Below are 1,126,448 nucleotides of genomic sequence, written 5' to 3' on the forward strand. Positions count from 1 at the left end.
GACCAGACTTAGATCAGTATAAATGTTGAGTGGGGTAAAATTATTCCTGTGGGCAATTCCAAATGAGCTCTAATAATTTGACTGAAATTGGTTCCAGAAGTGGTATTTAGGGAATGCCATAGACCCCAAAAGCTAGAGCCTGGCTCAGGACAGTGTTAGCGACTAAGGAGATAGCCTTGCAAGTGGACTGTGGGGTTGTGGGACAAGCTCAGGCATTCCTGAGAGAACACCAAAATCAAGCCCAACAGAGAATTCCCCATCAGTCAAGGACCATGCAAATGTAGTCAGCCAGTGCCAGCATCCAACAGAAGATCAAGCAAGTAGGGAAACTTGTACAGGGAGGGTTTAAAGACAAAATGAATAGTGCATTGTTCACATTTTTGGGGCTGCATATCACAGAAAATCCAACCCCAAGTGACTTAATCTGAAAGAATTTAGTAGGTCAGAAAATGGAAAAGGTCAAGGAGAAAGACTGTTCTCAAGCATGGCTTCATGTGGGCATTGAAACATTGTTATAAGGACCCAGTTTTTTATCTCTCTCTCTCTCCCAACAGAATGCACCAAGTTCTGGATCTGACCCTTTTTGGTCCAATTAAGCCACAGGGTCATACTTGAAGCAATCCTAGTGCCTAGGTTATGCCATACACTGTTTGGCTTAGGTTGATCAGGCAGGGGCCAACCCCATCCAAACCACAAGAATCTAGACAGGAGAAAAGTACCTTCCCAAAGGAAATTCAGACCCACAGGCATCCATGAGAGGAAGCTGTAGATAGAAATATGGAACAGGATCCCAAGCCTTCTGACTTGAAAGTCAATGTTCCAAAAACAAAGAGTAAAGGTTGTTGCAGGAAGGCAAGGGTCTAGATGAAGAATATTAGTAAAATAAGCCAAATCATGGCTAGAGAGGAAGAAAACAGGCTTCCTGGAGAGCTCCTTCTGGATCAGAGGGCTCTAAGGCTATAGGACTTCAGATCTCCTGGACTTGGTGTCCAGAAGAGGGATCTCTTAGTCCAGGTTGGGTACTGTTAGACAATACATCTGAAACTATAAAACCAGTCAAATGGAACTGATGTTTCCAGGGACTAAGACTCAGAGTAAAGATAAGCTGCCATGAAAGGAAACAGGTTTGATTTTTTTTTTAAATCTAGATATATTTTAAGGCATATATATCAAACTGAGTTCTGATTCTTTTGTTCATTGTGTATACTCTAAATGCAGCCTGCAGATGCAAAGCAGGTCACCTTTAATGCTCAGATTACCATAGCTCCAAGCTCCTACCTGCTGGATTACATTAATAAAACAGGATCATAGTCTTCACTACAACTCCCTCACACTCTGTCACCTAAACCTAAAGCAGTTCTGCTTATCCCCTGAGTCCACAATATCTCTCAACAAAACAACTCAATCAGCTGTTGGCTTTAGCCCTCTAGCCAGTGATGCTTAAAACTGGCATCTGGAAAAACCAGGGAAGAATGAATATCATGGCTCCTCTCCTTTTTGTTTCTTTCTTCTCTATCCTGCACCTGGACTCCAATAAATGCTGTCCTTCTCCCATAGCTTCTCACTAGATAAAAATAAATATAAGCAGGTGATGGTTTATTCATTCAAATAATATTTATTGAGTACATAATATAGTTTGTACTCAAGTTTACAGTTTAGTGGGGATGACAGAGAATGAAAAAATAGAGACGTGTATGCATAATTAATGATAAATGCTATTAAAAACTGGAAAATAATTAATGTAATCTATCACATCAGCTACCTAAAGAAGAAAAATCATATGATCAGATCAACAGATGCAGAAAAAGCATTTGACAAAATTGATCACCGATTCATAATAAATATTTTAGCAAAATAGGAATAGGAAAAGAGGGGAACCTTCTCAACTTGATATAGAACACCTACAAAAATACCCTCCAGCTAACATCACACTTAATGGTAAGAAACTAAATGCTTTTTTTTTTTTTTCTAAGACCAGGAATAAGGCAAAGATGTCCCCTCTCACCACTCACTTTCAACTTCATACTGGAGTCCTATCTAATGCAATAAGACAAAAGAAAAAAATGTATACAGAGTGGGAAGGAACATATAAAAATGTGTTTGTAGATGGCGTGATTGTGTAGACTATCTCAGAGAATCATCAACAACAAAAACTAATAAGTGAAACTAATAACTGATTATGTCAATGTTTCAGGATACAGGTTAACATACAAAAATCAATTGCTTTTTTGAAACATAATATCATTTACATTAGCACAAAAATTAAATAGTTTGATATAAATCTAACAGGATGTATACAAAATCTATATGAAGAAAGTGAAAAACTATGGTAAAAGAAACAAAAGAAGATCTAAACAAATGGAGAGATATTCCATGCACATGGGTAGGAAGATTCAATATCGCCAAGATGTCAGTTTCTCACAACCTGATACATAGATTAGTGCAATGCCGACGAAAATCCCTGCAAGTTATTTTGTGCACATAGACAAATTGGTTCTAAAGTTTATCTGGAGAAGCAAATGACCTAGAATAGCTAACACAATATTGAGGGAGAAAAACAAAGTTGGAAAACTGATACTACCTGACTTTAAGACATACTATAAAGCTATAAAAACAGTGGGTGTTATACTATATGTTGGCAAATTGAATTTAAATAAAGAAAAAAAGACAGTGTTGATTGAAGAACAGACAAATAGATCAATGGAACCGAATAGAGACCAGAAATAGACCCATACAAATATAGTCATTTGATCTTTGATAAAGGGGCAAGGGCAATAAAATGGAGAAAGGATAGGATCTTCAACAAATGATGCTGGAGCCACTGGACATCCACACGTGAATCTAGACACATACCTTCTTTCTCATAGCTGAATAATATCCCATTATATGTATAATATAAATATATATTATAATATATAAAATATATATTGTATATAGTATATAATATAAAACATATATTATATATTTCTATATATGCATTATATAGAATATCTATTTCTGTATATATATAGAGAGAGAAAAAAACCAATGAGGCAAAAACTCATTCTTTAAAAAAATCAACAAAATTGGTTAACTTCTAGCAAGACCTAAAAAAACAAAATCAAAAATGATGCATGAATTGCCAATAGTAGAATTAAAATAGAGGCTATCATTGCAGATCATGCAGACATTAAAAAGATAATAGAAGAATATTACAATTTGGTACTCATAAATTTGACAACATAGAAGAAATTAATCAATTCCCCCAAAAGCTGCAAACTATCAAAACTCAGCCAAAATGAACAATCTGAGTAAGTCCTAAAACCAGCAAAGAAATTGAATTCATAATTACAAATCTCTTGAAAAAGAAATATCCAGGCCCAAATGATTTCACCAGAGAGTTCTAGCAAACATTTAAAGAAGAATTAACGCCAATTTTCCACAGTCTCTTCAGAAAATAAGAGGTTGGTAAGCAGGATAATGATGCCAGAACCTGTTAATGTTACTTTACAGAGCAAAAGGACGTTATTAAGAATGCTGGAATGGGAGATTATCTTGGATTATCCAGGTAGGCTCCATTTAACAAAAGGGGACCTTCAAGTGAAAGAGGGTGGCAGTGGGGTCAGATTCGGAGAGAGATTTGAGGATGCTAAGCTGTTGGCTTTGAAGATGAAGAAAAAGGCCATGAGCCAACATCTTAAGTTTAGCCCAATGAATCTTCCTTCAGACTTCTGGCCTCCAAAACTGTAAGATAATAAATTTCTCACATTACTTGTGTTAATGTGTTACAGCAGCAATAGGAGATGAATATGAATAGAAAACTAACACAGAGAGGAAACATTTCTCAGTTCATTTTATGAGGCCAGTATTGACACCAAAACCAAACAAACAGCACAAATAAAGAAAACAGGCCAATATCTCATGAATTTAGACACTAAAATATGAAAATATTAGAAAACTGAATCCCACAATGTACAAAAATAATTACCTGCCAATATATGTATTGTATATTACCAATATATGCCATGACAAATGAGACTTAATCCTAGGTATGCCAGGTTGGATCAATATTCAAAATTCAGTGTAATCCACCATGCAAGCTAAAAAAAAGAGGAGTCATATGATCATATGAGTTGATGCAGAAAAGGCTTTTGACAAGATTCAGCACTCATTTATGACAAAAAGCTCAGAAAAATAGGAATAGAGGGAAATGTTTCAACTTGATAAAAGCATCTTCAGAAAACCTGTAGTTAATAATACACTTATTGGTGAAAGTTTAAATCTTTTCTCCCTAAATTTGGGAGCAAGACATGGATTTCCATTCTCAATACTCTAACCAAACAGAGCTGGAAGTTCTGGCTACTGCAATATGGCAAGATAAAGGAGATAAAAGGAATACAGGCATGGAAATAAAGACATAAAATAATCTCTATTTGCAGATGACACAATCAAATACAAAGAAACCCCCCCTAAAATTTTCATACCAAAAAACCCTCCTAAAACTAACTAGTGAGTTCAACAGGTTGCCAATATCTTTTTAAAAAGGGGAAAAAACACAATACCTCTGCTCCAAAGAAAAACAAACTAACTAGATATAAAATTAATAAGGCATGTACAGAATCTGAATACTCAAAATAACAAAAAGCTGATGAAAGAAATAAAAATCCTAAATAAATGAAGAGATATACTATATTTGTGGTTTGGGGTTCAACATAATAAAGATGTGAATTGTCCCCAAATTGATCTATAGGTCTAATGCAATTCTTATAAAAATTCCTGCAAATACTTTCATAAACACGAATACGAATATTCTAAAATTTATAAGGGAAGGTACCAGTCTTAGAACTGCTAAACAATCTTGACCAAAAAAAAGTGTAAGAAATTACAATATTAAGGCTTACTATAATAGCCACAGTAATCAAAACAATGTGAGATTGATGAATAGATAGATAAACCAATGGAAATTAAAGGATCCAGAAATAAAGCCACACAAATATGCTCAACTGATTTTTGACAAAAGTGCAAGAGCAGTTGAATGGAGGAAAATAGCCTTTTCAATATTTAAACAAAACTTAACTCAAGGGGAATGTAGGTGGCTCAGTCCGTTAAGCGTCTGCCTTCAGCTCAGGTCATGAGATCCAGCCCCGAGTTGCACTCTCTACTCCATGGAGGGTCTGCTTCTCCTTTTCCTCTGCCTGCCACTCTGCCTACTTGCACTCTCTCTCTTTCTGTCAAGCAAATAAACAAATAAATAAACTTATCTTTTAAAAAAGACTTTAACTCAAGATGGATCATAATTTAAATGGAAAATGTAAAGTCACAAAATTTTAGCAAAAAACCCATATGAAAATGTAAATCAAACCATCAGCTGGATGCCTGTAAACTTCTGCACTGATACATGTCAATTACCTTTCAATAAACCTAGGGACAATACCTTTCATCTTTATCAATTTTATATCTAGGAATTTGTTCAAAGGAAATAAAGGAAAAATGCCTGCATTCATATTTAACTATTTATATTAGTGAATTATTTTTAAAATATTTTATTATTTATTTACTCATGAGAGACACAGAGAGAGAGGCTGAGACACAGACAGCAGGAGACCCAGAACTGTGGGATCACGACCTGCCCCACGTCTGACCGTGGGGCAGACGCTCAACCACTGAGCCACCCAGGTATCCCAATAGTGAATTATTTTAAAGCATTCTAAATACCCAGTAGATAAATTGCCAAATAAAATTTACTGCATCCATGCATGGAAAAAAATGTGAGGATATTTTCAGGATCTAGAGCTAGGTAAAGAGTTTTTTTTTTTTTTTAAGATTTTTATTTATTTATTCATGAGAGACACAGAGAGAGAGAGAGGCAGAGACACAGGCAGAGGGAGAAGCAGGCTCCCTGCTGGAAGCCCGATGTGGAACTCGATCCCGGGACTCCAGGATCAGGGCCGAAGGCAGGGGCTAAACCGCTGAGCCACCCAGGGATCCCTAGGTAAAGAGTTTTTAGACTTGACATCAAAAGTATGATTCCTAAAAGGAAAAAACTTGATGAATTGAATCTCATCAAAGTTTAAAACTTTTGCTCTGTGAGATGCCATGTGAAAAAGATAAAAATATAAGAGTGGAAGAAAATACTTGCAAAACACATATCCAGCAAAGGACCCGTATCTGGAATATGTAAAGATCTCTCAAAATTCAACATTTAAAAAAATTAGAAAATAAGCAAAAGACATAAACAGATATTTCACCAGAGAGGAAATGCAAATGGAAAATAAACATGAGAAAAGATGTTGAATATCACCAGTCATCAGGCAAATCCAAATTAAAACCACATAAAATATCACTATGCATCTATCAGAATAGCTAAAATTAAAAATAGTGGCGGGGTGCCTGGCTGGCTCAGTCAGTAGAGCATGTGACTCTTGATCTCAGGGTTCTAAGTTTGAGCCCCATGTTGGGTGTAGAGATTACTTAAGAATAAAATCTTGGGAAAAAAAATTGTGGCAACACCAAATGCTGGCAAGGAAGCAGAGAAAAGATCACTCATGCATTGCTAGGGGAATGTAAAATGGTACAGTCATTCTGGAAAATACTCTGGTATAAACACGCAATTACCATAAAACCCAGCAATCACAATCTTGAGCATTTATCCCAGAGAAATGAAATTTTATGTTCACACAAAAACATACACATGAGTGTTCATAGCACCTTTACTTGAAAAGCCGGAAACTGGAATCCCCCCAGAATTTCTTCAACACATGAATGGTTAAACGACTAGGCTACATACATACCATGCACTACTACTCGGCAATAAACTAGTAAAACTAGTAAGCATATGTCGATGAATCTCCAGGGAATTATACTGAATGAAAAAGCCAATCATAAAATGTTGCATACTATATGATTCCATTCATATAACATTTTTGAAATGACCAAAGTTTGGGACGTCTGGGTGGCTCAGTGGTTGAGCATCTGCCTTTGGCTCAGGGTGTGACTCCAGGGTCCTGGTTGGAGTCTCATGTCAGGCTCCCTGCATGGAGCCTGCTTCTCCCTCTGCCTGAGTCTCTGCCTCTTTCTCTGTGTCTCTCATGAATAAATAAATAAAATCTTAAAAAAAGAAAAAAGAAATGACCAAAGTTTAGAAATGGAAGACAAATGTGTGGTGGCCAGGGGTTAGGAAAGGGAAGTGAGGAGATGGGGGAGGGCAGTAAGTATGGTTATAAAGGGGTGACATAAGAGACTTTGTGGTGTTGGAAATGTTCAGTATTTTGACTGTAGTGCTGGGTACAGAGATTTATACGGTTGATGAAGATATATGGAGCTTAATACAACTACACACACACACACACACACGCAAGTAAAACTAAGGAAATCTGGATAAAATTGATGGATTGTATCAGTGTCCATATCCTGGTTGTGATATTATACTATTTTTTTGCAAAATATTACTACTGGAGAAAATGGGCAAAGGGGCAAGGGATCTCCCTGCATTACTTCTTACAACAGCATGTGAATCTATAATTATCTCAATAAAAGTTTATATGTGAAAATCAATTAGCGAACAGTAGACCTAAATTCAAATTTATCAATAACTATGTTAAATATAATGGATTAAACATTTCAATTAAAAGGCAGATATTTTCAAAATGGATTACAAGAATCATGGCCTAGCCATTTGCTGTCTATAAAATATATACTTTAATTACAAGGATATGAGGTGAGCCTGGGTGGCACAGTCGGTTAAATATCTGACTCATGGTTTCGACTCAGGCCCTGATCTTAGGGTCGTGAGATCAAGCCCTGAATCAGGCTCTGCTCTCAGTACAGAGCCTGCCTGAAATTCTCTCTCCCTCTTCCTCTGCCCCTCCCACTTTTGTGCTTTCTCTCTCTAAAATAAATAAATAAATCTCAAAAAGATAAATACAAGGATATAAATAGTTTAAGAGTTTTTTTTATGTGAAATTTAAGAAACAAAACAGAGGACTATAGAAGAAAGGAGGGAAAAATAAAATAAGACTAAAACAGAGAGGAAGACAAAACATAAGAGACTCTTAACTATAGGAAACAAACTGAGGGTTGCTGGAGGGGAGGCAGGTGGGAGGGTATGGAGTAACTGGGTGATGGGCATTAAGGAGGGCACGTGATGTGATGATGTAATGAGTACTGGGTATTATATGCAACTGATGAATAACTGGCCTCCAGCGCTGAAACTAACAATATGTTAATTAATTGAATTTAAATAAAATAAGATAAAAAAGAAAGTTTTTTTTTAAATAAAGGAAAACAATTTCCTATGCACAAACATATATTTAAAAGATTAAATGACATTAATGGAATATTACTCAGCCATTAGAAATGATGAATACCCACCATTTGCTTCAACGTGGATGGAACTGGAGGGTATTATGCTGAGTGAAGTAAGTCAATTGGAGAAGGACAAACATTATATGGTTTCACTCATATGGGGAATATAGAAAATAGTGAAAGGGATTATAGAGGAAAGGAGAGAAAATGAGTGAGAAAATCTCAACACTTTTTCAGTTGCATCTATCTATCATCTATCTATCTTTTTTTAAAAGATTTTATTTATTTATTCATGAGAGATACACACACACACAGAGAGGTAGACACACAGGCAGAGGGAGAAGCAGGCTCCACGCAGGGAGCCCGACATGGGACTCGATCCCAGATCTCCAGGATTGTGTCCTGGGCCAAAGGCAGATGCCCAACCACTGAGCCACCCAGGCATCTATCTATCTATTATCTATCTATCTATCTATCTATCTATCTATCTATCTATCTATCCATCTATTATCTATTTATTTATTATCTATCTATCTATCTATCTATCTATCTATCTATCTATCTTCGTCTTCATGTAGCTTGGCCTTGGATGTTGGTGTAGCTACAGAAGTATGTGGCGGAGTAGGGTAACTAAACCTCCAGCTGGCTGCCCAAAGAACCAAAAAGGAGCACCCGAATTGCAGAGAAGAAGGAGCTCAAGAAAGAAATCCCATAAAGTTGTTTTGAACTCTTGGACTCCCCCTCCAGGTACACATGTGTGAATCCAATCTTAATCAGCATATCAAAGACTTTGAGGATTAGACTAACACATAGACTGATGTCCAGGTGCAGGACCAGCCTCGAGGCGGGGCACGTGGGGGAAAGACTAACACAGCTCTTGTGAATGCTTTGAAAGCTGAACTGACATTGGAACAACAGTCCACAGAGAGCCTGAACTTGAAGTCTGATGTTAACCAGGTTGGTTGGACTGCTAAAACAATAATATCAACATCTGTGTAGGATTTAAATGAGACTGTAACTCTCCTAGCCTCAGAGTCAAACTTTTCAGAACAATCTCCAAAAATTACTTGCTACAAAGACACAGGAAAATCTCAGCTCTCATGGTAAAAGACAACCAACAGATGCCAACATTAAGATGGCACAAATGTTGGAATTATCCAACAGACTAAAATTAGCTCTTATAAAAACTCTTCAACAAGAAATGTAAACACTCTCAAAACAAATGGAAAAATAAAAAAAATTTTTTTGAAGAAATTATGACCTGAAAAACACAAATAACTAAAATGAAAAACTCAGTGGCTGGGCTCCACAGCAGAATGGAGATGGCAGAGGAAAGAAGGAATTTGAGAACAATCAGTAGAAAGTATCTAATCCAAACAATAGGAAGGAAGAAGTTCTTGTTTTTAAGTGAGGAATAGAGCCTCAGGGACCTGTGGGACAAAATCAAAATGTCTAACATCTGATACATGTTGCAACATACTCATTAGAATAGAAAAAATTCAAAAGATTGACAACAAAATCTTACGTGGTTGGGGAACCACCAGAACTCTTCTACGTTGCTAATGGGATATAAAATAGTACCTCTACTTTGGAAAAAGTTCTGGCAGTTTCTTATAAAGTTAAAAAAAAAAAAGTTACCTGGAACTACTCTGTGACCCCCTAATTCTAGTTCTGGGTATTTCTCCAAGAGAAATAAAAGCAAATGTCCAATCAAAGAGTTGTCATTGGCAACTTTATTCCAACTTTATTTTTGGTTGTTTTATAACCAAAAACCAGAACAACCCAAATATACATCACTATGAGAATGGGCTTTAAAAATTGTGGTATATTCATACAACGGAATACTAAGCAATAATATAGAAGCATGCCACTGATATGCACAACATGGATAAATATCACAGACACTATAGTGAGCAAAAGAAGTCAAACACAAACATTTTCATGTTATATTAGCCCATGTATATGAAGTTCTAAAGCAGACAAAACCAATGATGAAAAAAAAAAACAAAACAGAAGAGGTGTTGGTCTCTGGGTTGGGGGTGAGGATTAACTGGGAGAAGATAGGAGGAAACTTTCTTGAGAGGGATGAGGGTCACACGGATGTGTCCATTTGTCAAAGCTACACAGCTTGTATTTGTTTATTTCAATAGAGGTAACAGTTTATTTTGCAAATAAGAACTATTTTTTTTAGAAATTGCTAAATAAGACACTAAATAAGACGAGGCTGGGCATCATGGGGTTGAAGCGTGTCAAAGGTGGAGCATCCGTAAAGCCTGATTGTAGCAAAATGCTTGGTCTGTTTGAGAAAGTCCAAGGTTAGTGGGGGCTGGAATAGAGCTGATAGGAAAAGAATGGAACGAGAACACCATTGAGGTAGACACGGTGCACATTGCCCCAGCCTGGTTTGGCCGGAGTGTTCATAGTCTCTAAAGCATAATGGAAAGCTATTGAGGTTTTAGGTTTTAGCAGGGAAACACCATGGCCCGCTTCGTGTTTCTTAAAAGGCTAACTGCCCTCATTGTTGGGTGAGAAATACATCAAAGAAGCCGAGAGCCAAACCGGGGAAAGCAGAAGAGGCAGGTGCAGTTGTTTGGGTAAGAAATTTAGACGTTGCTGGACTAAAAGGCGGCCACAGCAGAGAAGGGAAAATCTTCTGTTTCTAGCTGTGTTTAGGAGATGGAAAGAACTGGACTTGAAAACGGGTTGGATGGGGCGGGGGGAAGGAACTGGAAGGGGAGGGAAGCAAGGCTGTCATCCAGGTTTCCCACCTGAGAGGTTGAGTAGAAGGTGGCAGCACTTGCAGAGGTATTTAAGACGAGCGGAGATTCAGAGGAGGGGTACATGAAACCCGAGGCTGTCTGCTATGCACATGAGGGGGTTTGCTGTGGGGTACGAACCCCACATGTGCTGACATGGGTGAGAGCGTGAAGAGAGAGCAGAGGTCCCAAGGTGAGTCCTGGGGAGCACGGAGGAGAGCATACAGAAGTCCAACATGCAGCAATTGGGCAGAGGAGAGGAAATCCGCAAAGCAGCCAGAGGAGGAGGGGGGGAAACCAGAAGAGAGTGATGTCATGGGGAGTGTGTTGAGGAGGGAATCATCAAGGGTGTTAAATGAAGCTGAGAGGTCAAGAGCAAAATGAGGCATTAAAGTGCAGGATTTAGTAACAATGAGGTTGCTGGTAGCCTTGCCAAAATCATTACACTTGGAGTGGTGGTAGCTGAATCCAGACTGCACGGAGTAGAGGAATAACTACCTGGGAGTCGAGCAAATGTAAAGTATATGCAGTCATCTCTTTCTAGAACCTTTGGTATGAAGAAGCCAAGAATGGGCACAAGAGGTTTGCAAGAGGGAAAACATGAAGTAGGCTTCTTACGGAGTAGGAATTGAGGTACTAGGAGAACCACAGGACTGCTGGCCGCTGCTGAGGGTCCCCCTAAAGGCAGGCTGATTTTCCTGTGGGACCAGGAGGATATTTCTTAGTCTCAGTGAAGAAAGGGGTAAATTAAAAAATGAAACAAAGAGAAGCGGGTCAGTTACGGACAATGCAGATAATGGAGACCACGAGTGGTTGAGTTCACCTGTAGTTGGAGTTTTTCAGAAGAGTATGGTACAGGAAGAGCTGAGCAAGGAGCTAAGGCTTTTTACAAGGGGGTGGTTACAGCAATGGACAGTAAAGACTCGGTGATAAAAGGAGGGAAGTGGTGACCAAGGGGAACGGGTGGACAGAGGGCAAGTATACATGCGTTGGAGGAGGGGAGGACCAATCATTGATTGGGTTTCAGAATGATCAGCACTCCCGAAAATAATTACAGGGATTAGGGTGCAGTCAGAGAGCTGGGTGCTGGAATCATAGTTTTGGAGGTAGCAGCACTCTTTGGGCTGGATATTTTCGAGTCCAGGGGGAAGGTTTGGGCATCAGTTTTAGAGTAGAAGCAAGTGTTGTTGGAGGATGAGGGGGCACAAACCCCTGTAAGATGAGTGTATTAGTCTGCAGGGATGCCAACAAACAACACTACAGGCTGGGAGGCTGGAATTTAGTTTCTTGCGAGAATTTATTTCCTTAGCATTCTAGAGGCTAGACGTCCAAGATCAAGGTGTTGTCAGGTTTGGTTTCATCTAAAGCCTCTCTCCTTGGCTTGCAGATGGCTGTTTCCTCACTGTGTCTTCATATGATCGTCCCCCAGGCTCTGGGTTTCTGTGTGCCCTAGTCCCCTCTTCTGCAAGGACACCAGATGTATTAAACCAGGGCCTGCCCACAGAACCTTATTTTACCTTATTTACCTCGTTAAAGGCCGTATCTTGACAGAGATTCTCTCCCTTAACCAAACTCTACTCTTTTGAACTCTTTTCTCAAAAAGATCCTTACTTTGGGGCTTCCATGCTCATCTCCACATTATCCAATTTTAGCAATAATCCTGCTAAGTCACTCTAACCAGAATGCCCAGTGTCTGACCACCCTTGATATCTAATCGGATTCCTCATCCTTGCTCACTCCCAAGTGATGTTTCATTACACTGGCCTGCCTCCAACTGAGAATCTCATTAGGTCCTTTGGCCAGATTCCCCCCTTTCCCCTGTGGTTTCACCTTAGTAGCTTCCTATCCACAGATTTCCATCCCTCTCTCCCTGCTCCTCAGCTATAATATCTCCATATTTCCTTGTTGTATTAGGAGTCGAACTTTATCTCTCTCTCCCCTACCGCAAAACCCCAGTGTGGCGGTCCCTACACCTAGTGATAGTCCCCCTTAAAAAGTCTGTCTTAGTGTTCTTCAACAAGTGTCAAGAGTATATTTTTTTCCTTTAAAATCTCCAAATAAGGGCACCTGGGTGGTTCAATCAGTTAAGCGCCTGACTGTTGGTTTTGGCTCAGGTTGTGATCTCAGAGTTGTAAGAATCAAGTTGCGCATCAGGCTCCATGCTCGGTAAGGAGTCTGCGTAAGATTATTTCCCCCTCACTCCGGGAAATGAACAAGGGGTAATGGAAGGAGAGGTGGGCAGGAGGACGGGGTGACTGGGTGACGGGCACTGAGGGGGGCACTTGATGGGATGAGCACTGGAGGTTATGCTATATGTTGGCAAATTGAACTCCAATAAAAAGTAAATTAATTAAAAAATGAAACTTCCCTCCTTTGATAAATAATAAAAGAATTGGAGCAAAAAAATATATATATACAAAAATATAAATAGATAAAAAATAAAATAAAAAAAAATAAAACAAACTATTGTAAACAAGTGCTAGAGTAGTGCCTGGCACTGTTAGGTATCCAATAAATACTTGTTAACTGAATTAAAAAAATAATAATAAAAATTAATAATAAAATAAAATAAAGATTATTTCGCCCTCCTTCTTCCTCCCTGCTCATGCACGCTCTCTCTCATAAATACATACATACATACATACATACATACATACATAAATAAATAAATAAATAAATAAATAAAATCTTTTTAAAAAACCCTCCAAATACAGTCCCATTCTGAGGTACTGGGGACTTAGGTCTTCAACATAGAAACTTGGAGGAGGATCACAATTTAGTCCCTAAAAATGGGGTGGTAGGTGAGTCCTTATGTGGACCTTAGGGTATGCAGCAACCAGGACATAGAGCAACGTAAAGAACCAGTAGCTGAGTCTTCGGTGAACGGGGGCAGCGACCAGGCCAGCATGCATGTGTATGTCTGAGGGGAGCAGGGTATACCCTCGTGCATGCGTCTCCAAGGAGGGGTAGTTTTGAAGAGACAGACAGAAAGGGGTCTGGGAGCAGCCAAGGAGTGAAGGAGAGCAATCAGGCCTTCCTCCCTGTTTGGAAATACAAACCTGGAAATGCTCCTTCCACCTGAGAGGGCTGCATGAGCAGTGACATCCTCCGGTGACAGCCACGTTTTTACAAAGACAAGAGGTGGACAGGATGTTGGGAGGAGGGGGCTGAGGATACAGAGGAGTTAACCAATCAGAGCAGGAGTCTACATTAGCGGCATCTGGGCCCCAGCCTACAGTGTCCATGTGTGTGGGCACATGTGTGTGAATGTGTGTGTGTGTGTGTGTTCCATCTATTTCAAGACCACCAATCGGCCTTTCCCATCTTTAAAGCAATAATTCTTACTGTCGACTGCTTATGCGGGACGTTTTTTCCTCTGTAAATTGGTGGCTGAAAGGACCACACTTACTCAGTGGTAACATCGGGCCACCTGTGAAATGGCAGCCGGCTCTCCAATTGAACTTTCAAATCCATCTGTCAATTTGTTCCTGGTGAGTAGTGCCCCCAAGAGCTCACACAGTCAGCTTTCTCTCCATCATTCCAAGGACAGCTTGAAGTTAAAGAATCACATCCTGGAATTTGGTGTCTCCATTGGCCTCTCCCATCAAAAGGATCCAATTAAAGTGCCAAGGGCTGAAATGCTTCTTTATTTCATTGATGTTAGGCCAGGTGATTCCTCCCTTCAGATTTGTACATTAATGTTCAAAATAAGAAGTCAGCTGCATGCAGTGGCTTAAACTAATCCTACAAGATACATTTAGCCAAATAAGCATGTGCAAATGCAGAAATTTGAGTTTTGAGCTGGAACATCTGAAGGACAGGATGTGCCTGCACGTTTAGTACATTTTACTCCGTGGAATGAGCCAGGCACTTTACTAAGATGATGCATTGCTGAAAACTGTCTAGAAACAGAAAAATGAACCTGAGCCAGGGCAAGCTTGGCTTAAATAGACAGGAATCCAAAATGAAGACCTTAAGGAAATGGGCTGAATTTGAATTATCTTAATCACTAGGAGGAAAAAAAAATTGAATATATGAGAATATCTGAGCATCTCTCTTTAAGTAATAATAAAATCATCATGTAAATAATTCTATTTTCATTCATTCAACCAGAATTTTTAGAAACCATTTTGTATTTTGCCCTATACTAGGTGCTGGGGATAGTGAAAGGCACAACGTCTCTGCCTGAGGATCTCCCAGTCTGGAGGGGAGACAGATGGTATGAATTGCCATTTGTCAATGGTCTAGACTAGATCATCATTTTGAACCTGCAGACAGGATCCTGGGGCAGAGACCATCCTGATTTGCAAAGTTTTCCTGCACTAGGCATTTTCTAGAAAATAAAAGATTTCACACGTAGATATGCCACTTTAAAGGTGAGTCGATAAAGCTGTGATTAACAAAAAGAAAATTCCTTTAAAAGCCTTTCTGAATTCATGAAGCTTCTTGCCATTATGCATTTTTTCATCAATGAATATTAAAAATGCAGCTACATCTGGAAGACCAGGGAGTAGTTTGAAGTTCAAAGAGGGGCTTCAAATGAGGACGAGCTGAGAGCAGGTGTCTCATCGCCGGCATGGGACCTCTGTTTCCGGCATAATCCCAGCGCAGTGGGAGAACAGGGCTAGATGCTTCCTCTGATTCAAGGCTGATCCCCCGCCCGACCTGGGTTCCAGATTCCATGCCCCTCTCCTCCTTGGGGATCTCACTCTGATGATTTACCTCGTCAGTTTGGTACCTTCACTCTCTTCTTACCAGAGCTTTCTCTTCTCCGTGTTCATGCTCAACTCTCTTTATTTTTATGAGAATATTTTCTATCATGTCAGGTCCACAGACATTTATTGGAATTGTGTATAACCTCATCCGGAATATTAGGGAAAGACTACCTGAAAAGGTCGAAGTGGACCTCAGAATAATGAGGAGGCATCAGCCAGCAAGTAGGGGAGTTGGGGGAGGATGGGCATTCCAAACCTTTCATTTCATCTCCTAGTGTCTCTCAAAGCCATTTGCTTTTCTCCGTCTCCAAAACCAGCTGGTGCAAACTGCCATCGCCTCCTGCCTGGATACTATGATGTCCTCACAACTGGTCTAACTGCAGTCACTCCTGTCTCCTCCTCTCTGGTCTCCATACTGCAGCCAGAGGGGTCTTTTCAAAATGCGACTCTCCCCATCTTCTTGCCACCAGTGCCTGGTCCAGCCTCTGTCTGACCCTCCTGCCTCAGTGGACACCTCTCATTTCCTCCCTCCCTAACCTGCGTTGGCCTCACAGTACTTTGTGTTTGCTCTGCTTGCTCCCATCCCAAGAACTTTGCACATGATTTTTCAGCCTCAACTCAATGGCAAGGAATTTGATTCCATTTTAAAGGTGATAGGAAGTCTTGAAAGGATATTTGAGCCGAGCAATGACTGCATGTAATCTGGCTTATGTTCCTGAAAGAGCAGCCTGGCTACTATGTGAAGAGTGAGATTGAGAGAGCAGAGGATGAAGCAAAAAGACCAAAGAAGAGGTTATTTCTGAGGAGAAATCATGGTGGCCTGGACCCAAGTGCAGGCAGTGCAAATGGAGAAAAGTAAAGAGAATTGAGAGATATTGGGAACTGGAACCAATAGAATTTGGTGATAGATTCAGGAACAGAGAATGTGGAAAATAGAGTTATCAAAGATGATTCCTAGGAGTCTGGCTCGAGCAATTGAGTGGGTGGTGGTTTCATTTACTGAGAGCCTGTGGAAGAGGCAGAAATGGAGGCTCAATGTTCTACTTCTACCGAGCACCTGTTCTTTCCAGCTCTTTTTGAGTTGTAAGTTGTTAGGGCAGTTGGGAGCTGGAGAGCTTGATTAGCAAACTGGAAGACATCATGAAGTTCACTCCTTAGAGATGAGCTTGAGATGCTACCTTGCTGAGCCATGACACCAGCATTCATTTTTCTCTGCATACCAGCCCCCTCCTGTCTTTCCTTCCTTCCCTGTCCAGCCTAGATCCCATTTCTCGTCACTTCACCCTCTCTCTTACCAAATACCCTTCCCCAATGTTCCCCCGATTCAACTTCTGGCAAAACATCAACTTGGATGAATCCAATTATTGCCCATCTCTGGTTGCTAAGCACTGCTGGAAATCCACACAGATTGGTGGTGTTGCTGTAAATCACTGGTGCCACTTTGAATTTATGGTCTCCAACTCCAAATGGACCCTCAGTGCTGCCTGGCAATCCTTCTCTATTTCCCTTGTCTGCTTTCTCTCATTCTCCACAGTGGCTATTTCAGATTTTAACCATTTCTTAAACCTTACATCCTCTTCTCTCTGAGCAGATGAAGTCACTCCTACCTCACAGAGAATATACAAGCTGCCAGGATGAAGAACTGCCTCAGCCTTCTCCCATCAACCTATATTCTTACTTGAGTCTAAAACTATCCTTTCTTATCCCTCTCCAGTTACATGTCTCTTCCTGTATCTAAAAGTAATACTTCAGTTGGCTCTCATTCCCTTTTACTTTTTAGGAATCTTCTTTATTTATCCCCACTCTTCCCTATATTGTTCAACCATTCCTTTACCAGCTCCTTCCCAATAGTATTGAAACTTGTGCAAGGCTCCCCTATCTTAAAAAAAAATTTTTTTTAAGAATCTATTCTTCTCTCTATTCCTTACTACCAGATTTCTCTTCTTTCTCCTCATTAAAACTATCTGAAAATATCATCAACACTGGTTATGCCTCCAATTCTTACTGTTCAGTCTCTTCACAAAATCATGGACGTCTTGCTTTCACCATGAACCTGCTGTCACCATTTTGCCAACCCCGGCCTCCATTTGGAATCCCAATGGTCACCTTCGGATCACTATGTTCCTTGGAGTCTCAGCAGCCTTGATGCTGTTCACCACATCTCCTGTCTGGAACTCTCTTCCCCCTTGGTCTCTGTGAAACACACTCTCCTGGTTTTCCTGTGACCTCGTAGGCTACTGTTAAGTTTTTCTCTTCTTGACTGAATGATGGAGTCATGTGCTGGGCTTTCTTCTCATTTGCTTGTGTGCCTTAATCATGGATGCATTCTGTGATAGATTATTTGCAAAAAAAAAAAAAAAGTACCCATTTTCTATCCCTCCTTATATCTATACTCTTTGTAATGCAACTTTGCAACTCCTCCTATGAAGAGACAGAATCTGTTTCTCTACTTCTTGAACCTAGACAGCCCTTGACTTATTTGGCCAAAAGAATATGGCAAACCAATATTGCACCGGCTCCAAGCCTGGGTCTCACTGCCATGGGAACAGGGCTGGGCTACTTTCCTGGACAATAAGAGTCCTATGACCCAGTCGCCTCAGCCAAAAACCAACCAAGCAGCTGGTGAGTGAAGCCACCTGACAGCAGTCAGCCTCAGCCAATCTGCCAGCTGACCATAGACACATGAGCAAGCCCATCTGAGATCATCTGAGCCTGGCCCAGATCACAGAACTTATAAACTCATGAATAGTTACACATGGTTGTTTTAAGTTACTAAGGTTTGGGGTGATTTGGGGGTGATTTTGCCGTGCGGCAAAAGCTAATTGATACAGTTTCGGTCCCTTTTACACCTCAGTGGTCATCTTTATGTTGATAATTTCCTAGATACATCCCTAACATAGATCTACCTTCCTAAGTCCAAATTCATGTTTATACTTACCTACTAGACAATAACATGTATCCAGCTTTATATATATAATATTATAATAATATATTTTATGTATATAACATATTATATATGTATAATTTTATATAGGTCCAGATACAATACAATGGTACACACACTTCTCTTCATCTTCTCAACCCCTCTATGTGGTGGATTTTGTTCATTGCTCTACCTTACAGAAGAAAAAAACGGAAGCAAAGGGAAATTAATAATACGTGCATGACCCTACAGCATAAATTGGTAGATCTAGGATTTGCACGCAGGTCTATCAGACTCCAAAGCTGATGACTGCCACCACTGTATTGCTTTCCCCCACCCCTTGCATTCCAAAAGTGTACCATATTCTCGTATCTCTCACTATATTCATGTTGACTTTTCTTCCGTAGGTGTTTTACCCTTCTGCTCTTATCGGCTAACTTCTCAGGCTTCCCCTTAGAATGAACTAGGTGACCCCTTTCTCTGCCGCCATAGCATCCCCTGCATACTTCTATCTGGTCTCACTGCAGGGTATCGTACTGAAGCTGTGTGTCTCTCTCCCTAGATTGTGAACCTCTTGAGGACAGGGGTTCTGGCCCCAGGAAGGGATCCAGTGGCCTCAGATTCATTTCATTCAGCCAGGCACCATGATCCAATATATTCCAGAAGAATAGTTGCTCAGATATCACCTTGGCACAGCCCAAAGTCAGATAAGTAGAGCTGGAATACCTAAAACTGCTCCAAATGCCAGCTATTCATATAGAAATGGAAATTTCAGTCCATTTGGCAATTTCTAAGACTGTGCATCTTAGAATGAACTTTTCACAGAGAATTTGCAAAGCCACTCACCCCAGACTCTAACATATGGCTTGAAGGCAAACCGCACAAGATTATAAAGTTTCTGCTCTTCTTTCTTTTGTCGATAGACACTTTCCCGTGAAAACACACTCTAGAAGGTGCTGGAAATGAGTGATTTAAGGAATAGAATGAGTCATGCTGGCCATATCTCAGGCAATGCACAGGATTCAAATGGCTCCAGAAGGGCACTTTGCTTTTGACAATAAGAGCAAACCCTCTCTAGGGTGACCAGGGTTTCCCTAGACACCCCTGTCTCAGAAGATGCTGTCATCAAGTTGGGAAGAGAAGATGCCATATAGTACGGAGCCATCAATTCCACTTCAGGCATCTTTGATGTGATGAGACAGTGATGAAAAAAGCTGCCTTCAAGAGAGGAGAATTTTTAGAGAACAGAATCCTGGGTTCTAGCAAATGTCTCAAGCAATTAAAAAAACCATTTCAAAGTATGCAGGGAGCAAAAGCTGATATGGTGATGTAACAAGTCTAGAATACAGTTTGCAAAGTTTCTCAGAGAAGCATCTACCTTTTAAACCATGTGGCTTTTTTTGAGCTTTCTCTTAAAAGTCCTAGATTCTAAAATTAAGCACAACCTCATGAGGAGCTATGGAGCCAGTATAATCATGTGGGGCTTTGGGTTAGTTTGTCCTTGAGTTAGTGGTGTTTGCATTGTAATCATGGCTTGGTATTATTTTGGCATGTAGATATGCTGTACATAAGTGGAGAATGACTAGTGATAGCTGCATGGTGATGTGAGGGTATTTAATACTTAAAATGGCTAGAGTGATCAAGTTTATATTATGTATACTTTACTACAATTTTTTTAAAAAATTAATTAAGTTTTTTAAAAAAATTCCCATGCATGCTCAATCATTCTCTTACTTCCTTCCAACTGGCTGAAATAGAGACAATTTCAGGACATTCTTGGAAGCCATTGAAAATATTGGAAGTGACAGTCTCTAAAAGCATGGTTACAAGAACCAGAAATAAGTTTCTATCATATCTGAACCACTAAACATATCAGAGTCTGTATTAATTATCTATTGCTGTGTAAAAAGAAATTGCCCCAAATTATAGTGATTCAAAACAACACCATTTATTACTGCACAGTTTCTGTGGGTCAGGAATCTTGATGCAGCTTAGCTGTGTCCTCTACCTCAAAGTCCCTCATGGGCTGAAACCAAGATGTCAGCCAGGACTAAAGTCATCTCAGCCTCAACTGGGGAAGAAAGCACCTGCTTCTAAGCTCACCCATGTGATTGTTGGCAGGATTTATTTCCTCATGGGCTGTTGGCCAGAGGCAGCTCTCAGTTTCTGACTATGTGGACCTCTCCATGGGGCAGCTCACAACATGGCAGCTTGCTTCATCCCAGCAAGCAAGCAAGCAAGCAAGCAAGGAGAGCCAGAGAGAGTGAGCAAGACTGAAATCACCACCTTTTATACCAAACCTAAGAAGTGACATCCCATCTTTTAGCTGCATTCTACTCATTAGAAGCAGGTCACTAGGTCTGACACACACTCAAAGAAAAGTATGAAAGCCATGAGACAGGGATCGTTGTGTGATAGTTCAGGGGCTTCCTACTACAGGGTCTGTTTGTTACGGCAGCGAGCCCAGCCTAACTGTTACAAGAAGCCTAATGGAGCAATTTGCAGCTTTGGTATTAGTGAGAGTTTTGGAGGTTGTTTGAACACTGTAGCCCATGCATCCTGCCTATTCCTGGGAGCAAAAGAAGGGCCCAACTTCAGGTTATTCATGACTGAAGAGATAAGTAATGACATTTCAAAGAGGAATGAGTTTTCCTGGGATGATTAACAGCAGCATCAAAGCACAGCTAACCAGATCCAAGACCAAATGGAGAATTAGTTTCTTCTCACTGCCAGATGCTCCCTCTTCCCTATGTCCAGTGACTAAAAACCATGACAGCAGGGTTTTCCCCACAGTGGTGGCTTTGCTACCAACCTGCCTGAAGGGTGAGGCCAGTTCCTGATACTTTGGGAGGTGGAGGAGAGCACATTGGTTTGGCTTTCGTAAACCCTGGATTGAGGAGGGGCTGGCCAGACAGCTGTCAGATGCAAGGATCCTCCCTATGTGCATAGTTCAACTTAATTGCTCATCTGGCTAAGCCCCATTCCTCTCCAGATGTTGTATCACGGTGCTGCTGGAATTGCTGCTTTCAGCCTCCTCTCATCACCCTCATTAAGCCAAAATAATAAGGCAACATGTTAGACACGATGATCAAGTTTTAATTAGACTTTGATAAACCCAATGTGAATTTGGTCTCGTCAGGTGCAACATTTTTGACAAGTAGGGAGGCCGGTGAATCATGAGATGGTTTTGGTATAAATAGCAGCCATGGTTTCGATCTCATCTATGTGGAGGGAAGCCAGGGATTGGTTATACGCATAACCATAATAACCCTTTACATTAGAAGAACACTTTACAGTTTGCAAAGTTCTTTCAGCCCATTGCTATGTGATTGCGTGGGCTAAGGCTCATTTGGCAGCAAGGCACCCAGGTCCAGATGGGGAGAAGAAGGAAGAAGCTAACATTCAGTCAGTTCCTAAGACGTGCCAGGAACTGTGTGAGGAGTGTCAGATATGGAAGAGAAGTCAAATGTCTCACCCCGAGTCTCAGGACTTAAGAAGCATCAGAATAAGAACGCCCACCCAGGCCTGCTCATTTCCTTTGTAGAACCCTCCTCACCATTTCCTGCACACAGTCTTCCAAAGCCAACCTAAAGGGCAACTATCACAGAGGCAGAGCCACAGAATTAGAGCTGAAAGTGCTCTTAGAGATAGGTCTAGCCTCTTCACTGTACAGATGGGGAAACTGAGATACAGAGAGGCAAAGGCATGCCCCGTGGTCACACAGTGATTTGGTGGCAGGACCAGACAAGAACTTAAGTCTGACACTGTCACTCTCTCTAATTCATTTGATCCAACCAATATTTGTTGAGCATCTACTATGTGTCAAGCACTGTTTTAGGGACATATCAGTGAATTAAAAGAGACAATCCATTCTGGGAGAAGAGGGACTAAAAGTAAACATCAGATAAGTACATTATAAATATGCTGAGAAAGTGCTATGGTCAAAATAAAAAGGGGGAGCAGGAGAAAGGGGACTGAGAACAAAAGAGATAGATGAGCTTAAATTTAAAACAGGATGGTGGGATCCGTGGGTGGCTCATCGGTTTAACGCCTGCCTTCAGCCCAGGGCGTGATCCTGGAGTCCTGGGATTGAATCCCACGTCGGGCTCCCTGCATGGAGCCTGCTTCTCCCTCTGCCTGTGTCTCTGCCTCTCTCTGTGTCTCTCATGAATAACTAAATTAAAATATTTAAAAATAAATAAATAAATAAAACAGGATGGTTAGGGTGGGTCTTATTGTGACCAAGAAGGCTTCCTAAAGGAAAAATTTTCCTTTCATTCATTCATTCAGTCAGTCAGTCACTTATTCATTCTCTGAAAATTTACCAAATGCTTACTTGTGTCCAGTCTTTTGACAGAGATGGGCAGTGATGTCAGTAGAACCCGGCCAATTCCTCTCTCTCGAAGGTTTCTGCTGAATTCCCAGTAACACCACTCTGGCCTGAGGCACTTGTTGCTACCAAATGGCATTCCCTACGCTTATGACCAGGGAAATGGCTTCAGTGCTACTAACCACTTGTACATGGCACAGCATCTCTGGACACAACATGCAAAGTTTGATAGCCAAGCCGTGCTTGGGCCTGGAAGGGACTAGGCTTTCCCAGATGCAGGGGGCTGGGAGTTAGTCTGCAGGAGCCTTCCTCTCCTCCATTATGTACCCCACATTGCACCCATACAGGTCTCTCTGGAAAATGCCCCGCCTAACCTTTACCTGCCTTTCTCCCTCAAAATGTCCCTAGACTGGATTGAAGCCCTGTTTGAAACCCCAGGGTGGCAGCTAATTACCCCTGTAGGCTAAATGAACTTGTGGATTCCTGTGTCTATTCCAGTCTGCTAATTGGAGTCTACTGACCCCAGATCATTCATTTTCTTTCTCCTTCTAATTTGTTGAAGTAGCATTCCAGAGATAAGTGGTCTCTGTCAGAAGTCTTCATATTACGCTTTGTGGGAGCAATAATCTTTCTCATTTGGACAGAATTTTACAATTGACAAGGCACTTTCATATCCATAATGTTATTCAAGCCCCACAAAAGTGCTAGGTCATTATCCCTTTTCTTTTCCCCAGATTAGTAAGCCTATACTCTTAGGAACAAAAGAGTTTTCCAATATCATGCAGCCATCGAAACACAACTGGGTGTCCGGTGCTGTTTTGGAAACCCCAAACTGGCTAGCCCTGTGAACATTTGGTGACAGGCCAGATGGACAAAGTAGAGTGAATGAAAAAGTAATAGAGAGAACAGCATGCAATCCAGAGGCAATAGAGTGTAGTACTTCCCAGCTTCAGTATTTATGAAAACCCACCAGGGATCCTGTCAAAATGCAGATTCTGGGAACTTAGGTCTGGGAAAGGCCTAAAATTCTGCATTTCTTTAAAACTCTCAGGTTATGCCAGTACAGCTGGTCCTTAGGCCACACTTTGAGTAGCAGGAGGATGATGTAAATCCACACACTAAGTCATCCTAATGGAAGGAGCTCAAATCCCAGTTCTGCCCTTTAGCTGCCTATGACTTCAGGCAAGTCTCTTCACCAAGTTGAAACTCAGGGTGATTGTTATTTTTTCCCCCAAAGGCAGCAACAGAGAAGTGCCATGATGTGCACTCAAATGAGTCCTGAAGATGACCTTGACCGACCAATGGCCTGAGACTGTCAGGTAGGGTTATGCAAGATGTGCTCTGCACCCAGAGGAGGGTGGCTGGCTGTTAGCTGAAATCCAGCCCCCATTCCACCCACCATGCAGCACCTCCTGCACAGGTTATGTCTACACAGAGGAAGGAGTGTCATTTCTCTCATTTACACAAGGGCACCACACGGACCAGTGAGGCGTTATATAGCTTGCCACCATCCTTGACACCCGCTCACGGTCTAATTTATCTGCTTTTACGAGGCTTAATCGAGTTGCCAGGCTTCTTGTTTACACGGTATCCTTCTCATTCTGATCCTGTGACTTCTTTGAATCCTCTTCCAAGCCTCTACCAAGTCCCACATCCATCCATAGCTTTGGGGTGGGGTCCATGTTCATTCATTTTCCATTCATTTGTTCAACAGCAAATATTTGTGTGGTGCCAGGCATGGATTTAGGCACTGAGAAGATAGTAGTAAACAAAAACAGACAAAGCCTCCGCCCTTCTGGAGGTACCATTCCTAAAGGGAAGACACAATCAAATAATGTTAAAGACAATGGTAGGCGATCATATGTGTCATGAGGAAAATAAGGCAGGAAATGACAGTTGGACAGTACGAGGTGAGGGAGTGAGCTTTGTGGGGTGGCGGAGAAGTGCGGTTGGGTGAGTGGGACAGTCTCTGCAACAGATCCTAGGGCAGCAGCGTGCCTGGCATGGTCAATAGAGCTGCAAGAAGCCCAGTGCGCTGGGAGCACCATGTGTCGATGGGAGCATTGAGGTCATGTGGAGAACTTTGGGCTCTATTCTAAATACAATGAACAAGGGGTAGTGGGCGGGGAAGTGGGTGGGGGGTTGAGGTGACTGGGTGATGGGCACTTGGCGGGATGAGCACTGGGTGTTATGCTGTATGTTGGCAAATTGAACTCCAATTTAAAAATTAAAAAAAATAATAAATAAAAAAATTTAAAATAAATACATACATACATACATAAAATGGGATAACATCTAAGAGCTTTGTGCCATGAGCATTGCTGTTACTATAGTTATGCCGCCGACATGCACCGCTCTCCCATTTAAATGGTTTAAGGAGGCTGGACTGTGGGATAGTTCATTTAACACACTCAACATACGTATCTTAAGTCCCTAACACGTGCTAGTCAGTTTTCCAGGCCTCAGTCTAGGTCTTGGGAATATTAACAGTGAGTCAGATAAACAAACACCCCACAGTGGTGGGGCTTATATTTTTTTTAATTGAACTATAATTAACATGCAATGTTATCCTAGTTTGTGATATTAATTTCAGGCATGCAACATACAGATCCAACGATTCTGTACATTACTCAGTGTACACCCTGATAAATGTGGTCATTGTCTGTCACCGTACGTTATTACTATGCTAGACTATCCTCTGTGCTGTACTTTTCATCTCCATGACTTACTCATTTTCAATTGGAAGTTAGTACCTCCTAATCCCCTTTACCTATTTCCCCCATCCTCCTACCCACTTCTCCCTGGCAACACCAGTGTGTTCTCTGTATTTAAGAGTCTATTTTTTTGGTTAGTTTATTTCTTTGTTCATTTGCTTTGTTTTTTTAGATTCCACATGTAAGTGAAATCATATGGTATTTATTTTTCTCTATATGACTTATTTTACTTAGCACAACACACTCTAGGTCTATCCACACTGTTGTAAATGGGAACCTCTCCTTCGATTTTATGGCTGAGTGATATTCCATTGTATATATGTCCCACATCTGCTTTATCCATCCACCTGTTGATGGACACTGAGGTTGCTTCTGTATCTTAGCTATTGTAAATAATGCTGCTATAAACATAAGTGTGCATTTATCTTTCAAATTAGTGCTTTTGTTTCTTTGGGTACCCAGTAGTGAGATTCCTGGATTATATCAAAGGGACATGAATCTCCTTACTTCTCTCTTCCTGCTGAGATCCACATGGGGATGAGGGTGAAATGACACTGTTTAACAGAGCCTACCTCTCTTGAGATTTGCAAATTGGGTTGTGGGGTGGGACAAGCAAGAAAGTGCTGACACACTACTAACTAAACACAAATGTTTTGTGTTGGCGACTCTTGTGGAAATCAAGAACAAGAGATTGATATCATGTTTGGGTCAACGTAGAAAAAAAAAGATTTCTGAGGGACCTAGAATTGACCTTGGGTGTGGACATAAACCTTGGGGATGCATATAAATTCTGGGAAGAAAAGGAACTGGGACAGGAAACTTGATGTTGCTTGTATTTGCATGTATGCACGCAAGCATTCCGCCAAATTGTGCTTATCCTTCAAGATCTAGCTTAAGTTGCTGTGGCCGAGTTCAAAAAGGGTGTTGCCTGTGTTCTCCTCTAGGATTTTGATGGAATCTTGTTTCACATTTAGATCTTTCATCCATTTTGAGTTTATCTTTGTGTCTGGTGTAAGAGAATGGTCTAGTTTCATTCTTCGGCACGTGGCTGTCCAATTTTCCCAGCACCATTTATTGAAGAGTCTGTCTCTCTTCCAGTGAAGAGTCTTTCCTCCTTTATCGAATATTAGTTGACCATAAAGTTCAGGGTCCACTTCTGGCTTCTCTATTCTGTTCCATTGATCTATGTGTCTGTTGTTGTGCCAGGACCACACTGTCTTGATGACCACAGCTTTGTAGTACAACCTGAAATCTGGCATTGTGATACCCCCAGCTATGGTTTTCTTTTTTAATATTCCCCTGGCTATTCGGGGTATTTTCTGATTCCACACAAATCTTAAGATGATTTGTTCCAACTTCTTGAAAGATCCATCCATGAAGGCAAGAGAAACAAAAGCAAAAATGAATTATTGGGACTTCATCAAGATAAGAAGCTTCTGCACAGCAAAAGAAACAATCAACAAAACCACAAGACAGCCTACAGAATGGGAAAAGACATTTGCAAATGACGTATCAGATCAAGGGCTAGTATCCAAGATCTATAAAGAACTTATTAAACTCAACAGCAAAGAAACAAACAATCTAATCATGAAATGGGCAAAAGACATGAACAGAAATCTCACAGAGGAAGACATAGACATGGCCAACACGCACATGAGAAAATGCTCTGCATCCCTTGCCATCAGGGAAATACAAATCAAAACCACAATGAGATCCCACCTCACACCAGTGAGAATGGGGAAAATTAACAAGGCAGGAAACCACAAATGTTGGAGAGGATGCGGAGAAAGGGGAACCCTCTTACACTGTTGGTGGGAATGTGAACTGGTGCAGCCACTCTGGAAAACTGTGTGGAGGTTCCTCAAAGAGTTAAAAATAGACCTGCCCTACGACCCAGCAATTGCACTGCTGGGGATTTACCCCAAAGATACAGATGCAATGAAACGCCGGGACACCTGCACCCCGATGTTTCTAGCAGCAATGTCCACAATAGCCACACAGTGGAAGGAGCCTCGGTGTCCATCGAAGGATGATGGATAGAGAAGCTGTGGTCTATGTGTACTATGGGATATGGCTCAGCCGTTAGAAACGAATACCCACTATTTGCTTCGACGTGGAGGAACCTGGAGGGTATGATGCTGAATGAAGTAAGTCAATCGGAGAAGGACAAACATTATATGGTCTCATTCATTTGGGGAATATAATAATTAGTGAAAGGGAATAAAGGGAAAAGAGAGAAAATGAGTGAAAATATCACTGAGGGAGACAAAACATGAGAGACTCCTAACTCTGGGAAATAAACAAGGGGTAGTGGAAGGGGAGGTGGGCGGGGGGTTGGGGGTGACTGGGTGATGGGCACCGAGGGGGGCACTTGATGGGATGAGTACTGAGTGTTATGCTGTATGTTGGCAAATTGAACTCCAATAAATAAAAACTTAAAAAAAAAAGATCTAGTTTAAAAATTGTCTCCTTTACAGGACCACCCTCACTTCTGCCTTCCAACAGGTGTCTCACCTGGTATGAGTGCTTCCAGTGCCTATCACAGAACCTGGCGCATAGCACTCAATAGATGGGTGGGTGGATATATGGATGGATGGAGGAACGGAAGGACAGATATATGATGCCCACTGGGTATAGATTTCTCTCAGACTAGTTTGTTGGTTCCAATGTATATGCCCGTGGGATAAGGGAACCTTCAGGAAAGATCTGAGACTGATTAATCTTTTTCTTCTACAGCACCTAGACCGTGGCCTTATACATAAGAGTTCAATAAGTGTGTATTGGATAAGGAGATAAGCTTTGACCAAAAATATGAGCCCAAGGGTTCGGTTTTTCCCATGAAACTTTAATGCCAAAAAGGATTTCTGCATATGAAATTCACCCTTCTCTGCTCACCTCTACATAATTCAAGCAGCATGTGGCTCCTTGGGGACTTCTTGGACATTAAGTTCTCTCTCAACAGTCTAAGGATTGAACAGCTGCACTTAAGCAATTACCATTGATTTGTCATCACGAGGGGGTATGGGAGCCGTGGGAGGAAGGGCACGGAGATGAGAGCCAGGGACAGAGGGACTCAGTGGCCAAGAAACACGGGGACTGCATTTGTGCAGGCGGGGAATTTGGAAAAGCCAGTGTCCCTGGAGGTGCCAAAATGCTGGACAAGGCCATTAACACACCCAGAGGCACGGGGGCCTTTAGGCTGTTTCTTGGTGTCCTTGTTTCTCTCCCCTGATCAGCATCTAGCTCATGCTCCTCAACATCTGCTTGACAAGCACATTTCAACAAGGCAAGACAGAAAAGGGAAGAGGTCGCAGGAGCCGTCTTTGTTTTGCCGTGAAAACCCAGGAGATGATGAGGGAAAGCATCAAGGCACGCTGAAGATGAGAGTCCCCAGGGAGCTGTCAGAGAAGCGGGAAGTGGCTCAGGCAGGCTTTGCGGGCTCCTCCACCCTCAGCTCCCAGAAACATCTGCACCGAGAGAGGACTTGGTGAGTATGGATGTCGGGGTGAGGACAGGTCTAGGTGGGAGGTGACCAGGACGGCCGAGGAGCAGCTGGCTAGCACCTTCCCAGGGGAAAGATAGTAAATGGCTCCTGTAGGGAACCCAGAGCTCAGGAAGGGGAAGCCCTGAGAAAAAGAGGGGTGATATCCCTCCCCTGACTCCTCTAGTGGAGAAGGAAATTCCTCAGCGGAGGTGGGGGACAGAAGAAATCCCTCAGCCCCTCCTACTTCATTGCGAATTACTAGTGCTAACCCCTCTCGAGGACAGAAACGCCTTCTGAAAAGAAGAAATGGGGAGAAAACCAGCGTTCCACATGCACAGCCCTTGCCTTGCCAAACCCTTAGCACAGTTCTCTGGGTCCTATGACTCCCACCTGTAGTGTGTTGTCTTGTAGTCCCTGAAAAGATGTGTCGTCGTGATGTTATTTGGAAACAGCGTCCTTGCAAATGGAATTAAGTTAAGGTCTTGTGATGAGAACATCCTGGATTGTCAGGGGGGCCCTAAATCTAATGTCACGTGTCCCCATAAGAGACAAGACAGAAGGACACCAACACAGTGGAGGATATAAAGGGGGGCATATGAAGATGAAGGCAGAGGCTGGAGCGATGCAGCCACAAGCCAAGGAACGGGGACCACCAGGAGCTAGCAGAGGCGAGGGAGGATCCTCTCCCAGAGACTTTAGGGGGATTGCAGCCCTGCTCATGCCTCGATTTCATGTTTCTGGCCTCCAGAACTATAAAGGAATAAGTAGGTTTGTGGTCATTTACTCTTTTCTAAAAACTTTATTCATGAGACACACACGCACAGAGGCAGAGACCCAGGCAGAGGGAGAAGCAGGCTCCACGCGGGGAGCCCAATGTGGGACTCGATCCCGGGACCCCAGGGTCACGCCCTGAGCTGAAGGCAGATGCGCTGAGGCCCCCAGGCATCCCGGTTTGTGCTCATTAATATAACAGCCACATTATATCACTGTATCATTTCATAGATGGGAAAAACGAGGCTCGGAGAGGGTAGGCAACCTCTCTAAAGACACCCAGCTCCAACGGGATGGTTCTGGGTTATGGACTGTGGAGTAGAGCAACAACTCCTGCAGAAATGATCCAGAAAGGCCGCCTGAATACACTTCCATAGTCAAAACATTGGGACCCCATGCTGTTCTGAAGATGCTCTCTGCTGGTGTGCATGGGCGAAGCTCTTAGGGACCTGCTGACCCATCGCTTCCTCGGTGGGACCTGCCCTCGTGCTCAGAAGGTCAGGAGCTCGCGCCGGCTCTTCCTTCTCATAGCACCTTCCCTGGGCTTCCGCTCCTCACACCGACAATCGCAAGCCTGAGCAAACTCCTATTTGGGCTTGCTTGTGTCCAATGCCTTCCTCCCCAGCCATTCCACAAGCTCCGAGAGAAGCAGGACTGTGTCCAGGTTTGTCCCCGCGCTGTTCCTGGCTCTGGGCTCCTACTTGCCCATTAATATCCGCTAAATGGGTGACTTTACTTAGGCTAAGGTCTTCCAAACTTACTTAACTATTAAACCCAACCCCCTAGAGCACCCCCTAGAAATTTGGGGAAAGGTGAGGGTTTCTGTCAGCAAGTTGGGCTGATAACACCGTTTTCCCTTGATGTAGGCTTGAGTGCAGCCCTCTCCATCCGAAAGGTCTCTTGACCCAGAGAATCTGCTCTCTCCTTGGGAAAGATACACACTCATGAGGCAACGAAATCCAATGATCAGACATAAGGGATATGTGGGGTGAGGAGGAATAGAAAGGCAATTTAAAGTCTACAGGGAAAAACAAACATGCTACTAGCCAGGAACGTTCTGAAATTTAAAGGAAAGAATAAATAAAAATGACAAGCCTGGCCAGATATTAAGACGTAATAGAAATCTATAACACTTAAAACTGTCTGGTACTAAGACAAGCCGGCCGAGTAAAGGAAAATAGAATCCAGACAGAAATCCAAGAACACACAGGAATTTAGTATATAATGAATATGGTGCTTCAAATCAGGCAAAAAGGATTCTTCACCGGGGAGTGTGAAGACAACCAACTTGCCATCTGGAGAAAAGTAGAGCTGGATCTTGTCTTCACTTCTCATGTCAAAGCAAATTCCAGATGGAGCAAAAATCCCAACATAAAAAATAAACCCATAAAAATACTAGAAAGGAACATGGAAAACTTTTTTTTTTATTTTTATGGCTATAGAGTAGAGACAGCCTTTCTAAGCAAGACACACAACCTCTTAACTGAAAAAGTAAAGAATTGATTCATTTGGGCAGAAAAATTAAAATCTTAGAACTTCGGAAAGGACCGTTAAGTAAACTCAGAAGTCAACTATAACAAACTGCGGGGGGAAATATCTGACAAACAGAGACCTAGGTTATTTAATATATCAAAAGTTCTTATAGATCAATAAGAAAATGACAGATAACCTGACGGGGGGAGAAATGGACAAAATACAAACCAAAACAGAAAACACAGACAGCTCAACGAAAAAGACCCGCAGATGGCTGACGGTATAAAGATATTTAAATCACCTCTTATAATTAAAGAAATGCACATTTAAAATGAGAAATTATTTTTTTATCTATGAGGCGATCACGCTGCAGAATTTTGGTAAGACACAGCGGCAGCAGGCGTGGGTGCCATAAGGCCTGTGGTGGGACGTACATTGGGGCAGGCTCTTTGCTGCGGAGTTCAGCGACACCCATCAAAATGAAGAGAGTGAGCCAGATGCTCAACACATACAGATTCCTGCTGCCGCAGTGCTTGGCGGAACCCGGGCCCGCCGCTCCGATGTCCCAAGACCACCTGTCCTCTGCCACCTGCTAGGATCTAACCACCACCCCCACCCCGTCCGCCCCGAACTACCACCAGCTCTGGAGACCTCCCTGTAGCCCAGACCACCCTGCACGTCTGTGCCTCCTACATCTACTGTCCTTGCCTCACCCCCCGCCCCCACCGGAGGTGGAAGGGACCGAAAGACCCGCAACATGGCTGAACTTCCTTCCGAGCACCGAGAAAGGAGCCTACAGCCAATGGGAAAGCGATGGAACACGGCAAAATGTGCATTTGCATTTGAACAAGAGTGTGAATCTACTGTTAGCAGAAATTGCACAACTCGGCTGTTGACCAGATGATCCCCACTTTGTGAATTCTCTGAGACTCTCACCCGCTGGATAAACGTGATCCATCAATGAAGGAGGTGGCCATTGAACCAACTTGTCCACCATGGAACCCAACTTCCATAAGAGGTGGCCCAAGAGTCTGGCAGGGTGCAGGATCTTTTTGATAAGTACATTCTGAGAGACACTGGAAGGGAGCTAAGGCCCCAGCTTCCTTATACCCTTGGGGTGGCTTCCCAGTGCAGTGCGTATGCATGGCTGGGTCACCTTCAGCTTTCTGGAAGCTGTATCAAAACATCTACCATGTTTTCTTTGGACATTTTCACTCTTCCTCCCATCAAGGAATCTTGTACCCCTTTGTCAGGACAAAAGTGCACAATAAGAAGGCCCGTCCTGTCCTATTGCAGGCCAACCCCACTCCAGCTCTAAGGGAAGGGAGAGTTAGTCCCTGAAAAGGGAGCACCTCCAGGTATGGCTGTTCTCTCAACCCAACAACCTAGAGCATAAATTGGGCTCTTGTTCACGTGCATCATCCAAATTGTGCTTCAACAACTGGGTTCCCAGCAAGGATGGGGTGCCCCCGCTGGACCTCTGCCTCACGACCTGGAGGCAGAAACCCTTTCCTGGGATACACGTCTCCATTTGCAGCTGCCCTTGATGTGTGGAGTGTAGTCTGCAGGGAATACCCAGCACCAGCCCTTGGAGTCCTGAGTCATACCTCCTGCGTGAACGCTGCCTTTTGGAGTATTTACTCCAAAACTGACATCCGGAGTATCAGGCCCCACTTCTGGAGCGCTGAGCTCTGCCCTCCGGGAACAAGCTACTACCTGCTGGAGTCATCATCCCGACAAACGCCGCCTGCAGGCCCCGGTGCTGTTCCCTGGGGTCCCGAGTGCTCTGCCGTGACTGCTGATGGCTGGCTGTCCGGAGCACGGAGCCCTGCTGGTCTGGAGCGCGAACACTTCAGTCCTGAGCCCTTCTGCAGGGACCTGAGAGGGCCCCCGGGTACTGAACACTACAAGCGTGGGCCACGGGCTTGAGTGTGCTGAGGGCTTTGCATGCTGCCCCTGGAGACAGGACCATCGTGCCTGGCAGACTGGAAAGGACCTCCAACGCCGGCGCCACCACCCCATGGAGAACCACCAATGTTTCACATCAGGTTTTCTTTCTTCCTGCCATCCAACCCACTCGTCGGCATCTTCTCAGGCTAGCTCTACCCCCCAACAGAGTCACGTATTCATTGAACACCTACTGTGTGCTGGGCACGTGGCACATGGCACGTGGAAGTCTCATAGGATTGGCGGTAATAGCAGAAGACGGGACCCACTTCCTTGACCAGGTCTTGCTCAGATGCGTGCAGGGTGGGCTGGCAGTTTTCTGAGCTGCTCAGAGCGAGTTTAGCAGCCAGGATATAGATCTTGGCTGGCCAAGCTCCCAGAAAGCCGAGGACTAGAAAGATGGATTGACTTCATTTCAGGAGAGGCCAGAAGATCTCCGATTGGCTGTGAATGTTGATGGATTGGACCCCAAGATGTGCCAAGTTAGTCTCAGTGAGGATCATGGGAACCCGAGCACGTCCTATGGGTCAGAGGCTGGACCATAGGGGGTCCGGGCTATGCTGTCTGTACCCAAGACACTCTCTGTCTCTTGCCTTGGCCTCTGCACCGCCCACTCCTCCCCCAGTAACAATTCAGACTAAAGTTATAATTAAACCCTCTAAGTCAGGACGCCTGGGTGGCTCAGCGGTTGAGCATCTGCCTTTGACCCAGGGCGTGACCCCGGGGTCCTGGGATCGAGTCCCATGTTGGGCTCCCTGCATGGAGCCTGCTTCCCCCTCTGCCTGTGTCTGCCCCTCTCTCTGTGTCTCTAATGAATAAATAAATAAAATCTTAAAAATAAATAAATAAACCCTCCAAGTCATGATCGCAGATTTTGCCAGGTGCTCCCTAGTAGGCAGCATCAGCAGCTGGCTTGCCTCTGGGCACATGGTCAATGGTTAATACGTGGCAAATTTAGTAGTCATTCTCTGCCGGGGTCACTTTCTCTCCCACTCCTTCCCCGTCCTGATCTGTACCCCCTGTGCCGACCCAGGCTTTCTGTAGAAAGATGCCTCCAAGGCAGTCTCATGCCTGCTTGAGACTGGACACGGACTGTAATATTGACCAGACCTGGGGAATTGGGTTCTGGCTCCGATGTGTGACCCCTGAAGTGTCATCTCCCCTCTCTGGGCATCGGTTTTCTGGTTTGTGAGTTAAGGTCAGCAGTTCTCTTTCATCTGCCTCTCTATCGTGGCAAGAGAATTAGGGCCCACTGTGGGGACAGAGACTTGTCGTGGGTTGATCCACCTGAAGCTGACACCTCCTAGAGGGTGAGGATTACCCCTCTCCTTGTCGTGGGAGGGGCCTGGCTAGGGGCAGCAGATGTCATCAGCATCGGTGATGTTGGGAAGGTGACACGTGCACCCCTGATGCGAGTGGTCCCTCAAAGGTCTTAGGAGGTGGGTGAATCCTGGGCAGCCCCCCTGCCAGCCTGTGGGCGGGACTGAGCTCAGAACAGGGGAAGCACTGGAATGGGTTCTCTGATGAAGAGGGAGCTCCCATGGCTGAAATTATCATGCAGAGACGTGTGCTCATCTCCAGGGGCCTCGGACAGGGAGTGTTCCTTCCCCAGTGGATTCAGAACGAAGCATAGCTTAGTCCGTTCACTTACTAACCATTTACCCCCCGCCCCAGTGGATATTTAACGGGCATCTACTTTGTGTCAGGCACAATTGATATGGAGATGGACAAGGTTCAGTCCTACCTCTGACCGCAAATGTATCTTGTGGTATCGAGGTATGACAAAGGACTCTCGGTCACGGTGTTGTAACCTTTTGGCGAGTCATGCACCCCCTCGAAGCAAGCTTTGGACGTGCACACCTACACAATATTTTATTCCAAATTTGAAGTCCACAGAGGAATGGAAGATGGTATCCCAGAGTTCACGCTTCCAACCTATTAGCGCCCATGCCCGCACAGCTGAGCAGGGACTGGCTGGTGGCTGGCTGTGCTGGGAAGATGGCAGACACGACCGGGTGCAAGAGTGAGGATCTAGAAGGGATGCAGGGCGACTGTGCTCTGAGCTAGTGTCAAGGGATATCGGCCGCGGTGACAGATCCAAGCTCTAAGAGGGCATGGATGGACCTGTTCCATTAGTTTTGGGTCTGAGAGAAATTAATGTTTCTGGGAGGATGAGCAGGAAAGGGTGTTTCTGAAGTGTAGGATGGAAACTAGAGGAGGGACGCCTGGGGGGCTCAGCGGTTGAGCATCTGCCTTTGGCTCAGAGCGTGACCCCAGGGTCCCGGGATCGAGTCCCCCATCGGGCTCCCCGCAGGGAGCCTGCTTCTCCCTCTGCCTGTGTCTCTGCCTCTCTCTGTGTGACTCTCATGAAAAAAATAAATAAAATCTTTTAAAAGAGAGAGAAAAAAAAAGAAAGAAAGAAATTAGAGGAGAGAGAGAGAGAGAATTTCAGGAAATTCCTCCTGGAATTTCAAGAGGAAAACCAAACTAGGAGGGGAGGTGGGAGTTGAAGTCCCAGACAAAAAGCAGGGACCCTTCAATCTCTGAAGCGTTAGATGGAGAGGCCTGGTCAGGCAAGAGCGGGCAGCTAGCCAATCTCCCACAGGGATTTCTCTGCTTTCTCTCTGCAGAGAGCAGTCAAAACTATTTCTATTTCACTGCTGTTTCCAGGACAAAATCTCTTTCCATTGGGCTAAGTGGGTGGATAGGGCTGGCCACGGACCAGGCATACGCAGAGGGGTAGAACTTGAATGGGCAAGGGCTGCCAAGAACCCACAGAAATGCCACTAGCCTCCAAGCCCAGGGTCAATCCAGGTCATGCTGGGCGAGGGCGGGGGGCGCCGGGCTTCCAAGCAGCTTTCTCAGAGGCAGCCCTGGAGAACAGGGGGCCCAGGACCTCCCCGCACAGGCCTTTGAGGCAGCAGAAAACTAGATGAAAGTTGGGATTAGAGGACCTGTCTCCGCAATGAAGCTGACTGTTGAACATCTTCCATCAAGAAGGGATGCAGGGGATCCCTGGGTGGTGCAGTGGTTTGGCACCTGTCTTTGGCCCAGGGCGCGATCCTGGAGACCCGGGATCGAATCCCACGTCGGGCTCCCGGTGCATGGAGCCTGCTTCTCCCTCTGCTTCTCCCTCTGCCTATGTCTCTGCCTCTCTCTCTCTCTCTGTGACTATCATAAATAAATAAAAATTAAAAAAAAAAAAGAAGGGATGCAAAGAGCTTCTGTCAGGGTGATGTCCTTCCCAGCACTGGTGTTTCATCCCGAGAGCCAGGGTAGCTGCCCCCGTCAGCAGGAAAGCTCATAGCAGCCCGTCTCCATCCACCTCACCATCGGCTTAAAAAAATAGAGCCCACCATCTCCCTCCTACTCTATGCCAGCCACTTCCGGCCAGTTGGCTCATGCATCTCCTACAATTCACAATGACCATAGTTGTCTTTATTAGCCAGGTCGGTGGCAGGGAAGTGGGGGGAGCTGAGGTGTGGAGAGTTTCAGTAATTGTCCAAGGTCACAAGTTAGTAAGAGTAGAGCCGGGACGCAGACCCGGTCAGCCTGGAGGGACAACCCTGCCCCTTGTCACTTCCAGAACCTGGCTCCTCCGGCGATGCCCCAAGGCCGCCTCGGTTCATGGCTTCTCCTCCTTTGGCATTTGACGACCACGACAACCACACTCCTCGGTGGGGATCTGGACTCAGCTTCCAGCTGGTCCCCTCTCTGGCTTTGTCCCTCAGATGGCAGCATGAGCTCTGGGCTGCCGGCCCACCTCCACCGCCACCCCCAGCCCTGGCCTCCTCCTCGCGGCACTGACACCTCCACGCCGTGGATCCTTAATGCCAGTGCTCCCCCTTGGTAATATCCTTCTCCCAGACTTGATGACAGTGTTATGGAGCTGCCTAATCCTCACTTGAGTATCAGCCCACCCACGGCTCCGCCAGCTGAGATCCTGGAGGCCGGCCGGCTGGACCTGATGCCATCCACTTTGTCTCCCCCTCACAGTAATCCCTCCCTAAATATCCTCTGATGATGTCACAGGCTTTAAGCTTGAGCCTCATCCACATTTAGTGGATCTTTTTCCAAAACTGGTCCTGCCAGCTGAAGTTTTCTATCCTCAAATGGTCTAGTCCAGGACGTCCAAAAAACCTGCCTCTAAGTGAAGTGAGGTCTGCTGTTGCATCCCAGCCCAGGGTAGAACTGGAAGTTGGGCCTATTGGCCACCAGTAGCCGTAGGAGGAGATGGACCCGCTGCTCCATCGGGCACACTTCCGAACACGCCCAGGCATGCGGACCTTAGACAAATGCCACTGGGAGTCGTGCCTTAGCGGCTTCTTGTCTTCCCTCCCACCGAGATGCTAGGCTCTTAAGGCTAGTTTCATACAACGATGCGTTTGAAATCAATGCCCGGATGAGGAGGAGAGGGGAGCTCTCCTTTACGGGACACTTACTTTGAAAAAGGCACTAAGGAGCTGCTATGAACTAAACACCGTCCCCTTCAAAAGCTCTATGCCGAAGCCCTAAGGCCAGCGTGATGGAACTTGGAGAGGAGGCCTTTGGGAGGCTGAGTTAGGTGAGGTCATGAGGGTGGGGCCTCCACGATGGCATTAGCGCCCCTGTTAGGAGAGACACCAGAGGGCTCCTCCGCCTCCCCCCCTCCCATCTCACCACTCCTTTTTCTCTCTCCTCCCGTCTCTCTTTCTCCCACCTGCGCACCAAGGGGAGGTCGCATGAGCACAAAGCACAAGGGCAGCTGCCCAGCACCCAAGAGAAGAGGCCTCAAAAGGAAACGTGCCTTGCTGCTTCCTCAACCTTGCATTTCCCAGCCTCCAGAACTCTGAGAAATAAATGCCTGCCGTGGAGGCCTCCAGGTCTATGGCATCTCATTACGGCAGCCCAAGCCGGGAGGACAGGGGCGCCGCATCTGCTCGTTTAACCATCGTGTGAGCTATCAGGGCAGGCAGCTCTGGTTTCTACCTCACGCCAGCCCCCCTTCTCCCTTAGTTCATAAAACCCCAATTTGGCTTCTGTATTAGGCAATTCTAATGCATCTGGGGAGGTAGGGCCCTTCCCCCAGCTCCAGCTTCTCAAATTTCGCCGGAGTCTAAGGCTGAACCATGAACATGGCCTTCACTGAAGTCTAGTTACAGAGCCTGGGCTTGCAGACCAATTCCCTGGGTTCACATCTCCACCTCTGACAATTAGCAATTGAGTAGCTTTGGGCATTTTTTAACAAAGCCTTTTGTACCTTCGAAGTGGCTCCTCTTGATCGGGAGTTTTGAGTATTACGCTAGCCCACGTGGGTATTTAGGAGGTGCCCGTTATGAACTGGATACTCCGTAAATGTCACTATTATTATTGCTGTTGTTCCCACGAGCTGTAATGGGGAAGTCTCCTGGCTGCTTCCGTGCAAGATTATGCTCCTTGATAAAAAGGGAGGTGACAAGAAAGACCGTCCCCTTCTTTCTGCTTTGAATTTGGTCGCGATATGATCTGATGCCCGGAGCTGCCATCTTGGGATAAGAAGGACAAAAAAAAGCGATCATGCTAATATGGCAAGATCGAAACTTGGAGCAGCCTGTTTTCAAACTTCTCTTTCTTTGAGCTAATGCTTGGCCACACTCGGCGGTTTTTAAATTTTTTGGGTATATAGTTGACGCACAACGTCACGTGAACGTCAGGGGCGCCACACGGTGATGCAACAGGTTGATGTTATGTTGTGTCATGCTCTTCACAATTGTGCTGCTATTATCCCTCCAGTGAGGATGCCGGCTGGGGGAGGGCTGGGGAGTGGCTCAGGAATATGCTCAGGACCAGCTAGATGGAGGATCTGAGATTCTAACCCGAAGCCCAGGCTCTTCCCTTGGAACCCATGGGCCTAGAGGCCTGGAGGAGGCAGTGCACGCCTTGGAGGGGAGGGGAGGGGAGGGGAGGGGGGGAGGAGTGTGCTCTCTGCCTGACTCGGCTTCCTCTGGAAGAGGTGTATTGGAGCAGGTGCCTGCCTGCCTCCAGTGCCTGGGCTGTCAATAAAACCCCCAGCCTGGCTGTGGCAAGCTGCAGATTCATGCAAATTCAGGGCCTATATTTAGCAGTAATTTAGCTGTCATCAGTCAGAGGGAGAAGAAAAAGCCCTCCCCGATGTAATGGTTATTCATATCAACTACCTACTCCTCCGGTGCCTTATAAATCCAACGGAATCTGACTCAAAGCGGTGGTGGTACTCAGGGGGGCTGGCTGGCTTGGGTTACTCCATGCCCCCAGTCCCCGGCAGCCCCTGGGACGGAGGTGATAGGGCAGTGACCCAAGCACAGAGGGAAGGGAGCTGTATTTCTCAGGGAGGGCGATGCAAAGGGAGAGAGATGGAGACATGAGCCCACCGTAGAAATCTAATAAAAAAAAAACCCGAAACAAGAAGGATGCCAATGAGTCAGAGGATGTCGGAGCTGAGAGGGCCACGGGAAAGAAAACAGTCCAACCCCGAGGAAGCCAAGGCCAGGGAGGAGGAGAGTCATCCTAATAAAAGCTATCACAATTACCATAATTGAAAGCTTGTTCTCTGCGCTGGGCGAGGTACCGACCACCTCGCAGGCACACGGTCCCTCGGTCCTCCTAGTAACCTTGCGGGATCGGAATCAGTGTCCCTGCTGTGCGGAACGGGGACCAGAGATGTGGAGAGATCCAGCCGCTTGCCTCATGTCCAAAAATGGCAGAGCCAGGATTGGAACCCGGGTCTGCCCGAGGCCGCAGGCGTTGCTCACAATACGAATAACACCGTGAGATTTGTCAACAGTTTCGGGGTCAATGTCAGAGCCGGGCTGCTCTTGGCTTGACCACCTCCTGGTCTTTTTTTTTTTTTTTTTCCTCCTGCATCCTCCACATGGAAATGAGTGCAGGATGGAAGAAGGAGAGGGTGAACATGACGGGTGGAGGGAAAGCGGGTTTGTGCTTGAGGTGGTTGGAAGCCCGGGGAAGGAATGCGCTGTTTTCGCCCTCTCGTGATGCGTCCGATGGATTTATGGGGGTGTCTGGGGCTGACAGGAGAGGCTGCTTTGGGAAGGGCTGAGGCGCACACGTTGGGGAAGGCACGGGGGCCTCAAGCATCACAGCCAGCCAGGGGTGGGGGACTGGATGCGACGCTCATGCGTGTCTGGGGGCCAATGTTCTTCTGCGCCCTTGCCCCAAACAGGAGCTTCAGGAAAAAGAAGAGCCCTTGGTGGGGGGTGGGGGATGGGGGGCGGGGGGGCGGTGATCCATAGCGGTGGGGCCCGGAGGGAGCTGGGCACGGGCTTCAGGAGGACTCAGGACGCCGGGACCCCGCAGGGCCCCCTCTGGGCCTAAGCACACGGGCTCTGGGGCCCGGGCAACCGACTTCAGACCCTTAGCAGCCAGCTGACCTCAAGCAAGTCGCTTGACTTCTCCGAGCCTCAGTTTCCTTATAGCAGGAATGATGATGTGCCCGCCGCCCGCGGTGGATGCGAGGATGAGAGGCTGAGTGATGCGAGGCGCCCAGCACGGCGCTGGCACGGCCGGGCCCGGCGAGCCCTACCTGCTGCTCGCTACTCAGTCCGAGAGGTTTTCGTCTGCTCCGCAGAAGGGCTATGGGGCCGAGCATTTTCCCTCCGTAAATTCAAGGTGATTGAATTATCCCAGCTCTGCCACGAATGTGCACACCCGGCAGGTGATATGCAAAAGTACTGTTTCCATGCCCACGCCCTCTACCACTCCTCGCCGCCCCCCCTGCCCAGCGCGCCGCCGCCACCTCCCGGCACTACCTTTACGGAGTAACAACAGTGAAGCAGGTGCACCGCTCTGTCCTGGAACTGCCCGGGTATCTGGAGGCCAGGTCATCTGGGGGTACCTCGGCCTGGGCCACTTGGCCGCTGCGAAGCCCCTGAGCGTCCCTGGCTGAGCTGCCCTGGCCTCTGGGACCACAGGCCCAAGGCCCCCCACCCTGGGAGGGTCACACGGCCGGTGTGGCTCTGAGGCCAACACTTTCCCAGCAGCAGCTTCACTCACTGCAGGAAGGAATCTCGTGGCCTTGGGGTCTCGGCTCTATCCTCCCACCACCGGGACGCCTCCCCGATGCATCAGGGAGGCATTGGGACCCCCCATGGCCGGGCCCGCCAGGGAGCCGCGGGCCCAGGGAATAAGCTGGCCCGGCGGCGGCACCTGAGAACGCGGGGGAATCCAGATTTCGGGGCCACCCCACGTCTGCGCAGCAGAGTCGGAAACTCTAGAGGTGGATCCCTGCAATCTGGGCCTTAATGAGCCCTCTCGGGAGCTCCGCAGCTCGCAGGTGGAGGTCACCGGCCTAGTCCATAGTTCTCAGACTTTGCTGAACATCAAAACCACATGGGGAGCTTTAAAACTCCCAGCGGCCAGGCCACACTCCGGCCCAGTTAAATCAGAGTCCCTCGGGGTGGCATTCAGACATCAGAGCTTTTAGGTTCCTCCAGGGGATTCTGATCTATGTCGAGGGCGGCGAACCACGGATCTCAATATTTAATAGGCGATCCACCGACATGACATCCCCTTTTCACTTTTATTTATTTATTTTTTTAAAGATTTTATTTATTTATTCATGAGAGACACAGAGAAAGAGGCAGAGACACAGGCAGAGGGAGAAGCAGGCTCCACGCGGGGAGCCCGATGTGGGACTCGATCCTGGGTCTCCAGGGTCACACTTGTCCAGTAGTCAAAGTCAGAAGCAAAGCCCCCACCAGGCGAAGTACGTCCTACCGCTGGGCCTCTGGCTGGCCTGCAGGTTCAGAGCAGACCACAGGCGGAGTAAAAGATGTGCAACGCTACTATCTGGACCACAGCAGCCCCCTAACCTGGGACGGCCATCACCAGCCGACAGACCTCACATCCCTGCAATCGGCCCAGACCACAGGCCAGTCAGAGCTGTGTGTCTACACTAGCAGAGCGAGGTGGAAATGAAACGGTGCATGTAGAGGGGGTGGCGTGCTATAGGAAATATGAAAAATTCATGGCGTCTGGCTAGCACCTAAGAAGAGAAGTTAGGGGGATCCCTGGGTGGCTCAGCAGTTTGGCACCTGCCTTTGGCCCAGGGTGCGATCCTGGAGTCCCGGGATCGAGTCCCACATCAGGCTCCCTGCTTGGAGCCTGCTTCTCCTGCCTGTGTCTCTGCCTCTCTCTCTCTCTCTCTCTCTCTCTCATAAATAAATAAATAAATAAATAAATAAATAAATAAATAAATAAATAAATCTTTAAAAAAAAAAAAAGAAGATAAGTTAGAAGTCTTTAAGCACTGCGCATGGAAGATATGATGTTACAGGTGAGAGATCGAAGTCAGGTTAGGAAACAAAACCGAGACGGTGATTTCCTCCTTGCTGGGTTCACACACCCACCTTCCGGCCTTGGCGCCTCAACCAGTAGGCTTCAGCTCTGACTCCCGGCTCCTCCTCCCCCTGAATCCCAAGCTCAGGCACTCAATACTACTCTTGAGGACCAATCATTAGGAAACAAACTTCTGCATACGGATGTTCGTCGGAACATGCGGAACTACCTATAGTTCCAAAAAAAATTTTTTTTTCTTTTTGATAAAAAGCACAAGGGATCCCTGGATGGCGCAGCAGTTTGGCGCCTGCCTTTGGCCCAGGGCGCAATCCTGGAGACCCGGGATCGAATCCCGACGCTTCCGGTGCATGGAGCCTGCTTCTCCCTCTGCTTGTGTCTCTGCCTCTCTGTCTCTGTGTGTGTGACTATCGTAGATTAAAAAAAAAAAAAAAAAGGCACAAAAACAGAAAATTAGCAACAATAACGGTAGTATCTATCCTTACTGGGTGCTCTCGTGTTCCTGGGACCCTGTGCTCAGAACCCGACGTGTGTCGTTCCATTTTAATTATATGTTGTGAAAAGTATCAAAAGTTTGTCCCTGAGACACGAAGTAAGATGAAACTTCTGTCCCCGTTATTAGTGGGCCAGGTCACGCTGTCAAGATAGTCGTGAACATGTGATACATGATTCTTCATCAGCTTGAGTCTCCAAGTAACTGCAGTGAGCAGAACCACAGTACCACCTTCCTACCACCAGTTATTTTTTTTAAGATTTTATTTATTTATTCATGAGACACACACAGAGAGAGAGAGAGAGAGAGAGGCTCAGGATCTGAGCTGAAGGTAGATGCTCAACCACTGAGCCCCCCCGGGCGCCCTTCCTACCACCAATTAATCCATGATGCATATGTAATATGAAGAAATAATAAACCTTTGCTTGGGGTTGCTTGTTACAACAAAATAATAGACTATGTTGACTGATTATACACACACACAATATATATATATTTTACATATAATATATTTATAATATAAAATGTCATTTTAATAACATCCCTGATTAGTATTTTTTATTTATTTTTTATTTTTTTCATCCCTGATTAGTATTGATTCCACTTTATAGATGTGAAAGCTGAGACTCCACGATTAAGACCATGTTTTTAATCACGACACTAAGGAAATGGAATACACCCCGAAGGAATATTATGAAATCATCAGGCTCAATAACTTAAAGATAATGTGGAAGCAGAAACAGAATATGTATGATGAAATAAGCAGATTACCAAATGGTGGAAACACTGTGATATATATAAATATAAATACACGTATTTGAGATGAGCCAAACCAGGAAGGAAATATGCAAAAGTGGAAATGGATGCTCTATTCGAACAATGGGATTGTGCATGACTTGTCAAAAGTTTCTCCAGTGTTATTGCATTAATAAATCAACCTTTTCCAAATGTCTACATCTGCACAATGTCAAACACGTGGGTGGAAGGTAGAAAGTGCCATACGTCAGCAGCATGCATCTCTTGCCCATCAGACATCTGGAAAGTCTGAATGAGCCAAATGACTGAATTTTTCATGCTTCACTAGAGATTTTGGGGAGTGGGGAGGACGGATCTCTCTGAATAGCTGGTGAGCTTCATGAAGAGACTGACTGAGGTAGAAATGCTGCGGACAGCAACGCCCCACTGAGAAAAAGTAGGGGAAGAGGCGGAGTCTCCCAAGCAAATCGGACGAAAGAAGTTTCTCAGTGCAGCCACGTCTACCTCAGGTCCCTATGAGCAACATGGTCACTGAGGAGTGGACATTTAGCTGGTGAGAGTGTTGAGCTTGGTGGGTGCTCTCCAGCCAGGCCCTTGCAGACCCCCACCCCTAATATGGGAAGCTCTGATGGCCGTTTCACCCCCTTGAAGGAAATGATACTCAGGTCAATATCCATCAAAAGACAGTGCAGATGCAGCCTCCAAACAGGCATGCCCATCAGGCCCTTAAAATGGAACCTTCCTCAAAAGCTGTCATGCTGGTGATACGTGACCACCTTCACCGAGACCCCAGCTGCTGCTAGCACAGGAGAGCACCTGAGCCAAGGGGAAGACAAGCTACAGGCTTTCCGGGGGCCTCTTGACTTGGTCAAGCCAGAAAGCTCTACTCAAAGGACGATGTCCTCTCACAAGACCAACCCAACTCTCTCTCATGAGGATAGTAACACCAGAAGGATTTGGGGCAGTAGATAGCAGCAATGGATGTGGGCAGAAACACAGGGAGAAGCTGAGACGAAGACAGGCTCTGGCTACCATCACAGCAGAGCATTGCATGCACCCTTCTTCTTCTGGTGAAAATGGATGGTACTAAATGGCCTGGTGTCATTAATTAGTGTTGGCTTCTGGAGGATTTTCTAGTTCCCACACTATCTTCCAATCCAAAAGTTGTGCGGCTGCACAGCTGGTCCTAGGAACCTCATTTGGGAATGTTGCCTACGGTCATTCCTTCTTGGAGGGACAAGAAATTTTACTCAGGGAGCGGGTCTAGGGCAGGGATGCCAAAGCAGCAATGGAGGGAAGTGACCACCAAGTTCTTCAGTATGCTCCCGGGACTGATCTGTGGGGCCGGGAGTCAGCAAACTTCAGAAAGGGCCATTGAGTAAATATTTCAGCTTTGGGGGCCAAATAGACTTTGTTACAATGACTCAACTCTGCTGTTATGACTCGAAATGAGTCACAGACAATCTGTAAATGAATGGGTGCCAATAAAGCTTCACTTATAAAAGCAGGTGGTAGGCTAGATTTGGCCTGTGGGCTGTAGCTCGCTGACCCCTGGGTTGGGCCATCAGGTTCTCTCACCTGACGGTAACGTGTCCCCACACATCTCAAGGACACGGTTCCCAAAGCTCGTTGAACGCCTTTGCTGCGCACAAGCAGCTGACAAGGGTAGTGGAGGGATTAGCTCCAGGGAGCAAAGGCATTAGTCTCCAGCTAATGTCATCCTCTCCCACTCTGTGAACCTGTAACTCTTTTGCAGCTCCTGGATTGCAGGGACAGCCCGATAATGAGGAGATATAGGGATGACAGAGGGCCCTGGCTCTCCTAAAAACTCTGCTTTCTGGGAAAAACAAAACAAAACAAAACAAAACAAAACAAAAAAAACAGCTTCTTAAGGTGTGCAGAGATGGTGACGGTTTTAAGAAAAAAAATACCATCTGTGAATATCCCCAGCCTCTAACACCCTCCTTGCTCACGGTGCTCCTTCCACTCTGGTGTCCTTTCTTTTCCTCAAATCCAGCAAGCTCTCTCTAGCCTCCAGATCGTCATACTTGCTGTCCCCCCACCCCACCTGCATCGCTCTTGCTCCAGTTCTTGGCATAATTGGCCTATGGTCACTGCTCAGATGTCAGCTCACGTGCAGCCAGCTCGTGGAGTCCGCCGCATGTGGAGCCCAACCCCAAGTTACTGCCTCACCGGCCGTCCATTTCCTTCACAGCCCTTATCTGAGTCTGAAAGGATCGGTTTGAAGGTTCGTGCAGTTGTTTACTGTTGCCTTCCCTACCAGAATCTAATCTCCAGGAAGACAGAAATCTTGTCGGTCTGCTCTGCTGTTGCCTCTGGGAGACCAGGCACAGAGTGACCAGTAAGTGACTTTGGTTGAATGAGTAACGTCACCCCACAGGAGATGGGACCGGGTGGGAAGAAGCCAGGGGACCTCCTCTCCTTCTTCTCCGTCTCCCTAACCACTCAGCGTTCTTGGTCTTAATTACTTGGCTCAAGTTTCCACCTCACAGGAGGAAAGAAGGGACTCGTGTGTGTGTGTGTGTGTGTGTGTGTGTGTGTGTGTGTGTGTTAGGAACAGTTAACATGCGATCTACCCTCTTTACAAACTTTTAAGTTTACAGGGCGGTATTGCTAACTACGAACACAAGGCTCTGCAGAACATCTCTAGAATTTATCTTGTATATCTGACACTTTATACCTACTTTTTTAAAGATTTTATTTATTTATTCATGAGAGACACAGAGAAATGGGCAGAGGGAGAAGCAGGCTCCCTGCTTGGACCCCGATGTGGGACTCAATCCCGGAACCCAGGGTCACACGCTGGACCCAAGGTGGACACTCAACCACTGAGCCACCCATGGATCCCACTTTATACCTATTGAATGGTATTCAATTCTCTATTTCTACTTTCCCTCCAGCCCCTGACAATTTTTTTTTTGAGTTTGATTATTTGAGATATTTCAAATAGGTGGAATCATGCAGCATCTGCACGTCTTTCTGCAACTGGCTTATTTCACTTAGCAAAATGCTCTCAAGGCTATCCATGTTGCCACATATGGTAGGATTTAAGAAGGGACTCCTTTAATTGTGTCAGGGATCCCACATCGACCTTGCCTCTTAGCCAAGAGCAAGAGGAATCAGATAAGTGAGGACAAGTGAAGTATAGGATCCCAGAGCAGCAGCGATCCCCCACTGGCCTTTTATATTCTGGACTCCAAGGAAATCCCTCAGCTGCAGGTTTCAGTGCTCTGCGATGGGATCTGTAATAGTACCTTACAGGATCAAGTGAGAGAACACATAAGAAGCCACCTTGGTGCAGAGAAACTTCAGAAACTTGGGGTGGGAGTAGGGTTTTAAGATACTGCCTTGGTAAGCATGTCACTTCAGAGGAGTTTTCACATCAAAAGCCACTCTAGAGGAATACAAGCTTCGTGGAGCAGACACTTTGTTTTGTTGTTGTTGTCTGCCCAGTGGCCATAGCAGTGCCTGGCATGTAGCGCGCACTCAAGATTCAAGGTGAATATATCAGCGGAAAACAAGTGTTCTTACTTGTTAGTCGAGAAGAATGAGAATCCCTTTTTGAACTTGGCCACAGTAACTTCTTGCAAGATACACCCATGAAGGCAAGGGAAACAAAAGCAAAAATGAACTATTGGGACTTCATCAAGATAAGAAGCTTTCGCACAGGGAAGGACACAGTCAACAAAACTAAAAGACAACCTACAGAATGGGAGGAGATATTTGCAAATGACATATCAGATAAAGGGCTAGTATCCAAGATCTATAAAGAACTTATTAAACTCAACAGCAAAGAAACAAACAATCCAATCATGAAATGGGCAAAAGACATGAACAGAAATCTCACAGAGGAAGACATAGACATGGCCAACACGCACATGAGAAAATGCTCTGCATCACTTGCCATCAGGGAAATACAGATCAAAACCACCATGAGATACCACCTCACACCAGTGAGAATGGGGAACATTAACAAGGCAGGAAATCACAAATGTTGGAGAGGATGCGGAGAAAAGGGAACCCTCTTACACTGTTGGTGGGAACATGAAATGGTACAGCCACTCTGGAAAACTGTGTGGAGGCTCCTCAAAGAGTGAAAAATAGACCTGCCCTATGACCCAGCAATTGCACTGCTGGGGATTTACCCCAAAGATACAGATGCAATGAAACGCCGGGACACCTGCACCCTGATGTTTCTAGCAGCAATGTCCACAATAGCCAAACTGTGGAAGGAGCCTCGATGTCCATCGAAAGATGAATGGATAAAGCTGTGGTCGATGTATACAATGGAATATTACTCAGCCATTAGAAATGACAAATACTTGCCATTTGCTTCAATGTGGATGGACCTGGAAGGTATTATGCTGAATGAAGTAAGTCAATCAGAGAAGGACAAACATTATATGGTCTCATTCATTTGGGGAATATAAATAATAGTGAAAGGGAATAGAGGGGAAGGGAGAAGAAATGGGTAGGAAATATCAGAAAGGGGGACAGAACATGGAAGACTCCTAACTCTGGGAAATGAACTGAGGGAGGTGGAAGGGGAGGGGGGGGTGGGGCTGACTGGGTGATGGGCACTGAGCGGGGGGCACTTGATGGGATGAGCACTGGGTGTTATTCTGTATGTTGGCAAATTGAACACCAATAAAAAATAAATTTATTATTAAAAAAAAGAAGAATGAGAATCAGAAAGATGATTCTTTCTGATGGGTTAACATAGCTCAAATCCTCTCTCCTTAGTTTTAGTTAAAAGGGAAGGGAAAGGAAGGGATAGAGAGAGAGGAAAGAAAGAAAGAAAGAAAGAAAAAGAAAAAAGAAAGAAAGAAAGAAGAAAGAAAGAAAGAAAGAAAGAAAGAAAGAAAGAAAGAAAGAAAGAAAGAAAAAGGAATGGAAAGGGAAGGGAAGGGAAGGGAAGGGAAGGGAAGGGAAGGGAAGGGAAGGGAAGGGAAGGGAAGGGAAGGAGTGTAACCAAACATGGTCATGACGTAATGAAATATCTTGAGCCTGTTGAGGAGTTAACTACAGGATTTAGCGCCCTGGAGCCTTGTTCTGCTAGCCTGTTACTTTGTCCCTCCCTCATCTCTCTCCTGTTTGGACTCAATATCTTTCCCAGCAGCAAGCTTTCCATGTTACTTTTCTACCGCGCTTCACTTCCTCTAGACAGACTCTAGGATTAACATGGGCATCCGTGCTGTTCAGATGGGGGAACCCTTCATTTGGTCTGATCAATGTGGAAATGCAAGTAAGTTATTTGTTCACAATCACTCTTTGTCAGCCATGGTGAGAACAGCCCTCTGGACTCCAGCCTCACCACCTCCTGCGCTGGTGCCTGAGGCTGATGGTAGTAGGGTTCCTCCAAAGTCATTCAGTCCTGAGAGCTACCACTTTCCTCCTAGGTCAGTTCCCAAAGTGAAACAGTTTGCAGTAGTCATTTGGGTGTCTGGACATACCCTGAGGCACAAACCAGGGACTACTACTGGCTTAGGACATGGGTCTGAGCTTTCTTAGCAAAGTTCCGCATATGGATGAAATTGGGGAAGGAGGAGGATCCCAGAGGCCATCTGGTCCCAGCCCCATCCTAACCACTCTTCATCTCACAAATGTCACAAGCCTCTGCCTGGGATGCTTCTAGAAGAAAAACTCTCCCCCTTCCCTTTTTTTTTTTTTTTTTTTTTGGAGGGGGAGCTTATTTGTCCCTCAAGATTTAGTATGCTTACTTCTAGGGTATCTTCCATGATTTTACTGAGTCAAGGGTCCTTCTCCCAAACCTTGTACTGGCCCCTAACACAGACCTTAACTCACTGTCTCCTTCACTACACTAAGAGCACCCCCATGGCAGACCTTGTCTTATTCCTCTTTGATCAACAATGTCTGAAACAGGAACTGTTACTGAGTAGGCATCAGTGAATTATTATAGGCATCAGTGAATCCGTTGGGTTTGAATAAACAAAGCAACTTTCTGAAGATTATACGGCCTAGAAGTAGCGAGGCCTGGCATATTTGTCAGCTTTGAAGTATAACAAACAGCTCCCCCATATCAAGGCTTCACAAAATACACATTTACTTTGCTTGTATGTTGTGTGTCAGCAGCTGCATGACAGCTGTGGTTCTACTCAGCTCTACTCTGTGCATCTTCCTATTGGGACACTAGTGGAAGAAGCATCCCCTGTTTGGGATGCACCCATTCTCAGGGCTGAGGGGAAGAGCAAGAAGCTGACAGGAACCACACATTTAAGACTTTTGCTCAGACATAATATATGTCAGGTTCACTCACATTATGTTGGCCAAAGCAAGTTACATGGGAGAGACCAAAGTCAGTGGGGTGGGGAGATACCCTCCTCTTTTGGAGAATATTTAAGTAGAATGAAACAGTCTGCCACACAGTCTGGAACATTATGACTCCAAAGTGGCCCATCTTTCCTTTGTACCCACCTTCTAGGTTAGAATCTCCTTCCCTAGGCTTGAGCCCAGGGATGGGGAAGGATCCAGACACAGAAACGGAGGCTAGTGGTGAGGAACAATCGGAACACCTTTCTGAAAAAGCTGTGTTTATCTTCTATCTTGCTGAAAAATTTGCAATGTTCACACCGTTGCTGCCCAAGTAGAACCATGACTTAAGTTTCACATCTCCTGTAACCAATTTCATGCATTTTTGGCAGTCATATCACATTTTCAAGGAATCATAAATGTTCTTTCTCCTCCAGGAACCATGTCCTGAAAATACAATGCTTATGGAAATAATCACAGGAACACAACACAAGCTCAATTCTTTGCCCTAGTCTACATTTCTTAGTCCCAAAATAACAGGTGATGTGAGAAAGAACTGTACTGAGCTGGTACCTGCAATGCAAGCCAACATCGCAATAATACCCACCAGCTGAGAGGTGACATGTACCCTCAGGAACGTGGGTCTGACTTTCCCTTCTCCTTCAATGCCCTGCCTGTTTGTGGTGCTTGTAGCATCTGGGTATCATTTTGACTCCCCAAGGAGCTGGGAAGGAGAATAAATTCAGAGAAGGCCTAATACCTACTTGCAAACCAGACTCCAACTAGTGACAGGAAATATGAAAAAAATCTGGAGATATCACTCAAAAATCCAGATTTCTGCTTTCTAGAAAAATTGGAAAATGTAGCAAGATTAGTCTGCCTCCCCATGTGGCAATAGTTGGCTCGAGCTAAGCAATGGTGCAGATGAATGATGGCTATCCCCTTTAACAGGGCCTGGAGCTCTGGTCTCCGATGGACACAATCATCTCCCAATGTAAAATGTGTAGCTACCTGAACATTCTAGCCTGCCTCACTCATTTATAGGATTGGTCTAGTCCTTGTGAGAATCTGTAGTTTTTAACTTTTTTTTTCTTAAGTGCCTACTGTGTACAAGGGACTGTTCTAAAAGCTACTTGGTCTTCTTTTTCAGCGGCCTTCCCAAAGATCAATGGAAAAGGCTGGCCCTTTCTTTCCAAACTTCCTATTAAATTCAGTGTTCTGCCAAGGGGATAATGTAATGACTTTGGAGCCAAGTGACTGATACACCTAAGGCCCAGTGAATGGTCTTGTTTAGGACATTGATTCCATTCACCTCTGGAACATTCCCTAATAACTATACCGATGCTAGCTTCTAGTTGAAAGGAAAAGGTTTTTGGTAAAACTGACCTAAACTCAAGTTCCAACTCCAAATCACATCAATTCTCTGAGCCTGAGATTTCCCATTTGTAAAATAGGCATATTAATTTAATCTTGATGGGTTGCTATGAGGATGGAATAAATGAGATCATGTATGTAAAAAGCAGACTTTGCATTATAAAATATTCGGTAAATGTTAGCTCCCTTCAAAAATCCACTTACAAAATATGAATACCTGACACATGTTATAATTATATAGAGAGAAAGTTAGCTAATAGACATGAGTGGGAGTATTCTCACAAAGGAACAATGAAAAACTAGGTAGGTCCTTTTGTCTAAGGAAAGGAATGCACTATTACCTGTAAACACCATGTCCTATGATATGGCTTCCTGTGGACCAGGTAGCTCTATTTGGGGCTGTGAATGTGTTTTCTTACTTATTTGTGTCATTATTTCTGACCCTTGCACTCTGCGTTATGAAGTTGGTTGGGCAGACGTTGTCCTATATTACAGATACAGAAAGTAAGGCTTCGGTGTTCTCGTCAGGACTCTTGGTTGCAAAAGCCAAAAGCTACTTGGGCTAGCTCTGATTCAGTAGCCTAAGGAACATGTAAGGATTGGTGCTCAAATATAGCTGAAACTGTCAGGGACAGAAACTAGCAAGTCAGAAACCATGCTGTTTTTTTCTCTCTGCTGCCTCACATTGTCTCATCATTTTTGTCTGATTATTCAGCTTGCAGTTGGGCAAATATGACCAGCAGCCAACCTCTCCCATGTCCTTTTAACTTATCAGTTTCTCATAGCCCAAGGTTGAGCCTCAATCCTGGAGTCCGAGTTTCTTGTCCAGCTACTGGAAATAGGATGCCTGAAGGGCGTTACATTAGACACTACACCTGTATCCATGAGTTATCCTCCGTTCTGGCCATTTTTCATAATAGAATGGAGCAAAGGGAATAATCAAAGTAATAGTAACTTGAAATTTTCCAGAATTGGTAAAGGAATATATTAATGTGTGAGCACATCCAAATATATATTGACCATATAAATAATAATCATAAGCATAATATCTAATTGGGATGTTAAAAATATTGAACAACAATAAACCTGAGACAGAAGGAGAGTAATTATAGTTCAAGTCCTTGAATTTGGGGGATAGTAAACCTATATTTTGCCTAATCTATTAAATATGCATAGTAAAATGTCTAAAGGAGCACTAAAGGAACAAATATAGGATGTATAACTTCTATACTACTTGAGAGATAATGGATAAGTTTAATGGGGAATCAATCTAAAAGAAGATCTAATTAATCTAAAAGAACAGAGAGGGAACAAAATTAAAGAAAAGACCAAAGGTAATAGGAAGCACAAAATAAAATGATAGAATAAAGTCCAACTCTATAAGTGATCCAAAAAAAAATAAAGTGACTAAATTTCCCAGTTAAAATAAGAAGTTTACCAGAATAAAACCAATTTGCTTCTATACTGTATATAAGACAGAAAGAAAATAGAAGTAAACAAATATATTAAAGCATAAAGATGGGGAAAGGTGCATCACTTAAATACTAAACAAAAGAAAGCTGACATAGGTACATTCATATTATCTAAGTAATTAGATTTTAAATAAGGCAAAAAGCATTACTGGAGATAAGAAGAGTCATTTTGTATTGATAAAAGTTCAGTTCACCAGAAAGATTAAATAATTCTAAAATTGCATGTGCATGATAGTGCTTCAAAAAAAATAAAACAAAAAAAAAAACAAAAAAAAAAAAATAAAACAAGAACAGTCCAGGTTGGCAGTGTTTCTGTTGGTATAAAATTCTCAAAACTCTTGTGGGCCTCCCGTGCAATTAATAGGAGAGCAAGCTATTAGACAAGAAGTCCTCCATGTATCTTTTCTAAATAATAGCGTCTCTATTCTTGGATTATGCTAAGATGGTTGATTGGGTCCATCAGTCACATTCCTAGTCTTTTTAGTAAATGGTTGTCCAGCCACACTGTTAGCCTCATTTCCAGAGCATGCTATCTGGATAGACTGAGATTCTTCCAATCAAATGCTGTATTCTTTTTGCTTAGTAGTTCCTTCTTCAATGTATTCCTCTCTTCTCACACCCAGGAGACATCATACTGAAACTTCAACACTTTGCTTAGAAATCTCCTTAGCTAAATATCCAGATTCATCACATATAAGCTCTGTTCTCAGTCCAACAAAACACAATTCAGCCAAGTTCTTTGCAACATTAAAACAAGGATTGCCTTTCCTTCAGTTTCCAATAACATGTCCCTCATTTCTGTATGAGAACTCACCAAAAGCATCTTTAACATTCATATTTTTAGCAAAATTCTATTCATGATGGTACATGTGTTCTCTAAGACAACAGAATCTTTCCTTTCTGAGCTCTCACAGAATCTTCTTTAACATCTATATTTTTACCATAAGTTTCTTCAAGGCAATGTGAGCTCTAATTCAACCCACAACAATGTTGAAAGCGTAATACATTACACATTACTTAAATCAGACTTAATAAGTTAAAAAAAAGCACATTATAAATCCCAGGGTATTTGCTAAAAAAATATTTTTTTAGACACTGAAGTATAGTTAATAAGCCAAACTTGAAAGGAAATGGAACACTAAAATATGAGAGAGAGAACTTGATATGAGAGAAGGTAGGAAAAAGAAAAAGAAATAAAGAGCAGATGGGACAAATAGAAAAAAATTACAAGATGGTAAATTTAAATCCAACCATATTGATAATTACTTTATGTATAAATAGTCTATGCACTCCAGTTATAAGACAGAGATTGTCAAACTAGATTTAAAAAGCAGAGCTTAGAGTGACATCAGAAAGATGAAAGAAGAAGTTCGAGCCTTTGTCTCCCCAACAAAAACATCAATTTAATAGTCATCCACAGATAAAAATACCTTTATGAAAGGTAATCCCGCTGAGAAATTACAGCACCCCAGCGGACCACAGGAATGTGATAAGATACATTGAGAAGTATAAGGACACTGGGGGTTATTCTGTATGTTAGTAAATTGAACACCAATAAAAAATAAATTAAAAAAAAGAAGAAGTATAAGGACAGTTTTTATTTACTCACATCACCCCTCCCCATAGCCCAACACAAAGAAGCACCAAGATATCTTCTTGACTCAAGTTAACCCACAGGGGAAAGAGAGAGCAAGCCTGCCTATGAACTCTGTCACAGTCCTGTCCACTTGTGGACCCCAATACCAGGTCTTCATCCCCCCCCCACCACCATGGGTTGTGCCACCTAGCCTACCCAGAATCTCTGGCTAGCCTGACTGGTAAAGCCAGTCTGTAAAGACTAGAATAAATGACTACTTCCTCAAAGGCTCAGACACCAACAGAAGACTGTAAGAATCATGAAAATTCAGGGAAGCATAACACCACCAAAGGATCAAAATAAATCTTCAATAACTGACCCTAAAGAAATAGAGATCTAGAAACTGACTGACAAAGAATTAAAAATATTCATCTTAAGGAAGCTCAATGAGCTACAAAAGAACACAGATAACTAAATGAAATCAGGAAAGCAGTACATGAGTGAAATGAGACATTCAATAAGGAGATTTAAAAAACATTAAAAAGAGAGAGAAACTTTGGGAGTAGCAGAATTTAATAGAGGGTACCTGGGTGGTTCAGCTAGTTAAGTGTCTAACTCTTGATTTTGGCTCAGGTTGCGATCCCAGGGTCATGAGATCGAGCACCATATTGGACTCCGTGCTTAGTGGGGAGTCGGCTTGAGATTCTCTCTGTGTCCCTCCCCCACCTCTCCAAAATAAATAAATATTCTCAATAACAGACTCAATCAAGTAGAAAAAAGAATGAGCAAACTCAGACAAGTCATTTGCTTTAAATTATCCAGTCAAAGGAACAAGAAGAAAAGAAAAAAAAAATGAAAAAGAGTGAAGAAAGCCTATGGTACCTATAGTACATCATCCAAGAATCAATATATGCATTATGGGAATCCTGGAAGGAGAAGGGAAAGGGAAGCAGAAAACTAATTTAAAGAAATAATGGCTGAAATTTTCCCAAATATGGGGATGGACATGGATATCCAGACCCACGAAGCCCAAAAAGACTCCAAATAGGTTGACTCTAAAGAGATCTGCACCAAGACACATTTTTAACTGAATTGTCAATAAAGATAAATAAAGAATTTTGATGCAGCAAGAGGAAGGCAACTTATCACACACGAAGAACCCTTCTAAGACAATTAGAATATTTCTTAGCAGAAATCTTAAATCCAGGAAAGAGGTAGAATGATATAGTCAAAGTGCTAAAAGAACGGCAAACCAAAAATACTATACCCAACAAAACTGTCCTTTAAAAAATGTAGGAGAGATAAAGACTTTCCCAGACAAAAACTGAGGGAATTTGTCACCAGTACACCTGCCCTATAAGTGCTAATGGGAATTTTTCAAGTTGAAATGAAATAAAGCTAAACAAAACACAAAAGTATAAATCCCACTAGTAAAGGTAAGTATGTAGGCAAATACAGAGTAATGTACTACTACAATGTTGGTGTATGAATCACTTTTGACTCAAGTGTAAAAATTAAAAGACAGAATTATTAAGAATAACTTTTTTAAAAATTAAGAATAACTATAGCCACAAAAATTTGTGAATGGATACACCATGTAAAAAGAAGTAAATTATGATAATAACATGAAGCATGGAGGAAGTAAAAGCCTAGAGTTTTTGTATGTGATTGTTACCAGCTTAAAATAGATCATTATAACTATAAAGAAGTTTTATGCAAACCCCATGGTAACCACAAAGAAAAAAACCTATATTTTAAAAAACAAAGAACCCAAGTGTATCACTACAAAAAAAAAAATCAAATCACAAACGGAGACAGCAAAAAAGGAATGAAAGAACTATAAAAAGAGACAGAAAACAATGAAGAAAATGACAAAAGTAAGTCCTTATCTATTGATAATGATTTTAATGTAAAGGTATTAAGTTCACCAATCAAGAGACACAGAGTGACTGAATGGATGTTAAAAATCCACTTATATGCCATCTGTAAGAGACTCCCTCTAGATTTAAGGACACATGTAGCTGAAAGTGAAGAGATGAACAAAGATGTTCTACGCAAATGGTAACCAAAAGATAGCAGGGGTAGCTATACTTATATCAGCCAAAATAGGCTTTATGCCAAAAACTGTCACAAGAGTCAAAGAAGGTCACTACATAATGATAAAAGAGTCAATTGAACAGGAAAATATGACGATTCTAAGTATTTATGCATCCAACCTCAGAGGGCCTGCATACATAAAGTGAACATTGACAGATCTGAAGGAAGAAATAGAGAGCAATACAACTGTAATAGGAGACTGTGATATCCCACTCTCAGGGATGGATAGATCACCCAAATGGAAAATCAATAAGGAAACAGCAGACTTAAACAACATTAGAGACCAAATGGACTATCAGACAAACAGAACGGTCAACCTACCCACAACAGAACACACACGTTTCTCACGTGCTCACAGAAAATGCTCCAGGATAGATCACATGCTAGGTTACAAGAAAAAAATGTCTTAACAAATTTAGGAAGATTGAGAGTAACTTAAGTATCTTTCCCAATCATAATAGAATTACCAGAGGAAAATGAGAAAACTCATAAATGCATGGAAACTGAACAACACACAGTAACAGAGTTTTGAAATGCATGAAACAAAAAATGGCAAAACAGAAAAGCAAAATGGACAAACCCACAATTACAGTTGGAGATTTCAACAAATATTTTTCAGTAAATGATAGAATAGACAATCAGTAAGGATACGGAGTAAATGAATAATGCTATCAAAAATTGGAAATAATTGAACACCAATAAAAAATAAATCTATTATTTAAAAAAAATTGGAAATAATTGGTATTTACAGAACAATCTTTGCAACAACTTCGGACCACGAATTCTTTTCCAGTTTACCTGGAACATTCACCAATCTAGACCATAAATAACAAATTTAAAACAAATTCAATAACAAATTTAAAAGAACTGAAATCCTATAGAGTACATTCTCTGAATTCAGGGAAGTTCAATGAGAAATTACTAACAAAAATATATCTGGAAAAACCCATGGATATTTGGAAATTAAGGCAAACTTTTCTAAAGAATCCACATCTAAGAGGAAAATCACAAGATTGATTAAAAAAATACTTTGAAAAGAATATTTTGAACTGAATGAAAGCAAAAGCAAAACATATCAAAGCTTGTGAGATGAAGCTAAAAGAATGTTTTAAGAAAAATGTATGGCTTTACATGCTTGTATTAGAAAAAAATAAAGGTCTCAAACCAGTTATCTGTGTTTCCATCTTCAGAAAATATAAAAGGAAGAACACATTAAGGCCAAAGTAAGTAGAAGGAAAGAAACAATAAAAGCAGAAATTAATGAAACAGAAAACAGTCAAAGAATTCAGAAAATTAATAATATCAAAATATAGTTTTTGAAGAAGATTAATTGTTGATAAAACTATAGTGAGTTCGATTGAGAAATAGAGAGAAGACATAAATTACCACTATCAGGAATAAAGAGAGACTATCATTACATATCCTGTAGGAAATACTATTAACTTTATGCTAACAAATTCAACACTTGAGATGAAACAGGCAAGTTCCTTGAAAGACAAAATATACTACAGCTCATTTAAAAAGAAGTATGAATATGAATATCTTATATCTATTAATGAAATTGATTTCTGAATTTAAAGCCTTCCCACAAAGAAAACACATGGTTCAGATGGTTTTGCTAGTAAAGTCTATAAAATATTTAAGAGGAAAAATAATACTAGTTTTATACAAGATCTTTTAGAAAATGGAATAAAAAGAAACACTTCCCAAATAATTTATGAGTCCAGAATTACTGTGAACCAAACTAGACAAAGATATTACAAGAAAAGCAAACTCTAGGCTAATCTCATTTGTGAGCATAGACGCAAAATCCTTAGCAAAATACCAGCAAATTCAATTCAGCAATATACAAAAAGATAATTCATCTTGACTAATTGGGGTTTATTCCAGGAAGGCAATATTGGTTAACATTAAAAAAAATCAATGTAATTCAGCATATTAACAGAATAAAAGAGAAAAACCTTATTATCACCTCAATAGATAGAGAAAAAAGCATTTGAAAACTTCAAGATCTAATCATGACACAATCTCTCAGCAAACCAGGAATAAAAAGGAACTTTCTCAACCTCATAAAAAGACATCTACAAAAACCCTACAGCTGGCATCATACTTAGTAGTGAAAGATTAAATGCATTACCTCCTATACTGGGAACGAGGCAAAGATGTCTTCTCTCACTGCTTCTATCCAGCTTTGTACTGGTGATCCTAGGCAATATAAAACATCTGAAAAGGGAGATAATAAAAGCCCTAAGTAGAAAAGCTCAGTGATATTTAAAAATAATCCACCAATACTATTTAAGTGAGTTTAGCAAGGCCAATATACAAAATAGATTGTGCTTATATAAATTACCAGCATTCAATTGGAAACTGGAACAAGAAAACCATGCCATTGATAGTAACATCACAAAATATGAAATTCTTAAGTACAAATGTAATAAAACATGTTTAGACATGTATACTAAAACTAAAAACTACAAAATAAAAACAGAAAGTGAAGAAGACTAGCTAATGGAAAGATGCATCATGTCGACGGATCAGGACTCGATGTTGCTATGATAGTTGTCAGTTTTCCCCAAACTGATCTATGAAATTCAATGCAATCTCAATCAAAACTCTAAAAACTGAAGAGATGATCCTCACATTTATATGGACATGCAAAGGAACTAGAATAACAAAGACTATTTTTTTAAAGAAGAACAAATAGAGAATTTACAATATTTAATTTTAAGATTTGTTATAAAGCTAAATATCAAGGAAATGTGGCACTGCCAAAGGGTGTAAAGGTAGACACCTAGATGAATAGAACAATATGGAAATAGATCCACATATATATGGTCACTTGATGGTGCCATCTCAGTTTTCCTTTACTGCTGTAACAAACTACCATCGATTTAGTGGCTTAAAACAACATAAACTTATATTATGGTTCTGTAAATTAGAAGTCCAACAGGGAGCTCACAGAGTTGGAGTCCAGATGTCACTAAGGCCACGCACCTTTTAGAAGTTCTAAGGAAGAATCTGTTTCCTTGCCTTTTAGAAGGTGCCCTCAATCCTTAGATTATGGTCCCCTTCCTCCGTCTTCGAATACAGCAGTGCTAGGCCAAGTACTTTTCACATTGCCTCACTCTAACTTCTATTTTGCTTTCTTTTTCCATTATTAAGGATCTTTCTGATTGTATCGAACCAACCCAGACAACTGGGAATAATCTCCCTATTTTAAAGTCACTCTAACAGCAAACTTCATTCCACTTGTAACCCTAATGACCCTTTGCCATGTTAATTAATATTTACATGGCGGGTTAGAACATGGGCATCTTGGGGGAGAGGGTCATTGTTCTGCCTCCCGCATTCAGATGCCAAGGTAATTTCATGGGGGAGAAGGTCGTCTTTGCCATATCTGGTGTTGGTACAACTGGATATCCACGTGGAAAAAAAGAAATCTCATCATGACCTTAACCTACCCACAAAATCATCTTGAAAAAACATCATATATCTAAACATAAAAAGGAAAACTATACAACTTCTAGAAGAAAATCTTTATGGCCGAAAGGAAAGCAATGATTTCTTAGGATGGAAAGGACACAGACTATAAAAGAAAAATTGGCTGATTGCTTTTGTAATGACATTAAAAATTTTTTACTTTAAAAAGTCAAAAGCAAGCCTTAGACTAAGAGAAAATATTCACATATGTGTATCTGACAAAGGATTTGTATACAGATTCTATGAAGAATTTTTACAAATCAGTAATAGAAAGACAAAAATCTCAATTTCAAACACGGGCAGAAGATTTGAACAGACATGTCTCCAAAGAAGATACATAATAGGAAATATGTGCGTGAAAAGATGTCGGACATCATTAGTATTCAGGAAAATGAAAATCACACTGAGATGCTTCTAGATTTCCACTAGAATAGCTAAAACTAGCAAGACTGATAATGCTAAGTTTTGATAAGAAGATGGTGCAATAGGAACTCTCAGATTCCATGGTGGGAATGTAAAATAGGTCAACCACTTTGGAAGTTTCTTATGTTAAACCTACACTTAATCTACAACCCAGCAATTCCACTTCTAGGCAGTTACCTAAGAGACATGAATACATTTTTCCATACAAAGTTGCGCACTTAATGTTCATAGCAGCTTTATTTATAACAGCAATTAATTAGGAACAATCCACAGATCCACCTTTAGGAAAATTACGGTATATTCACACAGTGGGATATAATACAGCTGTGAGAGTGAGTTAATGACTATTAACCACAATGTTGATTGAAAAAAAAAAAAAAGTCACAGAAGAATGAATACCTACAGAATGGAGTCCATAGGGCCACCCAGGTGGCTCAGCAGTTTGGCACCCACCTTCAGCCCAGGGCGTGATCTTGGAGACCTGGGATCAAGTCCTGCATGGAGCCTGCTTCTCCCTCTGCCTGTGTCTCTGCCTCTCTCTCTCTGTCTCTCATAAATAAATATTTTAAAAAATGGAGTCCATATATAAAATGCATAAACACGTATATCATTTCTGTGCTTATGTACCTGGAAGAATTATTTTTAAAGCCAGGGAAAGATATACATGAAATGCAACGTGGTGGTTATCTCGGGAAAGGTTAGGAAGGGTATGGGTTTGCAGTGAGGCATAAAGAAAAAGTCAAAAGTATTAGCAATGTTCAATCCAGGCACCCCGGGATCGTGACCTGAGCCGAAGGCAGACGCTTAACCAAATGAGCCACCCAGGTGCCCCTCGCTCATCATTTCAAATGGCAGTACTGGGTCCTTTTTTTTTTTTTTTTTTTTTTTTTTAAGAATTTCACCTAACTTTATATTTCATCGTATATTTCCATTTGCCTTATTTTGTCTCTAAACTTTTTTTTTTTACATTTTTATATTTAAGTTCTATTTGCCAACATACAGTAGAACACCCAGTGCTCATCCCATCAAGTGAACGCAAGCCTCTTGACCCCCAGCCTCCCTGAGTCTGCGAACTCTGAGCTGGGGGGAGAGAAGCAGATCTTCTCTCTCTGACTCCAGGTTGAATCTGAATTAGGAGGGAAGGGAAGCAGTGCAGCAGCCTTTGCCCTGCCCTCCATCACCTACGGATATAGTTGGTATTATTTGCCCCTACTCTCCACCACGTATCTCCGCTGGGTACTAAGACACCAGGCAGCAGATTAGATCCTATACACCCATACAGATCCTATGTATACACCCATGAGATCCTATACACCTAGACAGTCCATTAGATCCCCACCACAAAGGGAATTCTTTCCTTCCTAATGAATAGCGATAAACAACGAGGGTGCTGGCTACCGGCAGATGTTCATTCCATCCTGAGGCAGTTGGGATCTTGGGGACAAGCTCCCCAGAGGGTGACGAGCACTCTGTTGGGCTCCCTCCCCTAGCCACAGGCAGTATGGAAAATCACCTCTGACACCAAGGAAAGGCTCATGAGGCTCTCTGGAAAAGACAGTCTCCATGTGCCAGCCACCCTCCGGGTTTACATGAGCGCCCCATCATTTGTCGCTTCCCTGGGACTATATTGAAATGCACATCCTTTACCTTGGGCAGCCTGTTGGCCCTCTCCCGGGAGCACATCTATACTGATGAGATCAAATCTCTTTAGAGACGGCTCCTGTGTCCGTTCATTGGTCTCACATGTATAAAGCAGGAACCAATTGCAAGAGCTGTCTTAGTGCATGGGACACGACGATGATGAAGCAGACAACGTTTCTTTGCACGAGGAGCTCATAAAGGGAGAGCAAAATTTATCGACATATTATAACACATTAAGGCTGTGCTAATTGAGTTTTATGCAGAAGAAAGTGTAGCAAACTCCTGGCCTCATCAGAGGAAGTGGCATTTGATACAAGGTTCAAAAAAGGAATAAGAATTCACCAGAGGAGGTGGTGGGGACAGAGAGCCTCTGAGAAGGTGTGAGGTTCTGGTGTGCTCTGGAGAAACAAAAGGGATTCCCGTGGCTGGAGCTTGTGGATATATATATATATATATATAATATATATATAATAACATATATATTATATATATATCTATATGGAGACATTGTGCACAGAGGCCCTTTAGGGGAGCAGTAGGGAGCTAGAAGTTTGGAATTTTAGTTCTAGGCCAATTATCTTCAACCTATGAGCCCTCAGAGCCTTTTTTTTGGGGGGGGGGTCATAAAGTTATGTGGAAGAAGTCATATTCTTATGCTCACTGACTTGTGACTATTGGATGTATATATGGTACTATTTCAAAATAGAAATAAATTTTACAATAATTTTTAAAACTCAGATACATTTGAAAGTCGTGGTATCTTTTGGCATTATGCATTTTCCCCAGGGACAGTTACTGCTAGTTCAACTGCTGTCATGGCTTGAGGTGCAAGGAGGCATCAAGGAACATCATCATCAGTGGTAAAGTTGGAGAGCGATGGTCCTGATTGAAGTCCTGGCCTCCTCTGAGGCAATGAGGAGAAACTAAACAGTTTTAAGTAGGAGAAGGACTTGCCACTTTTCTGGTTTGGAAAGGTTGCCTAGGCTGCCCAGGGTGGGTGGGGGGGGCGGCGGAGGATAGGATATACTACAGAAGGGAAGTCCCCACTGGAGACAGTGCCACCAGTTTAGGGACTCTTGGAGTGATGAAACGAGATATCCGGGTGGCCTGAGCCAGACAAAGAGTGGTGAGTATGGAAGAGAGAAGTATTTTAGGAGGCGTTAAAGAGTCCGAATCGTGGGGAAGGGATGGGTAGGAAGAGCATAGAGGGATCTGTAGGGCAGTGAAAACACTGTAGGATCGAATGATGGGTACATGTCATCATTCATTGATCCAAGCTCATAGAATGTGCAACAGCAAAAGTGAGCCCTAATGCAGACTATGGGCTTTGGGTGATTAGTACATATCAGCGCAGGTTCATCGGCTCTAACAAATGTACCACTTGGGGAGGGGAACTCGATAGTGGGGACACTACTATACATGATGGGGGGTAGGGGGGATAGGGTAAACCTTTGCATCTTCCTCCCAGTTGTGCTGTGAACCTAAAATTGCTTTTAAAAATTGAATCTTTTGGCACCTGGATGGCTCAGCAGTTGAGCGTCTGCCTTTGGCTCAGGGCGTGACCCTGGGGTCCCTGAGATTGAGTCCCACGTCGGGCTCCCCGCATAGAGCCTGCTTCTCCCTCGGCCTGTGTCTCTGCCTCTCTCTGTGTGTCTCTCATGAATAAATAAATAACATCTTTTTTTTTAATTGAATCTTTAAAAAATAGGTAGAAAGAAAAAGTCAGAATTGTTAGTAGTGGCCAACTCGCTGTCGGAGGTGCAGGAGATGAAGGAGCCCAGGGTGGCTCCAGGGTTCCAGGTCTGATAGTTACTCGAAGGGCTCCATCCTCAAGGCTGTCTGTGCTCTCTCCTGTAATCCTATGCTTAACCCCATTCTTGAGATGTCCTGGGCTTTGTATTTGCAAATCACTAAACTCTGCATTAAAAAAAAAAAAGAAAAGAAAAGAAAAGAAAAAGGCATGACCAAGTGTTTAGGATGTAAAGAGTCAAAAGGAATGAAGTGAGAAGGTAAAAGGTACTGATGGGATCCTTAAGGGGAGGAGAGCGTGAATGACCCTGGTCCCTATGTACAGCGTAGTAGTCATTGCCAGGCCATGGCCAAGTGGACTGAAAACGTTCGGAGCGTGGAGGTGGCAAGGCCTGCCGGTTAGCTGGCCTGGTCGCTCAGGGGAGTGAAGGCCCCGCTGCAGGGGGCACGGGCGCAGCTCTGCAGCTGAGGCCTGCGTCCGTCCACGTGCACAGGGTTCGCAGCTGGTCACGGACAGGGCTCCCCATCATAGCATCCAACACTCACAGGTCGCTCACGGACTGTCAGCAGCTGTCCTCAATTCCTGCCAGGCGTGGGTTCACTTAGTAAACATCCTACTCGGTGAAGTAGGTCGTATTCTTATTTTATTTATTTGTCAGTTCGTTCATTTTTCATTCATTCATTCCCAGGTGAGAAAACTAAGGCCCACAGAGGTTGAATAATATATCCCAGAAAGCAGGTGTAGTAAGCGAGGGAAGCTAGGAATTAGACCCCGGCAACCTGGAACCAAAGCTTGAGGTCTTGGCTGCTGCTCAGCAGCCCGAGTCTCTGTCTGTCCACCTTGGAGACAGTGCGAGGCTCCGCGCTTCACCCCAGGGCCCCCCTGCCCCGGTGCAGGAGGGAGTCCAGGTGTCACGAGAGGTGGTAAAACCAGTCCCGTTCAGGGCGCTGAGGCCTGAACGGGCAGGGGGCCCCCCAAGGCGCACCTGCTCGGTGAGGTGGGTCTGCGTGCGCCCCTGGACTGGCAGCCACAGCTTGTGGTGGACGGAGGCGGGAGAGGGATCGAGAGGCTGCAACCCTCCATCCAGGTGGAGGGGGATCGGACGCCGGGCTGCAGAGGATGTTGAGATCCTATGAGGACCCTTCACAGCAATCAGGCTTTCTGGGTCTTATGAAATGGATTTTATTTCCATGTCTTAAGTTCTCGTCTGGATGTTATCTCTCAGTTGAATTCCTCTGACTACGTCTTGTCTCCCAATTACACTCTCCTTCCTCCGGCAGCCGTGCGTTGGTTCCCGTGCAGTCGGACAAGCCTTCTTCTGCCTCTTGGCCTTGACCCAGAAAAGGAGCGCTTTTCCGAGTCCCCTGACCTGTGTGAAGTCGGGCCTTCGCCCTTAACCATCCGTCACTGGTCTTGCCTTTTCTTTCTTTTTTAAAATTTCTATTTACCACATCCCCCCCCCCTTTTTTTTTACCTTCAGAAACTCAGTGACTGTGCACCTTGACGGATGACCAGGAGCACTAACCTTTGGCCTCGGCTAACAGGCTCCATCCAAACCCCAGTGCCCTTGGCAAGGCTCCGTCCTGCTTATGACTCCATTTTCCCCAGAGGTCGACCTCACAGAAGCAGCCTTAGGAATGAGTGGAGGGGAAAGGGGGTGGGGGTGCATATTTACTGAGCCCCAACTCTGTATCCAGCAAACACCAGGTGTTCTCCAGGCTCATAGTCACATTAATAGGTGTCTGACTCCATGCTGAGTACTTTACAAAAACTGCAGTGATCTTTCAAAACACAAATCTACGCCTGCCATCTTCCTGAAAAAAAAAAAAAAAAAACTATGGAAGGGGTTCCCACGGCTCTCAGGATGGAAGTCAAAGTCCTGCCGTGGGCTGGGAGGCTCTCTGCGGCCTGGCCCCTGACCGCACCCGAGGCCTGCCTGCTAACCCCCTTCTCCGGCAAGCACTACCTGAACTGGGCCACTCAACCTCAGAACCAGCACCCAACTCAGATACTGTCGCATGTGGGGAGAAGGGGGGTGCCGTGGTTCCAGGACTTCTACCTAAACTGTCTGGGTTCAAACCCCAGCCCTGGGCCTGGCTGCTCTGGTTGGATCAGGTGCCCGTCATTAAGCCAAGCGCTGGCCAAGGGGATGGATCGCCCAAGGCTGCCCCGGAGGTCGGGGAGTGAAATCAACTTTATCGTGAGCACCTGGCTTAGGACCTGGGCATGTGATTCACCGGGGCAGGTCTGGAAATGCTGGCCCAAGAAGGGAAAGCACATACAAGAGTAACAAATGTCCACTTTGCAGTCATGCTGTGTTTTCCAGACCGTGGCCGCTGTGCCCGCTCCGTGATCCTGGCTTTATCTGTGTATCGCTGCACTGCTATGTCATTCTCCACCACTCCCTTTGTGTACTTAGAGCCTTATTTTAAAATAAATGTATTTACATGAGCACCGTAAATGAAAAGCAAATGTTACTTCCCTAAATAGGAGGTAATCTTACTTATTTTTTTTTACCGTGAAAACAAAACAATGTTATTAAATCCTAGCTAGAGACGGTGGCCTGCTAAAAATGCTCTGGGATTGTGGCCTTGTTCTGTCTTTGTTAAAAAGAGAGATTATCAAGTGTTAGAGAGGCGTAAAGACGTACTAACACCAAACTGAGCCTTTCTCCCTGATGTAATCAGAAGGCCTAAGAAAGAATTGAAAAGGAAATTACTTTCTCACTATGTGATTTGATGTGATGGGATGCCGTGTCCATGCAGCACTGAGAAGTCATTTTCCATGCCACTGGCGATCGCCGGGTTTACCCCCAGTGCTATCCGCCCGACACTTCAGGGAACACGGTCTTGGAGTATTTGACCTTGGTCACAATTGTTGAAATGAATGTCCAACCTGAGGACTGGTTGGTTATCAGAGAGGGAGGGAAGCAAAACAGGAGGCACTTTGACAACAGGAAATCACGTCCTTGTCTAATTGGCCCTTTTTGATAAGACGCAAAAGGAATCGGTTCAAGTCGTCTTGTTTCTCGCCTTGCTTCCAGCCAGCTGCGCCTCCTCTGTGTCACACACTGACCTCCCAGGCTGTGCCTCCATCGTGTTCCCAATAAATGACTCCTTCTGCCTCAACAGAAACCTGACCTCCATCCCTGACACCTCTATGTACTCGTCCCCTGCACTGGACAATTTCCCTGGCATATTTGGCCATTTCTACTATTAAAATATTTTCTCAAATCTGTCCCTTTCTGCTCCTCTCCCCTGCAACAACTATAGGTCAAACCAGCATTATCTCCCGTCTGGACTACTGCAAGTGCTCCCTATCAGTCTGCCTCCCCTTTTGCCCTTATTCCTTGATCCACTTCCCACCCACCATCCAGGGTGATTTTTTTTTTTTTTTTTTTTAAGAAAGGAGATTGGAGCACTTGCTGTCTTTCATTAAGACTTCAATGACTTAAAAAAAAAAAAAAAGACTTCAACGACTTAGGGGCACCTGGGCAGCTGGCGGCTCAGGGTTGTGAGATCAAGCCCAGCATCAGATTCTGCATTGGGCATGGAACCTGTTTAAGATTCTCTCTCTCCCTCTTCCCACTTTCCCTCTCTAAAAAGAAAAAATAAAAAAGAAAGAAAGAAAGGAAGGAAGGAAGGAAGAAAGGAAGGAAGGAAGGAAGGAAGACTTCAATGGTTTGTTGAGGTTGGAATAAAAGCAGTAGCTACGCCTCCCTGGCTGTGCCATCTGGACCTGCCTCAGTCACACACCTCACCTCGTTTCCACCCACAAAACACAAAGTCCATCCCTGCACTGGAGCCCCATCATTCCCTCTCCTAGGATCGTGGATCAGTAGGCTCCCAGTCCTTTGTGCCCACACTCTGCCCCAGCTCTTCTCAGACTCATTTCTTCTCATCCTTCTGGAAGGCCTTCCTTCACCCCCCATACAAAGTGTACCCCTCATCCCAGGACACCATTCTTGGCCTGTATAGAACTTCTCACTATTTTAACCACACATAGATGCATGAGTGTTTGCTCAATGTCATTCTCCTCCATCTGACTAAAGATAAATCCCCAACTATTTTAGCCTGGAGCCTGGCATTCATTCATGTTTGTTGAAAAGCAAAAATAAATACTTTCCATAAAGCAAATAATATCCTTAATGTCTAAAATTGGCTAAGAGGGAAATGCATTGCGTTAGGAGAGGGAAATCTGTAGGTTAGGAATTAAGTATATTGGATGGATTTGGTAAGAGGTTTGATAGTGGATAAGGTATAATTATGTAGCTAAATATGTTTAGGGATGATTTGTGTTTTATGTTTGGTTGGTGGAAAATTTTAAAAATCTCTTAAGTTGAGGAATTCAAGAAAACATGAAGAGCTCATTAAGGCTTGGACAAAATAGGCAGGACAACTCAGAGGATGCTAAGTGTTCACCCCCTTGAGACACAGGTGTGAAGTGAGCCATGGACATGGCTGGATTCCAAATAAGCAAAAAAAGACCTCACAAAGACTAAACCGTGTGGCCACCACTCAACTTATTCCTCCTGCTAATTACGCCAGAAATGGAAAATCCCCCTATAAATGGGGTGGTACAACATGGAGTCCATCTAGCTCCACCTCAGAGAGGAATTGGGTGCAACTAGGAGGGGGTTGAGGGGATTATGCCAGCATATGACACTGAGGGGTAATTACTTTAAAAATATCCTGAGCTTTTGCACTTGAGACTGTCTTGAGCAAGTTACATCATTGCACATTTCTCTTGAATGCATGTAGCAGCCAGTGATAAGAAATTAAGGATTTGTGCAGCCATGTTTCTACCCCCCACCCCCATCCTACTCACCATTGCTGCTGCTTAGAAGGGAACCCCATGGGGAGTAGGGGAAGGGAAAGTCAATTATCTCCACCAGCTTTTAAAAGTCAGCTATCAGGGCACCTGGGTAGCTCAGTCAGTTAAGTGTCTCCCTTTGGCTCAGGTCGTGATCTTGGGGTCCTGGGATTGAGCCCTACATCGGGCTCCTTGCTCAGTGGGGAGCCTGCTTCTCCCTCTCCCTCTGATAGTGCTCTCTCTCTCTCTCTCTGTGTTGAAAAAATAAATAAAATCTTTTAAAAAAGTCAGATGTCTTCTTCCCATTATGCTGATAAGGCCAATAGGGCGAGTAGACATGAAATGTCGACAGGATGGGCCTTGATGATGGGTCAGTACATTCACAGTATGAGCGCAGTCAGTGCACAGTCCCCAGAATTTAGAAGTAAGATCACTCTTTGTGAATGAATCTATGAAAACTGTCAATGAGGGTGAGTTTGACCATTAGCACGAAGCCCTAAGTAAACCAGAGGCGTGTTGGAGCCAGACTATACCAACTCTCAAACATCGATTGATGAATTTTCTGGAATTTTGTGAACTGGTTGTCAAGCATAGACATTATTAAAAATTTAATTATGTCAACCTACAATGAAATAACTTTTATTACAAAGATAGCAAATACTCAGAACTCCTACTTCTTAATTATTTTGCATTTTACTACTATCTATGCTCTTGGGGTTATTTACTTCTATTATATCTGTATGGTGGAAATACCTCATTAACAGTGTACTCACTGTTGCGTCCCTTCTTAGGGTTTGGTGACCTCATGTTGGTGGCTTGAAATCAGCCAAAATGGAGTGTTTTTACCATGGAAATCAGGAAGTGTCACAAACTACAACTTGATTTATTATTTTGTTGATTGTCTAGGCTTAAGAAAATGACGGAGAAAATATTAATAATGCAGATAAAACATAAAAGCCTGCCATGTCTATAAATGTCACACTGGGAAAGGCATAGAAACTGAGGAAACATTCTTCCAATATTTGGAAACTATTACCTGGTTCAGCAAAACCGTCACTCACATCACTGGTGAACAAACGGAGTTCCAACATATGCTCTTGTTTCACTTCCATCTTGCTTGTTAGTGTGAAAGAGAATATCAGCCAATATCCATGTCACCGTTCACCAATTGCTTCCTTGGGTTGGCTGTAGGTACAAACGCTAAGGAACAATCAATGAAAGCATTCTGCAAGAATCAATTGGCTGTACGGAATTTATAAGAAATAGTGTCGCATATTATATTATTTGCAAATCGCATGCTACACATCCTTTACATCAGTAGAATTTTAGCAAACGTATGCATATGTGTATAGTACGCACCTACCTTTTTGAGAGCTGATTATTGAGTGTTGACCAGCACATCTCTCATTGTCTCCCAAACCAAAGCAGAGGAATGAGCATAAGAGGTCACTGGGTCCAAATCAATGACATCGATAGTATTGCAGAAAGACATGCCAATGGGAGGAAGCTGAGCTTCACAGATCCCGAGAGGATACTGTGAAGGGGGATTCCACTCTCTAGCCAGTCCTGTCTAAGTGAGGGGACACACGCAGGCTGGCAGCAGCAAGCTTTAGAGAACAAAGGCTTCCTCAGACCTGAGTCTATACCGCACTTTCTTAACCTTGGCATGATTTTGGGTCAGAATATTCTTAGTTGTGAAGGGCTATCCCATGCACTGCATGGTGTTTAGCAGCCTCCCCAGCCTGTACCCACTAGATGCCAGCAGCACCTCCCTGGTTGTGGCAACCAAAAATGTCTGCAGACCTTGGCCCTCGGGGTAAAATTGCCCCCTGGTTGAAAATCACTGGCTTTGATCAAATACCACTTCCATGCCAGTCAACTCAACAAGTAGTTATGGTCACCTGCTATGTGTGAGGCACTGTTCTAGGTTCATGGGATGCAGAAGTGAACAAACCAACAAGGAGGCTTCCTCTTGCAGAGTTTCCAGTCTTCATGCCTTTGAAGATCCACTGGGTTGATTTTCTCTACCCCGCAGTGGGCTCTTGGAGAGCAGAAATTGGGTCTCTGGCTCTCCAGCCTATTTCAGTACAAGGCCTAGCGCCCAGGTCCTCAGTAAATGTTGAGCTGGACTGACCTGAACACTGCAGCTGGGTGAACACACTGCCTGCCTCTACCACCCCATGCCTCTATGCACCACTGAGCCCCAGCCGCCGAGACCCAGTGTAGTCAGCACCCCAATGTCCTCATGCCCTCTTTCTCTTCAATATCTTTAAGGTTGCCCACTGGGTGTGTTGGTTTTCTGTTGGTGCGCAACAACCTACTACAAACACAGCAACTTAAAACAACACCATTGATTACCTGACAATTTCCACAGGTCAGAAACCTAGGCACACCACGCCTGGGTTCTCCGCTCAGATTCTCACAAGTCTAAAATCAAGGTGTCAGCTGACTGAATGCTCATCGGGACTTTGGGGCTCTTCTCCCAAGTTCATTCAAGTTGTTAGCACAGTTCAGTTCCTTGCTGGGTGTGCAGGGGCGCTGGGGAACCGTACTCGGCCCTGGAAGGCCAGTCTTCTGTCCTTGTCACATAAGCCACTCCGTCTTCCAAGCCAGCAGTAGAGAACTTGTCATGCATCAGATCCTCCTCATGCTTTGAATCTGACTCTGATCTCTTTCTCCAGGAAGGGCCTCGTGACTTTTAAGGGCTCACGTGAGTAGGTCAGGCTCACTGGGGATCATCCCCCTTCCTTCATCCAGGTGCCCTGTAATATCACCTAATCATGGAAGCAGCATCCCACCATTTTCACAGGTACCTCTCTCCTCCAGAGAGGGGGTTCCACAAGGGCAGGGGCCTTGAGGATTGTCTTAGAATTCAGCGTAGATGTCACTAATGACATTGTTTCCTCTTTTTTTTTTAAATTTTATTTATTTATTTGAGAGAGAGAGAGAGAGAGCATGAGCAGGGGCAGAGGGAGAGGGAGAAGCAGACTCCCCACTAAGCAGGGAGGCCGATGTGGGTTTGGATCCCAGAATCCTGAGATCATGACCTGAGCTGAAGGCAGACACTTAACTGGGCCACCCAGGTGCCCCGACAATAGTTTCATCTTAATGAGTCATCTTTAAAAGCTGCATGCCACCCTTTACCTAACGGTATTCGATTTGCTTTTGGAACAGCCCTGTGAGGTAGGCACTGTTTTGCGCTCAGAGTTCCCCCGGCCTAAAATCTTCCAGATAATCTTCGTGTTCATTCTTTCACTCCTCTCTGGTCTCCACTCAAATATCACCTCCTCGGAGAAGCCTTCCCTGATGACCCCATCTAAAAACAGTTGGTAGTAGGATAGCAACTAATGAATGCAGAAGGAGTGGTGGGAGGAGAAACTCGCCACTTGGCAACCATCATATTAGTAAGTGATTCAGGCAGGATTCATCAGTGGATGCTAAACCTGAGGAGTAGCAGCTTGATGAGAAGCAGGATAATTACACGGGCTCGGAGTATCTCCCCACAAAATACGTATTAATTATAAAGGAAGGAATGGTGACTTTATGATGGAGAAAGCTGGCAAACACCACCTTAACTAAATGAGTAGAGTTAATATCACCAGTAATGACACAAAGCTACCTTGCATGCCTCTTAGTACGATGCGCTGAGGACGCGTTACTTCTGTGGTTTTCCTGTATTACCAGATTTGCCCAAACTGAGGAATCATGCTACAGAATAACTAGGCTGTATTCCTCAAAAATGCCAAGACCAAGAAAAGCTGAGCAACAGCTATTCCTAATTAACTGAGATTAAAGAGATGTGACAACTAAGTGGAACATGTGATTGATCCTGGGTTGGGTCCTGGACTAGAAAAGAGAAGCTTGTTTTGTGTGTGTTTTTTTGTTTTGTTTTTTGTTTTTTGTTTTTTGTTTTTTAGTATGAAGGATATTATTGGCACAAATGTTAAAATTTTAATAAGGCCTGTAGAATAGATAAACAGCATTGTTAATTTTCTGATTTTGATAATTATACTATGGCTATATATATATATATATATATATATATATATATATATACTTAGAAACTATAAAGTAGCTAAGGGTTAAGGGCATCCTATCTACAACTTACTGTACTGAATGGTTCTGAAAATAAATTTAAAAAATAATGATAAAGCAGGGGCGCCTGGGTGGCTCAGTCAGTTAAGCATCCCGCTCTTGATTTCAGCTCCGCTCATGATCTCACGGTTGTGAGAGGCTCCTGCAGCGTTCATGTGCTCATGTTCTCTCTCTCTCTCTCTCTCTCTCTCTCTCTCATAAATAAATAAGAAGCAAAATGTAGTAAAATGTTAACTGCTAGGGCATCTGGGTGAAAGACTTATGGGAGCCCCTTGTACTCTTCTTGCAATTTTCTTGTATATTTGAAATTGCTTCAAAATAAAATTTACCAAAAGAGAGGGAAATAGAAGAATAGCTCACTGCCCCATTCTTCATGCCTTACTCTGCGTTGCTTCTCTGCACGGCTCTTACGACCACTGGCTGGAGCATGTACTTCGGTGCACTTCGACAACACCGTACGAGGCGGGTACTGTTATCATGCTTTGCCTTTGTGACCCCCTCGGCCCGGACTGCCCTCTTCCCCGGGCCTCCACAGGTCACTCCGTCACCTCCTTCTGGCCTCTGCTCAGGTGTCACTGGTGAGAGCAGCGATGCTAACATTTCTTCCTTCACTAGACTGCAAACCCCAGGAGAGCAGGAGCTTTGTTACTGATCCTCATCTCCTTCCACGGTAGTTGGCACATGGTAGGTATTCAATAAATATGCATTGAAAGGAACAGCTCCATTTTAAAGAAGGGACTTAGGACAGATCATAGGTGTTGAATCCAGGCTTTGAATTCAGGCAAGGTGATTCTAGAATTACCGTTAGCTGCTCTGGTTCCAGGAAGCCCCCGAGCCTCCCTTACTCCCTTGCTCTTGAGTGGGGCCTAGACCTTGTAATTCACTTTTAATGAACAAAATATGGCCCAAGTGACAGGATGCCACCTCCATGATTAGGTGCGTTGCAAAAAGTCTGCGACTTCCATCTTGCTGGCACTTTTTCTTGCTTTCTTGCTTGTTTGCTGCCATGTTGTGAGCTGATCTATAGAGCCGCCCATTTGGTGAGAAACCAAAGAAGGGCCTCTCACCAACAGCCAGTCTTGTCAACAGACGCATGAGTATTCACTTTGGATGGGGATTTTCCCCAGTCGGGTCTTCTGATGGCAAGGTAGCTCCAGCAGGTGCTCAGGCTGCATCCTGAGATCCTGAAGCAGGGGACCAAGTGAGCCATACTCAAGTTCCTGACCCACAGAAACGATGAGTCATTAAATACTGTTTTTAAGCCCCTACCTTTTGGAGTCATTTCTTAACCTGCACTAGAAAACTCACACTACTCTCCAGAGCTATGTTCCACTATTCCAGGGGCATTTTGCGTGATATTTACCTATATTTTCCACCCTCCCAGCACCTGCCATATAAGGTCTTTGTGCACATGGACTGTGGCTAGTTTTATCATTTTATCTCCGTGTCATAGCACATTGCCTGTTTCATACCTGGCACTCAATAAATGATTGTCAAAAATTATTGAGAAATCCCGCATTAGAAATAAATTATAGTTAGGTTTATACATCAACCTATGCATTTCATCAGATTGAAGGACCCCCCAGTAATGGTCTTGAATTTTCAAAGCTCAAAAGCACAGCCTCAACTGTGGGCATTCACCAGGTCTCTCTCCCTTCCTCCACAAAAGGCCCCATCTGGGTGGCCAGCTGGTCCCCTAGCTGGTGTCTCTCTCACCTTCTTTAGGACCATAATTCTCAAAACTGGTGTTTGTAATACTAAACCATATAAGAGGACAAAGTGACCTGCCCATCCACCTATTCTGATTAAAACACTTTTAAACTCCTCAAGAAAAACCATTTCTCCTCCTTTCTTTACACCAAACAAAGATTTAGCCATAAAATTTCAGTTTAGAGTAATCACATCCTGAATCAATGGCTTCTGTTCCGAGTTAAGGGAAAAAAAAAAAAAAAAAAGAGCCCTCTAACATGTTCATTTTAATTTTAAAAATGCTATTTTAAATGGTAGGGAGCCTTTTAATTCTCCACTCTGGGTTATAAAAAAATAATAGATAGGCAGAAATGTGTTATTAAAGCTATTTTTCTTGGCGTTCTGGTAATTTAATAAACTGCTGAAGCTAAGCCTTGAGACTTTATGATGCAGCAAGAAGACGACTTGTCTGTTGATTAATAGTTTCTGATCATCCCCCACCAAACCCCCCTGCCTCCTGGGGTGATTCCTGAAGGACAACGGGTGTTTTCTGAGGAGTGGAGATGTGGAGAAACGTTGTGCAAAAATGTCTAGTTCAAAGAAGTTTAATCTCCAGGAGCACCCACATACCCCCCTCTAGGACTAGGGTGCTAGGGAGCTGGCTGAGGTGAGTCCCACAAGGTAAGTCTTCGGGTGGTCACTCCCATCTATGACAATGTCAGAGCATTTCATCGATGTCAAGGTCGCTGGGGAACATCTGAGTCTGCTTGAGTGGCCATGACAAAATACCCCAGACTGGGTGGCTTAAATAACAGATCTTTATTTTTCACAGTTCTCGGGGCTGGGAAGCCCAAGGTCAAGGTCACAGAAAGGTGGGTTTTATTCTGAGGCCTCTTCCTTCGGGTGGTAGGCGGCGGCCATCTCGATGTGGGCTCACACGACCTCTTCTTCGTGTGCACGTGGAGAAAAAAAGCAAGCTCTCTGGTGTCTCTTCAAACACGTGTACTAATCTCATCATGGGGGAGCCTCACCCTCCTGACCTCATCTGACCTTAACTACCTCCCAAAGGCTTCATTTCCAAACAGCACGTTGGGGTTGGGGCTTCAACACATGAATTTGTGGGGGACGCAAACGTTCAGTCCATAACAGGAGGTGTTGAGTTATTAAGACTTCATTACTTGGCTTCGAACCCACTCCTAAAGATCCTGAAGCCCCCCTCTGCAGATCACTTTTCCGTTTTGTCTGCTGGCCCTCAGGTTCTGTGGAGAAGGGTATTCGAGGGAGCCCCAAGGCTGGAAGAGGCAGAAAGGCCCTGTTCATTCTGGTCTGGATCCTGTTCTGGTCCGTGTCACCTAGCAATGCCCATGTCCAATACCTAGGGTGCTGTTGTCCTCACGCTGGTAGAACCAGCCTCACTGTGCCTTCCTGGACCCCAACACTGGTGGGCTGACGCCTCCTCCTGAGAGGTCTGTGTTTCTACACCAAGGACCCCTTCCTCTGAACCCAGACACCATACCAGCCAAACAGTCCCTGTTTGGACCCAAATGCCCAAGCCTCAACTCCTCAGGGCTCCTTCTCTGGGCTCCCAACTTTTAATAATTCCACCCTCTTCTCTTGGGATAGTATCTGCTTCCTGCAGTTGCTACTTCTGTGCTACCCTTCAATCCTTTTCTTCTTCTCTTTTTTAGTTTTTTAATAGAGAGCTGATAATTACTTATATTAAATCCTATTAAAATAACTGAAGTGGCTCTGTCTCCTGTCTGGGCTGGGCCCTGACTGATAGTGGGGACTTGGCCTCATTCATTCGGTAAAAAGATGCAATCCTCTAAAATGTAGAATGACTACTTTTGCGTTGTCTAGGCCTGCTTCTTTCCTTGTAAAGTGGAGCAACTGGTGAATACACTTCATGTATTCAGTCATGAGACCGACCTCACTAAGTCAATTTTCTCCTTCTCCTTTTGGGAACCGCGAGGTTGTATGATTATGACAAGGAAAACCTTCCTTGTTGGAAAGTTTTCTTTAATTATAGTCAACTAGCTCTGTTATGGCAGATAATACGATTGTCCAGGTATGTAACTCAGCCCCTCCCCAATGCCCAATGTACTGGGGAGGGAGTCATTAAAGTGACTAAGTCAATAAAGTCACTAAATGATGAATGAATGAATGAACAGGAAGATGGATGATGGATTGATGGATGGATGGATGGATGAATAGATGGGTGGGTGAATGGGTGGAAAGATGACATAACCTGATCTCAAAAACATTTAATAGCAGGGAAAAAAGCCTTTTTGAAGAAATGGTGTTACTTCATTTTTGAGTGTGTGAATTAGGATTAGATTTGGCTACGTGGGGGGAAAAAAAAACTTAACAGTGGCTTTTCAAAGGTGTTTGCTTTCCTCTCACATAAGCAAAGTCTTCGGACAGACACTCCAGGGCTGGCCTGGCACCCCCACTGTTACAGGCTCCCTCCTTCCGTCTTCTTGCTCTTCCTACCAGTTTCATACTGTAGCTTTGACCTCCAGAAATCACGCAAGCACTTTGCCTGCATCTCATTCCGGTAGAACTCAGTCACATATTCCAGGTGGCCAAGTGCCGACCTGAAAAATGAGCTTCTATTACTAAGGAAGAAGGGGGAGACGTGTGCTTGGTGCCGAATGGAAATCCCATCATACAGAGGAATGAATAACACAAAGCTGAGGGTGCCTTCCCCAAGGAGGGAGCCTTGGAGGACCTCAAGTCCTGGAGGAGGAGTTTCAGGGCTGAGACTTCATCTTGGGACCTATCTCCACATTTCTAGATAACTATGGGAATCCCATTCTCTGAAATCATCCATTTTGGATACCACATACCGACTTTCTCTTGCAGCAACTGAGGAGCTTAGCTTTAGCTGCACCTCTCTCTTCACCTCCATCCTTCCACGGCAGTTATAACACAAGTTTTGGTAAGGTCTATATTTGGGCTTTTTATTGTTTATGACCGTGTAAATATTGTCTGCTGCCAAGTTAACAGTTGTTGCATTTTTCACTTGAATTTACAGCTAAAGTCTTCCCACCCCCACCAACCACTATAAAACAACTCTCAGTACAAGTTTCTATGCAGTCAACTCCGTTGGGATAATCTGTTTTCTTTTCCTCCAGCCGCCTGGGCCCCCATGGATATACCTGCTGTCTTAGGTCTCCAGCTTCCTGCTGCTGCCTGGCCCGGCAGTGGTGGTGGTGGTTTCCCCGGTTCTGAGCTGAGCCCTTCCTCTCTCACTACCTGGGATGCCTCCTTAGCCTCCCTCCTGCTCACGTTCTGTTGAATATCTGCTTCCAGATTCCGGATCCTCTTTCTTGGCCTATCTGCTTGTCTTAGCCGAGCACACCCTCCCTTAATTTGTTGACAAGCATGCAAGGAGGCAACATTTTTTTGAGACTTTGCATGTCTAAAAACACCTCCATTCTATACCCGTACAGATAAAAATTGAGTTTTAAAATTCCAGGTCAAAAATCATTTCCGATCAAAGTGATGACAGCTTTGTCCTGGGATCCTTTAGGTTCACCGGGTTACTGTTGAGAAATCTGATGCCTTCCTGATTCTTGCACATTTGTATGTGAGTGAGGTTCTCTGCAGTTATTGGCATCCTGCCTTGATCCCTAATATTCTGAAATTTTACAGGGAAATGTCTTGGGAGAGATTCTTTTTTTAATTCATTTTTTTTTCAGCACTGGTCTGGGACCATTATATTTGGGAAATTTCCCTGTCTTTTTGTTTGTTTATGTGTGTGTGTGTGTGTGTGTGTGTGTGTGTTTAGTACTACCCTCCCCTTATTGTTGCTATTGTGCCTAGAACTCTTATTAGGTGGATTGCTGGTGTCCTGGACTGATCCTCTCATTTTCCCATGTTTTATCTCCTATAATCCATCCCGTGTCTTTTTTTAGTTCTCTTTTCCATGAGATCTCTCTGATGTTAGCTTCCAACTCTCTTCACTGAAAAACATCAACTATCACTGTTTTAATTTCAAAAGCACTTTCTTGTTCGGATTTTTAAAAATAAGTGTATGGCATATTGTCTTATTTTTTTAAATGTACTATCTTATCTCCCTGAGAGTATTATGGTCTGTCTTTTTTTTTTTTTTTTTTGGTTCCTTTTTTACCTTTGTTTTGATCCATTTCTTTCTTATTGAAGTTTGTCCATTCCTGTTAAGACTCAGGTCTTTGAAAGTTGATTGGCAGCTCTTTGTAATGGGCATAATCATAGGGTGATTTTCACTGGTACCCTCAAATGCCTTTGGGGCAGTTCAGTTTTTCCAGAGGACCCTCCAGACTCCTACCTCTTGGTTAAAACTTAGCGGCGCCACTGGATATATACGTGTATTTCACTTAATCCCCATTTTCAACCTGGACTCTCAGCTCCACGATCCTTATGCATGTTCTCCAAGTGTTCCCCAGCCTTCTGTCTTCTATAGAACTGCCCGTGGCCCCTCACTGTGTGGGTCCAGGATAGAAGCTACCTCTTACCTCATGGCCTCCCTTTGAACCATCTCCTTCCATGGCGTCCAGCACGGGCACCTCCTGAGACCTTTAGGATTTGGCAGGAGGAAATTGTTTGCTCCTTGTTGATCGTTCTCCTTCAGTGGGCTCGTCAACACAATCCTCCCCTGCTCCACTGAGGCGCTTACTCTTCCTCCATCCCGTTTCTGCCTTCTTATATAGTGGATGGGGGTGGGAGGGTTGCTGGCTTCTCCTAGTTTCACTGAGAAAGGAGTTTGCATAGGTTTTCTTGCTCTCCTTGCTATTTGAGGGCCAATTTTAAGAGGGACAGAAACGTCTTCACTCCACCATTGTAGAACCACAAGTCTGCATTAAGTAGAGATTAAACTTATATTAAGCCCACATGATCTTTTAATCCTCTCAACTCTTAACATTACCATTAATAAAGCCTAAGTTGAAAGAGGTTAAGTTCTCGACCCAAGGTCAGTGTTGGAAAGTGGCTTAGAACCCAGGTCTGGCCAAAGAAAAAAAAAAAATCAATGTTTTTTTCTCTTACTCTCTCCTGCCTCCGAAAAGCCTGAGATCAAGAGAAAGTAGTAAGGTATGGTCCAGCCTGGGGTTCATACCTGGAGATACAATGTGAGGAAGCCCCTCAGGAAAGAAAAGTGCTCCTGAATTTGTCAGAATCCTAGGGGACTAATGTTTCTTAGAGTCCATGGAGAATCTAGATTGTTAGTCAAATAAAAAAAAAAAAAAGATATACTAGAAACAGGGTCCGGCCTTAGGGGCAGGGGCTGAAGAACTTGGGGAGCATCCCAGACTTAGACCGTGGAGAAAGGAAGAGGGCCTGAGTCTTAAGAGAACTTAGAAGAGAAATTAATTTCCAGGTTCCCAGGAGAGGCCAGTGAGGCCAATGGCCTCATGATGTGAGGGCAGGAGAAAGGCTCTCGTGGGCACGGAGCCACAGCCTGCCCTGGGACATCAGGGATTTCCAGCCCTCAGCCTGTCACTGCTACCAGGATTGGACTCAGCCAGGGTAGGCGGTGAGCCGTCACATAACTAATCGGATCGGCAATAGAGCAACTTAGAACTGATAGTGTCGGTCTATCTTTTCTGTGCATAGCTCATTTTTTTTTCCCCAAGAGTAGGTCCTTACAGTATCCTGTTTAATTTGAACTTGTTGGAGTCTGCTGAAGGATGGCATGCGGGTGTCACCTCCCGGACCACCCTGGTCAGTGATGGCTGGCGGGACCACCATGGGGAGAGCCACTCTGGCTTTGTCCCAGCTCCGGGCAGCTGCAGGGGTACAGGGGAGTTCAGTACATGCGCGGTCCCCACCGAGGTGACTCCTGTCCCCAGATTTGTGTCCTCCACGCATGTGGTCAGGAGGCTCCCAACGCCCTTAGTCAAGTCGCTGGTAAAAGCTAATCGAGATGGATGAGTGAGCAGTGCCCGCTCGTGTGGCTTGGAGGCCGGCCCGGAGCTGGGCGCCGGCGCACCGTCCCTGCCCGGCGTCTACCACAGGCACGCTTGCTTCCGAAATGGATTTCCAGGTCACATTTCCCCATCTCGCGTGCAAGAGAGGCTTTTCCTGTAAAACAACCGCCTGAGGAGGGTGCTCTGCTCAGTCCGCTCCTAAGATGCATGAACCCGGAGGTTGAGAATCGAGTGGGAGAGAGAGCAGCTCTCACAGGAGAGAGCAGCTCAGCCCTGGCGGTTATGGCCTCCCCCCACCCCTGCCCCGGGGGCTCATATTTAGACAGCAGCGCCGCCACGAGGGCTCCAGCCCGTGGTCTCCTGTCACGTCCTGGGTCAACGCTGTATGTCGTGCGTGGGGAAATGAGCAGTGAAGATGACACAAAGTGTGACAAAAATACACAGGCACATTCCGTTTCAAGCAGCTCACACTTTTATCATAAAATACAAACTTTCTAAAATTAAGCGTCTTACTTCTATTTTACCAACAACAGAAACAAAAATCACTCATGTCAGCTAAATACAGGTGCATATGTGGTCAAGTGGGGGGCGGGGGTACGGGTGCGAGGGAGGCGTGTGTGTGGGGTGCGGGGTGTGTGACACAGGTGGTCAAGAGATGAGCCTGGTCTTGCCGTTTTCTGTCTGTGACCTGGTCGGAACTTTGGTTTTCCAAACCCCCGGCCACGCGATTACAGAACCCGGAGTTCCAGAGCCCTCAGCCCCGATCTGAGGGCTAAGGTAAGAGGAGGGAGGAGAGAAGATCGTCTAAAAGTTTATGCCATTCCCACCAGAGGAAAAATAGGGGCTGTTCACCAGGGGCCCGCCAGCCGTCGAGCCGAACCTGGAAGAGAGAGAAGACGGACCTCATGACGGGACTCCTGGGGTTGGCGGAGATATTGGGAGAAGAAGTGCGTTGTCTTATGGCTGTCGGGGACCGGGAAGGCTGTGACAGGCTTGGAGGCTAAATGCTCAGCATCATTAAAAAAAAAAAAAAAAAAAAAGCTTTGGCTCTGGGAAAATAAAATACTGTAAGGATACAACTGGAGGACAGTTAAGAGCTTCCAAGGCCACTTCCTTAGATCCGAGAGGGCCTAGCGGGCTGCAGGGACTGCCTCCTTGGGCCCAGCGCTGTCCCCATCTCCAGGACCGCACAACAGGGGGCCTGTCTGCACCTGAGCACCTCGCCAGCCCTTCGACCTGCCCGGGAAGACACGTGTGTCCCCCAGGGGGTCCCCAGCATCACGGGACTCAGGGTCGGGTCCCAGGGTGAGCCCCAGAGTCTGCACGGTCCCGGGGCTGCCTGTCCCCTTATGGGTGCTAAGCTGAACCCGTTTCCCTATTTTAGCACCTGAGCCCAAGCACCCTGACCCCTGCCAGGCCCCCCAGGGAAGGCATTTGAGAGGCGCACCTTCCCGCGGGGAAAGATGACACCTGCCCACCCCCACTCTGCCTGGGCTCCAGGGCTGCTCACGCCTCATGGGGGCCCCAACGGCAGCTCCCCCGTGACTCGGCCTGACCTTGCCCCATGGGACCAGCTACTCGCACGGCCCTACAGCAATTTCGTCCTGTCCCGTCCACAGGGGAGCCGGGCTCCGTACACACCGCAGCAGGGCACCCGGCCACACGGAGTCTGACCCCGGGGTTCTCGGGCCTTCCTGCGGCTGGTGCTCAGAGCAGGAGACAATCGCGAATTAATGAAAGAAAAAAGAAAAAAAAGGGGGGGGGGGAGAGAGGGTGAGGGAGGGAAGAAGCGATGGGAACAAACCGGCGCCCTGAGGGGCTGGGGCAAGCTGGGCTTCGGGTTAGTTTGATTCGCTTTTCATTAAGTAAATCCCAAGAGAGCGGGGACGATATCCGCCTGGTGTGCAGCCCAGGACCTGGCACGAGGAGGGGCCTCTGCTGGCGCCCCCCTCCTCACCCCCAGCCCTTCCTCCCTCTGCCCCAAACTCACACTCAAAGGAACTGATGGAGACTCAGGTCGGGCCAGGACGCCCCGGATTCTGTGCTGGTTTATGAAACAAAAACTGGAACCCGCACCTCAGCCTAATAACCATCGGTAATGAATCACTGGGGACACGCCTGACCGCTGATGCCACGTCCCCGCGCAGCCAGGCCACCCGGCGGGGGGGTGGGGGATGCTCTGGGGGGCTCACCTGCCCGGGGCCTGGTCTGCACACGACACTCGCCAGAGTGTCAGAGGGAGCCGGGGGTCCTGGGGGCGAGGGGCATCAGGGAAGGCTTCCTGGAGGAAGAGCACCAGCGCCCTGGCCTGGGGCATGGTTGCCGGCAGCAGCCTCCCCGCTGGCACTGCCTGTGCCACTAGGACCTGTGCTCCTTTCACCCTCGAGCTTGTTATGTGTGGGAGGTAAGGGCATGGTAATGGATGGGGCAGGGAGGGGGGAAGGTGAGTGGGAAGGGAGGGGGTGAGGGGGCGGGGGAGAGGCAAGGGAGGGAAGAGGACAGGAGGAGCGGGGGGGGGGGGGGGGGGGGGGGGGGGAGCAGAGGAGGAGGGGGAGGGGTGGGAGAGGAGGAGCTGGAGGGAGTGGGGGAGGAGGGAATAGGGGGGCAAAGGGGGTATGGAAGCGGGGGTAGGGGGTGTTGGACCATGACAAAGAGCCAAGAGCTCACAGAGAGAGGCCAGGAGGGGTAGGGGGGCCGCCTCATCCCCGGAGCCCTGCTCCTCCCACCGGCCTCTCCCCTGCCCCTGCCCGTCCCCCCGCCACACCATCCCCGACGCCCTCATCCCCCGTCCCCCCAATGGCCTCTAGTGGTTCCCCCAGCCCTGCTCCCCCCACATCCTCCAGGAAATGCCTCCTCCTCTGCCCCCCATGCCCCGCCCCCCTACAGCAGCCCAGCGGGGTAGGCCTGCGCCCCTGCCTGAGCCCCGCTCCTGGTGCAGACTCGGTGCAGGCCACCTCACCCCCACCCGGGGAAGTTTCACCAGCTCCCCAGGGCCTGACCCGACGCCTGGCCGTGCCCCCCAGGCCCTGCTGCCCCTGCTCCCGCGGCCACTCCCCCTCCTCCCCCCCCCTCCAGGGCTCCGGCTGCAGGCCCACCTCCCACCTCGGGGCCACTACCCCGACGCACAGCTCCCCTATGTACCTGTCGCTTCATTCAGACCCAGCTCCGGAGGTGGCCCTCCCTCATTCTCCGTCCTCCCCCGGCCCCTGCCTTCCTTTCCTGCTGCCTTATTGCTCCCCGTGAAGGAGACCAAGAAGGCCTTTTGCCTCGCTCCTTCCTTCCCTCCAGGAAGCGCTGCCCACGACCAGTCATGCTCTTGGGGGAGCATGCGGCCTGCGCCGCGCCCCTTCCCTGGCGTCCCCAGCCCCTTCGGCCACCGCCCACCCTGCCGACTATGCCTCCCCCATGGCACCATCCTCCAGCGCCCAGCATCTCTGCCCGCAGCCAGGGCCCGGGTGGGGGCCCTCCTCCCCTCCTTCCCCGCGGTGGTGCTTTTTTTTTTTTTTTAAATTTTTATTTATTAAATTTTTATTTATTTATGATAGTCACACAGAGAGAGAGGATGGGGGAGAGAGAGAGAGAGAGAGAGGCAGAGACATAGGCAGAGGGAGAAGCAGGCTCCATGCACCGGGAGCCCGACATGAGATTCGATCCCAGGTTTCCAGGATCGCGCCCTGGGCCAAAGGCAGGCGCTAAACCGCTGCGCCACCCAGGGTGCACCAGGCTGCAGGCCCCGGGCCTCCCAGTCAGAGCGTTTAACACCCAAACCCAACCTCCCTTTCTAATCCTATTTTCCACCTTTTTAGGGGTAAATCAAATACTTCAAGCACACACCTCTGCTGCCCCAGCCTCATGCTTGTGTCCGTCCGTGTGAGGGCTGCACCCCCCTCCCCTCCTCCCACGGCTGCTCCCTGGGGCCTCGCAGGCCCACCCCCCCCCCCAAACAGCGGGTCATGCCACCGCCCCGGGCCCCGGGGTGCTCCCCACATCTCAGCCACTCAGTCTCTGAAGGGAGGAACCTCGTCCTAGTCCGCTGTGGGTTCCCTGCAGGCTACATCCCCATCAACCACAGGACCCGACACAGAGCTTGGGGGGCAGGGGGTGCAGATGACATGCACCCTCGTCTGCGGTAGGAGAAGCAGAAAAGATGGGGAGGGAGGAAGGAGGGAGGAAAAAGAGAAAAGGAGAAAGAAAATGGGCTGTGGATTTGGGGCTCAGGTGAGGCCACCGACCCCACCCCAGGAACATTTCCCAGACACTTCAGCAATGAAGCCATCTGAGGGCCCCGATGGGTAAGAAACCCATTCACCTGTGTTTCCCTCAGCTCTTCCCAAGCATCCTGACCACAGAAACCTCTCGCTAACGTATCGTCCTTTTACAAGACGCAGGACTGAGAGGGTGAGGGTCTGGGGGTGCCTGGGGGGCACCACAGCGGGGGTCTGTGCGGGGACGTGGAAGGCTGGGGACCAACGGCCCTAATCCCGGCAGCGGAGTTTCCCAAGATTAGACACGCCTCCCCAGGGTGTGTGGGGACTGGGGTCCCCAGGGGGACCCCAGGTCCCGCCCTCCTCCCGGCCTCAAATATGAGCTGAAGGTTTGCAGGTGCGAGTGGGCGACCGCCGGCCTTTCATTTAGGACAACAGCCGTCGTGGAAAGTGTGTGTCGAGGTTTGCATCACCCGCGAAGCCCTGCCCCCGCTGCTGGGCCTGCTACACCCTCCGCAGGATGTGGGGGCGACTGGCCTGCGAGGGAGCTCAGGGTCCCCCGCGACGCAGGGAGCCCAGCAAACGGGCCTCGGGGCCTCAGCAGATGGGTCCTGCTCCACTGCCGGCCCCGCTGCAGGCCGAGTGCCCACGTCCACGGCCGCGTGGCTAGGATCCCGTGGGCCCGTGGCCCTGAGCAGCCTGGCCTGTGCACCAGCTCCCTCCGGCACCCATGGCTGGGGACAGGCCAGGGCCCCTCCCTCCCCAGGACCCTGCAACGCGAGAACCAGCTCCCCTCCCGGCCCTGTAGCTTCCCGCGAGCGAGGTGCACCCGAGGAGGGGGCTGAGGACTCACCCGTACGCCTGGGGGACCACGTACTGTGGCCCGTCTCCCGCCATCGGGGAAGGGTCGCGGGGATGGCTGCACAGCTTTGGAGGTGTCCTCTGAGGGTGCGGGTAGCCGGGCTGGACGAAGGGGATGTAGCTCAGCAGGGGGGCGTAGGAAGAGCGGAACACCTGCTGTCCCACCTGCTGTGGGCTGTACGGCGTCACCTGCAGGTCACAGACGAGAGGGGCCGCGTCCACCAGAGCCCGCTGCTTCCGAACCTCCGGGGCCTCGCTCAGACCCCCCAGCCTTAACCCCGGAGCGGCGGGCGTGCGGGAGGCCCTGCGAGGACTGTGGCGAAGCCCGAGCCTCCCCCTGCGCCTGGCTGCCAAGGTGCCCAGGTCACCCGGGCCTCAGTTTCCCCGTTGGCAGGAGGGCGAACGCTCCCTCCGCGGCACGGACACCGAGTCGGCCGACAGCAGCCTGATGAACAGCAAATGGACTTTATTTCCGTTCTCTGCGCTGCCCTCCCCACCCCATCCCCTGCCAATAGCTGCCCCTGAGAGCCCTCATTCATTTTTACCTAAAAAAAAAAAAAAAAAAAAAAAAGGTCTGTTGAGATTTCTACAGCCCCGGCTTCGACCCAGCCCCCCGGTACTTGGGCCACCACCCACCAGCGGAGACTTGCGGCCACTTGAGCTGCGGCTGCCGCAAAGGGCGAGGAGCTGAAGGTGCACGCTCACGGTAACCGGTGTGGGTTGAGGTGGCCGCCTGGGGCCAGCGGCAGCGTCGTACAGCGGGATCCAGGCTCCATAGAGCTCAGCCCCCGCCCCCCGCCCCCCGGATCCGACCTCCACCAAGAGCCGGGGCCCCGGCGGTCTCATCGAGCGTCGTCTTCTCGGCCCTGGGACGGGGCTGGGCCAAATAAGCTGCTCCATAAACATGCGTTAAATGAAGGAGCACGAGAAAAAAGGAGGGGAGAGGGCAAAGAAGAGGCCACTCAGGGTCCGCTTGAATCCCTGCAATGATGGGGAGCTCGTTACGTTGCAGGCACTGTATTCTACAAACGTCAGAAGACCCTCTCCTGTACGGGGTGACATCCGTCCTCCCGCACGCTGAAGGGAGCTGCAGTCAAAGCGAGGGAAACTTCTGGACGTCGTCTTTAAAAGCAAGAGTCCGGTGTCCAAGCCGCCCGGGGACCCAGCACAGTGACAGCCCTCTCTCACCCTGCGGATCCTTCTCTAATTTAAAAAAAAAAAAAAAAAAAAAAGATCGCAAAGGCTGGGGCTTCTGGAGGGCTCAGGCCGTGCCAGGCCCGTGCGGCTTCTCTCCTTCCAGCCCCGGAGCTTGGGCGGCGGGAGCACGAGCCAGAGACGGAGGAGGCGGCTCAGGAGCTCGGACCTTGCAGGTAAGCGCTCCACGGGCTCCATGGGCTCCACGGGCGTGACTTGCAGTCGGACCCCTAAGGCCCACGCGGGCCCGGGGCCCGTGCGATTGCTCCCGCTGAGCCCCCTCCTACCCCAGGCTGCAGGTAGGACTCGCGGATGCTGGACGTGGGCCCCCAAACGCCCAAGATGACGCGCGGACCATGACAAAGAGCCAAGAGCTCACAGAGAGAGGCCAGGACGGGCCCCCCCCGGGGACGGGTGCCTTGGCGGACGGGCAGGGAGGCCCCCCCGGGTCTCCTGGGAGGTGGGATGGTCCGAGGACCGCGCAGGGGGATGCCCGGGGGCTCCCGCGGGCATCCTGGGGGACGTGTCCCCAACCGCACACAGCGGGTGAACCCCGTGATGCAGCATGCACGGCTCTGGAATCGTCTCCAGGATGCGCTTCGCCGGCAACGGCAGTGACAGAGCCACATGCCCGGAAAGCTACATTCGTGTAAAGTGTGTGTAGATAGATTCGGCCGGAAGGACCCTGCGGGAACCGGCGACAGGGCCGCCTCTCCAGGGTGGTTTGTCTCTGTTTGGAACCAAGGGCCTCCAGCGCTTTCTCAGACAGACGCGGGCACTTGCATGGGGCCGTCGGGCCCCCCTCTCCCCGAGCCGGGGTCACTCTCTGTGGGCCGGGTAGGGGTGACTGCTGAGGCTCCCAGGGCCAGGCTGGGCCTCAGCTCCGCACTCCCCGAGGACGCAGAGCCCTCACTGCGACACGAGCAGCCCCGGGCCTCCGGGCTCTTCTCTGCTTTCTGGAACATTCCAACACAGCTCAGGTCAGAGGTGCGGTTTGCTCCCTGCCGGGCAGGAGGAGGCCCCCAGACGGTGAGTCTGAGTGTGGGGGTCTGTCCACCCGCGGTGGAGCCACGCTGGCTGGGGCCCTGCAGCCGGACCCGAGGCCGAGGCCGCCCCCCATCCTGCAGTTTCCGTGCTGGAGTCCACTCCTGGACGTGGGGGGGGTGGGGCACTCGGCCGAGCAGCCCACAGACAAGACGCGCGTGCGATCAAGTCTCAGTTGCAGATGAACCAGCCAGTAATTTGATTTTTACTGCGCTTCCGGCCCGGGCGCTGCTTGGGGCCCACATGCACCGGGACTGCCTCCACGGCCTGCCTGTGACTTCGGTGTGACCAGACGGCTTGTATTTGAAAAACACACTGACGGGAAAGGGGGTGACTCTGCAGCTGGCCGCAGCTGGGCCACACCGTGCGGCTTTCCTGGGCCACGGAAGGCGGGTGCGGGTTGCCAGGCGCTAGCACCAAGCCCAGGCCCCAGCAGCAGGGGCTCTGCTCCCCCCCCCCCCCACTCCTGTCTACATGGCAGGAGCAACAGCTGCCATGGGTCCAGCAAGCTCCCCAAGGGGGAGCACATGACACAGCCTCGAACCCAATCCCAGCCCAGCGCAACCAGCCCAGGGAGCTGTGGCTGAAAACCTCTCATTTATTGTTGGAAGTCCCTGAGATGCCGAGGCCGCCGGTGGCCACCGCACAAGCTGGCTCCTACGGTGACTCGGTGACCCTGACAAGGCCTCTGTCTCCCTGGGCCCCGTGCTGTGAGTGCCGAGCCGCCCCCTGGGGGGCTGGGACGTTCGCATGGGTGGAGCCCCGATACGGGTGGGTCGATGGGGGGCCCAGGGCAGGCGACGAGCACAGAGAGTGGCCCGCAGGCCCGTCGCAGGACACAGTGTCCTCCGGGCGCAAGGCCGTGTGGAGCCGGGCAGGGCTGGGGACGCGGCCTACTCACCTGCCGGGAGGAGCAGCCCAGCGGGGGCTGCGGGGGCTGCTGACAGGGCATCCTGGCTGCGCGCGGCGGGTACAGGCCCTGCGGAGAGAGGCGCGCTCAGCACGGCCGGCCCCACGCCGCTCCAGGGCCCGCGGCCAGGCAGGGGGGCGGCCGCACTCTGGGCAAGCACGGCCCGGGCCCCGAGGCCCACGGAGCAGCTCCCCCAGCCGCCAGGCGGAGCCTTCTCGGTGGCCCCCCCACCTCGAGAGTCCCAGCTCTGCCCTCCGGGCGGCCCGTCGCCTCGGGAAGGCCCCCTCGCATCTCTGCGCTTCTCTCCCCACGGCTACAGATTTACCTGCGTCCCCACCGTGAGGCCCGTGAAGGGGCGAGTTCTCTCGGCCGCTGCCTAGACCTAAGGGCCTTGCCCCAAACTCCATCCTGCCCCGCGACGTGGGCATCAATGCACGTCTGTGTGTGTGCACGGGAGTGTGGGTCGCCATCCACGTGCTTGTAAGCACGTCGGCACGGGCGCTCTCAGGTGTTCGCGGCTCCCTGTCCTCGTGTGCGCACCCACCCCAGGCTGTACCCGCAGCTCCGTGTCCAGGTGTGCACACCCACCCCAGGCTGTACCCGCAGCTCCATGTCCAGGTGTGTGCACCCACCCCGGCTGTACCCGCGGCTCCGTGTCCAGGTGTGTGCACCCACCCCGGCTGTACCCGCGGCTCCGTGTCCAGGTGTGCACACCCACCCCAGGCTGTACCCGCAGCTCTGTGTCCAGGTGTGTGCACCCACCCCAGCTGTACCCGCGGCTCCATGTCCAGGTGTGCACACCCACCCTGGGCTGTACCTCCTGACGAGCCCAGGCAGGAAGGTAGACAAGTCCGCGTGTCCCCACGGCCCCAAGCAGCGCCTGGCGTGGAGTCAGGATCCTGCTAATGATCCCACTGCTCCCCCACTCTAGGCGCCAGCCGCCGCGCAGCCAAATGGGAAGTCGCGCTTCTGGTCAGCGCTCCATGCAGGGTGGCCGCGGACCCCCGTGTGTGCACACACACCCGCTCCGGGGGCTGGGGACAGATCACAGCCCTGCCGGCTGGGGCGGCCTCCACCTGCCAACCCACAGTTACCTCTGAGGATGCAGCCCAAAGCTCCCCTCGGGCCTGTGTGTGTTTCCGGAAGATTCTGAATCCAGAGACGCTGCCCCCAAGATGCTGGGCTCAGCTCATACCACTCACCAAAGTGCTGACGGCGGACACTGTGCCCCTGGGGCTTCCTCAGGGCCCACGGGCTCCTTGGAGAAGCCACAGCGTCCCTGCAGGGTGCCCCCCTCCCCCCTCCATCCCAGAACCTCCCCTTGCTCGCTGCACCCAGGCCGCTCACACGGCCCGCGGTCGGGCGGCTCCTACGTCCATCCGGCAGCCAGAGCACCTGCGGCCAGGGCACCCCCCGCAACACCCGCAGCCTGGCCCCTGCACGCCCCTCCCCATGCCTCGGCCAGAGCCTGGACATCGAAGTGGGACACAGGGCTCGGTCCTGGCTGGCCCGGGACACGGCCTGCTCCCACGTGGGGTCCCCGTGCCCGTCTCCCTGCCCATCAGCCGGGGCTGCGCTGCGAGGCCAGCTCCCCAGGCCCCCGGCCTCCGTGGGACACAAACAGCCGCCACCCTTGCTCCCTCCGGGGCCGACTGTCACACGCGCAGCACACTGACGCTCAGGACATTTCCGGTTGCTCAAATTGCAATTCTGTGATTCTGTAAAATCATAGGCATGGGCAGGTAAACATTCTTCTTTTTTTTTTTTTGCCTGAGGTCAGCGCCTCTTTCCAGCCTCCCTCCTTGGCCGGGCACTGCGCTCCTCCAGGCCCAGCGGCCCGGCCGCCTCGGGGGCTCCTTGGCGCTGCAGACTTAGTCTTCCGTGGCTCCACGTCACTCCACAGGGGAGCTCTGAGTAAATTGGATTTGGGCCCTCATCTCTATTCCTGATGCCACGCACGAAAAGGGGCGAGGAGCGACTGCTCCCTGTTTCTCCTCTCTGTCTGCTCAAGGTCTGCAGAGCTCCCTGACCCCGTTTCCTAGGAAGATCAGGGTTGAATGATAATAAAAACCAACGTCTGCATCCTACTTTAGGTTTCTCAAAGGCCTTTCTCACCCACGGACTCCATTAGCCTTACAGCCAAGTCAGGTAGAGGCTGCTGCTGATTGTTATGAGCCCATTTCACAGGTGAGGAAACCAGGGCTCAGGGCATTTAGCAGACTTCGGCTTGCCCACGGCCACACAGCTTGAAAGCAGTGGATTTCTGTAAGGCCAGGTCTGCCAATTCCAAAACCTGCCTTCTTCTTATTGTGTCAGGCCTCCCGATGAGCCATCCTGAAGCTGGATGATGAAATCACTAGACGCTGGGAGGAGGTAAACTGCCCTGGTCTTCATCACAGCCCGGGAGGCGTCAGGGGGCAGCCTTCGTGCCCAGATACGTTAGAGCCTCACTCCCTCTGCAAAGCCGAGTCACAAGCAGTGGACAGAGCCATCGTGAACGGCTTCACACGCTGAGCCCTGAGCGCACCGAGTGGATCGGTTCACACTGCACAAAATCCTACGCTCACTTCTCTTCCAGAGGTGGGGTGCACTCAGCGCCCGGCTCTGATCTGCACCCGACGTGCACCGGGCGCTAAGCGTCCTCTCCGAACCCCCTCACCTGGCCAGTGCCCGGCCTGTGGTCAGGGCGGAACCAAGGTTCTTAAAATTGCTTAAGCGAATGAGTCAACACGTGCATAAGAAGAAGGGAATGTGTCGGCGGCGAGGAGGTGAATAAAGGACCAAAGAGCAAAGGGGCAGACGCAGAAACGCAGGAGCGAGGAGTGCGAGAGGAGAGGGCGGCGGATGGACAAGGGCACTTCTCTGAGGACCCGGCTAAGTGCGGGACAGATTCGGGACGGACGCGCTCCGGCCTCCCCGTCCGTCCGTTGGGCTTCCTTACAGCCCCACGGGGAGGCTTTCCGTCCTGCAGGAGGTGAGGGAGGGCGCTCGTCCTTTTTAGCAAACAAACTAACAAAAAGGCTTGGAACAAAACATGAGAGGGAGAGAGAGGGAGGCTCTGCTCAACTCCCTTAGCTTCTGTTTACGCTCCCGGATGGCTAAGTCTGGTGGATCAGCTCAGAGAGGCTCTGTATGGGGTCGAGAAGATCCACCCTCTGCACACGGGGCTTCTGGGCCGCAGGCTTTGCCGCTTGGTTGTAGAAGAGGAGGTGACCCAGGTCCCCCAGAACAGCGGCAGGGGCAGGAGCACAGAGGAGCGACTGCGGATTGCAGGTGTATTGTCCTCTCCAGGCCTTGCCGGGCCAGCCAGGCAGCAGGCTCCCGAGGACCCGGCTGTACAGGTTGGGGTGTCCGGCCCACACACCTGTGTGCCATTCTGGAGAGGAGCCGGGGCAGAGGCCAGGGGACCCCAGATGCTGAGCCCCCCTCTCCTGGAGAAACAGAACACCACCCGAAGGGCCTGTTGAAGCCATTGAGTTGGACTAAGGCTTAAACCAGAATGGAGGTTGATTTGATTTTTTCCCCTCCTTCCGCCCAGCAGGAGGCAGCTCGTAAGGGAGACCGACTTTAAATAGACAAACTAAAGAAACTCTGTTTTCCTGCATAAGGAAGCTCCGTGAGTAGAATTTCCAGCCCTGCTACTCGTGTTTCACCGTCCCTCTGTGTCTGATCACGGATGCCCCCGGAGTGTAGAGCCCAAGGCTGAGAATGTGCACTGAGACCAGCTAAGGCTCCTCAGATGCTATTACATCTGAAATAAGGTGGCCACGTAGTTTGGCATCCACACCAGGACGCCGGACGGTGAAAGGGGGGTGCTTTTGATAATTATGCTGGGATAAAAACTAAACTGGGACTGTCCTGACTGCTCTAGGACACACGTCATCCAACTCTAAAGGAAGTCCTAGCAGGTGGATCAGAAATGAGGACAAGGCCATCAGCCTACGCTGGGAGCCCAAGGACCAGCTGTCGCCCTGCGCCGGGAGTCCAAGGAGCAGACGCCACCCTGTGCTGGGAGCCCAGGGAGCCCAAGGGCCAGCCATCACCCTGTGCCGGGGGCCCAAGACCAGCCATTGCCCTGTACCAGGAGCCCAAACAAGCCATCACCCTGTGCCAGGAGCCCAGGGAGCCTAAGGGCCAGCTATCACCCTGTGCCAGGAGCCCAAAGAGCAGCCATCTCCCTGTGCTGGGAGCCCAGGGAGCCCAAGGACCACCATCACCCTGTTCCCAGAGCCTAAGCAGCCCAAGAACCAGCCCTTGCTCTGTTCCTGGAGCCCAAGGACCACCCATCACCCTATGCCGGGAGCCCAAGGAGCAGCCATCACCCTGTGCCAGGAGCCCAGGCAGCCCAAGAACCAACCCTTGCTCTGTTCCTAGAGCCCAAGGACCACCCATCACCCTGTTCCCGGAGCCCAAGGACCACCCATCACCCTATGCCCAGAGCCCAAGGACCTGCCATCACCCTGTGCCAGGAACCCAAGGAGCCCAAGAACCACCATCACCCTGTTCCTGGAGCCCAAGGACCACCCATCACCCTATGCCCAGAACCCAAGGACCAGCCATTGCCCTGCGCCAGGAGCCCAAGGAACAGCCATCACCCTATACTGGGAGCCCAAGGAGCAGCCATCACTCTGTTCCTGGAGCCCAAGGACCACCTGTCACCCTATGCCCAGAGCCCAAGGACCAGCATTGCCCTGTGCTGGGACCCCAAGGAGCAGCCATCGCCCTGTGCCGGGAGCCCAGGGAGCCCAAGGACCACCATCACCCTGTTCCCAGAGCCCAAGGACCACCCATCACCGGAGCCCAAGGACCAGCCATTGCCCTGTGCTGGGAGCCCAAGGAGCAGCCATCACTCTGTGCCAGGAGCCCAGGGAGCCCAAGGACCACCTATCACCCTGTTCCTGGAGCCCAAGGACCACCCATCACCGGAGCCCAAGGACCAGCCATCGCCCTGTGCCGGGAGCAGATCTGGAATACACAGCATAGTTGAGCTGGCTTTCAGACAACGGAAAATTCAAGAGTGCGTGTGTGTGTGTGTGCATGCCCACGTGCCCATGTGTAAAGCAGGCCACGGTGAAGAAAACAGGCAGTCTGAGCCTCTTTGTGATTTCGGCGCCCTGCAGGGCACACTCCTGGGTGGCTGGGAGCTGGGAGCTGGGATCCAGGCCCGGGACCCACTCGCTCACCTGATACTGTGGGAAGGCGGAGTGATTTGTGAACACGGGCGGAGGCGGGTAGCTCAGGTTGAGCCAGAGCGGCTGGTTCAGGGTGGCTGAGGTCAGGGCCGTGGCAAAGCGTGGGGTGAAAACGTTCCCTGTATACTTGAGGTTGCTCTTGTCGGCCACGGTCCCCGGCGGGTTAACTGTGAGTCACAGGAGGGGTAGAGTGTTTCAGGGACTGTGGAAGGGAGAGGCCAGCGCCCCCCCACCCCGCCCCCTGCGCCATGACTACCCCGGGATTCATGTTCTCAGGTGTCAGGTCTTTGAGCTCCCAAAGGGTTCTTCAAAGTTTGGGTGGCTTTCCAACTACGGGAAAACATCGTTAGCACACACCTGGCCAATTGGGAAGAGGTGCGAGTCCCTGCGTGGCCTGGCTGGGAGTGCTTTCTCCATCCCTCACTAGGACAGGAGGCGGCTTAGCAAGGGACAACCATAAACCAGGCGGCCAGGGCCACAGCTGACCTACGTGGAAAACCAGATTCTTCTCTGTGCTTTACGAAAATCCAGTTCTTTAGCAATAACTTCTGTGCCTTTGGGATCCACTCCTACCAAATTATTAAAGCACCCCCTGCAGACATTTACGCGGCAACACTGAGGCTCTTGCACCGGCTAGTGTGTCTATACTGGCTGCACATATATATATATTTATATATAATATATAAATTAGTCTGAATGAAGGAGGTTTGGCTGAGTTGTCCTGGGAGATGAATCCTAGATGCTCTCCCCATGTAGTACGCCCCGTGGGCTCATGGAGTCAGAGATGGGACCTCAATTTCCCCTTTTTTTTTTGGGTGGTGGGGGAAGGACGTTTGAACGGAACACTCGTAGGGAGAGAAAGCAGGGCCATTGAATCATCTTAGGGTAGAAGTCATGTGAAGCGTGGATTTCCCTGTTGTTCGAGCAATCTGGGGCGCTGCCGTGGACCTGGCTCAGGGCCGTACTCAAACTGACCGCCGAGGACGCCCACGGGGCCCCGAAAGCCACCTGCATCTCTCTAGCACTTGCATTCCTGATACGGGACGTGGGATAGTCATTTCCCTGATTTCGTGAGTCGGACGATGTCACTGGGGAAACCCCGCGAGCTTCCCGTGGCTGAGGCAGCCGTTTGGAGGCAAAGCCATCACGGGCCCATAAGAGTTTCTGGAATCCCTTCCCCTACAGACTCTCCCCCCGGGCAGGGTCAGCTTACGTTTCAGCTCCAGTCCGTCCACCTCCACTTTGCTGCGAAGCTTTAGCGGCCCACTTGGGTTCTTGGCGACCCCAAGAAACTCATAGAGCAGGTTCTTCTCGGCAGGCCACATGGACTTCTTGGCTGACAGGGCCACGGACACGGAGCCCCCGGGGTCACTGCAGCCCTCCTCACCGCAGGTGTCCTTCTGGGTCTGGGGCCACTGACTGAGAAAGAGGCTCTCTCGACCCTTCGTCGGCTCCTTGGTGCCAGGGTTCCATTCTACATCAGGGGGAAACTGAGTCAACGGCTCCGGGAGGCCACCTGCTAAATGTGGGGAGCACTTTCTTGTAGACAAAGTGATAGGTCCTCCCTGGAACACGCCTGGGGCTCCAACCACTCTGGGGTCTCCCTCCCAGTCCAAGCCAGGCCTAGTGTCCTCGCTAAAGCTCTTTGTAGACCACTGCCCATTGCAGTCTTCCCCTCCCACCCACATGAACCCACTCACCCACCCATCCACCCATCATACCTGGACCCACCACTCATCCATCGTACCTGGACCCACCCACCTGTCCATCGTACCTGGACCCACGACCCATCCATCATACCTGGACCCACCCACCCATCCATCCATCCATCATACCTGGACCCACCCACCTGTCCATCATACCTGGACCCACGACCCATCCATCATATCTGGACCCACCCACCTGTCCATCGTACCTGGACCCATGACCCATCCATCATACCTGGACCCACCCACCCACCCATCCATCCATCATACCTGGACCCACCCACCCACCCATCCATCCATCCATCCATCATACCTGGACCCACCCACCTGTCCATCATACCTGGACCCATGACCCATCCATCATACCTGGACCCACCCACCCATCATACCTGGACCCACCACTCATCCATTGCACTTGGTTGGACCCACCCATCTGTCCATCGTACCTGGACCCATGACCCATCCATCATACCTGGACCCACGACCCATCCATCATACCTGGACCCACCCACCTGTCCATCGTACCTGGACCCATGACCCATCCATCATACCTGGACCCACCCACCCATCCACCCACCCATCGTACCTGGACCCACCCATCCATATCCCCCCATTCATCCATCCATCCTCCCTTCCTTCCATCCAAACTTCTTTCCTCCCAATTACCTTTGTTTTTGTCCCTCTTTCTTCCTTCCTTCCTTCCCTCTTCCTCCTTCCCCTTTGCCCTGCTTTCTTTCCTTGCTACCTTTCCCCCTGTCCATCCACAGGGCCAAGCTTGGGAACGCAGAGCTGCCTCCAGGGCACCCCTCCCCACTCCTCCGTGGGGGGACCTGTGCGCCTATAGAGCATGTGGCCTCACCGAGGTCCGGCCCTGCGCCACGGACAGGACTCCTGCTTCGTCGCTTACAGGGGATCCAGCCCAGTCGCCAGTGCCAGGCCCTGACCTGAGTCCTGAGGACACTGTGATGAGTCAGAGCCAGACTCAGCCCTGCAGGAGCTCACAACAAGAAGGGAGAGAGAGACAGACCCAGAAATAGCTCCAGGACAAGGCAGATGGGGACCGCGAGGTGACAGAGGGACACAGTGGGAGAAGAAGGTGGCTGGGGCAGCTTCTATCTGAGAGGGTCAGAGGGTTTCCAGAAGGAAGTGGGCCTACAGCGAGGCCCTATATCCGGGAGTACGGGGAGACGGCGCGGGGGCGCTGGCGTCGCAGGCACAGCGAGGGCCTGTGCTCACGGTGCGCGTGGTCGGGCCAGGCCCGGGGCTCTCTCCAGACAGACAGAGTGGCCCCGGGTGCGAGGGCACCGCCTGGACCCCCCAGAGTCCCCCTCAGCCGTGATTTTTTACCTCGATTTCCCTTTGAGCAAAGGGACTCATTCTTCAAACTGAATGAACTATGGGTGGGATTGTGTTCATGTGGGTCTGTTTCGAGGAAGGACCCCTCGCCCCCTCTCAGCCTGGAGGCTTTGCAGGTGTCCTCGGGCCTTGGCTGGGAAGCGCCCCGGGTCACTCCGTGGCGGCTGGACCCTGCTGGGCGTGGGTCTGCTCCCACCCGCTGTTGCCCCAGCGAAGCCCAGGGGTCCCACCGCTGGGTCTGGACGGGACTGGGCTGGGCCTCCTCGCACCAGCAGCACAGGACCGACTGCGCCAGCCCCCGCCAGTTCAGACGACAACGACATTTTTAGCAAAACATGTCCCGAGAGTCCCTTGCAAGAGCATCTCTGGTTGCCGAGTTTAGCCCGCGGCCGGGGCGCTGGAACGACGGTGGCCGCTAATTATAGCCCTTCCCCTGGGACCCACACACCTGCAGGCGCTCGCACACCTCCTGCCGCCCGGAACACTCCTGCCACTCACGCACCCCAAAGCTCCCTTTCCTGGCGCCCGTGACGCAGACGGACACACAGACGCGCGCACGCGCTCCCGCCTGTCGCCGCCCCGCCTCACGGGACGGACACCCCCACGCCCACATTGCCTCTTACAAACACTCACACCTGGAAAGCTCCCTCGGCCGCACGTCTATGCAGACACACACACGGGGTGGGTCGGGGGACGATGGGGCCACCTCCAGCCCAGCAGCCCCCCACCCTGCCCCGTCAGAGAGCTATCCGTGCATCCTTCCTGGAGGAGGAGGTGGCAGGAACGACCCTCGTGGGCGCAGCTCCCAAGAGCCTGCTGGGTGCCAGAGGCCATCCCGGGACCTGGAGTCGGGCCAGCGTCCCCGAGCTCTGACGCCTCTGCCTCCCCACCACGTTCTGCTGTCCCCTCAAGGTCATGGGTCGGGCCCTCCCCACCCGGCGCTGCATCATCCATCCACGCTCCTCCATCCGTCTGCCCTGGGGCCGTCCAGTCTGAGCGGCTGGGTCAGGACGGGCGCCCAACACGCGGATCCTAGGAGCGGGGTTCCTGGGGCACCCTGGTGTGGGGTGTGGGCTCTCGGGAGCCCCGGGGAGCCCGTCCTGGGCTGCACACCAGGGCCTGGCACCTTCACTCCCGGAGCCCGGATGGAGGACACGTCCCCTGTCCAACGGGCGGGGCTCAAGGCCCCTGTGTTTGCTCCCCAGGCTGCCCCCCCGGCACCCATCGCGGGGCCAGCGCTCCCGTCGGCACACAGACGCTGTGCACCTGTGCTGCCCCGACCGGCTGTCCACCGGTGCCTCCCCGCGGGCCCCACTCACCCATGAGCGGACGCCCCTCCGTGGCCGCGTCAGCCTCGGGCTGGGAGCAGATCTTGGCAAACACCGGGAGCTGCCTCTTCTGAGCGGGGAGCTCGGGGAGCTTGTCAGGGGGCGCGGACAGGGGGGCCGGCAGGGGCGGAAGCAGCAGGAGCGAGCCGAGCTCCAGGGCGTCCCTGGGCCCCGGGCCGCCGAGCGTGCCGTTCTGCAGGAAGCCTTCCTTGATGGCCCTCGTGTGCTCCTGCACCGCTCCGGTGTCAGGGGCCTGGCTGGTGGCCGACGGCTTCAGCGGGATCTGCGCCAGGAGCCTGCCGACCTCCGAGTTGGGGGCCCCCGGCGCGCGGCCCCCCGCATCCGCCCCCTTGACGCTCTTGACCTTGGCAGCGCGCAGAATGCCCGTCACCGTGGACACGACCGAGTCACAGTCCGGCCGGCCGCTGAGGACAGACATGGCCACCTTCGGCTCCCGGAGCGTGTCGCCGGCTGCGATGGGGGCTCCCGGGCCCTCGGTGCTGCCTGCCCCCCGGGGAGGCGCGGGCAGGCGGGGAGCCGGCGGTCGGGGCCCCGCAGGCGGCGGGCTCTCTGTGACGAGGATGAGGTGCTCCTGGGTCAGGCTCAAGAACTCCTGCTCCACCAACAGGGAGATCTCGTCCTTGCCACGGCGGGGCTCCGGGGCTCTGCAAACAGGTCAGAGAGGGGCGGCTGGAGTGCGGGCTCACTGGGGTGGCTCCCAGAAGGTGACGGGGAAGGCACATCGCCGCCCGGGGACAGAGGCCTAGTGCTTTCTCAGGGAGGAGCCAGCTGGGCAGTGGGTTCCCAAGGCCCGCAAACGCCAAGCCCGTCGCGGGAGCCCCGATCCAGGAAGCAGGACTTCGGGGTCCCCCCCAGGGAGCCTTCCTTTCAGCTCACCGCCCCCCCCACCATGTGGAAGGGCAGCCCCACAGGGGTCAGGAGGGAGCCTGCAGCTCTGAGCACGGAGGCCGAGCCCGGGGAGCCCCAGGCCCACGGCTGAGGCTGGGAGACTCGGGGAGGGCCCCGCACGCCCCTGGGCAGGTGCAGGTGCGCCCAGCACGTGGGGCGGGGTCAGCACGGAGTCAGAGATCCCGGGTGTCTACACCTGTGTCAGCCGGGCTACAGCCTGGAGTTCGCATCGTGGCCCCGCCCCCGCCCAGTGCGGCCCCTGACCAGACCTCAGCCTCTGGCGGAGCCCCAGCATCTCCCCGGCCCACGGCCAGCTTCCACCTGCACCCCAAGCCCCAGGCCCCCGTTGGACCCCTGATGGTCAACACCAGCCTGGTGGAGCTGTTGGACCCACGAAGCCCGGGCTCCTGCTGTCTGGCTCCCGCCAGGTGTGAGAGAGGAAGGCAGCCCGGCACTGCCTCGAGGAGCTGGCCCCATCCTCTCTGCTGTCCGTGTAGACGAGGCGGTCTACAAGGAACCTTCTGGAAGCTACTCCATGCCCCCCCGGGGGGGGGCGCCGAGGCCCATGGAGAAGGGGTTGGGCGAGAATGGAGGTGCCCATGGGGAGGCCCAGGGTGCACTCCCACCTCAGTCCTTCCCCATGCCGCCCCCCGTGTGGAAGCCCACACCCACCCCCTGCGCACGTGAATAAGCATGCACACGCAGGGATGGGTCTGGGGCCATCCCAGACGTGGGGAGAAGGCACAGGCCCCGTCCCAGGGGCTTCCAGTGGCGCCGGGCTCCCCCCAGCTGCAGGGTCCTCAGAGGCCCGGGGTCCTGGGAAAGCAGCTGGGAGGCCAGGGCTCCCGGGAAACACGGGGACAGGCCTGGCACTGGCCTCACGCCTAAGCCGCCCGTGCCCCCTCATTGCGGGCCCCGCATTGCAGCTGCAGGGTCGGGAAGAAGCAGACCCCAGCTAACCGGACCAGGGCCCCGGGGCCCCAGCACCCACTTCGTGTCTGGACCACAGGAAGGCACTGGAAGCGCCATGTGATCCGGTGTGAGGCTGCGGGGAGGCTCCCCGGGGGTGAGCTCCGGGCCCGGCTCCCGGGTCCTTTCGCCCTCTCCTCCCGCCTCCCCTGCTCCCGGCCCTCTCCGTCCCACGTCTAGACGGCAGCTATAAATAGGACCCACTCTCACGCGCTGTCCCTGCCGACAGTCAGAATAAAGGGGAGCCCCCCCTGTTGCTCGTCCTCCTCCTCCTCCTCCTCCTCCTCCTCCTCCTCCTCCAAGGGAGCAGGTGAGGCTCAGGCCACAGGCGCCGGCACGGGAAGCACCAGGTTTGGACTCGTCCCTCTACAAAAACACATGCAAAGCGAACTGTGTACCAATAGGTTTTTTTTTTTTTTTTAGGGAGACCCACTACAATTACATCCACCTCAGGACATCGTGGTCGCGGTATTGTGGTTTATACGCAGATAACAGCAACAGCAAGATGAATCCTTATCTCTTGGACGTACATGCGAGTGTGCCTGAGAGTCGCTGCAGGGGGAAGACGTGGGGCGCGGATGGGGCAATAGGCCGGACGCAGACCACCACTGGGACTGCGTGTTGGCAGGTACGCGGGCTCATCGCCGACAGTTCGCTCTACTTCAGGCTATGGTTTTGCATTTTTGTGTGTGTGTTTGTTTTGTTCTTTTTTTTAAATACAGACGTTACGCGGTAGCTGCGCACGGAAACCGTGTCGCCGCGGAAACTGCAAGGACAGGTCCAGGTGGATTCTAAAAGACCCTCAGGACCCCGGGGTCCCTGTATCCAAAACCACCCATGGGCGGTTCCTAGTCAGCGTGGGAGACCGTCCAACCCCATCCCTGACCCAGGGCGCAGCAGACACTGAGCGGGATTCCCTGTTCTTACTGCTCTGGACGTGCCCCTGCGTCCCAGAGACTGCCGTTCCCAGAGAGGTAGGTGAAGCGGCAAGGACAGAGGGTCCCCGGGGCCCAGCGCGCCCGGCCCTCCCTCCGGCCAGCCTCTGCAGCCCCCTCTTGCCCTCGCATCGCTCACGATGCAAGGGGAAGAGTCCAGGTACCCCCGCACACGCCGGCTCCTCGTCCTCTCCACATCCCCGGGCAGTGGACGCCCTCATCCCCAGGTACAGGCGGGCAACACGAGCCTGGAGGAGGCCCGAGAGCCTGTCGCCTAGAGAGCGGGGGGAGGCGGGTGGGCCCAGCTGCCTTCACCACCTCCTCCGACCCCACCCGGCTTCCTTTCCAGGACTAACCGCTCCCTGGCCCCTGGCTGAGCTCCGTTCTGCAATTTGAATGCAGGCGGGCCGTTGCTGGCCCCATCCCATCACCCCAGGCTCTGGAGGCCCGTCCCGGTGAATCCCGAGCCGTCATCCGCAGCATCAGCTCCGCATCGGCTGCACATCCCATGAGCGCATCTTCTGGATCATCCTCCAATTTACAGACAGAAATGTCGAAAGGAACGAGCCCAGGCCCGAGCTTTGGAGATGTTGCCAGAGCCCCCCCCCCAAACACACACACACACACACACACACACACACACACACGGAGTCGGCCTGGCCGTCATCCTACATCCATGCTCCGGGGGAATGAATCAGTCCAGTCGCTATCAGCCCATGCCCTCTTGTCCAATGACAGCCTCCATCAAGCACCTCGCCGTGGTCAAGACTCCTCTCCCGGGCACGGGTCCCTCATCAAGGGTGTCCCTATCTGCCTGCGGCTGCCCCACCCACCAAACAACCAGATTCCTTCGTCCTTGTCTATTCTAGAGAACCACACGCCTGCAGAGTCAGGGCGTCCTCAGGACTCACATCAATCCATCCATTGCTCTGCTGAAGCCCTCAGGTGGACTCTGACTACGCGCAGGGTACAAATCCAGGCTCCGTTCTGACCATCAGGGCGGTAGGCAAAGTGGCCCCGTCGCCCCTCCTGCTTTGACCCCGTCGGTCATCCAAGCCATGTAGGCCTGAAAAATACTCCTTGGCGTAGTAGGCCAGGGTCATTCCCGCCCCAGGGGCTTTGCGTCTCCTACAGAATGCGAGATGGTCCCCTGACTGCTTCTCCTCATCATTCGGGCCTAAGTTCACGTGTCCGACTCCCAAAGTAGCCTTTTCTACCTGTTTTTGACGTGCACCCCCCCCCGCCCCTGCTAGGCATGCCGAGCCCCACAAGTCTGCTTCCCCTCCTCGGCCGTGAGCCATCGCAGCACCTTTCTCCCCATGACAGCAGCGCCTCCCTGACGGCCGGGGCTCTACTGCTCAGCACAGAGCCCAGGGTCCAGGGCAGGGCCCGGCGTGTGGCTCCAGCCCAGGTGGGCCCGTCGAGTCCATGAGAGCAGAGGCTCACGAAGCCGTCTTCCCTGCGTGGTCCGTCTGTCGCGTCGTGGCATCGAGGGCTCTGTTGCCTGAGGCTGCTCAGCTCCGCTCCTTGCCCAGGCTGCAAACTGGCCCCGCTTCCGCTTCCCGGCTCCCGCCTGAGGCCTGGCACTGCCTGGGTCAGACGACACCTGCGTCGCCCGCCCAGGGAGCTCCCCAGCTCTGCACAGCGGGCTCCATGTGGAGCCCACCCGAACTTCGCAACCCCCCCACCCCGGGGGGCTCCCAGCAAGACGCTTTTGTTCTTCCTACGACTTCACCTGGTTCCATGTCTGCTCCTCTGTGTTTCCTGGAATCTGCCTTTTCTTCTCTCTTCCTAAGAAGTTTTGCCGATCCTGGCGCCTCTCCCATGCTATTTGCTTTCTCCTTTGAGTTGGTTAAAAAAAAGAACAAAAAAAAAAAAAAAAAAAAACCACCGTAAAATCTGCCACAGTGAATCATTCAGGAGGTTTACCCCAGCTCCCAGACGCGGACAAAGGAAGAGGCCGGGATGGGTGCTGTGACTGCAGCGGCTGCCCCCACCTCCAGGAGTGACAGGTGCCCCACGGCCGCTCCGGACGCGAGTGCTGCGCGTGGTTTCTGCATTTGCTGCGGACGAGGTCATATAAAAATAAAGGCTATTGACTGGTTGGCACCCCTTCCCAGAAATAATGACTAAGCAAGCGCACTGCGAGCTCCCAGCAGCGGTTCTGTGTACACGATAACGCAGAGCAAAGATGAAAACTGCTATTCATCAGAGCCAGACAACGGAAAGATGCGGGTGGAGAATTGTCAGCGCCGCAAGAGGACACCCAAAACAAATAGTTTTCTCCCCGCCGTGGCATTCCAGACCGACGGCAAACGTGGTACCCGGGCCGGGTGTCCGTGCAACGTGGCTCAATGTGAAGGTCCCCGGGCCCTGCACAGACCGGGCCTGAGTGGCGGGCGCTCTGCAGACGGACCTCCTGGCCGAGGCTGAGCTCCCGACCGCGCGGCCGGAGCGGCAGAGGGTAGCGGCCAAGAGCTCATTCCTGGCAGGGGGCAGAGGCAGAAGGACACCCCCGCAGGTTAACGGGGACGACTCATCACGCACGTTGGCTGACAGGTCCAAGCTGCAGGTCCCGGGTCACCAAATAATAAGGCTGATTATCAGTTAGCTCTCCACAAGGTAACTCACTGGCCCGGCCCCACACTACGTGCTGTCCACACCAAAGTCTCCTTGTAATCCCCACAACAGCCCCAGTGAGGCCGATCGATCGTACTAACAGCCCCCGTCTTATCACGCCCTCCTGTGCCCGGGCCCTTTGGCAGCTTTCACCCGCCTTGACCCAGGAATAAGCAGAGATACCGAGGGATAAACGTAATCAAGGAGGTGGAAGACCTGTGCTCTGAAAACCATAAGACGCTGTTGAAACAGATTGCAGGTGACACGAACAAACGGAAAGATACGCCGTGCTCGTGGATTGGAGGAATTAATGTCGTTAAAACGTCCGTAGGGCCCAGAGCAGCCGGCGGCCAGTGTGACTTCTGCCGAAATACTATAACACGGAGACAACAAAAAAGTCCGAATGGGAAGGGATGAGCGCTGGGTGTTATTCTGTATGTTGGCAAATTGAACACCAATAAAAAATAAATTTATGAAAAAAAAATCCATATGGAACCATGGAAGACCCCAAATAGCCGGAGCAATCTTGAGAAAAAAAAATTAAAAAAGGAGGAAGCTGGGGGTATCATGCTCCCAAATTTCAGACCATACAGCCCCGAGCCATCGTGACCAAAACGCTACGGACACACGGGCCAGTGGAACAGGATGGAGAGCCCAGAGATAAAGTCACGCTTGCGTGGTCCATCAATCTGCAGAAAGGAGGCGACAGTGGACAACCGAGAAAAGACCGTCTTTTCGATAAATGTTGGTGGGAAAACTGGACGGATACGTGCGGAAGGGTGAAACCGGACCACGTTCTTATGCTGTCTGCAAGAATAGGCTCGAGATGAATTAAAGACCCTCATGGGGACGCCTGCATGGCTCAGCGGTTGAACACCTGCCTTCGGCCCAGGGCGTGACCCTGGGGTCCCGGGATTGAGTCTTGCGTCGGGTTCCCTGCAGGGAGCCTGCTTCTCCCTCTACCTGTGTCTCTGCCTCTATCATGAATAAATAAATAAAATCTTAAAAAAAAATACCAAGTGCTGGGGAGGACCCGGGGACGGGGGGGCCCTGCACACGGCTGCTGGAACACAAAGGGGTGAGGCTGCTTTGGAGAACGGTGCACAGGCTCCTTGAGAAGCAGACCAAATAGCTGGCGCCTGGCAATGCTAGTACCGGGCACCTACTGGAAGAAAGTGAGGACGCTGATTTAGAAAGATGTGCGCATCCCCGTGTTGACTGCAGCATTCTTTACGACCCCAAGATAGGGACGCCGCACAGGTGTGCACCAGCAGATGGATAAAGATGTGGGCCACGCACAGGCTATCGATCGGCCGTGAAAGAGAATGGGATCTTGCCATCTGTGGCCCCACGGGTGGGACTCCAGAGCCTTCCACTAAGGCACGTCGGGGAGACAAACACCAACGCTGTCTGATTTCACACGCACACAAAATACGAAAAACAAAATGAAGGAACAAACCAGACAACGTGGAAACGGGCTCAGACGCCCGGAGGCTGCCAGAGGTGGGGAGGCAAGGGGCAACATCGTGGAGGGGGGATTAAGAGTCACGAACTCTCCGTCATGAAATACACGAGTCACAGGGGTGCAAAGTGCAGCGTGGGGAACGCTGGCCATGCTGTGCGCAGTGACCTGGCGCGGCGACAGGTGGTGATGGGACTCTGGGCTGCCGTTTTGTGGCGTCCGTGGGTGTGGAAGTCCCTAGGTCATACCAGCCGAGGCTCGGGTGGCATGGCGCGTCGACTACATCACAATGGGAATATAATCCACATCCAAAAATACATTAAATACATCAAAGAAAAAGCAACGAGCAGAGACTCATAAAGCGCGTGGACGGTGGGGCTTCCTGGCTGGTGTGTCCTGGTAGGCACGTCTGGTCCGTGGGAAGGAGCGAGCAGAGGCTGCCAGAGGAGAGGGCACGGGAGCCTCAAGGGAGTGGAAAAAGCCTCCGACAAATGACAAGCGTAGGGAAAGCTGTGGGGGAAGGCGCAGAAGGAGCCCCGGGGGCAGGCGGGGAGCAGCTCTCCAGACACACAGATGTGGCCAGGGCTCTGCTGCATGGGCGGGCCTGCTGCTCAAGCACGTGGGGCGTGGGGTGACCTTGCAGGTGGGGGCAGGGGCGCCGGGGTGATGCTCCAGGACTGGACTCTAAAGGCGCAGACATGTCAGCAGGGAAGCCCCAGGCTCTGGGAAGAGGGACCTTCCTCCAGGGAGCAGCCCCTGGGGCCTGAGCCACGACTGGCGCGGGTCTTCGAGGTGCCGCACTTGTCCTCACAACCACTGTGACGCGCGGGTAGCGTCTTTGTTCCCGGCTTAGGACAAGGAAACCAAGGCTCGGGAAGTCCGGGGGTAGAGTCAAGGTCTCCCAAGCGCATCTGGTGTTGCAGCAGGGAGGGACCCGAGGCCCCATGGCGGCAGGCCTCACCCATAGCTATGACCCTACAAGGGCCGGAGACGTGGGCGCGGCGGCTGGGCCTTTGCAGTCAGGCCCATGCCCCGGGCGGGAGCCAGGCAGGACATAGGAGCGTGGGCACGAGGTAGGACCTGGGGGGGGTGCAGGGGGCTGGGGGGCCTCCAGGGGAGGCCCTCATCGCGGGGGCGGAGGCTCGGGCTTGGCCGAGGGTGCTGGACACTCGGGGTCTTCCTGGCGCCATCACCCACTCAGGGCGCCCGGCCGGAAGGGACGGCGTGTCCGTGCACGCTGCCTGTGTCCTCCTCAGCCTCGCTTGTCCTCCTCTCCTCCTGTGGGACTCACCCAGCTGCCCCAGGCATCCCTCCCTGCACACACGGCACAGCACCCCCCTGCGCCCCGTGCACACACACCGCCACAGCCTCATGCACAACCCGCAGGAAGGAAGGGACAAGGGTGGATTCACCGCGCACGCTGGGCCTGGGCTCCGAGCGCATTCAGGTTTGGGGCCCGAGCACCTGGGGACCCGCCTGGCTCTGGCGGCAGAGGGGCCTTCAGAGGCTTGACCTGCTGCCCGCCTCCGTGCCTCCGACCTCGGACTGGAGAGGATTAAGTGAGGCGCCACCGAGGCAGTGGGTAAACTGTGAGGAGCGCTATGCAAATGTTAGCAGCTCGAGGAGAGCGTGTGGGGGGAGCTGTGGGGAGCGGCTGCAGGCCTGGAGCCCTGCCTACCCTCCACTGCCCAGCCCCACCCCCCGCCCGGGCACATCGGGGTGCACGGGGGCAGGGAAGGCCTTGGGACCTCGGTCTTGTCACACGCCTGGTGGAGGAGGCCACCCTGCGACCTCCCCCAGCTACCCCAGGCCGAGGCCCGCGTCCCGCTCCCGCCTGAGCAAAGGCCCGTGCCCTGCGTAGACCCTGCGCTGCACCATGTCCTTGGCACAGCCGGCAGCTTGCTCAGGGACTTTCAGGCTCCTGCCTCGGGCTCCTCGGAAAGCTGTGTCCCTTTTAAACCTGAGCTTCTGTCCTCTTTGACCCCAAAGTCCCGGGGGACTTGCGTGCACGTGCACAGGAGTCTCTTGGGGGGACTGTTCCAAACGCAGACCCTGGGCCTTCCTGGGAGGCCCAGTCCCCTTTTGCCCTTTTGAGCAGGTGACCCTCCTCCACCCCCATCCCTCGCGGCCTTGAGGCAGGTGAGACAGCCAGACAGGTGCGTATTGCCCCAAGGTCGGGGGGGGGGTGCAGAGGGGAGCCACACCTGCCACCGCCACCCGCCCCTCATCCTGCGCCCCCTCGCTGCAGGGTTTCGGGGCGACGCCTTGCGCTGCGACTGCAGGTGCCAGGGCGAGAACTTGGCAGGAAGGGAGCTTCGGCGGCAGCGGCGCAGCGATGGAGTGATTTGTATTGTTCAAATTATCTTTAAAACTTTTCATTTGAATCTGTTTAATAAGAGAAGGCTTACCCTTAGGAAGATATATATATATATATATATATATATATATATATATATATATATATATATTTTTTTTTTTTTTTTTTAATGTGACTTGGGAGCTGAATTGGAAAGAACGTTGCAACAAAGATATTAAAAAGGGGATTAAACCAAACCACCGGTGGCCCATCTCCACAGGCTCCCACAACCTGCAACGCAGCTCCCGAAACCATGAAATTAAATTAGAAAAGGGGTACACGGGACGTGGGACGTTAATCAGGAGTCGCCTCCCCTCTGCCACTCCCGGCTCCCGGCGCTGAGCAGACACAGAAGGGCCACCCGGGGGGGGGGGGTAGGGAGGGTGGCTCCTTGCCGCCCCACAGACCTCCTATCCCTGCTCCGCCCTGCTGGGCGAGCCGCCTCAAGCCTGAGCCTCAGTTTCCTCACCTGTGAAACGGGAGCGACATCGACCCTCTACGGGGAAGAGCTGCTAAGACAGGGAGCTAAACCAAAAATTAAAATATAGAGCCTGCCGGGAGGAGCACTGGGTGTTTTTAACTATATGCTGGCAAACTGAATTTAAATTAAAAAAAAAAAAGTTAAATAAATAAATAAATAAATAAATAAATAAATAAATATGATTAATAAATTAATTAATTAAATAAAACTCAGAGCCTGGCATGTGTCGGATGTACGAGAAAATGCCAGTTCCCCTCTCCGCAGCTTAAGCAGAAGGAAGAAAAACCCCTGCGACATCTTGCCTTATTGCTATTCCGTCCTTGGGTCACTCGACGCTTCGTCTGAGGACGGTGACCCCTCGCTCGGATCCCGGCCACCTCCGGGCCTCACCCTCCTGGCAGTGGCGTTTTTATGGCCCATCCATCACTCCCTTCCTCATTCATTCATACACGCTGCCCAGCGGCCACCGGGTGCCAGGAACTCCGCTGGGCACCGGAGAGGAAACGATGAGTAAGACAGTCCTTGCCCCTCGGGAGCCGTGGTCAAGTGGGGGAGGAGGGACCGAGGCCACGAGGCATCGTCCAGTACACGCCCGATGGTCGGAAATCTCCCGCCAGGATGGCGACGACACAACCTGGGGATGCCGTGTCTTCCCCGTTGGCCCACGGTCAACCCAGCAGTTGAGCCTCAACCGACTCCTCCGTCCCATCGTGATCAGGCCTGGAAGCTGGGGAGCGTCCGTGTCTCCTGACGATCCCTCCAGTGTTCTCCTGTCAGACGGCGTAAGCCCTAGAAACCAACCGCCGTGTTCCCGCAGGGGCCCCGGCGGCCGAGAGCCTCGAAGCGAAATGCCAGCCTTGGTTGAGTTGGTTTCCATTAGCTTAGGTTTTCCGGTGTAGCGTCTCCTTCCCGCTCCCTCCCGGATTGTTCTTAATCACCTACACCTTGTTATTTTATCCTTGATCAAAACAATAATGGTGATGATGATGATGACGACGACGACGACGATGGAGAATAACCTGGCGTCCTCATCTCATGCTAGGTGCTGTGGGAGCTGTGCACACATTCTTTTTGTTGTTGTTGTTGTTTTGTGTGTTTTTGTGTGTGTGTGTGTTTTTGTTTTGTTTTCTGTTTTGGGGGGGGTTTTTTTGTTTTTTTTTCATTTTTTTGTGTTTTTTTGTTTTGTTTTGTTTTCTGTTTGTTTTTTTGTTTTTTTTTTGTTTTGTTTTTGTGCACACATTCTTTCATTAACCTCCACAGCAGTCCTTTCGGGTGCTGGGTCGCTACGATTTTTTTTTTTTTTTTTTTTTTTTTGCATTTTTCAGGTGGGGAAAATGGGGCCCGGAAAAGTCCGAGCAACGTGGTTAGAGCTGGGGAGTGCACTGGGATTCTAACCCACCTGCTTCCTCATTTTATTGTTTTTCTAGCCACCCTGAGACTCTTAGGAAGAAAGAGAAGCTGTACGTGCTTGCTTATATTAAAAGGAAGAACACAGAAGAGGGAGGAAGGAAAAATAAATTGCTGAATGAGTGAGTGAGCAGCAAAATATCCAAAGGAGGAGACGCTTACTCTAGGTTTTTAAGCATCGATGGGCTTTTGAAGGACGGAGGTATGTGTGAAGGAGAGGCAGTGGACCGACGCAAGCAATAGCAGGGAGACGTGCACCTGCTGGGGGTTCATGTGGGCTTACAGAGTGTGGAGAAGGGCAGCTGGGGCGCAGGCAGGGCCAACGCAAGGCTCCTGAGCTCAGGTCCGGGGGTTCAGACGACGAAGGGGAGCTGCGGAGACATTCCTGAGCAGCACGGTGCACAGGCGGCAGGCGAGGGACGCGGGCGGAGGGTGGAGCGCGTCCGGGAAGGAAAGGAAATAAATTAAAAAAAAAAATCTTAAGTGTCCAGGAGCACAGGGTTTCAACCGGGGGCCCACGCGGGGTGTGGGGGAGCCTGACGCCCACAAAACGTGAAGGGATAGACACATGTGCGTGAAGCCGAAGGGCGCACAGCAGCTTTCCTCAGAGTCTGAGCCTCTCCAGAGCCGGCTTCTGCTCCAAGACACCCGTCTGCGTGTCTGCGTGTCCGCATGTCCGCGTGTGAGCCTCGTCCCCATCACCCCCATCGCCAGGTTCCAGGCTTTTTGCAAGAATCCTACTAGTACGCAAAAGTGAGCACATATTCCAAGCAGCTCTCCCGGGAAAGAGGGTTCACCCAGCTGTTCACCTAACTGTGGTGCAAAAGACTGGTTTGTTGGGGGAGCAGCTCAAACCAGGTGGCACGTTGGGTTCCAGGCCCCGGGGGCCCCGGGGGCCTGGAGGACGGGTCAGGGGGGCGAACGGTGAGGATTTACTAAAGCCGGTACCCAATAGGTGACTCAGGAAGTCGTTTTTTTCTTAAATCCTTAAATGCATTCGTGTAGACTCCTCTTCCCTCTCAGGTCCGGCTTGGGGTGACGCCCACCGAAGCCTTTGGACTCCGCAGACCAAGTCCTGTCTGACTTTCGGGAATGGGAGGTCCCCAGGGTGCAGCCCGAGAGCCCAGAAGCACCCGGTGAGCTCCCAGCCACCTCTCCACCCCGTCCACCCCCACTCAGGACAAGCCGTCTCCGGGGAGCTGCCTGGCTTTTCCTGCACCTGCAGGATGCTCTCTCTCTTCTCAAGACCTAGCTCAGGAGATGCCACCGCACAGCCCCTCACAGTGACAATCCCACCACCCTGGGGCCCAAGGGGCCCTCCCTGTGCCCTTCATTGCATGCATATATGGCAGGGGTCTCATCGTTCCACCTTCAAGCTGGTCTCCCGCAGCCTCCTCCAGGAAGCCCTCCCTGCGCCCCAAGCCCAGATCTCGAGTCTCCCTTTGCGTCCCCCCTTGCACCCGCGGTAACATGTTGTGGCCTGCCTTCCTCGACATGGTGGAAGTTGGCGGAGGTCAGAGACCGTCCCCATCGTTCCCACTGTGGCATCCAAGCAGTGGGCGCACGATCAATATGGCGAAGGTCGTTGCCGCTGTGTCTGGGTCGATCCCGGCCACTAAGGTGAAGCTCTTAGAGAGAAGGGCTCCTGCACTGCTCATCTCTGTGTCGTGGGACCCAGCACAGGGCCTGGCAGCCCAGAGGGCAGCCAGGAATGTTTGTTGAATGAATCTGCAAACACAGGAATGGACAAATGCCACTTCCCGGTCAGGGCAAGGGGGTCACTGCAGACCCAAAGCCCTGTTCCGAGGCTGTGGATTGTCAGCAGTGGGGTGAGGGTGGGGGTCTGAGAGGGCCTCGGTCCTAGACTAGGAGTCAGGCGGTGGCTTCCCACAATTCTCTAAGCCCAAATTTAAGTCTAATTAAAACATAGCTCAGTAAGAGTCTGGAGTTTGATGAACACTAGATAGAGTCATCGGTTTCTCCCCAAAAGCCCATTTGTCCCATTTCTTCCCCATCTCAGGGAACGGCCCACGGTCCAACCCGCAGCGCAGGCCGACGGCCTCGGAGGAGCCCTGCTGCCTCCGCGCTGGCTGCTCTCCCAGTGGTCTTCCCGCGTCCTCACGCAGGCCCGCACGCCCTGTCCACACCGCAGCTCGAGAGGCCTTTGAAGACCAGTCAATTCGCTCATGCTACAGCCCCGTCCCCAAGGCCTCTGCTCGGGTCCCGCCCCACGGAGATTCCCATCCGGGCTCCGATGGTCACCCCCCGGGCCGCCTCCACCTTGCCAGCCTGCTTCCCATCGCTCTGTCCCATGTCCCCCCGACCCCCGGTACCTGCCCGGGTCCCGCGCTCCCTCCCCGGGCTCACCTCGATCTCGGGCTCCTCGTAGTCGCCCTTCCCCGGATTTCTCCCGACCGGCCCCAATTTCAGGTCACATGACCACGTCTCCCCAGAGGGCCCTGCCCTGACCCCCTCCCCGCCGCTGCCTCAGGGTGCTGTGCTGGGACCCGCGTTCTTTCCATCAGAGCACTCGTTGCCACCTCAAGTGATTCGGTCTCTTTTCACGTGTTTGGTTCCCTCCAACTAGCACGCCAGTGCTTCTCGCGTTCCAGAACCACCAGCATCTTGTTCACTTGCTTTCTGCTTCTGTCTCCAGCTTGAGAGGAAGCTCCCAGACGGAAAGCCCCACCCAGCCCGGGGCTCCATCCCACTCCTTCTCAGCGCGTTGCCGGGCACACAGTTGACGCTTATTGAGGATTTGCTGAGTTAATAGCTGAATGAATGGATGAATGGACGAGCTCAGAATGTGCGCACACTATGAAGCTGGCTCGTGGAGGAGAGCGAATGCGTCCTATTCATCGGCTTTAGCATGAACACAGAATACGGAGACGATCCAGTTTGCACAGACTGGGGTCACCCCTGGGTTACCGTGCTCGGTCCCGGTCACTGCGCTGTCACGGGGACCACAGTGAGCGTAGAAAGCTGACCGGGTTGGCGCGGGAAGGGAAACTTAGGAAACCAGCAACGATCAGCTACGGAAACCAGAAATCCCAGGAAGGACGCCGGCGCCATCCTTTAATAGCTCAAGAGCGGCTGGAAGAACGAGGGGGTTGACGTAGCTTGCAGCCCTAAGCCCGTGGATCTGAATCCAGATCCATGGGTGTTCGTTTGATAGAGACAGATGCCATGTAGGAAGGAAACGGTCCCTTGACAGCCTGCATTCGCATCTCGGGAGGTGGTGAGCTTGTCATCTAAGAAAATGTACGGGCGGGTAACGCCTTGGCGAGGATGTTGAGGGATTCAAGCAGCAGAAGACGGCCTCCGATACCCCTTTCAACCCTGACACATCTGGGATTTTGTGATATACAGGGATTGAGTCCACAAGACGTTTCTGGCCAACAGGGGTTCTGAAACTTACTTATCTAGCAGAAAACATCACCCAAACCGGGTCTGCACGTTAAGCAGTGGGAAGACGTGCTGAGGGGTATCTCAGGGGCTTGCAGCCATCCCGCAGACACACCGGGCAGCTCACTGGGTTCGAAGCCCGCCATCTGTGTGTGACCATCCAGCCCACGAGGCTGTCGGGTGGCGTGAGGACCCAAACGCCGCTTCCACTTTCCGGGGAACAGCCCGCACTCCCTACAGCACGGTCGCTCAGGTGAACCTGGGTGTGCTTTCTGAAACCCCAGCACCCTGTAACCACCGGGGCCCCGGGCAGAGACCCCAACCCCCCAGCCTATGACCTCCTCTGCAAAACGGGTTTCATTAAAACCCCGGGGAGGGGAGGAATCGGACCGAGAATGGCACAAATGTGACACTTCATGAACCTCGGAGACAGACCTTATTCTATTGTATACATGGGAACATCTGCATAATAAAAAGTAAAAAAAAAAAAAAAAGAGGGAGAGTTTAAAATAGTACCAACCTCACATAATAATTGCATAATAATTCACATAATAATTTAAAGTCATCATCGTCATCGTTATTGTCCCAAGGAGTTTATACGGATCCTAGTTATTACCATTATTGCCAGGGACGTTTAAATATCCCGCTGAATCATCCCAACAGGCCACTGCGGTGGTGGAGATGGTCTCCACGTGGCAGATGAGGAAACTGAAGCTCGCAGAGGTTAAATCCCACAGCACGATCTGAAGCAGCTACGGGGCTCCGCCGTCACGGCTGCCTGGGTTTCAACAAGAGCCCCTCGTGTTCTACTTGGGTGATGGCCACACACTTCTGACATGGGGTGTTCATCTCAGGCGGGGGTTTCTGAGCTTTCTCAGTGGCAAAACCATTGTTTTTTTGTTGTTGTTGTTTTTCCAAATGCTGCTTTTCCTGCAAACTCCAGGGAACAAAACCCCAAAAAGCCAAGCAAGCCCTCTGGCCAAAGTGGGTATGGTGCCCCAGCAACCTAGCCCCTTGATTCTAGGGTGGCCCCTGAAGCCCCTTAGGGTCCAAGAGCCGAGTGTGACAACCCCCGACTGAAGCCAGCAGCGACAACAACAACAAAAAAACCCTAAGCTCTGAGAATTCCGTGTGAGGACAGCCTCCTTTGCATAATGCAGCTTTGGAGGTGGGGGGGTGGGGGGGGCTCCTGTCTCCGAGGCCTGTGATCCTCATTATCAGCTCTGAGGTGGACCAGGCAGGGCAGATGACCCTCAATTTGCAGATGAAAAGACATCAAGGCCAGATGGAGTTGAGCCACTGGGCAAAGGTGCACCAGTTCACTTTGGGGCCAAGCGCAGACTGGAAGCAGACCTGTGTCCATTAGCTCAGTGTGACCTGGCAGAGAGGGTGCCATCTACTGGAAATTGCCACTGACCCTTGGTCCACAAAGTGAACGATCAGCGTCTTGGCCACCGAGTGCTGAGCACAGCCCCGAGGCCCCCTGCCAGGGCTCCATCCCGGAGCAGATGGCAATGGGCAGCAGAGGGGGGGCTCAGCGCCACTGGGGGGCTGGCGGCAGGATTCGGCCAGTAGACGGGCCATTCCCATTCCAGCCGCATGGTGCTGGGCACAGGGCAGGGTGAGCAGTGACAGCCGGGTGCCTTCCACCTTTGTCGGCAGCCCGAGAGGGGACAGCAGGGAGTGCACCTGGGGCACCTGCACACACTTCGCCTTTCTTCCCAGCTCTTTTCTAGAAATCCCCGAAACCAGACATCGTTGGTGATTGCCTGGATGCCCCCCCACCCCACATCCGGCATCTCCGACTTGAACTGGAGCATGTGTTGGAGCAGGCAACACTTAATTATCACTTAGTCTTCAATTAGCACTTAATTATTAACACTTAATCCATCTGTAAAATGGGGACACCAATACCTGCCTCCTAGGGACCCTGGGAGGATTAATTAACGTCTGCAGCCCACTCTGAGGATGCCAGACATGACTGGGGGCTCACAGTGGCACTGACGGCCGTGGCGCTTCGCTCGCTTTTCCTGACGCGCTCTCTCCTTCCTTTCCCTGCGAATTTCCAGCCCCAATCATATCTGCCCAACATTGAGCTCTGTGTTTCCCAGGCACAGGATTCCCCAACTAGGAAAAGGGCTATTTACAGCCATCCTCCCGCACTTTAATTTTCTATTGTGCCCTCTGAATATGTCAATGCCTTCCCAGTAAATATTTTGATGTGCGCTCTTGCAGCGGCTTCTGTGGAGGCTGAATGGGACAGCTGCTCCCTGTATTAGGGAATTCCAGATGTGGTTTAAAACCACCAGACTCATCTGTGACAGTGCCTAGCCTCTGGGAGCGGGAAAGGGAACGTATCGCAGAGCTGCCTGGAGGGAGAGCCACGGGCATCCGACCCTCAGCCTAGGCCGGTGAGGGTTTTCGAGGGCCTCGGATCTACACCTAGGTGGCCTGGGCAAAGGGAAAAACACCAGCCCTTTGTGGGCTGGTCAAGAGGCAGCAGAAATACAGCCCTGGTCTGGCTCTTCACCGGGGAAGCTCAGGATCCTGGTCACCCACCCTATAAAGATTGGACAAAGGACCCCAACAGGTGGAGAGAAGGCATATACAGCCTAAGGGTTTAACCAGACTCAACAACGGGCCAGAACATTCCCCCAGAAGGTCGGACCTCGGCTCCTCCCTCCTCCCTTGGTGCCAGCCACAGACGGGGACACTCACCCTTCTTGGAAGCTGAGCCCGTTGTCTCTCGGAGTCCCAGCCACCGGGGCAGAGAGCTGTTCCTTCACGGTCCTGGGCTGCAAGGCCTCGGGCAGGCCTTGAACTCTTTTCCAGATTTCGTGGCAAGTCTTGTCTAAGCTGTCTTGGGGTGTGTCCTGGTGGATCCAGATGTATCTGGGGAATGGGCCCAGGGCGGAGGGGCGCTTGGCCACCAGGGCTGAGGATGAAGGGAGCCCATTTCCACTGGCCATCCTCCTCCTGTCTTTCCGGAGGCCCCTTCGTCCGCCCAGGGCTTGAAGACAGGGGGACCATCCACCACCACCCCTCATTCACCGGAGAGGGAGATGAGGATGGGCAGACGCAGGTCAGTTCTGCGTGGCTGTTGCTTCAGCAAGGTGGCTGTGCTCAGAGGCCTTCGCGGTGGGTGTGAGGGGAGGATGGAGCACCGCTCTCTTTTGGGGAGGGGGAGCTTATTTTGATTTGCTTTTATTTGCTCTCTTCTGACTTTTGCCCCCCTCCCCCTCTCCCGTAGAAGAAAATATTTGAAAGTCAACAAAAACCAGTAGCTTAGTAACCGTGGAACCCCCCTGAGCTCAGGAACCGGGTGCCTGGGCGGGCAGAATGACATCTGGGAACAGCTGGAGGGGGAGGGCGGGCTCTCCCCGCAGCCCCCGCCGTCCCGTCGCCACGCCCCCGTGACACCTGCAGCCCTCAGCCCAGTCCAGGGCTGGTGGGCAGGTGCTAGGCCAGGGCCCGGCGCAGGTGCTAAGTCAGGGCCCGGTGGGCAGGTGCTGGGTCAGGGCCTGGCGCAGGTGCTAGGCCAGGGCCCGGCGGGCAGTTGCTGGGTCAAGGCCCGGTGCAGGTGCTAGGTCACGGCCTGGCAGGTAGGTGCTGAGTCAGGGCCTGGTGCAGGTGCTGGGTCAAGGCCTGGTGCAGGTGCTAGGTCAGGAACCGGCAGGCAGGTGCTAGGTCATGACCTGGCAGGCAAGTGCTAGGTCAGGGCCCAGGGCAGGTGCTAGGCCAAGGCCCAGGGCAGGTGCTGGGTCAGGGCCTGGGGCAGGTGCTGGGTCAGGGTGCAGGGCAGGTGCTGGGTCAGGGCCTAGGGCAGGTGCTAGGTCAGGGCCTAGGGTAGGTGCTAGGTCAGGGCCCAGGGCAGGTGCTGGGTCAGGGTGCAGGGCAGGTGCTGGGTCAGGGCCCGGGGCAGGTGCTGGGTCAGGGTGCAGGGCAGGTGCTGGGTCAGGGCCTGGGGCAGGTGCTGGGGCAGGGTGCAGGGCAGGTGCTAGGTCAGGGCCTAGGGTAGGTGCTACGTCAGGGCCTGGGGCAGGTGCTGGGTCAGGGCCGGGGGCAGGTGCTAGGCGCGGCAGGGGCGGGGTCAGCCCTCGGGGTCCCGCCCACCGTCCCGGGGCCTCCCAGGGACCCCGCCCCCACGCCCTGGGGCTCCGGACGGCAGACCCCGGGGTGCCCCCCCCCCCCCGTTACCCCAGCAGACACCTGCCCGCAGGCCCGCTGCCTGGGCCGACTTTGCCGGCGCCCACACCCTGGGCCCAGCGCCGGGTTCCTCTGCGGCCCAAGCGCAACGGCTCGGAGCGGAGCGCGGGCGCTGGGTTCGGGGTTCGGCGCCCAAGGCCCCCGGGCAGGTGGGGGCGGGGCCGGGACGACCCGGGGGCACCTGCACCTGCACCTGCCCCGTCGCGCCCGCCGCTCATGCACAAGCTCTGCACCTGCCGGGGGCCCTGCCCGGAACCGCCGATGTGGACCCAAACTGACATTTTTGGGGGGCGCTTACCGTGTGCCAAGCTCTGGGCTTCCCGTGTCCTAGCCAACCCACCAAGCTCGTGAAGTTAGTACCTTTGTTACCGGTGGGGCCTGGAGGAAACGCAGTCTGCGGGTCAGAGGGGGTCGGTCCAGAGCCCACCAGGAAGACAGGAGCTGGGATTCACACCCAGGCCCCCACCCTCCAGGCCCCACCCAACCGTCACGGCCTTAGGGATCCCTCCTGAGCTGGGTTCAGCAGGTCCCCAGGGTGGAGGGGGAGCGGGGGGCAGTGGGGTCAGGGGCTCCTGGCCAGAGAGAAGGGCTAGGTTAGCAGTTTGCGGCCCAGTGAGCTCACCTCTCTCCCTGGATGGGCTTCATTAAACTCAGAACTGATGCGGCACTTTGCCTGCCCAGGGCTCCACGGCCCCGGGGGTCAGGGGTCCACCCAGGAAAGGGAGAGCGAGCCAGATGACTGGGAGAAGAGTGGATGGGAAGAGACCAGCCACGGCCACCTCCTGGCTGGGGGGGCCCAACCCCTCTTTTAACCTCCCCTATGCGCCTTCCTTCCTTCATTCCCCAGGATTGGCTGAGCACCCCAGGTGAGATGCGGGCACCGAGGACGCATGCAGGTGAGCAAACTGGCACGGTCCCTGCTCTCCTGAGGCCTGTATTCTAGTGTAAGGAGAAAGATCGCACACTAGCGAAGTAAATAAGCACTAATTACAGACGAAACGAGGGCTCTGACGGAAACTAACCATCACCACGTGTGCCAGTGCCTCGAATTGGGCATAGAAAAGGGAAAGTATCACGGAGTGGCCTCCAGGGAAAGCCACGGGCATCCGACCCTCAGCCTAGGCCAGTGTGGGTTTTCAAGGGCCTTGGATTGACAACTGGGTGGTCCATGCAGAATGAAAAATGTCCCCTTCGTGGGCCAGTAAAGAGGCAGCAGAAATACAGCCCTGGTCTGGCTCTTCACCCGGGGAACCTTAGGACCCTGGTCACCTGTCCTATAAAGACTGGACAAAGGACCCCAACAGGTAGAGGGAAGGCATAGGGGAGGACAGGGGGAGGGGAAAGGTGGCAGCATCAGATGGATGGCCAGGTAGGCCTCCTTGAGGAGCTCAGGTGTAACATTGGAGATGAGACAGAAGGAGAATCCTTTTTTTTTTTTTTTATAAAATGGTGTTGAAAATTCTTATGAAAACCACATTTCTGGCACATAGTAGGCACTCAACAAATACATGTTGGATGAATTAATGCTATATCATTTGTAAAGTACCTGGCATACAGTCGGCGCCCAATACACAGCTTTGCTCTTTAAAGAAGGCCTGAGTTCCTGGGAATGTTGACTCTCAATTTTGAAATCCGAGCTTCATTCGCCTTTGATTTTCATTATAAAATTGAAGATGTGCTCCTTTGGGGAAAATTCTGAGGACCTAGACTGAATAAAATTATAGTTAAGAATGTAGAAAACCTTTTAAGATAGTGTATTTAAAGGAAAAGTGATCATTTCTGATGAAATATTAATAGTTCTGAAAATGTCACTCAGTGTTTGTGCTGCTTGGCATTTGGTTGGCTAACACCCATGCTTAGAGCAGAAGGCCAACAGCCCGGCCCTGCCCCGGCCACAGGATTCTGGAAAGTTAGCCAGCTCACTCGCTCCTGTTCCTTCTCCCCCCACAGCAGGAGGCTAGGCAACAGGGGCTAAATTGGAAGGGATTGAAAAAAAAATAAAATAAAATAAAATTCAGCAGGGATAGGGAATGTTTCTTGGAGCACACAGCTGAGGTTTCCAGAAGATTCTGCAGAAAACATAAGCGAAGTAATTCGAAATAGTATAAAACTATGTCTGATATGGTAGCTGCTAGCCACATATGGCTATTTTCATTTTAATCCTATTTTAATGTAAATTAAGTTAAAATCTGAGTTCCTTAGTTACATCGGCCACATTTCAAATGCCGCATGTGGCTCGCGGCTGCCATTTTGGACTGCGTGGGGGGCATCTGCGTGGTCATGAGACACATGGGCTCTAGAGCCAGACTACCCGGACTCGACTTCTGAGTTCATGGGTTCTGGCGACAGATTACCCTGTGCCTTGGCCTGTTGGTTCTCTAGGGATGCCGCAGGAAGGGAGGCTAAACCCGAGAAATGCATTTCTTCCCGGTTCCGGAAGCTTGGAATTCCAAGACCAGGGTGTCGGCAGGGCGTCTCGTGGGCTCCTGGCTGGCTGGCTTCTCCCTGTACCTTCATATGGTCTTCGCTCGGTGCACCTGTCCTCCTCTTATCAGGACCCCAGTCATCCCAGATTAGGAGCCAATCCAGAGTCTCATTTTACCTTAATCACTCTTTAAAGGTTCCATCTCCACCTAGAGCCATATTTTGAGTTTTTTTGGGGGGGTCGTTAGGGCTTCAACATATGAATTTGGAGGGACACTATTTAGCTCCTAACACTTGGTCGTATCTATAAAACAGGATGATAACAAAGAACACCTGCTTTGCAGAATCATGGTGGACGTGCTATTCCTGAGTCACGACTTAACACACGGGACGCGTGGCCCGTAAGAGACGCACAGCAGTGCCGTATATCCGTCCCTTTGTTGATTACGCTGAAATGTGTGCTACCGGGGTTTCTAAATAACAGCTTTTGTGCAACGCGTAGGGAGGGGAGGACTTGAGCTGCACTGGGGAAATTGCTCTGTGAGGAAGGGACAGACTCAAGTCATCAACTAAGCCCTTCCAGGCTTTGTTCATTTTTGAGCGCCTGCCACGGGCCAAGATTGTGCAAGACACAGGGTGAAGAGATGAATAAAACCTCTAACTTAGACGTCGTCATAGGCGCGCGAAGGGAGCGAAGCTTTCCAGAAGTCCCTGGCACACAGCAGATTTGGGGACATCAGAGCCTGTTGGGGTCCTGCTCAATGTATGTCGTGGTGCCCCTGCAGCACGCAGGCGTCTCGGTGCCCAGCACATGGAGTGGTGTCCGTGGAATGGGCGACCGTTGAATGCGGGGACCAGGCCGCCATTGGCACCTTGAACGGTGGGTTCGATTGGTTTGAACAAATTCTTAAACTGCCTGTTACTGCCCTCATGATGCTGGGCAGATTGCTTGCCCCCGGTATACCCCCATTTGCTCATCTGGTGAAACGGGGACAATAAAATGCTGACCTCGTGGAGCTGCTCTGTGACAGGTACAGAGCTCAGGACAGGGGCCAGTGAATGTTAGCTACCATTATCTAGGATTCCGAGAGCCTCGGTTTTCAGTCTGGAAGCAGGAAAACCTCAGGAAGAAGCAACTCTCCTTCCCTACTCCCCAGCCGAAGCCTCCACTCACTCACAGGGCCTTGGTCGCTGTCACCTGCCGGCCAGGGTGGGGAACACGTCCAGGTGGTGGGTGCAGCCTGTGCTCTGTTAAGACCTTCACGGGCCAAAACCAGCTTCCTCTTGGAGGGCCCTATCCCTCATCTAACATAGTTTAAACACACCCACCTCTCACCACAAATATAACTTTTTTGGCTGGAAAAGAAAATTGAAAGGATTTTTGCCATTTTGCTTTTGAAAATGTTTGGCCATGAGTGATTTATTTAATCTACGGTCGGCTCTCGTTTCTTACGGCTCTTGGTGCTTTACCTGGGAAATCTTGCACAGCGAGGAGACTCCAACCTACAAATTGTCATCAAACGTGATGAAATTTTCATGACTACTAAATCCAGCCGTTAATGAAGCTGACGTAACGTCACATTTTGCATTTAATTAAATATTTACTGATTTTATTTTATTTTATTTATTTATTTATTTTTGTATTTACTGATTTTAATGTTGCAGTTTTCTATATCTTGGTATTGTGGAGCTAATGAAAACACGTTTAGGTCTCAAACTTCCTTGCAGGCCCCCCCAAACCCCATAGAGGACCCCCCTTCATCCCCAGGCCAACGGTGCCCTAAGGGGTCCGGCTGCCCAGAGAGGGGGCCGGGGGTGGGGGCAGATGCCGAGGGGGATACCAGGTAAATTTCCCGAGGGACAAACCATCAGAGCTAGAGGTAGAGGAGGGTGCAGCCATGTGTCACAGGTGCAGGCCTTCCTGGATGTTGTCCCCGAAACCGAACCCAGCCACAGAGCGCCCGGCCACCTCCAGGACTTTGGAAAGGACACCAGAATGCTCTAGAAGCAGAGCTGACTCTGGCTTCTCCCTCCCGGCAGCAACATGAGCAATCCTCACCCTCACCCAGGGGATTTCTCCTCTTGTTCTCATCCCCACTCCTTGCCCGCATGTGAGGAGATCGTTAAGAGTTCAGGCTGTGGGGTGGACGTCCTTGAACTCCCGCTCTGCTGCGACTACGGGGCCTTCACACACGCTTAACTTCTCTGGCGTCTCGTCATCTGCAAAGCGATCGAAACAAGAGACCGGTGCCAGGTGCCGAGGGGGAAGAGCTTCGGATAGGAAAATGCCAGGTTCTCGGCACAGATGCCGACTATTGTTTATTACTAGTTATTAAAGTAAAAGCGGTAGCTTATGAGGGGTCCACTTGAAGTTAGGGAAAAGGCAGGCACCTGGGTCGGTGGAGCATCTGCCTTTGGCTCAGGTCATGATCTCAAGTTCCTGGAATCGAGTCTCAAGTTGGGCCCCCTGCTGCTCCCCCCACTTGTGCACATGCTGTCTCTCAAACAAATAAAATTTTTAAAAAAGATAAAGTTAGGGAAAAGGAGAGCCATAGTTGATGGAGGAAAAGAATCTGGCTGGCTTGGCAGTGGTGGCCCCAGGAAGGTAGCAAAAAAGTCAGCATGCATTTGGCCTTTCACCTCCTGCTCTGGCTTCCCCACCAGGCTCATCGTGACAGGTGCCCCAAGAATTTCTGGAGAGGCTGTCTCAACTAGAAGCCTGGTGCTCTGCCCCTCCTCCCATAATTTCCATGCCGGGACGTTGGTCCCCAATATGCATTCATTGAAGATTTATACAAGCGGACGGCTGAGATGATTTGAGGCAGCTTTCAGATTAAAAAAGTAAAAATCATGGCATTGAAGAGTAAAGCAAGAACTGACTTCATCTAAAGAAAACAAAGAGTTGCTACTTTCAGGCACCTGAGCTGGTCAGAACGCATGGAGGTAATAAGGTAATAAAACTGGGTATCCCTATTTGTCAGCTAACACAAAAATGGAAACACATCAAAGGCAGAGTTTTTATTTTCTGACAGCAAAAAAACACACATCTTCATCTGTGGAGACAGAATGTTTCCTGGAAATAACCCCAAGCATGAATTTATCATGAGTCCTTGTAGAAAGGACACTGAGTGACATAGTGGGCAATATATTCAATTCTGTTTCCATAAAGACAGAAATGCCATTAAGTTGGTCAGTTTCTCACATCAGGGTTCTCTGAAGACATAAAGCATAACATTAAATCATAACTCAGAGAAGGCATTTCTTTAAGGAACTCAGATAATGAAGTCTAGGGGAGACCCCTTTGGGACCATTCCACAAACATTAGCGAGCACCCAGTCAAGCATCTGTCTGTCCATCCACCCATCCATCCATCCATCCATCCATCCATGTATCCATCCGTCTATCCATCCATCCATCCATCCACCCATCCATCCATCTGTCCATCCATTCATCTATCCATCCATCATCCATCATCTATCCATCTGTCCATCCATCCATCATCCATCCATCCATTCATCCATCCATCCATCCATCCACCCATCCATTCATCCATCTGTCTATCCATCCATCACCCATCCATCTGTCCCTCCATCCATCCATCCGTCTGTCCATCCATCCATCTATCCATTCATCTGTCTATCCATCCATCACCCATCCATCTGTCCATCCATCCATCCACCCACCCATCCATTCATCTGTCTATCCATCCATCATCCATCCATCTATCCATCTGTCCATCCATCCATCCATCATCCATCCATTCATCCATCCATCCACCCATCCATTCATCCATCTGTGTATCCATCCATCCATCCATCCATCACCCATCCATCTGTCCATCCACCCATCATCCATCTGCCCATCCATTCATCCATCTGTCTATCCATCCATCTATCCATCTGTCCATCCATTCATCCATCCATCCGTCCATCCATCCATCCATTCATCTGTCTATCCATCCATCCATCCATCCATCCATCCATTCATCCATCCACCCATCCATCCACCCATCCATCCATCCATCCATCCATCCATCCATCCATCCATCCACCCATCCGTTCATCCGTCCATCCATCCATCTGTCCATCCGTCCATCCATCCGTCCATCCATCTGTCCATCTATCCTGCAGAGCTCCACTGAATGCCCACTATGTAGCAGACCCTGTAGGTGGCACTGGTGAAGATCGCCTGCAAGAGCTGACACCTGGACTGAGTTCTGAAGGACAAACAGGAGGATGCCAGACACAGCAGGAGGCGAGCACTCCAGGCCAGGGAGCCACAGCCACAAAGGCCCAAAGCACAGGAAAGAGAAAGCACGCCCTTCTCAAGAGCACAAGGGCATCTGAAAGGCTAGAGCATGAGGTGGGGGATGGGGTGGGGTGGGGGGGCTAGAGGGGCAGGTAGAGGCAGATAATGGAGGCCCTTTTAGGAAGACTTTAGCAGGGAGCTTGGGTTTCACTCAGTAGGTCCTGGGGAAATGTCAGGGGAAGGTGGGGAAGCTGTGAAATGAGGGCAGAGCAGGGCGGGGGCACCTGTGACGTGGCTGCAGTAAGAAACTGGAAAGAAAGACTGCAAGACCTGGGAGATATTAAAGAGGCAGGACTTAGAGGACTTGGGGGCTACCTGGGGGTGGGGGCCGAGCGAAGGTGTCCAGGGTGAGCTGCTCAGCTTTACGGCTCAGGAGCCCGCGGTGGTGCAGGCGGGAAGCAGAGGTGGGTGCGCTGACCGGGTAGAGGCAGAGGGGTCCCGGTGTGAGCAAACTGGGGCCTCGCACCCCTTGGGACATTCATGAGGACAGGATGCCACCCACCCCGCAGACACTAGGGGCTGAGACCTTTAGAAGGAGGTTCCCGCGGGAGCCAACTCCCAGTCCCGGAGGAGTAGGCTGGGGGGAGAAGTGGGCCCATTACAGAGCCTGAAGGGTGCAGAGGGAGGCCCCTTCCCCTCGGGCCCTGCTGCCAGCGTCCTGAGCGCACCAGCGCCGTCTCCCTCCCAGCGCGCATCCACACTGCTTGCTCCCCGGGCCTGTCACCCTCGGCTGAGCCCGGGGAGCCCTCCTCCCTGCCACCACATGCTGTTTAATGGCTGTGGATCCCCCTCCCCAGTAAACTACCAAGCCCCTCAAGCCCCCCCTCTACCCACCCCCAGGGCAGGACCTCCTGACAATGTCTCATTCTTCTTTGCTCCTTCTTTATTTGCTTCCTCAGCACCCAGGTGGAGCCTGGCGCGCAGAGAAGCACTGGAGATGGGGACAGTGAACCGGTGAGGAGTAAGGCCACGACCACTCCAGAAGGAAGCCCCACACGAGGCGGGGGGCTGTGGAAGGGCCCTGCCCGCCGCTGGGGCCTGCCCCCATCCTCCATGGGCTCAGGGCCGTTACCCAGCAGCTCCCACATCAGGGGCTGGCCCTGGTGTCTCTGATGGGTGGTGGTGTTCCTCCACACAGCCATTTGGGATCTGGGCTTCCTCCAGCCTGTGGCTGTGCCACCCCCGGGGGAACCAGGCGATGGGTACCAGCCGGCAGCCGGAGGGGGCAAGGATGGGAGGATCCTATGGGATCAGCCTTGGAGCAGCACACACCCCTTGTGCTCACACTCCTTTGGCTGGGGACACCGTCTCATGACTTCTTCACCCAATTACAAGGGGGCCTGGAAATTTGGCCCCTTCTCAGTGACACTTAGCATTATTGACATTTTTGGCCAAGTCGGTGCTGGAGGTAGGGGGCAATCTACCCCCCAGGGCATCATAGGATGTTCAGCAGCATCCCTGGCTCTGCCCCCCAGATGCCCACACACCCTCCAGGCCAGATACCCCAAAGATCTCGCAGACATGCTCAACTGCCCCCCGGGGGGCAATACCGCTCCTGGTTGAGAACAGTTGCTGCATCTGTGGACGGGGAAGCATGCACTTTTGAGACTTGGCTAGCAGGCGGGCGCTGCAGGGGACCCCCAGCAGGGGGAGGGGGGCTAGGAACGGCTCCCCAGGAGAGGTGACATGGGCTGAGGGGTGTCGGAGGAGACAGAGGGCCCCTGCATGTGCGGCCGCTGAGCACAGAGGAGAAATCCCACCTGTTCCGCCACGGACGCGAGCGCTGTCCCTTTCCTTGGGTCACCGACAGATTTTTTCCATAAGAAATGTCAGAACGTGGTGGCCCCAGCTCAGCCCCTGGCCCGCTCCCTTCTCCCTCCTGATCCCTGAGGCCACAGCTGCCCCCACCCTTCGTGCTGGGCTGTTGTCACCTTTCCGGGAGAAGTAGATGGTGTCCCCACAGTGACAGCCTTGCTCTTGGGACGCCCTAACTTCTGTAGGGTCCTGCTCGAGCTAAAATCCCCATCTCCCTGGGGGCCGGGCTGTGCCTCAGAGCTCTCCCAGCCCTCGCTCTGGGGCCCTTCCCGCGGACCCATCCACTCCTGCCCTCAGGGGCCCCTCCTGTCTGCCCCCTCGCCCCCACCCTTGGGCCTCAGAAAGCTCCTTCATTTTCTCCTTGGGTCAGAAGGAAATGTGCAGATGGCCAGGCCCACAGCCCCTACTGCGGTGGAATTCTCCAGAGCATCAGGTCTTGTTTTCTTTCCCAAAGGAGCTCTGATCTTATCTGGACATCAGGCTTATCTTGCGAGTCACTGTAGTGCACTGGGCTTTTTGTGCAACGTGATATTGTGGAGACGCCCTGCCCTGCCCCGACGGCTGCCTGCAGCTCTGGGGAGAGTGGAAGGGGCGAGTGGGGGGCCGGCCCTGGGGGCTGGGCTGAGAGCCACACTCTCCTAGGCTGGGGGTGGTGTAGCATCCCCGGGGCTCCCGCCCGGCCCTCACCCTGCGGGTGTCCCCGAGGCTCCAGCTGTCCCTGTGCCCACAGCACAGGACTGCTGGGGTCGCCTTCCAAGTGCGCTCCCTTTTCCCGCCATTCATTCCCACCCAGTCCCCGCAGGGACGTCCGTGCACACACGCGCCAGGCTGTGCCCCTTTGGCTTCCACCTCCTGGAGATAAAAATCCACGTCTCTGGTATTCAGAGCCAGCCACCCTCCCAGAGTAGCTCCCACTGACGCAGTCGTGCTGGGCTCGGCGCTACCACCCTGCTAAGTACATGTTCAGACCATCATGCCTGTGTTTTCTTTTCTTCTCTCCCACCTTCAAAAGTTCTGACTTCCTGTTGTGTGTTGACCTGTTTCTCTTTCCCCAAATGCATATGTGGAAGTCCTAACCCCCAGGACCTCAGAACGGGACCCTATTTGGGCACAGGGCTTTGAAGAGGCGATCAAGTCCAGATGAGATCAGGCCCTAATGCAATGACTGGCGTCCTTCTAAGAAGAGGCGATGTGGCCACAGACGTGCACGGAGGGCGATGTGAAGGGACACGGAGGAGGCCGTGGACCAGCCAAGGCGGGAGGCCTCAGAAGGAGCCACGTGTCCATCAAGGTGTGGACACCTCGGTCTCCGACGTCGGGCCTCCAGGACGAGGAGAAAATGAATTTCTGTTGTTTAAGCCGCACCGTGCAGTACTTCGTCACGGCAGCCCCGGCGAACCCACACACCTTGTGTTTCCCGCGGCCTAAGACTCAAAAGCAAACGCCTCACCACCCCCTGTGCCTCCTGGTGATCTGGTTCCTCTGCTCCCCTCTTCCCTCATCTCCTGGGTGCCCCCTCTTGATGCAGCCCCATACTCTGTCTCCTGTCCGTGTCCCTTTTCAGAGCCCTGCTCATGACCCCTGTACCGAAAACCCCTTTCCCACCTCTCTGCAGGGCTGTGTTGCTTCATCCAGATCCCCGCCCCAAGAGGCCTGCCCAGACCGCCTGTTTAGGTTACATTGCCCCCCTGCCCCCCCCCCCCGCCCCATATTCTTTCTCAGAGCACCGTGAACTTTTCCTTCAGTGCGTCCTTAGTTAGTAACGTTATATGCATTTATCTGTCACCTGCCTTCATCAGGCCGGGGACTGTTCATCTGGGTGTATGTTCCTTATCCAGCGCGGCGTCCAGTGTGTAATCATGCTTACTAAATATTTGTTGAGTAAATCTTCATCTTGCCAAAAATCTCTATCCGGGCCTCGGGGTCCAGCCAAAATCCTACTTTCTTCCTTAAGTGAGCCTTTCGATCCCCCAAGTCCAAACCAAGGTCTTGGTTTGTCTCTGTAGCGTGTCCCTTGTGTCACGGTGATCACCACTGCATGCGTGTGTGTGTGTGTGTGTGTGTGCGTGTGTGTCGCATGTGGGGCGCCCACCACTGCCCCACATCCTCCCACGCTGGCCTGCACGCTGTGGATCTCTACATCGCCCACGGCAGAGGCTGGCACACGGCCCAGAGCCCGGAGGCCTCAGTAGATGCGCGTGGACCCAAATAGATCACAGAGAGGCACCAACGGTGGAGGAGGAAGTAACCGGGCCGTTTTCAGGGATGAAAAGTGCGCCCCTGCCCTCCAAGCCCCCGAAGAGGATGACAAACATTGCTTTTGCCAGGGGAGGTGCGGGGGCAAAGCTCAGCTGTGGGTTGCAGCCACTGGCGAAGTTCTGGGGCGAGGAGGGGTGGGGGCAGTGCAGTGGTCTGGAGCCCCAAACCCTAGAGCAGCCCAGACTCTCTCCTGGCCAGCTGTGGGCTGCTGGGGCAGCCGGGCATCGGCCAGGCATCGCCAGCTCTTCTCTAGGGGGGGACCCAGCAGGCAGGGGAGGGGGGCCCAAGCTTAGGGGCCAGCTCACCGCAGGGCCAGTCCTCGTCCTCCCCGGGCTGCTGGGAAGGCCTGGCCAGCCTGGGCTGGCTGAGCTCTGTCTTTGGGGGGCCCGGACAATGGGGAGCGAGGAGGAGCCCCCTCCCCGCCGCCCTGGGGACATAAAGCAGGCCTTTCACTGGGTTGGTCTGGCTGCCTCGGGGCGTCTTGGCACCGGCAAGGGCGTCGGGAGGGGAGGGGCGGGCCGGGAGTGTGCAGGGGGTGGGGCAGGACTCGCAGGGAGCTGCCCCCGGGCCACCGGGCAGGCTCCCCAGCTGTGGGATGAGCTCATGCAGGGAAACCGGAACGAGTTGGGCTGGGGGATGGGCGGCAGGGGAGCGAGACCGCGGCTCCCGAGCAAGTTTTCGCGGGGAGCGAGGACGGGCATCGCCCCCACCCCGCCCCCACCCCCACCCCGCCCCGCGCCCCCTTGCAGGCCTGAAATCCTCAGGCCCCGCCCGAGCCCTCCAGACCCCCGGGCCCCCGACTCGCGGAGGTGCGCCCAGCTTAGCGCCCCGGGCAGAGCGGCCCCCGCCCCCCTTCCCTCCCCTCCCCTCCCCTCGCCCCCGGGGCTCGCCCCTCCCCCCGGAGTCGGGCAGGCGGTGTAGACCGCGGAGGAGCCCGCGTGCCGGCGGCGGCCCCGGGGACCCCAGCCCGAGGGGGGAGGCAGGGTGGGGGATGGGGTGGGGGATGGGGTGGGCCCGGGGGCAGGAGGCCTGGGAGCAGCTCCGGCGCTGCTGGGGCCGTCGTGGGGGAGGGGGGAGCGGCGGGGCCGCCCGGTGAATTTTGAGGATGGATCGTACAAGTAACTCTTGCATCGTCCTTCCGGCACCCTCCCCTGCCCCACGCACCCCTCCCTCCTGCAGCCCGACTGTGTCTTAGGGTAGGGGTGGGGCGTGCCGAGCCCAATCACCGCCCCCCCCCCCATTCTTCACCATGGGCGTGAGCGCACACACCCTTCTCCCGGGATGGGGATGGGGATGGGGGGGGAGATGGGGACGAGGATGGGGATGGGGTGGGGAAGGGGATGGGGTGGGGATGGGGTGGGGATACAAATGGGGATGGGTTGGAGATGGGGATGGGGTGGGGATGGGGTGGAGATGGGGATGGGGAAGGGAATGGGGAAGGGGTGGGGAAGGAGATGGGGTTGGGGTGGGAAAGGGGATGCAGATGGGGATGGGGTGGAAATGGGGATGGGGTGGGGTGGAGATGCGGATGGGGAAGGGGATGGGAATAGGGATAGGGTGGGGATGGGGTGGGGATGAGGATTGGGTGGGGATGGGGATAGGGATAGGGTGGGGATGGGGATAGGGATAGGGTGGGGATGGGGTGGGGATGAGGATTGGGTGGGGATGGGGATAGGGATAGGGTGGGGATGGGGATAGGGATAGGGTGGGGATGGAGATGGGGATGGGATAGGGATGAGATGGGGATGGAGATGGGGATGGGGTTGGGATGGGGATGGGGTGGGGATGGGGACGCGGGGGGCGGGGGAGGCTGCCGCGAAGGGCGCTCCTGCACCTCCGCCTCGACCCCAGGATTGCAAGTTCAAAGCCGCCACCACCCTGATGAGCTCCCGAGAGTGCCGTGACTCGGGGAGCCGCGTCCTTCCCCGGTTACCTTCTCCCAGACAGTATTGCAATTTGCAAACGTGGGAGAGGCGTGTGCGCGCGTGTGAGTGTGAGTGCGTGTGCGTCCGTGTCCCCGTGTGTCTGTGCGCGCCCGTGTGCACGGGGAGGGGGGGCGCGCGTATTAACGGGCGATCTTGGAAACGGAAGCGAGAGGACTGAACTTAAAAGAAACTGGTCCCTCGTAAAACCAACGGGGATAAACAACCGCTCCGCTGTGCTCTGCGGCTCGTCTGGGGGCGGAGGTGGCGCCGGAGAGGACCCCCCCCCCTCCCGGCAGCGCCTCCTCGGCTGCGCCTCCACCCCCGGCGTTTGGAGCGGCGGGGAAGCGGCTCCGGAGTGATTAATCCGGGGATAATTCACCCCCCCGCCCCCCGGCGCGAACCCCGCGAAGCGGGATTGGAGCGAGTCATTTCCGAGAGCGCGGCGCGCCTCTCCCCGGCCGGCGGACACTTGGTTCATTCCAGCCGCAGCAGCTCGGGGCTCCCGCGGACCCGGGCTCCGCTCCCGAGCACCGACGCTCCCCAGCTCTCCTGACCTCCTTTCTCCTCGGCGGCGAGCGGAGCCTCCCCCGCGCCCCGGCCGCGCCATGCCGCGCTCGCGGGCTCGGGAGCTGGGGCGCTGCGGCGGCCGCCCCGCGGGGATGTGGGCGCCCCCGCCGCCGCCCCCGCCGCCGCCGCTGCTGCTGCTGCTGGGCTGGGGGCTGCTCGGCGCCTCGGCCGCCGCGGGTGAGTCCCCGCCGCGCCCCGCCCGCGCCCCCCGCGCGCCTCCGCCCGCGCCCCCCGCGCCCTCGCCGCCCCCCCTGCCCCAGCCGCAACTTGGCCGGATCCGGGCACCGCGGGGGCCTGCGAGACACGCGGCCCTGCCCGCGGCCGGGGGCGCTGGGACCGTGGCTCCGGCCACCCCCCCCCCGCGTGTGCCAGGCTTTTCCGCGGTAAACTTTCCTGGAGCCCCCCCTCCCCCGCCGCCTCCCATTCGGGGGGCGCCCGGCCTGGGGGCGCAGAGCCGCGGCGCACCCCCACCCCCCGTGTCCGCGGCGGCGGGGTCGGCCCTCCGTGCCCGCGCCCATCTGCTCGCGGAGGGAGCCCGCGCCCCGGCCCCTCCCCGCGCGCCCCCTCCGCAGGGCGCGGGGCCCGAAGGGGGGGTCAAGGGGGGCGCGCGCCCTGCTGGGGGGCCATGGGGGACGCACGGCCTCGGGGATGGGGGGCGCACGGCCTGCGGAGGGTCCGGGGGGCGCACGCCCTGGGGGGGTCAGGAGCGTGCGCCCTGCCGGGAGTCAAGGGGGGCGCGCGCCCTGGGGTGGCCAGGGGGACGCACGCCCTTCTGGGGAGTCAGGGGGGCGCACGCCCTGCTAGGGGGTCTGGGGGGCGCACGGCCTGTGGGGAGTCAGGGGGGCGCACGCCCTGCTAGGGGGGCTGGGGGGCGCACGGCCTGCGAGGAGTCAGGGGAGCGCACGCCCTGGGGTGGCCAGGGGGGCGCACGCCCTGCTGGGGGGTCAGGGGGGCGCACAGCCTGCGGGGGGCCAGGGGATTGTGTGCCCTGGGGGTGCCAGGGAGGCGCACGACCTGGAGGGGGTCAGGGGGACGCGCGCCCTGCGGGGGTCGGTTGGGGGGGCGGGGGGGCGGGGGCCTGGCGCCCTTTCCAGCGCCCTGCTGCAGCCGGTGCGGCGGGACCTGCTCCCCAGACCGAGCCGGGAGGGGGGCGCCCCGGAACTTGGTGGCGAGCGGCTGCAGCCCGCGGGCCAGGACGCGGGGACCCAGGCCGGGTGGGGGCCGCTGGCCGCGCCGGTGCCCTTCCTCGCTCCCGCGGCGCCCCTCTCAAGCTCAGCCCAGCCGCCGCCTGGAAAGTTCCGCCGCCCGGGTGGGGACGGGTCCAACAGGCGACGCCTGGGGCTGCATTTCCCTTCCACCGGGAGGCTGACACTGGGGGGGGGGGGGGGGGGCGGGGGAGAAAATCCCAAACACCTGCTGCCAGGCCTGGACTCCGGGCTGGATCCGTGGAGGGGGTGGTTATGTTTTGTATTTTTTTGTTTTTTAAACCACCCACTGGAGCTCTGGAGGCTTGGCCTCTGCCACTACACACCCCCGGGCGCCCTTCTTGGAAAGCGCACCCCTTCCCCGGAGCCTGGCCGCCCTCTGTGGGTGCCAGCCTGCTGTGAGCGGAGCCCCGCAGACCTGGGCCGGCTCCCTGGCGGGGACGTGGGTGCTGCCGAGCGGGGAGGGCGCCCCAGCCAGCCTCCGTTCCCATCCCGACTTGACAGGACTTTCTTGGTTCTCCTAAGAGTCATAGCCGCCGACACCCAGAGAGGGGCGCCCGCGGCTCGCTGGCCTCGGAGCTGTGGCCTCGCGCACACCCACACCCACTGGGTGGCTGCGCTGCTCGCCACCAGTCGCAGGTCACCCAGACTTGCCGCCCCGGGTGGTGGGGGGATGGCAGGTGGGACGGGACCGTCAGGGCTCCCCCCCCCCTCGTCCAGGTGTGGCCCGTGCTCTGGCTCAGCCCATACAGACCGGACGCGCTGTGACCCAGCTGTTTTTCGGGTAGATCTGTCCCTCTGTCCCCTGGGCACGTCATGCCCCCGGGGAATGAAAAAGACCGGCTCACCGGAGCTTGCACACTGCTGGGCGGAGCTGGAATCCTGCCCTGTAGACGTCCACTGGCCTCCAGCTCTGTGGTCAGTGGAGCAGTTGGCTGCGGTGGTGGGGGGGAGCCGTGAATGGCGTGGGGGAGGGGGTGCGGGATCCCCGGCAGGCCGGCTCGGCTTCCAGGGCTTGGCCTTTTAAGCCTTTCCCGCATTCCGCTTGGCCTTGCAAGTGGCAGAGGTTTGGAAATGGACTTGGTGACAGATGATCGCGGGGTTCAGCACTCTAGACAGAGACACGTTCATTTTGTGTTCTCTTTACACGGTCGACTTTAAAAGACGCTCAGGGCTGCGCTGTCTCCCCTCCTTGGACCAGTGATGACCGAATAAGAGGAAGAAGGGATGGGGAAGGGGGAGCCTCCTCACCGCCCTTTCCCTGGGACCCCAACCCTTCCCTGTGGGCCCCGCCTCCCACCTGCCCCTGGCTCTGGCCTCCACAGACACCTCCCATCAGTCACCTCCTCTACTAACGGTGACTCAGTCTGTCTCCCTCCTTCTGGGTCCCCTTGGCCACAAACAGCCTCCTCTTCACTCTAAAACCAGCCGAACGGCCTTGACCCACTGCCCCGTCTGTTTGCCTTTACAAGCTTCTTCCAAAGGGCCCTCCGCTCACTTGCTCCTGGTGGCTCCCTGCAGGCGGCCTTCTGTCCCCAGGACTGGATCTCTCTAGGAAGGATCCCTAGGGACCGTCCTGATTGTCGAGTTCGTGTCTACCTTCCTCTCCCTCTCTGCGACTTGGAGCCACTTGGGGTTGCCCCTTTCCCAAAGTCTCCCTCGGGCCTCGGGATGCTGTGCTTTGCTGGTTTCTCTCCTACCTCTTGGCTGTTCCTTCCCAGCCTCTGGTAGTAGCACTTCTTCCCCTCCTGCAAGCGTCTCCTGCAGCCTCCTATTCCTCGTGGCTTTCCTCACTTCCTGTCACCACTTAGTGGGTGAGCTCATCCGGGCCCATCCCTTCCACCACCACACTCTGAAGCTTCCAGACAGATGTCTCCTGCCAAGACGCTTCTCCTGATATATCTATTGGCTCCCCTAGACAGCCCGTATATCCAGCGGATTCTTGGATATCTTCACCTAGATGGTTCCCTTCCAAAGCAAACTCATTAGCTCCTTTCCTGAGCTCCAGTATTCCCCGTGTAGGCTGGTGGTTCCCCCAGTTACCCAGCCCAGAAGCCTTCACGTCGCGCCTTCAACGCTTCCCTGTCCGGGGGCCGTCCAGCGCGTGCCCTCCGTGGTTATGACACATCGCCACTCTTCTCGGGGTTCAGAGGCACGGGCGGCACTGGTATGCCTCCCGCGTGCTTACTGGGTAATGCAAAATTAAAAGCAATATCAACCTGTAGATATAAGGAATTTCAGCAAAGTTCTGATGTTTCCTGTGCTAACCACGTCATTGCTTTTTTTTTTTAAGAAATCAAATACCAAATTATGACTTGTTTTTAATTCTCCCTGCTTTGCTTGCTCCCGAAGTGCTTGTTTCTAGAAGTCTCTTGCAGACCGGAGCACTGACCGTACCCGGGGTTCCATTACGGGACTAATTGGATTATATTTAAGGGATTTATTTCTTTGCCTCACGTGCTGAACTGTGAGCTTCCTGAAGACGGGGACAGTGCGACTGTATGTCTCCAGGTATCCCCAGCACCCGGCTCAGGGCCTAGCATAGAATTAGGCCCTGATGGTTGGTTGTTAAATCGGCGAATGGTTTTTAAACGTATATATTTTATTCTTGGGTGGTTTTCCAGGTGCCGATAAGGCCGAATGAAGAGTTTAGCAGTCAGGACAGCCAGAGGCAACAAACACGCCTGGTCCTCGGTTGCTCCCCCCCAGAAGTAAATGTCACAGATGGGTGGGATGTCTCCTCAGCTTTCAGAACCGATGCACAAGCCCCTAGATACAGCTCTTCCCCACGCCCCCAAAGGAAAGGTATTTAAGCGCCTGGTGTATGATTTGAATTTTCATTTGCAATCGAGCTGCAAGCGTATGGTTTTCAAGAAAGAAGCTGACCAACGCTGACGGTGTTGGCCATGTCTCGGGCTGGCAGGTGAGGCTGGAATCATGTGCGAGGGGACGGGAGAACCAGATCGCGGGCTCTTAGATGGCAGGATATGGGTTTGTCCAGAAGAGTGCAGCAGGTGGCTTGGGCAGCACCACCTTGACGCGTGCACGTGACCCGCTTCCGCCTCCTCATCGTTTTCCTGCCATCAGGGTTGAGGGAGTCGGACTGCCCAGCAGAGCCAGATGTTCCTTGTGGAGAACTGGTCCATCTGCAGACGCCTCCGAGGCTCCGGTTCCTCGCTTGGACAAGGGGCAAGTCATTCCTGTGTCGGGGGAAGGACTAGAATCGGAGCCGCACCCGACGGCCCAGCCGCCGTGCCCTTGTAGTGGGAGCTGGGGCTGCAGCAAGACCCCTGAGCGTAGAGGACTCGTACCCCAGGTGCCCCCGAGGCACCCAGGGGAGTGACACGAATGGCCGGTGGGGTCACTGAGTCCCCACCATGTGCCGGCACCTTCCCAAGCCCTTGGTCCTATTAACCATTATCTCCATTTTGTACGGGAAGAACTAGGCTCTGGGAAGCTACATAAGTGGACACACAAGTCGATGGCCAAGGCAGGGCTGAGCCAGTTTGTCCAACTCCAAATCCTTTACTCATAACCGCCCTGTTGTCTGACTTCTAAGGGGACCCGGCTGGTGTCACGCCCTGGGAATCCTCTGCCCAGGCTGCCTGCCCTCCCCGCCCCCGGGCTGCTCCCCCTCCAAGTGATGCTGTGCTGCTGTTGGTCCTCGAGCCCCGGACCCCAGACTTCAGCGCCTCGAGCGACCGTGCTCCTTGCATCCTCGCTCTGCTGGTCCCAAACACCCGTCCCGACCTCCCGACCGAGTGCCCCAGTGGGCTCTCCTGCCAGTCCCCTGAGCTGCTGCAAGAGACTTTTCTCTCTGTTCTTCCCTTTGAAAGTTCACCCCTAAGTACCTGGCCTAACCCCATCAACCCCGTCACTCCCCTTTGGACAGGGGGAAAGGGGGAGGGTCTTCTTGCCCCCCCACCCCTGCAGGTTGCACAACGCCTCCCTGGGGAGTGGCCCCTTGAGAGCCGGGTATGGCCTCCCAACCTCTCCCCGAGCCTGCCGCGGAGATGTTCCACAGCAACGGGGAAACATCTGGGTGAACCTGAACGTGGGGGGTTATTCCAGAGTCCTTGGGTTCACCGGCTTCGACCAGAAGACCCTGGCTCTCCCGTGGCCCCACAGAAAGCCCAGGGTAGTAGGCTCTGCAAAAATGTGCAGTTTTCTCAGCTTGAAAACGGTGATGAGGTTCTTCGAGCTCCTTCCGGGCTCTTGGAAGTTAAGGGAGACAAGGGCGACTCATTGGGTTTCTTTCCGGGCTCTTGAGAGCTCGGTTCCCTGGACTGTCTTTGCATAGGCCCCCTTTAAAGATGACATCCTGGCCTTTTCCCTCCGCTCCCACTCGCCTACACTTTTAACTGTTAGATGTTTGGGGGAGATCCTTTGGCTTTTCCCAGGTGGCTTCAGGTCGCCTGAAGAATGGTCTCACCCTGTGTGCGACCACGGATGAGAGCTTTGACAAAGCAGGGCACGGGAGGGAGGGAACATAAGGGAAGACCATGGCTTGGGATTGGAGAAATGGAATCGTTTGAGATGGACTCAGAATAAGTAGGAAGGAGTGAGCTGGGGTAGGATCAGGAGCCTCTGGGGGTATTGGGATGGGATAGATCAATGGATTGGGGTGGTGGAATGGAAGGGAATAGGGTTGAGTGAAATACAATGGTTGGGGTGGGATTGAGAGGGTGGGAGATAGAGTGTTCCGGGGGATCGACTGGTGAGATGGGGTGGGAATGAGTCAGAATGGATTGAGGTGGAATGGGGTGGGACGGGATGGGTGGAGTTTGGGTTGGGTGAAATGGGAAAGTTGGGGTTTGGTGGAGAGGGGGTGAATGTGTGCTGGTGGGATGGGGTGAGGTGGGGCTGAGTTGGAACGTATTGGGACAGTTTGAGTTGGGTGGATGCATGGGATACTGGGACATGCGAGGTTTACAGGCAATCATGGCAGGAGCCCCGTGCAGCCCAGTGCGAGAGGAGGGCACCGCGTCCTCCCTAAAGTGGGCGGGGTGGCTGTACCCACAACAGACGACCTCCTCAGTGGCGCAGGGCTTCATCTCCGCGGCACCCCTCTTCTGGGGCGTCTCCCCACTGGGAACTGCCTTTTACTCCCCACCTACTTTGTTTCTGTAAAACGTCAGGACGTTTATAAACTGAACCGATGTCTATGAGGATGCCCATCCTACTCTTGAAAGTCTTGACTATAAGGAACTTCTATGATGCCAGAAATAAGGTATGTATGGTCAAATTACTGACAGCACCAAGATAACCCTTAGGAATTCATTTGAGCATCTCCCCTGGGGTCTGGAGCCAAGCACAGGGGCCCCGCATCGCACAATTAGCCAATTTCTAATTTATACTCAATTAAGTGCAATTATAATCCAGGGACCTCAAAACTCGATGTGTCCACCTTCTGGGTTCTCAGGCTGGAAATCACCTAAATTCCATTACGAAGCAGCCACATCTATTGAATGGAAGCGAGTGAATGTGACGGATTCGGGTTGAAAGGGAGGGAGAGGAGACCTTGGAAAGGCTCCCGGGGGCGTCCGTGGGATGCGCAGGTGTGGGAGGGCGGACTCAGCCGCGGGCAGGGGGGCTGCTGGGTGCCCCCGCTCTCGCCTACACCTGCTGACCCTCGCCAGCTCCTCCCCGCGGCTTCTGGGATGGGGGTTGAGCGTGGAGAGAGGCCGAGAGATTGGGTGAGGCTTGTGTGGGCTTCCGGCACGTTCCTTGGCAATGGGAAGGAGGTGAGACTGTGGGATGATTCATTTTCAGTCCCGGAGAAAGAGTCCCAAGCCTGAAAACAGCCCCTCCTGGCAGGGCCCTTGTCATCCGAGCAGCCCCAGGCGGGCTGACCCCGGAGGGACAGGGATGTTCCCCTGTGTGATGCGGGCCTTGACGTCTGGCGTGGGGGGTAGGTGACGAGTCGCCTCTGCAACCTCCGTGAGCGTGAGCATTTCCTCTTCCTTACCTGTCGCATCCTGTTGCCCACCGGGGCTACGTCCTGCTGGACTCGGAAGCTTTTGAGTGAACAAAACAAACGACAAGGGCCCGGAGATTCCAGGGCGGGCCACCAGGCTCAGCTCCGTGCAGCGGGAGGCCCTGTGCGGTGGCCCGGCTGGCTCGGCTCTCCAGGGGCGCAGAGCCCGCTGTCCCTGGAGGCCACCCGCGTCCGGAGGGGGTGCGTGGAGAAGGCTGGGTTTGCTGGGCGGCCCGGCCTCTTTGGTCACCGTCCGATGGCCTGCGTGGCTGCTCAGGGGAAGTCGGCAGGGAGGGCACGAGCGGTCGAGCGGTCGTCCTGAGACCGCCTGTTGGTTGCCCAGGCCTCTCCCTCACTAGCACATTCATCCGGGGGACAAGCTCTGCATTGAGGCCTTTTAACTCTAGCGAGATGAACATTCCTTCTGTTCCAGGGCCCCCGGGACTCACGTCTCCTCTGACATTTTGTTCCAGGGAACACGGAAAGAGGAAAATGTTAGAGACGGAGCTTTCCCGAGTCACGTGGAAAAACACAGGTGTTTTTAATTTGGTGCCGCCGCCTTCTTTTTTTTTTTAAGTTTAAATTCAACCTGCCAATATTTTATTGGCCTTTTTGTTTGCTTTGAGCTCAGGTGCACAGCATTGAATTGATCCCACCCCTCAGACCACGATACCCTGGGCTCCTCGGTCGGTGCAAGGCTCCTCTCTGGTTTCATTTTACATGTTTTTGTCCCCTTCATCTACAGTCCCAAAGCATGACTGCATCCCTCCGTCCGCGCCCACTCTGCCGAAGCTGATAGACGTCCTAAAAATGCCCGGATCCTTATAATACTTATAGGGCTGTTTGTGCGTGTGATTCACTTTTTATTTACATAGATGATGGGGAGCTACACGTTTCGTGCAGTTTCTTCCTGACTCAACGCTGCATTTGAAAGATCTGGCCCCGCTTCTGTTTGTCTGGTTTGTGGTTTCTCGCAACCGTGCTGCCCAGAGTGTCGCATCCATCACATTCCAGGGAATCCTGCCCCCCACCCCCACCCCCGGGGAGAGACTCCTGGCGCGGCTCCAGCTCCTGGCCACACGTGAAACTCTGAAGAACACCCTCATTCATGCTTTTTGGGGCCCCGCCTGAGAGTGAGAGGGGGCTCACCTAAAAGGGGGAATTAGGATCCTTAAGTTAATAGGTTAATTTTCTGTGTTCTGCTGTGGTGTTTTCCCGAAAGGCAGAGTCAGGGCCCAGGTCCCCCAAGAGCGTACGAGGGTTTCCGTCTCCCCATGTCATCACCAGTACCTGGTATTATCCATCTTTCTAATCTTTGCCATTCTGGTGAGATTCAAGTGCCATCTCATTGTTTTCATTTGCATTTCTCTGATTCCTGGTCAGTTGGGGGGGGGGTCCTTTATATGCTTGTTAGGAGTCTGAGCTTCTCTCTTTGCAAATCTTCTATTATCCTTTGCCTGCCTTTAAATAGGGCTGCTTGTGTTGATTTAGGACCACTTCCGGTCAGCCTGCAGAAGCTCTCTCTACAGCCCAGGTATTATTACCTGCTGTCGACTTTAGAGCTTACAAGTAACTTCTCCCAGTCTTTCATCCATCTGTGTTGTTTATGGTGTTTTTCTTTGGACGGAAACACTTCAGGTTATTTGGTCGGATCTATCAGTGGTTTTTTTTGTTTGTTTGTTTTTAAAGATTTATTTATTTATTTATGATAGAGAGAGAGAGAGAGGCAGAGACACAGGCGGAGGGAGAAGCAGGCTCCATGCAGGGAGCCCGACTCAGGACTCGATCCCGGGACTCCAGGATCGCGCCCTGGGCCAAAGGCAGGCGCCAAACCCCTGAGCCACCCAGGGATCCCCGGACCTATCAGTGTTTTGCGGAAAGGCAGACGTTGAGACACGTGTCGACGCTGGTGAGCCGGGGCAATGCCGGTTCCCAGGCCCCCCCGCCAGGTCCACGTGCTCGTAGGACCTGCTCTCTGTATGGAGGGCTCTGAGCATTTCCAGAGCCTTTCTGTCCATACGAGGCTCCTGGATCTTGCAAAAGGTCCATTTTCTGGCTCAAAGCCTTGTGCTTTCTGAAGGTGTCAGCTAAAGTAGGATTTACTGAATGCCTTCCACACTTAGAGGGTGTGAGGGTTTCCTGGGCGCTTCAGCAAGGCGCTAGAGGGTCTGCTGCACCCGAGCTCTTGGATGCTCTGGGCACGTAGGCAAACTTCACGAATGAGCCTACAAAAGAGAGGCTACGACAAACATGCTCATAGCCACATTTATTCAGTTTCCAAAAAGTGGAAGCAACCCAAGGGTCCGTCAGCAGATGAGTGGATAAACCGGTTGTGGTATAGACTCACTCAGTGGAATATTATTCAGCCTCAAAAAGCAAGGAAATTGCAGGACACCTGGGTGGCTCAGTGGTTAAGCACCTGCCTTCAGCCCAGGGTGTGACCCCGGGGTCCCGGGATCGAGTCCCGCTTCGGGCTCCCTGCATGGAGCCTGCTTCTCCCTCTGCCTGTGTCTCTGCCTCTCTCTCTGGGTCTCTCATGAATAAATAAATAAAATATTAAAAAAAAAAGCAAGGAGATTGTACTCACTGCAGCATGAATGGCCCTTAAAGACATTACACGAAGTGAAGTCAGCTCGTCACAGAAGGACCAATACTGCAGGATTCCACTTGGACGAGGTACAGAGTTAGTCTGTAGAGACGGAATGTCGGAGGGGGGTTGTGGGGGCCGAGGGGGCCGGGAGAGTGTTTAGTGGGTACGGAGTTTCGGGTTTGGGAGATGAGGGGTCCTGGAGGAGGTGCAGGGACGCCACCCAGCTGTGCCCCCAAGGGGGTCAACATGGTAACTGCTCTGCTACATGCATTTTGCCAGAGGTAGACAAAACACTTGGGCCGGGAGGGCTCCTGGAGAAGGGAGGGCTCCTGGAGCAGGTCGTGCAGGGTGGAGGGCAAGGAGCAGGTGAAGAGGCTCCGGGGAGGCACGGCCCCGGGCGCCCCGAGAGCTCTTGGCGGAGGGGAGCAAGGCAGGGAGTCTGAAAGAGGTTCCGCGTGTCCCCCCCATGCCCATTTCCCACCTTCCTGGAGGCCGGGAGTCCCTGAACCCTGGGCTGCTAATCCCGCCTCCGTGACAGCAGCACCTCATGTTCACTCACACATCCGCTGGCCGTTTCACTCCCGCGGCCTCCCCCTCTCCCCCGGGGGTGAGCGCAGGCCCCTGGGTGCCCTGGATCTGGGGCAGGCGGCCGGGGAGGCGGGGGCCTGTGCAGAGGCTGCAAGCAGCCAGTTGCGTGGGGCCCTGGTTTGCCTTCCGCTCCAGCGGCACCACTATCTGCGTCCTTTTGGGAACTCTGGGCCCCAGGGGGAGAGCTGGGTGTCCTCTCCCTAAACCTGGTGCTCCTGGAAGTCAGCGGTTTGCTGTTGAGGACGGTGGAGGGAGGTGGGGCTCCTGGCCCAGACCTCATGGCTGGTCTGATTCGGGCCTGATGGGGCAGCAGGTTTAGTCCCTGCAGAGAGTCCCGGGCCCTCCCTCCCTCCCCGGGTCCTCTGTGCTAGAGCCGCAGGTGCAGCCTGCACCCCTACGAGTTCCGATGATGATGATGATGATGATGATGATGATGATGCATGTGAGGTCCCTCTGCAAACTTCTCAGGCAAACAGCTCCCCAGGTCTTAGGCCTTCAACCACCCAGGCCTGCTCACCTTGCTATGCCCCGGCTCTTGAGGGGCCTCCGGGATCCAGCAGAGGAAGCCAGGAACTGAGGCTGTTATAGGAATTCTGGCCCCTTAGCCCCAAGGTCCTTGGTCCCACTGCACTGAGGGATGAAGGGGTGACCCAATGAAGAGTGGTGGGCAGCTGTGAGAGATCCCGAGAGTAAGCGGGGCCCCGATGGGGTTGCCCTCGGGGTTTCTAAGTGCAGGGGTTTTTGTGAGCTCTTTGGCAGAACTATCCTGAGTGTGCCTGGCCCCCCACCCTCCCCCCCACCCGTGCCCGGGCTGCTAAGATGTGCCAGTCAGGGCTTTGGGCCGGCACCTGTCTGCCCACTGGGTCATCATTCATGTGTTGATGGTCTTTTGGGCTGATGTTTGGACACTAAGGCCCTCTGCTGAGCTAGGGCCGCCCCCCAACCCCCGGCCCCCCCGCCAGGACGGTGAGAGGGCTGGGACCTGGATTCCTTGGCCCCACTCTGGGCCCTTCCTCCAGAAGCCTGGCCTCCCCCCTGGGCCCTGACCCCACCCACTGATCCTGCCTTAGCCTGCCTAAGGCGCCAAGAGGGACCCGTGTTTTATGGGTAATTGTTTTGTCTCGGGATGTTTTGCAAAGGTCACTTTTGCAGGAGCTGCAGGAAAGAATGCTAGTGCGGATTTGTCTTAGCTGCCGGGTTCGCCTCCTGGTTGGGGGACTCTGGCCCCCACTGCCTGAGCGCTTGTCCATCGAGTCCCAGGGCTGCTCCCAGCCCCGCCCCCACAAGTAGCCGGGTTCCTGCTGTGGGATTAGAGGAGGCAGGAAGCCCTGCAGCAGGCATTTCCCTCCCCAAACTGCTCAACCCACTGAACAAAGGGCCGGTGGGTGAGGGTTGGCCTGGGCCTGGAGCTCCTGAGCCGAGCAGCCTTCTCCTCCCCCCCCACCCCGGTTTGTCAGGTGAGAAGCCAGAGCGCTCAGGGGAGGCTTATCCTCCACTCCCTCTGTGTACTAATTCCCATTATTCCAGATTTAATACTCACCAAAGGGCAGACGCAAAGCGCCGAGATGCCATTTTGCTCAGGCCTTGGGGGGAGGCCGCTGGCAGTTCAGGGAGCAGGGCTGTGGGCAGGTCATGGGTGGGGGCAGCGCCCGGGGCGGGGGCTGGGGCTCGGGTGCAGTCACGGCGGGCTTCTGGAGGAAGCGCTGAGTGGGGCCACACAGTCCAGGTCCCAGCCCTCTTGGCTTCCTGGCTGGGGCAGGACTCCGTCCTCAGGGAGGCGGCCCCGGCTCAGCCGAGCGACTCTCGGAGCCTCCGCCATCCCCGTGAGGGGCCCGAAACTCAGCAGGGAGACCGAGGCCAAGGGCCAGTAAACAAAGACTCTGGGAGGCCCGGGGTGGCGTTCGTTTGTGGGGTGGGGACCATTAAATCAGCCCTGGGAGGAGACTGGCTCATGATCAGGGGAGCCTGGGAGGCAGCAGGCCCTTGGTGTCCCGGGTGTGGTCCAAGGGCCGGCCAGGAAGCTTCTGAGATGTGCAGCCCTTAGGCCTCGCCGTCCACCTACGGAATCGGGAGCACCTTTTAATGAGATCCAGGTGATTCCTGAGCCTGAGACGCTGAGAAGCTCTAGGGGACACACTTTCTCAGCGCGGACTTTGGAGGAAGTCCAGCACCGCAGCCCTGGCGCTCCTCGGGCCTCGGTGCCTTTGCATTCGGAAGAGGAGGCAAAGCCTGACCCCCGGGGATGCCTGCACGGGCCTTCATCTGCGAAAGGGGCCTGGCTCTGGGCACACAGCCCTTCTGCCCCTGTGCCCCCCGAAGTCCACGCCCCACAGGCCCCGTTTGGGTTGCTTTACTGGCCCTCCAGTGCCCCCAGCCCTGAGGGCAGCGCCTGGAGCACCGCAGACACTCAGTCCACATTTGTCCAGCGACCGAATGCGCATCGCGTGCTTATCAGAAAAAAACTAAACACTCTGGAAACTACTTTCTATTATTTTTTTTAAAAGGTTTTTATTTATGTATTTGACGGAGAATGGGCAGTGGGGAGGGGCAGAGAGAGAGAGTAGACTCTTGCTGAGCGGGCAGCCCGACGCGGGGCTCGATCCCAGGACCCCTGGATGGTGGTTGGAGCCGAGGGCAGACGCTTCACCGACTGAGCCCCCGGGCGCCTCTGGAAGTGGCTTTTGCAGCAGCAAAGACGCAGCGAGGTCTTCTTTTCCGGGTTGCGTTGCTGCGTCGGCCTAGGCAGATCCTCCAGGTGAAGGGCCGCGGGGAGGCTGCGGCCAGGCGCGGTGGCCGTTGTTGACGCGGGGCAGGGGGACGGCCTGTCTGCATCAGCCTGCGTCGCAGGAAGGTTGTGTCGTTGGTAGAATTGAATGGTTTCAGGGACATCTGGGCGGCTCAGTGGGTGAGCACCTGCCTTGGGCCCAGGGCGTGACCCCGGGGTTCCTCTGCCTGTGTCTCTGCCTCTCTCACGAATAAATAAATAAAATCTTAAAAAAAAAAAAAAGAATTAAATAGTTTTGAGAAGTGTTCACCGTTAACGCTTTGTAGTAAAAAATGAACTGCAGGGTGGTAGGATCAGGGTCGGCTAGGGTGGTGGGGACCTGCTGTGTGTCTGACACCCTCAGCGTCCCCGGGCCTCAGCCTGGGGCCCCGGAAATTCACCTGACCCACCTTACTCCGGCCCTTCCTCTCCGTCCCACACCTGCTGCCTGGGCCACTCAGTGCACGCCCAGGGGTGGGGGGTGGGGGGGATCCGTCCCGGGCTCTGTGCCCCTTTGAACCATCTACTCCATCCGGAGTCACTGTCACCGCTGGGGCCGCCTGGCCCATACGCTGTCCTGAGCAGCCGTGTTTCCCCCTTGTCTTCGAAGGAAACCTCATGGCCGACTTCGGGGGGAGCGCCCCCGGCCCCGCGCGCCTGTCCTCGGCCTTCCTGCTCCCCACGGGCCCCTAAACGCGCTTTGCTTTCACCTTAAGCGTCTAAACTACACCCTTCCCTGGCTCTTCACCCCGAGGGCTGTCACCGTCTCCCACGGGGAGGGTGTCTGCTGGCCCGTTTCTCGGCGCCTGTCACCTGGCTCCCACCCGCCCCGCTCGGGCCCAGCGCGTCAGCCCACGGCGCCCCTCGGCCTCCTCCTCCCCAGGTCTCGGTGTCCGTCAGGCGCAGCTGCCCTGACCCTCCGTCTGTGCCTCCCCTGTTCGGCAGCTGACGCCCACCAGGACCCCCTCCCTGCCTGAGGTGGCTCCCATGCCCTCTGCCCACAGCCCTCTCCCGCCCATTCCGCATCTCCTCCTCCTGTGCTGCCGCGCACACTCTACCCAGGGGTGGTGGGCCCTGCCTCGCACACGCGGGAATCCAGACCCAGCAGCACGCACCTGCGCCTACGGGCCCGCCCCTCCCCGCCCCCCAGCAGCCCTGCATGCCCGTCAGCCCCTGCTCCTGGGCGTCCCGCCACTGCAAACGGCCACGCTCCCCGTGGACCGTCCTAAGCTGGACATCCAGGGATCACCTTAGGTTCTCCCCGCACGGTCCGATCTTGTGGATTCCGCCTCCCATGGGGCTCACGGGCCGCCCGCGGGACAAGGCCAGTGTGACCTCACTGAGGGCGACCGACGAGTTGCGGCCCAGGCGTGCTTGGCATGTGTCTGGCCTGGGCCGTTTCCACAGGGGACAGGCGCTGCTCCCGTTAGGTCTCTGCGATCCTGACAGTAGCTCCCAGACCCTCTCGGGGCTGCCTTTGAAGAGCCGTGGGGGTCCGGGAAGCCCCGGCGGGGAGCACCCACCTTGTCTGGGTCCCGTTCTACGTGCTCCCCCCCATGCCTCCCGTTCAAGCTTGCAACGAAGTGCGCGGAAGACAGGAGGGGTCAAAGGGAGAAACGGGGGTGTCAGCCTCGCGACCAGGACGCTGGGGGGACGAGGTGGCTTCGGGAATGTGGCTGCTGATGGGCGAGGTCTGCTGGCCTGTGGAAGGCTCCAGGGGACAGGAGATGCCAGCCAGCCTTGGAAGCTCCTCCAAGCCCCTGTCCAGATGCAGAGACGTTATTGAGACCTTGGTCCTCTGGGCTGCTTATCTCTGTGACACATTTAAATAAGAAAATAAATTGCTCATTTCTCTTTTCCCTTCCCTGTCCCCTGGAAGAGTAAATGGAGAATGAGCTTCATCCAGGTGAATTGTCAGGAAACGGGGCTGCTGTTTAACATGCCTCCGCTCTGGGGTCAGTACCACTTCTCCTTGGTTGACTCCTTGATAGGAAGTGATGTCAGGTGACGGCCGGCACCACACGTTCGCTCTGCAGACGAAGGCTCAGAACTGGGTGGAAGAGGAGCACGTGCGGGTGAGAGAGGAAGACGGTGGCGGTGCCAAGACCCTTCCCTTCTTTCCTCCTCCTCCTGCCTTCCGCCCCTTCCTTCCTTCCTCGCAGACACTCAACCATCTACACGTCCGTTCACCCCGGTTGTACTGAGTCCGTACTTTGTGCTGCGCCCTGTGTGGGGTTCTGGGGTTTAGCTGTGTCTCCCCACTTCCACACCTAAGCTTCCATTCTTCCTAATGCATCATCCTCGGGGTGATCTTTTATTTTACTTTTTTTTTTTAAAGATAGATTTATTTATTTATTTATTTATTTATTTATTTATTTATTTAGAGCAGGGGTGAGGTGGGGGGGAGAGAATCTCAAGCAGACTCTGCTCTGAGCAGGGAGCCTGATGTGGGGCTCGATCTCCCGACCCTGAGATCATGAGCTGAGCTGAAATCAGGAGCCGGATGCTCACCCGACGGAGCCACCCAGGTGTGCCCAGGGTGATCATTTATTTTATTTTATTTTATTTTATTTTATTTTATTTTATTTTATTTTATTTATTTTTTTTTTAAAGATTTTATTTATTCATCAGAGAGAGAGAGAGAGAGAGAGGCAGAGACACAGGAGGAGGGAGAAGCAGGCTCCATGCAGGGAGCCTGACGCGGGACTCGATCCCGGGACTCCAGGATCACGCGCTGGGCTGAAGGCGGCGCTCAACCGCGGAGCCACCCAGGTTCCCCTAGGGTGGTCTTTTAAATGTCAGGTGGTGACTGTCACCGTGGAGTTTGGCCGGGCGCTGGGGTGGGGTGATGGGTGCACACAGGTGGGGCGGGAGCCCAGCCTGGGGGCGTCAGGGAGGACGTCTGCGCGAACCTGGAAGGTGGAGCCCGCAGGCGGGGGGCGATCGGCGTGGGGAAGTCAGAGAAGAGCAAAACAGGGCTCTTTCTCTGGTCGCTGTCGGTGGGACCGGCCCAGGAGGCTACCTCCCTAGGGGGAATGAGCATCGCCTGGGTGGGACGCCTGTCCTGTTCCCATCCTGACGCCGTGGGGCTGTACCCGGGCCCCGTGACGCAGGACTCAGCCGGGTTGTTCCCATTTTACAAATGGAAACTGAGGTTTGAAGGGATGGAACAAATTGCCCGGAGCTCACACACCAGGCAAGTGTTAGAGCTGGGCCACCGCCCATGTGGGGCTTGTGCAGCCCCATCCGTGTGGCGCACGGAGTGAAGATGGGTCCACACCAACCCCCATCACAGGCTGTTCCCGTGATCGTGGCGATGACAATATCACCTTCGTGGGTGAAGCTCCTGCCATGAGCCCTGTGCCAGGTGTTCACAGGTGCCAGGTGTTGTGAGTCTCACAGTAGGTTTGCAGGACGGACGGCGTTGTGGTCCCCACTTTGCAGACAGCAGACCCATCCCCGGGAATGGCTCGAGGTCACACACGCCTGGCAGTCGGGCCAGCTCAGGACTGGGCCAGGGCTGCGTGACCCCAGAGCTCGTGCAGGTGAGCAGAACCCTACTCGTTTCCTCTTCTGTCGTTTTGCAAGCAAATAGGGAGAGGGGGCCGCCCTCATCGGGTTGCTCCTGCATCTCCTCCCACCCGTTGCAGGCTTTGGTTTCCTGGTCTGTGTCGAGGGGCCAGTGGTCCCTGCCGGTCTCGACTGGGCACGACCTGGTGACATGCTCCCCCTGGGCTTGAAGGGCCAGTTTCAGGGGGCGAGGGAGGCACCTGCTGCTGAGCTCAGGGCTCCTGCCTCCCGAGGCCTGGCGGGTGTTCGTGCCTGACCCGGCCCTTGGGATCCGTGCTCTCTTAGACGTGCACGACCGTCAGGATCGTGAGAGGATAAGAGCCTCTTGGAGGCCGAGGGGGTGGCCAGGACGGGCCCTGCCTCTTACCCCAGAGGCCACGCAGCCCAAGGGAGGCGTAGCAGTGGCTCGGGGATGTGCTGACCCATGCTCAAGGAACACCGGGGGCCTGGTCACATGGCCTGGTGAGGGGGGACAGCCGCCCCCTCCCGCAGAGCTCGCCGGCCGGGGGCACCTGTGGACACAGGCACATGCACACACGGTGCAAGGGATGCCGGAAACCTGGCGGTCACCCTGGACCCGCTTCCCCTTTCTCTCCCTCTGCATCAAGCCGGGGGCAGCCCTGTTGGCTGTGCCTTCACCCTACGTGCCGATCCAGCCCCTCCTGCACCGCGGCAGGGCCCTGGGGTGGGGCTCGCGCACCCTCCGTGCTTTCCCTCCCTCCGCTCTTGCCTCCCGGGGGCCTGGAAGGGCCCAGAGCCCTCCCGCAGCTCCGCTGGCTTCGCGCATCCCCATCCCCGTCCCGGGGCTTTCCAAGCCCCCCAGACCTGGAGGGGGCTCCAGGGCGACCTGGGCCACGCCGGCGGCTGTGCTCGCGGAGAGTGTCGGGCTCCTGAGCTGGAGGGCTGCAGCCACAGCCCGGTGCCTGCGTCCACCTGCCCGGAGTCCCTTCCCCGCCGACGACCCGCACCTGCTGGCGTCGGGCTGCTCCGCGGCTCCTTTCCCCTGAGCCGTTTCTCCTGTGTCTCCCGCTGCAGCGGCGGAGGCCGTATCCTCACGGAAGGGGGACACTGTGCACGTTCAGTGCACGTGTGAAGGGGGCAGGGGCTGGGGGCTGACATGGAGCGGCAGCTGTAGTCCCGGGAGTCCTCTCGGAGGAGGTGGCGTGTGGGGGCTGTGGGGGCAGCAGGCAGCTCTCAGGGGAGGGGGAGGGAGCCCGGGCCGAGCCCCCATACCTCAGGGGGGCTGCGCTGTGGGGGGGTGGGTGCATGGGGGGGCATCCTGCATGGTGCAGGGCCCTGGACAGGAGCCGGGTGAGAGGCCACCCCGTGAAGGGGCCGTGAGCCTGGGCCGGGGAGCCACCCGCCCTGAGGGGATGGGGGACCTGCAAGCCACTCTATGGGCTGGCCATGCCGTCCCCCCGGGACACAGGGAGCAGCACGGGGCAGCCTCGGGGCGGGGACACAGGCCCTGCCCCCCCGGCAGCCCGTGCAGACACTGAATCTCTCCCCTGGCCTCGGTGCCCATCCCGACAGCGAGAACAATAGTCCCTGATTCCCGAGCTCTTTGTGGCACTGCGGTGAGATGATGCACAGCAAGCACTCACCTAGGCCTGGCTGGTACTCGGCTCGGTTGCCAAGGCAACAAGAGGCCTGCCGAATCCAAGGGGATCAGGAACGTCGACAGAACCTTGTTCTCTAAGCTCTCGGGGCCACGGGCGTTCTCCAGACGTGCCCTGGGCGCCCGCTGCTGAGGGGCCGAGCGTTTGCTCGGAAACCCTGCCCTCCGGGTCCTCAGAGGGCCACGCTCCCTCCTGCCTCTGGGCCTTTGCATGTGCTGAGTCCTCCGTCGGGAATGTTCCTGCCCCTCCCCGCCCCCTGGCACCACCACACAAACCGAGACTCGTCCGTCGTCTGCCACAAGGTTCGAGGTTCATGGCTTCCCCCCAGGACCCCTGGTCTGGGTCGTTCTCATAGATTTGTGTTCCTTGCTCTCGGGGAGCTTGTCTCAGGTGACAAGTGTACGTCAGTTACACGTGGTTCAGAGTCACTAGTGGGTTATTGGTCTCCGTCGTGGACCGTAAGCCTCAGCAGGGCGGGCGCTGTGTGGTCTTTGGGCCGCAGACGGTCCCCAGCCAGTGGCGGTGCTCAGTCGCTGCAAAGAGTGACTCAGGATATGCAGAAAGTACGTGCGCAGCCGTCGCGACCTTGCCATCCCCTGCACCGTCCCAGACTCCCAGACGGGGCTAATGAGACTGAGGGAGGCCCTGCTCGCGAACCGCGCGGCCTTAGGAAGGATGCCAGTTCTCCTTAAATTTACAACAACAACAGAAACGATAATAAATAACACATACTCAGGGCCCCAGTCGCTCCGCTAAGTACTCTGCAGACATTACTTCATTTAATTGAAACGTCATTATTATTGAGTGAGAAAAGCAAGATGCTGAGGAGTTGTGTATAATATGATCCAATTTAAAAAAGATAAACAATGTCAAACCCCCACTATATATGTAAATGTGTATTTGGGAGCGTGTAGGTTTATGTTTGTATATGGTTTTTACGAGCGAGGATAAAAATATGGAAGGATGTGGATGAGATTGTTGATGTGGGTTATCCAGGGGTGTGCGCTGGCTGGTGGGTGGTGTGAGTAGGTGAGGGTGGCACCCGAGGGAGAGAGAGCCAAGTGAGTGAAGAAAAAAGAGAAGTAAGAAGCCAAGTGGCACTAAAAACCCAATATGCATAATAAGATCATACTTAGGTATTCACGCCAGGTTATATAGGAATTTGCATGTAAAAGGAAATACAAACATTGTTCCAGAGCAAACGTCTACCTGGCGGCGGGGGCGGCAGGGGCGCCGGGTGATGGGCGCTTCCGCGACTGCCTGTAGGGGCGTCAGTTGTTGCAGGCCTTCTGGAAAGCAGCTTGGCAATATACCCTCAACAGCCTTACAAATAGTCGTATATTTGGACTCTGCATTCCACTTCAAAGAGCTTTACCCTGAAGAAATAAGCAGAATTGCCGTCAAGCATTCCTGCGGAAGACGCGTAGTGTGGTTTACAGTAGAGGGAAAATGGAAATAAATAGCCCAAAAGGAGAGAGGGAACAGAGTTACAGCACAGAACGAGCGGCAGTAGTTAGAGCGTCATGGCCACCCTGTAGACGGGGCACTCTTAGGGTCTCGGGAGCCCTCTTAGGGCCTCGGGAGTGCTCTTAGGGCCTTGGGAGGACTCAGGATCTTAGGAGGACTCTTAGGGTCTCGGGAGCACTTTTAAGGTCCCAGGAGCACTCTTAGGGCCTTGGGAGGACTCCGGATCTCGGGAGGACTCTTAGGGTCTCCGGAGGACTCTTCAGGCCTCAGGAGCACTATTAGGGTCTCCAAAGCACTGTTAGGGCCTCAAGAGTCTCGGAAGCACTGTTAGGGTCTTGGGAGTGCTCTTAGGGTCTTGGGAGGACTCTTATGGTCTCAGGAGTGCTCTTAGGGCCTCAAGAGCGCTCTTAGGGTCTCCGGAGGGGTCTTAGGGCCTCAGGAGTGCTCTTAGGGCCTCGGGAGCACTATTAGGGTCTCAGAAGCACTGTTAGGGCCTCAAGAGCACTGTTAGGGTCTCAGAAGCACTGTTAGGGTCTTGGGAGCACTCTTAGGTCTCAGGAGGACTCTTAGGGCCTTGGGAACGCCCTTAGGGCCTCAGGAGCACTGTTAGGGCCTTGAGAGCGCTGTTAGGACCTCAAGAGCACTGTTAGGGTCTCGGGAGCGCTCTTAGGATCTCGGGAGCACTCTTAGGGCCTCGGGAGCACTTTTACGGTCTCCGTCTTATGGAGAGAGGGGGAGAGGGTGGAGAAAGTGAAGCAGGTTGGCCAGTACCGTGGCACATAAGTGGTGAGCAGGATTTGAACCCCTATGGATTGGCCAGGCCGGAAGGATTCCCACCATGTGGGGGGCGCCTGGGCGGCTCCATCCGTCAGGTATCTGACTCTCAATTTCAGCCCAGGTCAAGGTCTCAGAGTCGTGGGATCGGCCCTGCTTCGGGCACTGTACTCAGCAGGGAAGATGCTGGAGATTCTCTTTACGTCTCCCTCCCTCCGTCATCCCCCACAACCTCCCAGTAAATAAGTCAGTCTTTCAAGGATCCCTGCCTTATGGAGAGGATTAGGAACAGGGCGACCATCAGGAAATGGTATTGCTCGTTCTCCAAACCCTTGCGACCCCGGTGTGGGACCTGCTGCATTGTAGCGTGTGGAAGGGTCCCTAGAAAACTCACCAACGTGACTTCACTCTCTTTTTTGTGAAGTAAGACACGGAGAGCCTGTGGCCGGCACCCACCACCCAGTGAGCCCCCACTGTATACCGGACCTTATCCTTCCCGTCATCATTTTTTATCAGTTACAGAAGCAGGTGGGAAAATACGTCTTTCTCTTGCTTATCTTTCTTTTTTTCTTTCTTTCTTTATTATTAGTATTTTTTTCTTGCTTATCTTTCTTGATTTCTTCGTTCCGGGTTGGCTTGGAGATTGCCCTCTTGCTGGCAACTTGTGGGAATGAAAGGAGCGGAGTCTTTGGAGTCAGATCTGGGTTGACTTCTGACCCCGCCTCTTCGCGGCTGTGTGGCTTCAGACAAATGACTTGGCTTCGCTGAGCTTCCGATTCCCCTCCTCCCAGACTCCCTAACTCGGAGAACTGCAGTGGGAATGAAATGAGGTGTCAAATAGAAAATGCCTAACATAGTTCCTGCCCCGTAGTCGGTGTCTAGTAGACGCTCCCAACTAGAAGACACGTTCTGTGGTGGCAGCCTCGCTGAGTGGCACCAGATTGTGAGCGGCTTGAGGCCAGGGTGGACCAGCCAGAGGCCATAACAGATGTAATGTTGGCGCTTCAGCCCAGGCTGGAGTTCAGCGTGGCTGGAGGCGTTGTAAGGAAAGGAGCGTGTGTTGCTCAAGCCCAGGATGGTGCTAGGAGTTACAGGCAAGTTCTGAGTTGGTGTTTTTGCTCTTGGTACCTAGAAGTCACAGCTGATGAGAGACCAGTGGGGGAGCCTGGGCATGAAAGACAAAGGAGGGATGTGAAGTTTGGAGAAAGACTCACGTTGAGAGTGATCAGATAGGTCCTGGGTGCAAAGAGCTTAGTAGGCCTTGGGAACGTAGAGGGGTTTTCAATCGCTTTTTTTTTTTTTTTTCTTGTAAAGTCACTGGATGTTGGCTGCTTCTGTCTCTTCACCTCCAGAGGCATACCCAGGTCCACGCTATGGGGTGGGATGAAGAGGCACAGTTGGTGACTGGAAGCATGGATGGATAAATGAATGGATGAGTAGGGTGGATAGGTAGTAGACGATGGAAGGGTGGATGAGTGGGTGGGTAGTTAGATGGTATTAGGGGATGAGTAGACTGTTGTATAGGGCGGCTGGATGAATGCATGGGTGGTTAGGATGGAAGGATGGGGTTGATAGGCTGTTAAGATGGGAGGATAGGTGGGATAGATAGGATGGGGGAAGGAACTGGATGTGTCCATGGAACGATGAGTGGAGGAATGAATGGACAGATGGACGTATTGGCTTCATAGATTATACAGAGGAAATGGGATGGTTGAATGAGAGGATGGAGGGAATGGACGATGAGTAGGTTCGTTGGATGGGTAGATTTAAGAGTGTTTGAGTAGATAAATGGATAGAAGAAAGGATCCAAGAATTCATAGATGGAAGGATGATTGGATAATGGATGGATCAAGGTTTTCATAAGTTACTGTTCAAGCAAACCCATTTGGGGGCTGGCTGGTCAAAAGTGGAAATAAAAGCTGAATGAGAGTGTAAAATGTATTGGCCTCCTTAGAGGGGATAGGAGCCTGAACTGCTCTTCATCGTTCTCTTATCAATTCCTGTGATGCAGACACCAACGTAGACCACGCACATACCTGTGTGAAAATAAACTGTGTCTTTTCTAAAATGCACAGACATGGTCTTTATTGACTCTGACATGCAAATATGAGATAAGTCCACACTGGCATTTACACACACACGCAATTTGTGATGGAGATGGGCTGTTTGTATTTTCCTGGAAACCAGATGAGACTCAGTGGCCAGCCATCCACAGCACACCCAGTTTGATGGGATGCGCCAGCAGGAAGGAAAATCAGGTTGCTCAGGGGTCCTTGCCTTGTTTAATGGATATGTTTTTGCTTTTTTAAAAAGACTTTATTTATTTATTCATGAGAGACACAGAGAGAGGCAGAGACACAGGCAGAGGGAGAAGCAGGCTCCATGCAGGGAGCCCGATGCGGGACTTGATCCCAGGACCCCGGGGTCACGACCTGAGCGGAAGGCAGATGCTCAACCCCTGAGCCACCCAGGGAATCCTGGATATGGGGTTTTATTTTCCGTTAAACAAGTATTTATTTTGAAAGCCACCAGTTCAATGAAACCGGTTACTTGCTCTTCATCGAAGCAACCTGAAGACAGAGCACAGAGGAAGCCTCCAAGGTGCCCAGCGGGGCCTGCATAGTCTCCAGGATGCAGTTGTCCAGATGATTGAACCTCCCTCTTCCCCTAGCCCTGCTTCTTTCTCTTGCTTTCTCTTTCTCCTTCTTTCAAGTTAATTAGTTACGACCACTTTTCAAGGACTATCATGGTGATATACACTTAGGGCACCAATTCAAACGATGTAGAAGGGCCTACGGTGAATAAAGATCTTCTCCCCACTGCAGATTCACAGTCCTGCTTACTAATAGCTCCTTCTGAATTACTCTAGAAATCTTCAAAACACACAGAAATACGACACAAACTCTCTATCGCTCACGCAAATGGGATCCTTCTAGATACAGCAAATGTACTATTCCGTAACGTGCTTTTTTTTTTTTCTCTTGGCAATATATCTCTTATGTCTTTCCGGGCAGGCCCACCGCAGTCCCTGCTTCTCCGTGGTTCTGCTTTCCCGGGTTTCAGTTACCTGCAGTCAACCCAGGCCTGGAAGCAGATGACCCACCTTCTGGGGGATGGTCGGGAGGCCAGTACTGGACTGACGCTAAGGCATGCTGAATGCCCGTGTCATTCCCCTCACTTCCTCTCATCGTGCCGGCGTCTTATCATCTCACACCGTCACAAGGAGGGCGAGTCGCGTCCAATAGGATATTGTGAGAGAGAAAGACCACGCTCACATAACTTTTACTAGAGCATGCAGTCACGACCTATTTTCTTATTAGTTATTGTTGTTCATCTCTTCCTGTGTCTAATAAATCAGACTTTATCACAGACGTGTACGTATGGGAGAAAAACGCATATATACAGGGTTTGATACTATCTGTGATCTCAGGGACCCACTGGGGGTCTTGAAATGTATCCCCTGTGGATGGACGAGGGGGGTACTATATATTGATTCACCTTATTCTTGTTATTGATCGCATAGTATTTCATAAGTTACCACAAAGGACTCCGTCCGTCCTTTATAACTGAGCCTTTTCCTCATTCTTGGCCAGCCCAGATGGTTCCACGATCACATAACCGGGTGTGTGTCTGCGGGATTTCTACTTGAGTGAATAGGCTCTAGACTGGATTTATTTATTATTTTATTTATTTATTTATTTATTTATTTATTTATGTATTGCCTTAACACGTATATGCATTTATGCTGATGAAGGTTTCATATGGCATTGATATAAATATTCCCAACAGTATTTGAGAATTCTTGGTTTCTCTACGACTTAGAGTACACCAGGATCACTCAAGTGGTTTGTCAGAGTACAGATTTCTGGGCCCAGGAAATTCCGATTCAGGACATCTGAGGTGGAATAGATCTGGTAGAGGATTGAGAATTTGCATTTCCGACAAGTTCCAGGGTGATGCTGATGTGCTGGTCCAGGAACCACCGCTCTGCGCCTTTCCCACAGCTTTTTTAAAAATTTGCCAATCTGGTATATAACCTGCATCTTGTTATTGCAGTTCTTTAATCAAATGAAATTGAACATCTTTTCGTATTTCTTAGGCATCTTTATCTCTTTTCCTGCAAACTGTCTGTTCATGTACTTTGCTCATTTTCTATGGCATTGTTCATATTTTCTCTTATTGATTTGTAAGAACTTTTTGTATATGAAAGACATAGGCTCTTTATCTGTAGCAGTATGACAAATCTTTTCCCCTGTCTGGATTTTGTCTTCAGATTTGATGATTTTTTCTCCCTTCCTTCCTTCCTTCCTTCCTTCCTTCCTTCCTTCCTTCCTTCCTTCCTCCTTCCTTCCTTCCTTCCTTCCTTCCTTCCTTCCTTCCTTCTTTCCCTCCCTCCCTCCTATATATACAGTTTCTTCATTTTTGTTCAGTATGTCAGTATTTTGGCTTTCCTGTTTGTTTTATACTTAGAGGAAGGTCTTTCTAACCATTCTGAGATTGTATGAACATTAACACTGAGCGTGTGTTAACACTTGTTTTTTTACTTCTAATCTAAAATGGGGCAACTTAATGAAAAAAATACAATAAAATGGGTCACGATGTCAGTATGGCAGTGTCGTAATTACTTAATTGAAAATGAAAATGTGGAGTCTTCATATTTCTGAATTAACCTGAAGGGATCTTTTCAGCTGCTTCATCCCTTGGGCCTGTAAGAGAGAAAAGAAACTCCCCCTTGATGGTTTCCTCTTCTTCAGGCTATTACTGTGATGAGTTGAGATTAAAAAAAAAAAAAATAGAGAGTTTGAAGTCTGAGGGCAAAGTATGAAGGCTTTTTTTTTTTTTTTTCAGTCGAATGGATATTTCTAAAGTGAGGGAGGCACAGAAAGAAGCATGGAGGCTGCAAACTCAACACAGCACAGCAAACAAAGCTCTCCCCTCCCCGACCCCAGTCTGGCTGCCAGAGCTGCCCTGGCTTTCCCTTGCACACTCTCTGGGCCCACACATGCTCACATCCACTGGGCCGCAGGGCTTACCACTGCCAAAGATGGTTGGGAACGCGCGATTATGAGACACGGCCTTTTGCACAACCCCTCACAATGCAGGACGGCATTCTTGCGAGCCCCTGTGCTGGCTGTGCAGGAAGCAGAGCTGCACACGGTAGCCGTCGGGGGGCCCGTAGGCAACGCTAGACTGAACCAAGGCAGGGGCGTGCTTCACTCGCCATTCCGTCCTAGGATCTGGTGTAGAACCTGACGCTTCGGGGCTCGACCAGTGCTTGGTGATGAAATGACGGACTTTGGGGGCAGGGAGGAGGGAGCAAGCAAGTCTGCCTGGGGAGGGACCAGGGGAGGGCACAACGGGGCCTCACAGAAGACGGGTAACCAAGAGAAGCGGGTGTCACCTGTCGCTCCCCAGGGCCGGGGATGCATCCTGCAGCATCACAGGGCCAGGCTGGGGCCGTAGGTTGTGTCGGGGGAGTGGAACGCTGAAGTCGGGGCGCAGGACAGGGTGGTGCGGGGTCTGACTGCGCCTCAGCCTCCGTGGAAGTGCGGGGGGGGTGCGGGGGGCTGCCTGCATCCCGGCACAGGCCGCCCTGCCGGTTGCGCTGCCTCCTTACATCAAGCAGGTAAACTGCCTGAAGTTCAGAAGGACCCGTTGTGCCTTGAAGGGAACAGGCAGCCTGGTGGACAGGCCCCGGAGCCCGCGGGGAGGCTGGGCCTGGCAGCTGCGGACGGGGGTTAGCACGCGTCTGCGGCCCTCCTGTGCCCACCCTTTCTGGGCTTCCGGGGGGTGGACAAGCCCCTGGGGGCTGGGGGCTGGGGGCGGAGCTGCGGGGGAAGGTACAGGCCGCCTGGGAGGGTGCAGGGTGGAGACACCCCTGGGCCAGGCCCGTCCGCGTGAATAACCAGCAAGAAATCGTCACCGGTTTGTTTATTTAAAAAGCATCAGACAGGAGCCCCCTCCCCGCCCCACGTCTCCCGCTCCGTCAGTACAGCTGATCCTCATCTGGCGCTGCTGCTCCTGCCCTGGGGTCAGTGGTGGGAACTTGCCCTCAGTTTTCCCATCCGCGGAGTGGGGTCACAGCAGCCCTGGGCTCAGGGTAGCTGGGAAGGCGAGGTGAGAACAGGTCCGTGAAGACACTGCGGGCGCCTGCCGATGGGACACGGGGGAGCTGGGGAGGGGTGCCGAGCCCTGGGCAGGAAGGACCGGTGCCGCACCACGAGTGTGCATTTAGGGAGCGCCCACTGTGTGCTGTGTGCTGGGTAGAGACACAAAGGAGACTCGCCTGCTGGCCCGTCCTCACTGGCAGTGGGACAGCGTCGCCTGGCGCCGCAAACCAGGAACCGAGGGCTGTGCGTGCGCAGAGGCGGCCGGGCGGGGTCTGCGAGGGCGGGTGGCCTTTGAGCCACAGGTAGACGTGTGGCCACGGAGGAGGCATCCTGGGCGAGACGCCCCAGGACGGAGCAGGGCCGGGCGGGGTCTCCCGGGGACAGCAGCTCCCTGGTGGCTGGCCCGCTTCCCAATGACATCGGGCCTCCGTTCGATCGCCCAAAGCGGCGAGAGGCCCTAACACAGTGGGGTCAGTGCAGGTCCCCCCTCCCCGCGCGGTTCGGAGTTTGTCCACTGCGTGAATGAAAGAGGAGAGCGGGTGGCAATTAACGTTTGTCCAGGTCCCTGGGCCTGGTGTCTCACCTCCATAGTCTCATCTAATCTCCCCAGCGCGCCTGCCGGGAGCTATCGTCCTCCCCTCCTGTGGAGGGGGCCGAGGCTCAGAGAGGGCCAGCGGGGTGCCCGGGGTGAGCAGGGCTGTGAATTCGGGTCAGCCTGACCCCCTAGGCTGAGCTGGTCCCCAGAGGTGAGCAGCGGCGCGGTGAGCCGGCCGGAGGGGCTGGGGTCTGCAGGGGCGGGGGCAGCGCACAGGAAGCCATAGCGACGGGGGGGGGGGGGGGTGTGTGTCTCGGAGGCCCCCCTGCTGCGTGTGTCCTCGAGGGTGTTCCAGCCTTCGTGTGTAAGCGCCTGTGCACACAGGCCCACACGTGTCCTCACCTCGGGTTCACCGGGACATGCACACCGCTCTGCGGCACCAGGTGGAAGAGAGAGAGGAGCTTTGCCCAGATGCCTCCAGGAGGCCACTGGGGTCCTGATGGAGGACGGCGGGGGCAGCGAGGGGGGCCAGCAGCTCTCCACCCGGATGGTGGCCCCCGACTCGTCAGGGAGGCGCGTACCCCTGTGCAGGGGAGAGCCGTGTGCATGTGGCAGGGCAGGTGTGCGAGGCGTGCGTGTGTAGTGAACCTGGGCGCTCACGTGTGGAGACGCCAGTGGGCGTGTGCCTCTTGGTTCTGTCTGCAGGGGCTGGCCGGTGAGGCTGTCGCCAAGCCTGGGCCGCGGCCCCTGCCCCCAGCCCTCAGCCCCCAACCCCCAGCCTCGGGACGGGTCGGGCTGTGCCCTTCAGGCCCCTTCCCACCCCCGTCCTCCTAGGGCCGGCAGGGCTTAGGGGCCAGGCCCCTCCCAGCTCTTCTTTCTCTCCTCCAGCGGCTTTCCCATGACCCAGGATGCGAGCCTGCCTGTGCTTGGCAACCCTGGGTGGGGAGAGGGAGCTCAGCCGCAGGTGCAGGTGCAGGTGTGGGTGCAGGTGCAGCTGTGGGTGCTGGTGGGGGTATGGGGGCTGGTGTGGATGTGGCTGTGGCCATGGGTGCAGGTGCAGGTGTGGGTGCAGGTGCAGGTGTGGGTGCAGATGCAGGTGTGGGTGCTGGTGGGGGTGCTGATGGGGGTGTGGGGTCTCTGTGGCCCTTGGGGAGTTGCTGGCCAGGAGGGGCCTCCTAGAGCACCCACCACTTCCCTTCCAGGGGGGCCTCTGCCTCCTTGAGGAGCTAGTGCTCCTGTGGTGAGACCCAAGGGAAGGGCCTTGCCGGGAGAGGGGGGACAGCTTCGGAGGAGATGAGATGCCCCAAAGCTCCCGTGAGCCTGAGGGGTTCCTTGCCTCTGTGTCTTTATACTCAGTCTTTGAGGGCCCTGAGGAGCAGCCATGGAAGCTTCTAGAGCTCCTGGGCTCTTATTGCCCCTGAGACATCAGCACTGAGTGTAGAGCTGAGGGGCCCTCAAACCAACCCCCCAGAGTGGAAGCTGAGGTGCTTCCCCGCACGGAGCGCTGGGGGGCTGCGGCCAAGGGCGGATAGAGGTCATGGCTGTGACGGGCAGGGGACAGCGTCCAGGCGCCAGGAGGCACGAGAGCTGGGTGGGTGGTGGGAGAGCCCGGCCGTTAACCCCCTGCCCCCCGCAGCGGCTTTCCTCTGCCTATCCTCCGGGGCCAGCCCCTGGACGGCCCCTGCGCTGCGGCCACCGAGCTCGCCTGCACCTGCACTTGCACCTGTACCCGCACCTGCACTCGTACCTGCACCTGTACCCACACCTGCACCTGTACCCACACCTGCACCTGCACTCGTACCTGCACCTGCACTCACACCTGCATCTGCACCCGCACCTGCACCCATGGCCACAGCCATACCCACACCAGCCCCCATACCCGCACCAACACCCACACCTGCACCCACACCCCCATCAGCACCCACACCAGCACCCGCACCCACACCTTCACCAGCACCCACACCTGCACCAGCACCCACACTTGCACCTGTGGCCGTGCTCCCTCCCCCCACCCAGGAAGCCCTGCGGTCCCTGCTGCCCATGGCAGGTCCCCAACCCCTGATCCCCTCTGTCTCCCCTCCACACCCTCCCTTCTATTTTCCTCTCCACCAGCTTTACTCTTTCAATTTAAAACATGTTCGTAATAAAAAGGGGGTGTTGTCGGGCCTGGTGGCCGCCTATCCACCCCCAGCAGAGCTGCTCCCTCCAGGCCCTTCTCCTCTCGCCATGGCCTCATGCGGCCCGTGTGTCAGGGGCCACCAGGGTCTTTGTGGGGACGCTGCGGGGAGCAGACATGCCTCCACCCCCCCCCCCCCGTCCTTGTCACCATTGCCTTTTCTGCCCCGATCTCATCTTTTTCCCTGGCCCCCCTCTGCCCTGGGCTTTCTGGCTGTCTCCCTTTCGTGGGGGTGTCTGCTGTGGCCGGCGTGGTCCAGCGGGTCTGGGGGGCCCTGAGCACACCCCCCTTCCCGGGCCGGTCGGGTGCCTGCGAGACAGAGCCGGCCGGCAGCTCCGTGGAGGAGCATGCGGGGCCCACAGCGCCTCCGGTTACTGTAATTACATTCTTCCTGCTGACAATTCCCACCATGGTCTCAATTGGATGTGACATTCTTATTAAATAACTTCACCAGTAACTAGTAATAATAACACAGTCCTTACTTCGTGACCTAAACTGCTCGGTGCTATTTTGGTGAGTGGCGGCGACAGTGCCGCAGGGCTTCCGCGGAGTGGCCTCCGGGTCGCTGCCAGTGCGCACACGGACACACGTGTGGGCACGACTGGGGCCGACGGGCTGGGAGCACACGGGACGGCCGCACCCACTCTCCGGACTGGGAGTCCTGGGTGCCTGTGGGCCCAGCATTCCCGCCAGCGATCTCCCTGCAGCCGGATTGTCGCTGGCGGTGGAGACTTGACTCCCGAAGGGTCTCTCGGTCCTCCGGTCTCTCTCCACCCTGCCCCAGCCTCCGTGCACCTGCAGCTGCCTTCCCTGGACTTTGAGTCCTTTTCTTTCTCTACCAGGTGAAGTTTTAGTCGTCCTTCAAGGTGCAGTGCAGGTGTTGCCTCCTCCAGGAAGCCGTCTCTGATTCTGCCTTGGTGGAACTTGCTCCTTCCTGACGTGTCCTGCTCTTTGTCCGCTCTGGCACCGTGTCCTCGTTCCGTTAGCCAGATACGGGAGGGTCTTTCAGCCAGTAGGCCGTACTTTCCCTGAAACCAAGGACTGGGTGCTGAGCACTCATGATGCTGCACCCAGCGGCGTCATAGTGGGACTCACTGTTGACTGAATGGACGTGGGTGTGGGCTCACGGCAAGGGGCAGGTGCAGCTCGAAGCTTCGACTGGTGGTGCTGGGTTGCCCCACAAAGACGGAACCCTCGCAAGACCCCCAGTCTGTCCATCTTTGTTTTTATTTTCCATCTGGATAAAAAAAAAAAATGTGAGATGTTCACTCTTGCAGAACAAATAGAACTGTGACTTCAGTTTCATGATTTATGTGGCCAATTTTGTCTGCTTTTGACAGTTCTGTCCCATTCCTGACAGTTACAACTCGGTCTATCTCTGGGACCTCCGGATGATAGGTTGGGATGCCAAGCTCGCATCGATCCACTGGGGGAGCGCACCGCCCCCCTGGCCTTCTCCCTGTTCTGTGCTTACGGATTTGGAGCCCTGCGCAAGCCACGGGGAGGACCGCTGGGGAGAGAGCGGGACCGCATGGGTGCGTGTTGGTGTGTGTGCGCCTGGGGAGGGGCAGCCCTGGATCACCTGACCCAGACGACCATCCCTGGGCGTGGCCAGCACCCACTTGGAGGTCCCCGGACCTGCTCTTCACAGCTGCTTAGCCTCCCAGAGGAGGCTCCTCCCCCTGCGCCCTCTCCTTCCTCCCCAGTCCACCCACCAGCCTGCAGCATGTCTCCATACGGACGTGAGCTCTTGAACCGAAGGGTCACAACTGATTTCTCTCTGGGTCCTTGTCACACAACCTGTGACCTCAAGAAGCATCAACACGTGTGCCGAGTGCACGATGGATGGATGGATGGGTGGGTGGATGGGTGGATGGATGGATGGATGGGTTGGATGGATGGATGGATGGATGGATGGGTGGATGGATGAGTGGATGGGTGGATGGATGGGTGGATGGATGGAGGGATGGGTGGATGGATGGGTGGCAGGGCCCAGAGTGGTGGCTCTGCTCACGTGGGAGTTGGCACCCTTGTTCGGGGACCCCACTCTCAGATGTTCTCATTTAATCGGTCTGGGGTGAAGGGCTAGTGCTGGGACTTTATAGGCTTCCCTTGGGCCACGACGCTGAGAGCCAGCCCTTGCATCCTAGGAGTCAGTCCCACTTGGTCCTGGTGCATGAGCCTTTTGATGGTACCAAAGTCAATTGGTTTGTGTTTCATTGACTATTTTTGCATTGGTATTCAACTGGGTCCGTAGTTTTCTTGTAGTATCTTGGATACTGGGATTAGATGGAAAAATCATACTATCAGCCTCAGAAAACGGGATTGGAAATGTGTCCTCTTGTTCATTTTTTTGGAAGAGTTTGAGAAGGATTGGCGTTTTTCTTATTAATCATCCTTATGATTAATGTTTGGTAAGAATTCTCCGGTGAAGCCACTGGGGCCTGGGCTTTTCTTTGTTGGGAGGTTTTAGATTACTGATCGAATCTCCTTACTAGTTACAGATCTATTTAAATTTTTAAAATTTCTTCATGATTCAGTCTTGGTCATTGTAGGATTCTAGAAATTTATTCTTCTAGGTCATCCGATTTTCTGGCATATGATTGTTAAGAGCAGTCTCTTGTGATCCTTTTCATTTCTGTGGCATCAGCTGCAATGTCTCCTCTTTCATTTCTGAATTTTGTTGAGTCTTCATGCTTTCTTCTTAGCCTAGCTGAGTTTTTGTCACTTTTATCGACCTTTTCCATATAATCTTAGTTTTGTGGATTTGTGGGTATTATTTTTCTGTTCTCTATTTTACTTCTGTTCTGATCTGTATTATTTTTTTTCCTCCTGCTAAGATTGGGTGTTGAGTTTGGTGTTCCTGTGTTTGTTTTTCTGTTTTCTTGGGATATAAATTTAGGTTGTTGATTTGATATCTTCTTTCTTTTTTTTTTTCTTTTTAAAGATTTTATTTATTTATTCATGAGAGACACAGAGAGAGGCAGAGACACAGGCAGAGGGAGAAGCAGGCTCCATGCAGGGAGCCCGACGTGGGACTTGATCTAGGACCTTGGGATCGCTCCCTGAGCTGAAGGCAGAGGCTCAGCCGCTGAGTCACCCGGGCATCCCAATATCTTCTTTCATAATGTAGCCATTTGCTGCTATAAATTTTCCTCTTAGTACTGCTTTTGCTACATCCTGTAGTTTTTGCACATTGTGTTTTCATTTGTTTCAAGATGTTTCCCAGCTTCTCTTGTGATTTCTTCTCTGACCCATCAGTTGCTCAATGGTATGTGCTTTAATTTCCACATATCTGTGAATTTTCCATTTTTTTTCCTTTGCTACTGATTTAATTTCATTCCACTGTGGCCAGAAAGATACTTGGTATGATTTCAGTTTTCTTTTTTTTTTTAAAGATTATTTATTTATTTATTTATTTATTTATTCATGAGAGACAGAGAGACAGAGAGAGAGAGAGGCAGAGACACAGGCAGAGGGAGAAGCAGGCTCCACGCAGGGAGCCCGATGCCAGACTTGATCCCGGGACCCCAGGGTCACACCCTGGGCCCAAGGCAGGTGCTAAACCGCTGAGCCCCCAGGGATCCCCTGATTTCAGTTTTCTTAAATTTATTGAGACTTGTTTTGTGATCTAACATGTGATCTGTCCTGAAGAATATTCTCTGCATGCTTGAGAAGAATGTGCATTTATTCTCCTGTTGGTGGGCAGAGTGTCTGTATGGGGCTATTAGGTCCAGTGTTGATATGTAGTGTTCAAGCCCTCTGTCCTTACCGAAAGGTAAAGTATTGAAATCTTCTACTATTATTCTGTTACTGTCTGTGTTTCCCTTCAATTCTGTCAATATTCTCTTCATATATCTGTGTGCTCTGCTCTTAGGTGCATCTGTATTTATAATTGTATCTTCCTGGTGAATTGACCCTTTTATCATTATTATGATGTCTTTTTTAAAAAAAAAAGATTTTATTATTTATTCATCAGAGAGAGAGAGAGATGGAGAGACAGAGAGAGAGAGAGAGAGAGAGAGGCAGAGACACAGGCAGAGGGAGAAGCAGGCTCCATGCAGGGAGCCCAATGCGGGACTCAATCCCAGGTCTCCAAGATCAGGCCCTGGGCTGAAGGTGGCGCTAAACCACTGAGCCACCGGGCTGGCCTCTGATGTCCTTTTTTGTGACAGTTTTTGACTTGAAGTTTATTTTGTCTGATAGAAGTATAGCCACCCCTGGTCTCCTGGTTACCATTTGCATGGACTATCTTTTCCCATAATATTGCTTTTCATGCATGCATGTCCTTATATCTGGAGTGAGACTCCTTGACAACATACGTTTGGATCTTGCTGTTTTCTCTGTCCAGTCTCTCGATGTCTTTTGACTGGAGAGTTTAGTCCATTTATATTTAGAGTAGTTGCTGATAGAGAAGGACTTAACCATTAATCGTTTTGTGCATTGTTTTCTGTACATCTTGTAATTATTTTGTCCCTCTTTCCTTCTCTACTGGCCTTTCTTTGTATTTCTTTCCTTTGAAGTGACATACTTTGCTTCCTTTCTCATCCTTTTGTGAGTTTTCTGTAGATAGTTACCATTGTGATTACATAAAAATCTTATGGTTAGTATAGCCTGTTTTAAACGGTTAACATCAATCACATACAAAAACTCGTCTTCTTTACATTTCTCCACCTAAGTATGTTATTCATGTCACAAATTATATCTATTTACATTTTGAATCACTGACAACATTTTATAGTTACAGCAATTTTTGTGCATTTATCTCTTAAGTTTTATACCAGAATTAAAAGTGATTTTCTATAATTACAGTATTACCAGGATTCTTTATTTTCTATGTATTTACCTTGATCAGAGAGCTTTATATTTTCATATGCTTTTGTGTTGCTGTGTAGTGTCCTCTCACATCGGCCTCAAGGACACCCTTTAACTGTGCTAATAAGGCAGGTCTAGCGGTGATGAAATGTTCCGGCTTTTGTTTATCTGGGATGGTCCTTATTTCCCCTTCTTTTCCGAAGGACCGTTTGGCTAGTTGTAGTATTCTTGGTTGGCAGTATTTTCCTTTCAGCACTTTAAATATATCTTCCCACTTCCTTCTGGCCCACAGGGTCAGCTGAGAAATCCACTGGTAATCTTAGGAGAGCTTTGTTGTATGTGGCAAGTTGCTTTCTCTCTTTTGCTCTCACGAGTTTTTTTTCTTTGCCTTGACTTTTGACAGTTTGATTATAATGTGCCTCGGTTTGAGCTGTTTGGGGTTCATCCTGGTTGTAGTCTCTTGAGCTTTATGAATCTGGTTGTCCATTTCCTTCCACAGATTTGGGAAGGTTTTGGACATTATTTCTTCAGGTAAGCTCTCTGCCCCCTATCTCTCTTCTCCTGTTGGGAATCCTACAATGCGTATGTTGGTCCATTTGTTGATGTCCTCTAAGTCCCTTGGGCTTTCTTTTCTTTCTTTCTTCTTTTCTTCCTTTTTTCTCCTCTGACTCAATGATTTCAAATGACCTTTGAGTTCAGTGATTCTTTTGCTTGATCAAGACTGCTATTAAACCAATGTAGTGAAATTTTCAATTCAGTTATTATATTTCTTTAGCTACAAAGTTTCTGTTTGATTCTTTTTATAATTTCTGTCTCTGCTGATATTTTCATTTTATTCGTGTGTTGTTTTCCTGGTCTCATTTCGTTGTCTGTGTTATTCTGTAGTGCACTGAGCTTCTTTAAGATGATTATTTTGAATTCTTTGTCAGTAATTCTCCATTTCTTTAATTTTGGTTTCTGGAGATTTATTTTGTTCCTTTGATTGGACGCAATTCCCTATTTCTTCATGTGCCTATTTTTTCCCCTCTGTGATTTATGTATTTGGAGAAAAAAAAAAAAAAACCAGCCACCCCTCCCTATTTTTATGGACTGGCCTCATATAGTGGATGACCTTTCCAGTTAACCTGGCTGGAGCTTCTGGACCTGGAGGTCACTCAAACTTTTTCCAGGGCTCTGTCTTCTCTGAGCTTGTGCATGTAGTTTCTTCATTAGCAAGAGGTTCACCATTTTCTTTCTTAGGTTCTTGGAATTTATTGCCCCCTCACATGTCTGTCTGTCTGTGTTACCTAGGTTCTCTGATGCTACAGCAAGTGCTGGGCTCCCTTTTGTTCTCTGTGGCTCCCAGGCATCCAAAGTGTGTTGGTTCCTTGTTTGCATGCTGAGTCAGATGAGACAGAAACCAGTCCTTGGGCAGTCCCCTACTCTTCTCTTTCCTACCCAAGGGAGAAGTTGCTGGTTGGACTGTTCTTCCCTGTCATGCTAAGCTGTGCCGGCTTGTGAGGAAGGCTATCATGGCTGCTGTGAAATGACTTTTCTTACCTGTTTTACTGAGACTGTTCTTGACTTTGAGCTTGCCTGGGGTACTGTGACTTCTTAACTGGTTTCTGGAGTTCTCATAAAGACTCTTTGGATCATATATTGTTATGATCCGAAGTTGATGACTATGGTGGGACAGAGTCTGAGGCTTCTTATTTTGCCATCTTGCTGATGTCACTCTTCAAACCTCTTTTTAATGGCACCTCATCCAGGCACCCTCCCCACTGTCTATCACCAGAGCTGCTGGACTTTAAGGATTGTGAGGGTCACCTGGGCCTTACGCCTGTAAAGGCCTCACAGGATCATGATAAACTCTCTCCTGCCCAGCAGGATATGTGACAGTTGAGCATAAGTTTATTCTGCTTTGTTTGACCAAGTGCAGGCTGCATGATCTCCGTGCTTCAGGTGTACACGTGTTCTTAGCCATTTTAGGGACAAATGTGTTTTGAGAGCCCATTGCACCCTTGGAATTGACAAGAGTCAGAGGTCCTAGGTGCCACCTCCATGACTCCAGTAGATGTGACATCTCTGGTTTCTCTTGTGTCATACATAGTAAGGCCTACATTTCCCTCTTGGGAAGCACAAGGAGATGGAAGCACATCTAGATCCTAGGAATCCACATAGGACGTTTCCCCAGGAGGAAACAGGAGTGGAAGAGATTCTTCAGTTTATGCTAAGAGATCTGACCTAAGAGGTGGCCCAGCCAGGGCAGAGCTTAGCTTGCAGCAATGAGAATGAAGCTGGCTCCCACCACTCCCTCAATGTCTGTCTTGCTCTCCTTTGTATAAATTCCTTGGCCTTTCCTGTTATACACCTGCTTGCCAGCTGCCATTCAACTAAGTAAAAGCATTGTCAGGGAAGCTCAGACTGTCTTGTAGAAGGCCCTAGTGAATACCCATTGAATTGTCTTGAATTCTCTTCTTTCCATGGCCCTGGGTTACTCCTCAAGCCAGCATGTTTCCTGCCAGAAAATCTCTAGCAACTAGGTTTGAGAGCCTCCAGTTAGACTTGCCTTTTTATAGAGTCTCCTATTAGAAGATTCACTCATTCATTCATTCAGCATACACTTTTGATTTTTCTTAAGGCCACCCAGCAGATGGCCCTGGGAATTCCTGTCCCAGTCTTTGGCATGGTGACATCATTTTGGTGTGGCCTCAGGAGAAGGAAGCTAGCTAGGATGAGCAGGATTTCTGGAGGCCCTGAAGGGTTCCCAGGGCTCTCATACACAGGACTTTGCAGAGCAGCCCCCTGGTAAGCACTTTGAGTGGCTGGGTGCCTCTGGATGGGGCTCTCAGCTGGAACAAGGAGGCCACTGGAACAGCAGGTGGGCAATTAGGCAGAGGCTGTGGCTGACCAGATTGGAGGAGCCCAGGGTGAGCAAAGGCTACTAAGGCCAGCACTGGGCATCTGAGGCAACGGCCATGGGGATGTTTTCTAAGCTGAGGCCTGAGGTCACTGGGGCAGGTTCTGAATCAGATGCTTCCACATGCCCAGCCTCATCATGCTGCTGGCTTGCATTGTACGGGGGAAGGGCAACAAGAGAGCTGTGATGATTTCCTTTTATAGAGATGCTAAGAGGAAGTACATTTCTCCATTACTTCCTGACACAATTTTTAGATTATCTATCCACCTACTCAGATACATTTTTCCCTCAGTTCATTCAAGTTGAGCGAGGGAGAGAGAAGGGGAGAGAGAGGGAGGGGAGAGGAATTGAGAGGAAGGTTTTCAAAGAATTAATTAAAATAAAGTCTCTTCTAAGACGAGATGTGCCATCTCTGTGTTACCTTCAGGTAGGGTTTGGGGTGGGGACAGGACTATGGTGGAGTCATGTCCAGCCAAGGGGGAAAGCGCCTTAGCTCTAGTCAGCAATTTTGGAGCTCCGTGCTACATCTGGCATGTGACCTGCCTGCCATCTTTCCTTCTTCCTCCTTCCCTCTTTTCCTCCCACCATCCCTCTCTCCCTCCCTGTCTCTCTTCCCTCCCTCCTTCTGTCTGTGTCTCTCTCCCTCCCTGTCTTCCTGCCTCCCTTTCATCCCAGTGCAGCAGTGGAACATATACTTTCAGAGCTCAGTCTCAGGAGTCACACAAACCTCCGCTGAACCTCAGCTTTGCCATCTATTATTATATGTGTGAACTTGGGCAAGTTATTGAGCTCAAACTTCATTTGTTAAACAGGGTAAAAAATAACACCAACCTCTTTGGAATGTTTTGAGGTTTGAAAGAAATCATGTGAGTAAGATGCTCAGCGCTGTGTGGGGCACGGAGTCAGTGCCAGATGAATGATGGCTGGAATTCCTTCGTCCTTGTGCTAGTTGATTCCTTCCACTGGCCTGTTTGAGGCCCTCAAGGATGTGTTGGTGAAGAAGGCAGGCAGTGTTTTCTGCCCTAAGGAGACCATTCGGGTAGGGAGATGGCCACTCAGGACCCCCCTCCCTGGCTGTAATTCCACCATGGGTTGCTCTGTGGGTCCTCCCATCTCAAACTGCTCTTAGAGCCACAGCATCTGGTTTGGCTTCCTGGGTCTTTAGGGAGCTGTGCATTTATGAGCACACTGAATTACAGTTTATTCATTCATTGAACAAATATTTACCGAGTGCCTACCATGTGCCAGACACTGTTCTAGGCATGTGGGGTGGAACAATGAATAAAACAGAGACCTTGCTTTTGTGAAATGAGTGTTCAAACAGGAGGAAACAGATGGTAAATACACAAATAAACTACATAGGGTCCTACAGAGTGATACATGCTGTGGGGGAAAGGAAACTGAACACATAAGGGAGATTGGTGGTGTTGGGGATGGAGGTGAGAGAGGGTTGTGATTTATTATGGGCTGCCGCCAGGTAGGCCTTGTTGAGAAAGGAACGTGGAGCAACGACTTAAAAGAGGAGAAGGAGTTTGTGAGAAGAGGGGAAAGGAAGTACAAAGGCCCTGAGGTGAGAGCATGGCCCCTTATGGGAGGAGCAGACAGGAGGCAGTGGCTGGGGAGGGAGGAGCGAGAGAGGGAAGCTCTGCAAGAGCAGAGACTGTGTTTGTCCTGTGCCTGGCAGGTGGAGGAGGTACAGTGAGTATTGGTTGAATGAAGGAATCCTTGCTGGCATCCTGAGCTGGGCAAGGCCAGGACGGACCTCATCACTAATTTACTTGAACAGAGTGGCTGACTTTTCCTTTTTGATAGGAACAATTTTCAAATCACCAGCAGAGCTCATAGAAAATTCAAATGTGCAATTGGGGGGCATCAAAACACAAAGCTCTTTTCCTTAGCATGTAAAAGAGCAGCGCATCCGCCGGAGAGTGGGAAAAACAAAACAAAATTGCAGATGACCTTTGAATGGCTAATTTAAAGTCTGTACTGGGCTTTCCCTGGAGCTGCTGTGAAAGTCTGTGTGAGCGAGCTGTTTGGATTTCCAGCAGATGTCCAGTCTGAAGGTGCTGGGGAAACGAGGGGGTGGGCCATCTATGGAGGAGGGAGAGGCTGCACCCAAGTGCTGGTGACCATATGTTACGTCCTCCCTCTGGCCCTTGGGATGTCTGATTCTGTGTCTCACGCTGGATCTCAGGTCTCCCCCTTCCTCATCTCTAGAACGTCAGTCTGCTCCCTGTCCTTCTCCTCCTCTGTGGTTGCTGAGGACTGAGTGTGGGAGCATCTCAAGGATGCACTCCTAAGGGACCACCCCGTCTAACCCTCACCCCAGGGCCCCTGGGGCAACCGTCTCTAGCGCGGCCTCTGGTTCTGTCTGGCCTGAGGCTGGTGGACCTTGTTTTAGGCACTCAGGACCCTGAATGGAGCTCCAGTGCTCTCTGCCCTCACCTCTGCTGCCCTCACCCCATCCCCAGCTCTCTCTCTCCCTCTCCCCTCTCTCCATCCGCTTCTTCATCTTACCAAGTCCCCCTTTCCTTCTCGTCTGATGCCGAAATCCTGGGAGAAATTGGATGCGCATCTGCAGTGGCCCAGGGTCGGGGAAACAACTGCCCCAGGACCATGGACAGGGCTCTCTGGCTCGGGGACAGTGGCCATTCCCTGGGGTCTCCTGACCCAGGGCCGCTCAGGGCCACTCAGGGTGTCTATGGGAAGGTGGCCTTGGGAGGCTCATTTTAAGTCGGGGGGACAGGGGCCTATATGACTAAAGGACTGGACCATGTCCCTTGCTAGGAAGCAGCAAAACAAGCTCTGTGATTCTTTCCACGGCACCATATTAAATCCCCCACCTACCCTTTTACATTAATTTTCATCTATGAGTCACAGAAGGGCAAAGGGCTTGAAGTTGCCTGTGTCCCTCGGGGATGAGGCTAGTTCCTCTACGGGTGCATATAATAAAACAACAGCCAGGAGCTTTTAATGAGTAGAGAAACAGACGAAAAAAAGGCACAGATGACAACTGGACATATTAAACTGTTTACTCAATAAATATTAGCTGCGTGTCTATGAAATGCCAACTCCTGTGTTGGGGATTTAATAGCAAATCGGACGTGGTACTTGCCATCAGGAGGCGCTTTGGTGGGGGAGAGGGACACAGACATACGCTTGGCCTCACAGGCTTTTGACAAGTCACTTGTTTCCCAGGTTACTTTTTTTCCTTCTTTTGTGAAGTCCAGTGTGCACAGAAGTCCTCACGCGGTCTCCCTCCTGATGACTGAGCTCAGGCTTAGAAGGACGGGCATCGAAGCAGAAAGTTCGGAGTCGGAGCTGGGGTGATTGACACTTGAGTGAAGGCCGCCCAAAGGCAAGGTTCTTTGCCCGAGAGTGTGCTCCGGAAAGAAGTGTGACTGATCGGTTCAGGAAAATAAGCATCTAGGCGCACTCTTAATCCCCCCACCCCCCAATCCATCCACCCCTATGTGGAGAAGTGGGTAAGAAGGCAGATATTGGGACCAGCTTGCCTGGAGTTGAATCCTGTTTCTACCATTTATCAACTGTCTCGCCTTGGGCAGGTGACTTAACCTTCCTGGGCCTCAGTTTCCTTGTCTATAAAAATGGGCATCATGATATACCTATCCATTATAGTTGCGGGGATGGAATGGAGTTTATTAGCTGCAAAATACATAAGAAAGTGCTTGGCACAGGAGGAATATGTAATAATCTATTCTTATTAGACTGAGCTCCAGGAGGCCAGGGATGATGCCTGGGATGATGCCTGGGATACTGCGGGTGCTCAATACTATTTTTTTTAAGTAAAAATTCAGTTTATTCATCTGTTTATGACATAGTACACAAGAAGCAAAGTGTTTCACATCATAGATTTCACTTCCAGCTCCTTAGAGTGTTCATTTCTTTGGCTAAAAGGAGAGACTAGACATGAGAGGCAGGCAATGCTTGGCAACCAAAATAAGGATGGGGAGGGGGCTATGCTACCACCATCCTTGGCAGGGACGAGCACCGTGGGGCTAAGTCTCAAGCTATTTTCTAGGACCGTTAGCTGGAAACAAAGGGGCACCCTTGTGGGTGCTCATGCCACGGTGGGCTTCAGGCGTCCCCGCCCCTCCTGTCGTGCTGGATGTCGTGGTACAGGGACTTGTACTTGTCTTGAATTCAGACCTAATTTTCAACATGTCCACTTCACTGCAAGAGACCAGGATTCCTTTTTTTTTTTTTTTTTTTTTTTTGAGACCAGGATTCTAATCAGGACTTTATCACAAGTCCCCTTGCCCTTCATGGAGTCGTACAGTAGGTCGGCAAAATACAGGGGCTTGTTCTGAAGGCACTGGGCCAGGTTCGGGAAAGCATTTTCCAGATCTTCTCCTTTTCCCTCCTTCCTGGTGCTCTCCAGCATGTCATAAGGCTGTCGCCCTTGTACTTTCTGAGTGCTTTCTGGAGGTGACGCACACTCTTCTCTGTCATGGTGCTGAGCCACGGGGACCCATCAGTTCCTTTCCTCTTCACCCCAGCGTCATGGAGATTCCAGGCATCTTGGTCAATCAATTCATAATCGATGAGCGAGCCACCCTCTGCTTTTTAACCCTTTGCAAGGGCAACCTTCAGCCTGCGGAAGTTGCCAGGTGTGTCCGAAATGACGTCCTCCTCCAGACTAGTCTTGGACATTTCCTTGTAGACTGTTCATTTCCTGAAGCTCTCGGTTGGTCCTTGAGCAGATGACCTCAGTAAGGGAGTCCTCCTCAGTCCCCTGGCCCTTCGTGGAGGCTTTCAGTTCAAGAGCCTCATACTGAGCAGGTGTTTTCAATAGGCCCCAAATCACAGTCTCCAGGGGGCTGGACAAGGCTGACTTCAGGGCTGCTGCAGGTTCCCTTTTCATCCTTTTCTGGTAGACAGAGGCAATATCCTGTCTCTGTTCATTGCTACAGTTGGTCGAAAGGTTGACAGTGACGACCTCATCTACACCTTTGGTGTTGATGACCGTTTCAATGTTCGGAGCATCACACTCAGCATCAGAATTGGTGTATGCTTTGACCAGCCCTTATGCACTTGCGTTTTTTTTGTTTTTGTTTTTTTTCTCACTTGGGGTCTTGGAGTGATCGCCCTCCAAGCTGAGCTTGCAGAGAATTTTGTGAACAGTAGACATTTTGAAAGAAGCCGGGCCGGGCGCCAATAGCTGTGAGCGTTCCTGGTTATAGAATAGAGCTGGCTGCCCTGGGTGGGCTCAATACCATTTTTTAAAAGGTTTATTTATTTGTTTTAGAGAGAGAGAGTGCACAAACGGGCAAGGGCAGAGGGGGGGAGAGAGAGAGAGAGAGGGAGAGACTCTCAAGCAGACTCCCCACTGAGCACAGAGCCCGATATGGGGCTCAATCTCATGACCCAAGATCATGGCCTGAGCCAAAATCAAGAGTTGGATGCTAACCTGATGCAGCCACCCAGATGCCCCTCAATGCTTTTTTTAAATGAATGAATCGAGCATTTGCTAAGACCTGAGTTTTTGTGTGTCAGCCCCTGTGCTCAGCCACCACCTCTGAGTCAAAGCCACAGCTCAGGTGTCTTCTCAGCTGAGGAGAACTCAATGCCAGCTCTGTATTTTCTCCGAAAGACCCGGCCAGGAGTGGGACCAACCTGGCAAAGGTGCCTGTCCCCAGATGCTCCTGGCCCCTCCTCTCCGTGCTGATCCAGGGATGGAGCACAACCTTGTGAGTGAGAGACTCTGCCATCAGCAATGCAGAGATCCCTCTGTTGGTCCAGGATTCCCCGTCAACACAATAAACAACCCCTGGCTGGTGTTGGCTCAAAATGATGACAAATGAGCTGCCTGTGTATCGCCAGGCAAGGAAAATCATATTTGGAACACAGTGGTGGCTTCCGTGTTAAGCATGTCCAGGAGAATCAGAGAGCCTGGAGGTAGAATTAGGAAGCTGAGCGGCATGGGATTACTCCCCCAGAACAGTTGGATGTGGTACAGGGGCAGGCTCGCTGCCTAACCCCGTCTGCCGGGCATTGTTTTATACCTTTGCTGGATGCATCCCCAGCTTGAGAGGAGGGAGATCCTGTTCTGTTTGCATGTCCCCAAGGCACGGCAACTGTGCTAAGCTCTTTTCAATAAATCCCAGGCTGTGCCCCCCCAGCACTGGGTGCAGAGTGGAAACAGGACCGCAGCTCAGGAGCTGTGTCTCCCGGCGGCATGTGGGATCCTTGCAGCTTGAGCTTTGCTGTCCTGAAAACCTGGATTTGACTCCTACCTCTTCCACTGCTACCTTCTTGAGCTTGAGTGTGCTCTTAAACCTCCGTGAGCTTCAGTCTCGTCACATGTAAAGTGGTAGGGGCAGGATGCAATAGCCTGACGTCAGAAGCTCATTGCAAATGTTAGGGAGATAATGTCAGTGAAGCGTGTGAATAGATGTTGGTTTCCTTCTTGGACCCTCACGGAAGCACCAGTCCTTCTGGGCTTGTTTGTATGTGGTCTCTGCTGTGCCCCTGGGGACCCAACTAACTGTTCGGTGTCCCCGGACAGTTAGTAAGCTGGGCCGTGTGTGTCTAACTCCACTTCCCACTCTGAGCTCCTTCGGGACACATTATACACACTGCATCCCTCCCGGCTTCCCACCCCCATACGCATACAGGCTGAAACTAGGTAAACTTCCCCAGATTTGCTGAATGAAAGATTGAATTCAGTTGGATCTCCGGGGTTCTTGATAGAATCTAGGGGCTTCCTAACATGGTTGGGAGAAAATTGCGCCTTTACTTTCACTAATTTCTGGCCGATACTTGGCATTTCTACCAATGATGAATATAGGCAACAAAGTAGTGGCAATGTGTGTGAATTTGTCACGGGTAAGATCACAGGTATTTTCATTACCTGAAAATATGGTTGTTGTAGCCATCCAGAAATAGCACTGATGCTTTGAGCTGCAGTATTTCATCAGGCCCACTGCTAGATCTTATTAATAATGCATTAATAGGGGAGTGCCTGTATTACCAGATGACAAATTTTCAAAATGTTTTGAAAACTGTATTTCAGCATAATTGGTTCCCTTCGTAATTCTATATGCTTTGCTTTATTTAAAACATTTATTTCACCGAAAACATCATTCACGAAGGCTTCATCAGGCCTCCAGAGAGGGTCATCGCACAATAAGGATGAAGAACCTCTGGTATGGGAGGTTTGTGACTCCTTCGAAATGAATGAAAAAGATGGGAGGTTAGCATCTTGTGTATCTTGTTCTAGAGAGTATTTGTAGCTTTTGGTAGGAGCTCCAAGCTGGCAAAGAATTAGGTCAGTGGCTCTCTACTCGGGGTGATTTTCCCCTCCTAGTGGACCCTGGACAATGTCTGGAGGTATGTTTGGTTGTTACAACTGGGATGTGCTACTTGGCATTCAGGGGGTAAGGCCAGGGATGCTGCTGAACATGCCACTTGCAGAGGACAGAATTATTCTGCCCCAAATGCCAGTAGTGCCAAGACTGAGAAACCCCGGCCTAGACATCACGCCATTAATGGGAATTTCTCTGAGTGTTAAGACCACTAGGAAGAAAAGAAAAAAAAATCAGCGTACAACTTCATGAGAAACACGTGTGCTAATTCTCTTGTCCAGCCCCTAAGGCACATCTGCGATGCCCACCGGGTGCCGGGCCCTGGGATTACAGACAGAGGCATGGCCCTGGAGGCGCTCTGGGTCTGCCATTCGGTAGGACGCGTGCGCACCTCTGCTGGGCCCCTGTTGTCTGCGCAGTGTCCTGGGTGCTGGGGATGGGTGTGAATGTGATGGGACATGGTCTCTACCCCGTGGAGTCCACACCCCTCGGGGATGCGTATGCACGTGTGACAGTGGAGAAGCAGGGCGTGTGTTGGGTTGCGTGTTGGGGTGGGGGTGCGTCGCCTCAATGCCGTGATCCGTAAGGTCTCCGGGAGGTGGTGAATTTTGACCTGTGACCTAAAAGATGAATAGGAGTTGGCCAGACCAGAGGATGGGGAAAGGATGCTTCAATCGGGGGGGGGGGGGGTGGTGGCAAGTTTGGGGACTTAGAGTGAGCAAAGGAGCGGAATGTAGTCTGGCTGTGACCGGAGCATCATTGAAGGGAAAGAGCTGCAGAAGGTGAAGAGAGGAACAGGGCCCGGCTCATGCAGGGAAGCAGCATCTCGTGCACCATATTGAGGATTAAGGGCTTTATCCAGTGGAGCCATGGGAGGAGTTTAAGCAAGAGTAGAGGCTGCTTTTGTTCGGCTGCAAGGTACAGATCGGGAGGGAAGAGAGAAGACCTGGAATTTGGTGGATGGTGGTTGGAGAGAGGGAGGAAAAGAGGCAAGGACAGATGGAGGGAGGGAGGGAGTGACAGAGGGGCGGAGAGAGAGGGAAGGAGGAAAGGACAGATGGAGAGAGGGAGGGGGAGAAGGAGGGAGGGAGGAGGGGAGGCAGAAACTGCCCAGGAAACCAGGGAAGACTCCTCAAAGGAGGTGCTCTGTGAACTGAGTCGTGAGCAGGGAGTAAGGCGGGGAAGGGGGTGCGGGTAGGAGGCAGGGGAAGGGCATTCCAGGGCAAGCCTGTGAGGGCCTGGGGGTGTTTGTGGAGCAAAGCTGGGTGTGTAGGGGAGGGGGGCGAAGACAGGGGTCCCTGGCGTGGTCTCTGCCCCGCTCCTGAAGGGCCAGAGATACTGTTCGGTTCGGTCCCTCGCCCCCCGCCACCCGTCCAGGCAAGGGCCCCGTGCCAGAAGGCATGCCCACAGCTGGGCCATAGTCCCGCTATAGACCTGAGGTGCACAGGTGGCTCCGGGTGGCAGGCGAGTCGCATCCGGTGGACGTGATGGCCCGCGCCACATCTGCGGCTTCCCTCTGCGTTTCCTCTTGGGGGGCTTTCATTAATTACATGGCTTCGATGAATCGGTAGCTCGGCCCAGAGTGCACTCCCAAAATTCCAGTCTATAGCCTTAATTGCCTTCTGGCCATTTCCATCTGGATTTCCCACTGGCTTCTCCAACTAAATTTGTCCAAAATTGACCTTATCAGTCAATAAATATTTGCAGAATTGAATTGAATTTTCCTGCCAAACTTCTCAAAAGAGTTATCTCCTCAAAATTATCATTATTTGTAGACAACATGACTGTGTACCTAAAACACCCAAGGGAATCAACCGAGAAATCTTTGGAATTAATAAGAGTTCAGAAACCCAGTTGGATGCAAGATGAATATATAAAAATCAATAGGTTCTCTGTATATCTGTAAAAACAGCTAGAAAAATAAAATCATGGGAAAAATGTTATTCACTAGAGCAAGAAAAAGTGCTTAAAATGTCTGGGAACAACCTTAACAAGATGTGACTGGGACCTATATGAAGAAAAGCACGAATCTTTATGGAAAGATTAGCTGGTATTTATTGACCACATGTCCTGTGCCAGGTACCGTCTGAGCATTTAGCAATTAGCAGGTACTGGCACATTAATCTATACAGCCATCCTTGAAGTGGGTGTTAATTTTAAAGATGTCCAAACTAAGGTTTAAAGGGTTTACATGAAGTGCCCAAAAAGTACAGAAATTTGCTCCCAAGGGTTTTGCTTCCCAAACCCACGCTTTTAACCTTTTCCGAAGCCACCTCCCCAATAAACCCTAACTACACAGATAAATGAAATTGGAAGGTATCGTCTGAATATTATAAAATGATTAATTCATTTCGGTCATGCATGCATTCATCCCCATAGTAGGTACTGAGTGTCCACAGTGGGCAAGGACTGAACCCTCGAGGTGGTGGAGATAAAAATATGAATAGGCTCTCAAGGAGGCTACTGATGGGGAAGCCACGCAAACGTCAGGGCATCATTGGGGAAAGCAAGGATATTCCCAGTGGGCGGCTGGCAGGTAGGGGGGACATCCATGCCATTGTCACGAGGGTTCCAAGACGGTAGCTTGGAGGCCGGAAGGAATCTTGAAGCACCTGTAGCCAGCTGGGTGAAGGAACTGGAGAGCGAGCATCCCGAGCACGGAGTTGCGTGGGCAATTGATATTTATGAATTCATTCATTCAACCAGCAGCTCTTCCGGGAGCATCTGCCATGTGCCAGTATAGGTCTGGGAGCTGGAGATAGAGCAGAGAACAAAATAGCACCTCTGTTCTCACGGAGACGGCATTCTAATGGGAAAGGGAGGAAAGTGAGCAGGAGAGTCCATAGCAGTGGGTGCTGAATGCTACGGAGAAAAAAAAAAAAAAGCAGGAACCTGGGGCCCCCAGTGTGAAAGCAGAGGGGCCTGGATTTTATGTAGCGTGGTCTCTGAGAAGCCGATATTTGACTCCAGAGCTGAAGGAAGTGAGGGAGTGGGTCATATGGGTCTTGAGGAAAGATGTTTCTGGAATGAAGGGTCCCAGGGTGGGCGTATGATGGGCTCAAGGAACGGCCGGGGGTCAGCATGGCTGACCGTGAAAATGAGGGGACAAGGGACAGGGCAGGAGGTCAAGAGGCTGTGCAGCATCCATTCAGGTAGAGCTTTCAAGGGCAAGGACTTTAGCTTTTATGTTGTTGGCAGAGATGAGAAGCCAGCCGGTCTTCAGTAGAGAGGTCTTTCTAAAAAATATCACCAAGAAAAAGACAGGTGAATGGTACTGCTTGCAAAACTGGACATTTTAATCTACACACACACAAAAAAAAACCCTAAACAAAGCAGGAAGCACACAGCCAGGTAGACAACAATATTTGCAATAAACATGACAAAAGAGTAAAATCCAGATTCTATGAAGAGTTAGTACAAATTGGTAAGGAAATCGTGGGAACTTAACGGAAGATTTACGTACATAAAACTTAGGAACGTCTCTATGTTAAACATCATAAAATTAAAAGGCCACAATGGCTACAAATGTATACGTAGCACATGTGATGCCTAGAGGACATAAATTTGTAAATCAATAAGAAAAAATAAACACGACTGTGGAAAATTAGCCGAAGATTTCATCGGATCGTTCCCAGAGGGAGGATCTAAAATTATTAGAGAAAGTTGAAAAAAAAAATGTTTAGAATCGAAGTTCTAAAGAGATGTGAAATAAAACAAGATAGCTTTTCTTGGGGATTCCTGGGTGGCTCAGCAGTTTAGCGCCGCCTTCAGCCCAGGGCGTGATCCTGGAGTCCCGGGATCAAGTCCCGTGTCAGGCTCCCTGCGTGGAGCCTGCTTCTCCATCTGCCTGTGTCTCTGCCTCTCTGTGTGTCTCTCATGAATAAATAAATAAAATCTTAAAAAAAAAAAAAGATAGCTTTTTCTTTTTGCACCTGTCAAGGAGGGAAAAAGCCTCCAATAAGAGGACACACAATGCGAATGAAGATGGCTCTAGATAGGCCTTCATGGACACAGCTGTTGAGAATGGAATTGGAGTGCTTTCCAGAAAGTATTTGCAAGATCCAGAGCCCAAGCATCACAAATGTTCATACCCTTTGAGCCAGTAACCTGTACTTCTGGAAGTCTGTCATAGGGAAACTGTCCAAAAACAGATGCATGAGCAACAACCCAAAGTGTTTAATTCTCCAGGATTGTTCTTGAGCCCCAAATGAGTCTTGGCCGTGTCTGGTCACCAGGCTGATGGGAGAGAGGGATGGGTGGGTGGGGGCAGCGCATCCTGTGCACAGAGAAGGAAATGCCAGGTGCCATCCAACGGAGTCCACAGCAGCATTCCCGCCTACAGGGCAGTAGGTTGGTCATCAGGAGCCAAGAACGGAGACTACAAAAACAGTCACTATAGACGACTTGAGGACCTCTACATCCCTTGCGGCGTTACTTACGGTAACTGAGAGTCGGAAGCGGCCTGAGCGTGTGTCCGTGGGTGGACGATGGGTCGAGAAGAGCTGCTGGGGCACATGACCCTGGGCTATGACTCAGCCATGGAAAAGGATGGCATCTGGCCGTTTGCGACAACTTGGATGGCGCCAGCGTGTGCTGTGCTACGTGAAATAAGTCAGGGAAAGACGAACGCCATGTGATTTGACCCATCTGTGCAATTTAAGAAACAAAATAAAACAGAAGATTCTGAAATGCAGAGAGCAAACTGATAGGATGGGGGAGATAGGTGAAGGGGCTCAAGAGTGCACGTCCCGTGATGAGCCCTGAGTAACCCGCAGGATCATCGGATCACGAGAGCCCATGGCTGAAAGTAATAGAGCATGCGTGTTGCCTCCACTGGAATTAAGAAAACAATAAAAGTAAGAATAAAATAATAATAACATAATAATAATAATACATGAAAAATTTAAAGCAATAAAAATAAAAATGAAATAATAAAAATACAAAAAGAAGTGAAGATCAGGAAGACATTCAGCATCTTGGAAGCACATTTAAAAACAATAAAAATAAAAATAAATAATAAAAATACAAAAAGACGTGAAGATCAGGAAGACATTCAGCATCTTGAACGGACATTTAAAAACAATAAAAATAAAAATAAAGAAATAATAAAAATACAAAAAGAAGTGAAGACCAGGAAGACATTCAGCATCTTAGAGATACATTTAAAAACAATAAAAATAAAAATAAAGAAATAATAAAAATACAAAAAGAAGTGACGATCAGGAAGACATTCAGCATCTTGGAGGCACATTTAAGAACAATAAAAATAAAGAAATAATAAAAATACAAAAAGAAGTGAAAAACAGGAAGACATTCAGCATCTTAGAGGCACGAAAGGACATTTAGCCCGTCCGGCAGGGACTCCCGCTCTATTTGCTGCTCTGGGTTATGACTTCCTCAGCTCACTCACACACATATGGTTTCAGGGAGACTTCCCGGTGAGTCAGGCTTCCAGGCTGTCCGCGTCCACAGTGTCCCCCACCCGGGTCAGCCAGCCCGTATGGACCATTCCCGCCCCAGCCTCCAACCCAAAGCTGGGTGCGCTCCTGCAAGCTGAGCATCCCTCTGGGATTCTGGCCACGGGGCAGTGTTTTCCACCGCGCGGAGCAGCATTCAATCTGTCACCAGACCTCACTGAGCGCCCAGGTGTGATGTAAAAACTGAAAAAAGAAAATTCCAGAAACGATTGAAATGTCTGATGGTGGGAGAACAGTTGAGTAAATCTGGTTTAACCCTGGACCGGAACGTCGTGCATCCCTTTAAAATGCTGTTTCCGAACAGATTGACTATCTTGGGGGAGAAGCTCGTGGCATAATGTTTACCGAATCGTTGCAAAAGGAAACCGAGAAGCAACCTGGACTGCGGGCGGCGGGGCAGTGGTTGGGTAAACTGAGATACAGCCGTGCCGGGGACTATTAGACCTGTATATAAAAAAATAAGTTCAGTTTTATGTATCTACCGACCCCGAAGGCGTCTCTGATGTGTCGTTAAGTGAGAAAGCATTCGCAGAGAAATGAGCTAAAGTAGGATTTCGTTTTTAAGCAAAATAGTAAAAATTCTCCCAGAATGTGTCCATTTGTTTGCGAGGGGGGTGGAGGACGTCGGAGAGGGACCCGTCCCCGCCTGGTCACTTCGGGTTGGGTGGAGGGAGGACACCTGGGAGATCAATGTTCGCACGTGGGTTTCTGCAGGTCTACGTGGATTACAAATGCGCCTTGCCTTTTGTAATTTAAGACTAGAATAATTAAAAAAAAAGATTTTATTTATTTATTCACAAGACACAGAGAGAGAGGCAGAGACACAGGCAGAGGGAGAAGCAGGCTCCCTGCGGGGAGCCCAATGCGGGACTCGATCCTGGGACCCTGGGGTCACACCCTGAGCTGGAGGCAGACGCTCAACCACTGAGCCCCCCGGGGCCCCAGGATGAGAATAATTTACTGAAGAAAGACCACACGCAGTTATATATACAGTCTTAGCTCCACAGTGTGAAATATGTATGGAAAAATGTAGAAAAAAAATCACAGTTGCCTCTGGAAGGAAAGTAAGGTTATAAAGTTTCCTCTTTTTTTTTTTTTTTAATGTTTGCCTGTATTTTCCAAATTCAACAAGCCAAGTGGCTGGATTATTATTTAAAGCATAACGGTTTCCGCCTCTCAGCCGCGCAGCTGCCTTCCCTTGCTGCAATACGGCCTCCTGCTACCTGCCTGCCCTCTGTTGGGGTTCATGTGTCCACTCGGCCCCAATTTACTGGATTCTTTTTTTTTTTTTGCAAAGGTTTTATTTATTTATTCATGAGAGACACACAGAGAGAGGCAGAGACACAGGCAGAGGGAGAAGCAGGCTCCATGCAGGGAGGCCGACGCGGGACTTGATCCTGGGACCCCGGGGTCACGCCCTGGGCCAAAGGCAGGCGCCAAACTGCCAAACTGCTGAGCCGCCCAGGGACCTCCGACTTACTGGATTCTAAGTGCTGGGGACGCGCAGAGGCCGGGGAGGCTTCCCTGCTCTCAGGGCCCTGCTTACAGAGGGACCGTGTAGACGGCAACTGAGGGGCCTGGCCCGGGAGCCTCCTGTAGCGGGTCTGAGGTGCCCCTGTCCCTCCCCTGTCACCGTTGTGGTCCCTCTGCGAGGAGCCCCTCTCTCCTCTCCCGGCTCTGAGCCCAGGCAGCAGCCGGGGTGCTGGGCACGCTAGCCAGTGTCGCCTCGTGGGTCATCCAGGCCACAAAGGCCACCAAGGCGCGGGCCTGTGGACCGTGTCCTTCAGCTGCGGTGAGCGCACACTGCTGGGTTCCTCACGTCCGCCCCAGGGTCCGGGCCCCGTGGCCCATCACTGCGTCCAACCTAGAGGGAGGAATGAACGAATGAATGTGTAACGAGTGAATGAATGACACAATGCAATGAATCACGCCTTAAAATCACCAGATTTTTAGAAACATGAGTAGGTCTGGTGCCTGTGCCAGTGAGGGGAAGGTTAGGGAACTGAATCGGGGGCCTCCTTTGAAGTTTTGCTTTATCATTCTTGCGGCTGAATATTTTTCTGGTTTCTGGGCTGCTTGTGTCTTCTTATAAACTAATTTGTTCATGAGCCTGTATGATTTTTCAATTACAGGGCTTGTTGATTTCCTATTGATTTGCAATGGTTCTTTGTATATTAAGGGTATTGCTTTTGTGCCAAACACTTTTGTATCCCTTTCTTTTTTGTTTTTTTGTTTTTGTTTTTGTTTTTTAAGATCTTATTTATTTGAGAGACAGAGCGAGCATGAGTGGGGTGAGGGGAAGAGGGAGACGGAGAAGCAGGCTCCCGCTAAGCAGGAACCCGATGTGGGGCTCAGGCCCTGGGATCATGACCGGAGCTGGAGGCAGACACTCAACCGGCTGAGCTCACACCCAGGCGCCCCTTCTGTTTCTATTTTTGACATAACGCATACATTTTGCATAAAACTACCTACTTGTCATATTTCCCACAGCTTTTCTGCTCAGAAAAACCAGTCAGATATGTATCTGCCTATATTTTTTTCTAATTATTTTTTGGCTTGAATTTGTTTTAACTTCTCTCCATCTGGAGTTTATTTTAGTAAATGGTGTGAGTTGAGGAGGTAGCAGTTCTTTTCCCAGTTAATTCGGTGACCGCGCAAAATATGCTTTTTCTTTTCTCATTGGTTTTTTTTTTTTAATGTTGTCCTGTACGCATTTCCATTTTCATGTGCGTTTTCCATGTATTAAGGCCGTCTCAATACTGTTCCATATTCAGCCCGTTGGCGCTTAGACCACCGCCCCGCTGGTGTCACAAGCATCATTTGGCCGTTCCGGTGACTCCCCTGCAGGAGGAGGACCCGCATTCGCTACCTTTTCCCAAAATATCCATTGTCCATGACCATCTATTTTTCCAGTTAAACTTAGGTATCATTTTACCAACTTAAAACAGGTCATTGGGCTTTTGATCAGAATTGCATTAAGCTTATAAATTAACTTTTCAAAAGGTTAATGTTCTAAATTAACCTTTCAGTAGTTCGTCTTCCTGCTCAGGATGACGCTATGTCTCTTCAATTATTCAGTTTTCTGAAACCCCTCTCTAGGTCTTTCCATCCAGCACCTGCTCATTCCTTACCGAGTTCATTTCTGCGTATTATATGCAGTTTGCAGTTATCATAAAGGAGACTTTTTTCTTTGTATTTTTATCTGTCCCTGGCATATGGAAATGTTATTGATTTTGTAAACTTATTTTGCATTTGGCTACTTTACAGAGGCGTTGTTGTTTTTTTTTTTATATTAGTACTAATAGCTTTATAATTGATTTCTTTGGGTTTGGGGTATATAAAAATATCATTTGCAAACCATGTTTTTTCTTGCTTTTTTTTTTATTTTGCTGTGTGTGTGTGTTGCATGAGTTAGCTCTTCCAATAAGTCATGAAACCTCACAGATGAGGTCCCATTCCTGATCTTAACCAGGTGTTTTGCCATAAGTAGGATGTAGGTGATTGTCCTAAAATGATGCCGTGTCATGGTAAGATCTTTTTCCTAGCTCCAAATGCTTATTTTAATCAAGGTTACATGTCTAAGTTAGGAAATGCCCATTTAGCACTTATTTCAGAAGACTTTAACTTTTTTCTCCTTTAATGGGGTACTTTGTGTTAAGAGAGTTCTCAACAGTAAAGTCATTTCAGAGATTAACTGTCCTTTGTCAGTTAATCCCTAAATAGGCTTAAAAAAAAAAAAAAAAACTAGGTTGAGGCCATTTATCAGCATCAGAATTGCGAGGCAGGACTGGGGGGCGGAGGGGCTGCTCAGGGGGGAATCCCACTGCCAGTAAGGAGTAACTGTGTGGTTTGGGCTCCCCTCCTTAATTTCTTAGTTTTTCATCTGTAAAATGCAGATGATATTAATCGTCTCCATCCTCAAGGGCAGTTTGTGAGGTTTGAACAACTCGGTGTGTATAACGCTCTTTGAAGGGCGTCTAACCAAACCTCACTAACTAGAAGTCTGTATTGAATTATTAAGAATGTACCAGGTGCGGGATCTTGGATTTGAGGTGTGGATTCAGAGATGGGAAAACCCACATACGGTCTGGCCTTTCCCGGAACTGGCAGCCTGGCAAGAAGATAGATGCTTGTGAAATCATCCCGTGGAAGCATGGAAATGTGCTTCTATGATACGTGCTCTCAAGGGGAGCTTATGGTGTCATGAAAACAGGGAATAGGGCCGTTCAGCTGGTCAAGGGGAGACGCTGAGCTGAGATCTGAAAGATCAATGTGCCCAGAAGGTAGGGGAGGGTGTTCTAGGAAAAGAGAAGAGCCTATGCAAAGGGCCTGTGGCCGCAGGACGATGGCGCGGCTGGTACCAAGGATGAGGGAAGGCTAGTGGCCCCTGGGGCCAAGAGGTCACGCAGGGCAGACCACGCGGAGACCCTGCCGGACACCCTGCCGGGCCCACCCGAGATTTTTCCTGATTGATCCGCGTGAGGAGCCATGGAAGGCTCGGTGTAAGCGGGGAAGGGGATGAGACCCCATCAATTTCTGTTCGGAAAAGATGCCCTTGGCTGCGTGTTGCAAGGGCGGGGGTAGGGAGGCCGGGCAGCGAGGGCGACGTCGCGGCGGGGCGGGGAGGTCGGCGGGCGGGCTGGGAGGTGGAGGCAGGGGCCGCAGCAGCCCGAGGCTGCAGCTCCGAGAGACGCCCGCCTGCCCTGCGCCATTCGGGGGTGGGGGAGCCGTGGGGGTGTGGGGGGGCTGTGGGGGCCGTGGGGGACCGTGGGGGACCGTGGGGGACCGAAGGGGGTAAGAGCACGAGGCGGGGGGGAGGAGCACCTGGCAGGGGGCGGAGCCCAGGGTGGGGGAGGAGCACCTGGCGGGGGGAGGAGCACCTGGCTGGGGAGGAGCCCAAGGACATGCGCTCAGCTGTCGCAGGTGCGCGTTGCAGGGCCTGGCTCCCGGCTCCCAGCTCTCTGCTCCCCGCTCCCGCCTCCCCTGCTCCTGTGTCAGCCGCCTGCCCCCGCCCTGGGTGCAGCGGGGCTCCTGGGGGATCGGGGCCTCGGGGTCCCGCGCGGACGCTTCCGGCCCGCGACCCGGCTGACCTGCCCCCTCCTGTCGCCCAGGCCAGAACTGCACGTTCCAGCTGCGGGGCCCCAACGGCACGGTGGAGAGCCCGGGCTTCCCGTCGGGCTACCCCAACTACGCCAACTGCACGTGGACCATCGCGGCGGAGGAGCAGCACCGGGTCCAGCTCGTGTTCCAGGCCTTCGCGCTGGAGGAGGACTTCGACGTCCTGTCGGTGTTTGACGGGCCGCCGCGGCCGGAGAACCTGCGGACCAGGTACCACCTGCCCCCTGCGAGCTCGGCCAACACACAGCTCTGCTCCCAGGGCTCTCCCCCTTTCCCTTGCTTTCTCGAAGTTTCCAAACCCCTTCTCCGGCTTGGGAGCAGCCAGTGGGCTGGACGGATGGGCAGCGTACTTGGGGAGGTGACCTGGAGGGCACAAGGGTCGTGGAGAGACTCAAGTCTCTGAAAGCTGGCTTTGCATGCATTTGTGTGTGTGCGTGTGCATCTGTGGGTATGCACTCTTTGCACACACAGAAATCTGTTTCCTCCCCTTGAACCCAGTGGATAGACCATGTCTTACCTCCTGGACTTGAAAACCATTCGCTGGCATTGGCCTTGCACGGGCATGGCCTTGGCAGTGGGCGTAGAACTGGGAGTGTGGCCAGGGCACTGGGGTGGCTCAGATAGGTGTAGGGCTCTTGACCTCGGCCCAGGTCATGACCTCGGGGTCGTGAGGTCAAGCCTACCTGTCAGGCCCTGTGCTCAGAGTCAGAGTCTCAAGCTGACTTGTGTGTGCACACCTGCACGTGCACATGCTCTCTTTGTCTTTCTCTCTTAAAAGGGAGTTTGGGGCAAGCTTCCCACGGTCACAAACCCCATTCTGGTAATTGGAAGAGAAAACTCTGGAGAGCGCCCCCCCACCTCCGCCCCCCAGCAGTCTCCCGAGGGGGAGAGTTCACATCAGGGAGGGAGACAGGCAGGGAGGCTGCGGCCTGTGCAGGCCCCGGTCCCGGCTCTCCTGGGGCTGTGGACCTGGTGGCCACCCTGCTCCGTGGCCAGCCCTGTCCTGCTCCGGCCGCCGGGCTTCGGGCTCCGCGGGGAAGCAGAGGGCTGGAGGCTTAGCAGCTGAGCTGGGAGCCGGGGCTGCTGCGTGGGACGGTGACCAGCCGGGCCCTGGCAGCTGCTTTGGCTCGAGGCTCTGTGCCCTCCGGGTGCACAGTCCCCAGCGGAGTCCCCGACAGCAGCATAGGGCCGCACGGCCAGCTGGCTCCCTTCTCTCCCGCCCCCGGGCCTCTGGGGCGCTGCAGGGCTGAGGCCGCCCCATGTGCTGCTCCGGCCGAGGCTGGGCTTACCCGTCCTGCCGAGCATCCCGTGGGTGTGGCACACGGCAGGTCCTCGGGGACCTGGGAGCAGGGGCAGGGGCAGGCCCCGGGGGCTCTTCACTTCTCCGCTGTGTAGATGCATCAGGGACACCGGCCTGGGCACGGGGGACGCGGCCACAAGCCAGCAAAGCCACTGTCCTCGCTGCTAAGGGGGAGCCATAGGTGCTATGCGACCCAAGGGCGGGAAAGCGGAGACTGGGGCCCGGGCCAGGCTGCGAGGGAGCAGGCCCACCGGCGGGCACTGAGCGCGGGTGACGCCTTCTGTGGGTGCCTGCGGACACTTGGGCGTTGGGTGGCGTGGCAGGTTTCGGGGCCCACGGGGTGCCTGGCTGGGCGTGGCAGCCACAGGGCCGCAGCTCTCCTTGCCCCCGAGTGGCCGTGGCGCGGGCCCTGCTGACACCCAGGTGCGGGGCTCGTGGACTGCAGAGCAGCCGCTGGAGGCGGGGGGCAGCTCCGGCCAGAGGGGGGCCCAGCAGCCATGTTTGGGGAGGAGGCTCCTGGGCGGGCACCTTGTCTCAGGGACCCCGGCGGGCTCTCCATCCGTCCCGGGCTGATCCCTTCAGGCGGTGCCAGCAGCCGGCCCCGCAAGCTCGCTGCCTGGGGGACCCCGGGAGGGCAGATGACCCCGGGGCAGCCGGCAGGGCAGGGGGCGGGCGGAGCGGAATTGCTCTTCCCGGAACGCGGCTCCCTCGGGGCTGGGGGGCACGCACTCCTGGTCCTTGGGAGTCGGTGTCACGTCCTGCGTGTGCTTGCTCGCCCAGGTTTCGTCCTTACTCGTGAGTCCGCAGCTTGACGCCCGGGTGTCGGGGGACCATCCACTTCCCAGAGCCTGGGATCGTTGCCGTGTCTGCTGCGTGCGAGCACAGCTCGTTCCTCCACTGTGCTCCTCCGTGTTGGTGTTTTCTTCCTTTTTACCCAATTAGCCTTGTCAGGAGGTCGCCCACGCCGCGGGCCTTCGAGCCTTCCCCCTGCAGGGCTCTCAGCGTTTCCCTGTCCCCGTCACCTAACTCATTCCTTTCTGCTTCCATTTTTATTCATTCTTCTCTTCCTCTTACCTTGGGCAAATGTTGATCTTTTGCTGATTTCATGAATTGGTTTCATTATTTCTTGTTTGATCACAAAAACATTAAGAGTCATTTTCCCCTAAGTATGACTTTGTGTCCCATAAATTTTGATGGATACTCGTTGTTTTAGGAAGAGTCTCTCATTGTGGGTTTGTGCCTTCCTTGAATTTATGGCTTTTCCCCCCTCAGGTGTCCCCGTAATGTTTGTTATACTTGAAACATTATTATCCAGTTGTATTACGTTACGATCAGATGATCATTTCTACTTTGGAGAATTTGCTGGCTTTTTTCTTCCCACAGAAGATCATTTTTTTTGGTATGTGTTCTATAAGTATTTGAAAAAAACAATTTTTTGGTGAAAAAATTTGGGTTATTAGCATTATGCCGTTTTTCTAGTTTCTTTTTGTCTGAATGCTGTTTGTCAAGGATAAGCAAGGCATTGTGTTCGCATTTTCACTATTGTTCTTGTCAATTTACCCCTTTATTTCTAAGTTTTTACCCGATATATTTTGGGGCTATGCTCGTCAGTGTGTATATTTAAACATGAGATAGCGAGAGTGAATTTTATGTTTCTTTCAATACAAAAGTTATCTTTAGTCCCCAGGTTTTTTTTTTTTAAGTCCCCCAGGTTTTTCGTTTTTTGTTTTTTTTGTCTTAAATTCTCTTTGATGCTAATATAACCACCTTCGTTTTCCTGGAGGTTTGCATTTATTGGGTCCTCTTTCCCAATTTTTCTGTGTTTATTATTTCTGCCATTGTTTTAGTTATATCTATTAGGACGTCATATCATTGGATTTTTTTTAAGATTCAAAAAAAATTGTTTATTCAAAAGAAAGAGAGCACGTAAGTGTGGGGGGAGGGGCAGAGGGAGAGAAGCAAGCAGGGGGCCCTATACAGGCTCCATCCCAGGACCCCAGGATCATGACCTGAGCCAAAGGCACCTAGGTGGCCCTGGATTTTTATTTCTTTATTTTTATTTTTAAAAATATTTTATTTATTTACTTGAGGCACACACAGAGAGAGAGAGAGAGAGTGAGAGCGTGAGTGGGGTAAGAGGCAGAGGGAGCCCAACTCAGGGCTCAATCCCAGGACCCCAAGGTCATATCCTGAGCAAAAGGCAGATGCTTAACCTGCAGAGCAACCCAGGTGGCCCTGGATTTCTTTTTTCTTTCTTTTTTTTATAGATTTATTTTTTATTGGTGTTCAGTTTATCAACATACAGAATAACACCCAGTACTCATCCCCTCAAGTGCCCCCCTCAGTGCCCGTCACCGTCACCCCCGCCCCCCGCCCACCTCCCGGCCCTGGATTTCTATTTCAAACCCTTCCTAAGAGTTAACAGGAAAGCTTCATTTACCCACATTTTTCGGTGACAATCTATATGTTTGCTCCAGCATGATTCTTAATGCTTTTTAAGTTTCCTTACTCTTATCATTTCCTTTTCTCTACTTGCAAGTACTAGTTTTCTTTACTTTTTCTGTGATTTTGATTCTACTAGGGGTTAAGTTTCTTCTTCGGAAAAACGTTTTAAGGGGTGTTTTTCCGTCAGCATCTTGTCTGGCTAGGCTTTTTCTTTTTTCTTTTTTTTAATTTTTATTTATTTATTTATTTATTTATTTATTTATTTATTTATTTAGCTAGGCTTTTTCTTTTCTTTTTCTTTTTTTAAATGTTTATTTATTTATGATAGTCACACAGAGAGAGAGAGAGAGAGGCAGAGACACAGGCAGAGGGAGAAGCAGGCTCCATGCACCGGGAGCCTGACGTGGGATTCGATCCCGGGTCTCCAGGATCGCGCCCTGGGCCAAAGGCAGGCGCCAAACCGCTGCGCCACCCAGGGATCCCTAGGCTTTTTCTTAATCGAGTCTTACTGGCACTGCGTCTTGTAGAAATTCCTTAGTGTGTCTGTCTCTTTCTCCTAGTTCCCAGAATGGACAGTTATATTAGCTCTTTTTAATATACCTTCAATTATTTCCATGAGAACCTAGGGGCTTAGGTTGAAGGGGAGTTTGACATGTTAGCTTGGCTCTTCATCTTGAACTACAAGTTTCTTTTATCATTTTTGTTCTTTTTGATGCTATTGTGAATATAGTTATCTTTTTATTTTACATTATTTTATTTTTTAAAAGATTTTATTTATTTATTCATGAGGGACACAGAGAGAGGCAGAGACACAGGCAGAGGGAGAAGCAGGCTCCCTGCAGGGAGAGTCTGATGTAGGACTTAATCCTGGGACCCCGGGGTCATGCCCTGAGCTGAAGGCAGACGTTTAACTGCTGACCTCCCCGGGGGTTAATATTAATATTAAATAAAATAATATATATTAATATATATTATAAAATATGTAATATTTTATATTATTTTATTTTTGAGTTACTCACTGCTAATCGAAATGCATTTGGTTTTGTGCATTGAACTTATGTCCCGTGACCTTGTTGAACTTGTTATTAATATTTCTAACGTATTTTTTTCTTGTATCTGTGAATGAATGTTTTAGTTTTTCCTTTCCAATCTCAATGTCTTTTATTTATTTTGCCTAATTGCCCTGGATGGGCTCTCTAGTACAATCCTGAACAGAAGTGATAAACCTGGACATCCTTGCTTTGCTCCTGACCTTAAGACATTGAGGCTTTCGCTGTTAAGCGCGACGTTAACCGCAGGTCAGTGCTGGGTGCCTTTCGAATGAAGGTTTTGGGCAGCGGACTTGGGCACAGTCTGGCTGCAGTGGGGGAACACGGCGTGGAGTAGGGGCCAGCCTCGTGGCTGCAGACCAGGTGGGAGGCAGTGGTAGCCTGTGCGACACCAACGAAGAGAGATGTGTGACTTTATGTGACGGTTACCGGCAAGGCATTGTCTCTGAGCTGAAGGGTGGATTTATAGGGACTGCGAAGCGGCAGGAAGGAGGAGATGGAGGATGACTCCGCAGCGTCTGGCTTGGAAGCAGAAAACAAGCAAAATCAGCGTACGGCGCATCCTGGCCTCTAGTAAAAGGTGTTCTCACAGCACGCCAGGGTCTTTCCCGAACCGGCGTTTTTCTTTATTCGCTTAGTGGACCAGAAGGCTCATGTCCTCTCATGTTCTTTTCCTGTGAAACCGCAGAGTACAATGGGGGCAGCCCTAAATTTATCCCCAGGTAGGTTCTCCATGTATTAATGCTGTGACCTGTGTAAGGTCTTGGGGCCTCATCCATAAAATGGAAGTCACCGTGCCCATCGTTGCCCATCCTCCAGGTGCTTGCATGGGAGCCACCTGCTGCAGATCCCTTCGTGCTCCATCAATGGTATTTGCATCCTTCCCCAGCCTTCTGTGCCCAGAACCTAGGAATTTGGAGTGTTCTAGAAGGCCCTGCTGTCTGTCCTGATACTGAGTCTGTCGACTTTTTAGATCAGAGGACTGCAGGTGGGGAGCACAGACCCTGAAGGAGGAGGAATCGGGCTCGGGGGAGTCACTCACTGCAGTGGCTTTACTGTGGCCACGGCCGCCCGGCACTGGGCAGGACCACCAGGATGTCTGCAGTGACTTTCTCTCGGCCTCTATAGCCAGTGGCTTTCCATGTTTATTGTCTACAACTCTGCAGGCAAAATTCGAGTTTTGCGGTTCTGCTGCCTGTGTATTTGGGATGCATTTCTCTTCTCTTCTTCTCCTCTTGCTCTGACGCTGACCTTTCTTGATTCGTAGATGCATTCCAGCACCTCCTCGCCTCAAGCCCCAGCCCCCTTTAAGGCTTCTCTGGCTGCTTGCTCACGGGGTGTGTATGAGCCACAAGCTTCCGTCCTGGTTAGATTCTAAGCTCCTTGCGGCTGAAAGTCGGGGCTTCTGTGACATTTTGCTGTGGATGACGTGAGCTTGAGTGCTGGCTGGCCCTTCGCTACTGGGCCTCTGCCAATCACTCTGACTCTTAGCCTCAGCATCCCCATCTATGAAGTGGGTATATCAACGTCTGCTTTGTAGGTTGGTTGGGGGAGGATGGAGTTAAATAACATGTGTAAACCGCTTGGGATTCTGACAAGATAGAAACAAAAGGAATACTCGTGTATTTGTAGAAGAAAATCAGAAAACACAATTAAGCAAAAAGACACACAGCCTCCCAGTCAATGTGTAAGTCAGGGTAGAGCCATGGTTCCCAACCCCCCAGGGACATTTGGCAGAGTGTCCGGGGGCATTTTTGGGTGTTACAACTGGAGGGGGCACTTTGACATGTTGGGGTCAAGGCTAAACATCCGGCCATGCCTAGGACCGCCCCTGGGGACACATGCCCATGGTACTGACGGGGCAAAATCCAATGGAGGTGATGGAGGAATGAAGGCCTTGGCATCTGACATACGTAGGTTCGAATCCTATTTCTATATCGATGACCTTGGACAAGGAGCCAACCCATCTGAGCCTCAGTTTCCTCCCCAGCAAAATGGGGAGCTCAGTGATGCTCCGTGCTGACAGCTGCACCTGGCATCGCTAATGAAGAGGTGCCGGTAGACACACTGCGCACAGCTCGTTCTATATGCAGATGCCATTCATCTCCCAGCGACTCCCTTTCTCTACCAGGAGTTCAGAGCCATCTTCTTGAAAGCATCTCACATTTCATCTAGAGCTATTCACAAGCAGCCACATCCCAGGGTGCCAGAAGGCAGCGTCTGGCTGCTTGAAATTAAATTTACAATAGGAGCTGATCAGATTCTTCTCATAATGGATCAGGGTGGGAAGCGAGAGTGGAAGCTGGTCTTGAAAGCCGTGGAGCCCGTCGGAGTTTGGAAATTAGCAAGGAAAGAACAAAGAGGCTCCGGATGGTGCAGCGTCAGCTCTGCTGGTGAGGTACTGACACAGTCCCCACGTCCCTGCTCTGGCGCAATTAGACGGCCTGTCCATGCTGGCAAACGTCCCGTTGCATTGCAGTTGACTGTGGGATGGAGTTTTCTAATGACACGCAAGCAGACGGAAATCTGCGGACACACTGCTGATGAACGGCCTCGCCGAGCGGGCGTCGGAGGGTTCAGGGGCGCTGCCGATGACTGCGCCGGGTCAGCGCGGCTAAGCCCCCCTTAGTTCAGGCATTTGGCCTCAGGTTGTGGGAAACACTACAAGTCTTCCCCCCAATCACCGGCAGTATGCACCCCGTCATCCGCCTGAGATGGGAAGCAGTTCGGGTCGTTTGGAGCTGGTTGCAGATGTCACTCAACTGGCGTTAGACACCTGTTTGCAAGTTGTGAAAATAACTCCACAAATTCGCCAGATTTACCATCTTCTTGGATCAATATGTGTCTCATCAGAAGCCCCCGAAGGACCTGCCTGTTTGGATTCCTTTAGAAGTGTTCCCTGGGGCAGCCCGGGTGGCTCAGCAGTTTAGTTCCGCCTCAGTCCAGGGTGTGATTCTGGAATCCCGGGATCGACTCCCGTGTTGGGCTCCCTGCGTGGAGCCTGCTTCTCCCTCTGCCTGTGTCTCTGCATCTCTCTCTCTCTCTCCTTGTCTGTCTCTGTGAATAAATAAATAAAATGTTAAAAAAAAAAAAAAGTGTTCCCTGCATGTCAGTAGGGCTGTCCTCGGAGACAGCCTGGAGAGTGTGCTGTGCTGTGCTGGGCAGGCCCGTGGGGACCAAGGGGGAGGGGAGGGGTGGTAAGGCCCCCCCCCAACCGGCCAGGCGCACGCATTCATGGCATTGACTGCCTACCAGGAACCCCACGTGTCCGGGGCACAGCAGTCACCCAACAGCCTCTGCTCTCAGGGGACTCACAGGGTCTTCGGGGAGGCAGAGAGATGCACGGCGGCCAGTCCCGGGCGTTCCACGCAGTGGCCGGGGCAGCCGTAGCCTTGGGCGGGCCCTTGTAGGTGCTGATGTAGGGCCCGGGCTGCCCTCCCGCCATCTACCCCCGTGGGGGTTGCTCATTCTTTCCTACCCCACCTCACTCCTGAGTTCCTCCCTCGGGACTCCTCTGAGACCCCCGTCCTCAACCCGGTCAGACCCTCCGGCTTACGCTCCTGGGTTTACCACGCGTCCATCGTTCGAGGCTTTACACGAGGGGGTGTGTGATTGTTTATGTCCCATAGGACTGTAAACGCCTTGACTGCGGAGATTGTTTGTGTCTTACCTTCCATCGTATCTCCAGGGCCTGGCCTGCACAATGAATGAATGAATGGATGGATGAATGAATGAATGTTCCGTGGCGTTTAAGGTTGCCTGACGGGGCATGGAGGGAGGGATGAGGTCCGTGCTTCAAGCCGGGAGACTAGTACGTGTGCAGGCCCAGTAAGGCAGAGAAGGTGAGGGATATAGGACGACCGTGGGCTCATCCTGGATGGGTCGGAGTGGAGAGATCCCCGGGGACCCCACGTGCCGAGCTGGGGAGCCTGGCATGAGTTCTTTTTTTTTAATTTTTTAATTTTTTAATTTTTTAATATTTATTTATTTATTTATTTATTTATTTATTTATTTATTTATTTATTTAATTTTTTTATTTTTCGTGGCATGAGTTCTAATGCCAGAGGAGACATAGCAGAAAGTCCTAAACGGGCATTCTCGGTGTTACCTAATCATTCAACGGCACCACCGGGAAATAGGATCACTTTTCATGGCAGGAGTGAGATGAGCATCTCCGAGGTCTCCTACCTGCTCATGGTCTCTTACCTGTGGGAATGGACCGACCACGGGGCTCCTGGAGCCAGAAACAAGGCTTTTAATTCCCTCCACACCAAATTGCTTCCTTACTCCTTCGGATTCATTTGCATCCGTTTCTTTTCCTTTTAAAAGAATTCATTCCTTTTAAAGCAGTTTCTTTAAGATAGCGGAAGTGATAAGTGCTCAGTACTTTGGGGGAGCCCAGCGATCCTGCGGTGTGTGGGGTCAAACCTCATAAGTGCCTCCTTCTCCAGACCCTCATCCCAGCCTCGCTCCCAGGAGGTGACCGCTGTGAACAGTTTGGTGTGTGTCCAATTTCTTTTTTAAATAAAGATTCATTAAACTGCCCGTGAGGCTTATTGGGACATCCATCAGCCCTTTAAAAAATTGTTCTGATGAATTAAGTGTAAACTAATTAGAAACATGGATTCAATTACCCTCGAAACACACAAGGGCTTAATAATTAATAGGAAGAGGGCTTGAGGCCAAAGGCATTATGGATTTTATCAAGCCCCTAACATCTGAAAAGTAAATATGTTTGATTCACCCTAAATGCTGGCGGATTTGCCATCCAGAGGCAAACCTGTTGGTAGGAGCTTTGTGTTTTGTTTTATTTAATTTGATTTAATTTTATTTTATTTATTATTTTATTTTATTTTATTTCATTTTATTTTATTATTTATTTATTTGAGCTTTGTGTTTAATCAGGAAAGTCATCCGTGGTTAGTAGAGTCCGCTGAAGTGCATGGAAGCCCAGGCCTGCTGGATGGGGCTGGAAGGGACAGCCTGGGACAGGGCGGCCTGTGTCCCTGGGCTCATGATCTTTCACCAGCAAGCTTTGAGGAGCTTTATGGGGTGCATAAGGTCCCCCATAAATTCTCTGGTCATTCCTATGGGTCCAGAGTACCTGGGCAGCTGCACGGGGCCAGGAAATACCACAGGGTTCTGGGTGGAACGTTCTGCTTATGGCCCAGGGCCGTGAGCTATGACACCTTAGATGGAATTGGAGGAGAGCCGGGGGTTGGAATCAATATGTGCCTGTCATGCCAGGTGCTCTGGGAACCGAATCTCATTGAATCTGCACGGCTTTCTCGGGCGGGGGGTGGGGGGAGAGAGTTGCTGCCTCCATTCTTATCGCTAAGGACACCGAGTCTCAACGAGAGGCCCCGTGCCCTGGAGCGTGGGCCACGTTCAGGCTCCCAGGTCTGCTAGACAGCCAAGTGCGCACAAGTCTGCACGAAGCCGAGGACACCGCTGCTGGGAGGAGGGGGAGACAGGGCCTGCCTGGCCTGGGCTCAGGAAACCAGCCGCCGTGGCCCCTGGGGCAGCCATGGGCTCCGTGACCTAACGCCGGGGGCGGGTGTGGGTAGACGCGTCATGGGTGGGTGGGGAGGGGGCTTGGCAGCTGAGGATGCGTGAGGCCAGGCGGGCAGCAGCGTCGGGGCCCTGAGCCATCTCGCCGTGCCCAGGAGGACCCCGTGGCTCAAGGTCAAAGTCAGTCATTGCAGCAGCAGCCAGAGTCGAAGGCCCCATGGAGCCCGAGTGAGCGCAGGCGCCGCGTGGACCCCCCCGCAGGCCCACGACCACTCGCTGCCATCTCACGCACCCCCTTCTTCCCGGGTGGCCGTGTGCACCGGAGCCCCCATCTGCTGCCGACGGGCTGCATCCTGCCCAAGTGGCGCTTGGCCTGCGTCCCCGAGGGCCCGAGGCCCGTCGTCCCTCCGTCGCTGGCGTCTGAGCCCTCGCTGGCTCGGGGGCTTTGCCGTGAAGCAGTTTGCTCTAGAACTGCCAGTGGCAGGTGGGCATTCGAGGAGCGGCATCCCCGAGCTCCCTGGAGTTGGCGTGTGGTCTTGTTTGGGGACACGGAGCTCCTGGATGGTCTGCGCTCTGAGGCCATGGACGCACACTGAGGGATTTGTGTAGAGTGGTTGGTTGCGCTCCTGGCTTCTGGGGGGGCTCTCCCTGGCCCCCCAGGTCCGGCTGTCATCCCACCCCCGCCCTGCGGCCCCGGCCCCGGCCCCGGCCCAGAGCAGGACGGGCCCCGCGGTCAGCCGGCCTCCACGCGTGTCCCTGCGCTGCCGCCACTCACTGGCTGTGGCTCGGAGGGGGCCCACGTCTCTCTGGGTACCAGGGCCTCTGCCCTCGGAGTCGGGATTCCAGCAGCAACCACGTCGTGGGGAAGCTGTGAAATATCCAGCGACCCCGCGAGGCGTGGGGCACACATGAACCCTCGGGAGACCCGTCGCCTTGTCGCATCCGAGGCTCGGCTCTTCCAGCCACATCCGCAGCCACCTCCTGGTGCCCCCCGGCCCCGCGGCCCGTCGCCTTGTTATACGGCAGCCTCCCGCCTGGTCTGCCGTCTGTCTTCCAAACCAGAGCAGGAGGGAGCCTTGATTTTTTTTCATTTTTTTTTTTTTTAAAGAAGAGTCTTTTGGGGATCCCTGGGTGGCTCAATGGTTTAGCGCCTGCCTTTGGCTCAGGGCGCGATCCTGGAGTCCCGGGATCGAGTCCTGCGTCAGGCTCCCGGTGCATGGAGCCTGCTTCTCCCTCTGCCTGTGCCTCTGCCTCTCTCTCTCTCTCTCTCTCTCTGTGTCTCTCATGAATAAATAAATAAATAAATCTTTTAAAAAAAAAAAAAGAACATCTTTTAATTGAACCATGCAGGAAGAAATAGATTTACAGAAAAGTCGCAAAAAACGCACGGAGAGTCCCTCCATGTGGCTCACTCGGGTTCCCTTGTTATCAGCATCTCCCATTCGTGCGGTACATTTGTCACAATTGAGGAACCTATGCCGATTTACTATCACTAACCCAGGATTGTGTTTCATCCAGATTTCCTTGCTTTTTACCTAACGTCCTTCTGTTCCAGGATCTCACCCAGGCTCCCCAGATCCTTAGGCTCCTTTGGGTTGTGGCGTTTTTCTCAGACTTGTTTGGGATGAATGGACACTTTTGAGGAGTCCTGGTCGGATTGTTTTTTTTTTTTGTTTTTTGTTTTTTGGTTTTTTTTTTGTTTGTTTGTTTGTTTGTTTGTTTTTGTAGGATGATCTGCAGTTGGGATTTGTCTGACGTTTTCCTCGTGATTTGACTGGAGTTGTGTTTTTTTTTTATTGCTTGATATTTGATTTATTTATTTGAGAGAGCGAGCCTGTAAGTTGGGGGAAGGGGTAGAGGGAGAGGGACAAGCAGACGGTGCTGAGCATGGAGCCCATGTGGGGCTCGATCCCATGGAGTCTGTGTGGGGCTTGATCCCACAACGCTGAGATCAAGACGGGAGCTCAAGCCAGGAGGCAGCCGGAGGCGTGACCACTGAACCACCCAGGTGCTCCGAGGAGTCATGCACTTTTCGAAGGAAGGTGATGTTTTCATCACATCCCATTGAGGGTCTGTACAACCGACAGGACTCGTCCCCGTTGACGGTGCCCTCGATCGCCTGGCTGGGGTCCTGTATGGAGACCTGCTCCCGCCTCGTCTGGGAAGGAAGTCACCGCGTGCGTCCCACATCCAAGGACATGTTACGCTTCATCCTGCGGCAGAGCATATGCATGAACTGTGCGACCTTCTTCTGCACCTGCTTGTTCTCTTCCATTTATTAATTTATTCACGTCAGTGTGGCTTCATAGGTAGTTATTTTATACTCTGGGTTATGACCCAATACTGGTTCATTTTGTGGCCCAGATTGTTCCAGCCCTGGCCACTGGGTGCTCCTTTCGTTGGCTCCGCGTGTCTCCTTTGATGGTGCCCATTGTCGTCGTTGGTCGTTGTTGAGGACGTCAGTGTTGTTGAGGATGTCGATGTTGAGGACGTCGATGTTGTTGAGGATGTCGATGGTGCTGCTGTTTCGCACACGCTCTCGGGAGAAAAGAGCTCAGGTTCCCTTGATTGGAAAAACATTATCAGCACCCAAGATGTGGCTCTGCGTGCGCTCATCACCTGGGGGCATCGCTGCTTCCGGGCCCTCTTTGCTGACAGCAGGGAGCTGGGTTAGCGTACACACACGTACCTATAAATATTTTCACTTGCATCTGTGTCTCTGCTACATGACTGTGACTCTAAACATGACTTCACGCCGATGTCGCCAACCCAGGTGCAGGACCACCTGGATCATTCTAGCCTCCTTCCCTGGCTTATCTGGAACCTCCCACTCCAACCGCGAGACCCCTGGCTGCCCCCATCTGCCGTGCGTGTATGTAATCGTTCATTTGCAGGATGCATGGATAGTGGTACCAGAACTCGTGACCTGCGCCCCCATGGGAAACGACTTTTTCAACTGGAGTATGGAGATTACACTCAGTTCCTCTTGCCTTAGTCTTACAGACGTCACTTGTTTAAGTTATTGAAGATCAGCGCTATGGAGGAAACACACGTCCGGGCAGCAGTGTGAAGTGTAAGGAATGAGGTTTTATTATTTCTTATTTTTTCAAAAGTTTTATTTATTTATTCATGAGAGACAGAGACAGAGAGAGAGGCAGAAACACAGGCAAAGGGAGAAGCAGGCTCCATGCAGGGAGCCCGACGCGGGACTTGATCCCAGGACCCCAGGGTCACACCCTGGGCCGAAGGCAGATGCTCCACCGCTGAGCCCCCAGGGGCCCATGAATAAGGTTTTAATAGGGTGGCCCAGGGAGCCGTGTCATGAAGGGGACTCTTGTGTAGCAACTGGGAACAAAGTGGGTCGGGTGTCCCCCCACCCATGTTCAGGTGGCCCCAGACGCACCTGCTCCGTTGGGTTATGGGTTTTACATGTGTTTCCTTCTCGGGGCCCAGCAGGTTGTACTAAGGAAATTTAAGGAGGAAATATATTTATCAGTAGCTTCAGCTGACCTGAAGGATGCTCGGGCGCACGTCGTGGCCCCTGTCCTCCGGGGGCTGCCGCTGATGGGGGTGTCGGGGCAGGAAGAGAGAAGCAATGAAGGCAGTGTGGTCGGCAGGTGGGGTCAGAGAAGCAATTTTTTTTTTTGAATTTTATTTATTTGAGAGAGCGTGTACAAGCCAGGGAGAGAGGAAGAAGCAGGCTCCTCACTGTGCAGGGACCCCGATGCGGGGCTTGGCATGACCTGGCCCGAAGGCAGACGCTCGCCTGGGAGCCACCCGGAGCCCCTGAAAAGCGATTCCTGACCTCTTGATGCTGACACTTCGTGATGACCCGGCCAATGGCCAGAGGCACATGCCACCCCGGGTGTTTCCGGGGTCCCGCCCATCGCAGGCCGCGCTCAGCCTTCTGTAAACCCTACAAGGCGAAGGAGAAAGGTGACCCGTTGCAGCTGCAGGTGCGCCCTGGCAGGAGGCCGTCGCTGGCCCTCCCAGGCCCTCGGAAGGGTGGAGCTGAAGCCCGGAAGAGCTCCAAGGCTCCTCCCTCTGAGCGCTCAAGGGTGCTCTTCCCACCCCGTGAGAGGCTCATGCTCCCCAGGCACAGTGTCACTTGCCTCCCCAGGAATCTGCGACTGGCCTTGACTTTGGTCCCGTTTCACAGAGGAGAACGCTGAGCTTCTGCTGAATGAAGGGGGGACCCCCATGGGTGGCCGAGTCCTCACCCGCTCCGAGCGGCGCCCTCCAGCCGCCTGGACTGCAGGTCCACTGGGGGCGGGAGAGCAGGCTCAGCAGTCCCGAAGGACGTGGAGGGCCGTGAGGGAACCTTCCAGAAACAGGGTTTCTGTGCCCGGGGCCGCCCCGTCCTCCTCCCCAGAACGTACCTCCACGTGGCGAGGCGGGGAGCAGCCCGGGAAGCCTGCCTTGCCCCCGCCGGGCCCCTCCTGTGGCTCCCACGGGGTGAGGGCCCCCACGCGGCGGACGCTTCGCAGGACCTGGGGGAGTGGGTTCCTTCTATCTTGGAGCACATAGAAGAGTAAAGATTTTCTTTAATTAGAGAGTGCCGGATAGATTTAATTAAAGCTTCAAACCTGCAATTTTCTTTGTTTGATTGATCAGTTGGTGCTGATTGCCTCGAGTAATTATGAGAGGGGAGGCGACATCTTCAAAGCCTGGTGGCGATACGGTAGCCGCCTGAGTGGGCGCCGGGGCGCAGTCTGCGAGGTGCCCGTCACCCGTGTCCGCGCGCTGGCCAGGTGAAGAGTGTCTCAGTCGAGCTCCCGGCTGATGGGCTCCTGTAGAAAAATCCCCTTTTACCTTTTTCCAAATGCATTCGCGCCCCGGAGACCAGACGCTGTTCTGTTACTTTTGTCTCTTTTATTGATTATTTATCTGCTGCTGGGATCACCGAAAGGCGCCGTTGGGAGCGGCTCCGTGCGAGCGGCCTCCTGAATTGCGAGAGCGTGTGGAGGGTCGGGGCGGGGAAGGCCGGAGTCTCACGAGCTCTGCATTTAGGGAGTCGGAGTTCCGGGGCCGGGCAGCCCTGGGTTAGAGTCCTCGCTCCGTGACCTCCTTTCTGTGTCCTCAGCCGCGGAGCGCGGGCCTGTAGGGAGGACCCCGTGCACACCCGCTTGCCCGTCCCATGCCCTGGCCTGCCGTGGGTTCTCGCTGGGTGTGTGCCTGCCTCTTCCCCGTCCTGGGCCCTGTTGCCTCGTTAGGGTCACCCCCGCGACAGAAGCTGGATGAGCTCATGAGAGCCGAGCCATCGGGCTCACCGAGGCACAGCCCCCCCTGCCGGTATGGCAGCCAGGCCTTGGGATGTGGCCCTTCTCACAACCATGTGCCCAGTGCTGAATAAGGGAATGAACACCCCGTGCATTTAGGTGCTCCCCCAAAGTAGGTGACTCAAGTGCGGCGGGGAAGAGGTGGTTCCACTCACGGAAGCCCAAGGGGTGACCCCGCTGGACACAGCGCGAACGGAGTGGAGGGATCTGCCGCTGCAGAGCCTTGCGGGGAGAAGCTGTCGTGTTGTCCCCAGACCTCGTCGGGCATCCCTGGGGGCTGACCCCGCAGGGGGGTGTCTGGGTGCTGTCGAGACTGTGGCAGTAGAGAAAGCATTTGGAGTCCTAAAGGCAGAGCAGGGCCCTGGAATTGCCTGTGCATTGTGTGCCACGACCCAGGGACGGTACTCAGGCCGGAAACCCTGGCAGCGGAACCGTGGCCTGCTGGTAACGCGGGCATCGGGGCGCTGATAATACAGCCCGGGGGGCTCAGCGGTTGGGCGTCCGCCTTCAGCCCAGGGCGTGACCCCGGGGACCCGGGATCGAGTCCCACATCGGGCTCCCCGCATGGAGCCTGCTTCTCCCTCTGCCTGTGTCTCTGCCTCTCTCATGAATGAATAAATAAAATCTTCAAAAAAAAAAAAAAAACCGTCAAAAACCAGGTATTAGGACGGCTGGATGGTGAATAATTTTTTTAAATTTATTTTAAAATGTTTCTGACACGTAGCTGTTATTTTTACCCTAAGAATGCATTTTTTAAAAAATATTTTATTTATTTATTCATGAGAGAGAGAGAGGCAGAGACACAGGCAGAGGGAGAAGCAGGCTCCATGCCGGGAGCCCGACACAGGACTGGATCCCGGGACTCCAGGGTCATGACCTGGGTCGAAGGCGGCGCTAAACCGCTGAGCCACCCGGGTGCCCCCTAAGAATGCATTTTTCAGTGGAGACAAAGTTGGGTGTAAAAGAAAAGCCCAGAGCTTAAGCATGTTCCCTCCCGGCCGTGTCCGTAGAGGGACAGTGACAGACGCGGGTTCTTCCGAGGGAGAGCGAGTAGGACTCCGAAGGGATATCCCGTTCGTGTTGCCAGATGGACACGGAAGGACTCTGGGGTGTTTGCTTGGAGGAAGGAGGCCCTCGGGGGAAGCGATGGCTGTTATCAGGGGCCCGGGAAAGGGCTGCAGAGCCGCCATTGGGGGCTGCACGCGGGCGGTGAGACCGACGTGACCGGGCGGCTGGCTTTGAGCCGTTGCCGACACCTGCCTGGCCCTGGAATGGGGCTCCCTGCTTCCCGCCTCTGGAGGGGTCCGTGAAGAAGCCGGGGCTTCTCGGGCTGCCCCCCTCCACCCCCGGGGCCATGCATTGCCCCCGCCTCCTCCTGCCCCGACCCGGGAGGTTGAGGCTCTTTAGATAATTCATTCTCCACCTGGGGGGCTTGCCATAGCCTCGGCCTTGACCCCTGGAGTTGGGGAGGTGGCGCCGCTTTCTACGTGCCGGGTGAGGAGCCAGAGTGGACGCTTGCACGCAGTGGGAGAAGCAGCTTCAGAACCAGCATTGCTTTCACTCGTATTCAATTCTTGCAATGATTTTAAATGTCAGAGGAGGAAGCGATCATCTCACGTGGATCACGAGGGGCCCCCGGGTTGCAGAAGACGGATAAACGGGGGTCTAGGGGGTGCTTTGCAGACGTGAACGGGCGGGCAGCTAACCCCGGGGTCCGCTCCGATTCCGAAGGCTGGGGCCGTGTGTCCAGTGAGCGTGTCGGTGATGCCGGCCTGGTTCGCGGCCCAGCCAGCGTGGCCTCCGGGGCCCTGCCCGCAGCTCCCGGAACGACGGCCTTGCGGTTGCCCACGTGCCAGCGCTTGGCCCTTCGTCTGTAGAGTCTGTTAAACGAGGAGGAACTGGGTAGGAATGAAGAGCGAGGCGCAGACGAACGCAGGCAGGACCTGTGCGGCCAGGCGTCCGTGGCTCAGGTTCACGCCTGCACCTGTTCGTGTGTGTGCTCGCGGCTGCCGAGCATTCGCGAGGATGCTCCGTCATCCCAATCCTGCTTCGATGGCTACTGGTGTGCGTGCGCTGTGCTCCCTGCAAGCGTGGACTTGGGGTGCGCGTGCCGTCTCCACCTGCTTCCCTCTCACGGCTTCCCAGGGCTGCAAGTCACTGGAAGGGAGCACAGGTGAGGGCGCAGGATGGTGACGGGGCCCATCCCCTGCAGCGGCGTCCCCGGCTGCCCGCTAAGGGACTGGCGACGATGGGCTTTCGCTGCAGGGTGGGGGAGCCCCGGGGACTTTCTGCCCGAATCTCCGCGGGCTCAGTTGCCGACACCGGTGGTCGCTGGTCCCGAACCTCCCTCCCAGCCTTTGCCCCTTCCCTCTGCCAGCTTAGACGGTGTCTTGTGATGCAAGCGATTGGGGGATGCCGGAGGACAGGTAAGCCCAAGGCGGAGAGCGGGGTAAGGAACGAGTGCGAGGACGATGGGATGAACAAAAAACCTGCTTCGGGATGGCAGTTCCTGCCGATGAAACTTAACCCGCGCCCGCGTTTGTACATACACAAGTACGTGTGCACGTGACAGAGGCGCACGCAGACACCTATGTATCTATAGGTGCACAAAATTATTTTTGTAATTATTTTTGTGCATCATTTATGTGTGTGTGTGGTTTTGTCCCATCCCCCGCCCCCGCCACCATATATCTTGTGTGTGTGCCTGGCGCTCTAAGCTTGATGCACGGCGTGCCACCCGGGGCTCCCAACAACCCCCCGACAAAGGTATCACTGTCCCCGTATTGTGGATAGAAACCCAAGCAGGTGCTGGAGTGACTTGCCAAGGGGACGTAGCCGGCGAGCGGCCGAGCCAGGATTCAGACCCAGGCCGGGCTGCAGAGCTGTGGTGTCGACCACTGTGTGGCCTGGTCCCGAGCCCCCGGCCGGAGCGGGGTGGGGGTCGTGGACCCCCAGGAGCGCCCGATGACACCCACGGACCCTGCCCTCCTGGCCCTGTCCCCGCAGTGTCGGATAACCGCGTGCCTTTCCCCCGATTGGCGACGACATGTAGACCCCGGGCACCCAGCTTTGAGCCCTGGGTCCCTGGGCCAACCCGGACCCGAATCAAGACGTGGAGCTTTGGGGCGATGCCGTCCTCTAGCGGCTGCTCCTCGGGGATCTTCATGGGGCCCGTTCGCCCTGCAGGTTCAGGCGCGTGCAGCGGGGCTCCCGTCCTCGGGAGCGGGAAGCCAGCTGCAGGGGGAGGAGGGCCCGGGGTGCCCTGGGCTGCCCGGCCCCCCACCCTGCTCTCAGGCCCCCGCCCATCTTCCCTGCCCTCCGGGCCCTGGCTTCAGTGCGGCGAGCTCAGGCCTGTGTCCTGAGACGCAGCCCCAGCGGGACACCCGGCTTGGTCACCTTGGAGGATCCGCATGAGCGCGACGGTGCCGGGACATGCAGACCACCTGCAGCGGCTGGGCCTGTGCGCCGGGGACCCTCCAGGTGGACGCCACCAGCACCTGCCCCTTGGTGACCCAAACGGCAGGAGGCTGAAGCCTCTAGGCTGCCTCCAAGTGCCCAGGCGCCTGCGGGGTCGGGTCCGGGGCCGTTCCCCCCTCAGGCCCCAGCGAGGCCCGCACCCCAAGGCCCAAGTAGGCCGCTCTGCTTGCTTTCAGGTGCCGCGCCCGTCTGAGGGGAGGCCCATGACCCCGCATGGTGGGCTTCTGCCCTGCTGGGTGCCTCCCTGCACGGACCCCGTACCCGGACCCCACAGCCGACACTGAGAGGCCGGACGCAGGCCACCTCCCCGAGCTGAGCCAACAGATACTAAGGTTGTGAGGGCTCAGGGGGGCCGTGGGGCTGGAGCTGGGAGTGGTGCGTGGCGGGCGGCAGGTGCTGCTGGCGAGGTGGGCTATGCCACTCCCTGATGGCTCCTTCCACTGCGGGACGGGGACGGGGACGGGCGCTGAGCATTGACACTTGCCAGGATCTGCTGTTAATGCTCCCGAGCCTTACTGCCATGCTCAGAGGTTCCCATTTCACAGGTGAGGGTGCCGAGGCACCGGGAGGCTAAGGGATGCAAGCCTGCGGCATTGGGATTGGGGTTTGGGGGCTGGGTCCCAGCCCCATGCTTGAGAAGGGCACCTGCAGAAATGTAAGCGGCGGCTGTGGGCGCCTGGGAGAAGCCAGGGCCTCGAGGAGCGTCCAGGTCACTTAAGGACAGGCCAGGGTCCAAGCTGCCCATGGAGGGCCCTGCACGGAGCCTGGCACACCGTCGGGACGCCCTCGGGGTGGGGAGCTCGTCCACGCGGTAGGATGTGCAGCGGCCCCCAGCCCCCCAGCAGCACCCCCGTCCTGGAAGCTGAATTATGCCTTCCGACGTGTCCAGGCCCCTGGAGGGGGCCCAGCTGCCCCCCGGGAATCACCGCTGTAGGGGCGGGAGGGGCGAGCTTTGCTTCCATCCCCGGCTCTTGCCGCTGCCTCCAGGGACCCTCTCTGGTGTCCTTAGCTGCCTCTGACTGCTGCAGACAGCTGGCTCCCCTGGCCCCCGGGGAAGGCGGGTGGCTGGGGCCTCTGGGCTCCTGGTGGACATGGGGTGCGGCTGGGGGTGGGCGGGGTCACGGTGCGGCCCAGCAGTGGCTCCCGAGCCTTCCTGGAGCCTCAATCCTGCCGCATTAGCAACGTGCAATGTGTTTCGGGTGCGACGTTCCCACGAAGAATCAATTGAAAGGATAAAAAAGATGGCATCCAGAGAGTTTAAAATTAAATTCTTACAAAATATAAAGCGGAAGAGAATTAAAAAAAAAAAAAAGACACAGGGAGCCCCATGACTTGCATGGATCCCGAAGTGCTGGCCTGGGAACGGCGCCGAGGAGGAGCCCCAGGCTGCCTGGGGCAGGGGACAGGCCGCCCTGCAGACCCGGCTGCTCAGCCGCCGACCCCCATGGCCTCCCCGGCCTCTGCGTCCCGGGCCTTCCCTCCCTTTCCATGCTGGGCTTCCACGATAGAGATAGATGCTCATTCTAGAAAACTCAGGGGGTGCAGACTGTTGTAAAGGAGAATCCTGGAGAATCAGCAGTTCTGTGGGCACCCCAGGGGCTGCTGTTGGCGCCCGGGCGCTCGTGCACCCTGGGCCAGGTTGGCCGCCAGCGCCTGCTGGACGTGCTGTTCTCTGAGGACTGTTTGTCCTCGACCGGCGGGAGCAAGCTCACTGTTCTGGGGTCTCCCTCCCCGCTGTGACTCCGGGACACCTGCACGGGTCGCCCTGGTGCTTGGCACCGCAGGGGCAGGCAGGGACAGGACGCCGGGGGTGCTCGTACCTGGAAAAGGCCGCAGGACCACCGGAGGCCGGGCGGTCGTAGCGAGGCAGCGTTTTTATATGAAAGGATGGCCTGGAAGGACCCACGCTGGGCTTTGGGGAGAATCCGTCAGCCTGGGCTGGAAAGGGACAAGGGAGGACCCTCCTGGTAGGGAACAGCGTGAGCCGTGGCTGGGGGGGTGGGGGGTCCTGCAGGCTCAGGACATGTGCACAGCAAGCGCCCACCCTCTGACCACCTGGAAAGGCAGGTTCGAGGCTCTGCTCACAGAGGAGCTGGATTTTGCAGGAGGCACGAGCTGGGGAGGCCGGGCTGAGGGCCCCCCTCCGCTGCCGGGGGCCCTGGAGCTGCCGCTGCGAGCTGGGCGGCCCCGGTCAGGGCGCCCTGGGAGGTCTCCTGTGCCTGGACCGCCCGGACCCGTCCGTCCCGCGGCCAGCCTCATGCCTGCACTGGCCTCCCCGAGCCTCTTCCTGTCCCCTGGCTTCACCCACCCTTTGCTTCTCCGTGTGTGGCCAGGGCAGCCTCACGGGCGCGTGACCGGTGCCGTCGGCCGGGACCCTGTGCCGGGGAGGGGCCCCCGGTGGACTGAGGCTCTGCAGTCGTCGCCTTCAGATTCCTAATCACTTTTGTCGAGGGGCCTTGCACGTTTGTGTGGGGCGGGTGCTACGCTCAGGAGCGGGTCTCCTCTCCCCCCGCCAGGGCCCCACACACCTGCCAGGTTCCATCCGTCCTTCTTTGGTGGCAGCCACCCTTCTCCTGGGCTCTCAGGTGCGTTCCCTTGGACTCGTCCCCACGGAGCATCGCCCTCTGCACCTCGCATTCACCCTCGCTCTGCTCCTTCCCTGCAGCGCACACCCAGGCTGGGTTGTTATCCTTCTTCAAAATTAAAAAAAAAGAAAAAATCACCTGCTTGTGCACCCGATGCCCGACTCCGTCCCAAGGCCCTGCTCTCTCCACCTCGAGTTCGAAACAACTCCCGGGACATCTCCGCTGCTTTGTCGGCATCTGCATCATCTCCGGGGTCTTCAGTCCCCCTCGTCCACCTGCGGGATGTCCACGTAGCTGACCTAGGAGACCCAGGGGCTTCCTGAGCTCACCTTCCTTGCTCCCCGAGCATCTCTCCGGGGCCTTCCTGGACTGGTCCTCACCGTCAATGCCCAGCACCCTGTGTTTTCTCGTCTCTCTTCTCCACCTCATGGGGGTGGCAAAGCCCCAGGCAGGGGCTTCCCAGCTATGCCTGTGGCTTCTAGAAGCCGGGACAGAGGTTGCCCCGGGATGATGGCGGGAGGTCTGGGTTGTGGATGTTGGAACCAGTGCAGACAGGATGGGACCCGCCAGGTGATGGTCCAGGCGGCTGATGGGGCCTCAGGCCCCAGGGATCTGGGGCAGGGGGATTAGGGAGGTGAGAGACCCAGGAGCGGGTGTGCGGCGGGAACCACGTGCACGCCTTCTTTCTGCTCTCCCAGCCCCGGGGGCGACCTGTGACGTGTCAGGGCCACGTGGTCGCATGCACGGGCCGGGCCAGCAGGGCGTTGCGAGAGCAGTGGGGGCGCACGGATGCCGGTTCCGGTCATCCCCGAATTCAGCCTCCAGTGGGAGAAGTTAAGCAAGTGGTGGAACAAGCAAAGCGGTTACGGCTTTGGACGAGGTTCCTGCTGGAAATACACGGGGGGCGGGGAGGAGCCTGCAGCCGTCTTCCCAGCAGGACCCCGGGCGTCCCAAGGGTGGGCTGGGGGCAGGGGGGGTTGCCCGGCACAGACGTGGCAAAGGGCCCGAGAGGGAGGCGGCGGCCTTTGCCAGCAGACCCTGGAGGAGGCGTCTGCTTTCCCGCGCCAGCTCCCTGGGGAAGGGGGCCAAGCAGAGCACGGGGTGCAGGGTGTGCACTAGGGCAAGGGGTGGCCGTGTGCACCCTCGGGCTGTCCACCCTGGCCCCCAGGACCTGCAGACGGCGGCCCCCGGGAGGCGCCCCAGCTGCAACGGGGCCTGGCGGGCTCCCTGTCCCCCTGCTGCTGCGCGGCCTGCACGCGTTTCCATCCAGTCCCGCAGCCTTGCAGACGCGGCCCGCCAGCGAATGCCTTCCTCCTCCTTCGAGTGCGTCTTGACTTCTTTATCTTCATAAATTTTGCTTGATTGCCGGAGGAATGGAGAGGGCTTGTGTTCAGATCACCACCGTCCTGCCCCCTTACTCTGTGCCGGCATCAGAGGAAATGAGGCTCCGAGAGGGGACGTGTGCCCAGGTCGCGCAGGGAGTGACTGTGGCCGGCCCGGCTGTGGGGGCCTCCGCTCTCCCAGGACAGGGACCACCCTTTTCAAAGGGACACGATGCAGGGGCAGCTGCCCGTACCCCTGGGCGCCCTTGCTCCTGGCCGGTGGCTCTGCTCCACGCCTGTCCCCACCCGCACCCTTGCCTCTGTGCTCTCGGGCCCGCGGAGGGAGGGCCTGGGTTAAAGGGGGGCCGTGGTCGGAAGCTGCTCTGGCCGGTGACCGGCAGCCGGGTGCGCAGCTGGGTTCCTCGCCGGGTCCCCGCTGGCCTGCTGGAGCAGGAGTGCGGTGCTATAAAAAGCCCAGTAGTAATATGCAAATCGCCCTGATTATTTATGGCCAAGTTAGTAAATAAGCCAAAGAGACAAGGTGGGTTGTTGTTTTTACGATCTCTGCAGTCCTCGCAGGAAAATCTACGGTAAGCAGAGTTCGGGGGAGCCGAGCCGGGGCCCACGGTTTAATAAACACAGCCTAATTACCAGGCGCTGGGGACAGACAAGCGAGGGGGTTGAGCGAGGGAGGGAGGGAGGGCTCAGCAACCCCGCGGAGGCGGCGGGCAGGCAGGCAGGCGGGCAGGGGCTGGTGGCTGGGCCCGCTGTCCCCCCACTTCTCTCCTGCCCGACTACAGGCACCTGCCGGGAGGGGCAGGTCGGCCACCCCCGCACAACAGGCTCCGGGTGCTGCCCTGGGTCCTGCAGGGGCCCCTCTCCTGACTGGTGGAGGGGGTATTCGGGTGCAGATCCTCTGGATTAAGTCAGAGAGGACCTTTTGGATATGGGCCTCGGTCACACCAGCCACAGTGCACCCTCCGTGTTTGTTCCCCTACAAGACATTAAAAATCACGGCGCTCAGTGCAAGGCGGTTTCCTGGATTGGGTCTTGGAACGGAGACAACATTTGTGGAAAACCCGGTGAAATCAAAATAAAGGCTGTAGTTTAGTTAATAGTAAAATGCCAGCGTGCGTCTCTTCATTTTGTCCAGCTACCATGGTTACGCAAGATGCTCACATCAGGAGAAATTGAGTGAAAGGTATACAGTAATTCTCTGTGCCGTCTTTGTGACTTTTCTATGAATCACAAATTATTACAAACTAAGGAATTTATATAAAAATCACAGTGGAGGGGATCCCTGGGTGGCTCAGCGGTTTAGTGTCTGCCTTTGGCCCAGGGCACGATCCTGGAGTCCCGGGATTGAGTCCCACATCGGGCTCCCGGCATGGAGCCTGCTTCTCCCTCCTCCTGTGTGTCTGCCTCTCTCTCTCTATGTCTATCATAAATAAATCTTTAAAAAAAAAAAAAACAGACTTTCTAAAAAAAAAAAAAAATCACAGTGGACAGAGGAGGACAGAGAACTGGCTTCTGTCACAAAGCCCTATTCCCAGGTGACCTCTGACGTGGCTGTTGAGCCGGGAAAGAATCGGTGATTGTGATAATGTCCAGCCCACCTTTCCTCTTCCATGTGTGTGTAAATGCCTCTTTGAAACCCGAATATTCCACTAGTTTTCCTGATCCTTCCCCCACTAGTGACTCTTCCCCCACTAGTGACTCTTCTCGAAACGGAATGGTGGTGATGCTCATGCACTTTGCAGAGAGCATGTCACTTGGTCAAAAGATGCACCAGAGGTTGCCTTGGAATGGCACGGCTTCTTCGTGCATTTTAAGAAGCTCGGGTTCTAATGTCATATTCTCACTTGCCTCTTGGGAAATTCCTAGAGCCGTGCAGACCCGTTTTCCCGAAGAGAAAGAGACAGGAAGAGGGCTTCGAGGACAGCAGAGCCCAGCAATGAACGAAAAGGGACTCATGTTGGCTCCCTACGCGTGCCACTAAATTTTAACCTTCTTTTGGAGATTTCTTGCCTCCACATTGCTTGGAGAGACCGAGAATGGACTAATGAGGAGTCAGTCACCCATGGAAGTCACCACAGGAAGACCCAGAGATAGCGGGGACCTTTCAGTCTTTCTTAGACGGGAGACACGGCAAATTGTCCTCGTTCTAATTGTCCCTGCTGATTAATGAGGTCACTTACGGTATAGGTTATTATCCTGCCAAGAGAATGTGTATCAGACTGAAACAAATGCCTGTGAACTTGCTTATTCTATTAAAAACTAAAGTAACGAGAGATGATTAACGGTGTGTGCTCTGGGAGCAGCCGCGGGGAGGGTCGGTCAGGAGAGAAAGGTGGACGTGAGCCTTTCCAAGCAGGGATCTAGAAAGGCTTTTGTTTGAAAGTGGCTTCTACTGACCCTCTTCCTTTCAACACCACTTCTGGGGGAGCCGCCTAGACTCCGTGTCTCCACTTCCTTCCTTCCCGTGAGCAGCTTACCCCACTGTGACCCAATTTCAGCCCTACCCCTCCGCTTGGATCCGCCCTGGAAAAAGTCACCACTGCTCCCTGCCGTGTCCGTTGGCGCCTCACAAGGAGTCACCATCACTGACCTCTTTCTTCTGGAAACACTGTCTTTTCCTTATTCCTGTGACACCGCCAACTCCCCATTCATTCAACGTTCCACGTGTTTATTGAGCACCTACTGTGTGCTAGGCATTGGACACATACAGGTAACCGAGATGACGGTTCTTGTTCTGAGTGGAGCTTACGTTCAAGCAGAGGAGGGGAGACAACGGACAAATACGTGCACATCAACAAGACATTCGGTGTTAGGAGGGCAGGGGGGCTGAGTGGCTGGTAAGCGTGAAGGCCCAGCAACACCCTCCCAGTGCAGGGTGGTCGGGGGGAGCCGCTCTGTGGACGCCACACTCCATCACTTCACGTGGCAGTCCCTCAAATCCTGCCATGGTCTCCAGGGCTTCTGTCTCTTTTGTGTCCTTTCGCCGCTGTAGATGTGGGCCAGACCTGGGGGATCAGGGATTGGGCTGGCTCAGTCCCTGCTTTGCACCAAAGACGACCGAAGATGTCATCCAGGGGGTGAAACCCAGGTCCAAATTCAAGCTGACCGTTGTCTAGTTCTGAGGCTTCAGGCAAAGAGATGGGACCCAGGGACAAGACAGCCGTTCTGAGCTCAGGACCACTGACTACCCCTCAAAGTTGTGCAATATGGTGACCCTAAAAAATCCCAGAAGCCGAACTAGAGTTAGAGATTCAGACAGACACAGGGGAAAAGAGCCTGAGAGATTGCCCGGACCACCTGCAAAGACCCCAGGTGACCAAGCTGGCTCACTGCCCCTGTGGCTCAGGCCTGTCGGGTCCCCGGCCAAGGGCTCAGGGAAGGGCCCTTTACTATTAGCTGCACCTGTCATGGGAGGCCACGCTGGGTCAAGGTTTTCCAGGATCCCCCAAAAGCAAATAAAGTCTGCATCTGCTAGAAGGCTGAGCAGCCTCCAGAAAAATCCTCTCTCTTGGGGAGACTGGTAATTAAGCAGTCATGGCAAACACGGGGAGGAAGAACAGCTGGTTGTATCCATTTGTTCTCCTGTCATTGGTTGGAGAACAGTTTCATAAATTACACGTGGGGTTGGATTTTGTCTTTCCTCTGCTCATGCCATCCCCTTTGCTGGAAATGACCTCCCTGTTCTCCTGCTGCCCTCCGTCCGTGCCCTTTGGATGATTGGCTAACAACGTGCCCTTTTAGATCCGCTCAGGCTGATGACGTTCAGTTCCCTGGGCATGTCGCTGCCACCAAACTTACTGTGTTGCATTATCATTGTGTCTTCATCAGTAATACGATTAATTATCAGCTCCTACTGTGTGCCTGGCGCTGATCTCTAATGCTGGGCATAGGCTGGGATACCAGAGGGATCAAAATCTCTGTCCTCATGGGATTCACAGGCGAATGGGAAAGATGGGTTTAATAAATAATGATTAATCCAATATGCAGTATGTCAGATGGTGACAGGAAATGTAGAACCGAGAGATCGGGAGCCGGGAAATGGGGGGGAGCGGGGAGGGTTGCAATTTTAAATAGAATGGTCATTGAAGACCTTTGGCCAAAAGGTGATACAGGAGGAAAATAACCTGGAGAGGAAATGGGACAGCTGGGAAAAGCTGAAGGAACAGCAGGTGCAAAGGCTCTGAGATGGAAACTTGGCAGCTGTGTTCAGGGAGCAGTAAGGAGGCCATCCTGGCTGGAGCGAGTGAGCAGGGGGGACCATTTGGTGAGAAGAGAGCGGGAATGGGAGACGGTGGTGACGGCAGACGTTTGCCCAAGGCCTTTGGGTTCGTTAGGAAGCCTTGGGCTTTATCCCAAATCCAGAAGAAGCTTAAGCAGAAAAGTGACGTAATCCGACTTAAAATGATCATGCCAGCTGCCATGTCAAGAATGGTCTGGAGGGGGCAAGAGGGAAATGGGGAGACCAGTTGGGGAGTTACTGCAATCGCCGTGGCAAGAGAGAGATGGCAGTGGGGCGAACCAAGATGGTGGCAATGAAGGTGATGAGATGTGGCTAAATTTCTGGATAAATTAAAGGAAGTTTCCACTTTTGGGGGCGGACTTCTTGAGGGCCAGGTCCGTGTCTTACACGTTCCTATCGTCGGAGCCAAGCCTAGTATGTGACATTTACCAGGGCACGCGGTTAATACTTGTTGATTGAGTGACTGATGAGAGATAACGTTTAAACGTCAATAATAGGAATAAGTCAGCCCCCGTTCTCTGTTGCGGAAGCGGAGTAGGTCATGGGGCAAATCCTGGGAAACAGCCACCTACAGCTTCCAAGCTTTTGCCATAAAGAAGGCTCCTCGTAGATGTGTTGGACCAAGAAGCATGGGCATGCTGGCTTCCGGTGCGTGTGTCCATTTTTCTTGCTGTAGGACTTCTCAGGCTCTTGTCACGCACAGCTTCCCAGCATTTCTTAGTTTGAAGCGCCGTGAAGCGCTTCAGTTATTTTTCCATGGGTAAAATGGGTGAGCTCCGTGGGTAAAAGAAATGCCTATCAGCTCTACTTCTTAAGTAGTCAGGCCCACACGGCTACAGAAGCATTTACACCCAAATAGTTTTATAGCTGTCTAGAAAAATAATAAATGTAAATCGAAAGGAACAAATCTAATATTTCATCCCTAAGTGATCACCATCACTTACTCATGGAAGGTGTGTGCTTGTTGGGATCACACAGCTTCTCAAACCTTGGAATCGGATTGGACACCACCAACCTCCTATCCTGTTCCACACGGATTTTCACACAGCACCTGCTTCATATCACACCAACCACCAAACACCCGGCTCCGCGAAGATACGATGTCACCCACCGGGGTGTAGCTTCATGTTGAAACCGCGAACTGCTTTGAGCTAATACTCCGTGTGTCCAACAGATATTGGGTGTCGTAGATTCCCTTGAGAATTTAAAACACTCCGCACTGCTCTTACGCGTTTCCTTCCAGCGTGCCACGGCACACGGTCTGGGAACCACGGCGCTACGTTGTGTGTAGCACTTCCCAAAATCATTTGCACATTTTCTCAGGCGAATCTCCTAACGTAACGCTGGGTACAGCACAAAGAGAAAGTACCCAGGACTCCTTCCTGCGGAGTCAGAAGCTGCAGTTCTGTGGGGAATACGCCCGGGTATTGACAGAGTGAGCGTGTTAGCATTTGCATTCTGAGCATACAGTGCTGCTTCCTTATTTTTAGCTGTGAGCCTGCGAGGACTCCAGGCCTTGCTCCTGAGCCTGCGTGCGTCCTAGACAGCGTGTCTGGAGGTGGGATGCCTAGCACTGCTCCCACCCAGCCTTGCTCAGGGCGGGTTACTGGCCTTCCCAAGATGGATGTACATGTGCAGCCGAAGGCGGAGGTTTGTAAAGCCAGTGGACGTCTTCTGGATGGACTGAGACACTTTAGAGAAGACCTCTTGGAATTTCTCAGCACATATCTGGCTAATGCCACATCCTGCTCAGAAACGGGGATTTATTGCAAGGATCTCCAATGCTGGGACAGCTCAAGAACCATCTCTGCAGTTGTTTGGTTGCTGTGGGTTCCAGGGCCTCTGCGACCAGGAGTGTCTGTGATCTCGTGGCCAATGTAGCAACGGCCTGGACTCCGTGCCCTGCGTGCTCTAGGCATTCCGTTTCCCAGAGTGTGTTCCACAGGACCCCTGCCCACAGGATGCTCTAAGGGAAAACAAGAGCTTGCAACATAGATACTTAAAAGCACAGAAAACCCCCTCTTTTTTTTTTTTTTCAAGTTTCCCAGTCTTAGAAGCTCTTGATGCAATGCAAATGGGAATTACCAGAGAGAACCCGCGTCTGTACGGGTGTATGTGTGTGTCTCCATATTGTGTGATCATGACTAATGTCCATCAATTACCTGCAAATTACTAGACAGTGCCTGTAATGATAGTTCTGTTTTTAGCTTTAATGGTTTATGTATCTAACTAGTGGCTGCTGTCTGGAGTAAGGCTGCTGGCAAATCAAAACACTATTTGCCAAGCCTGTCAGTGTGACAAATGTTGCTTGCATTTACTCTTTTATTCCCAAGGTCAACTGACATGTCATTTTTTATATCACTGTTTGACGTGCTAAGAGCCTTCAATGAGAGCCATCCAATAAAGGCCCAATTTGTTATATTACTGTTTATTCCTGGATAATTCTCTGTTAGTTGGGCTCTTGAAGTTTCAGGGAAGTGACGTGCGTGGATCACCCTCAGAAATAGGGATTTATCGCAAGGATCCCCAGGTCTTAGGACAGCACAGGGACCCTCTCTTCGGCCTTTTGATCACCCTGGCTTTCAGGGATTCTCAGATGAGAAACGTCGACAGCTTTTTGACCATTGTAGTGACAGCACGGAGTTCATGACCTCCCTTCTCTGGGCATCTAGTTTCCTGGAGGATTTCCCGCAGAACCCCAGCCCATACGCTGCTCTAAGAATAAAAGGGTCTCTGGTGCAATGGGTTAGGAGCTCTTGGCATCATCTATCCCTGCCTTGCAAGTTTGCTCTTCACTTATTAAATGCTTCCACAAGCACTTTTTATTTTTATTTTCTCTAAACTCCCTTGCTTAATTTTATTTAACACAGCGTCTTCCAATTCTGTTAAACTGACAAACACCCTGCAGTATCCTTTGAAGAATAGTCCAGTATTTGTACTCTGCAGACGGATCTGGTTGTGTTCATTTGTCACCCTCTGTGCTGGGGGCCGGCGGGGAGGTCCCTGCAACCACTGTCGGCGTCCACGATGTGCTCCAAGGACTCACAGGATGCTGCGTGTCACTGTCCTCACGGCTCTGATCTGTCACAGTGGAGGCTGCGGAGCCAAATGGCTGCGGGAAACCAGGCACGGGATGAAGTCTGGGGCAAACCTGGCACTGGAATGGAGTCCTTTCCCAGTGGGTTCACACAGAACGCACTTAATTGCCCCAACAAGGAACTGTGATGATGCGTGTGAAATGCCGCCACCAGGGAGGCCCATTGGAGACTGAGGGCCTGGACTTTTTATACTGGAGCAGGTGACATAGGCACTGTCTGCCTGGTATGGACCAAAGTTCCCAACTTCCAAAGGGCAGGCAGGGGTTTAGCACGAACTGTAATGTTCCTACAGGTAGTTTAGGTGACCCGGTTCTGGGAACCCTGGGGACGCTCCTGAAATCCAGGTCCAGCAACAGCCGAGGGCTGACCCTATAAGCTGGCCTCCCCACAACGAGAACCAGGCCTTTGCTGCGAACTCTCTGGTGTTGAATATTCATTTGTTTTGTATTTGCCTTAATCAGCTCGGCTGCTGTAACCAAAGTCCCATAGCCTGGGTGGCTTGTGAATGGCAGAGGCTTGTTTCCACGGTTCTGGAGACAGCAAGGTCAGGTGCCAGGACGCGCGGATCGGGTGAGCGCTGTCTTCCAGGCCGCCGACCGCCAGCCTGTCCTGGTGCCCTCCCCTGCAGACGGCAGGGGTCCCCATCAAGTACCCCACGTGACAGGGCGCCACCCTCACCACCCAGTCACCTCCCGAAGGCCCCACATCCTCATCAGCACACACGGTGCGGGGGGTTGAGTTTCAACATAAGAATCTGGGGGAGTCAGTTGATGACACCGTCGTGTTGAGTGTGTGCACTGCCCTGGGGACGAAGAGGAAAGGGTCAGCCAGCCCTTGCCTTCGAGAGGCTTAACCTCAAGAAGGAAAGACAGATACGTCCCAGGTAATTCAACAAGAAAATCAAGCCGTTGCAGTTGGAATGAATATTGCAAAGGAAGAAGCAAGTGCTCAGTCCTCTGAGAACATTGGTCTGGGATCCCTGTGCCCTTCCTCAGAGGAGGTAACGTTCAAACTGAGACCTGAGAAGCTGGTGGGAGATGGGTAGGTCGGGGGATGGCAGCCTGTGTGGCTGAGGGGTGAGGGCGATGCATGCAGCTCTAGGGGCAGCAGGTGCAAAGGCCCTGGGGTGGGAAGAGACACAGTGCATTGAAGAGGAGCACGCAGGCCAGAGTGGGTGGAGGGGACGGAGATGTGAGCTGAGGCGGAGAGAAGGGCAGGCCCAGCGATGCCAGGACCCGGCCTGAGCTGCATCACCCTGGGGGTGGCCTGGCGGTGTCCCGCCCAGGAGCCCTCACGCCCCTGCCTCCGCTTGAGGCGGGCAGTGCCAGTCGCAGCAGCGTCCGCCCCCGTCCTCAGGAGGCCACCTGTGCTCCCTTCTCCCCGGAACCTGCCGGAAACAAGGTGTCCCTGCGGGACGGTCGTCGCCCCACCCGTCGGCCTCACCGCCCTGTAGGGTCATAAAGGCCACGTTTTCAAACACGGTGGTAACAGGCAGCCCTCACGTCGCGGGCTTTCATGCACAAAAGCTGCTGTCGTGCCCGCGCTGCACGTTCCGGAGCAGCGTCCAGGCAGGGCCGGTGGGTCCTGGGCTCCCGTCGCTCTCCCGCGAGGCGCTGGCAGAGGTGGCGCCGTGGGCAGGCCTGCCGTGGGCCAGGCGGGGAGGTGCCCCTGCCCTGCACATCCAGGGAGGAGCAGGGACTCTACAGAGACCCCGGGGGACGCGACGGTCCCTGGACACTGGGATTTGAACACTGAGTAGGAACGCGGAGGCCAGTGGGAGCAGCGTGTGGAGGCCCCGGCGTCACAGGAAGTGAGGCTGGAGGATGTGGGGAGGGGGACGCTTCATCGCGCACCGTGTGGCGCACTCGCGGGGACCTCGCTTCGGGGCTGCTCTGTGGTCGCTCTCCAGCTCTGGGCAGGGCGCCCCGTGACCGTGGCTCGCTCGGCCCAGGAGGACGGCTGGGCCCTGTGGCCACGGGACACAGCCTGTGGCTCCCGGGGGGCCTGGTCATGACCCCACCAATGGTGGGGAGCCATCGGGCGGGTTCAGCGCTGGGACCCCAGGAAGCCTGGGGCGCGGGCGCAGGGGCAGAGCGAAGGTCCTTGAGACATGGGGCCCTTTGTTGGGGCAGAGGCTTGGCCACGCCGCCTGTTGGCAAAAGGTCGTCTCCTTCCGGGAACGTCGTCCTGGAGCCAGGCGGGGGGGGGAGGGCAACAGCGGGGGGGCCTGCCCTGCTCCCCGTCCTCTGTCCTTTCACACAGTCCCGGGGAGTCTGCATCCTCACTCCTCTCACTGCGGCGTCTACAGTCGCAGATGAACGCGGGGAGTCTGGAGGTTGCATTTGCTGCTTCTGACACGCGACCACATGATCCCTCCTGGCTGTGAGGTCATTGGCTCGGCTCCAAGGTAGTCAATTTGGGGGGGATCCAGGCTTCCGTGTCCCCCTGCGTCCGGGTGCTCAAGGAATCCCGCGCCTTACAGCTCACCCACCAAGCACAGGAGCCACTGGCGGCTCTGGATCCCGCTGGAGGCCCGTCCAGGGTGCAGGCCGTAGGACCGCAGCTGTCACAGTGCGGACTCCCCACGCCCGGCTCCGGCCCACGGGGTGGCAAGAAGTGAGGGCCTGGGAGTCGGGGCGGGCGGAGGGGTCGCAGGGAGCTAGGCCGCAGCATCACCCCTCAAGGCCCACCCGCTGGGCCGGGCGCCGGGCCCCAGATCACGGGGTGGGGGCGGCCTCGGGGAAGGGGGGACAAGCGGGAAGCTGCCCGTGGTTGAAGGAAGGTCTCCGCAGCCTGGTGGGCCCCCCAAGGGCCCTGCTGTGGCTCTGGCCCGTGTGTGGGGCCAGGTGACCAGATCCACCCACAGAGGGGTGTGGCCCCGAGGGGACAGCTGGATGCTTCAGCGCCAGGGTCCTTGGCAGACGGGACCCGCAAGTCAAGGGCAAGGGCACCTGGCACACGCGGGGACAGGTGGGCGGGCAGCCCTCGCTGCCAGCACGGACCCGCCGTGCTGCAGGGCCGTGTGTGCCGCGGGGGCTGGGGGGCCGCGGGGGTGCAGGGAGGGGCCCGGCCACTCCCGGAGGAGCTCAGCTCAGGAGCGGGGGCTTAGGCGAGTCGCGGCGTCATTTTGAGGACTTCCCGTGTGGAAGCCGTGACGGATCCGGGGAAGGTGGACGGGGTGGTGCGGACATTCCACGGACCCAACCCCCCCCCACCCCAGACGTCCGGGGTCGCCGTAGTAACACCTCGGGCCCAGGAGCCCGACATCCGCGTGGGGGTGCACGACCTCCTTGGCCGCTGCCTCGCACCTGTGCCTTGATGCCACCTGCCACCAGGACGCAGACCGGGTCATCGTCATCGTCTCCCTCGCGTGTGGTGGCCCCGCTTCTCTCCCTCTCCCTCCCTCCCCTTGGCAACCACAGAGCTTTTCTCATCTCTTTCACGTCATTCCGAGAACCCGGGGTAAATGGAATATCTGGTATGTCAGCTCCTTCCGTCCTTCCTTCCTCCTTTTGATTTCTTTCTTTCTTTCTTTCTTTCTTTCTTTCTTTCTTTCTTTCTTTCTTTCTTTCCATCTTTCTCTTTTTTCTTTCTTTTTTCTTTTCTTCCTTTTCTTTCTTTCTTCTTTCTTTCCTTCTTTCTTTTCCTTCCTTCCTTCCTCCCTTCAATTTCTTTTTTTCCTTCTTTCTCTTTTTTCTTCTTTCTTTTCTTTTTTCTTTCCTTCCTTTTCTTCCTTCCTTCCTTCCTTCCTTCCTTCCTTCCTTCCTTCCTTCCTTCCTCCTTTTGATTTCTTTCTTTTTTCCTTCTTTCTCTTTCTTCTTTCTTTCTTTCTTTCCTTCCTTCTTAGGGAGCACACATATGCCCATGAGTGGTGGGGACAGGGGCACAGGGAGAAGGCGAGGGGGAGTCTTAGGCAGGCTCTGCACATAGCATGGAGGCAGCCTTGGCACTTGATCCCAGGACCCCGAGATCATGACCTGAACCGAAATCAAGAGTCAGACACTCAACCGGCTAAGCCCCCTGGAGTCTCCGGTGTGTCATCTTCTGAGATGAGCTGTTTCGTCACGTAGCATAACAGCCTTGAGATCCATCCAGATCGTATCAGTAGCCCGTTTTATCGCTGAGTGGTGTTCCGAGGTGCGCAGTCGCTGCGGGACAGGGAATGGTGTCAGTTATCGCCCGTGCAGGACACGTTGGTCATTTCCAATTGTTGGTTATTACCAAGAAAAAATGCTACGGAGACACCTGGGGGCCCATAGTTGAGCGTCTGCCTTGACCCCGGGGTCCTGTGATCGAGTCCCACGTCGGGCTCCCTGCATGGAGCCTGCTTCTCCCTCTGCCTGTGTCTCTGCCTCTCTCTGTATCTCTCATGAATAAATTTTTTTAAAAATCTTTAAAGAAAAAAGAAATGCTATGAATGGTTTGTGAGGACACACATTTCCATTTCTTTGGGATAAATGCCCAGGAGTATGGTTGTATGATCAGTGTGTATGTGTGTATGTGTGTTGGCTTTTTTTTTTTTTTTTTTTTTTTTTTAAGAAACTGCCTGTTTCCAGAGGGTCCATACCATCTTCCATCCTCCCAGCAAAGTCTGGGAGATGCAGTTGTGCTGTGTCACTGCCAGTATTTGGTGTTGTCACGATTTTTATTTGATCTATTCTAACGGTGTGTAGCATGAGTAGCTCGCTGTGGTCTCACTTTGCATGTCCCCAACGGCCAGGGATGTCGAGCATTTCTCATACGCTCGTTTGCCATTCTAGTGTCTTTAATAAGATGTCGCTTTGTGTCCTCTGCTGATTTTCTAATTGGCTTATTAGATCCTTGACTCATTGTCCGTCCCTAGGGAAAAGCATTCATTCAGTATTTCACCATTAAGTGTGAGGTTAGCTGCGGGATCTCTGTAGACGTTCTTTATCAAACTCAGGAGATTTCTTTCTATCCTTCTTTCTCTGATAGTTTTTTTTTTTTCTCCATCATGAATGAGCATTGAATTTTTTCAGGTGCTTTTTTATATCAGTTTTTATAGTCATTTACTACTTTGGGCCTGGTAACATGGTGAACTTACAATGATCGATTTTCAAATATTGAACTTGGAATTTTCAAGTATTTTCAAATATTGAAAATATTTTATCCTCGGAATAAACCCCACTTGGTTGTGCTGTGTGATTATTTTACTATAGTGCCAAGTTCTCTTTGCTGATAATTTTTAAGGACTTTTGTGGTTATATTCATGTGGGATGTGGTCTTTCGTCCTATTGATTTGGACTGACTTTGGTTTTGGTACCGGTAATATTGATCTCATACAGTGAGTTTGGAAATGTTCCTTCTTTTCTCTATTTTCTGGAAGAGGTTGTGTAGAATTGGTGTTACTTCTCCTTTACATGCTTGTTAGAACTCCCTAGTGAGACCATCTGGGCCAGTGTGTACCGTTTGGGGGATTTTTTAAATTACTAGTTCAATTTCCTTAATAGTAATAAGACTTTTTCAAATGATCTCCCTCGTATTGGGGAGCTTATAGCAGTTTGCACTTTTCAAGGATCAGGTCCATTTCATTTAATTTTTCAAGTGCATGTGTATAATCTGTAGTATTTCCTTATCATTTTTCTGGTAGCTGCAAGATCTGTTTTCCGTAACCTTTGCCAAATCTGGACATTTGCCAACCTGAGAGGTGAAAAATGAGCCTTAAGGATTTAGTTTGCATGTTTTTATATTAAGTATGTGGATCATTTTCCTGTTTTTATTTGTGTCCTTTTTTCCTTTTTCCTTGTTTACCTTTTGCATAATTTGTAATGTTCTTTATAGATCATGATTGCTCCACCCTCTTCTTGTCTCTTCAGTTTGTATTTTTTCTCCTTTTTTATTTTTTATTTTTGCAGCTTCTGCTTCGCTACATGCTCTTAATTTTCACATAATTAAATTGATCAATATTTTCCTTTAACGCTTCTAGGGTTTCGTGCTGTATCTATCAGTAATTAATTGTGAGAGAAAGAACCCAAATCAAACTAGCTTGAGCAAAAATAAATAAATAAATAAAAGGGAAAAAGGTAGGAAGAACGAATGGATGGATGGATGGAAAGTAGGACGGAAAGAAGGAAGCAAGCAAACAAGAGAAAGAACGTTGGCTCATGTACCGGGCACCGCAGTCTCTGCGTGGCTGGATCGAGGATCTCAGCGCTGGGCCATCAGGGTTCGGTTTCTCTCCCGTCACCCTCAGCTTTGTCTGTACCGGGTGGGACATCATTTTGTAGAGCAGCGAGGCTCTGGGTAATGATAAAAAGGCTGCGGACAGTCCCAAGCTCACATTCTAATGATTTAGGATCCCAAACGAAAAGACTCTTGCAATCTGTATATCATCCCATGGAAGGACTCGGAGTGACCCTGCTTGGGCTATGTGCCCTCCTTCCTCTCCCTGCCTTGAGCCCGTCCATAAAGATGAGGGATGTGCCGTGCTGGGTCACATGCCCCGTTCTGTAGCAGGTGAGCAGGTGCGCTGTCCCGTGCAGTGACAGCTCCCTAGAAGAATGATGGGAGCCAAAGGTGTCCTTTAAACATATCACTCTTAGGAAGACCTTCCCCAGCACGAGATATTTACATTTTTTTTAAAAAGTGTTTTTTTCTCTAATATGTGTGGTTTCACTATTTTACATCTAGATTTTTGATGTTAGAAAGTGAATGAGGCAGAGACAGAAAGCCAGGGGTCGGGGAGAGGAGAGCATGTGGGTGATGCAGGAGTCTTTTGCTCTTCTCCTGGGGGAGAACATGACCTTGAAACTTACTGGGTCACCTGCTTCACACTCTTATCACGTTCCTCTCTGTTCCTCGAGTTTTCATTGAGTTAACATGAATCTTGTAAGGTTTAGGATGGTGGGAAGGGCAAGGGCTTCATCCAGCACAGGGCTTTTCATGGTTGGAATCAACACATATCTGATTCAACTTGGCTGAACCCTGGTGCTCACGACTCCAGGGGACACCTGGGCATCCAGATGTTATTAGGGCAACGTGCTCACAACCCCAGGGGACACCTGGGCATCCAGGTGTTATTAGGGCAACATGCTCACGACCCCAGGGGACACCTGGGCATCCAGGTGTTATTAGGGCAACGTGCTCACGACCCCAGGGGGCACCTGGGCATCCAGGTGTTATTAGGGCAACGTGCTCACGACCCCAGGGGACACCTGGGCATCCAGGTGTTATTAGGGCAACGTGCTCACGACCCCAGAGGGCACCTGGGCATCCAGGTGTTATTAGGGCAACGTGCTCACGACCCCAGGGGGCACCTGGGCATCCAGGTGTTATTAGGGCAACATGCTCACGACTCCAGGGGACACCTGGGCATCCAGGTGTTATTAGGGCAACGTGCTCATGACCCCAGGGGGCACCTGGGCATCCAGGTGTTATTAGGGCAGCGTGCTCATGACCCCAGGGGGCACCTGGGCATCCAGGTGTTATTAGGGCAGCGTGCTCACAACTCCAGGGGACACCTGGGCATCCAGGTATTAGGGCAACGGGAGCAATAGAGCAGGATCCGGAGCACCATCGGTATCCCAAACTACCTGAAAAAGAGGGTAAAGGTAAACCTGGAGTTCCCTCGCAGAGCCCTGACGGGGGTGTGGGAGCCAGATGAGCCCCAGGTAGGAGACAAAGGACCCAGGCAGACCGGGGACTGGCCACCTCACTACCTCCTGTGTACTCAGGTCACCTGTGGGGGGCCCAGCCGCGGACACCTGCTCTCGTGAAACATGTTCCCAAGTGTTGAGTGAAAGCTTCGTTATTTAATCTTTTTAACGTTGAAGAATCTTTTACCAATGATTCTCTTTAGCTGAAAACATATTCTCTCAGGTTCAACAATTTCTTCTGTTTCACCTCGGTTTCTTTTTCTTCACTGAACTCACAGGAAAAAAAATGTTTTTAAGCATTTTAGTTTTAAAAGCGTGTACAGGTTGATCCCATTTGTATGCAATAATTTCATTGATGATGATCCCATCTATTGATCCCTCCATGGCTCTTTGTATGTCAGCTGTCAAGAGCGATTATTTCTAGATTGCGCTTTTTTTTTATTGCTTTCATCTTTTAAAAATAATAAGCACTTATCATTTCTATAAAAGCAGTAGACTCATTCTTTTTAAAGAATAAAGCCCGTGAAAAGAAGTATCCACCGTCCGCTGCTTACAGTTGGGCGTATTTTCCTCAGTATCCAAGGAAGGGTTGTCTGTTGGCAACTGTTAGCCGTGCATTTGTGGCGAGGTCCACTTGGAGGCGCAGAGGGCCTCGGCCAGGAAGGGCAGGGGTGGGGGAGGATTCCCAGAGAGGAGAGAAGTCCGTGAGGCGGGTCACCAGGTCAGAGCATGGCCTGTGGCTTTAGGGGAGTGGCCTCCACGTGCCTGTGACTGCTCCATCTCCCCTTTGTCTTGGGACACCTTGCACCTGCCCCTGCCTATGTGCCTAAGTCAGCCTTGTGCATCCAGCAGGTGCTCAATAAATGCTTCACGGATGCTCATTTCCCAAGGGGATCGTTCTCCCTAAATGGCACCTCTTTGTCTTTCAGGCTCACAGGCTTCCAGCTGCCGGCCACCATCGTCAGCGCCGCCGCCACCCTCTCTCTGCGCCTCATCAGTGACTACGCGGTCAGCGCGCAGGGCTTCCACGCCAGCTACGAAGGTAGGTGCTTCCGGGCCGGGCCGTGGAGGCCTGGCGCGTGAGGTCGCGGCAGCCCCGGGCGCACCCCAGCTGCAGGGACGGGGTGCCCCAGATGCGGAGCTGCCGCCGGTCCTAACGAGGCTGCTCACTAACCAGTAACTCGGTTACCTAAACCGTCGGTGCCTGAAATTTTCAGTTTCCAGGAAACTGGAAATTGAAATCAGAGCCCCGCTGCCGTAATTTTTCCTGAGGCCTGGTGACATCCTCCCTTTCTGTCCCCTAAGTGCATTTTGTTGTGTTTTTATTTTTTTTTAATTCTGTTTTCTCCTGGGCTTTATTGTATAAGGTATCTCTGCTTGGTGCTGGAAATGAGAGAGAGAGAGCGTAAGTGAAAGAAATAAAATCAGTATCTGAAAAACATTTCTCCTCGATATGGTGACTGCAGAGGCTCGGAGTTAGATCCTTCCGAGAAGAACGATCCGTTTTTCCTTAATAGCACAGATTAGGGTTTCTTGGTTTGAATTATGCAAATAATTTCCACTTCTCTCAGCTTGTTTAAATATGGTGTTGGCATTCAAATTAACACTAATATCTTCAGATTATATACTATTATTATTATGAGCTTTATTATATTAGTTCAGAAGGTGGCACTTCTAGATCTCTGTCATTTCCCTAGGAAATTTACATCTCATTAATAGGTAATTATGCTGCTCTTGGCTAAGCCCACACTGCTATTTTGTGTCGAGATCATTAATAGGCATAATTTAAGACCGTTAATGATAATTAATAACAGTAATGACATAACACCCTGGTAGAGCATGCCAGTTATTTGAAAGCTTTCTTACCTCCAAGAACTTAAAGGATAAGTGATGCTCTTTTGAATGGAGCTGTGGCAGTATGGAAACAGGACCTCTGTCCTGGCGAGACAGCAAGTCCTCCTTCCTTGGCAATCCACCCCTGGTAGTCGGGGGGTAGGGGACAGAGTTGGACGCTTTAACCTGAGCGTTTCAGGACTCCTGAGAGGTCTCAGTTATTTTTAACTAAAGGTTCCTGAGAAGGTTCCAGAGAAAATTCTGCATGCCTTCCACTGAGGGCTCCTGACATAACCACAGTCACCTTCACCTGAGGGCTCCTGACATAACCACGGTCCCCTTTAGCTGAGGCCTCCTGACATAACCACGGGTCCCCTTCAGCTGAGGGCTCCTGACATAACCACGGGTCCCCTTCACCTGAGGGCTCCTGACTTAACCACGGTCACCTTCACCTGAGGGCTCCTGACATAACCACAGTCCCCTTCAGCTGAGGGCTCCTGACGTAACCACAGGTCCCCTTCAGCTGAGAGCTCCTGACATAACCACAGTCCCCTTCAGCTGAGGGCTTCTGACTTAACCACGGTCCCCTTCACCTGAGGGCTCCTGACATAGCCACGGGTTGCCTTCAGCAGAGGGCTTCTGACTTAACCACGGTCCCCTTCAGCTGAGGGTTCCTGACGTAACCACAGTCCCCTTCCTTTGAGGGCTCCTGACATAACCACAGTCCCTTTCCGCTGAGGGCTCCAGATCCAACCACAGTCACCTTCTGCTGAGGGCTCCAGATCCAACCATGGTCACCTTCACCTGAGGGCTCCTGACCTAACCAGGCATGTACTGCATCCTTGGAGTCGAGCTCCTGCCACAGAGACCACATGGCTGCAAAATCTAAAATATTTACTCTGGCCCTTTATAGAAAATGTTTGGTGACCATTTGCCTAGAACTATGATATCCACTGTGGTCACCATTAGCCACGTGGAAACGCTTATGTTTAATGTACTCAAAGTTAAATGAAATTTAAAACTCCGTTTTGCAGCCACATTAGCTTCATACCCAGTGCTCGGGGGGCACCTGCGGCCACTGTATTGGACTGTGCAGGCGGAGAGTGCTTCCACCGTGCAGGGCGTTGTCTGGGCCCGAGCGTCCATCCCATTCACGGGGTCTGCGATTCAAACAGGTTGTAACATAGTAGGGCGGGGTGGGGGCTGACGGGTGCCTCCTCCGCCTGCCTGGCTGGAGGACGCGGCCCAGGAGGCTCAGCATTCTGCCGCAGGACCTGTGCGCCAGACTAAGGGCCTGCCCTTGCCTGCCACGTGTGCTGTCCCTGGTGGCCAGAGGACAAAGCCTGGCAGGCAAGGCCGGCACAGCCTGGACGTGCTACCCCGACACCAAGCCTAACAAGCCCAGGCAGCCCCGCTGACCTGGCCGAGGCCTGGACCAGGGGCCATGTGTGCCTCCAGGAAGGTGTGACTTGCGGCGACTTCCAGAACACCCAAAATTGGGGGGCTGGGACGGGGGCCATGGTGGGAGGAGCCAGTGGGGGCGGCCACTCCGGGGACAGACCACCTGCTACATGTGTTCACTGCTGCGGCCGGGGCGTCTCTCACCGGGCTAATGGACGCGATGCCAGATAATCCTGTATTTGGGGATTGACCGGTAAAGCGTCTGAGGCCGCTGACCGCCTGACCTTGGGCCAAATGCTGGGAACTGCCTGGGCCTCACCGGACGGGACGGGGTATCCAGGAGCAGAAGGACCCCGAAGGTTTGGTCTCCTGGGAGGGAGGTCACCACACCGCAGAGTGCACTTAGCCATTTGTGGGGCGCAGACGGCCACCGGACAGGCTCCGCCCCCAGCCCCGGTGCCCCCAGCCAGGCCTGCCCCTTGCCCCCCTCAGGATCCCGCTGCGCCCCCTTAGAAGGCCTCGGGCCTGTCTGGGGAGCTCCCCGTGGCTGTGGCCCCGAGAGTGCGTGGAAGCGAGTCCGTCTCCTCGGCCCCGCAGAGTGGGAAGTGCAGAGAAGGGGCCCAGCGCGTGGGGCCTTCGGGGAAGGGAGAAGCAGGTGCGGAGTGTGCTGGGCAGCTGGCGCTTCAAGGGAAGGACCCTGGAGGCCAGGCGTCTAACCCTGGGCCCACGGGAGATGCTTGGTGTGTAATCCCCGTAGCCCAGGGGCAAGGGATCCACTGTATTAAGCGCTGACTGTATGCCAGGCACTTGACGTGCGATATCTGCCTTAATCCCCGCGGCTGCGCAGACAGACACCAGCCCCATCCTACAGATGCGGGAGCTGCGGGCATCTCGGGAGGTCTGTGTTCAGCTCCAGAGAGGTGGCGGCCGGGGGTCTTTCCGTGGCTCCTCGGGCACGAAGGACTGATTCGCGTGCACTGCGCTCCCTGGGGTGGGCGGGCCGGAGAGCGGAGGCTCCGTTTCATGGGTGGGTGGACGGAGCCAAGTCAAAGGCGGGGGGGCCACGGGAGGCCTCCAGGCCTGGGCGGGGGGCATCCCAGGGAGGCGACAAGACCTGTGTCCAGAGTCTCTCGGCTGGAGTTGCCACAGAAACTGCGGGACGCCCAGTTGATCTGAATTTTCAATTGTTCAGACTAAAAACGCGACTTTTAAAGTCTAAGTCTGTCCCAAATTTTCCGTGGGATAGACTTATGCTGAAAACATGTCCCTGATCTTCTGAAATTCAAGTTTAAACAGAGTGTCCTGTATGTTCATCCGCCAGCTCCATCCGGCCGCCGCGTTGTCCATGCTGAGTCCCCAGGGGTCGCCGCCCCGTCCCCGCCGTCCCGCGACGGCCACATCTGCCCCCGTCCAGCCTCCCGTCTGCCCCCGCGGTGAGCGTGCTGGAGCACAGCTCGGCACGGGCACGCGGGCACCTGCACACGGGTGCATCTGCAGGCGAGCTGTAGGTTCAGATCTGTGCTGTGCTCCACGAGGACGGTGCTTCTCCGTGGGGGTGCAAGTAGCCCGCCTGGTTGGTTGTCGGCAACGTGTGTCAGCGAGGGGGCCGCCGTGGTCTGCGTGCCTCTCAGTTACTTAAGCGGTCTCTTCCGTGAACACTCAGGCGAGGAACATTCTCGTACGTGCAACTGAAACCCTCATCCCATCCCCTTCGTAGAATGAGCTCTTGGAGGTGCAGTCACTGGGCCAGGGAGAGCGTGGGCTGTGCGTGTGCAAGCGTGATTCCCCGGTGTTCCTGGAAGGGCTGAGCTGACACACGCCCCCACCAGCCCACGCCAGGGCCCTGCCCTCCACGCCTTGCTGGTGAGTTTGAAATCAGCTTCATGGATTGAAGTGGATTAAAAAAAAAAAGAGATCTCACGGGTTGTTATAATTTCTGTCTCTTTGATGACCAGGGACGCTGAGCAGCCGTTGTCACTCCCTGGCCTTTTGTGGATCGTGTTATGAATTGCCTGTCCCTGCCTCTGCCCGTTTTCCTCTGGAGGTGTTAGTACTTTTTCTTATCTCTTTTTTTTGCAAGTGTTTTTTGCATCTGAGAGATAAGAAAGGTACGGGCTGCCTTTGGATGTGCGGGAGTTTTGATTTTTACGCCGATGCCGACTTTAAATTAAAAAGTTTACTCTTATGATGGACCTTGGGCGTCCTGTCGGGAAAGGCCTTTCCATGCCGTGAATTGTTAGCCTTATTCTTTTAGGGTTCTGTTTTTACACGTCACTTCTAAGCCCATTGGAGTTCGGTTGTGTTGGCTTTGGTTTCTTGGTGGCTCTCTGTGTCCCGACGACCCTCCGCGGCTCTGTCCTGTGTCCCCTTCCTCGAGGGTGCACAAGGCCCCTGCTTCTCAGTGCGTCCCTAGCGTGACTCTCCCCAACAGGTCAGTCTTGTCCCTGATATTACTTCTCCCAGCCCAGCTGCCGGCGCTCGCCCTCTCCACGCCCAGCTCCCGGACACCGCATGGGGTTGTGCTGTCAGTTCCAGGCTCATCAGACTCATCAGCGGATACACAGGAGTCATTATAAGCGGATCAGAAACGTCAGTTAGATGAGGATCTCTGCAGCTTTTAAGGCCCGATCCAGGTTGCACCTTTGTGCTTTAGGACCATTAACCCTGAGTCGTCAGGCTGACACTGGGGAGCGAGAACCCAGCCCCACGAGCCGGGGCTCGTCCGTCAGGCCTGTTTAACCACCTAGAGCTGAAAGCAGCTATTCCTGCTCAGCGGAACCTGACTGTCATCCTGGGATCTCACTCTCCAAATATAGGAGACTTCTGCCGAAATCAGGCCTGTTGGGCAGCCCGCGGGGCTCAGCGGTTTAGCGCCATCAGCCCGGGGCATGACCCTAGAGACCTGAGATCGAGTCCCACGTCGGGCTCCCTGCGTGGAGCCTGCTCCTCCCTCTGCCTGTGTCTCTGCCTCTCTCTCTCTCCTTCTCCATGTCTCTCGTTAATAAATAAATAAAATCTTAAAAAAATAAAGAAAGAAATCAGGCCCATTCTCCTTCAACTTAGCATCTCCGCGGGATCTAGAAGGATGAAGGGCCCTTCTTCTTGCCAGTTCCCTGGTGACTGTCAAGGGGAGAGGTGGCGTCACACCCTGATGAAGACCTCAGACCCGGGGTTCACACGTCTCCAAAATCAAATCCCGTCCCCGCTGCTGACTTGCTGCGTGACCTCTGGGAGTGACTCCGTGTCCCTGAGCTCTGCCCTCACCATCTGTAAAATCAGGGCAAAGAATACGCTCCACGGGGTTGTGAAGGCTGGGGACGAGAACACACAAGCCACACCGCGTGCTCAGGACCAGGCCCTGGCAAAGTATCCCTGCTCCCTAAACACCCGATTAGGGCAGTCACCCTCGTGCTAACTTCACTTGCCCGGGGTTATTGGGGAGGTGGAAGGAGAGATAATGCCATCGCCGGGGGTCACCATCCCAGGTCCACCCCAGTCCCTGGCTCCTGACTTTGCCCCGAACCCTCAGCCCAGCTGTTCAGGGTGCGTCTAACCCACAAACAGAACGTGGCCTGTCTGGGGAAGGAGCAGAGTGTCGTCCATGACCGTGAGCCCCAGCACGCCTGAGGGGGCGTCCGATGGAGACACTCTCCAGTCTTGCTGGTCATCAAAGTAAATGTCAATTCTCATCACGCCTCTGGTCTGGGCACTCAGCTGAACGACCGCCTGGGGGCCTCGCCTTGGAGGAGCCCGCAGTCAGAGTGACTCTGTCCGACCGAAGTTTCAGAGAATCCTTAGACGCTTGGGTGAAGGACCTGGGGGGCTTTTGCCCTAAGCCCCCTGCTTGTCTCCAGCGGGGAGAACAGACTCCTCACGTGGACCCCAGCCCCACCTCCACCCCCTTCTTCCTCTGGCCCCGCTGGCTTTGGGCCCGTCTCTGTCTCGCCCTCATTCCTCAGACTCCTCACCCACTTCCCCCACCCGGCGCTCGGCTCTTCCCATCTCTGCTCGACCCAGATCCACGGGCCGCCCGCGGTGCAGACGGCCTCCCGGCCCCGCGTCTGTCTCCTCCCACCCCGTGCACGCTCCTGCCTTTCTCGTTCCTCCTTTGCCTCGTCTGCACTCACGTGTGCTGCTGAACAGTGGGACACGCAGGGGGGCACCCAGCTCACCCAGCTCATGAGCTCAGGTGTGGAGGGACCATCAGCCCCCAGCCCGGCCGCCTGGTAGCTGGTGTGGGACTTGCCCTCCCCTGTCCGAGGAGGACAGCCGTAATCCCTTCTCCGGGCCCTTCTTGCTCAGAACAAAGGAGGCAGCACGTGTCGGGAGCTCCCGAAGGGCTCAAAAGGCCGACGTGGGGACTGTCATCGTCACGGCTGACAGCTGTGCCCGGCCCGGGGGCTGACACGCGGTGGACCCGCCTGAACGATGACTTAGCAAGGGGGAGTTGGCCGGTGGTCACCTTGCCCGGTGAGAAGACCCCAACGAGCAGAGAGGTGGGCTCGGGGTACCTGGGACCCTTCCCCGTTGAACGCGAGCTGCCGTCTGTTCCGACAGAGCCGATTAAAGCCTGACGTGCTATTGACTATAAGACACATCACGACTTCAGAGACATTAGAATATGGAAAAACGGGTGCCCTGGAACCGATGAGATACGGCGATTCCCTGATGGCTGTTGGCCACCCCGGGCTCGCCGGCGCTGGGCTGGTCCTTTCAACGTCTTCTCCGACCCGGGACTCAGGGTGGTCTGAGCTCTTCCCGTTCAACATTCAGGTGGCGGCTCTCTCGGCCACGTGACCACCTCTTAATTTATTCTCTTGGCTCCGAGTCTCATTACTTCTCAATTTTCTGCATTGAACTCTATTTAACACCTATTAGCACAGGTCTTCGGTTGATAGACGCCCTTTTCGCGGGAGGCAGCAGGATGCCCGGTCTTGACCTCCCTCCCATGTTGGACCCCGAGGCAGGTGAGCCCATTAAACCCAAACGTGGCTCATCTTGGGCCCTGGGCAGCCCAGGGCCAGCCCCTCCCACCGTGACACCATGGGGGGGGGGTGTGTGAATGTGGTTTCCCCCATCTAGATGGGACGGGCTGCCTCTCAGCCTCGTCCTGGCAGAGATGAGCTGCACGCACACCTGTCTGCCTCCTGGGGCCTGGGTCAGCCGAGGGCATCGGAGCCTCCTCTGCCGACCCCCAGCCCGGGCATTGAGGGGACACGTGCCTGTCACCTGCCTCTTCCTTGGGGGCACTTGTCTCCCAAGCCCTGAGCCAAGCATCGGTGGGGAGACGATACCTCCAAAGGGAAATACCAGATTGAATATTCCGATCGCATCTCTTCCTATTATTTGATAATTTGGGGGTGATGGGCCCGTTTGCAATTATTCTTTCCAACTCTTCCCTTAAAAAATGTGGATAACCAAGGGTTTGAACCCACTGATAGTTCATTTTAACAGCAGGAGAGAAAAACAGCACACTAGGTGGGAGACTGGGACTTGGAGGTTTGGAGGTGCACGGGCTGCGCCTCTCCCCGCTTCCGTCCCCGTGCATGAACTTCACAGCCATGCATCCCCGCACAAGCCACAGTATCTGTGCCTGGGGCAGGAGGCAGCAGTGGCTGAGCACCTCTGACGTGCCCAGCCATGCAGTGGGAGCTTTGTAGGCCCTGGACGTCACCCCCTGGAGGGCAAGGCCTGGGAAGTCCAGGCCCAGAGAGCTTGGGTAGCTAGCTTGAGGCCATGCAGCACCTAAGGCCAGGCACCCCTCTCGGCTCTGTGCTGCCTCCCCGGAGGAGCCCCGATCAGTCCCCCACATCCAGCCCGCCCACCGCTCCTGACCCCACAGAAAGGAGGGGTTCGGGGAGAGTCGGGGGGCCAGAGCCTGCAGGCCCCAGTCTGGAGCCTTCTGAGGACACTGTTGGCTGCTGGAGACCCTATCTCGTGGGCGGTGGCTTTGCTTCCCTGCTTTTCAACCTTTCCTTCCGGCTCTTCATTTCCTGCTCTTTCCTTGAGACCTTTATCCAGCCCTATTCCTTTCTGAGGCTTTTTCCCACAGTGCATCCCAGGAGTCGTTCCTCATGCACACCTAATGCATCCCTTCATCGAGGAGTGATGCCGGTTGGGCCTGGAGGTTGCATGACGGGAGCGGCCTCGTGAGGTGGAGGGGGGCAGACAAACGGGCAAGCCACGGGTCTCCATACGCCCTGTTGCCTTGGCCAGCACTGCCCTGCCCTGGAGGCCCCTCAGCCTCCTCCCTCGTCCCTGCCTCAGGTCTCTACCCAAGTGACCCCTCATCAGAGAGGCCTTTCCTGATCGCACGGTATGACACAGCGCGCCGTTTATCCCCGTTTCTCCCTGTCGCCCCTTCACATAGGCCTTTATTTTCTCCCCTACTGGAGTGTGAGTTTGGGGGGCATTGTCTTTTTTGCACTATTGCTGTTGTTCCCTGCTGAGTTCTCAGCTCCAAGAACCATTCTGGAGGCATGAGGGCGCTCGACAAATATTTGGTGAATGAATGAAATCAGAGATCAGAAGAAAGCAAGCATGTGTGTATTTGAGCACCTGCAAAAGGGACCTTAGAGGGTGGAGTGTGACTGTGAGAACAGGAGTAGCAAGAGCTGAGCTCCATGAGGGTCGGGGGCCCGCTCCCATGGGGCCTCGGAGGCCATGGGAAGGAGTTTGGGGTTTCCATGCAGGGAGAGGCCCTCACCAACGGGTTAGGCAAGGAAGTGAGGCGGTGGGATTTGCACTTTAGGGGTGGTGAGGAGGGCGGGGGACAGATGGGAGGCAAGGGGGGCATTGCAGATGGGGACTGCTGCCGGCGCAGAGGAGGGTGCTGGGGCAAGGGGACAGCTCGCCCGGGGCACAGCCCGCCTCCCCTGTGGTTGGGTGTCTGACCTGCTAGAGAGCAAGAAACAGCTGCACGTGGAGCAGCTTGGCTTTCCCATTGGCTTAAATAGAAGCCTTTATGATCCTGTCTGCAGGCATTTATGGTGTGGCTGTGATTGAACAGGCTCACGTTCAGAGTCCTGATGAACCCACAGATGTGCCCATCCTGGGGTCTCCAGTTGTCCGTGCTGAAGCCCTAGAGGTCAGTCACACTTGGAAGTTTTGCAGAGGATTCAGAGCGGGGAGGGAGCACTAAGAGGTAGGACCACGACGATCATGGGGACGACTCCCACTGCTGCTGCTCCAGCCAGCTGCCGGGCCCTCTGCTAAGTACCTCACATTTTGGCATTTAATCCTCATGATGCTCCTGGGAGGCAGGGCCGGTTGTTGTCCCCAGGTTACTGATGAAGCGCAGAGAAGCTAAGCAGCGTGCTTGAGGTCGCAAAGCTAATGAGAGAGAGAGAGATGCGGGTTCAAACCCAGGCGGTGTGACGTCAGCGGCCAAAAAAAAAAAGCATGAAATAATCTCACACAGCTGGGACTGCTGGATCAAAATAAAATATGTCCCTACAGGAGAGAGCAGCGCCAAGCTTTGTGCTTTAAAGGACGTCGTCGCAGGGCAGCCCTCGTGGCGCGGCGGTTTAGCGCTGCCTGCAGCCCGGGGTGTGATCCTGGAGACCTGGGATCGAGTCCCGCCCGCATCGGGCTCCCTGCATGGAGCCTGCTTCTCCCTCTTCCTGGGTCTCTGCCTCTCTCTCTGTGTCTCTCATGAATAAATAGATAAAATCTTTAAAAAATAAAAAATAAAATAAAATAAAGGATGTCGCAGAAGCAAACAATGTACTGATGTGACCATATTCGAATGTAAAAGTTCTTTTTTTTTTTTTTTAATTTTTATTTATTTATGATAGTCACAGAGAGAGAGAGAGAGAGGCAGAGACACAGGCAGAGGGAGAAGCAGGCTCCATGCACCGGGAGCCTGACGTAGGATTCGATCCTGGGTCTCCAGGATCGCGCCCTGGGCCAAAGGCAGGCGCCAAACCGCTGCGCCACCCAGGGATCCCCCGAATGTAAAAGTTCTGTACAACAAACCATCTCCGATGGAAAAGAAACAGCTGACCGTCAAAGCCCATTATGCCCAGCGTGGTGGGGAAGGCTTGTTGTTGGTATTGTGCGACAGGCCCACCCAGGGTGGTGAGAAATCTGGAGTTCACATCAGAGGAAATAGAGTCAGTAAGTGAATATACAGGAGAGCTCTCCAGTCTTGCTGGTCATCAAAGTAAATGTCAATTAGAACGAGGAAATGAAAAAAACAAAAAGAACAACAACAAAAAACAAAACAAAAACACAAGGAAATGACACGTCAGCCCTAGTGAATTAGCTCAAAGAGCCTCAGGAGGAGAGAGCGTGCCGGGGCAGATGCAGAGACGCGGGCACACTCAGGTGGCTGGTGGCGATGCACATTAGTCCTCTGGGAATCCAGGGTGACACGCGTCAAGGGTCGTAAAACACTCGTGTCGTTGGACCCGGTAACTCCTCCCCTGGGATCTATCCTACAGGTAAGAATTCACCAGCAGGAGAAAGTCCCACGTGTAAAAGTATGGATTTCAGCGATCCTTATAATGACGGAAAATTGGAAACCGTAAAGATGTCCAACAACGGGGGAATCACGAGGAAAATTACGGCAGGTCTACCTACTGGATTTATGCGGCCGTTTAAAATTATAACAGCGGGCAGCCCGGGGGGCTCAGCGGGATCCTGCAGACCCGGGATCAAGTCCCACCTGCGTCGGGCTCCCTGCATGGAGCCTGCTTCTCCCTCTGCCTGTGTCTCTGCCTCTCTCTCTCTCTCTCTCTCTCTGTCTCTCATAAATAAATAAATAAAATTTAAAATAAATAAATAAATAAATAAATAAATAAATAAATAAGGCTCGGGGGGCTCAGCGGTTGAGCACCTGCCCCTGGCTCAGGTCATTATCTTAGAGACACAAGATCAAGTCCCACGTCAGGCTCCCTGCATGGAGCCTGCTTCTCCCTCTGCCTGTGTCTCTGCCTCTATCTCTCTCTGTGTGTCTCTAATAAATAAAATCTTTAAAAAAAAATAAATAAAATTATAACAGCATCATTTAGTAATATCATAAAATGATATTATTTTCAGTGGAAAAAGCAGAATGCAGAGTTATTCCCCCATATTTATTGCAGGCATGTGAAGTAGGTCTTCTATGGACAGGGACTGGATGAAAATCTCAAAAAGAAGCAATTGCTGTGAGAATGCGGGTGATTTTTTTTTTTTTAAACCTCCTCTTAACGGCGGCTCTCGCGTTGATTGTGTGAGATAAAGAGCAAATAGGAAGAAAAATCTGAAATCAAAGAGTGAACTGAAGTCAACAGCAAGAAGGGAGGGAAAAATAAAACAAGATGAATCCCGAGAGGGAGATAAACCGTACGAGACTCTGAATCATAGGAAACAAACGGAGGGTCCCTGGGGGAGGGGGCCGGGGGGCCGGGCATGAAGGAGGGTCCGTGATGGGGTGAGCAGGGGGTGTTGTATCCAACGGATGGATCACTGGCCTCTCCCTGTGAAATGAGTAATGCAATCTATGTTAATTAATTGAATTTAAATTAAAAGATTTAATTTATGAAGTCCTGACCTACGTGAAAACTGCACAAAAGTTTCAGTTGGCAAATGACGCGAGGCTCTATTAATAGAAGTATAGGCTCTGATCTTGGGAGGTGGAAGGAAACCCACACAATAAAGCGATGATCAGTAACCAGGTGGTTTTGAGGGCCCTGGGCCGGGTCTCCAGCAGGTGCTCGGGAAGAAGGACTGAGACGTAAGGACGTCCAGAGAACAGTTAGAGGACCTGGGGGTGGCTTGAGGATGTGTTGCATTGAAGAACAGTAAATGCTTATTCTGGGTCATTCTGGAGAGCAGGACAAGGCCCATGGCGTCGATGTTAGAGGCAGATGAGTCTCAGCCAGGTGTCGAGAAGAAATGTCGCTTAGCTTTCGTCATCGAAGCAGGAAGCGCCGGTGCCTGGAGCTGCGCAAGCAGGGGTTCGGGCAGCCGCTGTGCCCGGGGAGCTGTGAGCTCACCTCTCAGGCTGGCGTCTGCAGCAGCGACCCCCTCGTCGACGTTCCCTCTGTGGTGAGCCGCACGCCCAGGGGAGAAGGCACGTGCCCCGTGGAGCCGTGACGCACCCTTGGTTGTGAAGTTCCTCCTAATCCCCAAGCTCTTTGAAGGTTAAATGTGAACAATAATAATAATAATAAAATCCGTGGAGCACCCTCTAGGTGCGCGCGGGGAGCATGGCTCGGTTGGAGCACCCACGTCCACGGGCTACACGGCTCACGTCTCCTGGTTGCCTTGCGGGGGCAGCGTTCCGGTTTCTCTGTTCGTGTCTCCACGTGTGAACATGCACGCACGGAGGAGATGACCAAGAGGCAAGCACATGCCTGCAGACGTCTTGCACGAGGGCAGGAGGTGTGTCGGCCGCCGCAGCAGCCTGGCCCCCGGCCCCCACCGCACGCACCCACCTCTTGGCCGGCCGAGGGCCCCTTTGGCGTGGGGAGGCGGGCTGGGCTGGACCCGAGCCCCGGTGCCCTCTGCCGTGGTGCTGAAGCTCCCGGCTGCTGATCCCTGGCTCCGGGACGCTCGCTTCTTGAATCGGCGATGCCTATCCACTAATCCGGTTGATGCCGACGCACGGCACTTTCTGATTCCCAGTCCCAGCCCGGGCCCCGCCAACACTGAGATGGCAAGGATGCAGGCACGCCCCCCCCCCCGCCCCGCCCGTGTCCCGGCGCCCTCCCCTCCGGAACCACCGCGGCCCTTCTGACCTGGGACGGAGCTGGACACGCTGTCACCTGGGACGTGAGCCTCCCGCAGGCACAGGTAGGCCTGGCTGAGTGCCCTCGTTGCCCCCCACAGGCCTCCCTCCCCCTTTGGAGGTGGGGGCGGGAAGGGGGCAGGAAGCGGCCAGGACCGTGGGAGGAGCTCGCACTCTGCAGCCAGATTGTTCCTGGTTTATCTGCCGTGCGCTGCACGTTCTCTGAGAGCATATGCTGTGAGGTTTCTGCGCCTCGGTTTCCTCAGCTGTAAAATGCAGTTGATGCCAAAGCACAACGACAGCAGGCCCGTGGGGCTGAGCTTGCCTCTTCCTGCAAACCCTTTCCTGCTCGGGTCCCCTGGGGGCCTCTTCCGTGTCCGTCTCAGAGGGATGTGGGGATGGGGCAAGGTTCCATCCTTGCTCGGGAGGTGACGTCTGGAAGGCTGTGGTTTTGGCGGCCCTGCCGATCACAAGCCAGGGAGGCTGTTGTTTCTGGGGCCGTGCACTCGGCTGTGGTGGAGCACAGCACCGGCCCTGCCTGGAGGCAGCACAGGGGCGGTTGGCTCCTGGTGAGTCTTCTTGGTTTCTCGCTGTTCAGTCAAGCACAGACCCGAGAAAATGTCCTGAACACTCTCAAGGTTATGAAAACCTAGTTTTCCTGTTCATCCATCCATCCATTTGTCCATCCATCCATCCATCCATCCATCCATCCATCCATCTGTCCATCCATCCATCCATCCATCCATCCGTCCATCCCATCCATCCATCCATCCATCCACCCACCCATCCATCGATCCATCTGTCCATCCCATCCACCCACCCATCCATCCATCCATCCATCCGTCCATCCCATCCATCCACCCATCCATCCATCCATCCATCCATCCATCCATCCATCCGTCTCCATCCATGAATATGCCTAGAACACCTACTCTGAACAAGGGTCCGGGAAAACACGGGTGGGTAAGGTCCAGTTCTTGACCTTGGACAGCCATGATCTGGTTGGGGGGATAAACAAGGAACCCCGAAGCTGTGATAGGAACTTAAGGCTGTGGGCACGGTGGTCACTGGCTTAGGCCAAGGAGGAGAGTGCCCTGGAAGGAATCTGGGGGCGCCATTCGGTCGCCTCCCGGAGAACCCGCAGGCTCTGCGTCCGCAGCATCATCCCGGAGCCCCTGGGGCGAGAGTTTGCCTGGCACGTCTGAAGGACAGAGTCGAGCCAGTGACGCCAGAGGAGAGCGCCCTGTGGGCGAGCTGTGGGAGGCAGTAGAGTCGGAGACAGAGGAAGGGGCCAGACCAGTGCAGCCTTGCCTTCTGGGAAGGACTTGGCTTTGACTCCGGGTGTGATGGGGCCCATGGGCCGATCAGAGGCGGCCTGACCCCACCGGCCATTAGCTCTGGGTGTGTAGGCTGCGCACGTGGTGCATTCGGGGGGGCCTGGCAAGGGAGGGAGTCTGCTGCTGGGATGTGGGTGCGAGACCAGGGGGCTGGGACGACGGCAGTGCTATTGGAACCTGACGGAGGGGTGGGGGTGGGACCCTTAACCTTTCAGGGACCTGCCTCTCTTCCTTCATAAAAACAGGGGGTCAGTGCTGGTACCTGCTGCGGTTTCAGCACATGGTCCTTGAGGAGGTGAGAGGGGGAGCGAGGGGAGGAGGGGCGCAGGGGGTCCTTGGAGAGGTGAGAGGGGGAGCAAGGGGAGGAGGGGCGCAGGGTCCTTGGAGAGGTGAGAGGGGGAGCGAGGGAAGGATGAGCACAGGGGGGTCCTTGGGGAGGTGGGGGGGAGCGAGGGGAGGTCGGCTGGTCCAGCGGCAGCCCCAGCTCGGGTCGGCTGCGGGGTCCCTCCCCCTGTGCCCCCTGGAGTCGGAGCCACCGACTGATGCGCGTGGGGAGCGGTGGTGCCTCCCAGAATCCCGCTTTGGGTTGCAGCTCTTCCAGGTGATCATTTGTTGGTGTTGGTGAGATCGCCGGGCTCTTCCAAGGAGTCAAAGGACTTGTCCTCCAACTCCGGCTTGACAGCCAGATTGGAGATGCACATCTATTTTTTATTTTTCATTTTTATTTATTTATTTTTTTAGTTAAGACCATGTCTTGCTTTTCTAGATTATGAAAGTGTCACAGGTTCATGGGGAAGCAGGGAAAGTGCACAAAAGCACAGAGAAGAAGGTGAAAATGAACTGTGGTCCGAGCCTTGAGATGCCACCATGGCTAATGTACTGGTGTTCATCCTTCCGGGCTCAGATTCTAGAGCCTTCTCTTGGGCTCTGCCCGTAGTCTGGGATGCCCCGGGGTTCACGAGCCGGGCCTCTTTCTGCACCTTCCGGAGGCGGCGAGCTGAGTGGGTGTCCGGAGGGCCGGGCGGCTTTGCAGCCTTGTCCCTTCAGTCCTTCTGTGTCATCTGTTGGGGGCGGCCTGGAGCGGTCATGTCCCTGCCCTGGGCCCCGTGTCCCTGCCCAAGAGCAGACAGGGGCACGGCCATGGATTCAGCCCATCCTGCAGCGTGCTCAGGTGGGGACTGCCGCGGGCACAGACAGGCCGTGGAGCAGCACCACCACAGGGGACAGAGAGGCCTCAGAGCGCTTGCTTCCATCACTCTGCAGCCCACGCGGTTCCCTCGTGTCCACCAGGCCCCCGAGGACAGTGCGGGAGGCTGGGCGGGAGTCAGGGAGCGAAGCCCAGGCTGGGCTGGTGGGCTCTGGGCACCCTGTGATAGGGGTGGAAGGCGGGTCCAGAGGCCGCCAGGGTCCCCAGGGGCCATCGTGGGCAGCGTCCCTCCCGGGGCAGGGTGGTGGCCGCTGTCCTTGGAGCCTGGAGGATGCCCCACAGGCTTCTGGCTGGGCATCAGACAGCTCAGAGATGAGCCAGGAGGGATCGGGAGCTGCAGGGAGGGAGTCGGGCGTGGACCGAGAGCGGGGCTGGCTCGGGGCCCACACGGTGTGTGCTCCCTCCGAAGGCCAGGAGCCTGCAGTCGGTGCGGCCACCGAGGCTGGTGGGTTGAAGCCTGGTCTTGGTGCCCTGAGGAGAGCGCACAGGTCGGGGGGTGATGCCCACGTGGGAGTGGACGGGACGGGTGTTGGCACGGACGCTGTGCTCGTGACCCCTGACCCCGGGCCTCAGGGACGGCAACAGGTCCTGAGGGACGATGAGGCTGAGTGCCAGGGGACGGGGCCGTGACGCTGGACGGGGTCGTCTCTGGGAGGCGTGGGTCCCACTGGAACAGGCATCTGAGGAGCGGGAGCCGTCGTGGGGGGCGCCGCACCGAGCTCCGGAGGAGGGCGCAGGCCTAGGGCGGCCGTCGCAGTGGCCAGGGCAGCGGGGCCGCAGCCTGGGTAGGGTCCAGCAGGCCAGCGTGGGCGCCGGGCTCCCCGTGGTCCCGAGGCCGGGCCGGGGGCCACACAGCTCCTTGGCAGGCGGCCTCCTGACGGGCTCCCCGCCGGGTCGGGACCAAGCGGGACCTGGGCCCCGTCACAGCCGCAGGCCGTGCGTCATGCCGAACTGTAACCCGTGACACGCCAGCGTCTGCAAGGGCCCCCAGCCCGCCCCGTCCTGCCAGCCGGCGGCCGTAGCCCCACGTGCTTCCATCTGGGAAGATCTCCGCCTCGGCTCCGACGGGCTTCCCTACTGAAGGGCTGTTTTCCCAAAATGAGGACTCAGCTCCGGGGTCGCCCGTGTCGGTGGGAGAGCTATCGATGTGGGTGGCGGGACCGCAGGCCCCGGGTTGTGGGGCTCCGGGTACCCGGCAGCGACAGTGCAGCAGGGTTCGCAGGGGAGGAGGAACGAGTCCAGGAGGACCTCACATCCCCGGAGTAGGAGAAAGTTGGAAATAGTAGAAGGAACGGGATTAAGAGGAGGTCGCCTGGTCTCAGGCGTCCGTTCCTGAGAGTCCCCGGGGGAAGCCCCGCAGGCCTGGGCTCCCCTGTCCTTCCCCGCAGTGCAGCCCTCCTGAAGCCAACACGCACCCTAAAACCATCAACAAGCACCTTTCGTGCTGCATTTTTGTTTTTTCAAAAAGGAAATCTCTTTTTAAAAAAAAAAAAAATAGGAAATCTCTTACTTGGGTGCTGTGTGGCACGACTGATGGCGCACTTCCATCAAGGAAATGGGATAAGCGCGGGAGGCCGGCGAAGGGACCCCTGACCCCATTATCTACTGATAAAACTGTGGTTCCGGGTGCTCTTGTGAGCCGTCTGGACTCCAGCGGAAACGCGTTGAGCTTACTTCCGCGATTCCTGTAGCGGTTCACCAGGGAAAGCCAATTCAAGGGAGTTTGATGAACAAGAAGGGAAACGTGTTGGCGTAGGTTTCCTGGGACGTCCTAAGGCTGTGTGGCTTCAGGCGCAGCTCGATCCAGCCTTGCTGGGACTCTCTTCATCTTCCCGCTCTGCTTTATCTCTTTAGTGTGGCAGCGACATGGCCTCTGACAGCTTTGCTCTTCGTGATCCTGGAGGTGGCGATCCTACTCTTCCCAACATGTATATGGGATCCGCAGGGAAGAGCCGTTACTGGCCATGCCCACGTCCTGTGCGGCCCCCAAGAGAAATCGCAGTGGGCTGGGGACGAGATGCCATAGTGATGAGCTGGGGGGCAGGCAGGTTGGACGGACAGCATGCACAGGGCCATGTGGGGTGTAAGCGGGATGGTTCTCTAACGGGAAGAGAGAGAAAAGCTACGGTGTTTGCATTGGGTCAGCCCGAAGGGTCTAGAACCAGAGTTCTTCTGCTCGGAGTCCATTCTCTGACCACTCGGACTCTGACCACTTGTGTTCAAGGAAAGGCCAGTCTAGAAAAGCCCATTGGAGTGACAGAGGACAATATAGGGACAGACGATGGCACTGGGCATGGCACCCCCAATGGGGTGGGACGGGGTGGGGTGGGGGTAGGGGCGGCCTCTGGACACCTTCCCTGTAGAGGGGACATGAGCGTCTGCAGAGAAGGAGCCAAACAGCTGCAGGGCCTTGGGGCAGTGCCGCCAAGCGGGGGAGAAGCGGAGGAGAACCTGCATCCTCTGCGAGGATAATGCATGGGGATGCTTCGCCCAGTGCCTGGCACCCAGCGCCCAATCAATAAATAGCAGCTATTATTATTACCCATTAGAGATCATCCCTCAGCGCCTGCAGTCTGGACGTGATGGATGCAGGCTGTGTTTGTGTAATGGGGATTATTTATTAGTCACCTTATAGAAAGCAATGACGGAAGAGGCACAAGACTATGTTACCGCAGAGGGATCTTATCTCCTAGAAATCGAAAGCTTCTATTTTTTCCCCTAGGTAGCAAGACCACTCGTTCTCAGAGATTAAATCTGTTTCCCCTGTTAAGACCCCCCAAACAAAAAACAAAGCAAAGAAACCTAAAGGGGAAGGAGATGTAATTTCCACCGATCCCAGCACGGCATCTAGGAGGATGGTCCTGCAGCCCCCGAGTCCCCAGGGCGCGGGCACACCTGTTGTAGGGAGGAGGCCTTGGAGGGAACGGGGAGCCAGAGGAGGGAGTGGGGGGCTGGTCCCCTTGGAGCTCACTTAGGCCTTGACCCCGGCTCAGGGCAGAGACCCAGATATGATGTTTCCGAGAACCTGTTTCTGTTGGTTGGGGGAGGCTGGGCCACCGTGACCACCCCCCCACCCCCCACCAGCCACACCTGCCTCCAGCTGCCTCCCCCGGCTCAGTGCTGAGCCAGGAACCGTGTCCCAAACCGTGACCCTCGACTCGTTGCCGTCGAGTGGCATGGGCTCATTTAGGACTACTTAAGAAACTGTCTTTCAGTCTGATGGTCGCAGGTCACGGAGGCAGCCAGACCGTGTTCTTGTGGCAGCACCTACGTAATCATTCCGCGCAGCCGCAGAGTCGCCGTGCACGGGGTTAGGTCTTTTGCTAATTATTTGTTTGATAACAGCTCTGCCTAACAACAGCGGAAGGCCGAGAGATGGCAATCAGCCGCTTTTCCCCCCGGAGACTATGAGGATGTTTCACATTTCTGCAGATAATAGAAGAAAACGTACAAACCGCTTCCTGTTAGCACGCGGTGAGGCGTAGGAGCCACTTGGCATCTAACAGTTATTAAGTGCTTACGGGGCCGGGCACCGTGTGCCTGAGTGTTTTCTGACGTAAACTCCTCCAAAGCGTGCTCTGACGGAGACGCTGTCGTGCCTGTTTGACGGGTGAGGACACTGAGGCACTGAGGGATTTTAGGAGTTGGGGAGTGTTGGACTCAGCTGGGCTGACTTCAGAGCTGGTGCCCACCCCTCCCATCAGATGGGGCGTCCTACACAGCCTCCACCCCCACACCAGCAGGTGGAAAGGGATCATGATTGATTGATTGATTGATTGATTTTTTAAGATTTTATTTTTTATTTATTCATGAGAGACACAGAGCGAGAGAGAGAGAGGCAGAGACACAGGCAGAGGGAGAAGCAGGCTCCATGCAGGGAGCCCCACGCGGGACTCGATCCCGGGACTCCAGGATCACACCCTGGGCTGCAGGCGGCGCTAAACCGCTGAGCCACCGGGGCTGCCCGGGATCACGATTTTATTCTCCTTAAATGATTCACGTCTATGATGCATGCGAAAGAGGTGCAATAAGAGCACAGACACAAAGCACGCTGTGATTGCGCAGAGTCGCACCCGTTCGAAAGTAAGCCACTGTCGAAGCCTTGACGCCCTCGCTTCTAGGCACCAGGCCGCCTGGGGAGATGATGAGCTAATGAGGCTGCTGGACACGACGAATTTTAGGGGGAAAAAAATGCGGCCGCTGCATCTCTGTTTTATTTTTACTTTCTGAAAATTCCACTTGAATTTAACAGATGGAAAAAAACAAATGAAAGAGAAATGGAAGGAATCAGTCAAACTTAAGATAAATAGACATTAGCTCCGAAAACATCCCTGGAAAGCTAAGGATGAAGATTAAAGAGCACGTCGAGAGGCTGGACTTTTCCTCCTCCTCCTCCTCCCTGCACCCTCCTTCTTTCTGCAATATTTATTAACCTCTCTCCTTGAAAGATGAGGAAGTCCATGCCTGCGTATTTCTTTTCATTTCCTCAACGGCCTTTTTCCTTTTTTTTTTTTTTTTTTTTAATGTGTCATCTCTTTGCCCAGCAAAGTCTGTAACATTTATATTCTTTCCGTGTCTTCTCTTTCATGGTTGTGTTGTCTCGGCCCTATATTTATAAAAGGATTTAACACTCACCACCAGTCTTCTGGCCACTTGTTTTATATTCCAGAATCCTGTATTTTGATTGATCTCTTGGCTTGCTGAAGTTGAGTCTCAAATACCATTTGCGGGAAGGGCCCCTGGATGTTCTCTGAATTCCTACATGGTCGAGGGTGTCCGCCTCTTGTCCAAATCCTTGAGTGGTGGTTTCCCTGGGTGTGCACTTCTTAAGCTGTCATGCTCATCAGAGCCTGATCAGGTTGATCTAAGGCTAATAAGCAGACTCATTTTGCTGTTGTTCAGCTTGTTTTTCTCCTGCTTGGATGCCCATAGGATTCATACTCCTTCCTTGAAATTTAGGAAGTTCACGTCCTGGAGGTGATCACTGCACATAAGAGTCTTGGAGACATCATGTGCCTTTTGATCTTCAGATTCAGCTTTCTTGATTCCAAGATGTTTTCATTGATTATATCGTTGTATATTTTTCTCTATGGATATGTGGGGCCTCTTTCGTTCAATATCCCGTATCCAGGATCTTCTCCATTGTCATGTTTCTATATTTGATCTTTTCCATTTGTTTACTTAATTTTCTTTTTTTTTTAATTTTTTTTGTTTGTTTACTTAATTTTCACGGACGTGCCCACCACATTCCTATTTTGGGTTTTCCGGCAAACTCACCCGACCCCCTTTCTTCAGGCGCTTGACTATGATCTGTCCTTTCCTCTCTCCTGTCCTGCAAAAGCTCCCTTTCTGTTTTCTGTTTATCTTACTAATTGCCCTTTTAGATACTTGAAACTCTTCTTTGAATTGCCTTTGTTTTTTTTTTTAAGCCTACAATTTCTTTGAGACTAGAGAACTACGTTTTTCTGGACTTGTGTTGTTTCCTTTGACAGTGATCGAGATGGATGCTTTCCGTAGCCTTTTGCTTTATTAATTTCTTCCTTTGCTTTATTTCGCCGATTCAACATGTTCCTTCTCTGCCCAGTTCCCGACTGTCTCTGTTTTTTTTTTTGTTTTGTTTTTTTGTTTTTTTTTTGAAATCAGACTGAATTATTTGCCAACAGATAGTGTGCCAGACTCTGGGGCATGGGAAGTGAGGGGTTAGGAAGGGGCAGGCCTGCGTGGCAGGTCAGGTTTTGTAGCTCACGTAGTCTCTCAGTAAATCCAGCATTTCTGTTCACCCAGAGTCCAAAAGCTGCTCGGTGCAGTGGTTTGGGATGGATGGCTAACTCGCCCGCTGCCTTACGCTGCAGCCTCCCTTGGACGGAGGCAGGGCCCTAGACCACTTGGAGGAGAAGCCGTGTGGCCCGTCCTTCCCCCGCCTCACCTCCTTTCCTGCTTCCAGTGCCGACTGGGTGGCCCATCTCCTGACACCTTGTCATCTCGTCAAAAGTCCGTGGAAGCCTTTCGGGGGCTGAGCGACTTTGTTTTAGAGAGAACTGCATTTTGCTGAAGGTCTGAGGGGGCCTGCAGCATCCCTCCTGGGTTAGGTCCAAATTCCGCAGTATTTTGGTGAATATGCCTAGCGGCTTGTGGTTGGGATCATTTCCTTGTTTGACTTCACTTCTTGTTTTTGTTTTTCGTCAGTGGATTTTAAGAGAGAGAACAGGTGCAAGTGCCCTCACTGGACATCTTTATTTATTTATTTTTAAAGATTTTATTTATTTATTCATGAGAGAGAGAGAGAGAGAGAGAGAGAGGCAGAGACACAGGCAGAGGGAGAAGCAGGCTCCATGCAGGGAGCCCGATGCGGGACTCGATCTCAGGACCGCGGGGTCATGCCCCGGGCTGAAGGCAGGTGCTAAACCGCTGAGCCACCGAGGGATCCCCGTTGGACATTTTTAAAAGGAAGTCTTTCATGGCATCGTTATTGTGTAGGATTCTCCTGTACCAATGAGCAACACCCAACTAACTAAAATTCTCTTTTAAGGACGTTTCTGGGTTTTTTTTCCTTCTTTTTGAATATACACAGTGCTGCAATGACTGTCCTCGGGTGTTGGATATACGTGCGCAGCTGCCCTCACCCACATTTTGGAGACCTGCGGAGAGCCCAGAGGGTGAGGGAGTCACCCACGGTAGGGAATCTAGTTACTAGGAGATTGTGGGCTGGGTCCGTGGTCCAGAGCTGCGCATCGCCGCAGGGGCCCGTGTCTCTGTCCATCGCAGCCAAGACCCTTCCCGCCGCCCAGTGTCTCAAATTTTACTGCCTCTTCCACACTGCGTGCCTGTAGACTGAGCCCCTGTGCTCAGAAGGATTAACCGTAAGAGGATTTCTGTGCTGCTTTTCTCCGGGATTCGCACAAAAGGACTTAGATAAGTCTTGGCTTTATGGGCCCTTAATGGGCCATTAGAGGGAACTAGAGCATCTGAGGCCAGCCATATCCAGAGGCCCCCGGGAGGCCAGGACATGCCTGGGGCGGGCCTTTCAAAGCCCCTTCTTCAGTGTGCCCTTGAGCAGGTACTCCAGGAGGCTGGGCTGTTTATGCGACCCAGATATTTGGAGTTTCTTAAATTGCAGATCTGCCCTTTGGGGGCGTTCACACGTGGATGACACATCACTGAGTATCTGACACATACTCGGGCCTGGCTTCCTAGACACGGGGCGCTGTGCCAGAAAGGGCCCGGGCTTGGTCAGTGCTGTGCCCTTGCCCTCGTGGAATCCTTATTTCTGTTTGGCTTGGACGGGGCCCTGCGTTTTCATCCTGCGCTGGATGCTGATCCTGCGGCCCCTGCCTTCGTGTGCCAGATACAGGTCTGAGCCCTAAACCTGCACTGGCTGAGGCTGTCGTAGGGAGAAGCCCAGAAGGAGGCCCGAGGGCCGCCAGGCTGAGCGTGTCTAGGTCCTGCGGGCTGCAGCCCAGGCAGCCCGGGCGTAAGAGCGCCAGCCGTGCAGGTGAACGGTCACCCGGGCAGCCACAACTGGCCACCGTGCAACGGCCAGCCATTGGGGGTCTCAGGGCTGCACCCCAAAGACAAGGAAGACGCCCCTCCTGCCTCCCCCAAGCTCAGTCTGCTGACGGAGACTCTCGGGAAAGGCCCTCGCTCCATGTCGTCCGATCACCTGCCACATAGCAAAGCGCAGGAGCCCAGCGTCAAGCACTGGCAGACAGAGCTCAGTGCTCCTACGTCACCGCGCCTGGAAGACCGCCAACTCCTCTGTCCAAGTCTCTGTCTTTCTCTCTTTTCTGTCTTCTGTTTTATTAGCTGCACAAGAAAGGATTTTTATTACTTAAATGAGCTCTCAGCACGTCTGCTAATACATCCTAATGGGTTTTAAGACTTAAAAGCAACAGCACGGATCGCCATTTGCTTGCTCAGCAAGAATATGCCTGGTGGGAGGGCGGGATGAGGGAGGGAGGCGGGGGGCGGGGGGGGGGCTACCTCCACTGGCCGGACGCACCACGCAAATAGGCTGGGATGTGCTCCCAACATACTAAATGGATCAGAGCAGCTTCTCGTTCGCATGTGCAAATTAGATTAATCAGAGCAGACACAGAGGAGAGTAATGATGCGGTTGCTAAGGACACACAGGCACCCGCAGGGATGCACAGGAGCGCCGGGCGCCTGGTCGCGGCCTGGCTTCTGTCATCCGGCTGGTCCACATCCATCAGGTGATCCCTGCCTGCGGCGGCCGGTCCCTCCTGTTGGGCCCAGCAGCTTCCGCCGCACGGATGGGCAGGGTGTCTGCATTTCCAGGCCCAGGACACGGTGTGGCCTGAGAGTTCAGAGCGCCGACGAGTGCGCTGCCCACCGAGTGCCCGTGGTCACGTTGGGCCCCGATGGCCCTGAGACCCCCCAAGGCTGGCTCTGCGGGTGAACGGGAGAGGACGCTCAGAGTAGCACCAGGCGCAGTGCACGTTGGCTGTGCCTTCCCTCCGTTTTCCTTCCCTGACCCACAGAGCCAGTTCCAGTTTTCTCCAGGTCGATTCAGGGACCCGACTCGGTGACTCCCGTGATTTGATCTTTGGGGACAGACCTGCGAACCCGTCCCACCCGGAGGCGGTGGCCATTGAGCTCCCGCTGAGCACCTGCATTCGCCTGTGGGCAGCTGCCGTTTTCCTTCCACTTCCCGGGCTCCTCGGCCGCCCTTCTTGGGGCCCTGGCTCTGCCCCCGCTCTGCCCAGGTCTCGGTGGCCCCGGGACACTTGGGACCTGCTGCCGAGACATTGTGTTTGCTGCCTGCCCGGTGCTGTGTGTTGTACGGGCCACGCATGCCTGTGCCAGGTCAGCGGGCAAAGGCGGGAGCTAGGAGAGAGGAACCTGGAGCTTGCCAGGCGGGGCTTCTCCTCTTTGGACGCGCTCTCGTCCCTCTGTGCTGAGGCGACAGGTGGCCTGGGTCGGGGCGGAGGGCAGGTGGCTGGCGAGGTGGCCGGGCATGGGCCCTGCATCTGGCTCTGATCATCAGGGAGCCTGAGCATCCTTCTCTGGGTATCAGCCCTTTGCACTTCCTGTGAGTTTTCTCTGCACACTCTCTGCCTTTCTCCTCGGGTCCTTTGAATTTCCTTTTTCAGTGCTTTGCAGGTGCTTAATATCCGGGCCTCCGTTCTTTGTTTGTTATGTGTGGTGTGCATATTTTCTTCCCGTCGTCTGGCCTTCCTGTCTGGCTGCTCATCCTCCCTTCATTGTGTTTTCCACCTCGCCGGTGACCCCAGGTGACCTCCGGGAGCCCCGCGCGGCCCGGGCTGGGACACCCCTGGGAGGTCAGAGCTGTCTGGCCTGCGTCAGCAGAAAGATCTCGATGGCCGGCCGCTCCCGGCTACTGGTGTTAGCAGCACACCTGGACTCTGGAATCTTTAAAGCGCGGCTTTTCCTATTTGCAGTGAGTCCATTTCTTGCAAAGAAATTGCAGTTGCCCGTGAAGTGAGAGCCGAGGCCCGACGAGCTCTCACGGTCCTGCTGCAGCGGGGAACTGAGTCGGAATGAGACAGGTGGAGAAGAGTCTGGCAGCGGGGGCTGGTGAAACCGCTGAGAACCAAGGTCGGCCTGAGCAGGGCTTCGGGGGGCTCCGGGGGGCGTGCAAGATCTGCGCGGGCCCACGTCTCGATCGCGAGGCCAGCCGCAGGCGCGAGTCCCTCGGCAGGATGGGCAGGTCTTTGGCTCCTGGATTGCCAGGCTGGCGGGAGTGGCAGTCAGAGGGCCTGGGGCTGCGGTCACCACCCACCTGGCAGCCCTGACGGTGAGCGCGCACCGCCCGGCGGCCGTGGTTTCGGATGGATGGTTCCCACGTGGGCAAAGCCAGAGACCCCCACGTGGCCACCGGCTGGGGAGGCTGCTCCGTGAGAAGCAGGCGGTCCAGGCAGGAACCTGGGGGAGTCTCCCCACATCCCTGGTGAGGACCTGGTCCTAGACAGCATTTCTCTTCCCCTTCATCATTGACAAACACGTTTGCCAAGGGCTTAGTGTGTGTGTGTGTGTGTGTTTCTGGATGAGTATTTGTGCAAGACCCACCATGTGCTGTGTGTGGGCCGGGCTCCGGAGATACACGGGAGGGCAGGAGCAGGTGCATTCCCTGCCTTCGTGGTGAGGGGAGGGCATGAACCAAGGAACACATGGACACGTGGGGAGGGCAGCTGTGGGCAGGACCCCTCCACCCCTGGGGCCTCCACCCCCCGGGGCCCAGGAGGCCACGGGTCTCACCAGACAGAAGGGGTTGGATTTCCTGGAACGTGTGGTCTCCGCGCAGCAGCACAATGGACAGGAGTCAGCTAAGGGGTGGGTGAGGGCCCTAGACAAGCCCAGGGTCCTGAGGCTCCAGGGAAGGCCATTGTGGGGAGCTCCCGGGGCGATGTGAGTCGAGCACAGGACTAGACAGCGGGGTGCGAGTCAGGGGAGCCACGGGCAAGGTGGGAGCAGCAGAGGAGGCGGAAGGAGATGGGAAGGGGAGGGCCAGGGGCTGGCTGGTAGGGAAGGGCCAGGAGCAGATGGGCAGAGGAGGCCCTACAGGGGTGGAGGCCCTTGGGGTGGAGGGTCCAGGGTGGAGGCCCGGGGGGGTGGAGGGCCGAGGGTGGTAGGCCTAGGGGTAGAGGGCCCAGGGTGGAGGCCCTGGGGGTGGAGGGCCCAGGGGTGGTGGCCCCAGGGGTGGAGGGCTCCTGGGGTGGAGGCCCCGGGGTGGAGGCCCCCTGAGGTGGAGGCCCCTGAGGTGGTGGCCCCCAAGGTGGAGGCCCCAGGGGTGGAGGGCTCTGGTGCAGAGCGTCACCCTGGACAGGAGGACAGAGGCTCCCTGTGATAGGCGCCACGTGGTCAGTGCCATTATGGGGACTGTGGGGGGAGGTGCACGTAGGAGGGAGGGAGCCGTCCAACCAACCCTCTATAAACCAAGTTCTTTTTTTTTTTTATAAAATTTATTTGAAAGAGAGCACGAGTGGGGGGAGGGGTAAAGGGACAGGGATAAGCAGGTGCCCCTGAGCTGGGGCCCCCCCGTGGGGCTCGATCCCAGGACCCCAGGATCATGGCCTGAGCCCAAGGCAGATGCTCAACCGCTGGGAACCCTGTAAACCACAAGTTCTTAGGTGGTAAGAGTGAGCCAGTAACTAGCACTGAAATCTCCGAAGTGCGACCAGTCCCGCCTCACGGCCCTCATCCCCCGTTTGCCTCCCAGATTTTCAGGGCTCACCGTTTGCTACACAATCCAGATCTTTCCTGTACATTCACACCACTGTGCACACGCCAGATAGAGGTGCATACATATGCATAGACCCAGGCGCGCACACACCGATGGAGTTCTACTTCTTTATATAAATGTGATAATACAAAATGTACTATTCTGAAACTGCTTTTTTTTTTTTTTAATATGCCATATGCCTTTAGAGTTCTGTATCTGTTTGTACTCATTCTGTTTGGTGGCCCCGAGTATTTCTGTGCCCCGAGCTATGGGCGGACAGTGTCATGGACCAGCGATCCCCCAGGATGTGTGTCGAGGGCACTGCACCCATCTGCGCACCTGCAAGCCTGTTGACGGTGGGAAGGCTTGGGGTAGAATCGGGGGCTCAGAGGGGGCCAGGCTGTGATTTTTATATTGTGCATTTGCCCTCCCCCAAAGCCATGCCGATTTTCATTCCCACCAACGGCCTAGAATCATTTATTTATTTATTTATTTATTTATTTATTTATTTATTTATGTATTTATTTATGTCAGTTATTTAAATTTCTGCTGAGGGGACTCTCCGAAAATGCTCTCTCATTTTGATTTGCATTTTCCTGGTGGTTAATGAGGTATGTCTTGGGCAGCCCCGGGGGCTCAGTGGTTTAGCGCCGCCTTCAGCCCAGGGCCTGATCCTGGAGACCTGGGATCGAGTCCCACGTCGGGCTCCCTGCATGGAGCCTGCTTCTCCCTCTGCTTGTGTCTCTGCCTCACTCTCTTGTGTCTCTTATGAATAAATAAATAAAATCCACAAAAAAAATGAGGTGTGTCTGTCCATAGGCTTATCCTCCATTTGTTTGTTGGCTTGTTTTCCAGTGAATGCCCCGCCCATACCCCCCTTGCCCATGTTTCCCTGCTGGGCCACGTTCTTTTTCTTGTTGGTTTGGAGAACTTCATATATTCCGGGTATCAGTGCTTCTGTCTAGGATGCGTGTTGTGACTTTTTTTTTTCCCTCCTGCTTTTCCCAAACTTGTATTTGAACCTTGTCTTGAGGCTCATTTTGTAGATGAGGAAACTGAGTCAGAGAGAGAGAGATTTGAGATGACTTGCCCAGAGTTGTCTTGGCTCCTGGAGCCCCTTCCTCCACTCTGACCGTTCGGGTGCGGAGCAGCGAGGGTGGGTCCCCTCTGGATCCCAGGCAGGCGGACTGGTAAACTCGCCGCTAGAAGGGAGCCAGGGTCTCACGAGGCTGCCGAGCTGGCCCGGAAAGGCAGACCCACAGTGGGGGCTCCCGCTCGCCTCTGCCCCCATGTAATAGCTTCAGAGACTCAGTAGCCCACAGCCCACATTGGCTAAGGCCTGCTGCTGTCAGCACGAGGGCTCCAAGCTGTGTTCCCAGCCCCCGGGGTCGCTGGCTCCCGGGACCAGCCAGATTCCACAAACACAAATAACCAGAACCCCAGTTAAGTTGGAATTTCAGATAAACAACAAATACTTTTTTTAGCAACAAAAAACAGCGATGCAAGATTTACTAATGCTAAAAAAAAATAAAATAAAATCGCTTGCTGTTTATCTGAATATCTGAAATCAGCCTTCACTGGGATTCTGATCCTATTGGTAACCCTAACCCGAGGGGTGGGAAAGGTCAAGCCTACCTGAGGCGGTGAGAAGGGTCCAGCCTACCTGGAGTGAGAAGGGTCAAGCCTACCTGAAGGAGTGGGAAGGGTCAAGCCTACCTGAAAAGATGGGAAGGGTCAAGCCTACCTGAAGGGTTGGGAAAGGTCAAGCCTACCTGAAGGGGTGGGAAGGGTCAAGCTTACCTGAAGGGGGTGGGAGGGGTCAAGCTTACCCAAAAGGGTGGGAAGGGTCAAGCCTACCTGAAGGGGTGGGAAGGGTCAAGCCTATTTGAAGGGGGTGGGAGGGGTCAAGCTTACCCGAAGGGGTGGGAAGGGTCAAGCCTACCTGAGGGGGTAGGAGGGGTCAAGCCTACCTGAAGGGGTGGGAAGGGTCAAGCCTACCTGAAGGGGTGGGAAGGGTCAAGCTTACCCTAAGGGGGTGGGAGGGGTCAAGCCTACCTGAAAGGGTGGGAAGGGTCAAGCCTCCCTGAAAGGGGTGGGAGGGGTCAAGCCCACCTGAAGGAGTAGCTCAGGTTCCCCTGGCCCCAGCATCAACCAGAGGGTGAGGCTTTCAAATGTCTTAGAGGTTTAGATTCAGAAATTGAAGGCACCAAGAGATAAAGGGTCTTGGCAGAGCTGGGATCTGGATCAAGATGTTTCCCGGAGAAGAACCCACGACTTTCCCTGCGTGTCTTCAGTTTGGGGAGGTCCGCTGTCATCATAGGGCTCTCGTGCTGGGGAGCCGCAGGGGCTGAGGAGCGAGACCCCGTAAAGGGCTTCCCAGGTGGCGGGAGTGCAGGGTGAGCGGAAGTGTAGGGAAGGAGAGTACTGTGTGTTTTCTGTAAGACTCATCGCCTTAAATGGAGCGCATCCACATTAATTCAAATTAAATAACTATCTAATTGGCTCGAACTCCATTTCCAGGGACCCACAGCCCATGAGCGCATCCTTGGGCCTCTGATTACCTGATCTTACAGATCTTATATCACTACACATCCCATCCCTGTTTCTTGATGTCACCCGTCCTTAATGTTGGGTTTTTTTTTTAAATCACCTTTATTGAGATAGAATTAACATAGAATAAGCCGGACCAATCCTAAACACGCAGTCGGAGGAGCTCTGAAGAGCGCACGCGTCCCCCTAACGACATGGCAACGGAGACGCGAACATCACGACCCCAGAGAGTTCCTTTGCGTCCCTGCTTCATCGCTGGCCTCCCTCTCCCAGTCCCGGGCACCTGCTCTGTATTTCCAGTCCCTGCGCCCTCATGACTAAGGCCGCTCTGAACGAACCCTCGCGTGGGCAGACGCTCTCCGTCCCAGGGTGGAATTGCCGGACCGTGGCTGCGGTGACCCGCGCAAGCAGTGGCTTGACAGCTTTCTGGAGGGCTCGTGCTGTCGGCAGTGCATGATGGGCCTCCCCTAGCTGCAACACCGTGACGTCGGTCTTTGCAATTCTGAACATTCTGGGCCCCGGGGTGGCTCGGTCAGTGGAGCCTGTGCCGTCGGTCAGCCCATGATGCTGGGGTCCTGGGCTCCAGAGTCTGCTTCTCCCTCGGCCCCTCCGCCCTGCTCGTGCTCACTCACTCACTCTCAAATAAATAAAATCTGAAAAAAAAATTCTTTGAATTTCGACCACTCCGGTGAGGGTGTAGGAGCATCTGTTTGTGATTTCAATTTACATCGCCCTGATGCCCAGTGGCGATCAACATCTTTTCCTGTGTCTGTGGGCTATTCGGCTCTTGTCTGTTCATGTCTTCCGCTCGTTTTTAAATGGAGTCATTGAGTTTTTTGTCTTCCCAGAGCGCGCTACTAAACTCTATGCGCCTATCGCTGCGTACACTGGCACATTCCCACATACGTCTGTTTGCGTGCACACGGACACTCGAGGTTCATTTTCTCCCCCATGAATATGCAAGCATTCCGGCTCTGTTGGTTGAAAGACCCTTCGATTCTATTAAGATGCAACACGGTTGATTCCTTATCAAACCGTTTAGTTTTTCACCTTTTCCCCCAATTAACAAATACTCGCGGAGCCTCTACATGGTACGAGTTGTTTTAAGTGCTGAGCGTGAGCATCGGCTGGTGAAACAGGAGGTCGTGGTCTGGAGGCGGAGACGGACGGGAGCGCAGCGACTGGAGACAAACGCAAGGAGCCCTGGGCCCCAGAGAAGATGAGCTGGAGCGGGAGGAGGAAGGTGCGTTGCCGAGGAGCCCGCCTGGGCGGACGGGATGCGCGCAGGGGGCCGGACTCCCTTCGGAGGGCTTGTGCCAGGGACCCTCTGCAGGGTCCTGCGTCCTGGGGGGCATCTGGCCAGGCCTCTCCCCTACCTGGAGGCTCGCAGAGCTGCATCCCATAGCAGCGATTTTGCTGCAAGTCCGTTGGGAGTGAGCTGAGCTCACTGCAGTCCTTCGTTCACTTCTCGGGCCAGAGGCCACACAGGAGGCCCATGAGGGGTGCTTGACGCCGGGCTTGAAGCTGGGGAGCCAGAGATGAACCGACGGGGGACAGGGTTGAGGATTGGGCCGGAGTCACTGCATCACCAGGAGCCAGTGCAAGGAGAGTGTGGAGCGCGCTTGGCACCCTCGGTGTGTCCTCAGTGGGCGGAGGGCTCCGTGGGACGGCTGAGGCGGCGACTGTCCTCGCCGTTGTGTGGGGGGAGCAGTAAGAGTCTACGTAGAACTGTGATTACGTATATTCTCTCTCTGTAAATACGTAGCCTGTGTCTCTATGTAGGTTCTAGGCCTGGGTTGGAGGCTGATGTCTGGGCTGGAGGCCAACATCCCGGGCTGGAGGCTTAGGTCCGGGCTGGAGGCTGACGTTGCAGGCTGGAGGCCGAGGTCTGGGCTGGAGGCCGAGGTCCGGGCTGGAGGCCAACATCCCGGGCTGGAGGCTGACATCCCGGGCTGGAGGCCGATGTCCCAGCTGGAGACTGAGGTCCGGGCTGGAGGCTGACGTCCCAGGCTGGAGGCTGAGGCCCAGAGTCCTCATGGAGAGCTCACAGTCCAGGCGGAGGTGGATGAGAGGTGCCAGGAGCCTTGTGAGCAAACATGGCCTCTGTCCCCTTTGCTCCCAGCGCTAGACGTATAGGACAGTGGGTATGACGTGGGCTTTGTTTTGCTTTAGAGCGAGAGAGAGCGAGAGAGCGTGTGCATGCGTGTGTGAGCCTGAGGGGCAGGGCAGAGACGGGGGAGGGAGCCCAACTCAGGCCTCATCCCCACAACCCCGAGGTCATGACCTGAGGCGAAACCGCGCCTCCGACACCCCAGCCACGGAGCCGCCAGGCGCCCCACGACCCTGGCTCTAATGCCCGGCTCCCTGGGGTCAAGTCTCCGTGCTCCTGCCTCGCAGCCACTCGGTCCTCTATGCCCCTGTGTCTTCATCTGCAAGAGGGTGACAGTCAGGCCTTGTCTGATGCTGAGAGACGCACCTTGGGGGGAGGCGGGGAGGATCACAGCGCTCTGAGCAGTGTTCGCCTCGAGGCCACTCACTACCCGTGTGACCGCGATGTCCCTCGATTCTCTCCGCACGCTGGTGAGGGCTTGGGGTCACCCAGGGCACAGATAGAGGGGACTCAGGGGTCGTGGAGCCACGAATGAGAAGCAGCAGGCCCTGACTCCACCCCGGTGCGTGTGTCCCTGGCGACCACTGTGGCGAAGGCCCCTGCGTTCATTGCCTCCGTGACCGACTCAGCCCCCGGGCGAGGACCTGTGACATCAGCTCCGTGCTGTCCGCCAGCCTCAGTGTCCTTCCACCCCCGGCCTGGGCCCAGGGGACCCGCGGATGGCGGGCAGGCCTTACACGCACGAGGACACCTGCTCCTCTTACTCCTCTAGATATTGCAGGATCGCCGTCCCTACCCGGCCCGGTTCCTGGGACCTCAGTTCCTGGGCACCCTTCACTCTGGGGGCCCAGCCCACTGCCTGGGGTGGGTGCACCCACCCGCCCCGCACAGCCTTGGCCTCTCGGCTGTGACGTTCTTCTCGTGCACCTGCGGGTCCGAGTCAGGTTCTGTGGGGCCCCCAGCTCGTTGCGGGGCGGAGGGGGAGAGGGGTCCCGAGTCGGTGCAGGTGGGAGCCTGTTGTGCTCAGGACCCCGGGTAGTGCCCTAGGTGCCCGTCTGGAGAAGAGGGCGAGTCAGGAGCTGGTGGAGAGAGCACGGGGCCAGGGCTTGAGGCTGGGAGAGCAGGCCTCGGGGGCTCGGAGGACGCTGGCCAGTGAAGCCCAGAGGGGCCACCAGCTATGACAGGAGGGGAGGCTGGGGTTGGCGGGGAGGCCCTGGCATCCAGCTAGGAGGGGGACCTCAGGGCGGCGCCCGGAGAATTCCCCGTGTCTCCCCGTGCCACATGGACCGGGTGTCTACAGGTGTGCCTGGCCCTCCCTCCACGACGCCCGGGACCACTGCGCCCCACAGCCGCCCCCCCCTTGGCCCTATTCCCTTCCTTCATGTCCTTCTTCCTCCTTAGTTGATCCTCTCCTCCTCACTCCCGATGCGTTTCCTAATTCCCTCCCTCCCTCCCTTCCTTCCGTCTCTGCGAAGAATGCCCTGGGCTGGAAGCAGATTTCCCTCCTGCTTCCCTGTCCCCGGGCCCCCCCATCCGTCTGTTCCCTGCCACCTCTTTGCTAGGGAAGCTCTGACCTGAGCGACACGTGAAGCAGCTGGAAGAATTCCTTAAAGGAACCGGGGTCAACTAAACACCCTCCGTGCGCCCGAAGCCCTGCCTGGCTTGTGCCTTGAACCACCTGACCTGAGCTTGGCATCAGCCCAAGGAGGCAGATGCCCATGTGGCCCTCTCACCCCTGAGGGGCAGGGCGGTCCCGAGCACGTGTGCCCTCCCCTGTGTGCCCACACCTTGTGCCCCTCCCCCTGCCCTCCCCTGTGTGCCCCTCCCCCGTGTGCCCCCCCTGCACTCATCCCTGTGCCCCTCCCCCCTGCCCTCCTCCCTGTGCCCCTCCCCTCCCTCCTCCCTGTGCCCCTCCCCCCTGCCCTCATCCCTGTGCCCCTCCCCTCCCTCCTCCTTGTGCCCCTCCCCCTGCCCTCATCCCTGTGCCCCTCCCCCATGCCCTCCCCCCACCCACCCCCTGGGCTCCTCCCGTGCCCCTCCCCCATTCCCCTCCCCCCATCTCTGTCAGGTGCTCCCGGTGAGTCTCCGCATCCTGTACTTGAGCCTCCGATATACGGGGGATGTTTGCCAAGAGAGAGAAATGTTATTGGACATTTTTGTGTGTGGTTGTAAAGATCACCTCTGGATGAAAACACAAAGGAAAGACTTACAAACCACCGCCAAGGCAGGCAAATGAAAGACGTGTGTTTGCAGCGCCCCTGCGACTGCTCTGGCTGCTTGTGGGGCGGGGACGGGGGACGGGCTGGGACAGGGACAGGACAGGGGTGGGGGGGGTGGGGGGGTGGACCCTGAAGCACAGCGGCCCATTGTTCTGGGCCGTCCTGGCCCCCCGCGCTCCTCTCCGCTCCCCGTTTCCCTGGGAAAGCCAGCGTTTTCCTCATGGCCCGGCCGACGGCTGCCTCCTCCGCCCACCAGAGAGGCTGGTGCTGGGCGCCCTGGCAGGGCACCGGCCCCTGCGCTGGCACCGGGGCTCAGGTGTTTCCTCGTGTGGAGGCCTGGGCGCAGTGCTGTCCCCGAGTGCCGCAAGCAGGCCACGCAGGGCAGCTGCCCCCCGGGGAACAGACGTCAGGCGGCCTGTGGCCTCACATTTCCAGGACCCGGGACCCCCTCAGGGGAACCAGGCTGCTCGCTGACCTTCCAGGGCACCCGGACCCCACTGCCCTGGCCAGGAGCCCCCTGCGGCCACCCCAGGGGGCGGAGCGCCCTCCGCAGCCGGCCGCACTGCTGGCCCCCGGATCTGCTTGCAGCCGGCAGCGAGCGTTCTCCTTCCTGTTGCCCAGACTCCTTGGCATAGAGACCAAGGTCTCTACAGCGAGACCACCCTTGCTGTAGCGACGGGGCCAGGCCGGGGTGCCGGGAAGTGAGCCCAGGCTTGTGCAGGAAGCCGGTGTGGCCCATGGCCCAGCCGGGCAGGGCCTGGGGACAGACGGGGCCTGGGCCAGGAAGGGTGGCTGGAGCTGGGAGCTGGGAGCTGGGGTCGAGGCCGAGATGAACTCAAGCTGAGCAAGGTCGGGTGCGTGGCTGCCCCTCTCTGAACTTGCCTTTCCTTCAGCCTGGAATGGGCACATCCAGTCCTCCGGCTGTGGCTGGGCCTTGCAGGGGCATCCGGACACGGTCGGCAGCCCTCCCGCCCTCCATGGGGTGGGCATTGGCTTCTTATGGTCGCAGTGACAAACCACTAAGACCCTAGTGGCTCAGGACAACAGGAATTCATTCTCATAGGTTCTGGAAGCCAGGAGTCCGACGTCAGCCCCCCGGGGCTCAAGTCAGGCTGGTGGCAGGGCAGGTTCCTTCCAGAGGCCCCAGGGGAGGGTCCAATTCCTTCCCTTTATCGGCTCCTGGAGGCCATCCCCACCACCTGACCGTGAGCTCCTGTCCTCGGGTCGCTTCAGCCTCTTGCCTCCACCGCGGTCTCTCCTGCTTCCCCCCATCGGGACCTTTGGGCCCCACTGTGCCTTCCAGATGATCGCGGCGACCTCCCATCTCGAGACCTTGACTTAATCACATCTGCTGAGTCCCTTTTACCATGTCGGTAACCACGCCCGGGTTCTAGAAATTAGGATGTGGCCATCTGGGGGGGGGGGGGGGGAAGGGGGCGTGCTTCAGCTACCGCAGGGGTGACACGTAAAGCCCTCCGTCCAGGAACCATCCAATAAATGTATTACTTTGAGCTCTGACGGCGAGGCCACACGGCAGCACCGTGCTCAAAGGGGTATCGGGGGGACGTGGCCCGGCCCCCGGGGACAGCGGGGCCACATGTCTCCATTTCTCTCCAGCCCTGTCGGTTCCCAAGGCCCCACCTGCCACCCGGAAGTCCCTGGGGAGTCCCTGTTTGCAGTCACCGTCCGCCCACTCCCCTGGCCGGGCATAGGGGTCACCGGACGGGGAGGGCGGCTGAGGGAACCTTGAAGCATTTCCAGGCAGCCTGTGGCCCGTGGAGAGCAGCTTCCCTGGGGGACCAGTGACACAGACATAGATACCAGTGTGTGTCGCCTGGGCTGGGAAGAGTACGGGGACCATGTATTTGGCCGGATGTGCTGGCTCTTTCCTCCAGGAGCAAAAGCCCTCACCTGTCCTGCCCCGCGGGCCATCGGCCTCTGTGGACAGCGCCCCGAGCAGTGTCCGCCCCGACCCGGAGGCTCCTGGCCCCTCCTGCTGCAGGTGCTCGCCCTCCCACAGGGCCTGAGCACCCAGACAAGGCGGCGGAGCCGTAGCGCCCTCGGCCCTGGGGGAGCCCGCAGCCCCGATGGCTTGTCGCGCAGTCTGTCTCCCCGAGCCCCTGGTGCCCGTGCACACACAGAGGGGACACCCCAGCACGTGGGCGCCACACAGGAGCTGGAGACATGGGGAGCCAGGAAGGGGCCCAGGTGGGTAAGCTGCTTCCAGGGGCCCTCCCAGAGCCGAGGCCGCCCGAGCCGGCTCCGGCGTGCCCGGGGCCCTGGGGACTCGAGCTCACGGCCGCCAGGGTCGGGGGTGCACTTGCGAAGGGGGGTGGCAGCACTTGGGCGCATGTTAAATCTCGGTCGTCCTCTCCAGGAAGGAGCTCCAGCCGGGCCAGAGCCTGGAAGGAGAGAGCCCATGGCCAGTGGCTCAGAACAGCGCCTCCCGATGCCACGGGGACCGCTGTCATGGGGACGGTACTGCCCCTGCTGACGGTCATCGCACGGTCCCCTGAGCGTCTGCGCCATGCCAGCCACTGTGCCCCTCGCACACGGCATCCCGGCTCATCCTCCCGGCAGCCGGATCATTATACCCGGTTTTACTGGTGAGGAAACTGAGGCCGAGGGAAACATGCAGGGACGCGGGTGGCTGGCGCCAGAGGGAGACACTTAGGGGACAAAGAGAACCGTTTTGGAGTTAGGTTTGCCGCCTGCCCGTTCGGGGCCTGCCAGTCACGTCCCGGTGCCAAGTCTCCGGAGGCAGGTGACAGCGAGTGGGCATGCACAGGCCTGCCTCCCCGGGCCTGGGCCGGCCCCACATGCGTTGCCCTGGGGAGGCCGCCTCCGTCCCAGGGGTCAGGCTGGCAGGCGGGCAGGGCTGGGAGTGTGCCCGGAGGTCTCTCCCAGGTGCCAAGCCTGAGCTCGGGCTGCAGGGCCTCCTCTGGGGCAGAGACCAGGAGCAGATCTGAAATGGTGGGATCGGTACCTACGGACCAGGATTCCAGAGGGAGGGCGTGTGGCAGCCTCCCCGAGGAGCAGGGGCGGTGGGGGGAGAGGGACAGGGTGCCTGCGTGCCTGCCGTCTCTCCGACCTGGCCTGGCGGCAGGAGCTCTCGTCACCATCAGAATCCTACGCATTTACTCACCGGTTCGTCCACCTGAAGATCCAGCAGAGCACAGTAGGTACCAGCACCCGCGTTTGGGTCCCACAGACCTGGCTTCGAATTTCTGACTCCGATGAATTCTTAAGTGATCGTGGGAAGATCACCCAATCCCTTAATCTCTCAGAACCTCAATTTTCTCATTTGTTAAATGGAAATAACAATATCTAATTTACAAATCTATTCCTCTGTTTGGTAGGAGTGTAATGTAGATCTCGGACGCAAGCCATGTATGTAATTTTTTTTTTTTTTTTTTTTTTTAGTTGGTGGCCATGTGTCAATTTTAAATTTCTAGGAACCATAGTAAAAGTGGACCGGGGACGCCTGGGTGGCTCAATCAGTTAAGCATCTGCCTTGGGCTCAGGGTCCTGGGATCGAGTCCCACATCGGCTCCCTGCTCAGTGGGGAGGCTGCTTCTCCCTCTCCCTCTGCCCTTCCCCTCCTCACATTCTCTCAAATGAATGAACAAAATCTTAAAAAATAAAAATAATAAAGTACAAAGAAACAGGTAAATTAAATCTAATAATATATTTTATTTAGCCTGACACATCCAAAATATTATCTTTTAAACATGTAATGCTTGCGAAATATACTGAGATATTTCACATTCTTCCTTCCACATTAAGCATCTGAGATTGGGCACACGTTTTATGCTTCCAGCACATCTCCATTCAGACCAGCCACCTCTACATACGAGTGTCCCTCAGGGTTCAGTCCTTGTCTTGATCTTCTCTCAACGAGCTCTTTCTCCTGTGATCTCACTGACTCCCACGGTTTCAATTATCACCTCTGAGTGCATGATGACGGGACTGTCTTAGGGGGCCTTCTCCAGGGAGCTAGGGAACAGACAGGATATATGCAGAACATGTCAAGAGGGGCATGCAACCAAGAAAGCTGGGAGTTAGCAGAGGCCTAGAAAAGTAGCTTCAGCATGGTAACGTCCCAGCAAAGCCAGGCATAGTTATCAGCACAATATCGCTGATCACAATTACAGATTATCATGATTGTAAAATCAGCACAAAGTTAACCTAAAACAGCACACGTTTATTCTCTCATGAGGAATAACATTCATGCTGATTAATGGATCAGGAGTCTGGGCACGGGCCAGCCGGGTCCTCTGCTCAGGACCTCACAGGTTGCAATCAAGTGTTGGCTGGGCTGCATTCTCATCTGGGGGCTTGACTGAGGACGAATCCCCCTCCGTGTTTGTTCTGGTTGCTGGAACTTTGTTTCCTTGCAGCCGTATTACTGAGGGATCCCAGATTTCTGCTGGATGTCAGCCGGATGCCTCCTTTCAGTTCTGGAGGAAGCTCTTGGGTCCTAGAGGCCGCGTCTAGCTCCTTGTCACGTGGGCTTCTGCAACATGACATCTTAGTTCACGGAGCCTGCAGGGGGAGTTTCTCTCTCTCCAGTCTAAGATAAAGTCCTGTATAATGTGACATAATCATGAGAGTGACATCCCGTCACCTTTGCTATATTCTGTTGGCAAGGAGCAAGTCACAGGCCCCACACTTAAGAGGATGGTGTTACACGGCAGTATGAACATCAGGAGGTCAGGAATTTGTGGGGGATCATGTTGGGGTCCATCTGCCACCTGGGACTTGTGAGAAACTATAACGATGAGTAACAAGAGTTCAGGGGAACTTAAGACACTCCTCTGATTTGAGCTCTGAGTCAAAGAAAGGAGATGCAAAGATATCTCACCAAATAGGAACCAGAGAACCAGTGTTACTTCTATCTGGACAGGCTCCCTGAGGTGTGGGACCTCGATGGGGCTAGACCGCAGAATACAGTGGGGCTGGCCACCTTCCTTCCAAAGAGAATACACCAAGGTCCATGAGGCAGGGATGACGTGATTTACCCACTTGGCCACAAATAGAAAAGGTGGACCAATGGAGAGAATGGGGCGCTTCCCTCTCGAAGGCAGGTGAAATCCAAGCAAAATGTGAGAGTCAGGCCTTTTGCTGTTGAAATTATGGCCTGATGGATTCTAGGTTCTCAGTAATCAGTTGTGCTTGTGGAATGCAGAGTGGCTCCGCCTCTCTCGTGTCTGTTTAGACTTTTGGCAGCGACCTAATGGAAAGTTTAGCAAGGACTGTTGGTAGCTGGAGAGCACGTAGCTGCCAAACCAGCGGAGGTGTACCCAGAGTACGTCCCATCAGAAATCAAGAAGACATTCCCATTGACAGTTGCACCGAAACCAATAAAACACCGAGGAATAAACCTCGCCGAAGAAGTGAAAGACCTGTGCTCTGAAAAGTATAGAGCAGTGATGAAAGAAATTGAAGCCAACACAAACAAATGGAAAGGCCTTCCATGCTCATGGACGGGAAGAACAAATATTGTTAAAATGTCCATACTGCACAGAGCAAGCTGCAGACGTAATGCAGTCCCTATCAGAACGCCAGCGGCATTTTCCACAGAACTAGAGCAAACAATCCTAACATTTAGGTGGGACCAGAAAAGACCTGGAGTAGCCAAAGCAATCTTGAGAAACAGCAAAACTGGGGGTGTCCCGGATTTCAAGACCTACTACAGAGCCGAAGTCATCACAACAGCAAGGTACCAGCACAAAAATAAACACGCCGATCAATGGAACAGGATAGAGAGCCCAGAAATAAACCCGCAACCATATAGTCAATTAATCTTCAACAAAGGAGGCAGGAATATGCAAAAGCGGAGAGAGACGGTCTCTTCGACAAACGGGGTCGTTCCCGTTTGTCCCAAATGGACAGCTACATGCTAAGGAATGAAACTGGACCACTTGGCTTACATCACACACAAAAATAAACTCACACACACACAAAAAAAAATTCACAACGGATTAAGGATCTAAATGTGAGACCTGAAACCATAAAAATCCTAGAAGACAGCACAGGCAGTAATTTCTCTGAAATTGGCCATAGCAACATTTTTTTTTTTTAAAGATACGTATCCTGAGGCAAGGAAAACAAAAGCAAAAAGAAACTATCGGGACTACATCAACCTAAAAAGCTCCTGCACAGCAAAGGAAACAACAAAACTAGAAGACAGCCCTACTGAATGGGAGAAGAGATTTGCAAGTGACGTATCTGAAAAAGGGCAAGTATCCAAACTATATAAGGAATTCATACAGCTCAACACCCCCAAGACAAATAATCCAATTTCAAAAATGGGCAGAAGACATGGACAGACATCTCTCCGAAGAAGACGTCCAGATGGCCAACAGACACATGGAAGGATGCTCACCATGGCTCGTCCTCAGGGAAATGCGGGCCAGAACCACAGTGAGGGGTCACCTCACACCTGTCAGAGTGGCTGGAATCAAAAATGCAAGAAACAACAAGCTTTGGGGAGGACGTGCCAAAAAAGGAACCGGGGTGCACGTGTGGGTGGGGATGCAGACTGTGTAGCCCCTCTGGAAAAGTGGTTTCTCAAAAAGCTCAAAATGGAACTACCCTAGGATCTAGTACTTCCCCTGCTGGGTATTTACCCACAGGACACAGAAACACTAATCTGAAAAGATATATGCGCCCCATACGCCTATCGCGGCGTCATCGCGGCGTCATCTACAAGAGGCAGACTGTGGAAGGGGCCCACGTGCTCGTCGGTAGATGAGTGGATGGTGATGTGCCACGTATATGCATTGGAGCACTATTCAGCCATAAAAAAGAATGGAATCCTTCCATTTGCAACAACATGGATGCGTCGGGAGGGTGTGCTGAGCGAAGTAAGTCAATCAGAGGAAGACAAATATGTGGAATTTAAGAAACAAAACAAATGGACACAGAAAAAAACGAGACAAACCAAACACAGACACTTAACTACACAGGAGAAGCTGATGGTGACCAGAGAGGAGGCGGGCAGGGGGACGGGGAAAATAGGAGAAGGGCACGAAGGAGGGCACTTGCGGTGTGTGAGCCCTGGGTGAGATGTGGGATCGTCGAGCCACGTGCACGCGAAACCCACAGCACGGACTGTTAACTCCCCTGGAATTAAAAAGTTTTAATTGCTATCGACAGTTGGCCAAGCATTGGGAAAAAATCACAGATGTGGGCAGTTGCCGTGCTTCGTTATCTAAGAGTGCTTCACCCGGGGGCCCTTTATCTCACCGGAAACTGCCGGAAGGAAGGCTTGATGTCCTTCTGAGTTTCTGTTCTGCTTGGGGCCGCCGCCGTCAAACCAGCCCCCCTTCCGCGATCTCCAGGCTTATCCTGCTCCATCGGACCCTTCTTCACCGACTAGGGTCTGAAAGTGCAGCGGGAGACACCCGTGGCCCTAAGGGAGGCCTTTCTGTTGGGTTAGTGCAAGGCCGTTGGCTCTGATCTCAGCGGGTTGGCCGGGGAGCGTGTGCGCCCAACGTGCAGGCGCGGCCGTCCAGTGGGCACCTGGGCTGGGGAAGGGGTCTGGGACTGTCCTGCGTTTTCCTCCGCATGCCTCTAGGAGATCCTGTTGAATGGCTTGTGTGGACTGTGGCTAGGATTTGACCTGGGGTGTGGGGTGGGGACAGAGAAAGGAGGAGATGGGGTTGGCTTGGAAGGAGAAAGAAGCTGGTAATGGGGTCGTGTGCGGGGAGCGGGTGCGCACGCAGGAGCCCGAGAGCTGCTGTGAGTGCAGGTGTGCTGGGCAGTTGAGCGAGAGCGTGCCTGCGAGTGTGTCTACACTGGGGGAGCGTGTGTGTCGATCCGTGAGATCTGGGGAGCGTGCGTGTAGCCTGAGAACCCGACATCCCCAAATCCTGCAGCATCTGTTTCCCCTATTAGAAGATCAGTAGCGTAGGCCCCTGAAGAAACGGTATTGTGGCGACTCCTCCAGACCTGTCACGATTCCGTAAACGTGGGGCCGAAGCCGTTTATGAAATACTAAGATCAGTTCTCCGCTAAACCGCTTCCCAAGCACGTCGCCCCCGTCATGACCCCGCAGACGCCACCGGGAGTCTGGGCACAGCTGCTCGGGCCCTGGGGTCACGAGGCCTGGAACGGCCGTGCCACCCGCCTGTCCCCCAGCCACGCACACACTCAGCCAGACGTTTCAGCCCATCCGTGTCCATGAACTGCAAGGTCAGCGCTGCGGCCGCGCTCTCCGGGGACGCCTGTGGGCTCCGCTGCACTCCAGGCACCTTCGGGGATGGCCAGGGGTTCCCTGGGCATGTTGTCACTACACCCTTAGCCGCCTTCTGTCGCTGTCACCCAGCCGCGCTCCTTCCCCCCTTGGGGGGGGGGCGATTCTTGCTCCGGCTGAAGCACCCGCTGAAACGCTTTCCTGAATCGTCCTGTTCTTGTTTTCAGACCCTCGCAAACCGTCCCCGCCGTCCCCGACGGCTTCCCCTCCGCAAGGCAAGGCACGCGCAGCCTCTGTTTCCCAGCCCCAAGCCGTTCCCTCCCGAGACTCCCCTCGCTTCCTTGGCGCCTCTGCTCCCACCCCGGACTCTTGGCTCTATTTTAGGGAGATGATTTTTCACGAAAAGATGAAGATGCTCGTCACTTGGGAGGAGTTGGCGCAGAAGGCCCAGAGCAGAAGCCCACGGAACCAGAGCTGCCGTGTGCCTAGCTAGGTTTCCTCCCTAGCCGGGCGTCTCACTCGTGTGCCAGCACCCCCCACCCACGCCCACGCAGCCCATGCCTCAGCCCCAGCCGAATGTGGAGCGAGTGGCCCGGCCAACGCTTCACTTTGCGTGGACGGCGCCTGCGAGGCTGTGCGGCACCACGGCCTCCGTTGGGGATGTGCAGGTGGGACAAGGTCGGCCTAGCGCCACAGGCCTGGGCTGCAGCTCACTGGGGCCAAGACCCGAGGCTCCGAGGGCCAGTGGGCGCCCTGGGACGTCCCGTAGGCTTCTTCTCGAAAGTCCAGATGGTGCATCCTCTCTCCTGGCAGCCATCCCTGACCCCGTCCTTCCCCGGCACAGCAGGACAGCTGCTCCCATGAGGTTCATGCCTTTCCCCACCGCACCTGTTACTCTGTTCTGCACCCGCCTGCTGACTTCTTCCCTCTTCTGTGCCCATTACTGGACTGCGCAGTCCCGAAAGCCAGGGCTGTCCTCCCCGACCCCTTGCCTGACCTTCACCCTGTCGCTCCGAGGTCTGTGGGGATGACGCGCCCTTTACGTAGCCTCCTGCATTCAGGACCAGCTCCTGCCTGGGACACGAGGCCCCTGCAGACACCGGCACCGAGGGCCCTGTGCGTGGCTCCGTGTCCCGCTGCCGTCTTGAAATCCTTCGCCATGTTCCCAGCAAGGGGCCATCCGCTGTTAGCTTGCGTCGGGTCCTGCACATTTTATAGGTGCTCCTGCCCCCGTTTAGTCAGTGGGTGGATGGGAAGCGTTTGGGGACGTGGCCTGCCTGCCTGTTGATGAAGGTCCTCCAGGGCCTGGACCCCATGGGATTTGGACCCAGGCAGTCCTGCCCCAGAGCCTTCTCTCGGTCTCCACACGGCGCTACCTCAACTCCGAGAGCTTTTGGATCCGTTTATTTATTTGTCATTTATTTTTGTCTATTTTTTATTGGAGTTCGATTTGCCGACATGCAGTACAACACCCAGCGCTCATCCCGTGCGGTGCCCCCCTCAGTGCCCGTCCCCCAGTCCCCCCGTCCCCCCGCCCGCCTCCCCTTCCACTACCCCTTTAGGTCCGTTTAGAGAAGTTGTTCCAAACCCCAAATGCAGGTCAGAACCATGTAGGAGGTTTTTAAATCCCGGCGCTCCCCGTGACTCCCCTGCACTGCGGCTGGAACACGCAGGGGTGCGATGACCGTGGAAGGAAAGTTTGATGGTTTCGTAACGACTCAAACAGCCCTGTCACACATCCCCATCCCTCCCACTCCCAGCTGGCACCCCGAGCAAGAGAAAGGCATACGTCCACATAAAGGCTTGTGCCCAAAGGCTTAGCCGGCTTTGTTTGTGAGAAGCGAAAACTGGAAATGATGCAGGTTGCCCGCCAGCAGGTGAACGGATAACCAGCGGTGGTGCATGCGGCCCTCGGAGTAGTACTGAGCCACGAGATGGGCGCCACCGACGGGTCTCAGAGGAGTCGTCCCGCGGGGAAGAGCCACACGAAGAGGACCATGTACCCTCGGAGTCCGATTCTATAGGGTCCTCGAGGCTCCAAACTGCCGCAGAGTGAAGGCGGGCAGATGGGTGGTGGCTGGGGGGGCAGGGCAGAGGGGGAGACGCAGAGCCAGGGAGGCAGCGTGGGTCGTCTGGAAACCTCGGAGGTCGCCGCTACCTGATGGCGGTGATGACGCAGGAGGAGGGCACATGGGTTAAAGTTGGTCCAGGTGAGCACCTTACGGATGCTCGGCTTGTGGGGTGTCCGTGGTACCTCAACAAGGCTCTAAATATAGATGGAATGCACACGAAATAGCCCTGCTCGGACCTGCCCCGGGGCAGTGTGGCCCATGTGGCCTAGACCTGCTGCTCTAGAAGCTTCCTGGAGGTTCCCACGGCTGCCCAGGTGCAGCGGGGAGGCGGGGGCCCCAGGGGCCATGGGTGTCCCGGCGGGCTGCCGACCCCACCCCAGGCGCCGGTCAGGGGAGGCGGCACAGTAGGTGAGGGCTGAGTCGTGCCCGAGGTCGGGCGTCCTGGAGACCGAGCAGGAGTTTCCCGGCGCAGGGAGGGCGGAGGGGGCAAGACGGGCTGATCCGGGCAGGCTGGGCGGCATCGGGGTCAGCAGGCCAGTACCACATTGCCCACGTCGTTGCCGGAGCCGAACTATGGCTTTGTCGTGTCTTGCTCCTGGGGGTCCCCTGGAGGGTGAGGGGCATCCGTGGGGAGGGGACACTGCTCCCGGGGGGGAGCCCACCAGGGCGCGGGGCTCGTGAGGGGCCTTGCAGATGGGACGCGGTCAGGAGCCAGCTGGGAAGGCCGGGGACGCGGGACCCCAGCTCCCGACTCTGGACACCGTGCTACACCTGCTCCGTCAGCAGCCTCCGGGCCCCGGCGCTGCTCGGCTCAGAGACGGGCGGAAACAGGACCAAAAGGAACCCCGTTCCCCATGGGCTTCCCTGGCAGACACCGAACTACGCGATGAATTCCAATGGCGACAGGGATGGTGGCTGCGGGTGCTCAGGAATGCTGTGGAGAGAACAAAAGCAGGGGCTGCGGGGGGAGGGGGCTTGTGATTGCAAACTTTGGGGGTGCGTTGGGCCCTTGAGACATCTGAGGAAGCACCTGAGGGCCGACAAAGCTCTCCCTGCTGATCTCCCGGAGCCAGGTGGTTCCAGGCAGCAGGAGCTGTGCGTGCAAAGGCCCTGAGGTGGGAGGTGGGAGCGGAGGGAGGGCGGGAGAGAGGCGGGCAGAGGGCCTGTGTGGGGCCTGCAAGGCCGTGGCAAGGACTTCGTGCTCAGCCCGAGGGACGGGGGGCCGTTGGCGTGCTGGAGCAGAGGAGGCAGTGAATCTGTTCCTGCAGGGTTGTTGGTCGAATGAATCCGGGTTAGAATCCCCAACGAGCACCGGGTGGACCAAGGGTTCCTGCTTGGAGGCGGCTGGTTCCCACGGAACAGGTGCCTCCCCGTGGGGTCTGTGTGGGCCTCCTGCCACCCTTCCTGGGTGAGAACAAGCCCCCCAGGTGGGCGTGCTCTCCACCACCAGAGCCCGCCCTTGCACCCCGGGGACCTGGTCTGGGCTCTGCTACGCCCCTCAGAGGGGGCCTGTGAGGGTGACATGAGGGGCAGCGGCTGTGGGGGCCCTGCGGCCAGAACTGCCGCCGAGCCGGGCCCCACGAATTTGCCGGATGGTTTCCGCCGCCGCGAAGGGAAGCGGGTGCCAGGCATTCACCAGGCTCTTGCTGCCCGCCGGGGTGGGTGGCGGCTGCTTTGCACCATCTCTCGCTCATCGCCTGAACACTCTTGACTGCACACGCCTGTTGCGGAGACGAGCTCAGAAAGGTGGTGCATGAGGGTCTGTGTCCACGGGGAGGACCGTGGCCCCCGGGCTCCCTGCACCCCCTCCCGCCCCCACGGCCTGTGAGCCTGAGCCTGAGCCTGGTACAAGCCCCTGTCCCCGGTGCCTGGCACAGGCCCCTCTATCGGTCATAAAATAAATTAATGAATAATTAGGAAAAACCGGCTGCCGGGGAGCAGCGAGGTTGCGAGTCAGCGGCCTGGTAGTGTCCGTGCGGGTGAATCTGGCTCCCACGGACTCCATGCGTGGAATCGTTGAGCGGGTTTGCCAGACACAGAGCACGTACGAGATTCTGGAAAACAGAGGTAGACTCGGGGTGAGACGATCCTGGGGGTCCTTCCTCTGGGGATCCCCGGAGGCTGTGAGCTCAGCAGGAAGAAGGGCGCAGGGGACGGCACAGCGCCGGGCCTCCCAGGGACGCCAAGAGGGCCCGGGACCCCGAGGGCTGCTGCCCCTTGGGGACCGGAAGCCCCGGGAGATGAGGCTTCGTTTACCCCGTCCACCTGCGTCCTGGGGGTCGGGAGCCGCAGTGAACAAGACGGTCGCTCCCTGTGTGAAGACACGTCAGGTAAATCATGTCGCTTCAGGTTGGGGCAGGTGGTGCACAGAGACGAGGCACGGAGGGTAGTGAGCGGGGCGGCCTCAGGGAGGGGGAGACACAGGGGCTCGGGCAGGGGAAGGTGCAGGGACTCAGGCAGGGGGAGGTGCAGGGGCTTGGGCAGGGGGAGGTGCAGGGGGCTTGGGCAGGGGGAGGTGCACGGATTGGGGCAGGGGGAGGCACACGGGCTCAGGCAGGGGTAGGCCGCAGGGGCTCAGGCAGGGGAGGTGCATGGGCTCGGGCACGGGGAGGCACAGGGGCTCAGGGAGGGGGAGGCACAGGGGCTGGGGCAGGGGAGGCGCAGGGGCTGGGACAGGGGGAGGTGCATGGGCTGGGGCAGGTGAGGCACAGGGGCTCGGGCAGGGGAGGCGCAGGGGCTGGGGCAGGGGGAGGTGCATGGGCTGGGGCAGGTGAGGCACAGGGGCTGGGACAGGGGGAGGTTCAGGGGCTGGGGCAGGGGAGGTGCATTGGCTTGGGCAGGTGCATGGGCTGGGGCAGGGGAGGCACAGGGGCTCGGGCAGGGGGAGGTGCAGGGCTCAGGCAGGGGGAGGTGCAGGGACTTCGGCAGGTGCACTGGCTGGGGCAAGAGGAGGCACAGGGGCTCAGGGAGGGGGAGGCACAGGGGCTGGGGCAGGGAAGATGCAGGGGCTGGAGCAGGGGCAGGCGCACCGGCTGGGGCAGGGGAGGTGCAGGGGCTGGGGCAGGAGGAGGTGCAGGGGCTGGGGCATGGGAGGTACAGGGGCTTGGGGAGGGGGAGGTGCATAGGGAGGTGCAGGGGCTCAGGCAGGTGCACCGGCTGGGGAAGGGGGAGGTGCAGGGGCTGGAGCAGGGGAGGTACAGGGGCTGGGGCAGGGAGAGGCGCACGGGCTCGGGCAGTGGAGGCACATGGACTTGGGCAGCAGAGGCGCACGGGGAGGTGCCCGCAGAGGGCCGTGCAGGGCGTCTGCATGGGTGGCCGTCCGCCTGGGGAGGTCAGGAGCAGCTCGAGGCCCCCAAAGTCGGGGACACACGGGGCGGAGGGGCAGGTAACCAACAGTGCCGCCCCACCTGCCCGCAGGCTCAGCCGGGACCGGGGTGTCCCGTATTAAACCTGGAAACATCCAAGGCCGGGGACCAGGTTGGTGACATGGAAGTAGGGCCGAGGCTCATATTCGGGTTAAGGAGACGGACCTCTGAGCGCCCCGTGAGCGGCCCATGCAGCCCAGGACCCTGTGGGCACCCGCCTTCACTGCCTTTCGGGCCTTTGCGTCCCATCACGTTGGCGATGAAGCCGGCGGCGCCACACCGTCGCCTCACGCGTGCCCTTCTGCATTTTCCGACCAGGCTCGCGGCAAGCCAAGCAGAGCACCCGTGAGCTTCCGAGCGGGTGCCAATCTTTTCCGTCCAGGACAAGAGGACGCTCTTGGCAGATGTCCTTCTACGTGTCGGAGGCGCCCGGGCCACCCTGGAAGCCGCACACCTGGCCTCACGCACCTGCTGGGGTGGGGGGGGTGCAGTGACGCCGGGGGGCGTGGCCTCTAACACCTGCCTCGTGTCCAGGCCGCGTGACAAAGTGCCACAGACGTAGCGACGTCAGGTGCATTTACTACGGCGCAGTCTCCGCGGTCGGGCTTCGGGCGCCGCAGGGCTCGCACCCGGGGTCCCACGGGGCTGTAGTCTGCTGTCGGCCGCGGGGCCGGGGGCTTGCCTGAGGCTCAGGGCCCTCTCCGCGGCTCGCGTGACCCTTCGGAGAATCCGTTTCCTTGTGGCTGTGGGGCTGGGGCAGCTTCCTTCTGGAAGGTCAGCGGGAGAGAGTGCTGCTCCAGTCGCTGGGCACCAGCCCCCCAGCCTCCCCTGATCAGGCCAGGCCCACCCGGAGTCCTTGCCTTTGGGACTAACTCGGCGCCAGCTGATCGGGGCCATACTTGCACGTGCCAAGGAGCCGTTCAGCGTTGCCAAATACCTTTTTCTAACGGTGCGGTGAGAGTGACACTCCATCCTAGTCGTGGGTCCCCCCCACACACCCCCAGGGGGAGGGAATCGAGGGGGTGGAACCACGGGATGGGACTGCCGGGGCCCAGAGCAACCGTGTAAGAGGCGCTTTACGCACGGCGATGCGCTTCATCGTCGGAACCGCCCTCTGAGACGGATACAGTCGCCGTCCCTGTGTTACGAGTGGACAAACCGAGGCTGCGGAGGCTGAAGATCCCGCGGCCTGGAGGAGCCCAGGCCATGATGGCTCGATGGCAGTCAGGCAGGGAGGAGTCAGGCAGGGAGGAGGGGGCCAGCCCACCAACCCCAGCCAGTTCACACAGCGTTGCCATGGAAACCCTGCAGGAAGCACCACTTAAAGGGCCTCTGATGGTTTTTTTCCAGGGTCACCTTGATGGGCGTGGGGGGCGGGAAGCCTGGGAGGTCCCTCCACCCAGGAACGCACTCACAGGCAGTAGGAGAGGCTTGTCACCGCCCCCGAAGCAGGGAACACGGATCCGGGGAACCATCCGATCCCCGCGGTCATGGTGCTGCCCCTCTTCACCTCCCGAGGGCCCTCCCGCCTGCTGGCCTGGGCCCCGGGCGTCCTCGCGGTGCCAACCTCAGAACCTGTGACGCCAGGACGTGTGCTCTCCGTGGAAGACACGTCCCCCGGGGGGTATACCGAGCCCCGCGGATGATCCCAGCTGCCACCATGGCACACAACGTCCCTCCCGAACACAACACCCCCTTGCCCCACCTCTCAGAGGGAGAGCCACCCGTGCCGACCCACGAAGCAGGAGGCCTGGAGCTGTGCCGAGGATGACACTGCTGATCCAGGCCATAGCCAACTGGGGCGACGTCTTGCCAGGCCCCACGCGAAGCACTTGGTGTGCGTTTTTAATTGCTCACGTGTGAATTCACTCAACAAACGTTTATTGAGCGATGACGCCGTGCCAGGCCCTGGGTCTCGCCGGTGGAGCCGTTGGACAGTGTCCTGCTCGTGCGGAGCTTGCATTCTAGCCGGGGCAGACGACGCGGGGAGACAGAGTAAGCAGAGGGGAAAAGATAGCTAACTGTGGTCGCGTCATGCAAAAACTCGGGATGAAAAGTGTTGCAGACGAGGCCTCGGGACTCCTTGGTGTGTGTGGGGAGCGGGAGCCTTCCTGAGCGGGAAGGACAGGACAGCAGGGGCGTGCGTGGGGCGGGGGCTTGGCCGCGGCCCAGCTCCTCTACCTGGAACGCCCGTCCTTCTCGCCAAGACCAGGCCTGACGCCTCTCCCAGGAGAGCCCTCCGCGGCATCGGTTCCTGTCATCGCCGAGGCTGTGAGCACAGCCGGAGGGGCCGGGCGGGTGGCCGTGGGCCGGGGGCCTGGCCCGTGGGTGTGTCCCGGGCTCCTCCGGGGCTGGTAGGGCCGCTCGGCCCCTCTGCTCTTGCGCTCGGGAAGGCGTCGACCCTGCCTGGCCCGGGGCAGGTGGCGGTGGACCCAGGGACGCCCCTGCCGGCACAGCCAGCATCTCCCGTGCAGCGTCCGGCTATCTGCTCTCTCCCAGTGCTGGCCTCACCCACGCTGCCCGGACGCCCTCCCCGGCAGCCCCTGGGGCTTCTGCGAGATCACGTCCCAGATGTATTGGGATTTGCACCCGGGCTGTCTGTGTCCGGGGCCCCTTGCTCACCCATGTGCTCTGCTGACGGCTCCGCGTTAACCGCTAACCCACTGGCAGTGGGATGCCGGCACCCCTCCCCGAGCCAGGGAGCCCTGTGCTTGCCTGACCCCATGGCCTCGCAGCCCCCTCGTACGTAGCTCGTGATCTGTGCCAGAGCTGCGGGCACCGCCCCCCGTCTGTGCCCAGGTGACAAGAGCTTCGACCCAGCAGCCTGGTAGGCCCCGTAAGTGTGGGGATGGGGACGCTGGCCTCCCAGAGGTACATGCCGGGGGAGGAGACGGCCGTCAGGACGAGTGCATCACCCAGGAGAGGCCGCGTGGAAGATGATTGTCATTTGGACACAGCGTAGGCTGTTTGTCGTACATTCGGGAGGAGGTGTGGTGCCTGCTGCCGTGTGGATGGATGCGAAAGCTACGGACGGTTCTGGGCCTGTGAAGTAAGCATGTTCGGGTACGAGATAATGAGAGGGTATCTGTGTGTCTCTGTTTCTCTGTGTGTGTTTGTTTCTGTATCTCTGTGTGTCTCTGTGTCTCTTTGTGTGTCTCTGTCTCTATGTGTGTCTCTGTGTCTGTGTGTGTCTCTATGTGTGTCTCTGTATCTCTTTGTTTCTGTGTGTCTCTGTCTCTGTGTGTCTCTGTGTGTGTCTCTGTCTCTCTGTATGTCTCTGTGTGTCTCTGTCTCTGTATGTCTCTGTGGTCTCTGTGTGTCTCTGTGTCTCTCTCTGTGTATCTCTGTATCTCTGTGGTCTCTGTCTCTGTGTGTCTGTGTCTCTGTCTCTCTGTGTGTCTCTGTGTGTCTCTGTGTCTCTGTCTCTCTGTGTGTCTCTGTGTGTCTCTGTGGTCTCTGTCTCTGTCTCTCTGTCTCTCTGTGTCTCTGTGGTCTCTGTCTCTCTGTGTCTCTGTATCTCTGTGTGTCTCCGTGTCTCTGTGTCTGTGCGTAAAGGAGCGCCTTCGAACGACGGATCCACGCCCGTGTCAGGCATAGGACTCTGTGGGGTCCCCAAGCCAAGCAGCTCGTCGGGGGCAGAGCCAGTTCCGCCTCCCAACCCTGGAGGCCCAGGTGCATGGTCTGCACCCGCACAGGAGACCCCACAAAGGCTTTGGACTTTAGGGTGACCGTCCGGTGAGACCCCAGAGGTGGTCAGGGGGTCCCAAGGCAGCTGACGGAGACAGGAGGGCTCGCAGATGTCCGGTGGGGACCCGGCCGCAGCGTCTCACCAGTGCCGTGCAGTCGCCATGTCCCCTTCCCCTGCAGAAGGCCCAGGAAGTGGGGGGACACAGCGGCTGGGCGCCCCCTTCTCAATTCCTCTCTGGGCCCCTCTGTTGAATTTTTCTTAGAAAAAGGGCAGCCAGGGGGCCCAGATCCTTCGGAATATTGGGCTTCTCCTGCCAGGATCAAGCCAAGGTGTGTCTTGCCTCAAGGAGGGAGACGGCCGTGAGGTGTCCCAGGGCTTCTGGGCCCCGGGCAGGGAGCGGGTGCAGGAAGTGGGGCCTGGGGCCCGTGCGGGCCAGGGGGCTCCGGTAGGCTCGGGGCTCACACTGCCTGCTAGCCAGCAGGGTCGGGGGGATGTAAGGCCCAGCCCTGGGAGGGGACTGCGGAGGGGGGGGGGGCGGGGACGGGCAAGGGGAGGGGCCAGGCATGCGGCGGGGGGTGGGGGGGTGGGGACAGCCCAGCGGGGGAAGGGTGACTCCCACAGGGCCGCCTCACCCCAGGTACGGGTCTCAGCCTCCTGAGCACCTGCCGAGCCAGGGGGGGCCGCGGCCTCTGCAAGCTCCTTTGCCGAGACTGGTTCAGGGTCGGTGACTCCCTGCGGCGGGGCTGGGCATAAACCTCGGCAGGTGCCGGCCTCCGAGGCCCAGGGCCGTCCCGTGCCAGCCCCACAGGGCCTGGGCCCTGCCACGCAATCCGTGTCCTTGCCCTTGTGTGACACGTGCTGCGTTCGGCAGGGAGTGCGAAGCTCACTTCTCGGATGACAATCGATCCCAGTCCTCAGAGCCGCCGACCAGGGGGCCCTGAGAACCTCGGGCCGTCCCGGCTTCCGGAAAAGCAGAAGCATGGAAATGCCCAAGGGGGCTGATGTTTGCAAAAAAATAAAAAATAAAATCCTGTTAACCGGGAAAGTTCCATGTAGATGTGCAGCGTCACGGCTCCTGCCCTTTCCCGGGGGTGATGATTGGCGTGAACCAGGCAGCGCAGGCTCGTCTCAGCCTAGCATCTCGCGACTCCCAAGATGTGCTTCGTAGAACAATTGAGAAGGTACTAGGTGTTTCCAGGGGGAGGACGGTGGGGGCAGCCAGGGGTGTTCTGCATCCCGTTCCCGGGGGCTCTGGTGAAAGCGGGCCCCGGGAGGCTGCTCTCCTGAAGACTCGGGTACGCTCGGAGCAGTGGCTTCTCCCGGAGGACGGACTTTCTGGAGTACTGGGGAGCTTCCGTCACCTGCCGAGCGCTCTCCTCACGGGACGTCTGTCTCGTCCTGGGGAGCCTGCTTGGCCAGCTTCTCCGGGCTCCGCAGTCGGTCACACTCAGCCCCGAGCTGCACGGCGAGCTGTCCCAGGGGCATCTTGCAGCGTTGCCCCGCGGGCACCAAGGATCCTCCGCCTGGCTCTGTCCCCAGCAGCTCGGCGGTGCCGGGGCCGGGGGGTGGCGGCTCATCGGCTCATCGGAAGCCACCAGCTCTTGACGTGGGACAGCGACGCGATGGTGCAGAGCAGATGCTGGAGGCTCCCGTAGGGACCGACCCGGGGCAGCGGGGCCCACTGCCCCCCGTAAGCCTGCTGCACCTCAGACGTAGGCAGGCCCCGCCCGGGAGGCTCTGCGCGTCCCCCTGCACAGCCACCGCCTCCGCCCTGTTCGCCCTCATGTTCTCCTGTGTCCTCTCGTTTTCCTCTTCCCCTTGTTCCCAGAGACATCCCTGGTCCCGTAAGTAGCTGAGGATGTTGATGTGGAGGTGACTTCCCTCTGGGGCAGGGTCGCCGAGATTGGCCGATCAAAATATAGGGTGGCTGCATAGACTTGAATCTCAACTAATAAATATTCCTTAATATAAGTATATCCCAATCATCGTGTGGGATAGACTTACACTCAACCCCATTCCCCAAACCCTCCGTTTGTGTTTCTCTGAAATTCACATTTAACTGGGCATCTTTTGTTTTCACTGGCAACTCTCTTCTGGGGCCTAGGGTGTTGCCTTTATGGCCAGTAGGGGGAAGAGGCTTTGGGGGTCGTGTGCTTACCAAGCGGCAAGGAGACATCGACGACAGCCCCTGTGTGGCCCCCGCTGGTGGGAGCATCGAGGCCTGCACAGCCCCTTGCTCGCTGGGGTGGGGAGATGGGGCCGACGAGGATCCACCCGGGCCTGGGGGGCTGCCCTGGGTCTGGCAGAGGGAGCCGCCATGCAGGGGCCCAGAGCTGGGAAAATGGCCTTGAGGTTACAACCTAACGAAACACACGGCACCAGCACCGCGGTCAAGTGGTGTGGTCAAGTGAGTCTCGACCCCAGCTCTGACCCCAGCCAGCAGTGTGATGCTGGGCCGGAGTTAGCCCTGCTGAGCCTCCTCCCCAGCCCCCAAAACGGGGACCGCATGGGATCTCTGTCCAGGGAAGATGACATAGAAGAGCCCGGACAGCTGCGCAGGGTGCCTGGCTCGTGTTGAGCATCCAGGCCATGACCGTTGCCATCATCACATCATCACAACGGACCCTTCCGTTCTCTTTCCCGTCGTGGGGTTCACGAATGCCAACCCCAAGAGCAGCTCGAGGGCTGAGACGTACGATTCAAACAGGACGGGGATGCCTGGGTGGCTCAGTGGTTTTGCACCTGCCTTTGGCCCAGGGGGTGATCCTGGAGTCCTGGGATCAAGTCCCACGTCGGGCTCCCTGCATGGAGCCTGCTTCTCCCTCTGCCTGTGTCTCTGCCTCTCTCTCTCTCTGTGTCTATCATAAATAAATAAAAATAAATCTTTAAAAAGAAAAAACAGGACAGTGGAGACTGAACCCGGCAGGCCCTTCCCAGCAGCCAGCACAGCGCCGCCTGCGAGTGGAACAGGAAGGAAATGGGACTTGCGTCTCTGTCCTCAGGGGCTCAGTGCCTTGCTCACCCTGCCCGCTTCCTGCCAGTCTCCTCCGTCCACGACTCCCGCCTGCTTGGCTGCTCTCCTCCTGGCCCGTTCCATCCTCGATGCCCAGGAAAAAAAAAAAAAAAAAGTTGTACACCTGAGCTAAGAGCAGGACTGAATCCACTTAGTTCCGGGCTGCCAAACTGTGGCCCGTGGGCTGGCTGCCTGTTTTCTCAGTAAAGTTTTATTGGAACATGTGTTGTCTGTGGATGCTTTTGCACTACGGTGGAAAAGTTGACTCACTGAGACAGAGACCATAAGGCGAGGCCAAAAATATTTGCTATCTGGTCCTTTACAGCAAACGGTTTGCCAACCCTGCACTAGTTTGTGGCTTTATATGTATATATTTATGCTAATACATAATGCACATTCTTATATTTATATAATATACATTATATATATACACGCACACGTATAAAATTTATTCAACACGTTCCAACAAGGCACCCTCTCCCTGCCAGGCATTAAGTCAAACAACAGATAAATGCAGAATAAGTCATCCCCGCCCCTCGGGGGCGTCCAGAGATGAAAACAGACACCTAAACAAACAATTACAGGCAGGCTTAGCTGCTGCTCGGAAGCCAGCAGGTTGTAAATGAGTGGGTGAGGGAGTTGCAGTGTTGTAGGATGAGTGCAGGGACGTACGTGTGACGGGGACTCCAAAGTAGTTCTCGAAGCGGGACCCCTAAACCCCAATCATGTCGGCTGTAGGGTGTGAGGTCACAAGATGACCGGATGACCAGGAGGGCCCCTATAATCATCGGGCTGGGAGAGTTCCAGGATTCGGGGAGCCAACTGCCAGTGGCACCGTGCTTGCATTTGCATCCTATCACGATGGGCTCTCCTGGGATTTTACAGTTTATACAAGACACGAAGGGTTTCAAGGAAGGCTGCACAGGGAAAGTGACGTGTAAGCACGGCTTTGAAGGGTGAGTAGGAGTTCTCCAGATGGGCAATTTGGAAGAAAGGCAAGATGTGCTTGGGGAGCCTGGGCTTTAGAATCGCAACCCAACCGTGGACAGGACAAGATTGGGGGAGCTCGATAAAGCCGAGGCTGTCGGCCAGGGTCACATCATGGAAGGATGGAGCTGCGTGAGTGTCAGCCTTGACGTATCCTAACAGCAGTGGGAAAGCTCTCGAGGCTTTCTTTCTCTTTCCTTTTATTTTTATTGCACTTTGAAATCGCTATTTGTTCTTGTGTTAATCACGCAAAAGAACAGAGGGCCTGCATTGGTCCGTGTGCCACGTCGGGCACGTGTGTGCGCCCAATGGGGTGAACAAGGCAGAGCCATGGTAAATTTGCCATTCTAGAATGCTCCCTCCAGAGTCAGTGGGGACCGTACTTTGGAGGGAGCAGCAGCAGCAGCAGCAGCAAGGAGATCAGAGTGGGGTGCAGAAGTCCGGGGGGGGACGGATATGAAAGGAGAGGCAAGGATGGGACAAGTGTGATTTATGGAGCACCGTGAGGTCCAGGGGAGAGGCCACACTCGCCGCCCCCAGAAGTCAAAGTGCAGCCTCAAGCAAAGCTCTGGAGATTGAACAGTTCACAGCTCAGAGAGAGAACTCAACGGGGTTAATGGAATGACCAACATGATAGGCCACCGCGAGTGGCTGTCAGTCCCAGCTCTGCTTTGCAGACCGTGGACGAACCTAGGCTCCACTATGAAACCCTGACTCAGTGGGTTGTGGGATGGGCATTAGTATCTTTGTAAACCTGCCCCCACGACCCTGATGCTGAAGGTTGCAAAGACTGCAAAGCTGAGCCAAGAGAGCATGCTCACGGGGAGAGCGTCAGCTTGGCACCGGACAGGACAGGGCTCTGTGAGCTTTGTGGGTGGCGTACCCCGCCCGCGGGCAGGCGCCCTATAAGGACGCTGCAGGATGCACGGGGCCCGTGGACCGTAGGCGGAGTGGTCGGCGCCTGTGCGACCCGGTGCAGATGCAAAGTACTGGGGCCCAGCACCCAGGTACTGCCGCGGAAACCCAGCCATGTACCCCCCAGCGAGCCCTGGGCCCCGAGAAAACGCCCCGGCCTCTCAGCAATCATGCCCGTCTCAACGAGGGATGATGACAGCATCTCTGTCGGGGGGCGGTTGAAAGGGTTAAATAAGATCACCGAGTCCTCCAGGAAGCTTTCATCAAAGCATTCCCATAAGTGAGGTGCGGTGTCCCAGGAACTGGGGCACAGACGTGAACCAAATAGGCTAAACACTCTGTCCGTACGGAGCTTCCATTGCAGCAGAGGGAGACCAAGGATTTCAAGTGTGTCAAGTATATAACGTGTCAGACGGGCCGAGAGGGAGCAGAGCCCGCAAGTGGAGGCGGTTCTCCGAGGATGGAAATGCGGACGGAGCACTTGGCCCTGAGGAGAGCACATAGTAAGTGTGCAGTAAATTGTGTTTACGAGGCCAGAGGGAGTTTGGTAGGAGTAAGGGAGTTACAAAGATTCGCTTTATGAAATAAGGTCACGTGCGACGCAGAAGCGCCCGGCACAGGGTAATCGCTTGGAAGATGCTGGGTTTCATTCCTCCCTCCCCTGACCGTGCCCCCCCACCCCACCCAGGAAACACCGTCTCCTCTCTCCCATATTGAGGGGTGTGGGACGTGCAATCCTTCTCTCTGAATCCGCTTTCCCAGCCATCCTGCCCCCTAGTATCAACTGTACGGCCATGGAGATGAAACAAGTTACTTGGTGGAAGATAAGAAACCAAAACACACGGAGGGTGCTTGTCCAGAGAGCGTAAATGACTCTTCATTGTAATCCGGGAACTAAAGTCTCAAATTAAAAATAAAACAGGGCACAGTGTGGCTTCTGCCACACTCCAGCCACAGAGGAGATTCATTGTCAGACAATCACTGAGAATAATATGTTGATTGGCAAGAGCCAGGCTTTGTGGAAGGGACAAAACTCCCCGCAGCTCATCTACAATGGAATTGTTCAATGTCAGGCACAGCTTTAATAGCATTGTTCTGCGCTGCGCTGGATGTAAACATCCCACTCTTCATTTTGTAAGCAATCAAAGGGAAGTTTTATAGACGGGAGAGCGTGAACAGCTATAATATCTGTGCCAGAAAACACACGGGCAAAATAAAAAAAAAAAATCAAAGAATGCCGCACCTCGAAAGGCCTGCTTTGCGGCTTATCTCCCATCTCCCCTGTCCGTCCAGCAAGTTGCGCATCAGACACATCACAAAGGCCCACGCTTTAAATGTTGCCCTTGACATTATTAAAAAATACAAGGTTAGTAAATCAGACGGGAGGAAAAAGAAAAAAAAGGAAGAAAGAACCAGACTGCTAAATCTGGACAGTCAGGTATTCACCCTTCATCTTGTCACGGCACCTGCAGTAAAGGAGGGGAACTGAGGAGCCCGGTGGTCGAGCACCCACTGTGTGCTGGGTGCTGTCTGGGTCACAGTGCAGTGAGGGTGCTGATCGGTGGAGCCAGGAAGACCGGTTCATGGCCTAGCTCTGCCGTTTCCTAGAATTGCCTAACCTTTCTGTGCCGCAGTGTTTCCATCCGTAAAATGAGCATGAAAATGACACCGAGGATCCAGGTATCCCACTGGATGGTTTTGAGGATTAAGTAAAATAAATTTGTCGTTGGAGGGGAGGGCCAAGGGGCTAAAACATACCAGGAACTGAGCAGTGGATAGTATAGATCTAATATTCCGTAATCTGCACCCCAGCCCTTCTGTAGGTTGAATCGGATCCCCGAAAAGATATACTGAAGTTGTAGCCACCTACAGCTGTGCATTTGACGTTACCTGGAAACCGGATGTTTGCAGATGATGAACCTAAAATGCGCCCATTGGGGTCCTAACCCCAATGCAGAATGATTGGTGTCAAATAAGCCCATTAAATAAAATATAAAATACACCAGGATGATCGGTGTCTTTATAAAAGGCTGAAACTTAGAGACACCGAGAAACACGGCACGTGAAGGCGGAGGGCGGGAGTGACGTGTCTGTGCGCCAAGGAACGCCAAAGGCTGCCCGGGGGCCACCACAAGCTGGGAAGGGACAGGGACGTGGCCCTGCTGACACCTCGGTTTTGGGCTCCTAAACCTGCACGTTGTGAGACTATACGTATGGGTCGTGTTGGTTTTTTTTTTAAGCCGTTCCAGCGTGGGGTGCGTGGTTTCAGCCCCCGAAAGCTACTACGATCCCCAGCATGCGAAGGACACGGATTCTTACCTTCAGATGAGGAACTGAGAGACAGTGAGAGGGCAGAGGGGACGGTTGCAGCTCACGGTCACAGCGGGAGGAGGCAGCCGAGCAGGGCCCACGCGGTGCAAGCCAACGCCTGCCCGGCCCGGGAGCCGCGACGGGAGCCGCGACGGGGGCCGCGACGGGAAGGCCGTGCTGCTGGGGCGCACCCTCGGCCGTGGAGGGCCCGCGGGGCGCTGGTTGTGTTCAGCTCCTCTGAAGAGAGCGCGAGGGGTAGAGGGCGACTTTTTAAAAAGAATCGGCTTTTATTTATAGTGACGTTCCAGTCATTAATTTCGGAGGAAGAAAGCCCAAAGCAGAAGCAGGTTCATTAAAAAATTTGACATTAGTAATTTAATTAAATTGGGTCTTTGCGTCTCTTTGCGGAAAATGAAACGTTAATTCTACACCGGTTCTCAGCCCATTTCCCCGCTTGGCTCCCTCGCTCACCTCTGCTTTCTCCTCCAAATGTTTACCTGACCCATCCCCCCACCTGCCCCCCACCTGCCTCCACCTGCCCCCCACTGCTGCCCACCTTCCTCCACCTGCCCCCCACGTGCCCCCACGTGCCCCCCACCGGCCTCCACCTGCCCCCCACAGGCCCCCACGTGCCCCCCACCGGCCCCCCACGTGCCCCCACGTGCCCCCCACCTGCCTCCACCTGCACCCCACCTGCCCCCACCTGCCTCCACCTGCCCCCCACCTGCCTCCACCTGCCCTCCACCTGCCTCCACCTGCCTCAACCTGCACCCCACCTGCCTCCACCTGCCCCCTACCTACCCCCCAACCTGCCCCCACCTGCCTCCACCTGCCCCCTACCTACCCTCCACCTGCCCTCCGCCTGCCTCCACCTGCCCCCCACCGGCCTCCACCTGCCCCCCACCTGCCCCCACCTGCCTCCACCTGCCTCCACCTGCCCCCCACCTGCCTCCACCTGCCTCCACCTCCACCCCACCTGCCCCCACTGCCCCCACCTGCCTCCACTTGCACCCCACCTGCCCCCTACCTGCCCCCCACCTGCCCCCCACCTGCCTCCACCTGCCTCCACCTGCCCTCCACCTGCCTCCACCTGCCCCCCACCTGCCCCCACCTGCCTCCACCTGCCAACCACCTGCCCCCACCTGCCTCCACCTACACCTACCTGCCTCCACCTGCCTCCACCTGTCCCCCACCGGCCTCCACCTGCCCCCACCTGCCTCCACCTGCCTCCACCTGCCTCCTACCTGCCCCCCACCAGCCCCCTACCTGCCCCCCACCTGCCAACTCGCACAGACACTCACAGCCACCGGCTCTGCTGATCTGGGGAGACTGTGGCACCAGAAGTGGGGATTCCTGGGAAACTGGTACCAGCAGCAGGGGATCATGAGAAACTCTGCTGGAGCCAGCAGTGTGGGATCATGGGAAACTGGTACCAGCAGTGAGGGATCATGGGAAACTGTGGAATCCACCAGTGAAGGATCATGGGAAACTGTGGAATCCACCAGTGAAGGATCATGGGAAACCGTAGAATCCACCAGCGTGGGATCATGGGAAACTGTGGAATCCACCAGCGTGGGATCATGGGAAACTGTGGAATCCACCAGTGAAGGATCATGGGAAACTGTGGAATCCACCAGTGAGGGATCATGGGAAACCTTGGAATCCAGCAGTGCGGGATCATGGGAAACTGTGGAATCCACCAGCGTGGGATCTCAGGAAACTGTGGAATCCACCAGCGAGGGATCATGGGAAACCGTGGAATCCACCAGCGAGGGATCATGGGAAACCGTGGAATCCACCAGCGAGGGATAATGGGAAACCGTGAAATCCACCAGCGTGGGATCATGGGAAACCGTGGAATCCACCAGTGAAGGATCATGGGAAACTGTGGAATCCACCAGCGAGGGATCATGGGAAACCTTGAAATCCACCAGCGTGGGATCATGGGAAACCGTGGAATCCAGCAGCGCGGGATCATGGGAAACTGTGGAATTCGGGCAGCGTGGGATCTCAGGAAACTGTGGAATCCACCAGCGAGGGATCATGGGAAACCTTGAAATTCACCAGCGTGGGATCATGGGAAACCGTGGAATCCACCAGCGAGGGATCATGGGAAACCGTGGAATCCACCAGCGAGGGATCATGGGAAACCTTGAAATTCACCAGCGTGGGATCATGGGAAACCGTGGAATCCACCAGTGAGGGATCATGGGAAACCGTGGAATCCACCAGCGTGGGATCATGGGAAACCGTGGAATCCACCAGCGTGGGATCATGGGAAACCGTGGAATCCGCCAGTGAGGGATCATGGGAAACCGTGGAATTCGGGCAGCGTGGGATCTCAGGAAACCGTGGGATCCAGGAGCACGGGATCATGGGAAACCGTGGAATCCAGCATCGTGGGATCTCGGGAAACCGGAAGCCAGCAGCGCGGGCCGAGGGGAAGCTGGCAGCCAGCCGTCGGGCTTAATCCGATGGGCAGGACCGGGACGCGGAATAGAGACCAGTTGAGGGTTGGTTGAGGCGGCTTCGGGCTTCGGGCTTCGGGCGCGGAGGGAGGGAGGGAGCGGGAAGGCGCGCAGGGCCGGGCTCGCGGGCTTTCTCGGGGGGCTGGGGTACGGGGTCGTGTGTGGGGGCGACAGGTGTTAGGGCAGGTGACAGGCGGCCGCCCCGCCCTCGTCCGGGTCTGGGTGAGGCGCGTTCAGGCCCCCGCGTGGGTCCTGTCTCCCCGTGACGTCCCGGGCGGCCTGCTGGTGGCGGGAGACCCCTGAGGCGGCCGGGGTGGAGGGCGCCCCGCCATTCTGTTGGCGCCCCCGACCCCGTTGGTCCCGCCAGCCCCGCCGGCCGCCGGGATCGTGGGTACCGCGTGGGCGCCCGCAGCGGGGACGGGAAGCTGGCAGGAAGCGGAGGTGGCCAGTAGAGTGTGGGACCCGGGAAACGGAGCGGGGGTCATGGGCTGCGGAGGCGGCCAGGCTGGAATCACGGTGGGAGACGCTGAGGGGGCAGCGGGTGGGTGCTGGCCGGGTGCTTCCGTCTGGGTCCTCAACCCCGTGCAGGCAGCTGGGCGCCGGGAGCTCCGGCTCTCCTCGGCCCAGGGCGAGGCCCTGCCTGTGTCCTTGGCTGCTCTCCTGGCAGAGTAGGCCCATGACCGACCTTGGTGGCCTGAAGGCGGAACCGATGCGCGAGCCGCCCCGCGACAGCTCTTGAGGGCCACGCCGTGATGTCGCAGCAAGGCCAGCGGGCCCAGGCTCCCGGCACATGTGCAGACCGGGCCAGGCCCCTGCCCTGGGGTCCTGCGACGGCCACCGCGCGTCTGCCGCTGCCTGAGCACCCGCCCCGTGCCGGGCGCTGGCCCCACGCGCCACCCGCGACCGGTAACCCCAGTGGGTGCTGCTGTTCTCCTTGCCTATTGCAGGAAGGCGAGGCTCCCCGAGGTCCCATGACTCAGGCCCCAGAGTGAGACCGAGCAGCACCCGGTACAGACCCAGGTGATTCCAACGTCCGCCGTTGTCTCTGCCACGAGCTCACTCCTCCTGGAAGGGACGGAGAGAGAGAGACAGACAGAGAGAGAGACAGAGAGAGAGAAAGCCTCCCGTCCGAGGCTTATGGGGCCCCCAGAGTTGGTGGAGAGGGTCCCTGAAGGCAGCAGCACGGTCGGGAGTCGGGCCCAGCAGGGCTGCGAAGCATCTAGATCCAGGCTGGCCCCGCCTCCTCCCTGCCATCCCCACCCTCTTGTTTCAGACTTCTGGAGCTCCTAGATCACGTCGGTCTCAGGGCCTTTGCGTGATGTTTCCTTCTCCTGGAACGCTCTTTGGCCGAGCTAATTCTCTTGTTGTTGTTAAGATTTTATTTATTTGAGAAAGAGAGAGCACGAGTGGTGAGAGGAACAGAGCAAGGAGAAGCCGAGTCCCTGCTGAGCAGGGATCCCAATGGGGGGCTGGATCCCGGGACCCTGGGGTCATGACCCAGGCTGAAGGCAGGCGCTTAACCAAGAGAGCCCCCCCAGGCGCCCCAGATCTCACTAATTCTTACTAATCTCTGGGTTCAGCATGGATGTCGCCTCTTCCAGGAAGCCGTGTCCAACTGCCGCAGATTGGGTTTGGTCCCTTGCTTGGTCCCTGTCCCGTCAGAGCATGTAATAGCCTTTAATCGTGCACATCTCACTGAGCGTGCACTGGGTGCTCAGGCTCCCAAGTGTTGTACTCCCGCGTGTGCCAGGCTGTGTCCCAAGCACTTAGCATATCTCAGCTCGTTTAATTGTCATGAATATCCAGTGAGGGAGCAAAGTGGTGCTGTGATGTGCGTGTGGCAGAGGCGGAGACTGGGGCACAGGAGGTTAAGAGGCTCACTCGGGGGGGGGGGCCCTGAGGGGTAAGCTACTGGGAGGGCTGTGTGTGCCCCCGGGCTCTGGAGTCTGCACTCCCTGCCGCCCTGCTCTTGGGCCTCTCAGGGACGCCTCAGCGAACCCTTGCCAGGTGACGGCCACCTGCTTGGATGGCGCTCTGGACGTGGCTGTGAGCCCTCGGCCTTGGCCTCTGGGGGCATCTTGGATTGGCAGGAGGTGGCCCTTCAGGACACAGGCAGTTCTGACTTTGGGGAGAAAGGCAGAGGCTGGGGGAGCTGGGTTGGGCTGAACAAGCGACTGAGGCAGGGGCCGCACCCACCCTGGCCCCAGATGGGCGGGTCACAACACTCTGGCACCTTCCGCGACTCCCTGTGGGTGACGGGAGCACACTCGCGGCTGCCCGTGATTGCTTTGGCTCGGGTCAACGCTGTACGTTACCTTCTCCTGCCCCCCCCGCCCCCCCCCCTTAAACGGGTCAGTCGGTCAGGACTCAGGCTCTGGTCTTCCCGCCTCTGCCTGTTCCGGCGCTAACAACCCCTTCAACTGCCCCAGCCCGCTGGGCCACGGCCCCCCGGCTGCCAGGGCACATGCACATGAGAGAAAGGGCCCTGGTTAATGAGCACCTACCCTGTGCCCTGCTCCACGTCCCTTCCCTGGTCGTAAGGGCCGTGGATCGGAAATGGGGCAGCTGAGCCCAAGGGATGGAAGTGGTCTCCCCGGGGGACCCCGAGTGATGGGGCGGGCGTGATCCGGGGAAAGGCGGGGGATCCGATGTCGGGTTACGAACCACAGGCGTGGCTCCCCCCGAACGGGAGGCTGCGAGCATCAGGGGGCCCGGCACCGAGGGAGGGCCCACCGCCCACGGGGGACGACACCCAGGGGTGACGTGCGCAGGCAGGCGCCGCACGGGAATGGGGGGCCAGCGTCGCCCACTCACAGGCCATGACCTCCCTCTCTTGCAGTCCTCCCCAGCCACGCGTGTGGGAACCCGGGGCGGCTGCCCAACGGCGTCCAGCAGGGCTCCACCTTCAACCTCGGAGACAAGGTCCGCTACAGCTGCAACCCCGGCTTCTTCCTGGAGGGCCACGCCGTGCTCACCTGCCTCGCCGGCTCCGAGAGCAGCGCCACGTGGGACTTCCCCCTGCCCTCCTGCAGAGGTAGGTGGCCGGGAGGGCCCGGGGCCGTACCCGGAGAGGGCTGCTGCGGCTTCCCGGGGCCCGGCCTTCGGGGGGCAACGCCGTCCACCCCAGCTAGGTTGGGGGTACTTGCTGCTGGCGACCACTGAGGGCTGGGCCCCCGCTCTTCTAGAGGTTTCTCAGCCCCATGTGACCTTCCAGCGCTCAGCTGTGCACTCTCCATCCCTTTCAGTAAACTCCTTTTCAGCCAGTCTGCCGTCCCGTCTGCAAGAAACACGGTTTCATTTCCATTAGGGAGCGTCCACGTGCAAGGATCTCCTGAAGCTTTCCTTCCTGCCGGCCTCCCCCCGGCAATTCTTTTTTTTCTCCTATAAATTTTCTGTAAATTCAGCCTCTCCCTGCGTCAGAGAGCCCTCCTCCAGCCTCCAGACATGCTCAAAACCTCTTGACCCCAGCAGCGCCCCACCAGAACCCACCACCTCCCTCCGGGGCGGCTAGGGTGACTGGTTTTCCCAGGAGTTTCCCATTTTTAGCTCTGTAATTCCCACACCCTGGCCGTGCCCTGAGCCCCCGGCAGACCGGGATGGTGGGGCACCCTCTTCCCGGCTGATTTCTTATTGCTCGTCCAGCCCAGAATAACGGAGTCTGTTTCTAAATCTCCATGCCTCTCATCTGATGATAAAAATAACACGTGATCATTTTCAAGTGATCTTAGAAAATTCAGAAAAGAGTAAAGAAGAAACGAAATTTTAATGATTTTTGTGTGTTTCCTACATTCCAATCCATGCTGCACTCTGTGTATATCATGCACATGTGTGTAATTGTGATCATTGCCACATGTAGACTTTTTTAAGCCACCTTTTAAAGGCTGTGACATGATGCTCTAGGCTTTCCTGGACTACGAGAAGCACCCAGCATCTCGAAAGTTCCATCCAGCCTTGCCTCTCCCCCACCCCATTTCCCACTTACGTGTCTGTAGACTGGCCTTTGGCCCCAATATTCTGTATCACGTTGCCCAATCAGATGGGAACTGTTGGGGCCCTTCCTTTTCTTGACCTCTCAACAGCCTTTTGCACTATTGACCACTCTTTTCTTCTCGAAACTCTCATCTTTAAATTGTGTGGATCCCAAAACACTCAGACATAGGTCTTGGGGGAATTATTTCAAGGAGTTGAGAAATGACTGGAATGTGTAGGTCTCCTTGGGTTCAAGTTTTACCTTTCCCTTGGAGGCAAGTTTTCTGTAATTACTACCCAAAGACTAGCTCGGGGAGACTTGCTCCCTCTTCCCGTCATGTGTGCACAGCCTCTGTGCCGTCTGTACCGGGGGCGGAGAATATTGGCACGTGGATCTCTTCCCTATTCCCACGCCACAGACGGATGTAATTAATGGGTCATAGCACCCTTTCTTGGGCCTACACATGGCTGTGAGCGCCTTCCCGACAGACAGGCCCCACGCGGCCAGTGTGAGCTGCCACCTGGCCCCATGTTTGTTGATTCCTCCTCAGCCACGTCCGTCCTTCTTGATGGAACCCAAGGGAATGAGAGCCTCCCTTCTTACCTTCGCAAGTGCTCCTCTCCGGCCCCATTTCTACCTTGGGACGTGCCTCTCATCATGTGATTGTTACCAGGAACGGCCCCTCCACACGAGTGTGTGGCCCTGAGTGGCCACCCACAGCCTAACAACTGCTCTGCTCCCTACTGTCCGCTCCTCTTAGAGCATCCCTCCCCACCCCCTGCTCAGAGCATGTCCCAGCTGAACACTCTGACTTTCCCAGGACGGGGGGGTCACGTGAAAGAGATACAAAACCTGGAAGTACACGAAATCAACTACTGGAGTCGTGAAACAAGACCCGCCGTTCTCTTTCCTCTTACGACACTGTAACTATCATGCTCTGTTAATAAGAAACTAAAAAATAACGGGAGCCCAAGAACGAGAGGCAGAGGAGCCTCTGCACCCCATCCCGTGCAATATAACCCTCCTCGACAGCCGTCCCTCCCACAGTAGGAATTCACTTTCCCTCCCGGGACCTTCAGGACCTTCATCAGCTTTAGCCTCCTCTGAACCTGGAACTCCCTGCCTCCCCGGGGTTCTGCTCTGCAGACCTGGGAACTGGGACTTGCGTCAACTTCTTAGGCACCAGAGCCCCGTGGCCTCTTGGCTTTGCCATCTCCTTACAGGCGAAGGGTGATGTTGTCCTGAACAAAGAGGGCCTTCACCTGGAAGGAACTTGTCTGGCTGGGGAAAGGCCTTTTTGTAAATCAGTGTAGTAAAAGATGAGTGATGAGGGCCTCCTCCTGGAAGCCTTCCTTTGCAGGTGGGCGCACGGCCCCCAGTCGAGGGCCTGCACGTCCAGGCGTGGGGGTGGAGTGGGCTAGGGTGATAGTACGCCCCCAGCACTCACAGCACAGCAGTGGTTCATGGGTGTGTGGGTGCCTTTTGGGGACATGACTCTCCCAAGCCTCTTCCCTTCCTCTTGGCCTCTCACACGATGACGATTCTTCCCCTCTGCTCCCCAGCCGTGTCCTCAGTGCCCTAGGGCCCAGCATGGACCTGCTGCTGGGAACATCCTGCGTCTCTTGGGATTTCTCATCCACCGTGTGGCTTCTTTTTTTTTTTTTTTTTTAAGATTTTATTTATTTATTCATGAGACACAGAGAGAGAGAGAGAGAGAGAGAGAGAGAGAATGAGAGAGGCACAGGCAGAGGGAGAAGCAGGCTCCCTGCAAGGAGCCCGATGCAGGACTTAATCCCGGGACCCCAGGATCACACTCTGAGCTGAAGGCAGGCGCTAAACCCCTGAGCCCCCCACGGGTCCCTCCCACCCTGTGTGGCTTCTGTCTTGCTTGGAGGAGACTCTCCAATGTGTGTCTCCTACGCTACAGACCCACATGGGTATCAGGCTCAACCGAACCTCTCCCCGGAGTGTGCTTCCAATGAGGCACGTCCAAAATCTAATTCTTTCCCTTTGCGTGGTTCCTTCACTGAGGCGAAGAGTGTCACCACCCACGGTGACCAAGCCAGATGCCCCAGTGGCATTTACAGTCCCCCCCCCCACGCCTGGCCATCAGCCACCACGTCCTGACACCTCTCTCTCTGCACCAGTACTCGCCTCCAAGCCTCTGCCCTTGTTTGGTGCTCTGGCTAGGGACGGTCTGGACTGCCTCACGTCTTGTGTGACCCGTCCCACCGCAGAGCAGCCCTCGCTGGCCGGCCGGCCGCCACCCGCGCCCCCACCCCCATCCCAAACTACTCTGAACTGCTGCAGTGGACTCCCTGAGCCAGGGATCCGACAGTCATGCCGCCAGCGGCTCTTCATCACCGACGAGGTCAAGGTCAGGCTCCCTAGCAGGGGCAAGGCCCTTCCAGAAAGAGGCCCAGGCTGATCTTCCTAAGTCTTTCCTGAGAGCTTCCAACGTAGCGGCACCAGAGAATGCTTTCCTCTGGAACACACCAGGGAGCCAGCCAATGGGGTCGCATATGACTTGCAGAAGGCTCCGGGTCCGGGAGGCTCCTGGGGGCCTTCGGGGGCTGCGGTGTGGCACCACCACGCGCTGCCCGGCGGGGGACAGAGGGCTTGCCCACTTTCTGAGCCGCCAGCGCCTCCCTCATCCTCCGGGCCTCGGGTCCATCTCTGGTTTCTAATTCCCCACAAGCTGTCATCTGAGAAGTGTCCGCGGTGAATTTCCGGAAGCGGTGTTCCAAACCCCACTTCCTTAGGAGGCCAGGCTTCCCGGGAGCGGCGGGTGCTCATCATGTTCTGCACGATGCCAGGAGCCGCGGTCATGCCAGAGTTAACGGTTCACACTCAGGAAAGATTAAAGCCTTTTGGCCTCTTTTCCTCTGGTGTAGACCTCTCAAGGGCTGGCATCTGTGAGTAGATAAACCTCATCCACTGGGCAGTGGTCCGGAAATACTTGCTGAATGAGTGGCTGGCTGGCCGGGTCTGATTCGCCGCTGCATCGTGTGGGCGTGCAAGCCCGAAGGCACATTCCCAGCCTGGTCAGCCCAGAGCCAGTGACACACACTCAGCCCGAGGCCTCCCAGAGCAGGCCGGGGGCTAGGACACGCTGCGTGCCCGGCTGACAGGTAGACGTAGCACAGACAAGGCAGGAAAGAGGACCCACTGGGACATCGGGGGGCAGAGCGGATGTGCCACTGAGCTCCAAGGAGACCCATCCCGAGGCTGCTGGCTCTTTGGGTCTTGGCCTAGCTGGCAGAGGCACTTCCTGCCGCTTTGTGTCACCCCGGAAACCTCGTCAAAGGTAGAGGTCCCGGGGGCTCTGAGCTCTGTGCAACCTCTTTGAATCGCAGGAAGGAAGACCACGGGGGTTTCGGCAAATGGTCTCTAACTCACGAGGGGCCTCGGCCCCGGAGTACAGAAGGCTGTGGGGGTGAGATGTGCTGGGGGCTGCGAGCCAGGTGGCAGGAAAGCAGCTTGAGCAAACAGCGCTTGGCCTCTGGGGTTCAAGCCAACGGCGCTGGCTGCCCCGCCCCAGGGATGGGACGCGGCTGCAGGACGGCGCTGCGTTCCCGGCTTGCTAGCCCCAGCTGGAGGAGCCTGGGCAACGTGGGACAGGCAACGTCTCATGGAAAGAGCGTGCGTCAGACCGGTCGCGGTCGGCCCCAGCCATGCCGTGCCAGCGTGTAGCCAAGCCGCTCCGCACCGTGAAGTGGGAGCATGAGCTGCGGCCTTGAAGGGCCAGTTACTTACCCGTTCACCGAGGATTCAGCAGCGTTCCACGAGGGCCTACCACGTGTCGGCCAGTTATTAACCCCATCCTCGTGCACTGACGGCCGATTGTCACACGTTTATGTTCTAGACACGGAGAATCGTAGTGACGAAAAGTCAGGCCAGACTCCACCATCTCATGGAGTTTACATTTTAGCAGCTGGGAGGCGGAAAACAGAAAAAAAAAAATCAACTTTCAGATCATGAGGGAAGTGAAGCGACTGGTGATAGGAAGGCTGCTTTAGATGGAGCTGTCAGGAGCAGACATCTGAACGGAGTCCTGAATAATGAGAAGAGCTGCTCATGGGAAGACTCGGAAGAGGGCATTACCAGTAACAGGAGTGGCAGGTGCAAAGGCCCTGAGGCAAGAGAGAGTTTGACATGTTAGAGACACAGAAAACAGGCCCACGTGGCAAAGTAGAAAGGCGGGGGGTGGGTGGGGAGGCGTTTGGGTTGGGTTCTAAGTTCAGGAAGGAGCCAGGGAAGAGCTTCACATGCAGGTATGGTGCAGCTGAACTGAGTTTTTTCAAAAACTCACTCTGAAGACCAGAATGAGCGGGACTGTGGTTGGCAAGCGGCCCAGTCGGGAGGACAAGTCGGGGGGTGCTACTCTAAGCAGGCAGGCGGGCTGGAGATGGTGCATCTGGGTCGGGGGACCATGGGAGAGGGGAGAGGGGGTACGTGGGGACCGCCCTGCTGATGGGGCGCAGGTAGGTGCCATCGGGGGAGCCCAACCTGCCAGGGGCTACTCGCCTTCTGAAGAGGGAGCCTGATTCCAGACCCCCCACCTCCACCTGCATGCGGGTAGCTGGCCTGCACCCGGGAGACTGCACGGACCCCCGCGGCCAGCCCCCCACCCCCGGCAGAGCCAAGGGGGAGCACTGGGAGCAGGTGGACGACGGCCTGGGTCCGGAGTCGGAGCCCCTGGATTCCGAAACCTGCCTCCAGCAGTTAGCAGCCCCGTGACCGTGGGCAAGTTTTAAAACTACGGCCTCAGTTTCCTCATCTGTAAAGATGATACCGTATGGATCTATCTCTTGGGGCAGCGTGAGGACTAAACGAGAGCGTCGGTGGAGCCTCCAGCACGACAGCTGCCTACGGCGGAAGCCCCAGAGCTCCGTCACCACGCACCGTGTCCCACCTGCTGCGGCCCCCAGAGCGCGCCGGGGCGACCGCACCCGTGGAAGGCGCCGCAGTCGGGATGGGCAGAAATGGCAGTACTCTCGGCGTTTGCAACGTCTTCATTTTAAGGAGGGGTCTCCTTGATGGAGCCGAGGACAGAGGAGCAGAACCTGAGCCCCCAGAAGAAGGGACCGGGGCTCCCAGGGTCCCTGAGCCACAGAGCACAAGGGGCCACTCGCGCCCTGGCTCCCTGCCTCACGCTTGCGTGGTCGGACGGCGCGTCCCCCGCGGGGCCATGCGGAGGGTTGTTTCCCCGGAGGCGAGTAGCCTGGGGACTCAGGCCGTGGACGGAAGCCCAGAGCCAAGGGCATCCCGGCTCGCAGGCGCCAGGGAGTGACCAGTCCCACCGCAGAGCCGCCGAGCAAGGCAAGGGAGCGCAGCTGGCTCCTCCATCCCCACCCCAAGTCCCCGGACTGTCCGCAGACTCCCGACGGCAGCGAGGGATCGATGGCAGCGAGGGATCGCTCTCTAAAGTTCTCGTTAATTGAAGAAATTTCCGTGGAACTTAAAGTTGATCCTAAGGAAAGTCCTAAACCTGGAAGGGCAGCTCTGGGTGTAACGCACCTGCTGCTGCGACCCTGCACGGCTTAGTGGCACTGCAGGACGCCTGCTACGGGACGCGGGGGGTGGGGGGGGGTCCGTGAGCGCTCAGGTCCGCGGTATCAGCTGGAGTCACGTTCCGGGGCTCTGAGGCTGCACCAGGAGATCCGTGCCCCGTGCACAATGCGGGGAAACCTCCAAACAACGGGCAGAGCTTGGTCCATCAGAGCAGTACGCCGGGAACGGGGGTGTCGGGGGAGCCTGCAAGGTGCAGGTGGTGGCCACGGGGCCTCAGGCCCCCGAGTCGTGGCCCCCGAGTGTCCGTGCACGTGGCCTGGAGGCCACCAGCTGGGATCAGGGGCCTCAGAGACCTCCGGATGGCCCATAGACCGCTGGGGCACGGGCGTCGCGGGAGGGGCCCCGGGCCTGGCACAGAGACGCTCCACGGGACCCCCGACGGGCCACCCGCCTTGTGCACACAGGACGTGCCTCCACCTCTCCGAGCTTCGCGTCCCTGCCCTTTCACTGTTCGGGAGTGGGGGTGGAGAGGCCGCCGCCAGGCGAGGCATTGGTGCCGCGGGTCTCTCCCTTCCTCGGAGCCAGCAGGCCGCGGCCCCACGCGCTCCGTCGAGGCCCTCCTCCTTCCCAGCGACAGACTCCTGCTCCTGAGCCCCCAGGTCGCCGCGGCAAACGCGTGGGCTTTTAAGACGCTTCTTCAGGTGACGCTTAGGACTCGCATCTGGGACGAGCTTCCGAAAGCCCCCGAGGCGGCTGTGATGGCACAAGACGCCAGCGGTGACGGGCAGCCTGCACCCGGCTTCGGCGCCCTCGCGGGGGTCACGCTCCAGACGGGAGATCACGACAGAACCCGTCCACCAGCGCTCGAAACCCATTCATTATGGGAAAGTGTGCGGCGCCCTATGTGGAAGGATCCTCGAGCAGCGGCTCTTAGACTGGGACCTAAAGGCTGCGGTGCGGCCGGCCCGGCCCAGGGAGGCTGGGAAGAAGTTTCCAGAAAGAGAAAACCGCACTTTCCAGGTTCTGGAGCCCAGGGACGCTCGGCACATCAGAAGGGCGGGGGCGAGGCCAGAGAGGCGGGGGAGGCTGCGGGGAGGCAAGGTCCCGAGAGGCCCCCACAAGCCTCGGGGTGCTCCGGTTCCCGAAGGTTCACCGGGGAGGAGTGGCGTCCTTGGCTGTTTCCAGGTGGCCCGGGCTCCGGGGTGAGGATCAGCAGCCGGAGGCGAGTCTGGAGCGGGCGGGAGGCCGTGCTGGGGAGGCCGCCCCACCCGGGACGCCGCTGCGGGGGAGCAGGAGCAGGTGCAGGCGGCATGGCCCCACCTGGCCCAAGGCGCTGGGTGCGGAGCGCTGCCCGGCTCCCTCCGGGACACAGGGCGAGCAGGTGTGGGTCGGCGGGAGGAGCCCGAGGGTGGCTTGGTTGGGTGTCTGAGCCCTGGGTCCCCTCGGCCTCGCCAGGCGCCGCGCTGACCACCTGGCCCACCCAGGGGCGCCCCTGCCCTGCCCTCACCACTCTCCCTTCAGGTGCCTTGGCTCCCGCCTGCTGGCCACGGCAAGTCACAGCCTCCCGAGCCCTCCCGCGTCCCTGGAGCCTCCTGCCTCATCCTGCTGCTCCCGCCTCGCGGGCCCCTGGCCTCTTTCCCCGGGGGCAGCGCAGCCTGTGCACCCTCCGCGGGGAGGGCGCTCGTCTGCCGGGGACCCCGTGTCCCCGGGTGGCTCAGTGCCTGCCCGGCTGCCCCGTTAGGAGCCCCCCTGTCCTCTCTGCGTCCTCCCGTCCCTTGCTGGCCGCTCCTGATGGACGCCGTGTCCTCTCCCCTCGCCTGCCCGGGGAATCCCTTCTCTTCCTTGTCTTCCTCCCACGGCCGCTCACTCGGGCTGTGACGGTCACAACCTCCCCGCTCTGAGACCCGGCATTTAGACACGGGCTCGGCCTCTTGCGACAGACCTCGGCCTTGTGGAGTGGCACCGACGAGGCTGGCCGGGCACCGCTTCCAAATGTTCTCGGCCCAGTGTTCTTGGTCACATGGCTCCCTCCACATTTCCAGTACCTTCTCCTCCACCCCTCCCTGCCCCCCTGGGATAAGCCAGCTGGAGCTCCTCGTCTTGCACCTGCCGTGGGCCTTTGTGCTTCTGTGCTTCAGATCTTCGTTTCCCCATTTTCTTAAATGCGGTCTTCTTTTATTCTCTATCTAGAGAACTCCTATTCATCCTTCAAAACCTAGCTCCCAGGGCACCTGCTCTGTGAAGCTTTCCCAAACTGACTCACCCGAGCACAGTAACTTGCCGCTTTATCCATGTCCTCCAAGGAGGACGTGCGCTCCTGGGAGATGGAGCGTGAAGGGCACAGGCCCGGAATCAGGTTTGGATTTCCAGCTCCTTTAGTCACTCTGAGCTGAATCGCTGTGTGCCTTGGTTTCCTTACCTGCAAAATGGGAGTCCTCCTTCACAGGGTCGTGAAGACCGGGGTCCCGGGATGGAGCCCCGTGTCCGGCTCCCTGCTCCGTGGGGAACCTGCTTCCCCCTCTGCCCCTCCCCAGTGCCCTCCTCCACTGTCTCTGCATCTCTGTCTCTGTGTCAAATGAATAAATACAATCTGAAAAAAATAAAATTAAATCTTAAAAAAAAAAAAAAACATACACATGAGCAGAGTCGGCCTGCATGGAGGGCATCGTAGGCAGAGGGAACGGTGTGAGCGGGGGCAGCCGGCCTGGCCGCCGCCGAGGGCAGGAGGGAGGATTGCAGACGTCTGGCTAGCAGCCCCATGAGTGACACCCCAGGGACTTGTGTTGAGTTTTCATTTTGTTTCCCCCACATCGGAGGCTTCTTAAGATCTGGTGGGAAGAAATATCCTGCTCCCCACAGTGGCGACCAGGGCGGTAAAGGTGATGCAGGTGACGGCTGAGCTCAGGGCAGAGCAGTACGTGCGGTGTTGGGAAGGTGCCCTGAGCATCCGGCTTCCGTCCCAGCCCGGTGGCTGTGTGACCCCAGGTGGGCGGCTTAACCGGCCTGGTGTCCCTGTTATGGGGCCCGTTGGGACTGGGCCCGGGCCCACCCTGTCTGTGCGTCAGTCCCCGGGCCTGCCTGCCCATCCTGGCCGGAGCTCGCGAGTGCTGGGGCCTGGGAGCCACGCCGGCTCACGTGCCTCTTGTCTGCCCACAGCGGACGACGCGTGTGGCGGGACGCTGCGGGGCCAGAGCGGCATCATCTCCAGCCCCCACTTCCCCTCGGAGTACCACAACAACGCCGACTGCACGTGGACCATCCTGGCCGAGCTGGGCGACACCATCGCCCTGGTCTTCATTGACTTCCAGCTGGAGGACGGTTACGACTTCCTGGAGGTCACCGGCACCGAAGGCTCCTCCCTGTGGTAAGCACGCCCCCCACCCCGGCCCCCTGAGACGTCGGTCCCGGAGACCGTGGCTCGCCCAGCGCAGTCCCCTCAGTCCCCTGGGGTCTGAGGCCGCTTTGCTGCATCCCATACCCGTATGTACCCGTAGCCGGCGGGTCGGCTTCTTGTAACGGAAACGCGCTGCGTGTGTCTGGAGCTGGGGCCCGTTGGGGCGGTGCTGTTGGTACCTGATGTGAGGCGCGTCCTCGCTGGAGAATTCCGGGGTGGGCCCTGCGGGATAACTGAGGTGAGAAACGTCCCGTTTCGGAGGCCGCGGGCTGAGTCTCAGCGTGCGGATGCGAGGTATGGTAGCGTTAGTGGAGGGCACGTCCCAGCCGCCAGCGGGGAGTGGGATCGCCCGGTGGCAGGTCCCCATCCCAGGTCCTGCCATGGGCCACGGGCTGGCATGGTGTCCGGGTCTCCGATGCGAATGGCCGACGCGCCCCCCGTCGTCCTGGCTTGGCTGAACGTGCGGGCTCCTCCGTGCAGACCTGGCGCCGGCGGTTTCCAGAGGAGAAGGACGACAAGCCTTAGCAGCCTTGTGGCTCGCGCTGCCCCAGACTCAGACCCACGGGGCGCGCCCGAGAGGCGCTGGGCTCAGGGAGCGTCCCGCCTCCGTGTGGGCGACGAGCCTGGAGCGCTGGTGTGATGCTTGGAGGGGCCCCTTGTCTCCTCCTCCGGCGGGGTCCTCAGGTGAGGGCGGGGCCCTGTGTCTGCAGTCGGGTCCGCATAGGCTTCAGCGGGCTAGAGGGCAGCCCGTGGGGGTGGGGAGGAAGCGGGGGCAGGCACACGGGGCGGGGGGGCACGGTCATGAGCGCCTCCTTCGCACCCGGGGCCATGCCAGGTGGGAGAAACATCGCCGTGTAACACAAGGTCTTTTGAGGGACAGAAGACCAGACAGACCAACGGCGGGAGCCAAGTGTGAGCATTTTGGGGGGTTAGCACGGGAACTCACAACCCTCGGACACTTAGGGGCCCAGAGAACTCAAATTTCCTGGAACTGTGGAGGGTGATGCGAGCTGGGAGTCGGAAGACCTTGGGGTCATGAGCTTGTCGGGTCAACGTGGCCCGATCGTCCACGACCCTGGACAGGGAGCCGAGAGCAGCACACGTGAGCCACCCGGACCGCGGGGTGTCCTGTCGACTAGCCTGGGGCAGCTGCCAGGCACCCGGGGTGCGGAGGGGCACGAAAGCCGGGTGCCCCTGTCCCGCACGGGAATCCCACTGCCTCGCCAGCCTGAGGCCCTCTTTCTGTGAATTACCAATTTTTGCAATTGTAAGTGGAATACGTGAGCTTCTTACAGAAAACAGAGGGAACGTGAAAGGGACGGAGAGACGCGTAGGAGGTAATAAGCGTTGGCTGTATTCCCCTTTGGCCTCTTGGCTTTGCTTGGATCAAGCTCCCTGGCTGCTTATGTATATATTAATATTGCAAAATTAAGGTCTTAACATCTATCTGTGCTTATACATTTTTAACTCAGCATCATATAAGGACAGTCTTCTCCATGTTAATGCAAATGTTTCCAGAACGTAAGAGGTGCAATAATAGCATCATGTTCTGAGCATTTATCGTCCGTGCGCTGCAGGCTGGTTCTGAGCCCTTCAGGTCGTGGTGTCATTGCTTCCTCCTAGGAACTCCGTGAAGTAGGTAACACCATCCCCCCCCCATTTTACAGATGAGGAAACTGAGGTCCGGAGAGGTTGTGTCACTCGCTTGAGGTCACACAGCTAGCAAGGAGCAGAGTCAGGCCTCAGCCTCCGGATCGTTGGGTGTAGAGGCCGTCGTTGTAGCCGAGACAGCACAGTTGTGAGGTCGCCGTGTGCATGGCGGTCCCTCGTCGGGCCGACACGGGGTTACGCGTCACACCCGTCGTCAGGTCCCTCCTAAGTTTTCGCTTCTGTAGGCAGATGCCACGACAACAGCCCGGTCCCGCCTGCCTCCTTCGACTCCCTGCTTTACCCGCGGGCCGCCTGGGCTCCCGCTGCTCCGGACCCCAGGTGCGAATCCACGTGCTGCCCAAACCCCTGGAGTGAAACAAATCTGAAAGACTCTTCCTTTTCCTATTAAGTCACTCAGTGGGGAGGGAATTAAGCAGAGGAGAATCGTTCGGGGAGTCATACAGAACTCCTTGCTCTAGGATTAAATTATAATTATTTACGGGGTTGGTGTCACCATTTCCGGGCAGGATGCATTTGTTGCTCTGATTTATACTTGCATAGCAGTTGTGGATAAACAAACTTGGGGGCTCAGGGCATGTGTGCAAAGACCCCGCTGTCCCCTGCCCTCTCCTTTACACATCCCTGGACTCCCGTGAAAATGTGACGCCGCTGGTTTAGGAGTATGCTGCTGTGTGGCACCGGCATTGAGACTGTGGGGTGTTTCCTTGAGGTCTGTGCCAAGTCACAGGAAGCCTGTGGATCCCGTTAGAAAAGACAAATGTGACCACCTAGGCCTTCCTCACCTGATGAGAAGATAGACGGCTTCGGGAGGAAAAACCCCGCTACCTCCATTCCCAGATGGCAGATCCCCACTGATACAGGGTGCAGGTGGGCGGGGGTGGGCATGGGATGCTCCTGACTCAGTTTCTCCGCTCTTCTCCTCCCCGAGTGGGATACAAGCAGGAGAGTTTTAATCAGGGGTTCCAGTTACCTGGATTTCGCAGACAAGTAGAATTGCCAATTAGGGAAATAGAGGACTGATCGTCTTTGGTTTTGCCAACTAAGGCCTTTAGAAAAAAAAAAAACCTGCCAACTCAGAACATTATTCCATAAAACAGAGGACAATTCAAAGCCAAGAATGTGCCAGGATATAATCAATCCGCTGCCTTGCACGAGCGCAACGGGCCAGGAGGAGCGCAGGGGAGGAGCCGCAGCGCCCGGGCCACGGAGCCGCGTGAGCACCCAGCCCCTGGCTCCGTGCCCTCCGGCCTCATGGGCCACGCCTGGCCACTGGGACCCCGAGCTCCGCGTTCAGAGCAGGGGACGCTGCTCCTGCGGCGGCACCAGTGCGCGTCAGCTCGACCGTGGTGAGGGATCCCCGGGTGCTCTGGGTGTGTGCTTCCCAAAAGTCCAACTTTACACGTTTGGTTTTCTTAAATTTTTTATTTTGTGATTGTCCATGAGCGCAAGCTGGGGTTGACCTGAGAGTTACAATCCAGATAGAATATTTGGTCCACTGCGTGCACACACACACCCACACAAACACACGAGCACACGCACACGCACACATACACACAGGCACACGTACACACGCACGCACACACACGTACACACATGCACACATACGCACACAAATGCGTGCACACACATGTGCACATGCGTACACACGCACACAGGTACGCATGCACACATATGCACACACGTACACACATACGCACATGCACACGTGCACACATACACACGTACACAAACACCACGTATACGCATACAAATGCATGCACACACGTATACGCATGCACACACACACAAGCACATGCACACTCACACACACGTGCACACACATACACATGCACACACACAAACACGTACGCACGCACACATGCATACACGTGCACACACACAAATGCATGCACACACGTATACGCATGCACACACACACAAGCACATGCACACTCACACACACGTGCACACACATACACATGCACACACACAAACACGTACACACGCACACATGCATACACATGCACACACACAAATGCATGCACACACGCACACGTGTGCACATACACATGCGCACAAGCACATGCACACACACACAGACGTGCACACACAGGCACACGCGCACGCACATACATGTACGTACCCACACACACATTCGCACGCACAATACGCACACAATCGTGTGCGCACACAGAAATGCACACACGTACACACACATACACGCACACACACGCGCGCGTGCACACACTCCACGTCACCACCACCACCTCCACGTCACCAGGTGGACTGCTCCTACACGCACACACTTCTGGCTCGAGTTCCCTGCACCCAGTTCAGGGGCCAGATACTCCCTCGTGATCCTTCCGGGGGGCGGGGGGCTGTGCTCTCCTGTGACAGGTCCGTTGGCTGTGACCTTCACGGAGCCCCATTCCTTTCCCTCACATTCTAGAAGAATCCTCTTACTGCTGCTAACTCTGCTCGCGGGGCCCCTGGGCTCCAGGTGGCTGGGGCCGGGCAGGTGCAGAGCTGGGGTTTGACGACTCAGTACTTGTTTGAGCCCCTGGGTTCTGTGTCCCCGGAGAGCATCAGGACGGTGCTACAACGGACTGCCAGCCCGGGACACAGCTGGCGTCTCCGTGGTGGAGAAAATCAGTGAATTAAACCCCACCGAGAAGACCTGAGAGCCACAATCTTGCCCTCCTCCGTCTGCCTCATGCTTCACGCTGTGTGTTTGCATCTCTCTAGGCCCTTCCCGTGGGCTCCAAGGAAGGAGAGGAGGCCAGGCGTGCCCTGCAAGAATGGGGAGAGGTCTGCACCTCGGCATCTGAGGACGGGGTGAGCCCAGGAGTCAGATTTGGGCTCAAAACCCAGACCCGCCCCTTCCTAGTTAGAGCACATTTACCTCTGAGCCTCGGCTTCCTCCACATCTGGGCAGTGGGGCCCGTCATACCAGCCTACAAAGCACGTTGAAGGCTCTGGACGTGTACAGTGCTGCCTGGCTCACAATAGGGTCGATGCGTCTAGGGTGAGGACCAGAGTCCGGGGAGGATGAGGCCTCTCCAGCAGCTCAGAGCCTCGGTGGCCCCATTCTCCGTGTCCCCACTGAGGCCGCTGTTCCCAACCTGCTGGCCCAGTGGCATCTTACTGGGCAGAAAGGCACAGCCTGGTCATGGCAGCGGATTCAGCTCCCGGGAGAATTGCCTGGAAACCTGAGTAAGGTGCCCTGGCAGGGAGCCCCCTGGCCGACTGGAGGATTCCCTTGCAAAAGTCAGAGGAGAGGGGGGTGATTTCCTCGAATCCATCTTCCCAGGGCTGCCTTTGGGGAGCACACTGCAGGCAGCAGCATCTGTTCTTGGCCGGGCCCAGCACTGGTCTGGCCACTTAGGTGCCTTGTTAGAAACGCAGAAGAGGGGCGCCCGGTGGCTCAGCTGCTTACGCACCCACCTCTTGATCTCAGCCCGGCTCGTGGCCTCAGGGCCCTGGGATGGAGCCCTGCACTGCGGCTCCAAGTAAATCAATCTTTAAAGAAAAGCAGAAGGGGGGGTGGGCTAATGTGACAGTGGCTGCTCTGGGCAGGGCCAGGAGCAGGGGGGCTTGGTGGCTCAGGCCCAGCCCCCGCCCCAGGGGCTGTGGAGCTGGGGAGAAGGGCCAGGGGGTCGGGAGAAGACCTTCAGGAGACCACCGTCCCAGACGCAGGGGGCACCGCTCTGCCCAGTGTGCTCTCGCTGTCTCTGGTCCGTGGCCCTGCAGAGCTGAGTGGGACCTTCGTCTCCTCTGCTCCTCTCCATTCTCGGTGGCAGCTTCCTCCTGCAGCAGGGAGGCCAGGCAAGGCTCAGGATTGCGGGTATCCTTTTGCTGGCAGAAGGGCCGCTGCAGGGGTGTGTTTGCGGTGGGGAGGGAGCCTGGGAGGACCTGAAAAGCCCCTTCCCTCCCGTAGGATTTCTGTGCAGATCCTACAACGTGCCCCTGACCGTCCTCGGGAGCGTCACCCCATGGGCCAGCCTCTGCCAGCGATGCCCGGCCTCCCTTCCTTGCCCCCGTTGGTGTACGTGGACCTCCGTTCTCTACTTGTTTCACTGGGATCATTTGCAGTCGGCCTGGCCCCACACCCCTGCCGAGTCCCAACCGCCCCCCCCCCCCGCCCCCGCCACCGCCGGGCCTCTAGGTGACAGACTTGCCTGCACCAAACCTTTGGAGTCTGAAAGGAAAGGAGGGCAGCTGCCTGCCAGGCTCCGGAAGAGGATGCTGCCCTCAGGTGGGAGGACCAAGGCCTCAAGGGGGCAGAGGCGCTGCATTTGAGACGGGCCTGGCGGATACGGGAGAGAAGTGGGGCAGGGAGGGCATCGCCTAGGTGCTGCCCGGCACCCTGCCCAGTGGGAGCTCCCCCGATCCCTGAGATCGAACCCACCCTGGGCCTCCACCCAGAGAGCAGCACAAGAAAACCTGCTGGACTGCTGGGATTTCCTGCCCCCCGGGCCACCCCGTAGACACCAGCTGTTTCTAGAAAGAGAATTTCCCTGGAAAGCCGTTTCACCCCACTCTCTGGATCCACCTTTGAGGGTTTTCCTTTCCTTTGTTCCTCTTCCTTCTCTGCTCTTGTTTTCATAGGCGGAGATACAGAAGTTCCTGTCTACTTTCAGACAGTTCGGTTTGAAAATTTTGCTAGCAACATTCTCTTTCCTCTTTGAAAGACTTTAATTATTAAGCGCTTTACACATGAAATTTGAGCCAACTAGCGCCATTTGATCTCAGTGACTTTTAACTAGATATTTCATTCAGGAGTCATTAGATTCAGATATAATTAGGACGGGAACAGCATGCCAACGGGGATTTGTTAATAATAACTATTCAGTTATTTACTCATTCACATGTACTTTATCAAACCATTGGCTTAGATCATTTACGTTCTTTGTTACTTTTCCCCTATTTATTTTCAGTAATCGTTTATGGAGCGCCTTCTACCAACGAGGCTCTCCTAGGCTCGGTGCAGGGGGACAAAGACACAGTCCCGTCCCCAAGGAGTTATTTATTCCCTCCACCAATGTTTATGTAACAGCTATGCATCATGCCGGACCCTGGAGCTCACAGTCAGGGCGTAGCGGCACAATATAATTAAATGCTTGACGATATCATATGTTAGGTGCTTTTCTAAAAGGTATAAAGAAGCTCCCACGAAGACTGAAAAGGGAAATGTAATAGTTAGCATTCTCTGGGTTCGAGAAATAAAAACCCACCTCCAGCTGACTCAAGCTAAAAAAGGGAATGTGCTGGCTTCTGTAGCTGAAAAGTAGAGGGGTCGGCTTCAGGCACTGCTGGATCAAGGTATGGAAACACTATCATCAGAATCTGCTTCTCTCCCCCCCACAGCTTTGCTCTCTTACCTGTTGGCTCTCCCTCGGGCATGCTTTCTGCATCAGGTAGCAAAGGAAACGACCATCAGCCCCGTGCATTCTGCAGGGTTAGCAAGCCCAGCAAAAAGGAAGCTTCTCTATCCTGACGGTTCCCGCAAAAGCCCGAAGATGAACCTTGAGTGTTCTCGTGGCCCAGGCCCAGGTCACGTGCCTGTCGATCCTGCTCAAACTCCCGGACCGGGAGCGGAGGAGGGTGGTTCACCGAAGGCAAACCGAGTCACAGAGAAGACAAAGTCTTCCTGCCATTACGGCAGGGGCCTCCTGTCACTCAGTTGAATGAGCCCCAGGGGGGTGACTTTTGAATTCAGCTGAGTTGCGGGAGTCACCACGTTATGGAGCAGGAAAGGGCCTTGGTGTGTTGGGGGCATCGCAGGTGAGTGCAGGGCGAGTGGGTCTGGAAGCACCTTGTGCCGGGCTCAGAGGCTGGAAGAGGATTCCAAAGACTGTAGAAAGCTCTGGAAGTGGTCTAAGCAGAGGAGTAACACAGTCACACTGCATCTCAGTTGGGTCCAAGTGAAAGGCTCAGAAACCAGCCATAAAACTCTGTGTGACCACTCGGGCTAGAGATGACCCATCCTTGAATGACGGCAGCTGTGAAGGGATGGAGAGGAGGGGGTGACCTCAAGAAGCGTCTCAGGTGCAGGATCAGCTGCTTCGGGGGATCCTCCGAAAGGAGGAATGGAGGAATGGAGACAGGAGAGTCTGGGTTGATCCCACGTTGGTAGGATTGTCCACCAAGCAGCGGGATACGGCAGAAGGAGCAGGGCTCGGGTGGCGGGGGGATGGTGATGCTCTCCGGCCTCCCCAGAACAAAATGGGCACAGAGAGGGAGTCACGGCTACAGCAGGGAAGGGGGTGAGGTTGGATGCGGGGACACAGGCACCATTGGGGATTCACATATAGTCTTTGAGGATCTCCAGTGGAACTGGTCAGGAGAAACCAGTAGCTAGGCCTGGAAAGTTTGGTGTTTGGCTAAATACCACCAAGAGGTCATGGGGCGGAGCAGCAGCAGCACCATCATCCTCAGCCTCGTCTCCATCATCGCGGTTGGCCTCGCCAACACCTTCCAGAGTCCACTCATTCAAGCAGACTACTTAGGCTTTTCTACTGCCTGGCATCGGGCTTGGCATGGGAATACGGTCACGGAGGAGATGGGTAAGTCCCTTTGTGGGACTCCTGGTCTACTTGGGAGAGGCCGGAATTAATAAAAATCACAAAATAAGCATAAAATCCACTTGTGTTGATGCCACGAAAGAAATGTGTAGGATGGGGAATCGTAGCAGTGAGGACCCTACTAAGGTAAAGTGGTCGGGGAGGCCTCTCTGAGGGGGTCAGATTTAAGCGGAGGCCTGACTATTGGGAAAGAGCCACCACGGGAAGACCTCGGCATCGGCATTCAGAGCGGAGGGAACGGCACCCGTCGAAGCCTGTCAGTACAACACCCTGTATGTCCTTAAACTTCACACGTGGGAGTGCGATGGGCCTAATGCCTGTGCTCTGGGATTTGGGCTTGTTTGAACGTCAAGAGCAAGTTGGGGTCAAGGTCTCAAGCTGGCAGAGAAGCTCAGGAAGCGGCTGAGACGTGTGAGCAAGGCTGCCGACCCCGGTGGCGCGCAGCTGGGGAGGGGCATGGGCCTATTCCAGTGGGGTCCCGGAGCTCCTGCCTTCCTGTGGGCTCCCAAGGCCCTTGCTTCCCCGCCTTCCCGGCCATGTCACGTGCCGCGAGCCACCCCAGGGAGCTGCCCTCTCTGCAGGAGCCCGTGAAGCTGCACCTGTTGCATGCGTCAGGAGTCAGGCCCTAGATACCCCGCCCTTTAAGGCCTCGTCGCTGGGATCTCTCGGAGGGAGACCGCCCTCCAGGCCCCGCGGCCGAGCGGCAGGAAGGGGCTAGTGCCTAGCGTGCCTGGCAGGACACGTCTGCAGAGGCCCGGGGCCGCCAGTTGGTGGGAACTGGCTCAGAAGGAGGGAAGCCGCAACAGCTGGAAGGGGCAGGAAGGGAGATGAGCTTGCGCGCTTGGCTGTGACAGTTCTGAGTGCTCGTGGCCTCTGCGGTCCCCTGGTTCACCCTGATTTTCCCGTCTCTTGCTCCTACAACCTTTTCTGGCTTCCTTCATCTCAGCTTGTCCTCTTCCGGGGGCTGGGGCTGGCTGGGGCTGGGGCCTGGTGTGTGACACTCCCGGCCTGACCAGGGAAGCAGGATTCATACAGAAAACCAGCATTTGACAATCTGATCACTGGGCCAGTGATCGCTACTGAACTGAGCAGATTGCATCATCTGGGAAGCAGGAGGGCCAGGGGGGCTTGAGAAGTGGGAGGCTTCCTGGAGGAATAGATCCCTGTCGCCTCTGGGATCTCCAGGGTCTCAGACCAGTGGTCGGCCTCGAAGTCCTCTGTCTGCATTAATTCTTCACCCACTTCCCCATAGTTTCTACCCCCAGCCTCCCCCCTGGGAACATTCACGTTAAGATCGTCGTCAGAAAACCACCAAAATCCCTGCAACACCAACCACTTCCAGTGCCAAATGCACAAGGTACTTTTTAGGTCTCCTCTTTTTTTTTTTTTTTTTAAGATTTTATTTATTTATTCATGAGAGACACAGAGAGAGAGGCAGAGACACAGGCATAGGGAGAAGGAGAAGCAGGCTCCATGCAGGGAGCCCGATGCAAGACTCGATCTCGGGACCCCGGGGTCACACCCCGGGCCAAAGGCGGCACCAAACCACTGAGCCCCCCGGGCTGCCCTGGGTCTCCTCTTGACACTCGTTCATTCATGTACCTTGTTGCTTATTCTCTCCTTTTAGAACTTTCTCTTCGCCCTATGCTGCTCTCTCTGATGCTTCTCGGACCTGTCTGACCATTCCTTCTCCGTGTCCTTCGCTGTCCCCAAGCCTCTGCTCGTGCCTTACTGCTCTTCCCGTGCCATGCGCCCTCCCTGGGTTCCCTTATCTCCTCTCACGGTTTCAGGTGCCACCTGTCTGTGTAAACTCTCAAATCTGGCTTCCCAGCCTGGCATCCCGCTGAGCATCAAACTCTAGAGCCGACTAGCTGTTGGACACCTCCACCTTGATGTCACCAGCGTCCCCCATTCCGCCTGTCCCAACGTCACCCATCAGTGGCTACTAAAATGGTCACAGCTAGTTTTTCCTTTCTTAGTTTATGCTGTCACCCTCTACCAGGTCTCCCCAAAACCCGGGAACCATCCCTGTTCTCGAAGTTCTCCCAGCATACCTCCTATAACATCTTTCTCCATCTTTACTCCACCCCCCAGTTCAGCCCCTCATCTCTCCCTCTTTGTGGGCTGTAATAACCTCCTGACTGATCTCTCAGCTTCTTGGCACTCTTCAATTCATCCTCCCCCCTGCTACCAGAATGGTTTAATTAAAATGCAGATCTGACGTGCTAAGCCCCAGGCAAAAGCTTTCAATCATTCTCCATTGTCTGTGGAATAAAATTCCAGCCACTGATAAGGCTCTTTTTGATCCAAGCCTTGCCTGTCACCCTAGCCCCAACTCTTGCCACTTCCTTCCTTGGACTTCATTAACCTTAAAACTCAGTGGTGTGATACTGCAGAGGTTTCTTTTTCAGTCATGCGACATGTCTGCCATGGGTCAGTCCACAGTGGCTCTGATCCACATAGGATGGATATATAATATAATATAATATAATATAATATAATATAATATAATATAATATAATATAAATATCCATAGGATGGATATGTAATATATATAATACATATTATATGTATTATATGTACTATATATTATTATATTATATTATATATATTATGTACATATAATATATCCATCCTATGGATATATATTATATATTATATTATACATTATATTATATATATTATATGTATTGTATTATACATTATATTATATATTATTATATATTATAATTATATTATATTATAATAATATAATGCAGGGGTGTCTCCAGGCTCAAGGAAGTTCTACGGTCCTACAGGCGCACCGTCTGGAAAGTGTGGCCTTCTCCGACGCCGTGGCAGGGAAGAAGAGAACCTAGCATCGGCTTTTCATGGCCTCCGCCCAGATACGATACACGTCACTCAGCTCCTATTTCATTGGCCAGAAATAGCCACGTGGCCCATCCTAGCTGCAAAGGAGCCTGGAAACACGACAAGCACGTGAGAAGGTGGATGAGTCAATACCGCTCTGCCACACCTCATATTTCAGTGGAGGAGATGCCCTGGCTCCTGCCAGAGGCCAGCCCCTCCCCGTATGGTCTAGGCCTCATATTCCCCAAAGACTTCCCTGCTAAATTCATCTCCTTTTTCTTCATTCATCATTTCTTTTCTTCTCTCTTGAACATTGCTAACAGCACAGAGACGTGCTCTAATATCTACTAACTAATATTAAAAAATAAAAAGCAGCACGTACCAAAATCCCATTACTCATTCCCATTCAGCCACTGCCAGTTGCTGGAAATGGCCCCTTTCTCAGTGTCTGCCCCACCTGCCCCCTCAAACTGACACTGATACGATTGTGGTCTCCAGATCCAAATCCAGTGTTGCTTCTCCACCGTCGCCTGACTTGGCCTCTTGGCAACACACAACATTGGTCATCGTCCTTGGTGAACTGTTCCTTCTCCTGGCTGACATGGGGCCACGCAGCCAGCCGCCTCTGGCCACTCCTGCTCCAAAGCCTTTTCTGTCTCCTCCGCTGTCCCACCTCTCTCCAGCCATTACATGTGGATCCTAACAGGAATCTCAAAGTGAACACTTCTAAGCAGATTTTTTTTTTTTTTTTTATGATAGTCACACAGAGAGAGAGAGAGAGAGGCAGAGACATAGGCAGAGGGAGAAGCAGGCTCCATGCACCGGAGCCTGATGTGGGACTCGATCCCGGGTCTCCAGGATAGTGCCCTGGGCCAAAGGCAGGCGCTAAACCGCTGCGCCACCCAGGGATCCCTAAGCAGATGTTTTTTTATTGTGCTAAAAGATATGTAAAATTTATCATTTTAACCATTTCTGGGTTTACCACCTAGTGGCATTAACTACATTCTCTTGGTTGTACAACCAGCACCTCTGTCCATCTCTACAACATTTCTCACCTTCCCAGACTGAACTGCTGTCCCTACCAAGTAACACCCCATCTGCTTCCATCCTCTGATAACCACCTCTCGGTCTCTACGCATCTAACCAGTCAAGGGACTTCGTATAAGCGGAATCGTACAGCGTTTGGTCTTTTGCGATGGTTTATTTACTGAGAATGTTGTCGGGGCTCCTCCGTGTTCTGGCACATACCACAATCCCATTCCCTTTTGTGGCTGAGGAACACTCTATGGTATTGTATACTATGGTCTGGTCAGCCGTTCTTCGTCCGTGGACACTGGCTTCTCAGTCCCTCCCCACCCCTGCCCTGTCCTCTGCCCGGCCTTCTCCACCCCTGCGTGCTCCCAGGTGGAAGCTGCTTGTGCCCAGTCCGTGCCCCAGCACCTCTGGCTGCTAATCCGTTTTCCATGCAGCAACTTGGAGGACTGATGTCATCAAATCCTGTCTCCCTTGTTCAAGGCTTGCTAACAACTTCCCGTCGCGCTTGGAATACAGTCCTTCGGCAGGACTCTGCGTCCCTGGGCCACCGGCCGCCTCCGTGGCTTCCCTCCCACCACTCACGGCCCGCACCGCGTCCTAGCCCACACCTGCCTTCCCCCTGCCTCTCAGTGGGCTACGTGGGTTTCTTCCTAGGGCTTCTGCACTAGCTGTTCCCAGGCCTTGAGATTCCTTCCTTCAAAGTTGTTTTTTTTTTGTTTTTTTGTTTTTAAGACCCAGCTTTTCTGGAATGTAAAAGTTCAGTTGGAATATACCTCTTTAGAAAGCTCCCCCTATGCGTGCAAGCTAAAGTAACCCTCGGTCGCTAGCCCCGCATCTTGTTTGATTTTAGGCATCTGTCAATCCTGGATATTTTCTTGTTTGTTTATGTGTGCCTCTTCTCTTTGACCTTCCCCTTCCCCCCTACTGCCTCCAGAACCTTGAAAAGCCCCAAATGCAGGGCTCGGCACTTAGTAGGTGTCTGAGACTGGCTTGTCCGGGGGAGAGACCTGCTTCTGATTCACCAGTAACAATGTCCTGTGGCTAATTGCAAAGGTTAACACGGAGCCTCTCCACCAAGTATTTTAAGTGATAACCTTCCTGGGGGACATTTGCAAATTAGCCCTGACTCTTGCTGATTATTCATCCTAAACTCAGTCTGATTAATAATTAATCAGCAAACTGCCTGGCCAGAGCAGACTGATCAGTGCTAGAAAGGATCTTAAATTATGCAAGTCACTTGGCCAGTACTGAAAAATAAAAAGCTCAGCAGTCGACAGGACTTGGAGAGGTTTGATTGCAATGTGAGTGAGGTAAGGTTTCTCAGTTTTTTGTTTTTCCTTTCTGCCTTTTCTTTTTCCCCTTTTGACAAAGAAATCAATTAGGCTCAAACTTGCAAACCTCAGAGAGAGACTGAGTAGCACAGAAATAGAAATGTGTTAAATATCACTTTCTTTCTTTTTTGTTCCTTTCCTTCAAAGGGGTTTCGGTCTGGGAGACAGAGGTTAAAATTAGCCAGTTTGTTAAGCAAATGGTTGTCTGGCACCTGATGTCAATTCCTGCGGCCGCATCAGCTTCACCTGAGCAGCTGCACGCTGGGCCCGGAGATGAGGAGGTGAGAGGTGTGATGGGCTGCTCACTGCCTGCCCCAGGCCTGGGGCCCAATCCATTTGCCAGCAACCTGTCTCACCAGGAGTCCCTCGTGTACCCCTTGCCTCCTGCCTACACACCCCAGGTAGACAGGAGAAAAGGCAATCAGAGGGTGATGAACAGGCTCCCCATTGCCAGGAGGGAACTCTGTGACCGCCAGGGACCCTTTTAATCCTCCGTCTGCAGCCTCCGTCCTCAGAGGCAGGTCCTGCTTGTGGCTTCACTCTTCTTCCAGATTCCCCCTCAGGTCGTTGGGAACATGGCTGATGGGGAGACTTAGGGAAAGCCGGAGGGGCTAACAGTGATCTCTGGGCCCAGGTATATAGGATTTAGTAAAGTTATATAGGATTTAGTAAAGTTAGCGCAACTCTGATGTTTGTCAGAACCAGCAGGGATGGCAAGACAACACCCCAGACCAGCGGAGTCAGACTGCCCAGGGCGTGGGACCCAGGCCTAAATTTTCTTTCTTTCTTTCTTTCTTTCTTTCTTTCTTTTCTTTCTTTCTTTCTTTCTTTCTTTCTTTTAAGATTTTATTTATTTATTCATGAGAGACACAGGCAGAGGGAGAAGCAGGCTCCCTCCGGGGAGCCCGACGCAGGACTCGATCCCGGGATCATGACCTGAGCCAAAGGCGGGTGCTCAACCACTGAGCCCCCCAGGCGCCCCGACATCTGAATTTTCAGAGCCACACTGTACCTAAACGGAGCAAATCTTCCCAGAGTAGTAGTACAAAGAGGGTGGGGTTTTTTGCCCCTGGTGAAATGATCCATCTTTTCATGAACGGATCCATTATTAAACCTCTTGGTACGGAAATCCCTGGGTTACATTTGACTTACATGTTTGGTTATGGTTTATGTACCAGTTGGGCACGCACATCTTTTACATAAAACGAGGCATGGTGACTCCTAAATATTGTTTTTTTGTACGTTTTTATTCATTTAACCAATAATTTTGCCTGCTTCCTCTGTGATAAGCCCCGCGGTTAGGATGCTGAGCTGGAAAGTCTCAACCTTCTGGCCTTGACGTCTAGTCTCGTAGGTTCACCTCCTCATCTACCTGGGATGGGCCTTTGCCGCGTCTCCTTTCTGAAACCTTGATCTGTGCTGGCTTCTCAGCCCCACCCCCCCACCCACGACCCCCGCCAGGCTCCCGCTGCACTGGCCTAGGCCGCTGCGTTTCTCTGGCGTCCTTCTTCCAACATAAACTCTTTAAAAAGCATGAACTTACCCATCATCTCTGAATCCTCAGGGCTCAGCAAACTGGAGCAAAGATTTGCTGACAGGTCATTGAATAATGAAGAGATTATTGGTCTTGACACCCGTCCTGTTACTAAAAGGGCTCTGGGCCCAGGCAGCGTGAGACCAAGTGCTCTCGGGTGTTGGTGAGGTGGCGCTGAGGCTCAGAGGTCTCTTGATGGCTTCCATGGGCCGGTTGGTTCCTATGCCAAATGACGTCACACATCTCATCTCGTGTTTTCAGCACCACCTGCAGCTTAGGTATTTGTATACCCACCTTGCAGATGAAGAAACTGAGTCTCAGAGGCCGAGCCTTCCTCCCCTGCCTACTGCCCGCCTTAGCTGGGTTCTTCCCACAGCACTCTCCCTGTGGACCCTAGGCCAGCCCCTCCTGGGATCACGTCTTGCCCTTCGAGCAGCGTGTGCCCACCTGCGCTGCTGATGCCTCCAGGATTACATCTTCTCACATCCCCAGAGAGCCCGAGCTGCAGCCAGTCCCTGGCCTTTGAGCCAAGCGTTTGGTTTCGCCTTGCACCAGGCTAGTGCCTCCTCTGTTTCTATTACACGCCGGTGAACCTTGCAGGCTGCGCCCCGTGTAGGGCCTCGGGTCCCGTGGTTTTTGTGAAGTAGAAGTGAAACCTCCTTGGAGGACGTCTGTGACGGGCCCATCCAGAGGATGTTTGTCTGAAGAGCAAGCGGGCCAACTCCCAGGCGACGTCTGACCCCCTCCAGCCCCCGCGTTGGGCTCCCGGGGGGTTTGATCCTCCACCCAGGATGCGCAGTCCTTCTGCATGACGCTATGACTCCGGGTATCCATGGCCCAAGTGGGGAGGTAGCAAGCCCCTGCCCTGCTGCACCTGCAGCTCTGGTTCCTGAGCCTAGGTATGCAGAGAGGAACCGCACCTGCCCTCCAGCATCCTGGAAAGATCCCAGGACTCCCCAAGCATGGAATGGAGTGAGGGAAAGAGCATGGCTTTAAGCGGCAATGCTGGGTTCCAATACTGGCTGCTGCCAACTGGTTGGCTACCTTACCCTCTCGGGGCCTTGCATAGAGTCACAAGGAACATTTGGCGTGAGAGACTTTGAATGGGCCCAGCTCCCCGGCTCCTAAAGCCTGCTGTGTCCTCTCTCTGACCTTGCCTGGCTAGAGCACCGGGAAGGGCCTCCCCGGCCCCAGCTGCTGCCCCAGCCTCCCCGCTGGCCTCCGACCCCGCTCCCCCCCGGCCCCGCAGCCTCTGTGCAGACAGATGGCTGCACGCCGCCCCGTTCAGGGGGTTACAGGTGCCGTGGGCCTCAGACTCTGCAGCTGGCGGGTCAGGGGGGCCGCCGAGGCCTGGACCCGAGCAGGAGGCTCTCTCCGGGCCAGGCAGCTCTGAGGTCCCAGGGCCACCTTGACAGCACCCGCAAGGTTGCAGAGAAAGACAGGGATGAACAACAGGCTTTGACGCTTCCCTCTGAGCAGGGCGTGCGGTTTCTGAGCCGCCCCAGTTTTATAAGGCAGGTGGTGGGTCCTTCGCATCTCTCCGCACCCCTCTGCCTGCAGAGAACGGGCCTCGTGGGGCCTTATGGGGCCTCCTGGGACCTCGTGGGGCCTCGTGGGACCTCGTGGGACCTCGTGGGGCCTCCTGGGACCTCGTGGGGCCTCGTGGGGGCACAGAGGCCTCCTAATTTCTCATGTATAAACACAGCACCACAGATTCCCCTTCCAACGGGATCCACTCCTCGAAAGGTGATTTTCCCGTTGTTGTTGATGTTGTTTTATGTATTGGATTATTTACTTATTTATTACTGATTTTTAATGCTTTTTGCTTGAAGTAGAATTGACCTATAGGGTCCTGTTAGTCCCGGGTGTGTAGCACAGCAGCGGATATTGTGTGCATTACGAAATGGTCCCCATGATGAGTCTAGTCACCGTGTGTCGCCGTACAAAGCTATTGTGGTATGACTGGCTACACTCCGTGGGCTGTGCACTACATCTCCACGACTTATTTATTTTATAACTGAGAACTTTTACCCCTTAATCCCCTCCCCGCAGCCCCCCCAGCCCCCTCCCCACCTTTGTAAGCAATAGTTTGTGTCCTGGAGGATTTGAGGAAGAAAAGACAAGGACCCTGCAGGTGCCAACTGCATGTCAGGCATTTACACTGAATTTTTTTCCTTTGCGTCTTTAAGTGACTGAGAAACAGAGGCAGTCCACGAAGCTGGGCTCATGGCGACATCGTCCAGCGCGCTGCGGCTGCCCGGAAGGCCCACTGGGAGCCGGGACAGGCCGCCAGCCGCCGTGTCCCTGCGGACAAACGCCCGTGTCGTTCCGCTGCATCCGTCTCGTGGCTGCTCTGCGGCCTGAGCTGTCCCGATAACCCTGTTCGCTTAGCGTCATCCTTAAGGACGCTGCGACAGTCCCTGGGCAGTGACAGCGCGGCCTTCATCCCAGCGAAGAGCAGACGCGGGCAGGCCTGCTCCCTGACTTCGGAGGCGGCCCATGGGGCGCCTGCGGGTACCAGAATCTGTCGAGCTCCATCGAGGGGCGTTTCTCACTAAAGACAAGTGTCCCTTCGGCCTGGCTCTGAGCGGGGATAGCACCCCGGATGATGATGTGGCTTCCACCAGCAATTTCCTTCCCAGCTGCAGTTCCCAGCCCTTGCCCCTCGATGCCCCCCGGGCTCCCCTCGATGCCCCCCGGCTCCCCTCAATGCCCCCCGGCTCCCCTCGATGCCCCCCCGGCTCCCCTTGATGCCCCCCAGCCCCCCTCGATGCCCCCCGGCTCCCCTCGATGGCCCCCGGCCCCCCTCGATGCCCCCTGGATCCCCTCGATGCCCCCTGCCTCCCCTCGATGCCCCCCGCCTCCCCTCGATGCCCCCCCGCCTCCCCTCGATGCCCCCCGGCCCCCCTCGATGTCCCCCGGCCACCCTCGATGCCCCCCGCCTCCCCTCGATGCCCCCCGGCTCCCCTCGATGCCCCCCGGCTCCCCTCGATGCCCCCCGGCCCCCCTCGATGCCCCCCGGATCCCCTCGATGCCCCCCGGCCCCCTCGATGCCCGCCAGCTCCCCTCGATGCCCCCCCAGCTCCCCTCGATGCCCCCCGGCTCCCCTCGATGCCCCCCCGGCTCCCCTCGATGCCCCCCAGCCCCCCTCAATGCCCCCCGGCTCCCCTCGATGGCCCCCGGCCCCCCTCGATGCCCCCTGGATCCCCTCGATGCCCCCCGCCTCCCCTCGATGCCCGCCCGCCTCCCCTCGATGCCCCCCCGCCTCCCCTCGATGCCCCCCGGCTCCCCTCGATGCCCCCCCGCCTCCCCTCGATGCCCCCCGGCCACCCTCGATGCCCCCCGCCTCCCCTCGATGCCCCCCGGCTCCCCTCGATGCCGCCCGGCTCCCCTCGATGCCCCCCGGCCCCCCTCGATGCCCCCCGGCTCCCCTCGATGCCCCCTGGATCCCCTCGATGCCCCCCGGCTCCCCTCGATGCCCCCCGGTCCCCCTCGATGCCCCTCCTGGCCCCCCTCAATGCCCCTCCTGGCTCCCCTCGATGCCCCCCGGCCCCCCTCGATGCCCGCCAGCTCCCCTCGATGCCCCCCCAGCTCCCCTCGATGCCCCCCCGGTTCCCCTCGATGCCCCCCAGCCCCCCTCGATGCCCCCCGGCTCCCCTCGATGCCGCCCGGCTCCCCTCGATGCCCCCCGGCCCCCCTCGATGCCCCCCGGATCCCCTCGATGCCCCCCGGATCCTCTCGATGCCCCCCGGCCCCCTCGATGCCCGCCAGCTCCCCTCGATGCCCCCCCAGCTCCCCTCGATGCCCCCCGGCTCCCCTCGATGCCCCCCCGGCTCCCCTCGATGCCCCCCAGCCCCCCTCAATGCCCCCCGGCTCCCCTCGATGGCCCCCGGCCCCCCTCGATGCCCCCTGGATCCCCTCGATGCCCCCCGCCTCCCCTCGATGCCCGCCCGCCTCCCCTCGATGCCCCCCCGCCTCCCCTCGATGCCCCCCGGCTCCCCTCGATGCCCCCCCGCCTCCCCTCGATGCCCCCCGGCCACCCTCGATGCCCCCCGGCTCCCCTCGATGCCCCCTGGATCCCCTCGATGCCCCCCGGCTCCCCTCGATGCCCCCCGGTCCCCCTCGATGCCCCTCCTGGCCCCCCTCAATGCCCCTCCTGGCTCCCCTCGATGCCCCCCGGCCCCCCTCGATGCCCGCCAGCTCCCCTCGATGCCCCCCCAGCTCCCCTCGATGCCCCCCCGGTTCCCCTCGATGCCCCCCAGCCCCCCTCGATGCCCCCCCCGGCTCCCCTCGATGCCCCCCCAGCTCCCCTCGATGCCCCCCGGCTCCCCTCGATGCCCCCCGGCTCCCCTCAATGCCCCCGGCCCCCTGCTTATGATTACTCTCCCCTGGCCCCCCAGCTCCCCCCGCCCCCCATGCCTCGGCAAGTAATTACCTTCCAGGGAAGTTGACAAGTCTCTGGCGACTCCTAGCCCAGCTGGAAAAGATTCATTATTCTGTATCTGGAAATAAGCAGGCCCATCAGCACGGGGCTGAGATAACACCAGTGTAAAAGTCCTCTATTCAGGAGAATTAATTAGGGTTCCTTATTAAGGATCCCATTAGGCAAGAGGGCATTTTTATCTGTGATAGTCAGCTGCTCTTATTTTTCTAACGCTATAACTCTGGGTTTTAAAAACGGACAAAACCAGGAGCCGTGTTTTCCTCCAAAACCGTTCAGTGTCAGTTATGTCTTCATCGGGATGTGAAAATAGATTTTTCTCATTCAATTTGCGGTGCTTTATCTCTTCAGAGTCTGGTAATGACTCCACCATGTCCCTCTAGCAAGAACCCCAGCCCCAGACGGGTATTTGGGGGACTGGGATGTTGGGTAGAAGGACTGCGTGAGAAATCGCAATGTTTTAGCAACGTGGGCTGGCAGGAGGTACCGAGTGCGGACTCTGTGTGACTCTGGGCAAATCGCTTAACCTCCCTGAGCCTCACTTTCCTCCTCTGTAAATCTAGCTCCCGTGCAGGGGGTGGGAGGGACCAATGGCACTGCTGACCCGCGAGCAACAGGGGTTTGACCTGCAGGAGTCCCTTTACTTTATTATTTTTTATAGATTTTATTTATTCACGAGAGACACAGAGAGAGAGAGAGAGGCAGAGACACAGGCGGAGGGAGAGGGTCGACTGTACGTGTTAACCCCTCTGACTAAGCCTTGGTTTCCTCATCTGCAAAATGGGAGGGAGAGCCCTCCTCCCGGGCCCTGGAAGGGTCCAGGAAGAGCAAGTACAAGCACCGAGCCTGTGGCAGGAGCGTTACACGTATGTGTCAAGCCCCGGTCAACTCCTTTTTGTGTTTTCCTCGGAGAAGCCCGGGCGAGACGCCTGGAGAGAGCCGTTCCTGCTCCCCACCCCGAGAGGACTGAACCCGTTTGTCCTGGCTGGGGCCTGGGTCTTAGCCTCCCCAGGCTGAGACAGCGTCTGGGGGGCCTCGCCGATCCACACGCCGTGTCCTCCGTGGTTCCCAAAGGAGGTGGTACAGGGGCGGGGAACCGGAAGAGTAACAGGATCTGAGGCTTCCAGAAAGTTCCGTACAAGGTGTGGCGTTGTTCTCCTGCCTTACCCCACGCTTCCATCACTCTGCAAACGCGTGGGGCAGCCGAGGCAGAGCCTGGGCTCTGGGCTTTCCCCGCCTCAGCCAGACCCGCTTCCTCCACCTTGGATGCCGTCGGTCGTCGGCGTTCACCACGCTCCGCAGGACAGAGTCCCAGCCGCATCGTTTCCTGCGAGAGCTGCCTCCACACAAAGCCTCCGTCACCCCGTGTTCTTCTGTCTGCCTGTCCTGACACCCCCGCCATTGCTTGAGCCTCAGTTTACCCAGTAGAGAAGCCACCTTATCTTCTGGATCCTCTTCTCACCTCTCCTTCACGCTGCTTTGGCTTCAGTCCCCTTTCGACGCCTCTGGCCCTGCCGCGTCCATCCCCGTCCTCTCTGACCTCCACCGTCCCGGCCTCTCTCGTCTACTTCCTTGCTGTTCCCGACACCACCCGCTCTTTCTGCCTCGGGCGCTTTGCACTTGCAGGTCCTCCTCCACCTGGACCGCTCTTCCCTGCAGGCATTCACACGCTCACTGCTCCACCTCCGCCCGGGCCACCCCCCAGGCCACACCACCTGTTTAAAATGACCAGTGTCCCACTCCTTAGAATGTCCGTTTCTTCATTTTTATTTTTTCTCAGCTGGATTCCCCACAGCTCAGAGCGTCTAGTGCATGAGAAGCCTGGAACTTGGGGGGCCCAGCCCCTCCCCTTGTTCCATCCCTGGAAGGTCTGCTCAGAGCTTTGCACTCAGGACCCTCACTCTCCGGGCCAGGCAGCTGAGGCAGGGAGGCGGCGTGCGGCCCCCCCGAGGTCACGCCAGGGGTTAGCATCATGGGAGTGAGTGTGCCCAGTGGTCTTAAACCAGCGGCAAAGAGCGCTGTTTGCAAAGGGTTGTTTGCGCCCGTCCCCGTGTCTGCCCCGGGCTTCGGGTGCAACCGTCGTCAGCCCCCACGTCACAGAGACAGATTGCCCTCCTGCACGAACGTGCTGCTGGGAGACAGCGGTCTGGGCTGAGAACCAAGAAATCCTCTCCCCCCGGCGCTCCCCTGCTCGCCCCCCAGCCCCCCTGCCAATTCCCCCATCAGATAATTCCTGATAATGAAGTTAGGATGATTCATTGGTTTTCTGATGAGCGTGAATTCATCATCAAAATCTACATATTTCAGTCCCCTGATACGGGCGCTCAGATTCCTAACCTGATTAATATGTAAAGCGCTTTATCCTGTGACTTCACAAGAGGAAACCCAGCTTGGGGTTCAGGGGCCTGCGTGGCACCTCGGCCGAGAGGAAGTCCGCGGCTCCGAGTCAGGCCCAGGGAGGCCAAGCAGCGCAGCCTCAGGCCCGGCCCTTCACGGCCCAGGAAGCAAGGTCACCCCACCTGGTGGGCGCTTCTGAGCCCTTCTGGAAGGCCGGTCCGTGTGCCACCCCCCTGAAGCAGAGACCCTCCAGGTTTGATCCCCGCCGCTCCGGAGGGCCGGCCCAATCCAGCAAGCAGCCCTGAGCCTCCCTTCCCGGCCGCTGCTCCTGGGCCGGGTCCTGGGACCGCTCTGCTCTTGTGCCTGACATCCTGCGTGTCCCCCGCGGCCCCTGCGCCGTCCCCTTCCACCTGCCCACGTGCATCCCTGCCCCATCCACTGCAAGACCCTGCTCAGGCCCAGGCTGAGCCGCCTCCGGCCCACACCTCCTTGGGTTCAGACTGTTGCCTCACACCCCCCAGCCGGGCCACCCCGCCTCCTTCCTCCCCGACCCACCAACCCGGACACACACACACAGACGCCTCAGGATCCCCCAGCAGGTGCTGCGGCCCCTGACCCCGCGAGGGGCGGTGTGTCTGGAGCGCCGCAGAGTCAGAGGCGGGTTCAGAGCTCAGCTCTGGGAGGGGCCCAGCTGCTTCACCGCTCTGAGCCCCTATTTCTCTAGCCTTAAAACAAGCCCGTCAGGAATAACGATTCCTGCGTCAGGCTGCTGCGGATGCTGCCCCAGCCCCGAGCAGCTGGTCTGGCGTGTGGGCGGCACGCAGCAGCGCGGGGCCGTCGTCAACCCTCATCCACCCTCGTCCACCCTCATAGCACCGAGCCAGGTGAGCCAGCGCTGCCACCGTCCTGATACGGATGTGGAAGCTCAGAGACGTTGAGGTTGGCTCGTCGTCATCTCCGAAGAAGTACCTGAACCTTCTGTCGTGAGGAGGACCTGGGACCCCGCAGGAGGTGGGGACCTTCAGTGGCCTGGACACCCCAGCAAGGAGCTGGTCCCCACGGGTGAGCGCCGCTTCTTGGCACGTCGGGCCTCTGATGCTGGAACCCCCACCCCCGCAGGGTGGGAATGAAAGAGCGTAAGCCTTGGGGCCTGGGCGGCTCACTACACAGGACTAGGAGCCGGAGCATCTTCCCTGGAGCCTTGAGGACCCGCTAAGGCTTTGGCACGTCTACAGAAAGCTGGACAGGGGCACGCTGGCTCCGGTGAGCAGTACGGAGGACGGCAGGACCACCGCCCAGGCAGCCCGGTGGCTGCGACGCCCGGTCCCCTCCCGCCGGCTCCAGTCTACAGCCGCCCGGAGACGTCCCGGGCCAGGAGGAGGAGTAGACCCCGCGTCAGGCCCCGCGTCAGGGGGATCCTGCCCTTCCCTGCAGGGTGTAGCCACAAGAGGACCCCTCCAGGGACCGGCGCCCAGCACCCCAAGGGGCCTCGGGAAAGCCTAGGCTTCCTGCTAGGTTGGCAATTAGCCACTGAGATTTGGGAAATCAGGGGCACAAAACTTATTTTATCGTCACAGAACGGTAAGCCCTGTGGATTTAGGTCACACACGCGCGCGCGCGCACACTCAGGAAAACCAATTATTCACTGGCATAGAAGAGCCTGCTGTCAACATTCAGATATTTTTGGAAGGTTTTGCCTTTTTCTGGCTGTGCATTAAGGGAAGTCGTGCTGCTTCCACCCGTTGTAGGCTCTGGGGTGAAGTCACCCAGGGCTCATGCATAGTTCAGCAGCAACGCCCACCTGGGGGCTTTATTTAGACTCACCCCAGCTCCCGCTTCTTCGCTTTCTGGAACCACCTTGAGAAGTTTCGGAACTCGGCCTAGGGAGAAGGAAGAAGGCTCAGGAGTTCAAACACGATCCTGACCCGTTTCCTCCTCCTGCTGCAGAAGACTTTATGCTTCCCCCCACCGGCGCCCCAGCTGGCCAGCCAGGAAGGAGAGGCCGGGACCTGGGGTCAGAAAGACCCGTTTCATGCGTGGGTCAGCTTCGGGCCAGCGCCCGCTCTCGGTGTTCCCATCTGCAAAGTGGGTGCAGTATTGCCAACCAGGAAGCCTGGAGACAAGCGCAGCATCGTGGGTGTTTAATGAGCGCGACTCTCCTTCCGTTCTCGTCATTCCAGTTCTCTGTCTGCTTTAAGTCCCCCCTCCCTCCCTCCACCTCGCAGACTGCGACAGGGGAGCCACGACCCAGACATTCCTGCCGGCGTGGGGAGGGGATGCAAGGGTTGCGTGACGCTCCATGCATGATCCCATAAAGCATCATCCTCTCAGTCCACACCTGCTACAACGTGAGGAAAGTCCCAGCGGTCATTCTTCAGGTGAGGGCATGAGCCTCTCTCCAGGCCCGTTGGCTTGTTCCCACACCCGTTTGGTCCCTCACCTGCCCCAGAGGCCGCGGAGTCCGCACTGGGCTCCAGAACCGCCCGGCCGGCCTCCGTGGAGAAGACAGAAAGCACAATTACTTCACCGAATCGGCTGCCAGCTAAAAGGAGACCATTTAAAAAGAATAGAGAGTATTTGTGTTTTGTTTCCCTTATAGACGGAGCACACGGTCCTTAAAGAAAATGTAGGAAACAGAGGAAAACTAGATAAAGAGGCTCTTGTGCGCGAGCGCGTTGACGTCCTGCCTTCCGTTTCCTCGGAGCGCGGCTTTGTTTCGTCGGTAACTTAAAGAGCCGTGTTCCTGCGGCCTACGGATGCACGGATAGATGCGGCCTTTTCACTGTTTACAAAAGCAATTCATGCTCGTTGTGAAGAATTCAGAACAGACCCAGGAGCCCAGGATTCGCCGTTCGTCTTCTGTTTGTCGGCCCCCCAGCCCCGGCCACAGGCGGACACGGTTACGGGCCGGTACGTGGCTTTCAGATGTGTCCTGGGCGTTCACACACGCGGGACAGGGGCTAACGGCCACCTGCCTCCCTGCAGCTTGTTCTTATTCCCTCAGGTGTGGCTGTTAGATATTTTTCTGTGTCGGTTCCTAGATCTGCCTCCTTCCTTCTTCAGCCATCGCCGTCACGTATTTGTCGCCGACAAACGGTACCACCGTTAACACCTTCATGCATCTATCCTCATGTGCCTGTTACAGCACCTGTAGGGTAGCTTCCTTTTTTTTTTTTTTAAGATTTTATTTATTTATTCATGAGAGATACAGAGAGAGAGGCAGAGACACAGGAGGAGGGAGAAGCAGGCTCCATGCCAGGAGCCCGACGTGGGACTCGATCCTGGGACTCCAGGATCGTGCCCTGGGCCAAAGGCAGGCGCTAAACCACTGAGCCACCCAGGGATCCCCCAGGATTTCCTACTTGACAATGAGCTCCGTAAGCTGTCTGAATGATGTTTTTTTTGTGCTGGGTGTGGGATATAGATCTAACTTTGAGTTCCAAATGAAGAATGAATTGTCCCCAAACCTGTCCTTTCTGGCCTTTGATCATAAACTTGAGTTCACATCTGTTTGTGGTTCTGTGTCTGGGCTTTTTTTCCTTGTATTTCATTTATCCATTATTCTATTTCTGTGCCAGGATCAATTACGATAGCTTTGTAGCCCTCCCCCATTAGGATTTTTAAGACATTTTTTGGCCAATCTTGTGTACTTACTTTTCGAGATAAATTTTAGAGTGAGGTTTCGGACGTTCCTTGTGAAAACCTGTTGTGATTTTGCTTAGAAGCTCACTGAATTTGTAGGTTAATTTGGAGAGAACTGACATTTTTACAATAGTGAACCTTCCTATATAGGACCACGGTGTGCCTCTCATTGTTCAGATCTTTGTTTATGTGCTTTAATAAAATTTTATGGTTTTCATCATTTAGGCCTAGTAAATTTCTTGTTAGGTTTTATTCCTAGGTAATTTTATAGTTTTTATTATTGTGAATAGTGTCATTTTACCATTGCGCTTTTCTAATTGTTGATTGCTGGTGAATGAGAAAACCATTGATATTTGTACATTTCTTTTGTAACTGACCACCCCACTGAACTCTCTCATGGGATCTACCAGTTTTAAGGTTGATTTTTTTAGATTTTCTAAGTCAGACGATCATCTGAACTACATGTAATGCAATTTTCTCTCTTCCTTTCCAGTGTGTATGCTGGTTGGGTTTTTTAATTATTATTATTATTTGGTGGGTGGTGTTTTGGGGGCTTTTCTGGTTTCTTCCATGACTAGCACCCTCAGAACCATATTAAAGAGAAATGAAAGGTTTGGCCGCCTCATGATTCTGCAAAGGAGAGACTTACAGGCAAGCACAGCTTTTACTAAATTCTGTATCACAGATCAATACAAATCACACAATTTCGAAAGATGTCTTTATTCCCACTTTATATAAGACTGAGAAATCATGTAGTGTCCAATTATGCTACTATTTTTTTTAATTTGGAGGGATTTAGAAGGAGCTAATGGGGATCGGAGGGACAAGCCCCCCAAAATGCGACTCCAGGCAGCTCCGTGACCCCATCACTAGATGATGTCACATAATTTCATATCCTGATTACTTTGCCCTTACACCATTGGCATTTTTTGTGTTATTATAAACTCTTGGCCCCAAAACATTCCATTAGGTGGAGATATCACAACTTCCTTAACCATCTCTTCCTCTGTGGACAGTTAGATCATCTCCAGTTGTTTGTGTTATAAATATTGCTGTGAAGAACACTGTTGCGTGTAAAGCCTGGTTTTTCCCTCTCTGAATTTATGATTATTTCTTTAGGAGCGATTCCCAGAATGAATATTTTTTAAGACTCTTGATTCTTATTGCCAAATTGCTTTCTAAAAGCTTTCGATCATTTTGCCCTGCCACGAACAGTATGTGAATGTCTGAAGAAATGGGACTTTCAAAATTAAAGATTATGAAATATGTTGCACAGGAAAGAGAATGGGCTTTGGAGTCAGACTGTGGAGTTTGGATCCCAGTTCCTCCACTGACAAACTGGTCGGATTGAAAAAATATAAATGAATGAATGAATGAACGAACGCAAGCAAGCATGTTCTGGAGCTTCGGTCTCCCTAACCGGAAACCGTGAGACCCACTCTGCAGTCATGCTCAAGGCTGAATGAGAACAAATTGGTGACGGCACTTGGCATGAAGCAACTGTGAACAAACAGGTGTCGTCTTCCCTTTATTTCAAGTCTTTTCAGGGGTTTTTCTCGTCTGACCAGCTTTGGAGACTTCCCCGGGAAAGTGCACCTGCTGCTGCGGTTGGGAGTGACCTCTGGGCCTCAGGGGAGGCCTTTGCCCGCTGCTGGCCACTGGTCCCAGCCGCAAGCTCCAAGCTCCGAGACCTGCTCCGTGGAAGGATTTCCCGCTCTGGCCGGCCACTCGCGAGCGTGCTCCCGGTGCAAGTGCCCAGGTGCTTCCAAGGAAGCCGCAGCTCCCCCCGCCCTCCCGACTCACCGACTCAGCCTCTCCTCCGCGGACGGGGCCATCATCCTCTCCCACCAGGTCTGCCTCTGCAATATCATTGCCGTTTGTCCCTTTCCCTACAGCCCCAGGACCCCTGTGTCACACCTGGAACACAGATGCAGCCTCCCGCCAGCCTCCAGGATTTCACCCTCCCCTCCCTCCTCCTCTGTTCTGGCCCAGGGTGATCCTATGAGGAGCCCACGTCCACCCTGGCCATCACGCTGCTGAAAACCTTCCATGGTTGCTGTCACCCAGTCACCCACGGGGGACAGTTCAGACTCTTGGCTCAGCACCCGGGGGCCCCGGCTGGCTGTCACTCCGCAGTGGTACAGCCCACTCATACCTTGTTGATTCAGGAGACCTTCATGAATGTCCTCAGGGACCAGGCGAGGCCTTGGGGGTATACCTGTGATCTAAAACTATGAGTGTGGGCTGACACTTCCCACACTCCTTTTAGGCCCTTGGTGCTGGGCTAAGCCCTTTATATGCATGATGTCTCTCAGCCCCTCCAGTAACCCTGTGAGGCAGGTACGATTTTCATTTCCCTTTGACAGATGGGGACACTGAGGCTTGCAACGCTAACATAGGCTGCCCAGGGTGGCCCTGCTGGGAAGCAGCAGAACCAAGGCCTCTGGCACCGGTGCCCCTATTCTCAGCCACTCGTCAGTCCCGGGTTCTTTCGGATGTTATTATGCCTGAGAATTCCTGCTAGACTGGATGGGGGTACCCTCTCCATATGCATATCTCGTAAGCAATATGGGCAGAGACTTCTCAGTAGCAGAATCACAAAACCTGCCGCCAACCCGGAGCTCGCACGGGAGCTTGGGCACACTCTCTACCGCCCGTGTGCTCCAGGGCTGGACATAGGACCCCTGCCCTGAACTCTGACTCCCAGCACTCCCAATTCCTGCCTCGTCCTCGTGCCCCACGCCTGGGTTAGTTATGATTTCCCAAGAGGCGTCCCTGCCTTCCTCTCTGGACTTTCCATAACCAGCCCTTCCAGGATGCAGGATGCATAGTGGCCATTCGATAACCGCACTGCATTAAATTGGATTGAATTGAACCAAATTGAATTCAGGAGCAGATATTCCCCAGCAGTAGCTGGGATTTAAGTTCATTGTTGTCCTAATCATCCTGTTGTAGATAACATTGCCTCCTCCATAAGCCAGGCTAAGCGCTGAGGTGTTGGAGGATAGTATGTCTTACGGGGTTTCCGTTTGGGCAGGGTGGCTCTTTCAGCATCTATCCCTGGAGATAGATCTGAGCTGTGTGTGTGCTTTGATACAGTTCTCTGATATGTCTCAGAAGTGGGACAATCTGGGCTTAAGTAGCATCTGTGCCACTTGTACCGCTGCATGACCTTGGACGAGTTACTTAACCTCTCTGAGCCTCTGGCTCCTCCTCTGTCTCTGTCCCATGAGGATATTGCAAAGATTAAAATGAAAACCTGAATATAAAGCTCTTACTATAGAGGTTTACTTGCATAGAAAGATGCATGAGGCACAGTAAGAGCTCAGGGGTGTTGACAATAATTTTGATAATTGTTCTTTTCTTCCTGTCTCTCCCGTCTGTGCTGAGCTGCATGGATTGGGGGCAGCGACAGTAAAGAAAGGGCAGAGGGAGGTAAGCAGAAGCGTGGTCTTCAGGGTGATTGCTCAGCCCTGGGCCCAGGAAGGAGGAGGCCCTCTCTGGCTTCATGCCTAGAAAAGTAGCTCAGGAGTGTGGAGAATGGAAATGGGATGAGCCTAGAGAGGTAGACGGAGGCCAGATTATTTGCATCTAATTCCGGGATCGATAGGAAGCCACCGAAAGGTTTCTGGCGGGGAAGTGACACGATCAGATTTGCATGTTTGAAAGAACACTGCGGCTGCTGCTGGACAGGACAGAGGTGTGGGTGCAGCCACAGGTGCAGACTGCTCGTTGTTGCTGTAGCCCAGGTGAGAAATGATGAGGCGCAGACTGTAACGGGGTGGGGGGGGGACTGAGGGCAGCAGGGGGTTTCGGGGACGGGAACCCAGCAACACAGCCGCGCCTGCTCAGTGAACCTGAGGCACAGAGGAGGAGGAGGAGGAGGAGGGGAGGTCGCTCCTAGCTCTTGGCTTGAGTAGCTGGTGGATAGGCAGGCGGTGGCCAAGAAAACGATGGCATGTCAGGTTTCAAATGCCCATGAGACATCTAAGGTGCATGGACGCAAGGATCCAGAGTTTGGGTGGGTTGTGGGTTGTAAATAGACATCTGGGAGCCATGAACAGGAAATTGGATGCAAGGAGAGAACTTACCCCAAGAGACAACGGGAAGAGAGTGCCACACGCAAGAGGGTGAATACGTTGGTGGATGTGAGGACTCTCTCGAGGCCCCAGCTCCTCCAGAAGGTGGATCTGGGCTCGGTTGCACTGACCTCCAGTGTACTGGGGGGAAACCTGGGCTTTCAGCTGTCCAGCGTGAGTTTGCCGTGGTCATGGTGACCCTCCAGCCTGCTGCCTGGCCTGGAGCGGGCCCTGAGTGTCCGTCTGCTTGGCTGGCCCATGAGCCCTGCCCTGCCCAAGGGCTCTTCCTCTCTATGAGGATTATGGAAATAGTTAAAGCCCCTGTGTACCTGGCAGCACACTTCCCGCTTGCACAGTCCAAATCCCGTAATACGGAGGGAACTGTCTCTAACTCTCTCCCTCTGAGAGTAAGACAAGCTGAAAATAGGATCCTGTTCTCAGCTCACAGGCATGTGTCCTCTTTGGGGCATCAGACGGGCCCTTGATTGCAGACCCCCTGAGAAGCCTTGGAGTGTGGCTGGATGTGTTGATGCCTTCCAACTTCTTGACATCGTGGATGCTGCTCTGAACTAAACAAATATGGAAGTTTCCAGATCCCAGTCTCACTGAATGTGTCTCAGTAGAGTAGAAATCTGCATTTCAGATACTCATCGTAGACCACCGTGATGCAACAGGTCAGCGGGACCTTTGAGAAATAGGACTCAGCAGGAGATGCTTGTCAGGAGACCCAACATCTCACCCGCCACCATTTGCCATACTGCTGACGTTTCTCGTAGTACTCACTACTCCCCAGCAAGGCAAACGCATCATCACATATGGTCTAGGAATGATTTGAGACTCAGAAATGTTTAGCAACTTGCCCAGAGACACACAGCGTGTCACCAGCAGAGTCAAAATTGGAGCCCCAGGTCTGTCTGATTCCAAAGCCTAAGACATTTATACTCGAGCACATCACCTACGGAGAGGAAAATGGCACCTGTGTGGAGGGAGAGCAGAGAGGGGATAGTCTATCTTACGGGGTTTCCATTCAAGATGGCAGCTCATGGTTCAAGGTCACGAGGATCAAGAGCTGTGGATTGAGAGTCTTTTATCTTTCACTGGGTCCTCACTTAATGACGAGAGAACTAAGAAGCCCTGCCTCCTAGTGGCTTGTTCTGTAAGCCCAGGGCAGGCAGGGGGAATCCTTCCGGAGTCCACCTCCATGGGGCCCGTGCCCTTCCTGCTGGTGCCAGCCCAAGGCCTGGGCCAATGAGGCAGCACCAGCCAAGAGAGAGGTAGAGATGATTCACTTCTCTTCAGTCTTGAACAGTCGGGTGGGAAGTCAAGATCTAGGCGGCTTTAGAGCAAGTATGAAATTACATGTATTGTCTGCTAAACAGCTCTTTTGTCCTCTGATGCTCTTTTCTTAGACCATCTATCTTCACCTGAGTGCATTTAAGCCCTCCAGACCCAATCCCCTCCGGCCGCCCCGGTCCCCTCTCCCCGCCAAAGCTCCTGCCATAGCGCCCACGTTCAGTTCTCAGCCTCCAATTCTCCAGCTGTTCAGTCTCAGGCAAGTCATTGAACCTCTTTGCCGAGATTATAAATTGGCACAACCCATTTTTTTTTAAGATTTTATTTATTTACTCATGAGAGACACAGAGAGAGAGAGAGGCAGAGACACAGGCAGAGGGAGAAGCAGGCTCCATGCAGGGAGCCCAAGTGGGTGGGCTCCTGGGTCACTCCCTGAGCCGAAGGCAGGCGCTAAACTGCTGAGCCACCCAGGGATCCAAGTGAGTTAAATTTTTTTACATGCATACGTATACAACAGGCATTTAAAAAAAGAAGAGAAAAAAATGGGTGAATGGGATGCTTATATATTATTCATTATTCTTTCGTGTTTTCTAAAAGTTTTATGACAAACCTGTTGTAATATTACTTTCCGGGTGCAGAAAAATCAATAAAAGTTAAAATGCATTTTGATAGCCCCCACCACCTACCGGATGAAGAGCAAACTTCTCAAGAGATGATTTTCATCATCTGACCCCACCCTAAGGTAGCAGCTTCATTTTCTGCCATTTCCCATCCTCGTTGGCTCCCCACAATGTGCCGGCATGCTTGCCATTTTATAGGTACATCACAGCCATCCGTCCTGGCGCGCCTGTATCCTTCCTGTGTTCTCCATCTGGAACGGCCTTCTCCACTAGGTTTTGCAAGAACCAGCTCAGCTATCTCTAGCCCCTCCTTGACACTTAATTCTTGCTTTTTAATCCTGCGGGCCTTTTATATATAAATAAGAGTTATTTAGTCTCTGTCATCCCCACTTATCCCTTTCTTCAAGATTTTGTGGGAACCCCAAGGAGGAAAGATAATAACTGTTTTTGGAGAGTCGGGAAAGCATTCACAGAGAAGATGACATTTGATCGGGTTCTTAAAGAACGAATAGGAGTTGGCCAGGTAGACAAAAGACGGTGAGCATCCCGCACGGTTCTGGAACAAGCCTTTAGTGACAAACTCTGGTTTCTATCACAACCTTTATCTCACTACATCGTGTGCTCTGTGAGGGAATTGTCTGTCCCCTACCAGGAAATCGGTCCTCGGGGGCAGAAAATGTGCCTTGCTTTCCTTACAGTGTGCAGCACAGTGCCTGACACATGCTGGGCCTCATAAATGTATTTGCGTACGGGGGTGTGAAGGCACGAAGGTGCCAGTCCAGGGACCACCTTTCTTCTTGTCATAGTGCAAGTGGGGAAAAGAACATATTCTTATTGCCTCTTATCACTGGTTGCAAGAACAGGCTCAGAGATGCCGAAAATACTCTTATCAATTGTCTGCCGATTTGAACCAAATTGAAGAAGTTGTTCACCTGGCAGGCATTAAGAGGATCTTCTGTAACATTTGGACCTCATTTGAGTATAAAGATCCCACCGATAGGAGCTTCGCCTCCCCTTTAAACAATGTGCCACAGTTTCAGAATGATGCCTTTTTTTTTTTTTTTTTTTTTAGAATGATGCCTTTGAAATAAATCCTACTTGAGTAATGTTTCTCTTGGACTCCTAAAATCTTTATGGCGATCTTTTTTTCATCTCCTAGACTATGAGAAGGAAGAGAGAGCCAGAGCCGCTGAGCTAGAAGTGGGGAGTGCAGTAGTTTCTCATATGTGGGTCACACATTTAATGTAAATAGTTTTTAAATGCAAATCTGATACCGACTACATGTTAGCGCAAAAATCCCAGCTCTGTCCAAAGTGCTGAATCCGTGAGTACTCTGATTAGAGTAGGTGGTATGGAAATGATACATCCTTTTGGACAGAAGGTTTGGATGTACTAAAACATCTAGTAGCAGCCGTACCAGGGATAACAACACAAACACCAGCAGAAATAAAACACAGATGAACAGCTTAGTCCCCCCACTGCAGAGACAGGGTGGGAGCAAGGGAAGGAGGGAGAGAGAGAGACAAGCAGTAAGCTGATGGAACTGAGCTCGTAACTCCGTTGTGCAAAGGAGCACTGAGTTGGGAGTCACACATTAATTCAACACCATTTTTTTTGTTTGTTTTTTTGAGTGACGACTATCCGCGAGGCAGCGTACTAGGACGTCAAATCAGATAAATCATAATCTTGTCTCCACAAGATCACAATCCATGTTTACTCGACCACTGAGCAGCTGTTGACCTTGGACAACTTACTTAAACCTTTTAAGCCTCAAATTTCTCCTTTAAAAATTTGGTATCAGGGCAGCCCGGGTGGCTCAGCGGTCCAGCACCGCCTTCGGCCCAGGGCATGACTCCGGGGACCCGGGATCGAGTCCCACATCGGGCTCCCTGCGTGGAGCCTGCCTCTCCTTCTGCCTGTGTCTCTGCCTTTCTGTGTGTGTCTCTCATGAATAAATCAATAAAATATTAAAAATAAATAAAAATAAAAATTTGGGATAGGATCTCACAAGATCACTGTACAAATTAAAGTGATGGTTAGAAAGCACTTTGCACAGAATTTAACGTGTTGTAAGCTCTCAGGGAGCATTACGTGTTAAGCGTCACGTGTGGTACATTCTGCTAAGTTCTTTATACCCATTGTCCTTTATGCTGTCATAGACTCTGCACCAGTCACATGGGACAGATTTTAACCTCCCGTTTACGTAGCCTAGAAAAGTGAGCCTCAAAAGAACGGAGTTTGTTAACTTGCCCAAGTTCCTACAGTTGGTCAGTCATGTGTATAGAATTCGGGGCCAACACTTTTTACCCTAAAGCCAATGCTCGTAATTACGGTGATGCTGGCAGGACTTGAAAGCAGACTAACTGTCCCTGTCAACAACCAAAGAAATAAGGCCAATTCCACCTGCAATCTAAGCTGGCTCTTTTGGGGAAGGCACATTATCAGGGAATGGGGTGGGCACACAACCCACGTGCCTGTCGATTTTAGGTTAGGGACACTTGCAGGTTGACAAAGATGAGGAAGATAAACCCCAGCCTGCAGGAAAATAGAGCCAAACGCCAGCCACCCAGAAAGGGCCACAGGAGAGCAAGAACAGGGGCCCGAGACCGGAGCAGACCAGGCAGGCAGATGGGCCCCACTTAGGGTAGAGCGGATACCTGCAGGGGCTCAATCCCACAGAGCACATTGGATTGGGAGGTGGGCAGTAGACTGTTTCCAGAATCCATTTGACAAGAGAGGATGGGGCTCATGATGGAGGCTCACTGGCACCTCGACAATGCAGGTTGAACCCCGAAATGTGGCTGAGTAAAGGCTGGGCAAGAGCCAGCCCCCGAGAAGCCACTGTCCCTCATGCTCCGTTTGGAATCTCCAGCTCAGAGAAATCTAGGATTGTTCCGGTCTTGGCCTGTGGAGCAGGGGTGATGGGGCTTCCGAATCAGTGACAACACATTGTTGCCTCCTTGGTAAGAAGGTTCCTTTTCTTCTCATCCAACGGCTTTTGATGCAATCCTACAGACTCCACATAAATGTATATTCTCTTGGCTTTCTTCTCTGTGGGGAAGGTGAGGCTACAAAGCACAACAAAATCCCCCTTCCACCCCCACCCCCCAGCCCCGAAAGCTGTTCGATAAACTACGGGAGCTTTGGACTCCTTTGATTGAAACCGAAAAGGTCACATCTCAGTAGTGTCCTTGAGTCTTGAGTGTCCCATTTGTGACAACCCCGGGCTGTCCTGGGGCCTCCCCTAAGGTGCCTTTCCAGCCCTGACCTTCGTGGGTGTCTTTTAAACGCACAGAGTCATCAGGCAGGTAAACGGATCAATGTGGGCTGCTCATCCACTGCACTCGCGGGGCCTCTGCGTCAGGACGGTGGGTGGCACCAGGTAGCCCGGCTGCGTCTTAACGGTGACTCCTTTACAGGGTCTTTCCTAGTCCTCATCCTTCAAGCTGGAAGGTTGGGGCAGCCATGACCCACACCCCAGCAGCTGTGGGGGGGCCTGTGGTGGCTTCTGATTAAGGTCATCAGGGGCCTCCGGGGGGGACTATGTGCTGGTCTCCCACCCACCTGTTGTGCTGTCTGGTCCGTCCCCTTATTATTATTATTTTTTAAGATTTTATTTATTTATTCATGAGAGAGAGAGAGAGGCAGAGACACAGGCAGAGGGAGAAGCAGGCTCCATGCAGGGAGCCCGACGGGGGACTCGATCCCGGGTCTCCAGTGTCACGCCTTGAGCTGAACCACCCGGGCGGCCCTGGTCCGTCCCCTTAGCTGGGAGGCATAGTTGCCCCCATCTCCATGTACTTGGAGCCCATGGGGCCCAGATGCATCCTCCACTCAAGCTAGGGGAAGGCATGTTGTGACCCAGAAAGCCAAGCGGGAGCTGCAGGTTATCTCCAACATCTCACCTTCCTCCAGCGACAGCTCGTGCAATGGCCCGGGCTCAGGAATCCACAGGGTTTATTGAACAAATGCACGGGACAGAAGGTGCCGAGGAACGGGCTTCTCAGGCACCACGTGGTCTCTTCCCCTCCCCCTGCTTCTCAATCAGCACGCGTGGCCCCAGACGTTCCCTGCAAATGCCAGGTCAGACGTGCTGTATTTCTTGATTCGAATTATCAAGAGAAAGAATCTGATTTGCTCAGCTGGCTAATCGAGCACCAACTCCCCGTCCAGGCTGCAGACGCTAAGAGGGGGCACCTCCGGTGGTGGCGGAAGGGGGTGCGTGAGGACAGGGCACGGGCTGGGCGCCAGCCCCACCGCGCAGCTTCCACGTCAGCCTGGCCGTTCCAGCTTCTCTTTGGTGGCCCTCCGACAGAAATGAGGAAAACTCGTTCCCTTCATCCACCTCCTTGAGCCTAACAAAATAAGGTGAAGGGCCTGGCGCTCCATGAAGAGAACCTGAGAGCAGTTTCGGGGCATCCCCTGCGCTACGGTACCGACTGGCTGGCTCTCCCAGTCCGCAGAAAGGAAGCTCCGTAAACACCGGGGATTACGGCGATGGTCACGGATCCTCTAAGAAGCCGAATTTCCCAAGTTCCCGGAGTTGTAATGCTTCGGGGTTTAGAGAGCTAGTTAAGAACAGATGAGCCTCCGAAAGGCCGATGGCAACAACATGGGGTCGCAGTCCAGAGCAGAGGACGCTGCGGGGGCTCCAGGACTTTGTGTCCCCGTATGGTCACAGAACACAGCCTGGGAAAGGGGAGGCAAATGGCCCCGAGGACCTCGGTCGCTGGAGTCCGGGGGTCCCCGCCTCCATCTCCCGGAGCCGGTGACACAGCCCATAAACCCACTCAGCAGGTTGGACCCGGGCAGCGCGGAGTCGGCCGTAGACGACGCTGCTGCGGCCCGGGGTGACGTCACGAGGATCCCCCCTCCAGTTTCCAGTAACGTGTCCTCGCTGCCTTCCGAGCTTACCTTGGCAGCTTCCTCAGAGTCCAGACTCTTCTAAGAAGCTCCACAAAATATTCCCAGCCTCTGCGCATGGTCTGGTTCCAAAGCCAGTCTTAGGGTTCAGGTAGTTTTCATGATACTGTGTCTTCTCTGGATACCACAGTCTGCGTTATTGTTTCTTTGGGTTTGTAACAAAGTACCCCAAAACGCAGTAGCCTGAGCCAACAGCGCCCATGAGCCTCGTTTGTGAGTCAGGAATCGGGTGCGGCTCATCTGGGTGTCATCAGGCTGCAGCAAAGGTGTGCCCGGGCGCCGGGGAACACCCCGTCCCCCCCTCCCCCCCGTCCGAGCTTACTCGCGGGCGTGGGCAGCACTCCTTCCTGGAAGGCTGTTGACAGGGTGCCTAGTTCTCCTGGGCGTCGGCCAAAGCCACCCTCACTCGGTGCCACACGAGCGTCCCCGCAGGGCAGCTTGCAACACATCGGTCTGCTTTGAGCGAGCGTGAGAGACAGACGTGGTCTCCTGGAGCCTCCTTGCTGGTGAGGGGGTCCCGTCTTCCCGCGTTGGCCCTGTGCCATTCATTAGGAGTGAAGCCGTTAGGCCCAGCCCACATGTAGCAGAATTAAACAAGGGCGTGAGTACCAGGAGGTGGGGTCACCGGGGGCTGCTCAGGGAGCCGGACGTGGGCGGCCGTGCAGAGGCGGCGACGGCTGGAAGCGGGTGACAGGTAGCCACGGGAACGCTGCGGTTGACGGGTGGGAGGGGGGGGTCTTACGATGTCAGTCAGGCGGCCAGAGCAGGGAAAGGGTTGGAAAGGGAGCGATGGGCACTGAGAGCTGGTGCTTGGAGGCTCACGAGGGGTGGCCCCACGCGGGCGTGGGTGGCACATGCTCACCCGGAGGTCAAAGCCAGCTGGGAACACCACATGCCCCCTCTGGGCCCCTGCCTGGCCTTTCTCCCACTTCAGTTGCCTTTTTGTGTGATGTTCCCCTCTTTTAGGGACCAGGGCAGGCCCCCTCGTTCACAGGGCACTTCCTACACATCGGACTTCCCTTGCAGCCATATCCCGGAACATGTCCTTTATTCCCCAGCACACCTGTCGGGCAGCTCTTATTTGGGGGAGCGTGACTAGAGGCGCACACAAAGCGAGAGCATGTCATCGCCTCGGTGATTGCACCCGGAGGACCGTTCATGAACCTGACCCTCGGGCCTCATGGTTCAGAAACTGGATCCTTTGGTCCTCAAATAATGGATGATTCAGCGGAAGCTAAAATCAACCATAAAGATCCCAACACAGGGGATCCCTGCGTGGCTCAGTGGTTTGGTGCTTGCCTTCAGCTCAGGGCGTGATCCTGGAGTCCTGGGATCGAGTCCCACATCGGGCTCCCTGCATGGAGCCTGCTTCTCCCTCTGCCTGGGTCTCTCATGAATAAATAAATAAATCTTAAATAAAAAAAAAAAAAGATCCCGACACAATTGTCTGTTCCAGATGGTAATCGGTTGTTTTGCAACCGGGATCAACTTCTCTGTTGGAATCCGAGGCAAACCCAATAAATTTGCTCATTGCCGTCAGGTTTGGAACCAGCTGGCAGGTACAGAAGACAGACAAATGAGGGTCGTCCTGTTGGCTCTGTTACCAAGGAGCTAATTGGAGTGTGTGCCGTGCAGCCCAACGGTGGGTGGGGACCGAGAAGAGTAGGGTCAGCTCCTCCTCTCCAACCCCTTAGGCAGCGAAGTCCCGATCATTACTCTTCCAAGGGACTGCCCGGCTTGCAGGAGGGAGGAGGATTCCTCTGTGGGCCCCAGGCTAGTAGCATCAGGGTCACCTGGGAACTTTTAGAAACGCATATTCTAGGTCCAACCCCCAGAAAAAAAAATGGAATCGAATTCTAGGAGTGGGGCCTAGCAACCGGCGTGCTCGGCAGGGATTCCGATGTAGGGTCGAGGTGAGGACCGCTGGCCCAGGGGAAGCTGTTCTATATGCAAATAGGAGACTTGGGAAGAGGTGTCCTTATGGGACATTCTGCTCCCCGTGCCCACCCTTCTCGCCGTCCCCGGGAGATGAATCACGGGGGTAGAAGTTTCACACTTTCCACGTTTGATTTTTAGCTTACGGCTGCTCCCGACGAGAACTTAAGCAGAGGCTCCTGATTATTTCCCCTCCAAAAAAGAAAAGTGTCATGGATTTGGTTACTTGTTGGCCCTATCTCTTGCTCATGCAGACCTCAGAGGCGCTAGCACCCTCTTGTTAGCACTGAATAGTTCCTGAAGGCTCTAGAATGACCAATACCCAGAAGTCAAAGTGGAGGCACGGGTCCCACCCTACAGAAGACTCTGTGGCTCCCCCCCGCATTGCACTTAGATTCCAAAATAAATCCTTCCCAAGGCCGGCCCCACTCCAGCGGCATCTCACATCTTGCCACCCTGGCCTCCCTTCCTCTGCCTCTAATATGCCAAAAGCTCACTTCTGCCTCAGGACCTTTGCACTGGCTGTCCTGCTGCTTGAAGAATGCTTTCTTCAGGACTTGGCGCACCTGGTTCCTTCTTGTGCTTTAAACTTAAACCCAGATGTCATCTTTGGCCACTGATTTCAAGTGCCTTCCACCCCACTTGTCATCATTTATCTCATTACCCTTGTTTATTTTCTTCGGAGAGCTTGACACTACCAAAAAAAAATAGAAAAGATCTGCTGTGTGTGTGTTTTTTTTTTCCTGCTGTGTCTATTTTTTGACTTATTATCTGTCTCCTCCTGCCTGGAATGTAAGGGATCAAGGCCCTTGCTCTATTCCTAGCACCAGAACGGTCTCTGGTATATTGCAGGCGTAAGATTTACATAAATATTTGTTGAATAAATGAATAAATGAATGAGTGAGTCAACACAGGAAAAGCTTTAGGAGGGAAGGATCAGAGTGCAGCGATTCAGTCATCGAGACGGTGATGGACCCAAACGCCCCGCCTTCCTCGTCCCAAGGACAGGGGCACAGAGCCCGGCTGGCACCACACCAGGCCTCCTGCCTGCCTCTCCTGCAGCCCACGGCCTCGGGCCTGCCCCCCTTCTCCGCCTCCTCCCTGCAGCTCACTGTCATTACATCACGGCCATTAGAAGCCCGCAGATTCACACCCCCCTGTCGACTTCTTCATAAAGGGATGTTAATGGGGTTCATCTTCAGCAGGGGCGATGCAGACTGTTGTCAAAACTCTGGCTTGGCCATCCGTGCTCCCGTAATTAATCACACGGGAGGCCAGGAAGGCGCGGCGGGAGGGCCGTGGTGGGAGGCGTGTGGAACAGCACACGGCTGCTGCCCACCGGGAGCCCACGGGGCGGGCTGGAGGCCAGACAACCCAACTGCAACCAGCGTGGAGGAGTACGTCGGGGTCCGTCCGCCCCGGGGCATCTCCTCCACCTTTGGGAGGCTACAAGGGAAAGGAAATCAAACATAAAGTCGAAGCTAGAGGGAGAAATAAGGTCAAAGACAGTCTCTTCTGGAATTATAAGGACGCTGGCATTTATTGGGTGCCGTGTCGGCGGCCTGTTGCCATGAGACAAATTACCAGACATTCACCAGCTGAAAACAACACACATTCACGTGTGTGGCTGGCAGTGTCTGTGGGTCAGGAATCCCGTAAGGAATCCTCGCAAGGCCGCGTCACGGTGTCAGCAGGGACGGGGCTCTCCTCTGCTGGGGGAGGACACCTGTCCGTCCCTGCTTCGTGGTCGCCGCCACAGGTTCCTATGGTTGTAGTACCGGGAGCTTTAGTTTTTTGCTGGCTGTTGGTCTGAGGCCGTGGTCAGCTCCGAGGGACTTAACCACAGTTCCTTGCCTCGTGACTGTCCCCGGTTGGCCTCTTCATCAAGCCAGCAAAGTCTCTAGAGAAAATCAGGCAGCAAGATGCAGTTTTGTAGATCATTACATGACCGTGGAGGCCGCGTCTCCTGTCCTTAGCTCCGTTCTGTTGGTTAAGAGCAAGTCACGGGTCCTGCCCATAAGGAGAAGGGATCATATCTGGGTGTGGACACAGCCGGGAGGGATCGTGAGACAGCCACTTAGGGGATGCCCCGCACACTTCATACTAAGTGCTAAGGATGGGGCCAAAGGCTCCTGCACGTATTATATCATTTATTCGCTGAAACAGCCCGTAAGGGAGAGGTCCCACAGGGGAGGATGCGGAGGAGAGAACTTGGCTAAGATCAGAACCACCCTGCGGCCCCCGGGGTGGCTGAGCGGCCGAGCATCCACCTTTGGCTCAGTTCGTGATCCTGGAGACCCGGGATCAAGTCCCGCGTCGGGCTCCCAGCAGGGAGCCTGCTTCTCCCTCTGCCTGTGTCTCTGCCTCTCTCTCTCTCTCTCTGTGTTTCTCATGAATAAATAAATAAAATCTTAAAAAAAAAAAAAAAGATCAGAACCACCTGTATCACAGCACTGCGCCAAGCTGTGCAAGCTTAGAGGCCGAAGGATTTGCATCTAGACAGTGAGGAGCAAAGGCCCCAGGGAGGCAGGGGAAGGGGGTCACGGGTGCGTCCTGGCTCCCCGTGAGGCTCAAGACCAGGGGGAGGGGATAGGTGTGGATCACACGCCGAGAAAGGAGGAAACCAGGAGTGCCACTGTGTGATGATCTCTGTTTTCTCAATGAGGCAGAACGAGGGCCTCCCCTGAGAGGGGGGAGGCAGGGCCAAGTTGGAACACCAGCTGTGGGGAATGGGGAGTGGGAAACAGGGATCGGGCCAACACCAGGGCAGGTTGCAAGGAGGATGGAGCTGCCTCCTCCCCGAAGATGTCCGAGGTCTCCTTGGTGGGGGGCACCCCCTCCCACCCCCGGCGCCCCCTGGCAGCCTTCATGTCCAGCCTCCCTTGCAGCGCTGCAGTGTACCCCACGTCCATCTCATCAGAAGAAAAGTTCTAGTGGGGCAGGAACCTGCCCGGAGCCTAGGCAGGGCCTCCCAGGAACCAGCACAGGATCTGCCACATGTGCGTCCTCCATAAATGGCCTGACTCCAGACCCTGCATTTCTGAATCCCTCTACCGTATTCCCTTCTATCCCCTAAAGGCCCTCCAGGTCTATAGGGCTTTTCAAAGCGTGCGTTTTTATTTTCGTTTTGAGGGTCAGAGTTCAAAGAGCCGTAGGGTAGCAAAGTCCATCATGGAACAGGAATCGAGATGGAGTTAAGGAGGCCTGTCGTATGCCTGACTTTGTGACAAAAAAAAAAAAAAAAAGCAATTTCGCATTGTGGCCCAACCCTTTTGACGTCAAGGGGTCAAGAGCCATTTCAAAATATTAAGTATCAACCTATATTGGTTGATTCGACGCATTGCCCATGGTGTGTCGTCGCCTGAAACATAGAGCACGGATACAGAACAGTCCCATTTGTGTCAAGTTACCAGTTTTGACTCATCCTAAGTGGCCAAAAACCCTAACTCAGACTACCTTAGACAAAAAAAAAAAAAAAAAAGAAAAGAAAAGAAAAGAAACATTGTGGGCTCATTTTCATTGAAAAGTCCAAGACTATCCTCCTATGCCATTTTGGCCCAAGAACAAGGAACAAGGCAGATGGCTTGCCACCGCCTCGGGGCGGCACCGTCCCCTAGGACTCCTTGCCCGAGTCCTATAGTCCCCGCCAATCAGAACCCATCCGTGTGACGGGGACCTCGCCAGAAGAGCGAAGGTGGGTGCTGGGAGCAAGAGGAGGAGGAATGGGGACCGGGCGGTCACAGAGGCAACAAACGTCCACTCCGTGTGTGTCACGCTTCCAACCACAAATGGTTGGGTGCACGCCCACCAAGGTCGTGCAGGGCTTGCTCGAAGTCCTACGACTTGGGCAGAGGCAGGTGCCCAAGTGTTGGTAAAATCAGCCCCGCCTCTCATTCCCACCAGAGCAGGGGCCACCCGTGGGGTCTCCTCCGGGCCCCACTGATAGTACTTCACGCTCGCTGGGGGAGCAGTTCTGGAATTCCTGAGCAACCGAGTCCCCCAAGGCCCACCGCACCTGCAACCCCGCAACCTCCTCGGGGGCCTCAGCGGGGAGGCTGACCTCAACTCTGGGCCACCTGGCCCTGCTGATGTTCAAGGACGATGAGAACGGTGGCAGGACTGGCACTCACGCACCTGAGCCTGAGGAAGGTCTTGGATGACCACGTGCAACCAGGCGGCACCCACCTGGGCCACCTCCGTGTTACATCTGGAGCCCGCCACCCGCCTGCCAGAGCCAAGCCCCGTAGGCTCTGACCTCGCACGCAGCCTTGGACCCGTTTGCCCCTTTGTCTCACGCCACCCCCCGGCATCAGCTTCCAGACCCCTGGTCCACCACCGCCCCACTCACTTCCTCAAGGTGGCGGCAGCAGCGGCCGCCCGGACGCCACACAGGAGGCCAGCGATGGGCGACACAGTCGAACGGCACTTTATTTCTAATTGGACCCGTCGGCTCTGTCCGGGTCGGCTTTCCCTCTGCGCTCGTTCTTAGGCGACCCTTGGAGGCCCTTCCTGGTGTTACGCTGCTGACGGTAGACCTCCAGCTCCTCCTGGTACCTGGCCCTCAGGACAGCTGCTCTTTGCTCGTACGGCTGCTTCTCGGCACCTGACGTCACGGACCACATCCTCCCCGAGGCCTTCGCCACCTGCACGACTGACCAGGTGGGGTTCTCCCTCTTTAGCTGGGCATAGTGGTCTTGACAGAAGATCAGGAAGGACGAGGGGGGCCGCCTGGGCGCCTGGGGGTCCCGCTTTCTCCGCTTCTTCTTCTTGCCCACGTAATTCATCATTTCTTCCTGGTATCGGGCTTTGTCGAGCTTGGCCAGGGCTTCGTATTTGGCCTTTTCATGCTTCGAGATGGACCTCCATTTTTCTGAGCACTTTCTAGAGAACTCTTTAAAGCCCAGGTAGGTGTTTGGCTGCTGCTCCTTGAACTTGTTCCTGTAATTCAGCAAAAAGTGGATGTAAGAAGACACGTTCACCTTGGGCCGTAGCTGGATTTCTTTTCCCATGTTCATAAGGTCATTTTTTTTTTCTGGATTCAGTAACGTGGACAGCAGAGACTTCTGTCTCCACGCACCAGGAGCAATCTAGAAGGTGCTCTGCTTGCGGTGAATTTTTCTCTCTGCAAGAGCTACAGTCAGGGGTCGGCCTTTTCAGGGCTGGAGGCATTGTTGAGTCAGAGGAGGGGACTGTGACATCATTCCCAGCCTGTGGCACGGGCGCACAGCTGCTCCTGCTGCTTGGCTGCTGAGGGTCCATTTCTGCTTTTCATGAGACGTGGTTCATCCAGAGGCGGCTTGGAGCTGCTTCTCCTGGAGCCTTTCGCCTTGACTTCCCGGAGGCGATGGGCTCTGCTCAGCTGTGGGAGCTTTCTGTCCCTTGGGTGTAGTAAAAACGAGCAGTGGGGTCTACTGTCCTCTGTGCACGACTGTCAAGATGCCGCGTGCTCCCTTCCAAAGCCAGGATGGAAATAACGAACACGAGGAGGTGGATGGTTCCAGAGCTGTCACGACCAAATGGGAAGTCTTTCTGTTTGCCTCAAATGGTGGCAGCTCACACCGTTCAAGGAGTTCAGTAGTAAGTCTAAAAATAATCAGGTATGACGGCCGTCACTCGCTTCCTGTCAGGACAACGTTGTCTAATTTAAAACCCGAGCACCTGGAAAAAATTAAAAATTAAAAATTAAAATAAATTAAAATAAATTTAAAAATTAAAAAAATTAAAAAGTAAAACCCGAGCACCTGGAAAAAATAAAAAACTTAAAATCTAAAAAATTTAAGAAATTTAAAGAATTTAAAAATAAAATAAATAAAATAAATAAAAATAATAAAAATAAAACTTGAGCACCTGGAAAAAATAAAAAATAAAAATAATGGGGATCCTTGGGTGGCTCAGTGGTTTAGCGCCTGCCTTCAGCCCAGGGTGTGATCCTGGAGTCCAGGGATCGAATCCCACATCAGGCTCCCTGCCTGGAGCCTGCTTCTCCCTCTGCCTGTGCCTCTGCCTCTCTCTCTCTGTGAGTCTCTCATGAATAAATAAATAAAATCTTTAAAAAAAAAAAAAATAAATAAATAAATAAATAAATAAATAAAAATAAATTAAAAAAAAAACAAAACCCGAGCACCTGGGAAAAAATAAAAAATAAAAAATAATAAAAATAAATAAAAATAAATTTAAAAAATTTAAAAAATAAAAAAATAAAACCCTGGAAAAAATAAAAAATAAAAATAAATTTAAAAAATTTAAAAAAATAAAAAATAAAACCCGAGCACCTGGAAAAAAATAAAAAATAAATAAAATAAATAAAAATAAATAAAAAATTTTAAAAAATAAAACCCTGGAAAAAATTAAAAATTAAAAATTTAAAAATTTAAAAAATTTGAAAAATTTAAAAATAAAATAAATAAAATAAATAAAAATAATAAAAATAAAACCCAAGCACCTGGGCCATGCACATCTGAACGCTGCATCTCTCCGAAGAAACTGGGATGTGGTGGGTGGAGGGAGGAGAACCTTGAGGGGGTTTTGCTCATTACACTCGAGTCCATGAAAATGAGATCAAATTCTTGGCCCCGCTCTCGTCACGGGGTCCCTGTGTCTTAGGGGTTAGAGTACGGGGCTCTGCTGGCGATACCCAGACTCGTCAGCTTCATACCCTCGTGGCAGCCACTGCAAACATTCTAGCAGCCTTCCAACTGAAGGACAAAGAAAAGACAATTCAAGTGACCTTTGGACACTTTGAGGTCCTTGCTTGTACGGGACCAGGGTTAGCACAACACGGTGGTTGATGATGACAGCCCCAAATTCATAGGACGAGGCAACAGAGCCTCAGTAACAGAAAAATTAGGGTAACAGCCTAATAGGTGAGAGTCTGAACCTGGACTGATTTGCTGGACTCGAGCCCGTGCTTGAGGCTACCACGTCAGGACCGGTGCCTCGGGCCCACTGCGCTGGTGTGCGGCTTTGGCAGCCGAGCCCGACAGGTCAGCTGGCCTGAGACCAGACACATTGATGGGGCTCCGGTCCATGCCTGCGTCCCCACACCTGATGTCAGCTTCCATCCTCTGCAAAAGAGAGGTGGGAACTGCTGAGAGCCCCCAGTCCCGAATTTTAGCCGCAGCTCCGCCCCGCGGTGGCCAGACTAGTGACACCAGCCCCTTCGTTTCTGGAAGCCTCTGATCTCATATCTGTAAGTGCCTTGGACTGGCCGGGAAAGGCCTTCCAGATGACATGCCGTAGCTTTGTGGCTGCATGTAGAGGCTTGGAGGATCTCAGATGCCAGCCGAGGACATCTGGGCTGGTGGTAGGGGTCGGGGGGTCGGGGGTCGGGCCGGGGAATGAATTACTCTGAGAACCTCTCTCGGCATCGTTAGCTTTTTCACGCTGCTGCTTCCGCCCGAGGGCCAGGGGTCGGCTCACCTGTTTATTGGGTTTGAGCTGGGCTGCCGAGGTCAATAGGACACAGCTCCTTTCCAATGTGGAAGGATGGGCTGCGAGGAGGTGCTTGGCTAGCATCTGTGGATATTAATCAGACTCTTCTTGGACTCACGCAACCCCCAGCAGCTCATTTGTACCCCCATTCACGACCTTGTACCCTTGTCACGATGGAAGGATCCAGAAGGATTGGCCCTATGATAATCATCCAGAGTCTAGCAGGTCTAGGAAGACAAGGTGATGAAAGGTAAGAGCCGTGGCTACGCTGTGAGGTTCGGGCCACGGTGTCATGTTGGAGGGAGGACGTGGGAGGACGGTCTAGAGAACCTTAGGGAGGCTCAGTATGCCTGCCTTTGAGAGTCAGCCCTCTGTGTGCTGGTAGCTGAGCATCTCCAACCTTCGTTACCCTGCTCTTTGCCCTGAAGCTGACGCATACGGACCACATCCACGGATCTCATGCTGTGGCTTCCGTTTCAGCTTGGCCAAGCTGGACCCAGCGGTAGATCCGGGGGAGGGGAAGGTGACGTCAGGGCATGTATTCTCCCGGCTTCCTCCTCGAGAGGTCATCCGGAGCTGGGTCTCAGACCCTGGACTGAAGGTCTAGGCTCCTATCAAGGTGTCCTTTCTTTCTTTTTTCTTTTTTTTTTTTTTTAAGATTTATTTATTCACGATAGACACACACAGAGAGAGAGAGAGAGAGAGAGAGAGAGAGAGAGAGGCAGAGACACAGGAGGAAGGAGAAGCAGGCTCCGTGCAGGGAGCCCGACGCAAGACTCGATCCCGGGTCTCCAGGATCACGCCCTGGGCCAAAGGCAGGCCCTAAACTGCTGAGCCATGCAGGGATCCCCAAGATGTCCTTTCTTAACGACTGACTCCTTCGGGTTCAGCAGTTGCTCGCTCTCCTTGTCCCCTCTTGCCAAGGGTGGCTAAAAACTCTGCTTTTACGGGCTTCCGAGGACTCTGCTATCCCTTGTGGCTTTCCTACACCTCGCTCCTCCCTTTGTAAATAACTTCTTTATTAAACACTCCTCAAATTATTCTAATTTGAGCGGCCATCTGTTCCCTGCTGGGACCCCGACCGATGTAGTTTCTAGCTTTCCACCCTGAACAGCCATGCAAGTGGATAAATAAAGCAAGTGTGGGCATCAGTCCAAGATAGAAGGGTACCCAGCTTCTCGAGGCCTGAGTCCCCAGCAATCCCACAGCCTGGAATGATCTGCAGGGGCAGGTGCACCTGCCGGGGCAGTAGCAGAACAGGCCACGTGACCTCCCTACAGGCATCTAACGTCCCTTGTGTTGGAAGATGACCTCTAGGCCAGGGCCGTGGTCTGGAGAGCCCGATAATGAATATTTCCAGCTTTGTGGGCCATATGGTCTCTATTGGGAGCACTCCACTCCACCGTCCTAGGTCAAAAGTAGCCGAAAACCGTATGCACGGCGGTGAGTGTGGCTTGCCCACAATTAAACTTCACGAAAATCAGCAGTTGTCCGCAGGTCATAAACTGCTGACACCGGTCTAGAGATGGGAGTTCAGTGTTTTCTGATTTCTTAATTGCGGTTTACAATAAAGAAATACATATTTTGCATCATGACCCGTTTGTGCACGTGCACACTTCACGGTATTTGTGTGCCAGTCTCTGTTCGAAGTACTTGCATCAATTTATTTAATCTTCGTAAAAACTGTGTGTGTGTCAAGAGGAGGTGCTTTAAAAAAAATTATTTATTTTAGAAAGCAAGCGTAGAGAGAGCGGCAGAGGGAGGGGGGAAGAGAGCAGGCTCTGCCCTGAGCCCACAGCCTGATGTGCGGCTCAGCCTCACACCCCTGAGATCCCAACCTAAGCGGAAACCAAGGGTCCAATGCTTAACCAGCTGCACCGCCAAGCGCCTCAGGGGTGCTATTTTTATGCACATTGTAAAGATAAAGGTCTCTAAACACAGCGTTCAGAGAAAACAGACATTTTACGAAACCACACTTAAATACGTGTGTAATGTACTCTCTTCCCTTTTGTTATTTAAAGTGCGACCTGCAGGCCCATCTCATGACCCGCTATGGGTTACAGTCCATGGACTGATTTGATATCTTTTTTTTTTAAGATTTATTTATTTATTTATGAGAGACACAGAACAAGAGAGACAAAGACACAGGCAGAGGGAGGAGCAGGCTCCATGCAGGGAGCCCGACGCGGGACTCGATCCCGGGTCTCTAGGGTCACGCCCCGGGGCGAAGGCAAACGCTCAACCACTGAGCCACCCTGGCGTCCCCCATGGACTTATTTGAAAAACCCCGTAGGCCAGCTTTTTTTTTGGCGGGGGGGCTCTCCCTGCAGCCCCTGTGGGATCCTGTGGGGTCCTCGTGACTGCACGGTGCTAACATGCAGTCGTCAATTCAGATTCCAGCCTTGCCACCTCGTCTCCGGGTGCGGCTCGTTAGGACCTCATCGCCAAGAAGCCGTGAGGTGATAAGACAGTGGTGGGGAACGCCTGGCTGAGGGATGGGAGGCCCCCGGCACCTCTCTACCCTGTGGGTTGGACATAGGCCCCATTTCTAGTGAATCAAGTGTGGAAAAGGGCCAACTGTTTCTTGGCGGTGGAGACAGCCAGCAGGGACCACCTTAAGCAGTCACGGCATCCTTCTCCCCAATTAAACCCCTGATCTAATTGTGAGAAAATATTCGATAAACCTGGACGAAGTGATAGTCTACAAAATACTTGACCAGGCCTCTGGAGAAGTGCCACGGTCTTGAGAAAGCCAGGGAAGCCCAAGAAGCTGACCCGGGTCAGAGAGCAGGTGGGCCCGACGCCTCAGTGCTCCGGGGGATGCCGGGCTGGAGCCGCATCAAGAGAAAAGGCATCAGCAGGGGACGGGGACCTGAGTGAGGTCCTCCTCTGGGCTAACAGCACCCCGGTTGTGTAAGACGCTACTGTTAGCAGACGCTGGTGGGGGCTCTTCGGGAAACCCCTGGTGCTGACCTTGCAACCCCGTTCTTATTCCAAAATGGGGTCTTTCAGAAATCTTCCCAGCGCACCCGGCCCTTGATCCCTCTCCTCTGGGAATCTCAGGGTGGATTTGACCCTCAGTTGGAGCAGCATGTACTCTTAGTGTGTCTTCCGTGACCGTGTTCCCCGAATTTGGGGGCGCGCCGGGACTACCTGAGAGGCTTTCGAAGATCCCAGTGCTCAGGCCCCAAGAGGAGCCAGAGCACCGGCCTCCAGCGTCTGATAAATGCTTCTGGAAGCACCGGCCTCCGCCCACACCCTCCTGCCCCTCTTCCTGTGGGGTGACCCTCTGGCAGCCTGGGCCCTCTGAGTGGAGGATCTGGGGCAGACAGAGGTCTGCTCCCCGGGGATGTCCACGTCTGATACCCGACAGCCCGGGACGGAGTTCCTTTCCAGGGGAACGGCGCAGATGTGATCACGGAACGGACGGGACATGGGAGGATCACCCTGGGTCACGTGGGTGGACCGGATGCAACCACGCGGGGCCCCGCAAAAGGGGAGCAGGAGTGTCAGAGCCTGAGACGGAGATGTGACAGACGCAGGGCGTCAGAATCAAAGATTTGAAGCAGCAGCACAGCTGGCTTCGAAGCTGGAGAAAGAGACCACAGGCCAAAAAATGGGGCGGCCACTAGACGTCGGGCAAGGCCAGCGCCCAGGGGCTCCCCTTGGCCAGAGAGCTCAGCCCTGCAGACACCTTGGTCTTCTCGGCCCAGTGACCCCCATGCCGGACTCCTGCCCCCGAGAACCGTCCGACAGCCACGTCCTTGCAGCCACCACACTCGGAGTAACCTGCTAAAGCGGCGGCAGGGAAGGAACAGAGTCTTTGCCGTCCAGCTGGCGGCCCGTAAGGTTTCCCGCGCTGTCCTTACCCCCCGCTCGTGTTAATAAAGATGGAACATTTATGCCACCGCTTATTGGATTAGTTGTGGGAGCAAGGCGCGTGAGCGACTCAATTTTACACACTCTTCTTCCCTCACTTGCTGACTCATTAAGTCACTAATTCACTCCTTCGCTTACCAGTTAATTCACCCCTGGGTTCTTGCAGCTCATTCGCTCACTCACGTACGCGCGCACGTCTCCACAAATGGCCATGAGTTGCGGGAGCCGTGCGGCCATCAGGGAACGTGTGACGGCCGGCTAGGTCTCGGGAAAGGAGGTGGTGGTGGAGGGAGGCCACTGGGATCTTCCGGAAGCCAGACTGGTGGGAAAGGAAGGGTCATGAGCGCTAGGCCTAGGCTCTTTGGGACTAACTTGGTGCCAAGAACCGTCAATCACGTGACCGTGATATTTTAGTAAGAATGACGATGATGTCGTCGGGATGTCCTCTCCAGAAAAGCCTAGAGAAAGAGAGGAGCTTTTTCAAGCAACGGGTGGGAGAGCTGGCCCTCACTCTCAAGTTGGTTTGACTCTTGCGTCCGTGTGTTTAGCTTCTCCGGGGATTCTAGGAGCTCCCTTGACTGAGGTCAAGATGAAGAGGAGCCAGCAAGGACCAAGGCCAAGTATGGCAGGAGGAGGGTAGTGGAAGGAGAGGAAGGCGCCTCTGGGGAGATGGATCCTCACTTGGGTTGATGGATCTCTCGCTCCAGATGGATCCGGCCAGTCCGTCCTCGTGCACACAGCGCCCGGAGCCTAGGAGGCGGACTGACCCTGATCGCCCCTAGGACCACAGCAGCGTGTGCACGTGCACAGAACCGCGTCTGCCGCTGGGGATGCAGGCTGCTGGGAGCGAAAGCGAGGTGTCCACACCCAGCCCAGGGGTCTCGGGGGCAAGAGGACAGATAATGGAAACGGATGATCAAGCACAAGAATGGGATCAGCCTAGTGGGGACTGGACGTGCCTGCTTATCTCTGGCAGGACACAGCAAAGGAGGGGAGGAGGAGACCTGGAACAAGACCAACGTGGGGGGAGACAGAGAAGGCCCACGGTCAACGGACGGATGCCCCCCGCGGCACGCGGCAAAGCTACCTCCTTATGCCACAGAGCAGCAAGACCTACTGACCCTTTTGTCCAGCTCCTGTCTCTTCCAGGCGCCGTGGACGCCCCTCATTTTGCTGGCTTAGCACCGAGCACATCCCTTCTGTTGGAGAAGCGTCTCCAAACGGTTCTAGCCAAGCCCACACCCGTGCCCTTGGCCCCAGGAGAGGGCACCCCGCCCACACAGCTGGACGAGTCAGAGGCTTCCAGGGAGCTTTCTCTACTTAAAACTAGGGGGGGGGGCTCGTGGCATTTGGGTTCCTGGGGCCAGTCACCCTTGGGGCCAGCGATGGTTTGATTGGGGCAGCCAGTGATCTCTTCTCTATTCCAGGCCCATCTGACCTGGGTTTCTCCCACTTGAAAGCAAATGCTAGCCCAGACGTGATGGAAGTGAGCAATAGGAGAAGACAGGGCCCCTCTCCCCTGTACCCACTCTCTTCCTGTCGCCTCCCTCGCCCCTCTACTTGCTTTTGCCCCACTGTGCTACTGGCCAGACCTCTGCTTTGTTGGTCAGAAAGTACACGGACAACGCTGACACGCCGTGCGCCCTCCGCGCTAAAGCAAATGCCATGTGCCGTGGGCCCAGCACTGCGCTGAGCGCGTTTATACCCATTATTTCACCTAGACCTTCTGTCAGGCTAGGAGGTGGGGAAACGGAGGCCCAAAGCAGGTCAGTTCCTTGCCCACAGTTCAACAGCGGGTAAGTTGGCAGCTGAGACTTGAACCCAGGCCCGCATGCCTCATCTCCTCTCCCACCTGCTTCCTATTTAGTGCTAGCCCTTTGCCCACGAGTCTCCCATGCTGCATGGAGACATGGCACGATCAAGAACCTGTAGCTGCTGCGTCCGGAAGCCTCGGCAGGGCCTTACGGGCCTCCCCACACGCCGTGAGACACCCACTGGCGAAGGGAGACCCACAGAGGTGCAGCAGCCTCCCAGGGCCACACAGCCAGCGGATGTGGAGGCTGGATCCGAATCCAGCTCCGTGTGACGAGGACCCCTTGCTCGTCAGCTTGCACACCCCCGAGGTGGGGCAGCCCATCCCTCCTCCGGCCTGCAGGAGGCTCAGGGAGGCTCACACCCTCAGCCAGGGCTTCGGAGCTGCCGGGCGCTCGGGCAGGGCTGGCTGGCTGCCTCCGGGAGGGGGCAGGGGATGTCGATGATGCTCGAGCTCAGAATGGCAGTGGAGCAGCGGGCAGAGGCTGGCGTGGGAGGCTCCCCGTAAGCCACCTGCAAACACTTCCTCTGGATGAGATGCATTATCCAAGCGTCGTCCCCGGAGACCTCTGCGAGGCACACACTGCCGCCCGCTCTGGGAGGCGGACGAGTCCCTTCTCTGACTCGTGTTGGCCGGTGACAGGTGGAGATGGACAGACAGCAGGACTAGGGGAGGCCGGGCTGGGGCCACTGAGGGAGAAGGGCGGTGGCCGCCCCGTGGACGGGCTGCCCTGGGCGCCAGGGGTGCTCTGTCCTCCTGGCACCCGGGTGGATACGAGCATCCTCCTCCAGGGAAGTCAGAGCCAGGCCACGCCGGGGCCCCCTTCTCCCTGTGTGCCCTGGAAGGTGGGGCCCAAGGCCCCGGTAAGATCCCGTCCCTTCTCCTCTCACACCTAAGCAAGGGCGGAGAACAGTCCACATTTATGGGGCCCCTGCTGTGTGTCAGGCACAGTCCCGGACGCCTTACAAACAAGCACAGCTGTTCACGGGACCCCCAGTGCACAAGTGGGGAAACTGAGGCTCAGAGCAGTTTTGGCACATCCCCATATTTATCCAACGCGTGAACGTGGAGCCCAAGCTCACACACAGGGCTGAGCTGACTCCAGAGGGCCGGCCCTTAACCTTCGGCCTCCTTAAACCCCTTGCCTCTAGGGCAGCTTGGGGGGCTCAAGGCCTGATCCTGGAGACCCGGGATCGAGTCCCATGTCAGGCTCCCTGCATGGATCCTGCTTCTCCTGCTGCCTGTGTCTCTGCCTCTCTCTCTCTGTCTCAATCTGTGTGTCTCATGAATAAATAAATAGAATCTTTAAAAAATTAAAAAAAAAAAAAAAAAAAAAAAAAAAACCCTTGCGTCTGCGTAGGGGACCAGGACAGGTGATGACTCAGCCAGGTGGCATCTCCATGTAGGCAGAGACCTGGAGCCGGGAAGGTGAGAAGGTCCAGGCAGAGCGTGAGTGTGCCTTGGTCACCAGGCCCACGGACCCAGCTCCCACCTGCCTGATGGGGCAAGCCCTGGCATCTCAGGCCATGGGGCCACCGGGTGTCGGCGAGCTCTCAGGTCTAAGCTGGAGCCACAGACTCGGGCTGGGGGCAGGACATGGCTACGGGCTCAGCCGCAGGTGGGGTGGAGGCTGGAGTCTGTCCCAGGAGGACTGGGGCAGGCCAGGGAGGAGGCACAGCCCCCAGTGTAAGAGGGACTGCATGGGGCAGGGGTTGGGGGGAGACAGGACGGGTGGGGGAGGGGTGGGGGCGGAGATTGGGGAATGGGGTGGGGACCAGTCCTGGTGGGAGGACAGGGAGGGTACAGGGTGGGGGGATGAGATGTGACAGGGTAGGGACTGGGATGGGGTGGGGGGATGGGGTGGGGGGGCAGGGTAGGGACAGGGGGATGGGTGGGGGGACGGAGGGGATAGGGAGATGGGGTGGGGGGACAGGGAGGGGATGGTGTGGGGGAACAGGGTGGGGGACAGGGAGGGGACGGGGGACGGGGTGGGGGGACAGGGTGGGGACAGGGAGATGGAGTGGGGGGACAGGGAGGGGATAGGGAGATGGGGTGGGGGGACAGGGAGGGGACGGTGTGGGGGAACAGGGTGGGGGACAGGGAGGGGATGGGGGGACGGGGTGGGGGGACAGGGTGGGGACAGGGAGATGGAGTGGGGGGACAGGGAGGGGATAGGGAGATGGGGTGGGGGGACAGGGAGGGGACGGTGTGGGGGAACAGGGTGGGAGACAGGGAGGGGACGGGGGACGGGGTGGGGGGACAGGGTGGGGACAGGGGGACGGGGTGGGGAGACAGGGAGGGGACGGGGGGACGGGGTGGGGGGACAGGGTGGGGACAGGGGGACGGGGTGGGGAGACAGGATGGAGGTGGGGGGACAGGGAGTGGATGGGGTGGGGGGATGCATGGGGTGGGGATGGGGTGGGGGAGAGAGAGGAGATGGGCTGGGGGGACAGGGTGGGGGTGGGACGGGGTGGGGACAGGGTGGGGGAATGAGGAGAGGATGGAGAGGGGGGAGGGGGTGGCGGTGAGGTGGAGACAGGGGGATGAGGTGGGGGGACAGGGAAGGGACGGGATGGAGGGACGGGGTGGGGGGACAGGGTGGGGGGATGGGGTGGGGCGGGGATGAGATGACAGTGGCATGGGTGGGAGAAATGCTGTGTGGCTGCCACCCCGCGAGGTGACGACCTCTGCTGCCCGGGCCCTGCCCCCCGCTGCCCCCAGTCCCCCCTGGCCCGGGCTCACATACAGGCCCTGCAGGGAGCGGTGCGTGGGTGGAAAGCGCGTCCCTGATGCTCTTTGTGCGGGTCCCCTGGAGCTAACAGCGGAGCAGGGAGGAGCCCGGGTGACTCCTTGGGCTTCCTGAGCTGCTCCCGGGAGGAGGAGCAGCGGCCACACTGGTTACCAGCCTTCCCGGCCTCTGTCCCCAGGGAACGCGCAGCCCAGGGCGGGGCCGAGGGCTGGGGTGGCCCTGGAGGCTGCTCCCCGTCCCCACTTCTCCCCACACGTACCCTCTGCTTTCAGCGCCTCGACCTATTGGGGTGCTCGCTCACTCTAGGTTCTTCCTCCCGGTGGTACTTAGTGAGGCCTCCGCGCCCGGTCCCTGTGCCCGGTCCCCATGTGAGGTGCATGCAAGGAACTGGAGGGCGGACGGGCCCTGGGGGCGAGGGGAAGTGCAGGAGGCACCAGGTACGCAGGGGGGACAGGGGACTCGGAGCCAGTGGCTATAAAGTGCCACCTGAAGGGGATGCCCGGGGGGCTCGGCGGCTGAGCGCCGCCTCGGCCCAGAGCATGACCCCAGGGTCCCAGGATCGAGTCCTGCGTTGGGCTCCCTGCAGGGAGCCTGCTTCTTCCTCCGCCTGTGTCTCTGCCTCTCTCTGTGTCTCGCGTGAATAAATAAATGAAATTTAAAAAAAATAAAAGACTCCAGCTGAAGGATGAGCGGGAAGCAGGCAGGGCTGGGGGGGTGGCGATGGAGGTGGACGGGGAGCACTTGGCAAGGAACCAACCTTCCAAGCTCTGGGAACACTCGGAGCAGATCTGGCCTGCCTGGCTGTCAAGGCCGCCGATGGGATCGGACACGGGTGCCCCCCAGGCCTGGAAACCCCCTCAGGCCCTCCTGGCCCGGGAGCGTGCGGTCAGCTGACCACCACCGCGCTGGCGGCAGGAGGGGCGTGAGGACAAGGCATGCCCACCGCCGGAGGCGGAGTGGGCGCTCCTTCGCGGAGCAGCGTGATGACCGGGCTCGCCCCGGCCCCGCTGGCCCTCCCAGGGCCCCGCGCTCCCACCCGCTGAGCCGTGTGCACTTCCTGAGAACCGGGTGGTCCCTTGCTAAGTCTCTCGGTGCCAGTCCTACTTGTCATTGTAATTATGTGATTTAAATTAAACATCCCATAAACTGATGAAATACGAGTGTGAAAGAAAATAGAATTGCATCTGCAGGGACTGAATTGAACCCTTGGAAAGACTCCACGAAGGGGAATCTCTGAAGAGGATCGCCTCCCAGATATCAGGTGTGGACGGCCGGGACCGCCGCGCCCCAGCGGGGCCGCTCCGTCGGGGCCCCTCCTGCCCCTGTCGCGCCCCAGCGCCCCACACAGTACCTGGCCCACCGTGGGTGCCCAATGGGTGCTTGTTGACTGACCAAGCTGCAGCACAGCTGGTCTCGGGGCGACGACGCATCACGGGTGCAGCTTATATACGACCGACGGCGCGGAGCACAAAACCACGACCGAAGCAAACACCTCGGCCTGCATTACACGGATTGACCAATAAATGCGCATTTAAGTACTTGCACACCGTGAGCAAAGCTCGCAGCCGCACAGGTTTCCTTTAGAAAATTACTTTTTGCCCACGAACTGCATCATCTGCAAGGCTTGGGGCAGGTGTCAGGAAAAGGGGTTCATAAAGGGCCATACAAATTCTTGGGATGTTATAGTTTCTGTAAGAGCTACTCCCAGGGATCCCCGGGGAGCTCAGTGGTTAGCGCCGCCTTCAGCTCAGGGCGTGATCCTGGAGTCCTGGGATCGAGTCCTGCGTCGGGCTCCCTGCATGGAGCCTGCTTCTCCCTCTGCCTGGGTGTCTGCCTCTCTCTCTGCATCTCTGACGAATAGATACATAAAATCTTTAAAAAAAAAAAAAAAGCTATTCCTCGCTGCCATGGTAGCAAAAAAGCAGACGGTATGTAAAGGAGCGCTCACGGCTGTGATCCCGTAAAACTCGATTCACAAGAACCGACGGGAAGCTATTTGGACGAGTGTGTCAACCTCTGCTCCGAGGAACCGATTGGTCCCGGGCCCGTGCTGCGATGTCGGGGTAGCAAGGCCAGGAAAGCCCTGTCCCTGCCCTTACAGAGCGTGGCTCCGACTTGGGGAGATGGTCACGACTTGCTGCATCCGGGCCCCCGGCGGGGGCGTGAGCGTGGTGCAGGGGGGTCACAGCGAAGGCCAAGGCTTCCTCCCGTGGGGGCAGGGAGAGAGTCGGGGAAAAGGAGGCCCTATGGTTGGGTTTATGGGAGCGGCGAGTGATGTTTTCTCGGAAGTCAGGTGGGGCAATAAGAAAGGACATTCCAGGTGCAGGGAGTGGCACCTGCAGAGGTGTGGAAGATGCTGGAACTTGAAACGGGTGTCACCGGAGAGGAACGGCGTGGAAGAGTCTGGGCTTTGTAGAGGACAGAGGGTGCAGGTGGGGAGCCAAGAGGGCTTGGGGTGGCTGTAGGGTGGCAGGCGCCTGCGTCCCACGTCCTCCCGTGCCAGCTTTGGGGCTGCAGAGATGGTTTCTGCTTGACCCCGGGATGCAGAGGTCCCTCCACCCCGTGTGGGATCCAGGGCAGCTGCTCTGGGGGCATGAATCTGGGGGCGGCCGACGCAGGGTGGGGGTTGTGCAGACACAGGGACGTTGCAGCAGCTGAATGGGGTGCACTGCAGCTACCGTGGACCCCCACCCGCGTAGGGAGCCCGGGGAGCGGCCCTCATGGCGGGCCCCAGGCCCCTTCTGCAGTCGGGGGGCCCGCGAGGCCTCCCCGGGGGACGGCGGTTTTCAGGAATTCTCAAATCTAACCCGGGGTCTCCTGATGCCCATGCCCCTGCGCACGGCCGCGTGCGGGGCCGCGGTTGACCCCCACCTTGGCTGTTTCACGGCGGGGTGACCTGGAGGGAGCGTCTTGGCCTCTCTGTGCAGCCGGGGCTGCCGCGGGGGCCAGCACGAGCCAGGTCCTGTGTTCGAGTGGAGACGGCGCTCGTGTGCACACACGGGAGCCCTTGCATGTGGGCCCGCGCTCCCAGGGGAGGAAGGCAGGCTGCAGCCAGACCCTGCAAACATGCAGGGAGCCCGACGGAGACTCGATCCCGGGACCCTGGGGTCACGCCCTGTGCTGCAGGCGGCGCTAACCGCTGAGCCACCGGGAGGCCCTAAATGTAGTTTTCAAAGCCTCGACCGAGTGTGCACCCACATGACCACCATCCCCTTCAGAATGTGGACGACTCCGGGGCTCCGGGGCTCCCCCATCCCCTCGTCCCCCTTGCCGGGACCAGCATCTGCGCCTCTCGCCCCAGCTCTCGCATGCAGGGCCGTGTCCGCAGAGGTCCCGTGGATGGAGCCTCAGCGGGCTCGCCACCTGTCCGCGTGGCTGTGCGTGGTCACGGGTCCGGGGGGTGCCTCCAGGCCGGGACCCCCATACCCTCCGGTCACCACTCCCTCCCTCCCTCCCTCCCCGTTCCTGGCTCTGTAAAGGGCCTTGGGTTCTGGGTCATTCAGGTAAATTCTCCCCATTTCCGCGTCCCTCCTGCGCACAGGCTCAGAGCCCTGTCATTGCGAGGGGACTGGACGGGGCCCTGGGAAAGCCCGCCGTGCCCCTGGGGCCCCTCGGGGCGGGGGGGGACCTACGTGGCTCAGCCTGTGATATTTAAACGGGAACCGGCGAGATGCGGTGACGGCTTCTGCGACAGCTCCCACCCAGGCTGCGTGGGTTATGTTGTTGGAGTTTGGTGCGAGTCAGCATTTGCATTAAATACTGTGCTTTGCAGGGCGTGGAGCCACTTGGTGGGTTCCCTTGCTGAGCGCGTGGTTGTGGGGGGCACCACGCGCATCCCTTGGCCCCCCGCGCTCTCTCCCCGGCCCTCCCCACGCGGGTCCGCGTCTGGGAAGACCTGGCTGTGGTTGCATCCCTATGCTCCTTCACTCCTGGCTTCCAAGGGGGTCAGATCACCAGAGGCATCAGCACAGACTGAGGGAGGGGAGGGAGGATGAGTTCCAGGTGTCCGCTCCTTGCTCCGGTGCGACTCCCACGAACTGCCTGAGGATCTGGTCCTGTAGGGTGGCTCTTCCCGTCCAGCCCTCTTCATCAGGGTCCGCACCCCCTCGGCACCCCGTAAGCGGGCACCTCACCCTTGCCCTCGGTGCCAGCCCTGGGACCCTGCCCTGCCTCTGGTGGTTAGTGTTAGGGCCCCCCATTTCCCTTGGGATCCTGACGTGCTTGTCGGTTGCTCGTGCGGACGCGGGAAGGTGGGGGCTCCCGAGCACGAGGCTGCGGCCGGGCTGAGGCCCAGGTTGCGCACTGCCTCACTTGGACCCGCGAGTCTTTGAAGGAACGGCTGCTATCGTCCCCGTTTTACAGATCGGGTCACCGGGAGCTGAGGTCAGCTGACCCCTCCGGAGCCCAGGCCGTCCAGCAGGCCCCTGCACCCACTGCGGACGGACCCCGGGAGGACCCGCACCCGCAAACCCACGTCTGGAGGCGGGGCTGCAGCAGCGCCGAGGGGGGAGGCCGGGCACTCTGGTCCTGGAGCTGCTGTGCGGCCCACACGGGGCTGGCCTCCCGCCCGCAGCCCTGCCGTTGTCGCCGCAGCCTGGTGGGCACGGTCCCCGGGTGGCCGGACCCTGTCTCAAGCCAGGCTGGCGCCGAGGGCGAGGGCGAGGTTGGGGCTGGACGCAGCCCCCAGGGCTTCAGAGCCAAGCAGAGCGGGACGGGGGTTTCAGGGCTTCCCGTGCCCTCAGACGACGCGGGGGTGCAGGACAGATGGGCACGGGTGAGCCCGTGCAGGGGGGTACAGACCTGGGGGGGGCTAGTGGGTGCTTGGGAGAGGGGCGCGGGCTGTCCCCGCAGGGCTGAGGAGCTTCGTCCCTGGTCCTGCGGGCGGAGGGGCCCGGGGGTGCAGGACACACGGGCGGGGCGGGGGGCGGTACCCAGCAGGGGGCCTCGGGGGACACGGTGGGAAATTGGTGAGGCCGCGGCCCCGTGCAGAGCCCCGAAGCCGCCAGTGCCCTGGGGAGGGAGCCGCTGACCTGGCAGCTGGTCCGGGGGCTGTGCCAGGGGGCGCCCCCCACCGGGCTGGGCTGCAGAGGGGAACCTAAGGGAGGAGGGCAGCCCCCGGGCAGGGGAGGAGCCCCCGGAGACCCCCCCAGGGCCTGCCGCCCCAAGTACCTGCCCAGGCCCTCGCCACGGACTCCCCTGCCCGGGGTCACGGGCTGGACTTTGGCCGCGGGTCAGGGATTCAGGTGGGCGGGCACCTCTCCTGCGACTCCCGTGTGTCGTGCACCTGAGTGGCCCCTGGCAGCGCGGCTGGCGGGGGGCAGGCTGCACATCTGCCGCCGGCCTGAAGGATGCACGGGCCCCGCAAGCCCCGGTAGCCCGGGGACGAAGCTGCCCAGCCCTGCCGTGGGCGTGGGGACGCCCCTGCACGGCTGCCCCGGCCACCCCTGACCCACCCCCTCTGTGCCCGCAGGTTCACCGGAGCCAGCCTCCCCGCTCCTGTCATCAGCAGCAAGAACTGGCTGCGGCTGCACTTTACGTCGGACGGCAACCACCGGCAGCGGGGCTTCAGTGCCCAGTACCAAGGTAGGCGGGCCGCCGGGCGTCCTCAGCGGGTGCAGGGCTGCGTCCTGGGGAGCTCGTCCCGGCCCCGGCCTGGGTCCGGCTGGCCAGGGTGGACATGCCTCGAGCATCCTGTTCTTATTGGCAGACCTGGGGTCTCTGTGTCTGCCGTAGTGGCCTGTGGCCCCACGGTCACCTCGCCCCACTGTCCCTTCCCGGCCCCTCCGCAGGCCGGGTGCTCGTGAGCCCGAGTGCCTCCAAAGAGACGGGCCGGGCGCTCGGGCAGCACCACCTCGATTGCCCTGCTTCATTCCCCTGCGAAGTAAATGCCGTCAATGGCCCCATTATATGGACGAGGAAACTGAGGCTCAGGGAAATTAAGCCAGCTTCCTGAGGCAGCTGACGCCCCCTGCCTTTTATTATTATTTTTTTAAGATTTTATTTATTTATTCATAAGAGACACACAGAGAGGCAGAGACACAGACAGAGGGAGGAGCAGGCTCCATGCAGGGAGCCGATGCGGGACTCGATCCCGGGACCCCGGGGCGCAGGGAGCTCTTCGCCCTGGAGGAGGCCCAAAGTCCGGGGGGCGGAGGGATGAGAGCAGATGAGATAAGGACGTTCCTTTCGACCTGGAGCTTACTGGGAGGTACACGGCATTTCTGGACACCGAGGGTGGGCTTCGTGACCACCGGCAGTCACACGTGGATATTGGTTCTCGCAGATTCGGTGGGAACTCGCGTTTCGCACCTGTTCCGCGTAGGGCCCCGGGCTTCCCCGCCGGGGCCGGCTGGAAGCGGGGACCAAAGGAGGCCTGCGAGAAGCCTTCCCTTCCTAAGCAGCCTCATTTCCTTAGCATCGGGCAGCAGGACACCTTTGAAATATTTAAAACATAAGCCAAAAAAAAAAAAAAAAAACCCACCAACCTGGTCCCCTAGGTGCCCCCCCCCACCCCCCGAGAGCTCGCCTGCAAATATTTTTCTGGTGCCAACACTGGGCTTTCGTGGAGCAGAGCAGCCGCCTGGATCTTTTTTGTCGTCGTTTCCAACGCAGGAAGGCGGGGATGGACGTGAGCGTTTCATCCGAGTGAAGAGGGGGCCCGTGTGTCTACTTGTTTCCGGTGCCCGAGGGCCTGGCGGGCACAGTCGGGGTCTGACGCAGACCGTGGGCGCCCGGCCGAGCCGCGCGGGAGCCTCCGGAAGTCGGGAGCCCCCTCCCGCCGCACACACGGCCCCGCACCATCCCACGGGGCCCCACTCCGCGCCCTGTGGCAAAATGTGCCTTAAATTCGCGCGTTTCCGCTAAAGAAGCCGAAGCCCGAGAGGTCGCAGGGCGCCCCAGGCCGGCCCCGCGGGCTGGAAGCTGAGTCCCTGCAGGGAACCCCAGCGCCGGCCTTGCCTGCTCCGCCGGCAGCTTCTCAACTTTATTTTGTGAACCTCAGCCCACCCTTTAAGGAAAAGGACATTTTCCAGCACAACCCAGGACCCATTTCTGTCTGTGGGACTAAAGAGAAAATGTCACCGAGGGGTGTTGACCCGAACATCATGCGCCCTGAACGTTTCCCGTTTCTGATGTTAACGGCGACCGCCCCACAGAGTCCACGGCCGGGGACGGCCCACAGCCCGAACGTCGGCTTCCGCGACGGGCTTCCCTACCTCGCGCCTTCCCGTCTCCCTGAATACGGCCCCGAACGGGGTTGGCACTTCCACGCAGACCAGGCTTTCCGGAGGGCGTCCTAGGTCTCGGGCCCTTGGCATGCATCCCTCTGCCCGGTGCTGAGCAGTGGCCCGGCCTCCCTCGTCTCCCTTCACCGCCGTAGAGCCGAGGACCTGGAAGCCCCCGCGCGGCCACACGACCCCCGTACAGAAAACCCACCGACCAGAACCGCCCGCTGCTCCGAAGGAACCATGAGCACAGCCCAAGTCATGGAGTCGGAGACCCGGGGGGCGGCAGAGGCAGCTCTAGGGAGGGGGCGCGCGGCCTGGCTATCGTGGAAGGGGGAGACCTCAGGGATGAGGCGGCCTTGGACCCCCCAGCAGGGAGGCCTCCCCACAGCTGGGAGGGCAGGGGGGTAGAAGGGGTGCCACCCGCAGACCCAGAGAGCAGGAAGGGGCCTGGGTCAGTGTAGAGCACAGGGTGGGGGGGCCTGGGGTCAGCGACCAGGGCAGGACGGGGGGGCCTGGGGGTCAGCAACCAGGGCAGGAGGGGAGCCTGGGGTCAGTGACCAGGGCATGACAGGGGGGCCTAGAGGTCAGTGACCAGGGCATGACAGGGGGGCCTGGGGTCAGCGACCAGGGCAGGAGGGGAGCCTGGGGGTCAGTGACCAGGGCAGGAGGGGAGCCTGGGGGTCAGCGACCAGGGCAGGAGGGGAGCCTGGGAATCAGCGACCAGGGCAGGATGGGAGCCTGGGGGTCAGCGACCAGGGCAGGAGGGGGACCTGGGAGTCAGCGACCAGGGCAGGAGGGGAGCCTGGGGGTCAGCGACCAGGGCAGGAGGGGAGCCTGGGGGTCAGCGACCAGGGCAGGAGGGGGGCCTGGGGTCAGCGACCACGGCAGGAGGGGAGCCTGGGGGTCAGTGACCAGGGCAGAAGGGGGAGCTGGGGGTCAGTGACCAGGGCAGGAGGGGACCTGGAGTCAGTCACCTGACCTGGGTCTTCCGTCCCCCTCATGTCTGCCGTGGCTGCCACCCGCCCACCCTAAGGGAGCTGGAACAGGGAGCAGGGCCTGCGGTGCCCTGCCGTGTCCCCAGGGTGCCCTGCCGTGCCCCCGGCGTCGGGCTCCTGGCACAGGGCAGGCCAGGGAAGTGTGAGGATCGGACCTGGGGAGACAGCAGCATGGGGTCAGCTTCCACCGTGCTCAACTTTGTGGCTTGAGTCCCAAGTGATTTATGAGAATTGGGAGCTAATGGTCCCCAAGCCAAGTGTGTTGATGGACAGTGTCTTCCCAGGAGCCGCATTGCACAGGAGGCAGATGAGTGACCGACGCCGGGCATATCCCGTTCCCGTCTCGCCGGGGGGAATTTCGGGGTTTCCTGCCCAGGCTCGGATTCCACTACGGTCAGGGCACCGAGGCCAGGCGTTGCGGGGCCGCTTGGCCTGAGGCCCGCCGTCGGAAGGGAAGGTGGCAGGCGTGTCCGCGCGAGGCCAGGCCCGACTGCCTACATCACCAAGGTCGCTGGCAGCCCAGGCAGGAGCAGTAGCTCCGCAGCTTTGAGAAGCCCGACGCCGCGTCTCAGCTGCCCACAGGGTAAACTCACCCATTGGAATCCAGGTTGCATGAATCGAGATGCTTTTATGGTAACAAAGCGAAGCTCCTACTTTCCATGCGCACTTGTTTCTCCGTCGCCTGCGCCTGAGCCGTGGTCTCAGACCAAGCAGGAGGGCCCCCGGCAGCCTGGGGTGCACGCCCGACGCTCTCTCCTGTTCCTGTGCACCGCGGAGCGCCTGAGCACTGGCCAGCTCCATTTCGGGGTTCTGGGCCTTCGGGGCCTCCACGCGAATCCCAGGGTTGGGGCTTCCAGGCGCAGGAGCCCGGAGCCCGGTGCCCACGGAACCACGCATCTAAACCGAACCAGAAAGTGAGCCTGCCGTGAAAACAGCTCGGACACACGGGCCCGGCGCCTTGGCTGCTCCCGAGCCGACCCCCTCCTCTTGCCAGGAAGCGGCTCAAGGCACATATTCTTCTAACGGTCGTTCGTCCACTTGGTCCTCAGTTGGGGAACGTCCTGCGGGCTCGCCAGTCACAGGTCAGAGGTGCGGGAGCGCGGGGGACACGGGACGCGACGTCACGGTGCGAGGAGGACCAGCGGACGCCCGAACGGAGCCTCCGATGCCTCAACTTCTCCGGAGTGGGCGCAGCCGCGGGGCGGCCTTGCAGAGAAGAGGGGAGGACCCGAGCCAGGAAGAGCCAAGGGCGCGCGGCCTTGCAGCTGGCAGCCAAAGGCATTGGGGGTCCCTCAGCTGCCTTTGCTTCTGGACGTTTTCCTTGACTTCTCAGCGGTTGTCTGTGAGGACGCCACCGGCCGCTGACGGAGCCACCGCACCCTTCGGGAAGTTAGAGCTCGCGCCCCGATGCGCACCCTCCCGGCGGCTCCCCTTCCCGCAGTCTTCGCGAGCAGCCCCCCAGGAACTGTGTCTTCTAAGCTCCCGCCGCCCTCCAGCGCCCGCATCCCTAGCGGAGGTCGCTGCCGGACTTGCGAGGCTTCGCGGTTTCCGCACCGACTCTCCTTCCTGAGCTGGAGCCGTGGGCAGAAGCCGGGACGTCGGCCCACGTGGGCCGCCCGCAATGCTCAACACGGCTGCACCACCGGGGTCCGCCACAGGCCCCGCGGCCCCCGCCCCGCCGTGGCCACCGGCAGCGCTTCCTTGAGCGTCCTCCACTTTGAATCCTGCCACGTGCTCCTCGGAGAAGGCGGCGTCCTCTCTGGCCAAGGTAACCGTCCGACTTTTCGTCAGTCTCGAGCAAACCTCCCTTCCAGACAACACGCGGCCCACGGCAGCAGCTGCAGCAGCTCTTTCCACAACCCTGGAGCCTGGAGCGTGGGCTGCTGGAACCCGGAGGCCGACTTCCATCCTGTTGATGGGGGGCCCGGGGCACGTCACAGCCCCACCCAAAGGCTCTCATGGGGCATTGGTGGTTTCAGGACCAGACCCTGGAACCTTAAGTACCCTGGATTCCCACTTCTGTATTTTCCTTATTTATTCATGAGAATACACAGAGAGGAGAGAGAGAGGCAGAGACCCAGGCAGAGGGAGAAGCAGGCTCCAGGCAAGGAGCCCGACGCGGGACTCGATCTCGGGTCTCCTGGGAGGTCTGTAAATCTGAGCTAGCTGAGCCGCCAACACACTAGACGCTGACTTGGTCCAGCGAGGAACTGTGGGTACCGACAGTGTCTGTGCAGGGCCGGTGGCCAGGCCCTCCATGACGAGACGGGGGCACAGGCCGGGGTGCGCACCCGCCAGGCTTTCTCGGGGAAAAGTCGGATTCCGGTTTTTAAAAAGAGCACCCTCTGCAACATTTTGGGGGGGACGAGTTAGAGAGAGTGAATCAGTGAACAAAATCCAAGCAACGAAATAAATAAATCAAAAAAAAAAAAAATCCAAGCAATGCAGGGTTTGTTTACGGCAGGAGCGTGGCTCCGAATCCCGAACGGCAGACGTTTGTTGGAAACGGTTCCTGAGACCGAATGAGGTGGGTTTGGGGAAGGAACAGAGGTGGGGAGGTGAAGCTGCACAGCTGGGCGGCGGGAACGGGCAGAGCTGGTGCAGGGCCCACGCTGGGGAGCGAGGGGGCTGCGGGTTCCGTCCACCGTGGGACCCCCGGGGCCGTGGAGACACGCGGGGCACCTCGCCTCCTGCACCAACGGGTCCAGCCTCCTGCCGGCTCAGCCCAACAGCTCACGCCACAGACGGGGGAAGAACGTGTGGTGCCAGATTCCTGCCGCCGAGTGCACACCGAGTGTCCCGCTACCTGCAGGGCAGCGGGGGAACGTCCTGTAGCCCACCCAGGCGGGAAGGGGGTTGAGCCGCCCGCCGCCCTTGGCCCCCGGGGGGACATGACTGCAGCCACCCAGAGCCCCGCCAGCCAGCTCCAGCCAGCTCTCTTCTCTGGGACCCCTGACTTGGTCCACAGCGCAAATGCCTGTGCCGGCGCCAGTTAACATCTTGTCCATATTTGTCGCCGTGTGTGCCCAGGTGTGCACATGCGTTGTCGCAGGTGTGCCCACTGTAGACGCGAGCGTGTGTGCACGTACTCGCATGCATGTGTGCATCCATGCGCGGCCAGAACCGTGCAGCCCGCAGCGGGCTCCTTACCTGCGGTGCATCGACGTCACGAGATCAGAGCTCCGGGGAGATGTCATCGGCACAACACGAGTGGGCGCTCCACGGACGGGTGGGCGGACCAGCAGCATGAACAACGGCGCGCCAGAAACCCTCTAGCCCTTGCCGCTTCCTCCTTTGTTTCCGCCGGGGTCTGTCGGTCGCGCCTTGGAGAGCTAGAGGGAGACGCGCCTGTTCCCTGACGCTCTGCACCTGATCTGACCCGGTGCATTGGGCTAGCTCGTGCCAAGCGCATTTTGTGGCTGATTCCCCGTCGTGTTCCTTTTTCCACCCCCCGATCACTCACCATCCACTTGGTCGAATGCTTTGAAAGACAAAGGAGCTGTTCGTAACTCAGGGTGTGACACCTTCCCCGGGATCGCTCGAGGACTCGGGCCCCAGCCCACGGAGGCGACATCATGGTGTCAGCATCCCTGGTGATGGGGATCTTGCATGGGAGACATTCCTGGCCCGGCATCGGCTCCCACCATTGGGTGCCCCTCCCTGGAGCCCGGGCCCGTGCCGGAGGGGCCTGGACGTGCATCTAGAGACTGCGGTGTTGGTGTGAGGAACCACGGTCCGGGGGCACAGCCCCTGCCTCGCCCAGGCTCGCGAGTGCTGTGCACAGACCGCACGGGTGACACGGCTCGGGGACCGGCTCGGAGCAGTAATAGGGTCACAAGGGTCGTACGTGAACTAAGGAGCCCCCAGAGGCTTCTCAGGGTCCTTCCAGTTCACTTTCTCGACCATTTTAGCAAGTTCCTTCCTGCGGGAGTAGCAGGGAGGGAAGGAGGAGGACGGGTTCGATGCTGCTGGGGAGGGCGATGGCGTCGTCTGCTGCCAATGGGCCGCGGAGGCGAGGGTGTAGGGCTGACCTGGCGGGTCTCAGCGGCTCGCTCCCCGCCGTCCCCTCACGTCCGCCCGCGTCTCATGGCTCCCCTGCAGGAGCAGCAGCAGCCCCTGGGAATGGGGTTCCTGGCGCCCGGGGACCTTGAGGCTGTGAAGCGGGTGCCTGGGAGGACGCGCACCTGCTCCTGCTGGGCCGGGTGCCCAGAGCCGCCGCACAGACGGACCCTGGCAGGGGTCCTAGAGACCCCATCCCGCCCCAGTCCCGGTGCCAGCTCTAGCTGCCTGAGACCAGCCCTGTCCTCCTCGGGACGACTGGCTGAAAGGATCCCTGCTGCTGCGCCGTGCTGGCGGGCCATGAACAATGCATGTTTCCCCGCCAATCCCCCCACTTGTAACAGGCCCACCATAGTGCCCATCGCAGGTTCCCCTGCTGGGTGCACGCGGAGAGCAACGCGCGTTCATACGAAGGGTGGGGATGTGCGTTGGGAAGTGGCGACTCTGAATTTGGTCGTGCATTTGGGTTACAGCTTGCCGAGGGACAGACCCTTGGGGAGCCGTGGATGCAGGCAGAGCCGGGTGCCGCGGGGGTACCGGGACACGAGTCCGCGCCTGCCTCATCGCTGCAGCCGCCGCCTGGGGCATGGGAGGGCTCCTGGAGCAGGTCACAGGGCACCCGGGGTCACTCCTGGGGCAGGTCGCAGGGGAAGATGCTGAGGTCCGGCCAGGAGCCCTCTGCATCCCGGCTGGTGGCCCACGGCGGCGAATCACTTAAACCACCCTGAGCTGCAGGTTGGTGACCGGGTGGCTGCAGTGAGGACCCGCCGGGTCGGGGTTGACGGATGTGTAAGGAAGCAACGGGACGGCCCTTCCTCAGATCACGCCCCCCACGTACCGGGATCTGCTGCGGGCACTGAGGATGCCCCCGGGAACGATTTGGACGCACGTCCCGAGGTGGCCAAAACCACCGAGTCCACGACGCAGGGCGCACCACGGTCAGGGAGACAGGAGAGGCGGGAGCGGGGCAGCGGAGGCCGGAGAAGGCGCCTGCACAGAAGCTTCTAGGGAAGGAGGCCACGAGAGGAACCCCCGGGGGAGAGCACGCGAGGGAACCAGGCTGAGGCGGGGGGCACAGGGCGGCCTGGGGATCCACAGCAGAGCGGTCAGGCTGGAAGACAAGACCGAGAGGTGCCAGGAGGGCGCCCGAGACACGCGGGCTCCTCCTTTAGGTGCCGTGCTGGGGCCGACGTGGGTCTCTGTGGCCCTCATGGTGCCTGCGGGCTGCACGGCGCGGGGGAGCTGGGTGGTCACGGCGCCCCAGGGGGAGCCCCCAAGAGCTGCACCAGGGCGGTGGACATGGACACCACACCGGGGGCAGACGGGGAAGGATCCTGCTGCATCGGGTGTGAACGGCAGCGCCCGCGGGTCCACGATGCCCACGCAGGGAAGACCTTGAGAGGCCTTTAGCCCAGGAAGTGGGCACAGGAGGTGCCTGGGCACAGTCGCCAGCACTGCTGGGTGGTGAGAGCAGTGGAGTCCCGGGGGGGGGCAGCTGGCAGGCGGCATGGGGTCGGGGACCCACGCCTCAAGGAGGACACCATGAAGCCCTTTGAGGCTTGCAGAATGCCTTGGGAAACTGAGGCAGTCAGACACAAAGGCCCGGGAACTGTGGCATCCCGGCCCTGGTGCCCGCTCGGTGCTATTTGGCAAAGTCCCGATGACTCATGGGCCCGACTCAAGTGGGACCAAAGCCCCGTTCAGCCCCCGGCCGCCCCCCCGGTGACCTGCGGGCCCCGGCCTCCCAGCCCGTGGTAGCTTGGCCCTCCTTGGCCCCCCGGGACCCGCCTCCCGACGTCCACCGGCCAAACCCAGAGCCAAGGGGTGACGTGCAATGGGAATCACTACGAGACCGCGTGGCAGGGGGTGTGGACACTGCTGGCCCCGAATGCCCCCCGGGGCCGTCCTCGGCCCTGGAATGTCCCAGGCCAGGATCATTCTAGAAGGACCCATCCCCAGTCACAGGTAATAGCTTACACGCTCTTCCCTCTTGCTTCCTCTTTAGTCAAGAAGCAAATTGAGCTGAAGTCTCGAGGGGTGAAGCTGATGCCCAGCAAACACAGCAGCCAGAAGACATCAGTGTGTAAGTGCCGCGCGGCCGCCGGGCCTATTGCTTGAGGTCACAGCCGCGGGTGCAGGGACGGCGGGAAAGCCAGGTGATGCGGGGTGACCGCCCTCGGTCCTGGTCCTCCGCCCCCCATGGCCGGGAGCAGCCCCCCCCGCTGCTCCCCCGTCCTCCTCTTTCTCCCTCACCCCATTGTAACCCAGTCCAGGGAGTCATTACTGCTCCATCTCTCTCTTTATTTTTCCTTTTGAATCACTTCCACCTGCTAAAGCAGTCCTCTCTTCTGCTCCTCGCCCGGGAGCCGGTGCCGCCCCCCACCCCGGCTGGGGTCTGGAGGCCGCCGGCCCCGATGCCGCCCCCCAGGGCCTCACCGGGGAACCTGGACCTGACCGGGCGAGAGGCTGGGCTCCCGTGTTGCAGCCGGGGGGGGGGGGCTCCGCGGGGGCGCCTGTGAGAATGCGGTTGAGCCGCTGGTGTTGGGACGACTCAGGGGCACATCCGGCGCTGGGCAGGGGGCTGCAGTGTCACCCGGAGGCAGCCGGCTCCAGCCTGTGCTAAGGGCCTTCGGGGCTGGGCACGGGGAGGCTTCAGGAAGGTTCCGGGCCGCCCAGCAGGCTGGAGAGCAGCGGGGGCTTTCCCAGGAACCGCCCTGGTTGTGTTGCAATGCTGGGTGTAGGTGCCTTCCGGGCCCGGCGCCCCCCGGGGGCCGGCTGAGGGGTCTTCTCCGTCTCCCCGGATCCCTGGGGCCGTTCGTTGCCTCTGAGCTTTGTGGCCGCGGGGGCCGAGGGCTCTGCTGGGCGCCAGGAGAGGAGCCGGGAGCCCCCGGGGCCACGCCGGGGCTCTCAGGGAGCAGGCCTGAGCCACAGGACAGCGGGTAAACTGAGGCTGGCATGATTTCATCTTGGAGTTTGCCCGGAAGCCACAGGCAGACTTTGAGGAAATGGGCCAGACTGGGGGGAGCAGGTGTCTATCCCAGGTGGCCACGCCCCTTGAGGCCCCAGTGTGTTTCCAGCAACCCCCTGCCCTCCCCTCTTCCCCGGGCATGTTGGGTCTGGGACGGGCTTTCCTGGCCTAGGACCTAAGAGATGCAGGAAGCGGCTACAAGCTACGCCACGTGGTGCTGGGCGCGCGTCCTGGGCGAGGGGCCGGGCCTGTCCTTGGCGGCTCAGGGGGGCCCGAAACGCCCTCAGAAAGGGGAAGACGCTTTTGCCCAAGTGAAATGATGCGGAAGCGCCCCAGGAACACAGACCCGGGTCTACTCCAGGACCCTCCCCTCCCCGGGGTCCCCCCGCCGGGCGGCGGCAAGCATCTGGCCCTTTGGGTCCTGCGCACGCTCCCTGTGGACAGAGGCCCCGAACCTCAAGAGGACTGGAGCCCACGCGCCTCCCACCTTCACTTGGGTGCCCCGGCCGTGCCTCCTTCCCCGCGGGCCCGCGCCCCCCTCCCTTCACCCCTCGGGGGCCGGCAGCAGAGGGGTGCTGCGACGGAGGCCACGGGAGGTTGCAGGCAGGGAGGCGGCTGCAGGGAGGACAGGGAAGGACTCGCCACTCCGACCATGGGCTTTGCTGGGACTTGCCCTGGCTCCTTCCTGGGGGGCCGGGGGGCCGTGCGCTCAGTCCTCCCCGGAAGATGCGGTCTCAGGGGCTGTGCTTACGGAGCCGTGGCTGGTGACTTCCAGAATGGTGCCTGAGCCGCACGTCCAGCGGGGCTCGGGGGGCCGGGGCGGGCCTGCAGGGTTCCCACGTAGGGGCAGCGGGAGGGCGGTGGGCGCGGGAGCCGGACCCCAGGAGGCCAGTGCTTAGCGGCGTGTCCCCCACGGGGTGAGCGGGAGAGGCTGGCATACCCAGGACGGGCACGGGTGCTCAGGGCCGGCGTCCTCGTCCTTCCTAGCTCGGGGGGTCCCCGAGGTCCCGTCACCCCCGTCCCCCCATTGCTTAGAACAGGGAGGCTCCTGCCTGCGCTCACAACTTACCCCCCGGCCCGGAGGGTCCTGGACCCGCAGGAGCGCTGACGTGAGAGGCTCGGCGAGGACGGCGTGGGCCGGGGCCATGCCCGACGGGCCGGCTGCTTTTCACCCCGTGATCGATCGGGACGCCAGGGAAGGAGGGGCGGCCCCGGGGCCTGGAGCTCAGGCCCATGCGACGAGGAAGCCGCTGGGCGAGCGGCCCGCCCAGACCCGGTCCCCTGGCGGCCACAGCAGGGCTTCCGGGAGCACTGGTCAGGTCCGTGAGCTCGGGACCCGGTGAGTGTGGGGAGGGCCGCAGGCCCCCCAGGGAGGACACGCCTTGCACCCACCTCCCACACTCGGGTCTCGGGGGGCCCTGGCCAGCTCTCGTCCTGCCCCCTGGCTCCAAGGGACGGGCCGCCCCTGAGCATCTCAGCTATGCCCTGCCCGCTCGGGACTCCTCAGGGGCTCCCCGTCATTTTCAGGATCGGCCTCAAACCCCTCAAAGGTCTCCCCTGCGGAGCCCACCCCCCCGCCCACTCTCCTGTGCCACTCAGCATGCTCTCCCCTCTCCTGGCCTCGCGGGGCAGCCCCCAGTCCTGTCTCCACGTCTTCACTTCACCCCTGTGCCCTCTGCCTACTTGGACTGCCTCTCCTTTGCCACCATGTGCTCAGTTCCTACGCTCTCAGGTGATTTCCTGTTAAGCGCCACCTCCTCCAGGCAGCCTTCCAGGCTCCTCTCAGCGACCTAAGACAGGCCTTCCCTCTTAGTCTCCTTGGAGCTGCGCCTCCCATCACTTCCCCATTGTGGTTCTGCAGTTGGTTTCTATTTCATGTCTCCACCCGACTGGGGGGCTCTCTGAGGACGGGGGTCTTACCTGACATCCGACAGTGGCGTCTCCCATGGTATCCAAACTGGGTCTTGTACACACTCGGTGCTCAATTAATGCTTGCTGTGTACCGGTGTATGGGAATGAGCGCGTGGGTGGGTGAGTGAGTGAGGAACGGAGCCGTTGCTCGTATTGTGGGACAGCGAGTGGGCGGAGGGGACATGGGCCACGGCAGGGAACGTTGCTGCACACTCCCCGTCATCCGCGTCTTGGGGCTGCTACTGGGATCGTGGGGCTGGCAAGGCCCCGATGGAAGGCCTCTGGCCGGGCTGCAGCTCCTGGTGGTCCCCAGAGCCAGGGATCTGGAGGTGTGAGGGCGCTGCAGCCTCACGGGCGTGACCGTCCTGTCCCGAGAACAATGAGCCAGCCGTCGCCCGCGGCTCTCTGCCCTCTGGACTGCAGGCAGGAGGGAGCTGTGTGCATCCGCCGCCCCGGCCGGGCTTCGCCTCTGGCCCGGAGGACCATGCACACGGCCGTGTAGACCACTGCGGTGTTGGCGAGTGTGAAAGCATCACGCCACCTGCCAGGACCACCGCCGGGGCCGTCCCCGCTTGGCGCCGCTGGCCCATGGCCGTGGACGGGGAGGCTCGGGTTGCTGCTTACTCCGTTTGAGAGGCGTCCAGTGGGAAGCGGTTTCTTGGCAGAAAGCAGCCGCCTCTGAGCTCACGTCCCTGCTTTGAACGTCAGACTGCAGCTCTCTCTCACATCCTTTACTGTCCTGATCACACATCCACCTTTTATTTACACGTCCTTTGAGTCATTTCTCCATCTGGGGCTGAGGTTGGGGGTGATCATCTCATCTAGAGTTGCCAGCCCCGCCCCCCGGATCCAAAGCGCAGGGTGAGGAGGTCCCCCAGGGGCTGCGGACCTTCCGACGCCTCTGGCCGCCGGTGCGGGGCGAGGGGACAGGGTGGCTGCCGGTCCGGGGCACCTGCCTCCGAGCCCACGTGCTCTTGATGAATTTCGCTTGGACTTTGCTCCTCGAGGAATTTGTCAAAAGCAGCTCCCCTCCTTGCATATTCATGAAGCCTGAGCCGGGAGACCCCGGGACCCCGCACAGCCCCGCGGAGCAGGGCCTCATTCTGTCTCTGTGTCCAGCCCCCACCCTGAGCCACTGCCCCGGATGTGCCTTCCTGTGATTACCCATCTCTGTATGTGCTGTTTTTTGCTTTGTAGTAACTCAGGTTGGTGTGTCCCAAGGACATAATATGTGTCCAGACCCTGGCATACCTGAAAGGGGCAAAAGACTAGGCTCAGATTTCAGGTAAGACCTGTTCGGGAACTTTCTCATTGCAGAGAAGGGTGGATGGCCTGGTTTGGGGGGCGGCGGCGGGGAGACAGGGGCTGGCCTTCCTAGAGGTACAAGGCAGGGGACAGTGTGGATTCGGGAATAGACGCTTTCCGGAGAAGAACTGTGGCCTCCGGCGTTCTTTCCCGGGACTAGTGCCCACAGCCTTATGGGGAAGGCGAGAGCTGCATATGGCCAATGTCACCCAGCAGACCCATCCCTGGGTCACAGGAACTGCCCTCATCGGTAGTGATGTCTCCCATAATCTGGAGAGACTAGGGCCCCAAGGCAGTACATCTCTCAGAGTTCCTAATAACCGAAGCATCCTCCCATAACCCTCCATTTTCATTAAAGTTTATGGGTATCGTCCACCCAGTCTGAGCGGTCCTAATTGGTACTTACCTCAGAGCATGGCTGTTGTGCTCACAAAGTCACCTTTAAACTCCATCCTAAAACCATTACATGCCCTCCCCCCCAAAAAAAGAAGATAAAGAGCAGGTGTTCCTTTCCATGGGGATCTTAAATGATGAAACAGTGGAGTAGCAGTGAAGGGCCAGAGGAGAAATAACGCTTGGGGTGGTACCGCTTTGTGGAACAGAGAAGGACTCGGGTGGGCCCGGGGGCCCAGGGCTGAGCTCACAGATGCACCCTGTCTCTCAGGTTAGGATCCAGCGTCCAGTTCACCTGCAGCGAGGGCTACGACCTGCAAGGATCCAAGCGGATCACCTGTATGAAAGTGAGCGACATGTTTGCGGCCTGGAGCGACCACAGGCCGGTCTGCCGAGGTGAGGATGCCCCGGGAAAGGGAGGCGGGCCAGACCATGGGCTGCACGTGGAGGATGGGGCCCGGCTCCTGGTACATCTGATCCCACCTGAGGGTACACGCTCTCACCCAGCCTGGCTCACCCCGCTGTGCTCCGGGCCTTGGGCTCTGCATTCACTAATTAACTTATGATTGGTCAGCACCTTGTGGGTATGAGGTCGGGAGGTACGGAGGGTGGGGATTGCCCTGCATAGACCTTACAGTCAGGTGGGGCGGGTGGGGGGGCACAAGGAAGCAGGTTGCCAGCTCATTGCACAGACAGCACGACTACAGCGAGAGTGGAAGGGAAGTCGCCTTGCATAATGTTACCCTGGGATCCCTCCACTGTAACACGTGTGTGTCCCAGACCCTCTGTTTCTTTCCGTAAACAATACACAGGCCTGTCACCTCGAGAAGGGTGCGCTCAGCTAGGCAGGAGTCACAGGGGCTGTGATAGCAGAAGGCTTCTTTCTCCGTGGGATTCTTCTAACCCCACACCTGGGCATCTTGTTTTCAAAGGCCCCGCCACCCCGCAATCCCAGCCGTCGCGTGGCTGAGGCTGGGCTGCCAGAGGCCCCATCCCCCACATCCTAAAATAGTAGACCTGAGTGTCTTCCTTCCTTGAGACGGGACAGCAGCTCCCTCCTGGCCTCCTGCTGCCCCAGGACTCCCCCCGCTGCCTCCTCCTCCTCCTCCTCCTCCTCCTCCTCCTCCTCCTCCTCCGGCTCCCCATAGCTGGCTGTTAGGCTCTTCTGCTCTGTGTGCGTCTCTCGTTGACCGTTGGTGTGCATGCCCGGAGCGCAGTTCTTGGAGCAAGAGTGAGTTTGTGAACAGAGCCAGCAGGTGCTGTTTGGAGCGGCCCTGTTGAGGGGACGGCACATCGCCCGCCATCCCGTCACGTTGCGGATCCTTCCCTGTTTAAGAGGGAGATGCTTTGCTTCTCCCCAGGCTTACGTACCGAGATGAAATTCATGTGTAGAAAGGAGTCCAGGAGAAAGAGCTTGGATGATGATTATGCTAAGAAAGGGACAGAGTTGGAACTGAGACCCACTCTGGTTGGTTGTTTTTTTGTTGTTGGTTTGTTTTTAATGTGTTTTTGAGGGACCTTGGAAGAGGGTCATGAAGATACCTTTGAAAGAAACTTTGGGCATATATACTCATTCTCACCGTTGACGTGGCCAAGACCCACCGTTAACAATGCACTTTGTGTTCTCACTCATCTCAGCTACATCGTTACCTAATATTTCTTTAAAAATCAAAAGAATTTCAAAGATTGCACTTACTTAATATTTAAAAAAAAAATCAAACAAAAGAAGAAGCCTTAAGTATAACTCTCAGCTTTGCCACCAGCTGGCCGTGGGAAGTTTGGCAAATCACCTGTTTGCCCTGGGCTTGTTTTCTTACCTGTAAACATAGATAATGGTACCTGCGCTACCTGTCTTGTGTCGATGGGGTCAAATGGAGCTGCGGATATGGACACACGTAGTGAATCGGGAGGAGCTCGCCAAGAACACCCATTTCCTCGCACTAGAATATCAGCTCGGTAGGGCAAGGACTTCTGTTTTGTTCACTGCCGAGAACGAGTCCTGGCCCGTAGTAGGTGTTCGATAGCATACGTCGGGCGGGTGATTGAATGAATGAATGAATAACCGATAGCAAACACCCGATTTCCAGGGAGCCGAGAAACCAGCTGTGTAGAGAGGCGCAGGATTATCATGTTGGAGGGCCGGGAGACCCTGGGCCGACCTGCCCTTTAAGAATTCCTTTTGAGGGTCCGGGATGACAATGCCTTCGGGCAGCAGTGGAGTCCTTCCTGTCTCTCCCAAGACCTTTCCACTGGTGGAAGATTATCCTCTCGGTAAGGGCGGTGACGGACATGCATAGGCCCAGGGAAGGGAGGGCTGGTGGTTCAGAAGGAAGGTCACAGTCAAGTGACCGTGCTCCTCCTTTTCTCCAGATGTGCTGTGTGGCCCCTTCAGGTCCTCTGCAGTGACTCTGGCGCACTGGACTCTAAATTCTCCGCCACCTGTTAACTGAGCTCCGGGCTAGGCTTTACACCTCCTTCCCTCACATCCCCTGCCACCGGAAGGCAGAGGAAATCCATGGAAAGCAAAGCCAGGCACACCTGCATTCAAATGCAGCCGCCGCCGCTGGTTAGCCGGGCCTCCTTGGGCAGGTTCCTCCTTGAATCTCTTTTTTTCCTGCTAAAAGGCAAAGATCATAAGAACGTGACTACTCCCCAGCATGTCCATGAGGACTACAGGAGGTGGTGGTCTTGAAAGCGCTCACTGAGACAGGATCCAGGAGTGCCCGCGAGGCTCGCGTGCTCTCGTGGCACCGTCTGGGCGCAGCCTCCCCGGCCTGGGAGCCCACCCTCACCCCTCGGGGCCTCGCTGTCTTGGCGCGTCCTACGGCCGTCCCTCGGCTGGACAGACACACGGACCCCTGCTGCCTAGCAGCATGCTGGTCCGGGGCAGGTTCCTGCCTCACCTTTAGCCATAGCTGTGCCCTCACTTACGAGCTCGGAAAACAAAGTCTCCTCTTCCCAGTGACGGTGACATTTGAACAAGCCAGCCAGGGTGGAGAGGGGGTTCTCAAGGCAGTTAGAATGCCACTGGCCCCCTCCTGTTTCTCTCCCCCGGGTCCCTGGGACGGAGGAGAAGACAAGCCACAGCCTCCTGGGTCTGGACCCGGATGGCCCGTCCTCAGCTTCCCTGAAGGCCAAGGGCTGAGACAGACACTCGATTCAAGGCTCCTCTCATTGTGATAGTTTTGAAAGTTTTTCTTCTAGAAATCTCTTGTTTTTAATTAGTTAGAATTACTGTCACAATTGTAAATTTTTATAGCGGTGCAAGTGAACTCCACTTCAAGAATAAAAAGGGACAAAACCCTTTGAATTCCAGGATAGCTCCGCTAATAAGCAGGTTATCAAAAGATCGCACTCTAAGAAGGACTCCACTACCAATAACAGTGGTATTATTTTTTTCCCCTCTAATGCATTTAAAATATGATTTGATTTTAAATATTCATTTTCCACACAATTAATTTCTGCTAAAACACGGGGCCTGGCAAATAATAGGTTCTCAACACATGTTGGAGGGTGACATGAATGAAGCGATGATTGGAATGAACGAGCAATACAGGACCGTGCCCTCATTTTTGAAATTTGAAATTAGGTATTCACGGGTTTTTCTTTCTTTTCCGTCCCACCGAAGAAATAAGTTCCAAAAAAAAAAGAAAAAAAAAGAAAAAAAAAAAGAGTGAGTTTCAAGTTTGACTCCTAGACGAGTTTGATCATCCCAAGCAGACTGAGGGCAACGTGAATTCTCTGCAGTCCCAGGTAGAGACGGGTAGGAGAATTCAGAGCTTGTCAGACCTGCTTTACATATGGAACCCACTAGTTAAAAAATGAGCTTTTGCAGAAGCCTACTAATAAAACAGATACACATGGAGCTTCTTTCATCGAGGCAGGGGCATGAGATTTAGTAGGGTCCCCTCTCAACAGCCCCTGGGCCACCTCCAAGGAACGGTGGGAGGCTAGGGTAACCGGTGACGGGCACCGAGGAGGGCACATGATGGAATGAGCACTGGCTGTTACATCTGAAACCTGTGATGCACTGTATGTTAACCAGTCGAATTTAAATAGAATCATTTAGTAATTAAAAAAAAAAAAAAGAGTATAAAAAGCCTTTTGGTGGATAGAGCACCTGACTCAGGACTCAGAGAACTTAAGTTCAAGTTCCAGCCTTACTGCTAACATACCACATGGCGCAGGGCAGATTACGAAAATGCTCTGAATCATCTCCCTCGTTCTCATAAAAAATGGGAGTGAAATGTGGGACATAGGGCACCCGCCAGCGGGATTGGACAGTGTGACGGCTTCCTTCTCGGCGGCCTCCGCTGCATCAGCTTCTCAGCCCCGCACCTTAAACACGAATGTTCAGAGCTCTGCTCTTCCCCCACCCCTACCCCTCCCTACCTTCCTCTACTCTCCTTTGTAGATCCTTCCCCCCTTGGTGGTACACTGACTGCCCCGTTGTTGCCTGAGACTCCTACCCCTATATTTGTACCAATGATGAAGCTCCCATTTGTTATACTACTTACACTTGTGTAGGCATTTCAATAGCATTTTCTATCATTTCTGTATGAGGAAAGCGGCAATACCCACATTTTATGTTTAGCTCGAACCTGGAGTGGTCAACCTTCTTGCCCAAGGGCGCAAAGCTAATGGGTTGAGCAGCGGTTCAAGCCCTAACTCCCAAGGCTCTATCCTACTGGAAAATGGCACCGGGATACCCTTCGGAGTCAACGTACTGGATGGAACCACATAGAACAACACCCTCTTCCTCACTTTTTGGCAACTTTTATTTTTATTTAATTGTAAACCAATAGACAATGTGCAAAGAACTATACACTCTTGACCCAGATTTAAACAACTAATTTTGAAGACTCAATGAACAAGAAGGAAGCTGAGAAGGATCCGTCAGAGAGGTAGGAGAGGAGCTAGGAGGCACACGGAAGCCAACGAGTGTGAATTTCCCAAAGAGAAGGATCCGTAGGGTCAGATCCTGCAGAGAGCTCAAGTGCAGCAAACAGCAGAAAGCAACCACTGGGGTCAAGTGGCTCAACGGAGCAGCAACTGTCTGAAGTTGCCTCTGTAGGAAACCCTCAAGGAAGCTGAACAAAGACAAAGGAGAGGACCGACCTCAGCTGAAACGTCAGTTGCTATGGAAACCGTAAATCTGTGTGGTAGGGCTCACCAGTGGGGGATGTAAGAGTATCGAGGGCAAGAGGATTGGTAAGGGTCTTGAGGTGTGGACTGGGTCATGAAGGAAGGACCCAGGTAGGGATCTGCAGGCGAGGAGAAACGAGGGAGCCAGAGGGCTGGAGGGGCCTATGCTTAGGACAACAGGTACATTGAAACCAAGTCTGCTGGGTTCAGAGGCAGCAGGGCAAACAATGGGATGGTGGGGTTTAAGGTCCCATAGATGGACTCTGACAAGTCCCAGAACAGCAGGCCCCGGCTCCGCTCAGGGACGTGCTTGACGTCGGGCAGGGGCACCAGCTTTCACGAGGAGGACCGGCCTCTGGAAGGGGAGGGAGCCCTCTCTCCATTAGAACCAGAAGAGAAGAAGTAGGTGGGCACACAGGCAGATAGGAGCGCAGACTTGGGGGTCGGGAAGAGGGTGTGCCCACCAGATGTCCTCCGAGTCATCCACAGGGACTGAAGCAAGCTCATCAGCTGAGTGTGAGAAGAGGCAAGGGGAAGGGTGAGGGGCCCGGGGACACGTGTGGGGCCTAAGTCTGAGCAGGGCTGAGAGCTCAGTGGCAGAGTCCCTGGGCAATATCTGGGATCCTCTCAAGTGGGTAATCGTGGATTTGTAGTGGTGTCACGCCTCCTACTCATGCGACTTCTCTCTAGCGAAGCTTGACTGTATGGGGGCAGGCCTGGGCATGGAGGTTGAGGGGTTCATCTGTGATTGCTGTCATCCAGGCTGACGAAGGGGGAAAGGAGCAAGAGACTTGGGTGGATTTGTAAGAAAAACGATCATAATGACGGACCGTGAGGTCTAAGTTGGGTAAGGACGGAAGAGGGGACAGGGAACTTACGGCTCAGGAGACAGCGTTGGTGTCAGTGGGGTGAGAACTTAGTGACGATCGAAGGAGGGTTCTTCTGGGGGCTCAGCAAACACTTGTGGAAGGATGTTGTGGGGGCAGAAGGAAGGTCTCCATGGCAGAGGGCGGCAGGACAGGCACTGGCCGGGGGGTGGGGGAGCCAGGCTTCAGTCGAGGCAGGAGTTGGGGTGGGAGGTTCTGAGAGATGTAGCTGGCCTTAGAATTGGTGGCAGGGATGTGGTTCGAGAGGCCTGGGGAAAGGGCGAGGATGGAGGCACGCAGCGTGCAATAGGGTGGGGACACGATCTGGGGAGAAGAGAGAAGAGCAGAGGCACTTGTACCTGGAGCAGCTCGAGGCTTTTCCATGCCAGGCTTTTCCGTGCCAGGATTGGCCGTGGGTCCCTGTGAAGGGTCCCCAAGGTCCCCTGGGTCGCTGTCTGCAGAGCAGAGGCCCGGGAGGTCCTGGAGAAGTCTCTCCTAGAAGCCACCCAGAAGAACATTTGACAGGAAAGGGCAAATAGAGAAACACAAATATGTGTTTATCCATTTACTCAAACATCTGAGCACCTCCCACATTGCCAGCCTGTGTGGATGGCATCGACGGGCCACGTCACGTGGTGGGATCCCAGCGGAAGGTCTCTCTGTCCACAGACCCCCCAACCCTATGTAGACAGCAGAGGGGAAAAGTAACTGGGGCTCCCTTCTGAGCCTATTTCAGGGTGCCCCACGTTAACTGTCCGCACACTGTAGTATTTTATTGAAGCCCCTCAAAGCCCTTAACGGGGTCAATGACTTTTTGACCTGTTCTCTCCAACAACCTTGAGCACATCTCAACAGAGTGCACATAACCATCCGATTTTCAGAAACAAGTGCAGAATAAATGGAGTCTGAAGGCGAAGGGTTTTTAAGCAGCAAAACCTGACTTCCCAGAAGAGGTATAAATGGTGCTGGTGGAGATTTGTAGGGATTCCCTGTAGGGCTAGGGTCCCGAATCCACAAAGTCCTCTTTGCAAAGGTGGGCAGCGGGGTCACGGGGTGGCTCTGATCGTCTTCTTCTCATTTGCGTACTGATATTCTCAGCCAAGGGGGGAAAGTCCTAAGGAAGGTAGGGAAGCGAGTGAACGTGGCACTGGGGGTCCCACAGTCCCCTTCGCTGAGTATTGACAATGTCCCGAGGCCTGAACGAGTCCTCCCGTCCGGTCTCTCCGCCGGTTTCATCCTCACCATGCTGGGAGAGGTGCCAGCACCAGCCCGGCTTTGCAGGTGAGGTACAGCCCGGCGGGCTTGCCGGCGTGGCCAGGCTCAACCAAGCAGCCAGCGGATTCCAGATCTGAGGGGCGGAGCTGGAAAGGCCCAGGGCCCTGCTCCCCCCACCCCTCCTGCCACGGGGAGCTGCCTGCAGGCCCCGAGGTATCCAGGACGGTCTCTGACTCTAGGAGCTTCCCGGTGCAGACAGCTGCGGGTGAAGGCGGTAGAGGAAAGGGGTTCTCTCGGGCTTTTTCCAAAAACGACTCAACTGCCACCAGAGCTCTTGAGGGACAGGATCCCTCAGGTGCCAGGATGGGGGCGAGCCGCCCAAGGGAACGTCCTCGCGGACGGTGCTGACCCACCAGGAAGGAGCGGTTCTGAGCCAGCAGCTGCTTACAGGGTCCCCTAACGACACCTGCTGTGCTCAGTCTGCTGCTTCCCACTGTCCTCCCGCCCGCCGGTGGCCCTTGCAGAGGACACTCCTGTCCTAGGGGTTTCCTCTCCCCGTTCCTGCCCGGCCTGTAACAGATGCTCAGGAAGTGTCAGGGTGACCGACCGTGGGAGCCCACGTAGGGAGTGAGCAGATCCATTAGGCCCGGGGGCTGTGGGCCCCGCTCCCCGGCCTCCAACGGGGGTGTCCCCGGGAAGGTTTGCGGGGCCGCTACCCACACGCAGGGAGGAGCCCCCGGAGCGTGGCCCCATCAGAGAAAGCAGGTTGGACACCACTTTCACTTTATACACTCGAGCACTTGCGCTTGCTCACGGTTGCCTGACTGTTGGGCACTTTGCCTACGATTAGGATACGTTGCCACGTGGGCAGCGATGCGACCGGCTCCTGGAACTCTCTAGCAAAGTAGCCGGGCGCCAACGCTCAAGAGCGACACGGCCAGAGCCACGGAGCCCGGTCCCGGAGAAGGCAAAGGCCCGCGTGCGCGCGACGTAGTACCCTAACTGTCATCCGTCACTACTTAATCTAATTAGTCTAGAAGCTATTTTAAAGAGCTTAATTCGATTACGCTGTGATTGATAACACTTTATATCTCCTTGAGGAGAGCACTTCTCCTAATTCACCTTGAATCTCTACGCTCCAGGCAGGAGCCTGTTTCGGGCCTGTGCGAGCGCGGCGGGGGAACTGGGAAGTACTGGGGTGGCACCCAGATCCCCGCGGGGGCCGGGCACCCGGCCTGAGACGGGGGGGGGGGGCTCTAAGGAGGGCCGAGGGCAGTGGGGGACCCGCACAGGTCAGCGGGCCCGCAGGTCGGTGTAGGGGCCTAGCTCGGCGACACCTGCCCGCGGAGCAGCAGGTGTAGACGAGGGAGCCCGCACCTCCCCCAGCGTTCCCGGGAGAACCGGGGAGGAGGTGGGAAGCTGGCTGCGTCCGGGGCAGGAGGGGGGACGGGGAGTGGGGCCAGTCTAAACTAAGGTGCTTGCCTTTCGTCTCTCGTCCCTGCAGCCCGCATGTGTGATGCCCACCTCCGAGGCCCCTCGGGCATCATCACCTCCCCCAATTTCCCTATTCAGTACGACAACAATGCACACTGTGTGTGGATCATCACAGCTCTCAACCCCGCCAAGGTAAGGCCCCGGGGGAGGGCGGGAGGGGCCCGGGGGCAGGTGCGGCCGGGTCTGCGGGGGGCTGAAACCCGGAGCCTGGTTGTGGTAGATGCTCTGCAGGCAGTTCTGAGACGGTTTCTTATAAATATCAAGTCGCTAAAAAGCCTATTTGTTTTTAAGCCTAAGTAAGATGGAAAGAACGTCAAGACAACAAACTACTGCACAGTCGTTTCCCCACGTAGAAAAAAAAAAAAGAAAAACCCCACCGTTGCCTTAGTGACGCGTGCCCCTCACCAATCCCATTCCAGTCCCCGTCCCTCGGGTGCCCCGGTTGTGCGCCCCCGTTACGCAGCTCTCCTCCGTCGTTGGCATGTAAACGTGCGCCCTTAGAAATCCACGCTTACTCAGTAAGCCAGCACCTGAACCCCACAGAGACATGACCGTGTCCTCTATAGTCTTAACTTCCCTCAAAATCACGTCGCCACGGTTTACCCACGTTGGCAAGGGTGGCTTGCGCCGCTGGATACACCTCTTCACGTGTTCATCTCTCAGTTCGCTTTTTCCTATGCCAGGCCCTTTGTTCTCCCGTGAACTTTACGAGTATCTTGCCGGGATCCACAAAACCACCTGTTAGAACCTTTCCTTTAATTATACAAAAACCACACATTCGAGAAGAACTGATGCCTTGATGATACGGAGTCTCCCCATCCATGCGGGTGCTGTGTGTGGGTCCTTCGGGCTTCTTTAATGGCTGTCCATAAACTGGTGTGATTTTTTTTCCCATTCTAGATCTTACTCGTTTCTTAATTTATGTACTTCTAGATATCTTGTATTTATGGTTACTGTTATAAAATCGGATCCTTTAAAATTCCATTTTCTCCCTACTTCTGTCTGGTGTTTGGAGAGGCAATTAATTTTTGTTCTTTGATTTTTTTTTTAATATAGCAACTCTTGTGATAATTTATCTCTGAATTATTTGTGGTTTCTATAAAGGACAAAGAATGATGGTTTTTAGTTCTTCCTCTCCAATCCTTAGAATTTCTCGTTATTCTTTTTCTTGCCCTTATGTTCTGGCGAGAACCTCCAGTACAGTGTCAGTCACTGTTTTTTTGTTTTTGTTTTTGTTTTTGTTTTCAGTGTCAGTCATTGTGATGATGGTGGACACACTTGCCATTGTTTGATGTTAGAGAGAATGTTTTTATTTTATTAAGTATGATGTTTCAATTTTTTTGTTTTTGTTTTGTTTTTTTTGTTTTTGTTTCAAGTTTTTTTTTTAAATTTATGGTTTCTTTCCAACTCTAGTTTTGTTTTGTTTTGTTTTTTTAATTTATGGTTCCTTTCCGACTCTAGTTTTGTTTTGTTTTTTAATTTATGGTTCCTTTCCGACTCTTTTTTTTTTTTTTTAATTTACGGTTCCTTTCCGACTCTAGTTTCCTGAGTGCTTTCATCGTAAATAAATGTAGAATATTATCAATCACCTTTCTTTTTTTTTAATTTTTTTTTATCAAGCACCTTTCTATATCTCTTAGTATAATCATGATTTGCCCCTTAATTTTCTCAGTGTGGTGAATCACAACCAGCCTTTCATTCCTGGGATAAACTGAACTTGGTAATTGAGTACTAGAGGCTAAGTAAGCATTTAGTTGTTATAAATGCCTGTATTTGATTCACTGATATTTTGTTTAGGAATTTGCTTCCATCTTGTTAGTGAGATTAGCCTTTTTTTTTTCCATATTACCCTTGCCAAATTTTTTTCATCAGGATATCGTTAGCCTCGTAAAATGACCTGGCAAGTGTATCTTCTCTTTCTATCCTACGGAGTTAATAGTGGAGCTTGGAATAACTTTTGCCTTGGAAGTTTGGTGGAACTTTTAAAACAGCAAAACTATCTGGATTTGGTGTTCCTTTGTTGGAAGATTTCAAACTATAGATTTAATACTCTAAATGACTAAGAGACTATTATCTCTTTTTTTTTTCTTGAGTCCATTTTAGTAAGTTTTCAAATTTCTTGGCCATAAAGTTGTGTGTGTGTGTGTGTGTGTGTGTGTGTATATATATATATATATATAATTACTATATATATTTTATTCCCTGTTTTTTTCTTTTTTAAGAGAGGTGTTTTATTTTTTATTTATTTTTTTTAAGATTTTATTTATTTATTATTTTAATTTTTTTTAAATATTTTTTTTCAATTTTTATTTATTTATGATAGTCACAGAGAGAGAGAGAGAGGCAGAGACATAGGCCGAGGGAGAAGCAGGCTCCATGCACCAGGAGCCTGATGTGGGATTCAATCCCGAGTCTCCAGGATCGCGCCCTGGGCCAAAGGCAGGCGCCAAACCGCTGCGCCACCCAGGGATCCCTATTTATTTATTAATGATAGACATAGAGAGAGAGAGAGGCAGAGACACAGGAGGAGGGAGAAGCAGGCTCCATGCCGGGAGCCCGACACGGGACTCGATCCCAGGACTCCAGGATCACGCTCTGGGCCAAAAGCAGGCGCCAAACCACTGAGTCACCCAGGGATCCCCCCCCGTTTGATTTCTAATTTTGTATCTTTCTAAATCAGTGTTGCCAGAGGTTTCACATTTTATATTCTTTTCAAAGAACCAAAAATTTTAGTTTTGTTAATATTTCTTTTGATATATTTATTTTTTTATTTCACCAATTTCTTTTCCTTTGTTATATTTGGGTATATTCTGGGTTTTACTCCTTTTTTATTGTCCTAACTTTAATGCTTAATTCATTATTATTTTCCAATCTTATTAAAGCATCTAAGGCTACAACTTTCCCTCTGAGGACTATTTTGGCTACATTCCCACAGGTTTTTATAGGCAGTATTTCTGTTATCCTTCAGTTCTGAATATTTCCCAGTTCCATTATTCTTTTTATCTTTCAGCCAAGAGTATTTTAGAAATATTTCTTAATTATTTCCAAATAAAGGATTTTTCTATCTCTCTTTTTGTTACTGATTCTAAAGCTTGTGGTCAGAGAACATCGTCTGTAATTGAATCATTCGACTTTTAGGATCAAGAATGTCATTTATCACATATATTCTTTGTGTATTTGAAAAATCAAGATGTATTTTGCAGTTTATGTGTTCTAATGTCTTCATTACATCAAGCTTGTTAATTGTGCTTATATCATTTATATATGCATTAGTTTTTGTCTTCTTTTTCAGCCAACTGCAAGACAAGGCGTATTAATATCTCCCACTATGATGGTGGTTTGCCTGTTACTCCTTGAAGTTCTGTCGATTTTTATTTTATATATTTTGAGCCTGTTACTAGAGCATGCACGTGGAGAATCCTATATCTTGCAGGTGGATTGAGCTTTTTCAAAAATAGTTATTTAATGACTCTCTTTACCTGTAGTAATGTTTTTGACCTGAAAGCTTTCCCCACCCCCCAGCTATTCCATCAGCTTTTGGTTTGTTGGTTTGGTTTGTTTGTTTTTTTAGGGGGGTTTTTTTGGTTTTGGTTGAATAACTCATGCCTGCTCTCTTGCTTTCAACCTTTCTACTTCCTTTATGTACGTCTTATGTATAGCTGGATTTTTAAAAATTCCCTCTGACAAGTCATCTTTCAACTGGAAAAGTTAGACCATTTAAATTATATTATCATTCCTATGTTTTAGGGTTACCCTAGATGTCTAGTGTTAATATGCATATTTAATAAAGTCTAATGTAAATAGTAATTGTATGTTCCCCCTGAAAGTCAGAGGTCTTAGGACACTATGACTTTAATTACTCCTTCCCAATTCATACTTTATGGTGTGTGTATTTTCAAGTTGCCTTTCTTTTGCTCACAAGTCATTATTGCTCTTGGTTAATAAAACAACATCCATTTAGATTTACTCACACATTTACCATTTTGTTCACTATTTCTTCTTGCATATCAGTCCTTCCCTTTGGAATTACTTTCTTTCTATCCAAAGTACATGCTTTAGAATTTATTTTCCTGTTGATGACAGACTTTCTTAGTTCTTGTTTGTCTTAAAATGTCTGTTCTCCCCTTGTCCTTAAAAACACCGCTATTCACGGAGTCGTCTTTCTTGACAATTATGTTCTCTCTGCACGTGGAAATATTATTCCAGTGTCTCCTAGCCCCCATTCTTGCTGCAAGTTTATTGTCATTTCTTTGTATGATATTCTTCTGGCTGCTTTTATGGTCTTTTCCTTATCTTTATTGTTCTGCAATCTCATGATCAGGGGTCTAGTTGTGGGTATCTTGGTATTTATCCTGCTTGACTTCATTAAGCTCTGGAATCCGTGGGTTGTATCTTTCACCAGTTTGGGAAGATTTTTAGCCATTGTCTTTTCAGCTGTTTTCTCTCCTTTATTCTCTCTCTTTTCTGCTCCTCAAAGTATGACAAGATATGTTCGTCTTTCCCACCCATCTTCTGTGTTTCTTAACTTCTATAATTTTCTCTCATTCTGTTCACCAGGTCTCTGTTGAGCTACATCTAACCTCTGCTGAATTCGATTTCTTTTCATTTCAAATAGTGCCATTCATATTTTATGAGGTCCTATTGGGGTTTTATTTAAGAAGTTCTTGATCATATTTTATAGTATTTTGCCCTCTTTTCATATGTTTAAACTGTTAATTCCTTAAGCATGTTAAATATATTTATTTTATATTCTGTATTTGCAAATCTCAATTTCTGAAGTCTTTGCAAATTTGATTCTGTTGTCTGTTGTTTCTCACTTCTTGCCTCCCGGGAACTGTGTTTCCTTCTTTGTTTTGTCTGTAATTCTTGACTATGTGGTTAGAATCATAAACTTTCTTCTTTGAGACCTGGGTAGAAGAGGCTTTCTTCCAGAGAGTTTACATTCACTCCTGCCCAGTGCCTGGGGGCATTACCAGCCAGAAACCTCACATACTAAATTCCTAGTATGAAGTTTCCGACCCACCCAAGTAATGTGCAGACCCACGTGAGGGCAGACTTATTGTGAAGGAGTCTCGGGGGTTACCCTCACACTAAGGGTGCAGCTTTTTTTAAAAATATATTTTATTTATTTATTCATGAGAGACACAGAGAGAGAGAAGCAGAGACACAGGCAGAGGGAGAAGCAGGCCCCATGCAGGGAGCCCGACGTGAGACTCGATCCAGGGACTCCAGGATCATGCCCTGGGCCGAAGGGGGCACTAAATCACTGAGCCACCCAGGGATCCCCAGGGTGCAGCTTTAGTTAGCCCAACATCATTCGGGGCTGTCATACTAGAGCCCCCACCTTGGTGGGTCCTGACCTTTATCTCCTATTCCCTGTTCCCCACAAGGCCCTGAAAACCAGAGTTCTACTTCACCAGTTTTTTAAAAATCTACTCAAAGCCAATGCCAGCCTCATACTCTGGGTCACATTTTGGGTCCCTACAGTCCCTGGGTTTGGACTCCGAGTATTCTTACTTTGTAAGTCTGCCCAGGCTGCCATAATAAAACAAAACAGACTGTGTGGCCTTAACAAGGAACATGTATTTTCTCACAGTTCTGGAGGGTGGACATTCACAATTGGGGTGTCCACCAATTCAAGTTCTGGTGAGGCCTCTTCCTAACTTAGGGATGTAGGGATGACGTCCTCTTCACATGGCCTTTCCTCTGTGTGCATGCACAAAGAGAAACCCTGTGGTGTCTTCTGCTCCTTTTATAAGGACGCCAATCCCATTGGATTAAGGCCATACCCTTATGACCTCATTTAATCTTAATTACCCCCATAAAGACTTCATTTCCCAATTCCATCACATTGAGGGTTAAGGCTTTAACATGTGAATTTTAGGGAGATATAATTCAGTTCAGAGCACTTACTAATTCATAAAAAGCTTGTCTTTTTCTTTCTAAATTCTACTCAACATTTTTTTCTCAATTTTTTAAAATAAATTTATTTTTTATTGGTGTTCAATTTGCCAACATATAGCATAACACCCAGTGCTCATCCCATCAAGTGCCCCCCTCAGTGCCCGTCACCCAGTCACCCACAACCCCCCCTCCTGCCCTTCCACCACCCCTAGTTAGCTTCCCAGAATTAGGAGTCTCTCATGTTCTGTCTCCCTTTCTTATGTTTCCCACTCAACATTTTAAAATCATTTGGCCAGGGTGCTTAGGACCACAATGCTGGCAACAATGGAAAAAGATTTCCTCTGCAAAGCATTGTACAAAGACTCCCATTTCATCAAACCATTTGATGATGAACCTAGTCAGTGGGGAAGGACGCTGCTGCCATGTGGGGATGGAGGCTGGATCAGAAGAAGGACTTAACTACCTCGAGGTTATCAAGCCATTGATGAGAAGGCTCTTTCTTGGACGTTGTTAAAGATGCTTATCTTAGTTTTGTTTTGAACCTGAAGATGGGGTGTAGGGGAAAGTGTAAACAAGGCCTGAGAAGTTGCTGAGAAACAGTTTTATTCACCCTCCCCACAGCCCCCAGAAGGGCCAGTCTTAGCTGGTGTGTGAGGGTCAGCGGCTCCATACCAGTCAGTCCCTCACATGCCCTGCAGGTCATGCCAGCCTGGGTTCCCGAAGCCAGGCCCTCAGAGTCAGGCTGTGAAAAAGGACATTCCTGTCACCTCCGTGGGCCCTTTATGAGCTTCAGGTAGTGCGGAGGAGCCCCGAGAGCCTGAAGGGAGGCCCTTACTGCCACCGCGGTGGAGGAGAGCCAGGGAGCATTGAGTGCAGGAGGGCGGGTGTAAGCGTGGTACCTAGAAATCCCAAACTGCAGAATCAGAGCTGCCTTCCTGCAGATGTCAGGGCAGACATGTGGTGCGTTCCCAGCCCTGCTCACGGGCCGCAGGAGAGCCCCGGGTATGTCCAAGTCACCCTTGGAGCGTCGCCCTCGGCAAAAAGCATTGTCTCTCCAAGTTCACGGTGCTTGGCCTTGCGCCTCATGAGATGAGCACCCGTTCACTCATTGACCATGATGTGATCTCTGCCCTCGAGGAGCAGGTTCACAGGAGAGAACGTTCACAGGCGGGTGAACGAGACCTAGAGGGCGGGTGGGTGCTGATGGAGGGGTGCTGTCTTGGAAAATGTTGGAAGGAGCCACCAACTGGACGATCAGAGAGGCTCTCACATCTGAGCAGGGTCTGCACCCAGAGTGGGCTTGGGAATCCACACCCCAGGGCGGATGCATGCGCCAAGGCCCGGAGATTTGGAACAGCCTCTCGGAGCTGGAAGGGGTCCAGCATCTGGATCAAGACGGGTTGGAGAACCCACGGGATCCAGATCGTGACGCGCCTACGTACTCAACAACGAGGCTTGGGCTTTGTCCTGACACAGATTTTTAAGGGCGAGAATGTCAGGCTGTCGGTCTTACAAATGCATATCGTGCGCGGAGCACTGCACTAAGCCTCCATATGAGTGATCATATTTCGTTCTCGTCCCGGCGCAGCTCGTCAGGCGGTAAGAGCCCCCCTGATGGCTGCGGAAACGGAATCCAGGACAGGTTAGTGGGTGGGAAACCTGGTCGTGACGCGTCGTCAGTGGCAGCACCAGGAGTTAAGCCCAGTCCTTGCGGCCCCGCTGCCCCATGGAACAAGGTCCCGGGGGCACAGGGACGGCCTGGGAACAGCAGCCCTGGGATCAGCCTTCCTTGCCAAACCGGGGCAGTTTCAGGACATTCAAGTTTTTGAAAGATGCCTGTGCAGCAGTGGAGGCAACCAGGGAGAAGCAAGACCAGTTAGGAGGCAGAGGCAGTTACCCCAGCAAGAAAAGGGGGGGCGTCCACCAAGGCTTTGGAAACATGGAGGAGACGACGGAGTTAAGAGAAATGCAGGGAATGGAATGGGACTCGGAGGCTGCCTGCATGTGAGGGTGGAGGGAGGAGGAGCGTCTGACGAACATCACCCCCAGGTGACCCCCGTAGCGGCACGTGGTGGGCGCACGGCACACAGGGAGTCAGTGAACGCGTGATGATGCGAGGCCTTCGGCCCTGGACCGAAGGGAGGAGTTCAGAGGAGACCAAAGGGGAGGCACGTGCTCTGCGGGATCAAGAGGGAAACACGGTGTGCTCGGGGTGCATGTTTCGCAGTGACCGGACCGGTTGGACACTGGGTACGTGGGAGGTCAGGAGAGACTTGGGCCCCAGGGCAGGACGCCGAGGAAGAGCAGTGTGAGGGAGCAGACTCGCAGCCGGGCGGAGAAATGGCAGGAGGGCTCCCGCCGTGGTGGCGAGGAAGCAGGGGTGCTGCGGAAGGGACCGGAGACATGCCGTGGGCTTTGGCCCCACAGGGGGACCTTCCAGGGCAGTGTGGGGCAGACGCAGCCGTGGGCCAGGAGGGGGCGGGCAGGGGGCGGCGAGGAGCAGGGAGCCCAGACGGCCCTTGAGACCCGCGCTCAGGGGTGTGCGGGGGAGGGGCACCCGGGGGGCGGGCACCGCATTGGGGCCACTTAGGGTGTTTGTTTAGACTTGGAGACGAGGCGGCCAAGTCCACAGGCAGAGAGGCCAAGGGGGAGGCGGAGGCGCTGAGCGAGGGGAGGCTTCCAGGACGCCTGCCTGGCTCCCTGCACCGAGCAGGGGAAGAGGGGAAGAAGGGCTGGAGGCCGAGGAAGGCCCAGCTGCCCTGGCGCATGTGCGGGCAGCACCACGTCCGCCCCCCCCAAGCACCTATGAGCTCCTCCACATTGACCCCTTGTCCCCCTTGTCCCCCTCGTCCCCCTCTTAGAACCTCTGTGGGCAGAGGAAGCAGTGACGGGCCCAGGAACCCGGGCCCCGGGAGGGCGGCAGGGAGGCCCAGAGAGAAGCCAACCCTGGGGTGGCGGGAGGGCACGGCCCAGAGCCGCGGTCCACACCCCACCTCCTGGGACCCAGGGTCCTGGTCCTACCGTGGAGGCAGGTGGCGGCTGTGCTCCCCGACCCCAACACCTCCCCCCCACCCTGTGCCCTCCCCGTGCTCCCCGACCCCAGCACCTCCCCCCGACCCTGTGCCCTCCCCCTGCTCCCCGACCCCAGCACCTCCCCCCCACCCTGTGCCCTCCCCATGCTCCCCGACCCCAGCACCTCCCCACCCTGTCCCCCTCCTATGCCTCCACATACCCACGCACCCACTCTTCTGGCCCATGAGTTCTCTGGGCAGTGGCCACGTTCACCTCCCTGTGTTCCCCCCCAAAGCCCCCACACGGTGAGTGCAGTTTAACTGTTGCAGGACCGAGTGAGTAAGTGAATCCATCAACCAGTGGGTGAAGGGGCCAGTGCTTGCATGTGAGTCCGTCACCCTCAGGCCCCCAAATCTCATGTGGCCGTGGCCAGAGCTCCGGAGCCTCGGAACCTTGTCCATGTCGCCCTGGGCTTCCCCTCGGCCTGCGCAGGGACGCCAGCCCTGCCTCCCATCCTGGGCTGAGGCCCGCTGCCCACTGGCTTCCCATCCCCCCTCCCCCAGACCCCCGTGCCCCCCCTTGGGCGCCCAGCAGGTCCCGGCCAGGGCCCCCCCAGCAGGCCTGCCCCGGAACAGGGAGTGCCCTTCCTGCCCACGCCCGTCAGTGCCCTGAGCAGCGTTCACACAGCAGCGGGCGGGCGTCGGGCTCACACCGAGCCCTGGGAGCCCCGGGAGGGCTGCGGGCCGTGGGGTAGCATGTGGTGCCGGAGCCCGGCAGGGGGGAAGCACAGGCCAGGCCGTGTCGGCCTCTGGTGGCCTCGCCACGATGCTGAGCTTTGTCGTGAGGGTGACAGTTGGCAGGTTAGCATGTGAGGATGCAGCCTTCTGCGCCCGGGGTGGCCATGGGTGGCCGTGGGTGGCCGTGGGCGGTGCAGGAGGGACGTGCTGCTGCGAGGCTCACAGGTGCCTGGTTTCCGGGACAGCAGAGTCCCAAGGCCGGCGTGCGCCCCATCGCACCTCCCTCCGTGCCTCCAGCAGCCTCTGGGTGCCTGTGCCTGGGACCCCGGCGTCGCCACCCCGTGCCCTCCGCAGAGACCAGGCTGTGAACGGCCGGCAGCGAGACCCTGCCCACACGGGCCTGCGTCCCGGGTGACGGCCAGCTTCCCGCTCTGGGACAGGGGCACTGGCCGAGTGCCCCAGCCGCCGCGTCCTGCCTGCTTCACGGGCGGCCACCACCGTCTGGCCTCGGATGCCCCTGCGGCAGCCGCTTGATGGGCACGCCACGCCGTGACCGCGGGACAGCCTGGCCATACACCGGGCCGCCCAGGAGAGGGCCGACGCCGGTCCCGCACCCGCAGTGCAGTGTGTGTCCTGCCCTCTACTAACCGTGATCGCTCCCGCGGGGACGGGGCTGCCCTAAGTGGTGATGCGAGTCCCTCTAGGGCTCCGGGCCGGCCCCCTAAGCAAGGCTCCCAGCGCAGGCGTGATGGTCTAGTCGCCATCCGGAGGTGGCGCGGTGACCAGGGTCCTGCACCCCGAGGCTCTGGCGGGAGAGCGCGTCTGCAGCCTTACCGCGTGCAGAGGCCACGGCGGCCAGAGGCTCGGGCCTTCGGGGCTGGGATGGAGCCTAGAGCTCGGGAAGGTGGGAGGGGGAGGGGGAGGGGGCAGCTGGGCACCTGGGCTCCCCAGGCTGGTATGGGAACTGCTCTGAGCAGGGCCCCGCACGGGGTCGGTGCTGGCGGGAGGAGAGCCTGGGCCGGCAGGACAGGGCTGGGGTTGGGACCCACAGGGCTAGTGGACCAGGGGGAGGGGGAGGAGGGCAGTGTAGACAGGACCAGGGTGTGGGGACAGAGGGTGGTGTGGATGGACCAGGGTGAGGGGGAGGAGGGCGGTGTGGACAGGACCAGGGTGAGGGGGACGGAGGGCAGTGTAAGCAGATGGTCTGGATGATGCGGTTGGGCTGCAGGGAGTATGGGCTGAGCTTGTCCCACAGGGGAAACCGAAAGGGCTAAGGCCCCCCAAGGCCAACAGGTGTTCCCTCTGTGCCTGGAGCTGCCCCCGCTGCTGCCCCGCCCTCCTCACCCCTGGCTGCCCCACCCCCTGTGCTCCTGGCTCCTCCACACCCCTGCCTGCCCTCCCCCGCTCCCCCGGCTCCCCTGTTTCCACCGTCCCTCAGTGCTCCTGCTCCTGGTGCAGAGGCGCTGTCCGGCCGTGGCTCCCAGGTGGCCCATCACCCCCATGGCGGTCAGGGCACAGCCCCAGCCGCGCAGAGGCCTCGCCTACCGTGCGCCCCGGTCCTCCCGCGGCCCCATCCCTGGGCGAGTCGCCTTCCGTGGCTCCGCCGGTCCGCCCGCCGCTCTGTCTGCCAGGATGGTCCTGCTCCCCTTCCTCACGCATGTCCAAGCTCGGGCTCCTGTCCACACCCAGACAGGCTTCGCCTTCCTAGGGAAGCATCCTCGGCTCCGCTGCCCTGTCCTATGCTCGCGGGTGTTCACCCCAGAGGTGCCGCAGAGAGGGGCGTTGGGGGAGCCGGGCTCGGCAGGCCGGGCGGGGGCCCCAGGATGGGGTGCGCGATGCGTGGCGGGGGCTCCTGCGGGGCCGGGGGCAGCAGGGCCGGGGCCGTGCCCCTCGTGCACGTAGGTTTGCACCCAGGATGCTTGCACCATAAGGAAACACGGTCCCCGGGAGCGGTCGGCTCCTCCGGAAGGAAGCCCGGCGCCTCCCCCGGGACCCGAGGCACAAACGCGCACCCGCAGCTGGTGGCTCGTGGCTCGCCCTGGAGGAAAGCTCGCCTTGACAGGGACGGGGACAGGGCTAGAGGGCAGGAGGCCGAGCAGAGGGGTCTGAGAAGCACAAGCACCGGTGACTCGCCCGGACGTGGACTTTAAGAAACAGACGGTCGTGGGGGAGGAAACCAGAGACAAAGTGAGGAATGGAACGAAGTCCAGGGAACCACGTGCTGGTCCGGGGAGGGGGGGACGGCGGCGTGTGCAGGGGGCAGGCCGTGCACCCCAGGCTCCCTTCCCCTGTAGCTTCGCGACCTCAGGTACAAATGGAAAGACTTTTAAACTGGAAACCGACAGAAGGAGGTCCAGGTTGGCCACAGGAGGCGCGCGGCCCCGGCCCCGCCGTACGCGCTCGGCCCCCATGTCCCACTGCACCTGCGCCCCGCACTGGGCCCCACGCACGCCCCCATCGCCCTCCTCCCTCACCCACCCGACTGCTGCCACACCCGTGTCCACCCCTGCAGCCACCGGCCAACGTGCTCCTCAAACACCTGCGAGCGTCTGCCACCTACTGTTGAAAACGCCCGCCCCCCCACCCCCCAGGGGAAACCCTGGCTCTTCGGCCAAGGGAGATTTTAAGGCCCTTTGCACTTAGCTCCAGGCAAACCTCTCAAGTCCTGCACCTTCTGCAGCCGCCCCCCTGCACTGGAGGCCCAGCCACTGTCCCCGAGGGAAACAGCACGGCCGTGCGCGTGGGGCGGAGCTTCGGGGACAGTGGGCACCTGTTCTGGGGCATCCCATCCATGCCCAGACCGCGCCTCCTCACAGCGACCCTGCCTCTCCCAGCCTCCCCCGGGGCCTGACCGGCCCCCGCGGCCTTCGGAAGGCCAAGCACCCTCACGGCTGGTCCCCCTGCTGCCCCCTTGCAGGCTCTGTGAGCCCCAGGCCCCCATGCACCTGCAGCCCTACAGAAGGTCCCCCTGCTGCCCCGCCCCCGCAGGCTCCATGAGCCCCAGACCCTGTGCACCTGCAGCCCTATGGACGGTCCCCCTGCTGCCCCCCACAAGCTCTGTGAGCCTGAGCCCCAGCCCCCTGCATACCTGCAGACCTATGCATGGTCCCCCTGCCCCCCATTCAGGCTCCAGGAGCCCCAGGCCCCCACGCACCTGCAGCCCTACAGACGGTCCCCCTGTTGCCCCCTGCAAGCCTAAGCCCCAGGCCCCCGCGCACCTGTAGCCCTACAGACGGTCCCCCTGCAGGCTCCACGAGCCCCAGGCCCCTTGCACCTGCAGCCTTATGGGGATGGTCCCCCTACCCCCACTTCAGGCTCCGTGAGCCCCAGGCCCCCACGCACCTGCAGCCTTATGGGGATGGTCCCCATATGGACGGTCCCCCTGCTGCCCCCTTGCAGGCTCCACAAGCCCCAGGCCCCGTGCACCTGCAGCCATATGGATGGTCCTCCTGCCCCCCCCTTCAGGCTCCAGGAGCCCCAGGCCCTGTGCACCTACAGCCCTATGGATGGTCCCCCTGTTGTCCCCTGCGAGCCTGAGCCCCAGGGCCCCGTGCACCTGCAGCCCTCACAGGGCCGCCATCCCCCGGCGCAGACGTGCTGGCTCCCTGCCTGTCCAGGACGGGCCCGCACTGACTGGAAACCCGCGTCCTGAGCCGGGCTCGTGCTATGAGCCTAGTAAATCCTGTGGGAGGCCAGGCTGAGACCAGGAAGGAGAACCTCACTGAAACCTCCTTCCTGGAACCTTCATTTAGCCAACGAAGGAACAGAAGCAGATGGAGAGAAGCAGGTGGAGGGGAGGCTGAGAGGCGCTCCAGCGGGGCCTGCCGGGGGCGGGGGGAGGCAGCTGAGGTTCCACGTGAGGCCTGGACATCGGCCACCGTCCCGGGGACGTCTGTGCAGCGCGGAGGGAGGATCTGATCTTGCGGGCGGCCACGTGCGCCTGGCGTTGCCACAGCAGCCCCAGGTTGGCCGGACTCTGGAGAACCTGAGGGGACCCCAGGGACTGTCCAGCCTGGAGAGAAGCGGTTCCTCCTGCAGGAGGCGGCATGGACGCGGGTGGGCGGCAGGTGGGGAGGCTGGCGTCGGGGAGGCCCTTGCCGACCCCCGCAGCCCTGCCCGCTGCCTGACCCCTGCTCCCTCCCCAGGTGATCAAGCTGGCCTTTGAGGACTTTGACTTGGAGAGGGGCTACGACACCCTGACGGTCGGGGACGGCGGCCAGGACGGGGACCAGAAGACGGTGCTCTACGTGTAAGTGAGGCGGGGCTGCCGTCGGGAGGGCAGGCGGCCTGGCCGTGGGGGGGGGGGGACGTGCACGGGGTCCCCTCAGGGCTGCGGCATGGGGCCCATCCAACCACAGGAAGCAGCCGTGGCCAACGGTCCGCGGGCGCCGCAGGGAGAGCGTGCAGGACGGCGACTCGGGCGCCAGGGCTCCAGTTCCGTGGGTGCGCCCTGCTCCTGCCCCAGCTTGTCCCCGAGGCCACGTCCACCCTGCAAGGTCTGACCTCGGTGGGGATGGCGCCGGGTCCCGGTGGCCTCGCCGCACGCTGGAGCCCTGGGAGGACTTTGCAGGGGTGTGCACCCAGGGGCGCGTTTCCCCAGCCAAGGCAGGCTGGCGTCGTGTGGTCCAGTCCAGGCCTGCGCGGGCTAGGGATCCCCTCTGCGGCATCTTGGGTCCCTCGCCTGGGCCGACCACCGGCAGCCTGGCCTAGAGGCAGAGCATGCTCATCTCCGTTGCCCAGGTCGGGGGGACGGGGGGGCAGGCCTCACTGATACCCCACGTCGACCATGTGCCCAGGTGCCCGGTGGGGGACCGTCCACATCAGGGGTCTCATGGTGTTACCCCCACTTAGCGGGTGGGGTCAGGCCCAGGGTGGCCCGGCCGGGTGGTGGCCGTAGCAGCCTTGCAATCCTGCTTCATGCAGGACGGCGGCCCGTGCCCTACGCTCCCCGCCGGCGGCCCCCGGGCCAGCGCCCTCCGCTGTTCATGCCGAAGGCCAATGGCTCTTGGGCCCCCGCTGCCTCGTGCCGGGGCCCTGCCGCCCTGGGCACGTCCCCGCCTCCCCACACCTGTCAGAGCAGAGCCCGTCGGGGCAGTTACGTGATGCACGAGGTGACCCACTGCCACGGCGGCAACACGGAACCTCCCCGGCCCACGGACCGGGCTGCGCACCTGTGAGCGTCCTCCCCGCAGCCTGCGCCGCCACGTTAACCCGGATCCTCTGGGGAAACGGAGCCGGTCGGGTCTACGTGTGACAGCCAGGGGTTTGCTGTGAGGCGTCAGTTCCCTCACCGATGGGGACCCACAGGCCCCGAGACCTGCAGGGAGTCTGCAAACCGGGGACCGGGAAAGTTGATGAGGGCGAAGGCCCGCGGGCTCTGGACCCCGGAGGAGGCTGCCCTGCAGGCCGTCGGCTGACGGGACGAGGCCACTCCGCGCAGGGAAGGGCCGCCCGCTTTGTTGAATCCAGCGGCTGAGACAGTGACGGCCCCTAAGGCTGTGTCCCCGGAACCAGGATGAGGCCACGGTGACGCGTCCTCCGCAGCCCAGGCCAGTGGGCACGGGACGCAAGTGCCCTCCTCCCTCGCTCCCCGGCCCGTGCAGTGCAGCAGCTCCCTCTGCTCAGAAGGCCCGGATCCAAAAAATAAAAAAATAAAAAATAAAAATTTAAATTAAATTAAAAAAAAAAAAAGAGAGAGAGAAGGCCCGGATCCTGGCTCCGGGTCCTCCCGGGACAAGCATCCTGGTGAGCTCTGCCACAGAGGGCACCTGGCAGCCGCGGAGCTGGAAACGCCTCCTCGCCACCATCTCGTTGCTTAACACAGAATGACAGAGCTCGGGGCTCGGGACCGCGGGGCTCACAGCAGGTCCCATGAGCAACAGCCTGTGCCGCCCGGGCTCTCCCCCGCCCTCGGGGCCGTGAGGTCAGCGTCAGCCCCTGACTCCGGGGAAACACACCGAGTGTTTGGCCTCCTTCGTGGCCATGACTGGGTCACACGCATCTGCTCCCGGAGCCAGAGCCGGCCCAGCTGAGCCTCCGGCGTCCTTACTGGCTGCAGGATCCGCCCCAGCCCCTGGCACTCCTACTCCGTGGCGCCCCCAAGCTTGGGAACCCCGGATCAGAGCAGAGAGCGAGAACCCCTATCAGGTCGCACCGTCCACACCGGGGTGACTCGTCCAGTCCCAGCAGCAACGGGAGGCCCAGCCTCCCCGCCCTCGCCTCGGACCCCGGCCGTGCCACCGCCCCTCGCGCTGACCTCGGGGAGGCCGCGGCCCGTTCCGCACCCTTGTCTTCCCGCCTGTGCAGTGGGGGCGACGCAGTCCCTCCCTCCCTGGGCTAACAGGGTCCCTAGAGGTAACGGATGGAAAACCACCCGCTTGGAAGGTGTCGGGTAAACGGGAGCCAAATCCGCCCTCCCCATGCTTGAACTCTATTCTTCGGAGAGGATGTGGCCCTGGGGTGCGGGCGGGATGCTAAGAGTAGCTTCGTGTGTGGGAGCGTGTGTTTCTGCGGGGAAAGGAGGGGCACGGCTCCCTAGGAGGAAGGCAGGGCCCCGGGGATGGGGCTCCGTGTCCCTGCGGCGGTCCACGCGGGCGGCCCCGGTGGCCTGGGTGTAGACAGCCCTCATTACACCCGCCGGCAGCAGGGTCAGGGCACAGATGCCCGGTGAGCAAGCCCGGGTCGGCCTAGGCCCTGCCCGTGGCCGGAGCAGGCGGCAGTGAGGGTCCCAGCCCCTGTGCACGAGCCGCGGGGCCCCGGGGGTGAGGGCCGGGCTTCTGCACCGTGGGGGGGTCACGCCTCTAACGCTCTGTCTCCCGACAGCCTCACGGGCACCTCGGTCCCAGACCTCATCGTCAGCACCAACCATCAAATGTGGCTCCTCTTCCAAACCGATGGCAGCGGCAGCTCCCTGGGATTCAAGGCCTCGTACGAAGGTAACTGCTGGGGGACCTGACACCCTCGCTCCAGAGTCCGGCTCGAGTTGCGCATGTGGGGCCCTCTGGCCCTGGGTTCGAATCCCGACCGTGCCCCACACTGGCTTCCCGGCCCCCCACCCCCTGTAGGCATGTTGCTCATGTTGTCCGAGCCTCAGCCTCCGTCGGCCGGTGGGTCCCCCCGGCTGGTTTGGGGGGTTTCCTGGGATTGAGGCGCAGGCCGCGCAGCACCAGGCATGTACGTGCTTACATCTGCATCCGTACCTGGCTTGTGGCGACCTTTAAAGCCCCCCATCAGCTTTGGGAGCTTCCCCAGCCGCTGCGCGTGGGTGTCGCAGCGCTGAGTGACCAAGCGCAGGGCTGCCGAAGGATGTGCACTGCTGGTGGCCTGAGGGGGATCAAAGGAGGGTGCCCCGGATGTCGGGAGCCAAGCGTCCAGGGAGCAGAGAGCCCTGGGCCCAGCAGATGCCCCCCAGCCTTCCGCAGGCTTCCCGACTGCCTGTTGCTGATGACTGCTGACGCCGGTGTCCGCAGCGACGGGGACCGAAGGCGTCCCCCGGGCATCGGGTGGGCAGGCCGGGTGCTGGGGCAGACGCATCAGCTCTGAGCCCTGGCGACGGCCCACACCCGGCGGTGACGCAGGACACATGGGAGGAGCTACGGGTAAAGCACACGCGTGGCACGCAGCCCGTGGGAGCTCAGACACGGGGGCAGGCGGCCCTCAAGCAGCCTCTGCAAAGGCCCCCCCGGGAAGGCCAGCCTAGAGTCGAGAAGGCGCGGTGGCGGCTCCTGGAAGCCCGGGCGGCGGGGAGGGGGCCCCAGCTCCTGCACCCCATTCAGGGCCCGGTAACCGGCCGCGAGGCGACTGGAGGACCGGCTGCACAAGGGTCTTGCCGGGGGAGGCTGGTCGGCGGGGGGCACGGGGGCGACCGCAGGCCTCTCTGGGGCTCTGTTCACGTGCACCCGGGTCACGGGGCCTCGGTGAGGGTCCAGGGTGCTCGGATGTGACGGTGCGGGTGCAGGGCAAGTGCAGACGCATCAGGTCGGCACACAGCGGCTGGAGACCCGGGTTCAGGGCTGAGCTCTGACGCGCACTACTGGGGGGCAGGGAAGGGCTTGGACTCGGGGCTCCAGGCGTCTCCCCCACATCCGAGGTCCTCTGGATGCTCAGCCCCGAACGTGCCCGGCGGTCTGGGCACCACCCCAAGCCCCTAGTCTGCCCATATTTTATCAGCGGCGCGGATGAGACGTCGATAGCGCAGCCAGGACGGGGCAACGTCACTGCAGTCCGCGCGGTGACCCGCAGGGGAGCTCGCGGCCGAGTCACCCGGGTGGGGGAGGTGGGCTCAGAGTCAGCACCTAGAGGTTACCCAGGGTGTCGGGGTGGGCTTCGTCGGGGGCCGAGTCCAAGCCGGGGGGACGGTGGAGAGACCCTGCAAGTGTTCCCGGAGGGGGGAGCTGCATCAGTGTATGTGAGGGGCTGTCGGGTGGGAAGCGGGCTCGGGCGCGTCTGGCACAATGTCACCGGAGAACAAGAGGACGGACCGCTGAGCGCCTGTCATGTGCCGGAAGCTTCGTTCCCATTTTCTCAAGGGTTTCCCACAGAGTCCCGTGGCTTGGGTGGCCCCAGGGACCGCCCCGTCCCTCCTGTCATCCCCCCTGGTCCCCGCAAGCCCGCTTGGGACCCGGCGTCACAGCTGAGCCACGGGTGGAGAAGCTGCCGGCCACATGCGGGTCCCGGCTGGCCCACGGCTGCTCCTCCTGTCGGGGGGACCTGACCTCGGAGGGATGACGTCCTGCCTCGTCACATCACATCAGGGCCAGGACCCGTGGGACCTCGGATTCCACTCCGTGTCCCTTTGGCTGCAGAGGCCACGAGAGTCGCAGAATTTCAGTTCCTTGGAAAAGCCCGTAGAAGCCAAAGCTGTGCCCCAGGAAGTGGGCGCGAGCCTGGGTTCCGCGTGCCAGGCAGCTGGGGTTTGGTGTTTTCGTACGTCGTGAATCCCCACGGGCCGCGTGACACGGTCCCATGGGCCAGGAGCCGGGGTAGGAATCCGTTCTGTGGGGGTTCTGAAGGCCAGAGCTGCACGACCAGGGTGTGGCCGCCTCGCTGTCCGCGCGCTCGCTGCACGTGGCCGCCTCCCCGCTGTGCCACCAGGCCCGGGCGCTGGCCCCGGGAGACACAGAGCACGAGCTCCTGGAGGCGCCTCTCACAAGGACCCGGATCCTGTGGATGTGACCCCGCCCGACGGCTCAAGGGGCCGTAGAGGCCCCGTCTCTGGCTCTAGCCACAGAGGAGGTGAGCACCTCACCAGGTGAGTTGGGGACTCAGCACCGTCCACGCTGAGCTCCCGGGTCTATCCAGCCGTGCTGCGGCTCCTCGGCAGACGCACAGTGTGTCCACGTCAGGCCCGCAGGCCGAGCCAGCGTAGGTGCAGGAGCGCTCGGTTCACACAGGACGACTTCCTACACAACAGTCACGCCGCCGTCCTGCAGCCTCCCAGCGTCACCCGCCCGGACCCTCCACGGCCCCCGGGCCTCGGTCCAACAGACCGGGTGTCCTCGGGGCCTCCCTGGCCCTGTGTGTGCTCTTAGCCAGTCTCTCCATCCCTAATCCTGGGTGTTCCAACCTCCATGTCCCTGATCTGCCTCCACATCCCTAATCCCAGGCATCCCTAATCCCGGGCGTCCCCACTCCACATCCCTAATCCCAGGCGTCCCCCCTCCACGTCCCTAATCCCGGGCATCCCCCCTCCACGTCCCTAATCCTGGGCGTTCCCCCATCCACATCCCTAATCCCGGGCATCCCCCCTCCGCATCCCTAATCCCAGGCATCCCCCTTCCGCGTCCCTAATCCCAGGCATCCCCCCTCCGCGTCCCTAATCCCGGGCGTCCCCCCTCCACGTCCCTAATCCTGGGCGTCCCCCATCTGTATCCCTAATCCCGGGCGTCCCCCCTCCGTGTCTCTAATCCTGGGCATCTCCCCCTCCCCATCCCTAATCCCGGGCATCCCCCCTCCATGTCTCTAATACTGGGCGTCCCCCCTCCACATCCCTATCCTAGGCGTCCCCCCTCCACGTTCCTAATCCCGGGCGTCCCCTCTCCATGTCTCTAATCCTGGGCGCCCCCCTCTGCGTCCCTAATCCCAGGAGTCCCCCCTCCATGTCCCTAATCCCGGGCGTCCCCCCTCTGCGTCCCTAATCCCAGGAGTCCCCTCCCCCCGCATCCCCTCTCCGCATCCCCCCTCCGCATCCCTAATCCATCCCTAATCCATCCGCATCCCTAATGCATCCCTCCACGTCCCCCCTCTGCGTCCCCTCTCTGCATCCCTAATCCCGGGTGTCCCCCCCTCCACATCCCTAATCCTGGGCATCCCCCCTCCACGTCCCCGACCCCGAGTGTTCTCACCTGTGAAGAGGGGCTAATAAGATGCCCTCAGGGGTCGTCCCAGGGCTCCTGTAGTGAATCCCGACTCCGGCCAGCAGCTGGGATGTGCTCCGTGAACAGCCCCGTCCAGAGTCCGCTCCCCTTGGCCTGCAGCTCCCCTCCCAGCCTACAGCCCGGCCTGAAGCCTCGGGTCCCTCTGCCCAGCGTCTGGGGGATTCTTCCCCGTGAGACGCCCTGGCCCAGCGGGGCGGCGGGGGGGGGGGGGAGGCGGGTACCTGCCATCTCACTTCGCACAGGTGGCCTGAGGCATCCGTGGGCAGAGCCCGCCCCCCTCCAGGGACTCCCGGCCCCATGGTCATCTGCCCCGGCCTCCTCGGGGTTGGCAGCTGGCACCGCTGGGCCACCCCTCCCCTCACTAGAAGCCTGAGCCCCGGGGTGGGAGAACGAGGGGGTCCTTTGTCTAGAAACGCTCCCCGTCCTGCGTGTCACAGTCGCAGGTCAGGGTCGGGGAGGCAGCTCCGGCGCCCTCAAAGCCTGAGCTCCCGGAGCCTGGAAATCCAGCCCCCTCCGAGGGGGCAGCCAGCTGTAGGAAATGCATTCATAGTTGCAATTGCTTTGCTTCCCAGTAGAACAAGAAATATTTAAGGAACAGGCAATTAGCACTTACCAGAAACATTATAAAATTACATACAACTTGCTAACAAGTTTTAGCATCAATCTGGGAGTCTCCTCGCCTCCTGACTCAGAGCCTGGAATCCGGCAGCCGAAGGCTGTGTTGGGGGATTTGGCCGGCACGGGGGACAAAGGAGCCCGGCCCCTGGCCCTGTAGATACTCGGGCGGGTCAGACGCGGTGCAGGGAGGACGCCCAGGGGAGGGCACCCGTGGTCCTCGTTGTCCCAGAGCCTCGTGCGTGGTGCCACGTGCGTGGTCCCCCATTTGGGACGCTGGGGCCCCAAGGACAGGAAGACGGTCTGTGCCTCCACCCAAGTCTCAGCCAGCGTTCAGTAGAGTCGGGAACGTGCAGGAAGCTGGGGAGGTACCAGGGAGGGGGCTAAGCCGGCTCGAGGGCGTCCGGGAAGGCTTCCTGGAGGAGCGGGCGTCGGAGGCTGAGGCCGGCACAGCGGCTGCCAAGCGGCTGGCCAGACGTCCCCGAGAGGACAGCGTGGGGGCAGGAGGGCCAAGGCATGCGGGAGGATAGCCGAGCTCCACTCCGCAGAGGGCGCACTGAGCTTCCAGCAGCCTCGGCCTTGCACGGGCCAGAAGGAAGGCCACGAGCCACGGACTGGCGTCGCTGGCTCCCCCCCCTTTCCGGATCCTTCCTTTGCCTTGTGCGCGTGGCCGCTTCCAGCATCGAGCCTGCTGTGCTCGGGACGCCCGTGCCGCCTCCGGCATCGCCGGGAGCTGAGCGGCCCCCGCGCCCGAGCTGCAGCCAGGAAGCGCCCAGAGCTCCCAGCACGCACACTGCGTCTCCGTGAGCCCCGTGAAGCCCGCTCGGCACCAGGAGCCAGGGTCCATGAGAGGCGGGTGGCGGGAGCCCGCTCTGGGGGCAGCCGGGCTGCACCCTGGTCTGGCCGGCCCCGGGCGGGGGCGACGGCACAGGAGGCCGCGCCATCGGGTCGGCAGGGTCAGCAGGCCGCCCATGCAGCAGCGGCGACCTGCGTGATGACGTGGAGGAGAAACCCAGCGGGACGGTCTGCCCGGACATCCACAGAGCCGACAGCCAGCTCCGGGGTGGGGAGCTGCACACGGCTCGGAGGTGCGCCCTGGCCCCCACGTCCCCGACCAGCTCCTGGAGGAATGAGACAGGCCAGAGAGAACGTCCCCCCGCCCCCTCCCCCCCGACTCCGTCAGCGTCGTGAAGGCCTTGCAGGGAGACATACGACCGCCGAGACACAGATGTGGGCCACGGGGTCCTGGCACCCCCCGCCGGGGTCGTCTGGAGCTCCGAGGACGTGCCCATTGCTTGCCAGGAGCGGGGCCGGTGGGCAGTGGGCCTGGGCCGCCGGACATGCATAGACGCTACCCCTGGTTGTGCAGACAAAGGCTTTCGAGGGCCCGCGGCCTCCGAGCCCACACGGATTTCACCATTGAGCCCCCAGCACGCCCTGACGCGGCGCGAGCACCGTTTCCATCCTGCTGACGACGACACGAGCCCCGGGAGCGTGGCAGGTGTGCCCGAGGCCTCCCGGTTGTGCCACGGGCAGATCTAGAGCCTCGTCGGTGCCGCCGCTGGTTCCTCCCCACGGCCACCGGGGAGCCGGCCTGAGGGGTCGGGGGCCTCAGGGTGGGAGGTGCCCCGTCAGGTGCGCCCCGGCCCGAGCCCCTGCTTCCAGCGCCGCCCCCGCCGTCAGCCTGGCCCCAGAGCCCCACCTGCTGCCGAGCGTGGCGTGGGCACGGGATCTGCACTCGCGTTCGCTGCCCGAGCTGCATGGTCATCGTGAGGCCTCGCCGTGCTGGGTGGATGGAGCCGGGGGGTCGCTGTGTCCCTCATGCCCGGCACGGTGTGGGCCCACGAGGCCCCGGTCCCTGTCCTCCTCCCCCTGCTGTGCCCCCAGCGCCGGGGGGCGGTGACCCCAAGGCCGCGTCGGTCCCTCTAGAGGGCGGCGAGCACCAGCACCAAGAAGGAAAGACGAAGGAGAAACCGAGAAACCGAGGGGCCCCTCGGCCCAGGGCGGGAGTCCTATTTGGAATCGGAAAGTGGAAAACCCAGGAGGGGACGGAGGCTGGTCATGGGCGGAAGCCTGGGCATCTCGGAAGCAGACCCTAGGTCTGCGGGCAGCTGCTTGGCGGTAGGGAGAGGGACGGAGGGACGGACAGAGGGACGGATGGAGGGAGGGACAGAGCCCCCAGCCTCCAGGGGCTGAGAACCCCAAGCCCCCGCCCCGGCCCTGCTGCGGCCCCGCACACGCACTCCGGTGCCTTTGCCCTTTTGCTGGGGCTGCCCCAGCCCTGCCTCCCCTGAGGCTGCCCCCACCCTCACCCTCACCCCCACCCCCACCCCTGGGCCCCAAGAGCCGGGAGCTGGGAGCGCTCTCCAGGGACAGCAGCTGGGCCCGGCCTGCCCGGCACCCTTCCCCCGCCCTCACGCTCGCCCAGGTCCGGCTCTTGCCCTCCTGTCACCGTCCCCAGGTCCTGCCGATCCCCTGCTGGACCTCACTGTCCTCAGCACCCGCACCCCCTGACTGCACCCCAGCACCTCCGAGGTCCGGCCTCCCGCCCGCCGTGCCGCACCCTCCCTTGGCCCCTCCATCCCCCGCCCCGCTCCCTCCCCCGTAGCCGAGCCCCTGCCACACCCTTGGCTCCTGCTTCCTCCCAAGCCACCCCCAGCCCCCAGCCCCCCCACCAGCCCCTTCCTCGAGTCCGCGCGCCCAGCCCCCGAGGGCTTGGGGGACGGGACGGGCCCAGGGCCCTGCGCAGCTGTACCCAACTGTGTCCCCTGCGCCCTCGTGGCCCCGGTGCCGGTGCCCCGGCCAAGGCCTCAGTCCTTCCGGTCCTGCCTGGCCCCCCTACGGCCAGGCCCCGTCTGTCGGCAGACACCAGGGCCGCGGCCCCCCCCACTGAGCCATAGGGCTCACATGCCGCCCCCGTGTCCCCCTGAAGGCCCAGCGAGCCCCTGGTGGCCCTGGCTCTGGGCCTCTGCTGTCACCCGCCGTGCTCCGGTGCTGCGGCCGACCATTCGCTCTGGGCATCCGGGCATCAGGGCATCTGTCCACCTCCTTCCCTCGCTTCAAGCATGGTTGAGCTTCTCCGATCCTAAATCCGCCTCCCTCCGCCTCAGGTCCGCCACGCTCCAGGACGCCGCGGGGCTTTTCCTCCTTTGTGTCCGCACAGCGTCTCCCCTGCCGGTGTCCGGCTCCCCCCATCCCCGTCCCCGTCCCCATCGCCTGTGCGCCCTCTGCACCCCAAGCACCCGCGGGGACCTCCTCCCGCCGACTCTCGTCAGCCCCCCAGCTGCTCCCCGCCGCTTCTGGGGCTGGGGAGCTACTCCCCGAAACCCTCCTCCTCCAAATCCTTGCTGCCCAGGGCCTTAGGCCCGCGTCCTGCTGGCCCGTCCCACGTCCCTGACCCTGTCTGGGGCCGACACCGCCCCGTCCGGGGCCGTTGCATCCTCGGTCCCGCTGCTCATACCGCCTGCGAGCGGAGCCCCCAGTGTGCCCCCGCGCTGGACTCTGCCCTGGGACGTAAGCCCCACGCGGCCGCTGCCCACCCTGCCCTGTCGGCCCCGTGGAGGCGCAGCGAGCACCCAGGCTGCAGGCACACCCGGCCCGGCCCGGGGCCTCCTGCTATCCCTCCCGGCTCCGTCTGCCTGTCCCCCCCCCACCCCCCCGCAGTTGAGATTGTGCCGAACCTCACTTGTCAAAGCACCAACACTTGACGCGCTGACGCCGGGGGCCGAGGTGGGAGCCGCTCGCAGGGCCCCGAGCGTCCTTCCCTGTGGGCCGGGCTCTCGCCAGCTTGCTCCCCGGGAAGCCGGGCCTCGCCTGCGTCAGTCGGTGCCCCGGAGCCCTGGGCTCAGGCCTGCTCCCCGCAGCCTCACCTTCCAAATTTGAGTCACGGGCTCCTTCTGGATGCTCCGCACGCGCACACGCTCACGTGCTCACACTCGCGCTCACGCACTTGCGCACACACACTCGCTCACACTCGCTCACACACTCACTCACACCCACACACTCACTCACACACACTCATGCTCATACACCGGCTTACACTCACACTCGTACTCATGCTCACACACTCACACTCACACTCATGCTCACACATGCTCACACACACACTTGCTCACACGCTCACACTCACTTGTGCTCACACACTCACGCTTGCAAACTGGCTCACACTCCCACTCCCTCACATGCTCACACTCATGCTCACACATGTTCACACACACTCACACATGCTCACACTGGCTTATACTCACACTCACGCTCACTCTCACACACTTGTGCTCCTATACTCGCTCACGCTCGCTCACACACTCACACTTGCACTCACATGCTCACACATCCGTACTCACAGTCACACACTGGCTCATGCTCATGGTCACACACTCATGCTCACACACGCTCACATACTCACGCTCACACTCACTTGCGCTCACACACTGGCTCACAAACTCACACTTGCTCACACTCACACTTGTACTCATATAGTCGCTCACACTCACATTCACACTTGCTCACACTCATACACTCCCTCATACTCGCTCGCACACTCACGCTTACACTTGCACTCACATGCGCACACCCCCAGCCAGGGAATGCCTTTTCCCAGCCCGGCAGAGCGCTGCAGGCCCCAATGTTCAGGGGGCACGGCAGTGACGAGCGTGTCGGCACAGGGCAGCGCTGGGCAGCCCGGGCGCCCCACAGAGCCCGCGGGTGGTGGTAGGACGGCTCATGCGGGATCTCGGCTGCTGGGCTCACGCACCTGCCGCCCGGGGCCCACAGTCGCGTCTGCAGCAGAGGCAGGGCCCCCGGGGCCCACATCCGGGAAGGCACCCAGCAGGCTCCCCGACTGCTCCGGCTGCCTCCCCTCCACGTCACGGGCCCCCAGCCGCCCGTCCCCCCCCGTCCCTTTCTCTCCCTCCCCGCAGACAGCTCCTGCCCTCTTCTCCCTCGCCCCTCCCGTCCCCTGGGGCCCCTGGCCCCCCTTCCCCTGTCACAGCACCAAGCACAGGCTGCTGGCGGTGGAGGTGACTCCAGGGGACACCCGGGGCCCAGCCAGGACAGAGGCCTCTCCCGACACGTCCAGGGCCCCGCTGACTGTCCCCTGAGGCCGGGCTGTCCCGGGGAACCCACTCTGTGTGCAACCCACACGGCTGAACCCAGCGAACTGTAAAAGCCTGTCGTTGAGCCGCTCGGGGCACTTTGCCATCTCAGAGTTCAGGGAAAGCTTTGTGAACGCACCTCCCTGGCGGGAGGCAGCGAATGTGGAGCCTCGCGTGATCTCTGCGGGGGCACGGCAGGCACGAAGCCGCCTCGTTCCCGCTCCCCTTGGCCGCTCAGGATGGAGCCGAGGCCAGGGAGCTCCTCGCTGATCTCTGCTCGCTCCTGGGCCGGGAGTGTCCCAGAGCCCGGGGACCCAGCTCCGCGGGGTGCAGCGCCCACACGCCCCCCCCAGACGCTGCGTGCGCCCAGCAGGCGGCCGGAAGGCCAGTCCACCCAGGATGCGGTTGTGAACTGGCCGCAGCACAAATGCTCGCGGGAGGTCCCCCCGGGCCGCCCTGGGCCCCAGCCGGGGTGGGGGGTGGAGGCGCCGCAGACCCGGGACGCAGACCCCCAGCTCCCCGGAAGGTGGGCAGTCACCTTTGTCTCTGTTTTCTCCCCTTCGTGTCTTGCAGAGATCGAGCAGGGCAGCTGCGGCGACCCCGGCATCCCCGCCTACGGCCGGAGGGAAGGCTCCCGGTTCCGCCACGGCGACACGCTCAAGTTTGAGTGCCAGCCCGCCTTCGAGCTGGTGGGCCAGAAGGCAATCACGTGCCAAAAGAATAACCAGTGGTCGGCTAAGAAGCCAGGCTGCGTGTGTAAGTGAGTGGGGACGGGGCCACTCTGGGGACCCCGAGGGGCAGAGGCCCTCACTGACTGGCCGACCCAGGGCCCGTCCTCGGGCACCTCGCAGGTCGCGGCAACAGCTTCGCGCTGCCTGGTGTCTTCCCTCCCCAGCGGTGCCGGCCGGGCCCTCGTTTCCGGCGGTGACGTAGGCAGAAGCCCGGGAACGCTTGCTCTTGCCGGTGGGGGGCGCCTTCTGGGCCGTCCTGCCTCCTCGCGGGTCCTCGAGGGCAGGGCAGGGGCCACGGGGGCCCGTCCGCCAGGCTCCAACCCAGACGTGTCCCCCGTGGCCGCCCGTGACACCGTGACTCCGATCAGGGCCAGGGCCTGCGGGTTTGCAAGACTCACTGCCAGCCTCTGGGCCCCGGGAGCTCCGGCCGGCCGGGCGAGGAGGGGGTCCCTCGAATTGCTGCTTCTTGGGCTGGACTTGGTGGGGGGACCAAGCTGTCTCTGGACTGCTGATCCTTTGGGGCGCTCACCCGATGGCAGCGACAAGGAGGCCCTGCATCCTCCCTCTGGGGCAGGATGACCATACTGTCCGGCAGAAACGGTCCTTGAAGTCCTGCGCCCGGCAGGCGGCAAAGGCGGGCCCCGCGTGGTCTCTGTCGGGAAGTCCGCGGCTCCGGCTCCCGGGCTGGCACCTCCTCTTCGCCCAACCCTCGCCACCCCACCCCCTCCACCTCTTTCCGTCGGCTTCTCGCAGGGGAGAGCAGAAGCCTGACCCTTTGGTCACTTCTCCTGCCGCAGTGGGTTTGGGGTCTGCGGGTGCCACAGAGTAGCGTGGCCACCCCGTCCCGGGGCTGAGGCGCAGAGGATGCCGGGGGCTCCAGGGGACGTCACAGGACTGAGATTTCAGCAGATGAGCCAGTGCCTGGGGTCGTACCTTTTCAAACAACAACAACAAAAATCACTTTGTCTTGACGGAGCATCTGTGCCGACTTGGGAGTCTGTGTAAAGATGCTTGCGGAGGTTCCAAGAGCAAATCGCTTTTAGACACACGCTTGTTGCAAAAAAAGTAAATAAAACGGCATGAAATCCGCCCGTCTCTCCAGCCGGGTGTGGTTAGGACATAGCGCCAACCTCTAGCCCCGTAGGGGCCTGGGAGCCAAGGGGGCTGGGCCAGGGGTGGGGGGACTGGGCAGGGCCGCCCAGGGCTGGCGGGAGCAGAGGCCCGAGCTGCTGGACGGACACGCGCTGCTCTGCGCTACAGGGTGGAGGCCGAGATGTGGACTGTGGGGGCCCAGCATGGTGGCGGCTTCATCCTCAAGTCCGCCGGGTGAAGCAGGCAGGGAGGACTGGAAGAGGCTCAGGCCCCTGGGCCAAGGGGTAGCAGAGCCGCTGAGTCATGGGACGCGGTAAAGTCTCCTGCCTCACAGGCTGAGGGATGCTGGTCAGCAGAAGACCTACTTGACCCTTTGGCCCTCTGGAAGGGTTTTAGGGACTCTTTCTAGAACCTTCCGTGAGAGCCTAGGGCCATGAAGCGCCGCTCAGCAGGCCCTTCGTTTCCAGGAGCAAGGCTGGCGGCCTCCCACTGCTTGCAAAGGGAGGGGGAGCAAGGACGGAGCCGCCCGACAAGGGGGTAGCAGCACTCTCTGTGGTTTAAAATGAGAGAGGGGAGCCGAGAGGCGTTGGATGAGCCCATGGAGCCCGCACCGGGCGGCGGAGGGGCAGTGTGACCTTGCATCCCCCGGACGGGTCTGGGGAGTAGGGGTCTGACATCCCCAAGGCGCCCCTGTTGCTCCAGTGTTTCAGGTCCCTTGGGTGCAACAGGACACAGCTGGAGCCGCCGGGACACTGGCCTCAGTGAAGAGGCTGGAGAGAGCCAGCTGGCCCCGTGCCCTGGCGCCGCCCAGCAAGGACGCGTCCCCTTCCCACGAAGCCAGGGGAGTGCCAGTGCCAGCTGTCAGCCCCCATGAGTACCCAGCCCCTGCGCCGACACTGCTGCGGGTCCCCGGCATTGCCCCCAAGGGCCGCACGGTCTACTCGGTGGTAAAACAGGACCCTAAGCAGCCCTGGGTTACGGAGACAGCTTGGGATTCAGACTCCGGAGACGTGATTCTGGGTCCTGGCTCGGGCCCGTGACGGCGGCCAGGGAGCCCTCCTCTGTCTGCATTTTGGTTTCGTAATGTGTCTGGCAGGGTGGCGTCCGTCCTGGCTCCCGATTCTGAGCCCCTGTGATCATATTTACAGAACAAGGTCACTGTGGCCTCAACCGTCCTCACTGCCCACGGCGAGTGCTTGGAAGCCACTTCGGAAAGTGGGTCATTGACCGAGCAGGTCACGTAGCATCCAGGAGTTGTCAAGCCGCAGTCCTGACCCTGACCCTGACCCCCGATCAAATGTGTCCTAACGGGTGACCCCCAGGGAAGGGCCGACGTCTATGAGTGTCCACAAAAATATGAAAGCATGTGGTCCACCTCTGTGCTTGGCGAGGCGGGGATAACGGACGGACAGAAGCCCCTCTAGCAAGAGTCTGCGTAAATGCCCTGAATCTCCCCACACGTCACAATGAATATTATTAGTACCACACCGAGCGGACCCACTCTTGTTTCCCTCTTAGAATTTAGAAGGGGAAAAAAAAAAAGGATTTAGAAGGGGTTCGGGGCAGTGTGTTGATGGTCCAAATTTCCATGAACAATTGTCCAAAGAAGTGCAAAGCGGCGCATCATTCTTCTCTTGAAGCATTTCCTTCCAGACGGCTCTTTCCTCGGGAGACGGCGGGAACACACTCTTCATGTTCCCAAACGTTCCCTGTAGCAAAGCGGAGGCTTCAGAACCATCCGCGGGGCTTTTGAGCGGCCCTCGCAGTAGTAAACGCTCGATAGATGGTCTTTTTTGTTTTTTTTTTTAATCTAGGTGTTAAAGGAGATGATGTTTCTCACAGTGAGAAGCATTTTGAAAGGAAGGACGGAGCCAGCTTCTTTCCTCCGAGTGTCCTCCTCTGCGGTTAATCCACACCTGCAGGGACCTGTGCTCAAAGTCAGCTAGAAGTGGGAGTACTTGGCGTCCGCCCAGCAGTGTTTGCTGTGCGTCTACCCCGCGCCGCGCATCGTGCGTTGGATTCAGAGCTGGTCGGCCTCTGCCCGGGAAGCATGCTCAACCTGGCGTCCTGCCGAACACGTGCTGGCCCCGCCGCACATTTTCTTCACTTTCCCGGAGTGAATTTCTGCCCACGTCTCCCCATCCCTTGCAGAAGCATGGAGGGCCTGCCCCGTGCAGCCCGGTAGTTTTCCTCCCGCCCCAAGTCAGCCTGGCAGTGCAGGTGGCGCAGGGATCCTCGAGGCTTTGTTGACAGGCCCGCGGACGGCTTCACACTTCACGAGGTGGCCAGGAAACCAATTATCGGTCCATTAGCGGCCACTTATAAAAGAGGTTTCAAAACAGGCTTCACTAGAGATGCGCGGAGACCCCACAAACTCCACAAACACAGTGTCTCTTTCGCCGTTCTGTGCACCGCCGGGGGGGGGGGGCGGGGGGGACGGGGGGCGGGGATGTGTGAAGCCTGATCACTCAGCTCTAGTGGACGTGGCCTGCTTGCGACACGCCACATGCGAAGGCAGGGCCCACGGCGTGGGTGCAGCGCAAGGCGGGGATCAGCAGCCAAACCTTTGAGAGACCAAGGGAGGGCAAGTGGGTCCTGGGGCCCCGGAGACAATGTCCCAGAGGGCACGGGGCTGGGGCCTTGCCGTGCCGACAGGTAAAGGAGGGTGCTCCACGCAGGAATGCCGTGGGGAGTGGTCCTCTGTTAGTCCCTACACCCCGAGTTCCTCCCCCTGAGCCCCCCACGCGGCCCCACACTTGACACACACGCACATGCACACACATCTGGACAAAGTGCATGGAGCCACATGGTCATCTGGATTCTCAGCCTCGGCATTGTCGACATTTTGGACCAGATAATTCCTTTGGTGGAGGAGGGGCAGTCCTGAGTGCTGTTGGACGTCCCTGTCCTGTACCCACTAGAAGCCCGTGGCACGCACACCCCTCCTGTAGCTGGTTGTGACAACCAAAATGACTCCCTATCGGACACTGGCCGGTATCCCCTGAGAGAAGGAGCACCCGAGATTGTGACCCACCAGTCCAGGGCACTCTACACTTGACTTGCCAGATTCGAAAGATGAAGAACTCTGTGTTTTTGCATTTTAAGTGAGGCTGTGGTTAAAGCCTGTAGGATTGCAATGGTGGGAAAGCTTGGGGTGAAGGAGGATGCCAATACTTCGTAAATGGTTTATTAACCATTAACCCTACAGCTTCATGGAATATTCTCTTTTCTCATTTTACCAGTGGAAACAAAGCCCAAGGAGACACGGGGACTAGCTCAGAGGTTGTAGGACCACTAAGGGTTGGGCTGGGATTTGAAAGGTTCAGTGACGGAGTGGGTTCCTACCCAAGCCCTCTACTATCTCCACTGTGCCGGATTTCCAGAATCCAAGGGCTCATGTGCAGCAGCAAGGACAAGGAGGCCTTAGGGCCAAATTACTAGCGCAGGGTGTTGGCTGAGTTCCTCCCGTGAAGTGTCAGAGAGGGACAAGCATTAAGCAAATTCATGAAGGCTGGACCCAAGACCCTCGTTGGAACCGTAGGAATGCGGTCTGCCCATGTGCAATATGCGGGTGCCCAAGCATTGCCCTAGCTTTACTTTTTCTCATTCCTTCTACCCATCCGTTGATCCATCCATCGTTGATTTATTGAGCACCTACTGTATACAGGCTCAGCTGTATAAGAGCAGATGTTCTGGTCCAATCGTAACCCGGAAGGCCTCCGGGGATGATCTTGCTCATCTGGGGATGGAGGAGGAGGGGTATCTCTTGAGCCTAGCCTTACGTAGTGTGCTAGGACTCCTTTGGGAAGTATCTGGAGCACAGGGGTCATAACTCAGCACAGGCTCTTGGTATATTCTAGTATTTTAAACATTTAAGTAAATGTAGACGTTACAAGTAAAATACTCTTCATTTCACTTCTTTAAACCAAAACTGATTTCGGCCAAGAACCTTGGCTGTTCTTTGATTCTTATCCACACGCGTCCATAGTACGCGTGGTTTTGTAGGGAACATATCAACCCCCATTCTGTGTTACGGGTCACGTTACCTTACCAGGCTGCTGCAGGTCTCTCGCGCTTTCCATCCTTAGTTATCTGCGGAATATTCTATTTACTGGATGGAGCCTTGGCCTAGTCAAGTGTCTTGTTCAGTTATTTTACATAAAGCTGGAATGAACATCCTTACGCACGTAGCTTTTTTTCTTTTTTTTTTCTTTCTTTCTTTTTTTTTTTCCTGCGTCTTCTCTTGAACTCTAATTCCTTAGGGTGGATCTCCAGAAGTGAGGTTGTCAGGCTGGAGTGTGAGCATTCTGACGGCGCTGGGCGTATGCACGGCTCCCCCAAAGTGCTGTGCCGGTTCATGATGCCAGTAACAAAAGCTGTACGATCAAGGATGATATTCATAAAAAAAAAAAAAAAAAGAATGATATTCACGTACCGTGTGGCCTTCCCACCCAGAAACATGGCGTCTCTCTTTCACGTTCCTCTGCTTTCGCTTTTCCAGATACCGCAACGTTGCGGTTTTCCTCATCTAGGCCACATAACATACTGCTTGCAACCTTTATCTGCATCGCCAAACCCCACGTATCTGGGTGACCTTTTATAAAACTGCTGATTTAATAAGTCCAGTAAATCCCCAGCAACACACCCTTGCCGGTTTCCGTAAGGGGCCACATGTTGTGACCCATGCTGTGTCCTCAAAGAGCTTGACCTCAAAGAGCTTGCCCTGATGCAGAGAGGGACATAATTTTGCAAATTAAAGGGGGTTCTCGTGGTTCAAAATTTAGTTTTTTCAACTAGAAAGCATTGGTGATACGGATGCATTTAGGATCCACCCCATGAGGATTCATTCTTTTATTTAGCGCATATTTGCGGAGCGTCTGCACCGGGACAGGTATCCTGGTGGGTGCTAAACGGGAGCAACAGCCCCCCACCCTCACGGAGCGTAGAGGACCGCAGAGCCTGGAAGATAGGAGGACGAGGTTGTGCTCCTGTTGGGACGGGGACGTGCAGGGAGCAGCCGGGCTCTGAGACGAGCAACGGGGTCTGAGCCCATCCACGGGGACGCCTAGTAGACTCGCCAGTGCACACTGGTGCACACACGAGTGCACCGCCCACCCGGGCCTCGGTGTGCAGCGCTTTCTGCAGCTCCTGGCTGCTTTCCTCCAGCCCAGCCGCCGGCCAGTCCTGTCTACAGGGCGCGGGAGCACTTGCTGCTTGCAATCCCGTGTGGCACATGCCTGCCCTGACGTGCGGCTCCCTGAGGGCCGTGCTGGTATTTTCCTTTACAATTTGGAGGTGCTCATTCTCCACTGTGGCAAGAAACACTTGCAGTTTTTTGTGCATCTAGTTTCCCAATCTATTTTCCTATTTTTTATTATTATTATTATTTTCCATTTTGCATCGTACATTCATTTTATGCAGACAAACCCTCAATATTAGTGATCCCTCTTCAAAGCCGACAGAGTTATCATCCACCATGACTCTGAGAGGCAGTTTGTTCTATTTTTGGTTATTTGTCAGTAATTTGATTTTTTAAAAAATATAATTTGCTAATCCATGTGGAGTTTATTTAGATGAATGTATAATGTATGGTCCCAACTATTAAGCAGTTTTCCAACACGATGTATTAAGCAATTCATTTCCCTTTTGATTTGAGGGAAATGAATTGTTTTATCACATACTGAATCCTCACATGCGGTTAAGTCTGTTTCTTGAGACACCACTTTGTTCTGCTGCTCTATTTCCATCTTAGCACCGGCATTGAATAATTTTAATTGTTGTTTTATAATATGTTCTAATATCTGGCAGAGCTAGAAACTACTCCTTCCTCCCTTAATTATTTTCTCTTTCAGAAATGTTCATTGTTATTCTCATCTGTTTGTTGTTCAAGATTAATTTTAGAATCATTTTGTCAGAGTAAAAAAGAAAAGGAAAGAAAGAAAGAAATCCTATTGGGATTTTGTATGTGCGCTCCTATTAAACCGTAAATTAACTTCAGCAAAATAGGCATTTTTATCATACACGGCCTTCCCATCCAGAAACATGGCATGTCCCTCTTTTTTGTTCATCTACTTTCATTTTTCTAAATATAACAGCTTTGTGGTTTTCTTCATAGAGGTCACATACGTCGCTTGCTACCTTTATTTTTAAACAGGCAGGTACTTTTTTCACTCCCCTCCTACCTCGACCGCAGTGCCCCAGGCACAGGGGCAGCCCGTCTGTTTTTGCCTCTTCTCTATAGCTGAGCCCCAACTTTCCCTGTAAATATATACTCCCAGATTTTCCAGGACAAGAACAATTTCAGACATCCTTTCCTTTGGCCCAGAAAATATGACTGCAACAGACTCTTTGGAAATTGCCTTTTTCAAATGTTTGCAGCCAGAATTGGGATCGGCCAAGGTTTGACAGCGTCAGCCTCAGCGTGGGGCATAATATTCGTGGGCACGGTTCGTGGTCGGGGCAGGAGGCTGCAGCGAGGGCTGTGTGAGCATCCTCGGTTGATGTCAGGCTCTGCTCAGTTCTCTAGGCTTCCTTGAGGGCCTTCCCAGACCACAGGTGGCCCCAGGAGAGAAGCAGGGAACCCAGGGATGGCTTTGGGCCACATTTGGATTTTAGGCCAATTCCTAGAAATTGGAAACCAGCATGTGAGGCTCTGGGGCCCCCCCTTCCCTTGTTACCCAGCCCTCCAGAGCCCGACACTGAAGACAGGCGGTCTCCCTGTGCTAGTCCCATGCAGAGGTTGTGGTCAGCTGGGGGAGCAGACACCCGCTCTGTATGAGGGCCTCCAGTAATCCGGAGGAATAATTTCCTTGTTCAACGTCCGGGTGGTGATGGGAGGTGGGGAGGCTCTGGGTCTGCTCCTGCACTGGAGAAGGGACGCCATAGTCATGGCCAGGAAGCTTTCCCGGAGCAGAGGGGCTACCTGGGGAGGGTAAGCCAGGGGTGAGGAGGGCTGGGGCCGGGGGATCTGGTCCCGAACAAAGGGATGGCTCCTGAAGCTGCTTGCCAGCACTTCCCATCAGGAGGCCTTAGGAAGTGGAGTCAGCACTTGTCCTCCCAGGCCAATGTAGGTCATGCATCCCCGGTTACCCTTACTCCTAAACAGGTGGCTGTTCGTGGAAGGGGGTAGCTTCTGGGTTGACGCAAGGCCTCCCCACGGAGAAGAAGGTCCACCCCTGCAGGGTGTCCCTGCCCCAGCCAGATGCTGCAGGATTAGGAAGGGCCTTCCCAGAGCAGGGCGTGGAGAAGAAATCAAGAACAGGAGCAGAAGCCCCGTCCCTAGAGGGGGGCACACATGTGGGACGGGGATGACAGAGAGCGGGGTCCTGTCCCAGTCCCGTGGGCCCAGCGGATGCCAGTTCTGTGGAGCCAAACTCAGACTTCACCCCCACTGGTCGGAGGGCATGGATCACTTTATTTTTAAATACGCAGATATTTTACGGGGAAAGGAGATATTTATGTGCTCAGATGTGGCTAATCATTCAAATGACTCAAAGGCTTTGTGAAAGCAAGGATCTTCATCCCCGGAGATTCTGGTCCAGCAGGTCTGGGATGCATCCCAAGCATCGTGGTTCTAAAACCTTTCTAGGTGTAGATGTTAGGTTAGCTCCGCACCCCACTAATATGGACAGCTACTGCGTGCCAGCTGCTTGCAGGGGAGCCGTGCGTGCGTGCTGAGGGGTTTGGTCTCCCGGCAAGACGGCGGCCTCCCGAGGCGAGGGGCTGCGACCTACATGGCCCTGTGTTGTGAGTCTTGCCAGCCTGAGGCCGCCGAACGTCACCGTGCCAACCATAACGATGGCGGCAGCAGCGTCCCGTCCTCGTGGTCATAAGGCCTCTTTGCATTATTACGGTAATCGATGCGGCCACACAGTGCCCCCGGAATGTAAAGGAAGAAAAGCATCCCAACTGGAGGATTCTCAGAGGACTCCTTGGAGGATCCTAGCCCCGGCGGACTACCAGCCCAGGCCGACTCGGGAACCTGTCCAGAACCAAACCGCAAGCACCGCCGAGCGCAGGGCCCGGTGCAAGTGCTACATTCCCACATCTGGGAGTCCCAGCCCCCTGGGCGGAACGAGGCTGGGAAAACAGAGCTTTAGGAGCGCAACCCTGCCTATGGGGGTGGGGGGTGGCCCGTATCTGCCCCCCTCACTTCAGTTTTCACCTGTAGGGTCGCTCCGTCTACGCGCTCCGAGGTCACGTGTGCACTAAGTGGCTTCTTGTGGCCTCCCTGCATCCCTGCTTTCTCTGCCGCTCCGTGTTTGACCACCATGGAGGACACACGAGGTTTCACCAGGACGGCGTGGGGCCTGTACCCCCCTCGGTGCCCCTCCTCTGTTCTGTCATCTCACTTGGTCCTAATTACGTCGCCAGCAGCCCCGGGCGTTCTGGGTGTCCTTGGGCTCTGTGGCTCCTGGGGAAGGTACCACTCACTTTCCCTGGATCTTTGGCCTTCTAGGAGGTCTTGGGCCACCCTTCTTGGGTTCACAGGTCATTCTTCCAGCACTTGCGTACGAAGGCAGTATCCTGGGGAGCTCGGGGAAGATGGGCGGCTGCCATAGGCTACGTGATTAAGCCCCTTCTTGCTCTGGGAGTTAGGTCAGACTCTCCCATAGTCCTAAAGGGGCTCTCTCGGGCCACCCCGAGTTCCCCTGGGTCCCTGTGGGTGCAAGGACATGCAAACACGCTTCCTTATGATCACGGTGAGCAGCCACCAAGTGTTCGTTTCCTGTCTTCAGTGGGTGGTGGTCTAGGGTATGGCTGGGCTCTGGGTGGCCAGGACCATGGCGCGTTCTGGGCTCCCCGGCTGAAGATGCTGCGCCGAAACAGCCCTACAGGAGATGGCACGGCTCTGTGGCCGGGCTCCGGGGAAGGGGACAGGCCCTTCGGAGCTGTCACAGGTGGAGCTTGCACCCTTTCTTGAATTGTCTGTGCATTAGGGAAGGCTCGGGGTCCAGGGCCATGTCTCAGCCCCAGAACTCTTTCCCCAGATAACGCCTGTGCTGTTTGGTTGACCAGGATGAAAACCTGCTGACGCCGATCTTCTCCATTGGTCGAGATCTGATGCTGTTGCACAGAAAGAGCCCCCATGAGGGTCATTCAGGGATCCTGGGCTCTCGGGCAGCCGAGGGACCTACAACGGTGAGACGCACCCTTGCTTGGCCCTCGAGGAGGACCGGGTCCTCGACCCACTGTTCCACCCTCATGGCTCAGCTCTTCAGAATCCCAGACAAAACCCAAGATCGACAGGCTAGCCCTCAGTGTAGACCTCTCCGGCACCAGGCCCCCGTCGTACCCCCTGCCTCGTGTCTCCTCCCACTACTTGGCCTTCCCCTGGAAAGTGGCACCAAGCGCAGTTAGCATCCAAGCCCTCCTTCGGGCCCATAAAGGGGTTTGGTGAGAATGTTCTGGATTTGGAAATGCCCAATCACTCATCGCGGAGGAGAGGGACTAAGGACCGGAGAGCAAAACCTGGTCTGGGGTCTTGCTTGGTTGCACAATGGGCTGTGCCAGGAGAAGGGTGGGGAGGTGCCCGTCCTGCTGCGTCCGTGGGCTGCTGAGCCTCGGAGACGGGCTGACCGGGAGCGTCAGCAGCAGGCCTGGCAGACGCCCCATCTCAGACTCGACAAAAATGGGTTGTATCCCTCCCTGCGCCCGGCGGGTACCGTGCTCCGCACTCAGTGCTGAGCTCAGCGCTCAGAGGCGTCGTCACGGGGAGTCTTCACAGCAGAGGTGCGATTTAGAAGTTATTAGTCCCATTTCTTAAAAAAAAAAAATTAAAAAAAAAGTTAGTCCCATTCTACACATGTAGACATGTAGACGCAGCCTCTCACCCCCCAGCCCCTGCCCAAAAAAAAAAAAAAAAAAAAAAAGTGCACAAGTGAAAAATACCAGGCAAACCCACATTTATTTTTCAGGATTAACACGTGTTCCAGTGTGGGAGTACGGGCTTGGCTTGGCTGTGTCTGTTTTTCAAAGAATTCATGATCTGTTTTCGAGGCAAAAGCGAAGCCCCGCGAGTGTAGACGCGATCTCTTCCCCGGCACGCATAGTGGGGGCTTTCCTCGTGCTCTGGTCCTCAAGGTTCTAGACCCGTGCAGGGAGCGGCGCTGGCGACAGGAGGCCTGGTCAGCAGCTGACAGGCACGTCGGACCCGCGGTCAGAGCCCGGGTTCGAGGAGGGCACAGCACCGGGCCTGGTCTACACAGCGGCCTCCATGAAGGGCCCTCAGGTGTAGGGAGCAGCCCACACGTGTTTAGATGCACTTGGGGCCGTTCCAGCATCTGTCTTCTGTTTTCAAAAGCGTCCCGTTTGGGCAACGCATTATTGGTACCGTAACCGTGACCCAGCAGACGTTATGCCAAGAAGGACTGGATGCTGAGGGGCTCTCCGGGCCCAGGCCGATGAGGCAGGATGTGACGGGCCCTTCCTACCCGTCCCCACCCCCGTGCCACTCACCCCTCACTCACTGCGCCCAGAGTCCCAGGCCCCTTTCCAGTCCTCAGGCTCTCTAAGCTCTTTCCTGCCCCAGGGCCTTGGCACCTGCCGTCCGCAGTGTTGGAATGTTCATCAGGGGACTGGGTGCTTGCACCTGTTGACCGCCGCATCCCCAGGCCAGCCTCGTCTGGCCACCCTCTCCGACAGGCGGCCCTTCACCTTCTGGGTCCTTCACGTCCCTTCTTGAGCAAGTCCAGAGGTCTCGGTGGGCTGCAACAGCAGACACTGGTTTCTCACTCGGATCCTGTGAGGGCCGCGGGGCCGCTGTGGCTCGGGCGGTGGCCGGGCTCTACGTGGCCCTCGCTCCGAGATCCAGGCTGCAGGGCCATGTGGACGGAGGGCGCGCCGTCCGGGCGGCAAGCAGGGACTCGGGACGTTAGCGCAGGGCCGCAGCGGGAGGCGGGGACGGACGGACAGGCCACACGGCTCAAGAGAAGCGCTGCTTGACCGAGTTTCCCGGTGGACGGGAGGAGGGAACGTTCTAGAAAGATAGCGTGACCTGGGCGAGACGGAGTTAGCCTTGCTGTCTGCCCGTGAGTCGCCCGCGCGCTGGAATGTGAGAGGCGGTGGGGGGGTGGGCTTGCGAGGAGCCTGGGTCCCGGGTCTGTGTGCGGGGAGCCTCCGGGGGCCCGTGCGGCCCGAGAAGCTGCGACTCCCGAGGCCCCTCCGGAGCGGCCGCTGCAGCGGGACAGGGACCTGAGTCGGCGGGCAGGCCGGGGCTGCGACAGGGCCCGGACAAGGGTGACCGCGTGCTTGGCCCCCGGCATCGGGGGGACGGGGAGCAGCGGGAGGGAGCGGCGTTCACCCTCGAGGTGCCCCGGGATCCCGAGACCAGGGCTCCAGGTCCCTCCCCGGGGGGGCGGGGGGTGGGAGGGGAGCCCCCAGCACCACGCAGGGGGCTGAAACGGCGCTGAGCCCAGGGAACATTCCAGACCCCGGAATCCCCAGAAACCGCATTTGAGGGAGCGGACTGGGGAGTCCGGGACGGGCCGTGTTTGCTCTAATCTGCCGCGTGGCAGAGTCCCCGCGCCTCTCCACGCTCCGAAGCGTCCGGTTCCCAGGAGCGCCGGGTCAGCGTCTCCGCAGCAGCACCCGTGCCCTCCCCCGCGGCCCCGACCGAGGCTGGCCACCCTGACCTCCTCTGAGGAGGCGGCCGCCGCATGCCTTGTCCCCTCGCGCGGCCTGCCTCTGTCACGGCGCCGACTTCGGGGAGCAGAGGGCTTGCTTCGGGGTCTCACCAGCGGCCCCCCCCCAGCCGTGCTGGGCACCCCGCTCACTCCTGCGGTGCTCGGGTGGTAGCGACATCACAAAGGCCGCAGGAGGCACAGGCCTGGGGCCCAGAATGGTGGACCCGGGGGGCCGTGGGGGTGCGAGGTGGGAGACTGGCCCCCACGGCCTGTGCACGTCGGGCGGGGGGGGGGCTCACAGGAGCCTGCGGGCGGCAGCCAGAGCTGTTCTCCCGTGGTGCCTTCTGCCCGCGCCCCTCAAGGCCTCGCCTTGCACCTGGCACTGGGCCGCGACCCCAACCCCGGCAGGCGCAAGAGCCTCGGCATGCACTGGCCCCTCGTGCTTCTCTCCATCCAGCGACCAGCCCCGCACCCTGCAGGCCCCGGTGGGGAACGCGGCGCGGTGCACACGGGCCTGCGCTCTCCAGAGCGTGCGGCCCACCAAGTGCCCGCGTCCCTGCTGACCCTGCGCTCAGACATGCTCGTGACCCTGGTCTCCCCGCAGCCTCGGGCTCGGGGCCCAGCGTGGGCTGTTGGAGAAGCCTGCTCCGGGGTCTCCCCCACCCCACCTGCTGGGGCCCTGGCGCCTCCTGCGCCCTCCACCCCCCTGCTCGGCCTCCCGGCCCCCATCTGCTCGGCCCTGCCAGCACCTGTTGAACTTCCCACAGCTTCTCCCCCGAGACGTCAGCCTGTCCCCCACGCCCCATCACAGTGGCGTCTGGTCCCTTCCCACCTGCCCAGTCTGAGCCCATGTCCCCACAGCCGCCACCGACCTTGCCACCGAGACCCCGAGGGCGGCTTTGTGCCCCCCCAGGCCGCCTGCTGTCCCCCGCCTGGGGGCCGCCCTCAGGGTCTCCTCCCACCTGGCCTCTGCCTGCCGCCCAGCATCTGTCCATCCTCCTGCACAGTCCAGGCTGTCTGTCCTTCCCCCGCCGCCTCCCAGTGTTGCTGTGCGTCCCCACGTCCCTGTGGACCAGCTTGACTCCTCAGCCTCCCTCGGCCAGGCCTTGTGCCCGAGGGTGACCTTCCCCGGGACGGACCCCGTATTTGGAGACCATATAGATACTTAACTGTGATGAGCTGCAAACCTCTCCTCTGCGCTTGCTCCTCGGTATTGGGGTTCTGTTTATGGAGACTTCTGAGACCCCCAAGTTTGTCATTTCTGGGGCCTCAACACCACTTCCCGCGCAGTTTCTGCTGGGGTGTCCCCCGAGAGAGCCCTCCTCACCACCGAGACCCTCACAACCCCCCCGTATCCCTCTTTCCGGTGGCTCCACGGCACGCTGGGCGAGTGTGAGTCTCACCCCCCACCGCCCGTCTGGGGGGACCCTCCGCCCTGTCCCCTCCACCCGCCATGGGCCTCAGGTGAAAGGCAGCCCCTCGCCCTCGCCCTTGCCCTCGCCCACGGGCTTAGACGGCCACGCCTGTTTCTGTGCTTTCCCCACGGGAAGCTCGTGCCTGGAGCTCTTCCTGTCGCAGCTTCGGGATATGTCCCGACACCTGAGCGGCAAGGGGTCCTCGGCTAGGGACATAGTAGGTACCTGCCACGGGCTCCGGAGCAGCCCGACCGGCGCCTGCGAGCCCGTGGTCCCCGCGCAGCACGAGCCTTGACCACCTGGACTCCCCTCTGCATCCGCGAAACCACAGTGGTGTCCTCCGCGGGGCTGCGGTCCGGGGCCGGCTGGCCCCCCATCCGCATCAGTCCCCATCCCTTAAGGGGATGTTGGCTCTCGTCACCTGTGTGTCCCCAACACACGCGGTCCTGACCAGTCCAAGGTTTCTGGAAAAAGAAAAAAATTGGTGTGAGTTGCACCTGGAGTCGTGTCCGATGCACACAGTGATTGGAGGATAATTGTCACTTTAAGACGTGAGCTCGTCCTCCAAAGACCTAGTGCGTCTCCTGCTTTTAAATGATCTTCATAAATTAAATAAATAAATAAATAAATAAATAAATAAATAAATAAATAAATAATCTTCTCTGCCTTCCAGGCAGTTTTGTTTTCATGACACGGGCTGTGTTTGTTCATTGTTTTAGGACTGAACCTGATTTGCCAACACGTTGCATATGGGATTTCTTTTTTACGCGATGGGTATGTTGGTGTGTGAGTAGGCGGGTGTGAATATGTGTATAATATATACTGTTTTAGGGGAGTATTCGTATCAAAATTAATTTAAATAGCGAGGCTGTTATGGTGTGTTTAGAGTCTTAAAGCTCTAGCCACGAAACCACCTGCTCCTTAAAGCACATTGCAGTTCCCTCGGGTTTTCCTCTTCACACAAGTTTGGTATTTGAGAATTTGCCAGGAAATTCCGTTTTGTCGAGACTTCAGATTTGTCGGCAGGTCACACACGCTGTCTGTGACTCGCTTACCGCCGTAGCCGTCCTGTCCCATCTCCGCGCATTTGCACCTTCTCTCTCCTTATAGCTTGGGTAGCCCTCGTGGCGACACGTCTTGAGCGAGAAGTTTCTTATTTATGTACCTTTTCCATCATTCATTTCTGTTTTTTTTTTATTTTTTTTTTCATTTCTGTTTTTTATCTTTACCAACTTTACTCTCCCTTCCGTCCTTGATCTAGCTCAGTTCTCTCTGTAGCTTTTGAGTTCGAACATGCACTTCACTTATTTCTCTATGATTTAATGGTGAATGAGGCTATGAATTTTCTGTGAGCTGCAGCTTTGACCTCACATCATCATCATCATCATCATCATCATTATTTTTACTAGTCCGGGTTCACAGATTTCATTTCCTCTTTGAACTCGAGAACTTCTTCAAGAAAGAGTTCTGTGAGTTTTCAGATGATCTGCAGAGTCTTCTGTCTTCTTGGAGGGTCAACTTCTAGTGCGTCTGTGCTCGCAGCCCCACACTTCCTGCTTCACGGGGAGGTTTATGCAGATTTCCTCGTAGCCTAAGATAAAGTCCATTTCCGTAATATTTCACGGACGTTTGTAAGGAGGGTGATGTTCCTTGTTTGGGAGCCACACGGTTTCATATAACACATACACACTCAGAGTATTTTACAAATCCTCTTTATTTTTACTTACTTTTGATTTCAGATTAGTGTAGTTTCCTCCAACTCTTGCACTTTTTTCGCACTTTTTAAAAAAGATTCTATTTATTTATTCAAGATAGAGAGAGAGAGAGGCAGAGACACAGGCAGAGGGAGAAGCAGGCTCCATGCAGGGAGCCCGACACAGAACTCGATCCCAGGACCCCAGGGTCACGCCCTGGGCCGAAGGCAGCACGAAACTGCTGAGCTACCCAGCATCCCAACTCTTGCATTTTTAAAAAATAGTTTATTTGTTCTGTCTGAAGCATCCTGTCATATCTTCATTTTGGAACGCGTGCCTCATCCACTGCTTAAATATCACCTTTGGGTTTGGTTTCGCTTTCTCATATGCACCCCCCCCTCCCGCCCACCCCGTAATTGAATTATCATTTTGAAAGCCGGCAAAGCCAGCAAAGACAGCAACAAAAGAGAAGATAGTAAGAGAGAGTTTTTCAACAAGCCCCTTGTGTTTCCTACTCCAGATCATATCAAATAATGATCTGATGTTACACACGGTAATTATGCGTACACACCTGTTCATGAGTTTTCCGCCTTCATCGTTTTTCAGAAGTCTGAGCGATGGCAAGCCCTCTGATTTAAAAGTTTCTCCAAGGCTGAGATCCATGAGCATAATTCCTTCCAAAAAGCGTAGGCACCTTATCTCCGTGTTTTCACCTAGGTGCTTGATAGCGATGAGATGCAGTCACAGCACTTGATGTGTTCATTCTGGACGCGGAGAGGCAAACCCCGCCACCCGAAGCATTCTGAAGTAGCACGCGGTGGGATTTTCCAGAGCGACAACAGTCAGACCTCTGTAGGACAACGCATACTCCCTTCCCCTGCCCTCGTGGCAACAAGTCTAACTTATTTCTAAGTGCATAAAATCGAGCTTAGTGGGGCCGCGCTCTTGTTCCGTGAGTGTCCGTTCATGAGCTTCGTCTCCTTCCAGGTGCGAGAGGGAGTGTCTCTTGGTGGCTTTCCGGAGGACTCTTGACCCAAAACGAGGTTTGTCCAAGAGTCCAGTGTGACATTACAGCCTCCACGGGTCTGATCTTGAGATTAAGACCCCCTTCGTGGGTGGTTTGCATTTGCCTCCACCAGCCCTTCTGAAACTGTACATTTAGGGTTCCCGGGGGAAGCTTCTAGAACCTGTGGGTGCTCTGGACCCGCTGTGGGAGTCTCCGGAGGCTCAGCGTGGGTGAACTTTGATACTCGTCTAATGTGAAGTCTGAGCTATCTTGGCCCCTTCCCTCGTGTCACTCTGTGTAAGCCGTGTGTCTTGTTCCAAAATGAGAATTATAGCTTACCGGGCTAGGCTAATTTGTACACGTGTATTGTCATAAATAATGTTTTGTCTCTTGTCTTGTTTTTTTTTTTTTGAGCATTTACTCTGCATTTCCCCTCTTTATGCTTCCCCGTTGTTCCCTTTGCATTTCATTTTTTGCTAAATTGACTGCATTTCTTTTTCCCCTTTGGTAATTTTGAAGATAAGCTACTTTATAGTCTATTACTAATTACTCTTAACGTCTTTGAAAACATGGTCTAACCTATATTTCTCTAATTAACCACAGAAACTATATAGCAGAGTTTCTTGAAGATGAGGAAATTAGCATATCTCCTTGCTCCAACTTTGTGCTTTCTATCAGTGTCATGTGCAATGCTTTACCCTGGGGTTTGGGCAGGAGTGATATCTTTTATCTTCTCTTCGAAGGAATATTTGTTACGCTTGCATTCTGTTTTATAACTACGTTTATAGCAATTATTTAGATTCCTTACTATATGGCTCATTTGCCTGTTCCTAATCTTTTTTTTATTATTATTATTAACCATAACTTTCCCATATTTGAGTTCTTCATTTCGATTCATCTCTTGGTTGGGTAGAAAACACCTGTGAGTGGTTATGTTTGTTTTTGTTTTTGTTTTTTTAACGAATGTTATGGGAATAACATATTTCTTGAGGTCTGACTCTGTTGTCTTTGCTGTTTAGCCACTTGGCTGGGCCATTCTCTTTTCTCCTCTAAATTATTTAGGAACAGATCTGTACTGTGTCTAAGAGAAATGCATTGAGGGTCATGGCACAATATTTTGTCTTAGTTTCCAAAGCTGACTCAGGTATCCACCTGTTTTTCAGACTTTGGTCAATTCTCTTGCCGGGACGGAGGTGGGGAGGGAGGTGTGGAACAGGATGTGGACATGAGACACACATATTCATGCCCCCATCTTTTTAGGCAGTATCCACCATTAAATACAGTAAACCCTTGAACAACATGGCAGTAGGGGTGCCAACCTCTCCCCACCCGACCCTGTTCAGTAAAAAAAAAAACCCATATATGATTTTTGACTCCCCTAAAACTGAACCACTAATAGCCTACTGCAGACTGAAAGCTTTGCCAATAACGCAAACAGTTGATCAACACGCATTTTGCATGTTACGCGCATGATATGTTGTATTCTTACACTGAAGTAAGCTGGAGAAAAGAAAGTGTTATCAAGAAAATCATAAGGAAGAGAAAAAGCATTTACAGTACTGGGCTATATTTATAAAAAATAATCCATGCGTAAGTGGACGTGTGCATTTCAAACCTGTGTTGTTCAGGGGTCAACCGTACTCATTGATTCATTCAGCAAGTATTGATTGAGCACCTACAGTGAATGCACCGGGCGTTGTGGGAGACACTGGGGACTGAGAAGAGTCAAACAGACAAGACTTCTCGTCTCCTGGAGCATGTGTGTATGTGCTGGGTAGAGGGAGGGACAGACCGTAAACGGGTGGCAAAATCGTCTTCTAGGGGGATGGTAATGCTACCGTACGTATACAGCTGCTCAAAACGGTGCACCTAGAGCTTTACAAGACGGCAACCCACTACAAAGGGGATAAAGAAACAAGAAAACTGTGATGGCGCCATGGTGGTGGAGGGGGATGGGGACTCGGGATGGCCTTCAAGTCCTCCTCTGCGGCAAATCCGTTGTGCGCACGCTCACGGTGCTTCTGACGGCCTCCCCTCTGAAATCACGGTACTTCTTTTTGCCTCCGATCCACCTCGGTGTGGTCCTACCCGTAGGCAGGTCTTGTGATTTTGCCCCCTGGTCTTCGAGGTCGTTGGCTTTGTTGGGTTAGGATTCCCCACGATCTGCATTACGCTCACAGCTGGAGACAGCAACGGCCCTGCGGGGGCACCCTAGAGCCCCCCATGCCTGCGCTAATGTGAGGGTCAGGAGTCGACAGGTCGATACTCCGCAAATTCTAGGAACAGCCCATGGACTCCAGTTTTTGGCCCGGTGGGTAGTACTGTTCTCATAAGGGGATGTTGAGGGGTGGCTGAGAGCTTGGCCCCTGGAATCAGATGGACTTGAACCTGCTGTTGCCATTGACTGACCAAGCAACCCTGGCAAATTACTTAACCTCTGCGTGCCTCGGTGTCTTTGTCTGTAAAATGGGCTACCTACCAAATAGTGTTACTAACGGATGACCATGACCGTGCTCGGAACAGGGCCTGCGCTTGGTCATCATCATTAGCGTATCACCGCGATCACTATTAACCATATGTTGTGTTGCCTGAAGGCTTTGTCACGTCCGTCTCTCCCCTCGGCCCAGACTCTCTATTCCTCCAAAACGGGAGACTGTGGGAACACGACTGGCTGTGTCTTAGGGGCCAGGTTCACTTCGCAGAGTCGGATGGGATGGCTTTGAGTAGCAGGCGGGGAAGGGGATTCCTGATATAGAAAAGGGGAAGATGGGTCCAGTCAAGGGAAGAAAGGAGCAGCTCAGCATAAGGAGCCACCAATTCCTTTGTTGTGTGCGTGTGCTTTTTTTGCAAGCATGATTTCATGATTATTTTTTTCACCTTAGCTTCATTATAATTAATAAGCCAAATATTGTGCTCACTTAAGTTTCAGTATCATTAATGCCCAACATCAATATAAATGTCATAAGGGGACTTAGGTGTTTGCGCATACTAGTTTTTACCCTCTTTATACTTTTACATTTGAAAGTGTTTAGTACTATATGTTGGCAAATTGAACACCAATAAAAAATAAATTTATAAATTAAAAAAATAAATAAAAGTGTTTCGTAGAAGCCTATATCATTTTTGCAGTCAGAAAAATTAAACACTGTTTTCATCTTGAAAAAGTATTACCCCAAAACCTATTACTCGAAAACAATTTTTATTCAGGGGCTCATGTCCAGCCTTTATCCACATGTAAATAAATGTGTAATAGCTGTAATCGGAAGTATACATATAATTTTATGATCTACTGTTTTACTTAAAGTGATGCTTAACGCTCTTTTTTCTGCAGGGTTGTATTTATCACTTAAATGATTTCGTTCAAACCCCATCACGTTAAAGGCTATAATTTACCTCGTATTATTAGGCTGGCATATAGGTTGTTCACATTTTTTTTTCCCTCTGTAATGAAATTATGTCACTATAAACATCTTTGTCCACGTGGCTCTTTTTCTTTTGAATTAGTTCCTAGAGATTCCTGGGTCAGAATATTTGAATATATATTGAATATATATATTCAAAAACTATTTGAATAGTTTTGTGGCTATTGATAAGAATTCACCTACTCCCTTCCAAAAGGATTATATCAGCTTTACTCTGCAACTGGCAATAAATACCTAGGAGTTTCCACGAAGCCTCCACAATATTGGGCTGTATATTTTTTCTTAATTTTTTTTTTACTAGTGAAATGCACGGTGTTTTTGTAGTCATTCTATTTTTTCTCCCACGAATCCCATGAGCCTACCCTCTGCTCATCTTGCTAATGTTCTTTTTTTTTTATTTATTTTTCTTGCTGATGTTCTTTTTTTTTTTTTTTTTTTTTCTTGCTGATATTCTTAAACAATTCTAAAAGCTCTACTTTAACATTGGTATTTACCCCTTGGCCATATTGGTTGCAGTTTTTTTTTCATTCTATTGTTTTTCCCTTTTAATTTTGGTTCAGTGCTTGCTTGTTTGCTTGCTACTCCATGTATATAGCACTTCCCTTGCCTCAACCTCCCCCGGGGGCCTGTTAGTCACTGGCATGAAAAGGGTTTTAAAGTAAGTGGTTTCAGAGGAGTGTGTCCTTAGGGCAAAGCAGGCGGGAGGCCAGGAAGTGGGTAGGCCGTGGGGATGGGCCAGCCTCACGCCTCCCCCAGGTTCCTCCAAGGCTTTGGTCTCTGGAAGACAGTTGCCCAGCACCCCCGTGCATAGTTCCTAGTTCCGTAGCTTTGAAGCTGCCTGAATCCCGCGGGCACACCTGTCATCCCATTTAGAGACCTGGGCCCGACGTGCCCTGCCCCCCGCTACCCCGGAGACTGTGTCCGCCGAGGACCCAGCAGGCCTCCCGCCCAGCGCCCAGCGCCCAGTGCCCAGCGCCCAGCACCCAGCGCCCAGCACCCAGCACCCAGCCAGTCCGCCCGACCCCGGTGTCGCGTTTCTTCCTTGCTCGTTAGGCCCAGCAGGTGTCCCCGGGCGCTCCCTGACCTCCCCTGCTCCTCTCTTGCAGTTTCCTGCTTCTTCAACTTCACCAGCCCGTCCGGGGTCGTCCTGTCACCCAACTACCCCGAGGACTACGGCAACCACCTCCACTGCGTCTGGCTCATCCTGGCCCGGCCCGAGAGCCGCATTCACCTGGCCTTCAACGACATCGACGTGGAACCCCAGTTTGACTTCCTGGTCATCAAGGATGGAGCGACGGCTGAGGCCCCGGTCCTGGGCACCTTCTCAGGAAACCAACTCCCCTCCTCCATCACAAGCAGCGGCCACGTGGCCCGTCTCGAGTTCCAGACCGACCACTCCACGGGGAAGAGGGGCTTCAACATCACCTTCACCAGTGAGTCCCCGCACGGTCGACAGCGCCCCCAGGGAGGAGCAGGATGAGAGGGGCCCAGAGCCGAGGGCTGGGCGGGGTCCCATGATCAGAAACCAGAAAGCGCTGGCTGCTGGCCGGGGTGCTTTTCCTCGGATTCCCTCTCTTTTGAGCATTTGCTTCCTGTAGGTGTGACGTGTAAGGTCCAGCCTGGGCCCTCGCTTCTCCCTCCTCCCTCCCCCTCCTGGAGGGCAGCTGTGTCACCCGTCCTCATCGCCCACCCCCCTCAACGTGCCCTCCCCTCCCCCGCTCCTTGAACACCTGCTTACGGTTGACATTGGGTGTCCCCAGCGGGGCTCGCGCTCTGCTTGGCCCAGTTCCCACCCAGGAGTTGAATCAGGAGCAAAGGTCTGCAGTGGCGGCGTTTCTGCTTGGATCTGAGGCTTAATAAGCTGTGTTATCGGGGCACTTCCCCGTTGCCCTCTTGGGGCCACAGTCCAAAACCTGTACCCTCCCAGTTTCAACCCTGGGCTGCTTCTCTAGAAGCAGCCTGAAGCTAAGTGCTAATCCTTTTCATTCCTGTGTCTCCTGGGACCGTAGCGAGGAGGAGGGCGCGGGGCCGAGAAGCAGCAAGACTGCCAAGGTAGCAGCAGGTGCTCATGGGTCATGAGGAGCCGTGGACCGCGCGAGCTCAGCCAACGCCGAGCAGGCGGGTGGGGCTGAGGCTGCACCTGCGGGGCAGGTCCGCAGATCTTCTCCGGGGGCCACCGTGAGATGCAAGCGCCCACTTCGCATCCTGCCCCACGCACAAACACGCACGGAGCCTGGCACCTCCCCCACACAACTGGGTCCCCGGGCCCTCGGTGAGCTGGGGTCGTTGGGGACCTCGGGTCCCAGGGCACCGCCCAAGCTGGAGCCGCTTCCCAGCATCCCTTCCATACCTTGAGGAACACAAGCACACTTGCTAGCAACAATCTCAGGGCGTGCCTCTTCCCGGGACACCTGCCCCCGCCGCCCACTGGAAGAGGACGCAGGGCCCAGGCCCACGGCACCGCCTTCCCAGGCTCGCACTGCCGCTCCGGCCTCCAGCTCATCCACATGTGCTTGCTCCACATGAGATCATGAGCCCTGGACAGCTGGGGGCTTGCATGCTTGCCTCCGTGTCCCTGTGGCCAGCCCAAAGTCTGGACCCGCTAAGGATCGGCAAGTGCTCGCGGAACTGAGAGCTCCATGAGTGACCAATGCCCTTTCTCCCCCCCAACCCGGTGGGAGGCAGGAAGAGGAGGGGCGAGAGGCATCCTAGGGACGGTGAGGGCGGGCCACCCCGCAGGCTCAGTGCCGGTGCGCAGGGCAGCGGCGAGCCGGGGACGGCACTAGCTACTGTGTCCCGCCAAGGGCCCACTTTCCAGAAAGCAGCCGGCGCTGAGTCCTTGGTGGAGGCTGGATGGAGAGGCAGCAGGCGGGGACCTGACCCAAGGGAGGCTTCCTCCCCAGGGCTTCTCCGCTCCTGAAAAAATGACACACGTACAACACATACACACGGTGCAAACAGGGCATGTCAAAGAACAAGTGTTAATTAGGCCCCGGAGCCCCCCCACCTCCACCCCCAGGGATGATTCTCGCCAGACTTTGCTGTTTCCAGAGATAGTTGGGTGCATAAATAGACATAATTGCTTTACACTTGGCCCCGTTGCTAAATCAGAATACCCAAGGGGATGAGGCCCTGGAATGAACATGTTTGGAGTGTTTGGAGCTGATGCCAGGGTAGCGGGTGCTGCAGGAGTCCACGGGCAGGTGTCGGGGGACAGACCTGAGGCTCCTCGGTCACACGTGGCCGACGATCATGTGGGCCGAGCTTCAGTCTGCGCCGCGTGGGGGCCCCCCTCCCAGAAGCCCCTCCGTTGCAAGACAGCACGGGCTGCTCCTCATCGTGCTCGCTTGAGGTCGGCGCCCCGGTAACAAGGACCAGCGATCCCCCTGCACGCCCAGCGCTCTGGGCAAAGCGGGTCCTTCCTCCTTCTGGGGCGTTTGAGCGATGATGCGGGCGGCTGCCACCCCCAGCACCCGGCGCGGCCGTACCCCGTGGCCGCCGCTGCAGGCCGCCCTGCACAGGTTCAGGAGCCAGGCTCTGTCTGCCCCTTCCGCACGCCGGGAAACTGCGGCTTGGAAAGGCGCACAGGTATTAAATCCTTGACTTAGAGCCTTTGCCCCTGACGTTGGACGTGGCTCCATAGTCCCTTGTGGCCCCAAGCACCGCCCTGCTTCCGCAGCATCTCTTGAAATGTCAGGCAGCCTCCCGGCCATTGGCCCCGTGAAGGAAGCTGGGGCCCAAGTGTGGGGGCGCCCACCCGGCTCCACAGGGGATCATCACCTCATTGCCACATCAGAGGCCCCCCGCGCTGGCCTCCACTGGGAAGGACGCCCGGGTCTGCGGGGCTCTTGCCTCCAGCAAGACCCAGCAGCCTCTGAGGCCCTTGTGTCCCTGGTTGTGCACGTGTTTCAACCACTAGGGGATTTCGGAGGCTTGCAAACGGGTGTGCCCGCCCAGCCAGGGCGCCCGGTCCCCTGGGGGGCTCCGTCCTCACGACAGCAGGGATGCACGGGGCGTGTGGCTCAGAGGCTGATGCTCCAGAACCTGGCGCCCCTGGGGAGGGCGGGCTGGGGACGTGCTCCGTGGAGGCAGAGCGGGCCTGGGAGGAAGGCAGGGGATTCATACCGCGGAGTCCTTACCATCTGTCAGGCGCCGTCCCAAACATCCTCCACTGTAGGATTCATACCAACTTTCCTTTTATTTCTGTCCCAAAATGACCCTGCCAGGGAAGTACGGTCCCCACTTTATAGGTCGGGAAACAGGCTCAGCGCAATTACATAAGTTGCCCAGAACTGTGTACTGAATAAGAGGCAAAGCCCAGTGAAACCCGCACGTGCCCTCCCTCCCGTGCCCCATGCCCCTGCGTCGTCGCTTGTCTGGACGGGCGAGAGGCAGCCTGACGGCCGCGAGGAGATGAAGGGAATGGCTTCCGACAGGCTGGGGGCCAGGGCACCTGCTTTCTGATGCTTAGTGTCTATTAGTGTCACAGGACTCAGAGTCCAGCTCATCTGCAACATAAATGACCCCGTAACTGTCTGCGGTTAGGGCAGCGCGGAGTGCATGTGATAGTAGGAGGCCGCCTGGCTCCTAAGCCACGTGGAGCCTCAGTTTCCTCATTTGTAGCCTGGGGTCATCGTGCCGACCTCATGGAGTTGTGCAGGCTGTGAATGAGCTGACGTGGGATACACTTGGCCCCGTGCCTGGTCCCAGGATGCCCGTTGGGACCAAGTGGGACTGGGTGCTCAGGACGGCGGAAGAGCCAGTGTGTCAGTGTCCTGCTCTCTGCCCAGGACAGCTCCGGGTCCCGGGGTCTCTGGTTCTGGGGCACCTGCCCCGCCTCCAGCACAGCGGGTCTTTGTGGAATGGCGGGGGGGCCTGGGGCTGGGCTTAGAAGCTCACTTTCTCCGGGGGGTGGGGCCATCTGCGCACCGGCCTTCCTAATCACACCCTGACCCCCTTCCACACAGCCTTCCGACACAACGAGTGCCCTGACCCTGGCGTGCCAGTGAACGGCAAGCGGTTTGGGGATAGCCTCCAGCTGGGAAGCTCCATCTCCTTCCTGTGTGATGAAGGCTTCCTCGGGACCCAGGGCTCGGAGACCATCACCTGCATCCTGAAGGAGGGCAGCGTGGTCTGGAACAGTGCCGTGCTGCGCTGTGAAGGTACGTGCGGGCCGGAGCTTCGTCACAGACTCTGCAGAGGCCCAAGAGAGCCGTCTGTGTGGTCCTTCCCCCGTCCCAGGCCCTGGGCGGCCCTCTCACCCTCACCGGGGTGGCAGGGCTCTGTGGAATGACTTAGCATAGAAATTTGCATTGTAACTGGAGGAATGCTGGTTTGAGGCCATCAGGCATGAGGACGCCTCTTCTCTCAACGGAGAGCCCTCTCCGAAACCCCGCTTCCAGCTCCTGCCCAGGGGAGCTCTGTGAGCCCAAAGCATTGTCAGCGCTGCACAGGCTCAAGGCTTTCAGGCTGCCTGGCACTCTCTCCTCCACGTGCCAAGCACCCGGGCCAGCGTGTGGGAAGGCCAGGAGAACGAGCGGGGGAGCCGCACAGCACACCCCGCCCGGAGCTGACGGGTGGGAGGAGGATGAGGGGGGACCGCTGACCACTCGGTGCGTGTGGCGGAGCATCTGAGTGCAGGTGGGCTCTCAAGCCCCTGGGCAGAGGCTGGAATCCTGGCAGGTCACCTTCTCCCTCTGAGCCCCTGTCTGCTCCAGCTGAAAGCAGAGGGAGTGATAAGAACAAGGTATAAAGGGCAGCTCCTGGTGTAATGTGAGTTCCCAGAGGGTTCGCTGTGCTGCTGCTGGGTTGGAAGCTCCTGAGGTTAGGGCTCCTCCTTGGCCCCACAGCCACAGCTGGCAAATGGTTAGACACTTAGATGCTTGCTCAGTACTGGTTGGTGAGTTACTGGATGGAAGGATGGATGGATGGATGGATGGATGGATGGATGGATGGATGGAAGGAAGGAAGGAAGGTTGGATGGATGGATGGATGGATGGATGGATGGATGGATGGATGGAAGGAAGGTTGGATGGAAGGATGGATGGATGGATGGATGGATGGATGGATGGAAGGAAGGAAGGTTGGATGGATGGATGGATGGATGGATGGATGGAAGGAAGGAAGGAAGGAAGGAAGGAAGGAAGGAAGGAAGGAAGGTCGGATGGATGGGTGAAAGACCTTAAAATATCTGTTCTAGGTTAGTCCCTCCTAATGGCCTCCAGAGCCTGACCTCCCCTGCACCGACTGTCCTTTGCCTCCACCCTGGTGTTTACCCTCTGAGTCACCCCGGGCAAATGACTTGGCCCCTTTGTGCCCCAGCTGCCCCATGTATAAAGTGTAGCCTGGCCACAGGGTCATTGTGGGCATGCACTGTCCTTGGAGCAGTGGAGCCGTGTCTGGCAGGGAGGCAGCATTCAGTAGTGTTGGCCATGAGGATTATTTTAACCCAGATTTTAACCATTTCTTCACCAGACCTGTCAGATAAGTACTGCTCCACTTTGGGGGTTGGGTGATGCTCATCCATCCTTCCGGGCACCGGCCTCAGTCCTGCCCTGAGCAGATGGCTTTTCCCCCCCACGTTCCCACAGTGAGGTCCACACAGTCTCACTGCTATTTTCTCCAGTGGAGTGACCTTTTTTGGAAATGACCAAAGCTTTAGAGTCAGAGAAACAAGGTGAAAGTCATAGCTTCACGCCTTCCCAGCCGTGGAACTAGGAGGTGACATCAGCCCATCCTGGCAACAGCGGGGTAGCGGAGCGTGTGGGTTGGGGCTGCTTGCAGGTGAGGCACAGCCTCTGCCAAGCCCCCGTGCAGAGTCCAGGTCTGGAGGACTGTCCACCTCTCCTTCAGGCGCCCTCATCCTCCCTCATCCTCCCTCATCCTCCCTTCCGACGTCTGTGGTTGGCCTCTCCTTGGCCCACCTCCTCTAGGACACCTGCTGTCTCTCCTCAGCAGACCCTTCCCTTCTCCTAATTCCTTTTGTTCTTCGGGGGCCACTGCTGGGCCGCTCTCTTGGACACTTGGTCCCCAGTCATTTCATCTTTCCTGACCAGCTCCGCGACCTCTAGTCCTGTCTCCCCACCCAGTTCCCCGGGGGGACGGGAGCCCAGGCTCCCAGTGTCCCCAAGGCTGCGGGGGCCCCATCCTCGTGGGCTGACCAGCACCCGCCCCTGCACCAGGGCTTGGAAGCTGCAGACTGCACCCTCTGTGCGGCCTGCCCTCCTGGAGCGGGTGCTCCTTGAGCCCAGAGCTGCTGGTGCGTGGGGGCCCCAAGGCTGTGCGGGCATGCCCGACAGGACTAGACCCACTGTTTCACGGGGCAAGATCCTGATTTGGGGACTAAAAGGGCCCCGTCCGTCACTCGGGTGGGTGGGGGCGGGTGGGGGAGTGCCAAGATTGGAGCGCATCAGACACAGGGAGCACCCCAAGATCCGCACAGGGACGAGCCTGCTGTTTCCTCGGGGGGCTAGCCGCTTGCTGGCTGCTGGCCTGGCTGTCAGGGACCCAGGTAGCAGCATATCGGGGGGCAGAGCGAGAGACCCCAGCTCGGGTGGTCAATCCCGGGCTTAACACCGTGGGGCAGTCGGGGTGGAGAGGCCCCTGAGGACACGGACCACCCCCCCCCCCGGGGCTCCTCTCCCCCGTGTCCCAGCCCCGGGAGAAGCCTGCTTTGTAATCAGCATCTTTTGTCTTTTCCATTTTTTTTCTCATTGTGTTTTTGATTAAGTGTCCCCACCTTGTGGACAATTAAATGCAAAAGCTAATAGTCTTAAAAAAAAAAAATCTTTTAATATATGCTAAGAGCCACTTAGCTTCTAAGAGGCTCTAATGGGACAAGGGAGAAAATGGCATCTTCCCCTAAATTTAGAAAGAAGGACGATCATCCGGTTGCTCTACTGCAAAGTCGGCGAACTTTTTCTTAAAGGGCCATCTGGGGAGGTGTCCTGGGCTTCGGGGCTGGAGGGGCCTCTACTCAGGTAGACGGTACCTAAGTGGACGGGCTGGATTTGGCCCCCAGGCTGCCCCCGGGTGTCTCTAATAAATAAATTTCTTTAAAAAATCTTTAAAAAAAAAAAAAGCAGGTTTTGACTCTTCCCATCCTGATAGAAAATTAAAACAAAAGGAAGTGTATTGTCTGTGGCAAAAAACCAAGAAGACAGGACCCCACATGGAAGCATCAGAAATTGGCAGCATAAAACAGAATGACAGCGGTGAGACAAACACATCAGTTATGACAGTAAAGGTAATTAAACTCCCTATTAAAAGACAAAGAATCTAAAAAAAAAAAATTAAAAAAAATAAAAGACAAAGAATCTCAAAGAGGGTTTAAGAAAAAAAAAAAAAAAGGCTGCTTATAAGAAATACCCAGGGTGGGGGGGGGTAAAAGGAGATCGATCATCTACAGTGAGTACGTAGACTCATTTTTGCAGTAATACTTGGTGGTTGTAAAAAAATCTAAGCAAAACAAACAAAAAATCTAAGCAATACGTAAGTGCGATTAAGTTCAAACTGAAAATCCTCATTTCCCCACCCGACTCCCTCGCACAAAGTGGTTTGAGTTTGGTGTGAACGCGTCCACGTTGTTGCTCTCCGGGTGCAACACCCCATGTGTTACTTTTATAATCAGAAAATTACAATGTCCTCTAGAAACGACCGAAGGCCGGTTCTCCCCTTGCGCACAAGAGGAATCGGAGTCATCGTTGTCGTAGCTCATTTAGGCCTCAGAGGAAGGAGTCGGGGCGATCACTGAGGCCCTGACATGATCTCGCCAGCTCGCCTGGTCCCCCCCAACCCCAGGAGAAGGATGTCGTCCTGCTCCGAGCGCAGGAAAGCGGCAGCCAGCCAGGTGGCTTGTCCTGCCTGCGACCCCCCCAGCCACTGACGGCCAAGCGTCTGCATCGCCCTGGGGTCGAGGCTGAGTGCTCCGTGTAGGTCGGTGTACAGAATCCTCACGACAACCCCAGGAGGTGAGAACCGCTGTTGTCCTCCTGTCCCAGATGAGACAGCTCAAGTGCAGGGCAGTGACGTGATTTATCCACAGCGAAGTGCGTGGGACGGTCAGGATCCCAGGCCGACAACCGCTACTTTAAAAAAAAAAATTATTTATTTATTCATGAGACACAGAGAGAGAGAGAGAGAGAGAGAGAGAGAGAGGCAGGGACACAGACAGAGGGAGCCCGACATGGGACTCGATCCCGGGACCCCGGGGTCACGCCCTGGGCCGGAGGCGGCCCTACACCGCTGCCCAAGAACCAGTACTTCTAAGCACCAGATGAGGCCTGCGTGGTTCTCGTTCTGGGCGTGTGGAACTGCTTCTGGCCACCGGCACCTCCTCCGAGGGGGCGGTCAGCCTGGCGCTGCCCCGTCCACCCGCAGTGGCCGGCAACCTGGGCCCCAAGCCACACCGGCCGCTTCCTAACTGTGCTTCTGGACCCGTGGGCGGACCCCTTGTCCCGGCTCCCGCGCTCTGCGGTCAGGCCCACAGCGGTGCCCGCCTCACGGGGGGTCGTGAAGGCAAACGCACGGGGAAAGAGAAAGCTCGGCGTCTAGCCCCCATGAGGCTCGGGGAGGACTCGCTCTTGGCCCCCTTGTGCCCCAGCTCTGTTTGCGGGTGCTCCCCGCCTGGCGCAGCTTGAGCGGTGGGGAGCAGGAGTCGTGGGCCCCGTCACGGGGGCACCAACCCCTCACCAGCAGCCCGGGGCGCCATCGGAACCGAATCCCACAGCTCTGGAAGCTAGAAGGCCAAGGTCGGGGGGTCTGCAGCAGCCGGGTTCCTCCTGAAGCCGCTCCCTTGGTGGCTTCCAGATGGCTGCGTCCTCACGTGGCCTTTGCATTCTCACCTTACGGGGATGCCGGTCCTACTGGACCAGGGCCACGTCCTGATGATCTTATTAACCTTGCTTACGACTCTTTCAGGGCTCTCGCTGCAAAGACTCCTGGGGTTAAGGCTTCATCCTATGAATGTGGCAGGGGACGAAGTTCGGGCCTAACACCCCGTCTGTCTACCCTTCAAACAGGATTTCGTTCCTTCGACAAAGTATTTATTGAGCACCTGCCGTGCGCGGGCACTGGGTCGGGCACGGGGTCCCTCTGCGGTCTTGGTCCTGAGCTCTTGTCTGTGTGCAAAGCAGGAAACCTCCCCGTCTTGGCTTCCGTTGTGTGTGTGCGTAGGGACTGTGAGTGTGAGCGTGAGTGTGTATGAGTGTGCGTGCATTTCCTTTATGTGCCCCCCACGCCTTGAGCGGAACGTTCCAGACAGCGCACGCCAACCACACAGCTTCACCGGGTCCAAACTCACAGCCTGTTTTGCGGCATCCGTACCCCTCCCCGTCGCCCCCGCCACTGCCCCCTTCTGGGGTGATCGTGGAGCAAATTCCAGGCGAAATGGTTCATCCACAGCATTTGAGTGTGTATCTCTAGCAGATAAGAAGAACTCTTTAGGACATAAGTGCAATACTATTGCCCTCGGTAGCTCAGTGGTTTAGCACCGCCTTCAGCCCAGAACGTGATCCTGGGGTCCCAGGATCGAGTCCCACGTCGGGCTCCCGGCGTGGAGCCTGCTCCCCCTCTGCCTGTGTCTTTGTCTATCTCTCTCTGTCTATCATGAATCAATAAATAAAATCTTTTAAAAATAAATAAATTAATTAAAAATTTAAAAATGAAAATAATTACTTAATACAATCAAATTTCCATAATTGTCCGACACTTTTTTTTTTTTAATTTTTTAAGCCAGAACTCTGCTCGGGTTCCCACATCACAGTTACCGCACACTTGTCAGCTCTTTCAGTCCGTGGATGTCTCCCCCTGCCCCCCAGCCCCGGCGAATATTTGTTGGCGAAGCCGCGTCGTTTATCCTGAATTTCAGTGATCACATCCCTGAAAGGAGGTTGTTTAACACGATCGTCTCTTTCTTGTAGTTCCTTTAATTGGCAGTGGGGTCTAAAGACCTAATCAGATTTAGGTTCCATTTTTTGACCGGGAATATGTTGCGGCCGGGGCTCTGCGCCACCGTCAGAGACACGCAGTGCCCAGCACGCTCTTGTTTGAGGATGTTGAAGCCACCAGCGGGATTGAGAACGTTGTGCCCAAGATCGCGAATCCGAGAAACCACCGAGGAGCCGACACCGATGCAAACACACGAGGTTTTATTCACAAGCTCAAGCTTGGGTCCAAGTATACCCAACACAGCGGAGCAGGGACTTGGACCCCGAGACTAAGAGGCGTAGCAGCTTTATAGGGACCAGTGGCCAATGGGATTCGCAGAAAGTTGCACAGTCATGCTGGTCCACATGCATGTGGCTGATTGAATTACATTTTACCCTAAAGTATCCATTTGAACTGGCCTATCACTGAGCCAAGTTCCGATTAGGGTGTGCCCCGGGCTTGACTAGGGTGGGGCAGCGCCCCTAAGCAATAAGCAGGTCAGCACAAGGCGGGTGCAGCACAAAATGGAGTTAGTCCTGCTCTGCTTGTCCAGGGGTAGGGGATTTTTGTTAAATTTCCTGGGTCCCACAAGAAGTACCCACCTGCCACCGTTTCCTCCTGTTGTATGAGCTCAGATACTTAAGGAAAACTTGCCCCCGTCACCTCCTCGGTTACCCTGATGTATAGTTCAGGAAGGAAAGGCAGAGAAAAACCCCATTATTTTCCTTTATTTATCAGTTTTTATTCAATGAGTCGATCCCCTAACATCGCCTAAAGTTGGACGTTTTTAAATATCATTACATTTTAGTGGATTTAAACAAATCCATCGCAGTTTTCCCTCTAACCCACGTGCCGGTTGTCCCGTTGGCCGGTGGGAGCCTTTAGGGAGCGGCCCAACCTCCTCTAGAACAATCTCTGTCCCCGACCTGGAATCAGCCATTTCTCCAAGGAGATCTCCAAGGATTTCATGTCTCCAAGGAGACCAAAAACGTCCATTTTTGGTGGAAAGTGGTGTTTGGAGTCTGGGCACCGGGGGCGATCGCTGCTTCGCTGCTCCGGGGTCGGCCCTTGTCTCCAAGGCTTTTCAATGAACTGAGCTGAAGATAAGGATGCGGGACGGGTGCGCTTCATTTCAGACATCAGAACGCTCTCTTCTCGGCTCCCTTGAGGTCACGTCCGTACCCGCGTCCGTTCCTGCTGAAGATTCCAGCCCCGCGGACGCCCACACAGCTTCCCGTCCTCCCTGGGACACCCCGGGGGTCTCTGGGCGGCCCCACCCCGACCGCAGCAGCCCCGTGACTACTGAAAACGGTTTAAGCTGCTTTCCTTCCGACTGCTCCTCCTCCCAGACGCTCCTGGGGATGGCGGTGCTCCGAGGCCTCTTCCAGGAGTTCCTTCATGAGTGGTCATGCCCCCCGACCGGTCCCGGACCATATTCGCAGACTTCACACCCTGCTTGCGAGTTTTGGCAAAATGGCTCATCAGATTCAAACCTCCCTTTTCAGTAGTGAAAAAATATTTACGGAGTCCCAGACATGAGCCTCCAGAGGGAGATCCGTGTGCGGCAGTCTGGCTTTGGCCCCGTTTCCTCTCCGCCCCGTTCCCTCCGTCTTTCCGCAGATGATCTGGAGTTGCGGGCTTCGCACCGGTCGCTAAGGGGAGTCCGCGTGTGTGCGTGTGTTCTCCCGCCGCTCTGTTCGATGATTGGAATCGTGCGATTATTTTTTTACCTCTTTTTTAAAAAAAGATTTATTTATTTATTCATAAGAGAGAGAGAGAGGCAGAGACACAGGCAGAGGGAGAAGCAGGCCCCATGCAGGGAGCCCGACGCGGGACTTGATCCCGGACGCCGGGGTCACGCCCTGGGCTGAAGGTGCTGCTAAACCGCTGCACCACCAGGGCTGCCCACTTTCTTACCTCTTTACGTCGCTTTTTATTTACTTACTAGTATATTCCGGGGACCACTCCCTGGCTTCATACAGAACGTACATCATTCGTGCTTGTAGCCGCTTGTCCATCCCGTTGATGACTCCGGTTCCTTCGCGCAGCTCCCTGTGGCTGCCCAGGTGGGTTCCTCCCATTGTTTTGCTCCTGTAGATCATGCTGCTTTGTACCGCCCCGTGCGTGTACGTATATGTATGTACCTTCCTAACCCAGCAAGAATATCCTCGGGAGAGAGTTCTAGAAGCAGAGTCGCTGGGTCAGGGTGGGTGCGTGGGAATGGTGCCGTCCGTTTCCAGAGTTCCCTTAGCGGGCGTCGTGCCGTCTGTGCTTCCCGTGGCAAAGCACCGGACACCTGCTCTCCCCGCACCTCCGGTGTCACCGAATTTAGGTTCTGCCCGAGTGATGGACGAAGGTGTTTTCTCGTTGTTTTAGTATGTATGTTTTCTCAGAACGAGGCCCCCGGACGTTACAGGAGCCCGGAGGTGCCCTCCCCGCCCCGGGGGGTTTTCTCCCTGGTGCGTGAGGATAAGCCAGAGGGTGTGAGGGCCCGGACGCATGGAAAGGTCCAGCAGCCCGGGAGCCGCAGAGACGAGCCTGCAAGGCAGCACAACAGCACAGCAGATCTGGCTCCCCGACGGGGTCGTACGCACGCCTTGGTGGTACCCGAGCTCTGAACGGAGGGCGGCCCGGCCGGGGAGGACCGTGCGATCGACGGCTCTCCGGAAGGTCAGCAAGGAAGTGAGGAGCTCCTGGTGCACCGCCCGGGCGGCTGGATGCGCTGAGCCGAGGCCCGGAGACAGTCCCTGCTTCTACTGCAGGAGGACCCGGGGCCGAACAGTGGCCCCCGCCCCTGGTCCCCACCACACGCCTCCACGGCTCACGCATGCATCAGAGAAAGAGCCGAATGCACTAGCCGGCCCAGTGCGATGCAGCACTGGGTCCCGAGAGCTGGGGTTACCCAGGAAGTGGCGACATCCCCATGCCACGTTCGCTGCCAGCGTTTGATGTGAGTGCTGACGTCATCCCTCCATTCCTCCGTGCCTCAGCCTACGAGGACTGGGCGGTAGTCGCCACCGTCGAACAAGGACAGCCAAGGCATCCGCCTCCTAGGGCTGCAGTTGCACAAAGACCATCCTCGTTGGAGCCTGACGTGCGTAGACTGACCGTCCTGGGAGCCGTTCCCGCCAGTCGCAGCGGCCACACCCATCCGGGCCGCACGGGGACTTGGAGGCAGGGGCCTTGCGGTCTCCGCTGTTGCCTCATCGGCTCCCCGTCTAGTCCCTCGGCCTGTTCGGCCTCCGTTTCCTCGTGCGTCAAGTGGGCATGAAGCCGCACAAAGGTCGTGCGCTATTAAATGCGCTGATGCCCACCGAGCAGCGCCGTGCGTCACGGGCAAGAGCTCCCGCCACGTCCGCCGGTGTCGCTGTTCTTCGTCACGAGGACGTGTGAGGTCCTGCGGGGTGCTTCGCAGTCGCCCGCCGGGTGGCTCAGTCAGGCGAGCGGCTGGCTCTGGGTTTCGGCTCCCCTCGAGCCCAGCGTCGGGCCTCACTCCGGGATCCTCTCTGTCTCCTTCCACCCTCCCCTCCCATGGCCTGTCTGTCCCTCTCCGTCTCAATTTTTTTTCTTAAAGAACGTTGATTCCTTTCAATCTTACCAAGAAGTCCGCAGAATCGACGGAGGGAAGGTGCAGTGTCCTGGACCGTGTTTCGTGAGACTTATCACCCAGAGAAACGTCCGAGACGGCGCAGAGGCGGGAGCGCCGGGTGGCTCCCGACGCCCTCCTGTCCTGTTCGGGGCTTGTCTGGCACCTGCTCGCCCCACAGTAGGGGATTCCGAGGGACACACGGGATCCTCAAAACTGGCACCTGCTCCAGATTCACGGCGTGTCCCTCGGCCAAGTCCTGTGCCACCCGCCAGCACGGGGCCACCTGCTTTGCCTCCATAAACCAGTCTCGGCTGTAAAACGGGCCAAATTATAGCCCCCCCATCCCCTCCCGCAGGCAGGGTCTGGGTGGTGAAGAGTGGGCATGAGTGTCCCTGTGAGCCCGAGGGCCGGTGGTGGCAGTGACCGTGGCTGCAACTGTGACGTCCTCCTCATCAGCCGGCAGCTTAGAACCATTGGTGAACAAGCCCCGCGTCTCCGTGGCTTATAAGCAGGAGCTGAGACTGCACGCCGTTGAGCTCCGGTCATCAGGTCCCGGTGCTGGCTCTCGGGGCTGCGGGGGCAGGAAAGCTCCTGGCGCTGCCCCGGGGGCAGGACGCCAGCCACTTGCATGCTCAGCTCTCCGGTCAAGGTGGTCACGTGGCCAGGCAAACGTGAGAAGGGGCGGGAGGGGACCCCAACCAGCTGCACCAGGGCCGAGGGTTGGGCCGCAGGGGCACCGGGGAGCTGCGGGGTGGGCACACGGAGGCCGAGGGCCTGAGGACGGGATCCACCCCACGCAGCGTCTGGTGCAGTCACCTGCCACGACCGTACTCGTCGGCCCTTCCGCGCGTCCCCGTGTGCGCCCAGGCACTGACGCTCACTGCTGCACAGCCGCGTGCCTGTGTGCCCGGCCCTGGGCCGCCGGGACTGAGAGCACAAGCTCGGTCCTGGCCTCACAGAGCTCACCTCGGCGCAGGCTGAGCTGGGGTCCGCCCACTGCCCGGGGCCCAGGGGTGAGGACGGGGCCCTGCTTTGGCCGCCAGACCTTGATGCAACGTTGAGCGAGGAGCGAAGGCAAAACCGGTGCGACCTATAGCCGTCCTGCAGGCCTTCAGAATGGCAGAGGGCTTTGTTTAAAGGATTATTTTTATTGCTCCCCTGTGGCTTTTAATAAAAGTCCAAGTGATGTAACAGGGCACATCTGTGAAGGTCCCAATACCCAGAACTCACGGTTTATATAGTTTGCATGATTTTCCATAGAAATGAAAGCAGGCAGACACATCTTACAGAGGGTTTTTTTTATTTGTTTGTTCACTGGTCCCCCCAAGAAAGCTGCTACTGTCCCTTCTGTCCCCAGCTCCCTGCGGTGGTCACCTGACTTCGCCCAGCGGCACCATCCTGTCTCCGGGCTGGCCCGGCTTCTACAAGGATGCCCTCAGCTGCGCCTGGGTGATCGAAGCCCAGCCGGGCTACCCCATCAAGATCACCTTCGACAGGTGCCTGGAACCTGCAGGGAGCGGGGGCGGGGGCTCCTTAGGGGCGATGCGGGGTGGGGGGGGAGCCCAGGACTGAGGGGCAGGGCCAGCACCGGTGCTGGGTGTTGGCAACGCTGGAGCTGGCGGCCCTGGATGCAGACGGGCCACACGGGCTTTGCCCGTGGCGTCGACTCCACCCCGTAGTGGGGTCTTGTGCCCTTTAGGGCCGGGGGAGTGAGCAGGACGTGGCAGGAGTGGCAGCCCTACAGATGCCAGAGCCCTCTGTCCCCTCGGCCCCAACGATGGACGGTGGGCAGGTAGGCTGCGTCAGAGGCGGAAGCAGGCATTGGCCTCTGAGGAGCGTAGCTCTGAAAAGTGCGGTGTGGGAAGTCTGACCCAATCCACTCCCCCCTCCCACCCCGGAGGTGCCCCCCACCTTGGGGACGGTCGCCACCCATATGGGAACCCGAGCAGCTTCCAGACGAAGCACCCAGGGCCTGGAGCAGCGCTGCCCCAGCTTTTCTATGAGAGCCCAATAGTGGATATTACGCGGCTGGGGGCCCCGCTGCGGTTATCGGTCGCACATTTTTGCTTTTTAAAAACACACGCCTTCGTCAGCGTTAGACTCCATTCTTAGCTCGTAGGCCGTATACAGAAACAGGCTATAGGACAGCGTTGGCTCTGGGCTGCAGCTCAGTGCATCCTGCTCTAGAACATTCTGACCCCCGTGAGGCTGTCGTCCTTGTGCCTCAGAGTCTTAAGGTGGGTCGTGGCCCAGGCTGCAAGGGGGCCCGAGGGGGAGCCCAGCCACGGAGGAGGCGGGCTGCCGAGCGCGGCGCAGGAGGCCCTTCCCTCTCGCTGGCACATGCGTGCAAATTGTATTAAAAATGTCCCGACCTGCCCAAATCGGGTTATTCCGAAGCCCTGGGTCAGGCAGGACCTTTGGTCACTTGCAAATTAGTAAGTCTGCGTTCCCATCTTTGGCAGGTTTAAGACCGAGGTCAACTACGATACTCTGGAAGTTCGAGATGGACGGACGTACTCAGCACCCTTGATCGGGGTGTACCACGGGACCCAGGTCCCCCAGTTCCTCATCAGCACCAGCAACTACCTCTACCTCCTCTTCTCAACCGACAAGAGCCACTCGGATATCGGCTTCCAGCTCCGCTACGAGAGTGAGTGTTGGCAGGAGGCAGACGCCTAGGTGGGAGGGGTGGTGCAGGGACCCGGGACCGTTCCAGCAGGGGGCCCCTGACTCCGCCCCCACGCTCTTGGAGGGCCTCCCCTACCCTCCGGGTCTGTCAGGAGCTCGAGGGGAGCGTTTGGAAACGAAGCTGGTGACCTGCACTGCAGAGCCGCTCCACCTGCGGGACCATTGGCTGCCACGTGCCCAGCTCCTTGGGGACAGAGCATTTGAGGGAGGTGAGGTTGAAACATGATGGCATCTCCTGCCTGCCTCGCCCTCCCTCACCAGCTTTTGCATCCATCTCTCGTGCCTCCATGGAACGAGATGCCTGTCGCCTCCACCCCTGGTAGACCGGTACAGAATGTTACGGTTGAGAGCACCCTGAGGACAGCCTCATTTTCTGACTCATGGGTCAGAAAATGGGTCCCTAAGACCTGGCGTCCCTAAGACAATGGGTCCCTAAGACCTGGAGTCCCTAAGAAAATGGGTCCCTAAGACCTGGCATCCCTAAGAAAATGGGTCCCTAAAACCTGGCGTCCCTAAGAAAATGGGTCCCTAAAACCTGGCGTCCCTAAGACAATGGGTCCCTAAGACCTGGCGTCCCTAAGAAAATGGGTCCCTAAGACCTGGTGTCCCTAAGACAATGGGTCCCTAAGACCTGGCGTCCCTAAGAAAATGGGTTCCTAAGATCTGGCATCCCTAAGACCTGGTGTCCCTAAGAAAATGGGTCCCTAAGACCTGGCGTCCCTAAGAAAATGGGTCCCTAAGACCTGGCATCCCTAAGACAATGGGTCCCTAAGACCTGGCGTCCCTAAGAAAATGGGTCCCTAAAACCTAAGACCTGGGTCCCTAAGACCTGGCGTGCTGTCTGAACCATAGTGGACGCTCAACGTGTGTTAATTGAATGAATGGATGGATGAACAAAGAAGGGAATCCGCTTGTTCTGTCCGGCAGATAAGTCCTCAAATACCCTTGCAGCAGATAACGACAGCCACACGTGACATGGGGGTAAATGACGGCCAGCTGTCTGTCACCCAGGTTCCCCCTCCCCGCCTCTGTGACCGCTGGGGTTCCCCTGCGGCGACAGCTAGCTGTCTGTTCCAGCTCTGGGCTCTCTTTTCCAGCTATCACTCTGCAGTCAGACCACTGTCTGGATCCAGGGATCCCTGTAAACGGGCAGCGCCACGGGAATGACTTCTACGTGGGCGCTCTGGTGACCTTCAGCTGTGACTCGGGCTACACACTAAGCGACGGGGAACCCCTGGAGTGTGAGCCTAACTTCCAGTGGAGCCGGGCCCTGCCCAGCTGTGAAGGTGAGACACATCCCACAAGGGGTGTTGAGGTCACGGATTCCTTTCTTGCTGTGAGAAATCAGGAGCTGGAAGCCTCTCCCACCCATCAGCGAGGGTTGAGGGCTGAGAGGAGATGGTTCCCAGGCTCCCAGGCTCCCAGGAGGATTGGTTGGTTGGGGACAGGGGTGCAGGGGAGGGAGGGGGGCCTCCCTGGGCCACTGCAGCCTTTCACCACCTTCTTTACTCCCACAGCACTCTGCGGTGGCTTCATCCAAGGTTCCAGTGGGACCATCTTGTCACCAGGGTTCCCTGACTTCTACCCCAACAATTTGAACTGCACCTGGATTATTGAAACATCCCATGGCAAAGGTGAGTGGTTAGGCCTGTAGCAAGTGTTGGGATGTAATGTGGGCAGGGTGCCACATTCCTCAGGCCAAAGTGACCTCGTTGGGGGGGGAGTGTCTCCCTACGTAGGGTCCTCAGGGCTTGGTCTGCATTTTTTCATCAACAGGAAAACTCCTAGAAGCTTCCCATCTCTTTGCATCACAGAATTTGTGCAATGACTATTTTTAAGACTCTAAAATGTCCATGCTAGAAGAGATCATGGAGGTTAGCAGCTGTCTAACCCTACATAATGTAGGGTTCTTCCCTAATTGCTCCCCACAAGATGGCACCACACCTAAACACCCCCAGCGGTGGGAAGGTGGCCAACCCGCTTAGCAAATGGGCACCTGCTGTCATTTTTTTGATAGATCTGACCTGTCCTAATAGCCTATTAGGTGTTCCTGAAGCTTTTCCCCTTGTTCTGTGTCCTGGAGGAACATAGGATCCATCTGCCCTCTTCCTTCACATTCACCCTTCAGACCCTGGACCCATGATCCTCTTCTTACATAGCTCAACTGTTCCTCAGATGCCATATTCCTCATATTCCTCATATTCCTCACCAGGTTATCTCATATCCTCATATCTCATATATCATATCTCATATCCTCATATTCCTCACCAGGTTATCTCAACTCCCCTACCATGAATGGTCTTTGGAGGTCTGAGTTCAAAGTACGGGTGCTGGTTAGAAATAAACAGTAAGCAAAACAGTCTTTGATTTGACAAATATTTATTGAATAATGCTACTGACATGGGCCGGGAATACATGGTAACCAGGCACGTATGGCTTCTATCCTCGGAAGCTTATTCTGAAGCTCATCCAGGGTCGTGGTTCTTAACCCCTCTGCACTTTAGCAAATACATTAGTGCTTAGATTGCACCATAGAGCTTTCGGTTCTCTACGCCGGAGGTGGAAAACAAGCATCCTTGAGTTCAGAACACTTCACTAGTAAACCTGATGCATGGCCTTGAATAAGTACCTCTGATCTAGGAGAATTAACATGTAGAAAAGCCAAGAAAACATTATAAAAGAAAGAGTAACTCTTCCAGATTGTAAAATGTTATTGGCTAAAATAATTCTAACAATGTGGTGTGAGTGTTGGACACACAAACCAGTGCAGGCATATAAAGGTCCAGACGTAGAGTCCTCTGCACACGTGTGTGTGTGTGTGGGGGGGGAGTTTGTGCACACGCACACTCATGCGTATGTGTGTGTGGCGAGAGAAGGAGAGACAGTTTATAGTATATAATTAAAGTGTCATTTCCACTCCACTGAAGAGAGAATGGATTATTTAATAAATTGTTTCAAAACAGTAGGCTTAAACACTTGGGAAAGAAGGAAAAGGAACCAAACAGACCTCATACATTCAACTACATAAATTTCAGTATAGAAAAACATGAAAAAAAAAAAAAGAATAACATGAAAATCTAACCTCAGGTGGGGATATACTATAACAAGTTATACTAAAAGCAGAGTCCATAAAAGCAAAGACTGTAAGATTTGATTAAATAAAACTTGGGATGGGTTTATGTAAAAAAAAACATAAAAATTTCAGATAGTAAGTGAACAAAATTATTTTCAACGTATATAATCAACTCAAGATTACCAACCTGGGGGATCCCTGGGTGGCTCAGTGGTTTAGCGCCTGCCTCTGGCCCAGGGCGTGATCTTAGAGTCCCGGGATCGAGTCCCACGTCTGGCTCCCTGCATGGAGCCTGCTTCTCCCTCTGCCTGTGTCTCTGCCTCTCTCTCTCTCTCTGTGTCCCTAATGAATAAATAAAATCTATTTTTAAAAAAAAGATTACCAACCTGATGCATGAGGAGCTCCTAAAAATTGTTAAGAAAAAAAAATAATTAAAAAATTAAATTAATAAAATTAATTAATTAATTAATTAATTAATTATAAACATTATTAAGAAAAATACACCTGGTCTCCAGGCCTATGAAATGAGCAAAGCTATAAACCCTTCATAATAGAAGAAATAGAAATGAAAGGACACTGACCCCACTCATAATTAAAGAAATGAAAAGTCAACCAGTAATGAAATAACCATTTCTTCTTCCAAGTCAGCAGAGAAAATCCTAACAGTGGGAGACAGTGTGCAGACACAAGCACTCTTCTTCAGTGCTGACATTGTGTGAAATAGCTGAGACTCCCTAGATGATGATTCCATGGTATGAATCAGAAGCCTTCAAAATATACATGGACCAGCAATTCCACTCCTTAGAATTTACCTGGAAAAAAAAATACTATTGTACATCAAGATGCAGCTGCAATGACACTTCCTAAAACACTTTATTTATTGGAGGATTAGTTAGCTACTCAAATGTCCATCAATAAGGAAATGTTGAGGGGATCCATGGGTGGCTCAGTGGTTTAGCACCCCCTTTGGCCCAGGGCCTGATCCTGGAGGCCCGGGATCGAGTCCCGCATCGGGCTCCCTGCATGGAGCCCGCTTCTCCCTCTGCCTCTCTCTCTCTGTGTCTCTCATGAATAAATAAATAAAATCTTTTTTAAAAAAGTAAGGAAATGTCGAATAAACATATAACCTGTATATAATGCAATACTGTGCAGCTACTAAAAGGCATAATATGAGGGAATATTTAAAAACCTACAGGGCTGGGGTGCCTGGGTGGCTCAGTCGGTTAAACTTTTGACTCTTGATTCTGGCTCAGGTCATGATCTCAGGCTCATGGGATCAAGCTCCACCCTCTCTCTTGCACTCTCTTTCTTTCTCTCTCTCTAAAATAAATAAATAAAATATTTTTAAAATTAAAAAAAAATAATAAAGACCTACAGGGATAGTTATAATATGTTGTTAGGTCAAAAGAGATGTTTGCCAAAAGAACATATTCAGTTAATAAAAAAATAAACAAGGATATGTGTGTAGAAAACTGTCTGGGGCAGCCCAGGTGGCTCAGTGGTTTAGTGCCACCTTCAGCCCAGGACGTGATCCTGGAGACCTGGGATCGAGTCCCACATCGGGCTCCCTGCATGGAGCCTGCTTTTCCCTCCACCTATGTCTCTGCCTCTCTCGTGAATAAATAAATAAAACCTTAAAAAAAAAAAAAAGAAAACCGTCTGAAAAGATATGCCCCAAGATGTTAGTGGTACTACTCTCTTATTTTCATCCTCTCACTTTTTTCTAATTTTGAGCAATCAACATATATTACATGTAAACTATACTATTTGTATAAAAAAAGAAATTAAAAAAAAAAGCCACTTAAAGACTCCCTACGTGTACTTCAGCGCTTTCACTTATGCCTTTAATAGGCCTGGCCTAACTGGGATTAGGATGGCGGGGAGATAAGACTCTCTAGGCAGTCCGGGTGAGGCTCCCCCCCGCGCGGTGTCATTCCCAAGGAGAGGTGGGATCGGGGCAGGGCTTTGATCATCCTGCAGGGCTCTTTCCACCAAGGCTGGGCCAGAGTTGGCCACCGCAGGAACCCCAGGCTGCTCTAATAGGGAAAGAAAGCAGCTTCCTCGGGATCCTTAGACCAACAGCCTCCTATAGTCATAATTTTCTGTCTGGCGTCTGTGATTATATGGGTGTGTGCTTCTTTATGCTTTTTTCTATGTGTGTCTTTGCCTAGAAGTCAATGCAATTCAGATATTTAGCAAATGCTTATTTTATGCTTGGGCTTACGCTGGGTGCTGGGAGAACCCAGTAGAGCGAGCGGCTCTGGCATTGCCTGCCCTCAGGAAGTTCATGGTCCAGTGGTAGGGACAGACCGTCTGACATAGCACAGCCAGGAGCGGTTAGAGGTGTCACACCTCCGGAGGCCAGCCTGGGGCTTCGTCAGGTGGGCGTCCTAAAGTTGAAACCAGGCCAGGCTTCAGGGACGAGCAAGAATTAGCCAGGATAGAAGGTGTCCCGGGCTGAGACTCAGCACAGGGTCACCGGGGTATGACCAGGTCACTAAATGGTCCTCAGAACCATTTAAAGGCTTCACCAGATGCTTAGCGTAGAGCTCAAAATTGTAAAGTCGCTGGTGTGAGCCCATAGCCCTTGCTCACATTTTTCAGCCTCCTCCTGAGCCCCGTAAGCACTGAGTCCTAGCTACATTGAGACTCCTTCAGTTCCTAGAACTTCCCAGACCTTCATTGTCCTCCAGAGCTCTGTGCATTGGGATGACGGCCTTCTCTCTGGAACATTTGCTCCCCTTGCGCCATCACCATCACTCCGCTACGGCCGGCTCTTCATCTTCTGAGCTCACTTCCTCCACTGAGCCTTTCTGACCCCTTCTCCCCGGCTCTGGGTATGGGTTGGGTTTCCCTCCGTGGGCTCCCACACGATCATGCGCCCTTCTGCGCCCATATCTTACCCCACTGTACAGAATTTCCCTTATCTGTCTCCCCCCAGACCCTGATCTCCTTGAGAGACACCCCTGCCTGGTTTCTGGCCACTTCCCCAGGCCCTGGCTCTATGCCTGGCACACAAGGAACTCAAGAAATATTCATATGAATCGAATTAGATGGAGCCCAGACCCTTCTACAGAGGGCAGTGCGTGTAGAAGGATCTCAGGTTAACAGATCCATTAGGCTAATGACTCTGATTGTTTGTTGTGGTCACTCCAGTGAAGTGTGAGTTCGTGTGTGCACTTGTCACACCAAATTTGGGTTCAGACTCCAACGTGGGGCCTGTCTCTGTGACAAGGTCTTCACTGTGTCACAATGGCCACAGGAGCCCCAGGCAATCAGCGCAGCTGGGAAACCCAGGGGCTCCACCTCGGTTGTTTGCTCATCCTCAGGATGCCAGCCAGATGTTCACCCCAGCGGAGGCGCTGAACAGTGGGGTGTGGGGCTTGGTGCTTCATCAGCTCCAGTTCCCCGTCCAGAGTCTGATCCGCCCTCCATCCAACCTGAGGTCCGGCCGAGCGGGAAGGGACGTACGTTCCACTGAGCCTTTTCCCCAGCTCTGTGGCCTGAGGACAGTTTCTCGTGTGCACACGTGTTTACGTGCTGGGAGGATAGGATACACGTGGGAGCACGTACCTGTGCACCCCCAAGGTGCTCATGCCCCTCACGTCAAAGATTATGACCCCGTGAAGCCTTCCCACCCCTCTTGCTCTTCTTCTTCCATGTCCCCATTCTGGACTCTCACTGTTGACGTGTCTCCCCCACTACGCTGGAGACCTTTCTTGGTGCTGAGCCCAGGCCTGGCGCTTAGTAAGTGCTTAGGAGCCATTTCTTCGAGGAAATAGATAAATAGATGCATCTCGGTTGCCTGGCACGGGGCATTTACCAGCGCTTGCCTGGTTGCACCACCCATACGGGGCTCTGCGTCCCCTACCCCCACCTGTAGCACCCCAAGTACCCGGGGTCTCCAGCTCCCATCCACAGAGGGGCAAGACTGTGAAAACATCTAGGGTGTATTTTAGCAGGGAGAGCTTGGCTCCAAGCATCATCCCGCAAGAACCCGTCAGTAATTGTGTAGAGACGTGTTCCTCGGGGTCCCTGTGCCTCCCGAGCTCCCGGGGGTCGCTAGCATGCAGGCTCTCCCTGGAAGGTCCCTGGTGGAGACTGATGTTCCGCGTTCCTAGGGAGCCCGCCGGCGATGCCTGTGGACTGGGAATAGTGAGTGGATCTAGCCCCAGCTCTGCCTCCTGCTGCCTGGGCGGCCTCGGACAAGTGACTTTAATCTGTTTGTGCCTCAGTTTCCTCAGCTGTATAATGGAGATGAGCATAGAGTCATTGGTGGGATTCCCTGGGTTTTCCTATCTTCTCTTCCAGCCGGGAGGCACCAACCGTGGGGCAGCCGACACCCAGGGCACGGTGACACGCAGCTACTGCGCGTGACTCGCTAGCGAGCGGCACTGCCCTGGGTGACCGCTTGGCTTTCCGCCCCCAGCACATGCTGCACTACGTTTGACGCAGCGTCTGTCGCTCCGAACGGTAGCGGTTCGATGTCGTGTCCATCGGCCTCCTCGCCCCCTGGCCTCGGGTCCCCGCCTGTGGGACGCGCTTGTCAAATATGCAAATACTCGTTGAGGAATGAATGAGTGAGTCTATGAATGAATGAATGGTCCCTCTCTGCGGACCCAGCTGTAAGTCTCAACTCTGATAACCGTGACGCGGCGTCCCTGGCCCACGGCGTGTCGGATCATTCGGGCACCGTTGGGCTGGGCTCCCGGATGGGCCAGTCCGTGCAGACCCCGTCCTGCAGTGGCGGCCGCCGTCCTGCAGCCTTGCGCTCTCTTGGCAGGTGTGTTCTTTACGTTCCACACCTTCCACCTGGAGAGTGGCCACGACTACTTGCTCATCACCGAGAACGGCAGCTTCTCGCAGCCCCTGAGGCAGCTGACCGGCTCGCGGCTGCCGGCCCCCATCAGCGCCGGGCTCTACGGCAACTTCACCGCCCAGGTCCGCTTCGTGTCCGACTTCTCCATGTCCTACGAGGGGTTCAACATCACCTTCGCAGGTACAGTGCGAAGCGGAAGCGAGTGCGGGGCGCTCGACGTGTCCCTGGGCCGCCAGCGCCCGCCTCGCCAGCAGGTGCAGCAACAGGGACTTGGGCTCCACACAGCGAGGCCCTCCCCGAAGGCGCCGGGAAGCAGGTTCCGGGGGCCCCGAGTCCCAGAAGGTGTTTAAGGTCCACCCTGAAAATCAGCCACGCTGCTGCTTGGACCAAGGCGCCCCTCCCACCCCAGTGCCCTCCGGTTCTTCTCCTGATTTCACCTGCGCTATGTCACGGCCCCAGCAATTAAAAAACAAATCCAAACACTAAGAAGGGGATTGGAAATGAACGTGGCGGAGTCTCTGAGTCCCCTGTGGGGCCGCCCGCTCCTGTGCTGGTGGGGAGTGACAGGTATCTATCTCTGTTTAGGAAAACTGGAAAGGAAGCTCTTTAACTTGGCATTCAGGAAGCCAAGAGGACCCCTCGCTGCTCCAGCCCCAAGGCCTCCCAGCGCCCCTCGAGTCCCGCTCTTATCACACAGGGTCCCCAGGGTGGGCAGGAGCCATCTGGCCTCTAGGAACAGGGACGCGGCCCAGCCCAACCACGAGCCGCCCCTGCCCCAGAGCCCCCCACCTGCCCGGGCTGCACAGGGCTGGGCCGAGGGCCTTTGCAGCCGCTGCGTCCCGTCCCGTCCCGTCCCATCGGAGGGACCCTCCTCCTCTTTACCACATGGAGCCCGGGGCACTGTGGCCTACAAAGGGGATACCGTCGGGGACGATGGGAATGGCCACCTCGGTGCCATCACCAGAGGCTGCGGGCAGATCCCCGGCCGTGGGTGCGCCCTGAGGCCCAGCCCGGCCCAGACGGATTCCTTCTCCCGCCAGGCATTGCCCTCAGCTGGGTTATGCGTTCGGATTCTCCAGAACCAAGCTGACGGAAATTACCTGGTCGTGTGGGGACACGAGGCAGCCGAGTCCCCAAGCCCAGGCTTGAGCTTAACGCAGCGCTGAGGGCCATCCTCGCGCCCCCGGGCAGCACGCTGGTGGCTGAGGGCCCCGGCCCGACCGCACGCACCGCCTCCGCCCTTCCTGGGAGCTCAACCCCCCTCAGCTCCGGGCTCCGAGCTCCGTGCGTGGGCTCCGCCGTCCGGCCCCGTCCCCGGTGTTCCCGTCCCTGCGGTTCCAGGTCCGCCTCTGAGCCCGCTCTCTGGCCGCTTTTCCAGAGTATGACCTGGAGCCGTGCGAGGAGCCTGAGGTCCCGGCCTACAGCATCCGCAAGGGCCTGCAGTTCGGCGTGGGCGACACCTTGACCTTCTCCTGCTTCCCCGGGTACCGCCTGGAGGGCACGGCCCGCATCACGTGCCTGGGGGGCAGACGGCGCCTGTGGAGTTCGCCTCTGCCAAGGTGTGTTGGTAGGTGGTCACGTGCTTTCATTTTGCTTCCCTACCGGGGCGGGGGCCAGACGTCAGCCGATTGCGTGAGACAGGAGAGCCGCGTGGGCCGCGAGCCCACAGGCCGGCCTCCAGGGCTGCCCCGGGAAGGCGGGTCAGAGCCGCGGGCCCGGCGCATCCTTCGCGGGTCCCAGGGCGGCCCTGCTCTGCCTGACGCGGGGCCGTGCGGTGGGCCGGGCGCTGCAGAGGCACCTGTGACCCCGCTGGCCGGGCCGACCAGCTGGTGCTGCAGGCCCAGGCCCCCGGGTCCCGTCCCCGCCCGCCTCAGCCGCGGCGCCAGCCTCCTCCGGTAGAGCAACCCGCAGGCCTCATTCCGGACCCCACGGCAGCGTTCGCTCAGGCCACATAATCCCCCCCGTTCGCCAGTTACCTGCTCCTCGTCATCAATGACCAATGAGCTTTGACAAGCTCGGAGGGCGACTGTGCAGTCGCCTAGTGGATCCCGTTCTGACCAGTTAGATCGTCCCTCCCTCCCATGAGCACCCCCAGAACATCCGCCTGCCCGACCTGGACGCATCTTCGCACCCACACGCGCCCCCCAAGGCCCAGGCTCTCTCTGGCCGCCAGCAGCTCCATCCCCCTCCGAGCAAACGTCCTCAGCCAAGCGGTTCTGGGGGAAATTTTCCTTGAACGGGATTATCCGGGACCACAGATGTACGCGCTCCGTAAGCTCCTGCCTCATTGATCTCATTACATAAACTCATTCTTTAGGTTATTATTACAATTACTGTTTGTTCACGACACCTCACAACATTTTCATCATTTCATTTGTCTTCTGCTTCGTGTGTCATTAACACTGCACGGCAATTACAGTCACCTCTAATTACCACCAGCCCTGCGACGGAGCCTTGGGCGGAGGTTCCCTGGGAGTGCCCACCCTGGGCGTGCTCCCAGGGGCCACCTGCACCGGGGGTGTATGTGGGTGGCCTCAGCCCATGCGGTGTTACCAGGACACAGGCCCAGCTGCCAAGGAGACGAGCGGCCTGGGCTCTAATGCACGGTGTGATGGGAGGACACGGCCCCTGACCTTGGCGTGGAAGAGACAGCCCTGACACCCCGGGCCCCGCTGCTGCAGGAGACCCGGCCCGTCCTTGGGAGCCCCGGTGTGACAGACAAGAGAGAGCCCCCCGCCTGCAGAGCCCCAGACTGATGGACAAGACCCAGCCCCTGCCCTTAACGAGGCCTCGACTGAGGGGGACGACGGGGGTCCCAGAGCCTCGGCCGGCTGCAGCACTGCCCCGTGCATGTGACGCTTGTTTCTCCAGGACATTCATTTGTTTCCACTTACGCTTGCATTTAGCGCTTCGGTGCATCTCTGCTCCCCTGTCGCCTTGGAAACGCCCCCAGAAGCCCGTGTCCTGCCCCCTCTGCCCCCCTGTACCCTCCCCGGTACCCGAGACAGATGCTGCTGATGGGCCAAGGACTGGGCCCCTCTGAAACTGCCCTCTCTGTGTCTATCCTCGTCAAGGTGTCGGGACGTGGGGGAGAGGAGACAGGGCGGCGACGACCGCAGAGCTGTCGTTCGGGAAACCGAGGCCGGGGAAGGTGTCCAGTGACACACCAAAGCCCACGTTTAAGGGGAGCCAGATTTAGTAGTTTAGGGCAGGAGGCGTCAGGGGCAGTGGGTGCAGCCAGTACCCCCCTCTCGAGCGCGGGCACATGGGGCTCCAGACGGAAACGGGTGAGCCGCACAGAGCCACCTGCCACAGGCGGGGAGATGAAGGAGGAATGACGCTGAGAGCCTCCCAGGTGTGACCACTTCCCACGTGTTCGCTTGCTTTCTCGTGAAATCTCATGCGTTTATTCTCTGTGGCCTCACAAGGACGCTACTGCTGCCCAGGGGAAGGCGGATCGAGAGACCGAGGTTCAGAGTGTGGACACACCTTGGCGGCCGCCCTCTCCCCGGGGGAGGGGACTAGTGTCTGGCTCCAGAAATCGGGGAGAGCAGCTTCAGGAGGCCTGGGTAACGCGTGGCTGCACGTGCAGGGCCCTCAGCATCCCCCACATCCTGGGACCCCGGAAAAGGTACTGAGGCTGCCCGTCCACAGCCGGCCCTTTAGTTTCATGCCTCAGCTCGGCATGTTCCTCATACACACGGGGACACAGACAGGCCCCTAGACAAATGGTGTCGTGATCAGCACAGGCCGCGGTAGGAAACTCCCGCAGGCGGCCTGAGCCCCAGGTACTCCTTTCTCGTGGTTCTGGAGCCCAAGCCGGCCATGACCAAGCTGCCAGCACATTCGGGGGCTGCTGGAGCTCCTCTCCTCGCTTGCAGACCACGGCCTCCTTGCCGTCCTGGCGAGGCCGGGAGAGGGCTCTGCTGGCTCCGCAGCTCGCTCGCGTGGCCACCAACCCCCGTCACCTGCCCAGGGCCCCACCTCAGATCACGGCCGAGGCCACCAACGTTCAGCTCCTGGTAACGGCTCATGCAAACTCCCAGGACGGTGAAGCTGTCCTGCGCTACACCGGGCCCGGGGAGTGGGGCCCATTGAAAGAGCAAGAACTTGTTGGGGGGACACGGACGTTGTCCTCAAAGGTCCCAAGGAGCAGCCTTGGAGATAAGAACACACGAGGGTGCAAGTGAGACCACGAGAGGCGCAGCTCTGCATGTTCCTGCACCGCAGGCTCTGCCCACACCTCCGGCTCCGGGCAATCGGGGTAACCATGTGGCCGCTGGTTGACGTCCAGGCCCTTCCAGCCAATGACTGTGCCTAGAAGAGGGCCACTGAGGCATGGCTGGGGGAAAGCGGACTCACTACCATCAACCTCGGAGATTCGAGACGTGCTCCCGGCTCCCCATATGTCCAGACAAGTAATGTGCCTGCCATCTGGACGTGCGTTTACATCCTTCTGGAACCTAATTATTTTTAGGACCGTACATCTTCTGAGGTCTGTGTCCTCCAGATTCACTCATTCACTCATTTCACAAATATTTATTTTACAAGCAATCTGGGCTAAGCTTTGGAAGTTTAGATTCATTAAGCGTGACCCCGGCCTTCAAGGAGCACACATTTTGGGCAGGGGACACGGGCCAGGAACAAGCAGTCGGGGTGCAGCGTGACAGGCGCTGGGCCACCCACAGGCACAGGGAGAGGCTTGACGACCCTTGACGACCCTGGGAGTCACCTGCCGGGCACTGGGTGGGGGTGGGGGTGGGGGAGAGAGAAATAGGACCGAGCCCTGGAGGGCCCGCAGAGGAAGACACAGAGGTGGTAACAAACGGGGGAAGGACGATGTGCTGACTGCCGTAAATCAAGGGAACGCCAGGGAAGGAGGGCTAATCCTGGAGGCGGAGAGAAAGATGTCGAGAGGAGGCCGTGAGTTCATTAGGCTTTGAAGGAAACCGGGTTTTGGTGCGTCTGCGCTAAAACTTTCTCCGAAGCCCCAGTGGCCTCATATTCCAGGACCAGGAAGGTTGAACCCTCAGGCCCCTCCTCCTGGTGAGTGGAGAGACTTGACCCCAACTGCTAAGTACCAGATTCTTTATTTTTTTAAAATTTTTTTAAAGATTTTATTTATTTATTCACAAAAGAGAGAGACAGGCAGAGACAAAGGCAGGGGGAGAAGCAGGCTCCATGCAGGACCCGACGCAGGACTCGATCCCGGGACTCCAGGATCACACCCTGGGCTGAAGGCAGGCTCCAAACCGCTGAGCCACCCAGGGATCCCCAGATTCTTTATTTTTAAAATAGGGATGATAACGGTGCTGCCTACCCTGTGGGATTGGCGCTTGTGAGTAACGACGGATGTTCGGAAGGCGCTCGCAGCGGTTGTTTACTCTTGAGCCCTCTGAGCTTCTGGCCTGTGATGGTGGAAGGATTCGTCTCCCCTCCCTCGACCACCACCCCCTCCGCCCCGACATCCTCCTCCGTCATCCTGTTGCTATGACGCTAGATGAGCAGGTGTCGGGAGGGGCTGCCTCTTGCCACTAGGGAAGTGCGGGATGCCTGGTGGGCTAGCTTCTATCCCCACGGGAGAGAGAGATGTGGAACGAGAGAGAGGGGGGGACCGGACGGGACGACAGGTGGGCAGACCCGTAAGGACACTTTGGTGAGCAGCCCTACGGGCAGGCGGACAGATGGACAGATGGGCAGGCAGGAGGGCAAGCGGTGTGTCATCCTCGGAAGGCCCTCCGGCGCAGCGGCTCGTGCTCTGGATGGAGCGGATGGGGGTTAATCGGTGGCTGTTGTGATTCTCTTCCAGCCGAGTGTGGGAGTTCGGTCACGGGCACACAGGGCACGCTGCTGTCCCCCAACTTCCCCGGGAACTACAACAACAACCACGAGTGCATCTACTCCATCCAGACCCAGCCGGGGAAGGGGATTCAGCTGAAAGCCAGGACGTTCGAACTGTCAGAAGGCGACGTCCTCAAGGTAAAACCGATAGATTCCGCAAAGATGTGAGTGAAAGGAGGCAAAAATGTGCTCAGCGGTTACGTCGGTGGGAACGACCCACAGACCCACAGCTTCTCCTGAGGTCGAGGATCTTATCCTCGCTCGTCCGGGAGAGAGTGGGAACCCAAAGGACAAGGGCCTGGGGAGAGGCTAAGGATGGAGCTTTGGAGTTTGCTCGGGAGCTGACCGTCCTCATACGCAGACGGGGGCGAGAACGGGCTGGGTTGCCCGCGGGATGAGGAACTGTAGGCGCAGCCGGAGTGGCCGGTGGGTCACGCTTGGGCGGTGACCATGACCGTCCACGGGGCAGCGGAGCGCTTGGAGGCTGCGTAGCTGTGTGCGCCCGCGTTCCTGCGACCCCGGGTCTGCGGGCTGGCCTGGCCGGGGGGGCCTGCATCAGTATAGTCCGCGTGTGCCCTCCCGGGTACGTTGGCGTGTGTGTTTTGTAGACGAGCAGGGCCGTTTCAGGAGCTTATTTTGCCATGTTGGTGGCCCGTGTGTGGCAGCGGGGTCCAAGGACGTGGATTCGAGTCACGTGTCTGGGACTCGATGGCAGAGAGGGGCTTGTTAGGGCGCTGAGCACACGTGTGATTCGCACTTCTCTGTGTGTGTGCGCGACTCGTATGGTGCATGAGCACGTGTGTAATCAAAGCGTGGACTCCGGAGGATTTACCGAAGGGCTACCTCACTGAAATGGGCTACGAGGCAAATCTTGCACAGGACGCATCCCTTTTCATCCTATGCCAAGACACTTTTTTAGCTTATCGTGATACAGCTTTATTCCCTGGAGCCGGAGAGTCTTGACCTTAGAGACCAACAGAGGTCACTACCCTGAAAAGCTCAACGAGAAAGCATTAAATAAGCCCCATCCCTTAGGGTTCTCTCCAGATAGGAGAGTCCTGTGCTCTTTATGCAGAGATGCTGTTCCTGACTCACTGGGGCATGTGTTCTCTGGGGGTGGGGGACGTGCGTGCATTGGGAAGGTGCGTCTCCCTCCTACCCGATTATCCTTGAACCCATGAGATGACCAGTTGGGACCGAGTGCACCTGAAATAGAAAAGAACATGCAGAAAAAAAAAAAAGAAAAGAACATGCAGAGTGGCCCAGTGGGGATTCAGACCCCATCACGGGCTTCTTAGGCTCTACTTTGCAACCTCTGAGCTCCCCAGACATCTCCTTTCAAGTAAGCGTAGACGAGACTTTGTCATTTCTAAGGGCGCGTCTTGAGGCCTCGCCGCGCTCCATCCGTGCGCTCACGGTCCACACCAGAGCCTCAGAGGATACAGGGGCCAGTGGGGCCACAGTGCTTCCTCCTTGTAACGCTGCAGATGGAACTGATGGAACACAGAGCCCTTCTTGCATGAAGGCTGTTGTCAACCCAGCGGAAAAAGGGATTTGGGGGATCAACTGACGAGTTTCCGGCTTTGAGGGGAATATAGCAGCAGCTCTGTGTGTCCAGCGCGATGAGACCAGAAGGGCTCCTTGGCTGCCAGAGGCCATGCGGAGTGCGGCTGGCGCCTGGGCCCCTTCACCAAGGCGGTCTAGGATCAGAGAAGCATCTGACGTCCTCAGCACATGTGCCCACTGTGTAGCTGCCCTGTCCAGGCGGGGTCTCAGGACTAGGTGGGCTCGAAAGACAAGACAGAGGCTTTCTGAGGCATTCAGGCCAAGAGGGGAGACACACGGGCCCTAAAATGCAGGTCAGAGATGAGGGTTGTGGACCCCAGGTGGTCCTGCAGGGTTGTGGGGAGAGGGCAATGAATTCCTATAGGTTAAGGGGATATTCCCAGACTTCAGACTTTGTCTCATAGCCCCTGCCCCGCTGGCCCTGCCGCCCAGCCTTCTAAGAGTGGGCTCAGCCTCCTTGCCGAAGACCCTCTTCCTCCTCTTTAGTGTGCTGCACAGAAGGCTCCAGCTCTGACCTAACTGGAAGGCCACTCCCGGGACCCCGGGACCCCCAGGACCCCTATAGGATGGGGCCTGGAGAAGGGAGACAGGGTGGTTTCATGGAGCTCCTTCTGTTCTAAGTCTTCCCCTCGGGGTCCCTTGCCTTCCTGAGGGAGGACCTGGGCAGAGGGGGTTCAGAACTAAAAGAAACCCACAGTTATGGCTTCCCAAATAGGATTCAGAATAGGATCCAGCTGCCCGTGGCACAGCTGGGCCAACGCGTCACTCCAGTCTACCTTGACAGAAAGGTGTGCAAGAGTTGCCCGGAACAGCAGTCGGCTCCGAGGACATCCTCCCCTCGCCCTGCTGGAATTCACCCACCTGCCACAACGCTGGTAGATTCCTAATCCCGAGGACATTCTCGTCCCTCCAAAGAAGCCCCAGTGCACACCCGAACTCCTGACCAAGGACACCTGTCGCCTCCAACACACCTTAGTTCCTCCCCAAGATACGAATCTCCTGCATCTCACCAAACCTCCAAAGTTTCTAGATAATCTTGTATTTCTGACCAGGAAATGACTCCTTTCTTGCATTCGTGGTCCCTGATAGATTTCTTGTCTTCAATAACTTGAAAACTCCTTAAACCACACCCCCTACTCATACTCCTGCTGGTCTTCCAGAACTGATTCCTTTTATTTGGGCCCCCACCAAAATTTCGACCCGACATCAGCAAGACAGGAAGGGCCTTTAAGCTGCGGTTGTGGGGAAAGACGACTTCCAGGTCAAGGTGGCAGACGCAGCGCCTGCGTATATATAACTGCATCCTCTACGGGTCCCCCCTGGAATGACGACAAGGACATAAAAGCAGAGGGATGTGGCCTCACCATTGGAAATTAGGCAAGGGTGCCAGTCACATGTCACTTAAAGGAATTTTTGCCAAATGGAATATCCGAGAAAGAATCCAAATTGAGAAAGGGCCTAATCAAACTACAGTTCACGTAAGTGAAGTGAAATCCTGCCTCCGTTAGGACAAAGTGCTGGAAACCTTAAGGAAAAACACATCTCCGTCCACCCCGCTCAGCGCAACGGAGCCTGGAGCCGAGATGGTGCAACACACCATGGCGCCATTAATGGGGACCAGATATCCGTACCACCAAGTCCTTGGAAGTATAGTAGGTCTGAGAGACGACACAGACCACACCATTCCCGCTCGCCAGGACATCCTGGGCTCCATTTGGCTTTGGTTGGCAAGGCAGGTGAAGCCGGGCAGTGCCAGCGTTGGCGCCTACCGAGGGCCATCAGGCCAATTAGCAAGGAGGCCGCACACTCACACACACACTTAAGCCCCAGGAGCAGAAAAAGGCCCCGCTCTGGCCTTTTCTCCCTTAATTCCTCTGTTCCTCTTTAGAGACCACCGGGCATTTCCATTCTCTTCTTTCATCCTCCCTCTGTAATGGCGCGCCAACAAGAAAATTAACCGAATGTGTGTAAATCTTCCGTAGATCAGAAGACGAGGACCTGTCGGAGGAGTCAGAGCTAATTGCCCCTCTGTAAGCAACAAAGAAGAAAGACTTTAAAAGCTGCTCCTACTTTGTATTCTTAACGGGATTGAGGAGAATATTATATTTATGACACAAAAATAGGCATTAATGAAAACAGAGCAATCTGCGACGAGGAAAGATTAAATAAAGATGAGAAACATGATCACCCAATTAAAACATGGGATGGAGGCAATGAACGGAAGAGGGTAGAGCACAGGAGAGTGAAATCAGTTTATTATGAGATAACTTTGAGAACTCCACTCACACCGCATAAGGAAATTAAAAAGAGGATTCTTGTGTGTTACTAAAATGTACAATCAAACCACAGTAAAACTTTATGTGCAAATAACATAGCATGAATAAATTAAATAAAAACTGCTACAAATGTAAAAAAAAATGTAATAAAGTTACAGTCATGGTGGAAGATTTCAATATACCTCCGCTAGTCTCTGACGCATCGCCTAAGTTAAAAATAAATAGGGAGCTGGGTAACTTGAATAATATGACAGTAAATCCAAAGGAAATAGGAGAAAGAGCCTTTTTTAAAGATCTAGTCAAAAATGACTGAAAAAACAAAAACAACCAAAAAACAATAGCAGTTGTCAATAAAACCTAATGGTTCCTTGAAAAATAACTAATAAAAGATGTAAACCCTGCAGTACTGATGAAGGAGCAAAGCCACAGATTTACAATTTTAGGAGGGGAAAAAGGAACATAGTCCCAGGTGATGTAGAGATAATGAAACGAAACGTTGAGGAACAACTATAAGCTAAGAAATCTGAGTGCTTAGATAAAATGGACATTTTGATAGGTTAAAAACTACTAATATCAAGGAAAGATAAAAATCTGAATAAAACAACAATTACCTAAAAATTTTGGCTTACCCCCGTTTCCTGCCTCAAGGGCCCCAGGTGTAGGCTATTTTATAGATAAACTAACAAAAGTTCAAGGAATAAACAGACGCAGAGAGAACAGCTCTCATCTATGTCCTTGCTCGTGTTACTTACGAGGCAAGGAGACGTATCGATAGCCGACTGAGTAAGACCACAGAAGGACAAACCCCTAGGCCGGTCACTTGTGGTCATAGGTCTAAACACCCTAAATACAGTGTCATAGTGAATCTGGCCACGTCTGAAAGCAAAAATAACCACGTGGGATTGACCCAGGAACGTGAGGATGTGTCACTATTAGAAAAGCCCATAGTGTTATATATTAACACTACGACGCTGACATTTTTGCAGGTCAAAACTGGTCACATATCGGCAGCTTCGTGTGGTTCAACTGGATGTCCCATAAAGCAGACTAGAAGCCAAAAATAAGTAATCCTGCCGGTACACGCCAAAACATCACAGGAGGAAATTCCGTACTCGTTCATGATTCTTAAAAATATCTCAAAACTATAAAGATAACTTTATTCACCTGATTAAAAGTTCCTACCAACGCCTATAGCAAATAGTTTCGTGGTCCTTATTCTTTTTTTTTTTTAATTTTTATTTATTTATGATAGTCACAGAGAGAAAGAGAGGCAGAGACATAGGCAGAGGGAGAAGCAGGCTCCATGCACCGGGAGCCCAACGTGGGATTCAATCCCGGGTCTCCAGCATCGCGCCCTGGGCCAAAGGCAGGCGCCAAACCGCTGCGCCACCCAGGGATCCCGTGGTCCTTATTCTTAATGACAAAACTCCCTAAGGATTTCCAGTAAAGTCAGGAGCAAGACCAGAGTTCTGCTCTCACGCGTCGTACTCAACATTGTGCTGCAGATCCAAGCCCATCACGAGCGGATCAGAACAAGAACAAAGAGACTATAAAAATTAGAAAGGAATATATAAAATTGCCTCTTCTATTTAGAAAATACAAAAGAACCGATGAACTATCAGAATCGATAAGGACAATGCAGCAAAGCAGCTGATGTGTCTACAACCAATTAAAACACAATCAGAAAAAGGAGATCTCATTCCTAACAGAAGCAAAACCTTATAAAACGCCTGGGGATAAGTCTAAAAAACGTGCGTGGTCTTTACTGAGAAAAACCACGAAACTTTATTTTGAGGGATCTACACCAAAACGCAGGGAGGTTTCCTATTCACGGATGAACAAAGCATACGAACAAGCAATTCACATAAGAAGAAAGCGCAACTATGGATAAACACACGAAAAGATGCTCAACATCAGGGATAATCAAAGACGTACAAAGTAAAACAATTACCCTGGGGATCCCCGGGTGGCTCAGCGGTTTGGCGCCTGCCTTCGGCCCAGGGCGCGATCCTGGAGTTCCGGGATCGGGTCCCACGTCGGGCTCCCAGCATGGAGCCTGCTTCTACCTCCTCCTGTGTCTCTCCCTGACTCTTTCTGTCATAAATAAATAAATAAATAAATAAATAAATAAATAAATAAATCTTTAAAAAAAATTAAGTTGTACACCTTAATCATATACAATTTTTATTTGTCCATTATACTGCAATAAATATGAAGAAAGTAAAAAACATCTAAAAGAGAAACAAAAAAGAATTAGGTGTGATGGATGTGTACGGGCTCTCTCGGGTTTCTCAGAGACAAATCCATCAAATCCATTCCCTGGACCATCGAAGCGTTCTTCTAGACAAGCAGTGGCCCTGGGCCAAAGGCAGACGCTCAACCACGGAGCCACCCACGGTTCCTTGGTTTAATTTTACGATGAAAATTTGCGCAGTTCTTTAAATGCCATTGGGGAAAAATATTTAATGATCCAAAAAATATGCACATTATATTAAGTGAAAGAGCAGGTTCCATAGAGTATCTATAGTTAGACCTTGTTTTTATTTTTAAAAATCAAGAAATAAACATATATAAGGAAAAGCATGCATAGAACAAAGCCTGGAAAGATCGTCACCCAAATGTTGTGCGTGCTAAAAGTTGTTTCCATCTTCTGTATGCTCTTCTGTTTTATAAGTTTCCCGCAATGAATATTTTATCATAATGACACATTATGAACATCTTTTTTTTTGCCCTTAAGGAGTTAGAATGAATTATGCTTGGAAATTAAGGAAATAATCCTGTTCCCGTTATACTTTTATTAATTAACAATAATCCCTTAACGTCTTCATATATCCAGTGAATGTTCAAGTTTCCAATTATCTCATAAATGTCCTGATTTTTCTTAAATTTACAGTTTATCTGAATCAAGATCCCAAATAAGGCCCATACATTGGATTGGTTGTCTTATATGGTTTTTGATCAATAGGTTTCTGCCTCCATCTTTTTTTTTTCTCCATCCCTTGTCATTTATTTGTTGAAGAAGTCCAGTAACTTGCCCAGGGTCATTTCTCATATTCTGGGTTTTGCCGAACATGCTCCCAGAGTCTCATTTCATATCCCCTCCGTCCTCTGTATTTCCTGTAAGTTAGAAATTGGATCTAGGGACTTGATACGATTCAGGTTTGATTTTTTTTTTCATTTTTTTCATTTTTTTTTTTTTTTTTTTTTAGCAAAATAACTCCGTAAGTAGTGGTGTTCATGATATCTGATTGTTTCCCGTATGGTGATGCCGGCAAGCGCTGATGACTAATGCCTTGATCAGCTCCTTCCGATTGTGTCCGTGGGTACAAATATTTTTATTTAACGACTTGGATGCCCCAGTGGGCTCAACCCTTTGAACTGGAGTCATCTCTCTGTTGGAATTCCGAATTCTCTCAATCTATCCGAGGTCTCGTACACGGAATCCGGAAACAGACGTGAGGCTCCCAGGGGCCTACACAAATCCCTGCAACATGCAGCGCTGTTAGCTGGAAGGATGGCTTCCCTTAGAAGGCTTGGCTTCATAAATAGTGGAATGGAAATATTGTTCCAATTTGCTGGCAGCTGGCACCACATCCTGGGCCGTGCACAAATATTCATCACCCACCCATAGATCCCATCTTTGATATTTACCAGAGCACCGGGGGGTTGGGGGGGGGCCTGCACTCAATCACAACTTCTGTTGTTATTTGTACAATTATCTGGAAAAGAGCAGCAACCTCAGGACCTGGGGGGCCAGTTCATTATTCCGACGGTGGTTGCCTTTGCTTGTGCACCGAGGTTCAGGGGACAGATGGGCGTCAGGAAAGCCAGATGCCTGCACGCCCCCCGTTCCCTGCCCCGGCGAGCCCAGCAGGCCCTTACTGGGGCCTCGTTTTAGGAGGGAAGGGGGTAGAGGCCCAGCTGGGGGAAAGGAAAAACACCACGACGCGCCGGCCACGCTAACGCCGAGCCGCTGGATCCCAGGGGCCGTGTCCAGAAGGGCCGCCAGGACAGGCCAGTGCCACAGGGGCGTGGGGTCAGGGGAAGGTCGGTCGCTCATCTGGGAGGATGGGACTGTTTAGCAACACAGAGATGCTGGAAGCTTCCGGCGTGCCTGTCTGCAGAGACAGATGGCTCGGGCCTCCGTGCAGCCCCCGCCTGGCCTCCTCGGGCTGCGGGAGAGCAAGCCAGGGCCACGTGGGGCTCAGGGGACACAGCAGAGCTCCGCCACAAGGGTCGCGTCGACAGGCAGATCCTCGGGGCTGCATCCGTGCCAGGCGGGCCGGGCAGAGAGGCGGCGGCGGGTGGAGACGAGGGGCCCGACTCCCGCCCCCTGCTTGCTCACCGTGTCGCGTCCTGGCGCTCGTCCTTGGTGCTCCGCTCCCAGAACGCAGGCTGTGGGGGGACGAACTGATGCGGCCGCGCTGACACGGGGTCGGGGGCTGGGGGGGTCTTGTCCACCCAGGTCTACGACGGCAGCAACAACTCGGCACGCCTGCTGGGGGTGTTCAGCCGTTCGGAGATGACGGGGGTGACCCTGAACAGCACATCCAGCAGCCTGTGGCTTGATTTCATCACGGACGCCGACAACACTAGCAAGGGCTTTGAGCTGCACTTTTCCAGTAAGTCCTTGTTGCCTCCATGTGGACTGCGACATCGGACTAGCCCCGGCCCCTCAGACGGGTGGGGGGCGGGGGGACAGCAGGCGTCGCGGATGAGGTGCCGCCTCCTCCAGGACCTGCACCTGCGCTCTGTGGGGGGCAGTCACCCGCATCCAGCTCTGGGGTCCCGTCTGGGGCTGCCCGAGACGCCAGGCCTGCCCATGACCCACTAGAGCTTCTGAGACACAGGCAGCCCGGGGGGCCCAGCGGTTCAGCACCTCCTTTGACCGAGGTCGTGACCCCAGGATCCCGGGATCGAGTCCCACATCGGGCTCCCTGCATGGAGCCTGCTTCTCCCTCTGCCTGTGTCTCTGCCTCTCTCTCTCTGTGTCTCTCATGAATAAATAAATAAAATCTTTAACAAAAATAAAATAAAATGAGACCTAAACACTGAGGCTTGCAGCTAAAGCAACCAAGCGCAGCCTCCCCTAATCACAGCATTTACGCAGCGATGTCCGGCCAAATGCAAAAAAAATGCAAAGACCAACCGAGGCTGAGAAGGCCGGAGGCGGGGGAGGCCTAGGCGCCTGGCTCTGCAGACGCCGACGTCGGGGCGAGTGTTGGTCACGCGGCTTCCACCTCAGTGGGGCCCCCGAGGTGCCTCCTGCCTGGGCTCCGGGCCGCGGGGCCGCGGGGTCAGTGCCTGCAGCGGCGGCAGCAGAGGCAGGCTGAGTGGAGTCGTGTGCGAGTTCCACATCTGTGGCCTGAGTGGGGCCAGGTCGGCATTTGGGGCTCCCCGCCCCCCCAGGTCCCCGGGCTCGGCGGGACGGTGGCACTTCGAGACCTGAGCTGGGGGCACCGCGGCCTCGGGGGGAGCGGCCCCGCTGGCTGCGTGCTCGGGGGCCACACGGGGGACACAGAAGCCCCAGCCCTGTGCCTGGGACCCCGAGCAGGAAGCCGTCCCCTACCCCCTGCGCGGCGGCCCGGGTGCACCTGCAGTGGAGGGAACACAGCACTGCCTCCGCTGCGCCGGCCTCACCCATGTCTCCTCCCGTGGCAGGTTTCGAACTCATCAGGTGTGAGGACCCGGGCACCCCCCAGTTCGGCTACAAGGTCCACGATGGAGGCCACTTTGCCGGGAGCTCTGTGTCCTTCAGCTGTGACCCGGGGTACAGCCTGCGGGGCAGTGAGGAGCTGCTGTGTCTGAGCGGAGAGCGCAGGACCTGGGACCGGCCCCTCCCCACCTGTGTCGGTAGGAGGCCCCTTGCTCCTCCAGGGACCCCCGGGCGCCCCGGCCCCCCCACCTCCCCTCAGGCTCCCCTCGCGTTCCCAGCCCTCAGCGCCCTGCAGCAGCGCACCGAGGCAGCGGCTGGACCCCGTCAGCCCCACATGCTGGTAATGCTGGCAACAGAGGCCGCGGGGGCGTCAGTTAGGGGGAGGGGGAGCAGCTGCCCGGGCTTCCGGGGCCCTGCGACACCCAGGCTCCGGCTCACTCTGGGCCTCAGTTTCCCTGCATGCAAAATGGGGCTTATGCTCCCTTTCCTGGGCCAAGTTAGAAGAAAGAGTAAGATAATGATGATCCATGTCACTGTTGAGAAAGAACATAACGATGAGCCGCCGCTTCCTAAGCGCATGCTGCTTCTAGAAGGTAAACTGAGGCTCGCTGAGCTTCCTGCCCGTGTCTCCGGACGGGAGGTGGCGGCCCAAGGCAGGAGGATGCAGTAGGCGGGACCCGTCCTTCTGTGTGGCTCACCCTTCCTACTGGTGCAGGTGCCCCCCCCCAAGCCTTCCCCTCCATCCCACCCACCTCGTGCCACAAGCTCGGTGTGTCTGTGCGGCAGGAACAGCGGGTGCCCGCGCAGCGCCTCCCGCCAGAGCGGGTCCCGGCGGGCCTGGGTCGGTGCAGAAGCAGAGAAATGACACGAGTGCAGCACTCGGCCTGCCCCCGGGGCGCCAGGAGCCTGGTGACGGGCACACGCGTGACGAGCTCACGGCCGTCCGTGATGGCGACGCGCGGGGGAAGGAGGCTCCGCAGGACGTGCAAGGGTGGGGGGGCCTTCCGGCCTGAGCAGGGGTGAGACCACAGGGGGAGCCGCGGCTAGGCGGGGGCAGCACACACATTCTTCTCCCCTAGACAAGTGGTCCCCGCGGGACCTGCAACGCTGACACGACGGAGGGTCCAGAGGGGACGGGTTGAAGCCGACGGGGGACAGAGCTCGCGGCCCCCGAGTGGCCCCCGAACATGGGCCCCTTCCTCCCCACATCCCTGCCCCACCACGGGCCTGCATGCGTGTGCCGGGCCCCGTGACAGGCCCCAGGACCTTGGGCCAGAGCACGTCCCCGGCCAGCGGGCTGACACACGGGCCAGAGAACAGGAGGGACCCCGTAAGGTTCTGCGGGGCGGCACGTGTCCAGCCGGGCTGATCGTAGCGGCGCTAGGACGGGCATCTCAGCCCCGGAGGTGTCCCCCCACCCCGCAGGCCCCACTCGGGGGAGCAAAGCTGCGTGTCGGGTGGCGGGTATATAGCCCCCCACGTCCCCCAGCTCCCATCACCCGACCATGGACGCTGCACCCCGCGAAGCCGCCGAGGCCCTAAGTGAGGATGGGCGGGAGGGCCAAGACCTGGTGGTCGGGCTGCCGCCTCCCCAGCCCCGGGGCCTCCAAATACCCCCTTGAGGAGGGCAGGGCTGGGCCAGGGGCCCGACAGCGTCCTGCCGTTGCCCCCCAGCTCCCCCGTGAAGCCCTGGCCCCCCAGCCACCCAGGGGAGGGCACGGCCAGCCCCCACCTGCCACCCGGAGCCCACCTTCCTCGGGTTCTTCTATGATTTGGCTCCGTCGCTCCCTTCCCTCAAAAGCCCCGCGGTCGCCCGCCCCCCCCTCCCCCCCCCTCCCCCCCCCCCCCCCCCCCCCCCCCCCCCCCCCCCGCTCATCTACACTCGGGGAAGGCGGGAGCCCTGTGGGCCTCCGGGCAGGAAACACTTACCACGCGGTCCCTAGTGCCGACGCCACAGCGGCTGCGGGTGTAAGGACATGAGGGCCCGGGGCCCAGGCCCCCTAGAGCCCTGGGAAGGAGGCACACGTGCCTGGAGCATGGCCCGCGCGTTGGGGTAAAACCTGCTCACCCGGAAACGGAGGCACAGGAGGACAGCGGCCACCGGCCCCGGGGGTGGGCCCAGGAGGTCCCCGGGGGGTGGCTATCGGCGGCAGGAGCACGGCAGGTGCACGTGGAGGCGGAGGAGGCCTCGTGAGGCCCGACTGGACCGCGGGCTGTTGGAGGGGTCCTGGGGGTGTCGGGGGCCCCTGGGGGTGTCAGGAGAGGCCTAGGGGATGTTGGGACCAGGGGGGGCCCCAGGGGGTGTCGGGGGCCTCAGGGGGGCCCTGGAGGTGTCGGAGGGCCCCAGGCATGTTAGGGGGGTTTGGGGGGGTCCAGGAGGTGTTGGGGGGCCCCTGAGGCTATCAGGAGGAGGCCCCGGGAGGTGTCAGGAGAGGCCGGGGGGGTGCTGGGGGCCCCAGGGGTGTCAGGGGGGCCTCAGGGGAGCCTCCAGAGGTGTCAGGGGCCCAAGGGGTGTTGGAAGCCCCCAGGGCTGTTGGGAGGAAGCCCCAGGCGGTGTCAGGGGAGGCCCTGGGAGGTGTCAGGGGGACCTAGAGGGTGTCGGGGGCCCCTGGGAGGTGTCATGGGGTCCCAGGGGGTGTCAGGGGGCCCCTAGGGCTGTCAGGAGGAAGCGCCGGGAGGTGTCAGGGGAGGCCCGAGGGGTGTCAGGGGGCGCTGGGGGTGTCAGGAGGCCCTGGGAGGTGTCAGGGGCCCAGGGGGTGTCGGGGTGCCCCAGGGGGTGTCGGGGGGCCCCTAGGGCTGTCGGGAGGAAGCCCCAGGAGGTGTCAAGAGAGGCCCGGGGGTGTCGGGGCCCAGGAGCCCAAAGGGATCCTCGCCGTCGCTTGGGCTTCGTTCCAGGAAGGGAGGTTGGAGGCCCCCAGAGGCCTGGTGGGTTTGCACCCTAGAAGGGTCCTTGTGGTGGTGCTGCCCGGGCGGCTGGGGTGCAGGGCAGGTGGCCGGGGCCTGGGCCAAGGCTCCAGCAGTGGGGCCCAGGGCACGGGTGTCACAAGCGCCTCAGGGGTTCGGGCTGAGGCTCAGAGGCAGGTCCCTCTGCGGGGAGAGGAGGCCGGGGACCCCCAGCTTCTGACCCGGCCCCGCCCCACCCCGTCCACCAGGACCCCTGCATCTCCTCCTCCCCCTGCACCCCCCCGCCTCCCAGGCCCCCCTGCTGGGGCTGCTGGGGCAGGAGACGCTCGTCCCCTGAGCCGTCACCTGCCGCAGGTGTGAGTGGAGGTGGCCCCTGGCCCGTGGGCCCTCGACGGGGCTGCCGAGTGTCTGTGCGTCCGTGCGCCTCACTCCCCGAACCCGCCCCACGGCCCACGGGGCTCAGACTCCAGCGGCTGCTCTCCGCGGGGGCTGCAGGGACGTCGGCCCTGTACTGAGGGGCTTTTTTAAAAACAGCCTTGTTGAGCTTGATTCGCAGCCCGGACACGTCCTTTGCAGCAGCGGCCACTATCTGGGTTTGGACACAGTGTCCATGCGGCACAGCCCCCCACAGCCCCCGTGTGCCCCCCGCGTGCCCACGCCCTCCAGGCCCGCGGAGCCGCCCCCGCCCTTCCTCCTGGTCACGGGCCGCTCCGTCCCACCGACCACACCAGGCCGGTCATCGCGTCAGCGGGTGGACCCCTGGCTGCTTCCGTCTCTGGGCCGCATTCTGGCGAGCGGGCGCGTTTCCTTCCCGCGGAAGTTCCACATCTGAATCCCCGGTGGGATTCCGGGGTCAGGTGCTGACCTCCAACCCCCCCCCCCACAGCGAGGAACCGGGAAGCCGTTGCCTGAAGCAGCTGCGCCCCGTTGCCGTCCGCTGGCGCGGGTGTCTGTCGGGTCCCCATTTCTCCGCGCGGACACCCCTCGTGTCTGGCCCTTTGCCTGCAGCCATCCTCGGGGACGCCGTTGTGCCCGTCGTCGTCTGCACTTCCCAGACGGTTGATGATGTCGAGCACTGCCACGGGCTGCCGGCCATTTGTCCACCTTCTTGGAAGAAACGTGTGTTGAGATGCTTTGCCCACGGTCGAGTCGGGCTGTTTGCCTTTTCACGGTTCGGTGCTGGGGTCCCTCGTAGGCGCTGGATACGGACCTGTCCCTGCCTGTGCTCAGTCACCTGCAGGGAGCAGAGGGGACTCGGGCATAGTGACAGGAGGAGCCGCTGAGTCTGCCGGCAGCGCAGGCCACCCCATAAAGCTCACTTTTTTGGGGGATTTCTTCCAGCTGAGTGTGGAGGGACCGTGAGAGGAGAGGTGTCGGGGCAGGTGCTGTCCCCTGGGTACCCGGCTCCCTACGAACACAATCTCAACTGCATCTGGACCATCGAGGCCGAAGCCGGTTGCACCATCGGGTAAGTGCCAAGGGCGGCCAAGCGTCCGCAGCGTCATCGCCGGGCGGCTCAGCTATGGGTGGCCCTGCACCCCCCCTGGAGGCCCCAGTGACCCGCAGCAGGGCCTCTGACCCCAGCCTGCCGAGAGGTCCGTGCAAAACCCGGCAGGCCAGTCTCAGCTGCACGGGGCTGTGTTCAAGTCCAGCCGCTCTCTGGCCTCGGTGGCACAGTCACAGCCGAGTGGCCGAGGGCGGAGCTCGAGGTCATATGGACGCCAGCGCGAGCCCCAGCCCTGCCACCTACGGGGTGCGGGCTTTGGGCACAGCCCCTACCCTTCCACGCAAGCGAGCATCTGACCAGCAGGAACCATTGACGGGAGCCCCCAGGTCCCAGAAGAGAGGCCTGTGGCCGTGCACTGCGACCCCAGGCCCGGCGCGGGCATCATGAGTTCGCCCATGGCCCCGATAGGAGGTGCCGCGGGTCGGGCCCCGTGTGCTGGACGAGAACGCCGGGCTCCCAGGGTAGGGGGGGAAGCCTAGAGCATCCACGTTGGCCCAGGAGGCTCGGGCGAGAACCCGGGTTTCCTGACTGTTCACGCTGTTCACGCGGCTGCCCAAGCTGGGCCTCGAGCTCCGGCGTGGGTCGGGCGGCGGGTGCGGAGGTCTGGGTGCGGGGGTCTGGGTGCGGGGGCTGCTCCGGGTGGGAGGGAGCCCCGGTGGGGTCCAAGCGCAGCTGTCCCAGCAGGGCGTTCGCGCGCACGGGAAGGAAACGGGCGGAGGGTGCACGGGGCGTGGGGGGGCTGGACGGGAGGGTCCTGGGCTCCCAGCGGGATGGACCTTAGACTGTTGGACTGAAGAAACGCATGAGGTGTTGCTGCATGCAAGGGTGTGCAGAGGGGGTGTGCAGGGCGCTGGGGGCACCTCTGGGCCTGTGTCCCTGCGGCCCTCCCCGCGGCGCTCCTCCCTGCACCCGCCGCCTTCTGTCTGAAACTGTCCTCGCTGCGCATCACGCGCCTCAGGCAGCCCAGCCCCAGGCGCCCCGTCTTGGGCTCCAAGGAGTCACGTCCGCGGCCTGCATTTCCCTCACGGCCCTGCCGCCTCCGTCCCGCTCCGAGCCCCCGCCTGGCCTCCGCCCGCGGCCTCTCTCTGCGGGCACCTGCCCCCGCAGGCACCCGGGCACCTGCCTCCGGGGGAGCGAGCGGGGCGGGGCTGGCGGGGCCCTGAGAGTCCGTGGGCGCAGGTTCCCCGAGCAGAGTGTGGGGCGGCCGGGCGGGCTCCACGCTGCGCGTCCCTGTGAACCTGGACGCTTCCCTGCCGCCCCACCTCGGCGTCGCGAACCACCACGCGGCGCTGCGGGCAGGGGCTCAGGCCCTGGGCACTGCGGGCAGGGAGAAGCCCTGCGTGCGGTGGGTGCACCGGGTGGTCGGGGTCGGGCGAGGAGTGGCAGGCGGGGGAGCAGAGGTGTTGGCCTGGGAAGGGTGATGCCAGGATGGGGGTGAGGTGGGGCAGGTGGGGGTGCGGGGTGCAAGTGGGGCGGTGCAGGGGCTGCAGGGCCCTAGGCGGGGGGGTGGTATGGGGCACAGGTGGGGGTGCAGGGGTGCAGGTGGGGGGTGCAGGGTGCAGGTGGGGGGTGTGGGGTGCAGGTGGGAGGGCGGGGGTGAGGACAGGGCCCTAGGTAGGAGGCGACGGGGGCGCAGGCACAGGCAGGAGGCCACCCTGGGGGAGCGGCCAGCCTCTGGGGACCCAGGCCGCAGTCGGCTTAGGAGGCCGGGCCCTGGGGAGGGTGCAGGGTGGAGGATTAGGGGCGACGCAGGAACCACTGACCCGGCCCCCCAGCCGGTCTCCTCGGTACTCGTGGGAGGTGCCGTCTCTGTGTCCCTGGGTTTGAGCCTGACACGCAACAGCAAGACCCTCAGAAGCTGAGCCAGAGGCTCGGGAGGCGCCGCCTGCCCACCCCACGCCTGCCGTGAACCAGCCGCCACCGCGAGTGCTTTGCCATATTCAAGGTCCCTGCGTCCTTATTTCCTGTTGCCCGTTTCCTCCCGCTGAGCCCCTCGAGGGCACGGGGGTCACCCCACGGGGTCCCCCTGGTGCTTCTTCCCAAATACCTTGACCGCCTTCTATGGCACAGGACGCACCCCCTTCCTGGCAGAGCAACAGGCGGCACAGCCCGACCCCGGCAGGATCCCCGGGAGGGGGGCAGGCCCGGGGCGGGGGGTGCAGAGCGGCCATGTGGGGCCAGGGCTGGGGATCCACCAGGGACTTGCAGGCAGGTGACGACCACTGTCACAGGGCGGTGAGTGCGGGGTCAGGACCCAGAAGAGCCCTGCAGGGTCCGGGGGGGGGGGGGGGGGGGCGGGGGGCCCTTCCCCCGAGGCTGAGGCCACACATGGGGAGCGCGGGGCAGGGGCAGCACAGTCCCCCCGCAGAGCTCCTGGGACCCCTGGGACCCCTGGGACCTAACCAGGAAGTGGAGGGGCTGCAGCTGCGGGGGGACGGCCCCGACACGGCCTTTCTCGTTCCTCTCTGGCCCATGGCCTCCCCCTGCGCTGCTCACGTGGACGCCAGCCCGCCGCCTCTTCTCTGCCCAGGCCTTCCCCGTCCCCCTCCTTCCCTATGTCCCTGTCCTTCCCCTCCTGCCCCGCGTCCCCCTCCTGCCCCGTGTCCCCTCCTTCCCCTCCTTCCCCTCCTGCTCCACGTCCCCCTCCTTCCCCTCCTGCCCCGTGTCCCCCTCCTTCCCCTCCATCCCTGTCATCCTTCCGTCCTCCCCCCTTCCCCCTCGCCCCCTCCTCCCCTCCATACTCAGCCCGCCCCCCTCACTTGCATAACCCGCAGCAAAGTGAAGGGAATTCACTGTCAGGCCTCATTAAGACAAACACGAAAAAACCCCTTTTGTTTGAGTCCTTGTGTGGAGTAAGGTCTGGTAATTATTTTCCCAACAGGTATATCTTTATAGGATGTTTCTATGTTTAAAAAGTACATACATATACATACGCCTTTTTCAACAACTCCGAGTGTGAGTAATAACTGGGTAGAGAGGAGAGGTGTCCTCCTCCTCCTGTGTCCTGCCCCACGCCCCACAGATGACCGCTGGCGTCTGTTCTCCTCGCCCATCCCCAGGCGTGTGCCTCAGTGGCTCGCTTGTGACTTCCCGCCTGGTCCCCTCATACTATCCTGTCCGTGTACAGACACGAGCCTCGTCCCGCCCAACGGCCACGCAGGAGTCTGCGGGAGCACAGCCCCCACTTAGTTTCCTCCTCCACTATTAACGATATTTTCTGCATTCACTGCAGCGAACGTCCTTACACACGAGTCTTGGACGGCTGTCCAGGGGTTTCCTGCGGAGGGTGCTGGAGGGAGGCTGCCGGGCGCAGCGGGTGAGCATCTCCCTCCGGCCCAGGTCGTGACCCCAGGGTCCCGGGATCGAGTCCCACGTCGGGCTCCCTGTGTGGAGCCTGCTTCTCCCTCTGTCTGTGTCTCTGCCTCTCTCTCTGTCTCTCATGAATAAATTAGCAAAATCTTAAAAAAAAAAAAAAACACTAAACTGCAGTGTAGATGTTTTGACCCGAGTATTTAATTTTTTTTAAAAAAAAAACATACCAATTAGTTTATATATTTTATACGACTTTTTTTTTTTTTTTTGTCATTTGACTTTGGGAATTTTTGTCTTCTTCATGTTCCACATATTTGAAAAAAGTGAAAAGAGCACAGGGTTTCATATATTTCTTCTCCGTCGAAGGCATTATGCTTTTCTTTCAAACAAAAAGGCGACACTCGGATGTTGCTTTCTTTTGCGTTTAGCTCTTCCTGCCGTTAGCCGATTTGATGTGTTTGCCTTTGTTTTTCCTCTAGTGATTTGAAAGTTCTGTATCCTTTTCTTTTCTTCTGCCAGCGATCTCGTGATCTTTCATTAATTCTGTTTTCAACACCATTTATCTTGTCCTTTATTTTCGGAATCTTGTTGCTGCTTTCATTTTTACTTTAAGGAAACTATTGCTTTTTGTGTTCAGATTGCTCCTGACAGCTTGCTTTTGGGTTTTTCTTTTTTTTTTTTTTTCGATGCATTACCATCTAGCATCTCCCCGAGAATGCTATTTATGTTTTGTTTTACAAGGTCTTCTATTTTTTTATTCCTCCATTTATTACATTTTGCAGTTGGCGCATTTCCTCCTTTTTCCAGCCCAGGGGTTTTGTTGTTCCTTCAGTATCGAGTCGTTTGTGCAGAGCCGGACTCTGGCACCGGGACGCCCCCTGCTCTGACCAGCTGTGCAGCCTGGGAAGACCTCAGGCTGGCGCTCCAGGCCCGTTTTCTCCGTCAAGCGCAGATGCAAGACGGTCCTTTACGACCTGAGGTTGCTGTGGGGATACGTGAGTTAACGTACCCGGACACTCAGAACAAGGCCTGCAGGGAAGTCCCAGGTGGCGAGCACCCCCTCCTGCGGCTGGGGAGGTGGTTGACCCCTTGCCCAGACAGAGCACCCCAAGCCCAACAGGCTGCATGTCAGCCCGTGGGGTCACGGGGTGGGCGCCGCGTGTCTGTGGGAGCAGGTGCCAGGCAGGTGCGCCAGATGGGATGACACGTGGGAAAACGCACAGGCCGGTCCCGGAAACCGTCCCGAGGGCACAGACAGGACAAGGCTTGCAGATGCCTTCCCTCACCCTGCCCCAGCCCCAGCTGAGCCCTGGAGGTGATCGGAGGGACCACAGGGTCAGCCTCATCCCAGCCAGACAATCTCAGCCAAGAGTGCCCAGGAGGGACATCGGGGAGCTGCAGGGACCCCGCGTGGCCCTGGGTCAGGTCTGAGCAGGATCTCACCTCCCTGGCTGCGTGTGACCGGCACGGGCTGGCAGCCAGATTCGGCTCTTGAACGGGGCCCGTGTGCAGCATTGGGCAGGTGTCTTTCCCTGAGTGGCAGGCATGGGACTGGCGGGCCAGCGGAGCCCATCCGGGCCTGGCAGCTAGCAGCAGCGCAGACAGGGAGCTGTGCCCTCCGGGTCGCTCCTTCCTGTGTGGTCCGTGCGTACGATGCGGAAGTTCGGCCCCCGAGGATGAGACCTCTTCTCCGTTTCCAGTGTCGGGTTGGCGTTTTCCGTCCTACAATCAGTGGCCCAGCTGGGAGGAAAATTAGAGAAGGGATGGGGACAAAGCCTTCTGCTCTCGGCCTCCCCTCTGCCTGACATTCACTGAGCACATACAGTGTACCGCTCTCTAGACCCAGTAGGACATCCCCGTTTTACAGATGACACCACTGAGGCCCAGAAAGGGCGAAAGTCTCCCACTTACCCAGCGATGTGGGTTTCAAACCCGTTCCATCTCGCTCCCGTCTCTTTCTGACCCCAGTTTACGTTCCATTTAAGCAAACATGCATTGAACGCTTCCTCTGTGTCAGGACTGTGCAGTGGGAAACACGGGAGTTAGACGACGGCCCGTCCCTGTCTTCCAGGGGCTTACGTGCTACAGGGGAAATAGTGGAGCAAACAAGACAGAGTCGATCCCGTTCAGTCGGGGAGGAGCGAGGCCTGCAAGGCTTCCAGGAGAGGGAAGGGAGGAGGCACGACCCGAGGCCAAAATGTAGGTCTGTCACCACGGGGTGCTCCCTCCACGCGGGGACCACACGGGGACCCGAGAGCCAAGTCGGGAGCTCTACACGGATCGCTCAGGAGCAGCGTTTGGTTCAATTAAAATAGTTGGAGCGTCTCCCCAGCGCCAGGCCTCCTGCCAGGTGCCGAGGTGTAAATATAAACAAGGAGCCGTCTTTTCCCTTGGAAGCCTCCGTCTCGTAGCCAGAAATGTTACCGGTTAGGAAAGGAAGCCGAGTCCCCGAGGAAAGCTGATTTCGACAGACGGAGGCTCGCTTTCCTCTTGGAAGGAGAATCTGCAGGTCCATCCAGCAGGTCCCAGGGCAGCCGCTCGGGAGGCCTCCGCCTCCCCTCCTGCTGTCCCATCCTCGGGCTCTGTCCTCCCGCCTGGCCCGGTTCGCGGCCCCGGCTCCCGGCCTGGGTCTCCGCTGCTGTCAGAGGGCGGAGGGCCAGGCGCAGAGCTTCCCCCTGGTGAGGGTGTATGTGCCGATTCCGCCACAACCCCCGTCCTTGCAGGCATCTTCCTACATTTTATCAGTCAGAACTTGCCGTGTACGCCTGGCTTGGGAACGTGGGAAAAAATCCATTTTTGTTTTGCTTTTACAGTTTCAGGAGTAGAAGTGGATGAGAGTTTTTGGAAATGGAGTGCAGATCAACCGTCCTGTGGGGTCGGCTGCAGATTCTAACATAACGTGGTGAATGCTGTAGTAGAAGCAGGGGTGAAGCACAGGCAAGGAGCATTTGCCAGGAAAATCCCTAATTGCAGGTGGCAGCTGGGGGCAGGACACGATGGAGGAGAGGAGCACGCTGGTCGCTCACCGTGCAGGGCGGAGCTGAGGCCTCCCAGGCACCTGAAAGGAAGGAAGGGGGATGCACGCGGCTGCTTCTAGAAGAGCCCATTGTCTGGGGGGACATCACGATAGCCCCATTCCTAAAAGGAGATCCCCAGTGGCGACTCAGGGGAAGGGTTGGCTGGGAAGCCAGGGGGGAATCCAGGACACGTGTCCTGGTTACGTTCAGAAGGACCGAGCCTTGTTTCTGAGTTCGGATCTGGTGAGGCTCGAGAGCCACCTGCGACTGGCTGCAAGGGGGGAAAAACGGGGGGGAGGAGGAGCCCTAGGGCCCGTGGAGGCGGGGAGCCTTGCTGTTCTGGAAGCTTTGCTTTCTGCTCCTGATGCTCCTATTTAGCTAATGGTCCTAGTTTGTTGATTTTTAACCGTAGGGAGGCTTTTTAATGATTAATGCAAAGGGTGACCTGGAAGCTCCGTTCTTGGCTGTTGGAGGATTTTACCGAGAGTCAGAGGCTGCAATTCTGATGAACCAGAACCCCTGCCCCGTGGAGCTTGTCTTCCTCGGAGGAGCCCGGACCAGACAAAACAGGCGGCCGTGCCTGAGACCCGGAGTCCCCGCCTGCAGATTCCCATCAGTCACAGGGCCGCCGTCCCCCAGGGCGGTAAGCATCGCTTGCCTCCGACCGCAAGTGGGCAGCTGGCCCAGAGGAGCCAGAAGGCAGCAGGAGTGAAGCTTCTGTGTGTAGCTCTTGCCAGGAATTGCGGCCACAGGTTTAGCAGCTTCCAGGAGGTTGGTCTTTGAGCAATGACAACGAGCTCAACCTTGGACAAGAAAGTCCGTGTACTTGCACCGCAGGAGCCGACCTCCTGAAGGAGCTGAACAGAGACACACACACCCGGCGGCACGTCCCTTGGTCTCAGCACACGGGGAACCATCAGAAGGCGCGGACGTGGATAACCCCGTCGGTGTCCATATAAGAGTGGGGGTGCTTGCTGCCAATTTGGTTTCCATGCATCGCTTTTAGGGAAAGAACACAAATTGCATGAAATCCTGCAAGAATAACCCAGCTGACCTACCCTAGACAGGCGAATGGGCCAGCAGACACGAACTTGACCGTCTGATTACCATCCCAGAAATGATTTCCAGTGTTTCTTCGAGGGGGATTCCATCCAACCAAAGAAATGCAGACCTGCGTTCCCGACCACACTGCCCCAGATCTCGCCCTCTCAAAAGATAAGTAGACAAGCAAAGAGCAAATAAAGTAAACTCACGTGATGCCACTTAACACACACCGTCCCTAAAAGGGGGAATCATTTCCCTAAAGAGGAAGAGGAATGCATAAAGAAGATGAGGTCTATGTATACAATGGAGCATGGCTCAGCCATTAGAAACGACAAATACCCACCATTTGCTTCAACGTGGATGGTCCTGGAGGGGATTAGGAAGATATTTCCTGAAAAGACTTTATTCTAGTAAACAAAAGAAAATGTAAATGGATGAGAATGGATAATATTGACATTTAAATGTAAGGAAGAGGGATGATGGGTAGCAGAAGGATAGATGGTGGACCGGGGAGGGGAGATCCTGAGCCAGAGCAGCGGTGATGGAGGTGAGGAAAGAAGGAAAAGCAGCCGACTCCACGGTAGGCCAGATCTACGAGGGCAGCACCTGCGTTGTAAGAAATAACAGCACTGAGATGAAGAGGCAAGCTGGAGGGCTGCGACTGCAGAGAACAAGTCTGCGGGTGTGGAAATGACGAAGGAGAAGTTACCGAGTGTGGGAGTCACAGTCGCCACCAGCAAGCACAGGTGGAGAAGAGCAGAAGGGGAGGAGGGGCGGAGAGGGGCTGGGGCGTCCTTGGTGGGTTGACCAGATGCACAGAGCTCCAGCCAAAACGAATTAGATGACAACTTGATGAAAAATGGATCCGTTCCAAGGATACTGAAAGATCCCCGACACCCTTTGGCAAAACACCCTCCCCAGGTAAGCATACAGCCAGTCCCCCTCAATCCACGCGCTCATTTACCAGAAACCACCACCACACCAGGTCCAAGCCTCTTAAAATCTCTTCTCCGTAACCTCAAAAGCCGAGACCGGTGGTGTTTGTGACACCCAAGAATCGTTGATGGAGCCAGGATATAATATGCACAAAAGCCCCAGGAAATTGCCACTCGGGCTTCTTGGAAAAACTCTCGGAGACGTTGCAGTGGGCTGACTGATGGCCCCCAAAAACATCAGGTTTTAATGACCGGAGCCTGTAAACGTTAGCTTATTTGGAAAAAGGATCTTTGCAGCTGTGATTAAATCAAGGACCCGGAGATGGGGAGATTAACGTGGATTCCCTGAGTGGACCCTAAATGCAATCACATGAATCCTTACACAAGGGAAGCCGAGGGAGATTTTGTACACAGAGAGGTGAGGACACACACGGAGATTGGGGTGATGCAGGGCGGGCTGAGGAACGCCAACAGCCACCAGGGATGGGCGGGTTATTTCATGGAAAAAGTGCCCAGGCCTTAATAACGCCAACAGTCACAGATCTTTATGCAATAAGAAGCCTAACAAGAAAACGGTAGAGTGACATCTGTCGTAAGTGTAAGACGCGGACAGCCGTGGAAGGACCTCCGTCAGGGTCTCCTGGGGGAGAAATCACAGAACCAGACCTGAGCTGGGTCTCTGGCTCCATGGCCTCTGTTTCTCCCTCTGGGTCATGCAGCCTCTCCAGGAGGCATGAACCTTTCTTTTTATGGACATTTCCTCCGGGAAGAGTAAAGACCCATGTGCCCCCCCTAGAATCCCTGAGACCTCCAGGGCGGGTTCGGCTGCCGACAGGCAGTCACGGAGCCTTCGTTTATAAGGTGCCCATGATGAGAAAGAACCCGGTGCAAGGCCACCCGCCGAGGAAGGCTGGTACCAAGGCCATATCCTACGTCCTGCATGTGCGCCTGCCCCGGCCTCCCCAAGCGCCGTCACCACGGTGACCTCAGTGACCTGGAGCTCAGGTTTGTTCTCTTGCTCGTGGAAGTGACAAGAGAGTATCTTTTCTACGGAGCACCGGCTGCCCCAGGGAAGGAGAGCGTCTCCTTTAGCTCCAGACACCAGTGCTTACTCTGGGCTCTGGTCCGTCTTCTCCGTTTGAGCTCTTAGGGTGGCAGGATGCTGTAATTATGATTGTCTGCTATTACGATCATGGTTTAATTCTTGGTTTGCAGCCCCGTGACTCAGAAGGGGGCGCTTTATAAGACAAGTATTATTTTCTTATTGTCGTTTCCAGTGTCACTGAGGATAATTTGGGCTGCAGTCTCATCTGGGGTCAGGCGTGATTTTGGACCCCCTTCCCCCTGCAGCAGCTGTTCATTCAAGTATGGTTTTGCCCCGATGTAGAGATCCGCACAGGACTTGTGTCTGGGTCCCACCCGTCGTGTTCGTGGGGCGGCGACGGTCGGTCGGGAGGACCCAGGGCCCTTTCACTTGCTGGGATCGGTTTTCCAGGGGTTTCCGTGTGAGGGAGTCTTGCCCATGTCCAGAAACAACTGGAAAACGACACCCAGTCTGTCCTCTTCCCTGTCGTCCCCGCAGCCCCCCCAGGGAGCTGTTCAAACAAGTGACTGCGGTGAGTGGCCTGGTGCTGCGGCCTCTGGCCTTCGCCAAGGTGCTTCCCGCTGCCCGCGGAGGACTGTGGGCCCCTCCTCTCACCCCCTAGACCTTGTCACTGCCGGGCCTTGGACTTTAATCTGATCATGCGGTCAGCTAAGCCGAATGCAAGCACCTGGCATTTTTAATTCACGGCCTGGAAGGTCAGCCCTTTAACCGTGTGTACGACTCGCACGGCAAGGTGATAACTGCTGGGGCCCCCAGCCAGCCTCCTCCTCCCAAGGGGCGGGACAGAGCAGGAGCTCCGAGGTCAGACCTGACCTCGTGCATATAACGTACCTGGCTTGCTCTCAAACCAGCCCTTGACCTTGGACCAGTCGTTCAGCCCCTCGGAACCTCCGTGTTCTCATCTGTAAAGATGGGCTGATGCCACCTACAACATCAAGATGCTCACGGGGCAAAGCAGGACCACGCAAGGGCACGTCCTACACGCTGTGCCATATAAACAGGTTTCCCTTTGTCTCCACTGGGTCTCCTACTCTCTCCTCGCAGCTTCCCGTCAGGCTGCTCCTCCTGGGATTTCCTTCATTCGTCCGTGGATTCATTCACTCATTCTTTCAGTTATTCACCCACAGGGACTCCAGTCCTCCACCTGTATCTATGAAAGGATTTGCTCAGGAAATCCAGGAGATTTCACGTGAATCCTATTAAAACCAACTAGTAACTGAAAATTAAAAACGCACGCGCATATCCGACAATAAGTACGTAATGAAAAATTAAATCTCATTCACGTTGGAATAAAAAAAAAGAAATAAGAAGTATTCAAGAGGAAAAAAGATAACAAAGAAGAAAACCATGAAGCTTTCCCAAGGTGCATGAAGAGCCCTAAAGAGATTAAGATATGTCCCGTGTTCCCGGCTGGGGAAGACGACGTAAAGGTAATCAATCCGTTTGCCCAGATGAGTCCACGCATGTGTGCGATTCCAATCACACATCAAAATATCAATGGTATTGTTTTGGAACTTGTTAACTGTAAAGTTCATCTCAAAGGATAAATTTGGGAAAATAGCTAAGAAATTTGAAGTGGGGGGGCATGAAGGGGAATTTGCCCTTTGTAAGATTTGCCCTTTGTAAGCTGCGGAGGCATGTGTGCGGCACAAGTCGCATCACTTGAGACAAAGGAAGGAACCCTGGAACTGAAGGAGAACCATCTAGAATCAGGCTCATGACCCAGACGACTCTTCAAACCCATGCGGGGAGTCCGGATTACACCTGGATTACTCGGTGACAGGGGTCTTCAGTCCCCCGGGGCCATGAGCCCCATCCCGAGTGCTGGGGCACGTTGTAGGCACGGAGGCTCCCGGAGTGAACACCTGGTCTCCCACTCGTGAAAATCATCCTCTCGCTGGGGACACAGGGAGTAGACAGGGGAACACACGGAGTGTGGACACAGGAGCTGCCCAGGAGCCAGCGATCAGGGCCTTCTGACGGTCAGGACCTCGACGAGGCCACCCGGACACGTGCTGGGGCAGTTGGGTGTCCATTTGAAAGCCGTGAGCCTATAAACCTCAAATGATAGAACTAACGAAGTTTAGGGACATAGTGACATTTGGCTTCGTAATCACTGTGGGAAGAAGAGGGTTTGCCCAAGCAGAACATGATGCCCGGTATCCCTCCAGGAAAAGATGACCATATCCGATTACACAAAATTAGTAGGTCCGGGTGCACCTGGGGGGCTCAGGCAGTAAGTGACCGACTCTTGGTTTCTGCTCAGGTCGTGACCTCAGGGTCCTGGGATCGAGCCCCATGCCTGGCTCTGCACTCAGTGGGGAGTCTGCTTGGGGGAGTCTCTCCCACTGCCTCCACCCCTCTCCCCCCAAAATAAATAAATAAATCTTTTTTTTTTAAGAAAATGGGCAGCCCAGGTGGCTCAGGTTTAGCGCCGCCTTCAGCCCAGGGCATGATCCTGGAGACCCAAGTTCGAGTCCCGAGTCGGGCTCCCTGCATGGAGCCCGCTTCTCCCTCTGCCTGTGTCTCTGCCTCTCTCTCTCTCTGTGTCTCTCATGAATAAATAAATAAAATCTTTAAAAAAAAGGAATAAGTCTCCCACCAAAATACACCTATAAACAAAATTTAAAAAGACACCAGATGCTTAGAGAAAATATTAGCAAAAAAAAAAAAAAAAAGTGATGCAGAGCATGTTCTCATGTGCGTGTTGGCCATGTCTAGGTCTTCCTCTGTGAGATTTCTGTTCATGTCTTTTGCCCATTTCATGATCGGATTGCTTGTTTCTTTGCTGTTGAGTTTGATAAGTTCTTCATAGATCTTGGAAACTTGATGGGATGAGCACTGGGTGTTATTCTATATGTCAGCAAATTGAACACCAATAAAAAATAAATTTATAAAAAAAAGAAAATATTAGCAATATATAAAAAAGAACTCAAAATATATGAAAGTAATAAATCAAAATCATCCTAGATTTGTAATTAACTGTAAACAGAATTCTAAAAGACAACCCAATTAAGATGGGTAAAGGCTATGAAAATACAGAAGTGAATAAATCTTTAAAAAAAAAGGGGGGGGATCCCTGGGTGGCGCAGCGGTTTGGCGCCTGCCTTTGGCCCAGGGCACGATCCTGGAGACCCGGGATCGAATCCCACAACGGGCTCCCAGTGCATGGAGCCTGCTTCTCCCTCTGCCTGTGTCTCTGCCCCTCTCTCTCTCTCTCTGTGACTATCATAAATAAAAATAAATTAAAAAATTTTTAAAAAATAAAAATTAAAAAAAATTTAAAAAGGGGGGGGAGGGGGTCCCTGGGCGGCTCAGCGGTTTGGCGCCTGCCTTTGGCCCAGGGCACGATCCTGGAGTCCCGGGATCGAATCCCACGTGGGGGTCCCTGCATGGAGCCTGCTTCTCCCTCCTCCTGTGTCTCTGCTTCTCTCTCTCTCTCTCGCTCTATGTCTATCATAAATAAATAAATAAATAAATAAATAAATAAATAAATAAATAAATAAATAAATCTTTAAAAAAATATGGAAGTGGCCAATAAATCATATGCAAAGATACGCAATGTAACTAAATGATCTGCACTTAAACACACTGGTGAGATTCCATTTTGGTCCAGCAGATGGGCAGGTATTTTAATATGGGATATATTTATAACATCATAATATCTGACGTGGATGAGGTGACCTCGAGGGAGAAGAGTCACACTGATCCTGTTTAGTGGGGCTATAAACAGACACAGTCACTTAAGAGAATAATCTAGAAACATTTACCCAACATGGTTAAGTGTGTACCTCTCTCCCCCCAAAAGCTCTCCCTACAGTCAACTGAAATATTAAAGAAAATGTGCAAAGGTTCATGCCGAGGGATGACTCCTTGCAGTCTTATGGGAGACTCCCATAAGTGAAATAGAACGATGTCCATTTTTCTAGGAAAAAAAAATGAAGTATACGTCTTATGTCCATAACAACCATAAGTGAAGAAAGGGACATAAAATTATGTAAAATAGGGGCCCCTGGGTGGCTCAGTTGGTTAAGCGTCTGCCTTCAGCCCAGGTCATGATCCCAGGATCCTGGGATCAAGCCCCACATCAGGCTCTATCTCAAATAAATTTGAAAAAAACAAATATGTAAAATACGGTTGGTGGCGGGGGGTGCGTGTGTGCATGTGTGCACACCGGAGGGAAGTGTGCAAGGATGTGCACTGAGGCTGATCCCAGGTAAAAGGCTCTGGAGAACAGATTGGTTTGGGTAAGAGAGACGTTTTAAAGAATTTCAGTACTTCTGTATGTTGTTTGTCTTTTCTACCTTGAGCATGTCTTACTTTTATGATTTAAAGAGATTTTTTTTAAGGATTTTATTTTATTTTTAAAGATTTTATTTACCTATTTACGAGAGAGGCAGAGACCCAGGCAGAGGAAGAAGCAGGCTCCCTGCGGGGAGACTGGATCCCGGGACCCCGGGGTCACACCCTGGGCTGGAGGCTGAGCCAACCGGGGCCCTCGTCGCGCGTGTTTAGCCCATTTCCTCTTAGCGCCGACTGACACCCCATGGTCTGGACCAACACCGACTTGCTCCCCGCTTCTGTGTCCTGGCCGAGGGGTCTGCTGAGGCCTCTGGCCCCCCTTTTAATCACACTTGCTGGTCGTCTTGTTGTCGGGCTTCAGGAGGCCTCTGTCACCTGGGGTAACCGTCCTCTCCCAGGTGGCATCCTCAGAAGGCCTTGCCCCCGTCGGGGCAGCAGGTCTGGGCCCCCTCCTCCCCGTTTGTGGACACGCACGGCCCGCCGACCCCCTCGCGACCTGGGGAGTGGAGCCCGGACCGCGCCGGGCGTGGGGGAGCTCCCCGTCGAGACGTGCCGCCAACCGCCTCCCTCTCTCCCGCGCAGGCTCCACTTCCTGGTGTTCGACACGGAGGAGGTGCATGACGTGCTGCGCATCTGGGACGGGCCGGTGGAGAGCGGGGTGCTGCTCAAGGAGCTCAGCGGGGCGGCGCTGCCCCGGGACCTCCACAGCACCTTCAGCTCCGTTGTCCTGCAGTTCAGCACCGACTTCTTCACCAGCAAGCAGGGCTTTGCCATCCGCTTCTCAGGTGGGTGCTCGCCTCCCGGCCCCCTGCACCCTGTGCCCCTTGCACCCTGCCCCCCTGGCCCCTGCCCCCTGGCCGTGTGGGAGCCTGACTGCACCCCCAGCCCCTCCTCCCCTCCAGCCTCCACTCTCAGGGACCTGTCGCTGAGCACTTGCTCAGACATCTGTGCTGAGCCTGCTGTGCAGGGCCGCCGGGCGGCTCAACGGGCACGACCGCAGGTTGGTGAGTATCTGGAGGGAGAACCGTAGACGCTGATGCTCACCTTGGAGCATCAAGGGAGAAAGACGTTCCAGAAAACACAGTACCCGAGCTCAGAGCTGCAGGAGGAGTGGACGTGACCGCTGAAAGGACGTCTCCTCCCAGTACCCCCCATCACCCCCTGTCACCCGCCGCCTGGCTCAAGCCACTCTGGGTGGGGGCGGATGTCGCTCGTGCAGCAGCTGCCATCATCAGCGTGTCCCCTCCCCACGTGCACGTGGTGTGTTGCCGTGGCGATTGCAGAGCAGGCCCGAGCGGGCCCGAGCCCGGCCTGGTCTCCACGGTGTCCCCTCGTGGCCGGGTTGGCTCACGTGTGCGGCACCGGCTGGGCTGCAAGGTGGCCACCCCGCTCCAGCTCCTGCGCGGCCGCATGCCCTGCCCGGGACGGGCGCTCACCATCGGCGGGCTGTGGGGGGTCTCCAGGATCCTGTTCCTCCTGGCCGTCCGCCTGCCCGACCAAGCCTTCGCGGGCTCCCCGGCTGCCAGGGAGTAGCTGCTTGCGGAGTTCTCGTTCCCCGACGTCCCGGCACCGCGGCCCACAGACAGTCTCCCCCAGGATTAGGTCCCACCCGGGGCAACAGGGTGTCGTTTAGGCAAGCATGTCCCGGCATCTGTGCCCGGAGCCCCAGGCGCTGGTCGCTGACATCGCCGGAGGAGAACGTGCATGACCGGGGAACACCGAGAGGGGCCCAGAGCAAGGAGACCCGGGGGCCCTGCGAGCCCTGGGCACGCTGGTTGGCGGGGGACTCAGAAGCCGTCGGCTACAGGTTGCGGTCCCGCACAAGGCTGACCACCGGTGACCTCTGCCGAGGCCGCCTCCAGAGACTCCTGGCACATTCCGGGGCCAACTGTGGAGGCCGCTGCGATAAGCCGTGAAGTAGCCCAGCAGCTGGGAGAGCGGGAGGCTGGACGGGCAGCTGGCTCCGCTCTCCGGGGGAACCAGTGTGAGCAACAAGGCGACGTGGGCTTTCTCGGGCTGTCCCCAAGCCAGTGGGCATGGCTTAAAAAACAAAAGGAGAACAAAACCACCGCTCTTAATGCAGATTTGCGTGACGTGACCTCCCGCCGCCGTGTGGCCCTGCGGGACAGCCCCTGGGGCCGCTTCCTCAACACGGCCTAGCCTGCGGCGGTGTGTCATCCCCAAGGGTCCTGCAGATGTCGCCTCCTCGTGTCCCCACTCAGAACCAGCTGCCGCAGCCTGTGACTCCCCAAGCACAGGCCGCCTTTGGTTCCGGCACGTTGTCCGCTGCAGACAGCCTGCCGTGTGTCGATGGCGCCCGCCTACTTGCTCCTCTGCAGGCGGCTCCTCGGGAGGCAGGGCCACGTACTGCCCACCGGCTCCTCCGCGGCGTGTGCATGCAGCAGGTGCTCACTCCCTGCTCCGGGACAGCGGTACCCGTGAGCGGGTGGTCTTCTCCAACACACGGCGTCCTGAGCACCGCGCGGGCCCACAGAGAGGGCAGCGGGCCACGCCGCCTGGCCCAGCTCCGGGGCGGCCGGCCAGGGATAACTGAGGTTTGGGAAAGGTCACCCTCCCCGTTGCTGTCGTGAGTCGGCAAATACCAGGACCACTCCGGGGACGGCCGAGTGGCTCCCCCACGTTCTCCGGATGGCGTGTGTCTGACGGGATTGTGCAGAAATGCCAGGGCCGCTTAGCGCGGGCCTGGCTCTCCAGGCAAACACGACTGCGCAACAGCCGACACCCTGTCGGAACCACGTGGACCCAGCGCGTCCCCGGGGCTTTGCCCAGCAGCGCGGATTCAGGCGCATTAGTGAAGGTGGGGACGGGGGGCGGGGGGGACACGGGAGGAGAGGGACGCAGGGTCGCTGCCCCCCCCCCCGCCCCCGTCGAGCCAGCGCCTTGCTCAGCACCTGCTATAATTGACCAGAAGCCTGAGAGCCGGGGGCCAACCCGTGCTGCCGACGTGGGCTCGGAGGCCAGGGCGGCTTCGCGTGCACGGTCCTCTAGTTAGTAAGCGGCGGAGCTGGCTCAACACCCCGCGTCTGACTCCCAGGCCTGGGCTCTTTGTCATCGCCCCCCGCGGCCTCCTGGGGACGGTCAGAGCCGTGGGCCGCTTTCCTCCCAGAGACTCATCTACATGCGTGCGGTGCACCGCGGAGCCGGGGATGAACGCCGAGCCTGTTTTTAATTGGGAAGGAAGAAGATTGATTCTTCCTTGACTTTCTATATAAATTCAGGAGGTGTCAGATGGTGATGACTCCTGCATGTATTTATTCATTCGACAAATATTTATGGAGCGTGGCTGCGTGCCGGGGAACGTCCTCGGCCCCGGGGATACGGTCAGAAGCACAGCAGCCGAGTCGTTGCTCCCGCAGAGACGCACCAGTGATACACGATAAACAGGCCAACGGACGAGCAGGCGCATTACAGACCAAAACCGGGTCCCATGACAGGTGGAACGTGGTGGAAAGAGGTCAAGGAGTGAGCCCAGAAGAAGGTGATCCAGGAAGCCTGCCCGGGGAGGGGCTGTGGGGCCGGCTTAGGAAGAACCAGGGCGCCGTCGTCCCCGGCGGGAGGGCCAGCAGGTGCCAAGGCCCCGGGGGACACAGGGGGACATGAGCGAGCTGTGGTGGAAGATTCTACAAATGGGGCCGGAGCGTAAGCAGATGAGCATGCCCGTGCCCTAATAAGACTTCACATACAAGAGCAGGAAGAGAGTGGATGGGACCTGCTCGGCCATATATCGTCATCGGCTCCGAGGCCCCATGTACTGACTCCAGACGTGTTCGCACGGCCCCAGCTCCTACGGTTGGTGGCATTCGTGTGTACGGTTGCCCGGGGGCTGGGGCTTCTCAAGCTTTTCCACGGCGGCCGTCCCAGAGCAGAAAGGAGCGAGGGTCCACCCCGATCTAGAGGCTGAGGAGGCTGACATCTCACAGAGATCTGAGGCTTCCTGTTTTCACTCAAGAACTAACGTGAATGGGATCCCTGGGTGGCGCAGCGGTTTGGCACCTGCCTTTGGCCCAGGGCGCGATCCTGGAGACCCGGGATCGAATCCCACGTCGGGCTCCCGGTGCATGGAGCCTGCTTCTCCCTCTGTCTATGTCTCTGCCTCTCTCTCTCTCTCTGTGACTATCATAAATAAAAAAATTAAAAAAAAAGAACTAATGTGAATGTCACGTTCCGCCCGCGGTACGTTCACTTGGTCTCGCGCCTGTTTTTTTTCGCAAAATTGTGGGGAGGAGGATGGAACGGACTCTCCTAGCCGATGAACATCACAGATCCCGTGGCCTCGGGGGCCTCGTGTCACTGGGGCCACAGTCCCAACAGAGACTTGAGTCCTTCCCCCGGACTCTCCCCTCCGTCCTCTCCTTGGCTCACGATGCACCTGCGCGTCCACTCCCTCGCCTTTCTTCTAGTCACTAGCGCCTTCCGCCCGCCGCTCGTACCACGTTCACTTTCCAAGCACCTGGTCCATCTTACCCCGAGTCAGGTGTCAGACTGCGCCCGTCTCCCACATTCGCGCGTTTCCTGAATGTTTAACACGTTCACTTTGATCTGTCGCTTGCCACAAACATCAGCCTTTCCTCGAGTCTTAGCGTGATGAGCTGTTCCACATTTGCAGCACGAGAGGCGGGGTCTTCACCGGCTCCCAGCCCACCGGCAGATCATTCCCTCTGCGCTTGTCCATCCCACGAGGCGTGATTGTGAAAGTGAACTGAGTTCACGTCCTTTTACGATCACAGCTGTGCAATCACAGCCAACTCGTGGCGTCTCATGGCAGGTGGATGCCGGTGACGGTGAAGGTTCTGGTAGGGTAGATGGTGGCCCACTGGTGGCCGAGGCAGTGACAGGAATGGGGATGAGGACACAGTGGGACTGCTGCTTCTGCCGGCGACATGGGCGGGCGGCGACAGAGACGGTGGCTGCAGGGAGGGGGAAGAACCAGGAGCCCTGTGGTCTGGCACACTTCCAGGTGACCCACTTATTCTTCTGTTCTCTCATCCCAGTGTCTACAGCAACATCCTGCAACGACCCCGGGGTCCCCCAGAACGGGAGCCGGAGCGGCGACAGCTGGGAAGCCGGAGACTCCACGGTGTTCCAGTGCGACCCTGGCTACGCCCTCCAAGGGAGCGCGGAGATCAGCTGTGTGAAGATCGAGAACAGGTTCTTCTGGCAGCCCAGCCCCCCGACGTGCATCGGTACGGACCCTGCCCTGTTGTCTCGGCACTCGCGTGTTCCACACCCTGCGGCGGACGTGGCCGCTGCACCTGCGGGCTGGCCACGAGAATTGCAGCAGCTGGAAGTGGCAGGAGACCCAACGGTTATGCTGCTTTGCGGGCATACGTGCACATGCACACACCCTCACATCCACACACTCACACTTAGTCTCCCCGACAACAAATTCTTCACTCTCCAAAATGGTCCTCAGAATTTCTGAGCCGGGCATGTCTGCCTCTTTCCTCCCTGGCTCAGGCTGCATAGGTCGAAAGGAGGAGGGAGGGTCAGCGAGGGTAGGAAAGTCCGAAATGCCCCTTCTGTTACCTAAAGCACTAGAGGGGCATCCATAGGCTCAGGTCCTTGCCCTTTGTGTTCTCAAGGAAGTTACTGGTTTCCTAGGTGTTAGATCTCTAGGTCTGTCCTTACTCTTAAAATCTCCCCAACTGACCCATGAAGAAATGGAAGCTCTGCGACTTGCCCAGGGTCAAGTAGCTTGTAGGGGTGAGGGTGTGAATCATTGTGCTCCCAGCTGCTTGACCCTGAGAGGGGCAGGGGACTTACAGGTTTGGGGAGAGGATGGCCAGAAAGAAAAATAGAAACGTTCCAGGTGCTCACTGCCTTTTTCTCAGGCGAAGTGCTGAGTGTATATTTTTTTTAAGATTTTATTTATTTATTCATGAGAGAGACAGAGAGAGAGGCAGAGACACAGGCAGAGGGAGAAGCAGGCTCCATGCGGAGAGCCCGATGTGGGACTCGATCTCGGACCCCGGGGTCACGCCCTGAGCTGAAGGCAGATGCTCAATCGCTGAGCCACCCGGGGCCCCAGGACTAAATGCGTTCATCTCCTGTGTCAGCGGCGGGTGTTAGAAGCAGTCGACCCCACACGTCCCAACCCTGAGCTCGCTGCAGACGAGAGATGTTCCCTTGCACAACCTCACTTAACCCGCCCTGCAGCTCTGACATGAGCCCCGTTCCCTCATTTTACATTTCAGGAAACCAAGTCTTTGATGTATTTGGATCTTTTGCCCAAATCACAGCGCTAGGGCAAGGCAGAGCCGAGATTCCCACCCGCATCAGCATAAAGCAAAGCCTCCACGCTGGCTCCTGTGCCCGGGCGGGGGTGGGGGCTCCCAAGATGTAGCCCCACGGTCTCCACCCTGGGGTCCCACGCGCTTTCCCACGCAGGCTCAGGGGAGACTCTGCCCTGGCATCCAGGGCCTGGCCTTTGCCAGCGCAGCTCTGAGGCCCGGCCCTGAAGGAGAGACGCCATCGTGTCTCAGGGGCGGCCGGGAGTCGCCAGGCCGGTACTGGGGCTGGAGGACCTGCAGCACACGGGAGGTGCACACGGGGGTGCACACGGGGGTGCAGGCCCAGCTTCCAGAGTCAGCTCCCATCCCAGCTCCACGGAGCATATAGGGAGGACATGGGGTGACTGAGGCAGGCCGTCGGGGCCCAGAGCCCAGCTCTACCATCAGCTGGTTCCGTGGCCTTGGAGGAACTGCTGCGTCACTCTGGGCCTCAGTTTCCTCTCTGTAAAGTAACAGTAACAGTAAATATGCTTCTGGCATCATGGGGTGAGGACACATCTCACCCAGGTCTCAGAAATACTAATTTCTCGGCTCCCCCCCCCCCCAACTTCTCCCTCCTTCCTTCTCCCTCCTCCCTCTTCCTCCTTCTTTTCTTTGTTTTCCTCCCTCAAGCTTCTGGACTCCCCCTGTCTCCTGGGCCCAAATCCCGTCTGGGCGGTAGGACCCCGTGAGGCCCAGGAGGGACCCAGGTGGCCTGTGAGGCCCTGTCCAGCTTTAGTGCTCCACGGGGCTGTGAATCCTCAGGCTTCTCTTACAGAAAAGCAGGTCCTGAGGCCAGAGCGTCGCAGGTGGAGGGGGGCCGCGCTGTGTGAGCTGTTGAGAGCCATCAGGGTGCGCCGAGCGGGGCAAAGAGGTTAATTCAGCTTCATTACCCGCCTTCTAGACTCAGCTTGGGGAATGTTCCTTGGGCAACAAAATGAACATCTTTGTCTCCCTCTCGAAGAGTCTGGAAATCCCAGGGACAGACCCCTGCTTTCCAGCTCCCTTGGCAGCCTGCCGCGGCGGCCTGGGTGCCCCCTTGTTACCGGGAGGGAGCCCGGGGAGAGAACGAGCATTTGTGGGGCGCCGTCCCCGTGACGGGCGCTGCGCTCAACACCTTAGCTGCGTTCTCAGGTGTGGCCTTAGACAAAGGGCATACGGCCCCCAGGGAGGAGCGACGCTGGCGGTACCTGGGCTTCGGGCTGTTCCGAGCGTGGAAGGCAGCTGTGCTGCAAAGCACTGGGACCGCGTGGCTCGCGGCGAATGCCGTGTGCACCAGCCCCACCTCTGGGTCTGACCCACAGAAGGGAGAGGACAGGACACGACCGAGGGTGTGGGGCAGGCACCCTGGATTAGGATCGAGACCAAACTTCCTGTTCCTGCGGGCCTGCCCCCCCGCCCCCGACCCCACTGAGCACCTGCTGAGGGGACCGGCTGATGCTGGGACAGTGCCTGGTCTCCAGGCGGTCTGGTTTCCTGCGCGCTGGTGCCGGGGCCTAGGAAGGGGGGGCCTCCCTTCCTCTGGGTGACCCTGAATCCTCAACCAGCCATGAGCAGAGGGAGCCCCGCAGCTGGCAAGGCAGCTGGGAGCCCGGCCAGGCCTTGACCTCACAGGTGGTGGAGGGCGGTGAAGCCCACGCCAGGGTCCTGAGTGGGAAGCAGACACCTGGACGGCCGTGCCAGGGAACTATCGGGAGGGGAAGGGGGCCAGGGCGGGGGCCTGGGACCCAGTCTGTGAGCACCTTGGGGGGCCGGTCCAGAAACCCCGGACTCCCTGCCTGCCTGGTAACTTGAGGGGAGGAAGCCTGAGCTCCGGCCTCCAGGGCTGAAAAGCAGGAAGGGTGGGCCAGAGCTCGGCCGTGCTGGCCTGGGACACAGAGGCAGGGCCCCTGCGGCGTCCCTGGCGCCTCCACGTGGTGCTTGGGGAACGTTTCCCACGGAGGCCAGAGGCCCGCTAGTGCCGAGCCCTCGGCCCTCACGCTCTACCGCATTAGGGACCTCAGGGCCCGACCCACCCCAAGGTGGGGCCTCACGCTCGGCTCTGCTGCCAGTGGTGCCGTCGGGTCAGGCCTTGGCCCTTGGCCGCTGTCCGGGCACGGGTCCTCCGGCCTCCCCCAGGCGGCTTTCCTTGCTTCGTGGGCCCCAGCGTCACCATCAGGGAGCCCAGCCCGAGCAGGGACGTGCCCCAAGGGCGCGGGTCCCCCTGTCCCTCCAGCCCGCGCCCTCCCTGCCTGCTTCATGGGGGTGGGATGAGGCCTCGGTGGGCGCACCAGCCCCTCGGCCCCAGACAGCCCCCCTCTGCCCCAGACACCACCCTCACGCCTACCCCCCCACCCCAGGGCGTCCCCCCACCACCGCTCCTCTCTGGAGCCAGTGCCCCACCAGCGCCCGTGCCTGACCCTTGTCATCTTCTGTCCCCAGCGCCCTGCGGGGGAGACCTGACGGGACCATCCGGAGTCATCCTGTCACCGAATTACCCAGAACCCTACCCGCCAGGCAAGGAGTGTGACTGGAGAGTGACCGTGTCCCCCGACTACGTCATCGCCCTGGTCTTTAACACGTAGGTACCCCTGTGCCCCTCTGCGGGGGGAGGGAGGCAGCAGGTGCGCACAGTCTGAGGAGGACGGAGCAGGTCTGTGGGCGGCACCTGCTGGGATCCTCCAGGGCGCCCCGTGCAGGTTCAGCAGCTCCACGTGCCCTCTTATCTGATCCTTATCAATGATGACATGGCCATTATACTTCCTTCCTTTTCTTTCCTTTTCCTGCCTCTGAAGACATTGAGATTCAGGGGGCAGGCCTTGCGGATCCTGTCCCCCCCACCGTGCTCTCCCGCAGCCCCTTCCCTCGCCCCCAGCGAGTGCTCCTCAGCCGCCCCCATCCACCCCTGCACCGCCTCCTTGATCCCCAGATGGGCAGACTCTTCAGAGCAGTGTCCCGTGTCCCCTTGGGCTCTGCTCTCCCCTCCTGTTCCCTCTCAGACCTGCTGCCTGGATTCTGCCTCCCAGTTCCGGGCGAGTCCTCGGATGAGACCTCGGCCCACCCCTGGGCCTGCTTGTAGGGAAGCCTCCGGGCCACCTGGGCTCCGCTCTGTCACTCGGTCTGTCCCTACCCCGTGTTCTGTCCTGGGCTTCCGTGAAGTCGCTCCTCGGGTTCTCCAGCTGCTGCTGTCACTCACAGCCTCCCTTCCACGCCCCCCTTCCCTCCCGGGCCAGGCGCCAGCAAAGCCCTTTCTCTTCAGCCACACGTCCTTCCTGGAGGGGCTGCTCTGCTTCCAGGGCCCCCTCCGCTCATACAGTGGACAATGTTGGGAGCTGCAGGCTCTTGTCCTCCTGCGGGGCCTGGTTCTCGCCGAGCCCCCTGGGGGCCGGGGTGCTGCCCTGGCACCCCTGCCCTGCCCCTGCCCTGCCCCTGCCATCAGTGAGCCAGGCGGGTGCAGCCTTCAGCGCCTGCACCCTCCCCTCTCCTCCAGCCCCACCTGCTGCGCTGCTCGCAGCCCTTGGACTCCCTGTCTGAGTCACCACCAGACTTAGCCTGGCGCCCCCACCCCCTTCCTCCCGGGCCGGCCACTGCTTGAGCTACAGCCACGGGAGGGATCTTGTGCAAAAATGCCAGGAAAACCACCGCGCTTGCCCCTGGAACACATGGTAACGGGCTGCTCGGCCATGGGAAGGAATGAACGGCTGGCTCAGAACGAGGCCCGATCGCAAACGCGCCAGGCTAGGCGGAAACGGACGCACAGACGTCATTCCGCCACATGTGATTCCACGTATACGACACCTTAAGACCCACAGAATCAATCTGTGATGATAGAGACCTGTTCAGAGGGGCCTTCTGGGGGAGGACGGCCTGGGACGGGGACTGCCGGGCGGAGGATGTCCTCGGTATTGCTGTGTGCGTCGAGGCCGACAGGGTGATACACTCACGAGCCACGGGCGTCACGGGGTGTGAGCTGCACCTCGACTTGAAAACAGACCACACGTGAGCAGATCTCCTAGTTTAAGATCCGTAAGGCGCCTCCTCCTGCGAGGTCAGAAGGTTGGCTTCCAGGCCACGCTGCCCACCCCCCACGCCTCCACGCGGGCCGCCCCCCACGCTGACCCCAGCCACCGGAGCTCCCACGGCACAGCCTGCCCTGGTGACTCTGCCTCTGCGTCTCCCTTCCTGGCAACTTCCGTCTCCCTCCCTGTGCGGCTCCTGGGGGGTCTCCACATCTCCCAAGCATGGCTCCAGCTGGGCCTCCCTGAAAGTTTCACCGCCTCCTGTGCAGACTGTACTTTGTTGTCTTCGCCTCACCGTCACTGCAGAAGACCTGGCGTCTGACGCAGCCCTGTGTCCCAGGCTCCTTGTGCCATGCCAGGCACGCGGGGAGCACACAGAGAAAATGCACAACGGAAGGAAAATAGGGACAGACTGAGGGCAGTTGGGACGTGCTGGAAGCTGCGTTACAGGAGCGAGAAGACGGACCCTGGCGTGAGGGTGCCGGGGAGGCAGGAGGACACGTCTGGCTCCACCACCCGACCCCGACCCCCACCCACCTGGTCCTGCAGGCATCGCGGGTCGCTCTCTGCCACGTGTCAGCGGAAAGCGTGGTCCAGCCGGGTGGAGCAACCGGGGACCCAGCCCGTGGCTCAGTGCCGCCCGGATCTGTGCTCAGCTCACGTTCTGCTCTTTTCACGTCTGTGCCCTTGACCGGCACGTGCGGCTCCTCTGGAGATGTGGCTGAGAGTGGAGCTGCCGCCCCGCGGGGCCGGCACATGCTCAGACCCGGAGGGCCGTGTGGAGCCACTTGCCAAGTGGCTGGGCAGACTCCCCCACCCACCAGCAGGGCCCGGAGCTCTGCGGGCTGTACAGCCACCCCCGTCCTGGCGTCCCCGTCGTGGTCCCCCAGGCCAGTGCAGTGGCATCAGTGACCATCAACAATTCTCACATTCAACTTTGCTGATTTCTCGGATTCGATCTTTTTCCCACGTGACGGTGGGGATAGCTGAGGAGGCTCACCTGTGGGTGCCCGGTGTAGGGTGGTACGAGAACCTGGGAAGAGCGGAGCACGGGCTCCGGGGCAAGGACGCGAAGCCAGATTCTTCCTGAGAACAGACCCCTTCCCGCCCGGCAACGGCTCCCTGGGTGATTCTTTGCCTCCTGGAAAGGAAGGTGCGGAATAAAGACCGTCTGGGGCGGGGAGGAGAGCCCCTGCCCTGCTGACCAGTCCATACGCAGGCGAGAACCCGCTTCCCCTTCCGTGCACAGTGTGGCGAATACAGACGACACCCCAGGATGAGGTCCTAGCATCCAAGGCGCTGGGAGACTCGGTCTTGATTATTCCAGCCGCAGGAAAGAAGCGGTGACCACGGGAGATGTGACAGAGGGCCAGCTTCCAGCCCAGTGACAAGCTGCCACGACATAAAGCATAGCCCATCGGCGTGGCGCACGCCTTAAGTTTGCACGATATTATATGACAAATGTGTTTCAATTAAGATTTTTATTGATTTTTTATTTTTTTTCCAGGAAGAGGGTGTTAGGTTTCCAGCTGTGACTTCCCAGGCACTGACTGTAGGCTGGTGCCCTCCGCCCCTGGGCCTCACTTACCATCTCCTGGCCCGCCTGGGAGGCCCCTGGGGCCCACACCCTCCTCCCACAGCGTGCCCAGGGCGTCCGAGCCCACCTCCGGTTGAGCCTCAGGCCCAGCACGAGCCTTTCTGACCTCAGTGGGGGGGGTGGGGGTGTTCCCCGCAGCTTTAACCTGGAGCCTGGCTACGACTTCCTGCACATCTACGACGGGCGGGACTCCCTCAGCCCGCTCATAGGAAGCTTCTACGGCTCCCAGCTCCCCGGCCGCATCGAGAGCAGCAGCAACAGCCTCTTCCTGGCCTTCCGCAGCGACGCCTCCGTGAGCAGCGCTGGCTTCGTCATCGACTACACAGGTAGGCCCGGGGCGGCCGCGCGGGTGCGGGGGGGTGGCGTGGAGGGCACCCACCCTGGTGCACAGCACACAGGCTGGGAGGAGGGGGCCGGCCACGCCCTGCGGCCCCTCCGCGTCACGGCTCCTCTCCTGGCCCTTCCCCGGGGGTGCACTCCTGCCAGCGGGAGCACCAGGTCCCTGCCCTCGTGTATCCCGGGAGGACCCCGCGGCCAGGCTGTCGGGGCTGGGAGCCCCGAAGCAGCCAGCCTCAAACTGTGAAGGGCTGGAGGGGCCATGCTCCGCCGGACGGCCACTTCTGGACGCAGGAGCCAGGAGCCCAGGCGGTCAGGTAAACTGAGGCCCAGGCTCACATGGGGCGAGTTGCCTAGCCTCTCAACACCTCCTTCCCTTCATCATGAACGGCCGGTGGGCCGGTCCCTGCCCCAGACGTCATGCGGGTTGGAGCCCTCGGTCGGGAGCCCTGCACGGAGCGGGGCTGAGACGGGCTCTCCCCTCGGTGACCTTCGCTTCCCCGTCGAACCAGGTGCTGTTACCCAGATCCTAGCTCCGCCGCTTCCTTCGTTTGTGCACTTGGCACGTTATTACCTCTCGGGGCCCTTCCCTCATCCGTAAAATGGGGTGATCATCATTACGTTGCAGAAGGTTAGGGTGAAAAGATATTTCACGCGTGCTCACTATGTGCGTGGGTACGATGCCCAGTAGGTGCTAAACACTCTACAGACGCTCTAGAGGGGATGGATTTTGTTAATTGGTGCTCTGACCCGGGTTCACTCAGGCCTCCTCAGCCTGTGTAGACAAATGGGGTCATATTACCAGTTAGAATTAAAAAGTTTCTGGCTCACGTCCCCCATGCACAGAGCATCGACCTCAGCAACCTTTTAAAGAGCCCCGTAATTAAACACCTGTGGCACCTGCTGGGAGCACCCCGCACGCGCTCACGGGTAACACCCGTTCCAAAGATCGCTGCCTTAGCACCTGCCAGCCGCCGGCACAGCCCCAAGACGTCACGGCCACACGTCGACACCCTCGGGATCGTGGGTCACCCGCCCCAGGGGGCACGCGGGGCTCAGAGTAGAGCACATCTTGCCGTGATCCTCTCTCCCGCGTGGGCCGGCCTGGATCATGGGTCCTCCCATCCTCCTCTCTCGCCCCGGATGCCTGCCATTCGCTAAGCCCCCTGCCCCGAGCCCTCCCACCTGTGCTGCTCTCGGAGCAGACGCGGTCACCCCGTGGAGTTCTGAGAGAGGCGCGGTCCAGCCCTGGAACCCGCCGTCAGCCACCGTCAGCCCCACTGCCGTCTGGTTGTCTCCTGTCATGCCCACAGATGTACCCTCAGGTCCCTGCCCCTGGCATCCCGTTACAGCTGTGTGCCTAGTGCGGGGTCTTCTCCCTGCCGGAGATGCCACATGCCACCCCAGCACCACCCCTTCAGCCTCTTCATGACGGGCCCTAGCTCGTCGCCCCTGCACACCTGCCACTGCACCTGCAGCATCCTGGCTGCAGCCACCCGCCCCCCGGTGCCCTCCACGAAGCCACAGGCTGGAGCCACTTTCCCAGAGAAGCGCTTCCGGCTTTCAGCTGTTGGTCCAAGACCGCACAGGGGGTGGACGAACAAGGCCCCCCGGGGGGGCATCTGAGCCAGCAAAGCGGCGGCCGGAGGCCAGCTCCTGGGCGAGGGGAGAGCCTACCGTGTCCCCCCACCTCTTGGCCAGCGTCCCAACATGCCCATTGGGGCGGGAGGTGCCCGGTGAGGCCTGAGGCAGCCTCCCGTCCTTCCCAGGGGAGCACTCCTTGATACCAGCCACCCCCGCTGTGGCCAGGCGGCCCACTCCGTGGAGCCCAGGGACCCTCGGCCTTGCCCCGTGGTCTCCTTCCCGCATCCCAAGGTCCCTGGATTCCAGGAGCGGGTCCGCTCAGCTGCCAGGTCCCGTGGCCTCGATGGTAACCCCCCAAGCTCAGTGCCTTTACGGAGTGGCCTCCGTCACATGCTAACCTGAAGCAAGTCCCTTACGCTCACCGAGCACCCCTAACGGCCCATCAAAGAGGGACGGCGTCTGCATGAAAGGGCTGGCGTGGGGGTGGTGGACAGGCATAGCACCCAGCACAGCACCCAGCACGAGCCCACCGCCAGGAGGTACTGGGCACACGCTTTGACCCGCCGTCTCCGTCCATTGCCTTCTTTCCTAGAAGTGGATGTTTCCTTTGTTCTGCTCTTTTAGGAAGAGAGAAGGGTCCTGAGCCCTCCTCCCGGGCCTAGCCCAGTAGAGGGCAGTACATTTTCTTTTCTGTTTCCTGAAGATGTCAGGGGTGACATGATGTTTGCACACACCTGGGTATGAGTGTGAAATATTTGTAACGTGAACATCTGGGGGGTGGGGGGCTGTCCTATAGATGACTCCGGTCCGTTGCAAAGGGTTCAGACCCCGTGCTCTGCAAGTGCGTTCCTGGGATGTCCTCTAGGGACCAGCACACTGGGGCAGGTGTGCAGCCTTAGGAAGAGAAGAATTGGCCTCGTCCATCGGGAGGCAAAGGAGATCCTGGGCTCCTCTAGTGCTGAGGTTTCAAGGAATTGGGCTGGGAGGTAAGGGGAAGGACGGAGAGTGAGCACCACTCTCTGAGGTCAGCCCCTCCTCCGACCAGAGGTCTTTCCCCACGTCCTGAGGATGTGTTATAAGTATAGTCACTAGGGAGGCTGACTTTGGGTTTATTTAAAAAATGGGCTTCTATTCCTCGGAACTGGGAGACTGGGTCATACGATGGTCATGTTAATAGTGTGGCGTACTGTCTCGTAATTTTCAGCCTTTATACCACTAGTGGTTTTTCCCAAGTGGGAAGGAGAAAGCATGTGGTCATATCTGACTCAGGCAGCATTTAGTTTCAAATTGAGAAACCCACTCAGACGAACTTCAGCAAAAAAGGGGGGGGGGTAATTTATTATAAAAATGCAAAAAAAAATGCGTTCAAACAACTTCATACAAAGACTTTATTATAAGAAAATTAACAGCCAGACTAACGTAAGCTCAAAAGCGTTCTATATTTTAACAACACACATAAAAATACTCCCTGCACCGTAACACAGAAAGGGAACGTATTTTTAAACTACACGCGCTCAAGGGCAGGAAGTGTAAACGTCCAAGGGATCAAAGTCAGGAAGGGAAAGTCAAAGGCTGGGACCCTCCCTGCTGCTTCCTGCGGGCCTGCTGCATCGTCCTCTCTCCGCAGATCCGCGTTCGCTGCTTCCCCTAGGACACGTACGGCCGCCTCGCTCCGGACTCCGAATTGCCTCCCAGTTTGGGTCCCAATTCCCAACCCCAGAGGGTCTGCAGCCCCACCAGACAGGGTTACAGGGGCTGAAAACAAAGCAGGGAACTAAACGCAGCTCCTGCCTCCACAGGCTTCACATCCTCGCGACAACCAGATGGACAGACGTCTCTACCCATGAGCCCTGGGAGGCTCAGCTACTTAGATGGCCGTGATGGGCGAATCGGTCAGTGTCTCTGCCCAGCGGCTGCTGGAAGGGAGTTGCAGCGTCAGAGTCATTCTAGGCTAGACTTCTAGAAGATTCTGAACGCAGTCATGTCGTGTGGACTTGTGCAAGACCGTGCTCTGGGGCATCCTCAGCTGAACTCAGCCACCTGGGTCAGCTTCCCCCTTTGCTAGAAGGAAATAGAATTAGGAGGATCCTGGTTTGGGGGTACAGTCACTGAAGATGAGTCCCGGAGAGACTCCATGTCTTTCTCCAAGCCAACCACGTCAGAAGAGCGGGTGTGGGAGGGACGTTCGTTGTCATCTCACAGCGGGTGTGGGGGCTCCTTCTGGGCAGGGACAGGCTAGGACGCCCATGCCCGGGCGTGGAAGCCACCGCGGTGAGCACCAGGTTGTGGCCCCCATCCCGAGGTACCACGAAGGTGAGAGAGGGGAAGAGGCAACACAGAGGAGACCGACATGGAGTGACAAGCGGAAGTTAGAAAAGCGGAAGCCGCCATGAGAACGAGGAACGGTGGGGGGGGCCACTCCAGAAGGGCGTGGGTGACGGCGAGGACCTCAGCCAGAGGGTGACATTTCAACGGAGGCCTCAGGGTTGAGAAGAAGCCTGCCAGGCCAGCACAGGGCTGGGGGCCGTGTCGCAGACAGAGGGAGTTGGAAGAAGTTCAGATGAAGAGTTTGAAGCCTGTGTTAGAGAATCTGAAATAACTCAGGAAGGACCAAGGTCAGTTTCTCCCAGAAGGTACTAAAAAGTATGTGTTTTCCCTTCCGAGCCCTTGGACGTGACACTGTGGGCCGAGGAATTACAACCAGCTTCCCACACCTGTTCCCACTACCACCACCCACCACCCACCACCCGCCACCGCCCTGGGTCTTTGTTTTTTACATTCGAAATGGGAATACCCTCATTTTTTGCCCTTTTTTAAAGTAGCGCAGGTTGTTGGAAAAATTCAAGCAATCGCGAGGCACGTAAGACATGCTCTAAAGACTTAACACCTACCGTCACTGGCATCCCCTGAAGTTCTCTCATTCCGGCTATTTTATATAAGTAGACAGTAATGCAAATTCTAGAGCAAGGGTTAGCAGACTTTTTCTAAAAAGGACCAGACAGTAAACAGGCTTGGCAGGGCAGATGGTCTCTGCGGCTTGCCCGCTCCACTCTGCTGTCGTGCTGCCCAAACAGCTGTGGACAGTATTCAGACAAATAGGCATGGCTGTGTTCCAATAAAACTTTATCAAAACAAAAGAAAGAGGCAGTGGTCTCTCTCTCTCTCTGTCTCTCATGAATAAATAAATAAAATTAAAAAAAAAACAGGCAGTGAGGCTGTGGGCTGTGTGAACAGAAGTCACGCTGTGGGTTTGTTTTTACTTTGTTTTGGTTTTTGCCCAATGACAGATCTTGATCATCTTTCCACATCAGTAGTCAACGACTTCTGCGTTTCTTCTTAAAGCCTGCTTGTATTTTGGCGGATGGCTGTGATCCCACCTGTTTAGCCAGTTCATTACTGTTTGGGTGTGACGATCACTACTATTTTTCGATGTCTTGCTGTGTTTGGAAATGTCACTTATCGATTAGGGCACGAAGAAGCTGGGTCTTTTCCTGTTGTCATTTTGGAGGGCTCGGTTTCTATTTATTATTATCACGGTGACGTTCCAGTCGTTATAGTTTGATTCTTCACAGCTGAGCTCTGGTCTGACGGACTAAAGACCTGCTTTTGGTCTTAATTCTACATCTTACCAGCCGAACGGCTTGGGAAACTCAAGTTTAGCCTCTCTGATCGCCACATTTCTCATCTGTCACCTGAACAGGAGCACACCTGGCCCTGCCTGCCGCAGAGGCTACTGTGAGGCACAAATGAGATAACAGATTGGAAGGTACTTTGAAAATCCTAGCGTGATATTCCCCTGTACAGGGCCGTCATCATTATCATTACCCTTGTCGTTCTCATTAATGTGATAATGCTTGGAGCCATGAGCTCCTCCTGCCCCGACAGGTGAGTAACTATGAAATGCAGCCTGTAGTAGGAATCACCGACATGACTGTGGGTTTTCCAAGCCCTGAGGTGTTCAGCCAATCAAGTCAGCATCCATTTATTAAGTTTCCGTTCCGTGCCAACCAGAGCCGCCTCTAGTTCCGAGCTCCGTGCTAATTGCCGGGGTGATGAAGACAGTGGGTGATGGTCCCCATCCTTTAGGCGTCCAGAATCCACCATAAAGAAACACACTTATCCAACCTGCCAAGATAATGCGACACATGCTGTGATTCAGGAAATAACAGATTTCTGCCGGACGGAAGACAAGGTTTAGGAAACTAGCTCAAGAGAAGGTGGCATTAGCGAGTGTAGGAGTTCCTGCCATAGAGCAAAGAGGAGAAAGGAGTTTCTGATGGTATAAGGTTCTGGGACAGTTGTGCCCCGCTGTTACCCAAAAGCACAGCCTCTTCTATGAGGCAGAGGTTTATTCTCCTTCCCATCAGAGAAAGCTAGAGATTGTCCCCCAGGGATGGTGAGGTGACCCTTCCCCTGCCCCCACTCCTCCCGTCTTCATGGCTCTCAGGATCCAAGATGGCGCCTGGAGCTCCAGCCATCATGTCTATGTGCAGACCGCGAGGAGGAGGGAGGAGGAAGGAAGGAGGGAGGGAGGGAGGGCCAGTGAGCATTCTCTCAGCTGAGTACTTCCTCCTAAGCAGCCTTTCTAGGAGTCACACAGTTACGCACTTAGAGACGCTTACTGGGTGCCTTCCCTGTGCCGGGTACGGGGCTGGAGCGGTGGATGAAGCCGGGTAACCATCTCATGGAACCTACATCCTAGCGGAGGAGATGGAGGAGACCCGGGTAAACGCGGAGTGCGTGCGCCAGCGTCGGTGCCGGTGCAGAGAGGTGGCCGGGAGCGCCGGGGCCAGGACGTCAGAACCTCAGACAGCCGGTCAAGGGAGTATCTCTAAGAAGGAGACACGGTGTTAAATCCTGAAGGAGAAAGAGCCACGTGGAGGGAGGAGCATTGCGGGTGCGGAGGCCAGTGTGGTCGGCGGAGCCAAGTTAGCCAAGGGCTGACGGGAACTGAGGCGGAGACGGTCGGGCGACTGGGGACAGAGGGTGCAGGGCGCGTAGGCCCATCAGGGTTTGGGCTTTACCCCGAGTGAGACAGAGGGCTCACTGCCTGCACAGTGTCGTCTCTGCAGCCAGGCCGGGGAGCATGGATCTGAGCTGCTGCCTCGCCACTCCCGATACGGTCTGGTCTCCGTTATTCAAGGATGAAGACGGGAGATGGCTACTGGGGTCCACGGCTAGTTGTGCCCCTCGGGAGCTTTGTCCACTGAGTCCCTTGATTTCTCTGGACTTCGAATTAGCTTTGACCTGCTGTCATCTGCAAGGACAGATAGAGTATAGGACGGCAACGGTGCCTGTGTCCTTGTGATTCTCGGGTGGGTCTCCCCGTGGCCCATCGTATTCCGGGCAGGGCCGGTGGGCTTAGAGAGGAGACGGACTTGGCGGAGGGCTGCAGGCAGCACACAGCCGGGCCCACGCGGAGACTCTGAGGGGTCCTCTGCCAGAAGGGTCTTCACGCAGTGGCTTATGTGGCACGACGGCACCTGTAGCTGCAGAGACCGAGCAGGGCCGCATGAGGCATCGGGGGTCGGAGCGGCCAGGCCGGGCGGGACCATGGGCCACACCAACCCAGGAGATGGGCAGCGGAGCCAGTGCCTCGGTGGCGGCCTCCAGGATGGGCCCTGCGAGAGGCCCCGGCACCCAGGAAGCCCCAGGAGCTTCCTCACACTGAGCTGCCACCTCTGAGCTGAGCTCCCTTTTCTTCTGGCTCGTTCCATCCCAACTCCACCGTCTGGATTCTGGGTCCTCCCGCAACGCGGCCAGCGCCTCTGTGCGCCCCGACCTCCAGGACCCTGCCCCACACCCCTGGTGCTCCGTGGCTTGTCCCTGATGCTGCCCAGCCTCACCTGTGTCCTGAGTGCCCCCCACCCCCGAGAAGCGGCACTGGGGACCAAGGAGCACTGGCTCCCGAGAGTGGCTTGGGATCTCCAGCTAACAAGAAGGGAGGCCACTCCATGCACGTGGGCCCGGCCCCTGCTCCTGGTTGCTCAGGCAACACCAAGTTTGCTCTCGTCCAGTGCAGACGGACGCAGTGGGTGCCCCGGGCACTGCTGCGATGCCTAAATGGGAAGACGCACGTGGCGCAGAAGTCGAGTAGAAGGAAAGCACTGTTTCCGTGAACTTGTGAGCGCCCAGTAGCCCAGTGCACAACCTGGAGCCTGGTCAGGCCTCGGCTGGTGCAGGGCTGGCAGTGGGGCTCCCAGCGTCCTTCCGGGGCCTGGCCTGCACTCACACCTGCTGCATGCGGACAGCAGGGGCCTCCCTGGGGAGCAGTGAGTTCAGGGCGATGAAGAGCCCCGCGCTGAGCCACAGCTCGCTCCTCCAGACAAGCTCCAGCCCCAGATTTAGGCATGTTTTCAGGCCTCAAGGGAGAAGGACCACTCATCCCAACCCTGGGATCCACGCTCCCTGAGGTCAGGGTCTCCTCTGGGTGCTGCACCCTGGAGCTCCACCCTGACCGGTCCTCTGCGGGCACGTGTGTTTCTTTTTTTCCCAGAAAACCCACGGGAGTCCTGTTTTGATCCCGGTTCCATCAAGAATGGCACACGAGTGGGTTCCGACCTGAAGCTGGGCTCCTCCGTCACCTACTACTGCCACGGGGGCTACGAGGTCCAGGGCACCTCCACCCTCAGCTGTGTCCTGGGGCCCGATGGGAAGCCTGCATGGAACAAGCCCCGACCTGTGTGCACAGGTGGGGGTGCAGAGGGGGCGGGACGTGGGCCTCCCCCTGAGCGACAGACTCCAGCAGGCGTGTCCCGCAGTCACAGTGCCCCGTTCACGTAGACCCGCCTCATCTGCCGGAGTGTGGTGACCTGGCGAGTGTCATGAGCAGCCAACATGAGCAGTGGAGGCCACGGGGTCCAGTGGAGCCTCAGACCCTGGCGAGAGGCATGGGTGCAGCAACGCACCCCTCAGGGCTGGGTGGCCACACAGGTTGAGGAGCCAGGGTCCTTTGCCCTGGTGATGGGGGCTGGCTCTCAGGGCGACCCCCCCTGGACTGGGCATCATGGGTGGGAACAGAAGGCCGCGGGGTCACTCAGGGATCCTTGGTTCTGTCCCCATGCAACACTGGCTGCCTAGGGGGACACAGTCCTCGGGGGCTGAGGCCGGTGGTAGTAATTGGGGGGCCAGAGCTGACACCCCCAGGGGGCCCTCAGGAGCATCAGGGTAGGCCGAGCGGAGGGTGGCAGTTGAGAGGTTTAGGGGGTCACCCGTGTCATGTCTCTTGCAGCCCCGTGTGGGGGACAGTACGTGGGTTCAGATGGAGTGGTCTTGTCCCCCAACTACCCCCAGAACTACACCAGCGGACAGATCTGCCTCTATTTTGTCACCGTGCCCAAGGACTACGGTAGGGCTGGGACATCTTGGGATGTCCAGGTGTAGGTTTGTGGGCTCCTGCGGGGCCCCAGCCCCCATCAGTCGTGTCCCAGGCCCCGCCGTCTGGCGTGGGCTCCCGGGACAGGAACGGGGTTCGGTCCCCAACCACGGTGCCCGTGGGCAGATGCCCCGACGCCCTGTTGGTGCGGCTGTGAGGAGGGCCCCGGGGGCCGCGGGGGGCAGCCCGGGGTCAGCAGGGGGCCCCGGGCAGGGCGACGGGGACAGCAGGACGGCTGGGACCCCAACTCTTGGGTCATCCATGGGGTTGCAAAGCCCGGACGGAGCCGTGGGGGTGGGGGGGGCAGGCGACAAAACGGGGAGCAGGCTGGGCGGGCAGGAGGCCCCCCAGGGGCTCAGCATGAAGTCGCGGGGACCCGCTCGGTCCTGAGGCCCCGCACCACCCCCGCAGTGGTGTTCGGGCAATTCGCCTTCTTCCACACGGCGCTCAATGACGTGGTCGAGGTGCACGACGGCCACAGCCCTCACGCCCGGCTCCTCAGCTCACTCTCGGGCTCCCACACAGGTACCCAGGCAGGCGGGCAGGCGGGGGGGTGGGGAGGGGCTGCAGGGGGAGGGAACGGGGGAGGGGGTTGCAGGGGGAGGGGAGGGCGTGGCACGGGGAAGAGGGGCTGCGGGAGGGCGGGGAAGGGGGGCTATAGGGGGAGAAGCAGGCGGGGCACGGGGGAGGGGGGCTGGAGGGGCGGGGCACGGAGAAGGGGGGTGGAGGGGGCTGCAGGGGCAGGAGCAGGGCATGGGGATGGGGCTGCAGGGAGGCGGGGGCGAGGCACCGGGAAGGGGGCTGAGGGGGGAGGAGTGGGTGGGGCATGGTGGAGGGGCTGCAGGGGAAGGGGGCAGGGGGAGGGGGCTGCAGGGGGGGCGGAGCACGGGGAAGGGGGATGCAGGAGGAGGGGCACTGTAGGGGGAGGGGGATGTGAGAGCCACCCCCGCCCCCAGCTGTCTACACTACCGCCCCAGGCTGTCTACACCACCGCCCAGGCACTGTAGTATTTATTACCCACTCCCTTTATTCTTGACCCAACATGATTTTCTAATTATAAGCGTCCTGCATTTTCAATGCAGAAGAAAACTTAGAGGCAAGACAAAATAGCTGTGTGGAGAATTAAAATGAAAACCTCCCAGAAAGAACCACTGAAAGATGGGGTGGATTTCCTCCCCCACCCCAACCTTTATATCCACTTAGACTTAATCTTTTGCATATTTTATTGAAAAAAACAGTATATATATTTTTATTGAAATGTTCGTTGTGAGCATTTCTGTCATTATTTTATTCTGCAATAGGATTTTTAAATGCTGCAAAATGGTCTATCATATAGTTATTTAAAATTTATGTAAAACAGTTATATAACTAATTCTCTATTATTGAACCTTGAGACTGTTCCTGATTTTTCACTCTAGGGTGTGTAGTAGTAACTCAGTGTGTTATGCGTACGTATGCATACACATCTGGCTGTTACCTTGGACTATCTGGAGTAGAATTGCCAATTTAAAGGATACGTGTGATCTTGAAGGCTTTTTATGGGAATCTAACTATATCCTCTCAAATTTAGTCAACCAGTTGTTTTAACAGAATTCTCAAAATCCCAGTGTTGAAATATGCCAAAATGGCAAACATCCCTCTAGAAAGTTCTTTTCACTCTGTTCACCACCAGCAAGTAAGAGGGCATGCTTTATTCTCACAAAGACTAGCTGATTAAGGAAAGAAAACATCATCAGTTTGAAAAGTGAAAATGGTATCTCATTTCTTAATTTGCCTCTTTTTATTACCAGTTGGGTTAACCTTTTTATAATTTAATTATTGGCTCATGTGAATTTTTTTTAAATCTGTGAATTGCCTTTGATTTTTATTAGCACGTATCTTCTTACTGACTTAGGAGCACTTTGTATTCTTACAAGCTTTACCCCTCGTGTTCCATAAAACCCTCCTGTCTGTATTATGTTCTATAAAAAGCCTTCCCTGATAGTTTGTCATCTGCCATTTAATTTTCTTCAGGGTGTGTTTGAATGTCAGAGAATTTAAATTTCCCGTGATATCAGATCTATCAATGCTTTCTTCTATAGTTTCTCCTTTGCTTTTATGCTGATTGAGTAAATATTCTGTGTTTTGCTTCTTTTCAGTCTGTTTTGCTTTTAACGCCTTTGGAATTTATTTTGATTTGTTATTTGGTATAGGGAATCGAAGTACATTCTTCCAAATTTAGTCGATGGGTTGGTTGTCCTAACAGAATTTTCAAGATTACATCTATTAAATTTTTATGAAGCTAAGAATATGTTTCTAGAGCTTTTATCCATGCCTTTAAGTGTCTGTTTATTTTTGTATCAGTATCAAAAAGTTTAGTGTAAGATTATGAAAGAGTTTAATATTATGATAATTTTAAATAGATGGTAGTATCAACCCCCAAATTTGTTCTTTCTTTTGAATTTTTAGTGGCTGTTCTTGTTGATATTTCTTCTGAATAACTTCTAGAAACATCTCGTCAAGTTAAAAAAAATAGCATAGAATTTTCACATAAACTTCATTAAATTTATTAATTGGGGGAGAACTCACAGCTTTATGACAGTCACCTGTCTCCCTTCCAGGAACTTGGTATGTCTCTCCATGCGTCTCCTTTGTAACCCTGGAGACGGCCTCTAATTTTCACTTTGGCCATATTTGATTTCTGTTAACTTTACTCCTAGATGTTTCATGGCAATTTTTGTTGTTGTTCTTGTCGCTGCTGTGAACAGGTCTCCCCTGCCCTCCATTATATTTTCTAGCTGCTCTTTGCTACTCTATTAGAAGACTGGTATTTTTGGTCCCGTCATTTTGTAGAGTCGATGAGCCCTCCATAATAATGCTAACACTGCCAGCTGATTTCTCCTGGGCCTTTAGGCAAGAAGCATTTTCTGCAAATAAATTTGTCTCATTATTTTATATCTTCCTTTTCTGTGTTTTTTCCTTTTATTTTCTTCCATGGTTATTGGTCTATTCAAGCATATTACCTTGATATCAACATGGATATTCTATATTTTACTAAAAAGCCCATTTCGTAATTATTTTAAGCTCAGCAGCATAGGTTATATCATATGCTCTGATGCTATCTAATCTCCTTTGTGTTAGCAGCTCTGACCCCCTGCCTTTACAGGCTGAGGGCCGTGTTTTCATGCCTCCCCTTTTCCCATCCTGACCAGAGGCTTTGTGTTGTTTCATTTCATTTGTATTTTTTTGTTTGGTTTTTTTTTTTTTTTATTGCTTCCACTTCTCAATTCTTCTGTGGACTTTGTTATTTTTTAATTAATTAACTTCTGGGTTTATTTCATAATGTCTCTCTTCCTATTATTCTTCAGATTATGTTGCTCTTCTTGTGCTAACTCCTTAGCTAAGAGCTTTGTTATTTTTCTTGTAGAGTGTGCGTGGAGTCCCCTCTGAGCAGGGGTCGGGCTTCCTGCTAGGAGCACCGACATGCACTCTTGTCCTCCATACCCTCTAACTAATCTGTCATCATGCTTTCCTCTTTTTTGCCCAAGTCCTTTAAGGCTGCCTCTTCTTCTCCTCCAGGAACCTACATTTTGTTCTTGTTACATTTAAACCTTTGTGTTGATTTCTCATTTTATTGCCATGTGGTGAGAGAACAGAGCCTGAATCCTTTCTGCTCTGGGGATTAAATGAGGTCCACTCAGTAGCCAAAGATACTTTTTAAAATTTCTTTAAATATCTAAGAAGCGAGTGTGTTCTCTGCAGGGTTGAGAGGCCACAGAGTGACCCAAGCTATGGCCCAGCCCTCCCTGCCTGGCCCCTGATCTCAGCCCTTCCCCCTCGCCGCTAGATGCCTCTGGGCTCTGCACTTGACCGCTCTGAGCTGCAGTTCACGCAGCTGTAAAATGCAGACAGGCAAGCCTCTGCCTCCTAGAGCTATTGTTAGGATTGAATTAGCTTTGTAATGGCCATTAGACCAATCTTACTCAATTTTATTATTCAACTCTTTTATCAGTGGTACTCGATGAAATGACTTTCTGATAGCAACACCCCACATATGCACACTCGGCCAACAGTGTGAGTCAGGGTCTCTTGGGTATAATACTTGGTCTAAATCTCTTGATTTTCAAGATAGCTAGAGGTAGAAGTTTAGCTACAGATCCAGAGTATAGACACAGGCAGAAACAAAGAGGTACATTCAGGACCTGTATATGTAAATGTGGATATAGATACAGGTACCGATGTAGACGTAAAGGACCAATGGACAGAAAGAAGTAGGGAGGGATGGAGGGATGGAAGGACAGAGGGGTGGATGGATGGAACCTGTAGATATAATATCAATATCCTCAGATCATCTGTTATCCTCATTTAGAGAAACGCAGATGAGGAGCCCCTGATGCTGGTGGGACTGCTGTGTCCCCATCCCAGAGGCGTGTTGAAGGGGGAAGAGAAGCTTGAGGACAGGACAGTCTCGACTTTGTTTTTCTGTTTAATACGTCAGTGATCAGGGATGTTGTGGATTTAAAGATCCCGCCACAACTGTGATACTTTGTAGTCTTCTGCTTCAGACCATTTTTGCATCTGTGTTGGCCTGATAGATTTTTTTTCCTCATTTTCTCTGAATCTTTTTCTTTTCAGAGGAAGTTTACTGATTTTACACTTGGGCTGATATCTGTCATCTGGTTTTGTCTTTTTGAGTTTTTGTCTCTTTTGTTTTGCTTTTGCTTTCTTGCTTTTCCATTCATATCTGACCCATCTCTCACTTCCAGGGCTTTTCTTGTGTGTATTTCAACTATCATATTAATGTTCTTAGTAATTCTTTGTAAATTATGGACTTCTTCCCCCCGAGAATAAGTGTTTATACTTGCATTTAGTTTTTGCTATCTCGTTGACAATAACTGTTTGGGTTTAACTATATTTTCCTGGTTGTCTTTCTCCCTGAGATTTCCCTACTTCCATTCATTTTTTTAGTAGGCTCATCACTGCAGTACTCTTTGTCACCTTGCTTGGATGAGTATGCCTTTCCTTTGACGTATCATATAAATGACAGCTTGACTGTAAATCAAATTACGGGTTACAAACTTCATTCAAAACTGCAGCAGCTGCTCCACCTCATTCCAACAGCTAATATCGCCAACAAGTGGAGTCTTTATCCTTGTAGGTAACCTGTTCTTTTCTCCCTGGGTGCCTTTCATTTTTTTCTATTTTTATATTTAAAATTTAAAAGCCCACTTTTACGTTGCAGCAGAAATCTCTTTTCATTAATTACACCTGGCACTTGGAGAACCATTTTAGTCTGAACCTCAAGTCTCTCTCAAGCTCAGGAAAGTTATTTTTTTCATAAACACTTTCTTCTTCAATCTCTCCTGCCTTCTCTCTCTCTGGAATTCTTGATGTATGCTTATTGGAGTTCCTTTGATCTATCTTCCAGGTCGTATGTGGTTTCTCTCATTATTTTCATCTCTTTATCCTTTTCCTGTGGATTCTGAAAGAATTTCCCAAATTTAATCGCCACTTTTCTGTTCATTGTCTGCAGAATCCAGCTGCCATGTACCAGTGCTTCTCATTTTTGAAGGCTTTATTGATTTCAGAAGTTCCTTTGGCACGCCTGGCCTCTCTGACTTCATGATGTAATGCTGGATCTAATCTTGTGACAACCACAGTTGAAAATCTTCTCAGATTCTTGCCTGTCCTTTTTTTATAGTCCACATAAAAATGTTTGCTTTGATTTCTGAGTGGTCTTCACTGTTAAAACTTGGGGAGCTTGTCTTTTGTCCAGGGATTTTACTATGTGCTTGTCCGTGGAGAGGGAGGTCTGTGTACATCCAACTATAGTGGTGATAATAAGGAGAGGCTTTTGCTTCATGAGTTTCTTTTTGCCTTCGCAGCCAGAAATTATCTGGGGCAATGACTCCTAGCCAGGCTCAGCCATCTGGGTCACTTGTAAATAGCGTGCTGTGTAACACTCTCTGCTGCCTGTGGCCAGTAGAGTCACATGTGCTTTCTAGAAGCATGGGTGGATACCAGGTCTGCTTCCCAGTGGCTCCTTGGCTGGTCCCAACTCCAGCCCCACTGCAGTGGAGACTTAGCCTGACTGCCCACAACCCCAACTTCCCTTATGATAATGGGGTCACTGTCCATCCCAGGGATCCCTAAAACTGTGGAGGGTCAGCGTGCAGAGCGGCCATGTCCCTGCCTGGCAAGCCATGTTGCCTTGGCTGCCTCAAGAAAGTGATGAGAGGTAGGACTGCACTTCACAGCTGTAGGTCCAGTTGGTGCTGTCCTTACCCTTGTCCGTCTGTACTGCATCAAGTAGAAGAGAGAACGTTATCTCCTGATAGAAAGGCATCCTGTGCCCCTGCAGTTTTCCCCAATTTGTGTGTTTTTGGCTGGGTGGCAGTACATCTTGCTTTGCTTGTGACAGCCCCAGCTTTCATTTGGTTGTCCCAACATAACATGCCCTTTGACTCTCAGAAGTGTCCTAGTGAGAACAATAAGTTATACCGTTGCTGTGGTTACCTATCATTTTGCAGCATCTGGGAAGGGCCACTTACTCTCAGATATTCACATCACCCTCTTTCCTAGAAGCTGGTGCCATTTTTTTCTTTTTAATGTCCGTTTTCCAAGTAAACCACCAGTCAGTTTGGTAATACCCCATCCTCGTGAGTCAACATATGTCTGGAAGCTTTCTCCTTTCTGGGAAGGTCATTTAATCTTTCTGATCATCTCTTTCTTGACCTATACCATGGGGCATTGAACTCTCATCATGCCAACCTCACAATGTCCATGGGTCAAAGTAAGACCATGGATGCTAGAGCCTTCTGCAAACTTTAAACTATAAAGTGTAGTAAAAATGGTAGGTTTTATTTCAGGAAGGCCTGAGACATGGGAGGAATTGCTGTGGGGGGTACGGGCAGCCCCTCCTGCCTGGTCAGGATTTTCTCTGCTGGACTGACTGCTAGACTCATTATCTTCCTCTCGTCCTTGCCCCTTTTCTCGGCAGGAGAATCACTGCCCCTGGCCACCTCCAATCAAGTTCTCATTAAGTTCAGCGCCAAAGGCCAAGCACCAGCCAGAGGTTTCCACTTTGTGTACCAAGGTAATGCAGCAAGTGGATGTGAGAGGTGTGAGTGACTCCCCGACAAAGGAACAGAGACCTTTGACTGCTGATCTGGGCCTCAGTCTTAGGGTGCTGGAGAGCAGTTATGATGTATAGGGCAGTTCTTTGAAATTCAGTTGAATTTAGATATTCATTTGCTCAACAGACAATTCTTAGACCAAATTCCGGGTCAAATGAGGAAAGAAATCTGACACGGAAGGCTGGTTCCACCCTTGCCCTCCACCGCTGTCTGGCACAGTCCTGATGGCATTGGGATGACCAGCCTAGGCCTCACCCCTAGGCCCTGTCCCCTGGAGTTTGGTTTTCTCTGCAGAGCACAGTAAAGGTGTGGGGAAAACAGAGACTGGGGATTAAGGTGGATGTAGCTTTGAATCCCAGCTCTGCCACTTTCTAGCTGGGACAGTAGTTGGCGCCAATCAGGTGAATAGTGTCCATTACCTTATTCGTGGGCCTTGAAGGCTAAGTCCCAAAGGCCCTGGCTTTTCTCTACAGGCCCTAGCCCCTCCGTGTCTAGAACCCCCCTTTGTAGGGCCCATTCTAGGCATGTCCCCGTTCATCCCCTGCCACAGGGACTGCCATAATCTGGGCCCTGGGGCCTGGGTTGAAGCATCCTGTCTGCCGTGGGGGTGGTGGGGGAGGGAGTTCAGACTCAGGTCATGAGAGTGGAGCCCTCGGCAGCCCTAAGGCACTTGGGGAAAGGGGCCAGAGGCAGGGTGATGGGAAGAAGAATGGCCATTCTCCTTGCAAAGGGACGTGGACACTGATAGTCGAAGGGTATCATGGGAAAGCAGAACACAGCTGGGCCTAAAGTCGGCCTCCCATGGTGGTTTCAGAAGCTGTGCTGCAGCAATGCATGTCCAACTCTATTTCAGTAAAATGGACTTTGTCCTGGAAAATCCCCCCCTTGCCCTGGGAGAGGGCGCCCAGGGGTCCCATCCAAACCGTCTCTGGTACCATTGTGTGTCCATCCCCGGGCCGGTTTCCACCAGCGTGAGGCTGCCCCTCAATAGCCTTGTTCCCTGCAGCGGTGCCCCGAACCAGCGCCACACAATGCAGCTCCGTGCCGGAACCCCGCTATGGCAAGAGGCTGGGCAGTGACTTCTCAGTGGGAGCCGTCGTCCGCTTCGATTGCAACTCTGGCTATGCCCTGCAGGGGTCCCCAGAAATCGAGTGCCTCCCTGTCCCCGGGGCCTTGGCCCAGTGGAATGTGTCAGCGCCCACCTGCGTGGGTGAGTACCTGAGCCACCGGGACTCCAGGGAGACCCAACAGCAGGCCCTGCTCCCCAGAGCAACTTAGGTGGGGTGTCTTGGGTGTGAGGACAGTCAGGAGGAGCTGGGGTGCTTGGGGAGGGAGGCCTGGGAGGAAGGTTGTAGGGACAGCAGCCATGGGAAGAGCGGGGATGGGGGCCTACGGGAGAAGCCAACCGCCAGCAAGGGAGGAGTGCTGGGGGAGGCTCCCCTGGGGGACCAGAGACAAGCAGGAGGACCCTCTGATCAGAACTGCCTCCCCCTCAGTGCCGTGCGGAGGCAACCTCACGGAGCGCAGGGGCACCATCCTGTCCCCCGGCTTCCCAGAGCCCTACCTCAACAGCCTCAACTGCGTGTGGAAGATCATGGTCCCTGAAGGCGCTGGTATCCAGGTAGGGGCTCGGGGAGGCCCAGGCAGGCAGTGGCCTGGAGGAGACATTCCAGCCAGTCCCTGCCCCTCGGGCCAGATGTGGAGGTGAGGTCCACAAGCAGAAAAACACAACAGCTAAAGGCCCAGAAGCTTCCAGGGGTGTGAAGAGAGAGCGGGTAACTCGGGAAAGAGCGGGGGTGTCCCGGGCTCGGGCTGTCAGGGAAGGCCAGAGGAGGAAACATCTGGACTGAATGAAATACAGAGATCGGGGAAGAGTCAGAGAAGATGTTTTCAGATGGCTTGAAAGCTGCTTTCCTCCAGGTTATGGGTGGTAGGAGAGGGGGCATTGCAGGAAAGGGGAAGAAGCAAGCAGATGAGGCATGGAGACGCCCCAGATGCCCCAGGCACCCCGTACAGCAGCCTGGGCCATGGGAGCAGACTGGGGACCAGTGGTAAGAGGCGAGTGGAGAAGGCCCTGGAGCTGGGTGGCAGCATGGAGGCGGTTAGAGCCTCCAAGGCCAACAGAGGGGTGGCAACGGGGGCTCGAGGTGGGCAGGTCTGGCCGGGAGTGGGTTCCCGGGTCGTCCCTGCAGGATGTCTTGTGCAGTCGGGACAGGAAGGTAGGGAAACCCAAGGAACATTGGAGGGATGGGACGGGGGCCTTCGTTGGACATCTGTCGTCCCCACTGGACAGATGAGGTCACCGGGGGTAGGGACGGCTGGGTACTGTCAGTGGGAGGACCTAGCACAGTGTCAGCCCAGGTGAGGGTGCTCGGTAATGGAATCAACTACATGAATGGAGAAGGAGGGACAGCAGGACAGGCAGACGGACACAGGCCGCCTAAGCGACGCTTCGATCCCTCTGCCTTCCCAGATTCAAGTCATCAGTTTTGTCACAGAGCAGAACTGGGACTCTCTGGAGGTGTTTGATGGTGCGGACAACACCGTGACCATGCTGGGGAGCTTCTCAGGTGAGGCGGGGCTTCCAGGGACCTCCGCTCAGGGCGGGGGGTGGACTTCATTATCGTCCCCTCCATGATCACCACCGACATGTGGTTCACCGGCCACAGAACTCATCATTTGAAAGTGTACGATCCACAGGCATCACCGGGGCTCATTTCGGTGACGGCGTCGCCATACACACAAGTCTGGGTCCGCACGTCGCGCACCGGCAACTAACACAGTGTTGCATGTCGATCGTAGCTCAGGCATCAAACGACGATAATAACGCTACGGTGAAAAGCGAGTGTACAGTTCAGCGGTTTTAGTATATTCACGAGAGTCTGGAACTCTCACTGCTGTCCAGCGCCCGACGCTGTCATTTCCCCCCGAAGGAAGCCAGGTGCTCGTTTGCATGCCCCCTGGCGCCCCACACCCCCATCCCTTGGCAGCCTCTGTACCGTCTTCATAGATCTGCTGGTTCTGGAAATCCCATATAAGTGGGATCCTACAATAGTGGGGTCTGGCTTCTTTCCCTCCGCCTAATTTTTCAAGGCCCACCATGTTGTAACGAGCGCCGACACATCACCATGTGGAGAGACCAGGCTTCACTTGCCCATCCGGCAGGTGATGGACACTGTGGGCTCGTTGTGAACGATGCTGCTATAAGCATTCACGTAGCAGTTTCTGCGGGACATGGTTTTGATCCCCTTGGGCATATACCTCGCTGTGGAATTTCCACGTCGTACGAGGAACCGACACGCTGTTTTCCACAGTGGCCACACCGTTCCCCATTCCAGGGGCAGAGTGCTCGCTGAGTGTGGCCGGGGCAATTATCTGGGTGCCTAGGCTTCAGGGTTCCATGTTGCCAAGATAGGAAAGGGAGTCGTGTGCACCATATAAACGGTCTACACTGCCTGCACTGCCCAGAGAATCACACCTGTCAGTTATCTGAAGATGGCTGGTAGGGCACCAAACTCCCCGCTGCCCGTGGCCCCCGCCCCCCACCCCCCTCTGCCACTGCTCACTCTGCAGACAGCTTGAGGTCTCCTCTACCCTCAGCCGCTGAAGAACACCCTGCATCCTGGGGAGGGGAGGGGCTCGTTTGTCACCTGGCGAGTACGATAACTGGGGACATTTGAGGGCCTTGGGAGCAGAATGTCAGCAGGTAGCAAAAACCAGAGAAATGGGAAGGAAATCGAGGGCCGGGGTGGCCAAGCGTGAATGGTCCCTGTTTCCTTGCCCTAGGAACAACCGTGCCTGCCCTTCTGAACAGTACCTCCAACCAGCTCTACCTTCATTTCTACTCAGATATCAGCGTGTCGGCAGCCGGCTTCCACTTGGAATACAAAAGTGAGGATCCACAGTCTCGGCTGTGTTCAGGGCTCGGGGTGGGACAGACAGGTGCCAAGGACCTGCGGTGGGCGGGGGCCTCCTGGGGCTGTGCATTCTCCACCCCACAGGCCTAGATGAGGTTGCCAAAGTTCAGAGAAGGTCTGAAAGTCTTCAGGCCTGCACAGCCGGGGAGGGGGGGGGGCAGGAGTCTCACCCCCGAGTCTCATTGAACTCAGACACCTGGGCACACCCACCCGTGTCCACACCAGGAATGGGAGGGGAGCCCCATCTTTGATTTAGGTCCGGTAGAGAATTGGGGATGTGCAGAAATGCAGGCGCCGTCCTCCAGTCCTACAACATGTCCTCTCCAACCCCCGGTGATGCCACAGCCTTGTCCTCATGAGGAACTTCACTCCTCTTGCACCAGATTTCTCCCTCCACCCTTGAAACCTTACATCTTGGCTTCCAGCGTCCCGAAGCGTCCATGACGAAAAACTATTAGAAGGAAAAGGGCTTGTGGAGGTGCCCAGTGGGGCAAAAGAGCAGAGGTTGTGGGGGGGCCTGTTTCATCCTGGGCGAGTGTGTTGTCCCATCCCTTCTGAGAGCGGGAAGGAATAGGTGAACGGAGGTACTTGTTATACGCTCATCCAGCAGGTAGCTGTGGGGTGTTCACGGTGTGTCGGGTGCTGTGCTGGGCTTTGCTGGGACTGGGCAAGGTCCGGAGCAGTGAGCGTCCCCCGAGTCCATGGAAGAGAGGCAGACGCGTGGACGGAGAGGCATGTCACAGTGTTGCAGGGGCCCTGGCGATGCCCCAGGTGCTGGAGCTGTAGTCCCAGGGGACAGAGTGGTCACTTGTACCTGGGCAGGTGAAGAGGTGGAGGTCATGCAGGAGTGTGGCAACCCTGTGCTAGGCACCCCCAGGACAGAGACAAACACAGAGTCCAGGGAGGTGGACGGACAGGGCGGGAATCATTTGCATGCAACCCCATACGCTAAGCAAGGAGAGAAGAGGGGGCGCTGAACCCGGCCAAGCGAGACCTTACGGAAGGGATGCTGGAGCTAGGGTCGGGCGAGGAGTAAGAAATACGGGAAGGTGTGGTTGGCTTAGCGTCTGGTACAACACGGGCCCTTGCCAAGGGTGGTCCCACTTGGCACTAGAGCTGGGTTGGGGGCAGCGCCGGATGTTGTGCAGACGCTGGGCTGGGCTCTGAACAACGAGCTTTGCCCCGATGGTCGATGGTCGGGAGAGGATTATCAGCCAGGCCCCAGGATGCTCGTGGCCTGAGAGCGCGGAAGTGTGCACAGGGCAGCAGGCCTAGGACAGCCCGAAGCGAAGACCCGGAGGGGCAGAGGGTAGGACAGGGACCCTGAGACCTTCCTCCCCGCAGACCTCAAAGGCTTCCCTCGCTGGTGGAGTAAAGCGCGCCGTCTTTCTTGAATAATTCACGCTTTTCCTTTTACTGTTTCTCTCCATTCTCTAGTTCTGTTCCCTTTTCCAGCGTTGTCCTTCGAGCCCTTAAACGTTCCTGAGAATCTTCTCTTTCCTTTCCTCTTCCAAAGATATACTTCCTTCCTAAATCTCTTCGTCATTTTGCTGCCTCGTTCCCCGCCCCCCCCCAAAGAAAAAAACCCGCCTCTCCTCGGTTTGCTGTGGTCGCTGTCGCTCAAGGGAACTAAGTGGTCGCCCCCCGATGCTTATCGAGCATTGTCCTGTCTTGGTGGGAAGTGCTGAGGGAAAACAGAAGTCGCTGGAACTCCTAGGAGCCAAAAGCATCTTTGTCTTTTGCTAAAAACGACCGTTCTCTTAATATTCGAGCATCTATCTGCAAAGAGGGTGTGGAAGGGAAGGATTAACTGTAGAGGCAAACAGTCTTGAAGGTCTGAGAGTCGTATCTACTGCTGTGACTCCCTCGATGCTGATTTAGTGCCACGAAAATGGAACAATATGGTTTTGAAAGCAGTAGATCGCCGGGGATAATAGAAGAAATCTTCCCCTGTCGCCAGCCCGGCTTAAATAAAGCCATGCCGCGCTCTACGAGAAACGGGAATGGACTTCCTCGGTTTCTCTCTTGGGGTTCACGTTTCTCCCCATTCCACCTTTTCCTCCTACCATGTTCTTTCACGCTTGCTTTCCCTTCCTTTCCCCCCGCGCCTCCTCCCTCTGTCGCCGCCGCCACCTGGGGAAGTAGGTCTCAGGCTGCCGCGCCGCGGGCACCCGCTAAGTGGGAGGCAGGGGGAGAAGCAGCCGGGAGGACAGCCGGGGGACGTCCTTCAGATTCAGCGTGGTGATGGCTCCCGTCCTGCCCTTGAGGTCTTCGCCCCGCTGCCGACACTTGTGGACTCACAGGCCCAAAAGGCCTTCGCTCCTGGGAATCTCGTTCACTTCTCAAGAGGACATGCAAGGGGTGCCCGGGTGGCTCCATCGGTTAAATGTCCAACCCTCGATGGCGGCTCAGGTCATGATCTCAGGGTCTCGAGATCGAGCCCCGTGTCGTGCTCCCCTCTGCATGGAGCCTGCTCAAGATGCCCTCGCCCTCCGCCCCTGCCGACCCCTGCTTGCAGGAGCGCACTCGCTCTCACTCTGTCAAAAAAAAAAAAAAAAAGGCACCTGTACAGCAGGAATTCTCTGAGAGGGGCACAGGGACCTCTTAGAGTCAGCGGTGTTCTGCAGTTCCGGTAGGTCTGAGTCGTGCAGGTGCAGGCATTTGTCAAAACTCAGCAAGCGTGCACGTAAGATTCACACACTTTGTTACATGAGGCTTTTTCTTGGAAGGAAAAAGCACACGTAGTTACCTGGTGCACGTAGTTACCTGGTGTACATGTCGACGCCCGGCTCCAAGGTGCAGTGACGATGCACCAGCTGCTGCACAAGAGGATGGGGCCACTGGTTGGTGGCCCGGGCCACCCAGCCCTCCCCACACCCCTGCTCCATGCAGTACATGCAGCCGCAGCTTCCCCAGGGAGCCTGCCTCTCCCGAGGGGCCTGGGTCTGCTGGGAGGGCTGCCAGAGGCATCCACCGGGGGCCCCGGGCCCAGGCTGCCCTGTCCCAAGCCCTGGGAGCTGGAGGTGCCTGGGGCAGACCCAGCACCCATCCCCGGAACACGGCACTGTCAGCTGCAGGCCACCAGCCGCCAGGCACAGGGACGTCCTTAGCAAGTTTTACTGCATCTGAGTTAGGGGCCCTGCGACGTCTGTAGCTACGGACGGGCCCCAGCTGGGCACAGGGGAGGCACGAAGTCCCAGCCAGGAGGTGCTGCCCGCCCGCCCACCCACTGTGAGTTCTCCACCCTCAGGAGGGATCCAAAGCTGCTTGAGGAGGATTCCAGGGGACGAGGGGTGTGGAGCCGGGCCGGGTGGCCTGTGTGTCCTCCACCCGCACAGACCTGCGGTCAGGCTGCGCTTGGCCTGAGTCCCAGCTCCGTGGCCACGGGGCACACATCTCTTCGTCCTCGCCCGGGGCGTGGGGCACGAGGACCTCCTTCAAGGCTGACACGACACCTGCGGCCCGTGTCCCCGGCCCCGCTGGGAGGGGGGGTCTCCCTAAGTGCCGCTGCGGTGATGACGGCGACAGGAGGAGGGGCCAGGTCCTCGCACAGCCCTGCGCACGGCGCTGGGCGGATAATGAAGATCCAGTAACTGCAGGTGAATTGAGAGACTCAAGCTGGGAGAATGCAGGAGCGTTGGGGAGTCCCTAGGGTGATCCTGGAAGGGCTCGGGGCGGCGCGTGAGGTCCGGGGATGTTCCGTGAGGGGGAAGACTGAAACACTCGACAGGAACCCACTTGGAGGTGCCGAGTAGGGACGTCCGTGACTGAGGGACGCAGACGCGCAGGGTGTGCCCAGGGCGGCGAGGCTGGAGGCCGGCGGTGAGCCCGGGCCGATCATGGGGGGCCAGGTGTGAGGAACCCCGGTGTCACCCCCAGAAAGGAGCTCAGGGACACAGCAGGAGAAATAAGGCAGCAGAGTCCCGTCCACTGGCCAACGTTTTTCTGCACAGCGTGTCCCAGAGAGCGGGGCCTTCCCAGCGTCCGAGTGACCCCGAGGGCCCCCCCTTCCTCCGCACCTGTCATTCCCCTCTCCCAACTCCGTTGCCGGAGGAATCGTCTTCTTAGGGCCGGGAGGATGGAGGGAAGTGGGGTCTGAGGTGCGGGTGGCCAGGAGCCAGGTCGGGGCATCTCCCCCGTGCCCCGCCCCCGGAGGCCTGCACTGAGCCCGGGGCCACCCACCTCCCGCCGCGGGCACAGGGTGACCGGAGCCCGTCCCACCGCCCTGACCCGGGCCTGCCGTCACCCTGTCCCATGTGTGTGTCTATGTCCCCAGCGGTGGGCCTGAGCAGCTGCCCGGAGCCCACGGTGCCCAGTAACGGGGTGAAGGCCGGCGAGCGCTACCTGGTGAATGATGTGGTCTCCTTCCAGTGCGAGCCGGGATATGCCCTCCAGGTATGTCCCCGGCCCCAGGCCCAAGCGGGTGTCCCCCGAGACGCAGGGCCCGCGGGCCGCACAGGACAGGACAGGCCTCTCAGGCCCCGGGACGTGTCCCCACGAAGCTCCGGTGTGGCCGCACTCCAGGGAGCCTACCCTTCCTCTGAAGGCATCCAGGGAGCTTGTGGGGGCGGGGGGCGACGAGGACACTTCAGCTCCGGCCCACCCCTGTCCCCGTCCCTCCAGGGCCACGCGCACATCTCCTGCATGCCGGGGACCGTGCGCCGCTGGAACTACCCTCCGCCGCTCTGCATCGGTAAGAGAGCCCGGGCTCAGCCCCTCCGACCCCTTCCCGCGGGGCCCGGGCCGCGCCAGCCCGCTCGGGGGTGTGCAGCCCGCACCCAAGCCTGGCGCCACCCTGCAAGCCGGCCCCCACCAGCCCGGAAGCCACGGGGGCTTGGCCATTGTCCTGATCCCACAGAGGAGCCCACGGCCCCGCTGGACCCTTTGGGCAGTTGAGGCCCCTTCCCCTGCGACGCTCCAGGGGACAGACAGACAAAATCCACTAGCAGAGAAACGGGGGCAGGGGAGGCATGTGTGCAGCACGGGCTTAGCTTGGTTGGGTTTCTCACCTCGTGCTAAGCCCCGGGGAAGCGAGCCGTGGACGCAGGGACCGCAGGGTCCCAGGAGCGTGTGCTAAGCGTGGGGCAGGGGGACGCCCCATTTACTGGGCGTCCACTGTGGGCAAGGCCTGGCGCCACAGGTTTACACACGGCGCCTCTTGGGGGTACCGTTGCCTCCGTTTTTGCAAAGGGAAACCCGAGGCTTTTACAGTTACAAAGTGACGGGCACTGTCAGGGTGGATGCCCGCCGACCCTGGGATGCGCGGCCAAGTGCGTGGATGAAGCATCCCTAGGGCACAATGGCATTTCCCTCCTGGGGCTCACCGGAGGCGGGCTCTGGTCACCGCCCCGCGGTCACAGACGTGACCGGTCAGGCCAAGGAGGCACCCCCACCCCCCACCCGCTCTTTATCCCAAAATTCTTGCCGAGGAAGCCACCCGTGTTAACCGCAGCTGCTGCTGACAGCGCAGCTGCCACTGGGCCACCGCGGCACTGCGTGCACTGGTCCCCATTGTCAGGGATACTGACGTAGGTGCTGCCCTGGGACGTAGGTGCCCGGATCAGCTCCACTGCATAGGCAGGGGAAGCAGGTACGCAAGGTTTGGAACTCGCCCAGGAAGTGACGGCGTTGGGGTTGTGTCCCAGGCGGTGGGTCTGACCTGGGCCGGAGCCCCCCCAACCCAGGCACCATCGCTCTCAGGTCCGCATGTCACCCAGTCCCCAGGATGCCTCCGCTGAGACCCCACACACCCCTCCCCTCCATCTCTCTCCGTCCCCCAAAACCAGCTCACATGACCGTTCCCTGGAAGCTATGAAAGAACAGAGTTGGTGTCCCCTGACCAGGCTGGACTCGGGCTCCAGCCCTGCCTCTTTAGTGACTCTCAGGTCACCTGGGCCGGCCCGTCAGATGCCCCAGCCCCGCACGGCTGGCCCCCCGAGGAACGCTAATCACGGTTCCCGTGGCCGAGGGCAAAGATCAGGGGCGGAGGGGGTCCCTGGCAGGGTGAGGACCCCATGCACACCAGCCCCCACCTCCGTCCTTTTTCTTTAGTCTCGGAAGAGTTGATGGGACGGTGATGGAGGGAGGTTTGGGGCTAGAAGGTCACACTTGGCCGAGGCCAAGAGCCACGGCCCGGGCTTGTGGACGCCAGCGCCCCGACCTGAGCAGCCCTGCCCCGACTCAGCTTCGCCCATATGGGCGCTCCGTCAGGGCGGGTGAGCCGTTGGTTCCTTTGGATTCTCAAAGGGGTTTATGGCTTGAGAAAGGGACAGAAACCGCTGCCCTAAGGGAGCATCCGAATGCTGGCGCGGCCCCCGCGCTGTCCCGCGTGCGTCCTCACCCTCCGCCTTCTGTCCCCATCACAGCGCAGTGTGGGGGCGCAGTGGAGGAGATGGAGGGCGTGATCCTGAGCCCCGGCTTCCCCGGCAACTACCCCAGCAACATGGACTGCTCCTGGAAGATAGCCCTGCCCGTGGGCTTTGGTAAGTCTACACGCCCGGGCCCGGGCGACCCTTCGGCGTGCCCACAGCATGCTCTGCCCCCACGGTGGCGAGGACAAGTTAAGAACGCTGGGAATGAACATAAAATACGGGAGAAACGACCTCAGGGATCGTGGCTACTATTACCTGAGTAGTGAGCTGGGATGCAGGACCGCGGGATGAGAAATCACCCAGGGACGGTTGAAAAAGAAAGAGGCTCTCGCAGAGGCTGGACCTCGACTTGTGCTTTTAACTTCAACATCCGATTTCTCATCCTAATTAAATTACATAGCCAAGGTCGACACGATTCAGAGTTCACATTTTTTTAATTTTTTTTTTTATTGGAGTTCAATTTGGCAACATAGAGCATAACACCCAGTGCTCATCCCGCCAAGTGCCCCACCCTCGAGTTTGTATTTTTTATTTATTTATTTTTTTGAGTTTGCATTTTTTAGATGCACATTTAGGGCTCATCTTAAGGAGTAGGAGGACTTTTTTTTTTCTTTTGGTGGAGATGGAGTATTCCAAGCACGGGGGTTGGTGGGGTGTGGGCACAAAGTCTAACTGTTGCTGATTCATTCCTGACCGGGAATATAACTCAATATCTCTGTTGAGGAGATAAAAGGTGTGTTGACAAGGAACCAATGGGTCGCCTTGCCTGAGTCACTGCTCTGCTCCTGGGGACGGTGGGTCCTTGGGGTGTCCCTGCCCCTAGGACCTCCTGCCTCCTAGGACCTCTCTGTCCATGACCTCAGGAATGAAAGAGCCTGATGTTTATTCTTTACTCTGCAGCCCGATTGGGTCTTCTGAAGGAGAAGGGGCTTCCAGGAGAAAGGGAGCCAACTGGTCTCCTTCACAAATGTCCTGAGTGGAGGAGAGGGGCTGGTGACCCTCAAAGGATGGAGACTCCCTTTAAAAAAAATTATTTATTTATTCATGAGAGACACACAGAGAGAAAGAGGCAGAGACACACGCAGAAGGAGAAGCAGGCTCCATGCAGGGAGCCCGACGTGGGACTCGATTCCAGGACCCCGGGGTCACGCCCTGGGTTGCAGGCGGTGGAAACTGCTGAGCCACCCGGGCTGCCCAAGATGGAGTCTCTTATTTAGCACCTTTCGGGGGACCCAGGGCGTGGATGACCAGGGTACAACACGAGGAGGACTTTGGCAGCCTTGGGAAACTCCCGATTTTAGAGATTGGGGAAGGGGAGCCAGGAGCCCCTCGGGCTGCAGATGCAGCCGTGGGCCCCAAGACGCTCAGGTGATGGAGGGATGGAGGAAGCACAGACGCCAAAGGAAAAGAGTTTGAGCAGGAGTTAGGCCGCCGTCCTCGTCGGTCCCAGTGTGCAGCCCCCAGAGCTCTCCCCGCCTCAGACGCGGCCGCTTCCCGGCGTCTGCACAGGCCAGTCACCGAGGCCTTGCTTTTGGGCGACTCCTGGCCGCGGGCCGGGGCCCGAGGCGGCCGTGAGGAACCCCGGCGATGGCAGCAGTGGCACCCCGTTCTCCGCACACCCCGAGGCCTGCGGGGGCCCCTGGTGAACATGCTGCTCACAGGGCTGCGGCGACGGGGGCTGAGTGCTGGGCCGGGGCTGCCCGCACTTTGGAGGCGACCTGCATGGTCGCTAATAGGGTCATACGTAGCGCGGCTGCATCATTCACAAAATGAGATCGATTACTGTGTAGTCGAACCAATGAGCTTGCTCCTTGTATCAGCAAGGGTAGACCCCGAAAAGCACAATATTGAATTAAAGAGTTTAGACAACTGTACGGTAGAACATTTACATAAATGAGACAAATCCGACACACATTTAGGAATCTAAAAACTTGGACTGGGGAGGTATCTCCCCATTCTGTGAGTGACCCTCAGATGGGACAGCAGGAGACACGGAGGGTCTTCAGTGTTAGCAGCCTTTATTTTATTTAAATAATTAGATGAAAAAAAATCACACTTAAATCCCCATTCTATGCAAATTAGAGAAATTTTTAGGGATTAAAGTCCATCTGTGAGTCCACCCTGCGGAGATAACCGCCCCAGCCCAGTCCTCAGTGACCATTTGGCCCCCGTGAAGACAAGGACCTGCCAGACGGTGCCCCCCGCGCGGTGCCCAGCACAGCCCTGACGCGTGGTGGATGCTCAGTCAATATTATTAGGGCATCGGTGACTATTCTCATTTTTTAATGCAAAAGTTAGAATTATGGGAGCACCTACTACTTTGCAATCAGACTTTCACAACTAGCCTAATGCACACTTTCCTCTGCTCGGTGAATGTATTTCTTCCACATCATTTTTAATAATAATCTTAATTTTGAGAAATCTCACCAGAAAGCAAATCCCTTCCACCTCCACTTTGCATCGTGCATTATCATGTACGTTAAGGGCTCGAGGAGATCTGTTTAGCTTCTTGGGTTGTTAGGAGATCTCGATTAACCCAGTTAAGATCCCAGAGTGTAAACTTCATTGACAACGTGCTTTTCTGCTTTCTGAATTGCCGTAAGTATTCTAGAAGACAGCAGCACCGAAGCTCAAGTCTTTTGAGCGGATACAGTTATTTTTCAGTGAAACGTTCGTTTTAGCAGAGCTGTCTTTGTGCCGAGAGTAGGCCTGTGAACTACAAACCAAGCGTTGGCGCCGAGCTTTGTTTTCAAAAAAATAAAATCGGGGTGGGGATGGGGATGGAGAGCCATGTGGAATGACCGAAGCCCTTCATTCTGAGCAAATAACACATTTTTTTAAGAAAACTTTTAATTTTTATTATTTTTTTAAATAATAAATTTATTTTTATTGGTGTTCAATTTGCCAACATATAGAATAACACCCAGTGCTCATCCCCTCAAGTGCCCCCCTCTATGTCCACCACCCAGTCACCCCCACCTCCCGCCCTCCTCCCCTTCTACCACCCCTAGTTCATTTCCCAGAGTTAGGAGTAGAAATGGGTAGGAAAAATCAGAAAGGGAGACAGAACATGGAAGACTCGAATAGCACATTTTTAAGTTCAGTCCTGCCTCAAGACAAAAGCCCGGACAGGACGGTGGCTTCCAGACCGCGGTTCTGCGAATCTCGGTTGGGCGGGACGTCGGTGGTGGGGACGCGCGAGCCCCGGTGGGAGAAGCTTCCAGGAGGCCAGGCCGCGCGTTCGCCGCAGGACTGTGTGGCTTGGGGCACTGTCTGCCTCTGTCTCGCTGCCAGGAGCTCACATCCAGTTCCTGAACTTCTCCACTGAGCCCAACCACGACTTCATCGAGATCCGGAACGGCCCCCACGAGACCAGCCGCATGATGGGCAGGTTCAGCGGCAGCGAGCTCCCGGGCGCGCTCCTCTCCACATCCCACGAGACCACCGTGTATTTCCACAGCGACCACTCCCAGAACCGGCCAGGATTCAAGCTGGAGTATCAGGGTGAGCGCCGCGAGGGCCCGCTTGCTGCCGTCCACCCCCTCTCCTACCCATCTGCTCTGCCCTCCACGTGCGGGAGAGGGAACTCGGGGGGCCGAGGGGCAGCGGCGGCTCCCAGGGAGGAGGGCTCCCCTTGGGCGGCAGGTCCCTCCGGCTCCGTGAAGGTGCCCAACCCCCTTTGACCAGCCTTTCCCAGGGTTAAGGCCCAACAGCACCACTGGAGCCCCCCATCCAGGCCCAGCCCCCAGGGGTTGTCCCCAGCGTCCCGCCACCCCTTGCCCTCAGCCTTCCTCGGCCGACTGTGTGAAGCCCCATCACCCTCAGCGAGCGGCTCCCGTCACACGACAGAGGACTCTGGTCGCCGCCCCGGGGCTCCCGCAGAGCCTTCGGATGAGACCAGCCCATCGACCCCACTGAGGGCGCCTGCCATGCTCTCCGGGGCTCTGCTTGCTGAGGGGAATACGTGATGGCCCCCGCTCCTACGGGCACGTTTTTTTCCCGGAACAAGCTCTGTGCTCCCTCACCTCAGGCTTTCCCTGTGTGAGGGGCCGTCGCCTGTGGCCATGCAGGTGGTGCCCCGTCCAGGGTGGGGGGCCGGCCTGCCCCTCGGATGCCTTCCTAGTGCGACGGACTGAACCATTTGTTCTAACCTGTCCTTCCAGAGCCTTCCACTGACATTTTTTTTTCTTGCATGATTTTGAACTTTTTTTCCAATCTAATACATGCTTATAAAAAATTAGAACACTACAGGGATTTTTGTAAGTCCGCCGTAGAAAGTCAAAGTTTTCCTGTCATCCCATCTCCAACTGCACCTTGTGCAGAGATACCAACTTTTAAGTTTGCGTTCCCCATTTTTCCCGTACGTAGATTGATGCAGCTATTATTATTATTTCATTTCAATCAAAATGGCATCGTACTATAAATACCGCCTTTGTAATTTTCTTTTTGAAAGTTAATTTTTAATTATATTAATAGTTTGCAAACACACTCACCTTGTTAAAAAGGAAGAGGGGGTGGAGGGAGGAAGGACAAAGGGAAGGAAGGAAGAAATCAAAGCATCACAGACAAGGTCAAGCTTTCTCTGTCCACAGCCTCCGCACCTGGGCTTATTCCCCTCAAGTTGTTACTGTTGTTTTGACATGATCTTTCCAGATCTTTCCCATGCGTTGCCACACATATGTTCCACATACCTGTGAAAATGTGTCCTGTTTCATGACTTTTTTTGTTGTGTTTCCTATGTAAGTGTATACATGATGCCCTGACCTTTGGCCTTGCTGTCCCTTGTCAGAGAGGGACACGGGCCGAGGGTCTGGGCCGCTGGTTTCGGGAGAGCCTCAAGGGTATTCCACGGCCCAGTGACCCAGGCACCGCCGCCTCCCGCCTCCGGTGGAACTGAGGCAGCGTGGCTGTGCTTGCCACACCTGGGACAGCTCGGCGGGGGGAGGGGGGGAGCGGCTGTGCTCTGGATCCAACGGCGCCGGCCTCCTTGGGGTAATGGGCCACACCCCAGAGGACGGGGACAGAGGCCGGGACGGGCCGCGGGGGCTGGCACGTGGTGACACCTCAGCTGCCGCATCCCGTCACGGGAGAGACTCGGACCCATGCTTGGGGTCAGCGTCTCCTTCCCTGGCCCCCCCCCGCCCCAGGGGGCTGCGGCGCTGGGGCAACACGTGTTGGTCCTCTCACCGCTTGGAGGCCGCAGGAACACTCTCCAGGCCTCTGTCCTTGCTCCTGGGGGTTGCTGGCCGTCTGAACTCCTTGGCTAATGGAAATATCACCCCCATCTCTGGCTTCAGATCCCTGTATGTCCCCAAGTTTCCCCTTTTTACAAGGACAGCAGTCATGTTGGGTGAGGGCTCCCCCCCCCGATGACCTCATTGCCATCAGGTGAAACGGCAAGATCCTCTCTCCAAATAAGGCCCCATTCAGGTGCCAGGGGTTGGGACCCCAACATGTGCATCTGGTTGGGGGATGCAGTTCGACCCCGGAGAGCCCAGCTCGCACAGGCCCAGGTGCTCCCCGAAGACGCCTCCTGTTGCATCGGTGCGAGTACTGACGACCCCACCACCAGAACCAGGACAGCTTCCTGGGGGCCCGCCCACTGGGTCCACGCAGTGGGGCCAGACCTCACTCACCGTGGGCCCCTGTGATACACCCTGGGAGCGTCGTCGGCCGAGGCCGCGGGCCTCACTGACTCCTCCCCATGGAAGAGCCCTCCCCGCCTCCACGGGGCCCTGGCCTCCGCCCCTCACATCCGCTGAGGCTTCCCAGACCCAGGCCAGCGCTGCAGCAGCAGCCGTCTCTGTGACGGGCCCGCTGCCCTCCTTAGGGGCCCCCTTCTCAGGATTTCCCTTGCTGGGGGAAGCGAGGCACAAGGGCAGCGGACACGCAGCCCCGCCCCGGGAGGTGGTCCGATTGCGTGCCGGGCCCGAGGCGTCGGCTCTGGGTGTGTGCAATCCGTCTCTCGCTCACGTTTACCTCTGTGACTTGGTGGGTCCTCCCACGGAGGCCTCCTGATTTACGACAGGTGCAAATAGTTCTCCCCGCCCGACGGGCCCTCGTACTCCACTTACACCCTGCAGGGCCCGTGGAGCTGGACGCTGACCCCTCACCCCAGGTGTTCCTTCGTGAAAAGACCTGTTCCCAGAGGGGCCGCTTGTCCCACTAAGGCACTGCTATGGAGCAGGCCCAGCTGCCTATGGTCCCAGCCCTTTGAGGAAATCCAACTCCTTGCTTTTCTCAAAATCCCTCCATTAGGCGCCCTGAACTCCCTAGGCTAGGGTTCTCCTGTCTCCCCTCAGGCGAACGTTCCCCTGAAGTTGTTACTAACAGCACAAGCCCCTGTTACCGGGCCTCCGGGTCACCGGGCCTCACCGAAGCCACCACAGCTGCTGGGGACACCGGGTTTGCAAGGAGCTGAGCAGTGACCGGACACAAAACTGTTCCAAAGTGCTGGGCACCGTCCTTCCTACCTTAATAACGTGAATGTCTTAGTAATTCTCACCATATTTCCACTATTTGCGTTGTGGCGCTGGTTGAAAGTTGTCTCTTCCCACCGTGACGCCTCCCTGGGGGCCCAGCCTGCGCGCCCCTGGGGAGCCCTACTCGGCAGGCCGATGCCCCCCTGCGGGCCCGGCCCCACACCCAGAGGCGCCCCCGCTCCTTGGCGGCTCCCTCCGGGTGTGGGCCCTGAGCACTTTGGCCCCGTTTGAAAGCAGCCCGGGCGCTCTCCCGAAGGGTCCCTTTTTCTGCAAAGGCCGGTCCCTCTCGTGGGGTGGTTCCCAGCGGGGACCCCAGGCTGCAGCCTCCCCTCAGGCACCCGCCCTCCTGCCCCGGCCGGCGACCCTCAACCGGTGGCGGGAACCCCAGACCGCCCCAGGGGCTCCAGGCACGAGCTTGGGGTCGGCGCCGGCCGCCTCCCCGCGTCCGAGGACGTGCCCCCGTGGGACCCCCGCTCCTCAGTCACAAAGACCCCACTCAGGCCTCCCCCAACTGCCTCCCGCGCCCGTGACCCAGAACGAGGTTGTCGAGGTTAAACGAGACGACCCACAGGAAAGAACTGAGGCCCGGCCCCAGGCGGGTGCCCGTGAACCAGCGCCCAGCGTCACCCCATCTCCCCCGAGCCCCCTCCCCACGGAGACAGGGAAAACCACGTTTATTACGCTCTGGCTCTGTGCCGGCGCCGCGCAAAGGGCCGTGGTGTGTTAGCCCCCCTGGTCCTCACGATGATGTCCGGCCCAAAGGCAGCGGCGACTGGTAGACGGGGCGGGTCCGTGTGAGTCCAAGCCCCGGCTCCACACGAGGTCGGCTCTCTGCCTGCCCACGTCCTGGAGGAGGAAACGTCCAGAGGGAATACGGTAACCTTCTCTCTAACCCTCGCCAGCCTATGAACTCCAGGAGTGCCCAGACCCGGAGCCCTTTGCCAACGGCATCGTGAGGGGAGCCGGCTACAATGTCGGGCAGTCCGTGACCTTCGAGTGCCTCCCGGGATACCAGCTGACCGGCCATCCTGTCCTCACGTGTCAACACGGCACGAACCGGAACTGGGACCACCCCCTGCCCAGGTGTGAAGGTATGTCCCTCCCTCCCCCATCCCTGGGGATTCCTCCCAAGGCGAGCAACTCAGGGGACTCCCACACTCGGAGGAGTCACCCAGGCTGAGGAGCCCAGGCGCACCCGGACCGTCCTGTTTTCATATGGAAGAGCCGCAGCCTACTCATGGGACGGTCCTGGGGCAGACGCCTGGGCCGAGCGTGGGAGGGCCTGGAGGAGCGGCAGGCCAGGGAGGCCCCGGCCCGGGGAGCGCGCGGCCCCAGGAAGACGCAGCCCATCGGAAGGGAAGGCTGTAATCGTTCTCTTTTCGGGCATCTACACCGGGATATCCGGGTCCTTACTGAAGAGCTTCACTTACCCAGAGACATCTAGATCCTAATACGTCCAAAATCAAGGTCACCTTCTCTGCCATTCAGTGGAAGTCCTCATCAGCAAGGGTCACCGCTAGTCGCCTGCTTACGCGGCCCCTATTTGGGCGGCCCCCTCTCGCCATCTAACGTACTCACTGAGTCTTGATGATTCTACGTCCTGATGACCCTCCGGGTGCATCCGCATCCCTCCGTCCCGCCTCCACCTCGGTCCAGGCCGCCTCTTTGCCGAGGCTCCTCACGGGTCTCCCCACCGCGGCTCTCGCGCTACTCGATCCATTTTTCACAACGGAGCCAAGTGTGACCTTCAAAACCATCAACACGCTCCAGACCCTCCCCTGCCCAGAAGGCAGCAAGGCATCCCCACCTCTCTTGGGGTAAATTCCAGACCCTTGAATGAAGTCCCTCGGGCCTGGGCCCTGCCCAGCCCCAGTACTGTCCACGCGCACAGACTGCGTGTCCAGCAGGAAGGACTTCCAGCTTCCCAGTGTGCCGTGTCCTCTTGCCTCCTGTTAGCGCATCCTGGCCCCCCTCATGGAACACGGCTCTCCTCTCTTGCCTTTTGCCTGCTGAGCCCTGTCCTCCCTCAGCTCCAAATCCAGATGGGAACAATACCGAGAACCTTCCTCACCCCCCCAAGGCCAGATGAGGGGCCCCGCTCTTCCTCCTGGGGCATCCCACATTGAGACCCCTCCAGCCTACGCTGGCATCTCCATCACTTAGCCAGACCCCGGCTGTAGATGTTACAGACAGAACCTCGTGCCTGGGTGCCCTTGCACCCCACTGTCTCCCCCAGGCTGCACCTGACACTGCACAGGTGCCCGCAGGTGTAGGAGGGATGCCGTCCATGCGTCCATGTGTACCCCTTTCAGGATCTTATGCTTCCCCGGACCCTATCTTCTGCCTGCAGGCACTGGGACGCTTTCTCTTTGCTTTGGTCTGCCCCCACCCCGATGTCTGCTTGGCGCCCAGAGCCGGCCTAATAGACTCATTATTCTGGACCAGGGGTGGTTGGTTCATGTGTCCTTTTTTCTCCTCCCTGGTGACTAAATTGGAACATTATGGAGACCTCAAGGCCTCTTCATCCCCTTACCCAAAGCCAAGGTCAGAGTGAGGCCAAAATTGGGTGTCACTTTTGGGGGACAGGGAAATAGGGAGACGGGCCCACAGCTCTGCAGCACATGCCTTCTGTGAGGGAAGCACCCGGCTGCACGGTTCACAGGTGTCAGTTCACCCAGCGGCTCCCACCGTCCTCTACGGGGCCCCTCTTAGTCCCATTGGACAGGTGAGGAGAGGGAGGAAACTACTGTCTAAGCTCATCTAGTTAACAAGCAGTGTAGCCACGCTTTAAACCCGACCCTAGCACCACAATCCTTATCTCTTAGGTCAAGACCAAACGTGCCCCTCGAAGAATCTTAGAGCAAATGAAATGAAAGACATAGTTCCATAATTTCTTAGTTCGTCCCAGCAAAAGTACTACAGCGGCACTGACTCTGACCTGATTCTCCACTCCGTTCCTCGGAAGCGGGGGGGTGGTGTCAGGGTGACCTTCCCTCTGGGCAGGTGTCCTCCACAGGAAGAAGGGGGGTAGGGGCGGGGGCTGGCCCACAGAGGCACCGGCACTGAAGGTCGGGGCCAGGTGGGGAGTGGGTGCTGGGTCTGCGGGGGGGACCCCCACGGTCACCCTCGGCTCCATCATCCCTCCCCTTCCCTCCTGACCCTGTGGCGGGTGCTGGCACTTCAGAAGGACGTCACCTAAATAATTCAGGTGGGGGGTGATCTCCCCCACTCACCATGCTGCTGTCCCCTCCCGGCAGTCCCCTGCGGCGGGAACATCACCTCTTCCAACGGCACCGTGTACTCCCCTGGCTTCCCCAGTCCGTACTCCAGCTCCCAGGACTGTGCCTGGTTGATCACCGTGCCCATTGGTCATGGCATCCGCCTCAACCTCAGCCTGCTGCAGACAGAGCCGTCCGGAGACTTCGTCACCGTCTGGTAGGGCTGGCTGCCACCACGGCAGCTGACTAGAAAGGGGCATTGGCTGGGCTCTAAACCGAGTCACCCGTCATTCTGTTCAGAGAACCAAGAGCCGAATGGCTTTAAACGATGCTCAGCCTCCTGGCTTTCAGGTGAACATAGTAAATAGGGGCTGCGCCTCAGTTAGCCTTTGGGGCTCCTTGGAGCGAGAGGAAAGGGCGGGCGGTGGTTTCCAACCCCAAGTCCTGCTAGGGGTCGTCGTACCGGTGGTAGGTGTATGAATGGGAGTGGTCAGGGATACCCAGACTTTTCTCATTTTTTTCCAGAGCCCAAACCCAAATTCTACATTTACCTAAGATAAGCTACCTAGACCAATGGAAGAGTTTGGGGGCGGAATTCGGTGAAGTCCCATTGGTCGTCTCCCGCCAAACCAGAATTGTCCAACACAACGTTCTGCAGGGCCGTAGCCGCCGTCCACGGGTGGTCACTGAGTACTCAAATGTGACTAGAGTGACGGAGGAGCTGATTTTTAAACTTAAATTAATTTAAATATAAAGAGCCACATGTGGCCTACTGGTCACCAACGTGATAGTTCCACTCTGAGTAATAGGTTAGGATATCTTGAAGTGATTTTAAAATGGGAGTGTGAATTATTAGTCAATAAGTCTCCTAGACGGTTCTTCCCAAACCTCTGCATCTTTGGACGAATAAATAACCCAAGAATTCCTTAGTTCAGGAGTTACTGCCATTTTAGGAATCAGAAGAGGATAGTGGGGGTCTCCTCCCCAGAGCCTCAGGGCTAGATAACCGTCATCAGACTACCCTGGGCTAATTTCCGGTTCCCTTTCCAGGCAATGATTACGCACGGATAGAAGGGATTAGATGAGTTTCCGGGGAAGAAAGTCTTGCCTAGAAAGGCAGCATGGGCATGTGTGTGCGTGGGGACAGGAAGTGGGGCTGGCCCGGATGGTGGGATGCGCTTCCTCAGCCCCGTCCTACTGCTGCTCAGACAGAGAACCTGCCCAGGGGCTCCTGCTGCTTGGGGGAACTCACCCCCGGAGCCCCCTACAGAGGCAACTGTGAAGGATCAGGTGAAGGAGGAACCAGTGTGAGATTTGCCAACCCGGTGAGCCTTGTTGGCAGACCGGGTCGGGAGAGATGAGAGAGCTGTGCATGGGGCGTGGGCGCAGGAAGAGCCACAGCCTCCCGCTCCAGGGCTCTGTGAGGCCGCTGATGGGACCAGATAAAGCAGGCAGCCCTGGTGACTGATGCCAGAACCTTCTCTCCTGCATGCAGGGATGGGCCGCAGCAGACAGCTCCACAGCTTGGAGTCTTCAGCCGGAGCTTGGCCAAGAAAACGCTGCACAGCTCATCCAACCAGGCCCTGCTCAAGTTCCACCGTGACGCAGCCATGGGTGGGATCTTCGCCATCGCCTTTTCCGGTCAGTGTGGAAGCCTGACGTGGGAGGGAAGGACCGTGCTCTCAAGTTAGGGCCGCGCTTGATCCCTGTCATGTGACTCTGAGTGACTTACGTAGCTTCTCGGCCTCAGTGTCCTCGGAGTTATGAGTTCAATGTGTTAACCTATACGAGGATCCCGCAGCACAGACCCCCATACGTGGAGGTTTTCCTCCTCCACCGTGAGGGCAGGGAGGCTCCTGGTGCCGATCCCTGGTGCCAAGTCCAAGTTTAGAGGCAGCGGGATGAGGCTTCTCATTTCACAGGTTCATGTCAACTCACTGGGTTACTCACTCACTGGTTCCCCAGCCTGTCCCTTCACATCTTCTAGAGGGTTTTCCCCCTCCAAAGGAATCTAGGGCTCTGTTGACCTCACAGGGAGTACTTTGCACAAGTGAAGTCGTGGAGATTTCAAGCAGAAGGACCATGAACCATTCAGGGTGTGTTTGTCCTTATCAACAGCCAACTTTCTCCTAAGGGTCCGAAGTTACAGGTCTGGGTGCTTCCTCATTTTTGTAATAGTGGACACAGCATTGAAAAACTTAAAGTTTTCTGTGGGTTTGTCCCCATCTATAGAATACTCCTCCGTATTACAATTTGCAGAGCTTTACATATACTTGAACTGGAAATGGGGGAAGCTTGACCTTGTTCCTGGCTCCGTCTTGCAAACACAAGATTTTATCAAATTTTTAAGTTTTTTGCCAATATGGCAGATGCATGAAATAGCATTTCACTCTTATGTTAATGATGAGGTGAGCATGTTTTCGTATCTTCATTGATTCATGCTTCCCTGCTCTGCGAAACGCCTGCTCCCCCTAGAGCTTTCTTCCTCCAAGGACAGAGAGATAACAGACAAATAAAATCTTTGCCATTTGTAATAAGTTGCTATGAAGGAAACACATAAGATAGCAAACAAAAAGACAGGGAACTCTTTTCATGTAAAATAATTGTGGGTAACCTGTCAAGAGGCAATATTTGAGACAAGAACTAAAGAAAAAGAAGGAGGTAGACTTGCAGAGACCAGGGAGTGGGACTGGTGTGGGGGAAAGAATGTCTGCCTATCTATAGGCAAACATTAGCTTTCAATAAATTTCTTCTCATATAAGGACAAATAAGCGGAAAAGTACCTTAAGGAGAGCTATGAACAAGATTCTACAGTATTTTTTCATGACAAAAGTGGATTTGAATTGCACAGGAAAATGCCCTTGGAAACATGTAGTTTAGGAAATAGAGATAAATTTTGGAAAGTATCTGCTTCCAGCGTAAAAGTCTCGACAACATGGACTCCAAATAAGAGATAACTAGAAGGGGAGCTAAATGTCTTCCCTTCCCTTCCTGAACAATTCAGTCCTAAAGCTGTTAAATGGGGTGAAGGAAAGTGGGCATCTGAGGGAAGAGGGGGCCATGCTGAGAGGCAGCATCTGTACGGAGACGGGGCTGGCATGATACCCATCAAGGCTCTGCAAACTGAGGGAACATCCATGTCGGGTAGGAGCCCCAGCAAAGTGAGGATGCCATCCACGCGGAGGATCCTTCAGACTCCAAGGTGGGGGAGCAGGGCATTCATGTAAGGGAGGAGTGACAGTTGAGATGGGAACTGGGTCCTCTAGGAGTGACTGATCAAAGAAGTTAATCTATCACTAGAGAACCAAGTTCCCATCTCAACTGTCACTCCAGGTAGGAATCGCACTGTAAAAAAGAGGGTCAGAAATGTGGCAAGTGCAAAAATTAGAATATACCCAGGGCATTGGATTGGAATTGGAAGTATGAGTATGAGCAATGGTTTTCAATATGTCCACATAGATATAGAAGGAGATATGGATGTAAACATGGGTCTGTACACATACGTGTATTCCTTAGCTCCTTCCACTGAAAGGGCCTGGAAGCAATGACTCCTCAATAGCAATGAACACATCTAGCTCCAGATACTGGTTTCTAAAACCATTTTCCACTAAAATAGATGAGGACTCCTTAAAAGGGACGCCTGGGTGCCTCGGTGGTTGGACGCCTGCCTTTGGCTCAGATCGTGATCCCCGGATCCGGGATCGAGTCCCGCATCGGGCTCCCTGCGGGGAGCCTGCTTCTCCCTCTGCCTATGTCTCTGCCTCTCCTCTCAATCTGTGTCTCTCATGAATAAATAAATAAATCTTTAAAAAAAAAAAGAAAAGAGATGGCTGATTCCAGGACTGAGGCAGAGAAAGCACAAGATGAGCCTGGAACATTTTATGGCAGAAAGCAAAAAGGTGCCCAAAGAATGGTGGAGATGTGCCAGAAGGACATAGACGTGGGCTTGAAGGGGCTCCCAGTGACTGTAATGGGATAATTTGGATTATACTTGGACCGTAATACTCAGATAATTTGAGCATCCAAATAATTCGTTTTGGTAACACATGGTAACTGAATGAATAAACCAGGACACTATATATACCCATCCAGGTATAAATTAATTAATGAAACAATTATTAATTTAAAATATTATGAGGAGCAGGATATTTCCATGCTTTCAAACTATCTCCCCACACAGTAACTGCAAAGGGAGAAAAGAGTAGCTGTACAGTGGAGAAGCTGGAGGACATCACTTTAACCAAGTGATCCAAGTAAGCATGCTGAGTAATGGGACAAATTGCGGTTATGCCCCCATTTGATTGGGTGCAAAGAGAAGAGCGAGCATCACCTCTGTGATAGCCCAGGAAAGATGCACAACGTGAATCCAGTTGTGAGGAATCAGACAAATCTAAATTGGGGGTAACGTAATATATTATGACAGACTAGAAGTTAACCGATGTATAATCTTCAAGAGTGTGAAAGTCATGAAGGTCAAGGAAAGACTTTGGGACGGTTCCAGACGAAAAAAGACATGACAACAAAATACAGTGCATGATTCTGAACTGAATCCTGTGCTGTTAAGAGCTTTCCTGGGACAAGTGGTAAAACATGAGCGGAGGTGAGGGTGAGTTGGCTACCATTATCAGAGGTAATTTCCTGTTTTTGATGGTTGTATTGTGATTTTGCAAAAGGGAATGTGCTGCTTTGTTGAAAATGCATGTTAATGTTAAAATATTGTGGTGATGGGGCATCATGTTGGCAATTTCCTTTCAAATGGTTTGTGAAAAACGTTTTTTTTGTGTGATGCTTCCAACTTTTCCTGTACCTTTGTGATTGTTTCAAATTAAGATTTTTATTTACATGGGGAGCTAGATAATTTTTAAAAAGTTAAAGAAGAAATGCCACAGCCCGATTAAATTGGCATAAGGATCAGCAAAACGCTGTAGAAAACCAGATCAGAGGCAAAGCCCAACACGAAGGAGAGAAAGAGCAAAGACTTGAAGATTATAGAGGAGAGAATGGGAAATAAAAGAGATCCAGTGAATGAAGAATGTCCTGATAAAAAGCATCCATGACAGAAAGAACCAGACGGACAGAACACAAATAATAAAAGAAAACTCTTCTGAAATGAATGAAAAACTGTGCAAATAGAACAAAAGAGCTCACCGCATGCTGGGGGAAATCACAACCAGCCTGGCAAGCATTTCAAATTACTGGGATGAAGGGCACAATCTACCCGAATCTAGGCCGAGAAAGTTACCTGTGAGGAGCCAAAATCCACAATCCTTTGAATAATTATATTTGGCATTCAATCCCAGAAAATCAAAAGAGGCATTTTTATAGATATGTAGGGGGAAGATAGTTGGGAGCATCACATGTGCAGGCAAGAGACAGCCGTCTGCAGACCTCTGAGCGCTCACAATCCGCATCCCCACATCTCAGTTGAAGTGTTCCTCCAGGATGTGGACCCCCAGGGAGAGAGGAGCCAATAACTTGATACAGAGAAGTTGTATAAAAGATTAAAGTGGAAGCACTAACTAGCTAACCACCTTTTAAGCCTAATAATAATTGAAAATATCGATTCCAAACAGATTGCAAATGATTCTTAAAAGATTTTGTAAAATTGTGGCACCTGCTTGGCTCAGGCAGTTGAGCATCTGAGTCTTGATTTGGACTCAGGTCATGAGCTCAGGGTCCTGGGATGGCACCCTGCATCGGGCTCCACACTCAGGGGAGTCTGCTGGAGGATTCTCTCTCCCTCTTCCCCTGTGCCTCCCCCCACTAGAACTCACACTCTCCTCTCTCTCTCATATAAAAATAAATCTTTAAAAAAAAAGATTTTTAAGGATTATTTCATATTAACAAATACCCAAGGAATTAGAAGAGGAATAGGAGAAAGGGAATGTTCTTATCTCTCATGAGGGTGGAATCAGTAGATGTCATTCAATCGCTGATTTTAATAATTAGGAAAATCAGGACTCCAAGTATGTATTTTAGTCACTAAAAAAATTAAAAATAGGTGTTAGTACTTTTAAGTCACTAAAAGAAAAAAGTAAGCAAAGCATAGTTCCTATAGAAAAGGTGGAAAACAAAGGAAACCATAGGAACAAAGATACAGCCCAGGACAAACCGGTGAGACCCTGGCCTACGACGGCCGTAGCCGCACTGGCTGCTGCTTGGCAAGAGGCAGTGGGCCTCCCTGTCCGTCCGTTACCATGTTCGCCTACATCGGGGTCCGATTAAGCTCTGACAGGGCCTCGGCCCAAAGGGACTGGGGGAGAGGGGACCGGGGGAAGGGAGGAGTCCTGGACGTCTCCCCCGCTGTCCCACTCAGGTCTTTAGCAATAACCTGGTAGATAGTGTGGCTCTAGGGGGAGGAGGGATTGTCTGCAAAAGACCAAAGCTCGTGCACCGGAAGGCTGACAGCGGTTACACCTCGGTAGTGGTGGGACTGGGGCAATTTCCATTTTATTGTTTTTCAATATTCCACCAGCATTCTGCATTTCTGAGCAGAAATATATAATTCTTAAAAATATAATGGGAAAGCTACCCCACTCAAACTAGTAACCACACTCAGGCTGTGTTCAAGTGGAGATTTCTTCTGAGTTTTTTCTGCAAGTTAAGTGTCATAGAAGATATATATATATATATATATATTTTGGAATTTGAGGCAATTATTTTGGGTTTTTTTCCCCAATTTTATTGAGATACAGTTGGCATACAGCACTGTGTAAGTCTAGGCATACAACGTAATGACATGACTTACGTATATTGTGAAATGATCACCACAATAAATTCAGTTAAAGGCCGTCATCTCATATAGATATCCAAAAAAAGGAGGGAAAATAGGTTTTTTTTCTCCTTGTGATGAGAACTCTGAGGATCTGCTCTCTCTTGACAGCATTCAGATATACCAAACAGCAGTGTTAACATCATGTAACACGTGACATCCCCGGTACTTATCCAATCTTATAACTGGAGGTTTGTACCCTTTGATCCCCTTCATCCAGTTCCCCACCCAGAAGGTGTATTTTAAAGATTAAGCGTGCAGCTGAGAATGGAAGATACCAAATTTTAAAAAATAAAATAAAAGCCTTGGGTGATAAAGGAAACATCGGGAATTGGCTAAGCAGAGGGGCGCCTGGGGGGGCTCCGTCAGTTAAGCATCTGCCTTTGGCTCAAGTCCTGATCCCCGGGTCCTGGGATGGAGTCCCCCCACATCGGGCTCCCTGCTCAGCGGGGTCTGCTTCTCCCTCTGCCTCTGCCCCTCGCCCCTACTCGGGCTCGCTCTCTGTCTCCCGTAAATAAATAAAATCTTAAAAAAAAGAATTGGCTAAGCAGAAACTTCATGCATCTACGAATCCCAAGAGTGCCCCAGACAAATATAAGGAGAGGATAAACCGTGAAAATATATTTAACAGGCAGAAGTCTTTTTTTTTTTTTAAGAGAAGGCAGGGGTGGAAGGAGAGAGAGACTTACGTAGGCTCCACACCCACCTCACTGCCCTGAGATCCTGACCTGAGCCAAAATCAAGAATCAGATGCTTAACCAACTGAGCCACCAGGTAACCCCAGAAGTCAATCTTAAATACGAATTGGGTTCTTCCAATTTGTAAGACAAATAGGGGCAAAGGACTGATAGAAGGTTAAAAAGTAAATTCCAAAATAGTCCATTAATATAGGAAGAAAATGTTTAACCTAACTTGTTATCAAATGCCAATTTTTTTTAAAAAAAGAAATGCTACCTTTTTGGTTGCTTATCAAGCTGGCGACAATTACCGTGGAGGACTGCCTTCCCCAGGAGGCTCGGGGTGGCAGGAGGGCGAGGACTGTGTCTTGGTTACTCTTGCACCCTCGCCGCCTGACGCAGTGCCTGACCCAGGCTAGGCCTCCGCAGATAATCCTTCAATGAGTTGGAGGAGACAATGATGAGACCCGGCCCTGGAGAAGCTGCCGCTCCGTGGCCCGTATCAGTTACAGCCCTTTTTCTGCAGAGAAAAGCCAACGCCCGCGTGGTCCTCCCGGGTGTATGTTAAACCAAGGTCAAACCCGCGTGGCCACCCCACGGGTGCTTCTTGCTTTGAAAACAGCGTCTCACGGAGCCCTGTGTCTCTCCATGCAACGTCTTTTCCGCCGACACATCTGTAGAAGAAATTAGTTAAATCGTCAAAATGTCCTACAACATTTTTAATGAAACCATCTGCAGGAAAAGTCAGGTTGCATCCTAACTGCAGTGGGTAAAGGCCAGCATCCCACGTGAACATTTGGAATGTGTGTCCCTGTTGCTGCCGGTTCCGAGAGGTTACGATAACGAGAAGTTCATTGTGAACCCAGCACTGTCCTGAACACATTCCCACGTCGCACTTGTCTTCGGGCGAGGATTTCCAAGTGCCTCACGCTGAGAGGGTTGGCGTGGCCCACTGTGCTATGCAAAGTGCTTGTGCTAAAACACATGGAACCGCTGTTTTGTTACAGCTGTATTCATTCTTGGGCGATCAAGCAGTAAAATTTCAAGTATTTAATTTCTAGCATTATGGGTTTTGCATATATATGTATCTTATTATCTTAGATACTTCCCAGGTTTAGGGTTATGCACCGTAATTTTTTCCTACTTGAGGTCACGGGAAATAGCATCTTTACTCAGAACATCTGATTTCCAGGAATGGATTACTGACGTTCGTTCAGTAGGAGATGCTCATACTTTAAAAAGCTCGTACAATGTAATCGTTCCCAGTTTTTTCCCTTTTTTTCCAAATTTTTATTTAAACTCCAATTAGTTAACATGCAGTGTAATATTAATTTCAGGTGTAGAATTTAGTGATCCAGCACTTCCACATATCACCTGTCACTCCTCACGAGTGCCCGCCTTAATCCCCACACCTGTTCAACCCATCCACTCACCTACCTCCCCTCGGGACCATCAGTTCGTTCTCTATACTTAAGAGTCTGTATCTTGGTTTTCTTTTCCTCCCCCCCCCTTATGTTCATTTGTCTTGTTTTAAATTCCATGTATGAGTGAAATCATATGGTATTTGCCTTTCTCTGACAGACTTATTTTGCTGAGCATAACACTCTCTACCTCCATCCATGTCATTGCAAATGGCAAGATTTCATTCTTTTTGATGCTGGAGCAATATTCCATGTACATATACACCACATCTTCTTTATCCGTTCATCAGTTGATGGATATTTGGGCTACTTCCATAATTTGGCCATTGTTGATAGTGCTGCTATAAATATCGGGGCACATATATCCCTTCGAAGTAGTACTTTTGTATCCTTTGGGTAAATACCTAGTAGTGCAAATTGTAGATCCAAAAGTACACGAAGAACTTTAAAAAAATGGACAGAAGACATGGGAAGACATTTCTCCAAAGAAGACATCCAGATGACCAACAGAGACATGAAAAGATCCTCCTCAACATCCCTCATCGTCAGGGAAATGCAAATAAAAACCACGGTGAGATGTCACCTCACACCTGTCAGAATGCTAGAATCAGCAACACAGGAAACGACAGATGTTGGCGAGGATGTGGAGAAAGGGGAGCCCTCGTGCACTGTTGGTGGGAATGTGAACCGGTGCAGCCACTGTGGGGAACAGCATGGAGGTTCCTGAAAAAAAATAAAAAATAGAGCTGCTCTATGATCCAGCAATCCTTCCTAGTTTAAAAAAAAAAGAAGAAAAAAAATTCATAAAAGATGCATATGTGGAGAAGGATGTTTTATTTTAAAGAATGTTTATCACAATCTTATTTTAAATTGCAAAACTTTGGAAACCTAAATGGTTAATAATAATAGAGCATCTGAAAAAAAATAGAGCATCTGTTAAACAAATTTTAGTCAATCATATGACTAAATTCTATGAAGTCATTGCAGTCATTTTTTAAGAAATTTAATTGCATAGGAAAACTCCTGCAATACAGTAGTAAGTGCCCAAGGATCAACACAAAGTGCACCACATGCTGCAAATTTGTAAGAGAAAAATACATATGCAGAAAGTACGTGCTCTACGAACTCACAGTAAAGTGTTAGCAGCGGGTCTTTCCAAATGGCCAGTGGATGAGTTTAATTTTCTTCCTACTGTTGTAGAAAATTTTTCATATTGTCTCTAAAGATAGTGTATTATATTTGTAATTTTTTGTGGGCACTGAGGGGGGCACTTGACGGGATGAGCACTGGGTGTTATTCTGTATGTTGGCAAATTGAACACCAATAAAAAAACAAAAAAAAGGAAAGAATGTCCTTTAAAATATATATATAATATATATATATATATATATATATAATATATATATAATTTGGGGCTCTGGGGTGACTTTGGAAATAACAAGAGCAGTAGCAATGCCAATAGCAGCTCACACTCCCGTGGCACCAGCTGTGCGCCAGGCAGTGGATGGAAGCCAAGCTCTGGGCCCATCCTGAGCCTCGTCTCAGCGACACCATCCACACAGCCTAGTCCCTGCCCAGAGGGATGGTTTCCAATTTAGAAAACCCACTGAAGCCAGAGATGTTTGGCCAGAGGTCAGAAGGGAAACCAGCTGGCTTTGTGGGCACTCACGTGAGCCACACACAGTACTTAGATGCCAAGCGGTGGAAAGAATACGGGATTTGAGAGCAGCCGCTCCTGGATTCAAGTTCCTGTGCCCCTCACCTCCCGTGTAACCCTGGAGAAGGGAGTGAAGTGTTCGGAATCTCAGCTTCCCTGTAAAGGGAGCGAGGACACCTTGCAGGGGGGTCCGCCGGCATCAGAATCGACGGTGACAGCTGTGAAAGTGCCTGGCCCGTGTAGGTGCTCAGGAAATGCGTCTCTCCTTTCCCCTCAGTGCCAGTGCGCTGTCGCTGACCTCTCAGATGCTCTCTCCTTTATCGTTGCTGTTACTCTACGCCTCCTGGCTTCTGCATCAAAGACAGGAAAGGATGACAGCAGATAAGCAAAATAGTACTTGGCTACACTTGCCCTGGGTACGGGTCAAAAGCCACTAGTATCTGTGCCAGGGAATGAGGAATGAGAGTGAACAAGTGAATGACAACGTGCCCTGAGAGTGACGCTCTTACCCCAGCTTGTCTGCTTCTGTCTTTTCAGCTTATCCGCTCACCAAGTGCCCGCCTCCCACCATCCTCCCCAATGCCGAAGTCGTCACAGAGAATGAAGAATTCAACATAGGTACCGCCTCCCAAACCGGCAAGGGCTGGGGGGCAAGGAGGGGCCGGCCCGGGGGTGTGGGGGTGGCTGGCGGGCAAGGCACATCGCCCCCTCCCATCCATCCAGAGTCTGCCCCAAGGGGCAAACACCATAGCCAGGCAGACGAGATTCAAGTCAGTAGGTTTTTGAGAAGTAAATCCACGCAAGACACTCTCCAAAGTTCCTAGACTTTGGAAACATGCTACGGCTCAGCGAGGCTGAGCTCTGAGAAGTGGGTAGCAGTTTTCTGGGTCGTTCGATTGGGGTTGACCCGGTTATTTAAGTCTGATCAGAACACGACGCACCACGGATTGCCTTGCCTGGACATGGGTTTAAGTACGAAGGGGCGCCCCGCGCAGACTTCTCCAGGGAATCCCCATGTGGTCTCTCTTTGGCAGGTGACATCGTCCGCTACAGGTGCCTCCCTGGCTTTACCCTAGTGGGGAATGAGATCCTGACCTGCAAACTTGGAACCTACTTGCAGTTCGAAGGACCACCCCCAATATGTGAAGGTAATTGCACGGAGCCGCGCCTGTATGGATCCCGAGCTCCTCCGAAGCATGGCCTTTGTCTTCCTCCTTCCTATATTCCCAGTCCCTGCTCATCAAGTAAGAGGTCATTTGGTGAATGTCTGTTTGTATAAAGGAGTGATTGCCCTGGAGAGATTCTCTGTCCTACTCAGGTCCGGGGCTACAGATCGCCATGGTAACCACTTTGATTTCCATCTTCCTTTTTTCTGACTGGTATTCTCTGGAAACGGCATACTGATCTTTGAAAAAGAGGAAGCTCTGGGACCTCAGGGAGAGGTGGGCTTGCACCCCAACCTGGCCCTCCTGGAGTCCCGATGGGCCCAAGGTCCTGTATGCTGATCTAAGCAACTGAGAGTTGTCTTCCTTCCGGTGTGACCCCTTGACAGAAAATGAATTGGCTTCACCACATTATCCCAACTAAGACCTCAAACAATACTCTCCACTCAAAAGGGGGTTGACCTAGGACGAGATATTTAACTGCCCTGTGCCTCAATGTTCTCATCTGTGAAATAAGGATAGTGATATTACTTACGCCATGGACTTATTGTCAGGAATTAAATGGGTCAATAATGTAAAACGTTTGAAAACTGTGGCTGGGACCCAGTAACTGCCCAGTGTGGGTTATTATTATTATTGTTACTAGTCCTACTACGGCTGGTACTACTGCTACCAACAAATAGTTGTCTGTAGAAAAGCAGATCAGCTTCTCCCCCACTTCCCATATAGCAGGAGTAGAGAATCCGCAGTATGGGTTGCTAGTGAGAAAGAAAGAAAGAAGCCACAGGCCTAGAATTAAGCTGCTCTAAAACAATGAGAAATTTATTATCTATGAGTTAAGCTGACCTACTCGCATGCCAAACAACCACCCCCCTATGAAGTAGCCTTTAGCTCTGATCCTGCTCCGGAACGTCCCTGCTTTGCTCCAGCCTTACTTTCTCCTCTCTGGCCCCATTTCCATATCTACACGGCTCCAGGCTTCTTGGCTTTACTCCTACCCTCAGCCTCATGCTTCCCTCTAGGACTCGGTGCTGTACTTGGCTTCTCGTGATGTGACACTTCACCAGCTTTTTTATAATAACAGCTTTATGGGGATAGAATTCATGTACCATATAATTCATCCATTTAAAGTGTATACGTCAGTGATTTTTAGTATACTCAGAGCTGTGTAGCCATTACACCATTTTAGAAGATTTTAATCACTCCAAAATGATAAAAATGATGGTAGTCAGCTCCCATTTTATTTCCAGGCCCTACACAAACATACAGTTCTAGGCAACCACCAGTCTAGTTCGTGTCTCTATGAAATTGACTATTCTGGATCTTTCTCTGAAATTTCTGTTCATGTCTTTGGCCCATTTCATGATTGGATTGTTTGTTTCTTTGCTGTTGAGTTTAGTAAGTTCTCTATAGATCTTGGAGACTAGCCCTTTATCTGATACATCATTTGCAAATATCTTCTCCCATTCTGTAGGTTGTCTTATAGTTTTGTTGACTGTTTCCTTTGCTGTGCAAAAGCTTCTTATCTTGATGAAGTCCCAACACTTCATATTTGCTTGTTTCTCTTGCCTTCGTGGATGTATCTTGCAAGAAGTTGCTGTGGCCAAGGTCAAAAAGGGTGTTGCCTGTGTTCTCCTCTAGGATTTTGATGGAATCTTGTCTCACATTAAGATCTTTCATCCATTTTGAGTTTATCTCTGCGTCTGGTGCAAGAGAGTGGTCTAGTTTCATTCCTCTGCACATGGCTATCAACTTGTCCCAACACCATTTATTGAAGAGACTGTCCTTTTTCCAGTGGATAGTCTTTCCTGCTTTGTCGAATATTGGTTGAACCACTTCTGGGTTCTCTATTCTGTTCCATTGATCTATGTGTCTGTTTTTGTGCCAGTACCACACTGTCTTGATGACCACAGCTTTGTAGTACAACTTGAAATCTGGCATTGTGATACCCCCAGCTCTGGTTTTCTTTTTTCAATATTCCCCTGGCTATTCGGGGTCTTTTTTTGATTCCACACAAATCTTAAGATGATTTGTTCCAACTCTCTGAAGAAAGTCCATGATATTTTGATAGGGATTACATTGAATGTGTAAATTGCCCTGGGTGGCATAGACATTTTCACAATATTAATTCTTCCAATACATGAGCATGGAATATTTTTCCATCTCTTTGTGTCTTCCTCCATTTCTTTCAGAAATGTTCTGTAGTTTTTAGGGTATAGATCCTTTACCTCTTTGGTTAGGTTTATTCCTAGGTATCTTATGCTTTTAGGTGCAATTGTAAGTGGGATGGCGTCCTTAATTTCTCTTTCTTCAGTCTCAGTGTATAGAAACTCCACCGACTTCTGGGCATTGATTTTGTATCCTGCCACGCTGCCAAATTACTGTATGAGTTCTAGCAATCTTGGGGTGGAGTCTTTTGGGTTGTCTATGTAGAGTATCATGTCATCTGCGAAGAGGGAGAGTTTGACTTCTTCTTTGCCAATTTGAATGCCTTTTACTTCTTTCTGTTGTCTGATTGCTGAGGCTGACTTCTAGGACTATGTTGAATAGCAGTGGTTAGAGTGGACATCCCTGTCATGTTCCTGATCTTAGGGGAAAGGCTCCCAGTGCTTCCCCATTGAGAATGATATTTGCTGTGGGCTTTTCATGGATGGCTTTTAAGATGCTGAGGAATGTTCCCTCTATCCCTACACTCTGAAGAGGTTTGATCAGGAATGGATGCTGTATTTTGTCAAATGCTTTCTCTGCATCTATTGAGAGGATCATATGGTTTTTGTTTTTTTCTCTTGCTGATATGATCTATCACATTGATTCCTTTACCAGTGTTGAACCAGCCTTGCATCCTGGGGATAAATCCCACTTGGTCGTGGTGAGTAACTTCTTAATGTACTGTTGGATCCTATTGGCTAGTATCTTGTTGAGAATTTTTGCATCTGTGTTCATCAGGGATATTGGTCTGTAATTCTCCTTTTTGGTGGGGTCTTTGTCTGGTTTTGGAATTAAGGTGATGCTGGCCTCATAGAATGAGTTTGGAAGTACTTCATCCCTTTCTATCTTTCAGAACAGCTTTAGTAGAATAGCTATTGTTTCTTCTTTGATAGAATTCCCCTGGGAAGCCATCTGGCCCTGGACTTTTGTGTCTTGGGAGGGTTTTGATGACTGCTTCAATTTCCTCCCTGGTTATTGGCCTGTTCAGTTTTCTATTTCTTCCTGTTCCAGTTTTGGTAGTTTGTGCTTTTCCAGAAATGCGTCCATTTCTTCTAGATTGCCTAATTTATTGGCATATAGCTGCTCATAATAAGTTTTTAGAATCATTTGTATTTCCTTGGTATTGGTTGAGATCTCTCCTTTTTCGTTTATGATTTTATTAATTTGAGTCTTTTTTTTTCTTTTTAATAAGGCTGGCTAATGGTTTATCTATCTAATTAGTTCTTTCAAAGAACCAACTCCTGGTTTTGTTAACCTGTTCCAAAGTCCTTCTGGTCTCTATTTCATTGAGTTCTGCTCAAATCTTTATTAACTCTTCTTCTGCTTGGTATAGGTTTTATTTGCTGTTCTTGCTCCAGTTCCTTTAGGTGTGAGGTTAGCTTGTGTATTTGAGTTTTTTCCAATTTTTTGAGGGATGCTTGTATTGAGATGTATTTCCCTCTTAGGACTGCTTTTGCCATATCCCAAAGATTTTGAACGGTTGTATCTTCATTTTCGTTAGTTTCCATGAATCTTTTTAATTCTTCTCTAATTTCCTGGTTGATCCTTTCATCTTTTAGCAGAATGCTCTTTAACTTCCACATGTTTGAGTTTCTTCCAAATCTCCTCTTGTGATTAAGTTTGAGTTTCAAAGCATTGTGTTCTGAAAATATGCAGGGGACAATCCCCACCTTTTGGTATCGGTTGAGACCTGATTTGTGACCCAGTTTGTGGTCTATTCTGGAGAAAGTTCCATGTGCACTTGAGAAGAATGTGTAGTCAGTTGCATATGGATGTAAAGTTACGTAAATATCTGTGAAATCCATCTGGTGCAGTTTATCATTTAAAGCTCTTGTTTTGGGATCCCTGGGTGGCGCAGCAGTTTGGCACCTGCCTTTGGCCTGGGGCATGATCCTGGAGACCCGGGATCGAATCCCACATCGGGCTCCCGGTGCATGGAGCCTGCTTCTCCCTCTGCCTGTGTCTCTGCCTCTCTCTCTCTCTCTCTCTCTGTGACTATCATAAATAAATAAAAATTTAAAAAAAAATAAAGCTCTTGTTTCTTTGAAGATGTTTTGCTTAGAAGATCTGTCAATTACAGAAAGCACCATGTTGAAGTCTCCCAGTATTAATGTATTATTATCTAAGTATGTCTTTACTTTGGTTATTAATTGATTGATATACTTGTCAGCTCCCACATTAGGGGCATAAATATTCATGACTGTTAAGTCCTCTTGTTGGTTAGATCCTTTAAGTATGATAGAGTGTCCCTCTTCATCTCTTACTACAGTCTTTGGGATACACTTTAATTTATCTGATATGAGGATGGCTACCCCCTGCTTTCTTTTGAGGACCATTTGAATGGTAAATGGTTCTCCAAACTTTTATTTTCAGGCTAGAGGTGTCCTTAGGTCTAACATGAGTCTCTTGTAGACAGCAAATAGGATGGGTCTTGCTTCTTTATCCAGTCCGAAACCCTGTGTCTTTTGATGGGATCATTTAGCCCATTCACGTTCAAGGTAACTATTGAAAGATATGAATTTAGTGTAATCATAATACCTATTCAGTCCCTGTTTTTACAGTAGATTATTTCTTTGGGTGTCCTCTTTCTTTTTCAGAGTTCCCCTTAATATTTCTTGCAGAGGGTTTAGTGGTCACATATTCTTTCAGTTTCTGCCTATCTTGGAAGCTCTTTATCTCTCCTTCTATTCTGAATGAGAGCCTTGCTGGATAGAGTATTCTTGGCTGCAGGTTCTTCTCATTTAGGACCCTGAATATATCCTGCCAGCCCTTTCTGGCCTGCCAGGTCTCCGTGGAGAGGTCTGCTGTTAACCTAATATTTCTCACCACATGAGTTAGCGATCACTTGTCTCTTGCTGCGTTAAGGATTTTCTCTTTATCTTTGGAATTTGCAAGTTTCACTACTAAATGTCGAAGTGTTGACAGTTGTTATTGTTTTTTTGGGGGGGGTCTCTCTCCTGGATCTGAATGCCTGTTTCCCTCCCCAAATTAGGGAAATTCTCAGCTATGATTTGTTCAAATATGCTTTCTGGTCCTCTGTCCCTCTTGGTGCTCTCTGGAACCCCAATTATACATAGATTCTTCCTTCTGAGACTGTCATTTATTTCCCTTAACTTTTCCTCATGGTCTTTTCATTGCTCTTCTCTTTTTTCCTCAGCTTCCTTCCTTGCCATCAACTTGTCTTCTATGTCGCTCGCTCTTTCTTCCACCTCCTTAACCCTCATCGTTAGGACCTCCAGTTTGGATTGTATCTTATTTAATTGATTTAATTTTGGCCTGATTAGATCTAAATTCTGCAGTCATGAAGTCTCTTGAATCCTTTATGCTTTTTTTCCAGAGCCAACAGTAGCTTTATAATTGTGCTTCTGAATTGGCTTTCTGACATCAAATTGTAATCCAAATTCTGTAAGTCTGTGGGAGAGAGTACTGTTTCTGATCCTTTCTTTTGTGGTGAGTTCTTCCTTCCAGTCATTTTGCTCAGTGCAGAGTGGTTGTATGAGCAGGCTGCATCAAGAATATCAACCACGACCTAAGTAAATTTCACCCTAGATGATTCTGCCGAGGTCAGAGACCAGAAATTAAAAACAAAAATCAGAACAAAATAAAACCAAAGGGCCACTAAAGTGAAAAACAAATTTTAAAACAAAGTAGTAGAAAATAAAAGGCCAAGAATCCCAAGAAGAAGAAAAAAAAAAGAAAAGAGAAAAAAGCAAAAGTAAAGAGGAAAAAAAGGGGAAAAAAGGAGAAGAAAAAGGGGGGACTGGGAGATGGTGGTGGTAATGAAGTTGTAGTGGAGGGAGAATGTAGTCCTCCTGAGGGGTCCTAGAGGGTGATCCTCTTGGTTCTGAGTATATTCTGTATGTTAGAAGATGCTCATGCCTAAATTTATGTAAACCAGAAATACTTATAGAAGGCCCGATCAAAACATAAATGAGATAGAAGAGGGGGACAGAGTGGGAAGGAAGAGAGAATCTAGTCTCACAGAAAGAACCAGCACGGTGTTGCACTTGGTTCTGGGTGCTGCTGGTCATGTTTAGAAGGTATTAACTTCTGCCACTGGAGAACAAAATGAGGCAGAGAAAACAAAACACAAAACAAAACAAACAAAACATATCTTGTATATCTCCCCAAATTAAGTTGAATATGTTGAAGGGAATCTAGAAGTGAAAAATATATCTAGGACCGTAATTGTAGAAATATGAAAGTCAAAAAGGAAGAAACTTAAAAATGAAGAGGTGGTAAAATATTGTAGTTAAGGTGAGAGGGATCCCTGGGTGGCGCAGCGGTTTGGCACCTGCCTTTGGCCCAGGGTGCGATCCTGGAGACCCGGGATCAAATCCCACATCGGGCTCCCGGTGCATGGAGCCTGCTTCTCCCTCTGCCTGTGTCTCTGCCTCTCTCTCTCTCTCTCTTTCTGTGACTATCATAAATAAATAAATTTTTTTTAAAATGTAGTTTAGGTGAGAAAAGAGAAAAAATTATAAATTTTTAGTCTGATATAAAAATGAGTTATACTGGAAAAAGGGGTGCAAAAAGGCAGGTTACCCTCTGGTTCTATGTACTGTATATCCCTCGACTTCCCCTGGAGCTCTCCAGGGCTGCTCAGTCAAGAACTTGCTCTCCTCCTGTCCTTCCAGCTGGTCTTCGGGGGGAGAGGCTGCTGTGCTGACTCTCAGGTGTGTGCACCTGGGGGAGATGCCCCGCCCCCTGCCAGGTGCTGGGCTCAGTGGGAGCTGTTTGTCCTGTGAGGCCTCTGTCCCCTGGGGGCCCCACGCCTCCCATGCACAGGGGTGACACCAGGAGTAACAAGCCCCTGACGGTGCCAGCCCTGGGGTCGGCTCTCCCAGTAACTACCGCAGCTCCCAGTCCACATGAGCCTGGATGCTCCCAGGTGGCAAGGGTGCTGACCTGCACAGCCTGGGGGCACCTGAGTGCAGGAGCATTCTCGCTGTCCTGGGCCCTCCCTGCCTCTGCCCATCCCGGGGGGAGCACCAGATCCTGGGCTGTGTCCCCCTGCACCCTGGGATCCAGGGCCTGCGCTGCTGGAATCGCGCTCCCAAGGCAGCAGGATGTGCCCCCTCCGCGGGCACCCCTCCTCCCCTAGTGACCCTGGGGACTGGAGGCCTTCCCACCCCCCTGTGGTTCCCACCAAGATCCCTGCTGAGCGCCTTTCCCTCCGGGAAGAATCCAGTGTGGAATTTTTAAGGTCCCGCATCTCTGGATCGGGGCTCCCCTGTCCTGGAGGCTTTCACCACTGCCTCCCTCAGCCCCACTCCTTGCAGGCCCCCCAACCCTTGATTCGTTTTTATTTTATTTTTCTCTGCCTTCCTACCTTGTTAGAAGCGACACCCTTCTCTCTGTAGCGTCCAGCTGTTCTCTCCTTAAATCTCAGGTTGAATTCGCAGGTGTTCAGGATGGTTTGAAAGTTACCCAGGTGAGCTGGTGGGGCCAGGTGAGGTGAGGATCCTGCTCCTCCGCCAGCTTGCCCCGCCTCTAGGATTGAAGTGTGTAAAGGAAAAATTGACAATTATAGAGAGAAAAGGATAAATTCACCATTGTAGCTGGATATTTTCACACATCTCTCTCAATGACAGACCAAAAATAAGTAGGGACCTACTATATTTGAATGATATGGTCATATCAATCCGTAAGATTTTGCTGCATAAAACCATGCCAAAATTTAGAGGTTTTAAACAGTAATCACTTAATTTCCTACAAAGGATGCGGTTTAAATATAAATACCAGATAAATTGCAAGAAAATGAAAGAAAAAATATGTATCATGTAAATGGTAAACATAAGAATCATAAAGAAATTTTGGATAATACTGCAAGCAAGGAGTATTACCAGAAATAGAGAGATTTTACAATGACAAGAGTTAACTCCATTATAAAGGATATGTATACATAATATGCAGATGATAAAAGAGCTTCAAAATACACGAAGAAAAAACAGGCCTAAATGTGAAAAAGAAAAGGCAAACTACAGAATAAAAGAAGATATTCATCGTACATATATTTCTTAAAAGGCCTTATATCTAGGCTCTATAAAGAACTTTAACAACTCAATAATAAAGCAGTCCAATAAAAATATGAACAAAGTCTTGACTAGTCACTTTACAAAATAAAATGTATGAATAGCTAATAAATGTACGAAGAGATGCTAAACATCGTTAGTAATCAGGAAAATGCATATTAAAACCCTAATGAAATACTACTACATACCCACTAGAATAGCTAAAACTTAAGGCTGAAAATACCAAGTGTTGCCAAGGATGTGGAGCAAGTGGAATTTTTATACATTGTTAGTTGGGATATAAAATTATATAGTCACGTTGGAAAACTGGTAGTTTCTTTCAAAGTTAGACATATCCCTGCCCTATTTTCCCAAAAGAAATGAAAACCCATATCCACAAAATGTCTTGTATGTGAATTCCATAATACTCCCAAACTGGAAGCAACCTAAATGCTTATTAATAACAAAAAGAATGAATGAATGAACAAACTGTCCTGTGATTGCTTCAGAGCAGTAAAAATAAACCAAGGGGTAATACACAAAGCACCATGGATCGACTCTTAGAAACATGATGTTTAGCAAAAGAAACCAGACACAAAAGTAACATGTCTGATTCCAATTGCTTGAAATTATAGTATAATCAAAACTAATCTGTTGTTACAAAAAGAGTATCAGTGATTTCCTGGAGCCTGGGGCATGAGAAAAGATTCTGTAGTGATGAAAATTATCTATATCCTGATTATGGTGGTGATTACACAGGTATATGCTTCGCTAGAACTCGTTAAACTGCGCACCTAATGTCTGTTCATTACTTATTGTACATAAATTATATCTCAAAAATGTTGAATTTTAAAAAGAAATTCGTGAGTCATACAACAGACAAACAGCCTTACTTATAAATAAAAAGAAATGCCTGGAACAAAAAGCCGTAAAATAATCAAGCTGTTCGGTAAATTAAACAAAAGGGAGAAAGCAGGAATGTACAAAAGAAGGGAAGGGAAAGTGGGACATAACCATTGAAGCAAAAGAAAATTTTAAATCATGAGATTATCTTTAGGTAAGCCTGTGCCAATAAATCAATGATATGATTTAATAAAGTTGACCCCAGAGGATAGAGAGCTTGTGCTTTCCCAGTTCTTTAAAAGAAATAAGAACGTTCGCAGAGGAAACCCCACCAAAGACGTCAAGACCAGGTGATTTAATGGAAGAGTAGTATTGAGCCTTCGAAGGCCAGACATCCTGAGCTTAAGAGGAGGGAAAGCTCCTAAACGCCGACGCCCAGGCCTGATAGAGCCGTGCACCAACAGGGGAGGAGTTCCAGGGGGAAAGGCTGGTGGGATCAGGAGCTTTCAGAGGGAAGGCTGTTTGCCTCCAAGAAGCCATTTGCTTTCCTTTCCTGTTTACAAAATAAGGAAGTTCTCCTGGGAAAAGTGAGTTAGTGCCTTTCAAAGCTACTCAAAGTTGGCGGGGGTGGGGGGCAGCACGGGTGGGGGGCAAGTTGCCTGGATGGCTCCATTGGTAGAGCTTGTGACCCTAGATCTCAAGTTGTGAGTTTGAACCCCATGTTGGGTGTAGAGGTTACTTAAAAAAAAAAAAAAGTGTGTTTCGGGATGCCCGGGTGGCTCAGCGGGTGAGTGCCTTCAGTCCAGGCTGTGATCCTGGAGACCCGAGATCGAGTCCCATGTCGGGCTCCTTCTGCCTGTGTCTCTGCCTCTCTCTCTCTATGTCTCTCATGAATAAATAAATTTTTTTGAGTCTATTGCAAAGCTCCTCAGCGGAATCCCAGATGAGCTGCGTGAATCTGGGGCCACAGCAAGCATTTCGGTCTGATAGCCCAGACCCAGGGCTGATTAACAAGCCCCATTTCTGCAAAGGCAGAGGGTTTGAAGGAAGCAGTAGAGATGGGTGGAGAGCAAGTGGCTAAATCCCCTCCCCAGAACGGCCTCATCTCAAATGACGACCCAGGGATTGGTCCTCGGCTTTGCCGTTCCAGAAACTCTCCTTTGTCAGTGTTCTAGCATCCAACACATTCAGGAAGCCTGTCTGAAGGCACACGTACAGCAAAACACCGCTTCCTGCCTTTGTAGTGATTGGGATACTTGCCACTACTGGCCATGCCAGGCCTGTTTCAAGGCCCTTAAGATTGACTCAGTCCCCAGAACTTCACTATGGAGTCCTCAGCCTAGGAAAACAAAGAGGGATCATCCTCAGGTGGTTTCACATAGGATGTAGTGACAGGTCCCTGTACCCCCGGGGGAGAGGAGAGCACCTCCCTGGTTTGCAGCACATGCAGGGCCCCCAGAACCAGCATCTTCTCTCACCTCCCTGGGGGCAGATGCAGGAGAACCAGCCTAGCCCCTCCAGCAACCCCTTCTCTGAGGTCTACACCAACTGTGCTCCTTGGGGTGGCATGTTTTTCTTGCAATACCTTAATACTGCTAATCAGGCCACAGCCAAGCTCTGCTAGCTCCTTCTGTTCCTGGTGTAATTACCATCATTACCATTATCGTCCCTGGGGTTTATGAAGGCACCAAGCTGCATGCGTTATGTATATTCCTTCCTATAATATTATATACAACATTATTAGTGTGCAATGACGTAATGTGGTGCAGGATACAATAGCCGTGTAAAGCAGGTGTTGTCTTTCCACATCAGGGGTGGAGAAGCCATTGCACAGGGAGGAAATAATTTGTCCAAGACCACCCAGCTAGTAAGTGCCAGGGGCGGGCCATGCATCCACGTAATCACCTCTGCCCAGTACTGTCTTTGTACAAATCCGTCCCGTTTAATGGATCGACTCTTAGATTTGAGGATGCCGTGCGTTGTCTGTGTCACCTTGCCTTCTCCAAAGCCCACCTCTGAGTTAGGAAGTGGTTCCAACCAACTGGGCAGGCCTGCATCCCGGCAGTGAGGTAACGTTGACGCAGAACCTGAGGCCACCTCATGCCGTGGAGCAGCGTGATGGTGGGTGTTGGGATCCTGTTTGCACCCAAATACTCTTGTCCCGGTGACTGTCCTTTGTCCCAGGGAAGTTCGTTAGCCCCGGTTCCATCTCCGTCTCATGAACCTGGCGTTTCTGTTTCTTTCTCCCAAGTGCACTGCCCCACGAATGAGCTTCTGACGGACTCCACGGGTGTGATCCTGAGTCAGAGCTACCCGGGCAGCTATCCCCAGTTCCAGACTTGCTCCTGGCTGGTGAGAGTGCAGCCCGACTACAACATCTCCCTCACAGTGGAGTACTTCCTCAGTGAGAAGCAGTACGATGAGTTTGAGATCTTCGACGGTAAGTCAGTCCAATGTTGAGGAGTTGCCTGCCGCCCATGGTGCAGGTCTGCTTCGAAGCCCTAGGGGCCTGCGCCGTCACCCCCTGTGAGAGCTTTCTGGAGGCCCCAAGCCACATCTTCCTCTACCACCAGAACCCCAATACCCCTCCCCTCCATGAAAGCCCATGAATTGCATGGTGCACAGGCAGGGGTGCTCGTGCTGCAGCCTGGTCCCGCTACCGAACCCTTTCTTACTCCAGCACCCACCCTTAACGTCACCCAGTAAATGGATCCTAGCAAGATCCCCACGTGGAGAGTATGCACCTCTGAAACTCAAGGGGTCTACCAAACGTTGCGCTGCTTTCTTTGTCGTGGAAGGGAAAAGGCACGCTAACTCGCCCTTCAATTTGGAGAAGACATTTCAGCGTGTCCTCACACCACTGGGGAAACCTCCCCTTACTCCTTGTAGAACTTACCCTTTATCCCCTGGAGACATGGGTCTTCTAAAAGCATCTACACTAATTGTCCCTTCTGGCTCATCAGACGCCATTAATACCATGTCATCATGGAGAGAGCCAGCCTGCTACATCCTGCGGGAGGTCCAGATGGCCCACCTCTTTTCATGCTTTATGACGACAGTGAGCAGGAGAACTAGCACCACTCCGGGGCAGGACCACGCGTGTGTACTGCCGTCTCTCTCATGTGAATGCAAATTGCTTACGGTCCTCCTTTCCGAGGGGTATGGAAAGAACGCGTTGCTGGGTCAATAACTGCGCGTTGCGTAACCGGGGCTGTGTTAATCTGCTCTGATGAAGATACTGCACCTGGCACAGATGACACAGTGCGGGGCTACTGCTTGGCCAGGCTGGTTCTGTGATGGACGGGCCGGGGCTCCACTGACTGTCACCTAGCAGAGGGGCCACAATAGTGCTTTGGGCACCCAGGGACAGCATCAGTTTACACTCGGCATCCGAAATCTTCGGACCACCTGGAGATTCCCTTTTCCCCGGTATTCAGTTGCCTGAGGAAATAGCTGTGGGTTTTTTGGGCAAGGACTGGACAATGACTAGTATATGTAATTGATGTCATTTAGGGGAGTACTTTTTCATAGGGGACCCAGTCTGTCCTTCAGCCAAAGTGTTCTTTAATAAGAAATAGAACCGGGCTCAAGTCTCTAAATTGGGTGGAGGGGTTGCAGCTTTCCATTGAGGTCAGCTTTCCTCACGCTCTAACTATATGTTCCTGATATTTTGTTCATATATTCCTATATTGAGGGGCTTCCCATCTATCTTGCCCTGAGGAATATCATGTTCTGTGAGGCATCACCATAGACCCTACAGGGTAGGCTCTCCCACCTCCCACCTCCCACCTTGCCGCTCACTTTAGTATTTATGCTAGCCTCACTTTTGATTGTTGAGTGCCTCCTCCTGGCCCCTATATTCTAGAATCTTCTCACCCCCCATCAACACTAGGAAGCCCAGCTCTGTGACAGCATCTCCTTCCATGAGTTTAGGCTACAGAGGACGGCTGTTATGCAGGTTGTCAAGACTGCTGATGCTCACCCCTCCAGAAGTGTATTCCTTTTTGCTCTAGGAACTGGAGTAGCAGGGATCCCTGGGTGGCTCAGCGGTTTGGTGCCTGCCTTTGGCCCAGGGCACGATCCTGCAGTCCTGGGATCGGGTCCCGTGTCGGGCTCCCAGCTTGGAGCCTGCTTCTCCCTCTGCCTGTGTCTCTGCCTCTCTCTCTCTCTCTCTCTCTCTCTCTCTCTGTGTGTGTGTCTATCATAAATAAATAAATCTTAAAAAAAAAAAAAAAAAAAAGGGAACTGGAGTAGCCCCGGGCCCTCCTGAGGGACATATCAGCTAGCGGGCATTCTGATCTGGTGTGGTGGACCTCTTCTTCCTTTCTTCTTCCTTGCCAGTTCTCAGAGCCTTGGACCCCTTCCTTCATAGTTTGTCACAGCAGTTCTGATGGTTCTCTTTTGTTTAATGTGGTCCATTAGCTCTGCCAAGCTTCCATGAGCTGTCTTGGCAGATACTAGAACCATCACTCAGGGCTATTTCCAGGGCAATAAATCCTGTTACAGTCATCACACTTTATATCCTGCCTCCCTGGAACCAGCCACCTTAGGATGCACTCCCGCGGCATTAAAGCTGGGAAAAAGGAAGAGGGAGGGCTTTCTGGAAGAACCTTGGAAAGGAACATTAAGGAACTGTGTTACGTATGACACGGAGACGCTGTGTTTGCCTGTAGCCTTATTGCCACGTATTCACTCAGCACACACTCTTCTATATGACAAGCACGGAGCTGTTTTTAGCGTGCACGTGTGAAGCGGGTGACACGGTGGAAGTTCCCCGGTGGCGAACCAGCTCTTGCATTAACCAGCTGCTTGACCTTGGCAAGTCCCAAGATGGCAAATAGATTTCATCTCACCTGCCAACTCTTGTAGGATGGCAGTGACTTCCCCGAGCTCTGTGTTAGGTAGGGCTCAGGAGGGAGGAGCACCCAGGGCGGGGATGCAGAGACAGGACAGACGTACAGATCATTGCACTGACCCCGACCGTCTGAACCTACTGACTTCTCCTGAGGAGGAGAAATGAGAGGCGGTTACACCTGAGGTGTCGAATCAAGGTCTGTAATCCTGTGTCCTGTACTCCCTCCAGGTCCCTCGGGACAGAGTCCTCTGCTGAAAGCCCTCAGTGGGAATTACTCAGCCCCCCTGATCGTCACCAGCTCAAGCAACTCTGTGTACCTGCGCTGGTCGTCTGACCACGCCTACAACCGGAAGGGCTTTAAGATCCGGTATTCAGGTGAGTAAACCAGAGGGCCCATGAGAAGGGCCACAGCCCCTGGGCCCCTGAGGTAGCTTACCCCAAACTCCCAAGTTAGCAGTGGGCCGTATCCCCATCGATGGCGGGGGCCTTCCTCCCTCGTCTGAACCTCTCACCACAGCTGCCCGAGTGTCCCCCATGGTTTTCACCTCCCAATTTCCACTCCTCTCCCTGCTGTAGGCTCGCCCCTCTCTTCTGCTCGTACCGCCAGGCTACAGTGTCTTTTGGATACGTTCATTATTTATCACCTGGCAATGCCTACTAGGTGACCCCATCCCTAACACTGTTGAAGTGTTGATGAACATTCCTTAAAACTGAGAACCCCTAAGATCTGGGTCTTCGGGTGGGAAATGTCAGACAGGCAGCCAAGGGACGGCCTACAGGGGCCTGTCTTCGGCTCTTCCCGCCGTAACTCAGGCAGAGGCAGATTGAGGCCTGCTAGGCAGGCACTGACCAGGGCTGCAGTCTACAAGGAGCACACAAATATCCTTGGAAGTGTAATGAGATGGGGGAAAAAAAAGTGGAATTTATCTGAACTCCCGTCTTGGGGATTATCGTATGTGGTTGTCAAGAAAACTTAATAAGCAGCCCAGCCCGTTCTGAAGGGGAGCGGGTCCGACAACTGGAGGGGCTCTGCAAGCATGGAGGTGGATGGGAGCTGCTGAAGGCCGTGAGGAGCTCCAGGAGATGAGGCCAAGCCGAGCCCGGGAGGAGACGGATCTTCACTGCCCCAGGGTCCGCTGTCTCTGCAGAGTGAACCCTAAATTCCTTTCTTCCATGCACACCAGAGGGAGGGTGGCTTCGTGCCCCCAGCGCAGTGGCCGGCTCTGTCCCGGTCTAGCCCAGTGATTATTCCACAAGTCACCCTTCAGATGGCAGTTTCCTTAGGATGAAAACTAAACCTTCGGGTCGCCGTCGGGGAGCTTCGGGCAGCGTCCGGGGGTGGCCGGCAGCTGCTCCGGCCCAGCAGGTAGGGAAGCAGCGCACCACAAAGAGCTGCCCTGTCCTTGAGGTCTTGGAAGACTAGCCATATGTGTTCAGGGGTGACGGGTCGGGCACAGCTAAAGCACGTGCCAACAGAGGTTGATCAACTACTCGGTGAAACCACTAGAACCTTAGTGGAAAAGCAGTGGACACTTTGGCCCACACCCATCACTAGGACTCAGTGCGTCCTGTGGCTGAGGGGCTTGTTCTAGATGAGGTAAGCCCGGAGGAACGTCCTTAAAGCACCGTTGCGCCAGCACAGGGGTGTGGTCATCAACTCAGAGGCCAGAGGATGTCCCCACGGGGCAGCCGTGCTGAGGGCCTGGGGCCTTCCTCCCCGTCCCTGCCTGCCTGGGGTACCGAGCCTCTTGGAGCAATGGAGGCGCATGTCCAGCGTGTGCACTGGCCACTGCACTGCCAGCCTCTTGGAACTTCCACTGGGGATCCCTGGCAAGTCTTCATGGGCAGCCCCCCGCGCTGGGAGTTGTGACTGTTCTCTTCGCTGTGATATTCCGGCGCTTAGAGCATCACCGGGCACATAGTGGGCCCTCGATGTCTGTCGGATAAACGGATGAAACCCGTTGAGGCTGCTCGCGGAGAGGCCATGGTCCTGGACCACGCGGCTCCCTCTCCACCGCCCCGTAACACGACGGGGAAGGGCCTTTTGTTGAAGCGCTGGGCTGGGGGCTTTCCTGACGCAATCCCACTTCAATTGTCCAAAAACCTCTGAGGTTGGCATTTCCGGTCACAGTACAGGTGAGGAAAGCGAAACTCAGGGAGCTTCAGTGATGCGCCCCAAGTCACGGACCCGGACAGTCAGAGCCGGGCCTCCAGAGCCACTGCCTGGCGTCACATGCTGCTGGAGCCCCCTCCCCCGGGGCCTGTTTCCTGCGCCTCTTGGGAGCCGATGGGTTTCAGGGGACGGAGCTTAGCTGCTTGAGCCGCGCTGCTCTAGGCCACACGCTTCGTGGTCTTTCTCTTTTCTTTGGCTTCACTGCAGTACCCACTGTGCAGTGGACCTGGCGGTGGCCAAGACAGAAAATGGGGGAAGGGAGGGTGGGCAAGGGGCCTGGGGTGCACCTGTCTTCCTGCTTGCCCGTGCTCCCCTGAGCCTCCTCTTGTTGTCCAGCTCCCTACTGCAGCCTGCCCAGGGCTCCACTCCACGGCTTCCTTCTGGGCCAGCCCAGCACCCAGCCCGGAGGCTCTGTCCACTTTGGCTGCAACGCCGGCTACCGCTTGGTGGGACACAGCATGGCCATTTGTACCCGGCACCCCCAGGGCTACTACCTGTGGAGCGAGGCCATTCCTCTCTGTCAAGGTGAGGAGCGCGTGGAAAGGAGGTGACAGGCGGCTCGGCTCCCCAAGAGGGGATGCCTGGGCTCCGGCTCCCAGGACAGGTGGGGTTTGGGCCCACACATTGGCAAGGAGAATATTCTCGGCAACAGCAAGAGCATTTGCAGAACCACGGACTGGAGAGAGAGCAGTGTGGGCTGGGGGAGCACTGGGTCCGAGGTGGCGCGGGCAGAGGGAACCTGGAAGAGTAGAGGCTCGCAGTGCACTCTCTGCGGGCAAGCCCGCGATCCGTAGTTTGCATGTGTTGCCTTTCCAAGTTGATGGGATTTGTCTTCCCTTAAAGTAACTCAGACGAGGGATCCGGGAAAAACAAAAGGCTAGAGAGACGCGGAAGACGGGTTAAGTGGGTGATGGGGATTAAGGAGGGCGCGTGTTTTGATGAGTCAGTGAATCCTCCACCTGAAACTAATGTTATGCTGCGTGGTGGCCGACTGTAATTTAAATAAAGACTTGGCAGGAAAAAAAGCGACCTGTAATCCCATCACCCCAGATCTCCGTGTAACATTTCAGCACATTTCCTTTCAATCTTTTATATATTGTTTACACAAACGGCATCCTCGGAGCACAGAGCTCTTAATATTCTTTAATAACATCTGTCACATAATTAAATACACTTCCTCGTCACTATTTCTCGCGGTCGCACAGCGTTAAGGAAGAACTCATTTATTTAAGTATCGTCCTGTTGTTGGTCATTTGAATTTCTCTATTTTTTGCTTCTGCACCAGCGCCACTGTTAAAATCCTCGTAATTCCATCACTGTGGACATCCATGTTTATTTCTTAAAATAAATTCCCAGAAATGAGATTGTTGGGCCATAACCTATACAAGATCTTCAGCTTTTGACACTCACTGCCCTTGAGGACATTTGCCTTCACTTACACTTACACCAGCGCATGGCAGTCGTCCTTTCTCCCGCAGTCACATCATTTCTGCTGCATTAAAAAAAAAGAAGAAGAAAAGGCTTGCCAACAATATTGGCAGGAAATGACACTCGTGTTTGATTTTCCTGTTCTTTGCTTCACAGTGTGGTGACGTCCTGTCTAGTGACGTCTGTCATCTCTGCCCCTCAGAACCTTCTTGCCTGGGCTTGAGCCTCCTCCAACGATGTGTCCCTCATGCTCTATTTGATGCCCTAAGGGAAGGTCCCAGAGCACATACAGGTGGCCAGTGGTGCCGGGCTTGGTCTCCGGGTCTCTAACTATCTGTCTCCCGAGGCTCCAGTTAGGAACCACCACGCCTCTCACGTCCGTTCTCCTTTGTCACTTCCCAAAACTAAGGCCCTGTAGGCTTCTCCGTCCTCGTCTCACAGCACTTCATGCCCAGCCCCAGCCCCAGGCCTCCTGCTGCTGCCCTTGCACTGGGCCCTCCCGCTGAAGGCTCTGGAATCCCGGCTTGTGGCCCACAGCCTACGAGCCTACACCCTTAGTCTCTCCCTGGAAGGCTGTCTCTCTCCTCCCTCCACAGATCAGCTCCCCTCCAAGAACACGGATGCTGGGGCCCTTCAGGGAACGGGTCCCCATAACCCGGGGCCAGGAAAGGCCTGGCATCGCTCCAACTCCATGTTGCTCCTCCCCAACCGTGCCTTTCCACCAAGTGCATCCCGGTAGAGATCCCGTGCCTTCTAACGCGTCCGCTCTCCTTCCCCAACCCCCCAACCCATCCTCTCACTACGTATTCTCCCCCTCAGAGATCTCATCCCAGCCCCAGCTTCAAATACTTGGTGATTCTGTGCCCTCCTCTCCTGCCCACAGGAAGTGCCCCTCTCACCTCGGGGTTTGGGGGCTGTTTCGGCGTGGGGATCAGGGGAAGGGCTTTCAGTGTCTCTCTCCTCGGAGTTATCCGCGTGGGAAGAGCTGGGCCCAGAGCAGGGAGTCGGGGCTGCCGTCCACTTCCTTCACCTGCCGTCTCCAGACTGACTCCTCCCGCACCAGTAGAGTCTTCACAAGAGGTTCAGGGAAGCAGGGCAATCCGTTGGTCACAGTTTGCCTCCCCTATTACCACCAGAGGAACTTAAAGTCCTGCTGTTTAGGCATTAAGAGAATATCATACTCAAACACTCGTCTTCATTCCACATTTTCCTCCTCAGTTCCTCCTCATCCACTATTTCCTTCTCTTTTCCAGTCTTTGAAGGCGTCTCCCATCTCGATATCCCAATCCCCCTCCCTCTCAAGAGTCCATCCTTCCCTATATCCTACAGAAGCCCTGGCCCATGTCTCTTCTGGGTTCCAGTGGCATCAAGGACCATTGGTGGCCTGGGTGGATGGGAACTTCCTCTGCTTGAGCTGCCCCGGAGTGAGGGTGGCCTGGGCTCGATGCGCGGACAGAGCACTAGCTCCTCAGCTGTATCAGCTTCTTTCAAGGACAAACTGCTCCTGCCTAAGTAATGCGCGTTCCTCCCATAAACATAGCGTTGACCCTGCTCCTTGTCATGACCTCGGCCACCACGTGGCCGTACACGTTTGTCTCCTGAGCTGTCACCTTTCTTTGTGCTGCTGCGTTAGCGCTATCATTTTTTATATTTTTATATCCCATATTTCACCCTTTCTTGGTTTTCACCCTCTTTTTCATGGAGCATAGCCTTGAGTAAATCCCTCATAAAGGGTTCATGAGAAGGAAATGCTCCAGGTCTTCAAATGTCTGAAAATACCTTTACTTTTGACCTCACGTATGCTTGGTAGGTTGGCTGGGTTGCAGATCACTTCCTTCAGAAATGTGCTCCATTGTCTTTGGACATCATTGCTGCTGACGGGAAGTGTGATGCCAGCCTGATGCTTGCTCCTTCACAGGGATGTCCTGTTTCTCTCTCTCTCTCTCTCTCTCTTTCTCTCTCTGGGAACTTGTAGGAACGTGTATTTCATCTTCTAAAACTCCACAATGATGTTTATAATAATGGTTCCCTTTGCGTCCCTTTGGCTCCTTTTCCAATCTAAAGACTTGTGTCTCTTCATCTCCGGGAAATTCTCATCTGCGATCTCTCTCTCTTTCCGGAACTCTGACTGGTGGGATGTTGGACCTCCTGGATGTCAACCTCCTGTACTTCAGTGCTTTTTCTCCCGTTTTCAGTTTCTGTCTTTTTGGCCTACGTTCTGGGAAATTCTCTTTACTTTTCATCTCGATCTCTTCTATCTAATACTTATTTTAGCGATCGTATTTTTAACTTAAGAGAGATTTTCCTTGTTCTGTTGTTGTTCTTTTTTCAAAGCCCTCTGTTCTTGTTTAATGAATATGATATGCCACCCCGACTTTCTCAAGATATTGCTAATCAAAACCTTAAGGCGGGCAGCCCCGGTGGCGCAGCAGTTTGGCGCCGTCTCAGCCCGGAGCATGATCCTGGAGACCCGGGATCGAGTCCCGTGTTGGGCTCCCTGCATGAAGCCTGCTTCTCCCTCTGCCTGTGTCTCTGCCTCTGCCTCTCTCTCTCTGAATTAATAAATAAATAAATCTTTAAAAAAAAACACACAAAACCTTAAGGCTTATATACTTTCTATTTCCTGAATTAGCCCTGTTTCCTAAAAGAGAGCTTTATTTCTATTTTTTTTTCTATCAGTAATCTTGCCTTTATGTCTTTTATGCTACTGGTTTTCTTCATATGTGCAGTGATCCGTGATCATTCCTATTTCAAAGGAAAGGCGAGGTTGATTTTTCCAGGTAGCAAACGTGAGTCACCTTTGTTGTGATTACACGCATTGTCTTTGCCCGCCAGGCCTCCCGCGTGAAGAAGTTGAGCTGGTATGTTGAGCATGAGGGGTGCTGCAGAGGGGCGCTGGCCTGAGAGCTCTTAAATCCTAGAATCCGAAGAGCTTTGCTCTGGGATGCCATCTCTCACCTGAGCAGCCCTGATTCTCTCAAGGGACTTCCTATTTTTTTTCCTCAAATGGGAAAGAAAACTCTCTATTTTATTTGGGGAATAGATGCTCAACTGCCCCTACACTGTATTTGTGGGAGAGGGTGGAGGGGAGCTGGTCTTACCTATAGCTCCCTCGTACCTTTTCAGCTACAGCTTCTCGTAATCTATCAACACACTTCGATCTGCATTCCATCTTCTGAAGTTTTTTTGAAGTCTTCTCTGCTGTTGATCCTCCCATTTTGTTTTCTGTTACGAGGCTTTTCCACTTTCCTGGTCTTCACTATAATTTTGTTAGGGCTTTTGGGGAGAAAGAAGATTAAAATATGTTCTCAGAATGCCATTTGAACCAGACCATGCTCCTAATGTTGTTTTCTCTTTGCTAGCTCTTTCCTGTGGGCTTCCGGAGGCCCCCAAGAATGGGATGGTGTTTGGCAAAGAGTACACAGTGGGGACTAAGGCTGTGTATAGCTGCAGCGAAGGCTATCACCTCCAGGCAGGTGCCGAGGCTACAGCAGAGTGTCTGGAGACGGGCCTTTGGAGCAACCACAATGTACCCCCACAGTGTGTCCGTGAGTCCTCGGGCGTGGAGAGGGGTGGAGGCGGGGTTGGAGATGCAGCTGAGAAGATCCTAGAGGGGGCAAGCTGAGCACCGAGTAATGAGAAAGAAGCAGGTACACGGAGATCGGAGATTCGGGAAACAGACAGACGGAGAGTGTCATCGGCCAAGTTGGGCTTCCGTCCAAAATTGCTCTCGAGGCATTGATAGACCAGTGTGCCCGGAGATGTCTCCACGAGCCATCACAGAACTTAGGAATAAATTCCTTTTAGAAGGAAAAACTACCAGAACATTTGCATGAATGTCCTTTGATCACAGAACTCTAAAATGTTTTTTATATATACGCACTTTTTAAAAATTTTTATTTGAGAGAGAGAGAGAGTGCACACGAGTGGTGGGGAGGGGCAGAGGGAGAGGGAGAGGCAGACTCCCCACGAGCAGGGGGCCCGATGTGGGGCTGGAGATCGTGACCTGGGCCAAAGGCAGACACTTAACCAACTGAGCCACCCAGGCGCCCTGGGGTTTACACTTCTGATTTGTTTTATTTTGTTTCTTTGACTTACAGTGAGCTTTACGAGATTTCTGAATTGCTTCCCAACATTTTGAAATTGGAGGAGCTCCCATAAAAATCCATATTTCTAGCTTCTCTTGAAAAATAAAGACCTGACCAAAGAGAACTTACAAGTTTCACATCTAACAAGCAGCACTGACTACCACCTCCCCTTTTTTTCTTTTTTCTACTTTTTTTTTTTTTTTTTTTTTGGTGGATCTGCCCACCCTGGTTTGCGGCATTCCCTGCCCCCACCCCAGTCCATTTCATGCATTAAACAAACCTGCCCGACAACCGAAGATTCTTATTACCGCATAGCAGTGCCCCCGTCCCCAGCTCTGGACTCTCGCCTGTGTCTTCCATAATTAATGAATCAATGACTCCTCCTCGCTGCTTCTTGTCTCCCCAGCTGTGACCTGTCCCGATGTCAGCAGCATCAGCGTGGAACATGGCCGATGGAGGCTCATCTTTGAGACACAGTACCAGTTCCAGGCCCAGCTGATGCTCATCTGTGACCCCGGCTACTACTACACCGGCCAGAGGGTCATCCGCTGTCAGGCTAATGGCCAGTGGAGCCTCGGGAATTCTATGCCCACCTGCCAGAGTAAGCCCAGGAGGGGAGGTGGGCAGGTTCAGCACAGTGCCGCCCACCTGCACTCTACCACACATGGGGAGGGAGAGGAGGGGCATCACCAGGGACAGCAGTGGACCTCTCTTTGAACACTCACCTAGACCGGGAGCTGGGGAGGTGCCTTTCTCCTTTAAGGAAGTACTTGTTAGCATCTTATCACTTTACTAAAAAGTTGCCTTTGTCCAGTTGAGTATCCACTCATTCACATAGTCAACAGTCGTGCCAGCTGTTATAGAAGTGTGAAGATAAAAGATTGTGCTTCCTGCCCCAGAGAAGCTTCTAGTCTGCTGGAGAGGCGGACAAAATAAGGAAGCAATGATAACGGGGTGTGACAAGACCTATAACGGGAGCGTGTGTAGAGGAATGCTGTAGCACAAGGAGTGGCCCCAAGTGGCTGCCTCTCCTTCTGGATGACTGTTTTTATTTCCTCAAGATAGTTTACAAGACCAGGGTCCCTGGGAGGCGACTCTGAGACAGACTTCCTTAGGGAGTACTCCTGAGAGCCCCGCCATGCTGTGTAAGGGAAGGTGGCGAAGTGGACCTCTGATGTGGTGTCAGTGCAGCCCTCGGCTGGCCCCACAGGGAGCTCTGCAGCTCGGACGGTCCTTTGGAACTGCCACACGTTGGGGCGAGAGCCTTCATGCCTGCACGCTGACCAAACACTAGGTGCAGGTGCCCCGGAGAGCGAGCGTGATCTACCAGGGAGGACTGTTCAGCCAGGGCAGCCCGAAGAGGGCTAGCAGCGAAGGGTCGCAAGCTGTGCTTCCACCTTAAATGGGGGTCCGACTGGCCCAGCACAGCACCCGCTGCCGTGGGGTGCACTCATGATACCTCATCAGTGAGGACATGATAGAGGAGGTAGCTTGTCAGCGAGGAGTGGCAAGTTTGAGACCGGGTGGGACGAGGAGGGACCTCCTCCCGACACCCGCGATTCAAGGCACTATGTCTCTACGCATCCACGTTTGGACCCCACCATGGACCGTAACCATGGGTGTGGCCGAGCAGAAGTCCCAGGCTGTGGCGGCTGCGGTGCAGGGAAGGTGCCCCCACCTAGCGCGGCCTGGGCCACTGGGCCTCCCCTCCGCGCCTGTGCGCGGCTCCCCGGGGAGGAGAGGGCGCTGCTCTCTGCAGCCAGGACGAGGGAGCCGATGGGCCCGGGCCCCCGCAGAGTCTCCGTCTAGCGTAGGGCCTCGGGGTTGGAGGAGGCTCCGCGTCGCCCCGCCTATGAGCTTCCCCACGAAGCGCCACCGGGGGCCTCTCTCAGGCCGTCGCGAGCCACTGAGTGCCTGTGATCCTTGCAGTCATCTCCTGCGGAGAGCTCCCTGTCCCACCCAGCGGCCACCGCATTGGAACGCTGTCCGTCTATGGGGCAACGGCGATCTTCTCCTGCAATTCGGGGTACACGCTGGTGGGCTCCCGGGTGCGCGAGTGCATGGCCAACGGGCTCTGGAGCGGCTCGGACGTCCGCTGCCTTGGTGAGTCGCCCCCCCCCCAGACCTATCCCGCCGCCCTGTTCCTCCTTTAAACGGGGGAGAGCTTTCTAAAGCCGGACTCCAGTCTTTAAACGGTGTCACTTTCCCTATGGCGTAAGATTTTGAGTCCAGACACCAGCCACCGGGCACCTTCCATGCTACAGCCCTGAACTCGTTTCTCCTGGGGGCATCTGGAAGAATGAGAGCTTCAAGCCTGATGAGACAAAGCTTTACTCATATACACACACACGTATACATATGTACGTGCATATGTGTGCACACACACGTATACATACATAGGAGGGGTGTGCATATAAACATGCAAGTGCGTGTATACATGTGCGTGTACACGTCTAATACATGGTGCACATGTGCATAATTGCCTACGTACATGTGTGTCTTTATAAAAGATGACAAACGCGTAGAAACCACCTGGCTTACACGGGACGGAGTCCTCATTTCCCCCACAGCCCGTCCGTTCCCTACCAAGCCTCCGGATTCTGAAGTATTCTCTCCTCTCGGTTCGTTCTTGGATCCCTCGAGCGCCAAGGAGGGTCCCGGCCACACAGACCTCACGGGGTAGATTTGATTCTGTTCCAGAGTGAACGGTGCCACCCTCCCACTGGCCCCGGGCCGCTGTTAGGGATGCACTGCTGAGTTAGCAGCGCTGGGAACATCCCCCAAACCCCATTCAGTGAAGTCCCTCACCTAGGGTGGGCTGCCTGAGTCTCCTGCCACCCAAGGGGAAGGAAGGACGGAGTCAGCCAAAGCACCTGCTGTGCATAGTTACCTTCGACTCCTCCGGGCTTTCACAGCCCTAACGTAGACCAAGGTGCCTTCCATGCAGCAGATGCTGTTGACACTGGCTGAGGAAAAGAAGAGGGAGGTAATCCCAGAGGCACGGAGGTGACTGTGATCATTTCTAACCCACGGACAGACCCAGAAGCTACAGCTCAGAGATGGATGGATGGCCTTTTGGGATTCAGCCTTGGGATTTGGGGTCACCACTTCCCTCATGTCTGGGATTCCCAAAGCCCCTCCCGGACAGCTACTCTTGGAGGGAGCGGGGGAAACAGTGGGTGGCGGGGGCCCTGGTCCTTTTCCCCACCGTCCCTGACTTCCCGCCCTGGCCAAGCCCCCACTCCTCTTCTCTGAGCTCCCCTCCGATCTATACTCTGTCCTCCTCTCCCCCCGCAGCGGGGCACTGTGGGACTCCGGAGCCCATCGTCAACGGACACATCAATGGGGAGAACTACAGCTACCGGGGCAGCGTGGTGTACCAGTGCAACGCCGGCTTCCGGCTCATCGGCATGTCTGTGCGCATCTGCCAGCAGGACCACCTCTGGTCGGGCAAGACCCCGTTCTGTGTGCGTAAGTATGTCACCCACTGTCCCTAGCCACGGGCTCCGCCTCAGCATGGACTTCCTCCCTTGCCCTCTAGGTTAGGTTCGCTGGAGGTTTTGTACGTTCTGTTAATTCCTTCTGCAAGATGCACCCTTACGTCTCCAGGTTCCAGCCCTTGGCATCGTTGATTCCTGCTTCCGCCTTCGCGTCGCCCTCCCAGCGATTCCCTTTGCGTAACGTGTTTGTTCGTTTTCTAGCTTTTGAGTCGGGGATCCAATTCATTTATTTCCATTTTTTTATTGTTACTGATATAAGGGCTTAAGGTTGTAAAATGTCCTCCAATAACTTCTCTAATCGGATCCCGCAGGTTACAATGATCAATGTTTGATTTACTGGAAATGCTGTAATTTGGGTTCATTCCTTCTGTCACCAAGAAGTTTTTTAATAGTTATTTTCTTCTACTTTCTAGGCAGAAGGGCCATTCTACTTCTATTTTGTCAGTCATTTCTGATTGTGTCGCACTGTGTATAATATTTCTACATTGTGGAATTTCTCTCTTTATGTCCTTGTAGTTGTAAAAATCAATCAGTTGTTCTGAATGGTCCATGTGCGTTTGAGAAGAAGGCGGATTCGGGTATAAAGTTCCGTATATGATCATAAGACGTGCCTTGTGATGTCATCTGTGCCTTCTGCACACATTTTTTTTTTAAGATTGTATTTATTTATTCATGAGAGACACACAGAGAGAGAGGCAGAGACACAGGCAGAGGGAGAAGCAGGGAGCCTGACATGGGATTCGATCCCGGGTCTCCAGGATCACGCCCTGCGCCGAAGGCAGCGCTAAACCGCTGAGCCACCCGGGCTGCCCCGCATGCTCACTTCTTTCCATGTCACCCATTTTGCTCTGAGAGATGTGTCTTAAAGTTTTCCGTTCTTAGCGTGCTTCTATCTTTCCTTGCGTTTCCTGTAGTTTCTGCTACCTAAAGGTAGTTGCTGTGTTATTTGGCACATAGTTGTTCAGAACTATTATATCTACGTTGCAAATTGTGACTTTAGCCTTCATGATGTCTTCTTTGTCACTCTTCGTATTTTGTAGCTTGACTGGCACTGGGCCTGGTATCGGGCTTACCACCCTGCTGTCGTCCTTTTCCCGGTGGCAGGGTGTACTTTGAACCATCCCTGTATCGTAGCCTTTCCAAATCTTGTAAACAGTGGAGAGTGGGGCCTTGCCTCGTGAGCCCATTTGAAAACATTTCTCTTTTAATAGGTTAGTTACGCTCACTCACATTTATCACTACGCCTCAGAGGCTTGGTCTGACTTCTGTTGTGTCCGATGTACCTGCTGCGGGGAAGATGTCATACTCAGGTATCGCTTCTCTGTGTGATGGTTTCCTTGCTCCCAACTTCCGCCCTTTCCTTGGGTACTTAGGGAAGTTTGTAGAGTCATATGCCCCCTTCCCGTAGTCCGTGCCCCTGACACACCAGGATCCTTTCTCAGTCTGTTCACATTTAAGATGGACCCTCTCTCACCAGCAGTGACCTCACATCAGTATCAGGCCGCTCCCTGCTCCTTCCTTCTCTTCTCCGCGCAGCCTTGCTCTCCACAAAGGCTCGCAACACAAGCGGGAGAAACCGTTCTGTGTGGGTATTTTGTTGGTTTTCCCACTCACACGTAATTTAAAATTTACAGCATTCTCCGTTGGGGTTATGCGGCAGGCCTGGGCTGTCTACAGTTTTATTTGTCCTCGTTAATCTGCAATATTCTTTTTTGGATTCAGATGACCACCGTTATTCTCAGCTGCCTGCAAGTAATTTGGAAAATCCCTCACTTAATAAAGTTCCCCCAAAGTGAGCCTTCATGGAAAGCGCGGGGTTGGTTTTGTTTAATTTTTTCGAAGGCAGGTTTTTGTTTGTGATTCTTCCTCTTATTTGGTTCTTCGTCTATGAGATGGAGCAATAAAGTAATGAGACGTATTGAATAAGCAATGCGTGAAAAATTAGTCTTGATAGCTGCTTAAGTGTCGGGTTTACACAAAGCCAGACCCATCTATATTCAGTTGCTCTTCCAGATGGGTCTGCACAAAACATTCGGTTTCATCCAGAAGATGCAAATTCAGATGCCTTCAAGGAATTGGCGCGGAGTATGCGTGCGGAGATTCGGGTTATAAATAATAGAGAATGTTGGGGTCTGAAAACAAGTGGAGGATGTCTGCGTCCGCCTAAAGATGTTTGGTTGTAAAGCTGGTGGGCGCTGGGAGGCAGGGCAACCAAGCGTCTGGACAGGTGACCCCACGATCTGGATTGTCTGGGTCCTGCCCAGACCTGCCGCCGTGTGTCCACGGCTGTCTGACCTCAGGTGGGTTAGTTTACCCAAATCTGCTTCCTCATCTACAAAAAGCAGATACCTTGGAGTATTGTGAGGACTAAATCAGTCGTATTTCGGACCCAAAGGAGTGCAAACGGCACCGGATAGAGACGTGAAGCAGGTGCTCTCACTGTTGCTGCGGTGAGGGTGGTGTCAACGCCGCCATGGGACAGACCCCGGGACCTCTTGGGCCGCAAGCCCGTCGCCTCCCGGGGCCCAGAGGTGTGCAGAGGTCTGCGGACCAAGACGAGGGGAAAAGGAGAAGCGTCTATGAGTGGCTTCCCTGTGGTGGGCGCTTGGTAGCTGGCACCACTTGTCAACCCAAGGTTTGCAGAGGGGCCACTCCCACACCGTCTGTTAGCCCCCTGCCCACTCCCGCATGCTCGCACACGCGCCTGCGACTCCTGGTGCTCCCTGGAGACCTACCCTCCGCCTCCCTGCCCGCACTCTCAGCGGCCCGTGACCGCAGGTGGCAGGTGGCGACCACGGCCCCGAACCAGGGCAGCGGGGCTCAGCGCTCCGGGAGCCACCTGGAAGCCGCGTCCCCAAACCCATCTCCGACTGCCCGAGGGTGACGGTGGCGCTGCCCTGCAGGGCTGTAGGGCTCAGATGAGCAGCTGCAGAGAGGCCGTAATTACTGGCTGGTTAGCTAACCTCACGTTCGTTTTGCAGAGAGGCTGGAAGGCTCCTCCGCCCGCTGCTTCCCACCCCTGCGTCTCCTCCTCCCGCCCTCCACCTCCTGGCAGAGTCTCCCTGCCTCAGGGCCCAGGGTTGTGCCCTCCCTAGGTTCCCGGGCCCCCTCCCGCCCGCCTCCTCAGTGAGCTTAAGCTGTCTTCAGCTCCCCTGTCCCCTGGGCTGCTCCGGCTCTTCCAGCCTGCACCAGCCAGGGCCCCGCGGGGACGGAGCCCTCCGGGGTCTCTGCGTCCCTGGAGGGTGTCTCAGGGACACCCCGCCTCCACTGCCCATCCAGTTCCCTTTTTCTACCTTGCTGCCCACACCTCCATTTCCTTTGCAGGCGCCTTGGCAACCCATCCTTCCAAAAGGGGCGCCCCCAAGGGTGTCACTACCCAGCACATGTCCCTCTCTTTGCGCCAGTCGTTTTTTAGCCTTTGGGGAGGGGGGCTTACGGCCCTTCGTGAGTCGGTGGGAGCAGCAGGCCGTGTCCCAGGCGCACGGCGCCCCCCAGCACTTGGCATGTCATCGGTGGGGGTCGCAGACCCTATGGAGCGTCTGCTATGTCCCACCCCCGGGTGGCCTGGCCGGGTCCGTTCAGCCCTGAGGCCCAGCCCAGATGGCGTGCTGCGTCCTGCCGGCGCCCTCCTGCAGCCGCTCTCCCCTGGGGGGGCAGCTGCCCCTCCTCTGCGGGCGCTTCTGTCCTGCTTCCCCCCTTCCCCAAGCGACTGCTGTCCGCTGGCCTGTGAAGTGAGCCCTCTGAGGCCACAGACCTTAGCACAGTCCCCCCGGGTGTCCTCAGGGCACAGAGGGCCGAATACCGAGTGGAAGACACCTGCACAGGTCAGCTGCAAGCGGAGCCCTCACCTTGGAGACGAGGAGTGAGCCCGGAGTGAACCGTTGGAAGTCAGGGAAGGGCGGAGCCGAGCGGTGACCGCCGGCCGTTGTCCCCGCAGCCCGCGGCCAGCAGGTGTCCCGCTCTCAGCAGCCCACGGGCACGTCTGTGGCAGTGGACGCCGGAGAGCTGACCCAGAGTCGGCCGCAGCAAGACCTGGGCTGTCACCTCCTGCCGCCCCATCCCCGTTCGCACCATCTGGGTTTGGGTGGGTTTGGGCTGGACACCCCATGGGTCCAGTTGTTGGGGAAGAAAACACTCCTTGCGGTTTGTCAGCCTCCAGACCCAGGACCTGGGAAAGGCCGGGCCGGGGCATCCCCCCGAGAGCTCCATCTAAAGAGACTGGGCCAACAGGCAGGTGCGCAGCAGGCCTGGGGACCGACCACAAAGAGTCGGCTGCTGTCACCCTCCCTGCGCCCACAGCTGCCTGCCCTCAGCAGATACCTGCCAGGCCCTCCTCGCGTGTCAGGTGCTGGGCAACCCCCAGGACATAGCAAGGAGCAGACCCAAGAACCTGCCCTCAGTAGAGGGAGATGCGGCCGGAGCCCCCAAGCCCCTCCTGAGGGGCGCGTCCGTTACCATGGGGACGGGTGGGCAGTGCTGGGGAGCCGGGGGCAGCCCCACGGATGCAGCGACATCTGGGGGAGCCCTGGGGGGGGGCGAGGGCAGGAACCAGGGGCTGTTCTGGCCGAGGGGCAGCGGACCAAGGCCCTGGGGCAGCACCTCGTATGTCCCGGCAGCCCCGGAGAGACCAGTGCCCCTGGTGGAGGGGGGCCCGGCCCTGGGAGGAAGGGGGCAGACGGGGACAGAGCACTCTGAGTCCTCCCCGCACCGCCCGTGCCGGAGGAACAGATGAGAAAATCCCGCGTCTGAGCTGGAGGCTGTAGTGGAACGGGAGAGCCCGGTGAGGCCGGCGGGAGGAGCCCCAATGGGGCGGCCTCACGGCGTCGGCCACCTGCGCCCCGGAGCACCTGCCCCAGAGGACGCTGCTGCACGGCGCTGGGCCCAGGGGACGGGGGGCACGGGGTGGAGCACGACTGCCCATCGTCCCCCCGGGGCTGGAGGGAGAAGCCATTCCTTCCTCCCGAGGGAGCACAGCGTGGGGGGCGGGGGGGGCGTGCTCTCAGCTCCCGGGGCTCCCAAGGGCAGCAATCCCTGAGCCAGCTTGACGAGCGTGGCCTCCGGCCCAATCCAGTGCCACCCGAAGCCCCTGAGGGGCATCATGCTGTCCAGTGCTGGGAGAGGGAGGTGCCGCCGCGGGGATCCAGGCAGGGAAACTGAGGCAGGAGTGACAGCCTGTGACAGACCCACAGTCCCGGCCCGGGCCCCACGGGGCCTCGTAGATGAGTCCTCCCGAGACGTGCAGGCGGCAGAGCTGCCCTCGCCAAGGAGGGCTCAGCCCCGGGCTGATTTCAGGAAGGGAAGAGACTGTCTCCAGGAGTGGGCTGCCCCCCTCGTGGGCGCGGGAAGGAGGAGCCGGGGCCGCGGAGCCGCAAGGGCTAACCCGTGTCCTCTTCCATTTGCAGCCATCACCTGTGGGCACCCGGGCAACCCCGTCAACGGGCTCACGCAGGGCAACCAGTTTAACCTCAACGACGTGGTCAAGTTCGTTTGCAACCCCGGGTACGTGGCTGAGGGCGCCGCGAGGTCGCAGTGCCTGGCCAGCGGGCAGTGGAGCGACACGCTGCCCACCTGCAGAAGTGAGTCCCCCTCTTCTTCCCCTTCGCCCCGGTGCCGCTGCCCCGGGCTTCTGCTACGCAGGGGCGGACGCCGGTGGCTTGAGCCCTGGGGTCACTCTGACACGGGTGGGGTAGGGAGGACAGGGCCCCGAGCGGGGCCATAGGCGGGGACCCCATCCATGGGGTCACGGGCGCGTGGCAAGCAAGGTGCACCTTTCAAGACCGAAATGGGAAAAAAAGGCCGAAATGGGAAGCAGGCCCCTCAGTTGCGTGGCACAGCAAACACCCATCTCCAGACATCCGGCTGTCCTCGCCCGTGTCGCCATCAAGAGCTGCTGCGCTCATGGGTGCAGGTGCAGACGTCCTGTGGCTGCAGCTCCCGCCCCCCCGAGGGCAGGCTCGGGGCCTGGATTCGGGGCCTGGGCGCCTCCATCCTGTCCCACCGCCCCGTCCCTCCTCCGACCTGACGGCGCCGCTCCCGGCCTCCAGTGCCTCCCCAGGCCTGGCCTGGCTCTGGGCCCCCCACGGCCTCCTGCAACGCGCTCCTTGTCACGCTGCCGTCCACCCAGCCAGCAGGACCCATGAATGCGACCTCGTCTTGCAAGCCCTCCTTGCCCGGCCTCTGCGCTGTCGAGAGCTTCTGGAAGGTTCTGCGCTGCCCCCGTCAGAGCGCTTATCAAACTCAGAAACTGCCGGTTTGTCCTCTTCCCTGGAGACCGGCACCTCCGAGCGGGGATGGCGTCATCCGAGCCGGCACCTCCGAGCGGGGACTGGCATCGAGGCACCCCTCACAGCCCCCTGGAGGGGCCCCCTGACGTCTGGCAGGCGGAGGCGAAGGGGGAGGTGCCGCTGAAGTGCCCTGAGCACCCAGGCCGTCCCCACCACTGCGGAGGACCGGCCAGCGGGTCCACAGGGCCAAGGTGGGGAACGCCGGCCCCCAAGGTCCTGCGGCTTCCTCGGCGCCCTGCACACAGCCTGGCACTCGCTCTGAGCCTCAGGGCTCATCAAACGGAAAACGCTTTATGCTCCAAAAACTAAGGAAAGATTTTAACCCCCCGTCCTGCCCCCTTACTGGGTGAGAAGGAGGCGGTGGTGAGGGAGTGGCCGGGACGGCATTCTGGAAGCAGGCGCGCACCCCGAGCATCACCGTGACCCCGTCATTACCCTAAAATAGGCCTTGACTTGGGGTCAAGCTGCCGGGACACTTCAGCCGCTGGAAGTCAGACTCAGCCCCGGATCGTGCTCTTCAGAGCCGTCGAGCCCGTTGCCGAAAGAGCCCGAGGCTCGTCGGGGTCAGCTTGGGTGCACCCGTGTCGCAGCTGAGGACCCGCCGCACCAGGCCCGGGGCACCGGAGCCGCCTCCAGGGCTCATGTGCCCCGACAGGGCCACCCAGGCTGCTAGCGGGCCGCGGACAGAGAGGCCCGTCGGCGCGGGGGGCGGCTTCCCCAGGGCGCAGACCCCTGAACCGTGACGCTGAGGACCGGCCCCGCCGGGCAGGACCCCCCCCCCCCCAGGCTCCACAGTCCCGGTGCCTGGCGAGGGAAGCAGCCCCCCCCCCAGCTTTCGGGGTCTGACCGCCCCATTTCCATTTCAGTTGTCAACTGCACCGACCCCGGGCTCCAGGAGAACAGCGTGCGGCAGGTGCACGCCGGCAGCCCGCACGGGTTCAGCTATGGCAGCACCGTGTCCTACCAGTGCAAGCGCGGCTTCTACCTCCTGGGCACGCCCGTGCTCGGCTGCCAGGGGGACGGCACGTGGGACCGGCCCCGACCGCAGTGTCTCCGTAAGTACACATGCCCTGGGCTGCAGGGGAGCCCCCGCCCTGTGCATGCATGTGCCTGTGTGTGCGTGCGCGTGTGCACGCGTGTGACTCCCGTGCTGCACGTGGCCCCGTCGGGCCCTGGGGTGGGTTCCCAGCCGTAATGGGTGATGCAGTGTCCGTGCCGGTCCTGATTTGCCTGTCCCCAGTAGCCAGCGAGGTCAAGTGTCTTTTTTCTGTTATGCTTTTTGGCCTTTGGTATCTCTTCTCTAAAGAAATGTCTGTTCCAGCTCCCTACCCTCTCCCAGACTTGAATGTTTGTCTTTGTGTTGTTGAGTTTTAGCAGCTCTTTATATATTCTGGCTACCGCACCCCTATCGGATGTATCATTTGCAGACGTGCCCCGTTCTCCGGATTGCCTTCTCACTTCTGGATAACGTCCTCAACGCATGGAAATTTTTAGTTTTAATGAAACCCAATTTATGTATTCTTTTCTTCCATTGCTTGCACTTTTGGTGGCACATTTAAGAAACCATTGGCCGATCCGACGTAACATAATAATCCAAGATCATATCATCCGTGAACAGACATAGTTTTATTTCTTCCTTTCCAATCCAGATGCTTTTTGTTTCTTTTTCTCACTCGATTGCCCTAGCTAGAACTTCCAATATGACGTTGGACAGAAATGGCAAAACAGGGGAGCCTGGGTATCTCACTCAGTGAGGCATCTGACTCTTGATCTCAGCTCACGTCTCAATCTTAGGGTCATGAGTTCAAGCCCTGAACTGAGCTGCATGCTAGATGTGGAGCCTATATAATAGTAATAAAAATAAAAATAATAAAAATAATAATAGAAGAGGCAAAACAGACATCCACCTCTTGTTCCTAGTCCTTGGAGAGGAGCCTTCAGTTTCTCACCATTAAGGATGATGTTAGCCGGAGAGTTTATGTAAATCTTTCCCTTTATGAGTGAGGAATTTCGCTTCTATTCCTAGTGAGGAATTTTCCTTCTATTTCTAGTTTGTTGAACATTTTTACCATGAAATGGTGTTGGATTTTGTCAAATGCATTTTCTGCAACTGTTGAAATGACCGTGTGGTTCCCCCCCCCCATTCTGTTAACACAGTGCCTTATATCGATTGATTGATTAATTCTCATATGTTGAACCACTCTAGTGTTTAGGGAATGGATCACACCTCGTCATGGTTTAATCCTTTTAATGTGCTGCTGGACTTGATTTGCTAGTATTTTGTTGAGGATTTTTGCAGCTATGTTCGTAAGGGATGTTGATCCACAGTTTCCTTTCTTTGTGATGTTGTTGGCTCTGAGTGATGCTGGCTTCATAAAATGAGTTGGAAAATGTCCCTCTTCTGTTTTTAGGAACGGGAAGATTGGTGTTACTCCTTTAAAAATTTGATAGAATTCAACAGTGAAGTCATCTAGTCCTGGGTTTTCTTTGAAAGTTTTTTATTAATTGATTCTGTTTATTCACTATAATTCGATTCAGATATTCCACTTCTTCTGAAGTCCTGGTAGTCTGTGTACATCTCAGAATTTGTCCATTTCGTCTGGATTATCTAATTTGTTTGCATACAATGGTTCACATTCATAGTATTTAATATTTATTATTAATTATTTAGTATTTATTTATTCCAGCAGGGTAGGTTAGTAGTAATGTCCCCACTTTCATTCTTTATTTATTTAGTAATTTGAATCGTTCTCTCTCTCTCTCTCTTTCTCTCTCTCTCTCTCTCTCTACTTACACGTTTGTCAATTTTTTAAAGATTTATTTATTTATTTATTTGAGAGAGAGAGAGCAGGGGAAAGGGCAGAGGGAAAGAATCTCCAGCAGGCTCCATGCTGAGTATGGAGCCGAATATATATGTATATATATATATATATATATATATATATATATATATATATTCCTCCTTTGTGCTGTTACTGTTGGACATACTACATCTTTAGACAATGCATGCCTATCAACACAAATTTCCAATTATGGCTTCATGCCATTTCTCAGGAGAAGAAAATTAAAACAAAAAGATACATTTATACTGTGGTTTATATTTACCTATGTGGTTACCTTTACCAGGGTTTTTCAGTTCTGCATATGCCTTCATGTCCTTTCAGTTCAGCCTGAAAGACTTCCTGTAGAAATTCTTTATAATTTAGAATTTCTTTCTAGGTTTACAAATGGTGCATTCTCTGTGTTTATCCAGGAATATCTTAATTTCCCCTTCATGTTTGAAGGATAGTTTTGCTAGCTATAGAATTCTTGGTTGAAAGTTTTTTTTTAATCACTTTAAGCATGTCAAACTACTGATATATTTAGATTTTAAATCTACCATCTAATTCTGTGTTTTGTGTTTGTTCTACCCATGAGTTTCTTTTTTTTCTTTTTTTAACTGGATTATTTTTATAATTCCCTTTTTCTTCTCTAGTAAGTTATATGCTCTACATTTAATAGCTATGTTAGAAACTATAACAGGAAAAAAAAGAAATTATAGCAGGAAAATTTCACTTATAAAAGTCTAAAAATAATCTCTCTCTCTTCTTCCTATATCATACAATAACATCAGAACACTTTAATTTGGTTTGTTTTTCTGACTTCTACGTTATTGTTTTCTTATATCTTAATTTTGCCTTGTTTATTAAACCCACAATGTATTATTATTGTTGTTCTATGAAATTATTGTTCACTTTTGCTTATCCATATATTTGCCAGTTTCTTTGTTTCATTTCTTCTTATATCTTGTCCTTCCCCATGGGATCATCTTCCTGCTATTTGAAGGGCATCCTTTAGAAGCTTATTTAATGAAGATCTCCCAGTGGCAAGCACTCTGAGTTTTTGTTTGTCTATAATACATTTATATGTCCCTCATTTTTGAAAGATATTTTTGGTAGGATTAGAAATCTAGGTTGGCAGTTACTTTCTCTCAGTCCATTAAGGAAATCTTTCTAATATCCTCTGACCTCTTTTATTGCTCTGGAGGAGTCAGCTATAAGTCTTTCCCTCCTTTGAAAAAAATCTGTCTCTGTCTTTGGTGTTCTGCATTTTCCCTGGTTATTAAATGAGAATTTAGCTGGATCAGAAGTCCAGGTTGACATATCTCCCTTGGTGCACTCTGCTGGCATTTATTCTTAATGACAAGTCTACCTTCAATCTAATCATTGTACCTTTGAGGTAGTCTGATTTTTTTTTTAATCTTGATGCCTTTAAGATCTTCTCTTTTTTGTTGGCATTCTGAATTTTTCTACACTGTGTTTGGATATTTTATTTATCCTTTTGATGATTCCTTAGGCTTCAAAGCTTTTTGACATCTGGGGAATTCTCAGCTATCAGTTCTAAAAATACTGTCTTTCCTCATTCTCTTCCTTCGCTACTTCTGGGACTCCAACATGAGACCTTCTTGTGATTTTCTGTGTCTGAAACTCTCATTCATATTTCCCATTTCTGATAGATTTCCCCAGGTCTCTCCACATTAGTAATTTACATAAATATTATTGTGTTTTTTAGGTTGAACTAATTTAAAGTTGAACTAAAATTCTGTTCTGGATAATCAGCTATTACACTAGTCTTGGTGGGCTTTTCACCTCTACCTATAGAGGTATAAATCTTCTCACCATTCTACATGAGTTTGTTCTTTCAAAACTGTTCATAAGCAACTCATCTGTCCTACCATTCACTAATTACCATTTAGCTATGTCTTAGCTGAGGTTTAACTATTCACTGAGTTTCTATTTTCAGTTATTTCTTTTGTATTTGAGATGTTTTGTTTGTTGTTGAAATTTGCTTGATTATTTCCATTGTGTGCCGTGCCTCTATAAACATGCTCTTTTTATGTCTTTCACATATTAAATATACTCATAATGCCCTCCATATCTGATAATTACAGTATCATCGTCTTTATGAGTCTAATTCTGTTATTATTGTTTCTGTTGATTCTCACTTATTGTGACTCATTTCTCATGTGTTTTATTATGTTTACATTGTGCTTTCTTATTGGACTGATCTTAATCTGCGGGAACCAGAATCAGGCTCTCAGTCTTGCAGAAGCCAAAGCCTAGAAACAGGATAGCCACTATCTCTCACCAAAAAAAAAAAAGAAAAAGAAAAAGAAATAAGAAAAGAAAAGAAAAGAAAAGAGAAAAGAAAAAATGACTAATGCTCAATAGTTGCCAATATTTTTTACTTCAGAAAGCCAGTTGTGACTTTTTTCTCATTGGGATTTACAAGGGGCTAAACTCTGCATTCACTAATTACTGAGACCACTACATTATATCATTATTAGGGACAGAGAGATCTGATCTTCTTTTTAGAACACATTCCTGAGGACACCAATGTTTATTACTCACTCTGAATATGAGCTTCAGCAAGATTTACAGAAAGATGACATACTAACACTAGAACCCAATTAGACTATTCACTTTTTTTTAAAAGATTTATTTTTATTTATTTATGATAGACAGAAAGAGAGAGAGGCAGAGACACAGGCAGAAGGAGAAGCAGGCTCCATGCCGGGAGCCCGACGTGGGACTCGATCCCGGGACTCCAGGATCGCGCCCTGAGCCAAAGGCAGGCGCGAAACCGCCGAGCCACCCAGGGATCCCCTATTCACTTTTTTTTTTTTGATGGGGAAAAGTAAAGTTTTTTCCTAGATTTGGTGAGAATGTTTCAAAAACACCAGACCCTGAGGAAATTTCATTGCCTATAAGATACCAAATGACTCTCAGAATAACCATTTTCACTAATATTTCATGATTGTCATGACATGATTGTTATTTTAGTGGGCTAACTGAATTTTTACTTCTGAAAGACCAAAGTACCTGTGAATAGGCTTATAGAAAATTGTAGAGTACTCTACATATCCCCTGATCAATTCAGTCTGTGAAAATCAGCTGTTCCTTCCAGGTGAAGGCAAACTATTTTAATTGGCATGGATGTGTGGGGACCAAGGGCAATGCATGACCCAGATCCATATCATATGCCATTTCCCTGATAAAGTGCTTTAAGAAACAGTGGAAGCCCTGGAGGCTGGCCCATCATCAAGTACAATTCTCATACTTAAGGCCTAGGAACCATCATGGGGTCCTTTTTATTTTGCTGTGGGACTCAGCATAGTCCACACCCAACCATTAATCGTGATTTGTGTTGTTTTTTAATTACAATATTATACTTTTCCTCAATCCCATTATGTATGTACCCTTGTAATATAAGAAAGTCTATTATTAGCAGTGCTAAATATCTATCTTGCCTATTTTCATGTACACATCTCAACTTATTTGCAGTTAGAAAAAAATTAAATTAAAAAAAAAACTTATTTGCAGTTAGAAACTAAACAGCCACTGCAGGATCTGGAGATCCCATTTGGACAAAAGCATAAACATTAAATACATTTTTTAAATGTTTTTATATTGACAAATTGAGAAATGCAGAAACAGTTACTCACCTTCTCTGTGCTCTTCGTCTCCCTGGTTTGTATGCAAATACACACTGAGTATAAGTTGTTCCTCTTTATTATCTTACATCTTCTGGGTTTTCCTTACCCACAACAGCCAAATGGTATTGACACTGTTTTATCTTTCCATTTTATTGTTGACTTTTTTCCTCTTTGAAAAGAACAAACCACAGGAAAGGAATAAAACAATAGAGTATACTCTGGTTGCTAATTCTACAGATACCTAAGTAGCCTCAATCAACCCAGTGATAAATAAATAATTTCAGGCTTTGCATACACTTTTTCAGAGACTATTAGATATTACCATAATTTAACACTATCCTCAAATTAACCAAAGAAAAATTGTATAGCTAAATAAGATCTGAAAATAGCCAACTGCAATCACCTCATTCAGTAAGTAGCCAGCATACATGTGTACATATATGCATTGATAAACATGAAGAAAAATGCTCTTATAAATGTTATTCATAAAAGCCCAAAGCAGAAAACAATCCAAAATCCATCCACAGGAAATGGATGAAAATTGTGGTACATTCACACAGTGATAGGATAGTCAGCCTTGAAGATGGTTCCAATGGCCTCACCTACTGTTGTTCATATCCATATGTCATATCCTCCTATATTGTACCAGGGTTGGTCTGTGTCATGTGGTGATATGTGACTTAAAAAGCTAGGTCATCGGATCCCTGGGTGACTCAGCGGTTTAGCGCCACCTTCAGCCCAGGGTGTGATCCTGGAGTCCCTGGATTGAGTCCCATGTCAGGCTCCCTGAATAGAGCCTGCTTCTCCCTCTGCCTGTGTCTCTGCCTCTCTGTCTCTGTCTCTCTCTCTCATGAATAAATAAATAAAATATTTTAAAAAGAACTCTGATATAAAGAACTGTGTTTAAAAAGAAAAAGTTAAAAAAAAAAAAGAAAAAGTTAGGTCATAAAGGACATTTCCACCTCCACCTTGGTCTCTTGGATCAGTCACTCTAGGGGAAGCCAGTCAGTTATCTATTGCTGTGTAACAAATATCTCGCAATTTATTGCCTTAAAATAACAACTGTCTGTATTTTCCCACAACAATATAGATCTAGGATTCATCTCAGTTCTCAATTAGTCTGAGTTCTCCAAAGAAACAGGAACAAAAGCCAGTAAGAAATTACATAAATACAGATATAGGTATAGATTTTATATCTATATTTTATATGTGTATCTAAATCCAACTTTTTTTAAAAAGATTTTAAAAGATTTTATTTATCCACAAGAAACACAGAGAGAGAGAGAGAGAGGGGCAGAGACACGGGCAGAGGAAGCAGGCTCCATGCAGGAAGCCCGATGTGGGACTCGATCCCAGGCCTCCAGGATCACACCCTGGGCTGAAGACAGACGCTCAACCAACTGAGCCACCAGGAGCCCCTAATCTTTCTTTTTTAAAGGAGGTATAATTGACGTACAACATAATACTAGTTTTGTGTACCCCACATGATGATTTGATACTTGTATACATCATGAAACCATCACCACAGTAAGTCTGATTAGCAGCCATCACCATACCCAGCGTTAGAATTTTGTTTCTTATGATGAGAACTTTTAAGATCTAGCCTCTTAGCAACTTTCAAATATGGAATACCGTGTCAGTAACTCTAGTCACTGTTGTACATCACAGCCCGTGACTTACTGATGTTGTAACTGGAAGTTTCTTCCCTTCGACCCCCCTGGCCTCCCATCCGCTGCCTCTGGCAACCACCAGTCTATTCTCTGTATCTGAAAGCTCTATTGTTTGGGTGTTCTGTTTTGCTTTGTTTTAGAGAAGTGAGACCATATGGAATTTGTCTTTCTCTGAATGACTTCTTTCACGTAGTATAATGCCCTCAGGGTCTGTTCATGTTGCCACAAATGGCAAGATTTCATTCTTGTTATAAGCAAATGACATTCCCTTGTACACACGCCACATCGTCTCTATCCGTTCATTCGCCGGTAGACGCTTGGGTGAACACCATGTCGGGGGCCCCCGCGGCAGCACGGCAGTGAACATGGGGGGCACGTGTCTTTTCAAGCTAGTACTTTCGTTTTCTTTGGATAATCTGGTGTTCGAATCTTATCACTGGTGTTCAGGTACAATTTGGTGTTTCGGGAGAGGGAACTTGCAGACTCAAGGGGACAAGTTGGGGACGATTGATGTGGGCATCTGTAAGATGCAGCTGGAAAAAGACTAGAACTGGCCTTATTCTGGAACTGTAGCCAGTGCAGACAGTCCTAGGATGACAGTGGTCTCTCCTACCTTAGGTTTGGTATGTATACTGCCTTCCTGCCCGAGACCCCTTGGGTATGTCCTCCGGCAATGAGGAACTAGGGAGAGATGAGCAAAAGAGGCAAAGGAGAGAGGAGACAGATGCCATTGGATACCTGCTACACGCCAAGCAGTTTCCCACTTATTAGCTCCTTTAACTCTTAAAACAAGTATTACTCTTCATGTCACATATGGAAAATGGCGGGTGGGCCTTGTCCACTGATGGCAGGTGGGCATGTCAGCAGGAGGCAAACTTCAGTAGATACCCAGGCTTCCTCTTCTCTGCTTGTCGCTACGGAAAGCCTAGCATGTGTCCTGTGATGATGATCCAACCCTTTGTGCAGTTGCTGACATGTTTGCTCTTCCCCACAGTGGTGTCCTGTGGCCATCCAGGCTCCCCACCCCACGCCCAGATGTCCGGGGACAGCTACACCGTGGGAGCGGTCGTGCATTACAGTTGCACCGGCAAGAGGACTCTGATTGGAAATGCCACCCGTATGTGCGGGCTGGATGGACACTGGACTGGCACCCTCCCCCACTGCTCAGGTATGGAGCCTGGCATGAGGGAGCCCTTGGCGGGGAGGGGGGAGATGGACAAGCCCCCAAGGTGTGAGTGTGACAGATCAGTGGGAGAGAGACCCCCATCTCACAGGCAGAGAACACAGCTATCGGAAGTCCCAACCAGACTTCAGCCTTTGGAGATCTAAGCGCAGCTTCCTCCCTTTAGTCTGTTCTGGCCAAGCCCATGTAGCCCAGACATTGCAACACTAGACAAGATGCAAGTTTGTGAGGTCCCCTCTCTGGCCAGAGCCCTGTCCAGATACTTATTTCTGTACGTTTCTAGGAGGAGCCCAGGCCTCCCTAGATAAGAAACTGAGAGGTGTGAAGAATAAGTGACTAGACGTGCACTCGTGAGAATATCACTCCTCCCTTCCTGAGACTTACAGACACCATCTTTTGCTGCACCATCTCCTGCCAGTCCTAAGAAATATGCTTTCAGAAAGCCAGGGTCAGATTTCTGAGGCTCGTTCCATGTGGCCATGCACCTAGGTGACGCGTAACAGGTTAGAAGCCCCGGGGCCGTCAGGGCATGCAGCGAGGTCTAGCTTTGAGACACTCTAGGTTGTACATCGCCCATTTCTACCATCCTTATCTTGCTGATACACCTCAGTAGAGGGCCGGTAGTCACCGTCTGCCCCCATGGGACGATATTCCATCCCAGATTCCCTTATATCACCAAAACAGCGCCCTAAACGCTACAGTGGGGACCATTCTGTCAAAATAAACTCCCAAGACTGGAGACCTCCACCCTCAGGCCCCAGCTGAGGTCACCTAGCCGGAGTGAGAGTTAGTGTACTCACCATCAGAGCTGCCTTTAGGGAGACCCAGTGCAGCCTGTTGCATTAGCTCCACCCCAGAAAACTTGAACAGGGAAGAAAATCTAGGCAAGTGAGATAGGCCCTTTTTCCCAAATGTTTGAGTTGAAGATCGAACAAATCCCCCTTCCTTGGTAGAGAGCAACATCGGATTCTACAGTGTTCTCACACTCTGAGACTAAATGACAAAAGAAAGGAATTCCAAGATCAAGAAGATGGTATGGTAAATGGTGGGGTGTACACAAAACATTTATTTACTCCCACAAGCTAGATGTGCTCACCCAGACGTTACCATTTAATGCCCATACACGTGGTTCATGAGGAGGTACTTGCCACGTCAGATGGCAACCTATCTTCTCATGAAGTTGCCACTTTTTCCTTAGTTTTCCTCTTCCTTCCTCATGCTTCCTTTGTGGCTTTGTCTCCTGTTCTCTACCCTCCTCTGCCTCTTGGGTCCTTAGCACTCTCTTGGGTGGGTCTCTACACTATCAGGACCCAGATAAATGCAGATGGGTGGGTCTGTACGTTATTAGGACCCAAATGAACGTAGATGGGTGGGTCTGTTCACTATCAGGACCCAGATAAACGCAGAAATGTAGCAGGAGGCAAGGGGCAAAGGATGGAATGAGAGAGTCCAAAACACGTTGCCCAAAATTCAGCTGTGTTGCTTACTTGGAGAATTCAGGAATCCTCAACTACAGGCCCAGGATCCAGATTCCAGCTGGACTGTTGGGAAGACGAGACTACACTAAGGGCTCTAGACTTTGACCCATAGGCAACAGGAAGCCAGTGGAGATGTCTCAGCAGGAAAGAAACAAGACCAGATGGTTGGCGGCTGTTCATTGTCCAGGTTTGAGGATAAAGTGGAAGATGGGTTACAGGGAGAGTTTAGGAGATAGAGACATTAGGAGACGCTCCCAATAGTTGGGCCAAGAGAATTTTGGGCATGTGAGCTAAAATGCTGGAACTCGGGATTCAGAGTGCACAGAGTCCATAGAGATTGTGGAGAAGGGGTGACGGGAAGGAGGAGGACAGGAGGGAAGGGCCAGCTTGGCCCACTGACATGCCACACTGGCACTGGCCAGAGAGCAAAGGCCTCATCTCCACCACACAGCCTTCCCTCTGCTTTCTCTTTTTTTTTTTTTAATTTTATTTAAATTCAATTAATTAACACAGTGTATTATTAGTGTCAGAGGTAGAGCTCAGTGATTCCTCAGGCCTATATAACACCCACTGCTCATTACATCACATGCCCTCCTTCATGCCTGTCACCCCATTACCCCGTCCCCCCTACCCCCTCCAGCCACCCTCAGTTTGTTTCCTGTGATTAAGAGTCTCTTATGGTTTGTCTCCCTCTGCTTCTGTCTTGTTTTATTTTTCCCTCCCTTTCTCTATGATCCTCTGTGCTGTTTCTTAAATTCCACATATGAGCGAGATCATATAATTGTCTTTCTCTGATTGACTTACATCACTTACCATAATACCCTCTAGTTCCATCCACGTCGTTGCAAATACCAAGATTTCATGTTTTGATGGCTGCTACCCCATTGTATACATAGACCGCGTCTTCTTCATCCATCACCTGTCAATGGCCACCGTGGCTCCTCCCGCAGTGTGGCTACTGTGGGCACTGCGGCTGTGAAGCTGGGGAGCCGGTGTCCCTTGGTTTCAGTACATCAGTATCTTTGGGGTGAAGCCCCAGCAGTGCGGTGGCTGCGTCGTAGGGCAGCCCAGTTCTGACCCTCTGAGGACCGTCCACGCTGCCGTCGGGTGGTGGCACCAGCCTGGCTTCCCACACTCGGTGTGGAGTACCCCTCCTCTGCGTCCTCGCCAACACCTCCGCTCCCGCACTTGTTGGCTGCAGCCACTGTGACTGTGTGAGGCGGTTCCCTTTCTCCGTGCTGCGCGGTCCCCGGGGCCCCACCCGGGACCTCGGGCCTCGTACGCTCTGACTCCTGGGCAGCGAGGCCGGGTCCATGCAGCGGGAGCACGACCCCGGCCTGTGTCTGCGTCTCCTGGTGCCCCCGCTGCGGTCCAGGCTCACCCAGCGGGGCCACTGTGGTTCTGGCCCCTACAGGAACGAGCACGGGACTCTGCGGCGACCCAGGGACCCCCGCGCACGGCATCCGGCTGGGGGACAGCTTCAGCCCGGGCAGCCTGCTGCGCTTCAGCTGCGAGGCGGGCCACACGCTCCGGGGATCGTCCGAGCGCACCTGCCAGGGCAACGGCTCGTGGAGCGGCGCGCAGCCCGAGTGCCGAGGTAACGTCCGTGGGCCCCACCCCCAGCCCGTGTCCCCGCGCCCTGCGGCTGCCCTCACACCCCCGCTGGACCCCGGCCTGGGGCCATCGACGCTCCCTGGCCCCGCCTAGGGAAGGCCGCAGAAGGGACCCAGAACCCCTCCTGTTCACCCATCTCTCGGCCCCCCAGTGACGCTGTGTCCCACGCTGTAGTGGGGACCCAGCTCACGGTGGTGTGGCCGACACACCACGCACTCTCGCACTGTCGCGTAAGGGAAGAGACTGTAGGGCAAGTTCCCAAAGTGCCAAAAGAAATACAAATCTAATTTTTAAAAGTCCCTAAACATAAGGGAAGCCGGTACTGATGGGTCCTGACGCAGCTCCAGTGGGGGAAGCGGCATTTCTCCACCCGCTTCTAAATTTCTGAAAATAATTTGATTTTAAAGCCTCTCTCCCCAGAGTCTAACTTTTTGTAGCTGCTCCCAGGAACTCGCTGTCTCTCCCTAAAATACAGCCTGCTAGTTAGGAATCGGCATAGCCGCTGAGAGTTAGAGTGTGTGAGAAGGTGCTGGAAGAAGGAGGAGGCTGCGGGAAGAGAGGCAAGGGGGTCCAATAGGGAAAGAAGCCGTGGCTGGCGGAGCCAAAGGCTCACTCAAGGAACCAGGCCATTGGTTTAAGGTGAGAGCTGCAGCTTCCACCTGTGTCTTTGTCCCACGGGTGTGGACATAAGGCAGGCAAAGCACTAGGCGAACAGCTGGGGTTTTATCAGGCAGCCAAGACATTGGCAGCGAGTGGCAAGGGAACCGAGGGTGCGTGCAAGGCAGTGACTGTGATGGATTCGGGCACCTGCTGGATGAGAAGGGAGATGGCCAATGAGACAAATAAGGGGCAGTGGCAAGGTGGCGGGACCGGTGGGTTCTAGGTCCCACTGAAATCAAAATGTCACCAGAGAATGAATCCCTGAGGGTAGGAGCTAAAGAGACAAGAGGCGATGGTCAGAGATTGGCCCTCGAGGCCGAGGCTGTGAAGTCCTACAGAGGGAGAGGCGATGTTCTGGCCCCCGTCAGGGGGCACCTGCCCAGGAAAGGCTACAGACGGTCTGGGGCCCTCTCCCACCCGTCTGCCTTTCTGACTTGCCTTTGCTTTTGCAAAGTTAGTTTCCATAGGATTTCTTCTTTTTTTTTTTTTTTTAAGTAAGCTTCATGCCCCGCGGGAGCTTGAACTCACGACCCCGAGATCTAACTCGGGCTGAGATCACCTAACCATCTGAGCCACCCAGGAGCCCCTATTGCCACAGGATTTTGTAGGCATCGTAAGAGATCTGTGGCGGTGGAAGAGTGTTGGCAGCAGGAGATTGCAGAATGCAGAATGCTTCCCAAATACCCGCTGTGACCCGCTGTTTCAGGCCACTCAGATCCCAGCATGGAGTCAGTCACCATGTCGGGAGCGTCCAGGGAACAGAAAGTGGGTGGCTGAGAGCTCAGACCTGGAGGTGAATGGCCGATGAGTGTGTGTATGACACGCCCGCGATTCTCCGTGGCTTTCCTTGACAAACTCCCACTTACCTGTCAAAGCACTACTCAGCCTCCCATCTGCAGCCCCAATGAGCTCCTCCCTTCTTACAGCGTCTTCTTCCTTAAAGTGTAAAACTTACTACATATTTTAATTCAACTATTTATAAGTAGGTCCTTAAGGCTCCTCAAGGATAGGGGACGTGACGTCCACTATGTTCCCAGCACGTAGGCAGCACAGATACTTGTTGTGGGTGGGCTCATTATATAGGAATCATTTGCACATTTGACTTTGGGACCACATACATGTTGTATATCCGCAGCAAAGTAAAGTTAAATCGAAGATCAGAAATGAGCAATCTTGGGCAGCCCCCGTGGCTCAGTGGTTTAGTGCTGCCTTCAGCCCAGGGCGTGATCCTGGAGTCCTGGGATCGAGTCCCGCATGGGGCTCCCTGTGTGGAGCCTGCTTCTCCCTCTGCCTGTGTCTCTGCCTCTCTCTCTATGTCTCTCATGCATAAATAAATAAAACCTTTAAAAAAAAAAGAAACGAGCAATCTCTAAATATCAAAATCAAAATGAAAACGAATGAACCTAACTACATAGTGAAGCAGTGACTCAATGATCCAGAGAATTATCTCAACTGACTTGAAAAGAAGTGGACTTTGACTATGGCGTACGTGCCCCGAGGACAAAGAGAATGACAATGAAATCCTAAATTGTTTTCAGCACTCATATTGTCAGTAATAATATGGATAATACCATTCTGAAACTTTTTGAGGACATTATTTGTTTTTGTTTTGTTTTGTTTTGTTTTTTCTTTTTTTTTTTGAGGACATTATTTGTGATTAAGAACCAAGATTTTTGGCATTAAAGAGATAGAAAAATAAAGAAGCTAAGGAAAAACTCTCAATTTTAAATTTGGATTGGTAATCTCAGCATAAACTCTGTGAATTTTCAGCTTAGAAAGTCATTTTCCCAGCTCTAGCCATCCTGAAAGTGTGGAATCCACGAGCACCTCCGTGGCAATGAGTACTCCGAGCTTTCAGATTATGGTTCTTAAGTCCCTTCTCCATCGAAAGGAAGCAGAGCTCTCCAGAGAAGTGGCTGATTCCGGGATGGGGCCAAGATATACACGATGAACACAGGCCCTCCTGTCACTCCCGCAGGGAACCTACCGGAGGCAAGTGGGATCGAGTCCGAGGAGCACACAAGCCAACCTGGAGAGGCTCCCTCCAGCCAGAGACCTGCTAATACGAACAATAGCAGCAGTGGGTGGCGACACAATAAGTTTAAATCCACGAGCCCCAGGGCCTATGGGTCATCCGCGGAGCTTGCTAGGAAACCAAATCATTATCTCACACCTGATAAAAAAGAAAATCGAACATTCCTGAGCCTTCCTTTATGAATTGTATTTGAGGGAAGGCAAGTATCTGATGACGGCAAGTCCCGACTCAAGAACGCCAGCTGGTGTGGAGAGAACCAGTGGTCGGTGCCACGGTTTTCTGTCCCCCAAGGAGATAAGGAGTCCGGCCGACAGTCATCAAGCACTTGTCCAGACCATTCAGTGAACGGCCCGCAGAGCCTTGCCCTGGTGACGTGGGCGAACCCGAGCCCACCCCGTCGGCCTCAGCCTCACGAGGGAGCCACCAGCCAGACGTCCTGTGCCTTGTGATGCGACACGGGGGGGAGACAGGACCACCTGTGCGGCTCCAGCGGCTGCGAGGGACAGAGCACCTCGTGGGCAGGGCCTCCGGGGGCTGTTGTGATGTCCGGAAAGGGGGGAGTTGCCCCGGAGAAGCCCTGGAGCCCGACGGATGCAGGACGAGGGACAGGAATCCCTGAATTCAGTCTCCGAGACGTGCCCATCAGGAGTCCCCTTTGGACCCTGATTCAGACAAATCAACTGTAAAATAGGGAGGGGGAACACTTGAAGCAAATTAAGCTCTGGTTGGACATCTGGTGACATTAAGGAATTGTTTAGGACTTTAGGGGGGATCATAAAAGAGATGACGGTTAAGGAGAGTGCATGCGGGTGTGTCTTCCCTTCTGAGGGCGGGAGGCCCAGACACCAAAACAGCCTGAGGATCATCGGGGACCACAGGGCACCCCCGTGGCACAGGGGGCCCCCGGCCACTCCCGGCTGCCCACCCGGTGACTAACACGCCCCTCTGGCCCCCAGTGATCTCCTGTGGAAACCCGGGGACCCCCAGCAACGCCCGGGTGGTGTTCAGCGACGGCCTGGGCTTCGCCAGCTCCGTGGTGTACGAGTGCCGCGAGGGCTACTACGCCGCGGGCCTGCTCAGCCGCCACTGCTCCGTCAACGGCACCTGGACAGGCGGCGACCCCGAGTGCATAGGTGAGGCCGCCGCGGGCTGTCGCACCAGGGCACGGGCCCATTCCCCCGCCACGCCTGACCCCCACAGGACGAAGGGGTCACTTGGGGTGCATGTGTCGCTTGCGGCCCCGCGCAGCGCAGAGGACAGGGGGCTTGCAGTGCCTGGGGTTCCCGCCCCCCCACCGGCTTCCCGGTCCCTCTCCCGCCAGACTGTCCGCACTCGGCCTGCTTCTCAGCCAGGTTACAGCCGCCACCTGCCTCGCTGTCCCTGTGGGTCCCCTGGGCCCCAGCCCACCCCACACGGCCGCCTCTCCAGCCTGCGCAGCCCCACTGCCCCCTTCCTGCCCCTCTTGGGGGCGGCCCCAGACCTCGTCCCTTGGGAAGCAACTCACTGGGTTTCCCCGATGGAGTGAAGCGAGTTTGACGACAGGGGCCTTTCCAAGCCCTGTGACTTCGGGGCTCCGTCCAGATCCCCACATCCGGGTCACTTCTGTTCCGAGGCCCGAGCTCAGCAGACCCTCCCCCACTTGCCATCGCGATGTCCCGAGGGCCCCCCAGGCAGGACGGCAGGAGCCTCCGCAGCCCTCGGCACCGAACGCACAGCTCTCCGGGCCTCGGCCGGCTTCCCACCCCAGGGTCGGGGGGCGCTGGGGCTGCAGGGGACCTTCACGGGGAGCCGCGGCCCCTGGGCAGGCCTCTGCCCTTCTGGACGGTTCGGGGCCGGGGGCTCCCGGGGTCCGGCATGGCGGAGGCCTGTGCAGACAGCGACGAGGCCTTGTCCTCTTGGTCCTAGTCATAAACTGTGGCGACCCTGGGATTCCAGCCAACGGCCTCCGGCTGGGCAGCGACTTCAGGTACAACAGAACCGTAACGTTCCAGTGCGTCCCCGGCTACACGATGGAGTCTCACAGGGTGTCCGTGCTGAGCTGCACCAAGGACCGCACGTGGAACGGCACCAAGCCCGTGTGCAAAGGTGCGTCCGGGCTGCACAGGGGACGGCCACGGGCCCTGAAGCATCGGGGGAGGCGACAGCCGGGCCCTGGTGACACCTCGTGGGGGGGCCGGGGCACTCGAGGACATCGTAAAAGGCAAAGGGACACCAGCTCCCCATCTAGGACAGGGCGTCCTTGGGTCTCCCTGTGTAGCCTAGAGCCCCAGCGGGCGTGGGTGGGGCTTGGGGCATGGGGTGTGGGGCTGGGAGGTGGGGCATGGGATGTGAGACGTGGGGCGTGGGCCCTCGGCCTGGGGTGCAGGGCTTGGGGCCTGGGGCATGCGGTGTGGGACGTGGGGCGCAGGGTGGGAGGCGGGGGCCAGCCGCAGAACCCGGTGCCTCGGTCTCCCGGCCCCAGCCATCGTGTGCAAGCCCCCTCAGCTGCTTCCCAACGGGAAGGTGGTGGGATCCGACTTCACGTGGGGCTCGAGCGTGACCTACGCCTGCCTGGAGGGCTACCAGCTGTCCCTGCCCGCCGTGCTCACCTGTGAGGGGAACGGGTCCTGGACCGGAGAGCTGCCTCAGTGCTTCCGTAAGTGTCCCGACCGCGGGGCCTCGGTGGGGGCCCTGCCGCCGGCTGGGAAGACCTGGGGCAACACGGCCCCCTGCAGGGTCAGCCGGGCTGGGGACGTGGGGTCATGTTACCATGTAATGTATTACTGCTTCCAGGGGTGGAGGTCGGTGTCCCTCAGGCTCACGTCACCCCAGTGCTCCTCGTGCCCCAAGCCCTCCTTACTGCCTGTCACCCCAATACCCGTCCCCCCACCCCCTCCAGCCCCCCTCAGTCTGCTTCCTGTGATTAAGTCTCTCAGGGTTTGTCTTTGTCTCTGATTTCATCTTGTTTTACTTTTCCCTCCCTTCTCTATAACACTCTGTGCTGGTCCCTAAATTCCACACGAGTGAGATCATATGATAATTGTCCTTCTCTGATTATGTTTCACTCAGCATAACACCCTCCAGTTCCATCCACGTCATTGCAAATGCCAAGATTTTGTTCTTTCTGATGGCTGAGGAATATCCCATGTACACATAGACCACAGCTTTTCTATCCATCATCCTTCGATGGACCCCGAGGCTCCTTCCACAGTTTGGCTATTGTGGACATTGCTGCTAGAAACATCGGGGTGCAGGTGTCCCGGCGTTTCATTGCATCTGAATCTTTGGGGTAAATCCCCAGCAGTGCAATTACTGGGTTGTAGGGCAGGTCTATTTTAACTCTTTGAGGAACCTCCACAGTTTTCCAGAGTGGCTGCCCCAGTTCACTTTCCCACCAACAGTGTAAGAGGGTTCCCTTTTCTCCGCATCCTCTCCAGCATTTGTGGTTTCCTGCCTTGTTAATTTTCCCCATTCTCACTGGGGTGAGGTGGTATCTCATTGTGGTTTGGATTTGTATTTCCCTGATGGCCAGTGATGCAGAGCATTTTCTCATGTGCTTGTTGGCCATGTCTATGTCTTCCTCTGTGAGATTTCTGTTCATGTCTTTTGCCCATTTCATGATTGGATTGTTTGTTTCTCTGCTGTTGAGTTTAATAAGTTCTTTATAGATCTTGGATACTAGCCCTTGATCTGATACGTCGTTTGCAAATATCTTCTCCCATTCTGTAGGTCGTCTTGTTGTTTTGCTGACTGTATCCTTTGCTGTGCAAAAGCTTCTTATCTTGATGAAGTCCCAATAGTTCATTTTTGCTTTTGTTTCTCTTGCCTTCATGGATGGATCTTGCAAGAAGTTGCTGTGGCCAAGTTCCAAAAGGGTGTTGCCTGTGTTCTCCTCTAGGATTTGATGGAATCTTGTCTCACATTAAGATCTTTCATCCATTTTGAGTTTATCTCTGCATCTGGTGCAAGAGAGTGGTCTAGTTTCATTCCTCTGCACGTGGATGTCCAATGTTCCCAGCACCATTTATTGAAGAGACTGTCTTTTTTCCAGTGGAGAGTCTTTCCTCCTTTGTCAAATATTAGTTGACCATAGAGTTCAGGGTCCACTTCTGGGTTCTCTATTCTGTTCCATTAATCTATGTGTCTGTTTTTGTGCCAGGACCACACTATCTTGATGACCACAGCTCTGTAGTACAACCTGACATCTGGCATTGTGATGCCCCCAGATATGGTTTTCTTTTTCAATATTCCCTGGCTATTCAGGGTCTTATCTGATTCCACACAAATCTTAAGATGATTTGTTCCAACTCTCTGAAGAAAGTCCATGGTATAGGATTTGATAGGGATTGCATTAAATGTGTAAATTGCCCTGGGTAATATTGACATTTTCACAATATTAATTCTTCCAATCCATGAGCATGGAATATTTTTTCATCTCTTTGTGTCTTCCTCCATTTCTTTCAGAAGTGCTTTGTAGTTTTTAGGGTACAGATCCTTTACCTCTTTGGTTAGGTTTATTCTTAGGTATCTAATGCTTTTGGGTGCAATTGTAAATGGGATTGAATCCTTAATTTCTCTTTCTTCAGTCTCATTGTTAGTGTATAGAAATGCCACTGACTTCTGGGCATTGATTTTGTATCCTGCCACATTGCCAAATGGCTGTATGAGTTCTAACAATCTTGGGGTGGAGTCTTTTGGGTTTTCTAGGTACAGTATCATGTCATCTGCAAAGAAAGAGAGTTTGACTTCTTTTTTGCAAGTTCGGATGCCCGTGTATTTCTTCTTGTTGCCTGATTGCTGAGGCCAGGACTTCAATGCTATGTTGGGCAGCAGTGGTGAGAGTGGACATCCCTGACCTGAGGGGAAAGCTCTCCGTTTTTCCTCATTGAGAATGATATTCACTGTGAGCTTTTTGTATGACTTTTATGATATTGAGGGATGCTCCCTCTATCCCTACACTGTGAAGAGTTTTAATCAAGAAAAGATGCTTTGTATTTTGTCAAACACTCTTTCTGCATCTATTGAGAGGATCATGTGGTTCTTGTCTTTCTTTTATTAATGTTGTGTATCACACTGATTGATTTGCAGATGTTGAACCAGCCTTGCAGCCCAGGAATAAATCCCACTTGGCCGTGGTAAATAATCCTCTTAATGTACTGTTGAGTCCTATTGGCTAGTATCTTGGTGAGAATTTTTGTATCCATGTTTATCAGGGATATTGGTCTGTTATCCTCCTTTTTGGGGGAATTATTGTCTGGTTTGGGGATCAAGGTAATGCTGGCCTCATAGAGTTTGGAAGTTTTCCTTCCATTTCTATTTTTTGAAACCACTTAAGAAGAATAGGTATTAATTCTTCTTTAAATGTTGGGTGGAATTCCCCAGGGAAGCTGTCTGGCCCTGAACTCTTGTTTGTTGGGAGATTTTTCATTACTGCCTCAATTTCCTTGTTGGTTATGGTCTGTTTGGGTTTTCTAGCTCTTTCTGTTTCAGTTTTGATCGTTTATATGTTTCTTGGAATGCATCCATCCCTTCCAGATTGCCTAATTTTTTGGCATATGATTGCTCATAATATGTTCTTACAATTGTTTGTATTTCTTCAGTGTTGGTTGTGATCTCCTCTTTCATTCATAACTTTGTTAATTTGGGTCTTTTCTCTTTTCTTTTTGCTAAGTCTGGCCAGGGAGTTAAGGGTCTTATTAATGCTTTCAAAGAATCAGCTCCTAGTTTCATTGATTTGTTCTACTGTTCTTTTGGTTTCCATTTCATTGATTTCTGCTCTCATCTTTATTAATTCTCTTCTCTTGGTGGGCTTAGGCTTTGTTTACTGTTCTTTCTCCAGCTCCTTTAGGTATAAAGTTAGATTGCATATTTGAGACCTTTCTTATTTCTTGAGAAAGGCTTGTATTGCTATATACTTCCCTCTTAGGACCGCCTTTGTTGCATCCCAAAGGTTTTGAACAGTTGTATTTTCATCTTCATTTGTTTCCGTGAATCTTTTTAATTCTTCTCTAATTTACTGGTTGACCCATTCATTCTTTAGTAGGATGTTCTTTAACCTCCAAGTGTTTGAGTTTCTTCCAAATTTCCTATTGTGATCGAGTTCGTTTCAAAGCATTGTGGTCTGAAAATATGCAGGGAATGATCCCATTCTTTTGGTACCAGCTGAGACCTGCTTTGTGTACCAGTATGTCATCTATTCTGGAGAATGTTCCATTTGCACTCAAGAAGAATGTGTATTCTGTTGCTTTACGATGGAATGTCCTAAAAATATCTGTGAAGTCCATCTGGTCCGGTGTATTATTCAAAGCCCTTGTTTCCTTGTAGATCTTCTCCTTAGATGATCTGTCCATTGCAGTGAGTAGGTTGTTAAAACCCCCAGGACTTTAAAGTTGTTTCACTTTAAGGAATCACTTTTCTCTCAAATTTTCCCCTCATGATCCAGTGGTTGTTTATCTCTATTTTTCTCAGCTTCTTTATTCTCCATCATTTTGTCTTCTATATCACTAATTCTCTCTTCTCCATTTATCCTAGCAGTTAGAGCCTCCATTTTTTATTGCATCTCATTAATAGCCTTTTTTATTTCGACTTCATTAGATTTTAGTTCTTTTATTTCTCCATAAAGGGATTTTCTAGTGTCTCTATGCCTTTTTCAAGCCCAGCTAATATCTTTATAATCATTATTCTGAACCCTAGTTCCAACATCTCTCTTACATCTATACTCATTAGTTCCCTGGCAGTCAGTACTTCCTCTTATCCTCTTTTTTGAAATGAACTTTTCCATCTTGTCATTCTTGCAGCAAGTGGTCACTTTTCTATTTGTAGAATTGCAGCAATTATTTTCTTACATCTCTGGTTGAATTCCCAGGTCTTCAGAATGATTTGATAGCTATCCAGCTGAATTCCTGGGACCAAACAATTCTAAGGTCTCCTACTCCTCTGCCATCTTGGAAACTCCCTGCCAGAGACACTTTTAAAGGGAGTTTAAAGGAAAATAATGAGAAGATCCTAACTGAGCCCTGACTGTGGACACTGTGTGGAGTCATGGTGGAAGGAGGTTAATAAGCCAGAAATAAGGAAGGTGTTTCTTAACATGAAAGATTATTCAGTGGATGGGCTAGTTCCCAAAGATCTGGAAGGGGCCTCTGCTGGAAACATGCCTGTCTTTATGGAAAATAACCTGCACAGAAAAGATCCTGGGGCACACATGATTTTTTGGTGAAAGAGTTTATTTCTTATCCATCTGGTCTAATTGTGTCCCCAGGAACCCAAGTCCATCCCAGAGCTCACTTACTCACTTATTCTTGTCATGCCACATAATTGGGTTCTGGTAGGTTTTCTTGGTGCCCATGCTTTGAACAAACACTAGGACCAATTTTTGTTCCTACTAGGCATTTATCTAATTCTGTAGAAAACTGTCAACATACCCATGACATTGGGTTCCTCTGAAAATGTGCTTCAGTTTGGGATATTTCAGCAGAAGTCAGGACCAAAAGCTCAAAAGTGGACTCAGGAAAGACAGCGTTTGGTGTCTGGTCATCCCTTAAGGTCTTTGGACACCTTCAGGGAAACATTAGGAAGGTAGCAAGCAAGTGTCAAGGTGGAGTATGGACTCAGAAGCCTTGCTTTTCTTCTTTCTACTTCTTTTTTTTAAGATTTTATTTATTTATTCATGAGAGAGAGAGATTGAGAGAGAGAGAGAGAGAGAGACAGGCAGAGGGAGAAGCAGGCTCCATGCAGGGATCCTGACGTGGGATTTGATCCCGGGTCTCCAGGATCATGCCCTGGGCCAAAGGCAGGCGCCAAACCGCTGAGCCACCCAGGGATCCCTTCTTTCTACTTCTTGAGAAATAGCTAAATTGCTTTTAAACAGTGAATTATGGTCTTCATAAAACAATGTACCATATCTGAAAAGACACAGAATGTGAGAGTCATCTGAGCTCTAGCCCCCCAAAGATAACCAGGGTTGAGCTCTTGACTGTGCTTCCACCCCAACCGCAATGCTTTTGTACACAGATATGTACAATTTTCTGTAAATGGCATTAAATCATGCTGTGCAGACATGTTTGTGACTTGTCTTCATTGATAGGCCATAACCACCTTTCTCCATCAATGCATACTGATCTGCACATCATCGTTTGTAATAGCTTAAAGAATCTCCTTATTGTAGCTACCACAACTGGTTTAATCTCCTACTGGGGGATGCCTGGGTGGCTCAGGGCATGGCTCCGGGGTCCTGGGATCAAGTCCCACGTCTGGCTCCCTGCATGGAGCCTGCTTCTCCCTCGGCCTGTGTCTCTGCCTGTGTGTGTGTGTGTGTGTGTGTGTGTGTGTGTGTGTCTTATGAATAAACAAATAAAATCTTTTTTAAAAAAATCTTCTACTGATGGTGAATTTAGGTTTCTTTGGTTTAATCATGTTAGAAGCAGTTCTGCAATAATTGTTGTTGAGGATAACATTTCTTTACTCTGGTGGTAAATTCCTAGGAGAGAGAAAATGCTGAGCCAGAGGGCATGCCTCTGTATGTCTTGCTACATGTTGCCAAACTGTCTTCTAGAAAGAATCCTACCTCAAGCTCCTGCCAACAGTTTACGAGAATATTTCTTGACTCGTGTCCTCATTAATAATGGATTTTGCCAATATCTTTTAATATTTACTAGCCCAGGAAGTTTAAAAAGGTGTCTCGTTGTTTTAATTGGCACCACATTTCTTATCAAGACAGAGCTGCTCTTTCTTTGTCATCCATTTGTACCTCTTGTTCATTAAGCTGCCTCTTCCTGGATTTGGGGACTTCTGATCAAGTCAGCCTGTTACTGACTTCTGATTGGTTGGTCTAGACTCCCCAGCTCCCATAGAGGCTTCCCCCAGCAGAGGTGCTGATCCTGCTTCCATTTTATCTTTTTCAATTTTCAAAAAATTTTTTAGAATATATTTTTCAGATTTTTATTAGTTTCCTAAGTAAAATTTAGTGATTCATCAGTTGCATCTAACACCCAGTACTTATTACATCATGTCACCTCCTTAATGCCCAACACTCAATTACCCTTACCCCCACTCCCTCCCCTCCAGCAACCCCGTGTGTTTTCTAGAGTTCAGCATCTCTTATGGTTTGACTCCCTCTCAAATTTCATCATATTTTATTTCCCCTTCCCTTCCCCTATGTTCATTTGTTTTGATTATTAAATTCCACATATAAGTGAGATCATATGATCTTTGTATTTGTTTTTCTCTGACTTACTTATTTCACTTAGCATAATGCCCTCTAGTTCCATTTACATCGTTGCAAATGGCAAGATCTCATTCCTTTCAAATGCCTGAATAATATTTGTATATATATGCATACACCACATCTTCTTTATCCAGTCAATCTGTTGATGGACATCTGAGCCCTTTCCATATTTTGGCTCTTGTGGACATTGCTGCTATAAACAATGGGGTTCATGTGTCCCTTCGAATCACTATGTTTGCATCCTTTGGACAAATACCTAGTAGTGCGATTGCGGGGTTGTAGGCAGCTCTATTTTTAACTCTTTGAGGAACCTCCATACTGTTTCACAGAGGGGCTGCACCAGCCTGCATTCCCACCAATAGGGTTTCCCTTTCTCCACGTCCTCACCAACGTCTGTTGTTTTTCGGGGTTGTTAGTTTTAGCCATTCTGACCAGTATGAGATAGTATCTCACTGTGGTTTTGATTTGTATTTTCCTGAGACTGAGTGATGTTGAGCATTTTTTTCATGTGTCTGTTCTTTGGAGAAATGCCTGTTCATGTCTTCTGCCCATATCTTGACTGGATTTTTTTTTTTTTTTTTTTTTTTTTGGTTTTGGGGTATTGAGTTTGATAAGTTCTTTCTAGATTCTGGATACTAGCCTGCTTCCATTTTATTTTGTATATGATTATGAACCTCCTGACTGTGCGCACACATACACATTCACATCATAGCAGGAAGGGTGTTCTTCATGCTTGCAGTGACGTCTTGGGGAACTTTCACTCTGGTAGTCTGCTTTCTTGTAGCTCACTGTAAAGAAGTCAAATATATTTATTTCTAACCTGCTGTGTTCTACAACATATTTTCTGTGGCCAAGTGGATGACCACTGAGATGGGCAATAACCCTTGGAATTCTTATCACTGTTTGCAAACTTTGCATCTGGGCCTTCCACAGTGCTTGGTGCTCCCTCTTCCTGCATAGACCTGCCGTTCAGACCTAGTCTGTCTAGGTATCCCTCAGAACACCACTTTTTCCTCTTAATATAAGTCCCTAAATCAGGGATTTTGTCCCCATCAGGATCGAGCTCATTTCAGCCTCACCCACTTCCTGCAGGCTTCCCCAGACCCGCTCAGCTCTTTCCATGCCGCCTCCCCATTTGGTAGACTGCTCAGTAAGGTAGCTTCTGAAGTTGACTTTTCCCCCAATCCCACCATTTCCAAATGACCACCTAATGCACTTGTGTACTTTCAGTAAGTTTTGTTGATGTTCAAGCCATATAATTTATCTGTATCTTCCATCTTTTGTACTCTCTTGTGTTACCTGGCTTAGATTCTAAGATCTCAAAAGGCAGGGCTCATGTCTGTGGACTTATTTGGTGCCAGAAGCAGCAGAAAATCAGGAGCTGAAGATGTTTATTAAATAGTGTTTGAAAGTTAATGGAGAAGGAAGTGAATTTAATTCAAGGCAAGACGGGGATGAGGAAGAGGAGTCACACTGAGCCGTTAGCTTTGGTGATTACCCACATGTGATCCCATCGGCTGGGAGGTCACAGCATATCAGCCTGTGCACACAGATAACATTTCGCATTTCACAGTGCTGTGCTGCTTCCTATAGGGACCTTTGCACACAGGGTCACCTCTGATTCTCACAACGAGATATCCTAGGAGGCGAGCAGCAGGGAAGATGAGGCTCAGAAAAAGGACCTGACCTTGTGAGCTAGTAGCAAAATCTGGTCTGAAAACAATCATTTCTCCAGACAATTTTCTCTAAAATTCTTACTCAAATTTACAGCTCGTGTTATCACCACTAGAACTTTTAAAGTAGGAAAAAAGAATAGACATAAAATTTAATTTTGCATTTTAGACTGCTTCAGTCCAAAACTCCAAAACCACATATGATCGACATGAGACCCTTTCTTTTAAGTAGAGCCTATTCACAGAGTACGTGGGGCCCATCTGGTGTTCCCCACGGCAACGGGCTTGTTCTGGTAAGTGCTGCAGTGAATGTTTATGGGAAATAAGTGCAAGCTCAGTGTGCTTTCTGACCAGCACAACCCAAGAGTGCTGGCGGGCCCGTGGGCCTGCTCACGCCACACCACAAACCACCGGCTGGTATTGAGTGCCGTCTTTGGTCCTGAGGCTGTTCAAAAGTATATTGATTCTCAGGGCCACCTGGTGGCTCAGCGGTTGAGTGTCTGCCTTCAGCCCAGAGCATGATCCTGGAGACCCGGGATGGAGCCCCACATCAGGCTCCCTGCATGGAGCCTGCTTCTCCCTCTGCCTGTGTCTCTACCTGTCTCTCTCTGTGTGTCTCATGAATAAATACATAAAATCTTAAAAAGTAAAATAAAATAAAGTATATCGGTTCTCAGAATAAAATCACAGGTACATAGATCCCTTTGTGCTTATTTCAAAGGCATCAAAATCACATTTGCAGCCAATGCCCTCTAGAACACATTCCGCAACGTCCTGGGGAAGTAAGCATTTCAGTAGGCCATGTGTGCAAACACCCAAGAGCCCGAGCAGGAGGGACAGAAGAGGGGCCTGTGTTTATTCTATTTGCTGTCACAAATTTGCATTTGGTAGTGGTTCTTTCGGGAATCTCTGAGACCCTCCATGAGGTAGGCGCCTTCGTGGCCACTGCGTGTAAACGCACACCCTTCAGGAAGACATTTGGCAGTTCACGTGAGGAGCTACCACCAGGCTTGAACAGACCAGGTCCACTCCCAGAGCCTCCGCAGGAGAGAGCCCTGGGTTGGGGGAGGGCACGGCTCACAGCGCAATAATAGAAAACGCCAGATAAGAAGGCTGGGACAAAGGGTCAGTAGGGCACGACCTCTTGCTGCGAAGTCGTGTAGCCGCTGAGGGATGGTAGTGCCATCAACGTGGAAGGGGTTTACCGGCCAGGAAGTAAGTGCACAAAGCAAGATTTCCAGCATTGGACGTTGGGCTCAGAGCCACACACAGGCTTACACGCAACCGAGCAAAGACTAGAAGGGAATGAGCACGAAAACAAAATAGTTTGGGCCGCTGAGTTGTAGTTGTTCCCAAGTTAAGCTCTTCTAGGGCCGCCCCCGGCTCGGGTGGCCTTGCCCAGCGCTGCGCAGCGCAGGCTGAGAGGCTGCGGGGGGGCGGGGGGCGGGGGGCAGGTGGCGGGGGGCGCAGACCCTGGGACCCGCCTCTCTCGCTTCTCCCCAGCCGTGTTCTGCGGAGATCCTGGAGTCCCCGCCCGCGGCAGGAGAGAGGACCGAGGCTTCTCCTACAGGTCGTCCGTGTCCTTCTCCTGCCAGCCCCCCCTGGTGCTGGTGGGCTCCCCGCGGAGGTTTTGCCAGTCAGATGGGACGTGGAGTGGCACCCAGCCCAGCTGCATAGGTGAGCGGGCGCCCGGCAGGGCTCGCCTCCCGGGGGGCCCAGGGCGATGCCTTCCCCGCCCTCGGGCTCGTCTGCAGGAGGCAGGGAGCGGCCTCTGGGCCCCTAGAGCAGGCCGCGGGCCGAGCCAGCCCGGGGGGCAGGGGCAGCAGGTGGCTCCCCGTCCTTCCCGCCCCTGGCCCCGCGACGAACGGAGGGCCGAGAGCCCCACTGACCACACATTCTGCAACCTAGACCCGACGCTGACCACGTGTGCCGACCCCGGTGCGCCGCAGTTCGGGACACAGAACAGTTCCCAGGGGTACCAGGTAATGCGCTGGCCACCAGCCCGCCCGCCCGGGCCCCTGCTCGGCGAGGGATGCCCACGGGGGGCTGAGGATGAGGCCTAGGCCAGCAGAGGGCAGGGAGGCTGCAGCGGGGTGTGGGGGGGCAGCGGCCGCAAGGCTAAGGGTGCCCGGGCCTGCAGGTGGGAAGCACCGTGCTGTTCCGCTGCCAGAAGGGCTACCTGCTGCAGGGCTCCACCAGCAGGACCTGCCTCCCCAACCTGACCTGGAGCGGAACCCCACCCGACTGCGTCCGTAAGTGACACCGCGCGGCAGCTGGACGGGAGCCCGAGGCCCAGGACACCCCTGCAGGGCGCTCACCGCTCCCCGGGGCCGGTAGAACTCCTGTGGCCTCCGCCCCTGGGGCCTCGTGGAGCATGTCTCCCCACGATAGCCTTTCTAGGGGGTTCCAAAGGCAGCTCCTGTGCCTCCGGCAGAACACAACTGTCAGGGCAGCAAACACTAACAGTGATGAGGTCAGCCCTCGGGTGACAGCGTGCAGGCCAAGCGAGTGACCTGGTCGTCCGCATCCTGGCCACGTGTACAGACGTGGAGGCTGGGGTTGGAGGGGGGCCCGGAAGGGGGGCCCGAGTGCCAGGGGCCTGGCAGGGAGAGGAAGCAGGTACTCCGTCCGGGGACAGCAGCAGTCAAGGCCTCCCGAAGAGCCAACCCGCGTGGCCCAACGCTGTCTCCCTCCAGCCCACCACTGCAAGCAGCCAGAGACGCCGTCCCATGCCAACGTCGGGGCCCTGGACTTGCCCTCCATGGGCTACACGCTCCTCTACTCCTGCCAGGAGGGCTTCTCCCTCAAGGGCGGCTCCGAGCACCGCACCTGCAAAGCCGACGGCAGCTGGACAGGCAAGCCGCCCATCTGCCTGGGTGAGTGCGCCCGCCGGGCGAGCCCTGCAGGATGGGAGGCCAAACGTGGCCGCGGAGCCAGAGTGGGAGGCGGCACACGAGGGGGGAGAAACACAGTTCCCGGGAGCTGGACCCTGCTTCTGCATTCCTGGGGTCTCGAGCCTCTGGGAGATGAAACCAGAGCAGTCAAAGGACGCACGCAGTGAGGCCGACCTAGGTTTGGGTTTGCTTCCTCCTGTTGGGGCTTAAATATCTGTTTATTTATTTGAGAGATAAAGGGTGTCCACAGTCTCTCTCTCTCTCAAAAAAAAAAAAAAAATGTAGACCTCCCTTAAAAAATGGAAACTGAATCCCTCTGACCTAAAGTCAGGGAGGCCCCGCGTTTCCTTGCTCATTTGCTGTGCGGAGGCTCAGTCTGTGCTTAGAAGGAAGGTCCCGGAGTCCCCTCCTGTGACCACGTGCCTGTGCCTGTGCCTGCGTCTCGCCCAGACCTGTTAACGTTTCCTCTGTATTTAGCTGCGCTGATGTTAGGCACATAAATATTTATATTTGTTATACCCTTGGGGTGAACTAGCCCCTTATCAAAATCTTATGACCTCCTCTGTCTCTTGGTACAGGTTTTGGCTTAAAGTCAGTTTTGTCCGATAGAAACGTGGCTTCCCCTGCTCTTGGTTGGTTTCCGTCAGCTTGGACAGCTTTTCCCTTCACTCTACCTTCAGCTCTGTGTCCTTGACGCTGAAGTCAGTTTCTCATAGGCAGCATAGAGTTGGGTCTGCGGTTTTCTGTTTGTATTTTATTTTGTCCATTCAGCCACTCCTTAATGTTTGGGTTGGAAAATTTAGTCCATTTACATTTAAAGTAATTTTTGACAAGTACGGACTTCCTATTGGTATTTTTTTAATTTTTTTTTTTTTCTGGCTGCTTTCTTCTTTCCTCGCTCTCTTCCTTCGGGATTAGATGGGTTTCTGTGTGGTATGGTTTAATTCCTTTCTCTTTACCTTTTATGTATCAATTAACGTTTTTTTTTTTTTCATGTTTACCACGAGGCTTACATAAAATATCTTATAGTTATGACAGTCCTCTTAAAGCAAATTGCAGGGGGGAACCTGGGTGGCTCAACAGTTTAGCGCCACCTTCGGCCCAGGGTGTGATCCTGGAGACCCAGGATTGAGTCCCACATCAGGCTCCCTGCATGGAGCCTGCTTCTCCCTCTGCCTGCGTCTCTGTCTCTCATGAATAAATAAATAAAATCTTTTAAAAAAATAAAGCAAATTGGGTGCCTGGGTGGCTCCATCAGTTAAGTGTCCAGCTCTGGGTCTCAGATCTTGGCTCAGGTCTCGATCTCAGGGTCATGAGTTCAGGCCCCACACTGGGCTCCATGCCAGGTCATGGAGGCCTACATAAAAATAATTAATTGAAAAAAAATAATAATAAATTAATTAATTAAAGCAAATAAGAACTTAAGTGTGAGTGCATACAAAAGCTCAACATTTTTTACACTCCCTCCACTTTATGTTTTTGATGTCACAGCTGACATCCTTTTATATCATGTATTCATTAACAAATTATTGCTGTTCTAGTTTTGGGGTTTTTTTTAAATATTTTACTTATTTATTAATGAGAGACACAGAGAGAGAGAGGCAGAGACACAGGCAGAGGGAGAAGCAGGCTCCATGCAGGGAGCCCGACGTGGGACTCGATCCCGGGTCTCCAGGATCACACCCTGGGCTGAAGGCAGTGCTAAACCGCTGAGCCACCCGGGCGCCCTGGTTTTTTTTGTTTTTTTGTTTTTAAGTAGTCTCCGCACCCAGCATGGAGCCCAATGCAAGGCTTGGACTCATGACCCCGAGATCAAGACCTAGGCTAAAATCAAGAGTCAGATGCTTAACCAACTGAGCCACCCAGGTGCCCCTGCAGTTGTAGTTATTTTTAATACTTTTCTTTTAATCTTTATGCTACAGTTATATCTGGTTTACCCACCACAATTACAATATTAGAGTATTCTGAATTTAACTGTCCACTTACCTCTGTCAGTGAGTTTTATACGTAGATCCTTTCTTCTACTTGAACTCCTGCTGTTGAACCATATGTAGCTGTGCGTTCGGTGTGTCCAAGGCAAGAGGGGGATTCAGGAGCCTCCTATGTCACCATCCTAGTCCAGAGTCTCTTCCAGAGTTCTTTGTATATCTAGTATATGATATTCATCAGATACAAGATTTGCACATATTTTCTCCCATTTTATGGGCTGTCTTTCACTTTCTGTTTTTAATTTACAAGTACTTTCTCCTTTATTTCACTCATCACCTAAAATGAAATTAGACTATCACATTTTAAACTCCATTTCAGTCCCTAGGTTAATTTTTTTTTTTCAAATTATAGCGTGGTTTTTTTATAGCCTTATTGAGATATAATGGATATATAAAAATGGATATATAAAAAAATTTAATGTATACAATTTGATGAGTTTGGATCTTTTGACCTACTTTTGGTGTCCTTTTAAGCACAAATGTCTTTAATTTTAACAAACTCCAGTTTATCTATATTTTCATTGTTCGTGCTTTATATTATACCTAAGAAACTATTGCCAAGTCCAAGGTCATGAAAACTTATGTCTATGGTTTTTCTTCTAAGAGTTTTGCAGTTTTAGCTCTTACATTTAGGTCTTTTGCTTATTTTGTGGGGGATTTTTTTTTGGGGGGAGGAAGGTCATTTGGAGTCCAAATTCATTCTTTGCATATGGATATCCAGTAGTCCCAGCTCTGGCTGTTGGAAAGACTATTTTTCACTATTCTTCATTAAATTGTCTTGGCACCCTTGTCAAAGATCCTTTGACCGTAAATATGTGAGCTTATATCTGGATCATTGGTTTTATCCGTTGACCTGTATAGCTGCCTCCCTGCCACCACCACAGCTCGAATTATAATAATTTTGTGATAAGTTTTGCAGTTGGGAAGTGTATGTCCTCCTTTTTCTTCTTTTTTCCAGATCGCTTTGGCTGTTCTGGGCCCCTTTTATTTCTATATAAATTTTAGGGTTGGATTGTGAAATCCTGCAAAACAGACAGCTGGAATTATGACAGGAATCACGATAAATCTGTAGGTCAGTTTGGGGAGTGTTGCCATCTGAACAGTATTACATATTCCAATCCATGAGCATGGGATGGGATGTCTTCCCATTTATTTAGAACTTTAATTCCTTCTAACGATGGTTTGTCATTTTCTTTGGGGGGTGGGGTATTTAAATTCAGTTTGCCAACATATAGCATAACACCCAGTGCTCATCCAGTCAGGTGCCTCCCTCAGTGCCCGTCACCCAGTCACCCCAACCCCCTGCCCACCTCCCTTTCCATCACCCCTTGTTTGTTTCCCAGAGTTAGGAGACACTCACATTCCGTCACCCTCACTGACATTTCCCACTCATTTTCTCTCCTTTCCCCTTTATTCCTTTTCACCATTTTTTATATTCCCCAAATGAATGAAACCATATAATGATTGTCCTTCTCCAATTGACTTACTTCACTCAGCATCATACCCTCCAGTTCCATCCACGTTGAAGCAAATGGTGGGTATTTGTCGTTTCTAATGGCTGAGGAATATTCCATTGTATACATAAACCACAGCTTCTCTATCCATCATCCTTCGATGGACCCCGAGGCTCCTTCCACAGTTTGGCTATTGTGGACATTGCTCCTAGAAACATCGGGGTGCAGGTGTCCCGGCATTTCATTGCATCTATCCTTGGGGTAAATCCCCAGCGGTGCAATTGCTAGGTCATAGGGCAGATCTATTTTTAACTCTTTGAGGAACCTCCACACAGTTTTCCAGAGTGGCTGTACCAGTTCACATTCCCATCAATAGTGCAGGAGGGTTCCCCTTTCTCCACATCCTCTCCAACATTTGTTGTTTCCTGCCTTGTTAATTTTCCCCATTCTCACTGGTGTGAGGTGGGATCTCATGGTGGTTTTGATCTGTATTTCCCTGATGGCAAGTGATGCAGAGCATTTCCTCATGTGCATGTTGGTCATGTCTACGTCTTCCTCTGTGAGATTTCTGTTCATGTCTTTTGCCCATTTCATGATTGGATTGTTTCTTTGGTGTTGAGTTTAGTTAAGTTCTTTATAGATCTTGGATACTAGCCCTTGATCTGATACGTCATTTGCAAATATCTTCTCCCATTCTGTAGGCTGTCTTGTAGTTTTGTTGACTGTATCCTTTGCTGTGCAAAAGCTTCTTATCTTGATGAAGCCCAATAGTTCATTTTTGCTTTTGTTTCCCTTGCCTTTGGAGACGTGTCTAGCAAGAAGTTGCTGTGGCCAAGGTCAAAGAGGGTGTTGCCTGTGTTCTCCTCGAGGATTTTGATGGATTCCTGTCTCACATTTAGGTCTTTCATCCATTTTCAGTCTATTTTCAAGTATGGGGTTAGGAAATGGCCCAGTTTCATTCTTCTGCATGTGGCTGTCCCATTTTCCCAGCACCACTTATTGAAGAGACTGTTGTTAGACTGTTATAGTCTTTCCTGCTTTGTCGACTATTAGTTGACCATAGGGTTGAAGGTCCACTTCTGGATTCTCTATTCTGTTCCATTGATCTATGTGTCTGTTTTTGTGCCAGGACCACACTGTCTTGATGACCACAGCTTTGTAGGACAACCTGAAATCTGGCATTGTGATGCCCCCAGCTATGGTTTTCTTTTTCAATATTCCCCTGGCTATTCGGGGTCTTGTCTGATTCCGCACAAATCTTAGGATTATTTGTTCCAACTCTCTAAAGAAAGCCCATGGTATTTTGATAGGGATTACATTGAATGTGTAAATTGCCCTGGGTAGCATGGACATTTTCACATTATTAATTTTTCCAATCCATGAGCATGGAATATTTTCCCATCTCTTTGCGTCTTCCTCGGTTTTTTTGAGGTCTGTCATTTTCCCTTTATACGTCTTAAACTTCCTTGGTTACATTTAGTCTAAAGTGGGTCTTTTTCATGTTATTATGTACTTGTATATAAAAATACAAAATGCTTTAGATGCATTTGAATTTCACTTCCACCCCTTATTGTGTGATTTGGGGCAAGTCTCTTCACCTGTCTGCCTCTTAACGAGTCTCTCTTCTATAAAACAGAGACCGTAATCTGTACCTCACAGTTTTGAGAGCAGGAATAAATGAAATAATGTGAATAACATGACCCAGCACAGCTCCTGGCCCATAAAGTGCTTTCTCCCTCTTACTGCCGTCCTCTTATAAAACCTAAGACAATAGAGACATTATATTCGTAACAATACTTTGAGTCACCGTGGAAAGCTTCTCCACAGCCTTCTTCATGCACAAACGTAAGCTGCCCTCTGGAGCCGGGAAGACCGTGCTCGAACCCCAGCTCCTCAAGGAGGCAGTAGGGACAGTCTGCCCTTCTCTGGTGGTGAAGCAGGTATTTCTGTTGTTTCTGCACAAAAGAACAAAAGATACTAACACTGGCTAAGTGTGACCTCATGTTCACAGCCTCACTTATTCAGCGTCGACCTGCGAGGTATGTTTCAGCACTTCCCATGTTCCCAGTGAGGAGACCGAGATGCCGGGGGTAAAGTGACTAGTCAAGGTCACATGCCAGGAAGGGACCTGAACCTGCACCATCTGGCTCAGGCCCAGGATCTGTGACTTTACCTGTGAGGGCTTCTCGGCCTTTTTTCCTTTCCAGACACAAGTGCTTCTTTGAATTCAGTTGTAATATGTTGACTAACTGAATTTAAATTTAAAAAATAATAATAGTTCAGTCGTAGACTGCTGTGCATAGAAACTGCTCTGAACGGGGGCGGGGGGCAGCCTCAGGCCACGGGCAGCTACTAGTAGCCTCCACAGCCTTTTGTGAGCTCTGAAATTGTTTGGAGCATCATCAGTGAGCCAATGGTAAAGTAATAGTGAACATAACGGTCAGAAGAACGCCCACGACCGGGGCCTAGATGTTCAGGCGCTTGGTGACAGAGACATAGGCCCGGGCCCCAGCCACGTCAGCTGCCACCTTCCAGTCCCTAGGCCTCACAGAGCAGGCAAACAGCAGGAAGCCCGGGCAGCACAAGTCCTCGGAGACTGTGTCGAACAGGGACCAGAGAGCAGGACCGGGCACAGAGCTCTTGCTGTGGACGTTGATGGTGGTAGTGGTCGCCACGGAAGCTGAGCCCTGGGGCACCCCAAGTGCACCCCCTCGGGCTCCCCTGAGCCTCTCATAGGTTGGGAAGGAGGCCGGTGTGGACACCGAAGAGGAAGAGCTGGGAGTTATGGTGCATAGTGTGAGACAGAAGCTGTTACGGGCTTCTCGGCCTTAACATCCAGCCTCCGAGGGAAGGGAGCACCCCACCTGAACCCCCACCAGGCCTCAAGGAGCTCACTCTTGATTGGTGGAAGGTCCTTCTTCGTACCAGGCCTTTGGGAGAAAAGCAGAGTCCGGGACAGGGCTTTTCACACCGGGGTCGCGGATCAGGGCATTTGGCAGGCCTGGGTCCCGGGGCCTGGTAGCTTTCCTGGATAGCTTTCCTTTCCTTTCCCTCTCACCAAAATGTAGCGCCTCCTTTAATTTGGAACGTAGACGAAAACCCATCGTAGTGTTAATAACGCCTCTGACTCTGTCACCAGCAAACACTGCAGACATTTCGTATCAGATGACAGTTGTCCCTGGTGTTGTGCAACACTGCTTACGTTTCTGACTGCTTCAGGATTATGGTGGTGGCTGGGCTGTCATGTCATGGAGTAATAAAGAACTCACCTGCACCCTCACTCTTGGTTTAATACTTCAATGACAATAATTGATAAAATGGATTTGCTTTTAACTCTTTATGTTTTATTATTCCCAGAGGGGCCCATGGTATCACCAGACGGTCAAAGTATCGACTCCCAATCCAAGAGTTGTCCAAAGCAAGGTCTCCGGGAATCCATTAACCTGATGTCAGAGAAGTGGCCGTGACTTTCCCAATAGAGCGTAGCCCGAGGCTGAACGTGTTTTCTTCAATTCTCTTTCCCCAGCAGAGGTCCGGCCTAGTGGGAGACCCGTCAATACCGCCCGGGAGCCACCGCTCACCCAGGCTTCCGGTAGGTACGGTCTAGATGTTCAGCTCAAGAAACTGGCATTGATTCCCTCGCCTAGTTACCCAGAAACACGGGCTCAGTGAAAGGGTGTGAAAAACTGTCTAAGAGCCAGATTCCCCCGCCCACTACCCACCCCGGCAACTGCAGGGGGAAGAGGGAGCCTGAAGGAAACAGCAGGCTCTCCCGCAAGAGAGCCAGCGCCTTCCACTAACACAGGGGAGCGCCAGGCTCTGGTGCCTCCCACCACCACAGCTGCCCAGCACGGCCGGGCCAGGGTCCAGTCATTCGGACCGGAGACCCGACACCTGCCCAGGGAGCCTCCCGGAAATGCTTACACTTCTAACACGGGGCTTGTTCCTTTCGAAGTGCGACGTGCACAGCTGGGCACGTAACTATAGATGCGGGCTGACCGTGCGAAATGACTGCAGACTGCCCTATATTTTTTTGGACTTGATACCTTTACTCACCACGTTGGCATGTGTGTTCCATAAGAAGGAAACTAGAGTCGGCGTCATGCTCAGCTCCCGCTCGCTCTGGGTCACGAGGGGACATTGGAGCATCCTGTCCCAGTCACCCAGTGAGTGAAGTGGAGCAGCCGGCAGGGGCCGGGAGTCCCCTCACGTCTGTCATCTGTCTCTCCGCTCCTCCAGTGCCCGGGGACGTTTTTGCCAAGAATTCCCTATGGAAAGGGGCTTACGAGTACCAGGGAAAGAAGCAGCCGGCCATGCTCAGAGTGACCGGCTTCCAGACCGTCAGCAGCAAAGTCAACGCCACCATGATTGACCACAGCGGCGTCGAGGTGCACTTGGCCGGTAAGGGCAGGTCATACCTCCAGGTGCGTCGCCAGTGGGGGCAGGCCTGGGCCTCTACGGGGACCGGTCTACGGTCCCTGCCTCCCCGCGTCCTGCGGGGCCTGTGTGATGGGTGCGAGGACGACAACGTGTTCATCTTCATCATGATAAGGTCACCAGAGACTAAAGGGAAATGGCTAGGTGACAAATATTAATAACTTGAACAGGAAAGGACTCAAAAAGAGATCAATATCCCTAAAACTGAACCAAAAAAAGGGACAGAGAATTCCCAGGAGCCAAAATTTGGACAGTTAATAAACAAAGGAAAACGTACTTTTCAGCAGTAATAAAAGCACTAAAAGTAAACATAAAATGTGATTTTTCCACTTATCCCACTAAGAATTTTTTTTTTAATGATAAATTTTAGTGCAGGACAAGGTCTAGTGAAGGGAGTGATGCACTTGATGGTCAACGTATAAAATAATACAGTCCCAGAAAACAGTTTGGCAATTTGCGTCAAGATCTTTGAAAATTACTGACCCCGTTAATTATGTTTCTGAGAATTTTTAATATTACATGGTTATTTATATTACATAAAAACTGGAAGGACAAAATTGTCTGAAAATAACTAAATTAATATTAATGTATATTATACATTTATACACATACTGTATGTATTATTATGCATATATATTAATGCATATTAATTATAATATATCAGATAGCTAAAATACTATGCCAGTTTGGGGAGAAATGAACCCACTACAGCACATTTATAATGTGACTCCAGTTGTTTTTTTTTTTTAATAAAGATTTTATTTATTTATTCACGAGAGACACACAGAGAGGGAGAGAGAGGCAGAGACACAGACAGAGGGAGAAGCAGGCTCCATGCAGGGAGCCTGACGTGGGACTCAACCCCGGGTCTCCAGGATCACGCCCTGGGCTGAAGGCGGCGCTAAACCTCTGGGCCACCCGGACTGCCCGACTCCAGTTTTTAAATGAAAAATAACATTCATGAGAAAGACAACTGAGGGGTGCCTGGGTGGCTCAGGTCACGGTCCCAGGGTCTTTGGAGCCAGCCCTGTGTCAGGCCCCCTGACCAGGAAGGAGTCTGCTTCTCCCTCTGCCCCTCCACACAATCGTGCTCTCTGTCTCTCAAATAAATAAAATCTTAAAAGAGAGGAAGGAAGGAAGGAAGGAAGGAAGGAAGGAAGGAAGGAAGGAAGGAAGGAAGGAAGGAAGGAAGGAAGGAAGGAAGGAAGGAAGGAAGGGAAGGAGAAAAAAATTGGAAGTCGTTCCACCCAAAGGTCGACAGCAGCTATTTCCTAGTAATATCAGGAATGGTTTATTTCTTCCTGCATTTTCCAAAATTTCCCCACTTTTCAATCTTTTTATAATCAGAGAAACTAAATCTCTCAGGAAACAAACATTTCCAGAAGAAACGGACAGGTAAAGGGATGCGCCAGCAAATGGACGTAGACATTAGGACCCGGCCACACATGGTCCCTCCCGCTCACGCACGTGTGCGCACGAACACACAGTCAGTTTCACTCGTTGGCTCCAAGGCAGAGCCGTGAAGACATTCACGCGGACCTACGTCCGTGCCTCCCGCGCCCTCGGGCTCTTGCGTCAACTGACAGGTTAACATGTGCAAAATCACTCTATTATCACATGTGTGTGCATTCAGAGGGTCACAAACACAGGTCAGTAGCCCGGCTGTCTCTGAGGCACGTGCACACGCTCTTGTGCATCCTCGCACTCAGCCCACACACTCACTCCTGGCGTCACGCACGGAATGTTCACGACGACGACAACGTGAGATGTGGGCCCGGGGACTCCTGCAGGCCCTGAGTGTGCTCTCTGAACTTCCTGTTCCCAGGAATTTACAAGAAAGAGGATTTCCATCTCCTGCTCCAGGTCTACCAGATCGCGGGGCCCGTGGAGATCTTTGTGAACAAGTTCAAGGACGATCACTGGGCTTTGGACGGGCACGTAAGTGCTGCCGAGGCCAGGCCCTGACCCCGGGGCCCCCGGGCCGGCCCTGTGCCCCGATCGCAGGCGGGGGGCGCGGGGGGTGGGTACGATCAACACGGGAACTGGGGGGTCGGGCCTGGGGTGGGCACAGGAGACGACCAGGAGGTGGGGAGGCTGGGTGCCCAGGGCCCGTCTGAGCGCTCCGGGGCAGGCTGGGGTGCCACAGCACGGGGGGTCAGCGGTGTCCGCGAATTCCCGAGCCGAGGTGCTGCGCTGCTGGGTGAGGGCAAAGGCGGTGGTGCCAGGCCCCTCCTTCAAACACCCGCTCCCGCCCAGGACGAGGGTTCCAGACCGCTTCCTCGCCTTCCCGTGTGGCAGCGGGGCCCACTCTGGGGCACCCCTGAGGCAGAGGGCAGGTCCCCGTGGTAACTCCTGACATCACAAGAGAGGAGTGGGGCAGTGTCGCCTATCAGGCCTCGGCCTCCCTGCCCAGATGTTCGATGCTGGACGTGGAAGGGTGGGAAGGGGCGAGGGGTCCGGGTGGCAGAGAGCTGAGGAGTCAGGGCGCACGCACGGGGGGACACCTGTGGTGTCGCGCCTCTGCTTCATGAACACGCCGGAGAGGGGCACCTGGTGGGCTCAGTCGGGAGACCTGTGGCCCCCGTGAGTTCCAGCCCCACGTGGGGCACAGAACACACCTGCCCAAACACGCAAGGAGAAGCGCAGGGCTTCCGTGCCCCAAGTTCCTTCTGAGCGCCCTTGGAGCCCTGTAGGTGCCCCAGCCCTGGCTACCCCGTCGCAGTAGGTCCCAAAGCCACTGCAGAGCAATGGGGGGGAGGGGGGCCGGAGAGCAAGGCTGGAGGCCAGAAGGGGAGGGAGCTGGGGGGACGAGCCCCGCAGCAGCCACAGGGGCAGGGCCCCAGGAGGGAGGGTGGGCACCCCGAAGTCCAAGCATCCTCAGGACCCCCCTGCGGAGCCACAGCCCTGCTCAGGTTTGCCCTTGGGAGTCTGCGCGGTGGCAGCGGCGGTGCCAGGCGACCAGTGTCTCCAGCCGCCTGCTGGAATCAGTGGCTCCTGGAGGGTGTGCTGGGCTGCTGGCTGCACGGCCATCACGGGGGCTCCATGGGCTCCCGAGGCTCCTTTCCCTCACGGGGTGACGCCGAGGTCCCCCAGGCCCCAGGTGGCCCCGCGCAGGCCTGGCTGCCCCCTCCTGCGCTGCTGGTGCTCCCACCTGACCCGCCAGGCCCACATGGGGGGGTGAGCGGCCCTCCCGCCTGCACCGGTGCCCCCAGCCCCGGCCAAGGCCGGGGCCACTGTGCTGTGACAGAGCCCTGTCTTCACAGGTGTCCTCAGAGTCCCCCGGGGGCACCTTCATCTACCAGGGCTCCGTCAAGGGCCACGGCTTTGGGCAGTTTGGCTTTCAAAGACTCGGTGAGGAGCATCTGGCCCCTGGAGGGGACCTGGAGGGGAGGGGGACACGGGGGGGGGGGGCGGTGATGAGGTTCAGGGGCCAAATCCAGAGGCTCTCGACCACTCGGGCTTCATGGCTGCCCTGAGGCTTGAGTAAAGGCTGGGACTGAGCCCACAGACCGTGCTACCCAACCTGGGCCGCGATGTCACCGGGGCAGTCGGGCCCAGCTGCAGGGACCCTGGGCCTTGGCCCACAGCCCCGCAGGTGTGGGGCCCCGGGGCCCCTTCCCCCAGGGGTGCAGGGAGCCGCAGGCCCTGGGGCTTCTGGGTGGGGGGTGCTGACTGGACAGCAGCCCCCAGGGCCCCCGCCTGCCTCGGGAACCGCCTCCTGCACAGCCTGCAGTCAGGCCTGCCCCCCCAGCAGCCCCCCTCCCTGGGGCTCGAACATCCCCTCCACCCCTCACAGCAGGGACCACGGGGCAGCCGGGTCCCCGCGCCCCTCTGGGCCCCGGCCTGTGCCAGGAGCCCCACTGGGAGGGGACTCGCCTGGTCGCTCCCTGTCCTCGCCTGTGCCCAGGGGAGCGGCCCTCGCCCACCGCCAGCCCTCCTCCTCCCCTCCCCTCCCCTCTAACCCCTCCTCCCCCTCCCTCCCCCCTCAGTCCTCCTCCCCCTCCTCCTCTAGCCCCCTCCCCCTCCTCCCACCCTCGCCCCTCCTCTCTGTCCGCCTCCCCCTTCTCCTACCCCTCCCCCCTCCGTCCTCCTCCCCTCCCCCCTCCAACTCCTCCTCCTCCTCCCTCCATTCCCCTCCTCCCTCCTTCACTCCCCCATCCCCCTCCCCTCCATCCCCCCTCTTCCCCTCCTCCCCTCCCCCTTCTTCCTCCCCCTCCCCCCTCCCCTCTCGGAACTTGGGCTTCCAGGTGAGGTTTCACCAGATCAAAAAGCTCCTGCACTGAAGGAAGTTTAGAAACTTCTGAAGGCTCCACCCTCTTAGGATTTCGTCCTGCGGCCGGTGTGGACTGGGGGCGACCGTCCCCTGAGCCGCGGGGCCTCCTGGGGCGGGGTCCCCGCTCACCTCGCGCCCCGCGCCCTGAGGTTTCTGCTCTGGGACTTTGCAGACCTCAGGCTGCTGGAGTCCGACCCCGAGTCCATCGGCCGCCACTTTGCTTCCAACAGCAGCTCCGTGGCGGCCGCGATCCTGGTGCCTTTCATCGCCCTCATCATCGCGGGCTTCGTGCTGTATCTCTACAAGCACAGGTGGGGGCGGGGGCACGGAGGGGGAGGGGGCGGGGCCGTGTCTCTCGGAGCGCGGGGGGGCGGGGGAGTCACGGAGGGGCGGGGCCGTTGTCCGGAGCGGAGCGCAGGGGGCCCGGGGCGAGGGGGGCACGGGGGCGGGGCCGCGTCTCGGAGCAAGGTGGGGGCGGGGGCACGGGGGGCGGGGCCGCGTCTCGGAGCAAGGTGGGGGCGGGGGCACGGGGGGCGGGGCCGTGTCTCGGAGCAAGGTGGGGGCGGGGGCACGGGGGGCGGGGCCGTGTCTCGGAGCAAGGTGGGGGCGGGGGCACGGGGGCGGGGCCGCGTCTCGGAGCAAGGTGGGGGCGGGGGCACGGGGGGCGGGGCCGTGTCTCGGAGCAAGGTGGGGGCGGGGGCACGGGGGGCGGGGCCGCGTCTCGGAGCAAGGTGGGGGCGGGGGCACGGGGGGCGGGGCCGTGTCTCGGAGCAAGGTGGGGGCGGGGGCACGGGGGCTGCAGGACGCGGCCAGGCCCATCTCCGCCCCGGGCACGCCCCGTGCGACCCGGACCCTCCCGCCCCCAGGAGAAGACCCAAAGTTCCCTTCAACGGCTACGCGGGCCACGAGAACACCAACGTCCGGGCCACGTTCGAGAACCCGATGTACGACCGCAACATCCAGCCCACGGACATCATGGCCGCGGAGGCGGAGTTCACGGTCAGCACGGTGTGTACCGCGGTATAGCCCCGGCCGCCCGCCGCCGCCGCCACCGAGAGAACCGCCTCCGGCAGCCGGTGAGGAGGGGGCGGGGCCGGGGGCGGGGGCGGGAGTCGGGGGCGGGGCCATGGAGTCGGGCCGGGGGCGGGGCCGGGGGCGGGGCCGGGGAGTCGGGCCGGGGGCGGGGCTAGGGGCGGGGCCGGGGGGTCGGGGGTGGGGCCGGGGAGTCGGGGGCGGGGCCGGGGAAGTCGGGGCGGGGCTAGGGGCGGGGCCGGGGGGTCGGGGGTGGGGCCGGGGAGTCGGGGGCGGGGCCGGGGAGTCGGGCCGGGGGCGGGGCTAGGGGCGGGGCCGGGGGGTCGGGGGCGGGGCCGGGGAGTCGGGCCGGGGGCGGGGCTAGGGGCGGGGCCGGGGAGTCGGGGGCGGGGCCGGGGAGTCGGGCCGGGGGCGGGGCTAGGGGCGGGGCCGGGGGGTCGGGGGTGGGGCCGGGGAGTCGGGGGCGGGGCCGGGGAAGTCGGGCCGGGGGCGGGGCTAGGGGCGGGGCCGGGGGGTCGGGGGTGGGGCCGGGGAGTCGGGGGCGGGGCCGGGGGGTCGGGGGTGGGGCCGGGGAGTCGGGGGCGGGGCCGGGGAAGTCGGGGCGGGGCTAGGGGCGGGGCCGGGGGGTCGGGGGTGGGGCCGGGGAAGTCGGGGCGGGGCTAGGGGCGGGGCCGGGGGGTCGGGGGTGGGGCCGGGGAGTCGGGGGCGGGGCCGGGGAGTCGGGCCGGGGGCGGGGCTAGGGGCGGGGCCGGGGGGTCGGGGGTGGGGCCGGGGAGTCGGGGGCGGGGCCGGGGAGTCGGGGGCGGGGCCGGGGAGTCGGGGGCGGGGCCGGGGAAGTCGGGGCGGGGCTGGGGCGGGGCCGGGGAGTCGGGCCGGGGCCTGGGGAGCTGGGGCGGGCCCTGGGCGGGGCTGGGGTCGGGGACGGGGAGCCGGGGCGGGGCCAGGGGAGTCGGGGGCGGGGCCGGGGCGGGGCCAGGAGCGTCGTGTCGGGGGCGGGGCCTGCGCGGGGAGCCGGGGGCGGGGCCTGGGCGGGGACACTGCTCCTGGGGTCGCGGCCCTGCTGCGCCCCCCTGACCCAGGGCCTCCCCACCACTCCCGGGCGGGTGCCGGCGGGAACCCCGTTGGATGGGGAAACAGGCTGGGAAGAGGAGTCTGGGGGGGGACCCGGAGCCCTGGGGGGGGACCCGGAGCCCTCGGGGGCGAGCTCGCAGACCTAGCAGGTGCCGCACCCTCCCCCGTGGCCGCGTAGACGCCTGCATGTCCCCATCCACGCGCGGAGCCGTAGGGCTGCACGGACACGTGGGTGCAGGGAGCGTGGACAGGGGTGGCAGAGGGTCAGGGTCGGGAGCCGGGCCCAGGGCCGCGTGGCTGGAAAGCCTGGGGACCTCAGAACAGGCCTGCAGCCTGGAGGTTCCATCAGGGGGACCTCACCCTGACCCAGGGGCATCCGCTGCCTGGAGGAGGCCACCGCTGTGGGGCAGCCAGGCTGCTCCAGAGTCTACTGATGTAAACGCAAACACACCTGAAAAAATTCCTTGGCAGCAACGTGTAGACCTGCCCCTAGCGCTTGGCCGGCGCCACGGGAGGTGACACGTGGAGGTAACCATCACCCGGGGCGCACTGGGGCCTGCCCGTCCCCGCCTGCCTGGGTCCTCCCCGGCCCTCCTTGCCGCCACTTCCCCCCCACCCCCCAGGTTATTTCTCTGCCTCAAGTGTAAGCTTAGAACGGCAGGTATTAGGATCATTTATACAGAAAGAGATGAAAGTCATTTTCAGAAAACACAAAGGCCATCCTTGAACACAACTAACTAACTTACCGAGTCTTCCCACGCCCTTGGCATCCGTCTGACACAAAGGTTCAGAGGAGGAGGAGGAACTGGTGCAGGATCCAGGCTCAGCTCCTGGTTTCATCTTTGCCATCCCTTTCTCTTTCTCCCACTCAGGGCTCGTACAGACAGAAAGCAAAACAGAAAAAGTAAAAGCCCCTCTGCTGATGTAAATTGGGCCTTCCGGGGGCTCAGCGGTGATGAGAGAAGTCAGATGCCCCCTGATCTGCGTCCCCCACCATAGCCCCTGCTCCCCGCCTGGGGCTCTGTTGCCCTCCCCCCGGCCCGGGCCGGGGTCACATGCAGTTGGCGGCTCCAAGTCTGAGCAGCCTGGCGTCAGCCTTCAAGGCGTCAGAACCTCGCACCCAGTGCCCAGCTCCCCAGCTGGGCTCCTCAGGGAGGGTCCCCCCGGCCCGGCCCGGAGCAGGACCACAGTGAAGACATGAGAGAGCATTGCCCGGCCCAGGGAGGGGCATGTGGAAACCCCCCTGAACACACACACACGTATGTTTAAAATGAGAAATTAGGTGATAAATCCACGTGGGGCGTAACAACAGCTGGAATCAAAATAGGAACCGAGATAGGAAAGTCTCGAGGCCCGTGGGGTCGGTGAGGCCGGCGAGGGCTGCGCCATGGCTTGCGTGGGCCCTGTCTTCCCTTATGGCTGGTTCGGAGACGCCGTGGTCATCGGGCCAGTGTGATCGGCCCGGACCCAGTCCTCGGTGCCCGTCAGCCTCACTGCCGTTTGTCCTCCTGATTCTGAAGCTAAAACGAAAGCATTTCCTGAGCCCCTGGGGGCTGAGGGCCGTGGGCACCGGGCGCGGGGTGCGTGGCGGCCAGGGTGGGAGCCGGGAGGCCTGCACCTGCGCCCGCATCCGTGGGGGTGCGAGGACCCGCCACTGACGCCCCTCCTCCGTGTCCCCCGCCCTGCTGCTCCGGCACAGCCCCCGCGACGCGCCCTCGGGCCAGTTCTCCAGGACGGGCTCCAGGCCCGAGCAGCGCGCGACCTCGCCTGCCCCCCGCCTGTGTCTGCTGCTGGGCCCGCGCCCGCACCTGCCGCCCGGAGGACGCCCGCTGCGCCCTGACTTGGGGCAGGAAGGGAGTGGGGCTGAGGGCCCGGGAAGCCTGCGGAGCTCGTGGACGTGCCCGTGGGGGGCCTGCGCACGCGCACACGCCTCCTCCCTCGAGGCCCACGCGGGACTGCAAGCCCAGGAGACAGAGCCGCGGGGAGGACGACGAGCGTGTGCTGGGCCGCGGATGGACGGAGAGCCAGGAGCACCCCGCGCAGAGGAGCGTCTTGGGAAGTACTTTGGGAATCCGTTTATTTTTTCCAGCAGAATTTTATTGCGTTTAAACCCAGTGAGTCACAAAGTCGTTCTGGGCCCCGGGCAGTGCTGGAGGGGCAGGAATCCGGCCCGGAGCCCCAGGCCACGTCTGCCGTCAGGGAGTCCGAGGTCCTGCAGCACCTGGGGGGTGGGCAGTGCCGGCGGGGGGCAGGCCGACCCCGGGCCCCAGCCCCGGGGCTGCCCTGTGCGTCTCTTCTCTGTCCATGCCGCTTCCAGAGCTCACGACACCCCAAATCTAGGAAGCATTATTGCTTTATAAGTGAGAAAGCAAGGCCCACGTCAGTGGGGGGAGGCCACCCCAGGGGCCTGGGCAGGAGGGGCCCAGGCAGGGCAGCGGGCTCCTCCGCAGCAGGACCAGCCACCGGGCCCCCAGCGGGTGCAGCCCCCGGCTCCACAGACACGGCACCCGCGGCTCCCGAATGCAAACCACAGAGGGAAGGGAAGTCGCCTTGTCCCCCCATCCCTCGCAAGCACGTGCAAGCATCCCGCGGTGCCTCGGTTGTTACCGAATTTCGGATCAGTCTTGTTGGGACGCGAACTAGTTTAGGAATCAAATGGGAGCTTTAGAGCCACCTCTCTGCCCCCAGGAAGGCCCCGCCGGGCCCATGCCACATGCTGGCCTCGGACGGTCCATCACACGTGGAAAAGCAAACAGAAACGGGAGGGAGTGGGGCGCCGGGGACCCCGCATCCTTAGGCAGGCGGCCCGACCGGCCTCCCGTTCGGGTGGGCACGAGGGTGCTGCGAGGCGGCCAGTCCAGCTGGCCAGGGGGGGGGCCCGGCCCAGACACACTCGCTCACACGCTCCTCTGTCCCCTTCCCTGAAAACCGAGGCAGGAAGTCCTCTGGCTGCTTCCCTTCCCCGCTCTCCACTCCCTCTCCAGCCCCACCTCCGCCATCCCCCGTGTGTCCCCGTGTGCGGTCCCAGGAGACCCCCAAACGGCACAGCCGCTGGGCACCCAGCACTCTGCCGTGCGTCCCCCATGCCCACCTCTGGCATCTTCACCCCACCCCAGAGGCTTGGCAGGAACCGGGCAGACAAGGCCTCTCGCCCGCCACCCACACCATACACGCCCACCGCCATCCCATGAGAGAAAAAAAAAAAAGTAAAACAAAAACAAAAAAAAAAAATCTTTTGTACAGAGATATATTTTTATTATACAAAGTTTGTACAGTACCAAAAAAAAGAAAGAAAAAAAAACGGTGTAAATTTTTTTTTCATTATTGTAGGTAAGCGGTAGTGGAAGCCTTTTTTGTAAATGTAACAAAATGTATAAATATGGTTTTCAGAAAACATCAAGTGCTGTAAATATGTAATCTACACACCTTCTCGGCTTGTCTGCAGTATATACATTTAATTTATCTGTCTCTGTATATGAGGCTTCCCCTGGGGTCCTGCATTATGGTACTTTCCTGAATTTGAAAGCAATTTTAAATTTTTTGAATTCAAATAAAATATAAATTTTTGCATTGGTTTCTTACATTTTAATGGCCTTTTTCGTGGTTAGGGGCAAGTGTGCCTTGGGAAAGGGGAGGAAAGGCGTATTTGGGGCCAGAAGCCAAGAGTGGAAATGTGGAAATCTACCAAATGCAAAATTTAACACAGAACGGAGCACGGACCTAAACAGAAGACCCGAAATACAAAAGTCTTACAAGAAAGCCCAGGGGAGAGCTCGTGATGTCGGGGTTGGTGGCGATCTCTGGGCTTGGACTCGGAGAGCACGGGCAACACAGGAGAAAGAAGTACCGGCCTACGGGATGGGAGGGGAGATCCGCACATCATGTGCTGGTCAGGGATCAGTGGCCACGCTAGGGAATTCCTACAATTCAACGATGGAAGCTGATTTTTTTTTCAAAGATTTTATTTATCTGAGAGGAGCACGAGCAGGTGGGGCAGAGGGCGGGGGAGCGAGCCCCCAGCAGAGCACGGCCCGAGCCCTACCTGGGCCCTGACGCCCCGCTCTCCCGTGGGGGTGGGGGGGCTGCGGCCCGGCCTTGGGGCTCTGCACCTGCCTCCTCAGTGAGGGACACTTTCCGGTCCCGGAAGCTACGGTGACTCACAATGGAATCAAAAGCCACAGAACGCGGATCCGTATTTGAAGGGATCCACTTGGCTTCAGCAGACGCAGGAGTCGGGCACGACGCCACCCCTGGGGCCCCCCGGGTGACTACAGCGCGACACCCACGCGCCGGCCTCACGCACTGACCCTGGTGTCACCCGGGATCGGGCTTCCCTCGCGGGCGACTGACAGGCTAGACTCCAGCATCCAGGGCTTGGGCATCGAAGGCGGGTCGAGGGCTGAGCTGTTTCTTCAGAGACGTTGTTGGTCCCTCGTCGAGACGCAGAACGCTGGCATGACCGACGGTGACCCGTCATCCCCCGCCCCTCGTCACATTGGCCCGGGGTGTCTGATGGCTGCAGGTGCCCCACCTCGGTCCCAGATGGGTGGCTGGGTGGCACCAGAGGGCCCGTCCCGCAAGCAGGCCGGGGCTCACCCGCAGGGCCCAGTGAGCCAGGTTGCCCTGGCACCTGCCGCAGGACCCTGTGCTCCACGCCGGCCCCGCACTGCACGAACCAGACTCCCCGCCACGGCAGCGCCCGGCCCGAGCCCTCGTCCCTCCGGAGCTACCCCGGGGGGCGCAGGGCTGCCTTTGTTCACCCGCGATCCCTCAGTGATGTGGCCTCGGGCGCCCAGACAGTCCTGAGGCTGCCTGGGCACGCCCCGTCTACCCGGCCCCGACCTCGCCTTTTCTTAAAGATTTTATTATCTATTGGGGAGGGGGGGCATGTACAGGGGGAAGGGGGAGGGCCAGAGGGCGAGCAGAGAGCCCGACCCGAGCTCGATCCCCGGCCCCCGGGACCAGGACCTGAGCCAAGGCGTGTGTGCATGTGTGCACGTGTGTATACGTGTGTATATATGTATGCGTGTATGTCTGAATATGTGTGTGTGTGTGCATGTGTGTGCACGTGTACATGTGTTCATGTGTGTCCGTGTATATGTGTGTACCTGTGTATATGTGTATATTGTGTGTATATGTATATGTGTGTATACGTGTATGTGTCTATGTATACGTGTGTGCATGTGTGTAAACATGTATACAGGTGTATATGTGTGTATATGTATTATCTGCATATACCTGTGTGTATGTCTGTGCATATGTCCATATATGTGTGTGTGTGCGTATCTGTGTATATGTGTATAAAAGTATGTGTGTACATGTGTATATGTGTGTACGTGAATACTGTGTCTATGTATATGTGTACGTGTGTATATGTGTATGTGTGTATGTGTCCGTGTATGTGTGTATATCTATATATGTATATACATGTGTGTACATGTGTGTATACAAGTATGTGTATGTGTGTACACGTGTGTATACATGTGTACGTGTGTATATTATGTGTGTATATGTATGTGTATACGTGTATATACATGTATGTGTATATGTGCATAAAAGTGTGTGTATATGTGTATATATGTATATATGTGTATACGTGTGTATGTGTGTACATGTCTGTGTATATGTATACATGTGTGTGCATGTGTGTGTGTATGTGCACGTGTGTATATGCATGTGAGTGTGCATGTGTACACACGGGTATACGTGTGTATGTGTGTGTACACACGCGGTGCAGGACACGCGTGTGTGCTGGATTGAGAGCGTGTGTGCTGTGGACCGACAGCCTTGATACGGTGGCCACTGCCCACGCCGCGGCAGCCAAGCGGCCCCAGGTGAGGACTGGACGGCGCCAGCGTTGCACACGCGTTCCGCCCGGGAGCCCCGTGCCAGCTGTGGTGGCCACGGCTGCTGCCCCGGCTGGCCGCAGGAAGCGAGTCTCCGGGAGAAGCGACGTCGTGAGGGGCCACAGAGCCAGGAGACGCAGGATCCCGAGGATGGCTTCCCCCGATGCCGCACCGCCCGTGAGCCACCCCGGAAAAGCCCCGGCCCCTCCTCCGCACTCCCAGCACACGAGCCGTCTCGGGGGGCTCCCCTGCAGGCCTCGAACCCCTGCCCCGGGGCAGGTCCCCTGTGAGCGACCAGGACTACGCGACCAGGCAAGGCCACGGCCCACACATCCGCGACCAGGGCCACGAAGGTGACTGCGCTGTATTTCGTGGGCCTGAGATGCACCAAGTGCCCGTGTTGGCTGGGCGTGGGCGGCAGGTGCCACGGCCTCAGCTCCCCCGGCCTCTTCCACGTCGTGAGCGGCTGGAGCGGATGGAGAGGGAGAGGCAGGGTCCCCGCCTGACGGAGTAGGGGGCTCCGTGGGGCTCCATCCCAGGACCCTGGGGTCACGCCCCGAACCCCCAGCGAGCAGCAGAAATCTGGGAGGCCCTCCCGGGAGCACCGTCTCTGGCGGGGACTGGCCTGTAGGAGCGCCGCGGCCGGGGGGCTCGACACTCTCGAGGAAACTCAGTTGTTCAATATCTTTCATTTTTTCTTTTTTCTTAACTTTTTTATTAAGCTTTTATTTTTAAGCAACCTCTACCCCGATGTGGGGCTCGAACCCGCAAACCCAAGACCAGGCGTTGCATGCTCCAGCCACGGAGCCAGCCGGGCGCCCCTCGCTTTCATCCGGATCGAGTCTGATCGAGTCCTCACAGCCAGTCGTCAAGGTAACCACGAGGTTGGTGAGCACGGACACGAACGTGCCAGAAGCACCTGCCCCATGAGTCACGGGACGGAAACCCGTTCACCCCTCGGTACGTCCCGGCTTCCGTGTCCGCCCACCACCCACTTCACCCCGTGACACGCAGAGTCTCCGACCCTGGGCGCGGGTGTACTCAGCACACCCGGGCCTCTGAGCAGCGCTGGGATAGGGGTTGGAGGGGAGTGAGCTCAGCTCGAGCTCTGACGCTCGCCTTAAAAGAAATAAGGGGCGCCTGGGGGGCTCAGCAGGTGAGAGCTGCTTGGGCCCAGGGCATGACCCCGGGTCCCGGGATCGAGTCCCACATCGGGCTCCCCGCATGGAGCCTGCTTCTCCCTCTGCCTGTGTCTCTGCCTCTCTCTGGGTCTCTCATGAATAAAACCTTAAAAAAAAAAAGCCTCCTGCCTACGGGGATCCTGTGGGCAACCAGCTCCCCCTGGTGCTTGAATATTTTTCCATCTGGAAATCCCCATGGAGGCCAATCCGGCAGGGAAATGACGCCTGTGTGTGACAAGATTCAATATAAGATCATTCCCTGAAAGACCACGGATGACTGCGAGAAATTGGAAATTACCCAACAACACCCCATTACACTTTGTGACATCCGCTCAGCGCATCGTACGTACGTTTTAAGACACAATGTTTTAAAGAATGTTTTATGACGCGACGTTAATTATATAACAAAATGCGTTTGATGTGGCACGATCTTAAAAATAGATCACGAGTGTCGTGAGAGGAGGTGCACGAGGCTGAAAACAATGATGTCCTTTGTGTTTCACATTTATGTATTTTTTACAGATTTTATTTATTTATTCATGAGAGACAGAGAGAGAGAGAGAGAGAGAGAGGCAGAGGCACAGGCAGAGGGAGAAGCAGGCTCCATGCAGGGAGCCCGACGCGGAACTCGATCCCGAGACCCCGGGGTCACGCCCTGAGCCAAAGGCAGCCACTCAACTGCTGAGCCCCCTGGGCGTCCCATCCTGAAGTATTTTAAATCCACTACCGACTGGCGCTGGGTTTTCTCCCCATGTGCTTCCACGTGCAATTGTAAAAATGACATTTCAAAAAAAAAAAAAGACATTTCCAGGCACCGGGTGGGCTGAATGTTGAGCATCCGACTGGGTCGGGTTGTGACTTCGAGGCCTGGACGAGCCCCGCGTGGAGCCGCCCCAGGCTCCCCTCCTGGCTGGGGTCCTCGGGCCCCTCTCCCTCTGCCCCGCCCCCAACTCACACACTCCCTCAAATAAATAAAATCTTTCACAAAATAAAAATAAATTTTGAGAACCTGAAAGGGCCTTTCCAAGGCATGCGCGGCGCCATTCTGACGCCCCACAACGTGACCGCAGAGCCCTTTGTCTTCTGCGTACCCAGGTGCATTCACATTTGCAGGAGTGATTTTCCCTTTTTTCTTATGTCTTCTTTTTTTTTTTGTCTTCTAACTTTTTATGATGAATGTAACATCATAAAAGCAACAATTTCACAAAATGAAAAACTCTTTGATTTATACATTTCCCCGCCCCCCCTCACCCCCAGGAACATACTGATTACATTAAGCAATTAAATATTAAATCTGGGGACACCCGGGTGGCTCAGCGGTTGAGCGCCCACCTTCAGCCCAGGGCGTGACCCCCGGGGTCCTGGGAACGAGTCTCACGTCGGGCTCCCTGCATGGAGCCTGCTTCTCCCTCTGCCTGGGTCTCTGCCTCTCTCTGTGTCTCTCATGAATAAATACATAAAATCTTTAAAAAAGAAAAAAAAAAAACTGGGGAAAAAACCCACATGAAACCGTGGTTTGCAGATACTAACCAGGGGCAGGGGTGATGCTCCCGGAGACCTGCAGCAGACGAAGCAGGGAGCGCAGTTCTCCTCCCACGGGGCAGGAAGGGAACCCCAAACCAGCTCCCCACACAAGGCTTTCGGGGTCACGTGTCCTGTCCCTGTTGCGCAGGGGCCCGGCCAACAGACCCTCTCAGCCTGCCTTCGGGATGCCCCGTTTCGGCTCGCGCCCCGTCTGCGGCCCGACCCAGAGGTCGCCGCGGCCCCGATCACGGACCAGGCTTTTCTTTCCCCTCGTGCTGCTTTGTGTCAGGAAGCATCTGGTCAGTCCAGGCGCGCGTGAGCTCCTTCCGTGCATCGGCCTGTGCTCGAGGCCCATCCCCCACTGTCCTTCTACCGCGTCGGCCCCCGGGACCTGGCCGTGGGCCCCTGCCTGCCGCCCGTCGGCCGCCCCTAACACCCTCCGTGGCGTGGAGCTCTCAGTTTACAGCCACACGGAGGAGGAGCGGGGAGGCTGGGAGGGGCCGCTGTGACGCCCCGGGGCCAAGGACAAGAAGCCGGATAGACTCCAGTCCCTTGAGGGATCCCCCCCCCCCCGCCCCGACCACATTAGGAATATTCCCAGAAAAGGGACAGTAAGGAAACGTCCCAGGGCCCAGGCTTGCTTAACTCGGTTAGGGGCCTTCCTTCCTGGGTGCTCCTGCGGCTTCCAGCTTTGCCACGTGAACACATTTAATAATATTTTTGAGTTTTACGCTTTTCTGTAATGTATACTTCTGTGGTCTGAACCCGTCACTAGGATTCTGAATACCTAAATATCTTCAAAATTTAATTATCTTTATTTTTTTTAATATTCTATTTATTTATCCATGAGACACACAGAGAGCGAGGCAGAGAGACAGGCAGAGGGAGAGGCAGGCTCCGTGCAGGGAGCTTGAGGCAGGACTCGATCCTGGGACCCTGGGTCACACCCTGGACTGAAGGCAGGTGTTCAGCCACTGAGTCCCCTGGGCTGTCCCCCAAATTTAGTATCTTTAAAAGGACTTCAAGGGGATGGTCCCAGTATTTGCATTTGGAGCAAAGGAGATAAAATTGGGGAGGAAACAAAAAGATGTCAGTACATACATATTTTTTAAATGAGAAAATGAAATCTCAGTAGGAAACTGCAGCAGACCTGGGCCCCTTGAGGTGAGCCCCTGGCTGTGCGGTCCATCCTCTTCTTGGGGGCAGGGGTGTCTCCTGGCTCAGGGCAGGAGGCCGAGGGGATGGGGGCGCCACCCACATGCTGCTCATGCCCGGGACCCCGGGGCGGGGGAGTCTGAGCGCTGGGCTAGCCGGTGGCCACCGTACCAACGGCTGCGGCAGGACGGGGACCCCACCCTAACTCGGACGCCCCACACCCTGGAAGCTGCAGGCCGGGGGCGCTTATCCGACGTCTGCCAACAGCGCTCAACCGGGCCAAAGAGGAGCCCTTGCGGCCCTTGGGGGGTTAGTAAAGTCGCCTAACGGAGCTCAGCCTGCAGGTAACGCGTGTGCGGCCTGTGGGAAAGGGGAGGGCAGGTGCGGGGCTCCTCTCGGTCCCCTTGCTCGGCAGCCAGCAAGGACCCTTGACCACCCCCCCCAACGCGCCGCCCCCAGACCCTCTCGGAGCCTCCTGCCCCGTCGAGGCCACGTCCGGGCCGCGAGAGACCGAGGCCACAGGCCCGAGAAGGGGAAGCAGGTCGCCCGTCAGAGTCGTCCCCCGGGACGCGGCCGCGTGGAGCCAGACAAGGGGGCTCCATAGCAGAGCGGACGGGACCCCGCGAGTTCCTCTTCCCCGTCCCGGCCCCGGTAATCCTGCTCCCCCCACGTCTCCCAAGTCTTCTCTAATAAAGACAGAAGCTTCAGTTCACGCAGGTGCCCGGCCGGAGCCTGGTATCCGCTCGAGCAGATTTGAACCACAAGGAAAACGAAACACGGGCGCCACTTTGGACACGGACTTTATTGTATAGAAATTTCCAGCAGAGCTACCACGGGGTCCATGGGCGGGGGCGGGGGCTGGAGAACCTAGTGGAGCCAGGCGGGCAGGCCTGGGGGCCGCTCCTGCCGGACCCCGCAGGCCCAGACCCCAACCGGCCGCCGCAAACAAGGCGAAGGAGCGGCCCAGGCCCCGGCCCCCCCGCCCTGCGGACCGACCCGACCCACCGAAAACCCTGCAGGTGCCAACTGAAAGCGCGACCCCGAACGACAAACAACCCTCGTTGGTGGGCCCCGAACAGGACGCTGGAACACAGTCTGAAAAATCAAATGTGTCGCCCTCGCGCTCCGCCAGGAAGGAACCCCCGACCCCGTGGGCCCCCGGGGAGGTCCTCGTTGACTTGCACAGCAGGCCGTGTGCCTACGGCGTCGTTTGAAAAGTCATGTAAACGTTGCAAAGTCTTCAGGTGTCCACCGTCATCTGAAGAGGTTCGTAAAAAACTACCGGACTTGTTAAGACTACAAAGACCGGCCCCCAGTCCCCCGTGAAAAAAGCAATTGTTACAAAAATATAAAAAATAGCCCAGCTCCTGCCACGGGACCTCTGCGCCGGGAGCCCGGGCGCCGGCACCTCCCGCTCTATCGGCCGTCCACCGAGCACAAGCGCCATCTCCTCGGTTTGTAGGAAGGAAAAGCTCCGAGGCGGTCCCTGTGCCGCGGGGGCTCGGGTGCCAGCAAGCGGGGCGCTCCGACCCACCCCCCGCAGCGCCGGCCCTGGGGACCTTGGGGGGCGGACCCGGGGGGAGCTCGCAGCGTGTGGATGCCGACACGTGGCTCTAAGCTCAAGTGTCTCCATGGACGTCGAGTCCACCTACGTGCACCTGGCACAGCGGCCAGGCCGCCGGGCACTCGGACCCCCCACGAGCTGGCGACGGGCTGGATCCACGCGGACAGCGGGCGCCGTGGAGGGGACGGTCCTGGAGGATGGCCCTCGCCCACCGGGCACCTGCAGGGCCTCCTCGCCCCCGATGACACCCTGGGCCGCTGTGCGCAGGCTCAGGGAGCCCTCGGGGGAGACGGGCCGCTGGCCCACGAGGCTGGGCACCTGCAGGCAGGGGCCCTCCGCGCTTCGGGGAGACTGCCGGGCGCCCCCTGCGCCCCCAAGGCCTGGAGCCCTCACATGGGGCCCCGCCTGCACGTGCCCAAGAGGACCCTCCTCCCCGAAGCCCTCACGACCTCCAGCTTCACCCTGAGGTGCGCAGAGCCTCCCTGCCCGCGACGGGCTCCCGCGGGCCCTGCTTCACCTGCAGCCTGGCTCGCGCCCCCCACCCCTGCGGGACCCCTCGCCTCGGCCGTAGCCACCAGTACCTGTCACAGGCCCGCCTGGCACCCCGTCCGACGCCGCCTGCCGCGGCCGCCACCACCCTGGCCTGAGACCCAGGCCACGTGCCTGCAGGCAGGAGCAGTGACCCTCCTGCGCCTCCAGCGACCCCGAGGCTCTCCTGTTCGGAAGAACCACATGTTCACACCGCTGAGGGTTTTATTTCACAGATCACGGTGGTGAGGTTAGGATCCCAGCCCTGGCCACGGTCGGTCGTCACACGTTTCCCGACACCTGCTTGTGTCTTCGGAAGAGAAACCTCTCCCCCTACACACCCTGGCTGTTCTAGACCCCAAAGGACCTCCCCGAAAGCAGCGACAATTCAGAGAACACCGGCCACCTGTGCTGAGCAAGTCCCCTCTACTTTGGTTGCTTCAAAAAAAGAAAGAAAAAAAAAAAAAACACCCAGGACTTCCGAGTTACCCCCCATCACATTGCTCAGAAGAGAAGAGCTCCCGACATCAAGGCACAAGGAAAGAAGTCTCTTGGGGCAAAATGACAATGAGAGCGACTGGTGACCTCCGTGAGGCCTGAGGCCAGGCCGCTGGGGCGGCGAGTCCAGCGCGGGGCGGCCAGGCGCCCAGAGGGAGGCCGAGGCCAGCGGTCCTCAGGCGTACTTGTCCAGGAACGTCATGTGGAAGTCCTTCACCTTCTGCAGGACCGTCTTCAGCTTCTCCACCGGGGGGAGGATGGTCATCCTGTCCGGGAACAGCAGTGCGGCCTCAAGCTGCGCACACGGCGCCCACAACGGACAAGGGAACCCAGGCTGAACCCGCCCCCGGCCCGCCCCCCGCCCGCCCCCCATGGACACACGCCCGGAGGCAGCAGGACAGGCAGCATGGGGCCACCGCCGCCGCCGGGAAGCCTGCCCGGCTCTGAGCCGTGTAGACCCTTCCTCTGCGGCCGGACTTGCTGTTTCCCGCGGGTGCAGAGCCAGCGGCTCCTCCTGCGGCGGGGGGGGGGGGGGGGGAAGGGAGGGGTCTCCAAATCTCTTGGCGGGAGAACCTCCGGGCTCAGCTGCCCTCCTGGGGCATCCCAGGTCGCGGGGTAATGACACTGGCAGGGCCGGGAGCTCCCCCGGGGAAGGCCGCCCACGAGCTGCCAAGGAGAACCAAGGATGCTGGGAGGCCAACCCTACACGAGCGTCTATGCCGCAGACGCACCTGCCCGCTGGGCCCGCGGCCGGGCTCAGGCTGGGCTCCAGGCTAAGCCCAGGATGCCGCCCTGCACGGAGACCCCAGCCCCTCGCTCAGCGCCAGCACCGCCCCGCAGGGTCCGCACCCCGGGGGTCACGCACATCAGTACGTGGAACCAACTGCTCTGCCTCTCACAGACTCTGGACGAGCTGCTGGGCGCTGCACGCGGGGTCGGGGGAGGGCAGGGAAACTGAGGCACCCATTGGGAACATTCAGACGGCTCGTGATGGGCCGTGCAGGCCGTCCCCCACGGCCCCCGCGGCCCCGGCCCCTGCTGCAGGGACGACGGAGCCGAGCCCTCGGGCTCTGGAGGTGCCGGGGCCGTGCGGGGCGGCAGGGGTACCTGAAGTGGTAGGTGCCTTCCCTCTGCCCGAAGCCGCTGCCAGGCACCACGCAGATGCCGGTCTCCTCCAGGAGCTTCATGCAGTAGAACATGTCGGGGGCCATCTCGTGCGCCTGCGGGCGGACACGGCTCAGGGCCTGGACAGGCTCCCGCGCACTCCCCGCTGCAAACTCGGAGCCCGCGGCCCTGGCGGCAGCTCTTTCCACGGCCAGGTCCCCCCCCCACTACAGGGACCGGGCCCCGACAGCCACGATGGGGTGGCCCGGCTGTGGAACCGCCACTCCTCGCCCACGGCTCGGTCTCCCGTGGTGACCCTCACCCGGCAGGAGCTCAGCAAACCTCGGTGGGGGTCCCCCCAGCACCCAGCACTCAGCCCGGGGTCTGCTCGGGGGGCCTGCAGGGAACGGCGCCTCGGGGTCTGTGCACCCCCCACCCGGTCTACACAGCCTGCGGCACCCGCGAATCGCTTGCTGGCTCCAGCACAAGGAACTGAGCCACATGCTGAATGGTCACCAGGGATTGAGGACATGGGGGGGGGCATGGGGGCAGCACCCTGAGGAGCACCGGTGGGGGGGGAAAGCACCCGGAGGAGCCCCAGGAGGGGACAGCACCCTCAGGAGCAGCACCCAGGCCCTCCATCCTCAGCGCACGGCCTGCACATGACCCCAGGCCCTCCAGGCCCCTGCACCCTAAGGAGACCCTGGGCGGTGTCGGGGTGTCACGTCCTCGCCCATGGGTCGAGAAGCCCCCACCAAGGCAGCCACCACTTCCTGGCTCTCAGGCCGTCGGTCACATGCAGGACACCCCCCTACCCCCATGAGCACCAGTGCCCAGAGCCCGGGTCCACACGCTCGCCCGGGCGCCCCCTCCTGTGACTCTCTCTGTGCCCCGCCCCCAGGTCCGACCTGTGCGGCCTCCACGGCTCGGCTGGGGATGAAGATCCGAGGGAAGGCGTACATGGCACCCTGCAGGGGGTTGCAGTGGATCCCTGGGACCTGGTTGAACAGGTCCTCCGTCAGCTTGGCCTTCGCCGCCAGGTTCCCCAGCACCGACTCCTTCTCCTGCGGGGACACAGGACAGGCTCCCTGAGCCTCGGGGCGGCCACGCCGGCAACATGAGCATGGAGCCCCAGGCGGCGCCTCTGCCGCCCCACAGGACGTCCTTCCCCAGATGACAAAGCCCCGGCCCTGCCGTCTGAGCGCACTTGGCCCCGGAAGGACGGAACGCCATAGAACAAGCTTCCAGGAGTCAGCCCGCCACGTCCTTGGGGGTGCTGGGTCCGCATGCTATGCGTGGGGCACGTGACACAAGCGTTGTCGGCAACTGGCTGGGAGGCAAGCACGTGTCTGCCCAGGACGTCGGCCGGGCCGGGGGCTGCGGCCTCGGGGTCAGTGACACGTGGCCCACGTGCCCACACGGAGCATCGCTCAGCCTTGGACGGGGAGCGGGTGCAAAGGCACCTCGAGGCAGGACGCCGTGTGAAACGCCCCGCGCAGCTCCACGTGGAGCAGCAGCCACAGCAGCGAGCGGCGGGGAGGACGGGCCAGTGGGCGGCGTGCTCACCGCGTGGACCGGGACAGGCTGCTGGGAACGGTGGCGCTGCCGTCGCGCCACGGCGTGGACGCACTCACACACCAGGCTGCTCGGTTCACCACGGCTAAGACCGCAAATAAATTTTACATCCGTGCGTCTTACTGCAGCTCCAAACCCCTGAGCCTGGAGCAGCCTGGGATGGACTCTGCAGGGACACGACCCATAGGTCCTTGTTCCGACTGGTTAACGTTGGGCTGTCGACCGCGTGGCTCAAAGGGGCGGAGGGACCGCGGGAGCTGCAAGGCCACCACTGACGCCTCGGTCTGGGACCCGGCCAGCTCATCCTCCACTCCATGTCAGAGCCCGCGGCACGGAGGCCTCCGCTCAGGGTGCCCGCCCACCCCGCCCGCCCCACACCAGCCCCAATGGCGGCCCAGGCGCCAGGAGGGCCCGCGAGCACCCCGCAGCCCGTTGGTGACCTTGAGTGCGCGTGAAACCCCGAGAGCCTGGTGCAGCCGTGGCGCCGGGACGCCGCGACTCACCCTGTGGAACTGCTCGTAGGACTCCTCCCCGGGCACCGGCGGGTTCACGACGATGTCCATGGCAGCCTGCCCGGACACCGGGGGGCACAGCCGCACGGAGAGCAGCTTCACCAGCTGACCCTTGATCTCGGGGTGCAGGTTGATCACCTCCATGTAGCCTCCTCTGTAGCCACACCTGCAGAGCGAAGGGAGGGGACCAGCATTCAGAGGGGCCACCCAGACGCCCTGGAAGCTGTCCCCGTCCTCCCCCCGGGGTCCCCAACCTCCCCAGGGTCCCCAACCTCCCCAGGGTCCCCATCCTCCCCCCCCCCATCTCCGTTCTGGCCCTACCACAGGGCAGCCAGGCAGCGCGTAGTACCACGGGGTCCACTGCGACCCACCCTGCGCTCACCCCCCACGGCTCCTCTCCTGCTCCAGAGAGAGTAAACTCCAACCCAAGGGGCCCAGGCGACCAGTCACCTTCCGCCTTCCACCGCTCACTGGTTTCCAGCCCCGCTTCCCCCGCTTCCCCTGCACACTCCAGCCGTGCCCAGGGCATTGCACGGGTACCTCCCTCCTGTACACCCTCCCCCCCCCCCCGCATTCCCGCTTCCCCTCTGCGCGTGCACCCCCACCACCACACGTGGTGATTCTCCCCATTTGTCTACGCCTCTGTCTTCGCTAGAACATAGCGGCCAGGGCTGGGAGCGCCATGCGTCACCCACCGCCGTACCCTCAGTGCCAAGACCAGGCTTGGACCCCGAGCGGGTCACCTTGTGTGAGAACCACCACGGGGTGGCAGGGGCAGCCCCGGCCCCGGGCTCTGAGACGCCCCCACCGCGGCCCACCGCCTCCTGGCACCTGTCCACCCAGCTGCCCTCCCGGGCCCCTCAGGGTTCAGTCCCAGGGCAGCAGCGTGGGCCCGGCAGGAAGCGCGGGGAGCCCGGGGCCCCAGCAGGACCTCGCCGCACGGGCGTCCCTGCACCAGGGCTGAGCTCATGCACAGGCCCCCTGAGATGGGCCCCGTGTTCCCCGCGCAGCAGGCCGCCAGCGGGCAGGGCCGAGTGGTGGGGCCGCGGGAGGAAGCCAAGGCCAACGTACTCGCCCATGTAGCCCTTGGAGGTAGAGTGGAAGGACGCAAGCTCCACGTTGCTCGAGTACTCGGGCCCCATCTCGTAGAGCACCTTCTTGAAGGAGTGGAATCTGCAGTCCGGAGAGTACACGTTGTCCTGGTACACCTGGGGGGACAGACGGGGACGGGGACAGTCACCCCGACTGCCCCGCAGCCCCGAGCCGGGTGGCTGCCGCTGCCCAGGACCAGCCAGACTCCGCCTTGGCCGGGATCACCTGGAGGCCTGCCACCCGGCCACCCCTGCACCGTGGTTTGGGTCGCCTGACGGGCTCCGCGAGGGCACTCGATGGGGTGTTATTGTGTGTTGGCAAATTGAATTTAAAGAAAAATCTCTAAATTAATTAATTAATAATAAATAATAAATAAAATTAAATAAGTAAATTGACTAATTAATAAATTAATAAGGGGTTTGCATTAACCTCCTGAAATTTGTAACCACTCGATGGGATGTCATCGTGTGTTGGCAAATTGAATTTAAAGAAAAGATCTCAAAAGTAAGTAAATAAGTAAATAAGTTAAGGAAGGGAAGGGAAGGGGGAAGGGAAGGGAAGGGAAAGGAAGAAGTTTGCATTAACCTCCTGAAATACGTGACCAAGAATCCAAACCCATATAGGGAGGATTCAGGTCACCGTGTCATAGGTCGTGACCTCCTCAGGCCCGGTTAGGACCCCTCCTCCGACACCTGGAAGGTTCCCTGGGTCACAGGCTGGAGCCCGGCCCCCTCCCGTCGCTCCCCAGGGGGCCTGGCCCCGTCTCACCTCATCTGCCAGGAGAAAGAGCTTCTCTTCCCAGGCAAAGTGGATGACGTCCTCTATGCACTTCCTGCTTTGCACCTGACCTGGAAAATCCCCGACAAAACCAGAAGGCCCCTAGGTGAGACCCCCGACCACGCGGCGCCCTGTGTCCCCACGGGCCCTGGGCTCCCACCGCAGCTGCCCTGCCTGGGGGGGCTCAGCCAGCCTCCGGGGCCCCCGAGTGCAGGGAGCCGGGGAGCCGGGCGCGTGGGCAGAGGAGCCTTCCACACTCAGCTGCTGTCTTGTTACTGTTACGAGGTGTGTGTGCGGATGTGGGACCGTCTGTGCCAGAGGACCGAGTCTTGAGGGCAGGATGGTAAACTCCGCGCCCCCGTCCACACCCCACAGCACCGGGGGCTGCTCGAGGGCACGCACGCCGCGGGGCCGGGCGGGGGCCGTGCGGCTCACGGGCTACCCCTGAAGCCAGGACTCCGCTGTCCCCACAGGTCGAGCTGCCTGCAGACCCTACAGCACTCGCCTGGGCCCCACAGCCACCCTGTTAGGTCTGCGCACCGAGGGAGGGGGCGGCGGGTGCCCCAGGAGGGCAAGGAGGGGCGGGGGAGGACGGGGCCTCACAGGCCTGCAGCCCCGAGGGAACGGGCCGCCCTGTGCAGCCCTGAGGGCGGGGGCAGCGATCCCTGAGCCGGCAGACGCAGCAGCAACCGCGGGGCTGCACAGGGAGGGGCGCCCAGCTGTGCCCAGCAGGGGACCCCCCACGGCAGCAGCCACACAAGGAGGCTGACAGGCCTCTGGGGCTTCGCAGCGCAACTGTCCCACAACCCGGTGAGAAAACCCGCCACTTGGCGACCGTCCTTCCCCTGAGTGACAGGCAGCTGTTGTACGGGGACACGGCCCCTCTGCGTCCAGCAGGCCCGGCAACAGGGATCTGGCCAGAAGCCTGGGGACGGGACGGCTCGGGGACGGGCAGTGACCGACTTGGGCGGAGGGGAGTCTGGCCTGGGGTCATCGTTAAAACTCGGGGCGAAGCTCTGGGCTGAGGCTGCTCAGTGGGCAGGTGACGGCCAGAGGGCTCCGACCAGGCCTGGGGAACGGACCGGGTCCCGGACGACGATGCGGATTCCGGCGCACTGCTTACCCCCCGACTTCAGCCTGTGACCCACCCCTACAGCCTGAGCCGGGGGTCTGCCTGAAAACCCAGGGATCCCGCTCACCGTCCCCGGGGGTCCCCACTCATCCTCCCCGGAGGTCCCCACTCACCGTCCCCGGGGATCCCCGCTCACCGTCCCCAGCTCACCGTCCCCGGGGGTCCCCACTCACCGTCCCCCGGGGTCCCCGCTCACCCTCCCCGGGGGTCCCTGCTCATCCTCCCCCGGGGGTCCGCTCACCGTCCCCGGGGGTCCCCGCTCATTGACCCCAGGAGTCCCCCTTCACCCTCCCCAGGGGTCCCCGCTCATCCTCCCCAGGGGTCCCCACTCACCGTGGGGGGGGGCCCACTCACCGTCCCGGGGAGTCCCCCTTCACCCTCCCCAGGGGTCCCCACTCACTGTCCCCAGGGGTCCCCACTCATCCTCCCCAGGAGTCCCTGTTCACCAACCCCAGGAGTCCCCCTTCACCCTCCCCAGGGGTCCCTGCTCACCGTCCCCGGGAGTCCCCGCTCACTGACCCCGGGAGTCCCCCTTCACCCTCCCCAGGGGCCCCCGCTCACCGTCCCTGGGGGTCCCACTGACTGTCCCAATCCATCTGGACACCGTTCAGCCCAAGTGGCCTGGCGCGAGCTCCAGACAAGGTATGGGGCCATCACAGGTGGGCTCCTCCTCCCATCCCCTGCGCCTCCAAGAGCCGACCGAGGCCCACACACACACACTCAGGCCCCAGAGTGCAAGGCCAGCCTCCGCACATTGTAAAGTCACTCTTTAAAAACCACTCACATTATATACACTCACGTGACCCCTTTGCCTAAAATACTCTCTGACGCAGGGTTTCTTCCCACTAAGGCCCAGCCGTGAAGTCACGGGTCCCTGAGCAGGAGCTAGGTGCAGGGAGCATTTCCCAGCACTTCCCGCACGTAGGACCGGCTGCGCCAGGCTGGGACCAGCAGCAGGGGCATCACTTGGAAGCCCCCCGGCACCCCCACCCTAATTTACACCAGGGGACCCTGCAGTAGGGCCCGGCGGTTTGTTTTTTTTAACAAATGAGAGTCTGAGAACCACGGTCCTGGGCGCAGGGAATACCGATGCCTGGGCCCCGCCCCGGAGTCTGGCTGGCAGCCCGGCCTGTGGCAGTTTTAAAAGCTCCCTTTGTGATGCTAACGTGCAACCAGCACAGGGAGCCGAACTGGCGGTTATTTTCCTCCCCGGACCCGTCCCCACCCCCAGGGAGCCCCCCCCACCCCGCACCCGCACTCAGGAATTCAAGTGGTGCTTTCGCTGCGTTCAGGCAGCCTCGGTGATGTTCCGAGGAAGCAGATCCCACAATCGACTCAGAGGCGCTTGGCCCTGATCCGACTCCTCCTACAAAGGAGGAGAGAGGAGCCCTTGTTCCCGCATCCGCACACACCGGGGCAAATGAAGCCAGCGGCCCAGAAACAGGGAAGCAGGCAGCGCTGTGCGTCTGTTCTTGTGGTTGTTGTTTTGTTTTGTTTTGTTTTTAAAGAAAAATATGTAAAATTAAGAGTGCCTTTCAGCTCTCAGAGACTGTTTTGTTCGGTTTGTTTGCGGTTGTTCCTGACCTGGTATTTCCTCCTCGGGTCTCAGGGTACCCAGGGACACCGCGGCCAAGAAAAACAGAAACGCACGCACCGGCGTTCTGAAAACTGGGTCAAAGAACCAGAAGTCAAGGTAAAACGAGGCCTACGATTACGGGCTGTGCGGGAGCAAGCTCAAGGGGACTCTTTGCAAACGCAAGAAAAAAAAAAGTGATCTTAATAATAATGTAACCTGGGGGGCTCTGGGGGGCTCAGCGGTTTGGCGCTGCCGTCAGCCCAGGGCTCCCTGCATGGAGCCTGCTTCTCCCTCTGCCTCTGTCTCTGCCTCTCTCTGTGTCTCTCATGAATAAATAAATAGTCTTTAAAAAAAAAATACTGTAACCCTGTCCAAAAAAATAAATAAATAAATGCTTGCATTTGTCCACCTCTTAGTGTGGCCTGTGGCCAACTTTATGGCTTTGTCTTAGCAAACCTGCAGCTGGATCGGGACGCCAGGAGCCAAGAGAACAGCCCATTATTTAAGTCCTTAGGTCCAGGTGTGCGGAACCCCAGCTGCCCCGCCCCCCGCCCCCCGAAGCTGACAAAGCAGAGCACACACCTGTGGGGTTCCCGGGGTTGATGATGCACAGCACCTTGGGGTTACAGTGGTCCTTAGCCTCCTGCACGGCCCGCCGGAGCTCGTTCACGTCGAGGGCCCAGCAGTTCTCCTCGTCCAAGTAGTAGTTCACCTGGATGGCGTCGAGCTCGGAGATGACGGCCGAGTAGAGGGGGTACTGTGGGATGGGGATCAGCACGCCCGTCCGCGACTTGCCACCCCCGGACACCAGGATCTTCAGGATCGTCTGCAACACAGAGGTCACGTCTCCAGGGGACACCGCCACTCCCCGCCCCCGGGTGGCCCCAGCCCCAGCGTCACCAGCCACCCCTGCCTGCCTTCGCTGCAGCCCCCGCACCCCGGGAGCTGCCTGGCTTCCCCAGGCTCACTCCCTCCACCTGCATAGCCATGTCTGCTCCAAGAAGACGGGAGAGCAGATGGTCAAGGTTGTCAGCACAGCCATTCAAGGACTCGTGGCTCGTACTTTCTCAAGAGGGTGTCTTAGAGCAGCAGCCCCCGGAGGCCCCGTGTTGGCCTCTAAGCTCGTTCCCAAGTCCCAGCGGGGGACAACAGGGGACGGTGGGGCCGGTCTGGTTGGTGATGGCCAGGCCCCCCCACCTCCGCTGGACAGACCAGACTCCCCAAGGGATTCTTGAATCAGGATGAAGTCCCCGCCGACTACCACCAGGTGGTGTTCCAACCCGCTGTCCCCGCACTGTGACACCCGGGAACCCAGGGGACGCTGCCTGCAAACCCCACTCTGCAGGGGCTCCCAGCTCACACGCAGGCCCCTGGCAGCAGGAGGCCCCGTTGCAAGCAGCTCCACACCGGATCCTCCTCACCAGAGCCCGGCGGCTCCTCCCTTGGCTGCTCCAGGCCCTCGACACGTCCCCGGGAACTAGGGGAGGCCCCAATAGCCGAGCACAGAGGCAGAGGCGGGGCTGACCCCACCGCAGCCTCCCCGCACACAGGCTGACCTGCTGGACCCTGAAGGGTGCCGAGCGACCAGGCACCCACACACATCACCAACAGGAGCCTCAGAGGTCAAGGGGCAGGTGAGGCCGCGAGAGGGAGGGCCGCACAGTGCCGGACGCCGGGGCCACAGACCCAGCACCTGCGAGCCCCCGCCACCCTGGCCCCCCTCATCTCCTGAAGGCTCCCCCCCATCACGCCCCCTCCCCGCCAAGGCCACAGCTTCACACAAACCCAATTACTCCGGCACTGCCTGCCCTCCTTCCGCCTTCAACTCCTTCAGTGGACACCGGTCCTAGGACAGGGACCTGAACCCCCCTGTAGCCACTGAGACCCTGCAGGACCCAGGGCCCAGGCAGCCCTCCTCTCAGTGGGTCCCTGCCGGCAGGCTCACACCTTAGCCCTAACACACAGGTGAACAAGGGATCACAGCCACCACCACACGTACAGAAATGCCGTCGCTGGCTCCAGTGGTCAGGTAAATGTTGTCGGGGTCCGCGGGCACCCCGCCGTCCCTCCTGGTGACGTAGGCGGCCACGTCCTCGCGGATGCAGTTGACGCCCTGGCTGGCACTGTAGGACCCTGGAAGACAGCAGGCAGGACCGTGACCAGGGGCGGGGCAGCTGGCTCTACAGAGGTGGTGACCCCAAATAACCCCCAGGGTGGGGCCGAGGAGGCCCTGGGACCCCACTCCCAGGACTCGAGGCTATAGAATCGTGGCCACCACCGACCGGGGGCACATCCACGACCCACCCGTCCACCCACACACCTGCCTCTCCGTCCCCTCACCCGTCCATCCGTCCGTCCATCCATCCGCTCGTCCGCCAGCCCCTCCGCCGTCGGCACCTCTGTGCATCTACCCACCTACCCCCCACCTGCTCGTCTGTCAATACTCCCGGAGCAGCTACTGCGCGTCGAGCTTCAGTCCAGGCCCTGGCTCCCCATCAGTCTGATGTGCCCAGACCCATTTTCCTCCACCCTCCCGGGATCCACACACGTCCTACAACCTGTGGAGCGAGGCTGCTGGGCCCGCTGGGTTGCTACCGCCTCGGCCCGCACGAGCTCCAAGCAACCTGGAGGCACACAAAGAGCCTTCAGCAGCCCTGGAAACGTCGGTGTCCTGACCTGCGTGAGGGCCGCGCAGGTGTGCGCCGTGCAAAAACCACTCATTCGTTTTATACCTCAATAAAGAGGGTTTGGGGTTTCTTATTGTAGGGTTTTTGGTTTTTTTACTGTCAGGCCACTGTTTTTGGAAAGAATTTAAAAAATAGGTGCTTGTGCAAGCACCCAACCTGGTCGGAGTCCCAAGCTGGTGAGCTGAGGTGGATGGACGGCTGGGGGTCAGGGGGGAGGCAGGCTTTTCACTCTATGGCCTTTTACGCCCCTGGAACTTTACACCAGGTTTAGGGAGACCCAACCTATTCCTTCCAAGGCTCCGGCAAAACCACCACCAGGCACCAGGAGCGGGATGGGGCTCTGGGCCTCAGGATCAGCCAACCTTGAGGAGCCGCGATCCCCCAAGGATGAAGGGCAGGCAGCAGGAACCCCATGCATATTCTAATGCATCTGGAATACTTTGGGGATTAGAACAGTGGGGAGGCGCCCTTGGCGCTGGAGAGGCCTCATCCAGGGTGCTTGCCTGCGCCCCCAGGCCTGGCCATCCTCCCCTCCCCCCACCAGCAGCCAGGCCTCCCCGCTTCTCCTCCAGCCCCTTGTATGCACGTGAAGCCCAGCCTCCCCATTGGCCCTAAGCTCCCTGAGGGAGGCGCCATCACCTGTTTCCTCTGCCCGTCTCTACCCCCCCGCTTGGCCCCACTGCCCCTGTTGATGGCAACCAGAACACACGGCCCACAGACTGGCATCACGGGCACTGCCAGACTTCCCAGCCCCGTCCGGACCTCTTCCCTTGACACTCTGTTCTCAGACCACAGGGCCTTTGCACGCACACGTCTCAGCCTGGCACGCACCTGCAGGTTCTCTACAACTCACCGTCCACATGAATTTGAATCTTATTTGCTCCTTAAACCCTCCCTCGACAGAGTCCCTTGTTAGAGCCCCACAGCTCTCTTTTTCTCCAAGAACTCATGAAAACTAGAGATTACTTTTTACGTGAATTCTTCTAGATATTTGTTTCTCCCAAATCTGAGAGTGAACTTTGTGAGCCTGAAAATACCCCCACCTGGTCCACCAGCACCTAGAGCAGTGCTGGGGTGGGGGGGGGCAGACAAGGGTCTGCACCTCCCTGGTTATCTGGAGTCCACCTTAATCCTAAAATCCAAGATACAACCTGAGAACTAAATCACACATCAAACAGAAAATAAGAAAACTCTACAAAAAAGCAATTTTAGGGGCGCCCGATGGCTCAGCTGGTTGACTATCAGAGTCTGATTTTGGCTCAGGTCATGGTCTCAGGGTCGTGAGACTGAGGCCCACGTCCAGCTCCAGCAGGGAGTCCGCGCAAGATTCCCTCCTTTGCCCTCTGCCCCTCCCCCCAACTTGGCTCTTTCTCAAATAAACATTTTTTTAAAAAATGATTCCAAAGGGCACGATTAAAACATGTCCAGATGCGCTCTAAGACCTGTGTACGTAGTTAACAATCCCAAACTGGGTCAGGGTAGCCCTGGGCATGTTCCCTTTACGTCTATGGGCAGGTAGGGCAGGTAGGCCCAGGTGACGGGTGCCTGCCCCAGGAGGTCCCTGCCCTACCCCTGCAATGGTCGGGGGGCTGGTGGCGACCCCAGGGCAGGGCTTCTCCACACCGGCCACGGGCTTAGCCTCCTTGAAAAGGCCAGGAGGTGAGTGTAGAGGAGGAGAGGTCAGGGGTGTGCACCCCACCTGCCCTCGTAAGGTCCCCACACAGAGCTCAGGGCAGGTCCCCAAAACCCCCGAGACCAACCCTCCTCTTGCTACAACACCCCAGGCGGGGACTCACGTGAACTCGGCCTCCCAAGCTCCTGCCCAACAGCCCTTGCACACAGAGCTGCAAAAACTTCAAGAAGCTTCCAAGGCTGAACAAAGGACCCTCCCCCTCCCCCAGACACCGCAGGAGGCGGGCAGCGGGGTCAGAGGGCGAGCTGCCTCCTCCCGCCTCCCCCTGCAGCCCCAGGAGTCTAGCCCACGGCCACAGGTCTCTCAGAAGTGCCTGCTGTGGGGCAGAGGGTGCGGGAGAGGGCGAGCCCGAGGCTGGCTTGCCCCACGGCGTGCTGGCACCCTGCCCAGTCCGGCGGGAGGAAAGCAAGAGCAGCCGGCCCCCGCCCGACAGGGACACCAAGAAGGACAGCGACCAGACTCTGGACAGAGGAACAGAGGCGAGCACAGGGCCCTTGTTCCCCAGGAAGACTGGAAAAGGCAGGGTAGGGGCAGGGGGACGGCAGAGGCCAAAGGTAGCTGCTCCTGTGCTGAGCAAGCCTCAAGAATCCCTCTTCACGCTCCAGAACACTCAGGCACATGTCCTAGAAAACCCAAGAGCAACTGTTTTTCCTGCTGCAAGGAAAGCTGGACCCCCGCTTGGCTCTGGGCAAAGGGACGGCGCAAAAGTAAACAAGGCAAAGAACAGGAGAGAACAAAGAGCGAGGCTGGAAATCCATCTCAGCAGCAAAGACCAGAGAAGATCATCTCCACATCCTTCAGGGGCCAAATTCCAGGGCTGTTCTCTGAGGGGAGCTCCGGGGCTGGGCAGGTTCCCTCCTGGGGTGCTGTGGGGCAGGATGTGCTCCCTCCTGAGGTGCTCCGGGGCAGGATATGCTCCCTCCTGGGGTGCTCCGGGGCTGGGCGTGCTCCATCCTGGGATGCTCCTGGGTCAAGATGTGCTCCCTCCTGGGGTGCTTCTGGGGTGGCCCGCTTCCTCAATGGGGTGCTCCTGGGGCAGGATGTGCTCCCTCCTGGGGTGCTCCTGGGGCAGGATGTGCTCCCTCCCTGGGTGTTCCGGGGTAGGACTTGCTCTCTCCTGGGGTGCTCTGGGGCTGGGCCCGCTCCCTCTTGGGGTGCTCCTGGGGCATGTGCTCCCTCCTGAGGTGCTCCAGGGCTGGGCATGCTCCCTCCTGGGGTGCTCCTGGAGCAGAATGTACTCCTTCCGTGGGGTACTCCGGGGCAGGACTTGCTCCCCTCCTGGGGTGTTCCGGGGCTACGCGTACTCCCTCCTGGGGTGCTCCTGGGCTGGGCACGCTCCCTCCATGAGGTGCTCCACTCATTCCCTCCTGGGGTGCTCCACTGGCTCCCTCTATGGGGAGCTCCAGGGCTGGGCCCGCTCCCTCCGTGGGGTGCTCCAGGGCAGGACTCGCTCTCTCCTGGGGTACTCCTGGGCTGGGTGTGCGCTCCCTCCTGGGGTGCTCCTGGGCTGGGCGCGCTCCCTCCATGCGGTGCTCCACTTGCTCCCTCCTGGGGTGCTCCACTCACTCCCTCCATGGGGTGCTCCCTCCGTAAGGAGGCAGATGGCTGCACATGGGCTTCCAGCAAAGAGGCCCAAAGGCCACAGCATAGTGGGAAGGGAGGATCCCCCAGGCGGCCCAGGCCCCTCCCAGCTCCCCCCACCCCACCCCGACTCCTGCTGTGGGGTGACAGCAGGGCGAGCGAGGGACCTGCACAAAGCCACCCACGTCCCTTCACAGGGCCTGTCCCTGAGGCCAGTCACCAGGTCAAACCCTCTCGGGGGTGTTGGGGGGACAGGTTAAGCCCCTGACTCTGGATTTCCGCTCAGGTTGTGATCTGGGGTCCTGGGGTCGAGCCGCATTGGGCTCTGTGGGGGGGGAGCCGGGAGGATTCTCTCTCCCTCTCCTCCTCTCTCTGCTCCCCCTCTAGATTAATCTTAAAAATACATACATACGTACATAAATATAAAAAACTTCTAAATATCAGTCTTAAAAAAAACAAAAGAAAAACCAAGGCCGGAAGAACCCCTGCCCTGACCGAAGGCTCAGTCGCCGGGGCCGGCCCCCGGGGGGTGAAGCCCAAGCCCCTGCAGCTGCGGCCTCCCCCTGGGTGCTCAGCTCCGGGTTCCCAGAGCCTGCGGTGAGGAGGGAGGGGCTGCCCCTACCTGTCCAGTCCGCATCACACAGTCACACACTCGCTCACTCTCGGGGTAACCCCCTTGGGGCCAGGGCAGAGCCAGGGCCCAGCCCACGCCCACTCCCGCCCGCTGGGACCCGCTGGGACCCGCTGCTCAGGGGGCCTCACCCAGGCTGTTCCCGCCACAAGCCTGTAGGATCCTCCGGGCTCGTTTCTTAGCATCTTCTGGGAAGCTGGGGCTGTCCAGCAGGTTGGGGTAGGTGCACAGTGCCATCACCTGGGAGAACAGAGGCGCGGCTGGGCCCTGGCACCCCCACCCCGGGGCGCCCACAGGGGCGTGAAGGGGGGCCTGTGCCAGCAGGCCTGCCCCCTGAGGCTCGGCCCTGAGAGCTGCGGGAGGGCGGGGAGGGATGCTGGGGGTGGGGGTGCCTCAGCCCCGACTCGGGACCCCAAGGGGGCTGCCAGGGAGGAGCCAGGGAGCATGAGGGCGGCCCGCAGTCCCTGGCCCCCACTCCTCCGAGGACAGCAGCTCGCACACCCACCCCAAGCCACAGGTCCGGGGTCCCCTGAGCAGGGTGAGGGCGGGGAGCCTGACCCCTTCCTAACATGCAGGGCCCCCCACCCCCACCCCCGCCCTGGGGCCCTGCCCCTTTTCTCTCCATCCATCATCCCCTTTCTGCAGCCAGAACAGAAAGCCAAGCCGGGTCAGCTTTCCTTTCCCTAGGACACAATCACCCTCGCCTCACAAATTAAGAGGATTAAGCAAGGAAATGTTTGCAAAAGTGCCAGTAACCCCAGCTCGCAGGGCAAGCCCAGGCTGGCAGGTGAGGAGCTGCACCAGGAGCACAGGAGGGAGGGGGGAGGGAGAGAGAGAAGAGGGGAAGAAGGAGGGGAGAGGAGGGAGGGGGGAGGGGAGGAGGGGAGGGAAGGGGAGGGCCTCACTCTCCTTGCTCCTCAGAGGTCAGTGACCTGGCCTGCACCCCCCTCACCCAGCCGCTCTGAGGACCAGCTGGGGAAGGCGGCAGGAGCCCCACGGGTGGGAGAGGCCAGGCCTACGGCAGCCAGGGCACAACTGCACAGGGGCCACGTTGGCCTCTTCGTGCCTGGAGCACGTGGTGGGGACGTGCCCCCCCAGCCGCGGGGTTCCAGGACAGCCAGGCTCCCCACCTCCCCTGGCGCAGCTGCTCCATGTCATCCCCGGCCTGGTCTGGGGCAGCTGCGTCCACAGGCAGCTGGTTGGCAGCAGTGGCCACGCGAGGGGGGTCCAGTGCACGTGCCCCGGCCAGCGCCGGCCCAGGTTCCCTTCCCCAGATCCCAGGTGGACTCCCGGAGCGAAGCAGGCCCCAGCACTCCCGCGACCCCCACGCAGGGAGCAGGGCAGGGCGGCCCGTCCATGCTGGTGCTTCCCGCAGCTGCCCTGTGAACCCTGGCCACGTCAGGGCTTCGTCTGTCCCGGCCCCCCGGAGGCCGCCTTCCAGGCCCTGCCCGGGAGCCCCTGCGCACCCCCCGCACACCCGCACCCACCTTCTCCCCTCAGCCCACAATCCCACCCACGTCCACATCCTCACAGCTGGTGCTCCAACTGAAACGTCAAAACCTGCGTCCTGAGACCCCGGAGCAAGCAGGGTCACACGCCACCCTGGTGGGCGCATCACACTCACCACAGCACCAAGGCCCCAGCCGTCCCCGAAGGCAGCGCTCCGGGCCACCCCGCTGGCAGGGGCAGAGTCCACGCTCAACCTCGGGGCATCTCACAACAGAGGAGGCCGCGGGGCGCCCGACCACCTCCCCGCCCCCCGGGCCTCCACCGCCCAGACGGCCTCTCTGATGCCCTCGACCAAGCTGCACACTCAGGAGCCAAGATCCCAGGCTGTGGGAGGGCAGCGCGTCCCCGAGGGCAGCCCCCCATAAGCCCAGTTTCCTAGAGGACTCTGGAAGGGGAGGCGGCAGCCAGGAGACACCCCGGCACTGGAGGGGGGCCACCCCGACAGCACCTGCTGTGGCGCCACAGGGGCTGCTCGGCGGGAGGGGGAGGCAGGGATGGGACGAGCCCCGGCAGCCTCAGTCCGCACCCCCCCCAGCAGCCTCTACCCTCGAACGCCCACTTACCTGTCGGAGGAAGGTTATAGGCTGCTGGCCCATGGCCTGGGCGTCCCCGATGTTGGCGCGGATGACCTCGGTGAACGGTTTCTTGATACCCTGAGCAAAGAGGAGGCAACAGGTGGTCAGGCCCTCGATCCTGGATGCCAGAGGCCACGCCAGCCTCGCGGGATATTAATAAACACCCCTATTTTGAGTCTTACCCGGCATCAGGCGTAGCGCCAAGCCCTGGACGCAGCCGGCCCCGTTTCACCTTAACCACGGCCCCGTGAAGAGCCAGCATCGGCCTCACTTTACAAATGAGGACAATGAGGCTTCAAAGGGCTGAGAACCCGCCCAACTCAACACAGGCACTGGGGTTTGAAGCCAGCCAAGCACCACCCCCCATCCCTAACCACTGGACTCACCGCCCCCCACTTCGTACGGAGGCTGCGAGAGCTCTCCCGGGCTACCGGGCACCCCGAGGCCGTCGCACATCCAGGGTCCACCAATGCGGCCTGGCGGGGACGCCTCAACACGGGGCCCCGCGGCAAAGCGACTGGAAGGAGGCAGGGGTCAGCAGCAGAGGCCGCGAGACACCGGGCATGGGGACAGGGGGCACCCGCAACCCGCCCCGGAGCTTGGCTCCAGCCGGCAGCCAGGCCACCGTCCCCCCAGAAGACCCCGCAGCAGGGACCTCTGGTTGCTCCCCTGCAGCTTGGCTTCGCACAGCAATGTGGCCTGATTGTCACTTTTTTTTTTTTTAAAGCATCAGGGACAGAAAGACTCATGGCCGCGGCCTGGGCAACGTGTCCAGCACAGGAAGAGGGTCCCGGAGAGGAGGGACTTGGAGACCACCCGGCGGGGGGGACTGAAGGACCTCGTCCCGGGCGGAGGATGTGGGACCTGCCGACGCCGGGGGCTCCGTGGAATCAGCCGCCAGGAGCAGGTCGGGACCTCCGGGCGGGCACAGGCATCATCACCTTACAAAGCAGGGGACCGAGGAAGAGGATGAGGCAGGGAGGTCACGGAGGAGGAGGAAGCGAGAGCCAGTGGAGGGCGAGGGCCTGCCAACCTCCCTCCCCCAAGGGCATGCTGGATTCGGATTTCAAAGGGACGATTCCATGATTCCATGTCTTTTTAAACATTTTTTTAATTTAAGTTCAATGTCGTTAACAGAAACCCTATTATTGGTTTCAGGGGGAGTTGAGTGGTTCACCCGCCGCGTAACACGGGGCTCAGCACCCCCCTGAGCCCTCCCTCATGCCCCAGCCCCGGGGCCCCTGCCAGCAGCCCCCACTTAGTTTCCCAGAGTCAAGCGCCTCCTTCTCTGTTTTCCTTTTCCCGCCCTGTGTGAATAAAAGCACCTTCAGAAAACTTCCTGTTTTTAAAATCAGTGACCTACACTTTAAGTAAAAAATAGTGACCTTAGGGAGACGAAAAGCAGCGGCACATGGGTCGTGAGCCTCATTGCTGCCCCCAGACACCCCCGGGGAGAAGGCCCAGGCCAGGAGCTGGCCCCAAAAGCCTGTGGGGCACAGGTCTTGGAGACCCTCCCGCCCCTTCTGCAGCGCTCCCCAGGGCTGCTCAGGATGAGGGGGTCCAGGCTTCGGGGAGAAGCAGCCCAAGGGTCCTGAGGCCACGGCCTGCGGGGCCACCCTCTGCTCCAGGAGGAGGACAGGGTGAGAGCGGGCTTGGGCTGGGGGAGGGACTCAGGCCCTGTGTGCCAAGGCCAGGCCTGAGCCGCCTGGCACCAGCCCCCACCGCCACCCCCCCGCCAGTGTACGAGCCACTGCTGCACTCTGGGCCTGGCCCCGTGGAACGAGCACAGCCCACTCTCAGGTCCACATAAAGCCTGCCCGGGCCAGCACCAGGGACCCTGCGTAGGCCGCTACAGGGGGGACTGGCCTGGAGCAGGGCCCTGGGTGGCCCCGCGCTGCCCGCCGACGCTGGGCCTGCTGACAAGGGGCCTGGGAACACGGGGCGCCCCTTCCCTTGGGCCTGGGCACCCGCAGGCCCCCAACGCTGCTGCGACGCATGAGCCAGGGCGGCGGGAACTGGCTCCCTGGACTGGGCAGCAGGGCAGGACGCTGCTTGGGGCCACCTCAGGGGTCTGGGTGCTCGAGGTCCACATGGGATGGGGGACGGGCTCACCAGGCCTGGGTCACCCGGTAGTGGCCCCGCCTCAGCCCGGGCTCAGAGGCCAGCAGGCCGCCTCCCAGCTCACGCTCACACCCCCGGTGCACATCCAGGTGACCCGCCCGCGTCCATCCACCCCGAGCTGCCTCCCCGTGGGGCCGGGAGATGAGGTCCTACCCAGGGGAGCTCCTGCCCCCATCCAGCCTAGTGAGGGTCAGGGAACAGGCCCCCAGGCTGGAGGGATGGCGGATGTTCGAGGGTGTCCGCAGGGAGGAGGAGCACGACGACCACGGTGCTCCCCAGCTCAGGCTCCAGCAGCACCACGAGAGTCCAGGGACAAAGGCAGCTCCTTGAGCGAGGGACGGCTTCTATCATCTCGTGGGACCGCCGATTCCCAGAGAGCCTCCCTCCCGTTCCACAAACACTTATGGGTCGCCCAGGCCGGGCAACAGGACGAGCAAGCCCGGAGACACCGCGATCCTTCAGAGCCTGGGCTGGTGGAGAACCGCAAGGGGGCACAGGGAGGGGACGGCCCGGCGAGCCCCACACCGGGCGCACCGCGTGGAGAGCCCTGGGCAATGGACTGGACCAGGGCAGGCGGCAGGTGCTACAGGGACCCCCGGGACAGACACCAGACACCAGCCAGCCCCCACGGTCCCTGCGCACAGGCGCAACTCACAGCTGGGGAAACTGAGGCTCAGCACAGAGTCTGGCCCCAACCGTGGTGGAAAGACAAGTGGAGCTGGAGGGAGCACCGCGGGCGCTAGAGCTGCCCAGGACCAAGCGGTCGGCAGAGCTGCAAGGGCTGAGTCCTCACCACTAACACGGGGCGGGGGTGCAGGCCACTGACCTCTGGGGCTCTAAAGGAGGGTCACCCGTGGAGCTGAGACGCACGGAGAGCTGCTGAGCCCCCAATAGGGTCCTGCGCGGCGGCAAGACGGGGCAAACCCCAAAGAACGCACTCCGAGCCCCAGAGAGGAGAAAGGGCTCTTCAGGGCACAACTGGCCTCCGCTGCCTGCACAGCAGCCTCGCTAACACCTCCAACCAGTCTTTAGGAGGCATCACCTGGCCCATCTTGCAGAGGGATAGACTGTGGCCAAGGTGCTCTCGCTCGTAAGGCGAAGCCCAGGATGCAGGTGCATGGTGGCCTCTGAGGGGATCCCCAGGGGGCTCGGCGGTTGAGCACCTGCCTTGGGCTCAGGGCGTGACCCCGGAGTCCCGGGATCGAGTCCTGCGTCGGGCTCCCTGCATGGGGCCTGCTTCTTCCTCTACCTATGTCTCTGCATCTCTCAGGAATAAATAAATAAAATCTTTAAAAATAAAAAATAAATAAAAAATATAAGGCGGCCCCTGAGCTCTAAAGAAACCAATGGGGGAGGTCCCACCCCCTGGGCCTGGAGAGAAAGCCTCCTGTCCCAGCCCTAGGCCTAACCCCGGGCTGCACGGCACCGCCCACTCTACCAGTGTAGACGCAGCACACACTCGTGTGACACTCGCCGCCAGTTTCTCCCGTTTACAAACGTTTTGCCCCAACCGTGCGGACTTTACAAACAGAAGTGAAGCCACGGCTCTGCCTCCACGTGTGCCGCCGTCCTCCCCTCCTGCCACAAAGGGAGAAAGCAGTGGGTGGAGGAGGAACCCAGAGGCCTCGAGGCTCCTGTAACGCTCGCACTGCTCTGGCTGCTCCGGCTGCTCCCGCCCTGGGGCCTGCAGAGCTGACGGCTTCTCCCCCAGAGCCTCAGGGCGGGCCAGGGCGGCCCCACTGGCCTCCGAGAATGGCCCCTTTCACGCTGGGCCGGCCTCCCGCCTCCCGCAGACCCGAGGACCCGGGGACCGGGCCAGGGACGGGCCGCCGCAGCCAAGCCAAACAGCAGCAGCCGTGGCTGCCCCACAGCACGCACTGTTTGCAGAGCACCAGGAGGAAGGGTGCCGGGCATGGGCCGGGGCGGCTGCAGGGGCGGTACGCGGGCGGGGTGTGTGGCCAGGGCGACCGTCACCGCACCCCCTGCGGGCCCTGACCCCCCGACGCCCCCGCTCAGGCCCTCATGACAGCGGTCCGGTCCGGCCGCCGCAGTTCAGAGGCGGGAGCATGAAGCTGTGCAGGGCCGAGCCAGAAAAGGGGAAAATGCAGCTCTCCCGGGGGGGCACTGCGCATGCCAGCTGGGTGCAGAGGGGCTGCCCCCCAAAACGGCGGCCCCCCGACCCTGCTGGCTCGAGCGAGCGGACAGAGTGAGACGGAGGGAAGAGCTGGGATGGAGGCACCGGGCCGGCAGGTGGACTCGGGGCCGCGGGAGTCACAGGCGCTGCCGGCTCACACCACGGGCTGTGTGTCCCCCTCACTCACGGCCCACCCTGCTGCGGACCCCTCACGGTTCCCCACCTCGCACCAGAAGCCCTGGGACCCCTGGGACCCCTGGGCTCCCAAGGCTCCTCCACCGATTCCGTCTCATGCATGTCCCATGACCTCGGAGCCCTGCCACAGCGCTCTTCACCTTCCCCTCCTGCCCTCTCTGCTCCCCCTCTGCTCCCCCCTCTCAGCTCCCCCCAGCCCTATCTGCTCCCCCTGCCCCCTCTGCTCACCCCCACCCAGCTCCCCCCCTGCCCTATCTGCTCCCCCCACCCCGTCTGCTCTCCCTCCTCCCTCTCTGCTCCCCCCTCAGCTCCCCCCACCCTATCTGCTCCCTCTGCCCCCTCTGCTCTCCCTCCTCCCTCTCTGCTCTCCCCTCTCTGCTCCCCCCCCTCAACCCCCCCCTACTCCCCCCAACCCCCTCTGCTCGAAGCCCTGCTCCCACCTACGGTGCTCTCCTAGCTCTCTCTGCTGCCCCCCACCCCTGGCTCTGCTCCCCCCACCTCTGCTCACAGCCCTGTTCCCACCTACGGGGCCCCCCTAGCTCTCTCTGCTGCCCCCCTGAAACACCCCACCGTCCTTAAAGAACCGGCGGAGGAGAGGCTCTGCCCAGAGACAGACTGGCAGCCGGCCTCCCGGAGCCCAAGACAGGACACCCTTCTGTCCTAATCGTCCTCATTCCTCCCGAGCCCACACCCAAGCTGCTATTCAGCAAGAGGCAGACTGAATCCGGGGAATTTTCTCTTTCCTAATCCTTAGCCGCTCGGAAACCAGAGGAATCAGGTAACGTGATAAGCCGGGAACAACTGAATCTCAGCTTTGTTTGAACAGGGAGACTTGTTGCAAGGACAGACAAGCCCATGGGCCAGATGCGCAACGGAGCACAGTGGCCAGCTCCCGCGCTCTGTCCCTGGCGCACGGCAGGCCAGGGACGCCCGGGAAGCCGCCGTGCCTCTGCGAGCCGGGCCCAAAAGTCAGCCTGCGAGGACTCCGAGGCAAGACCCTGGGCAAGGACTGGACTGTTCAGCTCACGGCTTCCCTCGGGTTCAAGGGCACGGCGATCGCACGGCCCCGGAGCCCCCCAGTTCCAGCGCCACTGAGAGCAAACCCAGGAGCCCTCCCCCGCCCACATCCTAGGCTGGAGCCGTCTTGAGCAAGCAGCTGTTTCATCAGATCTTGCGAATCTTCAGAGTATTTACTTTTTTTATATATATATTGCTCTTGACTCGGTCTTCTAAATTCCACTCAGGTCAGAACGCGTATCCTCAGGGGCATCTTTTACACACACACCCCCATTGACCTTGGTTGTGGGAAGGGAGAGATCACTCCTGATCATGTGGCCACTTTTACACACAACTGCCAACTAAAGCCAAGATACCAGCCAGCGAGCCAGCCAAGGGGCGACCCGCGCCATCCCTGTAGGGCCCCAGAGGCTCAGGACCTGGAGCAGCCCCGGGAATGAGCCGACCCTCAGACAAATGCGGTGGCTGAGCAAGGCTCCAGCAGGCGCCCGGGACAGGCCTGCTCCCCACCTGGACTCACAACCCGCAGGCGACCCAAGACGTCCAGGAAGAAAGCTTTGGTGCCAACACACCAGAGTGCCGGAGCCTTGTCCCTGCCCGCCTGGCACACCCCTCCCCAGCCCCCCCTCCCCCCTCCCCCCCCCACCTTCTCCCACCCCCCAATCACTCTTTGGGCTGCAGGCGGGCGGCCTCCCGGTCCCAGTCCCCACAGGCAGCCTCCTGGCACCAATGGGCATCACAAGTCAGGAATTCAGCTCAACAAGTGAGCCGTGTACGCGGCCCTTGCTCTGTGCCAGTGTGGGGGGCAGCGGGAGGACAGCAGGGGGCAGCGGGGGCAGGGTGGGAGGAGGGACGCAGGCTGTGGGCGACCTGGGGTGGGGGTGAGCACGCGGAGCAGGGTACCCTGGCTGTGCCCAGCAGCTGCACCCTGCAACCCCTGTGAGCACGCTGAGCAGGGGACCCCCGCGCCCAGCAGCTGCTCCTCCGTGCCCCCTGTGACCCCACCGAGCAGGGGACTGAGGCCATGCCCAGCGGCTGCCCCTGTCACCCTGTGACCTCTGCGAGCAAGTTTAGCAGGGGCCCCCGGCCGTACCCAGCAGCTGTCCCTCTGCAACCCCGCGACCCCCAGGACCCAGGGGAGCATGCTGAGCAGGGGACCCCTGCGCCCAGCGGCTGTCCCCCATGACCCCCGTGCTCCCACCGAGCAGGGGACCCCTGCGCCCAGCGGCTGCTCCCCGTGACCCCCGTGCCCCCCCAGCAGGGGACCCCCTCGCGCCCAGCGGCTGCCCCCCACGCCCCCACCGAGCAGGGGACCCCCCTGCGCCCAGGGCTGCTCCCCGTGACCCCCGCGCCCCCACCGAGCAGGGGCCCCCGGCCCCCCGCGCCCCCGAGCAGGCCCCCCGCGCCGAGCCCCCGCGCTCACCCGCTGCAGCTCCAGCTCGATCTCGCCGGCCTTGAGCACGATGGGCCCCCGCACCGCGTACTCCACCGCCTTCACCTGCGGGTTCATGGACTCGGGCGTCAGGATGCGCTCGCGCCGGCCCCGCGCCGGCCGCACCTGCAGCGCCGAGGCCCCCGCGGCCGCGCTGCTCCGACGCCGACCCCACGGGCCCGGGGCTCCGGGGCCGCAGCGCCGCCCGACCAGGGCCGCCGCCCGCTGCATCGCGTCCGCGGGGAGTCGGGCCGCGAGAGAGGAGCGTCGGTCGCGCCTGCCGGGCCCCGCCGCCGCCGCCGCCGCCCGAGTCCGCGCCCCGCTAGCGCCGCCGCCCGCCGCCCGCCCCGGGGCCCCGCGCCCGCAGCCGCATTTCAGCGCCCGGCGCCCGCCCCGCCCGGCCCCCTGCGCCGCACGCCCCCCGCCGGCGGGCCCGCCCCGCGCACGGGCTGCTGGGACTGGTAGTTCCGCGGCGGCTGCCGGCGCCCAGGCGGGGCGCGCGCCGGACTACAAGTCCCAGAGGGCCCCGCGCCGGCCCCCGGGGGGCGGGGCGGGAGGCGGGAGCGCAGTCCGCGCGCGGGCGGGGGCGGGGGCGGGGCCGCGGAGGGGGCGGGGCCGCTCGGGGGCGGGGCCTCTGCGGGGGGCGGGGCGGGGTCCTTGCAGCGCCCGGGAGCTCCGAGCTCCGAGCTCCGAGCTCCGAGCTCCGAGCTCCGAGCTCCGAGCTCCTCGTGGGGTGCACCCCCCCGGGGGCGCAGCGCGTGCGCAAGCCCCGCCCGCACAGCTGCGAGGCCGCGGGCCGGGATGGTGCAGTCCTCGCCCCGGGTTTCATCATCCCGGGCCCGCAGGTGCCAGTCGCGCCTGCAGCCCCTGCGCACCTGCACCCCCTGCCGACGCCCCTGCAAGCCCCTGGCATAGTCCAGCTCGCACGCCTGCGGGCCTGCGGTCCCCTTCCCACGCCTGGCCGAAGCTGCAGGAGGTCCTGCTTCTCTCCAAGGCTTCTCGGCACACAGGTAGGCGCTGCTGCATAGTCGTTGAAGAATGAGAGCTCAGCATAGAGCGACCATTACTCTTGGCAAAGGTGTTCCCAGGTAGGCAGGGGCACCTGGGTCCCGCAGAGCGAGCTCGGCGCAAGAGCCAGCGCCAGAAACCAGAGAGCACCCCCTGTCTGGGCCTCAGGCTCTCTATCTGCAAAGTACATGGAATGAGGTGACCCCTGAGCTCCCTTCTCGTCTTGGAAATTCTGCATCTAGGTGTTTTTTAGGCAGAAAAGCAGCCCAAAGCTCCCTCACCCCAACGAACACACACACTCCACATTAGATTTGTGAAAGTAAGGGGCAAGGGGGCACCTAAAAAACACAGCAGCGTAGGGGAGGAGGTGCTAGAAAATCTGGGTTTGAATGGAGATGCATGTAATCACTCACCTCTTGGCTGACTCTGAGCATGTTACTGAGCGTTTGTAAGCTAAGTTTTCCCATCTGTAAAGTGGGGTCACGCACTCATCTCACTGTCTGTGATGATAGTTCGGGGAGGCGACCGTTAAAAAAGCCAAGAGTTTGGAACCTGGTGCTGTGGGTCACTCTTACGCATCCTTGTCAAAAGAATGAACGCCATGCGCTTGAATTAAATACGTTGATTGCCAATAAAGGGGAAGGGGGAATGGAGAGAGCAGCAGAAACGAAAGATGTCTCTGAATATTCCTGTGTTAGGAAACTGGCTTTCCCACAAAGGAAACTTATTCAGGCTCCTCATCAATGGTTCCGCCCCCAGCACCTAGATCTATGCTGCCTCCTTCCTGGCTTCTGTCCCAGTGGACAGGGACGCAGTCTCCAGGTAAAGGATTCCCCCCCACCGCAGGGAGTTTGGCTTCTCTAAGGACCCCGCTGCCTTCAATACCATGTTCTCACCTACTCTACCCAGTCGTGGAGCAACACCCCCACCCTTGCCAAAGGGTCATGCGCTTCCTGTCATCTCCACCCGTGATCAGAAGGGGCCGGGGAGCTGGGAGGGTAGATGGGTAGAGAGAGGTGAGCACAAATCCGTTTGCAAAACTGGGAAAAACAATGCCTAGCACACAGTGCATCCACGTGGGCTCGCACGTCATCATTTAGGAAACAAGTTAATGTCTCAATTATGTCCTTTGCCAATCTGTCATGGTTGCGTGAGAAGGAAGCTCCCTTTCTTTCCTGTGAGCCACACTTTTCGGTTCACGAAGCGCTTTCATACTCATCACCGCATTTGAACCTGATAGACCTCAATGAAGTGAAACAGGCAGGCATCATCCCCATCTTGCAGACGAAGCTCAGGGACACCAAGTGACGTGTTCACGGGGCACAGTCAGGTGCAGAGCAGGGACCGATTTCCAAGCCCATGCTGCAGCCCATACACGCAGGGACCAGTGTGTCTCTCGGGGTTTGGGGCTTTGCACAGGCATTGCAATGCGCTGAGCCCAGGAGGGCTTTGGGGTGGTAGCTACGGAGGTGATGATGGTGGTGACAGCACGAACTTTGCCCCCATCTTGCCCTCTAGACCCGACTGGGGAGGGGGCAGGAGCTGGCCTCTAAATATCGCAAATAACACCTGATGGAACAGTCACGACAGTCCCGCCTGTGCGCTGGACGAGACTGCAGGAGCACAGAAGCCCTTGCTGCCCCGCGCGGCGGGGAGTCACCTGCTTGCAGGACGCAGTGCCCGGCGTCGTTCCTTAGCGACTTTTGACCGAGCACCTCCTGCGTGTCTGGGGCCGGCGTGGGCTCTGGGCCGCAGGGAGTCGCACAGGGTCCCCGCCTCCACACAAGTGCTCGGGCAAGGCAGACCCCCCTAGATAAGCCCACGCGAGCTGCGGCTACGCTAACTGCCGGGCTGGAGGACGGAGTTGCATGACGGCCCAGGCGTCTGAGGGAAGGGTTCCCGGTCAAGGCAGCCCGGGAACTGCCGGGAGGCGACGAGCAGGGTGAGGGGTGCAGCCCCGGTGGGCGGGGAGCCATGCAGACAGCGAGCCAGGAGAACTCGCCCTCAGCCTCGCCCTCCCAGCGGCCCTGCCCTGGGTGCCCTCACCCCGCAGGCCCGGCCCGGGGCTGGCACAGGCCTTGGGCAGGAGGGGACGCCTCGTAGGGGGCTTGGTGTTGGGGACGGGGTACCCCCGGTGCAGGCCGGGCACTCGGATGACAGCAGGACAGGCCCCGTGCAGGAGCGGACGCCTCACAGGGGCTCGGTGTCGGGGACGGGGCCCCCCAGGTGCAGGCCGGGCGCTGGGGTGACAGCGGGGCAGGCCTCGGGCAGGAGGGGCCGGGCTGGGAGGCCAGAGTCGGGGGGTGAGCGGTTAGGACTGGCAGCCTCCACCCGAGTGTACAATTCTGGGTTGTACCCGCAGAGCAACCAGGAGTCTCCGGCAGCTTCGGGGACAGGCCACGGGGTAGTACTGGTGCTTACAGTCCTGCTGCGGAGGGTGGACTGGGGCAGGGAGCTGGGGGCGCGCGGGGGGGCCGTGGCGCTGCCGGCCTGGACTCTCCTGCACCCCGGAACCTAGTGAGCACCATGCCCCGTGCACCTGTCCCACAGCCTGGGTGGAGCGAGTCAGGTGGACTCCGGAAGGCCCGAGCTCCGGCGGCGGGTGCGGGGCAGCAGGAGGGGGTGCGGCCCGGGCAGCCCCTGGGGGTGCAGAGGGTGCAGAGGGTGCAGTGCGGCCACGGCATCAGCGGGTGGGAACCCGACGGGAGACGCTGTCCCACAAAGAGCAGGCGGGCTTGGGGGCCACGGAAGGGGCGCGAGGTCCTCCGGGAGGTCACAGGGTGCTGGAGCTGGGGGCTGGGGGACCTGCGGGAACCCTCGCTCCCGGTGGGGGTCAGGGCCCTCGACCATCAGCTGCCTCGGCCCGGGCAGTGGTTCCGCGCAGCAGCCCCCGCGTGTTTGCCTAAAACACGGATGCCAGAGTCCGACACGCGGGCTCCGGGGCTCTAGAGCTGGGCTTGCCCAGGGACTTCCTATCATCAGGGTTTTTCTTTTAAGTTTTGGTTCTTAAGAGAGAGCGTGAGCAGGGAGAGGGGCAGAGGGAGAGAGACCCCTCATCAGTGCCCACGCCCAGCCCAGGGCCTGATGTGGGCTCCAGCTGATGCCCAAGGTCGCGCCCTGGGCTGAGGCCAAGAGTCCGCAGGCACCTGACTGCCGCCCGGCGCTCGTCCCACCACCGGGTCTCGAGGTGCAGCGAAGTGGAGGACCACAGGGACCCCGCAAGGCTCGCAGCACCCGAGTGGGAAGAGCACAGGTAGGAGCTCCGGACTCTGCTTCCAGGGTTGTCACTAATGTGTCCCACGACCTTGAGCCAGGGCCACCCTCACCTCGGCCTCCTCATCTGCACAACTGCCTGCATGTCCCCCTGATTTCCGAGCCCCCGGCTCCAGCTTGAAGGCCTTCAGTCTCCTTTTCCAGCCACCTGGCTCCCTCGCGGGCACGGTTGCAACCTCTGCTCGCTGTGCCTCGGTTTCCTTACCTGTCAGTGAGGTGACGACAGTGCCTCCCTCAAAGGGTTGCTCAGAGAGAAAGAAATAATATATAATTATAAATACAAATATTCATATATGATACATCATATTATAAATATTAACTATAATATAAATATCATAAATATAAATTATAATAAAATTATATATGACAGTACTTTTATTTTTTTATTTTTATTTTTTAACATATAACAGTATTTTTAAAACAAGGTCTAGGGATCCCTGGGTGGCACAGCGGTTTAGTGCCTACCTTTGGCCCAGGGCGTGATCCTGGAGACCCGGGATCGAATCCCACGTCAGGCTCCCGGTGCATGGAGCCTGCTTCTCCCTCTGCCTGTGTCTCTGCCTCTCTCTCTCTCTCTCTGTGTGTGTGACTATCATAAATTTAAAAATAAATAAATAAAACAAGGTCTGGCTGGTGTTATTAAAGAAAAATTTTGCAGGATTGACTTCCACCAGTCTGTTCTGGCATGCTTCTGATAATATGAGAATCCTCTGGATCAATGACAGCCGGAGCGCAAACTCTGACGCGTTTCCCACGTGTTGGGCCCAGTTCAGTATTTATTGCCACCGTAGCGACAGACACCAGTTTTGGGCAACATGGCGCAGTATTCCCGTCCAGATTTCCTCAGGGTTGGGCAGTTGTTGGCGAGCCGGCCAGGTGCCCCTAAATTGATATTTTTACTTTTTTTTTAAAGATTTTATTTATTTATTCATGATAGAGAGAGAGGCAGAGGCACAGGCAGAGGGAGAAGCAGGCTCCATGCAGGGAGCCCGACGCACAACTCGATCCCAGGCCTCCAGGATCACACCCCGTGCTGCAGGCAGTGCTAAACCACTGTGCCCATTTTTACTTTTTTTAAAGATTTTATTTATTTATTCATGAAAGACACAGAGAAAGAGAGAGGCAGAGACCCAGGCAGAGAGAGAAGCAGGCTCCATGCAGGGAGCCCGACACGGGACTCGATTCCGGGACCCCGGGCTCACAACTTGAGCCGAAGGCAGATGCTCAACCGCTGAGCCCCCTCGGGATCCCTAAATTGATATTTTTAAAGTTTCTTTTCCTTTGGATATTAGGGTAGATTAGAAAGTCTGAAAGACCAAACACTCCGTTGCTAATGGTGGTTATCTTTGCATGGTGGGCTTATTGGTGACTGATCTTTCTTTTCGCTTGATGTATTATCAGTGTTTGAAAAAATAAAAATAAGTTTTAAAAAAAAAGGCAAAAGCAGCATGACCACATTCTAGGGAACTGTATACACAGAGGAATTGAAGGCAGGGACTTGAGCGGGTATTTGTACACCGATGTTCAAAGAAGCATCATTCACAATTGCCAAAAGGTGGAAACAACCCAGACGTCCCTTGACGAACGAACGCGTGGGTAAACAACCTGTAATGGGACGTTCTCCGATCTCTAAAAGGAAGGAAATCCTGACTGTGCTGCACAGAAGTGAAACGTAAAGATGGGACAATGCTAAGTGGAAAGGACAAAGGCCCATTATGCAGGCACGAGAGAACAAATATTGTGATTCCACGTCCATAAAGGGCACGCAGAATAGGTAAATTTATAGAAGCAGGAGTTCCCAAGGGCTGGCGGAAAGGCCGAGTGGGAAGGTGTTGTTTAATGGGTATAGAGTTCCAGTTTGAGATGACGAGAACGTTCTGGAGCTGGATGGTGGTGATGGTTATGCAAGAACGTAAATGTGCCTGATGCCACTGGGCCATACACTTAAAAATGGTCAAAATAGTGAATTTTGTATTATGCATATTTTACCGTAATAAAAAATAACCACAAGGATTTCCCGTATAGCGCCAGAAAATGTGAAAAGGGAAACAATGTACGTCTCAGAAAGCCGAAGGCTGCGGAGAGCTTCTGGGAGGCGGCCGCTCAGGCTTCTCCACCTCCCGCCCTCTCTCGGCCGCACACCGGGCAGTGCCCATCCTCACCCTTCATGATTCCCTTTCTAACCGGAGGCCCCCCCCCTTTTTTTTGTAAGTCAGGCTTCAAGTTTTAGGAGAAAATTAGGGGTGATTTTGTTGAGATTCCAGCCACTCTGAGTCAATTTGAGGCAAATTATCGCCTCCCTACGAAGCAAATATTGGTTGAGTTGAGCTGATAGCCAGGACACACACCTGGGTGCAGCTCTCCAAGTGATGTGCGAAGTGGGTTAAAGATAAACTCGTAAGGCTCCAAAGCCAAGCAGACCAGGCAACTGCAGGGGCGAAGCAAGGGTGGCCCACAGAGACGGAGACCGAGCAGAGACATTTCCAGAAGCGGCGCTTACACCGCAGCATTGCCTCGACGGCGTTTCAAGGCAGGGGCAGCGCGTGGTCCTAGCGACGGGTCCAGCCGAGCACAGGGGGTGCTGGAGCTGAGGGCAGGAAAGGGTGTGGGACAAGGGGACAAGGAGCCAGTACCCGCTTCAGGCGCTCATGCAGCCGCTCTCACCCGGACTCTTCGTGGGTCCACATTCCTTGGTTTCTTGCTTCCTGGTCCTGCAGGGGTATGAACCCCTGGCTCTACTCCTTCGGTCACAGACCTTCAGGAAGGATTTTAGAAACCGTCCAAGGAACCAACATAGAGAATCCTCAGCAGCCAACTCGGTGGCTGCAGCCACTCCGCCCCTTAAAACACAGACTAAATATTAAGCAACGGTTGCAATCAATATTCCCAGCCTGGGAGGGAGGGCCGGGGGGGCTCAGCGGTTTGGCGCCTGCCTTTGGCCCAGGGCGTGATCCTGGAGTCCCGGGATTGAGTCCCGTGTCGGGCTCCTGGCATGGAGCCTGCTTCTCCCTCTCCTCTGCCTGTGTCTCTGCCCCTCTCTCTCTCTCTCTATCATAAATAAATAAATAAATCTTAAAAAAAAATTTTTCCAGCTGGTTTCCTCTCCAACTTTTCCCAGATATTTTCTTCATGAAGCCACAGAATCCTTCACCTAGAGAGGCTTGCTAAATAGGTTCAGGACCCAGGAACATAGGAGATAAAGAATATCTATGCCGAGCCTTATGCTTTGTAGTTCTCGTTTCTTCCTTTAGCTTTTAAATGCTGGTTCTTGAGCGTTCTTCAGACCCCTCTGTGTTAGGGAAGCAAATGTGCTTCTTGTTTTTCCGCTTGAGGAAATAGAACAGATGTTTACCTAGAACCTTATCTGTGCGTTTATCTGTCTCTCGTAGGCCCGGGTTAGCCCCAGGGGGCCTGGCACAAAGCTTCGTTTACATTCCTGCTGATATCTATTAAGCAATTTTAGCGTGTCAGGCGCTTTGCTGCGTCTCGGACACGCCCAGAGCAACACAGCGACACGTGCACCATCGGGCTCCCCACAGCAGGGACGGCAATACCGGGGTTCCGAGGGACAGGACGACCTGTGAGGATCAAGAGCTGAACTAGAACTTGGGACCTAGGAGGTTAAAGGCTGGGTCCCACAGAGCTGCCCCCGCGTGCCACTGGTCACAAGCAGAGTCCCCAGGCTACCTGCACTTGTGCCCCGATGGCTACAAACCCCGGACTCCACAACCCCGTGTGTCACTCAGACTCAGCCGTTCTCTAGAAGGACTCCCAGAGCTCAGGAAAGCACTGCCCTCGGGATGACAGTCTTGTAAAGGACACGACGCAGGAGCAGCGCCGCGGAGGGGACGCGTGGGAGGCTGTGGGTCGGGGCCACGGCCAGGGCTGCCCGGGCGGCACCCCCGCGCCCGCCAGCTCGCCAGGCCTCCTCGTTCTGATCAAGGCTTCATCGGGCGGCTGGACTGCTGACGTCCTTGAACGTTGGACTCAGTTCCCTGGAGTCTCTGACTCAGTTCCCTGGAGTTCACCAGGCGGGGCTGAAAGTCCCAGCCTTGAGCCCTTCCCTTGCACCACCGCCACTGCCACGCCACCGCCACCGCCACCGAGGCTCCCACAGGCGCCCGTCAGCATGAACACCCCTGTGCTCGCGGGGACTCCCCAGGAATGACGGAAGCCCCTCCTAGTACTCAGGCTGCTCCAGGAGTTTTGGAGCTCGTGCCAGGAACTGGGAACAAAGACCAACTCCGTTTTGTTCTATCATTTTATTTCACTTTTTTTTTTTTTTTTTTTTGCATCGTGATAAGTGTCTCTTTAATCCCCATCACCTATTTCGCCCGCCTGCCCTCAGGTGGCCATCAGTTGGTTCTCTACAGTTAAGAGTCTGTTCCTTGGTTTTTCTCTCTCTCTCCTTTTTTTTTCCTTTGCTCATTTGGTTTGTTTCTTAAATTCCACACAAGAGCGAAATCGGGTGGTATTTGTCTTTCTGTCACTGCGCGTTCCACATCCATCACACTCTCCGGCTCCGGCCTTGTCTTTGCAAATGGCAAGATTGTGTTTCCAACGGCTGAATACTATTCCTTTACATGGACACCACATCTTCTTTATCCATTCGTCTGTCGACGGACACTTTGGGCCGCTTCCTGGGTTTGGCCGTGGTCGGTACGGCCGCGACACACAGGGGTGCGTGTGTGGTTTTGCACTTGGGGAGTAAATACCTAGTAGTTCTATTTTTAACTTTGTGAGGAGCGTTCATACTGTGTCCCAGAGTGGCTGCACTGTTTGCACATCCACTGACTAGAGGGTTCCTTTTTTCCTCCACATGTTCATAAACACTCGTGGTCTCTTCTGTTTTTGATTCTAGCCGTTCCCATAGGTGTGAGGTGACATGGTGCTGTCGTTCTGCTCTGCGTTTCCCTGACAATGAGTGACGCTGAGCATCCCTCCATGTGCCTGTTGGCCATCTGGACGTCTTCTTTTTTAAAAAATATTTTATTTATCTTTTTACGAGAGACACAGAGAGAGAGAGAGGCAGAGACCCAGGCAGAGGGAGAAGCGGGCTCCCTGCAGGGAGCCTGATGCAGGACTCGATCCCGGGTCTCCAGGATCATGCTAAACTGCTGAGCGCCCCCAGGATCCCCTATCTGGACGTCTTCTTTGGAGCAATGTCTATTTACAACTTCTGCCCATTTGTAAATTGTATTATTTGTTTTTTGGGTGTTGAGTTGTATCGTTTCTTTACGTATTTTGGCTACTAACCCTTTATCAGATGTCATTTGCAAGTATATCCTCTGATTCTGTAGGTTGCCTTTTGATTTTGTTGATTGTCTCCTGTGCTGTGCAGAAGCTTTTATGTTGATGTAGTCCCACTAGCTTATTTCTGCTTTTGGTTCCCTTGCCTCAGGAGATATATCTAGAAAAATGTTGTTATGGCCCACGTCAGAGACATTACTGCCGCGCTGTCTTCTAGGATTTCAGGTCTCACATTTAGGCCTTTGATGTATTTTGAGTTTATTTTTGTGTGTGGTGAGAGAAAGTGGTCCAGTTTCATTCTTTTGCTTGTGGCTGTCCAGTTTTCTGAACATCTTTCTTGAATGTCTTTTTCTCGTTGTATATTCTCTCCTCCTTTATCAAAGATTAATTGACCATATAACTGTGGGTTTATTTCTGGGTTTTCTATTCTATTCCACTGATCCGTGTGTCTGTTTTTGTGCCAATACCATATGGTTTCCGCTACTACCACTTTGTAATATAACTTGAAATCTAGAATTATGATACCTCTACTTTTATTTTTCTTTTTCAAGATGGTTTTGGCTATTTGCTCTCTTGTGGTTCCATCATATTTTAGGATGGTTTGTTCTAGTTCTGTGAAAAAAGGATATTGGTATTTTGATAGGGACTGCATTAAGTATGTAGATTGGTTTGGGTAGTATAGACATTTTAACGATATTTGTTCTTCCAACTCATGAGCATAGAATGTCTTTCCATTTCTTAGCATCATCTTGAATTTCTTTTATTAGTGTCTCCTAATTTTCAGAGCACAGGTCTTTCACCTCTTTGGTTAAGGTTATTCCTAGATACTTTATTGTTTTTGGTGCAATTGTAAATGTGTTGTTTTCTTAATTTCACTTTCTGCTGCTTCATGAGTACTATATATGAAAATGCAACAGATTTCTGTACGTTGATTTTTGTATCCTTCAATTTTACTGAATTCATTTATCAGTTCTAGTTTTGTTTTTTGGTGGAGTCTTTTAGATTTTCCTACATAGACTATCATGCCATCTGCAAATAGTGAGGGTTTTACTTCTTTCTTACCAATTTGGACATCTTTTTTTTTTTTTTTCCTGTATGCTTCCTAATTGCTGTGGCTAGGACTTCTAGTATTATATTGAATAAAAGTGGTGAGAATGAACGTCTTTGTCTTGTTTCTGACCTTAGGGGAAAAGCTCTCACTTTTTCACTGAGTATGATGTTAGCTGTGGTTTTTCAGATAAGGCCTTTATTATGTTGAAATATGTTCCCTCTGGACCGGTTTTGCAGAGGGTTTTTATCATGAATGGATGTTGCACCAAATATGAATTGTACTATGTCACAATAGCATATAGATGAATCCTGGGTTTTTTAAGCCATTCTCCCAACCTTATGTGGTTTTTTTAAAATTCAAGTATAATTAATATACAGTGTTATATTAGTTTCAAGTCAATCTATGACTTAAAAAAATATTCTATTTATTTATTCATGAGAGACACAGAGAGAGGCAGAGACACAGGCAGAGGGAGAAGCAGACTCCCTGCAGGAGCCGATATGGGACTCGATCCCAGGACCCCAGGGTCATGGCCTGAGCTAAAGGGAGATGCTCAACTGCTGAGCCACCGAGGTGCCCCTATCTATGACTTTTGATTGAGAGTTTAGCCCATTTACAATAGCAGAATTACTGATAAGAAAGGACTTACTATTGGCATTTTGTTATTTGTTTTCTGTTTGTCTTGTAGATTATTTTTGTCCTTCACCTCCACTATCACTGCCTTCCCTTGCATTTAGTCAACTTTCATAGTGACCTGATTTGATTGTCTCCTTATTTACTTTTGTGCATATTCTATAGATAATTTCTTTCTCGTTTCCATGGGGATTACATGTAACAACCTAATGTTAAAACAGTCTATTTTCAGTAATCTCTACGCCCAGTGTGGGACTTGAACTCACAACCTTGAGATCAAGAGTCTCACACTCTAATGACAGAGCCAGCCAGGTGCCCCATAGCAGTCTACTCTAAATAAATACCAACTTAGCTTTGATCACATATAAGAACCACACTGCTTTACAGTTCCATCTCCCCACACTTTGTTTTTAATGTCAGAGTTACATCTTTATGTACCTGTTAACATGGATTCATGACTATTCACAAGGAGGAACTGGGAGTCTATACTTAAAGAACTAACACCTTGACCTTCCAGCTGCCACGTGCTGGTTCTGGGCCCCAGCTTTTCTTTCTTGCCTCAGACTCAGGCACTCAGCTTGTGGGATTTGACACTTGATTAGATGCTGTGATCCCAAGTGCAGAGCTCCTCATTCTTACGGCATCAGGACCCAGAGGACAGAAGCTCTTCGCTTTTGAAAAGTTCGGGGAAATAGAGCATAGAAAAATAATATATCTGAGAAAAAAGCAAATCCTACAAAGACTGAATGATCTTGTGCTAGTCCAGAGGACCCAGGTCCCTACTATGGTCGGGGTTTCACAGAGGTCAAGAAAGGCTCCAGATGATTCCATTATTTAAGGGTCATTTTAATTAAGGAGGAGAAAAGGCCAATGCAGGGTACAACAATTGTGATATCCTTTAATTTATTTATATATTTAGTAAATTTTTTTATATAAAAATGTTCAAACTCATAGAAAAGTAAGACACCCATATACCCACCAACTAGATTCAATGACTGTTACATTTTTGCCATATTTACTTCCTTTAGATATAAATACTTCATCAAATCAAAGATGCCATTGATTGTAAGAGGCCCCATTATTTTATATAACAATAAGAAAAGAGAAAACACTGCCATTAATTGTTTAAGCACCACCAATTTCTAAGATACATTCTAATTTCGGGGATATTAAGATATAAAAGAAGTGTGTCTAGAGATTATGTATTATATAACTCCATTATATGAAGTGTTACATCAAGTAAAACTAATCTTTGGTGAAGGAGATCATCAAAACAGTGGTTCCCTCAGTGAGGGGCTGGAGAGGACATTAACTTGGAAGAGGCAGGAGGAAATTTTCTGGGGAAAATATTCTGTATTTTGATAGAATAATGGCATTTGTCAAAACTCATTTCACCGTAAGACTTAACATCTGTATATAATGCATAATATTGTAAGTATTATACCTCAGCTAGAAGCCAATGGGGCACCTGGGCGGCTGAGTCAGCGAAGTGTCTGACGCTCGATTTCGCCCAAGTCATGACCTCCGGATCCTGAGCTTGAGCCCCGCGTTGGACTCTGTGCTGAACATGGACTCTCCTTAAGAGTCTCTCTCTCCCTCTGCTCCTCCTCACCCTAACAAGGAAAACTTAAAAAAGAAGAAATTAAAATAACAAAACGTGACTGGAAATTTGATTTTTTTTTTGATAAAACATTTTAAAAGTAAAATTACAGTAAATTCTTTAGCAGGCATCTCTAAAAAATAAGAGCATTCTACTATACAGCTGCAATGCCATTATATCATATGTAAACATTTAACAGTAGTTTCATAATATCATCTTTGGTCCATATTCAAATTTCTCTAAGTATAATCGTCTAAAATTTTATATTTGTTGTTTGTAAGCTTTTTATTAGAAAATAAAATACATATACAGAAAACTACACCAAACATACATAGCCACCACTTATGACAAAAGGTAGACCTGTGCTGGCCACCTTGGAAGGAATCCATATGTTTCATCTCAATCACAACCAACCTTTTTTCAAAGTGACCACAATTCTAAGCAAGATTCCATGAGTTTCCATGTGCCAATAGCAGGTTGGTTGTTTCCTTACCCTTTACACTCAGTTGGATACAAAATCTTTGGCTCACATTTTCTTTCCTGGATATCTTAAATATGTGACTCTGTTTTCCTCCACCATAAAGAAATGCTATTGAAAGTCTAATGAAAATCTAATTTTCTTTCCATTATAATTCACTTGGATCTTTGGCCTAGTTACAAAAGGGGCCAGTTTTATTCTTTTTCCTTTAAAGTTTAGAATATGTCTTAGTATATGTCTTTCTGGATCAATATTTCCAGTTTTAAGGTATACCTTTTCAAAATGTCGTTTCAAATCTTTATTTATTTTTTTTATTTTGGAGGAGGTGGAGGGAGAGGGAGAGAGAGAGAGAGAGAATCTTAAGCAGACCCCATGCCTCCCAGTGTGGAGCCCGATGAGGGGCTCGATCTCACAACCCCCGAGATCATGATCTGAGCCAAAATCAAGAGTTGGACACTTAACCAACTGAGCCACCCGGGTGCCTGGTTTCAAATCTTTATTTTAGGAAAGTTTTCTTGAATTATAATTTTTACTATTCATCAGGTTCTGTTGGTTTTGTTTTCATTTGCAGTTACTCTTAATGTAACATATCTTATTTACATGGCTTCAATATGTACACTTTCTCTCAAATTCTTTTTCTTTTTTTATTCGGAATTTAAAAACCATTCTTGTTTCACCTTCTATTTCTCAAATATCCATAGTATGTATTCACTCTTGTTTTGTTTTGTTTTTAGTTTAGCTTTATTTCTGAATGAAATTATTTATTCTTGATCTCCCCTAGGTTTTGTCACTTAATCGCAGTCTTTTTCTAGTTCTAATTCGTGTTAATCTTTGATATCTTAAATCTTTTGAAGTATCTCTTAGCCAGTTTTAAAACACTAGTTTATATTTTTCATCAGTTTTGTTGAGAGCAACTTGGTCACTTAGCTTTATGACCCCATGTTGCTTAAACTATTCCAGCCTCATCAGGCCTTCTCAGAGACCCTTTGTACTCCCCCACTACTGGAGCCAACCGCCACTTCGACTGCCTGGCTAGCATTAGTTCACCCTGCCTTCTGCGAATACAATTATCAGGCCCATTAGTTGCCCTGTTTCCTCCCCCTACGTCCTCCTGTATAAATGTAAATATAATGCGGGTCCTACAGGGGTGCTGCCGGCTGTCCTCACTCTCTTGCATTTCTGAATTTTGTGGGGATTCGCCATCATCTGACTTTGTTGTCAATCGATGTTGTCCATTGTTGTTTTTGGATTTAGCATCTAGTTACTCTGGTTTTTTATTTGTTTGTTTGTTGGATGGATGGATGGAGAGAGGATTCAGGGAGATTAAAAAACTATGCCACTGCTGCCTCTTTCCAGAATTGTCATGGAGAGGAAAAGAGCCAGGAGGGCTCAGGAATCAAATTACTATATTTTCATCAAGACCATGTGTCTGCTGGGGCTCCCGGGTGGCTCAGTCAGTTAGGCATCTGCCTTTGGCTCAGGTCATGATCCCTGGGTCCTCGTATTGAGCCCCCCATTGGGCCCCCTGCTCAGTGGGGAGTCTGCTGCTCCCTCTGTTTCTATTCATTCTCTATCTCAAATAAATAAAATCTTAAAAAAAAAAAAAAAAAGACCACGTATCTGAACCAAGGTTAAGTGTGAACAGGAGAGGGTGGTTCCCAAGAAGCAAGCTATCATATTTTTTAATTCTATACCAAAGAAGAGAAACAAACAAATGTTCACTATGTATTTTATATAACATTTCACTTCAGGGGATCCACTATTTTAAACAACAAGTATGGTAGCTCTTCCTCGGTGCTGCCTGCAGCGGTGACAGCCATCTCCTACTTGGCCTCAGACCTCTGGTGAAGCCCAAGATCGTTCAGGAAAGGACCAGGAAGTTCATCCAGCACCAGTCAGACCTGTATGTCAAAGCTAAGTGCAGTAGGCGGAAACCCAGAGGCATTGACAATACAGCCCACAGAAGATTTAAGGCCAGAACTTGATGCCCAACGTTGGTTACAAAAGCAACAAGAAAACAAAGCAGGTGCTGCCCAGTGGATTCTGGGAACTCCTAGTCCACAGTGTCAAGGAGCTTGAAGTGCTGCTGATGGGCAACATCTTACTGTGCAAAGATCGCCCACAAAGTCTCCTCCGAGAACCGCAGAGTCACTGTGGATAGAGCAGCCCACCTGGCCATCGGAGTCACCAAGCCCAATGCCAGGCCCTGCAGTGAAGACAGTGAATAGACAGCGTATGTGTGCATCGTGTTTGTGTCACTAAAACCATAAAACTACCCAAAAAAGTATGATCATGCAATTACACGACTTGTCCTTTAACCCTATTTTAAAGTTAACTTTTAATTATATGAATGATTTACAAATACATTCCTTTCTAAGAGATTAATAGAGAGTCGTGTAAGGCTAAAGTCCTCTTTGACCACCTCACCAACCCAAATTCCCTGGCTATGTTTTGATGCCTGGCTGACCTTGCCCCATCTCTGGTCCATTACTTTCTGCCCTGCTGAGAGCGTTTAAAGTCATTTTAACGTGGTATCAAGTTAAATGTAATTATGAAGGTGAATCCATTAATACCTATTTGGGGAGGATTATTTCTACAAAAATGTAACTCTTGAGAATGGTTGAGAATTTAAGAAATTTGGCTCTTTCTCTGTTCTTTAGCATGGGGAGAGCCTTAAGTCATGGTTTCACCCTTGATCAATAATCTTTCTGTTCCACCATGGTAATTAATGGGATGTTTGGCTCTGCTATCACAAGGTTTGTTGAGCTTGTTTTGAATTATTGTGCATTATGATTCAAGTTGCAAAAAGCCCTACTCGTATTGGCTTTTAAAAAGGGATACATTGGTTCATGGACTCAAACAGGATGGAGGTATTTGGCGCTTCGAGAGTTGTTGGATTTAGGGCTCCAATCAGGTCATGGCAATATGCCCTACCCACCCTCAGGCCTCCCCCTCCCCCCCGTTGTATTGCATGGCATGAGCCCAACGCTGTGTCCTCTTGGCAACGCCCTGGTAGTTCTGTGCTGGAGGTTCTTCTCTTTGTTCTGCATTTTTTGTTTGTTGACTCCTTCTCAGCGGCCTCCCTTCATAGCAGTAAAAGTGCTGTGGTAGCTCCTCTCCCCATATCTTCCCCTCACCAAAACCAATAAAGAACAGAGGACTTTCTTCTCCCAGAAGCCCCAGGAAAAGTCCCATCATGATTCACTGGCTCTGATAGAGTCACAGGCCCAGCCCCGAGCCAATAACTGAGGTCAGGGTAACACTGATATGCTCATTGGCTCATGGCTCGTCAGAGTTGGCAGCTTCTTCTGAACCTGTCAAATGGTGGTGGGGTTGGGGGCTGGGGAGGTGGAGGGGGGCCAGGCACGGCTAACAGTGGGGATGTTACAAGGGTTAGCTCCCTGGCTAGGTGGCACCCTCTCTTACAAGGCAGCATATCACAGTAGTTGAGAGTGTTGAGTATGGAGCCTAATGACCTTGGTTCCAATATGGGTGTAGCTATGCCATTTAAGGGCTAGGTGACCTTGGACAAGTTACCAAACCTCGTTGGGCCTCAGCTTCCTCATCTGAAAAGTGGGGGATGATAGCAATGTCCCCCCTAAGATTGTCGTGACATAAATTTGATTATATATGCATAAAACACTTGGAACAGAGATTAGTATGGGATAAGATCTAAAGTCTTCACCATGACTGAGAGAGACTTAATGATCCTGAGGAGAATGTAGGGGAAATGTTCTGCATAGCAAGTATTGAATAAAGGGCACGAGGTAAAGTGATGGGAAGTTACCCCTTTATTAGCTCATCCATCTCAGTATGGACAGAAGAGCTTCCAGGTTCCGTACGTGCCCGTGATGGGGTGTGGTTTACATGGAGGAGACCTGGGGTGAGGTCATAGCTGGAGAATGCCATTAAGGACAACCCATTGTGAGATTTGATTCACAGACATTGTTCTAGAACTTTAGACTCTGATTCATGGTTTTGCTGCCAGCCTTGGGAGCAGCAGCCGCTTCAGTTTGCGATGAAACATGCTGATTTATAAAACCATTTATAGCTCTCCTCCGTGCTTCACACAGCCATGCCACAAATGACTCAGGTTGCAACCAGAGGGGAAAGCGGGGACTGAGACTGAACTCTCTCTGTAATAGAGTGTAAATTGTCCTTTTGAATAGTGCTTTTTTCATAAATCCCACGTCTCAAACATAGTAATTAAGAGAAGCCTGAAAAACAAAAGAGGCTTGTGTTCCAGGCCTCCTTTTCAAGCCCCAAATGTTGAGTTTTCTGGGCCTGTGTCTTGGCCTGGCATCTGATTCCCCCCAGCAGCCTCCTCCCACCCTTTTCTTAGTAACAATCTCAGATCCTGGCAGCAAATGGCATGTGAAGCTGGGCACTTTTTTTATTCTATACACACAGTGTTACATAAACCTTCCTGCTTTAAAGTAATTTCTTTTGCCCTTTATCTCTTTTGTGTGCCTTTAGGAATCTGCATGGATTCTTAATGAGCCGTATCCTTGGCTGGCTATGCTCTTCCTTTTAAGCAAAACCTATTGATTTTGAATCACTTTCATCCAGGCATTCGCACACTTATCGAGGGCCTACTATGTGCCAGTTGTCTTGCCAGTTGCTGGTATAATCAGAGAGCTTCTCCCTATCCTTTTAAGCTAGTTTTCTTGTCCAAAAGAAATCTACTTTATTTTCCCAAAAAATTCTACTTTAGGCACTGCCCCCTTTTCTTTTCTTTTTTTTTTTTTCTTTAAAAACATAGTCTTAGTGAAAAGGCCTAATTCTTATTTAGTTACCTCTGTTCTAGACAGTTAAGTGAAATGAGACTGACCATTAGTTCTCCCAGGAAATAGCGGGCTATGTTACACTTCCATGTTTCCTAACATAATTCTGAGGGCCTCCTCCTCTCACTCATCTTGCTTATTTTTTTCATTTTTCTAAAGATAGGTCAACATCCTAACTCTTCAGGAAAACTTTCCTAGATCCTTCTGATCTAGATGTTCCTCCTCTTGGCTCCCTTGAGTCCACCATTCCTGGAGAAACTGTTGCAGTTGGACGGTGAGCACTGATTTACTTGTTTGTCATCCTCACTCATGTAGAAGCCGGGCAGAGACCCTGTCCGACTAGACTCACTATCACCAGTGGCTAATAGGTAAGTCCGCAGTGAATTGATGAATACGTATTTACTGAGCACCTACTGTTGCGGTGACTGTACTGTACTCTACTAGGCTTTTGGGACACCAAAATCTTGTTTCTTTAAAGATTGTAATTTAGTGGAAAGATGCACACAAGGCTAATAATTGCATGTACTATACAATCTAGAACTGATCAGTGCTTTGAGGGAAAACAACAGGATGTTAGGAGACTGTGCAGTGGGAGGACACAGAGGTTGAATAAACAGGACTTTTGCCTACGTAGGAATGTGGAGGGAAAATTGCAAAGGCTTTCTGGTAAGAGACTTTGAGGTGTACTAAATGAGTCAGTAGATATGTGAGGGAGTGGGGCAGAGGAGAAAGGGAACTAGCCTGCTTGGTCATCACTGGGCATCTGTTGACGTGGCTCGTTCTGTGTCCTTCTCCAGGTGATAATGCCCTGAGTCTTCTTCTTTGGAATCCAAGCCTTCCTCATTTCCCTTCTGACCTATGCCTTCTCTGGTAATGGGCATTTGACTAGTGATCATGTGATTAGTCTAGGGATGAATGTGAACCTAGGTCAAGTCTGGGAGTCTCAGCAAAAAAATGAAGAAAGACACATTTCTTTCACCACATAGGAGTTTGTGTTCAAAAGAAAAGGGAAAAGATAGATGGAGACTCATAGATTCCTGATGATTTTTTTCAGCACCTGGATCCAGCCGTGCCTAGAACTCCGTGGATACAGTTGTGTCTAAATCCACATATATAGAAGGGCACCTTGGTGGCTCAATCAGTTGAGTGTCCAACGCTTGATTTCGGTTTTTAGGGTTGTGAGATCGAGCCCTGTGCCAAGCGGGCAGTCTGCTTGGGATTCCCTCTCCCTCTGCTTCTCCCCCTCTTAGGCTCTCTCTGCCTCTCTCTCTCTCTCAAATAAATAAATAAATTTTTATAAATTCACATATGTATGGTTCTCAGCTATTGGCTAAACAATTCTCCCATCCTTCTATTTGGCTTAAGCTCATTCTCACAGGGTTTTGGTTACTTGCAACTAAAAGGGTCTCTATTAATACAGTGATTTTAACTGATATCACTCATTTGCTAAAGCCAGAGGGGGCGGGCACCTAGGTCGGTTGCTGGAGCATCTGACTCTTGGTTTTGGCTCAGGTCATGATCTCAGGGTTGTGGGATCAGGCCCTGCATCAGGGCTCCTTGCTCAGCATGGAGTCGGCTTGAGATTCTCTTCCTCTGGCCCCCAAACCCCACAGGCTCTCACTCTCTGTCTTTAAAATAAATAGATACATCTTTAAAAATATATATATAGCCAAAGAGGGTGTGGGTAAAGGTGAGCTGAAGCCACCGTGGAGGTCAGTTAGCGGCAGAGGCAGCCTAAACCCCGCAGTTCCTCTGCTGAGAGGGATTTCCCTGAGCCCTTGGGGTCTGCAGCCTCTGCCCCGAGTCCAGACCCTTGGGTCGGCGTCAGTGTGTCAGCGGCTGGGAACAGATGCACTGAGGGACGACGCTACAGAGCTTCCCGGGCTCTGGCAGGGCATGGAGGCCCGGGTACCCAACGTGCTGGAAAACCACGGTGTGCCTCTGCATTGGAGGAATGAGGGACAACCCTGGTTCAAGAGCCAGCTCGGCAGGCAAACTGGTTTTTGCTGGACCTGCAGAGCCAGAAGCTGGGACTGTCGGTGGCTTCTGTGAGCACCAGCACTGGCGGGTCACAGCTGCCATCTAGCGCCAGAGGTCACCTTTTGCAAGTTGTTTACTGGTTCTTTCCAGCTGGAAGGCTCTTGAGGGCTAATTGGAAGAAGGTCATTACCTCTGTCCTTAAGTCTGGAAGAACCTGAAAATCAGATTTTTTAAAAAATATTTTATTTATTTATTTATTCATGAGACACATAGAGAGAGAGGCAGAGACAAAGGCAGAGGGAGAAGCAGGCTCCATGCAGGGAGCCCAATGCGGGACTCGATCCCAGGACCCCGGGATCAGCCCTGAGCCAAAGGCAGACGCTCAACCGCTGAGCCACCCAGGTGTCCCTGAAAATCAGATTTGTGATATTGTCTCTCATTTAGCTTATTACAGATGCCGTCCCAGAGCATAATTGATTGGATAGGGTGAAAGGTCAACCATTCCACGATGTTAACCTTCAGTCTCATTTCAAACTAGGTAGGTAGGAAGGTAGGTAGGTGATAGATAGATAGATAGATAGATAGATAGATAGATAGATAGATAGGATAGAAAATTTAAAAAATAAATCCTGTAATGGTGAGATTTATGATTCAGAGTTTTGGCAAGAAGCAGGTCGCGCACTCCAAAGCAGGGACTGAGGGGAGATACGAAGGTGTGGGAAGGAGCCCAGGGAGCAGTCAAGGCCTGGGGAAGCGTGCCACGGTTATGGCCGCAGGAAGCAACAACAACTCAGGTCTGATGGAGCAAAAAGAGGGAGAGGACCCCGCAGGGTTTGTTCTATGGAAGAGGCCACGTGACCCGTGCTACTGGGTGCCAACCACCGGTTCTTGGTTGGGTTCTTGAGAAGCACGCTAAGAGGAGCATTCACGTGTAAGTAGTTTATTAAGGGCAGATGGGAAGTGAGGTGGGAGAGGCAGGGCAGTGGAGGTGAGAGAGCCAGGCCAGGTGTGCCCCCAGGCAAAGTCCTACAGGGGTCACCTCAGCCTGATGCTGCAGGAGAGCTCCGGGGGGCTGCCTGGAAGCAGAGAGCCTTGGCATTGAAACTCTCCACCTGCCAGTCACCTCGGCGGTCAGGTGGGAAGGAAGGGGAAGAAGCATGGAAGTAACCTAGGCCCTGGGCCTTCTGAGTGTTCAGGTAGGGTGAAGGGCTGACCCTGGGGCTCTGAGAACACGGCCTGCATGTGGCCAGTAGATGCCGGAGTCAGAGGAGAACGCTGAAAGTTCAAAGGGATCCAAAGGGATCTTGGTGAAGCAACGACATCTCCCCATGTGAGGATGGGAGCTAATGAGATGTGGGATGTCAGTTGACTCCTGAAGACCACAGGTACGTGTAGGGCAGAAGGTGATGCTCAGGAAAGATACAGGGAGAGCCTCAGGACACAATCAGATGACATTCTCAGCCAATCCGAAGGGAGCCCTGCAGCAAACGTTGACCACGAGAGGAGTCATGCACTGTGCAGGGCTGACCAGGGACTAGCACTCCTTGCCATGTCCCGCTGTCAGCTGGTAGTTGACGTGGAAGGACACGGATCCTGAAGGTGGTACAACTGGAGGCCCAGCCACTGGTGCTCCTTGAACTTGAATAACAACTTCTTTTGGAAGGGGGATCCAAACGGAGCACCTCCACAGCTGCCACACTTAATGCAACGGAGCGTATCTGGTTGCCTCAGCCATCTCCCTAACACCGAGAAGGACGAGCCTGCTTGGCAGGAGTACGGGAACAAGGGTCAGGGGAGAAATAGGGTCCTGGTGGTTCACATGAGCATATGGATCCAGCTGTGCCTGAGGCCCATCCTATGCTTGGCTTTCTTGGTTATGTGAACTAATAAATATGCTTTGCCTAAGCCATTTAGAGCTTGGGATCCCTGTTTCAGCAAAAGAAAGGTTCCTGATAATTCACTCCCTGAGCTTCATTTTACTTACCTGTAAAATGAGGCTCCCGAAGCCACCTTGCCGGGTTTGAGGAGGAAGAGGGACAATTAATGTAAAGCACAGGCACAGAGTAGCTGCCCAGTAAATAGCCTCGGACAAAGCAAAGGAAGCAAAGCATGGAATGGACATCTCTGGAAGCCCCTCTGTGTCCGGGGCTGGCCAGGGGGCTGAGTCCAGTACTCGGCAAAGACCAGTGCCGGGCTTGGACCGTCCACAGGTATCCAGCTGTAACGGAGGACTGGCCTCTTGAGTCGCTGTGAGCCTGGGGCTTCTCTGCAATGAGTGGTCCCTGACCCAGCGCGTTATTGTCCATGTAGGAGGAAAAGAAAGTCTTCTTTCTGGCCAAAGATGAAGATTCTCATCCTCTTTTTCGTGGCCTGGACAGTTCTTTGAATTTTTATTTGTTATTGTTGTTTGCAAACTATTCCTTTGGAGAAGTGTGCAAGGTTTATAACAAAATAAAAAGAATAAATATGACCACACTTGTAGCATTGTGGTAATTCCAAAGCTTTCTGGGGGAAAAAAAAAAAAAGCAAACCAAGAAAGAACAAAGACTTCTAATTTATAACTCAAGAGCTATTTTCAATTTTCTGAGAGAAATGGGAAATTTTATATTTTAAAAATCTGCTGAGCTTCCCACTGCTTTTCTTCTGTTCTCCTACCAAAAATGTAAAAGCTTTAAAAGACTCGTTGGTAGAGACTCTGTGTTCTGAATGTTAAAGCAATGACGGTGTAGAGGTGGGGGCTGCTGCATCTCAAGGCTCCTCATCTCCCTGAGGAAGCTCATGTCCTAATTATTACAGAGAACAAAAAGTAGCTTTGAATAGCCATTTCGGTTCACCAAGTACTTAATAGCTGTTATTAAAGAAGCTCCTGCCTGGTCTAATTGCTTATCGTGAGGAGGGCACCTACAGGGCTCTGGAAGCATGCATAAAAGATCGTGAGCAAGATTAGAGATAGCATCAGGGCCAGTGGAAAGGGGACTCCTCCGGCACCTGCCACAGTTCGTTCCTTCTGCCGTCAGGTCAAAGATAGACTAGAGGATCTCTCCTGATTTTTCTCATTTTTTCCCTTAGGGTCAGTGGGACCCCAAAAGCCCACTTTTATGTCACTTCCCTTGTGACACAAAGAGAATGAATGGCCTTGAAGAGTGAATTGTTGCTTCCCTTGGGTACCCGTGGTAGCCAGCACCCAGCATGGCCCCCACCCATCCCTGCCTCCTGGGACATACGCCCTTCCTGAGGCCCGCCTCCACTGAGCGGGGCTGACCCATGCAACCAGAAGCACGTTGCAGAAATGACGTTGGATGAAATGAAATGAGTTACGAAGAGTGTAACTTCTGAAACTAGGCCATAAGAGACATTGTGGATTGCGTCTTGTTCTTGCTTGGATCCCCTGCTCTGCGGACGTCCAGCTTCCAGGTCATAAGGCCACTCAAGCAGTCCTACTGAGAGGCCCCCATGGTGAGGAATGGGGCACCTGCCACCAGCCAGCGTGATAGCTTTAAAAGATATCCACAGATTCTTTGATACACATCCTTTCAAGAAAGGGAGCTTAATTCCTTTCTCTTTGAGTGTGGACTGGACTTGTTGGCTCACTTCTAATGAACAGAACATAGTAGACATGATGGTTTGGGATTTCTGAGACTTAGTCATGAAAGGAATCACGAACTTACCCTTGCTATGTCTCTTAGATCACGTGATCTGGAGGGAATCCCGTGACAGGTTATGAGGACACTCCAACATCCCTGTGGAGAGATCCATGAGACAGGGGACTAGGATTTCCTGTCAGCAGCTATGTGGCTGAGTCATCCCAGAAGCATACCCTCTAGCTCTAGCCAAGGCTTCAGATGGCTGAGTCCTAGCTGACAGCTTGATTGCAACCTCCTCATGACAGCGTCTGTGCCAGAACTACCCAGTTAAGCTGCTCCTAAGTTCCTAATCATTTAAGTTTTTAATTAAGTCTCAAAAAATATATGTAGTTTAATATTATTAGCTAAATCAGAAGAGGAAAATGTATTATTTTTCACCCTAATATGACAAAAGAGACTTTATTGTTTTTGGTTTTGTCAAGAAAAGCCAAAATTAACAATCAAGAGCTAGAACTGTAATGTATTATTTGTGGAGGTATACTGACTAATGAAACAATAAAACTGTTAAAAAATAAATGGGATTTACATACAGAACACAAAGAAGGGGCACCTGGCTGGCTCATTCAGTACAGCGTGTGACTCTTCGTCTTGGCGTCGTGAGTCCTAGCATCACACTGGGGGTAGAGATTACTAAAACAAACAAACCACAAAGAAATAAATTCAAAACCAAAATAATCTTTTTAAAAATCAACAAGGCAGGGCAGCCCCGGTGGCGCAACGGTTTATCTCTGCCTTCAGCCCAGGGCGTGATCCTGGAGACCCAGGATTGAGTTCCACGTCGGGCTTCCTGCATGGTACCTGCTTCTCCCTCTGCCTGTGTCTCTGCCTCTCTCTCTAGCTGTGTTTCTATGAATAAATAAATTTTAAAAAATCAACAGGGCATAATTAACATATAACGTTGTATTAGTTTCAGGTGTATAATGATTTGTATATGTATGCATTGCTAAATAATCACCACAATAAGTCTAGTTAGCACCTGTCATCATACAGTTAGAAAATCTTTTTTTCTTTTGAAAATAGTATTTTTAGAGAAAGATTATTGGATTAAAGAGACAACAGAAAAAGAGTGCAGCTATTTTGCAAAACAGTTTGACAATTCCTTCAAATGTTAAACATAAGGAGAGGTTTTTAAGATAGCAGCCTAGGAAGATCCTGACCTAACCTCCTCCCATGGACACAACAAATCTACACCTATACTCAGAATAATCGCCTCTAAAGAGAACCTAGAACGTGGATGAACAGAACTTCCACAACAAGGGATGGCACTGAGATGGACAGAAGAGGCAGAGATGTGGTCCTGCTCAGAAAAACCACACACCAGGTGCAGTGTTCCACTGTCAGAAGGAACCTCAAATGTATAGACTTTTTCCCTGAGGAGTGAGAGATTCAAGCTCCAAATCAGGGACCCCAAACAAATCCTACACAGTAGAGATGAGCTGCAAAAACCTGTCTTTGAAACTAACAGGGAATACTTCAAGGAGAATTTCTTCTTCTTTTTTTTGAAGATTTGTTTATTTATTTTAGAGAAAGAGAGGGATAGTGTATGTAACAAATAAAGCCCCAAATTGGTAGAGGAAAGGAAATAAAGATCAGTACAGAAATAAATGAAATAGAGGCTTCAAAAAATAATAGAAAAGATTAATAAAATTAAGAGCTGTTTTTTTTAAAAAGAAAATTAAAATTGATACACCTTTCACAAGACTCATCAAGAAGAGAAAGGAGCACCTGAGTGGCTCCTGGGATTGATCCTGGGATTGGCTCTGTGCTCTGCAGGGAGTCTGCTTGAGGATTATCTCCCTCTCTCTCCCTCTGCCCCTCCCCCTGCTCACATACACTCTCCCTCTCTTTCTTTAAAATAAATAAACAAATCTTCAAAAAAAAAAAAAAAGAAGAAAAGAGAGAGCCCAAATAAATAAAATTAGAAATGAAAGAGAGGAAGTTAGAACCAATGCCACACAAATACAAAGGATCATAAAAGACCACTATGCCACAATGCCAACAAATTGGACAACCTACAAGAAATGAATAAATTCCCTGAAACGTGCAATTTACCAAGACTGAATCAGGAAGATTGGAAATTCAGACATAATGATTACTAATAATGAAATTGAATCAGTAATCAAAAAACTCCCCAAAACAAGAGTCCAGGATCAGATTGCTTCACAAGGGAATTTTAGCAAACATTTAAAGAACAGTTTATATATTTTCTTCTCAAACTATTCCAAACAATTGAAGAGGAAGGAATGCTGCCAATCTCATTCCATGAGGCCAGCATTACCCTGACACCTAAACTAGACAAAGGCATACATAAATCAATAAATATAGGCCAATATTCTTGATGAACACTGATGCAAACATTCTCAACAAAATATTAGCAAACAAAATTCAACAATACATTAAAAGCATCACATACCATGATCAAGTGGGATTTGTTGCAGGAATGCAAGGATAGTTCAACATCCAAAACTTAAGGAGATTCAAACATTAACAAAACAAGTAGGGACATAAAAATCATATGATAAAAATGGATCATATGATCATCCAACAGATGCAGAAAAGCATTGGGCAAAATTCAACATCTATTTATGATAAAAAAAAAACTCCCAACAAAGTGAGTATTAGAAGAAGTATACCTCAACATGACAAATCCACAGCTGACATCATACTCAAAAGTGAAAAGCTGAAAGCTTTTCCTCTAAGATCAGGAACAAGACTAGGATGCTCACTCCTGCCACTTTTCTTCAATGTAGTATTGGAAGTCCCAACTACAGCATTTAGATAAGAAAAACAGTAAAAGGCATCCAGAAGGCCAGCAGGAACCCCTGCCCACACATATCTTCTGACCAGAGAGTTCTGCAGGACCTCAGTTCTAGAGGAAGTAGTATGAGGTCTCATTTAACAAGCGGACCAAAAAAAAAAAAAAAAACAAGCGGACCAGAGCTCACTTAGTTACAACTTGCCACATTCTAGCCAAGGACCAAATGCTCCCTGCAGGCAGGAGAGCCTCTGCAGACAAGTGGCCTGAGGGATAGAGAAGCCAAAACACAACAGCAAAGTGCATGGAGCACACACCAGACACACTCCCTGAAGCACCAGGCCCGGGACACCGTATGACCTCTTCTTCATAAAGCCGTTACTTTCAGGAGCAGGTAACACAACAGGCTTTCTGACACACAGAAGGCAGCAGAGACTTAGACAAAATTCTAAGACAGAGGCATTCATTACAAATAAAAGAACAAGATAAGGCCAGAGATCTAAATGAAATAGATATGAGTAACATGCCTGATAGAGAATTTAAAGCATCATATAGGATACTTGCTGGGCTTGAGAAAAGAATGGAAGAGATCAGGGCAACCCTTACCACAGGCATAAAAGAGTTCAAAAGAATCATCCAGAAATGAAGAAGGTGATAACTGAAATTGGAAACAGGCTTGATGCAATGAACAGAATGAATAAGTGATTTAGAAGACAAAATAATGGAAAAAATGAAGCTGAACAAAAAAGAAAAAGAATTATGGAACATGAGAATAGACGTTCAGAACTCAGTGATGCCATCAAATGTAATAACATTCATGTTATAGGAGTGCCAGGAGAAGAAGAGAGAGAAAAGGCAGCAGAAAATTTATTTGAGGAAATAATAGCTGAAAACTTCCCTAGTGTGGGGAAGGAAACAGACATCCAGATTAAGGAAGAACAGAGAACTCCCATCAAGGGGCACCTGAGTGGCTCAGTGGTTGAGAGTCGGCCTTGGGCTCAGGTCATGACCCCGGGATCCTGGGATTGAGTCCTGCATTGGGCTCCACACAGGGAGCCTGCTTCTCCCTCTGCCTGTGTCTTTGCCTCTCTCTGTGTGTCTCACGAATCAATAAATAAAATCCTAAAAAATAAAAAGAACTCCCATCAAAATCAAAGTGACACCAAGACATATTGTAATTAAATTTGCAAAATATAATGATAAAGAAAATATCTCAAAAGCAGCAAGACAAAAGAAGTCCTTAACTTACAAGAGAAAACTAATAAGGCTAGCTAGAATTTTATCAACAGAAACTTGGCAAGCCAGAACAAGGGAGTGGCACGATATGGGTGAGAAAAATCTGTAGCCAAGAATATTCAGCAAGGTTATCATTCAGAACAGAAGGAGAGATAAAGAGTTTCCCAGACAAACAAACACTAAAGGAGTTTGTGGTTAGTAAGCCAGCAGGAAATATTAAAGGGGACTGTGTGACTGTAAAGGAGACCAAAAGTGACAAAGACAAAGGATCAGAGAAAATCTCGAGAAACAATGACACAGCAAGTAATAAAATGACACTAAATACATATTTGTCAATAATTACTTTGAATGTAAGTGGATAGGCAGCCCAGGTGGCTCAGCGGTTTAGAGCCACCTTCAGCCCAGGTCGTGATCCTGGAGACCCGGGATCAAGCCCACATCAGGCTCCCTGCATGGAGCCTGCTTCTCCCTCTGCCTGTGTCTCTGCCTCTCTCTCTCTGTGTCTCTCATGAATAAATGAATAAAATATTTTTGAAAAATGAATGTAAATGGACTAAACTCCATTCAAAAGACATACAGCATCAGAATGGATAAAAAACCAAGACCCACCTATATGCTGCCTAAAAGAGACTCATTTTAGACCTAAAGACACCTGCAGATTGAAAGTGAGGGGATGGAGAAACATTAATCATACAAATGGATCTCAAAAGAAAGCCAGAGTAGCAACACTTATATCGGACAAACTAGACTTTAAAACAAAAACTGCCATGAGAGGTGATAATAAGGACAGCCCATAAGAAGATCTTACAAATGTATATATTTATGCACCCAACATGAGGACACCCAAATATATAAAACGATGATAACAAACATAAATAAACTTATTGATAACAAGATAATAATAATAGGGACTTTAACATCCCACTTACAGCAATGAACAGATAATCTAAACAGAAAATCAACAAGGAAACACTTTGAATGGCACACTGGACCAGATGGACTCAACAGATATATTCAGAACATTTCATCCTAAAACAGCAGAATATACGTTCTTTTCAAGTGCACATGTAACGTTCTCCAGAATAGATCACATACTGGGTCACAGATCAGGCTTCAACAAATAGGAAAAGATTGAGATCACTCCATGCATCTTTTCTAATTACGACACCATGAAACTTGAAGCCAGCTACAAGAAAAAATTAAGAAAGACCATAAATACATGGAGGTTAAACAACATGCTACTAAACAATGAATGAGTCAACCAGGAAATCAGAGAAGAAATGGGAAAAAATAACCAGGGAAATAAATGAAAATGAAAATACAAATACAATGGTCCAAATGTCTGGGATGCAACAAAAGCAGTTCCAAGAGGAAAGTATATAGCAACACAGGCTTACTTTAAGAAGCAAGAAAAATCTCTGATAAACAACCTAATCTCACTCCTTTAGGTGTAGTCTTTATTATATTATTTTATTAGAAAAAGAACAACAGGGTAGCCCCAGTGGCTTAGTGGTTTAGTGTCCGCCTTCGGCCCGGGGTGTGATCCTGGAGGCCCGGGATCGAGTCCCGCGTCGGGCTCCCTGCATGGAGCCTGCTTCTGTCTCTGCCTCTCTCTCTCTCTCTCTCTCATTCGCTGTGTCTCTACTAAATAAATAAAATCTTTAAAAAAAAAAAAAAGAAAAGAAAAAGAACAACAAACGAAGCCTAAAGCCACTTGATATGTCATTAGGGAAATGCATATTAAACCAATGAAATTCTTTTTTTTTTATAAATTTATTTTTTGGGATCCCTGGGTGGCGCAGCGGTTTAGCGCCTGGCCCAGGACACGATCCTGGAGACCCGGGATCAAATCCCACATCGGGCTCCCGGTGCATGAAGCCTGCTTCTCCCTCTGCCTATGTCTCTGCCTCTCTCTCTCTCTCTCTCTCTCTCTGTGTGACTATCATAAATAAATTAAAAAAAAATAAATGTTACTTTAAAAAAAATAAATAAATAAATAAATAAATAAATTTATTTTTTATTGGTGTTCAATTTGCCAACATATAGAATAACACCCAGTGCTCATCCCCTCAAGTGCCCCCCTCAGTGCCTGTCACCCAGTCACCCCCACCCCCCGCCCTCCTCCCCTTCCACCACCCCCAGTTTGTTTCCCAGAGTTAGGAGTCTCTCATGTTCTGTCTCCCTTTCTGATATTTCGCACTCATTTTTTCTCCTTTCCTCTTTATTCCCTTTCACTATTTTTTATATTCCCCAAATGAATGAGACCATATAATAAAACCAATGAAATTCTAAACATCTGTTAGAATAGCTAACTTCCATGACATTGATGATCCCAAATGCTGGTGAGGATGTACAGCAGCAGGAACTCTTACTCATTGCTGGTGGGAATGCAAAATGGTATAGCCACTTCGGAAAGCAGTTTGGCAGGGTCTTTTCTTTTGTTTTTAAAAAGATTTTATTTGAGAAAGAGGGAGATACAGAGAGAATGAGACAGCAAGCATGAGTGAGCACACAAATGGGTGGGTGGGCAGAGGGAGAGGAAGAGCAGATCCTTCACTGAGCAGGGAGGCCGACATGGGCCTGGACCCCAGGACCCTGGGATCATAACCTGAACCAAAGGCAGATACTTTACCGACTGAGCCACCCGGCTGCCCCCGTTCGGCAGTTTCTTACAAAACTAAACACACTCTGGGTGTGTGATCCAGTGATCGTGCTTATTGGCATTTACCCAAGTGACTTAAAAATGTATGTCCATACAAAAATCTGTACGTGGATGTCTGTATCAGCTTAATTCATAATTGCCAAAACTCGGAAGCAGGTAAGATGTCCCTCAATGAGTGAAGGGAAAAATAAACTGTGGTGCATCCAGATGATGGATTATTATGCAGCACGAAAAAGAAATGAGCTATCGAGCCCTGGAAGGACATGGAGAAAACTTCAATGCAAACTTTCATGCATGTTACTCAGTGAAAGGAGCCAATCTGAGAAATCTACATACTGGAGGATCCCAACTACATGACCTTCTGGAAAAGGCAAAAATGAAGGAGTCAGAAAAAAAAAACATCAGTGGGTGCTGAGGGTGAAGGGGGAGGAGGGAAGAACGGAACACAAGAGATTCTTATGGGCAGTGAAACTATTCTGGGTGACACTTATAAATCTCTAAAATCTCTACACGTTATCCAAACCCGTGGAAGGTACGACACCAAGAATGAGCTGAAGGTAAGCTGAGCTTTGGGTGACAACGGTGTGCGGATGTGGGTTCGCTGATCATAATAAATATATTATTCTGTTGCCAGATTTTGACCGTGGGAAAGCCCTCTGTGTGGGAAAGCTGTGCACCTTCTGCTTAATTTTTCGGAACCTAAAACTGTTGTATTTAAAAATATATATATATATATATTGTAGTTTGCATATCCTGCAACTAAAAAAAATCAACGTTAGCTGTAACAGTAAGTAACTTTTCCCTCCTCCTTTCTTTCCATTCGTCTTCCCTCCTCCTTCCATCCTTCAAGGCTCCCTGCCTTTTTGGTGTCCTTCCTTTCTGAGCAGTTCAGTGTGAAACCCATCAGGTGTTCATATTTATCCGGCAGAATCGGCCTTCGGTGACTATCGGATTTCACGGCGGACCCAGGTCTCGGCGCCGAGCCCGGGCAGGTGTCCGCGCATCCCGTCTGGCCCGAGCCGCTCACCTCCGCGCGCATCCAGGTCAGGCCCCCACCTGCGCTCCGCGCCGGCCCGCCCACCCCGTCGCTCGGCCCCGCCCCGGGGGCGTCTCCAACGCCGCGCCCCCGCCCAGGCCCCGCCCCCGGGGCGTGCCCAGCGCCGCGCCCCGCCCCCCTCGCGCGTTCGTTGGTCCAGCCCGACGCTCGTTCCGGCCGCGCCCCGCCCAGGCCCCGCCCCCCCGCCGTCCGCCGGCCGGGAGGGGGCGTGGCTGCGCAGGCCCACGCCGCGCCCCGCCCCCTCCACCCCCCCCCCCCCCCCCGGCACGCAGGCTCCGCGCACGCGCGCGCCCCCGCCTGAGCCTCGGTCCCGGCCGCGGGGAGCCGGCGGGTAGAGGCTGGGCCGCGGAGGCCGGAGGGGGCCGCCGCCGCCGCCGCCCTGCAGGAGGGGAGCATGTCTGCGAGTCGAGCCAAGAAAGTGAAGATGGCCACCAAGTCGTGCCCCGAGTGCGACCAGCAGGTGGGGGCCGGGCGGGGGCGGCCCGGGGCACGGGAGTCCGGGGGGGTCACGGGGGCGCGGTCCGGCCGGTGCGCACCTGGCGGCGGGGCCGCGGGGGTCGCGGGGGTCGCCCGGTGACCGGGCCCGGGGCCGAGCACGGCCGCGCCCTCCGCCCGGGAGCCCGGCGGCCGCTTTGTTCCCGCCGCGACGCAGTGACCTGCTGGAGGCCGGGAGGGGGCGACCTCGGCGCGCTCGGCGGTGCCCCGCGTGACCCGGTGACCTGCGCTTGTCCTCCGAAGGCGCAGTTTCTCTAGGCCCCCCTCCGTGAATGGTAGGTCGTTGTCTGGCTTCAAAAAGGTGAATTTACCTTGAACATTTAGCGTCTACTTTATGAACCAAGTCCCCGCGCGGTCCAGGGCTCAGCCAGCCCCCGAGGCCCAGCCCAGGCCCAGCTGGAAAACCTGCGTGGACTCGGAAGAGCATCGTGCGCGCTCGCAGGTGCGCGCTCGCAGGTGCGCCCCCCCGTGGGCCCAGACGGCAGCGCGGCGGTGAGAACGGGACTGCCCGCGGCCTAGAAGCCCGGTTGCGGAGCCCAGGAGGGAGGCCGCTGCCTCCAGGGTTTTGCAGGGAAAGGCCCGCTTGTACTTCCTGTGCTTGGGGAGCCTGAAGCTGTGGCCCCTCACCAGGTGCCCGGATTCCCGCTCAGATGCCAATAAGGGGCCACTTTTACCGCGAGCAATACCGTCTAGTAACAGTACCTGATTAGGCCGACAGGGTCGGAGTGCCGAACTTCACCAAAGGTCTATTTTCTCCGGAAGGACTTTGGTTAATCCTTTACTGACATGTCATAATCCCATGAATTTTTTTTTTTTTTTAAGATTTTTGTTTATTTATTCACGAGAGACACAGAGGCAGAGACACAGGCAGAGGGAGAAGCAGGCTCCATGCAGGGAGCCCGACGTGGGACTCGATCCCGGGTCTCCAGGATCACACCCCGGGGCTGCAGGCGGCGCTAAACTGCGCCACCAGGGCTGCCACCCAGGTGCCTTTCTGTTGCATTCCTATACATTATGAAACCGTGAAATTAAGAAAACAGTCTGTTTACAATGGCCAAAATAATAAAATATCTAGGAATAAACTTAACTAAGGAAGTGTGAAAGATCTGTACTCTAGGGGATATCTGGGTGGCTCAGTGGTTTAGCGCCTGCCCTTGGCCCAGGCCACAACCCTGGGCCCAGCCCAGGTCCCGGGATCAAGTCCCACATCGGGCTCCCCGCATGGAGCCTGCTTCTCCCTCCTCCTGTGTCTCTGCCTCTCTCTCTCTCTCTCTCTATCATAAATAAATAAATCTTTTTTTAAAAAAAAGATCTGTACTCTGAATACTATAAGACACTTATGAGAGAAATTGAAGGCGACACAAACAAATGGAAAGGTATTCCATGCTCATGGACTGAGAACCAATATTCTAAAAATGTCTGCCCTGCCTAAAGCAATCTACAGATTTAATGCAGTCCCTATCAAAATACCAAGAGCATTTTTCAGAGCTAAAACCATCCCAAAATTTGTTCTACCACAAAAGACCAAGTAGCCAAAGTAATCTTGAAAAGACCAAAACTGTGAGGTATCACAATCCTAGATTTCAAGATAGACTACAAAGCTGTAGTAATCAAAATGTTATGATACTGGCACAAAATAGACACAGGGATGCCTGGGTGGCTCAGTAGTTGAACATCTGCCTTCAGCTCAGGGTGTGATCCCAGAGGTCTGGGATCGAGTCCCACGGCTCCCTGCATGGAGCCTGCTTCTCTCTCTGACTGTGTCTCTGCCTCTCTCTGTGTCTCTCATGAATAAATAAATAAAATATTTTAAATAAAATAGACACAGATCAATGGAACAGAATAGAGAACTCAGAAACAAACCGACGATTATATGGTCAATTAATCGTCAACATTGGAGGCAAGAATATGCAGTTGGAAAAAGACAGTCTCTTCAGCAAGTAGCTGTTGGGACAGCTACATGCAAAAGAATGAAACCAGACCACTCTCTGACACCTTGCACAAAAACTCAAAATAGATGAATAACCTAAATGGGAGGCCTGAAATCATAAAGATCCTAGAAGAGAGCACACAAGCAGTAATGTCTCTGACATTGGCCGTAGCAGCATTTTTCTAGATAGGTCTTCTGACATAGGAAACAAAAGCAAAAATAAACTATTGGGACTACATCAAAATTAAAAGCTGCATAGGAGAGGAAGTAATCGACAAAACTATAAGATAACTTAATGGGAAAAGATATTTGCAAATGAAATATCTGATAGAGGGTTAGTATCCAAATATATAAAGAACTGATACAATTCAATAGCCCCAAAACAAATAATTCCATTAAAAAGAGGGTAGAGGGATCCCTGGGTGGCGCAGCGGTTTGGCGCCTGCCTTTGGCCCAGGGCGCGATCCTGGAGACCCGGGATCGAATCCCACGTCGGGCTGCCGGTGCATGGAGCCTGCTTCTCCCTCTGCCTATGTCTCTGCCTCTCTCTCTCTCTCTCTCTCTGTGACTATCATAAATAAATAAAAATTAAAAATTTTTTTAAATAAAAAATAAATAAATAAAAAGAGGGTAGAAGACAACACATTTCTCCAGTGAAGACATCCGGATGACCAGCCGGCACATGAAAAGATGCTCAACATCACTCATCATCAGAGGAACGCAAATCAAAACTACAGTGAGGTATCCTCTCATACCTGTCACAATGGCTAGAATAAAAAACAAGAAACAACAAGTGTTGGTGGGGATGTGGAGAAAGGGGAACCCTCGTGTACTGTTGGTGGGAATTCAGATGGGTACAACCACTTGGAAAACAGTGTGGAGGGTCCTCAAAAGCTTAAAGATGGGGGATGCCTGTGTGGCTCCATGGTTGAGCGTCTGCCTTTGGCTCAGGTCGTGATCCCAGGGTCCTGGGATCGAGTCCTGCATTGGGCTCCCCATGGGGAGCCTGCTTCTCCCTCTGCCTAAGTCTCTGCCTCCATGAGTCTCTCATGAATAAATTTTCAAAAATCTTAAAAAAAACCACAAAACTTAAAAACGGAACTACCCTATGATCGAGTGATTGCACTACTGAGTACCCCTAAAATAAAATTAAAAAAAAAAACCAACACTAATTCGAAGAGATACATGCACCCCTGTGCTTATTGCAGTAGTATTTACAGTGGCCAAGATGTGGGAGCAGCCCAAGTGTCCACCAGTCCATGAATGGATAAAGAAGTGGCACATATACACAATGAGATATTAGTCATAAAAAGAATGAAATCTAGCCATTTGCAACAGCATGAATGGAGCTAGAGTGTAATGCTAAGGGAAATAAGTCAGTTGGAGTAAGACAAATATTGTATACTTTAACTCATGTGGAATTTAAGAAACAAATGAAGAAGGAAAAGAGAAAAACCAAAAAACAGACTATAGAGAACAAACTGATGGCTGCCGGAGGGGAGGCAGTTGAGATGGGAAATAGGTGAGCGGGATTAAGGGCACACTTACAGTGGGCACCGAGTCATGCATAGGATTGTCGGATCACTGTGTGGTAACCTGAAACTAATGTAACCCTGTGAAAAAATTATGGTCACCCTAGAGTGTGTGAAATACGTAAATATTGCAATAAAGCAAGTCAAATGAAATTTCTGGTTCTCCAGGGCACATAAAAGCTGTATTACACCATCAGTCTATTCAGTATGCAGTAGCTTTGTGTCTAACAGAACAGTGTATATACCGTAACTAAAAAATACTTCACTGCTGAAGAACGTTAACTGTCATCCGAGCCTTCAGTGAGTTGTGATCTTTTTGCTTGTGGAGGGTTTTGCCTTGATGTCGACAGCTGTTGACTGATCGGGGTAGTGGTGCTGAGGGTTGGGGTGACTGTGGCGATTTCTTGACGTAAGAGAGCAGTGAAGTTTGCCGTCATTGGTTGATTCTTCCTTTCCCAGTTCCTCTGCAGCATGCAATACTGTTAGCATTCACCTGCAGTAAAACTTGTTTCAAAATTGGAGTCAGTCCTTTCAAACTGTGTTCCTTTATCAACTAAGTTTATGTAATATTCTAAATCCTTTGATGTCATTTCAACAGTCTTCACAGCATCTTCACCAGGATAGATTCCATCTGGAGAAACCACTTTCTTTGCTCATCCATAAGAAGCAACTCCCCATCCATTAAAATTATGAGATTGCAGCAATTCCGACCATCTGCAGGCTCCACTTCTGATTCTAGTTCTCTGTCACATCTTGTATTTACTTCTGAACCTCTCAGAGTCACCCATGAAGTCTGGAATGAACTTCTTCCAAACTCCTGTTGATATTTTTACCTCTTCCCAGGAATTACAAATGTTCTTTTTTTTTTTTTTTTTTTTTAAGATTTTATTATTTGAGAGAGAGCACTTGCAGGGGGAAGTGGTAGAGGGGGAGAGAGAGGGAGAAGCAGACTTCCCCACTGAGCAGGGAGCCTGGTGAGGGCTCAATCCCAAGACCCTGGGACCATGACCTGAGCCAAAGGTAGACGCTTAACCAAGTGAGCTATCCAGGGACCCCTGAATCATGACTATTCTTGATAGTGTGCAGAATGGTGAATTCTTTCCAGGAGATTTTCAATCTATTTTGTGTAGATTCATCAGAGGAATCACTATTTAGGGATCTGTAGCCTTACAAAATGTATTTCTTAAATAAGAAGACTTAAAATGGTTCCTTGATCCATAGGCTGCAGAATGGATATTGTGTTCGCAGGTATGAAAACAACATAGCTTCATTGTACCTCGCCAGAGCTCTTGAATGACCAGGTGCCATGTCCGTGAACAGTGACATTTTGAAAGGAACCTTTGTTTCTCCACTGTAGGTCTTAATAGTGGGTTTAAAATATTTAATCAGCCATGTTGGAAACAGACGTACTATCATCTAGGTTTTGTTTTCCCATTAATAGAACATAGGCAGATTTAGCATAATTCTTAGGAGCCCTAGGATCTTTGGAATGGTAAATGAGCTTTGGCTTCAACTTAAAGCCACAGATGCATTAACCCCTGCAAGAGAATCGGCCTGTCCTTTGAAGCTTTGAGGCCAGGCACTGACTTCTCTCCAGCTGTGAAAGTCATAGGTAGCATCTTCTTCAAATATAAGGCTGTTTCATCTACATTGAGACTCTATTATTCAGTGTAGACACCTTCATTAGTTATCTTAGCTGGGTCTTCTGGGTGACTTATTGCAGCTTCTCTGTCAGCCCTTGCTGCTTCACTTTGCACTGTTAGGTTATGGAGGCTGCTTCATTCCTTAAGCCTCACAAACCAACCTCATGCAACCAGACTTTTCTTCTGCAACTTCTTCACCTCTCTCAGCCTTCATAGAGTTGAATAGAATTAGGGCCTTGCCCTGAGTTAGACTTTGGCTTAAGGGAATGTGGTGGCTGGTTTGATCTTTTTCCAGCCCCCTAAAACTTTCTGCAAATTAACTATAAGGCTGTTTCACCTTCTTATCATTCTTGTGTTCACTGGAGTGAGCCATTTCCTTCAAGAAATTTTCCTTTGTGTTTATAATTTGGCTGACTCTTTGGTGTAAGAGGCCTTTCTTGGCTTTTGACATGGCTTTCCTACTAAGCTTACTCATTTCTAGCTTTGGATTTAAAATGAGAGATGTGTGCTTTTTCCTTTAACTTGAATACTTAAAGGCCACTGTAGGGTTATTACCTGGCCTAATGTCAATATTTCCATGTCTTAGGGTACAGAGAGGCCTGAGGAGAGGGACATAGATAGGGGAATGGCCAATTGGTAGAGCATTCAGGATACACACATTTATTAATTAAGTTTTGTGGTCTTGTATGGGTCTTGTATAGGCAGTCCAAAACGATGAAAATACTAACATCAAAGATCATGGATCACCATAACAGGATAATAGTGAAAGAGTTGGAAGTATTTCAAAAATTACCATAATATGATAAAGACACGAAGTGAGCAAATGCTATTGGAAAATGGTGCTGATAGCCTGGCTCCATGAAGCATTGCCACAAACCTTCAATATGTAAAACCTAGAGTATCTGTGAAGTACAATGAAGCAAAGTGCAATAAAATGAGGTATGTCTGTAATTAAATCTCTCTCTCTCTCTCTCTCTCTCTCTCTTTTGTCTCTAGGAAAAGCCTTGTCAGTTTTGTTCATCTTTTCAAAAAAAAACCCAACTTTTGTTTCATTGATTTTGTTTCTCTATTCTCTATATTGTTTATCTCTAATCTTTATTATTTCCTTCTTTATGCTGGCTTGGGTTTCATTTGCTCTTCTTTTTCTAATTGCTTAAGTTGTAAAGTTAGGTTGATGATTTGAGATCTTTCTTCTTTCTTAATGTAAGCATTTACAGCTATATAACTTTCCTCCATAACATCGCTTTCACTGTGTCCTATGATTGATAGGTTGTATTTTTTTTCATTCATCTCTAAGATTTTCTAATTTTCCTTATGAGTTCTTTTTTTTAAGATTTTTTATTTATTTATTCATGATAGTCACAGAGAGAAGAGAGAGAGGCAGAGACACAGGCAGAGGGAGAAGCGGGCACCATGCTGGGAGCCCGACATGGGACTTGATCCCAGGACTCCAGGATCGCGCCCTGGGCCAAAGGCAGGCACTAAACCGCTGAGCCACCCAGGGATCCCTATGAGTTCTTTTTTGATCCATTGGTTATTTCAGAGTATATTGTTTAATTTCTAAAATGCTTTGAATTTTCTAGTTTTCCTTTTTGATGTTAATTTCTAACTTGGTCCTGTTGTAGTTGGAGAAGATACTTTGAATGATATACTGTCTTAAAAAATGAACTTAAGGCACCTGGGTGGCACAGTCATTTAAGCATCTGACTTTTGGTTTTGGCTTAGGTCAGGATCTTGGGGTCATGAAATCAAGTCCCATGTCAGGCTCTGCTCTCAGTGTAGAATCTGCTTAAGTTTCTCTCTCCTTCTTCCTCTGCCCCTCCCCCCTGCTTTCTCTCTCTCTCTCTCAAATAAATAATTCTTTAAAAATGAACTTTAATTCTTACCTGTGCCATATACAAATAATATTTCAAGAAGGATTGTAGATCTACATGAAAAATTTTAAACTATGAAACTTCTAGAAAATACTAAAAAATCTTTGTGAACTTAAGTTAGGCATTTGTTTGGTGTTGCAACACCAAAAGCATGACCCATAAAAGAAGAAAATGATAAATTGGACTTAATCAAAATTAAACTTCTGTTCTTTGAAAATCACTGTTTAGAAAAAGGAAAGACATGAACCAATAACAAGCTTTGCAAAGCATGTATGTAATAGAAGACTTGTATCCAGAATATATAAAGAGCTCTCAAAGGTTAATAATAAAAAAAAACCCAATTAAAAGGCAAAAATTTGAATAGACATTTGACCAGAGTAGACTTAACAGCAAATAAGCTCATAGAAAAATGCCCGACATCATTAGTCATTAGGGATACGTGTATTACCACAGTGAGATCGTATGGGAATAACTAAAGTTAAAAAGAACATAGCGAGTATTGACGAGGATATGGAGGAAATGGACGTCTCATCCTCTGCTGGTGGGAATGTAAAATGGTACAACCACTTTGGGAAATAGTTTGGTAGTTTTCTTTTTAAAAAACCTACCATATGATCTAGCCATTTCCACTTTTAGCTATTTATTCAAGAAAAAAGAATGTGTGTGTGTGTGTGTGTATACACATATATATATAAAGACTTTTCCATGAAAGTTCATAGGAGCTTTATTTGTAATAGCTTAAGCCTGGGAACAGTCAACATGTACAGATACACTGAGGTTTATCTTTACATGGAATAATATTCAGCAATAAAAGGAATGAGCTTGTTACATTCAAAAGCATGGACAAATCTCAAAATAATTATGCTAAGGGAAAGAAGCTAAACAAAAAAAGCATGTATTTATGATTCTGTTTATATAAAACTAGAAAATTCAGAAAGCTGATCAGTAGCTGCTTGGGGATATTGAAGGGGATGCTAAGGAGAGGTAAGAGGGTAGATTACAGGGTGTATGAGGAAACTTAGGGATGATGGATATATTCACTATCCTGATGGTGGTGAGTTTCATGGGCATACACAGCTGTCAAAACCTGTCCAATAGTACGTTTTAAATATGTATAGTTTATTGTATGTTAATTATAACTTAATAAAGCTGGTAAATGACATAATCATTTTTTTACTAAAACTCTTAAGATCACAGACTACTTCAGGTAGTAAAGACCTTAGAAAAGAAAACAGAAACCTGCCAGGCAAATGAGATCTGTTCCGGTTCTTTCCTCTACAGGAGCCTGGGAGAACCTATGTCTAGCACCTATTTTGTAGTCTCCCTCAAACTGGCAATTGTAAATAAATAATCCTTTTCCAGTAATTGATCCTGGCCCTCTTCCTCTCTCATGTTCAAACTCTTGAAGGCAGATTTTTTATTAAGTATTTTCTAGAAGTTATCTAGTTTAAAATGTTTTATGTGGGTCTACAGTCCATCTTGAAATATTTATATATGGAATAAGGTCAGAATCAAAGTTCATTTTTTAAGACCAATATCGTTCAAAGTATCTTTTCCAACCACAACAGGATGAAGTTGGAAATCAACAACAGAAAGGAAAACTAGAAATTTCAAAAATTTGTAGAAATTAAACAATGTACTCTGAAATAACTGATGAGCTAAAAAAGAAATTACAAGTTTTTATTTTAATTTTTTACAGATTTTATTTACTCATTTATGAGAGAAACAGAAAGAGAGGCAGAGACACAGGCAGAGGGAGAAGCAGGCTCCATGCAGGGAACCCAACATGAGACTCGATCCCGGGACCCCAGGATCAGGCCCGGGGCTGAAGGCAACGCTAAACCACTGAGCCACCCAGGGATCACCTAAATTACAAGTTTTTAGTTCTATTTTATGATTAGTAATGAATTTGTGTCCAAGACTTATTTCTTTCTCCCTTTAAAATGTCTGTCAAATATATTGTTTGGTTTTTTTTGGGGGGCGGGGGGGGATGCATTCCCCTGCCAGCATCCCAGAACAGGACAACAGCCTCTCATCCTGGGATTAATGTAATAATTTCCTAACCTTTTTTCTAGTCTAACCCACATTGTAACTATTCTGAGACTGACATTTTAGGAAATAGTTTTTTACTTGACATACTTCCTGTAGCCGCTTACATTAGTGTTATTAAATATTTAGCATATGCATGGCGCTGTAAAGGACTAGGAGAGTGGGAGGGGTATGATTTCCTATCTCAAATCGTTTTTATGAAGATGTGGAGTTTTTTTTTTTAAGATTTTATTTATTTATTCATAGAGAGAGAGGCAGAGACACAGGCAGAGGGAGAAGCAGGCTCCATGCAGGGAGCCCGACGTGGGACTCGACCCCGGGTCTCCAGGATCACACCCCAGGCCGCAGGCGGCGCCAAACCGCTGCGCCACCAGGGCTGCCCAAGATGTGGAGATTAAATTAAAATAATCTCTACCTTCAAGTAATTTATTGATGAGTTGAAGAGACCACATAAACACTTTAGAAGTTCAGTAAATAGTAAAATAGTAACATTTTTTTTTTCCTTTTTTCCCCCCTCCAGGTTCCTGTTGCATGTAAATCTTGTCCCTGTGGTTACGTATTTATTAATAGGAAACTTCTAATAGTAAAACACTCAGAGAAATCATCACCTTTTACAGGTAATTGAGAAATTGAGAGAGTTTATCACTTTTCTGTCTTTTATGGTTTCCATTATATAAAGTTAAAATTAATTTTTGTGAGGTTTTTTTTTTCTTTTTGGCTGGGAGAATTGTAATACTAAAGTCTATTGAAGTATGTCTTTGGTTTCTATTAGGTACAATTAGTCATTTACATTGATTTTTTTTCTTTATCCAATTTAAATGTTAAGTCCTTTATTAATAATATTTTAATTAGATAATGTTAGTTGGAAGAAAGAGAACCCTGATTTTAATATTACAGTTTTTTTTTTAAGATTTTATTTATTTATTCATGAGAGACACATACAGAGAGAGGCAGAGACACAGGCAGAGAAAGAAGCAGGCTCCATGCAGGGAGCCTGACGTGGGTCTTGATCCCGGGTCTCCAGGATCACACCGTGGGCTGAAGGCAGCACTAAACCGCTGAGCCACGGTATTACAGTTTTTTAAAGTACTAGTAATTTTTTTTGATTCACTGATTTAGACTATCTAAAAAAATGTGCACTTCAATTTTGTTTGAGTTTTTATTTTTTTTAAAGATTTTATATATTTATTCCTGAGAGACACAGAGAGAGAGGCAGAGACACAGGCAGAGGGAGAAGCAGGCTCCACGCAGGAAGCCCGATGCGGGACTCGATCCCAGGACTCCAGGATCATGCCTTGAGCCAAATGCAGGCGCTAAACTGCTGAGCCACCCAGGCATCCCCTTGTTTGAGTTTTTAGCTTTCTCTTTAAAGTTGAGAAATCTAGATTTATACCATAAGTGTATTCAGAGGTGGGTTTTTGTTACTCCTAGTTTTTTCCTGTAATAAAATCACGTAACAGTAGTGAATCCAAAATGGTAGAAGATTTATTACAAACAATTATTGAGTGCCTAACATATGCCAGGTACTATGTATCTTGGGCATACAGTAATCTACTTCTAAGACAGCTTTAGTACCGTCATAGTGGTTGAAGGTGTGCACATAGGAATATACATATGGGATATGTGGGGAAAATACCAGCTCATGATAAGTGCTAGGTAGGAAATTAAAATAGGGTACTGCCCTAGAGGTTAACTGGAAGGCTACTCTTGATTGAGTGGTCCAGGGAATGCATCTCTGAGGAGGAGATATTTTATAAGGTCTGAATAGATGAAGGGGCTAGACATGAAAACTAGGGAAAGCAAATTCTAGGCAGAGAGAAAAACAGAGGCAGAAATTCTAAGGCAGGATTTATTCCAGGAATGCAGGATTGGTACAATATAAGAAAACCTATTAGTATCATATACCATGTTAATAAATATAAAGAAAAAATAATAAGATCTCTGTAGATACTGAGAAAACCTTTGACAAAATTAAGTACCCATCCATGATAGAGAAACTCAAGAAAATAGGATTTGAAGAATACTTTTTTAATTTGATGAAGTATATATCTTAGCATTAAAGCTAGTTCTTATCTATTCATTCATTCATTCATGAGAGACACAAAGAGAGAGGCAGAGACACAAGCAGGGGGAGAAACAGGCTCCATGCAGGGAGCCCAACGTGGGACTCGATCCCAGGACCCCGGGATCATGACCTGAACCAAAGACAGATGCTCAGCCACTGAGCTACCCAGGCATCCCTAGTATCTTATATAAATGGGGAAACACTACAGGAATTTTCATTCATGTCAGGAACAAGGCAAGCATCCTCACTATCTTCACTATCGTTCAGCATTATGTTAGAGGTAAATTAGCCAAGACAAATAAGAGAAATAAATAAGAGACATAAAAGTGGGTAAAGAATAAGTAGAGGGCAGTCCGGGTGGCTCAGCAGTTTAGTGCCACCTTCAGCCCAGGGCGTGATCCTGGAGACCCGGGATCAAGTCCCATGTCAGGTTTCCTGCATGGAGCCTGCTTCTATCTCTGCCCGCTCCCCTCTCTGTGTCTCTCATGAATAAATAAAATCTTAAAAAAAAGACAGTAAAGACAGTAAAAAGACAGTAAAGACAGTAAAAAGACAGTAAAAAAAAAAAAAAAGAACAAGTAGAACAGTATCTATTTGCAGATCATAGTGTAACTGGACTCCAGAGAATCAATGATAAAACTAACTCCTACAGTAAAAGAATTCAGGGAAGGATCAAGATTTAAAATTAACATACAAAAATCAGCTTTCATATATAGAAATAGCTTAAACTGGACATAATGTAAGAGAAAAGCCCATTTACAATAGCGACATGAAGGATTAAATGTTTAGGAATAAATTTATTAAGAAAGGCATAAAACAAATTTAAAATACTCCTAAAAGCCAAACTGTGGAAAGAGCCTCGGTGTCCACTGACAGATGATGGATAAGGAAGCTGTGGTCTTTGTATACAATGGAGTATGGCTCAGCCATCAGAAATGACAAATACCCACCATTTGCTTCGACATAGATGGAACTGGAGGGTATTATGCTGAGTGAAGTAAGTCAAATGAAGAAGGACAATCATTATATGATTTAATTCATACGGAGAATATAAAAAGTAGTGAAAGGGATTATAGAGGAAAGGGGGAAATATCAGTGGGAAATACCAGTGAAGGTGACAAAACATGAGAGATTCCTAACTGAGAAACGAACAAGGGGTAGTGGAAGGGGAGGTGGGCGGGGGGTGGAGTGACTGGGTGATGGGCACTGAAGGGGGCACTTGACGGGCTGAGCACTGGGTGTTATACTATATGTTGACAAATCAAGCTCCAATGAAAAAATATACAAAAAAAAAAAACTTCTCTGAAGTTTCACACATTAAAAAAAATAATAATAAAATAAAATAAAACACTCCTAAAAGACACTAAAGCAGATTTAAGGAAATGGTAAAACATCCCTTGCTCTTGAATATGATGATTCAACATCCTAAAGATGTTAATCCTCCCAAGTTAATTTATTAAATCAATGCAATTTTAATAAAAATCCTAACAAGTTGTTTCATTGAGTTTGACAAGTGGATTTTAGGGTTCATGTGGAAATACAAACATGCAAAAATACCCAGAATAATTGTCAGTTGACTTTTAGTAAAGGTCCTAAGGAAATTAAATGGGAAATAATAGTCTTTTCAACAAATGGTATTGGGATATGATGCTGGATATGCAAAAGAATGAAGTTGGGACCCTACCTCACGACATACATAAAAATTAATTAAAAATACGGGGCGCCTGGGTGGCTCAGTTGGTTAAGCATCCAGCTCTTGATTTCAACTCAGGTCATGATCTCAGGGTTGTGAGATCAAACCCTGTATCAGGCTCAGCGTGGAGTCTGCTTGTCCCTCTCCCTCTTCCTCCCTGGTTTGTTTGCTCTCTCTCTCTCTGATTCTGTATCTCTAATACATTTTTTATAAAATCTTTAAAAATTCATAAATCTAACTATAAGAGCTAGCAAAGCTATAAAACTCCTAGATGAAAACAGTAAATCGTAGTTACTTTGGGTTAGGCAATGTTTTCTTAAATATGACACCCAAAGCTCAAATGACGTACGTACACACATACGTATATAGGGCTATGCAAAGTTTAAAACTTTTTTTATTTTGCTGCAGATATTGTCAAGAAAGCAGAAAGACAACTCACAAAATGGGAAAAACTTTTTGCAAATCATATATCTGATAAGGACTTCTATCCCTAATATACAAAGAACTCTTACTCCTCAATAGTAAAAAGAGAAATAACCTATTTTTAAAAATGGGCAGAGGATATGAATGGAATTTGTCCAAAAAAAATCTATAAATGGCCAATAAGTACACTAAAAGATGTTCAACATTATTAGTCATTAGAGAAATGTAAATCAAAATCATGAGATCACTAAGATGCAGTAATAAGAGAAAATAACAATTATTGGTGAGGAAATGGAAAAGTTGAAATCCGTATCCCTGCTGTTAGGAATGTAAAACAACGCAGACACTTTGAAAACCATCTGCCAGTTTCTCAAATGGTTAAATATAGTTATAATATGATCTAGCGATTCCACTCTTAGGTATAAACTCAAGAGAGTTGAAGACAGAAGTGGGCACAAACATTTATATGTGAATGTTATTAGCAGCATTAGTCATAATAGCTAAAAAGTGGAAACAGTCCTGATATCCATCAACTGATGATAAACAAATGTCATATATCCATACGATGGAACATTATTTGACAGTAAAAAGAAAGGAAGTATTGATATGTGCTACAGGATGAATCACTCCTGAAAATGTGCTATGTGAAAGAAACCAGTCACAAAAGATCACATATTTTATGGTTGCAATTATAGAAAATGTCCACATAGACAAATTTATAGATTGTAAATAGATTAACGGTTTAGGGCTGGTAAAGGGAGGGGGGAGAATAGGAGACAACTGTTAATGGGTACAGAGTTTCTTTTGGATGTGGAGAAATGTCCTAAAATTGGATTCACAATCTGGCAAGTGTACTAAAAACCACCATTTGTATTTTAAATGGGTAAATTGTACAGGATGTGAGTTCTAGCCCAATAACACTGGTTATATTATTTTTAAAGGTTTGTTTATTTGAGAGAGAAAGAGAGCAGGAGCAGGAGGGGCAGAAGGAGAGGGAGAGAGAATCTCAATCTCAATCTGAGCACAGAGCAGACTCAGGGCTCAATTTTAGGATCCTGAGGGCATAACCTGCACCAAAACCAAGATGCTTAACTGACTGTGCCACTCAGGTGTCCCAATAAAATTGATTTAGAAATATCCAGGAAAATATTTAAAAAGAGAAATTGTAAGGGTTGAATAACCCTATCAGCTATTAAAATATATTATGAAAAAAATGAAATTTATTATAAAGCCTCTGGGGTGCTCTCAATTTGTGGAGCATGCAACTCTTGATTTCAGGGTCATGAGTTCAAACCCCACATTGTACGCAGAGCTTGCTTAATTAAAAGAATATATATGTATATATTATATATATATGTACACACACACATACACACACACAATGAATCCTGTATAATTAAAACCTTGTGGCATTGGCAGGAACAAATAGAACAGTGGAAAAGAATAAAAAGTGCAGAATTAGACCCAAATTCATATGGGAAGCTAGTATATGACATACTAACTAACATACTAACATAGATCACTAGGGTAAAATGGACCTTTTCTTTTTTTTTATTGGGGTAAAATATGTGTAACATATTTATCATTTTAACCATTAATAAGTGTACAATTCAGTGGCATTAAAAACATTCACAATACTATGTATCCATCACTGGTATTTTACTTAAAAATTTTTTTACCATCCTGGACATAACTCTGTACCCACTGAACAATCTCTTCCTCTTCCCCACTGCCCTGCCCCTGTACACCTCCCCGCATTCCCTGGCAACCTCTGCTTTGTATCTCTGAAAATGTGCCTATTCTGGGCCCCTCATATAAAAGTGGAATCATATATTTGTCCTTTTGTGTCTGGCTTATTTTAAGAAGCATAATATTTTCAAGGTCTATCCATTTGTAGCATTTATCAAAATTTCATTACCTTTTATGTCTGAATAATTACCATTTTATGTATATACCACATTTTTAAATTCAGTCTTCTGATGGGCAACAGGATGTAACGAACATTGGTGTCTAGATACCTGTTCAAATCCCTGGTTTCAGTTCTTTTGGATAGGTACCTCGGAGTAGAATTGCTGGGTCATATGGTAGTTCTGTGTTTAACCTTTTGAGGAAATCCCAAACTGTTTTCCATACTGGTTGTGCTGTTACAGGGGTTCCAATAATTCATATTCTTACCAAAATTTGTTGACTTCCCCCTCCCCCCTTTTTTTTGGAGAGAAGGAAAGTGCATGAACAGGGGTGAGGGGAGGTTGGGGGGGCAGAGAGAGAATCTGAAACAGGCTCCATGCCCAGTGGGGAGCCAGATGAGGGGCTCCATCTCACAACCCTGAGATCATGACCTGAGCGGAAATCAAGAGTCAGATGCGTAATGGACTGAGCCATGTAGGTGCCCCCAATGTTTTTTTCTTATTATTATCACCATCCAAGTAGTTGTGAATTGTTTACCTTACTGGGTTTTGATATGCATTTCCCTAAACACCATGTTAAGCATCTTTTCATTTTCTTATAGGCATCTGTATATCTTTTTTTTTTTTTTAAGATTTTATTTGTTTATTCATGAGAGACACAGAGAGAGAGGCAGAGACACAGGCAGAGGGAGAAGCAGACCCCATGCAGGGAGAACCATACAGGACTTGATCCCGAGACTCCGGGATCATGACCTGAGCCGAAAGCAGACACTCAACTGCTGAGCCACCCAAGGGCCCCCATTTTGTATATCTTCTTTGGAGAAATGTCTATTCAACTCCTTTGCCCATCTTTAACTGCATTGTTTTGGTTGGTTGGTAAGCTGTAGAAGTTCATTATGTATTTTCAGTATTAATCCCTTACCAGAAATATGATTTGTAAGTATTTTTTGCCATTCTGTGGGTTGTCTTTTCACTTTCTGGATAGTGTTCTTTGATGCACAAAATTCTTAATTTTGATAAGGTCAAACTTATCTAATTTTTTTTTGGTTTTTATTAATTGTGGTAAAATACAAAAATATAAAATTTACCATCTTAACTATTTTCAGGTATATAGTTCAGTAGTGTTAAGTAGATTCACGTCTTTGTGCTGTCAGTCTCCAGAACTTTTTCGCCTCCTAAAACTGAAATTCTATAGCCTTAAACAACTCTCATTCCTGCTAACCTCTGTTTCTGTCTCGGAATATGACTATTCTAGGTACATCATTTAAGTGGAATCGTACGGTATTTTTTTTTTTTTATGACCAGGTTATTTTACTTAGCATCATGTCTTCATGGTTCGTGTATGTTATAGCATGTGTCAGAATTTCCTTTCTTTTCAAGGATGAATAATAGTCTGTTGTATGCAATTACTATGTTTTGTTTATGCATTTATTGGCTGATGGGCACTTGGGTTGTTTCCACTTTTTAGACCATTGTGAATAATGATGCTATGAATGTAGGTGTATAAATACCTCTTTGAGACTCTGTTTTCAGATCTTTTGGATATATTCCCAGAAGTAGAATTATTGGATCATATGGTAATCCTGTTTTTAATTTTTTGAGAAACCAGCATGGTGGTTTTCCATAGAGGCTTCCACCATTTTCCATTCCTACCAGTTGTGCCCAAGGATTCCAGTTTTGCTGTATCTTTGCTAACACTTGTTATTTTCTCTTGTTAGTAGCCATCCTAATGGGTGTGAGTTGATGTCTCATTGTGGTTTTGATTTGCATTTCCCTAATGATTAATGATGTTGAGCATCTTTTCAAATCCTTGTTGTCCATGTGTATATTTTTCATTGGAGAAATATTGAAGTCCTTTTGTTCATTTTAAAATTAGGCTATTTGTATTTTGTTGTTGAGTTGTAGGAGTTCTTTTTTTTTAAACTTTTATTTATTTATGATAGGCACACAGTGAGAGAGAGAGAGAGAGGCAGAGACACAGGCAGAGGGAGAAGCAGGCTCCATGCACTGGGAGCCTGACGTGGGATTCGATCCCCGATATCCAGGACCGCGCCCTGGGCCAAAGGCAGGCGCCAAACCGCTGCGCCACCCAGGGATCCCAGGAGTTCTTTATATATTCTGGATATTTACCCCTTATCAGATAGGCGGTTTTTAAATATTCCATTCTGTAGGTTGCCTTTTCACTATTAATTATTTCTTTTGCACAGAAGTTTTAAATTTCTTTTTTTAGAAGTTTTAAATTTTAATGTAGTGTAGTTTACCTATTTTTTTACTTTTGTTGTCATATTCATTACATCATTGCCAAATTCCAGTGCCATGAAGATTTTCCTCAATGTTCTCTTTAAGACTTTTGTAATTTTAGTTTTTATCTATAGGTCTCTGATCCATTTTTTTAACCAATTTTTGTATGTGGTGTGGGTTACGGTCCAACTTCATTCTTTTGCATGTGGATATAGTTTCCCCAGTACTATTTGTTGAGAAACCATCCTTTCCCACTAAATGGTCTTGACACCATTGTTGAAAATCAATTAACAATATGTGTGAGGGTTTATTTCTGGGATTTCTATTCCATTGGTCTTTATGTTTGTTCTTATGCCCATACCATATTATTTTAATCATTGTGGCTTTGTAGTAAGTTTCAAAGTTAGGAAGTGTGATTTCTCTAACTTTTTTTTTTTTTTTTCAGGATTATTTTGCTTATTCAGGGCCCTTTGCAATTCCGTGTGGAAAAAAAGGCTGTTGGACTTTTGATAGGATTATGTTGAATCTTTAGATTGCTTTGGCTAATATCGACATCTTAACAATGTTAAGTCTTCTTGCCTATGAATATGATTGCGTTTTCATTTATTTAGATCTTGTTTAATTTTTTCAGCACTGTTTTCAGCATAAAAGTCTTACTTCCTTGGTTATACATATTCCTAAGTATTTTTATTATTTTTGATAGCTGTTAGAAATGGAATTGCTTTCCTAGTTTTCTCTTCAGATTATTCATCACTGGTGTATAAAAGCAGAACTGATTTTTGCTCTTGTCCCCTACAACTTTGCTGAACTTTGGAAAGTTTTTGGAAACTTTTTTGAAAAGTGATCTACTTTTTTTTCATGGAACAGTGAATGATCCACTTTTAGCATTTCCTAAATAGCTACCCACTTGTCCCTGCACTATTATTAAAAGAGCCATCTTTATATCCACCACTCACATGAGTTAATTCCTCTGTAATTTTGGTGTAGAAAAAGGCTTGCTAACTGTAACTTAAAATACAGAGGCATTAAAAGGAAAAGATAGATAAATTTCACTAAATTCTTGGAAACAAAAAAAAAAGCCATAAATAAAAGTTTGTCAAAGAGAAACTGGGAGAAAATATTCACAATATATACTACATAAAAAGGACAATATATTTTATATTTAAACAGCTCTTAAAATCTGAGGGACAAGGGGCACCTGGGGGGCTCAGTTGGTTACACGTCTGCCTTAGGCTTAGGTCATGATCTCAGGGTCCTGGGATCCAACCCCACATCGGGCTCCCTGCTCAGTGAGGAGTCTGCTTCTCCCTCTCCTTTTGCCCCTCCCCCTGCTCATGCTCTCTATCTATGTAAATAAATAAATAAATAAATAAATAAATAAATAAATAAATAAATAAATAAATCTTTAAAGAACATATGAGGGATAAAAGCTTTTCTGGTTGTGACACCACGTGGTGAAGGTCTCTTGTCTACATTGTCGGCCATGCAGCCCAAGGGCCCACTGCATTCTGGTCCTTAGACACAAAATGATGGCCCCAGGTGTGGTGCACTGCAGACAGGGCAACAATCTTATACAGGTGAATGGGCAGCCCCCGGAGATGATCCCGCAGTGCACACTGCAGTGCAAGCTACTAGAACCTGTTCTGGTTCTGGGCAAGGAATGATTTCCTGGAGTAGACCTCTGAGTCTGTGTGAAGGATAGTGGTCACATGGCCCAGATTAGTACAATTCTTCAAAGCTCTGGGGTCCAGAAATACGTGGATGAGGCTTCTAAGCAGGAGCTAAGATGTCTTCATCCAATATGACCAAACCCTGCTGGGGGTCATTGATCCCCATCTCAGTGAGTCCAAAAGGTTTGGAGGCCCTTGGGTGCTCCCTCTGGTGCTCATACTTGCTACCAGAAATCCTATTGATAAGTCCCTCAGAAGATCAGAGTTCACCTTGGCAATAAATAGTGGTTGTGAGACTTACGGTTTCAAAACAACATATTTCAGGGACAAAGTTCCAAAAACCTGATATAAAAATGGGAATCAGATATGAAGAGACAACTCACACAAAAAAATAAGACATAGTAATGTCCTGAAATATATGAAAAAAGTTCAGGTTCACTCATAATTAGAGAAATGCAAATTAAAATAATACCTACCAAGAGCAAAAATTTTTAAATATGACAGTATACTTTGTTGGTAAAGCTGTGGAGAAATGGGCACTCCTACATCGCTGGTGCGAATATGAATTTTCATAACCCTTCCAAAGGGAAATTTGGCAATATCTAAAAATACTACGTATGTATTGATTTACTTTTTGACCCAGCAAGACCATTTCTGGGTTTTTACCATTAAGATATACCTCCAACGATACAAAAATACATATGCACAAAAAATTCACTACAGCAATGTAATGCAATTAATTGCAAAGTATTGGAAACAGTCTAAATGCCCACACAAAGCAAAGTGATTAAACTATGGTATATCCATTTAGTGGAGTAATGGAACTATAAAAAAAAAAAAAAGGATGAGAATGATTTGTATTGACTGATATAGAGTGTTTCTCAGATAATATACTGTTAAGCGACAAAGGTAAAGCACAGGAGTATCTATAGTATGAACTTTTGTTTAAGAAAGAAGGAGATAGGAACACCTGCCTTTGGCTCAGGGCATGGTCCTGGGGTCCCGGGATCGAGTCCCACATCAGGCTCCCTGTGTGGGGCCTGCTTCTCCCTCTGCCTGTGTCTCTGCCTCTCTGTCTCTCATGAATAAATAAAAAAAATTTTTAAAAGACTCAGAAAATTATGAATATTTTTTAAAAAAAGGAGATACAAGACAGTTCAAGTGTATCAGTCATTTGCGTAAAATCAATACTGGGAGGATAAACTGGAAACTAAAGTGATGTGATTGGTAACCTGCGGGGGGGTAGGTGGGAAAGGGGTGCAAAACAGTGGGGAGATGAGAACGGTGTATCAGGAATGAGGAAGGAGTGACATTAAAGGGGATGGGGAAGAAAACTTTATTCCAAGTTGTTTTGGAAAATAACCTCTTGATTGGATGCTGTAATGGTGAAGATAAAAAAGAACTGCAGATTAATGCTGTAATGTAGTCAGTAAATATATTTGTCACAGGGGCATAAATGAGCAATTCCAAAATTGCCATATGTGTGCACTTAAACTGAACAAATCAGTAAATATGTTTTAGACAACAAAAACTGGGTTTCTCACAAATACAGAAAGGAGAAGGCTAAAATGAACTCTGTTGGGTCAGTTTGGAATCCGAAATATCAGTATATGGGTGGGTTACTATGCATGTATTTCCTAGCTGTGTCCACTGAGAATGACTAAAAGGTATGACACCCCAGCAGTAATGAACAAACGTAGGATTCAGGTTTTTATTTCTAAGTATGATTCTCCACTTCTTGGAGAAGTGGTTGATTCCAGGACTGACACAGAAAATACTAAAGGTGCTTGATGTGTGCCAGGTAATAACAAAGTACTAGAAGAAGGAGAAGGAGGAGGAGGAGGAGGGGAAGGGGAAGGGAAAAAGGAGAAAGAAAAAGGAGAAAAAGGAGAAAGAAGAAAGGAAGAAGAAGAAGAAGAAGGAAGGAAGAAGAAGAAGATGGTTCAAATGGACAAAGCTGGAGCACTTTGAGCAAAAGAAATAATGAAATGATTGGATTATATTCCATAGAATAATAAAGTAAATATCCGTGAGTGCATACTGATACAGATATAAAATGGGAAATGAACATTTCTCACTTATAGTAGAATTCCAGTTAATACCTGTGGAAGGATGGATGGATTGAGGGAAATAGAAAATAAGAATTAACAAAACAGTAATAATTGTTGCAGACAAGATCCGCCAATTGATTGTAAAATTAGTGAAAATTTGAGGATAAGTAAAATGTAGGTAGATTCAAAGTATGTCCCCCAGGATCGTCATTAATCACAAAGGGAAAGATAATTTTACTAGGATGAAACTTGCCAGAATTTATCTTAGTCGGTGATCAAGGTGAACATCACAATAATAAAGCGTATGCACATCTTGAAACCCATGATACCATGCACTAGAAAGGATACGTCATGTCTGTGTATTCTTACCAAAAATGTATAACCTTAGTCCAGTCATCAGGAAACATCAGCCATACCCAGACAAGGTATGGGTGGGTTACTATGCATGTATTTCCTAGCTGTGTCCACTGAGAATGACTAAAAGGTATGACACCCCAGCAGTAATGAACAAACGTAGGATTTGTTATTTGATAAATCCTTATTTGATAAGGTCAAGGTCATGGAAAATAAGGGAAGACCAAGGCATTCTCAGAGATTAGAGGAAACGAAGGAGATGTGACAAGTATGTGGGAGTTTTTTTTTTTTTTCTACAATAATCTGTTCTTGTTTATTGAAATCTATTTCTGTTTTCTCTTTGAACATTAAAGGCATGATTTAAAATGTCTTTTTTTAACTTGTCTTATAATGTCTCTTTCAGATTGTTCCATTATTTGTAGTTTGAGATACGAATTCTATTCATGTGTCCCTTCACCACTGTGGGGGTTTTTTTGTTTGTTTGTTTGTTTGTGTTTTTAGCTTTTCTCACTTTCTTGCATTTGGGAAATTCTCTTTTGCTTTTGGACTTAGCTTTGTACTAAAACAAGTTTTGATTTTCACTTATATCTCAACTAGCACGTTTGAAATGGAAGAGGTGGCTTCTTGCATTAATTAAATCTACTATATTGATGGGAAACCTCTTTCCCCTATTCCTATTCCATTTATGAACAATAGGATAATTGCTCTCAGGGTATTAGGGTCTAAAATAAAGCTACTCACTTTCCAGATACTTATCTTACAGTTGCATATGTATTTTTGTTTTTTGGTAACAGTATATTGTGATTGAGGTCAGAATTTTTTTCTGCTTTTGTAATGGAAGACATCAACTTATTTGAAATAATTTAGAACTCAAGTGATGGTAGAAAGGAATAGAAACCTTTTCCCTTTCCACTTTGCCATCTTGGAAGCATAGGGGATGAAAAAGGGAGAAAAGTTACTATTGGAGGAATATGTACTTGTAAGGGACTGGAATTAAAGCTGCTGAAAAGAAGAATCCCCCTCTTCATACCCCAAGATTTCTCCCAAACATTGTCTAGATTTGAATTCTGCTGAATCAATCTCTCTCTCCCCCTCTTTTTTTTTCTTTCTCTACCCCTTTGGTAGGTTTAGGGCATGTGTATGTTATGGTCTTAGTTTTAAAAACTCTAGTGGCCAGTGGACCCTAGTACCGTTTAGAATACGTGACTACCAGGGGAGAATGGAAAACAGTTCTTTCATATATCTGAAATATCATTTTTATTCATTTACACCAAAATTAACTATGAAGCCCAAGAAAGTGAAATAAGCAAAATAAGAAAAATTCCATAGTAAATAAGGATCTAGAAAACATAAAGAACTTGTGAAGTGGCAGTCATTCAGATCATATGAAGCAGGGAAGAGGAAGATCTACAAATACTTTTGTCAGAAAACATTGGAAGCAATTATTTATCAACCCATTATGGGAGGATTTTTTCCCCCAAGCATTAAATGGATCTGAGACCTTAATCTGATAGCACTGGAAATATCGTGTGGCAGGCATTAAGTTCCTAGACGTAAGAGCACAACTCCTATTTTAGTTCAAAAGCATTTCTTTTATGGCAGTGCTTATCAGATTACTGGAAATTTATTCCTACTTACAGTCATCTGCCTGCTGGAAGCTGTTGGCAGGAGAACAGCGATAAAAACATGCATCCTCCAGATGAAATTGCTGCGATTTGACAAGTCAAAGCTTGACCATGATTGATTAACTTAATGTTAGGTCTATTTTCAGTTGCGTTGTGTAGTATTCCTGATGATATTATGTCCTTTGATGGCTGAGTCTTTATTGTTTGTTTCCTCCACAGAAGTGAACAGTGCCCCGTCTTTGAAAGATTTGCGAATACTATTTTTATATGAATTTAAACTAGGACATAGTGCAGCCACAGCAAGTAGAAACATCAATTCTGTCTTTGGAAAAGGCTCTGTTAGTGAGGGGACTATCCGGTGGTGGTTTGAAAAATTTCGTTCTGGAGATCTGAGTCTGAAAAATGAGCCTCGAGGGAGACCCAAATCTGTTTTAAATGAAGATCAACTGAGAGCCATGGTGGAAGCTAACCCCAAAACAGCAATTCGAGGCCTTGCGGCAGACTTAGGAGTTTCTGCTACAACAATTTCTCGACACCTGGCTGCAATAGGAAAGGTGAAAAAGTTGGACAAGTGGGTAGGTAACACCAACTGACAGATGATCATAAACGGAGATGATTACAGGTGTGTTCTTACCTTGGGATTTGAAAGAGCAGAGACCTATTTTGGAGAAATCTTAAGCTTTGACAAAAAAAAATGATAGTGGTCTGGACAATGGTTGGATGTTGATGTAGTTTCCAAACGTGTTAAAACCATCACTGTAATCAAAAAAAGGTTCTGGTAACTCTATGGTGGTCCGCCAAGAGAGTATTTCATTGCTTTTGACTCAGACAAAACTAATAGTAGCATCTTTTTGTCAAGAAGTTGAAACTATTTGTCAAAAATGGGTCTAAAAGCGCTGCATTGGTGAGCAGGTATGGAGGGACCTGTACTTTTCCATCATTTGACCACTGAAACCCCAGACCACCAAAGGGAGTAACTGCATTGGCCCAAGGACTTTTGCCAAATCCATCACACTCACCTGACCTTTTTTCAACATTACCACCTCTTTTACCATTTGGAACTCCAAGAAACAGAACATTCTCCAATAGACAACAGTAATTGAAGGATTTGAATAAATTTTAACAATGCTGAATTTTATAAATATGTAATATTTGGAGAAATTTATCATTGGGGGAAAGTAGTGAATGCTAACTGCGTATTTTGCTCAAATAAAAACTTCTTTTTCTGAAAAATACAACATTTTCATTTTTACGTAAAGCCACTTTCATATTTCTCAATTTAATAGCTTCCCAGACTCTGGCGGAACGTGAAGACCTACAGGTACCTAAGGTTCTGGAAAATTACGAGCTGCCCCTGAGTTTCGGGCTTCTTCCCTGGAGGAATGAGGATCTACCCAGAGTGTATGTGTGTGTGAACGATGCTTAGGGCTCAGCCATGCAAAGATCTGGGTAGGGGGCTGTAGCGGGCTTCAGGGAGACGGGCAACTTCATCAAAAGCTCTCAGGCTCTCGGAAAATACTTTTTGAGTAAAGAAATGAAAGCATGTCTCTAATACCAAAAGCCGTGTACACAGGAGACGGGGCACAGTGGTGCTTTTGGAGGATGATCCCTGTTCTGTCTCCTGGAGCCGGTCCCTTCTTTCATGTGGTTCCCACGCTGATTGTTTTTTTTTTTAATGTCAGTGACCTACCAGAGACCATAATTAGTGGCCTCTTTATGATTCTGTAGCTCGCTGGCAGATATTCCTCATGGCATCCGGGGATTAGGTTGGGGTAGAGACCCTGGGATGCTCCTCTTCCCGCTCCTCTCCTCCTGACCATCCGCGATGGCTGTCCTGTGAAGGAGGGCCGAGGAATCCTAGGAGCTCAGGGCGCCAAGGACGTCCTGGATGGATCTTAACTGGAGGGAGAGACCCGGGGGAGGAACGAAGGGAAAGATGGACGGAAATGTCCTAAAGCAGAATTGACTGTGGCTGAAGAATGAAAGACCATGGGATGCGTGTCTGAAGAGACGTCCCTTCCTTTGGACGGAGGCAGCCTGGTGCTGCGACGTGGGCTTCGTGAGCAGAGGGCCTGGCCACCCGGCCTGCTCAGGGTCATCTGCTCGCCTTCCTGCCCTGTCCCCGGGTCGTCAGGGACTCTCAGCAGTGTTTCTGCGGCTCCTGCCCGACGGCTGCCTCCTCCCGAGAGCGAGGGCCGACACTGAGCTCCGATTATACGGGAACGAGGCTACAACCAGACGTGCGGGAAGGACCGGGAGAAAGGCCCGGGATGGCCCCAGAGAGGGGCAGTGGCCTGAGTTCCCTGGTCTGTCCCGGTGGGGAGGAGCTGCCTCATGACCACCCACCCTTCCCGCAGTTTGCAGACCCCTGTCAGACTCCCAGGGCCGGACGGCGTGCTGGCCTGACGCAGTCAGTGGATGGCCCGGGTCAGCCTGATGGGTGGTTTCTTCCAAGAAGCAGCAGTGACCTGTGGCAGGACAGGGAAAGGAGCAGCTACGGGCCGTGAGCTCTCCCAGCAGTCCCCCTCACCAGGCCCAACAAGGGGGCAGACTTGAGCTGCAGCGAGAACGGCAGATCCTGTGGCTCCTGTGACCGAGCTGGGCCCGAACCATTAGTGCATTTGGTTCATGTGAGGCAGTCATTACCCTTTCTGCGTAAGCCGTTTTTGCAGAGCTTGGCTTTCCATGTTAGCAAAAGAAAGATTGCTGACTGATACCCCACTCCCCGAGCCTTCCTTTACTTAACTAAGATAAAGTTCATGAAACCACCTTGCAGGGCTTGGGGAGGAAGAGGGACAGTTCATATAAAGCACAGGCACAGAGTAGCTGCCCAATAAATATTATTTAATACCATGAAAAGTAGAAGCAGAAAAGGCAAAGTCAGGTGTAGGGGACACCTTGGAGGCCCCTCTGTGTGCGGGGCCAGCCACATGGCTGAGTTCAGTCTCAGTGAAGGCTGGTGCATTGCCTGGACCGTCCAGAGGTACGCAGCTGTAAGGAGGCTAACTTGTTCAGTCACTCTGAGCCTGTGGCTTTTCTGCAGTAAGTGCCCCCCGCCCCAGTGTATCATTGGTCCCACAGGAACCAAAGAAAAGCTCCCTTTCAGGACAAAGACGAGACTTCTCATTTTCTTTGTCTTTACTTTGACTTTTTTTTTTAATGATTTTTCTCTTTTTTTTTTTTTTTAACAATTTTCCTTATTCATGAGACACACAGACAGACAGGCAGAGGGAGAAGCAGGCTGCATGCAGGGAGCCTGACATGGGACTCGATCTTGGGTCTCCAGGATCACGCCCTGGGCTGAAGGCAGATGCTTAACCACTGAGCCACCCAGGCGTCCCTAAGATTTTACTTTTAAGTAATCTCTACACCCAACACGGGCCTTGAATTAACAACCTGAGATCAAGAGTTGCTCACTCCACTGTCTGAGCCAGCCAGGCGCCCCATGGCAGCTATTTGTATCTTTTTAAAAATCATTCCTTTTCGAAAATATGAAATATAAATGTTGTCAACAGCATCAACATGGAATCATGATGATCATTGCTCCATTGCTTTGGAAAAGTAGAAACTATAGCTTAAAATTCATAACTATTTAGGAGCTATATTAGATTTCCAAGAAAAATGAGAAAAAAAATTTTTAAGATTTATTTATTTATTTATGATAGACATAGAGAGAGAGAGAGGCAGAGACACAGGAGGAGGAAGAAGCAGGCTCCATGCCGGGAACCCGACACAGGACTCGATCCCGGGACTCCAGGATCGCGCCCTGGGCCAAAGGCAGGTGCTAAACCGCTCAGCCACCCAGGGATCCCCGAAAAATGAGAAATTTTATACACACAAAAGGCTGCCAAGTGTCCTACTGCTCTTATTTTCCTTTCCCAGAAAAGAAAGCTTTCGAAACTTCCTTGGTTGGTTGTCAAAAGAAGGGAAGGAGTGGAGGTGGAGGTTGCTACGTCCCATCTCCCCATCCCTGAGGTAGCTTGGGTCCTGATTACAGGGGAGTAAGAAGTGACGTTGGAGGGCACCTGGCTTAGTGAAACATGCAACTCTTGATCTGGGGGTCACAGGTTAGAGCCCCGTGTTGTGGAGGGTTTACTTAAAAACAACAACAACAAAGAAAAACATTTAAGAAAATGGTTTGATGTTTCGTTTATTATGTCCATAGTGGCTGTTACTAAAGAAGCTCCTGCCTGGTCTCCTTGCTTACAGTGAGCCTAGAGCATCTACAGCCCCCGCACGACAGACCTAGGGCGAAGTGGGAGAGAAGCCAGGGGAAAACAGACCCTTCGGGGACCTGTCAGGATGGTGAGCTCTCTTCCTCTTTCTGTTGGTGCTTTGGCCACAGTAGCCTCCATTCACTTCCTTTGACCCCAACTACTCCGTCCGTGCTACCACGGCTCTTCACCTCGTTAGAGCTCTCCCCATCACGCACATTTCCTGCAGGATGTCTTACGTGATTACCCCACCCCACTATAGGTCAGGTCCCCTTGTCAGGGGCCTTAGGGCCCCAATATGGTTCCTTCATAGCTGTGATCACAGTTGTTACATGTTTGTGTGATCGTATGTGTCATCTTCTCTGCTAGATTATAAAATTCACAATAGCAGAGATTTTTTATAGATTTTATTTATTTATTCATGAGAGACACAGGCAGAGGGAGAAGCAGGCTCCCTGCGGGGAGCCCAGTGGGGGACTCGATCCCGGGACCCTCGGGTCACAACCTGAGCTGAAGGCAGATGCTGAACCACTGAGCCACCCAGGCGTGCAGGGAGTTTTTGATTCCCAAGATCATACCCCCTCAAGACCGCAAAATCCAGCACATGGTGGGTACCTAGTAAATGTTTGTTAAATGAATGAATGAGTGTTAGAGCCAGTCTCATCCACTTTGTAGAAAGCCCTTGTTTTGGTATCAGTATAAGTCAGGAATATGTTGATAGCAAATAATTGAAAACCTAAGTAGGTTTTCTTTACTGTAATTTATTGAAATTTTCAAACATAAAAAATACCTGAATTTTACAGTTAACACCTGTATGCCAACCGCCTAAAGCGTACCATTGACATTTTACTAGACTTTATCACTTCCCTACTCCCCTAGCTATCCTTTTTTTTAAGTGCATTTCAATACAAAGTAGCAGATATTAGCTCATTTCACCCTAAGCGCTTCAGCAGCCATGTCATTACCTAGAGTTCCGTGTTGGCTTACAGTTCTTGTTCTTATAAATTTAAATCTGATGAATGCCCAAATCTTGACTGTATGTTTTGATAAATGCAAACATTTGTGTAACACAAACCTCTCTGAAGGTGCAGACTATTACTATTAGCCCAGAAAGTTCTCTCATGCCTTTTCATTTTATCCCTACTCTTACCTGCTGGAAGCAAACACTGCTCTGATTTTTTTGTACCATGGAATCGTTTTGCCTGTTCTAGAACTAACATAAATGGAATTGTACAGTGTGTGCTCTTTTGTGTAAGACTTCTTCTACTAAGCATAATGTTCTTGAAATTAATTCATTGTGCTGTATCAACATTTTATTCCTTTTAAAAGCTGATTAGTATTCCATTAAATGAATATAATAATTTATCTGTTTACCTATTTGATACATTTGTGTGTTTTTTCCCCACAGTTTGAGCCTATTATAAATAAAGCTATTATGAATATTCTTGCACAAGTCTTTTTGTGGACATATATTTTCATTTCTCTTGGACGGATACCTAAGATTGGAAATACTGGGTCACAGGCTATGTGTATATTTAGTTTTCCTAGGCCTTTTTCCAAAGTGATTACACCATTTCATACGCCCCCACTTCACTAACATCTGATGGTATTTTTATCTATTCTCGTGGGGGTGGGGCTGTATCTCATTTTGAGCTGTTTTCCCTCTTTTACATTATAAGGAATCTAGGGAGACAGGCCATGACTGTAGGTACTTAACGATGCAGTAAGTCCCAGGTGCTTTCCAGCTTTTTGTTCATCCTTAGTGGATTGATCATGGTTCCATGCGTGGCATCTGAGGTAGGCAGCCTGCCTCTTGGTATTCTTGCCCTTGTGTGCTCTCCTCTCATTGAGTGTGGGCTGGATTTAGTGACTAGCTTTTTTTTTTTTTTTTTTTTTTTAAGTAAGATTAATTTATTTGAGAGAGAGAGAGCTCGTGTGTGCATGCAAGGGGGTGAGTAGGGGCAGAGGGAGAGAGAGACGGAAATGTTCAAGCAGACTCCCCACTGAGCATGGAGCTGGAACCCGGAGCTCGATCCCAGAACCCTGAGATCGTGACCTAAGCCATTCTCAAGAGTTGGTTGCTCAGCTGCCTGAGCCACTTAGGCGGCCCTAGCATCTAATAGAAAACAGAAGTAATGGGATGCCACTTCTGAGAGTAAGCCATAAAATTTTTTTTAAGATTTTATTTATTCATGAGAGACCCAGAGACACAGGCAGAGACACAGGCAGAGGGAGAAGCAGGCTCCACGCAGGGAACCCAACATGGGACTCGATCCCAGGATCCCGGGGTCACGCCCTGGGCCGAAGGCAGACGCTCACCCGCTGAGCCACCCGGGTGCCCCTGAGATTAAGTTATAAAAAGAATGTGGCTTCTGTCATGCACATTCATTCTCATTCTTTTTTCTGGGGAAAGCCAAAATGCCATATTGTGAGGCCCCCCACAGTTGCCATGTTGTTAAGAGACTAGGTGATGAGGGACAGAGAGGCCTGCCGACGATCCAGAGTGAGCTTAGAAAGAGATTCCCCCCTAGCTGAGCATCAGAGGAGATTGCAGAACCACACCTGGATTCCTGGCCCACAGAAACCGAGGTAATAAATGTTTGTTGTTTTAAGCCACCAAGTTGTGAAGTCATTTGTTACATAACAATAGATAACCTCAAAAAAAAAAACAATAGATAACCTCCTCCTGGTCTCATGTCAGAAGGTGGCTTCTGTACCTTCAGGGTCTCACGTTCATGCTCCACAGAGAGTAAGGAACAGTGTGAAAGGCAAAGGACATGAATCTGTTCATTTTTACCAGGAACTCAGAACCCTTCCGAAAAATCCCACCCAGCAGCCTGGTTTATATGTCATTGGCCAGAGATAATGCCACACGAGCCCTGTTAGCTAGAAGGCAGCCAGAGAGAAGGGGGGAACCCAGGTGGGGTTCGTCAGCCAACTCTCAGTCTCCTTAACCACTGAGCCACCCAGGCGTGCAGGGAGTTTTTGGTTCCCAAGATCATACCCCTTCTAGACCTCAAAATCCAGCACATGGTGGGTACCTAGTAAATGTTAATAAGTTAAAGACCTCTCCCTTATCGCCAACCCCAGCCAAGTGGCCTTTTGAGGAGATTTCCAGAAAAAGGACCTACTCAAATAAAACTCTCAGAAAACTCAGGGCCTGGATTGCAGGGCTCCGATTTCTGATTTGTGCCCTATGTCATTCTCAGAAAATGGTAGCACCATGTTCCACGGCTACTCCTCTTCCTCCGGTCCTTGCAGTAGAAACTTCAGAGTCATCCTGAAAATATCTCTGATCCTCAAGTTTTACTATGAGGCCTTACGTTATGGCCTCCATATATATATTTTTTAATCTCTTCCCCTCTCCTTCACTGACCTTTCTTTCCTCATGTCTGATACCTGGGGCATCTTGCTAGACCAATCATTCTCAAATTCAAATCGAATCCTATTACTCCCCAACCTAAAACCCTTATAGCCCCATTGCCCTCAGGATGAAATCTGAACTTCTCCCCGTGGTAGCAAAGACCCTGCATAACTGGATATGGCCCACCTCCCCAGCCTTAACTCTTTGCCCTGGACCTGGCGTTCCCCCAACACCAAATTGCTGACCACGTGGTGCCGTCTGCCTGGTAGGTCTTCACTTTTGATGAGACCTCCCCTTGACATCCTTGGGGATTCAGCTTCGGTGACTTTTCCAGAAAGCTTTCTAGGACTAATTCCCTCAACAGCGGGTCACCTGGCTTACTTGGTACTTCGACAGTCGCGTTCAAATCCTTTCCCTTTATGGGTGAAAGGCCACACTAGGTTGACGTGGTAGAAAAATCAAATACTACAATAGGATATGGAATGAAAAATAAGTCTCCCTCCTGTCCTTGTCCCGCAGTTCCTTGTCTCCAGTGTCTTAATGCATATGCAAGTACAAATATATTCTCATATTTTTGCGCAATCTTAAGGTTTTCCAATGAACACCATGTGGGGGATCACTGTATCCCTTCACATCGCTCTGCAGCGATATTGTATGCACGCCTTAATTTGCTCAAGCAGTTTGTTGTTGGGACACCTGGGCTGTTTCTGATTTTGCTCCGAGAAGCAGTGCCACAAAGTGCAGCATCTTTGCACAAATGGATTTGAGTACAGGTGGAAAATAACTTTTCCAGTGATTCTTAGGGGCAGGGGTGCTAGGTGAGTGCAGCATCTTTGCACAAATGGATTTGAGTACAGGTGGAAAATACCTTTTCCAGTGATTCTTTTTTTTTTTATTTTTTTAAATTTTTATTTATTTATGATAGTTAGAGAGAGAGGCAGAGACACAGACAGAGGGAGAAGCAGGCTCCATGCACCGGGAGCCCGATGTGGGATTCGATTCCGGGTCTCCAGGATCGCGCCCTGGGCCAAAGGCAGGCGCCAAACCGCTGCGCCACCCAGGGATCCCCTTTTTCCAGTGATTCTTAGGGGCTGAGGCGCTGGATGAGTGCATCTTTGCACAAATGGATTTGAGTACAGGTGGAAAATACCTCTTCCACCGATTCGTAGGGACAGAGGTGCTAGGTGATAAGGCTAGGTCAAAGGCCAAGAGGATTGTACATTTTGATATAAAATTCCAAACAGTCCACCAATTTACTGCCGTCAGCAGCCCAGCTCTGCTGTAATCTAGTCCGGCCACGGGCCACACTCGCCTAGTGAGTACGGACTTCCCGGCGGACCCAGGTCTCAGCGCCGAGCCCGGGCAGGTGTCCGCGCATCCAGTCGGCCCGAGCGGCTCACCTCCGCGCTTCCAGGCCAGGCCCCACCTGCGCTCCGCGCCGACCCGCCCACCCCGTCGCTAGGCCCCGCCCCCGGGGCGAGCCCAGCGCCGCGCCCCGCCCCCCTCGCGCGTTCGTTGGTCCAGCCCGACGCTCGTTCCGGCCGCGCCCCGCCCAGGCCCCGCCCCCGCGCCGTCCGCCGGCCGGGAGGGGGCGTGGCTGCGCAGGCCCACGCCGCGCCCCGCCCCCTCCACCCCCCCCCCCCCCCCCCCCGGCACGCAGGCTCCGCGCACGCGCGCGCCCCCGCCTGAGCCTCGGTCCCGGCCGCGGGGAGCCGGCGGGTAGAGGCTGGGCCGCGGAGGCCGGAGGGGAGGAGCCCGGGCCGCCGCCGCCGCCGCCGCCGCCCTGCAGGAGGGGAGCATGTCTGCGAGTCGAGCCAAGAAAGTGAAGATGGCCACCAAGTCGTGCCCCGAGTGCGACCAGCAGGTGGGGGCCGGGCGGGGGCGGCCCGGGGCACGGGAGTCCGGGGGGGTCACGGGGGCGCGGTCCGGCCGGTGCGCACCTGGCGGCGGGGCCGCGGGGGTCGCGGGGGTCGCCCGGTGACCGGGCCCGGGGCCGAGCACGGCCGCGCCCTCCGCCCGGGAGCCCGGCGGCCGCTTTGTTCCCGGGCCGGGTGCGGCGTCCGTGTGACAAACGGGCCGCGGTCGCCGCGCCTTCAAGTTTGGCCAAATTTGGACATTTTTTTCCTCACGAACATATTCCTTCCGTTCCTGACGGCGGCGGCCGCGAGCCCCCGCGCTGGGTCCGTGGGACGTGACCGCCGCCGCCGCCGCCTCAGAACCGGGCGTTTGTGTGCTTCGAGGTCTCTTTAGTCACCGACGTGTAGCTCGATGAGCCCTGAATGACTCGTTTCCACACAGAATTAGCAGCGTCACGGCTGTGATTTTAAAAACCTGGTTTTTAAACCGTTTCTCGGCGTGAGGCGCGCGTCCCGTCTCGCGGGAATAATGGACGTTCCCTCAGCCCGCGGCCGGTCGGGCGCGAACTCGGGGAGAACCGCCCCGAGGCCCCGATTTCACGCCCGCGCGCGCGGGGCTGGGGGTGATTTTTTTTCTTTTCTTGCTTTTCTCAGAGAATCTTTTTTCAAAATGACTACCTCCCTCCTCCCCTTTTCTTCAAAAAAAATTTTTTTTAAATTTTTTTCCTAAATCTGGAGTAATTTGAAATGGATGGAGACTTTTTTAAAATAATATTTTATTTTATTTTTTAAATTTTTATTTATTTATGATAGTCACACACAGAGAGAGAGGCAGAGACACAGGCAGAGGGAGAAGCAGGCTCCATGCACCGGGAGCCCGACGTGGGACTCGATCCCGGGTCTCCAGGATCGCGCCCTGGGCCAAAGGCAGGCGCCAAACCGCTGCGCCACCCAGGGATCTCTCTCTCTCTCTCTCTCTTTTTTTTTTTTTTAAATTTGGAACCGACGGGCTGGTGTCGGTGCGTTAAGGGCGACCTCGCGGGCTGAGCGAGCCTGAGCGCGCGTGCTGCCGCCTTACCCAGACGCCTTTGCGGGCCTGGGGGCGCAAGGAGAACACGGTTCCCGGACCCTCCGGGCTTACGCGGCTAAAGGCGACTCCGCCGTGTCCCTCCAAGTAGAGTGAAGACGGCGTTCTTGCCGTTGAAACTGAGTTTGCCACTTAGAGTCGTTAAATTCTGGCAGAATTGGGTTTTGTGATTGAAGTCCCTTTCGCAGGAGATTATATCCATATTTAAGTTATTTCCATTTGTTCCAATTAACTGTGCTCCAGGAGCAGGTTCACGCGTTCCAGTTTCTGTAGGGCACAAGTTACTGCAAATCTTGACCTTATTTTACTTGGCATAACGTACTCTTTAGAGAAAAATAACCTGTTTTTAATATCTGTTTAAAAAAAAGAAAAGGAGTCACAGAATCGAGTCGCGCGTCGGGCTCCCTGCATGGAGCCTGCTTCTTCTCCCTCTGCCTGTGTCTCTGCCTCTCTCTCTCTCTCTCTCTCTCTCTATGTCTATCATTCAGAAAGAAAGAAAGAGAGAGAGAGAAGGAAGGAAGGGAAAGAAAGAAAGAGAGAGAGAAGGAAGGAAGGGAAAGAAAGAGAGAGAGAGAGAGAGAGAGAAAGAAAGAAAGAAAGAAAGAAAGAAAGAAAGAAAGAAAGAAAGAAAGAAAGAAAAAGAAAAGAAAAAGAAAAGAAAAAAAGAAAAGGAAAGGAAAGGAAAGAAAAGAAAAAAGAAAAGAAAAGAAAAGAAAAGAAAAGAAAAGAAAAGAAAGAGGGATCCCTGGGTGGCGCAGCCGTTTGGCGCCTGCCTTTGGCCCAGGGCGCAATCCTGGAGACCTGGGATCGAATCCCACGTCGGGCTCCCTGCATGGAGCCTGCTTCTCCCTCTGCCTGTGTCTCTGCCTCTCTCTCTCTCTCTCTCTCTCTGTGACTATCATAAATTTAAAAAAAAGAAAGAAAGAAGAAAAGAAAAGGAAGAGAAAAAGAAAAACAAGAAAATCAATCTTAAAAAAAAAAAAAAAGGAAGGACGATAAGCTTGTTGGGCATCCCGGTAATCTTCAACAAGATGTGCTGGACATTTAATTTGGAAGCACACGTTCATCTCGTTATCAAGGACCCCGCGGCCCCTTGCTCCCAGCTGCTATAACCAAAAACCAGAGGTTAAGTGGCTCAGACTGTTTATTTTCTCGCGGTTCTGGAGCCTGGAAGTTGGAGTTGTAGCAGAGAGAACTCTCTGGTTCCCTTAGAAGGCCGCTAATCCACCGTGAGGGCCCCACCCTCATGACTTTAAACCTGACCCTCTCACCTCCCAAGTACCTTGAGATTCGGGGTCAGGGCTTCAACATCTGGATTTAGTGGGGGACACAGTTGAGTCCATGGGGAGCTACTACATAATTTAAAATGTTGGTTTTGTTCTTTATTTATTGTGAGTATTTGAGAGAAGAAAGTATACATGAGGACTAAATAAAACTTCTGATAATTCTTGAAATTGCTTCACTGAAAGTTACTGGACTGAAGGAAATAAAAGATTTTATTTTTTTAAAAGATTAATTTTAGCTAATTATTAGGCAGTACAAGCTTCTTATAGTTATAAATGAGAAAAAAAAATTATAATCCAGAAAGCCGTTTTTTAAACGTCATGAGATTACTGTTATTCTAAGTCTTTGATGAATATTAGAATAGAATTTTGGTATACTTTATAAACATAAAATAATATGTAAATTCTTTAAAGTTTGAGAAGACTGCACCACTTAAATAGATTTACCTATGTTCTGTGTCCGTGTGTGTGTAGGTTTAAAAACAGGTACAGAGATCAGCAAACAAGGCCTAGATTTCAGTTGTTTTATAACATCCCCTTTACGGGGCCTCCATTGAAAATACCGTTCTGAAACATCTAAACCACAGTACTTTTCATTTTCGAGAGGTTTCACATCCAGTAGCTCACATTACTGAACCATTTTGTATGTAGCCACATTAAAGATTCTTGTTACTTGTCTGGTATCTTTTGTGTATGTGTCTGTTTTTTAATTTTTTTATTAGAGCAGCTATTTTTTTCCTATTTATAGGAAATTTTATGTGTTATGTAGCAAAACGTGTCCACTGTAGGTCACTTTGATTCTCTTAGCACCAAAGAATGTAAATGAGTTCTCTATAATGTGGTTATTTTGAACTTTGTAAGATCAAACAATATAGGACCAGGATGTATTTTGCACTTTTTTTTTTTAGCGTTTTACTTGTTTTTACGTGATTTATTGTAAACATATAAATAACCCAAATGCACTTTTCGAGGGATAAATTAATAAACAAGAAGTCATCAATAAACAAAAATTTGGGTTTTTTTCTATTTTAAAACCCTAAGAGTATAGCATTAGAATTTTCATTAGTATCATCTTTGGTATTACAACTAAAATTTGAAGGAAACAGAATTTTTGTTTGAAAAGCAAATTATACTGTAAAGAGATTAATATTATTGAAGTCCACCTTATTTAAGAATTCTTTTACTAGGATTTGGGTTGTGGTGGTTGGTTGTATTTTTTCAGGGTTGGGGTTGGGAAGAGGAGCTTTCCATTTTAAAAGGGATTTTAGGGTGACTTAGGCGCATAAATGTTTCTTGATCATAGAAGACTCATTAAGGAGTGAAAATCAGCCTATCAGTGTTTGTGCATTCTTTCATGCCAAAGTCATATGTACATGTCTCATCTAAGTGCAGCCCTCTCCTAATTCAGGATATGTGTTGATAATATTTTTCTTGCATATAAGAGACCTAACTTTAAATTTGTTCAGTTTTAGTAGCTGGAAGAAAATGCTTGCCAAGTGGCAAAGGAGCTTTTGAATAAGGACATCATGTTTCTGTGTTTCTTGGATAACATTAATTTAAAACAATTTATATTACAGTGAATGCCCTTAATGATGTAAGTGTAAAGGAAATGAGTCAGTACCTTTGAGTTTAGTTCTATGAAGATGTGAAATTTTTAAAATAACCTCTTTTGGATGCGTTTTACCGTATTAGAAAATGTAACGTTTCATTTTCTGTCCTGGCTTGAAAGAATCTCATCACATTCTTAATGCTTCTTAAGTATGTTATTTGGCCTATCTGGAGTTTGACTATTTTTATAGGATTCAATGTTATTTTTCTTACCTGCAAACTAGAGATCATTTGTTTAGTACTTTTATGCAAAGAAAATTCACCCAAAATACTAATTTAGCTTAATTAGATCAAGTATTTATATTTCAGACTATGAAGCATTCTTTACACAGAGAAAGCAAGCTTTATTTATTTATTTTTTTTTTTTTGGCGGGGGGTATATTTATTTTAAAGAGAGAGTGCACTTGGGCAGCCCTGGTGGCTCAGAGGTTTAGTGCCGTCTGCAGCCCAGGGCGTGGTCCTGGAGACCCAGGATCGAATCCCACGTCAGCTCCCTGCATGGAGCCTGCTTCTCCTTCTGCCTGTGTCTCTGCCTCTCTCTCTCTCTCTCTCTCTTTCTCTCTGTGTGTGTGTCTCATGAATAAATTTTTTAAAATCTTTAAAAAAGAAAAAAGCGCACTCAAGTGGGGGCAGGGAGAGAGGGAGAAAATCCTCAAGCAAACTCCCCACTAATCATGGAGCCCTGCTTGGGGCTCAAATCAGGACCCGGAGATCATGACCTAAGCCAAAATCAAGAGTCATCCACTTAACTGACTGAGCCATCCAGGCGTCCCTGGATAAAAAGCTTTATAATTGTAACTAAACTTTTACACAAGCAGAACAGTGGGCAAATGGAATTTATCTTACAAAAGGAAATTGCAATTTTCTGATCATAAAATATTCTGTGAGTGCTTTTGGTTGAGATTAATTTCTGTTTTTTGGTGAACATGTGATTTCAAGGATTTTTACAGTTAATATTAGTGAAATGATTGTGGAGAAATCAAACATTTTAAAAATGATTTTTAATGACATTTAGCTTTTGAAAAATCATTGTAGACTTGAAATAGGGAAAGGAGGCAGTTGTAATTTACACATGTAGAAACAGAAGTTTGAAGAGCTTGAATTTTTTTTTTTTAAGTTTTATTTACTTATTCATGATAGACACAGAGAGAGGCAGAGACACAGGAGGAGGGAGAAGCAGGCTCCCTGCCGGGAGCCCGACACGGGACTCGATCCCGGGACTCCAGGATCACGCCCCCGGCCAAAGGCAGGCGCTGAACTGCTGAGCCACCCAGGGATCCCCGAGCTTGAGTGTTTTATCCAATGTCCTTCCTGGAGCTGAAACTAAAAGATGCTAGATCTTGATTCCTACCTTCTCCTACATTTGCTTTGGTTTATGGTATGCTTTTGGCCCTCAAAGTAATTTTAAACTGTTCTTTTTTATCAGTGGTAATTGGCATCTTGCCCTCTCATATTAGTACGGGAGCCATTTTCAGTACTTTCCCTTTTAAAAAAATTTTAAGACAAGTATAATTGGCCTACAATGTTACATTAGTTCAGGGTGTACAATGTGGTGTTTTGACAGCCCTGTAGGCTCACCATAAATGTGGCTGCCATCTGTCCCCATACAAGGCTATTCTAGTACCATAGACTGTATTCCCTGTGCTTTCAACTCCATGACTTACTTGTTCTATAATTGGGAACTTGTACCTCCTACTCGCCTTCACCCATTTTGCCCATTCCCTTACCCCCCAGGAGGCCATCAGTTTGTTCTCTGTATTTATGGCTTTGTTTCTTCTTTTGTTTGTTCATTAGTTTTGTTTTTTAGGTTTCACATATAAGTGAAATCTACCAATACTTGTCTTTCTCTGACTTACTTCCCTTAGCATAATCTCTAGGTCCATACATGTCGTCCTAACTTCAGTGGATACACACCTGAGATGTATATCACATCTTCATACATTTGTCTGTGGATGGGCACTTGGTTACTTCCTTTTCTTGGCTATTGTAAATAATGCAGCAATAAGCATAAAGGTGCATAGATCTTTTCAAATTAGTATTTTCATTCTCTAATGAAATGGAATAATGGAAGTATTTTCCCCTTTTGAAATGTCTGGCGCATCTATCTTTCTCCATTTCCATTCTCACTATTAGAGTTGGGCCCTCATTCTTGTGCTGGGATTACTTTAATTCCCAGCCATGTTCCCTTTTCCAGTTGGTTTACATAACTGCCATCAAACATTTTAGGAAATACTACCTTTTTTCCCCCACGTATTTTCCCTTGGTCTGATGGTCTTTTCTGTTATGGTTTTATGTTGGTCACTCCCATCAGCACATTTTTCATGCATTTTCTATATACATGGTATTGTAAAGCATTAGGAGAATGTGAAGATGTATTGGACACACCACCAGTCTCAATTTGTTGGTAAGGAGGCAGGTTTAAATAAATCCATGATTCCTAAATAAATTTATGACTCCTTAAATAAATTTATGACTTCCTTAAATAAATCTATGATTCAGTTCAGGAGACTACATAAACATTGAGAAGTCTAATAGAAAAATAGTAATATAATTTTTCTTATTTTTGTACAGGTTCCTGTTGCATGTAAATCGTGTCCCTGTGGTTACATATTTATTAGCAGAAAACTTTTAAATGCAAAACACCCAGAGAAATCACCACCTTCTACAGGTAATTGTGAGTTTATCACATATTTAGCTTTTTGATGTAGAAATGTAAAATTAATTTTTGTGAATATATTATTTATATCTGTTGAAGTTAAAAATTAAAACCTATTGAAGTATGTCTTTGGTTCTTATTAGCTGTTGGAAATCAGCTTATAACATTAGTTCGCTCTTCATTCCATTTAAATGTTAACTCCCTTATAATGCTGATAAATCTTATAGCAAATTTTCTGTTTTTTATTATTGGAGGATGGAGAGCCATTGAAGGGTTTTAAGCAAGGGCATAATCTAATTTTTAAAAATTAAAAAATAGTTTGAGGTATAATTGACAATAAGTTGCACATATATAAAGTATATAGTTTGATAAGTTTTGTCCTATGATTACACTAGTCACCACAATCAAGATAATGAACAATGTCCATCATTCCCCTGAAGTTTTGTAGTTTTTCTTTATTACTCTCTCCTTGCTACCCCTCAACCCCAGATAACCACTGATGTGCTATCTGTCACTATTTCTTTTTTTTTTTTTTAATTTTTATTTATTTATGATAGAGAGAGAGAGAGAGACAGAGACACAGGCAGAGGGAGAAGCAGGCTCCATGCACCGGGAGCCCGACATGGGATTTGATCCTGGGTCTCCAGGATCGCGCCCTGGGCCAAAGGCAGGCGCCAAACCGCTGCGCCACCCAGGGATCCCTCTGTCGCTATTTCTACTACTTTATGTATAAACAGAATCATACAGTATGTACTTTTTTTTTTGCCTGGCTTCTTTCATTGAGCGTAACGTAAGATTCAGCTGTATCGTTATGTACATCAGTAAGAATTCTTTTTACTGCTTGGCAGTGTTTTGTTTATCTGTTCACTGGTTGATGGACGTTGGGTTTTATCCTCCTCAGTGCTAGTAAAATTTATAACAACTTAGATTTTTTTTTGAATTAGTATCTGGAAAAATATAACTTGATTTTGATGTGAATGTAATTTTTAGACACTAGTTACTTTTTTATAATTCTCTGGTTTAGAATATCTGAAAAATAATTTTATTGGAATTATACTTTCTCATTAATGTAATCAAATTGGCTTTATTCAATGGATTGAATTTTGAAGTTCAAAAAGATGAAATTTTGTTATTTATCCTCGGATAAAATCATAACAGGGGGGTGATCTCCAAATAAGAGTAGATTGATTACAGATAAATTTTGAGTACCAGCTGTATGCCAGGAACTGTTCTAAGACTTGGGTATAAAGTAATGAACGAATCTACTGTCAGGGCAGGTTCACTGCTGTTGTGGAGCTTACATTCTTGTAGGCATGAGATAGACAGTGAATAAATACAGGGAGAACACCAGCTTTTGACCAATGATAAATTAAAATTAAATGATAGATTAAAATAGATTGTTGTCCTAGCATGTGACTAAAAGGCTACTTTTGGTTGAGTGATTGGAGAAGGCCCCTCTGAGAGGGACATTTAAACTGAGGCTGAATTTGAACAAAGGGGCTAGCCATGATGAAATCAAAGAGAACATTCTTGGCAGATGAAATAGCAAATGCAGAAATTTTAGGGCTGGAAAAAGTTTGGTATATTTTAGGAACAAAAAGGCCTGTGTGGTTGCAGTGTAGACAGTAAGAGCAGGGGAGTGTGGGAGATGAGACCAGAGGGATAGGCAGAGGCCAGATTGTGTAGGACTTCGTAAACCAGAGTAAAGTTTTTTTTATTTTGTTCTTAAACTATGAGGAGAAACTATTCCTAGGGCGTGGGATGGAGTGAAGGGAAGGTTGCGTGCTCTGATTTGCCTTTTAGAAATACCATTTTGGCTGCTGTCTGGGGAGTAGATTGTGGGGATACAGGGTAGAAGTGCGCTATTGCAGTATGTTAACTGAGTGAGAATGTTGAGTTAGTGCTTAGGTTATATATATATACAGTGCTTAGTTTATATATATAGTTAGTAGGTGCTTAGGTTATAGTAGCAGGTGATTCAAGAATTGTTTATGTCTGGGAGTTCTGTTTATTCTAGATCTCTATAGAGGTAATAAGTCATTAAATCCCATTTCAGCCTTTGTTTGAATTTGCTCTCTTTTATCAATATAATAAAGACTTTACTGGATTAGCTATATAGAAATCATCCAGAGAGCTTTTAAAAATGGGTCCCTGGTTCTTATTTCCTCAGAGTTTGATTCAGGTATGGAACCCTGGAATGATTGATTCAGTAGACATCTGGGGTGGTGTGTCAACTCAGTTCCGGGTCTCCAAAATGAGTAAGACATGGTCTGTGCCCTAGTGGGACAAGTGTGTTATTTTATATCCAACAAATATTTTCAAGCTCCCTCCATATGCCAGTGGTTCAGGTGAGAAATGAGGTAAAGAAGAAACCCAACAAGGACAGAGAGAAGGGACAGGTGCTGCAAGTATTAAGGAGTCAGGATCACTTCAACCAGAGGGAAGAATTTTAGAGTTACTTCCAGTGACTTGGGTTAATTACAAAAGGGAGTATAAAAAGGAGGACACATTTTTTTAAAGATATTTATTTATTTATTCATGATAGAGAGAGAGAGGGGCAGAGACACAGGCAGAGGGAGAAGCAGGCCCCGTGGCGGGAGCCCAACGTGGCACTCGATCCCAGGACTCCAGGATCGCGCCCTGGGCCAAAGGCAGGCACCAAACTGCTGAGCCACCCAGGGATCCCCAAGGAGGACAAATTTTGAGGGAAAGATGAATTAAGTTTTGGATATGGTTATGAAATACCATCCATGTGAGTTTTTTTTTCCCCAGTTGGACATATAGTCTAAAGCTCAGGAAACAGCCTCAACTGGAGATAAATCTTTTGAGCCATCAGGGAATAGATGGTAGTTGACGAGAAATGGATGAGCTTGTCCCAGAGGGTCCATAGGGTAGGAAGGGGAAGTTTAGCGACTGAACTCTGGCAAACACCGATCTTAACGGCTGGAGGTTATTAGGGAGTGCAGGCCAACTGAGAAGTTGCACATGTACATGTCAGTTGTAGGAGAATCACCAGTGGAGAGTAGTGTTACGTAAGTCATGGTGATGAGTAAGAAGCAGTTCATCATTATTTTACATTTGGAATTTTCTAAGGTTCTGTTGTTTAATAAGAGTAGCCCTCTAACCTTGAAGTAAAGATGAGACATTAAAGCCTAGAAATTCCCTGGAGGAGGAAGAGGAACCAGCAAAAGAAACAGAAAAAAATGGTTTAAAAGGGTGGAGGAACATCAGGAGTAAATTACGCCATAGAAACCAAAGGAGGGGAGGGTTAAGAGTGTTGAAGCCTAGAGAACAGTTGGTATAGTACAGATAACGGGGGGTGGAAACCTTGGCTTCAGACTCAGATTCCAGTTTTGTCACTATCTAACAAGTTAATTAACCTCTGTGAGCAGCTGCTATTTACTTGAGTATAATACAGGCTTATAGTAGAAGCCTTAGATAAAGGATTGAAGTGCAGATGAAAATGGCTAATGTAACAAGTTTAGTATATTCATTTCTACAATTAAATTTCTTAAAAGTAAGATTTGCCTTGGATAGTTTGTAGTATGTGGGAGATAGAGAAGAGTACATAAAAGTACTTGATGAACATGGTCATGGTCAGTGGGATCCAGGAACATTCCAGTTTTAATTAGAGAATTCATAAAGAAAAAAATGAAAATGAATAATATATATCTGGAAAGATAATGAACTTCGCTAATAATCAAGAAAATGCAGTTGAAATAAAATACCAGGGATCCCTGGGTGGCGCAGCGGTTTGGTGCCTGCCTTTGGCCCAGGGCGCGATCCTGGAGACCCGGGATCGAATCCCACGTCAGGCTCCCGGTGCATGGAGCCTGCTTCTCCCTCTGCCTGTGTCTCTGCCTCTCTCTCTCTCTGTAACTATCATAAATAAATAAAAATTAAAAAAAAATAAAAATATTAAAAAAAAAAAAAAAAAAGAAATAAAATACCATTCTTTTTACCCACATCCTGACAAAACTGTCAAGGATTTCCAGGTGCTTTCCTGAGTCTGGCAGCATCCAAAGTCTCATACTAGTTGTACATCAGCTCAACCTTTTGGTAGGATAGTCTGACTATAGTTGTTAACAAGTTTTAAATGCACATGACTTAGGATCTAGACATTTTTATCAGTGGGTATGTATCCTGAAGATACAGTTGTTTTTAATACACAATGAGATATATATTAGGATTTATAAGCAACACTGTTTATAATAGAAAGTTTTAGCCCAAATATCATCAGTAGCGGAATGGTTAAGTGGGGTACATCTTTTAGGGAACAACAGTATGTGCTAATTAGATTGTATGTACTGACTTGGAAAAATCTCTAAAACAAAGTTAATATAGGGAAAAAGTATAAAACAATACTTGCATGAACTCGTTTTTTGTACAAAAATTTTTTTCTTGTAATGAGAACTTTTAAAATTTACTCTTAACAACTTTCAAATATACAATACAGTATTATTAACTATAGTCACCATGCTTATGTTACACCATCATGACTTATTTGTAGTATAGAAACTTAGAGAAGTTTGTACTTTTGGACCCCCTAGCCCCCCAACTCTCACCTCTGGCAACCACCAATCTGTCTGTTACTTACAAGCTCAGATTTGTTTTTTAGGATTCTGCATATAGGTGAGATCATACGGTATTTACCGTTCTCTCTCTGATATATCACTTAGCATAGTGCCCTCAAGGTCCATCCAAGTTGTCAAAAATGGCAAGATTTCATTCTGTATTACAGCTGAATAAAATTCCACATTATCTTCATCCGTTCATCCATCAGTGGACACTTAGGTTGGTTCCATATCTTGGCTGTTGTAAATAATGCTGCAGTGAGCATGAGGGTGCACATATCTTTTCAAGTTAGTATTTTTGTTTTCTTTGGATAAATATCCAGCAGTAGAATTACTGTATCATGGTTCAATTTTTCATTTGCTTTTTAGACCCCACAAAGTGATTTCTACATGTGATACGTAAATGGATAGATCATTGAATAACAAGGGAGGAATTAAGGAAGACTTTTACTTACATAATTAAACATTTAAAACAAGAAAGAGCCATCTGTGAAGTTCAAGTTGCACTTATTTTAAAAGTGAAATCAAAGCTATAAAAGATAATTTTAAATTTCAGTGGGTTGAAATTTCTTTTGTAACTTTGTGACACGTAGGAGGAAAATAATCTGTCAAGTCAGATTTACCTAAGCTTGAATTGCTCAAAACTCACATTTTTTCAAATATACTAATCTGTATATCTTCCTAACACAGTAGAAATAGGGAGGGAGGGAGGGAGGGAGGGAGGACACTAGACTTGTATAGAATTTTATCTAGGGGATCCCTGGGTGGCTCAGTGGTTTGGCACCCGCCTTTGGCCCAGGGCGCGATCCTGGAGTCCCAGGATTGAGTCCCGCATTGGGCTCCCTGCATGGAGCGTGCTTCTCCCTCTGCCTGTGTCTCTGCCTCTCTCTCTATGTCTATCGTGAATAAATAAAATCTTAAAAAAAAAATTTATCTAGCTGAAAATACATTAAAAAATTTATTATGGAAATTAAAGGATTTTTACAAGTTTTTTCATGTTGATGAGGGGAAGAGATGAGTGTTATAAATAAATCTGTATTAAGAAATGCTCAGTGCTTTGTATGAGTCCATAGAATCTTAGGGCAATTAATAATTCTTTGACAACCTTTCTAACTAATGTCCTAATTTGTTAGGTATGTGTTTCTTTTACTCTTTTTGGGGGGCCAGTGTTAAATGGAGATAAATTTTTAGAAATTAACCATCTTGTTCATGTAGGACCTTATTTCTAAATTCAGTGATTGCTTTAGAGTTTAAAAAATAACCTTGAAATTAAGTCTTTCAGGGGCCCCTGGGTGGCTCAGTCGGTTATATGTCTGCCTTAGGCCCAGGTCATGATCCCAGGTACTGAGATCAAGCCTCACATTGGGCTTCTGGCTCAGCAGGGAGCCTGCTTGTCCCTCTCCCCCATGCTCATGCTTTCTCTCTCTCTCCTCTCTTTCTCAGGTGTGCTGAAATAAAGTCTTTTTTAAAAAAGGAAAAAAATTAAGCCTTAAACTCAATTTGAGCATTTTTTTTTTAAGATTTTATTTATTCATAAGAGACACAGAGAGAGAGGCAGACACACAGGCAGAGGGAGAAGCAGGTTCCATGCAGGAAGCCCGATGTGCAGCTCAGTGGTTAAACGTCTGCCTTTGGTTGACAGGTTGTGATCCTGGGGTCCCAGGATCAAGTCCCACATTGGGCTCCCCACATGGAGCCTGCTTCTCCCTCTGCCTGGGTCTCTTCCTCTCTCTGTGTCTCTCATGAATAAATACATAAAATCTTAAAAAAAAAAACAAAAAAAAACCCTGTTTAAAAAAAAAAGTGAAATAATTATTGCCAATTGCTAGTACCTTTATAAACCCAGTGATTGAATGTTACTAATTCAGTAGTTAGTGATCCTCAATTCTTAATTACTTGACAGTGACATTGGTTTTGTTATTTCAGAAAACATTGTTTCTTATGTGCTAATCACTTAAAATTGCTGTACATTCATGTATAGGACATGGCTTTAAGTTTTTATTTTGTCTTTGGTGGAAAAATGCATACCTATATTTACCTCTGTGCCTGTACATTTGGGTTCTTAATCATATAGTTTATACAATGATGACTATATTCATTTTTAAGACTTTTTTTGTAGAATCTTCTGATTTCTTCTAATTAAGACTGATTGATTTTAGGTCTGCTGCATAGCTGTCATACTAAGATTTCTTTCCTTTGTACTCTTAGGATAAGCCTATTTTTCTTGTGTGCCATTTTGTTTTTAACTTGTATGTTTTTGTTTTTGAAATAAATTTTCCAGAAAGTTGTTTCAGACCTGAAAAAAAATTTTTCATAGAAATATCTGTTGGTACATTTCCTGTTTTCAATTGTGGAAGGCCTTTACTTTGTACTCACATTTATTTACTTATTTTAGAGAGTGTGTGTGCACTCATGCAAGTAATGGGAGGGACAGAGGGGTTGGAAGAGAAGTAATCCCAAACAGACTCTGAGCTGAGCATGGAGCCCATTGTGGGGCTGGATCTCACAACCCTGAGATCATGATCCGAGCTTAACTGACTGAGCCACCCAGGAGCCCCTGTACTCACATTTGAATGTCATTATCATTTTTCCTTTCCATCTGAGGGCTCAGATCTTCAGTGTAGAGCTGTTTTTACCTATGATTTTTTTTTTTTACCCCATTTTCTTTTCTCTTCTTCCTGGTATATTGCATACTTGTTGGATGATATATCAGGATTACTGTCTACTGAGACTGACACTGCGGTGGGGTTTTTTTCACTGTTTAGTGAAGAAAGATGAAGTTGGCTCTACAGGACTAGTGATTCAATGATACCATCAAAGACCTGGGTTCTTTTTTCTTTTGTTCTGAGATGTAGCTTTCATCCTCATTGTTACAAGGTAGCTATTGTACCTCCAGGTACTCCATAAGCATTCCAAGTAGGAAGAAGAGGGAAGGACAGAGGGACAAAGGGACACGCCAGCTGTGATTGCCCCTTTAAACAAAAAATCGTTCTGGAAGCCTTACCCAATTCCACTTACTTATTGGCCAGAACAAAATTCCATGGCCGCATCATCTGCAGGAGAGTCTTTGAATGTATATATTTCAGCTGGGCCCATTGCCCTCTTGATCAGAACATTCTGTGCTTTTAAGAGGGGGGAGAATGAATACTGGGTAGATAATTAGTAATTATGTCATGGGTGAGTATTAGATTTCTTGGATCTTTCCTTCATTTCTCTTCACTTCCTGTCACCTATTCTCTGTTTTTTTGGTGTTCCAGGAAATTTCATTGATTTCTCTTTTAGAGCTATAAATCTGTCTTTCAGATGTGTCCATTATTTAGCTTGTCTCCTGCACTTTAATTTTGAGCAGTTCATTCTGTTTTCTAATTTCTTCTTTATCATTGACTCTTATTACTCTTTTTCATATTTTTTATTGTGGTAAATTATACATAACATAAAATCAGTATTTTAATCATCTTAAATGTACACTTCAGTGGTATTAAGTACATTCATGTTGTGTACTCAAAACCATTACCACTATTAATTAACCACCAGGACGGTTTTCATCTTCCCAAACTGAAACGCTGTACCCATTGAACAATAATTCTCCATTCCCCTTCCCCACTGCCCCAAGGCAACCTCTGTTCTTTCTGTACCTGTGAAAGACTAGTGTAGTTACTGCCTATTTAGAATCGCACTATATTTATCTTTTTGTGTCTGGCTTGTTTCACTTAACATAATGTTTTTAGACTTCATCCATGTTATAGCATGTGTCAGAATTTCCTCTCTAATATTTCACCTTATGCACATGCCACATTTTGTTTACTCATGCACTTGAATTGGCTTTCACCTTTTTGCTTTTGTGACTAATACAGCTATGAACATAGTTGTTCAAATATCTATTTGATTTCCTGCTTTCATTTCTATTATATATATGCCCAGAAGTAGAATTGCTGGATCATATGGTATATCTATGATATGGTAATGCCATATCGTTTTCCAAAGCAGCTGCACCATTTTATGTTAGCAGCAGCAATACCCAGAGTTTCCAATTTCTCCACATCCTCATCAACACTTACTTTATGTGCTTTTGATAAGAGCCATTCTAATCAGTATGAAGTGCTAACTTGTGGTTTTGATTTGTATTTCTCTAGTGATTAGTGATGTTGAATATCTTTTCATTTGCCTGTCATCTTTGGCGAAATGTCTATTCAAGTTCTTTGCTCATTTTTGAATTGAGTTTTTACTCAGTTCTTAGAAGTTCTTTTTGTTCTGGATATTAATCCCTTATCTGATAAATGTTTACAAATATTTTATCCCATTCCATGAATTGCCTTTTTTATTCTGTTGATACTGTCCTTTGGTGCACAAAAGTTTTTTTTTTTTGTTAAAATCCGAGTTGCTGGGCAGCCCTGGTGGTGGCTCAGGGGTTTAGCACTGCCTTCTGCTTGGGGCGTGATCCTGGAGACCAGGGATCGAGTCCCCACGTCAGGATCCCTGCACGGAGCCTGCTTCTCCCTCTGCCTGTGTCTCTGCCTCTCTCTCTCTCTCTGTCTCTCATGAATAAATAAATAAAAATCTTTAAAAGAAATAAAAATAAAATCCAGGTTGTCAATTTTTTCTTTTGTTTCCTATACTTTCATTGTGATATCCAAGAAATCATTGCTAAGTCCAATGTTAGGAAGTTTTTCTCTCCTTTTTGTTCTAAGCATTTTATAATTTTAGCTGTAATATTTAGGTCTTCGATCCATTTTGAATTAATTTTCATATAAGGTATAAAATAAGGGTCCAGCTACTTTTTTTTGTTGGTTTTTTGTTTTGTTTTTGTTTTTGTTTTTGTTTTTTGTATATGGATATCCAGTTTTCCCAATACAACTTGTTGAAAATATTATCTTTTTCTCCTTGAATCATCTTGGCACTGTTTTTGAAAATCATTTGACCATAGATTCAAGGATTTATTTCTGGGCTCTCTATTCTGTTGGTCTATATATCTGTCAGTACCACACTTATTTGATTATTGTAGTTTTGTAGTGAGTTTTGAAATCAGGAAATGTGCAACTTCTGACATTGTTTTTCAGGATTCTTTCGCTATTTCAGATTGCTTGGAGTCTATATGAATTTTAGGATTGAGCTTTCTGTTTTTGCAAAAGAATCTTAATGACATAAAGTCTAATCAGAGCTCTCTGAAGGTATACATTAGAATGTTTTAAGATTATTTTTTCTTGGTTCTTTTTTTTTTTTTTTTTAGATTTATTTAATTATTTGAGGGGGTCGGGAGCAGAGGAAGACAGACAAGCAGACTCCTCACTGAGCACCGAGCTCAACATGGGGCTGGATCCCACGACCCTGAGATTATGACCTGAGTTAAAACCAAGAGTCATATACTAAACTGACTGAGCCACTGAGGCACCGCTGTTTTTTTCTTGTTTCTTGAACTGCCTTTTTCTTTTTTTTTTTTTTTAAGATTTTATTTATTTATTTATTTATAGAGACACAGAGAGAGAATGAGAGGCAGAGACACAGGCAGAGGGAGAAGCAGGCTCCATGCAGAGAGCCCGACGTGGGACTCGATCCAGGGTCTCCAGGATCACACCCCGGGCTGCAGGCGGCGCCAAACCGCTGCACCACCGGGGCTGCCCATGAACTGCCTTTTTCTGTTTTATCTTCTTCCTTCTCTGTTATACTTTTTATTTTCCTTAAATTGCTGGTAATCCTTAATTGCCTATTGATATTTATAAATGAAGGATTTGATTCATCAGTGTAGATAACTTGCATTACCATCCTACACTGTTTTAAGGGTCTATTTTGACCATAGAGCTTATTGGCAGGCTTTTGGGTGTAAATTACATGTGCTGGGAGGCAGTGTTGAATTCCATGATTGCCAAAATTGGGATACCTTCATCCTGGGAGAAAATGTGAAATTCCTAATAGGATTTCATTTTTATGAGGAGCTGCCATTTATTTGTTTGTATCTTCTATGTTTTGAAGGTTCATAGTTCCTTTGAACATTACTTGGTTCCTGAGAGTTTCACTTCCTTATGTCAGTTGTTCTGCTGTAGTTCTGTAGATATTCTGATGATCACTCTGTGGCCTGCCCTCCCTTACTGTAGTTTTTGTCCTGTTCTGAAGTATTTTCACAAAGAACAGCTATCCCTTTGATAGGAACCATATTTTGTTTATGTTTTGGATTGTAGTGTCTTCTATTTCTAGTTGTTTTTTCTTCTTCTTCTCTTCTTTTTCTTCTTCTCCTTCTTCTCTTTAGATTTATTTTAGAGAAAGAGTATGAACAGGGAGAGGGGCAGAGAGAGAGAATCTCAAGCTGACTCCCTGCTGAGCCTGGATCCTGACACTGGACTGAGTCCCACAACCCTGAAACCATGACCTGTGCTGCAATCAAGAGTTGGAGGCTCCACTAACAGAGCCACCCTGGTGCCCCCTCTTCTGGTTTCTTTTCTTTTCTTTCTTTCTTTCTTTCTTTATTTATTTTTTTCCTATTCTGGTTTCTTAATCAGAACCTGTGAGCTTGCTGGTTTGCTGAAATTCTGGATGATTGATAGCATCCTTTCTTTGTTTCCATCATGAGAGATTTACTTTCCTTTTTCTCTTTACCTTTTACCTATGTTTATTCTCATTTCAGTGGGATTTTCCAGAAAGGAGGAAGCAGATGCATGTGCTCAGTCTGATTTTATTTATTCAGTACCACTTAATATGTGTAGGTAATATTCTAGATTCTGTGAGACAGAGGCATCCCAATTTTCAGAGTTTATATTCTAATGGAGGATTGAGCATATAAGTAAATAACAGATTATAAAGGTAGAATATAAAAAGAAATTTGGGCTGTGAGACTCAGAGGTGGGTAAACTATAAACATTTTAAGTAAATAAGTAGTCTCATTCAGAGTTTTGGGATGAGAGCTCTAGGCAGAAGGATTAACAAATGCAGACACTTGAGGAAGGAACTTGGTTTATTGAAAGGAAGGCATGTCTGGGGCGTAGTGAACAAAGTGTTGTAGTATGAGAGAAGATTGGAGAAAGGCAAATTCAGATCTTATAGGCACTGTAGTCTTTGGTTAGGAAATTCGACTTTATTTTTAAATATAATAAAAAGCTAATGAAAGATTTTAGAAAGGAAGCTATACAGATGAATTTTTTGAAAGATAATTTTGGCAGCTCTGAAGGAAATATATTCAGTTTGGATGTTGCCCGTAGAGGTAGAGAGATGAAGAAATTACGGATATATTTTGCAAGGAGTACCTGTGGATGTTTGTGATGATAGAAGAAGCAGCAGCCTGAGTCACAGATAACTACAAATCATTTGGCTTTTGCAAACGGGTGGTGCAGTGAAGCTTTGCGAGAGGGAACATCAAGAGTAATTTTTTAGTACATTTGAAATACTTGTAAGAAATTAGAGTGAAACTGTCAGGCAGTCTGGAGCTTTGGGAAGAGGTCCTAGTTGAAAGTATAAAATTTGGAACCATCATAAACAACAGAGTGTAATGTTTTAGGTCTATGGATTATCTCTCAGAGAAGAGAGCTCAGGTCAGAGTCCTAGGGCTTTAATATTAAAGATGAGAAAGTACTTGAGAGAAGACAGCAAAGGAGCTAGAGAGGAATGACGGTAAGATGGGAAACCTGAAAGCCTGAAAAATCAAGTGAAGAATATGTTAAGAAAAAGAGTAGTCCTCTTTGTTGGACTTTTGAGAGCTGGTATTTAGGTGATTAAAGGGAGGTGCTGTTAGATTTGATAACAAATTTTTGTCCTTCTTGATCAGTTTCATTCATTGAGTGGGCAGCTATATTGAAGTGGATTGATTAGTGAATGGGAGGTAGAAACTGAAGGCAGAAAGTACAGAGAGCTCTTTTTTGAGAAGTTTGGCTAATAGAAGTTTGCAGAGATGGGTGGGTAGCTGGAGGAACAAACTTAAATTCATTGTTGAACTTTAAAAGGCATACTATAAAAAGCTTTACCTATTCCTTTAAACCTTTTCTTTTTTTGAGAAATTCTAAGCATACACAAGAGTAGAAGGAAAATGGCCAAGCCTGGCCCCATTCACGCCCATGTCTATTTCCTTCCCTTGCATATTTTTTTAAGAAAATCTCATGTAATTTCAGTTATGTATGTTTCTGAAAGACAGCCGATTAAAAATATAAGCACAATTAAAATTAATAATTCCTTAATATTAAATACCCAAATGGTGGGGCGCCTGAGTTGCTCAGTTAAGCGTCTGCCTTCTGGTCAAGTCATGATCCCAGGGTCCTGGGAATGAGCACTGCATTGGGCTCTCTGCTCAGTGGGAAGCCTGCTTCTCCCTCTCCCCCTGGCTGTTTCTCCTTCCTACTGCTCCCCATGTTTGTGCTCGCTCGCTCTGTCAAGTAAGTAAATAAAATCTTTAAAAAAAAAAAATACCCAACTGGTGCTGAAATTTTCAGGTTTCTCATAAAAACTTTTTTTTTAAGTTTTAAGGTCTTCACAGTACATATGGGCAATATCTTTTTTAGCTCTCTTTTACCTATTGTTTTCTTTCTTTTTTTTTTTTTCCTTGCAAATTGTGTTAAAGAAGCTATCACGTGTACATCTGGATGTCCTATTTGGTTTTTCATGGTGTAGGAATGTAGGATAATGCACTCCTCTAGTGACTTTTATTTTTCCTGTAAATTGTCATTTGGATTCAAAAGTTTGATAGGATTTAATTTTCCTGGTAAGACTACCTAACAGGTAGGTATTGTCAGGTGGCATATAAAATCTGCTTGTCTCTGTTTTTGTAATGTTAACAGCTATTTATGTTTAGCACTTATATCCTTTAGTTCATTTTTGTTGAAAATGGTGATACCTGGTGCACCAGGAGCCACTTGCTGCCACTGCCACCAAACAGGAAAGCCCTTCAGGACCAATGAGGTGTCTAGTCACAAAGGCTCTATGACTATATCTGTTAACTGACCTAATATGAAATAGGTCATTGAACAGCACTACAACTATCAAGGAAATTGAATTCATAATTTTAAAAAGCCAAAAAAGAAATCTCCAGGTTTCTCCAGATGGTTTCACTAGAAAAATCTACCAAACCTTTAAAGAATTAATGCAAGCTAATGAAGGGAACACTTCCAAATTTGTTTTATGAAGCTAATATTCTAATACCAAAATTTTGCAAAGACAATGTAAGTAAAGAAAAGTATAGGGGCGCCTGGGTGGCTCAGTCGGTTAAGCATCTACCTTCGGCCCAGGTCATGATCCTGGGGTCCTGGGATCAAGCCCAGGTCAGACTCCCTGCTCAGCAAGGAGTCTGCTTCTCCCTTTCCCTCTGCCCTGCTCCCCCACTCGTGCTGTCTCTCAAATAAATAAGTAAAATCTTTTTTAAAAAAGAAAGAAAGTTGTAATACTTTAATTTTATCATTCTTCTTTTTTTAGCCACAGTAATTCTTAAATGACAAACCTCTCTTTATCTATACTTCGGTTACCGAGTGAATTAGTACAATTGGAATAGAAAAGGCAGGAAAAATGCTTTGTTCTTTCTATTCTATTTAAGTTTTCAAAATAGGGGGTTCCTTAGTTTTTGCTTGTATTTTTAAAATTTAGTGTCACGTAGTTGTAGTTTTAAGTATATTTGATGTTCCAGTTTGTTATTACAGTTACTGTTTGTATTGATGCCCAAATTGTCCTATGTTGGTCAGTGGGAGCCTTTTCAAGTTACCCCTTGAGTCCTTTAACAAGACCCTGGTTGTCTTTGATAACTTCCCTGCAATCTTGAATACTTAAGTGTTCTTGTATCATCAGGTATATGTCTGAGATTAGATTTAACTACTTCTCTGGGGGTATGATGTTTGGAAATAACCATTACCATTTTACTTAAACAGTTGTTTGTTTGTTTTTAGTTTTACACTAACTTATTAAGCATACTTATAAGTTTTTTAAATTGGTCTCTTCTTGGGATATGAATTTTATATGTTTTGGCCCTTTATCATTGTGGTTTTAGGCATTTGGGGAATTCTCTTTGTTGCTTTTGAGTTCAGGTATATATTAAAGCAAGTTTGTTTTTTGTTTTTTGTTTTTTTTTTTGGCCTTCTCCAGCATTTTGAATTGTTTGGAGTAGAAGGATGGCTTATTGCATTAATTAAATCACCATATTGAGTAAAGTTCCCCCTTTTGCTGTTCATTTAGAGATCTGCATGCTTGGAGAATGTCAGAAATGACCTCATCTGTGGCTAAAGTGCAAACTACTTATTACTTCCCTAGTGTTTTTATATTTTCTGTGGATGCTTTCTGTTTGCTTTTTATTGGTAACCTTAATGTATTATGGCTAAAGTCAGTTTAAAGTCAGCTTCCGTATATTTGACGTATTTCAGTCTGTATTTTGAGTAGGGGGCAAAAAGGAATGGAATTTTTTTTTTTCCTTTGCTAATACTTTACCATTTTTAGCTTGGAAGCAGAGAAGGAAAAAGGCAGAAAGATTGCTGTGAAATTGTGTGAACGTGTAGGGGCTGAAATTAAAGGTGCCAAATAAAGAAACTGGTCTTCTGTTACAAATCTTCCTACCTCCTGAGTTAATGTGGATCTGAATTCTGTTGAATTTCTTTTTTTCCTGTGTGGGTGTGAGGAACAAGGATGTTACGGTTGTAGTTTTATAAAATATGCCAGGCAGCAAACTCTAGTGCTATTTAGAAAGAAAAAGAAGACAATGAGAACTTGGGCAAACAGTTCTTGCTAAGCCCTAAAATATATCACTTTTATTCATCCATACAGAGAACAAGCATGAGGCCAAGAGGAGGCGAACAGAGAGAGTTAGGCGAGAGAAGATAAATTCTACAGTAAATAAGGATTTAGAAAACAGAAAGAGGTCTCGAAGTAACAGCCATTCAGATCATATCAGACGAGGAAGAGGAAGACCTAAAACTGCATCTGCCAAAAAACATGAGGAAGAAAGAGGTATGAATAAATCCAAGCAGTTTTGTTTTTCAAGTATTAAATTTTTCTAGACTTTAATTAGGTAGTAGTGAAGAAAGTGTTTGGTAGGCATTGAGCTCTTGGACTTAAAATCACAACTCATAATTTTAGTTTGAAAACATTTCCTCCAGGGTAGATGCTTGTTTTAAAATCAAAAACAACAACAACAACAAAAAACACAGAATTGAATTCTAAAGCTAACGGCTCAAATTAGGTAAAATTCACCTTGCTATAAACTGATATTAGAGTTCAGATATAATAATTTGTATTATAGAGAAGCCTGTTAAAATGGTTGTTTTTTGTTTTTAAAGATAAATCTGAGTTTTGTTAGACTTATTTCAAACTGTTGCACTATGAATTTTAAAAATTTACTATTGAAAGTATTCTTCAGTATGAATTTTTAAATTGCTGATGTGTCTTCCTTACTTTGAGGCAGTTTTTTATGTAAATTTTTCTTGGTCCAAAATATATTTGTATTTCTCCTTACAGATTTTCTCCTTTCTTCTGATAAGTAGTATGTCTGCCAAAACTTGTTTTTAACCATTAACTAAAACTTCAGCTTCTCTTTTTATACATCTTCTAAAAAACCTTTTATCATGGAAGATTTCAAAGATGATACAAGAGTAGGGAGACTAGACTAGGATAATGAACCCCTTTATGGCCATGAATGAATATCTTTTGAAATTGAGACTTCCAAGCCTGTAATTAATGGAAAAGTGATAGTTGCTCTTTATAATTACTTAAAAACCTCTATCAAAATAATTTCATCTTCAGTGAAATGCATTTATGGTTTCTTGTTGGCGGGTTATGCTTTGCTTTTTCAGGCATTCAGTTTTAAATAATCAAGCATAAGTATAAATTTCTCCTATTTTAGACATTGAGAACTTTTTTTTATCTGTTTACCATTTCTCTCTGCCTTGTATGCTTTTATTTGAATAAAATTATGACTGTTAGGGAAAATAACTTCACTGGTATAGCTGTCCTTAGCTTTTTCAGAGTTAATGGCTTCTTAGTATTGTATGGATAAAGGAATAAGGCTTATATCGTATTTGACTGTTTTCTTTGAAGAATACTTAGATACGCCTTAATTCCTTGGACAATTTTACTGCATTTTCTTTCTCCTTCTCTTATGCTGCTCTTCCAGAGAGTTTAAATTTTTTTCTAAACTTAAATGTGTTTTTTAACATGGGATGATTAGAAGGGAAACCAGGCAAAGAAACTAAAAACTGTTTTAGAAGGGAAACCAGGCAAAGAAAAATCAACAAACAAAACAAAACAAACAACAGAGAAATACTGCTTGGCCCAGAAAACAGAACATTCTTTTCAGTTGAAGTAAAGGGAATATAACCCAAAGAATGGAGAAGGAATGCTTCTGGTGGTGAGTGAGAGGAGATGAGAAAACAGATAATGACAGTCTTTTAGTTGGGGAAATGAAATCTAGATAATTGTGCTAGGAATCTGTGTATGCAGGTCTGAACTTTTTATTCATGATAACTTAAACTAGTTGGCTATAAATTTTTTGTCTCATATTTTCAGCTTATTATAGAAAGTTTTAAGCTATTTTTAGAGTAAGATATGCTCTTGATTTATTTTTAATACAAACAGGAAGATGTTCAAGGCAATTTTTGTAAAACTGGAATCTTTTCATGTAGGCTATGGGAGCGGGGTGGGGAAGAAGTCAGCACACTTTTTCTATAAAGAGCCAGATAATAAATATTTTAGGTTTTGTGGGCCATACAGTCTTCTGTTGCAGCTACTCTGCTCTGTCATTGTAGCTGGAGAGCAGCCAGAGACAATATGTAAATGAATGGCATGGCTGTGTTCCAGTAAGACTTTATAAAAACAGGTGGCAGGCCAGATTTGACCTTGGGCTGTATTTTACCAACCCTTGAGGCAGACCATGTTCTCTAAATATAATATGGATAAGAAACAGGAACTTTTGAAATTTTCTGTATTTTTACATATCTAGACTTCTTTCATATGCTTTTTACTGTTAAGTAGCTGTTTGCTTTAATTCAGTTTTTATTGATTCCTTGCTCATAAGGTACTTGGAAACTTTGAAGCAAGCTTTACCTTAAATAAGGAGTGTATAAAAACACATTTTTAATTGACTTTGTATTCTATATTTTAAAAAAGAAGAGAAAGAAGAAAGAATGGAAAGGAAAGCTTTTTAGACATCTAGATAGCAGCATATTTTTATACAATCATAAAAACAAACCATTAAACTTAAAAATTTTTGGTTGGGTTAAGATAAATTTTCATTTTATATGAGGGAGAACTATGATTATTTTAAATACTAGATTTAAATTATTTTAAATACTAGGAATGACATTTAGATTAAAATATAGTGGGCAATTCTGGAAATCTTATTAATGAACATACAAAATTTATGTAGAGTTCAAGTTAATGTTGGTAGATCGAATAACAATACCTAGCTCCATCATCTTCAAATCCTAGTAATATTATAGTAAAAGGATTTTTTTTTAAAGGACCAAATTCAAAAAAAATAAAAATAAAAAGGACCAAATTCCACAAGAACAAGGAATGGGAAAAGCAGCAGAATTCTAGAAAGCGGTAACTGCTTTGGTAGACCCATGAAACCTGAACTGTTAGCCCCTTTGGGGAAAACTAAAAAAGAAGCAGATTTTTATTATACAACTGCCTTAAGATCAGGAATTTTTGTGTCAATTATATTTGGAGGTGTAGAAGTGAAGATGAGGCTAAAAATGAGAGTGTTTGGAAGTCTGTTTTTTAATGGCTGTTTACCTCATTTTCCCTCCTTCCAAATGTATCCTTTCAAAAAGATGAGACAACTCTGATTTAGGGAACCCCAGGGGTCATTGAGGGCAGGGCTACTATACTGAGATCAGGAAGGTTATGTGAAAATTAGAGTTGATAAATACCGAGTTCTGTGGTTAGGTTTGGATCATTCCAGATAGGAGATTAGCAGTATCTTCTCTAGGAAATCTAAAAAACCTAAGAGAAAGGGCCTAAAATAAAGGTATTTTCATTAGGGATTTCACAGACAAATGGCCCAGTCAGATCATCCTAAATTGGTGATCACAGTCAAGCTCCACAGATGTATATGAACTAATCAGCTTTTTGGATCCCATTCTTAAATATGAGCATATTATCAAGAATTACCCAGATATATAGATGAAAGTATCTCTATGAAAGGCTAAGACCAAATTAACAGGAAAAAACAATAACTTGGATAAAACAGGTTTTTGCAGGAAAAAGAAAAACTTAAAACTGTCATTAATGTTTTTAGCAAGAGAAGATATTATAGTCATGAAACGAGAATAAGAAGATATTTAAATGGAAAAGCAGCTGTCAAAAAAGTACCTAGAAAATGAACTTTAAAATGCAAATCTAAAAAAAAAATGTGTGTTTATAAAGATTTGCAGAAATGAAACACTAACAGGTTTATTGAAAGAATCAGTTGTACCAGAATGTAGAGAAATAAAAAAGAGATGAAAGGGATGCCTGGGTGACTCAGTTGGTTAAAACACATCCAACTCTTGATTTCAGCTCAGGTCATGATCTCAGGGTTGTGAGATTGAGCCGCATGTGGGGCTCTGCATTGAGTGTGGGAGCCTGCTTTTCTCTTTCTTTCTCTCTCTCTCTCTCTCTCAAAAAAAAAAAAAAAAGGAAAGGGAAAAGAGATGAAAAAATAGAATGGGAAAGATAAGAAATTTAAATGAGAAATTTAAGGTTCAACATCTATAAATTATTGATGTTCTAAAAAAAAGAACTGAGAAGATGGAGGAGAAGGATGTCATTGATGAAATAATTCAAGAAAATTTTCCAAACCTGAAGGACATTGAGTTTCCACATTGAAATGGCCCACCAAATTCCGAGACCAGTGGATGTTTAAAAGTAGAGATTATGCCAAAGCATATCATCACAAATCCTATCTTTTTGATTAAAGGAAAACTCCTTCAAGGGCTCAGGGGAAAAAGAGCGAGAAAAGAATCAAAGTGGTACTTGGAATTAATGCAGTGAAATACTACCCACCAAGGAACACACTACTTATATATGAACAGCTTCAATGAATTTTAAAAACATGCTGAAGGAAAGAAGCTAGACACAAAACAGTTCATGCTATATGATGCCATTTATATGAAGTCCATGAACAGGCAAATGACTCTGTGGTGATAGAATCAGAACAGTAGTTGCTGGTGAGGTGGAGAGGTACTGACTGGAAAGAAGCATGAGGAATTTCCTGTATCTTGATTGTGATGTGGGTTATACACATGTATATTTTGTCAGAACTCATCCAATTGTACATTAAGATGTGTGTATTACACTGTATGTGAATTTAGCAATAATTTTTAAAATAACTGTGAAAAAAATTATTGGCTTTTTTTTAAAAAAACGTGGCACCATTAGTTGGAAGATAATTTTTTGCCTTCATACTTGGATCTCCATGAATCTTAGTCAATCATACTATGCGTTAGCATGAAGGTAGACTAAAGACACTTTCTAACTAACATTCAGGGTCTCAAAAAATTTGCTACCTATACTCCCTTTCTCAGGAAACTACTGCAAGATACATGGCATCAAAAGAAGAAGTAAACCAAAAAGAAGTATTCTGAGATCCTGGACACAGGGTTCAACTCAATAGAAAGATGTTTATATCCAGCATGATGTTGAAGAGCAATCTCAGTGATAATTGTGTAGCAGGTCTAGAAAGCAACCATTTTAGGTTGGAGCAGAAGACTTGGAGAGATTTCAAGAAGATAAAATAGATATAATACCTAGTATGTGTAAGCATTCTGGAAGATCTATGCAACTTGGAGAGAGTTTGGGTTCAATTAGTAATGAAAACTAAACAGATGGAAAAAAAAATCTCTTCAGGGAAAAAACAATGCAGGAAAAGTGAAATCATTTACATAGTTGGAATAATGTAAACATTGAATATTGATCTCACCAAAATTGTGATATAACGTAATGGGAAGACGAGATAGGAAGAGTATATTAGGGGGTAAGAAATAGAAAACAATAAAATTATAACTTTCTGTGGTGGGAGGTCAATTAATGCCTAAAACCAAGAAATAGCATCACATAAAAATGTTGCTTAGAGAGGTAAAAACAAGAAACAACTGAGAAAAAGTAGTTGCATTTGGGGAGTGAGAGGTGTTGGGTGGCGGGGAGGACTTCTGTATTACAATTTGACTCTACTTAGATATGTGTTTAACTTTGATTAAAAAGTCAAAACAAAACAGACAAAAGTACAATCATAGAAGAACCCCCCCCAAAAAAAAAAAGAAATTGGCAAGAAAAAAAAAAGAATTTGGCAGATTGTGCGCAAAGATATTTATTGTGATTTCTGCTGGCTTATAACATAGTATAGGTGTTTTTTTTATCCTTTTTTGTTTTTCTGTACTTTTCAATTTTCTACCATGAACTTGGACTACATTTGTAATCAGGAGGGGAAAAAATAGAATTAAATGTTGGTTATTCTTATTTTGTATAGCAGGGCTAAGGTAAAGAAGTTAATATATTCATAAAGGCATATTGGTAGGGGGGTTAAGGGGACCATCTTTAGGGTGAGAAAATTTGAGACAGTGAGCTCACTCATCCTAGTGAAGAGAAAGAAATATTTGAGACTTACAGAAATGATGTAGATATTATAGACTGTATATATATATATACACACAGACACACACACATATATAGTTTCCATTTAGTTCATGGCATTTCAGTAACTCCTTTATGTAATTTTGAAAAAATTTTAGTTTTAGTAGGATGATACTATATAACATTTCATGTATGTTGTTAGTATTGTGTATATTTATTATCATCTAAAGAAATAATTGAAAGCTTCATGTATTTTTTTTTAATTACCTCATTTACATTAGCTTTCTCTTTTTCTTTTAACAGAGAAACAGGAAAAGGAAATTGACATCTATGCTAACCTCTCTGATGAAAAGGCTTTCGTGTTTTCAGTCGCCTTGGCAGAAATAAATAGAAAAATTATCAATCAAAGACTTATTCTCTGATACTTGTCTGCAAGTGTGTTGCAACTGTCTTCAGGATTACATCAGCAAACTCTCAAACAGTTGAGGACTCTCAGGAGCATGCTGACTGCATCAATAAGGGCCATTGATTGTTTTTTTTTTTTTTTCCCCCTGTCATTTAGCCTGTGCCACACTTTGGTAGCAAAGCTGTAGGCTGGGACTGTTCTGGGATTTCCTTGTTTACCAAGGAGTATTGTCAGTGTTTTGTGTTTGGGATATAAGTAAATATATTTACCAAAAACAAAAAAAAAATAAAAAACAATGGATGGCTGTTAAAGGATAAAGGTGTAGAGGTGGGAGTGGAAGAATGAAAACGAGGGAAATAAAATGCTTGATAGTTTTCAGGTTTGCCACCAGAGATGCAATATTTTAAGTACTTTGAGAAAGAGTGACTTTTAAGAATATTATATTTCAGATTTTCAGCACTAACAGATTGCATATATACAGTTCATTTACTTTTAATAAATTGGCAATTGATATTTTATTGAATGGGGAATTAATATAAACTGTAAATTTTGTCTTAAATTGATTTTTTTCTTGGCCTTTATTTTTATGACTTAAGGTATGAGTTATATTTTGGGAGATACTTTCTAGACATTTGGGAAGTTTGGGTGCTATATGAAGAAAAACATTTAAGGGGATATATCATACTTCAGATATAAACATCTTGTTTTCTTGAATGTAATTTATTTATTGGTTTAAAATACCTTTTCTGCTCTCAAGATGGTGCCTGTTAACCTAAACATAAAATATATTTATTACATACAAAATATTTCTTAGATAGCCACTTTTAAGTAGTAATGTTTTATCTGAATGGATGTTCATTTATACATCCTGATAATTATTTAAATTGTTACTTAACCTCACTCTGGAAAAAAATAAATAAACCTTAATATTGAAACCAATAGATTAATACTGTGGTATAAGTTTTTGTTCTATGAAGTTTATGAAATATATTTAAATTCTTAATTTTTTCTAGTGATAAATGGTAACTTTATAGTTGATTTATTTTATACTAAATGCTTTTGCATTTTGGCATATCAATTTAATATTCAAACTTGACAGTAACTTCCCTTATTTCAGGTACCCTTGATCCCCACCCCAGTGTCCGAATCTGATTGAAAGTCCAGAAAAAAAAAAGAAAGTCCAGAAGCCTTACTTATTAGGGAAGGTAGCCATCAGTTAGATTTAGCCTTAAGAGAATTTTCCTTTCAGTTTCAGTAGTGCTCTTGGCCTTATCCTGCTCTCCCATCACCTCTCAAAATCAAAAAATGGGTCACCTGGATGGCTCAGTAGGTTGAGTGTCTGCCTTTTGCTCAGGTCATTATCTCGGGGTCCTGTGATCAAGTACCTCATCAGGCTCTGCTCAGCGAGGAGTCTGCTTCTCACTCTCCCCGTCCCTCTGCTTTGAAACCTCGCTCTGTCAAATAAATTAATTAAATCTTAAAAGCGGGTTGGGGGAGGAGTGCAGCCTGGGTGGCTCAGAGGTTTAGCACCCCCTTCAGCCCAGGGCGTGATCCTGGAGACCCGGGATCGAGTCCCACATCGGGCTCCCTGCATGGAGCCTGCTTCTCCCTCTGCCTCTGTCTCTGCCTCTCTCTCTCTCTCTCTCTCTCAAATAAATAAAATTTTTTTAAAAAGATGATCATTTTTTCCTACTTTATTTAAATGGTAGCCAGCAGAGGGAGCTTAAAGGGTACTCTAGGTAGGAAGTAGAATTTTTCTAAGAATTTCTTTACAACCCCAGTATTGACCTGTAGGTACTACTAAATTGTCTTCTGTGCGTTTTAAAGCCCAGTAACAAAGTTTATTCCTAAGCATGCTAATGTGATTTGATATTTGAAATACAAGAACACTATCTTCATTTTGACAAGAAAATATAAAAGTAATGAACATCTAAAAATGATTTGAATATGTCCTCAGAAAAAGGAAGAACAGCTTATGGAATAGGCATCTTTTTAAAAGAATATTGGGCAGCCCTGGTGGCTCAGCGGTTTAGCGCCACCTTCAGCCCAGGGCCTGATCCTGGAGTCCTGGGATCGAGTCCCACATTGGGCTCCCTGCATGGAGCCTGCTTCTCCCTCTGCCTGTGTGTGTGTATGTGTGTGAGTGTGTCTCGTGAGTAATGGATAAAATCTTTAAAAATGTATAAATAGGGATCCCTGGGTGGCTCAGCAGTTTAGAGCCTGCCTTCAGCCCAGGGCGTGATCCTAGAGTCCCGGGAGCCTGCTTCTCTCTCTGCCTCTATCTGTGTGTGTGTGTGTGTCTGTGAATAAAATCTTAATCATTCAATCTGAAGACCCTTAGAGGAAAGTCATGTTAAAATAATCATGGATACAATAAGGAAGGAGACTGGTGACTAGGCTGGAGCTTGCCATTTAAAGAAGTAATTTATTTCAGATGCTCATGATGTTAAATTGTTGGCTTATTGAAAAAGTTCCTTGGCAGAGGGGCAAATTCGGTTTCCCCTGTTTGTGATATAACAGGAAAACAGGAAGTTTGTCTAAAAATATTCTCTGATATGTTTATAAGCTATCTCATTATAAAGCTGAATTTGTTGAATGTTGTAATGGTCTTGGAGTATATTACTTGTCATTCATTGGTGTTAAACCTCTCTTCTGAGCAGATGTCCTAAGAGCATAATTATGGTAATTTAATTACATAATCCAAAATTTGTTCTGCTCTAATACCTATAAATGATATGATTATTCACAATGCCCTTAAATGGTTCCATAATTAGATTAGGTCTGTTGAAGATAAGTTCATTCTTAAATGTGAACAAAATTAAGTAAAAGGTATTTGGGAGTTGTTAGGCTAAACTATACAAATAGGTGTTTACCTCCCTACCCAATCCTATATTCCAAAAAATTTTGGGGGAGGCACTTAAGTTTCTGAGATTTGATTTTTTTTTTTTTTTTGAAAACATGAATATGGGCAGAGAAGGCTTAGGTTATGTTCAATGTAAGGTATGTAAAATTAAAAGTAAGGAAACACTGCAAATTATTTCTTCTGTAGCAGTCAGTTGAAATGATCAAACATCTTGAGACAATTTATATCACGAAAAAGTGTAAAATTACAAAGGACTTAAAAATGTAGCCAGAGTAAATTCACATATCTTGAAGTTTCAAAAGTACTTTAAAAAATAAAGCTCGGGGATCCCTGGGTGGCTCAGTGGTTTAGCGCCTGCCTTCAGCCCAGGGTGTGATCCTGGAGTCCCAGGATTGAGTCCCACATCGGGCTCCCTGCATGGAGCCTGCTTCTCCCTCTGCTGTGTCTCTGCCTCTCTTTCTCTCTGTCTGTCTCTCTGTCATGAATAAATAAAAATTAAAAAAAAAAAAGACTCAACATGTCAGGACATCTGTGGTGTTTCCTAAAAGTAACGTGTTTTTTTCTAAGAATTCAAATTGAAAAGTGTTTGACTTTTCACAAATCAAATTGCATTTGATTCTCTAATTCTGACCAAAAATATCTTAGTAATAATTATTAAATAAATAATAATAAAGTAATCTCATTTTTACTTTCAACCTGCATATGTTTATCCTTTAAATAAATTTAGAGAAATTAAGTCCTTTGCAAACCTCATATGAAAGTATTGATCAGATTTGTTTGATTCTGCATACAAAATATTCTCTAGATTGATTTTTTTTTATTTATTTGAGAGAGAGAATATAAGTGGGAGGGAGTGTCAGAGGGAGAAGCAGACTCCTCACTGACCTCCTCACGCAGGTCCCCATTCCAGGACCCTGGGATCATGACCTGAGCCAAAGGCAGATGCTTAACTAACCGCCACCCAGGTGCCCCTCCAGATAGAATTCTTTTTATTTATTTATTTATTTATTTATTTATTTATTTATTTATTTATTTATGATAGTCACAGAGAGAGAGAGAGAGAGAGGCAGAGACACAGGCAGAGGGAGAAGCAGGCTCCATGCACCGGGAGCCCGATGTGGGACTCGATCCTGGGTCTCCAGGATCACGCCCTGGGCCAAAGGCAGGCACCAAAGCGCTGCGCCACCCAGGGATCCCCAGATAGAATTCTTAAACTTTTTATGTTTAGCTGTTTTTTTTCTCATCTATGACTACTGTTATTATAAGGCTTGTATTTTACATTTGGAGATCTATATACATGTACACCTATTTAATTTTTTCTAGTTACTCTTTTGTGCTATTTTAATCCACTTATTTTCTTAGTAGTGTTCATTGCTCAAAGATTACAACTATAGTGATGAGAATCCTAACATACAAAGCAAACTCTCTGGAATGAAACGTATGAGACATAAGAGAGGCTCTAGGCTGGACTAGAATGATTCTTTCTACCACTGTCAAAATCTTCCTTTTTTATTATTAAGGAATCTTTTATCCTCTTATTGTTGAGAGAATGTCTGCCCCTCTCCCTAATGTTTTTATTTTTTTACCTTATTGCACTGGTGAGGACCTTAATACAATGTTGAAAAAGAATGTTGAGAAGAGGAAGATCCTTGCCTTGATTCCAGTCGTGGGGGAAACAGTCTTACGCCGTTAAGTATGATGTTAATTAACTATAGGTTTTTGTGTTGTAGAATACCTCTTATTAAACTGAGGAAAATACCTTCTGATTTGCCGGGAATTTTTATTATGAACATTTGTTGAATTTTGTCAGATGGTTTTTTTCAGGTAAATTGATTTTTTTTTTCTCTTTTAGAATGTTAATATGGTAGGTCACATTGACTGATTTTTGATTATTGAAGCCAGCCTTGGATTTCTGATATAAATGTTACTTGGTTGTATTGTATTATTATTTTTATATACTGATGAATTCAACTTGAGTTAAGATTTTACTGAGGATTTTCATGCCTATGTTCCTAAGGTATATTGAACCTAGTGTTTTTGTATTTTTATCTGGTTTTGTAATTAGATGATCCTGGCTTCATATAATGATTTGAAAAATATTCCATCTTTTTCTACTTTCTTGAAGAAATTGTATAGACTTAATGTTATTCTTTAAATGTTTGGTAGAAGTTGGCATTGAAGTCATCACAGCCTAGACGTGTATTTCAAAAGGATTTTACTAGGAATTATATTTACTTAATCGATATTGAATAATTTCAGTTTTCTCTTTGGAATTTTGGTAGTTTGGTCAATTTCATCGAAGTTATGGAATTTTTATGTGTAAAATTCCTTGTGGTAGTCTCTATGTTTTGGGGATCAGCAATAGTCATCTTTTTTAAAAAACCATTTTATTTATTTGAGAGATAGAGAGCAGGGAGAGGGGCGGGGGAGAAGCCGACCCCCTGCTGAGCAGAGAGCCTATCGCGGTGACTGGATCCCAGGATGCTGGGCAGACACCCAACTGACTGAGCCACCCAAGGCGCCCCTTTTCCTTCATTTCTGACACCAATCATGGGGCTTTTTGTCTAAACTAGAGTCTCTTTTTTTTAAGATTTTATTTATTTATTCACGAGAGACACAGAGAGAGAGAGACAGGCAGAGACACAGGCAGAGGGAGAAGCAGGCTCCATGCAGGGAGCCCAACGTGGGACTCAATCCCGGGACCCCAGGATCATGCCCTAGGCTGAAGGCGGCGCTAAACTGCTGAGCCACCCAGGCTGCCCTAAACTAGAGTTTCTTAATTGTGTTCTTTTTTAAAGAAACAGCTTGCAGTAAAGTTTCAATAATTTTTACTTTTTATGATTTCCTCCCTTTTGCTTGCTTTGTTTATTTTTTTCCTCTTTTTCTGGTTTCTTATGGTGGAAGCGTAGATTGTTGATTTGAGACTTTTCTAACAAAAGCATTTTTTTTAAAAGATTTTATTTATTTATTCATGAGAGACACAGAGAGAGAGAGAGAGAGAGGCGGAGACACAGGCAGAGGGAGAAGCAGGCTCCAAGCAGGGATCCCAATGTGGAACTCGATCCCGGGTCCCCAGGATCACACCCTGGGCTGCAGGCTGGCGCTAAAGCACTGCACAACCGGGGCTGCCCTAACAAAAGCATTTAATGCTATAAGTTGTCACACAAGTATTGTTAAATTTTTATTGTTCAATTCAGAATTGTTTCTAATATTGTTTGATATTTCTTCCATTTCTAAACTTTTGGAGGCTTTTCTAGTTATTTTGCAGTTGTTGATTTTCAGATTCATCATCAAAACATATTTTGTATGATTTCAGTTCTTTTAAAATGTTAGAGTTTGTTAGGAGATAAGATCTGGTCTGTTTGCCAAGTGTTCCATGTATACTTGAAAAGAGTTTGGATTCTCCTGGTATTGTTCAGTTCTGTCTTTGCTGATTTTCTACTGGTGTCATTACTGAAAAAGCAATGTTGAAATCTCCAGCTTTGATAATGGATCTATTCTTCCTTTTTTAGGACTGTTGGTTTTTGAAGCTCTGTTGTTTGGTACATAAATATCTAGGATTATTTTCTTTTGATTAGTTTTTGTATGGTAAGTCTTTTCTATTTTATTTTTTTAAGATTTTATTTATTTATTTGAGAAAGCACAAGCAGGGAGCAGGGCAAAAGGAGAGAGAGAGGCAGACTCACTTCACCTCAGCGGAAGGCAGCTGGTTGACCCAGCTGAGCCACCCAGGCATCCCATCTGTCATTTTACTTTTAACCTATCTTTGTCATTACATTAGAAATGACTTTCTTATGGAGAGCATATAGTGATCCACGCCTTAATTTTTCTGATAATCTCAATATTTTACTTGGTTTATTTAGACTATGTGCATTTATATATTGGATTAGAACTGCCATTTTATTATTTTCTGTATGATTTCTCTTCTACATTTTTCCATTTCTCTTTTCCTGCCCTCTTTTGGATTTCTTGAGCATTTTTTTTAGTATTTTATCTGTTGTGGTTTTTTTACTGTATCTCTTTGTCTAGTTTTTTACTTTTTTTAAGGGATTACCCTAAATGTACTTAAACTTTTACAGTATACTTAAAATCAGTATTTTACCAATTCAAGTGGAATGTAGGTATCTTATCACCATTTACATCCCTTTATAGTTGTCTTATAAATTATAAAACCCCTTTGGATGATATAGTATATTTTGTTTATGACTATTGTACATATTTTTAAGAGCTCAAGAGGAAAACAGTCCATTACATATATCTGGATATTTGTTATTTCTGTTGCTCTTTCTTAACACCTGCTGTTCTGAGTTTCCATTGGTATCATATCCTTCCCACCTGGAAAACTACTTTTAACATGTCTTTTAGAGCTGATCTGCTGATTTCTAATTCTCATAGTTTGCATTCATATGAAAATGTCTTTATTTTACTTTAATACATGAAAGATATTTTTAGAGGATATAAAATTCTAGGTTGACATTTCTTTTCTTACAACACATTAAAAATTCCCACTTCCTTCTGACCTCCGTGACTTTTGATGAGAAATATGCAACCATTCAAATAATTTTTTCATCCTATGAAACATTTTCTCTGGCTGCTTTCAGGAATCTTTGTCCTTTTTATTAATTTGATTATGATATGTTTGGGTGAGCTTTCTTTGAATTTTTCATTTGGGGTTTTCTGAGGTTCTTGAATGTATAAGTACATATCTTTCCACAACTACATAAAATTTTCAGCTATTCATATTTTTGCTATTCCACCTCCTTTCTCCTCTCTGACTCAGACTCCAATGATATTAGACGGTTTGGTATTGTCTCACAGATCCCAAGGCCTCTCCTCAGTTATTTTTTTTAACCCCTCTTCTGTTCATATTGGATGGTTTCTATTGACCTATCTCAAGTTCACTGACCCCTTTTATCTCCATTCTGAGTTCATCCAGTGAATTTTTTATTTTTGTATTCTTTATTCCTAAAATTGCCATTTGATCTTTCTTTATATTCCTTTTCTGAAACTATCTTTCCATTTGCTTCAGAAATGTTCACCTTTAGTGTCTGGTTATAATAGCTGCCTTAACATCTTTCTCTGGTTATTCTAAAATTTGTGTCACGTCATGATTGGTTTTTGTTGATTGTGGAGTTGAAATTTTCTTAGTTCTTTGTATGCTAAATAATTTTGGATTTCATCTTTGACTTTTCAGATATTGTGTATGAATCTCTGGGTAACTAAGGATAATAGTCAGCCAAGTTAGGTTCAGGCTGCATGTTTTGATGTGCTTCCATGACCTATGGTTCCAGTATCAGTTCAGTTTCTAAGTGATTGCAGCACTACTTGGATCACTGCTGCATGTGTATTACTCAGTGGTAAATTAGACCTGGACAATAGTTCTTCCCGGTAGCTCACTTCTCAGAACTTGTGCTATATATATAGGGTCAGACCCATTGTATGTACAGCTCAGAGGTAACTTGAATAATTCAAACAACTGTGGGATCACACTCTTCATCTTGCTACTTTTTATAGAGTCCTTGACACTTTCTGGCTCCTTGGAGCCTCCCTTCCCAGTCCTTCATCTAAAGAGCTGAGACTTTAGTTTCTTCCTTCTGCTGTACACTTCCTGTGACTGCATCTGTGGTGAGAAGGTAACGAGACAGAAGGAAGAAAATCAATGGAGATTTGCCCACACTCTTGGGATCATAGCTCTTTTGGTCAAAGAGAAGGGATCTATTCACTCTGAATCCTCTGAGATTTAAGTGCCTTACCAGATACGGTTGCTATGGTATATCATCTGGGACCTGGAATGGCGAAGAAGTAAGAAAAGAAGAAGGAGGTGGGGGAAGAGCTGTGACCCACCCTCTGATCTTCAGGAGCCCTCTTTCCCACTCTTCAGTCAGAAAGGGAGGGTTTCTCTTGGCTCCTTCAGAGCATACTTCTGTGTTTCTGGCTGCCTTTGGGTCCAAGCTGTGTAGTAACTGAAGAATTATGAAGTCGTTGCCAGTTCTGTGGAATTTAGAACATAGGTCTGCTTTCCTAATTTGTCTGCTACTACCATTTATATTTTAGAGTTTTGAGGATCCAATCCATGCGTTTTGTCTAGGATTTAAAGTTACATTCAGTGGGAGAGGCAGGTGTGTACTTAACTCTATCTGCCTTGGAATTAGGACCTCACAGTTTTTGTATTTAAATAGGATCATATGCCACTGCTTACAATATGTTTTAGAGTTCTTCCTGTGTCTCATAAGGTCCTTTACTTTGGAACTTTATGGAGATAATATTTTGTTGAGTTAATCAGACTCCTCCATAAATGATAAATGGAGTTTACATATGCACAGATAAATACAGCTAAAAGATAATATAGTAGATTCAGGAACCACTTTCCAATTTTTTCTTCACCAAGGAATTAATGATAATTTTTTATTGTGGTGAAAAGTCTTGTTCTGGCCTACTCTTCAGTCAGAAATAGAGGACCTCTATTCTATAACTAATGCAGGCTTTTCATTCTAGAGTGTTTATTTTGTATGTTAGGATACTCATTACTGTAGTTATGATCTTTGAGCAATGGGCAGAATTGTTGCCCTCCAACGTGCTTTGCAGAATGGTAGCTATGTGATGCTGCGTCTCTAGCCTGAGTGTTCCTGCATTCCTTTGGTGACTGTGCTACGGCCGTGGTCTTCAACCTGGGAAATAAAAACACTTTCCAAGTGGATGCACAGGTCCTGACAATTTTTAAATATTTTTTGAGATAAAATTGATTTATCCTACAATCCACCCAGTTATACTGCACCTTTGGTATGTTATGATAAATTGTGGTAAAATATGCATAACAAAATTTGCATTTTAACTGTTTTTAAGTGTATAATTTAGGGGCATATATTCACAGTGGCATTCATTGCCACTATCTATTTCTAAAACTTTCATCACACAAACTAGGGGTGGTGGAAGGGGAGGTGGGCGGGGGGTGGGGGTGACTGGATGACGGGCACTGAGGGGGGCACTTGACGGGATGAGCACTGGATGTTATTCTATATGTTGGCAAATTGAACATCAATAAAAAATAAATTTATAAGAAAATAAAAAATAAAAAATAAAACTTTCATCATCCCAAATAAAAGTTCGGTAGCTATTAGGCAGTTACTTACCATTCTTCCCCTATCCCCTGGTAAACTGTAATCTACTTTCTGTCTCTACAGATTTGCTTATTCTAGATATTTTATATGAGTGGAATCATATTTGTCTTTTTGTCTCCAACTTATTTCACTTGGCACATTTTTTTCAAGTTGTATCATATATCAGAACTTCATTCCTTTTTATGGTTGAATAGTACTATGTTTTATATATATACTACATTTTCATTTATCCATTTGTTGATAGGTACTTGTGTTCTATCTTCTGGCCATTGTGAAAATGCAGTTTCAGAACATCAACATACGAGTTTATGTTGGAGCCCCTCTTTTAGTTCCTTTGGTTATATACCAAGGAGTGGAATTGTTGGGTCCTATGGTAATTTTATATTTAGCCTTTTGAGGAAGAGCCAAACCTTTTTCCACAATGGTAACCGGCTACACCAGTTTCCATTCCCACCAGCAATGTACATGATTCAATAATTTCTCCACATCCTTACCAATGCTTGTTTTTTGTTTTTGTGTAATTACTACAGCTATCCTAGTAGTGGCATCTTGTGGGGTTTTTTTCATCTTGTAGGGTTTTTTTTTTTTTTTTCATCTTGTAGTTTTGATATGCAGTTGCCTAATGACTGATGATGTTGAACATCTTCATTTGCATATTGACCATTTTCATAGATTTGGAGAGATGTCTGTTCAATACCTTTGCTCATTTCAAATTGAGTTGTCTTTTTGTTGGAGTTCTTTATATCTTCTGCATATCAGGTGATTAGCAAAAATTTCCTCCCAGACTGTAGATTGTTTTTACTTTCTTTCTTTTGTCTTTTTACTTTCCTGATAATGTCCTTGATGCACAGATTTATTTTTTTTCTAGAAATAGAAGATACAATGTTGTGTTGGGTTCAGATGTACAACGTAGTGATTTGATGGTTCCATATATTATTCAGTGTTCACCATAAGTGTAGTCACCATCTCCTACCCTACATTATTACAATATTATTGACTATATTCCCTACTTTTCATTTCCATGACTTATTTATTTTATACCTGGAGGTTTTTACCTCTTTATCTGTTTTGCCCTTTCACTCGCCCACCTGTCCTCTGGCAACCACCAGTTTTCTGTATTCAAGAGTGTTTGTTCATTTGTTTTGTTTGATTCCATGTGTAAGTGAAATCATGTGATCTTTGTCCAAAAGTTTTTAATTTTGATGTTTAGATTATCTATTTTTTGTTACTGTTTGTGTTTGGTGTCTCTACAAACCCATTGCCAAATCTAAGGTCATAAAGATTTACCCCTATGTTTTCTTCCAAGTATTTTATGGTTTTAGCTCTTATATTTAGCTTGTTGATCCATTTTCGGTTAGTTTTTGTATGTAGTGTGAGGTAGGAGTCTAACATTGTTTTGCATGTGGATATCTAGTTGTCCTGGCACCGTCTATTGAAGGGACTATTCTTTCCCCCACTGAATGAACTTGGCACATGGGTTGAATAGGATGAATGGGTTTATTTGGGGGCTCTCAATTCTATTCCATTGATCTATATGTCTTAGGTCTATCCCAGTACAACCCTGTTTTGGGTACTGTAGCCTTGTAAGTTTTGAAACCAGTATGAGTATGAAGTATGAGTCTTCCAACGTTGTTGGAATTTTGAATAAGGATTGTGCTGAATTTGTAGAGAGGTTTGAGTAGTGTTGACATTTTAACAACAGTTAGTATCCCTATCCATGAACACAAGTTGTCTTCCCATTTATTTAGGTTTTCTTTAATTCCTTTCAGCCATGTTTTATTCAGTGTATGTCTTCTATCTCCTTGGTTAAATTTAAACCCAGATATTTTATTCTTTCAGATTCTACTACAAATGGGATTACTTTTTAAATTTCCTTTTCATATTATTTATTACTAGTGTATAGAAACATAACTGATTTTTGTACCCTATAATTTTGCTGAATTTGTCTGTTAGCAATGGTAGCTTCCTTGTGGATTCTTTAGGATTTCCTATGTATAGGACCATGTCATTGTTAGTAGGGATAGCTTTGCTTCTTTTCAATTTGGATACTCCTTGTCTAGTTGCTTATCTTAGGGAGAAGGCTTTCAGTATTTCACTGAAATTCTCCCCTGCAGGGAGCCCGATGTGGGACTCGATCCTGGGACCGTGGGATCACGTCTTGAGCCAAAGGCAGATGCTCAACCGCTGAGTCACCCAGTGTCCCAGTAAGAGGTCTTTAATGTGAGGCTTTATATTAATCAGGTTAGGAGTTGGGCTGTGGTTATTGTTCACTGTAGTTGTGGGTGCCAGAAGCTTCAAACTCCTTGTTGTCCATGGTTTTACCTCTGCCATTAATTTCCCAGAGAAGATCTCCTTAATAGAGCCTATACCTTGTTCTTTCAGCTGTAACCCAGTGTTGTACTGGTGAGAAGGTGTGGGGAAGGGGAAACACTCTTTAATCTTTTGATTACATTTCAGTCTTTTAGTGGCAGGACTATATTCCTGGGCTGTCACCTTCCCAAGTGTTTCTTGGCTTTTATTTGCCCCCTAACTCTCTTCTGTGAGACAGGAAGGCTAGAGAGGGCAGGAGTTAGATAAATGTCCTTCCTTCTAGGTAGATAAGACTCTGGAACGGCTTTTCCTGTAGAGAGTAGGTTTTGATATGGAGAACGATCTGGGTGGATTTCAAGATGGTTATTTTTTCCTCTCCTCCTGCCAGATCTATGATCTTTTTTTCTTGGTTCTTAACCTTGAGAGCCTGGTAGGAGTCTTTGGAATGAATACACATAAAAACGTGTCCCTCTCCCTCCTCACCAAGACTTCAATCCCAGGAGTTTCTCACTTTCACACTCACCCATACAGCTTCCAGCATCCAGAATTATCGTATAAGTGTTCTGTTTATGGCTTCAGGGGTTTCTGCTCAACGTAAACAGATCATTACATGATTCTCTGTATTTGCATATCTCTCCAGCTTTTAGGGCGGCAATTTGTCCCTCAACCTCAATTCTCCAACCATCCCAAGAAAGTCATTGCTTTTTCAGTTTCTTCAGCTCTTGTAAGGATGGGAGTGATGATCTCCAAGCTCTTTATAGGTCAGAAACCTGATTATGGTCTTTATCACATCTATGAAACACCTTCATAGCAATACCCAGATTCATATCTGAATAACTAGGGATTGTAGCTTAGTCAATGGACACACAGAGCATGGTCTACCCCCTTGGTAGCTTGCTACCCTTATACACCTCAAGCTATGCTTAATCTCAAATAAAGGCAATAACAAAGTTACTTCTGCCTAACATGATACTGATGTGGAGCCTTCTAGTGCACGGTCAAGAAAGAATTCTTGGGAAAAAAAAAAGAATTCTTGAGATGTTTATAGTGCAGCTTAGTAAGTTTTTTTAAGTAGCGTGGGGACAGGACCTATAGCTGCACTTTTTGCTATGTGAGGCTGGTGGTTATATACTTAGTAATCAAAGGGAAGTGGGACATGCAGGGAGTATCAGATTATAAAAATTTCTTCCAATTTCTTTGAATTACTGCTCAGAAAACTACTCTTGCAAGATTCATCGGGTGCATATTGTAGAGGCTGCTTTTAGGCAAACAGGCTTGAGTGATGGAATGTGCAGAGGGCCCACAGTGACCCCCTGGCTGAATACAGACAGGTCCGTAAGGTGACCCATATCAAAATATCCATAGGCCCTCACTGACCAGTGGGCTACTTACAATCAGGCACAGTTACCCAAAAAGAGAGAATTCCATACTTCACCAGACCTTCTCGCCTTCCACTGCCTCTTTGCAGACAGCCTCTCCTCTCCTCTCCTCTCCTCTCCTCTCCTCTCCTCTCCTCTCCTCTCCTCTCCTCTCCTCTCCTCTCCTCTCCCCTCCCCTCCCCTCCCCTCCCCTCCCCTCCCCTCCTCTCCCCTCCTCTCCTCCTCTCTCCTCTCCTCCTCTCTCTCCTCTCCCGCACGCTGCCCCCTTGTGGTGCCTTCAGTAAACTTCTATCTCCTTTGTTCTACCTCAGGTGAATTCTTTCACCACCTGCACCACTGGCTTCCCCCCAATCATCACCCCACATTTGGGGGTCCCCGTCCAATCAGGACAGACATCCCATTTAGACACCACACACATCATTCAGTTTGATATTAACTATTGGTGAGGCAATCATGATACCCTTTAAAGAATGTAGCAACCAGCATGTATTTGATTCTTATCAAAAAACTATGCAGGCTTTAGGTCAGCCTTCTGGGCTAAGGGTAAACATTTTCCTGCTCCTGTCCCTCATCAATACAATTGCCTTTTATACAACCCAAAGCTTGCTCTTACTCCATGAGAGCATGCAAGAACATTAAATTCTGTGATCTAGGGCAGCCCGGTGGCTCAGCGGTTTAGTGCCACCTTTGGCCCGGGGCCTGATCCTGGAGACCCAGGATTGAGTCCCACGTCGGGCTCCCTGCATGGAGCCTGTTTCTCCCTCTGCCTGTGTCTCTGCCTCTGTGTGTGTGTGTGTGTTTCTCATGAATAAATAAATAAAATATTTTTAAAAATAATACTTTAAAAAAAATTCTGTGATCTAAAGTTAATTTATTAGTATATTTTATGTTAGAGATAGGAGGATAAGGAAGGGAAGAAAACGGTATCTCTTAGCTTTTGGATACTTTCCTTTATACTATACACCAGGACGTTCTTTACAATGTGCCAAGGCAAGTTTCTGCTTCATTTGGTGTAGTTGAAACCTTTGGATCCATGGTACAGCTGACCAGCCAAACTATTAGATCCTTTTCTAATCCCCTTAAGTTAAAACTTTGAATTCAGAATCTCTGCTTAATAGACTCATACCAATATAGTCAGCCGGATCCAACTTTGTATTCTTTCTACCATCATCTCACACCCTTAAGGTCTATTCTCACATATGACCCATATTTTACATCTCTATTAATAGGAAAAAATCATGCAGGCCTGTCGGTGTACTAGGGCGTCTTTTGGTGCGTGGGTTACACTGTGACTCACCCTTTGGAGCCTGCTGGGACTGACCTCGAGTTACAGTCTCCCAGAAGTAAGGAGAGGAGCAGATGCTGAGGACAGTCAACAGTGCCTCGTAAGACAACTAGTTCTGGAAAAGAAGGGCTAATCTCAGGCAAGAGTCAAAGAGCTGATTCTACCGGCAAAGAGGACCTGGGGGAATTGAGAGATTCCGTGTCCCCGATTTCACGTCCCCATTGCAATTTTCAGAATCCCATTCCTTCCCAATCGGTGCTCTCCCTTTAACGGAAAACACTTTTAGGTCAAGAGCCTGTTTGCATGTAGTTCCGCCCCTTGCAGGAAGAGCCACTAGGCTATAGGAGAGGAGGGCTCATCCCAGGGCAGATTTCCCTTTCAGGTCAATGTGAAGCTGAAGCTGGGAATCAGAAAAGCCCTCTTGGCATTCTCCACCGCAGCTCGGACAAGCAGCCTATCTCATTAGACTCCTTAGTTCCACTGAAATGTCTAATGTAACAAATACGTGGTCACCTAGAATCTCACTTTCTCCAGGTATTCGATTTCCTAATGATTTCCTATCAAATGATGATATTTTGCACATGTCTTGTCATGGACTACTAGTGTCCTCTTTACCGCTAGAAATAGAGTCAGTATTGTCTTTAATGAGATCAGAGAACCAATCCCAGAAAACCGAGAATCAGTTTGGAAAATTCATCTTTAAGATTCTGTTTCTCTAGAACCACTTCTGGCACCAGCGTCTGTATCAGTCAGAATAATTGAACCAGGGGAAGAGAACCAGAAGCAAATGATACATATAGTAAGAAATTTATGCAAGGATTTGGCTTCCGTGACTGAGAAGCCTTGCCAGGTAAGTCCGAAATCAATAGGACAGGTCATCCTGAAAGGCAGATTAGAATTTGGGCATGGGGTGAGGAGCCATTCACAGGTGGAATTTTTTTTTTTGGTGGGGGGGGTCCAAGTATACCCGACCAGCGGAGCAGGGACTTGGACCTCACAGGTGGAATTTATTTGGGGAAGCAAAGTGTGCAGCGTAGTTCAAGAAACAACATCTATAATTATTACATAAAAGAGGGTAGAGGAGCAAAAATGGACATTTAGAGTCATGAATTTATCCTTTTATCAGTCAACCTTCACTATATCTGGCATCGATGTTTTCCTTTTTAAGTAGGGATACAAGAGAATCCATCTAATGTAGAAACTTCCCAATCTGTGCTCTTATTCTGGGGGGTCAAGGAAGCTTGGGTTATAACTGGGTTATCTCCAGTGAGAGCTTTGGCATGGAGCACACCGTGCCTTGCTGAGTTTCGACAGCCTAATAATGCTCAGAATGGTGGACCCTCACAAAATCAAGAACCCAGTTCTCTTGTTTTGATTTCTTCTTAAGTAGGCCCCCTGCCCAGTGTAGAGCCCAGTGCGGGACTTGAACCCATGACCTCAAGATCAAGACCTGAGATGAGATCAAGACTTGGACACTCAACAAACTGAGCCACCCAGGCACCTTGAGAGAGAAAATTTTAAGCAGACTCCTCACCCACTGCTTCATTTTTCTATGCTAGTTGTGTGACATGTGAAAGATATTTCCTTTTTTTAATAAATTATTTTTATTGGTGTTCAATTTGCCAACATACAGAATAACACCCAGTGCTCATCCCGTCAAGTGCCCCCCTCAGTGCCCGTCACCCAGTCACCCCCACCCCCCTCCTACCTCCCCTTCCACCCCCCCACTAGTTCGTGTCCCAGAGTTAGGAGTCTCTCATGTTCTGTCTCCCTGTCTGATATTTCCCACTTATTTTTTCTCCTTTCCCCTTTATTCCCTTTCACTATTTTTTATATTCCCCAAATGAATGAGACCATATAACGTTTGTCCTTCTCCAACTGACTTACTTCACTCAGCATCATACCCTCCAGTTCCATCCACGTCGAAGCAAATGGTGGGTATTTGTCATTTCTGATGGCTGAGAAATATTCCATTGTACACATAAACCAAGATACTTCTTTGTAATAGTTGAAACAGTGATTCCAAGTTGCTTCCCATGTAGGTGGGCTGTTTTCAGAGGGTGCTTCTGCTGTTTCTATGTGGCAAACTTCCAGAAAAGGGTGGTTGATTGGACTAATGGACAAGATTTGGGGGTGAGACTCCCCAAGGCTTCAGTGATAGACTTTTAACCTTCACTCTTCTTTGGGTTGGAAAATTTTCTCTCTCGATGAGATATAAAACATACAACAGACAAAACCGCCCTCACTGTCTGGTATAAGGCCGCTAATGAGACCTGCAAATGGACATTTCTCTTGGGGACTTTCACCGGTCACCATTAAGTAAATCTGTTTTCACTCCAGTAGTAGGAGCTCTGACACAATTTTGCTGTCTGCCTCTTGCGGGTTGAGAGCCACGTATATTTGATGCTAGAGACAAATGTAACTTCTGTCCTTCAAGAAGTTCAGAGCTAAAAGTTTTAAGTGTGATTTTGAGGTCATAAAAATATAAAACACATTTAAAAACGTCCAACTCCTGTTTGTAACAAAAGAATCCGTTGAACACATCTGAGTCCCCTTGTTGGTGTCTTTACGGCAGTGCCAACACGTGACTGTGATTAAAAAGAACAATAGTGGGGATCCCTGGGTGGCGCAGCGATTTAGCGCCTGCCTTTGGCCCAGGGCGCGATCCTGGAGACCTGGGATCGAATCCCACGTCGGGCTCCCGGTGCATGGAGCCTGCTTCTCCCTCTGCCTGTGTCTCTGCCTCTCTCTCTCTCTCTCTGTATGACTATCATAAAAAAAAAAAAAAAAAAAAAAAAAAGAACAATAGTGAAAACGGTAGAAAAGAGCTACGGTGTAGGGTGTACTTACTATGTCCCAGGCTCGATGCCGTGAACTCCCCATGTTTGCTTGTGTTTAATAATTCTGCATCAGGAAAACGAAGCTCGCAGAGTTAAGAAAATTGCCGAGGGTCATGTATTTGGTAAATGGCAGAGTCTGGGTAGAGCAGGGCCCGCGCGACCTCAGTTCCAAAACAGAAGTAGGACAGCTCGGGGGCGCCTGACTGGCTCAGCTGATTGAGCGTCTGTCTGTCTGTCTGCCTTGGGCTCAGGTCATGATCCCAGGGCCCAGGATGGAGCCCCACATCGGGCTCCCTGCTGAGCTGGGAGACTGCTTCTCCCCCTCCCACTGCCTGCTGCTCCCCTGGCTTGTGCTCAATCTCTCTCTGTCAAATAAGTAAAAAAAAAAATTTTAAGTATAACAGCTTGTAAGGTGGAGAACAAACAGGGAAATACGTTTCAAGTAGCTTAATATTACTGGGAGTGGCCAGGAAAGCAACATAGACATCATCTGGAAAATAGGGGAGTTAAGTAGGTAAAAAGACCTTTTTAAAAAACTGTTTCAGGAATATTACATAAAAGTACAGACAGCTAAGTGCCCGTCTCACCTTCCTGATCATGCAGGGGTCCTCTCCAAGTATGTGTTGCAGCGTGTCTTTCAGATGTCATCTTTTTTTTTTTTTTAAGATTTTATTTTTAAGTAATCTCTACACCCAGCGTGGCGCTCAAACCTACAATCTCAAGATCAGGAGTCACATGCTGTACTGAGCCAGCCAGGGGGCCTCAGATGCAAATTTTGGATCACGATATTTTGTTCGTATTTTGGCTGGCTTTTACCTTGATTACTATGGTCTTCACATTGGCCTTCCTACGTTTTCCTGAACAAAATGCCACCTGAGCTTCTCCTTCCCTAAGAGTCCTTACCATGCCCGCATCTCTCCTTGTCTTGACTGCTTCCTAAAACCTGTCTTTAATGTATTCAGCTTCTTCAGTTGAGATCTGAAGGTCTCCAGTGAATCTACCTTTGCCTCTATCATAATTCTTGGTTCTTGACAAATAAATTTTTGTGCCTTTTGTCTTATACTTACTCATTTGTGGCTTTCTTGATTTTTTTTTTTTTACCCTTTTTCAATATATAGGATTTTGTGGCCCTGCTTTGTAGGTTGGAGCCTAATGACTCTCTCTAGAATCCCTTACTGGACCAATTTTCAGCTTTCTAGAATAGAAAATCCGATTGTTCTAAATTGATCAGAAATCTACTGTTGGGTTAGTCAGTCATGACTAGTTGGTTGGGCACCAGAATCTCATAGTACAGACACGGCTGCAGGGATTCCCATAGTCCCGTTCCTAGAAAAGGCAGGGTGTTTACTAGCCAGGCACTCACCTGGGGGTGCCTGCTACACTCTGGAGACCAATGTGTTGCAAAAAGTCATGACATCCTTATAAACAAGATGGAGAAACGAGCTGAAGCCTGGGGAGTTGAGCGAGATTATAAGCAATTGAATAATCAGATCCAAACGGTGGACTGATGTTTGCCTGGAGGAATGTCATTAGTGATAATCTCAGGGCTCTGCTCACCCTGTCCTAATTTTAGCATTTCTCTGGATGAGTCAAATGAGTTATCCTTTGGGTCCAAGTGTCCACATGAACAAAGACCATGTCCTGGCTTCCTTGGTGCTATTAGGGCCACATTAAGAAAGTAGTAGAGAGCTGCCTGGGTGGCTCAGTGGGTTAAGCATCTGTCTTCGGCTCGGGTCATAATCCTGGGGTCCTGGGATCAAACCCCATGATGGCCTTCCTGCTCAGTGGGGAGTCTGCTTCTCCCTCTCCTTCCCCCCCACACACCCCCCTCTCTTGACCTCTCTCTCTTTCTCAAATAAATAAAATCTTGTTTTAAAAAAAAGAAAAGAAAGTAGTAGACATTTGTCATTTTTGGCTTCCCTCAAGTCCCCTTCCTGAATATACCATCCCCCAGTCTTGATGGGACTGATGATGGTCCAAGAGGCCCCCCTGGGAAACAGGTAACGCTAGGATGTGGAGGGAGCTGGGCTTCATTCAGCCCTCCCCTCTCACTCCCACCTTTTCTCTATTTCCTTCTGGGATTCCATTTGGTTAACATTGGACTTCTGCATTTTATCTGTTCTTTCACATTTCCTCTCTTTATCTTAATTCTCTGGAAGATATCCTTTATGTTGTCTTATGATTTTAATTCGGAACATTTTATTTTAGCTGTTGCATTTTAAATCTCTAATCACTTTTCTGATTTGTTTTTCAAATCAACACATTCTCTGTTTTGTTTTTTTTTTGTTTTGTTTTGTTTTTGTTTTTGTTTTGTTTTGTTTTGTTTTTGCAAGTGCACGAGGGTTTATTTGCAAGCTCGAGGTTGGGTCCAAGTATACCTGACACAGCGGAGCAGGGACTTGGACCTGTTTTTGTTTGTTTTTTTTTAAGATTTTACTTTTTTATTCATGAGAGACAGAGAGAGAAAGGCAGAGACACAGGCAGAGGGAGAAGGGAGCCCGATGCGGGACTCGATCCCAGGACCCGGGGATCATGACCTGAGCCGAAGGCAGACGCCCAACCACGGAGCTACCCAGGTGCTCCATCCTCTTCTGGTTTTATAAAATCTTTGTTAAATCTCTTTGAGCCAAGTTTTCCTCTATTCCATGATTATGTTTGATTCTACCAGAGTTTGTCTTGGTCCCTCTCAAGTTTCTGGATCTGCTAATATCTCAACGACATTTGTGTGTCTTGTCGTATTTCAGAAAGAAGATCCGTGAGCTGGGTTCTGTAGACCCCAGTGAGAAGTCTGACTGGGGGCTCTGGGCGTGAGGCCGGGTGGGGGCAGGGCGGGGCTCATTTTGAGTCTGAGGGCACCCGCCCGCCAGCCAGGATGAGGACTTTCCTGGGGGCCGTCAAGCTGAGGACCCAAAACCTTAGGCCCTACCACGAACTGTCTGACGTCCCTGGAGAAGAGGACTTGTTTGCACTCGCCTGAGGCTGAATGCCAGCTGCTTGTCCTGGCTGGGTGCGGGCGAGGGGCTGGGAAGTGCAGGGGTGGGTGGAGGAAAGCAGGTGAGGCCCCTCAGGCTGTGGCGCCCTCCTCTGCGGCCGGGCCTCCCCCAGTCACCCTCTCCCTCAGCTTCCTGCGCCTACCTCTTCCCTACCTGGTCCTCCCCTACCTGGTCCTCCCTTACCTGGTCCTCCCCTACCTGGTCCTCCCTTACCTGGTCCTCCCCTACCTGCTCCTCCCTTACTTGACCCTCCCTTACCTGGTCCTCCCCTACCTGCTCCTCCCTTACTTGACCCTCCCTTACCTGGTCCTCCCCTACCTGGTCCTCCCCTACCTGGTCCTCCCCTACCGGGTCCTCCCCTTACCTGGTCCTCACCTACCTGGTCCTCTGCAGGGCTGCTCTCCCTCTAGCCTCCCTCACCTCATGCACTTCCGTTGCTTTAATACAGAGTCAAGGCCGAGAGCATGTCGGGTTCATTAACAAAAGTCAGAAGAAGCCACACATTTACTATTTGTTACTCCACAGGTAATGTTTCCAGCTAAACCCCCGAATATTAATGAAATATTTCCATTAAAATAAATACTTTGTCTTTTATTGCTTAAAAGAATAAACAAGTAATGTACAAAAACATGCTCCTTATAAAAATGCAAACACAAAAGCACGTAGACTATAAAGGGAAATTGGCTTTTCCCTTCTTTTTCCCTAACCCAATTCTGCTCTTTGCCCAGGAATTAACCGCTGTTAATAATTGGGTGTATGTCTTACACGATTGCTAATGGATCCACATACCTCCGTCTGTCTGGTTGTCAGAGGATTTATCTTTGTCATTCAGATAGGATCCAGTTGTACGTGTTGTTCTGTGAATTTTAACTTGGCTGTATGTCTTTTTATGGCAGTGGATGTAAAGCTATGCTTCTTCCCCCTACTGGTTGACATTTAAGTCGTTTACGGCCTTTCTTTTTCCTAAAAATGGCAAAATCTATTACATTCCTGTAATAGAGACCCTAATGGAGAGACCCGTGTCATATCTGCAAAGAATCCCAGTAGATTGAACTAAAAAGCCTAATTGGAGGGACTACAGCAAGCGAACGCATCATAATATACGACAACGTTTGGAAGCGCAGTGCATGTTGCCCTGTCCCAGCTAAAACAAGTGGAACACAGTCAAATCACATTTATTTTGCTCAGAGTCCAGGAAGCGAGCCAGCGTGCAGGTCATCTCTCAAACATACTAATAACAAACACCCAGATTCAAGTGTTCTTGTTCCCCCTCTACAGTTCTCTTCCTACTATTTTATGCCTGTTTTTCTTAGTTTATTCTCTATGCTCCAAACTCTTAATTTACTATGTTTTTTATTTTTTATTTTTTTGCTATAGGTCTTGAAATTGGAATCACTTTAACCTCAAGAGGCCCATCAGGGTGTAATTCCCAGATGAATCCTATTTATAACAACGTGGCAGGAATATCTATCGACAAAAATACACCTTTTGGGGACCCAGGTCCCCACTTGTCCTGGAGAAAGATCACATTGTCCACTTTCGAAGAGCAGAAACCCTTGGCACGGCAAGTTCCGGCAGGACTTTATGGTTTTGAAAGTTCTACCACTTTTGCTCAGCACTGACTTCCCTCGGCTCTGCAGTAGAATTTCCTTTTCTTCCCATTTTCGTATTTCTTTGTCCTTAGAAGCCTGGTGCTTGCTCACTGACCTCCGTCTGCTAAGTCGGGTCCGGCTCCAGCTTTAACAGAAAGGACCTCACTTGCTCCCCTGGCTCTGACACCCCACGAAGCCTCCACTCCCCTCCCACTCCTGCATCTCCCGCTCCGCGTGTCCTGCATCCTGCGGTCTGGCGCGTGGCTTGCGGTCCCGCGGGAGCAGGTGGTGGGACTGGCCTTCGACTCCCGGCTCGTCGGCCTGAGCCTGCGCTCTTACTTGTGAGGCTCCGGCACCCGCTTCACCCCGTGCAGGGAAACCTGGGGGCTCTACCTCCTGGGGGGCCTCACGGGCTGGACTGGGCCCCAGGACGTGTGCCCCCGGCTCCCCACACTCCCGGGGGTGGCGCCAGGTAGCAGCAGGAGGACTTCACGGAAATGCCTACACGAAGGACCTTGAGATGCCGAGATCACGCTGGGTCACCGAGTGGGAGCCACGTGTGATGTCCCGACCGTCCCGCGCGGGATGAGGTGTGACACAGAGACCAGCGGCGAGCTCGGGGGGGGGGGGGGCACGCTGAGCAGGTGGCCCGAAGCCCAGAAGCGCAGCAGCTGCCACCAGCTGAAAGATGCAAGGGACAGATTCTCCCAGGACCTTCCGCAGGCAGCACAGCCGAGGGTCCTGGCTGTGGGCCTCCGCCCCCCGAATCTGTGACAGGGCGGACTTCTGTTGCTTTAAGTGACTAAATCCATGAGAGTCTGTGACACGGGCAAGTAGCCCCGGGATGTTGTGGCTCCTTTAGGCCACTTGGCTCCGCTGAGCGTGAGGTCATTAGTGGTAACACCGAGGGCCTGAAAGAGCTGGTGGCCGTGACGCGTGTGCCGGGGCTCCTGGTACGGAGCTCGGGTGTCCTCGCTGCCGCGGGCCCGGCGGGGACCGAAGGCCCCAGAGCACGTCTGCAGCCCGCTCCCCGAGGCCCGACCCCACCCAAGGGGCTCGCCCCGCCACCCTCGCCCTGCTTCCCGGCTCGGACCCCAGCGTTCGTCCCAGGACACGCGCGGCAGCTGGGCGGCCGGGGCGCGGTGCCGTCACCTGCGAAGGGACGCGTCCCCAGCCCCCCCGCGGGGCGCCCGGGCGAGTGACAGCTGGACACGCGCCCCGGGCCCGGGGAGCCAAGCCTCCCGGTCACGCAGGCTGAGGTGCCTGTGGCTGGTCGCGCTGCCCTGGGCCAGCTGCCAAAGCCAGAGCAGGAAGCAGGAGGCCACCCCCGGCACCAGGGAGACGCGGTGTGTGCGTGAGACCCAGGCCAGGCCAGCGAGGGGCTCGCAGGGGCCAGGGGAGGCAGGGAGGCAGGGAGGCCGGGGGCGGCTCGTGGGGATGTTGTCTTGGGTTGTAGCCGTTGACGGGCCACCTAACTGCCCACGTGTCCAAGTGCGTCCGAGTCCGGGATGGAGGCGAGGACACTGACGCGTGTCGCCGGGACTTAGGGAGCCGGTGTTCCCGACAGAGCCGTGGCCCATGGATGGAAGGTGGTATGTAAGTGCACCCGGCGACCGGGTGGGGTTTGGGCTTCCGTAGGCGCCTTAGGGGCACGGAGAGCCTCCAGGAGACGCTTTGAGGTCCCAGCAAACCAACCAGCAGCCGTGAAGGCCTGGGCTGCAGGTGTCTGGGGCGCTCCCTGCTTTTGTGCAGGTGGGGGGCTGCGTGTGTGACCCACACTCCAGAGCCGCCTTTCTCTGCGGGTTGGGAGTCGCACGTGGAGTGGGGGGCGCTTGCTTCCCAGCCGTGATGGGCCAAAAACCTGCTTGGAGAGACAAGTGCAGGGAGGGCTCGTTGCTCCTCCTGCCTGGGGTCTGCTCCTTGCGGGGAGGCCTCGGGCCGGTTCAGCCCCCCTGCTCCCCGCTCTCCGCTCCCCGGGGGCTGATGCTGCTTCTGCCACTGAAGCCCCGAGACAGTCCTGCTCCGTCCCAGGTTCATTCAACCTCTCCGGGCTGCATATTGTCTCTAGTGATGCCCGCGGGTCTGTGTAAATGGGGACTATTCTAGAAAAACAAAAAAAACCAACTTGTTTAATAACAGAAATAATCCACGTTTAAGATTTTGGAATAATTCTATAAAAGCAGTACGGCACATACAGATCATGTGCAAGTGTCACGCAGACGCACGCGGATTGCACCGTGCGTACCTGCTGGGTTATGACCTGCTTTGTGGTGGGGCCTCCACCTGTTGGATCCCGGGGCGGGGGTGGGGGTGGGGTGGGGGTGGGGAACAGCTCAAATCGCTGTGTTTCTGCAGCAGCAGGGGGTGCGGGTGCGGGGGGGGGGGGGGGGGGGGGGGGGGCTCTTGCGTCTGTCCTGGGCTCCAGCTGGGGCGGGGGTGGGGCTGAGGACCTGAGGAGTTCAGCCTGCTCTTGCTTTCAAAGACTGTCAAAGACCTGCTCTCTCAGAGGTCACCCCACTTCCTTAGCGCGCCCGTGTTTTGGCAACAGCCGCGGCCCGGTAAACACTCGCTGGCTTTGGCTTCTGTGTGGCGGTGACCCTGTGCCTCCGACCCATCTGCGCTGCTGTCGGGCCCTGGGCTCCCCCTCCCCCCGTCTTTCCCCGCCAGCCTAACTCAGGCTTCAAAGCACAGCGACCTGTGGGCAGCACTCGGCCTCACAGCGCTCCCACACCCCCAAGGTGGCTCTGCGTCCTCTGATTCACTAACCGCCCCCCGTAACTTATTCCATACATTTTTTTAATATTTATTTATTTATTTATTTGAAGCACAGGCAAGGGGGCGGGGGGCAGAGGGAGGAGCAGACCCCCCACGAGGCAGGGGGCCCCGACCCGGGCCCCTGGGATCCTGACCTGAGCTGAAGGCAGACTGAGCCACCCGGCGCCCCTACTCCACATGTGCCATCGTGTCGTTTCCCAGCATCCCGTAGGATGGCCGTCCCGTATCCTGCTGCTTTGGGTCTGAACGTCTCTGCCCGATTCTCGGGTCCACCCTCCTCGGGGCCCTGCCTGCAGAGCCCTTGGGCCTCCGCGACCCCCCCGTCACCCGAGGCCAGCCTGTGCGCCGTCCCTCCCGCCGCCAGGCTCCTTCTGAGTCCTCCCAGGAGCGGCCCTGTCTTCAGCTTCCCCGGATCTCCTCCGTCCACCAAGGCTCAGCTCAGGCCCCCTTTCCTCTTCGCCGATTTTCCCCCAATGTCTCTGCCTCCTCCGCCACCTGCCCCAGGTAACTCGGGGGAGTTTCTGCGGAAACCTGGAGCCTCACAGCCTTGCCATCCGGGCAGCCATCGGGCCTGGAGCCGTGTCCCGCCCTCCGGGCCACTGCGCCCACTGCGCCCTCGCATCCAGCGGCTGCCCCCGTCTGCCACCCTGCGGCCCCAGACCCCGCTCGGTATGTGTCCCCCTTCTCTCTTGTCTGCTCTTGGCGCCTGCCCCCCAGGTCAGCCGCACCCTCTCTTCCGGGCCCCACGGTGCATCTTGTGCTCGGGCTTCAGACTCGACGCCCAAAAGCTTGACACCAGGCTTTCCTGAGAGGCTCAGGCTGGGCTGGACACGGAGAACTTGAGCAGGCCACGACGGGGTTCTTCTCGTCACATCGTGGGGACGTTGCCCATCACAGCCACGTCCCTCGAGCCTAGCAGTTGGCGAGCAGCGCCCGTTCTCTGTTGCTCCAAGGCGTTGATTTTGGCGCCACGCAGGCCACGTGAGTCAGGGTCCCGGGGTGACGCAGGCACGTAGGCGCCCGGGCCCCAAACCCCTGCCACCGTGGCCAGCACAGGGCCTGCAGCTGTAGAGCCAGGGCCAAGGTCCAGGTTGGCGGCAACTCCCGCGGGGAGGACGGGGACCACCATGCGCCCACCTCAAATGTGCTCGAGTGTAAGCAGGTGTGGACGCATCTTGCGGCCGTGGTGTCTGACCCATGGGAGCAGGTGGGAGGCCTGCAGGGTGGTGCAACTGTTGGCCGATTCGCGTGCAAACCATGTCCCTGCGCTGGTGGTGAATGCAGCCCGCGTCGAAGTCAGGCTCTAGGTGGGAGATGTGTAGGAGACACTCCTTTCAGCTGACGCCGACCCACCGTGTGGCCGCCAGAAAGTGGCTTCCCCTCCCTGGGCTTCAAATCCCATGTCTACAAAATAAGGGGTGAGCCATGTGGCCTCTGGGGTCCCTCCTGTCCCTACAAGTGGCAGCATCGCAGGAGCTATAACCGTGGGTTTGGATCCGGCCCCGTGGCTTCCTCTGCGGCTTCAGGTGAAGCTGGGTGAAGGTCGTAAGCTTAGGTTAATGTCCCTCTGCACTTGGGGGAGCACGAGTCCTAATCTGTCCTGCGGGATGCAGAGACGGGTCCCTAAGATCCACAGCTACGGGTGCTCAGCACCGGCCGCCCGTGGTCAAACAGAAACGGGCAAACAGCAGCAGCTTTTCCTTTGCTGGGGGGGCGGTGCTCAGCATCCCCAGGCCGCGGGGCGACCTGGACAGAGAGGTCCCCTGGACCTCGGGCTGTGGGGTCACCTGGACAGAGAGGTCCCTGCGGGCCAGAGCCGGGGCAAGCGACCCGCAGGAGCTGCAGGTCCTGTTTTGCCCTCCAGCCACCTGCTCCAGCCTTGGGGCTGCAGGTCCTGTTGCTTCCTGAATAGTTGTCCTTAAGGGGCAGCAGCTGGGCCCCTGCCTGGAGATGACCAGGCCGTCGGCCAGTGTCCGAGCAGCGCCCCACCCCCCAGAAGAGCAGGGCCCTCGCCTTCCAGCCGCAGCCTGGAGGGCTCCCCGAGGGCGGCGGCATCTCCCAGCCCCGCGATCCTGGGGTTGACCTGAGGCCCGTTGTGCCCTGGGCTTGCGTCCCAAGGGGACACTTCCCTGAGCGCTGCAGGAAGCGGCCCGGGAAGCAGATAGCGCCTCGCAAACCAGATAAGCGCGTGCAGCCCCAGAGGCCCCTGGGGCCCAGCGGGGGCAGAGATAAGCGGAAATGCCAGGCTTATCGCGGCACCGAGCTCTGGACACGTCAGCGCGGCCCCTCGGCCCGGCCCACGGCCTCGGCACCTCGGGCTCCTGGGGCACCTGGGGCACCTGCGGGGGGGGTGGGGTCCTCGCAGTAAGGGCAGCTCAGGCCCCGCACCTGCAAGTCGGAGCCAGGACTCGGGGTCTTGGTGACAAGCGGCCCCAAGAGCAGGTCCTCCTGGGCCAGGAAGGCCGTGGGCAGCTCTGCTTGACGGGGGGCGGGGGGTGAGGAGGGGGAGGAAGGGAGAAGGGGAGTGGGACCTCGATGGAGGGGGGCCCCCCGGGGTGACCTGAGGGGGGCAGAGGCTCCTGCGGGCTGAGGCCTCGGCAGGGGAGGGAGCTGCGCTCTGGGCTTCCCCAGGGGGTCGTGGGGGTCCCGGGCGCAGCTGACCCTCCGCACGTCCTGGAAGAGGAAAGGCCTCCCTGTTCTCACCTACCGGCCTCCGCCTCCCGGGTAATCGCCACGTGTGATTTTGTTACAACCAGACCGTCGTCCGCAGAAGACCCTGACCCCCCCACTACGGCCTGTACCCCGACCCTGCAGGCCCCCCCCCGCGTCCCAGTGGCCACACGGGGTCATCCGGCTGTGCCCCCCCACCCCATGGCCCCTCCCCACTCCGCCGACTCCGCACAGGTCGATGCAAACCCCCGTCACTGAGACTGAGTCTCGCACTTGAACGTCCTTGTGCCCCCTGACACCGCTGCTGTCCCCAAACCTCTCCCCGACCCTCTACACCCAGCGCCCCATTGGGTTTTTGCTTTTGGGCTTTTCTTGGGTATTTTTAAAAGATTTTATTTATTTATTCATGAGATACAGAGAGAGAAAGACTCAGGCAGAGGCAAACGCAGGCTCCATGCAGGGAGCCCGACGCGGGACTCGATCCCGGGACCCTGGGGTCACGCCCTGGGCCGCAGGCGGGTGTTCAGCCGCTGAGCCCCCTGGGATCCCTCCACTTGCTTTTAGGGCCAGAAGTGTGATGTCATTCTGATTCTAGTTCTTCCTTGTTGATTTTGTTCTTTCTCATTTTGGAGAGTTTGGGATCTTCTCCTTACCCCCTTGTTCTAAAGTCGCACGACAACTCTACTATTTCCTTAATAAAGTCCTGCCCCCATTGTCTCTCCTCCTGGAATGCCGGACAAGCAGACCGGGGGGGGGGGGGGGGGGGTAGGGGGGATCCACTGTCTGACCTCTTACCTCCTCTCTCCCTCCGTGGGCCTCCTCATCTTTTAATTTTACTTTCTGGGATATTATCTTGACTGCATTTTCTCATATTTTTAATTTCCAAGACCTCTCCTGTACTCTAGGCCGCACCACCTTCTTCTTTTGTAGTGGCTGCCATAGCCCTTTTGCACTTTGCTGTAGCAACTAAGGAGAGCCTTTCCAGAATGTTCTTCTGTTTCCTCCGCTGTTATGTTTCTGTTTGGGGGGCCCCCCTTTTCATCCCGGGGGCTTTGGATACCCGGCGATCCCTTTTTATCTGTGCATATAGATAGAAGTGGGTGAGTGACTGAGGCACAGAGAAGTGCTGAGTGATTGAGGCTGGCAGACGGGCTGGCTTGCCGGAGACCATCGGACGAGGGGATCGCCGACGCCGGTAACAGGCGGCCCGCACCCCGGCCCCACAGGACCTCCACCTCCAGGCAGGCCTCTGCTCTCCAGGGACGAGGGCTCCCCCGGCCGGGCCGCGCCCACTGTGAGCACAGGTGGGAGGAGGAGACTCACTGCCTGCCCCGGACTCCTTAGCCTTGCGTGGCCGCTCCCCTCTTACTCTGCCTGGGGTCTCGGGGTCCATGTGCCCCTGGGGCTGCACGGGGGACACTGGCTGTCCCCAGGAACACCAGGCCAGAGTCTGGGGTCCAGCGCACGCTGGTTGGCTGCGCCGTCCTCCCCAGGAAAGAGGAGGCGTCATGGGGCTCGCGTCTGCGCCCCCTGACTCGCCTGCCTCTGCCGCGGTCTGTGCCCACTGGACGCAGGCGGTGCCCTGCTTGTGGGGAGAGCCGCAGAGAAGCCTCAGCCCTGCCAGGACCCTCGTGTCCTCAGGGCAGAGAGATGAAGGGGATCGGGCAGTGCCAGGCCTGCACGGGTGGGGGGCACCCCAGAAGCTGGCTGGCACTGTGGGGGACCCGAACCCACTGTTGGGCTGTGCCCTGCGCCCCGGAGAATCCTCTAGGCTTCCCTAGAGTGCAATCCGACCGTCGATCCCAGAGGCTCTGGCCATGCGCTGGTCCCCTCCGCGGGGTGCGGTCCTGGGCGCATGGCCCTCCTGGGGGACAGCAGCTGCAGCCCGGGGGTCCCCGAATCTCTTTTTCCAAGAAGAGTCTGTTTACTCTTGTGTGTTTCACGGCACGTGTGCTCTGAGTTCCAGGCCGTCGTTCCGCGACGCCCTGGCCGCTCCCACCGATGGGTCCAGATAGTGCGTGGCTGCCTGGGGACCGAGCTGGCCCCATGGAGACCCGCGAGCTGGGGCCTGTGGTCGCCGCCCCCGGTGTGTTCTGTGATTGCTTCTGTGGAGGAGGCGGCTGCAGGGACATGGGAGGGGGGCAGCCGGGACACCGTGTCTCCCTCGGCTCCCCAGCACGGCGGCTCCCCGTGCCTCCTGGCAGCACCTGCGGGTCGGGTGGGCTGCGGCCTGTCTGCTCTGGGCTCGTCCCCTCAGAACCGGGCTTCGGAGGCTGCAGTGGGTGGAACCTGCGAGAAGCCGGGTCCCCTGCCCTCTGGGCTGCTGCAGCGGCCGTTTCGGCCTCTAGACATTGATGCCCGGTGCCTGCGTGGTCGGTGCCGGGGGGGGGTGGGGACCCTGGAGATGTGCCCGGGGGGCTCCGTGGGGAGCACGGCCGAGGGGTGGCACCTGGCGAGGAGCCTGAGCTGCTTCCCTCACGTCTATTATTAGGCCCAGGCGCCCAGTGACCGAGGCCGTGGAGGGGACGGCCCACAGACCCACAGGCAGTCCAAGCACATACACGGGCCGCTGCAAGGTAGCCGCACCCAAAATTTGTTTTTAATTTGCAAAAGCATCAAACGCTTTGTCACGGGAAAACTCGGAACGGCCCCACATTTACTTCTGCTCTTGCTTTTCATTGTGAACGCGGCGTGTCTGTGGCAGGTGGGATCCGGCCGCGCGGCTCGGCGCTTTGGGCCTCTGGAGGCCTTATACGTTTCTTTTTTTTAAAGATTTTATTTATTTATTCATGAGAGACACACAGAGAGGCAGAGACCCAGGCGGAGGGAGGAGCAGGCTCCATGCAGGGAGCCCAACGCGGGACTCGATCCCGGGACCCGGGGTCACGGCCTGAGCTGGCAGAAGCTCACTCCGGAGCCCCCGGGCGCCCCTGGAGGCCTCGTGCTGCGCGGGGATCCCCGAGGCCCCCCGTAAAGCCCAGCTTTGTAGCTCATTCCTGAGGGGCCCCATGCCTCCAAGCTCCGGTCCAAGCACCCGAAGCCCTGCCGGCCTGGGCAGATTGTTAGAATATTTGCCCGTCAGCACCCTCTCAGGGAGGAATGCTAGATGCTGCCACCATGTCAAGGGGCCCCAAGGGGAAGGGCCCTGCCAAGCTGTCACTCACGCCGCGGCCGACCCAGAGATAAGCGGAGGCGAGGGCTCGCAGACGCCGGGCCCCGCGCAACCGTGCGGGCTGGGCTGCGGGCTGTGGACGGCAATGAGCTGCCGGGGCCCCTCGCCCGCGTGAACGCCCGAGGCCGTGGCTTCCGCGACTCATCGTCCTCGCGCAGCCGCCTCAGGATGTCGGGAGCCCCCCAGGAGGGTTTGGAGCCCCGGGGGCCACCGGCGGCCGGCAAGGCCTGCCTGACCACCATGGACACGAAGCTCAACGTGCTGAACGAGAAGGTCGACAAGCTCTTGCACTTCCAAGAAGACGTCACGGAGAAACTGCAGTGTGTGTGCCAGGGCCTGGGCCACCTGGAGCAAGGTCTACACCGGCTGGAGGCCCGTCAGGTCCCGGGCCCCGCTGGGGCCGCCCGCACCCCCGCAGCCGCCGCGCAGGCCGGGTGGCCCGAGGTCCTGGAGCTGGTGAGGGCCGTGCGGCAGGAGGCGGCCCAGCACGGCGCCAGGCTGGAGGCCCTGCTCGGGATGCTGGTGGCCGTGGACAAGGTGGTGGCCGTGGTGGGGGCCGTGTTCCAGAACTCGAAGGTCGTGGACTTCATCATGCAGGGGAGCGTGCCCTGGAGGAAAGGCAGCCTGGCCGACGGCCCCGTGGAGGTTGGTGTCCCCCGCCCTAGCCCGCTGTCCCCCCCCTCCCCCGGGGCTGCAGGAACAGCTGGCCTGCCGGGGACACCTGGGACAGCCGGGCTGAGATGCGGGGGAGTGCTGTGCCCTCCTGGGCCACCTGCCCCAGCTGCCCGTGGGGTCCCCGGGCAGGTCCCCGGCCGGCCGCTCTTCCCGGGAAGGGAGAGGCAGTGGCCATGGGGCCCGTGGGCCTTGGGCCGCTTCAGGAGTGGGAGGACACGGGCCGCTCGGGAGGGGAGCACAGTGAAGCGTACACATTCCAGGGACTTCTGTTGGTTCCTCTGTCCCTTCACACCTGGAGGAGGAAGCAGCGGGAGCCCATCGGCCCAGCGGAGCCCCCTCCCCGTCCCCGTCCCCCTCCCGTCCCCAACCTTGGGCTGTGTCCCCGAGTGGGCGAGAAGGCGGACGTGCAGCTGCCGGTTGGAAGCTGAGTGTTGACAGTGAGCCCTGGGGACAGGCTGAGGGAGCCGGAGCCCGGGGGTGGACGGTGGCATTCCTGGGGGCGGCTGTTCCCGAGGATTGCACAACCAGGGCTGCTGTTGTGAGAGAGGAGGCGGCGGCCGGGCCACACTCTGTTTGGGAACAGCTAAGAGTCGGCCACTTAGCAACCCTTGGGCCGCCCGGGGCCACCGGGGCCACCCAGGGCCACCCTTCAGACCCCGCGCTCGTCCACCAGGCGAGGGGGTGGGGCCTGCAGGTGGCTGGCTCCCCGAGGCTCCTGGGAGCGGGGTGCGGGGGCTCCCCCCTACCCGGCTGGGCCTCCCAGGCCTGCAGACTCCCCAGTTCCCTGCGCGTCGGGCCGCGGGCCAGGCGACCTGCTGCTTTTCCCCCCATAAGCAAACTTATCTGTATTTTTATTTACTTATTAAGGCTGCAGAATGAGGGCGGTGCAGAGGGACAGGGAGGAGCTCGGGCAGGCGCGGCGCAGGGCCTGAGACCCAGGCCGAGGCTTCCCTGACGGGGCCCCCGGCGCCCCAACAACCTCAGATGGCAGAGAAACTTCTGTAACGTTAAGGCGCTCAGGTAAAGCGGTCACGGGGCGCCTGGCGGCTCGTCCGGGAAGGGGTGAGCGTCTGCCTCCTGGCCTCCGCTCAGGTCTTGATCTCAGGGCGCTGAGTTTGAGCTGGCGCTGGGCCGCCCACTGGGCCTGGAGTTCACTTAAACAGGGCGGCCTGGGGCTCAGTCAGCTCAGTGTCCGCCCTCGGCCAGGTCGGCCCAGGTCGGCCCAGGTCGGCCCAGGTCATGGTCCCAGGTCCTGGGGTCGAGCCCCGCATCGGGCACCCTGCTCAGCGGGCTCTGCTCCTCCCTCGGCCCCTCCTCCCCTCCCTGCTCGTGCTCTCTCTCTTGCTTCCTCTTTCTCTCTCCCAAATAAATAAAATCTTTAAAATACGAACAGACCAACAGAACAACATCCACGTGGTATCAGAGCACCAGGTCCCTGCGGCTCCGGCCCCCGGAGTCGTGGGCACCAGGTTCCTACAAAGCCTCCCAGAGTCTGTTTATCCATAAGCATCACCTCTTTGGTGGAACTCAATATTATTCATGTTATGCTGGCCTTGATTTTTTTTTTAAATTAATGTGTTTTGGGCACTGTTTTGTGTTCTTACATAGGAAAAGCTTCCTCGTTCTTAAAGTCGCGCGGTCTGCGGCTCGGGGATGAGTCTTATTTGTTCACTGGCTCCACATCGTGGTTTGTTTATATCATTTCTCACTTTTAGTTGCTATAAATAGCCAGGTGGTGAATGCCCGTAGACGTGCGAGCTTATCTCCCCGATACCCTCCTGGAAGGGGCAAGGCCAAGCCAAAGGGTAGAGTTGTGGACATAAGGCCACACTGACCTTCAGAGGAGTTGCTGCAGCCCGGCGTCCCGTCAACGGCTTACGGGAGACTTGTTGCCTCCCCTTTGCTAACAAAGCATATTATCCCATTTCATCCTTTGCTCGTGTGGTAAATTGAAAACTGAGATCTGATCGCGCATGGGGGGTTTCCTTTAACATTTTCAAGAATGTTTGCAAAAAGTACAAAAATTTTTATATGAAGATTCTCAAACGTTTATAAACACAGAGATCAGTCTCGTGACCCTGTGAACCCATGACGGGGGCCAACGTGGCTGCATCTGCTCCCCACCTACTTCCCTGTCTCAGCATCATTTTGAAGCCAATCTGGGACAGCGGATCGCTTCCTCCATAAACGTTAGCATTCATCTAGAAGATAAGGCCTCTTTTAAAAAATGTAATTATCGGGGATCCCTGGGTGGCTCAGTGGTTTGGCGCCTGCCTTTGGCCCAGGGTGCGATCCTGGAGTCCCGGGATCGAGTCCCACGTCGGGCTCCCCACATGGAGCCTGCTTCTCCTTCTGCCTGTGTCTCTGCCTCTCTCTCTCTATGTCTATCATGAATAAATAAATAAATCTTTTAAAAAAATGTAATTATGATGCCATTTTCACGACTAAAAAGTAGACAGTAATTTAACATTACCAAAGTTAGTGTTTGGATTTTCCTGATTGTCTTTATGCTCGTTTCCCCTTACGTATGTTATATGCCTCTTAGTGTTAATTCTTTTTCTTTAATTCATAAAAAAATTGAAAACACTCCATTATGGAAAATTTTAGACATAACCAGAAGTAGATGGGATGATATACCTCATTGTAGTTTTAATTTGTATTTCTTTTACCAGAAGTTTGAGCATCTTGCACAGATTTAAAACCTGTATTTTTCTGTGAACGCTGCTCATGTCCTTTTCCTGCTTTACTTTTTTTTTTTTTTTTAAGATTTTATTTATTCAGGAGAAACACAGAGAGAGAGGCAGAGACACAGGCAAAGGGAGAAACAGGCTCCCTGCCGGGAGCCCGATGGTGGGACTCGATCCCAGGACCCTGGGGTCACGCCCTGGGCCAAAGGCAGATGTTCAACCGCTGAGCCACCCGGGCATCCCTTTTCCTGCTTTTCTACTTAAGTTTTTTTCCTTATTGATTTGTAAGAGCTCCTTATATATTGTGAAATTAGTTACCAAACACTTTGCAGATATGTAGGCATTCGCAAGTAGGGGGAAATCGTAGAGTACCCGGAGTTCTTGCCCCCCGTCTTGTCTGTGCTGCTCAGCTGGCATGTGGCTGGCCTCTCCTCTGGTCTCCGTGTGGAGTACACCTGTTGGTAACCATCTACAGCTTTGAGTCTAGGCCCTGGTCAGCTCCTGGTCTGTCCTCCACACCAGGCCTCTACCTCCGGCTGCAGACGGGGCGGGCGGGTCTCACGGGAGGATCCGGAGAATGGGTATAGTAGCCCCGCTATTTAACCCTTTGTTAGTGCTGAAAACAGAGACTTTCTGGAGACCCTCTTCAAACTTCCTAAGAGGGTGGGGGCATAGTCATGATCGGTGGAATTGAAGCAGATCCTAGCATTGGCTCCTAAATTTGAAAATTGTGCCAGGACTATGGAATTTCAGAAACAAACAAGCCGAAGGGAAAAAAGAGAGAGAGACACAAACCAAGAAACAGACTCTTAACGTTAGAGAACAAATCGATGGTTATCAGAGGGGAGGGGGTGGGAAAGGGAGAGCACTTGTGATGAGCCCTGGGTGTCGTGTGGAAGAGCTGAATATTGGTTTATTTTTTATTTTTAAAATAAATTGTGTTTGAGAGAGAAAGAGTGAGAGCAGGAGCATGAGTGGGGGAGAGAGGGAGGGGGAGAAGCAGGGAGCCTGATGTGGGGCCCATCCCAGGACCCCGGGATCGTGAGCTGAGCTGAGCCCCCAGGCGCCCCTTGAATCCATATATTGTACATCTGGAACTAATATCACACTATATGTTAACTCTACTGGAATTAAAATTTTTAAAGATGTCTTAAAAAAAAAAGTCCAAAAGAAAAAAAAGAAAGAAAATGGTGCCAAGACTTCGTGAAGGTCCTCCTGGGTTTTCTGCACCCGGTGGTGCTCGTGTTGGTAACGATGAGTTAGATCATTACCGATACAGCTGCTCCCCTCGAAGGACAGGGTCAGGCCGGCCGAGGTGCTCAGAAGACGCCCTTCCTCTAGGATGCTGTGCAGCGCTCTTCTTCCTCTGAAGAAGATTTGGACAACCCGGCTGTGTGTGTGGGTGTGTGTCTGCGTGTGTGGGGGCGTGTGTACGCATGTGTGTGTGTGTGTCTGCATGCATGTGCCTGCATGTGTGCCTGCATCTGCGTGTGTGCCTACATGTGTGTATGTGTACATGTGCATTGCCTGCATGCGCATGTGCCTGTATGTGTGTGCGTGTGCCTGTGTGTGCGTGTGCCTGTGTGTGTGCCTGCGTGCGTGTGTACATGTGCCTGCACGTGTATGTGTGCCTGCATGTGTGTGTGCCTGTGCCTGTGTGTGTGCGCGTGCGCGTGCCTGCATGAGCGTGTGCACCTGCGCCTGTGTGTGCCTGCGTGTGCGTATGCATGTGTGCCCATGAGCCTTTGTGCCTGAATGCGTGTGCCTATGTGTGTGTGCGTGTGCGTGCGTGTGTGCGCGTGAACCTGCGTGTGCCTGCGTGTGTGCATGCCTGCATGTGTGCGTGTGTGTGCGTGAGCCTGTGTGTGCCTGAATGCATGTGCCTACGTGTGTGTGCCTGCATGTGTGTGTGCATGTGTATGCATGAGCCTGCGTGTGCCTACGTGTGTGCCTGCATGTGTGCGTGTGCGTGCGTGTGTGCGTGTGAACCTGCGTGTGTGTGTGCGTGCGTGCCTGTGTGCCTACATGCGGGTGTGTGTGCCTGGGTGTGCCTGCATGTGTGTATGCCTACATGTGCGTGTGCGTGTGTACGTGCGCGTGTGTGTGCCCACAGCGACAGTGGGTGGGGGATGGCTGTGAGCCCAGCAAGGTCTGCCAGGGGACCGCACCTTTGCATCGCTGCCCACCGGGGTGAAAGCGGGAGGCATGGGTGACACGGCTTCCTGTCCCTGGCTCCGGGGGTGGCAGGAGCGAGTGTGCGCAGAGGCCCCGGAGCGGCCCGTGCTGAGTATGGGGATGCGGGGCACACGGCGGTAGCTGCGTGGCAGCACGTGGCTGGTGCCGGGCTAGGGGATCCATGTGTCGAACCCCCAGGGACGGACCTGCCGCCTTGGGTCCCACAGGCCGGGCAGGCGGTGGCTGGAGGCCCAGGCCCGTGAGGGGAGCTGCCCCGGGACCCCCACCGCTTGGGCCTACTGGTGCCGGGTCATCCGGTTTTCTTGAGGTGACTCTGGGAACCAGGGTTGTACCCAGGGGCATTAAGGCATAATTTGCACACGGTAAGCGGCCCGTTCGCACACTCGGTCCGTCCGTTTTAGGTACACGGCTCCGCACGCGGTTACACCCCATCAGCACCCACACAGTCCAAACACGGAGCGATCCTGAGCCCCCTGCAGGAACTTAGACATTTAATGTAGGGGTTCCCGGGGGGCTCTGAGGTGAGCGTCTGCCTCCGGCCCAGGGCGTGACCCCGGGTCCCGGGATCGGATCCCCATGGAGCTCCCTGCAGGGAGCCTGCTTCTCCTCTGCCTGGGTCTCTGCCTCTCTCTGTGTCTCTCATGAATAAATAAATAAAATCTTTAAAAAAAACTTAATGTAAAAGCCTTCTAGCAGGGCGATGCGAAGCTGTCGGTGGGCAGCTGCCTTTGGCTTGGGTTGTGGGATCGAGCCCCGCATCGGGCTCCGGGCGCAGGGGCAGCCTGCTTCTCCCTCTCTCTGCTGCTCCCCGTGCTTGTGCGCTCTCTCTCTCTCTTTCAAGGAAATAAATAAAACCTTCAAACACAGTCTACTAGATTCAAAGTGTTAATAACAAATTTAAAAATGTAAAACGCTGTGCAGGCCAGACACAATGTGTCTGCAGCTCCTTTTGGCTCCGTGTCAGGGCCTCTGTGCCAGGGCAAGGGTCTTCAGTGGCAGGTGCCTGTGGCCAGGGCCTCGGGGCTGGGACAGACCTGCCACGGTGTTAAGGACCAGGCGGAGTCAAAGTCTGGAAACCTCTAAAAGCACCAGAGGGCCCAGCAAGGGGTCAGGTCATGTAGGAATGGCCAGGCTTAGGGATCCTGGGTGCTCCCGCCGGTCAGGAGTGGGAGCACTGGCCCGGACGGACCCCTGCGTCAAAACCAGAGCCGCCCGGGCCCCTGGCGCCTGCACATGCAGCTGCCCACACAGTCCTGCCACGGGCGACCCCTGGCTCAGGCGGGATGTGATCCCAGAGCTATGGGGCACTTGGTGCGGGGCACACGCTTGTTAGGATTCCACGATTCACTCCCCCAGGCCCCTCCCTGACTCCGCAAGGCAGGTAGTATTATCCTTCCTGTTTCACAGATGGGGAAGGGGAGACACGCAGAAGTCACGGATCGTGGCCAAGGGGTCAAGGTGGGGTCTGAACCCCGCAGGTCTGGCCAAGGGTCGGAGAGGCGGCTTGGGATGCCCCCCATCCCTGGCCTGCACTGAGCTGACCGTGGCACTCCCCCGCCCCTGGCCGCCCCTTTACCCCCAAACCAGGGCACATCTGACGTCAGGGGCCACGTCAAGCCAAGCCTGTAAAGGCCGTGACTCACCAACCTGAATTGTCACCGTAAGACTGGATTTATTCTGCTTCCTTGGCCTAAGTTCCTGGAGGCCCGCTCTGTAGAGGAGCCCCGTCGGGTCTGCGCCGTAGTGGGATGTGACGACACATTAGAAAGGACTTGGCGTTGGCGACCTTGGGGAGGGGTCTTTATTGCTAGAACAACAGTAGCAATATCTCCCCTCGAGTATTCCCGCGAGACCACGTGAGGCCACCTGAGTCCTACCCGAGGCCCGCGGTGGGTGCTCAGCAAACGTCGGTGGCCGCACGAGTGATGATGATGGTTATGACGTTGCTCTTTCAGAACAAAGATCGAGTAGAAGAGAAAGGAGCCAAACCAAAGCATGCGCTGAGCACCAGAGCCGTGCAGGCCGAGATCAGGGGGCCCTGGGAAGGTGAGTGGCCCCACGGCTGCGATCATTATTGTCCGTCTCACAATAAAAATGCCAACGCCGCCGCCGCCGACAGTGTGGTCACTAGCAAACCACTGAGGCTCCTTTATCTTTTTCATGTTTTAACCCTTCGTGTGTGTCTCACTGTATTTCTATTTTTTTTATTTATTTATTTATTTATTTATTTATTTATTTATTTATTTATTTATTTTTGTATTTCTATTTTAAAGTCACTCGGATGAGCTCCCTTCCATGTAAGCTGTGCCACCAGCCTGACCTCGGGCCTATTTCACTTTGCTTTAAATGTTCCTGCATCGCTTGTGTTCACGTTTCATCCTCTTTCACAATTTGGTGTAGTATTGACACGGTTCTAGATTTAAATCGACAAAACAAGGGATATATTAAGAGAAGCCCAGCTTCTATCCTCGTTCCTCCTTTATGTATGGAACCGCTCACAACATTTTTTGTCTTCTCTGTGTGTTTAGACCACGTTCCACGTGGTTCTACACACGCACCTGCACACGCGCACACGTGTCCTCCCTTCCTAGGGAGACAGAAGCACAGCACGGTCCCGTCACCCACGGCGCGTCCTGAGATCGGCCTGTAGCACATCTGGACATAGTCGCGTCTGTTTACGGCCGTGCAGCCGCCCGTGTGATAGGCCATGGCTCGGCCACGCGGCCTCCTGCTGAGGGTCACTTGGGTTGTTACAGACGCGCCGGCCGCGTGGCCTTTGCACGTCCCCGCAGTAGCTTCGGGACAGGCCCTCGGCCTGGGATGCGTTTTCATGGGCCTGTCTTCCCGCAGAGAGCCGGAGGGCGGCCCCGCCGGAGGGCCCAGCGGCCAGGCCGGCGCCCGTCAGCGCCTCGGGGCCAGGAGCGGACGTGTCCACGCAGGCGGAGGCCCTGCGGCGGCAGGAAGATGCGGTTCCTGGCCCGGGCCCTGAGCCCCCCGGCCTCCTGCCGCTGCCTGAGAGCCCGGGCACCGGCCGGGGATGGTCTGCAGCATCCCCTAGGCTCGGGGAGGCCCCCCGCACAGACCAGGGAGCAGCATTCGGGGGGCCTGACCTGCCACCAGGGCTGCCCAGCCCGGCCCCGGCCACGCAGGCCGCCGGAGAGCCGCCTCCCAGGTAAGGGGCGCGGGTCCTCGCTGCGCAGAGCCCCGGGGGAGGCCGTCGGGGGGCGGGGGGGGGTGCTGTGGGCAGCTGAGAGCGCTGCTCCCGCCCGGCGCCCATTAGATTTACCCAAAGGAAGTTTTAAAATCCCAACATCTGAAAGTCTGACCTACTCCGTGTAGAGCGAGGCGCAGGTCTCCCTCCCCCTTTGCGGTCTCCCAAGCTCCTGGGGGGATCCTGGGGGAATCGGTGGGGAGCTCTCAGGACAGCCAGGCACACAGAGGCCCTGCCCAGGTGCCCCAGACCGCGCCCCCAGAGTGTGGGAAGCAGGGGAGAGGCAGAGATGCCCAGGGCCACACAGCGGGGGGCTCACAAAGCTGAAAGCCGAATCCGGGGTTCAGATCCGGAATCTGCTTCTACCCACTGCACCATCCTGCCTCCACCGATCAGCCTTTAATTAAGCCCCAGAGGGGATCCCTGGGTGGCTCAGCCGTTTAGCTCCTGCCTTTGGCTCAGGGCGTGATCCTGGAGTTCCAGGATCGAGTCCCGCATCGGGCTCCCTGCATGGAGCCTGCTTCTCCCTCCTCCTGTGTCTCTGCCTCTCTCTCTCTCTGTCTATCATGAATAAGTAAATAAGTAAATCTTTAAAAAATAATAAAATAAAATAATTAAGCCCCAGATACCGAGGTGGGAGACAGGGACGGGGATTCAGAGGGAGGGGGTAGAGGCTCAGTCGGTCCAGGGGGGCTTTGGGGACGATTACACCGGGGCCTGGCGGTGGGGTCGTGCCCTCAGGTCCAGCCCTTGGCCCCCCGCAGGCCCCGTGCTGACGGCCAGGCCCCCCAGCTCCATGCGACTGTGCATCCCAGGCCCCTGGATGTGCTGCTTCCCCCTCTGGAGGGGGCCTGTGGCCCTCCTGCCCCTGCCCTGGGTTGTCCTTACCTGTAACACAGCCCGTCCCTTCCTGAGACGGGGCAGGGGGTGGGAGGGGTGGGGGGAGGGCTGCTGACCCGCAGAGGAGCCCAGACCGGCTGTCTGCTTCTGTTCTAGAAGGAAGTGAGTGTCTGTGGGGCCTCAGCCAGCTCAGGGGAGGGGCTCCCGGCAGGCATCCCTGGATCCTGGCCAGGGCTGTAACTAGGGAACCTAGGGGTGCGGGTGGACACGGTGGGGGCCCCAGAGGATGCTGCGCGAGGGGCAAGGTCTCCCTTCAGCCCTGAGCTGGATGCATAGGCACCTGCCTCGGCCCGGACGTGAGCGAGCACCAGCGGCCCTTCCTCGGGGTGGAGGGGGGTTGCCAGGCCTGAGCCCTGCCCCCCACCCCCGGGCTGGGCGGATGTGGTGCCCTTGGCAGTGCTCTAACCCCGCCGTGCGGTCTCGGGGCCTGGGGTACCCGGCAGCATCTGGGCCCTCGCTCAGCCTGTGGGCGTGAAGCCTGAGGGGCAGCAGTGACCTTGGCCACCTGACCCCCCGCGCCCCTCCAGCCCTGGCCTTCCTGCCGCCTCCCACGTCCCTCAGCCAGACGCCCGACCCCGTGGTCCCCGCCGCTGGGGCTGCTCCTGTCCCGCCGAGGCCAGCGGAGGGCAGGTTCCTGGGCAGGTTCCCGGGCAGGGGCAGCCAGCGCGGGCGCAGCTCCCACGGGGCCTGCGGGCTCGGACGGGCCCTTCCTGCCACGGAGGAGCCTCACTTCTTTCCCGCGTGGTTCAAAACCACCTCACATAACCTTACCCACGCGACCACGTTTAAGTGTCCGGTTCGGAAGTCTTAAGTATATTCAGGTTGTTGTTGTGATCTCCAGAGCATTTTTTTTTTCTTTTTAAAAACTTAAGAAAGATTTTAGTACGTATTTGAGGGAGACACAGAGAGCTCTAGGGGGGAAGGAGAAGCAGGTTCCCCCGGAGCCGGGAGCCTGGTGCGGGGAATGAGGACCGAGGACTCTGTGAGCCTGATTTTTTAACAAGATTTTGCTTGTTGGGGGGGGGGGGAGAGAGCGGAGGAGGGGCAGAGGGAGAGTACTTGAAGCGGATTCCATCCCACGACCCTGGGATGTGACCTGAGATGTGACCTGAGCTGACACCAAGAGGCGGATGTTTGACGCACCAAGCCACCCAGGCGGCCCACAGTTGCCTGGTTTTAATAAAATATGTGGCACCTGGGGTTCCAGGGGGATATTTGACTTGGTTCACCTTTACTCACTTAACTGAGAGGAAGACCGAGGCCTACGGGAGGGAGGGGGGCGCCCAGTGTGCTGCCTCTGGGCTCGGGCCTCCTGGGCAGAAGAGGTTTCAGGGACTCGGGAGGGTTTGGTGCCTCCAGGCATCCCTCCAGGTCACTTCGGGCCTCCAGGCCCCCGAGGGCAACCGGGATCCCATCCGGGGCAGTCTTTCCCTGAGGCCTGGGTCACGGGTGGGCTCTGCCGGGTCTAAGCACAATCTACGTTACTCCACCACGACCCATGGAGCCCTCGTCTGGGTGAGGAACTGAGGCCAGTGGGCCCGTGATCGCGGGGGCGGCTTGACCGGGTCACGGCGACTGCAAGTCCGTGCTCTCAAGGCCCGGGTTCCCCTGCCCCAGGCTCGCCATCCACGTGCAGGAGACGGACACGCCCGGGGAGCTGCTTGTGACACGCGCGGCCGGCCTCAGCCCCGCACCCCCCGTGGAGGCCCCGGCTGCGGCCCGTCGGGGGGAGCAGGACCCACCTGGGCCCCCCCTGCGGGCCCCCGCCACCAAGTCAGCAGGCCAGACCCCGAGAGGAGCCGGCGGGAGGCCCCCACCGCGGGAGCGCAGCGACGCCGAGGGGGAGCAGGTGCCCGGGGCCGAGGCCACCGGGGGTCCGAGCGGGGCCGGTGCGGCCAGAGGAGGCGACGCGGGGGCCCCGGACGGGCCGCAGGACCAGGGCTCGGCAGCAGGACAGCCCGAGCCCGGGGAGGACCGCGCAGCTGGAGACCTGGGCAGCCGAGCAGGACAGGGGCCCTCTGGGGCCCAGGCTGGCGCCGTGGTTCTGGGTAAGTGAACCCCCGCTGTGCGCCCCAGGTCAGCGGGCTGGGGGGGCTGCTCCCCGGGGGCCTTCCCGCAGCTTCCAGGGACCGAGGACACGGGTCTGGGGGAGTCCCCGACCTGGAGCCACCCGCCAGGCCTCTGGAGGTGGAGAGGGAGGCCCCGAGACGCCGCGGGCTGAGCTGGGGTGACACGTGGACGGAGGGGGAAGCCCTGGGGCTCGACGGGTGGATGCTCTCCGCCACCCGTGTCGCTCCGGGTGCAGCCAGGGAAGGCCCCGTTAGAAGGAGCACCAAGTGCCGGGCGGGGTGTTGGCCGCGCCGTGAGCCGCGCAAACGCCGTCCATCCCTCCAGCGCCGGGGGCCGCCTCCCTCCGGTCTGAGCCCCCTTCCCACGTGCGGCGCGAAGGCCACCTTTGCTGGAATTTCGGGAAGTCCCTGAGCAAGGGCTGCGCAGTCCGCAGGTAACCTGGGCCCCTGCCCCTCCTGGGCTCTGCGGTGGCCCCATCCTGGTGGCATCTCCCGCTGTTCCCTCGCCGCCTGTGACTGGTCCCAATGTGGACCAAGACCAACCTCGATTCCTGAAACCAGCCTGAGACTCCGGAGTCTCTTCTGGGGCCTAGGGCGGTGATGAAGCCGCCGTGAACTGAGGGTGGCCTATGGCCCGAGCCGGGGGCTTTGTGCCGGCCTTGCCCCTCGCAGGCTTGGGGGGCAGCAGGAATGGAAACAGGAGAAGCTAAGGAACCCGCCCAGGGCCGCGGAGGCAGTGTGGACACGGCTAGATCCGACCCGGGCTGTCTGGCTCCAGAAGCCTGCGTGCAAACCTCGTGGCTCGGCAGCCACTCGGGACAGAAGGCACCGAGGGGGCAGAAAAGCAAACTTCAAGCCCAACTCTAGATTTGGAATCTTTGAGACACACTCACAATCCTGGAGACACACTGACCTTTCCAGGCTCCCAGAAAAACAGCAGCATCAGCAGCCCAGACGTGTCACCCTTGGGGCCCGGGGCCCAGGTCCGCCCTCGCAGACACGAGAAAAGAATGAGCCATATTCTCTCAAGGCAAATTCAAACTTCGACTTTGGGGAGCAACGAGCTGCTCTTCTTAAGATGAACTTAGAGAAAATAGCAGTGTTTTCACCGCACCTGCTGGTGGAGCACCAAGTGACCATGACAAGCCCAGAAAAACCCAACCAAGCCACCGACTTCCCGCCAGAGTCTCCCAGGCCCTAATACATAGAGCAGTTTCGGTCGTTGTGGCTGTTTTATTCCTTTACTCTGTTTTGTGCACCATTTCTAGGCTCATACACCTCTGGACAGCAAGATTTTTCCAAAATACTTAGACTATTTTTATCTTTCCAAGTGCTGGTGTCCTGCCCCCTCCAGGCCAGCGTCCCCAAGCTGACCCTCTAGGGCTACCTCACGGGCTGCTCGCCCCGTCAGGACGTGAGAGGGTGCAAAGCAGAGCGGGGGGGGCACTCGATCCTCCAGCCGTCGCCCTGCACCCAGCCCTGGCGGGGTCGCAGCCCTGCCCCTACCTGCAAACAGAGTCCCATCACGAAGTTCTGCTTGATGGCCCTGCTCGAGCGAGCCTCATGTTTCCTGTGGGCTGCACAGATCCACCTGGGTCCCCTCTTAACTTTAGGGAACAGACTGGGTATAATTGTCCATCTTGCCAAGAGCACCATTGGAGGTGATGGGACACGTGGGTTTGTCCGTCTGTCACTGCCTCGCTGTGGCCGTTGGGCCAGGGACCTCACTTCTCTGAATTCAGCTTGCCCCCCTGCCGCGTGGGTGACTCCCGTGAGGTGACCCTTGGGGAGGACCAAGCGGGTGGCTGAGAGTGGCGGGCTGTGCTCAGGGGGCTCACAGGCTACTGTCTCCGAACAGATGACAGCCCAGCCCCACCAGCCCCTTTCGAACACCGGGTGGTGAGCGTCAAGGAGACGTCGACAGCGGCCGGTTACACAGTGTGCCAGCATGACGTCCTGGGAGGGTAGGTGGGCTTCCACCTCGATAAGGGGCAGGGGCGGGGGGGGGGGCAGAGACCCCTGGAGACCTGACCTGGCATGCTGCTGGAAGCTCTTGGGAAGGGGTCGATCAGGAGCCAAGGCCAGGAGTGGGACACACGGCACGGCGTGCAGGTGACGGGATAGTCCACAGAGAGTGGGTGAGTGCAGGAGGCCCACACAGTGTGGGCATGGGACTGCGCCCTGGAGGTGGTAGGGCCATCTGGGTGGTGTGGAGTGAGGGAGACAGTCCCTGGGGTGCAGGATAGACCACTTATGACAGGGTGAAGAAGGTCCTCTCTAGGTATCAGGATAACCCATGTGGTGTGAGTCATGACTATAGCACCTCCAGGGTGCAGGGTACTCTCCACGGTGTTTAGGAACCAAGGGCAGGACCAGGAAGCCCAGGGTGCAGGACGGCCCACCATGTATGGAGGGGGCCTGCGGGGGCTCTCAGCCTGCCGTACCGTCGTGTCTCTGCAGGGGCCGGTTTGGCCAGGTGCACAGGTGCACGGAGAAGTCCACAGGCCTCTCGCTGGCAGCCAAGATCATCAAAGTGAAGAGTGCCAAGGACCGGGTGAGGCATCTGCCCTGGGCCAGCCGGGATCTCAGGCCAAGTTCAGGGCTCCTGTACTTGCCTCCTGGCCCCAAGCCACCCCAGGCCCCTGCATGCTGCTCAGGAACCCTGCCAGCTTCCCTGCCTCTTTTCCATGACTCCCACACTCTGGGCAGCAGGGTCCCTCTGTACCTCCAGCCTTCCTTCTTTGGGCCTGAGGTTCCCTATCTGTAGGAGGGTGGGTTGACCTACGGTCCCTTCTGTTGTGAGAATTTGGTTTGGGTGATGAGTTGGAGACTGAGGTGAGAGCAGGGAAGGAGGATGTGGGCATGCACGTGTCTTGGGGGACATGGCTGGCTCATCTTCCTGACCCATTTCTTGGAAACTCCTGTCCCGTCTGACTCCGCAAGGAGGACGTGAAGAATGAGGTCAACATCATGAACCAGCTCAGCCATGTGAACCTGATCCAGCTCTATGACGCCTTTGAGAGCAAGAACAGCTTTACCCTCGTCATGGAGTAGTGAGTGTCTTGGGAGGTGGAGCGGTGACTTGTCTGCGGGCCAGGACTTAGGGCCCGGGGCCGGGGCCTGTGGTTCTAGGCAACACTCTCCCTTTCCCTTCCCCTCTCCGTGACATCTAGGAAATGTCATCGCCTCCAGTATGGAGCATGGAGGACAAAGCCATTTGTCATAAACCAGCAGTGGACCTGACTGACCTATACATGTGTGTCAGTTTGGCCTACACAATTTTTAATGATTTTGATTTAGGTGTTAAGAATTGGAAATTGGGAGATTTCCACACTGAAACCCAGATATCTTGCTTTAAAAAAAAAAAAGTGAAAGATCTAGTAATGCTGGAGCTGCATTTCCAGCTGGAAACGGTGCTGGAGCTCCTACTGGCTGATTTTGTAGACCAGGCAACCAGTCTCCCATTTGCCACAGTCCCCACCATTCCCAACTACCCCGAAGCTGAGGCCGGAGGCCCAGAGGCCATTTATTTACTTATTTTTGTGCTTGTGTTGCTATTTTCCTTCTGGTAAGATTTGTCCTGTCGTGTCGCAACCAAGACTGGAAAAACAAGAGATAGACGAAGGGCTGTATTTCACAAAAACGTTTGTCTCACATCTGGTCTTATTTCCCCATTTTGAATTCCTGCCATGTAGGTGCTAATTGGCCCCTGTAGACAAATGAGTTTATAATCTTGGCCCAGAGTATCCAGAGTGAGCCTGGATTGTCAACACTGAAAACAATCCCCAGTCGTCCCTTTGGCCCATCGATTCCTTTTTACCACCTGCACTCTGAACTGAGCTGAGAACAGACCAGAACAAAGATCTCCATAAGACCTGGAGGGCAGTGGCACCCTCAGGTTTCCTGGGTTGGCCTCCCTAGACTCTTGGTGATAAGAGTGGACAAGTCCTCCGAGAGCCTCACTTAGGTCAGTGCCTGCCTCTCTTTGCCCTGGCAGCGTGGACGGCGGTGAACTCTTTGACCGGATCACAGAGGAGAAATACCAGCTGACCGAACTGGATGTGATCTTGTTCACCAAGCAGATCTGTGAGGGTGTGCATTACCTCCATCAACACTACATCCTGCACCTGGACCTCAAGGTCAGGCTCCACCTGGGCACGTGGTGGGTTGGCCCCCAGGGCTCCTGAGCGTCTGCTACTCTCTTACCTTAAGAGCTCTATCAACAGACGATCTTGGCTTCCATTCCTGGCTCTCTGCCATCTCCTAGTTCCGGAATAAATGAGTCATGCTGGCTCTCTGAGCCTCAGTTCTCTCATCTGTAAAATGTGGATAATCGTACCTCTTTCAGTGTTATTTGAAGATTAAATGATACGATGACCTTCTTTTCTTTAAAAATATCTTGAGCGAGAGAGAGAAACCAAGAAACAGATGCTTTAATTATGGAGAATGAACTGATGGTTACCAGAGGGGAGGGAAGGTGGGGGGTGCAGTGAGGTAAATAGATGATAGGAATTAAGGAGGGCACTTGTATGAGCGCTGGGTATTGTATGTAAGCGCTGAATCACTAAATCGTATACCTGAAACTAATCTTACACTGTATGTTAGCTAGCTAGAATTTAAATTTAAAAATTTTAAGATTCATTTAAAAAATTAAAATAGAAACATAACAAATATATATAAAGTACAGAGTGAAAGTTCCTCCCATCCAGTCTCCATGCTAAGAGGTCTTCTCTATTAGCAGTTTGACATGATACATACACAGGTGCTCATGCTACACATCTTGTTTTTAAACTTACCTTTTTTTAGTTAACAGTACATCGTGGACATCTTTTCTCATTCTCTTTAAGGGCCATGTGATATTGCATTGAATGAATGCATTACATTCTCTTTCGTCTACTAGGATGGTCTTAGGAGTGCCATGTGCTGGGTGCAGTGCCTGGCTGGTAGTCAGGACTTGGTACATGGTGCCTGTTTCTGTGGTTTCCCACTCTGCTGGGCCAACAGGAAGGTGTTTCTCTATAACACCTTCCAGGAATTTCAGTGGCTTCCCACAGGAGGTGTGCAGTAAGTTGGACAGACCTGTGTGGGTGTCCATCACTTCTTCTGAGCATCTTTTCTGATTGACTTCAGACTGTAAGGTTGGAGTACTGGGAAAAAATGATGGAGATGGTAGGGAATTGGCCTCAGGCTTCCTAGATCACTAGAACTGATTTCAGAGCTTCTGGACAAGCTGCTCTGTGAGCTTGGCTGTTAGGGAAAACTCAGGCTTCTGCTCTGTGGTCCTGGGTCAAAGACCAGCCTTTGGGGCAATACTTGTGTCTCTGCAGCAAGAGATAATCATTACTAAGGCCGATTTCCCAGCCAGGAACAGGGCATGTGGTGGTTTAGTCCCTTTCTGGCCATGAGATCTTGGGTAAATTCCTTGATCTTACTGATTGATCTTACATAAGCTCATCGATTGCAAAATGGGGAATCAGCATCTACCTCTTAGAAGTGTTATATGATTTAAACATGGAGAAAGAGCCCCAGAGCTACTGTTTAATACAATAACCACAAGCCCACGTGTGGCTATTAAACACCTGAAATGTGGCTAGTGTGACTGAGGAACTGAATTTTAAATCTTATTAATTTTAATTTATTTAAATTTAAAAACTGACACTCTGGTTATTATCATACTTTTAAGTATATTTGGAATGACTTCAATATGTGAATTTACTTTTCAACTATAAATTTCATGAAATCTAAATACATCTAAAATATTTCTGATGAAAATTTAGTATCTGAGTTGAGATGTGTTGTAAATATAAAATACATGCTAGATTTCTAAGTCTTAATATAAAAAAAGAATGGAAAATATCTCAATGTTTTTCAGATTGATAACCTATTGAAATGATAAAATATTGGGCATATTGGGTTACATGAAATATATTATGGAGTTAAGTTTTAGAAAATACTTTAAGATGAATGAAAATGAGAACACAATATACTAGAACTTATGGGATGCATTTAACCCAGGAGGAAATTTGTTGCAAACCCCAGTATTAAACAAGAAGAAATATCTCGAATCAGTAATCTAAGATCCCACAAAGAAGAGCAAGTTAAACTCAATGCAGAAGAAGAAAGGAAATAATAAAGAGTAGAGCATAAATAAATGAAACAGAGAATAAACAATAGAGAAAATCAGTGAAACCAAAACTTGATTGGTTGGAAAGATCAATAATCTTTGTGATTATTCTCAATAAGATATGAGCAAACTGAATACAACAACATGTAAAAAGGATTATACATATGACAAAGTAGGATTTATCCTAAGAATGCAAGGTTGGCTTAACATATGAAAAATCAATCAATGTAATATGCCATATCAATAGAATATAGAACAAAATCACATGATCATTTCAATAGATGCAGAAAAAAGACTTGACGATGTCAGACAACTTTTCATGATGAGAACAGTAAACAAAGTAAGTGCAGAAGAAACTTCTTTAACTTGATAAAGGCCATGTATGGAAAACCCACAGCTAACATTATACATAATGGCAAAAAGTTGAGTGCTCTCTCCTTAAGATCAGGGACAAAACAAGGATGCCTGCTCTTGCCGCTGCTATTAAACACTGTACTTCATGTTCTAATCAGGACAGTTAGACAAGAAAATAAGTAAAAGGCATACAGATTGGAAAGGCAGAAGTAAAACTCCGTTCTCAGATGACATGATCTTGCATATTGAAAATGTTGAGGAGTTGGAGGGAAAAGTATTAGAACAAATAAGTGAGTTCAGCAAGGTTAAAGGATATAAGACAAATGTGTATCACTTGTAGTTCTATACCTAGTAATTAATAATCTGTAAATAAAATTAAGAAGAATCCATTTACAATAGAAGAGTCCTCCATCTTGGTTTCCTTTTCCATGGTTTCAGTAACTTGTGGTTGGCCACAGTTCAGAAACAGATGATCCGCCTTCTGATGTACGGTTAGAAGGTCAGTAGTAGCCTAACACTAAAGCACGATTCCTACATTATTCACCTCACTCCGCATCACTGGGCATTTTGTCATTTCCTGTCATCCCAAGTAGAAGCCTGAACGTAGTAGAATAAAATATTTTGAGAGAGAGGCCACATCCCCATAATTTTTATTATAGTATATTTTATTTTATTTTTTATATACATTTATTTTTATTGGTGTTCAATTTGAACATATATTGCCAACATATAGAATAACACCCAGTGCTCATCCCATCAAGTGCCCCCCTCAGTGCCCATCACCCAGTCACCCCTACCCCCTGCCCACCTCCCCTTCCACCCACCCACCCCCAGTCGTTTCCCAGAGTTAGGAGTCTCTCATGTTCCGTCTCCCTTTCTGATATTTCCCACTCATTTTTCCTCCTTTCCCCTTTATTCCCTTTCACTATTTTTTTATATTCCCTAAATGAATGAGACCATATAATGTTTGTCCTTCTCCGATTGACTTACTTCACTCAGCATAATACCCTCTAGTTCCATCCACGTTGAAGCAAATGGTGGGTATTTGTCGTTTCTAATGGCTGAGGAATATTCCATTGTATACATAAACCACAGCTTCTTTATCCATCATCTTTCAATGGACACTGAGGCTCCTTCCACAGTTTGGCTATTGTGGACATTGCTGTATACATATTTTATAATTGTTTTGTTATTAGTTGTTAATCTCTTACTGTGCCTAATTTATAAGTTATTTATAAGTTAATCATAGGAATGTATATATAGGAAGAAACATAGCATATATAAGGTTTGGTACTATCTGTGGTTTCAGGCATCTACTAGGGGTCTTGGAATGTATCTCCCATGAATAGGGGGGTGCTACTGAAATATCAAAAAGAATAAAATATGCAGGAATAAATTTAACAGATGAAGTGCAAGACTTGTGTTCTTAAAGCCACAGAACATTATTAAAAGAATCTAAAGAAGACCTATAAATGGAAGCATAGCCCATAGTCATGGATTGGAAGACTTAATTTTGTTAAGATGGCAATAATTGATCTACAGATTGAACACAATCTCCATCAATATTGCAGCTAGCTTCTTTACAGAAATTAATGCATTGATCCTAAAATCCAGATGGAAATTTAGGGGATGCAGAATAGCAAAAACAATCTTGAAAAAGAAGAGCAGGGCAGCCGCAGTGGCTTAGTGGTTTAGTGCCACCTTCAGCCCAGGGCGTGATACTGGAGGCCTGGAATCAAGTCCCACGTTGGACTTCCTGCATGAAGCCGGCTTCTCTCCCTGCTTCTCTCTTTCTCTCTCTGTGTCTCTCATGAATAAATAAATTTTAAAAAAAGAAAGAAAGAAAAAGAAGAGCAAAGCTGAAGGACACACATCTCCTAATTTCAAAATTTACAACTAAGCTACAGAAATCAAAACAATGAGTTATGTGTATGAGGATGAATAGATAGCTCGATGGCATACAGTTGACAGTCCAAAACCAAACCCTTATATTTGTAGGATGTTGATTTTTTGATAACTGTGCCATGACAATTCAATGAAGAGAGAATAATCTTTTCAATGGACACCAAGCTTGATACCCACATGCAAAAGCATATACTCATACTATAACCAAAAATTAACTCGAAATGGAGTGTAGACTTAAATGTAAGACCTAAAATTATAAAATTCTTAGAAGAAAACATAGGAGTAAATCTTTGTGACCTTGGATTACTAGGCAATGATTTCTTGGGCATGACTCAAAGCAAAAGCTAGAAAAGAAAAATAGATAAATTAGACTTTATCAAAATTAAAAACCTTTAGGCTTCAAAGGATATCATTGTGAAAATGAAATGATAGCCCATAGGATGGGAGAAATATTTCCAAACAATATATCTGATAAGGGACTTATGTCTATAATATGTAAAGAAATCTTACAACTCAAAAATTGAAAGACAAATTTTTGAATAGGCGAAGGATTTGAAAAGACATTTATCCAATAAAGATATACAAATGGGCAATAAGCATATGAAAAGATTAGCAACATCATTAGTCATTGGAGAAATGCAAATAAAAACTGCAGTGAGATACTATTTCACACGCATTAGACAAAGTTAAAATAAATAAAAATGACGGGGACACCTGAGGGGCTCAGCAGTTGAGCATCTGCCTTTGGCCCAGGGTGTGACCCCAGGGTCCTGGGATCGAGTCCAGCTTCGGGCTCCCTGCAGGGAGCCTGCTTCTTCCTCTGTCTGTCTCTGCCTCTCTCTGTGTGTCTCTCATGAATAAATAAAATCTTCAAAAAATAAAACTGGAACTCATACATTGCTGATGGGATTGTAAAATTGAGCACCCACTTTATTTTTTTAATCTTTTTTTTAAAGATTTTTATTTATTTATTCATGAGAGACACAGAGAGGGGCAGAGACACAGGCAGAGGGGGAAGCAGGCTCCATGCAGGGAGGACTCAATCCCGGGACTCCAGGATCGCGCCCTGGGCCAAAGGCAGGCGCTAAACCGCTGAGCCACCCAGGAATCCCCAGATCCTAAAATGTTAAATGCAGACTTACCTCATGACCCAGTGATTTTACCTCTAAGTATGTACTCAAGAGAATTGAAAACATAAGTCAACACTAAAACTTGTACGTAAGTGTTCTTAGCAGCATTGTACATAATAGCTCCAAAGTGAAAACAACCTGAATATTCACTAACAGATGAATAGGTGCACAAAGATGGTATATCCATACAATGGAATAATTTTCAGCTGTGAAAAGGAATGAGGGAGGTACTGATACATAGTACAATATAGATAAACCCTAAGGATATTATGCTAAATTAAAGAAGGCAGATGCAAAAGGCCGGCATTTGTAGGATTCATTTATATGAAATGACCAGAACAGGTAAATTGAAAGAGACAGAAAATACATTATTGGTTACAAGATTTAGGGAAAGGATGGAGAGTGACTGAAAAATGTTCTAAAATTAGATAGTGATGATCATTACATAACTGTGAATATATTAAAATCCACAAAATTAAAAAATAAATAAAATCCACAGAATTATATACTTTAAAATGAATATTATATTATTTATTATTTATTTTCAATAATGCTATTATAAAAATTAAGTTCGTTTATTTCTTTTTTTTTCATTCCTTTTTACCGTTTTACTGTAGCTGCTAGAAAATTTTTTTTTTTAATTTAAAATTTTTTTTTTTTTATTATTTATTTATGATAGGCACACAGTGAGAGAGAGAGGCAGAGACACAGGCAGAGGGAGAAGCAGGCTCCATGCACCGGGAGCCCGACGTGGGATTCGATCCTGGGTCTCCAGGATCGCGCCCTGGGCCAAAGGCAGGCGCTAAACCGCTGCGCCACCCAGGGATCCCGAAAATTTTTAATTATAGATATAGTTCACATTATATTTCCATGGGACAGTGTTGCTCTAGACCTTAGAGAGAAGATATGGAGACTTCGAATCCCCATTCTCCTGCTCTTACCTGAGGAGCTGGATGACTCCATTATAACATAAATAACAATAAAGCCTCCTGTTGGGAGAATAGTACTGACATTTGCTTTGAAAGCTGTACAGTATTTAGCAGCATATGTGTGACTCGATCCTTATACCCTCCCAGGAGGAAGGCAGGAAGTCGTTATTACTCCCATTGCACAGGTGGAGACACTGAGGAAAGAGAAGGGACTGGCCCAGGGCCACGGATGCAGATAATAGACCCCTAGACCTCGGGCGCTAGGCCTCGGTCTCCAAGGCTTTTCTACCATAAACCCTCCATGTGCATCCACCCCAACCCCATCCAAATTTGTTTGGCTCGAGAAGCAAGCATCGTGCCAGGCTCCCCCCAGGCGTCCAAGCTAATCTGAAGAACTTAGAGGAGAAGCGTGTCAGGACCACCACCTCCATCCCTTGGGTCACCACTGTCATCACAAAATGGGGGATTGACATTGAGAGCTCTGATCTCCTGACCAGATTCCTGCAGCATTGGTTCCCACCCCCGAGATTCTGCTGTCATGGGTCAGGGTTGGGCCTGGACATCAGGACCTTAGAGCTCCCCTGATCATTCTAATGCACAGCCGACTTTCAGAACCATGACCCCGAGCCGACAGTCTCCAACAAGCAGCTTGTGGGCCAAGTCTACATCACAGGGATGTTCTGTTTGACTCCTGCACATGGGACGTATGTTTACATTTGGTTGTCAATATTTAAAAGCATGGAATTTTACATAAAAATCTGTAGTCTGGCTTCTCTCGAACAACCGGGCCTGCATTCCGTGTGGTGACCACTGGCTGGAGCTGCTTTACACAGGCCAGAAGTGCCCCCGTTCTCTACAAGCCATGCCACTCCCTGTTGTCTCAAGCCCCCCTTCCTCCCGTTTACGATCTACATATCCCTGTAGGACTGTCCTGTCCCCTTGGCTCTCCTGGAGGCTGGGAAACTGCGGCCTATTGACAGAAGTGTGGCAGGTGCACACCTTGGCTGCCGGTTGAGCTAAGCACATGTCTCTCTCTTTCCCAGCCGGAGAACATACTGTGTGTCAATCAGACAGGACATCAAATTAAGATCATTGACTTCGGGCTGGCCAGAAGGTAAGAGAATTGTATCTGGCACTTTGACAAAACTCCTCGGGGACCCCTTGTGACTGTCTTGGATGTGCCAATCCTTGGGTTTGCGACTGACACAGGACGCTCTGTCACGGAGCGGCTGGTAGCCTTTGCGTATGCAAACAGGCCTCAGAGGACCCTGGGGACTGGGGTGGCTTCATGCTGCAGACTCTGCAGGCTTCCAGGGGCAGGGACGGTGCTAGATGTCACATAGCTCGGCACACCCTGGCTCCAGGGCTGCGGTGGGGACAGACTGGGTCTGAGGACGCCCACGCAGTGGTGCTCTTTGAACTGTCACATCCTCCCTGCTCAGACGAGGTTTGAAATACAATTAATCCCACAGCCTGTCAAGGAGAAGCAAGGACTTCTGCCTTATAGCAACAGTCTACAAACAGGGGTAGTTGTATGTCCATCCTCCAGGCTTTCTCCAGAATTCTGTTTCCACCGAGAATGACATTTCTCTGAGAATCACATATTTTCTAGGTACAGCTGAATTTTCTGCTCTTCAAATTTTCTGTCACCCTGGTGGTCATTTTCCCCAAAGAAGTTGTCTTTGTCGCCTTATAAGACTAACGGTGTCCTCCACTCCATCCACAAGGGGAAGAAAGCAAAACCTTGTCCCAGGGAGACAAAGCCACTCAGCCTCTGGTGTCCAGACCTGCCTCCCAGAAACAGTAATCAAAACCACAGAGCGTCTTCCTGGGTCCCTCTCCCATGGGGTGAAGTGGTAAATGTACTTACCTCTTTGTAGGGGTAAAAGATGCATTTCCAATGCCCACATTAAGGATGGGAGGCCAAAGGTGAGGTCATGAGAGTAATGGCAGAGGGAAGTGTATATAACCCTACTGACCTTCAGGGTCCCCATCACCCAGTGGCTGGTTTTTCAGGAACAATACCAAACCCCCCAACCCAAATGCTTCAAAATCACATTCAATCCATAATGTAAAAAATTGCTTAATGTTTTCCTAAATAATGTCTTATAAGGTTTGGCCACATCCTCTACACTTGCATGTCCTATATGCTAGAACGAGGTCTCTGTTATCACTTTCCAAAGAGCCTTTGTGGACATTTCTCCCCTCACCGCGGGCCCCTCCCCATGAAGCTTAATGCCGCAGAGGTCCTTTTTGTCTGTCCTGTGTCCTACATGCAGCTGAAGTCCTATGTGCCTGCACCTCTGGAGGGCCACAAAGCCCTGTAACGGCTAAGACTATTTTTTTAAAGTTTTTATTTACTTATTTGTGAGACAGAGAGAGAGGCAGAGGCAGAGGGAGAAGCAGGCTCCCCGTGGGGACCCGGGGTCATGCCCTGAGCCCAAGGCAGATGCTCCCCCGCTGAGCCGCCCGGGGCCCCAGCCCAGACTTCTCCGCCCTTCCAGGGGGCAACGTTCAGGCAGCGGGCAATTCTGTTCCCCCTGAATGCGCAGCCTCCCCAGGGCATGTGGAGCGCCCCCACCCCAGATGTCCGATCGCCAGAGGAGCATGTACAGTGACAAACCGGATTCAGGCAGAGTTAGCAGCGGGGGCTTGGAGTCTGGGAAGGAGGACCCAGCAGCCTGGGGGGGCAGACTGGGGGGCGGGACGGGAGCGGGGAGGGGGTGTCCTAGGGGATGCAGGCTCTGGGGGGGATTGAGGGAAGAGGGCGCGGGGAGGAGGGGGGCTAACAGGGAGCCGGACGTTGCCCCGGGCCGCGCAGTGTGACCTGGGGCGTGAGAGGGGCCGCGCGGTCAAGGTCCACCTCCGACTCTCCTGAATTTGCTCACCTGGTCACAGGCGTTAGTGGCAGTGATTTTGCCGATGGGCCCGGGGCAGAAAACAAGCGCGGGAACCGCATCGGCGGGAAGGCCGCCCACGGTCCGCGGCCAGGCAGGTGCAGGTGCAGGTGGCACTTGGGTTGCTCAGGAGCCCATCCCGCGGGCGGGCTGCCTGCTGGGGCTGCAGCCGGGAGGTAAAAGGAAAACATCAGAAACATCCGCAGCAGCCTGGCAGACTGGCCTTGGCAGAAGGATCATTTGGCAAAGTGGGATTTGCCACATCGGTCCGCTCCCTGGGGAGCATGAGGCAATCAGAGAGGAAGACTCTTGAGGGAATGTGCGGGGGGTGGGGGAGGGTTGGAGAGCCTGTTTTATACCCCGAAGAATTAAATGTAAAGAGGGAGGAAAAAGCCAGCTGCGCCCTATAATACACACTGTAGAAAGCGAAGGCGTATTTCTGGGTGCAGCGATTAGGAGCAGCGGAGACTTGCAGTGGGTGTAGGGCCTCCAGTCACACAGGAGAACTGCAGGTCTTCAGGGGCCCTGACCTCCAGCAAGAGGGACCAGCACCACACCGGGTGGGGCAGTGAGAGCCATCGTGGGTCTAAATAGGGACATGTCAAGGGTCAAGGATGGGGCTGGAATGGGAAGGATCTTCTTTGAGATTGGTCTCCAGAATTTGGGGTGCAGGGTTGTGCTTCCTGACTGCCAGTCGGGTGCTCAGATTGGAATCCAAGCCCCATTTCATCAGATCCTTTGGCAGGTCGAGGAGGTGCCCACGCCGTTGCTGTGGGGCTGCAACCCCATATGTGACCCTATGATCACAGAGGGCCTTATGCTAGGAATTTGGAGTCGGGATCTCGGTGGCTATTTTGGCAGAGCTGTGGGGTTGGGTCCTGCCACAGTACTGCTGTGTAACGAACCACCCCAGATGGCAGAGGCTCAAGACAGTCATCTATTCTCATCTCCACTTCTGCGACCCAGCTGGGGGACTGGTATGCTGGACCCACCTCATAGCCGCTCATGATAGGCAGCCTTGTAAACAGTTGTCAAAACACACCACTGATTAAAAATTAAAATTGTATAAACTTACAATTAAAGAAATTATATTAAAAACAAAGATCAGAGGCAGCCCGGTGGCTCAGCGGTTGAGCACCTGCCTTCGGCTCAGGGCGTGATCCTGGGGACCCGGGATCGGGTCCCACATTGGGCTCCCATGGGCAGCCCGTTTCTCCCTCTGCCTGTGTCTCTGCCTCTCTCTGTGTCTCTCATGAATAAATAAAATCTTTTAAAAAATAAAATAAAAACAAAGATCACATTTTCAAATGTTAAAATCCTTGCTGCTACTTTTGCTCCTGGAGTTACCTGCGCCTGTCGTACCCGTACAGCGGAAGGCCGTGGAACGGTGCGCCTGTGGGCACATCTCTTCCCGACTCCGCGTTCAGTGGCGTCATGATGGGGGTTTGAAATGAGCCGTGGTGAAATCAGTATTTACACCACTGAGAGTGGCCCCTGCTGCCAGTCAGGCTCTAATCAGACAGCTGGTTGTTCCATATTTACCCAAGTGCCACTGGTTGGGAATCACTGGTTCCCATTCACTGAGCTGACGTGGGCTTGGATCCAAGATGCGGGTCAGTGAGGACAGGTCTGCTCCGCGCGTCCTCTCCTCATGGTGATGGCAGGGGAGCGACAGCGCAGGCTGGGCTGGGCCCACTGTCGCTCCCCACACAGCCCTGGCGGCCAAGCCCAGCGTCCACGGGAGGGCAACATATGCTGCCGCAGGTGCAGTGAGCTGCAGTCCCGGATCAGGATGCGCCTGTGGGGCAGGACGAAGCAGGGAAACACCGCCCAGGCCCGCGAATGTGCCTTCCAGGGGCTGAGAGCCTGGGTCTTCTCTTTTTTCTTCATTTACAGGGGATGGAGAAGCTTCAGATCTTTAGTTGTGAAACAAAACATGCATTTTAGAAGTGAGAGTATACCCTGAAAATGTACATTTATATCACAAAGCCCTGCCCACCTCACAGCTGCAGACACATTTGCTGGAACGTGCGTATCCGCGCTCGTATTCAAAACAAACCAGTTTTCATTTCTTCCCAAACATTAACGTCCTGTCAGTAGTGATAGATATTTTGCACCTTTTCAAAAGAAAACAACACACTATTTTACAACAAAACCCAAATGAAGATCTTCATCAAGGCCTCTGCATCCATTTATTTAACAAAGGTTTTTCCCCACATGATGAATCAAATACTGTTTCGCCCTCTTCTTATCCTCGGCCCCGAGGTGCTGCAGGACGTTGCGGCTTCCCTAGGACTCGTCAGGGCCTCGCAGGCTGCGTGCTCTGGGGCGAGCTGTCCCTCTCAGCTCTGCTCCTTGGCCCTGGGTCAGTGGTCAGAGGGCAGCGGCGTGTTGCCAGAGGGTTCCCGCTCTCCTCCCGCCCCCTGCTCCCCACGTAAGGCCACCAAGACGACCCTTGCAGCTCTTCCACTGGGAGAATATGGGCCGTGTTGCCCGAGGGCTGCATTGACCTGGCTCTCGGCAAATTTCGAAGAGAAAACTCTTTGACCAGTCGCCTCCTTGGTTTAAGGGAAGCAGGGCACATTGGCAAAATATTCATTTTATTCTCAATTGCCGTATCTGCAAGATAGGGACAGTAATCTTACAGACTTCATGGGGCTGTTGTGAGAACGAGAAGAGATTATATATGTAAAACTTTTAGCCTGGCCAATCAAAAGTGCCCATTACATTTTATAAATTAATACTTTACTATTTTTTTTTAGAGCCATCTTAGGTTCACAGTGAAATTGAGGGGAAGGTACAGAGATTTTCCATGTGCCCCTTGCCCCCTGTCATGCCTCCCTGACCAGGGTTATATTTGTCACCATTGATGAACCTACGCTGACACTATCACTCGGAAGTCCATACTTTACCGTTCGCTCTTGGTGTTGGACACTCTATGGGTTTGGACAAAAGTATCATGATGGGTGTTCATCGATGGTGCCGTACAGAGTATTTTTAAGTCCTACAAATCCTCTTTTCGCCCCGTGTATCTCTCCTTTGCTCTTCCCACTCCAACCCCTGGCAACTGCTGATCTTTTTAGGTCTCCATGGCTTTGCCTTTTCTGGAACGACATGTAGTTGGAACCATTACAGTATGCAGCCCACCCAGGCTGGCTTCTTTCACTTAGTACTGTGGACTTGTTTCCTCTATGTCTTTTCATAGCTTGATAATTCTTTTTATTTTATTTTATTTTTTAAGATTTTATTTATTTATTCATGAGAGACAGAGAGAGGCAGAGACACAGGAGGAGGGAGAAGCAGGCTCCATGCCGGGAGCCCGACGCGGGACAAGATCCTGGGACTCCAGGATCGCGCCCTGGGCCAAAGGCCGGTGCTAAACCGCTGAGCAACCCAGGGATCCCCAATTCATTTCTTTTTAGCATTAAATATTATTCCATTGTCTGGATATACCACAGCTTATTTATCCACTCACCTACCAAAGGACATCTTGGTCGTTGCCCATTAAATTTTAGCTAAAGGCTTTCTAAAAGTCTAGAAGTTCTAAAAACCACCTTTGACCACCCCCCTTTCTCACTCAGCCATTAGTTCTCTTTCTAGCCTTTATTAATCGTGCTGTGGAGAACCTTTTTTTCTAATTCTCTTTCTTTTTGTAATTGTGTAAAATACACATAAAACTTACCATCTCGACCATTTTTAAATGAATTCATTGTTGTGCAACCAATCTCCAGAACTCTTTTCATCCTGCAAAATGAAATTCTGTACCTATTAAACAGTAACCGCTCAGTTTCCTCCTGCCTCCAGCCCCTGGAAATCATCCTTCTACCCTCTGTCTCTGTCTTTGTACCTTATCAAAGTGGAACCATACAGTATTTGTCTCTTTGCTGCTGACTTCTTTTGCTCAGCATAAGGCCCCGGGGGCTCACCCGAATGACGGCGTGTGCCAGAACTGCCCCGTGTAGGGCTGGGCGATAGTCCACGGGATGTATCTACCACGTTTTACTTGTGCGATCATCCATCGATAGACACTTACTTGAGTTACTTCCTCCATCTGGCTACTGTGAATAGTGCCGTGAACGTGGGTGTATAAATATCTCCTCAAGATTCTGCTCTCAATTCTTTTGGATATACACCAGACGCGGGATTGCTGGATCACGTGGTAGTCCTATTTTTAATTTTTTTGAGGCCCTGCCACACTGTTCTCCATAGTGATGGCACCACGTTACATTCCCACTGGCCAGGGTTCCAATTCTCCTAGCCGACTAGTTCATCCTAGCCGACTCTTGCTACTTTCTGTTCTTTTGTTTGGTTGGTTGTTTTATAGCAGTCACGATGTGCAGTGTACGTCTTTGTGGTTTTCATCTGTGCTTTCCCGATGAGGAGTGGTCATCATAGTTGCATGGTTACTTTTTCTAGTACTCACCAAACACTCGTGCCACGAGGGCAGCCCTCCACGGACAGCTGCTGTCAGCGTGTCTGCACTTGTTCACGCGGCGGCAAGCTCAAGGAGACATGCTGATCGTCTCTCCTTTTCACACTGTAATTGCTTGGAGGAAGAGGACCGTGCTTTTCTGATTCTCCCCAGGGACTCAGGAACGTCTAGAGTTGGGGCCGGGGGGTATGATGACCCAGGAAAGCACTGGGTGGTGTGGTGGGAGGCGAGGTCCAGCCAATGCGGCGGACGGGAGTCTGGGAACGTCGGGCTCCTGCCTGAAGTCGTCCCAGCCTCTACACCGTCTCTTGGGGCTCGGCCCACGGTCCTCTGGACCCTTTCTTCCCCAGGTACAAGCCTCGGGAAAAGCTGAAGGTGAACTTCGGCACTCCAGAGTTCCTGGCCCCGGAAGTTGTCAACTATGAATTTGTGTCCTTCCCGACGGACATGTGGAGCGTGGGGGTCATTACCTACATGCTGTGAGTGCCCGGGAGCCTGGCTCCCAAGGGGTCCGGGGCCGGCGGTCTTGGCTTGGGTCTCCTTAGGAGCAGCAAAGGTTTGAGTGCGAGTCTTATTTGAGAGATGTTCCCGGCAGAGGATTAGGGACACGAGACGGAGGAAGACCCCAGTAAAGCACGGCTGCTGAGTCATCCTGTGGGCACCTGGAGTTCATCCTGCCGGGGACGTCTGGGACCCACTGAGGAGCAGCCCCTCCATCATTCTATCTGAGCAGGGGCAGGACTTAGGGCATTTACACACCAACTCTTAGCGGTCGCTGAGCTGATTCCGGGGGGCACTGGTTCCCTGAAACTTCTGGGTGGGCCTGCAGGTGCTGCGGCACAGGTGGGGCAGGACGGGGAGGGTGGGTTGGGCAGGACGCCGGCTGGGGCATCTTCTACTAAGCTGTCCCCCCTGCCCCGTGCCCCCTGCTTTCTCCGGACCGAGGAAGCAGAGTTGGGGTGCCCCAAGGGGAGATGTGTGGCCTCCCTTGGCTTTGCCTCAGAGGCCCCGTCAAGGCATGTACTTTGCTCCCGGGCCACACCCCCATACGTGTGTGCTGCCTCTGGAGGGGGAAGTTTGAGGCTCAAGGCAGCAGGTAGAGTCCTGTCTCTCTGCGCTCACTCCAGACAGGCTATTTGGTCCTGTGGCTTGGGCTGGGGGTGAAGCTAGCCAGGCTGTCTCAGAGACTTGAAGGGTATGTGTAAGTCAGGATGTACCTGATAAATGGACAGTCTGGACTGGGTCTCAATTTATCCTCCACTTCAGGCTAAAAGCCAAGTAGGTGAGCACAACTGGGGGTTTATCCAGACACTCTTCATGCCTCCAAATTTTCAGTCCTGCCACCTCCTCCCCTAGCAGAACCCTCTGGACTATCTCCGGGGGGTGCTTTTCTTTTGAACCCTCTTGGTTCTGGTTAATGCTGCTTGACCTTGGGAAGACCTCTCTCCCATTGCTGCGTGTCGGCAGATGCGGCTCTGCGCACTGACGGTCCTCTCCCTCTTCTGTAGACTCAGCGGTTTGTCCCCGTTTCTAGGGGAAACAGATGCAGAGACCATGAATTTTATTGTGAACTGTAGCTGGGATTTTGATGCTGACACCTTTGAAGGGCTGTCGGAGGAGGCCAAGGACTTTGTTTCCCGCCTGCTCGTCAAAGAGAAGAGGTACCCTTCGTTGCTCATCAGGCGCAAACCATTTTGATGGTAACCGCCCATCTGGGTGCTGTCAAGAGCGGGCTGGTGCTGGGCTTCCTCTGGACCAGTTGTGTCCAAGATTTCTTAGTCTGCTACCTCTTTGGAGCAAAAAAATTAACAGGAAGAGAGATGAAAGAAATCAACTGTAAAATAAACAATTTAGGAGCATAAACTCTTGATAAAGTTTTAGAAAAGACCACGTATATAAATTAGTACTATTACCAAGTTATCACTTTTAATAGGTTAATGTTGAATAAAAGCTGAGATATGCAGATATTATTCCCCAGAATAAAGGCCAGAAAACCTCATTTATTGATAACGAAGGCCTATTTAGTTTTCAGCAGCCGTATCAAAGCCATGGGTGGAACCATGGAGTTTTCTGGTACTCATCAGACATAAATACTTGCAAATGGCCCAGGGTGAGGCCCAAGAGCCTGGGCTCTGAGACAGCCCATAGTTCCCTGGCCTTTACTATCTCATTCTTTCTGATTGTGAAAAGTCATGGGAGGAAACGTATTTTTAATTTAGATGAATGAAACTGACATTTTTCTCTGGAACGAGAGACAAGCTTCTTTCAAGGCTCATGTTCTTTCAAGGTTTTGTTCTTTTCTTAAGAGCATTTCCAGGCTCGGCTGGCCTTCCTACTCCCTGTCCTGATTCCCCAGCTCTCTCCGGGAAGGTGATTAATCACTGAGATACATTCCCTCTACAGAGGGCAGGGAGCATTTTGCTGATCTCGTTCTTGTACTTCTAAGGAGGAGAATTTTAGATACGAAGAGTTCCTTTTCAGTATGTGGCGTGGATCTGCCCGAATGATTAATCCGTTCCACTGACTCAGGCTTCCTACCCGGCTGAACCAACTTCTGGACAACCCGAAAAGGCAACCCTAACTAAAAGTTCCAACTTCTGTTTGATTTCACAGCTGCAGGATGAGTGCCACACAGTGCCTGAAACATGAGTGGTTGAATAATTTGCCTGCCAAAGCTTCAAAATCCAAAGTTCGTCTCAAATCCCAATTACTACTGCAGAAATACATGGCTCAGAGGAAATGGAAGGTATCTTTTTTCCTAGGAAAGGTAGCATTTGTCTTTTTAATGTGTCCTTTGAAAGAAATGTAGCTTTTACTTACATTTTCATTCTAAATAGAAAAATTATTTAGAGGAAAAAAAAATGTCTTATGTCAAAACCTGTTTTCTTGATTAGAAATGCCATTGACCAAAACCAACTGGCATAAAAGTTCATACTTGGGTGGACACTTGTAATGACAGACTCAAGTCTGAGCATATGTTCTCAACGACAATAGTAGTGGAGTGCTTGGAACTTCCTGCCTGCAGCCTGAGGTCTGATTCCTTCATGTTTCAGAAACAGGAGCTGGGAAAACCATACTAAGTTTCTAAAGCTTTGTAATTTTGTTTACAAACAGAACTCTTTGATACCATGGACATAAAATCTGTCTCAGAAACATCTGTCCTCCAGGAAAGTGGCTTTTCAACATTTTGATATCAACTCGGATCCTCACTAAAAAACAGAAACAAACAAAAACAGAAACAAAAGCCCTGACCTAGAGAGATCCAGTATACATACATATCCATACGAAATAAAAATACCCTAACTTTTGCTAAATGGAGTGCGATGCACTCGGGTATTTTCTATTCTATTGATATTTGTTTTCATTCAAAAAAGTGCTGGTCACAACCCACCAATTTGACTTCATGACCCACTGGTAGACTGTGAGCCACAATTTGAAAACCAGTGTTCCAGTGGGCTCCATTTTTCACGTGAAAAGGACAGGATACCATATTCTCTCACTTCATACTCACTCCAGGATGCCCCAAAGTTGTGTGGCAATTCCACTAGAACTTTGCCACAAAGTTGTTTTCTCCATTAGATCCTCATCTTTGAATAATCCCAAGTGGCTAAACTTGCTTAAGTCCTTTTATTGTTTCTTCTTAAAGCAATTGGTCTAAAAGTATATTTTTTTCTTCTTTTTTTCTCTCCTTAACAAGAAACATTTCTACGTGGTGACTGCTGCCAACAGGCTAAGGAAATTTCCAACTTGTCCCTAATTCTCAACTCTGCTGCTCCCGTGGGTCCAGAAGTTATTGAGACTGGTGGTGAAGTGATGACTCAAGATTTTTGATAATCCGGTCTTGTACTAATATTGATTCCACTTATTTGTAAAGGAAGGTTATGGCTGTTGCCTTCCTCATGGATGAAAAGTGGCTGTAAGGAAAGTGACCTACAAAATTTTTTCTGCCTTCTGAGATCATACTAAGTTGAAATGCGGTGTTTACTTTTCAAGTATACCTGCTTTGGGTGATAAGCATAGGCATGCTTTAGGTAGGTAGGAAAGCTTCTATTTCGTATATGCCCAATTTAAAGTCTAGACTTATTCTGATTGAAGAACTCAGTAGACTATTACACGGGGACATTCAGTGTTATTCCCTCCAGCACAAAGAATTCTTAGAACTTGGATTTGCTCAAGCGTGAGCTGACATCTTATTGTACTACCCTGCGCTTGTGGAAAGCAATGTGGATTTAGGGCAATGATCCCCAAACTTGTTTTAACTTGCGCTTCCTTTTGAGAATGAAGCCGCACATCCTTTAATATTCTTTGAAACTTCAAAATATACCACTTCTCATGGCTAAATCAGAACAATGATCATTTTGAATGTGCTTTTAAAATCTATACACACATCCACCTTCTCCTAATCGGCCCTGTGCTGCCATTGGTAGTCTTGGTCCTGATCTCCCTTCCCTGGTTATGAATTTATGGTCTAGTAAGTTTGGAACTGATATGCAATATGGAAAAGAGAGTTAAGAGTGTAATGATGTGGGATGCCTGGGTGGCTCAGTGGTTGAGTGTCTGCCGTTAGCTCAGATCGTGATCCCGAGGTCCTAGGATTGAGTCTCACATCAGGCTTCCTGCAGGAAGCCTGCTTCTCCCTCTGCCTATGTCTCTGCCTCTCTCTCTGTCTCTCATGAACAAATAAATAAAAATGTTTAAAAAAAAGTGTAATGATGTGCCGCTGAAAGAAACGCCAATGATACATCATGAGACAATAAACTGCTCTGCTACTGCTTTATTAAGGATATACCACTTTTGATGTTGTCAGTTAACTGAACTATAAAATGAATAACACGAAGTACTTCATTATTTGAAAGTAAAGAATGCTTTTAATTTCCTCACTTCTAACCTGATTTTTGTGCTATCCCCATGAACTTCTCAAGTCAGCAGTCTTAATAGTATAACTACTATTTTTAGTTAAGTTTAACTACTAAAACTTTTAGTTTTTTGGGTTTTTTTTACTTTCAGTTTTTAATTAGCCATGCAATAGTTTCACAGCCTTTCAGGATTTTTGTTCAAATAAAGACCCCCTCCTCCTGCTTTTTTTTGGCAGAGGACACGGGTGTGGGGAGGGAGGCAGAAGGTGGCGAGGTGAATCCCGCTGCTACAGTTCCCAAACTGTAACTTTTCTCCAGGAAGCTAACCCTTGCTAGGAACTAAGATTCTCAGTACCGCCACATCTAGGCCTTGCTCCAAGCTGGCCAGCTAGTGGATGGACGTCGGAGGAGACGGCTGCTGAAAACCTCCCCTTCGTGGGAGAGTACAGTGACTTGGTAAAATGCCTTATTTTAAAGTGAGTTACTTCTCTGAAAAGGTTTTTATGAGCGAAGCCTCCAGAAGGAGCCAGAGGGGTTACCTTATAATTGTGTCAGGTACTGTGATTCTTACCTCCTTTGGGACTTCATGCTCTTGGGAATGCTGTGGATCTTCTCCCCCAGAAAAATGTAGCTACGTTGATCTAGAGCAGCACTGACAGAAATATTATATGAGCCTTATACACAATTTTAAGATTCCTAATAGCTCTTTAAAAACCTGGTAAAATTAACTTCAATAATTTAACACAGTAAGTTCAAGAACATTGTTTCAATTGGTAATCAATATGAAAACTATTAATGAGATACTTTATATATTTTTTTTCATACAAATCTCCAAAATCTGGTATTTTACACTTAAACATTTCAATTCAGGGCGCTTGGGTGGCTCACTCAGTTGAGTCTGCCTTGGCTCAGGTCCTGATCCTGGGTCCTGGAGAGAGTGCTGCAGGGGGCTCCCTGCTCAGCAGAGAGCCTGCTTCTACCCCTCCCTCTACTTCTCCCCCTGCTGGTGTGTGCACAAAATCTGTCAAGTAGATAAATAAAATCTTAAAACAAACAAACAAACAAACAAACATTTCAATTCAGACAGTAGATTTTCATCAACATGCTTGTTTAGATTTAGATTGCAGGAAACTTACTGTGGAAAAATATATTCAAGTTGTTTGAAACACCTCAAATGTTTTCTAATAATTGGGTTTCCATTTTTTACATTTAATTTAAATAAAAATAGGAATCCGGTCCTACAGTTGCATTAACCACATTGCTTAATAGTGCTTAATAGCCACATGTGGTTAATGGCTTCTATATTGGGAGGCAGATATAGAGAGAATCCTTTGCCTGCCAGATTTTAATCCTCCCCCCAATCCTCACACCAAGAGTCCCCTCAAGGGCTTTGTTTAGGTCAAGCCCACACAAGAGAGAGGTAATGGGATTTTAGCCTCCCTTATCTGAAATTTTAAAGCTTTAAATTTACAGATATTTTCAGTTCTCTGCTTTGCTGGTATTTTTAGATTAAAACTGTGCTGGTACCGGGATCCCTGGGTGGCGCAGCGGTTTGGCGCCTGCCTTTGGCCCAGGGCGTGATCCTGGAGACCCGGGATCGAATCCCATGTCGGGCTCCCAGTGCATGGAGCCTGCTTCTCCCTCTGCCTGTGTCTCTGCCTCTCTCTCTCTCTCTCTCTCTCTCTCTCTGTGACTATCATAAATAAATAAAAAAAAAAAATTAAAAAAAAAAAAAAACTGTGCTGGTACCAACTATTTCTAATGGATTCTCCATCTGAATGAATAAATAGTCATTGGAAACTGCTGGGCAGAGAAACTCTAAAAAGCAGTCAGGACCCACTTTTTTCACCTGTTAGATTGTCATGCTTGTGGGAAAAATGGAATTCTTCCACTTTCGATGGGCATATATCCAAAAAAAAGTCATACCCACAGTTTCACCCAGCAATTTCATTTCTAGAAATCTCTCAGCAATACTTGAACAAGTGGACAGAAATCTATGCAAAATGTTTACTGTAGCACTGTTGCTAATAGCTGAATGAAAACAATCTCACATGCTTATTAGTAAGAATTTTGTTAAATAAAATTTGCCACATCAATATAGGGAAATACCTTGCAGCTATTAAACAGATGTAGATATGCTGACAGCCATCTTTATTACAGGAAAATTATAGAACATATATTTGTCATCATCCCATTTGTGGAGGGACACATGCTTATACATGAATTAAAATTTTCTAGGATATGCAAGAAACTTAGCAATGGGGTGTGAAGTGTGGGTGATGGGGAGAGGGGAATTCCAGTTTTAACTTTATAACTTTCTGATTAACTTGAAATTTTTTTTAAAGATTTTATTTATTCACGAGAGAGAGAGAGAAGCAGAGACACAGGCAGAGGGAGAAGCAGGCTCCTTGCAGGGAGCTCGACATGGGACTCGACCCCGGGTCCCCAGGATCACACCCTAGGCTGAAGGCGGCACTAAACTGCTGAGCCACCGGGCCGCCCTGAATTTTTTTTTTTTTTTTTACGAGTATGTATTGCTTTTATAATTAAAAATTAGCAATACGATGTCAAGTGGGGACCTTGTTTTGATGCTGATATGAACTAACAATAAAGATATTTTAGAGACATTCAAGGAAATAAATTCTAAATTTTATATTTAATAATACATAGAATTACAGAGGTGCCTGGGTGATGCAGTCAGCTAAGCATTGGACTCTTGGTTTTGGCCCAGGTCATGATCTCAGGGTCCTGGGATTGAGCCCTGTGTCAGGCTCCACACTCAGCATGGAGTCGGCTTGAGACGTTCTCTCTCAAATAACTAAATAAATCTTAAAAAAAAGAATAGGGCAGCCCCAGTGGCGCAGCGGATTAGCGCCGCCTGCAGCCTGGGGTGTGATCCTGGGGACCCTGGATCGAGTCCCACATCAGGCTCCCTGCATGGAGCCTGCTTCTACCTCTGGCTGTGCCTCTGCCCCTACCCCCCCCCCCCCCGCCCCTCTCTCTCTGTCTCTATGAATAAATAAATAAAATATTTTAAAAAAAAAGAATAATACATAGAATTACGCTTAATTTTGTGAGGTATGATAATAGTAATGTGGTCATGACTAGGTTAAATGACTTCAGGAAAAATGAATACAGTTAAGCAAGCGTAAGTTAAGCAATCTTTGTTAACTATTGGGTAGAGTGTTTCATTATACTGTTCTCCTTACTGTTCTATACATTTGAAAATTCTCATAAATTTTTCAAATCAGTTAAATGAATAAATACTATGAGGTGTTAAAGAACAGAGCTTCCACAAAATCTCTACAATAGTACTGAAACATACTCACTAGGTAGTAAGCATCCATCACTGGGAATGTAAATGTGTTAGAAAACTGTTGTCAAAAGAATTGCTGCCCTAGGAGGGCACTTGGAAAGATTGCTTTAGGCAATCCCCGCTCCTCCACCCCAATTTTTAAAAAATATTTTATTTATTCATGAGAGACACAGAGGAGAGAGACAGAGAGAGAGGGGCAGAGACACAGGCAGAGGGAGAAGCAGGCTCCATGCAGGGAGTTTGACGTGGGACTCGATCCCAGGTCTCCAGGATCAGACCCTGGGCTGAAGGCGGCGCTAAACCACTGAGCCACCCAGGCTGCCCTCATGCCTTATTTCTAGCAGATAAAATGCACCCACTAGTATTACTGATATCATTCTGAATAGGTTTTTAAAATTTGGATGTAGTCTTTTTACTACATTCTTTATGGAAATAATTAGACCATGTATTCTTAATTTTAGTTAAAATCATGCCTAGGGGGATCCCTGGGTGGCTCAGCGGTTTAGCGCCTGCCTTTGGCCCAGGGCGCGATCCTGGAGTCCCGGGATCGAGTCCCGCATCGGGCTCCCGGCATGGAGCCTGCTTCTCCCTCCTCCTGTGTCTCTGCCTCTCTCTCTCTCTCTCTATGTCTATCATATAAAATAAAATAAAATAAAATAAAATAAAATAAAATAAAATAAAATAAAATAAAATAAAATAAAAAATAAAATTAGTGCCTGGCATGATGCCTCAGAGCCGCTAGCAACTTATTTTCCACAAAGGCCCTTCCCTATAGTTTCAAAATAAGGAGTATTTAATAAGGTTACATTCTTCAGTAAGGGAATGTCAAAGAAAATAACCCTCGTCCATCTGACTTTTTACTAGGCTAGTGTGTAAATCACCACGTGAGATATTTATATGTGAATTTCTCTCTCCAGTCTAACATTTGCTAAACACTTACTGGTTTATACCAGGTACTGTGCTAAATAAATGTTTTACATGTATCAGCTCAGATATACCTGTAAATTATGCTATGAAGTGACACCATTTTTAGTCCTACTTATAGAAGAGGCATAAAGAAGTTAATTTGTTCAAGGTTTCACAGGTAGCAAGTGGTTGAGCAGGGTCTTAAGCCAGGAAGTCTGATTTCAGAGTCTGCTTTGGTGAGCAATATGGTTCAGCATATAGCTTTTTTCTACTAAAGTAGACAGCTTTTAGCATAGCAATGATTCCCCCAAACTGATGACAAGGGTGACATGAATGCATACAAAAAGAATATTTTATTAACTTAGGCTTTACCACATATTGATTTAGTCAAACAAAAAATTTACACAAAAACGTTAAGTAAAATCCCCAAGACTCTATTCAGCCTGAATTTTACTCTGGATAGGACAGGGAACTGTCTCCTGAATAAACAAAAGAGCAAAATGGCTCCAATTCCATTTTGTAGGAATGCAGACCTGTGGGGAGCCAAGGCCAAGGCAACCAGGAACCGTGCCTGACCAACAAGGATTTGTTGCTCGTGTCACCAGCCAGCCTGCCGCCAAGAGCTTAGCCCCAGTGCTGGCTTCTTTGCTATTAAGGCAACAGTCTAAGGATCCTTGTTATAATAGTTGAAACAAAATTCCAAAGCCCTCACATCTTCAGTGAGGTGGCAGATGTACTGTTTGCAGCCCATAGCAGTTTGGAAGCTGAAATCACTCTGCTGTAGCCTTTTGTGCTTTGGCAGCATTTTCCAAAATTTTCCTTTTCCATTCTTCATAATCCTGTGTCAGATCTTCATCTTTTTGCAGTTTACATGGGCTCTCTACTATCTTCTCTGTTTCTGGGAGAGAAAATTTTCAAGTGTTTCAAATCTTTCACTGACAAGAAAAAAGCCAACTTGTTTCAAGTGTCTAATTAGTTAATAAACTTGTTTCAAGTATCTAATTAATTAATAAAAAATAGGGATTATCATGCTGAAACAAAAGGTGCAACCAGCAGCTAACATCAGCTTTTTGCTCTCTCCTCCTCCGAGCACCCCACAACACCCTGAAAGTAGCTGGCATTTATCAAGCACTCATCTTGTGCTTCAAGGCACTGTACCAAGTACTTCAACAGCATCATGTCATTCAACTCTCACCACAAGTCTATGAAGTGGCTGCTAATCACGACTTTATAGACTAGGAAATTGAGATTTACAGAAATTAAGTGACTTTCCTAAAGTTATGGAGCCAGTAGATGATAAATAATGCAGGATTTGAACCTAAGCAGTTTGGCTTCAGGTGTGTTCGTATTTACAAGCTATTTTTGTTTACTTCTGTAAATGACTGCTGAGAAAACTGGTCTCACCAAACGATTGTCCAGATTTATTTAAAACCTGACTCTTGGGATGCCTGGGTGGCTCAGCGGTTGAGAGTCTGCCAGCTCCCGGGATCGAGTCCCGCATCGGGCTCCTTGTGGGGAGCCTGCTTTTCCCTCTGCCTGTGTCTCTGCCTGTGTGTCTCTTACGATTAAATACATAAAATCTTTAAAAAAAAACAACAAAAACAAAAAACCCGACTCTTGTCAGGCAAGTAGCACAGGACTAGTCACCATATTAAACCCACTGCACACTAATCCCATTGCACTGATTTCAAAGTCTGTCCAGTGTTAGTTCACCTTACCCCTTGCTGGAGTCTCAGCCATTGTCTTCTTTTTCTTCTTTGGTGGAGTAGCTGAATCTCCAGCCTCTCCTTCAGGGAAAAAAAAAATATGTCATCAGGGCTAAATTTTCTGATTCTTAATTTTAGTAGTTGGGCTTATTTGGGATCACAAGAAACAATTAGACACCATGACTGACCAAATACAAGGTTAAGGAGAAGGTGAATAATCTTGCCCTTGGTTTCTCTTGTCAGACCTAAGAATCTTTCCTGTTCCAGTTTATGTATATGGAGGCTGGCATTCAAACTGGAGCATGTTAACAAAAAACCTATTTTTTAGGCATGCAGTCATACAATCACGGGTATTTTAAAAGTTATTAAGCTACTTTATTTGAAAAACAAAAAAATTTCTCACTACCAACTTACCTGGTCCACATTTTTTTTTTATTTATTTATGATAGTCTCAGAGAGAGAGAGAGAGAGAGAGAGAGAGAGAGAGAGAGAGGCAGAGACACAGGCAGAGGGAGAAGCAGGCTCCATGCACCGGGAGCCGACGTGGGATTCGATCCCGGGTCTCCAGGATCACGCCCTGGGCCAAAGGCAGGCACCAAACCGCTGCGCCACCCAGGGATCCCCTGGTCCACATTAAATACAAAATTCAGAAAGCAGCCATTTTGCAAGTTTGAAAACATTTGTTGTTTACCAGCTGGTTTACATTTTCAAATGACACATTCTTGAAATATGGAATGAATACTCACTGTCAGCTTGCTGCCCAATCTTCTCTAATTGTTTACATAGTCGGTCAAATACAGCCTTTTTTACGCCAGATGTAGCTACCATTTTATTTTTATCCACCTTTAGCTTTAGAATTCTGCAAAAGAATTTGACAAATTGGTTTTTAAGACCAATATAGTTATCTTCTCTGGCCAACCAGATTATCAACTTATTTCCTTTCTACCCATGCCCTAACTGTTTAGTTTTCCCTTTAGTCCAAACATATATTATTAGGTATAACTATGTATATTTGCCTTTTAAAGCTAGTTATTTATTGGACTGAGTAAAAATATATATGAGATTTGTTATGTAACAAAAGGGGCATATAGAAGACATCTGCTTTAGTGCTTCGTGCCTTAAAGAATCCTTTCTTTGTGAATCTCAGATGTTACTGATTTGCTGAATGACAATCATAGCACTTTTAAATGTTCAGTTCAGGGATGCCAGGCGGGGCTCAGGGGTTGAGCATCTGCTTTCAGCTCAACTTCTGGCAACAGTGGTTCCAAATTGTCAGCTATATTGTGGGATAAACAGAATCTGGTCACTTGGCTACTATTTCTAATATTATTTATATGGGAAAATATGTTCTGAGTTGAAATCACTGAATTAGAAGTCCTCTTTGAGAATGAGCAATCTATTTGGAAATTGTGGACTCTTCTCAATGTTAAAAGGCACACTTACTTGCATGCTGAAAGTAATGCAGCAGTGGTGAAAAGTGGCCTGGATAAGTCGAGATCCAACTGCTGTGTTTGTGGAAGACTGGATTTATAGCTAAGAGAAAGCAGTGTTTGTAGAATTATTTGTTAAAAAATATTATTTCAAAGAGACTTAAAATATAAATCAGAATTTATAAGCTATTTAAATGCATGAGATATACATTATGCCACCTTACCATATCAGTTATTTTTTAAGACTGAAAATAGAACATAGATAATTCTGCTTAATGTATCAGTACAAATTTAGTACAAATTTTTAATTAAGGTTCTTTATGCTTCATACCTTTGCAATATCTTTGAAGCCATGTTCACTGCTTCTGTACAGCTAAACTGTACTGCTAGGTCTCTTATTCCAATACTTGATTTCAGGCCCAGTAAACACTCAAAGGATTTAAGACAGCTCTGATACATCTTCTTGTTCAAGCCAGAAAGTTTAATTAAATAAGCCTTTGAAAGAAAAAAAAAAAAAGCACTTATCATAAAAATTATAATGATAATCATTCTATACATTGGTGCCCTTAAACACTTGTTTAGTAAGTCAATTTTTCAAAATTAATTCTATGACAAGTGGCTGGGTCTAGCTAACCATTTAGCCTCATTTAGTCAAAAGTCAGTAATCATGTTAGGCAGAACTGAGTTCTGCTCTCAAGGGGTTCACACTAGACAGTAATGCATAAGCACAGATAATTTAAAAAACAAGTGTTAGTACAGCCAAGCTGTGAATAAAAACACAAGAGATATATACATGGTCATCTGTTTTTCAATGAAAGTGCCAATGAGGAAATCGCTGGGAAAAGGAAAGAAGGAAGTATCCGGAGTAGAGGTGGGAAGGATGAGTGTGTAGAGGAGGGACGAGAGGGGGAAACTGGCAAACAACAGAGGGAAAGCAACTCTAACAGAAAGTCAAAAGAAGCTTCAGAAAGGATGTAACAGCAAGGCAGGGTCATGTAAGACAAATTGGAGCTTGCCAGAAAAGAAATGCAGGTAAGAAAAAAAAATAGTTGTATGTACAAAGCTGTGAGTCATTAAAGTACATGGTCTGTTAAGGAAATATATCGTGTAGCTTGAGGTTAGTGTTCAAGAGAAGCTCGAACTAATGAGGAGCCAACCCACTGGGAGCTAATGGGGTTTTTAATGCCACCACTTAATGAGTGTATCATTAAGTGATATGCACTGTTAAGTGTACTACATATGGTTTAATCCTCACAATCTAGTGAAATGGATACTCTTATCCCCACTTTATGAATGAGGAGAGGAAGCTCAGAGCTAATAACTGGTAGTATTGAGATTTGGTCTCAACATCTAACTCTTCCTGACTCCTAGCTTGTGCTCTCAACCACTGTGATGCTAGAAGAAAAATACACATTTTTAAAAAATATTTTTATTCATGAGAGACACACACACAGAGTGAGAGAGAGAGGCAGAGACACAGGCAGAGGGAGAAGCAGGCTCTACACAGGGAGCCTGATGTGGGACTGGATCCTGAGTCTCCAGGATCACACCCTGGGCCGAACGAAGGCAGGCACTAAACCGCTGAACCACCCAGAGGTCCCTAAAGTGCATGCTTTAAAACCCATGTGTATTTGGGGCAGCTCGGGTGGCTTCACGGTTTGGCACCGCCATCAGCCCAGGGCATGATTCTGGAGACCTGGGATCGAGTCCCACGTCGGGCTCCCTGTGTGGAGCCTGCTTCTCCCTCTGCCTGTGTCTTTCTCTCTCTCTCTCATGAATAAAATCTTTTAAAAAAATTAAAAAACAAAGCATGTGCTTTAGCACGATGCTAGCAGCGACATGAAAGATGGCCTTGAGTAAAGAAAGAAGTGGCCAAGGAAACTAGATGGTAAATGGAATTTTCTGCCAACTCTGAAAATGATTTTAAACCTTATCTAGAGTAATCACACATGACAATAGCCAGGAGAATTCTAAAACAAGAGTTCTGGGATCTGGGACGCCTGGGTGGCTCAGAGGTTAAGTGTCTGCCTTTGTCCCAGGGCCTGATCCTGGAGTCCTGGGATGGAGTCCCACTTCGGGCTCCCTGCGTGGAGCCTGCTTCTCTCTCTGCCTGTGTCTCTGCCTCTCTCTGTGTCTCTCTCTCATGAATAAATAAATAAAATCTTAAAAAAATAATAAAAAAAATAAAACAAGAGTTCTGAGTTTAGTCCAAAAACGAAATTAAAGTGCATACGTAAGTTTCAATGTTGGGGCACCTGGGGGTTAAGCATCTGCCTTGAGCTCAGGTCATGACCCCGGGTCCTGGGACCAGCCCCACTTCAGGCTCCTTGCTCAGTGGGGAGCCTGCTCTTCTGTGCCCCCTGCGTGTTCTCTCTCTCTCTCTCTCTCTCAAATAAATAAATAAATTCTTAAAAACAGTTCACCGTTGCAGCAGGTTGCCGGCGGCCGGCAGCACCTACTCACTCTGTCCAGGGGGCACTTCCCGCAGGACGCCGCGAGGTCCAGGCACATGACCGCGCTGCTCGTTTCCGTGGTGCGTGCCGACAGGCCAGCGCACTTCACCTGGGACAGTCGCAGGTACTCCTCTGCTTTCCTGGTTATAAGGGCGACACGCTCGCTGTGGTGAACGGCGGAGGCAGCGGGGCGGCCCGCACTCGGGGCCCAGGCGCGGCGAGGCTTACACGGGGTGGGACGGAGCCTGCATCCTTGGGTTGGACGGCGCTGTCCTGGGGGATGGAGCAGCCCTGACCCCGGGCACCACCGAGCTCAAGCGCTTTAGGGCAAAAGTTAAGTTCTTCGGTTTCTTGAAACAAAAAGCACCTGCTCTCGTTCCTCCGCTGCGGCGCCCTGAAGGCTGCCAGCTCCCCCGAGGTCGCTTCCTTCCGCCGGTTCCTCGAAGCCAACGGCACCCAAACTGCGGGGGGCGAGGCGGCCTGGGGCCTTCCGCCGCCACAGCCGGGTTTCCGACCCCGTCCCGCACGGGCCGCCCCCTCACGCCCCCCGAGCCCGCACCCGCACCCGCACCCGCACCCCGCTCAGGCCGGAGACCGCCTCACACGTCCGTCAACCTGACGAGGCGGCCGCTGCCGCGAGAGCGGCCGGCAGGGTGCGCCCCCGCCCCTCCGCCCCGCGGCGCCCGGCCAGGTGTCCGCCGCCGCGCAAAGGCCGCCGGGAGGCTCCGCGGAACCACCCAGGTCCCGACTCCCCTCAGGCCGCGCGGCGCCCCGCACGCGGTTCCCACCGTCTACGAGCGCCCCGTCCTGCGGGTCCCCGTCGGCCGCCGCGGGAGGCGCTCCTGGGGGCAGAGCCTCACCGCCCCGGCGCCGCCGCCAGACCCACCTCAGCACCTCCGGCTCCGCGATGCCCAAGCGCGCGGCTAAACACGACATCAGCCCCGACGCCATGGCGCCGACTCCCGCTCGCGCGAACAGCCGCAACCGAACGAAAGCCGCGCGCAAACCCCGCGCCTGCCAGTGAGGGCCAGGCCCCACCCCCTGCCGCATCCGGATTGGCTGGGACGGAGCCCTGCTGCATCCGGATTGGCCGGGACCCAGGCCCCACCGCTGCTGCATCTGGATTGGCTGGGGCAGAGCCAGGCCGCACTCCCTGCTGCATCCAGACTGGCTGGGACGGAGCCAGGCCCCACCCCCTGCTGATCCGGATTGACCGAGACGGGAGCCAGGCCACACCCCCTGCTGCATCTGGACTGGCGGGGACCACAAGTTGAGAGCTCTCCACCATCAAGCCGTCTTCCTGTCGCGCGTGCGCACCGCGGCTGCACGCTCCCGGGCAGGGGAAGCTGGACCGGCCGCGCCCTCTCCTTCCATTCCTCCCGTCGTAACAAATTCTCAGACGACGCCTTTACTTCCTGCCGCCGAGAGATACCCCGCTGCCCCGCCCCCGCCCGCCCCCCTCACACACCGCGGACGGACTGGCCGGCGCTCGGCCCGTCCCTCCACGGGGAGTGGCAGGAGCCCATAAACACGCGAGACTTGAGTTCCCAGACGCGGGCCAATCGAGGAGCCGTCTGCGGGGCCCGGGGGCGGGGCTAAGGAGGGCGGGGTTTGCAGCGGCCGCAGCGTCACCTGACCGCGGGAGGCTCCGCGCGGGGTGGGTGCTGCTCGCTGCAGGCTCGGGGAGTCGCCATGGTGAGTGTCGAGCGGCCGCGGGGCCCGGTCGGCCCTGCCCCCGACCCCTGCGCCCTCCCAGCGCCGCGGAGCCGCGCGGGCGGAGCCGGAGCCCCGCAGGCCGGTCGGGGCCGGGAGCCGCCGGGCTGGGCCTGCGGGACGAGGGCAGGCCGGGGAAGGCCGCGGGCGGGCTGATCCGAGGCCGGGGTGGGCGGTGGCTGCCGGTTCTGAGGCGTGCCTGGGCCTGCGGCCGCCCGTCGCGGGGGTGGGTCCGCCGCGGTGAGGGGCCGGGGGCCGCCCGGAGGTCGCGCCCCGGCCGGCGAGCGTTTCCGGCGTGGCGCCCTCTGGCTGCGCGAGAACCACCTGCCGGAGGGTCGGAGCGGCGCCCTGGTGTTCGGCTCTTCCCCGCGGCGTCCGCCGGCGAGCTGCGGGGCCTGCTTACGGGGGCGTCCCGTGTGGTGCGCGTTGCCCTGACGGAAGGGCGACTTGTTTGCACCGACCCTTGTTGGCCGGCTCCGGGTCGCTCGCTGCAGCGGGCCCCTGGGCTGCGGCCCACACGCCTGCGCCTCCTCAGCGGGGCCGCGTCCTCAGGCGGTGCCCGCGGCCTGTTCGCCTCCCGGGGACCGGCTGCTCCGCGAGCCGCGCTGCGAGGCGGGGCCCCGTGAGGCGCCCGCGGCCGTCAGGGCCGTCCTGCCTCCGCGGGGACTGGGCCCCCGAGAACTCTTACGGTCGGCGGCTGGTGCGAGGACGATGCAGACGTTTGACTAGGATGTGCCTGTTGTGGGCATTCGTGAGGTGACGGTCACGGGGTTCATTTGTTTTTTATTTTTAAAGATTTTAATGTATTTATTCGTGAGAGACACGAAGAGAGGCAGAGACGCAGGCGGAGGGAGAAGCAGGCTCCACGCTGGGAGCCCGACGCGGGACTCGATCCCGGGACCCGGGTCACGCCCTGGGCGGAGGGCGGCGCTGACCGCCGCGCCCCGGGCGCCCCAGTCAGAGTTTTGGCCGCCTGCGCCTCGGCCCTGTGCAGGGTGAGCCCGCTCGAGGCGATGAGCTGGACGCAGCCCCGCGCTCGCGAGCACCTGTGAGAGGAGCCCGGATGCGGACTTGGGCGGGTCGCTCGTCATCCTGGAGTCTCCCCTTTGCGTCTGGAAACAAGTGTTGGCTCCAAGGATCTGGGAGCCGGGTCACTTCAGGCGTCCTGTGGCCTCAATGCGGAGCGTGCCGGGCGCTGGAGCGACGCCGAGAGTGAGGCGGGAGCGGTGCTTGTGGGCCCGGATGTAACTGTGAGGGGCGCTGTGCGGGCGCTGGAGCCCGGGCTGCGGGGCCGGGGACCTGGGAGAAGGGCGCGGTGACGCGATCGCTCCCGCGAGGACCTGCGAGCGACGGAAGCAGAGACCCTCCCGGGGGAGCGGCCGCGGGGTGGCCTTGGTCTCAGGTCATGATCGGGGTCCCGGGGTCGAGCCCCGCGTCGGGCCCCCTGCTCGGGACAGTCTGCTGCTCCTTTTCTCTTCTCCTGCTTGTGCTGTGTCTCAAACAAATTAGCAAAAGTTTGAAAAAAGGAAAAAAAGATTCTCCAAATGGAGAAGAATAAGTGTCGCTAATAGATGAAGCTGGGACAAGTGAATGTTGTTCGTGGCGTGTCCAGCCTAGAATTCCTGGGGAGATGTATTGGCAGATGAAGCTGGAGCCAGGTTAGTGTTCAAATCATATTTTGAAGTTGCCAAGCTCTCATCATCCTAAAGCTCCCTACTTCAATTGCAATCGTGTGCCTTATAATTACAAGAGTAGTACTTAACGTTGAATATGATGAAGTTCTGTATCTGTGAGATTTTCCTCTTACAGTTGACTTACAGCGTGTTGGATTACAGCTACAACCTACCAGTGAGGAGATGGACCAAATAAGTGCTTAGATGGCTGGAGATAATGGCTTGTATCTAAGGGGAGGTATAATAATAGTGACACTTATAAAGTGCTTGATTACTAAGTGCTAGGCATATTCTGAGTTCTATCTGTATCATTTCATTAATTCCTCATAATAGTAATATAAGTACTCTTACTGTCTCTGTTTAATAGAAGAGGAAATGAATACACGTGGTTTGAATGGAGAGCAGTTTTATGAGTGATCCACTCATGGTGGATCACTTTCTCTGAGCCTGACGGCTATGTAGACTTCTTGGGAGTACTGTTTGGCCTGGGTCTCAAGCTCAAGAGAGCCTAATGTTAGTTTGATCTTGATTCTGTAATGTTTCCATTTTTCTCTCATCCATGTAACCTTTAAGTACATTAAGTACAAAGCCGTTTGTAAATGGGGAACTAGTTCCATAAGTAAGCAGACATTGATTACCTGGCTTGTGTTTAATGAGACCATGCAAAAATAAATAAACAAACAAACCATGCTCACAACATTTCTTACTGCTCTTGCTCTATGTGACACTTCCCAGGAAGAACCTCAAGACACTCCCTTAGAATAGCCATATAATGGCTACATTTGTATAATAGCTACATTGCCTTGGGGAGTAATTTCTAAAAATAACATTTCCTTATTATAGTTTTAGTTCATTTGTAGCCTACCTTGTAATAAGTCTGTAGTTTCCTATATTATATGTTTATTTTAAACCCAGCTGATGCAAAATAGAAGAATTCTGCTGAAGTTTTCTTAATAGATCAATGAATCTATTCAGTTTATAAAAAAATTTTTAGGTTTGTAGTCTCTTTGTAACCACAGTTTTATTTGCTGTATTAAGGTTATTATACACCATAGCCAAAAGGTGGAAGCAGGCCAAGTATCTCATCAATAGAAAAATAGATAAAATATGGTATATACCTACGATGGAATATTATTCATCCTTAAAAAGAAAGGAAATTCTGCCATATGCTACAACATGGATGAACCTTGAAGACATAATGCTAAGTTGAAATGGCTAGACACAAAAACATGTAATTCTACTTATATGAGGTACTTAGAGAAGTCAGACTCAGAGAAAGCAAAATGGTTGTTGTGTGGGGTAGCACTAGAGAATGGAGGGTTATTGTTTTATGGGTACAGATTTTCTCTTGGGAAAGATGAAAGACTCCTGAAGATGAATGGTGCTGATGACTGTACAAGAATGTGAATGTGCTTAATGCCATGGAACTGCACATTTGAAAGTAGTTAAAATGGTAAATTGTATGTTATATATATTTTACCATAATAAAAAAGTAATTTAAAAATTTCCTGATGTATCTATATTTATCTCTGAACCTAATGAAGTCCATTGATTCTAATAATTGTTAAATCTGTTGCATCTAGAGATAAAGGGCCAAAAAAATCCAAACCTTAGCTTGGTGTCACTGAATTTCTCAGAGAACCAGTCCAGGATGAATGGTGAATTTCATGAAGTCAGAATCCTCAGATGCTGGGGTTGTCTTTGCCTCTGAGACATTTTAACACTAGTAGTTCTGCTGTATAAATTAAGTTTCCCTTTAAATTTAGTTTAAAAGACGTACGTTTTTCTTTGATATTTGTATATGCTTGTGAAGAAGTGTGGTCATAGGGAAGCACAGGTTACTAGAGTTTGCCATTGGGAAAAAAAAAATAGAGACGCTTGGCATTTATTATTAATTTTTTTCCTCTTTCCAAAATTAGACCAAGAAAAAGTTTTCCATTTTTATAAGTGATTCTGATTCACAATGGTTTTTTTTTTTTTTAAGATTTGTTTATTTTTTTTTTTTTTTTTTTTTTTTTTTTTTTAAGATTTGTTTATTTATGATAGAGAGAGAGAGGCAGAGACACAGGCAGAGAGAGAAGCAGGCTTCATGCAGGGAACTCGATGTGGGACTCGATCCCGGGACTCCAGGATCACGCCCTGGGCCGAAGGCAGGCGCTAAACCGCTGAGCCACCCAGGGATCCCCTAACTTTTATGTTTATACATAAGTCTTTGCCTTCCTCCTTTCCATCTCATCGTATAGAGGCATCTTACCTTTAGTCATTTTTATTAAGGTGAAATTCATATAAGATTAGCCCGTTTATGTTTTTAAAGATTATTTACTCTAGAGGGAGTGGAGAACAAGTGAGGGGAAGGGCAGAGGGAATCCTCAAGCCGACTCCCCACTGAGCGCAGAGCTTAACTGGGGCTCAGTCCCAGGACCCTGAGGTCATGACCTGAACTGAAATCAAGAGCAGGGCACTTAACCAACTGACCTACCCAGGAGTCCCAAGAGGAACCATTTTAAAGTGAACAATTCAGTAGCAATTAGTAAATTTGCAGTGTTACACAACCACCGTTTCCAGTTCCAAGACATTTTTATCACTCCCAAAGGAAAACCTGTACTCATTAAGCAGTTATTCCCCCACTCTCTCCTCTGGTAACCACAAGTCTACTTTCTTTCTATGGATGATTTGTTTGGGGCGGGGGGAGCATTTCATATGAATGGACTTCAGACCTTACATGGTCTTTTGTGCCTGGCTTCTTTCGCTTAGCATAATGTTTCTTAGTTTCATTCATGTCACGTATATCACTACTTTGACCTTTTTATGATTGAATAATATTCCAATATATATATTTATGTATATGTGTATACTATAACTTAACCATTTGTCTGTTGATTTTTTTTTTAAGATTTTATTTATTTGAAAGAAAGAATCTGCATTTGGAGGGAGGGGCAGAGAGAAGCAGAAGCCCGCTGAGCAGGGAGCTGGATGCGGGCTTGATCCCAGGACCCTGAGTTCATGACCTGAGCTGATGGCAGATGCTTGACCACCTGAGCCACCCAGGCACCCCCATCTGTTGATTCTTTAGTCATTTTTTATTAAATATAAACCTAAACATTCTAAAACCAGCTCATTTCATTCATACACTGAGCATTTATGAAGCATCTGTTATGTGTTAGGCAGTGTGTTGGGTCCTGAGGACATAAAAATGGCCATAATTTGTAATTACAAAATAACACATGCTGCAGTAGAGGTATAAACACGGTGTTTATACATGTAAAGGATCGCGTGGTTAGTTCCGTTTGGTAGATCTAATTAATTTTGCAGGCAGGGTTTTGCTGATAACAAAAAGAAGAGTATCTAGGTATCCATTATAGCTGTAGACCTCTCTACATTAAATGGTAAGGTAGGGACTTGAGGAGAGTACTCCTTGTGGTCTTCTGTCAGTCACTAATAATTTCAGCTATTTTATTTCTTAGTTTTTTAGTCTCGTTGTATATTGTCTGAGAAGGTCAGTGTTTCATAAACTAGTCTAGATGAAAAGTAGTATAGAGCAAAAAAGAGGCTTTTAGAGATTTTGTTTAGGCTATACCTATCACAAGGATTCAGATTGGTTGTATGGCCATGTTCTGTTGTTGGATTCAAACTAACACCATGTTTTTTGGGACCAGCCTGCTACAGGAATGTTGAGTCAGTTTCTGAGAGTAGAGATTCTCTACACATTACTGTTCCCCTTCAGTATTATTATGCTATTAATTTGGGTGACTCGGTATAGCTCTCGGTTCAATAGTTGTCAAAAATAGGGATCCATGGGTGGCACAGCGGTTTGGCGCCTGCCTTTGGCCCAGGGCGCGATCCTGGAGACCCGGGATCGAATCCCACGTCGGGCTCCCGGTGCATGGAGCCTGCTTCTCCCTCTCCTATGTGTCTCTCTCTCTCTCTCTCTCTCTCTCTCTGTGACTATCATAAATTAAAAAAAAAATAGTTGTCAAAAATAGATAAATGGGTTTAAGATCTAGGACTGGAATGAGGCTTTTATGAAAGCCTTGGGAAAGGGCTATGGCTAGAACTACAGAAGTAGCAGATTTTTTGGAAGAGAGTGCTAATGAGACATTAATGAAAGTTTTTTGTTGTTGTTGTTGTTTTTTAGCCTACAACACAGCAGTCACCTCAGGATGAGCAGGAAAAGCTCTTGGATGAAGCCATCCAGGCTGTGAAGGTCCAGTCATTCCAGATGAAGAGATGCCTGGTAAGAATGTCAACGTGAGAGGCAAAATTGCAGTCTGTGTGTTTTGCAAGGTTGTATAGCACCACTGCTTCTGCTGAATGTAATCTTCAGTGTCCTCTGTCCCATGTCCCTCAAGCACTGCATGGAGCAATTTCAACAGGGAGCCCTGTTTACTTGCATTTGCATTTATGATTTGGGATTGTCTGTCTTCCCTCTCAGAATAGAAGCCCCACGAGGACAAGAAACCTTACCTTCTATCGCCGTGCCAATATCTGACCTCGGTTACTGGTCTCATTGGTTCTATACCTCAAACCTGAGGAGTACTTGACATAAAATGGGTGCTGAATAAATATTTTTTGAAAGAATGTATTTAAATGCTTTCATTTTGGATTATTCAGCTTTTTTCTATCTTGAAGGCTTTTGTTTTCATCCTGAATGGACATATATTTTTGCAGCAACCAGCTTGAAAATTTCTGTGTTTTCATATTCTAAAAGACAGAGTAGGAGGTAATCTGTGTAGAAACTATAGATTCTCTGCATTAAAACTTAAGAAATAGAACCAAACAGGCTGGTACTTCAAGTTATAAGTTGCTCTGATGATGATGATTTTACCTTTGTAAAGTGCCTCACAATTTCTAAAGCTTAGTGATAAGCTGTTTTAACCAATTGTATGTATTGTATTTTTTTTTCTTCCAAAAAAAAAAAAAATGTCTTGGCATAGAGAATATGAGTGGGTATGGAACTTGATATTGCTTGTTTTTGTCTCTTTCTGAGTATGAATATTGCTTCCTGTATCTAAAGGCATTGTCATAATATGTGTTTAGTGGGACACATGGGCATTGTGAGGAGGAAAGTATACTTACAGGGATGGTCATTTCAGACATCTCTGAAGAGTCTTTACCTATGACAAAGTCATTGTCAGGATAGTAACTTGCTTTAAAAGAATTGGTATGCCAGCTCTCTCGATTGCAGGCGCATGTGAATTCATGGCGCTAGTTTCATAATCATTAGGAGTTGAAAAAATTAGTTATGCCAGGAAGTGTGTAGTCTTAGGTACATAAGACTTGCTAAGCTTCACAGTCCTGGTGAGAAACCATGAATCTTTTTCTTTCAGTAGGAAGAAGGCAAGGTGAAACTAAATCTGATTGTTGGGATGCCTGGAAGGCTCAGGGGTTAAGCATCTGCCTTCAGCTCAGGGCGTGATCCTGGAGTCCCAGGATCGAGTACCACATTGGGGTCCCTGCATGGAGCCTGCTTCTCCCTCTGCCCATGTCTCTGCCCTCTCTCTCTCTCTCTCTCTCTCTCTCTCTCTCTCTCTGCATCTCTCATGAATAAATAAATAAACTCTTAAAAAAACAACAAAAAAACCTGACATGTGATTAAAATAATTTAAGTTCTGTATACTGTGTAACAAATCCAAGTTATATCTTTATTTAAATTAAACATTCCCCTCCATTCTCTTGGTATTTCTGTAGGACAAAAACAAGCTTATGGATGCTCTGAAACATGCTTCTAATATGCTTGGTGAACTCCGGACTTCTATGTTATCACCAAAGAGCTACTATGAACTTTGTATCTTTTGAATGTTGAGGATTGACCATTTTGATCGTACTTTTTTTTTCTTGATAAGGCCATATTTTGTTTTTTCCTTGTTGCGTTTTTCTGGTGTTACATTATTTTTCATTGTCTTAACTAAATAGTACTCCATGTAGATTTTGTAAGCGAGGAAAAAGAAAGACTTAATATCAGAAACCCTTTATGCTTAAATTTCTTTGTTGTTGTATTTCAATTTTTAGTTCCTTCATGAGGGGTATTGAGGCTGTTAGGCAGTTGGTTCTTTAATGCTTAGACATTGTCATGCATGACTCAAATGAAAATGAATTCAATGATTTGCCATTTCAAAACCCTCTAGTAGTCTGATGGGCATTCCTTGTTTTTACTGCTTTGCTTTACCAGACATCTTTTAAAAACCTTATTTTATCTTTTTTGCATTTTATTTTATTTATTTTTTAAGTTTTTATTTTAATCACCTGGTGTTCAACAAGTGCCCTCCCTTAATCACCATCACCTATTTCACCCATCCCCCCACCCCTGTCCCCTCTGGTAACCATCAGTTCTCTGTAGTTAAGAGTCTGTTTCTTGGTTTGTCTGTCTCTTTTTTCTTTTTGCTCATTTGTTTTGAGTGAATAAAAACCCTTATTTTAAAATAAGGAAAGCCCAACTGAAATTCTATCTTCATTTAAGGTATCTTCCCAATAGTTTAATGACTCCCAACAAATTCCAGAGTATTGCTTACGTTGGCTTGGCTTTATATCAGTCCTTAATCGTAATTAAAAGATATGGCTATTTCTGATGAACTACACTACTTGGAGGTCTACCTGACAGATGAATTTGCTAAAGGAAGAAAAGTGGCAGATCTCTATGAACTTGTACAGTATGCTGGAAACATTATCCCAAGGCTGTAAGTAACTGAGAATCTGAGGGCTTTTATATCTGCATTTTCCACTTTATGATATAGCCTTTAAACTTTGATTTTTAAAAACCAATTTTAAGGTTATTTAATTTCTTAGCAAATTGAAATTAGCATTTTGGTAGATATTCTGAGTTTTCTTTTAAGGCTTTAAGGTATAATTTTACTTTTTATATAGAAATAGAAAAAGCAGATATACTATTTTGTTTAGTGTTTTGACTACTAGAAAAATTAATATGACATTTAATCTCTTACTAGTATGCTTAAAGATGATAATGATACTTATGTATGTATATGTGTATGTGTGTGCAACATATACTTATATATACACATATATTTGTGTATGTGTGTAAGTATATGTGTAATTTGTATATAAATATATGTACAGATTGGGGAGAGGGTTAGTGAGTGGTTGCATTTTAAATTAGATATATTTTCATTGTAGAATGGAATGTAGAATGGTCCATCTTGCTTTAATATGTTTGGGTTCAATATGTTTGTACATAATCAAATTCTTGACTTGAGTCTGTTATTTATTTATGAATATTTTAATCCAATGTTTCCTCATAATTCCCCTAGTTACCTGTTGATCACAGTTGGAGTTGTATATGTCAAGTCATTTCCTCAGTCCAGGAAAGATATCTTAAAAGATTTGGTAGAAATGTGTCGTGGTGTGCAGCATCCCTTAAGAGGTTTATTTCTTCGAAACTATCTTCTTCAGTGTACCAGAAACATCTTACCTGATGAAGGAGAGCCAACAGAGTAAGTGATTTTCTTTTCTTTTCTTTTTTTTTTTTTTTTTTTTGTGATTTTCTTTTTTGATTTAGTTCTACTTTTTTGTTGTAGACTATATAAGAAGTATAGAAAAGTGTATAGAAAAAAACAAACAGTATTTCTCCCACCCACAGGACTTGGGAGAAGTACTACTTCTTTCCTCCCACCAGTACTTGTAACATTTCAGTTGGAGATTTCCTTTGTGATGTAGAATTCTTCAGTATATGTGGTATGATGCAAAATGTACTCTTCTAGGGACACCTGGTGGCTCAGCGCAGGACATGACCCTGGGTCCCGGGATCGAGTCCCACATCGGGCTCCCTGCGTGGAGCCTGCTTCTCCCTCTGCCTGTGTCTGCCTCTCTCTCGGTGTCTCTCATGAATGAATAAATAAATCTTTAAAAAATAAATAAATAAAATAAAAATTATGTCTGGTTTATTAGAACCTGCTTTTTTCATTAAACATACTTTTATGAGTATTTTTCCATTACATTAAGTATTCTTTGAAGATGTGACTTTTTAAATGAGTTATATTTTGAAATTATATTTGTAGTGAAATACTGACAAATGCTTAACTTTTTCCATGAGCTAGCTAATTTTCATATTGTTTTTTGAGTGTGTTATCAATTTTTGTCATTTATGGACTGCTAGATGCCCTGGATAGAAGTGATTTAAGTTATCTGTGAACACAAATTGCATATTAACTCCAAGAGAAAAAAAAAAAGCCTTTGAGAGCCCTGTCTCTTGTGACCAATATTCCAGTATCCACATCCATTTCACTTGTATCCCACAATAAAGATAGATGGTCAACCAGCTGTGGTCTACAACCAACTAGGTGAACTATTTATATGCAGATTTCCTAGATTGAGGACCTTAATTCCTTTTAAGTTTATTTATTTATTTTAAAAAACTTTTTTTTTTTTTTTTTTTTTAAAGTAATCTCTACATGCAACATGAGGCTCAAACCCCAGGACCCTGAGATCAAGAGTCGTATGTCCCTACTGATTGAGCCAGTCAGGCACTCATTGTTTAACTTTACTTATTCATTTGTTTCTAAGGTATACAGTTCAGTAATTTCTAGTGTATCTGTATCAATTTCTTTTTAAGAGAAAAAAATATAAAAATTTACCATGCATGTGATAAATGATATAGAAAAGGTAAAAATTTAACAATGCTGAGAAGATAATGAGGTTGTTTTATTATGATTTGACTGTCAATTTTGAGCATTTAATTAGGCAATCATTAAAAAAATTTTTTAAAAAGCCTATATTCCCTGTCCTATGAGATGAAAAATCAGCAGGAAATATATGGTCTCCTCCCTCACAAAGTTTATATTCTAATTGAAAATGTTCAACAATAAAATGATGTAGTTAGGGCATCTGGGTTGCTCAGTCAGTTAAAGATCTACCTTCAGCTCAGGTCATTATCCTGGGATCCTGGGATTGAACCCTGTATCGGGGTCTGTGCTCAGCATGGAGTCCACTTGTCCCTCTCCCTCAGCCCCACCCTTCTATTTGTGCTCTCTTTTTCTCTCTCAAATAAATAAATAAAATCTTTTTTTAAAAATGGTGTAGTTGGGGATCCCTGGGTGACTCAGCAGTTAAGTGCCCACCTTTGGCCCAGGGTGTGATTCTAGAGACCTGGGATCAAGTCCCACGTCCGGCTCCCTACATGGAGCCTGCTCCTCCCTCTGCTTGTGTCTCCGCCCCTCTTTCTGTCTTTCTCTCATGAATAAATAAAATATTTTTGGGGATCCTTGGGTGGCTCAGCGGTTTGGTGCCTGCTTTCAGCCCAGGGCATGATCCTGGAGACCCGGGATCGAGTCCCCACATCGGGCTCCCTGCATGGAGCCTGCTTCTCCCTCTGCCTGTGACTGCCTCTCTCTCTGTCTCTCATGAATAAATAAATAAAACCTTTAAATATATATATATGTATTTTTTTTTAATGGTGTAGTTAGCAGTACGTTATGCGTATCAGGTTTTTTTTAGGCTTTTTGAATTAATAGAGTTGCTCTGAGAAAAGTTGGGCCAAGGTAGGGAATGGGGGAAAGTGTTTTGTTCCTTTATACTTGCACTGTGTCCTCTCCCTGGTATTTTTTTCTCTTGAGTCTGTTTCCCTTGAGGTTGAACACTAAGCCAATGAAGTTGAAAGTCTTTTCTGTAAAGTATCAATGTATTAAAGGGATAAGAAGGAAACGTACAAAGGAGAATGGTAACAATAAGTTGGTCCTATAGTGTAAATAGCAGATGTAAAGATTTTTTCAACTCTCTCTTTGCAGTGAAGAAACAACTGGCGATATCAGTGATTCCATGGATTTTGTACTACTTAACTTTGCGGAGATGAACAAACTCTGGGTGCGAATGCAACATCAGGGACATAGCCGAGATAGAGAAAAAAGAGAACGAGAAAGACAAGAACTGAGAATTTTAGTGGGAACAAATTTGGTGCGCCTCAGTCAGTTGGAAGGTGTAAATGTGGAACGTTACAAACAGGTTTATATCCTTTTACTTGTTACCTTTTCTTACATCATGAGATAAATTTGAAGCCTGATTTTCTTAATTAAAATATTTTTATTAAATATTATTACAGTGGGGATCCCTGGATGGCTCAGTGGATCCTTGCCTTCGGCCCAGGGTGTGATCCTGGAGACCTGGGATCAAGTCCCACATCAGGCTCCCTGCATGGAGACTGCTTCTCCCTCTGCCTGTGTTTCTGCCTCTCTCTCTCTCTGTCTCTCTCATGAATAAATAAATAAATAATCTTAAAAAAAAAAAAAAGGACCAGGTAGTAAATATTTTTGATTTTGCAAGCCTTGTTGTCTGTAACTACTAAACGACAAGTTGTGGCAAAAAGCAACAACAGACAGTATGAAAGTGATTTACAAAAGCAGACATTGAGCTAGATTTGCTCACCCCTGGAAGAGATAATCCAGGATAGTGTCACACATATGTAATGAGTTACTTTTGACAAAAGCATAGTGGTAACCTTTTCAACAAATTTTTCTGAAACAGTTGGACATCTCTGGGCAAACAAGATCCTTGAATGGTGACCCATTCTCGCCATATAGAAAAACTTAAAAAATGGATCAGAGACCTAAATATAAAGCCTAAAACTATGAAACTTCTAGAAGAAAACACAAAGGAAATCCTATAATGTTGGATTAGACAAAGATTTCTTAGGATACAAAAGGCACAAATTATAAAAGAGAAATGAATTTGATAAACGTCTTAAATGACTTTCTAAATAGAAGTCCAGAATTTAATTTTTTTTTTTTTTTTTTTTTATTTATGATAGTCACAGAGAGAGAGAGAGAGAGAGAGGCAGAGACACAGGCAGAGGGAGAAGCAGGCTCCATGCACCGGGAGCCTGATGTGGGACTCGATCCCGGGTCTCCAGGATCGCGCCCTGGGCCAAAGGCAGGCGCCAAACCGCTGCGCCACCCAGGGATCCCCAGAATTTAAATTTTTATTTAAAAATTCCTCTATGAGGGATCCCTGGGTGGTGTAGCGGTTTGGCGCCTGCCTTTGGCCCAGGGCGCGATCCTGGAGACCCGGGATCAAATCCCACGTCGGGCTCCCGGTGCATGGAGCCTGCTTCTCCCTCTGCCTATGTCTGCCTCTCAATCTCTCTCTCTCTCTCTCTCTCTCTCTCTCACTATCATAAAGATTAAAAAAAAAAAAATTCCTCTGTGAAATGTTAAAGTTTCGTTTAAAAACTATGGGTTGGAAAAATCTTAAAGATTCATGGGCACCTGGGTGGCTCAGTGGTTGAGTGTCTGCCTTTGCCTCTGGCCATGATCCCGGGGTCCTGGGATCAAGTCCCATGTCAGGCTCCCCACGGGGAGCCTGCTTCTCCCTCTGCCTCTGCCTCTCTCTCTGTCTCTCATGAATAAATAAATAAAATCTTTTTTTTTTTTTAAGGAAAAATCTAAAGATTATCAAATTAGTAGCTTAAATGTTATTAGAGGCGTGGCTTAGCATTTAAAAATGTTTTAACTCTTACTCTTTTCTTTTAGATTGTTTTGACTGGCATATTGGAGCAAGTTGTGAATTGCAGGGATGCTTTGGCTCAAGAGTATCTCATGGAGTGTATTATTCAGGTAAGTGAGAACATATATTGCATCTTTTAAAAGGACTCATTTTATCTTAAATAGTTTTGTTTTGAAAAAAAAAATCTTGATAGAATAAAAAATAAACTGTCCTCGGTGCCTGGGTGGCTCAGTCAGTTGAGTGGCTAACTCCTGATTTTGACTCAGGTCATGATCTGGGGTCCTGGGATTGAGCATGCTGGTCTGGGCTCAGTGAGGAGTCTCCCTCTCCCTCTGCTTCCCTCCCCAGTTGCGGGTTCATGTTCTCTCTCTCAAGTAAATTTTTTTTTTTTTTTTAAGATTTATTGATTTATTCATGAGAGAGACAGAGACACAGGCAAAAGGAGAAGCAGGCTCCTCACAGGGGGTCCGATGCAGGACTTGATCCCAGATCCCGGGGTCACACCCTGAGCAGAAGACAGACAGACGCTCAACCGCTGAGCCACCCAGGCATCCCAAATAAATTTTTGAAAAGAAAAATAAAAAATAAGCTGTCCTGAGTAAAGGATTCTTTTCTCTTACTGATGACTTGGTCTTAGTATTGATGTGTTTTTCCCTCCAAAATGTAGGAAAAGAGTAGCCTCTAAGTTCTCCAGTTCTTGTTAGTTTTAGTTTAGTTGTAGATGTATTTTGGTTAGTGGAATATTTATCTGAGCTTTAAGGAAGCTCAAAAGTAATATATTTGAATTTAGTTGTATAAGATTAAAACAATTATTTCTACAAATATGAACTTTACCATAAGTCCAAAATATAATGTGAAATACATTTACTTGTATCAATTAATTATTATTTGATTTTCAGGTTTTCCCTGATGAATTCCACCTTCAGACTTTGAATCCTTTTCTCCGGGCCTGTGCTGAGTTACACCAAAATGTAAATGTGAAGAACATAATCATTGCTTTAATTGATAGGTAAGTGCTTCCAACACTAGAGGGCAGTGTTCCAACTTGGGACTAATGAATTTAAAACATTTTTGTGAATTGCTTATTTCTTTTACATCTTTTTTATATTAATGATTGTAAAGTAATTACACTTATGAACAGTTTAGTTCTGTAAGTATGAATTTCTTCCAGGTGATTGTCTAGCTTAGGCAGGAGGCATGGAAATACATTTAATTGGCAATGTCCTACAGATCCATTATTTAAATCTTAAAATTCAAAGAATAAAATGTATTTTTTACAATAATGAATGTTACCTTTTAGTGGGAACTGATTTGATTTGGAGTTTTTTGTTTTTTTAACCAAGTAGCTATTAGATGTATGATTAAGAATGTTTAGGTAATCACTCTATTGTCACATTTTTTAAAAGAAGAATTTTGAAGTATTAAATATGTTTAGAAAATTCCCCTTATGTTTGAATTTTACTATTTTAGGCATTCATCTTGGTTAAAAGTATAAAACTTGGCCTTTGATAATGGCTTTAATGAGTACCTGCTTGGCAACCATACTGAGTGCTAGTATATAATATGTGTCCTGCTCGTTTGCTTACACATCATTGACATCGTGAAACCAGGAGCCCAAGTGAAGATATATTTCTGCAAATACCTTTTGTTACATTTTAAATACCTAAGTTATTAAAGTCTGAGAATTTATATGGCACATTCTCCAAATTATCAGTTTAAATCTGGGCAGCAAGAATTATATGCGAATTGGACATATTCTTAATGGAGGCTAGTTAAGATTTATCTTTTGAAGATTTCTCTTTCAAATCATGGCTGTTAAAATACATTTGTCACTAACGAATTTTTATCCCTGTCTACTTGAATAAGCTTCAAAAAATATTGCAAAATCAGGCTGTTGAAAATTATTTATGGGGGGATCCTTGGGTGGCTCAGCAGTTTAGCGCCTGCCTTCGGCCCAGGGCATGATCCTGGAGTCCTGGGATTGAGCCTCGCATCGGGCTCCCTGCTTGGAGCCTGCTTCTCCCTCTGCCTGTGTCTCTGCCTCTCTGTGTGTGTGTGTGTGTCTCATGAATAAACAAACAAAATCTTAAAAAAAAAAAATTATTTATGTATGGTGTAAAATAGAACATATTGTAAGAATACAGTAAAATAAGACATTATTGAAGAAACTGGTTAAAAATGAATTGATCACTTTCTTATACCATACACAGAAGTAAACTCAAAATGAATTAAAGATCTAAATGTGAGACCTAGAACCATAAAAATCCTAGAAGAGAGCAATTTCTCTGACATGGGCCATAGCAACATTTTCTTAGATATGTCTCCTGAGGCAAGGAAAATAAAAACACAAATAAACTATTGGGACTACATCAAAATAAAAAGTTTCTGCACAGTGAAGGGAACAGTCAACAAAACTAAGAGGGAACTTAATGAATAAGAGAAGATATTTGCAAATGACCTATCCACTAAATGATTAGTATCTAAAGTATATAAAGAACTGACCAACTCAACACCCAAAGAGCAAATAATCCAATTTAAAAATTAAAAAAAAATGATCGACTCCATTCCAGTCCTTTTTAAAATCTTTTTTAGTGTTCTAGGAGAAAAACCTTGTAGAAAATATAGAAAAGTATAAAGAACAAAATGTCATCCATGATCCGACTACCTAAATCCCTGTATTTGTTACAGATTGTTTTCTTTTTCAGATTAGCTTTATTTGCTCACCGTGAAGATGGACCTGGAATCCCAGCAGATATTAAACTTTTTGACATATTTTCACAGCAGGTGGCTACAGTAATACAGGTTTGTATGGCTTTTCTCCTAAGTTCTTAAAACTTTGGAACTTCTCAGGAGGTAGACCCTTTTGTGATTGTTTAAAATAAATTCTGTGGTTTTCTAAATATTTCAGTCTAGACAAGACATGCCTTCAGAGGATGTTGTATCTTTACAAGTCTCTCTAATTAATCTTGCTATGAAGTGTTACCCTGATCGTGTGGACTATGTTGATAAAGTTCTAGAAACTACAGTGGAGATATTTAATAAGCTCAACCTTGAACAGTAAGTCAAAGTTACATTTTTATAAAAACCCTCATAAAGCACTTATTTAATTCTAGATTAGTTTTTCTTAATTGCTTTTTGAAATGTTTACATTTGTCTTAAGCATTTGTTAGATTGATAATGCTTGGTATTAATCAGGGCAGAAAGTAACAACCAATATGTTGGTTGTGTACATGATCAAATAGTGGCATTCATGGACTCTTAAGTAGTCTTCATGGACCAGAGTCTCTCCATTTCAGACCCCTTTAATATATGAATACGTTTTCAAACTGGTAAGGGAATTAGCAGTTGACCTTTGAACAATGTGGAGGTTAACCTTCTGCGCAATTGAAGAACTCTGCAACTCCCTAAAATTGACTATTGATAGCCTGTTGTCCAGAAGCCTTACCAGTAAGTTGATTAACACATATTTTGTACATTCCATGTAGTATATACTATATTCTTAAAATCAAGTCAGCTAGAGAAGAGAAAATGTTATTTTAAAAATTACAGGAAGAGAAAATACATTTGTAGTACCATACTATATTTGTAGGAAAACATCCATGAATAAGTTGGCCTGCACAGTTCGAATCCATGTTGTTCATGGGTCAGCTGTGTTTATGTTAAGCAGTATTTTCATAGGAAGTGATTTTCGACAGATGAATAAGTTGTAAAAAAAAATTAGGAGCATATATATTTTTTTTGTTTTTTTTTTTTAAGGTGAAATTAAATTGGTTTAAAATATCTTTCTATTTTGAGCTTTGTTTTTGATACCATCAAGGAAAGTCCATTTTGTTGCCAATAGTTGGGAGCTTCCTCAACTGTGCTTTCCTAGTCTTTGGCATCCTCTAGTGGCCATTGTGGGCATTTGTGATCCCTTTACCTTTTCCCCAGCAGTCCCCTTATTGTCCCATCCTCCACTGCACGGAGTACTCCGATAAGCTGCTACCTTAAATTCAGCCTGCTTTTCCTAAATCACCAACATCTGATGCAGAAGAAGCAGTTTTTTTCCTATTTTGTGGAGTTGCTAGTTTTGGATGAATTTTTCTCCCTACTGATTTTCATCATGAGTATACATCATTTACTGGGTGCTCAAGAACTTAACTATCACTTAAAATATGTTCCTAAAAATGTCAAATTCTAGACAGTCATTTTAACTCCAGCTATATAACCTGTTCGATGTTATGTCTTATTTTGTATTAATAGAACATTAAGAGATGAGTACATGTTTGTATTTAGATAGGCATCGTTATCTTCTTAGAAGGAAGTCATTGGAGTATTTTGAGGTGATGTAATTCACTTGACCTGTTTCCTTTAACGTGAAAATGAAAATCTTCAAGTTTTTATGCAGTGTATTTGTATATATAGAAAGTTAATTTTACTCATTAAAAGGCTGTTATTTTTCTTTTTTGTAGTATTGCTACCAGTAGTGCAGTTTCAAAAGAGCTCACCAGACTTTTGAAGATACCTGTTGACACTTACAACAATATCTTAACAGTCTTGAAATTAAAACATTTTCACCCACTTTTTGAGTATTTTGACTATGAGTCCAGAAAGAGCATGAGTTGTTATGTGCTTAGTAATGTTCTGGATTATAACACAGAAATTGTCTCTCAAGACCAGGTAAGAGAATACCAACATGCGGTATTAGGAAAACAGAAACAATATAGTAATGATTTTAGACTTTGAGGCAGACATATGAAATGGGAGAAGAGGGTAATTTAATACTAAAAAAGATTACAATGAGTTTATTCATTATATAAATTAGAAATTAGAGGTGTATAAAGAAGAAATTATAAAACTATAATCTGGGCAGCCCCGGTGGCGCAGCGGTTTAGCGCCGCCTGCAGCCCGGGGTGTGATCCTGGAGACTCAGGATCAAGTCCCACATCGGGCTCTCTGGATGGAGCCTGCTTCTCCCTCTGCCTGTGTCTCTGCCTCTCTCTTTGCTCTCTCTGAATGAATAAATAAATAAATCTTTAAAAAAAATAAAAATAAAAAATAAAACTATAATCTGGGATGCCTGGGGGGGCTCGAGTCATGCGTCCGGCTTCCTGCATGGAGCCTGCTTATCCTTCTGCCTGTGTCTCTGCCTCTCTCTGTGTCTCTCATGAATAAATAATTTTTTTAAAAAATCCTAAAAAATATATACATAAAACTATAAGCCCACCAGAAAGAGAATAACTACTATTAGTTAATATTTGGTGTGTGTTTTTCTACTCTTGTCTATATGCACATCAATATACATCAACCTTCTTACAATAAAAGGAATTATGTTTTTAATACAACAAAAGCAAATGAAACTTTAATAGCTAAGAGAAGGTAAAGAGTTTGCTCCTTGGGACTTTACACAACTAGAAACGCTTTGACAGTGACTTTATATGCTGATGGTTTCACTTCAGTGGTTCCTGCATCTCTCATGTTACAGGTGGATTCCATAATGAATTTGGTGTCCACATTGATTCAGGATCAGCCAGATCAGCCCATAGAAGACCCTGATCCAGAAGACTTTGCTGATGAGCAGAGCCTTGTGGGCAGATTCATTCATCTTCTGCGGTCTGAGGACCCGGATCAGCAGTACTTGGTAGGAGTTAACTCAGTTATCACATACTGTCACGGCTCCTAGGTCGAAATTCCATGTAGATGTACCTAAAATGGTCTGAAACAGTTCTGGTCTTACAAGGTTTTGAAAAAGTTGCAGCTGAATAAGAGATTAAGTGATACCCATGGAGTTTGACTTTATATAGAAATGCATAATTGTGAGCTTATGGGAAATATATTGGTTGCTCTAGTTTCTTTGAGGACTTAAGAATTATAGAAAGCCCATCTTCCTTAGTTGAGTGGATAGTACTTCTTCATGTTCATTTTCTTTTTTAACTATGCTCCTTTTATCCAGTTTGTCATAACTTTCTTTATCAGGATAAAACTTAGAGTATAAGCAGCAATCCGTATATTCAATTGTATTTATGTGCCTGAGGTCTGAAAATATAAGTTGACAAATTTAAAAATGTATGAAAAGACTTTAAAATTCAAATTCTTTTTCTTAACCTCTTTTTCCTGGTGAAGAACAATCAGAAGTTTTCCTTTCTTTATCATTAGTCCTCAATAAATCTTTGTGAAATGAATAGGCCTGAGTAGGAATATTGGTGATTGATGCATGATGATTTATTTTAATGGAAGTTAGCACAGATGGCAATCTAATTATTGTTTGGGAAAAGTGTAGTTTAACTTGTTGGATTTGTAGGCTGTTAGATGATGATATGATGGGGAACACTTTCATTTGAGGTTGAGTCCTGACTTTCTCCTGGTGACTTTTTTTGTTGTAGTTGACACTCTTGTATTCCATCACAAGCAGTGTGAAGAAGAATGATTTCTGTCGGCAGTGTGATACTCTTTGACTTGGCTTACTGATAAACATTCTGGGCAGGCCAGCGTCACACTCTGTGCGCTGTGTGTGATCTGTACATAGTGACTGGCTGATTGATTCCCTTATGTTTCTGTGTCTCACATACGTGCCTACGTGTGTTTTCATTTTTTGTTCTGTTCCAAATGTAGTAGTAGGAAGTATCCCTTCCACATGTAGCCAGTTGATTATGCCTGTGCACTGAGAGACCTTTACGGCGAGGATCAGTAGCTCTGACTTCCCCAAGGGAGAATGCATTCGCTTATCTATTATATCAGAGAAATTTTAAAAACCTGGATATGTCACACATTGTATCACACATATTAAAAAGTATTTCATGAATTCTTGCGGTTTTTTTCCGAGACAATATGACGTTTATTTCACAGTGGCTCTTTTAAAGTATATTGCCATTTCCTTTTACCTTAATTGTCTTTTTTCTCCAAATTAGCAGGTAAGACATACCAACAAAATACATATAGCTATTTTGCATTCTAGTAATAGCCAACATTTTCTAAGCCCTGGCACCCTTGCCTTGTGTCAGGTACTAGTAACTCTTCATGTGTATTACTTGATCTTCCCAACAACAAAAGCAAATGAAACTTTAATAGCTAAGAGAAGGTAAAGAATTTGCTCAGGGTCACTCAGGTAAGTAAATGTTAGTAGAAGTCTGTCTTCAGAACCTGCAATCTCTGTCAGAACAGCCGACTTTGTACATATGCATATGAAAATATGTTAACATGTATCTCTGCCTCTGACTGGTCCTGTAACCTTGGGCACATTATGTGGCCTCTTTGAACCTTCTTCATTTGTGAAATAGGGTTACTATCTGTTTTGGTTATGATGTTGGTTTTATTGACTCAGTGCAATAAGAAATGTAAGCATCTACTGTTAAGCCTGGTATAGCAGCAGATGCAATTAAAAATTGTAGCAATAACAATGATTAGAGCCCTCATTTAATTTTATAAATGATTAATCATAGTGCAGGAAAGATTAATGTTTGGGGGGGATTTTTTTTTTGGTCAGATTTTAAACACCGCACGAAAACATTTTGGAGCTGGTGGAAACCAACGGATTCGCTTCACGCTGCCACCTTTGGTGTTTGCAGCCTACCAGCTGGCGTTTCGCTACAAAGAGAATTCTAAAGTGGTGGGTTTACATTTAAGTATGTCACTACTTTTTTTCTTTTTTTTCTTCTTCTTTATGTGTATTTGTTATAGAATATTTCAAATATATACAGAAATAGACTATGGAATAATAAAATTCCAGTTTCAATAGATCAATTCTTTATACATCCTGTGTTAAGTTTTCCTAACCGTAGTGTTGGTAGATTGCATACTAGCTGAGGGATCACAAAAAACACTTAGAAATGAAAGATTAAAACAGTGTAAATTTATGCTAGAAGTTTTTCCGTATTTAAAGATTACTTGGAGACATTGATAAGTTTATTACAAAATTGGCTCAGAGTGCTTTAGTTTAAGAATGATTTTACTTTCTTAGAGTCTCTACCAATTCTAAAGTGATACAGTAATCTCAGCAGAGGTTGCAAGTACATAATAGGTGAGATCTAATTCAAGATAGTTTTGCCTGGCATTGCATAATAACCTCTCTCCAAAAGCCTGAAATTGAATAATTTTATGAATCATGTACTTTTTTTATGCACGTATTCCTTAAGCAAAATCATGGCTTAAATCTTCAATGATGATAGTTTTATAGGAAATCCTTCAATCTGATGTACCTAAAGTTGGACAGTCAAATTAGTGTTTAAAGAATAAAAACTCAGTAGACTTACTTTTCTAATATTGGAGAAACAAGATTTATTCAGTAGACTTGCCAGCATGACATAGCCGGTCAGTTTTTATTATGCCACCTGCTCATTTAGGACTTTTTCCAGCATTCCATGTATAGATTTTGGTGAATGTAACAATAGAAATAGCAGCTAGCATTCACTATGTGCCATATACTGTGCCAAGGATTATCTATATACTTGGATTATTGCATTTAATTCTTACAGCAAGTCTGTGACTATTACCCTCTTTTAAAAAATGAAAAGAACTGATTGCTTTAATAAGAAATTTGAATGGTCAGATATAGATAAAATATTTAACCTCACTGGTAATTACAGCAATGAACCTCTGTTTTAGAAATCAAACTGGTAAAGAGAAAAAATAAAGAAGGTTTGCAATGGCAATGGTATTATGAGAATGCATTCTCACCTAGTAATGGTGGGCATGTGACATACTACAGTCTTTGTATAAAAAACTGGCAATATGGAGAGCCTTAAAAGATCTAATAATTCCACTTCTAAGAATTTATACTAAGTAAATAATTAGGGATTCAAAAAAACCTTGTGTATATGGAACATTAGCATTCGTTGTGGTATTGCAGATTATTTCCAAAAGGAAATATTTAAGTAAATTATGCTATATCCAGTGTGTGGAATATTTTCTAGTCATTAAAGTGATTTCCAGGAACTTAGTATCGTGAGGGAGATTGTTATGACAAAATAAGTGAAGGAAAAGAAGTTTGATGCAAGTATATGCAGTATGAACCCAATTTAACTCATTCGATGAGTTACTATAAAGTAGAAAACAAAACAAGAATAGCGATCCCAGTTATAGTACATTTGCATAGGAAAAAAGATGTTAACATCAGAATGTTATCAGTGATCAATGCTGGGTGGTGGATTTAGGGATGATCTCAGTGTTTAAAATCCATTTGTTTATCTTCCTAATTCTGTCCAGTTGGGGTGTGTTTTGAGTTTCTGATGAGTAAAAACAAAATGCCAAATATTCAAAAATTATACAGCCAGTAACCACAAAGATACTTTGAGAAGTATCTGTGTTTGAGAAGATAGTAGATAGAAGTATCTGTTTGAGAAGATACTGTGCTTGATGGACTTGTGTGCTTCATAAATGAGATGAAGGAGGATAACAGGAGAACCTTGAGCTCAGCGCTCCTGCTTTCCCTGTTTGTTCTATAGAAGCTTCATAAAATGAATATTCGGGAACCCTGGGTGGCGCAGGGTTCTCCCAGGTCCTGGGAGACCCGGGATCGAATCCCACGTAGGGCTCCCGGTGCATGGAGCCTGCTTCTCCCTCTGCCTATGTCTCTGCCTCTCTCTCTCTGTGTGACTATCATAAATAAATAAAAATTAAAAAAAAAAAGAAAATGAATATTCTTGGGCAGCCCAGGTCTTCCCAACAGGTGGTTTGGGTTTAGCTCAGTGGTTTAGCACCTGCCTTTGGCCCAGGGTGTGATCCTGGAGACCCAGGATCAAATTCCGTGTATCGGGCTCCCTGCATGGGGCCTGCTCCCTCTGCCCGTGTTCTCTGCCCCTCTCTCTCTCTCTCTCTCTCTCTCTCTCTCTCTTTCTGTATGTGTCTCATGAATAAATGAATAAACTCTTTAAAAAAAAAGAAAATGAATATTCTTGAGCTGGCTCATCTTGAAAGTAAGTAAGGTAATTTAAACTTTTTTCTCTTTTAGGATGACAAATGGGAAAAGAAATGCCAGAAGATTTTTTCATTCGCTCACCAGACTATCAGTGCTTTGATCAAGGCAGAGCTAGCAGAATTACCCTTGAGACTCTTCCTTCAAGGGGCTCTAGCTGCTGGAGAAATTGGTTTTGAAAATCATGAAACGGTAGCATATGAATTTATGTCCCAGGTAATTGTCTTTTCTCCTTTCTGTGTTGTCTGATCAGTTTTGCTGTGTGCAGCCACCTGTTGTAGGTAAGATATAGTGCACGTGGATTTCCTCTTCAGTGAATGTATAACCACCCCTTCCCACCGTCTTGGAACTCCTTAATGCTCTAGTTGCAATGATTGCAGGAAAATGGACCATCCACTAGGGGCTAATGAGATTTAAGATTTCTGGGTGGGTCTTGGTATAAGTGTTTGCTGGAGTGAAAAGCTCCTTTGTTAAATTTAGTTTGGGAACTCTGGGTTAAAGAAAAGTTAAAACAACTCTCTTGCATGAGCTGTGTCTTAGGACTCTCCAAGGGAGGGGTCAACGTGTGAAGGGAGTACAGAGCCTATCACCAAATGGGGTTTTGGTGGGAAGTACTTTAGAAAACACTCCAATAGATGGTGGTAAAGGTTTTTTCTACTTCTTGTTCACCAGGCATTTTCTCTGTATGAAGATGAAATCAGTGATTCCAAAGCACAGCTGGCTGCCATCACCTTGATCATTGGTACTTTTGAGAGGATGAAGTGCTTCAGTGAAGAGAATCATGAACCTTTGAGAACTCAGTGTGCACTTGCTGCATCCAAACTTCTGAAGAAACCCGATCAGGGCCGAGCTGTGAGCACCTGTGCACATCTCTTCTGGTCTGGCAGAAACACAGACAAAAATGGGGAGGAGGTAAGGAGGGAGGTCATTCCCGACCATGCTGCAGGAAGGGGATAGCTGCCATGGCCTTGTGCACTAGAGGTGAAACATCTGGAGGGCTTGGAAGCCTGACAAAGTTGCCTTGTTTATTAAGAGAAATAAAATGGGGGATCCCTGGGTGGCGCAGCGGTTTGGCGCCTGCCTTTGGCCCAGGGCGCGATCCTGGAGTCCCCGGATCGAGTCCCACGTCGGGCTCCCGGTGCATGGAGCCTGCTTCTCCCTCTGCCTATGTCTCTGCCTCTCTCTCTCTCTCTCTCTCTCTCTCTCTCTGTGTCTATCATAAATAAATAAATCTTTAAAACAAAAAGAGAGAAATAAAATGGACAATAATGTATAATGTATAGAGTTACATCCTATGGTGAAGCGCCACTTTGAGTATATTATAATACAGTAAGTTTATACACTGCTTTTTAAAAAATATACATCTTAAACCCAAAACATTTAATTAATAAATACATAAAATAAATTCTATTTGTAAATTATAGCTGCGTGCTTTAAAAAAAAAAAGAAATGAAGAGATTTAAATTTGTTGTACACCTTAAAAAAGAGCCACTGTAGTGTTGTGTTTATTTCTTGGTGTGAAATGGGACATTTGTAATTCATTAATCTCTTTAATACTCTCCCCCTCCCCCCCCCACCTCACCCTTTTATTCTAGCTTCATGGAGGCAAGAGGGTAATGGAATGCCTAAAGAAAGCTCTGAAAATAGCAAATCAGTGCATGGACCCCTCTTTACAAGTGCAACTTTTTATAGAAATTCTGAACAGATATATCTATTTTTATGAAAAGGAAAATGATGCGGTAAGTAACTGTAATAAAATATTGTTACTGAACTAATATTTTTCTTTCCTGCTCTTCAGAGATTTGATACATAAAAAACTTTATCATCTTGATGCTTTCTTTTTTGTTTACAAGGGTCAGAGTTTGGAGAATGCACCTACTAGTCTCTGTTCATTCTTTAGTATTCTTTGGTTTATAGATGCATCTCTCTAAGGGAAGAACTCATATGTGCAAGAAAATTCTCATCTCTTTTGTTCATGAATATTTTATAATATTCATGGAATATTTTTTAGTCACTGTTTGAAAAAATATATAAATATAGTAGGCTTATTGGTTATCACGTAAGTTTAGAATAATTTCTTATATGGGTTACCCTTTTATTTTTTATTTTTATTTTTTTTTAAGATTTTATTTATTTATTCATGAGAGACACAGAGAGAGAAGCAGAGACACACAGGCAGAGGGAGAAGCAGGCTCCAGGCAGGGAGCCCGACGTGGGACTCGATCCCAGGACCCCGGGGTCACACCCTGGGCCGAAGGTGGCACTAAATTGCTGAGCCACCCGGGCTGCCCTGGGTTACCCTTTTAGCACTAATACAGTGTTGGTCAAGATTTATCAGTTAAATAAAAGTTTGCTTTTCTTGTATTGGTACACGATGCTCTATTTTTTGTTAAGTTTTTGGTTTTTTTCTTTTTGTTGTTGTTTTGTCTTTTTTTGGTGAGTTGCCAGTAGTTGTTGCTCGAACCAGGCATCATGTTTTCATCTCTCTTTTTTTATAATTACTTTGATGACTGTTGAGAGTAACACAAGATCCTCAAAAATTCTTACTGAATTATCTTTTTTATATGGTACATGCTAGATTCTGTAACTGTACATGTTCTCTTGTAGGTCACAATTCAAGTTTTGAACCAGCTTATCCAAAAGATTCGTGAAGATCTCCCAAATCTTGAGTCCAGTGAAGAAACAGAGCAGATCAACAAACATTTTCATAACACATTGGAGCATTTGCGTTTGAGGCGGGAATCACCAGAATCTGAGGGTCCAATTTATGAAGGTCTCGTCCTTTGAAAAGGAAACAGGCTCACCCTACTCTTTTCCATGTACATCCAGTAAGGGTTTTATTATACTAGGTTTCCCTTCCATAGATTGTGCCTTTCAGAAATGCTGAGGTAGGTTTCCCGTTCTTACCTGTGATGTGTTTTACCCAGCACCTCCGGACACTCACCTTCAGGACCTTAATAAAGTTATTCACTTCATAAGTGTTCAATCTGTCTTATCACCCCAGGTGGCATGATTGATCTGCTATTTAAAAGTCATGTGGTCTGTAAAAAAAAAAAAAAAAAAAGGAAAGACAAACCACCTCTTAGCTACTAATGAAGCTCTTCTTCCTTTATTCTGTTTTGTTGGTTGTGTAATTTCCTTCATTACTTGGGAGTACTAACCTGAAAGTGTCTGTCTCTTTGTTCTCTAGTCCAATTTGAGAATAATTTAGAGGAAAGGGATACTACATATGTGAAATTCAGCTTGGGCTTTTCCCTAAATGCAAGATAAGGCCATGTGTAAAATTTTCCCTAAAACTAGAATATATTAATGCATGTCTGAGAATTCTAAAACACCATGGTCAATACCAAAAGCTATATTTTGCATATTTGGACTCAGTCATCCATTAAGAACTTATGTTGTACTCTGGGCATATTTATCCAAATAATTTTGTTCTAAATATTAGTATAAAATAGAAAATTTGTGATCAATATAATTTATGTATAACCTTCATTATTGTAAATTTAGGGGGAAATGCATCGTACAATTATGTTTTTGTTTTTGTTTTTTGTTTTTTTTTTTGCACCAGTGGAACAATAAAGTTGCTATTAACAATTTTGGACTTTTACCCTTTTGTACTAAATATGTAGAAGGAGCTGGTAAAATGCCTGTGGAGTTTAATACAAAGACATTGTTGAGTTACAGCACTTGCTTCTTCAAAGGCACCATCTACTCTTCTGTTTAGATCCATTTGCTTTTCTTTGGCCTTATCCTGTTCTCCTCGGCCTGGTGCCTCCACATAAACTTTCAGGAGGCTCACCACCTGTATCTATGATATAATAAATTATCCCAAAACTTAGTGTCTTGAAACAAGCATTTATTTCACCATCTTCTGGGTGAATCTGCAAGCAGCTTGGCTGGTCGTTGTGAAAGTTTGGTTGGGGCTGGCTTCTTAGCTCATTCACATGACGGTTATCTGGAGGCCTCTGTTCCTCTTCTTGTGGGCCTTTAAAAAGGGGCAGCTTGAGTGTCCTCATGATACAGCAGCAGATTCCCCAGAGGGACCCATGCGAGAGGGCTAAGAGGAGGCCACATGCCTTTTTATGACCTGACCTTGGAAGTGACATACTGTTAATTCTGTTAGAAGGGAGTCATTAAGTCTAGCTCATACTCAGTGGTAAGAGGAATTAAGCTGCACACCATGTACGGGAAGTTGCAAACTTATATTTTCAAATGACCACCTCACTTAACACCTCAACATCTGTCCCCCGCCCCTCATTCATAAATGTCTAGCCCTTGTGAAACACTATAATCTGAATGTTTGTGCCCCTCCTGACTCCCATATTCCTATGTTGAAGTCCTAACCCCCAAAGATGATGCTGAGTGGTGGGGTCTTTGAAAGGTGCTTCGGTCTCGAGGGTGGAATCTCATGAATGGGATTAGTGCCTTTATAAAGGAGGCAGAGAGCTTGCTTGCCCATTTCCACTTTGTGAGGACACAGGTTGGCAGTAAGCAGCCTGGGGAAGGGCCCTCCCTCAGCCATGCTAGTGCCTTGATCTTGGACTTTCTGTCTCCAGAACTGTGAGAACTAGGCTTGTGTTTATCAGCTACCCAGCTTATGGCATTTTGTTATGGCAACCTAAACAGGTGCCAGGTTTTATAGGAACAAGTCTCTATAAAGTTACAGAATTGGTACCATTAAAGTCTACCAAGTATGCTAAGCTTTTCTGTAGAATGCTATTCCAGCAAACCGTCTCTGTACTTTGCAGGTGTCACTTTATTCTGTATAAACCTGATTGTGGAATAGAAGTTGACATGTTCATTTTACTCACATGTTCTGTGAAATACAGCTGGAAAGGTAAAGCTGTGACTCAAGAATACTTGAATTGAGCTCGGGAAGGTTCAGAGGTAAAAGAATGTTAGCACGGGGTATAAAGTATTTCAGATTTTTTTTGGTGAGGTGAAGAGACCACATTTAAGAAACCAAAGCTCTGCTTTTTTTTTGTTTGTTTGTTTTTTGTTTGTTTGTTTTTAAGCAGAGCTCTGGTTTAATCTTAATTTGCAGATTTCTTTATTGAACAAAAGCTGAACCCCTGCTAGGTGCCAGGCACAGTTAGGCACTGGGAATAAGGTGAACAAGATAAGGTCCCTAGCTTTGAGAATTTTCATCTGGTGGCAAAAACAGACCAGCAGTAATAAAAATGATGAGTACGTCCAAGAAAGCATAGAAGGGCTTAAGGAGCTAGGATGTCCAAATAAAGCCTGGAGAGAGTTTTAGGAGTCCTCGTGTGACTTCAAGTCACAGGCAGGCAGCCTTTTCAGCCTCGTAAGGCTAATGCTTGACCTGCACTGCAGTCCCATATTTTATAGCTAGAGCTAGGCTATCCAGGTGTGTTCCATGAACTGAAATAAGTTAAACTTGTACCTATCTGTATGAAAGAAATACAAAGAAAATAAACCAAGAATTGACACACTTTTGCCAGTTTGACAATTTTATGTCCATGGAATCTAATGAATTGGGGCTTGTGTTTTGTATGTCTGTTCCCTTGGCCTCATTTTTCTTCTAGTTTTTGGTTTTGGGGGTTTTTGGTTTTTTTGTTTTGTTTTTTTTGAGAACACAAGAACACATAGTATGGATTCAATAAATGGTAGCGTATTATTATTACTATTATTGTTGGCTTGGAAAGACCTAGAACAATTTGGAGTCAGATATGTAAATCAAATGCTATTAGGACAAGAGAATGTTGTTGAGGGAAATGTTCTTGGAGGTTATTGCTCTTTTAAAGGGCAATTAGGCACAAGCATTTTCTTAAAAATTTTATTTATTCATGAGAGACACAGAGGCAAAGACACAGGCAGAGGGAGGGACAGGCTCCATGCAGGGAGCCCAATGTGGGACTAGATTCTGGGACCCCAGGGTCACGACCCCAGCCGAAGGCAGATGCTCAACCACTGAGCCACCCAGGTGCCCCAGACAGACAAAGTTTTTAGTACCTATTCTTAAGCCATCTAAAGTGGCATTCTGAGCGGCCTCTGCCCAATACAGCAAAACTAATGCCACTGCCTGATTGAGGATGCAGAAGAAAAGCAGCACAATACAACATAAAAATCAGAGCAAACCGCAGGGGGATGAGAAGACTGCGATTGAATGGGGCTCCATATTTGATTACAATAGACCCTCAGTTGCCATAGAAACAAAACCACCTCTCTGAAAAAAACGTGGATGGGGCCAGGCAGGCATACAGCTTAAAAAAGGGGGGAAAAGAAAAAAAGGACTAAGTTAAAAAGATGCACCGAACGCCAAAGAATGCTCCTGGAATTGCTCCATCTGGACAGATAAATGAGGACAGCATGAAGATGACAAGCAGGGTACAAGGCAGGTGCTTGGTGCGGGCTGACAAACAGCCTTCAAACTGCAAGGGAAACATGGTATTTGAGTCTTGGGCTCTTCCTCTGTGACCAGGCCCCAGGTGCTGGTTTCTGCTGGGATATCGAATGGCAAGCCTCTTCCTGGGGGCTGGGGTCAGGCACCCTCCAAACAGGATTCTGGATAACGTGGGGGGAGAGAGAGACAAAGGGGAAGCACACGAAGAGGCGCAGAGACAAACTCCGATCTTGTTGATGTGGGAAACAAAGGCAGAAGAGAAATTCTTAAGTTTCCTTACTGCTCACAGCCCATTGACCCCTGGCCCATTGACCCCTGGATGGAGGCAGAGTGACATTCCTCCAGGGGCTCGGCTGCCTCCCTCGAGGCTGGTGCTTGGCTAAGGCCAAAGGCAATCTGAGCGCAACCTCCAGGATCCTGTAAGTTGGCTTTAAGATGTAATAGTCCCTTTGGAAACTTCTTGATCTCCACCCCCCAGATACAGATCGGCAATCACCCCAAGCATATGACCCACCGATACACGTCGGAAGGGTCTCATGACTCAGGTTTCACTAGACAGTAATAAATGACCCTTTCCCAACAACAGCTAACCCTCAAGGTCCTGGAAGCCTTGCTTCCAAAATTCCTCAGACTTACGCTCTCCCTAACCCCCTCCCAACTTGAAAGTTTACAGTGGACCACTCCTCATGACCCTGGCTCTTTCTGCCCCTGGGGCCTGCCCCCTACTTTTTTTTTTTTAAGATTTTATTTATTCATGAGACACAGAGAAAGGCAGAGACACAGGCAGAGGGAGAAGCAGGCTCCTTAGGGAACCCGATACTTGATCCCAGGACCCAGGGGTCACACCCTGGGTTGAAGGCAGATGCTCAACCGCTGAGCCACCCAGGGGTCCCTAAATGATAAAATTTTAGAAATGGAAGAGCAATTAGTGGTAAAAAGAGATGGGCACTGGGAGTGGGGGTGGGGTGGAGGAAAGAGAACAGGAAGGAGGGGGGTGTGGTTCTAAATGGGTGACATGGGAGAGCCTTGCAATGTTGGAACTGGTCAGTATCTTGACTGCAGTGTTGGGTATATGAACCTACATGGCTTATAAAATTTTATAGAACTTAGTATGTGCTCACACACACATATACACACATGATGAGATAAGTAAAACTGGGAAAATTGATTTAAAGTCAATGGATTTTAGGGACGCCTGGGTGGCAGCGATGGCGCATCTTCCTTCAGCTCAGGTCGTGACCCTGGAGTCCTGAGATCGAGTCCTGCATCGGGCTCCCCGCAGGGAGCCTGCTTCTCCCTCTGCCTGTGTCTCTGCCTCTCTCTGTGTCTGTCATGAATAAATAAATAAAGCCTTAAAAAAATAAAATTTTGTTATTTCTTTTTTTTCCTTTTAAAGATTTTATCTATTTATTTGACAAGAGAGAGACAGAGTTTGAGTGGCGGGGTGGCGGGGAGCAGGGGTGGGGGACAGAGGGAGAAGTCTCCTCACTGAGCAGGGGCCTGAAAATGGGACTTGATCCCAGGACCCTGAGATCATGACCTGAGCAGACACTCAAACGACTGAACCACTCTGACACCCTGAAATTTTGTTATTTCAAAAATGTTATATGAATGGAATTATACAGCATATAACCTGTTGAGATTGACTTTTTTCATTCAGCAAGATTCCGCGGAGAGTCCTCCCAGTTGCCCTGTGTACCAGTAGTTGGCTCCTTTATCGGAGCCTATGCTGCGATGATTAGGTGTGTGCGCCACCGTGGCCGGTACCCGTCATTCAGTTAAACCCTAAGGTAAGTGTCCCTGTGAAGGCACTCTGAAGATGTGGTTAGCATCTACAGTCACCGGGGTTCATGTGAAAGAGGTCACCTTGGTGGGGGCCTCATCTGATTGGCTGAAGTCCTTTAGGGCAAACACTATGGTTTCCCAGAGAAGAAATTCTGCCTCAAGACTGCAGCAAAGTTTAAAGTTTTACACAATCTGTGTGGGCAGGTAGCAAATGTACCCAAACACCAAAGTCTCTCTACGAGGCATTCTCCACACAGCAGCCAGAATGTTCCTGCCAGAGCACCAGTCAAATCACCTCTTCTTCCTTGAAGCTTATCGATGGCATCCTATTACGTGCTGAATAATATCTGAACTTTCCATGGAGCATCCTTCATAAGCCTTTGAGGCTGTGTTACCCAGCAGACTTCTTGGCAGCCACTTCCTCCGTCACTCTGCCAAAGCCTCACGTGCCATCTTCTGCTTCTGCAACACACGGAACTCTCTCCTGCCTCAGAGCCTCCGGAGCGGGGACCGCCCCCTTGCATCCCCAACTCTCCTTCCCGGATTCCCCTCATCTTCCTGAAACCCCTGCCACCTGCCACCATGGCTGCTCTGTCTTCTCCTGAAGGCTTCAGCCCAATAGCCTCCCCTCGGTGAGGTCTACCAGTGCAAAGGGGTTCCTGCTCCGGGAGTCTCTCTCCTAGACGGCGATGATTGCAGGTTCTGACTCTACAGTCGCCGGGTGTTCTCTTGCTTAGGGTGTCTCCCTCCCACTGGTCTGTGAGCTCCATGGGGAAGAGCTACATTGATTTGTTCCGTTCCCATCCCTAGAGCCTCCCACAAGGCCTAGAATCTCAAGAGGAAACTTGCTGAAAGAACTCCACGTTTTACCAAATGCTGAAGAGCTTAATTTCTTTTGAAAGTTTAAGCCGCCCTCTAGTGGAGAATACAACCCAAAATTCAGGTCTGGCTTTATTCCTTGGTCTTTGTTTTTGTCAATGGGGCCCCAGACTTTCAAATCAGAGTTAGCAGAGACTAGCATCTCACCTCTCCCGGCAGCAGAGTGGACATCATGGGATCCCTGCGCACCCTGGGCCCACGGGGGGCTTCCTACAGCAGCAGGTAGAGGGACAAGCTTCCCCAGTGGGATTCCTCCCAGGCTCTGGGGGCCCTCCCCACCTTCTGCGCTGGGCAGAATCTGCCGGTCTACCTTGAGTTATGTCTGCTCCCAGAAACTCATTCATGTGGATGTGCAGTTACATTCTGTGGTGTGGGACAGTGGACCTACAGTGGGCCCCTGTCTCCCAGAGGGTCAAAGCTCTCAGCTACACCATGAATCACCCACCACCTTAGACGTGTTTCTGTCCTTGGGGAAACTAGTGGGCTGGTCTAGGGGCAGGGGCCCCCAATACAGGTAGCCTTCAGTGACGCTGACTCAGGAAATAGGCTAATGATGAATCTATGATTCCAGGAGGCCTCTGGGTAGCAACACGGTAGGAACGGTCCAAACCACTTGATTCCAACCCTGAGCCTTTGGCTTATAGCATCGTAATATTACATTTGTTAAAAAACAAAATTCAACTGAATAAACCTTAAAGATCTTATGGGCATTATTCAATGGTTCATGATTCAGGCAATATCCTTTTTTTTAATTTTTTATTTTTATTTATTTATGATAGTCACAGAGAGAGAGAGAGGCAGAGACATAGGCAGAGGGAGAAGCAGGCTCCATGCACCGGGAGCCCGACGTGGGATTCGATTCCGGGTCTCCAGGATCGCGCCCTGAGCCAAAGGCAGGCGCTAAACCGCTGCGCCACCCAGGGATCCCAATATCCTTTTTATTAAAGAAATTTTATGTATCTATTTTTATTTGAGAAAGAGAGAGCGCAAGGGGAGGGGTAGAGGGAGAAGCAGACTCCCTGCTGAGCAGGGGGCCCATGTGGGGCTGGATCCCAGGACCCCGGGATCCTGACCTAAGCCAAAGGTAGACACTTTACCGACTGAGCCACTCAGGTGCCCCTTTATTTTATTTTTAGTATTTTTCATAATAGACTCTTAATTGCTTTTTTACTTGTATCTTCAGTAGACTGTGAATTCCACGCAGACAGAGGCCTTACCTGTCTTGTTTGCCCATTTCCCTTGAATCTAGAGCAGTGCCTGGCACATAGCCTATATTCTCTGTTTATTATTTGTCAAGTGAATTAGCAAATCCACTTTCCCGTGTGCTCACAGTGATTGGCACAGTCCACACTTGGCCCTCTTCACACACTTGGGGTACCTCCTGAGACAGATGAAGTCAGGACATGCCCTTGGGAAACCCCTAGGTTTAGGGAACCAGAGGGGAAGGAAGGGGCACAAGGGCAGGAAGGAAGACTAGGAGAATGAGCACCCAGAAGCCAAGGGAAGAAAGACTGCAGAGGTGAGGTGCTGGGCACTCAGTGCTCCTGGGAAGTGGAGGGCGATGGAGCAAGCCACTGGCCTTCAAGAATGCAGGATCCCTGGGTGGCTTAGCGGTTTAGTGCCTGCCTTCGGCCCAGGACATGATCCTGGAGTCCCAGGATTGAGACCCACATCAGGCTCCCTGCATGGAACCTGCTTCTCCCCTGCCTGTGTCTCTGCCTCTGCCTCTCTCTCTGTCTCATGAATAAATAAAATCTTAAAAAAAAAAAAAAAAAAAGAACGCAGGAGAGGAAGGCACTACAGAGAAAGAAGGCATGTAGGCTCTATCTTAGGCTTGCAACTGCGCTTTGGGAAGATTTTGGGGAGGGCAGTTAGTTTTGAGCCCTTGTGTAGACATAACATAAGGACCTGGTGTTGGGAAAGAGAGCAAAGATATAAAAAAAGAGTGGGAGGGATCCCTGGGTGGCACAGCGGTTTAGCGCCTGCCTTTGGACCAGGGCGCGATCCTGGAGACCCGGGATTGAATCCCACGTCAGGCTCCCGGTGCATGGAGCCTGCTTCTCCCTCTGCCTGTGTCTCTGCCTCTCTCTCTCTGTGTGACTATCATAAATAAATAAAAATTAAAAAAAAAAAAGAGTGGGAATAATGGGTGCCATCCCAACTTAGGGAAGGTGGAAGGTTGAGATGGGCCACAAGTGGAAAGTAAGAAGGAAAAAAATTCTTTCCTTAGGATAAGGGGGAGGGGGCAGGGAAAGCAAACTCCCAAGGAATGTGTACACCTTCTAGGTCTCCATTTAGGCGAAAGCTCTAAAAACTTTCCATATAGTTACATAAGTAATGAATAAACACTGATGCAGGTTTGGAAATGTATCCAATTTATTTTTTTTTTTTTTAATTTTTATTTATTTATGATAGTCACACAGAGAGAGCGAGAGAGGCAGAGACACAGGCAGAGGGAGAAACAGGCTCCATGCACCGGGAGCCCGATGTGGGATTCGATCCCGGGTCTCCAGGATCGCGCCCTGGGCCAAAGGCAGGCGCTAAACCGCTGCACCACCCAGGGATCCCTGCATCCAATTTAATAAATAATTTATCCTTAATGGAGTTTGCAGCAGCACAGGTATTATGTCTCGGCTCTGTGGCCTCCTACTCCTTTCTAAAACTTTCCCAGAAGTACTGGTTCAGGTAATATCTTAACAGTTGATGAAATATTTGGTAATTGAACAAGAAGAAAGCTATATTGGCTCCAGGGCTGAGGGAGAAACGTGAGGAGAAATCCTGCTACTTGTGGCATTTGTGGGTGGGAGGGTTAAAAGGGCAATGATGAGAAAGCTAGCTTTGTCTTCAAGGCCTGATGCTTGTCTTGATTTTATTGTTTTGTGTGTTTTCACCTGGTGGAACTCAATATTTGCTCAGTGAACGAATAAATGTTAGGTCAGGCGCTGCACACAAAAGTCAAAGAAATCATATTTCTTGGAAAAGCAAGTGGAATTAAGTGCAGGTTTCCACAGTTGCCTCCCCGGGCTCTAATTCCTTTTAGTCATAAGGCATCTGAGGGACTCCAGCCCAAGGTCTACCCTCAGGGCAGAAAGTGGGTACATTTTCCCCGTGACAAGACTGCACAGCCTGTCACAACCAGGCTCTTGGCTTTCTGTGGGCTCAGCCCACATCCTGGTGCTGGTAATCTCTGCTGTCCCCTGCCCACCACAGCCCCGAGTCAGGGCCCGGCTGAAGCCTAACGGGGTGGCTTCTGGAGTAAGGCTGGTTTGTTTATTTATTTATTTTAAAGATTTTATTTATTTGTTCATGAGAGACACACAGAGAGAGGCAGAGACACAGGCAGAGGGAGAAGCATGGAGTTCTCCCCTGTTTTCCAGACTGTGTGTGGCCCATTTTTAATTTAAGACTCACAGGAAGCAGATAATTTGTGGGGTAGTATAGTGACAAAGAGAAAATCTTACTACAAGGAGGCATTGCTGAATGGGCCCATACATCAAAGGTGTGTTGTCTCAGGAAAACCTTACCAGCTATCGCCTGCACATGTGTGAATTGCACTTGTGTACATGCATGTGTGCACTCACCCAGCTGCTCCTGTGGAAACCATGTGGATGAGGGTGCAGTTCTTAGCCAAGCTAGAGGATAGGCAGAGCAAAAAAAAAAAAAAAAAAAAAAAAATCTATCCAGTTTAATCATCATCATCAGTGCAGTGTACATTGAAATTTGGATTCTATATTTTTCATATGAAGACCTATAGGAGCATTGCTGTAAATTTTCCTCAGTGCTATTTTAACGATCACATAATATTCTATCTATACTCCCCGCAGGGAGCCTGACGTGGGACTCAATCCCAGGACCCCAGGATCATGCCCCGGGCCGAAGGCAGGTGCTGCCCAATAAGGCTGGTTTATAATCTTGGCTGTGCTGGGTTAAACTGGGTGAGTTGGTTTACTTCTTGGAGACTTTGTTTCCTCAAATGTGAAATGAGGATAATAGGATTTTTCTGAAGGTTGAGTAACATAGTGCTCAGTTAATTTTAAACTGGTATAGAGTTTTAGTTTTGCAAGATGAAGAGTTCTGGAGATGGATGGTGGTGATGGTTGCACAACATTATGAATTTAAAACCACTGAACTATACACTTAAAAATAGGATGGTAAATTTCATTATATTTGTATTTTACCACAATAAAAACTTTTTGAAAAAAATCATGCTGCTGTAAACGTTCTGTACGCACTGATGTACGCCTTCATGACTTTTTTTGAGGATTTGCAAATGCCTATGAAAACACAGACTTTCCCAAGAGTGTATAATTGCTGATAGGTTTTTAAAAATTGAAATGTAGTTGATATATACAGCATAGTTATTCAGTATTTATATTAAGGAAGTGATCATGATGATAAATGTAGTCTGATTTCTTTCACTTAACATAATACCATCTAGATCCATCCATGTTGCCACAAAATTTTTGATGGCTGAGTAATATTCTGTTGCATATGTATACCACATCTTCTTCATCCATTCGTCTATTATTGAACACTTATTTCCATTTCTTCACTATTGTAAATAATATTGAAATGAACATAGAAGTGCATATATCTTTTTGACTTAGTGGTTTTTTTCCCCCTTTGAATACATACCCAGAAGTGGAATTGCTGGATTAAAAAAAAATTTTTTTTTTTTTGCGGGTAGGTAACGTACAACAGGACGGCTGCAGCTGACAGGTGGAGCATGCGGGAGGGTGTCTTGTGCACGAGGCTCAGTCAGTGTGAGCTGTTGTTACTGGAGGTAATCGTTGCCTCTGACCCTTATGGGTAAAAGCACACTTTTACTAACTTTTTTTTTAGTTTTTTTTTTTTTTTCTTTTACTAACTTTGACCTTCTTTGGAAGTAGTGTGAGTGTATGAGGGCGTTGTGCACACACGCGGGGGCGAGGTGCGGGGGTGCTGGGGCGGGGCTGGTGCTCCGCCGGGCAGGTGCGCAGCCGCGAGCCCAGGTCACCGGCACAACCGAAGGTGACCTTGTGTCAAGTGGCTTAAGGCGATCCCACCGGTGGTGGCAGAAACAAGCCTACACGCTGTGTTCTGATCCCCAGTCCGGTGCCTTCCGTGCTAGGCCGACTTCCCGGCGCGGCTTGCTAGCGTTTCGGAAAACACCCCAAAAACCATGCTCCGGCTCAGCTTCGTGCACGTCGCTCCCAGAGAGTAGAGGACCCGGGGCCTGGCGAGGAGGCGGTCCGCCCGCGCGGTAGGTGGCGCTCTGCGCGGCGTCAGCGGGGCGGGGCTCGCCGGGGCCGCGCCGCGGACGCCTCCCTCTCATTGGCCCGCCGCCTCGGCCCACGGCCCAATGGGAAGCGCCGGCGTCAGCCTGTTACCGGGCGAGGAGACAGCCCGCGGAAATTTGAAATGGCGGACGGGCCGCGGGCCATGGCTGCGCAGCCGGGGCGCCGGGGCCGGGAGGACGCCGAGGAGCCAGTGGCCGCGGAGAGGGGTGAGCCCCGCGGTGGGCCGTGTCGTGGGCCTGGGGCGTGGGTGGGCCTCCCGGCGGCGCGGAGGGGACGTGAGCTCGCGGCGTGGGCGGGCACAGCCCGGCGCGGCCCCCTCCTGCTCCCTCTCGCTTTTTAAAGATTTTACTTATTTATCCATGAGAGACACAGAGAGAGAGACAGAGAGAGGCAGAGACACAGGCGGAGGGAGGAGCAGGCTCCACGCGGGGAGCCCGACGCGGGACTCGAACCCGGGACCCGGGGTCACGCCCTGGGCGGAAGGCGGTGCTGACCGCCGACCCCAGGTGCCCCCCAATCACTGTCAGCTGCGCAGCTTAGAGGCGTTAGAGACACTCCCGTTGTTGTGCAGCTGCCCCCCCCCCCCCCCGTCACTCCCCCTTGTCACCGGGAATGCTACACCTGGCGATGACCCCCAGCCTCCCCTCCCCCACCCCCTGGCTACCGCAGGGCACTTGCCACTCTAGGCCCCTCGGGTCGGTGGCTTCCCGCTGTACTTCTCTTGCTGTGACTGTGTCCTCAGGGCTCATCTGTGGTGTGTGGGGTGTGTGTGTGAGCATTTCCTTCCTTTTTTAAGGCTGAATAATGTTCCTTTGTGTAGATGACACCTTTTGCTTATCCGTTCATCCACTTTATGTGTAGATGACACTTGGGATGCTCCTGCCCTTTGCTGCTCTGAACATGGGACGTACAAATGTCTTTTGGAGATCCTGCTTTGTTTTTTCTTTTTTAAGATTTTATTTATTAGAGGGGCGGGCGGTGGGGCAGTCAGAGGGAAAAGCAGATTCCCCACTGAGCAGGGAGCCCGATGCAGGACTCCACCACAATCGGAGCTGAAGGGACACGTTCAACCTCCAGAGCTCCCCAGGCGTCCCATAGTAATTCTATTCTTATATTATTTTTTTAAAATTTTATTTATTCATGAGAAGGGGGGCAGAGACAGAGGCAGAGGCAGAAGGAGAAGCAGGCTCCATGCAGGGAGCCCAACACAGGACTGGATCCAGGGACCCCGGCGTCACACCCTGGGCTGAAGGCAGGTGCTCAACTGCTGAGCCACCCAGGCTGCCCAGTAATTCTATTTTTAAATTTTTGTAAAAATTTTTTTTTTTTTATTTAATTTATTTATGAGAGGGAGGGAGGCAGAGACACAGGCAGAGGGAGAAGCAGGCTTCATTTAGGGAGCCCAACGTGGGACTCGATCCTGGGTCTCCAGGATCACACCCTGGGCTGAAGACAGCGCTAAACCGCTGAGCCACCCGGGCCACCCATTTTTAAAGTTTTGAGGGACCACCATACTGTTCTCCATTGCCCTGTACCATTTTATTTTATTTTATTATTATTTTTTAAAGATTTATTTATTTATTTATTTATGATAGAGAGAGAGAGCGGCAGAGACACAGGAGGAGGGAGAAGCAAGCTCCATGCCGGGAGCCCGACATGGGACTCGATCCCGGGACTCCAGGATCGCGCCCTGGGCCAAAGGCAGGTGCCAAACCGCTGAGCCAGGCAGGGACCCTGCCCTGTACCAGGGTTCTGTTTCTCTACATCGTCACCAAGACTCGTTTCCTTGATATTTTTCTTGTTGTTTTTTGATAATCCCATCCTAACGGGTGTGAGGCAAAAGTAGTATTTCTTTAATAAACATTTATTTATATTATTTAACAGGTACTATTGTGATCATGACCAACAAATTGATTAATCTTAATTTAAGTGAAATAGGCATCTATTTCCATCTTACCTTTATAGGACAGGAAACTGAGGCACAGAGACATTGCCACGCAGCTGGTGAGGTACTGATGTCCTCCGAGGCTCATGTGCATTGGCATTTGTGAGCAGTAGAGCCCTGAGTACCCTGTGGTCACTAGTGGGGCCTGAACAGAGGCAAAGAAGTTGAAGGAAGGAGGGAATACGAGTAGCAGGGGGTGCCAAGGTGGGCTGCGGTGGAGAGAAAGATACCCTCCCTGAAATAAGCTGTGGAGACCATTTTGCCAGCGTAAATGCTATCCTCGGCATTGTTTATTTGGTACTTGTTTTGTCTATTAAGAACATTGTATTATACAGAGTTAGATATGCCCCTGACCAAATCATGCCTCATGAAATGTCAATTACAGCCCAAACCTAATGTGATGAGCATTTTCTAATCTTTTCTCTAGACACAGTCACTGAGATTAGTGAGGAGGAACTTTTAACGAGGTGGCTTTAGTGAAGTAAACCTCATGCATTATTAAGAATCTGTTTATTGGAGGGCCATTGACAGACTCATATTGCAGAAAACAAAGGACGGCTTCACCTCATTTGCGAAGGAATGTAGGATACCAGCTCCTAACTTTAATGCAGCTTTATGGAATTATTTTGGGAAAAAAAATATCTGTAAGATATTGGACCATTATAAGTTGCTAGCTATAGTAAGAATCACGGCTTTATCCTTTAAAGGAGATCTTTAGTGATTGCCAGTGAATCAAAAACAACCCTTTCCCTCTGCCTTCTGAAAAACTTCATAGAACAACAAAGAATTAACCTATGAAAGATTTTAAGTTCTTATTGTTTTGAAGTAGAGCTTGGATTTTGAGGTGTTTTCAAGTTTGGAAAACTGATTTCTCCTGACAATGATAAAGGTAAATAAAGCATCACACCCAAATCCTTGTGTGTATTTTTTTTTAGGAATTTCTAAATGAAAATATGAAATTAGGAGCAGTCTGTAAACACTGAAGTGTCTGGGATGGTTAAGCCTGCTTATTTTCATTCTTTTAGGTCTGTTTCAAGATGAAGATTCATGCAGTGATTGTAGCAATCATGATAAGCCAGGTTCTAATTTACAAAGTTTTGTGCCCGAGGGAAAGACTCATTTCCCAGAAATATTCCAGACAAGTCAACTTTTGTTCTACGAGCGATTCAGAGCTTATCAAGATTACATTTTAGGTGAGTACGGTCTTGGGTTTTTGTTTTTTTTTTTTCTTTTTCTTTTTCTTTTATCTTTTCAGTTTACAAGTAGATTGTCTCCGTCTCCCAGACTGCCAGTTGGTTCTGGGAAAGTGGATTTATGAACTTTTCTCTGCTTTATGCAGTCTCAATTTTTTTTTAAAGATTTTATTTATTTATTCATTCATGAGAGACACACAGAGAGAGGCAGAGACACAGGCAGAGGGAGAAGCAGGCTCCATGCAGGGAGCCCAACGTGGGACTGGATCCTGGGACCCCGGGGTCACACCCTGGGCGGAAGGTGGCGCTAAACCGCTGAGCCACCTGGGCCACCCTACAGTCTCCATTCTTAACTGTGTTTAATTTGTTTGTAGCTGACTGCAAGGCCTCTGAAGTAAGAGAATTCACAGCTGAGTTCTTGGAGAAGGTCCTTGAACCATCTGGATGGCAGGCAGTCTGGCACACTAACGTGTTCGAGGTGCTGGTTGAGGTAAATTTAATTCCATTGTTAAAGACATTTGGCTCTAGCTAAAAGCACTTTCCTTCAGACTTACAGCCAAAGTGCTTATTTTTAATTAAAGTTTATGAGCTGATTGAAAATAACATGTTTTTCACATCTAATTGTCATGGTGTCTGAAGTGTTCCACGAATTTTAAAGGTGGCCAAGGAGGAGCTAACAGGGAATTGAGGTGGTTAAACTTTCAGTGTCCTTTGACAGGCAGAAGTGGATTATAAACCTATGAGGTGGAGGAGGTATTTGAGACCATTTAAAAAATAAAGAGGCCTTATTATGAAGTCAATGTAGAAAGTTCAGTTAATTTTTTACCTTCTTAGTTGTAGCCCATTAAGTAGCTCAAACCAAGCAAGACTTTTAAAACTGGCTTATTTCTTGCCTAACAAATTTGTAGGTACTTGGTTAATTTCTTGATAATGTGTCGCATTGTCAAAAGTAAAAACAATCTTATTTTTCACCTGACTGGGACTTTTACAGTAAATTTGCACTCTAATTACAGCTGTGAATTTTTCTCAGTGTTAACTGGACCACAAAAAACCCCAGTTAATCTAAAATGTTAAGCCAGGGAGTGAGAATACAAGTTGTTGCTACAGCTCCTTTACAAAATGGCATCATTTACTGCAGTGATTATGGGCGAGGCAGTGGGTGGCAGCTGTTCCTGGTGGCTTAAATTTTTTATTATGTTACTATCTTTGGTGGCAGTAAAGTCCTATTAATTTTGTTGCCATAGTGTCGTCAGTGCCCCAGTCGTCCTGTCCACGTGCAACCCCCCACCTCCACCCTGACCTATTCCCTAAAAGTTGTCTAAGTCATGGACTTAAATGTGTCCTACCCCTGCTTAACACCTCTAATGCATTGCATTTACCGAAGCCCTGATGTTGGCTTCGTGGTTTCTCATTGTCTAGAGAACATAAAGTCCAAGCTCCTTCCAATGTCCTTTCTGTCCTGATCTCTCTGCCCTTTTCTCTCACTTCATCTCCTGCTGCCCCTCCCCTGCCCATTTCTTTCTTTTGATTCCAGTAAGAAATATTGCCTGTCTGCTGCTCCAGCAGCCAATCTTTTCTCTGCCACAGGGCCTTTTCACCTTCTTGCTCTTCAGATGGCTGCTTCTCTTTCATCCCGTACATCCCAGCTAAGAAGTGACTTCGCCAGATCATCCCAGCAAAACCAGACCACCACCCCTCTGGTTATACTTTGTCACATGCTCAATACTGTCTTGTCTTGTTTGTTTGTCTCTTCAGTTACAATGTAAGCTCCATTTGGGTAAGAGCCAGGCCCTTCTTGTTTATTTTTTATATAATGGAAGAAGGCTCCCTGTTGCCATTACATACTTTAAAAAAAAAAAAAAATCAGGCTGTAGTGTTTTGTGTGTATCTTAATTTTGATTTCCATGTAAGTCACATTATTTTAATTTTCAGGTCACAGATGTGGACTTTGCAGCCTTGAAGGCAGTGGTGAGGCTTGCCGACCCATACCTCTGTGAATCTCAAGTGAGCTCTTTTACCTTGGAGTGTATGAATGAGCTCCTCGATCTGAAGGAACATCGGTTGCCCCTGCAGGAGCTGTGGGTGGTATTTGATGATTCTGGAGTATTTGACCAGACAGCCCTTGCAATTGAACATGTCAGGTAGGAAGAGAGGAGAAGGAGAGTTGATGAAAATAACCTCATGGCCAGAAATGTCAGATGAAGGGCAGTAATTCTGGTCTGCGTTATGTACCCAGATTTAAAACTCACACTGTAAAGCTGGTCATTGCAATATTTTAAAATATTCAAAGATAGAGAATTTTTTTTTTTTTAAGATTTGATTTATTTATTCTTCTTCTCTGATTTCATCTTGCTTTCCCTCTCAGTCACATTATAGTTGTTTGATCCTTCTCATCTCTTAACACACTCTCCTTCCAGCTTCTTGGTCATCCTGGCCTGCTCTTCCTTTCCTCCTCAAAACTTAAAATGTTGGAGTTACCCAGGATCCATCTGAGGCTATCTACCCTTCTCTCTCTTTAATCAGCCTTGGAAGCACATTAGAATCACCTGGGAATTGTTTTTATAGGTGTAGTCTAATACATGAAAAAGGATGATAGGATCAGAATATCAGTATTTTATAACCTGTAATAAATAAAATAAAGGTTCTAGGCGATGGTCATGATTAGCTGATTAAAAACTCATGGTAAACTTTGTAGTAGATGCATCAGGCAGGCTGACAACACCTGAATCCCCTGGTCATTCTTAACCTCATCATCAGAAGAGATGACCAGGTGTCATATACTTCCTGATTGGAAGTACATTGTGTCCCCCTTTAAGTATCCTTGCCAAAAAAATCTTCCCTACAGCTGACCAAGTCTTTAGATCTTACTATCTGTTTACCAGAAATAAAAGAAACAGATGCGATCAGTAAAATTCAGAGTATGGAAAACTCAATAAATTGCAAGGAGACATCAGGCTTCCTGCATGGAGCCTGCTTCTCTCTGCCTCTTTGTGTGTGTGTGTGTGTGTGTGTGTGTCTCATGAATAGATAAATAAAATCTTAAAAAAAAAAAAAAAAAAAACAGGGGGGGATCCCTGGGTGGCTGAGTGGTTGGGGCCTTCAGCCCAGGGCATGATCCTGGGTTCCCGGGATCAAGTCCTATATCAGGCTCCCTGCATGGAGCCTGCTTCTTCCTCTCCCTGTGTCTCTGCCTCTCTCTCTCTGTCTCTCATGAATAAATAAATAAAATCTTAAAAAAAAAAAAATAAATTGCAGGGAGAAAAGGAGAGGGGATAATCTTTAGAATAAAAGTAATTTAATTAAGTACAATTGGATACCTATTTGAAAAGCCAATGATAAAACAATAGCAATAATATCAGAAGGGACAAACAGGGTAAATTCAACACTAACTGGATATTTGGATAGGAAAGAATTATAACGTTTTCTTAGTATAAAGATTTATTTTAGAGTTACACATTAAAATGTGTGAATGATGTTATATGTTTGACATTTGCTTTAAAGTAATCTGGTGTGCAGATGGTGGGGCTGGGGAGCAGAGAAGTAAATGGGTTAGGGTAGAGATGAAGTAAGATTGCCTGTGTGTTGATAATTGTTGAACCTGGGTGATACATACATGGTATTCATGATACTATTTGCTCTTGTATATGTTTGAGATTTTCCATAATAAAAATTTGTTAAATCACTTGAGGAGGTTTAAAAAATATGGATTCTGTATCTGATATCCTCCCCGCTCCCGATTCTGATTTATTGGTCTGGAATAGGTTTGAAAACTAGTTTTTGAAAGCTTCTGAGGGGACTCTAACATGCAGCCAAGGTTGAGAACATTTAATGCCATCAATATGCCGACAACTCTCAGATTTATATCTTTAGCCCTGACCTTTCTGGTGAGCTCTGGGCTTGTTTATTCATCTTCCCTCTTGACGTCATCCACTTGGAGGTCAGATAGGCATCTCAATTCACACGTGGAGAAAACAACTCTGTTTTCAACCCAAATCTGTTTCTCTCCCAATCTTTTCTATATTAAGAAATGGCACCACCATCCAACCAATTACAGATGGTCAGTAAACAGTTCTTATTTTATTTTTTTGTTTTATTTTATTTTAATTTATTTATGTGTGTGTGTGTGAGAGAGAGAGAGCATGAACTGGGGATAGGGGCAGGCAGAGGGAGAGGGAGAAGCAGACTCCTACTCAGTCAACCTGGGGCTGGATCCTAGGATTCCAGGATCATGACCTGAACCAAGGGCAGATGCTCAACCAACTGAGCCACTCAGGTGCCCTAATAAATAGTTCTAATTAAATAAAGGTCATAATGGAACCAATATTATAGAAAAACTACTTTAGGGGCACTCAGATCATGATCCCGTGGTCCTGGGATTGAGTCCCAAGTTGGGCTCCCTGCTTAGCAGGCAGTATGCTTCTCCCTGTTTCTGCCACTCCCCCTGCTGTGCTCTCTCTCATTCTCACTCTGTCAAATAAATAAATAAAATCTTAAAAACAAAAACAAAAAGCTTTAGCCAATCCAAAGAAGTTCTATTGACTCATAACTATCAAGCCTAGCATTTATGCATCATTCTCTATTGTGGCTAATAAGGTTGTTTTGATTTACTCTTTAGCTTGCACCTCTCCAAATCCCTAACACTGAGCCAGTGATTGAATTTGAATGATATGAATTTCCTTTTAGGTTTTTCTATCAAAATATTTGGAGGAGCTGGGATGAAGAAGAGGAGGATGAGTATGATTATTTTGTCAGATGTGTTGAACCTCGATTGAGATTGTAAGTTATTTATTAGTGACCTTGTACATGTTGGAAAAATAGCTACCCATGGTTTAATTTTACCTGTTTGGTGTATACATACTCCAGGGGCCCGCCCACACATAGAGCAAGCCATCATACAAATAGTTTAACCCATTGACAAGTTATTAAATGAAACTTGTGCAGGTGCCAAGAAGCCTACTTTTAGTTTAAGTAGTCTGCTGAGTCTAACAGCAGAGTTCAGGGACATTGAAGTTAAAGAGTTCACTGGTTTATAAATAAATAAAACTAGTTGAGCTAACATGTTTAAAAAAAACAAAAATCCTGTGTTAAATTCAAAGACAATTGTTTGAAAGATAGTGAAATTAGTTGAATTATACAAGACTTGTATACAATTATACAAGACTTCTTTTGCTTTATTTTTTAAAAATAAATAAAATACTTTAGAAAATAAAGTACTTTAGAGTACTTTAGAAAATATTTGGCTTTATTCTAAGTTCCTACAGCAAAACACCTGGTTAAACAGAATTATTTGAGGATGTACAGAATTATTTGAGGATGTTTTTGTCAAGTTCTTTTTTTTTTTTTTTTTTTTTTAAGATTTTATCCACTTATTCATGAGAGACAGAGAGACAGAGAGAGAGAAGCAGAGACACAGGCCAAGGGAGAAGCAGGCTCCATGCAGGGAGCCCGACTCGGGATTCGATCCCAGGTCTCCAGGATCACGCCCTGAGCCGAAGGCGGATGCTCAGCTGTTGAGCCACCCGGGCGTCCCTGTTTTGTCAAGTTCTTGTCCCTTAAGTCTTATTTGACAAATGAATGAAAATGCTAAGCAGTTAATATCGGTGATGCATAAAAATTTCCGGAATAGGGAAACACATTCTTCTAATTTGTCAGATTATTTTATTTATTTTATTTTATTTTATTTTATAATTTTTTAAATATTTATGTATGTATGTATGATAGACACACACACACAGAGAGAGAGAGAGAGAGAGAGGCAGAGACACAGGCAGAGGGAGAAGCAGGCTCCATGCCGGGAGCCCGACACGGGACTCGATCCTGGGACTCCAGGACCACACCCTGGGCCAAAGGCAGGTGCCAAACCGCTGAGCCACCCAGAGATCCCCTAATTTGTCAGATTTTAATAGGGAAAAATGCTTACATTACAAAAAGCCTAACTTAGCCATGCAGCCCAAGCACTGATTTTGTTAAATGTGGCATTCACATTTCCACGAGATGGAACTCTAAGACCAGGCAATTTTCCATGTATTCATGAGTGGTAATTTAAAGGCAGTGCTTCAATAAGAATAAAATTAGAACTTGCACTAAAAAAAATAAAAGAAAAATTGTAGAAGGTAATGTTTCTTTTCCCTATGTGAAGGATGATTTGGTTACATAAGATAAGGCAGTGATCCTTTACATTTTATGGAACCCAATTAGATTTAGTAAGTTTCTCTTAGTTTATATAGTAAATAATAAGTAAAAAATATGTGAGAAGTCTGTTTAGTGGTTCTACCTGATTTAGAATCATGTATAATTTCTGTTTAACCTTTCCAAGTTTTCCATCGTGCATTCCTATTTTCCCATAGTGTGTTCTATAAAATGCCAGAATTTCAAAAAGCTTGCATATCTTCTAGTTTAGGTTTTGATTGGAGTGAAATGTAATGGTAGGTGACTGTTGTGTATCTAGCAAATTTGATCTTGGAAAGGACTGTATTCTGACTTGACAGCTTTACATGTTCAAACAACAAATGATTTACATACACTGGCAGATGGGAAGGCATAAGGGAGTAATTGTTTTCAGTTGCGGAGAAGAAGCTATGGTACTCGATGGGGAAACTGGAATGTTATCAAATGTAGGGCAGACTCTATAAAAGGTCTCTGGGCAAAGATAGGAAGTAGTGTTATCAACAGGCAGGATTTAAAGGGAATCAAACCATATTGTCTTAATTTGGGAAGTAAATGTTTTTCCTTTTTAATGCAAGACGCTGTGCATCAAAGCTTATGGGTCTGAGACACAGATGTTGGTTCATGGCTTCCAAACCACAAAGTGTCACTTTAATGAGAAGAAATAAGCGGATTGGCATGGATATTGGAAATGCTAAGAAACTCATTTTAAAATTTGAGTCTTAATCTTCATAACTTAATAGACCTGATCAAGCAGTCAGTGCAATTTTTTCTTTGCAAAGTGGATTTCTAGAATATCTTTAAAAGAGCATGGGTTAACCAAAGCTGACAAAATCCATGCTTTTCAAGCTTCACCTAATTCATTTACTTGAAAAGTGGAAAAAATGTATTTTTAATTCATTTTAAATACTGTTTGAATGTTAACTGTGATTTCTTGTAAATTTGTTTAGGATGTGGTTCTGTTTTTTTCCCCCCATCTTATTTAGAGCATGACTAAGTTAAAAAAACATCATCTAAGGCAATAGTTTTCAACCTTGACTGCACATTAGAATCCCCAAGGAACTTTAAAAAAACTTCTCTACTTCTAGAGACCAATTTAATTGGTCTGAATGGGGACCTGAGCATTTGTATTTTTAAAAGCTCCCAGTGATTCTAATATGCAGCCAAGGTTGGAAAACTCTGGCTTCAGGCCTAGCTAATATGCATACTTTTAACTGAGAAATAAGGCAATTATTGTAAAACTATATATGGGTAATGACAATAATATTGCAGTTTATTTTCAAATCCATTAATTTCACGTCCATTAACTTGATTGTACTACATTCATAAATTATTGCATCTAGAAATGCTTTTTGTTCTATGTATTTGAGAGGGTATATAAACTAATAAGTTGTAAGTGCCAATAAGGTTGTCTGGTACTTGTTTTAATCACTCTCTAGGAATGGCAGCTTTATGTTTTTTTTCTGAGAATCTCAAAGGCTTATGTTTTTGAAACATACTGTAATAATCTTCCTAAGGGAATATGCAGCATAATTTTGTGCTGTAGTGCTTTAAATGTGAGGAAGGACTAGAGCCAGTGATTGAATCATTAAAAATTTTGATTCTATAAATATGGTAATCTGCAACAATGTTATGAAACTATTGGGATACTTCCCTCCTCCCCTACCCCTACACCTCCAGTTTGCTCTCTGACATCTGCTTATGATTAAGATTTTGAATCTAATATATGAGAAAATAATTTTTCATTAAATAATGATTACAAATGGTAAAAAGTGAACTTTCAGTGTTTCTAAAGCATACATGCTTGGATCTGTGCAACTTCCCAAAGCAAGAAAAGTTAGTGACCTTAATGAAGTGATCCTTAAAACTTTCAATAGCTTCCACTTATAATAGAGTTCTATTCAGAAAGACGTTACGTGTATCTGAGTTGTGTAAGATAAAACGCTTTTCTTCCTGGTCTTTGAGGACTAAATGGGCTGTTTCAATGATAGGAAAATGTGTCAGAGGGATCCCTGGGTGGCGCAGCGGTTTGGCGCCTGCCTTTGGCCCAGGGCGCGATCCTGGAGACCCGGGATCGAATCCCACATTGGGCTCCCGGTGCATGGAGCCTGCTTCTCCCTCTGCCTCTCTCTCTCTCTGTGACTATCATAAATAAATAAAAATTTAAAAAAAGGAAAATGTGTCAGAAAGTCAGTGGATTTCAATTTGCTTTTAAACTTTCAGGCATTATGACATCCTTGAAGACCGAGTTCCTTCAGGACTTATTGTGGATTACCACAATCTGTTGTCCCAGTGTGAGGAGAGTTACAGGAAATTTTTAAATCTGAGAAGCAGTTTGTCAAATTGTAACTCTGATTCCGAGCAGGAAAACATCTCCATGGTTGAAGGGTTAAAATTGTATTCAGAGATTGAACAGTTGAAACAAAAGCTAAAACTCATTGAGAATCCTTTGTTGAGGTATGTGTGTCTTTGTTTTTCTTAGTTAGTTGGCATCTTTTCTAACCAGCTATCTTACTAAGAACTGATTGGTCTTTTGGTTTCTCTAAGATACGTGTTTGGTTATCAGAAGAATTCAAATATCCAAGCAAAGGGCATTCGTCCAAATGGTCAGAAGGTCATGCATGTGGTCTCCTCCACCATGATGACTGGTCTGCTGCGGTCTCTGCTCAGGGACAGGCTTTCTCAGGAGCTTTGTAAGGAGGAAACAGAAATTCAGGTAAAAGTAATTTTTTGCCCACGTGGCTTTTTTTCTTCTACTTCACTCCAGGTTTTCCTGAATTCCACAGAGTGTTTACAGGAGCTTACAGAGTTGTTTTGTGTGTGTGTGTGTGTGTGTGTGTGTGTGTGTGTGTGTGTGATGGGTAGTAGTGAGAACTTTGCCTTTTATCAGCATTAGTAACTTAACAAGTGTGGGTTGGGTTCAGTGCAGTAGCTGAGGAGATACTTAAGTAAGCAGTTTTGGCTGCCTTTATAAAGTGAACATGAGGGTAGGGTACCTGGAGTGATACGTAGGTTGCCTTTTGGGGGGTGTATATTTGCAATCTGTTGTTGTTTTCTAGTTCCATAGCGATCCATTGTCTGCTATAAATGCCTGCTATGAAGGTGACACTGTGATTGTTTGCCCTGGCCATTACATGGTGCATGGCACGTTTGCCATTGCTGACTCCATTGATTTGGAAGGTGAGTCTGGAATATCATGAGACCAAAGTCTCTTGCATGATACACTTAAGAAAAAATAGTAAGTCACTGATCTTTTTGAAGCTCCAAGAATATGATTTAATCCATTTGATTTCAAATGAGTTGCCTTAAAATATTAAGAGTATTTAAAGTGTTTGGGGATTGACTCAGTGTTTGAGCAACTTGTTGGGAAGACAACATACACAAAGACAAAAAAGACCATTTAGGAAGAAGTATATTTTCTAGATTGTAGGTTTATGGGGAGGAAATCTCATTTCTAGAATAAAAAGTTTTCCTAGCAGTATTTTTTTAGAGTTTAGTATTTTTTATTTCCTGTCTACTCTTATTTCTTATATGTTACAGACATATTGATGCATGTATTTTTTGTTTTAAGTTTAACATATTTTTTCATAGGTATAGGTCCAACTTGAAAGTGGACCAAGAATCTTTATCTTATTAATTCTTTAAAAGCTTGCTGGGTGACTCAGTTGGTTGAGGGTCCAACTCTTGGTTTTGGCTCAGGTCATGATCTCAGGGTCTTGGGATCAAGTCCAGCTATGGGCTTCATGCTCTGTGAAGATTCTGCTTCTCTCCCTTAGCTCTTCCCCCAACTCATGCTCTCACTCTCTCTCTAGGGAAAAAATAAATGAAGCTTGCTGAATGTTAATTCTACACTTTGTATCTTGACCAAAGTGTACTTTCGAGAATATTAATATCAAAAGATTCTATTAAAAATAACTTTTTAACAGTCATATCCTATTGTACATTTTAAGTGTTTCCTAAATTTAGGTTACTTTACAATGGTTCATCTTGGTCCTGTGTATTTCCATAACATGTCAAATTTAGATGCACCTGTTCAACTATTTACCAAAAGAGCTTTAAGTTAGCAATAAAGCTTGTAATGCAAAAAATCCTTTATCATTTTGGGGCTTGTGCAGCTGGTCACAAACTGCTTAAGCTATGTTCTTTACCTTGTCAAAACTTCTTAATGGAAGCAAGGCTGGGAGTTTAATTTCCTTCTGTTCACTAGTACATCACCTCACCCCCTTTTTTGTTTTATGTATGTAATTTTTGTTCTTTCTCCTTTCCAATATTTGATATATAATAGATGTGTGTGTGTATAACATATCTGGAGGATAAATCACAGCAATAAAAATACTATTTTTTGGCATACTGAAAATAGCATTGATATTATAGATTGTGTGGTGGGTAAGAGATCTTCCTAGATTGGTAAAGATATTAATAATGAAATTGCAAAAGTGTAATAAATAACCATATAGAATTCTGATAGTTAAGTGTACAGATAACTAGATTTACTGCCAGAGGGCATTTCTGAGAATTTGGGAAATCCTATGGTATCTCTAGTGTGAATTTATGGAGTACTTGTTCATGAGTAATGTAAAAGGTTTTATTATAGCTTGTCTGATCTATAGCTAATGCTTATCACAAGAGATGTAATTGAGTATGTACTGTGTGTGGAGCGTTGACAGTAGTTGTAGGGTTTTACTTTCTTGTTTAGAATATATATTCACTTAAGTGATGTTTTTTTGTTTTAAACTACTAAGAATATGTAGCTTGTTTATGTAATAATCTGTTTTTTTTTCTCGGTATGACAATTATTTTTAAATTTTTTTGATGAGGGCAGCCTGGGTGGTTCAGCGGTTTAGCGCTGCCTTCAGCCCAGGCCGTGATCCTGGGGTCCTGGGATTGAGTCCCGCATCGGGCTCCCTACATGGAGCCTGTTTCTCCCTTTGCCTGGGTCTCTGCCTCTCTCTTTGTGTCTCTCATGAATAAATAAATAAATAAAATCTTTAAAAAAATAATTTTTTGATGATAAAAAACAATAGTTATTGTAGGAAATGTTCCAACTATAGACAGACACACAAAAAAAATCAAGAAAAAATAAATACATATAATCCAATCGTCCAGAGTCCACCACTGGCAGCATTCCTGGGTGTGGGGTCACCTTGCACTCTCCTCCAGTGCTCCTGAAGTCTTGTCTGTGTCTTTTGTGTTTTTTTTTTTTTCTTAAGATGTTATTTATTTACTCATGAGACACACAGAGAGAGGCAGAGACACAGGCAGAGGGAAAAGCAGGCTCTCTGTGGGGAGCTGATGCGGAACTTGATCCCGGGACCCGGGCATCATGACCAGAGCCAAAGGCAAATGCTCAACCACTGAGCCACCAGGTGCCCCATGTCTGTGTCCTTTGAGTACAGAAAAACTTCACTGGTTTTGCCTTTAATGTAGTGATTGCTTTCATTTACTCATGCAAACAGTCTTCGACAAGAGTTATTTCTTACGCTTTGTCTATTGGTTTTATTTTATGATGAGAGTCAGGCAACTTTGCTAGTTTTCTGATACTCCAGTTTTTTGTAAGCCCATTAAGAGGTCTGGCCTATATTATTAGTTTGGGATTTGTAGAGATCCAATGTTTTTTATTGGTTCACAAGGTAGACCTATTTTTTCAATAACAAATTGTTTTAAGTCAGTTTGTCAGATTCTTTTTTTTTTTAATTTTTTTTTTTTTTTTTTTTTTATGATAGTCACAGAGAGAGAGAGAGGCAGAGACACAGTCAGAGGGAGAAGCAGGCTCCATGCACCGGGAGCCCGATGTGGGATTCGATCCCGGGTCTCCAGGATCGCGCCCCGGGCCAAAGGCAGGCGCCAAACCGCTGCGCCACCCAGGGATCCCAGTTTGTCAGATTCTATGTCAATCTATTTAAGAGAATACTAAAATTAGGAAATCTTGAGAAATGCTTAGGCTTTTTCAAACCAAATTTATATTAGAATAATAGAATTTTAGAGTTGGGAAAAAATTTACAAGTGTTAAATGCTTTAAAGTTTTTTTTTTTTTTTAAGATTTTATTTATTTATTCATGAGAGACAGAGAGAGACAGAGACATAGGCAGAGGGAGAAGCAGGCTCCCTGCAGGGAGCCCGAAGTGGGACTCAATCCCAGGACCCCAGGATCACACCCTGAGCCAAAGGCAGAGATGTTCAACCACTGAGCCACCCAGGTGTCCCTATATAGCATTTTTGTAAGCAAATTTAGTGCTGAGCTGGTCTGAGATGGTTGATAGGATAGAGTTCCTGATAACAGGGGCAGATTGAGGTGTGGTTATTATTTAAAATTGTATAGCCTGGTTTAAATTAAACAAGATATGTGAGGTAGATTTTATTTAAATGCAACTTGGTTGACTGGTCTCATGTCATTTGGGGCCATTTGAAATAGAGAGATCTATTATAGTAACTTTATGTTTAAACATTTCCCCTCACCCATCTTAAATACTCTTGTTCTCTTCCTTAGGATATGGTCTACCAGATGATATTGTGATAGAAAAGAGGGGCAAAGGAGATACTTTTGTGGACTGTACAGGTGTGGATATTAAAATCTCAGGCATAAAATTTATTCAGCATGATGCTGTAGAAGGAATCTTGAGTAAGTATCTGAATATTTCCTGTGTTATTTTGTTCCAGGCTTTGAGAGAAAACTTTACTTTTCCTAGAAGATGCAATTCAATAAACCACTCTTGAGTATATGGAAGGCTGATTATTTATGTACATAACATGATGACTTAGGAAGCTTATTCTGAAGTAGAAAATAGTTCAGCCTATTGAAAATTTGTTACTTTATTTTTTATTTGTTTTAAAGATTTTATTTATTTATTCATGAGAGACACAGAGAAAGAGGCAGAGACATAGGCAGAGGGAGAACCAGGCTCCCTGTGGGAAGCCCGATGTGGGACTCGATCCCAGGACCCCGGGATCACGCCCTGAGCTGAAGGCAGATGCTCAACTGCTGAGCCACCCAGGCGTCCCTGTATTGCCATTCTTAAATTGGGTCTCCTTTTCTTCTCCCAAGATCTCATGAAAGTTACTTTCTGATACTTTTTTGGAAAATTGCTCTTTAACTTGATTTTGCATATCTGAGATCATTTCATTCGGTTTTAAGAATGCTGCTTTTACATGTTAGTCATTGTTTTGTAAATTGTGAGTTTGTAATTCCAGTAACAAAGTTTAAATGGTAGCTAGAGAAATATTTAGTATTAGAGCTGACATTTCTAATATTGGAAAACACATTACTTGAAGCATTTGATTGCATGTTTTCATCCTAGTCATCCACCGTGGTAAGACCACGTTGGAAAACTGTGTGCTGCAGTGTGAAACTACCGGAGTCACAGTGCGAACGTCAGCAGAATTTTTAATGAAGAACTCAGATTTATATGGTGCCAAGGTAGGATAATCTCTTATCCTTTGGGGAAGTAGTTTAGGTTTAAGTTCTTTTTGTTTTTTTGTTTTGTTTTGTTTTTTTAAAAGATTTTATTTATTCATGAGAATACACAGAGAGGAGAGAGAGAAGCAGAGACACAGGCAGAGGGAGAAGCAGGCTCCATGCAGGGAGCCCAATGTGGGACTCGATCCCAGGTCTCCAGGATCACACCCTGGGCTGAAGGCGGCGCTAAACCGCTGAGCCACCGGCGCTGCCCTAGGTTTAAGTTCTAAATAAGTAAACAAAATGTGGGACCAAGATGTAAATGCATACTCCTGTTCTCTTTCTTCAAAGAAGTTCAGACACTTTTATGTACTAAGCCGGATGTAGTTATATAAGGAAGAGAAATAAGAAATCTCAGTTTCTCTGTGATAACTTTGAGAAATTTAGACCCTTCACATTTGTTGACTTTATAAATGGATTTTGTAGCAATTGAAGCTCAGTTGCTTTTTTTTAAATTAGACTATTTATTTTGAGAGAATTGCTGAGATAACATGCCGTTGTAAGCAGTAGAACAGAGAGATCCTGTATGTGTGTTCTGTACTAGTTGTAACATCCTGTAAAACTGTAGTACAACAGCACAGCCAGATAGTCCATTCAGTCAAGTTGAGTATTACCATCACTTCAAGGTTCCCTGCATGTTGCCTTTTGACAGCGACAGCCACTTGCTTCTCCGTCACACCTCTTCTTTAATCACTGGCAAACCCTGGTCTTGTCTCCATTTCTGTTATTTCATCGTCCCAAGAACGTTATGTAAATGTAAATCATCATAACCTTCTGAGGTTGGCTTTTTTTACTTAGCACAGTTCTCTGGAGCTTCACCCAAGTTGTAGGTACCAAGTGTTTCTTCTTTTTTTATTGCTATTTACTATACTATTTATAGTATTCCAGCATATGGTTGTTGCACAGTTTGTTTAACTGTTCACCTGTTGAAGGATATCTGAGTTGTTTTCAAGTTTTGGCTGTTGTAAATAAAGCTACAGCCAACATTTGTGTACAGGTTACTATGGGAAACGTTTTCATTTCTCTGGAGTAAATGCCCAGGAGTGCAATTGTAGATCATGTGGCAACTGCATGTTTACTTTTTTTTTTTAAAAGACGTGGCCAGGGATCCCTGGGTGGTGCAGCGGTTTGGCGCCTGCCTTTGGCCCAGGGCGCGATCCTGGAGACCCAGGATCGAATCCCACGTCGGGCTCCTGGTGCATGGAGCCTGCTTCTCTCTCTGCCTGTGTCTCTGCCTCTCTCTCTCTCTCTCTCTCTCTCTCTGTGACTATCATAAATAAATAAAAATTAAAAAAAAAAAAAAAAAAAGACGTGGCCAGGGCAGCCTGGGTGGCTCAGTGGTTTAGCGCCACCTTCAGCCCAGGGCGTGATCCTGGGGACCTGGGATCGAGTCCCGCGTCAGGCTCCTTGCATGGAGCCTGCTTCTCCCTCTGCCTGTCTCTCTCTCACTCTCTCACGAATAAGTGAATAAAATCTTTAAAAAAAAAAAAGTTAAAATTAAAAAAAAAAAAGACATGGCCAAACTGTTTTCTAGAGTAGTTACATCATTTTACATTCCCATCAGCGGATGTTTGAGTGATACAGTTTCTCTATATCTTCCCCAGCATTTGATATTTTTACTGTTCTAATTTTAGCCATTCTGTTAGGTGTGTGGTTTTAATTTGCATTTACCTAGTGGTTAATGATGTGGAACATTTTTTCATATGCTTACTTGCCATCCTTCTCTTCAGTGAAATGTCTATTCATGACTTCTGACCATTTTCTTTTCTTTTTTTTTTTTTTTTTTTAATTTTTTTATTTATTTATGATAGTCACAGAGAGAGAGAGAGAGACAGACAGACAGACAGACATAGGCAGAGGGAGAAGCAGGCTCCACGCACCAAGAGCCCGACGTGGGATTCGATCCAGGGTCTCCAGGATCGCGCCCTGGGCCAAAGGCAGGCGCTAAACCGCTGCGCCACCCAGGGATCCCTCTGACCATTTTCTAATTGGATTATTTGTTCTTTTTTACTGTAGAGTTTTGAGAGTTCTTTTTATATTCTAGATACTAGTCCTCTGGTGGGTATTTGCTTTGCATACAGTTTTTGTTTTGTTTTTTTCTCTATCCTGAGAGTGTATACACCTGTGAGGCAGGCAGGGAGGGACGGGAGAGAGAGAATCCTAAGCAGGCCTCCTATCCAGCTCAGAGCCCCAAGATCATGCTCAACCGACTGAACCACCCGGGTGCCCCTGCAGATTTTTATGCTAGTCTATAGCTTGTCTTTTCATTTTATTCACATGGGCTTTTATAGAACAGAGCTTTAATTTATGATGAAGCCTAATTTATTGGATTTTTCCATTTATGGTTAGTGCTTTTGGTGTTAAGTGTAAGGAACTCTATGCCCAGCCTTAGGTCGCAAGGATTTTCTCTTATTCTTTTCTCCTAAAAATTTTATGGTTTACGTTTTACATGTAAGTCATGATCCGTTTTTGAGTAAATTTTGGTATAAATGTGAATTTTAGGTTAAGGTTTATTTATTTGCCCATAGATGTCCATTTGTAACCACACCATTTCTTAAAAAGGCTGTCATTCCTCCAATAAATTCGTTTTGCACTTTTGTCAAAAATCATCTGGGAAATTTGTGTGGGGATTTCTGTTTCTGTGTTCCCTTCTCCTAATGTGTGGACCTGTCCCTCCACCAACACCTGCTACTGTAAGTCTTGAAATCTGATAGTGATTCCTCCCACTTTGTCTTTTCCAAAATTGTTTCAGCTATTCTAATTCCTTTGCCTTTCAATATATATGTTTTAGAAAAATATTGTCTCTTTCTACAAAAAGTCTGAGATTTTGATAAGAATTTTTGTAAACCTGTATATCAATTTGGAGAGGATAGACACCGTTGTTTTGTTTTGTTTTAAGATTTTATTTATTCAAAAAAAAAAAGATTTTATTTATTCATGAGAGACACAGAGAGAGGCAGAGACACAGGCAGAGGGAGAAGCAGCCTCCCTGCGGGGAGCCCGACACGGGACTCAAGCCTGGGTCTCCAGGATCAGGACCTGGGCCAGAGGCGGCGCTGAACCGCTGAGCCACCCGGGCTGCCCTTTTTTTTTTTTAAAGATTTTACTTATTTATTCATGAGAGACACAGAAAGAGAGAGGCAGAAACACAAGCAGAGAGAGAAGCAGGCTCCATGCAGGGAGCCTGATGTGGGACTCAATCCTGGGACTCCAGGACCACGCCCTGGGCCAAAGGCAGTGCTAAACCGCTGAGCCACCCAGGGATCCCCCTATTCACTTTTTTTTTTAGTGCATTTTTTGTCTTTTGTTCAGATTGGGTAGTTTCTATTCTTCTATCTTCCCAGTTTACTGATTCTTTGCTCTGTCTTTTCCTTTCTGCTGGTGAGCCCATCCATGGAGCTTTTTATTTCTGTCATTTTTGAGCTCTGAAATTTCCATTTGGTCCTTTATATTTTCTGTTACTTTGCTGAGCCTTTCTGTTAATTTGTGTGCCTTTCATTTTTCATTTAAGTATGTTCATAATTGCTCATTAAAGCATTTTTATCATGGCTGCTTTAAAATCCTTGTCGGCTAATTCTAACATCTGACAGTTGGTCTTGGCATCTGTTGACAGTTTGACATCTTTCTGGCTCTTGGTTTGGCAAGAGATTTTCACCTGAAACCTGGATATTTTGTGGTATTATGAGAGCCTGGATCTTCTGTTTTAACTTCGGTGACACCAGTACAGGAAGGGTTGAGGTGGAGGGTACTGCCTCGTTACTGAGAGGTGCAGGGAGGGAGAAGTCCGGGTTCCCCATTTAGCTTCCATTGACACCCAGTTTGAATGGGGGAGCTCTTTGTTACTGCTGTAGAAATTCTGATTTCTTACATGATTTCCCTGATGCCACGGCCCAAGGCAGTGGCCTTGTTACACTGGGCAGTGGTGAAAGGCCAGGCTTCCTGCCAGGCCTGCTCTGGTACCACCCTAGTGGGGAGGAGCAGTAGCACTTTGACTGTCGGGTGGGAGTGCTGGCGCTTTGGCTGGTGGCTTCCTACTTGGCCTTCTCTGACACCACCCCACGGGGAGAGTTGCGGTGCCTGGTGATAGTCTTGAGAAGGATGTTTATGTTCTCCTTTCGGCATTTGCCAGCATGTGTGGGGACGGTCCACTGTTTTTATCTGTGGTGTTTGGCTGGCATAGAGCTATAATTGTCTGAAAGTTTTCTGACTTTCCAGGTTGCCTGGTTCTTTGGCTAGAGAGAGCAGGCTTTTCAGGAGGCTTCTGGTCTGTGTCTGGTGTTCGTGGATTGCCAGCTTCTTCAGCCTCAAGTCTGGGGAAGAAAGCCCAATTAGCAGATCTTTTTACCTAATGGAGAGTTAGATTGGTGTGTAGTGGGTCATCTGGGCATATATGTTCTCCTATCCCTAAAAGGGATATAATAATAAATTTTTCTCATGGCATACTCTCAACATACATACAGTAAATGTGTTATAAATGGTTAATAGCAGTGTTTCTTCATGTATGATATTATATATGAAATTATTCCGAAAATGATTTCTTAAATAACTAGAGGTTTGAATAAATTATTTTTACTTCCCAAAGTGCTTAGTATAACTTCAGTAAATAAATGATTCCTGTTATTGTTACTTCTTAATTGATACCATGTAGTCCCAAGGAATAATGTGAAAGAATTGTTCCATGCATGGATCTTTCTGGTTACTTTGTATAAATGATACACTTGAATTGGCTGCTAATTTTAACATGTGTGTAGTAGTGGAGGCCATTAATTCTTTAGCTCATACTGATTTTTAAGTTATGTTGAGATGTTTTAAAACTGATGGGTTTTAAAAAATATCAGGTCTATTTTCTATCCTTATATTACAATATTTTACTAGACTCAAATACTGTTCTCCAGCTAATTGAGTATCTCAGAGAAGATGTTCATTTTAAATAATTGCAAAATTGTTAAATACTTTGTTCTTTTTCTTTGGCAGGATCAGAAAACTGACTTGTCCAGAATGAAAGGGAGTGGGACAGTAATCAAGTGTTGATAATCTTAGCCAGTGTTTTGTGTGTATATCTGTGAATCATTTTTGAAAGTGATAAATGATAGAGAATTTGCTGGAAATGGAGCAAATGGAAATGTTGATTAGAAATATCTAACAAAGCTTTCTGTAAAATACTTTGTATTTGCACTATGTTAAGGTTTAAGAAGTGATTGTAATAAGCCTTCTCTTGTAGTCTTGTCTTTAAAAAACTGATTGTAACACCTTAAAACATAACTTGTAGGGTGCTGGTATAGAAATCTATCCAGGGAGTAAGTGCACCTTAAGTGACAATGGGATCCATCACTGCAAGGAAGGGATACTCATTAAGGTGAGTGCTCCTGCTAAAACACCCTCTTTCCAAAAGTTAGTTAGAATGGTTTCATACAAGAAATAATTGTGTTTCATTAAATTCTCATGTTGAGTTCTATTGTTTTCTGGTTTTGAAAGCACAAGCAGTATATACATCTTAATAATCATCTTGATATCAATAGTTGGTGATGTTCTTTTGTGAGAATATGTTGCTGCCTATAGATCTGCAGAAATGACAGAGGAATGCTATGTCACTCAGCTTGGACTGCACTACCACTTATTAATAAGCATAGCCTTCTCCTTTATTTTTAGAATAGCCGGGAAAAAGTGAGATTTTAAAAATCAGGTGGTGTTGAATGTGACAGTTCCTTAAAACATTTGTTTTCAATGTCACAGGACTTCTTAGATGAGCATTATGACATTCCCAAAATATCCATGGTGAATAATGTCATACATAATAATGAAGGTTATGGTGTTGTCTTGGTGAAACCTACAATCTTCTCTGACCTGCAGGAAAATGTCCAAGATGAAACCGAAGGTATGCTGTATTTAGTGATTTTTAAAAATAAAAACTGGATCTAGTTTGCTTTATTTCAACATTGAACTCTGATTAAGGATCCAAGTCTTCCTTTCCTTTAACAAAGATAACTGGCATATGCTTGGACTTGGGGTTGAAGAAGCTTGGGAAAGCTATAACATTGCAGACTCCCAGGGTGAAAGAAACTTTCAAGGTCAACTAGTTCACCTATTGCTTCTAAACCTTGGTGTGTGGTTGTAATAAGAATATTATTTGGTCCTGTAGTTCCCTTCTTTTTTTTATTTTTTATTTTTTTATTTTTATTTATTTATTTTTTTTTATGATAGTCACAGAGAGAGAGAGAGGCAGAGACATAGGCAGAGGGAGAAGCAGGCTCCATGCATCGGGAGCCCGATGTGGGATTCGATCCCGGATCTCCAGGATCGTGCCCTGGGCCAAAGGCAGGCGCCAAACCGCTGTGCCACCCAGGGATCCCGTGTAGTTCCCTTCTTATCATGCTTGGCTTTCTGTATATTTATAGAATAAAGCTGGACATATGATGGCAATGGTAGCTCCTGCTGGCGTTTGTTAAGGGTGGAGGCAGAGAAGTGCGTGTGCCAGTCTGCATTTGCTGGAGGGGATCGTGAAGTTTGTTTCTATTTTTTATTGGCAGAAGTAAATGCCTCCCTGTCAACTGTCTTTCTATGGCAGCAAAGCTGAGTTAAATCGTTAGGAAATTCATGACTTTCAAGCCATGACCCAGATTACTATGAAATCTCAGTCAGAGAGGGATTAAGCATTGGCATGGGTGAGGAAAGTAGTCCTCATCATCCTCAAGACCCACTCTAGTTATCTGTGAGTTCTTTTCTTCACACAGTTCTGTAGTTAGACGTCCAAATGGGCTTGTCTGCATTATGTACTTAGGGTCTCACAAGGGTGAACACAGAGGTGAGTGGGCTTTTGTCTGAGAGCTCTGGGGGGAAGGTCGGCTTCTGAGCTCATTCATATCATTGGCAGAACTCATTTGCTTGGGCAGCCCCAGTGGCTCAGCGGTTTAGCGCCTGCCTTCAGCCCAGGGCGCGATCCTGGAGACCCAGGATCGAGTTCCACATCGGGCTCCCGGTGCATGGAGCCTGCTTCTCCCTCTGCCTGTGTCTCTGCCTCTCTGTGTGTGTGTGTGTGTGTGTGTGTGTGTGTGTGTGTGTGTGTGTGTGTGTCTCTCATGAATGAATAAATAAAATCTTAAAAAAAAAAAAAAGAATTCATTTGCTTGAGGTCATAGGAATGAGGTCTCCATTTTTTGGCTATATTGGCTGGGGATTGTCCTCAGTTTCTAGAGGCCAGGCTTGGCCTATAACCCTCTGTATCTCCAACTTTCCTCAAGAGAACCTCCCTCAAGGCAAATGTTGCTCATGCTTCAAATCTCTCTCACATTATGAATTTCTTCATGCTTTCTTTTCCTTCTTTTAAAGAGCCCCTATGACTGGATTAGGGACACCTAATTATCTTCTTCAAGTCAGCTGCTTAGTAACCTTAATGACATGTGCAAAATCATTTTGCCATTTAGCAGTCATGAAGGTAGCACCAGGGGTTGGGCGTTGCAGGAACCATCTAGAATTCTACCCCAGATACCTACTCACTGAGAATGCTGGCATCAGCTGCTGGAGTGGAGTTCCTTTAGGAAGAGTGGCACTGTCTTATTAATCTTTGCATCTAGCCCCTAAAGCCATGCGTAGTAGGTAGTAAATACTCAGGAAAGGTCTGTTAAGTGAAGGAGATTCTAGGGTAAAAAGAGAAAAGAATTCAAAATTGGTAATCCTTTTGAAAGGAGAGTCAGAAAGCTTTGGTACAAAGAGGAAAACGACTGCTCGTTGAGCTACTTACAGCAAAGAGTTTGTAGAATCTACTCAGATGACGGCAGGAATCCTTGGCAGAAAAAACTTGAAAGCTCTCACAGAATATAGAAATATATATTTTTTTGTGGAGTTATTTTGTACATTTAACCTTATTTATTATAATTTATTTCTCCAGAAAATAGAGCACTTAAAGTTCCAACAAGTGAAGAGGCAGATACAGCAGAAAGGATAGATTTAGAGGAGCTGATTCAGTGTGCAACTGGCAAAATGGAGCTTTATGCAAGATCCAGCCTTTCTGAGCAAGTTGAAGGCAACTGTGAAATTGTGAATGAACTAGTTGCTGCCTCCACACAGAAGGGCCAGATGAAGAAGAAAAGGTTGAGTGAACTGGGGATCACGCAAGCTGACGACAAGTTAATGTCACAGGAGATGTTTGTTTCAATTGTGGGGAACCAGTTTAAGTGGAATGGGAAAGGGAGTTTTGGCACATTTCTTTTCTGACCACCATGATGTAAATAGATAGAAAAATAGTGGATTTTGCACATGCTGCCCTAAGAGTCACTGCTGCTATGGTAGTTCGCTTCATGTCTGTATTTCACATTTGATATATTTGATTGGGTGTGAGTGAAATGACATCTATTTCTGTCTGCAGGTGTTGCACAAGAGACATTTCCTCTGTATAAGGAAGGTCATAAAAACATATAAAATAGAAATATAAAATAGAAAATGAAGATTTCTTATCTGGAAAGTCTTGCTTTCTCAAACACATCCTTCTGTCGTATTATTAAGCCTATCAGTAACTTTCTAGTATAAATACACTTTAACCTAGCACTTCGGACACGAGGAAGACAGAGAATACAAGATGAGTGCACAGAAATGCAATAGGTGTCAAATGTGCAGTGTTCTTACACTTGTCTTTTTCTCCCAATTAACAGCAAGTCTGATTTCCATGCTGCATTTGCATAATACTTGTCTTAAAATAAAAGCTTTTATGATTGGGAGGTTATCTGTGTAATCAGACTTATTGAGAATCTGAGTGTGATGCATTTTTATGTTGAACTATGTAATCATCAAAACAGTAATAGATAGCATGGCAGGTTTGAAACATGAGATGTGTTATTCAGAGCCAGTGCATAAGTAGAGCATTTTCACTGTTGCTGAATATGAATGATTAAAAAGAAGTTTTTTTTTTTTCGCCATAACAGTATTCTGATCAAATTTCAAGTATCTTAGACAAAGTGATTACTTTTACAACCTATATCAGCTCTGTGTTCTTGAATATCATATTGTAAAGCACAGCTTTTAAAATATTTATATTTTTAAAAAGTGTATGTGTCATTACTGATTAAAATTAAAATGATGAAATAAAAAATTGAATCTTGTTATATTTTTTCCAGATGCATTATGGGCCATAGCATATGTGTAGCATATGTAGCATGTGTGGTCCTTTGGAATGCGCACAAAGTTTATCCTTTTAGTGTTTTTTTTTTTTTTAATGTTTCAGAAAGAGTATTAAGGTTGGGGATCCCTGGGTGGCTCAGCAGTTTAGCACCTGCCTTTGACCCAGGGCGCGATCTTGGAGTCCCAGGACCGAGTCCCACGTCGGGCTCCTGGCATGGAGCCTGCTTCTCCCTCCTCCTGTGTCTCTGCCTCTTTCTCTCTCTCTCTCTATGTCTATGATGAATAAATAAAGAAATCTTTTAAAAAAAGGAAGAGAGTATTAAGGTTTTTCTTCAGTGTGGTTGGTTCTTAAATTGCATAATACTAAATGTGGAAGAATTTATGTTGGATATCTTGTCTGACTATTGAAAGGCATTTTTCTTTTACTCTTTTAAATCCTGTTGCAGAAGAAATGCTAATTCTGCATTAGTTGGAGCCAAATACTGATTTAAAAACCATTTATTCAACTTTAAAAAAAGTCAAATTGGTTTTCCAATCAAATTTCCACTTTATCTTGGAGTTTAGATTTCATATATTGGAACTGGCTGGAGTGAGTGTCAAGAGAATGACAAGTAGCAAGGTAAGTTAATACCTTCTTTATTCCTTTTTATAGCAGGATAGTTTTTATTTTATTTTATTTTTGAAAGATTTTATTTATTCATGAGAGACAGAGGCAGGGACACAGGCAGAGGGAGAAGCAGGCTCCATGCAGGGAGCCGATGGGTGACTCGATCTTGGGACTCCAGGATCACATCCTGGGCCGAAGGAAGACCTCAACCACTGAGCCATCTAGGCGTCCTGCATGATAGTTTTTAGATTTCATTTCTATCTTAGTTTAAATTTAAACTTACATTAATTTTTATTCTCTGTGTTATTAGTATGCCTAATGCATTCTCGTCTAAGTTATGTAGAGTACATTTGGCTCAGTTGTGAAGATGACTTAGTACAGGGGATAGGGAGAGAGTTCTGGAAGGGTGTGGATTTGACGTTTGAGGTGGAAACACTGACATGGAAGAAGGGCTGTCTTCAGTGTTGATTGAATTATATGTCCTATCTCTGTGGTCTGTTCTTAGTGTAATCTCAGATTTATGGCAGATATCAAAGATACCTTGATTTCAGTATTTTCTTTGAGATTCTCTAGAAGTATCTCCTTTGGTTTTTTATTCTGGTATTATGCCGCAGATATGTACATGAACGTATTTTCATTCATTCACCCAGAGGTCATTTGTGCTCAAGTGTGTCCATACCACTTTCCTAGAACTTCTGCAACTTCTAGTTGTAGGAGGTTGGAGAAATCCCCACTTAGCAGATTTGGGTCTTTAGAGGGAGGTTGAAGAAACTTACCAATAAAACGTTGATTTTAAGATTTATTTATTCAAGAGAGACATAGAAAGAAGTGAGACACAGGCAGAGAGAGAAGCGGCTCTGCAGGAAGCCCCATGTGGGACTCGATCCCAGATCCCGGGATCACGCCCTGAGCTGAAGGCAGACAGATGCTCAATCGCTGAGCCACCCAGGCGCCCCTAGACATAGCATTTAATTGTATAACATTTTATTTTATTCTATGACTTAAAAATTACCTATGTATACAAAAATTTGTAAGTCTTAATATGTGTTAAAGTGAACATTCTCTTTTCTTAGTTCTCACTGTTAATAGAAAAATCTATATTCTTTAGAAATAATAAAAAAGGCATAGTATATAATCAGAAAATTAACTGTTTAAAACCTACTATAGAAATCTATATTTTTTGTTGTTTGTGTTATACTCCATTGTCAGAATTCTTTTATTTATAAGTGATAGGAACCCCACTCAGATGAACTGATTAGGTTGGTTCCTGCAAGTAGGAGGTCTGAAGACTAGAGCTGATTTGGGGCATGGTTGTGTCATTCTGTCCTTTAATTCTGGCTTTCCTGGTGTTGGCTTCAAATCCTCAGGTTGGCTTTTTCCATGTGGTGGCAAAAAGCCCTCAGTAGCCCCAGTTTTTATGTCCCCAGAAGGGGGAGAGATCTAGCATTTGGTTGGTTTTGCCAGTGTCTGCTTGTCTTTGACCAGTCACTAGAAACCTGAGGGATGGCGCCATCTGCTCTCATTGAATCACTATTAACCCCATGAAGAGGGGTAGAGTTTCATGATTGACTCATTCTGCAGGTGGTGAAAGCAGTTTCTAGAGGAAAAGTGTTCTGTTTCCAGAAGCAGATGGAAGGGCGGCTTTGGAGGCAAAAACATAGATGTCAGGCTAGCAATGGATGAGGCATGACTTAACCTATTCCCCCATGTTGATGGGCTTTCAGGTTTTCTTTCAATTTTTCATTATTACAAATAGACACATAAAAGGATGCTCAATGCCACACATGTGACTTCTCTAAAATTTTTTGTGGTTAAATTATTGGATGAAGATTTTTGGGTTGAGGGTTAAATTTTGATAGTTATTGCCAGATTGTTTTCTAAGAAAATGAGCACTGGTTTATACTCCTGCCCACAATATATGGAAGTGACAGTTTTACCATATTCTGATAATACAGTATATTGTCAATTAAAAAAAAATGCTTGGGGCGCTCTGCTGGCTGAGTCAGTAGAGTGTGCAACTCTTGATCTTGGTGTTGTAAGTTTGAGCCCCATTTTGGGTTTAGAGATTACTTAAGCATTTTTAAAAGATTTTATTTTTATCACATGAGTGAAAAAATCATTTGGACTTGTGTTTGATTACTATTTGATATTTTATCATTATATTTTCAACATCTATTTTTCTGAAAATTGCCCATTGATATCCTTTGCCTATTGGATGGTTTGACTTTGTTATTAACAGGAGTTTTCTATAGGGTGCTTTTTAAAATCCTTTATATTGCAAGCATGTATACTACATACATACATACATACATATGTATGTAGTGTACATGTATATATATATAAAATCTCGAGCTATCTGAGCTTTGTTGATATATTTTATTTCACTGAATTTTTAAAGTTTTATTGTCAAATTCTTCTGAGTCATGTGACTTGTTTACATAGAGCTTACCTACTGCCAAATTATAAAAATATTTCATATTTCAGTACCTTTGCAACCTTTAAATTTACATTTCTAATCCATCTATAATATGGTTTTGTGTTGAATATGGTGTAGAACTTTTTTTCACTAGATGGTTACTGAGTTCTCTCCATACATCTATTGATTCTTTCCCCTCTTACTTGGAATCATACTAAGTTCCCCTGTTTGTCTACTTCTGACTCTCTGGCTTAAGTACTACTGGCTAATAATCTCCACCTAAATGTATATTCTGTTACCAGGATCCAAATCACTAGCACTCAATCAAATGTGACTGGAAAAACTTTCCTGGCTACCCTCCATATAGCAAGATGTTTCCTAGTAAGGTGACTTGGGGGAAATGTACTCTCATTCCCTCCCACACTGTGTTCTTATTTTTCAAAACCTTGGCTATTGAGGTTTTTTTGTTTGTTTTTGTTTTGTTTTGTTTTGTTTTTTTTGCTCCTATTGGTTTACTGGATACCAAAACATCATCAATTTTAAGTATACAATTCTCTGGGTCTTGGCAAACGTATGTAGTTGTGTAACCATCTACAATGTTGAATGTTTCTATCATTTCTAAAATTTCCCTCACTTTCCTTTGCAGTCAATCTCCTCCCCCAACACTTCGACCCTAGAGATTGTTGATCTGCTTTCTGTCTATATATATTGCCTTTTCTGGAGTTATATAACAAAAAGAATGACTCAGTATGTAATATTTTGTGTCTGTCTCCTTAAGCTTAGCATATATGCTTAAAATAAATAGATATTCTTTCATGTGTCACTAGTTTGTTTCTTATTTACTGTTGAGTGGTTTTCCATTGTGTGAATATAGAGTATTGTCTATTCATTCACCAGTTGTTAGGTGACATTGGGTGTTTGGAGTGTTGGGTTATTTATAGATAAATTGATGAGACTATTTGAGTGAAAGTCTTTGAACGTAGGTTTTCATTTTTATGGAGGTAAACACCTATGAGTGGGATTGCTAGGCTATATAGTACCTACACATTTTACTTTGTCAGAATGTCCCAAATTATTTTCCAAGTGGCTATAGGTTAGGGTTAGGATTAGGATTCAGGTTAGGGGCAAGGGATAGGGATAGAGTTAGGGTGGGGTTCCGGTTTGGGTTGGGAGTTAGAGGGTTTGGTTTAGGTTTTAGGGTTTAGGGTTAGGGGTTTGGGTGAGGGTTGGGGTTAGGGTTTAAAGTTTGGGTTAGAGTAGGGGTAGTATTAAGGTTGGAGCCATGGTTAGCGTTAGGAGTTAGAGGTTAGGGATAAGGGTTAGGGTTTAGAGGTAGGGGTAGGGGTAGGGTTATGGTTGGAGCCAAGGTTAGGTGTATGGATTAGGGGCTAGTGGTTCGTGTTGGGATTTCAGTAGTGATAGATCTAGTGTTAGGCTAGGTGAAGGTTAAGATTAAGATTAGGGTTAGGGTTATTGTCTGTATACAGGTAGAGATTGGATCTGGTCATGTGCCTGGCACTGGGACTCCCAGTATCTTCATGGGTTAGTTTTAAGTGTTTTGTTTAGGTTTTGGGTTAGGGTATGTGCCTGGCATTGATCCATTCAGAGGTCTCTCCGGAGAATCAAACTCCAGGCTTCTCTTGGGGTGAGAATAGCCATGGCAGGCATCTTCTGAGCTGAGATAAGGAGGGGATTTGTGGCTCTAAATACTCTTTATTTGGATTTTCAGCTTCCTTTCTGTTTTTATCTCTTATGCGCACCCATTTCATCAATACTAACAATTATTATTTTAAAGTTTTACTTGAATTCCTGTTTGTCAACACAGTATAATATAGTTTCAAATGTACACCATAGTGATTCAACCCTTGGATACAATGCCGAGTGCCCTCCATCATCCCCATCCCCCATTTTCCTATCCCCCCCGCCACACACACACACACACACACACATTCCTCTGGTATTTATTAGCTTATTCTCTATGGTTAAGAGTGTGTTTCTTGGGCAGCCCGGGTGGCGCAACGGTTTAGCGCCGCCTGCAGCCCAGGGCGTGATCCTGGAGACCCTGGATCGAGTCCCATGTCAGGCTCCCTGCATGGAGCCTGCTTCTCCCTCTGCCTGTGTCTATGCCTCTGTGTGTGTGTGTGTGTGTGTGTGTGTGTGACTATCATGAATAAATAAATAAAATCTTAAAAAGAAAGAAAAGAAAGAAAGAAAAAAAGAAAAGAAAGAAAGAAAGAAAGAAAGAAAGAAAGAAAGAAAGAAAGAAAGAAAAAGAAAGAAAAGAACAAAAGAAAAGAAGGGATCCCTGGGTGGCGCAGCGGTTTGGCGCCTGCCTTTGGCCCAGGGCGCGATCCTGGAGACCCGGGATCGAATCCCACATCGGGCTCCCAGTGCATGGAGCCTGCTTCTCCCTCTGCCTATGTCTCTGCCTCTCTCTCTCTCTCTCCGTGACTATCATAAATTAAAAAAAAAAAAAAAAAAAAACAAAAGAAAAGAAAGAAAGCAGAGCTTCCCCGGGAGCCCCGGGAGCCCAGGGAGCGGGGGCCCACACACGTGACAAGTTGGCCATTTCCTTGACCAGGAGTCATTTGACTGCCGATTTATTTAAATTGCTATTCAATGGCGAAGGTCGTTCTAGGATGGGGATACAGCGAGAACGTTCTAGGTTCGGAGGTAGCTAAAGTTCCCCGTCATGGACTCGATGTCCGCCCAGTTGGGTGCAGAGATAGGCGAGCCAGCAAAGAGATGAGAAACATGGCCCTGGGGTGCCTGGCCGGCCTGGTCAGGGGACCTTGATCTCAGGACTGTGAGTTTGAACTCCATGTTGCGTATAGAGATGACATAAAAATAAAATATTTAACAAATAATAAATGGATGAACAAATAAAGAATGACATCGAAGGTGAGTGCTCGCTTCAGGACAAACCTCAAAGTGGACTATGTCTAACCTGGAACCTGTTCTTGATCGCCCCGCTTGCACTCCTTGGCCCAGATGACGTCCTCCACGAGGGACGGTCCCGCCCCAGTGGGAGTGGGCTTCCTTCCCTGTAAGGCCCGTGCCTCCCCTCGTTCTGCAGGAGAGAAGAGCCGGGAAGGCAGGAGCTCGGGGGATCAGCATAAACCTCGGCGATGATCCTTCCCGATCCCGGGAGCCAGAGCTCGGCCTCCTTTTGGGACCCGACGTCTTAACGAAGCCCGTGTGGTCAGTGGCTCGGATGCAGGGTGGAGGCGGAAGGAGAATCAGGAAGAACAAAATACGGGGAAACAAGAAGCTGAAGGAGAGGAGGACAGATGTCAGCATCCGGAGCCTTCGCGGGGACCCGGCGTCCTTTCCCAGGAGGGGCCCCCCTCTGTAAGGTGCTTCCCGCCGCCCCGCGCTCCCCGTCGGCACCCGCAGGCACGTCCCCGGGCCTCCAGCACCTCTGCAGCCGTGGTCTGGAGCGTCCTCCATGCGTCGTGTCTGTAACCATCTGGCTGCTGTCTGACAACAATCAGGGGATTCCGACGTTTGTTGGGTTTGGGGTGTGTGTGTGTCTGTCGCGGTGCTGCGATCTGATCCTCGGGCCTCGTCATCCTGACGCCGAAATGGTTGAAACACCATCATTTCTGGTGCTGGCGCCGGGCGGCTAACTGGGTTCTCCTGGCCCACCCGGGCTCCCTCGTGCCGTGCCGACCCGCCGGAGGGTCAGCTGAGCTGGAAGGTCCGGCTCGGCCACATTTCCGTGGGTGGCAGTGGGTCCCCGCCGAGCGCCGGCTGTTTCTCTTCTCCCCGATGCCTCTCCAGCGGGGAGCCAGACCTTGGGGCCGCCCTGGGGGGAGCTCCTGAGGAGCCGGCTGCCCATGGGGGGAGCCCTGGGGCTGCCTGTGTGTGGGAGTTGGGGCGGGGATGGGGCTGGGGTCCCTTGGTCCCCTGCGCTGCCTGCCCCCAGGCCAAGCCCCACGCTCACCCAGCCCCTACTCTCTAGGGCGTGCAGGGTGCCCTCCACACTCTGGTGCGAGAGATCCAGCACAGGGTGGCCCAGGTGTGAGAGCTGCAAGGGCCTGCTGTCCTGACGTCCCCTCCAGGGCCACGCTGACTGCCCTGCAGGCCCTCTGTGCCCCAGGTGCACAGGCATAGGGCGGGGAGGGGAGGAAGCGCCCTGGAGCCTGGGCAGCCCAGGCCACCTGAACAGAGAGGGGTACAGACCTCCCAGGGCGCTTAGCACAGACCCTGGTGAACTGAGGCTCCCCGACTGTCACTCTGTCCCAGGCCCGTCCTGGCCGTGGGCACAGGCTGAGTCACAGTAGCCTGTGGGGTCCTGACCCTGGCGTCTGGCCGCCCCTGGAAGGCACGTGGGGACGTCAGCTGTGTGTGCCTGGCGGCACCCCTGCAGGGGCTGGTCGGGGCCTGGGCGGTGCCCCTCCTCCTTTCTGGGGGTGTCTCTGCACCCCGTGCACAGAGCTCCGGGAGACGCAGAAACGAGCCGGCCGTGCATTTTCACACAACACTTTATTGAACTTGGAACAGCAAACAGGGGCTCAGAGCCGAGGGTGCGCGCCTTCCCCTGGGAGACCTTCCTGTCCTTAGAGGAAAGCGGGAATCCCACAGGGGTGCGGGTGCTGGAGTCCCCCACCTGGGAGCCTGTGTGGACTCCGGATGGGGGCGCGTGTCCTGAGGTTGGGGCGTTGAGAGGCGGTTCTGGGGACAGCAGGGCTGACCTGGACCTGCGGCCGATGGGCTCCTGCGCTGGGTCCCCGCAGGGCAGCTGGACCCCAGCCTCGGGCCCCCTGGGGCCGGGTACTGACTGCTGGAGCCCCAGCACGTGGAGGAGCCTGCCTCCTGGTGTGGATGCGGGTGGGGCCCACGGGCCTGCCCCTGCTGCCCTGCCCTGGGGTGTCCTGGGATCCCCAGGGCTGCCCTAGGTCAGCGACCTGGATCTGTGGGGCACGCCCAGGGCCCAGGAGGCCACATCTGGCTGTGAGAGGACTCGCTCAGCCCGGGGCCAGAATGCATGCCTCTTCGTGCTGGGCCTGGCAGAGTCGCCCCTGCCCCCACAGAGTCCGGGGCCAGGCCAGCCCAGGTCCCTCTGGGTCAGGGGCTGGTGTCCTGTGCGGGGGGTGCCGCCCTCCGGGAGGGACAGTGAGACGAGGCAGGGCACGGTGACGGCGGGCCAGAGCCTCCAGGCCCCCGCACTCACCGCCACGCTCTGCCCCTGAGGCCCGCGAGCATCGAGCTGCCCCGTGGACGGGGAGGGCAGAGGGTCCTGGGCCTATGCAGGGCTTCGGGGCAGCGGGCTCAGCGCCGCCCTGGCTCTGCCCTGGCTGTGCCCGTCACTGCCCAGCGAGGGGCACGAGCCGCAGTGGCCACGGGGCAGGAAGGGTGTCCTGGGCCCGACAGCGTTGTCCCTCGGGGGCTGGGGGTACCTCGTGATGGGAGTCCCGGGGGTGCTCCAGGGCCTGGTCCGTCGCGGGGCCTCTGGGGTGGCCCAAGCAGGTGCCGAAGGGAAGGGGACCCCGTTTTTTTACTTCAAGCCCACCATGTCTGGGGGCCACTTGCCTGCACCGTCTTGTTGCACTGGGAGGATGGGGAGGGAGTTCCATCGCTGGGGGGGATGTTGGACGATGGCCTGGCCGGGAGGGGGTCCGGGCGGCTCAGGCTGGGTGGCTGGGCCCGGGGAGGCCGGCTCCTCCACCCTGGGGGGTGTCTCAGAGGCCGGAGAAGAGAGGAGAGGCCCGGACACCGGGGACACTTGCTCCAGGCCCAGGGGCCTCGTGGGGAACTCCTCAGGTCCTGCTGGAAAGAGGCCGACGGGGTCAGCGTCTCCAGCAGGCTGTGTGTCCCCCACTGGGGGCCCCGGGGGTCCTCACGACTCCCACGTGGCCCCCCAGCCTGACCCTGTGTTCAGCCCCCCACACTGGTGCCCGGGCCCTGCAGTGGGTGCCCGCCCGCCCAGGCTGGGCCTGGGGTCCCCTGGCTGGAGCAGAAGAGGAGAGCCGCAGAGATGAGGACGGGGGCCCCGGGGGCTCTGTCCCCTGTGGGCGGCCCCAGCAGGCCGAGTCGGGAGGGGCCGGGGCCCTGAGCCCACCTGGGGGGGCAGGTCACACCGCATCCTCCGGAGCTGGGTCATGGAGGCCCGAAGGCGTCTGAGCACCACCTCGTCCTCCAGGGCCCAGGGCTGGGCCAGTGAGTCCTGCAGGAACTCCCGGAGCCCTTCCAGGGGCAGCTTCAGGAGGCGCTCTGGGCGGTGGGCGAGAGTCAGACCCAGAGGGCCCTGCCCTGTGGCCCCCGGTGCCCCCAGGCCAGCGGCTGGGGTCCTGCTGTGCCCAGGAGCGTCGTGGGCAGTGCGCTGGCGGGGTGGCCCCTGCCCGCTGCTCCTCTCAGGGAGCCCCGCTGCACCCGCCTGCCCCACCGTCCCCCCTCCCCAGGTCTGTGTGCTGCTCAGAGCACAGGGTCACCGCCCCTGCCCCCCCCCCGGCCCCCCTGGGCTCCCAGGGGCTCACTTACTCCTGTGGCCGTGAGCACCCGCGCCCCATCCAGTATATACGCATCCCAGAGCTTCAGGGTGAGCGAGAAGGGGATCTAGGGGACAGCGGGGTGGGAGGAGCGGCCTGAGCAGGGCCCCTGGGGGGCTCGGCTGGGGCTAGGCTAGGCCTGCCATCTGCCCACAGCCCCTGCCGCCCCCCGGCTGCCTCCGACGAGGCCCCACAGCCCCCCCGTGCGTGCCCTCCTCCCAGGGAGATCAGGGTCCCGGCCGCTCCGGGTTCCGACCCCGGCCAGCACCGCCCGCACCCCTGGGGGCACAGACTCTGCCCCCACTTGACGACATCACGCCTCGAGAGGACCCCAGGCTGGCCGCCCGATGGGCCGAGGGCCCGTCCACACCCCGGGCTGACCCGGCCTCCCGCGGGGGAGCTGAGGCAGAGACGGCCCGCCCCCCGGAACCTCGTCCAGGGACCCTCTGGGCTTCTCCAGGACGGGCTGGGCTGCGAGCCTCAGCCTCAGGGCCCCGGGGTCGGGCCTGGCTCGTCTGGAGGGTGGGGCTGAGCTGGGCCCTCCCCGAGGGCAGGGGGCAGGTCCGGGAGCGGGGGTCCGGGGGGCCTCACCCGGCCGAGGAAGCACTGCAGGAACCACTTTGGGGTGTAGATGCCGGTGGACATCTGCTCCTCGTCCTGGCGGGAGGGCAGGAGGGCTCAGGCCCCACGCCGCGGCCCCTGGAGCCGGGTGGACGCGCTCCCCACGGCCCAGCCCAGCCCCGAGGGTGGCCCCGGGCCCCAGGGGAAGGAACGTGACCCCAACTCTGGGCAGCTCGGAGGGCCGTGCCCCCCACCGCCTGCCCCGGGCCCCGGGGACGGAGCCTCCGGAGCTCCCACTCGCCATGTGCTTCCTCAGGTCGGGGAGAGCTCTTTCGAGGACGCGCTCATGATGAGCCTGGAACCTGAGGAGCTTCTGGAAGCCTGGGACGAAGAAGCCTGAGAAGGCCCCAGGCCCCCACGATCAGGGCCTCCTCCTGCACCAGGCGGGGTGGGGGTGTCGGGGCAGGGGCCTCCCCCCACACCCTGACCCCCGCGTGCCCACCGCCCTCGGAGCCCTGACTGAACCCGCTCTTCCCAGAGGACAGGGCTGCCTCCCAGGCTGGGGGTGCAGGGCCCGGGGACCCTCGTCCTCACAGAGACCCCGCGGGGCGTGGGCTGGGGGCTGAGGACCGCCCGGCTGACCCAGCACCCTCTCTCCTGCAGGGGCCGCCGCGGAGACAGGCGGGTCCCCAGCCCCGAGGGGCAGCAGGTGCAGGCCACGGGGAGGGTGATGGGCTTGCACGGCCCTCTGTGAGGCTTGGGAGTGAGGCTGGGGGCCCCCGGGAGGGAGAGACGCTGTCCCCTGGGCCCCGTGTGGCCGTGGGCTGGCAGGGGCCCTGGGGGGCAAGCAGGCAGCCGGAAGCGAGGCTGGGGGAGCAGCAGGACTGCGAGCCCGGCTTGCAGACAGTGGGGCGGGTGGCCGTGGCTCCGGGACCCCGTGGCCACCGGGGAGGTGGGGCCCTTGCCCGTCGGGAGGCGGGCTGGGGGGTCCCCGCCTGCCCCCCCCCCCCCCCCCCCCCGTGCAGCAGCCTGCAGGGAGGCCCCCTACCGTGCATGGCGTGCCTGTCGTCGGTCATCAGCTGGGCCAGCGCCCAGGAGGCGTCCTCCTCGGGCAGGAACATGAGGACGATGGCCGCGATCTCGCTCGTGCCCTGGCAGTAGCCCTCCTCCTGCAAGAGCCAGAGCCCCACGGAGGGCGTGCGCCCCGAGGCCCCCTCTGAGCCCTCCCCGCGGGCGTCAGGCTCCCCCGGCTCCCTCACAGCCCGGGCTCCCGGAGGGGGCTCCCAGAGCACGGGGGGCAGGTGAGGGCCGCCCGGACCAGCTCGGGCGCCAGCACCCCAGGCCCCGCTACCGAGCCCTGCGGCCGCCGTGCCAGGGCCCCTGTCCTCAGACCAGCAGGAGGGGTCTCCGTGAGCTGTGCCAGGCTGCAGGGGACCCGCCAGGTCTGGAGAGTCCCCGGAGGGCAGGTCGGGGGCCTGACTGTGGCCCCTGGGAGGTCCCACGAGGGGGCGGGGCCGGGGAGTGTGTGAGCTGGGGTCCTCAGGGACCCTTCTGGAATGCGCCATGGAAGGGGGCGGCCTCCTGGGCGCCTCGGCCTCATGCCCTTCAGGGGAGTGGGAGCCTTCCCCGCCCGGGGTTCTCATCAGTAGTTCCGTCTATCAGGGTCCAGACCCGAGCTCTAGGACGGCCGCGGTGCACGCGGGGGCCCGGGGCAGCCCCAGCCCTCGGGCACCCAGGCCCTGCCTCCCCTGGGAGGTCTGCACCCCGCCCCCTGCCCGTCCCGGAGGAGAGAGACCCTCCCCGGCACCTGGGGGCCGTGGAGCTGGGGCCCTAACTGGGAGTCCCGCTGGTCACCAGCTCTCAGGACAAGGCCGCCCGTGGGGCAGGGGGTGGGGGCAGGGACACTCACGGTGTCGTACACCGAGTAGGCCGCCAGCACGTGGAACAGGGCTCGCTGCCTAGGAGGGGGGACAGCGGGGGGCTCTGCTCAGTCAGCCCCCGCCCAGCGAGGCCGCCGAGTTGCCGACACCCACCTCGCAGGCTCCGCGGCCCTCAGGGCCCCTCCGCGGGGGCCCATCTCTGGGGTCAGGTCTGCGCACGGGGACAGGCGGCGACCTCACACGTGCAGCGTGCCGGGGGTTCTGTGCACCCTGGGGTGTCCGACGCCTCCGAGCGGCTCCTGCTGTGGGGTGTGCAGCTCCGGGCTCCCCCAGCGCCGCCAGCGCCCCCTCCAGCCCTGGAGCGGCCCCCCCTGCATGCCCCCCTGGGAGCCAGCGCTCCCCCTGCCCCGGTCCCCGCAGCCCCTGACGCCTCTCCTCCCCTGCCCTGGCCTGGCCCCGTGTCCCGGGAACACCACCAGCCCCGAGCCCACACAGCCGGGGTGTCCGTGGCCCTGAGCGCACCCCCAGGCCTTCCCAGGTGTCCCTGGACTGGACTCTGTGGGGGGTACCCCGGGCCCCCCCATCCCAGAGCATCTCCAGGTCTGAGCCACCGTGAGGAGAGCAGGGAACGTCGTGCAGGTGTGACCCCGATACAGGCTGCGAACCCCTGGGGTCACTATATGAGCCCACGGCGGGGTACGGGGTGCGGGCCCCTCAGCGCTGCCAGGAGCCGCCTGATGCCCCCCGCCCGGCGACCTGAGTCTGCACCCCGGCTCCGCGGCCCCCGGGCCCAGGCTGCTGGAGGCCGGCTCCCCCTGGGCCGGGGGTCACAGGTCAGCCTGACCCGGCCGCGCTCTGAGGGCCGCGGGGGCCCCAGGGGGCAGCAGGTTCCCTGCAGGGAGGAGCACCAAGCTCTCGTGGGGAGACGGTCCGAGCGGCCCCCAGGGAAGCCCAGCCACCCTTGCCTGGCGGCTCCCCAGCCCCACCCCTGGCACCCCTGCAGGTCACCCCTGGGGTCCCGGGCTCCCACACACCCCGCCCGCTGCACACAGAGGGAGCTGCACCCTCTGCTCCACCCATCTGCACCCCCCTGTCGGGGGCTCCCTGCCTTCCCTCCTCCCCACGGCCCCTGGGGACTCTACGGGACACCTGGGCTTCTGACGGGAGCAGGCTGTCCAGAGAACCCCAAGGTGGCCGGGGAGGCTGAGCATGTCCCACAGGGGGCAGCTGCACCGCGTCCTTGTGTGTGGGGGGTGGGACCGATAGTGTAGGGGTGGGGGGTCTGGGGGTGTGGGGATGGTGTGGGGGGTGATGTAGGGAGATGGCGTGGGGGCAGTGGTTGAGGGGGATGGGCTGGGGGGCTGCTGACACAGGGCACCCCCTTCGCTAAGGTGCACACGGAGACGTCTACAGATAAAGGCAACCCCAGTCTGGGGTTTGCTGTGACCCCTGTCCCTGGGGCCCCGTGTGCTCAGCGCAGGGCCTGCCTGGACCGGGGGCGGTATCTGGGGGTCGTCATACTATGTGTGCTCACCAACTGCAAATTGTTTAAAATAAAATGCCCAGAATTCAGAAGTACATAAAGCACCGAGGGTGGGTGTCACCCTGACCTGTCCGACCCTCGTTGGGTCCATGTGTCCCGGTCCAGCCGCGGCCAGGCCGCCTGGCCCCCAGATCCCCTTACTGCCCCCCATGCCCCCACCCCGGCCCCCTGCTCTTCACGGGGCCGCCCCTCACCCCCTTGGGGTTCAGCTCAGACGGTGACTCCTGGAGGCCCTGTCCTGGGGCCTCCCCATCCCCGAGACCCCGGGGGTGGGGGCCAGGGGGTCATCCCCAGCACCCTACCATGTGGCAGTGTGTTGTTGCTGCCGTCGCTCCCCCCGGCCTCAGAGACCCCGTGTCCCCTGCACAGAAGCCCCCGGGCCTCTCCCGGGCCCCCGAACCCCGCTGGCCCAGCAGCCTCACCTGACCCCGTAGCGGTCCCAGAACATGCTGTGACTGCGGAACGTCCAGTTGATGTCCAGGTCGATCTGCATGATGTCCCGGGAGGACACCAGGGCCGCCTCCTTCATTTCCTGCGGGAAGACCCTGGGAGGAGGAGCCGGCGTCAGGGACACAGACCCCGACCTGTCAGCAGCTGCCATCCTGGGCCGGGAGCCCTGGGGCCACCATGGGAGTGTGTCCTGCAGGAACCTCCTTCCTTCCCCTGGGAGGCCGGGGACGGCGGGGGTGCCCACCGTGCCCGCGGGGCCTGCGTGAGGGCCTGTGCCCAGCTGTCGTGGGCGGGGAGGGGACTGAGGGTCAGCCCTGGACAGGGAGGGGACATGGAGGATCAACCCGGGTGGGGAGGAGACATGGGGGGTCAGCCCGGGTGGGGAGGGGACAAGGGGGTTCAGCCTGGAGGGGAGGGGATGGGGGGGTCAGCCTGAGTGGGGGGGAGACATGGGGGGTCAGCCCTGGTGGGGAGAGGACAGGGGGTCAGCCCTGGTGGGGAGGGGACTGAGGGTCCACGGGGAGTGGACGGGCCCCACCTGGTATTTCCCGGCATTCCTGGCCTTAACCTGGTCAATGTTCAGCAATCGCAGCCACACCTGTCCCCGCACCTGGGGCGGGACCCTCTTGTAGACCCGGCACTGCAGCTGCGGGGAGGAAGGCAGTGCTGGTGAGAGGGGCCCAGGGCGGCCCCTTGGAGCCCAGGGAGCGCGAGGCATCTAGAAGATTCTGGCTTCGGCTCCACGGTGTCTGCGGAGAGGCTGGGTCTCCCTGGAGCTGGGCCCCGTCCCCCACGAGGAGCAGGGACCGTGGCCCCGACCTGACGCTCCCCCACCGCCGTCCAGGGGCCTGGGGAGGCTCGGGCTCCCAGCAGACTCTCCCCAGGCAGGGGGCTCCCCCGAGGACGGGGCAGGAGGACACTGAGGGCGGCCCCCCAGCCCCGTCAGGACGGAGAGCCCTCGGGGGCACCCAGCGCCCCACCTTCTCGCTGGGGAGGTAGTGGTCCCATCGCTTGAGCATTTTTATCCATTTGTCCGCGCGCCGGGTCTCCTGGTGGAGTTTCTGGAAGAGGACAAGCGGGGGCCGCAGGTGAGGCTCCAGCCGCGGGAGGTGGGCGCTCGGCCGCGCCCAGTACCCCCCCGGACCCGGAGGAGCCAAGAAGGCACAGGGCCCCCCGCGGGCCGCGGCTCCGGGTCTGGGGTGCGTTCCCGGCAGCCCGTGCAGCGCTGGGACGGGGGACTGGGGAGACGCCCGGGGATGTCCTGGGGGACGGGGTGCAGACAGCTGGCCCCAGCCCCCCCACGTCCTGCCCGGGGCCCAGGACGGGCTCTCACCTTGGCCTCGGGGGGGCTGGGGCTGGGCAGCTCCTTGTCCCTGGAAGGCAAGAGACGCAGAGCCCTGAGGCCCCGGCCCCACAGCCCCCCCGCCCCCCCGTCTGCACCCAGGGGCCTGGGGAGGGCAGGGCTCCTCCAGGGAGGGCAGGGGCTGCCAGCGGCATGAGGGCTGGCGGGGGCGGCGTCTGGGGGGTCTGAGAAGCGTGTTTGCCAGGAGTGACCGTCCCGCTGAGGTCCCCCCCGCCTCCCCAGGGCCTGACTGCCCAGCGTCCAGCCGGCCTCGCCCTGCCCCCTGGCCACCCCCCTGCTGTCCCCTGACTCCCCTCTCTGCTGTCACCTCTGCCTCTGGCCCATTTCACCTCCTGTCCTGTCGGAGCCCCTGAGCACGACCCACCCCTGAGCCATCCCAGCAGCCACTGGGCCGTGAGCAGGGCTAAGGGGGCCCCACCTGGGGTCTCCAGCGTCCGTCAGGTTCTCGTGGGGCTGTTGACCCATCAGCCTCGACCCCTGCGACCTAGGCCACTGGGCTGTCCCCTCCTCCTCTTCCCTCCTCCTGCCTGGTCGGGCCCTCCCTCTGCGGCCCCCCCTCCCTGCCCTGGCCTGGTCCCCGGCATCTACCTGCAGCCCCGCAGAAGCCTTCGGGACTGTGGGGGCCCTGGCTAGGGGGTGTGGGTGAGAGCACCCCTGCGGACTCGCCCCAGACCAGGCCATCCCCCTACAGAGAGCACGCCCCGGCCCCAGAGCCCCTCACCCGCGGGAGCCCCTGCTGAAGGGACTGGACACCCCCCCTGATGCAGGAGGCAGACACCTGGGCCTGCCCGAAGCAGGCGTGGGGGCCCCTCCTCTGAGTGTCCAGGGGCCTCCCCCAGGCCCAGCTCCCTTCCTGCCCACGTCCCAGGTCGGCCTCCGGGGTGTCTCAGCTGCAGCCCAGCGCAGACATGGCCCTCAGAGGGCTCCAGGGGACGAGGTCCCGACCCTGGGGGGGGGGTCAGCCTCCAGAGAGGTGTTCCTGCAAATGCCACCCCCCCTGAGATGGATGAGGGGTGTCCAGGGGACTCACGGCAGAAAGCCCTGGTGGTCGGTGCCTTCCACAGTGACAGGTCCTGCGGAGACCCTGCTTGGTGCACCGTGGTGGGGACCGATCAGAGCAGGGAAATGGGGACAGGAGGGAGCAGAAGGGGTCCTCCCTCCCCTGAATCCTGAGGGAGCGCCGACCCTCTGAGATTGGCCGGGCACCAGAGAAAGGGCCTGTATGCCCGGTGGGTGCAGCCTGACAGCCTCACCTGCTTCTATCTATCAGTGACGATCCCCACCTGGGCCTCACCTGACCTGGTGACTGTGGTCCCCACCTGGGACTCACCTGGACCCGGTGACTGTGGTCCCCCACTGGGCTTCACCCGGACCTGGTGACTCTGATCCCTACCTGGGCCTCACCCAGACCTGGTGACTGTGGTCCCCACCTGGGCCTCACCCAGACCTGGTGACTGTGGTCCCCACCTGGGCCTCACCCAGACCTGGTGACTGTGGTCCCCACCAGGGCCTCACCCAGACCTGGTGACTGTGGTCCCCACCTGGGCCTCAGCTGGACCTGGTGTCTCTGATCCCTACCTGGGTCTCACCTGACCTGGTGACTCTGATCCCTACCTGGCCCTCACCTGGAACCGGTGACGCTGGTCCCCACCTGGGCCTCACCCGGACCTGGTGACTGTGGTCCCCACCTGGGCCTCACCCAGACCTGGTGACTCTAGTCCCCAACTGGGCCTCACCCGGGCCTGGTGACTCTGGTCCCCAACAGGGCCTCACCTGGGCCTCATGTGGATCTGCAACTGTGGTCCCCACCTTGGCCTCACCTGAACCTGGTGACTCTGGTCCCCACCTTGGCCTCACCGGGACCTGGTGACTGTGGTTCCTACCTGAGCCTCACCTGACCTGGTGACTGTGGTCCCCACCTGGGCCTCACTTGACCTGGTGACTCTGATCCCTACCTGGCCCTCACCCAGACCTGGTGATTCTGGTCCCCAATTGGGCCTCACCCAGACCTGGTGACTCTAGTCCCCAACTGGGCTTCACCTAGGTGACTCTGGTCTCCACCTGAGCCTCATGTGGATCTGTGACTATGGTCCCCACCTTGGCCTCACCTGAACCTGGTGACTCTGGTCCCCACCTGGGCTCACCTGGACCTGGTAGCTGTGGTCTTCATCTGGACCTGGTGACTCTGGTCCCCACCTGGGCCTCACCTGTACCTGGTGACTGGGCTCCTCAGCTACCAATGACTAGGATCCAGGATGGACCCTTACTTGCTACTGACACCGGGACCATCCCCAGGGTCTCACTTGTTCCTGGTGACTATGGTCCTTGTCTGGGCTGACCTGGCTCATCCTTGTCTCTGATCCCCTCTTGAGCCTCACCTGCTCTTGCAGGTATGGTCCCCCCTGTCGTGGGTGTGTAGTGTCTATGGTCCCTTCTGGGCCTCACCTGATGGTACTGGGCCACGATATTGGCCCTTTGCAAGACCAGCAGGGTCTCCGGGTCCTCCTGCATCGTGCCGCAATCCAAACACATCCAAGAATGACGGCACGTGAGAACCTTCCGAGGACACATGCGTCCGGGTGCTCCCCGTGGGCAGGTGCCCCTCTGTCTGACTGGAACCGGAGACAACCCCGTAGCCCCGAGGGGCACAGGCTGGGCTGGAGCATCACACACAGGCCCTCGCTGCCTGTCTGTCCCCTGCCCACCTACAGTCCACCTTCCCAGCCACTGTCCCAGGACACACCGTCACGCTGGGGTCACAGAGCGCTCCCACCCCGGTATCAGGAGCACACGGGCGGGGGACCCAGGGACTCCGGGGAACTGCCCACCTGATGCTCGGGGGTGACGTCTCCCAGCCTGGGGCCGGCGCAGAGATGGTGGTGGGTGGGCCGGCCAGCGAGTGTCCCTGTGGGGTGGGGGGGGGGCAGGGATCGAAGGTTTCTCTTAGATTCCACAAGCACAACGACCAAGGGGAGAAAGCGACGGACTGGACTTCATCAAAATTAAAACCTGATGCCAGCAAGAGTGCGACCAAACTCCCCACCCTGAGGGCAGCGATGTGTGAATAGCCTGAGGGGGGCCTGGCGGAGCACGAGGGACTCCACGTTCCAATGCGTGAAGAGCAAACCTGTTCACGGGCCAGGGGGACCCAGCGAGCACAGGGCGGGATGGGGGGGTGTCAGTCACCCCTGTCAGGGTCCATGTGTCTAGGACAGGCTGGAAAGGTCATGGCTTGGGTGCCTGCACGGCACAGGGCTTACAGGGGAGCGGGGGTTCCGGGGGAGCTGCCTGAGTTCCGACTGCAGCCTCCTTCCCTGGACGAGGGGAGCAGGGTGGCCACTCGCACCCCGTGGGGCTGTGGAAGGGCTGTAGGAGCTGCTCACCGTCATCGCATGGGGGGTCGGGGTGTTGTGGACCCCAGCCCAGGAGGCCTGTGCCCCCACCCGGACCCACAGGCCCCACTGTGGCCCGCGGGGAGCAGGGATCAGCTGCCACTCACCTGTGACCTGTCGCTGTGTGAGCGCCTCCTCTTTACGCACTGGGGTACTGGGGAAAGTGGGAGGGTTGGGGTACTGGGGAGAGTGGGAGGGTTGGGGTACTGGGGAGAGTGGGAGGGTTGGGGTACTGGGGAGAGTGGGAGGGTTGGGGTACTGGGGAGAGTGGGAGAGTGGAGGTACTGGGGAGAGTGGGAGGGTTGGGGTACTTAGGAGAGTGGGAGGGTTGGGGTACTTAGGAGAGTGGGAGGGTTGGGGTACTGGGGAGAGTGGGAGTACTGGGCTACTGGGGAGAGCAGGAGAGTCGGGTCGCTGCGAGCCAGATCCGGAGCACGAGTGCCTCCGAAGGTCTGCGGACGCAGAGTGGCCACCAGGCAGCGGTGGAACCCGGGGGCACCACAGTTCCGCCCAGAGTGGGGTCCCGCATCATCACTGTGGGCAGGCGGGGTCCAATCAGCACTTAGCCCTTCACCCTGAAGGCCGAGGGTCCCGGGGGAGGGTCCTGTCCCCACGCCGGGCGGGAAGGGGATGCAGGCACCCTCCCACATCCTCAGTTCCCATCCTCGGGCCCTGCAGGCCTCCCGCCCTTCAAGGCAGACTGGGGGTCACAGATGCCCCCCGCCCCCCAGGGTTCACAGCATGGGGTTGCAGTTAGGGACATTTGAGGGGCTCCTGGGTGGTTCCGTCGGTTCCACGTCGACTCTTGAGTTTGGCTCAAGTCAGGATCTCGAGGTTGTGGCGTGGAGCCTCGCGTGGGGCTCGGGCTCCGGTGGGTGAGGAGTCCGCTCCAGGTTCCCCCTCTCCCTCCATCCCCCCCCCACTGCACCCTCTCTCAAGTAAATCTTCTAAAAATTAACATGAAGACACGTGAGCATCTTGATCCCCTCTGCAGAGGTGCCTTCGTGTGCGTAACGACCATGTAAATGCCTTTCACGGACCCACCGGGAGTCCTACCGGAAACCCCTTTTCCTTGGTATTTATTGAAGCACAGTCGACACAATGTGACAGTAGTTTCAGGGCTACAACTAGTGACTTGACAATTCTGTGCCTCACTCAGCTCTCCCCACGAGAAGCGGCGTCACCATCTGTCCCCGTACAAAGTTGTCCCAACAGTACTGACTCTATTGCCAGGCTGTACTTTCTAAATTTCTGGGATTTCTTTATTTAGAACCAGACGCTTGTAGCTTTTCCTATTGCTCATCCATGTTGCCCACCTGCCCCCCATGGCCCCTCTGGCCATCACTCAGCACGATCCATCCCATTAACCAGAGAAAGGACATGGGGCGGCCCGGGGGGCTCAGCGCTTTAGCACCTGCCTTCGGCCCAGAGCGTGATCCTGGAGTCCCGGGATCGAGTCCCACATCGAGTTCCCTACATGGAGCCTGCTTCCTCTGCCTGTGTCTCTGCCTCTCTCTCTCTGTCTCTCTGTGTCTCTCAAGGATATATAAATAAAATCTTTAAAAAAACAAAAAACAAAAAGAGAAAGGACAAAACGCATACGATCCCCTCAAGAGTTGCAGAAAAAGCATTTGACAGAATACAACATAAAAAGCACAGTGGGTTTTGAGGAAATGTCTATCAACAGAGGAAAGGCCGTGTAGGAAGGCCCGCAGATGATGTCATCCCCAAGGGTGAAAACTTGAAATTGTCTCCCCTAAGAGCAGGAACAAGCCAAGGAGGTCCCCTCTCAGCGCTGGAAGTCCTACCATACTCAACAGACAGGAAACAGCCATGGGGGGGTCGCATCCACGCTGACAGGGACCCGGCCTCCTCAGAAGCCGCGTGGAGGCTTCAGGACCATGTGGGGCCGCGTCTACACTGACAGGGGCCTGGCCTCCTCAGGACCAGCAGGGAGGCTTCAGGGTTAGGGTTAGGGTTAGGGTTAGGGTTAGGGTTAGGGTTAGGGGTTAGGGGTAAGGGTTAGGGTTAGGGTTAGGGGTTAGGGTTAGGGTTAGGCCTTGAAGTCAGGGTTAGGGTTAGTGTTAGTATTAGGTCTCAGGGTTAGGTTTTGGGTTCCGCCTCAGAGTTCGTGATTAGGTTTAGGCCTCAGTGTTAGGCCTAGTGGTTAGGCCGCAGGGTTAGGGGTTAGGGTTAGGGTTAGGCCTCAGGATTAGGAGTTCGGGTTAGGCCTCAGTGTTAGGCCTCAGGGTTAGGGTTTGGGTTAGGTGTGGTTTAGGGTTAGGGTTAGGTTTAGGGTCAAGGTCAGGGTTAGTGTTAGGGTCAGGGTTAGGGTTAGTGTTAGGGTTAGGTTTAGGTTCAGGGTCAGGGTCAGGGTTAGGGTCAGGGTTAGGATTAGGGTCAGGGTTATGGTTAGGGTCAGGGTTAGGGTTAGGATCAGGGTCAGGGTTAGGGTTAGGGTTAGAGTTAGGGTTAGAGTTAGGCTTCAGAGTTAGTGTTAGGATAAGGGGTGAGGGTTAGGGTTAGGGTTAGGCCTCAGGGTTAGGGTTAGGGTTAGGCCTCAGGGTAAGGGGTTAGGGTTAGGCCTCAGGGTTAGGGTTAGGTTTAGGCCTCAGAGTAAGGGGTTAGGGTTAGGCCTCAGGGTTAGGGTTAGGGGTTAGGCCGAGGGGTTAGGGTTTAGGTTTAGGCCTGAGGGTTAGGAATAGTGTTTAGGGTTAGAGTTAGGTTTAGGCCTGGGGTCAGTGTTAGGGTTAGGCCTAAGGGTTAGTTTTTATGTTTCGGCCTCAGGGTTAGGCCTCTGGTTAAGGCCTCAGGATTAGGTTTATGACACAGGGTTAAGATAAGGGTTAGGCCTCAGGGTTAGGGTTTAAGTTTAGGCCTGAGGGTTAAGCCTAGATGTTAGGCCTCAGGGTTAGGTGTTAGGTTAGGATTAGAGTTAGGCCTCAGTGTTAGGGGTTAGGCCTCAGGGTTAAGCCTTAGGGTTAGGTTTAGTCCTCAGGGTTAGGGTTAGGGTTAGGCTTCAGGGTTAGTGTTTAGGTTTACGCCTCAGGGTTAGGCCTAGGGGTTAGGACTCAGTGTTAGGGGTTAGGGTTAGGATTAGGGTTAGGCCTCAGGATTAGGAGTTAGGGTTAGGCCTCAGGGTTTGGCCTCAGCTTTAGGGTTAGGGTTAGGTTTAAGGTTAGGTTTAGGGTCAACGTCAGGGTTAGTGTTAGGGTCAGGGTTAGGGTTAAGGTTAGGCTAAGTGTCAGGGTTAGGGTTAGGCCGAGGGGTTAGGGTTAGGGGTTAGGCCTAGGGGTTAGGGTTTGGATTAGGGTTTAGGGTTAGGGTTAGGGTTAGGCCTGGGGTCAGTTTTAGGGTTAGGCCTAAGGGTTAGGGTTTAGGTTTAGGCCTCAGGGTTAGGGTTCGGGATAGGGTCAGGGTTAGGCCTCAGGGTTAGGGTTCAGGGTTAGGGTCAGGGTCAGAGGTAAGCCTCATCCTAGATTTCCACTGTGGATGTCTACAAAAAAGACAGAGCCAGCTACTTGGGTCAGGAGGCATCAGAGGGCTTCTGCCCAAACTGGGCTTCCAGGTTATGGCAGATCAAGCAACTTAAACAGTCTGTGGGGACACACAAGGTCCTCCTTGCAGCATAGCAGACATGGCAAGAGAATGGCATCATGTCAAGTGCCAAGGGCCTTGAATGGCTGAATCACTGTGGCAGACGGCCCCATTTTTTTTTTAAAGATTTTATTTATTTATTCATGATAGAGATAGAGAGAGAGAGAGAGGCAGAGACACAGGCAGAGAGAGAAGCAGGCTCCATGCCAGGAGCCCAACGCAGGACTCGATCCCGGGACTCCAGGATCGCGCCCTGGGCCAAAGGCAGGAGCCAAACCGCTGAGCCACCCAGGGATCCCCCAGAAGGCCCCATTGATGGAGTACTACGAGGACCTCTAAGGACACAGCTCATGACCCATTTGGCCTACAATGATCTGATGTGTTGTGGCACATGACACCTTAGAGATAAACATAGAGAATGGCTTCATCCCACCCTTCCTTTTCTCTTAAATCACCCTCTCTACTGTGACCTTTTGTGAGACCTGCAGACGTTGTGCAACGACAGTGGAGCTGCGTTCTACACAGGATACCTGGGGTGCGTGGGTGAAATAAGGAAAATGTTAGTGAAACGAAAGACACTCATTGCTCTGAGTGAAAAAAACCAACCACCCCCACTCCTCAAAAGCATGAAATCTATTCTGCACCATCCCAACCTAGGGGAACGGTGTCTTATCACCTCAGACGTAGCCGGATGTTAGGGGAGGAGGTTCAGGTCTCTTTGCGTTTGGGCCTGTGCGGCACTCGTGTGGAAACACTACGGGAGGGCCGCAGGTTTCTCTCCATGTTTGTGGGGGGGCCATCTCTCTGTGGAGAACCCTCTTCCCATTCTCACCTCAGAACAGCACTGCTCCTTGTTTGCCTGGTGCACCGATCATTGTCTAGGGAGTTGGAAGAGTTGAAGCCACAGAACATCTCCTCCAAGATCTCCTGGGTGCAGCTCTGCAAATACAGTGCCCCGTATGTACAGGGCCAAGAGACATTAGGGTACTCCCTCCACAACACAACAAGGGGACATCCCCTTTAGAAATCGTGTTCTCTGCTTCACATCCCAGGGGCAGCTGAAGGGCCATCTGGCAAGGAGAAGCCAGATGAAAGAGACTCTTGCGCTCACGATTTACATACTTGAAGTTGAGCTTGGCCCTCAGCACTCACCTTCTCATCTTGCCTGTTATGACCTGGCGTCTGAACACCAAAGATGTGTCAGGCTCCAAACCGTGGCAGCTGGTTTCTGCCCAGGAAGGGCATGTTCCTCTCCTCTGTCCCCTCTACTCACACACACACACACACACACACACACAGAGTCTCACACTAACACACCCTCTTACACATAAACGGACACACACTCAATGAAGGTGAAAGAGGTGTGAGCCCCGTCAGCTGAGATTACAGTGTGGCCTGCTATCCAGTGGCTTCCCCCAGGTGCCTTGCGGTACCTGTTGAGGCCTCCCGCACATAACCAGAAGCTTCGGTGAAGAGGGCCGAGCTGACGTCCATAGCAACATGAACATCTCTCTGTCTGGACTCTCTTAAGCCCAGAGCTACTGAAAGTAGGGCAACAGCAACAGAACATCTTGTTCTCTTGACCGGCTCCAGTTAAGTGAGCTGGAAAGAGGGACCTTGTTCAACGCAGCTTCCTGGTTACCAGAGTTCTAAATCCGTTACACGCTTGTCCCCAAGGAAGTGACGTCACTTTTTCAAGATTCCAGCCTTTGGGCCCCTCCTTTCAGTCAGACCTATCCAGAGCCCCTTTTTGGAAGATGACTGTTTGCCCCATGCCATCTCCTTAAATGTACATCAGGAGCCAAAAATGCCATAGCCACAACTCTCTGAAAATGCAAGGAAGGGCCTACTTTTCTGGAGATGGAGCTGGTTTCAGACCTTTCTTTCTGTGCTTGCTGTCCCAGATCTGTCACCTATCTAACCCACCATGTCTCTCACATTTTCCCCAGGTTCCCACCCTGCACCGTGATAGAAGAGGCAGAATCTCCTTCCTAGGGACATCATCTCGGTCTATGGATGATATTTGTAATGCATGTTAGCTGGTGCCCTGTGTATCTGAGGTGCAATTTTAAGGATGGTGCATTGACATGAAGGGGTGAGATGTGGCATGGGGTACCACTTGAAAGTGGCCTGGGTACCAGCAACGTAATATCACAATGGTTACTTTACCTCCGGCCTCATTTCAATGGGGGCAGCATGATGGGGTGGGAATGCTACAAGATCCAGCCATGGTCATCTTCTGTAGTCAAACTGTCCAATTGTTCCTGTTCTATTTTGAATGAGACTGAGGTGCCTCCTTATGGGCTCTGGGGGTCGCAGCCATCACAATGGCTCCCAGCGATAATGACCTGTGGCATAAATATCCCTGTGTCACCGCGAGGTGCTTCGTGATTGGTTTTGACCAACACTATACATCCAACACAATGGCGTGTCACACCTATGTTCCAAATGGAACTATGCTTAATGTTAGTGTTAAATTTCAGGTTGGGGTTAGCGTTAGATTTGCAGTGTAGCCTTAGGATAGGGTTAGGGTTAGGGTTAGGATTAGGGTTTAGTGTGACTGTAAGAGTTCCTGTTAAGCTTACGGATTAGGGTTATGGTTTAGGGATAGGGTTAGGGTTCAGTTTAGGGTTCAGGTTTGGGAAAGTTAGGGTCGGGTGAGGGAAATCCTTGTGAGCAGCCGTTACTAATTAATTATGGTCTGTTGTGGCCAAATCAAGTCCAGTATTTCTACATCTTTGAATTTTTAAGCTAGAATATGCATTTTATGTGAAATCTCCAGATCTTGTAGATGTTTGCTCATTTTAATACACTAAAAACTGAACAAATTACACCTATGGGTTAAACTTGGTTCTTCTGCAACAAGTTTGCAATCTTTGTTATAGAGTAGTGGTTCTCCAGGTGGTCCCTGGATCAGTCGCATCAGCATCCCATGCAACCTTAATAGAAATGCAAGTTCCCAGGCCTCACTTCATCTCTCCTGAATCAGAATCTCTAGGGCTGAGGCCCAGGAATCATGTTTTAATAACCCCTGGGTGGTACTGATGTGTGTTGAAGTTTGAGAACCATTCTTCTGGAGCCTGGAAGTTGATAGCACAATTTTTATCTGGGGATAGTTGTAAAGACAAAAGTTCATTGAATACCCTCCTGTAGATTTATCAAGTGCGTGTATCAAAAATACCACATGTATATTGTTGCAGATACAGATGACTGTTTATGTATATATAGATTTTTGCCAGCATCAGAATATACAATGATTAAATCACATTTTGTTCTTTTTGTCCTTCTGCTTCCTTGCCCCTCTTCTCCTCCATCACAAATGAACTGAATAGTAACTCTGCCACATTTTGACTTTACTAGAACACATCTTAGATTTTATTTACTGGTGATTAAAAGATATGTTTGTTTGTTTTAATTTTTTTAAATTTTTATTTATTTATGATAGTCACACAGAGAGAGAGAGAGAGACAGAGACAGAGACATAGGCAGAGGGAGAAGCAGGCTCCATGCACCGGGAGCCCAACGTGGGATTTGATCCCAGGTCTCCAGGATCGCACCCTGGGCCAAAGGCAGGCACCAAACCGCTGCGCCACCCAGAGATCCCTAAAAGATATGTTTGTTGCTAAATTGAGTTCTGTTTGTTAGAACTTCCATCTCTAGTTATCTTTTGAGAGTGAAGTTTAACTTATATGGTTTTATGTAAACCTGGCCTCCTAATAGCTGACCAGGTTGTTCACATTTTAAAGGCCAAGTATACCAATATTTTCCTCCATTCTCAAGTGTTGAGATGATTGCTATCCTGATGATTGTCCTGAAAATGCTCCTTTTTGTGTTACCCATAAGCACAATTTATTCACTTAAAAGTCCTGAATATCTGGCTAATCAACTTAATCATGCATTACATATAGATAATTTCCTTACATTTTAAAATACACAGAAAACTTTTTATAAAAAGTAAAGCTTTTTATGATAGGAAAACTTCATGTATGTCTTGTATAATGAAGTGCTAAAAGTGTCCTTTCAAGTATTTATAATGCTGAGATTGAGAAGTTTGGTATAATATGATTTAAAGTAATGGATAATGGTATTTCTCTGACTTATTTCACTTAGCACAATAATCTCTAGCTCCATCTATGTGATTTTGCTCATACGTGGAATTTAAGAAACAAAACAGAGGTGCCTGCCTGGCTCAAAGGAGCATGTGACTCTTTTTTTTTTTTCTTTTTTTTTTTTTTTTAAATTTTTTTTTTTTTTCATTTATTTATGGTAGTCACACAGAGAGAGAGAGAGAGGCAGAGACATAGGCAGAGGGAGAAGCAGGCTCCATGCACCGGGAGCCTGACATGGGATTCGATCCCGGGTCTCCAGGATCACGCCCTGGGCCAAAGGCAGGCGCCAAACCGCTGCGCCACCCAGGGATCCCCGAGCATGTGACTCTTGATCTCACGGTCGTGAGTTCGAGCCCCACATTGGATGTAGAGATTATTTAAATAGGTAAACTTAAAAATCAAATGGGGAAAAAAAGAGACAAACCAAGAAACAGACTCTTTAGTTATAGAGAACTGATGGACACCAGAGGGGAGGGGGTTCGGGCATGGGTTAAATAGATGATGGGGATGAAGCAGTACACTAGTGATGAGCACTGGGTAATATATGGAAGTGTTGAATCACTGTGTTGCACACCTGAAACTAATACTACACTGTATGTAAACTAACTGGACTTTATTTATTTATTTATTATTTTTTTTTCTAACTGGACTTTAAATAAAAACTTAAAAGTAATGGATAATGAATTAATAAAAAATGGACCAAATTATATTTATACATAATATTTATTAATGAAAACATGCTTATATCCACCGGGTAAACCAGACTTGAATACAACATTGCCAATTAGACAAACCGCATCAATTTTCAAACAACCAGTAACCAAAGTCACAACTCACCCTAGTAATAAAGTGAAATCAGACCCACAATGAATGAATGAGCAGCCACATCAGGTAAGGATATAATTGGTTCTCCATTCCTATTTGTCAGAAAATTCTGCTATTTTTACCAGACATAGTTCAAGTAAACTGGTTAAAATGGAAGATATTTGGAAAGAAAATTGTTTTATATTCTAGGCTATTACATGAATGCTGGAGAATAACTGTAATATAATATTTAGGTAAAATGTTTTAAGAAAAAAGTTACTAGATTGAATCTAAATATTATGGACTACATTTTTATGCTTTTGTGTGGTAATGTACATCAGATTTGCTTTTGCTAATATTAGTTTTTTTAAGATTATCTTTCCAGAGGATAATATTTCCTAAGGGGATGAAGCATGCAGTTTGTTTTGCTTAGTTTAAAAATATTTTCTATTATATAAAAACTACTTTTGTTTTGATTTCTTATTATATGAAAGCTGTCCCTCCCCTTTTGAAAAACAGAATTAAATAAACTTTGTCAATATGGTATATTGTCCTGTGACTTCTTTTTGCATAAATTGAGTTTATATTTCTCTTTCTTATTGCTTCAAGCTGTATTACACCAGAATCTGTTCTTAGAAAAAAAGTATTATCTGAGACACCTCCCTGCAGCTTAATAATGTCACATAGCCAGGGGAGGGAGACTTGACAAAATGTTTACCTTTCCAATTAACCTTGCTTATTCACTCCCTAGTTGTGGTCCAAAAGTTTAGGCACTTTGGAAATTTTTAGTAGCAATTGGGGTGAGGGAGTGGAGGGAGAAACATCTGTGCCTATTTTTTCTCTCCTTTCTCTGCCTCCTCCCACTTACAGATTAGAAATGCTGATTTACCTACGAGGGTCGGTTATCTTTTGCTCTCGTATTCCCCATTTAGATGCCTCACTCCACCTTTTCATTTGAATTTTGTTTTCCACTAGCCCCTCAAGTGTCTCATCTCCAGTCTTCATAAAGGATTGGGCCAAAACTTTCAGACAGTTGCTCTAGAAGAAACTACATAAAGAAATTCAGTTCCCACATCCTCTGTAGTTTTTTCCCTCTTCAGGTGAACCAGGAAAACAGAAGATATTTGGAACCACATTGGATCAGCATCTTGCTAGAGATGCCTCAAGATATGAAGTTCTAAACTTGCTTTACTGTTGGTCCCCAAGAGATTCAACAGGGGCCATGTAAGTGGATCACATCCAGTATAAAAGATACGTACCTGTATGTACCTTTAGGCTCTTGTCACCACTTAGGTTTTCTCTGAGCCAGTCAGCTTTCTGTACCAGGCTTTCCCCTTCTGTTTTGCTACTGTAACCAGTGATAGTCACCAAACCACTGGTGGTTTTCGTATATTCATTACAACAGGGAAGGAATTCTGCCATTCTGACCTCTGCCCACCTGACTGTAGCCATTCTCTGATTATATTCTCTCTTAGATACTGTCTAAAGTCTTGAACATCTCGTCCTTTGGCTTTTTGGTGATTTTTAAATCGTTTCCTTGTACAGATTTTTATCATTTGAAAATTTTCAAAGCATGTAATTGGGTAAGACAGTTTGCCTCAAAAATGCCCAAAAGATAAAGAAAGTGGAATAACTACTAATAACAGTTCCAAATTGGAAACTGGAGTTCTTATTGAGAATAAGTAGTAGATGGACTTTATCCTCAACTTTTCTTTGCCAAATCATTCTCAATATAGTCTATCTATAAACACACGTATTTTACAGGCCAATTGAGTAGCAAATTATGGTGATTTAAACAGTAACTTAATTGTTTTCTGTACCTAAGTTCAGTCACAGATTTTAACAACTGTACTAACTGTATTTGCCGGGTATTTACCTGGCTCTAGAGAATGCTGGTAACAGAGTTTCAAAGCTGAAATAATCAGTCAGTTGTTCCTTATTCACTGATACATTGAGTCGTTTTATATTTTCCTTCTTTTATTAAAGTTTGTGGCATTGTGCTCAGATGAAAAGAGTATGTCAGAAAAGCTAAATCCCTCCCCTCCCCATCTGTACCCAATCTTATGTCATTTTAACCCAGATCTTTTGAGGATTTTATCTTCCTTTTAGCTTGCATAGACAGGAAGTGTTAAAAATATTTAGGAGGTCAGCTCTCCAAATGTTTGAACTGTTTTCCCTTTATCCTCATGTCACCTGACAGTTTTGGCTGTTTTTGATTATAACGAGGCATTAGTTGTCTTTCCCCTGTCTTTACCTTCAACATAAGAATTGAGGTAATATTTGGCTACTGTTCCACTAATAGGATTTCAAAATAAAGGACGGGGCATTGGGCAACTGTAGGAAAATAGCAGAGACAACTTTTACATTAATGTTTTTAAAAAACAATCTGTCAATCTGATTATTCCAGTATAGATTCAGGTTTTTAAGTAAAGGAAAGATGTTGATTCAAAGTATATTTTGACAGATATGTGCTAATCAACTGTTGTTGTTGAGGAGATAGGTGACCAAATATTTTGACAAATATAATTCTTGCAACTGTGCTTTTACACAGCCTCGTTGAACTAGATTGGCAGTATAAATTGCCAGATATTCCATTTGGAGAAGTTATTTTGATCATTCAGAAAAAAAAAAACTAGACAAAGAGGTTTTTATTTTTTAGACTCCTGTAGATACAAATGTTTTTATTCCTTTATGCCACAGTCTTTTAAGAAGGCACTCAAGCTTGTGGTACTATAATTATTTTTAGAGGGTTGAATTTTGAGACCTAGAACTAGGATTAGATTTTTGGATTTTAACTAGGTTCAACCTTGAATAGGATAGGTTGAGGTGATTAACTTAGATGTGAAGCTATCATAGAAATTAATAATTCTGTCTTATAAAACAAACATCTTATGCTTGCATCATAATATCGCAGTTTGATTTGAATTCTATAAATTAGATGACATATGAATTTCTAATGCACTGATTACTTGAAAAATGCCTTAGCTTTAAAATTGCAAATTTGGGGAGAGGGGGAGGGGCAAGATGGCGGAAGAGTAGGGTCCCCAAGTCACCTGTCCCCCCCAAGTTACCTAGATAACCTTCAAATCATCCTGAAAATCTACGAATTCCGCCTGAGATTTAAAGAGAGACCAGCTGGAACGCTACAGTGAGAAGAGTTCGCGCTTCTATCAAGGTAGGAAGACGGGGAAAAAGAAATAAACAAAAGGCCTCCAAGGGGGAGGGGCCCCGCGAGGAGTCGGGCTGAGGCCGGGGCGAGTGTCCCCAGGACAGGAGAACCCCGTCCCGGAGAAGCAGGAGCTGCACCGACCTTCCCGGGCGGAAAGGGGCTCGCAGGGAGTTGGAGCAGGACCCAGGAGGGCGGGGATGCCCTCGGGTTCCCTGGGGCAGTAACAGACACCTGCGCCCCGGGAGAGTGCGCCGAGCTCCCTAAGGGCTGCAGCGCGCACGGCGGGACCCGGCGGGACCCGGAGCAGCTCGGAGGGGCTCGGGCGGCGGCTCCGCGGAGGGGGCTGCGGGGCGGGAGCGCGAATCCAACAGCGCAGGCCCCGGAGCCCAGGGCTCCGGGGACACAGCCCAGGATCCAGCCTCCCCCGGGACAGGCAGAGGCCGGGAGGGCCCAGGACCGCAAGGACGCTCCTGCCCCCAGCTGAGGAGATCAGCGGCCCCGCCCCGGAGCCTCCAGGCCCTGCAGACGGAGACCTCTGGAGCTACTGCGGGGGCTGACTCCAGGGCTCCAGAGCTGGCCCCGCCACTGTGGTTGTTCCTCCTGCGGCCTCACGGGGTAAACACCCCCCACTGAGCCCTGCACCAGGCCGGGGCAGAGCAGCTCCCCCAAGGGCTAACACCTGAAAATCAGCACAACAGGCCCCTCCCCCAGAAGACCAGCTAGACGGACAAGTTCCAGGGGAAGTCAAGGACCTTAAAGTATACAGAATCAGAAGATACATCCCCATATTTTTTTGTTTTGTTTTTGTTTTTTTGCTTTTTGATTTCTGTTTGCTTCCCCACCCTTTTTTTCCTTTGTTTTTCTTTCTCTTTTTCTTTTCTTTTTTTCTTTTTTCTTTTTCTCTTTTATTTCCTTCTTTCTCTCCTCTCTTTTTCTTCTTTTCCCAATACAACTTGTTTTTGGCCACTCTGCACTGAACAAAATGACTAGAAGGAAAACCTCACCTCAAAAGAAAGAATCAGAAACAGTCCTCTCTCCCACAGAGTTACAAAATCTGGATTACAATTCAATGTCAGAAAGCCAATTCAGAAGCACTATTATACAGCTACCGGTGGCTCTAGATAAAAGCATAAAGGAGAATTTAGATCTAATCAGGCAGAAATTAAAAATCAATTGAATGAGATGCAATCCAAACTAGAAGTCCTAATGATAAGGGTTAACGAGGTGGAAGAATGAGTGAGTGACATAGAAGACAAGTTGATGGCAAAGAGGGAAACTGAGGAAAAAAGAGAAAAACAATTAAAAGACCATGAGGATAGATTAAAGGAAATAAACGACAGCCTGAGGAAGAAAAACCTATGTTTAATTGGGTTTCCCGAGGGCACCAAAAGGGACAGAGGTCCAGAATATGTATTTGAACAAATCATAGCTGAAAACTTTCCTAATCTGGGAAGGGAAACAGGCATTCAGATCCAGGAAATAGAGAGATTCCCCCCCTAAAATCAATAAAAACCGTTCAACACCTCGACATTTAATAGTTAAGCTTGCAAATTCCAAAGATAAAGAGAAGATCCTTAAAGCAGCAAGAGACAAGAAATCCCTGACTTTTATGGGGAGGAGTATTAGGGTAACAACAGACCTCTCCACAGAGACCTGGCGGGCCAGAAAGGGCTGGCAGGATATATTCAGGGTCCTAAATGAGAAGAATATGCAACCAAGAACACTTTATCCAGCAAGGCTCTCATTCAGAATGGAAGGAGAGATAAAGAGCTTCCAAGACAGGCAGGAACTAAAAGAATATGTGACCTCCAAACGAGCTCTGCAAGAAATTTTAAGGGGGACTCTTCAAATTCCCCTTTAAGAAGAAGTTCAGTTGAACAATCCACAAAAACAAGGACTGAATAGATATCATGATGACACTAAACTCCTATCTCTCAATAGTAACTCTGAATGTGAACGGGCTTAATGACCCCATCAAAAGGCGCAGGCTGTCAGACTGGATAAAAAAGCAGGACCCATATATTTGCTGTTTACAAGAGACTCATTTTAGACAGGACACCTACAGCCTGAAAATAAAAGGTTGGAGAACCATTTACCATTCAAATGGTCCTCAAAAGAAAGCAGGGGTAGCCATCCTCATATCAGATAAACTAAAATTTACCCCGAAGACTGTAGTGAGAGATGAAGAGGGACACTATATCATACTAAAGGATCTGTCCAACAAGAGGACTTAACAATCCTCAATATATATGCCCTGAATGTGGGAGCTGCCAAATATATCAATGACTTAATAACCAAAATTAAGACATAATTAGATAATAATATACTTATACTTGGTGACTTCAATCTAGCGCTTTCTACACTCGATAGGTCTTCTAAACCAACATCTCCAAAGAAACGAGAGCTTTAAATGATACACTGGACCAGATGGATTTCATAGATATCTACAGAACTTTACTTCCAAACTCAACGGAATACACATTCTTCTCAAGTGCACAGGGAGCTTTCTTCAGAATAGACCACATACTGGGTCACAAATCGGGTCTGAACCGATACCAAAAGATTGGGATCGTCCCCTGCGTATTCTCAGACCATAATGCCTTGAAATTAGAACTAAATCACAACAAGAAGTTTGGAAGGACTTCAAACACGTGGAGGTTAAGGACCATCCTGCTAAAAGATGAAAGGGTCAACCAGGAAATTAAGGAAGAATTAAAAAGATTCATGGAAACTAATGAGAATGAAGATACAACCATTCAAAATCTTTGGGACGCAGCAAAAGCAGTCCTAAGGGGGAAATACATCACCATACAAGCATCCATTCAAACACTGGAAAGAACTCAAATACAAAAGCTAATCTTACACATAAAGGAGCTAGATTTAAAACAGCAGATAGATCCTACACCCAGCAGAAGAAGAGAGGTAATTAAGATTCGACAGAACTCAACGAAATCGAGACCAGAAGAACTGTGGAACAGATCAACAGAACCAGGAGTTGGTTCTTTGAAAGAATTAATAAGATAGATAAATCACTAGCCAGCCTTATTAAAAAGAAGAGAGAGAAGACTAAATTAATAAAATCATGAATGAGTAAGGAGAGATCACTACCAACACCAAGGAAATACAAACGATTTTAAAAACATATTATGAACAGCTATACGCCAATAAATTAGGCAATCTAGAAGAAATGGACGCATTCCTGCAAAGCCACAAACTACCAAAACTGGAACAGGAAGAAATAGAAAACCTGAACAGGCCAATAACCAGGGAGAAAATTGAAGCAGTCATCAAAAACCTCCAAGACACAAAAGTCCAGGGCCAGATGGCTTCCCAGGGGCAATTCTATCAAACGTTTAAAGAAGAAACCATACCTATCCTACTAAAGCTGTTTGGAAAGATAGAAAGAGATGGAGTACTTCCAAACTCATTCTATGAGGCCAGCATCGCCTTAATTCCAAAACCAGACAAAGACCCCACCAAAAAGGAGAATTACAGACCAATATCCCTGATGAACATGGATGCAAAAATTCTCAACAAGATACTAGCCAATAGGATCCAACAGTACATTGAGAAGATTATTCACCATGACCTAGTAGGATTTATCCCCGGGACACAAGGCTGGTTCAACACTCGTAAAACACTCAATGTGATTCATCATATCAGCAAGAGAAAAACCAAGAACCATATGATCCTCTCATTAGATGCAGAGAAAGCATTTGACAAAATACAGCATCCATTCCTGATCAAAACTCTTCAGAGCATAGGGATAGAGGGAACATTCCTCGACATCTTAAAAGCCATCTACGAAGCCCACAGCAAATATCATTCTCAATGGGGAAGCACTGGGAGCCTTTCCCCTAAGATCAGGAACAAGACAGGGATGTCCACTCTCACCACTGCTATTCAACATAGTACTGGAAGTCCTAGCCTCAGCAATCAGACAACAAAAGAACATTAAAGGCATTCAAACTGGCAAAGAAGAAGTCAAACTCTCCCTCTTCACTGATGACATGATACTCTACATAGAAAACACAAAAGACTCCACCCCAAGATTGCTAGAACTCGTACAGCAATTTGGTAGCGTGGCAGGATACAAAATCAATGCCCAGAAATCAATGGCATTTCTATACACTAACAATGAGACTGAAGAAAGAGAAATTAAGGAGTCAATCCCACTTACAATTGTACCCAAAAGCATAAGATACCTAGGAATAAACCTAACCAAAGAGGTAAAGGACCTATACCCTAAAAACTATAGAACACTTCTGAAAGAAATTGAGGAAGACACAAAGAGATGGAAAAATATTCCATGCTCATGGATTGGCAGAATTAATATTGTGAAAATGTCAATGTTACCCAGGGCAATTTACACGTTTAATGCAATCCCTATCAAAATACCATGGACTTTCTTCAGAGAGTTGGAACAAACCATCTTAAGATTTGTGTGGAATCAGAATACCCAGGGCAATTTTAAAAAACAAAACCATAGTTGGAGGCATCACAATGCCAGATTTCAGGTTGTACTACAAAGCTGTGGTCATCAAGACAGTGTGGTACTGGCACAAAAACAGACACATAGATCAATGGAACAGAAGAGAGAATCCAGAAGTAGACCCTCAACTTTATTGTCAGCTAATATTCGACAAAGGAGGAAAGACTATCCAGTGGAAAAAACACAGGAACAAATTAACAAGGCAGGAAACCACAAATGTTGGAGAGGATGCAGAGAAAAGGGAACCCTCTTACACTGTTGGTGGGAATGTGAACTGGTGCAGCCACTCTGGAAAACTGTGTGGAGGTTCCTCAAAGAGTTAAAAATAGACTTTCCCTACGACCCAGCAATTGCACTGCTGGGGATTTACCCCAAAGATACAGATGCAATGAAAGCCCGGGACACCTGCACCCCGATGTTTCTAGCAGCAATGGCCACAATAGCCAAACTGTGGAAGGAGCCTCGGTGTCCCTCAAAAGATGAATGGATAAAGAAGATGTGGTTTATGTATATAATGGAATATTACTCAGCCATTAGAAATGACAAATACCCATCATTTGCTTCAATGTGGATGGAACTGGAGGGTATTATACTGACGGAAATAAGTCAATCGGAGAAGGACAGACGTTATATGATCTCATTCATTTGGGGAATATAAATAATAGTGAAAGGGAATAGAAGGTAAAGGAGAAGAAATGGGTAGGAAATATCAGAAAGGGAGATAGAACATAAAGACTCCTAACTCTGGGAAATGAACTAGGGGTGGTGGAACAGGAGGAGGGCAGGGGTTGGGGGTGAATGGGTGACGAGCACTGAGGGGGACACTGACAGGATGAGCACTGGGTGTTATTTTGTATGTTGGCAAATTGAACACCAATAAAAAATAAATTTTTTAAAAAATAAAAATTTAAAAAATTTAAAAAAAGAAATTTATGAGTTTAGTGTCATCATGATATGTATTCAGTCCCTGTTTTTGTGGATTATTCCATTGGACTTCTTCTTAAAGGGGAATTTTAAGAGTCCACCATAAAATTTCTGCAGAGCTGGTTTGGAGGTCACATATTCTTTCAGTTCCTGCCTGTCTTGGAAGCTCTTTATCTCTCCTTCCATTCTGAATGAGAGCCTTGCTGGATAAAGTGTTCTTGGTTGCATGTTTTTCTCATTTAGGACCCTGAATATATCCTGCCAGCCCTTTCTGGCCTGCCAGGTCTCTGTGGAGAGGTCTGTTGTTACCCTAATACTCCTCCCCATAAAAGTCAGGGATTTCTTGTCTCTTGCTGCTTTAAGGATCTTCTCTTTACCTTTGGAGTTTGCAAGCTTAACTATTAAATGTCGAGGTGTTGAACGGTTTTTATTGATTTTAGGGGGGGTCTCTCTATTTCCTGGGTGTGAATGCCTGTTTCCCTTCCCAGATTAGGAAAGTTTTCAGCTATGATTTGTTCAAATACATATTCTTGATCTCTGTCCTTTTCGGCGCCCTCAGGAACCCCAACTAAACATAGGTTTTTCTTCCTCAGGCTGTCACTTACTTCCCTTAATCTATCCTCAAGGACTTTTCGTTGTTTGTCTCTTTTTTCCTCAGTTTCCCTCTTTGCCATCAACTTGTCTTCTATGTCGCTCCCTCATTCTTCCTCCTCGTTAACCCTCGTCGTTAGGATTTGTAGTTTGGATTGCATCTCATTCAATTGATTTTTAATTTCTGTCTGTCAAGATCTAAATTCTGCAGTCATGAAGTCTCTTGAGTCCTTTATACTTTTTTCTAGAGCCACCAGTAGCTGTATAATAGTGCTTCTGAATTGGCTTTCTGACATTGAATTGTAATCCAAATTTTGTAACTCTGTGGGAGAGAGGATTTTTCTGATTCTTTCTTTTGAGGTGAGGTTTTCCTTCTAGTCATTTTGCTCAGTGCAGAGTGGTCAAAAACAAGTTGTATTGGGAAAAGGGGAAAAAGAGAGAAGAGAAAGAAGAAAAGAAAAAGAAAAAAGGAAGAAAAAAGGGGAAAAAAGAAAAAAGAGAAGAAAAAGACAAGAAGAAAGAAAAAGGAAAAAAGTGAGGGAAGCAAACAGAAATCAGATAGCAAAAAAAGGGGGGGGGAGTATCCTCTGATTCTGTATACTCTAAGTCCCTTCACTTCCCCTGGAACTTTCCAGTGCTGCTTGGTCAATAATTTGTTTTTCCCCTATCCGTCTAGCTGGTCTTCTGGGGGAGGGGCCTGTTCTGATTTTCAGGTTTTAGCACTTGGGGGAGCTGCTCTGCCCCCTGCGTGGTGTAGGGCTCAGTGAGTAATGTTTATCCTGTTTTTTCCTGAGAGGCCTCGTGAGGCTCAGTGGTGGTGTTTACCCCGTGAGGCCCCAGGAGGAACAACCACAGTGGCGGCGGCCAGCTCTGGAGCCCTGGAGTCAGCCCCTGCAGTAACTCCAGAGCTCTCCGTCTGCAGGGCCTGGAGGCTCCGGGGCGGGGCCGCTGATCTGCTCAGCTCGGGGCAGGAGCGTCCTTGCTGTCCTGGGCCCTCCCGGCTTCTGCCTGTCCCGGGGGGAGGCTGGATCCTGGGCTGTGTCCCCGGAGCCCTGTGCTCCCGGGCCTGTGCTGTTGGATTCGTGCTCCCAGCCGCAGCCCCCTCCGCGCAGAGCCTCTTCCTCTGCCAGAGCCGCCTCCGAGTTTATCCCAGGTACAGCCATGCGCGCACTGCAGCCCTTTAGGGAGCTCGGACTGGGGGTGTGGAGCGTGCTCTCTGGGCCCAGGTGCTCTATTAGTGCCCCTGGGAGCCTGAGGGCATCCTCGCCCTCCTGGGGTCCCGCTCTAACTCGCTGCCAGCGCCTATACATCCAGGGAGATTGGTGAAGCTCCTGCTTCTCTTGCTTGGGGCTTTCCTGCCTGTGGACACTCACCCCGGCCTTAGCCCGCCCCTCGTGGGCCCCTTCCCCCTTGGATGCCTTTTGTTTCTTTTTTTTTTTTTTATGATAGTCACAGAGAGAGAGAGAGGCAGAGACACAGGCAGAGGGAGAAGCAGGCTCCATGCACCGGGAGCCCGATGTGGGATTCGATCCCGGGTCTCCAGGATCGCGCCCTGGGCCCAAGGCAGGCGCTAAACCGCTGCGCCACCCAGGGATCCGGACTTTTGTTTCTTTATTTCTTTTTTCCCTGTCTTCCTACCTAGATAGAAGCCTAAACTCTTCTCACAGTAGCATTCCAGCTGTTCTCTCTTTAAATCTCAGGCCGAATTCTTATATTTTCAGGATGATTTGAAGGTTATCTAGGTAATTTGGTGGGGACAGGTGACTTGGGGACCCTACTCTTCCGCCATCTTGCCCCTCCTCCACACAGTTCACATTTTGGACTCAATACCAGGGCAAGCAGTAGGCACAGGATTTCTTTTATTTTTGTTTTAAGGTTTTATTTATTTCCCCATGAGAATGAGAGGCAGTAACATAGGCAGAGGGAGAAGCAGACTCCCTGCAGGGAGCCCAATGTGGGACTCAATCCCAGGTCCCCAGGATCAACCCCTGATCCAAACACAGAGCGGTTGAGCCACCCAGGCATCCTAGAAACAGGATTTATTATCTCAGGGGAAATTTTTTAAACTCAGATACCAGTCAGAAACCTTTCCAATTCTTAGTGACAACAGTTGTTTTACTTCCAGATAAGCAGCAAAAACCAAGCCCCTAGCAGTTAACAAATTTAATCATCTGCACACCACCGCATCCTAGCCTGCCAGTAACATAAACTCAAGTGCTCATCTATCCTTATTTTTTACATCTGGACATTTCCATTTCCTTTTCGTATTCTAGGATTGACGGCACCATCGTTTTTTTATATAAATTCATTTTTTATTGGTGTTCATTTGCCAACATATAGAACAACACCCAGTGCTCACCCCATCAAGAGCCCCCCTCAGTGCCCTTCACCCAGTCACCCCCACCTCCCATTTCACCCCCCCAGTTCGTTTCCCAGAGTTACGAGTCTTTCATGTTCTTTCTCCCTTTCTGATAGTTCCCACTCATTTTTCTCCTTTCCCCTTTATTCCCTTTCACTATTTCTTATATTCCCCAAAGGAATGAGACCATATAATGTTTGTCCTTCTCTGATTGAATTATTTCACTCAGCATAATACCACAGTTCCATCCACGATGAACCAAATGGTGGGTATTTGTCATTTCTAATGGCTGAGTAATATTCCATTGTATACATAGACCACATCTTCTTTATCCATTCATCTTTCGATGGACACCAAGGCTCCTTCCACAGTTTGGCTCTTGTGGACATTGCTGCTAGAAACATCGGGGTGCAGGTGTCCCGTCGTTTCATTACATCTGTAACTTTGGGGTAAATCCCCAACAGTGAAATTGCTGGGTCATAGGACAGGTCTATTTTGAACTCTTTGAGGAACCTCCACACAATTTTCCAGAGTGGCTGCTCCAGTTCACATTCCCACCAAAAGTGCAGGAGGGTTCCCCTTTCTCCACATCCTCTCCAACATTTGTGGTTTCCTGCCTTGTTAATTTTCCCCATTCTCACTGGTGTGAGGTGGTATCTCATTGTGGGATCGATTCGTAGTTCCCTGATGGCAAGTGATGCGGAGCATTTTCTCATGGCTGCACCACAATTTGCCTAAGTCCCTATTGACGTGCATTAAGGTTGTCTCGCATATTTCTCTAACTCTAATAAAAAAATCTCACCATGAACAGTCTTACAGGTATTGAGAATTATGGGTATTATTTTGTAACTTCCTCGTTGTATGACATTTTTTTTTCAGCAGCATTCATCAACATCAGAATGTCAAATTGTTGGAATCTGTCATACTGGAGATTTTCTGCCCAAGAAAGCAGAATAAAGAGATCTGGCAAGAGAGCATAGACTTTGGTAAGGAAATCATTGAAATTAGGAATCCTAGATTCTGTAGTGGGTGAGGAGAGAAATCAAGATAAAAGGAATCAGAATCAATAAGAAGAAAGGAAGGGTCAGTGGTTGTGGTTCCCATGAAGTAGGAACAATTCAGTGATTACATTGTAAACTCAGGTAGTACTAGTCTGAAGATTCAATGTATGAGTACGATTTCAGAAGTGGGATAATTCTTGGGTACTGGGAAACACCAGGTATGGCCATAAGCAGCTGAGGTAGAATGGATGGGTGGATATTATTGATAAAGGAATCAAAGGAGAAGCCAAAGCATTGAATCTACATGGACACTGTAGATTCAACAAGATCATCTACATGGACGCTGACGTCACTCAAGATGATGGACTCAAGGGGTGCGAAGGTTGCTCAGTGCATTGAGCATCTGCCTCTGCTCCAGATCATGTTCCTGGGGTTCTGGGATCAAGCCCCATGTCAGACTCCGCACTGAGTGGGAAATCTCCTTCTACTTCTCCCTCTGCCCCTCCCCAGCTTGATCTATCTCTCACACACTGTCTCACCTCCTTCTCTCTCTCTCTCTCTCTCTCTCTCTCTCTCTCCCTCCCTCCCTCCCTCCCTCCATCCTGCTCTCCCTGTCATTCTCTGTCTCTCTCTCTCTCTGGCTAACTCTCTCTAATAAATAAATATTTTTTAATAAAAAAAGATGATGGACTCAAGACCAAGACTTTGAGATAAGCACAAGTTTTTCATAGAAAAAACGGGTATCTAGACCGGGAGTGCCAGGGAAATGGTGAGTAGCAAAGTTTCTAGGGAACAAGAGATTTCCTAATGAGGAAGAGGAATAATAGCTTGAAGGTGTCAGAAGAAACAAGGAAAATACTCTTCATCCTCACCTCAAGGAACTGTAGAGTTTGGGAGGAAGGGTCCCTATTTAAGACATATGCAAAGGAAGCAGTATTTTAATGGAAAATCCAGGTTACAGTTAAAGCCAGGAGATTCAAGAAAGAGGAAATCAAGAAACCGTCTAAGGAAACAGGAAGTTTTCCAGGTATTCACCTGGACTTCTTAATAATATCACTGATATTCATGGAGTGACCTAAGTGATGTACGAGGGCTTTGGAGAAGGGAGTAAGTTAACTAGCCGAAGGCATGCACTTCCCACTTTACCCACACCTGCTTCCGATGTATTCTCTGGGTGCCCAGCCCCTGACTGAAGCACAGCCCTTTGATCGATCTTTGTCTAGTGAGGGGCAAAACTACATGTTCTCCCAAGGCCCAGGGACGCCTATGACATTTCTTCTGTCTGCTATTTCCTGGGATCAGTCTCCAACCTCGCACCTGGGGCCATGTCCCTGGCTGGTGAGCCTGCTGACGTGCCCAGAGGGAGGGGCACACACGTTTCATAATGGGCATTGAGCCAGGGGATGATGAGTGGGCTGGTGTGGGACATAAATAATGGGGTAAATCTGAGCTTATGTCCAGTTACTCATTTGGGCAAGATGAGTAACTAGCCAAATGCCGTTGGAGAAATGACAAAAAAGCTGCCTCGGATTTCTTCTTCTGGACCCCTCCACCTACCTACTCTAATCCTTCCTCCTCCCGACCCCGGGCTCCACCTACCCACTCTATTCCTTCCTCCTCCAGACTCTGGGCTCCTCCTATCTACTATATTCCTTCCTCCTCTCATTGTCCAAAGCCGTTTCCTCTCGTGTGTAACTCTTTTCGTCCACAGAACACTCCCCAGTGTCAGCCACCTCTCTCAACTCATAAGAGGATCTCTTTTCCTCCTGTTCATAGTACTGTCCCTCCTTGCCGCCCTAACCTACAGGTTTCCCCACCCAAATCTTGCTCTTCCAAAACGTCCAGCCCCCGCTCTTTTTTTCTCGATCCTGTTCCCCGTTACTCCAGTTTCTTCTTTGCTCCTACTCCCCCTCCCAGCCCTTCGTAGACTTTAAAGTCTTATCCTCCCCACATTCCAGCCGACTCCAACCAGACCTCCGTGATTCACAATTCCTATTCTGTGGAGAGATGATTTCCCTGTGAGTCGGATGGTTCTGATATCATCCAGAATTGCCAGAACAATCGATCCCCAGGAGCTTGACTTGGTGAATGTTGGGAACTCAAGACAATGCCAATCAACATTTAGCTTGGAGGGTAAGCCTTGTCCATGATGGTGTTTTCACCCACAACATGGTTATCGTACTATTCTCTGTATGTTACCTTCATCCTTGCAAATCGCCTTCAGATGCCAGAGATGCCTTTAGCAAGATCATCTCTGCCAGAAAACCAGTTTCTTTCCTCTCTTTCCTAATTAGGCGGCCTGAATGAATTCTACATTTATAACTGGTTTCTCCATGGAATTTGGTCTGTGACCACAGAGCAAACAGCAAGACCAGGGACACAAGGTAGAGAAGAATGAGTGGAAATCATGTCATCTGATCTCTACATGGGTAAGTCCTATTGATCTGCCCAGGATGAAAGTGAATGTGAGAATGGGTGACCTCTAAGAACTCCCACACAAGCACAAGACCCCTATTATAGACATAGAAGGATTCAAGGTTCTTTGGTCTGGTTCCTCCAAGACTTTATTGTTCTGCACCCTAGGATTTGTGGAAATGGACTAGGGACTTTCTGCCTTTGAGAAATGCCTCCTGCAAAAAAGAAGGGGCCCCCCATTATGTTGTCATGGAAGCTCTGACCCTTGAACCTCTGAAACCCAGAAAATGGCAGGCACCAAAGCCTAGAAGGAAAGTATACATCCGTATCCTTTCCAGATGATAGCATCCTCTTCATAAACCAATATATAGATCCAGTGGAATCTCAATCAAAATTCTAACACATATTTTTAGGAAACGTGAGAAGCTGATGATACTTTGCAATGACAGGCAAAAGAGCCAAGAATACCCATGACTCCTTTAAGAACTGGTAAGAATAATTTTCCTACCAGATACCAGACTTACCACAAGAGCCCACATCCCATAGCTCTTGGCTTTCTACCTTTCTACTGTGGGGCGTGGCCCTTTCTCCCCCTTCTCCAACTCTAATCCCGGCAGGCGTCTCTGCGACAGGACTGCCTCAGGGGAATTGGAGTAAAGAGCTCAGTTCTAAGAAAGCAAGGGAGGGAGGGAGGGAGGTGTGGACCGAAGGCGAGAGAAAGGAAGGGAGGAAAGAAGAAGGGACAAAAGGAAGGAAGGAGGGAGGGGAAAGGAAGGAAGCAAGGAAGAGAGGAAGAAGGGAGAGAGGGAAGTAGGCAGGAAAGAAGGAGTGAGAGAGGGGAGGAAGGAAGGCCTTAGTATAAAGCTCCTCATGTACTGGAGCTTCTCTTTGCCTGTGGGGAGAGCAGACTGGGAGACCAAAGGGTCCAGCGGGGACTCCCAACCTCCACAAGGGGAGCTGAGCCTGAGAGAGCTCCATCAGCCCCAATGTAACTTAGCGCCCCCCGCCCCCCACTCCAATATCAGAGCTTCCTGCCCCCCACACCGGACCTGAGACCATGCCACTCCCGATGTGGGGACACTGGGGAAGCCACACTCAAATACCTGCAACTGGGGATCCCTGGGTGGCGCAGTGGTTTGGCGCCTGCCTTTGGCCCAGGGCGCGATCCTGGAGTCCCGGGATCGAGTCCCACGTCGGGCTCCCGGTGCATGGAGCCTGCTTCTCCCTCTGCCTGTGTCTCTGCCTCTCTCTCTCTCTGTGTGTGACTATCATAAATAAATAAAGAAAAAAAAATATTAAAAAAAAATACCTGCAACTTCTGCCCTCCTGGTAAATTTGAGGAAACTGTATCCATTCAGTTAACTGTGTAAGTTAATCTTACAGCTTCTCTACGATGGACGTGTCAGAGCGCTTGCTGTTGCTTCTCCGTGGAACCACGTCAACAACGTCAATTCTTTCATCCTGTGAACCTGTGCTGAGCCCCTGGGGTGTGCTGGCCCTGGCCCCTCGGACTTTGAACCCAGGTCGCCCTCCCTCCCTGGAGCGTCCTTCTGATGCCCACGATCTCCTCTCTGCATCCCCCCGAACGTGATGACCGCAGGCTGAACCACATCAGGGTGCACAGCGATATCGCGCTCCACAACGCTAAAGGGTGGCGCTTGGGAGAAGATGATCGCCACACGGAGTGTTCAGCGCCCACCTCAGCCTCTTCCTGAAACCCAGCCTGTGTGCTGCGTGGATGAATAAAGAGGACTTTCAAGCGTCAGTCGGACCTTTCCTTTGTGGAGTCTCCCATTTTTCTGCCCGCATGCACTGCTTCCAATCCTTCATCTTGGGGATCCCTGGGTGGCCCAGCGGTTTAGCACCTGCCTTCGGCCCAGGGCGTGATCCTGGAGTCCCCTCCAGTTCCATCCATGTCGAAGCAAATGGTGGGTATTTGTTGTTTCTAACGGCTGAGTAATATTCCATTGTATACACAGACCACATCTTCTTTATCCATTCATCTTTCTATAAACACTGAGGCTCCTTCCACTGTGTGGCTATTGTGGACATTGCTGCTAGAAACATCGGGGTGCAGGTGTCCCGACATTTCACTGCCTCTGTATCTTTGGGGTAAATCCCCAGCAGTGCAATTGCTGGGTCGTAGGGCAGATCTATTTTAACTCTTTGAGGAACCTCCACAGTTTTCCAGAGTGGCTGCACCAGTTCACATTCCCACCAACAGTGCAAGAGGGCTCCCCTTTCTCCGCATCCTCTCCAACATTTGTTGTTTCCTGCCTTGTTAATTTTCCCCATTCTCACTGGTGTGAGGTGGGATCTCATTGTGGTTTTGATTTGTATTTCCCTGATGGCAAGTGATGCAGAGCATTTTCTCCTGTGCTTGTTGGCCATGTCTATGTCTTCCTCTGTGAGATTTCTGTAGAACTCAAATTGTTTCAGCATGTGCAAATGTTAGGAAACTCTTCCAGAGGGACTCCTGGGTGGCTCAGTGGTTAAGCATCTGCCTTTGGCTCAAGGCGTGATCCTGGGATCCGGGATGGAGTCCCACGTTGGGGTCTCCAATCATCAGTAAAATGACTACTGGTGAGGAAATTGTTATCTTCTAACATGTTGGCCCCTCTCCCTGGGTATCAGGGAAACTATGCTTTCTTTACCATTTATCAAGATCCAATGACTCCACCAAACCTGAGAGTGTGGGCTCAATTTCTGCCCTGACACATGCTGTATGTCTGGTTGAATTAATAGGTATCAATCCATCAGAGGGAGCCTGGCTGTCTCAGTGTGATTGGTAAGAACAGGTGACTCTTGATCTTGGGGTAATGAGTTCAGGCCCATGTTACATGTAGAGATTACAGAAAAAGAAACTCATTAAAATATCACTCAATCAGTTGATCTGTGGAGACACAGATCCAGATCCCATAGGGGCAGGGAGCTACCTTACAGGTCTCCGCACAGGATCGTAATCAGCACAGCACAAATTCAGAACTTTCAGGATTTGGCTAGCGTGGGAAACATACCAGCCTTAACGGTGATCGGGTGACAAAGTGAGGGTCAGCCCCACGAGCCATTGGGTGTGCTTAGGGTCCCTGGGGCCACTAGGACAGTGGCGCCACCTGTTCTCAGGCACAGGAATGGTCAAACCGGCTGAGAGCCCTAGGTCTAGAGGATCGCTTTCTGGTCTGTTTGGCCATAAACTGCACACCCCTGTGCAGTCCCCAGGGACTGCTTTACTGGGACAGAAGAGGGAGGCGACCCTCTGGGGAAGGGAGAGCAAAGATCTCCTCCAGGGGAGGCCCTAAATTTTGGATTTTTGAAACTCAGTCACTCATTTGAGATTTAAATAAAATAAAACAGCTCAGACACAGGGAGGGTGAACGCAGGCTTCTGACACAAACTGCAAAGACAAGACGGCGTGATGGCTCTTCTGTGAAGGCTCACTGCAGACGGAAGGGCGGGATGTTCAGCTCCAGGGCCAGCGAACCCAGGGCCCCCACCCTCATCCCGCCCATCAGCCCTGTGACTCTTCAGGGAGGAGCACAGCGCCGCCTGGTGGATGCCAGAGGCACTTACACCAAGCCCCGCCTCTGAGCCCTGCAGGTGCATCTCTACTAAGGCAAGTGCTCATCTGACAATCAGCATAACAGGCCCCTCCCCCAGGAGACCTGCACCGACCACTGGCTGCCACCAAGAGTAATGATCACAGAGGCCTGCAAAGCTTCAGCTCAAAGGGGAATGTAGGATCTGTCTTCCTTTGTACTTTTTTCTTTATTAATTATATTTCATTTATTATCTTCAAGTATTTTTATTGATTTCTTAATTTTAATTGTTATGTATATACTTATATATTTCTTATTTTTGATTACTTTCATTGTACTTTAATTTTTTCTTATTTTCTGTCTAGATTCTTCTAATAATTAATTAATAATTAACACACCCAGGATCTTGTTTTGGGGGCTTTTTTTGTTGTTATTGTTGTTTTCCCTGTTTTTTCTTTTTCTCTCTTCCTTCCTTTCTGGAAAAAATAATGAGGTGGAGAAATTCACCTCCAAAAAGAACACGAGGTAGCACTCAGAGCCAGGGGTTTACTCAATGCAGATAAAGGTAGATGTATGAACTAGAATTTAAAACAGTGATTATAAAGATAGTAGCTGGGTTGAAAAAAGAGCTTAGAAGACAGTACACAATCTCTTACTGTAGAGATAAAAGAACTAACATCTTGTCAGGCTGACATTAAAAATGCTATAACTGAGATCCAGTCCCAAGCAGAAGCCCTAAAAACAACAAAGATAATGGACCTCAGAGGCAAACGTAGGGAACTAAGCCTCTTATTAAACAATAACATTCACATCATAGGAGACTCAGAAGATGTAAAGAGATAAAAAGGGGCACAAGTTTTGTTTGAACAAGTTATATAAACTTCTGTAATGTGAGGAAGGACACAGACACTGAAACCAAGAGCACAGAGAACTCCCACTAAATTCAACAAAAGCCAACCATCGCCAAGACACATCGGAGTCAAATTCACAAAATACACACACAAGGAAAGACTCCTGAAAACGGCAGGGCAATGAGAGTTCTTAACCTACATGGGAAGGCGAATCCAGTTTGCAGGAGATGTCCACACATGGAAGTTTGTCCACACAAACATGGAAGTCCAGAAAGCAGTGGAAGGAAATATTCAATATATTGAATGGGAAGAGTATGCAGCTGAGAATTCTTTATAGAATAAGGCTATCATTCAGGATAGAAAGAGGGATTAAGAGTTTCCCAGAGAGACAATAAATAAAGGAGTTCATGACCACTAAGCCAATTCAGCAAGAAATTTTTAAGGGGGACTCTTCTAGTGCGGGAAAAAACGACACCAAAAGCAACAAAGACTAGAAAGAACCAGAGAACATCACCTGAAACACCGACTCAACTGGTAACACCAAGGCACTCAATTCATATCTTTCAATTATCGCTCTGAATGTAGATGGACTAAAGGCCACAATCAAAGATATAGGGTATCAGAGTGGATTAAAAGACAAGATCCATCTATATTCTGCTTTCCAGATACTCACTTTAGACTGATAGACACCAACAGATTGAAAGTCATGGGATGCGAAATCATGTATCCTGCTAATGGACTTCAAAAGAAAGCTGGAGGACACATATTTATATCAGAAAATCTAGATTTGATACCAAACATTGGAGACACCTGGTGGCTCAGTGGTTGACCATCTAGTATCGGCTCAGTGTGTGATCCCGGTGTTCCAGGATTGAGTCCCACATTGGGCTCCCCTTGGGAAGCGTGCTTCTCTATCTGCCTACGTTTCTGCCTCTGCTTCTCTCTGTCTGCATCTCATGAATGAATAAAATCTTAAAAAAACAGAAAGAGAAAACAAATACTGGACCAAGAGAGCAGAAGGGCCTTAATTCATAACTAAGTAGATTATCCATTAAGAAGATCGAATAACTGTAACTGCTTATGCCTCCAACATGGCAGTACCTAAACATATAAACCAATGAACAACAAACATACAGAAACTCACTGATAATAATGCAATGACAGGGGATTTTAACACCCACTTATGACAATGGACAAATCATCTAAGCAGAAAATCAACAGGGGAACAATGGTTTTGACTCACTGGACCAGGTGGACTCAACAGATATATACAGAATATTTAATCCTACACCAGCAGAATACACATTCTTTTCAAGTGCACATGTGACATTCCCCAGAACAGATCACATTGTGGGCCACAAATCAGCCTCAACAGGTACAAGAAGATTGAGATCATACCAATAACTTTTCAGACCAAAACACTATGAAACGTGAAGTCAACCGCAAGAAAAATTTTGGAAAGACCTCAAATATGTGGACATTAAAGAACATCCTACTAGAGAATGAATGAGGCAACCAGGAAATTAAAGAAGAAATTTTAAAAATATTTGGAAATATATGAAAATGAAAACATATTTGTCCAAACCTCTTGGATGCATCAATGGCTGTCCTGAGAGGGAAGTACATAGCAATACAGGCTTGCCTCACGACACAAGAAAAGTCTCAAATACACAACCTAGTCCTACACCTAAAGGAGCTAGAAAAGGGAAAGCAAACAAAGCGTAAAGCCTTCAGAAGAAGGGAAATAATAAACGAGAGCACAAATAAGCAAAACAGAAACAACAATGAAATAGTAGAATGGAATAACAAAACTAAGAGCTGGGACTTCAAACTAATTAATAAAATGGATCAAACCCTAGCCATACTTATCAACAAGAGTAAGGACCTAAATAATAAAATCACAAATGAGAGAGGAGACATCTACACCACAAAAGGAAACAATTAAAAGAGAATAACTATGAAAAACTATATGCCAACAAGCTGGGAGACCTGAAAAAAATCGTATAAATCCCTAGAAATGTACAAACTACCAAAATTGCAATAGGAAGAAATAGAAGGGCAGCCAGTGGCTCAGCTGTTTAGTGCTGCCTTTGACCCAGGGTGTGATCCTGGAGACCCGGGATTGAATCCCAGTTCAGGTTCCCTGCATGGAGCCTGCTTCTCCTTCTGCCTGTGTCTATGCCTGCCTCTCTCTTCCTCTCTCTCTCTCTCTCTCTCTGTGTGTGTGTGTCTCATGAGTAAATAATTTATAGAATCTTTTTTTCTTTAAAAAGGAAGAAATACAAAATGTGAACAGACCAATAACTGGCAAAGAATTTGAATCAGCAAGGCACCTGACTGGCTTAGTGGTTGAGCATCTGCCTTTGGCTCAGGTCATGATCCCGAGATCCTGGATCAATCCCACATCAGGTTCCTTGCAGGAAGCCTGCTTCTGCCTGTACCTCTGCCTCCCTCTCTGCGTCTTTCATGAATAAATAAATAAAAGCTTTTAATGCAATCCCTATCAACAGAGCAATAGCATTTTTTTCACAAAGCTAGAGCAAATTATCTTAAAATTTGTATGGAACCACAAAAGGTTCAAAATAGCCAAAGCGGTGTTGGAAATGAAAACCAAAGGTGGGCCATCACAATTTCAGACTTCAAGTTATATTACAGAGCACTAGTGATCAAAATAGTATGCTGCAGGCAGAAGAAGAAGACACGCAGTTCAATAGAACAGAATGGAAAATCGAAACATGATACAAACCTGTAACTCGATGCTCAATTAATCTTCAACAAAGCAGGAAAGAATTTGCAATGGCAAAAGTCTCTTCAACAAACGGTGTTGGGAAAACTAGACAGCCACATGCAGAAGAATGAAATTGGATCACTTTCTTGCACCATTTGCCAAAAATAAATCAAATGGATTAAAGACCTAAATGTGAGACAAGAAACCATAAAAAGAAGAAATGATAGGCAGTCATGTGTTTAACATTGACCATTGGATCTTTCTAGATATGCCTCTGAGGCAAGGGGAAACAAAAGCAAAAATAAACTATTGGGACTTCATCAGGGTGAACAGATTCTTCACACTAAAGGCAACATGAAAAATGAAAGAAGATATTTGTAAAGGACATATCCAGTAACGACTTAGTGTCCAAAATACATAAAGCAAATATAAATCTCAGCATCCTAAACACAAATGATCCAACTGAAAATGGGCAGAAGACATGAATGGACACTTTCTCTAACAAGATATCCAGGTGGCCACCACACACATGAAAAGACACTCAACATCACCCATCAGCAGCGAAATGCAAATCAAAACAACAATAAGATATCACCTGACACTCGTCATAATGGCTAAAATTAACAACACAGGAGACAACAGGTATTGGTGAGCATGGGGAGAAAGGGTAATCCTCTTACACTGATGGTGGGAATCAAACAGGAACAGCGTGTTGCATACTGTGGAAAACAGTATGGAGATTATTCTAGAAGTTAAAAATAGAACTACCCTATGATTCAGAAATTGCACAACTAGAGGATCAAAAATACAGATTCGAAGGGGGACATGCAGCCCAGTGTTTATAACAGCATTATCAACAACAGCTAGCCAAATTATGAACACAGCCCAGGTGCCCATCGACAGATGAATGGGCAAAAAAGATGTAAATATACACACCGCGGTATCACTCAGTCATCAGAAAGAATGAAATGAAGCCATTTACAACGATGTGGAAAAAGAGACTATAATTATGCTAACTGAAATAAGCCAGAGAAAAACAATTACCATACGACTGCATTCATATGTGGATTTAAAGAAACAAAACAAACTGGCAAAGGGGTGGGGAATGAGAGAAGCAAACCAAGAAACATTCTGAACCATAGAGAAGAAACTAATAAATATCAGAGGAAGGTGAAGGGGGGATGGGAAAATGTAGGATGGGGATGATGGAGGGCACCTGGGCTGAGTACCAGGCATTGAATCCAAGGGTTGAATCACTATTTTCTATGCTTGAAACTAATATTATACTGTGTTAACAGGAATTCAAGTAAAACTTTAAAATAACAATTGTTAGTATTGATGACACCGGTGCACACAAGAGATAAAATGACTAAGGAAATTGAAAATCCAAATAAAGCCTTTTAGAGCCATATATCCTCTCCTTATCTCAGCTCAGGAGATGCCTTCCATGTCTATTCTCACCCCAGCAGAAGCCTGGAGTTTGATTCTCTGGGGAGGCCTCTGAATGGAAGGATGCCAAGCAAAAACCCTAATCCCAAACTAAACAAAACACTTAAAACTAACCCATTGGAAATACTAGGAGTCCCAGTGCCAGGCACATGCCCAAATCCAATCTCTACCTGTGTACAGACAATAACCCTAACCCTAATCTTAATCCTAACTTTCACCTAGCCTAACACTAGACCTATCACTAACTGGAAACCAAACACGAACCACTAGCCCCTAATCCATACACCTAACCTTGATTCGAACCCTAACCCTAACCCCTAACCCCTAATCCTAAACACTGAAATGTAACCCTAACCCTTTAACCCAAACCCTACATCTATTGTAACCCTACCCCAAATCCGGAACCTAACCCTAACCATTGCCATAGCCGCTAACCCTATGGGTTAGCCATAACCCTAACCCAAAACCCCCAACCCTAACGCTAACCATTAGCCCTTAACCCCCATTACTAAAGCCAAACCCCCCCAACCCAAACCTCTAACCCTAACCCCTAACCCAAATGTAACACTTACCCTGAGCCCTAACACTAAAACCTAACTCCTAACCCAACCCCAACCCTAACCCAAACGCTAACCCTAAATACTAACCCTAACCCTAAACACTAACCTCAATCCATAACCCTAACCCTAAACCTCACCTTAACCCTACCCGTACCCTAACTCCTTACCCTAACCAGAACCCCAACCCCCTAACTCTAACATTAACTGTAACATTACTCTAACTCCCTTACCTGTGGTTTGAAGTCCCTGCTGATATTGGCCGGGACCCGACCAATGCCTCCAGAAGCCTCCACAGCGGGTCCTGAAAGGCCAATTTCTGGAGGCATGTCGGGCCCTATGTCAGCCCCCATACTCACCACCATGGGTCCTGAGGAGGCCAGGCTCCCCCCTGCGTGGACGCTGCCCCATGTCTTCCCGAATCCTCGACAGCGGGTTCTGGGGAGGCCAGAGGCTCCTGTCAGCGTGAACGCGGCCCCACCTCTGCCCGAAGCCTCACCCCGGGGCCGGAGGAGGCCAGGGCTGCTGTCAGAGTGGCCGCGGCCCACGTGCTCCCCAAGCCTCCCCAGAGCGGGGGCTCCTGTTCCTACAGGTGGACAAGGCCCCCTGCACCTGCCAGCCAGCTGGGGCAGCGCCTGCCCTCGGGCGCCCCCTGCAGGGTGTTCAGGCACTGCAGGAGGCCTGCAGGAGGCGGGGTCCTCACTGCCAGGGCCCCACCTGCCTCGTTCCAGGCTCCAGCTGAGTCCTAGAAGCTTTGCAATGGCTCACTGACATGCGCTACAATGTCCCGGCTCCTCCAGAAATACTGAAGGAACAACGAATTGGAAACCATAGGATATGAAATGAAATGTGGGCAAAACCTTTACAACTTCCACCAAAAGTCACTCAACATTTTATGTAAACTTAATACACACCGCTATCAAACATCAAAAAGACAACATAAAAGAAAATCTATGAGACCTTGAGTGTGGTGGTGCGTTTTAACACACAACATCAAACATGATCCAGAAAAAAAAAACAAACCATAATGTGAACTTTACAGATTTCAAACTGCTACTCTGTCAAAGACATTGCCCATAGAACCTAAAGACCATTCACAGACTGAAGAAAATATTTGTTCAAAACACACATCTGATATTCAAACTATTTAATTTTATTCAATGTACACAAAAAAAACCCCACATAACAATAAGAACACAGATAACTTAATTAACAATGGGTGGCTATATGAGCAGACACCTGGACATAGGTGATACACAGATAATAAGCAAGCCTACAAAAGTAGGCTCTACATCCTCTAGCATTAGGAAGTTGCCAATGTGAACAGCAGTGAGATGGTGCTACACACCTTTTAGAAATGCTATATATATTTTTAAATTTTACTTATTTGACAGAGAGTGAGCAAGCATGTAGGGGTAGAGGTAGGCAGAGGGAGACAGAAGCAGGCTCCCCCCAGAGCAGGGAGCCTGATACAGGGCTTGATCCCAGGACCCAGGGATCATGACCTGAACCAAAGGCAGATGCTTAACCAACTGAGCCACCCAGGCACCCTAGGAACTGAGCCACCCAGGCACCCCAGGAACTGAGCCACCCAGGCGCCCCTAGAAAGGCTAGAGTGCCAAAAATTAGGATACTAGTTGCTGGAGGGTGGTACAGGACAGGAATACTAATTCATACTGCAGATATAAATACGGATGCTTTGGAAGAGAGTTTAGCAGTTTTTTCAAAGTCTAAATAAATCTCACCTGAGGGTCCAACAGTCACACTACTAGTATCTAGACAACTGCTTTGAAAAACCTTTTCCCCACAGTTTTTGTAAAATTTTACAATCACTCCTGGGAAAGAGTTTAGCAGTTTTCTCAAAAAAATATTTTGCATACAATTACCACATAATTCAGCAGTAGTACTCCTGGAAATTTATTCCAAAAAAAAAATGAAAATTAAAAAAAAGCAATTACACAGTCATTACACATATGAAGGCATCTGTGCAGAGATGATAAAGATTTTTCAAATGTCTTCAATTTTGATTTTTAAAAGTTTTGAGAGAGTGTGCAGTGGGAGGGGCAGAGGGCAAGGGAGACTCTGAAGCAGACTCCCCACCCAGCCAGGGCCGAGCCCACGTGAGGCTCCACACCACAACCTCGAGATCCTGACCACAACCAAAATTAAGAGTTGACGTTTAACCTACTGAACCACCCAGGGGCCCATCAAATGTTCTTAAGTGCAAAATCCATGCTATGAACCCTTGGGGGTAGGAGGACTGCTGGGACACCCAGTCTACCTAGAAGAGTGGAAGGCCCGGAGGGCCTGAGGAGGGGAACTAAGGACATGGGAGGGTGCCTGCATCCCCTTCCCACCCTCCATGGAGACAGGACTTCCCCCTGCACCCTTGGCCTTTAGGGTGCGGGGCTAAGTGCTGACTGGACCCCACGGACCTACAGTGATGACACGGGACCCCATTGTGGGCAGAACTCTGGCATCCCAGGGTTCCACCACTGCCTGGCGCTACTCTGTGTCTGCAGGCACTTGGAGGCACTCATGCTCCGCATCTGGCTCACAGCGCCCCAACTATCCCACTCTCACCAGTACCCCAGTGTGTAAAGTGTGGGTGCTCACAGAGCGACAGGTCACAGGTGAGTGGGAGCTGCTCCTTGCTCCCCTCAGGCCACTGTGGGGCCTGTGGGTCTGGGTGGGGGCGCTGGCATCCCGGGCTTGGGTGAGAACACACGACCCCATGTGATGCCCATGAGGCAGCTCCTGCAGCCCTTCCGCAGCTCCACAGGGTGAGGGCTGGCTCCCTGCTGCCCCAGGCCAGGGGAAGGAGGCTGTGATCAGAGCTCGGGCAGCTCATCTGGGACCACCACTCCCCTGTAAGCCCTGATCTGTGCAGGGGCGACCCAGCCATGACCTTTCCTGCCCATCTTAGGTGCATGGACCCCAACACGTGATGACCAATCTCCCCAACCTGTGGTCCCGGGTGGACAGTCAGGGCTCTCTGGGTCCTCCTGGCCCATGAGCAGGCTTGCTCTTCACGAACTGGAACATGGAGTCCCTCATGCTCCCCCAGAGTCCCCCTCAGGCTATTCACAAATCTTTGCATTCAGGATGAGTAGTTTGGTCACACTTTTGCTGGCATAAGATTTTAATTTTGATGAAGTCCTATTCATTTTTCCCTTTGGTCATTCTGCTTGTGGAATCTAAGAGAAACCTTCCGTCTGCCCCAAGCCCACAGGAACACTTGCTGGTAGGCTCATATACCGCCATCTCAGCGCCAGCCCTGGACTGGTAGACATCACCCCAAGAAGTTCCCCACAGCCACCTGGGCCCCTTTGTCCTCCTGATAAGGGGATGGGAAAGTTCTGTCCTCTCAGCATGATGGCATGTCCTGGGACAGTGGCTGGGAAGGTGGGTGAGCTACAGACAGTGAGTGCCCATGAGTGATCCTCCAGCCCAGCACACCCCCCTTGGGGCTATGGGGTTGTCTCCACCCTCCGGTCAGACAGATGGGTACCTGTCCACAGGGAGCACACAGAAGCATGTGTCCTCTGAAGGTTATCATGTGGTGTCATCCTTGGATATCTTTGGTTTGCAGCACCAGGCAAGAGGAACTGGAGACACTGCTGGCCTTGGAAAGGGCTGATATCATAGCCAAATACCATCAGCTGTGTCCCAGACAAGCACCATAGACGCTAGAGCACCCACTAGAGGTGGGGACCACCCCTGCAAGAGCAGGTGAAGCCCAATAGGGGATTAGAGCCAAGGATGATCCAGGTCAGCCCAGACAAGGAACACAGTCACCAGGAACAATTCTGATGCTGGAGACGGTTCTGGGCATCAGTAGCAAGTGAGGGTCCATCCTGGATCCTAGTCATCAGTACCTGATGAGCCCTGGTGTGGATCATAGTCCCTAAGTCCCAGTGAGGCCAAGGTGGTGAGTATATTCAGGTATGTAGCAGCGGGTATGCCCCAAATGATATCATAAGCAAGAGCAATTATATCCCGGGTAAGGGTAATAGGTGAGTCCAGCCAATGAGAACCAAGTGGGTGTTGTTGCCAGTATAAGCAGGTAAGCCCAGGTGGGGATCATAATCCTCGGGTGCCCAAGATGTCCAGATGTATTAGCCAGAAAGTAGAGGTGAGACCCAATCAGGGATGTGAATCTAAGCTGAGCAGGGAGGGCCCAAGAGAGATGAAAATCAGAGGAGCAGAGCATGAAGAAAGGGCTGGGGGCATCAGAGCCAGGTGAGGCCCAAAAAGGCTGGGGGCATCAGAGTCAGGTGAGGCTCAGGAGGGGATCAGAGCCAAGAATGGGCCAGGTCAGCCCAGACAAGGACCATAGTCACTAGGAACAAGTGAGGCCCTGGGGGACAGACCCGGGCATCAATAGAAGTGAGGGTCCATCTTGGCTCCTAATCGGTAGCCAATGAGCCCAGGTGGGGACCATGGTCACCAGGTGGTGAGGCTCAGGTGGGGACCATGGTCACCAGGTCAGGTCAGACCCAGGTCAGGATTATCTCTGGTAGAAGCAGGTAAGGCTGTCAGGCTGCTCCCATTGGGCAGACAGGCCCTTCCCCTCATGCCCGGTCAATCTCAGAGGGTCCTGATAACCCTCAGAAATCAGGGGGGAGGAGCCATTCCGCTCCCTCCTTTCCCCATGTCCCTAGCACTGATCGGTCCCCTCTGTTTCAGGCATATCAAGTATGGTCTCCACAGGACCCTTGGGATGATGCTGACCCATCATTGTGGAAGGTCACGGACAATCTGAGATTTCTGCATTGAGTTCCCTGGACACCCCTTCATCCATCTCATGAGGGGGTTTGCATTTGCAGGAGGAGGTTGATGCATCCCACCGGATCAGGACCTCTTCCCCTTGAGCCCTCTGAGGGCCATGTCTGCGCTGGGCTGGAGCTGAGAGACCCAGGAGGAAAACCCTGGAAGTGGGTATGAAGGGAGCTGGGCCTGGGGGCCAGCCCCTAGGCACTCAGAGGAGGGGCCTCCACGCCTGCTTTGGGGAGGACCAGGTTCTGCCTCCTGAGTTGGGGTGGGGGTCACGGCGTGGGGGAGGAAGCCCCTGCCAGGATGGCCCCCCTGCCCACCTGTTGCAGGAGAAGACCCTGATCTTTGGGGGTCTGGGCACTTCTCAGGCTTTTTCATTCCAGAGTTCCCCAAACTGCTGTGGTTCTAGGCCCATCACGAGCACATTGTAGACAGAAGTCACCCCAAACTGAAGAAGCACATGGCGAGTAGATGCTCGAGGGGTGCCAGCACAACCCTTCAGACCTGCCTGTTTGGTATCAAGTTCCTCCTCCAGAGGACCCGGGGCACCCTCGAGGCTGGGCCGGGCCATGGGGAGTGTGTCCACCTGTGTGCAAATATCTTCTCCTATTCTGTAGGCTGTTTTTTAGTTTTGTTGATTGTTTCTTTGCTGTGCAGAAGATTTTATCTTGATTAAGTCCCAATAGTTCCTTTTTTACTTTTCTTTCCCTTGCCTTTGGTGATATGTCTTTCAAGAAGTTGCTGTGGCCGAGTTCAAAAAGGGTGTTGCCTGTGTTCTCCTCTAGGATTTGGATAGATTCTTGTGTCACATTCAGATCTTTCAACCATTTTGAGTTTACTGTTGGGTCTGGTGTAAGAGAATAGTCTACTTTCATTCTTCTGCATGTGGCTGCCCAATTTTCCCAATACCATTTACTGAAGAGACTGTCCTTTTTCCAGTGGAGAGTCTTTCCTGCTTTGTCAAAAATTAGTTGACCATAGAGTTAAGGGCCCATTTCTCGGTTCTCTGTTCTATTCTCTTAATCTATGTCTCTGTGCGAGTTCCACACTGTCTTGATGATCACAGCTTTGTAAGAAAGTTTGAAATCCGGCATTGTAATGTGCCGGGCATTGGTTTTCTTTCTCAATATTCTTCTGGCTATTCGGGAGCTTTTCTGATTCAATACAAAATTTAAGATTAATTGTTCCAACTCTGTGTAAAAGTTCATGGTATTTTGATAGGGATTGCTTTGAATGTGTAAATTGCCCTGGGTAGCCTAGCCATTTTCACTAGATTTTTTCTTTTTCATTTTTCACCAATTTTTTTCTTCCGATCCACCAACACAGTGTTCCACTTGGTTCTGGGTGTATTTTGGCCATGTGGTAGAAGGTCCTAACTTCCACCATTGTAAAATAAAATAAGATAAAGCAGGAGCAAGATGGCTGAAGACTAGGGCCCCAAGTCACCTGTCCCCACCCACTTACCTAGTTAACTTTCAAATCATCCTGAAAACCTATAAATCCAGTCTGAGATTTAAAGAGAGAACAGCTGGAATGCTATAGTGAGAGGAGTTTGCACTTATATCAAGGTATGAAGACGAAAAAAATAATAATAAAAAAGCCTCCAAGGGGGAGGGGCTAAGGCGGAGCCACAAGTGCCCCCAGGACAGTAAAGCCCCGTCCTGGAGAAGCAGGAGCTGCACCAATCTTCCTGGACAGAAAGTCGCTCACAGGGAGTTGGAGCAGGATCCCAGGAGGGCGGGATTGCCCTCAGGCCCCGGGGGCACTAATAGAGGAACTGCGCCCCTGGGAGAGCACGCCATATACCGTGGCCAAGCTCCCTAAAGGTCTGCAGCGAGTGCCCCTCAGGGCCACGAGAGCAGCTCCAGTGGGGACTCGGGCGGGGGCTCCGTGCGGAGGGGGCTGCGCGGCCCAGGGAGCGCGATTCCAGCGGTGCAGGCCCCGGAGTCCAAGGTGCTTGGGGACACAGCCCAGGGCCCGGCGCTCCCCGCCCCCCGCCCCCGGGGACAGACAGAGGCCGGGAGGACACAGGACAGCAAGGACGCTCCTGCCAAGGGGCGGCCCAAGCTGTGCAGATCAGCGCCCCCCCCCCCACCCCCTGAGAATCCAGGCCCTGTGGACTAAGAGCTGCTGTATTCACTGTAGGATCTGACTTGAGAGCTGGACAACTGGCCGCTGCCACTGTTGTTGTTCCTCCTGGTGTCACCTTGTACCTGGGACTGAGCAGGGGCCTCACAGGATAAACAGCTCCCACTGAGCTGTGCACCTGGCAGGGGGCTGGGCAGCTCCATCAGGTGCACACACCTGAGAAGAGGCACAGCAGGCCCCTCCCCCAGAAGAGCAGCTAGAAGGACAGGGGGAAAGCAAGTTATTGACCAAGCAGCACTGGAAAGTTCCAGGGGAAGTCGAGGGTTTTTCAGTACATAGAATCAGAGGATACACCACCTTGTTTTTTGTTTTCTGTTTGTTTCCCCTGTCCCCTCTCCCCCACCTCTTTTCCCTCTCTTTTTCTCCTTTTTCCAGTACAACTTGTTTTTGGCCACTCTGCACTGAGCAAAATGACTAGAAGGAAAAACTGACCTCAAAGGAAGAATCAGAAATAGTCCTCTCTCCCACAGAGTTACAAAATTTGGATTACAATTCAAAGTCAGAAAGCCAATTCAGAAGCACAATCATAAAGCTACTGATGGCTCTAGGAAAAAGCATAAAGGATTCAAGAGACTTCATGACGGCAGAATTTAGATCTAATTAGGCAGAAATTAAAAATCAATTAAATGAGATGCAATCCAAATTGGAGGTCCTAACGATGAGGGTTAATGAGGTAGAAGGACAAGTGAGTGACATAGAAGGCAAGTTAATGGCAAGGAAGGAAACTGAGGAAAAAAGAGAAAAGCAATTAAAAGATCATGAGGATAAGTTATGGGAAATAAATGACAACCTCAGAAGGAAAAATCTACATTTAATTGGGGTTCCCGAGGGCGCCTAAAGGGACAGAGGTCCAGAATGTGTATTTGAACAAATCATAGCTGAGAACTTCCTTAACTTGGGAAGGGAAACAGGCATTCAGATACAGGAGACAGAGATTCCCCCCCGCCCCTAAAATCTATAGCATATATCTGCAAATCGAACTTCAATAAAAACAAAAAGGCACAATAGAAAGTAAAGCAAAAATAACAGTAAAAACAAAACCCCCCAAAAAATAGATCCTTGGTGTGCTTGGCCTGCTTTTTAAAGAATCTAGATCCCAAAATAAGAAAGAAATTTAAAGTACAATGAAAATACTCAAAATAATTTAAATATAAAGTATATACATAACAATTAAAATTAAGCACTTTATAAAAAAAGAATTGCAGAAAATAAGTGAAAAATAATAAAGAACAAAGTATATAGGAAGCTAGATCCTACTTTCCCTGTAGAGCTGACGCTTTGCCGGCTGCTGTGATCAGTACTTTTGGTGGGAGCCAGTGGTCCATGCGGGCTTCTGGGGGAGGACCCATTCCTCCCGTTGTCAGGTGCCCACTTGCCTTAGTGAAGATGCACCTGCAGCGCTCAGAGGCGGGGCTCCTTGTAAGCGCCTCTTGCCTCCACCAGGCGATGCTGCGCTGCTCCCTGAGGACTCTCAGTGCTCCCGGGCAGGATGAGTGTGGGGGCCCTGGGTTCCCTGCTCTGGAGCTGAACATCTCGCCCCCAGTCTACAGTGAGCCTTCACAGAAGAGCCATCAAGCCTTTTCTCCGCAGTTCGTGTCAGAACCCCGCGTTCACCCTCCCTGTGTGTGAGGGTTTTTTTTAATTTAATATCAGACCCAGGACTGAGTTTCAAAATTCCAAAATTTAGGGGCGCCCTGATGGATGTCTGTGCTCTCCCTGCCCTGGAGGGATCCTCCACTTCTGCAGTAGGTGTCGCAGAAAGGGACAGGGGGCAGCCAGGAGGAACGTGTGCTGAAGGGAGCCGCCTGGCCGGCGGGCGGATGGCGGTTCATGCGCATCTGGTCACGGCGGGCGGGAGCGCGCGTGTGTGTCGGTTCCAGGAGCCCCAGGGTTGTGGCTCAAGGGCACCTCTCTGCAGAGATGGAGGGAAGGCGTCTCCTGGAATGCCTAGGGGTGCCCCCGTGCAGGGTAGCGGGCAGCTCTCCGCCGTCCCTCTGTGCGGGGCTGCAGCGCAAGGAGCTGGGAGGGCGGGGCGCCCTCACCGAGGGACCCAGACTTTCCTGCAGGAGGCGTCCCAAATGCAGAGCCTTTCAGAGCAGGTGCGCCCCCCGAGGGAGCTCCAGAGTCCAAGTCCTGATTGGAGCTGATGGCGGCAAAGGCCCATGGGCATCTTAGGTGCTCCTTGCAGGGCCTTTGCTCTTCCCACGGTGCGGGTGGTCGGTCGCCAGGCAGTGCCTGTGGAGGACTAGACAGGGCCGGGCGCAGCCCTCCAGCCTCCAGCCTCCAGCCTCCAGCCTCCAGCCTCCAGAAAAATGTCTGCCGGCACCGTGTACCTTGGTCCTTAGTTCTCAGGCTGGACTGGAACCATAGGATCATTTGGAGGGATTCCCATTTGGGTGGACGGTGGGGTGAGGTGGTTCTTACCGATTCAAGGTCCTGGGTCCCTGCCTCCAAGGCCACGACCCACAGCCGTCCTGCCAGCTCTAACCTGGACATTTTCTAATCCAGGCTCATTCCCAGCATGGTGGCTACGGTTTGCACAGATGCCAAGGCCCCTGGAAAGCTCATGGATAGGGATGGCCCAGGCCACCCATGGGTGGGACAGGCTCCAGGGCTGACCTGTGGCCTTGAGACCCAGTGTGGCTGTATCCGCAGCCATACCTCACCGACATGGGTGTAGACGTGCCATGGCCGAGGGTCCAGGGATCTCCCCTCAACACTCTGAGACAGCAGTCCTCCCACCTCAGCAAGAGGGCCATGCTTCCCCAGGGTTTCCCTAGACCAAGTTCAAGTGCCATCTGTCCCGAGGCCACCCTCGCCAGATACCATGGATTCTGACGCCGCAACCCATTCTTAGCAGGAGGGAGCCGGACCCACCTACTGTGTCTACAGAAGCTACTGGTGGAGGGAATCTAGCATTGGCTGTACCAACAGACAGGTCCACACAATCCCCCCGTGGGGGCCAGATGCACATAGAAAGTGACATCCCGAGTGCCTGGGCGGCCCCCTCGCTTGGGTGTCTGCCTGGGCTCAGGTGGTGATCCTAGGGTCCAGGCTGGAGGCTCAAGTGGGCTCCCTGTTCAGTGGGGCCTGCTTCTCTCCTGCCACTGCATGAGCTCTCTCGCTCTCTCCCTCCCTCTCTCTCTCTCTCCACACCTCCCCCCAAGAATAAATACAATCTTTCCCAAAAAAGGAAATGCAGATACAGATATTTATTTACATGCATGTGTGCACAGAGGTGGCTACGGAGGTAGACGGGTTGGGATATAAGGGCCAACTCTCAGAACTCCGCTTCCTTGCAAACGCTGAAATATACGTGTTGGCTCCGGGGGGCCTCAGATGAGGATGTCAGCTCTCATCTCCAGGGTGTGTGGGACATGTCAGGGGCAGAGTAAACCCAAAGGGACCTACAGCCCCCAATCCCCTTATTCTTCCAAGTATTTTGTCCCACGTTCCTCTCCCGAGGTTAAGGAACCAGACAGTAATTTGTTAAGGCCGTTCTCGTGACAGTGTGACCTCTGTGTGTGTCTACCTGTGAGCGAAAGTGAAGTAGAGGAGTCAGGAGACAGAGATAGACAGAGAGAGACAGAGGAGAGACAGAGAGAGATTTCGAGAAATAGGGAGAGACAAGGAGAGAGGGAAGAAGCGACCATGAGGGAGGAGTGCGGAGATTCACTGCCCGCCTAGGAGGATCAGGAATGAATTGGGCCTCAGCTGAGAGCATCGAGGTCAGATCGTGTGCGTGCAGTGTGTGTCCCTGTGCATCCCCATCCAGCCCTTGGAGGAGTGTTCCCACCAGCAGCACCTCCTCCCAGTGGTGAAGTTGGCTGAGTGCGGGGAGGGTGAGTGAGGCCTGTGCACATGTCTGCCAAGGTAGGAGCTACAGGTGGGCGTCGTGGTGTCTCCACACCCCATCCCAGGCACGGGCAATGGAAGCATTGTGAATATCCCATGACACACAGAAATGGCAGGACCAAAGCCCCGGGGGACAAATTAAGCCAAGAGATCACACAGGGGAGGCAGAGATATGTTTATTGTAGCCATGGGTCATCCCATGTAGCTTGCACAGCCAAGATGACGTTTCCTCAAGTGACCCTTGGCAGGGAAGAGAGGTGACCCGGCTAAGGGAAGATCTGCGACAGGCTGACAGCTAACGTCTGCTACTTCCTGAATAGCCAGGGACCCTTGAGGGTCCAGGGGCTTGCTGATGGGTCCCACAGAAGGAAAGCACACGCACACACGCGCACACGCGGCTGAGGTTGTGGAATGCACCCCAGTGTGATTGTCTCAAACTGACCACCCCGAGTGGCTGTGGCCCGCCCTTCTGGCTGCCATTTGCTGACCGTTGGCAGTGCTCTGGGTGAGATGCCAGGCCGAGGCCCCAGGGCATTCCAGCCGTAGCCTGGGACAGGAGGCCTCTAGTGGGAGACCGCAGGCTTTGCCCCTTGGGCCAGTAACCGCCCTGACAGCCTAGAGGCATCCGTGTTCCTGGATGCCATGATCCAGACCCTGAGTGCCCCACCTTTGTTTACGGGCTCCCTAGTTGAGACAGGACACTGTGTCCTGGGGGTGAGAAAAGCCACACGGAAGAGTCCTTCAGACCTGGTCTCCCACTTTGGTCGGGATGCCAGGTCCGGGGTTTCCCAGGCTCCAGAGAGAAGGGCAATGACAAGGAGGAGTTTCTGTGCATTCTGACCATGCCCCTGATGGTTCGGGTGTCTGGGACAATGTCCTTGGCCCAGGGACATGGCCTGGGAAGGCCTTGGGGGCCTGGAGGAACATCAGAAAGGCCATGGAAGCCCACCCAAGGGGCCAAAAGGAGCCCTTCCTTTGTCTTGGCTACTGATGACTGCTCCTTCTGGCCTCCGGCTCCATCGGGCCCGGGCCATGCTGCAGGTTCCCCTCCTCTGGGTCACTCAAGGGCCACATGTTTCCTCGGAAGCCCGAATGAATGGGTTGGGCATCGTGAGGATGGGGCCTCATTGCTCCTAGGCCTGAGGCCACAAGAAGTCATGCACCATGTCCAGCACAGTGTGAAAATTGTCCTTGCTGAGGGGTGGTTCCAGGGGTCCTGGAGGCTCGTCCTCCTGCAGAGGCCTCATCCACAAGGGATGCGAGTATTCATCCACCTCATCGGCTGAGTAAAGCTCTCGTAGGAAACGAGATATCCGCACATAGCTGGTGGTGTGGGGGCAGCGGGGCACAGGGCCCTGCACGAGGGAGGGCTATTACCAACAAGCAGGGCTCTCCCCATGGGCGGGCTGCTGCACTGTCCCATCCTGGAAACCTCCTGTGTCCGTGACTTCCTGGGACCCCTGGACCCTCTTCGGCATGGCCTGGTCAGTACCTGAGGGACCTGCATGGCTCCAGTGTTGAGGGGGATCAGCGAGTGGAGGCTGCCGGTCATCTTGTGAGGGCAGGGGTGCCTTGCCGGGGTACTCATTCAGATGCTAGCCTCTCCCTCGGGAGTGGAGGCCAAGGTCAGTGTGACCTGGTGAGAGGCCCAGACAGAAATGAGCAGCCCTGAGCAGAAATGGCTCTCCAGGTCTCTGCCAGTGGCAGCACTTCCCCCTTGCTCATCTAAGGTGGGTGGGACCAGCCTGGCCCCCAGACTCAGGTTCCCAAAGCCCCCACAGGAAACTGGAGGGGCAACATCCACGGAGGGGAGAGGATGTGTCCCTGAAGCCTGTGTCTGCATGCTTCCCAGGGGATCGAAGGGAGCTGATTCTGAGACCTCTTGGGACCCTGGACAGGCGGCATTGGTCCAAAAGGACCGTTGCGGGAGAACTGGTTTTGGGGTTTGCCGCCAAGGCATTCATGGGCCCACTTGGGCTCTGCCCTGGGTGCCGAGGTCGTCCGTTCTGAAATCAAACCTGGGACAGAAAAGAGGGGTCATGGCCATCAGAAGGAGGACGGGAGGCCAAGTCTGCTTGCCCGTGCCCTGCCGTGTCCCACCTCACCCACCGCTCATGGACCCCATCCTGTGCTCTCTCCAGGGCAAAGGCAGTGAATGTTTGGGGCTGAATCTTGGGGAATGGCTGTCCCTGCCTTTCCACGGGCCCTTGAAAACCAGGTGCACGCCCTGGGCGACCTTGGCCACCTGGCCGGGAGAGGACTGGGCCTGAGTCGCTTTGCCTGGCAGATGCTTCTCCTGCTCTTCCTTCTCTGCCTTGCCCTCACCTTCCTTGCCAATTGCAGCCTGGGGATCAGCCGTGCCCTGAGTCTGGGACCGAGACTCAGCCGATGGTCTTCCCCACTTTATCCAGGATACCCCATGTCCTGAGGTCTGCTCCCGGCTGCCTTCAACACCTCTGTCCCTTTGTACTCTTGGTTGTGAATGTGTGGAAAACCACATCCTCTGCCTCGGAGGCTTGGCCTCACGGCTACAGTGTCAGACTGCAGGCACATCTCTGCTGGGCTGAGGGCAAGGCATGGGCAGCCAGTCGTCCACATCCAGAACAGCTACGTAGCATCTGCCCTCCCTCCCCACCTGGCTGGAGGAAAGAGGAGCTCAGGCCAGTATCTGGAGGATCCTCTCTGACCCTGGACGAGACTTGTCAGAGGACATCCGAAGCGTGCCACCTGAAGCAACCTCCGCAGGCTCTTGCACCAACCGAGAGTCTTTCGGAGAGTCTGCCTATACCTCCCTAAAAGCAAACTCTCACCTCCCATCTCAGAAAGCGCTGTGTGCAGAACTAAGGCAGAAGAGCCGAACACAGCTGGGCTCCCTGACGCCTCTCCCTCACCTGGATGAGGGCCTGTAATCCAGGCTGATTAGGTTATCCACACAAGGTGTGTCTCCTGGGCAAGATCCATTCCAGCCCCAGGATCCTGGCGACCAGGGCAGCATCACACCCTTCTCCACACTCAGGACAGCAAGCCCAGGCACACTAAGAGCATCTTGGGGGCCTACCCAATGGATAATTGGGCTGAGCGGTTGAAGCGCTGACACTTTGGCTTCTCTGTAAAGCGGGCAACTTGGACGTCTTCCCACTCTGGTCCGGTCACCGTTTCTACAAGCATGTATGTTAACCACCCATTGAGTTTGGAAATTCTTCCTTTGGACGGGTTCTCACTGCCATGGGCAACACTCTGGCCCTGGTGCCTCTGCCCCACACCCCGGGCATAATCCCCAAGAAGCTCACGTCTCTCCGGTACCATCTAAGGGCTACAGTCCCTTCCACAGGGAACAATGCCCATGACACACTGTAAAAACTCACCTGAATTCTGGCTTCTGGAATGCCTGTTCTTCTGGCCAGGCTCTCCCTCATAGCAATGCCAGGAAATTGCTCCTCCTCAAAGGCTCTCCCTCAAAGGGGAGAAAGGGGAACCCTCTTACACTGATGGTGGGAATCAAACAGATGAAGCCTGTTGCATACTGTATAAAATAGTATGGTGAATCCTCAGGAAGTTAAAAATAGAACTACCCTACGATTCAGAAATTGCACAGCTAGTTATTTACCCAGAGGATCAAAAGTACAGATTCGAAGGGGAACATGCAGCCTAAGGTTTATAGGAGCATTATGAACAACTATCCAAATTATGAACACAACCCAGGTGTGCATCGACAGATGAATAGGCAGAAATAATGTGGTAAATAAGTCACTCAACATTGTATGTAAACTTAAAACACACAGCTATTAAAACATCAACAAGACAACATAAAAGAAAATCTACGAGACCTTGAGTATGGTGGTGCGTTTTAACACACAATACCAAACATGACTCAGAAAAGAAAAAAACATAATGTGAACTTTACAAATTTAAAACTGCTACTCTGTGACTTTGCCCAGAGAACCTAAAGACAACTCACAAATTGAAAGGAAATAATTGCAAAACACACATATGATATTCAAACTATTTAATTTTTATTTAATCTACACCAAAAAACCCTCGTAACTTAACAATAAGAACACGGATAACTTAATTCACAATGGGTGAATATCTGAGCAGACACCTGGACAAAGATGATACACAAGTAATAAGCAAGCCTACAAAAGTATGCTCCACATCCTCTAACGTTAGGAAGTTCCAAATGTGAACAAAAGTGAGATGGTGCTACACACCTTTTAGAAATGCTGTATTTTTTTTAAATTTTTATTTATTTGACGGAGAGTGAGGAAGCAAGTGGGGCAGAGGCATAGAGAAGCAGGCTCTCGCCAAAGCAGGGACCTGATGCGGGGCTTGATCCCAGGACCCAGAGATCATGAGCTGAGCCAAAGGCAGACGCTTACGCAACTGAGCCACCCAGGCACCCCTAGAAATGATAAAGTCCCAAAAAGGAGGTCACTAGTTGCTGGAGGGTGGAATATGACAGGAATGCTCCTCCATGCTGAGGATATAAATATGGTTGCCTTGGAAGATAGTTTAGCAGTTTGTTCTGAGGCTAAATAAATCTCACCTGAGGGTCCAAGAGTCACACTTCTAGTATCTAGACTACTGCTTTGAAAAAACTGTTTCCACACAGTTTTTGTAAAATCTTACAATCACTCCTGAGCAGAGTTTAGCAGTTTTCTCAAAAAAATATTTTACATTTAATTACCACACAATTCTGCAGTACCACTCCTGGGAATCTATAGCAAAAAAATTAAATAAAAAAAATCATTTACACGGCCATTACACATATGAAGGCACCTCTGCAGAGACGATAAAGATTTCGCAACTGTATTCAATGTTGATTTTTAAAAGATTTGAGAGACCGTGCAGAGGGAGGGCCAGAGGGCAAGGGAGACTCTGAAGCAGACTCCCCACCCAGCCGGGGCCGAGCCCCACATGAGGCTCCAAACCACAACCTCGAGATTCTGACTTGAGCCAAAATCAAGAGTCGATGTTTAACCAGCTGAACCAACCAGGAGCACCTCAAATGTTCTTACGTCAAAAACCATGCTGTGAACCCTTGGGGGTGGGAGGACAGCTGGGACCTCCAGTCTACTTAGAGTGTGGGAGGCCTGGAGGGTCTGAGGGTGGGAACTAAGGATGTGGGAGGGTGTCTGCATCCCCTTCCTACCCAGAGTGGTGACAGGACCTCCCCTCACAACGTTGGCCTTCAGGATGCAGGGCTAAGTGCTGACTGGACCCCGCTGACCTACAATGATGACACGTTCCCCATTGTGCGCGGAACTGTGGCACCCCAGGGTTCCACCGCTGCCTGGCGCTACTCTGCTTCTGCAGGGATTTGGAGGCACTTGTGCTCCGGATCTGGCTCAAAGAGTCCGAATTATCCCACTCTCCCCAGTTCCTCAGTGTATAAAGTGTAGGTGCTCACACAGTGACAGGTCACAGGTGAGTGGGAGCTGCTCCCTGTTCCCCTCGGGCCACTGAGTGGCCTGTGGGTCTGGGTGAGGGCGCTGGCCTCCTGGGCTGGGGTGAGAAAACGCCAACCCCCATGTGATGCCCTTGAGGCATCTCCTGCAGCCCTTCCACAGCTCCACGGGGTCAGGGCTGCCTCCTTGCTGCCCCAGTCCAGGGACGGAGGCTGTGGTCGGGGCTCAGGCAGCTCATCCGGGACCACTGCTCCCCTGTAAGCCCTGTTCTGTACAGGGGAGACCCAAGCCATGACCTTTCCAACCCATCCTAGGTGCATGGACCCCAACACGTGATGACCAATCCCCCCAACCTGTGGTCCTGGGTGGACGGCCAGGGATCCCTGGGTCCTCCTGGCCCATGAGCAGGCTATATCTTCATGAACTGGAACATGGAGCCCCTCGAACTCCCTCCAGAGCCCCCCCTCAGGCTATTCACAAATCATTGCATTCAGGGTGGGTGGTTTGGTCACACTTTTGCTGGCATAAGTTTTTAATTTTGATGAAGTCCAGTTCGTTGCTTTTTTCCCTTTGGTCGCTGTGCTTGTGGCATCTAAGAGAAAACTTCAGTCTGCCACAAGCCCGCAGGAATACTCGCTGGCAGGCCCATCCACCGCCATCTCGGCGCCAGCCCTGGGCTGGGAGACATCACCTCAAGCATCAGGTCAGTTCACTGTAGCCTCCTTGGCCCGCTTGTGCTCCTGATAAGGGGGTGTGAGAGCTCTGTCCTCTCAGCATGACGTCATGTCCTGGGACAGTGGCTGGGAAGAGGGACTGTAGGTGGGCCAGCTACAGACAGTGAGTGCTGATGTGTTAACCTCCAGCCCAGCACATCCCCCTCGGAGCTACTGGGTTGTCTCCACTCTGGTCAGACAGATGGGGACCTGCCCACAGGGAGCACACAGACGTATGTGTCCTCTGAGATTTTCATGTGGTGTCATCCTTGTATGTGTTTGGTTTGCAGCACTAGACAAGAGGACCTGGAGACCCTGCTGGCCTTGGAAAGGGCTCATATCATAGCCAAATACCATCAGCTAAGGCTCAGACAAGCACCATACACTCTAGAGCACCCACTAGAGGTGGGGACCACACCTGCAAGAGCAGGTGAAGCCCAAGAGGGGATCAGAGCCAAGGATGAGCCAGGTCAGCCCAGACAAGGACCAGAGTCACCAGGAACAACTTTGATGCTGGAGACGGTTCTGGGCATCAGTAGAAAGTGAGGATCCATCCTGGATCCTAGTCATGAGTACCCAATGAGCCCAAGTGGGGATCATAGACACAGGTCCATATGAGGCCCAGGTAGTGAGTATACTCATGTATGTAGCAGCAGGTATGCCCCAAATGATATTATGAGCAGCAAGAGCAATTATATCACAGGTGAGGATCATAGCAGAGCGCAGCCAATGAGAACCAATTTGGTGTTGTTGCCAGTATAAGCAGGTAGGACCAGGTGGGGATAATAGTCCTCAGGTAGACCAGATGTCCAGATGATCTGTTAGCCAGAAAGAAGAGGTGAGACCCAATCAGGGATGTGAATCTAAGCTGAGCAGGGACGGCCCAGGCAGAGAAGAAAATCAGAGGAGCAGAGCATGAGGAAACGGCTGGGGGCATCAGAGCCATTTGAGGCTGGAAAGGGCTGGGGGCATCAGAGCCAAGAATGGGCCATGTCAACCCAGACAAGGACCATAGTTACTAGGAACAAGTGAGGCCCTGGGGACCAACCCGGACATCAGTAGGAGTGAGGGTTGATCTTGGCTCCTAGTGATTGGCAGCCATTGAGCCCAGGTGGGGACCAGAGTCAACAGGTCAGGTCAGACCCAGGTCAGGATTATCTCTGGTAGAAGCAGGTAGGGCTGTCAGGCTGCTCCCATTGGGCAGAAAGGCCCTTACCCTCATGCCCGGCCCATCTCAGAGGGTCCTGATATCCCTCAGGATTCAGGGGAGATGAGCCATTCTGCTCCCTCTTTTCCCATGTCCCTGGCACTGATCGTTCCCCTCTGTTTCAGGTATATCAAGTATGGTCTCCACAGGACCCTTGGGATGATGCTGAACCGTCACTGTGGAAGGTCACAGACAATCAGATCTTTCTGCATCTCAGAGGGTCCTGATATCCCTCAGGATTCAGGGGAGACAAGCCATTCTGCTCCCTCTTTTCCCATGTCCCTGGCACTGATCGTTCCCCTCTGTTTCAGGTATATCAAGTATGGTCTCCACAGGACCCTTGGGATGATGCTGAACCGTCACTGTGGAAGGTCACAGACAATCAGATCTTTCTGCATTGAGTTCCCTGGACACCCCTTCCATCCATCTCAGGACAGGGTTTGAATTTGTGGGAATGCCTCTCTGGAGGCTGGCCCATCCCCCTGGGTCAGGACCTCTTCCCCTTGAGCCCTCTGAGGGCCGTGTCTGCTCTGAGCTGGAGCTGAGAGACCCAGGAGGAAAACCCTGGAAGTGGTAGGAAGGGAGCTGGACCTGGGGGTCAGCCCCTGAGCACTCAGAGGTGGGAACTCCACACCTGATTTGGGGAGGACTAGATTCTGCCTCCTGAATTGGGGTGGGGGTCAGGGCATGGGGGAGGAGGCCCTGCCAGGATGGACTCCCTGCCTACCTGTTGCAGGGGAGACCCTGATCTTTGGGGGTCTGGAGACTTCTCAGGCTTCTTCATTCCAGGGTTCCCCGAACTACTGTGGTTCTAGGCCCATCACGAGCACATTGTAGACAGAAGGCACCCCAAACTGAAGAAGCACATGGCGAGTAGATGCTCCCCAGAGGCTCCGTCTCCTTGGCCCTGAGGCAAGGGGTGCCAGCACAGCCCTTCAGACCTGCCTGTTTGGTATCAAGTTCCTCCTCCAGAGGGCCTGGGGCACCCTCGAGGCTGGGCGGGGCCATGGGGCGTGTGTCCACCTGGCTCTACGGGGCCGCAGCGTGGGGCCTGGGCACCTCCTGCCCTTCTGCCAGGACGAGGACCGATGTGCACTGGTATTTACATCCCCAGTGATTCCTTCAGTGTTTCATCAGTCAGGTAAGGCCACCCCAGGACCCCTGCTCCCTCATCCTGCCCTCTGACCTTGGGAAATGCTGAGCTCAGCCCCACCCTCCAGACAAACCAGGCCCGACCCTGGGGCCCTAAGGCTGAGGCTCGAATCCCAGACCGACCTGGAGAAGCCCAGAGGTTCCCTGGAGGATGTTCGAGGAAACAGACTGTCTCTGCCTCAGCTCCCCCAAGGAACGCCTGGTTAGCCTGGGGTGTGGATGAGCCCTCGGCCCATCTTGCAGCCAGCCTGGGGTCCTCTTGTGGAGTGTTGGCAGAAATGGGGGCAGAGTTTGATCCCCCCAGTTCTGTGAGTAGTGCTGGCCAGGATCACAATCCAGAGAGGCCTGGAGCCCTCATCTCCCTGGGAGGAGTACATGCACAGGAGGGGCTGGGGTGCTTCATCGGACGCAGCCAGGGGGGCGGCAGGGGCTCTGGGCAGATGGGACACACCCAGGAGCTCTGCTCAGGATGCCCTTCCCACCTCCCACTCCCATAAAACCCCTTATCCCTCACCCTGAAGCACTGGGACTACATCCCGTACGGGGAGGGCGTGCTCACAGTCAAGGCTTACATGATCCTCAAAGTGCAGAGGAAAAAGTGGGTCCCTGGGAGCCCAGGTGTACCTGAGCCTGGGGCGGGGGGGCAGGGACGTTGACCCACTGTTTTGAGCAGCACCCAGGCCTGGGGACAGGGGGATGGTTGAGCCGGCAAATTTTTCATGGCTCCCTGAGTGGAGCAGCAGGCACAGCACTCCCTGGGCCATAGCACTGCCCATGGTGCTCCTGCACAGCTGGACCCTCAGCTGCTGCCCTTGGGAGGCAGCCAGAGGCCACAGAGCAGGGCGCCTCTGGGTCTCACTCACACCCACTGTGCAGAGAGCCCCTTGAAGCTGCCCCTGGAAGGTCTTTGGGAGTTTCTGCAGGACACACGGGCCCAGCCCTGGGCCCTAGAGGATGAGGTGGTGCTCAAACACCTTTGGGCCTCCATGATCCAGCTCCGAAGGATGAAGTGTGACCTGCCCCCGCCCAGGTGGACCTAGGGCCCTGTCCCCTCCCAATTCATCTTGTTGGGGCTCCTAACAGTAGATAGAGCCCCCGGGTTTTCTTTTTTCTTTTTCTTTTTTTAATTTTTATTTATTTATGATAGTCACACACACACAGAGAGAGAGAGAGAGAGAGAGAGGCAGAGACACAGGCCGAGGGAGAAGCAGGCTCCATGCACCGGGAGCCCGACGTGGGATTCGATCCCGGGTCTCCAGGATCCCGCCCTGGGCCAAAGGCAGGCGCCAAACCACTGCGCCACCCAGGGATCCCCTCCCTGGGTTTTCTACATACAGTATCATGGCATCTGCGAAGAGGGAGAGTTTGACTTCTTCTTTGCCAATTTGAATGTCTTTTGTTTCTTTTTGTTGTTTAATTGCTGAGGCTAGAACTTCTAGTACTATGCTGCATAGCAGTGGTGAGAGTGGACATCCTGGCAGTTCCTGATCTTAGGAGAAAGGCTCTCAGTTTTTCCCCATTGAGAATGATATTTGCTGTGGGCTTTTCATGGATGGCTTTTAAGATGCTGAGGAATGTTCCCTCTATCCCTACACTCTCAAGAGTTTTGATCAGGAATGGATGCTGTATTTTGTCAAATGCTTTTTCTACATCTATTGAGAGGATCATAGGGTTCTTGTTTTTTCTCTTATTGATGTGTTGTAACACACTGATTGTTTTATAAGTGTTGAACTACCCTTGCATCCCAGGGATAATTCCCCCTTGGTTGTGGTGAATAATCTTCTTACCGCATTTTTTATCCTGTTCCTAGTGTCTTGCTGAGAATTTTTGCACCTGAGTTCATCAGGGATATTGGTCTATAATTCTGCTTTTCGGTGGGGTCTTTGTCTGGTTTTGGAATCAAAGTAATGCTGGCCTCATAAAACAAGTTTGGAAGTGTTCCATCCTTTTCTATCCTTTGGAGCAGCTTTAGTAGTATAGGTATTATTTCTTCTTTAAACGTTTGATAGAATTCCCCCGGGAAGCCATCTGGCCCTGGACTTCTGTGTCTTGGGAGATATTTGGTGACTGCTTCAATTTTCTCTCTGGTTATCATCCTGTTCAGGTTTTGTATTTCTTCCCGTTCCAGTTTTGGTAATTTGTGGTTTTCCAGAAATGCATCCATTTCTTGTAGATTATCTAATTTGTTCGCATATTGCTGTTCATAATATGTTTTTAAAATTGATTGTATTTCCTTGGTATTGGTTGTGATCTCTCCTCTTTCATTCCTGATTTTTAATGAGTCTTTTCACTTTTTTTTTTTTAAATAAGGCTGGCTGGGGGGTCTATTTATCTTATTAATTCTTTCAAAGAACTAACTTCTGGTTTGGTTGATCCATTCTACAGTTCTGGTCTCTATTTCATTCAGTTCTACTCGAATCTTTATTATCTCTCTACTGCTCGGTGTAGGTTTGTAGGCTTTACTCGCTGTTCTTTCTCCAATTCCCTTAGGTGCAAGGATAGCTTGTGTATTTAAGTTTTTTCCAATTTTTTGAGGGAGGTTTGTGTTGTAACGTATTTCCCTCTTAGGCCCGCTTTTGCTGTATTCCAAAGATTTTGAACAGTTGCATCTTCATTTTCATTAGTTTCCATGAATCTTTTTAATTCTTTTCTAATTTCCTGGATGACTTATTCATCTTTTAGGAGGATGCTCTTTAACCTCCATGTGTTTCAGATTCTTCCAAATATCTTGGGATTGAGTTCTAGTTTCAAAGCATTGTGGTCTGAAATTATGCAGGGGACAATCCTAATCTTTTGGTATCAGTTGAGACCTGATTTGTGACCCAGAATGTGGTCTATTCTGGAGAAAGTCCCATGTGACCTTGTGAAGAATATGTATTCAGTTGTGTTTGGATGGAAAGTTCTGTTCATATATATATATGAAATGTACTTGGTCCAGTGCATCATTTAAGGCCCTAGTTTCTTTAGTGATGTTCTGCCTATAAGATCTTTCCTTTGCTGAGAGTGCCATGTTGAAGTCTCCTACTATTAGTGTATCCAAGTGTCTCTGTACTTTGGTTATTAATTGATTTATATACTTGGTAGCTCCCACATTATGAACATCAATATTCATGATTTTTAGGTCTTCTTGTTGGATAGACCCTTTAAGTATGATATGGTGTCCCTCTTCATCTCTTACTACAGTCTTTGGTATAAATCTAATTTATCTGATATGAGGATTGTTACCCCAGCTTTGTTTTGAGGACCATTTGAATGGTAAATGTTTCTCTACCCTTTCCTTTTGAAGCTGGAGGTGTTGTTAGGTCTAAAATGAGTCTCTTGTAGACAGCATATAGATGGGTCTGCTTTTCTATCCAGTCTGATACCCTGCACCTTTTGATGGGATCATTTAGCCCATTTACATTCAGAGTAAGTATTGAAAGATATGAATTTAGTGTCCTCGTATTATTTATTCAGGCCCTGTTTTGTGGATTGTTTCTTTGGGCTTCCTCTTTCTTATACAGGGTTATTTATTGCAAACTACATATTTTTTCAGTTTCTCCTTATCCTGGAAGGTCTTTATTGTTCCTTCTATTCTGAATGACAGACTTCTCAGATAAAGTATTCTTGGCTGCATGTTTTGCTCATGTAGTACCCTGAAAAGATCTTGCCTGCCCGTTCTGGCCTCACAGGTCTCTGTGGAGAGGTCTGCTGTTAATCTGATATTTCTCCCCATATAAGTTATGAAACTCTTGCCTCGTGCTGCTTTTAGGATTTTTCTCTTTCTCTTTGAAATTTGCAAGTTTCACTATTAAATGTCGAGGTGTTGAACAGTTTTGATTGATTTTGGGGCAGGTCCTCTCTATCTTTTGGCTCTGAATGCCTATTTACTTCTTCAGATTAGGCAAGTTCTCAGCTATGATTTGTTCAAATATACATTGTGGTCCCCTCTCCCTCTCAGCCTTTCTGGAATCCCTATTATACATAAATTCTTCTTTCTAAGGTTTTCGTGTATTTCCCTAATCCTTTCCTCATGGTCTCTTAATTGTTTTCCTCTTCTTTCCTCAGCTTTCTTCCAACCATCAACTTGTCTTCTATGTCATTCACTCTCTCCTCCACCTCATTAAACCTAGCGGTTTAGGTCCTCCAGTTTGGATTACATCTCATGTCATCTATTTTTATTTCCGGCCTAATTAGATATGAATTCTGCAGTATTGAATTCTCTAGAGTCCTTTAAGCTTTTTTCCAGAGCCACCAGTAGCTTTATAATTGTGCTTCTGAATAGATTTTCTGACATCGTATTGAAATTCATATTCTCTAACGCTGTGACATAGAATTCTGTTTTCGGTTCTTTCTTTTGTGGTGAATGCTTCCTTGTAATCATTTTTCCAGTCCAGAGTGGCTGTATGTGCAAGCTGAGTCAAGAATATCCACCACAACCTAAGTAAAATACATTATAGATGATTCTGAAGAGGTCAGAGAACAGAAAATGAAAAACAAGAACACAACAAAATAAAAGGTGCACTAAAGTGAAAAACAAATTTTAAAACAAAGTAGTCAATATAAAAAACCAAAAACCACAAAGAAGAAAATAGAAAAAGAAAAAAAAAGTAAAGAAAAGAGGAAAAAGAAAAAAAGAAAAAAAGAAAAAAAGAGAAAGGTGGTGCGGCCAATGGTGGTGGTGAAGAAGCAGTAGTGGAGAGAGAATGTAGTCTACCTGAGGGGTCCTAGATGGCAATTCTCTTGGTCCTGAGTGTATTGTGTTCTGTATGTTAGAAGTTGCTCAACCCCAAATATATATAAACCAGCAATACTTATAGAAATGCCCAACATTGACCACCAAAACATAAATGAGATAAAAGAGGGGGGCAGAATGGGAAGGAAGAGAGAATATAATCTCACAGAATGAACCCTGGGATCACAACCTGAGCCAAAGGTGGACACTCAGCCATTGAGCCACCCAGGCGTCCCTCTTTTCCTTTTTCTTATCCATCACCTTCCACCCTTCTGCCTACACCTGTTCCTTCTTCTCAATATCCTGTCTTTTCCTGCAAAACAGGCCTCTGGAAGAGGTGGAAGAGCAGGCAGTGGTTTGGGCATCAGTTCTGGTGGGTTCCTCTGTGTGTGCTTAGGGAGGAGGAATGGATTTCAGATTTCAGCATCAGCCTACTTCCCCTTCTTCTTCAGGATTTTGACTGTTGGCAAGTGGGAATTTAGTTGCAGAAGCCATCGCGAGTATGCCACCACCCTCAGCACCCCCCCACACACACACATGCACAGGCACATGCACACCCTGTGCAGCAGCTGCAGTCCAGTCTGACCCTAACCCATTAACTGTCCAAGCTCCTGGGCCCTAACCATCACACTAATTTGGGTGATGCCAGATCAAGTCCTAAGGCCTGGCTATGACCGTTGAAGGATGGGGGACTAATGAGTGACACCATAAAGGTCGGCGACACCTGGTTGGAAAAAGTGCCATTTGTATGAGGGGCAGATAGGAGGAGCCATAGATAGACTAAGGGCTCCCTGAGCCTAGGCCAATGTTCAGTGCCTGCCTGAGCCTCACTGAGTCTCATCCTCAACTCAGCTGTCTCGGGAGGTCTCCACCTGGTAGGCAGATAGGACCATCCAAGCTCGTGGGCCCTAAACCTAACCCCTAATCCAAACCATAATCTTAAACCCAACACACACTCACTACTGGCAGATATATCCCTCCAAATTCCTGGGCTCTAATCCCAATTCTAGCTTTGCATCTACATTTTGTACCATGTCATATCTTTCCAAACAACCAGTCTTATTTATTTCAAAATTTCCTTCTTTTACCTTCAGCTTGAATGCATTTCCATTCCTTAGATCTTTGTAACATATCTCCTGGTTTTCTACATGCAGAATTCCTCCCTCATTCTTATCAGCTTATAGACATGTGGCAGAATTTTAATTTTTAGAAACTTTAGTCTCCCTTGAAAACAATGTAGTGAGCAAGTGTGAACCCTTCTATCAGAATTCTTTAAACATAAATTTATGAAACAACAAAGCATAAACCATGTTTACCAGCAGACTCAAAAATCCTTAACTTCCTTGCAAAAAGAAACAAACACCACAAATGTACATTTCCTAAGCAATGCTTTAGTACTTTCCCTAAACCACAACCCCAAACATGAACCCCTAAACCCTAACATGAAACTTGAGCCTGAGCCTGACCCTAACCTTAACCCTAATCCTAATCTTGATCCTCACCCTAACCCTGACACTTCCCTGACCCTGACCCTAAACCTAATCTTGAACCTCACTCTAACCCTGACACTTACCCTGACCCTCACCCTTTCCCTGATCCTGTCCCTGATCCTCGCACTAACCTTAACCCCAACCCTGAACCTGACCCAGACCTTAACCCTAAATTCGTCAAACAAGATGCTAGTTTATTTATTTATTTATTTATTTTAAGATGCTAGTTTAAAACTGCATTCTAGTAACACTTCTTTCTCAGGATAAGTATACAGCACTCGCCTTATGTTTTCACACATACCATTGAGATAGTTTCTACTGTCAACACACAAGAGTATAAGTAAAACCTGCTTCCTGTGTGTGATAACTTCTTTCTCAGAGTTAAAAATATGTCAGTTGACATACAAATACGCAAATATATTTGGTACGGGTTATAAAGGTTCCAGCTGAAAGCTGCATTCTAGTAACGCTTGTTTCTCAAAGTATATATCACGTGCCCTAAGCTTTCTCACCTCCTTTTGAGAGAGCTCCTCAAGTGTTATCACTGGTGTGGTGCTGACCCTGTGCCGGTACTAAGAGCTTCATGCACGTTCCCTAGGTGCTCCTCCTGACAACACTATGAGCTGCCTGTGAGTATTACTACCCTTTGTGCAAGTATAGAAAGGTGGAGCCTTTCCTTACAGGTATATGGAGGAGCTGGGATCTGACCTTGGGCCCTCTGGTTCTGCTTTGACATGTGAAGTATGTTCTCAGGACAGCCCCCACAAAGTAACCAGAGAAAAGGGGATGTGCTGGAAATGTGATCCCTATACAGCCAGTGAAACTCCTGAGCCAGGGGTTATATGGGTCACATGTGTGTGGGATGCTGTAGAGGTGAGCCGCATCATCACCGGTGTCCCTGTGTCTTCGATGGCATTGCTCTCCTGTTGACCTTCCTCTGGGAGGTGTTTCCAACACCTCCATTCTCACCGAGGATATGATGCTTCACTCATTATGGTCTCTAATATTCCCAGAGGAGAGACGCTGCCTGTCCATTTGCCCCACAGGGTGGGCTCACAAACCCATTCATTCTCCTCTGTCTTTGTTTCTATTACTGAGATGGAAATTTGTCTCTTTCATCAACTTTCTTCTTGTTTGATAATCCCACAATCTCCTTCCCTTCTGAGACCTTCATCAAGGGGAATTTTTTACTTCTCAGTTATGAGCTACATCCATCTCTTACTAACAGAATGTGAAACACACAGATATAAGTGTGTGTGTACATTGACGGAAGTGCATTCCCTTTTTATATGTAATTAAAGTCCAGAAATACCTGGTGGTTGGCATTGGTTCCATGGCTCAAGTCTTTACAATCTTCTTGGTCCCAGAATGGCTGCTGTAGCTCCACCCATCACATCTTTGTTCTACGCAACAAACAAGAGGGGGTAAGGAAAGGAAAGAGGAGCACCTACCACTGTCCCTTTGTACAGTAGCAGTCTGTAAGTCCCACCCCGCCACTTGCACTTATGTTTTGTTAGATACCCTGGCTGCTAGGAAGCCTGAGAAATGTAGAATTTGCTGGGCATTTTGCCACTTAAGTAAAGTTAGGTTTCTGTTAAGAAACAAGACAAGGAAGTAGATAGTGGGTGCCTGTCTCTAGTTTCTCGCTTTCGAAATTGAATTCTTTGCCCAGTTGAGGGTAAGTCATTAGCTGACCAGGGGATGCTCTTGGGCCTCCATTGCCTGACTATCATATGAAATGGGGTAGGTATTCATAAGTTTTGTGTGAGCCATCGTTATGTGTGTGTGCGTGTGTGTGTGTGTGTATGTACAAGGGAGAGCTGGAGCACAGGGAAGGCCACCTGATGGCCAGGACTGGCTAGTACCACTCTCTGTGGGCACTGACACTCTGTCCCAAGGAACTGGGGAGGCATTCCCAGATTATCTCCATGGTGCAACTGGAGCACATCCTGAGAGCCAACAGGCTGTGGCACATTCACGACCCACCTGGACAGAAGAGGCCACATCTGCGTGATGTACCTATTTCCTTTCCCCTGCCCTGGACTCACTGATACAAAATGCCTTAGCCTGAGTGTAAAAGTAGTCCTCCCAAGGGGATACAATAAATCATGCTTCTGCAGCCTAGAAGTATAACATACACCTGGGCAATTTCTTGAAAGGGAAGGTAGATAAGGCTGGTGATGGATTAAAAGTTTTAAAAAGCTTTAAAAATAAAGTAACTCCATAAGATTAGAGAAATTTCCTTTTTTAATATTTTATTTGCAAAAGAGACTGAATGAGAGAGAGAGAGCATGAGCAGGGCCAGGGGCAGAGGGAGAGGGAGAAGCAGTCTCCCTGCCAAGTAGGGAGCCTGATGCAGGGCTCAATCCAGGACCCTGGGATCATGACCTGAGCTGAAGGCAGATGCTTCCCTACTGATCCACCCAGAAGCCAAGTTGTTATGAGATTGTGCTAGTTACTCCATTCTCCTCATTACACTACTTTCACCTCTCCTGAAGACCTTTGACTTCTTGTGTATCCATTTCAATTGTTTGTCTCTCATTTTAAAAACTAGATTCACCTTTGGAGAAAGGATGAGCCAGTGTCTCAGAGCAAATTCATCAGCTCTAAACTAGGGGGCCTAGTGGAATCCTTGGGATTGTGGGAAAGGTGTGGACACTGGGCCCCTCAAAGTTTGGTCCCAGAAGCCTGTAGATGTCAGGAGACCTAGGGCATTTGAAGGTGCCCAGCAGGGCATGGCAGTGTGTAGGCTGGCAATAGGTTTTAGTAGGGTGCTGACCTCATTTCTGGGCAAGAGAAACAAATTTAGACATGTCTTTTCCAGATTCATCCCATTCCTATTCAAAATGTTAAGTAGAGTCATAAAGACAGAAAGTAGGATGCTTAGGATGCTGTTTGCCAAGGGCTGAAAGGTGGCAGTAATGGGAAGTTTCTTTTTTTTAAGATTTTATTTATTCATGAGAGAGAGAGAGGCAGAGACACAGGCAGAGGGAGAAGCAGGCTCCATGCAGGGAGCCCAACATGGGACTTGACCCCGGGTCCCCAGGATCTTGCCCTGGGCTGAAGGTGGCGCTAAACTGCTGAGCCACCTGGGTCACCCAATGGGAAGGTTCTGACTCACAGTAGAGAGTTTTAGTTTTACAAGATGAAATGTGTTCTGAAGATGGGTTACAGGAAGGTTGTACAAAGCTATTAATGCTATTAATACACTTAAAATGTACTCCATGAACTTAATGTAGTTAATGAAATATAGAAATGGTTGATTTGTAGAAGGTAGGTTTTTGACATGTGTATTGTACATCAATAAAGTATATTTTATTTAAAAACTGCAAATACAGAGAAATGAGCACAGGGCAATGTAGTCTTCAATTATACCCTCTCATTTTGCTGCTGCTATTTTATCTCAGCCACTTTCCTTGAGACAACTTTGCTCAAACAAAATATTCTCATCACATGCCCAGATACCTTAAGGATTAAAATCAAATTTTCCAAAATATGGAAGAGCTTTAGAAAAGGTTGTTTTCAGGGTTAATTTATTCCTCCATCAATTTTTTAAATCTCAGGCAAATTAAGAATTCTTTTGCATTGACTTCAATTTTAATTCAATGATTTTTAAAACCAGAATCGATTCTATTTAGGCAAATGGTTGGATTTTTTATCCATATCATTATCTACTGACTACAGACAGTGTCTGCTATTATAAGTTTTGTTTAGGTGTCATTATTTTTGCCAAGTCAACTTTTCTGATCTTATGAATATTAAAATAATGTTTGCCCCAGTTTTATTGATATAATTGACATACAGCCCTATGTATGTTCAAGGTAAACAGCATAATGATTTTACATTCCTGTATTGTGACACGATTACCAGAATAAGTTTGGTTAAACACCACCATCTCTTATAGATACAAAATTAAAGTAAATAAAAAAGCAAACGACTTTCCTTGTGATTAGTACTCTCAAGATTTACTCTCTTGACACCTCTCAGATACACCATAAAGCAGTAATAACTCTAGTCATTATAATGTACTGTAAACTGCTATTACTTCTTTATCTTAAAACTGAAAGTTTGTATCTTTTCACCATTCCCTCAACCACCATTCTGGTTACCTCAATCTGATCTTTTTTTCTGAATTAGGCTTTTCGTTTTTTGTTGTTGTTGTTGTTTTTTAGATTCCACAAATAAGGGAATATATATATATAATTACATGCGTGTGTATGAAATCATAATTTGCCTCTCTCTGTCTCACTTATTTCACTTGGCATAATGCCTTCAAAGTCTAATATGGTTATTACACGTAACCGGATTTCCTTTCCTATGGCCAATTCCTATTTCATTCTATAGCTAACATTTTTATACATTCACAACTGATGGGCACAGATGTTTTCTTGTCTTGGTTGTTGAAAATAGTGCTTCCTCTGTTGGGGATTTACCCCAAAGATTCAGATGCAATGAAACGCTGGGACACCTGCACCCCGATGTTTATAGCAGCAATGGCCACAATAGCCAAACTGTGGAAGGAGCCTCGGTGTCCATCGAAAGATGAATGGATAAAGAAGATGTGGTCTATGTATACAATGGAATATTACTCAGCCATTAGAAATGACAAATACCCACCATTTGCTTCAACGTGGATGGAACTGGAGGGTATTATGCTGAGTGAAGTAAGTCAATTGGAGAAGGACAAACATTACATGGTCTCATTCATTTGGGGAATAAAAATAATAGTGAAAGGGAAGATAAGGGAAGGGAGAAGAAATGTTTGGGGAAATATCAGAAAGGGAGACAGAACATGAAAGACTCCTAATTCTGGGAAACGAACTAGGGGTGAAGGAAGGGGAGGAGGGCGGGGGGTGAGAGTGAATGGGTGACGGGCACTGAGGGGGGCACTTGACGGGATGAGCCCTGGGTGTTATTCTGTATGTTGGTAAATTGAACACCAATAAAAAATAAATTTATTATTAAAAAAAAAAAGAAAATAGTGCTTCCTGATAATGGAGGTGCAAATATTTCCTGGACATATTCTTCTATTTTCTATGGATACAGTCCCAGGAGTGGAACTGCTGAATCATAATGGTAGTTCTATCTTTGAATTTTAAGGAACCACCATAAGTTTTGCATAGTGAATGTACCAATGTGCGATCCCAACAATAGAGCCCAAGGGTTCCCTTTTCTCCACATTCTCAGCAGCATTTCTTGTCTCTTGTCTTTTTTATGCTAGCTCTTCCAATGGATGTGATGTGATATCACATTGGATTCTTGGCTTGCATTTTTCTGATGGTTAATCAGGTTGTCTACCTGTTTATCATTTGTTTATTTTCTCTAGGAAAATGCCAGAGCACTGTACACCGCATCTGGGTTCCAAGGGACAAGACCAGTCTCCACAGGGCCTTCAGGATCCTCATTTAGATAGGCATGGGTGGGAGCAGGGTCCCTCTTCTGACTGAGGTGAGGTTCCTTATTTGTAAAGTAGACACCAATGGAGAGGACAGGAAAGGAACAAAAGGGAGGCTTCTGAGGTCCTTTTCTTTGCCCTTGGAGCCCATAGGTCCTGCTCCTTTGCCGCTGTGATCTGGAAAGCCAATGCCTTGAGGACACCCAAATAAAGCTGTCCTTTTCTTTGGTGGTGACCTGCCTGGGGCTGTAGCTAGAGTTGGAGAACATGAGGCAGGAAACCTCCTCTGCAATGGTACCTAGGGACTTCTGCTGGAGGAATTGCAGAGGAAAACTCATTGTGGTCATCCCCCTACCCAGAGACAACTTGAAACTCTTTGTGGCATTTCTCCCTACAGTCTAGCTGGTTAAAAGGGGAAGTGGGTTCAAAGAACTTCTCATTGATTCATTCCATAACTAGGCACTAAGTACTCGCCCTATGCCAGGTACCTTGGTGGGCCCATGGATGAAGCTAAAAACACCATGAGCTCCTGCCTAAAGGAACTGGAGGTGGACAAAAGCACAAAACCAAAGACACATGAAAGAAAAGAGCAAATGCTATATGATACACAAAACTGTATGCCGAGAAGGAAAGTTGGGGAATTATTGGAGAGAAAAGTATGAAAGGTCTCAGTGAGGGTGACATTCCTGAGAACAGAATAACAAAAGGGAGTTAGATCTGGAGACACTGTGTTGGGAAGAAAGGACCCCAATGCAGATACTCAAAACAGACGCTGGTTTGGCAAGAAGAGGTTAAAAGGACAGCCAGCGTGGCTACGAGGAAAGGAGGATGAGATGTGAGGAGAGGGAAGAGTGCAGGGATGCTGAGGCCTGGTAGACTGTTAGTTATCTACTGTTCCTCCGTTACCGTGTTGCCCCAATACCTTGCATATTACAGTTCATTATTTAATTTCTCATCAGTTTTGTAGTCATGTGTATCCAAGTTCTATACAGCGATTTCCAAACACCGTCTTCCATTAGACTGGAGCTAGGTTCTAACTGCCATAAATGAGCACCTAGCGGACAGCTACATCCAAGGCATACACACTCCTGAGAGTAGAGCTTATGGCCTGTACCTCCCACATGCTGACTGCCTTTACGCTTCTTTCCACAGGATTTCGGTCAATGCGGGACAGAAGTTGTGTGAGCAGCAAGTGTATCCAAGTTCAATCCAGCGACTTCCGAGGAATTCCTCCCTTAGGTTGGAGCTACATACTAACTTCCATACCTGAGAAGCCAGTTGAAAGCTGTCTCCATGGGGAGCTTCCTTCTGCGAGTTGAGCTGACAGGCAGTCTCCCAGTTCCACACTGCCTGCAGATGGAGTTTCGAAAACACCCTCAATAGAGGTGTTGGTTAGAAGCTGGGGGGAGGCAAGTGGCAAGCTGCGGTCTTGGAAGGATTGTGACTCTGAGTCCAGGAGAGCAGAATTTATGGAAGTTCCTCAGGATGCTGCTGCGTTCTCACTCCATGGGAACGCACCGAGTTGAAAGCTGGCTTCTAGGCATGCTTGCTTGTGAGAGCTGAGCTCAGGGCAGGACCCGCCCGTATCCTGACTGCGTGGGGACTTAGCTCCTAAATCCTTAGCTTCGGTTCTCACACAGGTTGGGTGAAAAACATGTGGAAGTGGCAGGCATGTAGACATTTTATCCGAATTCAATACAGCGACATCCAAACACCATCTTCAAATCGAGAGGAGCTATGTTCTAACTGCCATAAATGAGTGCCTAGCGGACAGCTGTCTCCCAAGCATACAGACTCCTGAGAGTTTAGCTTATGGCCTGTAACTCCGACATGCTGACTGCCAAGATGCTGGAGCCCCGAGATGCTCTGGGATGGGCAGGCACGCGGTCCCCCCCACAGAGTCCAGCCCAGGGACACCTGCAAAGGCCTGGGGATGCGCTCAGGGCCACAGACACCCCGGCTGCATGTCCTCAGGGCAGGCAGCCACATGGGGCTGGTGGTGTTCCGGGGACAGGCCAGGACAGGGGAGGAGAGGTGCCAGGGCCTGCCAGGAGCAGGGTGCGGGGAGCGCTGGCTCCCAGGGGGGCGTGCAGGGTAGTGGCCGCTCCAGGGCTGGAGAGGGCTCTGGCGGCGCTCGGGGAGCCGGGAGCTGCACACCCCATGGCAGGAGCCACATGGAGGCGTCGGACACCCCAGGGTGCACAGAACCCCCGGCACGCTGCACGTGTGAGGTCGCCGCCTGTCCCCGTGCGCAGACCTGACCCCAGAGATCGGCCCCCGCGGAGGGGCCCTGAGGGCCGCGGAGCCTGCGGGGTGGGTGTCGGCAACTCGGCGGCCTCGCTGGGCGGGGGCTGACTGAGCAGAGCCCCCCGCTGTCCCCCCTCCTAGGCAGCGAGCCCTGTTCCACGTGCTGGCGGCCTACTCGGTGTACGACACCGTGAGTGTCCCTGCCCCCACCCCCTGCCCCACGGGCGGCCTTGTCCTGAGAGCTGGTGACCAGCGGGACTCCCAGTTAGGGCCCCAGCTCCACGGCCCCCAGGTGCCGGGGAGGGTCTCTCTCCTCCGGGACGGGCAGGGGGCGGGGTGCAGACCTCCCAGGGGAGGCAGGGCCTGGGTGCCCGAGGGCTGGGGCTGCCCCGGGCCCCCGCGTGCACCGCGGCCGTCCTAGAGCTCGGGTCTGGACCCTGATAGACGGAACTACTGATGAGAACCCCGGGCGGGGAAGGCTCCCACTCCCCTGAAGGGCATGAGGCCGAGGCGCCCAGGAGGCCGCCCCCTTCCATGGCGCATTCCAGAAGGGTCCCCGAGGAACACCAGCCAACACACTCTATGGCCCCGTGGGGTGTCCTGGCCCAGCCTCCCTCGTGGAACCTCCCAGGGGCCACAGTCAGGCCCCTGACCTGCCCTCAAGGGGGGGTCTCCAGACCTGGCGGGTCCCCTGCAGCCTGGCACAGCTCACGGAGGCCCCTCCTCCTGGTCTGAGGACGGGGGCCCTGGCATGGTGGACACAGGGTTCGGTAGCTGGGCCCATGGTGCTGGTGTCCGAGCTGGTCCGGGTGGTCCTGCACCTGCCCTCCTGCCCTCTGGGAGCCCCCTCCGGGAGCTCGGGCTGTGAGGGAGCCAGGGGAGCCTGATGCCTGCGCAGGGAGGGCTCAGAGGGGGCCTCAAGGTGGACACCCTCCGTGGGGCTCTGGCTCTTGCAGGAGGAGGGCTACTGCCAGGGCACGAGCGAGATCGCGGCCATCGTCCTCATGTTCCTGCCCGAGGAGGACGCCTTCTGGGCGCTGGCCCAGCTGATGACCGACGACAGGCACGCCATGCACGGTAGGGGAGCTCAGGAGAGCCTCCCTGCAGGCTGCTGCACTGGGGGCAAGTGGCGATCCCCCCAGTCCGCCTTTACACGGACAAGAGTACCGTCTCCCCCGGTGGCTCGGGGTCCTGGAGCCATGGCCACCCGCCCCACCATCTGCAGACTAGTCTTGCACTCCTGCTGCTCCCTCAGCCCCTATCCGCTGCCTGCTTGCCCACCAGGTCCCACTGCAAGGCCCAGGAGGCAGCGTCTCCACCTTCCCAGGTGCCCCCAGCCTGACTTCCAAGCCCCACAGAGGGGTGTGCACACCCATCACCCTCCCCATGGCCTGCACCCGCTGACCCTCAGGGCTGGGGACCCTCCTGTCCCTGCGGCGGCCACTGCAGGAAAGAGGGTGCTGGGTCAGCTGGGCCTGGTCCTCAGCCCCCAGCCCACACCCCAGGGGGTCTTTGTGAGGATGAGGGTCCCCGGGCCCTGCACCCCAACCTGGAAGGCAGTCCTGCCCTCTGGGAAGAGCCGGCCCAGTCAGGGTTCAGAGGGCTGTGGGCACACGGGGGTCAGGGCATGGGGGAGGAGGCACCTGCCAGGACACCACCCCCACCCCACCTGGTGCAGGAGGAGGCCCTGATCGTGGGGGCCTGAGGCCTTCTCAGGCTTCTTCATTCCAGGGTTCCACAAACTGCCGAGGTTCCAGGCCCATCACGAGCACGTTCTAGACAGAGCTCTCCCCAAGCTGAAGAAGCACATGGCGAGTGGAAGCTCCTAGAGGCTCTGTCCCTGTGGCCCGAGGCGAGGGTTGGGGGGCACAGCCCTTCTGAGCTGCCCAGAGATTGGGGTAACGTTCCTCATCTGGGGCCTGGGTGCATCCTCGGGGCTGGGCAGGCAATGGGGAGCATGTCCACCTGGCGCCAGGGGCCACAGTGTGGGGCCTGAGCACCTCCTGCCCTTCCGCCAGGATGAGGAACAGATGTGCACTGGCATTTACACCCCCAAGTGGTTCCTTCAGTGCTTCATTGACTGGGTAAGACCACCCCAGGGCCCCCGCTCCCTGACCTGCTCCCTGACCCCGGGGAGAGGCCAGCTCAGCCCTACCCTCCAGACAAGCCAGGCCCGACCCTGGGTCCTGAGGCTGAGGCTCGCAGCCCAGACCCATCCTGAAGAAGCCCAGAGGGTCCCTGGAGGAGGTTCCGGGGGGCGGGCCTTCTCTGCCTCAGCTCCCCCAGGGAAGGCTGGTTCAGCTGGAGCGTGGACAAGCCCTCGGCCCATGCTGTGGCCAGCCTGGGGTTCTCTTGAGACATGTTGTCATCAAGAGGAGGCAGAGTCTGTGCCCCCAGGTGTGCATGGGGTGCTGGGCAGGATCGGAACCCAGAGTGGCTGGGAGCCCTGATCTCCCTGGGAGAATGGCACACACAGGGGGTGCAGTGGGGCCTCGTCGGAGGAAGCCAGGGGGCGGCAAGGGCTGTGGGCACATGGGAGTCCTAGCCTAGCCCCAGCTGAGACCCCCAGGGGTCCTTGCTCAGGCAGCTCCTCCCACCCCGTTGTCCCCTAGACCCCTTTCTCGCTCACCCTGAAGCTCTGGGACGCCTACATCCTGGACGGGGAGCAGGTGCTCACACTTATGGCTTACACCATCCTCAAGGTGCACAGAAGTGAGCCCCTGGGAGCCCAGGTGTGCCCAAGGGAGGGGGACAGGGGTGGTGACCCTGTGCTCTGAGCAGCACCCAGACCTGGGTGGGGGGACGGCAGGGCAGGTGGGTGTAGCGGGACTCCCTGAGAGGAGCAGCAGGCAGGGGCCACCCCAGCCGGCGCACTGCCCATGGTGCTCCTGGGCACAGCGGGCCCTCTGGGTCTGACTTACACCCACCGCCCAGAGCGCCTCCTGAAGCTGCCCCTGGAAGGGCTCCGGGAGTTCCTGCAGGACTCTCTGGCCCAGCCCTGGGGGTTGGAGGATTAGGAGGTGCTAAGACACCTTCGGGCCTCCATGACCCAGCTCTGAAGGATGAAGTGTGACTCCCCCCCCCAAGTGGGCTCAGGGCCCCATCCCCTCCCTATTCAGCCTGCTGGGGCCACCCACAGGGGACAGAGCCCCGGGGCTGTCATCCTCATCTTGGGGCTCTCCTCTTCTGTTCCAGCCTCAGGGAACCCAGGCCAGGCTTGGGCCTGTGGGCACCCACTGCAGGACTTAGGCACCAGCAGTGTGGGGGGCTGTGGACAGTGTCAGCCCGGGGGCCACCTGGGAGCTGTGAGGACCCCTGGGCCCCCACTGGGGACACAGCCTGCTGGAGACACTAACCCAGTCTGCCTCTTTCCAGCGGGACCTGACGAGTTCCCCAGGAGGGCCCTGGGCCTAGAGCAAGTGTTCCCAGTGCCTGGGCCTCTCCTCCCTTCTCCGGCTGCTGAGCCACCCCCCAGGGTGGAGGAGCCGGCCTCCCCGGGCCCAGCCACCCAGCCTGAGCCGCCGGGACCCCCTCCGGGCCAGGCCATCCTCAAGGCCGAGGAGCCGCTGCAGGAGGAAAGATCCTCAGAGCCCACGGCTGCACACCTGTGTCCAGGAACACTGGGGGCTCCGCTTCTGGCCCAGCTGCCCCCAGCCCAGGACCCCTCGTTGGCCCGGCTGCCCCCCCAGCGATGGAACTCCCTCCTCATCCTCCCAGTGCAACAAGACAGTGCAGGCAGGCGGCCCCCAGACATGGGCTTGAAGCCAGAACACGGGGTCCCCTTCCCTTCAGTGCCTGCCAGGGCCACACAACAGACCAGGCCCTGGAGCCCCCCCGGGACTCCCATCACAGTGTCCTCCCAGCCCACTAAGGATGACGCTGTTGGGCCCAGGACACCCTTCCTGCCCCGCGGCCACTGCAGCTCAAGCCCCTCACAGGGTAGTGATGGGCACAGCCAGGGCAGAGCCAGGGGGGCGCTGAGCCCGCTGCCCCGAGGCCCTGCACAGGCTGGGGACCCTCTGCCCTCTGTGCCCACGGGGCAGCTCGATGCTCGCAGGCCTCGGGGGCAGAGCGTGACAGTGAGTGCGGGGTCCCTGAGGCTCTGGCCCGCCGTCACCGTGCCCTGCCTCATCTCGCGAGCCTCTCACAGCCAGATGTGGCCTCCTGGGCCCTAGGCGTGCCCCACAGATCCAGGTCGCTGACCTAGGGCAGGCGGGGGAATAACGGGACACCCTGGGGGGAGGGCAGCAGGGGCAGGCCCGTGGGCCCCACCCGCACCCACACCAGGAGGCAGGCTCCTCCACATGCTGGGGCTCCAGCAGTCAGTCACCTGGCACTAGGGGGCCAGAGGCCGGGGCCCAGCTGCCGTGCTGGGACGCAGCACAGGAGCCCATAAGCTGCAGGTCCAGGTCAGCTCTGCTGTCCTCAGAACCGCCTCTCAGGCCCCAACCTCAAGACCTGCACCCCCACACGGAGTCTGCACAGGCTCCCAGGTGGGGGACTCCAGAGCATGCACCCCCGTGTGATTCCCATTTTCCCCTAAAGGACAGGAAGGTCTCCCTCCCCAGGGGAAGGCGCGCACCCTCAGCTCTGAGCCCGTTTGCTGTTGAAAGTTCAATAAAGTGTTGTTGTGTGAAAAGCACGGACGGCCCATTCTGCGTCTCCCGCTAGAGCTCTGTGCACGAGGTGCGGAGAGACCCCCAGAGAGGAAGAGGGGGCACCGCCCAGGCCCCTGATCAGCTCCTGCAGGGGGGCCACCAGGCACACACAGCTGAAGTTCCCATGTGCCTTCCAGGGGCGGCCATACGCCAGGGTCAGGACCCCACAATCTCTACTGCAACTCAGCCTGTGCCCTGCGGGCCAGGAGGGGCTGGGACAGAGTGACAGTCGGGGAGCCTCATGTCACCAGGGTCTGTGCAAAGAACCCTGGGAGGTCTGTGCTCCCTCTGTCCTGGGATCCTGGACTGGCCAGGTTCCAGGGGCGCTTCCTCCCTTCCACGCCCCGTGCCTGTGTGCCTGGGGCACAGAGGGCCAGCAGGGCGGTCGGTGTGGCCCTGGAGGGGACGTCAGGAGAGTAGACACTTGTGGCTCATGCACCTGGGCCACCCTTACCAGGCGGGCTCAGCCTACATACCTTGTGCTGCTGGATCTCTTGCACCAGCATGTGGAGGGCACCCTCCACGATCTCGTGAGTGGGGGCTGGGTGAGCGTGGGGCTCCGCCTGAAGGCCGGGCAGCGCAGGGGACCAAGGAACCCCAGCCCCCTCCCCACCCCAACTCCCAACATGGGCAGCCCCAGGGCTCCCCCCATGGGCAGCCGGCTCCTCAGGAGCTCCCCCCAGGGCGGCCCCGAGGTCTGGCTCCCCACTGGAGAGGCATCGGGGAGAAGAGAAGCAGCCGGACCCACTGCTGGACACGGGAATGTGGCCGAGCCGGACCTTCCAGCTCAGCTGACCCTCCGGCGGAAAGTCACTGCCCGAGCGAGCCCCGAGTCGGCCAGGAGAACCCAGCTAGCCGCCCAGCGCCAGCACCAGAAATAATGTTGTGTCAACCATTTCGGTGTTAGAGTGATGCAGCCAGAGGATCAGATAGCTGCACAGCGACAGACACACACACCCCAAAACCAACAAAAGTCGGAATCCCCCGAATGTTGTCAAACAGCAGCAGGATGGTTACATACATGTCGCTGTGGTCACACGATAGAGTACATGGAAGATGCTACAAACCACGACTGCAGAGGTGCTGGAGGCACGGAGATGTGCCTGCCGGGTTCCAACAAGGAGCGCAGAGGGGCAGGAAGCACCCTACGGAGCGGGGGCCCCTCCTAGGAAAGGACACCAGATCCCTGCGAAGGCTACGGATGGTGAAATCTGTCCTCTCTTTCAGCCTCTGGTTTTCCCCCTATTTTGTTCTTCATAATTCTAGTTCAGCCTCCATCCTGCATCCAAGCCAATGACCATACAGGCTTCGTTATGACATCGGATCCTAAAAGGAGGCCGAGCTCTGGCTACCGGGTTCGGGAATGATCATTTTCTAGGTTTATGCTGATCCACCGAACTCGTGCCTTCACAGCTCTTCTCTCCCTGCACAATGAGGGGAAACACAGGTCTTTTTTTTTTTTTTTAATTTTTATTTATTTATGATAGTCACAGAGAGAGAGAGAGAGAGAGAGGCAGAGACACAGGCAGAGGGAGAAGCAGGCTCCATGCACCGGGAGCCTGACATGGGATTTGATCCCGGGTCTCCAGGATCGCGCCCTGGGCCAAAGGCAGGCGCTAAACCACTGCGCCACCCAGGGATCCCGGAAACACAGGTCTTAAAATGAAGGAAGCCCACTCCCACTCAGGCGGGACCGTCACTTGTGGAGGACGTCATCTGGGCCAAGTAGTGCAAACGGGGACGATCAAGAATAGGTTGCAGGTTAGACATAGTCTGGTGGAGGTTTTTCCTGAGGCAAGCACTTACCTTCAATGTCATTCTTTATTTGTTCATCCATTTATTATTTGTTAAATATTTTAGTTTTATGTCATCTCTATACGCAACATGGAGTTCAAAGTCACAATCCTGAGATCAAGATCCCCTGACCAGGGCAGCCAGACACCCACCCCAGTACCATGTTTCATATCTCTTTGCTTGCTTGCCTATCCCTGCATCCAACTGGAACATTGAGTCCTTGACGGGGAGCTTTAGTTACCTCCAAATCCTAGAGCATTCTCACTATATCCCAATCCTAGATTCACACTTGCCATTGAATAGCATTTTAAGTAAATCGTCAGTGAAATGACTCCTGGTAAAGGAAATTGTCAACTTTTCACGTGTGTGGGCCCCACTCCCTGGGCTCCCAGGGAAGCTATGCTTTCTTTAACATTGATCAAGGTCCCAATGACTCCACCACACCTCAAAGCATGGGCTCACTTTCTGCCCTGATACATGCAGCGTGTCTGGTTCAATTAATACATATGAATCAATCAAAGGGAGCCTGACCGCTCAGTGTGGCTCGTAAGAACATGCGACTCTTATTCTTGGGGTAGCGAGTTCAAGCCCCATGTTGGGTGTAGAGATTACAGAAAAATAAAATCTTAAAAAAAATCAATCAGTTGATCTGGGGGAGACACAGCCCCGGATCCCACAGGGACAGGGAGCCAGCTGACGGGTCTATGCACAATATTATAGGCAGCAGAGCACAAAATCTGAACTTTCAGAAATCTGCTAGAGTGGGGGACACACCACCCTTGAGGGTGCTCAGGTGGAGAAGTGGGGGGCAGTCCCGGGAGCGACAGGGTGGACTCAGGATCCCAGGGGTCCCAAGGACGGTGGCGCCAACTGTTCCCAGGCTCAGGAGCGGGGAACCTGGCTGAGAGCCGCGGGTCTAGGGCCAGCTATCTGCCCTGTGTGGCCACAAGCTGCCAACCCCGGTCCAGTCATGGGGCCGCGTCCCTGGGCCAGGCCAGCAAAGGCCAGAAGTGGGAGGAGACCCTCCCGGGCAGGAGGAGCACAGGTCTCCCCCGTGGGAGTCCCTCAAAATTGAAATTTTGAAACTCAGTCACTTGTCTGAGATTTGAAAAAGAACGAAAGAAAAAGCTCGGACGCAGACAGGGTGAACGCAGGGTTCTGACAGAAATGGCGAAGACGCAAGGGCTTGGTGGCTCTCCTGTGGGGGCCCCTGCAGACAGGGGGGCGGGATGCTCAGCCCCAGCCCCAGAGCCAGAGAACCCAGCGCCCCCACCCGCATCCCGCCCGTCAGGCCGAGTCGTCGGGGAGCAGCACAGCGCCGCCTGGTGGACGCCGGAGGCGATGACACCGATCCCGCCTCTGACCCCGCAGGTGCGTCTCTATCTTCGAGTTGAGCTCACCCGCGGTCCCTCGCAGCTCCACACAGCCTGCCAATGGAGTTTCGAAAATCCTCACTAGAGACCTTTGTCAGAAGCTCCTGGGAGGCAAGTGGCAAGCGGCAGGCGTGGAAGACTTTTTTATTAAAAAAAAAAAAAATCAACTAAATTTATTTAAACTCACTAGGAAAAATTTCTGAATATAAAACACCATTTTCCTCAATCATAATAGCTAAAATTTATTTTATTTATTTATTTTCTTTGCTGGGCTATTAATTCACTTTTATTTTTTAAATACTATTATTATTATTTTTAAAAAATTTATTTTTTATTGGTCGTAGGGCAGGTCTATTTTTAACTCTTTGAGGAACCTCCACACAGTTTTCCAGAGTGGCTGCACCAGTTCACATTCCCACCAACAGTGTAAGAGGGTTCCCCTTTCTCCGCATCCTCTCCAACATTTGTGGTTTCCTGCCTGTTAATTTTCCCCATTCTCACTGCTGTGAGGTGGGATCTCACGGTGGTTTTGATTTGTATTTCCCTGATGGCCAGTGATGCGGAGCATTTTCTCATGTGCATGTTGGCCATGTCTATGTCTTCCTCTGTGAGATTTCTCTTCATGTCTTTTCCCCATTTCATGATTGGATTGTTTGTTTCTTTGCTGTTAAGTTTAATACGTTCTTTATAGATCTTGGAAACTAGCCCTTTATCTGACACATCATTTGCAAATATCTTCTCCCATTCTGTAGGTTGTCTTTGAGTTTTGTTGACTGTATCCTTTGCTGTGCAAAAGCTTCTTATCTTGATGAAGTCCCAATAGTTCATTTTTGCTTTTGTTTCTTTTGCCTTCGTGGATGTATCTTGCAAGAAGTTACTGTGGCCGAGTTCAAAAAGGGTGTTGCCTGTGTTCTCCTCTAGGATTTTGATGGAATCTTGTCTCACATTTAGATCTTTCATCCATTTTGAGTTTATCTTTGTGTATGGTGAAAGAGAGTGGTCTAGTTTCATTCTTCTGCATGTGGATGTCCAATTTTCCCAGCACCATCTATTGAAGAGACTGTCTTTCTTCCAGTGGAGAGTCTTTCCTCCTTTATCGAATATTAGTTGACCATAAAGTTCAGGGTCCACTTCTGGGTTCTCTATTCTGTTCCATTGATCTATATGTCTGTTTTTGTGCCAGTACCATAGTGTCTTGATGACCACAGCTTTGTAGTATAACCTGAAATCTGGCATTGTGATGCCCCCAGATATGGTTTTCTTTTCTAAAATTCCCCTGGCTATTCGGGGTCTTTTCTGATTCCACACAAATCTTAAAATAATTTGTTCTAACTCTCTGAAGAAAGTCCATGGTATTTTGATAGGGATTGCATTAAACATGTAAATTGCCCTGGGTAACATTGACATTTTCACAATATTAATGCTTCCACTCCATGAGCATGGAATATTTTTCCATCTCTTTGTGTCTTCCTCAATTTCTTTCAGAAGTGTTCTACATAGTTTTTAGGGTATAGATCCTTTACCTCTTTGGTTAGGTTTATTCCTAGGTATCTTATGCTTTTGGGTGCAATTGTAAATGGGATTGACTCCTTAATTTCTCTTTCTTCAGTCTCATTGTTAGTGTATAGAAATGCCATTGATTTCTGGGCATTGATTTTGTATCCTGCCACACTACGAAATAGCAGTTCTAGCAATCTTGGGGTGGAGGCTTTTGGGTTTTCTATGTAGAGAATCATGTCATCGGCGAAGAGGGAGAGTTTGACTTCTTCTTTGCCAATTCGATTGCCTTTAATGTCCTTTTGTTGTCTGATTGCTGAGGCTAGGACTTCCAGTACTATGTTGAATAGCAGTGGTGAGAGTGGACATCCCTGTCTTGTTCCTGATCTTAGGGGAAAGGCTCCCAGTGCTTCCCCATTGAGAATGATATTTGCTGTGGGCTTTTCATAGATGGCTTTTAAGATGTCGAGGAATGTTCCCTCTATCCCTACGCTCTGAAGAGTTTTGATCAGGAATGGATGCTGTATTTTGTCAAATGCTTTCTCTGCATCTAATGAGAGGATCATATGGTTCTTGGTTTTTCTCTTGCTGATATGATGAATCACATTGAGTGTTTTACGAGTGTTGAACCAGCCTTGTGTCCCGGGGATAAATCCTACTTGGTCATGGTGAATAATCTTCTCAATGTACTGTTGGATCCTATTGGCTAGTATCTTGTTGAGAATTTTTGCATCCATGTTCATCAGGGATATTGGTCTGTAATTCTCCTTTTTGGTGGGGTCTTTGTCTGGTTTTGGAATTAAGGAGATGCTGGCCTCATAGAACGAATTTGGAAGTACTCCATCTCTTTCTATCTTTCCAAACAGCTTTAGTAGGATAGGTATGGTTTCTTCTTTAAACGTTTGATAGAATTCCCCTGGGAAGCCATCTGGCCCTGGACTTTTGTGTCTTGGGAGGTTTTGGATGACTGCTTCAATTTCCTCCCTGGTTATTGGCCTGTTCAGGTTTTCTATTTCTTCCTGTTCCAGTTTTGGTAGTTTGTGGCTTTCCAGGAATGCGTCCATTTCTTCTAGATTGCCTAATTTATTGGCGTATAGCTGTTCATAATATGTTTTTAAAATCGTTTGTATTTCCTTGGTGTTGGTAGTGATCTCTCCTTTCTCATTCATGATTTTATTAATTTGAGTCTTCTCTCTCTTCTTTTTAATAAGGCTGGCTAGTGGTTTATCTATCTTATTAATTCTTTCAAAGAACCAACTCCTGGTTCTGTTGATCTGTTCCACAGTTCTTCTGGTCTCAATTTCGTTGAGTTCTGTCGAATCTTAATTACCTCTCTTCTTCTGCTGGGTGTAGGATCTATCTGCTGTTTTAAATCTAGCTCCTTTATGTGTAAGATTAGCTTTTGTATTTGAGTTCTTTCCAGTGTTTGAATGGATGCTTGTATTGCGATGTATTCCCCCTTATGACTGCTTTTGCTGCATCCCAAAGATTTTGAACGGTTGTATCTTCATTCTCATTAGTTTCCATGAATCTTTTTAATTCTTCCTTAATTTCCTGGTTGACCCTTTCATGTTTTAGCAGGATGGTCCTTAACCTCCACGTGTTTGAGGTCCTTCCAAACTTCTTGTTGTGATTTAGTTCTAATTTCAAGGCATTATGGTCTGAGAATATTCAGGGGACGATCCCAATCTTTTGGTATCGGTTCAGACCCGATTTGTGACCCAGTATGTGGTCTATTCTGGAGAAAGTTCCATGTGCACTTGAGAAGAATGTGTATTCTGTTGAGTTTGTATGTAAACTTCTGTAGATATCTGTGAAATCCATCTGGTCCAGTGTATCAGTTAAAGCTCTCGTTTCTTTGGAGATGTTGTGTTTAGAAGACCTATCGAGGGTAGAAAGCGCTAGATTGAAGTCACCAAGTATAAGTGTATTATTATCTAAGTATATCTTAACTTTGGTTATTAAGTCATTGATATATTTGGCAGCTCCCACATTTGGGGCATATATATTGAGGATTGTTAAGTCCTCTTGTTGGATAGATCCTTTAAGTATGAGATAGTGTCCCTCTTCATCTCTCACTACAGTCTTCGGGGTAAATTTTAGTTTATCTGATATGAGGATGGCTACCCCTGCTTTCTTTTGAGGACCATTTGAATGGTAAATGGTTCTGCAACCTTTTATTTTCAGGCTGTAGGTGTCCTTCTGTCTAAAATGAGTCTCTTGTAGACAGCAAATAGATGGGTCCTGCTTTTTTACCCAGTCTGACAGCCTGCGCGTTTTGATGGGGTCATTAAGCCCGTTCACGTTCCAAGTTACTATTGAAAGATATGAGTTTAGTGTCATCATGATATCTATTCAGGCCTTGTTTTTGTGGATTGTTCCACTGAACTTCTTCTTAAAGGGGAATTTGAAGAGTCCCCCTTAAAATTTCTTGCAGAGCTCGTTTGGAGGTCACATATTCTTTCAGTTCCTGCCTGTCTTGAAAGCTCTTTATCTCTCCTTCCATTTTGAATGAGAGCCTTGCTGGGTAAAGTATTCTCGGTTGCATGTTCTTCTCATTTAGGTCCCTGAATATATCCTGCCAGCCCTTTCTGGCCCGCCAGGTCTCTGTGGAGAGGTCTGCTGTTACCCTAATACTCCTCCCCATAAAAGTCAGGGATTTCTTGTCTCTTGCTGCTTTAAGGATCTTCTCATTATCTTTGGAATTTGCAAGCTTAACTATTAGATGTCAAGGTGTTGAATGGCTTTTATTGATTTTAGGGGGGGGGACCTATTTCCTGGATCTGAATGCCTGTGTCCCTTCCCAGATTAGGAAAATTTTCAGCTATGATTTGTTCAAATACATATTCTGGCCCTCTGTCCCTTTCGGCGCCCTCGAGAACCCCAATTAAACGTAGGTTTTTCTTCCTCAGGCTGTCGTTTATTTCCCTTAATCTATCTTCATGGTCTTTTAATTGTTTGTCTCTTTTTTCCTCAGTTTCCCTCTTTGCCATCAACTTGTCTTCTATGTCACTCACTCGTTCTTCCACCTCGTTAACCCTCGTCGTTAGGACTTCTAGTTTGGATTGCATCTCATTCAATTGATATTTAATTTCTGCCTGATTAGATCTAAATTCTGCAGTCATGAAGTCTCTTGAGTCCTTTATGCTTTTTTCTAGAGCCACCAGTAGCTGTATAATAGTGCTTCTGAATTGGCTTTCTGACATTGAATTGTAATCCAGATTTTGTAGCTCTGTGGGAGAGAGGACTGTTTCTGATTCTTTCTTTTGAGGTGAGGTTTTCCTTCTAGTCATTTTGCTCAGTGCAGAGTGGTCAAAAACAAGTTGTAAAAGGAAAAGGAGAAAAAGGAGAGAAAGAAGGAAAAAAAAGAGAAAAAGAAAAAAGAGAAAGAAAAAGAAAGAAAGGAGAAAAGGGTGGGGGAAGCAAACAGAAATCAAAAAGCAAATAAAAAACAAAACAAAACAAAACAAAACAACACGGGGGAGCATCTTCTGATTCTGTGTACTTTAAGTTCCTTGACTTCCCCTGGAAATTGTCCTTCTAGCTGGTCTTCTGGGGGAGGGGCCTGTTGTGCTGATTTTCAGGTGTTAGCCCTTGGGGGAGCTACTCTGCCCCGGCCTGGTTCAGGGCTCAGTGGGGGGTGTTTACCCCGTGAGGCCCCAGGAGGAACCACAGTGGTGGGGCCAGCTCTGGAGCCCTGACTTCAGCCCTCGCAGTAACTCCAGAGCTCTCGGTCTGCAGGGCCTGGAGGCTCCGGGGCGGGGCCGCTGATCTGCTCAGCTCCGAGCAGGAGCGTCCTTGCGGTCCTGGGCCCTCCCGGCCTCTGCCTGTCCCGGGGTGAGGCCGGATCCTGGGCTGTGACCCGGCGCCCTGTGCTCTGGGGCCTGCGCTGTTGGATTCGCTCCCGGGCACGCAGCCCCCTCCGCGGAGCCGCCGCCGGAGCCCACCCGAGCTGCTCCGGGTCCCGCCGTGCGCGCTGCAGCCCTTAGGGAGCTCGGCGCACTCTCCCGGGGCGCAGGTGTCTGTTACTGTCCCAGGGAGCCTGAGGTCATCCCCGCCCTCCTGGGGTCCTGCTCTAACTCCCTGGGAGCCCCTTTCCGCCCGGGAAGGTTGGTGCAGCTCCTGCTTTTCCAGAGGGAGCTCTCCTGTCCTGGGGACACTCGCCCCGGCCTCAGCCCGGCTCCTCGGGCGGCCCCTCCCCCTTGGAGGCCTTTTGTTTCTTTTTCCCCGTCTCCTACCTTGATAGAAGCGCGAACTCTTCTCACTGTAGCATTCCAGCTGGTCTCTCTTTAAATCTCAGGCCGAATTCGTAGATTTTCAGGATGACTTGAAGGTTATCTAGGTAATTTGGTGGGGACAGGTGATTTGGGGACCCTACTCTTCCGCCATCTTGCCCCTCCCCTCTCTTTTAAGATTTATTTATTTATTGAGAGAGAGAGAGAGAGAGAGAGGCAGAGACACAGGCAGAGGGAGAAGCAGGCTCCATGCAAGAAGCCTGATGTGGGACTCGATCCCAGGTCTCCAGCATCACACCCTGGGCTGCAGGCGGCGCTAAACCGCAGCGCCACCGGAGCTGCCCCCCCTTTTTTTTTCTTTTGGTCTTTTTTTTTTTTTTCTGCTTTTTCCATTACAACTCGTTTTTATATCAGACTAAAAATTTCCAATATTTTTTTTCTTTTACCATCTTAACTACAAGATTTTACCACCTCTTCATTGTCAAGTTTCTTCCTTTTTGAATTTCATATTTCTACAATTACATGTCTTAGATATAGTTTTCCCTTTTGGATTCGTTTTCAATGTATTCAATTTAATTTTGGGAGATAGTTGAGATAGGGGTTTTCTTTTTGTTTTTTGTTTTTTTTCTCTACCTCATTTTGTTCTACAATGGTGGAAATTAATGCCTTATAAAACATGACCATCATGCATCTAGAACCAAGTGGTACACAGTGTTGGTTCATTCTGTGAGATTATATTCTCTCTTCCTTCCCACTCTGCCCCTCTTTTACCTTATGTTTTGGTGGTCAATGGTAGGGCCTTCAAGTATTGCTGGTTTATATAAATTTGGTACTGAGCAGCTTCCAACATACAGAACTTAATACAATCAAAACCAAAAAGATCACCCTCTACGACCCCTCAGGTAGATAATGTTCTCTCCACTACAACTTCTTCACCACCACCTATCCCCCAATTTTTCTCTTTTTCCCCTTTTCTTCACTTTCTTTTTCTTTATTCTTCTTTATTTGTGGTATTTGCCTCTTTATTTTTACTAATTTGTTTTAAAATTTGTTTTCCACTTTAGTGGTCCTTTTGTTTTATTTTGTTCTGTTCTTTTTTTACTTTTATTTTCTGGTCTCTGATGCAAAAATTCTCAACAAGATGCTAGCAAATAGGATCCAAAAGTATGTAAAGAAGATTATTCACCACGACCAAGTGGGATTTATCCCTGGGATGCAAGGCTGGCTCCACACCCATAAAACAATCAAGGTGAAGGATCACATTAACAACATAGAAAAAAAAAAAAGAACCATATGATCTTCTCAACAGATGTAGAGAAAGCATTTGACAAAATACAGCATCCATTCCTTATCAAAACTCTTCAGAGTGCAGGGATAGAGAGAACATTCCTCAGCATCTTAAAAGTCATCTGTGAAAAGTCCACAGCAAATATTCTCAATAGGGAAACACTGGGAGCTTTTCCCCTAAGATCAGGAACACCACAGGGATGTCCACTCTCACCACTGCTATTCAACATAGTCCTAGAAGTCAGCCTCAGCAATCAGACAACAGAAAGAAATGAAAGGCATTCAAATGGGTGTAGAAGAAGTTAAAATCTCCCTCTTCGCAGATGACATGATACTGTACATAGAAAACCCAAAAGACTCCACTCCAAGATTACCAGAACTCATATAGCAATTTGGCAGTGTGGCAGGATACAAAATCAATGCCCAGAAATCAATGGCACATCTATACACTAACAATGAGACTGAAGAAAGAGAAGTTAATTAGGGAGTCAATCCCATTTACAATTCCACCCAAAAGCATAAGATACCTAAGAATAAACCTAACCAAAGAGGTAAAGGATCTATACCCTAAAAACTACAGAACACTTATGAAAGAAATTGAGGAAGACACAGAGATGGAAAAATACTCCATGCTCATGGAGTGGAAGAATTAATATTGTGAAAATGTCAATGCTACCCAGGGCAAGTTACACGTTCAATACAATCCCTATCAAAATACCATGGGCTATCTTCAGAGAGTTTGAACAAGTCATCTTAAGATACTGTGGAATCAGAAAAGACCCCAAATAGCCAGGGGAATATTGCAAAAGAAAACCAGAGCTGGGGGCATCAAAATGCCAGATTTCAGGTTGTACTACAAAGCTGCGGTCAAGACAGTGTGGTACTGGCACAAAAACAGTCACATAGATCAAAGGCACAGAACAGAGAACCCAGAAATGGGCATTCAATTCTATGGTCAACTAATATTTGACAAAGCAGGAAAGACTATGCACTGGAAAAAGGACAGTCTCTTCAATAAATGGTGCTGGGAATATTGGACAGCCACATACAGAAGAATGAAACTGGACCATTCTCTTTTACTAGACAAAAAGATACACTCAAAATGGATGAAAGATCTAAATGTGAGACAAGACTGCATCAATATCCTAGAGGAGGACACAGGCAACAACCTTTTTGAACTTGGCCACAGTAACTTCTTGCAAGATACATCCATGAAGGCAAGGGAAACAAAAGCAAAAATGAACTATTTGGACTTCATCAGGATAAGAAGCTTTTGCACAGCAAAGGATACAGTCAACAAAACTAAAAGACAACCTACAGAATGGGAGAAGATATTTGCAAATGACCTATCAGATAAAGGGCTAGTTTCTAAGATCTATAAAGAACTTATTAAACTCAACACCAAAAAAAAAAAAAAAAAAAAAAAAAAAAACTCAACACCAAAGAAACAAACAGTCCAAACATGAAATGGGCAAAAGACATGAACAGAAATCTCACAGAGGAAGACATAGACATGGCCAACAAGCACATGAGAAAATGCTCTGCCTCACTGGCCATCAGGGAAATACAAATCAAAACCACAATGAGATACCACCTCACACCAGTGAGAATGGGGAAAATTAACAAGGCAGGAAACCACAAGTGTTGGAGAGGATGTGGAGAAAGGGGAACCCTCCTGCACTGTTGGTGGGAATGTGAACTGGTGCAGCCACTCTGGAAAACTGTGTGGAGGTTCCTCAGAGTTACAAATAGATCTGCCCTATGACCCAGCAATTGCACTGCTGGGGATTTACCCCAAAGATACAGATGCAATGAAACGCCGGGACACCTGCACCCCGATGTTTATAGGAGCAATGTCCACAATAGCCAAACTGTGGAAGGAGCCCAGTGTCCTCGGATAAAGAAGATGTGGTTTATGTATACAATGAAATATTACTCAGCCGTTAGAAACAACAAATGCAGGGGATCCCTGGGTGGCTCAGCGGTTTCGCGCCTGCCTTTGGCCCAGGGTGCGATCCTGCGGTACCGGGATCAAGGCTCGCGTCGGACTCCCAGCATGGAGCCTGCTTCTCCCTCTGCCTGTGTCTCTGCCTCTACATTAATAAATAAAAATAAATCTTTAAAACAAACAAAAAAGAAACGACAAATGCCCACCATTTACTTCAATCTGGATGGAACTGGAGTGTATTATGCTATTATGCTGAGTGAAATAAGTCAATCGGAGAAGGACAAACATTATATGGTTTCATTCATATGGGAATATAAAAAATACTGAAAGGGAATAAGGGGAATGGAGAGAAAATGAGTGGAAAATATCAGAGAGTGAGACAGAACATGAGAGACTCCTAACTCTGGAAAACAAAAAAGGGGTAGTGGAAAGGGAGGTGGGCAGAGGGTTGGGGTGACTGGGTGACGGGCACTGAGGGGGGCACTTGATGGCATGAGCATGGGGTGTTATGCTATATGATGGTAGATCAAACTCCAATTTAAAAAAATACCAAAAAGAAAACAAATTTCTTTTTGTGTTTGAGTTCTAGTTTCAAAGTGTTTCAAAGTGTTGTGGTCCCCTGAAACTATGCTGAGGACAATCCCAGTCTTTTGGTATCCGTTGAGACCTGATTTGTGACCCAGTATGTGGTTTATTCTGGAGAAAGTTCCATGTGAATTTGAGAAGTTGTATATTCAGTTATGTTTGGATGGAAAGTTCTGTGTATATCTGTGAAATCTATTTGGTCCAGTGTATCATTCAAGGCCCTGGTTTCTTTGGTGATGTTCTGCTTAGAAGGTCTGTCATTGGCTGAGATTGCCGTGTTGAAGACTCCTACTATTAGTGTATTATTATCTAGTTATCTTTTTACTTTGTTATTAATTGATTGACATACTGGTGGCTCCCACTTTATGGACAATTCGGCAGTTTGGCAGGATACAAAATCAATGCACAGAAATCAGTGGCATTTCTATACACTAACAATGAGACTGAAGAAAGAGAAATTAAGGAGTCAATCCTTTACAACTGCACCCAAAGCATAAGATACCTAGGAATAAACCTAACCAAAGATGTAAAGGATCTATACCCTAAAAACTATAGAACACTTATGAAAGAAATTGAGGAAGACACAAAGAGATGGAAAAATATTCCATGCTCATGGAGTGGAAGAATTAATATTGTGAAAATGTCAATGCTACCCAGGGCAAGTTACACGTTCAATACAAATCCCTATCAAGATACTATGGACTATCTTCAGAGAGTTGGAACAAATAATCTGAAGATTTGTGTGGAATCAGAAAAGACCCCAAATAGCCAGAGGCACTTTGAAAGATAAAACCCATGCCTGAGGGCATCACAATGCCAGATTTCAAGCTGTATGACAAAGCTGGGATCATGAAGACAGTGTGTACTGGCACAGAAACAGACACAGATCAATGGAACAGAATATAGAACCCAGAAATCGGTCCTTAAATCTATGGTCAACTCATATTCAACAAAGCAGGAAAGACTATCCACTGGAAAATGGACAGTCTCTTCAATAAATGGTACTGGGAAAATTGGACAGCCACATGCAGAAGAATGAAAGTAGAGCATTCTCTTACACCAGACACAAAGATACACTCAAAATGGATGAAAGATCTAAATGTGAGACAAGAGAGGAGCCCTGCGTGGTTTAGGGCCTGCCTTTAGCCCAGGGCCTGATCCTGCAGTCCCGGGATGGAGTCCCACATGAGGCTCCCTATATGGAGCCTGCTTCTCCCTCTGCCTGTGTCTGCCTCTTTCTCTCTGTGCCTCTCACGAATAAATAAATAAAATCTGAAAAAAAAAGAAACATAATGAGATACCACCTCACACCAGTGAGAATGGCGAAAATTAACAAGAAACTAGACGATGTGGAGCAAGGGGAACCCTCTTGCACTGTTGGTGGGAATGTGAACTGGTACAGCCACTCTGGAAAACAGTGTGGAGGTTCCTCAAGACATTAAGGACAGAACTACCCTACAACCCAGCAATTGCACTACTGGGTATTTACCACAAGGATACAGACAGAGTGAAACGCCTGAATGCCTGCACCCCAATGTTTATAGCAGCAATGTCCACAATAGCCAAACTGTGGAAGGAGCCTCGGTGTCCATCGAAAGATGAATGGATAAAGAAGATGTGGTCTATGAATACAGTGGAATATTACTCAGCCATCAAAATAGACGAAAACCTACCATTTGCTTCAATGTGGCTGGACCTGGAGGTTATTATGCTGAACAAGTCAATCTTAGAAGGACATTCATCATATGGTTTCACTCATACGTGGAATATAACAAATGTGAAAGGGATTATAAGGAAAAGGAGGGTAACTGAGTGGGAAAAATTAGAGAGGGTGACAAAACATGAGACACTCCTAACTTTGGGAAACAAGCAAAGGGTTGTGCACGTGGTGTTTCATGGGGGGATGGGGTAACTGGGTGATGGGCAATTAGGAGGGTACTTGATGGTTTGAGCACTTGCTGTTATACACTATGTTGGCAAATTTAATTTAAATTAAAAAGTGTAAAAAGAAAAATAGTTAAGAAATAAAAGCTTGTTTCTCACATTTAAGTACAGTGCATTTCCAAAGTCCCTCCATACCTACTTTTGAGAGATGTCCTAACTCCCATATGTGAGAGGCTAGGCTACTTGAAAGCTGCATTCAAGGAAAGCTCAGAGTTAAGTATATCCAATATCCACTGCACCTCCACATCTACTGTTGAAATAGGTTTTATCTCCTTTAAGTGAGAGGATAATGAAAGCTGCATTCTAGGAATGCTTGTTTCTCAGAGTTAAGTACATCGCATTTCCATTGTGCCTCCATTGTGCCTCCACAGCTACTGTTGAAAACGATCTAACTCCCTTATATGAGAGGCTAGGTAAAAGCTTCACTCAAGAAAAGATTGTTTCACAGAGTTAAGTACAGCTCATTTCCATTGCACCTTCGAGATACTTTATTTTTGCTTTAATTTCAGACCATTCTTGTTTTACTCAATGATACCAACATGCATCATTATACTCTAAAAAAAATGTAATTCCATTTCCTTTGGTAGATCTAAACCTTGCTGCTGCTTGTGGACTGGAGTAACATTTTACCATATCTGAATGTACCAATGATTTGAGCAATGAGTGGTTCAACCCTACTCTTAAATTGTGCTTGAAACAGCACCTCTAAACCACTGCAGAGGTAACCTTGAAGGCACCAAGTACTGTTACATTCCAGTATACTCATGTAAAAGGGAGGCCTAATAGATTCTAACTGTGGACACAGGTCAATTATGCCTCATAATTTTAATATACACATCTACTATATTTTAGCCAGATTCAAGACCTTACAGATGATTCTGTGCCTTAAGTTAGATACATAATTTTAAGAACTATCCCAACCACAAAGGCACTACAATTTTTCTATATGGGATGTGATCAATTATTTTGCTTTTAAGAAATATTCCACCATTACCAATGCTCAAAGTAGTAAATTTAAAATTAATTTTAAGTATTTTTGAGTCTTCATCTATCAAGTTATTCTGAATAATGAAGGGAGTTATTATTTTCTGTATCTTTTTAGCTAATTCAAAACAATTTGTAAAGATAAAAACCTAAGATTAGCCTATAGGGAACATGCATTTTTGTCTTGAACAGGATATAAGAGAAACTTCAAGCCAAACTTCTCAAACAGGTTTTCCCTTAACTATACAAGCTAAGAGACCTGGAGATAGTTAACATAGCTAGCAATTCCAAGCTAGTGTAGGCCATCCTATTTTCTAAATTTTGCCTTAGACATTAAAATCTGGAAAAAAGGGGGAAAGTTAGAAGAATTTTCCACTTCCCCTGAAATAGACAATCTGTGAAAATTTCTTGTGCCTATAAAAATTCCTTAAACCAATTAAGTCAGAAGTAATCCAGAATATGGTTTTTAATGGTTCTAAATACCTGTTTTCTTTTAGTTTAAGTTTTCATCCCTGTGAAGGGAGTATGAAATAATTCAAGTATGATTTCTGTGACAGTGGTTTGAAATACATATATCAAAAATGTTATCAGCGTACTAATAAGCCAGCTCCTCTCTAAATAAAAATGCTTCTGAATAATCACCATCATTTTAAACATACCATTTAAATCTCTATTGAAAACATTTTGGCCATCTATGAAGAAAACAGTCATCGGAAATTGTCACTAACCTTATTCACAAACTAAAATTTTAAATGGAAATTAAGTTTCTTGGTGACTTGCTGCCTCCCAGCTGTCATTATTAATATAATGAGAACTGATTCTTTACTATGCTGTAACAAGTATCATAAAGGAAAGGCAACTGTCTAAAAAATAACTCATTAAAAAATATTTCCTCTTATGCACCACAACTAGAATCATTACATTTAACAATAGCCTAGTGCTTCTCATTCAATTTTGGCAGTGAGATATGGACATCTTTCTCTAACATGAGAACGTTAAGATACAGGTATTTTGAAACAAAAGAAAAATTTAACTTCTTGTGACAGAATTTACTGTTGTTAACTGTATTTTAACTGAGCAAGTAATACCATGTGTAATCTCTATTTCACTGAACAAAATGACTTTGAAATAGAGGGAAAAGAAAGGTCAGTTTTAACAAGAGACAATTTTATAAAAATTCACATTTTCACAACAGTATGATGTATAGAGATTCAGACAGTTAATCTTTAACACATAATGCTGTAATATTTTACACTGTGATGCCTGGGGAAATATTTCTAGAGTAACCAGCAGTCTGTGTAGGAAGCAGCAGCCCATGCTCCCAGGAGTAAATGTGAAGAACAAGCTACTGCTCACTACCTCAGGAGAGGCAGGCTCTGGAAGGATAGCTTGTCCCAGTTTAAAAACTATACTATAAGAGCAGACCTTTCTCCAGTTCCTAATCTCCCCTTACTAGTTTTCTTTCTAATATATTTTTCCTGCCAGCTACCCAGGCTCCAGTCAGTGAGTAGCTTTCAAAGAGGACTCAGATTTCTGTTCTTTCATACTAAGAAGGACATCTTATAAAAGGTACACAGACACAGAATAAAGGCATTTTATACAGAAGCAGTATAAAACTTACAACTGAAGCAGTGCCAGAAATCAGGTTAACAGCTTATCTGAAGCTGCAAATTGACTGGAAGGGACCTTAAGATCAGAAAAGTCTGGCCTAAGGGTTCATGCAAACTTTATCATAAAACTGTAGAATTCCAAGCACAGATAAGTTGAAACACAGAGAGATGTGGGAAATTTCCTAAAAGGCAATGATGAAGGAAGAGATCCTTCTTGCCCCAGAAGTTAAAAATCACAAGACAAATTAGAGACTGTTCACATGGGCAGTACTGTACACCATCAATCCCAAAATGATCTTATGACTCTTGTCATAGAAACCCCTAAAACATCACAGAGGATAAGATATTGCAAATGAACCTATCACAAAAAGGATTCCTGTGATTCAATTATCCAATTACCTATGGCTATCAATTTAGTCTAGCCTGGGGCTGCTTTTTACAGGGAGGAGGTCTCCCATGGCGCACAATGTGTTTTTCTAAGCTGTCCAGAATGGCCACAGCAATCTGTTGGACATGGGGATCAGTCTGTTCATGTTCTTTGATGTTGTATAAATGCTGCAATCCTCCTTCCTCAATCAGCATGCTGCAATACCTTGAGGCTGAAAAAGAGGAGAGACACTTAAAAATTATCCCACATGCAAAAAAGCTTTTTTCATTTAAATTTTAGATATTTTGTTATTTACTACTAACATATGCTACAGCTTGATAAATACCTTTGTAATGATGTTATATCTATATTGTGAGGCTCCACAAATAATAAAGATTTTCTCATTCCTATATATATGTGTGTGATTCTCATATTCCTATATATATGGTTCTCTTATCAAGGCTACCATAACTGGGGGCAGGGGCTGTTGATCCCTCACATCCACAAGTCTCTATTTGGTAAGAAAGGAGAGCAGAAAACTGCTTAGAGAGCTGTTTTAACCAAATCTCCTCCTCCGTATCCTGGGATGAGGAATACAACTGGGATGGAGGAAATAATGGAGGTATGTGCAAATTTAAAGCAGTTATATGGAAAAGCGTAGGCAATTACTTTAGACATGGTAAAAGAAGGATTTCGATGTTCTTAAAATCAGTTTGATAAAAGTACCTTTCCATGGGGCAGGTAGTATGTTGATTGGTTAGGTTGGATAGATTTCTACCATGTATTTTACACAAAAATGGAATTGATAAACCATTTTTTATCAAAAAAATAAATAAAAATCATAACCTTAAAGTGCAGACAATCCAGAAAAGAAGATTTCTTTGATCTCAAATCACAGGTAAGATAGGTACTGTTACACTTTTATGCATTTCCTATATGTTTTTCTTTTAATTTAATGGTATTCATATTACACATGCAGTACCCTTTATTTTTAAATATATTCTTTGCCTTGTTTTCAAGTATTACTTCTTCTTCCATACATGACTTTTTGAAGTTTTTTAATTTTGGGGTGCCTAGGTGGCTCATCTAGGCAGTGAACCATCTGCCTTCAGCTCAGGTCATAATCCTAGGGTCCTGGGATTGAGCTCCTGTCTCTCCTCGGGCTCCCTGCTCAGCAGGGAGGCAGCGTCTGCCTCCCCCTCTGCTCATGATCTCTTTCTCTCAAATAAAATCTTAAAAAAGATTTTTTTTAGTTTTAGTCATATTTATAAAGCATGATTTATACACAATATACCCAATTTAACATATAACTTGATGACTTTTGGCAAATGTATACATTTGGGTAACCACCACCACAATCAGAATATAGGATATTAAAAAAAAAAAAAAAAAAAAGTTTCCTTGTGTACCTTTGAGGTCAATCTCTTCTGCAGCCTTACCCGGGCAATGACTTTTCTAATTTCTATGATATAGACTATTTTTTGCCTGGTAAATAAAATCATACACTAAACATTCTTTTGAGTTTACTTTTGCTCAGCATGATGTTTTTGAGATGCATCCATATTGTTACATATATATGTAATAGTTTTAGGGTTTTTTTAAAAGTATTTTTAAAAATTTACGTATTAAGTACAAGTATTTTAAGTATTCCAATGCATTAAATATGCTACATGCTTTTTATGTTATTGTACAAATGAATATTTGTTGCATTCTTATCCCCCAGTGTTTCGTTACAATGAGTAAATATTAATTATAATTATCCTTGCACAAGGTTTTGCAGGCTTTTCAATGATCTTGAGGAAATATTTAGAATGCAGGGCAAATGCTAAACATATGCTTAACTTTATGGGAAATCACCAAACTGTTTTCTAAAATGGCTGTATAAGGGAGGAGGGGCAAGATGGCTGAAGAGTAGGGTCCCCAAATCACCTGTCCGCACCAAATTACCTAGATAACCTTCAAATCATCCTGAAAATCTAAGAATTCGGCCTGAGATTTAAAGAGAGAACAGCTGGAATGCTACAGTGAGAAGAGTTCGTGCTTCTATCAAGGTAGGAAGCGGGGGGGGGGGGGGGGGGGATAAAGATACTAAAGGCATCCAGGGGGGAGGGGGCCCGCGAGGAGCCAGGCTAAGGCCTGGGGAGTGTCCCCAGGACAGGAAAACTCTGTCCAGAGAAGCGGGAGTTTCCCCAAGCTTCCCGGGCGAAAAGGCACTTGCAGGGAGTTAGAGCAGAACCCCAGGAAGGACGGGGATGCCCTCAGGCTCCCTGGGACACTAACAGAGCAACTGTGAACCGGGGAGAGTGCACCAGGCTCCCTAAAGGACTGCAGCACGCGCACGCATCGACCCGGGAACAGCTCGGAGGGGCTCGCCCGGTGGAGAGGGGGCTGCGTGCCCCGGGACGAGCTCGGATGCGGCTCCGGCAGAGGAAGAGGCTCGGTGGAGGGGGCTGCGCGGCTGGAGGCGCGAATCCAACAGCTCAGGCCCGGGAGCACAGGGCGCTGGGGCACAGCCCAGGATCCGGCCTCACCCCGGGACAGGCAGAGGCCGGGAGGGCCCAGGACCGCAAGGACGCTCCTGCTCGGAGCTGAGCAGATCAGCGGCCCCGCCCCGGAGCCTCCAGGCCCTGCAGACCGAGAGCTCTGGAGTTACTGCGAGGGCTGAAGTCAGGGCTCCAGAGCTGGCCCCACCACTGTGGTTCCTCCTGGGGCCTCACGGGGTAAACACCCCCCACTGAGCCCTGAACCAGGCCGGGGCAGAGTAGCTCCCCCAAGGGCTAACACCTGAAAATCAGCACAACAGGCCCCTCCCCCAGAAGACCAGCTAGAAGGACAATTTCCAGGGGAAGTCAAGGAACTTAAAGTACACAGAATCAGAAGATGCTCCCCCGTGTTGTTTTGTTTTGTTTTGTTTTGTTTTTTATTTGCTTTTTGATTTCTGTTTGCTTCCCCCACCCTTTTCTCCTTTCTTTCTTTTTCTTTCTCTTTTTTCTTTTTCTCTTTTCTTTCCTTCTTTCTCTCCTTTTTCTCCTTTTCCTTTTACAACTTGTTTTTGACCACTCTGCACTGAGCAAAATGACTAGAAGGAAAACCTCACCTCAAAAGAAAGAATCAGAAACAGTCCTCTCTCCCACAGAGCTACAAAATCTGGATTACAATTCAATGTCAGAAAGCCAATTCAGAAGCACTATTATACAGCTACTGGTGGCTCTAGAAAAAAGCATAAAGGACTCAAGAGACTTCATGACTGCAGAATTTAGATCTAATCAGGCAGAAATTAAATATCAATTGAATGAGATGCAATCCAAACTAGAAGTCCTAACGACGAGGGTTAACGAGGTGGAAGAACGAGTGAGTGACATAGAAGACAAGTTGATGGCAAAGAGGGAAACTGAGGAAAAAAGAGACAAACAATTAAAAGACCATGAAGATAGATTAAGGGAAATAAACGACAGCCTGAGGAAGAAAAACCTACGTTTAATTGGGGTTCTCGAGGGCGCCGAAAGGGACAGAGGGCCAGAATATGTATTTGAACAAATCATAGCTGAAAATTTTCCTAATCTGGGAAGGGACACAGGCATTCAGATCCAGGAAATAGGTCCCCCCCCCTAAAATCAATAAAAGCCATTCAACACCTTGACATCTAATAGTTAAGCTTGCAAATTCCAAAGATAATGAGAAGATCCTTAAAGCAGCAAGAGACAAGAAATCCCTGACTTTTATGGGGAGGAGTATTAGGGTAACAGCAGACCTCTCCACAGAGACCTGGCGGGCCAGAAAGGGCTGGCAGGATATATTCAGGGACCTAAATGAGAAGAACATGCAACCGAGAATACTTTACCCAGCAAGGCTCTCATTCAAAATGGAAGGAGAGATAAAGAGCTTTCAAGACAGGCAGGAACTGAAAGAATATGTGACCTCCAAACGAGCTCTGCAAGAAATTTTAAGGGGGACTCTTCAAATTCCCCTTTAAGAAGAAGTTCAGTGGAACAATCCACAAAAACAAGGCCTGAATAGATATCATGATGACACTAAACTCATATCTTTCAATAGTAACTTGGAACGTGAACGGGCTTAATGACCCCATCAAAACGCGCAGGCTGTCAGACTGGGTAAAAAAGCAGGACCCATCTATTTGCTGTCTACAAGAGACTCATTTTAGACAGAAGGACACCTACAGCCTGAAAATAAAAGGTTGCAGAACCATTTACCATTCAAATGGTCCTCAAAAGAAAGCAGGGGTAGCCATCCTCATATCAGATAAACTAAAATTTACCCCGAAGACTGTAGTGAGAGATGAAGAGGGACACTATCTCATACTTAAAGGATCTATCCAACAAGAGGACTTAACAATCCTCAATATATATGCCCCAAATGTGGGAGCTGCCAAATATATCAATGACTTAATAACCAAAGTTAAGATATACTTAGATAATAATACACTTATACTTGGTGACTTCAATCTAGCGCTTTCTACCCTCGATAGGTCTTCTAAACACAACATCTCCAAAGAAACGAGAGCTTTAACTGATACACTGGACCAGATGGATTTCACAGATATCTACAGAAGTTTACATACAAACTCAACAGAATACACATTCTTCTCAAGTGCACATGGAACTTTCTCCAGAATAGACCACATACTGGGTCACAAATCGGGTCTGAACCGATACCAAAAGATTGGGATCGTCCCCTGAATATTCTCAGACCATAATGCCTTGAAATTAGAACTAAATCACAACAAGAAGTTTGGAAGGACCTCAAACACGTGGAGGTTAAGGACCATCCTGCTAAAACATGAAAGGGTCAACCAGGAAATTAAGGAAGAATTAAAAAGATTCATGGAAACTAATGAGAATGAAGATACAACCGTTCAAAATCTTTGGGATGCAGCAAAAGCAGTCATAAGGGGGAATACATCGCAATACAAGCATCCATTCAAACACTGGAAAGAACTCAAATACAAAAGCTAATCTTACACATAAAGGAGCTAGATTTAAAACAGCAGATAGATCCTACACCCAGCAGAAGAAGAGAGGTAATTAAGATTCGACAGAACTCAACGAAATTGAGACCAGAAGAACTGTGGAACAGATCAACAGAACCAGGAGTTGGTTCTTTGAAAGAATTAATAAGATAGATAAACCACTAGCCAGCCTTATTAAAAAGAAGAGAGAGAAGACTCAAATTAATAAAATCATGAATGAGAAAGGAGAGATCACTACCAACACCAAGGAAATACAAACGATTTTAAAAACATATTATGAACAGCTATACGCCAATAAATTAGGCAATCTAGAAGAAATGGACGCATTCCTGGAAAGCCACAAACTACCAAAACTGGAACAGGAAGAAATAGAAAACCTGAACAGGCCAATAACCAGGGAGGAAATTGAAGCAGTCATCCAAAACCTCCCAAGACACAAAAGTCCAGGGCCAGATGGCTTCCCAGGGGAATTCTATCAAACGTTTAAAGAAGAAACCATACCTATCCTACTAAAGCTGTTTGGAAAGATAGAAAGAGATGGAGTACTTCCAAATTCGTTCTATGAGGCCAGCATCTCCTTAATTCCAAAACCAGACAAAGACCCCACCAAAAAGGAGAATTACAGACCAATATCCCTGATGAACATGGATGCAAAAATTCTCAACAAGATACTAGCCAATAGGATCCAACAGTACATTGAGAAGATTATTCACCATGACCAAGTAGGATTTATCCCCGGGACACAAGGCTGGTTCAACACTCGTAAAACACTCAATGTGATTCATCATATCAGCAAGAGAAAAACCAAGAACCATATGATCCTCTCATTAGATGCAGAGAAAGCATTTGACAAAATACAGCATCCATTCCTGATCAAAACTCTTCAGAGCGTAGGGATAGAGGGAACATTCCTCGACATCTTAAAAGCCATCTATGAAAAGCCCACAGCAAATATCATTCTCAATGGGGAAGCACTGGGAGCCTTTCCCCTAAGATCAGGAACAAGACAGAGATGTCCACTCTCACCACTGCTATTCAACATAGTACTGGAAGTCCTAGCCTCAGCAATCAGACAACAAAAGGACATTAAAGGCAATCGAATTGGCAAAGAAGAAGTCAAACTCTCTCTCTTCGCCGATGACATGATTCTCTACATAGAAAACCCAAAAGCGGGGCAGCCCCGGTGGCGCAGCGGTTTGGTGCCGCCTGCGGCCTGGGGTGTGATCCTGGAGACCCGGGATCGAGTCCCACTTCGGGCTCCCTGCGTGGAGCCTACTTCTCCCTCTGTCTGGGTCTCTGCCCCTCTTTCTCTGTGTCTATGAATAAATAAATAAAGTTAAAAAAAAAAAAAAAGAAAACCCAAAAGCCTCCACCCCAAGATTGCTAGAACTCATACAGCAATTAGTAGTGTGGCAGGATACAAAATAAATGCCCAGAAATCAGTGGCATTTCTATACACTAACAATGAGACTGAAGAAAGAGAATTTAAGGAGTCAATCCCATTTACAATTGCACCCAAAAGCATAAGATACCTAGGAATAAACCTAACCAAAGAGGTAAAGGATCTATACCCTAAAAACTATAGAACACTTCTGAAGGAAATTGAGGAAGACACAAAGAGATGGAAAAATATTCCATGCTCATGGAGTGGAAGAATTAATATTGTGAAAATGTCAATGTTACCCGGGGCAATTTACACGTTTAATGCAATCCCTATCAAAATATCATGGACTTTCTTCAGAGAGTTAGAACAAATTATGTTAAGATTTGTGTGGAATCAGAAAAGACCCCGAATAGCCGGGGGAATTTTAAAAAAGAAAACCAAATCTGCGGGCATACCAATGCCAGATTTCAGGTTGTACTACAAAGCTGTGGTCATCAAGACAGTGTGGTACTGGCACAAAAACAGACACATAGATCAATGGAACAGAATAGAGAACCCAGAAGTGGACCCTGAACTTTATGTTCAACTAATATTTGATAAAGGAGGAAAGACTATTCATTGGAAGAAAGACAGTCTCTTCAATAAATGGTGCTGGGAATATTGGACATCCACATGCAGAAGAATGAAACTAGACCACTCTCTTGCACCATACACAAAGATAAACTCAAAATGGATGAAAGATCTAAATGTGAGACAAGATTCCATCAAAATCCTAGAGGAGAACACAGGCAACACCCTTTTTGAACTCGGCCACAGTAACTTCTTGCAAGATACATCCACGAAGGCAAAAGAAACAAAAGCAAAAATGAACTATTGGGACTTCATCAAGATAAGAAGCTTTTGCACAGAGAAGGACACAGTCAACAAAACTAAAAGACAACCTACAGAATGGGAGAAGATATTTGCAAATGACGTGTCAGATAAAGGGCTAGTTTCCAAGATCTATAAAGAACTTACTAAACTCAACACCAAAGAAACAAACAATCCAATCATGAAATGGGCAAAAGACATGAAGAGAAATCTCACAGAGGAAGACATAGACATGGCCAACAAGTACATGAGAAAATGCTCTGCATCACTTGCCATCAGGGAAATACAAATCAAAACCACAATGAGATACCACCTCACACCAGTGAGAATGAGGAAAATTAACAAGGCAGGAAACCACAAATGTTGGATAGGATGTGGAGAAAGGGGAATCCTCCTGCACTGTTGGTGGGAATGTGAACTGGTGCAGCCACTCTGGAAAACTGTGTGGAGGTTCCTCAAAGAGTTAAAAATAGATCTGCCCTATGACCCAGCAATTGCACTGCTGGGGATTTACCCCAAAGATACAAATGCAATGAAACGCCGGGACACCTGCACCCCGATGTTTATAGGAGCAATGGCCACAATAGCCAAACTGGATGGAGCCTCGGTGTCCATCAAAAGATGAATGGATAAAGAAGATGTGGTTTATGTATACAATGGAATATTACTCAGTCATTAGAAACGACAAATACCCACCATTTGCTTTGAGGTGGATGGAACTGGAGGGTATTATGCTGAGTGAAGTAAGTCAATGGAGAAGAACAAACAGTATATGGTCTCATTCATTTGGGGAATATAAAAAATAGTGAAAGGAAATAAAGGGAAAGGGGGAAAAATAAGTGGGAAACATCAGAAAGGGAGACAGAACATAAAGACTCCTAACTCTGGGAAACGAACTAGGGGTGGTGGAAGGGAGGAGGGCGGGGGGTGGGGGTGAATGGGTGACGGGCACTGAGGGGGGCACTTGATGGGATGAGCACTGGGTGTTATTCTGTTTGTTGGTAAATTGAACACCAATAAAAAGAAATTTATTAAAAAAATAAAATAAATTAAAATTTAAAAAATCAAAAAACAAAAACAAAAACGAAATAAGGGGAAAAGGAGAAAAAATGAGTGGGAAATATCAGAAAGGGAGACAGAACATGAAAGACTCCTAACTCTGGGAAATGAACTAGGTATGGTGGAAGGGTAGTTGGGCGGGGGGTGGGGTGCCTGGGTGGTGGGCACTGAGGTGGGCACTTGACGGGATGAGCACTGGGTGTTATTCTGTAAGTTGGCAAATTGAACACCAATAAAAAATAAATTTATAAAAAAAAAAGATTATTGCTGGTACATTATCATGGTTCTAGGCATGAAAACTATAGAACACTTGACAAATTTAAGTGTCATTCTTGTGTATAGGCCATGCTAATCTTCTCTTTATCTTTCTAATATTAGTATATGTGCTGCCAAAGTGAGCACTTAAGTTACTTTTCTATTATTACCATTCACTTGGGGTCTACTTTAATCGTCTGATTTTTCTCCTGGTTATAGGTCACATTTTTCTGATTCTTCTTTCATCTAGCAATTTTTTAAAAGATTTTATTTATTTACTTATTTACTTATTTATTTATTTATGAGAGAGAGAGAGAGAAAATGCATGCGTATAAGCAGGGGAAGCGGCAGAGGAAGAGGGAGAGAATCTCAAGAAGATGCCCCACTGAGCACAGAGCCCAACATGGGACTCAATGTTACAACCTGAGATCATGAAATGAGCTGAAATCCAAGACCAGATGCTGAAGAGACTGAGCCACCCAGGTGGCAACTTTTATCAGATATCAAACATGTTAAGTTTCTAGATTTTGTCATCTTTTTTTGTAAAGGAGTGCTTAGTTTTTCTCTGACAATAGTTAGCTGCCCACAATTATATGGTCAACTAATCTTCAACACAGCAGAAAAAAATATGCAATGGAAAAGTCTCTTCAACAAATGGTGCTGAGTCTGGGAAACTAACAAGAGGTAGTGGAAAGGGAGGTGGGCAGGCGGTTGGGGTGACTGGGTGATGGGCACTGAGCGGGCCACTTGGCGGGATGAGAACTGGGTGTTATGCTATATGTTGGCAAATTGAACACCAATAAAAAAAATTTAAAAAAATACACACACAAAAACAAATCGTATTGAGAAAACTATACTACTTTCTTACACTACACACAAAAATAAATTCAAAATAGATGAGGGACCTAAATGTGAGACAGGAAACTATCAGAATCCTGGAGGAGAACACAGGCAGCAACCTCTTTGACCTCAGTTCAAGCAACTTGTTACTAGACATGTCACTGGGGGCAAAGGAAATAAAAGCAAAAATTACCTACTGGGACTTCATCAAGATAAAAAGCTTCTGCATAGTGCAGAAAACAACAAAACGAAAAGCCTATGGAATGGGAGAAGACATTTGCAAATGACGTATCTGATAAAGGGTTAGTATCCAAAATCTAAAAAGAACTTATCAAACTCAACACCCAAAAAACAAATAATCCAGTTAAGAAATGGGCAGAAGACATGAAGAGACACTTTGCCAAAGAAGACATTCAGATGGCTAACATACACGTGAGAACATGCTCAACATCACTCATCCTAAAGGAAATACAAATCAAAACCACAATGAGACAGCAACTCACACCTATCGGAATGGCTACAATTAACACCACAGGAAGCAACAGATGTTGGCAAGAATACAGAGAAAGAAGAGCCCTCTTACATTGTTGGTGGGAATGCAAACTGGTGCAACCACTCTGGAAAACAGTACAGAGGTTCCTCAAAAAGTCAAAAATAGAACTAGAACTACCCTATGATCAAGCAATTGCACTACTAGGTATTTACCAGAAGTATACAAAAATACATTCCAGGGGTGCATACACCCTGATATTTATAGCAGCCTTATTAACAATAGCCAAACTATGAAAAGAGCGTAAGGGCCCATCAACTAATGAATGCATAAAGAAGATGCAATACACACACATACACATACACACACACACACTGGAATATTACTCAGCCATCAAAAGTAATGAAATCTTGCCATTTGCCATGACATGGATGGAGCTAGACTGTATTATACTAGACAAATTAAGTCAGAGAAAGACAAATACTATAGGATTTCACTCATATGTGAAATTTAAGAAACAAAACAGATGAACATATGGAAGGGGGAAAAAAAGAGCAGAGGAAACCGGTTGACGCAGGGAGGTAGAAGGGGGTTGAGCTACATGGGTAATGGGTATTAAGGAGGGCACTTGTGATGAACCCTGGGAGCTATATGTAAGTGATGAATCATTAAATTCTACTCCTAAAACCAGTATTACACTATGTGTTAACTAACTAGAATTTAAATTAAAATTTTGGGGAAAAAAAGTTAATTTATTTTCAGAGCAACTTAACCATTAGCTATTTCAAGACTTGTTTTTAAGCTTTGTTAGGACTGTCCTAGAGAAGCCTTTATTTCAGGGCTCATTTAATCTTTTCTACCACCTGTATTGAATGCCTGGGCTATTAAGTACTCTAATACTAGAGTTTCAAACAGTACTGGAACTCTAGTATTTCTAAACCCTGTGTGAGCTCCAAGTGTTATTTGGTTAGCATCTCCTTGGTATTTGTTCTTTCTTAAACCTCAAGGAGTCTTACCTGAGGCATTCACTGCTCACTAATCAGCCAAAGACTCAAGAAACACTTAGGAAGATTTCTGGAGGCCTTTCTAGATGTAGCTGTCATCTCTGCATTACTTTGCCTCATAAATTCCATAAATTTTGTCCCATACCGCAATCATACCAAACTCTTGATTTCTGTCTCCTCAGTTCAATGAAATTGCCGCACTGTATACTTGGTTCTCTTTCAGGGATGGGAATCTTTGCTTCCTTCTGCATAATGCCTAGAAAAACTTGTTTTGAATCTTTCCTACCCCACATTTCCTATTACAAATGGCTAGAGGGCTAGTCTCGTATAAGTGACTATGTCATGGCTCCGAGAGTGTAAGTTTCTACTTATATAATTTTCTATCATGTCTTTTTCACTTATAATAACATGCAAATATACTACTGTCTGGTTATTTCAACATTATTTAACATTTCTCTATTGCTGGATCACTTGGTTAGAGTTATTTGCTATTGTAAATAATAGTGTGATGAAGATCTCTTACTCAAACAAATGTTTGGATATAATTTTAAAATTAAAAAGGTAGACTACTTAAATGTTTATCAATAGGGAAGTTGCTATTTAAATTACTCCTAAAAAAAATTAAATAAATAAATTACTCCTACATTCATTTATTATTAAGTATAGAGGCATATGTTAAGGGTTGAACTATGTCTCCTAAAAAGAGAGGTTAAAGTCCTACTAATCTCCAGTATTTCAGAATGCGACCTTATTTGGAAATAGAGTTGTTCCTACTGTAGTTAAGATGAAGTTATTAGGGTGGACCTTAATATAATAGGACTGGTGTTCTTTGATGAAAAGGGGAGATTTGAACACAGATATAGAAAACAGTGTAAAGACACACAAGAAGAAGATGGTTATCTGACAGGAGTGATGCATTTACAAGCAAAGGGATGCCAAGGGTTGGCAGCACATACCAGAAGCTAGAAGCAAGGAAGAACCCTCCCCTACAGCTGTCAGAGAAAACATGGCCCTAATAACACCGTGATTTTAGACTTCTAGCCTCCAGAACTGAGAGACAAACATTCCTGTTGTTTTAAGTCACCGGATGTGGAACTCTGTTATGAGTACTAGGAAATTAACACGTCATACAATAAAGATTATGTGATTATTAAAAATCATGTTAAAAAACTTTCTAAAATATGGGAAAACGCTCATCACAATGTCTGAAATAGGTACTATTATTATTCCCATTTAACAAATATGAAAAATGAGATCCTAGGCTTAATAATTTCCCTAGGTTGGCTGCAACATGATTTGAATCCAGGTAGACCCCTATGTGCACTTAACTTCTATGCCATACTATCTCTTAATTATTAAAAGTTGTAAACAGCATTAGAACTCTCAATGCAAACTGAGAAGTCAGTTCTATTTAAATATAAACAAAATAAGCCTGGGAAGCAAGAATGCAGAAACCTGAACTGAGCTGGAAATAAAATACTCTAACATTCACCAAATACAGTGCATTTTACTCATTGTCTTTTTTTTTTTTTTTTTAAGTAATCCCTATTCCCATTGGAGGGCTTCAACCTATGATCAAGAGTCTCATGCTGTACTTACTGAGCCACCTAGGTGCCCCTACAGTGCATTTTATTTATTTTATTTTAATTTAATTAGTTTATATTAGTTTTTTTTTTTTTTTTTAAGTAATCTCCACACCTAATGTGGGGCTTGAACTTACAACCTCAAGATCAAGAGTTACATGCTCTACCAACTGAGACAGCCAGGCACCCCCATCTACAGTGCATTTTATTTTTTTAATTTTTAATTTTTTTTCAAATACATTTTTTTTTAATGCATGAGAGACAGAGAGGCAGAGACACAGGCAGAGGGAGAAGCAGGCTCCATGCAAGGAGCCCGATGCAGGGCTTAATCCCAGGACCCAGGGACCAGGGACCATGCCCTTGGCCGAAGGTAGATGTTCAACCACTAAGCCACCCGGGTGTTTTTTTTAAGATTTTATTTATTTATTCATGAGAGACAGAGAGACAGAGAAAGGCAGAGGCAGAGGGAGAAGCAGGCTCCCCATGGAGCAGGGAGCCCAATGTGAGACTTGATCCCAGGACTCCAGGATCACAACCTGAACTGAAGGCAAATGCTCAATCAACTGAGCCACCAGGTGCCCCTACAGTCCATTTTAGAATAAATTTTTCAGAGTGGCCAATCCACAGAGTAAACCTAAAAGAACACCTATATCTAAAAAGTAGTCAGAATAATAAACACTTCTATGAAAATACACTATTCTTTGTTATGTTTTATTTTCTCTTATAAAACTGTGAAAAGTCCATTCCTTGAGTAACGAGGAAAAAAGCCTAGAGATTAGAGGCTGAGTATACCATGGGACAGGCCGTTAAAAAAACTAGAGAGTTCTCAGAACCTGTAGGGATAAAAAAAGGAAATTTTTCTATCACAGGCAGCTTATGTTTATAAATGAACTGGGAAATTAGTAGAAAGGGTCAGAAAAGCTTCTAGGTAGAAGTTTAGTTGAGAACAAAGCAGTTTTATATGTCACATCCCATTCCCTAAACCCTCCTCCCCTACCAACTGGACATAAAAGAGCTTTTACTGAGTTATCTTTTTGAAGTATGCACTGAATTTTCAGCAAAGAGTAAGAAAGTATCTAATAAAATGTTACTGCTATTTCTTACAATACTATTGTTAAAAATAACGCTCATGTTGAGGCCGTTTTTAATATCATCCCTATTGAGGTCCTATAAAAAAAATTTATCTCCCTATGAGGATACGGAATGGTTTTTCCTCCTTATATAGAAAGAGAATCATGTAGCTGATTATTTGCAGCGCATCACAAAAAGAACATGAATCACCATGTATGGTCTACATATTTATATTCTACTATTTTCCTTATAGACTTTAAATTCCTTTTCAAATTATTTTTCCTTGATCTTGATTTCTTTTTTTTCTTGATCTTGATTTCTAATTTCAAATATTGTAATTAATACTCAATTAAAGTGTTTCTACTATTAAAGTGTTTCTTGTATAATATTTCAAATCATTTATGGAATAAGTTTTTACTAATAACCAACCAAAGAGTTGTAGCACAACCTTCAAAAGAGTGATACAGAATCTGATCTAAATTCTTGCTACTCTAGGGACGCCCGGGTTAAGCAGTTTGCCTTTGGCTCAGGGCATGATCCTGGAGTCCCCGGATTGAGTCCCACGACGGGCTCCCTGTATGGAGCCTGCTTCTCTCTCTGCCTGTGTCTCTGCCTCTCTCTCTCTCTCTCTCTCTCTCATGAATAAATAAATAAAATCTTAAAAAAAAAAAAGTTTAAATTCTTGCTACTCTAGAGACCATGGGTGCTGAGAGCAATGTCTTAAACAATGGAATTTTACATAGATGAGGGTTGGGCACTGGAATGAACCATAAACATTGGATCACCATAAAATTTTTGCTTAGCCTATGGGTCCACTGTAGGCTCCTAATCTTCATATTCCATGAGGTCAGAACAGTGCCTCATTCAGTGTCATTCAGTACCTAGTATTACTAAGCTAATTCTAAAAGAATAAATTTAGTTTATACTCTAACCTTCTCTCTCTTTTTAAGTAATCTCGCTGCCCAATGTGGGGCTTGAACTCATGACTCTGAGATCATGAGTCACATGCTCTAATGACTGAGCCAGCCAGGCACCCCTGAAGATTCTCTTATACTGTATCTTTTAAAATCTGTGTCCTTAAAAAAATCACTTCAATATACTACTTAAAAATGGTTTTCCTGTCTAAAGAGAATTTCACCGGAAAAAGAAAAGCATAGTTCTTTTTGGTACATACGATTCTTGCTGCAGACATGTTGCATGGCCCAAACTGCCCATAGCTGGACTCCTGGTGTTGTAAAACAGCCAAGTAATGGGAAAAATGGATTAAAGGACCTAAAATTTCAAAAGATAAGAGAAAAGTTATATCCTATACTTAGTGTCATTTTCTAAAGCAATAATTCCTAAGCTTTTCATTCTAGAAATTTCATCCTACCATTATACTAATATAAGTGAACCACAGAACATCTTTTCTTTGTCTTAGCCATTTGAGAAAGAAGTATATTTGGATAAAAGTCTTGGTACAAAAGATGGAAAGTGATCAGAACAAGGTACTAACAAAAGTATTTTTTTTTTCAAAATTACTCTTTTGGGGGCACCTGGGTGGCTCAGTTAAGCGTCTGCCTTTGGTTGAGGTCATGATCCCAGGTTTCAGGGATCGAGCCCCCCAACCAGACACCCTGCTCAGGGAGAGTCTGCTTTTCACTCCATCCCTCCCTCTGCTCATGCTCTCTCTTAAATAAATAAATAAAAATCTTTTTCTTTTTTTAAAAAAAAAGGACTTTTTTCTTTGGTCTTGAAGATAAACATTTGAAGAGTAGCAGACCTTGATTTGGAAACTTAGATAAGGAGAAGTCAGTTGATAACAAACTGATAGAGAACACCATGACGGTCTAGAATTAGCCTATTTTTACTGATCTTCTGGTCCAAATAGGTAGAACACAAGTTGGGGGAATCAAAAATGTTGGCAGTATCAGCATTTATGAAGTAGAGAACAAAAATAAGATAGAATAATATTATTTATGTAGCAATATGGAGTACTTCAGGTAATCTGTAACTTAGCTATCAAGTCACCTAGTTGTCATAAAGAGTTAGACATCCTATATGCACCTTAAGAAATTATTATAAACTGTTTCCCCAAACTAACCTGCTGCTACTTCTAGTCCTTTCAATGTGTCATCTTATCCTGGACCTCTTTTCATTAACACATATTTCTTCTTCCTAAAATCTCCTGCCCCTTAGTTATCTCTCAAAACTCAGCTCATAATCTACTTCTTCTAGAAGCTTTTTACCACTTTCCAGTGCATTTAAGTTTTGTCATCTTTACTTTCATAGAATTCTATTCATATAACTAGCTTAACAGTGAATTATATCTGATTCACATTTTGTTGTCCCTCACTAGACTGTAAGGTTCTTTTATTTTCTTAAAAAAAGACTTATTTGAGAGTGAAAGCATGAATGGGAAGGACAAAGGGGGAGAGAAAATCTCAAGCAGACCCCACCCTGGCTCCTCACAGCTCAAACTCACAACCCTGAGATCACAACCTGAGCTGAAACCAAGAGTTGGACACGCAACCGACTGTGCTACCCAGGCATCCCAGCTGTAAGGTTCTACTGTGTAGGCAACATATCTTACTCATCTTTGAATTTCAAGAGCACAGAACAAGTCCTTGGCACTTGGCTTCAATAAATGTGGAATGAAGGAAGAATTAATGAATAATAGGTAGCAGAAAAAAGTAAAAATACTTTGATCTTTTTAAAAGCCAATAAAAGGATAGATGCCTGAGGGAAAATGCATTATACATCTAGTAAGAATGATCTCTAAGCAAGCAAAATGACAGTTACTAGCTTTATATTAGTTTTCTTGCTAATTACCTGTATGCTACCATCTCACACTCTGGAGTTGGCCATTTCAAAATAGCTGAATGCTGCAAGACATAAGACACACACACAAAAAATACAATATTTATTTGGCACTGCATTATTGCATATGAGACTCTGATAGTTTAACTATTATTAATGCTGTTTGTATGCTTCTAGAAAATACCAAATGACCCTACCAGATCATCCAGAAGAGAATTCCTCTGGCTACGGCTCAATGTCCAAGCTTGTTCCCCTCTAGATATTAAATGGGCAATAATTCCAGCTGCGAAGTAACTAACTTCCACTTCAACACTATGTAGGAGGCTACTGATGTGGTCTATAAAATCTTTCCACATTAATTCAGAATGCAATTCTTGTACTTCAGCTATATTATTCTGGAAAAAAAAAAAGATATAAAAATTAAAGTCATATGAATATGATCCTCTGCATTCTAAGAAAAATCCTGCTCTACTAAAATAACTTCACCTTTTGTGCATATGCCAATACATGTTTAAATCATTGCAATCTTAGAATGGCTTCCCTTGGAAGTACATAACAACACCTCTATTCACACGGGAAACAACTGAGGTGGCTTCCAATTTATTTATTTATTTATTTATTTATTTATTTATTTTTATTTATGATAGGCACACAGTGAGAGAGAGAGAGGCAGAGACACAGGCAGAGGGAGAAGCAGGCTCCATGCACCGGGAGCCCGATGTGGGATTCGATCCCAGGTCTCCAGGATCGCGCCCTGGGCCAAAGGCAGGCGCCAAACCGCTGCGCCACCCAGGGATCCCCCGGTGGCTTCCAATTTAGACTGTGGTTGATCTTCCAAAGGATGTAACATCTAACTTACTACTCTGGAGATTAATCCTCATTCTTTAAACTTCATTTGATCTACTATGAAATAGTAATTTTCCTCCTAACATGTTGATTCCATTTCTTAAGAACCAAGACCCTGAACCTTTGATTGTTAAGAGACTAGTCACTCCCTCAACTTAAGTCATTCTAGAATAAATCAAAGTGAAAGGCATCTTTCAAGTATATACTTTGTAAGAACTAACAAGTTTTCTTCTTCAATATGAAAAAGAGTGAGGGTAGAAGAGACAAGTTTAACTCTAAGCGTTTTTGAATGTGTATAATCTATTTAAATGTGTATAATCTATTTTCTACCAGCATCAACAGTTAATCATTGCCCTTCTCTAATCTCACATATTCAAATAAGAAAAGACATTTCAGCCACCTGGGTGGCTCAGTGGGTTAAGCATCTGCCTTTAACTCAGGTCATGGGAACCGGCCCTGAGATGGGCTCCCTGCTCAGCAGGGAGTCTGCTTCTTCTTTCTTCTCTGTCCCTCCCCACTGTTTATGCTCTCTCTAATGAATAAAATCTTTAAAAAAGAAAAGAGGTGCCTGGGTAGCTCAGTCAGTTAAGCATCTGCTTTTGGCTTGGGTCTTGATTCCAGGGTCCTGAGATCGAGCCCCATGTCAGACTCCCTGCTCAGCAGGGAATCTGCTTCTCCCTCTCCCTCTGCTCATGCCCTCTCAAATAAATAACTAAAATCTCTAAAAAAGGGATTTCACATTCATTTTTCATATTCTTCCCTATTCATATGTTTCACATAGGATTTTTTTAAAAGATTTTATTTATTCATGAGAGACACACAGAGAGAGAGAGAGAGAGAGGTAGAGACATAGGCAGAGGGAGAAGAAGCAGGCTCCCTGTGGGGAGACTGATGTGTGACTCGATCCCAGGACCTGGGGATCACGCCTTGAGCCAAAGGCTCACCACTGAGCCACCCAGGTGCCCCCACAGTATTCTTATAGTGACAAAAAAAAAAAAAAAAAAAAGTAAAGAAACAAAGACCCTATGAGAAGGACACACTTTGAACTTAAAGCCCCACAGAAGATGATGCATCACAGTGCTAAGTTACAATTTGCAATGAAAACAATCCATAATAAGTAAGAATCATCAAACACAATAGTAGACTCCCCTCCCCAAACCTCATATGGCTGCAACTCTTTTTAAGATTTTATTTATTTACTCATGAGTGAGCACAAGCAGAAGTGGCAGAGTGAGAGGAAGCAGACTCCCCATTGAGCAGGGAGCCCAATGCAGGGCTCCCTCCCAGGACCCTGGGATCATGACCTAAGCCGAAGGCAGACATTAACCGACTGAGCCACCCATGCACCCTGGGCATGCAATACTTGATCTTGGGATTCTAAGTTGGAACTCCATTTGGGGGTAGAGATAAGTTAAAAGAAAAATAAGGTTCTTAAAAAAAAAATTATGGCCATTCTTTCCTGCCATAAACAAGTTATTAGAAAACCAGACAAAAATATATGGAGAACTATTTTCTGACAGTGAACAACAGGTATATAAATAAGCATGTATATATCTGGGAGAAGGTACTCATATAGGTACAGTTTCCAGGATTGCTGTGCAAGTAAAAAGAGCCGAAAGAGAATATGGCAGTTACTGCCATATTGCCAAGTTGCTGAGTTGAAGAGACAAAGATCTGTGATCAAGGTGGCCAAGGCAGCAAAAATATGTAGAACAGAGTACTAGAAAGGAAAAAGCTCCAGAGAGAGAGAGAAAGACACCTATAGAGGGATTCCCTCAAATCTTGCTGAGTAATGAGGCAGTGAAACTCCATGAGGCTAGGGAAAGAACTATCAGAAAGCAATACATGAACACATCCCCAATCACACAGGGTTAGAACAGTTCACATTCCCATGAGCCAGAGAGAAGACATCACATAGTAAACAAAGCATTGCATAGGAATGGAGCTAAATTATATATCAGTTTTAGGATAAAGTCTAATATGGAGCCCTATAACAAAGCAAATAAATAAGCTTTGAAAAGAACAACTTGATCTGTGAGGAGCTTAACCGCATGCCAGAAAATAGTCCAAGACTCTTTAAAGAGAAACAATAAAATCCAGTGATAATCAATGTAAATTCCACAATGGCATCCAGCCAAAAAATTATCAGGCATACAAAGAGTCAGGAAAATATGATCCAAAAAAAAAATATATATGATCCAAAACCAAGAGAAAAATTAATCACTAAAAATGGACTCAGAAATGACAGGGATAATAGACTTAGCATACAAAGACTTAAATCAGCTACTACAAATGTTATAAATATGATTCAGGATGAAAGGAAAAGATAAATGTGAAGAGAGAAAATGAAGCTATAAAAAAAGATTTAAATGTAGCTTCTAGAAATAAAAAGGATACATATAATCTGAAATGAAAAATATGCCAGATGAAATTAGCAACAGATGAGATGCTTCAGGAAAAAAAACCCCTAGTGAAATAAAAATCATAGCAATAGGAAACATCCAAGCCAAAGCACAGAAAGAAAAAAAAAACTGGGAGAAAGGCCAGTAGGTTATTTCGCAACCAATGAGACAATAATAAGCAATCTCACATACCTTTTTTTTTTTTTAAAGATTTTATTTATTTATTCATGAGAGAGAGAGAGAGGGAATGGCAGAGACACAGAGGAGAAGCAGGCTCCATACAGGAAGGCTGATGCGGGACTCGATCCCGGGACTCCAGGATCACGCCCTGGGACAAAGGCAGGCGCCAAACCACTAAGCCACCCAGGGATCCCAATCACATACCTTTTATTGGAGTCCCAGAAAGAGGAGATGAGACAGGGTACCAAAGCAAAACAAAACAAAGCAAAATAAAACAACCCACATATATATTTAAAGAAATAAGGGCCAAAATTGTTCCAAATTTGATGAAAATCATAAGCCAAAAATCCAAAAGAAAAAAACAATGTCCATTTAAATCTCAATAGCCAGCAGATATCCCATGTCCTTTTTTTTTTTTAAGACATGTATCTTTTGAAAATAAAGCAAGGTTCTTTTTTATACAAACAAAACCTGAGTGGAAAATTCATTGCCAGCATACCTACACTAAAAGAAATATGTAGGTAAATAGAAAAGACACATTTCTCTTTTTTAATTCTATTTGATGGAAGACTAATGAGGATACCTACTTCTGGCCAAAATGAAGTAAAGGGGGCCAGAGTTACTTTTCTATCTGAAACAACTGGAAAAACAAACATCAAACAAGTTTTCAAGACACTGGACATTAGGTAATAAGATATATTGACCTGTAGATATGGAAAACAAGGTGAGATCTGCTTTGAGTTCCTAGGCTGTGGCATATGGATGTAGAACTGAAGCAGAACCCATGGAGTTGAAGAGATGGAGCTGAGAGTTCAGGGAGACCAAGGCAATTCATAGGACAGAATGCCAGGTAGATGAGAACTACACAGAGACAGAATCCAGAGAGCCACAGAGAACACCACTGAAACCATCTGAGAGCAGGAAATGATAAAAATTTACCCGTAAGTGACACAGGTGCTATAATTAGCAGAGTAGAATGGTGAAACAGTTATTGTATTTCTTACGTTCAAAAGTTAAGCAGAAACACGAAAGATATAATAAAGACCCAAACTGAACTTCTAGAGAAGAAAATGACAATGTCTAAGATTTTTAAAAAATCCACTGGATGGTATTAATAGCAAATTAGACATTGCAGAAGAAATGATTACTGAATTAGAAGGCACAGCAATGGAAACTATCCAAATTGGAACGTACACAGAAAAATGAACAAAGAAAATTAAGAGCACCAATGAATTATGAGACAATTTCAGGCAATTTAATATATGAGAAACTGTAGTCTCGAAGTCTCCAGTGAGTTGGGGGCAAGAAGAGCAGTACAAAAAAAATTTTTTTGAAGAAATAATGGCCAAAAACTTTTCAAACCTGATGAAACTATAAACCTATAGATCAAGAAGCTCAATGAATCCCAAATACAGGAACCACGATGTAAATTACATCAAGACACATCATAATCACATTACTCAAAATCATTGCTAATCTATATCTTAAAAATAGCCAGAGGAAAAATCATGTACATAGAGAAGAATAAAGATAATAATGACATTAAAATTTTCATTGAAAATGAAAGTAAGAAAAAAGGTAATCAGTATCTTTAAAGTCAACTTAGAATTCTATATCTGGCAAAGATGCCTTTCAAAGATGAAGGTTAAAAAAAATTATTTGTAGGGACACCTGGGTAGCTCAATGGTTGAGCATCTGCCTTGGCTCAGGGCATGATCCTGGAGTCCAGGATCGGGTCCCAAACTGGACTCCTTGCAGGGAGTCTGCTTCTCCCTCTGCCTATGTCTCTGCTTCTCTCTCTGTGTCTCTCATGTATAAATAAATAAAATCTTTTAAAAAATAATAAAATAGGGATCCCTGGGTGGCGCAGCGGTTTAGCGCCTGCCTTTGGCCCAGGGCGCGATCCTGGAGACCCGGGATCGAATCCCATATCGGGCTCCTGGTGCATGGAGCCTGCTTCTCTCTCTGCCTATGTCTCCGCCTCTCTCTCTCTCTCTATCATAAATAAATAAAAATTAAAAAAATAATAATAATAATAAAATAAAATAAATGTAAATGATCTAAATAGCCCAAATAAAAAGCAGATTTTTAGACTAGATAAAATAGTAAGATGCAAAGTACACAGCTGTCTACAAGAAACACATTTTTTTTTTTTTGAGAGAGAGAAAGACCGTGTGCGTGTAGGTGTGTATATGTATGTGTGTGTGTGACACATCTGGAAGGAGGGGCAGGGGGGGAGAGAATCTTCAGTAAGCTCCATGCCCAGCACAGAGCCCAACAATGTGGGGCTCGATCTCATAATCCTGAAGTCATGACTTGATCTGAAAGCAAAAGTTGGACACTGAACTGACTGAGCCACCCAGGTGGCCCTCAAGAAACACACTTTAAATTAAAGGCATATACATGTTAACAGTAAAAGAATTGAAATATTAGTATTAGTTAATATTAGTCAAAAGAAAGCTGGGAGGACTATATTAAAGGAGACAGGAGATTTCAAAGTAAAGAATATTGCCAGGGATAAAGAAGGTCATTTCATTACTTAATCAAGAGGGCATACAATTCTAACAGCTTAAGAACCTAGTAACAGAGCTCAAAATACACAAAGCAAAAATTGATAGAACTGTAGAAGAAAAAGATAAATCAACAATTATAGTTGAAGATCTCAAAATTCCTATCAATAACTGCTAGAACAAGCAGGCAGAAAATCAGTAAGGATTCTTGAACAATAACAACCAACTAGACTGACTGACATTTATAGGACATTATACTAAGAACATACACATTCTTCTCAAGTGCACATGGAACATTTACTGAGATAGATCATATTCTGGGCCATAAACAAGTCTCAATAAATTCCAAAGGATTCTAATCAAAGTAGTGATTGGAGGCTGGGGATAGAGCCTTAAGCTTTTTAAATACACTTCTGTACTATTTTGTTAGTTATAAAAGCATGTATTCTTTTTGGAATTTAAAAAAAAAAAGCAGTTTTAAAGCCCTATGAAAACTCTCTAAATACTTAAACTCCACTTCTCCTCTTGAGTGACATGAACCAATTTTTGTATCTAATAATCCTGTGAATCCTGAATAAAATGATCAAATACTATGATCTGTTTAATACTTCCCAATTTCTGGGCATTTAGGTCTTTTTATATTTTCTACTTATATAGCTAAAGCTATAGTGAATAGATAATTCACTATAATTCTTTAAATGCCAGCCCTTAGCTTTCCCAAAAATCCACTCATTGTTCAATATTTCATACTCTTACATCTGTAAAACAAACATTAAATCTATATCATTTTTTACTCATTCATCTATGCCTTCTATTATCTAATTCCTCAAGAGCAGAGAGGTCTACTCTAAAACAGCTTTTACCACACAGGCACTTTTCCTATTGTAGTGATTAAAATTAATGAAATATTTGATTCTTCACTTTTGCCTCAAAATCCTACAGGGCTCCCTTTAATCTATATCCAATATATTTATGAAATGTCTAATTTGTTAAGCAGTCTTTTAAGTAGTGATTATTAATTACCAGACACAGCATGTAAGAATATGCATAGGTTGGTGACATTTTTAAAAAGATTAATCATTTATTTCTTTGTTTGTTTGTTTGTTTATTTATTTATTTGCATGGGGGCGGGTGAGGGGCAAAGGGAGAGGGAGAGAGAGAATCCCATGCAGACTCCTTGCCAAGCATGGAGTCAGGCACAGGGCTCAATCCCATAACCCTGAGATCATGTTATGAACTGAAATCAAGAGTCTGATGCCTAATTGACTAAGCCACCCAGGCACCTCAGTTAGAGACATTTTTTCATGAGATTTTTTCTTCTGTTTATAAAAGTAAAATTGTTCACAGTGAAGCTTTGTATTATACCAAAAAATATATATAATAAAGTATATAACATGTTTTTCCTTTTCATGTGTTGAGAATCTTAAGTGTACGCATTGCTTAGAGTCTACTTTTCTTATTTTATTATATTGTGTATATTTTCTAATGTCATTAGGTGTTTACAAATAGAGAAGCAACTTTTTTTCCTTTTTCAGATTTATTTGAGAGAGAGTGTGTGTCAGGGTAAGGGGGTGGTTGAAGGGCAAAGGGAGAGAGAAACCTAAGTGGACTCTGTGCTGAGCATGGAACCCCACATGAGGTTCAATCTCACAATCCTGAGGATCAACCTGAGCCGAAACCAAGCATTAGTCACTTAACCAACTACACCACCCAAATGTCCCAAAAAACAACTTTCAGTGTATTGCCTCAGAAGAAGAAGAATTAATTACACCTTGGAATTTAGCAGGAAATGTTTATATCTTACCAAAAGTCCTAGGACTTTCTGTTGAATGGATGACTCAGTTGGGAAAGACTATAAAAAGAAAGAGAAACCTATAACTACCTAAAGAATCAAATATGGTAAGTGAATACTTAAATCAATCAAGCAATGGCAAAACTATAGGCTAAATTCCCATTCTAACCTCTAGAACCCGCATGAAGAGTTCTAACCCTTGGTTTTCAATAAAATGTCTGCAAGTGGTTGGAGATTCATCTGTGAGGTTCCAAAGTGCACTCAAAGTAAACTTCAAAGTGGTGTCCACTGAATTTTGATTGGTTTTTTGCTTCACTATTTGAAGAAGTTGCTGAAAGAAGGAAAATAAAATGAATTTCTCATCATGAAACTCTTATTATAATTAGTAGGGATAATGATGTCATGAGGATTGGTCTCATGGCTTAAAACATTTCCTATAAAGGTTATTTTAAGTACAAGAAACAGCTTCTTAGATTAGATTTTTCCTTCAACAAGAAAAAAGTAAGGGATCTTCAGAAATATTTTATCACTCTGATGATACCTATAATCTAATACCGTGTAAATAAAATAAAAAGCAAAATGATTAAATCTTAGGAAAACTATCTTACCCCATCAGTCAAAACATATATTCAGTTCAGATCCTGGGATAAAAAAAAATTAGAGGGGCAGAAGAGGAAAGGAAACTAACATTTATTAAGTATCAGTAAAATATATCCTATATTATAGTATTGTTATGTCCATTTTGGGGGAGAGGAAACTGAGTGTGAGAAATATTAAGTAATTTGATCCTAGTCAACTTAGTAAGAGAAAATAAGAATTGGAAGAACTACTTCTAATTCCAAGTTTTCCTTAAGAAAAAAAGGAATGGACAAGTTACATACAAATAGTAAGAGAATTAAAGTCTATATTGAATTTGAAAAGACAATAGCTTTGAAATTCCATTTGTAAATTATTTCTATCATAGCCTTAACCTGAGAAATTTAAGTTTCAAAGATAAATGTTTTGAGACCTAGATAAGGCAACCATAATTCCATTTTTAGATTATAATTTGGGGGGTAAAAGGAAGTTCTGCTCAAACAGATATAAGAAAACATCAATGATCACTATTACATAAAGTTACACACAATTCAGGAAAAAAATTTTAAGAAATGAAAACATTTAGGTACAATTCTTTAACTCAATAGCACAGTGGCTAGGAGTGTGGCACTAGAATCTGCATCTGCGTAACCTTGTTTGCCAATTTAATCCTTTGTTTCCTCATCTGTAAATTGTGAGTGAAAATTAAGAGATTAAAAAAGCTAGTGATCATCATAATCACTACTACTACAGCTGCTACTAATTCCTGCTTAAACTAAATTTTCCCCAAAACCATATAAGTGGACTTAAAATCTTCCTTAAAATCTTTGAATATATCTCCAACCAAAATTACTAAAACAACATATAGAGCAATAAAAAGCTATATTTAAGATTAAAATGTCATCCCTGAAAATAGTAAAAAATAAAATCAGTATCCCTTTTCTATTTATCTAACATATTTTGTGCTAAGCACTTAGCATATATTACTTCAATTAATTTTTTTTTAAATAAACTCTATGTCCAGTGTAGGGCTTGAACTCACGACCAGGAGATCAAGAGTCACATACTCTACTGACTGAGCTAGCCAGGTGCCTCCCCTTCAGTTAATTTTCTTTTCCTTTTCATTTAATCTTCTATAAGGACTGTATAAGGTAGTTTATCACCCCTAAGTAAATTTATGTGACTGCCCAAGCTAGTAAGTGATAGAATTGGGAATAAATCCAGACACACTGGCTCCACAATTCCTACTCTTTCCATTATACCACCATATCCTTCTCCTCTCTTTACATTACTCTGTTCATTCATATTGCTATTATTATACTTATTAGACTGTATTACAACCAACTACATAGCTATTCTCTCTAGTACTTCTTATAGACAGAAATTATAGATATAATTCAATGTGAATCCTAACATCTAATAAGGTGGTGGGTACCTGATAAGTACTCTACACATAATTATCAAAGAAATGATCTTCTCATTACAGACATAATATATAAATCATAGAAAAAGGGAGCCTTTTGGGGCACCTGTCTGGCTCAGTTGGTGGAGCATGTGACTTTTTGATCTCAGGGTTGTGGGCTCAAGCCCCATGGTGGGTGTAGAGATTACTTAAAAATAACATTTAAAAAGAAAAAAGAGAGAGTCTTTCATTTGACTTTTCCATCTATCATTATTGTTCAAACACTTCATGCCAGGATTTAGCAAGAAACTCTGAAGTGGATTTTTTTTTTAACTCCAGTCCTCCCTTGTTTAGATTTATTCTCTTTAAAGCTTTTTAACTTTTCACTGTTCATTGTATCATCTCCTTAACTGTAAGCAAATAAAATAGTTTGTCAGTTATTTAAATCATCTTTCTCCCCAAAGCATCTAGAGCGATTTTATGCCTACAACAGTCTCTACATTTTCTTCACAAATAACAAAATAACAGAATTTTAGGTCTAGATAGGATCTTAAGGCTTATTTAGGCTCAGTGGTTCACATAATTTGATAAGTACACAAACTGAGGTTACAGTTAGATCCTAGGTCATCTGACTCCTACTTCAGAGCTCTTTCCATCTCAGTTAAGGAATAAAGTTGCCTCTACAAAAATAAACGAAGATAATGTTTTGAAATATAAAATGTCAGAAGATACACAATGCTGCCTGAAAACAATGAAAATGAAAACTGTCTAGTGGTCTGCACAGAAGATAATAGACTTACCCTGACAATGAAGAGCTCAGCACCAAGCTGTGCAGTTTGTTCTGTAGAAAGCTGAAAGCAAGCAAAAGACAAAGTAAATGTCCAAGAACTCACTAGCGTGACTTTAATACCATTCACTGTAACAGACTCCAAAGGTCAAACTAAAATCTCTGATCAACATGGAATTCTGCAATATTGAATGGAGCTTGAATAAACAGGCTGGCAAAAAGGCTTACTAACTTTTCCTGCACATAGATTTTGAGGAAAATAGTAATTGTTAACAGGAAATAGGTGCCTATAGAAAATTGTTCAATAATAGGAGTTCAGGTACCTTGGCAGCCAAGATGGAAATGATAGCAACTGCCATCCTTTGCATGTTTTGATCTTCATGGTTGCAGAGCCACTGCATGACAAGCTTGGCTGCTTCAAACCTGAAAATACACAAAGGGTTTCATGAATGGATTCTGGAGGTACAGGCAGTTTCATAGCTCTAGCTGGGAACTGATGCTACAATTTAAGTAGGTAAAAAGAAAGTGGAAACTCCTCTTAACCAATAAAGAATAACAATTATACTTGAGTGTTTTGGAGACGGTGCCTCACTGTTAATTCTGACATTTTGTAAAGCAACAAGATTTTGGGAAATATGATTAAAACTATCTGGCATTTATCTTCTAGAATTTTAACATATTTCTATTCTATAGTAATTTCTATATTGTATTATTTTCTGGATCCCTATAGTACCTATCACAATAGAAATATTCATTTATTCATTCAGATTTATTGAGTCCCTGCTTTGTGCCAGATAGTGTTCCTGACACTAGAGATATAGTGAACAAAACACAAAAATCTCTCTACTCTCATACAGCTTAGTATGGAAGACAGATAATAAATCTAACAAGTAAGTAATATATGTGGTATATGCTATAGAGAAAAAAAATTAAGCAGGTAAAGAGAGGATATGAAATGTTGAGTTAAAAAAAAAAGAAATGTTGAGTTTTAGGTAACGTGACTAGGCAATGCCTCACTGAAACTTCTGAGAAGTAAGAGAGCTGGCCATGTGGCTATCTAGGGAAAAGCATTCTAAGCAGAGGGTTAGAGACATAAGAGACCCTGAATTGGGAGTATGCCTGAAGCTTCTGAGAAATAGCATGGAAGCCAGTGAGAACCAGAGCAGAGGGAACAAGAGTAGTACTAAGAGATGAGGTCAGAGGTAAAAGTGAAGCCAGGTCATAGAGTCTTTGTAAAGAATTAGCTTTTACTTGGAGACAGAAAGCCATAGAAATATTCTGAGCAGATATATGGCATGAACTGACTTATGTTTTTAATAGGATTATTCTATTAGCTGTGTTTAAAATAAACTTGAAGAGGGCAAAGAAAGAAGCAAAGAGAGCAGTTCAGAGGCTACCACAGTAATTTAGGAGAGAAATCACTTTTAGTCTAGTCCAAGTGGTAGAAATGGAAATGAAGAGAAATGGTTGAAATTCATGATATATTTTGAAGACAGCTGGATTTGTCAAAGGACTGAATGCGGTGTATGAGATAAGGAGAGAAATCAGGATGACACCAAGGAATGTATCTGATTGTCTTATCCATAATTTCATCTTTCAAGACTTGGCTCAAATATCACTTCCTCTGAGAAGCTTTCCTTGACAAGTTTATCACTGCTTTCTCACTGCTCCTTAGCATTTTTATGTAACTCTGTCAGACAGCTGTAATTATCTGTAGCCCCACCTGAATCCCCCATTGGCCCATGAGTTCCTTGAGGTAAAGGACCATATCCTATTCAGCACTCATATCAAGAACCCAATACAGAGCTTTATACATGGATGATATTAATATATGTTGGCTGAATTAGAGAAATATAAATTACTCCTCTGCAAATTTCCTCAAATTTACTATTACCTCCTTTCTAGTCTCAAAGCCACCTCAGATTCTTTTACAATAGATTCCTAAGGAGCCATTCTGCCTCCACTGTTTTCCCTTCAATTTGTGCCCACACAGTGGTAATATATAAATCTGTCAGAGAATTTAGGTAGGATTTCATTCCTGAAATCACAGTATTTTTGGACTCTAACAATGGGCCGGTACTTTCAAACTTTTTTCCTGCCTACCCTGTGCTTACTGCAAAATGGATTGCCCACAATTATGATTAAGATAGTCTGACTGTTAAGAGCACGGATTCTGAAGCTCCTTGTATTTTGGGGTTTGAATTCTCGTTCTACCTAATGTTGTTGATAATAATAAAATACATTATTTTATCACAGGAAGCAATGCAGGAAAGTCCTTAAGAATATCACACACTCTGGAGACAGCCCAGTTTTAAATATCACTTCTACCACTTACTAACTTTGGGAACCTGGGGCAATTTCCTTAATCTCTCTGAACTTCAATTTTCTCATCTGTAAAATATAAGATCTATTCAATAGGATTGTTGTGAGGATTAAGTAATATTACACATAAAACTTAATACAGAACTTAGTACATACCAAGATTTTGATGAAGGCTTTTTTTTCTAGTATTATTAACTTCCTCTGTGCCTATAATGGTGCAGTTCCTATAACATAAAACACTTCAACCAGCCCTCATCTTCAGAGCAACACAGCAGGGATGTAAAAAGTAGAGGTTCTAAAGTCATTCTGGATTTAAATCTAAACTTGGTACTTCCTATCTTATCACCTGGAGAATTACTAAACCTCTCTGTGTCTCTGTTTCTTCATCTATAAAATGAAGACTACAAGAGTAACAATTTCACAGGACTGTTGTATGGACTGAATAAGCATATATAAAACACTTAGCACAGTGCTTGGCAATAGGAAGTGCTTTATACAGGTTAGTTGTAATCTTTATTATCTCAAATGCCGTCACTAACATGAAATCTTTAATGATCACCAATCAGATGAAATCTTTCCCTCCTCGTTTGGGGGCCCAATGCATTGTGTCATCCTCTTCTATGAAAAATTCTGTCTTCTGTCATACTCATTTTTCATTCATTCATCCATCAAACATCCACTTAAGCACTAGAGACAAAGAGATTAACCAATCACAGTCTCTGACCACAAAAAAGCTCAAGTCTAGCAGAGTGTATTGGCTATATCAGAGGTAAGTAAACCACAGCCTACATATAGTGATTTTATAGCTGTGGGGCCAGCTGCCTCTCTTCTAAAGTTTTACTGGAACATAGTAAAACCATTTGTTTATATAAACTTCATCTACTGTTTTGGAGGTACAATGGCAGAGTTAAGTAGTTGCAACAGAGACTCTATGGCTAATAAGCCCAAAATATTATTAGTTAACCCTTTAAAAAGTTTGTCAACCCCTAGATTAGTCGACAAGTTTCTTTAGGAGAGTGACTATGTCTTTCCTACATACAATTTCATGTAACCAGTACAGATGCTCAGTATTTATAAAATAAAATTCGTAACCTGCATGAGATATATGTAGTTATATTTTTATCCAAACTATTTATTTCAAATAGTAAATAGTAAACGAAACACTTCATTCCTCAGCTGTGTCAGGTAACAGTGTACTGTTACCCAAATAAATCACAGTAAAATTGCTGCTTGAGAAATACACTTTTCATTAAGTCATTTTTTTAATACCATCATTAAAAATTACATTTAAACTAGTAAGATGACAAAAATCCCTTTTAGCTCTCAAATCACATCTTAGACAAGGGAAGAACACTTTATACTTACTTGAATCCAGCTATATAGCCTCCCTTAACCTCCATTTAAAATTTTTCTTCTATAATTCAGTATCAAATAACAGTAATAGTAAGAGGTATGATACAGAGAAATGACGCTGGACCTAGAACTAGAAGACCTGAGTCTTTCTAGCCTTGTAGTTCCTAGACACAAAACTGTGGGCACTGACATTGACTCTCTATGCCTCAGTTTCTTTAGCCTACAATAGTGTGTGGATATTCTAAAAACTGTAATATAAATTTTTAGGCAAAGGGCTATGAAAACAGGGGTCAATCTGCTATCAGGAATGTCAAAGCACTAAATTAAAGAAAATAGTCAGTATTCTAAGGTAATGCAGAATCCCACCCACTTGATTAATTGTGGACGTGAGACACCAAAAATATGCCAACTGGTAAGAAATGGCCCAAGACACAGTTCTATTTTGCCCCATTTTAAGTTCTAGGGCTATCACTTGCCTGTTGAATGGAACATCTTGAAGGATCCGGTCACTGCAAAGTGAAAGGAGGCAATTCTTCTGCAACTAAAGAACCAAAAGGAGAAAAAAAAAATCCTGAATAAAATACTGTTTTGTGGGTTTTATTGTTTTTGGTTTTTTTTTTTAAGATTTTATTTACTTATTCATGAGAGACACACACGGGGTGGGGGGAGGTGCACAGAGACACAGGCAGAGGGAGAAGCAGGTTCCACACAGGGAGCCTGATGTGGGACTCGATCCTAGGACTCCAGGATCACGTCCCGGACCAAAGGCAGGCTCTAAACCGCTGTTTAAAGGCTACCCTGTTTTGGTATTTTTTAACTAGGGGGTAGCCTTTTATAAAAAAAGGAAGATCAGTGATGAAACACCAATAATTTCTTACATATTTTGCTCTGCCTACCTACTACTGAAAGATTGACTTCGGGATCCCTGGGTGGCTCAGTGGTTTAGTGCCTGCCTTCAGCCCAGGGCATGATCCTGGAGACCTGGGATCGAGTCCCACATCGGGCTCCCTGCATGGAGCCTGCTTCTCCCTCTGCCTGTGTCTTGGCCTCTCTCTCTCTCTGTGTGTCTCTCATGAATAAATAAATAAAATCTTTAAAAAAAAAAAAAAAAAAAAAGAAAGATTGACTTCTACTGGACCCATATAAGTTTACTTGCACATATTCTTTGTCTTTTCTATTTGATGAGACAGGATAATAAATAAAATATCAGCTTATCTCCTTCCCTTCTGGTGGTCTTTGGGTGGGTCCTGCTTTGTCCTCTATCCACCTGTCATGGTCTCAGGGTCCTGAGATCAAGCCCCCTGTCGGCTGCACTCTCAGCTGGGAGTCTACTTGAGGTTCTCTCTCTCTCTCTCCCTCTGCCCCTTCCCCCACTTGTACAGGTACATGCTCACTCTCTCTCTCTCAAATAAATAAATCTTTAGGGACACCTGGATGGCTCAGCAGTTGAGCATCTGCCTTCAGCTCAGGGCGTGATCCCAGGTCCAGGGATCGAGGAGCCTGTTTCTTCATCTGCCTCTATCTCTGCCTATGTGTGTCTCTCATGAATAAATAAATAAATAAAAGATTTAAAATAAAAATTAAAATTAAAATTAAAATTAAAAAAATATCTTTTTAAAAACCAACCAAAAAATAAATAAATAAATAAAAGCTTAAAGTTCATCCAGTTTGGCAAACTACCCTCAAGAGGGAAGCTGGCTTTAATGATCCACTCATCAATCTAGATTGCCATTTTCAGTTGGTTTTTGACCTCTATTTTTTATTAATTTGCCAATTGGCTGCTAAGTTTTAAGAATTAAAAATATAATTTGGGGGATCCCTGGGTGGTTCAGCAGTTTAGCGCCTGCCTTCAGCCCTCAGGGCGCCTCAGGGCGTAATCCTGAGGTCCTGGAATCGAGTACCGCATCAGGCTTCCCTGCGTGGGGCCTGCTTCTCCCTCTGCCTGTGTCTCTGCCTTTCTCTCTCTCTCTCTCTCTCTCTCTGTCTCTCATGAATAAATAAATAAAATATTTTTAAAAATAAAAATATAATTCAAGCAGCATTTTTAGTTTTCATCCTGAGGATAGAACAGGTTATGTAGTACCATACAACTAGAAGTAGAAAATCCACGTCTTGCTCATTTCTGTATTCCAGTACTCGATAGTGCCTGACCCAGAAAAGATGTGCTATGGCTATTTGCTGAAAGTACCACAACCTCAAGATTGAGGTGGAAGATGAGTTTTTTTATGGTCTGCACTATTTCCCACCAACAATTGGATTTAAATACTTTTAGGCAGGAAGTATATTCTTTACTTTTCTACTTATCTGTTTTCCTATACTCAGTCATACCATAAAATTATTACTTTACAACCTGCAAAGGCATTTGAATTTCCAGCCTTGGTCTACTAAATTGAACTATAATGGAGGATGGGACAGGATGGGTAGGGGACACTAAAAGGACTATGTGAATAGGAATCCCCACATGCTTACCTGCTGGTGATTGGGAAAATGTTCCATGGCTTTGAGCAGCAAATGGGTCACATCAGCCAGGAGTCGGACAGGCATTCCAGCAGCAAGATCCTGTTTAGTTAAGTTAAACACACAGGCACTTGCAGCAAGTTGTACTGGCAAATTCATAGGGTGGTTTCTCATCCCAGTAACCACAAGCTGGAAAAAAAATTAGTTCTCTTTACTCACATTATTAATACAAGATAACAGGGTGGTTAAGTCACTTCTGGCTCTGCCACTAACTTACTGTTATTTAACCTCAAAGATCTTTAGGTACACAATTTGTAAAATAAAAGATAAAACTATTTCTTGGGAGTATTGTGCACACTAAATGAGGCATCAAATACAATACAGTCCTACTACATTCACTGGTTTCAAATGTGTATTAGGATTATCTTGGGGGATTATTAAACATGCAAATTCCTGTACCTCATCCAGTCCTACTGAATCTAAATTTCTCAGAGTGGGATTCACAAATATGCTTTTAAAAATAAATAATATTCCAGGACCACATTCTGATAAACACGGCCCTAAGCAATCAACAAAAATTAAGAATCTTCCTTTCCTGCTCTTCAAAAGTATCTTGGTTTAATTGGGAAATATCATGAATTAATTATGAAAGCACAGGTGGGTCATAAGCAGCATGGGAAGGTACCTTATGGAATTCCAATATTATACTTCTTTTAAAAGTCTATATGGAAGCAATAGAATGCAGCACCATGATTCCAGTCCTAATACTTCCATTTTCTACTGTAAATGGTGAAAAAAAAAAAAAAATCACAGTGGTCACTGGTTTTAGGTAAATATGAAGTGGAACGCATTTATATTGCTTACTGAGACTACTATAAAACGTTAATAACACTATACAACTATCTTCTCTCTCGTTTATGGTTAACAACTGAAATCATACATCATCAATCTCATTATCAAAAAAAAGCAGAAGACTAAATTCAAATTTTCACTGATTTTCTTCACTAAGCCATCATGTGTATCTAGGGAAATAATTTCAAAATTTTCATATCCAGTTTCTTACTCTTACCTTTAAAATTTCTGGCTTTGTTTTTTCCATCACATGAGTCAGGCTAAAAAGGTGAAATAGAGCTTCCCGGACGAAGAATGCCCGTTCACTGTACCGCTTCAATGCTTCTGCAATTTGAGTTTCATTGGCTTCTCCAGACACCTTTGAACACAGCCAGAAGATTAGCTTTTAGGATTTCTTCTGCCTTCTAACTTTCTCTTTCTCTATATGTATAGATGGCATCCAGAATAGCTATGTAAGGCTTGAAACAAATGGGAATGATTACTTTTTCAACCCACCCAGAATAGTCATCCTATCAAGGTATACATATGCTAAAGAGATGTATGTTAGATAGGCTTAGACTCTGCTATAAGCTTGTGAGTAACATTTTCACATTTTCACCTAAAGAAAATCTTTTTTTTTTTTTACCTAAAGAAAATCTTAAGATATTTCACACTATAAAGCCTTACCACATGATTAGGCTCTCATCTGTCTCAAGGTAACTCCTTAATTTCCCTTAACTCATATTAAAGCTACATTGGCCTTTTTTTCCTGATCTTTCAATAAACCAAGCTCTTTCCCAGCAAAAGGCCATTGTATGTTTGTTTTTAAAGGCCGTTATATGTAACAACCCTCTCTGACTGAAACCTTCCTCTCTCTGACTAATCTCTACTCATTCTTCCCAATTCAAATGAAATGACACTTCTTTAGAGAAGCCTTCTCTCTCTGACCCACCAATCTAAATCAGGTCCCCCTGAAACATCTCCTTCATAACCATTATCATAATCCACCCCCCACTCAACTGACCCACTCACCACTGTACCAGAACAATTAGCAATATCTGTGGTTCAGAATAATCACTCATTAAATATTCATCAAATAACTGTTAATGAATTCCCCCAGATTTATCTAGCTCCCATCCAGCATCAAGATTCTGTTCAGGGACACCAGGCTGTTCAGGTAGAGTATGACTCTTGATCTCAGTTTTGAATTTTAAGCCCCACATTGGGTGTAGTGTTTAGAAGAAAGAAAAGAAAAAAAGAAAAGAAGAAAGAAAGAAGAGAAAAGAAGAAATTCTGTTCAAAATTAGGTCTATCAGGCAGCCGGGTGGCTCAGTGGTTTAGTGCCGCCTTCAGCCCAGGATGTGATCCTGGAGACCCAGAATGGAGTCCCACATCGGGCTCCCTGCGTGGAGCCTGCTTCTCCCTCTGCCTGTGTCTCTGCCTCTCTCTCTCTCTCTCTGTATGTGTCTCTCATGAATAAACAAACAAAATCTTTTTAAAAAAATTAGGTCTAAGGAATGTCCCATTTCACAGATTCATACATTTATCTTAAAATTGTGGTCACATAGTACTGAGTAACCAAATGTACATAATGGAGAGTGACTTTCCGTAAATGTAATCCAACTAGAAAGTGAAAAATAAATTACTAGAATATCACCACTGATCTCTAATGAATTAATGGAACTAGTGTCAACAACCACTAACATCACAGAATAAAAAAAACAACCATACATTATGTACTTCCTTACTGAAAGAGCACAATACCTAAGAGAGCTGCCAAAGTGATCAAATATGAGTCTCAATTAAGCCTCCAAATCTAGCTACTAATTTGCAGAAAATACAAAGACACAGAAATATGAATCATGAGTATACAATCAGGAATATCCAGGGGGTGGGGATCCTTGCGCGGCTCAGCGGTTTAGCGCCTGCCTTCGGCCCAGGGCATGATCCTGGAGTCCCGGGATCAAATCCTCTATCAGGCTCCCTGCATGGAGCCTGCTTCTCCCTCTGCCTGTGTCTCTCTCTCTCTCTCTGTGTGTCTCTCATGAATAAATAAATAAAATCTCTAAAAAAAAAAAAAAAAAAGGAATATCCAGGGGCTGGCTCAGTTGGGAAAGCATGCGATTCTTGATCTCAGGGTTCTAAGTTCAAACTCCTCACTGGGTGTAGAGATTACTTTAAATAATAATAATAATAATAATAATAATAATAATAAAGAATATCCAGACTGAGACAAAGTCTACAAGTCAAAAATGCTGGAATTTTTTTTAAGATTTTATTTATTTATTCATGAGAGACAGAGAGAGAGAGAGAGAGAGAGAGAAAGGCAGAGACACAGGCAGAGGGAGAAGCAGGCTCCCTGCAGTGAGCCTGATGTGGGACTCGATTCCAGGACCCCAAGGTCACACCCTGAGCCAAAGGCAGGCGCTCAACTGCTGAGCCATCCAGGAGTCCTGGGCTGGATTCTTTAATAGACAAATTATAAGGAAAAGAAGGAATGGAAAGGGAATCTGTAAATTAAAGGATATTCAAAAGACATACAATTTTGAAAAATAAGCAAGATTAACTAAATAAATGCCTAGAGATAAACAGACGGGTCATAAATCTATTTAAAAAGCAAGACATGATTATTATTAATATCAGGACAGAAGTACTTTTGTGGAAGAGAGAGCTGTGATCAAGATGGGGCATGTGGAAGAACTTTAGGGCAGCTGAACATTCTATTTATTAACCTGAGTAATGGCCTCAAATGTGTTCATCTTATTTGCCAATTCTTTTTTTGAGGCGGGAGGTAAGGGACAGAGGGAGAAGGAAAATCTTAAGCAGGCTTCATGCTGGATGTGGGCCCCACGCCACGGGGGCTCAATCTCAAACCCTGAGATCATGACCTGAGCAGAAAAAATCAAGTCAGATGCTTAACTGACTGTACCACCTAAGTGTATCTTTATTTGTACTTTTTTTTTAAAGATTTTATTTATTTATTCATTCATAGAGATGCAGAGAGAGAGAGGGAGGCAGAGACACAGGCAGAGGGAGAAGCAGGCTCCATGCAGGGAGCCCGACGTGGGACTCGATCCCGGGTCTCCAGGATCACGCCCTGGGCTACAGGCGGCGCTAAACTGCTGCACCAACGGGGCTGCCCTTTATTTGTACTTCTTAAGCTACACATTTGTTGTTTATGATCTTAGCAATTGTCTTATTTATAAGAAGGTTAAAAATGCAAAAACAACAACAAAAGAAACCTGTCATTCAGAGATATAACCTCTAAATTGGAAGACTCAGACTACAGTACAGATGTGTGCCAACTGACACAAGAGCACATATTAAGTAAGCATATGTAAGATTGTAGAAATAACAATGGAAATTTCTTTTTTAAAAAGAAATATATTTTTAAACAATCTGTGACCATTCTTCTGTTTCTCCTCACTCAAATAGCTAACACACGTCACCCTTGTAACAACTGCAGAAGCTGACTGAGTGGGGTAAATGAAGCTGGTACTGGGTATACGGCTGTTCAAGGACCAGGTCAATGTACTACGAAGACAACTCAGTGCCCAGCGAAGTCAGCCCTGAAATGCTATGCCCTCAGGCAGACACCCACATCCTAGCCTAGACAATAATCATTGTTATGTTCACACACCAACTACTAACTGGGTGCTGCCTGGCTGTGAGAAAAATAACTAGCGGTCACTTGAACTGCAAAGCATCTTCTCTCCCTGAGGGGAGAACAATGGATGCTTCTTGACAAATGCCTTTTAAACTATGTGAAATAGGGGCACCTAGGTGGCTCAATCAGTTAAGCATCTGACTCTTGGTTTTGGCTCAGGTCATGATCTCAGGGTCATGAGATGGAGCTCTAAGTGGGACTCCTTGCTCAGCACAGTCTGCTAAAGAGTCTTTCCTCCTCATTCCCCCTCTGCTCCTCTACCTGCTCATGCTCTAATATAAATAAATAAATAAATAAAATATTTTAAAACAAAAACCTATGTGAAATATACATACATACATATTGGTCTTGATTATGTATTCACATTGTAAGCATATTATTATTATTGAATAATAAAAATTTCCCAAGTGTTCAGTTCTTTTTGAATTATCCTGAACTTTTTCTTAGATTTTCTTATATTTGTAAAGACACTGAAATATTATGTGAAATAAAAAAAGATTGTAAGAGGGAAAATGTTTAACAATGATCTCTGTAAGCCTTCATTTACCTATATTTGGTTGATTCAACTGCTTTATAATATCTATATAAAATACAGTCTCAAGTTATCTTTGAATATAAAATTAAAGAAGTTTTGTTACTGGAATGTTAATTACTCTAAACAAATTTCATTGCATATATGTTTTATTCAGTGATCAATACTTCTCTAGCCAGTTATAAACCCTCACATCAAGTAGTCTGGCTCCACAGGACACCTGGGTGGCTCAGCGGTCGAGCATCTGCCTTCAGCCCAGGGCGTGATCCTGGAGTCCCGGGATCGAGTTTTAGGCCACACTAAGGAACTCTGGAAAGAGAGACACTGTGACTCCCCAGTATTCTCCCTCTGCCTGTGTCTCTGTCTCTCGCTGTGTCTCTCATGAATAAATAAATACAATCTTAAAAAAAAAAAAAGTAGTCTGGCTCCTCAAATTACCAGTATCTTCATTTCAACCAATTTTATATGCTAGATGTTTAAAAAAAAAAAAAAAAACAACAAAACAAGTACCTGCATGTACTACTTACTGCAAACAATTTAAAACAGAGATGGGGCACCTGTGTGGCCCAGTCAGTTAAATATCCAATTCATGGTTTTGATTTAGGTCATGATCTTGGGGTCATGAAATTGAGTCCTGTGTCGAGCTCCATGCTCAGCACAGAGTCTGCTTAAGATTATTTCCCTCTTCTTTTGCCCCCTCCCCTACTCGCCCTCTAAAACAAATAAATAAAAGAGAAAATTCCATAACCACTAAATTAAGCCTTGTTAATATTTAATATACTGAGTAAAACTGAAACACTGGGAAGTCACAGTGTCTCTCTTTCTGAATTCCTTAGTGTGGCCTAAAATACCAAGGCATATAAAACCAAAAACCCATCCTCAAGTACTTTTTTTTTTTTTAAGATTTACTTATTTATTTATTGAGGAGGGGGTGACGCAGAGAGAGATGGAAAGAAACCCAAGTGGACTCTGCACTGACCGCACAGCCAGATTTGGAGGCTGGGGGTGGGAAGGGGGTTGATTTCATGACCCTGAGATCACAACCTGAGCCAAAACCAAGACTCTGACACTTAACTGCCACTCAAGTGCCTCCTCAACTAATTAAAAGCATTACAATACTAAGACAATCATTTCAGACAAGTTTTTCAACAATTTTGCTAAACTGGATGATTTTTAAAAAGGAGATGTGGAAATCTCAGCTCTCCTCCCTTAACATGACTATTTTTCATTCTCAAATCAGTTGTTAAATGATTTAAAAGGAACATCGATTTTTGTATATAGTTGAACAGGGAAAGTTCCAATGATCTCTTTTTAAGTTTAGGTTTTGTTTTTTTAGTAATCTCTACACCCAATGTGGAGCTCAACTCACAACCCTAAGATCAAGAGTTACATGTTCTTCCAAAAGAGTCAGTCAGGTGCCCCGAACGATCTTCTTTAAAAAAAAAAAAAATTTTTTTAAACAACGATTCTCAACATTGGCTGAATATTGTAATCACCTAAGGAGATTTAAAAAATACTGATGACTGAGTCCCACCTCCCCGTGGTTCTGATTTAATTGTTCAAGCTCCACATGTGATTTAACTAAAAAATTTTCCCAAGGGTGTGTGGCTGCCTCAGTTGGTAGAGCATGTAACTCTTTTTTTGGTGGGAGGTGGGGAGGAGAGAGAATGGGAGAGGAGGGAGGGGGCAGAGAAAGAATCCTATGTCCAGTGGGAAACCCCGTATGAGGCTCCATCCTACAACCTGGAGACCATGACCTCAGCTGAAATCAAAAGTCGGAGGCTTAACCTTCTGAGCCACCCAGGTGCCCCTAGAGCATGTGACTCTTGATCCGGGCATTGTGAGTTTGAGCTTCACAGTGGGTGTAGAGTTAACCTAAAAATAAAATCTTGGGATCCCTGGGTGGCGCAGCGGTTTGGCACCTGCCTTTGGCCCAGGGCGCGATTCTGGAGACCCGGGATCGAATCCCACATCGAGCTCCCGGTGCATGGAGCCTGCTTCTCCCTCTGCCTATGTCTCTGCCTCTCTCTCTCTCTCTGTGACTATCATAAATAAATAAATAATTAAAAAAAAATAAAATAAAATAAAATCTTAAAAATAAATAAATAAATAAATATAGATAGATAGATAAATATTTCCCCTTGCTTAATCAAGATATAATTGACATATGACATTATGTAAGGTTAAGATGTACAACATGACGATTTGATACATGTATATGTTGCAAAATGACTACCATGATAAGGTTGGTTAACCTGTCATCTCACATAATTACACCCTAGGTGATTTTAATTGTAGTCTAGGTTGAGAATCACTACTTCAATGTTTACAGAGGTAGAAACTAGATAATGATAGCAAATAAAGTCGGTGTTTCATATTGCCAAGACTTCAAACCAGTAACAGTTCCATTTGTGAAATCAAACTTGTTTCACAGAGGCATTGTGGAATACAGATGTCTTACTAGCCTCAATTTTGTAACTTAGGCTAATTCAGTGGAGGGTTTGTTGGCTGTAAGAAGAAATCAGCAAAAACTGTATTGCTTCTGGGATCATACCTATTATAGGATCTTCCCCTTGAAACCATTATTTAGCTTAACATACCAGGGACACATTCCTTTTATCTTTCAGGATGAAGGTCAAGATCACCTCTTCTGGGAAATTCTCCCTCATCTCCCAGCACACAAGGATTTCTTCCCCTTTTAATATTTATAATTCTTTACTACTAGACCAATTTGTTAGGCAGTTAAGTAACATTACAATTTACATTTTTATACTTTCTTCATCAACAAGCCCTATGCTAAAAAAACTGTCTTGTTCAATAACAAGTTGTTAAGTAAGGTCTGGACACTTCTTTTTGCCCTGCACCTGGCTTATGCGACCCTCAAGCCTGGCGCTGGTATCTACTTTTCCAGCCCCATCTCACTGCTCTGTGACTTCCTACGGTTGAGCTCTAGCTACAGTGCCCTTTCTTTCAGTTCCTTGGATATGCCATGTTCCTTCCTACCACACATATTTTTGTATATATTATCCTCTCTGCCTGGAATGTTCTCTACCAAGCTACTCACCCTTAAGATCCCCACTCATTCATCAATTCTTCAGAGAAGCCTTAAGTCTATTAAACATTCTCATATATAATATTGTGTATCTTCTAGATTGTTAGCACAATACAGTTTAAAGCATATATATACAGGTATGTATCTATAATATTCATAAATATATATGTATGTGATGTATATTTAAATGTATTATATGTATGTACATATTTAAAGCACGTACACTATTGGCACATGGCATTTGATTGATTGACCCTCTCTAAATTACAGGCTCCATGAGGACAAAATCATGCATGTTTGGTCTCACTATCAAATCCCTGTGCCCAGCACAGTGCCCAATGCATACTCTCACTTGATAAAATATTGAATAATAAAAAAGAGTAATTCAAAATCATTTTCTACATTCTATTTTTTAAGGTCTAAGTTTACAAATAACCTAAGAACTGAGATGTTTATATTTACAACTAACCTTTTCTTCTCCTTTTTTGAGTCAGTCATGATTACTCAAAAAAAGATACCATGTGGGTCACAATATCTACTTCTAGGCCATCCCTGACTCTGCTCATGGCAGGATCAAAGGATGCGTCTGCTCAAGCAGTGTAGGTAGTAGGGGGAAAAATGGGGCTCTGGAATTAGATGTAAACCCAAATGTTCGCTCTTATTAACTGTAAATTGTCAAATTTCTTTTTAAAGATTTTATTTATTTATTCATGAGAGACAGAGAGAGAGAGAGAGACAGAAAGAGAGAGGCAGAGACACAGGTGGAGGGAGAAGCAGGCTTCTCACAGGGAGCCTGATGTGGGACTCAATCCCAGGACCCTGGGATCACGCCCTGAGCCAAAGGCAGATGCTCAACCACTGAGTCACCCAGGCGTCCTGTAGATCATCAAATTTCTGAGTCTATGTTTTTCATCTATAAAATGGGGGCTACTACGACCCAGCAATTGCACTGCTGGGGATTTACCCCAAAGATACAGATGCAGTGAAACGCCTGAACACCTGCACCCCAATGTTTATAGCAGCAATGTTCACAAGAGCCAAACTGGAAGGAGCCTCAGTGTTCATAGAAAGATGAATGGATAAAGAAGATGTGGTTTATGTATACAATGGAATATTACTCAGCCATTAGAAATGACAAATACCCACCATTTGCTTCAACGTGGATGGAACTGGAGGGTATTATGCTGAGTGAAATAAGTCAGTCGGAGAAGGACAAGCATCATATGTTCTCATTCATTTGGGGAATATAAATAATAGTGAAAGGGAATAGAAGGGAAGGGAGAAATGGGTAGGAAATATCAGAAAGAGAGACAGAACATAAAGACTCCTAACTCTGGGAAACGAACTAGGGATGATGGAAGAGGAGGAGGGCGGGGGGTGGGGGTGAATGGGTGATGGGCACTGAGGGGGGCACTTGACAGGATAAGCACTGGGCACTATTCTGTATGTTGGCAAATTGAACACCAATAAAAAATAAATTTATTATAAAAAAAAAAAGAAACGACAAATACCCACCATTTGCTTCAACGTGGATGGAACTGGAGGGTATTGTGCTGAGTGAAATAAGTCAGTTGGAGAAAGACAAACATTTTATGGTCTCATTCATTTGGGGAATATAAAAAATAGTGAAAGGGAATAAAGGGGAAAGGAGAAAAAATGAGTGGGAAATATCAGAAAGGGAGACAGAACACGAGAGACTCCTAACTCTGGGAAACAAACTAGGGGTGGTGGAAGGGGAGGAGGGCAGGGGATGGGGGTGAATGGATGACAGACACTGAGGGGGGCACTTGATGGGATGAGCACTGGGTGTTATTCTATATGTTGGCAAATTGAACACCAATAAAAAATAAATTTATTATATAAAAAAAAAAGAAACGACAAATACCCACCATTTGCTTCGACGTGGATGAAACTGGAGGGTATTATGCTGAGTGAAACAGGTCAGTTGGAGAAAGACAAACATTTTATGGTCTCATTCATTTGGGGAATATAAAAAATAGTGAAAGGGAATAAAGGGGAAAGGAGAAAAAATGAGTGGGAAATATCAGAAAGGGAGACAGAACACGAGAGACTCCTAACTCTGGGAAACAAACTAGGGGTGGTGGAAGGGGAGGAGGGCAGAGGGTGGGGGTGAATGGATGACGGGCACTGAGGGGGGCACTTGATGGGATGAGCACTGGGTGTTATTCTGTATGTTGGCAAATTGAACACCAATAAAAAATAAATTTACAAAAAATAAAAATAAAAAATAAAATGGGGGCTAATATCTATCAATGTAAAGCATTTAGAGTATAGTGTATATTAGGAAAATACTAGTTTTTCCTTAAACTTGTCGTAATTCTATCCTTTAAGATCTGACTCAGGTACCACCTTTTCCATCAAGCCCCAAATTCTCTAGCTAGAAGAAATTTCTCCTACTCTCTTACAGCAATTACACTGATCTTTGGCTTTATACTTATTTATGACTGTATCATCATCACTCCTATCAGACTAAGCTGCTTGGAGGCAGATCCTGTATCTTTTTCATCTTTGAATCCCAAGTACCAAGCAGATGAATTTAAACCATTAAGCATGGAAAACCTTAAGAAAAGCAAAATTACATCATTTTTACAGAAAAGATCTCCTTGGAGAACTTGACTTCTCAATATATATCAATTCAACAAGGTGTATCTGATCCATTAGAAATGGCATGTTTCAGTTGTTCAAAATATCGAAATATTACCATCATGAGAACTATCATTTATCCAGGGCCTACTAAACGACCTGTACTTTACACATACAATTAATCTTTAAAAGAATTCTATGCAATAGAATATGTTTTATAAATAAAGAAATGGAAATCCAAAAAGTGACATCATATCTTGGTCTGGGTCATGAAGCAGGTAAGCCAGGATTTTAATTGGGACTCTCTGACTCTAAAGAAGGTTTTTTCCACAATACAATGCCATCTTTCACAGACATGTGCCATATGTTGTTAGATATGCAGCTTAATGTAGCTTTATGCACCTAAGATGTTGGTCAGCCTGATATAATAATACATTTTTAAAGTCTAACCTTCAAATGTCCTTCGCCAGTGAGGATTTCAGAGTAACCTGCATCAGTGGCCAGCAAACCTACAAACTGCATGCTGGGCCGTTGTTGTATAAAGGCTTCAACAGCTTTATCTGTCACATGCTTTCTCCCAGAAACATCTAGGGAGACGAGGTTGGGTAGGATGTCCTTTTGTTCTAGTAAGCGAAGAGCTATGTCTGATGTAAACTGTTTATCATCTGAAATATCAAGATGATTCAGATGTTTTAGTTCCCGAACAACATCCAGTATTTGGGTAGTTGTCATTTTTAAACATTTCAAGTGGTGCATGGTTAGAGACTTGAGTCGGTCTTTGCAGGCCAGCAAAGCTGTGATGTCAGTGATCGAGGTGTTAGAAATATCCAGGCTCTCTAATCTTGGCAATGAGGCAACTTCAGCCAGGTCTTCATTATAAAAGAGAACATTGGTGATGCTTAATGCTCGAAGGCCAGAAAGCCGGCTGAAGCACCGCTCGTAAGGATCTTCGAGGGAGAGAGTTAATGAGTTCAGCACTAGGCACTGGAGATTTTGCTGGATCCATTTGTTACTGCCAAGCCCACTGATGATGTCTGTAATCGTGATGTCTGCATTCACACCTGTAGCATCAAGTTCCACTAACTTGTGATGGCAGAAGGCTTTCCGGAAAGCAACAGCAGAGATCTTGGCTTTGCGAATACAAGCACGCTTTAAGCGCATCTGGTTGCCCCTGAAAATACCTACAGTTCCATCATTCAGTAGACCTGGAAAAAAATACAAGCAGCACTTTAATTTCAAAAAATGATTAAAGAATAGCTAAAATTCCAGCATACTTTACATTTTCAGCACATCCATATAACAATACTTCATTTAATATACATAACGATTCCATGAGGTTAGAATATTATTATCTACAAATTTTAGATGAATAAACTGGGACTCAGAAAAGTGGCTTTCCAAGATCACAGAGCTCGCAAGTGACAGTACAGATATTCACTAACATCTAGTTCCACTTGCCTTCCTGGACATGCAGACAACTACATTTCCCAGCCTACCCTTGGAGTTAGATGGGGCCATATGCCTAGTTCTGACCAACGGCCTATAGATTAAGGCACCTGAGAGTCAGTGCATGATTTCCTATGCTATCTTTTCCTGCTATGACAAATAAAGAGTCTTCAAGTTCTAGACAGTACAGATTTCTGAGAGTAGAGCCTCCATCAGCTTGGATCCAAGAGTGACTGGAGCAGAACCCTCCATGGACTTGCAGCATTTATGTACCATGAGCTAGGTATAAACATACTTTGTGTTAAGCTATTGAATCTGGGGATTACACTCTGGAAAACTGTGTAGAGGTTCCTCAAAGAGTTAAAAATAGACCTGCCCTACAACCCAGCAATTGCACTGCTGGGGATTTAGCCCAAAGATACAGATGCAATGAAACGCCAGGACACCTGCACCCCGATGTTTCTAGCAGCAATGTCCACAATAGCCAAACTGTGGAAGGAGCCTCGGTGTCCATCGAAAGATGAATGGATAAAGAAGATGTGGTCTATGTATACAATGGAGTATTACTCAGCCCTTAGAAACGGCAAATACCCACCATTTGCTTCGAGGTGGATGGAACTGGAGGGTATTATGCTGAGTGAAATAAGTCAATCGGAGAAGGACAAAGATTTTATGGTCTCATTCATTTGGGGAATATAAAAAAATAGTGAAAGGGAATAAAGGGGAAAGGAGAAAAGAATGAGTGGGAAATATCAGAAAGGGAGACAGAACATGAAAGACTCCTAACTCTGGGAAATGAACTAAAGGTGGTAGAAGGGGAGGTGGGTGGGGGTAGGGGTGACTGGGTGACAGGCACTGAGGTGGGCACTTGATGGGATGAGCACTGGGTGTTATTCTATATGTTGGCAAATTGAACACCAATAAAAAGTAAATTTATTAAAAATTAATTAATTAATTAATTTTTAAAAAGAGAGAAGAAAAGATCAGCTAGGGGCATTGGGACCCAAAAAATGATGCGGTGAAGTTTCTGAGTTTTTCTTGCTCCATATAACTCAGACTTAAAGTGAAAAAGTTGGTAACCCAGAAATGCTGACATAGACCAAAAACCCCCACAAAAAACGAACAAAAAAAATACCTCCAAAAAAACCTCCTCGTTCTAGCTAAAGAATCAAGAAGGAAGCAGTTTAGCAAAACAGAAAACATCTAGACAAGAACTACTTTACTTCAGCAAACACCACAGAAAAGATTGTGTTCTCATCTTCCCCCACACCAGCAAATGCCAAGAGGGGAGCCCAGACTTTTACCCTTGCTAGTTGTAACTAGTTGCTCCAATCTCCCCTTAGGGAGGTGTTAGAGAAGGCTGAGTAGGGAGCCAGGACTTTCATCTCTGGTGGGTGGTAAGAACCACTCTCCCCTGTACTGTCAACAGATACAATGTGGGGGACCTGGACTTTCACATTCATTTGGCAGTAATGAGGTGCTCCTCCTCCCTGCTGGGTTTCATAGAAAGCCTGATAAAATCAAGACTTTTACTACTGTGCAACAGTAATGAGGCCACCTCACCCCAATATGGTGTCAGTGGAGGCCAACTGGAGAGACAAGTAAAGTACTCACACCTAGGGAGTAATTCTGTAAAATCCTAGTGGGGAACCAAAATGCCATCCCCTGCATCACAGTAAGGAAAAGCCCCATGTCTTGGATGTCAACAGAAGACAAGTGGAAACCAGAACGTTTACCCCAATCTGGAAATAACAAGGCAATGCCGCTACCCTCCACTGCTAGAGTGGTGTCAGAGACACAAACTAAAACAGAAAGGTCTCAAAATACCCTAAATGTCCAGATTAAAAAAAAAAAAAAAAAAAATCGCTCATCATACCAAGGACCAGTAAGATCTCAAAATGAAAAAAAGATTATATATGTCAACACTGAGATAAAAGAAATGTTATAATTATTTGACATTGTAAAGAAGCCCTCATCAAAATGCATGTGAGCAATTACAAACATGCCCAAAAGAAATGAAAAACAGAAAGCCTCAGCAAATAAATAAAAAATACAAAGAACCAAATGGGGCACCTGGGTGGCTCAGTTGGTTAAGCGTCTACCTTGGGCTCAGGTCATGATCTTGAGGTCCTCAGATTGAGAGCCCTGTGTCGAGCTCCCTGCTCAGTGGGGAGTCCGACTGTTCCTTTTCCTCTGCTGCTCCTACACCTCCACTCCTGCTCATGCTCCCTCTCAAATAAATAAATAAAATCTTACAAAGAAGAAAAAGAAGAACCACCAAAGGCAAATCTTAAAGCTGAAAATAAAATAATGGTTGGGTTCAACAACAGAATGGAAAGAATAACAGAATCAGTGAACTAAAGGATAAAACAATAGAAATTATCCAAATCTAAATAACAGCGGAGAAAAATAGACTGAAGAACAAATTGATCAGAGCTACTTGTGTCACTGAAGTCCCAGAAGAAGAGAAAGAGGGCAGGGCTTAAAAAATACTTGAAGAAATAATGGCTACCTATCAGAATGATTCAAAAAACAGTAATAATAGCAAATGCTGGCAAATCTGTGGAGAAACTGGATCAGTTATATATAGCTGGTAGAAATATAAAATGGAACTGGGACTCTGGAAAACAGTTTGACAATTTCTTAAAACTTAACATCCAACTACCATACAATCTGGCAATAGTATTCCTGGGAATTTACCCCTGTACATTAACACAAGACCTGCAAATGGATTATTTTAACATTATAATATTCATAATGAGATATTATATTCATAATAGCTAAAAATTGGAAACCCAGATGTCCTTCAGCAGATGAATGTCAATACAAATCAATGTATTCCAAAACATGGACTACTACTCTGCAATAAAAAAGAATGGACTGATAAACTCCATGTGAATCAACAATTATCTAAAAATACAAAGTTTAATGGGACACCTGCCTTGCTCAGTTGGTAGAGCGTGCAATTCTTGACCTTTGAGTTATAAATTTGAGCCCCACATTGGGTGTAGAGATTACTTAAAAACAAAATCTTGGGTTGCCTGGCTGGCTCAGATGTGGGGCATGCAGCTCTTGGTCTCTGGGTCATGAGTTCAGGGACCCATGTTGGGTTTGGAGATTGCTTAAATAAATAAACTTAAAAAAAATAATCTTGGAGATCCCGGGTGGCTCAGTTGGTTAAGTGACTGCCTTCAGCTCAGGTCATAATCCCAGGATCCTAGGATCAAGCCCCAGATCAGAATCCCTGCTCATCGGGGAGCCTGCTTCGCCCCCCGCCCCCCTCCTGCTCTCTCTCAATATCTCTCTGTCTCTCAAATGGATAAAATCTTTAAAAAGAAAAATATCTTTAGGAGGTGCCTAGGTGGCTCATTGCTTAAGTGTCTGACTCTATATCTCAGCTCAGGTCTTGATCTCAGGACCGTGAGTCCAAGCCCTGAGTTGGATTCTATGCAGGGCACGAAGCCTACTTTAAAAAAAAAAAAGAAAGGGGGGGCAGGACAAGATGGCAGAGGAGTAGGAGTCCTCAACTCACCTGGCCCCACCAACTTACCTACATAACTTTCAAACCATCCTGAAAACCTATGAATTCGACCTGAGATTTAAAGAGAGAACTGCTAGAATGCTACAGGGTTTTCACTTCTAACAAGAATCATCTAGGGTGAAATTTACTTAGGTCATGGTTGATATTCTTGACTCAGCCAGCCCATACAGCCACTCTGCACAGAGCAAAAAGACTAAAAAGAAGAACTCACCACAAAAGAAAGAATCAGAAACAGTACTCTCTGCCACAGAGTAACAGAATTTGGATTACAATTCCATGTCAGAAAGCCAATTCAGAAGCACAGTTATAAAGCTACTAGTAGCACTATAAAAAAAAAAGCATAAAAGAATCAAGAGACTTCATGACTGCAGAATTTAGATCTAATCAGGCCTAAATTAAAAATCAATTAAATGAGGTTCATCCAAACTGAAGGTCCTAACGACGAGGGTTAAGAAGGTAGAAGAAAGAATGAGTGACATAGAAGACAAGGGCTTGGCAAGGAAGGAATCTGAGGAAAAAAGAGAAAAACAATGACAAGATCATGATGAAAGGTTAAGTTAAATAAATTTGAGCCTCAGAAGGAAAAATCTATGTTTAATCAGGGTTCCAGAGAACATCAAGAGGGCCAGAGGGCCAGAAAGCATATTTGAACAAATCATAGCTGAGAACTTCCCTAACTTGGGGAGGGAAACAGGTATTCAGATCCAAAGATACAGAGGTACCCCCCTAAAGTCAATAAAAAATGTTCAATACCTCGACATTTAATAGAGAAACTTGCAAATTCCAAAGATAACAAGAAAATTCTTAAAGCAGCAAGAGACAAGAGATTCCTAACTTATATGGGAAGAACTTTTTTTTTTAATAAGAAATTTAATTTTTATTGGTGTTCAATTTGCCAACATACAGAATAACGCCCAGTGCTCATCCCATCAAGTGCCCCCCTCAGTGCCCACCACCCATTCACCCCCACCCCCCGCCCTCCTCCTCTTCCATCACCTCTAGTTCGTTTCCCAGAGTTAGGAGTCTTTATGTTCTGTCTCTCTTTCTGATATTTCCTACCCATTTCTTCTCCCTTCCCTTCTATTCCCTTTCACTATTATTTATATTCCCCAAATGAATGAGAACATATAATGTTTGTCCTTCTCCGATTGACTTACTTCACTCAGCATAATACCCTCCAGTTCCATCCACATTGAAGCAAATGGTGGGTATTTGTCATTTCTAATGGCTGAGTAATATTCCATTGTATACATAGACCACATCTTCTTTATCCATTCATCTTTCGATGGACACCGAGGCTCCTTCCAGTTTGGCTATTGTGGACATTGCTGCTATAAACATCGGGGTGCAGGTGTCCCGGCGTTTCATTGCATCTGTATCTTTGGGCTAAATCCCCAACAGTGCAATTGCTGGGTCGTAGGGCAGGTCTATTTTTAACTCTTTGAGGAACCTCCACACAGTTTTCCAGAGTGGCTGCACCAGTTCACATTCCCACCAACAGTGTAAGAGGGTTCCGTTTTCTCCACATGCTCTCCAACATTTGTGGTTTCCTGCCTTGTTAATTTTCCCCATTCTCACTGGTGTGAGATGGTATCTCATTCTGGTTTTGATTTGTATTTCCCTGATGGCAAGGGATGCAGAGCATTTTCTCATGTGCGTGTTAGCCATGTCTATGTCTTCCTCTGTGAGATTTCTGTTCATGTCTTTTGCCCATTTCATGATTGGATTGTTTGTTTCTTTGGTGTTGAGTTTAATAAGTTCTTTATAGATCTTGGAAACTAGCCCTTTATCTGATAAGTCATTTGCAAATATCTTCTCCCATTCTGTAGGTTGTCTTTTAGTTTTGTTGACTGTATCCTCTGCTGTGCAAAAGCTTCTTATCTTGATGAAGTCCCAATAGTTCATTTTTGCTTTTCTTTCTTTTGCCTTCGTGGATGTATCTTGCAAGAAGTTACTGTGGCCGAGTTCAAAAAGGGTGTTGCCTGTGTTCTCCTCTAGGATTTTGATGGAATCTTGTCTCACATTTAGATCTTTCATCCATTTTGAGTTTATCTTTGTGTATGGTGAAAGAGAGTGGTCTAGTTTCATTCTTCTGCATGTGGATGTCCAATTTTCCCAGCACCATTTATTGAAGAGACTGTCTTTCTTCCAGTGGATAGTCTTTCCTCCTTTATCGAATATTAGTTGACCATAAAGTTCAGGGTCCACTTCTGGGTTCTCTATTCTGTTCCATTGATCTATGTGTCTGTTTTTGTGCCAGTACCACACTGTCTTGATGACCACAGCTTTGTAGTACAACCTGAAATCTGCCATTGTGATGCCCCCAGCTATGTTTTTTTTTTAAATTCTATATGGGGAGAACTTTAGATTAACAGCAGACCTCTCCACAGAGACGCGGCAGGCCAGAAAGGGCTGGCAGCAATCGGAGAAGGACAAACATTATATGGTCTCATTCATTTGGGGAATATAAATAATAGTGAAAGGGAATAGAAGGGAAGGGAGAAGAAATGGGTAGGATATATCAGAAAGGGAGACAGAACATGAAGACTCCTAACTCTGGGAAACGAATTAGTGGTGGTGGAAGGGGAGGAGGGGCGGGGAGTGGGGGCGAATGGGTGACGGGCACTGAGGAGGGCACTTGACAGGATGAGCACTGGGCGTTATTCTGTATGTTGGCAAATTGAACACCAATAAAAAATAAATTTATTATTAAAAAAAAAAAAGAAAGGGCTGGCAGGATATATTCAGAGTCCTATAGGAGAAGAACCTGCAGCCAAGAATACTTTATCCAGCAAGGTTCTCATTCAGAATAGAAGGAGAGATAAAGAGCTTCCAAGATAGGCAGAAACTGAAAGAATATGTGACCACCAAACCAGCTCTGCAAGAAATATTAAGGGGGACCCGTTAAAAGAAAGAGGAAGCCCAAAGAAATAATCCACAAAGAGGAACTGAATAGGTATTATGATGACACTACATTCATAGCTTTCAATAGTAACTCTAAATGTGAATGGGTTAAATGATCCCATCAAAAGACACACCATTTCAGACTGGATAAAAAAGCAAGACCCATCTATTTGCTGTCTACAAGAGACTCCTTTTATTTTTTATTTTTTTTAAAGATTTATTTATTTATTCATTCAGAGAGAGCGAGAGAGAGGCAGAGACACAGGCAGAGGAAGAAGCAGGCTCCATGCAGAAAGCCCAATGTGGGACTCGATCCCGGGTCTCCAGGTTCACACCCCAGGCTGCAGGCGGCGCTAAACTGCTACGCCACCAAGGCTGCCCAAGAGACTCCTTTTAGAGGAAAGGACACCTATAGCTTGAAAGTGAAAGGTTGGAAAACAATTAACATTCAAATGATCCTCAAAAGAATGCTGGGGTAGCCATCACATATCAGATAAAGTTTATCCCAAAGACTGTAGTAAGAGATGAAGAGGGACACTATATCATACTTAAAGGATCTATCCAACAAGAGGACCTAACAATCATGACTATTTATGCCCCTAATGTGGGAGATGGCACATTATATATTTTATCAATCAATTAATAACCAAAGGAAAGACATACTTAGATAATAATACACTAATAGTAGGAGACTTCAACATGGTTCTACTGCATAGGACAGATCTTCTAAGCACAACATCACCAAAGAAACAAGAGCTTTAAATGATACACTGGACCAGGTGGATTTCACATATATTTACAGAACTTTACATCCAAACACAATTGAATACACATTCTTCTCAAATGCACATGGACTTTCTCCACAATAGATGATGACATACTGGGTCACATATCACGTATCAATGGATACCAAAAGATTGGGACTGTCCCCTGCATATTTTCAGGCCATAATGCTTTGAAACTAGAACTCAATCACAAGAAGAAATTTGGAAGAACCTCAAACATGTGGAGTTAAAGAGCATTCTGCTCAACAAAACCAGGAGTTGGTTCTTTGAAAGAATTAGTAAGATAACCCATTAGCCAGCCTTATTAAAAACAAAGAGAAAAGACTCAAATGAATAAAATCATGAATACAAAAGGAGAGACCTCAACCAATACCAAGGAAATACAAATGATTTTAAAAACACATTATGAGCAGCTATACACCAATAAATTAGGCAATCTAGAAGAAATGGACACATTTCTGGAAAACCACAAATTACCAAAACTGGAACAGGAAGAAAGAGAAAACCTGAACAGGCCAATAACCAGGGAAGAAATTGAAGCAGTCATCAAAAACCACCCAAGACACAAAAGGCCAGGGCCAGATGGCTTCCCAGAGGAATTCTATCAAAAGTTTAAAGAAGAAACCATACCTATTCTACTAAAGCTGTTCCAAAGGATAGAAAGGGACAGAATACTTCCAAACTCATTTTATGAGGACAGCATCACCTTAATTCCAAAACCAAAGACCCCAACAAAAAGGAGAATTATAGACCAATATCCCTGATGAACATGGATGCAAAAATTCTCAACAAGATACCAGCCAATAGGATGCAACAGTACATTAAGAGGATTATTCACCATGACCAAGTGGGATTTATCCTCGGGATGCAAGGCGAGTTCAACACTCGTAAAGCAATGAGCATGAGAGATTATATCAGCAAGAGGAAAAACAAGAACGATATGATCCTCTCAATAGATGCTGAGAAAGCAGTTGACAAAATACAACATCCATTCCTGATCAAAACTCTTCAAAGTGCAGGGATAGAGGGAACATTCCTCAGCATCTTAAAAGCCATCTACAAAAAGCCCACAGCAAATATCATTCTCAATGGGGAAACACTGAAAGCCTTTCCCCTAAGATCAGGACCACGACAGGGATGTCCACTCTTACCACTGCTACACAACATAGTAGTAGAAGTCCTAGCCTCAGCAGACAACAAAAAGAAATAAAAGGCATTCAAATTGGCAAAGAAGTCAAACTCTCCCTCTTCGCAGATGGCATGATATTGTACATAGACAACCCAAAGACTCCATACCAAGATTGCTAGAACTCATACAGCAATTCGGCAGTGTGGCAGGATACAAAATCAATGCACAGAAATCAGTGGCATCTCTATACACTAACAATAAGACTGAAGAAAGAGAAATGAAGGAGTCAATCCCATTTACAACTGCACCCAAGGCATAAGACACCTAGGAATAAACCTAACCAAAGATGTAAAGGATCTATACCCTAAAAACTACACAACACTTCTGAAAGAAATTGAGGAAGACACAAAGAAATGGAAAAATATTCCATGCTCATGGATTGGAAGAATTAATAATGTGAAAATGTCAGTGCTACCCAGGGCAAGTTACACGTTCATTACGATCCTTATGAAAATACCATGGACTTTCTTTAGAGAGTTGGAACAAATCATCTTAAGATTTGTGTGGAATCAGAAAAGACCCAAATAGTCAGAGGAACATTGCAAAAGAAAACCAGAGCGGAGGGCATCACAATGCCAGCTTTCAGGTTGTACTACAAAGCTGTAGTCATCAAGACAGTGTGGTACTGGCACAAAAACAGACACATAGATCAATGGAACAGAATAGAGAACCCAGAATGGGCCCTCAACTCTACGGTCAACTAATATTCGACAAAGCAGGAAAGAGTATCCACTGGAAAAAGGACAGTCTCTTCAATAAATGGTGCTGGGAAAATTGGACATCCACATGCAGAAGAAGGAAACTAGACCATTCTCTTATACAAGACATAAAGATAAACTCAAAATGGATGAAAGAGCTAAATGTGAGACAAGAATCCATCAAATTCCTAGGAGAACACAGGCAACAACATCCTGTTTGAACCTGGCCACAGCAACTTCTTGCAAGATACATCCATGAAGGCAAGGGAAACAAAAGCAAAAATGAATTATTGGGACTTCATCAAGATAAGAAGTTTTTGCACAGCAAAAGAAACAGTCAACAAAACACAAAGACAACCTACAGAATGGGAGAAGATATTTGCAAATGACCTATCAGATAAAGGGCTAGCATCCAAGATCTATAAAGAACGTATTAAACTTAACACCCAAGAAACAAACAACCCAATCATGAAAAGGGCAAAAGACATGAACAGAAATCTCACAGAGGAAGACATAGACATGGCCAACAAGCACATGAGAAAATGCTCTGCATCACTGGCCATCAGGGAAATACAAATCAAAACCAGAATGAGATACCACCTCACACCAGTGACAATGGGGAAAATTAACAAGGCAGGAAACCACAAATGTTGGAGAGGATGTGGAAAAAGAGGAACCCTCTTGCACTGTTGGTGGGAATGTGAACTGGTGCAGCCACTTTGGAAAACTGTGTGGAGGTTCCTCAGAGTTAAAAATAGAACTACCCTAGGACCCAGCAATTGCACTGCTGCGGATTTACCCCAAAGATACTGATGTAGTATCTGTATCTTTGGGGTAGGACACCTGCACCCCAATTTTATAGCAGCAATGTCCACAATAGCCAAACTGTGGAAGGATCCTCAGTATCCACTCGGTGTTCATCAACAAATGAATGGATAAAGAAGATGTGGTCTATGTATACAATGCAATATTACTCAGCCATTAGAAGAGATGAATACCCACCATTTGTTTCAATATGGATAGAACTGGAGGGTATTATGCTGAGTGAATTAAGTCAATAGGAGAAGGACAAACATTATATGGTTTCATTCATATGGGGAATCTGGGAAACAAGGGGTAGTGGAAGGGGAGGTGGGGAGGTAGTGGAGGTAGTGGAGGGGTGGGGGGGAGGGGTGACTGGGTGACAGGCACTGAGGAGGGCACTTGACAGGACGAGCACTGGGTATTTTATGTTGGCATATCAAACTCCAATAAAAAAAATACACAAAAAAAATAAAAATAAAAATAAAAATAAATAAAGCTTTACAAACAAATACATAATACAAAGTTGAATTTAAAAAATCACTCTGAGGAAAATTTGAAGGCATGCTGACATGGAGTTAAGGCAATTCCATCTGATGACTTCAATTTTCTTGCTTAGAGTAAATGATAGAAAATCTATGAAGAGCAAAGAACATATGAAACAACTGTTAGGAATACTGAGTTGCTAGCTGATCAGGGAAAAATCAAAAACTCCTGGGCAGTGCTGCGAGGCCCTATCTTTTATTATTAACCTGCCTCTTCACCACACAGGTCTCAGCCTAGTTATCACCTCCCTGGAGAAGCTGTCTCTGACCATGCAATCTAAAGCAGACACCTTCTCTTTATTCTCCATGAGAGAACTATGTTCTTTCCTCTCAGAGAACTCATCGCAAGTTGTAATTCCATTAATATTTATTTGCTCCTTAGCTATAGTTAAGAAAGAAGTCCCACCGAACTATGTATGATCCACAAGAGCAAGATTCCTGTGTTCAGTATTATACACTCAATACCTAACATAGTGCCTAGCACACAACAGGTGTTTAATAATTTTCTTCTCTGGAGCTTCCTTCCCATACATTTTATTTCTATTGGGCCTCTTCTGAACTCACTAGTAACTCCTTCCACACATACATTAAGGATTTTGAAGAAGCCTTGTACAAACCAAAAATGGAAACAGACCCTGAGTTAGGATCAACGTTTTCCTGTTTACACCACAAAATATATTTACACATATTTTTAATGTTAGTTTTGTCTTTTAAGGATGAAACTTTATAGACTCCTCAGTTAATTAAGACTGATTTTAATCTTATAGTGACTATGACAGAGTCTTACAAACTTTGTTCTCAAGTCTGATATCATACACATACATGTAGTAAAATAATAGGTTACTCCTGGCCTCTCAGGGTCAATCTACATTAAGTAAATTTTTCTAGTAACTAAGTTTAAGTTTCTACATTTAAGAGTACTAGGATTAAAAGAGCAAAAATCTTTTAAAAGAGCATGAGATATAGAATCAGTCCAATGTTAAGCCCCGGTTCCAACATTTATTTCCTATTTCACAGTAGATAAATTATTCCACAAGGCTAAGACTCCTTATCTGTAAAAGATAAGATTCTTTATCTACTGTGTGCCATGCACCTATGCTAGGTTTTGAATTTCTCTCACAGGGACTGCTGTGAAGATTAAATAAGACAATATATATATAAATCATCTTAGAAAGTGAAAACACCACACAAATGTCATTATTATATCTGAAGGAAATCTTTCTAGATTATCTTCCCCTTCAAAAATAAACATACTGAAGAATCACTTATCTTTTTTCCAAGTCCAATAATTGTACTTGCTACAATGTATTTAAGCTAAATCTTCCATTACTGTCATATTATCTAGTTGGGCTGTTAGTCAGCAGCCTGTGCCCTTTAGATTATTTCTTAATGTGTTATGTTAAAAAACCAAGGTAATTAGAACCATGTACACCTAAGAATATGCTCTAGGTTATCTACACTGATATGGGTGTTACTAGATTATCTGTGGGATGAGGTGAGCTTTAGGATCCTCCTATTCTGCCATCTTTCTCAGTACTCTCATTTAATAATATGCTCTAAATGAGGGTTCCTCAAGAGCTTCTTTCAAGGAGTGAAAGAAGCCTATATGTAAGGATTTTGCCCCAAAGTATTTTTTGTTTCTTTCTGGTTTAGGCTATAAACAGCTGAGATGACCAGCAATGTGACCTCCAGAGAAGTAGGGTACTACTTTGGGAGTATAAGCCCTCACCTAGAAAATCTAGTTGACTATTCAAGGAGGCAATCCATAATATTTCAAAAGATATTACTCTTTTTTTCCTCCAAAAAGTATTACTCTTTTCAATTTAATCCCAAAACAGAAGGCTAAACACGTCAAGGTGTATCAATTTAGGTTAGGTATACAATATAACACAGAGGCATTATCATTAGATGGCAAAAATCTTATTCTGATTCCTAGCTCTTACACATTTCCTGGAGAACTTTTAGCACCATGACACAGAATAAGCAATGATTGTGACATGAGAATCAAAGATCTTATAAGTAAAACTCTTTAGCATTGGGCTTATTTTAATAAAAACTGCTACCAATATTATTACTCCTTTGAATTGGGCAATTAAGAAAAAAATCTTGAATGTAAATAAGTTAAGATTTTCTAAAATTATTAGAAAAAATATATTATAAATTTTAAAAGTAATCATAGAACTTTTTTCCATTTTATTATGAAAATTTTCAAATACAAAAAAAACTGGTGAAACAACTTTTAAAATTGTGACAAGAATTGGCAGTATGTTCTTTTGCATATTGTCAGTAGTATCTCTACTCTTTTTTCAATTTTTTATATATATTTTTTTTATTTTTTATATTTTAATTATTACCTATCTTAATCTACATCTGACAAATTCCTAAATTGAATTTCAAACTTGTTATGTAAGAGTTACCATAAGGCTTTATTTTTTCACAAATTGCTTTTTTAATTTTTATTTTTACTACTGAAGTATAGTTGGCATACAATATTATGTAAGTTTCAGCTGAGAAGTACCTACTCTTGCTTCTTTTGCAAAGAGATTAAATAACTCAGAACACTTTTTGGTGAATAAGGCAGGAAATCACATTGGTATGATACAACTGGGGGCAGCCACTTATTTCTGACTCTCAGTTTCCTTATCTGAAGGCAGCTTGAAAGAGGTATTTCTGACCTTCAGTTTCATTATCTGAAGGCAGCTTGAAAGAGGTAGAAAACACATTCTAATTATGCATATAGTCCCTCCAGGACACCACCCTGGAGGATAATTATTTAGTTACACTTACTTAAAAACTACTTCCATTATTTTACCCATATAAACCATTTGCCACAGTGCTAGTAAATAATAAGTATTCAATAAATGTTGGCTACTATTATTAGCTATCAATAGTTATATTTCAAAAAGAATCCGGTAAAGTTAGACTTTAGTTAACACTTATTTTTTTTTTACTTATAAGATTAACATCTCTATATGTATATATATTTAAAATGAATATGTTAAGCACAGTCATTAAATTGAGACCAGAAAGAAATTAAAGCAGTGGCATAATCTCTTAAAATTGTTGTGCAGCTTTGTAAGGGTCTTTTAACCTTACCATATATAGCACCTATTGAAATTAACCCAGTTTCTTTGGCAGGCTGAAAGAATTTAAAAAGACTACAGACTTGAGCAATTTAGTTAAAATCACGGAGTACAAATGTCTTCTTTCCAAAATTATTCCAAAATGTCTCTACAGCCTTACTTCTCCCACCTTTCCTTGGATTTATACTTTATATGTATATATATAGTCACAGCAAAAGTGAAAGTATACACCATTATCTGGCATCTAGGAACAGGGATAGCTCTAATGGGGATGTATGAAGATTGTGTGGCAGTGAAAACACCAAAGATTTGGAATCACACATACTTTCATTTGAACTAGACCTGTACCATTTACTAGCATTATGACCTTTCAGTTACTTTCTGAATTAGTTTCCTCATCTGTATAGAAGTAGGATAAAAATGCTATTTTATAGGATTTTTGAGAAAATTCAAGGAAAACATAAAATGCCTGGCACGTAACAGCAATCAGTAAATGACAGTTATTATTATTGCCACATTTTCATTCCATTTTATAGCTGTGAACTAATTTTATTAGTTAAGAGAGTATAGAGTTTATAAACTAGAAATAAAAAAGACATTAACTCAGGATGCCTCAGTGGCTCACTGGTTGAATGTCTGCCTTTGGCTCAGGTCGTGATTCTGGGGTCCTGGGATCAAGTCCTGCATCAGGCTCCCCACAAAGAGCCTGCTTCTCCCTCTGCCTGTGTCTGAATCTCTCTGTGTGTCTCCCATGAATAAATAAATAAAATCTTTTTAAAAATGGCATTATCGGGATCCCTGGGTGGCGCAGCGGTTTAGCGCCTGCCTTTGCCCAGGGCGGGATCCTGGAGACGCGGGATCGAATCCCACGTCGGGCTCCCGGTGCATGGAGCCTGCTTCTCCCTCTGCCTATGTCTCTGCCTCTCTCTTTCTCTCTCTCTGTGTGACTATCATAAATAAATAAAAATTAAAAAAAAAAAAAAGAAAATCTTAAAAAATAATAATAATAAAAAATAAAAAAAAATCAAAATGGCATTATCTCTTTTAACTTAAAACTTAATCAGAAATAACAAAAATCGGGATCCCTGGGTGGCGCAGTGGTTTGGCGCCTGCCTTTGGCCCAGGGCGCGATCCTGGAGACCCGGGATCGAATCCCACATCAGGCTCCCGGTGCATGGAGCCTGCTTCTCCCTCTGCCTGTGTCTCTGCCTCTCTCTCTCTCTGTGACTATCATAAATAAATTAAAAAAAAAATAAAATAAAATAACAAAAATCCTCAATATACACAAACAGAATTTCACAGTAAGAGTTTTCCAATTTATTTTCAAAATTTGTTTTTGTTTTGTTTAATAAATCTTTAAAGATTTATTTATTTATTTATTCATGAGACACACGGAGAGAGAGACAGAGACAGGGAGAGAAGCAGGCTCCTCACAGGGAGTCGGATGTGGGACTCAATCCCAGGACCCCGGGATCATGACCTGAGCCAAAGGCAGATGGTCAACCACTGAGCCACTCAGGCATCCTTTGTTTTTGAAAACAGAAGTACTGAATTAAAACTATGCTTTCCCAATTAAAAGGTCAAAAGCAGAAATTAGTTTTCCCATAATAGTATTTACTTATTTTTCCCACTGCCAGATGAGGATGTAAAGTATTTTATACCAGCAAACTTCTAAATGGATATTTTGAAAGAGAAGTTATTTTTGCCATGAGAAAAGTCGAAAGAAAAGAAAGAAAGAAAGAAAGAAAGAAAGAAAGAAAGAAAGAAAGAAAGAAAGAAAGAAAGAAAGAAAGAAAGGAAAGGAAAGGAAAGGAAAGGAAAGGAAAGGAAAGGAAAGGAAAGGAAAGGAAAGGAAAGGAAAGGAAAGGAAAGGAAAGGAAAGGAAAGGAAAGGAAAGGAAAGGAAAGGAAAGGAGGAAGGAAGGAAGGAAGGAAATGTTCCTAGATTAGAAAAGAAAAATGCTTATTTCAAATTACATAGTAAGTAGCAGGACAGACAAAAACAAATGCATTCCTTTTCCTGGAATTAGGCTCATCTGTCCTTTTCTAAGAAAATAATTAAATGGCCACAGCAGCACTTCAAAATCCAATGCCAATTAACAGCACATAATTCTGGTTTACTCTGCTTATTTTATTTGTTACCATGAAAAGCCATGGTCTGAAGCAGTCGATCAGCCACTTCCTGTGGGAATACTCCAGGTTCCTGCAGACACAATGTTCCATCCTGTCTTGCTGAACAGAACTTCTCAAGGTGAGTAGTCAGGAAATTCAAGCAGATATCAAGTAAGGAATAGGGAGATGCCTCCTCCTTGGAGCCCAGGAAAAAACATAAAGGGAACACAAAAGCCAACAAGTTAGTTTCCAGAAAAGTAGAGAATAAAACATTCATTTACTTATTCAACAAATATTTTTACTCAGTGTCTACCATATGTTAGATACTATGTTAGGCAGTGAGAATATAACAGGTGACCCATGTCCTCAAAAAGAAAAGAAACAGGTATTTACATAACATTTATAAGTATTATATTACATACTATATTAGAGAAAGTAATAGATAGTATGTAAGTACAGGCAGGGTGCCCTAATCAGTCAAGGATGGTCAGGGAAGACCTCAGAGGTATAGCAGATTAATCTTCCTAAATTACTACCCATGACCCTCCCCTGCTCAAACCTTCCACAGACTTCCATGGGCCTGAAGACAAAAGATAAAATTCTTAGACTGTTAGACGATGCCTGAGTCCTTCCAAAATCTAGACCAAATTTACTTTGAAACTTGATCTCCCACAAAATCACCATCCCAATCTGAATGAATCTATTGGGTAAAAGAATTTGCTATAGGTGTTAGCATCCTCAAAATAGAGAAAGGTTAACCCAGTTATTCCGGTTTGAAGAATAAAGAGCTAATCAAACAAGCACAAAGATTTAAGAGTAAGGGTTTTAACTACAGAAATAAATACTCTATATGTTAATAATAATAACAATAATATAATTAAAATATAATTATAGTAGCTATCACTCATTAGATGCTTTCCATATGACTGTACTGAGTATCTTACATGAATTTTCGAATATTTATTCTTTCAACCCTATCTTAAAAAGTAGTCAAGTATTATCTTCATTTTTAAAGTTTTAATTGAGGGGATCTCTGGGTGGCGCAGAGGTTTGGCGCCTGCCTTTGGCCCAGGGCGCGATCCTGGAGACCCGGGATCGAATCCCACGTCAGGCTCCCGGTGCATGGAGCCTGCTTCTCCCTCTGCCTGTGTCTCTGCCTCTCTGTCTCTCTCTGTGTGACTATCATGAATAAATAAATAAAATCTTTAAAAAATAAAAAAAATAAAAAAAATAAAGTTTTAATTGAAAACTGGCTGACATTAGAAACAACAAATACCCACCATTTGCTTCAACGTGGAGGGACCCGGAGGGTACTATGCTGAGTGAAATAAGTCAATCGGACAAGGACAAACATTATATGGTCTCATTCATTTGGGAAATATAAAAACTAGTGAAAGGGAATAAAGGGAAAGGAGAGAAAATGAGTAAAAATATCAGTAAGGGTGACAAAACATGAGAGACACCTAAATCTGGGAAATGAACACGGGGTTTTGGAAGGGGACGTGGACGGGGGGTGATGGGCACTGAGGGGGGGCACTTGGCAGGATGAGCACTGGGTGTTATGCTATATGTTGGCAAATTGAACTCCAATAAAAAAAAATTTAAAAAAAAATGGCTGAGAAAAGTAACATCTTTCTCAGCATTCTGTACCTACTGATAAAAGTATATAGTTTCAAATTAAAAGCTGACTCAGGAGCACAACTCTTCTAATATATATATATATATATTTCATTCATTCATTCATTCATGAGACACAGAGAGAGGCAGAGACATAGGCAGAGGGAAAAGCAACTCCCTGTGAGGAGCCTCATGTGGGACTCGATCCCAGGACCCCAGGATCACAACCTGAGCCAAAGGCAGACTCTCAACCACTGAGCCACCCAGGCATCTTAATCACCTTAATTATACATGTGATATTTTAATGAAAGTCATTAAAAATTATAGTTCAAAGATATACTAATTACACAGAAAAGTATTCATAACGGGAAGGTAAAAAAAATAGTTTATAGAACTTCCTCAACATGAAAAAAAGAACTTACTTAACCTGATAAAGATCATCAATACTAAAAGATAACCTAGAGAATGGGAGAAGATATTTGCAAATGACCTATCAGATAAAGGGCTAGTTTCCAAGATCTATAAAGAACTTATTAAACTCAACACCAAAGAAACAAACAATCCAATCATGAAATGAGCAAAAGACATGAACAGAAATCTCACAGAGGAAGACATAGACATGGCCAACACACACATGAGAAAATGCTCTGCATCACTTGCCATCAGAGAAATACAAATCAAAACCAGAATGAGATACCACCTCACACCAGTGACAATGGGGAAAATTAACAAGGCAGGAAACCACAAATGTTGGAGAGCATGTGGAGAAAAGGGAACCCTTTTACAACACTGTTGGTGGGAATGTGAACTGGTGCAGCCACTCTGGAAAACTGTGTGGAGGTTCCTCAAAGAGTTAAAAATAGACCTGCCCTACGACCCAGCAATTGCACTGTTGGGGATTTAGCCCAAAGATACAGATGCAATGAAACGCCGGGACACCTGCACCCCGATGTTTATAGCAGCAATGTCCACAATAGCCAAACTGTGGAAGGAGCCTCGGTGTCCATCGAAAGATGAATGGATAAAGAAGATGTGGTCTATGTATACAATGGAATATTACTCAGCCATTAGAAATGACAAATACCCACCATTTGCTTCAATGTGGATGGAACTGGAGGGTATTATGCTGAGTGAAGTAAGTCAATCGGAGAAGGACAAACATTATATGTTCTCATTCATTTGGGGAATATAAATAATAGTGAAAGGGAATAGAAGGGAAGGGAGAAGAAATGTCTGGGAAATATCAGAAAGGGAGACAGAACATAAAGACTCCTAACTCTGGGAAACGAACTAGGGGTGGTGAAGGGGAGGAGGGCGGGGGGGTGGGGGTGAATGTGTGGTGGGCACTGAGGGGGGCACTTGATGGGATGAGCACTGGGTGTTATTCTGTATGTTGGCAAATTGAACACCAATAAAAAATAAATTTATTATAAAAAAAGATCATCAATGAAAAACCCAGTTACTATCATACTTAATTTTATTTTTTTTAATTTTTATTTATTTATGATAGTCACACAGAGAGAGAGAGGCAGAGACATAGGCAGAAGGAGAATCAGGCTCCATGCACCGGGAGCCCGATGTGGGATTCGATCCCGGGTCTCCAGGATCGCGCCCTGGGCCAAAGGCAGGCGCTAAACCGCTGCACCACCCAGGGATCCCTCATACTTAATTTTAAATGTCTGAATATTTCCCCACTAAAATCAAGAATAAGACAAAGATAGGGGCTTTCAGCACTTCTATTCAACACTGTACTGAAGGTCCTAGAATTAAGCAAGAAAAAGAAATAAAAAGCATAGAGATTAGAAAGAAGAAGTAAAACCATTTCTATTTGTAGGTGATATAATTTTGTATAAAGAAAATCCCCCCCAAAAAATTTAAAAAAGAAAAAGAAAATCCCAGGAGCATTTGGGTGATTCATCTGCTTTGGGGTCAAGGTCATGATCTCAGGGTCCTGGGATGGAGCCCGGCACTGGGCTCCCTGCTCAGTGGGGAGTTGGCTTCTCCCTCTCTCTCTGCCACTCTCTCTCTTTGTGCTTTCTCTCCCTCTCTCTACCAAATAAAGTATTTTTAAAGAATTAAAAAAATACAAAGAAAGAAAATCCTAAGGAGGGGTGTCTGGGTGACTCAGTTGGTTAAGTGTCTCCCTTTAGCTCAGATCATGATCCCAGGGTCCTGGGATGGAGCCCCATATCAAGCTCCCTGCTCTTCCCTCTCCCTCTCTCCCTCCACTCCTGCAGTCTCTCTCTCTCTCTCAAATAAATAAATAAATAAATAATATCATTGAAAAGTATTAAGAAAATCCCAAGGAGTTGACAACAAAAACTATCAGAACTTAAAAAAAAAGGTTAAGCAAGGTTGTAGGATATAAGATCTATTTTATTTACAATATATAATATCAATTATGTCTATACACTTATACTGAACAATCTGAAAGTGAAATTATGAAAACAATTCCAGGGATGCCTGGGTGGCTCAGTCAGTTAAGGGTCTGCCTTCAGCTCAGGTCATGATCCCAGAGTCCTGAAATTGAGCCCTACAACTAGATCCCTGCTCAGTGGGGAGTCTGCTTCTCCCTCTCCCTCTGCCTCTCCTACATGTCACTATCTCACTCTCTTTCTCTCAAATAAATAAAACCTTTTTTTAAAAAATTCCATTTACAATAGCATCAAAAAAATAAAATATTTAGAAATAAGTTTAACAAAAGAAGTATAGAATTTTAAAAATAAAGACCTAAATAAATAGAAAGACATATTCATAGATTAGAAGACTATTGTTAATTGGTCTACAGTTTCAACACAATACCTATCAAAACCCAGCTTTTTTTTTTTCACAGAAGTTAACAAGCTGATCCTAAAATTCATATGGAATTTCTTTTTTCCTGAGTTTTAACTATGAGTTCTACCTGCTTTTTCTATTTTCATGTACCATCTTCCTAAATATTTAAAATTCATCAGCCAGATGAAGCAAGCTACACTTTCACCTGAGTTCATAAATTCCAAAATAATCTATTTAGTTTGCAGAAGAGAAAATAAATGCAAGTTGTGTAGCCATCAGAGGGAAGATATATAAACCTTTTGAGAACATATTTTTTTGCAAGACACTTAGCAAAATAAACCCAGGAAGTAATATATGAACACTTAAAATATTTAAGTAATCATTCTTTATCAATTAGTAAAATGTGTTCAACAAGGAGATTTTGGACCCCACAAATTTTCCGTTTCCAAGGAAACTCCACTTTACCTTAATTCCTATTGATAAGCCAAAGAATTTTCTTTCTTTCTTTTTTTTTAAAGATTTATTTATTTATTCATGATAGAGAGAGAGAGAGGCAGAGACACAGGAGGAATGAGAAGCAGGCTCCATGCCAGGAGCCTGACGAGGGACTCAATCCCAGGACTCCAGAATCGCACCCTGGGCCAAAGGCAGGCGCTAAACCGCAGAGCCACCCAGGGATCCCCAGCCAAAGAATTTTCTATTTAGCTACTCTTCTGTTGGGAAGTGTATCTGCCTAAGAGTTAATAACTTGGGTTTTGGAGCTAGAGTGCACATCCCAAGTTTCCACTTGCTAACTGTGGCACTATACACATTACCCAACCTTTCATTCCTCAGTTTTCTCACTTACGATACTGATAAGCATAATACCTATCTCATGAAGTTTTTGTAAGGATTAAATGAGATAAAGCAGGAACCAGAGAACTTAAAATAATGGCAGTGTGTCTGGAAATACACAGCTTGCAAAGCCAGAACTGAGACCCATGAAATGTGGCTCCAAGAGCCTATGCCCTTATCTACCACACTATACTACCTATTCAACTTTATACACCAGTTTTGAATATAGTATCTCACTTGATACTCAAAGCAGGCCTGTGATATGAACAAGGATAATCACTTCCATTTAAAGATGAAGAACAGAGAGGTTATGTATCAAGCCAGTGACAGAACCAGAACTGTACTTAAGTTATCTGAGACCTACTCCAAAAACCTAAACTGCCATGATTCCCCAAATCCTAGTAATTTAAGCTAACACAGAAGTATTGAGAGATCAGTGCGCTCCTACTTTATTTTTATTTTTTAAAGATTTATTTATTTTTTATTTATTTATTTATTTATTTATTTATTTATTTATTTATTCATGATAGAGAGAGAGAGAGGTAGAGACACAGGCAGAGGGAGAAGCAGGCTTCATGCCGGGAGCCCGATGCGGGACTCGATCCCGGGACTCCAGGATCACGCCCTGGGCCAAAGGCAGGCACTAAACCGCTTAGCCACCCAGGGATCCCCTCCTACTTTATTTTTAAACAAATAGCAGCACAGGAAGACTAAAAAAGAAAGGACAAAGCAGAAGCTGGAATTCAGTGTCTAAATAATTCATCTCTCAGAAATTTCTGCTCAGAGAGATTTTCCTCTTTACCAACTAGGTACACTCCAGCCAGAATACAAATACTGCTCCTAGTAAAAGAGCAAAAGACAGAGGAAGGAGGTCAAGTCTGACTTCATTTGGATCATTAAGTAAAAGTTCTTTTTAATTAACTGTAATAATGCATTTTACTCAATCCAGCCTAACCCAGGTCTTTAACACACAGCTCTTATTGGTACACTAAACTGTTACTTAATGCAACCCACTACTTAAAATGGTTCCTTAAGCAATGTAACAGGCACTTTGACACCTCTAAGCCTTTTTTTAGATTAGTACTTTTATGTGACAAAATCTCACATGACCTTCAAAATTCAGTCAAACATTACTAGTTCTGTGATGCCTTTGTTGATTTCAAGGCAGAATTTTACTTTCAGCACCTGACAAATTCCAAATTTCACATAATAGCTATTAGGTACTGAATGAAAGCTGTGTGGTACTAGGCACTAATCTAGCTTTATATATGTTTGCAATCTTCAAAAGAAGTTTGTGTGGAACAAGGTAGGCTCAGAAAAATTAATGTACATGTCAAAGATAAAACAGCCAGCAGATAGCAGAGCAAGGATAAAAATTATAATAGCTATTTTTCATAAAATACTAAGCCTTAGGTTCTGGTTCAGAGTTTGTTAGATACCTCAGTTCTTTCCATTTCTACATGCTATGAACCAAGCACCATTATAAGAAGCATTTTAAAAATGAGGAAACTGAGGTTTAGGTTAAATATCTTCCTTTTATTCACATGGGCAAGAGATTGCTAAACTGGGACTCCCAATCAAGAATGAGGCAACAGTCTGTATTTTTAAGCTTTAACCTCTATGCTATCATATCATAATCATAATTATTGAACTCATATTACCTTTTAATATATGCTATATGCTATAACTATGTTAAGTGCTTTACATAATTTTTTTCATAATTTCATTTACTTCTCATAAAAATTCTAAGTTAAATTCTATCAGTATCCCCATTCTATAAAGATGAGGACACTGAGGTTTTGAGGGGTTAATTTACCTACATTGATATAGCTAAGAAATGCCAGAGCCAGGATGATACCAGGCAATCTGATTGTAGAGTTATTTGTGCTTTAATAAATCACTACATAAGCTTCCATTTATATCTGACTCCAAATTTAGGTTTCTTTTACAATCCCATGTTAACCACTGTTTTTTATGACTGCATGTCTCCCCCACTAGACCATGATGTTCTTCAAGTTCAAGAAACCTAGGGCAGCCTGGGTGGCTCAGTCATTCAAGCGTCTGCCTTGGGCTCAGGCCATGATCTAGGGGTCCTGGGATCCAGCTCCACATCAGGCTTCCTGCTCAGCAAGGAGTCTGCTTCTACTCCTTCTGCCTTCCCCCACCCACACCCCTCTCACTTGTGTTTTCTCAAATAAATAAAATCTTTAGAAAAAAAGAAAAAAAGCAGGGCCAAGACACAACCCAGATCTGTTGATAATGAAGTCCATACGTTTTCCACTATACCATACCATCTCTCAGAGCAATTATTAGTTCGGCACTGATATAAATTCCAAAAAACAATTGGGACCCATTGGTTGTTAACAATGGCTCAGACATGAGGTGATGATGCTGTGGATTAGGGTCGATGCAATGAAAATGGAAAAATAAATCAACGGTGAAAAATAATTTGCGGGAAGAATTAACATGAGGTGAGCATTTCTGAACCCCCGTATCTAGCACAATGCCTAGCTCAACAGGCGAATGTTCTTTGAAGGACTGACCAACACTCATACAGCATACTTCTGACACATATTATCTCAGCCCTCACAACATGGTGTAGTGGACATCATTTTGTACAGGAGGACACCAGAGCTCAGAAAGAGTAACAGACCCAAACTCATCAAGTCAGAATGTGAAAGAATTAAGCCTTGAATCAAGATATTTAATTCCAAACATTACACTCTTCTTCTCATCTCATACAGCACGCTCTAGTGAGGGAGCAAGGGAGGTGGAAGAGGGGAAGCGCAGATAAAATAATAATAATAATAATAATAATAATAATAACTCCAAGATTTAAAGTAGAAGTTAACCAGGGAGAAAAAAGTGTGTGTGTAGCAGACGAGCAAGATAAAGCAAATGGGATAAAATGCTACACATTTTAAGCAATTTTGGTGATTGCTACGTGAGAATTCTTTGTATTATTTTTGCCATTTTTTATGTCTGAAACTGTCAAAATGAAAAGTTAGAAAATAAAAATTTAAAGAAATGGTGATTAATACTCCTATAATCTCACTGACAAAACTGGTAAAAAGACTAAGCAAAGGATTATTTCTTCAGAGGAAATTTGTTGTAGTCATGGAGAGTCCTGTCTGCTCAGGCAAATACAGAAAAGGAACTAATGCTCTGGTGAAAGAACTAAGCTGAATGTGCAGATTTAAATAGCATCCCCTAGTGGTGACAGCTGAATGGTAAGAATAGATAAATTCTCAGGAAGAGTGATCTCTTGAGGTAACTAAGCCCTGTAATTAACTATCCCAAGTACAGCAGGCAGAATGACATGGTTCCTGAACAATGGCTAAAAAAAAAATACCCTACGGCAAATAGGAAAAACAACAATTCCAGTATGAAACAGCACAGCTCTTTTTAAAAAATTTTAAAAGATTTTATTTATCTATTCACGAGAGACACAGAAAGGCAGAGACACAGGCAGAGAGAGAAGCAGGCTCCATGCAGGGAGCCCGATGTGGGACTGGATCCCAGGACTGCAGGTCATGCCCTGAGCCAAAGGCGGATGCTTAAACTGCTGAGCCACCCAGGCATCCCTTTAATTTTTTTTTTTTTTTTTAGTTAATGTGGTGTTATCTGGAACAGGATATAACCTTGACATAATAAGTTAGCCCAGAATGGTCCTCTCATACACTACTGGTCAGAGTGTAAACTGGCACAATTTTTCTGGATATGAATATTTTAATAATAATCTTAAAAACACCCACACTCCAATACTTCTTCATCTAAGAATTTACCTAAAAACTAATAAATGAGATATTAACAACAGTATTTACACAAAGGGATAGATTAATTTTTCTAGCAAAAAAATCCATACAGCCCACGAAGCTAGGCGTTGGTGAAGTCCAAGCTGTCCTAGAGGAATAAAAGCTTACGTTTCAAAAAAAAAAAAAAAAAATCCATACATACAAACACCTAAAATAGGAGGAAATGGTAAGCAAATCATGGTATATCAATTCTATATAATACTACACAGCAATATGTATGTTTCTGATAATTTTCAATGACACAGCAAAATGCTAAGAGTAAAATATTATTAAGCCAAATAAAAATTATATGTAGCAGGATTTCAATTAAACATCTATACAAGTATAGGAAATTATATTGTCTGAAAATCATTTCAGAAGATTAGAAAGCTACCTCTGAACTAAATATGTTGTGGTATATCTATAAAGAAGAGCAAGGGAAAGATACGAAATAAAAAAGGATAGAAAATACCTTGAGGTCATAGAAAGGGAGGTGGGCAGAGGGTTGGGGTGACTGGGTGACGGGCACTCAATGGGGCACTTGGTGGGATGAGCACTGGGTGTTATGCTATATGTTGGCAAATTGAACTCCAATAAAAAAAAAAAGTATGACTTAAGAACCCAAAAATAAATAAAGAATAATAAAGTAAAAAAAAAAAAAAAAAAAGATACCTTGAGGGTAAGGGCATGTGGCATAGAGGAACACAGATGAGATGGCAGAGGTCATGTTTTACTTCTTGAGATGGGATGCCAGGTTTTTACATATTTGTTATATTCTATGTTTCATGACTTACATAAATGTTTCATATGGCTTTTTGAATATATCAAAATTTTATTTATTTATTCATGAGAGACACAGAGAGAGAGAGGCAGAGACACAGGCAGAGGGAGAAGCAAGCTCCACGCAGGGAGCCTGACGTGGGACTCGATCCCGGGACTCCAGGATCAGGCCCTGGGCTGAAGGCGGTGCTAAACCACTGAGCCACCCAGGCTGCCCTCAAAAATATTATTAATGCAAATATACATCACCACACACTAGATTAACCAAATAAAACACAAGTGATACCAATAATAAACTTAAATTAATAACAATTCATAATTAAGATACAAAACTAGCAACCATAAAAAAAAACTACCAACTGAAGACACTGGCTGATGTACTTACTACAAAGCTCTAAGAAACTACAGGAATTCCAATAAACTACATTCATACATCTACAGTAGGAGCTTTGCAACAGTTGCAAGTGTCAAACTTCTTCATAAAAGACTGGAGTCTTGGGCAGCCCTGGTGGCTCAGCGGTTTGGCGCCGCCTTCAGCCCAGGGCATGATCCTGGAGACCCAGGATCGAATCCCACATCCGGCTCCCTGCATAGGGCCTGCTTCTCCCTCTGCCTGTGTCTCTGCCTCTCTCTCTCTCTGTGTCTCTCATGAATAAATAAATAAAATATTAAAAAAAAAAAAAGACTGGAGTCTTCAATAAACTCTTAATCTGCTAACTTTAGCTTCATGATTACTAAATTGTAGTAATTCTTAGTAACTTACTAAGTAGTTCTCTAGTATGGAGCCCTTAGTATATAAAAATTAATGTTTGAGGGACTGCATCATTTACCAGCCCCTAGGAGGTAGAAAGGATTTTTAGAACAGTTCATCATCTATCAGAAGGAGCTCAATGCCCCATATACTAAAAAGGACTGGGGTTAAGACTCGTGCCTTATCCATTTTTGCGTCCCCTACTCTGGCACAGAGCAAAAGATCAGTGTCTAGTGAGTATGTGAATAAATGAAGTACCTGATAAGCAGATTCCTTGCTTTTGAAACACTGCTTATTATAAGAACAGGATACAGTTAGGGGTATGGGATAATGAAGACAGGGCAAAAAAAGAATAGCTCCTCAAACCAGCTTTTCTACTTGACTACTTTCTAACAGCAAGGAAATGTCTTACTGAGATATCAACTCTCTCTCTCTCCCTCTCTTCAGAAACGACATGCATGCACTTATAGCAGTATATCTTTTTGGATGGCTTTCCATTTCTTCAGAACCCAGCTCCATACCTCCCCAACAACTAAAAGGATCTCTTCCTTATCTATTATTCATTAAAATCCTAGGTCCAGTATTCCTTCTGCTAACTACAATGCCTCTGTAAAAGTCATTTCATTTTGTGCCTCGGCTTCCTTTTTCTGTAAAATGACATTTGTAATATTTTCCCCTTCACTTCCTAAGTTATTTTATCAAATAAAATGAAGGCTTTGAATATGCTTTGTTTACTCTAAGACATTCTTACCAGGGACATCCATAAAGTGTATTTTCTTTGTAATTAATCAAAAGAGAAACCTCATTACTGAGAGATTCTGGAGGCCACAGGGTCTGGTCTGTCTTTGAAGAATCTCATATTGACCCTCATTAGCTCTTCTTAAACCTTCTCATGGCTTTTTTTTATTATTAATTAAAAAAATATTTTTTATTTATTTATTTGAGAGGAAAAAGAGAGCACAAGCAGGGGGAGCCAGAGAAGGAAAGAGAGAAGCAGACTCCCCACTGAACAGAGAGCCCAAGGTGGGGCTCCATCCCAAGACCCTGGGATCAGGATCTGAGCTGAAGAGAGATGCTTAACTGGCTGAGCCACCCAGGTGCTCCTCGTGGCTTTCTTTTAATCATTCCTAATTTTTTTCTTTTTTATATTCTCTTTCTTTGAAGTATTTAGTCATCTATACAACACTCAGCTAAAGACATTTTTAGTCATTTCCCCATGACTTAGTTATCTATTTTGTAGGTTGTTTCATGATTTTTAAAGTTTCATCAATTACTATGTTGCCAGGGTCATGGTAAAGCAGCATTTCAATACTCTAAGCAATGGCTCATCTATTTCTACCAAGCGGGGAGGGGGAGGACACTGAGAATTGTCCATATATCACAACAGACTATTCCACAGTCTGTTGGAAGAGACTGGGGCTTCCACTGCTGCTAGTATGACAAAAAAATGAGAGATCAGGCATCTTCTATCCTTGGAACTGAAGCCCAATAAAATGCATCCAATAAATTATTTCTTGAATGAATTAGTAAATTACTAGATTGTAACATGTTTCAAAACTCATTTTATTTCTCCTATTGACACTACTTCAGGAAATATCTGGTATTAAAAGTATTAAAATTGTCTCCTCAGGACAGACCTTGTGGGATTCAGGATCCCTGAATATTGAGGTCTCTCTTTTGGTTAATAATAAGAAAAAAATAGCTTATGGATGATACTGGTAACAATGTCTTACAGTAAACAGAGCGAGCTCACATCCTTTATTTCATTTGATACAATAATCTTATGAAATGAAAGGAGAAATATTACAAATTTCACTTTACAGATAAGGAAGCTGAGGCACTTTGGGACTTTCTGAAGTTCCTTTTCCAGAGGCATTGTAGTTAGTAGGAAGAATAGACCTAGATTTGAATTCTAGGTGGTGTTACACTACAAATTATCTGGGTTTCCTGATCCTCAGTTCTGTCCTTGGTAGAATGGGGATAATATTGGTACTTATCTCATGACGCTATTATCAGGATGAGGTGAGAAAGTGTGTTTAAAACCTGTAACACAATGCCTGACAGAGTAACTACCCAGTAAGCACTCCTTTCCTATTAGCAACCATCTCACAAAGTAATATAAATTTAAATTTCAGGGATCCCTGGGTGGCGCAGCGGTTTGGCGCCTGCCTTTGGCCCAGGGCGTGATCCTGGAGACCCGGGATCGAATCCCACATCGGGCTCCCGGAGCATGGAGCCTGCTTCTCCCTCTGTCTGTGTCTCTGCCTCTCTCTCTCTGTGACTATCATAAATAAATAAAAATTAAAAAAAAAAAATTAAATTTCAGACACATAGGACAGCAGGTTCATGGTTATAAATTCTCAAGAGAGTTTTCCCATCCAGAGTCCATATCAAGACAAATAAGCTATTTTGTCTCCCTATACCATCAAGCAGACATTTTTTAGTCTACCTTTTGGGATCCTGGCTTTTTGTAGTTGTCTCAGTTCTAATTCATGTGAAACAGGCTCAAAATCTCATCTCCTACCTGAAATGTTCTTAAACCTGACAAATCCTCCAAGAGAAGACAGAGCTCTAATAGTGCTTTTTTTTTTTTTTTTTTGTATACCTGGATGATTTTTTTTCTTAAGACTGAGCCAGAAACCAGTGAATACAAAGATTACAAACTTGATACTTTTATGATTAAAAACAGTTTATCGACATTTATCTGGAGGATTGTGTAATATTGTTCTGAAAAGTAATGGTATGGGAATCAGCCTTCCTAGTTTAAAGTGCCAGCTCTATTACTTACAAAATGATATAATCTCAGGGAAAGTACCTAATCTCCCTGCACCTCAGTTTTACGAACTGTAAAATGCAGACATTAACAGTATTTACATCATAGGATTATTGTCAGAATTAAATAAATTCTAAGTGCAAGACACTGAGAACAGGGATAAATTAACTACTCAGTAAATACTACCTATTATTATAGAATATAAAGTCTATAGAACAAAGCTGTGTTTTGTTCACTGCTGTATTCCCAGAGCCTAAAATAATCCTACAACATAGTGGGCACTCAATGTTTATTGAATGAACAAATGAACAGTCAAGCACAAATTTATTGATAAGTATATTTAAAATACATTTTCCCCTAGATAAAAAAAGATTGTGTGTCCATAGAGAAATATTAAGTCCTAAGTCTAGCCCTGAAATTAAAGCATGGGAATGAAAGACAGACAAGTGTCATGAGTTCATGGGTATAAGAAACTTCAGGTATTGGACAATCTTTGACTCCTCATTTTAGTAGTAGTCCATGGGAAATCTCTTGTTAGTTTATTGGTTTGGGGCTGGGGGCCGGGGGAGAGGAGGTGTTTTGTTTTGTTTTGTTTTGTTTTTGTATTTTCTACTACTGATTCAACCACTTCAGACTTCTAGCAATGAACATCTAAGATAACCTTAGATACGATCTAAATCCTTTATCTTCTCCTTCCCCAAACACAACCAGTATACAAATAAGGAAGAAGTTCAAGAAAGTAATACCAAAGGCACAGATATATTGTGTTCAAAGGTACAGATATATCAAACTATTTGGCATGGACTATGGGGACTTATTTTTCTTTTTTAAAAACCATTAACTACTCCTAAAAGATCCCTAGATGCTGATAAAAATGCACGTAAGGCAAGCTTCTTACATGTATCACTTCAAGGTCTGGCCAGTGTGACAAGCAGCTATGTGCTAAAGGGCAAGGAGCTATAGTTCTATCTTTTTAGATCAAGGCCTGGAAAGGTAAATAAATTCCCTTCCCTTCCACCTTAACTCATGTAATAAAACAATCTAAGAAACAAAATAAAAATTCAGGTCAGTAATCACTAAGTATATGAGCAGATCATAGGAATGGCAAACTCAGAGATACTTCAGCATTATTTTTCTCTTAACTGCTAGCATGAGTTTTGAAATACAATACAGTAAACAGAGAAGCCAGGTTAATAATGGAAAGAACTGGGCTTGCAGTCAATTCTGGCTCTGCTACTTACTAGCTGTGTGATCTTAAGAAAATAAATTAACTTCTCAGTTTTCTTATCTGTAAAACTGGTGCTAAACTTCTATCTTGATTACTTCACAAAATGGTAATGAAGAATAAGTGGGATATGCATATGAAAATGCCTTTAAAATGCTAAAGTACTATGCAAATATTAAAATAAAATTTTTTTTGTGTAAAAAGTTAGGTAATATATTCATGGAGATCAGAGCTCAAGTACCCTGCTCCCACAGTACCATAGATAATAGAATGTATCTTTATCTTGCTAGAATCTTGCCATATTTTTTGAAGAGGTGTAGGGGATCATAGAGAAGAAATTTAGTACAATTTTTTCATTTTAGAGATTTTTATATGGAAGCATAGAGAGTGAAATGATTTGCCAAAGGTTAGAAGTTCTATGAAAAGAGAAAAACAAAACAAAACAAAACAAAAAAAAAAAGGGATCCCTGGGTGGCGCAGCGGTTTAGCGCCTGCCTTTGGCCCAGGGCACGATCCTGGAGACCCGGGATCGAATCCCACGTCGGGCTCCCAGTGCATGGAGCCTGCTTCTCCCTCTGCCTGTGTCTCTGCCTCTCTCTCTCTCTCTCTCTATGTGACTATCAAAAATAAATAAAAAATAAAAAAAAAAGAAAAGAAAAGAGAAAAACTGATATTATATAACCAAGAATATTCGGACTTTAAAAATGTCCCTAGCAAAGGAGAATACTACATTGCACAGGTATTAAGATGCTAGAGAGCTAAGAAAAATGTTTGTACAAGGGAGAACTAGAGAGTTAAAAAGAAAAAAAACAGATGATCTTTATACAGAGCTAACAAAATGTCTAAATAATTAACTACCCCTCTAGATTTACGAGTAACTGATTCTTTACTATCTGTGTTTAAATATTCTATTCTCTGAAAAGACATCTCCACAAATTAGACAAATAATTTGAAAGTGGGCAGCCCGGGTGGCTCAGCGGTTTAGTGCCACCTTCAGCCCATGGTGTGATTCCTGGAGACCCAGGATGGAGTCCCGCATCGGGCTCCCTGCGTGGAGCCTGCTTCTCCCTCTCTGCCTGTGTCTCTCCCTCTCTCTCTCTGTCTCTCATGAATAAATAAATAAAATCTTTAAAAAATAATAATAATAATTTGAAAGTGTTTATACAAAAACATTGCTTAGCAATTCATCTCAAAATCATTTGGCTTCCTCCCCAACTCTTCCTCCTTAACTCTTCTAGACAGAAACATACATATAGCCCAGATCGAAAGTATCACTTGGACTAGTAAGAGAAACTATCTGATCCAAAATTTCTTGCCCACCAAACCTCTTTTTTCCCTAAGGGGATCTGCACAAGAGTATTCACCTTTTTTCTCTCTTTCATTACTCACATCTCAGTTAACATTACCTTATGCTATTCTCTACAAAGTGCACACACTCTTTTACTAAACAAATATTTATCTACTTCTCAGGCATTATGCTAAGTGCTTAAAACATGCAGTTAAGAAAAACAGGAGGCTCCCTTACTGTCCTTGTCCTCAAAGAGCTCACAATCTGAAGAGATAGCCACTTTCCTTAACAAACAATACGAAGTACAGGAGAAGCATATAAAAAGGAGCAACCCAAGGCTGCTTGGAGGTAACCGAAGGCTTTGCAAAGAAGATAGGCCTTAAAGGGATTCTGAAGGTTTAATAGTCAAAGAGTCAAAAAAGGGAGACAGGGATCCCTGGGTGGCGCCTCGGTTTGGCGCCTGCCTTTGGCCCAGGGCGCGATCCTGGAGACCCGGGATCGAGTCCCACATCGGGCTCTCGGTGCATGGAGCCTGCTTCTCCCTCTGCCTATGTCTCTGCCTCTCTCTCTCTGTGACTATCATAAATAAATAAAAATTAAAAAAAAAAAATCTCTTAAAAAAAAAAGGGAGACAGCATTCTTGACAAAAGAAACAGTGTAAGGGGGGTGGGGTAGAAACAGTGTAAGCTAAATTTAAGGGCACAAAAAACTCATAATGTGTGCTCAGTGTTACAGAGCAGAAAATGCAAAGACTTTTTTCATAAAATGATTAGGTCATTAGATTAAAAGATTAGATAAGAGTCCTAGTATACTATGCAAAACAATCATTTTACAACTATTTGCTGAGCCCCTACCATGTGCTAGACACTGCCAAGAACACAGGATACAGATCTTTGTAGACCCACTGTTGTCCACATATATGGTTGCCACCTGAGCAGTACAACCTGTGTGGCCCTAGCAATCCTATAAGGCCTCTATAAACTAGGAGGACTCAAACTGCAGGCTCCTTAGTATGGTAGAGTGCACAATACTACACACATACCAAGTATGCTCTCTACACAATAAAATTTTGAAATATACACAACTTTCAATGTTGTTAAAATTAAGAGTGCAGTATCATTTTAAAAGTTAAAAACAGAACTATCATGTTATCTAGCTATCACACTACTGGGTATTTACCCAAAGAACACAAAAACACTACTTCAAAGGGATACATGCACCCCTATGTTTACAGCAGCATTATTTACAATAGCCAAGACATGGAAGCAGCCCAAGTGTCCATCAATTGATGAATGGATAAAGAAGATGTCATAGGGATGCCTGTGTGGCTCAGTGATTGAGCATCTGCCTCTGGCTCAAGCATGATCCTGGGGTCCTGGGATTGAGTCCCACAACAGGCTCCCTTTGGAGAGCCTGCTTCTCCCTCTGCCTGTGTCTCTGCCTCTCTCTATTTCTCATGAATAAAATCTTAAAAAAAAAAAAAAAAAAAAACAAGATGTGATATATGCATTGTGTATGTATACACACATACATACACAATGGAATACTATTCAGTCATTAAAAAAAGAAAATCTTGCCATTTGCAATGCCATGGATGGAGCTAGAAAGTATAATGCTAAGTGAAATAAGTCAAAGACAAACACCAAATGATTTCACTCATGTAAAATTTTAGAAACAAAACAGAGACAGTCAAAACAAAAAACAGACTTTTAATTATAGAGAACAATCTGATAGTTACCAGAGGGGAGAGGATCGGCGTATAGATTAAATAGGTGATGGAAATTAAGGTGTGCACTTGTGATGAGTACCAAGTGATTTACAGGAACTGTTGCCATTACTATACTGTACACCTAAAACTGTTAATTAACTGGATTAAAACAAAGACTTGGGATCCCTGGGTGGTGCAGCGGTTTGGCACCTGCCTTTGGCCCAGGGCACGATCCTGGAGACCCGGGATCGAATCCCACGTCGGGCTCCTGGTGCATGGAGCCTGCTTCTCCCTCTGCCTGTGTGACTATCATAAATTTAAAAAAATAAATAAATAAATAAATAAATAAATAAATAAATAAATAAATTTAAAAAAAAAAAAACAAAAAAAAGACTTAAAAATGAAATAAAAAAAAAAACAAAACTAAGAAATGCAGTGATAGTTACATCCAATTTGACTTTAAAAAAAAAAGAGAGATTTTATTTATTTATTCATGAGACACCCAGAGAGAGGCAGGGACATAGGCAGAGGGAAAAACAGGCTCAATGCAGGGAACCTGCTGTGAGACTCAATCCTGGGACTCCAGGATCACACCCTGAGCCAAAGGCATCTGCTCAACCGCTGAGCCACCCAGGAGTCCCCAATTTGACCTTTCATTTATTGAAAATGAACGGTCTATTCTTCCAATATTTTATTTGTGGAGACAGGCCTACAAGTAGCAGCCTAAAACTACTCCTTTTGTCATACAGAAATAAAACAGAATAATTTAAAAAAAAACCTTTTGATGTTTTAAGTATAAAAATGTGAGAAATTCACATTTGTTAAAGTCAGTTATCTATTTTAATGCCATAAACATAGTTAAATTCAATCTACATGGTAATATATACTCATTTTAAAATATGACAAATAATGCTTTATCTTACATTAATGTGTCTTGTTAAATAGAAAAAGGCTGAAATTTGTTTTATATTTTGTTCAATATACTATTAAGTGAACTACATAAGTAATTTATTTTTTTTACATAAGTAATTTAAAAGTAAAGTATATTTTACTTAAAATTACTCCTTATACCAGAGAAAATCTATTTTAAAAAAACAAGTAAGTTTGTGAAGTGCTGATTCTTTTTACATGACCTAATATATGACCTTTGGGAGACCTGTTTGTAAATAAAAGACTTTGTATAGTAAATTTTCTTTAGAATTCGCATAAATCCCTAATAGCAACATATATGAAAACTGAGGGAATGCCTGGATGGCTCAGCGGTTAGGTACATCTGCTTTCCGCTCAGGGCATGACCCCAGGATCCGGAATCGAGTCCACATCGGGCTCCCTGAATGGAGCCTGCTTCTCCCTCTGTGTCTCTGCCCTCTCTCTGTGTCTCTCATAAATAAATAAATAAATATCTTTAAAAAAAATAAAAAGAAAACTGAGGCTCAGTGAGCAAAACTGCAAAAGCTATTAGTGATTCTGTGCTTCTTCTACAACTCCGTAATAATCCCTCTATGGAAGATTCACTTAGCCAAAAAGTGGTGTACTTTAGCACCACTCTAACTTCATATTTTTTTTTCCTTATATTCTCCTTCCTCCATTTAAATCACCACCACCAGTGGAGATGCAGATCACCATGCATCTCTCATGAATAAAATAAATAATAAATAAATAAATAATTAAAAATTGAGAAACAAATCACCACCATAACAAGCCTAGGGTGAAAGTTCACACACTTATTTTCACCTGGAGTAGTGTAAAGCTCTTCCCACCCCAAACCATGTTTCATATTGATTTAGAGTAATAACCTTCAAAATCTCTTATTATATTCCTTCAGACAAGAAAACCTTCCAAGATACTTTGAGTCTTTACAGTGAGGCCAAAACTCCTAAACCTATGACTTTTTTTTTTTTAATTTTTATTTATTTATGATAGTCACACACACACACACACAGAGAGAGAGAGAGAGAGAGAGAGAGAGAGGCAGAGACACAGGCAGAGGGAGAAGCAGGCTCCATGCACCGGGAGCCTGACGTGGGACTCGATCTCGGGTCTCCAGGATCGCGCCCTGGGCCAAAGGCAGGCGCCAAACCGCTGCGCCACCCAGGGATCCCCTAAACCCATGACTTAAGGTCCTCCATGATCTGACCCTAGCCAAAGCTCAGCTAGTCTCTTCTTCTCCCGTCCCCTCAATACTAGAGCCATCCATTTCCCAGAATACATCATGCCTGTTCTGGTCCCAGTTTTTATGCTTAAGCTGGTCCCTTTGCCAAGAATAACCTTCCTTCCCAAACTCTTAGCCAAACTTAAACCCCGCTTGTCAAAACCCCCAATTCAAATGTTCCTTTTTCAACAATGCCTCCATGACTTTCTGATCATCCCCAAAGTCATTAATTCACTTAGCAAATATTTACTGAGCACATATAATGTACCAGGCACTATGTGTTTTTCTTTTAAGATTTTATTTATTTATTCATGAGAGACACAGAGAGAAGCAGAGACACAGGCAGAGGGAGAAGCAGGCTCCCCACAAGGAGCACAATGTGGGACCCGATCCCAGGACTCCGGGATCATGACCGGAGCCGAAAGCAGATGCTCAACCACTGAGCCACCCAGGTGCCCAGAAGTATTAAAGATACAATGGTGAGCCAAACAAACATGGTCTCTACCTTCACAGAGGTAGTATTTTTCTCACTGGGTTCCAATGAGGGTTAAATGACAGAAAATAAAGCACTTAAAACAGGGCCTATATATATACAATCTTGTTCAATAAATATTAGCCTAATCATACTACCTAAAAGAGTTGCCACTCTCATACCTTTGACCCTTAAACAGCACGGGTCTGAACTATGTCCGCTTATACACAGAGTTTTTACAATATGGTCCTGTAAATGTATTTGCTCTTCCTTATGATTTTCTTAGTAACATTTTTTTTCTATCTTACAAGGGTACAGTTTATAATACATACAACATATGTATTAATTGACTATGTTATTAGTAAGGTTTCTAGTCAACAGTAGGCTATATTAGTAAAGTTTTGGGGGAGGTGAAAGTTATACTGGGATTGTTAATTTTTTTTAATTTTTCAATTTTTAATAAATAAGAATAAAAAGTGTGAACTACATCTTAAGCCTGTGTTCCTCAAAGTGTTGGTTACAGAACAGGAACATCAGCATAACATTAGAAATGCAAACTATCAGGCCCTATTCCAACCTAATAAATCAAACTCAGGAAGTGGTAGTACAAGCCCTCCAGCTGATTCTGATTTATGTTAAAGTCTGAGAACCCTTGTTTTAGATATCTTACCTATCTTACCTACTCAAAACACAATAATGAAAATTTTGAAAAATATAAAATACAAAGCTTTATAATAATGTTTAACTCTATTTACTTAGCACTTATTACATATATTACACAAGGAAATAAAAAAGAGTAGCCTCTACCGGTAATTCTCAGTTCATAATAAGCTAATATTATGCATTCTCTTCACTTCTCCCAGACTTATACTCTTATTCTGCATGTATATGTTTTAACAAGTAAAGAAATTCAAGTTAGTTGCAGGCAAAGTTGAAATTATAGTCATGCCTAATGTATCTTTTTGGTCAAACTTTCTACTATACATCCTCATTTCCTCATCTCTCCATGCTAAATAAAGGTAATCTGCTACCTATAATACATCCTAATTACTTTCTACTCACATTCACAACAAAGCATTCTTTGCCTTCCCAGAATGATCTATACAAATCATATTTTTATTTCAGGCCCAGCTCAAATGACACTTTTGGATCCTAAATACTCAAAAACAGTTTAAATCTTCTCCCTCAGTACTCATACATTCATTCTCAGTGGAAAGGCCAATGCTTCCAAAAACCTAGAAATTTGGTAACTGAGGCAGGACAATTTACTTTATTCTAAAGAGATTATCACATCTTACTAAACTTATTTTTTGCACCAAAAATAAAATTCTCCAATTCAGTCTTTCTATGTAGTCCCCTAGTTGTCCCAAATTTCAGTTTAAGACCATACTTGTCAGATAGGAAAATAGATCACGAATCATTCAAGCACGTGTATGGCCTGGCACTGGGTATATCAGGAATAAGCAGGCACAAGGGCTGCCTGGGAAAACCCACATTTCAGAGGGAGAAGCAGGTTACCACAGGGACAGTGTGCTGGATTGTTAGTGAAGGGCTGTTGGGGAGACAGGCACAGAAGAACCTAAGAACGCAGTCAGTTAGGGAAAGCTCACAGATTAAATGATTTTATAATAAACCACTTTCCTAAAAATTAATGAGGTAAAAACAAAAATTGACTAACCTCCTAGAACACAATTACCAGGGCTTGGTTTTGATTAGAATAATCGTACTGCTCCCAGAGAGCAAAATTTAGATTGCTGTCTATGACAGAGCGATGTATTCATCAAATGTACAGCAAATCATGTGCAGCCCAACTCCACAAAAAACCAACTGAAGCCTCCACTTACTCTGAAACTGGGAGGAAAACATTTGCAAATATTCGAAGTGTCTGTCAACTAAAGGCAGAGAGAGCAAGACAAACCAGGTGTCGGAAGGTATCGCAGACACTGTCACAATCGGGCCGCCAGCCTGCTTTTCAGTCTTCAGATGCCCTCCCTGGTCGGCCTCCCAACAAATACAAACCGTTTGCTCTGAGTAATAATTAAGCCTGAAAATAAACATTTTTGGATTTCCCGACCTGTACCTCTACATTAAAACACGCTCAAAATAAAAATACACTTCAAAACATGTTTGATTATTCTTCAAAGGCTAGCAGCTATCTCAAAAGGTCACGGGACGGACGCGGCCGCCACCCCGCCTCGCTCCTCAGCACCGTAGCCCAGGATCGCCACGACCCTGGGCGGTAAGCGTCCAGGCCCTCCCGGTGCCGGTGCCGGTGCCGCTGCCCCTGCCCCTCGACAAAACCGCAGAGCAACAAGAAAGCCTACGACTGTCTACGTGCCCGCCTCGAGTTGCTCTGCTCCTGGGAGGCAGCCGCGCTCGAGTTGCTCCCGCCCGGACCCGGAGCCGCGGGAGGCCGCGGGGCGAACCCCGAGGGACGGGAGCCAGGCAAGGAGCAGCAGCGAAGGCGGGAGGGAGGGAGGACCGCAGGGGCAGAGCCCAAAACAGGCGAAGAGGCAAGACGGTAGAGGAGAAACGGAAGGTCAGGTTAAAGGACGAGGAGGGGCGGCAAGGGGACGCGAACGCGGCTGTCACCGGGGAGCGCTGGGCGGGGGCGCGCACGCACCCCGGCAGGCCCGGAGCGCGGGAGGACGAGCGGGGCGCCGGCGGGGCAGGGCTGAGGTAAGCGCCGGCCGAGGCGGCCCCCGGGCAGCGACGCGCAGGCCGCAGGCCGTGGGGCGGGGGCGGGGGCGGGCGCGGCGGCGGCGGCGGCTCCGGCTCGGCAGGCCGCGCTCCCTCACCATGGCTGCGCCGGCCTGGTCCTCGGGCACGCAGCCTCCGTCCTGGGCGCGGCGGCGGGCCGGACCCGAGCCCGCCCCCAGGCTGAGCCGGCGCGGGGGCTCCAGGAGGCTCCGGGCGGCGGCGGCGGCGGCGGCTCCGGGCTCGGCCCAGGCCTCGGCCTCCTTCCCTCAGAAGCTGGAAGTGCAGCAGCCGCAGCCGCAGCCCGAGCCCGAGCGCAGACTCCGCCCCCGCGAGGCCCCGCCCCCACTGGCCGGCCGGCGCTTGGCCCCGCCTCCGCCCGCACTGCGCAGACTCCGCGGAGTCCCGACCGCGCGCCTGACCTCTGGGTTCTGCCCGTTGCCAGGCCCTTAAAGGAGCCACAGCCCCTCAAATCCTAGCTTCCCTCTAAAAATTATGGCCTTAGACGTTACGTCATAGCAGGAGATTGGAGCAGTCACTCGTTTAAGTAACCTATAGCCCCTTGCGTTTCCGGTTCATTGTCTTTCGTTACCATTGTCAGGATTTTTGGAGATTTCCGTTCCCAGATAATTCTGGAAGCGCCTTCGCACTTCAGGTTCCTCGCCACTGGGGATCACCCGTCCTCAGCCTCGGTGCCCTGCTCTCAGCCCGGCCCTCGTTACCTACGGTTGCGGCCCCTGCGTAACCTCAGTTTTAGTCATTCACCCCTCCCATCACAGCCCCCTTCATTTCTAGCTTTCTTCTCTGAGACCCCAATCCAAACCTTCCTCGACTCCTCCAAGACTCAGAATCCACTGATCCTACTACCGTTTCACTACTCCTCGCGGTTCTAAAGCTCTCACTTCCGTCCTTGAAGGTCCTTGAGTGTAGACGGTCGTCCAGGGCGGCCCGGGTGGCGCAGCGGGTTAGCGCCGCCTGCAGCCCAGGGCGTGGTCCTGGAGACCCGGGATCGAGTCCCGCGTCGGGAGCCCGCTTCTGCCGGTCTGTGTCTCTCACGAGTATATAAATAATATCTCTAAAAAAACATTCCACCAGGAAAATAATCGTCCATCAGGAAAATAATTCCTAGGTATTAGCCTTTCTTCCTCCAATCCTGCTCTCCTTCCCTTGTGCTCACCTGATGAAACTAAGCCTAAACGTGCAGCAAAACCCAAGGAGGGTGGGGGGGAAATCCAGAATCATACTGACTCGGCTCTCTTTAAATCTGATAATCTGTTATCCTCAAATAGTCCTCCGATGCTTAGCTACATTTCTCCAGTTTTACACACCGTCCCACCCTACTAGATGACGATCTCGTACCTCTTTTCAAACCTTCCTCCCTCATCCTCACTTAACTGGTAATTTTGTTACTAATTCACTGAGGAAACGAAGCCCCCCACAACAAAGAGAGAACATCCACAAGTTCCCCACCAGCCACCAGGACTTCCAGCCTACCTCTCCTGCTCTGCCTGTAGTTCTACTCCTGGGTTCTGCCTTCCTTTCCTTAGTAGGCATGAGCCATTTCGCTTTTAATTGAGGTCAAACTCTTAGTTCTTCTCAAACTACCTGTACTAAAAGACTTTTTTTCTCTGATCTCAAACCTCATTTTTATAAAATGCAATAAAAATTAATGACTAAAGCAACTTAAATTTAAAAAGGGATCCCTGGGTGGCGCAGCGGTTTGGTGCCTGCCTTTGGCCCAGGGCACGATCCTGGAGACCCGGGATCGAATCCCACATCGGGCTCCTGGTGCATGGAGCCTGCTTCTCCCTCTGCCTATGTCTCTGCCTCTCTCTCTCTCTGTGACTATCATAAAATAAAAAATAAATAAATAAAAATTAAAAAAAAATAAAAATAAAAAGAGACCTACAGGGCAGCCCTGGTGGTTCAGCGGTTTAGCGCCGCCTTCGGCCCAGGGCGGGATCCTGGAGACTCTGGACGAGTCCCACGTCCGGCTCCCTGCGTGGAGCCTGCTTCTCCCTCTGTTGTGCCCAAGATTGCGAATCCGAGAAACTACCAAGGAGCCGACACCGATGCAAGGCGCACGAGGGTTTATTAGCAAGCTCGAGCTTGGGTCCAAGTATACCCAACACAGCGGAGCAGGGACTTGGACCCCCAAAGTGGGTTACAGCTGGGTTTTTTATAGGCTGGTCTAGGGGATTTTCAGAAGGGATGGAGGAATTTCTCAAGTTCTATTTACATTCTGATATGGGGCTTTCAAGGGCACTGAGCTCTGTTCTCATTCTAATATGGGACTTTCTACCACGGGTGTGGGCTCCGTTGTCTTTCTGATATGGGATTCCCTGCCGAGGACATTGAGGACATTCTGCAGTTTTTCCTATAAAGTTCAGCTCTTATTCACAGGGGCCTAAGATGGCTGTACTTGTGCTAATGCTAAACTTGAGGTGGAATGGCCTTGATTTTTCTCGGTCTCCACACCTCTGCCTGAGTCTCTGCCTATCCCTCTATGTTCTCATGAATAAATAAATAAAAATCTTTAAAAAATAAATAAAAATAAAATTAAAAATAAAAAGAGACATACAGAATGCAAGCCCAGATTTTTTTTTACCATATTCACCATTTTTATTTTCTTTTATTTTATTTTTTTTTAATTTTTATTTATTTATGATAGTCACAGAGAGAGAGAGAGAGAGAGAGAGAGAGAGAGGCAGAGACACAGGCAGAGGGAGAAGCAGGCTCCATGCACCGGAAGCCTGATGTGGGATTCGACCCCAGGTCTCCAGGATCGCGCCCTGGGCCAAAGGCAGGCGCCAAACCGCTGCACCACCCAGGGATCCCCATATTCACCATTTTTAACTGTACAGTTCAATGGCATTAATTAAGTGCATTCACATTGTTAAGCCACCATCAAACACCATCCAGCTCCAGAACTATTTTCATCTTGCAAAACTGAAACTCTGTACCCATTAAACAATAACCCCTTATTCTCTCCTCATCCAGCCCCTGACAGCCACCATTCTACTTTCTGTATCTATGAATTTGATAACTCTATGTCAGACTTTTTGTTATTAAATTCCATAGACAAAATTTTTCTGTTAAATTGCTCTAAAACCTTATAAATATTTATTCTGTTTCTACTGTGAATTGGTAACAAGCTGTCCACAGACCTTCACTAGTCCACAGATCATACATTCAGTAGCATAATGCTGAGTCCCACATGGTTTCATTTCTTTAAAAACATCTATCCAGGAATTCATCCTATCTTCTACATCATAATTTTGTTTTTCTTTCCTATTGACATACCAACACAGACTTATTTCTAACATATCAAAAAAATAAAAACAAAAACACCTCTCTTGACCCAGTTCTGATTCTCCAGCCTGCTTCATTTCTCTGCCCTTCTTTCCGCCAAAATCTCATAAAGGTAGCCTGTGCTGTGCTGCTCAATGTCGTGATTTCCTTTCTCCCATATTCTATGGGCCCATCCTCTACCACTCCACTGAAACGTTCTTATCAAGGCCACCAGTGACATAATTTTTAACATCAATTTTCACTCTTACTTGACCTACCATGAGCACTAGAAACAGTTTTCTTCCTCCTTGGCTATTATGGCATTCCACTGCCCTGGATCTTCTATCTCACTGGCTGTTCCTGGCTTCTCCACATTTCTCTGACCTCCTAAACACTGCCTCAGTCAATACTTTGATATTTTATCTTTTCATTTATACTCACTCCTTGATTATTTTTTTTAAAGATTTTATTTATTTATTCATAGACACACAGAGAGAGAGAGAGAGACAGAGACAGAGACAGAGACAGAAAGACAGAGACACAGGCAGAGGGAGAAGCAGACTCCATGCAGGGAGCCCGATGTGGGACTTGATCCCAGGTCTCCAGGATCAGGTCCTGGGCTGAAGGCGGCGCTAAACCGCTGAGCCACCTGGGCTGCCCTCACTCCTTGATTATTTTATCCCATCATATTACTTTAAATATGATCTATGTAGGGTTAATCCCCAAAATTACACATCCATTCCAGCCAGACCTCTGTTCTGAATTTCAGACTTAGATATCCAACAACCAACCACACATCTACACTTATAAGTCTAGTAGATTTCTAATATACATAGTAGCCACCCAATAGACTTCCCCTCAAGTCCTGTAGGCCATAAGTAAGCCAAGAAATAGCAAAGGGAATAAGACTACTAATATTAGCTTTGACCAGTCATGATTTAATCTCTATGTCTGATCTAGGAGTCACCTTACCTGGAGAGCCGGTGGTAGTGGAGGAAAATCACCATTAAAAAAATTAGGGTTCTGGGACACCTGGGTGGCTCAACGGTTGAGCATCTGCCTTTGGCTCAGGGCATGATCCTACAGTCCTGGGATCGAGTTCCGCATCGGGCTCCCTGCATGGGGCCTGCTTCTCCCTATGCCTGTCTCTGCCTGTCTCTGTGTCTCTCATGAATAAATAAATAAAATCTTTTTTAAAAAATTAGGGTTCTGCCACCAAGAAAGAATGGAGCCATAGCTGATCTGTAATCAATGACATAAAATAGAAAGTCCAAAAATATGTTCAAATATTCATAGGAATTTAGTATGATAACAGTAAAATTTTAGGTCAGTTAAAAAAAAAAGGTAGTAGCATTTTTGGTGTTAGAATAACTGCATAGCCATTTAGAAAAAAATTAACTTGGATCTATACCTCACAGTATTTACCAAGATAAATTTCAAATACTTCAAAGATTTAAATGTAAAAAAATAAATAAATAAACTGAAAAATACTTAATGGAGCCATGGGAGAAATTTTTATAATCTCAAAGTGAGGAAGGTCTTTTAAAATATATATTAAAAGGGTGCCTGGGTGGCTCAGTGTTTGAGAGTCTGCCTTCAGCTCAGGGCGTGATCTTGGAGACCTGGGATCGAGTGCCACATTGGGCTTCCTGCATGGAGCCTGCTTCTCCGTCTGCCTGTGTCTGCCTCTCTCTCTCTGTGTCTCATGAATAAATTTTAAAAATCTTTAAAAATATAAAATAAAATATATATTTTTTAAAAAGTGGTTGCTATAAAAGATTGGCAAATTTAACTATGTAGAAATAAAAAGTGTTTGTAAGGCAAAAGCCACCTTAAGAAAAGAAAGATGATTATAAACATGTTTGCATTTCGTATCATAGGAAATTAAACAAAATTTTTAAAAAATCCAAGGGGTAAAATATGCAACAAATATAAACTGGTAGTTCATAGAAAAAGAAATAGAAAGGGCTCTTAAATGTTCACTCTTACTTGTAATAAAATAAATGCAAATTTTTTGAGAAATGCAAATTAGAATTTGTTTGAAATGCTGTTTTTCATCTATCAGATTGGCAAAGATATACAAAACTGATAAGACGGTAGTGGCAAGGGCAGCTTGATACATACTCTTCTATTTTGTTTGTGGGAGTGTAAATTGGAACAACTTCTATGGAAGACAATTTGAGGGAGGTATTTATCAAACTTTATTTTTTATTTGTTTAAGATTTATTTATTTGAGAAAGAGCAAGAGAGCATGTGATGGAGTGGGTGGAGAGGCAGACTTCAAGCAGAGTCCCTGCTGAGCCCTACCAGGTGCTCTATCCCAGGACCCTGAGGTACAGGTCTGAGCCAAAAACCAAGAGTCTGATGCTCAACTGACTGAGCCACCCAGGTGCCCCTATCAAATTTTTAAATGGCCATTCCCTTTGACTCAAAAATTCCACTTCTAACAAGCTCTGTTTATAACAAAAGACTGAAAAAAAACTTAATTGTTTATTGATAAACTGTTAAATAACAATGTATTCCTACAGCACATACTCTGCTACCACAAAGAACAAATTCTTTATGTAATGATATAAAATTGCTTTCAAGCTCTATAGCTAAGTGAAAGAGTAGTCTTAATGTATATTGCATACTATCATTCCTGTAAGAAGTGATGGTAGTAAGACATATACATCATTACTTATATACACAGAGAATATCCCTGGAAGAATTTAAAAGAAACTGATACTATCAATTGTCCTATTGCTGCTGGAAAGGACAACTGGATGGCAAGAGACAGGTAGGAGGAAGAAGCCTATTCATAATATAAAATTTTGTGACTTTTGATTTTTTTAGGCTTTTTAAATTTTTTTTATTATTTATTTAAATAATCTATAGATCCAACATGGGGCTTGAACTCACAATCCTGAAATCAAGAGTAGCAACACTCTTCCAACTGACCCAGCCAGGTACCCCCTGTGTCTTTCGATTTTTTAACCATGAGGCTGTATTATCTATTATAAAAGTAAATAAGATTTGAGATAATCATTTGGAGGCACTTATTTATTTTACAAGTAAAATCATTTTTTACAATGAGGAATGACTCTAACTGATGTTCCTAATTAAAAAAAAAAATTCCTACAGTCTTTTATTCTTGTTGAGTTAATGAGAACTAGATCAGTAGTTACTTACCATCAGTTTGATGATTATCTTGAGTTTGGTAAATTGGCCTTCTTTGGCAAATAGTTTATAACTTTAAGTGAATAAATATCATTTTCTACAACAAACATTCTAACTAATATAGTTTCTGATGTCAACTCATCATCTCAAGGTCACAAATAGAGATTCCTTGAAACTATTAAAATAAACCTTTTGATATTATTGGGAAGCTCTGCTCCTTTTGATAAACATAGAAACTCAACTTTATGAGGAAAGATTAAGTATAGCTTTAACTTAAATCAAAAGACAAATGGTATATAGTTGTGTGCTATTTTTTTCTCTGTGTAAACAGAAGTTAATGGTTAATTCAGTGTTTTGCCCTCTCAAAAACACTTGTACCCTTCAAAATTCCTGCTTTGAGTTTGTGGCCTTTTGTCTTAATCTAAGTACAATCAAGGCTTGTGAGTATCTATTTATTTATCCAGAAAGTCAACTGTTTACCAAATAGGGAAGATTTCTTCATGTTCTTGAATGATAGCTGTTATTATTATTATAAAGAGAATATCAATTTATTCCATTTTGCTTTAGAAATTAGAGCCAGAGGCAAAGGGATGTGAAAAAAAGGGGCCAATTGACAGGATGTTGGGGATGGATAAACAGGAGTTCCATGATTAGTTTAAAAATGGACTTGACAATCGGAGAAGGACAAACATTATATGGTCTCATTCATTTGGGGAATATAAATAATAGTGAAAGGGAATAGAAGGGAAGGGAGAAGAAATGGGTAGGAAATATCAGAAAGGGAGACAGAACATGGAAGACTCCTAACTCTGGGAAACGAACTGGGGATGGTGGAAGGGGAGGAGGGCGGGGGGTGGGGGTAAATGGATGACGGGCACTGAGGGGGGCACTTGATGGGATGAGCACTGGGTGTTATGCTATATGTTGGCAAATTGAACTCCAATAAAAAAAATTGAAAATATATTTTTAAAAAAACAATTTAATAAAGGGGATGGGGTACCTGGGTGGCTCAGTGGTTGAGTGTCTGCCTTTGGTTTAGGTCATGATCCCAGGGTCCTGGGATCCAGTCTCACATCAGGCTCCCTGCAGGGAGCCTGCTTCTCCCTCTGTCTGTGTCTCTGCCTCTCTTTCTGTGTCTCTTAATGAATAAATAAATAAAATCCTTTTAAAAAATTTAATAAAGGGGAAAACAAACACTGAGTATGATGGAAATTTCAACTGGCTACTCCTGAGTATGAGGTACATTCCAACCACTCAGAACCCAAGATTCGGGGCAGAAGTTCCCAATAAGCATCATCTATTAGGAAAAGTCCACCCTGGTTGGTGGCTGGCTACTCTCTGTGTAGAGCTAAGCACCATCAAAGGGATGTTTTCAGAGCTCAAAGTTGCAATCCAGATACGAACTCTAGCAATCCTCCTCGCAAAGTCAGAGCAGACAGTTTTTTTAAAAAGCAGTTTATCAGCCGGCCTCACATTTAATCCTCATAACAATACCCTGGAGCTGATAGAAGGGGTTACTATCTCATTTGATAGATGGGAAAACACAGGCTCAGAGATAGGAAACCCCACAAGTCAGCCATGAAAGAGCTAAATCTGAGCCCAGAGCTCATTCCACCGCCTCACAGCCTTGGAGAGGACTAGAATTTCTCCTGAGGATAAAAAGGGATAAAAATGGGAACCGAGGGTCTTTTTTTTTTTTTTTTTTTTAAGATTTTATTTATTTATTCATGAGAGACAGAGAGAGAGAGAGAGGCATAGGGAGAAGCAGAGAAGCAGGCTCCATGCGGGGAGCCCTACGTGGGACTCAGATCCCTGGGCTCCAGGACCACACCCTGGGCTGAAGGCAGACACTAAACTGCTGAGCCATCCAGGGATCCTCCCTGAAGGTCTTTCTAATGAGGAATTAATTTGTTACTATAATGTTTCTTGAACTTTAGTGTCTATCATAATCATCTAGAGCACTTGTTAAAGCAGTTTGCTAGGATGCTCCCCCAGAGTTTTTGATCCAAAATGCCTGGGTTGAGGCTCAAGATTTTGCATTTCTAGCACATTCCCAGGAGATGCTGATGATGCTGGTCCAGGAAGACACTGAGAGAGCCACTCTTTTTTTTTAAGATTTTATTTATCCATTTATAGAGACACGGGCGGGAGGGGCCAGAGACACAGGCAGAGGGAGAAGCAGGCTCCACGCAGGGAGCCTGACGTGGGACTCGATCCAGAGTCCCCAGGATCAAACCCCGGGCTGCAGGCGGCGCCAAACCGCTGCGCCACCGGGGCTGCCGGAGAGTGCCACTCTTACTCTATTTTTCCTTTCAACTGTCTTCTGTCAGACGCCAGAAGCCAAATGAGGATGATTTGAGCAGGAAACAGAAGGGTTTTATACCTCTCTTGCCTGCTGCTGAGAGACAAGTGTGCTACCTCAGAATGAGACTGAGGAGCACTGTGCCAAGAGTTGGGTTGAATGCTAACCTCTGGCTGTGACATTGGGGAGGCGGGATTTAATACCTTTAAAACCATTTGGATGGGGCACCTGGATGGCTGTGTCGGTTAAGTGTCAACTCTTGGTTTTGGCTCAGGTCATGATCTTGAAGTTGTGGGCTTTGTGCTTAGTGTGGAGACTGCTTCAGATTCTCTCTCTCTCTCTCTCTCTCTCTCTCTCTCATTCACTCTCTCCCTCTCTATCAAATAAATAAATAAAATTTAAAAAGTTTTTTTTTTTTTTAATTAGAGAGGGAGACAAACTATGAGACACTTTTAACTCTGGGAAACAAAGGGTTGTGGAAGGGGAGGTAGGCAGGGGGTTGGGGTGACTGGGTGACGGGCAATAAGGAGGGCAACCGATGGGATGAGCACTGGGTGTTATACTGTATGTTGGAAAATTGAATTTAAAATTAAAAAAAAAAAAGACCCCTTGGAACCCTGAGATGCTGAGGCCTTGGGCAAATCTTTCTTCTCTCTTGGCAGCAATTTGATCATCTGTAAAATGCCCTAAGGGGATGAGTGGTCAGGATGCGTAAGGTTCAAGGTGTCTGTCAGTTCAAACATTCTGGTCTAGCTAGAATCTTGATTTCTATATGTGCCTATGCTTCCAAGGTGGACGGAGAGTAGCTGATATTTAATATAGGCCACAGGACTCTGAGAAATGAGATCCAAAATTTATCTTATCTCTCCCCCAAACATGTTCTCCCCCTTCTGGTGCTCCCAGCTCAGAAACAGATGCCCAGAGTTTTTAAGGGTCACCCAGGAGTCATCTTTGACACCTTCCTTTCCCTCACCCCTTACAGCCAAGAAATCATCCAAATCCCACCAATTTTATCTCATAGGGGATCATAAGTTGGCACTCCAGGCATTTTTGTTCCCAGGGCAATATTCTTGCAGTAATATTCAGGATAGGTGAGATGTATATCTTTCCTTTAAAGGTGAAAGAAACATTATTGTCAAAGAGAAGAAATAAAAGGCAGATTATTGGGCAGATTAATTTTAGGAAACAGTGCACATATAAAAGTTGGGGATGTAGAAATTGTTCATGCTCTGCACCCCCTGGAAAGTCTTCATGAACCTCCAGGGGTGTGGGGTTGCAGTAACCTCAGTGGTCACTCTTCCACCCATCTTTATATATATATATATATATATATATAATTCATATGCCATGAAACTCATCCTTTAAAATGTACAACTCAAGGGCACTTGGCTGGCTCAGTTGGAAGAGCCTGCAACTCTTGATCTCAGGGTCATGGCTTTGAGCCCCATGTTGAGTGTAGAGATTATTAAATAAATAAGTAAGTAAATAAATAAATGTACAGTTCAGTGGTTTTTAAGTAAAATCACAAAATTATGCAACCATCACCACTAATTGCAGAGATCCATACCCAACGGCAGTCATTCCCCATTCCTTCCTTCCCCTAGGCCCTGAAAACCACTAATCTCTGTTCTATCTCTATGGTTTTGGCTGTTCTGGGGATTTCATATAAATGGTACCATATAATATGTAGCCCTCTGTATCTAGCTTATTCCATTTAACATTATATTTTCTTTTTTTTTTAATTTTATTTATTTATTTATTCATGAGAGACAGAGAGAGAGAGAGAGAGAGAGGCAGAGACACAGGCAGAGGGAGAAGCGGGCTCCATGCAGGGAGCCGGATGCAGGACCTGATCCCAGGACTTCAGGATCACGCCCCGAGCCAATGGCAGGCACTAAACCGCTGATTCACCCAGGGATCCCCAACATTATATTTTCAAGACTCATCTATGTTGGAGCATGTATCAGGACCTCATTCCTTTCGTGGCTGAATAATATTCCATGATAAGGATGAGGCATAATTTGCTTATCCATTTGTTAGCTGATGGACACTTGAGTTATTTTCATTTTGGGGGCTATTATGAATAATGATGTTATGAACATGCATGTGAAAGGTTTTATGTATGTCTTCATTTCCTTTGGGGGTATACCTAGAGGTAGAATTGCTAGGTCATATGGTATCTCTATGTGTAACTTTGATCAACTGCCAATCTGTTTTCCAAAGCAGCTGCATCATTTTACATTCCCACCAGCAATGTTTAAGAGTTACAATTTCTCCACATTCTTTTTTTTTTTTCAATTCCTCCACATTCTTTCCCATACTTGTTATTGTCCAGCTTGTTTATTATAGACATCCTAGTAGATGTGAAATAGTAACTTGTGATTTGAATTCACATTTCCCTAATGATTAATGCAGTCAAGCATCTTTTCATGAGCTTAAAAGCTGTCTTCAGTCTTAAATCTCTAATTTGACCCCCTTCTGCTACCAAGTTATTTTTTTTTAACTATATTACACTCCTGTTAGGAGCTTTTTAATGGCTCTATATCTCCTACACAGTAAGGGCCAAACTTCTTCATTTGACAACTGAGGCACTTTCTTACCTGGCCTCTGGCAATACCTTGAGCAACAACACTTCCATTCTGTGTCTCCTAGCTCTGCTGTAGCCATATTAAACTACTCATAGTCCTTGGAATATATATAATGTTATTTTTTTCAAGCCCCTGTGCATTTGCTCATAGCATTCCCTCTGCCAAAAAACCCTATCCTGTTTTCTTCAAATATGCCTTCCACTGGGATGCCTGGGTGCCTCAGTGGTTGAGCATCTGCCTTTGGCTCAGGACTTGATCCTGGGGTCCTGGGATCGAGTCCCAAGTCAAGCTCCTACATGGAGCCTGCTTCTCCCTCTGCCTGTGTCTCTGCCTCTCTCTGCGTGTCTCTCATGAATAAATAAATAAAATATTTTTTTAAAAATGTCTTCCACATACTCTTTGATACTAAGCTTCTCTTTCTGGAAATCTTTTCCTTTTTTAAAAAAAAATTTTTATTTATTTATGATAGTCACAGAGAGAGAGAGAGAGAGAGAGGCAGAGACACAGGCAGAGGGAGAAGCAGGCTCCATGCACCGGGAGCCCGATGTGAGATTCAATCCCAGGTCTCCAGGATCGCGCCCCAGGCCAAAGGCAGGCGCTAAACCGCTGCGCCACCCAGGGATCCCCTGGAAATCTTTTCCTGATCCATCCCTCCATAATTAAATTAGATATCCCTTACGAGTTTCCCTCTATAGCAGTACTATCAGAGTTGTCTCCTTTGCTTGTATCCTCAACTGGGCTCTGAGCTCCTTGAGAGTATTCACTGGATTCAATTTACATCTGTTTTCAGGACCCAAAACATGGCATGAATGGAGGAATTAATTTCATGGGATCCTCATGTCCCTCAAATGCCCTCTGGCTCAAGTGCTAAGGACTTGTTCTGGTTCCTCTGGAGAAGGTAAAGCCAGTTTACCTTTAGAGCATCTCAAAATAGCCCAGACTAGTCAGACACAAAATCTTCTTCCAGTGGCAGGAGTATGTAATAATCGAAATATATGACATTTTAAAAATGAATAATATTGGGACACCTGGGTGGCTCAGTGGTTGAGTGTCTGCCTTTGGCTCAGGTCGTGATCCCAGAGTCCTAGGATCGAGTCTCACATGGGGCTCCCCGTAGGGAGCCTGCTTCTGCTTATGTCTCTGCCTCTCTCTCTGTGTCTCTCATGAATAAATAAATAAAATCTTTTTTAATGAATAAAATTAAAAATTGATTAATATTCATCTATTTGGGGCAACCTCATCAACTACAGATAATAGATTACTTTTTTATTGTCAGTATTTATCATGCACTACTAGGAACCAGACACTTTCACTCTCACATAATTATCTTATTAAAGAGGCAACATAGAGCTTGATAAGAGCATAAACTCTGGAGCAAGTCAGTCTGCCTGGGTTTCACTCATAGCTCCATAATTACTAGCTGCATGATCTTGGAAAAGTTATGTGACACTTCTGTCTCTGTTTCTTTATCTATCAGATTTGATTGTACTTACCTGATAGAGTTCTAGTGAGGATTGAGTTTCTTTCTCTCTCTCTCTCTCTATATATATATATACATATATATCTATATATATATATCTATATAACTCTCTATATATATATAACTCTCTCTATATATATAACTTTATATAAATAAATAAATATATATATATATATATAGAGAGAGAGAGAGAGAGAGAGAGATCTTAGAACAGGACTTGCAAGATATGAGTGTCATGTAAGTATTAACTATTATTATAATAGCCTCCTGACAATCCTGAAAGCTAGATATTATTATCCTTATTTTACAGATGAGGAAACTGAAGTTTATTTTTTTTTAATATTTCATTTATTTTTTTGAGAGAGGGAGAGAGAGAGAAAATGAGCAGGGGGAGGGACAGAGGGAGAAGCAGACTCCCTGCTGAGCTGAAGGCGACAGCAGGGCTTCGATCCTGGGACCCCAAGATCATGACCTGAGCAGCAGGCAGTCGCTTAACTGACTGAGCCACCCAGGTGTCCCAGGAAACTAAAGTTTAGAGAGATGGTATAGAATTAACTTGATTCCCAGGCCTGGTAACTGGTCAAGGTCTCATACTTGGTGTGCACATTTTGTCATCTTTAACCTTTCTGCCACTCTCTCTCTCAGGGTGGTGGGGAAAAGAAGTGGCAGTTTGGAACAATCACTCCAATCAGACTACTGAGGCCTTGTCTCCAGTGACCTGTAACAGGTCACCTGCCCATGTCCTCCAAATCACACAAATGCCATGGACTGGGCGGAGGGGTGGGGCATATGTGTGTGAAATCCACTTCCCTAGGCATCCTCGCCTGTCATCTATTCAGTGCCCTAGCTCTTTCCTAGGAGGTCATATGCATGTAAATAATTTATTCTTCAATAAATATTAAATGAGGCTTTGCAAGGCCCTTTCTAAACCTGGAATTCTGTGGATGGCAAATTCCCTGACTAATGATAATTCTTTCACTATACATTCTTTTCACTGGCTTATGTGCCCAATAAATAATGTCTCCATTGTGTCATGCCATATGCTGGGCACTGAGGACACAAAATGAGTAAGACTCAGTCCCTGGTGCTTAACTCTTACAGAGATAGACAACAGCAAGATACTATCAGCACTCATAAAAGAGGCATAGTGTCTACCAGAGCACAGAGGAGGCATCCAGCCCAGTTGACCTGGGCTTTGAAAGGCAAATACGAATTACCTAAATTAAGAAGGGAAGAAAGGGAACCATGTGTGTAAAGGCACTGGAGGTTTAAACCACAATGACGTGTTTAGGCTCTACAAATAGTTTTGGATGAGGCACAAAGAGCGTACATATGGTAAGGGAAGAGACAAAGCTGGAGAGGCAGGCAGGGGCAGATTAAAGCAGGGCTTGTGTGCAAAGGTAAGGAGTCTGTAACTCAACTTTAACATTATGTGACATTTGGTTACAACCCTCTTCCGGCACAACAGCTTTTTTCTGGCAGTCAGCATTCAGTTACATTTAGAAGTCCAGATTAATTTACCCATTCATTCATTTATTCAATCGTCAACATGTCCCAAGGACTTGTCAATTATTATTATTATTATTATTATTTTTGGACTTGTCAATTCTTATGTAGGGACAGAAGACCTCAGGAATAGACTTTTGGGGTCACAGCCTAAAATCTTCTGAGCTTGCACAGAAGGCACTAAATCTTAGCCCAGGCTTGAGATGATTTACCCTGAAACCCTGCCCCTTCCCTACTTTTGGTATTGGGTCGTTTGGACTTCCCTAAGCACGCTGCCATGAGCCAGGTCCGGGACACAGTATGGGAACAGCTACAATCACAACAGCCGAACCAGTGAGTCTGGGTAGTGGACAAGTGCCTGCTGGACTGAGACGCATGGAGCCTCATGAGTGAGATGGAGAAAGAAGAGAAAAGAGGGATCCCTGGGTGGCGCAGCGGTTTGGCGCCTGCCTTTGGCCCAGGGCGCGATCCCCGAGACCCAGGATCGAATCCCACGTCAGGCTTCCGGTGCATGGAGCCTGCTTCTCCCTCTCTCTCTCTCTCTGTGACTATCATAAATATCTCTGCCTGTGTCTCTGCCTCTCTCTCTCTCTCTGTGACTATCATAAATAAATAAAAATTAAAAAAAAAAAAGAAGAGAAAAGAATATTAAGCCCTCACTCTCTGGGAAATCGCGGTCTAAAAATGCAAAAAGTTAGACTTGGAAGACATGTTACAAATCATTAGTCACAGGGGATACATTGAGCTCTTACAAAGTGCCTGACTCTGTGCTGGAACCTGAGACCCAGTTCCTATCCTTAAGGAGCTCACAGTCTGGTAAAATGCATATAGCCATAGTGCTTCAGGAAGTGGGGGAGATAACTGGCTAACCACAGCCCAGTGTCAGCCAGTGAAGGTTAGAAAGGCATCCTAAAAAGAGACAAGAGGGGTCTCTGTCTGAGCTGGTGTTATAGTATGAGCTGGGGCTAGAGAGAAGTGGGAAGAGCAACCCACACAGAGAAAACAGCCTGAGGATAGAAAAAGGTAGTAGGTGAGAGTGATTGGTTTGTCTACTATAGGTGGGGAATTGTCAAGTAGAGAGTAAGAAGGGGCCAGATGATAGGGCCTTGAATGCTGAGTTAGACATGTGGTGGAGTCATTGGTTTCCAACATGAGGGTGACATGGTTAGATCTGCCTTTTAGAAAGACAAGTCCCTATCATTGCTGAGCTCCCGTGTGTTCATCTGTAAAATGAAGGAGTTTAAAGATGATCTTCAAAGTCTTTTCAGGGCATGTGTCCTATGAGTCTGACTTAAAGCAGTGCTTCTTAAACTTTATTGCGCATCTAACTCGAGGATCTTGTTAAAACACAGATTCTGGTTTAGTAGGTCTGAGTGGGACCCAAGAGGCTGCATTTCTACCAAGATCTCAAATGCTGCCGACCTTTTGGTAGGAAGGATTTAGAATAAATAATCCTTCCTACTGAAGGATTTAGCATAATCCTCCCTACTTTCAGATCACACTTTCAGTAGGGAGGATTTTGAATAATCTCCAACCTATAAATTATATAAATTGTAGATTATATGATTAGACATAGATATCTTACTTAATTTTTACATTGTTTTAAGGTTTGCAAAGAGATATACTTACATTATCTCTTTGTACTGTGTTTGGCAATTCTTCCTGAAAGATAAGATAAGGAGATAGCACTTTTGTGGTTGTATGAAGCATCCTTAAAACTTCAGAATTACAGTTGGTCTGTCACCGGTATCGTGCAGGAGTTGGGATTGGGAGTCTCATCTTACAGACAAGAATGAGGATCTGAAAAGAAAATGGACTTAGCCAAGGCCAAATACTGCAGAAGTAGAAGAACAGTGCACTCATTCATTCATTTAACACAGATTTATCATACACCAACCATATTTCAGACCCACCACAACATGTGAACACGACTGGAAAAAGTGAAATACATAAATGTAGGGGGAGAAGGCTTCTTGGAGAGTGTGGCTTATTGTTGAGCTGTCAGCTCTAAAGATGGATTATATAGGAAAGGCATTCATTCAGGCAAGAGAGATATCAATATTAATAATTATAATTAATATTAATTAATTAATCTCTGACTTCTGTGAGTACATTTATCACATTCTTACTAAGCCCTAACCTGCACCAGGCCTTATGTTAGATTCTGATGGCAGAGGTATGAGTCAGACAAGTCTCAGAGATCTCACAGCTTCATCTAATAGAGCATTTCACTGTTTACAAGCCCTTTCCCCATCATTACTAATAGCTGCCATTTGCTGAGTGTTTAATATGTACAGTTTTGTACTAAGCTTTATACACCATTATCATAATTATCTTAATCCTCAAAAGTCTCATTAAAATGTATACCCCATGAGGGCAGGAATTTTTGTCTGTTTCATCTACTGATGTATCCCTAGAACCTAGAAAAGTCATTGTCACATAATGGCACTCAAAAAATTGTGTTAAATAAATGAATAAACAACCCTGTTATGTAAATACAACTATTAGTCCCATTTCACAGATGAGTAAACTAAGGAGCAAGTAGGTAAAATGCTTTGCTTAAGGCCTCTCAAATAGTAAAAGGCAAAACTAGGACACTTTTTTTAAATTTAATTTCCTTTTTAAAATTCTTTTTGTATATTTTTTATTGGAGTTCAATATGCAGAAGTAGAAGAACAGTAGTAGAAATGATGCGAACATATAGCATAACACCCAGTGCTCAACCTCAGTGCCTGTCACCCAGTCACCCCAACCCCGGCCCATCTTTCCACCACCCCGTGTTCGTTTCCCAGTTAGGAGTCTCTCATGTTCTGTCTCCCTCTCTGATATTTCCCACTCATTGTCTCTCCTTTCCCCTTTATTCCCTTTCACCATTTTTTTATATTCCCCAAATGAATGAGACCATATAATGTTTGAAAACTGGGACACTTTTAGAAGAACTCAGAATTGTCCAATCCAAACAGATTTTACCCTCCGTATATCAGTGGTTGTCAAACTGTAGCATGCATCAGAGTCACCTGGTGAATTTGTTAAACCACAGATCGCCAGGCCCCAAAGTTTCTGACGCAGTAGATCAGGGGTGAGGCCAGAGAATATTCATTTCTAACAGATTTTCAGATGATGCTGATGCTGCTGGTTCAGGAACCATATTTGGAAAACCACTGCTCTATTCCAAACTGCCTCCCAAGTTATTTATTCCTATCAGGTAAATCAAGTAGAGGTTAATATCCAGTGGCAGATGAGGAAAATGAGGGCCGAAAAGTGACACAACTTCTCCAAGTTCCCACAGCAAGTGTGGGATTCCAAGGTAGTGTGATTCCAAAGTCCTTATCGTTTTTTTAAATAAACAGTTTCTTTTATTTTTATTTTTAAAAATATTTTATTTATTTGACATCGAAAGAGAGAGAGAGGGGCAGCTCCGGTGGCGCAGCGGTTTGGCGCCGCCTTCAGCTCAGGTCGTGATCCTGGAGACCCGGAATCGAGTCCCGAATCGGGCTCCCTGCATGGAGCCTGCTTCTCCCTCTGCCCGTTTCTCTGCCTCTCTCTCTCTCTGTTTCTCCCATGAATAAATAAATAAAATATTAAAAAAAAAAAAATAAAGAGAGAGCACAAGCTGCGGGGGTAGCAGAGGGAGAGGGAGAAACAGGCTCCCCACTAAGCAGGGAGTGATGCAGGGACTGATGCAGGGATGATGACCTGAGCCCAAGGCAGGCGCTTAATCTACTGAGCCACCCAGATGCCCTGTCCATATCATTCTTGATAAACCTTGCTGCTGCAGATGATGATACACAGGCAAAAAACACAGAGGAACTCTGAGGCAGGGAAGAGAGAGGATATTTGTCAGGAGGAGGTGACGATAAGGTTAGAAAGGTTACCATCCAATTTGCTTCCCTGGAGGAACAGTCCATGCCAATGTTATTAACTTGCTCTGTGCCCTGAGCCAAGCCCCTTCCTCCGTCTGGACCCCAGCTCTCCGCAGGAGCCTTTCCAGCTTGAAGCACAGTGGGGGCGCCCCAAAGACAGGCAAGGAAGTAGAGGTTGCATTGAATCCTATTTCCGACTGCATTGCTCTGGCTGGAGGCCCGAGGCCCGGCAGGTCAGGCGGGGACTCTGTGACATGTACTCACCGCTGAAACGCGGAGTCTGAGCAGGGTTGCCACCTGTCACTGCTTTTTCCTGATTTCGGGGGGGAGGAAGGCTGGGAGCGCTGTGGACAATGCGGGACGGGCTTAGGGGATTGACTGGCCACAGCAGGAAGGTCAAGACGCCTCCACGGCTCACTACCACCTGCTAAGGGTCCGCAGGAGACCCGCAGAGGACGGAGCACTGGTGCCGGAGTGACCCGGGGAACCACCCCAGCCCCCCAGCCTCCTACCCGCCCCCCCCGCCCCCCGGCGCAGCTGCCCGGGACCTGTGCACGCTAGAGCCCCAGCCCCGGCCTTCACCGAACCGCGCGGCCGCCCTGCTCGCCGAGGGGCGCGGAAGGCCGGGCGGGCTGCACGACCTTGAAGAAAGCGCTCTATTTCTCTGGACCTCGTTTATAGAATAGATATATTAGTGCTTATCCTGAAATGACCCATAAGACTGCAAACATGCCTAGGGAAGACATCGAGTCTTTAAAAAAACGCTTTTATTATTTTGTTTGCTTACAAACGTAGTATATCATTATAATAAAAATAAAGATGGAATACAAACACTGGAAGTTCCCTGTACATTATTCCCGTCCTCCTTTCCAGCTCTTAGCTAACTATTAACAGTTCAAAGGGGTGGTGGAAGGGGAGGTGGGCGGGTGGTTGGGGTGACTGGGTGACGGGCACTGAGGGGGCACTTGGCGGGATGAGCACTGGGTGTTATGCTCTATGTTGGCAAATCGAACTCCAATAAAAAAATACGGAAAAAAAAAACTATTAACAGTTCAGGGTATCTTCCCTCGGATTTTTTTTTTTCTGTGAACCTACAGAAGGTTATTTTTTAAACAACAAAAAATTGTTATACTATAAAATGTTTTGGGTTTTGCTTAACAATGCACTTGAACATCTTTCAATGTTGAAATAGATCTATTTCATTCTTTTTAATGTCTACATTGAATTCAAATCCCCTAATCTTGGATATGTTATTTCTATTGTAACAACAGTGGCAACAACAAAAACTGTAGCAAATATTTACTTGTGTAGGAATTTCTATAGGATACATTCTTAGAAGTTGAATTTCTAGGTCAAAAATATATGCACATTTTAACATCAAAAGCACAGTCAACAAAAAAAATAATCTAGTACATCACACTAGAAATTGCACTGGGGCACTTGGCTGGCTCAGTCTGTAGAGCATGGGACTCTTTTTTTTAAACTTTTTTTTTCTTAAAAAAAAAAAACAAGAGCATGGGACTCTTGATCTCAGTCATGAGTTTGAGCCCCACTTTGGACATAGAAATTACTTAAAATAAGTTTTTAAAAATATCTGCAATGCAAAGAAATCAACAGAATGAAAAGGTAATCTATGGAATAGGGAGGAATGTTTACAAACCCCATATCTGATAAAGTTAATCCTGGTGATTAACCCCTAATCCTCAAAGAGCCTGCTTCTCCCTCTGCTTATGTCTCTGCCTCTGTGTGTGTGTGTGTCTCTCATGAACAAATAATATCTTTTTAAAAAATTAAAAATAGAATTACCCTATGATCTATCAATCCCACTTCTGGCTATTTATCCAAAAGAGTTGAGATCAGCATCTTGAAGAGATATTAGCCTCCTCATGCTCATTACAGCACTATTCACGGTAACCAAGATGTGGAACAATGTAAATTAAATGTCTTTGACAGGTGGACAGATAAAACACACTGGAATACTATCCAGACTTTTAAAATAATGAAACTCTTCAATATGCTACAACATGGATAAAACTTGAGGACAGGGGCACCTGGGTGGCTCAGTCGGTTAAGCGTCCCTCTTGATCTCAGCTCAGGTCTTGATCTCAGGGTCATGAGTTCAAGCTGTGTATTGGGTTCCATGCTGGGTGTGGAGCCAATTAAAAAAAAAAAAAAAAAAAAGCAAACAACTTGAGGACATTGTGCTAAGTGAAATGAGCCAGTGACAGAAAGACAAGTACCGAGTAAGTCCACTCCTATGAGTTATCTAAAACAGTCAAATTCTTAGACTCAAATTGCAGAATGGTGGTTGCCAGGGGCTAGGGAGAAGGGGAAATAGGGAATTACTAATCAAGGGTATATAGTTTCTGTTAAGCAAGATGAATAGGCTCTAGGAATCTGTTTTACAACACTGCACATTGTACTGACAGTCGACATTAATGTATTGTATACTTAAAAATTTGTTGAGAGTAGATATCATGTTAAATGTACTTACCACAATCGGGAACCCTGGGTGGCGCAGCGGTTTAGAGCCTGCCTTTGGCCCAGGGCGCGATCCTGGAGACCCGGGATCGAATCCCACGTCGGGCTCCCGGTGCATGGAGCCTGCTTCTCCCTCTGCCTATGTCTCTCTGCCTCTCTCTCTCTCTGTGTGACTATCATAAATAAATAAAAAATTACGACAAAATTTAAAAAAAAATAAAAAAAAATAAATGTACTTACCACAATAAAATAAAATGCAAGCAAGCAAACAAAAAAGGAAGTGGTTACAGAATTTTGCATTCCCACCAGAAATGTATATAAGGGTTCCAGTTTTTAAACATTCTCATCAACACTTGGTATTATTTTGTTTATTATAGCCATTCTAATAGTTGTGCAGTGATATATCTGTGTGGATTTTTCTTTGCATTTTCACATGCTGGGTGTCTTTTTGTGTGCTTCTTGTCTATCCTTATGTCTTTGGTAAAACATCTACTCAAATACTTTGCCCATTCTTATTATTTTTTATTTTTTAAAATATTTTATTTATTTATGCATGAGAGACATATATAGAGAGAGGCAGAGACACAGGCAGAGGGAGAAGCAGGCTCCATGCAGGGAGCCTGATGTGGGACTCGATTCCGGGTCTCCAGGATCCCACCCTGGGCTGAAGGCGGCGCTAAACCACTGAGCCACCGGGCGCTGCCCACTTTGCCCATTTTTAAAACCATTCCCTTCTTATTGTTGAGTTGTAAGAATTCTCTATATGTTCAGGATGCAAGTCATTGTGGGATAGGCTTGCAAATTTTTCTCCCACCCCCAAAAGCATATAAAAGACATTAAAACATTAATAAATATTACCAAATTGCTCTCTAAAGAGGAGGCATCAATTTACATTCCCACCAATAATATATTAGAAAGCCCATTTCTCAACATTCTTTTTTCTTTCAAAGCCATTTAGGGGATCCCTGGGTGGCGCAGTGGTTTGGGGCCTGCCTTTGGCCCGGGGCGCGATCCTGGAGACCTGGGATTGAATCCCACATCGGGCTCCCTGCATGGAGCCTGCTTCTCCCTCTGCCTGTGTCTCTGCCTCTCTGTCTCTCTCTGTGTAACTATCATGAATAAATAAATAAAATCTAAAAAAAAAAAGCCATTTAGGTTTTGTTTTTTTTTAAAGATTTTATTTATTTATATGAGAGGGAGCGAGAGCATGATGGGGTGAGCAGCAGAGGGAGAAGCAGACTCCCCACTGAGCAAGGAGTGAATGTGGCTCCAACCCAATCCTGAGACTCTGAGATCATGACCTGTGCTGAAGGCACACCTGTCTCTGCATTCTTTCAAACACAGGATGCCAATCTTTGTTGACTGAAGAGATAAAAAATGATTACCATCCTTTAATCATTAGGAGGAGCATCTCATCACGTTTATTGACCAGTGTTTTCCCTTTTCCAAGAGGTGCATGTTTTTAAGCATCCAGGGAACTTTTGTTGAATGAATGAAGAATAAATGAGATAATGAACCTAAAGCACTAAACTCATAATTAATGATCAATTAATAATAGTTGACTCTAGCTCCGGAGTCAGGAGTTGAGTGCTATAATGCTCTTCAATTCCTCCCTCCAAGATCCAGGATGGTTATTGTGAACTCTAGGATTCTAAGAGAGCAGCTGGTTTCTCCTTCTAGTCCTCTCACTATGTGTTCAAGTAAATAACTTAATTTCTCTGACCTTCTATTTCTCTGTAACAGTCTAAACAATGTCTACAAGCTATATCATGCTTAATGAAAAGGAATATTAGATGAAAAATATGAGATTAATTCACAATAAGCACGTATTCAGGTATTACTTGAATAATTAATTTAAAAAGTAAATGTGCACATTTGTGGCCTGTCCCTCTCTAAATTTGGCTATCTACATCACCCTCACCAAGCTTTGCTCTATTCTTTGTTTGTTTGGCTTGTTGGGTTTTTTTTCCTTAATATTTATGTATTTACTTAGTTATTTGAGAGAGAGAGAGCACAAGTGGGGGTATATAGTAGGGGCAGACGGAGAAGGAGAAGCAGACTCCCTGGTGAGCAGGGGAGCCCAATGCAGGCTCTATCCTAGGACCCTGGAATCATGACTTGAGGTAAAGACAGAGACTTTTTTTTAAAATAATAAATTTATTTTTTTATTGGTGTTCAATTTGCCAATATACAGAATAACATCCAGTGCTCATCCCGTCAAGTGCCCCCCGCAGTGCCCACCACCCAGTCACCCCCACCCCCTGCCCTCCTCCCCTTCCACCAGCTCTAGTTCGTTTCCCAGAGTTAGGAGTTTCTCATGTTCAAAGACAGACACTTAACCAATCAAGTCAGCCCCACTTTGCCCTATTCTTGACCCTGTGACTGGCAAAAGGGATACAGAGTGCACAGTGTCACGGAGGACACAGACTTTCATGCCATTATGGGCATGACAAGAAACATTTTGGAAACAGGAATGACTCTGAGCCAGGCACTCTGCTAAGCACAACTGCATAGATGAACTTTTAGTCCTATTGACAACCACAAGAGATTTTCATTTACAGAAGAGAAATCAGGCTCATAATTGTGATTGGTTCAAGGTCACAATTTAGTAAACAGGGGACATGAATTCTTTTTTTTTGTATATTTTTTTTTATTGGAGTTCGATTTGCCAACATATAGTATAACACCCAGTGCTCATCCCGCCAAGTGCCCTCCTCAGTGCCTGTTACCCAGTCACTCCAACCCCCCGCCCAACCTCACTTTCCACTACCCCTTGTTCCTTTCCCAGAGTTAGGAGTCTCTCATGTTATGTCTCCTTCACTGATATTTCCCACTCATTTTCTCTCCTTTCCCCTTTATTCCCTTTCACTATTTTTTATATTCCCCGAATGAATGAAACCATATGTTTGTCCTTCTCCGATTAACTTACTTCACTCAGCATAATACCCTCCAGTTCCATCCACGTCTAAGCAAATGGTGGGTATTTGTCGTTTCTAATGGCTGAGTAATATTCCATTGTATACATAAACCACATCTTCTTTATCCATTCATCTTTCGATGGACACCGAGGCTCCTTCCACAGTTTGGCTATTGTGGTCATTGCTGCTATAAACATTGGGGTGCAGGGGGACATGAATTCTTATTAAGATCTGTCTATCCTCGGGGATCCCTGGGTGGCTCAGTGGTTTAGCACCCGCCTTTGGCCCAGGGCGCGATCCTGGAGTCCCGGGATCGAGTCCTGCGTCGGGGTCCCTGCATGGAGTCTGCTTCTGCCTCTGCCTGGGTCTCTGCCTCTCTCTCTCTCTGTCTCACATGAATGAATAAATAAATAATCTTTTTTAAAAGGAAGATAATAAGAATCCCTACTCAGTAGTGTCACAATGAGGGTCATAGTGAGAATTGAATTGGACTTTGTATCTTAGAATAGAATCTGGAACAAAGTTCAACACGGTTTAAGCGTTTGCTATTGTAACAGAATCATTACAACCTCTGCAGCTGCCGTGCTGCGGTCATCATCTCCCCACAGCCATTCCTTTCTTAGGTCGTTCAGGTTGGGGACGGGAGGATGGGGGGGTAGACCTGAGAGGAACGCACAGATGAACCAGACTTCTCATTTCATTGCACTAGAACAGACTTACAAATATTGGTTTCTGCAACCACACCTGGCCCAGAGTAGTTGCTCAGAATGCTTGCTGAATGAATAAACAAATGTCTTCCTACCAAACCGCAAGCTCTTTAAAGGCAGGTACTACTTCCTGGCTGTTGTGTTACTGGGACCAGGGACGGTGAGGCACCCAGCAGGCACAGAGATCATCCAACAAAGGAATGAATGAAGAAATAAATGACTGCAGACAGAAAATCATTAAGGGCGCAAAGGTGGCGCAGAAGTAGTCCTGCAGGAAGGCTGTCGCCGGTTTGAGGGAAGGAGGGAGAGTAGCAAGAGAGGCGGCGGCCGAAGGTCTTCCACGTTAGGTCTGCCGCGCTCCCGCTTCGGGAATGGCTGAGCCGCCCGCGCACTCGGCGGCACGCCCCGCCCCCGCCCCGGCCACGCCCCGGCCACGCCCCGGCCCCGCCCCCGGCCCCGGCCCCGCCCCGCCCCGCTGCTCACGTGACCGCGCGGCGGGCGTGCGGAGCGGCGGGCTGAGCTCGGCCGGCGCGCAGGGGCCATGGCGGGCGTGGTGGACTTCCAGGACGAGGAGCAGGTGAAGTCCTTCCTGGAGAACATGGAGGTGGAGTGCAACTACCAGTGCTACCGCGAGAAGGACCCCGACGGTGAGTGCCGCCGGCGCGGGCTGCGGACACGTGGGGAGGGACTTGCGTGTGTCGGTGGCTGGGACGCCCATAGAGGCCGCCCAGAGCGGCCAGTACCTTTAGCTGGTTTTCTCCTTCCTACTTCATTTTTATACGGGGAAAACATGGCACTGGCCTTCCCTTCTGATAGCCTGCAGCCTGTTTTCTAGATTAGGATGTAGCTATTTCTTGATGCTGACAGACTGACCAGGGTTGTTGTGCAGTGCGATGGCTGAGCCAGGGTGGCTCGGTCCTGGGAAGAGTGGGAGTCCCTAGGAGCAGGACAGCGGGGAAGGACTTGTGGGCGAGGGCGGGGAGCGGGGGCCGGGGGCGCAGACGAGGTCGGCTGAGTGGAGGCCAGGGCGGGAGAGGAGACGGCTGCCTTCCAGGTGCTGCCGAAGGCTGCCGTTAGAAAGAAGGTTGAAGAGGGAACCCGGGCTGCAGTGTATCAGGTAAGGCACTTAGATTTCATTGTGTAGGCAGTGGAGAGCCTTAGGTGTTTTTTTTTTTTTTTTTTAAGATTTTATTTATTTATTCATGAGACCCAGAGAGAGAGAGAGAGGCAGAGACACAGGCAGAGGGAGAAGCAGGCTCCACGCAGGGAGCCCGACGTGGGACTCGATCCCGGGTCTCCAGGGTCAGCCCTGGGCTGCAGGCGGCGCTAACCCGCTGAGCCACGTGGTGCCGCCCGCAGGAGAGTGCGCTGAGTAGGGCCGCGGGGAGGAGGGCTGCAGCGCGTTCGGGAGGCTGCAGTTCCTGTAGCTGCTATCCTTTGAAGCCTTCCTGACGCTCCCCAGAATTACTGAGATAGCTGCCTAACCCGACTGTTTGCATGCTCACTCCCTAAAAATCTGTTCTCTACCCTCAAACTGATAGTTACATTTTCATCTGTCCTATTAAATGCTATCTTATTCGATGTTTAAACGACAAGACAGCCCGTTTGTTGTTGTCAGTGCAGAGTGTACCCCCTCCAGCATTTTGTTCCATATTCATCCTGACATATACAAACATATGCTGGAATGACCTTTTAAAATGCAAATTGAATCATATCACTGCTCTTCTTAAAACCCTCCAGTGGTTTGCCTTTGACCTGCAATAAAATCCTAAGTCCATCCTGTGTTCCACAATGCCCTGGTCCCTGCCTTTCTCTCCTCATTTCCTTTTTTTTTTTTTTTTTTAATATTTTATTTATTTATACCTGAGAGACAGAGAGAGAGGCACAGGCAGAGGAAGAAAGAAAGGCAGAGGAAGAAGCAGGCTCCACGCAGGGAGCCCAATGCGGGACTCGATCCTAGAACCCCAGGATCACACCCTGAACTGAAGGCAGAAGCTCAACCACGGAGCCACCCCAGCGTCCCTCTCTCATTTCCTACCCGTTTCCATCTCCATCCACATTATTCCGTATTTGTACTAAGTTTATTCCCTCTTTGAGGCCTTTTAATTTATTGTTTCTTGTGCCTGAGACTTTCTGCCCCCTTCCATTTCATTATCTTTAAATAGCTAGTTCATTCTTGTTATTCACATTTAAACTTACACATGGTCCTTAGGCCCTCCTTGATTGCCCAGTTTATGGTAATTATTCCCCCAGCGTGCACAACAAACTATCTTATCCTGTTTATTTCAATCATATAACGTTTATTACTGTTGAAATGCGTCTTAAAAAAATAAATCTATCTTGCTCACCTATTTACTTATTTCTTCCCCCTCCTGTAGAATGTAATTTTTAGGAAAGCAAGTGACTATTCCTAGCATCTACAACAGTGTAAGGTACGCAGTTGCACATAGATGCTCAAACATTTGTTGAATGAAAGTGAATGAGATGAGTATTATTTGAGATGAAGAAGAAGGAACAGAGACAGAGGGGAGAGATATTGGGAGGAGGCTCACTGGGACTAGAGACTGCCAAAGAGAGTCTGTTTCTAACTCTTTTAGTAGCTTCTATTCCTAGTCTGTCTTTGGACTTCTCATTCTCAGCCTGGCTGAGGAGTATAGCACCCCTTTCTCGCTACAACAGGGACTAGCCCATAGACCATTTTGGTTTCCAGTGTTTTATTGCTGAACTTCCTGGGAAGCCCCAACCAAAGGCAGCAAAGTTTCAATCATGGAAGTCTGAGTCTTTGGCCTTGGGTGACAGGGAACAGAAGGGCTCCACCACAGTGGCTGGTGAGTGGCAGAGCCAATAGAGCGGCCGTGGTCACTCCAGCTTGTATGTGGTTCAGTCCCTGGCTGAGGGCAGATGACACCATTTGTAGGAATGGCTGGACACCACTTGCATTCTTTGTGGTGAGATCACCTTGCCACACCTCAGGAGAACAGAGGCTGGTCCTAAATGAAAGACACACTCTGGCCTGCCACACCTCAGCCCTCCCCACTGCTGTGCAGCAGCACCAGACATGAAGAGCAGCTCTTGCTTTTTCCTCACAGGATGCTATCGCCTGGTGGACTATTTGGAAGGGATCCAGAAGAATTTTGAGGAGGCTGCCAAGGTGCTGAAGTTCAACTGTGAAGAGAACAAACACAGCGATAGCTGCTACAAACTGGGGGCCTATTATGTGACGGGGAAAGGTAAGGAGGCGCCTGCTTTCTTTGGTCATTATCATGGATAGTAATGCTGGCATCACATCCTGTTCTTCATACTGTGCCCACTTCTCAGAAGGGTCCTCACAGGCCCTGGAGAAGCACGTTATAGGAAGATTTGGACAGTTCTACAGAGGGATAGAGGGAAGAGCACAGCCTTCCAAGTCAGGCAGACCTTGGGGAACGCTATTAACAGTAGTAGGACATTGAGCCAGTCGCTTTAACTGTGCCTCCGTTATATCACATGTAAGATGGAGAAAAATACCACGTGCTTCATAGGGCTGGTGTGAGGATTAAATAAGGTAATGCAGATAAAGGCACCAGCATGTGCCTGGCACAGAGGAAGGGACCAATCATTATTTCACTACCATCTTATCATTTCGCCTCATGCCCTAATTGCAGTTATCACTGGAGTAGTGAGTTTAAATTATCACTAAATAAGAACTTATTCCAACAAACTTATTTCACATAGTTTCTATAGGTGAGGAATTTGGGCTTGGCTTACCTATATGCCTCAGGTCTCTAATGAGGTTGCAGTTAAGACATTAACCAGGGAGCTAGAGCTATAGTCATTTGAAGGTTTGACTGGACCTGGAGTTTCCAATTCTTTTTTTTTTTTTTTTAAGATTTTTATTTATTTATTCATGAGAGACAGAGGGAGGGAGGGAGGGAGGAGGGACACAGGCAGCGGGAGAAGCAGACTCCATGCAGGGAGCCCGATGTGGGACTCCATCCCGGGTCTCCAGGATCACGCCCTGAGCTGAAGGTGGGCACGTAACCACTGAGACACCAGGCATCCCTGGAGTTTCCAATTCTAAGATGGTTCAGTCACATAGCTTGTTAGGAAAAAGCCTTTCCAACTATTATCGGGAGACCTCAGTTCCTTATGAGAGGGACCTCTCTGTTGGCTGCTTGTGTGTCATTATGGCACAGCATCTGGTTTCTTCCATAGTGAGTGATCCAAAAGAGAGAGCATGATAGAATCCAGAGTGTCTTTTATGACCTACCCTTAGAAGTCACATGTTTTTCATTTCTATCACAGTCTGTTTGTTAGAAGTGAATCAGTAAGTCTAGCTCACACTAATAGAGAACTAACATCCTACCTCTTGAAGGAAGGGATATCAAAGAACTTATGGGCATATTACAAAAACACCACAAATAGGAAATATGATCTTTGACAGGCAGCTATTTTTTTGGTCACTATAGTATGAGCTTCTTGAGAATTATCACTTGTTCCCAGTGCCCAGCGAAGCCTGGTTAGGAGGATATTCAGTGAGAACTTCATGAAGAGTGTGTTGTTTTAATTCTCTAGAGTTGTGTGAACTATTCCTGCCTTCACATAAGATGTGGGATCTATGGTAGTCTCTATTTTGAAGTTTAGCATTAACAGGAATATCAGCTTCCCTTGATGGAGCAGAGATACATTTTTTTGACCTAGTAGTTCTGCTAGTATCCTATCCTAAGGAAATGACTGAAAATGCAAATAAAAGTTAATGTGAGGGACATCTGGGTAGCTCGGTCAGTTAAGCATCCACCTTGTGATTTCAGCTGAAGTCATGATCTCATGGATTGTGAGATGGAGTCCCATGTGCGGCTCCACACTCAGTGGAGAGTCTGCTTGGAATTCTCTCTCCCTCTGCCCCTCCCCTGACTTGCGTACATGCACTCTTTCTCTCAAATAAATAAATATATGTATATATATATATATATATATATATATATATATATATAAATCTTAAAGGGGCCCTTGGGTGGCTCAGTCAGTTAAGTGTCTGCCATCAGCTTAGGTCAATGTGGAAAGATGCCCTGGTCTTACTTATCTAGCAAAATTTTATTTTCATTGACTTACAATTTACAAGTAATACATAACTGCATTATATTAATGATTTAAAAAAACCCAAAACCTGTGTGCCAACAGTAGTAGCTTCATTAAATTATGTTATGTCCACTGGAAGGAATGTTATTTAGCCCATTAAAAAATGTTCCTAGAGAATTTTTGTAGCTATGGGGAAAAACTTACGAAATATGATATATATATTTTTTTAGTGAAGAAAGCCAAATACAAATTTATATATATGGCGTGAACTCACCTATATGATACAGCATGCAAAACCAAAAATATTCTAGCTATTAAGTGTCTGGATTTGTGTCTTGGTAAAGTATTGGGTTCTTTTTGTCTTTATTCCTTTTTTTTTTTTTTTTTTTTTTTTTAATCTCCACACCCAACTTGGGGCTCAAATTCACAAAAATGAGATCAAGAGTCACATGCTCTGTGACTGAGCCAGCCAGGCCTCCCCACCCCCCTCCCTGCCTTTCTAAAAGTAATGTTTATACCATATTTTACAGTATTTCTTACAACGACTTTGAGTTCCTCACTGAAGTAGGGAAAACAAAAGTGGCTTTACAGTGATTTTCTCTTATAAGACAACTTTATGTGATTACTGGTTGTACATTGAAGACTTTTTTCCTTCTTAAATGTTCCTTTATTGAGCACACTGTTACTACCTTCAATGAAACAATGAATTAGATATGGACCAGGAGCAGGAAAGGACACCAATACCTGTTACACCTGGGAAAGCTTGATAAGCATCTTCAAAGAGACACATACAGTCCTGTGGGGGTTCAGTGCTGATGCAGGGGGTACTGTCACAGAGTAGGCATAGGCAGCATTGAAACTGAGACTTGAAGGACAGAGTGGAGTTTGGTGGAGGTGGAATAGAGTCGTCTCAGGCAGAGACTGTGTCAAGGTGAAAGAACACAGAGTGTTTAGAGATTGGTAGTTAATCCTGTTAAACTGACTTTCTTAAATAAATTTCTCTAGCTATTCAAACCATAGCAGTCACAGAAGATTCTGTAGCTGATCTTTGCTACTTAAGCCCTTTAGGAGTGCTGTTTAGCAAATCTTGGACCCTGACATGTCTAAAAGCCAAAACTGTGAGGCACCTGGGTGGCTTACTTGCTTAAGCATCTGACTCTTGATTTTGGCCCAGGTCATGATGTCAGGGTTGTGAGATCAAGCCCCATGTCAGGCGCCACGCTCAGTGGGGAGTTTACTTGATTCTCTTTCCTCTGTCATTCTCCTCTGCCACTTGCCCCCACTCATGCATGTTCTCTCGCAAATATTTAAATATTTAAAAAATAAGAAAATAAGGAACTCCTGGGTGGTGCAGACTCTTGATTTTGGCTCAGGTCGTGATCTCCTGGGTCACAGGATTGAGCCCCATGTTGGGCTTCATGCTTAGCATGGAGTCTGCTTAGGTTTCTCTCTCCCATGTGGTGGCTTAGTCAGTTGGGCATCCAACTCTTGGTTTTAGCTTAGGTCATGATCTCCAGGTTGTGGGATCAAGCCCCATGTCGAGCTCTGTACTGTATGTGGGGCCTACTTGGGATTCTCTCTCCCTCTGCCTGTCCTCCTCCCTGCCCACTCTCTCTTTCTGTGTCTAAAATAAATAAATAAATATTTTATAAATAAATAAGTAAATAAATGACAAAACTGTTGACTTCCTCTGCCTAGTTCTGATCCAAAAATTTTCCACTCTTTTTGCTTTTGCCTTCTTTTCCTTAAAAAAAAAAACAAAAACAAAAAAAAACCCACCTAGTGTCTTTTCTTGACACAGACTGGTTACTAAGGTAGCTCGGGGTAAGGGAAAGAGTCTGAGGCCAAAGAACCCACTTTTAGAAGGTGTAACATCAAGCAAGACATTTTCCTTCCCCGAGCCACAAATCCTTTGTTGACAAAATTAGGGTAATTTAGTCTGCTCATACCTTTCTTTCTGAACATCAAATGAGAACAGATGTGGCTGCTTTGTTAAATTGTAAAACGTTCTGGGTGGCTCAGTTGGTTAATCATCTGACTTCCACTAACAACATGATCTCAGAGTCAGAGTTGGGCTCTGCCCTCAAAGAGGGAGTTTACTTGTTTACTTGTTCTCCCTTTTCCTCTGCCCCTCCCCCTGCTGTGCTCTCTCCCTCTGTCTCTCAAAAAAATAAGTAAAATCTTTAAAAAAAATTGTAAAACATTCTATCAATGTGAACAGGTCTGACAGTTTGGTTGCTGCAAAAGTTACTTTGGATTGTATACCTAGGGTGTACATACCTAAGGAATGTTTTAGCCAAATGTTTTCATACATGAAATCAGCCTTGAACTATTTTTTGAAGCAATCTAAATGTCCTATGAAAAGAAATAGTAAACTCTGACACACAATTCTTTGAGGAAATATTATGCAGCCAATAAAACAGAAATTAAGAAGGGTTTCTAACAGGGAGTGAAGAAGGCTCATGGTTACCTGTGAAAACAAGACCAAATTGGGGTGCGTGGGTGGCTCCGTTGGTAGAGCATGGGACCCTCATCTTGGGATTGTGGGTTCAAGCCCTGTGTTGGGTGTAGAGATTATTTAAAACAAAACAAAAAAGCAAAACCAAAGTACATAGCTAAGAGGAAATACACCAAAAATGAAGTAGTGGTAATCTTTAGGTGGTACTAACAATGGATGATTTTTGTTTCTCTTCTATTTGATTAAGAACCCTCAATTTGGGGGTGCCTGGTGGCTCAGTCGTTTGGACATCTGACTCTTGGTTTTGGCCCAGGTCATGATCTGGGGGTTGTGGGATCAAGCCCCATGTCGGGCTCTGCGTTGGGCATAGAGCCTCTTGGGGTTCTCTCTGTCTCCCTCTGCACCTCGCCCTGCTGCTCGTGTGTGCTGTCTCTCTCTTTCTCTCAAAGAAAAAAAAAGTCCTCTATTTGCTCTTCTAAAAAGTGGAATTACTTTAGAGGACAAGATGAAAGTTCAGATTAAGTTGATGATAATGCAAACAAATCTTTAATCTAGATCATTCTTATATGCTTCAGACTGCTCATAGCTGATGTTTATTAGACATTCCTACTTGGAGTTCTCATTGGCATCTCAAACTTAACAAATCAAATATGGAATTCTTTTTTTTTTTTTTTTTTAAGATTTTATTTATTCATGAGAGAGAGAGAGAGAGAGAGAGAGAGAGAGAAAGGCAGAGACACAGGCAGAGGGAGAAGCAGGCTCCATGCAATGAGCCCGACATGGGACTCAATCCTGGGTCTCCAGGATCAGGCCCTGAGCTGAACGTGGCGGTAAACCACTGAGCTACCTGGGCGGCCCCCAAATATGGAATTCTTAATTGTTTTCTTCTCCCCCACCCCCAATATATTATGTCCCTATTATCTTCCAAGAGATACCCTTAGCAAGTGTTATCTCTCTCTACCTAATAGCTCAGGGCCAGCTTATCGCCAAAATATGTCTCAAATCTGTCCTATCTCTCTCCCTCTCTTACCATTTTTTTTTATTGGAGTTCAATTTGCCAACATATAGCATATCACCCAGTGCTCATCCTGTCAAGGCCCCCCCTCAGTGCCCATCACCCAGTCACCCCATTCCCCCACCCACCTCCCTTTCCACCACCCCTTGTTCGTTTCCCAGAGTTAGGTGTCTCTCATGTTGTCACCCTCACTGATATTTTCACTCATTTTCTCTCCTTTCCCCTTTATTCTCTTTCACTATTTTTTATATGTCTTCTTACCATTCTTAGGCAAGCCACTCTCCTCTCCTCCTTGGATTACAGTTAGGAGATTAATGCAAATCCCTGATCCTCTTTCCATAAGGCAACTAAAATGACTTTTAAGAATATAAACCATGGACACCTCTTGGTACTGAGCTATAGTGGATGTGTTTGAAGGCAGCCAACCCACAGCCTATACTTTCTGTGGAAGTCTGAGCTGGCCTTTCTCCCATTGTGTCATAACCAAGTCTACCAACAACAGTCCCAATTCACCAGCTGCCCACCTTAACAGATTCAAGAACAAGGGGGAAGACAGTATAAAAATGAGGCGTTGCTTAGTAGAAGTTAAGGGGGACCTGAGAAAAGCTAAGAAGGAAGACTTTGCTGAAAAAGAAATGTAAGTTCATTTCTTGATAATGCTACTTCTCCACTGCAGGAAAACTATAACAACCAGGCATTGTAAATTGGTCTGTTGATAACATTGTCAAAGACAATAAATAGCAACAATTTGGAAAGCCACCTGCAGGCTACTCAAGATGCTAAGAAACTGCTTTCTGGGGAAACGCATATATATATAGACATATAGACATAATCTGGGCTGGTTTGATTCTAAAATTTGCATCCTTTTGGGGCAGAACTGTTCATAGTCCCATTCAATTGAATCTGCTTGAGCCCTCACTGACATTGCTTCTGGGATATCAGACAGACCACGGCTGTGGTAGATAGAGGTGCTATCCTAGCATTCATTTCTCCATTGACATCTTCCCTTGCTCACATAAGTGAACAAGCTGTATGAGCTCTAGGAAACATTGTACGAAATAGTTCAGTTTTCTGAGACTTGGTTATCAAATATGTTGCATTTGACCCACTCTTGGCCCTTCTTGCAGTTCCTGATATGTCATCTTTAGCATGTGGTTACTTAGAAAAGCTTATCTGGATACTTTCAAATTTTTGTTGCAGCAAGGATCCTGCACTTCTCTAGATGCTATTGAGCAAATTCTTCCTACTTTAGTTCATCTCCTGCATTGTAGTGACCCAGAAGTATTAGCAGATACTAATGTTAGAACCATTTCTTACCGTACTCATGGTCCAAATGAACAGATTGAAACGGTTGTGAAAAGAGGAGTTGTGCCCTAACATGTGAAGCTTCGAGGAGCTCCTAAATTGCTAATTGTGACCTCTGCACTAAAAGCCATAGGAAGTATTATCACTGGGACAGATGAACAGACTTGTGTTGTAATAGGTGTTGGAGCACTTGCCATCTTTCCCAGCTTGTAATGCGTCCCCAAACTAATACTCAGAAGAAAGCAATGTGGACGGTGTGAAAGATGACATCTGGCTTCTAGGACCAGACACAGTAAGTTGTGAATCAAGGATTAATTCCATTTCTCATTGGCATTCTAAGGAAGACTTTAAGACACAAAAGGAAGGAGCCCCTGGGTGGCTATCTCTTGGTTTTGGCTCAGGTCGTGATCTCAGGGTCATCAGATCAGATCTCAAATGGGGCTCCACATTTAGCATGGACTCCACTTGGGATTCTCTCCCTCTCCCCTAACTCACTTTCTTTCTCTCTAAAATAAGTAAACAAAATATTTTGTTTTAAAAAAAAGGCACAAAAGGAAGCTGTATGGGCTGTGACCAACTATACAACCACTGAGCCACCCAGGCTGCCCATTTAGATATCTTTCAAGCTGCTAAGAAACTAGGTGAGATTGAGAAACTTAGTGTAATGATTGAAGAATGTGGTGGTTTGAACAAAATTATAGCTCTACAAAACAATGACAATGAGTTGTATGCAAAGCTTCATTAAGCTTGATTGAGAAGTATTTTTCTGTAGAGGAAGAAGATCAAAATGTGCCAGAAACTACCTCTGAGGGGATCCCTCGGTGGCTCAGCAGTTTAGCTCCTGCCTTTGGCCTTTGGCCCAGGGCGCGATCCTGGAGTCCCGGGTTGTAGTTCCACGTCGGGCTCCCTGCATGGAGCCTGCTTCTCCCTCTGCCTGTGTCTCTGCCTCTCTCTGTCTCTCATGAATAAATAAATTAAAAAAAATCATACATTGTGTGGTTGTTAAATATCTGTTTCATTAGACTATAAGATGCGCGAGGCTAAGGACAGTGTCTGTTTATTGTCCAGAACCTAATACAGTAGTTGGCAAATAATTTGTATTCATTATACATTGAAATTAACGAACATTGAGCAAAGTGCTTATAACATCACATGTTCTTGCTGTAACCCATGAGGTAGCTATTATAATCTCCTTTTTACCTCCTTTAGGGATATCCTGTCTCAGAAGATATCATTTGAACAAAAAATTCCAAGGCTAAAGGAACTGGAACGTTTGTACATCATACTGGGCCACCTTCCTTTCGTGCTGCCTTAGCTCAAAATATATGAACTTTATTCAGCAATTATTCTCTAACTTTGGCCTGAGACATTCAGGTTCTGCCCTGGCTTGCGTTTATTTTCTTTTCCCCTTTCCTTCCCCCCAGGTGGACTAACCCAGGACCTGAAAGCTGCCTCCAGTTGCTTTCTGATGGCATGTGAGAAGCCTGGAAAGAAGTCTGTGGAGGCATGTCACAATGTCGGTCTCCTGGCACATGATGGACAGGTCAATGAGGACGGCCAGCCTGACCTGGAGAAGGCTAGAGACTACTACACAAGGGCCTGTGAAGGCCACTATGCCTCCAGCTGCTTCAATCTCAGTGCCATGTTCCTGCAGGGTGCCCCTGGCTTTCCCAAGGACATGGGCCTGGCATGTAAATACTCAATGAAAGCCTGTGACCTGGGCCACGTCTGGGCCTGTGCCAATGCCAGCCGCATGTACAGGCTAGGGGATGGTGTAGATAAAGATGAGGCCAAGGCCGAGGTACTAAAAGATCGGGCCCGGCAGCTGCACAAAGAACAGCAGAAAAATGTCCAGCCTTTGACCTTTGGGTAGTGTGGGCTATATTTCTAGGCAACAGACCGCTTGAGGCTGGCACCTCCTATGTCTCCTGCAGCCCTTGAAGGTTAACCTGCTGGAGCAGGAAGACTTGGGACTTAATGTCAGTAGCTCTGGTTACAGAAGACCCATTGCCCCAGAGTGTCACCTACTGGGTTGTAGCCTAAAATGTTTATTTCAGTTACTATGCTTTTTCTCCGTTGTGTTCTGTGAAGACACACACATTTATGGGATTTTCACTCTCAAAGTCTTACAGCTCAGTGAGAAACAGCAACCTAGAGAGCCATGGAGATTGTGGGGGGTATGGAGGGGAGAAAAAAAGCCGGAAGTTGGAAAAATCAGCAGCTACTGGTGCCTGAGGGAATCAGATGTTAGTATTATTATTTTAGTTGAGAGGGCTTGAAAATCAAAGTATCTTGATTTACATAATAGAGGGCTTGAGGCGCTAAGAACAAGTCAAATAGTCACGACTGCCACCCTCTGGCTTCTGTAATCATTGGTGTCGGCTTCCTTTTTGCCTTTAGTCAGATCCTCAGCAAATTCATAGAGATTGGGAGGGATGTGCAACATAAAAGTTAGCGGTAGTTTGTGTCAGGATTGCCAAAGAGGATGAAATACAAGCCTTCCCTTAGTTTTGCAATTTGCAGTTGACGGCATCTCCAGTCCACTTCCCTGGCATTGCTCATCAACCTGAAGGAGCGGATGATTCCCAAGGCAGCTTCCACTAGGGATTTGTAAGTAAGGGTTTTGTGACACATTTTGTCCCTTGGAACTGAGCCTTTTTAACTGTCGCTGTGAATAAACTATTTTGATCGATTAGTCTTCTGTGTTATTAGTTTCTCTCCAGATTCTGGATAGGGTGGAGATTATGTTCTTCATGGTTCTGCTTTTTCTTTTAAACATTTGCTTTTTAAATTAACGTCCTAACATGTCACTAGGGGGCGATCTTGTCATTTTCCTGCAATAACAAGTCTGATCTCACCACCTAGTATTTCCCCGGCTTCCAGTTGTGCAGCTGTCCTAGGAGGAAGGGCTTGCTGTGTGGATGAAGGTTTGTAAGCACAGCCTGCCAGCTTCTCAAGTTGGTAGAAGAGAGGGACTTTCCCAGGAGCGGACAAGAAGTTTTAAAAAGTGAGTTTATGGGCAGACCCGGTGGCGCAGCGGTTTGGTGCCGCCTGCAGCCTGGGGCGTGATCCTGGAGACCCTGGATGGAGTCCCGCATCAGGCTCTCTGCATGGAGCCTGCTTCTCCCTCTGCCTGTGTCTCTGCCTTTCATTCTCTCTCTGTGTCTCTATAAATAAATAAACAAAAATCTTAAAAAAATAAAAATAAAAAAAATAAAAAGTTTATGTTTTAAATGTGAAGTAGCTTTTGTGTAATGTTTAAAATAATCTCTGTAAGCCAATAAACATGATGCTCAGCATCACTACTAATTAGGGAAATGCAAATCAAAAGCACAATGAGATAATTACCCCACACCTGTCAGGATGGCTGTTACATGTGTATATATATATATTTAAAAGACAAGCATTGGCAAAGATGGGGAGAAATTAGAACCTTATACATTGTTGGTGGGAGTGTAAAAACATATAGCCACTATGGGAAACAATATAGTGGTTCCTCAAAAAATTAAACATAGAATGGCCATAGGACCCAACAATTCCATTTATGGGTACACCTATGTTCATAGCAGCATTCACAATTGCCAAAAGGCAGAAGCAATCCAAAGGTCTATCAGTGGGTGAGTGGATAAACAGTATGTTTATACATACAATGAAATATCACTTGGCCTTAAAAGGAAGGAAAATCTGACACATGCTATAACTTGGATGAACCTAAAAGACACACTAAGGGAAATACCCATCACAAAAAGACATAGTGTGTGATTACATTTACACAAGGTGTCTAAACTCAGAGTAAAAAAAAAATAAAAATAAATAAATAAATAAATAAACTCAGAGTAGATAGAATGGTGGTTGCCACAGGCTAGGGGGAGGGGAAATGCAGATTTATTTAATGGGTATAGAGTTTGAATTTTGCAAGATGAAAAAGTTCTGGAAATTACTTGCACAAAAATGCGAAAGTTTTTTTTTTTTTCTAAAGATTTTATTTGGGATCCCTGGGTGGCGCAGCGGTTTGGCGCCTGCCTTTGGCCCGGGGCGCGATCCTGGAGACCCGGGATCGAATCCCACATCGGGCTCCCTGCATGGAGCCTGCTTCTCCCTCTGCCTGTGTCTCTACTCTCTCTCTGTCTCTCATGAATAAATAAAACCTTTATTTAATTTTTTTTATTTTTATTTTATTTTATTTTTTTTTTTAATTTATTTATGATAGTCACAGAGAGAGAGAGAGAGAGAGAGGCAGAGACACAGGCAGAGGGAGAAGCAGGCTCCATGCACCGAGAGCCCGATGTGGGATTCGATCCCGGGTCTCCAGGATCACGCCCTGGGCCAAAGGCAGGCGCTAACCCGCTGCGCCACCCAGGGATCCCTATTTAATTTTTTTTTAAAGATTTTTTATTTATTTATTCATGATAGTCACACAGAGAGAGACAGAGAGGCAGAGACACAGGCAGAGGGAGGAGCAGGCTCCATGCAGGGAGCCCGATGTGGGACTCGATCCCAGGACTCCAGGATCATGCCCTGAGCCAAAGGCAAACAGATGCTCAACCGCTGAGCCACTCAGGCTCCCGAAAATGTGAAAGTTCTTAACACTACTGAACTGTGCATTTAAAAATGATTAAGATGGTAAATTTTATGTCTATTTTACCACAATTTTTAAAAATGTAAACATTGAATTTTTTTTAAGATGCAAGGTTTGAAGTTTTTGTTTATAAAAGGAGTATGTTTTTATGAACTACAACATGGATTGGGACATGGCAGAGAAAACAATTCTTGCAGTCCTGTACAACCTGCTAGCATTCTTTGGCTAGAATGCACTACGAATGTGGTGCTTAATACTTTTTAAAGAATCACATCTTTTCAATTAAATCATTAGGTTTGTAATTTTGAAGAGTTAATTTGATTTTTGGTGGCAGATGTGCTGGATTATTTTTTTATGGAGCAGTTCCTGCCTGGGACCCAAGGTGCCTGCCTTCTTTGGATCATATATTGAGATGGGACTGGAAACAATGGTTTAGCATTAACAGTTTCAAAATGTAACATTTCACAGAAGTTATTAAAATGTAAAGACTAATAATTTACTGTCCAGAAAGGTTGCTCTGGGAAGGAATGGGTAAGAGCCAGCATGGTTGAGTTTTTCACTTGTGCAGCCTTTGAGACAAGGTTTGAAAGTGGGTTTTCAGATTCTAGTCACAGCAAGCGACTCATTACTGTGTCCTCTGGCTAGCAGGCATTTGAATCATCATTAGCAACTACTTCTGATGTTTTTCTTCGGTGCCAGGCTTGGGCTGGATAGTCTAATGAAGAAGTTGTTTCATAATTGACTAGTGGTTTCATTAGTGACTAGTGTTCTCACTAAAATTTCACAGTGCAGTGCTCACCGTTATGAGAAGGGGAAGCAAGAGTCTCAGAGAAGGAGAGGAAGACCGGAGGGTCTGGTGATTGGGATTTTATCTTGTGGGTCACTGAAGGGTTAGGGGCAGGAAATTAGATCACCCTAGTGGAGAAGGTAGACTGGAGAGCAATGTGGGGGTGGGAAGATGGTGGAATCAAGCTTGGGGTTAAAAAAAGAACCCAAACTCATAGCCTGGGCACTTGGGTGGGCAGAGAGTGCCATTCATATGGATTTGGAGCCTGTGAATGGGGATGGGGACAAAAACTTTTTTTGAACTGTTTGGTTCAAATTTTGAACTGTTTGGTTTCTTAATTTTTTTTTTTTAAAGATTTATTTATTCATGAGAGACACAGAGAGAGAGAGAGGCAGAGACACAGGCAGAGGGAGAAGCAGGCTTCACTCAGGGAGCCCGATGTGGGACTCGATCCAGGGTCTCCAGGATCACACCCCGGGCTGCAGGTGGCACTAAACCGCTGCCTCTGCCTGTGTCTCTGCCTCTCTCTCTGTGTGACTATTATAAATAAATAAAAATTAAAAAAATAAAATCTTTTCCCCTCTTTTTAAAATAAATAAATTAAAATCTTTTCCCCTCTCTCTTTTTAAAATAAATAAATCTTAGGGAAAAAAAATTATCTCCTTCTGCCCCTCCCCAGCTTTCTCTCTCCTTCTCTTAAAAAAAAAAAAAAAAAAATTGAGAGGTAACATGGGAGAGGGACAATGCCTAGATTTCAGATGCTACAGATATGGGCAACTCTGGATTCGTCAAAGGCATATTAAGCATGAGTGATTAGGGCACCTAACAAAGAATGAGAAAATATAAATTAATGCAATTATTTTTATATTTTGTATTTTATTTGTACATGTATTATGTACAAATCACTGTAGGGAAAAGTGAAAACTTTTTTTCACTTCTTGACATTGATTTTACACTTTAGATTTCTCATTTTAAATTATTTATTAGGGGACGCCTGGGTGGCTCAGCAGTTGGGCATCTGCCTTAGGCTCAGGGCGTGATCCCAGAGTCCCAGGATCGAGTCCCACATCATGTTCCCTTCATGGAGCCTGCTTCTCCACTTCTTATGTCTCTGCCTCTCTGTGTGTCTCTCATGAGACAAATAAATAAATTCTTTATTAGGATTGGCAGGATGGGGGTACTAGTCTTTTGCAAGTTCTTCGGTCTAAAGGTGTTTTGTTTTGTTTTTAAGATTTTTTAATTTGTTCATTTGAGAGAGAGCACAAGCAGAGGGAGAGGCAAAGTAGACCAGGACCTGGAGATCACGACCTGAGCTGAAGGCAGAGAGTTAACTATCTGAGCCACCCAGGTGCCCCGTTAGGTCTAAAGGTCTTAATCTGGATTCTGATCTGGATTTTTGCCTTTTATTGACTTTGTGATCTTGCACAAGTTACCTGACCTCTGAGTCTTGGTTTTGTCACCTATCACATGGGGATAGCAATGCCTTCTAGGGTTGTTAGGAGAATTAAATAGGAGCTCTCTCTCTCTTTCTTCTTTTAAAGATTTAGTGTGCACAAGCAGGGGGAATGGCAGGAAGAGGGAGAAGCAGGCTCCCCGCTGAGCATACCCATGCAGAGCTGGATCCCAGGACTCTGTCATTATGACCTGAGCTGAAGGCAGATGCTCAAACAGCTGAGCTACCCAGGTGACCCTAAATAGGCGCTCTTATTAAAGAATGAAAAATTTTAAAGCTTTTTATGGGACCATATTTTATAATTAGATAATTGTTTTCTTTCCATGTGGCAGTGTTAACTTGTGAGGGAGTCTAGCTTTTAAGACAGCCTGCCTTTGCTGCCATTTTTTTAATATCCAGGGAGCTGATGGTGAGGCTCTCCAGAGGTATTCAGGGCATAAAACAGCTGCTGGAGACGGGCCTGGAGAAGAGGTGGGGGTGGGGCCTGCCTCCTGCCTCCTCCTCCTCCTCTATTGCCCCAGTGGAGAGTCAGTGAGAAGACTTGCACCTGCTGGGATCCGGAGTGGAAACTATTCCCAGCTGGTGCCCCTCCCCAGGCTTAAGGAATGGTGATTGTATTACAGTTTATAAATCAGGCCTCCCCACTGTCTAAAGGGGAAAGGCCAAAATTCTTTGCCTAACATATAAGTCTCCCCACCCCCATGATACAGTCCTGGCCTCCATATTTAGCTCCATCTTCTTCCTAGCTTGGGAGCTGCTTGTAGTCTCTGTACTCCTGCCAAACAAAAAAAGAAAAAAAGAAAAATGAAAGAAAAAAGTGACAATAAAGCACCCAGGCTGTTTCTTATTGCCATGCGTTTATGATCCTGGCTGCTCTCTCTGGAATGCCCTTTTTACCTTTTATTTTTTATTTTTATTTATTTTATCACCAAGTCCTGATCCCCACCCCTGACTGCCCGACACTGAGGATGGAGAGCAAGGGTCCCTGCCTCATTCTACCCTCTAAGTAGAATACTCTTCATCTTTAACAGTCTGGAAACATTCCCTTCATCACTTAGACTGGTTAAAGGCTTTCTCTTCCCTGAATTTCATCCGTCACAGTGCTGATCACTGTATTATCAGCCGTGTGTTGATGGTCTCCGCTTTTCACAAGACTATGAGTTCCTGGAGAATAGGGATTTGATTGGTCTCATCTCTATCCTCAGTGCCCAGAATGAGGCTGGGCACATGCTAGACCATCTCAGCTGCTTGCTGAGATGAACAGCACAGTGGGCACCCAAGCATTCTCTGACCACAAATCAGGTCCAGGCTCATCTTTGTATCTAGGAACCGGTGTAAGCCACGGGGGTGTACTGTTTTTGAAGCTGCTTATCAAGAAAAGTTCCTGTCTAAGCTGGAATTGACACATGATAGCTTAGTATTTTTTGGAGGGCTGTGTTCAGGAGGGTGTCCTTTTGTTTTCTTTATTTTCTTTATTTTTTTTTAAAGACTTCTTATTTTAGAGCACAAGCAAGAGGGGCAGAGAGAGGGAGACAGAATCCCAAGCAGACACCCCGCTGAGCACGAAGCCCAAAATGGGGCTCAATCCCGAGATCAAGACCTGAAGGGAAAATCAAGAGTCAGTCAACTGACTCAGCCACCCAGCCGCCCCAAAAATCTGGATTTTAAATAAGTAAAGCCCAGGAGATTCTTGCACATAATAAAGCAGATGATCCACTCACGTAGTTTATAGTCCTAGCTCCTTGGTTTGGCACTACAACCCTCTGGAGTCTGGGCTCCACAGCTTCAGGGCTTTGTTTTGTTTTGTTTAAGGTTTCATTTACTTATTTGACAGAGAGAAAGCACAAGCAGGGGGAGCAGCAAAGGGAGGAGGGGAAGCAGGCTTTCCATGGAGCAGGGAGCTGGATGTGGGGCTCCATCTTCCATGACCTGGGACTGTGACTTGAGCTGAATGCAGACGCTTAACCAACTGGGCACCCAAGTGCCCTTTCAGCTTTTTATGCAGCAGTTCCACCAAAACATCTGCTATCTTTCCCCCCTTGATACAAGCCTAGGCCATTCCTAATAGTCCTTCAAAACTCAGCCCAAACATCACTACCTCCAGGAAACCCTCCTTGATCCCCACGGTCTGTGGTGCTCTGACAATGCTTGTACTTCTCGTTTTTTTTTTTCACTGGGTTTGGGACAGACTATAAGTGCTTCAGGGGTACAGGGATTATGTCTGACTCATCACTATTCCCAGTCCCTAACTCAAAATCTAGTATAGATAAGATACATAAAAAATCTTTACTAAAGGAAGGGGAAGGGGCTCTGGGGCACAAATTCTATTCTATTCTATTTCTATCCACAAATTCAGTGGATCCATTGAACACTGAAAAGGTAGCAATTTGGAGAAGAATATGGATTTAAATAATTTCTCTGCCATATATAAATGTGTTATGCTACCTCTCTGATCCTCTTTTTCCTTATCATTGAAGTAGGAATAATGTTTACTTTTCAGGACTAATGTGGAGGCTGAAGAGTTAAATGAGATAAAGTAAAGGACATGCTTAGTTCAATGCCCAGCATATTATAATTGTGTAATAAATCACTGGAAGACTATTTTTTGGAAGTGGAGCCAGACTTGTTCTATACAGTTCCAGAGAGCAAAACTAGTCCTGGTGGATGGAAGCGTCAGGAGGAGGTGAGCTTCCTATCAGAAGGTTATGCAAACCAAGAGGAGATGCCCACCTGTCACGGTGGTTGGGGAAGAAACGGATTCCTCATGAAGATTGGGGTCAGGGGTGAGTGTGGTGAAAGATGGGAGCCCTATAAGGCATTTCCATTCAGTGCCCTCCATAATTCATCACCCATTCATTCTTTTTAGATTTTATTTATTTACTCATGAGAGACACACAGAGAGAGAGAGGCAGAGGGAGAAGCAGGCTCCATGCAGGGAACCTGATGCGGGACTCGATCCTGGGACTCCAGGATATGCCCCAGGCCGAAGGCAGACACTCAACTGCTGAGCCACCCAGGTGTCCCAATTCATTACCCATTCAATCAGCATTGAGAATGAGCTGAATGTGACAGGTTCTTTGTCATTTAGGAGCTCACATCTACTATGTACCAGATGCTCTAATCCTCTCAGCAGCCCTCTGAGGAGCTCTCAAAGAAACTGAGGCTCACATAGACAAAGTGATTTGTAAAGAGACACAGACCCAGAAAGTAGCACAGCTGGGATTAAACTGGAGTCCTGCCTGTCTCCTGACCCTTTTCCCCACTTCCTGAGGCTGCCTGTTATCCAAAGGTTGAAAACTCTTTGCAATCTCTAGATCTCCGAACACCACCCAGGGCTCATCTGGGCACCAATTAGATGCCAATGAACAAGAGTTAAAAGGCTGAAGTCTCTAGGAAGACGTGGTCTCCCTGCAGAATGCTCTGTGCCCCAAGGTTCTCTCCAGTCGGGGCCATGTGGAGAGCCCAGGAGAACATGCTGAGGTCAGATTTCACTGCTCATATAACCAGCCAAGCTGCCTGGGCCAGGGCTTTCTGAGGGAACTTGAAACCCAGCTGAATTCCATCAGCTCCAAGAATAGCAGCTGACCCTACCCTCCCTGGGCCAATGGCCTTCAGTCAGGTTTTAGGAGGCCCCAGCAGACACCAGACGGTGGCAGCACGCTTGGACCGTGAAGCAGCACTGGGCTAGAGTAATTACAGCTATATTCACTAAGGGCCCACTGTGTGCAGGGCACCTCCTGGAGGAGGGGACATCCAGGGATGTCTACGAAGTATGGAACCCATTTTTCAGATGAGGAAATTAGAGGCTCAGAGATACTGAGAAATGCCCAAGGTCACAACAGTATGTAGCAGAGCAGGATTCAAACCTATGCCAGTGACCCTGCTTTTGTGAAGAGAGAAGAGTATTCTTGAGGCCCGAGAGTCTTGGGAAGAGATGACAAATTGCATTAGCTTTCAAAGTGATATTACTCCAGCAGGGTGGGGCCCAGGCACTTAGAACCACAAGGTCGGAGAGGCAGTAGAGATGATGGAGAGGATCTCCATTTGCTTGAACAATGGTTTCCTCATCTATAAAATGAGAATCACACCCATATGACAGGTGGAAAAGAATAAGCATAGACTTTGAGCCAGGTAGATGTGGATCAGAATCCTGACTGTGGCATTTTCTAACTATGAAACCTTGAACAAATCACATCAGTGCCTCTGGACTGTTCCCTTATTCATTTGTTCCACAAGTGGCTTTTGAACACCTGAATATGTGCCAGGTGTTTGTTATTCTAGCAGTTGGGGATATGTCATAAAGAAAAAAAGACAAAAATCAATACCCCTGTCAAATTTAAATTCTAGAGTTCTGAAAAATATTTCATTAAATTGTCACGAGGATCAAACCAAGGAATGTACAATGGTATATAATGTGTCTGGTAATGTAATGGTGTCTGGTGAATCTATTTGATTTTTTAAAGATGTAATTTATTCATAAGAGACAGAGAGAAGCAGAGACATAGGCAGAGGGAGAAGCAGGCTCCCTGTGGGGAGCCTGATGTGGGACTCAATCCCAAGGACCCCAAGATCAGGACCTGAGCCAAAGGCAGACGCTTAACCACTGAGCCACCGAGGTGCCCCTTCTCTTCTGCTTCTGCCTTTAGATACCACAGAGAAGGACCTTGAAGGAACAAAACAGAGGAAAAGGATGACCAGAATGAAAGGAGGTGTGCTACCCAGGCATCCCATAAATGCTCAATTTAATGATATGATTATTACGATGTGAACATGTCTGGTCAGTGCTCAGTGAAAGAACACTTAATTTGATACTGAACCATTTCATTTTAGTAGACAGGAAAACAGATCAGAGAGGACATGAAATACCTCCAGTTGCCCAGCAAGGCAGTGATAAGTCCCCAGATCCTAATCTGGTATTTATTCTACCATCCACTAAATCCATAGGACTGCCTCCGACAAAGGGGGCCAGTGGGGAAGTGGGCAGACTGAATCTTACAGCCAGGGAGGTTCAAGGCATTCAAGGTAGACCAGAGCCTGTGTGAGCTTTAATTCTTGGTGCTAGATGCTTCCTGTGTTTCTCAGGTATGCCAGGAGCTTTCCAGGCTCAGTCTCTTACCAGTACATGGTTGGATGGACTGAAGGTGGGGCGGGCGGTGAAGAGTCAGAGAGACAAGGTGGTGCTCACGGCTGGTTTCATGCACACACCACCTGTACTTTTTCATAGAGCCCTGCACTTGGTTTAATGTCCCAGAAGAAACAGATTCCTCGTTGTTCCTTATTGTTTTATTTAATCGTCAGTATAATTCTATAATGTGGGGCAGCCCCGGTGGCGCAGCGGTTTAGCACCGCCTGCAGCCCAGGGCTGATCCTGGAGACCTGGGATCAAGTCCCACGTTGGGCTCCTTGCATGGAGCCTGCTTCTCCCTCTGCCTGTGTCTTTGCTTCTCTCTCTCTAGCTGTGTCTCTATGAATAAATAAATAAAATCTTTAAAAAAATCCTGTAATGTGGGTATTATTCAGCATGATTTTCATTTAATAAATATATAAACTGAGCCTTAGAAGACGTAAATGAGGGGCTCCTGGGTGGCTCAGTTGGTTAAGCATCTGCCTTTGACTCAGGTCATGATCCTAGGTCCCCACATCTGGCTCCCTGCCCAGTGGAGTCTGCTTCTTCCTCTCCCTCTGCCTCTCCCCTGGCTCTGTGTGTGCACTCTCTTCCTCTCAGATAAATAAATTAAATATTAAAGAAAAAAAAAAGAAGAAGAGGTAAGTGACTTGCTGATTGCAGAGTAAGTGGTTGAGCAGGGATGTGGCCAATAGTCAAGGAGGTTTCAAGGAGATCCCACCTTAGTAGTTAGGTCAGACATCATGACCATTATGCCCAGTGCATAGACCAGGGTAGGCATCTGGTGAGTTTTTGGTAAAGTAATCAAGTAATTATTATTTATTTCCTCTCTGAGATTTTCAGAGAAATGTGCACTCAGCCTGGAGAAGGGTTCAGGAACCCAGCTGCTTGGGATTTCTTACCAATTGTTGGCCTTGGCATAATTATCAAGTGTGTCTCACTCCATGCCTTCTGAAATCATTGCCTGTTTGCTCCATCCTTTCATTCTGTGGGCACTACCGAAACTCCAATCTCATCATCTCTCTGGGCTCTGAACTCAGCACCACTGTGTACTAATCCTGGTCTCTCACACCTGTACAGCACTTCACAGCATACAGAGTGTTTTCACATTCAGTGGTTCATTGGTCTGCGTGGCAGACAGTTCGGTACTCATGCCAAGCCTCTGAACAGACCTCAGCTAGCCCAGGCTACTCACCAAGACCAGCACAAACTGTGGAGGGGTGTGTGGTCTGGACACTGTGGGAGCTTGGTGAGCTGTTATTCTTCAGCTGGTGTTTGGGGATCTTCCAAGTCAAGGAGTGGACTGAGAGTAGCAAAACCCTCACCAGGGTGTGTTCATGGCCACTCACACCTAAGACCTCTGACTCAGACCCAGTGCTTGGGGAAAAATGTCTGAAGGCAGGCAGTCGGGACACCTGGGTGGCTCAGTGGTTGGCCGTCTGCCTTTGGCTCAGGGTGTGATCCTGGAGTCCTGGGATCGAGTCCTGCATCGGGCTGGAGCCTGCTTCTCCCTCTGCCTGTATCTCTGCCTCTCTCTGTGTGTGTCTCTCATAAATAAATAAATAAAATCTTAAAAGAAAAAAAAAAAGGCAGGCAGTCCCTCGGCAACTCTAGAAGTTTAGAAAGTATTCCCTCATGAAGTTGGAACTACAGAGGGCTGATCCTAAACTTCATCCCCGCCACAGATTGCCTGTAGGACATAGAGTGGAGTCAGCATATCTATGTTTGACAACAATGAGAGCAAACACTCTGTGCCAAATATTCTCTCAAGTGCTTCATAAATATTAACTCTTTTAACTCCCACAACAACCCTATGAGATAGGTAGTATTTGTTTTTAACTTACAGAAATTCAGTTTTACTTGCTGTGAATAAAAAGCAACAGATGGGAAGAGAAAGACCAATAATATATTAAATAATATTTCACTCACTCAGTTTATTCCCCAGAATGGTGTGTTATCGGAGAGGTAAATCTGCTGTTCCTTGCATTGTATGAGTTCCTACATGCCTCATAAGAGCCTCAGTGTGTGCACATTTTGCCACATCACGTGTGACTCTAGTGTTTGAGGCAAGCCAGTCTTTCCTGATATGCCACCAAAGAAATAGCAGTCTGTTCTATTACTAGAGCAAAAATTGGTTGATAGACTCCAGAGCCCAAGTGGGCTTTACTTGTTGAATGATTGAAAGGATTTCCAAAGATAATTTTCATTATACATGACACCTTAGACTCTTGCCAAGGTAATGCACAAATATGGTAATCAACAATCTCAGTTTGTCTGGGATCAAAGGGACTCATGGGATGCAAGACTTCCAGTGTTAAAACTGAGAAAATGTTGAGGCACCTGGGTGGCTCAGTCTGTTGAGTACCCAACTCTTGATTTGGGCTCAGGTCATGATCTCAGGGTCCTGGGATCAAGACTTGAATTGGGCTCTATGCTCTGTGTGGGGTCTGCTTGAGATTCTCTCTCTCTCCCTCTACCCTCCCCGCCCCCCCGCTCTCTCTCTCTCTTTCTTTCTAAAATAAATAAATCCTAGAAAAACAAAA

At 50.5% G+C, this 1,126,448-nt stretch overlaps 13 protein-coding genes, 11 long non-coding RNA genes, 1 other non-coding gene and 2 pseudogenes across 71 annotated transcripts; 15 read left to right on the forward strand and 12 right to left on the reverse strand.

The window, feature by feature from the left end:
* Positions 1-77,708: 77,708 nt before the first annotated feature.
* On the reverse strand, positions 77,709-117,212 carry C13H1orf94 (chromosome 13 C1orf94 homolog). 7 transcript variants are annotated; one of them, XM_072772029.1, is made up of 9 exons: positions 117,112-117,212; positions 115,621-116,597; positions 98,351-99,024; positions 95,183-95,443; positions 94,327-94,455; positions 93,961-94,136; positions 88,769-88,846; positions 85,622-85,818; positions 77,709-79,492 (listed from the first exon to the last, which is right to left on the reverse strand). In XM_072772029.1, exons 2-9 carry the CDS (start codon positions 115,947-115,949, stop codon positions 79,150-79,152), a joined length of 2,187 nt encoding a protein of 728 aa, XP_072628130.1. In that variant the 5' UTR covers positions 115,950-116,597; positions 117,112-117,212; the 3' UTR covers positions 77,709-79,149. The 7 variants fall into 7 exon arrangements, with proteins under 7 accessions (XP_072628130.1, XP_072628131.1, XP_072628133.1 ...); XM_072772030.1 differs by having other exon boundaries at positions 117,100-117,206; XM_072772033.1 differs by lacking the exon at positions 77,709-79,492 and adding an exon at positions 81,018-81,443.
* Positions 116,218-127,531, forward strand: LOC140602483 (uncharacterized). Of its 4 annotated transcripts, none has more exons than XR_012005425.1 (7): positions 116,218-116,504; positions 117,956-118,004; positions 119,848-120,412; positions 122,197-122,483; positions 123,663-123,894; positions 124,740-124,794; positions 126,726-127,531. It is a non-coding gene; the product is annotated as an uncharacterized lncRNA (long non-coding RNA). The 4 variants fall into 4 exon arrangements; XR_012005426.1 differs by lacking the exon at positions 116,218-116,504 and adding an exon at positions 117,258-117,460; XR_012005428.1 differs by lacking the exon at positions 119,848-120,412.
* A 2,734-nt stretch (positions 127,532-130,265) lies between these two features.
* On the forward strand, positions 130,266-622,887 carry CSMD2 (CUB and Sushi multiple domains 2). 7 transcript variants are annotated; one of them, XM_072772036.1, is made up of 71 exons: positions 130,266-130,583; positions 185,412-185,628; positions 224,288-224,400; positions 287,787-287,981; positions 297,588-297,795; positions 357,422-357,534; positions 366,237-366,314; positions 370,308-370,395; positions 371,080-371,204; positions 379,539-379,660; positions 393,327-393,430; positions 396,004-396,116; positions 405,839-406,021; positions 427,356-427,682; positions 431,217-431,411; positions 442,122-442,260; positions 443,227-443,414; positions 444,550-444,738; positions 444,970-445,086; positions 451,309-451,524; positions 452,723-452,911; positions 457,154-457,323; positions 465,493-465,649; positions 466,689-466,880; positions 470,929-471,055; positions 485,392-485,594; positions 489,822-490,013; positions 493,521-493,659; positions 496,833-497,020; positions 505,111-505,305; positions 505,846-505,962; positions 506,401-506,514; positions 512,969-513,064; positions 514,111-514,314; positions 514,601-514,725; positions 515,578-515,674; positions 516,891-516,995; positions 521,298-521,416; positions 521,645-521,714; positions 523,387-523,503; positions 526,687-526,896; positions 530,777-530,965; positions 533,132-533,309; positions 534,588-534,733; positions 544,157-544,237; positions 544,654-544,767; positions 556,099-556,287; positions 558,931-559,077; positions 561,212-561,400; positions 565,666-565,851; positions 566,798-566,992; positions 568,321-568,494; positions 569,689-569,862; positions 575,294-575,467; positions 577,042-577,230; positions 585,315-585,488; positions 588,396-588,578; positions 592,247-592,423; positions 593,196-593,375; positions 593,752-593,925; positions 603,672-603,845; positions 604,077-604,150; positions 604,309-604,420; positions 604,865-605,044; positions 612,031-612,096; positions 612,744-612,905; positions 614,767-614,879; positions 616,205-616,292; positions 617,445-617,525; positions 618,081-618,290; positions 621,017-622,887. In XM_072772036.1, the coding sequence occupies exons 1-71, from the start codon at positions 130,445-130,447 to the stop codon at positions 621,424-621,426; spliced, it is 11,178 nt and encodes a 3,725-aa protein (XP_072628137.1). In that variant the 5' UTR covers positions 130,266-130,444; the 3' UTR covers positions 621,427-622,887. The 7 variants fall into 7 exon arrangements, with proteins under 7 accessions (XP_072628137.1, XP_072628138.1, XP_072628139.1 ...); XM_072772037.1 differs by having other exon boundaries at positions 612,034-612,096; XM_072772038.1 differs by lacking the exon at positions 621,017-622,887 and adding an exon at positions 620,190-620,984.
* On the reverse strand, positions 171,594-172,647 carry LOC140603206 (annexin A2 pseudogene; annotated as a pseudogene).
* Positions 211,116-219,196, reverse strand: LOC140602488 (uncharacterized). The gene is made up of 2 exons (XR_012005430.1): positions 219,051-219,196; positions 211,116-211,409 (listed from the first exon to the last, which is right to left on the reverse strand). It is a non-coding gene; the product is annotated as an uncharacterized lncRNA (long non-coding RNA).
* LOC140602485 (uncharacterized) lies at positions 261,603-266,742 on the reverse strand. Its single transcript, XR_012005429.1, has 2 exons — positions 265,181-266,742; positions 261,603-262,515 (listed from the first exon to the last, which is right to left on the reverse strand). It is a non-coding gene; the product is annotated as an uncharacterized lncRNA (long non-coding RNA).
* HMGB4 (high mobility group box 4) lies at positions 340,483-341,228 on the reverse strand. The gene has a single exon (XM_072772044.1). It carries the CDS (start codon positions 341,092-341,094, stop codon positions 340,513-340,515), a length of 582 nt encoding a protein of 193 aa, XP_072628145.1. The 5' UTR covers positions 341,095-341,228; the 3' UTR covers positions 340,483-340,512.
* An 8,435-nt stretch (positions 622,888-631,322) lies between the features above and the next one.
* Positions 631,323-655,202, reverse strand: GPT2 (glutamic--pyruvic transaminase 2). The gene is made up of 11 exons (XM_072772045.1): positions 654,948-655,202; positions 648,046-648,135; positions 646,105-646,213; positions 641,381-641,514; positions 639,964-640,207; positions 636,665-636,744; positions 635,876-636,012; positions 634,796-634,970; positions 633,626-633,781; positions 632,721-632,833; positions 631,323-631,879 (listed from the first exon to the last, which is right to left on the reverse strand). The coding sequence occupies exons 1-11, from the start codon at positions 655,185-655,187 to the stop codon at positions 631,789-631,791; spliced, it is 1,569 nt and encodes a 522-aa protein (XP_072628146.1). The 5' UTR covers positions 655,188-655,202; the 3' UTR covers positions 631,323-631,788.
* A 438-nt stretch (positions 655,203-655,640) lies between these two features.
* Positions 655,641-677,488, forward strand: LOC140602491 (uncharacterized). Its single transcript, XR_012005432.1, has 3 exons — positions 655,641-655,966; positions 670,001-673,307; positions 673,831-677,488. It is a non-coding gene; the product is annotated as an uncharacterized lncRNA (long non-coding RNA).
* Positions 677,489-686,667: 9,179 nt separating this feature from the next.
* LOC140602490 (uncharacterized) lies at positions 686,668-715,586 on the forward strand. The gene is made up of 3 exons (XR_012005431.1): positions 686,668-686,827; positions 696,411-696,507; positions 710,139-715,586. It is a non-coding gene; the product is annotated as an uncharacterized lncRNA (long non-coding RNA).
* Positions 715,587-719,162: 3,576 nt separating this feature from the next.
* C13H16orf87 (chromosome 13 C16orf87 homolog) lies at positions 719,163-748,406 on the forward strand. Of its 4 annotated transcripts, none has more exons than XR_012005434.1 (5): positions 719,163-719,361; positions 725,903-725,999; positions 736,030-736,969; positions 741,278-741,460; positions 747,365-748,406. XR_012005434.1 is itself a non-coding variant. In XM_072772047.1 (4 exons), exons 1-4 carry the CDS (start codon positions 719,296-719,298, stop codon positions 747,481-747,483), a joined length of 465 nt encoding a protein of 154 aa, XP_072628148.1. In that variant the 5' UTR covers positions 719,172-719,295; the 3' UTR covers positions 747,484-748,406. The 4 variants fall into 4 exon arrangements, 2 of the variants coding, with proteins under 2 accessions (XP_072628149.1, XP_072628148.1); XR_012005433.1 differs by having other exon boundaries at positions 719,166-719,361; positions 736,030-736,247; XM_072772047.1 differs by lacking the exon at positions 736,030-736,969 and having other exon boundaries at positions 719,172-719,361.
* A 5,092-nt stretch (positions 748,407-753,498) lies between these two features.
* LOC140602495 (uncharacterized) lies at positions 753,499-756,312 on the reverse strand. Its single transcript, XR_012005435.1, has 2 exons — positions 756,175-756,312; positions 753,499-755,950 (listed from the first exon to the last, which is right to left on the reverse strand). It is a non-coding gene; the product is annotated as an uncharacterized lncRNA (long non-coding RNA).
* Positions 756,313-762,533: 6,221 nt separating this feature from the next.
* LOC140602124 (uncharacterized) lies at positions 762,534-764,029 on the forward strand. Of its 2 annotated transcripts, none has more exons than XR_012005120.1 (3): positions 762,534-762,956; positions 763,142-763,272; positions 763,810-764,029. It is a non-coding gene; the product is annotated as an uncharacterized lncRNA (long non-coding RNA). The 2 variants fall into 2 exon arrangements; XR_012005121.1 differs by having other exon boundaries at positions 763,813-764,029.
* A 14,073-nt stretch (positions 764,030-778,102) lies between these two features.
* On the forward strand, positions 778,103-812,677 carry MYLK3 (myosin light chain kinase 3). The gene is made up of 13 exons (XM_072772046.1): positions 778,103-779,109; positions 785,978-786,068; positions 786,873-787,194; positions 789,751-790,181; positions 792,061-792,166; positions 792,663-792,756; positions 793,146-793,255; positions 794,200-794,341; positions 801,688-801,758; positions 808,324-808,452; positions 809,482-809,634; positions 810,587-810,719; positions 811,671-812,677. Exons 1-13 carry the CDS (start codon positions 778,399-778,401, stop codon positions 811,728-811,730), a joined length of 2,553 nt encoding a protein of 850 aa, XP_072628147.1. The 5' UTR covers positions 778,103-778,398; the 3' UTR covers positions 811,731-812,677.
* LOC140602496 (uncharacterized) lies at positions 801,812-809,102 on the reverse strand. The gene is made up of 2 exons (XR_012005436.1): positions 803,533-809,102; positions 801,812-802,431 (listed from the first exon to the last, which is right to left on the reverse strand). It is a non-coding gene; the product is annotated as an uncharacterized lncRNA (long non-coding RNA).
* Positions 812,678-817,385: 4,708 nt separating the features above from the next.
* Positions 817,386-824,060, reverse strand: ORC6 (origin recognition complex subunit 6). Of its 6 annotated transcripts, none has more exons than XM_072772052.1 (8): positions 823,527-824,060; positions 822,869-823,101; positions 822,651-822,780; positions 820,519-820,682; positions 820,201-820,290; positions 819,504-819,616; positions 818,770-818,838; positions 817,386-817,949 (listed from the first exon to the last, which is right to left on the reverse strand). In XM_072772052.1, exons 1-8 carry the CDS (start codon positions 823,926-823,928, stop codon positions 817,822-817,824), a joined length of 1,329 nt encoding a protein of 442 aa, XP_072628153.1. In that variant the 5' UTR covers positions 823,929-824,060; the 3' UTR covers positions 817,386-817,821. The 6 variants fall into 6 exon arrangements, with proteins under 6 accessions (XP_072628153.1, XP_072628154.1, XP_072628157.1 ...); XM_072772053.1 differs by having other exon boundaries at positions 822,869-822,960; positions 823,527-824,058; XM_072772056.1 differs by having other exon boundaries at positions 823,877-824,052.
* Positions 824,061-824,184: 124 nt separating this feature from the next.
* On the forward strand, positions 824,185-850,954 carry VPS35 (VPS35 retromer complex component). Of its 2 annotated transcripts, none has more exons than XM_072772050.1 (17): positions 824,185-824,335; positions 830,162-830,260; positions 831,715-831,811; positions 832,577-832,700; positions 833,289-833,471; positions 835,761-835,974; positions 837,498-837,581; positions 838,371-838,480; positions 840,177-840,273; positions 840,380-840,528; positions 841,923-842,130; positions 842,936-843,091; positions 844,934-845,056; positions 847,397-847,576; positions 848,033-848,272; positions 848,956-849,099; positions 849,968-850,954. In XM_072772050.1, the coding sequence occupies exons 1-17, from the start codon at positions 824,333-824,335 to the stop codon at positions 850,145-850,147; spliced, it is 2,391 nt and encodes a 796-aa protein (XP_072628151.1). In that variant the 5' UTR covers positions 824,185-824,332; the 3' UTR covers positions 850,148-850,954. The 2 variants fall into 2 exon arrangements, with proteins under 2 accessions (XP_072628151.1, XP_072628152.1); XM_072772051.1 differs by lacking the exon at positions 824,185-824,335 and adding an exon at positions 825,806-826,011.
* Positions 850,955-861,645: 10,691 nt separating this feature from the next.
* On the forward strand, positions 861,646-887,505 carry SHCBP1 (SHC binding and spindle associated 1). Of its 2 annotated transcripts, XM_072772058.1 has the most exons (13): positions 861,646-861,873; positions 864,638-864,805; positions 865,180-865,295; positions 866,738-866,946; positions 869,489-869,581; positions 873,194-873,427; positions 873,518-873,686; positions 874,030-874,150; positions 877,458-877,589; positions 878,266-878,384; positions 883,693-883,779; positions 884,157-884,298; positions 886,309-887,505. In XM_072772058.1, exons 1-13 carry the CDS (start codon positions 861,789-861,791, stop codon positions 886,632-886,634), a joined length of 2,001 nt encoding a protein of 666 aa, XP_072628159.1. In that variant the 5' UTR covers positions 861,646-861,788; the 3' UTR covers positions 886,635-887,505. The 2 variants fall into 2 exon arrangements, with proteins under 2 accessions (XP_072628159.1, XP_072628160.1); XM_072772059.1 differs by lacking the exon at positions 883,693-883,779.
* Positions 887,506-895,026: 7,521 nt separating this feature from the next.
* Positions 895,027-911,491, reverse strand: LOC140602501 (USP6 N-terminal-like protein). 6 transcript variants are annotated; one of them, XM_072772063.1, is made up of 18 exons: positions 911,268-911,491; positions 910,667-910,773; positions 906,619-906,771; positions 906,345-906,391; positions 905,674-905,750; positions 905,291-905,457; positions 903,876-903,929; positions 902,816-902,855; positions 902,463-902,543; positions 902,021-902,128; positions 901,455-901,564; positions 899,519-899,567; positions 898,658-898,778; positions 897,911-898,005; positions 897,640-897,705; positions 897,041-897,115; positions 896,622-896,773; positions 895,027-896,326 (listed from the first exon to the last, which is right to left on the reverse strand). In XM_072772063.1, exons 1-17 carry the CDS (start codon positions 911,340-911,342, stop codon positions 896,762-896,764), a joined length of 1,437 nt encoding a protein of 478 aa, XP_072628164.1. In that variant the 5' UTR covers positions 911,343-911,491; the 3' UTR covers positions 895,027-896,326; positions 896,622-896,761. The 6 variants fall into 6 exon arrangements, with proteins under 6 accessions (XP_072628164.1, XP_072628161.1, XP_072628163.1 ...); XM_072772060.1 differs by having other exon boundaries at positions 905,291-905,502; XM_072772062.1 differs by having other exon boundaries at positions 895,027-896,329; positions 905,291-905,502.
* A 15,632-nt stretch (positions 911,492-927,123) lies between these two features.
* LOC140602502 (uncharacterized) lies at positions 927,124-931,463 on the forward strand. 3 transcript variants are annotated; one of them, XR_012005438.1, is made up of 5 exons: positions 927,124-927,268; positions 929,242-929,416; positions 929,578-929,712; positions 930,112-930,187; positions 931,082-931,463. It is a non-coding gene; the product is annotated as an uncharacterized lncRNA (long non-coding RNA). The 3 variants fall into 3 exon arrangements; XR_012005439.1 differs by lacking the exon at positions 927,124-927,268 and adding an exon at positions 928,686-928,722; XR_012005437.1 differs by lacking the exon at positions 927,124-927,268 and having other exon boundaries at positions 928,729-929,416.
* Positions 931,464-941,305: 9,842 nt separating this feature from the next.
* Positions 941,306-948,030, forward strand: LOC140602503 (uncharacterized). 8 transcript variants are annotated; one of them, XR_012005448.1, is made up of 5 exons: positions 941,306-941,452; positions 942,022-942,063; positions 942,412-942,954; positions 943,509-943,568; positions 943,649-948,030. It is a non-coding gene; the product is annotated as an uncharacterized lncRNA (long non-coding RNA). The 8 variants fall into 8 exon arrangements; XR_012005443.1 differs by having other exon boundaries at positions 942,412-943,568; XR_012005442.1 differs by having other exon boundaries at positions 942,412-943,061; positions 943,097-948,030.
* Positions 948,031-954,880: 6,850 nt separating this feature from the next.
* Positions 954,881-970,731, forward strand: LOC140602505 (uncharacterized). The gene is made up of 6 exons (XR_012005449.1): positions 954,881-955,025; positions 955,604-955,709; positions 956,010-956,188; positions 957,052-958,067; positions 968,693-968,946; positions 969,609-970,731. It is a non-coding gene; the product is annotated as an uncharacterized lncRNA (long non-coding RNA).
* Positions 970,732-971,980: 1,249 nt separating this feature from the next.
* On the forward strand, positions 971,981-976,570 carry LOC140602504 (uncharacterized). 4 transcript variants are annotated; one of them, XM_072772068.1, is made up of 6 exons: positions 971,981-972,114; positions 972,881-973,001; positions 973,641-973,735; positions 973,943-974,008; positions 974,537-974,636; positions 975,300-976,570. In XM_072772068.1, the coding sequence occupies exons 2-6, from the start codon at positions 972,929-972,931 to the stop codon at positions 976,097-976,099; spliced, it is 1,134 nt and encodes a 377-aa protein (XP_072628169.1). In that variant the 5' UTR covers positions 971,981-972,114; positions 972,881-972,928; the 3' UTR covers positions 976,100-976,570. The 4 variants fall into 4 exon arrangements, with proteins under 4 accessions (XP_072628169.1, XP_072628170.1, XP_072628171.1 ...); XM_072772069.1 differs by having other exon boundaries at positions 973,656-973,735; XM_072772070.1 differs by lacking the exon at positions 971,981-972,114 and having other exon boundaries at positions 972,934-973,001; positions 973,656-973,822.
* Positions 976,571-991,709: 15,139 nt separating this feature from the next.
* On the reverse strand, positions 991,710-1,078,563 carry ZYG11B (zyg-11 family member B, cell cycle regulator). Of its 4 annotated transcripts, none has more exons than XM_072772072.1 (14): positions 1,078,423-1,078,563; positions 1,054,995-1,055,160; positions 1,038,312-1,039,066; positions 1,028,245-1,028,385; positions 1,027,188-1,027,364; positions 1,025,195-1,025,259; positions 1,021,367-1,021,466; positions 1,021,057-1,021,107; positions 1,018,448-1,018,609; positions 1,018,291-1,018,338; positions 1,010,746-1,010,943; positions 1,010,561-1,010,613; positions 1,008,924-1,009,021; positions 991,710-994,438 (listed from the first exon to the last, which is right to left on the reverse strand). In XM_072772072.1, exons 1-14 carry the CDS (start codon positions 1,078,423-1,078,425, stop codon positions 994,248-994,250), a joined length of 2,208 nt encoding a protein of 735 aa, XP_072628173.1. In that variant the 5' UTR covers positions 1,078,426-1,078,563; the 3' UTR covers positions 991,710-994,247. The 4 variants fall into 4 exon arrangements, with proteins under 4 accessions (XP_072628173.1, XP_072628176.1, XP_072628174.1 ...); XM_072772075.1 differs by lacking the exon at positions 1,078,423-1,078,563 and adding an exon at positions 1,077,932-1,078,097; XM_072772073.1 differs by lacking the exon at positions 1,078,423-1,078,563 and adding an exon at positions 1,056,245-1,056,262.
* On the reverse strand, positions 1,002,802-1,002,908 carry LOC140603307 (U6 spliceosomal RNA). Its single transcript, XR_012006304.1, has one exon. It is a non-coding gene; the product is annotated as a U6 spliceosomal RNA (small nuclear RNA).
* Positions 1,078,564-1,102,604: 24,041 nt separating the features above from the next.
* On the forward strand, positions 1,102,605-1,114,656 carry COA7 (cytochrome c oxidase assembly factor 7). The gene is made up of 3 exons (XM_072772076.1): positions 1,102,605-1,102,772; positions 1,105,215-1,105,355; positions 1,113,386-1,114,656. The coding sequence occupies exons 1-3, from the start codon at positions 1,102,667-1,102,669 to the stop codon at positions 1,113,832-1,113,834; spliced, it is 696 nt and encodes a 231-aa protein (XP_072628177.1). The 5' UTR covers positions 1,102,605-1,102,666; the 3' UTR covers positions 1,113,835-1,114,656.
* Positions 1,109,646-1,112,585, forward strand: LOC140603207 (importin subunit alpha-1 pseudogene; annotated as a pseudogene).
* Positions 1,114,657-1,126,448: the final 11,792 nt, after the last annotated feature.

The sequence above is a fragment of the Canis lupus genome, chromosome 13 (genome assembly GCF_048164855.1).
Source record: "Canis lupus baileyi chromosome 13, mCanLup2.hap1, whole genome shotgun sequence".
NCBI classification, from domain to species: Eukaryota; Metazoa; Chordata; class Mammalia; order Carnivora; family Canidae; genus Canis; species Canis lupus.

Excerpts from the sequence above, each read along its gene's own strand:
- C13H1orf94 (XM_072772029.1), bottom strand. The coding sequence starts at position 115,949 with ATGAGGGGTGGTGGTGGATGGTCCCCCTGTCTTCAAGCCCTGGGCGGA. Across the intron at positions 99,025-115,620 it reads GGGCTCAGCTTCCAAGAAGG|AGCCCCGGAGCCCCGCCGTG; the intron begins GTGAGTGTCCCC and ends ACCTGTTTGCAG. Across the intron at positions 85,819-88,768 it reads TGGGCTGCTCCTCCCGGCAG|GTGACGCCGTACAGCCCACA; the intron begins GTGAGTAGGCCG and ends TGTGACCTGCAG.
- CSMD2 (XM_072772036.1), top strand. The coding sequence starts at position 130,445 with ATGCCGCGCTCGCGGGCTCGGGAGCTGGGGCGCTGCGGCGGCCGCCCC. Across the intron at positions 565,852-566,797 it reads TGTACCCCCACAGTGTGTCC|CTGTGACCTGTCCCGATGTC; the intron begins GTGAGTCCTCGG and ends TTGTCTCCCCAG. Across the intron at positions 618,291-621,016 it reads AGAACCGCCTCCGGCAGCCG|CCCCCGCGACGCGCCCTCGG; the intron begins GTGAGGAGGGGG and ends GCTCCGGCACAG.
- HMGB4 (XM_072772044.1), bottom strand. The coding sequence starts at position 341,094 with ATGAACATGGGAAAAGAAATCCAGCTACGGCCCAAGGTGAACGTGTCT.
- GPT2 (XM_072772045.1), bottom strand. The coding sequence starts at position 655,187 with ATGCAGCGGGCGGCGGCCCTGGTCGGGCGGCGCTGCGGCCCCGGAGCC. Across the intron at positions 648,136-654,947 it reads TCGAGCTGGAGCTGCAGCGG|GGTATCAAGAAACCGTTCAC; the intron begins GTGAGCGCGGGG and ends CTCTTTGCTCAG. Across the intron at positions 633,782-634,795 it reads CCTACGAGCAGTTCCACAGG|GAGAAGGAGTCGGTGCTGGG; the intron begins GTGAGTCGCGGC and ends GTGTCCCCGCAG.
- C13H16orf87 (XM_072772047.1), top strand. The coding sequence starts at position 719,296 with ATGTCTGCGAGTCGAGCCAAGAAAGTGAAGATGGCCACCAAGTCGTGC. Across the intron at positions 726,000-741,277 it reads GAAATCACCACCTTCTACAG|AGAACAAGCATGAGGCCAAG; the intron begins GTAATTGTGAGT and ends TCATCCATACAG. Across the intron at positions 741,461-747,364 it reads AAAACATGAGGAAGAAAGAG|AGAAACAGGAAAAGGAAATT; the intron begins GTATGAATAAAT and ends TTCTTTTAACAG.
- MYLK3 (XM_072772046.1), top strand. The coding sequence starts at position 778,399 with ATGCTGCCACCATGTCAAGGGGCCCCAAGGGGAAGGGCCCTGCCAAGC. Across the intron at positions 786,069-786,872 it reads GATCAGGGGGCCCTGGGAAG|AGAGCCGGAGGGCGGCCCCG; the intron begins GTGAGTGGCCCC and ends GTCTTCCCGCAG. Across the intron at positions 790,182-792,060 it reads GGCTGGCGCCGTGGTTCTGG|ATGACAGCCCAGCCCCACCA; the intron begins GTAAGTGAACCC and ends GTCTCCGAACAG.
- ORC6 (XM_072772052.1), bottom strand. The coding sequence starts at position 823,928 with ATGGTGGAGAGCTCTCAACTTGTGGTCCCCGCCAGTCCAGATGCAGCA. Across the intron at positions 822,781-822,868 it reads CAGGCTCCGTCCCACCCCGT|GAAAGCAGAGGAGTACCTGC; the intron begins GTAAGCCTCGCC and ends CCTTATAACCAG. Across the intron at positions 819,617-820,200 it reads GCATTACTTTCAGCATGCAA|AATTCTAAAGCTAAAGGTGG; the intron begins GTAAGTGTGCCT and ends ATTCTTTTGCAG.
- VPS35 (XM_072772050.1), top strand. Across the intron at positions 837,582-838,370 it reads TCATGGAGTGTATTATTCAG|GTTTTCCCTGATGAATTCCA; the intron begins GTAAGTGAGAAC and ends TTTGATTTTCAG. Across the intron at positions 849,100-849,967 it reads ATGAAAAGGAAAATGATGCG|GTCACAATTCAAGTTTTGAA; the intron begins GTAAGTAACTGT and ends GTTCTCTTGTAG.
- SHCBP1 (XM_072772058.1), top strand. The coding sequence starts at position 861,789 with ATGGCGGACGGGCCGCGGGCCATGGCTGCGCAGCCGGGGCGCCGGGGC. Across the intron at positions 873,687-874,029 it reads AGGAGGAAACAGAAATTCAG|TTCCATAGCGATCCATTGTC; the intron begins GTAAAAGTAATT and ends GTTGTTTTCTAG. Across the intron at positions 874,151-877,457 it reads TGACTCCATTGATTTGGAAG|GATATGGTCTACCAGATGAT; the intron begins GTGAGTCTGGAA and ends TCTCTTCCTTAG.
- LOC140602501 (XM_072772060.1), bottom strand. The coding sequence starts at position 911,342 with ATGTTCATGTTGCTATGGACGTCAGCTCGGCCCTCTTCACCGAAGCTT. Across the intron at positions 906,392-906,618 it reads CTGCTCTCCCCAGTAGCCCA|TACCCCAGTGCGTAAAGAGG; the intron begins GTACTCCCACTC and ends CACTTTCCCCAG. Across the intron at positions 905,503-905,673 it reads ACGTCACCCCCGAGCATCAG|CCCAGCCTGTGCCCCTCGGG; the intron begins GTGGGCAGTTCC and ends GTGATGCTCCAG.
- LOC140602504 (XM_072772068.1), top strand. The coding sequence starts at position 972,929 with ATGTTCCTGCCCGAGGAGGACGCCTTCTGGGCGCTGGCCCAGCTGATG. Across the intron at positions 973,002-973,640 it reads CGACAGGCACGCCATGCACG|GCTTCTTCATTCCAGGGTTC; the intron begins GTAGGGGAGCTC and ends AGGCCTTCTCAG. Across the intron at positions 974,009-974,536 it reads TTCAGTGCTTCATTGACTGG|ACCCCTTTCTCGCTCACCCT; the intron begins GTAAGACCACCC and ends GTTGTCCCCTAG.
- ZYG11B (XM_072772072.1), bottom strand. Across the intron at positions 1,025,260-1,027,187 it reads ATTTTCCCAATCACCAGCAG|TTGCAGAAGAATTGCCTCCT; the intron begins GTAAGCATGTGG and ends TTGGTTCTTTAG. Across the intron at positions 1,010,944-1,018,290 it reads AGAAAGTCCTAGGACTTTTG|AATAATATAGCTGAAGTACA; the intron begins GTAAGATATAAA and ends TTTTTTTTCCAG.
- COA7 (XM_072772076.1), top strand. The coding sequence starts at position 1,102,667 with ATGGCGGGCGTGGTGGACTTCCAGGACGAGGAGCAGGTGAAGTCCTTC. Across the intron at positions 1,102,773-1,105,214 it reads CCGCGAGAAGGACCCCGACG|GATGCTATCGCCTGGTGGAC; the intron begins GTGAGTGCCGCC and ends TTTTCCTCACAG. Across the intron at positions 1,105,356-1,113,385 it reads CTATTATGTGACGGGGAAAG|GTGGACTAACCCAGGACCTG; the intron begins GTAAGGAGGCGC and ends CCTTCCCCCCAG.